The sequence below is a fragment of the Coturnix japonica genome, chromosome 4 (assembly GCF_054131305.1).
Source record: "Coturnix japonica strain WE chromosome 4, WE-NBRP24, whole genome shotgun sequence".
NCBI lineage: Eukaryota > Metazoa > Chordata > Aves > Galliformes > Phasianidae > Coturnix > Coturnix japonica.
Window position 1 is genome coordinate 51,722,751 of NC_140666.1, and position 1,002,668 is coordinate 52,725,418.

General features: G+C 41.1%; 14 protein-coding genes and 1 long non-coding RNA gene across 30 annotated transcripts; 8 read left to right on the forward strand and 7 right to left on the reverse strand.

Annotated features, from left to right (window-relative positions):
• The first annotated feature begins 91,433 nt into the window (after positions 1 to 91,433).
• On the forward strand, positions 91,434 to 610,690 carry LOC107313379 (uncharacterized). Of its 3 annotated transcripts, XR_004307159.2 has the most exons (17): positions 91,434 to 91,549; positions 253,204 to 253,277; positions 318,345 to 318,465; positions 389,092 to 389,205; positions 395,352 to 395,412; positions 395,854 to 395,970; positions 397,204 to 397,273; positions 418,323 to 418,505; positions 421,348 to 421,466; positions 421,762 to 421,935; positions 423,205 to 423,282; positions 424,516 to 424,659; positions 426,866 to 427,030; positions 450,443 to 450,540; positions 452,488 to 452,549; positions 456,291 to 456,394; positions 610,583 to 610,690. It is a non-coding gene; the product is annotated as an uncharacterized LOC107313379 (long non-coding RNA). The 3 variants fall into 3 exon arrangements; XR_004307160.2 differs by lacking the exon at positions 395,352 to 395,412; XR_004307161.2 differs by lacking the exons at positions 91,434 to 91,549; positions 253,204 to 253,277; positions 318,345 to 318,465 and adding an exon at positions 369,163 to 369,323.
• Positions 610,691 to 641,374: 30,684 nt separating this feature from the next.
• On the reverse strand, positions 641,375 to 691,804 carry TECRL (trans-2,3-enoyl-CoA reductase like). 2 transcript variants are annotated; one of them, XM_015861575.3, is made up of 12 exons: positions 691,522 to 691,804; positions 678,400 to 678,451; positions 663,814 to 663,858; positions 663,173 to 663,261; positions 654,095 to 654,210; positions 651,468 to 651,573; positions 649,690 to 649,762; positions 648,335 to 648,378; positions 646,004 to 646,061; positions 644,715 to 644,800; positions 644,250 to 644,295; positions 641,375 to 643,341 (listed from the first exon to the last, which is right to left on the reverse strand). In XM_015861575.3, the coding sequence occupies exons 1-12, from the start codon at positions 691,750 to 691,752 to the stop codon at positions 643,214 to 643,216; spliced, it is 1,074 nt and encodes a 357-aa protein (XP_015717061.1). In that variant the 5' UTR covers positions 691,753 to 691,804; the 3' UTR covers positions 641,375 to 643,213. The 2 variants fall into 2 exon arrangements, with proteins under 2 accessions (XP_015717061.1, XP_015717059.1); XM_015861573.3 differs by having other exon boundaries at positions 663,158 to 663,261.
• On the forward strand, positions 651,491 to 731,489 carry IGFBP7 (insulin like growth factor binding protein 7). Of its 4 annotated transcripts, XM_085546801.1 has the most exons (10): positions 651,491 to 651,618; positions 683,201 to 683,333; positions 688,177 to 688,322; positions 700,290 to 700,480; positions 704,297 to 704,363; positions 705,010 to 705,114; positions 724,904 to 725,013; positions 725,730 to 725,846; positions 726,733 to 726,859; positions 727,969 to 728,208. In XM_085546801.1, the coding sequence occupies exons 6-10, from the start codon at positions 705,012 to 705,014 to the stop codon at positions 727,986 to 727,988; spliced, it is 477 nt and encodes a 158-aa protein (XP_085402927.1). In that variant the 5' UTR covers positions 651,491 to 651,618; positions 683,201 to 683,333; positions 688,177 to 688,322; positions 700,290 to 700,480; positions 704,297 to 704,363; positions 705,010 to 705,011; the 3' UTR covers positions 727,989 to 728,208. The 4 variants fall into 4 exon arrangements, with proteins under 4 accessions (XP_085402927.1, XP_085402928.1, XP_015717063.2 ...); XM_085546802.1 differs by lacking the exons at positions 651,491 to 651,618; positions 683,201 to 683,333; positions 688,177 to 688,322; positions 700,290 to 700,480; positions 704,297 to 704,363 and adding an exon at positions 704,851 to 704,908; XM_015861577.3 differs by lacking the exons at positions 651,491 to 651,618; positions 683,201 to 683,333; positions 688,177 to 688,322; ... (1 more) ...; positions 704,297 to 704,363; positions 705,010 to 705,114 and adding exons at positions 715,500 to 715,974; positions 731,262 to 731,489 and having other exon boundaries at positions 727,969 to 728,019.
• Positions 713,391 to 714,430, forward strand: LOC107313407 (uncharacterized). Its single transcript, XM_015861578.3, has 2 exons — positions 713,391 to 713,989; positions 714,136 to 714,430. The coding sequence occupies exons 1-2, from the start codon at positions 713,507 to 713,509 to the stop codon at positions 714,352 to 714,354; spliced, it is 702 nt and encodes a 233-aa protein (XP_015717064.2). The 5' UTR covers positions 713,391 to 713,506; the 3' UTR covers positions 714,355 to 714,430.
• Positions 728,154 to 745,251, reverse strand: POLR2B (RNA polymerase II subunit B). The gene is made up of 25 exons (XM_015861567.3): positions 745,122 to 745,251; positions 744,944 to 745,016; positions 743,644 to 743,794; positions 740,924 to 741,036; positions 740,516 to 740,735; positions 739,212 to 739,370; positions 738,715 to 738,879; positions 738,001 to 738,197; positions 737,414 to 737,533; positions 736,898 to 737,084; positions 736,624 to 736,767; positions 736,168 to 736,307; positions 735,961 to 736,072; positions 735,647 to 735,801; positions 735,205 to 735,403; positions 734,915 to 735,083; positions 734,362 to 734,458; positions 733,002 to 733,096; positions 732,654 to 732,904; positions 732,478 to 732,567; positions 731,516 to 731,623; positions 730,949 to 731,062; positions 730,700 to 730,860; positions 729,577 to 729,772; positions 728,154 to 728,398 (listed from the first exon to the last, which is right to left on the reverse strand). Exons 1-25 carry the CDS (start codon positions 745,138 to 745,140, stop codon positions 728,309 to 728,311), a joined length of 3,525 nt encoding a protein of 1,174 aa, XP_015717053.1. The 5' UTR covers positions 745,141 to 745,251; the 3' UTR covers positions 728,154 to 728,308.
• A 38-nt stretch (positions 745,252 to 745,289) lies between these two features.
• NOA1 (nitric oxide associated 1) lies at positions 745,290 to 750,180 on the forward strand. Its single transcript, XM_015861572.3, has 7 exons — positions 745,290 to 746,268; positions 746,662 to 746,826; positions 747,201 to 747,394; positions 748,098 to 748,229; positions 748,610 to 748,726; positions 749,092 to 749,209; positions 749,290 to 750,180. Exons 1-7 carry the CDS (start codon positions 745,323 to 745,325, stop codon positions 749,493 to 749,495), a joined length of 1,878 nt encoding a protein of 625 aa, XP_015717058.2. The 5' UTR covers positions 745,290 to 745,322; the 3' UTR covers positions 749,496 to 750,180.
• Positions 750,181 to 751,993: 1,813 nt separating this feature from the next.
• On the reverse strand, positions 751,994 to 767,287 carry REST (RE1 silencing transcription factor). Of its 2 annotated transcripts, XM_015861570.3 has the most exons (4): positions 767,146 to 767,287; positions 765,498 to 766,408; positions 761,954 to 762,037; positions 751,994 to 757,469 (listed from the first exon to the last, which is right to left on the reverse strand). In XM_015861570.3, exons 2-4 carry the CDS (start codon positions 766,396 to 766,398, stop codon positions 755,773 to 755,775), a joined length of 2,682 nt encoding a protein of 893 aa, XP_015717056.2. In that variant the 5' UTR covers positions 766,399 to 766,408; positions 767,146 to 767,287; the 3' UTR covers positions 751,994 to 755,772. The 2 variants fall into 2 exon arrangements, with proteins under 2 accessions (XP_015717056.2, XP_085402925.1); XM_085546799.1 differs by lacking the exons at positions 761,954 to 762,037; positions 765,498 to 766,408; positions 767,146 to 767,287 and adding an exon at positions 757,794 to 757,842.
• A 6,357-nt stretch (positions 767,288 to 773,644) lies between these two features.
• Positions 773,645 to 779,595, reverse strand: SARAF (store-operated calcium entry associated regulatory factor). 2 transcript variants are annotated; one of them, XM_015861698.3, is made up of 6 exons: positions 779,490 to 779,595; positions 779,150 to 779,322; positions 777,364 to 777,754; positions 776,340 to 776,445; positions 775,587 to 775,699; positions 773,645 to 775,076 (listed from the first exon to the last, which is right to left on the reverse strand). In XM_015861698.3, the coding sequence occupies exons 1-6, from the start codon at positions 779,569 to 779,571 to the stop codon at positions 775,051 to 775,053; spliced, it is 891 nt and encodes a 296-aa protein (XP_015717184.2). In that variant the 5' UTR covers positions 779,572 to 779,595; the 3' UTR covers positions 773,645 to 775,050. The 2 variants fall into 2 exon arrangements, with proteins under 2 accessions (XP_015717184.2, XP_015717183.2); XM_015861697.3 differs by having other exon boundaries at positions 776,340 to 776,448.
• A 146-nt stretch (positions 779,596 to 779,741) lies between these two features.
• Positions 779,742 to 782,162, forward strand: LEPROTL1 (leptin receptor overlapping transcript like 1). Its single transcript, XM_015861700.3, has 4 exons — positions 779,742 to 779,778; positions 779,916 to 779,991; positions 780,590 to 780,776; positions 781,070 to 782,162. Exons 1-4 carry the CDS (start codon positions 779,763 to 779,765, stop codon positions 781,184 to 781,186), a joined length of 396 nt encoding a protein of 131 aa, XP_015717186.3. The 5' UTR covers positions 779,742 to 779,762; the 3' UTR covers positions 781,187 to 782,162.
• Positions 782,163 to 783,725: 1,563 nt separating this feature from the next.
• SRP72 (signal recognition particle 72) lies at positions 783,726 to 795,250 on the forward strand. The gene is made up of 19 exons (XM_085546800.1): positions 783,726 to 783,860; positions 784,357 to 784,477; positions 786,032 to 786,155; positions 786,557 to 786,700; positions 786,938 to 787,049; positions 787,433 to 787,464; positions 788,081 to 788,205; positions 788,298 to 788,355; positions 788,541 to 788,672; positions 789,088 to 789,216; positions 789,724 to 789,796; positions 791,027 to 791,091; positions 791,532 to 791,631; positions 791,959 to 792,058; positions 792,632 to 792,709; positions 793,366 to 793,503; positions 793,739 to 793,776; positions 794,065 to 794,224; positions 795,009 to 795,250. Exons 1-19 carry the CDS (start codon positions 783,746 to 783,748, stop codon positions 795,181 to 795,183), a joined length of 2,019 nt encoding a protein of 672 aa, XP_085402926.1. The 5' UTR covers positions 783,726 to 783,745; the 3' UTR covers positions 795,184 to 795,250.
• Positions 795,251 to 796,368: 1,118 nt separating this feature from the next.
• Positions 796,369 to 800,517, forward strand: ARL9 (ARF like GTPase 9). Of its 2 annotated transcripts, XR_014945859.1 has the most exons (5): positions 796,369 to 796,541; positions 796,626 to 796,794; positions 797,687 to 797,761; positions 798,846 to 799,021; positions 799,395 to 800,517. XR_014945859.1 is itself a non-coding variant. In XM_015861699.3 (4 exons), exons 1-4 carry the CDS (start codon positions 796,389 to 796,391, stop codon positions 799,572 to 799,574), a joined length of 678 nt encoding a protein of 225 aa, XP_015717185.3. In that variant the 5' UTR covers positions 796,369 to 796,388; the 3' UTR covers positions 799,575 to 800,517. The 2 variants fall into 2 exon arrangements, 1 of the variants encoding a protein (XP_015717185.3); XM_015861699.3 differs by lacking the exon at positions 797,687 to 797,761.
• A 4,231-nt stretch (positions 800,518 to 804,748) lies between these two features.
• Positions 804,749 to 811,382, reverse strand: HOPX (HOP homeobox). Of its 3 annotated transcripts, none has more exons than XM_015861831.3 (3): positions 811,246 to 811,382; positions 807,562 to 807,730; positions 804,749 to 805,428 (listed from the first exon to the last, which is right to left on the reverse strand). In XM_015861831.3, exons 2-3 carry the CDS (start codon positions 807,703 to 807,705, stop codon positions 805,351 to 805,353), a joined length of 222 nt encoding a protein of 73 aa, XP_015717317.1. In that variant the 5' UTR covers positions 807,706 to 807,730; positions 811,246 to 811,382; the 3' UTR covers positions 804,749 to 805,350. The 3 variants fall into 3 exon arrangements, with proteins under 3 accessions (XP_015717317.1, XP_015717316.1, XP_085402929.1); XM_015861830.2 differs by lacking the exon at positions 811,246 to 811,382 and adding an exon at positions 807,957 to 807,992; XM_085546803.1 differs by lacking the exon at positions 811,246 to 811,382 and adding an exon at positions 807,899 to 807,992.
• An 11,752-nt stretch (positions 811,383 to 823,134) lies between these two features.
• Positions 823,135 to 825,266, reverse strand: SPINK2 (serine peptidase inhibitor Kazal type 2). Its single transcript, XM_015861514.3, has 4 exons — positions 825,193 to 825,266; positions 824,977 to 825,014; positions 824,681 to 824,793; positions 823,135 to 823,299 (listed from the first exon to the last, which is right to left on the reverse strand). The coding sequence occupies exons 1-4, from the start codon at positions 825,239 to 825,241 to the stop codon at positions 823,254 to 823,256; spliced, it is 246 nt and encodes an 81-aa protein (XP_015717000.1). The 5' UTR covers positions 825,242 to 825,266; the 3' UTR covers positions 823,135 to 823,253.
• A 70,131-nt stretch (positions 825,267 to 895,397) lies between these two features.
• On the forward strand, positions 895,398 to 900,722 carry DUSP4 (dual specificity phosphatase 4). Its single transcript, XM_015861651.3, has 4 exons — positions 895,398 to 895,824; positions 898,345 to 898,481; positions 898,591 to 898,810; positions 899,123 to 900,722. The coding sequence occupies exons 1-4, from the start codon at positions 895,440 to 895,442 to the stop codon at positions 899,506 to 899,508; spliced, it is 1,128 nt and encodes a 375-aa protein (XP_015717137.2). The 5' UTR covers positions 895,398 to 895,439; the 3' UTR covers positions 899,509 to 900,722.
• Positions 900,723 to 900,949: 227 nt separating this feature from the next.
• Positions 900,950 to 1,002,273, reverse strand: TNKS (tankyrase). Of its 5 annotated transcripts, XM_085546804.1 has the most exons (28): positions 1,001,708 to 1,002,266; positions 995,302 to 995,526; positions 983,166 to 983,261; positions 955,950 to 955,986; positions 955,006 to 955,081; positions 938,144 to 938,238; positions 935,873 to 935,939; positions 935,279 to 935,465; positions 933,196 to 933,317; positions 932,616 to 932,707; positions 932,460 to 932,538; positions 929,545 to 929,716; positions 927,693 to 927,772; positions 927,241 to 927,386; positions 926,802 to 926,873; positions 925,994 to 926,159; positions 923,170 to 923,389; positions 922,814 to 922,923; positions 920,360 to 920,548; positions 919,017 to 919,254; positions 918,265 to 918,347; positions 910,675 to 910,795; positions 909,971 to 910,068; positions 908,548 to 908,622; positions 907,756 to 907,861; positions 906,720 to 906,906; positions 905,856 to 906,012; positions 900,950 to 905,043 (listed from the first exon to the last, which is right to left on the reverse strand). In XM_085546804.1, the coding sequence occupies exons 1-28, from the start codon at positions 1,002,198 to 1,002,200 to the stop codon at positions 904,957 to 904,959; spliced, it is 3,876 nt and encodes a 1,291-aa protein (XP_085402930.1). In that variant the 5' UTR covers positions 1,002,201 to 1,002,266; the 3' UTR covers positions 900,950 to 904,956. The 5 variants fall into 5 exon arrangements, with proteins under 5 accessions (XP_085402930.1, XP_015717138.2, XP_085402934.1 ...); XM_015861652.3 differs by lacking the exon at positions 926,802 to 926,873 and having other exon boundaries at positions 1,001,708 to 1,002,265; XM_085546808.1 differs by lacking the exons at positions 955,006 to 955,081; positions 955,950 to 955,986 and having other exon boundaries at positions 1,001,708 to 1,002,214.
• Positions 1,002,274 to 1,002,668: the final 395 nt, after the last annotated feature.

Below are 1,002,668 nucleotides of genomic sequence, written 5' to 3' on the forward strand. Positions count from 1 at the left end.
CAAGGACTAGTGGACAACTTTTGGGATCATAAAACTAAGTTTTTAATTGCTATTCTTGGACAACCTGTAAGTGTGAGTGATGCAAAACTCATCAAAATCCATCAGTCCAAACTGATGCTACTTCATGAGTTGTTTGTATGGAAGGCACCTGTTGGCCTTTTAGCATTAGGACTGGGAAATTAACTGATTTTGTCACTTTTATGCTTTAGAATGGATATGAAACCCCACTGGTATCTTCACTTGCACTGAGGGGCTGATTTGTCCCTTGGGCTGTGGTATGTACCAATAGCACTGCAGCTGTGAGAGGTTTTGCAGCTGGTATGTCAGTTATCAATTGAAGGCAATTAGGAGATGCACCTGGCAGTGGCTCTAGAAAAAAATAAAGTAAAAAATCCCAGCATACCCTGGGATTCTTCTATATAAAGACGGCTTTTGCCACCTGGTAGAAGTGTTTGCTTAAAGCTGCTTCACCAGCTCTGAGTCTGTTTTGTTGGTAGCTCTGCCCTTATCCTGTAGCAGCAGCATGGTGGGAACAAGCCCAGGGTGTGTTGATGCTCTGTGCAGACCCAAGGAATTGAGGCTGATGGTGCTGGCACCAGATGTGCCATTACTGACTGAGCCACGGACTATCTTGTAGGATGGTGCTTCAGATGACTGCAGATTTTAGGGGAAGAGGAGCCTGCTGAACCCTCTGGTAAGTTACCCCTCTGCCAATGTGCTAGTTCTGCAGTTTGCCTCGTGTCTGAGCAAGTCAGTTTTACTTCTTGCCTTATGCTCTGATTATCTATGCTTATATATCCTGGTTCTCTCTGGATAGTGCCTGCTGTGCAGAGAGATATATAATTGTAGGAAAGGCTGCAAATTTGCAAGTTAATGCCACTGAAGTGGCCTTATCTAAAAGGTGGTGCTGCAGGAACCTGTATTTTTTGCAAGTTTCTCTCCATGCATCTGAGCTTTTAGTCATGTCTCAAAATCAAAAGGAGTCACATGTCCTTCTTTAGCTGCAAAGCCAAAAATGAAGCTGTGGTGTGCACCCTTCCGATTGGGTGCACTTGCTGATGTCTGCTGTTGTGGAGTGCTGAAGTCACCTGTGATGAGGTTCAATGCAACACTATTAGCATGTGAGGGGCAAAATCCTTGCCTGCATGGTGAGGTGTGGGGTAAGGGTAGGTGAACTAACTGCTGATGTGCTCTGGTAAGAGCTTTGTGTCCAGGGGCTGCAGCAGCTGTGTCAAATGGCCCTAGAAAAACTCATTTTCCTTCTGAACTCCTTTATCCTCCAGTGCGTGTCACTGTGGATGCACAGGGTTAAGTGCTGTGCTGTGCTCCTGTTGGTTCAGGAGTGCTGCCCATGGCTCTGCCTGTGCTGAACACCAAGCAGCTCTCTCCACGAGGTGAGGCCAAGCCACTGCCCCACGTGCTTGATGCATGCAGGAATCAAAAGCGTGATGTCACCAGTATGTCTCATCTAAAATTAAATACTTGTCAAGGGTCCCCAGACACATGGAAGCTTTGTGTTAGGAACGTGAAGCGGGAGTTTAAACTCTGAGTCATCTCATATATATTTCACCAAAGCCAAGGGAATAACAAAAAGAGCAGACCTGTGAAAGTGAAATTCTCCGGCCTAGGAAGATTGAGGGGCAGGGAGGGGGGAGAGCTGCTGCTCAGGGAAAATACTAATGGGTTCACAAGCAAAAATCTTGCTGATGAAATTGGGGCTCTCATACTCTGTACTTCTGCAGTAAAGCTGTGATTTGGTGTGGAAAGTTTAGCAGCAAATAAATGAGCCAGCTTGTGTTCATTAGCAGTGGTGCCTGAGAGGGTGGGCTTTGAAAGGAGCCCTGTTGGAGGGGCACTGAAATGATTTATCCTGGCATTGTGATATGTTTGTAGTCAATATTAGCTCTCTGTTGGTGCTGTGACCAGCATCTCTTGGGGTCTGGTGAGTGCTGTGGCAGAGCTGTGGGGAGGGAAGCAGTCAGGCACTGCTGGAGCTGTAGAGGGTGAAATCCCTCCTCCAGGCTGTCTTCATCACAGCCTGGGCCTGCAGCTGACAGATGGGCTGATACAACACACCTGATAGCACAAGGTTTGTTCTGGCTCCATAATGGGAACCAATTCCCTTCCCTAATGTGCAGTTGTTGTGTTGCGTGAAAGTCATTATTACACATTGTGAAATCTAATTACATTATTACATACTGTGCACACACCCTAATAAAGGCAGTGGATGCAATAACACTGCTGATAATACACCATTCCACTAAAATTACTATTGCTGTCAATTTTGCTGTGAGTTTTCTTGCTTTACCCTGAAGAGTGTAGCTTTCAGCTTGCCTGCTTCTGCAGGTGAATGAGGTGTAAGACCTTAAAGCACGCTACAGCCCCATCACAGCTGTGAGCTACATGCCCCTGACTTCTCAAGTGCCCTTCGAAAGTGCCACTGACAGAAGCACTGACTGCCCATCCCTGTCTTCTTAAGTAGCTCAACTCCATCAGCCCATGTGCCACCTCAGGGGCTGTAGTGTGAGGGGAATGGATCGTTCTTAGGCTTTTTATGCGCTTCAAAAATACATCTGACAGTGAGTGGGATTGCAGCATGGTGGCCCTCATCAGTGCTGGAATCCATGCAATGGGATCTGAGCTCAGCTGAGGACATGAGATGACCTCCCAGTGGAATTTAGCTCTCAGTTTTCAGATCTTTCCTTTCCCTCCATTAACATCTCATAGTGAGGCTCAGCTGATAAGCAGTAGCTACTGGAGCTGACCTGCTGAACCCCTGCCCACTGCTCTCCTGTCCCACAAGTTGGATTCTCTCTATTTTGCAGTAACAGAAGATGTGTATGAGGTCTCCTTAAATACTCCTGTGTCTCCACAGGAGCAGGTGTGCATTTATCAGCAACTGAAATTCTGCTCATCAGCTTAAGAGATTGTGTTGGGAGCTGAAGAGTGATGGTTGTAAGAACTGTGATGTTCCAACAGTCTTTCAAGCTGTAGTAAATGAGACCAGGGCTAGATTACTATGGGGAAAAAGAAATGAGAAGGAAATGTATAGAGCCAGGAACCAAGAAAGGAAGCGTTGCTTTGTGTTTTCTTTGCTAGGCAATTTGGATGCTGGAAGATGCTCTCCTGCTGTCCCCCTCTTCAGAAGGAAAGGAGGTGAGCCTGCAGCATTTCAAAATCTTCAAAGTGAAATGAAGTGCTGAAAGCCAGACCCCAAACCACACCTAAGCTTTTCCAGGAGATGACTTGGGTACTGCCTGAGTCTGCCACAGTGCCCGTTTGTTGAGGCTGAAGCTGCCTTTGATGCTGATTGTTCTCCATGCCTGGTGTGGCCCTGGCAAGGGTGGGCACAGCCCTGGCTTTTTCACAGTGTAGATCCCAATCTACATGGGTAGTACAGCGCCTTCCAGGAACCTACCTCCATAAGATCTTTTTTTTTTTTTGAAATAGAACCCAGCATAAAAAGCATGTACCATGCCAAACCCCAGCAGCTATGTTGTCTCTCCTTTAATAGCAAAGACTGTGTCTATAGGAGTGTTGAAAAAATATTTGTGGTCACCTGTGGCCTGTGATATACTGGAAACTGCATAGGTAAGATCCAAGAGAAACTGGGGCATGTAGGTGCAATTCATAGAAATGCAGTGCTTTACTAGTCCTAAAATTTGTCGGTGTCTTTGCTTATGTGCTGGTGCCAAGGACTGGAGGCACAACACCACTTATCATATTGTCCTGTTTGCCTGGAAATGATGCTATGTGGCACAGGCAGTGATTCTGCTCCATGGAGATCTGATGCACAGTTTGAGGGGGAAAAATGAGAAAAATCCAGGCATCAGTAGAAATGTAGGATTATTGAGGAGTTAATGAAATCTCTCAGTTTTGAGACTCACAGATGCTCTTCTGTTGGGATTGTGCCGAAGCTGCCATAAAATTCCTTTGGATAAGATGCAGTCAACATCTGGTACCTCTTTTGTTTTAAAACTATAATTGTTTTCAGCCTGTACGTGCTGGTAATGTGCCTGCAAGGTCTAATTAGTTGACAAGTGACAAAAGAAGCTGCTGTAGTGAAGGGGAGGCTGGTGCCAGGATCATGAGGTGGGCTGGGCAGGAGCTGTGAGAGCTGGCAGGTGACGGATGCGGGGAGGTGCATTGTCCCCTTATGGGTTATGGATACAGGGATTGGAGGAAACAAGGCAGGCTGATAAGCCAAGGGCTCAGAGTTTTCTTATTCATCTTCTGCCAAACTGAATCTTAAGTCTATGACTATGGTGGTGAGGCTCTTGATTTGCTTTTATGTGCAAAAAAAAAAAAAAAGTGCTCAAATGAGCACTTCTCAGTGCTTGGGCAAATAAGACAGAAAGGGTTTGTGCCCAAGATTGGTGTGAGATTTGCATCTTTGAGTGTGTCTCAGAACTTGATTTTCCAGTAGCAGGTCTGTGGCCTGGCTGCTCTCTGCTGGTCCTTAACCTTACCTCCCTCCACTGTTGTAACTGTTCAAGTAGGGACCTAAAAGAGTCTCTCTAAGAAGAGGTACTTAGCACTGCTAGAAGATGTTTGTGCATCTATTTCGAGGAGTTATATCCTGTTCATGCATCTTTGTTCCTTTTGAATAGTTAACATTGGGAGAGTGGAGTGGGATAAAAGATGAGCCTTAAGGACCAAACAATGTTGAATAATGTCTCTTTTGGTCTGAGTTTTATAGCGCTCATGCCAAGAGTGCAATATGTAAGCTTTCCTGTTGTTCCTCTGCAATGAGACAGGTAGACAGAGATTTCACAGCCATTATTCTCATACTTACAGAAACATCTGGTTCCTCATTGCTGGGCTCCCCAGCCATGCTGCAGGTGTGTTGAAGTCACTGAGTCACAATGACCAGTGAGAAGGGGAGGGAGTGCCTGAAGGGATCATCAAAAGTAGACATGAGATCCAATGTGATGGCACATATTCTGAAGTCCATAGCGTTTGTTTCAAATGTTCAGTAGTTCACTCCCTTCTTCCCATTGTTCTGCAAGATCATGCTAGGGACAGTAAGGAAAATACCAGCCTTGGTGACAAATCAGCATTTTGCTTCCCTCCCATGAACTGGAAGTTGCCCTGCCATAACTAAGGGAGTCACAATAGAGTAAACCTGCGAGTGAAAAGCATCCAAGTCTCATTGTTTTCTTGTGTCCAAAGCACCATGAAATGGACTTCTTGAATTTAAAATGCTGCTAACCTTAAAGCTATGATTACTGTTTAGTGCATGTTTACATAGAGATATACATACACACGTAGACTCCCAAATTCATGCCTTAGAAGCCAATTCTATGTCATGACTTACAAACGACTGAGCCAGCTGGGGTCTCCAGAGGCCTCTATCAAGTTGCAGTAGGAGCTGCCCAGTTCTTAAAATTTTGTTTAAAAAATTCAACTTTCCTCAGACTGCTAATCCAAACCCCGCTGAAATTGTTGGAAGGGGTCCCTTTTGTGCCTGGGGGTCCTGGACCCAGGCATTAGGGCAGGGTTATGTTTCTGAATGGCCTTCTGAAGCACGGAGAGTGGCATGGAGTCATTTGTCAAGAGAACCTCAGCTTGAACCAAACTGGTCTTGAAATTGGTTTTAGTCTGATAAGTGGCTACAGAAGATGTGGTTCAGTTTCCACACGTAACAACCCCAAATGTTGATCCGGTAGTAGTTTTAGTTTATCCACTCTGAGCTAAATAAGCACCATTTAGTCAAACTTTCTGCCTAAAATACCACTGAAATGATGGGACTGCCAGAGAAGTAGGGTAGTGAAAGGCTGAATGAAATGATTAGTCTACATTAAAGTCTTTTATAGGCTTTGTTATTTACAAACAGCAACAGCTGCCCTGTCTGTGATACTCAGCCCTTTAATGTTTTGGTTTCCTTATTGCTTCAGGAGGGAGGATTTCAGAACCCAAAGAATGCAATTTGAGGGCAGAGCGCTTACATCTTTGTTTTTAAGATGACAGGAAGTGAGGTGCTGTCAGAGCACAAACTGATTCTCAAATGAAACTCTGAGACCATTTTTATTACTTAAAAACAACATTGACAACAAAGGTGAATTATTCTGGCAGTGTCTGCGCATTCATTTATATATTTTTTTAATGGGTTATTGAGTAGAAACGAGTGGCAAGAAGTGTTTTTCTCTGAGCTGCTGCATATTCTGCAGTCTTGTCACAAAAATGTCTTTCCTCCCACCTCTGGCTTCCTACTGTTGCTTTTCAACCAAAACAAAGTGAAAAGAGATGGAGGGGGGAAAAAAGGGAGGGGGGAAATGGTAAGTTACTTTCAAAAGTAATTTCTGTAGGTATTTTTAATAATGCACTGGCATGGCAACAGAAGCCAGAAACAGGTACTCAGAATGATACCTGCAGAATTATTATTCTGAGCAGGTCTGGAAACAAACAAACAAAAAGCCTATTTTCCAATTCCAGAAGGTCACAGACTAGAAAAACAAAGTCTGTTCTGGATGCCCAGCTTCCTTGAGCTACAGAAGTGGTGTCACAGTAATGGTGTGAGACCTTCAGCCTTGAAACTGAGAGCTGTACTTGCAGTGAGGATGTATGGGATACCCATCTAAAACCTTGATCCACGCAGGGTGAATCCCTGTCACATCACTTCTCAGTTTCTTGTCCAATGATTTCTGCAAGTAGCAACTGAAGATCTGCTGGAATGTGCTTCTTCTGTGAGCGTACTGCTGTTAATTCCTTTTGTTCCAGTGCAAAATTCATAAGACTTATAAGAGCATATCTTATTTTGGAAATCTTGCCCTAAATGGTACTTCTTGCTTTCACATGTCAGTTGTAGCCTTGAATGCAGGCAGAGCTGTGCTGTGGAAGAGATGTTTCTGCACATTTTTTTTTTTTTCATACAAGGAAATATTCTCCCAGCTTTTTCAATTTGATTTTTATTTCAGTCATCCTTCTAAGCAAATGCCTGTTCACCAAGAACTTGCACAACCTGGTATTCATATAGAAAATTGTGCAACAGGAAAAGCCAGTTGTGCTTTCTCCTGCTTTGACGCAGGTTTTGTCAGAGCAGATGCATGTTCCTCTGTGGGCTTGAGGTTTTTGTGTGCAAACAGAGGTTTTGGTTGACTGCCCTGCAGCCCCAAATCCCACAGAAATCAAAAGAATGGAAGAGCATCCTCAAAGTGAGACATGCCAGAGTGGTTTCCTTAACAACAGCTGTGGTTTCCAAACTTCCTCAGCCATATGAGTGTAGAAATTCACCCTTGGGATCCTCGGGTCTGGGCGTTTGTGGTGTGAAATCTCTGAATCCATCTCTTTGCCCTCTGCTTCAGGCTATGCTGAGGCAGGACATGTTCCTGCGGGATGCAGAGCCTAACAGCAAGGACAGAAATGGATGGGGTTGCTCCAGATTTGCCTTTACTGATGAAAATGCCTCCCTGTAGGCTTAGAGCTGAGCCACTAACAAGAGGTAACAGCCTTAAGCTGTACCAGGGGAGGGTCAGTTTAGGTATCAGGAAGAACTTCTTGAGAGAGAGTGATGATTCATTGGCAGGGAGGTTGAGCAGTCACCGTCCCTGGAGGTGCTCAGGAAACATGGAGATGTGGCACTAAGGGACGTGGTTGGTGGGGTTGGGCTGGTGGTTGGACTTGGTGATCTTTTCCAGCCTTAATGATTCAATGATTCTAGATCTAAGGCATGAGGGATGATGAGTCACCTGAATGAAAGATAAAGTTGGGAAGGAGTCCAGTTGGTCGTTTCATTTTCTGCTGGCAGTGATCACGAGACTTGTACATTCCCACAGATTTTCTCCAAGAAATGAAGTACATTCACTTAACAACTTCAGTCCATCTGAGTATTACACATGTTCATGACTTAAATGATGTGTGACCACATTTTATAACAATATCTAATAGACATTAGACCAAGAAAAGAACTCTGCATAATCCCGTTAAATAACAGGAAGGATATTTTTCAGGCTATATATCAAATGCTTCCCACAATAGGAAACTTCTTCATTACCCTGTAAGCCAGATAAACAATCAGCCACACTCTAAAAAAGCTTAACTATAAGGTGTATGTTGTGATACACAAATCAAAATGTAATTGCTACCAGCCTGCTTGTTTGCTTGCGGCCACTCAACATCCCTTTTAGAAGCTCCATGCATTAAAAATGCAATTATGGAAACAATTTATAATCAATACGTGGTTATTAGGGCAACCTGCACGTATGGGATATTTTACAGCAATTATAATCCCAACAGTCCTTTCAGAGAATGAAATTTGCATCCAGCTTCTCCCTTTCAGGTTTCAGTCCTAGCACTGCCACCTACTGCTCAGATAACTTTGAAAACTGAATTTATTATTTCTTAGTGGGAGCCAGTGAGTTTTTAGAACCCATCATCTTCAGACGGGCTTGAACTTGGGCTTATATAGGGTGAGTGCTGGGGTGGGGGGGTGGGGGAACTGTTGCATCTAATAGCTGGTGGGGGGGTGTCCCAGCTACAGTGAATACTGAAAAGTTATACTGGCTATTGTGAGCTGAACTTCTGGCCCAGAATTGTCCAGACAAAAAGTGTGCAAAAAGTCTTTTGCCAACCACGCCCATAATCTTGCTTATTTCTTTGTGATGGGGAGGTTACTCCCGTCTTCCAAGAATGAGTAATTTTGTTAATGTTAAGGGCAACTGAAGCTGGTTCTTAGCATCTCTGGTGCAAAGGCTGATTGGATTCTGGCTTTGCCAGGCTGCTGCTGTCAAGGCAAGGTACCAGAGATAGGCTTTAAGAGCCTCAAATCAAGGAAAAAGGTATAAAATCATGGCTGTTAGAACTGATCTGCAGTTTTGGGGAGGATTAAAATGCATCTTCTGGTGGTGGTACCACCAGAAGGATTTTGTGCCTTGTTCTTCCCCAGTACCACATCTCTTTCCCATTAAAGTAGCCTGTGGGGAATGTGGGCAGCCTCTGCGGGGTACCTTTTTCTTAGCCAAAAGGAAAGTTCAGTCTGGCCAACAAACTTCAGCTGCAGGGAAGAAGGGTATGAAGTGCTGTACTGGACTGGCTGAGGTTTGGGGTTGCTTCCAGCTGGGGATTTATTACACCATAAGGGGTGGAAGGAAGCAAACATTTTTTTGGCTGAAAATGACAATTTTGCTAACTGTTTTGTTATTAAAATAAACTCAGAAACAGAAGCTCACTGGAATACGTATTCATGTATTCATTTAAGTAAAAAGAGATGTTTCACCACTGTTACCTTCACAGCATACTACCAGTGATGTCCTACCAAACTTGGCAGGTTCTTGCTGGAAGGTGACTGTAGGTGACTGAATCAGGGTTGCTGGAAAAGCTGGAGAGATGGAAAATGATTTGAGTGAGGAGGGCTAGCTGGGAGGGGATGGCGAATGCTGAGAGTGATTAGTATTTTCAGGAGCTGTGTTATTTACCAACAGGCACAGGCTCAGAAGTAGTGAGAAGGGCACAGATAGCCTCATCATGAGATGAAGTCTGAAGGGGGGTGTTCTGGGTGTGGGGTGTGATGAAGAGAATCTTGATCAAGCATTCAGCAATTGTGACTTTCTTTCCTTTAAATACTCAGTATTCCTCTACAGCCTGCCCCCTCCAATTGGACATTTGGAACTTTTTTTTTTAAACCTTGTTTCTATGCAGGCTTTACGATCTTTAACTCGATCTTTCCTCTAGAGTTACAGGGCAAAATAATAAAATAGGAACAGGGAGAATATATGTTTCACAGGATGAACATCTGGTCTTACTAAGATTGGGCTTTATGCAAATCTCTACAAATGCTTCATTCACTGTGACCACTTGCTTCTGCACACCTTGCCAAGCACCCTTCACCACTAGCCAAAAAACACTAGCCAAAAAACACTTTAGGAAGAATAGAGTCAAAATTGCTATCTTGGTATAAAGGTGACCTTTTCATAAATGAACAGATAAGGGTGAGGTGGAAGAGCAGAGAAATGGAGGGTTATCACCATCTAAATGCCAGCCACTGGGAGCACCTAACTTAAGAGTATGGGACAACACGAGGTGCACTGACCTTCAGAGGGTCTTTGCCTCTGTGTAAGGACCACAAAGCCTGGAGTGGTGAAGCTGCTCTCTTACTTCCCAGTAGACAAACTCTGGGCTGTGTTCATTAACACTCCAGACCCATGTTCCCCTGCCCAGTGTTATAGGAGCTGATAGTGTGTACCACAAAGATGCTTTTGCTAACTTCCTGGGTATCAGTTATGCTGCTTGTCATTCCAGCCAAATTAATCCTTTTCATTGCATTTCTCAAAATGCAATTTTTCCACATTTAAAAAAAAAAATAAATAAGGGAAGAGAATGAATGGGTGGGTAGAGAACTCTTCACCAGATTCTTTTGGAGAGTAATTCCAACACGAAATGAAGTATAAACTCTGAAGTACAGTTTGCCAGAGCCCTGTCCAGTCTGCTCATTTGGCCTTTCTAAATGCATCAAGGCAGAATACCTCCAGCTGCTCCCTTGCCATTGAAAAAAAAACAAACTTGAATTTCAAATCCAGCCTCTGTACACCCTGTCTCTGCTGGGAGCCCAGCTCTGTTCTGCTGGATTAAATCTAGACGTTATTAAATTCTTCTGATCAGTGACAGAAGTGCCTTCAGAAAGAGTGCTGAGCAGCTGCTTAATATTGTTTTTGTGGTGAGAGGGAGGCAAATGCCTTTTGCATTGGCTGGGAAAAACAGTTTGTGTCATTCCTAGAGGCACTTCATTGTGGAAACACAGCTCAGAGTCATTCTTTACGGGCCAGTTGCCAAAGCGTAAGCAGAAGCAGAGAAGCTTGCAAATAATTAGCTGGACTGTCTCTAGCAGGTGTCACTTTGGAATTCATAGTTGGTGATAATCCTCGAAGATTGCAGAGAGGGGATCTGACTGGACAAAGCAAGTCCAATATTCACATTTTTTGGGGGGAAGCAACAATTCTCCTTGCTAATGCACTGGCTCTGATAGGAAGCAGCTTGACCAAAAATCTGTGATTTGAACTACTGGATAAAGAATGAATAAACTGCTCTTTTTAGGTGCGGGGTGGAGTGGAAGGGGGAGAATTCCACCCTATCCCCCCTAAGAAATTAATATGATGCCTTGAGTTGGGAAGGGATGCTGTTTAATTGGAATACAAATCCTGCTCGAAAACCCTGATTCTAGCATGAGGTATTTAATATTTTCCAGCACAATAAAAGAAGAGAATTAATGGACTCAGGGGGAAATCTAGATGGCATTTAGCTCTGAATCAGAGTATTATTTTACACTTGGCATTGATAGAAGTCAAAATGAGGCCACAAGCCCAAGACTTTCTCATCTCCTTGCAAGTGCCAATTCCCTTTGTATTCCCATGATCCCTGCTTGGAGGCTTCCCATTCTCCAGCACTCAGTCACAGCAGTAACAAACTGAGGTCATAAATTATGAAGCCTCTTCAGGCTAAACGTGGGTAAAAAATGAATGCATTTTCTCTCTTTTTAAATATGTGGCTATTGCACATGCATGTAAGATGTAGATGACAGTTTTTATAATATATGGTCAAAAAGGCAGACACTTATTACAGAAATTTTATTCAATGAATGCATGCTTAATCAAAATATGCTGCTTGACCTATAAAAGAGGGAAATCTTTTGTCACCACTCTGATTGTTAAGACAAGTGTGGGTGTTCAGGGTGAATGAAACTGGGACGAGATCTAAATGTATTTTTGCACTTTCTGGGGATTAATAAGTTATAAGTATTTGCAACCTTTTTCTTCTTCCTTTCCCTAGTGTTTGAAGGGGAAACCAGCCTGTAAGAAATGGGGAATATGAAGGAAGTTTATGGGTAAAGCAATGTGGGGAACTCTCCAAATCCATCCTTGGAGTTTATTTCTATGTGGAAGATTAATTTGGAAGGTATGGTTGTTGTCAGTCCTCTCAGAAGCCCTTGCTGTAACAGTCCTCAGGACACCTGTTTTGCCTTTGCTCTCCAGGCCCAGCATTATGCTGACTGTAAGCCTCATAATGCTGCATGCAGAAGCCATTATTTATAAATCTGGGCCTGATTAGTCCTCATGATACCTTCCAAAGTGGATGTGTAAGGTTATGAATATCTTGCTCCGAGCCAAATGGCAAGCAAGGAACAGAAATGAGGCTGGGATTCCAGAGCTCTCAGTTCCCATGCCTTTCACACAAAGTCCTGTCATACAAAGATGAGGTGTGAAAGCAGCAGCACAACACAAAAAAAAAACCAAACTTGATGATGATCACCAGGTGCTGTTTGCTCATTCTGGTGTTATTCCGGATGCTTCTTTCTCAGCAATCTGGTTTCCCGTTATCTGAAATGCCTAAGGGCTGACCCCACACAAACTCCACTGCCATTAGGGGAGCTGTGAAATGCCCTTACCATTTCCCAGCTGAGTTGCAGGCAAAAATTAAGCTTGAGAAAGATGTCAAAGAGCTTCTCTCTCCTTTTCTGTAGCGAATGCTTGTAACAGGGGGTTGCTTTGTGCTATTCCTGGAGATATTTCCAGGCTGAGGAAACCCCATCTGAGCACCAACAGGAATGGCTCAGCTGCAGGGCTCTGTGACTTGGGGCAGGCTGGCTCCTTTCAGATCAGTAGTGCTCTATTTCAGAAGTCAATCGTGCTTTGCTAAGGCTTCAGAAGAAGAGTACTTTTGTCCTCCCCATCTTCTCCCAAGGATGACCTTTGACTTCACAGTCATCACAGTCAGATCGCCCCGAGCATTTCATAAACTCAGACTTGTCAGCAACGGATATCAGGTGCTGGCAACCCACAAATTGTGCAGCCCTGCTTTAAAAATAATTGTGCTGAAGAAAAGATAAGCTATTGTTTCCAGCTATAGGGTTTTAATAAAGCTGGTGTATGAGAGGGCAGTGATCCAAGTCAATTATAACCTAATTGACCCTCGTAAGCATTCCTACTTATCTGAAAGCTCATTCTTTGCCAGTAGGGCCGATGATATCTGTGGTATGGAAAGTGTAGTTTTCAATAACCCGTTATCTACAGTATTCCTGATCCAGACAAATAAATGCAGGCAACCACCTCTAGAAGGATGGTTGATTTAGTTACAGTGGTCATAATTGGTCAATTAGGGAGACTCGAGCTGCTAAAGCCAGCAAAGTGAGCAAGAGACAGAGGGAGGTCGAGCACAGGATTTACCTTGACGAAGGAAGCTACATAAATGAAGGGAATCCAGCATTGCCTATTTAATACTCCATGGAGTATGAAACGGCTTTCTAGAAATAATTACTCTCCATCTACACCGTTGTAACAAGGAAAAATGAAGTTATTGGCAAACTGAAATAGTAATTTTCCCATAAACTCCCGTGGCTCATCTGGCATTACTGGCTGGAGGCTCGAGGCCAGAGGAGCAATGAGCAGGTTGATGGTCATCCTAGGGGAGGCAGGAGCACACATGGCTGGCAAAAAAAGGGGAGAGCAGCCATACAGACCCTTGCACTTGTGTCTTGTGTCCGGCAGCGCTAGGTAAGAGTTTGGACAAGAGCTCCTGTGGCATTATGACAAATACTGTGTAGCAGCTGAGGCAGAGGGAATTGGAGAGTGAAGCTGCAAGCAGGTAGATTAATCCGTCCAAAGGGCATGCGGCGGCTTGGCTGGAGACATGATGTGAATGCAGAAGAACAGATTTGCTTCTTGCCTCTGAGTAGGAATACAAATGAGGAAATCAAATCCTACTGCTTCTCCCTCTCTGGGCCTGCTACAGGATCCAGCACACTGCACCCCAGCTGTGGGGCAGGCCCTGCAGCATCTAGGACTGCTGTGCAGAGGTCAGTTCTGTCCCTACACCCTCTGAAGCAGCGAGGTAAGTACAGCAATTACTTACAGACCCCTGCACATACCCAGCACAGGCTATTCCCTCAGAGCTGACCCTGTCCTCTGTGGCATGCATCTATGCAGCGTAGCACCCAGCAAGTCCTCGGGTGAAGCACTGCTGGGCAGCACCGCTCTGATTGCGTGAGGTTAAAAGTGTGTGTGGAGCAAAGGTGTGTCATGAATTCCTCCACGTGGGATTAATAGCACCCATTGACATTTGTTGAACACGATGAGTGCTGATGGAGACCAAACAGTGGACGTAAGCACAGCAAGGCTCTGGGTGGTGCATTTCAGCAGAGGTGACGTTGATGGTGAGTCATCTTCTCTGGTACAGTTTTTTATGAGCACTGCATGCAGGCTTTTGTTCATCACTGGCAAAAATGCATAGATAATAGTGGTAGCTATGTTGAAAAAAGAGTATTATTTTGTATCTGAATATTTTGCTCTGTTGATTAGTGTTATTGTGCGCTTTGTATCTGCTGTAGTTTCCATGGGGGAAAAAAAAAAATAATATATATATATATATATATATAGGAGGTATTACTTTTGGATTTATCTGTGTGTACACCTACAGAAGACTTGCAGGCTTTCTTCTGCTAGTGCCAAGTGTCTGGTCGCAGTTCATTAGCAGTTCCCAGTGCCTTTTTGCTCATCAGTAAGAAATTTCATGTGGGCCATTGCCAGAGGAGGGAGGGAGAGAAAGGTGTGCATTCACCATGTAATGGGGTGTGCAGGTGTAGCATCCTGAGGGGCTGTGTCAGGGGTACTTTCTCTTTTCTTTATTGGCTTGGGTACCACTGCCTTTTGCATTCCTGCCTGATTTCAACACCTGCGTTTCCAAATGAGACCCATGCTGCTTCATGCTCAGTATAACATGGACCGGAAGAGCTACTGCACTGGGGTCACAGGCAGAGGAATGATTTGGTGCTGTTGTTTGCATTATTTAACTGAACCCAGCTGCAGCTTACAATAAAGCCATCCCATCTTTCTCCCAGTCCTTGCCATCAACATTTCTGCAAAGTGCAGAGCTCCCCCTAATTGCCTATACTGGCCCCACATGGGCCTCTGCCCACAGCAGCCATTCAGCCCCAGCCCTAAGTAAGGTTTTCTTCTTCTTTGGTGAGTGCTGGGAAGCAGCTTACACTGTTAAGAGCACTAATATCAGAGAGAACTATGGGATAGTTCTTGTTTCCCCTGAATATTAAACAGGTAAGCGAGCCTAATTGTTGCTAAATAGGCTTAAAAAGCTGCAGTATTTGCTCCTGCTTGTGATGAAGCTGGAGCATGTACATTAGTGCTAGCAGACTGGTGCCTGAGCTCTCTGACTGCAAAATGTGCAGAGATTTAAGATGCTTCTTCATCCTGTGTTTGTGGTGAGCAGTTCTTTTGTTTATGAACGCACTGTGACATATCATGGTGTTTATGTGACCCATGAATTGTTTGCAGGTGTTTGTCCAATGCTTGGGTGTGCTTGTCAGAGGAAACTTGAGCCCCCCAGAGCTCAGGCTTTCTCTCCCACACAAAAGTGCACTTCTGTTTCAAAAGCCCCACGGAGAGAAGCATCTCCAGTGGTTCCCACAGTAATGGAGTGGAGGGGCTCATGATTTGCTCATGCCTAAGGGTGAGGGCTGACATGACTACTGCAAAGAGAACTTATAGCCTCTGGTAGTGATGCTTGGTTATGTAAGCCCCCTTGTAAATCCTAATGTTGCTCTTTCAGGACTGGATCAGATCCTCACCTCTCCCACTGCAGCCAGCCTTAGGTGCTGCAGAGGAGTACATAGTCAGCAGTTAGCCAAGAGTAATCCTGCCCTAAGGGAAAGGGTGGAAATACACTTATGTGGATGTCAGGAGGGGCTTGGTATTTTGAAAATGAGCAGCTAACTAATGCAGATTTTTTCCATAAATGTGTGTATTTATTTAGCTAATAAGCTAGAAGAGGTGACATTTTCCTTTTCTGTTGTGTGGGCCACCTATATATTCAATAACGTAATAATAGTGAAAAGCCTTTAGTATGGTCCTTAATAAAATACCCTGACCTGACAGGTAAGTTATTGACTATTATAAAGCTGTTAGATTTAATATGGATCTCCTGGGCAATCCCTGGTATTCATCACATTTTCATGTGTAGAGAGTGGTTGTAGATATTGCCAGATGTGGTCTCAGAGTGGAGAGCAACTGAGATAAAAATTGCAAAAGCAGCTAAATGATGCATGGGCTGAAATCCCATTTCCAATCAGACCCAGAGTGTGCTGGGGAAAGATTTAGTGGGTTTCCTCCCAGCAATTTGAAGTCTCCTGAACAGTTTACCCAGCTGCCTTGGGAGAAGGAAGAGTGGGCAGAAAGTGAATAATCTGATCTTCATATTAATTTTATTTCATAGTTAGAGATTATTTTAAATCCTGTAGCAAGGGATTATATAACCCTGCAATATTTATTGTTGCGTCTCTGGAGGGCTGCGTAAGTGTCTGATCCTGGGATTCACGGATTTTGATTTGACTTTGTTAACATCTTACCATCACCAGTCTCCTAACATTTTGCATTGTATAACGTGGTGTTTTCTTGCGCTGCTTTTAATTGTAGCATTTTTTTAAATCTAATTTAAATCTAAATAAATCTAATCTAAATAGAAAAATTCTTGCTCCATACTTCCCTGGTGCAAAGTTTGGTTAGTCTTAACTGTTTGCCAATGGATGAAAGGGATGGGCTGTTGTGAACATCCATTTGTTGTTTTATTTTTTTCTGTAATTCCAGAACTTTCAGCTTTAGTGCTTATGTTCATTTTGCAGTTGTACTCAGAGACATCCCCTATCAAAGATCAGACTTGTGCCATTGAGTTTTGCCTTTTATACTTTACTCTTTTGCAAGCTCTGAAGAACATGACTGCCTCTTTCTGGGCTTATGAGTCAAACAAGTGTTGTTTGAGCATTTGCAGAGCCACTACTGGAGGCAATATCCACATTAAGATTGAGGAATGATAAATAGGTGTTGACTAAAACAGATTAATTCTTTTTATTTTTTTTTTTTTGGCAAATCAGTAGCATTGCTCCAACAACTTGGATAATCACAGTAAGCTGTTCTCTGCCAAATAATGCTGTCCTGAAGCATGTGCCTGAGGATGCCCTATGGACAATGTTAGGTCAATGAGCCCCTTGAAAGAGTTAACATCTAATCACAGATTTGGTTTCCTTGATTGACAGGCAATTTTCAAAAAGAGTGTGGTTTGTCAAGAAGTCGTTCCCTTCTTCTTCCAGAAATCTCTTTGAAACCAGTGCAGGCAATTTCCTGCCTCTGATGGCATTCAAGACATGAGATACCCTTGTCTTTGACAGCAAAGGACGTTGGTTTCATTTGAGCTTTTTCGCTTATCACTGACAACAATAAAATTGTCAAGTGTGTGATTTGAAACATCAAATTCAGCATGAACTTCTTGTGTAAGCAAGGGACATTGGACATAATAACTTTTTTTTTTTTTTTTCCCATCTATACTGATATATGGAACGTACCAATTGACAAATGGTAACAATTGGCTGATGTGTGTGTACGGTAACTTTAATATAAACTACCAGCAGCCCAACAAGGTTATAATGAAGTCATCTTGAATTAAATAAAAAATTTCTCTTTGTCAGCAGTGGCCCAAGATAATGCTGTGAAGCATCTTAATGGTGAAGGCAGAGGAAGACTTCACAGCTAAAGAAAGGCCTATTTTAATTGCAGGCTTGAACTACTGTCTGTCAAATATCAGTAGCAATATTGTATTAAGAAATTGAATGCATTTGAACCTGTCCTCCCCAAATCAAAGCCAACTCTCTTCATTCATAACATATCAATCACAGTGAATAACAGATGATTTCTGAGAATTTTGGTTTGGGTGCACAGTGAGACCTGAAAATGGCCAATTTCAGTTTGCGTTTGTGGGAGTGTAAATATTGTGAGGTGTAAATGAGCTGATTTGCCAAGAGAAGAGTGGAGTTGCCATGCAAACCAGGACTTCAGTGCATCTTGTGTCTGATTGCCAGCCTTTGTGTAATGCATTTTGCTATCCTACACCATGACTATGCTGGATGAGGGCTCCTGTTGGTGACACTAACTGCAGCCATGAGTGTGCCTTTCATCTTGCATTAAGTCTTTCCTGTGGTCTTTAAAAATAGCTGTGATTGATTACGTAGAGGATGCTTTTTCCCTTGGGAAAGCTGCCATCCTGTGGTGTTATCGCAGGAGGTGAGTCAGCTGCTGTGGCACCAGGCACTGGGGACAAGGTTACTCCCTGCCTGCAAGAAGCAGCACAGCCAGGGCATTTCCTGCCCAAACTTCTCATGCACAAGAGTACTGTTGAGCTCCTGAATGTACAGATCTGCTGCATGTCTCGATCCTTATCAGAAGGAGAATTTATTCAAATTAACACAAATCCGGATCTTTCCAATTGCTCTTGGTTCTGAATAAGCTCAGACTTTCAAATTCTAGCAAGAAAGTTGTGATGTTTTTAGTTTGTTTTTTCTTTTGAAAGTAAGTAGGTGTTGTCATAGAATCATATCTCAATACCACTTAAGGCAAGTTTTTATCAGGGGGATTATCTCAAACTCCAAGTATTAGTCTGTCTTCTAAAGGAGCATCAAAATCCTTAAACCGAACTTTCTTGTCAGAAACAGGGACGTGGAGGAAAACAAAGCAAGCAGCATTTATTTCAGTTGGGTGAGATCCAGAGGTGCTTAGAGGAAAACAAAAGGGAGCGGACAAATGTTGAACACAGTAAATGAATAGCACTGCATGATGTGCTACGGCCATCACCCTGGGCTTGTGCTTTTATAGCTCATGTGCAACATGATGCATTTTGCCTGTACCCCATGGTAGGAGCCATGGGTGCTGAGCGGCAGTGTCCTCAGGCTAAAGCCTGACCCTCAGAGGATGCTTATTTTACTTAGTGATAATTATTCAACGGTAAAAGTCTAGTTGCTGCTGTTGGAAATACGACTTAGAATAAAACTTAAGGCAACAGTAAGATTCAGCTATGGTATGTTAATTTGAATCCACGGTAAATCTGTCAGGATCTCGAGTCGGTTTAAGAGCTAAAATATAATTGTTGTAAAACACTGAACTGCAATTTATACGTATTTTTCCCAACCACTTGTAGGCTATCAATATTTCAGTTCTATAATCACAGTTTGAACATTTCAGGAGATATTTTTTTTTAATACGTGTCAGCAAAAGTAGCATTTTACTTCTCTTTTGTGTGGGCCTCTTTGAATGCAATGCACTTTTTGGGAGGAAAATAGCTTGGGGAGAAAAATCAGCGGAGATCTCTTTGCGCTCACTTCTCTTTTCTGAAAGGCGCATCCAAGTGTGCAACGAACAGTGTGTCTGCCAGCTTGCAGCCCAATGAGAAGGGCTGCCAAGGTGCGAGTTTGTTAGTCAGATTTCAAATGCCCTTTGACCTTAAGACTTGTAATGGTATTTTGTGATAATGGGTACATTGGGGTGCTCGGTGTGCTCTGCAGTCGCACTTTGGGCGCTGTCAGGAGCTGCCCTGGGAGACTCTGGAGGGAAACGCAAAGGCAGCTTGTTCATTTGTCCTTATTTGGAATTATTTTTGAAAGCTTGTAAAGCTTTGCTGCTCCAGAGGAAAGTTACATCTGCTGATTGAGGGGAGGAGGGGAAGTGATAATAAAAGTTACTCAGTTGAGGCTAATGTAGCCTTTAGAATTTTGCAGTCAGATGAGTTTGAGAGATTATAAGGGGAGAGAAAAAGATGGTTCACGTGCTTAAAAAAGATAAATAACCCTTTGCACTCATTATTTTGGTATGTGTTTGCATTTTGCTTTTCTCTCTCTTTTTTTTATGCATTAAAGAAAAGAGGACATGACAGTTCTTTGGCAAGCATTAGATAAGGCTGAATTAGTGTGGGGAGACCGCTGGCCATCTGCGTAGTTTGGGCTGCTGTGACTTCTGAAGCTAATGCGCTTTACATTAATAGGTTTTGATGGCCAGAGCCTGCATGAAAAATAATGAGAGCCAGGGAGATTGTTTTATTTTATTGCTCCTCTCACTGAGACATGGCCTCTCTTGTTCCCAGGGTCTGGTGGACTGGGTACTGCTTGCCCCAGTGTGACAGTTCTCTGTTAGTATCCTTGAGCAAGGAGAGGGTACAGAAGCTATTAGCTTGTACCATAGCTGCTACAGACCAAGCAGATAGAGGAAAACCACAACAGGAAGAAAACAGGGAGACAGAGGCATAGTGTGGGGAACAGTTGATGCTAATTCCACGTCCAAATGAGGGAACTGAATTGCAGGCGGTGCTGCTCCCTGTCTCACCTTTAATACTGTAGAATCATAGAGTCACAGAACAGCTTAGGTTGGAAAGGACCTTAAAGCCAACATAGGTCCACCCCTCTGCTGTGAGCTGGTCACCATCCACCAGACTAGGCTGCCCAGGGCACCATCCAACCTGACCAATACCTCCAGGGATGGGGTATCCACATTTCTCCTGTTTCAGCTCTAACATCTGCAAACCTAACAATTTAATCTGTGAAGGTACAAGTAATATCTTGGCTCTGGGTCAAGTGAGAATGAGCCATGGTCATGTCCCCTGTGTTTCCTTCACTTGTGGACACAGCAGGTACTGGGCCACTGACCCTAATTGAGCAGCTGAACTGGTGCCTGCTGACAACTCCTTTCTGATTGCATTTCTATTTATTTATTTATTTATTTATTTATTTTGAAAGAAATTGCTGTATACAGGGGGGAGAAAAAGACTTTCAGATCCATTTTTGATGCGGGCTTCAGGTTTCAAAATCAACATATCATTTAGCTGTCAGGGAAGACAGCGCAAAACTTGCAGGAGAATCCTCTCCAGTTGCTATTTCCCTGTAACAAGAAGACAACAAGGAAGAAGAAAAGGCATTTCACTGTCAAGTCTCTCAGGCTTGCAGATGCACTCTGCCACATACATGCCTCCTTTTGTTCGCATCGTGTTTGGCTTGGCAGGAGCCTGCTTCATTATCCTTCTCCAGACCCACTCCTGAAGTAATTCTGCAACTCCATTAGTGAGCAGAAGATGCAGGAGCACAGAGCATACAACAGCAGATGCCCTATCTTGCTTTTTTTCCTCTTTTTCCCCCCCTGTGCTTTGCAGTGTGGTTTGCTTTTATATCAGGTGGCACATTGCTTTCCCTTCCGCACTGGCATGACCACAGGTTACAGATGCAGGGTATCTGGTCTGCTTTTCCTCCTCCACCCCCTGGTGTGGCAGGGATGCCTCCAGAAGCCCTTCCACCACCTGTTTGGCTGGACAGGGCTGAAGTTCCTACCCTCTAAATATAGCTTTCCTGGCACTATAAAGCATGAGCAAAGGGAAAGCCAGATGGCTGCTTCCTGCTATAAAGCAGCATGAAGGGGGTACAGAAGACAGGCAAATCAGTTGGCACAACAACCAGTTCCTTGAATACCTCAGAGAGGGCACTTTACCATTCTGTTCCACCTGCTCCGCCTACCCATATATTTTTTCAGACAGTGAGATCTACTTGTTAGGACCAGCATTTCCCAAAAGGGGACAAATCGCAGCACACAAACTTTTGATACGTAGTATTTGGTATGACGTTGCCTCCAAGGAAAGACGTGAGTTTGTCCTCCTGGAGATCCACGACTTTTTGACTGCCATGAGTATTCAGAGATAAGTGCAGTGGTGATTCCATTTGTTCCTACTAACTAAATTCTGTGTACTCCTTGCCATACATAGGGTTACATTTCCTTTAAATCAGCTGGGGAACATGATGTCATGTTCATGCTGTTTTTATGAGGACAGCTGATGACACAGGCTGCCCAAGGAGGTGGTGCAGTCACTGTCCCTGGAGGTGTTCAAGAAATGGGGAGATGTGTTGCTGAAGGACATGGTTAGTGGGGATGGGATGATAATTACACTTGATGATCTTAGAGCTTTCTTCCAACCTTAATAATTCTATGATTTTCATGCAGAAAATAGTTGCTTAGGTCAGATCTGACCATGTATGAGTTTGTGGGTTGGTTGTCTTTCTGCTTTTTCTGGGGGAGAAAATTAGGTTTCTGTATAAGACACAAAAATTGTGTTTTATACTTAAGCTTTCCTCTGACCTAAGTAAGATTGGGGCAGAGTGTTGTGCTGCTTAGGCAGTCTTCTTGTTTGCCTTTGGTGCGTCTTATGTTGGAAGGTGCAGCAAGAATTAAGACTGAGCAAAGCGCTAAGATACCTTTTTCTGCTAAAACACATAAATATTCCTTCCAATGAAAGTGTTGCTCAGATTTGCCAAGAGCGAGCTGTTAGGGAAGGTGTGTGTGTAACAAAGGAGCCTTTGTAAACTGTAGGGGAAGAAACTGGAACCACACTGACACAGGCTCCCTGTGACATAAACACTGCTACAGGTGCTGAATTAGGTGCAAACATCTCAAATTATCACCTTCTTTGTTTGCTGTCAAAAAGACGCAAGTCAGTTGGCAGAAGAAGTAAGTGGCATTGTGGTGCTAAGCACTCTAAACCAGGGTAATACAAGAGCTATGTCTAAGGCCTCTGCTAATAATACATAGGGAGCTGGAGAGGAGAGCTAGCCCAGTCTGGGTAGAAGGGAGATAGCTTCTTGTTGAATCATCATAGGTGGGACATCAACGAAATTCAAGCATCAGGGCTCCAAACTTTGCTGCCAACTTGCTCTTAAACTGCAGCAAGCGAGATGAACCGTGGATAAAAGGGTGGCCATCTAAATAGAAGCTGCCACCACGACCTGGAAACTTTGAGGAAACCTGATTTAGTAACAGGAGGAGACATATAGCTCAAGTGACACAAAGCCATCCTCAAACTTATTTGTATAGCTACAAGACGATTGTGTCAGTGTGCTCAGATCACATGTGCACTAGATCATTGTGGTCCTTCAGTTACATCCTCATGATATGAGTAGCAGCCATCTGGTATTTGTTTTGCCAGCTTGCGACAGTCTGAATCTGGCTCATGAAAGCACTGTGTGGTGGAAGACAGCTCTCATGGCATCTGCTTTTGCTCATCTGTGTTAAGGAGGACATGGGGGCTGAAACAGGGCGATCCTGCCATGAAGACTCAAAAATAAACCCAAACTCAGTCTGGGAGAGGGCTGGTGTGGAGGTGGCTGTGTGGATTTGGTGCGTGCTGTGGGTACAAACAAACATTTCCTTCAAGTACCGTGGAGCATGGGATCAGTGCTGACGGCTTGCTAGCTGATTAAATGAATCATTGCCTTTCTGCAGGAAAATGAGCCTTTGAGAGGTTCCTGCACTGGCTGCTGTAGCTTGTTGGACTATGTTTAAGTAGAATCCAGAAGGGCTGCTTGCTGACTTCTCTAACTGGTGAAGCTTGTCCTTCTGGTGACTTCTAGGTGTTGTAAACCAGCATGTCCTGCTCATAGCAGCAGGGAGCTGGTCACACTCCAGGGATTCTCTGCATTCCTCCTGTGACTCCAAGGGACATGTAAAGGTTATCCCTGTGGATACATGCGTAGTAGTGTGATTTTGGCCTCCTAGGTCCCAGGGAGTTTGGTGAAACCTTGCTTTCCTATGCAAAATATTGACTGCGTTATTTGAACAGAGCTGAACTGCCTCCTGCAATCCCGGCTGAAGGGAGCAGTTTAAGTATCGCTTTCTTAATCTGCTGCACTGTGTTGGGAAGGGCTTGGCACAGGGTTTGCAGGCTGTGCTTGTGCATCTTGCTCCAGCTGCAGCTTCATGGAGGAAGCCCTTCTCCCCATGCCTCTGTCTACCTCTTGCTGCTGGCCATCATCATTTTCATACAGCCAACATAACTGCAATGTAGTTGTACCCAATCCAATTTAGCAAAACAAAAACAGATGAATTGGGATCAGAGGGAAAACACATGAGGGACATAAACCGTGAGATTACCTGTGCATGCTGGGGGTTGAGGTGCCATCATCTCTCTGAGCAGAGCATGTGCATTATGCACATCTGGAACTCAGGGGAGCAGCTTGGGCTGTAATTACAGGAATGGGGCACACTGGGTTACTGCTGAGCAGCCCCAGCTGTTTGAGCCTGAACTACCTTTGGTGTGATTCATGATGTTAATGATGCACTTTTGCAGCAGAAAAGTAAGAATCCTATTGTCTTTTTTTTTTCTTTTTTTCTTTTTTTCTTTTTTTCTTTTTCTTTTTGTTTCAGTATGGTTTTGCTTTACATCTGCTGAATATATTGTCTCCAGTTTGTATTAATTTTTGCAAATTGGTCCCTGTGGTAAGAGCATGTATAAAGATATTATGCCGCCTCTTCTAAGCCCACCTTAATGTCTTTGTATATATCTTTTGAAGCTAATAATTAAAAGGAGAAAAATGCTGTCTGTAGACTTCTATTGTGACGCCAGTTTAGCCCATTTTCTCTCTCATTGGTAGCTATCCAATCTCATTGGTAGCTATCTGACTCGCACCCTCAACAGACTGTGTTGGGGGGAAAAAATAGTCACTGCTTTTATTTCATGTCTGGCCTGATGAGAATAGTAATGAGAACAGCAAAGAGTTGTGTCCCCAGCTAGTTGGCTACAAAGCAGACAGGCTGAGTCCTCGATGTACTGTTATTTCCATGCATTGTGTAGGCAATTAACATTGATGCTGAAATAATTAATGATGAGAAAATGTCAAAAGGCTTGGGTGCTTCGGTTCAAATGAGCAGCAGAAGCTCAGTCTGTTCCCCAGGCTTGTCTAGCTGTCTGGATGTACGATACAGCCTTTGGGTGCTGCAAATCATCAGAAAGCTTCCACTCTGAGTTAGATGTGTTCAGTCCCCTAGGAAGCACTGGGAGAGGCTTTCACAGAAAAAAAATGAGCATTTGTCTTCAGCCTAATATGAGCTGCTCTGTAAATATTTGATGAAAAGATTTAGAATTGTTCAAGTTTGGAAATGTACTGCACAAGTTTATTTACAATTGGTTATCAACGTTGCAAGCTTGCTCTGAATTTTCTAGGTAGTGACTGATTTTTTTTTTTTTCAAAGTGCTCTCTGGGGCACGCAAAAGGAAAGGGACGGAGGTTGGCAGTAATGTAAAGGCAGGGTTGAGTTGAACTTACCATCTAAGCCAGTGCTTCAATTCCTCTGTTTCATACTCTGAGGACAGAATTAGCTAATATATTACTTGTAGCTGTTGTTCGGTATATAATTTCATTTCTTTTGGTGGTTCAGATAAACTAAACATAACTAAAACGTCCAGGAAAAACAAGCACACATCACTTATTTCTGTGTTTTTTCTTGTCTATTTAAAAATGAAATAATTAAAATGACGCTTTGGTTGCAAGTCTGGCCTGGCTTCACCCCATCTTCTGTTAAGAAGTAGCAGAGTAAAATGTTCTCAGAATAAAACGTTGGAGACACTGTGAGTCCTGGGATGAGATGCACTGATTGCCAGTTTGCTATCTCCAGCTGCAGGGCTTACAGAACTGCTGGCACCTGTAATATGTGATCTGCCACAGGCTAACATCATATTTCTAAAACTTGAGGATTAAATTGTGCATATCTGCCTTTATTGAGCCTGACAGGTGTGTTTGGTTTTTCCAAGCATCTCCAAATTGAAGCAGCTATAGTGGGATGTCTAATATACTTCTGCACTGCTCCTTTACATCTCATTCACTGGACTAGATCTGATGATATGTGCAGCAGAGAGTCAGATTCTGTCCTACCATCATAAACATCCTGTTTTTCCCATAGAAGAATGCAAGCAACTGTACTACTGATTGAGTAGTTTGTCAAGTGTAAAAAACAGCAAAAGAGAACTGAGCAGTGCAAGAGTAATTTAAAAGAGAGTACATCACACTGCATGGAGTGCAGCACAGAGATGCTGCTGATGGGCCAGAATGCAGATTTTCTTTCTGGAAGTCTGTCCTCAGAGTGTAGGCATGTGCTGCCACAACTATACTTAGAAATTCTTATTGCCAATGGCATTATAGCATTTAAGTTTTAAAATAAGAATCAAAGAGAATGAAACTGGCCAATGTTTTATTATCTAAAGAACTTTGATGTAAGAAAGTCACGTTCAACCCAAATCATCTATTAAACGGGCCTTGTCTGTGGCCAACCTGCCTGGATTCAAAGGCCTTTGAGTAGACATCTACAAAGGAAGTTTTAGAAGTTCATGTATATAAGTAGAGTTTTAAAAAATAGTGCCTTGTTTATTTTTTGATGAACATGTACACCCTTTGACTCTACAAGATAGCAAACCAAATGTCTGGCTTTTAAGCTTAGAGATACTTGGACCATGATCAAAGGGAAAGGTTGCCAATTAACCCCCCATGGTCTCCCCCAACTTGTCTGTTTGATGCCATCTTTTTTCAATTTCATTTATTCCATCTGAGTTTGATATTAAATCCCTTACCAAATTCAGATTATCCATGGTTTTCCCATTGCTCTGACGGCACATCAAAGCTCCAGAAGGCCCAAAAGGCTGAATTAGCCACTGTCTGAGTCCTCACCAAGCTGCTCTGCAAGAGATGTATTTGTGTAAGGAATAAAGGGAATAGATGATATCTCTGCTCTGAAACTTTCAGAAAAGTTAAATGGAAAGACTGAGCTAAGTTTGAACAAGAAATACTGTACAGAGAGTGAGTTAGATGTAATAGTAAGAAGTTCTATACTTTATAGAAAAAAAATTGCTGGAAAATAAGTAGTAGTAAAGATCTAAAATAACTTGAAATATGTTTATTATTTAACTTGAAATAATTGTTATTCTAACAAATAGAAATATGTTACTAATGCAATATGCTTTCTAATTGTAATAAAATAACAGTGCTCAAGTAGGGACCACAAGGTGAAGACTAAGCTCTACTGTCATTGCTATTAAGGTCTTTTGTTACCTTTAAAGCAAAGGGGCAAACATTTTCTTGTCTGTCTTGGGGGGGCATGCAGCAGTGTGGAAACAATGCAGCCATAATTTTTGAGGGAAAAGGGAATGCAGAAATGGGGGGGGTGGGGGGTGGAGGGAAGGTTTGAATTTAACTGCTGGTACTGCAGATTCCTGGCACAACTGTCTACATGGCATCTTCAAAGATACAGGTGGCATCAGATCCTCTGAAGCCTGTATAAAGTCATCTAGTCTATTTTATGTGGTAGGTAGTCAGCTGGTACAAAAACTTTGGTCTAGTAGTTGAAATAATCCCCAGTGTTTATCAGAAGTCAAGGAAGAATGGTATAAAATGCTGAACCTGTGTCACACATGTACTGGATGTTTTTTTGGCATTTTCTCCTGCAAATGTGATGCCACTTCCTGATGAGCTGTTTCGCTCATGAGATCTCAGGAAGTCTTTCCAGAGAAGGGATACAGTGTCAAAATAAGAACAGAGAGAATGGTGGTGTGCTGAAAGGATAAGCTGAATTGTAGGAGCAAGCACCTCCTCTGGGGCTTGGTGGAAGATCTATTGATTGAGGGAAGAATTACCTGTGAGCAGGGTGTTGATTTATTGACAGTTCCTTAAGAAGGCAATTGTACAAAAGAGTAAAGCATGATAGACTGGCATTGGAAAGACACTCTTAAAATCTTTTTTTTAAAGAAAAAAGTATAAAAATATACAGAATAAAACAGTATAAAAAAATACAGAACCAAAGGTGGTCCCTCAGAACAGCGTGTTGGTGGGAAAAGGCTCTCAGCTATAGGGAGCACCCTACATGTGAATTCAGAGCACAAACCAGCTGTTACTACTCGCAATTAATCTGGAGTAATTCTTTGAAGGTATGAGCTGCCTTGCTTAAGGAACTGAGGGAGGTTAGAGCCTGGAGATCAGCTGTATGGTGAACACATAATGATGATTTTATACTGCCACGAGCATAATTCAGGTTAGTCACAAAGAGAGTGTTTCTAACTGCTGGCCAGAAGTGCATGGACTGAGCTGCCTGTGGAGGTAACAAATCTACAACCTTTGAAGTCTGTTCATTTACTTCAAAACTGTGCTTATGTGCATGGAAGGAAAGGCAAATGATTAGATAGAGTAGTACTGTTTTTCAGCAGTTGATGCTGGTATTATGGGACAGTGATAGTCAATATTAGTACTTAGAATGCAAAACACAACAAAAACTTGAACCCTGAGGATACTGATCGAATTCTAAAAATCCCAAAGCACAAAACTGGTACAGGAGTGTGCAGAGAAGATGCTCAGGGATTTCTGAACTCTTATGCCTGGCACTCAGTCTTTTAGTTTTCCCCTAGAATGTGATTATTCAATGCCAGCAGAGCTGTTCTGGTTCATTTTACAGGAAATATAAGAATATATATTTATAAAAATCGATCTGTTGCCTGGGATAATGTTCAGCTAGCTGTACAGTTTATGTAGCATCCTAACTCACACTTCCATCACCATCTTCCTCTCTATAACTTCTTCGCCTTCTCCTGCTTCATATATGTTGGATTTGGGGTTACCTGGATTGAATGAATGTGTCTCTCAAAGCTTCCTATTAACAGTATTTCTCCAGTTTATTTCTGGACAAACCTGTATCCATAGATGTGTCATCAAATTTTGTTCCAGAGCATTGTCAGAAGTTTTGTGCTATTTGCTAGTGAAATGGGCTTTGCTCCTTGTTAACTGTGTCTGGGCTATTCTCCTTTGCCCTTCATAAAGGACTGCTGAATCTGAAAGCCAGAATGAAGTTAGAATTCTCCACTGTCTCTCTTTCAAAACAGGAAGAGAAGCAGAATATTTCATCCAGCTGCTCTTACAGGGAACCTGACAACCTTCTTTACCTGTAACTTGATCTTCATGAAAAGTTGGAGACTTGATTATAAGAATTTGAAAGGAGGGAATTCACAGTAATTTCTGGAATGTTGGATCTTACTGCTTCTTGCTGTTAGTGATCTCGCACCTTATTTCTCTTCTAGCTTTTACTTCAACCGTGAGCATTTCTAATACCTTGTCTTTGAATTATTGAGAAAATTAAATAAAATTGTTCAGTATCTCAACAAAAATAAGCTGCTCAGAACCACGTTGAAATAGTAGGCCTCAATAAGGCTTCTCATATCTCCCCCAAATTTCATGGAGTTTGGGAAGCCCAGGAACATGTTGGGAGATACTCAGGAACAGAAGCTACGAGAGGTTTAATTTGCTCTTTGCTGTGTTCGTTGCCTGGGGACTATAGGGTGGGAAGCTGATGGTAGGCAAGGGAGTTGGTGTGTAAAAGAAGTGCGGGAGCTGTCCTAAGCAGATGCACTTTTTTCCCCCCCTAGAATAACTGCAAAGGTGGTGTTAAAACTGGTACAAAAATGCAGACACTTAGAGTTCAGTTTTCAAAATCAAGTTCTTAATTCAGCAATTAAACACCTGCACATTGATTAGCGATTCAGAAAGCCTGTTGGTGCTCTACCTCTATCAGTGGGTGTCAAGTGCCAATTTTAGGTCTAAGTGCAGCTGTGGGTGCTCGCACAGAGTTTTGAGATTGGAAACCAGGCTCTTAGCAACAACAGGTTCATCTGCCTGTGGCTTCTCTGCACTGCACAGTGAAGTCAGCTGAGCACAAATGGGGAGCACACACCAGCTAATCGCTGCTACATAAGTCTGTCAGATGATGATTTGCTGCCTGGCAAGGAAAATGCTGTTCTACTGAACCGGGCATCAGGCTCCTCAACACTCAGTTTATGGCATTGCTCTACTTTGGCTCCTTTTGATTTCTGAGCTATTTTCCAGCACCTTCACCTGCAGAGCAAGCATGTCACTTAGTGGCATGGCACCTTTTGAACCTAAAGAGGCTGCTACTGCCTGACACCCTCTTATTCTGTGGGATGTGTGTGGAGACCCGAATAGTCTCTACCTACAGAAAAACAAAGGCCTAATGCCATAGCCTGAATGATGATAGGAGAAAGACTGAGGCACTGAAGGGAGGAAGGCAAACTCAGCTCTTGTTATCAACTTTTTCCCTTTTTTGGGGACAGGTGGCCTATGATTTCTGGCTTGTGCTTCCAGGTCCTCTCAGAGGCGTGATCATGTGTTTTCTTTAAATCCAGGCTGATAGTGTGAGCCATGTGTATCAGAGATCTGAGGAATGGGTTCCTGTCTTACTCAGCACAACCCCAAAAGAAAGGCATCCTAGTCAGCCTCACATGGATATCTTCTGGAGCATTCCTCAGGTGGAGGAAAGAAATCAGTCTGAGTTTATGAAAGGAGCCTTTATTTCTGCATGCGCTTAGCCAGATGATGACATAAAAAGAAGCAATGCCTGTTTTCTAGGTCTGTATTTAAAGGACAAAGAAACATCTAGTGCATCAGACCTTCAGTTTTGTTTAACAATTGTTTTTTCATACACTTCTTCTCTGCTCTCTTGTCTGTTTCTGACTTGTGCTTCCAATCTGGATCTGAGCTGCTTGGAAGAAAAACAGTCTGACATAAACAGTAGGCACCTAAAACTGATGGGGGCCAACATTAAAAAAAAAGATTTAAAGTTGATGAGTGGAGTTTTTTTTATTATTATCAGTTTCTTAGCAATGTCGAAAGATGCCATTGCCAACAAGAGAGCTCCATTATTCTCTGTATTGTTAGTTATGTGTTGTGGGAACTCTCCCTCTATTCAGTTTGTGCTCAAAGAAGGGAAGAGACTGATGTACAAAGAGTTGCTGCAGTGCTGGAGTATTTCTATTTGAACTCAGGTCTCTCTTCCAAATCACGTAACTTTTCCTAGAAAAAAAATATCATACCCTTGCCCTGTGTTGTGCTGGTTCTGCTAAGCCTTGAGTAGGTGCCCTTTTATTAGGAGCTGTTGGTGCAACAAAACTTTAATGGTTCAGTTGCTGAGAATTAAAAATAAAACATTAAAAAAAAAAAAAAAGACCAAAAAAAGAGAAGAAAAAAGGGGAAAAAAGTCCTCAGTTCTTAGGCTGCTTGTTAAATCCCACTATAGCTAAATAACATCTGGCCTTCTATAAATACAGCAAACCAGTCATTAACAGTGGGACTATTCACTGTTTACAGAGCTCCATTTGAAAAGAACTGAAATGCAAAGTATTTGTTGAAGTCTGCTGAGCATCTGCCCATGATAGGCTTCTGATAAACCCAGCCTTGCTCTCCCGTCATTGTCATGTCCCAGTGTTTGGATATTCTGTGTATGATGAGCTGTCTAATCTTCTGGAGTCACAGGCATGGTACCAATGAAGGCAGCATGGGGGTTTCAGTGTGCTCAGACATTTACTGTGTACAGAGCAACCACTATGGATTCATGTTTGTATTTAGATAGACTACACAGATGGTCTATCTGTCCCAATCAGCCTTTTTATCCAGGTAAAGCCCTTTGCTGGCTCAGGACAAACAAACACAAGTTGTGTTGCATTACGGATTTCTTCATTGTCATTAGACTCTAAATCCCAGACACTTGGTTTTGAATGAAGAAAATGAAGGCATCCAAAAATCAGGGATCTCTAATGCATCAGGGGAGAGCATCCTCATAATCCCTCATGGGCCCCTTTGGGTACTTGTAATACTCAGCTGATGCTGGCCCAGCTAGACATTACAGTGTTTTAAACTAGGCTTCTTTGAGACAGTGAAGGGGTGATGCCTGGTTTCCACTGCCTCTCTCTTTTGCAGGTATGTTAATGCTTAATAAACCTAATTAGATATTTCCCTAGAGGCTAAGGAGAGAGAGGAATTTTTCCCAGCATACATCCCAACTTCATCAGACATGCATGGGGTCTAAATGCCTGCAAGAGATCTGTCTGTTGTCTTTAGGTAAAGATGTTTGGGTGGGAAAACCAGGCTGGGTGGGAGTGCTAGCAGGCAGTGACAGAAGTGTCTGGCCCTGAGGTTCCAGGGAGGCAAACAGGGGCTGGCTTCCGTCTCAGCAGAGCTGCTCCATTAATGATATTTCCCAGCAGGATGCTCTGCAGGAGGTCACAAAACAGGGATAGAGCAATTGCTTTCTGCTGTGAGAAATGCTGGAGAGATGGTGTGCTCCTAGCTGCTATTGCAGTTACCATCTCTCATAGCAAGGTGGGCAGCCTCTGGCAAGTGTTGCAATTACACTGAGAAAAAATGGCATTTAAGGCACTTTAGAAGCTGATTCTAGCTACCCCCTCTTCACTATAAATAGAGGCACCTATTTCCACCACTTTGTGTCACTCCCACTAACCTGACAGCCTGTGTTGTAGCATTAGTGCATGGCTTCAGAGAAGTGATGTACGTGAGCTCTGCTCCACCAAACTACTGAAGCACAGGGGGAATACAAAGCTCCTTCTTGTTTAAAGAAACAAAAATCACAACAAGAAAAAACACCCACATCACTGGTTATTCCTATCCACAGAATCCACGTGGCAGACCTCCTTGGTCTAGGATATAGAAGCTGTAGTGATTATGTTGCTTGAATTGCTCTTTTTGTTTTTGTTTTACTTAGTAAGTTTCTCTCTTGTATTGTAACTTGTTGGAGCTGTTGCTGAAGATGCCATGAAAATTCCCAGTGTTTTTCAGATCAACAGCCAACAGGATGGACATCCCAGTCCCACTTTAGGCAAACCTTGGGAGTTTTAGAGTCTCTATGGATGGGTAGCAAAAAGATGATCCCATACAATGCTTTGAAATACAGCTCAGTAGCATCACATACTATGAAATGCAGACTTCTTAAATACTGTCAGTAAATCAAGGAAAGCTGTCAGAAATTGGTGTAACTTTTTGATGTTTAAAACTGTAAGTTTTAACAGTAAGTTTTGGTGAAAGTTATTGCATTTGAAAGGATGTTTTTCCTTTATTCTACTTATTGATTTAATTCACTGTCAGCACATGCTATAATGGGAAGACTGTCATCTTCAAAGTTAAACATGGTAAGGAAGATACATTTTATATTAAACGGAAAATTGGCATGTAGTGATAAAAAGCAGTAACAGCAGGTGTTTGAGATGAGTTGCCTTCAGCCCATGGCTTTATATATGTACAGCACACAAGCAAAACATCTTGTGGAAACCTTCCTGCAGTACATCTGGCCTAGAGGGCAAGAGATAAGAAGCCTCCAGACGAGGAGAGTGGAGGCTTGCTTCCTCAAATTAAGAGTGTGTAGAACAGTGGGGCACTCCCAGCCATGGTTGGTAGAAATCTTTGGCTGAGGCATTAGAACATAGTGAAAAAGCAAGCACAGCCACTTCATTGACACGTGCTTCTGCAAACAACTTAGCATCATTAGCTGTGTATAACTGCCCTAGCAAAAAAAAAAGCTGACTTGGTGCTGGACATCTTCCTGAACTTAATAAATTCCTTTAAAATGAGGAAGCCTGAAAATATATGCAGAGTAGTAAAATATAGAGCAGAAAATGCTCTTCAGTCTGAATTTAAAATACGGCCTGGAAGAAAGGTATTTATTTTATTGCTGATATAAGCTCTGGAATAGCTTTAAAGTGCTTTTTATCTGGTCTTTCTGTAATATAAATTTTTAATTAGCCATAATCCACTTAAATGGGGAGAAGTGTGTCAGAGTATCAGTATGTAAAGTGAGAGTCACATCCGTGGCCTGTGCCAGCCTTTGGGAGGAGCTGACAAAAGCTGGTGAGTACAGGTCTTGTACTGTGAAATAGCAAATTAGGTGATCAGTAATTACTGTCACTAGTAAAATATACTCTGCAATTGTGCTCTATTGTGTTATAAATTTGCAACTAGCTTTTCTACATAGGTATTATAGCCTTACCATGCTCAGAGGCTTTTCCAGACATAAAAAAACCACATTGAGTAAGACATTTGGTCCCATCATACAAGGAGGAGAGCATTTTTGCCCAGGCTGTCGAGTTCCCCTGTTAAAGCCTGATTTCTTGCTTCATTCCTCCCATAAACACTTGCTACAATGCAAAATGGGTGCTGAACTAACACGATCGCAGTCATGTGTGAGCCCAAACTGCCAGCAGAATGACTGCATTTGGCTTCAGGAGCACTTGGACCTGGCCAAAACAGCTGGAACCATCTCTTTTAATGTGACTGGCCAACTCAGGTCACTAACTCATGTTGCCCTTGCAGCAGGAATTGCAGATTATCTGTCCATAGCAGTTACCGTTGCAATGGACACACTTCCTCTAGGCCAAGTACTGAGAGAAAATGTTTGAAGCAGCATGAGAACATGTTTCTGTTTTATTTCTACAGAATTGTGGCTCATCAAAACCTCCTCCAGAAGACCAGGATCTTGGTGTGATATACATTAGTGTAGAGCCACATGCCTCAATACACGTGTGAGATTGTAGTTAAAACCAGTTATGAAAATGAGTAGTAATTTCATTTGCAGTTCTTGTTGACTTTGCAAAGAGAAAACGTAGGGCCTGCACAATGCATTGAACAAACAGAGCCACAGGGAAAATTCAGCACTGTTAAAGTTGGGGAAAAAGCAACTTGAAAAAAACTCAGAAAATCTGCACTACTTCCACCCTTTTTATTCTTCTGTATTTATTTTACTGTTTTCAAACCTATAGCAACTTAGAATAGTATTAGGAGCTTTTTCCAAATTAATGTTGTTCTAAAAGGTGCTCTGCTTTGCAGCTTTTACGTATGACTGACTGTGTATGTCAGCAGACAGTGAAGTGTGTCTCTATTTTATCATCTCCCTCACTTAACTTGGCTCATCTCCTTAATTTGCTACTGCTGTCCAAGAGCTGACAGCTTCCAATTACAGTCACATTTGCAATGCCAACAGAAAACATCAGGGCCCAATTTTCAAAGGTTTGGTCTGATCTTTCCTGAGGAAGCGTTCTCCTGCAATCCACTCAACAGCTTCTGTTTGAGATTTTGATCTTTTACACAGATGTGGTTTGAACTATTTCGTACTATGGCGTAATGTAACCTGTGTGGAACCAATGCAAATCCTACTGGAGGGGCTGCATACAGTTACTGGAGATCTCAAGTGCCACTTGGAATATTCTCTGCATTTATACAAACTAAACAAAATTTTGGAACCTGAGTTTTTCCATGCCAGAAAAGGGCATCAGCAAATGGGGATGAATGGTAGTCATTGAGTAAATGAGTAAATTAAATTATGGGAAAATATTTCCAGCAGAGATCTCACCTCTTGCACCTGCTTTTCCCTATTAGCAGGTTTAAGGGACCCTAGTTTACATCTTTGAGTCAGAGGTCATGAACCTTGACTTAGTATTACTTCATTAGATTAAATGGAATTTCTTTGGGGATTTAAAAAACACCAAGTCAGGGGAAACTGTGTGACTTTCCACTCTGTTGGGATTAGAACACAAATAGATTCTACTTTTTAATCTCAGGATCACCTTTAAAATGCAGTATAAAGGGCAATTCTGTCCCTGTTTTCAAGGGAAGCCCTGTTCTCTGTAGCACAAGAGGCTGAGAAGAAGCAGAAAGAACTGGTGGGGCCAAGTGGCCTGGGATGCAACCTTCTGGAAGTGGTGGGAAGGCACAGCAGTGCCATTTCTGCAACCTCATGAGCACAAGTGCAGCCAATTATTCCCAAATGAGGTAGACTGGCTGGTAATCACAGCAATGAATGGATTGACTCCCCTGAAGATTTACAGGGAAAGGACCCAAAAAACCCAAATGTATAACGTACAAAAAAAAATAGTTGCATCTGGTTTTGTCCACGGTGGCTAAGTACTGAGAGAGGTGAAAGTGTCTTCCTTGAGGCATTGAGTCCCTATGGCAGCAGTGGATGCTGCAGTGGGTGGCACAGTTTCTGTATATTGTTTTTGAGATGAACATTTTCCTCCAAGGTGAGGCTGGGTCTTTTGCAAGCTGCACTGCACAGTATTTGCTGTTTCTGATCTAAATGTCATGCAGCACAGATAAATAACAAGCAGAAACACCTGTGCCTGCACTTCAGTTGATCGACTCTCCTAATTATGTGACATATTTAGGTGGGCTAAAACATACTAAAACAACCACTTAAAGGGAAACTGGTTAGACTCATGTGACTGACTTGCTAATAAAATTGCTTTGCATTTAGTATGTTCTGGAAGAGAGAGTGTGGCACCTTTTGGATTTTGAGTCTGATTCTCTTTACACTTGCAGTGATGTAAATTGGGAATGACCCCTTCAGACAGTGCCCATGTATAGCCACACCTATGGAGGCTGGAAGGAGGTAAATCAATAAAGATGGGAATGGAGCCAAATTGTGGGTGACTTAACATAGCTAAGTTGGGTCTGTTCATCACCTTTCCACAGCATCAGAGGCTGCAGAGAGCTTGGAATGAGAATTGTAAATCTTGGGCACTGCTGCCCCATCCTTGTGTCTGATTACCTATACAATACTGTTGGGCTGTGGGATGAAGGGCAAGGAAAGAACAAAGCATATTTTTAAAGCAAAATGCATTAAAAATTGTTTCTGTGTTACCTGGGAGGATGAGATACTGTGCCTTTCTTTATGAGCCATGGAAACAAGATAAAAATAAACTATGAATGCAGCCCTCTGAAATTGTTGAAAGCTGCAAAATGCAAACAAACATGCAGAACTGGGAGAAATAAAATATCACAAGTATGTGTGAAAGAACAGATTTCTAAGGCATCTTTGTTCTTGCCCGCATGGGATGAACTGCTATCCTTTCCAAGAGAAGCAACAAGGAATTGGGAGCAAAGGAGAGACCGTTACAGACACTGCAGGTGGGGAGGGAGGAACGCAGATTTCACAGAAGGGATATATCATACTTCTCAGCAGTTTTCGGGGGAAGTAACAGATAACTCGGCAAGGGTTTCAGTATTTGCTTTTATCATAATTTCTGCATGTGCTTCTACGCATATTACAAAGCATCCTGTTGCACTAAAACATTTGGTGCTACCTTGCAGTCCTCTATGAGTCATGTCCACCCTTCTCAGGGATTGTTTTGAGGAGCTGTGCTATCTAATGAGAATTTTACCAGCCTCCAGCACAGTGTGATTGCCTATTGGAAAAGAAATAGTTAGATATGAAATGAATGAATGACATAAGCAACTTCTTTTTAACATGCTTTTTTAGCTCTTCTTCCCTTGATACTTCCCGCTGTTGTGTGCTTGCTTTCCCCACTTGATCCATCGTAAAAGGGTTGATCTCAAAAGAGCAAATACTACTTTGAAAGTGTTGGGTTTTGTTTTGTGTTTTTTTTTTTGGTGTTGTTTTTTTTTTTTTTTTTTGGTGTTTTTTTGGTTTTTTTTTTAATCACTAATGACTGACAGGGAAACAACTTAATAGTGGGAGATGAAACTGGGACGCTAGAGATAAGAAATTAATAGGGGAGTTAGTCACATACCCAAAACAGCACTGAGAGTTGTAAAGCAGCTCTTTGATTCCCCAGATGGCTCACTGAAATGCCTGTAAGGAACAAAACGTTTTCTGAACGTCGGCAAGAATAACTCCATAACCAAAGCTCACCAATGGCTGTCACAAATGTAGGTTGCCATTGGCTTTCAGGCTGTATGATCAAGCTGGCTGGAGCTGGATAGAAATGATGCTTAGCCATTCATGTCATCAAATTGCAGAGAACTTCAATATATTGAAACTACAAGATCAGTGCCAGAGTAAGATAAAGGTTTAAAAGGTACAATTATTTCACAGCAGAATTCAAGTATTATACCCCAGTGTCTTTTGAAAATTCTGCTAGAAAGGAAATTTTAGATGTGATTTTTGAGGTCAGTAGCATCACTGATTTTATTAAGAAGGGGTTCAAGTACAACATGGGCACGTGTGTTTTAAGTGTAGAACTGCATGCTTTAATCAAGAGCTTAAAGAAGGCGAAATATCTGCTGAATAAAAAGGAAACAGAGGAAAAGCTTAGTGTGTCTCTGATCTGACAGGGATTTATTATCTTCCTCTTTCCTGTCTACTTGGAGATGGTACAAACTATTCCAGGACCCAGACCTCCAGCGGTCTCAGACCATTGCTTCAGGAGCTCAAAATCATTGGTCAGAACATAGCAGCATGCTCTTTGTAGGCTCGCTGCTGCAAGTAGCAGATGGAAGTAGTCAGGTGTTGATTCTTAGGACACAAGGTGCAAACCAACTCCAAGCTCACAAGTTGCTAAGATGAAAAGGTTAAGGAGAGAGGCAGGCTTTTGGATATCTAAAAGTGAAACGCAGTGGAAGGAATTGCTGCCTGACAGAAGACAACTATTTCATGCCCATCTGTGCAAAGAGGGAATGATAGATCTCCTTTGCTTCACAAGGGTGATGCTCAGGGAGGGTGCTGAGGAAAGGACAAAGGAAAATCGTGGCATGTCTGCAAGTTGTCAAGCTGATTTTGGGGCAGAAGTTTAGGAATTCTGTCTGCAAACAAGATGAAAAAGTAATTTTGTTTGAGGCTGAAAACAAAATTTAAGGTGTATGCTCAAATATGAGGTATCTGCTGTTCTATATATATTTTTTTCTTTTAATTTAGAGGTTAGCATTTTTCACATGGTTTACCGTCATACAGCTGAGATTATTAATTTTGCATCATAATACATCACCGTTTGTAGGTATCCACAAAATATGAAATTAATTGGAACACACATTGCCAGTTTTCATCTATTTCTGATAGACAAGCCAAGCACAAAATCAATCCAGACTCACCCCAGGTGTGTCACATAAGTTCTTCTCCAGGTGTCACCACTAAGCTAACTATAAAATCCACTTGCTTTTCCTTCACCTCCTTCATAGCTATAAAGACAAAAGCACTGGGAGAGAACTTCAACCATTTACGAGCTCTGCTGTAGTAGCTTCAGTTGCTCTCAGTAACTATTGATCAGAGTTTCCCTTCTGCTGAGGTGAGTATTGCACATTTGTTTGCACTGCAAATAGCCCTAGGCTCTGCAGTACTCCCCAGAGAGCACAGGCAAGTTGGTGTTTAGCACTGTAAACCCAGGAACTAGTAGGATGATGTATCAGCATCTTCTTGCATTGCAGTATACTTTAGAAGATTTTGCTTTCCTTTTTATACAGGAAATTACAGCTGTTTATTCATGCTTTCATAGATTCTGGGTGTTTCTGCCTTTTTTCAAAGCCTTTGTTGCTGGTTTTTGTTAAGACTGCCTACTGGCATTGCTGGATCTTTGAACCAGGCGTGACAAATTCTGCACGTTGTAAAAAATCATTGTACTGAGGTAGGGGCAAAGATTATATCTGCTATTCTAGACTTCATATCTCACCCATCTTCTCAGTTCCATTTCATTGTCTCCTGTGCAGCTGCTCTTGGTGCCTGCCTCTGTAGGAGGAGAATTATTCTGAGTTTTGTCTGAGTGTTGCAATGCTAAGGAATGATTCAGAGGCTAACTTGGAAATTCACAATATCAGTTAATCGTTTACTTCTGAAATGCAGCTGCCTGTGAATGGTCATGGATGTTTTTTACTGCTAATAGGAAAAGACTCTCTTGTGGTTGTTAATTAACACTGCTCCGGATTTATCATGACTCCATCAGGATAGCCTCGGGATGGCTTTAACCCCTTGCTCTTCTGGAAGCAGTTTAAATTGCTTTGCACTGTTCAAGCGTGTAGGATCAGTTGCTGGCTGAGCTTTTCAAAGCATGGGCCTGTTGGTGGAGGCTGCTGCCCCAGTGCCACTGAAATCCAATAGGATTTTGGTACCACTCATCCCTGGGGTCAGTCTGATTATTGCAGTAATGGGTAGCAATTAGCAGTTGCAGAGGTCTATGATTTGAGAGTCTTGATTGCCCAGAGCAAGAATGAATTGCATTTTTTGACCCATTAGTGATCTCCAATTTTATGCAAAGTATTGCTGCTTAATTCACTTATTGAGGTTAATGTTGAAAAACTTTTCTTACTCCGAATACTTTTCCTTGTGACATTTGCAATTAACAACAGTGTGGTAGTAAGAAATGAAAGATCAATAAAGCCTCTCTTATCTTTTAATATCCACCTTGTCAGGTGAATTTCTGCTCCTTGAAAGGGCTGCAGTATTGGGTTCATTCCGCTGATGGATTTTTGAGGCTGCTTGGCAACTTTCCATCCATATGTCTGATCCCATCACTAATTTCTACCTAAGTCAAAGGTTAATGGAGGACTATTTTGCGTGTAATCATGCTTCAATGAGAAAAGGGGTCATACAGGTTTATGGGGATGAATTTCTATTGATTGCTGGGAGTATCTAAAATAATTGGACTCTAGCAATCAGATTATGCAGTTATGACTATGCGATAGGGCAATGTGGGGTAATTTACATGCTCATCACATGGGTTGTGACTGATCCAGGTCTCTCTATCTTTAGTATGCTGAATTTTTACTCATTTGCTTATTAAAGATGAGACTAATTAGAACAAGGTTTTGGTTTTTTTGCTGGTACATAAAATCATCTACAAATTCATACAGTAGTATGCCATTCCCAGAGAATGCATAGAGAAATGTGATCTCATGAGATGTGAATAAACTGAGTGTTATGTTCCAAACATTGATGAGGTCAGACTTTGTCACTACAAGAAAGAAGAGGTTCCTCCTCCCTGAGATACCTGAAAAACAAGTAATTCTCCTGGCCTTGACACTGCTTGCTACGGGGGGGGGGGGGGGAATGGGGGAAAAAAAGTTATGATCCTCCCAAGTCAGAGGAACCAAATGCAGAAAAAGCATACCACTTTGAAAGCAGAGATCAGAGTTAACCTCTGGAAACCTGCATTCCCTATAGGAATTCCTCTCCTTGTTTCCACATTCAACTAAGTATGCAGGATTTGAGGTACTCCCAGCCAGGAATTTGCTTTTAGAGAGCAGAAAGGGAAGTAAAATTTATCTCTCCAGACTGTTGATGTCAAAGATGCAGAGAGCCCAAAAAGCATAATTTTTTTTTAAAAAAATTGTGTTCTTCTTGTCCTGTTCTCTCAATTCCCTGAGGACCAGCTCACCATTTCAAACACAGGCAGTTTAAAGCATCAAATCCAAGTTCTAAATGTGCTGTGCGGCAGTGACATATTCAGAGCTACTGTTATGGGGAAACAAACAAAACCTTCTTGCTCTGCCTTAACAAACAACCCAGAATTTCATCTTGCTAAGACTTTCAAGCAAGCAGCCAAATTGTTTATTAACAAATATGTTTCTGTTTAAATTGTTCTTCAGACTTCTGAGTTCCTTCTGCTTTGGAGGTTATACTATGAAAAACATTTACATTTGTACATTTCTGCTAAGCTGCAGGCATTACCAGTTATTACAAAGTGAATGCACGTGCTGTGACCCAAGACATCATGAATTGGAAAATCTGTTCTGTTCATTAAAGCAAGTGGGAAGGGGGGAAACAAAAACAGAAACAAAACTTCTTTGAAGCATTTTTGGCAAAATACTTCAAGTTACATCAGCAGCCTACTGATTTTTGTCATGCATATCTGGAATAGTGTAAGAATAGCCTTACTGGGACAGACCGCAGGTCCATCTGGCTAATAACCCATTTTCAAAGGAGATAAGCAAGGAAGATGAATTCTTGCACACAACAGTGTCTTCCAGCAAGTACACTCACAATTGAGACCAAAAGCTAGAAGTTTTGTCGAGATCTCATGGTTTAATAGCCATAATTTGATGGTAGTCAACACCACATAACAAAATCTGGATTGTCCTACATGTGTATTTCATCAAGCTTCCATTACTGCTTTGTTTTGTTTTAATGTAGAGGGAATCTCAAATTTTGCTGAGTGCCAGGTTCTAAGTTAAGAGCTATCAAGAGAAAGACAGCGTGAAGCAGTGTGGGCTTTGGGGTCAGGGAAAGCTTTCAGTGTTGCTTGTTTTTAATTGGTGTTACCATCAACAGCCCTGCTGGTCTAATTTGGAGAATTAGCTCACTTAGCTGTGTCATCTAAGCGCTTTTTTTGTGGTTTGGAATTGCAAACTTAATTGTAACATGTCATCCTTTCAAATGCATGGTGCATCAAGGGATACTGGGGCAACCACAGATTGTGGGCATGGGAATTGGATGTTTTGCTTCAGCAAATGGCAGTGAAAAAGTTAAGTTTGTGACTTTTCAAAGTTATTAATTATATTTTAAAAACTTGTCATTATGTTGGAGGGAGATAGAATTTTCCTGTATCTCTTAGCACGGTTATTTCATTCCCCTGTGGACTCTGGGTCAGAGGTTTACATTATTTGAGTGATCTTTGTAGGTAGAAAGGCTTTCCTTAAGTGAAAACTGGGATGCTGTACCAACCAGGGTATCCGTGGGGAGACGTCAGCAATGCTCAGGCTTCCCCCATGCACCAAATACCACTGGCCCTGGGCGTGCCCTTTAGAACAACTGTAAAAGCTACGGCAGGAGAAGGAAAATCACACTTTTCAAAATTTCCTTCCTTCTCTCTCCTGTGACTTGCAAAACATTTTACCAACATTTGCAAATTACTTTGGTGCTGGATTTACAGATGAGTAAATAAAGGCAAGAGATGGACCTTTTCAGCCCCACTGACCAGGTGCTATTGGAAAGGGCTGAAGTTCCTCACTGGTGGTTTCTCAGAGAAGGCAGTTTTTCTTGTACAACATATCAAGTTTTTAGTCAGAGTAGCAACTGAGGCCACACCTATACTGGCAATTAGAAATTGATCTTCAAATCATCTGTGAGTGGGAGGGTTTGGGCTTGCTTGTGTGGGTGCTACAGCTGAAGAAGAGCTCAGTATTGAGACATAAGGGGAAAGAAAGTTTTCCTGTGGTGTTAAGGCTTGCCCTGTGCTGGCAAAGGTGATTTTAGCTAGCACCAGTGAAGTGGGTTTGTGAGCCACTGAATATTTAATACTCAGAATCACAGAATTGTAGGGATTCGTAAGAGAGCTCCTTTGCTCCTTTCAGAGAATGGTGATATTGCAAGGTAGCACCCCTGTCTGCTAAGTGCCATTCAAAGACAAAATAAAAGGATAGTCTTTGTCACAGAGAGTTTAAATCCCCCGTTTTTAATCTTAATTGTGTTTGGTATTTTGGGTCCTGAGGCAGGTTTCATGACAAGGGTACTGCTGAGTTGCTGCCATTGAGAGATTTCTACAGTGAGCAGGCTTTCATTCACTATGTTGTATTAATTGCTAATATGTTTTGCTTTCTGGTTACAGCATGTCAGTAATCTGCTGCTTACAAATACCAACTCCCTGGGGAAAAAATAAATTGTATGTATTTTTTGGAACCAGTGCTGATTCAATACTTAGGAAATGCATTTGGTAATAATATTGGCTGTAATCCTCCTGAGAGAAATTAATTATAAACATGTAGCAAGGTAATCAGGAAGCTGTTCTTGCTGTGACATTGAGCAAAGAATACCAAAGTGAATGGAAGAATGGATTGTACTTGAAACACAAGTGAGCCTTGTTCCCAGAGGTCAGATGGTATACAGCACCGCACTCAGGGTCCTTGGTACCTGAGGGCAGGACAAAATAAGGCACTATAGAAAGATGCTCCCTCCAGAATTGCAGATATCCTGGCCCAAAGGGAAAGACCACTACTGATGTGGATGCTGCTTGCCAACTAAGATGTGTGGGATGGATGCATACTTGCAGGGCTCAGTGCAAGTGCTTGCTTGTGAGAAGGAAAACCTCGCCTGAATAATGAGAGAACATTAAAATAGCTTAATGGTTAACAATAACGTATTATCACACTGCCTTTTTGTGCAGTTATTTGCTTGCTCTTGTCTTTCTGTTCATCCCTGGTACATCACACATCCCAGTCCATTTCTATCATCTTCTCGACCTCTTTTCTCTCTGACCTCAAGCCTTCCTTCCCTGGTAGTTGCAGGGCAGAATTTTGCTTTGAATTCTCTTTGGCCTTCTTCACTGTTTCCCTACACTTTAATGCCAGTTTCTCCATACATAAATCACTCACAAATACAATTTTGTTGGATCAACTTTGCAGGAGAGTAATGAAAATATTTTTTCTGCTTTTCTCTCTTTCCCTATTGCTTTTGCTTTCTGTGTGCATGGGTGGTGGGGGTTTTTTGTTCTTTATTTTGTTTATTTTTTAGCAGCTGGACTTTGTTCAAAGGTTTGGGATATTAGGAGTAGGTCCATGTGTGCTGAATGAATGGGTTAAGCATAAGGCAGGTGGTTAAAATTATAGCTCTACTAAGTAAAGGTAAATAAAGGTCTTTATTCAAATAGCTTTAGTGTTCATCTTCAGATAGTTACTGCAAATGATTTAAGCTGCTTTCTGTAACATTTAAGTTTTTTTTTTATATATATTTTCTGGTTTTGTTTGTTTATTTTTTTTAGAGCTTCCAAATCTGTTTTTATTGAGGACCAGATGGTTTTTATATATGTTGTCCGGTTATTTTTGCCCTCTGTCTTTATATACGTCTTTTGCTTCTGTTTTCCATCTCACCTCCAGGCAGTAACATCTACTTTAAAACACCTGTTAAATTTGAAGTGTGTAGGAGAAAGGAAAACAGTTCAAAGAAAAACAGAGAATACTGAAATCAAGATATTGCTGCTGTCTTTCAAGCAATGACAACGTTGTCATTTTTGCCTTTCTTCTTAAGAGATTAAAGCTGAAGGCACTGATGCTAAAACTTACGCGTGTTTAACTTTCGTAAGTATTCACGTCAATCTAATTCGATTCATTTCTATTCAGTGTACCCTTGTTGCTTTTAAATAGATGATTGTCCTTTGGTAGAATCATCTCGTCTTCTGTAGTATAGTCTTCCAGCTATGTGTTTTGGAGAACCTATTTTTCCTTTGAAATGTATTGTAGAGTGAAAACTCAAGGCTGTCATCCTTCAAGAAGTGTAACTTGCTACGGCTGAGTGGCTGGCTTCTAATAAGATGACTTCTTTCATGTTCAAGGTCAGTAATTTGGTAACACATGCTTTCCCTGATCCCCAGAAAGTACCCATTGAACATGCTTCACACGCTTAAAAAGAAAAAAACCAAACAAAGTCTTTTATTTTTTTCAAGGTACAGTATAGAAGATTTTACACTGTTGTTGCAGGACACTCACTTCAATCTTGTAGATTAATGTAGTCCACTGGTTGCCAGATGTCCCTAATGGTCTCTGGTCTCTTTCTCCACGTTTGGCATCATTCTCGAAGCCAACACTTTCTTCTATATAAAAGTCCTAGGGGTAAAGAAATCTCCTACAACATTGTCCCCTCTCTCTTTGCCTCTAGTCCCAAGCATTAACAAGGGGCTGCAGCCCACCAGGCAGCTAAGTTTAGGTCTGGCCCAAGCTGGTGAGCTGGCAGTCATCTGGTGCGTGAGAGGCAGGCAGCACGGGAGTTTGCCAAGATGATAGTGGGTTCATTATTATTAGTGTTGTATTCCCATGAGCTTTCTTCCCATGAATATTTGATAGAGCCAGAGAAGGTCACTACAGCTTGTTTACTCTCCATATGGCATTTTGGCATGTCCCTTCTCTTTCCACATGTAACTTCTATCCTTTAGCCATGGCGCTCAGCCAGATTCCCCTTTTTTCCCCTGCCTGGTTAATTCACGAAAAAAACCAGAGAACACTGCGGGTGGGGGGGCAATGGGGAGGGGGAAGGAGGAGAAGGGTAAGTGGTTTTTTTTTTGTTATTCATTACAGGTGAAAAACTGTATGTACTCAGAGCAAATCCAACCGGGAAACTTTCCCATATTTGGTGATTGTGTGTGTGAGTCATTATGGAAACCAATTACACAGGAATGGGTTTCTGAAAACCCTAGATGGCCTATTTACGCTTCATTGGGTTGCCAGTGTAGGCATGAGTCAAGTTAGGCTGGCATCCATCTCAAGAAGTAAGCTAATTCACTGAGGAGTCATTGGTCAGTACAGATTAATGCAGTTGCCTGGATGGAGTGAGTTAAGCTTGCAAAAAGTAGTTTTTCAGTGGTAATTGTCTGTTTTGGTCTTGGATAGAAAATTCAGTTGTGCTTAATTTTCATATGGCTCTGTCCCCTATAAACCAGGCCTGGCGTAGCTCTGATAAGGCATGTGTGAGTTGAAACAGTTCTTCTTGTCCTTTGTTTGGACAAAACCTGGGGGCTCTGGGAGGCAGCAGCCCCCAGAAGTTACCACCCTTGGAGCAACGTGGGTACGGTGGACAACGTGCCTGCACTGTCCTTGCTCCAGCCTAGGGTCTGATGCAGTAGCCAACATCCCAGTAGGGTACATTTGTGTTAATGAAGTGGTTAATGGGCTAGTACAGCTGCTCTTCTGACAACTTGTGCAGATTAGATAGGCTTTGGCAGGGGTTTGCAAACATCTCTTCTCGGGGGATGTCAGCTCTGGACCAACAACAGGCATGCTTCTCTAGGCTGACTGGCAGATCTTTCTTAGTGTATGGGCTCGTACATGTTATGATGGGAGAGCAGCTGGGCACTTTCATGGACATCCTTATTCTCCTTAGACTGATTGAAACTATGTCTGCTGTTTTCCTTAATCTTCTGACATAAGGTCTCTGGAGAGATGTGACAAGTTTGATACATTGCAGCAGAGGTGCTGTGATGTTACGGCAAATGCAGTGCCCATGTCTGCTGCAAATAATGGTGGGGTTTATAGAGATGGGAGGAAACTGTTCTTCAACTTAGAACCATTTTTTATGTCTGCACTATCAGGTGTGTAAGGCAAAAGATACTGGGTATGGATTCTTAATAAACTGTAAGAGCTCTAATAAATTTAAACATTCTCTGTAGGTTTTTCCTAAGGGAATTACTCACAAGGAGTAAAGATGATTAATATGAGAATTTAGCTGGACAAAACAGATGGTGCAGCAAAAGGCTCTGCAAGGGTTTCATGTGTTTGAAACTGCTCTTATTGAGCGCTAATAAAAGGAATGCGGTCTCCTTGTGTGTTGTCTCCACTGATTACATAGTTTCCTTCTGAGCCCCATTCTCCTCTTTCCTTTCCTTATCCTTCTTCCTGTATTGCACAATTTCCTGATGTACCAGGAATGTATTAAGCCCTGCTGTAGCTCCCACTGTTGATGCAAATCCAGTTATAGTTTTTCAGCAAATTTGGCTCGTGATGTTGAAGAAAGTGCAGGAGTTGCCCCATGGGTTGCCAGGCCCCCAGTGTAAGAAGCTGGCAGTATCCTATGCAGCTCAAAGCAGTCCCATTGCTCTTTTCTCCTGCTGCTGGTGGCCCTAGCTGCTTTTTCCATAGCCCGCTACATTGAGACAAATCCAAAAGGAGAGAAAGGCAGCAAACCGCACCACAAGAAAAGGTTCGCTGTGGGCTAAAGAGACAACTTGAAGGGAGGAGTAAGCCCAGTGAATTGGGTTGGTCCAAATGACCTTTAGGTCTCCAGACCATGAGCCTAACACAATCAGGATGATATGAACAAGTATTTATTGATTTTCATGTATGTGGATGTGTTTGGCTTGCCCTGGACTCTGGGAAAGGAGTGAAGACTTTAGCAGTGGTTTGAATGGGAATCAAGAAAGAGAACAGCAGGAAACAAGTGCCTTTGAAAATCCTACATTCAGTTTGCCTTATAATGCTATCATAGGAAAGATGTACATCCTGTGTTAGCTGGAGTTTTGTAAAGGATGATAGATGATGCTGAGATCAGATGCTGGGCTGTATAAAGACTTTAAGTTGTTTTCTTTCTTTCTGCACAATTACTCATTGTGAGCTGTTCACACTGGAGACCAATGAATTAATTTTTTTCCTCAAAGTTCATGCTTTAATATAGAGCTAAATAAAAAACCAATTAAGTACCAGATGACTATGACAAGGCTAGATTTTTTTTTTTCTATGACCAATATTTGAAAACTAGGAAGAATTGCTAGAGAAAATAATTATTCAATTCCAAAGTGTCCTCATTTCTAGTATTTAATTAAGTGCTGTTTTAAATGATAGCATATCTTTACAGTGGAGTAAGGCAGAAAAAAAAAGCTTTCCTCTACTCACTCCCTTGAATATCTCTGCTAATTAGAGGAACAGTATTTTATGTAGTAGGTACTATCTTGTATTGTAGAAACTTTTTCCCTGTCTTGTGTCTGGCGATAGAAGAATAAGTGTCTGAGTAAACATCCAAGAATGAGTAGAAAAGATCTGCTGCAGTTTCTCTCTCTTCCCAGGGAGTAGGTCTATCCTTTCTCTCTATCTGGACAGTTAATTTCTGAATATCTGTAGGTAGTGGGGATTCCCAATGACGCAGTGTCTAAGCACTGTTGGGCTGGATGCCAGAACTGAAGGAGTTTTGCTTTCTCTGGCCCCTTTGGTAAAAGAAAACACAACAAAACACACAGACGCAGAAGTGAGGGCTAAGACCAGTGTTGCCTGCTGATACCTTGCACTGATGTTATAGTGTGTCAAGGCCTTGCTGAGGCCCACATGAGTATGTTGCAACTCTCAGAAGCTGCCAGGCCCAGAGATGTGCTTGTGGTGACCTAAAGGGCTGGGAGGCCGTAGCAGTACATTTGTATGCCCTGCTGAGGCCTTGCTGTTGTAAACCTGATGGGCATATCATAGGGCAGACATTTTTGGAGAGGCAATCATGAATTCAGAGTAAATTCTTCTAAGCCTCCTTACAGCCTTCTGTGAATCACTATTGGAGATGTGACCTGGTGATGCATCTCCACATTGGCAGTGTAAGGATTCATACCCATGTCCGTGACAAACTTTTCCCTTTGTGGCAGAGGGGGTACCAACATGTGGCTGAACCCAGCCCTAAAGTTCTTTGTTGTTTGACCTTGTTTGGCTTGTGTTGGAGGAAAACAGTCCTGCTGTAGATGCCTGCCCTACTCAGAGCCATCCAAGGGCACTAAAATACAAAAAATGTGGATGGTTGGTGAAGATGACTTGTCCGTGCTGTTTGGAAATCAGGTCTTAGTACAGTCTGTAACTGTATCTTAGGGAGAAAATATAGCATTATGTTTTTATTACTTTAGAATAACAATAACTAACCTGCCTGGGGAAATATCTAATGAGTCACTGCTCAAAACTCCTTGAAAGAAGTGTCTGTAGAATAAAATGAATAAGCTGGAGGGCAGAGCTGAGCCATGGATGGGTTGAGTTACTGTGACTGAGTACTGGCAATGGGATCAGCTCCCAGATGTAAGCTGGACATGGAGGCAGGCTGGGCTCTTAGTAGAAAAGCACAAGCCCTTATTAACAGAGGTTCATCTACCTGTCACTCACTAATTCCAAACTCCCCAATATTCACATGAACTTTCATGTGACCTGATTACATTAATAAATCACTCTCACCTGCTGTCAGCAAAAGGACACTTGGCCTGAAGTTACGTTATGTTCTCCTAACGTCTTTTCCTTGGATCCTACGTGTTTCTTTTAGTCAACAGAACAATTTCCTCTAAATGTCACCTGGTCAGGTGAGGTTCTATAGTCATGTCACAGCCAGTCTCATCCTTACTTAGAATTTCCAGCCAGTGGGAAAGAACCTAGACATTTGTTAACTATCCCACTCTTAAGCTGAATGTTGAAATGACTTATGGGAGGAATGAAAAGGTAATAGTTTTGTTTCTTTAATGTTCTTTGTTGATATTCTTTTAGACCGTCCTCTCCCCGTGCTTTTGTTTTCCCCTCACAAAATGTTTGTCAAAGTTATCTAGAGTTGTTGTCAAGCTGGATTCTAAACAAATAGTAATAATCAAAGGGATTATGCAGACAATAATCATTCTTCAATTGTACTTTGTGAAAACTTTCTGCTCCACGGTATGAGATTATTTTTGATTGATTTTCTTAAGTGGTAAGCAGATGCTCCACTGTAATGAGAGGAAGCAGAAGTGGAAAATGAGGAGACTTGTACTTAAACAAACGAACAGATGCAGGGAGTGGAAAAACAACAAGGTAAACAAATGAATACTTTGAGTAAACAAACTAAAACAAATACTTAAACAAAAACAAAAAAAACCCAACAAACACTCAGCCTGCACTAATCTGGAGATGAGATTAATCCCCTCCTCAAACTTTTCTTTTTCTTTTTTTTTTTTTATTTGTATTTTTAAAATGGAAGTTCACATGCATTGTTCTGGCAATTTTGCAGTATACCTGTATGGGAAACCCCTACCACTTTCTCAGCACTGGGGCTGTCTACCAGCTCCAGGCAGGGTCACAGCAGTGTTCACCCTTGCTTTTCTTTCTCGTACTGTGGGAAATGGAAACCTGGTGAAAGCGGGTGGCTTGCTGGTGGTCATTCAGGCTGCTGAAAAGAGCCAGAATGCAGGTTTGGAATCTTCTGGGTGCATTTCTTGTTCATCCAAAAATGCACCTTCACTGCTGTGTGCCTGGATGTGGAGATGGCCTGTAAACTACCTTACTCTTTATCCTCAGAGGCATGAGCTGTTTGTATGTTATGAATTGTGGTCAATAGATCCTGCACAAATGTAGCCTTTCTAGTCCGTTCTAGATTCAAGAGCTTGTAGTGCTGTACCAGTGCAGAGAGAGGAATAGATATCAGTGGTTTTCCAGATGCACGTGAGGAGCAGAATGGCTTAGGGAACACCCTGGGCCGAGCCTGGCCCTGTGAGGGAATGCAGGAGAGGCATGAGTGCCATTTTTAACTGTGTGGGAAAGAGTAGGTGAAACTAGAGAGGAAGGACAGTCTGACTCCTGATGGGTGCTAAGGCAGTGTTTGTTTTTTTACGGGGAGTTTGGATGTGACAGTCTTTCTTCCCATGGTAGCGGGTGCAAATTGTCTTTCTCTTCTCTCCAGCCTCTGCCTGGCCTTTCCTTCCATATCTTGTGAGTTTGCACAGACCTGGGGCATTTCTGGCCATTTCTCTGCAGAGCTGCCATCCTAGCTAACAGAAACTGCTCTGTTTGTCACTATTAGGGGGCCCCCAAACACAGCTGCTGGTCTGTCTGAAAAAGGATCAGTGGTCAGAATTGTGCTACTGACTTCACTTCCCTCCTCCTTCTTGTGCAGCCTGAGTGTAGTGGCCAGTTCCTGTGTATGGTAGCCACTGCAGTAATTGCCAGGAGAGAGAAAGACAAGAGCAAGCAGTAAACCACAGCAAGGCAGGAGAGATCCACTAAGGGCTGTGTGCCTTCTCTAATAGCAAATCTTGAGCAAAGAGCATGCGTTACAAGTGGCTGATGAATCTGTCTCCCTGACATTTCTGCGATAAGGAAAAGACAAGACAGGCAGTGCTGGATTTCTGAAAAACATTTAGACAGTTTTGCAAGCTCTTACATATTTTTAACTTGGTACCTCATTACCTGCTTTTGAATGAGGTTATTACTCATTCTTTATAAGATCTCCTCCCTTCTCCCTGTCATCATTTATCCTTCTTAATTAACAAATGGCATCAATTAAAATGTCAAATGTACTCTGCACGGAACACGCCAAAGCCAAGCTCAGTCATATGTTGAAATGAGAACATCCCTGTGTGGCTCTGCGGGGATGAGGATAGAAAATCTCTGAAATGCAGTCATGTGCCAGCTCTGTCTTTAAGTGAGAATGATATTTTTCTTGCACAGAGGAGCAGGCTTGACAGCCACAGAGCTTTCTGCTGAGGATCTGCCCATTTTAGGCAGCTGGCTGCTTGGTGCCAGAAGAGGCTTTCTGTGAGAGTTTTAATCTTAAATTGTTTTAGCCACCTGGCCCTGGGCTTGGTCCTGGGTATCTGGGCACCCTTGAGAGTCATCAAGGGCTGAGAGAAGCATGAGTAAAAGGTGATGCAAGTCCCTGGCTTGTGTGCCTGCTTTAGTGCAGAATGAATCACTTTCTCCCACAAAGCGGCAGGTGTCTCTGTGGACAACGGGGCCTGCTGGAACCAGGAACCTCCCCCAAATGTGACTTGTACAGGTAATTGCTGTGATCAAGCTGTTAAACTGTGGACAGCTGAAACTAGCTAGGTTGTTCTTCTTGTGCTTTGTGTGCTTGAGGGCACATTGACTGACTCTTCACTGGGGCTCGCTGGAATGCTTAATCAGAATATGTAGGTTGCTCTGAAAGTAATGCCTCCTGTTTATTTCCGTGGAAAGAACAAAGTGCACAGTAACACTGATAGAGCAAATTCTCTGCTGCAAAACATTGCTTTTCAACTGTCATCACCATTAGCTATGCATTTTCACCAGTGCTAAACAAGAGCCTGTATGCTGTGCTTGTAAATACCTGCATGACCACCTGAAATGTGGCTTGTGTTTCATGTCACTGTCACTGCTGCTGAAATTGCACCATCCTCCACCTCACTGTGCTCACATCCACTGTCTGGTCTCCATCAGCATCCAGCAAACATCGATGAATATCAGTGGGTGCTGTTTTTTCCACATGGAGGAATTCAGTGACACATCATTGCTTTGTATTGTGCTTCCACATCAGGTGCCATTCTGTCAAACTGTTGCTCTTCTGCTGTCTGTCACATGGCAACACCGTATAATGGAATACTGGGGGGAAAGTTCAATCTCTACTGCCTTACCACCATCTGCATCTGATGTTATAGGCCCATATCATAAAATAGGAGGTATTACTTTCAGAGCAGTTGTGTTAGTCTGTAGAAACATGCAGTAAAATGGTAGAGGCTGTTCTAAAAAGCTGGAGAAGGCTTTTGAAGCCCTGGAAATGAAGGCATTTTGCAAAATTTGTAATGTAGGTCTACATACAGTCCTGTAACTCCATGTGGGCTGGCAGTTGCAGCAAGATCTTTCACCTTCATGAGGTTTTTATTCTCTCTATGCCCACTGCCTTCTCCCAGCTCTGCACCCGAGTCTAGTATGGCTTTGTAAGTCCTAGGCAGTGGAAGAGAACTGGAAAGAAATATTTCCCCAGTGAGCACAAAAAGTCAAATTGAATGTCTTTTGCTTCTCTGAACAAAAGGCAGGTAGAACAGCAGGGCAGTGTCATGGCTTTAATACAATCAGATGTGAATGTTCATCAGGGGGCTTCTGTGGCATTACAGCAAAGTCAGAGGAGTTTTTCAAGAGGGAGGATGATGGTTTATTTTGACTCAAATATGGCAATGGCAGTGTGTATGTCCAGTGGTCAGCCTCTGTTGCCTTTATCTTCAAAAGTTCTTCCTTTTGTTTCACAAAATCTGGCTTGCACATGGCTCTCATTTCTTAAGACAGTGTAGGACAAATTTACACCTGCTAGTCTGAAATAATTCTGATGGGTGACGTTAGCAATGAAATGATTTCTTAAGCTATGCACACTCAATGTATTTCCAGTGAGTTAAAGCCTAGGATTTAGAAAACATGGATTTGTTTAGTGAATTTGTTGAAAAAGATTGTTGTTCAAGAAAGCATCTCAGTTCAGAAAGTATATAAGTGTATACTTAAATTCAAACAAATACTGACATGCTCTTGAAGATGAAAGGATTTGCCAGGTGTATAATGGTAACTTTGTGCTTAAACAGCAGTAGTATTAAGCAGATGTTTAAGTGAGTTTCTTAAAGGAGACCTGAGAGGGTATTGCATGAGAGAAACATCCAGAATTCAGGTTTGCATAATGTCTGGAGCACTGAATGGATGTAGCTGTTTATTTGTGAATGGCTTCTGGTACATATCAGTTCAGGAATTACGTGCTGGAGGTGACAGTTTGCCAAATGGAGCGACTCAAAGCCTTTTTTTCCTGCAAAATGTGAAAAATACATTAGAAACAACAGCCCTGCATGGGGTAAAAAGCTTTCAAATCTTTCCTCATGTAGTTATGGGCTCTGAAGTGAGTGCTGCCAGTAAGGAAAGAGGTCTTGGAGCTCCAACATCTGCTCAGTCCTTGTTAGTAGTTATGCTAAAAATTATTAGGGAAAGAGAACAGAAAATACCCTCAGGCCACTGTTTAAATGCATGATGTTTTTACATCTTGAACACTCTGTGCAATTCCAGTTTGTCTAGCTCAAAAATAATCTAGTAGAGCTGGGCAAAGTCCAAAGCAAGGCAATGAGGATTATCAGATGTATGGAATGGCTTTATATAAAGGGCGACTAAGTGGCCTAAGGCTCTTTGGTTTAAAAAAAAAGGTGCCTGGGGTATGTATACGGGAAACTTAAAGAAATGTGAGTGTGAAGAGGGGGAGGCTGATCGTGTTTATAGTTTGGGAGCTAGGAACATAAGCTTAAATTATGAAGCAAAAGATTGGGTACAAACAAAGGCAGCCTTTTTTTTCCCCTCACAGTTGAGAATTATGCTGCCAAAGCTGTGGGCTCACGTAGAACATACCTGGCTTCAAAAAGAGATTAGACAAATTCTTGGGAGCAAAACCCCATCAAGGATGGCTTCATGTGATTGTGCCTCTTCTGGCTCAAGCAATCCCTTGTACCAGGGAAGTAGATCTATGTACATCCTATGTTCTTGTTTACTTGAATTCATGCAGTTTTGGATTTAACAGACCACCTCTGGAAGTATAGCCATCTGACGCTGCATTGCCAAAATGCAGGTAGGCTTCCTAACTGGGTTGTGAAACATTGCCACTGAAGGACTCATGTATTCTCCTATTTAAAACATGTAATGGGAAATAGGTTAAGCAAGTGCTAGATGATGGAACATTAGCTCCTTGCTGGGTAATCTTAGGGAGAATAGCGTATTGAATCAGTTTTCAAGGTGGGGAGCAAGTACAGAAGGTTTTTATCCCCCCCATAGGGGGGATTCTCTAATCCAACAGAAAAGAGCACAGAAACGTCCTGAAGGACCTGGGAAAGATCTACTCAGTCAGCACATTGAGACTTGCCATGACTGAAATCAAGTGTTGTAATCCTTCCTGTAGGTGCAAGAAGCCTCATATTGAAAACGGTTAATGTTTTCCTAACCTAGTACTGTGGCTGGAAATCTGTTGTTGATAGCTGTGAACCATTTTCTAAATGGCAGCCTTATTTTATTTGCAAATTATTTAAATACGTTTGTCTTCTTATAGTTTTATTCCTCAGCTTAAAAGATTACTTCTGTTTCTCACTGTAACGCTCTTATGTTCTATAAAATTGCAGTGAAAAAGCATTGCAGGGAGCCGTTTACAGTTATCTACTCCCTGTCCTTGCCTCAAAGCCAACCTAGAAATTCCCATAAAGCTCCTGATTAGTGTTTGTATAATCCATTCATGAAGGCACTGAAAACCCCACACCACACATGGGGGATGCATGCTGGTGTTTTGCTTCTCCACTTCCACATCCAGGAACAGAAAATGCATTTCCTGTTTTTTAACTTCCAAAGGAAAAATACAAATCAAGACTGAATGAGAAAGCTTACTTTCCAGCCATCTAGCTAAACCAAAGAGGAATAAATATATAACAGGAGCAGCTGAAAGGGTGAAATTCTTGGATTACAACATAAATATGAATGGCACAGTAGAAATTCAGAGTAAATGTGTTATCCATCAGGAAGAAATAAATTAAAGGGATTCTTGTTGAGCAGAGTACTTAAAGAAACAAAAAAATTCTTTTTCAACACCAAAAAAAACCCCATAAAAATCCACCCAAATTCTGGAGAGTTAAATACTAAACTCTAAGAAAAGCCCCAAAAGATGCTTTTTGCTAAATGCAAGATAATATTTTTCACTTCACAAACATATCAGAGGTAGGGATGTTGCCATCTAGTTTGTGGGGATAATGAATGATGGAGACACAATTGGGGACACTAGGAAAGATCAGACTATGTAATAAAAAGTCATAGGAAATTAATTCTGATGGAACCAAGGGAGTTTTCCCACATTACAACATCTCTTTCTGGGGTGCTTTTGTGATGAACTCTCTGAAATTAAATTACTGATAGAAAAGGTTTCCAAGTAAATTAAAAAGATGAGCACTAACCAATTGTGAAGGCTAACTAATTCTCACAAGAGGTATAAAGGAATTAGAGTATGAAAGTGCTGACCTACCAGCTGTGTCTTTCATGTGCTCTTTAAATAGCCTGTGCTATCAGGAGAATGGGAGATGGGATATATAACATATGTTTTTGAAGTGAAGTCTGAGAGCATCTGGTATAAACTGTAATTAAGAATGGAATGACTAGACATTTGGATAAATATGATACAGTGGGAAAAAAAATAAGTCTATGTAGATTATAAGAAGGGAAGCTATTACCATACAAATTATTAAAGCTCTCTGTAGCATCAAATATATTAATAAAGAGAATCCTGTCAATACCAAACACTGGATATTGAAAGTTGTTTGACAAAGAATATTTCACCACAGTCTCCTAAAGCCATCAGAAATAAGGGAAAAGGTTCATTAATTTATGTGTAGCATTTCTATATATTAATTATTTGTAATGGATTTATTTCTATACAGAGTTTTTTCCTCTAATAAAGGGTAAGCAGCGAAAGGAAGAATAAATCCTTTAGTGATTGGTATTAGGATCTGGTTTGTTTTGCAGCCATAGGTGATTGGAAAATAGAGTAATTGTGAAGCAAGGAATTTTCCCAACAGTAATATACTGTCTCAGAAACAGAAATTTAAAACTGCCAGCAAAGTGCTGAAGCCAGTAAGTGACCGGTTGGTAAAAACAGCGGGCAAAAGTCAGTGTCACTAATGCAAAGTAATGCAATAAAGAACAGTGTTAAATATGCATGCCTAGGAAGGGTTTAAATGAACTGTTTTCCAGAACAAAGATGCTGCAACTACTGTGGTTAGTCTATGAAAAAGAAACAGACAATGCCTTTCTTTTTCCCCTCTCCCCTCTCATATTGCAAAAAAACAAAAACAAAGAAAAAAGAGTTTGAAAAATCTTTCTTGAGAAGAATGTTGATCTAGCTTCAAACTCTTTTCTTCCCTTCCTAAGAGAGCAAACCTGTCTTAGTTACAGTCTGTCTGGTGTAAAACTGTCCTAAACACTTCCTAATTCAAAACCCCGAGCTCTCCAGTGCAGCTGACTTCCACAATTATTTTTCCCTAGTTCATCGAAATTTGCCCTGCCAATTCATATCTGGAAACAGAAAACTGTAGAAGCCAAAGGGAGACACCAATCAAGATGCTGAGAATGTTAAACCGTGGGAGCGTACCAGCCAAAGGTGATGGCGAATTCTCCTCCACATCAAGTTTTGTGGATAAAACCCCTCCTGCAAGGTCAGTGCTGGTTAAGAAAGTGGGCATTAAGCTTGTGTTTGGCTGCACTCCTCTGCTCTGCACTGCTTGCCTCAACTGTCCCTGTATGTTTTTCCCCTGCCATCATCTCTACCGTATGTGCACTTCTCCCTGACAAAACCCTGCAAGAAACGTATTGCATTTACTAATTAGAATAACAGTTACTAATTGAGTTTAAATTCCAGTGTACCAATCAAATTTAATTTCCTAATTGTGCAACATTATCACTAATTAGAATAGCAGTTTTTACTTAATGGATTATATTTAAATTAAGATGTCTCTATCCAATGTTTTTTTGTACTTACATTTTAACTAATTGGTACAGCAATTATTAAGTTACGTTTAAATTGAAATATATCAGGCTGGTAGGGAATCATATGATAGCTTGCTTACAGTCTATATGATACTAGTAGGAATGATTAAGATACGGTCCAGTTAATTAGTTCTGGAATCAAAATAATTTCATAAGTGTTTGAATAAGGATTGAGTGTACACTACTCCCTTGCCACACTATGGTCCCAGTGGAAATTTAGCATAGCTAACAGTACTAGTCGGCTTGGATTCAATCTGCAAAAACTTAGGCCCAAATTCAGGAGGATATTTAAACATGTATGAATCGATGCAGATTAGGGACTGACCTACTGGGAAGCAGACCTACGGAGAAGGACGTGGGGGTACTAGTGAACAACAGATTGGTTGTGAGCCAGCAGTGTACCCTTGTGGTCAAGAATGCTGATGGTGTCCTGGGGTGCATTAAAAAGAGCATGGCCAACAGGTCGAGTGAGGTGATCCTCACCCTCTACTCTGCCCTGGTTGCTGAGGCTGCATCTGGAGCACTGAATCCAGCTCTCTGCTCCCAAGTTCAAGAAAGATTGGGAACTGCTGGAGAGAGTCCAGGAGAGGGCAGCAAAGGTGATGAGGGCCTGGAGCATTTCCCGTATGAAGTAAGTCTGAGAGAGCTGGGGCTGTTCATCCTGGGGTAAAGACTGAGAGGGGATCTGATCAATGCTTACCAGTATCTAATGGGTGAGAGACAAGCGAATGAGGCTAGGCTCTTTTTGGTGGTGTGCAGCGACAGGATGAATGGCAATGGGCACAAAATAGAGTATATAAAGTTCAGTAAGAACATGAGGATAAACTTCTTTACTGAGAGTGACTGAGCATGAGCACAGGCTGCTTGAAGGCTCTGGAGTTGCCTTCTATGGAGATATGCAGGACCTGCCTGCACACTTTCCTGTGTGACTTGCTGTAGGGAGCTGCTTTACTAGGAGGTTGGGCTGGGAGATTTCCAGAGATCCTTCCAATCTCTATGATTCTGTTTGATTATATTTCCATTTAAGCATGTTTTTAATGGTTGCCTCACATCTCTGAATCAAAGCCTTTTGATTTCTCCTTGTCAACATTTTAAATATTTTAGTGATGGCAAATACAAAAATGCGTAAGATTTATTCACTGTGCTTTGTGCCATTGTATTTCCTTGCTCTGCAGCACCATCCAAACTTATCCTGGTGATACTGCACAAAATTTAAGACTTCTGTCAAATGCTGATGATCAGCAAAGAAGCAGGCGGCGGCCTTAAATCACAGTTATGCATCAAGATTGTGTATGGGAAGGGAATAATTCCTGGGGCTAAAGGAGCTGTGATTCCTGCTGTCTGCTGACAGTGACCTTAAAGCAGTGTGGGGAAGAGCATCTCACAAGGCAGCAAATGCCATGACCTGGGGGATTTAATGGTATTGCCCTTCAGAGCAGCAAGTATGTAAGCTCTGATCTGTGCTTGCCCTCTCTGGGCACCAGCTAGCCCTCACTGATAGTGTCACCTCTATACAAGCTTCTGCACTCATAAGCTACTGCCTTGCAGAATGCTTTAGTACTTATTTATTTATTTATTGATGCTATCGTGAACCTAAAGAGAAGGAGTGGAGTAGCTCTTGATAGATGTATACATATGTCTATACATACATACATATGCATGTTCATGGATTAGCCAGTCTTTTCTCTGTGACTAAATCAGCTTTGCACAAATGCTAGAGAGATTATTTTCTGCACCACTCAGTCTAGGCTTGGTCACATTTAGGAGCTACAGGATATTCCTATGGAAACTGTCTTTTGTTTTTGTGGCTCAACACATCTGTATAAACCAGGACTGCTTGAAAGCTTCAAAGCATCTTTGTAACAGCAGCATGAAAGAAGCAAGTATCTGGGAAGGGAAGTCTATAATGACTTGCTACCAATTCCAGAGTTGCAGTATTACCAAGAGCAGATGGGGGGATGTAACGATCCAACTGAGATCTGTAACAGGTTAACAACCTTCCTCCTAACAGGTGACGTTTAAAAGAAACCAGCTACCAGCTAAATGTAAAGGGGGTAAAAAAAAAGAAAGAAAGAAGAAAAGGATAAATAAATGAGGTAAAATGAAGGTTAAATTAGGAGGAAAGGTTACTGTTTCTTCACAGGCAGAGGGTCCATTAAAGTGAGATTAAAGTGTAAACTTTTCAATCAGTGAGATTTTAAAAAGATTTTAGCATTATTGCCTCATCTCTGTGTAAGTAAATGCGAAGATGAATTTCAGAAGCAGTGCGTATTCAGGAATGCATTCCTCTTCCCCCCTGCCCATGCTTTTGAGTTCTACAGGAGAAGAGAGCTCTAGAGAAATCCTTCTCCATTTTAGGGGTCTGAGTCCCTTATCACAGGCTGCACAATTTCAGGGTAAGTGCAAAAGGAAAGATAGAAAAAAAAAATAAAAATCAGATTGTCCTTATATTAAAGAAAATCTGAGTTTTAGAAGTCTCATAACAGCCAATGTCATCAAAAGCTCATACAGCATTGAAGATGATCAGAAAAAGTCAATGGAAAACTGCTTAACTGAGGCAGAAGGATCAGGGTGAAAGGCAAGAGATGATAAGCCATACCAGCAATATGTTTGAGAGACTGTGTCCATCATTGTAATGCAGCTACAGACACGAACGCAGATAGAATGCTGTATGGTTCTTCTTTAACAGTGAACTATGAGAGGATTTGATCTATTTTCTTTATAATTTACTCTGACTTTGTAAAGCCATGTCCCTCCAAGCTCTTTTCCTTGTTCCAGCATGCTAAGGACTCTGATCCATAGAAGGTGAACAAATTCTGAAAACCTCAAGCTGTGTTTTTCCTTCTGTAGTAAGCAGAATCTCTTCCTTCAACAAGTTTCAGCAGCTTTTGGTGTGCAGTTGCTTTTGACTGAAATGCTGAACCAAAGAGTCCAGGCACATTTAGGTCTGGTCCCATATATACACCGCAGATCTACCACCAGATGAAAACATAAGGGACACAAGCAATATGTAGAGTGCTGACATTTGGTATAGGGTGTATACCCTTATCTTCAAAACGCCTTTCCTCTTCTGGCTTAATAAACTGGGAAAACAGGTGGACAACATGCATAGGACACTCAACTGGTCTAAATGCATGGAGTTATGTTGAGTTACAGCAGCAGAAAACCTGGCACCTGCACTCTGTCCTAGAAATTATTTCATTTCACTGGTAGATCCCTATGCAAAATATGGTCTGCAATTCAGTAACCATTTTTGATGCTTACAGGAGGTGCCTTTGGCTAAACCATACAGAGACCACTTTTCATAAAGCCAGTCTCAATCAGTGTGTGATGTCATGTCACACCATAGCACTTTTGAGCTGTGCGTTGCTTTCAGTGATATTATCCCACATCTTTCTGTTTTCATAAACTTCTGGATTTTAGCACGCTAGCATCAAGTTTTTCTTTTTAAAATCTATTTTCTATTTTTTATTTTTATTTTTCAAAATGTAAGTTCAGACCATTGCACTCTATGAGCTACAGTAATACAGGGTGAAAAATCATGCCTTCATTTAAACTGAGGAATAGAAAGAGCACTTTGTGCAGCTTAGATGAATGCTGTAGCCTATAAGGTTATGGATAGGAAAAGTTTAACTTCTGATCCATGGGCAGCAGAATGGGGCTGGTGGGGGATACCATCAGATTCAGTTTTTGCAAAAAGCATCTAAGTAGGGTTTGGTTTGTCTCCACGCTGTGGTTCAGAACTTTCAGAGCTACTACGAAACAGAAATGGGTTTGCTGTCTGATCAGCTCCATATTCATTGTGTTATCTAAATGTAGTGTACAATCATGCATGTACGTTTTTTCATAAGCTGATGGAAGACACCACCGAGTGCTAACAGTATGAAATCAGTATGGGTAATCAAGGAAGAAAACATTACTGGAAAGGGTACTGATTGCACAATCTGGACTTCAGTGTACTATTTCTGCTCTCAGTAGTTTTAAATGTTAAAAAAAAAAAAATACTACAAGGCACCATGTGCATATATAGAGGTGTGTGTGTAACTATGACAAACTAGTTAACAAATCTAAGGAGCTGGTATTTGTTAGGTTAGACTAGACTGAGCTTATGCCAAATTGTATTTAATTCTGGTGGAGAAATGTCTTATTATCCCTCACCGAAATTTCTGCAGTGCAGCCTCCGCCCCCCACAGATGGGAATTCATTTGCTAAAAGGAGAGTTGGCAGCAAAGACGATCCTGAGCTCTGTGGGCTGTGCCTCTTCAGGAGACAGGATTATTGCAAACACTCCCTTCGCACTGAGATATTTAAATAGTCTTCCCGGCAATGTTAAAGATGTAAGGTGTGCATGATTATGAAATATAACTATACAATGACTTTTACATTTAGAAAGCAGCGTGATGCTTTCCAGCTGCAGCCACCATAATGTCAGAGTATGACATCACTGTGAGCATTTATTTCTGGGGTTAAAATATTGCTGTACCTCCAAAGCTTTTCCCTCCACACCAAATGGGCTTTGCTCCTCCAACCTGCTGAAAAATCCAGACCCAGAAGGCAGGCTGGTACTTCTTGCATTCATGAGGATGAGACACGTCCACAGGTATCCCACACTGTTTTGACTGTACTGCTGCATTGTGTGAGCTACATGCTAATAATCTGGTTTTCTTGGCTAGGCCCAGATGACATCTAAAAAACATACAAAATATGTGACCTAGACTAAAATCTCCAAGATGATTTTGCTGAAGATAAGAGAAATATTTCCGATGTGAATGCCCCAAACACCTGCCAGCTTTCTGGCTGAGCAGCAGGTTATAAAGCAAGTACGACCCAGAAAAGTGGAGGCGTGTATGACATCTGAATGGGAGGTGAGAGATTAAAATAGCTTTTATACATGTGTGGCTGGGAAACAGCTGAATAAAACAATCTCAACCTGAATGCCAGCATGGTTTGCTGCCCAGCAAAATGCAAGATTGTATGTGTGGAGTGAAGCAAGTGACCTAGCTGGTTTCCAGAGTTGGAAGAAAAAAGCCAACAGGAGAAAAGAAGGAAGGTGAGCTGGGAGCAACAGCTGCTGTCTGCTGTCAAGCTCTTCCAGATGGGAGAGACTGTGAGAAGATGTGAGACCAGAATAAGAGTATGTTGTGGCATGTTTGCCTTTAGTTATAACTGTGAGGAACAGCAACATAATACTGCGGGTCAAAATTCAACCAGAGCAGCACAGTCTGGCCCTGCTGGCTCGATTCTTTTGCTGTTAAAAATAATGGCCAGAAGCCATCCGCTCGCATTCTGATCTACATGTTCTCCATGATTTCTTTTTATCTAGACTTGTCTTTGAGTATCTGCTAGCCTTGTCCTTCCTCTAGTGGGAGTTGGGTGTGGCTGACCATTGGACTATTTTTGGGCTATCCTTGTTCAGACTCCTGGCCTCGGATGCACCTTGGTGAAGGTACTGGGTTCCCCCTTGGGCTAGGAAGTCCTCACTTAGCTGCAGTCAGTGGCCTTTTTTCAATGATCCTTACTGCAAAACTCCAGAAGTTGTGTCAACTGAAATGGGTCAAAACAAGAGAAGAGAATCACGAGAGGCACCTACAGTAATTAGGAGTTAGATGAAAGGCTCATATGATCCAAGGGTATTCATCCCCATCTCCCTTCTAGCTGTCAGTTCTGCCAAATGGTTTGTGCAAGTGAGTTCCACCAGCCAAAAACCTGAGCATTTCTTCGTGTCATCTTGTGCTTGTTAATGCTGTATGTGTGCTTTGAATGTTATGATTATTTATTATTAAACGAAGAAAAACATCGCACGAGTCTGTCAGCCTTTCAAAAATAGCTTGCACTCTTCCACACGCCTTTCCCTTATGTACAGTTTGGCATCTTCTAATGCATTGTTTCTGTCTGTGTTTATTTTAAAATGTGAAGCTTAAAGAAATGCAAAAAACAGTCACTGGGAAAGAAGAAAAGCAATTATTTATAGTATGAAGCAGTTAAGCTTTCAGGATGATTATGTTTTGAGTTGAGTAGGGCTCTAATTCTGCAAGCACATAAGTGTGCCCTGCACTTGACACATTAGGTAAGGGGTGCATGGCATCAAGGTCACCTTTGAAAGCATGCTTGTACTCAGAAAAGACACGTGAACTGTAAGTATGGGCTTGTGCACTGCTGAATGTATGGCCAGACATATGGGTGCACTAGCACAAATCACATTGCCAGGCTAGAGAGCCCATAAGGAGAGGAGAGCACGACCTACATCGTCTGGGAAGAGAAGGCTGCCTGTGGACTGAAGGACTGTCTGTGTTGCCAGAATGTCTCCATGCAGGGACACTGACAGAAATGAAGCTTTGCTGTGGATATGCTGTATTGTGAAAAAGCAAAATGTTACAGGTAACTTCTGATTTTTTAAAAGAGGATATTTGTCACAAGAAAGATATGAGGACTTTGTAGCAAGTGCTCATTTTTGTTAGGTTATAACCACCAGAATGGATTTTTTTTTCTTTCTTATTTTCTTCCTTTGTTATTGTTCCCTTTACATAATTTTGTCTTTTTTTCTTTTTTTTTTTTCTTGGCTAGGATGATTTCCAGCAGCTCTATATATTCGTGCTCAAGGGGAGATACTGTTGAACTGATCCTGTTAGTGCCACGAAGGAGTACTGGTGCTGATGGACTCTTTGATATACTAAGATGAGTCCCAGGGGACACAGGTACCAAGAGCAGTCATGCAAGAACATGGGAGGCAGATAATCATAAGTGGTCAGAGTTTTTGTTGTAATAAATCAACATCATTAGATCAGCAACACATTATTTCCTCTGATCTTTCTTTTGCTTCATAAGACAGAAAATAAAGGTAGGTTGGGATTTTTCAAAGCATGCCATAGTAGTTTCATTAATCTCTTTTTGAACTTGGTGTAAAGTGCCATTTAACACCAGCGAGAAATAAGTTATGTCAACAGTAAGAACATTTCAAACTTCCACTGGTTAGTGGTAGTAGGGCGTTGTAGGACATGGAACTCAGATGCTAAATTTGCTGCAAGTTTTCAGTTGTTGCTTTATTTCACAATTCCAAGAAAGATGGGCTGATAAAATCTTTGTGAGAAGTGCCAAACCAGCATTATAAAGAACTTTTAATGGTTTTGTAGAGTTTAAGTTGTTTTCCGCTTTTTGTAATGTTTCATTGTGCATTTGTGGTGCATTTTCTTCCACGATAAGACCTAGAGATTACGGGACGGTTGGGGTTGGAAGGGATCATTTGGGATCATCTTGTCCAACTCACCTGCTCCTAGTAGGGTGACCTAGAGCACATCCAAGCAGGTTTTGAATATCTTCAGGGAAGGATTCTCAACAACTCCCTTCACTCTGGGCAACCTGTTCCAGTGCTCAGTCATCTTCACGATGGAGTTTGTTCTTATGGTGGATAGAATTCCCTGTCTTTCTGTTTGTACCTGTTGCTCCTTGTCCTGTTGTGAGGCACCACAGAAAAGAGCCTGGGCCTCTTCTGTTGCTACTCTCCCTTAAGATACATTGGTAAGAATTCCTCTTAGCCTTCTCTTCTGCGTTCTGAACAGACCCAGGTCACTCAGCTTTTCCTCATACAGGAGATGCTCCAGGCATATAATCTTTGTGGCCCTTTGCTGGACTCTTTCCAACAGATCCCCATCTTTCTTGAACTGGGGAGCTCAGAAATGGATATCGTACTGCAGATGTGGCCTCATCAGGGCAGAGTAAAGGGGGAAGATAACTTCCTTCGACTTCAACTTGCTACCACACTCTTTTTATTTAATGCACCCTAGGATCCCACTGGCCTTCTTGGCCATAAAGGCATACTGCTGGCTCATGACCAATCAGTTGTCCACTGGGACACCCAGGTCCTTCTCTGCAGAGCTGCTTCCCAGTAGGTCAGCCCCTAACCTGTACTGGTGCTTAGGGATATTCCTTCCCAGATGCTCATCTCTACATAAACTCATTATACACAAGGTTTCATATTTGCTAATAGCCTTGTCATGAAGTTGTGGTCGATTTCATTGTGACCATATTTCTAACTTTTTTTTTTTTTTTTTTTTTTCCCTGTACTGTGGTTAAGGTATTTCTGTCTAATTTCTGTCTTCTGCCTGAAGTTTCAGATATCTAATACACAGCTAGTTGTTTTGTGATTTGCAGTAGGTTGCACGGTGATACTTTTCTTCCCTCCCCATACTGATGCAATTTTTTGAGTTAAGAAAAGGATTTAAATAAATCCCACATAATCACACAATGCTTCTGCCACAAATACTCATGTTTGCAAAAATGCTTACAGCATTTTTATTTTTTCTTTTGTGCTGCTAAACAGTTTAACTCTTGCATTAATAAACTGTGAGCACACATGTTTTTGAAGTAGATTCAGAGATTTAGTCCAGCAAATATTAGTTCATTCTCTTTTTCTTTTTTCTTTTCCTTCTCTCTTTTTCAAGTCTTAAGCACAGTTCCCCAAGATAAAGCAGGCTATTTTAAAATAATTTAAAGTTTCTGCTTTTGCATGACTTCTATTGACACCGTGTCTGCTTGAGCATTGTAGGAAACAGCTCCAAGCCAATTAAAAGGAGATGGGTGCATCACACAGCTCCCTTCTCTCTTAGTGAACTTTTGACCAAGAGGGCACTGTATTGATGAATTTCATTTCTTCATAATCTGCTTGTACTCTGCTTGATAGCTTGGAGCTTTGCTCTCTTCTGTTTCAGTACAGTGACCCTGCTCTTGAGAAAGCTGTGAGTTTGAAGCAAAGCAAAGATTTCAAGTTATTACAAGAAGCAGAACTCACGGATCTCTTGGCTGTCTGCAAGATGTTGCCTGAAAGTTGAGAAGGGCTCTCACCCTCTGGAAGAAGAAATGGTAAGGCATTATTACAGAGCTTTTAAGGCAGTAACAAAGAAACAGAGTTCCGTTCAGCCCTACCTAGCTAAATAGAGTCTGTGCTTCGGGGTGAATATGAGCAAACTAGCTACACCCAGGGGTTGTGTTAGTGCAAAACATGTGTGCTATAAGTCTTTTAAGATTTGGCTTTTGGGCAGGTGCTTATGCGCAGGTCAGAAAGTCAGAGATCCCTTATGAGAAACTATGCATATGAAGGCTAAATGTAATTTTCTGTAGAACTGCTCTTTCTCCTGTTTCTGGGATGGTGCCTTAGGTATTTTTGCAGAGGTCTTGAGCAGCCAATTTACTGGTTTTTGTGCCTGTTCTGTAATTGCCTGTCTTGAGCAAAGTTGAGTGAATGGGGCCAAGGAGGCTGAGTGTCAGCCTGACAAAATTAATTTGCCATTTGGTCTTGTTGTCAGATTATGAGTTTTGGTCAACAGTGCTGGTCTCAAATAGATATTCCCTTGGGCAACAGAAAGATGTTTCTTGTTTCTTCCTGTTTAGCACTGTGTGGGTCTTGGTGTTAATTAAGATATACATCAACAGAACTGGACCCCAAATCTCTGCTAGTGAACTGAAGGTAATACTGTGACAAAAGTAGTTTACATAATTTTCAGGGAAAAACAAACAAACAAACAAAACACAGAGCAACAAAAATTGAGCTTTTCATACAAGTCTAAAAAATATCTACAAGAAAAATCTTGACACTTACATCTTCATATTGGAAAAGTCCTTTCCTGTACACAGACTACACATTCAGGATCTAAGTGACAGGTGGAAGTAACGTTCTGAAACTAGTACACTGTGAATTTCCATTTTCTGAGGAATTTAACATTTATAAAGTGGCTTAGCTTTGAATTGCTATGACACTATCACATCATTAAAGACTCGGCTGTCCTAATAAGATAAACGTCACTGCTTTCCCCAAGAGCATCTTTGAATAGTACCTGTTCTTGCCTATTTTAGTTTTTGTTTAATCATGACACTGTGCACAATCAGAATGAGTCTGTGGCATGGAAGGGAAGTACATATGACCTTTATCAAATAAAAAACGTGCATTGCTACTGTAACAGTGACTAAATGTAGATGAAATGCAGATAGTTTTATTTACATGTCTGGAAGACAAATACTGACCAGATCTTTTTTATCACTACTGCACCAGTCTAAGCTAATTGGAAAGACAGAAGGACATCACAGAATCTCATCAAAAGGATTTAAAGATGTCATTCTGAGTTTCTAAACTTCCAGTGAATTTGGCACCTAATTTTTTTACCTAGTCTTTTGGAGTTTCAAGATAATAGAAAAGAAATAATGGAATGGATAGGATAATTTAGGAAGAAATTGTGTTTGAAACCATATTATCAAATAAATCGCCCTCTGTGGGAGAAAACAATAGAGTGGGACCTTGACTTTACCGGTTGGATAAAGATAAGTATTCAGACTGGAACAACTAAAGCTTAGGAAGATAATAGCTTGTCCATCAGGGGCAATGTTGCCTATTAATGTTAATAGCAGCATATAGATCTCTTCAGCATTGCCATTGGGCTTGCTGGGAATATTCTTAACACCACTGCACCCATCTGTTATTAAGGAACTGAAAGGGCAAAAGTAAATGGGAAAGAGTAAAACTGAATGAGGATCAACTTGTCAGTGAAGATAAAATTGTGTCATGTTATTTAATTAAATAACGTTTTTCAGGTTTGAAACAAAACATGTATCTGCATCCAGGACTAGAAGAGATACCATTTATACTCTTTGCTAAAGATTGCTGTAACAGTTTGTTAATGTTACTTCCTCCTTGTACCTCCATTATTTTTTCAGATAAAGACAACCACATGACATAAAAGCTGTGATCTGAGGAAAGTTTGCCTTTATCTTATCTTACCTATTTAAAACTAAATGAATATGAACACTGGTACTGTCTTTATTTCAAGGTATTTAAAACTAAATCAATATGAACATTGGTAATGTCTTTATTTCAAGGTAAAGCATAGTTGTGCCCAGAACTAGTTACCAGGACTGATTGAAAAAGTATATTTTGTTTTCACAGCCAAGAATATTTTCTCCCCTATGGAAATTTAAGTATCAGAATATTCTACTGGAAAACAGGTGGTTTTATTTGGCCTATATTCAGAAAGACTTTAGTTTAAAAATGCTTCTGTTTTGCTTAATGGATGTTGTAATTGTGTCTTCAGTAGAAAACTCAGGTACCCAAGTAACCTGGCTTGATCCTTATAGACTGTCCTTAATGAATCCTGGAAGGACAGACATACCATGTGAGTCCTGACCTTGGTATTTCATGAAACCTGGACTAGATCCTTTTCTGGAGAAGAGAATAATACCCTGTAGTTTCTGAGCCCCAGAGTGCCAAAGAGCATACCAAAATCAATGTCAAATATGGATATTTTATGCTTTCATAATAAATAAATAGTTTTCACTGCTTGGCATCCCTTATAAAGAAAAATCCAGGCAGAACTAGCTAATATTTGTGAATGATAATATTTGAGTTCTTCAAGTGATACATATGGGTGCTTTTACATCTCATATTATCCAATCAAGATGGAGATACCAAGGCAGGGAAACAGAACGTACCTTGTATCAGTGCTGTAGCAGCTACAGCAGTATTGCCAAAGCAGGGGAGAGTTTTAGTGCTTTAATTATAGTCTTTTCATCTCAAGCCTGTGCTGACAGAGACCTTCTGAATTGTATGACCATTTTCTCAAAATAAGACTGAAGATTCATGTTTTCTTGAATAATTTCAATGAGTTCTGGTTTCAATCCCCTTCAGAATCAAAGTTAACCGAAAAGAATTCCATCTTAGAAATCATTAGTGTTCTCAACTGTCTGGTGAAAATAAGCAAGCATAGAAATAACAGCAGGCATTCCAGTTAAGCAAAACTAAATGCATTGGCCTGACATATAAATGGTGACATACGCTTTCACTTCTACCCTGTGTTTCTGCATATGTTCCTGGACTTCAGCATCCAAAAGTAAATCAAGACTGTTGAGGGTGCAGCTGGGATGTTCTTTCTCTCTACAAGCCTTGTCTGATCTTTCTTTCTGCTGTGCTTGCATCTGTGTGCAGATGGAGAGTCCGTGGCTAAGCATGTGCCTGCAGAGCTCCATGGCCTCACCCTTCATGTAGTAGAGCCAGTGACGGGCAACCATCAGCTAAAATGCAAGTTCTACCATATTACTCAGGTACTTCATGAGGTATGTCCTTTTTAACAAGTCTTAGGATGAAATTTTTTTGCAGGATTCTGACCACAAGCGTGGGAAAACTGGATGTGTCCACATGCACCACTAATGAGAACAGCATCAATCAACACCATGGCTGACTGGATTCCCAGCCCATTGCAAGGCCTTCTTGGTAGGTAGGGCTCTCCTCCAACCTCCTGCTATTACTCTGCTCTGAATTTCGTTTCTGAGCTCTGGTTTGTGAACAAAGATTGCATCATTCCATCATAACAACAGTTAATTAGGAATGAAAAGCCACCCAAATCAATTACAACAAAGCAAATGACTCTAAGGACAAAAATGCAGCAGTGAACATTGTGATAAAATATATGAGAAACACCTCGTACCAGTTCAGTATTTATAGTGGCCAGCAGCCACTATAAATTCTCCAGTATAACAGGAAATAAACAGCATGTGTGAAATGATCTCATCTCTTTAGGGTGCTGATTTTATGAGCAGTTCTGTTTGTGCCTATCTTCAGACATGTAGATAGATCCACTGAAGACAATTTGCTTCAGTTCCTGAAACAGCAGGAGTAAAACAGCTCTGGATAGAGGCAAACAGATTAAAAATGGAGAAGGAAGCAGGAAAATGACAGTTTGAAAAGACAAACAAAGAAACAATCAAAAAAACCCAACACAACAAAACCCCAAACAATTAAGAGTGAAAATATCCTAGTATTTTTTTTCCCACTGAATTAAAGGTATTGGCCTCTACTGTCACTGTCACTAAAAAACTGCAAACAATATATGTCCTCTGTGTTCTCTCACTTGCTTGGGACTTGTCCAGAAGTTATAAGCAGCCCATCTGCACGGAGCTATGCGGGTATGTCCCTATATGCTGTCATCTGACTAAATATGTGATCAAGGGAGGTCCTAACCACTCTTTCACAATGAGGGGGAGGAGCAAGTTGAGCTCTGCCTTGAGCAAGGAATTAATGGTTTAGAGAACCGTGGTCTATAATGGAAAAGGGGGAGCAGTGAAGAGGTAATAGAGAAGATGAGAATGCACCAAGACTTTGAACCAAAGGGACTTATAGGTATCTAGCTTAAGGCCTTACTATCAGGGCTGTGCTCAAAGTGATGCTTGGTGTGAGGCATGGATGAAAGAGATGCCCATTCTTGAAGTCCCCTGTAGGTTTTGAAGCGCCTGCAAGGTCAATTAGGGCAAAAGTTGTGAGGTTGCAAGGGAGCAGGAACCAGTAGGAGGTGAGCAGCCTTCCTCTACCTTCTGGAATGGGACCAAAGTTCTGGGATGGCCATGGTGTGCTCATACATGCTGGTGCAGAAACACTGGAGTTTATATTTGCAGATATGCTAGCCAAACAAAGGAGGAGATGTCCAAAGTTTTTGCTTGTTTGTTTGTTTACTAGTGGTATGTTCTCAGCAGCACTGCAAATACTGCCTGAATGGGGCAGATGACAGCAAGTATAAATCAACGGAGAGCAACTAACTAACACCAGTGAAGGACTTAGTTCAGTATTTCAGCTGTTCTAAGGTGCTGTGGTTGTTCTAGTCAGGCAGGTTGAAACTTGGTGATGAATTGACACTATTTTATGTTTCTTTGCTTTTCATACAACATATGTTGAGATGGACTTGTCTGACTCATCTAGCAGGCTTTCTGAAGAGTAAATGGCTGTGTATCAAGGGGCTATGCCTATGTGGGGGGAGGAAATAATCTTTCCCTAAAGAGAAGCAATCTGAAAAGAAACTTTTTAATTTATTATTATTATTATTATTTATTTAAGCCTATTCATTAAAGATATGAGGCTGCTATGAAATTATTGACTCCTTCAAGAATATCTCATTAAATAAGCCAATTTCAGATGCAAGTGAATGAGGTGCCAGATGCCTTATGATCTTAGTTCCATGAGACTTGTGGCCCAGGCAGAGCTTTCTTTGCAGCACATGCCCTGTCAAATACTAAAGAATCAAGTTGTAAAGTAAATTCCTCCTGTTTCTCCTCCCAGGACACAAGTGGAAGAAAGTCATGATACAAATTAGAATGCTGGAAAAGTGGTGAGTCATCTTTCCCAGAATTTCTCTTCATGGCTGAGGGAGGGTGGGAAAGGATTCATGGCTTTCCTTAAACATTAATACCTGGGAGCCTCTAAGAAAGTTTTCATTTATTGTTAATTTTAATTACTATTTAAAATTTGGATGGCTTCATATTTTGGAAGATGTAAGCACCCTCTTAGGAGATGTGTTTATGTAGGGCCAGGCTGTTTTATATTTTATTGTAGTGAGATATGAAGGAACAACATACAAAGAGTAAAACATACTGGGGATTTCAAAACACGTTTAGACTAAACGCAAGCAGTACTCATAAGTACAGTCCTGAAATGTACATAAATGATTGTGGAAGAGCTTCAGACTAATGAACACAAAGTGCTTGTTTATTTCTTTTCTAAAAACAAAGAACACTGAGGAAAATTAATGTAATTGGGGAAAACAGGGAGATGAACACCTTTCCTGTAGTAAATTGATTTTGTCAGCATTAATGTATGTGCTGGTGACACTTCAGGTATCAGTGAGGAACTTGAGAAGCTCTTAAATCTGAATATCGAAGATGAAGAAATGTGATATTCTTCCATTATTTAAATTAGGCTTAGCAGCTACTAGTTGATTGTTCAAGCCCTTTGATCTATCATTTCTTCAGTTTATTAGTCCTTAATTTCTCCACATTTTCTGAAGGAAATGATTGTTATTGTTCTGTTAATCAGCTTCATTGAATTATTTTTGGGTCACCATCACTAGCTTTGGATACAAGCACAAACCCAGTTCTCTGTGTGAAAAGATGACTATATTTTGTAGCCAACAAACAGAGAAAATTTGATCTTCAGCGTAAACATTTTAAAGTAGTTTGATAACAACTTGCTTTGCTGAAGCAAACAAACAAGCCAACTCAACATTTTGTATTACATGCACATTGCCTCCACATGATACATTTACGAAGAACTTGTTACTGAAGATTTTCCAGGCCTGCTCTATTAAACTCAGTTTGGGTTTCGCTGATTGTGAGACTCTTTATTTTTCACACGTACTTTCTTTGCATTCATAACGGTATTCATGTCTGTGAGGGGAGACAGGGAGGGGGTAAATATCTGGTACAACTAAATGACTGCACTGTTTGCTGGTACAGAATGAAAGCCTGAAGGTTTTCAGCAGGCAGTGAATAGATCAATGTGTATTACGAGCAGAAAGAGCCTCTCTGCTTATCCAGCCTCTTTCCTGCAGGCTAAGTTGTGAGTGATTCAGCTACCAGTCCTGGTGGTTCAACTTATTTTTCTCTTCTTGCAATTAAGTCAGGGTAAAGAACTGCTTGGAAGCACAGTTATTTTTCACTGCTTTGTGGAGACAGATACATGTAAGTTAAATGAGGGCATGTTTAGATAGCATCCTTAGGCTGCAAACGCTGCAGAGAACACTGTCCACTCTCTTCACTTCTTTCTCCCATCTGAATGTCCCTGTTTCTTCAGACCTGCTTCAGCCAAGAGGTTAATGGTTAAAAAAGAGCAGTTATTCAAACTGGGCTTAACTACACTTGACTCTGACTGAGAAATGTCATGGAGTACTTACATGAGTGGGAAGGTCTGGAGGTGGGTAATCCACAGCAGGGAGCAGAAGTGGCCACTGATGGAGAGCCAGAGGGTACATGAGGGTTTGAAGCTCTTCAGATAGAAGAGCTGCTGCTGGGAAGAGACGTGCAATCAGACTCTGCTGCTGTGGGTCACGTTTACCTATCCATTGAGGTAAAAAAAATCAGTGCAAGGCAGAACCGGTTGAAAGGTGAAGTTAATTAAAACGAGGGAGGGCTAGCTCTGCTGCTTGGCACAGGCTATAGCTTTCTAGCCATGCTTCATGCTTCATGCTTCATGCACAGAAAGCTACTGCAGTATCCCTTGCCTTTTGTGATGGACAGTAAATTTGGGTGAGCTAAGGTGCTCTTGGAAACACATGCACTCAGCTGAAGTGCCAAAGTTAACAGTGGATTTTCACCTTGTGTTCTCTGTATGTGCCTCTTCCAGTGCTTCAGATAGAAGTTAAAACTAGGTTAGATGAACTGGGCTTTTGCAGAGCCAAGATTTCAAGCTGAGTCCAGTATAGGATGCTTGAGCACCTCGCTCTTTGCTCTGTTGCTAGTAGTCTGTTGCTAGTAGTCTGTTGCTAATGACTAGAGCCATTCACTTTTATGTGAAGAAATTAAGTTTTGCTCTGTAAGTTGGAAGAAGTAACAGAGAAACTGGCTTGTAAACAATGAACAATTATGCTGGGAATTTTTGTCCAAAAAGAGGATAGATTCTATCAGAATATAACCAGATGGAAATTAATGCTAGGCAAATGTATCAGGTTTCTGACAACTACATCCAAGTCAACCAGAATGCGTGGTTTCCCTTGTCTGCCTTGTAATTGAGCTAGAAGTTTCTAAGTTTCTACTTCTCTTCCAGCAAGATTTTAATTTGTCAGGTCCCTGCTCAGTAAAAGCAGATGGCTTTTATGGCCTCCACAGTATTGCAATTGCTATTTTTTTATTTTTTGAGTGGAGGAAAAGGGAAAGCTGTGAAAAAGGAGCCTAATTAGAGAAAATGGGCTTAATTTGGAAGCCACAGGTCCCACTTTTATAAGCTTTTGTTGAGCTTTTGCCCGCAGTAAATTTATACAAGCTTTGGATAGATGGTAAATCTCTGTTTGCTATGGCCTGCTTTAAATGAGGAGCTTTCAGCACTGTTTTGCTGAGAGCTAAGGGCACAGATGAGGTCATAAAATCAACAAGTCCTGGGAAATGCCCATTCAGCTGGGAGGAACATTTCGTTGGATCGCCTGCTTTTTTGGATCTGTGTAAAGTAGTATTTATTGTTTCATTCAGATGCTTGGTAGCTAGACCACTTTGGGTGCGAGGGGAGCTCTTATGCAGGCAGCTCTCTGCTGCCTTCTGTCTTGCCATTCAGGCATTTCAGAACTCTTTCAAAAAGTCTGGCATTTATTATCACAATTTCATCCTGGGCAGCCCACTTCTGGAAGGTTTCATTGAAAAGAATGGAATGCTGATTGAACGGAAGTGCCTCAGTTAAATGAAGTGAGACCTGCATATGCCTGTCAATTGGATGGGAGTCACTTAGGTGAATTACTATTAAAAAAGATTAAAAATCAAAGCAATACAACCACATTTACAAATTGGGTTGTACTGGATGGAGGTATCTAATGAGATGACCAGAGTGCAGTATTGTGGCTTACACAATGCTGTGACTGACCCTGAGCAAACCCCTGACAGCCTCATTTTTCAACAGAGTCAATTCACATTGAATGTGTTGAGTCTGTAGGTCCAGCTCTAGCATGGACTCACTAAAAAGGGCTAGTGGGACAACTTGTAATGTCCCGCTACAACTTGCTAGCAGTAGCGTGCATAATCTTACCCTGTTAGCAACAGGAATTGCTTGCATAGTCTCCAGGCTCCATATCTTCACTTACACAGACCAGACTGCATAACTGTCACTTGATATTCAGAGATGAGTTCAGAGAGAGGCAACCTGTTCCAGTGTGTCACAACCCTCTGTGTGAAAAACTTCCTCCTAACATCTAACCTAAACCTCCCCTGTCTTAGTTTAAAACCATTCCCCCTTGTCCTATCACTATCGAACCTTGCAAACAGCTGTTCCCACTTGGCTTGGTTTAAAATGGTATGAAATCTCTGTGTAAAGGTTTGTGTTAAATTTGTTGTACCTCTTAGCAATTGTTCTGGAGTTGCAAGAAGCAGCCTTGGCATAGAATGGGAATGGACTTCCCTCATCTTGTGCCATGAAGAACTAAAACTTTTCTAATATTTGGGGGAAAAAAAACAACAAAAACCATATCCCTGCTGAACACTGAAGTCCATATTAATTCCTAGGATGGCTTTAATACCATCTCTAGATAACTGATAATGCTGAAGAAAATCACAGCTACTAAACTTCAGCCCTCCAGTGATATAAAGGAGAGAATTTAATTCACAAGCAACTAGAATGGCTGTACTTCTTCGAGACAATGCAAGTGGTGAAGTCTTCCCTATGAAGAAAGAGTTTTTAGTGTGGCACTGATTTTATTGAAATACAGCGCTCTTTCCAAAGAAGTCCACAGGTCAGGATTGAACCTGAAAAACAGCTGTTGGAGACAGATAAATGAAACAGTAAAGAGCTCAACAGTACCAGATGGGCTGAGCCCAGGCTCTGGAGACAATTCAACAGAAATATTCAAGTAGAAAAGTTGAACTAATGAAGACTTGTCAGAGATGCAGACAGAACAAAAGTCAATCAATATTTTTCTTTCATTTTTAAAATGAAAAATTCAATTAAGATACAACTTTAAAAAAAAAAAAAAAAAAAGCATCAGCAGCTGTTCTGGTGTTTTGTTGTTGTTGTTTTAAAGACAAAAGTTCTTCTGAGCAAACCTTCCTAACTACTGTAATTCTGAAAAGCATTTGTGGAGATGTTTGTGAAGTCTCAACAGACTGGAGGCAAAATTGATTTGGGGAAATGACAAATGGCCATTAATCCAGGAAACTCTCTGGTCTTTTAATGAAATGACTTATAAGGGCAGCACAGGAAAAATGATCAAAGGCAGATCCTTTCTTGGTAACTACAAATGTGCAGAAAAGATAAGAGTGAAAAAGCGTCAGATTGCCTCTTACAATGAGATTGTTATTCTCTGCGATCATTAGGTATGAATTAGATCCTTAAATAACTAGCTAGGTCTGGTCATTGCCCACTGAGTAAACCTTAATAGGAGTTAGTCTAACTTCTTTAATATTATTAGAGATATTTACTCCCTCACTAAATAACTTAGGATCTGTTTTGACTCATGGAGCAATGAGATGTTGTTTGAGCTTTTCGCCATCTCCTGTGGTTAGTGAGTAAATACTGACACTGTTGCTGCTTTGAAATTTCTGGCAAAACAGCAGATTTCACCATCCTCACTGAGCAGACTTATGTGCAAAGTTCATGCTTTATCCTCTGCTTTCTTTAATTGTGACAATAATTGCTGTAAAATAATATGTGAAAAATTGAATCCTTAGACATGCTTACGTCCTAGCGGTCAGGCTCAAGTTTGGTTCCAGCTTCTGCAGTTATGGGATTATAGTGCTGTTTCTGTACCACCTTGATGAGGTACAAGTTCCCAGCTCCCAAGTCTGTGCTGGAAGCCTGAAAATAACAACAACAACAATCAATATGAGCTAAGTCTAAGATTTCTTCCCAAATTTGCAGACAGCCTGAAACCATAACTCTGAAAATGAAAAGCTCCCTCTGTGTTTTTAATACCATCTCAAAAAGATAATGGTGGTATATTGGAATGGGACAAAGAGAGAACCTGGCAGTTTTCTTATCTCCTCTGATGATAATACTTATCTAGGCAAATCAGAGGTTCTACTCAAGCCAAAGGAAGCAAAGCTGGACACCAGGCAGACTGATGCCAAAGTGGCAGCTGGCTTTCCAAGCCATGGGCAGCATGGTCCAAAGTGAAAGAGATATAAGGACTTATCTGTTTTCAGCTTTCCACTCTGCAGCTGCTCATCTACTCCCTTTAACTGGTTGTTCCGACATCTGTTTGTACCATCTTATCTCAGTGTATATTTCTATATCTAGACTTTTCTGATGCATACAACAAGAGAAGTGTCTTGTACAGCCTTCTTTTGGGCCTCTGATAGATGGCAGACACGTTGATTAATAATCTTTTATCCAGCTGCTATTAGTTTCATTCTCAAATGCCTCATTACATCATTTGCACAGCCATACTAATTAGATGTAATACTTGTCAGTGTTTCTGAGCATCAATTCAGCCTGCTCCGCTTCACTGAAAAACTTCCCTCTCATTGTGGCAGTCTCACTACTGCTTATCCTGTAATGAATGTCAGAATGTCCCAGTACTGACTGGGCACCAAATTTGTTGTATCTACCTCTGCCCTGCAGAGGATGTGTCTGAAAAATCGGTCTCTGCATTATTGACATTTGACATCTTGTGATAATAGCTCCCCCTACCAGCTTCCAGAGGGCACTGAACAATAATACTGGCGAAAGAGCAATCCTCCTTGAAAACCTGCAAAATGATCCTAATAAAATCAGGAGTCTCATATAATAATAAAATAAATAGCATACATCCATCTCCCACATACAGATAAAACGCATACCTCATTTGACAGAGCTGATGTCAAATTAATTCTACTCTCTGGCTTAGAGGACCAACCTTAAAGCATCATGTCTTTTCTTATGGTGCTGCTCCGCACATTTTAGTTCTTCTGAAGCACCAGCCCATACAGTGAAAAGATGAAATAAACAAAATACATAAGTGCACAGCTGGTTTAATGTGCAGAACACAGAAACTATGGAACTCTTGATATTGCTTAATTAAAAGAGTACTGGCAGCAATGGTTTCCAATGAAGAATTTCAAATCTTAATTGAAAAATCAAATGTACTGGTGGAGAGAAGTGTTTTTCTATCATAAAAACTAATAGCATCTCCCATGCTTTACCTGGTAGGTAATGGCGCTGTTTTTTCATGGATGAGCAAAGAGAGTTTTACCTATGAATAAAAAGTTGCCATAAAGGTTTGCTAAGTATTTGTAATATTAAGTAGCATGTATGGTAGAATCCTCTTAATCAAGCACCATGAATCAATTATTATTCCCTCAGATGAAAATGGGAAGTAATTACTCTGGGAAAGGACATTGTGCTCTCTGAGATTGTTGTTACATCACAGCATTTGTAACCAGGTTTTCTCTTACGGTCATATTTTTCTCCCTGAAGTCAAAATCATTCATTGCTAATTTGTAAGGAATAATTATTTCCCTACTTATTACACATCATCTCTGAATTAAGTATGCTAAAGTGTACCTTGCAAATGCAGACAAGCATGGCATCTCTAGAGTGTTCAAAGCTACAATCAACCAAACAAAGAAAGTTGTTTTCACTGTCTTCAGGTAACACTGACTTACATTGGAATTGAATTTCTGTATGTTTGGATGGCTACAACTGGAGCTGAGGGAAAGTGAGAGACTTATCAGGTAGTTCTGGACTCCCAAAGGAATTTCAAGACTATGAGGCTAAGTTCAGATCCAGTCCCATATTTTATGCTGTTCATCCACTAGTGGAGCAACCCACCACTAGATGTGATGAGATGCTGCATTATGTATCAGAATCAGAAACTGGATCAGGGAAAGCTTAGTCTGGCAGGTCTTGCAGACTAACCTACAGGGTGCGGTGCTGAAATTTAGTTTTATCTCAGGTATTGAGAATAACTTATATTTTACTTCTTATTCAGAATTTTAGCCGTGTCTAGCTCTCACCAACCAGTATTTTTTCTCCCTGTGTTTATTGTTACAACTAGATTTATTCACCTTTTCTAATAAACTGGAAAGAAAGGTTTCTTGTATCTCATGGTGAAACCCCTAAGAGGTGCAGCTTGAGTCTCTATAAAATACATAAAATGAGAAAATAGTTAATCTCTGGATGCAGCGGCCAACCTAGTGTGAAATCTGACTCTGCAATGGCAACAATGTAATTCCATAACATTCCCACTCTTTATATAGATAAGCTTTTTAGCCACAGTTCTGTTCTAATGCTGCCAAACCAGTGGTGCTTTTATTTCTATTAATGAAACAGCTAACTTTCCAACCGAGTTTTGTTTTTCTTAATAAAAACACTGCTGCTAGGTTTTGAGCAGTAAGGTCTGGGAACCTATGCAAGAGCAGATGAAATTTCCCATTCCTGAGGAAACTCGAATAATGCTGAACTTTTGGAAGAAACTCACCCGACAAGTAGAGGCAGGAGCGAAATGAAGAAACCATATGAAGCAAAATAAGACAAATTAATGAATTAAGAGTGTAAAGTGGAAGAAAAACATTTATTTTATGTGGTTGTGAGGATGTAGGAAGCTTCTCAATGAAGCTGTGAGCAAAGTGTGGGTGGGTGGGGGGAATGCTGTGAATGCTACTTTTGCAGGTGTGCTCTGTTCCCAAAGGATACAGCTCATCTTTCTGTTATGCCTGCAAGATGCAGAATCTCATCCCCATATCAGCAGTTACTTCCTCTTGAAATACAGAATGAAATTTTTCAATAATGTAAAAAGGAAATTAATTTTGGGTCATTTCAACTCACAACCAAACAAATTGAGCCTGTAAGGAATTGGGTACCTCTAGCAGTGCACTATTTGCCTAGAATTATCCAAATAAAACAGCTCATCAAACCTTTCACTGAAATCTTATTTGTGGATGTGCAACTTGGAATAAACAGTTTTGTAAGTAGCAGAAATGATGAAACTATGTTTTTGGGGCTTTTTTTTTTAACCTCTTCTCAGGTTGTTCTACAGTATAAACAACTTAAACTTCCTTCCAGACTTTTTACGGCAGAGGCTATGAAGTAGTTAGGGCAATGCCCATACTAATTACTTCACCTCATCTTGCTGGTGGTCAGCTGATGTCAAGCATGATACAGAACAGCTGAATATTCCTCTCCAGAGAGAGCACCATGCAGCTGCTATTTCTAGTGAAATCTAGGAGCTCCTATTGTCCCTCCCTTCATCCTGTTAGAAATTCAGCAATAGTACTGGGTGATTTCAGAAGCAGTGCTTGTTTGAAAGCACACAAACAAGGTGTTTGTAGTTGTCCCAGCAGCAGGAGAAAATACTGAATGCCCACCACCTCATGCTATGTACAAAACATAGGATGTGTTCTAATGCTGAGGCTGAAGTTTTCAAAAGGAAAAAGCTCTTCAGTCTCTAAAATATAAGATTCAGCTTCCTAAGTATCTCTGTACCTCCTATGTAGTTTCAGTTGATCGGAATGAACAAAGCTTTCTTCTTCTCGACGTATGCCACTAGGTAACTGAAATACACACATAGGTTTGTTGATACAAATGAAGGTGTGTTTGAACAATACATACACTGGATAATAGTGTCATTTCTGCATCCTGCAGTGTCTGGGCATTTTCTTCTTCTTTTTTTCTTTTCTCTCAAGCTTCTTCTATAGCTTCTTGGTGTTTTGCCTTTCCTAAGTTCATCTCTGTAGCCTACAGACATTACTTAAAGACCCTTGATTTCTTTGCCATATGTGGGTACCTGTTCTATTGCGTTTTCATGCTCTTGCAAAGAACTCCTGGAAGTTTGGCTTAACGTGTGGTGCTTTAATATTAGTCTCTCTGCAGCTTGCTGTTGAAGTGACTGTTACTGCCTCCAAAGTTGAAGCAGCTTCTCACTGGAGCCGAAACTTTCTAAGGGTATAGGACAGCTTTTCTCTTTATTTTGATTTGTTCCAAGATCATCACACCCCCACAAAAAAAGAATTGTTCTTCATGTCTTTGCTCAAGCTTCATTGTATTTTAAACGTCCTGTTGTTTTGCTAGAAAACTGCAGGTGCTCTGTATCCCTGTTCCCAGAATTGCAGCTTTCTTCATCCAGCTACTAGAAACTTAACAGAAGTTGGCCTTGACAGTTGAAACTACTTTTGTTTCTTGGTGCTGGCTGTGCCTGTGATTTGTTGATTCATTCCTCTTCACAAGCATTGTATGATCTAGTGATTAAGTGAAGGTAATGACCATAGGCTTTAGCTCTGTATGTTTTACAGAGCAAGAGTTAAAAGCCTTTGAGCTTAGAAGGAGATAAACACATGTATGGGAAATTAGTAATCACAGCCTGAACCTCTGATTAATCAGCTGAGGCAAGTGTAGGGTCAGCTGTGGGAGCACAGGTGAGAGTAATTTAGCTGTGCTCCCGGAAGGGGTGGAGCTTGACCCCACCTCCTTCTAGACCTTATTTAAGGGCTGACCACCACTAAGGCAGCATCTCTTTGAGATTGCTCCCTGGTGGTGATTGCCTCAGTGTTTCCCAGTGGACTGAAGGCATTCATGTTGGTGAGTTTTTCCCTATGATTGATCTTTTGAATATCAGTTACTACCTTTGTATTATTTCATCTTACAATATCTATTACCATTTTTGTATTATTCCACATTACAAAGATGTCTGCTGCCTGAGATCAACTTCTTTCAGAGCATGTTTTTTTCTGATCTGTTATTGTGACAGTTCTTGGTTGAGGAGTGTGTTCAGGCAGCAATAAACAAGTGTGTCCTTGCTTGATCCCTTTGGGCCTGAAGGTCAAAGCCCTTCTTCAGCTCCCCTTCTCTAGAGTAGATGGATTTTCAGCTTGCTATTTGAGTTAATGTGCAAAGTGAATGTAGTATTGTCAGACAGACCTGGAGCTGAGGACCAACAAAGCAAGGTCTGTTCTGTTGACTGTGGATTTTTTGCCTGTATGCCCTGAAAGGTAAGACGAGGATTTAGCCTGAGCAGTAAATTGACAAGGACTGCTGTCAGGAGTGGCTCTTGATTTTGTACAGGAAATTATCGAAGCCAAATTTGTCCTCTGAGTTTGTGCAGTGTGAGGTAAACTTCTTTTTTCCCACTGGAGTCAAACTAAAAGGATCTCATATCGCATGTAGATGAGGTCTAATTAATTTAATTGGAAAAGCTAAGCAAGGCTGTGGTTAGGGTGAGAACAAGAGACCTGCATGGATGAGTCTGGAAACATGCACACTTCATGGTTAAAGATGATGCATTCCTTTAGGGAAGGCATCCAATGCTAATTTATTGTATGAGTGGCAGAGCAAGAGGGCACCAAGTTCTCTTACTTTGACTTTGGATGGTACAATATAGTAGCTGGATACATCCTAGAAACTTATAATTAAAGGTCTCTGCAGAATATATGAAGGTTCTGCTTGAGCTTCCTGCATAATTCTCAGTGAAAGAAGAGAAAAATTCCTTTGAAAGTACAAGAAGTGATGAATCTATCCTCTCTGTGTGTTAGAGCTCCAGCAGAGCTGCCGAGACCTGACATCACTGAAGGGATGTAATACTTGAAGTACAGCATGATCAAATAAAATATGCAGAAACCAAGCACAGCCTTAGGCTCATTTCATTTTAAACAAACAAATAAAAAACTTTAAGGGCTGATTGGGAAGCTGGAAATGGCATAAGGAAAACTGCAGAGAGGAACGAAAGGAGGCCTTTGCTAAAGGATTCCTTGCTGTTCAGAAGTAACCTCTTAGGCAACAACAGGTCACAGGTATTGCTTGACCCAAGCTTATGGATCATCCTCAGTAGTGGACTCTGTTTTTGAGGCTGCAGAGCATCAGAGCCATCTGCTTAAGCCATGCTTTTTGAAATCTACCTGTATGTGTGAACCTGGGTGCAAGTGAAGAAGCTTTGCTGCAGTTGTTAGAGCTGCTCGAGCACAGAGTTGTTTGCAGCTGGCAGAACTGTCTTAGTATTCCAGGAGCAGAAACTTCCCAATTATGTTATTTTTTTGTGTGCTGGTTGAGGTTTCCCATCTTGGTGTAGTAGGATGTACAGCTGGGAGCAGCAGAGCTTTGTTCCAATCAATTTCTACTTGGTCTTCTTTCTACCACATTGCCATTAAAAGACTTTCATCAACCCTTCAGTAGGCTACTTAGTGCTGTCAGTGTGCTTCTGTTTTTTTCCCAGTTGTGTGGGTATTTTTGGTTGGGTTGGTTGGTTTAATGTTTTTTGGTGGTATTTTTTGCATCTTGGAGATGTGTATATATATATATATATATTTTTTTTTTTCCCAAAGAATCAGCACTGGGTACAGTTTGTTCAGCCCTGGAGTTGGAAAGCAAGTGAAAACACTTCACAGGGATACAGAGGATAAAGAAATTTGTTTCCAAGTTGTTCACTTAACCTGCTTCTGTTTTGTCCTTTGCCATCTACCTGGGTAGCATCGCATTCTGTTCCCATTCAGAGATTTCTTCTGAAGTGCGGAAACAGGCATCAGCCTTGTGAAGCTGAGGGGAAAAAACAGAAGAGGATAAGCTGCAGAGAATTGCTACAGTCCCCACTGAAGGTCACTGGCTTTCAGGATTTTATGAGTTATCAGTTGAAGACTGACTTAGCAGTCAGTGTCCTGTCTTAAGGCAGGTGACTGTTAGACTCCAAACTTTTGTGATTAAAACATGTAAGAAATTCTAAAACATGGGGGTTTTTTTTGTTGTTTTTTTTTTTTTGGTACCAAACAACTTCAAAACTGCTTGGCATTTTAAAAATCCAGTGCTGCTAATTCTCTTTCACCAAGGAAAACAGCAGCATTTCATACTTTGTAGACAATGGGAGTTTTATCACTGATGTGTTAAAAGTGTAGTTATGACAAAGCTAAGCTGTTTTGAAAATCCCTCCTTGAGCTCCTGAACTTTAATCTCCTGGTCTTGCAAGTAATGCCTTGTATATCCCTCCAGCCATTCTCTTTCTTTAAAAGATGTGATCCTTTTGAGTAAGCTTGTGCCTCAAATGTGAAGTGGGGAGGAACAGATTGAGAAGTCACCCTTTCATTTTTTCACTGTATTGTCATAGTAACAACAATCTGCCCTTTGTGTAGTCAGTAATGATCGCCATGTGCTTAGCTTTACTTTACAGAGAAGGATGTCACTTTTCTTTTTTTAATCTGGAAGGATTACAAGGCATGAGAATGAATCATGGTGACTTGAAAAACTATAAGTGCAGTTTTGTGCATGGTACCTTTTCTGGTTTGTATATTGTACCAATGGTAGGGAAAAAAAAGTGTAATTACTGCCATAAAGCATGAACTTCCAATCCCTTGAGAAACACAGAAACTGATGGTAGATTTTTAGTGGATGCTGTGATTTTTAAGAGTAGTAACACAGAAGACTTGAAGCCATGGTAACCCTCACTCTTCAGAGATGCTGTAAAGTAAAGCATCTTGTGGTGGATTGGTGACAACAGGGCTTGTTCTGTAAAAGTTACAGCTTCAGCTGAAATAATCATTCTGTTGCACAAGCCAATGCATCAGCCTTTATGTGTGGCCCAGTAAAGGCAAACCCCACTTTGAACAGGAGTATACGGTTACACCTCTGAAGTGGTCACAGATTACAGCTCTCTGATACTGAGAGATACATCTCTCGCAGCTGATCCACAGCTGATGACCTGCAGGTTGTTTCTTTTCTTTACCAGGCCATAAGAGTCCTCATGCAGAGCTCTGAAGGTTAGTGCCATCAGCTTTCAGACAAACCAAGAGAATGGAGGATATGTGCAGTGACACTGGAGCTTCCCTGCTGAGAAGCTCTTGTGGTGTGAAAGGCTGTATGGTTATCTGGCGTTAGCTACCTGTCTGCATGTGCCCAGGAGAATCACCTGTACTGCCACAGTGCTGCCCTTCTGTAAAGCTGCCGTCACAGAGATCAGCCTACTGACATACTAACTATGTCTTGCAGAGGAAGGTGCTCTTCCAGGAGATGTATCAGTGCAAATCTGAAGTCCAGCAGTGAGTTCCCCTGTAGACTTAGTGTATTGTGTGGCTTTTTGCCGCTTGCTTTGCTCAGGATTGTATCCTGGCTCTGCTGAAACAGGTCAGGCTTTCAACTAGGGAGGTTGGTAGGAGAGATTCTGTCTCAGTGTGATAAAAATTTACTGTGGTCCTGATTTTGCCTGGAGCTTCTAGGTGCTAACACAATAGTAATATCTGTAATAATTAGTCATTACAGACAGAACAGCAAAGTTGTTCCAACAGGACTCTACACGAAATTCTTTCTGACATCTATTTGACCAGGTTTATAGACCTCTCCCTAATGCCAAGCTTTTTTTTACAGCCTGATGCACTGGGTTCTGCTGGATTTGAGCAGACATTAGTAGTGGGACTATGAGTCTATGCTGAGGTTTCACAGATGCTCTTTAGTAGCCTGAGGGGATGCAGTCGATGTGGTGTCACTACCTTGGGAAAGGTGGCTCTTAGTTTTCCAACAGCATTCAAATGAATCTGAGTGATATTAGTGTTTTTTTTGACACTTTTTTTTTCCTGGCAGCAGATGGTGGTGAATGGAAAAAATGCAGTTATTTCAGATGTGAAGGCTTACGTCAGTCTGAAGCTACAATGCTAGTACAGAAAAACATCAGTAGTTTTAAAACTCAGAAATTACTGCTTAGTCTTACTGTGTTGTTTTCTTTTTTTGTAGATATACCGAAATTGCTAGAAATGTGAACTAACCTCTGAGGCTTTTCCAAACCGATAGTGGTGGTCAGCTTCTGACTGGTGATCCAGTGACTGAAGAGTTTCAAGCTTTAAACTTACAGGATTATTTTATCTTTTATTTTTTTGGCCTTTTGTTGCTTATTAAGGTGCATATTTTACTGTGCAGACAATCTGTATTTGTGTGCTGTTGTCATGGTTGCATAGGTATGGACTTTCCCACTCTCCAAGACTGAGAAGAAAGCTAACAGCACTTTACTGAGCACGTATAGTCACAAAGGAACACGACTGCTAACACGGTGGGATCCTATTCTTCCTTTTTTGTTCTCATCCTGAGCCCCTTTTCCTCAGTTTCTGCATGCGTCTGTGTTGCACACTCCCTGTGGGGAGTTCCTAATCTATTTAGTGCTGACCTAAGTGTTGATACCAGTTAGAGTGTTATCACTTAGATAAACAGCAGAGGCAGATCATTACAGAGCTGTTGGCAATCCACCTTTCATCTCCTTCTTCCATTTCATTATAAAACCATATGTGACCTTCCCAGCTTTGTTTTCCCTTCACCATTTCTCACCAATCTTTTTTTTCTTCTTTATGTCCTTGAATCTCTAGTTCTTTATATCTTCCTCTGCTGCTTCCTAAGCTCTTCTAGTGAATCTTCTTTCATTACATTCATGTGTGCTTTTATGGGTAAGACTGGGTCAGGAAGCACAGGCTAGGTCAGTGTAAGAGAGGTTTAGAGGATGATTGAGGTGCTGTGAAAGACCTAGGATGACCCTCTAGAGCTGCAGATGCCTCTTCTGTACCTGTGATTTCAGATCTCAAGGCAATCTGAGTCAGTGAACCTGCTCCATTACCATCAGTGGTGACAGCGGTTGAAACTGTGTGGTGAGTCACTTCATGTGGACTGTTTTGGCATTTTGTTTTGGTGCTTGGTAGTAAAATAAGCATGTGCTTAGCAGGACCCAGCGAATTTGTAATGTTCTGTTACCCACGTTGTCATGGATAAGGAAGGCAGTAGAGGTGGACCAACAAGGATGTAATATATAGTAAGGGCACTGATGCTTCCAGTGAGCTGTTGCTGTGGAAATGCTGAGTCGTGGTTTGAAGCAGTGATTGGCCAGCTGGTGGGAAGGCAGGGGCAACCCAGGGGAGCTCAGGAGCATGCAGTGCAACTGAGTGACCAAGTGGGATGGAGCCAGGATCCACCCCTTCCAAGACCTCATTTAAAGGCTGGCAGTGGAAGCAAGGATATCTCTGTACCTGAGTCTTTCTGAAGGTAGGCAAGTTCTTTCCTTTGTTTCTGTGCCTTGCTTGCTGCAGCCTAGGACCTTGCTACTCTGGTAATGGTGCACCTCCATTGTGTTACAGCTGTGTATGACTTTTGGAGGCTAAGGCAGCTGCCCTGGCGTCACTAGCCAGAAAGGCATTAAATGGCATCTGAAACAATGATAGGAAACAGCCAGACTTGTGGTCGAGTGGATGGGAAGAGCAAAGAACTCCGCCCTTTAGTTTTTGCATCCGAATGGCTCGTGCCGTCATTCGCATAGGGGGAGACGCAACTGGTTTCTAGAAGTTTCCCGGCCCCTCCCAGCCCGCGGCAGGTGCCGGCCCTTTGTGATGCATCAAAGGGGAGGTCGGTGGCTCTCGTGCCCCAGACGGTCGTTTCTTGTGCTCCCAGAAGCTGGAGGGTACGAGTCTGCCTTTTCTAATGCAAACGGCATCTTTTACGGTATTCTCACCTTTGCTATGTTAGCTGTGCTCTGCTTTCTTTGGACTGGCAAAACTATGGAAGAAGTGAAATAGTATTTTTTTTTACTCTTTGTTTAATCTTAGGCAGGTTAGAGTGACTGTAGTGAATGTGTAGGTATGTTTGTATCTGTAGTCTCAGTGCTGTGTTCGGCTGGCTCTGTTAAGCCATAGAAAATCCTCATAGGCTTCAGACCTTGAAGGTCTAAAACCTCCATTTTTACCAAGCATTCAAGCCTGATCTGCAGTTTAACTATGCAAAGCTGTGAAGAGCCATAGAAAAGAAACTCCGGGTGTTTCAGATTTCTTTTCTCCAGAAACTTACCCCTTTTCCTATTGATCTGAAAGGGAGAACTTTTCTTGTGTTGCGTGAGTGCATTTGTTTTTGTGAAGCTGAAAGCTGAGCTACTCTGCCTATGGAAACCTGTAGAATAGGTGAAAAAATGTTTGTTAGTGAAAGGTGAAAGAAAATAACGATGTTTACCAAGTGTAGATGCTCGGGAGGAGAGAGAAGTACTTCGAAATGAAGGGTCAAAATAGTACATTTTAAGCTTCTTTGACTATTTTCATTTCTTCTGGCTTTTAACCCCTAGCTGTGCTTATCAGCTAAATTTAATTTGAGCTTGCAAGCACAGACAAACGCTATATTTTAAACCTGTATTACTTGGTAGCTGATTTTATAGTCACATGGAGAGTGTTGTCTGGCAGTTAGCAGCATAACGGAGCTCACAGCACCTTCAGAAATATGTTTTGAAACTGAAACTTGTTCTGCATTTGAGCCACCTGCACTGCTTCAAAGAGACCCTCATTGTGGCTTATACCCCACCGTATTTACTGTGACTGTTTCAGTCACAATGGGCCTGTTCTCGCCCCATTGTTTCCACATGCTCCAGGAACGAGAGGGAGTTGCTGGGAAAGGAGAGCAATTCAGGGTTCTTTGCTTTAGTGTCATTGCTTTGTTACACGTTCTGATGTTTGTTACGTGAGGTGGAAGGAGCCTGACTTGATTTCAGTGTCCTTCTGTGATGCTGCCTGTTTTGGGCACGCTGCTTTTGGCTTCTTGCTGTTGCTTCCCACACCCTCATAACACTGTGTGAAGTGCTTTGCCAGACAGGCAAGTTTGTGTTTTGTTTCATGGAACTTGAATGAAGCTGAAGGAAGACTATAAAAAAGAAGGCATAGCTTAGAAGGAGGCAGAGATGCACACTTGTTTCTTGTGGGTTTGTTTCTTGAGAGACACCTGTGTGGGTTCTCTGATGCCTATTCGGGGAGCACTAATGGTACAGTCTTTCCTTAGCCAGTGTCCTAAACTCTCTTTGCCACCAATTCCTGCAAAAAGCATAGACTTTTTGAGGACTTCTGTTTCTGGCCAAATGCAGTCAAGATTGTCTAATGAGCCTGTAATTAGCAAAAGAAGACAGAAAAGTACACTCACAACATATAACTGGGATATCAAGCTACAAGGCAAACCTCTAGTAAACATGATCATATGAGGTAAGGAGGTAGATTGCCAGAGGGTGTGGGAGGAGAGGGGGTGAGATGGTTATTATCCAAGCAGTGTGTGTGGATGCCTCATTAGTGTGTGGGAAACTCTTAAAATTCAGCTTTTATCAGGGAATGAAATTGGTTATTAGAAGAAGACTGTGATTCTGAAACTGCTTTGCTCCCTCTTGTGTCCCGTGGTATGACTAAGGGGCCTTGCCAATAGAGAGAAAAATTGAGAGCTGGACTCTCAGTTATTAAAAGCTCCCTGTGGCTGTCAGCACTTCAGGGTTCTGATGCCAGCGAGGCTTCCAAATTGATTTAGAATCAAATGAAATAGTGGGGAGGGAGAGGAGGAGGCATAAATATTTTTCCCTTGCTAATTTATTTCCCCTTTTCAAGCATGAGCTAATGCAGTGGAGAGCAATGCAGCTAAAGTGAGTGCATTCACGGGGAGCTTCGTGCTGTGTTGCTCAGAGTTTGGGTGGAAATTGCTCATTGGACTGTTAGGTCAGCCTGTTCTTTCCTCCTCCTGAAGGCTCTGGAAACTCACAAAGTGGAGTAATGAATACAATTTCAGTCAGCTGTGCATGTAGTAAAGGCTGCATTCACTATTGTGACTGTGAGTTAGGGCCTACAGTTGGAAAAGCAAAGGCTGTATGGGGGGGGGGGGGAGGGACTAAGTAAAATGATGGATATCTATCTATACTGGTGAGGCTTTCAGCATTACTGATAGCCCTCTCTACCAGTTGCTTCTTTAAGAAGTGAGAAGGCTCTTCATAGTTAGGTGCACCACTGGGTAAGGCCTCACTCTATACTCTTTTTACTTCAGAGACCCTTTCTGTGCTGCATCTTCTTTCTTTTAGATGTAGTAATGCAGTTATAGTTGTGAAGTTCCTCGTATTTTCCTGTGATGCTCTACTCCTGCAGAGACTTCTTCATGGCCTGCATGTTCTAAATGAAACTCATTTTGATGCATCTTCCATCTGCTTAAGTGTTGCCCATAAATAACAACATATTACAAAATTGCCTTCTTGTCAACACGCAGATTGTTTATGTGTCATTTCCTCTATCCTTTGTGTTGCTGTAACTTCAGAAGGAAGGAGGATTTATTGGTATAGCAACATTTGGGAATGAAACCAAATCCTACGGGGGTATGAAATAAATATAGTCACTTTTCGGTACTACATTTTTATTTACTTTTTACAAAATATCTTCTTTCTTTGACGGCTTTGTATGTCGCCATGTGGCATCCACTCATTTTGCAGTATCATCTGTTATTTAGGATCTTGCATTTCCAGAGTATGTTTGCAAGCTGTGTGTAGAACTGTGAACCACTATTTTTGACTGAGAGCTAATCTTTAATTTCCACTTACTATAAACTAATCTTGAATGCCGTTGAGTGTCATAGAGAAGGAAGGGCTTTATCACTTTAAAGTGCAGGTGAGAGATTGGTCAAAAGCTGTGTTAGAAGACTGAGGGGCTGAATTGCTCTAGTGATTAAGTGCTTTTGTTCACAAAGAGGTTTCAAGTAGATGTGATGCGCAGCATAGGGACACGCCATTGGGTGTAGTAAAGTTGAAGACCTGAGTTTGTGAGACTTGCCCCTTAGGCATGCAGTAGCAGGGCTGCCCTTGATGCAGGATGATCTTTCTCTACATGTTTATTTCATAACATACCTTTTTTGTTTCTTAATGAGGGTAAGGATGTATGTGCTAGAGCTCATTCCACACCTCCAAATGCTCTTCCAAGACCATTTAATTAGGAAGTGAAATACTTACCTTTTGCCATCCTTATGTACAAGGGCATCATCTTCCCATTCTACAGAATGTGATTATGGTAAACAGGCCAGGCATCTACTTTTTGGAGGAAGGACCTCATCTGAATGATGAATGCTTCTGTGCTCAGACTTCTCACTTGAAACTGGAGAGATTTAATGATGATGCAAGGGCAAAAGCTGCTGTGTGAGATATGCTGCTGTTTCCATGTAGTCGTGAGTCATCTTTGAGATGTACTGCTAGCAGTTTGATCATACATATGAGAAATTCCCAGATTCTGCTGCTGTAACTTTTTCTGAGGAGGCTTTAGAATGCATGTTTGCCTTCAGGTCTAGTTGACTTTTCTTTGAAGAACTGACAGCACAAACGGTTGAGGTGTTTGTTTTTTATTTTGAAATTATTTTCCTGATGTTTATTGAGCTGTTTTGGCTTTAGTACTGCTACACTTTGCAGTTACTTCTGAGAATGTGTCCGATACTGGCTTAACTCTTTTTTTCCTGTTCAGATCTGTGGTAGACCTCCCAGAAAATCCCACTCTTTATTTCCTTTCCCTTGAGTCAGAGCTCACTTATACAAACATATACATAGATTTTTCTTGCATGCATGACTTAGTTTCTTCAAGGAGAGTTGATATTTGAGAGAAGGATAGAAAGATTTGGGTTGTTAAAAAGATCGGGCTCTGCAGAGCACAGGGACTGAAGGTGCAATTTGGCTTCTGCTGTGTAGGATGGGCATGTGTCCTGTGTAGGAACCACAGGTCTCATGCAGAGTTTGCAGTGACCCAGAGAGCATAGGAGGTCTAGCCGAAGACATGTGAAGGAAGAGCAAGCAGAATTACTTTGGGGAGTTTTGACTAGCTGTATTTATTTCTAATGAAGTGTTGATTGGTCTTTTGATTTGTTTGCACTTCAAAGATCACTTTCTGGAGTGTTTGTTGTTAAAAGCATAACATAAACATTCATTTGTGGGACACTTAAGATGTCTCCGTTTTTGTACCTGTCCAAATGTGTTCAATGAAATTAGGTTTTTTAACTGAACTTATGCTGGCCAGAAAGTAAGGAGGTATTGTAATTGTAAGAGGTAAAACCTTGATGTACAAATGTTTATTAACATTACAGAAAATACTGTGCTTGTAGGAAGAGTTGATTCCCTCCCAAAACTCGATCTCTAGAGGTCCCTTCCAACCCCTACAATTCTGTGATTCTATATGTGGTTTTCTTCCTGCATGCAAAGAATAAGGTATGTGTTATGTAATCTGAACAACCATGAGAAAAAGGAACATGGATATGCTTTCCTAATCAAATGATGAATAATTATAAAGCTTTCTGACTATGGATGAATTTGCCTTGATTACTTCTTGCTTTCTACGTGTTCTCATTGGGTATGATTTCATGATAATGTTTTGTTTGTTTGTCTTTATAGAGAATCCCTGTCTCAGCCTGAGCTCAGAGAGCACTTGCAGAACTGTTTCCTGTTGATTGTGCTTTTTGGAATCCGTTTTTATACATCTTCAACTGTGCACTGTCTTTATCTTGCTCTGAAGGTAAGATGGTAATTTTCCAGTCATTGCATTCGTTGTTTCTTAGAGGAATGCTGAACTCTAATTGAATTAGTTTAATTCTGTAGCTGAGATCCAGTCATAGATGGGATCAGGCTGGAATTGGTAAGAATGCTTGTCCTGAATATTTGGCTGTGTAAATTTGTTTTCTTTTCTGGTGTGAAACTGCAGTCTCTGGGCAGCAGCAGCAGTTGTACATGATCTTCCATGACTGGGTATTCCAACCTGCGTTTTCAGAAAGTGAGAGGTGTATTGTTAAAGATCCAGCAGAACTTGCTGGTTGCTAAATGTGATAAAGATGTAAATGTAATGTCTGGAGCTACTGACTTGCTGCTAGCCTTTTCATGCCACAAAGTGGTAATGGTACTAAGGCTGAAAATTGTAAGATCTGTAATTCTGTTGTATTTCTGAAATACAGCTTGGTTATTGAGTGTGAAAGGGTGGTATAGTTATGTGCTACTTGGATATTTGTAATTCATGTGTCAGTACAGCAATGTTGCCAGCTCTGAACCTTTAGTAATTTTTGGTACTGGTAATAGTATATTTGCTAACAAGTCTCTGCCAATGGTTTGTTTAATTTTCTGCAGTTCTTTATGCTCTGTCAGGTGTTTGACTATACAGGAAGTAGTGGTATTAGTTCAGAGCCCTATCTTGTGCTACTCCTGAAGCAGCACCCTTTCTGATGCAAGACAATAGCCACATAGATTAATGTGGTTGTTCTCAGCTATTTCCTTAAGCAGAGGTATTTTCCACAAGCCATTGGTCTGTGCTTCACTTCTTGTGTTATGTCTGTTGATGGATGGTCAGGACTTGGTGCTTTGGTTCTTTCATGATAACGAAGAACAACAAAATTGCACTCTTCCAGTGTTGGGATGGAGGCAGAGACAGCATTCTCTGAGGTCCTATTCAAGTATGTTTTACTTTCAACTATGAAACCTATGCTGCCTGGAAAAGCGGAGGCATCCCTAGTGCAGCAACCAACAACTTTGAGTATGCAATTTTGTTAAACTGCTGTTGTTCAAACTTTGACCTTTCTGGTTCTTTAAACTGTGTCTATTTTGGAGAAGGTTAGATAAATGAGAGGTCTCCTAATATATGCTTAGACACAGATCTCAGTGGGATGCGGCTCTCACTGTTTCATAGTGTGAAATGTGTAACATAGGTAGACTGGTGCATTCAGTAAAGCCACTGCTTTATTGATCTTTGTAGTCCAGGACTTCTATGCTATATGTTACAGGCTGAACCTGGTGCTTGGTAGCAGATTCTCTCCTATCTCTGTAAGCCCTGTTGTTTTCCTGCTAAGTGGAGTTATAGTTTGATATGATACAGTGACTTAATGTGTAGCATTTTCTTATCGGTGTTCTAGACTGTTTTACGAGAGAAGTCTGCGTCATTTTGGTTCTATATACGTACTTACATGTACTATTACTAATATCCCTTTATTTACTGTTTTATATTTTTCATTTTCTGTCCCCCATCCCAATGAGGGGGAGTGAGCAAGTGGTGTGCTTGACTGTCTGTTGGATTAAGTCATGAGTTATTGTGCAAAAAAACTAAGATCTAACAAACAGGCTGGTAGACAGAGTCGTCATGATGTGTGTTGTTGCTGCCCTTTTTGAAGTCTTAGTAATGTGAAGTACAAGGAATTTCTCTGCTCCTACTTCCTGGCAGCTAAGGAGATATGTCTGCTTTCTCTTACTGTTCTCTATCAGTGCAGAAGTTAAATCTTGTAGAAATACTTTGATAAAATGCAGTGCAGAGGATCAGGAGCCAAGACTGGATGTATTTAGTACAAAGTGAATGTGAGTGAAACTAGTTTCCTTTGTTGCATCAACTTTAGAGAACTGAACAATTGACTTCAGAAAGCCATTGCTGTTGTCTTTTGACTCTTTAGAAATGGCTTCGGGAGACATTATCATTCAAGCATTTGATAGAGGTCTGATCTCTGCTTATGGACTACTGATGCATAACACAACTGATATGTATTAAAACACGAGATGAATTTTCTGCTCAGCCACTCTCCAGTTTATTGTAGTAGAAAACTGTACTTGGTGTTACATTGTTTCTTTTGTTGCACGTTGTTACATTTCCAGTGTTTGAATTAAGGTTACAAATTTCTAGGGTTTAGGTATGACAGCACAACCTTGGAATTATTTTAAGATAGTATGGCAAGTAATAGAGGTCCCATATTTATATTGGGTAATAAAAAAAAGCCTATAACATTTAATATGGACACAGAAATATTATTATGACTTTGCAAATCCTTGCAGGGTAAGAATTTCCTTGCAAGGCTTTCTGTCCAAAAGCAACATTTAGCAGTAGTGATGTCCTCTCTGAGGTTCAATATGCCACTGCAGTTTTGTCTTAAGTGATGGTAATGGATGGAAATTATTTAAAACAAAAAATTATTGTTGGCTTACTTTCAATAATGTAGGAAGCTGTTAATAACTGTGACTGCTTGAATAATTTATAAGATGCATTTCAGTGTTTTTTTTTCACACTAGTTATTTGATCATTTCCCTTGATTATTGTTGTTTATAATTACAGTGGTGCCAAGAGGATCAAATTAAGATGAGGGTCTCTTACTCTTTATGCCAAGTAAATAGATGTTTTTCATTGCTGGGCAAGCTTCGATCTGAGCTGCTATGATAGGGGAAAGACGATAAGCAGTTGGATCAGGGACACTGCAAAGTCTCTGACAGAGATAACTCTCATCTTTTAGAGTCTTTCTTTAGCCCATTGTCTGTTGGGCCACATTTATCTAACTACTTCTGTTCTTTTCACATGTGATGTGACATATCTGCTTCTGCTTCATTCACACCTGCTGCTCAGCAAGGAAGGGGAGCTCAGATGTGTCTCAGTCCTTAGTACTGGAATGATGGATTAGAGATTTGTCTTTAATACCAAGAATGATAGTATTTAATGATACTGGTAGGTCTAAAAAGAGAACGTTTCTTGCAAATAAGAGTGAGCATGAATCTGTGAAGGCTAGGATGTGAGGATATTTTAACACCTTTTCCTGAAGCACTTAGCCTTTGGCAGGACTTCACCTTGAATCTGGGATTGAAGAGCTTTGGTATGGGAAGTGGTTCTTAGGCTGAATGTGGCACAACTGAGTGAGGTTTCAGATTCATGTAGGGACTTTCTACAGCCCTGACAAGAGCAACTGTTGAAACTGTATAATTACACTTCTGTGCTTTTATTTTACTCACTGTAGTTTGTTATCTTGATGAAATTTATGTACGATGTTTGCGATTGGAGTTTGTGAATTAGATAAATTATGCAATTGCTAGTGTTGTTTGATAGGGCATCTTCTCAGTTACAAGTGACTATTTTTTTTCCTATGTAGTCACCACCATTAGCTATGCATTTTCACCAGCAGTTATCAAGAACTTGGGGCTGTGCTTGTAAAAATAAAAGAAATCTGCATGTTGGAGGTGACCTGCTGTTGCTGAAGCACACCATCTAAAATGTAACTATGAGACACTTCACTTAATACTTGGAAAATTAACCTTTAAACTTTTTTCATCTAAGATCGTTCAGCAAAGAAAGAAAGGTACTCTAAGATTCACTTGACCTCCTAGTTGTTTTCAAAGTTTCTTCTGAAATTAAATCACACCAAAAAAGCTTCTTAAGGATGAATTTTGAAGGCCAAGCACTCAATTTCCATGACCTGAGAAAGATGCACTTTTTTTGTGCATGTTTCATTGGATATGCCAAGTTGCAAGGGGCCTACAAAGATTGAATCCAACTCCTGACTCTTTGCAGGTCTACCTAAGAATTAAACTTGCAGGTTTGGTGTCATGACCTCTGCCCAGGAGAGTCTGTTTCAGTGCCCAATTAACCTTTGCTGAGTAATCTTCCTCTCATCCATCTGACCCAGGTTTGCGCTCTTCCCTTCCCTCCCCCTTATGAGAGAGCTGTAGGCTGTGGTGAGGTCTCTTCTTAGTCTCCTCTGGGTCAAACAAACCAATGAACTTCATATGACTTGTCCTCTAGGTCTTTGCAAGAATCTGAGTCACAGAGAATTGTAGGGGTTGGAAATGTTTTCAGGAGATCATTCAGTCCAACCCTGCTGCTTAAACAGGTTCCCTACAATAGGATGCGTAGGTGGGTGTCCAGATGTGTCTTGAGTATCTCCATAGAACAAGACTCCACAACCTCTCTGGACAACCTGTCCCTGTGCTCTGTCCCTCTTATGGTAAAGTTCTTCCATGTGTTTATATGGAACTTCCTATGTTCAGGTTTTTAGCCATTGCTCCTTGTCCTGTTACGATGCACCACTGAGAAGAGCCTGGCCTCATCCATTTGCCTCCCATTCCTTTTAGATAAATCTTAAACATTAATTGGTTGCCCTCTCAGTTGTTTTTTCCTCAGGCTGAACAGACCCGGGTTACTCAGCCTTTCCCTGTATGGGAGATGTTCCAGGCCCTTTAGTCCTGTGTGTTCCTCTGCTGGACTCCTTCTAGAAGATCTGTGGGTTTTTTGGTTTTTTGTTGTTGTTGGTTTTTTTGGTTTTTTTTTTTTTCCTTTCAAACTGGGGAGTCCAGAACTGGACATAATATTCTAAATGTGGCCTCATGAGGGCAGAGTAGAGAGGGAGAGTCACCTCCCTTGACCTGCTGGCAGTGTTTCTTTTTTTTTCTCTTAAATGCACCCCAAGATACCAGTGGCCTTCTTGGCCACAAGGGCACACTGACTCATGGCCCACCAGTTGTCCTCCTGGATCATCCTTTTTACCCTTTTTGAAGAATAAAGTGACACTGTATTCTCCAGTCTCCAGGTACTTTTCTTGTTTGTCAAGGCCTTTCAAAGATGATAGCAGTTCAATAATCACCTCTACCAGCTCTCTTAGCACACACGGGCGCTTCTTGTTGGGGTTCATGGATCTATATCCATTTATTTTATTTTATTTTTTTTTGGCTAGATGTTCTCTGACTAAATTCTCCTTGACCAACAGGAAGTCTTCCTTTCCCAAGGCTGTCTCTCTTACCTCCAGGATCTGGGATTCTTATGCTTGGGATTCTTGAGGGCTTGTTACATTAATGACCAAAGCAGAGAAGGCATTCAGTGAGCTTAGAGGAAGTAGAGTTTAAGTGTCAAGCTTTCATGGTCCCCCTTGCTTTATGTTCTAGACCATGAGATAACTCCAAATAAGTCTTTAAAGAGGTCAAAGTTAGCTCTCCTGAAGTCTGGGGTAGCAATCCTACTTGTTGCTTTGCTTCTTCTGTATGAGGTCTTGAACTCAGCCATCTCACAATTGCTACATCCTGAGCTCCTCCCAACCTTTGCATCCCCAACCAGCCCTTCCTTGTTAGTAAGAACAAGGTCAAGAACTTTTCACCATCTTCAAAACCCTTCTTTGGATGCTCTCTAATAGTCCTATGATGTTCTCCTTATATTGTGGTGCTCCAAACTGTGCACAATACTCAAGATGAGGTTCCAAAAACTCAGTAATAGCGGAGATTCCATGTTTCCCTGTGAAATCTCTTTCACTCCTTCAGTGATTTGAAGCCCTCTGGTTCCTGTTGCAATAAAGAATATAACTAGGAATGCAAGGTTCTCTTGGGGCTAAAAGCTGGTTTCCCCTCCCCCCCCAAGTGCGGATGTGTCTATAATGTGTTTATAATTTGGAGAAGGACTACCAGGTGTTTATGCTGTAAGGGACTGCAGGAATGTTTTGCTGATGGAGAGATTAGTGTATGTAATGCAGATGGAAATTGTCTTTTTCTTCTAAATATATCTTGATGTTTGAAGGATTAAACTCTGATTTTTATTTTAATTAATTTTAATATATCCCTCTTCTGGCATTTGCCCATTTATTAGCATATGACAAAGGTTCCCATTTTGCCTGTTGAGAAGGAGGGCTATGGATATGGAAATGTCAGAGCTTTGAAAGCGTGTAGTTATTTTGGATAGTAGTTCTGTCTAGAATGATGTGGCAGAGGTTGGCCTGTAGCAGTGAAAACATAAGAGGTGGTATGAATTCTTTAAAAAGTATAAATGAGAACTGTGCCAGAATAAATAACACTTTCCTGCTGTAGTCCTGGAATTTGATCGTCAACCCTTACATGAAAACAATCCAATGAGTCTAAGCCTTTATGGCATCTGGGTTCTGTCTCATTAGGTTTCATTGCTTTTGTCGGTCACACCTTTTCAGTCTGCTTAGCTAGACAGGTATGCTTTCCATCATGAAGAAGGAAATTGGGCTGGATGGGGATATGTAAATGAATGACGTAATTACAGAGGTCACTAGGCAGTTTGGCTGAACATCAGGACATGTGCAATTTCTTGATTATTCCCAAGTTAGCCATGTTTTATGTCTGTTTATTTTCAGTAAAACATTATTGATGCATGAAATTACTGCTAGGATCTCAAGAGGTTCCAGAGGAGAATGTTAATATTGTTAGGATCTAGCACTTCATAAACGAAGCTGGGGAAAGGCATGTGATGGCAGGGAGGTAGGAGCTAATTATAGTCCCAATTAAAATTTCTGAAGAAATACAAAGAGTACCGTAAGAGGTAATGGGGACAAAACAGAAAGTAAATCCTTCTCTGGACTGTGGCTTCTGTGAGAGAAACTGGATTCTCTTCTGGTATTATAAGGGGATTGTGATTGCTCTATGAGAATACTTAAGGAAAGAGAAGGTTATAAAGTAAACCCATTATAGATTGCATAAAACTTTTGTGTAATAAACAGCTGGGTGGTGGCTGTATTGTGTATATGTAACAACATCTGTGCTATTTCTTTCTAATGCCCCACATCTTCCCTTTGTTCTGCTGTCTTGTTCACTAGGTCTTCCCCAACATAGTCTTTCTTTCCAGAGACAGCTGTGTATGTGGCGTCTGGAGCTCAGTCACGTGAACTAAGTGATGTAACTTACATGAGGGGTTACGGTGATAAAGTTGTGAAACATGTTTGAAATGGCTTAAACTCTCTGTTTATAGATTTCAGACAGTCAGGCTGAAGTTTAACAAAATATTTAATAATATGCTTAAATCCATTCCTTTTCTATGGGGCAGTGATCCTTCATCAGTGCATTGGGACTTCACCATTGGTGCTGTGTGGTTTGCTGATTTGCAGGCCTTAGGAGATAGTTTTCCTTTCTTTCTGCCTAACAGCTAGCTCCTTATTGTACTGGTTTGGCTTAACTGATGGAAGAAACAAAAATATCAGGATGATTGATAGCTATTTTGTGGATACAAATAGGTGCTTTGCCGCTGAATCTGAGTTTACCCAAGTCCCTTTCTGCCTGAGAAGGATGTTGAGCTAAGATTTGTCTCAGTTACATCTGCTGATTTGTTCTCTTTTTTCCTTGGATGGAGGATCATTTATTTGTGGGGAGATCCTTGTTTTTTCTTTTCAAGATGATTGATTTATAACTGTATTGATAGAAGTATTAGTGTTAAATCCATCTAGTACCTGATCTGGTGGTTGGCAACTCTGCCTGTAGAAGGGGGGCTGGAACTTGATGATCTTTGAGACCCTTACAACCTAAACCATTCTGTGATTCTATGTAATCCCTCATAAAACTCATGGCATTAGTTTAGAAGTCGGGATGCTTTTTTTCTGAAACAATTCACTAGTAAATAATATAAAGCATATTCCATTTGCATTTCAAATATAAATGGTATAAGTTGTACATCTTAAAGAGAAAATAAATTGCTGTTTTGGAAATGAGTGTTCAGACAAGACGCATATAGACAATTTATCATTCCAGCCCAGGTAATTTGACTTGTATTTCTGTATCTAGTGCTATGTTTTGTCCAACTCTATAGCTATGTGAAGCTCTGCTCAGAAACTATTTTGAACAACCAATGAACAAGTGATAAAGAACGGGTGAGGATTATTATGTTGAGTGGAAAGGCCAGGGAGCTTTCTTGTCATCTTAGTTTGTTAATGCTAGCTAGTCTTGGATAGTGACTGATATTCTTCAAGTTAAAAAGAAATCCAGCTTCCTAAATATTTGGCAGAACATGTAGATTCTTAAAGAGAATCCCTTTATTCTGAGATACAGAATGGCTAATTACCGATGTCGTTTTAACTCTGAGCTACCGTTTTTAATAGGAATGACAAGAAGAATTGTGCCCAGCGGTGTACAATTATGGTCTTGACTGATGCAGGGGGTTCCTAAAGGGTAGATTTAAAGATATCTGTATTGAAATTATATTGGAGAATGACTTTATTTTGAGCATTTGAGCAGTGAGCCTGGGAAGGAGATAGCTAAAGACTTTCTCACACAGGCTATTACAAAAACAGTAGTTTAAAATCTCCTTAGATTCACAGAGAAAAGGTTAAGAGCTATGTATCAACTCTGTCAACTCTACTGGTCACATCTGGAGGCTGAAAGTAACCCCAGCAGTTATATCTACTTGCCAACCAAGAAACAAAGAGATCAAGGGATTTATTTTATGAGAGAAGACAAGCAACTATTTAAGAGGAAAAGACTTGGGGATATGCCAAATTCAGACTAAAATACATAGCTTGGATAATCAGAAATAATTGCGGTTGTTTGGCATTTGTTTGTTATAAGAGATTCAGGTCTGTCAGAGGAGTGGTAAGCTTGGACATGATATTAAGGCATTCTTGGGTATGTTGGTAATTGTTTTACATTTGTAATTATCAAGTCACACACAGGAGGACCAAAGCAACTGTCGCCTTGCCCCTTAGAGTCCTTCCTATGCTGAGTTCTTCCAGCAGTTGCTGCTGGCAGGGTCCCCACAGCGTAGCTTTTTATTGTCTTCTGTGAGAAATATGCATCCTTCAAATTTCTCTGAAAATGGGGATGAGAGTGCAGTGCTCCAGGCAGGAGCCAAAAAATAGCATCTTTAGCTCCTGTTGAAAGAGAGCACTGTGTAATGCTTAGTAGCACTTGTAAATGGCTTTTTGGAGATTTAATATCTGCTACTGGAGAGTCCTTTAAATGGGGCAGACATATGATGATCCAGACATACTGTGCTTTCTGGCTTCTAAACATTTAACCTTGTTTCAGCTGTGAGGGTTCAGCCTGCAGTGTCAACCATAACTCGAATGGAGCAACTGGGAAATTGGTATCTAAACTACAGGACAGGAAGCTGAATCACCTCCACTACAGATTCTCTGGTTGGAAACTGAACTGGAGCATTCTAGTGTGCTTTTATGGAGCTTCTGAATATGGCATTAGGTGATTAGTTAATAATGAATTTTCCACTTTGCTCTTTGCCAGCCTTTTAGTTACATTCATTTTCTTTTTTTTTTTTTTTTTTCAATGTGAATGCAACTTGTGGAAGTTTGGTGGCCCTGCCAGGCAGGGTAGTTGGAACTTCATGATCCTTGAGGTCCCTTCCAACCCAGGTCATTTTGTGCTTCTGTGACTTTCCCTCTATGCAATGTCACTTAGCTGTATTTTTGGCAGCTTGTTTTTGAGCAAGGAGGTTGTTCAAAGTGCATGTAGTAGTAGGAGTTCCATGAAGTTTTATTCTGTAGAATACTGAACCCTAATTTCTCCTTGATTTTAAGTAAAAATAACTTATCTTTGTAAATTGCATTGGCAATGGCACTGTTTATTCTAGAGTTTCTAAGAGTATGCAGGAACTCTTGAATTGAGAGGAGGACCAAGGGGCTGATTGAAGGATTGGAGAGCACCTCTTTTATGAAGAAAGGTTGAAGGAGCTGGACTTGCTCAGCTTGGAGAAGACTCTTCCCAGACCTTATTGCAGCCATCCAGTATGTGAGCGGAGCTTTTGAGCAGGAGGGTAACAGATGCAAGATGATACTGAGCAAGATGGAGCAGATAGTGGCAGGACAAGGATGAATGGCTCCAATCTAAAAGAGGGGAGGTCTAGGTTACAGGATAAGTAGAAATTCTTTACTTGGACAGTGGTAAGGTACCAGAATAGGTTGTTTGATGTAGTTGTGAATGCTCAGTTCCTGGAGGCATTCAGTGCTGGATGGGGCCCTGGGCAGTCTGGTCTAGTGTTTGGCAGCTCTGCCATCAGCAGAGGGGTTGCATTCCTTCCAACCCAAGCCATTTTATGATTCTCTAGTGAAACTGCTGATGTTAAGTCATCTTGCTCAAGTGTGTGCTCAGAGGGTTAAAAGGAGTTAGGCAACAGTACAGAGTCTCTAGTACTGACTCTGATTTGAGGCATAATGAAGAAATTCCTAGTTCCTTTCTGAGTCTACTGGGTGTTGGCTCTGTTCTCAGACTGATGAGAACTCTGGGAAATGTTTGGTATATAACAGTGATGGGAAGGAACACTTATTTCCATAGAAATTGGTTTCTCCTATTTTCTGATTCCTTTTATTAAAAAGGAGAGGAATCCAGTTCATGGTAAAAGAGCTGAATTTTGTTTTCCTCATGACTGCCTTTGCAGGTTGGAAATCAGCTATTTTCTTCGGAGTTGTCAAAGAATACAGATGTGGTGGGTGCTGTAGCGTGTGCATGTGGCTGGTTTTGGTGTTTTGTTGTTGATGTTTTTGTTTTTTCTCAAGAGGATTTGAGTGCTGTCTTCCATTTCTTGGGTAAGTTGAGTGTCTGTAATATAACTGCAGAAATAATATGTTCAGATCTCCTTTGATAATGGCTTTTTAATGACAAAAGCAGAAGGAATTCTGAAGGACATTTGTCTGTGCTGGTCATCTTTTTTTAGAGGGAGAAAAAAGAAGTTCAAAAGGCAGTCAGGTGGCTTTTAATAATGTGAATAGGTTCAGAGTAACTTTTTCTTATGGTATTCAATTGCTTTTGTGCATTGCAGAGATGGGCACTGAGGCACATTTAATTGAACCCCTGTCAAGGCTAAGAAGTGGAAACTGTGAGCGTGCATGGCAGAGGAAGATGGACAGGAAAAATGAAATGCCTCATGTATGAGCTGAAAGAAAACTGGGAACACTATGTAGAAGTTGTAGACTTTAGTGTCAGAAACAAGGAATTTGCACTGTGAAGAGTTGTAGTATGTTGGCTTCTACCTAGTTGTACAGCCATCCACAGCTCCAAGAAATGCATTTCCAGGTCATAGATGCAGATACATGTTTCTACTTCAGCTTTGGTTCATACATTCCAGTTTCTGATCATTTTAAGCCTGAAAAGTTTTTGGTTAAGCTCTTTAGAAAAATCAGTCTTGTCCCACCCCATAGTTTTGTGTGAGATCAAGCTGCTCATGTGTGCAAATGTCTGTGTCAACCATAAGGTGGTCTTGGTTCTCAGGAAGCAAACTCAGGATTTTTGAGGGTATGGGGCTGGAAGGAAAGGCACTTTCTTTGGCTGTAGCTCAGCTCTAGAGATGAGTGCTGGAGTCTCTGCTACCAAGTATGAGCATGACAGTCTTGTTTTGGTTCTTTATTCTCATTCCTTTCCTCTGTTCTTTTAAGTGCTATATGCTTACCCTTTGGAAATGCATGCTGCTACGGTTATGCATTGGTCACTGAATTATTCAAATCTGATTTGTATTTCCCATATCCATTTAAGGTTTTCAGTGCTTAACTTTAGTGGCCTGTTTCTGATGTGTGTGCACGTTTTTATTATTATTTTTTAATCAAACTAAGGGATTGGCAGAATTGCTTCAGAGGTTATAAAAATTTAAGCAAGAAGGCTTCAATTTTAAGGATATACATGTGTTTTCTAGACTGACTTAGTGAGATCCCTCTTTTCCTGTCAAGGTGAGATGAAGGGAGATAATTTGTTATCAATTGCACTGTATGCCATGTCATTTAGGAGCAATCAATGATCAGGAATGGTTGGAATTATAAATGACTGGGCTGAAGGACTTGTTGATACTTAAAATTGCATTCACACAGGTAGGTTGGTATTTTGGTGGGTTGTTTTGTTTCCCCCCCCCCCCCCCCCCCCCTGCTTTTCCTCCACCTCCATCGCTGGAAAATACTGTTCTTTGTTGTTTGTGTGTGAGTTATCAGACTTCTGGAAGCTTAGAGCTTGAAGAAAACTTGCTAGTCAGGACTGACATGGGTCAGATACTGATGATGTGTGCTGCACTTACCTGGGAGTTAGCTATGTGTATTAATTAAAGCTCCTCTGATAAAAGAATTATGGACAAAATGATGATTGATATCCTGCATCTCCTGTGGACTGAAGAATTCATGCACCATATGATGAAGAACAGTGGAAACGTCTTCATTTTTCTCTGTGGTTGTGTCCTGTTAATAGCAATGATCTGATGGTGCTGGTTAGTCCAAGGAGTGCTTCTATTTTCTCCATTAGTTGTAATTATCACTGCTGAAGTTTATAACTTTTCTATCCTGTTATGCCTCTGGAAATTTTGGACAGGATTTTTCATGATAGTAATTATGCTTCCCTCAATTAAGTTTCTCTTCTGCATGACAGTGGTACAGGGAAGTGTGTTTCTGAATAGAAAATACTTTTCATTCAATCTTAATTTAGCTAAGACCAGTCCAGGGATTAAGTGACCTAAAAATCATTATCAGTTAGGTGTTAAATGGATAAAAGATTGTAAAAATAAACTGAACTTGTATTCTGTTGCCTACTGACCTTAGCAAGTGTTGAAAATAGTAACTTGCCTCCTATTAGATATCACTGTAGAAATAAGGTCTGTTTCATGTGTATATAAATCTGATTGTCTTCCATCTATTACTATCCAGGAGCTCCTGCAGCAGTCTGCCTCTTATATTTAGCTGCACCCTGACAGAACACGTGAGCACAGAAAAGAGCTAGACATGTGAAGGCTTAAGAATCTTGTCTAGTCCTTCAGTTCCAGTTCTCTTAGTCTTGCTACCAGTAGCAGTCATAGCAAGTCATACACTATGGTACTTAAAGCTCATATTTTGTATTCATAGAATCACCAAAGTTGGAAAAGACCTAAAAGATCACCCAGTCCAACCATTCACCTATTACCAATAGCTCCCACTAAACCATGTCCCTCAACACAACTTCCAGTTGTTCCTTGAAACACCCCCAGGATCGGTGACTTCACCACCTCCCTGGGTAGTCCATTCCAGTGCCTGAACACCCTTTCTGAGAAGTAATATTTCCTAATGTCAAGCCTGAATCTCCCCTGCTGGTCTGAACCTAAGAGCTTTCTGTTATTTGGTTTCGGTTCAGACACAAGCAATCCCTTGGAATCTCAGGCAGCTGTAGGGGAGCAATCTTTCTGGTGTATTGGAGTATGTAGTAGAGTCAACAAGGCAATACTGTTGCAGAAAAGATGGTTGTTAGTATTTTGGGATACATTAATAGTCAAGTGAGGTACTTATTCTTTTATTTGACAGGAGTAGGAACCCAGTTAGACTACTGATTTAGGTAGCCTTAGTATTCCAAGAAAGTGTAGGTTGATCTCAGAGTCCCACAGTGACTGCTTACCATTTTTAACAAGAATGATAAGCTGTAAATGTTACTGAGTTTTACCTTTAAGAAAAAGAAACTGATTGCTTAGTCTAAAAATTAGATCTCTTCCAATGTACAAAGTGCTTTCAAGTGAAGGGCAATTAAATTTTTTTCTCCTTTTGAGGCTAAGCCAAGAAGTAGTATTTAACCTAATTGGAAGCAATAAAGATCTATGCTTGATACTAGGAGAAGCTTCCTTACTGTAAACACTCAAAGTACATTGTACAGTTACACAATTATACAGTTGATAGGTAAACAAAGGTTAAGCAGATGTTTCTTCTGAAAGATTATTGCGATAGAAAGATAATCTCTGATAAATGGAAAATGCTCACCAATGATGGAGGTTTGCAGTAAACTCCACACAGGAGTGATCTTGAGAGAAAGAGACCCTGCCTTAGTGGTAGTCAGCCCTTAAAGGAGATCTGGGAGCTCCACCCTTTCTGACAGCACAGCTGAATTACCTTCCGCTGTGTTCCTGTAGCTGACTCATTGCTTGCCTCAGGTGGTTAATCAGATGGTCAGGCTGTGATCAACAGTTTTGCATACATGTGTGGTCTATGTATTGGCAGAACTCAAATTTCATATCAATTTATTTGTTTTTAGTTCAATTTATTTATAGCTGAGCATAATGCCATACAGTTTAAGTCAGTTTCCTGACTGTATCCTTCCCTGCTTCTTGCCAACCCCTAGCCCGCTGGTTTTTGGAGGGGGTAGGGTGGGGGAGTTAGAGAGAAAGCTGTGATGTGCCAACAATAGCATCAGTGTCACTGCAGTATCAATGCTGCTCTAGCTACAGGTGCAATGCACAGCACTACATGTGCTCCTGTGGGGAAAATGAGCTTCATCCCATCCAGACTAAGTACAGTCTCTTATAAAATCAAATTTCTTTTCATCGTTTCCATGATTTAAGTGAAATTGTACTGTGCACCACAGTCAGGCTCTAGGCTTGATCTTCTGGTCTTTCATCAGCCTCGCTCTACAGAGCACTCCTAAGGTACCCTTAGGGAAGGAACAGTCCCTCCTTTTCTAAAAAGTAACATGAGATGCAGGGGCCAACTCTGGAACAAGGCAGAAAGGTACCCTCTTCAATATTCAGCTAATGTAATCTTTCAAAAAACTGCTTTTTTTTTGTTTGTTTTCAACGGTACAGTAAACTGTGTGCAAGTAAACTAAATGCTTCTACTACTATTTGCTGTTTATGAGGCAGGTACAGTGTCTTGGTGAGTACCCTTCCAGTTCTATGATTCCCACTACAGATGATATATGATTTAGTGTTGTGCATCCTGTTTGAGTTCATAGGCGATTCTGCTAGCCACTAGTACCGTGTTCATAAAAATAATCTTAGTTCAGAAAACACTGCAGTACGCTGCAATGTGTAGCTTTTAGGTTGGCTCACAGATGTCTGGATGTGTGAAGTTGTACACTCCATAGTTCTGGATAAATTGAGTGCTTACTTTGAAGTTGATACCTTTTAGGTTTTATGGAGTAGACTGGATTACAGCTTCTAGTCTTTGTGGCATCAGCTCAAAATTTTGCTGTGCTGTTAGTGGATGAATGAAGAGTAACTTGTGGGTGCCTGCATTCTAGTGTTCAAGCTGTAAAGGAGAAAAAAAACAGCATTTCACAATTCCTATTGAATTTTGAGAGATTAAAAAAAACCCAGACATTACTATGTGGCATTCTCAGGTAAGGTTGAATGAGCATAGCTAGCCTTTATATCCTATGATGGGAGCCTAGCTTCCTGAGGAATAAATCAAGAGTAACAATGGTTTTGCAATGGAGACTACAAACTACTACTGTGAGAACCTAACTTTCTACTACCCATGTTCTGATACAGAATGAGTTAGTACCAGAAATATATACTTGTGTATCCATTGCTAGACATTAATTCTGATGTGCAAAGAAAGGCACGATGGCTTTCCCCTTGAGTGGGTCTGAGTCCCTTTGAATATTCTTTGTTCAGAGATCCAGCTGTGGGGCAAGTTTAACACAAGACTTCTCAAAATGCACATCTCTTCTGTATGAACAGTCCAACATCTCTACCTCACAGGTCCCACCTGTCCTTTCTGACTATCCAGTAGCCCTCCATCCCAGCACTCCAGCTGTGGGACTTCTCCCACCAGATCTCACTAACACTGATAGTATCATAGTTCTGGAACAGGACCAGAGTTCATCCTGTTAGTTCTTCGTACTCTGTGTGACGGTATACAAGCATTTCAGATGTGCTCCTGAATCTGCCACCTCTGCCCACTGGAGCAACATAGATGCACCTTGTTAGCCTTGCTATACTCAGATGATGCTGTGTACCACCTGTTGTCTTAACATCATGAAATGTTCCCTCATTGATCCTGGTTTAAAACCCTCTCAATCTATTTTGACTGGGTCTGGACCAAGAAACATTTCCCTCATTGAGACAAATAGGTCCTTTTAGACCCCAGCATATATCTCATCTTGAAGACTTTTCTGTGATGATAAAACCCAAAATTCTTGTGGAGGCATCAGTGTTGGAGCCAGCAGTGATGGCCTGGACTCAACTGTTTCTTTCCCTTTCTCTCTGTTACAGAAGGGATTGAAGAAAACACTGATTATGCTCTTGATTCCTTTAATAATCTTCCCAGGGCCCTGAAATCTGTTTGGTAGACCTTGGGCATCTCAAGGCTATCATAACTCTGAACTAGTCCATCATAGAGATTTGTGAAACTAAAATGAGACATTCTGTTTTGCACATTATTTTTTCCTTGGAAATGAGTGTTTGTCTCTGTGCATAAAATAATGAATCTTTCTCACCACTGTTAAAAATCAAGTCAGGCTTTGTCAAGATGACTTTGAGGTGGGTTGTGTGCAGTTGTCTTCTTGAAAGACATGTTACGTGCTCTGAAACTAGTTGGACTTGTCAGAAGAGGAACATATGGAATGTTAGGCCTGTTGTGAATTGGAAGGAAGAATCTAGGTATAAGGACGTTTATGTTGTTAGTAACTATTCCAGTGTACATATATGATGACCTTTACTGTGCCACCAGATTCTGTGAACTATCTTATGAAGTTCAACTGTGATCTTTACTTTCTATAGCTGATGCTGTAACTGGATGGTTGTGTACAATTGCCAGCAAAGTGGAATGAGATGAAGGCATTGCATTTTTTTTATTTTTTAATGGCCATATGTTATTACAAGTGGTTATTACAAGTGGTTTGAATGCTGGCCGTTTTCAGACAGCAGGCAGTTTAGTGCCCCGTGTCTCATTTGATGATAGTCTGTAAGGTAGGTCTATTTAAAACCCTGTGGCAACAGCATGGAGAAGAACTTATTAAATCACTAGTGTCAAAGGCTCGGAGATGGTGTTTTGTGGCAATGAACACTGTAGTGTTTCCATTTAACACAACTTGCTGCTGCACGATTTATAAACCTGACTGGTGAACTGGGAATTGGGATGGCTTCTTGGGCAGATGAACATCCCAAAGACTGAACAGCAGCTACCAACATTATCTGTCACTTCTTATGAGCACAAAATCCATCACCAAAAGAGCAAGCAATTTCTGATGCTTTTTTAATGAACTGTCTCCCAGAGAGGGACTGACAGGAAAAAAATGTTTGTTCCTGAGTTACATAGTAAAAAGATGGGTATGGAAAGCTCTGGATGTCTTTGATACTAGCTTCCTAATATGGTATATCACCAGAACTGCACTCTGAGCTTACTTAGCTGATACCGCAGCCTCATAAACACAAACACTGAATTTGAGGGCAGTTTTCGTTGCAAGTGCTCAGAGAGCAAAGATGAACACAAGGGAATCATTGCAGTATTCTGACCACCAAATCTGAGAGCTGTTATGCATTGACCCTTAATAATTCAGAATGTTAAAACAATGGAAGAAATAGCTAGTGACAGGAAGAGGTAAACCAAATATGAACCTGATTCCACAGCAAAATAATAATTGAAAGTAACAGCATATTACATATATTTTCAGGGTGGTGAAACAAGATTATGGGATTTTATTTCACATGGTCAGGGTGCACATGGAGCTTCATTAAGGCTTTTATAACTGCTGCTATTAACAAACCAATGATGTGTCCACTAAAACTCAACATTCACTATTGAATATCAACATGGGAGCTATAAAAGCATAATACTGGTTTCTCTACATCTGTCTTTTCTTCTTTGCATTTAATTGCTAACTGCAATATCTGTTTTTGGGCAGGGATTTGTGTGTGTGTAGCAACCTTCAGTTACATTAAGGTTAATGTTCCAACACTGTTGGTAAAGTGCTTTAAAAGTTGACAAGTGGCAGTTCCTAAGAATTTGAACAGTAACATCACCAAATGAAATATTGGAACAAAAACAATTCTCAGTTTACTGAAAGTGTTTTCTCCTTTGATGCCAGTTTGCTTTTCTTCTCCCAGTGGACAGATCTGCTTCTTTTCCACGCCCTGCTCTAATTATATTTTCTTATTGCACAGTGTTCTGGTTATATTCTGCATACCAATGTGTGTTGCCAACTTATTCTTGTGGTAGAATTGAGAGGTTTTTTTGGGGGGAAGACAGGACTACCTTCAAAATGGTTTAAATGGAGGTAAAATTCTTCCAAGAGCTTGTGGAGCTGAGTAAGCATCTTTTCACAAGTTGACCCAGGCAACAAAGTGGCAGTGATGTGTTAGTGTGGACTCTGTGGTGATCTCTTCAATGATGCCTACATGATCATCACTGCTCTGTGCCTACCTGTTGTTTCTTTCCTTCTCTGAGAGAAGACAACTGGGATTTTCTGTGTCCACTTAACTGCTTAACACATAACGTGAACCTACGACCTTATAGATATGTTTCTTACCTTGTTATTTGTGAACTTGGTCATGGAGGAGAACTGTTGACAAATATTGAGCAACCAAATCTTGGCTTCCAGGAGATACCGGCTGTGTCCGCTGTAGATACTTTGTCCTGACAGCAATGACTGACTTCCCACTGCAGGGGAGTGGTACTTTTATCTGTTGTACTGAGGTGCTTAATGTTACGATTCTGTCCTCATGGATGCAGAATCTCATTCAGAATCTCATTCAGGGTGTTATATTTTACTTGCTCTCTTCTGAAAATACATTCTTGATATATCAATAGAAACAACTACTTTTAAATATATTGAAATTGGAGAAGGTCAAGGATATGTTTCTGAGCTTTGTAATTGATCCCCACATGCATGATTATGTCCATTTTGACAGTAATAATGTACATCATGGGGGCGAGTCTTTATTTCTCACCTGCAGTTCTCACACATAGCCACCCACCTTCTTGTTTGTCCGTCTCTTTGGTATTAAGGCTTAGCATAACAGAGGTTCACGCTTGAACTAGCAGGCTTTAGGTTTGGACCTGACAGCAGACAGGGGTGTTTGCTCAGAGCTTTTGCCTGCAATATACCAAATTGTGAGTCAGTTGAGAAATCCTGCTGAAGCTCAGACTGCATCAAATATTTCAGTATTGGTGCTACCCACCTCAGTGACTTTACTTTTTTGAATAGTCAGGTGTTCCCACTTTCAAGGTAAAAAGGGAATGCTGTATCTGTCAGAAAGTATCATGTCCTAGACCTTAAACTGGGTCACATGGGTAAAAGAGAATTGTAATTGTATGGTTTGCCCAATGCCAAACTGAGATCACCTTAAAGCAATTGACTTTTTGGCACTTGCTATTTAGAAGAAAGTTAGAAATCGATTTGTTGGTTTTTTTTTTTCCTGTTAACTTCCATAGAATGAATATGGGTGTGCTATTAACTTTTAATAAGTAACTATTTCTCTTGGTTCCATAGTACTGCCTTTTAACATGAGCATGTGCCTTTACAAGAACTCAGATGATGCTATGATGATCGTCTTTGTAACATGACTTTCCATTTCTCTGTGTGGGATGAAGGGTGTGCATACAGTACTTATCCTAAGATGAAGGTTGCAAACACACCCCTGAGAGTGCTGCTGCTGTTGTAAGTAGTGAGAAAAACAGTCATTGAGGTACTTTAGTGTGATATCAATAGTCTAAAATGTGTTATGCTGGCAAGTTTATTAGCTAGAAAACGCTACTCGGTGACTTTCATAAAAGTGGGTGGTCTCAGACTATTTACTTGTAGGTGGGTGAGTCATGCTCAATATGAAGTGTTGTTGTAAATTGGGCTTGTATTTCATGGCTTGAAAACTGAGATAAACTAAGTTTATGTGTTTAGTGTGCCTGCCTTTGTTCATGTGAGGCCTTCAGCCCACAGATCAGAAACTATAGTGCCTTGGGCTTACTGGTTAGTAGGGAGCTTGTGCTCTCTACTAACAGGAGGAGTTGTGTGCTTTTTTTTCTTCAGCAAAAACTCACCAGATTTGTTATTTTGAAATATATTTGGAAGGTACCACATTAAAAAAGTGTCTTCAGAATTAGATTGTGTGATGTTTCAAATAATAATCAATTAGCAAGGTAGCACGTTTCCTGCATGGTAACTGACTGGAAGGCAACAAAATTACTTAGTTCTAAGTTTCAAATAATAGTTTTCTCTTCCTTAAATTACGTTAGTTGTATCTAATTATAGGAACAGTTTGTGGTAATCAATTTGAGCAGTAATGATGTGAGTTAGCCTTCTCTATAAAGAATATATTTTGACTTGGAACATTAGAGGTATTTTGAATGCTGGATGATTTTCATTTATGATTTGATTACATAAGTAATTGAAATGTGTCAGATTCAGATAACATTTTGTTGGAACAAATTGGTGAGTTGAACTTGTTTCTCAGATGTTGTTTTTATTGTTGTTGTTTTCCTGCAGGGGAAAGAAATGAGTTTCCATCTGCTTGCCATACAAATACTTAGGAAGCATTTTATTTTAGTTTTTTGTACTGGATCTTAATTATTTTTTTTTGTCTTTCCATGGGGATGTCCATTGGATGCAAAATAAAACCAAGCAAAACCCAACCAACCAAATTAACCCAGCATCAAATCTGTTCCTATCTAATTGAAACAGTTTTAAGCATGGTTTGGCACACATGGAGGTATAATTTAGGTGTAGATTATGAAGAATTCACATCAAGTCCAAAGTCTGCCATTGCAGTTTTCATGTGCTAGTATTAAAATTACTCTATCTAGTAATTGAATTATTTCTTATGATGAACTGCAAAACTCTGCAGTCACTTAATACTTTTCTCAGTATTTAATAATCAATTGTAAAGACATTTGCATTTTTTTTTCTCGTGACCAGCCTTACATTAGATGTCAGCTGCAATGAAATGCATATTTTTATTTCCATTTTGTAATATGGGAAAAAGTCCAGCTGCGCCACTGCACACGAGTCAGCACACATAACCTTAATATAGAAATAAACTGCTTAAAATGAGCTATTCAAATTGCACCAGATACTGTGGATGTGGACCTGATATTATATGTGATTAGACTGTACATGGCCAATTTTTTTCCTGAGTAACTTGATTTTAGACTCCAGTCATGCAAATGTACACACTTAGCTTTACTTATGAGTAGATTCATTAACTGCAGCAGCTTGTTTACAAAGAACTAAAAATTGTGTATAAATTCTCTCAGGAATGGGACATAAATATGTTGTGGTAAATTGTTTTGTTGGAATGATTATAAACAAGCCAAAAAAAAAAAATTAAAAAAAAAAATAATCTGAGCATGAAATGCTGCTTTCCTTTGGTGGAAAATGAGGGTAAGATGAGAATTGTTCTTTACCAGCCGGAAAGAAAAAGTTGGCTCTGATGCTTCCCATAGAATACAAATTTCTAGTAAGTTGATTCAGAATTGTTGATACATTTTTCTTTAGAGATTATTGAAATGCTTTTTAAACAAAGTGTCTAAAATTTAATTTAGATGCTGTGTTGATAATTTGTGCATGCTACGAGTATGAATGCCCTGCTATATGCTGTATTACAGGTACTCTCCCAAAACCATGATTTGCAATCCTTATATAGATATGTATATATTATATTTATATACGTATATTTTTTTTCCTGTGGGAGATGTGCATCTCTGTGTAGGAGATTTAAATTCATTAAAAGCAAACTGGTGACCTTAGAAATTGATTTGTAAAGAGTTCCAAGGTCAAAACAGCTTCAAAATAAACAAGTTTGTATATTTTGTTGGCCCTTTTAAATCTATTATCAGCAGCGTTTTAAATACCAGAACAGTCTTATGGTACATATATAGATTTGAGTGAAACAAATGTGATTGAAGCTAGACTTTCTTAGTGTTTGTGTTTAAAGAGAAATAACAGTGAAAGAGTGCTTAATTCCTTGGTTTATGTGCTTGTTGCTTTCTTGTGTAACTAATTTTGGTGTGATGTTCTTGCAGAATGACATGGAAGTGCTGCCTTCAGTTTCATGATGAAACAGATGAATCATGGGCTTTTTTTTTTTCCTATGTGCAAGGTGATTCTTATCACCTTTGTCTGGGGCAGAAGTTTGCTTGGCTTCTTCTAAAAGGTGTCCTTCCAGTGCCACCTCTTGGTAGGTTCACACACTGACATAGCTGCAGAGCTAATTTTCATGAGTGTGAAGGTATGCAAAGGTAACCAAGTGTTTCTGGATGATCTGGCTCTGACCCCTGAAGAGCGAAACAGCCTTCATATCCGTTAGCTGCCTACTGAGCAAGTGTTAACCTTATCTAGTGTCATTAAGTACTGGGAAAAATAACTCCCAGTTATTTGCTGATAAGACATTAAGTAGTCCTTACTCAAAGCAGAGCTCGGCTGGTGCACTAGTTCTGGTTTTTGGGATGTTGTGACAAAAGTTTTCACGCATTCAGATTCCACCCAGTAGGTAAAAAGCTGCAGTGTAGTATTATTCATTAGATTTTAATTAATTCAGAGTGCATAGTAGCTGGATTATTGAGTTTAGTGGTCAGTAGTTTTTACAGTTGGTGTGAAAATAGCTGTGTTATGGGTATACAAAGAGTTGCAAGGTCTTGATTGCTCTGAAGACTAAAATAAAAAATCTTTAGTGTTTGAATGTTGGTGGCAGTAATTACGATGTGCTTCCCACCTTAGTTTAGCTACCACAGCTCTTCATCTGTGTAATGGTGATAATACCAATTTAATGTGTATTAGTGAGATGCCACAATCCCTTGCAGTGGTGACAGGCCCCTCAGGAAAGAAGCACTTCCTTGAATGAGTTAAAAAAATGTGTTCTGTGGAAAAAAGTCTAAGAAAACATGTGGAATAGTAGCTTACTTAACAGTAACTTACTGGTGTTTACCTAAAATATTGAATGAAGTCAGCAGGTTAAGGAGCCAGTTGTTTCCAGACTTCCTTCTTAACCCAAGATACCCATGTTTCTTCAGATTTTAGGGTCATTTTCAGGTGACTAATGACAGTGTGTGCTCTGCTTCATGCAAAAGGATCTTGGAACAAAAGGCCAAAGTGAGACAGGTGTGTAGAACACCTTGAGACAGGTATATAACACCTTTTCTTTGGGTGCCTCAGTTTCTCCATTGTCTTGATCTAATTAATTTATACTCCTTCAGACTTTTGCCTAGTGTTCATTAGTTTCCAGCACAGCTGGTAGTTCTGCAGATAAATGCTGCTTGCTCAACAGTCCTTCTATGCACATGCATGTTTAAGCATATTAGAAGCAATCCTGTCTACTTTGTTCTGTGACCAGCTAACATCTCACACTTCTGAAGGTGATATTGGTGGTGATAGTGCTATAATCAATAGCTCCCTTAGCCTTTACCTTGTAACAGAATTTGCCTGTAAGCACTAAGGATAGCCGGGGATGAAAAGGTGGCTTTAGAGAATTCTCCATAAAGATACTCACCTAATCTAATTATACAGACTGAGCATGTGAAAAGGAACTGAAATAGTGCTATTCAAATGCCAGCCAATACCAAGGAAATCATCCTGCAAGTGTTTTGCAAGGATGATTAGGAAGGAAAACCACTTGCAGCTGCGTACCTATGTGGATGGAAACAGGAAGGTCAAAAGCTATCATCGTGTCAGTGAGGAAAAAAAGTGGTTTAATTTTAATTTCAACTTTACTCCTAATGAAATTGTGGCTTCCTGACACTGACAGTTGAGCCCAGAAGTCCTACTGCCGATTTCAGTAAGGGTATTTTTCTTGTTTCAACACCAGATACTAAATGTTTAATTGCTTCATCATTTCTGGTGGTTCTCCCTGCTGTGTTTTAAAAGCCTCTCATAAGGCTTTGTGAAGGGCATACATAAGCATCATAGTTTTTTTGTAGGCTCTTGGACAGCTTTGCTGACAAGATACAGATGCATAGAAAATGATGAGTTTTCTCTCTCTACAGTTTATCTTAAAGACTTAAAAATATGGAGGGTGCCTGAATTCCTCTTATATATGTATGTGTTCTGCATTTTCTGACTTGTTTAGTGGTTTACTTAACAAGAAAGAAGACACAGCATCTTGCCCCTTGCCACCGAGTTGACCCTATTAGAGTAAGTGTAATTGCTCAGAAGAGATTGGACTTGATGCAGAACTGCAAGCTGCTATTAATGATTTTTCATCTTACTTCTGTGGTTGCTGCAAATACTGTTGATATTTTTCAGAATGGTGAAATTCACTCTGGGGATTTGGCAATGTGCCCCAGATTGTGATGGAAATTTTTTGATACCTTCACATCAAACAGCTCATAAGTTAGGATGTTTCTCTGCCCTGTTGGAGTTAGGTCTTAGAGTTCTGGTTTATGTGGCTCAGAGCAAAGGCTAGAGTTTTTTCTTCTTTGTCCTTCCTCTTGCAAATCTGCTTACAAGAGTAAGCAATGCGAGTTTCCTATCTTTGTCTAATGTAAAAAACAAAGCTACTATGTTACTGGCCCAGAGAGAAGTTAAAATAGTCTATGAACTAGGCTTGTCTGTTAGGACATGAACCTAGAACACAAGAAACCAGCCTAGTCTGAATGCTGTATTTTAATAGAATCATTTTTTTTCTCCCTTCTGGGTCAAAATGGAATCACTTTCATTGTCTTTGTGACCAAGTGAGATTCTTGTAGCTCTCCTCATGATGATTGTGTTAAAATACTACAAAATTTGGAGATCTTTTGGCTCATGTTGTTGAAGCATGTTTTTTAACTCTGAATCAGTGATACTACTTATATAGTATCTGAATTAAACTAAGTAATTGGTATTGAGCAATTTATCCCTAAAATTTGGCACCAAGTATAAGTAGTCAGTGTAGCTCTGGTCATGTGCTTTCTAGATAATTTAAGGAAGTATGTCCACTGCAGAGAGTAAGGAGGTGATGCTTTGTTGTGCCTTGGTTCTTTTGCTTGCCCTCTGACAAGATATGATTTTTGAAAGCTATAAGTGATGGATAGGTTATTACTTGGGTTTTTACTTGAGTTCTCTGGTGAGTATCCAACCTAGGAAGAACAATAAGAATATTATTGGAAAAATACTCTGCTTGGTCTTTTGTTCAGAGCATGGACCTAGTTTTCAAGTGTCATTTGAAGATAAATGCTTAATCCTATTTTGAAAGGTTTTTACACATGTTTAAAATGAAATTATTCTGAACATATAAGCAGATAAACCTAACCACCCAAATCTTTCAAGGTGTTTGGGTCCCTGACTCCTGGCAACTTCTATCTGGTATCTTGGATTCTTTAGCAGTTCATGAGCTTCTGAAATGTTGCTGGGGAGAGGCAGGGAATGGCAGCAGATAAATTAAATAACAGGTAACTGAATAATGCATTTGCTCAGTTTCATGAGAACTTGTTCTCTCTATCCTTTTGCTCTTTTATGTCTCCATGAGAATCTAGCACTATTTACAGTTTATTCCATACTGAATTACTTCATCTGCTCATTATTCCAAATAAGAACTTTCTGTAAGCGTGCATCACAGGTGATGAGATTTAAATAAATCAAGCTAACATCTGCAAACAGAGTTGCTGCTGTGTTTCTCAGGAACAAATAGTCAAATGGCAAGAAAATATCCTCTGCTCACTGCTGTGTCAATGTGTCATTCTCACCAGGATTAACATAAATTCCTAGGTATCTGTTTATCTTCCTTCCCAAAAATTTATGATTACTTGGCATTACTTTGTTCATATCAACAGAGGCTTCTATGCTGAGAATAGTTACATAAATTGAATAGAAACATTAGCACAGTGATTTGAAATGATTGATGTGCAGTGCCATTTCCACAGTGCCAGTTAGTGGCCTACTTTTGATGAGGCAATTTAACCACAGAAAATTGTTCATAGTGATCAAAACAGATGGTGGGATTTTCAGAAGAATCTAGGCTTTTTTAAAGCCTCCTAGCTCTTATCAAAGTCTGTGTACTATAAGTTGTCCGGTTTTTAAACTATTTAGATGTTTCGGAAATGCTGCCTCTAAAGGGGGTCTTGAGAGAGGAGTCATAAGCCCTTAACTTTTTTTTTTTTAGTATAGGTAATCATTAATGTAGAATGGCTTGAGTAGGAAGAGACGTTAAAGATTCCAACCCCCTTCTGCTGTGGGCAGGGTTGCTATTAGATCAGGCTGCCTGGTACCCCATCCAGCCTGGCCTTGAACACCTCCAGGAATGAGGCATATGTTTCAGGGCAGCCTGTACCAATGCCTCACTATCTTCTGAATAGAGAATTTCCTACTAACACCTAGCCTAAATCTCCCTATTTTTCTATTATTTTTCTTTATTTTTTAAAGTAGTTTCCCCTTATCCTCTTACTACCAGTCCATGCAAAAAGTCTGTTATCTCTTGTTTATAAGGTCCCTTTAAATATTGGAAGGCTGGAGTCTTCTTTTCACCAGGTTGCACAAAGCCCAGTTCTCAGCCTGTCTTCATAGAAAAGATACTCCATCCTTCTCATCATCTTTGCAGCCATCCTCTGGACTTGCTCCATCAGCTCCATGTTCTTGTGTTGGGGTTCCCAGACCTGGGTGCAGTACTCCAGGTAGCATCTCATGAGGGTGCAACAGATGGGAACAACACCTCCCTCTCTCTGCTGGTCAGCCCTCTTTTGATGCAGTGCAGGACACAGATGGCATTTTGGGTTGTAAGAACATGTTGTTGGCTAGCATCAAGCCTTTCATTCACCAGAATCCCCAAGTCCTTCTCCACAGGGCTTATCTCTGTGAATTCTTCTCCTGGTCTTCTCAAGCTTGTCCATGTCCCTCTGTATGGCATCCGTTCCTCTATTTTATCAACTGTATCAGTCAGCTTAGTGTCACTGGGAAGATTGCTGACAGTGCTCTTAATCCCATTGTTTATGTTACTGGTAAAGATATTGATGAGTGCTGGTCCCAGATTGGGAGACGCCACTTGTGACTGGCCTCCACCTAGACACCTTGCCATAAACGCCCTTTGGCAGTGATCACCCAAGTAATTATTTATCCACTGTTAATCTCAGACCTTAAATCCATAGCTATCCAATTTAGAGATAAGGATGTGGTGCAGAACTGTGTCAGAGGCCTTGCACAAGTCCAGGTATATGACAACAGTTGCCCTTTTGTTGTCCACCACGCTGTTGCTCCATTATAAAAGGCCACCATATTTGTCAGATACCATCTGTCCTTGCTGAAGCTTTGCTGGCCGACCTTGGGATGTGTTGTCCAGCTCCATAGACTTTTACACATGCAGTCTCAAACTTCCTCTGTTCTTAAAATGGGAGAGATTTTGCTTCATTTCTCCCTGTCTAGAATTTCAGCAATGTGAGAAGTGTAGGAAGCTTGACTTCTGGTGAAGACCAAGGCAAGGAACTTGAGCAGCAGGTTCTTGTTCAGTCATGCTAGTTTCCCTACACATTTGCATGATTTATTTATTATGCTGGGGGGGGGGAGGGGGGAAGCTTTTGTATTCTCAGAGAGGTGGACTTAAAAAGCTCTGTTCCATTCCTGTGTCCCTGAGGTCAGTTTCCCAGGAGTTCTCATCCAGTTATTCCTTAGTTTGGGAAAGTGGGTTTTGAATGCTAAGGTAATGTCTCTGTATTTTATCTCAAGATTTATGTTTTTAAAAATGATTTGAAAATATATTGTTGTGTGCTAGGTCAAAAAGACTCTAAGGATCGCTGGTATTCCAGATGTTTGTCATGAGCTGTATGATCTGGTTGAATAGCGCTGCTCTGCAGTGGCTGTAAACCCAGAGCAGTTCTTAACATGATGCACTATTTCTTCTGACATGCTTTGCTTGCTCCTTGCAGCTTTCTGTATTTGTTATCTTATTGCAGTGTATTGGTACTTGCTTGCCTCATCCATACTTAGATCTTTGAGCTTGCTGCCACACAAATGCTGTAAAACGGATTAAAGGTGGATGGAGTGGCAAGAGGATTTGGAAGCACCTGCACTGAAGTACAGTCACACTATATTTAATCTTTCTTGGTTTTAGCCTAAGTGAGAGCAGTAAGATCGTGCCTTCGTTAGTCAGGATGGTTTCTTCGTAGTGTAAGGTTCAGCTTTGTTCATCTGCTGTGGGAAATGTGTAAAGATGCAATAAGAGTATGAGAGGGGGATGACGGCCTTATCAACTCTTCTGCATTTTTCTGAGTTTCTTTGGTCTTCTGTTGACAAATGACTACTAATTTTTGTTTGTTTGCTTTATTGTTGATCAGTTCCAGGTCACTCTCATGATGTCCTGTTGTGTGAGAGAGAAAATCAATTTAAAAAAAGTCCTGGAGAATCTCAGTTTATGACAGAAGTCTGGCTTCCTTAAAGCAACAGCTGTTTTATCAGAGTGACAGCCTCAGGGAGTTCTACAGTCCCCTTTGTGTTTATGGTAATCAGATTCTTTTGTTCCAGAATACATGTTGGAACATATTGAACATTTTGGCCCTTCTACTTTTCAAATAAGTGAAAATATGGACTTATAATTACATTGGGAAACAGGACTACAGGAGTTGTCTTGTTTCTGAGTGGATGTCTGTCTTCACCCATCTTGGTGAAGGGTGTTTCAAATACCATGTGGAGACATCAAGTTAAGTCTCATCACTCACAGCGAAATAAAGCTTAGTTAAAGATGGCAGAGGCGCTGTAGAACAATGAAGGAGAAAAGTAGATCCTCAACACTGCTTCATGATTAATGAAAACATGGGCCCTGCTAGTGGAATTTTCCCAAGCTTCTAGGATTGACTGTGACCCTCTCGCTGCAAATTATGCTGGGAGACAGTTTGCCAAGTAATTTTAAAGTGATATAGGAGAGGAGCGGAGAATGTCACACATTGATTTCTTGCCCAAAGAAAGATTGTCTTATGCAACGTGGCAAAAATCTATGTACCCATCTTTTACAGAGCTAATTGTGAAGGTAATGATTTTAATTTTTTTGGAAGCCCGTCTGAAAGTCTAAAATCATAGCTCTCCTTATTCACATCACAAGAGATAGTGTGCAGACAGTGTGCCATGGATTATTTTGCTAGTTGATAACAAAAGGCAAGATGTTCAGAAGACATATTACTTAATTTTAAAAAAGGTAACTACATGTCTAAATCTTTCCTCATAATTCTTCCTGAATGGTAATAGCTGAGAATTCATCACATAGAAGTATTTTAGTTTCACAATTCATTTTTTCCCTGCTTTACATCTTTAAGTTGGAGATTGATACGTGATTAAAACATCTCTCTCACACCAGAGAAGTTTTCAATTTAAAAATAAAAAAATCCTTAGCAAACAGGAATATGTCAAGTTAGAAAAATCACAGCTACTTGCTCTGTGGATTTTTCCACCAGATACTGATGTCTGAGGTCATTGTAGGTTACAAGAGTAATTACAGTCCATTTGCATAGGCTGGTGCCGAGTCCTTTTACAATAAGAGCAGGAAAGGATTATTATGCTTATTCATGGCGCCAGCATATTGTGCACTAGAATGCTGAAATAACAGTGTTGTCTCCCCTCATTGCTGCCCCTTCATCGTATATTTTCTGGCTTGAAAAAATTAAATATAAACTTGCTTTTGAAGTAGCTATATTGGAATTTGTAGAAGGAAATGAGTAGAAACAAAGACAGTTTATTGAGTAAATATTGGCTTAGGATTTTCTGAAGTGCTCTGTAAATGTAAGACGTGTGGATCATAACAGAGATGATATTTCTACTTGTTTGAGGATAATCAGGATGCTCCAAAGATAAGCAGTTGACACTAACTGGGATCAAATATCAGTTTACAATTTGCATGCTTACTGAAATGACAATTTGATGTCTAATCTGTGATAAGGTTCCTGAGTACACAGATAAAGTATATTCAGCAAAAGACTTATGTGGCTAAGACCCTTAGAAAGGGAAAGTGAAAACAATATTCTGAGAATTAACTTGCTTGGTTGAGCCCCTCCTTATATATTGTCTATAGGAACTGTAACGCTTCTGATGGGTTACTCAGCTTGAATGTCTTCCTTCAAATGCCAAGTTCTTTCCCTTACAGCCTATTTTTATGTAGTCAGTTTGCTTTAGAACGTATTAGCTAGTGGAGCTTTTGGTGTTTAGTTTGTCTTACTGTAAAGAAGTAACGTTCTGCTGTTGGTAAATGGAAGGATCTTTCCTGCAGAGGGAAAATTGAAGGAGACCCCTGACTCTTTGTAGGTATGGAAAAGGCTGCTTTGCTGATAGGTGATATGCCTAAACTTCAAAAAAGACTATTTAGATAATCATAGAATCATAGTATGGCTTGGGCTGGAAGAAACCCCAAGGATCATCAAGTAACGGGTTTGTTATGTGACACTTCTTAATAGTAAGAGTAGTTAAAAGCCCTGGAATGCCTGGATATGAGGCAGTGCTGCAGGTAGCGGAGGCTTTGTAGGAAAAGCCTGGGCACATTTCTGCAGAGGATAGGAATGGCTTAGGCAGTCTTTCAAGGTGCTTTTCAATGCTGCAACTCTGTGAGGCTGTGCATAGTTCTACAAGACAATCCTCTATTAATCAAGGCTAGTTAGATGGAAATTGCTGTGAGGAAGGGAGAAATCAGCTGTATCCCCAGGAAGGAAAAATAGTTGAGTCTTTACTGTTACTAGTGTAGTCTTCTACCTTTGTATCTTCTGGTGTACATTAACATCTCCTTAATCAAATTATTTGTTATTGTGACCACCAACTGTGAAGGCTTTCGCTCACATGCTAACTTGGACTTCCTGCTTGTACTTGACTCGTGTCAGGGGGCTATTCATGCTTTCTTTTTCAGTTTGAGATCATAGAGTCCGTTGCCTGCCAGCAAATCAAGCAGGTAATGTAACTAACATAATGCTCATTCTAGAGAGCTTTGTTACAGCATTTTGAACTTTTGCTCTGGAAATACTGCTGCTCTGAGAGGATGAATCTGCCTGTCTCATGGAGGGTACACATATTAATTACCTCACATGGTTGTGCATAGTTTTTAATCATGCTCTTTTGGTAAACAATTGGTGTACAGTTCTGCAGGAAAAAAACATTGTCTTTTTTTTATTAGCATGTGTACTGTTTTATCTCTGGTTACTAAAACGATTCATCAGCATTTATAGAGAGATCCTTATTGCTTTGCTTGTTAGAAGCATTAAGGCTTAAAATAAATGCACGAGTAAATAATTTATCCAGCACTGGTGTAAATTACATTCCTCTTGACTGCAAAGCTATTCATTGTGAAAGTTATTTTTGATCCTGCAAATTGAAGGGGTTTTGAGATGATGGGCTGTAGTTTTGAAAGTGCTTATAGGTGCTTCTGCTGAGAACAGTGAAGAAGAGCTTCCTCTTGGAGGACAAAGGGAGCTGTGAGGTAGTGAGCGTGTTTGGAACTTCATCTTAACAGCAATAAACAGGGCATCTTGGTAAGGATTCTCTCTGAAAGTTCCAGTTGAAAGATGTGGCTTCATCAGGTAATAGCACCAAGTGGTTTGGGCAGGCTATGGCTTACTGGAAAGTAGATGATTCCAAGATTCCAGGCTTGGAATTTATTTTTTTTTCAACCAGAAAATTTTCCACTGGCTCATTGCTGCTTAGTATGGATCTACCACAACCCACTACCTATTTATTTTTTCTACCTTGGTTTTGACATTCACTTCCCTCTGACAAGACCAGGTCTTTGCCTACTTCTTTTTGACTATGAACTGTTGTATCCTTAGTACTCCTTGAGCTCTCTCCAGAACTGTTCACAGAATCTGACTTTTCAGAAATACAGATCTCTTCACTCTGAAGTCTTGTGCTAAAGCAGTAGCTGCTTCTCAGCTTTCTGTTTTTTTGGGGGTAAGAAAGTTGAATGGTCTTAGTTTAAATACAGATATCTATGCTTGTTAATGTCACAGTATGACACTGCTTCTATACAGACACTCATATCTCTGTGAAGCAGAAAAATACTTCTATTACCTGTTTTGCAGAAGAGATGTATTACAGAGATGCTGTTGCATGACATTTTACTTGAACAGAAAAAAATGCAAAATTGCTATGGTCCACGTGAAACCACAGTAGAATCATAGAAATCATTTTGATTGGAAAAGACTCACAGAATCCAACTATGTGTCCTATGGAGTTCCATTGCTAAACCATGTCCCATAATTTTCCAGTCACTCTTCTGTGAGCCTGTACTGTTATATGGGGTTGTTGTGACTGCAGTGCAGCAATTGGTGTGGAGCCTTTTTTGAATACCATGTGACTGGGTCGAATCCATTGATCTGGCCTATCCAACTCTGTTTGCAGAGCCTTCCTGCCCTCAAGCAGTTCAACAGTCCTACTCAACTTGCTGTGATCCCTGGAATCACTGAGGGTGTATGTGATTCCCTTATACAGATCACTGATAAAAATATTTGTCAGATCTCTCTCTAATACCTGACAACTGCATTTAACTCTGTTCAGAATGATTCTTTGACCCCAGCCATCCAGTTGTTCTCTGAGAAAACTGTAGAAAACTGTACCTGACTAAGCCATGAACAGCTATTTCACCAAAATACTGTGGGGGAATGGGGTCAAATGCCTTGTTAATGTAAAAGGTCCATAGCCCTTCCCTCACCTACTAAGTGGGTCATCTTGTCATAGAAGGAGATCAGATTGATCGGGTGAGGACCTGCTTTCATAAACCCATGCTGGCTGTATCTGATCTCTTTCATCTTGAAACAGTGAATCAAGGATCATGGCAGAAGTACCAGTGTGTATAGCAGGGACCTGGATGGTTATCTCTGACTTAGCTTTCACTGTGGTGCTTTCAACAAATCAACCTAAAACACCACTACTGATGATCTTTATAGATGGTGTTAAGATGAGTAGTGAATAAATTTTTAAGAAGGACAAAGTCAGCATAGCCTGCATGCTGTTTACTAAAACACATGGGTACTATGTGCTCTGAAATGATCAGTGAGAAGGCAAACAGTGCTCCGCATCCGTGTGGTTGGTGACCAGGTGACCACAGTCCTAGGGTACTATCTTCCTAGGATGGAGCTAAGCACTGTAATGGGTTATAGATATGATGCTGAATGATGGATCCTCTACTGTGATTATGAATGGAGAGATGTATGTGAATTCTGAATGCATAAAGACCAATTCACAATAGTAGTACAGTATTTAGATAATTTGTGCTTTAGTGCTGACATGACTGCTAATGGAATGTCTCTCTAATTTTCATGTCCGTAGTTTAAGTAGGAGTGAGAAAATTGAGGAGAACTGCAAGGAGGCTAATTGAGATTCTGAAAATTGAGCTATTTCTTATAAGCACCCTTTATGATGTATTCTATTTTTTCAAAGAAAAGTAGATCAATTTGTTCATGGTCTGGCAATACCAATTTAGAATTTTGAAGGATGTGATCACAGATATCTGGCTATTAAATGAATGCACAGCAATATACAGTGACTACAAGTTGAAAGCGTAGCTTCCTTTTGAAAGATCAGGTAGTTAATAACTGAAACAAATTTTCAAGGGTTTTTTTGGACCCACTGTACGTAAGATTATATGAGAAATCAGTCCTAGTGTGTTTCATACTGGAGCTGTGGCTACAAGCTCCAAGTGCTTCTTGGATGGCTGTGTCATCCATATAGATTTAACCTTTATTTTGTGATTATTATTATTCTTTGAAGCCTCTTAAGGTTTAGGTGCAACATGTTATTTCCAGTTCTACAAAACTGCATGTGTCCTGTATCTTGTCCTCAAGATAAGAAGCTGCAGTGGTCTGTACCACTGAGAACAGGATGAAAAGTGGGAAATTGGTACCCCATTTCAGCAGTGTTATTAAGGTTACTTGTCTATTAGATTGAAGTCATAGCTTCCTACTGGAGTAGCTCAGTACCGTCATTTCTTCTATTCACTCATGCTTGCTCTTCTATGAAATCCATTCAATTAATACTTTATGTCATTAAATCTACCCATTTCAAAAAAAAAAAACAACAAAAAACTATTCAGAAAGAAGGGCATTATGTCATTTTTCTGAACACTGCAGCAGACATTGAAGTATATATGGTAATTGTGTGTAGGAAAGTGGGATTTGAATTTTGAACTCTTTCCTAGCTATTTTCTATTTACCCTTATTTTCCTGTCAGTTCTCTGCCAACCTTTTTTCTGTATAAAGTAATCATATTCAAGACTAAATTGTGGGATAGCAATAACAGTATTATTATTTTAAGCAGTGCCTATGCTCAAAAAGTTCTTTGAATATGGCCATGATCTCATGGCCTTCCTGATCTTTCATGGTCACTCATGTTGACGGGAGGGAGGTCAGTTGTTGTCAAGTACTGAATCATATAAGATTTAAGGGATATTTTCACTTCTGTCATCAGTTGGGCTGAACTGCTTATTGCAACTGCATTATGTTCCAATAATGTGTATACTGAAAAATAAAAAAGCAGAGCAAACGGAAGTGAGGCAGCCTTTTATGTTTGAGATTCAGCCGACACACAAATCTGAAAGCACCTCTTCTGCTTTGACATTATCTACAGGTTCAATCTACAATATGCTGATTCTATCATAGTGCGGAAAATTGGTTAATTCCCTCTGGAAATTTACAGTAAGAATAGTTCTCCCTGTGAAGTGCATTCACTTCTTCTGTTGATTGGGTGATTCTATCACCTTTATACTTATGCCAGGGACAGAGAGAACATTTTTTATAGCAAAGTATGTGCATTTGCCTACAGTCTAGATGCTCTGTGCATGTACTTCACACTTTCTAAGTGTGGTCAGGTGAAGGTAATTAGGCATATTTCCATGTGCAAGTTGCCAGGATGTGGGAATACTTGTCCATTTGGAAGTGGCTATCCAAAGGCTTGACATTTCATTTTCTGTTTGGAAAGCGTTTTGCTTCCCCACCTCTTGGCTTTTCATCTTTTTTGGTGTATGTAAGCAGATGGAGTGTCCTGCTCTGTGCTGGAACTGCGATTTTGATGATTCTGCTGTCCCTTTACAAGTTGTTTTGATAGTTAAATTGATCCATTTTGTTCATTCATTGGCAGAAAGAAAGCAAGCTTAGCAATAATGGTAAACTTAATTCAAAATATATGGTTGCTTCTGCTAAGTAAAACCTGACAAGAAGCTAAGAGTAAAGCACATTCTTTTGGCTGGGCGGGTAATTAAGCAATACTACAACTTCATTATCACGTGAACTAGCTCTCTGAACTCTGACAAATAGCTGCTAAGGATCTGACAGATCTGGTAATTAAGAGCTTGGGCCATGCATGGTGACTTGAAAAAAGATCACATGAAGGAGATGGTAATCATTCCTCCTGGCTTCCTCATCTTGGGTGCACTGTGTTTTGTGACTCTGGATAATGTACGTTTGAAGGTCACAGATCTACTGTTAGTGATTCAACAAACCATATTTTATAGTGGGTTGCAACTTCATTCTTCAACGTAACCCTGGTAACGTGGGGTCTACAGAGTGTCATTAGGAAGCTTCAAAACTTCCCAGCGTTTTCCTTTTAAATGTGTAACAAGTAATATTCAGGTCTAGTGAAAGAGTTCTTAAAACTGTGTTACCAGGTGCTTGCCATGTTAAACAAGTTTGCATGTACTGCAGTCTTTACTGTCGGTGATGAGCTAGAAGACAAAGGCATTCTGGAAAGAGATCGAATAGAGCTGTCCTGCTGTGTTGTGTGTGCTCTTGCCCTCCCCAAAAAATCATTCTTAAAACTTGTAGACCAGCTGTGTAGTCCACAAAAGGAAATACCCTGATCAAAACCAAGTACTTTAGATTACTTGGCCTTCCTTGAATCACAGACTAGTAATAGACTGGTGTTATTCTTCTCACAGATGGTTGTTATCTATTAGTTCTTTTATTAATACCATCTGTGGTAGAAAACACAGATGTACAGTTCCATGGTTTGTAATGTACTTCTACAGTCTTTGAGGCATGCCAGCCTGTATTGGGACACCACAAGTTCTCCCTTGTAGGCATACTGATTCCAAAGCTTGGATAGGTTTGTGAGAAACTGCAGTGAGAATTCCTTGCTGAATTTGCAAGACGTATGATTCCTTCTTCCTTTTGAGCTTTACTGACTTGCTTAGTTTCCCATAAAGTACAGAAGGGATCTGCTCTCCAAAATCCTGTTTCTTTTTTTCTTGCAAGAAGCCTTTTTCCAGTTAGTTTTCTTTGCCCCTGAGTAATGCTGTTGTTGCTGATCTGGCATATTTTTTTGATCAGGCTGAATTGAAAAGAAAGAGGAAATTGAAAAGAAAGAGGAAAAAAAAACGCAACTGCTGACTATAACTGATGTCCAGTAGCTGTTCTGAGTTTCTATTTCAGCTTTCTGTGGCAAGAATAGGCCTGTGGATGGCAGAGACATCGTTCAGGTTGTTTCACAGGCTCCCAAGAAGTTTAAACTACAGTGAAAAACAGTTCAATGGACTTGTGCTCAGCATCAGGGAATGGGAAATGGACCAAGTATTTAGGACTTTTCTCTTTTATCATCTGCTTCTGAATGCAGTGATCTGTAGTGTTTCTTCTCCCGTAACAGGAGAGGTGTAGTTTTGAGGTAGCTGATAGCAGTAAGTGGGGGGAAAGTGTTTAGAAATAAAATACCTCAGATGCTTGCATTAAACAGGATTTTTTGTTGTTGCTATTTAACAAATGGTGTAGCTAGAGTGGAACTTCCAGAAGCAGTTAAAGAATCTTAAAGAAAATGAGATTTTGTTTAGCATTAAACTCATTTGGAAGACCCAAATGAAAACTAATCTTTTAATGTTTCATAAATATTAAAACTATTTGATTGCAGGTTCTTTTCCTTCTCCATATTTGGAAATCTTTATTAGGCAATCTCTTCGTTATTCATGGAGAAAAATATCTGTAAGAGCTATATAATGCTTGTGCCATCAAGTAGCTTACCATCATTTGTTGTTATGCATTCCAGACAAATATTTTTTACAGACAAATGAGTTTATGATGAACAGTTGAGCTGAAGTATCATTCCTGTTTTTGAACTATTCCCGCAGTATATTACAGAGCAGTGAGCTGCAGCATTACCTGCTGTGAGAGCACACAAAGCAAATAACCTCATGCTTAATTCTGCGTTTGTTTTCCCATGTGAGTATATAATAATGATGCACTTTTGGTTTTGTATTGGAATATTAACATATATAATTTCTGTCAGGATTCATAGGGATTTCTTTTTACAGAGGGAGTTATAAAATGACCCTATTTACGTGAATATGATAGGTACATGTAGCTAGTATGGATAAGGAGAGGAGAAGTCCAGCAACTTTGCTTAAAATCAGTTAAGGGCATGTCAGCATTGTGCCGACACATAGTTGATCTAAAGGAAGTGTGGGTAATAATATAATGGATTTATTGAAATTGCAAACATTCTAGTAGCTCATCAGGATGGAAAGTCTGATTTTTGGATTGCTACTTCTTGTTGTAATGGGGATAAGGAAAGATTTTTCGAATGGAAGAGAACTTCAGATTGCTGAGGTGATACCCTCTGCAAAACACTGGCATCATAGTACCTTCTTGTTTGTCCAGCTCTCCAACTTTTTTGTCTTGCTGACACATTCCAGATGTTGCTTCTTGCATCTGTACTAAATTTCAGTTGTCCATGTCTCTTTATCCTTCAATTAAACTAGGCACTTCCAGACAGCAATAGATCACAGCTCTTAGTGGTCAGCCCAAAAGACAGGGCTTGTATAGAGACTATTTGGTTTGCCTATCTAATATCTTGGTTTTCTGACAGAAAGGAAGTGGAGAAAGACCAAATAAGTATAGCAAAGAACTGTATTAATGATAGGTATTAAACTGGAAAAAGAGCTTAGCTGCTAATTGAAGAGTTAAGACAAAGGAGGAAGGGATGTGTTTTTGTGTTTTGTGTCATTTCACCAGCAAGGGATCAGAAATACAGTTGCTTCAGTGTCATGTGGCCTATTTTTGAGGGTGAGAAGAGACCACTGATACAATAATGTGATTACCTAGTTTAGTCTGGAGACTCCTCTGATGTGATTTTCTACACCAAACCGATCATCTGTAATAGAACTAGACAGAAGCATCCGGAATTGATGCAAAGACAAAAATGCAGCCTGATCATTGGATGAGCAACTGTAATTCACAATGTGAGAATGAATTCGCCTAGAGAAGGTTTTATTTCATGCTGCAAACTGCAAACTCTGCACTGCTTTGTCAAGGAAAAATTGAGAAACTTGAAACCGTCTTGACTAAAATTCTGAGCATCTCTGGGAGTTCACTGTTTTAACTGTTGGAGCGTTAAGTCCTGGGACGAAACCTTCTCTGTTCTGAAGGTTTGTTTGAGTCTTACTGGTTACTCATATTCCCCAATGAAGTGAGATAAATAAGACTCTTCCCTTCTTTCTTGTATTGGTCCACAAAACAAAGAAAAACCAGAAGCATAGAAAAAACAAACTTTAAAAAAGTATTCTGTATGTTTGTGGTGCCACTGAACCCTGAAGACACAATTTTGATTATCTGTTGCCGGTGCTGCCAGCAGCAATGCAATAGGAGCTTTTTTTGCAATCATATATCCTTCTTAACATCAATAATAATTACTTTGTATACTTAGCAATAAACTAATCCCTGACTTTAATTCCTTATAATTAAGCTTAGCAATTTGAATTGTCTTTACCATCAGAGAGATTCAAATGTTATTTAAAACGGTAAGGGGAAGAGATGCAATAAAAACCTTTTTGCAGGTATGTTTACAAAGGTAATGCAAGGATATTGCAATATTTTGCCTCTTTAATATAGAAATATCAGCAATTGACCAAAGCACGTTTATTGGAAAAATATGTAAATTAAATGCTGTAGTTCCATGCTAGAACCTTGTTTTCTTCTGCTGCCTGCTTGTAGAGTCTGGCTATAAGTTTTTAGAATTCTAGCAAATAATTTGCTGCTGTGTTCCTAGTGTCTTTTTTAGCTTACTTTCTTGTATTATTTCTGAAACTTTTAATGAGAAAGAAGCTGGGTGATCCAAGTAGTCATTAGTGAGCTGGATTTTCAAAGTTTTTAGTAATGGCCTAATTCTGTTCATTGTTTGACATGAAAAGAAGCAGTACTAGCACCAATAGAAAACTCCTAAGTAATATTGCAGTTTTAGCTAGTTTGAAGACAAGTTTCTTATTCAGTTCTGCAGAACTGTAAAATAGAACAACAACAAAATCTAGACAGTATCTCATGGCAAAAAAAAAAAACAACAAACAACAACAAAGAAACAAACCAATAAGCACAAGTTATGGCTTCTAATTGGTTGATCATCATCATTTGAGACAACCAGTGATATAAGGAAACACTTCATTGATTCAAGTCAGGCTCCTCTGTGTGTGTAGTATAAGCAGTTGTTAAAAGTGGTGCAGTGTTGGGGAAGTTAGTTGGACTGTGTAGTTTCTTCAGTTATTACATCCTTTAGGGAGAAACAAATTCAAAGAAACTTGCAATTATGGCGGTTCTGCCTCCATATCTTGGGAAGGTTATCTTGTTGCAGACTGAATGGGAATTGCATCTTTGTGTGGCTTACACATTCTTCAGCTCTGTTGCTCAGTGCAAATGTGTGAAAATCTACAGCTGAGGTTTTGACACAGCCCTCTGTATAAAATTGATGTCGCTGGTCTTTGGTGCAGGCTGATAAGTAGACACATAGAACCACCAAATCTGAAAATGCTTGAATCTTCTGTAGGCTTCAGTTGCCTAGATGTACACTTCAGGGCTGCTATCTGATTCCCTGAAAATTCTGTTGGATGGTATTTGGCCCGCCTTAAAAACAAATAATTTCTAATCCCCAAACCTTACACAGTCGTTATTAAATGAAAATGTTTGGTCCTTTTGATCTCAATGGGAAATTTTTTGAACCAGGCAGAACTTAATGTGGTACTCGTTTGCATCTGTAGGAGTATATTAAAAAATCAGCCTGACCCAGTGTATGAAAGTGAAGCCCATAAATCATATTATATGTCATTAATCAGATTGCCATGTGTAGTTGCCAGTCTCTGCTTAATTCATCTGAGATGTATCAAAATACAATGCATCAAGTAGAAAGTATTTTTAAAAAGAGATGAAAATGGCATTTACTCCAGTACTACTTCTGGTTTTATTAATGATCAAATGGAAAAAGCTTATTGGCAGTGGTGGCTATTTGAAAACTTGGCACTAGTGTTTTTATATTTTATGTGTAATAAAGAATGTAAAAGGGAGCATATGCCTCAGTAGCAGCAGAGGCTTGTGTCCATGCATGTGTGTGTCCCTGTTTATGTAATCTTGTTATGTAGTCCTTTTAAAGATGTGGCAGTGGAAAAATGTCATGAATGACACTTCTGGATATCCTCTGCGCTTTCAGTGCTGTGCATTATGTAAGGGTCCAATGGATCAGATTCTCTGTAGGGAAAAATTGCCTCTGATTTTCCATCCTTTTATGCATGTGGGATTGCACGTGTGATTTTCCTGACTCAGACAGGGAGAAGTCATCACATAAGAAATTCACCAGTCACAGTGTAGTTTGGAACTATGTGATTTTAAAAGCCTTTTTTATATAGCTTTCCTTTCACTATTCTGCATAATAATACTTAGTCTTATAACGATTTGGCTGCTTTATCACCATTTTCATCAGTAGTTCTGCCTTTTATTTTTTGAACAATGTTTTCAAAAGGAAACATCTCATTGTGGCTTTTACTTCTTTCTGAGCTTGACATTCAGTATCATGAAAATCTAAAAATGTCAGTACTGCGACTGTGTTAGAAATGGATGTAATGTATACTAATGAAGATTTTGAAGTAGAAACTGCTTTTATTATTTTAGTTTAAAAGTGACTGATGTGTTTTCCTGAGTTAACCTGAAATGCAAAGTTAAGCAGGGGATCTGCTCAGGGAAGGAGATGTTATTTCATAAGGCTGCTTGTTATTGTGGTTTGTTATTTGTTTGGAATCATTATTATTTTGAGCAATTGAACTAATTGAACTCTGGTAATTTCAGTAGCCCTTTCACTTATGTTGCTTATGTGGGCTGCTTGAAAATTTCTGTAGTTAATTGTACGCTGTCTCTTTCTGTCTTCATATTTTGTGGAACTTGAATTGAAAATGTCAGCTTCGTAAACAGATCACAAGTGCTGTGTAAAATATAAATATGAACTTCAAAGCTGAGGTCGCAATTGTAATAAGAGCTTCAATTGAGTATAAAGATACAGCTGGTTATAGATACTCTTTAGCTTCTTCTTCAGAATTACTGATGTGATGTGAGGAGCTGAAATAAAGCTGAGGTGCTTTTCCTTTTACTGAAATGCTTCTCACCATTGTGCTTATTTAAGATAACATTTCCTTTCACTACACTTCATTGCTGCCAATGCTTTTGATACTTCTACTTCAGAAGACTGTTTTCCTCGTACTTCCAGATTACCTGCTTCAGAACTTTTGTGTGATGTGAAAGGGTTGCTTAGTGGCATGATTGGGTTAGTGCGAATGTGGTAAGGGAAAGAAGGGGGGCTGCACTGCAACTTCTCAATTCATCTAAAAACTTTGACGATGACTATAAAGAGTCTGCTCCTGCACTGAGTTGGGTGACTATGTATTCAATTCAGTAAATGGATTTCCTTGTTCATGGGGGAGTCACCTCTCTAGAGCACGTTAAGCTGTACATCCTGATTGGTATGTATATGTTCTGACCATGCTGAACATGGTCCATCTGATCTCTGAAAAAAACAAAGCCTGCTGCCTTCTTCCTGTGCTGCTCCTTCAGCTAAGGAAGACCTTGTTCTCTGTTAGGTGACTTACTTCTCTACGAGAGGGCTCATTGTTAACATCTAAGTTTCTATTAACCTTGAATTATAAGCCGTGCATTATAGAATTAATTGCTGTATGCATTTATGTGACAAATGGGTAGGAATTCACTTTCTCTATATTGTTTTTTCTCTGTATTGTTTTTTCTCTTACTTTCTGTAAGTTACTTGGTCCACATTACCTGTCCATTGCTTTTACGCTAATTGCGCTGTTATGCTCTATTTTTCTATTCTGGTGCTCCTTAAAGATGAGTTGTATTTTCAGTATCATTGCATGCCCTTTGCTGTGCAAAGGTGATATACTGCAGTTTAAGGTGTAGCATATATAGCTTCATCTTGAAATTGAGAAATGGAAATGTGCCTTGCCTTGCTGCTAGCTTTACAGTTGTTTTTTCAGGAGTTGCAACTAACATGAGTGCTTGTTTGGGGTTTTATGTGACATGTATTGAAAGAACCCTGTCTTAGAGCCACAAGAGACTAGCAGAAAGAATGGAGGAAACAGAAGTATAAGCCTTTGTGGGTGGCAGTTTGGGCTTGGAAATTACAATTTTTTTTCAACAGAATTGTGTGCAGAGTGGACTACATCATAGTGTTGTGCTGTTGAATGTTCTCTACTTGATGGTGATACAGGTAGTTTCCAGCATGTCATTTTCTTGTTGTTACTGGTTCTACAATAAGCTTTTTTCTTCTCGCGCAGTCTTGCCAAGAATATGTTCTTTGTCTGGCTGAACCTTCCTCAGTTCCTTCTAGTTTTTAAGTGTATGTGTCACATTAAAACCAACAGTGGAATTTTCTGCTGGGAAATGACACTCTGAGCTGAGAAAGGGAATGATAAATAATGAGGAAAGTGGGAAATAATGCAGGAGTTTTATCTTTTCAAGATGACTGTGACATCCAAGTCCTCGCAGGAGTAAAAACACAATTCGTGAACATTTCATTGCAGACTCATCAAAACTTCAAATAGAATTTCTATATCCATACACTATCATGAAGTATTTATAATTATTATGCCAGAAAACTTATGCGATGATTCTGAGAAATCAAAGCATTAAAAATAAGAAATGAAAATGAATAAATAATTATAGATTCTCTCAGTGCATTCTGTACATTTAGAATGTCTAAGTTTTTTATTTTTGTTGTTCTTTGTTTTTGTAGCAGGAGATCACTGACATTTTCTGTTGAACTTCCTAGGAGGAAAATACAAAGTATGTTGTTCAGGAGGGGAAAGCTTGATTTTTCAGAGCTCCAGGTGAAATCTGTAGCCCCTCTAGTTAACTACTGCGAGTATTTTTTAATAATGTATTCAGACACCTGATAAATAAGCAACTGCTTGGCACCTAAACATCTCTGTGTTTGGCCCTTGCTCAAGTGGATGGGTTATATTTGGCTGCATTAAACATTGTGGTATTTAATGCATACGGTCATGCAGTGTAAGGAAATTCATAGTTTTGAGGAGGGCTTAGCATTTCTTTACAGGACCTCAACAAGCTTGAAATGTGGGTTCATGTGAACCTGATGATGTTAAACATAGCAAACTGCAGAGTTTTACACTTGGGTCATACGCATATACAGGCTGGGAGAAGAACTCTTTAAGAGAAGCCTTGCAGAGAAGGATTTGTGGGCCCTATAGAATGTAAGCTGGCAGTGTGCTCTTGCTGGGAAAGCAAATGGTATCCTGGACACCATCAGAAGAGGGGTGGCCAACAGGGACAGGGAAGTGATTGTCCCTCTGTAATCTGCCCTTGTGAGGCCCTATCAGGAGTACTACATCCAGGTCTGGGGCCCCCTGTACAGGGAAGATATGGAGCTGTTGGAGAAGGTCCAGATAAGGGTTATGAAAATGATCAGAGGGTTGGAGCACCTCCCTAAGAAGACAGGCTGAGTGAGCTGGGCTTGTTCAGCCTGAAGAGAAGACAAGGCTGTGAGGAGACCTCATTGCAGCCTTGCAGTGTTTAAAAAAAAATAAAATTAAAAAAAATATAAAAAGGAGGGGAATCAACTTCTTATTCAGGTAGTGATATGAGTAGGGAAAACAGTTTTAAGCTCAGAGCTTAATTTTTAAGTTTAGATTGGATGTCTGGGGGAAGTTCTTCACAGAAGGACTGGTGAGGTTCTGGATGCTCTGTCCCTGGAGGTGTTCTATACCAGGTTGGATGGGGTGCTGAGCAAAATGATCCAGTACCAGATCTTGAGGTTGTTGGCCCTGCCTGTGAACGTGGTGATCCTTGGAGTCCCTTCCAACCTAAGCCATTCTATGATTCTGTGATTGTATGGTGCAGCTCAGGCCAGCAGTGGCTCCCTTTAGAAGCCATCTGGATCTGACTCTTATCTAAAATGGGGCAACTTCTGGAGCTGATCAGAAATAATGTGATCTCTGGGTGTGCTGAGCTGAAGTTTGTGCTGAAACACTTGATGTTCCTACTTTGACACTAACCAAGTTAGGTAGCGTGAAGGGTGAGATTATACAAATATTGCTGTTTCTGTACAGCGTGTGCTTCTTTTTTGTAAGTGCCAGGTACTCATGCCAGTGGCTGAGAATACACTTGATGCCTGATCTTTGCTTCCTCTGACTACTGGAATGATATACTCAAATGATACAGGAAGCCAAAGGCGTTGGTATGACTTGTAGCAGGTGCCAAATAACACAGAGCTTAATATGTTATGTTGTTACATTTGTCTTACCTAGGCTGTGGTGAAAAGAAACTCAATTTGTAGAAAATGGAAGATATTTGAAGATGTACAGACAGGAGAAGAATAGAAAAAAGGAACACTCCATAACTCTTGGTGTTATCCAGTATCTTGATCTGGGATTCTTATTCTACTAGAGCTCAGTTTTATAGGAAGAAAATAACTTTAAAACTTGGTCCTATAGCATTATTTTTTAACATATGCATGTTTCAGCTTTTGGTGACACTCCTGTCTGCATTCCATTGTGAAGCTGAGTCTATCATAGTGCCAGAGTTAAATACTGGATGATTTAATGCACCATTAAAAACTGCATAAATTGTATTAAAATTTCAGCAGGAAACGTGCTGTTCACTTAACTTCTTTTATTAAAGATACCTTAATAATATAGCAGTCATTACCCAAATTATCTAAACTTAGTTAATTGTACGGCAATGCAGTAATGATTTTGTGACTGATAATTTTGATTCATAGAGTGCAAGAATAAAGTATGACAGAGGCATTTGAAAATATGGAGCTGAGCTGCCCTGTGCAAATGGCAAGGAAACGTTTATGAAACGTTTATAATTGCATTCCCTAATCCTTGGTAGGGCCTAGATTCTCAGAGAAGCCTCTCTTTCTACAGAACTTATGTCTCAGTTCCAGTATTCACAGTTTGTCTTCACTAAGATTCTGTGTGCATTACTTTAACAGTGCTAATTTACTTTGTCAGATATGTGCCAATGTGAGAATCAGTTTTTCAGACATGACAAACTTAAGTTTCAAACTCACAGAGGACAGATTCAGACTTTAAGAGGGTAGATTTAGGTTGGATATAAGGAAAAAGACTTCAACAGTGAGGTTGGTGAAGCACTGAAACAGGTTGCCCAGAGATGTGGTGTGTGCCCTGTCCCTGGAGACACTCAAGATCAGGCTGGAGGGGCTCTGAGCAACCTTATTTGCTATGAATGTCTCTGTTCATTGCAGGGGAGTTTGACTAAGATTACCTTCAAAGTTACCTTCTAGCTCTAAGGATTCTTTGACACTATGATTGTTTTGAACAGGGGTATGAATGATTCTTTGAGTCCCTGTATGGCAATATGTCTGCTGACAGCGAAAGTGCTGTAGTTTCTTTTATTGATGAAATAGCTTTATTGGTTGATTATTACTCAGAATAATAACGGAAAATATAATTAATCAGTGTGTTACTCTCATTACAATGGAAGACTTGATGGGAAGCCAATTTTAATAGTTTAAGATGTGATATTTTTACCAGATTGCTTTAATAGTTTAAGATGTGATACTTTTTACCAGATTGCTTTAAAATGTTGTTCTGAAGTAGACGCTGTCTTTCATATAGCTGAAATTGTGAATGAATATGCACTTTTTCTCTGGAACAAGGGAATCAGTTTTGGGAATGTGATGAGGTCCTGATGTACTGGAAGCTAGCCAGTGTTATACCAGTTTACAAGAAGAATATGAGAGAAGAAAGATGAGGAAGCTACAGCTGTATTAGTCCAAACCTCAGTGACTGGAAAAAATATGAAGAAGGTTATTCTGAGTGATACTGATGGGCATTTAATGAGCAAAACAGTTACCAGGCATAATAAACATGTATTCATCCAAGGGAAAATCCATCCTTAGTATAGTGATCTCCTTAACAATGAGATTGTGTGTTTAGTGGGTGAAGGAAAGATGGTAGATGTGATCTTTTTTGGATTTTAGTAAGGCTTTTAACACAGTCCCACACATCCTCCTTCTGGATGAATTGTCCAACTATGAGAAAATGGTGTTCATGTTATACTGGGTGACAAACTGACTCAGCAGTAGTAGTTGTAGGGAATGGGACTTGGTTTATCTAGTCCAGTGAAAAAAGGAGGCAAAGTGGTATCATTGTTCCCTACAACTTTTTGAGGAGGGGAATTAGAGAGGAAGATGCCATTTTCCTTTGTCTGGAAACTGATGAATAAATGCTAAAGAGCATAAAGCTGCAACAGGGGAGGTTCAGAATTAGGTGCTAAGAAGAATTTTGTTACTGTGAGGATGGTCTAACACTGGTATAAGCTTCCTAGCGAGGAAGTTGATGCCCTGTGCCTGTCAGATGTTCAGGAGACATTTAGATAACACTGTCAGCACTGTGCTTTAATTTTTCATTATCTGTGAAGTTTTCAGGCAGCTGGACTCAATGATCTTTCTGTGTTCCTTCCCACTGAACCTATAGTATTCTGTTCTGAGAAAAAACCAAATACATTTGTTGAAAAATACCTTGACCAGAGTACTCTTCACTGTCATTCATACATTAGTTGAGGCCACAGATACTAAATCCATAATTAACTGTTCTCATCTGTATGGTGTTTGTAGGAAGTGGTGTGGAGCTTCCATTTGAGCTTAATTATCCCTTTAGAAGTCTGTGCATTTTCAGAGTAAGTCTTTGCTTTGATTTTGAAAATACATAACAGTGGGAGAAGAGCAGGAATCACTTGTGAACCGGAAGTATGCCTTGAGCTACAGAAATATGAAGATATTCAGAGGAGCATGCAGCATCGTATGTAAATTAAATATTTACTCTGTTTTGACACTGTGACTATAGAGAAATAACATCTCTTAAAGGAACCACAGTTCTCTTGTGTTCACACATATTTACTTATAACTTCACAATTTCTAAGCAGGGAATTAGCTGAATTATCACTCAAGTAAATTTTCTTGACTCCTATTTCCAGGGAGCAGTGAATATTAAAATTAAGTCTTATCCTTCTAACTATTCTGACTTTATGCTTAAAGTGAGAGAGTAAGCTTTTCTCACTTGAAAACAGCAGATTTGTAAGGAAATCAATTTTATCCATCATTCTGCCCAAGTCCCAGAAGATATCAGAGCTAGATATGGGTTCTCAGTCTCATTCAGACTCCATAAAATTGTTTCAATTTGACTACACTCAGATCGCATTCTGAAAATGACAGGGAAAGCAATACACAAAGAAATGCTTTGGAAACAGCTGCGAGTCAAATCGTCTGCTGATGTTGGGTATCTTGTGAGAATGTAAGGCTGTTTTTCAAAAAAATCTCTTCCATAGTCCTACATTGTAGAAAAAGAAGGAGATGCGTGAAGCCTTTTGCCTGTCTTGGTACTACATCAGAGGAAAAAAAAGTGTTTAACTTTTAAACTTGTTGAAATATTAAACAAAGCTTTTCTTGCTGACTGTTAATGTTGTATCAAAGTGGTTTTGAAAATGCTTCATAATCCCTTATATAATGCTGTCATACTGTTCATGTCACTGATGCTATTTCATCCTGATCACTGCCACCATAGGAGGCCCAGGAACGTGGTTGTAACCATTCTCAAGTACATTTTAAAAAAATGTCAGTGTTTATGCTTGGGGAGATGCATGTTCTTACCTTAGAGTTTTTTCAGATGGAAACCAAATGGAATGCTCTGTTGAGTGTATCTTTGTGCACTGTAACATGCATAGCCCTCTTCTTTCCTCCAGGAAGCTGGTGATCCTTGAAGTAGTGGCCTTTTGCTGGAGTAAGGTGAAGGAAGATTCTACTCCAGCAAATATGTGCTCTTCCTGCGTATTCACTTCCTGCATATAAAATTAGTTCAAAGGTTCAGTCTTACGTGGAGTCTTCCACCACAGTTAATTCTTGTGCAAAAGAATCCCCTCATGCCCTGAAAGCAATCAGTGATTGAAATCAAGTTGGGGATGTCCGCTTCTCAGTTTCTGGCAGCTGATGATGCAGTTCATGTTGGATTAGGAGATCCTGCTTCACCTGAGTTAAATCAATAACTTGAGCAACATCTTTCCACTTGAATAATGATATCAATGCGTGTGTGTGCCTGGATGCAGGAAGGCTGCATTTCTTTGGAGGAAAAAGAAATTAAAAAACAATCTTCAGAAAGATCACATTTAACTTACTATGAACTGAAATGCGTACCGAAATAGAAAGTATCTTTGGCAAATTAGGACATATGCTTGCAGTTGGACTTGATCTTCAAGGCCTTTTCCAACCTGGGTAATTCTATGATTCTATGAATATGGGCAAGAAAATTGTTCCCAATTATATCCTTAAAACCCTGGTGTTGGAAAGCTGCTGAAGCATATACTGATCTTTTCTGGGATAGTCACATGCTTCCCTGTAGCAGAATGATGCCTCAAATTGGTCTTGAGTTAAGTATATTTGGCATATTCATTTTGCCTGGGACCATGATAAACAAACCTATGTTCAGTGTCCTCACCTGGGAAAATAGTATGTAGTACTCTTTTCTTTTGCTAGAAGGTGATCAAACAAGGAAGGGGAAGGAGGAGGAAGAAACAACAGAATAGGGACTACCCCATCCTCAGCGCACCCCATGACCAATTTGAGATGTATTTAAAATCCAATTTGCCAGCATACTTAGCAATAAAATACTATAAACCCTGAGATACTTGTGCTGCTACATAATCAAGCATTTTCAATTGCTGTACCTCAAGGCACAGACATTTTGAGAGAACACTGTTGTGTTTCTTTTTTCCTTAATCAAAATCTCTACAGGTTGTTTTAGAGTAGTAGTTGGCACCTGGAAAAAGAAATGTCCTGGTTCAGGATGTCATGAGGAAATCTTAATACAAGAAATATGTATGAATCCTGTGGTCTAAAAGAACTGCCAGAAGGGAATATCAAAGGAAGTCCGTATAGGCAGCAACAGACAATGAGTAGAGTGACTGATATTGAGAACCTGTGTGGTTAGTTGGACTAAGTTGAATTGTCCTACTAGTGTCAAGATATGAGACATTTCTATCAGAACCGTAATTGGAACACTTCAGAATTTGGTCTACTTACATCCTGTGTCAACTCTTATAGTTGTTGGGTTTTTTTTGTTTGTTTGTTTTTTAATCCAGTAACTCGGATTCAGTTGGTATCGCTCTGATTATGGAATAATTAGCCAATGAAATCAGTAGAAATACTTTTGTTTGAATTTGGGAGATTCTGGAACTAGTTCTAATCAGTCTAGGCTGTTTGAAGACTGTAGGTCTCTATGCAGCTTGCTAAACTAACATACAGGACTGAGTCATCTTGTTGCTTGTGCATTTATCTTTCATAGGAAGCATTATTTCTCTGTTCCTCATTGATGTTTTCCTGCTCTTTTCTTACAGCACTCATTAAAGTGCACTTGGCTTTTTTTGCCAATGCCTACTGGATTTCCAGTCACTGGAGGAAGGGGGTGTATTTTCCATGTAGGAATGTGATGGGAATTGCATCATTAGTGTTCCTGCAGTGTGCAGCATTGCTGTTTGTAAGCTTACTATTTCACATATGAATACAGCTTTATGGGAGGAGGACTTAAAACTCAAAAGTACTCTGGAAGATTTTGGAAGGTACTTCTCAAACTAATTGTTATTGATTTAAAAAATAAAAAAATAGATCTCATCTGCATTAATGGTAGGAAGTTGATCTGCATATTTCTTTTCATGTTGCTTAAGGATGACAAAAATCAGGATCTCCAAAAATAGCAGTGAATTTTAAAATATTTTAAATACTGAACAGATTATTCCAGCTGTCACTATAGCTCAGAGCCTGATATTTGCTATGATTTTTCAGCTTTGATCTCTGCTTCTGCAGGAGAAACTCATAGAAGGGCTTTATCTATTTAAGGCTAGGGTAGGCTTTCAAACTTTGGCAGAGCAGCGTTACACTGTTAGTCCAGTTGCTGATCAGTAATGCAAGTGACAGCCTCACAATTGACTTTTTTTGCACACACAGAAGGAAAGCACAATTTCCCATGCATATTCCTGCTACGCCTGTAAATGTGCCTGAAAAGGATTTTTCCCCTTTAGCTATCCCAGTTATTAATTAGTATGAATCTCTGCAATAGCTCAATCACATTGAACAAGTGGTGTCGCATTCCCTTCATAAATGTGATTTTTGCAAATGTCCCTGACATTGCATTAGGATCCTTCTGCGAGATCTTTCTCTGCTGTTTTCATTTGCTACCAGGCACCAGAACGTCTCCAGCAATTTCAACTGAAAGCAAGGGAATGCATTATGTAGGCTTAGGATGTATTGGGAAACTTTATCAGCTCTGTTAAGGATCACAAAATCAAACGTATGCAGGACCAACCTGCACTTAGAAGATGGATATTTAGAGAATATGTAATATGACTGTTAATTTGAACCTGAAAATGTGATACTACTGCTTTACTCTTGGCTACTACTGCTTGCTGCAAGCACAAACCTCTTTTCATGCAGCCATATTGTTCAGCTTCAATTTTACAGGGCAGATATTTCTATAAGATAGTGCATTTAATATGTAGTTTTTGTAATTCTTGGCACAGCCAACCCTGGCATTGTATCTAATTCTTCAAATGCTCACATTCTTTCCAAGAATATGTGATCTCAGAAAGCTGGAGTTAAGTATTAAACAAAGCAATTAAGTTATTAGTTTATAATAATGTCACTTTTTTGAGGGTGAGTTTTGAACTGGCATGTTTTCCATGTGTTTTAATTTCAGCAAGCACAGAATCTTAGGGAGGTTATACTAACATAAACATTTACAAAGTAGCCTAGAAAACTTCAGTTGTGGTACTGATAATTTAAAAGTGGCATTATGTGCAGACCTTTGCTGGTTTCTCTGCCACTGTGATCTTGCTTGTCTTAACTGGTCAAGCACAGGAACAAGCCCTAGGGAAGCCAAGTGCTTTCTTTGAGGATGCTGCTATGAGCGACTCTTCCTACTTTTCTGGTGTTGTGTTTCTGTGAAACCTAGAAATAGTTTTCTGTGGTATCCTGATGCTGTATTTGAGCATAGTTCTGTCTTGGGTAGTAGAGAGGGCCATAATAGAGAAACAGAAGACAAAGGAAAAAGGTAGCCCCAAGACAAACGTAATGCTGGGAAGAATGACAAGGTCCTGTACATCATAGTACAATAGTCCCCTGAGTTAAAGGATGCAGCAGTTTATCAGCTAGAAAAAAAATTTTATTTCCTCTGCTATGGTAAAAAAATCTTCACAGATGTCACTTTTGTGGGTTATGTTTTGTTCGCTAATATGTTTCTTTGTGGAAAATGGTGTGTAATTTTTTCCCTTAGGATGTGTAGTAGAAGTGCTCAGTTCTACAATCTTCTCAGCCCTTTGTGTCCTTTATTGTTCTTGGTGGCTTTGAAAAAGCCTAATATTTCAGTAATGGTGTTTCTATCCTGGAATAGTTGTTTGGATTTCCTTGCTCCATTGTCATTATCATTAAATCTGCTCACATTCTGATCCAAAAAATGTCACACACTGATAGTTATTAAAACTGGAGATTGGGCCTGAATTGCCTAGCAAGAAACCAATAGATTAGCCTCTGTGAGTAAAGTTCCAGACTTGAATGCATAATTTATGTGGAGATGCGACAAAAAAAAAAAAAAAAAAAAGATTCAACACTTCAGTTTACAATCAGCATTTCTACTTCATGTGACTGTAGGGGACGGAATTGGTTTGTTAATCAGTTGAGGTGCATAGCAGGTCCCTTCTACAAGGGACTACTGTGAAATTAGGAATGTGACACCATAACTAGAATCATAGGTATCTCAGATGGAAGGGACCATTAAAGGTCATCTAGTCCAATTCCCCTGCCTCTGTACTTGGCATTTGTGAGGCCTCACCTCAAGTACTGTATTCAGTTTTGGTCACCTCAGTACAGAAGGGACATGGAGGTTCTGGAGAATGGCTTGGCAGCTACATTAGCCAGTTCACTTGGGACTTTGGGATGCATCTCATTGGGACCCATAGACTTGTGAATATTCAGATTCCTTAGGTATGTGGTCATGATCCCTGATTTTTGCTCATAGTGAGAGGAACATTGTTTCCTCAGTCCCCTCCTTCCAAACCAATTCAAGGACTGTGTAATGAGCAGTTATCAGAAAAAACTGACGTGAAAAAGTTGTACCTCAGCCTTCACCTTGTCTGTTGTTAGCAGATTGCTTATGTCACTTGTTAAGGAGGACACACCCTTCTGGACTTTACTTTTCTGATTTTGGTACCTGTAGAAGTTTTTCTTGTTCTTCTTGGCACCCTTTTCCAAGTTTAGTTGAAGTTGAGGCTTGGCTTTCCTGACCTCACACCTACACAGCCTAGAAGATTCCTTATACTCTTTCCATGTTACCTGTCCCTGTTTCCTCTGCCTGTGCGTTTTCTTCTTGCTCTTCAGTTTGACCAGCAGGCCAACCATGCCAGTCTCTTGCCTTTATTTCCCGACTTCCTTCACTTGAATGGAGAACTCTTGCACCCTGAGGAAAGGCGCAGAGATCTGCCAGCTCTGCCTATTAGGATAGTTTCCCAGGATTAGCTGGAAATAAGCTTTCCTAAAACTTTTTTTCCCTAATTTTACAGTCTCTCACATCCCTCGGGAGGATGAACTCACCATAGAATGACCAGTACAGCGAGGCAGCATTCAATTCTGATGTCACAAAGAAGTTCATTTGCATTGGTGAGCAACAGGTCCAGTATTGCTTTCTCCCTGGTAGAACCATGTATTACATGACTTGAGAAGTTATTCTTAATTCATTCCAGGAGCCTCCTGGATTGCCTGCAGCTCACTGCACTACTTTTCTAGCAAATGTGTGGAATTCCCAGCAGGATGAGCACTTGTGATTCCAGTGCCTCATGTAGCTGGAGTTAGAAGACTTCATTGACAAGCTTGGCTTGATCAGGTAGCCTATAGTAGATAGCAGTCACAAGGTTCCCTTTTTTGCCTTGGTCTCTCTTACCTGTAGGCTTTTAACTTACTCATGACTATTCTTTAAGGACAGCTCTTCACATTTTACTTCTTTTGTTATGTAGATAACAACGCAGCCTTCCCTCCTTCCTTGCCTGTCCCTTCTGAACAGCTAGTAACCATCAGTAGCCATATTCCAGTCAAGAAAATCATCCCACCAGGTTTCAACGATGGCAACTATGTCATGATTTTCTAGTAGCATGGTGGCTTCCAGCTCCTCCTCTTTGTTTCCAAAGCTGTGTGCGTTGGTACAGAGGCACTCCAGCTTGGCAGCTGATCTTGTCCCTTTCTTAGAGGATGACTCCTTAATTCCTTTTTAGGTATTTCTCTTCAGTTTTGTCATTGATTTCTCCTGTTGTCGCAGCAGCCACTGCCTCACTGTTGTAGGATGTTGTATATGCATCAATATTGCCAGCACCTCCCATGGCATCAGGTCGAGGGCCTCTGCTAGCACCATGTCCCTCTAGTCTGGCTATGCCATCCTACACATTATCGTGGGAAGGCTCACCATCCCCCTTCAGACCCTAGTTAAAAGTCCTCCAAATAAGTCTGCTAGCTGTTCTCTAGGGACCCCATCTGGTGCCCAAAAACCTGGTGCTGTGTAGGCTATTTGATTGTCAGAAAGGGCGAAGTTCTAATGGTGGCACCAGCCACAAAGCCACGTATTTAAAGATAAGATCTTTTGGTTTGTTTCCATATCCTTAGCCAATATAGGAGGCAGAGAAGAAAAGATTATCTGTGTATTCAATTCTTTCTGCTGTCATCCCAGGGCCCTGAAGCCCCTTTTGATGGTCCTTGACACACATGTAGCTATTTCATCACTCCCCAACACCCAGACATGTTCCTTTTGATTGCCCTGAGGAGGCTCAGTCTGTAAAGAGTGACATCTGCAATATGTTCTCATTTAATACCCACAGACCTCCAGGATTTGGTTGCTCTTCACTCAAGGTGTGTTTCCCTTTATGAAATATTTAAGAGACATGAAGTGCTTACATGCTATATAGACATTACCATTAGGATGTCAAAAAGGGCTAATGCCTGACTACTAAGCCAACATGGCTGGGCTCAGCATAGTGTGGGGATCAGGCCATGTTACTGCAGTGCCAGTGAGGCAGAAGTAGTGTTGTCAGGAGCTTGTGTGAACTCAGAAGTTAGATAAGCTTCTAAAATTACTCATAGGAAAGCAATTCTGGTAGCACTGTGGCTAAGGAAACTGTTACTTACCTTCTGCATTGCTACGTGAATCATAAAATTTCATGTTGGGCCATTAAATGAATACAAATACAATGTATATATAAATACGTAGTGTATACAAATATATAGGCATTTCAGAAGTGAACTAGGCATTTAGGTTTGTAAGTATGGACTGAAAGCCAGTGGGATCATGGGATTTAGGTGCCTCCTCCTTTTGTAAACACTGCCAATAAACCTTTGACTTCATATTCCACAGCTGAAAAAAGACTTTGGTATACTGATGTTGACCTTCTTCCTGAGGGGACTTGCCTTTTCCATAGTTAATTCATTTCTATGTTCAAAGCACAGTGGGTTGCAAAATTATGATTGTTAAAGCCAGCTATTAGAGACTGTTGTCTCCTTTGAGAATATTGATTTAACCACATGTCTCCATGTATTTAATGTTGAAGTGCTAAGATGTGCAAAGATCAATTTATTTTATGTTTGAATCTAATGAATAATTATGAAGTCTTGTCTCATCCCTCTGTAATGAGAAAAAATAGATATTTTTAGTCAGGCAGGACAGGAAAACATGGCTGACAAAGGAAGCCTAACAGAGTGTGCCGAGTCAGTATCTTTCTCTTCTTTTTTTCTGGATGTACTTTTTCCTTTTCTTTTTTTTTTTTTTTTTCAATGAGTGTTCTACTCACTACAGCAATTTATTCCCATCCACCAGTTTTGTGAACAATGTGATTTGTATTATCATGAGGATTATTGCAATTCTTATTGCAGTTTGAGGGATGATAACTCTGAAGTTAGAGTTTGTTCCCTAATGAGGCAAGTGGTCAGAAGTTAGGTCATGAAGTTAATTTGGAGGAACCTAATTTAGTATTGGTACTGTTTTGGCATGATACAAGAGCAGAACCGTACTCTTGAGGTTTTTCCTTGTGTTATCTGACTCATCACCAAGACTTTTTGTTATGTATTGTAAGGCTCCTTGTTGTGGTGCTTGGATGAAGCTTTCTGTTTCTAGCCTTCATTCCAGCAAGGAGAGTAGGTACATTTTTCTCTACTGAGTTCTCCCTGTGTTGGCTCTCTGGAGCATGGCAGCTGTGGGTACTGTACTTTGTCTTCTCTCCAAATGTAGTTTTTCTTATGATCAAGTTATTGTGCTTTTCTCTGAACTTATTCTGTCTTCTGTTACAGAGCCTACTGATGAATGGTGTGTTTCCATAGTTACATATTTTTTCATGTCACTGGTTTTGTTACCATGTTCCCTCCTAGAAGGAAAGAAATTTATAAAGGAAGGCATCTGTCTGGTTGAGTACTCCTAGAGACTATAAAGCTCCAGCTGCAGTGGAAACTAGTCTCTGTGGACTGCCATCTTTCTAGGACAGAACATTACCAAATGTCTATGTATGGCCTCATTAGTGTGAATGTAAAACCAGTCAGAAGGGGCTGACCGCTTTCTACACAGCCACTTCAAAACTGTCTGATATTGCCAACAAATGTCCTTGTTTGTCATTGCTGTCCATGCTGCCTTCTCTAAGTTTTATGGCTTCTGCTGAAAGTAAATTTGTAAGACAAAGAGACCTTGCTTCATTTGAACTGTTTAATTCTGCATCCAGGCCTTCAGGCTTCCCTCCTGAAGGGCAGGAAGCTCTAAGAGTTGGTATCAGACCTCAGTGAGGTTGATACAGCTGGGACAGAGCCTCTAGACTCACCATGTGTGCTCACATGGAACTGAAATTGGTGTGGACATCTTGCTTTTTCTGAGAGGAATGAAGAAGTTGGTGTTTGATTCAAGCTGAAACAAATGCAAAAAAGCAAATGAAAGCTCTCTAAACTTCCCCCAGCTCCAGTCCTCTAACATTTCCTAGGCTATCAGTGCTGTTTTGACCAGCTTTCCCCGTACCAATTTTGTTTTTCCCTTAAAGAGATCTGAAGGATTGAGGCAGTGCTTTGGGAAATGAAAAATACTTTCAAGTCCAGTGAGAGATGATTTGCTTATATTAGACTACTCCTCTGTTGAAATAAACTAGGGCATGATTTATATCTTACAATATTATCACCAATAATGTCAGCACTCTTAATATAATCTCTGTAATTAACTGCATCATGCCTCTTTGTTTTATCTCTATAGATTCCTGTTGTTTTACGTATAATCATTTTTATATTGTGTTAAATTAAGAGGTCCAGCACTCTGCTACATTCCTCCTTCCACACCCACTGAAAAATATTAAGGTATTCACTGCCTTGAAGTTGTAACATTTTTATTGCAAAATGTTAGATTATAAACTGGAATGCTTCCTGTTAAGTCAGTGGAAGGATGTGATAAGAATCACCCCTTTAAAGTTTTTCCATGGTATCATAATGGCTCTAAGATCTCCTGCTTTGTTCTGATCCTTTCAGATAGGAAATTCTAATTAAGTTTTTGTCAAAGTAGAAGTTTCTTTGTATCTTACCAATTATCTGGTGTCGTTTTTACTTTTGCATCCTGCTGTGTTTGGGTTAGCAAACTTGAATGCTTTTTGTGAAGACAGATGTGACTTAAAAGATAGTTTTAGCTCCCCTTTTAGACACCAGTATGGCAATCTTGTACCCATTATATATGTATGAATTAATGTAACCTTTATTTAATACTCATTTCTTACACTAGGCAGCTGAGGTGAGTACAGTGGGTGTGTGTTAAAGCTGCCACCGAGACATTTGTTCCTTAGCTGAATGCATTGCATTGTATTCTGCAGTGAACATATCTGGCAGGTACTTGTCAATCTGTGGAACCAGGTGACCTGGATGTGATTAATGCTGATTGCAGGAGCTTTTTTGAAAATACAGTAGTAGTCAGTGAGTCAAGTTTTTTTGGTCTGTAGATCCGTTGAACTTGTAGTTGGAGGAAAGGCCAAAGTTCAGAGCAAATTGTGGGTTTTTTTAAAGTATTTAATTTGAAATGTTTGTGTATGTGGTGTATGTTCTGGTCACTGTACTCACCTGACACAACTAGTGAAAGATTTTGGTTTTAATGTACATAGGATTAATGATTTTGAAGTCCCCCTGAAGTGTAGTTGAAGTTCTTCTATGGGACATGTATCTTTAGTCTTTGCCCCAGATTCATTAGGCATCTTCTTGACATTTTCCTAGGCAGATGATTTTCACATAGCAAATTTCACACCTACAGAATCACATTGTTTCTGGGAATCTGTACTGGAAATCTGTACTGGAAGGTCTCATTTGCTTCCTTCTCCTGGAAGAAGGCTGCATAACAGGTGGCACCTGCTTACCTGAGCAACTGGAGGAAGAACAGAAGCAGCCAGTTTCTGTCAGTAATACAGTGTAAGGCAGCTGGCTTGTAAACCAGACCCAACAAATTGCCATATTTTTCTGATGGGACTCTGGGGAATCCTTGTCTCATGGGAAATAGGCATTTGTGTATTTTTGTTTGTTTGTTTTCTGTTAAAGAATTTAAACATTGCTATTACCTTTGGAGAAGGCTTCTATTCTTTAATCAGGTTGGCTGTAATAATGGTGTAGCTTTATTGGCAGTAAGATTTTTTTCCTTTTTTACTTTACCAACACTTTGTGTGTGCCCTTTCCTATGTCACAGTGACTTTTCTAGCGGGTAGTTTGATCTTTCTTCATTCTCGCATTAAATTGTTTGTGCTGCTCATAAGCATTTGGCATTGCATTTTTAATTTAAAAGTAGGTTATTTTCTATTTTGATTTTACTGCATCTTTTCCAAAGTGGGAAGAACTCCCGTTAACTTCCATGGATCAGACCCATCTAATGCATAGTTACTAATATTTTCTGAGATTATATATATGGTAGGTAGTGGAGAATAATTGTTACTATGATAATAGAAGTGTAATATATGATGAGTGGGGAAAAAAATAATGCCTTGTAGCTTTGCGTTCTAAAATGAACACAGAGTTTTAACAGGACTGCTGGGAGCCAGAGACTCAAATTTGGTCTCAGCTTGGTTCTGAGTTTGAGATGTGTTTTGTGTGCATGAGTACAAAATCTTTCAGTATGTAAGAAATATAGCCCCTACTTGAGAGAAATGGAAAGTGCACAACCTCTTTAAGTACACAGAAAATTACCCCCAAAACCTATATCAAATACTAAGTTTCTGTACATTATATGTACTCCTTTTCAAGTATCAGATTCCTTGTAAACATAAGTTTCTGTGGAAACTGGCTACTTCAGTTTGTAAAGCAAGGGTTAGTGACAAATCAGGTGAACTTATTTGAGTCTTCTGAGAAAGATAGCTGTGGCTGGAAACCTGCCTGATGAAACCTTGGTGTACTGATGGACAGTTGGCTGAGTATGGGCTGAGTACAGCCAATGGCATCCTAGCTTGCATCAGGAATGATATGGTGAGCAGGACTAGGGAAGTCATCCTGCCCCTGTACTTGGCATTGGTGAGGCCTCACCTTGAGTACTGTATTCAGTTTTGGGCATCTCGGTACAGAAAGGTCATGGAGGTACTGGAGCAGGTGCAAAGAAGGGCAACGAGGCTTGTGAAGGGCTTGGAAAATATGCCCTATGAGGAGAGGCTGAGGGAGCTGGGGCTGTTTAGTCTGGGGAAAACGAGGCTGAGAGGAGACCTTATTACTCTCTTCCAATATCTGAAAGGTGCTTACAATGAGAGTGGGGTTGTTCTCACTGGTGACAGGATGAGGGGAAATGGCCTTGATTTGCATTACTTTAGGTTGGATATCAGGCTAGGTTTATTTACCAAAAGGGTTGTTAAGCACTGGAATAGGCTCCCCAGGAAGGTGGTTGAGTCACCACCCCTAGATGCGTTTAAAAACTGTTTAAAAACTCAGGAACATGATTTAGCAGAGGGCTGTTAGAGTTAGGGTAGTATGGTTTGGTTGTGGTTGGTTCTAGGAGTGGTTCTATGATTCTGTGATTTCTATGATTAGATCTGGAAGGCAGGAGAGAATGTTCTGCCATTAGCGTCTGTTGTAACAGCTTTTAGGTGTGAAGAGATCAGTGGGACCACACCTCTTCTAGCAAAGCTTATAGCTTGGACTTGAATTTACCAGCTCCATTTTATAATGAAATATCTTGCTGTGTTTTTCTTTAACAGGCACAATATTTCTAAAGTAGAGGAGAGGGATCCAGCATTCAGCTACCTGAGGTTACTTTTTCTGTGAATGTAAGGGTGGGATTAGGAATAAATTTTTATTTACTGCTTAGTCTTGTTTATACATATTGCATTTTTACTTGTAAGACAAGCAGTTGGTGTCTTTAAATAGTCCTTTTCGTCTCTGTGTGCTTGTTTGAGAAATATTTAACTTAGTTAACTTGAACAAGTACAGTAACAGTGGGATCCACTACAAATATCTGAAATTGCTGTTTATTTTTAATGGCAATAGCAGGACTGGTCTTAAACACAAGTAGCTTGGTAAGTGGTGAAGGGTTTTATTTTAGTTTTATCTCTTAAAATACATTTCCAAAGCTCTGAGAAGGAACTGAAAGTAAAAGCAGAAATGCTAATGAGTTGATGTGCAGTGGGAATCATAGAATCATAGAATTACCCAGGTTGGAGAAGACGTCAAAGATCACCAAGTCCAACCACAGCCTAACTATAGTACCCTAACTCTAACAACCTTCTGCTAAATCATATCCCATTTGCAGGCAGTGGTGCAGGCAAAAGTGACTCAAAGGAAATGCCATAATTCAGAGGATTTTTTTTTTCATTAATTTTTGGGTTGATTTCTGTCATCATTAGCTGATAGTAATAGATGTAACCCGATGCCATTCAGGTTTTAAAAACAAGAAGCCAACTTGAAGTTTCCCATCCTGGGAAATTTCAAAACTGAGTCCACACCAGGTTTACTTTTCCTTTAAATGTGAATGGAGAATAGTTTCCCTCACAGGAAAAGATAAATGTTTTGAGACTTCCTTTCAGTATACACCAGGTTGAAAATGAATCCTTTGACTCTGCTTGTTCCATGTCCTCACTAGCTGTGCTCTTTTCTTCATTTTTTCACTGCTGCACTCTACCAGTCACTGTCTTCTTCCTTTGCTTTCAAACATACTAATCTCTCTTTGATGTTACCTTTATGAAACGTCCCCTATAGGCTGTCCTATTCCATCACTGTCATTTCTTCTCTTGTTCCTTACTCCCTCTGAGCAAATTGTCACATTTTCTTGGCTGCTCCTTTCCGTGAGTACATTTGCACGTGTCTTCTACTTGCTGTATGGGCTTCCTGCTCAACACTGAACAAGTCTATTCCAGCTGAAATTTGAGTCATAAGCCTAGATTGCCAGAAGCTCTAGAATGAAGACTTTGTTTCACAGCTTGGATGCATAGGAGCTTCTTACTGAAGGTCCTAAACACATGCAGTAAGGCTTTTTTAGACTAATTTTTCAGGTGAAAAGGAAAACTGACTCTAGACATTGGTGCCACTCTGAACATTTCTTGCTCTGTTCTTTAGGTTTGTAGATGGTTTATTTCTTTGCCATTGATGTTTTGTTTTGAAGGTCTGTTTCAAGATTTTTTTGGGATGTTTTTTGTATTAGAATCATAGAATCATCAAGGTTGGGAAAGATCACCAAGACCAAGCATCAACCCATCACTATCTTGCCCACTAAACATGTCACTCAATGCCATGAACCTTTGTAGCTCAGAATTTCTTCTTAGTATTAGCACTATCTTCCATTTTTCTGTTTGGGAAAGAAGGAGCTCCGTAGGTGAAATCAGGTTTCTGCCTGCAATTGCAACTCTACTCTGCTTATGTGTGTACGGAAGAAGAGAGAGGAGAGAAAATGTTATGGGAGAAGGAAAAAGAAAAAAGTGTTCGTGGAGACAAAAACAAATCTGTGCAGGTTTGCTATAAATTAAAGTAAAACATTTCCTAGGTACATGAATCTTATTATCTAGATGAAGAGTATTCTATGGAAATAACATTTCAGTCATCAGTCTCAGTTTAACTTCCACTAAGTCAATAGAAAATTGTACAATATCTTCAATTGAAGTGAGATGCAACCCTGCAAATGATGCTTTCTTTTCACAGGGGATGTTGCTTTGTTATTTGTACTCTTTGTTTCTTAGGAATGTCTCTCAGAGGTGCTCTTTCTTTCATTTCTCTTGTCAGACACATGTGATTAATGATCTCTTGGTGCTAGTTAAGTGTCTGTCACATTAAACGTGTATGGTTTTCAGGCACTTTGTGGATACGTGCGTGCCAAGTTGGACAGTGTTTACAATAGAAAGCTGTGGATGAGACAAGCAACTTGTTTGGTAATTAATTTCACAGGTAGTTTTGCTATTTGGACACAGTTTCAATATTTTGTGGTAAAGGATGCCACTAACAGTAAAGCATGACCAATAGATGAGTAGTGTGAGATCTTTCCTCCAGTTTCCTGATGGCTCCCTTTCAACATTTTGCTTCTCTCACATTCAGAAACTGAGCTGAAAAGGTTTGACATCTACTGGTGTGTTTCTGATATTCTCCTCTGTGCCTTTCTTGCCTTCAGCAGGAAGGACTTCAGATTTCTTGTAGAGATAGTTGTCCATGAAGGCTATGCCATCTTGTGGTTGTCTTACCTGTGGATTGTTCTTTCACTGAGAGCTACCCCACCATCACCCCCCAGCAGTTTAATCCCAAATTTTGTTGTATGTGAGTATGTCATGAGGAAGATCTAAAAGGCTAGAAATTGGTGAAAGTTTGTACTCCACATTGCAGCTGAGAAACTGAACTGTGAGAATGATGAAATAACTTGTCTCTTTCTGCAGAGAGTGCACTGAGAAGGAATGTTAACACATCTACCTCCTTTCAGCTCTAAGCTACATCATTTCTACATCATTCTCTGTCCTTCTCCCTTCTTCTGACTGCTTTTCTTTTCTTTTTCATAAAAAAAAAAAAAAAGAATTTAATGCGGTGTTGAAACAATGCCTGTTTGAAGAAAGCCTATACCCAGTTTTTCTTGCCCAATATTCTTGTCACGATGACATCATAACCCCTGCATATCCTGTCACTAAAACAAATGTATGAAACAGTTCCACTTCTCCTCTTTAATTGGAACTAGCTTGTTTCAAGAAGCTGAAGAGGCAGGCTGCTCACAAAGGTTATTGGAGAGAAATATATCATTGTCTTGCAGAATGTTCTAAGTGGGTCTCTTGAGTATCAAGGTCAGAGTTTATTTAGCAGCAAGTTCTACTGGTATGAATCATCAATAGCGTTCCTTACACAATTTATCAATGCTTGGCAATTATACTTTCTTCTCTAAAGAAAAAAAAATTATACTTTTTCCTCAATAAATGGTGCGTATGTTTAACTCTTGCTTGTCCTTTCCAAATATAGTTCTGAGTTTCTTTGATGCAAAATTATAGTTACATGGTAGTGCTGAGTGCTAGTGAGCAGGTTTTTAGGTTAAAATATAAATGTTCTACAGCAAAACCAGAACCTTTTCAAAAGCAAAGTTGATCAGGACAGAAGTAGTTTTCAGTAGTATCCTAATTTTCTGAATTTTATGTGATTTAGAAAACATAATCTTGGGGCAATAGATCGTATAATAGCTTATTAATGTTTTAGTAAAAAAACAACAACAAGCAACAACAAAAAACCAACAGTTTTTTATACTGGGAAAAGCAGATTTTGTGTTTTTTTAAATAGCTTAATCTGTGTGATTTTGTTACTTCAGTGGAACTGATAAACAAAGTATTTCTGAATAATCAGTTTGTTTTGGTGAATGAGCTCAGAGAGAGGGAATTTCTCTTAACTACTAGACCAAATGCAGTTGGGTTGTCCTGGCTGAGATGGCTTTTGAAATTTCAGCTGCTGACATCTACTGTCTTGAGAAACGAGCTCTTGAAATGAGAGGATGGATCCGTAAAGTACCAAACATGATTGGACAGTAAATAATGAGCTCCATTGAATAGCTTAAAGATTTTTCAGAGTTAAAGTACTGAAAAAGCAAATGGTAGTAAGGGTACTGGCAGTATCTCGCACAATCCAAATTGTTTCTTGGACTGTAATTCACCATTTATCTTAAAGCACACACACACACACACACAAAACAACCCCAAGCCCTCAAACCCAGTCACCAAAATAAACAACAACAACAAAAATCCCACCCCATACATTGGTTAATAAGTAGAGATGAGGTGTTTTGCTTTTTTTTTTTTAAACAGTATGTTGTACCTTTATAGAAATCGTAGCTAGTCTCACCATCTTCACCTTTTGCTGGCCACATAGTACTTGGCTGTTATATGCTATTCCTTCAGGACAGTGCTCCCAGATGAACTCCAGGGCTTTGATAGAGAGTTCTGACCAGTATGGGTCAGGATGGGGATGCACCTGGCTTTTTGTTATGTTACTGGAGACATATGTTTGGGTATTACTGTCTAGTCAGGGCTTTCAGGTGTTTTCATCAAGCCTTTTATTTCTTCCCTCTCTGTTCTTCATCATCAGAAGAACATGATTCACATAGAATAGTAACCAACAGTAAGGTCTTTCCCCACTGAACCATTTTGGTATTTATTTTTCATCTGACTTTTCAGTCTTCAGAATTGTGTCTTCAGGCTTTTCCCTGCAAATTAGGCAGATTGTCCTACAAACCTTGAAAGTGCAAAGAACAGAGACACGTTTACTAGAACAAAAACATTCTTGGACTAGTATTTGTGAAGTAAGGTAGAGAGAGGACTCAGTACTCTCAAGCTTACTGCTCCTTTTCAGGAAAATATTGTTATATGAGGGAATACTGCATACTCAACTACATCTTTTGCTTACAATTTAACATCTTTAAGGTATTCTGTGGACAAGTAATTTCCCCTACTGATTTTCATGGTGATGACAATATCCAGTGATGGATCTGGTACATACTGATATATGATCTCTATGTCTCTACTTGGAAACAAAGGCATTGAGTCTGGGTATATCCCCACAGCTTCCTGTTGGGAAACATTGAACTCCTGCTTTCTTCTACAGCTAAATTTCTGGTCTTGCTCACCTTGTTATTTTCTCCTTTGATTTGCCTCTTTAACAGGGATTGTTACTGGGCAGTGATTCTACCTTCAATATTGGTTTGTGAAATGCTGATAACACAAAATCTTAAACCTGTATGAGGACATAATGGGCCAAATTTTTGTATTTGTGTTTCCTCTGGTGTCATGGGAAGTTCAGCTTCAAGGAATTTTGTCTGTTTTCTAGGTATCTAAGTGGAAGCTGCTTATTCAAATGCTGCATCCACATATATTAACTAGTTCAAAACACAAACCCAAACAAACTCCCAAAGAAACAATCATAAAGATGTTTTGAAGGCAGTGCTTTTTTTCTGGGCACAGAAAACTTCACCTCAATAAGTTCACCTCAGCTACAGCAGGACAGGCCAGTTGGTGTAAGTAGCAGAATAAATTGTACTTACTTTCTTACTGATCTCATTTTTGTGGATTCCCTGTCATGAATAGCTGCCTTTTCTCTTCATGTAACCACTGGTCCTGTTTTTCTCTTCTCTAGATGTGCCACTTTCTTCACAGACAATGGAAATCCATCTCCAAAACCTTTCTCAGATCTTGCTTAAGTTGCCTTGTGGGTTGGGATGTTATTTGGGACAACAGGTGCAGATACTGTGAATTTATACTTTACTGCTACCTTGGGATATAGAGCATGAAAGTAGCGCACTATAACAAAATCAGTCAACTTCTTTGACTTAGTGCATGTAAATCGTAACTTTACAAAACAGTTTTGAAGCTGTAGTGTTATAAAACTAGAAGAACAAAAGGCCTTATTCTGTTCTTTGCATGCTTCATTCATGGTATGTCAATTTTAGTGAATTTAATTCCCAAAGGGGACACATTTTTATGATATATGCATTTTCTTTAATTCTACAAAGCCCAGGGTATGCGTGAGGCTGTGACCAACATTACTTTGAAAAAAAGTAGACTGAATGGAAGGTATGAGGAGTCTCCTTTCAGTTAAAGTAAGCTACAGCAGTGACATGCGCCTCTTATCTGAGTATATGCGCACTGGAGGGTAGCCAAAGGGTATGAAAGTCTTGTGGTGGATTTTTCCCTAGAGAAACGCGTTGTGTGGATCAGTGGTGACTGCTTAGTGGGCAATGCACAGGTTTTTTTCGAAAGCTTTAACTGGTGTTGATGGTGCAACTAAACAGCATGAAATCTTTATAGAAAGAGAAATGGGTTAGCCTGTCAGAAAGAAACTTGCAAAAAAACCCAAAACCAAACAACAAAACAGTTTTACGCATAGACTTCCATCTGTTCTAAGACTTGCTATCTCCTAGAAACTTGTGAAAATACTAGTGTTGTCTGAGGCTTGAGCAGGGGTTTGCTGGCCTGTAGCATTCTCCCTGTTTATGCAGTTTGGATCTCCATACCAGTTAGTCAGGTCTATTTGACTGAATGCAGGCTCTGTTTACTTGCCTCCTGCCCTGCTTGTTGGGAAGTACTTTATCTGTAAGCATTAATTCCATTATCTTCTTGACTGTTTCCTTGTAAGCCTACAATGAACCTGTTAATACAGAGAATTAACCCTACATCATTATGTTACAAATATTTAACTGAATCACATATAATACATGGACTTGGCCCCACATCTTTGGTGCTCTGTACTGTTCTAGCATAGCAGCTCCACACAGGATTTAAATAGCCTAGCTTGTGTTGAGAAGATGCCTTGTCTTAGCAGCAAGTGCAGTTCAAATCAGTGTCTTTTCGGTGAGATACCAGAGAAATCCAAGCTTCCAATGGAAACCATTGTAGCCTTTTTTAGACAGTCAGTGAAGAGTTCAAGGCCAAGTTGAATGGAACCCTGGGTAGCCTGATCTCCTGGGTGCCAACCCTGGCTGTGGCAGAGGGGTTAGTACTAGATCATCTTTGAAGTCCTTTCCGACTGGAGCCATTTCACAATTCTTCTTGAGGCAGTCAAGCATGCCTGAAGTGAAAAGTCTTCTGGAAGATCATCTCTTCCTCTTGACTTGCAGGATCTTGAAGCCTTGCATTTTTGTATTGGTGCTTGAGAGAGGCATTCTTCTGTGCAAGCTCTCCTTTGCATCTGTGAGCTGCAACAATGCCAAACACTACTTCCCACGGAACCATGTTATGAATAGCTACTATATCCAGGACGTTTTTGATGTGAATTTCAGACAATTGGCAAGCCTGAGGCATTAAGCATCATAACCTAAGATACAGTTTAAGTAGTTATACAGTGCAAATAAATTACTCAGAAGATAGTGAAAATAAATGACAAGACTGAAGTTGCCTTTGTTGCCTGGTAAGCTATTGATATTTTGCAGTAGTCTGTGTTGACTCCATCAAGATTCTGCAGTGATCTTTGCTCATTTATATTAATGGCTGGTATCAGACATTTTTGTTATGCAATATAAATCAGTAATCTTTTTCCCTTCCAAGGAAAATGTGCAACAGTTTATTGCTGTGTAGAAAGGAAAATAAGTTAACGGTACTGACTGTAGCTACAGTGAAACACGAGGGAAATCAGTTTGCTATGAAAACATCTGTAAAAGAATTGTCTTGCTGAGAATCAGGTATAAGAATTGCCACTTTAGTACATGATTAGCTTAGATGAAAAGCTGAATTGCTGAGCAGCATTTCTCATACTGTGAAGTAATATAACAATTATAATGCAGACATATTAGCTGAGGGCCAACTTTATGATGCCTGGAGTCCATATTCTTGGATGCCTGCCTAAGCAGAGCAGAGTTTACCACAGAGAGAAGAATTCCAAGCCTTAGGGTTAGTAAGAAGGTGACTTAGAGCCTTTGTAATATCAGAAGAGTCAGGAGGAAGACTGAGAGCCTTGAGATTTGAATACTGGTAGGACTGTCTGATTTCTAGAGGGAGCACAAAAGGGAATATATTGCATTGCAAGAAAATTGCAAGAGTTGGGCCTGATTAGCAAGTTGTCCTTCTTTTGGGCTGAGAGATATATGGGACTTGCAGTTTCATGGAGCAAGTCTCCATGATGATCTCAAGCGACTTTGACCTTTGCTCCTGCTGGAAACTACCTGGAGTTGACATAGTTGTAAATGAAGTAGCTGAAAATTTTAGGTAGGGGTTTCAGAATGAACTGTAATGCTGGACAGATTTTTCCACTTTTTGCCATTACTACAGAAACAGAGAACCTGGTGGACTATGTAAGTGTGGGTAGACTTTCGACCTAGGAGAGTTCTACCTTTTTAAGCTACTGGAGAAATAAGGGGGGAATAGACACATATAGGAGGAGGTAATAGATAAGATATTGCTATCTAGTGCTCAGGCCAGAATGAAAGGGTATGAGTTTATTTGAGCAAATGGATTGATTATTTCAAGGATACTGTAGACTTCTATATGAAGGTATCATATCACCCTTTAATTTTATTGATTTTTTTGGTTTGTTTTTTGCCTTCTCTACTTTTCTGATAAGAATTGCATAATCATATGAGATGGAAAAGGTGAAAGGAGAAAATACGAACACAGCATAGCATTTATGAATGCTCAGAATATCCCCAGGGTTCTACAAGCTCAGTTTTAAATCAATTGACAGATTTCTCTGTAGCATGGAACCTGGTTGATTTCTGGAATTAGTTTAGTATTTCTATCTGATTATTTTTTCACTTAACTGATGAGTCCAGAGGGGGGTGAGCCCTGAGGGGCTCTCGGTGGTTGGAGACCTTGCAAATTACGGGAGGGGGGGGGGGAGGTGAAACTAGGTGACCGTTGTGGTCCTTTTCAACCCAGGCTGCTCTATGATTCTGTGATCTGACAAAGTCCATGGTATTTCAAGGATTTTAGGGATTCATGATTCTTTTTATATCCCATTCTGATTTTTTTTTTATTTTTATTTTATTTTATTTTATTTTTTTTAAGTCTTGGAGTACTTCCTTCTGAAGGACTTCATTTTTTTATATGTCATGTTGAAAGAAATCTCCTAGCTTGTGTTTTGGACAGAAACAAGGGAGAGTCTAGATCTGGACTTGATGTCTAAAGTCTAATGACCTTATATTCCAGTGAAATTCTGTTTATTATGTGAGCATAAGAAAATACGGTGTGAAACATCACCATCTCTGCTTAGAAAGCAAGTACGTACTTCTTCTGTGAAGCGGTCATGTAGAGTTACTCAGCCCGTACTCTTAGACTTAATGGGTATGTGGTATGACTTTGTATTAAGCTTTTTTGATGGGAAATTATCTTTTAAACTCTTTGAAGTCATCAGTTGTTAAAATAATTTCAAGTAGTCATTAAGTGCTTCATTAGAGTGTTTTCATCTTAATATGCTTTGGTTCGATTAAAACTGTATTGTGCCTATTTCTTGTTATGCATTTTAGCTTCTTTCTTTCCTAAATGGACTTTGGCTCATGTATTCTGAGGTTTTATATCAGTTAAGCTGAATGCTCTTGAGTTACTGAATTAATTCAATAATTTTCTCTTAATGATCATGAAGAGTTTTGTTAAGCTAGAGTGCCATTAAACTGAAGCACTGTAGCCCAGTAATCACTGGGGGAAAGCCTACAGGTAGAAAATAGGATTGGAAATTGAACAAAGTCATGAGGGGTTCATTTGCTGCAAATTCAGTGATAATCACCTGGAGGCTCCAAGGCCAAAACTGTGCTAAAATCAGTAGGTTTTTAAAATTTTTCCCCTTGAAATCTGATTATAATTCTTAGTGTTTTGCAACTAAAAAACTTGTGTGTAGTGAATGTGTTCTGTATAGCTGCTGTTTAAATAAAGGAAGCTCAGATGGCCTTGGTATGATTCACCACTAATATTACTGCTGATGCTGGGGGAAACAAAACATAAGATGTTTGAAATGAAAGGCCTCTTCTTAAGAATTGAGGGCAATGCGAAAGGTGCCAGTTTACCTTAATTCTAATGAACAGTTATGTTCATACTTGTACCAGGCAGCATTTTCAGAAGCATTTGGCCTTGGGCTTTCTGTCCTTGGGATTAGCAATCCTGGCATGTTGCTGATGAGCAATTTGAGAAGCCAATTTACACATGCTCTCAAAGTAGGATGGCATCTTTCCATTGCTACCACCGAGAGGGGTGATAGGTGCAGTAGAGAAGAAAGGATGTACTTAATTCAAGCTAATGAACTTCAATTAAAATCTTAGTCATGGCAGAGCAGTTTTTAATCTCCTCGAGTATTAGCAGGGTGAGTTAAAAATGAGCAATTTACCTTCACAGCTAACAATTGTGAAAACTGTAGATTGCTTTGCCAGCCTTTTAAAGCTCAGGTATCTGTCCAGGATTGGGAGAATTCATTTTTGTAGTGAAAGTATTGCTTTCACCCTTTAGACTGAAAACAAATTCATGATTTTAGGGTGTTACGTGCCCCCATGGGACTTTTCAGTTTATCAGCCTGCTGCCCCACTCTGCCAGAGCTTTCATGCTGTATAGCTTTCATTGGTATTTGCTTTGATTTGAAGATCTGTCAGCACAGAATTACCTGGGGTCAAGTTAAAGATACTAATTAAATGCTAAGTAGATAGAGTAAGTGATGTTAATAATGACTAAGTTGGGGGGGGGGGGGAGGGGGGAAGGAAAAGAAATAATGTACTTACTTATTGCAGGATCATCTTTGAAAGACATTTGTGTTAAATCTCAGTATCTCTTGCTTGCTGAACTGGGGCTAATGCTACGAGAAAACTTGCTCCTACTCAATGCTCTGTCTTCTCTCTTTAATAAAGACTCTGCTAGAGCAAGAGAACATGCTTGAGGAGCTTTTCATCATCTTTTCCAGGTTATTGATCATTTCTCAGCCCATACTTTTCATACCTCCCTCTCTTCCCTGTTACATCTTTGGAAGGGTGACCTACTGCTGGCTGCCGTAGCATACATGTATCCTGTATGTGATTGAACTTTTCCACTTTTAAAGCATTGTTGAGGCTTTCAGTATGAAGTCTTTCCCTACCCTGAGATATTTGATTTTCATAAAAATAAATAGCCTAATTTTATCTATATTTCTGGCAAGTAATCATGTGAGGTTCATAAATGGCTTCTGAATATGATCAAGCCTTCTGATAGCTCAGGAGGCTGGGATGGGAAGAAGTTTAGGGGAGAGAACTAACTCAAAATTTGTGAGTGGAGTACATTGATCAATTCATGTGAAGGGCCTGCTAACATAGTGTAAAACCTGTTGGCAAATGCATCAGTCAAGCTGATGGTTAGTTGAGATATGAACCTTTCTGAGTTCTGTTGTTTGGCTTTTTCTCCTTACAAGTTTTTGGAAAGGTGTAGTCTTCTCCCTTTTCTTGTCTGACAAATATGTCTTAGTCAAATGCAACAAAAAATCCTCACCGAATATCACCCATACAAAACAAGCTACTGTGCACTTAACAGATATGCTTCAGCTTCCTTGTAGAGCTTTGAAGTAGAAGAGTTGCTGTCAAGCTGGACAGTTCTGTGTCACTGTGAAAGTAAAGCTAGGTCTCCAGAAAATACTTTGCTACCTGCAATAGATCCCAAGCCCTATCTTCTTAATGAAGAAGCAATGCTATTCCATGGATAGCATTGTATGGGAACGACTTGCCCTTGCTGTTAAGGTCCCAGGATCAGTGTAGCTCCTACTCAGTCTCAGTGTGAATGGGGGAAAATCTAGAAGGTTGAGTGTCTTGCATTATCAGGAGTGTTTTGCCATTCCAGTATATTCGATGACCTAGCTCACTGTAGCTAATGATGGAAAGCAGGTAGGAGTAGGGCTCAGTTGGGCAGACTATCCTATTTTTTTTTCCTAGGCTGTACAGTTGTCTGACTGACTCTTCAGCAGGGTCAACATATTGTGACAAGTCTTTTCTTTACAGTCTGTGCAGCCCTCCTCTTCCCTTAGTCTCCAGCAATATCCACGGCACAGCAATGCCAGGTTGTAGTTTGCCATTGGCCTCAGACAAGTTCATGGCGTTAATAGTGATCTTTCCCTTTTCTGACACTCTTACATGTTTTAAATTGGTCTGAAGTTGTGAGTGTTCTCTTCAACCACACACCACAGGCCAAGCAGGATTAGTTGCCCCACATCATGCTAGCAAATGTGCCTAGTCAAAGACTGAATCTATGAGATGTAGGTGAGACAATTTCGTGGGGAGTCTGGGGGGAAAGGTTCATTTTCTCCATAAACCTTGTCTATTTGTCTCTAGCTTGTGTAAGGTGTTCATGATAGAGGCTGTCTGTTGCTGTGTGGACACAGCACTGATGGATTAATTGGAGTCAGGAAGACATAGAGGAACCTTGTATGTATTTGAACTTTTAGTGTATAGGCAGTAATACCACGTTTCACTTCTAAATGTAATATGAAAAGCTAAAAAATGACTGTAGCAGTTGAAATATAAAGGGATAAAGGGGAAGATGTATTCAGCCACTATTGTTTATTTTTTTTGTCCTTAGAAGTGATTGAGAAGAATGCTTTTGAGGGCTTTAGTATTAAAGATTGAAATAGAGTGTGAAATCAACAAGATGGGTTAAAACTGCTGGAGTTCTTGTTCTTGAAATGTGATAAGGTTTCCCTGAAAGGAGCTGAAAACAAATTCTTCTCAGAGAGTTGACAAAACAACATCAAAATAAATGGACTGTTGGCTGTTTGCCTTAGCTGAGGTACTATGGAAATGGACACAGTTCGTTGTCCATTATGGCTAGCTTGTTCTGGACTGGCTTGTTTTGGAATGCTAAGGGCTTTGATCTCCACTGTGCTTTTTCCTGTTGATTTATACAAGTAGTGCAGAAAGTTCTTTCTTGTTTACACAGGCCACAGACTTAATGCGTGGAGGAAAGAAAAAAGTGATAAGAAAACAAAGAAATGAGGATTGGAGGGGAAGGAAAGGACTTCAAGAAGTCTTTTTCTCTAACTTGTTAACGAATCAGAACTTTACTCAAGCACTGGAAACAGCAGGAATGGAAAAACATCATGAAGTCAAAGAAAATGGTAGAAACTGTGCTTCCCACTCCTAGTTTTTCTCTTGGTATCATGCTTGAATTACGCTTTTTGACCTATTCTGCAGGAAGGGTGCTGGAAGGAGGTGATGATAAACAGAACGTGTTTCATGTTCATAGTTTCATCAGTCATGTGTAATCCTAGAATATGCTTCTAGATTTCTTGACTTGAAAGTCCATGTTGTTGTATTTCAGTAGTTACGTTGTAACACCATCTGAAGGCAGGTGAACAGTTTTTTGTTTCAGCTAATTGAATATTTTAAAATTTAAGTATGATTTTATGTCATTATTTGGGTTTGAGCCTTGTACCTTTGACAGAGTACGTGCATTTACCCAGTGGTGTATACACCCAGTGGTGTAATACACATCTGTGTATTTCCTTTACACGCTGTTCTTATGCAAATAGCAAATGCTGTTACTTAATAATAATAACTTAATAATTCTGCAGCCATTGTGGCTGCATTTTTGCATGATTTTTTTTGCCATTGGGAAAGCTAGTGAGAGGCAAAATTCCTCAGGATGTTGTAGCAGCTGGCAAGGTCTCCATGGTTACATTGGCAAGAAATGTGGGAAAGTACCAAAAGTAGTTTATTGTTCAACAGTATAATATCTTTGGGGAATACTCCTTCAGTCATCTGAGGAAATGTCTTAAAGAAAAGCTTTAATTAAAATAAGAGAGAGAAGGTCTGCTTATAGGAAAATGCTTAAAACTGAATACAAGTAATGATAAGGATGTGTCTTGGACATCTTTAATCACAGGTTTGCAACTGAGCAGTGATCTGACTGCAGTTTTTAGACAAAGTGTTGCCTCTGCTTATTTCATGGATTTGTGTGGCCTGACATGATCAGGGAAATAATCTTGTCTGAACCTGAGCAAGTAGTCACTGAGATGCTAATTATCCAGATAAGATTGTTTGTTTATGTATTGTGGGGTATTAAATGCTCCTTGCTTCATGCAAATTGATGACAAGGTTCTGTGAGGTTTCAGGACTGCACTTCTTCAGAAATTATAGTCATTTAAGTATGCCAGCTGTAAGAACTGTATTTTCTTAGTGAAAAAGAATAGCAAACTACAGCTTGTTTTAGGTAAGATTTTAGTTGAGAATACAATGTGTATATCACTATGAGTTGTGAGGGATCATCAAGCCCAACTCCTGGCTCCACAAAAGGCAACCCAAAAAATGAACCATATATCTGTAATTAAAGTGACCTAAAATCTGAGTTAGGCTTAGCAGGGAACTGAGGCTGGGCCATGCTCATCCTTCATAAGTTATAGAATCATGGAATCGCTTAGGTTTGAAAAGAATTTCAAGATCACTAAGTCCAACCATGAAGCTGACCTACTGAGTACCATTACTAAACCATGTCCCATAGTACCACATCCACAGGTCTCTTAACTGGATCCAGGGGCTGGGATTCTACCACTGCCCTGGACAGCACATTCCAATTCTTGATCACCCCCTCCATGAAGGAAATCTTAATATCCAATCTTAACCTCCCCTGGCACAGTTTCTGTCTGTTTCCTATCCTTCAGACCTTTGGCAAGGCGATGATGGGCTCCTTCATCAGTGGGTCTGCAGAGCTGCTTAGCCTGGTTACTGGCCAAACAGTTTCCAGACCACTAGATTTCTCTCCAAACACAGTGATACCTTTTTTTCTTTTACTAGAGCTAAGCAGGTACAGAGAGAATGCTGAGCTTGTAGGAGAATTAAACACAATTCTGGAAGCTAATTAAAATTAAATGATGTTTTGCTTTAGGCAGTGTTTCACCTTTAGAAGACGCTTAGCCGTTAACCAAGCCACTTAACCAGGTCACTTTCCAACCTTTGTAATAAATGGAGCAATCTTATTCTGTCAGAGAGATGAAATACATGACCTGTTTGTTGGTTTCTGTCAACTCAGTTGAAGGAGTAAGCTCTTCATAGATCTACTGAATCTTCAAATCGACTCCCATGTTCCTAACTTCTGAAAATGGCGACCATTAGCACTGTTACCCTTCCTTGAATGTTATGTTTTTCACACTCAATTTTTGTCTCATCAGCGGGAACAGCAGGTGCGGAACAGTTAAAATAGGAAGTGGGGGATGTTCTCAATTTCACTTACTTCCTATTCTCCACTGTCTGTGGTCTGTAAGGAGATCACGGAGAAGACAGGGGTTTTACTCACCTGATTGAATGCCATCTGGGGGTGCATGTAACAAATGTTCATCCATCATTAAGACATTTAGAATTTTTTTAAGCTTAGACCTCATAAATAGCTATGATAAATATATTTTAAACCAGGAAGTTACAATTTCTGTTAGAATCTGGCCATGTGCTCATTTTAGTAGTCTTGCAGTGCTTGGGCAGTGGAAGGAAAATTCTCCACATCAGTTCATTTCATGTCTAGTTATATCCTAATTTTATTGCTCTAAAGCACTTAAATACCATTACCTTTCCCACTGTACTTATCTAAAGCTCTTAACTAAGCACTTTAAAATTAAGTAGTCAAATTATTCCCTTTGGTATGCTCAGTCCACCAAATGCTGCTGACAATTTTGTTTCCTTCTATTTTGTTTCCTGTCTGTTTTTTATCTAACAGATTACATGCAAGGCAGACCCTTTCTTTCTCCAAATGAAGAGCTCCTCATCCAGAACTGGGGATTAGAGGCAGTTTGATAGTACAAACTGAAATATCTAACCTTTTTTTTTGTGTGTTGTGATTTTTTTTTTTTCTTCCTCGTTGTGAAAATCACTGAAATGAAATGAAACCTCATATTTATTCTTTGAATACTCAAAGGGAATAATAAAAATTCATACAGAAAGCTGTTACACCCTTTCAATATTCTAAGCATCTTTACTGAATGATGGTCCAAACTTTTTCTTTTGTCTGTCTAGTGGTATTTGAGACGGATTGTTGTGATTGTTCAGGCACTTTCGTTTAACTGCTCCTCTGTGTTTTAACCTCTTTTACTCTTTGAGCTGGGAGATATGTGGAAAGATTTCAGCCATTGCCTAGGTGAGTACAATGTCACCTGTCTGTTTTGTGACTAGCACAGAGGCTATAAGCATTTTTGGCATAGACTGTGAGGAGAGGGTACTTCAGGGACCGAAAAGGGTACTGGTAGGTTTTTGGTATTGGTGCCTTGGAGTCTGAGGACATTAAACAGCTGTATGACTTGACTGATCTCTGCTAGGACCCTTCTGTTTTGGGGCTGCTGAGGTTTTTTTACAGCAGGTGCCATTTGCTGCCATGACATTGCACCAATAACATTAACACAATAATATACCAACCAAGACTCCCTGATTATAGAGGAGATATGTTTTGATTTGTCCTGCTGTCTCTAGTAGGTATGCATGTGTGGGGACAAGGAAATAGTAGGTTGTATAGATGCTACTCATGCCTACTGTACCTAAGAAGGGTTTACAGAGAGGGGAAGGTGGACTTGTCTGTGTAGAAGCTGAGAAACACAACAGACTATATTACAGACAAATTTCCTTGTTCTAAAAATTCAGGTTTGCTTGTGTTTTGAAAATCAGTAGATTCTTGCAGTTGTTTTTAAAGAATATCTGAAGTTATCTATCAACAACTTGTGTGCTTTTTTTGATGTACGGAAACTCAACAGAGTGGTAATATTAGCTAAATCAGGACAAGCTAACTGTGAATTGGAAAGGCTTGATTTTTTTTTTAACTCCCTAGTTCCAAACTAGCAGCAGGGACTTATGGAGTATTGGCTCATTGAATGACATTTTGCAAGTGTTTGTTTTGATATTTCTAATTAAAATTAGCATATTATTGGCAAGCAACCCTGTGTCACATTTGGAGCGTGATCACGTAACTTCCCTCTGGTATTTTGTTGTGTATCATCTACGGGAGTTGTGCCAGGGAAAGAAGCAGTATGAACTGTGATCCTGTGTCTAATGTCTTCCTTTCTTTAGCTCAGCCTGATAGTTTATCTGGGTGTTATTTCCTTTTCTGATGTTGTGTAGCTGAGCTCATCCATTAGAATATAAAGCCAAATTGTAATACTGCCAGTAGTAGCATTGGGTTACTGGACTGATGGGCAGGACTTTTGTATGAGCAAGTAATACAGACAACATTCAGGGCTGTTTTATCAGTTCTCATGGGCTTCATTACAAAATGTCACTGTACTTTATTCAAGAATTCTATCCCAGCTCTGAGAAGAGGCAAGACCTCATGGGATTAATATAAAGTAATTGGGTAGTCACCATTTGAGTGTAGCGCTATAGTGTCTAGTTTCCTGCAAACCTCTTGTGTGTCTCCCCAAGAAATTTTGTGTTGGTGAGGATGAGAGAGCTTCAGATTATTTGCCAAGCACTCATGGATGCTGTGCAGTTTGGGGTGGTTTAAATGGATTCCTCCCTGATAGAATTAGAACAAGTGTGTTCTCTGCACCTGTGCAGATCAGCTTTACAGGACACATGTACCAAATGTGAACCTCTCATGATTTTCCAGACCAACTTGAGACATGAATATGAACATTTGTATGAAGAATGGTTACAATACATTTTGGATAGTCTTGATCTACTGTAGTGCACATGCCAGTATTTCTTAGAATAGTTAGGAAGTTGATCTTGGAACCCAAACAGCTTAAGATCACTCTGAAAAGCACACAGAGACTTAATTAAGAAGTTTCATTACTACTGGTGAAACCATTCCTTGAGTAGTGATCTTGCATACAAGCTACAAACATTATAAGCCATGGTAATTAAAACTGTTGCCTTATTCAGGATGTTTGTGCTAGGGCTCTAAGTTGCATAAACCAACTGCATCCCTGTCATTTGAGGTTAATCCTTGGAATGCACTCTGTGCATGTGTGTGTGTTGGCAAGGTAAAGAGTCTGTAAATTCATGGTTCTTTTGATGAAAGTTTAGCAATCACTGGATTCTGTGCAAAGTCTATGGTGCTCGTTACGCTCATAAACAATTCTGAAAAGGGTATAAGCATTCAAGTGATAAATGTGGCTTCTGATGTGAAGTTACTTGTGTTTGCAGAGGCATAGGCTTCGTAAAGATCTACAGAATGATTTTACAAAACGGAGTGAATGGGTATTAGAATGGCAGATGAAATTCAGCGTGGACAAATGTAAAGGGATTCACTGGAGGACAACAATGCCTTATATACAATAGTGGTCTCTGAGAGAATCATTACTGACAAGCATCAGTCTTGCAGCTCTGAAAACTATTTGATGAAAACATCCAACTCAGAGCTGTGAAGTGAGGAGGGCAAAAATAGTTGAGTGCTATGCAAAAAGAAGTAACAACATCATACCTTGAGAAATATTTGCAGTTTTTGTCATCCTTTCTCAGAAGCAATTGTGTAGAGCTAGAAAAGTTTCAGAGAAAGACAGCAAAGATCAGAGGTATGGATAAGATTCTGAATAAGGAGTAGTTTGCTAAGCTGGTTTTGTTTCTGCAAAACGTATTTTTGCAAAATAGGAGCTATGATAAGTAGCTTAAGGGTGGATATAGATGCTTTTATTTTGTTTCTTCTATTGTAAGAATCTAACCAAATGAAGCTTACAGTTGTTGGATTCAGGTACATCTAATGAGAGGAGGTTTTTTGTGCAGCATGCACAGCTTTTGAATTGCTTGCCAAAGGGTGTTGTGGATGCAAGATGTTCACAAGGTTTTGAGGAGACTAGGTGAGCATTTGTAAAAGGGAACCTTTGGTTATTACAAAGCTGGCAGCGTGACTCAAAGTCAGGAAGTACAATGAACCAAAACCAGCTGGCAGCTGAGGAAGTATTTGGAGGAAATACTACCATTTGATTGCCCCGTTCTTTCTCCACTGTAGACAAATCCCCCTCCCCCAGTGCTGCAGAATATGTACTGTTTTATGTGTACTCTGGACATTCTTGTAGTTCTGGTATTCCAAGTTCATTATGTTTAAAGTCTTTACACTCATAGTTTGGGGTTTTCACAGAAGAGTATGACAAAACAACAGCAAACAAAGCTAAGCACAGAACATCCATATGTGTTTAAACAACTATTTATAGTACCTGAATTCTTTTTTTCATATTAAAGTCTTCGACTGACCATGCACCCATAAGCAGTACAACTGAATCGCCTTTCCACTCCAAGTTATTCAGATCTTCTACTTACTTCAAAGTCTCACTAATTTATTTGAATTTTGAATTACTTGATCAGAAATTTCTAAGTATTGCTAGTCTACTTGATGTTCTTTCCCCCCCACCCCTCCCCGAAATAAATTTCATAATCTCACATATAAGAAATGTGGCTTTTGGAAAAGATTTACATCCAGGCTTTGGATGTGAACGATTAGACAGAATTTGAGACAGTATGGTTGTTAAAGGAAACACAGTGGCAATGACAGAATCTGTACATATGCAAATGGATGTCATGTAGAATTTCTCCAAGCAGACTTCTCCACAGCCAGTCCTACACTGCAGAATAGGAGCACTGAGAAAAGGGAGAGTAGATTAAATCCTGAGATTCCAGTTTCAGACCTTCTTCTTCAAATCTTCTCTTGATCTACTGTGCTAGCACTGGATTTTCTAGTCTTTTTGTGTAACCTGTGAAAAGAGGTATGTCATGTATGTCACAGTTTTAAGGACCTAATTCCTCGTAAGTGATAAGGTGTGCATGAAGTTAGCTGTGAAGGTAGCACTATGAACCTCATCGCAGATTCCCAAGCATTTCAGAATGACATAGAAGAGCATCTGTTAGCCTTTGCTGCTGATTTAGTATCTTTCACTGAAACTGGTGTTAAAACTTATAAATGTAGAACAAGAAAATTTTGCAGTGTACTGTTTAGAATAGTTTCTGTTGTCTTGCCTGGTTGTTGCAAGTGTTTTTGGGGTGTCAGTTGTTCTAAGCTCCAAGCCATGGAGGAAACAGAGCAAAGAGTGCAAAAAGAATTAAGACATGCAATGCTTTACATTGCTAGCCTAAGCAAACCTCTCCAATTATATCTCAGTAATGAATTTATTTAAAAAGATGGATGAGAGCAGTAAGTGTTGAGATGGCAATTGTTTTTCATAACTAACCTTGGCTAAATGTAATTGAAATAGACATACATATTGTTAACTCGGGATTTAATTTTGGTTGGGATAATCATGATTCAACCATTCCGAGCACTAATATATCCCATATTCTCTTAAGGCCCTTGGACACAAAGTTTTGCTAACAGATGTGCAACAGATTGAATTGAGAACAATCAAAGAGCAGTCAAAAGAACTGTTTTGATAGTAATTTGTAAGAGGCAGATAGTCTGAAATTTAGAAATGTATGACTCTGATTTCTAATGCTTCTGGCTCACAAGAAGTTACCGCCAGATTCCATTCGTGGAAAACTATGATGATGATTTACATGTTGCTAATATCTATTCATTATTTAAATCCTTAATTATGTGTGCAGCTATGTGATAATAAGTGCAGAAAATAATGGTTCTTTCAATCAAGTTGGAAGTCAGGTGGCCATTACACTCAGAAAAAGAAAATAAAACTCAGAGTTGCATCACCTTTAGTGATCTTCTGATGGTTATTGGAAAGGAGTGCACTCTAACTCTTAAGTATGTAGGCGACATTCCTAAAAATAATGTGTTTGTATGTGTACATATATGTATATATCTGTAGTATAAATACTATACTATTAGGACTAGAGGGAACGATTTCAAGCTGCAGCAGGGGAGATTCAAGCTGGACATTAGGAAACATTACTTCTCAGAAAGGGTGGTGAGGCACTGGAATGGGCTGCTTGGGGAGGTCGTGGAGTCACCGAACCTAGGGGTGTTCAAGGAGCAATTGGATATTGTGTTGAGGGACATGGTTTAATGGGAGCTGTCGGTAATAGGTGAATGGTTGGACTGGATGATCTTTTAGCTCTTTTCCAAACTTGGTGATTCTATGATTCTATATACTATATAATATATTGTAGAACGTAGCCCTTACATTTGCATTCTGGTCCTGCTGCTGACTTCTGCAGCTTGGCTTCAGACCTCCATTTTATTTCATAGAGTCACAGAATTGTAGTGTTTGGAAGGGACCTCTGGTGATCATCAAATCCAAATCCTCTGCTACAGCAAGTTCCCTACAGTAGGCTGCATATTTACAGTAGATTCTCATATTTCCTATGAAAACTTCCTATGTGAAATCTAGCTGTTCATCAGAATATCAAATTTTAACTTGTTCTTCCCCTGTTAGAACTACAGTCTTGGGGAGTTCAAAAGTACATTTGTATGTTATTCTGATCTATGATTATTTTTTTGCTCCTTCGTATCTCTAGATGAATCTCACAGGCTACTCTGTGATCACTGTTGGTCTGCTGTGACTTCTTCCCTTATGTTCATGTAAGGCTGATTGATTCTATTAGCACCTGCTCACAATTTATCACTTCACTATTCTCCTGTTAACTGATTCGTTGTTAATTCAGATTTACATTGTACTTCAATTTTAATCTCACTTCATATCTATGCTGAAATTTCATACCATCTGGAGTTTGAAACATTGAATTTTATTTATCCTAGGTATATTTTGTGATACTGGGGTTTAACGTTTTTATTAGTATTTTTGCAGTTGAAAAGCAAGAATATTTCTGAGAGTGATTACTGGAATATTGATCTCATGCTAGATTAGTGCCGGGGTGCTGTTCTGGGATAAGAAACAGGAGCAGGTGTATTGAGTGGAAGGTGGAAAGAGCTTAGGCTGTGATGGAAATAGCTCCAAGGTTTCCTGTCAATTTTCAGCACTTACATTTAACCCCAAAACATAGTAATTTGAAAACTGTGACTGTCAGATACTAAAAGATGAAGTCCCATCCTCAGACACAGAGCTACTGTTGCAATTATGTAGATGAATAGCTTCCAGGTTGTTAATGATACACAAAAGAGTTGTGTAAGTGGTACTGCCTTTAAAATTCAAGAGTCTGATTTGTCACTGATGTCAAGTGGGTTACTGTTGTTGGCACTCCTGAAAATGGGACTATTACTTTCTCATCTTCCTGTGTGATTGGTAAAGATGCATGTGTGCCATTTGGTGTGTTGGTCAGTCAGTTACCTCTACTGACTGTATCCAGGCTGGTAGCCGCTGCCAATTTTTGCTTATCCAAGTCTGCTGTCCTGGAATAATACATGTTGTACCATCAGTAGGTCTGTGGCATCCTTCTTGTACCAAAGTGTGGTGTCTCACACAGGTGTTGCTCTTTTTGGGATTCCTGAGTGCTGAGTCTGGGAAGGTCCATGTCTCAGAGTCCTTTTACAACCCTTCAATGTGCCTGCAATATCACAACTAAATCTCTCTCTCTCTCTCCAATCTTTTTAGCAGAGAATTCACTGCTTTGCTCTAGGTGATGGTGTCTGCCCCAAGCAGTAGAGGGACAGAGGCTGTGTTTTGGCCTATGAAACTATCAAGGTTAGCAGAATAACATATTGCTTGTCCAGGACTCAGCCTCTGGGTGCTGTTGTCCTGTTAGCACCACCTATGGTGCTGTATGGGAGTTTGGCCAACAGTTCTAAGCACCACTGGCAGGTTTGGAGGGTGTGATAGGTAAACTGGAACAGAAAGGAATGTAAAATTAACTTGTTATGTTTATTATGGGATTCACTATATGATCTGTAGGAATCTCTCCCGGTCTTCCAGCTTTATGGGTCTGTGATTCTGGTGGCACTGTGTGAATAACATGTGAATTTGACCCTAAAGCTGTTTGGCAAGAACAGTATAAAGGACATATGAAGGATATATGATGCCGCTGTACAATAAATAGTATAGATGTGCTGTAGTTGAGAAGCTGTTGAATGCTGCAACAGGACCTCCTAAATTCCTGTAATTTGTTCTCCTTTTGTGCTATAGCTGTTGTGTAATTGCTGTTTAGGATTTGTTGCTTAGGGTTGTTTTTTTGGTTGGTTTTTTTGGGTTTTTTGTTTGTTTTTTTTTGTTTTTTGCTGCTGCTTTTTTTTCTGTTTGTTCATTTCTTTTGTTGGGCACTCAGAGTTGGTTGAAAAACAACTTCTATTGTTTTCAGGGAACTGAAGGCACTGGACAATTCTCACTGAAAAAATGCCGTGGTAGCCCCTAAGCTTGCCTCGTATGAATTGGGTTTTACAGAAAGGAAGGGAACGAAGGCTACTTTTTTGCAGCAATACTCAGAAACCATCCACATTAGGCTGAAAAAACCTGCACATTTATTCCTGCTGAGGTCTCTTTAGTGAAATCTGCTTACAACTGGCATGGCTGCAGCAAATTTCCTTAGGTGTTCCAGTGTAATTTCATGTAACCCTCTGCTTTATTCTGGTTGCACCGACTGCCAGAAAGCTTGAAAGCAGATTTTGACTGATTTTTCTGCTTTATTCAAACATTTCATTTCAAGCTTGTTCCAATCAGCTGCTGAACAATGGATTAAGATTCAAGCATCACAGGATTCGTTGGATAGAAATAGGCGTTCACTAGATGCCATCTTTCATAGCACTAAATTGACTATTTAAAGGACTAGACATTTGGCTCAGCCATTCATTGAACTTTGGTTTCTGCTGACTTTTACCTTTGCTGAGGTCTTGGTACAGAAGAGATCTGCGATGGCTAAAACTTTCTGATTGCCCAGAGCTTTGTAGAAGCCTGTGCCCTATTTTGAAAAGAGATTTTTGCACCAAGCAATCTGAAGTCCTGATGTCCTTCATGGAGCCTTGAGCTTCCTTGTGTCTCTGAAATAGCCTCCTAATATCTTTAGGTGCTGAAAGCAAAACTTCACAGCAATTCAGGGATCAGAGCCCAAAAATATCATTAGAAAAAGCTGCAAGCTGAATGCAAGCAACCAAAGGTGCTGCTTCTGTAAGTATTGGCTTTCTTTTTCCCTAGGGCCTTAAGAGAAGTAAAACTGGGACTTGTCTCGTGTCCAAGACTGACCCAGTTCAAGTAATTGCTTTTGCTTCACACATAGCTCTATTAGATTCTTTCCAACTTTCCCCGAGGGTTTCATGTGCAGAACACTTGCTAGGTGGCTGGGAGACATCCAGTCAATTCTTCCTCAGCTTAAGGGAGATTTTAATCCCTGATTTTGCCACTCTGGATATTGTGTTAATGCACTAAATAAGAAGACTAAAATATTGTCTGAAGTTTCTTCACCTTCCGTCATGCAGAAAGAAAACAAGAGTGGCTGACAATCAGTAAGAGTAAAGGGGAGGATGAGTCTGTAAGAGACTCAAAGTGATGTGGATCAGAGTTGTTTTGGTTACTGTGCTTTGAAACTATAGCCTTACTCACTGCTTGGAAGAAAAGATACATAGGTTCTCCTTTACAGTAGTAGTCTGTGAGGGAATGGAAGGCCCTTCACATCTGAGAAGGGTACAAGTTCAGGCAGACATAGAATAGAAGCACTGGAGAGGGCATGGACCTTAGATCCTTGTGAGGATATTATACAGCTCTCTTCTTCAACCTTCTATAGGACAGCAAGAGTTGCTTAACTGTCCAAACACAGAGCTGCTTCCCTCTGTTGTTTTACTGATCTTTGCTAGATCACATTTCCTGGCATTCCTGCCATCTTCCCCTCCACGTACTCCTTTACTATACCTGCCTGCAGCCAGGTTCTGATGCTCCATTATTCCTCCTCTGTAAAAGCCAGATGGAATTCTTCAGTGGATTTCGCCCATACTTGCAATTTTATACCAACAAAATACTTGATGAAAAACTTCTGGGGTATTCAAGTTACTGTAGTTGTATAAAAATGTTCCTAACATTTTTTTCCTCATCTTTTCAGACACATTTTTCTTATAATTTAAAACAGTGTTGTAGCAGAAATGCTAAATAATGGCTTGAAAGAGTGGTTGAGCACCTGGTGGGAAGGCAGTACCAACCCAGGAAACCTCAGGTGCATGTAGTGAACCTGAATGACTGGAAGGGAGTGGAGCCAGGATTCCCTCCTTCCCAGATCTCATTTAAGGGTTGGTAGTGGAGGTAGGGGTATCTTGCTGGAGATCCCTGCGTACCTGAGGTGTTATGAAGGTAAACAACATATTTCCTTTATTTCTATGCCTACAGCTGTTACATTTGAGCAATTCCACACTTGCTGAAGGCTAGGACCTTGCTGCTCTGCTGTCATTGCTGTGCTTTCCATCGCATTACAAGTGTTTTGTTGAAACAAACATTAACTTTAATTAAATAATCTTTTATATAAAAAGTCTTGTGAGCCAAGAACATAATACAGATACGTTTTCCAATTTGCAGGGAAGTAATTGCATTGGGGAAATCCACTTATAACTCATCCATCAGGAGGCTTTTTATCCTTACATTCCTCTTCTTCCCCTATTGCTTTTGCCACAGTTAACTTTTAAATGCTGAGGATTCTTAGCTCTGCCTTGGGACATTGTGCCCATATCCACTGCAGCATAAGATGATTTTTAAAGGTCATTTCACCGTGGTGCTGTGGCCTGCATTTTCCTCCATGCTTAAAGACAGGATGTTAATAGTGATGTTCATTTTCAGCTTATTTAAATATTACAGGGTACTTCATCTTGTGAATGACAGAAAAAGATGCAAATGCTTCTGACTGCAGTTGCCTGAAAGAAACTCTCTTCGTAAAGAGAGATGGCCTTCAGTTAATTAAGTCCAGAAGAGGAACTTGCCATTTGTGCTTAATTTTTCACAGCTTCTTTGACCCCCTATCATATTGTGAGGCTACTCTGAGAATGTACATCTTCCCATGAGAATCTTGGGTTTCTTTGTGTGTCGTGGCCCTCCCTTCCCCCCCCCCCCCCCCCCCCCCCCAAGTTCTAAGGCTGATACTTTTGAACCTTATAGACCCTGTTGCTCAAGTCCTCCATGCTTCAGAAGTAATTTATGATATGTGTATCCAGACTGCTGTAGCGGTGTATTACCTCATACTGGGGTGCCTGTGGAGTACGGGGCAGCATGCTGAGGCTTATTCCATCCCTTGCTTTATGCTTAACTGGAAGTGGTTTAGCTAGAACATGAGAGTGCTTGAACAAATCTTACCTTAGATTTCTGTTGATGTAATAAGACTTGCTTAGAAGGTATGTTTTATGTTCTTATTTAGATACCTAAATATATATATAATATTTGTAGTACATATTTTATATATACTATATATATATTATTTGTATATTAAATATATAATAGGAAAATTGGTGCAGATATTGGAAACAACCATAAAAATAGATTAAGGGCTAGAGGAAATGCCTGGTAGGTCAGAGATTTCATAGCTCTCCAGCTGTTTATCTTATCAAAAAGAAGACTGGGAGGTGACCTAATTGCAGTTGAAGGACCTTTACAGTAGAAGGAAGCTGGGGAGTAAAAGGACTCTGTAATCTCACTGAACTGATATGAGTAATATCTATATTATGTGTCTTCTCAGGTGGTAGAATTGCAACTGAGTAGGAATTTTCCAATGAGATAGTTTTGAATTGAAACCAGAAGGTACCCTTTTGGGGAATAGTTTTTATGAGGAAGGTTTCTCAAGCTCTGGATATAGTTTTGAGCCAAAAGTCTTCAGGAAGGCCAACAGAAGAAGAATAATTGTGTGGGGTGTGGGAAGCAAAGTTATATGCTGTCATGGAGGAATGTAATTCACAGGAGTTATCTTGAGACATGATGAAAGTGAGTTCTTCATCAGCTGAGATACCTACTGATCTGGGGAGCAGATTTCCCCATTAATAACATCTTGTAAAAGCACCTGTTCAAAAAATACCCTCTCTGTCCAGATACAGGACCGAAGATCTGTGAACATAAGAGTCTGAAGATGGGGAAACTGTTCCCTTCACAGCTAGCGAAAATGCCAGGGTAGCTCTGCATGCTTATTCTTGAGCAGTAATTAGAGTAGAAAGCTTACAGTATTTCTAATGCATGCTGCTGTCTGTGAGGCCCCTAAAGCAGATGTTACAATGTGAAGTAATGCTAGCGCTGTGATTTTGTTTACTCAAGGTACCAGTTGCACTCTATGTGGGACAGACAGTGTTTTAGTTAAAATTTCCTATTCAGGCTTCTTCTTCAACATATTATTTATGCACCAGTGTATCAGCAAACATCTTACTTCTGCCACAATGTAAATAAGGTAGTTAACTTGTAAATAAAATATTGATCGACCTAGCAGGAAAGATTCGAGTGTATATCACATAATCGGTTTGAGCCAAGAATAGAGTGTGTGTGAGAACAGAAGTAAATAAAAATTACATGGTGTTTATATAAAACAGGTGCAACATTCTGTGAAGTGCAAAGACCGATTCTTGTGAGAATACTGTCAGCAAATGTAGTTATTTAATGTATAAAACAATGCATGCAAAACAGAACAGATCTTGATCTAACTATCAACTTATTCCTCATTTCAGGAGAGTTTTGAGCAATAAGACTTGTCATCTGTAAGCTAACAACTATTAGGGGATGATGATTTTTTGTGAGAATTTATGAATTATAAATCTTCTCTTTTGACACAGATTAATCCTGTTCTTATTACAGTAAGCAAAGAACGTTTCTTGGTTTTGTGGATTCTGCTGATGTATTGCAATTTTCTCCTTCCTTTGGAAAGATATGACAAAAAGAAATGGTTTGTTAGGGTAGTAAAGGAACTCTGCTGTGCTCACACCTATGTTTTGCTTGAAAGACATCTCGTGCAGAACAATGACTAGAGTTATTTACGGCTCATTTCTTTCTGAAATATGCAGGGAAAAAGAACTGCCCCAGTTACAGTCAACTGGATCAGCAGTTATATTCTGATATCCTCATCAGACTGTGGCGCTTCAACCAGCTTATGGGAACTGCATATGTATGCTTAGATGACAGTAAATGGCAGCCAAGTGTCTTGTATTCACCTTCAGGAGTTTGAAGCTGCCTTGTACAACCTTGTACTTGTTACAGCCTACTGTCTGGGTACTGTTTCCCCAGTTTTCTCTTATACGTGCTAGTTTGGCAGATCTGTTTGCTCAGCTTCCTGTGTCTTCCCCAAAACAATTTCTTTGTTGCAAACATTTCTGTTTGGTAGTGTTTGCAACCCTTGGTGCTTAAAAATCAATAAGCTCAATCTCCTAGTGTTCCAAGTTCACTGGCTCTCTGCCATGTTTATGATTCAGGAAAATGGTTGGCATTATAGATGTCAGTTTGAATAGGTGACGTTGTCTGGGAGTCCTCAGCATGTCTCTCAAAGGTTTATTAGTAAGGAGTACTACTGCTGTGGCAAATCAGGCTTTAACACAGCATCGTGTTTCCTCCCAAGTACTGCTTGAAAGCATGCATTTTAAATTGTGGATGGTTAAGGTCCATACAAGGAGCTGAGTATCATGCAGTGTAAGTGGGTTCAGCTTCACTGCCTTGGTAAATTTGAGTCTGTTTATCTTCAAGGAGAATCTAGCTCATGAGTAGTAGCAAAATGATGCGATACTTCCTTCATGTTTATATATTATTTGTTTACAATTTGAAACAGTACTGGATGCTATTCAGAAATTAATGCCCTTTCCATCATCACAAGTGCTTTATTTTGAATTAAAACAAACTGTGCTGTGAGATCACAGGATAGTTTAAAGAGAGCCTTGTGAGTGAAACAATATCTCTAGAGATATGGGTGTTTTTTATTTGCTTTTAATTTAAATTCAATTTTTTTTAAAGGATAAAAGCAAGAAAGGTCTATCTTGTCCAATTGGGTGAGTACCAGGAGTCCAGTCCTACTGGAATCACTCTTGGCTTTTTTCTTTCCTTTCCTTTTTTTTTTTTTCTTTTTTGGCATTCTCAATCAGAGAGTACACATGGCAGGTTCTCTTGAGATTGTTGAGAGTTTTTACTTGTCAGTGACAGGATGTTGCAGGAAATTTTCTTTATGCCCACACCCTTTCTTTTATTCTTGTCTTGCTCCTAAGTTATTTTTCAGGTTACTCTTCAGTTATCTCCTTTCTTCTGAATGCCAGCATTTATCTTCTACTGAAGTCTGTCAAGTTATCTTTGAAGCAGTAGTCTCTGGAATTGCCATATTACATGAGTTTAGAAAACATTAAATCCTCAAGTTTAGTTCAGTAGATTTTGCCCCGACCCCCTGCAGATTCTTAAAAGACTGTCACAGCATAGGGAAGATCTTTATCCTTTTTTTTTAGCAGCGTTGTTTCATATCCTGTGTCAACTTCATTTCCATAGCAGATGATAATTGATTGGTCTACTATTCAGTTACTTGAGGAAAAAGGTGTTTACCCATTTATAGTGGCGCACTGTTGCTGTCTTACAGGATTCACAGCAAGAGCCTTAGTGATCCTGTTAGCTTTGTCCTTGTTTTAGAGATAGTCTAAACTGCCTGAAAGACCAGACCTGAAGGGTAATTTCTAGGAGTGCTTCCATCTCATGTTTTCACATCTCCTGACAGGAACAGCGACCCGGATGACCTGGAGCTGTGTTTATCGTCATTGCAACTGCCTGTGATTTGGGGCAAGTGGCTTAGGAGAGTGCGCATTACCATGCACCTTGGTGTAGCTACAATAACTGTGTGACTTTGTTTCATTCTAAAGAAATTGAAGGTGTCTCTTAGATCTGTATTCCTCCATTATTTGACCACTCCATAAATCAGGGAAAATCATATTACTTCATCAGTTTTTTTACATTAAATTGAAAAGAGATTCCAGAGTACTGCAGTGATGCTCAGCATATAAGAGAGAGGACTGGATTTCATTTTTTTTCATACCCTTCTCTGAAAGGAAGGTAGAAGGAACCAGTACAAAACAGGGGCTGTTACATTTCTGTTATTTGAGACAGGATCTGCATCTCTGGAAAGTAGATCTAAAGATCTATGTGAGCTCAGATATAATGAAGTAGTTACATACGACTTCTGTATTTTGTTATTTGTATGGTTAATAAGGCAGTGTTTGTCTGGGGGTGATCTTGAGTGAGAAGTGGGGTTCTCTGTCAAAGTGAAAAATGCGAAGTGGCAATTACTGAAACAGTGATAATGCTGGTGCCGCAGCATGCAATTAATGCAATACTGGAAATAGTCTACATGACTTTTATGGAAGATAATTTTTCTCTTAAATGTCATCTTTTCCATGAAGACTTTCTAGAAGACTTCCATGGAGCTCATCTCTTATAACCTCTAGTAGCATCCCAGCCTCTAATTGCGCAGCTGTCTCTGTCCCAGTTGTCCCAAGGTGACCTTTGCATGTCCAGGACTGTGAGCCTGTATGTTTGCAAGTGACATGTGCATTAGCCTGGGGCAGATTATGGCTTAACAGGTGAGTGAGGAGAATCAAGCTGTATATTTAGTTGAGTGAGAAAATAGCTCTGAAATTACCACACTGTAAGTGTAACTCGGCTTGATCTGGCTCTGCTCTGTTTCTAATAACTTGTGTTCAGAGCTCTGGGCTTTTTAGAAACAAAAGCAGCTTGAATTTTCGAAGGTTAATACATTAACATGTCCAAGGCTTTCTATGAAGTCTTGCTTTCCTCTCCTTTCCTGTCACCTTCTTTAAACTCAGTTTTGGCAAATTCATTGTATTTCCATCATGAGAAGGGAAAATCAGTGGTTATTTGTTTAAGGCTAGTGGAGGCTGCCTACATATGTCTTACTTCTTTGCTGGTGGGCAATTATCTTTATAGCACAAGACTTCACTCCAGCTGTGAGACACAATCCAAGCAGGAAAAGTAGGGTATGATTCCTCACGATATGTCAGCTGTTTGCTTCCTTTCCAGTAACATGCTGTTTTCTCTGAAGAATTCTGTATGTATTTGCGCAGACTTGTTCTTAACACTAAACGAAAGCTACATTTTCTCAAAGCTCCTTTCCTCATAAGCCAACTTGTTAACTATTTTGATTACTGAGAATTATACATTTGTATATTGGTACTTGTTTAATCCATTAGAGTGGCAGCATTGTTGAGGAGTGTCTTGAGAAATTCAGAACACTTTTCTTGTATTCTGAAGCTTTTGGAATGTACTGGGAAGATTAATGAATAAAGTATTTGGATATACTAAGACATAAGGGACTGTACACTCTGATTTCCAAATGCTGGTGGCAGTTCAGTACATAAAGTCACATTTATAAAATAGCTTACAAAATCTGCAGGTATTTTCTATTGGGCAGGAGCATTACTTTTGAGCAGAAATGCAGGTCTGAGTGTGGCAAAAGAAGTGAGAGGAGTTACCAGCCCAAATCAGCAAGGAGGTCTTTGGCAGTAGATAAAAAACAGAAAATGCGCAACAATTTTGCTAGCTCAGACTTATGAACTAGCTGTTTGCAGTTGTTTTTGAGTGCTGAATGTTGGAACATACAATCTATCCTGTAAAACTACTATTTGTGGCTGAACATCAGTCACAAATTTTTGGGGTTATTTTAATACTAAGTTTGACTCGTGTTTTGTTTTTTTCCCCTATACTTTGATTTAGTACACAGGGACCTTTTCCCAAGTCATTTATTGTCCTATGAGGTAGAAACTGTTCTGCGATGTAAAGGGTGTGCAATCTTTGCTGAGTAGAGTAACTATCATAGAGTTAGGTAAACCCCAGATAATTACAGGGTCTACTTAAGACTTGCATTTTAAGTGTCACTGTAATAACAAGGGAAGACCAGAGCAGCCTGAGTTAGCATAACTTTGTGGCAGGGGTGCTCTGCCACTGCAGAAATATTAAATGAAGTAATCTCACTTGTGTATTGCTGCTAAATGGAGAACATCATTAGGTACTGTCATTCATTCAGATGTGTTTCTATAATGAGTTCTTTAACAAAGGCTGCAGAAATGGATAAAGGAAAACTGAATATCCCTTTGTTCTGCTTAGGAAATTGAAGACAGTTACTTCTGTGATTCTAGCAAAACAATAATACTCTATTAGAAAAAAAACCAAACAAACAGGATCTCAGACTAGAAATAAATAGTAATAAAAGAATGAATTGTAAGACTAGTTATTTTCCCGCTCCTTGGCTTCTAAAGGGAATTTCCTGGTTGCAAGATGAATGGCTGCTGATGTTTTAGCTGTAGACAGTATATTCCCTGCCCATCGTTCCTGTCCATTCCCCGCAACAAGCATGAAGATGGTGAAGCATTGAGTTAGCTGTCAAAAAATCTCTGGGGTGAATCAGGCTTTTACTGGGGCTTATGATCAGGATGTCCTTGACTCTGCCCAACTGTTTTTTCCCCAGACAATTATCTTGTGTTGCTAAGGAAAATCATGACAAAGTAACTGAAAAAGAAGTCTGTCAGACATCCTTCTTAGTGCTTTTCACATGCATACTGACACTGACATTTCAGTGTCTTCTGTGTGTTTATTGCAACCAACCAGGTACTGAACATGGGCAAACTGGACTTCTCTTAGAACTGCTCAGCTGTAAGGTTGCTTGTATGAAAGTTGTTCAGTGTGGCACAGCACATCTGGGCTTGCAACACATTTGTATTATGTGTGTCTGGCTGTCCCCAGCTATTATGTCTCTCACCTTGAGGATGCTGTGCAACTGCAGAGAAGCTACAGCTCTTGGGAAGCTGCCTGAAAAGTTTGGGTTTTCACTGTTTGCTGCATTAAAGCAATCAGTACAGCTTTTGGTTTACACTAATACCATGGGCTGTAAATCATTGTGGAGCTTCTCTGAAGAAGTAATCTGTGGGAGTGGCCGCAGGACTGCAACTGTTACAGATACCAGCAGCATCTAACTCACTCCATCACCCCTGCTGAATTTGCTGTGGTTGTGTATTTGATATACGGCAAAGGAAAGCTAAGAAACTTGAAATGCTTTTCATGGTTAACTAGAAAGTCATGTGCAGTAAAGCAGTCAGCTCAGTGTTGAGGAGAGTATAATTTATGTGTAGCACGGGAGCAAGAGGAGCATGGCTGTGTAGTCTTCTAGGATCAGGATTAATTTCACAGGGAAGCAAAGTTGATTCTTTACTGCAGGTTTTCAAAGTGCTGTTCACATTTCATAAGAGTTCAGGGGCTGGATGTCAAAGCTAAGTATAGTTAATTACATTTGCATGTAAATTCTTGTTGAGCAACTTATCTAGGAACAGTTAGTTCTCTTTATCACCTCCATCTTTTCATCAGTGTTACAAAAAAAAAGCAAAACAAAAAACAAACAAACAAAAAACAAAACCATAACTAAACATTGTTGCCTGGCATAAGAAAAAGGAATGGTGAGTTAGTACAAGAGAACCAGATGAGGTGGCTATAAATGTTATCTATTCTTTCCTTGCCTACCTCCTTTGGAAATGACTGGAGGCTGACATGAAAAAGAATAGGAGAAGCTTCCCCAGAGGGCAAAATACAAGGAGATTTGATCTGCTCAGCAAATTTTGTTACTGCCCAGTGTAAGACATACCTGGTTGATTGGACACGCTTCCAGAAGCTGGCAGGCAAAACAGACTAGTGGATTTTGCCAGGACTACACAGTTTGAGCTGGGCTTCATTTAAGCAGTCATCATCTGCAGGCTTTGTGACACACTGCTGCTGTCCCTGAAGGAAACACAGTGACAGTGTTGTCAGCATGATCTTGTCTCCTTTTCTCCAAGTTCAGTTTGATCACAGCAAGATGAACCAAGGAAGGCCTTCAGAATAGGAATGGTTGATAACCTGAGAGACAGACTCTCAGTTGTGCTGAATGGGCTGCTGTGGCTGTGTGAGGAGCACAGGTCTGTAACGTCTCGTGTCAGCTGGTTTGGAGGCTGCCAACAGCCTCCTGTTCTCTTTCAGAAACAGTTTTCCTTCAGGCTGCAGGGTCTCTTTTTGTGTGCCTTCCTCAGCTAAGGCTTCATTGTCAGGCCCTGAGATGTGGCTGCTGATACAGTGAATTCTAAGAACCTGCTGTGAGTGTCTCAAAAACTACATTTCTCCATAGGGATCTAGATTGAGATCAACATTATATATATCCCCTTTTATCCGCTGTGGTTTTGGAAGGTTTTCTTCTCTGAAGAAATCACTAAAAATTCCTAATTCCAGCAAGTACTAATGGTTTTGTTGACTCAGATGCACATAAATTAGCAACAGAGCATATCCAATCTTGCTGAGAGTTTCCTGAGCCTGCATGGTGAGATGAGATTGTTTTTCACCTGACATTTAGGAGAGCAGTACTAGTTTAATACAGACTTCTCCAGCATAGTAGTTTCACCCCATCAAGTATACCGATATTTAGCAATTTGTTTTATAAAGTAAAATGATGCTCTCTGCAACACTTTAAGGTTTTTAGATGATGTTTGGACTCTGCAATCAAGTTGTGATTAGATGGTTTACTGCACAGAATCACTCTGAGAGCTGCAGTTTTGTGGCTATAGTGGCAGGAACAAAGACAGTTCTCGGCAACTCATTTTCTGACTGTGATTTTGCTATGAGTGTCTGATCTAGAAGGCTTGATAGAAGTATTTGTGCAGTGGGCTGAATGCTTTGTCTTGTGCAATCTTTCTGTGACTGTGGGAGTTGGTCAGTTTTGCATCTGCATAAAGTCCATCGTAAATAGCAGTTAAGTCCTCTTTTCTTTTGTACCCTTTATGAACCCTGGATAGATTTCTGGGCTGAGGGCAGGACAAGAAAAACCCTGTCATGTCTCCTGTTGTTTACACCTAAGCAGGTTTCTACAGGAGAATGCAGTTAGTCATAGCTTAATGTGGAAGTTCTCACTCTAATTTAATTCATCTTTGTACTGTTGTGCACCTCCAACAGGACATTTAATAGTAGTCTGGTTGCTTTGTTCTTGTTTGATATTGAATGATATCCTGGAAATTTTAACCTTGTAAAATTATAAAGCAATTATATGATTTTCATTCAGAGATGCGGGGGAGGCCTTATTAGATGCTGCTATTATAATTGTCTCTTAACTTCCTCTTTTCTTTGAGTGTATCAGGGCAATGACTCCTGAGGTTTCAATAGAGATGTCCCTTTTCATGGGAAATCGTACAGAACCTTTGAAAAGACATTTTGGGTGATGGATTTTTGGCCACATCACCTCTTTAGAGTGATTGTTCAGATTTTACACTGATTATTTTTTGTTCTTGCATACTTGTTCTTCTTTCAGAAAGTGGGTGGGAGAAAGCAGAGAGAGCCAAAACAGTATTTCTGCACATACACATTTCATCAAAAATATTTGTGTGGTTCCCCCAAAATGCATTGGTTTCAGACTGGTTCTTATTGTGAGGAGCAAGTAGAAAGAGCAGTCATACAAGATCTTAGAGTTTTACCCTCTTAAAACAGGTATTCTGTTTACCTAGAGGTGGCTCTAATTCATGGTAATATTAAAGTACTTTTATAAATGGGCTGCTTTGTTGCATACTCAATAGCAAAATGCAGTGACTGTTCACTAACATTTCATTAAAAGTCAGAACTACTGAAAATGGAAGCATGCAGAACATGAACTAAAACAAAGCCATTTATTAACACTCCACAAGTTTTTGTTAATGAAAAGATAAGCACATTCCCATGCATTTGCCACAGTTTAAAATTAGCACAGTTGCATTTGATATTAAGAACCCATTTATGAATATTTTATTACAGTTCAATGATTGATAAAAAGTGATTTACAGCTGCCCTGATAATACATTAATGCATGTGGATAACATTATGCTAACCATATTATGCTGAAAATACATTTTTGTAATTGTAGTGGTTTGTCAGTGCGTCATCTGCTAAGCGTTTATTGCCAAAGCCTTTTAATTGTTTCTTTGTTTTTTAATTTTAAATGACTATTTATCTGAAGAATGACTGGACTTTGGCTTCTCTTTTTGATTAGCACCTGCGTGATACATGTTCAGTGCACTCCTAATGAATGTGAAGTAGCAAGCTGTTGAAACCATCTCATGGTTCAGCATCATGAGGTTTGGTTATAAATGAAAGCACCTTGCTTCCCCATCTGTGCAGAGACCTCCCCTCTAAATAAGCCTGGTGACTTCAGGAACTGCTCAGTTTCAGCTTTCTCTAAGGCCAGCAGACACCCAGAAGGAATCCTGCATCCCAGTTTCTTCTTCTCAGAGACTTGTTAGGGCCCTAGGATGGCAATACATGGTAGTTGACAGCTCACTGCTGAAACACTCATGATTTCCTCTGAAAGGTTCTGTCTACCTCTGGAAATATATATTTTTTCCCCCTATATCATAAGTTTGTGGGTAGGCCAAAAGAATTCTTGATGAAGGGACCACAGTAACATAGTGAAAACCTGCATAAAGGCATCATTTTTTCTTCTGCATTCACCTGTGCAGCACATTTCTGGTGAAAAATGTAAATAGAATTAAAAATAAACTTGGATATTGCAGGGGTAACTAGATTACATACTGGCAAGAGAAAATACTAAACAAAACAGACTTTTGGAAGAGATAAAAAAAAAGATCTTATCAGGAATCACCATCTGTCCATTGCAAGCTGGGAGGATGCCATTTTGTATCTTGGTCCAGCAGTCTTCTGTGCATCTTCTTTTGAGGTACCTGGCATTAATTGCTGTTAGAGGTTGGATGTGAGACTTGGTGCTCATGGTTTCAACCCTTTACAGTGGTTGATAATTTTACAGAAGCCTTTGGGATGTGTTGGTTACAGTAAAAATCTTTTCTATGATTCTTTGCCTTTGTATATGTAGCCAAAAGGACAATGTCTTACACATCTAAACATCTAAACAGCTCTCTAGGAAGTCATATATTAGATATCCACATTAGTTTAAACCATGGAAGTACAGGAAGTACATGGAATACATATTTGGGGATTGCTGTAATTGAAAAAATATTTGCAATTATAACTTCAGTGCAGTTTAATTGTCTATTGTAATGGTGTTCTGACTAAACATAGAATCATAGAATTACCCAGGTTGGAAAAGACCTCAAAGATCATCAAGTCCAACTGCAGCCTAACCATAGTGCCCTAACTACCCTGAGCACCACATCCAAACGGCTCTTAAACACATCCAGGGATGGTGATTCAACCACCCTCCTGGGGAGCCTATTCCAGTATCTACCCTTTCTGTAAAGAAGTGTTTCCTAACACCCAACCTAAACTTACCCTGGCACAATTTGAGGCCATTTCCCATCGTCCTGTCACTTGTTACCAGTGAGAAGAGACCTGCCCCGCTCTCATTGTAAGCACCTTTCAGATACTGGAAGAGGGCGATAAGGTCTCCCCTCAGCCTCGTTTTCCCTAGACTAAACAGCCCCAGCTCCCTCAGACTCTCCTCATAGCGCTGATTTTTCAAGTCCTTAAGGAGCCTTGTTTCCCTTCTCTGGACCTGCTCCAGTACCTCCATGTCTTTTCTGTACTGAGGTGCCCAAAACTGAGCATAGTACTCGAGGTGAGGCCTCACCAATGATGAGTACAGGGGCAAAAACCATGTTTTTGTAAAGCTAATCTAAATCAGCAGCAGCTGTTTTTGTCCATCACACTCCTTTTGATTACTTTTACCAACCTTCATTGACATCTTTACAGGAAGAAAAAAATAGATGCTGCGATTCACTGAGTGTTTCATTTTTATTTTTAATCGCGCTTGAGGTAAAACACTGGGTGGAATAGGGAATCTTATCTGGGTAGGGTAATGTAAGTTTTGGGGCCAGGTCTCTCTACTGTAGTTCCTGCTGAGGCACTGAGTAAATAAAGTGATAGATTTTTCAGAATTGGCTTCTCTGGCTTTCAGGAGATGAGCTGGGAGCTGCTGGGTGCTGAGCTTGTTAGAAGAGTTATCCTTTGTAAAGTTTGATCCGATCTAATAATAGGTGTGCCAGTTGAGAAACTTCTGTTTCCTTTGTGTGATTGTTACATAGCATTAGTTTTCAACTGTGATGTTCAGCTTATATTTTCTATACTTTAATATCCCTCATTATTTGTAGTGAAATTCTTCACATTACATTAAACTATTTCTTTAGTTATCAAGCACTTGTACCTTTCAGACGGTGCTGTTGATCATCATCCCTCTCCTCCTTTTGCGTTTTTGTCTCTCCTTTTTTCTTTTCTTTTTTAAGTTGGAAATACTCCATTCTAAAGTTTCTTATTTGGTCTCTATCCTTAAAGATTGGTAACATAGAATCACAGAATATCAGGGATTGGAAGGGACCGTGAAAGGTCATCTAGTTCAAAATCCCTGCTGAAGCAGGAGCATTTAGATAGGTAACACAGGAATGTGTCCAGGAAGGTTTTGAATGTCTCCAGAGAAAGAGACCTCCCCAGACTTCTATAAGTGAAGGGGGGAAAACATTATTTATTTATTTTAAAGTGTTGAAGTGGTACACTGGATTTTGTAAGAAGATTTTGTTGAGAGCTCTGAAGGTAGTGTCCTTCATTTCCAGTAGAGCTTAATCTGAAGTGCTCATTCTGTAAACTTGCTGATGGAGAAACTCTAGAACAGTCATCACTGGAATGGGGTGGCCATCAGGGCATACTGCAGCCTCAGTACCTGTCCAGGAATTAATTAATTAAAGATGACATAGGTCTTAGTTTTGAATGGATTTAGGATCAGATGGATTTTGGAATGTATGGATATCAGTCAAGATTACAGTTCCTGAATAGAGTAGGACTTATACATACAGAAAGGAGGTTAACATGAAATGTTCAGAAGTGCTGCAGCACACAAAGACTGTGGGAAACCTGGAAATCTGAATTCTTAAGTGCTCTGCAGAACGTACTTCTGTCTTTGAGCTAAGGTTTAAGCTTCCTAGCTGTTACTTGAAAAATTAATGCCATTATGCCTTATGGTTATCAAAGATTTTGGATAAGCATTTGAGGTATGTAATAGATAAATTTTGTGTTATTTTAGTACCCTTTGTAATCCAGAAAGTTGCAAGTTTTACATAGTGTTATATTTGTCAGCTGTGTATAGGTGTCCTTGATGCATTAGTATATAGCCCCCTGGGGGACTTGACTCACCCAAGCAAATGACACCAAGATTGAAATTTATTCTAGATCTTTTGGTGTGATATTCCTAGATTAAAATTATCGTTAGGTTTCAAGATAGGGAAGATAAAGAAATAAGAATCCTGTTGAGGGTGTTAAAATCAGATTAGCATAACACAGAAGTGTTCAGTTTACAAATCTCTGTCTCTGAAGGTGTAAATGAACATCTGGTACCAGTGATAATTGCAATGATCTAAAGTAGGTGACTGTTATTTTGTCTGGAAGAAATTATCAAGGCTCTGCAGTAGTGCTATTAATGTCTAAAAGGGGTAAATTAAGAAGTGTTCCTCATCACATCAAAAGTTTTTTGTTTGTCTATTAACTTCTGAATCAGCCATCTTACACTCATAATTTCTTCCCTGTTACTGTTGACATACATTTAGTATTTTAAATCTGCATCGGTAGAGGGACTATTGATTTTGCGTCCCTTTATTGTTTGATTAACTGACATGAGAAACCTTAAATATAATAATCCCACATTTCTGAGAACTAAATACTCCATTCAAGAAAATTGATTCATTTCCATCTCCCCATGTGAATGCTATTCAAATAGTTCATCTTTTTACACTGCTTTGATTCTATCCACCACTGTAACCAATATCTCATGATTTATGATTGTGTGCTTTTTTTGTTGTTGTTGTTTGCTTTGTTTTGTTATGTTCCTACTGCAAAGTATTTAATTCTACTGGTTCGGCAGATAAGGAAGATTAAGCAAGAATCTCATCAAACTTCTCTCTGGTGAATTAAATGTTGGTCTGTCGTAAGAACCCAGTGCCATATCAGCCTCAGAAGTTCATATTTTCTTTATATTACCTGATCTATGACATACTTTCTAATTTAATTGCTAATGTTACTGTATGTATATGTTTGAAAACATTAGGGGATATGAGCTGGACTTCAAAAGCTCTTTCTTCTTTGGAAAGCCCTGACAGAGTTGAGAGGCTTGTGTTCCTTCTGCATGTTACGCTTCACATAAGAATCATATTCATACCTCAGAGAGGGTCTGAATAGAGCAGCTGTTAAACGAAAGGAAAAGCAAAGCTGGAGGACGTCTAGTTTTAGGTATCACCACTAGAAAGACTAATTATTTTGAAGAAAGAAGATAAAGGGACTGTTGATTTCAAACTAAAAGAGTATGTGGTTGTTGCTTCCACAGCCCTGTATTATTTAAGCAGTATTTATGTCCTGCTTTTGAAATACAGCAGGGGGGCATGGATTTGATTACTCTGTTGCTTGGAGACTAGAAATATGTGTGGCTCAGAGATATTCACTTCATGTCAGTTCTGGTTTCAAGGCCATGTGGCATTCCTTAATAGCAGTGGTTGTAAGAAAAGCAGCACCAACGTGGAAACCAAATTCTTTGAGCAGGGAGCAGAGCCAATAGCATGTGGGAAGTTAACAGGTTGTGTGTTTGATTCATGCAGAGCATTGTGTGACTGCTACAATCCTGAGTGCTAGTGCTCTCTGCCTTCTGAGTAGATGATATTTACATTAAGTGTTCAGTAGCTCATGGCCCACAAAGTAATACAGTGTCTCAACTACCGGAGTGTGCATTCTCCTCTGCTTAGGAAGAAGAGAATGCACTGTGTGTATATGCCCAGGAACATGTATCTCAGCTGTTACGAGGGAGGTTATTGAACTGGGAATTTAACTATAATATGTGTAGATAATCATGCCTCTGTGAGGACTAGCTGAATGTGTGAATTGTATGGCAGGTACAGCTGTTATGTTGTAATGCAGCTGCTGCTTGTGCTCTCAGCATGCACGTACTCATCATGTGCAAAAGAAAAAGGCAAGTTACTGAATGCAGTAGTAAGGCCTCAGGTACTCTGGTAGTAGATTTGAGGTGAAAGTGTGTGGTAGCATTCTCTGAAATGCTGCCAGTGCCACATGCAGGGACAGATGGAACTGGGGAGTCTCAGGTCATGGTGTAAAAGCAAATAACATAGGAGAAGGACATCATATCTGTTAGGAAAAAAAGGAGGAAACTGGAGTAGATGGAGATTGTATGAGGAGAGAGAACTGACGTGGAACTGATGTTGCAGGTGACGTTTGGAACTGAAAAGAAGGCCCAAATGAGTTTTAAACAGGCGGGTAGATAAAAGCTAAGAAATACAGACACACTGAGAGGAGATACTGATGGGAGAAGTGTTATTTTAGGGAGAAGTTAAGAAAGTATTTTAAAAGAAAATAAGTGGGACAAGAGTTGGTAAGACTAAGATAGGAAATAGCAACAAGAGCAAGTTGGAAAATATGAAGTCTAAATTTGTCAGGGCATGGAGACATCTAGACTGATCCAAAATGTGCGAAGCCCTTCTGAGAACACTTGAACTAGTCAGGACAAATAGGAATGTCTGTCATAATTGGAGATGATGGTAGAACATCTATTCTGAAAATGGAACACTGCTGTTTTGGAGTACAACATCTATAGAAATTATAAAGTCGGTAGCTCCTTGAAAATGGAGTTACACTCTTAAGGAAAGTATACGGTGCAGGAAGTGAAGTATAATTGCAGATCTTTATTGATTAAAATTTGCTTTGGAAGTGGAGAGGAAACCTTGTTAAAGCCATTGTATCAACCAATCAATATGGCTAGCTGCAGTAGTTGTGAGATACATAGATCAGAGCCCATGAGGATGAACTACAACAGTAAGAGGAACTTTTATGGGGTATATGGAGAGTGATAGCAAGAAAGCATTTTGAGCTCAGTTACTTATTCTCTGAATTAACTACTCATCTGGACACGTCAGGAGGAAAGTCTTGATGCCATCCCCAAGCAGTACTGCTCATAATATATGCCCGTACTACTTGGAAGTAGCATCCCACAGTGACCATTTTTCCACAGGGATTAAATCCACACATTAACCTTCACCAATCTAGTAATTTAACTTTTAAACAGAAATATGAAAGCTCATTAAAAAGAGATTTTCAGAATCTGTCTCAAAGCAGTTGCTATGCCTACATAAGGGACTGGAATTTTATGAAGTTTTTCACTGCTTCTATTACCATAGTGTTTAGGAAACCTGACTGGTGAGAGGGATGCCTTTTAGCAGGTACTGTGTGTGAACACATGACAAAAGGGGCAGACTTCATCCTAAAGCACTGATGATTCAAAACAAGAGTCCTAGGAAATGCATGATGTTTTAAGGTACTTTTTTTTCTTCTCTCTTTAAATATCTGTAAGTGTAGACTCCTTGGTAAATCTGGAGCTGGTCCAGATTCAGTCAGGCTGGAATGTATTTGTTGTAGGAAGTATATCCATAAAGAACATCCAAATTGCTAGTCATGGTAATGCTTTTTACTTTTGCTTTTTGAAGCAGGAGTTCCACAAGGATTTTAAAATTGCATATGGATGGTAAATTGTATCAGTATACGAAAGGTCACATTTGGAAGTAGTTGAGCTGCATTTGCTACCTTGTGGTACAGCTCATTTGGTAAATGTGATAAATTGTCTCTCACAAAGAAAGGAAAAAAGACTTGACAAAAAAGAACCCTAAAAGAGACCAGCTCATTTTGGAGATGTAGATAAGCTTGAGAAGTGGTCTCATGAGAACATAATGAGGTTCAACAAGGCCACGTGCAAGGAGTTGCACTTGAGTTGGAACAGTCTCATATATGTATAGGATTGGGTGATGGAAACATTGTGAGCAGCCTTTGGGGGTTCCAGTGAGTGAAAACCTGAATGGACAAGAGCTACCCCCCAGTGTGCTGCCAGGACTTCACATAGGGAAAGACTGAGGTGTCTCAAGGAACCCGGACTGTTGGTGAGAATAGAGGTTTGGCAATCTGAAGCCACAGTCAGCTCCATACCATATTTTCACATCAAATGATTTGTATTTGAATTTAAGATTTTTGCCTGCATCTTTGACATATCAAATTTCATCTGAAAATGTGTTTCTAAGACAGAATTCAAGAGTTTCAAGTGGAGGAAGGGTCAAAAATTGTTTTCCTTGGCTGTGCTGCAGCAGAGTAACTTAAAAGAAAGCTGCTATCAAATCTTTTAGAGCCACCTCTTCTCCTGGCTGAACAGTCCCAACTCTCTCAACCTGTCGTTGTGGGGGAAGTGTCCCTGCTTCAACTGCCTGTATATATATGTATATTTTTTTCCTCTAGCTCTTCATTTTGACCTGCAGATTCTGGTTCAGCCATGCCTACCTCTTGCCTTCCTTTCCTAGTAGTGAGGTTCATTAGTCTTCCAAGTGAGTGATAAGGAACCATGTATTAAATCATTTAGACTAGAATGCGGAGAGCATTCAGGCTAGTGCTGCTTTCTCTTCTTTCAATGTCTTTTGCCCCATTTACTAGAGTTAAGTTGTGATGGGAAGGGAAATTCTTCTCCCTTCTCTTCATACTAAAGACTCATTTAGAGTATGAACTTGTGATGTGGCAGCTGACAATCGCAGGAAATAATGCTGCCTCTTTTGTGTGGACTGGTATCTGTATTCAGTTCTCTGCTCATCCTTTTCAAGTATAGCATAGCTTTCCCGTATGGAGAATGCTGTGGAGGAGCAGAAGCCCTTAGGCTGTGAAATAGGAAATTAAAATAAAATTAAACATAGGAAATTTAGCACTGAAGATGAGGAGAAACTGCTACTGATTCTGAAAAGACCATTAGCAAGTTTATCTGACAAAAATAAGTATATCTGGCATTGTTAAGCTCTGTGGATTGTAACACAGCTGTGTTCTTAGATGCACGTGACCCAGGATTCCATAGCAGCAGCATTAGCCATGATATTGATCTTGTGGCTGGGCAGTGAAACAACTTGAGGATCTTGAGGTTGCACAGGAAAAGATGGGAACAAAAATATTTACAAGTAGTTTTGCCAGTAACTGGTTTTTTTTGTTGTTTGTTTGTTTGTTTTGTTTGTTTTTAATCTTGAGATGCATGCCTTACGTGGAAATTTTTCACTTGGAAGCTGAAGAGCAACTTTACCTTCTGTGCTTTTTTTTCCTTATAGCTCTAATCTCCTTATGTTTGAAAATGAGCTTATACTCAACATGTGAAGACAACAAAATGAATCATAGAATCACCAAGGATGGGAAAGACCAAGATTATCCAGTCCAACCAACCAGCTACCACCAATATTTCCCTGCTAAACCATGTCCCTTAGTAAAACATCTAAACATTTCTTGCACTTCCAGGGACAGAGACTCAACCACCCCCTCAGGCAGCCCATTGCAGTGCCTGATGGCTCTGTCTGAGAATACGTTTTTCCTAATATACAACCTGAACTTCTTCTGGTGAAACTGAAGGCCATTCCCCCCAGTTGTAGAACCACAGAATTGCCACAGTTGGAAAATGGGGATGGTGTCTCTACCATTTTACCATGAAGCCCATTCAAGTTCCTGGCTACTTTCTTAGAGAATTATTTCCTAACATCCTAAACCTCTGTGGGTGCTACTTGAAGCCATTCCCTCTAATCCTATTGCTGGTTTCATGGGAGAAGAGGCTGACTCCCACCTCACCACAACCTCATATCAGGTAATTGTAGAGACTGATAAGGTCTCCCTGAATGTTTTCTTCTCCAGACTAAACAATCCCATTTCTCTCAGCCACTCATTGTAAGGTTGTGCTCCAGACCCCTCACCATCTTCTTGTCCTTCTCTGAACATGCGCCAGGGCCTCAACATCTCTCTCTCAACATCTACCTCAAATCTATAATATTCCTTGGGGTTGTTGTGGCCAAAGTGCAGGACCTGGCACTTGGTCGAGATTAACTTCATCCCACTGGCTTCAGCCCAGCTATCCAACCTGTCTGGATCACTCTGTAGGGCCTTCCTATCCCCAGACAGATTGACAACACTCCTCCCAACTTGGTGTCATCTACAAACTTACTGAGTGTGCACTTAGTGTCCTCATCCAAGACATTAATGACTATACTGAAGAGGACAGGCAGATAAGTCCAGAAGGAATTAGGTTTTTGGAATAAGGTAGTTTCCTTCTGTGTTCTTCTAGAGGATGTTTAGATAGATGACGAGAGAATGTTTTATAAGCTAAAGTGCAGGTGGCTTTTCATACGTTTGGATCAGAGCTGAGGAGGGCATAAACTGGCGTAATTCTGTATCACACTTGTGTGTGATACAGACTGGCTCCTTGGTGAGTGAAAGAAATGCTATAAATTCTGTTCCAAAGTGCCAAACACGGGGGGTTACAAATCCATAATAATTAAGCTCTCACCCCTCAACAAAATGAAGTATTTAACATCTTGTTATATATAAGAGCTTTAGCAGCTCAGCGTTTACCTAGCTGTGTTGTTTTTTTTCCTGAACACAATGAAGCTGGTGATTAATACTTGTTGTATGTAAAGAAATGACCCTTACAACATAAGTGCTACTAGATTTCTGAGTAATCTTTTCATAACATGATGCAGTGATTTGGACTGTTTGTCTGGGCATGCCTTGGTGGAAGGAAAAAAACAGCGGTAAGTAAAAAGCAGTATGTTTTATTATGGGTAAAAATCAGATGCTACTGAAGAGAACATACCTGAGTTACAAATAGCTCTTTGTTCACCGAATGAGATGTTTTTCATTGTTTTGGTTGTTCTTTAGGCACGCCACTGTATGTTACAGGAAACTTGGTTTTGGTATGTTCCTTTTTCCCATCACCAAATAAGAAAGGAGGCCAAGGCTTGAAAGCTAGGGACTGTATTTAGGTAGGCTGATTACCTTTAGCATGGTCAGTAAAGGAAACTTGATGCCTCTGTAGGCTTTGGTGGAACGAGTCTGAGGATTTAAGCAAGCTACTGAACAGAAAGCGACCTGGAGTCAGTCTTAGAGATATATTTCCAGAAACATAAGTAGGACGTGAAAAACATCTTTCAAGGCCCCAGTTTGGATCTTCATGTCTAATACACACTTGTAAATAAACCTGTTTTTAGAGATGTTTTGAGCTCTTAAAAATAATGTTTCTGAGAGAAATATGTAGTTGGCTGACAAATCTGAATCATCCTAACTGGTTCTTTGCCAAATCCTCCCATTGTGTAAAGAGTTTGAAAAAAGAGAAGTGTTTGTTTGTTCACAGTAGAGATGGAGGAAGCTATGTGTATTGCCAAGCTTGTGGACCTATGCCTCGATCCTTCTCACACCCCACCACTGCCATTTACATTGCTCCAGCAAGAGAAGCTATGTGTTACCTGAATTCCCTGATATGTTCTTTTTCCCCTATCTGGCAAATACCATTATGGTGACATCTGTCTGGGAGCACTTCTGTGTCGCTCTGATCAGTCTAAGTTTGAAACCATGTAATTAGGTAGGGGTTCCTTCATCATGAAAGACTCATCCTCATATTTGTATCCCGTCAAGTGATTCAGAACACTGTTTGAATTACTCCTTAATCTTCTGGATTTCTCAGTATCTGGGAACATTATATCAATATTTTGTGTATTCTACTAGGTGCTACCATTACTGAAAACTAGAGTCTGAAATGTCCATGTCGTTAAGCTAAAATGACATACTCTAACTTGCCAGAATTTATGCCCCGTGTTCTGCAAAATGTTTTGTGTATGCTAATACTATTCATTTGAGTAATAGTATTTTAAGATACTGCACACCTTGGAAAGGTTTGGGTGTCCATTAGCATAATGAAATGTAAAGTAGATGAGGTGAACTAAGCAGGTGCTGGCTGAACTGACAGAATTGTGGTGTTTTCAGATGTAGACATTTGATCCTTGGCTCGTAAGCTGATGGAAAAAGAAGGTGTAATCTTGGTGTAAGACACGTATTTATTCCTGTGATGCGAAGGAGCAAGGAAGTATAGCATTGTATGTACAGGCATTACGTAAGTCTCTGTGAGGAATTCTTTGTAGGTAAAGGAATGAGGAGTGTGCTGTATTTCAGAGAAAGCTACAGATAGAGGATTTTGATATTTACCAGGTTTATGTCAGCTTTTCACAGACATTCATTAGGACTCCTCTTAGACAACCTGGCCTTGTCTTTGTTACCAATGTGGGGAATGTTGTCCTGGTGGGAATGCAGTGGTGGAAAGGGAAATGGAACATGTTGCTGAGCATGAGCCATTAAACACTCTCAGGTTTTATATTTGCTTTATAATGTGGCTTGCCCAGCTGACAGAACAGGAAACTGATGTTTAAGTGATATTATCCAAAATAAAAGCTGTTTTCTCTTAGGGTGTATTTCAAAAGATGCTGTACTCCTGTTCAAAGCTGAATCTGGATTACTTCAGCACAGTCTGATTACCCACTTAGCTTAAGAGATACGATATTTTTCTCATGAAAAGCTCAAATTTATTTCTATAGCCATGTTCTGTTGTCTGCATTGGACTCGCTCCTTATATGTTTGACAGTTGAAAGCTTTCATCATCTTACTGAGGTAGGTCCTTCGGCTTGGATTTACCAAGTTGTATCTAAGAGCTCACTGTCATGAATCAAGGTTCCTTAGCTGAGCTCAACTGACACCTTCATTTCCTAACACTAGGCAGACCACTAGCAAAAAATTGAATATCTCACATTGTTATCCTTCATCTTTTTTTTTTAACAAGAATCTAGCTAGGAAAACCTTAACAGAAAAGAAAAATAAATATATAAAGTAAAATTTGAGCAGTACTGTGGAATGGTGGAACTAAAAGCATGCTAGATGAAAAGTCATGGGGCTTTGCATAATAATCGAGTGGCTAGTACTGAAATGTTGCATATGACAGAAAATGGTGCTTATAGATTGGAAATGCCATGTACAATCATGTTCTAATTAAAAAGCCTTTCAAATAAGGCACAGCAAACAGTACCATGCATTGTCTGAGATAGCTTATTTCCAGCTGAGTATTTGTGTTTCCTCAGGCATCCCAGAATAATTCACTTTCATGCTGAACTTGAGAAATTTTGAAGGATCCAGCAGTTCAATCCTATCAAAGATCAAATATTTAACAGAATAAACTAAGGCTGTGGTCTCAACTAGGCAAGCGTTTGACTGTATAATAAGGGATGTTCAGTAGGACTACTTATCTCAGTTGTATTAGTTTAAAGATCGTAGCAAGCAACAGAAGATAATTTCACACGTTTTATGGTGTGGTCATTTTGAGTGCATTCACCTCCACTTTCTTGCTGAAGCTCTGCTCCTATTTGCCCATAGTTAAAATGCTACGGAACTAAAGTATGGGCCCAAGTTACCTGCTTCTTCTGTACAGCTGTCTCAACAGGACTGTGCATCTCTCCTGGTTGTTATATGCCTAAGTCACCCTTCCAAACTGCAGGAATTGAAACTCTGGCATCCTTATTAAGCAATTCTAACTCACCTACAGATGGAAATTTTCCCATGAAGTGTGATGCATCTACACAGTGTAAGACCATGACTCCCCAGTCTTTTTCTCATGGTGGTGGTAAACAGGCAATTCCCTTTGCAGTAACCTTTCATATTTTCAACACCCTTTCTCTCTAGCTGTGGCCTTATGCTTCATATAGAGCCTGCTAAGCCTTCCTCACATCTTTCATAGTTATTTTTGTTGTCTTCCTTTGGCATTCTCCTGCCTTGCCCATATCCTGTCTGAATAGGCAAACACTGCTGAGCTATTCTTCTGTATGCTTCTTGTTGAGACTAGGAGCACTCTGTTATTACTTAGGTTACTACCTCCTCACATCTCTCTGCAGTGATTGTCTTATTTGTGGCAGCTTGTTCTGACTTGCTTAGAGATAATTCACAGTCACAGATTCTACCTGATAGCCCCCTGGTGTTGTGCACAGAAGCCTTCCCATGCAAACTGAATGTTATACATTGAAGGTCCCTTTTTTATTTGTTTAGGTTGTTTTGATCTATATTTTGTCATTCTGGGTGCTTGTGCCCTACCTGCATGGAGATCATCTATGAATTTCAGAAGAGTGCTTTGTTTCCTTCTGTTCATGCTGTCAGTAATTATGCTGAATAATGCTGGAGCAGGTAACACCTTTCTGGGACTCTTCTTGATATTCTGTCAGTTTGGGTGAAAAATGACAATGAAGGACACTAAGCAGTTTTCTGTAGGGAAATGTGGAAGCTGAAGAACAGGTTTTGAATAGCCTGATCTAGTGAGTGGCAACCCTGCCTACAGCAGGGGTTTGGAACTGGATGATCTATATGTTCCCTTTCAACCCAAGCCATTCTGTCTTTCTGTGATTTCAGAGATGTCTAAACATTGGTCATAGGCACACAATTTTTCTGTTGTTGCATTTTGACTTTTTGCAACTTAGAAAATTTACCTTGAAAGCATATCTGAAGTCATGGAAGTGTAACTGACATTCCCAAATGTGTGTCCTGTCAAGTTTTATGGCTATATAATTTATGCCATGGCTGATCCAATGTGCAATCTTTCAAAACATCAAACGATGTGCAAAATTATTTATTGTATTTTGTTGAACTTCCTGTAATATACTTAACTGCAATTAAAATACTCAACCATTGAAACTTCAGTGAACAACACACTTGGAAATAATCAGTTGTATTAATTGATCATTTTGTGCTAGACGACACTCATTCCTGTGCCTGGTCTTGCTGGTTTGTAAAGGCTGTTTACAAAAGCTTAGTTACTTGCAGCCATATGAAATGCCAAAGAGTTGAAGAATTAAAAGTATCTTCAGGGGCAGCGGGACTTGGGACAAGCAGAGTTCAGAATACAGTCAGATTTGAAATTACCTTTGCTCGTATATGATCTGAAAATTATTGGGCACTTCAAAGACATCTCAAGTTGTGTGAGAAAAATGAATAGCTGAAAGCCAGATGTATTACTTTATAAGTACAGGATGTTTTTTCAGGTATGCTAACACACTATTCATGATCTTGTATATAGACCAGAAAATCGGAAATTGTTATGCAATGATATGTACCAGCTGGGAAGAAACAGAAATTTAAAATCCCATTCATTTCTACATGGCATGATTTAGCAGAGAGTTGCTAGAGTTGGGGTAGTATGGATAGGTTGTGATTGGACTCGATAATCTTTAAGGTCTTTTCCAACTGGACTAATTATATGATTCTATGATAGTGCATTATCTCAGAAGTTCTGTGTGTAGGCCTGGTTATTTAAATGCATGGACCTCTAACAGCAAGTTGCACAATGTTGGCTGAGGTGGGACTACTACTTGTTTCTTTGGAGCTTTGGGGTTTTTTGTGGTCACTGAAATACTCCTCAGTTATGAGAACTGCAAGAAACAAAAGGCATATTGTATGAAAAATATCTTCTTTTAAATTATTTTTTTTTTTACTGAACTGGAAAAACACTGGAATTTGTATTTGTCTGTTTGTAGAGTTTTCTTTTTGTCTTGTAAAGCTGAATGGGTTACCTAGTTTGATAAATTAGCTTTTATATTAAGAACTGTCTGAAAATGAAGCAATGTTAGTTACATGGCTAAAAACCATAGATATTTCCAATGTCAGATAGTTATTATGGATGCCAAGTCTTGCTCTGTCTCTTCTGAGAAACCCTAAAAATGTTGAACATTATTTCTTAAAAAAAAACAAAAAAACAGGATACAGCTAAGTCTCAAAAATCAGAGAGAGAAGTAACCTTTCACAAAGGAAATAATGATGTTCCTAGGATATAGTCCAAATTAGGAGAGTTTCGCTTGTTTATGCTGTTTCACTGTTTATGCATGTGTACCAGTGTTAAGGAGAAAAGCCATAACACTCTTTTCATGCTGCGGCAGGATTAGACTTCCACCTCTCTCCACTTAGTGTCAAATTTTCTTGAAATAATAAAAAAAATTTGTAAGTTTTACAATGGTACAATTTTAAGAATGCCTGCATTTCAGTGATTGTAAGAAAATGCAGTTATCCAAGATTTTATCATAAAAAAATGAGCATCTGCTGAAAAAACCTTCACAAGGTTTTGAAACATTGAACCTAGAAGGGAATTTTAGACTACTGTCACCATCAGAGATGAGAGAGAAGGAAATCTCATCTATTTAAATTAGTTTCTGTAGGAGGACAAGAGGCTGAATTCACTTGGTTTCTCTGTAATCTCTTCAAAGGACTTAATCTAAGAGACTGGCACATATAAGACAAGATCATTTTTTAGGGTTGGAACAGGAAAAATACAGGTAAACCCAACAAAAATCTCAGTGGAAAGACTGTTCTGTTCATCTGTGTAAATCAAGACTTGTCCAGCTAACAGTTCATTTGGCATCATCAAACAATGTCTAAATAAATGGTGCCTGAAGTACACTCACAGAAAGCACCACTTTGGAGGGGGCCTCAGAAGCACCAGACATGTCTACTTAGAGACCCCAGTCCTTCCAGAACACTCAAAAGGGTATGCAGTTTTTCCCTCTTTCCCAACAAAGCTACTGAGATTGACAACAGTGTCTCTCACCTACTACAATATCTAAGGTCTTATTTTCCCCATGTAGTAATGTTGCATTTGTTTTTGAGTATCAGTGGTGCAGATTTTACCATTTCAGTCAAATATGTATATTTCTTTTTACCTGGAATGGTATTATTTAGCTCTCAAGATAAAAATCCATGTTACTTAATTGCGGCTCTTGTATGGATTTGCCAGTATGGTAACAAGATCGGGGTTTTAAAGGATCATGGAAAACATGATCCTATGTTCCTATTCATTACTAAATCTGGGCTCAACCTGTGCAGTAACTTTCAGAGACTTAAGAATTCGTCGCGCTTCTTTTGATGCAGCCCAGGATGAAGTTGGTTTTCTGGGTTATGAAGGCACATTGCTAGTTCCTCACAGAATCACAGAATTGTAGGGGTTGGATGGGACCTCTAGAGATCATTGAGTCCAACCCCCCTGCCAAAGCAGGTTCCCTATACCAGGTTGCACGGGTAGGTGTCCAGACAGGTCTTGAATATCTCCAGAGAAGAAGGCTCCACAACTCCTCTGGGCAGCTTGTTCCAGTGCTCCGTCACCCTCTCCGTAAAGAAGTTCTTGCACATGTTTGTGTGGTACTTTCGATGCTCCAGTTTCTGACCATTTCCCCTTGTCCTGTCTCCACACACTGCTGAAAAGAGTTTGGCCTCACCACTTTGTCCCCCACACCTGAATCAGGTCTATAAATCAGGTTTTTGTCTTCCTCATCTTCTTTTCTTCATTTGGGACCAAGTGTTCTTTCTGAAAATGAGGCTAGTAATTGCTTAGTTTTGGGAGCAATGTTTATTCTTGACTCAGCCTTCTCAGGATAAAAGCCTTCTTCCTCCTTTCTCATGCTTTCTGCAACCTAATGTATTCTTACTGTTTTTCTTCAGTATTTGTTCAAGATCTAGCTTGACTTGAGCATTGGTAATATTCATATAAGCCCTACACTTTGCTTATCAGTCAGTTTTTTTTCTTTCTCTAGGTATACTACTTTCTTTTTTAATACATTCAAATCTGCTCAAGGCTGCACCTACTCCTGCGTATTTTCTGCCTTGCCTGAGAGGCATCTTAATAGAAATAAATTCTTTCACATCTCAATCCCTGTGATCATCACTCCTGTTGACTTTAGCAGTCTGTTTTGCTAGTTTCTTTAAATCTTAAAGAATTGAAAGCCATTTGGCTCTTTTGCTTATTTTCTTTGAAATCTAGCAAAATTAGCTAGGTACTAAACTGTATGTCTTTATAAAATGCTACATTTTCCTGTATGAATTAAAGCTATTTAGAGCTTTAAATATGAAAAGGGGGGCTGGTGGAGCCCACAGAGGCTATTTTAGTTATACTTAACCTCAAAATGATGCTACTTTCAGCTTCAGTAAGAGAAACTGATCTTTCTAAACTATGCCCAAATTACAGGGAGCACTGCAAAGCACCTTGTGTATTTATACTCCAGACCTCCTTCAGGAGAAGCTTACATTCATGATCTCTACGTGGGACACTAAGAAGACTAGCTGGTTATGAAAGCAACAGAATATCTAACGCTGAACAGGGAGTGTTAGCTTCAACCATGGTCATCCAAGCAGTGTAAAGTGTAATTCTGAGGGCAGTGGGATCAGGAGGAGGGATTGTGGGCTTGGGTCACAATGTATGTCTAGCAGAGCTAGACCTCCTCTCTAGCTGGCAACGGAGTTTCTTTGTGTACTTCCCAGTGAAGTTTGGCTAGGAAAGAAAGTTCTTGGTGAGAAGCAAGTTGAACCTCACTATTTCTTGCCTCTTCTCACCCTGCATCAGGTTTCTTCTGAAATGAAATTTCTTAAGAACTAACTTCGTAGCATCATCTGTGTTTGCTTCTCTAGGAGTTTGTGGTCAAACAGAATGTAGCTGTCACTGAGGTTTGTGCTGACAAAGTTGAGCTGTTTTGGTTTTTAGGATCATGGACATGCTATGTTTAAATGATCGTTTCCAGTCTTTGACTGTTTTTCTCTTGTTTGATTTCTTCTGTTATTCTTTTGCTATTAGGATATGTAAGAATCGTTCCTCTTTTAATAAGAATTAAATAGCCTAAAATCTGGATGTTAAAAAAAAAAAAATCACAAAAAAAATCTCAAAATTCAAAGAACATGTTTTAGTTGAGGTTCAGTTCAGCTGATCCCCTTGGGCTTGCCTCTTGGCTGGTCAGAGTTTGACACAAGCCATACAGTAAGTAAACCTTTCATCAGCAGGAAGGATGTGGCAACTATGTCCCTTGTTTATTTTCTTCGCTTCTGAAATGAAAAGTCCTGTATTGAGTGTGTCAGCTGTCAGTATGAGATTTGTATTTCATTTTGTACTTCAGTGCGTGTTCTTGTTTCTTTGGTAGAGCTTAACAGTACTTTATGTGTTGGTGAGTGGAACTACTGGATAAATTCTCTTTTGTGTAAAATAAAAGTGAAAGTGAGTATTCCAGTGGGAATGGGAATCAACAGGAATCTGAACAATGTAGTGCTTGATTTTATTGTCCTAGAAGGTGTAATATATTCCACTTAAAATTTATTGCATGTTTTCTCATTGGAACACGATTTCTAAAAGAAAATGAGTAAATGAATGAAATGTTAGTTATTTACCCTTAGTTTTCTGGATGCTGCTCTTACTAAATAGGATGTTGAATATTACTATTTCTGCATACCGCAAGAGTTCTGTGGGAGGTGCAGACAATGTTTCCTCTAAAAATTGCTGAAGGTTCATGTTCTATTCATTGTTTGACCATACGTTGAAAAGTTTTTAAAAAACAAACAAACTATAAATACTGAGCAGGATTTCTGGGTTTGACCAGATGATCACAGAGAGATAGAACCATTTATATTGATAAAGACCTTCAAGATCACGAAGTCCAAAAATCAACCAGATCAAGAAGTTCTACATCTGTTGTATCTTTTCTAATAAGAGAAAGCTGTATTTATGTTTTCATCTAGATTTCTCTCTTTTATGCAACATCATTATTAAAACATGAGCAAATTAGGTCCCTTTCCTCTTCACAGTCATCCAGCCACTCAACCCCAAGCCTATAGCGCTGCATGGGGTTAATTGTGACCAAAGTGCAGGATCTGGAACTTGGCCTCATTGAACCTCATCCTATTCAACTCATCCCAGAGATCCAGCCTATCCAGATCCCTCTGAAGGGCTTCCCTACCCTTAGGCAGATCCACACTACCTCCCAACTTGGTGTCATCTACAAACTTAATGAGGGTACGCTCAATCTCCTCATGTAGGTCATCAATGAAGATAATAAACAGGATGATCTCCTAGAAGGAGTCTAGCAGAGGGCCACAGAGATGATAAAGAGGGCAAGAAGCATCTCCTGCGTGAGGGAAGGCTGAGTAAACCTGGATCTGTTCAACCTGGGGAAAAGAAGAGTGAGGGGGGATCTGATTAATGTTTATATGTATTTAAGGTGACATGAGAGGCAAATGGATGTGGCCAGGCTCTTCTCAGTGGTGTGTGGTGATAGAACAAGAAGCAGTGGCCTAAAACTTGAACATAGGAACCTCCATGTGGAAGAACTTCTTTACTGTTGAGGTTATGGAGCCCTGGAATAGAGTAAGGGTAACAGCACTGGTTGCCCAGAGAAGTTGTAGAATTTCCTTCTATGGAGATACTCAAGACCCATCTGGATGCCTACCTCTATGACCTATTGTGGGGAACCTGCTTTACCGGGGGGCTGGACTCAATGATCATAGAATCATAAGGTTTGAAAGGACCTACGAGATCATCTAGTTCAACTGTCCTCCCGTTACCGTAGCTACAGCAAACCACTAAACCATATCTCTTGAGGTCTGCTACTGGCCAGTGCTCCTCTCTTCTTACGCTTCTGCCCTCTGTCACCTAGACTTTTTTTGCTGCTCTCTGATTATTTACTATAGCTTTTAGAAAGATTGTTCTTTTTTTCTATGCCGGTGTTTTTTCTAGACCATTGAGTTTCAGCCTTCACAATTCACAGATCTCTGGAATTTTTTCCAGTGCAGGTGTGCACTCCAGTTAAGTAAATGTCAGCTGTCTGATAATAGGCTTTATTTTATTCTTTACTTCCGCTGCAATAATTAAGCATTTTTGCTTGAGAGAAAAGAAGCCTAAATGTTTGCATAGTTCCCAACAACAGCAGTGCTGGAATCAACCTGCTTCTTCATGTGCAGTGGGTGAGAGCTGCCTCAGGAGTGTGGGCAGCCCTTTATAAGAGAAAATGTGTATTGTGTTTCCAGTGACATGATATTCCCCTTTCAAACTGGGGCTTTCACAGAGAAACTGTGGCAAGTGATGAACGGTATTTCGGATATATGCTTATTTCTTCTTGTAGCTCAGGGGCTGCTGCAAAAACGCCGTGCCAATATGTGTAAAACATTTTGCATAATCTTTTCCAGAAATTCTTGCTGGTGATGCCAAGAGAACAGAGCATAGGTAGGGAGTTTATTTGCAGCTGTGTCTGATTGCTGGTATTGACCTCCAGTTCTGCCACATCTAGTTGTGCTGAGCCAGCAGCAAATATGATGTGCTGCTATGGCCATTCCAGCTGGATAAGAGCTGGAGAAAACATGACAATGCTTAGAATCTCTCCAAACATTATGCCAGATTTACTTAAGTGCCAAAATCACTCTTAAGTGCTCTTTGTTATAAACTATGTTAGCTTGAAATGATTAGAGGATAAAGTGTAAGAAGTCTACTGCTGTTGCCCAGCCCTAGGAATCTGGTGATATATTTAGTCTTACCTTCCTGCAAAAAGCATGTTATGGTTTCTGTGGATGCTGATCTGTTTTGTTAGAGGTCTCAAGTTTATTATAGGGGGTGGGAGGTGAGGATATGTTCTTTAGTCAGGGTCACATGGATTTATGTAAGGAATATATCTAGTGGACTCTCCAAGGTGCAATGGCCATGCCAGCATTGTCTGCAGTAACTTCAATACCACAGTTGTTTGTGATAACTAATACTTCTTGTCCTGTACCTGTTTCTTTTTTGTTGTTGTTGTTTTTCTCTGTTTGATAGTAATTGTGGCTTTGAGACAGATATGCTTCCTTAGCATATCCCGTGTTGTCACCTGCCAAACCTAAACACTTATCTGCTCCTGGTTCTGCTTTTACTTTTAGATTTGGTTCTTCAAGGTCTTGGGCAATCATAATTACATTCTTGTTAGTGCCAAGAATCAGACTTTTGCTGAGCAGCATGACTTTGCAAGTATATTCAATGAGGAAAACATCCTTTTAGATTATATTTTTGTTAGTGAAAAATCAAAAGAAAAGACTTTATTTTGGGTTAGTTTGAAATGAGTCTTTCTGGAACTGAGGTATTGTGGTTGTCATCAAGCTGTAGTTGTTAGTGTTCCTGTTTCTTCTTAAAGCTTGTCACCTGGATTCACTGAAGTCCCCAGTGTTTGCCATAGCAGTGACGAATGTCCCTAGTGGTGATTCATGAAGACCTGCAGAACATAAACTGGCTAATACTACCTTACTCAGCAAAGGTAGAGTCACAAAAGGGAAATATCAAGACTGTATGGATGACTTTAAGGGTGCATTGCCTAGATTTTGAGTGCTTGACTTTAACAGAAGTATTTGTCATTTCTACAGCTTTGATTACTTGTAGCACTGTAAAATAGCTGAAGTTCTGTGACTCAGTGCTATACAGACATTTCTGAATGAACAGCAGAGACCATTTGGCTGTCATAGCTGATAAATTCAGACTCCGAAATGCAGACCCAATTCCTGGTTCAGACCTATTGGGATCCTCAGAGTTAGTTTACTCCCAGTTATTTTTTGAAGTGATGCAATGTTTGTAGCAGTTTTCTCTCCCAGCCCCTTGGTTTCTTCTCTCCATCCTAAGCTGGTTTTTCGGTTCACCTGTTTTTCTGCTCTTTTGAGTTTTTCATTTACGGCTGTTTGCACCAGTTTTCTGAAAGCTTCTCATCTACCTTCAGCTTTTGCAACCATCACTTCCTCTTTTCAGATGCTCAGTCCTAGTCCCTTGCTGCTAATCAGGGTTTCAGCTTTCATTTTTACAGCCTCCTTAACCTATCAGGAATGAATCTCACTGTTGATTCCACACTTTCAGAAGATACTGCCATACAGTTGCTAATTTCTCTATATGATTTAACCAAGTGTGTTGCATTGAGGAGTTTGTTTGCTTGTTTTTTCCTGTAAAGACAATGGAAACATTTTATCTTCTGAGCCATCAATGTGAAATTGAGCTTCATTCCAGAATATTACTGTCACTCATTGAAAAAGTTGTTCAAATCTGTCTCTTTACTTACTTTTAAAAGGGGGAAACAGACATGGCTTTCGTAATAAAATCTGTTTCCAATTTTCAGAAACAATGGCATATTATTTTTGAAGCCCCACCTGAAGAAAAACAACAAAAACAAACAGCCTGAGTTAGACACCCAGCAAAGGAATTTCTGGCAAACCAGCTAATGTGGCAAAGCTTTGAGTAATTGAAAGCAAGATCTTATAACAAGACGTGTCAGACTACTTTAAGCATTGGAGTTACTGCCAGTTCCATTTACATTATTGAGCATTCTTTTCATGCTGTTCTGACCTTACTTTATTTTTTAAAAGGAATCTAGATTTTTCCCTTCCCTACTGGCAGGGCCTTTGTTTTCAGTGTCAGAATGAAAGGTATTTTGAAAAGCATTAGTTTGCCTCTGGCAAGCGTCCTTTCCAAAAAACAAATGTAGTGGCTAAATTATATTGTAAACAGAACCACTTGGTACCATACCAACTCGTTCTTGTTTAGATGTGATAAACATATGGAAATCATTGTACAATCAAACACCCAGTTCCACGAACAGAACAAATACTTCCCCACGTCTTCACAGGTGGGGACTTAAAGCAAGATGTGGAGCATTTGTTTCCAAAACCAGTTACTCAGCTGTTCTTCAAGTTCCCTTTGTGATGCAATTACTAGCAGAAACCTTCATTTCTTTTTCATGAGACCTTTCTCCTACCTTGTAAAAATGATTGCCAGAATGGTGCCCTGTTAATATTTTTAATAACCTTTTATCATTTCATGTTCATTCAAAAGCGATTTCATTTGTTTGGATAACAAAAATATTTTGAATAATGCTATGAAGATATTTTTGATATTCTTACAGAGAGCTTGGGAATGTTTCTTCTTTATTTCTGTGTCAGAAGACAACATCACATGTAGAGGTGTGCTTTCCCTAGGAAGAGGAGCATCCTAGTGGAAAAAGCAGCTGACCGTGGGTGACTTAGATCCAATTTCTTTTCCTGCTTACGAACAATTTTCTCTTCCTTATATTTGTATTTCCTTCATTGGTAGCAGAGATTGGGATGTATTTTGTTAACTACTTTAATTACTGCAGTAAAGAAAGAGTCACTTTGCTTCATATTCCTCTGAAGTGTTTTTCCCTATCATTTATCAGATGTAAGTAGACATAATTTAGCGAAGGGATCTGTCAATGCTTTAATAGGTTTGTACTGGGCACGTGCCCTTCATTGTTTGAATTCATATGCAGAGATTACTTTAATGCTTCCAGATTAAGAAAGAGTTCTCCTGAGCCTATGTAGTCAGCTTGGGCTATTTAACAGTCACTTAATCAGACACTGTAAATATAAGACCAGAGACTAAGATCAGGACGATGAGCAGTGAATGCAGTCTTTGAACTTATCTGACTTCATGTACAAATTACCAGTGTTGTTGATGTGAGAGTGAGTACATTTGGCACACTTCCTGCTGAGTCTCTGTTGCTTGATGTATATTTGCTGGCGCAGTAAGCTAACACCCTTCTCCATAACAGTGCACAGGCACTGTCTCCAAGATCTTTTGGTTCACTTTTGCATCCTACCTTTTTTTGACCCTTCATGTGGAAAACTGCTATGACAGGGACCTGGTTTGATGAGGTTTTCAGTATCAGGAGCCCAAGCTGAGCAGATATATTTCATGTCAGAGCAGAAGGGTAGGTGGCACTGAGATACTGACATAAACAATCTGAATTGGTGTGTTTGGGAGTTTGGGGTATAGCCCTGATAAGGGTCTATGTGGGATAGAGTAGGAAGGGCTGAGAGCATTGGTCTGGTTGATGGTGTGTAGCAGAGAGGAGCTTGCATACAGACATGGAAAGAAATGTACTTGCTGGCTGTTTAGGACAGGGTTTAAGGGCTTTTTGGTTTTCCAGTGTTGGTTGTCACTCCGTTGCTATTGGTGGTTCAGTCTTGGAGTCCTGTGCACTACTGCATTAGTTGCCACTGTGAGTGGTGGTAAGTTTATGTACAGGAGTCTCCCTGCACTGTTTCTTTGGGTGAAAAGCCCTGTTTTTTTTAAAGTTGACTATTTCTGCTGATGCTTTATTCGCACTGTGAACAAAGAGCCTGTAATGAGTGCTCAAATCTATTACGCATCAATTTGACTCTGTAGGACAGAATAAATTATCTGAAAATTGTCAAAAATAGGATAGATAGAAATTACATAATTCAAGTCTTTATGTTTTTCCATTTTGCCTGAAAATTATCACTAATATACTTCGTCTTTCGGATAGATGAGCTTCTGACCAATGAATTCATGCCAGTAAAAATCCTACAGTAACCTTTCGATCTCAGTGGAATGTCTTGCAGAGTAGAAATTCAATCACAGACTTAGTTTAGCTGGATTGGTGTTTCTGTGCTGTGCTTGACACCCATGCCAGGATTCTCTCACAAGTTTTTCTTTGTCTCACCATGCTTCCTTCACCACCATCATGTCATCTGAAATCTATATCAACAGGTATAGATTTTTAACATTGGAACATGTTATAAGGAAATATAGTGGTAACTAAGAACAGTGTTACACCACAGTGTATTAGCCTGCGTGGATTTGAGAAATGAATTCAACCCCATTCAACACAGACCAGCTACTACCAAGTTTTATCACCTTGTTTTCAATTCCAGTAGCTAGACAACTTCTATTAAAGTGCATTCAGAGTTTTGTTCGGTTTGGGTTCTGTTGGCTGTAGATTCTGCTGCTCATGAAATCTAAGTATAAATTATGTGAAAGAGATGGATTTAGGGAAGTATTTATTGTCTTTATCAAACTTACAAGCTCCTCCAAGCAATCCCATGACAAGTTGTGGCAGCTAGAAATCCCCAGCCACATATTATTTGATTGTACTGCAGGCAGCATCTGCTACAAGGTTTCTGAAATTTGGGCTTATAGGAGGGTGGAATACCTCGCAGAAAGGTGTTGCAGGGGATTCATCAGCAGTCGTCTTAATTTTTCTTTGCATGTCACGTTGTGGGATATGCTTGTCTTTGGTAGTAGCCAGATTAGCGAAGTTGTGTTGAGGCCTTGAGCTGATCCTGCTGAAGAGAGAATTAGTCTTTTTGAGAAAGGAAAGAGGAAAGTGAGTGTGTAGTTTGCTCTTTGTCACAAGATTTTGTTGTTGCTTGTGTGCGCTGTGACTTTCTAGTTTTGTTTTCTATAGAAGAAACATTTCAAATGTTCTGCCTGAAAAATTCAAGCCAGTTTTGCAGCTTGCAGTAACTTCTTCAGAGGCTCTTGCTTAGCATACGCTGGATTGAGCTTTTAATTTACTAGACATCTCTAATAGTGTTTTAGTCTCCAGTGGCTTTTTTTTTTTTTTTTTTTTTTGGCAATTCCTTCTTTGAATGATAAAGCAAAGCAAAATTGTCATTGTTGCCTTCACACTGTGTAGAGCAGTGTCTTGATTTCTGGCTTTTGAAGTCACCTTCAAAAGGGGGTTGTTAAGAAAAAAACACATTTCTGAGTGATACATAGTATATACACAACTATTTGAAGATACAAATGACCTCCACTTAATTAGCTGGCTGTAGATAATGAGTGCTAGCTATATCATACCAGTACATTTTATTTCCATCTGAATACTTATAATAAGACATAAAAAGTCACTCAATTCTGTAAAATCAGCTCATTTTTCTCTGCTTGTAAAGCCATACCAGAAACATCCATTCATATATTTTCAGTTAAGAACCATGTGAAGGTCCATACGTGCAGCATCATGCAGTGCTTTCAGTTTAATTAAAGTGTTCTCACAAAAGGTTGAGTTAGTGACCTGAGTAGAAAGTATCAGTAGTAGAAGTAGAAATGAATGCTAAAATAAGTTCGAAAGTTGAAAGCCATCTCATATGCCTCATATTGAACATCGCACGTTGACCTTCCAGGAGTATCGTGTATTCCTGCTGTGAGGAGGAAGACAAAGGAATTATACATTGTTTCTGTCTGAACAGCACGGTAGGAGTGTGAACTGTTTTTCAATAAGCTGCTTCTGGTAATAGTGCTCCGCAATAAGACTGACAGCTAATCAGTGTCCAGCTATCCTACATACTGGGTAGGGTTCCCTTGCAAGTCCTTGCTGGGTGCTGGTGAATAGTAGTAGCAGTAGGTTTGCTGCATTTTTTTCTCATGCATAACTGAATGTGCAAGGCAAAAACAATGCCTCCCAAGTGTTCTGGCCTCTCTGTGTGTGTATCTATCAATTTTTCATTGACTGTCAGACCAGTGTGCTTTCTTGTAGCAGATGCACACACGTGCATCATCTGTACATAGACACATTGAACAGTATGGCTGCATTTCTGTAAAAAGAGATAGTGAACACACCCGTATTATGTGGGTACTGAGTCATGTTGAAAAGAGCACATGGAAATAGCTAGGTAGTTTCATGACGTGGTATTTTTCTTATGCTGATGTCCTGAAAGATTCCTACTCATTTTGGAGCATGGAGATGATGTATCAAAGCCCAGGTGAGACAAGTCAAAACACAAGAAGGGTATGCTTTTCAGAAACGTTTGTGTCTGTGTGTGTGTGAGAGAGAAAAAGAAACAGTGGATTAGGCTTCAGAAGCCCTGGAGTAAGGGACTCTACTGCAAAGAAGAAATGTAGAGCACCAGAATTCTGAATCTCTTACAATGGATAAGCTTGCCACTAAAACCAGTGGAAATGTGGCTGTTCTCTCTGGAAATCAGACTGCATATAATCAGTCATTTGCATATAGAATTGGACCATTAAGTCCACTCACTCCAATTTTAAGTACTTTATAGCATTGGTCAAACATATGACAGTAACTCTTAAGATCTTAGTCTTTATGTTTTAGGAATATTGTAGCACCAGTAGGAGAGAACTAGGCCCAAGAGAGTTAATTGATGAAATGCTTTGTTTTTTGGTGAAAATCAATGACTTACAGCTGTATAAAGGCAGGTGTAGCACTTTGCTATTTGACCCAGAAATGTAGCCCTCTGTTAACTTGGAGGTACAAGGGTGTAAAGACTTCATAGCATGAAATACATGTAGACGAAGTTTTAAGACTAATGCAATGCTAGATTTTTGGCAAGCTGGATTATTAGTGTCACTATGTGCCATTACAGTACTGACAAAGAAGTAATGCATGTGGTGAATGGTAAGTTAACAGAAGGTGACAAAAACATGGTTGCAAGGTATGTTTACTTTGTGAGCTATGAAAGTGGCAAGATGAAAAGTAAATATGCTGTCATGCTTCTAAGTACAGGCTTTCACTTGTGGTACAGGACAGCAACTGCAGCCTACAGTTGTGCTGGCAAGGATATCAAGATAGGTGAACATAGAGCAGAACCCCTCAATCTCAATGCCATTTCTGTAGAGGCTCTCAACACTTCAGAATTCCTCTGGTGTGGTCTCCTATGTGCATGTGTTAGGCTTGAATTTACTTTTGCATTTTGTTTTTCCATATTCAGATTACTTCTCTTTCAATCCTTCTTAGTCTATTCTAAGTGTTCTTAGCTAAGATGGTGTATTTTTACTACACTACTATCACTACAGGTAGTGATCTTTCACATCTTGACTTCAGTCTTGGGGGTCAAGAGGTGGTTTGTGTTGTTTCTACCAGTGCTATTTTGTTATCCTTTGTTTTCTTGAGTCTCTTTTACAGCCAACCAAATTTACTGCCTCCTCCTTGTTGCTATTTTCTTCTTTATTGGTTTCCCTTCCCCCGAGCCCTTCCCCCATGGCTCTCCATTTTCCATTGTCTTTTTTCTTTATTTCTCCCCTAAGATCCTGAAACGGCTCTGGGAAGATGAAGCATTCAATCTTATTTTCCATCTCCAGCTAGCGCTTTATTAATAACCCATATTTATTTAGCATCTTGAGCCTGCCAAACATACACATTCATACATACAAAGCCAGTCACCAGTGTTTGCTGTCAGGATAATGTCTTCCCAGAGGCTTACCTCCTTCTGCCAAGCCTAGCTAAATGCCTCTTTGTGGAAAGGGAAGAAAAGGCTACCCTTGTTGAATGATGTTTATGCTCCAGCATCTCCCTGAAGACAAATGAACATGGGTCAGAAATGATCCTAGACTCCGCTATTCCTGAGGCACTAGTAAGAGTATTGTATTTGCAAGGTGAAGACATGAGTTAGAGCTGGAAGCATAGCCAAGATTATAGGGTCCAGGAACATGGACTTGCACAGGGAGATATTGTGGAATGATGCATGGGCCTCCCAGTTGCCCAAGAAAGTGCCCAGGACCTGCCTCTCCCAGGGCAGGGAGGCTTCTGGGTTGCACCTGGCTACTCCCCATCATACCACAATGTGGGTAGGGTACAGACTCCCTCATTCTGTGGTCCAAATGTGTGCTGAGATCCAGCACACAAGGAAGCTGGCTGTGCTAGGGAAATGCAGCAGTATGTGACAAGCCACGAGGAAATGCTATCAGCTTCATTTATATGGCAATGTTTTGCTTGGGAATTTGTGGTTGACTGGGTCCAGCCTGTCACCAGCAAACAAGGGCTTCTCAGTGAAGAAGCGTTAGTAGTAGCAGCAGCAGGGCTGATTTCAGGTATATCACATGGGCTCTTGCTCAGGCCCAGAGCCTGAGGGCTTGCCACAACTGTTTATACTAATTCACTTTTCCTGCTAATTAAATAAACCAAAGCTCCTGGTCTCTGAAAGCTGGACTAGCAGAGTTCCTGCAGGAGGTGGCCTGAGCCATGAAGGAGCTGACACAAATAAGCAGGAAGGCGTTTCCAGGAGTTGGGCAATTGACCCATGCTTTATCACTCCTTTAGTGGCTGTACCTGCTATATGGAGCAGAGAAAGTTTCTTCCTTTATTTATGGAACTGTAAAATAAGAATCCCTAATCTCGTGTGAGGCCAGAACATCTTCCAATAATCCATCTAGATTCCACAGGTTTCAACAGGCTTTAAATGGTTGGTTTCAAAGCTGCTTGGTTTGTGAAGTTGAATTCTGTTGTTTTCCAAATGTCACATAATACATATCTTTACTGTGAGATACTGTTGAGGAAGTGGAGTTAGAGAAACGTGCTCTCTCTAGACCAAGAGCTGGGCTTTCCATTCCATTCTTCCTTCCCATTTTTTGTTTTCTGTTTTGATTGTAAGTAGCCTATAGAGAAACCAAAAGAGAAAGGGAGATAGGGAGGTGATGTAGTGAAAGGGAATCAAACCTTAACTTTCAGTGAAAAGTACATGGGAGATTTCAGTCAAACTACGCTGATGACCCAAGGATCACAATAGTCTCATTCTTATGTGAAACCCATATTTTGATTAGACTGATCATGGACTGATTTACTCAATTCATTCCAAAAGTCACTTGACATCTGATGTGGGTAGGCTTAAATTCTTAGAGAAACTTTTTTTTCCTCTCTCTTGGACATAGATTGGGTGTCAATAGAAAGTAAATCAGGGTTGAAACAATGCAGAACAAAATGAACAAATAAGGTAAATAAATTGAATATATGTGTTGTGAACAAGGCATGCTTGTGCAAGAACAGTAGGACTTCCCCAGTTTGATGTAGGTCTGTCTGTAGTGAACGTCAGTGAGAAGCAGTTAGATACAGCTGAGCCCATCTCTTTTCTAAAACATGGCTGTCAGCAAAGGGTTCTCCACAGCAGCCATATATGTGTTTTGTGCATATTCCTGCCTGAGATGCAGTTTACAAGTTCCAAGAAATGATTCATCCATTCCCTGATTCTCCCATCAGTGGAAGATTTATTGTAACAGTGACTTGGAAACCATTCCATCTCAGTGATGGGTCTTTATTTTCCTCATAGTCATCATGTGATAATCCTACTGGAAAACAAGAGAGTGTTAAACAGTGAGGTAGTGTTGGCACTGTAAAATGGTTTCAGTATTTTTATCCATAAAAAAGGAGTTTCAACATCTATTATTACTACCAGAGTTCTGTTACACTTTATAAATTGTATATCTTGCAGCATTATATGTTGTCCCTCTGAGTTAAAAAGCAAAGATTTACACTGACTTCAGGGATGCTTACAGGGAAAACCATGTGAATCTTGAGCATGTAAAACAATCCTACTGAGATACAGTGCTGTCCAGCGCCTAAACTGACGGTTTGTTCTTTGAAACACAAATGCTGAATTCTTGTGTGCATATTACACGTTTTCAGCTATGCCCCTGAACTGCTGTGCAAAGATGTGCTGTTTTGGCTCTCGGTGACCTTCAACTGTTGAGGAATTGTTTTTTAACTACACTGCTGTTTTGTATATGATTCAAAATATAAGGAAAAATGTGTGATTTTGACTCTGTATGTTATTCTCTTGCAGAAGGGAATCATTAGAAAGGTATCTGAAATTCTGTGGAACTGTAAAACAAATCAAGCTGCAAGCATTAGGGCAGCTTACAAGATTGTACACAAATCCTTAACTGAGTTGGACATTTTGGAGGACGGTTTCATTAGTATAATGCTCATTGACAGTGCTGGATCCAAATTAATAGCTCCTATAATAAAGTTGGTGTCACATGCCAGTTTCTATTGTGTTGAGTGTATTCAGACCGTATTGTTTCTCTGTCATCTGGGATCCTGAAGCCCTTGTCTATGTTAAGTTTCTTAATTTTTGAGTTATTGTGGTTTGCTATTTATGTTTTTCTTGTCAGTCATGTATAATTTAACCAATGTGACCTTGATAAGATTTCTAAATGTGGAACTACAGATTAAAAAAAAAAAAGGACTTCTTAAATTTACAGTGTTGCTATTTGTCTTGCAGCGAACCACCATAAAGTGGGCTCTGGAAATGTAAAATCTTTCATGAAACAAACAAAACCTTGTTCTTAGCTAGGAGACATTTCTGGTTTTCTGTGAATGAGTCTAGAAATACTCATCAGAGCTCCATAGATGTGTTTCAGTTGTTGGCAGATCCTAACAAATTCAGAATTCAGGCGCAGGGAACACATGTACAAAATAAGCTCATGACATCAGCCTTTTAGCACATAAGCAGAATGATGGCATTATCATAATTTTCCTACAGGGAAGGATTATTTTTTTTTATATTTCTTCAATCCTTAAAACCTCTGAACCAGGAAACAAGTACTTGTAGATTTCATTGCAAGCCATTAAAGTACTGGAGCTCAGCAAGCAAGACATCTAGAGATCCCACAATTCCTTCCAGTTATCTGTAAGGGGGGTAACTATATTAATAGCTATATTAATAAACTTCATACATTCTATCATGCATTATGTTCTGACTGGAGCTAGATCCCTGAACGTGTAATGTGCCTTATGAGTCTTAACCTGCGGGTCCTGTTGTAGGATTCATGCAGTTGAGATTTTTCAGGCTGTTTTAAAGTCATAACAATCTGAGTGGTTAGGGTGGGAGTTTTTTTTGTGTGCGTGTGTGTTTTTAAAAAATAAACAGTTATTTTATTAGAGGTGTTTATTTTGAAGACAAGGCAAACAAAATGCAATGGACAGTAATGAGAGGAAATAGCAGATAATCATAATTGGCCACACAAGGTTCACTGAACATTCAGTGATTGAATTTTCTCTCAACAAATTGCCTGTAATAAATAATAAACAAATTTACAGTCTTGTAAAAGGAATATTTAAGCTATTGTGATCTAATTAATGTTTGCTATTTCCACATGGCAGAATCCTGTGTGATTTGCGTCAGCCCAGTTTCTGGTTCATTACCAGCTTTTCTAGGCAGCAGAAGAGAATAATATTGTGTTCAGCTTGTGGAGCTGGGATCATGGCTAAGTGGTACCCACAAAAGCATTCCTGAGTGGAATTGCACTGTGGAGATAACATAAGACACTGCTGTCTAGACGTAGGTCTGTCAGTATCTGGCAGTCAGCTAGGAAGTTGTTAAAGAAAGTGACCTTAGGTAAAGGGAGCGAGTTGAAAATGGTGAAGGCACTTTGACAGTGGAAGAACTTCCAGAAGGGTGATTAAAATATTCTCCACTGGAGAAAAAACAACAGAAGACACAGCATCTCAAATAAAGATCAGATGTTTGGCAGGAGCGTATTTCTTGAATTGCTGATGGGTTATGTTTTTGAGTGAAATCACATGGTGTTGCAGTAGATCTCATGAGTCACCATCTCTACAGCCTTGGAATCTAACAATGAGTTGGAGTCTTCCAGCTTTCTAAGCATACTGCTGCTCCTTTCGTTTATGCATGGGAGGTGTTACTATATCCTAACCTGCTTGGGGTTAGGCAGACCTAATCGCTCTTAAAAAGAGGTGCTCCCTTACTAGTAAGGAGGCTGTAATTCTAGTGCTTTTCCATTCTCTCTGGGAATTAGTAATAGATAGTGTTCAGTGCTTTTAAATTGTTCTAAAAAGAATCAAGAAGTACTGGAACAGCCTTATTCCTTATGTCTGCATTTAATACCTCTTAGAGGGAGTCTTGGAGCATTAGTTCACTGCTCCTAAGAGCTTTTTTTAAACTCTAATTTAGAGGGGAAGTCAGCATGGCTTGGTAGAGATTGTTTGTTCAGAGAATGAGTGCAGCAGAGATAAGGAACACTTGTGTATTATGAAATCAGTAAGAACAGCATTTTGCCCTTTTACGGTATCTTTGCTGCTTTGGTTTGTCATGACTGGCTAGAACTCAAAACAGAAAAAGGACTGTGAGAATTAACAATACTGGTGAAACCAATTTGCTGTAGTTTTGTTAAACTTGCAGTAAACTCAGGTGGTATTTAATTAACATTTTGGACAAAGTTTCTTTAGGAACCTATTCAGCCCTTCCTAATTAGTGTGTAATCTTTATGTGAGTAGATGATCATTTGAGAACAGCTGTACCTGCTGATTTCTGTTCTGAGACAATGCGATACTTGAAGCGAAGCTGTGTCACTTTACCAAATAGCTTTCTGGGAGGAATAGTATGATTGTTGTCTTAAAGTAAATACATAATGTAGTCTTTAAGTGCGTATATACATGAAAGGGGAAACATTGGTGGTGCAAGCAAAGGATTTTCTCTTCTTTTGTGAGTTCATTTAGGGAACAAGGGTAAAATTAAGTACCTTTTCAGACATCTTGTGATGAATGCCATTGGATGGATTGGCAGTGGTCTAGGACTGTCCACATTTGGGGCTCTAGAAGATGTGGCTATGGCCTCACACTGCATCTGGGTTTCTGAACAGGTAAGCAGTTTTGAGATATTCTACAGATATGAAGAAACAGATTAGTTAATGCTAGCAAGTTTTCAGGGCAGGCTTACCGTGAGACAGGTAGAAAAGTAAGACCTTGTTCTAGGGGGCAGCTGGAGATGGTCCTTAAGCCTATTTCTTTGGTCTCCAATTGTATTTATTTCTGCTTGCTTGACCGGAGCTGAAACTGTAGCATTGGTGCTTTCCACTACCTCCTTATCCTTTCATGTACTGTTAGCATCCTCACACCATTCCAGACTGCACAGGAGGATGCAAGTTTTGTGCCTTACACTTGCTGGATGATGAGAGCCCAGGTTGCCAAATGATCCAGTAGAATGACTCACCATCTCAGTTAGAGAGGGAGCACCATATGCACAGTAGATTCTCACTCAAATTTTTGTCTTTCAGTGCCCTAGATGAACATACAGAGGTACAATATTTGTGCTGTTTGTGAGCAGAGCTGGCAAAATTTGTTTATGAAGCTACAGTAAAAAAAATGCCTGGTATTTGGCTGAGTTGTAGATTTACAGATTTGATCACTCTGAGTATTCCCTGTGATTGCAGTTCCAGCCACACGGAAACTGCTTTGTACCATGCTTGTTGAGTAGGATCACTAGGCTAACTTAATGGATAGGCACAACTTGTCCTCATTTTGTCTTGTCAGTGAAACAAGAAGTGCTCTTCCAATTTATGTACACCCTTCAGTTTGTTGCACTGTCCTGGGGCTCTGTATACCCTTCCCTGTCTGCTTGCACCTGATGGGGAACCCTGGATGAATGGGTAAAAAAGTTCCATGATGCACCCAGTCTGCCACTTTCAAAATGTATTTTTAGTCACTGATGGTTACAGATGTGCTTCAGTTATCCTGTAAGAATGATTGCGTAGTTTGAGGATGACAAGTAGGAGTGGATTTTGAAGTAGGACTATAAGGAATTTTCACCGAAGGGTTTGTTAATTAATAAGAAATTACTGAGTGAGGTTTTTGTGTACAAAAACTACCAGTAGTGCTTCCAGAGTCCTGAGTCCTTTGATTGTACATAGCTGGGCATGGTTCTTCTAAAATCTTTTTAGCAGCATGTTTGTTTCTCCTCCAAAATCTTAGTATACAAATTGCTGAAACTGGTTTTATTCTGGGATGATTAGTGAAATATGGTATCTGCTAAGAATAGGAAATCATTGACAGTTTTAATTCCAAGTCAAAGATCTTTTCTGTCTTGGAGATTTTTGGTAGTATATTTTTCCTCTTATTAGTAATTTCTGCTACTTTCTACCAGCCTGTGGCTGGTTGACAGAAAGCTTTCCTAAGCAGCTTTGGGATTGGCTTTTGGTACTCTTAATATCTGCTGACAGGAAACTCAAAAATGTTTTATAATACCTTTATGTGACTACCTCGCTGTATAGTGAGAAATTACTTCATAGTCTAGGATGGCTAATACATGGGAAAGTAAATGGTAGAAGGGCTACTATATGCATATGCTCTTGCTAATACTGTTCTCTCATGTATCAACTGCTAGACATAGAAAACTGAGCTAGTAGAGTCTGATGTGTTGCTGAAAGTGTTGTGTCTGCTTGCAACAACAGCTTTTGAGAGCAGAAGTTGTTGGTCATTATCATCAACGTCTTTTATTTCAGTGTTCTATTCATCCTTTGTTGTTACTGTTTACAATGTACTGAGATGGGAAAGCCCACTGCATGAAAGATCAGCTAGTTTGCTTTCAAGGACTGAATTTCTTATCCTTTTAGAGCAGGAACTCTGAAGTGGTGCCTAGAGTTAAAAATCTGTTTGTTTGTTATTTTTCCCCTCAGGGGAGACCTTATTGTTCTCTATAACTGCCTGAATGGAGGCTGTAGTGAGCTGGGGGTTGGCCTCTTCTCTCATGTAGCTGGTGATGGGACTAGAGGGAATGGCTGCACCAAGGAAGGTTCAGGCTGGACATCAGGAAACGCTACTTCTCTGAAAGAGTAATCAGGCAGTGGAATGGGCTGCCCAGGGAGGTGGTGGAGTCACCAACCCTGGAGGTGTTCAAGGAATGTTTGGACGTTGTGTTGAGGGACATGGTTTAGTGGGAGCTATTGGTGTTGGGTGAATGGTTGGACTGGGTGATCCTGTGGGTCTTTTCCAACCTTGGTGACTCTGTGATTCTTGTTTTTTTTCTTGCTGTTTGTTTTATGTTTCCCCCAAGGATCTGCAGAGCTGCTCAGAGCAGGTTCCAGGGTGCAGAATAGCACTGAGTGCCCAGTCCTTGCAGATTCTTAAAAAGAATTGCACTGAGCAATCATCCTTCTACTCAGAAATATGGAAAACGAAAGGTTATTTGCTAATCACAGAGAGTAACTTTTCCTTCTACTTTTTAGTCATCAGGCCCTTGCAGTTTCTGGTGTCATGTATAAGGGTATTTAATGTACTGGGGGATTTCAGAGGCTAGCTGGCAGGAGTCTTACGCTAACTTTGTCAAAACAAAAATTGCAATTATACTCCAAGAGTATGAAGGCTGTCATTAGCTCATCAAGTAAACAGTTTGCAGCATCTCAAGTCAAAGCCCAAGTCACTGAGGATGGGGTCTTACTACGTGTTTTTCTTTCTTTCCATTTTTCTGATGATCTTTAAGGTCTTTTTGAACATGAGTGACTCTATGATTCTCAGTGGGTTGGACCTCTGGCGAAATATATTTGATTCCTTCAGCAGAGGGAAAGATTGCAGACATGAAAAGACACAACTGAAATGGATAGTATGTGACAGTTTAATCCTTCTGGCCTATTGTTTTATGATGTGACTATCTTTAATAACAGTTCTTCAGAGACTCATAACCCTTTATGTGATTTACTGTGGGTATCCTGTATGCCACCTGTGCATAGTATTAATTAAGACCTGGGGAGACAGTGCTATAAAGCTGAAAAATTCCCTTTGCCAAAAGGTAGCAGTATCAAAACCAGCAAAACCTCCACATGAAGCAGCATGATAATTCTTCCAAAATCAGTTTATTACTCTTTTCTCAAGAGCTTGAGGTAATACGACACCTTAAAGATAAACTTAGACTTTCGGTTGCCTTCACAGATGTATAATCATGGACTTTGTTCGATTAAATTAAATGTGCCTAAGCAAGTAAGTTTATTTTCTGCATCCATTCAGGCACGTGACTGAAATAAACAGCATGATTCTAGCAACATAGCATGCCAGCGATTAATCCACTAAGTACCCTATTAGTACCTGTCACTTTGGATTAGCAGTGAGTTTTTTATGTTCATCATGTATTTAAGTGTACTGACTGTTGGATGGATTAAATCTCTCTTATTCAACTAATTCCCAAAAAGCATCCATCTGGAGAACCTTATGCCTTAGAAGTCTATTTCTCAGTAATAAGTCCAAATAAGATGGGTTTTATCATCCCAGAGAGTCACTCAGGATGAGGTAATGGAAATAATAATTGGTTTATAGATGTTAAGTTTTTGCTGCTAGAAACCTGTTCATACATAAATAAAATGGAGATATTTTGTTTCTGTCAAGCATTTAAATTGTACAGTGATTGATTAAATACCAGGCAACCTAATTATTAGTGTACCTGAGTATCATTTAAAATGTAAACTCCCTGGGTGGGGATTTTTCTTTTTCTTCTCTCTGTATAATCACCACCTCAAGTCTCACAGTGCATGATTTGTGCTCTTTAACTGCTGTCATAAAAGAAATAATAATGTCTGCAAAACTCCCAAACTAATACAATTTTCTCTAGTGATAATCTAATCACTTCATCTCTCAAGCATGTCACTGAGCTATGCTGGAATACTGCTTAAAAAAGACTATTTGGACTTTTATGTCATTAATTTTTCTACTCCTTTAGTCCAAACATACAGAGTACATCTCAGGCTTTCTAGATTGCTGTGTGAGCCCTGTTTCTATTGTCAAGATCAGTCATATTTGGAATTGAGAGTAGAATGCAAACAACAGACATTAGATTAATACATGGTGTGCGACTGACAACATCCAGCAGGACCCTCAAAAAAGCAAGAATGCATGAAACTCTTCCCAGAGGAAACTGTGTAGGACAGTCCTGCAGATTCAAGCCCTGCTTTTGTCCAAGTAGCAAAGACAGTGTGGATGTACAAGTGAGGAAAATATAGCTGCTGTATTTGTGCAGCCATATGTAAAAGCTTGTTGGCCGTTTATTAAGCACTTCATTTCTTTGCTGAGGCTTTAGCTGTTGGAAGTAGTTTTGACAGCATTCCCTTTGGTGGTCTCAGTAAGAGATATCCACCAGTTGATTTCCTTTGATCAACATCATAGAGCCATTTCATGCAACTTTCTCATGGTAATTTTACAACCAGAATCTGTCCAGCAAAATGATGTTTTGTCATGAAGAGCTCATTCCTTAAGACTGAGGTATCTGGGAGTCACTGCTATTTAACTCGAATTGAAAACATTCAGAACCTTGTACTTCTGGCAAAGAATCCTTGTGTGGATGACAACCAAGGGCACAGAGATAATACCAGGAAGAATTTTTGGTCACTGTCCTCCCTGTCTTACTTCCTAGGATCCTAGGGTTTGTTTTGTGATTGGAATTAGGGGGGACAAGAAAATCCATTTTGCTGATCAATTGCAAGATTGTAGGGATTTCCTGCTCTCAGCAATTTTTGTATTTTGGGATTTTAGTTAATGAAACTGAAAAAGTTTTTTTGAGAGGGGGGAGGAAATAAAATTTCAGGGAATCAGCAGCAATGTTTTTTGTTTTTAAAGCTTGTTAGTACGTAACCTGTAGGCTTAAAGAAACTGAGGAGAGGAGGTATTTCTAGATTTTCTTCACAAGATATTTGCAGATTGTTTGCTGCTACGTGACTGGTGTATCAAGGATATGCTTTGGGTTCCACATTTGAAGATGCTCAGGACTTCTATATGTTGAAATAAAGTTTTCCTCCTCTAGTTCTTGTTTGTAATTTCCTATCACTTGCTCATTCCTCTCAAGCTACTGTATAAGCTTGAAAATACTGCATTTTGTGAGATAACTTGCTACATGTGCTTTCTCAGCCTCAAGCAGAATTAGCTTTCGATAGATATGAAAAGTATTTGTTCTTTCTAAAGCATCATAAGAAGTACAATATGTTTCTTTCTAGGCACCCCAAATTTCTGCCATATAGTGGTTTTTTTTTTTGTTTTGTTTTTTTGTTGTTTTTTTGTTAGGATAGTAACAATTTCATGACATTGTTCAGGCTATGCAGTGCTTTTAGAATTTACAGTCTGATTTGTGGATTTCTGGTCACCCTCCTTTAAACTGACTTCTGGACCAAGTTTTCTCTTGCATTTCAAAATCAATCCAGAACATTCATGAGAAAATATGACCAACAAGTTATTTAAAAAATTGCCTGGTGTTTGGAACAGACTTCAGAAACATTATCTAGGTGCTTTTTGTCTCCTAAGAGTGCTCAAAGAGACTTAACTTGGTGATGCTCTTGCTTATAACTTGCATAACCTCCTGGTGTATGAGGGATGATAAGGCTAATCAGTACATCCTTGTGCTGAATAGGACTATGCTGGGAGTGTGTAACAGGCCAGCTTCCAGTTGCAAGGTATGTGACAGCTGAACTGATAAATCTCCTGGACTAGGTGCCAGTTGAGCAGTTCATTTATATGTATATATGTGTATGTATATGTGTAGTTCCTGGTGAGATTCCACATATGCTACTACCTGTGTATTGCCATCAGCTCTGTTGTCTCAGGGACCTTGATCTTGGAATGGTTTGCTCCAGAACAGATTTTTGTGAAGTTAGATCTTTAAACTTTGTCTGTCTCCAATGGCTGTTTTCTGGGAGTCATCTTGTACTCAGATCTGTAGATTCAGTCCTGTAGAAATCTGCAGAAAAGTTTTTAAGCGCTGCCTGCATGAGGTTCCAGAAGCCAGAACAGGATGAATGTTCTAGCACAAAATAGTTTTGCCCCCCAGGCAATCAGCTGCATAATACGGATATAACCCAATTAATCTTCCCTGATGGTGTACTTCCTATTTTGTTTTTTTTTTCTGTTAGCTTTCTAAAAGGTCATTAATCTATCTGATCCTTTGTTTAGTCCCAAACAGCTTGAAAAAGAGCTATCTTATTCATTTGTGTTGTCTGCATCTCTATGGCTGCTGGTTGTTTCCAAGCTTAGGAAGAGTTCCACAGAGGAACAGTGCTTAACTGAGCTATTGGCGTCAGTGAGGTATTTGTATGTTTGAAGGATTCATTTGCAGATGCAAGGGGGACTACCCTGAAAACTATTTTAATCAAAACAGGATTGAGTGATGTGAGAAGCTTGTGGTAAATATGAATGGGAGAACATGAGAAGCACCCCTTGCCCCCTTTACGCATAAGTTGTGGGTATGTGGTTGTGATGTTTTCTGTCACACAGCTTGAGTTATTCCTTCCCTTACTTCTGCCAGCATTATATGTTTTAATTCCAGCATCGCAAGAGGATTGCAATATGTGCGAGTATGGAAAGGAGTATTTGGACTGAGAGTAAAGGGATTCTTTAATCAGAGGAGAAAGAAAGCTGGGAATGGTGTGCATCCCATTGAATTCAATCAGTTTTCTGTCATCAGCAGACAAAGGCAGAGCTTGTGGCAAGGTTCAACACAACTCATCTAGGTGTCTTAACTTTTGTTTCATGGATATCTTAGATATTTGGGTTTTTCTGTTATCTAAGTTGAAAAGGGATTCTTTCTGGCCCATCACTCTGTGGTACCAGTGTATGCATCTTCATGCCTCTTTCTTCCACTTTTACACATCCTCCATTTGCTTTTTAGGTTCTCTTTCACTCTGTTATCATACCTCTGGCAGAATGACATGCTCATTCATTCTGGAGTTTATAAACACCGTGGCATTGAAACTATATCTGCATGTGCATTCTTCAGTCAATCCTTTGGAAAGCTCTGAGCCCATTTTTACCTCTCCTTAATAAAAATCAGCAGTTACGCTACATCAACCTGTATCATCAGCAACAACCACCTCACTCCAATAATGCTGTTTTTTCCCTTTCAGCAAAAGCAATCAATTTGTTATCAGAATTGCAAATATTAGATAGCTGTAATAGCTGCACTGAAGGAATTGACTACGCTAATAATGTTTTAATTTTTATGTTCAATTTTTCTGTAGCAAAAGAAAATGAGAATACTAGTTATTCCTCCCTTCCCCCCCCCCCCCTTCCCTCTTCCCCACTTTCCCATTCTCTCAAAAAAAGTAATTTAATAACATGTATGGCAAATACTGGGGGAGAATGGTGAAAGACAATCAAAAGTTGCCCTGTATTGAATAATACACAATATAGCATAGAGCAACAGCCTTTCTGTCCTGGGACTGCTTTCCTAAGTTAGCCAGAGAGGGAGGGACTACGCTGGACTATCGTACTGTATGAGCTACTGAGCTCCTTATCATACCACAAACCTGTCCTGTCAGTCACATGCTCTCACTGGACAGCTTTAGACAAAAGAAAGACACAGTGGAGACATTAGTTTTCTACAAGTTCTTCCTTTCACTCTTGGCTCTCTGGCTCTCGAGTCAGACCATGCAGGGGAGACTGAAGTGTTAGCTGTTTTCACTAATGCCCAACATCCCCAAATAAAATATTAATAAATGGGCATATCCTTCAGTTGTGAGATTTCCTGGTATTTTGAAGACTGTGCTGTTTCATCTATCAAAGGGAGCGCACTCCTGCTTAATGTTGTTTTAGGAAGAAATTGCAATGCAAAATAGTAGCCCAGATACATAAGAAACAACCTGTGCAAAGCAAACCCAAAGCCACAAACGTTTAACGTAAAGGAGCACATTAAAAATAAGTCTTTCCGTTTAGACTTGTCAACTCCATACTGTTTGTGAGCCATAGAGATGCTTATATCCAATCTGCCAAGGTTTGTATGTGTCACATGCTTCCTGATGACAATATTTTCATAATGAAATTTGTGCTGTGTAGACGTCCAAATGTTTTTGGTCTTTGTAGTGCTCACATGTTTCTCATTTCAATAGAGATTTATGGGAATCTGAACCTTGATTTATGTACCAAGACTGAATATTTCTGCTAGCCTCAAGATGGCAGAAATACAGATTGCACAGAATTTGTTAAATGTTTATGTGTCTGAAAGAACGTGTACCAAGCATGTTTTAAAGAGTGAATTGGTTGTGGCTTTTGTTTTTGGTTTTTTCCCTTAAATCTTTTAGAAACTTTCCATTTTCTTTCCAAGAATGCTCCCCAACCAGAGCAGGGAAAAAGGTAGCTCACAAGCCTACTTGTAGCGTAATGTAACTCTGCCTCCTTGCAGTCTGATGGGTCTGTGTTACAGGTTTCCTCTTAGAGTTCCATTTTCCCATTTTACTTTGTTGTCTCAGTGGAAAGTTGATTCTGAAATTCAAACCATCTCCAAAAATACTCAGTGCACAAATGCTTACCATTTTCAAAGTTTCCCACTGACACCGCTTGGTGTTTTCCAACTGTCTCAGTGAGCCTCTCACTGCTGTAAAGCAGGAAGGTGCATTTAGCAATTGACCTGGCTCATGAAGGGCCGTGCAAAAGTCTAACAGCATCTCTGGCAGTAAAAAATCACTGCGGAGCTCCAGTGATTTCCAAAACAAAGGGCTCCAATGCTATTTTCTGCAGCCAGGTTGGAATTTAGGGCTTGACTGAACATAGTCCTTGTGGCATACTCCTTTCATGCTCTGGTGTGGGCATTGAGGGAGTTCTCTTCTGCCTCACCGCCCACAAACTCTTGCATCTGTGTTTGTCTCTTTTACTTTTCTCCTCTGGGCCAAAGAGGAGATAGCAAGGAGCTAAAAATGTTTTAATCTCCTGCTAATCTTAGGCGTATGGATCTCTAACACAATAAACTTAGTTTTCTGTGTTGAAATCCCTATCCATTCTCTTCTGTCATGTTGTTCTCAAAGGCTTGTAGTGACATTTGGACTTCAACTCTGCTTGAAACCCAGTGGGAGCTTACTTGTTAGCAATAATTGTTTAATTTCTGCAGCTTTTTAAGAAGGGCCTAGGTTTAGCCTGGATGTCCCTCAGATCTTCCGTTGGTGCTGTGCAGTAGCAGCAGTTTGTTCAGTACAGTGGAAGTGGCTCTGGAGCAGTGGAGACACCTCCTGTCTCCTGGAGCCAAGCACGATGAACACACAGACTACCTGTCTGTGGTGCCTGCAAGCCTTGGGACAAGCTGGTCAATGTATGCTGTGCATTTTTGCTGAAAGCAATGTTGAGAAGTTGTATTGGATGTCCTGGCGTGCAAATGAATGAGGTTTTGGATTCTGATCTGCATGAGTCAAGGCAAAATTTTTCATCTGGTGCATGCCAGTGGTTTGAATGCAGCCATTTGGCATCCAAGACCAGTACCCTTTACCTCCTCAGGCTGTATAGGGTGCAAGGAGGTTGCTTCTCATACATGCAAAATTATGCAGTGTATGCAAGCTGCAAAGGTGCCTGCCCTCTTTGATACCAAAGAGGCTCAGTACTCAGAGCTGTTGGCCTTCTCTAACTCTTGTTCATGCTTCTTTGTCTTGGGACTTCTTTAAAACACCAGTGTCACTGACATGACAAGAATTAGCTGCAGGGGAAGAAAAACCCTAACAACTTGTATTTAATAAATTACAGTTTTCCTATGACATGGAGTATCTTACACTGCCATGAAATATCTCCTTTATTGGTCTGCTAGTCATTAAATAATTTCTCCAACCCAGTTTATGTCTTCCTGTTGCCAACTTGGAGACTTAAATTGCTTTCTCGGTTAAATCATCAGCTCCTAATGATCCAGCTGAATTTTTATGCCCAGCCTATCCCCAGGAGAATTTTATATACATTGTAATGATATTGTTTGCTTGGGCGCTAGCAGTTAAGTGTTCCAGCACCTCATTTTACAGTCTTTGATACATTTCTGAGAGAGAAAGTGCTTAGGCTATTTATGAGAGATCCAGATGCAGTTCCATTTAGGCTGTAGCGCAAAGCACATGCTCAGCTTTATTTAGATGCTGAAAACTTTACCAGTAATTAATATCCCTCCCTACACTGGGCAGGTCACATCTCCTTTCCCAATGTGACTGCATTAGTGGTGTCATAATTACAAGCAGCAGAAGTGAAGGGACTATGTGCATGGCACTGCCAGGTGTGTGGCATGAGGTGTCTTGTTTTGACAAAGCCCAGACAGCCTCTCACTGTGTCTGCTCAGCTTGCAGGCTCTGAGATGTCTCCTACAGCTTCCTTGTTGCATTTGATGCTGCATTAGTTGTGAAGCTGAACTGAAACATCCAGAAGAGCTGGCTTAGGTATTTCTGCATTTCTGGACTATCAGAAATAGAAACATGAGAATACTTTTATTAAAACAAAACAAACAAGCAAGAAAACCATAGTATAGGCAGTTTGGATACTTTCAAAACCAGGGGTTTTGAAATTTTGCAGCCTGAAGTTTCCTTCTGTTCTTGCTTGGATTCCCGCTTGCACCCAGGGCCAGGTGCCTGCTGCAGGAGAACTGAGGCACTGCTGGTTCCATTCTTCCCCTTCCTGGCAGGAAGTGCATCTGTTAAATTGCTTATCAGATTTTCCTCTTAGCATTGTTCCTTCTGACATATACTACTGCACAGGGGGTGTGCTTTCATCATTCCTGCCATTAAACATGAAAAGATAAAACAGCTATGCTACCTAATCACTAGCTGTCATGGCAGCTGGCTTGGGGTAAGTGGCCCGATGATGGTTGCTGTCCTTGCTGCCTGCAGAGATCTGGCTTGAGGTAAACATAGTATGATGAGTTGAATGTCCCATGCTGTATATAGTGGAGTTGGGGTAATTTTTCCATGCTGTGACAGCTCCCTGCCAGCCTAGCCCACACACTGACTTCCTCTTTGTGTTCTCCACCAAAACTCAGCAACTCTTGCAGACAGTTGGAAGCAGTTTTCTTACAATCTAGTGCTATAAACTTTCAGACTTTAGTCCAGAATGGATAAATAATGTTTTTCTTCTGATTTCATAAGTTTCTATTTCATTTTTTGGGGATGTATTATGCAAAAAGGAGTTTTAAGAGACTGCTGGACATGTCTTGGGTTGGGTTGTTTTGTTGTTGTTTTGTGGGGTTTTTTTTGTGAGCACTGAGATCATCACACAGTCTCTTTTGAAATCTGACTTCCTGCAGGGTTGTGCAATTCAGTGTACAGGTGTAAAGATGTTCTGAGGTGTTACAAAGTAAAGTATTAGAAAAGGAAGACAGCAGAGTTTTAGGGAGTCATGTTTTAGTTCAGGAGTGCATGCTGCAAGCATGTAAAACAGTAGTCATTGGTGCTCTCTGCAGGCAGCAGGATTAAGTTTTCTGCAAACAATACAGATTTCTTCCTAAAACTCATTATTTCCCCTTTTCTTGTGTTGTAGCCAATGTTCTTCATGTACTTGATAGAGTTCTGTGGTGCTTTGAGAAAGACTGTAAATAATAAGCTAACAATTCCTATTCAGCTAGTGTTGTTCATGCTGTTTGAGATCATTAAGCAGACTGTGTGCCCCCTCCTACCCATGTCAAATTGCTGTGTGATTTCTAAATAATGATTTTGTGTCATAACGCTTCAAGAGGTTAACAGAAACTCCTGGACTGTAAATATAATTCTGGTACTTTGTGTTTCATATTGTAAACACATGTCATGAAAGTCTGCATTACGTAGAGCAGTCTTGGTATTGAATTTGCAAATCACAGATGATTTGCAATCACCCTATTAAAACTTCTAGGACAAGGTTTGCACAGCATCAGTGCCGTGCTAGTTCCCATTAAGATCAAAGGGAATTTTTCCACTGGCTGCAATTAAAGAAGCTGGGCAACACTGAGCCCTGGGGTTAAAGGCACATCTTTCCAATCACAGGTAATTCAATCAAACCAGTTCCTACTCTTGTTTGTTTACGTTTTGAATGGATACCACTTGCAGCTGCAGGGGAAAAGAGCAAAGCAAGTCAATTTGATCATCTCCTGTTTATTTCCTGGCACTGTTCACAATGACATAGCAGTTTATATTTATTGACAGGAGAGGAATATGTCAGGATATGAAGTTATTACCGTCACAAAATGATGCCCTTTTAACTACACCACAGCAATTCATTAAGTTGAGACCCTAAGTTATTAATTTATAACTCTAACCCAGGAACAGCCAGAGGAGCCTACTCTCAGGCTTGCAGTGGTATTTCTTTACCTGCACTGAAGTAAGCTTCCAAGCTGAGTACATGCAGTAGGCTTCACTCCTCTGATTATTCAGATAGTTGGAGATAAATGTTTTAGACTAGGAGCAGAGGGGCACGTTTAACAGATATGGAAGAACTTGAGAAGTCACCTTGAAGTTTTTTGGAGCTTCTCTTCTTTGAGAATTGCAGACCTCTCAGAAACAGCATTTACGGGAAAAGCGGATTGTTACAACTGTCATACTCTTTGAAAATGCCTCCACCTGACATCTGTTACAGTTTCATGCATGAAACTGCAGGTGACAAACAATATGCAAGCCTGTACCCTTTTGTAAAGAATGAGACACATTTCTCCCAAACCACTGGTAACATTTCCTTGTTGCTATCAAGCTCCAGCCTTTAGTTAACTAAGGGCTTTGCAGTTTCCAGGGAGGGGAAAGGAAGGGGCTCATTTGGCTAGGAAGACCACTTGCCACTCTGCTCCCTCAGCAGCATTTGAATTTACTTGCTGCTTAGAACAAAAGTTGGCTGAAGGGCAGAGATTGTAAAATAAAACGTTCCTAAACCATACCTGAAAACTCATGATGGCGTAGAGGAGAATGACATCGAAATTGATGCCTCCACGGTGGAAAAGAGGACAGCCTGAGCACAGCTACTTTAATAAGGCACTAGAGACTCTGTATGGGAGCACGCTGTAGGAAATCAGGCTGCGTAGTTCACAGACCAGTTGTTATTAACAGGGTAGCCTGCAGGGTCCCTGGGCTTGCAGTAGGAGTTTGTTTATAATGCAAGACATTCTCCCACTCTGCGGTAAAGGAGGTGTGGATGGGGTTTAGAAATCAGATTTAACTCATTGCTGGGACTAGTCTGAGCTTAAAACAGAAACCTAGTCTCTGTTCTTCTCCTAGCCATGGCTTCTCTCTCTAAGAGCTTTTACTTGTTTCTGACCTGAAACTCATTTTCTATGAATTGTGAGAGTCAAACACACTCCTGTGAGTGAAACAGAAAACAGCTCGTTTTGCTTGAGAACCTCAGAATCCTCAGTGTAATGGGAAGGGATTCCTTTTGGATGAATCAAAGTAGATTTTATTCTCTGTGTTTGTATGAGAGAGAGCAGTGGTATTTATTTGGCAGGTGTGTGGGCATGCTCTCTCTGAAGTACACAGTAAAACAAAGCATAACAAATCTGTATTTACAAAGCTGAGGTAGTCTGTGCTGTAGTCAATATATTGGAGTTTGCAGTCACTTGTATTAGAGGAAACATGATTTGGGTGCTCGCTCTACGTTGTCATACTCTTCTGTCCTCCATTCGTAAGACTGCTGTATTACACAACAGAGTTAAATAGCTCTTAAATCATCTTCGTGTGGAGCACAATAGGATTGCTTTGATGTTGAGGTTTCCCATATCTAATTACATATTTACTTTGAAAGGAAGTAAAGATGCCTAATTTAGTCAAGTAGGGAGCTCCTCCATGCAGTCTTTTGTACCAGTCCTGGAGTAGAGTTTTTGTATGTGTATGAATTTGGATGGTATATCTTTCTCTTTAAATCCTTTAAAGAACCTACATTGGAAACAATCTAAAGGCTATTAGATACCATTGCGTGTCACTTAATTTTATTTTTGTGTAAGTTTAGATGTACATGGATGCTTTAGTCATTTCAGCTCTTCTCCCATCTATTGTTGTAATTGCCATGCACTTGTTTCACTGGTTTTTGTTAAATTGTTTTGGCTACTCAGCTGACAGAAGAGTCCCTGAGATGTGACCCTGTCCACCAGTCCAGCCCCAGATCTCTTGGTCTTGCTTAACATGGTTGCCAGTGCTGTGTGAGTTGAAAATCTGTAGAAGAGTGTTTCCTTTTTCTTTCTTTTCTTATTTTTCTTCTCTCAGATTCTCCTTCTCCTGGTGAGAATTCACAGCTTTTGTGGTGCTTTCTGAGCACTTTGTATTTATTGAGGTCCCTTTTATTTCCTTTTACTTTACACTGAGTACCACAGCGTTAAATTGCACTATCACAGGTGGCAGCTGGGCCTGTTTCAATTCTAGGTGAATGTAAATAAAGTTCCATATTTCAGTAGGGTAAGAACTGTATTACTGTTTACACTCTGGACTGTATTACTGTTACAGTCCAGAAAAAGAGACATATAATCCAGAACAAGCTGTTAAAAGAATGGTCATTGTTATTCCTGAATCCAGTTGCAGTTAATCTGCAGTGAGCAGTAGAAATCCAGTGTTTCTGTTTGCAAAGGATCCACTAGAGTGGAAATAGTGATTATGTAACAGAGCCAGGAGCAGAAAACTGCAGGACATGAAACCTTAATCAGCCCAAAGGCGTTCTGCAGAGTTGTCTGCTTCTTGTGGAACTTGGTGGCAGCTACTTGCCAGCCTAGTTATCAACTAAAGAAGTATCCAACAAATCCAAGTGGCAGAAACTGCCTACTTCATCTATCACTTGTACTGTTTCCTTGAGGTGATGCTTGCTAGTCAATTCTTTGCACTGAATTTTAGGCTTATGTTGTTTGCTGTTTAGCTAGGTACATCTCTTGTGTTTGCAGGCCTGATGGCTTAAGAAAGTTTTGTAACTGCAACTTAGCACTGAGTGCCTTTCCCTGGTGTGGGACCTGTAAGAAGGTACCAGCTTTTGGAAGAGCAGATAGTAAGATGGTAAATTCAGTCATAACAAAATTGTAGAACGTAAAACTTAGTAGAGTATATAACATGATTATATTAGTGGGTAAAATGTTCATCTGTCACTTAAATTGATTTTTTTTTTTTATCTTTCTCTTTGAGAATAACCTTTTATCATCAGTAGAAATGTATCTAGTATTTAAATGGAATCTGCATGTTTTCCCTTTCTAAAGAAAAATAAAAATCAGACAAAAGACCCTTATCCTTTGATAATGGTTCTGTTTCAGTGATGTCTTTTAATTGTGCTAGCTGGCTGTAAACTTAATGTCATTAGAGGCTGCTAATTATCTGATTAGGAAATGCTTGGCTGTAATGGCTTATTTTAATGAATTGGCTATGTATGCATGTGATTTTTAGTTGTTTAGCTATTACCTCAAATTGTTAAATTCTTTCAGATGCTTTCTGATGGTTTGTTTTTGTTTGTAATCTAACACACAAACGTTAACATTTGTCTAGTCCTGAGTGGCTGCAGGTATTATTTGGTTTTTGTCTACCTGTATGCAACCTCATCTCTACTGTCACTTGTGTTTGTTGTATTTGCCTTCCTCCTGTCTCCAGCATCTCTGCTGCTACAGAGTCATCCATTAGGTCTTGTTAATTCATAGTTAGGAGCTGAAATCTGCATATGTAGTCCAAGGACAGAGGCAGTGGGATATTCTGCTTCTCTTGAGCTACCAGAGGTAGAATAAGGTTTGCCAGAAACTTCATGAGAAGAGAAAGTGTCACAGAGCCAGTATCTTCTGGCTCATGAGTTCCAGAGAATTTGGTCCTGCAGATCATCTCGCATGTCTGGACTGTTTGGCTGAAGGATGACAGTTACCCCAGGCTAAGGTTCATGGCCAAGTGATAGCATGAGAAGGAGACTTGGGAATATGTGAGCCCGATCAATCTCATTTCACCAGCTGCTTATGCTAGTTCTTGGGAATTCACTGAATTACAACTTTGTAAGTAGAGCCTGGACAAGAACATTCCTGAACAGCTCTCCAAGCTGAAGCAAGACATTTGTTCTTTGTTTTCAGTTATTTTCAGGGATTAATGTCTTAAAACACTTCTTGCCCTTTTGAGCACTATCTGAATACCAGGGGGGTTTTGGAGTCATTGCAGAAATGGTGATAGAGGAGATGAGATTAAATGAAATACATTTAAGATGTTTCAAACTCCTCTATTCATTTAACCTTTCCAGAGTAGCATATGAGACACCCATATGTTTTTATGTTATGGAGAACATAAAAAATACGTCGGCATAGACTGAGAAATTTTCTGCATATTTAGTTAAGATAACTTTCTTGATTTTTTCAGTGCTGGTAATGCTGAAGTAAATGTGTGCTCAGAAAGTGAAATGTAATTGCCTCATGTGGCTGATTTTTTTCTCTGATTAGGAGCCAGAGTTACTTTATAGCTTGAGTGTGCTGCTCAGAAAAGGAAAGGAAAAAAAAAAGGCAAAGTAATAATAATAACTGGAAGTTTATCCTGATGCTGAGAAAATGTCTCCGGAGAGATTATGCTAGATAAGACAAATGCCATTGAATGAGACTTATGCCATCCTTCCACCCTCCTTTAAAATCTCCCTTCTTAACAGCAGTATCCAGCACCAATAGTCTCATTTGATCATTTGGGACCTGTTTAATTCAAACAAAATAATTCCATTTACTTGTTCCTTGAAGCAAACTCTCAAGAGTTTGCTGATGTCAGAATGAAACCCCAGACCCTTTTGTCTGATTCAAGAATGAAGTGGAAAGCACACAACCTGAATCTCAGCTTCTCTCACCTGTCCAGCCCAGAACAGCAAAACTAAACCTACAGAGAGACCCTAATGGCAAAGGATTGGGGCAGCTATGAGAAGTTAGGCTAACATTATGTGTTAGATGCAGCAGCTTTGATTTGCTCCTTGCAGCAGAGATCAGGGTCGTTTCACCTGCAGCAGGGGCATCTCCAGGTTCCTGCTGAGCTTACATGGTCACAGGTCTGGAGAAAGCCTGTGGGATGATGCTAAAGGGGTGAGCTGCACAGAGTGGGAAAGCTGGGAGAAGGCAGTGAAGGAGAGGAAAGCCAAGAGAGCAGGTAAGTACATCAATAAAGGAATCATAGACTAGTCATTGCTTAGTCTTTTGTCACTCTCTGGAGGACTTGTGGAGAGCAATTAGGAACTGGAAAGCAAGCCATTGTCCCGCTGTAGTCTTTGCTTTGCTGCTGGGTGTTGCAAGTGAAGGCAGGCACTGCCACTTAGCATTTAATTATTGTTGTTTGATGAATAAAGCTTTAGGGTTGTTTTGCTTATTTTTTTTCTTTCTTGTTGCCACCTCCAGCATCTGCTGGTGAAAGAGCCAGAAGAGATATATTCAGAAGCCCCCATACGTGACAGCCATCAGGGCTGGTGATAAGAACTAATCTCAGGCACTTTGCTGCTGTTGCTGGTGGTTGGGGATATGAGTGGTAAGGTGTGTGGAAATGCTTTGAGAATGACTTTTCTGGTTGTTTTTTTTTTTTGTCTCCCCCCCCCCCCCAAAACACTAACGTAGATATTAGCTCTGTAATGGAAGAAAATAAATAAATAAATAAAAAGAATATAAATAGAGTAGGAAGGAATTACAATGAAATAATTTCTTTTAAAGGAAAAAGAAGAAATATTCTGATGGTTCTTTCTGGTTTGCTCATGAATGTTTTTCAAGGGAACGCTACAATCTATAGTGCTGGATAATTCACTCTTTAAAGAGTGTTTTTTACTAATCAAAATAAAGCTTTCTTGAGTGCTTTACCAAGATTGCAAGTTGTGCAATATAAGCACGTAACAGTAACTAAGTGTAGACCCTTGCTGTGCCGAAGGTCGTCAGCAGACTTTAATTTGCTCTGTGTATTTGCATGGCTATGTTGAATATTATTTCCGTTTTCAGAGGTGCAGTTATTATGACTGTTCCCTTCCCCAGTATCTGATAACATTAATGCTGGGATTAACTTTCTCTTTTCCTTCCCAGCAAAAAGGAGATTTGTGTCATAAAAAGCAAATTAATACTGCCGGCTAAATGGGAATAGCCAGCTATAAATATCCAAAGCATTTCCTGTTAATTAGAGTTTTGAGGCTTGACTTGCAGTTTTCTGATTTTCCTTTTAAAATATTAAAAAACTGACAGTGATGAGTTGGAGACGAACCTTAAGTGACTGCTGTTTTCCATGAACTTGAAGCACATTTTCTTCAATAAAAGGTTGTAAGAGTTATAAGATTCAGGAGCTTAGGCTCCCCAGGAGCCTGTGATATCTGGCCTCCCACAATGATGAGGTGGAGGTGGCTGAAATGTGTTTATAAGAGTGAAGTAATAGCCACTGCAAAGTTAGTAGTTTGGGGTTAAATAAAGCATCTGCAGATGTCAAAAATACAATTAATTGTGTTGAAATAGATTGGAAATTTGCACGGTGTGAAAATTGCAGATCTAATTTGCTCCCAGAGGATATATTTAAGTATAGCTTCATTGGCTTTAATAGAGTTGCTCAACACTTCAGAGTAGTGTCAGTGAGAGGACAACTGAACCCAATTTCCATAGAGTAAGCAAGTGCAGGAGAGTTTATGATTCTTCAGATTTCAGTTATGGAATTGCAGTTTAACATTCCCATCTAAAACATAACTTCTACATCAGTCGTCATGATTCTTAACTTCTAAATTGTGAGAAAAGTCTCCATACTCTGGGATGTATATACAAGTATAGCTTCGTATTGCTGGGGCATCTAATGTTGGAAATAGGATACTCAGATTGCTTATTGATACATTGTGTCTTGATCAATGTCTGTTTCTGCTTTACTGGAACATGATAATAAATGAAAAACAATATTTTAATGCCATTAAAATAAATGTTTATATTTAACCCATATTTTAATTTTTTAATGCAACATTTAATGAAACAGTATTTTAAAATATCTTGAAGTACAGTGCAGTAAGCAAGGGATGGTTTTGTGCACAGGGGACAAAAGGCTGGTCCTTGCAGGATCTGCAGATGGTCTTGGCCTGCTTTGGTTTCTCTTGGGCGCGCACTGTGATGTCAATGTGCAACTCTGGATTTTTTTTGAAACCCTTTAAGCAAGAGCTAAGTAAGGCTTCTACTGATGAGTTACAACTTTATATTATTATTATTATTATTATTATTATTATTATTATTATTATTATTATTATTATTATTATTATTATTTAGGGAGAAATAAGAATTATTTCTTTAGAAAAATTACCCCAAAACAACTCAGACTGCACAAGGTAAAATGCTTAGTTACTTGTGCATATAGCACTTAGAAATTATTCTGTCTCTTGCTAAAGGAAGCTTCTTAAAAGATGTGAGGGCACGAGAAATGATGTTTTTGTAGGCCTTTCAATAAGATTTCAAGCCTGAAACCTTTTAAGAAAACAGGGCACTTACTGTGTATGAACTTGCATATAAAACTATTCAGTTAGCACTGCAAAGAGCACTCCTAAAAGGTAGGAAAGAGACATTAGGACTCTGTAATGTGTTTTCACAGTAGTAAAAAAAAAATCTACAGTGGACTTCCAAAGGGTTTTGCTGGGATCAGTGCTGATATTCATTCATATTCATCTATTCACTTTCAATATATTCATAAATGAGCTGGAAAAGGCGCAAATTGCTATTAGGGATGTGCATTAGTACTATCAGCAAACATTTCTCATAACAGTAAAGATGAAGGCTGACTGAAAAATTATGGACAGACCTTATGGGACTCAGTAGCTTGGCAAGAGATGAGCATATCAAATTAAGTATAGATAAATGTTAAGTGATGCATGGAGAAGGATAAACAATCCCACATTTGTATATTATACAATGGATTCTGGACCGGCCATTATGCCCTGGGTATATTGGGAATATTAAAATTGAAATAGAAGAGCATATAAAATACATCATCACAGTCCTGTACAAGGCTGTGAACTGCTTACATCTTGAAAACTTTGTGCAGTTCTGGTCCCTTCAAAGATTTCATGGAGCCTGGAAAAGATTCAGAGATCAGTAGCAACTCAAGAGATGTGTGGAGTGGCTTCCATGCCTCTTCTTTGGGAAGAAGACAGCCTTGGAGGGGTATAATAGAGGTGAACAGCACTGGGTGGTACAGCAGGGATCATAATTTCTTCCAAACCAGATCTGTGGGTCAGGTTCCAGAGAATCAAAAGCGGTCATCATGTGAGGTTTCAGTACACAGTGGAAATCTTTGTAACAAGCTGTTGTGTGAGCTGAAAATGTCATGGTTTCTGTGAAGCAGTGGGTAATGTTCATGGAGAGGGTAAACGATTCTCCGGTGTCTCTAGGAGGTTCCTTGGGGTGAAAGTACCAAATATGATGAATCAGTTCTTAGCCCTTTCCCTAGGCTTCTGCTTTTGGTAACTGTCAGTGAGAGGATACTGGCTCAGATGGTACCTTTGACCTGGCCCAATGTTTTACTCTTATGTTCTGAACAGATGGACATTGTACTTTCTCTGATATTTATAAGTTTTTACTGCCTTAGAAATTGAAGGCAAGAAATATAGCTTGAGTTGTCTTCTTCCGTTGTCAGTCTTCCTAAAGGAAAATAGAATTATTTAAAGGCTTGTAGAGAAGTTCAAACTCTGCTATGCTGAAATAACATTTAGATAAACTGGCCGAGTTTCCATTTCCAACAGTAGGTTAGATTGGGGCTTGAGACCATGGCAGTTTAGAGAGGCTGTTCTCACTAAATTGGATAGCTCGGGTGTTTGTCACATTGGAAAGCTGAAATCAACTCATAGTGTGGGTAAAAATCCCATGGGTGAAGATTCGTGATATTTTTCTATTGGTGTGCAACTCTTAGATATCTCACCATGCCAGTCAGTGTTTTATCCATGGGTCCTCAGTCCCAGGCGTTGTTCGTGTGGTGAAGCATTGTTATCAGAGGATCCAACATTGCTTGCAACTGACATCATTTAAAATCCTTCATCTGTGTTTTGTCCTTGTGTTTTTGGGGAGAATAACACAAATTCTGACTTCCTGCTTTTAGAAATAATCCAGAAATTACCGTGGCATTGTAGTCTTCAGTGTTTAATGGCGCGTATCATTTGTATATGGCTGTGATATTGCTATCCTTGGATTAACAGAGGTCCCTGGAAAGATCAGAATAGATTCTTCACTCCTCAACTTCACCTCTGGCAGTGACATTGAAGGAAATCAGGTGGTAATGGTGACAAGGGGCAACCTGAGATTTTTAATGAGATTTAACCAAAGAGGCAATGAAGTCTTAAGTTCTAATTTGTATTTCTTTACTTAAAATCCTTAAACTCCACATGTTGATGTTCATTTAGAGAACCTCATAGGGTAAAAATAAAGTGAAACTCTTTCTCATTTTGAGAAAGCACCCCAAACTGAGGTCTGGATAGAAATTGTTCCTCCTACTAAGGTGGCTTTTTTTATCTGATTAAGAGGTCAAAGCAGAGGCCTTCAAGGATAACCTGAAATGTGTTTTGGACATGAAATGCACAGCAGAAATTCTCTTTTAGCTATTCTGTCTGTGATTGTTTTGATACCATTATGACAACTTTCCTATCTGATTTTGTTTATGATTACATCAAAATTGCCCTTCTGGTAAAGTGCACTATAAACTTTAATTGAATTCTGCTAAGCTTACCACACTGTCAAAGGCAGGAGGAGACTGTAATGTCTTTTTATGTGCAATAGAATTATTCACTTCTATTTTCTGAACACATTAAAAAAGTTTGCAAATGTTAAGAGAAGGCAGACGGCAACAGAACCTGCCCACGTTGTGGACGTTTTTTAGGCCTTTTGCATATAAATTTCTCCCTTAAGCATGGTGCCTTTACATGTTTGATTTAAAAGAGTCCATATGTCTTCTTGCCTCGCCAACAGCAATGTGCTCCTGCAAGAGAATAAGAAAATGTATGAAAACTACCAAAACCTGGGATCCCTGTGGATCTTATCTGATTCAAAAATACCTACATGCTCTCGGCAATAGAAAATGCCACAAGCTGCAGAAGAAGATAAGCCGCCTAGTAATCTTTGCTGTTCTGGGCAACGTGAAACACCAAACTTTGCAAGCTGTTTGACACTAAGTGTGCAAGCAAGAGTGCAATGAAAGAAAAGGGAAAAGTAACAGGCTTCTGTCAAACCAAGAGGGAATGTTGTTGTCTAGCAGCATAACCAGCTCTTGGGACTTGAAATTTAGGTAACTCAGACCTCTGTTGGAAATTGCAATGGTTTTAGTGGCTTTCTGGCACAGTAGGCCTTGTAAGCTATCATGAATGAAGGAATAGACCAAAATGGTGGTACATGATCCACAGATCTCAGGTCACCTCATAAGAACATCCAGTAGGTTCCTTCCTGTGAATTTCTGTAAATTGAACACTCTGGTTTTGGACAAATATGTTTGAGGAGTAACAAATCTCAGAAGACTTTTGGAAGAAACATCCTATGGATACCAAAAAAGCTGTAAAGAGAGATCCCACTCATGAGTAAACACAGCACTTAGTTATAGGCTGCTAGAGGAGGGCTGCTGAACCACCTCTGGCTCACTTAGAAGTTGCGGTCCCATTCAGCTGGCATGATCACCTCTTTTGGAGAAATGCATTGTTTAATGTAATGTTATACACAAAAGTAAGGTAAATGTTGGTTTCTTTTTTAATCTGGCAATCTGCAGTGTGTACCTTGCTACCGCAGATGAAGTTTTGACTCTTGAGAAAAGACAAGGTTTTATTTCAGATGAAGCCACATTCCTTTGTGGTAAATTTCTTCAAAGGAAATAATCTCATTTGTGTTTATGATGTAGAATCATAATAAGATTTTTTAGGTAGTTCTAATCATAGACAATCCTATGTTCTGGTCAGTGATCTTAGCTGCTGAAATGCCCCTAGCTGACTTGTCAGCAACGCGCAGGCAGCTCAGAGTGATCTACACTGTATTTCTCAATCTATTGTTTCAGCTTTCATCTCTTTGTACTGCTGTTCTTTCAAGTGAAAAAAATCAAGGTAAGCCAACAACAGGAGTGTTTTCCTTCACTGTTGATTCCAACATTTTTTCACAGTTTTAAAATCATTCACTGTCTGCTGGAACTTTGCTCTTCTTGTATTCAGCTGAGTAAATGTCCCCCTGATTCTAGAAATCTCTGTGATCTGCAGTGTCTCTTTTAATAATGCAACATAAATAATTAGTATTTTACTCTGCATAATTGATGCTTTCCTTGTTTCCATTGCAGCTTCCTAGTTCTCATCTAATTCATTGTAGGTGATGGCAGATATGGGCCGTGGCCCCAGTACACTGGTTACAGTGAGTTAAAACAGTTTCTCATTAATATGAATATAATGAGCTTATTTTTATAGCTTCTGAAGTCTGCAAGGAAATAGGGCTTCCTGGTGCCAATTTCTGTCTTAAGGAAAACAACAAGGACAAAAAAACCATCATGGAATTGGATGGGGAGAGAGGTCACACACCTGTGATGATCACTGAGGTCTCCTTGGTGTAATGTTGTTATTCCAGGCTAATCTAATAAACGATTTTTTTTTTTTTTTTTTTTGTTTATTAAGCTAAAGATCTACTAACATTTCTTTGTATTCTCCATTCCCATATTGTTAAACTAGCTTTAAATTAGAACTGCATTAAGACTTAAGTTGGCATTTTGATTATTTTGCCTCCTGAATTTTAATTTTCCCTCACTCACTTTGCTTATATACGTGATTTTGTTTTGTGCTCTGTTCAGATCCTGCAGCACACTTGACTGATGTGATTAGGAGCTTGATCTTCTGCTCTGCCCTGCATTTCTCATAGTACTCTGCAGAGTGACCGCACTCTGATGGGGCATGATTGAGCCCCTCATAAAGAGACAAGAGTGTTTCAAGAGTCTGTTCAATTTTAATGTATTTCCTTTAAAATCTACTTGTTTTTAATTTACTTATAGGCCTGTGGGAGGATTGTTCCGACAAATTATGGGCTGCCTTTATTCTGGGGACCATTTCTGTTCTCAGTTGGACTGTTAATCCCTTTTGAATTGAGGAGCTGATTTTCCCATTTGGGTGCCTCTGCATCCATATTCTGGAGCAAAAGTGTGAGCTGATGAGATGTAATTGATACATCCATGTGTAGTGACCAGATATGTGCTGTAGATGATTAACTCTTAATTCTGACAAGATGTAAATGTAAAAAGCTGATCGCAGTTGTAACATGACTTGCATGAGCCTTTTCACATTTTCAGTAGTAAGGAGGGCTAAATATGCTGTCTTACAGGTTGTTTTATGAAAGTTGGGCTCAACTATCCATGTCCAAATGATTCTGCAAACAAAATGAGGAGCAACCTTGCAAGAGAAAAGTTTTCTCTGCAGTCAGCTTTACCTTTAGTGTGCTAAAAGTAATCCTCATAAATCTTAAAAGGTGTGTAGTTAATTGCATCTTATCTAAGTTTCTCAGAGGTGTTATTGGCTTGGTCTTCAAAGTAATCCCTGGATAAGATTTAGCAGAACTCTTAGGCATGTATGGTCCTGGCACTCCTCATAGAGGTGGCTGCTTATTTTGAGTTACTTGCATGAATTTATTCCGTAGGACTCAGTTTGTTTTGTAAATTTACAAACTGTACTGTTGCTGACTGTGCTTTTATTGTGCATCTTCTCAGACATGCTTGGATTTGATCTTAAAGACATTTTTGAGTGTAGAGGAGTACAGCTGCAAAAAATAGCTTGTATTCTTTGCTGTGTTCCCACTCAAGGAAGGAAGTCTGGCACAAGAAGGTTTACAAAGCTTTGCGTAAGGCAGAGAGATCTGGTCGCTGTCTGCAGACAGAGTAAATGATGAAACTCAGATAAAGAGGGGACAGAAAATAAGAGGTAATAAACAATGCATGTTTGGGGAGTGCAGTCACTTCCCTGACAATTTTATACCAGCCCCTGAGCACGGATAATGTCTCTCTTCCTGAATGGTTCCTATGAATGAGAAGTGGCAATTACTTATTATACACCAGCTGTCAGATCTGGATGCTGATGTGGAGAACAGAATTATGTGCTTCAGCTAGAGACCATGAAAACTGTACCCATCTGCCTTCTCTATGCTGTCTGAAGAGGTGTAGAGGGGAGCATTGCCCTGTGGAAAAAAAAAGGCAGACAAATAAATGAAATGTTAGAAATCACAGCTTCTCTTTATTTTGATACCTCTTGCCTGAACCATCTTCCATCCTACTTTTTGAAAACTGTTGAGCAAGTTTGTTGTCTTCCTGGATGTGTGTGAAACACCTACCGTGCTGTGCCACAGGAGGTTCATACCACCCAATCTAGTGCATGTAGCTTTGTTTTTTGTGCATAGATTAGGCTAATCTTTCTCCATTGACTGTAAAGGAAGCCTTGGAAACATGCTCTGTATTACTTTCTGCAGAAACCCATCTTTAATGATTTGTAGAAGGCTCAGGGAGTCTCACTTCCTAATTTTCATGTTTCAGTTGTTGAATGAATGCTTGGCTTTATTGTCTACACTGTTTCCCTTCTTGTGCTATCATAGAATAATCTGTTATTTGTGGGTTCCAGGTGAACCCACAGCAGTCTGTGTGATGCTGATATCCCCTTTATTCTATGTTGAGGTGCCATCCTGAAAAGTTGTGTGCACTTCCTCATGTTCAGTACTTGTTCTCTCTTCCTTCCAAAGTCTAGTACTTCAGAGTATTAATACTGCAGTAAGTAATGTATTTAATAGCTCTTATTTATGGTTCATCCTGTCCTCCGGCAGAATTTCATGTACAGGGGCTTTATTTGGGATATTTTAGTGTTTGGTTGTTTTGTTTCGTTTTGTGTTGTTTTGTTTTTCATTACGTTCAAGTATATGCTCTTTGTGTTAGAAGGGGAGCCAAGGGGATTGTGCTTTATATTTGAATGGCAGGGAGGTGTGATACCCTTGCATTCCCAGGTTAGGAGCTCAGAAAAGAGGTGATTTACTTCCCAGAGATGTTTTACATCTTGTTGCAGGAGATTCTGTTAGTTGAGAGAATAAATATGAACCTTTATTTCCATGGAGGTATGTTTGACCTCGCTGATTGCACTCAAACTGAAAGCAAAAACTCTGTTTAAATGTTTGTGATGGGGCAGAGATGGAGAAAGAGGTTGATCTCCCTGATAGGTTGAGTTTGCTTTTCTCACTTCCAGGCTTCACTGTGAAGTTGCCACAGGGCTAATTTTCAACAGCTTTTACACAGGGCTCGTTGTCCAAAAAACTTGCCAGACAAACCTCAATGTGCCCCACACTTCGCGTGGGCAGCTGCTGTGACAATGCCCTGAGACAAAAATTGTCCTAAAATTCTTCTTTTTACTATGTTTAAAGCAAACTCTAAACCCAAACAACAACCAGACATCTGTCTCAGCTGCTTACCTGCGCTTCACACTTTGCTGGATACATGCATACTGTCAGCTCGTGTTATAGCAGAATATTACAGCCTGTCTTTTCTGATACCAGATCATTCACTCATGACTTTTCTTCAGTAGGAGAACAGAAAGATATCTGAGTATGAAGTATGAGTTCAAGATGTCTCTTGTTATAACACTGATTTGTTTGGGTGCTAGATTTCCTAGCCTTTAGAAGAAATTCCATTGTGAAAATGATATAAAGAAAGCATAAAAATGCATGTGTATTTCCTTTAGTTCTCTATTTGCTTGCATTCAATATGTGAGAAGTAATGCCAAATTCTTGAAGAGAAAGTGCCTGAATTTGTGACATTTGAGCAGTTTTTTTTTTTTTCACTTATGATGTCAGCTTTCAAGGGACATATTAAAAAGAAATACAGAAAGAAGTATGTGGATTACAAAGTACCTGTTGATCAATAAGAAAAAAATGTTATACTGAAACATAGATGGGAACCTTTCTCTTAATATCTTATAGAATGCAGATCTTGCAGACTGTACTTTATGTTTAGGTCATGGTGTGAGATATCCAGAATACTCTAATAAAACTCTAGTGAGAGAGATGGTTTATTGATCTCTTGATTTCTTACTGTCCTGTGGCTGCATAAGGCATCTGAAGTATTTCAGCCTTGAATTGGTTTGTCTGCTCTTCCTACAGTATACCATAGGTTATGAGGAACTGGAATGAGAAGCATTATCAGGAGTGAAACCTGTATGATTTTGCCAAGATGTGCATTTTGGATTGTGCTAGAAGTGCAGGAATAATAATAATTAAAATAAATCAGCAAACAGAAAACCAAACCTGGAGTGATTCAAATCTAAAAACAGAAACAAAGTAAAACAAACAAACAAACAAAAAACAGAAAAACAGAAAATCAGCAAAGGGTAATATTTTACTACAGAGTGTATGTGAGTTCTTCTGAAGTTACTGAAGCGGCCTCTGTGGTGACATCTGTAAGGCTTTGTTTGCAACTGGGCAGCTCTAAATGCAGTTTAATAAATATAATGTTCCCTCTTCCTGCCATGGTTCTCATGAATCATATGGAATATCTTACCTAGGTTCCCATGGAACTCCTGCATCATCATAAATGCTGAAGGTTTACATTATTAAAATCAAACAAATAGACAAAAAGCAGCTGAAAAAATGTACGGGGCTAATATACAGACCTGTGGCTAAGGAAGTGTGAGTCACAGATGCCACGAGACTGAGAATGTTTTCTGGGGGAACATGGCTAGGAAGAGTGCAAGCCATGTCTAAATTAGCCTTGAAGGAAAGATATGCATGCAGAATTGACTGTAGGGACCCAGAATTATTGCAAGGCTCCTTTTGAAGCACCAGCTGACCTCTGATGTGTCATGCTGTCTGGGAAACTTGTTCCATCTTTCTCTTAGCTCATAATGCTAGACAATTAGAAATAGTCATGTGTTTTCTTTCTAATGCTTATTCTTTGGATGCTGTGTTCTAGAAAAAAAAAATATTTTCTACTTTTCTAGTTAACTCTATGTAGCTGTTGTTGGCGTCCAAGCATCTACGTTCTGCTTACTTGTGAGCCTTTCTCTGCCACAGAACAGTTGCTAAACCATTTCTTATCCTGGAGAGTGGATTAGACAGCCAGATGGGGGAAACTGTGATGGCCCAAGGTTAATGTAAACACTATAGGAATTTCCATCACCACCCCAGCACAGTCAGAAGGTTTTACATGAGCACTACTGTTTCTGGGAAAGGATGCTGGCTAATGCCAGATGCAGGTTTAACTTCACATGTTGTCAGTGTTCTCATATGAGCATAAGCAGGCCAGCTTGTTTGTGCTGTCATTCTTCTAGTGGGAGAGCATGGGGATATAAGTATCAGGAATCATGCAAGAAACAAGCTAAAGACTACAGGATGCCCTAATACTATGCTAATGGATGTACCACTGTGCTTTGAAAGTACCACAGGTGGTAATAGGTAACAATACAAGGCTCTTATGTCCCTGCTATGCAGAATATGCTAAGAAATGTGTGTTTAGTACCTGCAGGGTTAGTATTCTTCGCTGAACTCACAGTTATTTCTTCTCTGTGCTTGTTATTTCACTCAGTATGTTTGGGGCAAAGGGTACCAGTTGAGTTAAATTGTGATAAATGAGGATTGTTTTAGTGACATGGGATAATACAGTAGTTAGAATGCTTTACTGACAAGCCAAAGAGGAATGTTTTTAAGGCAGCTTGTAGCAATCAAAAGGAGGATTTTTTCAGGGTCTTGGCCAAGTTCAGACAATAATTTCAAAAGATGCCAGTTGTGTGTGACTTGACTGCCCACTTTCTTCATTCCTTTTTGTTTTGGGGACTTTTTCCTCAAAGATAGCTTTATATTTGGCAGTACTGTGCTTCCACAATATGAATGTGTCCACATGCTCTATTTTTAAATAGGGCTTTAAACACAGCTGCTGTTGTCACTGATACTTGCAGTCAGACATAGATGCCCAAGACCTGCTGTGGTCCACGTTACACAGGCACAGCAAGGATATCTGCCCTGTCTTTCAGTTGCAGTAACTTTCCTATGTACCTTAGTGCACAGGGACTTTTGTGTATGGTAGGAGGGTGTAATTCTTTGATCTGTGTTCCTTTTCCTTCAGAACCTCTTAATCATACTCTTTATTAGTCTCATCTTGAATGGTAAGTGTGTATCCTGTGTTGTGATCTCCAAGTCAAAGGTTCACAGAAATCAGAATTAAAAGGAATTGCAAGAGGTCCATCCTCTAGTCTTTTGCACTGATGCAATGTAAGGCCAGCTAAATCTATTACCCTTTCTAGCTAAAAAGAGCAGGGAAGCTTTTTTTGTAAAGGATAGACATAGATCTTCAGACCTGTAATTGCAAACTTTATCAGGTTCTTGTGTTCTTAGATCACCGTAGTGACAGCAGTCTTACTGTGATAGTATTTATGGCAGATAATCTTGAAGATCCCTTAGGTCTGAAGATCTATTCCATTGCTTATCCAGACTACTCAGTGGAAGTTCGCTCTTTTAGATACTGCAGTGGCTGCTACAACTTTGTCCTTTGCCAGTGGACACAAACGGCTTATTTTATGCAGATTTCTTATGAATTATAATACTTTTTGGGTACTGCTCATGTTTACAGAATCTGATTAATAATTCCAGAAGTAGTTGTAGAAGGATGTTCAATGGAACAGGAGAAAACTTCAGTATAAATCATTTTATCTTGAGTTGATCGTGTTGTTTTAGATGGGCTGGGAATTTGAGCTTGTGTGTGTAACTTTATATTTTTGAAGAAGTTTTCAGTATGAAGGTATCTTTACCCAATTGAGAATGCGGGGATTTAATTCTCCTAGGGTATTTTTTCCTACTTCTGAAACTCACGTTTCCAGAAGGCTGAGTTCAGAAGTTAGGGCTTGAGTATGAAGTTTTGTCAATGTCATGCTTGTACTGTTGGCTTTGACATAGATCATACTCTACCCCTCTGTTTTGCCATTATACAGATTAATACAGCGTGCTCTGCACAGGATACATAGGGGCTGTGTATATCATGCTAATAGACAGTGTTTGCGAAAGTTGTAATTCACATAGACAGAGTCCCAGCAGTGAATTAGTGCTTTTGGCATTTGGGAAAGAAAGCTCATTTGAAATCCAGCTGCTTGCCAGCTGTGGCTGTTCATAGTGAATATTACACCGATTCCTTTTTTCACTTCAACTTTTCATTTAAAAAGTCTAGTGCATGATTTTATTGCTGTCTTAAAAGTCTATTTATAATCCATTCATTACAAGATGAGTGTGTACATCTAATTCTCAACCTGTCTTTTATACTGTACTAAGCAGCATTACTTAATTTAAAGTTTTCTTGGAACAAATTTGAGACAATCATATTTCTTAACAGCTGGAGTGACCTTAACTGTTCACTCCTGTACCTCTGAAATTAAGTTATAATGAGTGTTTAATACATATCTACTTTTCATCTTGTTCTGGGGATTGACTGGGAGTTTTTCAGTTGGGCAGAACCCTTTTAATTCATTTTTCAAAACATCTGCTGTGTTTTGTTTTGTGTTTTGCTTTTTCTGTGTCTGTGTTGCTTTTTTGTTTGTTCTGGTAAGTTGGGGCATAAAATAGTCCACCTGATGGTCATACCTGTTGTTTTCAACCTTTTGCACCTTATTTCAGTTTGTACCCTGATAAGTACTACTGTAGATCCGTGGCTAACAGGACCTGAATGAGACCAGATCTGGCTGTGGAAACAGTTGTAGTCATTGCTATGGAACTGGCGAGACTGTGGCCTAAAAGAGGGGACAACAGAGACCTGAATATCCAAGATTGACAAAGAGGAGGATTTACATCCTTGAAATACGTTTGTGGAACTGGGCATCACGCTCTCAATTGCTTCCCCCAAGTAAAGTCCATTTTCAGCTTAGTGTTTATATATTGGCTGTGATTACCCTCCTTGGCTGCCCCTCCCAGCCATTACCTTCAGAAACAGAGATTTGGATACATGACCATCTTCTAAGACAATCACATTGTTTTACATGCTGTGCCTGTATTTGTCATCCTGTATTCTTCCATGCTAGCTCTGTTGTTGTCTGATTATCAGAAAAATTATTATTTTATCTCCAACCATGGAGAAAACAAAAAACAAAACCAAACACTGAAGCAGTGTGAGCCAAAGAGGTCTTACTTCTAAGGCCTGGCAGACTTGGTATGAAGCCCATGGCCTACTACTTATCTAGTTATAGATGGAGGTTACTTCTTTTTGATAGTAAGATGTGAAAAACAAGTGGTATCTTCTGAGGCATCAAAATTCAGACAAAATCAAAATCAAAATTGTTCATCCTTTCTCCTTTTTTTTTCATTCATAATCAAATGTATTTATATGCCTGGAAATGTTTCTCTTGACTGTCTACTGGAAGTACAAATTCAGGAACATCAGAGTTGGGAGTTAAGCAGTGAGGAGCCTTTATACCTCCTCTGAGTCATTGCCTTCATTTCCCTAGGGAACATAAGAACAAGCAATGGGTCAGTACTGGGCATCAGATCATTCACATCCCCGTGGAGCTTCTGGCAAGTCCTGAACTGTACAAGGAGATTCAGATGAGATGTTTATGTTACACGAGAAATGTCGGTGTTGGGAATTCAAACTATTTGTATTAATTAACTCCCGCTGCATCAATCTTATCTTCATCTCCTTTCTTTACTTGCTTGCTAGATTTCACATCCTAATTTCAAAGGTTTAAGCTTTCCAAAATGTTACCATAACTGTACTCAGTAGTGTTTTTTTTTTTTATCTTTTGCTAGCTAAGAAGTAGAAATAGTTTGCAAGAGATAGCTTTAGGGTTAAGAAACTGAGAAAGCAAGAGGAAATGACTTGCATATGACTTACCAGGAAACTAATGGATTGGGGGGGGGGAGGGGGGGGGAGTGCAAATTGTGTGTGTGAGTTCTACTAGTGGTACAGACAGTGTCTACTTTAGTGCCTTCTTGAGTGGCACATGATGTACAGCAGTTGAGCATTAGCTGCAAGGAGAGTTATTTTGCAGACTTACCGCTCATTCTGCAGATCTTTAAGATCTTCTTTGTTCTTGCTGAAATTGGACTCCACCCTGCACATGCTTATGCATGTGCCCAGTAGTGTGCATGTTACTTGGTTAAGGCTGAGCATGCATACCAGCCTGTGGGACACAGGACCATTATAGAGTAATGTGATATGCATTCTGGGACTGGTTAAAAACCAGAAATATGTATTTTTTATATCATTTAGTGAATTCCATTCTTTTTATACTGCTTCAGAAATGTAGGTTATCCCTTGTCTGAAGTTAGTTGCCAATGTCAATGAAATTTCTTCACTTTATCTGAGATATGTTTAAGCTCATTAACAGTCTTTTAGAAAAACAGAACTCTGTGTAAAACTGAAAGCAAGCTTTTGTTTATTTACTATTCTATATTTCACTTTATAAAGGGTTTCTAGTACCCAAGTCTTTCAAATCTATTACCTGATTTTATGGATTTCCAATTTAGATGCACTTATAGGGTTTGGTTTTGCAAGATAATCCTAGGTCTTTGGGGATTATTTAAAGTGAGTAAAACTTATATTTTCTTACAAATTCAGGTATCTAAGTACCTTCATGCAGAATTAATCTCTGTGATATTTTTGTCGTTGTGCTCTCTAGTACTTACAAATCTAGTCATAGGATCTAGGAATAATATTGTTTGGAAAGGCATTTGAACCTTGGAAAGTTTTGCTAGTAATAGTTGTAAAATGACTAAACAGGTTAGGAATAAGTTTTTACTTTCTAACATGTTAAAAAGACCATGAAATTAATATTCGGAAACAGTAGTTTTTTTCATTACTTAAATGGGCTTAATTGGAGTTACAGCAATTTTAGATGGCACACTGGCACCACTATATAAATTAGGTATGCTTTTCTATGAATAGTACTGCCATTATCCAATTCTCCTTCTTCTTCCTAATTTCATTCTTTTTTAAATGAAGTTAAAGCTTTTGTCACCTGCTTAATACAAATAATATTTTCCTTTTAGGAAGGTAATAATAGAGGGATAAATTGTGCCAAATTTTAAGAGAACGGTGAGAAAGTCTGTGGGAGCAGCAGTACAAGTCTTTCTCTCTTTTGCAGTAAAATGTGCCTTGAACTTTACCATGATTTCAGCATAATGATAGAATGTAATGTGCCACGACCTGCTACATTTAGGAGACAATGGCAAGATTTGGAGTCAACAGTGGAAACTCAACTCTTCATTGTTTTTTTTTTTATTCATGATCACATCGATACTTGTGCTTGTATTGCTTTGGGACTCAGCAGGAGATATCTGAACATATCCCCATCGTATGCCTCCACTGAGAAATAACTTTCTGAAACAGCAAAACAGCCCTCTCATAATCCTGCATTTACTAATATGTTCCTCTCTGCCTGTAGAAAGTGTGCTAAGTGGTGGATCCGAGTCTTCATGAATGCAAAAGAAAGGGGATCTATCCTTGAGGTTGGATTATTGCAGCTGAATGTTAGTGATTTTTATGATTGTTGCTTAACCATTAGATTAGATTGTCCAGAAGAAAAAACAACCTGAACAGAAATAATCCAGCTGATTGTGTAGTTCAGATTGAGATACCACTGAATTAAACTTACATGTCATAGCTGTTCACTTAAGGTTTTTAATACATGATCCAGTATCCTTGCCCAGAACAGTACATATGTTCTATGAAAAAGTATCTTATTTTTCAGGCTTTAGAAGTACCAAAATGTTTCATTTCTTCAAATATTTTTCCATGTTATTATCCTTCAGCAAAATTTTGAAGCCTTAATTTTGAAACACATTTCCTAAAAAGAGCCACCTGAAAAAAACAATGTAATTTTTGATTTGTACTTGTTACTGTATCCAGCTTCTCAAGAAGCAGGGGGTGATTTTAGTACTCAAATGAGAACTAGGTTTTCAAAGCTTGTCAGCTTTCTCTGGAACTCAAATGCTTCCGTCTTTGAACCTTTCAAACGTTCTCTCATTACTAAGATGCTGAATAAGCATATACTTTCAGTTCAATTCAGGGCTATATTTTAGGGTCAGAGTTATTTTTTAATAGCCATTTTAGCCATTCTGGTACTTTCTACTTTCATAGTTATTTAGAAATGTGCATGAAATAGAAATAGATTTGAATATTCATCTTGCTTCCCTTTCTGATTACTTGCAATGATTTTTATAGGCTTAATTTTTCCTTCAGTATTTATGACATATTCTTGTCTAACTTCAATTCTGAGTAGTTGCTGCAACTGAAACTTAATGGAGGTTTCTCATGGTGAATATAGATGCATTCAAATAAAGCATTTTATTGTAGCATATTCCAAAGCTAACCATTGGTATTAATTGCACTGTTAGTGATTCAAACAGAAAACTGCCTTATATTAGCAGCTAAGAAAATCATAGATCTAAAAGAATGTATTTAGTTCTTGAAGTTTTACCTCGTAGCTCAGGACATGACATTCTTGTTTTCTTCCCAACGTTCAGTTGAACTTGTTAACAGATATTCTTTTCCATATGCACTTGAAGTTGTTTGTAATTTTTAATGAATATTTTTAGAAATATTTTCTTGATCAGCGAGTTTTTGTGAGCACTTGATTGCAAGTAATTGGCAATCAAAATGCAAACTCTGCTGATTCATTTTTGTTGGACATATCACTTATAACAAGGTATTTTTTCTCTCCCCAGATGGAGATTCCAGTTTAGCGAAATATTAAAACAGATTTTGAAGAGATTTTGAAACTGCTTAAAAACGCTTAAAGGTAAGTGTGTTCCTGACCACTTCAATGAATTCAGACATTAATGAGAGTAATTCTTAAAACAAGCTTCTGTTATGAATAGTTGCATTTATGAGTTGTAAAATCCACTTTCTGTCTGTCTTCTCCAGTGTTAAATTAAAACTTGCTGCCTCCATTAATGTGCCTGCCAGGAAATTCATTTGCCAGAAATACTCTGTAGAGAGGGAGCAGAACAAAAATGTGAATGCAGCCACAGCAAATGCTGGTTTTGAGTGAATAGTCACGGGAGGAATAGAAGTACAATTCCAGTCTAATTACACTCTAAATAACGTACATCATCTATTGAACTAAAAGATTTAGAATAAAGGCTTTTATAATGTACAATATCTAGACACCCAAACATGGGATGAATTTGATCACTCTCTGATGGTAGTTTTTTTTTCCCCTGTACAATTAGTCAAACAAGATAAACAGATGTCTACTGTTCTCTGGTTTTTCTTTGCCTTCAGAACAACAGGTTTTCAAAAGATGTGGGACCAAATCAAACGTATACATCCGTATTGACAAATATGACCATCTCTCACTCTCTGGTATGTCATGTGTTATGCATTCCAGAATGCTGAAAAGTGTATTTGTGATGTAACCATCAGCATGTCATAAAGAGGGCTCGTGCCTCATTAGAATCTCATTCCCAGCCAGGATCTGAAGGTGTGGGGCTTGGTACAGGTAAGGAAAGTTCACTGTGAGAACAGAGCCTGAGGATGGGGATCCAATTCCTATTGCCACCTGTCAGAGGATAGATCTGATGTGCAGGGTATTTATGAAAAGACAAAAACAAGTGGTGGACCATTTTTGCTTGGCAGCATTGGTTCCCAAGCATGTGTTTAGGTTTCTAACCCCAAGACTGACCTTTTAGGCAATCTCCAAGTTGTCTTAACAGTATCTTAACTCATGTGCACACACACACAAAATACTTCATTTAGAGTATTTTTAAAAGCTTCTAATTTCAACAGTAACAAACACGTGATTTCAGCGAGCTTTAACATAACCGATATCATGTGTGTAACCATATCTAGTTTATTTTTTGAATGATTTCCTGAGCAAGTGCTGAATATTGTATTTTTTATTACCGAATGTCTGGTTATTATGTGAATAGTGTATGAATGATGTAATTTTGTAATAGCTGAAAAACTATTTACAGTAGTGGGGGGTTTCACTCACAGTTTGAAACTGTAATATACGAGCATTTCCTTAGTTTTGAAAAAGCGACCGTATCAAGTATAAGTATTAACTATTGTAACTTCTAGTGATACTTTAAGGTAATAACAGAGGATTTGGAATTAAGTCGCTAGAACCATGAAGCTAATACGTGCATGTCCCGTTCTGATTGTAACACAGCATGTGTGTAATAAGCAAAAGGGAAATTTTGCTTACCTGGCAAAAAGCAAGGAATGGATGGTTTCTCCTTGTCACATACAACAGGTATTTCTATGCAGGGCTTATAAACACAAACATCAAATATATGAAAATCCTGATTTTTGCTTTCTAATCAGTGTTACCTGGTTGGAGTATGAGGGTTGATTCTGATTCAGTGAATAAAAACTTTGGAGGTATTTTTGCAGTTCAAAGCCTTGCGGGAATTTACACAAATGGGTGTGACTTGCACATAACTAAATAGAGATGGATGTAAAGCAGTGTAAGTACTTTACAGCTTCTTCTCTGCCATAACACAGAGAAGGAAGGGAAAGAAAGGGAAAGGGAATGCCAGTGGTCTGTTGCAAGGAGAGGATAGGGACACAGTGGTCTGGGCTCTCGGCTCTGCTAATGATCTACTCCATACAGCCATATAATTTTCTCTCTCTTTCACTTTGTTAAGTCAGTCACAGCATCTTCATAGTCACAGAGAGGTGGTAAGATCAGTTGGTCCCTATCAGTGCCTTCTTAAATTTAAACCTAAATCCAGGCAAGCATTCTTTTGCTGAAGCAGGAGGTAGGTGAGAATTAAGCTTAAGTTGACAGTCACGTGAGACTTCATGTGTACTGGGACAGTATTTTGCCTCTAAACAACAGAAGTTTAAGGACCATGGTGTCTCCTATAAGTCCACCCCTATACGCATGGTTGCCAAGCTTATTGTACATAAGCCAAATGGCCACAGTTCTTTGTTAACAGTTGCTGTTTCAGCAGTTTTAAATCTTTTCTGTGCTTTTCACAAACAGCAGCTTGTGTCAGGGCACAGATCCCCCCCAGATGGTGATTTTTCAGGCCTGGATAGCTGTCATTGTTGTAGCAACTCAGAGCTTGCTGTGGGCCAGTTTCATCCAGGACCATTACAGAATTTGTGAGCTAAGAGGCTGCAGTCCTGCCTCTCTTGTTGTTTCTGTGTTGTTCCCTTTTGTGCTGTAGCACCATGTTGACCCAGGGAGTTCATGGCATGCTGACATGTACTAGACCTTTGAACAGCATACTGCTCTCAGCAGCTTTAGAAGGCAGTTGTTCAGCAGTAAATGAAGTTGGTCAGCCAGTGACTCACAACACACAAATTGCCATCACTTTAATCACCATTATCTATTGGAATCTATCAACTTGCCTAGCAAAAGGCCTTTGCAGAGGACCTTGTAGAGTCATACAATTCAGCCTGTTTTAAACAGCTTTTGCAATGGAACTAGTTCAGGTCAACAACTGGATTTGAACTGAAGAATTTCAGAGCATTAGTGTGCCATGAAAGGTCAAGGGCTGTCATCCTGAAGCAGTAGCAGAGCCATAAGTGACTGAGGTCAGGCAGCCAGTAGAAGAGGAGAGAGACCATGCCAGAACATACAGAAGCTGTAAAACAGCAGGAGATTCATGAGAGACATTTTCACCCTTCATCCTATGCCCCGCTGTCACACACTCCTCCTTCATTCGCAAGGAAGACATCCCAGAGCTGAGGTGGGCAGAGGTCTCCTCCATACCAATCAGCCCTTTTGTTCTTCCCTCTTTCAGCAACTGGTCCTGTATTTTGGTGAGGTGCACTTAAGCCCATGAAACAAGGGTAAGCAGCATCTATTAGTATATTAACCAGGCTGACCGGATGTCAAAAGGCTCCATGCTGCTCTGAACTCTCTGGGAAGAGACTAACTTGACTAGTATTCCCTAGCTGGGGAAAAATATGACAGGGGAAGTACAGGAGACATTTATGAAATTATGAGAAGTGTGAAGAGGATGAATGGGAATTTAATTTGTGGCTTCTTACTAAGTAAACAGGCATGAAATTAAAGTAATAAAAGGAGAGCTTTCTTTTTAACAGGTAGAATTAAATTGTGCACATAACTTGTTGCTTCAGGATGCTGTAGTGGTCAAGAGATGGCATTAAATAAGTTGTAGATGGTGTGTCAGTCCATGACTAGTAAACACTGCAGTCCATATGTAACCTTCTGAGAAGTCTTTCAGGGTTTGCATGGCCAATATTAGGGCACTTACCACTCTTAAGCACAGCTAATGCTTTTCTCTGTGTTTCTGAGCATGAGTACTGGCTGTTGCCAGAGATATTATCCTGGACAGAATACTTGATCCGAATCTTTATGATCACTTCCATGCTTTTAAGTAGTCTCTGATTCATGCATGAATTAAGATATGAGGTCTGCAGCTTGATGCTCTGTATTTTTAGCCTGCCAGTACTGAACCTTCTAAGATGGTTAACTCACTTTCCAACAAGTGGACTGGTTGTAAGTTTATTGGTGAGATGTGGGACAAGTGATATAAAGTAAAATGTCCTAGAGCTGTCTTCTCTGATCTGCAATGTTTACTTGTTGCTATTGATGCAGGATCTTCATGTGAAAATAAAAACACAATTTCATCTCAAGTGTTCAGTCTCCCAGAGCATTTTAAAGCAGACACGATTTTATATTCACAATACAAAAACCTGTTCCATTCAGTATCTCACTAGAGCATGTCATTTATTTTCAATCTCCCTCTGAGTAAAGAAAGGTACTACAATAATAAATGAAAACATAAATTTCCTTGAATTGCTCTTCTTCTCTTGCTTTTTATATTGCTGCTGAGATTTTTGCTAGCACTGGTTCCTCTTTCCAAACACCTTTGGGTCTACTCAGTGAAATTTCTTAGTGATGGCATTGAGAAGAAGAGAAAAAATCTGTCTAATGTGCAAGTGGGATTAATGAGGCTCTGTATCAGAATGCTTTTCGAAAACAGGTTTACTTCAGACTCAGAATGGTGTTTCTGGCTAGAGATGTTAAGAGAAAACAGTAATCTCTGCACTGCTAATTAATAATTCTTGTTCAGAATTCCCAGATGTAAAGATCTGCTGAATGTAAGTGGGAGCAAGAACTTGAATGAAGCTTTATTGCAGTTTCAGTGGCTGGGTTTCTTCTTGGGGACACCAAATATTTCAATATGGGGTATGGAGAAGGTGCCTAATTCAGTAGCTTGTTGGTGTTCTGTAGGACTGCATTCAGCTGCATTTGTTATCCTGAGCATTTTCCTTCTCTGAATCCCATAGTAGTTGCTTTGTCTGTCTAGAAGAGTGTGTTCAACTTGCATGTTGTGTCATGATTTTTCAGTGAAAGTTCTTGACACCCTCCTGTTTTATGGAACAGAACCAAATGCCAGAGCCTCAGCAGTTGTGATTAAATACACTTCTTGTTTTCCACACGAGCCTGCCAGTGACATGGAAATGCTGGCAACACAAAGCAATTGTTGTGACACAGCTTGTCAGGAAAAGAGTTCCAGAACTTGAGCTTTAACTACTCTGGGCTTCTGCTGACAGGTGCCCAAGTAGCTGCTGCCTGACTGTTATGCTCACTTCCACACATAAGACATCACTGATTCACAGAAAGAGGCTAAATATCCAGTGAGTACGAATAATGAGATTACCACCAAACAAAGGACTTCCAGGTATGATCAGGTGCCATTTTATCTCTTGTGGTTTTACTACTGCAGTTTCAGTGAATGATTCTTTATTCTAGATAATGCAGATTATATTATGACTGCTAATGCTACTTTGAGAAGGAAGAGCCAGCCTTAAATATTCTGTGCCTATGTCTCTCAGTGGGTAGTGCACAGTATTACAAAGAAGAGCCTTTGGTTGCCAACAACTTTACATTGCCATAATACACAGTACAGGAAGCAAGTGAGACAAAAGATGCACTGTCCATGAGGCAGGATGGAAATGCTGCATTTACCGACTGTTTTTCTTTTCTGGTACCTACGTTAAAAGCCATCAAATAATTCTTTAGAGAAATAACTGTCTTCTTGCCATTTGAACTGTGTAATGGATTGAATGGCCATGGATTGTCCTCATCTGTAAAACTCAGTCAGTGGAAGAAGTGTGAGTCTTTGCAAGTCTTAGGACATGCATTAGGAGTCTTTAAACTACAAGGTCATATTCTGAACTACAAGATGAAACTGCATGTTCTTTATTTCTTTGCTGAAATTTCTGAAGTATTTTTCCCAGTGAACGACAATTTTCATATAATTGAGGAGTCCCTTGAGGGAGAGCTCAAAGTTCTAAATCATTTATAAATTTTAATTCAATAGGTGCTGATATCTGGTAGGTTAACAGATAACTTGGGGAACAGCGGGAGGTCTCTATACCATATGCTATCTTGTGCAGTACTTTTTGTTAAGCGCTTAATTTCAGTTACCATTGATGCGTCTTAATCAAAAAGCTCCTCTAAGTGTTTATCTTTTTTTCTTTTTAAACTGACAGATGCCAGCAAGGTAGCTTTAGAATTTTTCATACCATACAATACTAGTTGAAGAAAAGCACTACCATAAAAAAGGAGAGAGAGAGAGAGCAATTATACACCAAAGACCAGATTTAAGAGAGGAAGGTATCTATATGTCTTGTAGGCACATAAATTCTTCTCAAGGTCTGAGCCAAAAATCCCTAAGTCTCCCTCTCTCTGTAAAAGGCATTGACTCCTTTAGGCCAGATTTTTAGCAGTATTTATAAGAGACTGTTGGGGGACTGTGAACTTAAGTGAATTCTGCATTAAGCGCTTCAAGATACAGATATCTACCTAGTCAGATTTTCAGAGGATTTTCATAATATTAGATACTTAGGCATTTTTCATAATTATGCTACTGCCTGTATCTGCATCTTTAAGCCCTTTAATACTTCTGTAAGTCCAGACCTAACATCCTGAGGCTGCTTCTGAATGTTAAACTTTAGCATTAAAATTTTCTTGGTGAAGCCAAATAAACATGGTACTTTCTGGAAATCAGCAGAAGATAGTCAGAACTTCTGAAGGTCAGGCTTTCATTAGTAATGTGCTTAGCTCTCAGAAGCATGCTGCTTCTAGGTTTTGTAACTAAGTTTATCTTGAATAAGACTTGCCTGCTTTGACATGAAGAAATGGTAAGGTAGTTAATCCAACAGTTCTGATTTCTCCTTCTGAGAGGGCACTGCATGATGTTGTTCAGAGGGTGTACATTCATGGCTATTTACTCAGCACTGAGCAGGAATGGTGAATCTAGGTGCCTACACTAAGAAAGGGGTTTCAGCAAGCTTGCTGAGGGTGCACTTGATCCCATTGTCCATGTCACCTACAAAGATGTTAACGCTGGTCCCAGCACTGATCCCTGAGGAACACTGCTCAGTACCTGTCTCCACTTGGACACTGAGTCATTGACTGCAACTCTCTGAGTGTGACCATCCAGCCGGTCCCTTATCCAGCATGTGGTCCATCCATCAAATCAATTTTTCTCCAGTTTGGCGACCAATATGACATGCAGAACAGTGTCAAATGCTTTGTCCAAGTCCAGGTAAATGACGTTAGTTGCTCTTCCTTTATCAACTGACGCTGTGACTCCATCATAAAAGGTCACCATGTTTGTCAGACATGAGTTGCCCTTGGTGAAGCCATGTTGATTACTACCAGTCACCTCATCTTTATTTTCCACGTGCTGTAGTAGGGCCTTCAGGAGAATCTGCTTATCTGCTTTTTTTTTTTTTTTTTTTTTTTAAATAATAATATATATACTTTTATTTTCTCCTAATTTGCTCTTCTGATCCAACTGAAAGGGTACAAGGTCGCACTGCTATGGAGGGAAAAGACAAAGATTAGAATGGGTCCCTGGTTCTTAATAAGGAGGTCAGCTTATAGTGCTAGGCTTCACAGGTGGCTTCAGTGTGCAGAGTTACTGAATGGTGCTTGGGATATTGTGCTGCATTGACTCCTCAGGTTGCTGTTGGCAAGGAAGTGCAGCAGTCTTAAATCCCACACTGGGGATTTTGAGGGGAAGAAGACAATGGGGCAATCTGTTTGAGAAGTCTTTAGTCCCTGCTGAGGTGTCAGCTGAGGATGAGCACAAAAGCAAGAGGCATTTAAGTATTAGACTGGTAAGGGGCTGTAAGACTTAAGTGTACGTTAAACTTTTTGAGAAAAATTGTGACTTTTTTTCTTCCAGATAGTGTGAGTGTGGTGATAAGCCCCATGGGGTCATAGCATTCTCTGATAGCTGCATCCAAATTCCTCCTTCTGCTCTGGGGGCATTTCATTTCAGAGAAATATAAGTCCAGTAATAAAAGCTTCCTTCCCACCCTCCTCCCGCAGCAATTCCTCAGCGCATAGCTGCCTATCCAAAGCTACGTCAGTAATGCTCCAGTATTCAGCCCAATAAAAATTTTGTCAAGGAAACATAAAGTTCCTGTCAGATCTTTTCCATTAAAAATCATTTTTATTGCAGTGAGCTGTAACAAGCACACAGCTATGGATTGAAAGTGTGAAATGATGAGAAATTTGGACACTGTTATCATCCAATGGGGACTCAGTGGCAGACCACTTAGAATGCCTCCAGAGTATGGAGCGTGACAACTGAAATATTTTTCACAACAGACTGTAATGTAAGAAATTTATTACAGATCTCAAAGGGGAATAGCCCACACCACTGATTCTAGTCCTGCCTCCCAGATATACTACCCAGATAATATAGAGTCATAACTCTCTGTGAATTATTTATGAGCCTGTCCTACCTTAGATTAAAAAATATTTCTACTAGAGACTTTGGGGGTTAATATCTGTAGCTTTGTGTTTGATTTGCTGAAATGCACAGTTGTTTCTGTAGCCAGCAGGAGGTATGAAGCATTATCTTTGCGTGATACTAAACAGCTGTAGCAGGCTGTGAACTGATCAGAAGCGGGACATGAAACCACAAGTAGAGCATGTAGATCTAATTGTACTAAGCTACTACATACAGCTCAAGTGGAATACATTCTTTCAGTGAAGGAATGTGTGCCATGGTCGCTGACTAAAATAAATCTGATTTCATAGGCTGTTTAGTTCTTTGAGAATCAGTCAATGTAACATGAACTGAAATTGACATTCACCAGATTAATTTTTCATTTTCTATCAAAAAGTAACGAATATTGGTAATATGCAGCATATTTTTGTAGTAGATGGTAATGTTTGTGTAATAGACAAAGTACCTTAACTAACAGTTCTGATGATGAAAGTAAAGCTATTCAGCAAGTTAAGAATAATGGAATCCTAGAATCCTATCTAATCTGATCTATTGTTTCCTCTGTAAGCTACTTAAAAACAGCAGTGTATTTCATTTATTAATCATGTGTTATACTGATTATGAGTTGTTCCAAGCTTGAGCTGTTCCTAGGTAGACTTGTTCCAAGAAGCACTGCTTTATATTGCATACCCTCACGTGCAGAAGCAGTGTGACAGTACCAGTGTTGGTAAAGCTGAGCAATGGTTACATAACTTCTTACCATTTCTCCTGTGAAATAATGTAACTGCTGTGAAAGAGAAAAATGAATATATTGGGGCCTTCATCTGTAATTTGTAATATCATCAGTATGAAAAGCTGATAGAAAATGATAAATCAAAGACCCATCCCAGAGTGAAAGTGCACAGTGAGGATCACTACAGTCCTGAATCACTGAATGTGCTTTCCAGGTGATTCAGTAGCTGGTGGGTGGCTTGACTCTTTTCACATCCAGTGGATTTATTTCCCCATGTCATCTCTGAGCCTATCCCTTTTTACGCTCTATCAGCCTATTGTTTGCTGTCGTGTTTTGAGTTACAGGGCCTCAGGAGTCCCACTGTTATTGTGATTCTGAGAGGCCCTCAAACAATACCTGAGCAAGGTGTGTGTGTCTGAGACAGGCACCTGGTGTTGGCTCACAGGAGGGAACAGTGTTCTGTGACCTCATTAGTGATAGATTTTTCCTGGGTTAAAAAGCAAAGCTGCCCAAAATTCCTCCTGTATATGACTTAAGATTGTTTGTTGTTAGGTTGCAATAACAGTGAAATTAAAAGGAAAAGCAACAAAGCAATATAAAGCAGATGACTGCACAGCATCTTAAGCTGAATAGTTGCAGTTTATTGTCTGGTTGGAGGACTTTAGCTTGCATTGCAGAATGCTTAGGAGGAAGTGATTTAGGTTGTTCCCTTTGAGGACAATAGGGACTGTGTCTTACTAAAATCTGGTGCGACTGTATTGTCAATACTACATTGTGTCAATCAGTCTACATCAATAAACATAAAAGATGCGAAATATAGGCTATATCTGTAATATCCAGGGTAGGAGATATATAACAGTAAAATAAGTTGTGTAAGTAGAAGAAGTTGTATTTTTATTATTATTATTATTATTTCTGATAGTCAAATCATTACTGTTTTTCTAGCAAACTGGAATACAGTGACAAGGTTAATTAAAAGGTACTTCTTTACCTGAGGAAAGGAAACCTTGCTCATTTTAAATAGAAAGAACGGACAGAGTATCCCATGATAAGAAAGGGATAAAATAAATGTAGACTGTATCCCTAAAGCTGTCTTCATCTCTTAAGAGGAAAGATCAAGTAGGAAGGCTACAGTGCTCCTAGAAAGAGGGGGGAATTAGAGAAAGCTTTTGCTGGTTATTACCCACCCTAAAATGTAGACATGCGAGGACAAATATTTGCTAGGCCAGCTGGCTGGGCAGGACATTTGGCTGTTTAAGGAGAAAGAACTGTTGATCTAATCCTGCAGTAAGGAGGTGGAGCGTGGTCATCACTGATTGAGTTTAGTGCAAATAAATGGAGACGTGGTTATCTGTTTGCAAGCACATAGCTCTACAGTACTTTCCCTTTTCACCTACAAAGGCCAGGTGGAATCAGGTCAGGGATTGAGAGGAAGCAAGAATGTCTCCCTAACATATTCTTAAATGTAGTGCAGTGCTTGCTTAAGTATGCATGGCAAGGACATCAGATCATTCTGAACATTCAAGTCATGCTGTAGGACATAAGCATTCATCTGTGCTTTTCCTTAACTGTGTCAGTGCACTTATTGCCAGAAGTTGGGCAGAGGGCTCAAATAGGAATAAATTGCTTTTCTGACCCTCTTCCAAAATAAAGTTTGAACAAAAGATCTTATTTTTACCTGAAGTATTGCTGTTTGTTTTTCATTCTGACATACTGTCAATTTCATCACATGAACATGTTGATTTATTGATTTGATCTTAACCGTGACCTTAATTTGATCATCACATCTTTAATTAGCTTAGTAAAATTGTAGTGTATTAGCTTAGTGATGTGCTAATTTAAGTGCCTCTTTGCTTGCTCATCCTCTTCAAGAAAATTCATTTTTCATCTATCAAATTTTGCAGCATGGACATTATATTCAGTGGGTGCAAATAACCTTTAGTAAAGTAGATTGCAAGTCAGTAGCTTTTGAGATCAGCTTAATACCCAGATCGCTTGGCCTGACCTTCTAAGAGAAGAAACATCTCTGTACCAGAAACTGTATAGGAAGACGTGGAAAATAAGCCATTCCTGAAAACAGTTTCACGAACTGAGCACCTTCAGAAGTGCTCCCATTGGATGCCTTGTACGTGTGCAGGGCCTTTTCTAGAGCCAAGGAAAACAAGGAACAGGACCATTTCAGTGAATAATTTACAAGAGTTCAGAAATCAAGACCTAGTTCATTGTGCTCTTCCAGGCAATTTACAAATAGGATCTGACGAGTCTCAGAGGAGAACTTGTGGAGAACATTGCGTGGACCTTCCAATTCCTTCTGTCTGAAACTGCTTGACTAAGCTGAGATGTTGCTACCACATCATGGCAGATGGGTCAGCTGTGGGTGGTGGGACATCTCCTCTCATCTTGGTGGTACTTGGGGAGACAGGAGGAAGGAAGGGAAAGAGAATGCTACTTGGCAGTTGGAGACAGAAGATGATGCTATTGAGAGGACAAAAGGTACATTAGGCTAAAGTTATCCCCCAAACTGAATGCTTTCAGCTTGGCTGACAAGGTGCCTTTTGTCAGTAGACAACTGTACTTTGCATATATATGCAATTAATTACTCAGATGCTGCCCAGAGATCACTCTTGTTTTCTGGTACCTAAGATAATTCAGTTGTATCTAGCATAGAGATACAGCCCAGATAATTTTGGGGAGGACCCTTATGAAGCCATAAAATAATCATGTGATTGAATACACAGACTCACAAATACATAAGCAGAGCCATGCAGCTGCTTCACAATTATACATATATAAACAACTTCAAAAATATGAGAGATGTTGTTCTTACAAGTATACTCTCAAAGTTCAGTTAGCAAGTAAGACGTGAAAAACAGATCTTAGAGGAAATGCAGTTGAATTTGCTTCAAAACTTGAGGTTCAACCAACAGCTTCTGCCTTGTGATTATGTGTACAGCATTTCATCTTTCAGCGCTGCAAAAGCAGTTGTGAAAAACACCTGGATTTTTTGCTCCCTTGTTGAGTTTGCAGACTCCCTTCCCTAATATATACTTCAAAAATGGGTAAATGCAGATACAGAGGTGAAAATAGTAACTTAGATAGAAATGGGTACTGAAGTGCAAAACCCTATTTTGAACACTTAGAAGCAGTTTCCTTTGTATTTGCTAGCTCTCAGTATTGGTAGTACGGTCCACTGCAGGGATTTGTAGTTGTGTTCCACTCATCTTTTCCTGTAAGCTGGACTGAAACATTTGTATTCTTATTTCAAACCTCTTGAGCTGCCTATGGTTTTTGTTTGTTTGTTTCAGTTAGCTCATATATTGATATGTAAAAACATCTACATTTTTGGATAACCACTTCAAATGCTCATACTCTAGGAAATGAATATCTTTCAGGCTTTTGTACAAATATACAAGGTGAAAAGGTGTTCTCAGAGTGCCTTGCTCCTATTTTCCATGTGAGTTTTCAACACTTGTTTTCTTCATGCCTTCTGGATAATTTATATTGATTATTACTTTCTTGAAGTATGTCACCTAACAGAATATACAGGGCTAAGATTGGTGTGGAGCAGGGCAGAAGGATCAGGGGTTTGGGTCTTCTTTTTCTGAGTCTTAGGCATTTATGTTTGTGTGTTATCAATAGCATTTTGCTGTTGACACATGATCAATGTCTGGTCTAATCTGTGCTTTACCAGAAGATATTTGAAACATACATACGAAGCAGACAGAAGGTGGGAGAGCCTTTTGCAGTACTTAATATTTGAAGTTATTTATCCAAAGCAGAGTTTGAATACAGCAGCCACACTCCAGTCCAGACTTTCAATCCATCACTCCAAACATAAATCGTGTATTCACAGGAGTGGAAAACTCAAATTGGTGCCTGCTGTCTAATGGAAAAAGTTTTTCATTCTTGCTCTAAACAGCATTGTTTGTAGCCTTTCACTGATTGGAGTGAAAAACCTCAAGTTCTATTAAAGCTTTAGTAGAATTTGAGTAACTCCAAGTGGGCTAGTTTTTTTTTTGTTAAATGTCATTTGAATACTTATACATTTTTCCCCTGCTATATTAAATAGACCATTTAGCTGCTTTTGATTGGTAATAAAATCTGAAACCTCCTTACTTGAAAGCTCTACCGCAACCAGAAGTGTGTGTTTTCAAACAGTGATGAAGAAAAGAACGTTCTGGCTGGAGGCTGGTCTTCCCAAACTGAAAGATCAATAAATAGTTTATTTTTCTTAAGACAAACCAGGAACATCCACTCTGTGTGCCCCAAGCTGTTTGTGGATAGTTCTCCTTTAAAGGGAAAATCAACTGTTGTAGTGGATGAGATGCCAGCTTTCAATCTGCTATTGAAAACCTCATTTTGGGCAGGACAGGAAAATGAAGTTGGTTAATGGGATAAACAAAAGCCACTCGCATGTGGGAATTGTTACCTCTCTGGCTCCTGCGCGACTAGTTTATACTAATGTTGCTAGAGGCACTTGTTCTGTCCCATCTTCCAAGAACCTTCTTCTATTTTTTATTTATTTTTCTTTTTCTTTTGCCCTACATACTTAATATGAAAGTCAGTTAAAGCATAGTAGTTTAGCGAAGTGGGATCAAAGTGAGGGAGGATCATTTTCTTCTTCATAACCAAATGGAGAACTGTGTTACAAGGAAACAAGTGAGCTGTCTGCTATTCAAAGCTGCAGGTGTGCTGCTTTCAGAGATCTTCTTTCTGTTTGAAGGCATCCAGTGGTGCCCATACTCAAGGCAGCCTCTTAGGAGGAAATAGTGTTAATTAGGATGATGCCAGCAAGTAGATAATAATGGTGCAAATCTAGAGTCTCAGTGACTTAAAACTGCTATGAAGTTGCCCTTCAACAGTGTGCAGATATCTGAGAAATGTCTTTGTAGAACTGATGGTGTTGAAAAGGATGAGTGCTGCAAAGCTGTTCTTTTACTGAAAAACTTGAGCTTTGTGTCCTGTTTTCAAAAGAATCAGTTACCTGTGTCTCCCTGAGTCTGCGTGACAGGACTGGAAGCTTCATGTAATTTGTGCTAGTGCATTGTTATGGTGAGAAGAAGCCTTGCCAAGGTGCTCCACCTCTGGTGTGTAGAGCATTGGTTTCTACCAAGGAGAGCTAGGGATCTTCATGCTGCACTGAATTTAGCTGACCACCATTTGAAATTAAAAACTTGTGGCACTCTGTTTTGTTTAGTTACAAGTTTCTTCTGAGCTTTCTCATGTTTAGGATAGGATCATAATGAAAGTTGCAACCTTCTGCCTTGAAAAGTAACTGTACAGCTTATGCTTCAGGCCCAACCTTCTGTGTCCTCAGTGCAGAATGGTTCTGCATCATTGTTGTGCTGCAGATGAAGATGTGAGGGAGTGGTTGGCTGGTAGAGAGGGATCTGAGCCTCCCTCTTGTGCCTCTGACTGGGTTGCAAGCAGGCAGAGTATGCAGCCCTGTTGTACATCAACCTGTACAGCCTAAGGCAGTACAGAGAGGAACTGAGCTGTACAGAGTCTAGGAACAGAGCTGGGCGTCTTCCGCTGACAGAATTCTGCCTCCTCCACAGAGCAGACTGAGCAGTAGGCTTTTATATTTACTGCAGAAGTGTGGCTCTAACTTTGTGTAGGTCATTAACAGAGTGCCATCTACTGGCACGCGGTGCCTTTGTTGTCTACATCCGTAGGACACAGTGCTGTAGCTTACGTGAAATGTCTTCTAGGTGAGCCTTGAGTGAAAGGTGCCAGTCTAACTGTAACTTCAGCAGGTCGGTGCTTCTTTTCCACGACAGCCCTGGCATTCTTTCCATGGCAGAGCTCATGGGCTGCAGCTCTCTTCTGCTACTTAAATGGAGGTTCAGGGCTGCCTGGAGAAACTAATGTGATGTATGACATTGTAGCAACCTGCTTAAGTGATGTGGTATCTTGCAGAAGGGTGTATATACCTGGCTTCTGCCAAAAGTATGCTGTTACTCTTTTGCATGTCCTCAGGAAAGCTCTCTTGGGTCTTTAAATACCTGAGTGGAGAAGATGGGAAATTCAATTGCAGATCCAAAGAAATGCAAATCAGGAGAGTTGAGGCTTTTTTGTTGTTTGTTTGTTTAATTAATTTTATAAACATATTTGATTAAACCAGAGCCATATCAATGTAATCAGCACCAGGAAGTTCTTCTTTTTTATTATTGTTGTTATTATTATTATTAAATTCAGCTTACTTCCTGCTGCTCAGCTTTGCTTTTCATGCAGAGCAGATTTCTATGCAGTTTGGTAGGATGGGAAGGGTTGTCCTGCTTGTATAAAAGACAGGCACTAGCAGTTCTAGCACTTGGAAAAGGCAAGGTAAGATTTCAGGGATTTGTCACCCAGAACTGCAGTATAAGGAGGCTGCACTTCTTTTTATTCAGAAGGCAAGAGGAGGTAACTTGCATTTATTGTTGTCAAAGTCCTCTGACAGAACCCTGTAAGGAAAATTTCTCCCGCTGGTTTCCTTGATTAGGAGAAAGTAGATTTTCTGCCTTGCAAAAATGTTTGACATTTAAAAGCATGTATGAAAAAGTCCATTGTGCAGTAAGATAAAAACTAGAGCTTGAGCATGTTCTTCACCAAGAATAACAAGCACTGGAATAGATGGGGGGACTTGCCTAGCTGATAAAAACCCTGGGTTCAAGCTATAATTAGAAGGAGCTTGAACTCAAGCCTGGGCAGATGCTCAAACCACGTGTTGTTCCTAAGGTAGGTTGCCATCCCTTCTGTCAATCCATGCTTGAATACCATTTTGACAGCAGCTCTCCACACAGAAGAATTTTACATTTAGCTGCTAGGGAGATGTATTTCCTAAAAGACTCACATATGTCTTGAACACACACTTTATTTAAACATACAAAATATTGAAATAAGAAGCTGCTCACAGAACAATTGCATTATCATAAAACACACCCTGCTAAGAACATGATTTCTGTTTCCATTTTATGTGAGGCAGTGCTCCTCATTATTCTCTCTGCACACCGAGCTTCATCTAAATCAAATTGAACTGAAAAGGACAATAGTGCCATTGATTTCTAGTACTAAAAATAATGCATAATAACCTCACTGTACTGTCAAATCTGTTCAGTGAATGAAATTGCTATCACAGAAGATGTATCATTATTCATCAACTTTAATATCCTTACCAAGCAGGCTGGTATCTTCATCTAGGTCATTTCTATGGAATTTGTCTTGATCAAGAAATGGCAACAGGATCTGTATTTCCCAGTTGTCTGTGCGTATCCAAGAGGTGTCCCAACATCTTCATTCACTTGATGAGAGCATGGACATGCCTCCTGCTGAATGTGTAACTGGCTTATAGGAATGGAAATTTGTAGTTTAGTTGAGAGTAGCACTAGGTGAGGGCATGCACTCGTTTCTTTGAATGTTTTAAATCTATAGGCAAAAGTGCCAGGAGCAAAGTTTCCTGATTTAAAAATACACAAGAAGATGATCTAAACCGCAACGATTTGCTATACTCTACCAACTAAGTTATGAGCTTTTTTTCTTCTTTCTCTTGTGGTTTTTTTTTTTGTTTGTTTGTTTTTTGGGTTTTTTTGTTTGTTTTTTGTTTTTTGTTTTTTGTTTTTTTTTTTTTTTTTAATGAATGCTGCAGAAGAAGTCCTATGGTACAGGGTACCAAGAGATTTATGTCTGGGGATAGGGGAGTTACAGTTGTACTTCAGGTTCAGCTGCCATCATCTGTCATGGGTTCGCAGGTGGCATCCTTCTTGGAAACGTGCTATGACGTTGATCTGATGTATGTTGCTAGTGATGATTATTTTTGTATTATAACTAGCTAGTTCTGAAGGGGCTTTAAGGCAGTTTTGGTTGGAGCCCATAAGACTTAAGCAGTTCACAGCATCAGTAACATAAAAATTGTGACAGTGGTACAGAAGGGAAGTGCTAGCAGGCTCAGGCTAGGTTCTGGTCAAAGAGAACCAAGTACTAACACCAACAGCAGATTTTATTTGATTTCATTTTTACTTCTTGCATGTCTCCTCCTCCCACATACATTCTTGGCTTTTTTTTTTTTTTTTTTTTCTTTTTTTTTTCCCCGCTCTCTTTTTCTGAACAACTGAGCTGTTAGGATTTGGAGACATTTTCTCTCTGTGCATTTGTAAAGTGTCAAGCATTCACTATGAAGAGTACCATATCGTAAGTGCCACTACAAGCAGTGCTGCCACTTCCAGCTGAGATCCAATAGCGCTGTCCTCCTGCTGTATTTGATTTGTTGATGTCTGCATATGCAATTCCAGAGACTGGTAGGTACCTACTGCAGAAGGACAGAGGTGGCACGACTGGGATGCATTTACCCGTTTTCCACATATGACTGTTAATAGGAAATACTGGCACTCATTTATTCACATGGTCATCTCAAACTACCTTGTAAATTCATGCTGCAAGATTGAAGGGGAGCATTTAAACAGGAGGGGGAGGGACTTTTAACGTGAGTTGATAGTGATAGAAGGAGGAATGGATGGGAGATTTAGGTTAGATATTTCGAGGGAGCTTTTCACACAGAGGGTGGTGACACACTGAAGCAGGTTGCCCGGAGCGGCTGTCTATGCCCCATCTCTGGCAGCATTCAAGGCCAGGCTGGATGTGGTTCTGGGCAGCCTGGTCTTGTGTTTGGCAACCCTGCACATAGGAGGGGGGTTTAAACTAGATGATCTTTGGGGTCCTTTTCAACCAAAGCCATTCTGTAATTCAATGTGAGGGTGTTCGCTGCATCCAGCCTGCAAACTTTAAGCACACTGGAGAAGTTTACACCAGATTGAAGCTCTGTTTCTGTGTGTAAGCATCTGAAGATGCAGAATAACACTATTCCTTTTGTGTGAGTGATGCCCTACGGCTTTCCTGCTATACCTCATATTTCTGCTCTCTAAGTATCTGCATGGTCCTGCTGAAATGGGGATTTTCTTATAACATCACCCATTTCATTTACGCTCTTCTTGTCAGGCCCTCTTTTTCTCCATCCCCCTTGCACTTCATTGGGGAGGAAGAGCTTATTAGTGGGAGGAACTAGAATAACCCACAGTGTGTGTGGTAAAGCCTAGCTGGTGACAGTGATGGGACTGGGGACCAGGGACCAAAAGGTTTGCCAGTAGAGACAGTGAAAAATCCACCAGCTTAGCAAGGCCTTTTGAAGCAGTGAAACTTTCTTGAATAGCACTGCAAAAAGGATAGGAGCTCTTGGAAAGACAGCAGATCTTTAGCTAAATTAAAGGTCTGCTTGGCACACAGCCCATTTAGAGCAATGCTCTCTAGCAAAAAAATATTTCTTTAGCTCTTGTGGCATGGACTAATTCAGCACTGAGCTGGCAGTTTGCTTTGCAGGACCTATGTGACACCTGCTGTGGAAACGTGCTTCACACAGCAAGGCTATTAATAACCCAGCTCTTGTGAGCTCTTGGCCACAGTCTGAGGCCATATTTTTCTAATAACCCTAAAACATGTTTTGTTTTAATGTGATTGTGGATATTAGGTTGAACCTTTCCCACTGTCAGGGATTTCTGAAGCCTTAATTGCTTTTCCAGCTTAATTGCCCCTGGAATGAGCTTGGGAATTAGCCTTTTGCTAATGGGGAAATATTTGAGAGCTGTTATGGCTCTGAAAGTATTATTTTTAGACCTAAATTAAGGTGGAGAAATGAGATGCAGATAGCAATCAAGGTTTCACTGTATATACTCTAGAATACCCTAGGAATTACAGGATTAAATGGAGCCTAGAGTGAGTCCAAGAAACTGTTCAAAATAGGTATTCTTGAGGTGAAACGTCCAGCACATTCTACTATATGCAGTCTTAATGTCGTTGATGCTCATTTGAATGTAAAGGACTTACTGATAGGTGTCATTCCACTAATAAATTAATGGGATTTATAAGGTAAAAGAACTGGCTTTATTGGAATCATATGGGAAGATTTTAAGATTTGCATTTTTCTCCCATCTTAAACAAAAATTAAGAAATTGAATAATGACCTAATTGGTTTTAGCAGCTGCTCTGCCAGCATGTGGAAAATTCATGCAGTATGCCTTGTCACCAGGAGACCTTAACCATTTTTGAGCCCTTTCAAGCTCTAGGAAGCAATATAGTAATATCTTGCAGTACTTCTGAGGCATATGCAAAATACAGGTTTCAGCAGACACAGCTTAAAGCACAGCAGTTGTGAGAGTGAAAACTTGCGCGTAGCAAATTAGCAGTTTTATTTTATACCCAAGTCATTACTCAAAGATGGAAAACGATGCTAGAAAAACACAGCATGTGATAAAAATGAATGCTATTTTTATTCCTAGGAAGAAACTTTTGTAGAATGGTTATTAGTGTTGCAATTCTTATCACCTACTGGTTTGTTTAAAGGATGCTTCTCATTTCTGCTGGTCTCTTTGACAAGACAAACATTAAAACCACCCAAACAGATCCATCACTCAAAAAGGCTGAGGTTCATTCTAATCATTCTGCTTGCTTAGGTCCCTTGATCATCTTTCTACCAAGACTTTTCAATTTGTGGGGCCTGTAAAAGCTAATATTTTAAGAACCTGTAGAAATGTAACATATGGTTCTTTAATTAAAGGCTGTCAAGATGCATATGTGCAATGTGACCTAACTAAGATTGCACTGGAGGAAAAAGACATTTTTAAAATGTGAATGTAAACAATTGTTTGCTTTGCTTTGGTGAAACAAATGGAAAAATTCCCACAAATCAGTCTCTATTTCTTACCTTGCTTGTCCCTCCACTGAATCCTTTTTTACCCATGAATGGGGCTTTTCCTTCTGGGGAACCCAGAAATCCTCCAAACGGTCTGGAGAAAATATGAAAATATTCAGTTTAGAAATAGAGATGGGAGTGTTAACTGGACAATTCTGGGCAAAATGGGTAAGCTTGGTGTCCTTCTCTCTGGGGAGAAAATGGGGAAAGATATGAAGGGACCCCCTGTCTTAAGGGAGGAGATGCACTCTGAAGATGGTATACAAGCTCGAAAACACCTTGACTTTACCTGGAAATATAAATATTCTGTCAAACTGCTTTTGCTTGTGAGAAAATCTGAGGGATTAGCCGACAAATGGAGTTGTTCATGCCTGACTGTGGGAAAGGCCATGGTTTGCATCACAATGGCTGTGCAAATGCATATTGGTCCAACTGATCCTTTTTCAGACATTTTCTCCATTTAAGTAGGTAGTTTTGTGACAGTGGCAGCCATTTGGCTAAGTTGGAACTTGCTGCAGTTTCTCAGCCCTGCTTTACATGGGACTGGGCAGAGCAGTCATGGGTCTGCTTTTCCTGTTCGCTGGGGTCAGCTATTACTGCTCCTTCTGCACAGCCAGTATTAACTGCTTCAGGCTTCATAATGAAATGCTGGTTGTACTGGCAGAGCTCAGCTTCGTTCTCTAAAGGATAAGTAACAACATTCCTGGGAATACTGAGAGCTAAAGCATATCGAACTCTGACAGGGACAATCAGATTTGTATAATTTTCTGACAGACAGTTAAGCTTAAAGCTGTACAAACTGAAAATACGCTGTCAAATAAAGTTAATATTTTGGAATCTAAAGGTTTTAACAGGCAAGATGCTCAGACCTCTTCTCACAAAGATGCCTCTTTTTCTTCCATGTTTTCAGAAGTCTTTGGAAGTTGTGCTGCCATCAGTCAAGACACACATATGTAAATCTGATCCTTACTAAGAGTAATAAAAAGAGCATTTTAATGAGGGACATGTTTGGACTATACCATGATATTCAGGTTTCAGAATGTGTGACAGAAGCAGTGATAGTTCTCCTTTATTTGTAGTAGGAACAATAAATATTCTGCTTTATGCAGAAAAGATGGTACAAAGCACGTTAATGCAGGAGAGATGATACAAAATGGCTTAATAGCTGAAGTTGGGTCATGATTTTCCAGACAGTGCATTGCTGTGAAGGTGTCCAGAACCATTATGGCAGTTTCTTATTACAGTCTTTTTCTGTTCCCCCTCAAATAATTTAGTAGTTCCTCAGGTGTTGGTGTAATGTCTTAATCCTAAGGTTTAACTAGTGCATGTCACAAGACCAGGAGGGACATGAAAGCCTGACCTCAGCCTGTTTTGAATAATTCTCACCTCCCTGTCTGTTTGCATCTTGTCAGGAGGGTGCATTACTTTTACTCTTGTTGGCTGTGTGTTGTTGTAGTGGTGAAGTACATTTTTCAAAGACAAGACTGCTGAAAGTGAGATGAGGTTTGTGCTTGGGAACCCCTTTCAGTATGTGGGTGCTGCTCTGTGTGCCATGATGCCATTCACTGGGTGATCTGACTGTGCCGTAGAAATGACTGTGGACTGAAGCTCTAATATATGGCAGCAGCTACAGAACTATGGAACCCAAGCTGAAATGTTTTAAAGGAGTCTGGCTTTAAAATGTCATTATTTGACAAAAACAGCTTGTGAGATGAATTTTGTTGACATCTCACAAAAGCAAAAGGATCTTCAGGTGCAGTCTTAAGACTGCTGCTGACTGCTTCATTATCTAGATGGCTGAGTTTGTCACACAAGTATTTGTATGGGAAACTTGATCACAGCCTGAACCTTTAATTAACCATCTGAGGCAAGCAGTGAGTCAGCTGTGGGAGCACAGGTGAAGGTAATTTAGCTGTGCTACCAGAAGGGGTGGAGCTTGGCTCCGCCTCTCCCAGATCTCATTTAAGGGCTGACTACCACAAAGGTAGGGTTTCTTCTCTGGAGATCACTTCTATGTGGAGTTTACTGCAATCCTTCAACACTGGTGAGTGCTTTCCATTTGTTGTAGCTTGTCTTTCTATCATGATGATCTTTCATATGTAACATCTGTTTTACCTCTGTTTTACTGATTGACTGTATAACTGTATGATTGTATAATTGTGCAGGATTAGAGTAGGTTCACAATCAGCAGGCTTTTGGTACTCTGTTGTCTCAAGTTCAAGGGACATTCTTAGTTACCATTGGGTTTGTGTGTGGAATAGGATGAGAGCAAAAGCTCTAATAGGATGAAGAAACAATTATTATGTTATTTAAAAACTAAAAAAAACCAACAATCCAGAACTGTTGTGAGTAGCACAGCTTGTGCTCCAACTATAATTCTGCAGAAAATTATGCTATTTTAGGATTTTCTTGCTGGAGGTAGGGCTTATATCTCATTTTCACTCTTATTGTTGTTACAAAATAATTGTACCTGCTTTTCCTGTGTTCTCATCAATCTCCAGTGTAAGAATTTAACCTGGTATGATCCTTCAAACTTGTTTAGAGATGACAGATGCTTTACCCTCTACAAATGCAATCTACTGTTTTTCATAATTAAGTATTTCTGATACCTGAAAGCCTCCTTAATTCTTTAATATCCTTCATTTACGTACTGAACTTCAGAAAAGAAATAAGCAGAAAATAAATAAAGGAGGTGGTACAAGGAGTACAGGAACAATAGAAAGCACTAGGTTGTTAGAAATGCTTTGTTAAAAAACATTTTGTCTTCTGCAGAGGGTATTCCACATGAATAGTGCTGATTTCTCCTTCCACCAGGAACTCATCTTTAAGGTTTTTTAGGTGCCTTCATGTAAGCTGTTGTATGCTGAGGAAGGGGGATAAGTATGTTATTCTAGTATTCCAGTATTTTAATGTTCTCCTAACTGTCTTTGTAGGAGAAATAGTGAAAGGAAAAAAAACAACATGAAAACCAACCCATCACCACCACCACAAAAGGCCCCAAACAAATTATGGGGGCAAGATGACTAAATAAATAAATAAAACTTTAAAAGTCAAAAGGAGTCCTTCAGGAATTGTATTGTACAGCATAATTGAGGGTCTTGTTAAAATCCTCTTCCCTTTATTATCCTTGCTGTTAGTACAGCAGAGGCTTTGTTTGATGTTGAGATGATTTATGAGTGCTTCTGAAATGACAGAGAAAGCAGAATTTTGGTGAAAGGAGAGATGAATGATTGCCTTTATAAGACCATGGGTTTCATAACTGTGGCTTTGCTTGGCTATAATTTTCTAGGTTGTAGAAAACTAGTTTCTGTAGTCTTCCAGTATGATACAAATCTCTGGTCATTAGTGCTGAATATACTTATCTGGATACGTTTTGCTTGGATTTGAGGTGTGTTTCTAGTTTGTAGAGGTGCAGGCGTTGACTTGGTGCTGGCACAGAAGTACATTTGAAAGATGCTTAGGAGCATTTAAAATGCTAGTGAACCTTGAGATATTTATCAAAATTGATGGGAATTTATGAAATACTCCAGTGTAATTAAAGAAGCATTTCTCTCCTCTTCTCCTTGTCCTTCTACCCAGATGTTATCTGAAACTTCAGCAACTTCTTGAAAATCTGAGAGCAGGCCATCAGCTGCCATGATTGACTCTATCTCAGTAAAATGAGTAGCTCAGCTTTCTGTATTTGTGGAGTAAATCCAATAATTGGTGGCATGCTGGTGATGTGAACATGTTATGTGGTGAAGATGAAGTTAGGTAACATTAGTGAGAAATGTATCTTTTGGTTCTTTACAAATAATTCATAAAACCTTCCCCTTAGGTTACTGGGCATTTTTACCTCTAATGTACAAACAGTCCACGTGGATTTCACCAGAAATTGCAGGTAATTGCAATGCTTAAATATAACCCCCTTGTTAGCAAGGGATGGACATCTGTGTTTAGAAACAATCAGAGTTTCCACTTGGATCTGTTTTGTTGCTATTAATTGCAAGCCTGGTTTAGGCTCCCCAGATCTAAATCCAGATGTTAATGAAGTAGTTTGGTCTATTCCTAAAACTGTGAGTGTTGCACCACAGTAACAGAAGCCCTTTAATTATCACTTGATGTGATTCCCCCTGTGAACCTGGCATCAGTGTATTTAACACTTCCAATTTCTAATTACCAATTCTGTAACATTTCAAAAATAGACCAGAAACTTTGGCCCTGTGTGTCCTATAGCGTGTTAAGCCTTGTTTAGTCTTACTACAATGCTGTAATCAGAGTTCTTTTAGCCTTGAGGGAATTTTCTTCCATTTCTTAATTTAATTAAACATTTCCCATTAAGTATAATTGTACGTTAAGACAGAGAATTCCTCCTGACCCTACAACAAGAAGGGTTTACAAACCAAAGTACTGTTCTCACAGAATTTCTTCAGGGACATCATCTTGTTTGATAGAGCGAATAATTGAACAGATTTTAATATTCTGACTTCTTGTGAAGCCTGTTTCTGTTTATCTCCACTTAGTTCACTGGAAGCAAGATTGTGAGGTGCGTCATCATGATGGGCTCCATTATTATTGTTACTATTAGGAAGTGAGGTTCACATCTAAGCTATCTGCCTTAATTTGGTGGCTGTAAGTTTGGCTGTAAGTTGTTTTTTGTTTTTTTTTGGTTCAGAGCTCACCTAAAAGCTTGATGCTTCATGGATCTTATCTTTTTGTTTTGTTTTGAGGCCCCAGCAATCAGACTGTAGTATGTTCCTGCCCTGTATTTGTGTAGTGTCAGCACTGGACACTGTCTGACTGCTAAGAATTTTATGTACTATATAATGTAAATAAGTGTGCAAGTAGCTGTGCTTATCTTAATTAAAATGCTGCAGCATTATGTGAAGGCTCCTTTGGTGTCTTGAGAGAGTATCGTTGCAGTTATGCCTCCAATAACTGAGGTACTTCTACTCAGTGGGAGAGTGGCTGATATTCCTGATTACTCATTGATCCATTGAGCAGAGGCTATCACATTCTCATCTTCAAAGTTTTGCATCCCTTGTGCTTTTATGTGTGTTACGGTTTGCTATTTAAAGAAAGGAAAAGGAATGTGACACAAGAACTGTGCGTCCCATGTGCTAAACACAAGTCCACCAAAGGAATCTCTTGAAAGCTATTTCTGTAGTCTCCCAGCTGCCTCACAATAGTATAAGATAAAGATATAGGAAGAGCAGAGTTACATCAATATCACATATTTCTAAATCACTTTCTTTTTAGCTTCCGTGCTGAAGTTCACAAACATGAAAGAAGGGAAGGCTCACACTTCTGTCTAATATGCAGCACATTGTATGGTGTAAAAAATTTTCTATTTTACTGAAATACATTATTCTGGCACGATAAGGACGTAAACACTGTAATTTTAGCATTTATACAAACAGTTTTTCACACTAAGAAGTGTTTGGTTTTTGGTATTCACATGCACAGAAACACCTGCTTTGAAAGAAAAGCTCCTGGCAGTGTTAATTTCAGTGGGTTTCAGCATAAATTGTCTTTATAAAGCAAAGAGGCTTGGAGCCATCTCACTTTCCTTTCTCTCCGTGGACAAGCTGCTCACAACAGGAAGAAGTTATTCAAGGTTCTTTGGCAATTTGCAGGGAGATGTTGTTTTTTCTTTAGCAACATGGTTTTAGTGGGTATGGTGGTTGGACTGGATTATCTTTGTGTTCTTATCCAACCTTGAAGATTCTATGATTCTGTTATTCTCTGTGGTCTGCAGGGCATATTGCCTAGATTGCTGTTGTAGGTGTTGCATTATAGTGAAGGGCTGAGCTTAGACCCAATTGCCTCTGCAGTGTCAACAAAGGAAACTGTTGCATGTGAGAAATACTAGATGTCTTTTACATAGAAAGTTCTTGTAGTTCATAAATTGATTTTTCATAGTCTATGACCACAGGAGCAGGCTTGTTTACAAAGCTTTGAGAGGAGATTGTACTTTGAATGGTGACTTGCTTATAGTTTTCAGAGTGAGCAGATTAGAGCCTCATTGAGTCTATGCTACCCTGAGCACCTATCTCTTGCAAATTTATATATACATATGTATGTGTGTGTGTGTGTTTGTTTTTTTTTTTAAAGTAGTTTTCCCTTGATTGTGTTTCTCTTAATTCAGTTGACTATGTCAGTAGCACCAAAAGAGGTACCTGGAAGTCACTTCATGTTGAGCATAGGTTTTTAAACAAGCAAAACAAAAAAACCAACAAAAACCCACAAAGAGTCAGACAAAGGACTTTCCTTTCTTTTCCCATCTTCATTAAAATCTCTTGGTTTTGAAGCCAGTCTGCTAGTTTTACAGTCTAACTTGCAATTTTGGAATTGTTAGAGCTGGCAGCATAGGAGTTGATAGAAAATTCAAAGGATTCATGTCATTCTAAGAGAGAATAGACTCAAGTTCAGTCCTGGGGATCTGTGCCAATAGTTGTCAGAGGGTGCTTGTGAAAAGCCCATTTTTCATAAGAAAATGAGCAGATGTGTGTGAATAAACACGGCAAGCAAGTCTGCTGAATGAGAAGGTGCTGATTTTCTGCAATTATTTTTCAAGACAAATCTTCCTTTAAGATGCTTGTGTAGGTCATTTCTGTCTTTAGCTCCTGTGCTGGTAAGGATAAGCATTGATCCACATCTGTTGGTGTTTGGATTTGTAGTTGGAGAAGGTTTATAAATACCTGAGGTGTGGGGGCCATAGTGGTGAGGCTGGTCTCTTTTCAGTAGTGTGTGAGGACAGGACTAGGAGTAATGGGCTGAAACTTCAGCATAGGAAGTTCCACATGAATGTGTGCAAGAACTTCTTTACAGTGAGGGTGACGGAGCACTGGAACAGGCTGCCCGGGGGGGTTGTGGAGTATCCTCTGGAGATATTCAAGACCCGCCTGGGCACCTACCTGTGTGACGTGGTGTAGGGAGCCTGCTTTGGCAAGGGGGTTGGACTCAATGATCTCTAGAGGTCCCTTCCAACCCCTACAATTCTGCGATTCTGTCTGATAATGAGACCCTTCCTCTCGTTAGTACAAGAGTAAATGGTCTGTTAATTTACAAGCTGTATGTCTTACAAAAATAATGAAGACAATTTTTTTCCTTTAAGTTAGTTTCATGCTTCTAGTAACTATTGCTAGTTTTTCAAAAGTCAAATCGTGTTGGTTTTACATTTTGCTTGAAAAAAAGAGAAAATTTCATCTGAAAAATAATGCAAATGAAATATTGCTGGAGTGGCAGCATTTTCTTGATGTTAAAAAAAGAAAGGAAAAAGAACAACAATGATGACAATGGACATACAAGTTCTTGTTTTAATGTAGCTTGCTCGGTAGTGTTTGTTACCACTTTTTCACTTGAAATACATGTGGCATTGGTGATCCACTTGCAATTTTAATTATGCTTTTGTGTTGGTACTTAAAGGTTTTAACATTCCGGGTCTTTCCAAATGTGCTATGAATGCAGGTGTACTTTGTTGTGGAACTAGGAATATTTACTTGCCACTGTGATTGCACCATATAAGCCCGACAGCAGGGCATATTGTGGAGGAAGAGGAGGGATAGCTAAGGGCAGGCTGAGCATGTCTGAGAGCAAGTTTCTGGGAGAACATAGGCAGAGTCAGTGGATGGGCAGGATGAACTTTGTGGGGACAGTGTGCAGCTGGAAGAGCCCACTGTTTTTCCTCCTATCCATGTTCTTCCAAACAGCTACAGACTTGAAGTTCAGCCAATGAGGGTTGAGATCCAGCACGGATGCACAGCATTAATTAGAGCAGAACCATCCCTTCAGTGTTCTGAGTTCAGTAGCAAAGACTGAGAACATGGAAAAGATGAATGGGAATGAAGTCTTCAACCAGTTGCATTCCCTGAGTGCCTTCTCCCAATATCACAAGCTGTTTTCTTATTGCTGACTCTATGAAGGGTGCTCGTGACCGCTCTGCCCTATCCTTATGTGAGCAGAAAGATGGGAAGATTCAGGGCTATGTCTGAAAGAGCAAGCAGACAGTACACTACCCTGAAAAAGATTGTTGGCTCCCTTGTTTTAAAAACTAAGGAGGTGCTTTGCTAATTGTTTGAGACAGAGGAGCTGAATATTAGTCTGCTGATTCCTTGCTTTTTCTCTTTCCACATGCGGTGTCCTTTCTCTCTGCTGTTTGTTAAATTATTTTGAGCTGTTAGTTGTAATCTTAAACTCATGATGCAACTTGTCTGAGAAGAGAGTATTGGAAGTCATTTGAAAATTGTTATTGCAAAACTATTTGACCAGTAATTGGAGGGATTTCATGAAAGTGGTAAAATCAAATTAACAACTCCATTTGCCTAGAATTTTTGAGTGGAGAAAAAAATGACTCTCCCTTTTTTTGTCTGTGATCACTGCCTCGAAGATAAATAACTTTGCTCCTTGCTGCAGCCTCGTATATGTAGCCTTAGACACTACACAACAGGTTTTTTTTGTTTTGTAATTGATTTTTTAATCAGAAATTTTCAGAACAATTTCAAACCCAACTATTTTCCCTCTGCCCTTTTATTTTTTACTTGCTCTCTGGCTGATTCATCTGTCAGTATAGTGCGCTGACAAATAAATCATAGTCAATGCTCAGTTCCCCAGTGCACAAGTCATGAGCCCCAAACTAACCCTGCAGTGATGCTAAGATCCTTGCTTCCCAGAATTATTGAAGCTTGCTGACTTTGCAGCATCCTATCGTGAAATACCATGAAAGGTGGTGTCTTGTGTACCCAAGACAAGACTAGCTGTTGCTACAAGGTGTTGTACAAGCATAACGTAAATACACTTAACACAGGCAGTGTGGCTGTTTTTGCCAGGCTCATGGCCCAGCTCATTCAGCACTGTGATATGAGTCACACAGCAATAATGTAGAACAGAATATTGGTAGGAAGGTTCAACCTTTACTGCTGTGCTAACATCTGCCTCTGAAACTGTGGGCCAGTATAATAAAGTAGCAGGCATTACTTTTGGAGCAGCCTTCATAAAATATAGTTTGTGTATATAAGTAACAAAACTTACTTGAATCTTCCATATTTTTTTCTTTTTAAAAAGAACAAGAGTACAACAAAAACACAGAACTATTGGGAAGTTTGACCCTGTACTTGTGAAACTAATGAATCAGTCTGGTTGGATGGCAGTGGCTGCAATTCTTAGGGGGAGATTTTGATGACATTTTCCTCCTGTGGTACTTCATCCTTAAGAGTAATTGTTCATGAATGTATGTAATGCCAAAAAGTGATGACATAAATAATATGTGACTGTGAAGTGAGTGATGTTTTTCTCTGGTAAGTGAGGACTTAGTAAAGAGACATGGTCACGTTTTTGAGTTGTATGTCTGATTGCAACTCAATACGCTCCATTTGAAAGTTCCCAGGTAATGTATAATAAAAAACAATAAGTAATTTTCGGGGTCTATTTGCAACTCCAGTAATAGCAACATAAATACATTACATCTAGCAGGTTGCTAGAAGGGCTGTGGGAAGAATTGGGGTTGTAGGATGGCAGCATTCCTGTCAAACTTGATGAAAGAAAAGTGCCACAAATGTGAAACAGAATGTGGCTGGGGAACACAAATCCCACATTGCTGGTGGCACTGCTTTTGTTCTGCATCTTGGAAGTTTTGCCTAGAGCTACATAATTAGATACTTCAGAAGAGATTTTAGTAGTCTGACCCTAGGTCCTGTAATGGATGTTTTTTTGCTTATGGGCACTTAAGAAAAGTATGTCTTGGGATGCATTTCCTTTTAGTATGGCTGCTTGTTTGTGACCTTACTTATGGTTCTCATCCTCTCCAATATTGTGCTTGTATCCTTTGCTTCTCTTTTGAGAGAGGGAGATGTGCAGACATGTAAATGATCCTTCTGTAAGTCTTGCACGGGATTTCATAGTCTGTCACAGAGGAGCAATCGTCTATCACGTTAATATGGCTCTTATTACAGTATTTATGTCAAAACCCCTGTCTTTCATCATTTTCATTAGCATGAAAAGTAAGGTTTTAACAACTATGGTAATAGGTAATAATGTAGCATTAGAACATAAATCTAGTGACAATACTGATACCTATGCAGTGACAGGGAGATGTTAAAATTTGCTTCCAGCACTTATTTTGGGGACAGATTTGTGTAGGTGGCTTAATTTTTAGCAAGTATTCACTATAATTATCAGAGCTAACAGGAACCCTTGGCAAAGAGGTAAAAGAAATCCTTGCATTGTAATTAAAGATGAGAGCTAGCAGTTACAGTTACAAATGACCTGCTTTCGGATGGTGTTCAATGTATGTTCCTTTCCCAATCTTGACCAATGTGTCTCTTAATATTTTAATAACATGAGGATTTACTGCTGGAATCTGTGACTTAGGTAAAGGAAGAATGTTTTAGAAGGAGAATGTTCACAAGTATGCATAGGCAAAATTGGAACTGTAGTAAACAGATGTTTGATTAAATTATTTCAGATGTTAGAATATGCCTTATTACTGTCAGAATTGTGAAGTAGTTTGTAAAGTTGGGGAAGCTGCTTTTAAACAACTATAGGATGATTGGTCAGCCCTGCAAATATATGTTAATAGCTAATAATGATGAGGAAGATCATTGTCAACATATAACTGTTCAGTGGAACTCTGTAAGGTAGGAAAAAATAAAGGAGAATTTTCCTATATAGAAGGAAAGCAAGAGGAATTTAGTTATACAAAGCAGTACTTGGAAACAACTTTACAGTTAATTTGCAATGTAATGGAGTGTTTCATGGCTTTCCTTGGTCAGGAAGTTGGTTTTAGAGAGAGTGTGGGTAACAGTTTTAAAGGCATTTGAGTGATTTATAGCATTTGTGCACTGCAGACTGATGTAGTGCAGAGAGCCTCAAGCAAGCATTGTCTGCTGTTGTGCCAGAGCTGAATGCAAAGCTGGGGTGTGTTGGCAGTACTGCTGCAGATCTAGAAAGACCTGAGCCCCTCTATTTTGTGCATGCAGACAGGCTCAGAGCTGTCTCAAAGGCTGTACATGGCCCTGCATTGCTCTCACAAGAACAGCCCTTTTGCATTGAGGACTAGGATTACTTTTACCCTGTAGCACTGTCATCTCTGGCTGAGCTCTAGGATCAGACGCTTGTAGCTGTACATCCTTGTAGCTGGTGATGTACATCCAATCTGGCTGTATGCCAATGCTCACTTGTGCATGAACGAATGTGGTCAGGCAGTGCTTCTTTTTGAGGCTTGAGCTCTAGTTATGGCATCCATCCAGTATGGGTGATGACGGCATTTTGCTTTTGCTGCTGACCTAATGCTTCCAGAAGACCATTCAGCCTTCCCACATGGCTGCAGAAAGTCTGATGGGATTTTGTTTTCCAAAGTGTGGGAGCAGGCAGTTTTGTACATCCATTCATCACTGTTTTCTGCATCACAGATTTTCTTGGCTTTGGCCTCTCACAGTAAGATGCACCTCCTTGTTTAAAAAAAGCCGGGGGAGGGGAAGGCAAGGACACAGTACAAGGCTTGTCTTCATGAGGATCACAGATTCACAAAACATCCTGAGTTGGAAGGGACCCTGACGCCAAGGGCGTCTGTCCACTAGATTCAGCAGCTGCCCTGTGAGTTTAGGCTCTGACTCTGTGGACTGAACTATTCAATCAGGTTTGTTGTTAGTGACAAAGTGCACTTGTCAACTACAGCCCTTCTTTTCCTGCTTTTGAGTTAATTAGTCATCGTCACCCATGTAAGTAAGCAGATTGTTACCAGTGTTGATTTATGATAGGAACTTTTTGTCTGTAAACGTCAGAGTGTTCTGCAAATGAAGGTGAATGCTCTCACCCCATTTAATTGGTGGGAAAACAGCGATGAAAAGCAAGTTCTGAAAAGTAGCAGAGCCAGTAGCTGGCCATTGGGGGGAAAAAATCCTGTCTCTTTCTATTCCTGCAAAGGCTTCATAAATTTCAAGTGTGCATAATGTGCGGTATGAGACGTGTTTTGATATATATCTTTTTGATAGACAAATCATAGCCTATCTTTGTGTTTCCAGATAGGATGAGCCTGGTTCTTAAAATGAGATTTCCTGTGTGAATATTCATGTTCACAGAACTGAATTTGATTCAAGTATTCTGCAGTATTAATAGATTTAAGCACATATTCTTGCCTGGTAGCTCGCTCACTAGTGCACTCACAAAAAGAATCTGCAAACTGGAATTGGATACAGTCGAAGTAAATTTATTTGAATTATACAAATAATTGTCTTTGCAGCGGTTAGTGTCACTTTATCTTCAAAATGGGAATTCACTTCTGCATGAATAATGATCCATCTTTTGTTATTCGTAGCATTTTTATCTCAGTACAGTTGATAACTCATGAGCACGGGTAGCACTCAGAGTCGGGGCTGTTGGCAGGTGCCGGTTGTTTGTGTCCTGGGAGAAATCTGGCTTTGAGCCTGTGAGTCTCCTTCAGGAGCCTCTGCTCTTTGAAGCACCCTTACAACAAAAGGGATGGCAGTGTGGTGTGGGATGAGGAAGACAGCTGGTCAGCTATCAAGCTGAATATTGTGTACAGGCAATAACTTCTCCAAAGTCCATTTTGAAACGAACTGGCAGTTTTGAATCAGTGTAATGGATTTAGGCTATATGTCTTTGGATGTTAAAGCTGCCACGCTCTAATTATGCTAGACCTTCCATCAACTGACTCTTTTCATGAGTTAGAAAACTCCTGCTTGCATACATTAACTTACGCTTATTTCAGCACTCAGTCACTCTTGCCACTCTAACAATACCCTTTGGATGGTGCAAGCTTGCATGCACAGGTGTGCAGACATGCCAACATTTATCCTTCATTGCCAGATGTATCTGCAGAGTGACATCTATCTGCCAACGGTGAGCAACAAGCAGGAATAAATGCTGCAGGCTTTCTTAGGAAGGAAGCTGGTGCCTTTATATTTACATAGCATTGCTGTCTGATTATTCAGAAGCTCTGAGGCTTATCCCAAGATGATGATTTTTACATCAAAAGTAGATTAATGGAAGTCGACAGCCTCGTGTCCATCCAAACACAGTGTGAAGTGATAATAAGTATAGAATTGCTAGTCAGTAGGGTCCCATGTCACATACTCAGACTAGATAAATGATGAATATGTAATGAAATTACATAGAATTGAGACAGATGGCTCCAGCTTTTGATAAATGCATATATCTTCACAATCAGATAATAATGCCAATGCGTGGAAGATCAATTGGGATATAACAACTTTGAAAACGAAAATCATTTTTCTGCTTTCACTTTAAGATGTGCATTTAAATCAGAATCAATCTTAATTTAATTATAATTTTTTTCATCATGAAATTAAACAAAGAAGGAGAAGAAGAGAAACCCTGGAAAAAAAATTCAGGAACATTTTCATCTTACTTTGCTTTGAACTCTAGTTATTTATCCTACTGCATATAATGAAATGCCATCACCAAAAAGAAAAGACAATTATTTTCTGTCCTATAGACGTTAAGATAGATTGATGGTCCCACTATAAAAAAGGCTAAATGAAATTCTTGACACCTTTTTAGGAAGATGTCATTGGTTCCTAAAAACTCCAGTTATGAGGAAGCTTATAATGCGGTCTACCTGTTACTGATAGGGATGTTTAATATTTTACTGACTATTTAAGGTGCAAAAGCCCTTGAGATAAATCAACCTCTCCTTCTCTCTCTTGACTTTAGCATTTTACTTTAGGTACATCTTTCAGAGAATTGACATGATCGACTAGCGGTATGGTATAGAAATTACCATTTGAGATAATGTCATTACCGAAAAGTAAGGACTTTTGAGAACAAAATAATTATGAAGCTCATTAAATTTACAGTTTCTGGATATTGCAGATTAGTAAAAGAGTAATGGCAGCAACTCAGCACATAATTTTTTGTACAGTGATTGTGTATTATCTGAATCACTGTCGCTTCCTTTGAATTTAAAGTCCTTGCTTGTGCAGATAAACAAATGTATCTGTCCCTGATTTGCATGGGATTTAGGATCTCCTCAGGTGATGCAGAAATAGCTTGTGGTTTTCTACAGTCAATCAGCCAAACTCTGAGTGCTGCATAACAGAAGGAGAGAAAGGTAGCCAGCTGAGATCTGACATGTTACATGCTGGATTAAAAAATGTGAGTGTGAAGAGTTTAGTCTCTTTGTCTATAAATGGTAGCAAGGTGAGAGGAGGAAATGGGGTACTGAAGGAAAAAACTTTTCTAAATTGGATAAGGAAGTGGTGCTAAGTGGGAACCCAACAGTAATCTGCACTTCATACCTTTCTGTGATGCTCCCATAGGAAAACTTTTAGGTGAAGTGGTACCTTGTGCGGCTGCAGGGACCCTGAATCAGAAACTGGTGCAAGAGAATGTAAATCTAGTCTGCAGTAGTTGGAGGCTCAGCACATAAATTGCCTTAATGTCTTCAGGAGAGTGAGAGAGGAGGGATTACACATGAGTTAATGCGCTGGCCTTGCATGAGGACCATGCAACTTATATAGCACTGAGGATCATTCAAATTAGGTTCTTAAATTTTTAGTCCTCAGTCATCTTATAGCTGAAGTATCTTTTTGCCTATGAATTGGAAGAAATGCATAGGATCTCCTTAGCATTTACTCCTGGCTGTTTGTACTCAGCAGTGGTGATGTCCCACTTCAAGTACTGTGTTCCGTTTTGGGCCCCTCACTATAAGATAGATACTGAGACCCTGGAGTGTGTCCAGAGAAGGACAGCAGAGCTGTGAGGGCTACAGAGGTAAGTCTTATGGGGAGTGCTGAGGGAACACGGATTTTTCAGTCTGGAGAAGAAGAGACTCAGGGGAGAACTTACAGCTCTTTATGACTGCCTTGAGAGGAGGTTGTGGCATGGTGGGTGTCAGCATCTTTCCAGGTTAAGGTAATAGGATGAGAGGAAATGGCCCCAAGTTGTGGCAAGAGGGCTTCATGTTGGATATAAGGAAAAAATTCTTCTGAGAAAGAGTGGTGATGGGCTGGCACACACTGATCCAGGAAGGTGATGCAGTCGTTGTCCCTGAAGGTGTTCAAGAAATGTGGAGGTACTGAGGGATGTGATGTAATTAGTGAGCACTGTGGCAATGGGTTGGTGGTTGGACATGACAGTCTTTGAGGTCTTTTCCAGCCTTAATGAGTCTATGATAAAAGAAGAGAAACCATCCTTTAATTTTCAGCAGTCTTTGCAGGCAGTGTGAGTACTGCTGTGTGTTGGCTTGCAGTGGAATTTGAGAAAAAAGCCTTGCCTACTGTAAAGCACTTGGGCAGTGACTTTCTAAGAGAAACTCCCAGCTGGTGTAGGACAAATTTCTGCCTCAGTCTGCTGATCTCAGAGCCAGCACCATGGAAGTACATCATACCATAGGTTTGCCTCCTCCTTGCTGTTTCCTATAACATTCTTAAGCTGAGTATCTAAAGCTGAAGGCTCTGTACTAAGTGTAAGCACTGATCTGGAATTCTTTGAATTTATCTTTCGGGTAGAAGAATCACTAAGTGTCTAAGGCATTTCTAGTAATCTCAATACTTTTTGCCTTCAGTCTGCATTCATATGGACTCATGGGCAATCTAGGATAAGATCTTAAAAGAGCCTATCACTTTGTGATATGGCCTTAGGAGAAAAATTTTCTGTGCATCTGTGATAGTTTATTGATCAGAACAACCCGACTCTCAAAGGAGAAGATAAGGCCATACATTTCACTTAGGGTATTTGTGCAGCTGCTGAACAACTGCACCACACTGAGCAGTTCCTTGGCAGTGGCCAGTGGGGAGTGTTCTGTTCTCATAGATGTCAGATCTTTCACTTTTTATTGATACATTTTAGAAACAAAACTTCATTTTCCCTCTATCTTATAAGCCAACAAGGATGAGAAATTTGTGGTGCCTGCAATTGAGTTTCATGAGGCCTGCAACCCTATATTTTTTCACACTGCGACCAGCTAACACTGCTGGGATCATTAAAATTGGCCAGAGGTGTTAAAAAGAATCCTTGGCTACTATTTAGGAAAAAAAAGCTTTCTTTGTGGTGTAGATAGAAGTGAAAATTTTAAGTCCCTATTTTGATGCTTCTACTAGACTATAGAAAAGCATAAAGAGAAGAGGGGATTGTGAGCAGCGGTTACTGATGCTGTTGAAGGTAAATTATCCTATGGGTGGAATTCGCAGTAAAAAGTGCATGCATGTTTTCTGTGACTGTTTTATCACCTGTACAATGGGTATATGTAGTGAGGTAGGTGGCTTGCAGAAATTATGACATGTCTCAAAGCAAATGAGTGGTTAGTAACTGCCTTTCAGTGACACGTGTGTTTCTGGTGTTTCTTGTGCACAACTAAGATAGAACCTCTATCACACTCTTCAACCAGTCACTCACAGTCACTGATAATAGTTGGAAGTCAATGGTGATCATTGAAAACCTTTAGAGGAGGCAGCAGGTTTTGGAGCAGAGCAGACTTCTGTGGGAAGCGCTGCTTTGGGAATCCCATAACTATGGGTTTTATGGAACCAGGCAAAATGCCTCAAACCATCAAACTTCCACAGTGAAAGCTGGGAAGAGTAGGGAAAGGACAGAACTCGTCTGGAAAAACTGAATAAAGTGAGTTTAGAAGAACCAGTAATGTGATGGTACGTTCCTGTACAGGGCTCAACTTTCCTTTGTTAATGTATCTGCCAACAAATGCTAGTAACTGTTTGTTACCAGAAGGCAGGCTGTTGCTGTTCTCTTTCATGCATCTACTTGAGAATAAACTTGCAGCGTCTTATAGGTATGTATTGGAGTTCATGAATCTTCATTGTATCATACAAGTTTCTGCATCTCTTTGCAATAGGAAATGAATGCTTTTTCTTCCTCCTCCACACCCCTCCTGGCCCAGCTTTAAAGCTGTTTAAATAAAATTCAAATAAAGGAATATGCTAGAATTGGAAAGATAATTATAAGGCCCAAATCCCTCACACACCACTGGATTCTTTCCCTCCTGATGCGGCCTCTGGATTTGCTTGTGAAAGCAAAGAGAAGCTTTCTTTGGTGCATTGTCATTAAAACAGTTAGAGTCTACAAATCCTGCACAGCCAAGACAACAGCAGGATTATGTTTGAATCGTAAGAATGAGCAATGTGTTCTGCTTAATTACTGAAGTTGCAGACAGGAAGGATTTACAGACCACCTTGTCCATCTCCCCTCTGGTGCAGGATTGTTCACTCCAGAGTGCTACTTAAAGTCTTTTTCCGTAGTGCTGCATGTGCCACATGACGGAGCATCCACTGTTTTACTGGGGTACTTGCTGCAGTTCTTAATGGTTTCAAAGGTGTAGCCCACTAGTTTTATTATAATATTAGTTGCAGTGTGGGCAAAATTACTTACCTTAGCATGTGCTTGTTTGGGACAAAGATAGATAAAAAAGATGGGTAGGCATGTTCAGAGGAGGGCTACGAAGCTGGTGAGGGGTCTGGAGCACAGGCCTTACGAGGAGCGGCTGAGGGAGCTGGGATTGTTCAGCCTGGAGAAGAGGAGGCTCAGGGGAGACCTTATTGCTCTCTATAACTTTCTGAACGGAGGTTGTAGTGAGCTGGGGGTTGGCCTCTTCTCTTGTGTAATCAGTGATAGAACTAAAGGGAATGGTTTTAAGCTGCGCCAGGGGAGATTCAGGCTGGACATTAGGAAATATTACTTCTCTGAAGGGGTAGTCAGGCATTGGAATGCACTGCCCAGAGAGGTGGTGAAGTACCGACCATGGGAGTGTTTAAGAAATGTTTGGATGTGGTGTTGAGGAATATGATTTAGCCAGGAAGTATTGGTAATGGTTGGACTAGATGATCTTCTAGGTCTTTTCCAACCTTGATAATTCTGTGATTCTTATGTTGCTATCAAGATGTATTGCCTGGAATTTGACTTTAGGGTCAGTTTTCACAACTTCACTGATGATTTCTTCCTCATTACTTGCTTCTGAGAATTAAAATTAGTTCCTCCCCATTACTTGTGATCATATGATCATACCCTTTGATTTTTCACTCTTTCCTTATTGTTTTGGTAATGTGGACTTTACCTGTAAAACAGTGCTTCTCTTTGATCACTCCAACTTGAAGGAAATTTCCTGTTGAAATATTGTTTTTAGAAAAGTGAAGCGATGGAAGCTTTGGAAGTCTTTTAAAAAACAGCCCTCCCCAAAAAGATATATTTTTCAGAAAGCCGTAAGCTCTTTTTCTCTCATTTGGAGCTTTGGGCTTTATGCACAGATGTTGGTGACTTTTTAAATCCAAACTTTTTTTTCTTAAGATACAAAAGGCTTTTCACTCTTTCTATAACTAATAGCCTGCACAGATTTCTGAGCAGTTGAATGCTTTATCTCAGATGTCAGCAAGTTAGATATAAACCCTTATTAAGGTAACCTAACTCTTAACTCCTCTTTGTTACTTCACTGAGAACCACATAAGAAATCTGGCCAGTACTTTATCCCTCAGAAACAATTTTGTATAAATCTAGACTCTTGCCATCCAAGACCTGATTCAATATTGTTCCTTTTAAGATTCTAATCTCTACAGAGGATGCAAACATTTGATGATTGTTCCCCAGTCACCTTCATGAATTTGGTCAGCAGTTTTCTAACAGTGGTGTTTTACTGCTTTTTTTTTTTCCCCCTTCAAACACAAATTTTAATGAAAATGAATTAAGCTGTGAAATGGTTCTTCCTTGCAAGTATTTCCTGTTCCCAGTTTTTCAAAAGCTTTGAAGTGTTTCAGGTTCTGCATAAACCAGAAGGAAGAAAACTCCCAATTTAATATAACCAGAATTAATCTTCCTCCCTGAAAACCCTGACCCTGCCATGGGTGGAAAATGTCCCGGTGTTTAATATATCCCGGGAATGATATTTGGCATTTTCTGAACAATCCCTGCTTTGCTCCAAGAGGCTCAGAGTTGGATCTCGTATCTTTATACTCCCTTCTCTCCCTGTAAAGATGAGTCAATTGTATTTTTGCTCCCTGACATTCAGTGCCCCTGACATTCACATTGAATACTATCTGTAAGATGTTATTAGCAGGATACTTATTCTATTTGAAGTTCTTCCTGTCACCCAAAACCTGCCTATATCACTCCAAATGTATGAATAAGAACATTTGCAATTTTACTCCTTGAAAGCAAGCTTCTTAAAACTGAAGAGTAAAACAGCAGAAGCTAAAAACTGTTATCCCTATAGAACAGATGAAACAAAGTGATTGAAGAGCAATTATAGCTAACATACAGCTGATGTGTACCTCTAGAAATGATATACTTTTTTAAAAAAAAAAAAAGAGCTTTTTTGAAAATCCATTGCTATGAAAGCACACCAGCAACATTGCTAGCAACTCTCAGTGCTTCAGAGAGATCCTTAGAGTGCTCAGGATTTGGCAATGAAGTAGATGCTATGTTAGCATGTAGCTTGTCAGAAAAGTGCATTTGCCAACATCTAAGCTGCTGAGCAGATCTACAAAGGTATTTAGTGTTTCGAAAGCAGATAAGTTTTATCAAGGATTAAGCAATTTATCTCCTGCAACTTGGGTGTTTTAATTATCTTGCTTTTAATTGGCTTTATGTGCCTGTGGAGTGTGTTTCTGGAAATACTCAGGGCTTCGTTATGCACATAAAGAACCACTGCAGCTCTGGTTCACAGCTCTCACCTTTGCCTTCTTCTTCTAAGGAATGCCATGGCTTGGCCAAGCTGAGTGTTGGCTTCAAAAGCCATCTGAATTGAAAGGTCAAGATCCATGTAATATAAGATTAAATGTCTGTGTTATATATTTTGTCTAATTCTTTCCTCTCAAGGAGAGAGGGGGGAAAAATAAGTAAAAATAACTCTTCTAGAAGGCTGTTCATCACAGCCTAGGACTGGATGAAATGCTTGTGTCTCTGCTCTCCATTGCATTGTATAAGTAGTTTATATAGGAACTAAAATAATCGTGGTCATTATGTCCCTACATTGCAGCTTCTGCACTGACTTCCAGGAGTTCCCTGTGCTCAGACTGGTGCTTGTGGCATCTGGAATTATTTGAGCTAGCAATATGATGAAAATAAGAAAAGCCACAGACATCCTATAAGAAATGTTTTTGTTTTTTCCCTGGATCCTTAACGTAAAACAGTGCTGCTCTGGTTCCTCTTGGAAGGCTGAATAGATAGCAAGCTTAAGGATATCTTTTTATACAGTTGTTCTTTAGACTGACTAGGAAGGTAGAAGATTCAAGTAACATTGAGGTACAACTGCAGTCATGTTAGAAAATGGTCATTGTTGGCAAACAGCAGCAGTAGTTCCTGGGCCAAGTTTCCTTGGCTTCTTAAGAGGGCCAATGCACCCTTAGAGAAACAGCATATTGGGGATGAGCTATAAGCAGCATCAGTCCTGTAAAGAGCAAAGTGGTAAATTGCTTCTATGGTCTTTTTTTACAACATGTTTTTTTTGCTAGTGAAAACTTTACTGTGTTTCTCCGTTCTAAGGGAGGAGTTATTCCTCCAGCTGTGGTGAGGCAGAGTATCTGAGACCTTGCTCAACTTTTCTTTTACTAGTTTTCTCCAGAGCTGTTATTGCCTATGAAAGTATGTCGTCAAACAAGAAGCTGGAGAACTTGTTGCATTGTGACACCACCCCAATCTAAGGCAAAATTTGGTGCTAGTAGCTGAGTATTGCTTTGTTATTAAATCTGTACCTCAGCAAACCATAGGATCTGCTTTCACTTCACAGGACTGGGAATCTTCAAGCTTTTCAAGCTTTAAATGTTATTGTCTCCCCATAAGCTCCCCTTGACACTTGGGAGGCAGGCACGCTAACTTTTTTGGTGATTTGTCACACATTTTGATGGTTTCTGTCACCTGTTTGCAAATCCAAAGATTGAAAAGTAGGGCAGCAGATATATCATATGGACTATGTTTCTTGAGAGCACCCATTGCCTTCCATCTCATTTAAAATGTGGGCACTTTGACTGTTTTATGAATGGCTGCTCATTATATACAGTGAATAGTGAGCACCTCCAGTGATGTGAGTTGATCCAGTACCACTGAATAGCTTTAGTCCTATTGCAAACAGCTTAAGGGCAGAATGGTCATTTTGAGTAGGAGACATTCATCTAAATCAGTGACAACACACAGCTTAAATTTTCTTATAATCCCTGCATGATCCAAGGAGCTTCTGCCGGTGTTTTAAAAGTCATTCTTACATTTCACATTTTGGGGTAATTAAGATCAGCTTGTTTTGTTTTAGTGGATTTTTTTTTCTTCTAAGTTAAAACCATAGAAAACACTGCAGATAGTGCAAACAGCCCAGCAGAAAAGCGTCTTCTCAATTCATCAAAATTCTCAACAATCAGAGCCCCAGGTCTTCAGCAGAGAATATAATTTATCAATCATAGGTTGGATTAAGTAGGACACATACAGCAGCTGTGCTCCTTAAAACCAAAGTGAACTAAAAAAAAGATATAAATACAACAACAAAAAAGAAAGCTGCCATGATGCTTCAAATCTGTTATATGACAGGTCTGTGGTTACAGAAATGAGAGTTCTGCACTTCTGGGAAGCCATGTTCCTCCAGTGGCAGCCATCCCAGCATGAGGTGCTCTTATCTTGTAAAAGAAGCTTTGAAAGGAACAGATGCTATTTTATCACCATCCTGAAAAACTCTTGTGAGTGGCATTTTGTATACTCTTTAAATAACAAAGAGAAATTATGTTTTATGATGGCCTTGTGATCAAAGGGCACAGTCAACTGTCATCTTTGTAGCATCGCATTGGCAGTGTCTGTCTAGTTGCCAGAATTTTTATATGATGCTGTGGCACAGAATTTCCCCACAGGCGAAATGCTGTCCATCTCTTATTCCACACCATAGACAGGACAAAGAGAATTTGTTCCAAGTTGTGCTGTCCCTTTCTTTAGGCGTCTTTCAAAAATTAGGCCAGAAGAGATGAGCCTCCTGCAGATGGTGCATGTGTTTATTCTGAAGGGCTGACGGCCAGTTTGCTGCCATTCAGTGATAACATTCATGTGGTAACATAGTTTTATTGTTTCACTATGTTTTGAAAGAAAATGGTTTAAGAAAAATAAAGCAAAAACAACACTGTTGCTATTATAAGTTCTAATGTCTACTCAGTACTTTTAAAACCTTTGTCTCTGCAACATGATTGTGTTTTGCCTTTATGGCTAGTCAAGGGGCTGTGTCCCAGCTAACTGTTAGCTGGTGTCTTATAATGTACTGGCAGATTGCTTCTGCAGAGGGCAATTTCCATTCCACATGTTGCCTCCTTCTCATCTAGATTCAAAAATGAGATGGAAATTGCAGTCTTATTTATTTCCTGAAAGGAAAGTTCTCTGCTATTGGAGTAAGTGGCGTTTTGAGGTCCTCTTCATTATCTGATGCATCTGTGTGCAGGTACTGTATGCTGCTTTTTCTCTGTTTACTAATAGCTTCTGATTTTTGTTATCTTTTGAATGTAAAGGATTACCAGAGCAGGCCTACCTTGGAAAAATTACAACAGAATTTCAGTGACTGTTGTTAAACGGTCTCTTTTGCACTCCCCTGTATTAATATTTAACCCTTTTCAGGTAGTGGTATACTCTCTATAGAGCTCCAAACCATTGTACATAAGAAGTAACAATAAAAAATAATATTGAGATGGTTGGGTCCTTCATCATCAGAGAATGATGAAGGGACTTAGGGATGCAAGTCAGTAGAATTTTAGAACGCCTTCTTGTTTAGAAGCTGAGTTTTAATCCTTTCTGAGGCCACACAAAGGCTGTGGGGCTCCAACAGAAGGGAATGTGCTACTGAGAGGAAACTTTGTAGGGTCTACATGAACATCTCTGCAAGTGTACAACACCAGTATCATTGGGGACCAGGAGTTTAAGCAAATGTCAGAAGGTGACTCAAATACTCCAGCAATATCATGTTCCCAAGTAGGTGCACCTATAGACCTGACGGGAGAAATAATTGTTGCTTTTTGTTGTTCTTCTTGTTGTTTTTTTAACTAAAGACAAAGTATATGACTTAATGTTAGTATGAGGACACTCATCTATCACTTGCCTAGAAAAGTTTCTGAGCTCCATTGATGGTTACACTGCAGCTTGGTGACCTGGAGAGGTGTGGATGGCGCTTGAGGGCTGCTTGAGCTTCTTACTGCCATAGCAGGGTTTTACCTCAAGCGTCAAATGATTTTCCATTCCTCATGCTAGACCATTTCGAACTGTTGTGTCCTTCAGACTTCTCTGCACCTCCCATTGTTGATCTTCAGGCATTAAGGAGCTTGTACCTTTATGTAGGTGATTCATTCTTTCCCTATCATTTCTCTCCTGACATTTGAAATTGGATTTTGCAGAGGTTACCATTTTCGTCTAACTGATAAGAAAGGTTTGTTTCTGGCAAGATGGATTTTCTGTCTCGCTTTTCTCCTTTCTTTCTTTATCCGCCCACTTTTGCATTGTTCTTTCTGTTCTTTGTATTCATTTTTGTCTTCTTTCTTTCTTCAAGACCTACCTCCTCATATTCTTGTCTCCATTTTTTCTTTCTTCTCCATTCTTCACATATCCCTTATACAGACATTTCAGCTCTAGTCTTTGTGTGTCGCTTTTAGCTACAAGTCTCTATTCCAGAAACATTGGTTTCATTGGCCTGTTCATTTTGGTTTGCTCATATCTTTTCAATTAAAATAAAAAATAAAAAATGGTGTGACTGGTTGGAAGCAGTACACACAGTTTAAGAGATCTTAGTTGAAGCTGTTGCCTTCCCAGTTTCCAGAGGGAAATTAGACCATACTCATTATTTCTTGTTGGAATTTCATGTTCTATAAACAATTAAATATTAGTTGAGGCCAAACCAACTCTTGGCTAGACCAATTGCAGATTCACCTGGAAAAGGGAAACCACCAAGGCATTAGTGAATTAGCCACTGGGCTAGCTGCCTCTCTATAGTTCTTTCATTTGGAATATAGAGTAGTAAATCTCTTTGCTGTTTTGCCCTTTCTTCACAGGGATGATAAGGTTATGGTTCCAGCGCAGATCATGAGATAGGGTAGGACAGTGTGAAATAAAGCAAATGAAACAAATGAAGAGAAATGGAGCAGAGCTGAAAGATGGGCAAGAGGGAAGGCATGGGGGGATGGATTTGCTTAGGTGACTCAGGTGGACAGCTGAGGAGATCCAGCAGGGCTCTGAGAGTCTGGAGGCTGGATCAGAGGACTGGAGGTGGAGGTACATTGTCGTGGCCCATCAGGTAGCAAAGATGGAGTTCCACTGTGGCAAAGATAGCTGAGGAATGCTGAAGCCTGAAGCTGCACCTGGTAACTCTTGGCATCGCTTCAGGCACTGCCTCTGTGTGACTTGGAGTGATTTTTCTATCCAGTGCATTTCAGGGCTTACAGGATGCGCTGAGGGAGGGGGAGTGGGGAACCCACTGAGATCCCTGCAGTCTCTTCTGCAGCAAACTGGTTGCTGCCCAGCATTTGCAGCATCCTGCCTGCCTTTGCTGGATGAGCTTTTTGAGCCAATGCCAGCACTTTCCAGAGCTGAACGAGATCTGAACTGCGTGGCTCCTTTGTTTAATAGGAATCATTGAGACAAAACCAAGAGCAACAATACTGAAAAGCAATCTCCCACCACCTTCTACTTTAATATCATCTTTTGTGTGTGTGTGTGTTTGTGTGTGCGCTTGACTGTGTCAAAGGATAATTCATTTAAAAACTTTCTTAGAAAATGCAGCAACATGAAGTGACTTGCAGTCTCGCTACTTTTCCTGTTCTCTTCATCCAGGATGAGACTTTTTTCATCTTTAATTTATCTCAAAGCTTTATTCCATCATTGCTCTATTTCCAATTCCATTTTTATAATAACAAGGCTTTCTTTTGTTTACATTGGTGAAGACTTGAATTCATAAAGTGTTGGAGTGATTTTAATGTAAAATGTTTTACCACTACATATAAATATATTTAGCCTGAGATTCATTCTGAGTAACCTTTTGTGGGCTTAGAATAAATGTAGCATTTTTATGTGTACATAACATTAGATTTAAAACTAGATATATGACAGTGATTACCATTTTTGCAAGGGGGTGAGGGGGAGAGGATATGGGGAATAGTTGCCAGTGTCGAAGGCTGCATTGCTTTGAAATAATAAACCCTTATTTCTGTCTTCAAAGTAATTCTATAGATAGACTCAGAGAACACTGAGAGTTTGTCTGCAGCTTCTGTAAGTTTTATAGAAGCCAGAGAAAAAGACACTGTTGAGAACAGCTTTTATTCATTATTATTTGTATTAAAATTGTAACCTGTGGACCGTGACCAGCATCACAGTCTCACTGCATGCTCTGTGTTGAGCATTGTTAGGAAGGGCACAGTTGTGACAGAGAAGGTACAGTTACATATTCCAGGTAGAAGACATTTTCTCATTCTCCCTTCCTGTTTTGGAAGTTTGCAGATACACAATCTCCAAGTTCTGTGTCTCACTACCAATGGAGAAGACAGGTTTCTGAGAGAGCTTGGCAACAGTTTCCTTGAGTATCTTGCCTGCTGCTGGATTTTTCCTTCAGCTTGTTTGATTTTATTGGCAAACTTATTTGATCCCCTCCTCAAGCAGATATTGCTGATACAACCCTTTCTCTTGGAAAAGTTTGGAGAAGTTGTGTCTGGGGCTCTTCACTCTGCAGGAAGCATTCCAATCAATTCATCAATTGTGCTGTAAAATGAACTGTGCAACGGCTGTATTTTTATTAGAGAAGTGACACAGACAAATTTTGTCACAAGATTTGCTCAATAGCTGTTTTGCCAGGGACTAGGAGTGCCTTTCAAGAGGGAGCACCTCTCAGTTATGGATATCCTTGTCTCCTTTTTAGTTTTCTTGTCACAGAAAATATATTGTAACTACCATCTTATGAAATTGGTAGTGGCTTCTGACCTGAATGGGAGATGTGCAGAAAGAGCTGAGGATGGTTTAGTGAGCCTATGCCCCTAAGTTTTGTTGAAGGGAAAGGTGGAAATTAGCACTGTTGATCTGACTGTGTGAGTACAGGAGTGATTGCACTCACTGTCTGCATCTTAAATACTGTTAAATATTCTCAGGGTTCAGTCTGAGGTCTCCATCTCCTCTGTGATCTGTGCCTGAGTTATAAAGGTCTGAAAACAAGCAAACAAACATGCTAGAAAGAAGAGAGCTTTATATTGATAGATTAAAGTGACAGGGACTCGCTGCTTCTCTGGAAAATGTCTTGTGATGTATAGATTGGAGAATATTGGACAACTCTGCACATGTACACAAGTATAATTTTTGCAGGTAGAATATAAAGGTGTGAGTTGTATTTCCTATGTGTGCTACATGTGCATGAGTGATGCTTCAATTTAATACATCTTCATGTCTCTGTGTTTTTTGTGTACAGTGTGTGTAGCTGACAGGGCAGGTGGTTTACGTACATGCCATGTATACTGGAACATGTGTGTTCTATAGATAATATTAGAAATATTGAATCTAAAAAGAATTGAATACATCTTCATCCCTAGAGTCAGAATTCCTGGGGAGTCTATTAGTGATCTCTCAGAGCGAGACTCTGTCAGGATAGATATCGCTGGTGTTCCTCCAAAGTCAATGTACTGACACTGATTTGAGGTGTGACCTCTTCTTGCCTATATTCTTTTGTGGAAGTGTTTCTGTCACTGAAGTACTGCAGTAGCTGCCTGCCAGACATATTGGAATAGGTTATCAGCAAGCTTATTTCATGGCTACTTTTAGAAAATGCATTCCTCAGACTATTTTTGATTACCTTTGTTCTCTGATTTCTGACAGATTGTGCTTTTGATGTGTTTGTAATCATGTATAATTCCTTAAAGGAAGCGTTTGGAGTCTCCTTTTCTTTTAAGGCAAGCTGTCAGCTCTAGGGCTGTTACCAGCTTGGCACTCTTGCTTTGCATAACTTTAATTTAAAGGGCAATTGCTTTTATCCTTCCTAGTGTTTTTGTTGTTCTTGTTGCTGTTTTTCTTTTTGGTTGTCCTTCCTTCCTGTTACCAGGAGCTTTGTTCTCTGATTAGTGTACTGATTGGCAGATAATGGAATTGAACCACAGTCCCTTAAGTGCAAGAGCTTGCTCATTACCCGTTGCATCTGGCTGTATTTCATAGTATTATAAAGAGATTTTATTTTGCCTGGGTTAAAAAAAAAAATAAATCAAGTAATTGAATTCATGCTAAAATATTTATTTTCCTATCCATCCTATCCAACACCAGCAGATGGCTGATGGGCGCGTGGTGCTTAAAACTTTGAATGAGATTTGTAATGTTATTAAAAAATCTGGATGGCTTTTGATTCAGCCTTGAAACAAAGTGGAAGATTTCTGAGTATTATCTAGTTTGGATTCAGAATTAAATGGAGCAAGTTCCAATGAGAACAAAGAACTGGAAGGGTTTGTTTCTTTTTCATTTTCTTTTTTTTTTTTTTCTGGGTACTAGAAAGAGTTGGGAGTGTTTTGGTTATCTTGACAAGTCACCTAACATCACAGTTTCATTCAGAGATTCTTCTGTCAAAGCATCTTTGGCATTTGATTTGGCATGACTATGAGTTTTGCTTCAGGCCACCTGGACAGTGTTGACACTTGGGCACAAGCAGTGGATTTCAGTGGATTCATGATATCAATAACTAAAACCACCAGCATAAAAATGGTTTGCAGAGAAGTGCTAGCCATGTCCTTAATGCTGAACTAGGAAGAAATGAAACAATGAAAAGCACTGATGTTGCATGTAAGGAGCTGAGATGCCTACCTGGCATTTAGGTGCCCCAGCATTGGCAGACTGTTGATGATGCTGGGAACCAGATGCAGAACGAAGCTTTTTCAGTCATCCGAGGATGTAACATAAGAATACTGAAGAGCTGGTTCAGATCCCTCCAAAAGCCTTATTCATCCATTAGGGCCCAGAGTTAAACAAACATACCATATTTCAAATGACCTGTGTTTTGGACAGTTTTCTTGCTTCTGGATCACATATTGCAAATGGGCTTCTATACATAGTACCGGAGAGAGCTAAGCTCCTGGAATCTGGTGAATCCAGTTTAACTTGTTTATTTTTCAGCTTCTGTAACATCTCACTGAATTGCACATGCCAATTATGCACTATGTTGAAGAATCTCTCTTGTTTCTTTTAAGCATGCTGCACCACCATTTCCCTGGTTACTTCAATCTCACTGATATGAAAAGCAGCAAACAATAGTTTCATATTCATCTTCTCCACTCACAACCCTACAGATCTCTGTCAAAATAATCTCTCTACCGCTTCCCTTCCAAGTCCATCTGTCTGTTTCCATAAAGTCTCCTCTTAAAACAACGCCTTGATGTTTTTGATACCCCTCTTTTGTATTCTATATCCTGATTGAGATGGGATGGTGAGCACTGTGCTTGAAGCCCTGATGCCAGCACGCTATAAGCACAGATGGAGATCCAGTAAGGGCACTACATGTGTGGGCACCCTTAATAATTTTACAAAGAATGAACATATACGTTAGCTACAGTAATCCCTGTTTTAAAAACAAGTCCTCCCCATGGCTACTTACAGAGTTGAAAATACATCTTGAGAGACTTAAAATGGTATAATGTTCTTACTTTGTAGGTAAAGAAATATTAGTTGTAGAAAATGAAGGATGTTCTGAACTGCCTTTGCATTACCCCTACTCGGAATAGGAAGACTAAGAACTATTAAATACTTGAGTCACTTATTAGGGACAGCATCTTTCTCTGCCACATCTTGATTTAAACTGAATACATCATATGATATTAAGTGAAATGTGAGTTGTCTTGAAAGACAGCATAACTCATAGCGTAGCTGTAATCCAGTTGATGGCTTACTTATAACCAGGCAAATCTAATATCCTGCTTAGCTGTAGGGTATGTGATTTTTGTATATACTCAACACTCCCGTAATTGTTTGTTTTAGAGGATGGTGGATTTGCCAGTTGCTGTGAGCTCATTTCTTGCCTTAATGCCTTAATATAGATGAATATATTTTTAAGGATTCTTTGAAATGTCTCTCATATTTTAGCGGTTTCTGAATATGATTTTCTCATGGCAGAGAGAATCCATAGAGAAAATTACTACAGGCCAGAATTTTTATTGAGCGTCGGACTATTTATCACTGAGTTTATTTAATAAGATCCATATGAGACTTCACTTATTTTGGTTGGTTTCAAAGATATATAACTAATATGAAATTTCTTGTAAAGTAAACTGTATCATAACAAATGGCTTTATTGAAATCTATCCAGTTGGATGTAAAGCAATAAAGCCAGGAAAAATTATATTCAAACCCTGCTCAGGCTTCTCAGCACAAAGAGGAGAAGAAAAGCACATTTCAGTAGTGAAAAGGATTAATATGAAAAATAGCATGATATCTATGTGTGCATATATATATATATATATATATAATCTGAAATGCCTGTTCATTCAAGAAATCAAAGAATACCTGCAATTTCTAGTTATTTGACGTGCATCTAAACAAAGCACTGGACGTTACAGAAATAATTTCATGAAATAAAAATAATAGTAATGTTGTAGGTTTTGATACATCAGCGTAAGAAAACTGACAATATTCTGATCAGTTCATCCGCCTTTCATACGGAATAGCACTATCTGTCATTAGAAACTGTTTTGTGGTTTATTACCAGGGCAGGTTTTATAAATGCCATTAGGAATAAATCACTAAAACCATTTACTTGTCCTGAAAGCAGCAGAAAGGAATAATTGACAATAAAATAGGAAGGTGTACTTTAGACAGCTTAATGATGTTGCAAGGCATGCCTTTACCGTTAAAAAGCCATAGGAATTTCAAAGTTCTGATACAAACTATCAGTGTTTTTTGTTTGGTTGTTTTTTTCTTATTTTTAAAAGGAACATATTTGCAGTTGAACGTAGTGCACAAGCAGACATAAATAGGAAGCATTTAAAATATGGGAGAGGATTCTGTCTTCCAGAGATTGCTTAGCTTTCAGCTTCGCTTCTGGGTACACCATGCTTCAGTATGTTAATGAGACCATGTATAAGCACCTTCCAGGTAATTGTAAATTACTGGCTTCCTACACTGTTCCTATCCAGATGTAACTCCTACAAGTCAATTACACGTATCAGTGGTGTAAAAATCCATACTGTATAGTTCACTTTGGTGCTAGAGAAAGAAAATCTGGCAAGCCTAGGGCTCAGAATTAGAAGAGGAACACACAGTAGGTATCTCCTTTCTCTTGCCCTTCTTACAACAGAGCAGCTCCAAATAAAACAGGAGGCTGCCCTGTCTGAGAATGGCCATTCCTCATGTAGAACAACCTTGCTCCTTGATTAATGGTACATTTCCCTTTGATTTATAACCCTGCCTGGATTCAGGTGGCATCAGAATAGTAAGGAAAAAATTGAGTTTGCAGTTTATTAATAGGGAAATTTTATTTGCACTGCTCTGCTTTGTCTCTGTGGTTTGCTCAGGTCTGAGCCCTGTCCTTCTGGTTATTTCTTAGTCTTGTGTCTCCCCTGGTGGGGAAAGAAGGACTGATGACTGCATGGAGTGCAAATCCCTTCCCTCTGTTCTCACAGGTTTAGCTGCAGCCTTAGGCTGTGTATACAGTCCTGCAGGCAGCTTAGAGATTAAAACTCTTGGTGCAGGACTCTTTTTTTTCTTTTTTTTTTAGTAGAAACTAAATAAAGCCTATCAAAAGAAGAAAAAACAACAGTGGCATAGTGGTAAGTTTTGCCTCAGAAAGAAGAAACTGCTTCAAACAATGTTCTGTTGAAATTTTTTGTCTGGGCTTGTCTGATCCCTCTCAGACTGATGGCTTCTTTATTGAGGTGGCCTGTGCTTTATAAAAAGTCTGTTAAGTTTTTCATGTATCTATTTAACCTGTTGGTGTAATTAGTTAACTAGAACACATTTTAAATCTGTTATGATGACATGAGCAGCTGGCTTTGTGCAGTTGAACTGTCTGCCTTCCTAAAGTTATTGCAGCAAGCATGGCAGAGGACACATGAAGCAGACAAAGCTGACAGTGATGGCTGCAGCTGAAAACGTTGCCTGTGCTGCTCTACAGCTGATTTCCAGCCGAGACCAGTATCAGCAATTGCATATGGGCACAAGTGTCATTTGTAGTGACAGCTCTGGCATTTTGCTTTGCGTGCAGTTAGCTGTGTCCCCCACAGTTCTTGGTCACTAAATACACATGTACAGGTATTTCAGAGGCTTTTCAGACATGGCTTTAACAAGACATCAACACTCTTCTACTGGCGGTTCAAACTGACACTTAGACACAAATGCAATTTTCCTCAGGGTTTGGGTGGCAGCCACCTTTGATGCAGAATGCCTGGGTGACCTGCTTGCCTGGTCAGCCTGCTCTGCAGAGCTTTGTCTTGTGGAAAAAGAAAAACCAGCATCCACCTTGAAATGGAAGCTGGGGACTGAACTTGTTTTAAAATCCAGCAAGGTATCTGGTGGCATCTCTAAGTGAGAGGAAGTTTGGAAATGTGGTCCATTATACCTGTTCTGACACATCTAGCTTTCTTTCCTTAGAAGATACTTCTGTCCTTAATTTCATTCACCCAGTGTGAGGATGTGGGACTGTCTTCCATGAGGCATCTCCTGTTGTGTGTCCAAGCTTATACAGACCAAGGTATAAGGTAGTCTTCAGGACACCATTCAAGAGAGTATATTTGTCATTTCCCTTCTATGGGAAACATGTTCTATGCTTGTCACTGCTGTCCTCCTTAGCAGAACAAAAAAAAAAAAGCCTGGAAGCAGGTCTTGGGTTGCCTTGGGGAGTGCTTGTACTTAGCTATCTGTAAGCAGGCCTGATACCATAGAACAATTTTAAAGTGGTTTCAGGAGATTTAGTATTTCACCTAGAAAGGCCATTTGCAAGGTGCTAATGGAATGGCTATTTTTCCCCGGCACTGGGGTCCTAGCTTTGCAGAGACTTTACAGGTATAGTATTAAGTGGAGTGTAGTATATAGTATTAGGTTGGAATTACAGACTTGGAAAATTTAGAACTAATCTTTTGGGATCAGATCTGGATTGGTATATTTTAGCTGAAAGGAATTTAACTGCCTATAATTTTCTTGGCTTGTGAAGGTGTGCTTCCCTTCACACTCCAAGCTTCCTCCTTCAGCCTTGTTGGTGTGCCCAAGGTCTTGCTCATACAGTAAGGTGCAAAAGACCTTGGCCTTGGCTTGGGAATGGCAACAAACAGGATGTCACCTGAGACAGATAATGACCAGAATGCATCTTAGACTGGATGTTCAAAGAACTGACATAATAAGCACAGAATAAGTAGAACAGGGTTTGGTTTTTTGCTGTCACTAGTGTTATTTTTCATGGCCTCAATTATGGTAGGGTAGTGTTTTGATGCTCTAGAGGTAAACGCAGTACAGTAACCACTCTGATCTGTGTTTCTTTTTGTATGGACTCTACCCAGACCCTCAGAGTAATTTTAACATCTCTTCTATTGCCTGTGAATTAATTGTATGAAGAGTATTTAGATACAACTGTGTGCCTTCTTTATGATCTTAACATTTCGTTCCAGTGCATTTACTGTTGATATTTTTCTTTGCAAAGGAACAAAGTAAGACACATGCCAGAAATTTGCCTTCAACGCCTCTTTAGTTGGTGTCAGTATTTCAGCCTTATTCAAGTAGCTGGCCTGGTTATCAGTGTTCAAGCATGCTTCTTTTGAGCTGCTTGCACTGAGTCTGGCATGAAGGAAGATTAGTCTACAAATTATTAAGCACTTGGCAGTCCCTTCCAGTTGTGTTTGGTTGTAACTGCCTCAGTTGCACAGTTAAGAGGAAGTGGCAGGTAAACAAAATAAGAACACTAGACTCATGCTGTTAGAAGCAAATGTCACTGTGTCATACATACTATATGTGTGTATCAATATTTCCTTTAAACGCGTTCACCAGAAAAAGAGGAAATGGGGAGGGGGGATATCTGTTTGTGTGTCAGTATGTGTCTCTGTATCTATGTGCTAGTTAAGACCTCAAGCCTACAGCTCTCAAAAAATACTCCCTTGGCTGAAAGCTAAAAGACATACTATATTTAGAGTTGTAGAAGACAGAAGGTTTCTTGGAGACCCCATCATTACCTTGCTTGGTGAGGTGTGAGCGGGATGTACAGCCAGACAAACTAGTGCTATTTATTTCATGCTTGTGTCTTTCCTCCTGGATCCTGTGTTTTTAATTAACCAGGAGAACTGTAATAAAGCCCGGGTTCAAGCCCTTGAGTTACCTGTATATCCATGTCAGTTTAGTTTGAAGCAACATCATTTGGGAAATGGAGGAATAGTTCAATTGGTATTTTAAAAGTATCTGCACATATGTATTTGCAGACATATACATACCATATATGAATGAAAGTGAAAATGTGAAGAAATAGAGATTGCAAATTGATCATTTAAAGTGAGTGTCCAAAAGATACAATGACCTAAGCAACATTAATTCCCCTATCCATTTTTAACCAGTGTTGTCACGCACTGTTAATGGTCATATTCACTGAAGGAGTGGGATTTAATACTCAGGATTCATGAGACACTCATAAATCCTAGAGAGGAGTGCGATTTTGCATCCTTGAGATGCCCAAGTTAAGTAAATTCAGAAAATATATTGACTATTTGGAGCCTGTCTCATCCTATTTCCACAGGCATGGAAATGAAAATGCCATTCAGCTTTCCTGCTACTATATATAAAAGCTAAATCTATATATATTGTTCACTCATAGGCCCTCTGGAGGGAGGTTTTCTGAGTTGGTAACAGCAGTCAAAAGCTTTATGCTACTGCTAGATAGGGAATTTTTATTTCTATATGTTTCTAGTAAGAAACCCACAAAAAGACACAGCTAACACCTCTCATTTTGCAAATACTTAATGTGTGCAACCACTGGTGAGACAGGGCTGTTGGTTTAATTTTACTTAAAAATAAATAAAAATTCACAAAAAAACCCTTCTTACAAGTTTTCTTTTTGAAATTTCCAATTATGTGACCAAAATGTCAAGACTGATGAAAATTCAAGTGGACAAGGAGAAAAGTCTTCACTAATTTCACTAAGAAAGAGATGATAAATATTTGTGTAAGCACGTCTGTTTAAGGATTGGATGACTGTGACTTGACTACCTGACACTGAGGTACCTGAACTGATCAGCTGAACTGTTGGGAATACATTTCTGACTGCAGCTGGAATTGGTGTCTGAGCTAGTATTCCACTCAGGTGTCTCACTCTGATATTCCATATCTTGGGATGCTTTATTAATGAATATTGTACAAGCTATGTGTATATTTTCTTCTACAAAGCATACCTGTAAAAGTCAAATATTAATGCCTGGGGTATTGTGTAAATAGCATTGATAATCCTGCTCTGAAACAACTTTCTGTGAAGCCGTTTTCTGCTCTGTTTCTTGGAGAAAAACAAATATATAACGGAACTCTGAAACTCCTCTCCAATATTTCATTTGCTGGCTTTCAAGCATCATCCTGGGAGCAATGAGACAAGAAAAGAGTCTTTTCTTCCTTCAAGGTCTGCAGTGAACAGTGTAAAACTACACACAATAGATTTGGAAGAAGTTTTATATATTATGACAAGTGAGTGTATCTCCAGGGTGCTCTGCTGTTGTAGAATGTAGTTATAAGCCAAATCATCCATTAAGTTACTGAATGTGGTAAAATTTCTCAGGTTCCCAGGAATGGAAAGCACATTAAAAGACACCTATGATTCAGTTTTTATGAATGCAGTGAAGTAAGGTTATCAGCCTAAGTTGTCACTATTAATCAACAGTGTAACCCTGCAAGGATAGCCCCTGTGAATCTGTAGGCATTTTGGATTGTGTTGGTTGGAAGACACCTGACAATGGTAGGATCATGTATTCAATCTGAGTCTCAAACTGCTCCAACTGAAAAGAGGAGAAAAAAGCATATGCACTCTTTGCTCTTGGGGAAGGTGTTCAGTTGGGTAGGAAGTGCATGATTGTTTTTGTATGGATAGAGAACTGTTTTAGTCTTACTTAATTTTTCTCCCAGTTTTCATCCTCTGTTGTCTTAGAATTTCTCTGCTCTGAGTCCCAACATTCAGCCTTTCTGAAATTGCCTTGCCAACTAAGGGAGTATTGGTATTATTTGTATCGTGGCAAAAATGATTTAGCTTTGGTATACCTGCAGTGATATACACCCACATGTTCAGACATCTATGCTTTCACCTTAACTTCCAATAGACTGATAAAAGATACATAAAAAGAGAAGTAGCTGCCTTCTTACTGAAAGTCAGGGACCACTACTGCTATTGGTATTTTATTTACAATGCTTGCCATCCAAGGGATAGTAAATATTTTATTTAATCTTTCTTCTTAATTAGCTCTCCATGTTTGTGTACTTATCTGGATACTTGTCATACCTGCGATCTACTGCTTAGATTGTCTTTGACTTCAGAAGTTGTATTTTGCTAATTAACTTTCATAGGGAAGGGAGAAATTTCATAAAAAAAAATAAGATTGCAAAGTTAATTAAGGATGAGAAACAAAATAAAAAGCAAGTACAACAACCTGCCTAAGAAGACAGTAATAACATGCAGTACGAAAACAGTATCGAATGATTTAAATGTCTCATCATTAAATCATGTCTGTGAATAATTTTTAAGTAGCCAGAACGCTTAAAAAAGGTGGAAAAAAATTGTTTACCAGAGAAATCTCAATTCAAGATAAGAAATATTTTCCATGTGCGTTTACATACAGCGTCTTTTAAGAAGGATTCATGAATTCCTGTCCTGGCAAAACTTGCTGTCTGATTTTGGATATCTTAGAGGGTGAAAGAGTTAACAAAACAATTAAGCATTTGGAAATATTAACACCAGAAAATGAGTGGCTGCTAAGCTCTATGCCAAAACTTTCAGCTTGGTGAAAGGTGATACTCAGAGAATAGAGCCTGCAAAACCAGAAAGCTCTCTTATGCTTACTTCTAGTTTATATACTAAATAGTCAGCACTGGGAACTGGGATAGCAGAAAAGCATGCAAGGAGCGGGTTGTAAGTAAATCCCACTGTGTCTCTTCTGACATTGCTGCAAGACATGATCTTTAGTAGTAAAATGGCCTGCAGATGCCATAACTTGCTTCTACACATGACATCCAATTTTGCAAGGTCTAATGACAGGCGTGGAATTAACTTGGCCTGCTGCTGCAGGCATGCCTTGCAGCTGCTTACGAGTTCTAGCAGCATGTCAAGATGTTTGCTCCATCTTTTTAAAAAAGGAAATAGCCATCAGCATTGGAATTTGAAAGAGCATCAATATATTCAGGTAGAAACTGAACAGCTATTTCAGTTATTTCTCTTATGTCTAAAGTTTGGGGTTATTTAATTGCTAGGGTGTTTTTTTTGTTATTGGATTTGAGTGTTAAGGTCCTGAAGGGAGGACATACATAAGGTGTTTGCAGGCATTCATTAAGGTTCTCTTTAAACAAATAATAAAGTAATGCCATTAATTATGGTAAACAAAAATGTATTTCTGTGGTGGGACATTTCTCTCATCTTTAAAATGCTGCGAGTGGGTTTTAGTTCCCTTAAACTCCATGGTGTGACTTACGTTGCTGTTATCACTGCTGAAGCACATAACCTACTGCCTCGCTGTGTTCACACCCACAGATTGGTTTCCATCAGTGTCCAGCAAACACAGTGGGTACAATTTTTTCTGCGTGGAGGAATTCAGTGCCACCTCTTTGCTTCAGACACGCTTCCATGTCAGATGCCATTCTGTCAGACTGCCCCTCTGCTGCTGTCACAACAATGCTGTGTAGTGGAATGTTGGTGGGAAGGTTCAACCTTTACTTCTGTACCACCAACATAATAAAATAGGAGGCATTAATTTCAGAGCAACCCTCATGTAATTTTCTCATGTGATTTGATTTTTTATTTTTATTTTTTAAATAGTCAAGACTCTTATCCTAAAGAATAGTGCCAAGTAATCCAAAAGAAGATCTCAAAATACTTTTTGCATTTACTGTAATGAATCCTGATTAGGAACCTGTGCAATGATGTTATCCTGATTGGAGGGAAATTGGTGAAGGAAATTACCAATTTTCAATCAACATAATTGTTTGCTCAGGAGGCTTGAAATCTAGAGAAATGACTTTGCATCTTCTGCAGAAACGTTAAAAGATTCACCTGGATTAGCAGAAGAAATCTAGCATAAAAAATGCACAAAGGCAACTGTTGTCATCTACCCGGTCTTGTGTAGAGCCTTTGACGTGGTCATATTCTTAACTCTAAACTGGGAACAAATGGACTATTTGGTGGATAAGGAATTGGTTGGATGGTTGTAGTTAGATGGCTCTGGTCAACTGCTCTGTGTCCAGGTGGAGGTCAGTCATGAACGGTATCCCCCAATGGTCCTTTTTAAACTAAGAGGGGGAGATTGAGGTTAAATATTAGGAGGAAAACTTTTATTCAGTGTGATGAGGCCCTGCATAGGCTGCCCATAGAAGTTGTGTGTGCCCCATCATTAGAGATGTTCAAGGCCAGGCTGAATGGTGCTCTGGGCAGCCTGATGTGGTGGGGGCAGTGCTTTCTATGGCAGGGGGTTGGAACTGGATGATCTTTAATGTCTTTTCTAACCCAAGCCATTCTGATACTAAGTACATCAGTCTGAACCAGTTCTGCTGAAGCTTCTGCTGTTCTGCTTTTCCTCTTCTACGACTTGAAGGGATACTAAAGCTACCTCCATGAATAAGCTAGCAACTTTACAGCAATAAAGTTGAGCAGCGAAACTATTTATCCTAGCCATATAAGAATGGGGCAAATTTCCTGGAGAGGAACACCTCTCCAGGTAAAAGCAAACTGTGGCCTACGTTCTGCAGCCAATGAGATGGAAAATAAGGCATTAGCAATGTCAATGGTGGCAAACCACTTGGCTTCTTTTGACTCCAGTTCATACTGGAGTTCTAGCATGTCTGGTACAGCAGCACTCAATGGGGGTGTGACTTCATTCAGGCCACGGTAATCCACCATCAGCCTCCATTCTCCACTGGCTTTACAACACTTCCCTACCTCTGAATTGTGAAATTGCAATTGTATATGCATGTCCCAGAGGAAAATCTTGCTGGATAAACATGGCTGTATGCACGTATCCTTGCACATTCTTGCACTTTAGATTTGCCTCCCTTAAATCAGCCAAGACACGAAATGGCCAAGCTGTACCTGGGCATAAAACATTTTTGCTTTGCTGTGTATTCCTTATCACCTTGAGCTGTCCATTCAAATGTAAGGAGAAGTTTCATTGTCCACCTTGTAAAATTATAGTTCCCATCTACTAAGAAATAGGGGCTTAGAATCGGGTAAATAGCACAGAATGCTTTGATTCATATCTGTGTGCTGGAAGTTTAATACATCAAGTAAAATACCGCGAATACATCATTATTTTGACAGCTCTGAGGAAAAGAAGGCAAGAGAATCACATTGCGTGAGTTTAATTTCTGCAGTTTTACAGCTTTGTGATTTGCAAAAGAATCAGATTCTGCCATTAGTGAGTGTGGAGCAGGCGGTAAACAGAAGGGCAAAGTGGAAACACTATGTAAATGTCTGTCAAATCTTGTCCTTGGAGTGCAAGCCCACACAAAGGGTTCCCTACCCAGAGCCTTGTGTGTCTCACACCTTCTCAGAACTTGCCTTTCTTTATGCTCAGCACTTCCCCAGCTGCAACAGGAGGTCACAGAACAGGAGAGACTAGATAGTCTTGGTGGGAAACGTTCTTCTGCCTATTACAGGCAAAAGCAAACAGCCACTCTTCACCCATCTGACAACAGTGGGATTTCAACCATCATTATGCCACCTAACGTGGATATTTACTTGGCCAGCATATAGATAAAATGAAAATCTGTCTGTAGGTGCCGGAATCATATAGAGCAGAAATCAAGTCCTTGTGATAAGCAGCAAGAGTTTGATGGGATTTTGAGAAGGAGAAAGCAGTGATAAAAAGCTGAAGTCCTGAAGACACACAGGCAAGCTCAGTTTTCCACATTGATGGCATCACTGTAGGAAATGTTATCTTTCATAAAGTGAAATTTAACTCTATAATGCAGTAGGGTCAGGATCCTGTGGACAAGAAGCAGCATCCCACATACATTGAAGTAGTTTGTGTTGATGGAGGGGTGGGGTAGTGTGTGCAGGTAAAATAGTCCCTTTCTTCCCTGAGCAATACTACTTTCCATTGTTTTTGAGTCCCTGTGATTGGTAAGCCTTCTCACCCAAACACAGTTGTACAAACTGCTTTTAGGAAATCTTAATATTAAGCGTTCTTTAAAAGTTCTTTTTATTTCCATTTGAGTCATTGGTTTTCTCTTTATGATTACAGAATGAAAAATACACTTTTCTAGGGCCATATTATAAAGTTAATAAGTATGTGAAAGTGGTTTGTTAGGGTTGTTAACGTAACCTTCACCTTTTTCTATGATAGCCTGACCTTTACTTCAAAGTATTTCTGTATTCACAAGTAGTTATACTTAAGGTATTTACCTGTGTTTCTCTGGTGGTATTTTATTATTTTTACTCCTATTCCAGCAGAACTCAAAAAAATTGTATTGACAATATAAAATCCATGCAATTAGTTTTTAGCAAAAACTAAAACTGAACTGAAATTTAGTCAAAGCTCAGAACTGCATTATAAAGTTCCCATTTTATGAGCTTGTTATTTCTTTGCAGATCCCATACAAATTTCTTCTTTCCTGTCACATCTCAAGACCTTCCGTGAGGAATCACAGTCCCTTTTCTCCCTAATTTAAATTCTGCTCTGTCTCTTTGGAATATTAGGTATGGCTTAGCAGTGAAATTATTTTAATGATGTGGCTGAGTGCTCGTATATATTCAGGCAAGCAAACATAAAATGGTCGTTCTTTATATTAAGAATCCATCTATAGTTTAGAAAAGGTAATAAATGATAGATGAAGGCTTCAGTAGCGGCTGGTGTGTATTACAGAGGTTATTTGCTCATCAGTTGAAGGTATTGTAGATGGCTGCAAGCCAAGCGTACACACAACCTCTGCAATGAGTGGACTCCATAATAATTGATTAACTGTGTATTAACACACAAATTAACTCTTCATTAGCTCTTCGTGAAATATATATGAATGGCAACCAAATAGCAAGCATGACCTTAAAAAAAGATGCTAAATTGACTTAAGAAAAGTAGTTTATATGTTCTTATTTTTGTTTAAACATGGAATGTTATTTGCAGGGGTGCCTATGACACCAGAAACCAGAATCTATTTTAGAAGTGACATCTTGCAGTGTTTGCCTCAATTCCCATCAAGACTAGGCCTCTAAATCACTTGCACGGTCCTGAATATGTTGTTGCACTACTTGTTTTTAATTATTTTTAGGCAGTTTTAATCTTAAGCCCACACCTTTTCAAAAGCTATGTGGAAACGGAAGGGAAGCTCCGCTGCTGGCATGGAGCTTTCTGTTCAATGTATGGAGCTCTCACTGAAAGGAGGATTGCAGCTTATGTAGGTCTGTGTAATCAATTCTGTTTATGTTCTGTGTGGACCTGTATGTGCCTCAGTTGCTCCTAGGAAAGAGCCTAATAGCTGTTCTGAATGTGAGACTACAGCTTCCTCTTGTAGTGTAGTCCAATGCTTTATTGCTAACAAGGTATTCTTGCGTTTGAAATGTGAGCATTTCTTGTTGTAACTTAAGCTTTCTTTTTTCCTATGCACCCTGAAATTGGTGAACAGATTGTTCTGCAGCTCTTTGTGTTTGATTACTGTCATTACACAGCCCTTTAGTCTTCTGTCTACTTTAGTAGTTGTCCTTGTTTCATGACTTCATCTTTTCCAACAGGTAAATTCTATTACATAAACCAACTTTGGATCAGGCTCTTTTAGAGCAGCAGCTAGTTGCTAAATAAAGCTCCATATTGAAACCATCATTTTGCTTAAATATTCAGATGTTGTATATTGAGATGGCAAATGTGTTTTACTTAAAATCATTCTTAATGTGCAGAATTGTCACTTGCAATAAAGGAATTTATACCCAGGCTGCTTACAAGCATGATTTCTCTTTAGCTGCTCAGCCCTGCTTTCTCTATCAGTGTACCACTATTTGTGGCTCTTTAGCAACCGAGTCTGTAACCTTTTCTTATATCTTTCTACTGACTGAGGACAACAGATTCAGAAAGCTACAGTGTTAAATCTTTTTTGGTTTATTTTCTTTGGTTGATTGTTTTTCTGTTGTTTTTGTTTGTTTTGCTAATTCTCAGTTGTTTATCATCAGAGATTTCCAATAATTGCTCTAGAAAGTATTTATTATTTTTCTGCCTTCACATGAATATGTAAATTTAGTTTTCCAGAGAATGACAGTAAAGCCAAGGTGTGAAGTGGTCACTTAGACCCTGGGTTATTTTACTGATTTCTTTTGCCTTGTGTTTTCTCTCGCAACTTAGCTAAACCTAGATTTAGAAGAAGAAAAAAAACAAAAACACCTGAATAAATAGAAAACAATCTGATTTATTCCTTTCTTTTGCTAATTTCTTTATGGAAAAGAGGAATGGGAATAAAATCATGGTTGTGTAAATCTTGACCAAGGAGAGGACTGGACTTGATTTTATCTAGTAGAAAATACGTGAAGTATCCCTGTGGCTCTTGAACATCCATCTTTTCTCATGATTGTGTGAAAAAGGATACAGTGAGCTGTGTTATCCACAGTTATGCATCTGAGAAGGACTTACCTATCTGCCCTGTCCTGCCTGCTCTCTGGCAGAGATGAGCCGCCAGGACAGAGGGGAGAGAACTCTAGCTGGTGAGTGTGGTCTACTGGGAGAGGCTGCCAGCAAGCAGAAAGAGCATAGGGCAGCAGAGACAGGAAGGTCCAAGGAAAGCAAAAGTGCTTGTATTTTTCTGTGGCAAGAAATGTTTTAAAGTTGTTGATCTGTAATGATGTAGACTAAAATTCATGAATCCTGTGGCCAGTTTCCACATTGATACATTCAGTTTTTCTTTTATTACAAATGCACTGCATTTTTGTAGGGGACATCAATAACCTATATATTATTTTGAGTGAACACGTGTAGGTATTTTCTGAACAAAACTGCTGCTTTTATTCACGAAGGATGGCAAGCATACTCTTAGTAGGCAGTTTTCAGGCCTGGAGAGTTCAGGAGAAGGTGAGGCTGAATAAGTTTATCAGACCAAGCTGGGCATAGTTGGATGTTGCAGAGGCAGCAGGGAAAGAGGATTCTGTAAACTGAAGTCAAAGTCAAGTCATTAATAGCTATAGATAGATAGATATGTATATCTATAGATATATATTAATAGCTAATAGCTAGATATATATGTGCTTATTTAGTTTGAATCTGTGGTTGTACTGTGAGAAGAACTCAGCAATTCTCATTCCCGTCATCTTATGTGCTGAAAGGAAATTACGTCTCCAGAACAAGGCTAAAGTTGCCTTGGATGAACACTTAAAAGAGAGTTTGTTAATCCCCTTCTGTTGGAGTTAGTGTTTTTGCTTGTGTTTGTGTTTTGTTGTCTGTTTTTGTGGATGTTGTTTTTTAGAAATTCTTATGAGCATTCATCTCTGAAAAGGTTTTACAAGAAATGGGTTGTTAACCTCTGGCTATGGAGTAGGTCATCTTCAAAGTACCTTATGAGCAGAGGGTACGATAGATACATTAGTGATACCTCTGATCTACTTGCGGAGTGATTCAGAAGATGGAGACATGTTTGGCTTTTTCCAGTAGTAATGGTGGGTTGCATGAAATCAGTGATGCACAGGTGAAAGCAAGGCAGGTCTCAGGTATGAACTGAGCAATCTGTAAATGCAGATAACGTGTAGAGGACAGGGCAGAGGCACAGTGTAGCTTCTCGTGCTGTGCTGAGGGAAGACAGGCCTGAATAGGTTTGCTGTGGTTTTCAAACCACTATAACAAGATGCTGCAGATTAAGGACTATTGAATATGCAACAGTGCTCAATCACCCTCATAATGAAGAATTTTTTCTTGTGTGCAGATGGAAATTCCTGTGTTTGAGCCCTAGGCTTATAAAGAAGAGCAGAGCCTCCTCCCTCAGTGCACCAGGCCCACTTCCTACCAGGGCTGGAGTCACAGCGCAACCCCCTTTGGGGGCTGGCTGAGGGCAGCTGGGGAGAGCAATATTGTCCTTTCTTAGACACAGAAGCTGTAGTTGAGACTGTCAGGAAACAGGTCTCCTGGATGCAGACCTAAGTACTGGGCAGGATCTGTCCCTAAACAAACCAATCTTTACCTGGCTGTTTACAGCTCTCCTGGTTTATTTAATGAAACTTCCTAGTAAAATAGAGCAGCTATTCATACGCCCCTGACAACAGTCACGAAAATTGCCTTTGAATATCTCTAATTTGTCTGTAAGAGTCAGAACAATGGCAGAGAATAATGACAGAAATTGCTGCAGACAAAATATAACCCATTTGAAAACTAATATCCAGCCTCTATCACCAGGAAAAAAACAGTACTGGGGGCTGGGGGGGCAAAAAGCAGAGCCCTCTGGTTAAGACAACTTGCGCTCCCAAATTCCTTCTGTCGGTGTAATGAGGGACTTCACCTTGCTCTTTTCTTAAGCACTGTTATTTACACAGAAAATCAAAGCATTTAGTATCAGCGTAGACAAGCTGTCTGCAGCAGTACCTCACCTGGAGAAACCACAGGAAAGCTGTTTTCTTCCCATCTGCTTCATGCCAATGCAAAACTATCCTTTTCTGGAAGCTAAGCGTATTGGAAATAAGTACGAAGAAAAATCTACTTGTGCCTCTACTTGGCTCTTGTGAGGCCCCATCTAGAGTACTGCATCCAGGCCTGGGACCCCCCAGCACGAGCTAAAGACACGGAGCTCTTGGAATGGATGATCAGAGGGCTGGTACAGCACTACTATGAAGAAAGGTTGAGGGAATTGGGCTTATTTAGCTTAGAGTAGAGAAGGCTCCTGGAAGATCTCATTGTGGCCTTCCAGTACTTGAAGGCAATGTATAAATGGGAGGCGGAAATGACTGTTTACATGGATTGATAGTAACAGGACATGGGGGAATGGTTTTACACTAAGACAGGGGAGATTTAGGTTAGATATTAGGAAAAAGTTTTTCACACAGAAGGTGGTGACGCACTGGAACAGGCTGCCCCAAGAGGCTGTGGATGCCCCATCCCTGGAGGCCTGGGCAACCTGGTCGGGTGGCTGGTAACCCTGCTAGTGTCAGGGAGTTGAAAACTAGATGATCTTTGGGGTCCTTTTCTACTCAGGCCATTCTGTGGTCCTATGATGCTTGAGCCAGGTTTCTGCTAAGACTAGGTGGCCCATAGGATTTACAGAAGAGTACAACTGGCTAATAGTGTCACATAACCTTTAATGAGTTTTGTATTCCTTAGTCTAAAATCTAGAGCCAGGTCTTAAAGAATTTGGGTGTCTAGAGGAGTGTCTATAGAGTCCTGGGGTTTCTTGATGGCTGATTTTACAGGTGGGAAAAAGTGAGGAGCTGTTGTTAACCCTTGGCTGTATAGAAAGCCACAAAGCAATGCCAGAAGCAGACAGACTTGTGTGTGCCTAACTTCCTTGTAAAAGTAAAAATTGAGTTCCTGAATCAGTTAAACACTGCAGCACTAGGCAAAGTGATGCTTAAGTACTTGTAAAACTTGTGCCTTGGAAACTAGATGGCATTGTGAGAGCCCATGCTTAACACAAACTGCATGCTTTTGTCCAAACCAATTCAATAGGGCTTTGTCCGATATTACTGAACGTGGGGGTAACTGTCCTCTCAGTACAAATGAAATGTATTTGGCTCTCCCTCCATTTTATAAGGAGATAACGGAACAAAGGATTGCTGCAATTTGAGGGCATGAACCCTCATTTTCTCTCCAGTCCACCTAAATAGGAAAGAATTTCTTGTTGGCCTATGATCTTCCCTTCTGCAAGTCAAAGCCTTTTGAGTTCCTGCTGCAAGTAATGACAGTTTACTCACAATTTTTCAGCTGCATATGATACCCAAAATTGGCCCTCCTGTTGTAATGAAAAGCAGCCTGCCAATTCAGAGGTCCTGTAAAAAAAAAAAAAAGCCAGGCTTTTGTAAGAGAAGAGAGTGTGCCTGTGGTAATGCTCCTGCATTGCTGTTTCTCTTCATGCCTCACCACAGGAGCAAACCAAGGCACTGTAGACTACTGTAAAGTGTTTACCGAGTGTTGCTTTTTCACAAAAAATGATTGTCAGGCAGTGACTGTATCAGTTTGTTTTAGGTGGAAATAGTGGTGTAGAAGGATTTTTTTTGTTAGTTTTTTTTTTTTTAATAGACAGCTGTCGGTCTTAATTGCTCTGAAGCAAAAAGATAACAAGAAAACCTGCCACCAGAAAAAATAAAAGCCTGAATTTTCTGATATTTGGGACTGTAAATCATGGTGTTGTAATTCTGTGCCTCTCTGCTTTATTTTTCCTTATCAAAATAAGTGTGTCTGAAACAACTTCTTAGTTGTGTTGCTGTAGATAACAAGAATATCCAGTAAATATCTCTGTTAGGCATTGATTTAATGTGAATAGAATTTAACCTACATTCAGTATCCAGTATTGAAAAGTTCTTTTCCTAGGTAAGCCCGGAATAGTGAAAAGTCAGTTTGATCAATGTTATTCAAAGGAAGCTGAGAATCCATATTCATAGGAATTTTTCCCCGCTGTTTACCTTTATACTCTGTTTTGTTGTATTTTTTTCTTCAGGCTGTAGACCAAATGCTGTTTTGCTGTCTGAAGAGATCGCAGCAAAGGGACAGTATTGTTAAAGAGGAGCGATTACATGGTAAAAAGTCATAAAACCTTCCAGGATTCAGATTCTCAGGGGGTAAGTTTATCAATTTAATTGAATTAAAATATTCCAAGCTGTTTCTTCCTCTGCCACAGTGCTGCAATTCCCTGTGCAGGAGTGTCATGCATTGGTGATGTTGCAAATATGCATGCATTTATAATGTCATCACTGAATAAGGAATGCTTATCCTAAACACAGACCGTAGAAGGAAAAGCTTTCTAATTGGATTTTTCATTTTTATAGTCTCAGTTCTCTTTTATGTGTTGAATTTAAGCCAGACTGTTGGAGGAAGCAAGAATCAATAGTCCTAACCAGGAGCAGCCCTGGGCACAGCCTGTGATGAGTCTGATTTTTTTGTTACATTTCATACAGCTGTACTGCTTTCTCCTCTTGGGACTAATCCGGTCTTGTTCAGCATCTTCATCAACAACCTTGATGAGGGGATAGTGACCACCCTCAGTAAGTTTGCTGATGACACAAAGTTGGGAGGATTGGCTGACACTCCTGAAGGCTGTGCTGCCATTCAGCGAGACCTGGACAGGCTGGAGAGCTGGGCAGTAAGAAACCGGATGAGGTTTAACAAAAGCAAGTGTAGAGTCTTGAACCTGAGTAGAAATAATTGCATGCACTAGTACAGGTTGGGGGAAGAGCTGCTGGAGAGGATCTCTGCTGAGAGGGACCTGGGCATCCTGGTGGATGACAGATTGACCATGAGCCAGCAGTGTGCCCTTGTAGCCAAAAAGGCCAGTGGCATACTGGGGTGTATTAAAAAGAGCGTGTCCAGCAGGTCGAAGGAGGTGATCCTCCCCCTCTACTCTGCCCTGGTGAGGTCTCATCTGGAATATTGTGTCCAGTTCTGGGCTCCCCAGTACAAAAAAGACAGGGATCCCTTGGAAAGCGGAGGGCCACTAAGATGGTGAAGGGCCTGGAGCTTCTCCCCTATGAGGAGAGACTAAATGAACTGGGTCTGTTTAGCCTTGAAAAAAGAAGGCTGAGAGGGGACTTGATCCAGGTTTATAAATACCTGAGGTGTGGGAGCCATAGTGGTGAGTCTGGTCTCTTTTCAGTAAGGCGTAAGGCGTGGGGACAGGACTAGGGGTAATGGGACGAAAGTACAGCATAGGAAGTTCCGCACAAATGTGTGGAAGAACTTCTTTACAGTGAGGGTGACGGAGCACTGGAACCGGCTGCCCAGGGAGGTGGTGGAGTCTCCTTCTCTGTAGATATTCAAGACCCGCCTGGGACGCCTACCTGTGTGACGTGGTGTAGGGAGCCTGCTTTGGCAGGGGGGTTGGACTCAATAATCTCTAGAGGTCCCTTCCAACCCCTATAATTCTGTGATTCTGTGAATCCTCACCTCAGACATTGTCATTTGGTCTCCTAAGATGCAATTTACCAGTATCAACCAATTAACATAGAGACATTCTTCTTCTCATTCTGCTTGAAGACCTGAAATCATTCTCTGCTATACTTTCAGAGCAGCCCTTGTACTTGCCACAATATCCAGAATGATGGTAAAGACTCCTAGAGAAATATGCTTAATGATTTTAAGCATTTTTTGTAGATCCAAATAAGTACCTTTATAAACACTTCACAGCAGTTTAAGGCTGTTGTGGGAATATTGCTGTTTTCCCCATGTTTATTTCAGCTTGCTCAAGTCATTATTTTGGATCTTTTCACTGTTTTTGTTTCATGGGTGATTTTTACGATGGTTAATAATTTCCTTAAGTATGTTGACACAGGTGATATGGTAAAACAAGTGGGCTCATCAGGTCACCGACAAAACAGGCTTGTTTTCTGTGTAATTCCTTTAGATATGTGGAAAAACAGGAGAGATGAAGGTGTATTACTCCAAGCAAATGTTTTTTGGTCATTATCTTCTACTGCCTCCTCTATACTCTGGAGCATATTTCTAGAGTCGTTGGAGCAAAATGTGTTGAAATTAAGTAGAATTGTTTAGTGGAGGAAAATCTCAAAGATTGCTTTATTTTATTTATCTATTTATTTTACCTTTGCTAATTTTCTTGCAAATTTAAGACCATACATGATTGTATCAACCAGGAGCCAAGGTACTTGACAAAACCATTACAATTGTATGATTGTACCTGATTGTAATGGTTTTGTCAAGTATCTTGTCTCCTGGTTGATCCAGGGGTTTTAAAACAGACTTCTAAGCCAATGGTATATTTCTTATGAAGCTGTTCAGTGAAAGTCTTTCCACAAAGTGTGAATGCATAGATAAAGCAATAAGTGCTAAGGGGTTCTGGCTGCTATAATATGCTTTTTGTTTTACATGGGTAGAAGGCAAAGCAATGGCAGCTTAGACACAAGAGTAGGATATTTTTAGTTGCGGGAGGAGCAGTGTGGAGTGTAACTGCTGATGAAACAAAGGATGACAGTTTGAAATATTTAAGTGGATGTAATGTATGAACCTTTAGAAGGAACAGGATAAGAATCAGTTATAATATTCCTGGTAACAATGCTGAATTTAGAGACTGCCTTTGACACAAGAATAAGCTGATGTGGACACCTTGCAAATTCCTATCATATTCATATGAAAATTCCTATAAAAGAAAGTAACAAGCATTTTACAGTGAATAAAAGCAGTAGTGATGCAAATGTCCTTTCATATTTCCCTATACTAATGGATTCAACAGGCTCTACAGAACTGCAGCACAACGTGGGGTTACTATTTCCTCTTCACCTCAACCGCTAGAAGTTACAGCTCCTGACCTTTAAAGATTAGGAACAGTAAAATGCATTATTAACAAGTAGTAAATTAACAAATAAATGCCCCCCTGATAAATACAAAAAATAATGTTTTGAAATACTGCCACCTTCTGATAAGTTTGGGACAGTTAACTGAGTTGTAAGTAATTTGTCTTTTTTTTTTTTTTACTCAACAGTAATTACTTATTTCCTGATTTAATAATGTTAGAACAATGTTGCACCATCTGTTGCAGTGCCAACTTTCACTATATGTGAGACTACGTGTATAGCAGTATAAAGCAATGAAGGAAACGTACGATTTCTTACACTTGGTGGGAGAGACAGCCAGAAACCTGTATGAAGTCAGGAAAAGCATTTCACTGCTTCATGTGTGAGTTTCAGAATTTAAAACCACAATGCCTATGTTTTAAGTTAAACATACATTAAATCCATTGCGGAATTCTGGCTAAAATATTGGGATGACCTGCAGGATAAGCTTGGCCATCCTGTGTGCGGTGTGTGTATGGTGTGTCTTAGCAAATCGGATTTCTACTTTTTAGCCTTCAGATATTTGTCCCCATAGCACCTTTGTGTATATTTCAGTTGTCCAGATGGTGTTTTATGTGTCCAGCCTCATACCATTACTATATTACTTAAACTTGGCAGTGATGCTTGGAAATAGCTTTCCCCAAGCTGTCTTTTCTTTGCGGAGTTCATCCAATTTCAACTCTTTGAATGTCCTTTGTGCTGTGACAATACCTGCTTTGTACCTAAACGGCTACTACATCATTTAAATTCTCTTGATAGGAAAGTCTGCTTGGCAAAGACAGTAAGCCTTTAAAAGTATCAGAAATTAATACAAAATTTAAGCTAATGTGGCCTTAAAGTGTCTTAGAACGTGGACAGTCCAAAAACTGCATTTCTTTTGATTCACTTCAATTTCCTTAGAGTCTGTTAGGCTCCATATCATAACTGATCCTACTCAGAGCCTCAGTGACTGGGTACCATGTATAGCAACTGTGGGACACGTAGTAGGAGTAGGCAGACATGAACATGTGCATTGCTAACTCAGAGAGGGCAGTGCTTGGGCAGGGAAAGCACATCAGCTGTCAGTGAGGATTTAGACCCTTCTTGCAGTCATTGTATGTGTGTATACATTTTATTTACTTTCTCTTATTAATGTGCTTCTCACACTATGCATGGCCTTGTTTCTGGCTTAATTTTATTTTTATTATTAGTGTTTGCTTTCAGTTTTCCACCTTGGTAATATTTGAACTGGTTACCTGTTCTCAGCCTAATTTTGGGGGTGAGAAATCAGGATTGTGCTGCATTTCCACAATTTTTTTCAAAACCACATAACCAACCAAAGGGTTCAAACCCAGATCAGCAGGCTCTCTTTCACTAAATGCAATGGCTGAAAATTGAACTCAATTATTTAATTGTACATCAGGGAACCCATTTGCACATACTAAAGGAAAGTATTCTGAAACCATGCTTCAAAATCTCTTCTTCTTGTGGAATGACTTGTGCTTTGGCTTTGAAGACTCCCAAGTAGGTAAAATATCTTGTGTTCAGACGAAGGAACCAAGTCCTGCAGCAGAACTTGTGCTGCAGTCCTGCTGGTGTTTGACAGGTGGATGAAGTGCACTGCAAGGTACAGGGGAAGTGCCTTGAGTCCTGTTATCACCAGAAATGTTCCACTGGGAGAGGTGGGGGGGGAAGGAGTTGTTTGTGCCTGATTCACAGCTAGTTGTATTTTGCGAACTCCTGTTCTGCTTAAACCTTGATTTATTTTTTTTTCCCCTGTGAAAATGATAAATTGAGGATAACCAAGTATATACCCTTTGGGAGTTTGTTGCCAGGTCCTAGAGATCTATTGCAAAGCTTTAGATCAACTGGAGTGTCATTACAAGCTGAAAATAAGAACTCTTTTCTCATAAGAGTGAGGAGTATGCTTGACTCCTAAACATCTGCTTAATGCAGAACATGGAGCTGTGCTGCCTTCTGTCATTCCGAAGAGTGTATCTTCCTGACTTGTGTCTGAACGTAGGCTGCTTCTTTCCAATTTAATACAGAAAAATCTTTTCTGTTGAACAGTAAAATTTCATCCCTTGTGTTTCTAATATAGGACTATCCCAAAGCTGACTCTCAGGGCTTCACAGACTCAGATGTGACACAAGCTGTGCAGCCAGATTTGATAGCAAGCTCCAAGTGTCTTTAAAACAGATCTCAACCATATGCATGACGTGCCACTTCTGCTGTAGTAGTATATTGAGCTCAGGAGAAGGTGAGTAACATGATTGCCTTCAGCAAAATTGTCAAACAAGAAAATCTTTTAAAACTACATAGAAGGAGGAATGTAATAAGAGCCCTGGAAGGCAGAGGCTAAGAGAAGAAAAATTGGCAGGGAACATTAACATATACTTTTAACAAGCTTTTTCACAGAAAGAAGAATGACCCAGAGATTTGACTGTTGCAGTTCGTATTTCAGTGAATGGATTCTGTATGTGCTGCAGTGTAGGAAAGAAATGCCTATTCTATGTTATTTTATGTTTCAGCTTGGAACAGCAAGACGAAGCTTTATTTAGACTATTGAGTCCAACCTCAGAATAATACAGTGTGTTGAGCTTCCAGGAAGTGAAAAGCATGCAAAGCTCACATTTCAGATAGTTTTAAGGATAACTCCTTGCCTGTTATTACTGTATGTCATACTAGACATTAGTTATTAGAAATGATTTGCTACAGTCTGCATTCATATTACCTCCCAGGGACCTTTCAGACTGGATTTATGGAGAGAGATGCTTCCTTAACCTTTTTTTTTTTCCCAAAGAATATTACAGACTGTGGGACAAATCAAGGTTTGATACAATAAGGACTCCAAATTTGAAGTGCTAGCTGATAGAATAGTAAAAGAGTGTACCCTCCAGGGACAATTAGGCATAGCAATCCGCAGGGATTGTTGTGTCTTGCAGCAATTCTTGCTGGTAGTGGAGGGATTATAATTTGCTTTATGATAGAGGCTCTTGCTAGTGAGTAGCAGTCACTTAGCTGATTCCTTGCTGCTACGAGTTTTGTGGAGACATGGCACAGGTATGTGTAAAGAGTCCTGGGTGAGCTGCAAGCTGTGGATCAAAATCATAGAATTGCTCAGGTAGGAAAAGACCTTAAAGATCATCAAGTCCAACTGCAGCCTAATGATACCACCCTAACTCAACCTCTGCTAAATCATGTCCCTGAGCACCACATCCAGACAGTTTTCAAACACGTTCTCAGGGATAATGACTCAACCACTTCCATGGGGAGCATATTCCAGTCCATCGTTTCTAGCTAAGAGTGAGCAGTGGTTTCCTGGGCTGAAACGGTTTAATATAAACTTGTAAATGTAAGCCTTCAGGTTTTTTATAAACCTGTGAAATAAACGCAAGTTGTATGTTATTTGTGATGATTTTAGTTGTATGCATGGAGGCTGCGTGCTACACCATAGCTGTTTCTGGCTGTCATGTACAGTTCTGGAAAGTGTTCTTTGTCTTTCATCTTTCACTGCAGCCTTTGTCTGCCTGCACATCAAGTATCTCTCAGATCATATATAATAGCAAACCTTTGCCCCAGAGATCTCCTCTGGGTGGCTTGCTCTGAACACTAGTTTTTAGCATCGCCTTTTCTTTCTTTTCAGGGTTTTCCTTGCCCTTTGAGAAACATCTTGCCTGATTCAGGTTAAGTCACCCACCCTATGTCTTCTTGCCCAGATCTTACCTATCCCAGATGAGCACTGGTCAACAGCCTGGATCCCATGTATCTCAAGATCATGGGAGGTTGTATGACAGGTAACCCTCCTCATGCAGGGAGGGCAAGAAAGTGGTGAGCAAGGCTTTAGCCTTGGATAACCTGGATAAGTTTTAGCTGCCCGGCTTATTGTAAAAGCCTATTGCACTCTTGTTTGTGCTTCTTCATGTATTACAATAACACAGACCTGTGTGGATGGATGAGAAAGGCTTTTCTTATGGAGATATGTGAATAGACAAGTGCCCTAATTAACAGCAATGACCATCAGCAGTGACCTTCCTTTGTGAAAAGCCCTGGGGTAGCCTGAGGCCATTAAGATAGCAAGTGAATTGCTAGGCTGTTTGACCTACAGTTCATTCCTAACATGAACAGTGAGAATGTGAAAGACCCGTGCAAAATGTTCATAAGGGCAGTAGGGTTTGCAGCGACTGTTTAAGCAGGTGTAGAAGTGCAAGCATCACTTGTCCCTTCCAGAGAGAAAGTAACAGAAGTATTTTGTACCTCTGAAGATATAAGCAATTGTAGGGGTGTTTTAGTAGCCCCTAAATATTCCGGCGTGCAAAAGCCAATGCTTTGTTTTCAAAGCACTGACTAAAACACTCTGTTGTGCTGAACTTTGAGTGGAGGTTGCTCTTAAAGCTCATTTTTGATTACCAGCTCACAACAGAATCCATTATTGCCCACTTTTAATGCCAACTATCAAAACCATTTGTTTCCACACATTGCCAAGTGAATAGCTACAGATGTTTATTGTGCTGAACACAGCGAGACACTAACAAATCTGCTGTAACAAGAAGCAACCCATTGCAGTAGGAGAAGACTCTGAAACAAATATCTTTAGACATCAGTCTGAAATACAGCCTTCTGTCATGTTTTCTGCACAGCTGGCAATTTTACTGTATGACGCAACAAATCTCTGTGTGAAATAGTTTTTTTAATTCTCTACAGGAAAAAAAAAAAAAAAAAAAGGCATGCTGCATTAGAGTGTATCGGAATTAGAGCACAGGAGTGAATGTTTACCTGCAGACCAAGCTTTTGATACTGTTTTATTCTTCAAGTTTATAAAGCAAAGCCACACCTTTAATACCATATGTATGCTGCTCTGAAACGTAAGTTCTCAAGGAACGACTGGATGTTGTGTTGAGGGACATGGTTTAGTAGGAGCTATTGGTAGTAGGTGAATGGTTGGACTGGATGATCTTTTAGGTCTTTTCCAACCATAGTGATTCTGTGATTCTCACCTGGTATGATTAAGTGCAGTGCCAGGCATGACATTTTAAGTAGCCCTTTGCTGACAGAAGGATGCTTGGAATTCATACTAGATCCTTTCTAGGTGCTGGGGCCCCTTCCAGCTAGCCCTGTCTAGCTGTGTTCTTCCAACTCACCACAGCATCTTACTGAGTTCCTGCTTAGTTTTCTTTGTAGATTCTCCTATCCCATTTCTACTGTTGATATGGCACCAATGCCATTTCAGTACAAAGAACACAAAATTCTGGCTTCCACCATAAGCATAGCTGCAACTGATTGAAAGAAAGCAGAGAATGGCTAAGTCATTGTTTTTGTTTGTTCAAAAAATGTAAAGCTAATGAAATCTCTGTCTGTCCCTTCGATACCCCCTCACCCTCCTCTCTGATAATTTTTGGGCCTATTGGCTAATCTAACCAAGAATAGACATATAGACAGAGATCTTGTGGATACTGCAAAAATCGTAGCAATACCTTTGCTTACTTGGTTATCTATTAGAAACAAAGGTTACTCTGTAAACCTGCCAGTTACCACACATTAGAGAACTCTCAGGAAGGGGATGTAGTCCCTATTGCAGAGAAAACTTTTCATATTAGAGAGCAGAGATTCAAAAAAAAAAAAAAAATTAAGAAAAAAACATGGCAAGGGCGGAGTAGGTGACCTTCTGACTGTTAGTTGTTCCTGTGTGGGCCAAATAACATCCTTTTTTCTCTTCCTACAGGCTTTTTTTTAATAATAATTGTTTTGAGGCGAATATCTGATGTACCATAATACAGGTCGCAACACTGTCAATGTTTTTTTAACTACTGAAAGCAAAGTCTCATTGAAGTCTGCTAGGAAACTTTATTTGATGGTATCCTTGGGGTTGGCTAATCTTTGGATTGATAGATGTCGGTCTCCATAACTGCACGGACTCTGCAGCAGTGTGGCTGGAGTCTCTGCAGCTTCTGAGTTAGTCTGCTAGAGGAGCAATGGGAACCACCACTCTGATAAGAAGGAGGTGCTGAAAAGAGCTCATGTTTTTTTATAGGTTTTTCACATTCTGCTGTTAAAAAAGTGCGGTTTCTTTTTTACAGTGATTGCAAGTGCGCTTTTTAGTGCTTGGCCTCATCTCAAAGGCATGGTGCCATCCTCTTTTCAATTCTGTCTCTTCTTTTACCTGTGTGGCTTTCACTGTGCCTCTATTTGTGATCCTGTCTTAGCTCTGAACCTCTCCAGGGAAACCCTGCATAGTGAGCAGTTACATTGGTTTGTTTCTGTAAAGTGAGTATAAAAATTAATGCAAAAGAGTAAACCCTAAAGATTAAATTAAAATAACGAAAGAGATATTACTCTCTAAAAGGAAATGAATTGACGACATTAAACCAGAGACCATGAATTATATTTTCCATGGAGCTAAGCTCCTGTTAGGCAGCTGTTTAAACAGAACAGAGGCACTGAAGGGCTCAGCCTCACTCTGTTCCTATGCTTCTCTGTGTGAACGACTGGAAGTTGCCAGTTTCTAGATTTGGCCCTTCTGCACCTTTTTATTTACACTTGAAATCCTCATCCTAGTTCATCACTAATTGAGAAGATAAAGCCAGAGAGGACCTAGTACAGGTATTGCTATGTGTGAGCAGACTAGTGATGGGGTGGGGGATGGGGAGAGTAGGCCCTATCCTGAAACAAGCACTGATGGGGAGTTTTCTCCATCAATGTTGGAATGCAGTCTTAATCCTGAAGAAGTCTGTTGCTGGGCCTGACTTCAAAGTTTTTTGTTAAGTGACTGTAGTCTTCTCATGAGATGCATATTTGATCATTTTTCTGAATGTGAGTGGATTTATAGTTCCTCTTTAGGCATTTCTTCCAGCTGAGACCTTGATAGTTCCCAGTATTAGATTAATGCTGAGCAGATGCAGTTCGTGTCCATGCTGCATGAGAAAACAATGTCCTAATAATATTGGGGGATGTGAATTAATTACCAGTTATGACAACTTTGTTCCTTCTTACTCTGGAGGATGAAACAAGGATAGGCTTCTGTTCTTTGCATAGAAGCATTCACAGGGTATGGGACTGCCTGCATATAATGTGGGGGGGTGCAGCTGGGCAAATTCTTTAGGAGTTGTAGGTCAGTGTTTGAATATCCAGGTGAAGTAAAGTGACCCCAAGATGAGAGGGTATGTGAGGGACATTTATACCTCATAGGGTCGAGTTGCTGTTAAGTCTGTAAAGGACTGAAAGTATTTTAATATGACAATCTCATGCATCTGGAGAGAAGGGCTATCTGAAGGTACAGATGCACTCACATTCAGCTTTCGACACTTCTGTTTTACAGTACTTGGCAGGTCCTTTCTGTGTTGTAGCCATATTTGTAAAAATGAAGACTTGGAAAAGATAACTAATATCTGTATGCAGCCCTGTGGTTACCCCCATCCCTCGTCTGCTCTTGCCCTGTCCCCTTTCACACAGGTCAGTGATGTAACCCAGTGTTCTTCCCTTTGCTGGAGGCTTAGCTCCTGATGCCACATGATACTGAGCATGCCATGGAGTTGACATGGACCAAGTGGGCATTAGTGAGCTGTTTATGTGTATGTGTAAAAGAGCTCATGCTTTTAGGTGGCTGGAACTGAATGGGCCCAATATGTAAGGCAATGCAAGGTTCTTGGTTCTCGTTTTCATGGCAGAAGGAGTTGTTAATTTGAACTAGTTGCTTGGGAGTTTAAGAAAACATGCTTTATTATCTAATCTATAATAGGCAGGCACGGAAAAGAGATTAATTTTTGTTATTGTGCGGGACTGAATAATATAAGTACTGAGGCAGTTCAGTCTTTCTGTTATGCCCTAAATAGGTGCATCCTTCCCGGAGTGTTTGCATAGGCACCGTGGGAAATTGGTGTAACAAAATGGAGACTAACTGTCCTATGACTGCCCTTATCTCATTCACTGTATTCTGTTAGGGATAAGTTAATCTACAGTCATCCCATGCGGTGGGTCTGTATTCCTTGGAGACATAAAGTGCCATCTGAAGTCTGACGCTGAGCTCTGAGAAAGTGATGTGTTCAAACACATGGATAATCGACCACTTCATGCTGTAGTGTAGACATCAGCATTGGCCTGGTATCTGAGCACTGCTTAACTGGGGAAGAGTTTTTGTTTTCTTGCTAAATTTTCCATAAATGTCATAGAAAGCTGATAGAAAAGACTGATGGCAAGTCTCCAATGCTAGAGAGAGCACTTCTGTTCTGCTGGTGCTCAATCCCTTTTTCCAGTTACTTGAATGACTTGGTTGGTGTTTCCTGTGTTTGGAAAGTAATAATCAGCTTTTAACAACAACAACAACAAAACTCCTGTCCCTGGGCAGCTGCAGGAGATTGTATAATTTTCTGACAGTGACTTCACCTAGTCATGTTTACTGAATACCTAGAAATCTGTTTTTTTCAAGTGTGATATGTCCTCCATTAATGGCAGTTGCTCAGCAATAGTTTGATTCCAGGTAGGCACATTGTATCAAGCTTACCTTATTATGAATTGTCATGGGAAAAACAGTGTGCAGATGTGGTTTACTACATGATCTATGTGAATCAGTGAGTGATTAACTCTGAGCGTACTGCATATCTGATCCAGTTATGAATACAGCCAGTTGTTGGGCTGATAGCTAATCTGATTTAGCAGACAATGTTTCTGAGCTTGTAGGTAATATATCTGGAATGGTGAATGACAGGTCTGACTCAGCAGTTGACTAACATTCATTCTGGAGTATATCTCCTTCAGTGGAGACTGTATATATGAACATACACGCACATGCATTTATATTTTTGTTATCAGATAAGATTAAGCACTTAACAGAATTAATCAGTCCTACTTAGTATGTAAGAGGTCTTTTTCCTGTATATCCTGCCTTGCATCTGGCCATGATTTTATAAATCAGCTGCTGGGATGCATTCAAAGCATAATGGAAACCACTGACTTCAGGCCCTGTAAACCAGCCCAGACATTGCCACTCAGCAGACAAGGCTAAATGCAGTCAAATCTTTTGTATGCGTGTCTGCACTGTGGTCCCTGGAGGTGTCCCAAAGCAGTATTTCTCTCCTTTCTTTGCAAGAAAGCTGTGCTCTGTTTTTAAAAGGGCAAAGTATGTAGCAAAGTTTGTAATACAGAGTGACAGTGCAACTCTGCAGGCCAGTTGGTACTCAACACTGTTGGAGTGTTCAGCATCTCCGGGACTGTGCTTGGGGCTAAGGAATAGTAAGAATACTGAAATGTGGCTCAGAAAGGAAGCAGAGCTGCTTCAGAGTTGAGCTGACATTCCTAGAGGAGCGGTAGGAGAGGGAATGCTCATCTGTTGAGTTAGCAGAATGCCTAATGGGAAAGGAATCCGATCATCTGATTAACATTGGCATAGTATCCTTCAGCAGCAGGTTGCCTCAGGCAGTGGGAGCAGAGCTGTTCATCCTGCACAGGTTTCATGTTGTTCTGCTCCGTTTAGTTTCTGTTTTGTTTTGCTTCACTTATTTCACATTTGGAGGAAGATATAATCAATAAATCTTGAGTACTAGTTGCTCAGCAGAGGGCTGCGCTCCTGCAAAGTGCTATTTTTATTCTTTGCGGGAATGCTTAGCTGCACACCTGTCTGCTTTTGCTGTTAGCATGTTTGCTCTTAATGTTGCACTGCTTTTGATATCAATGGGAATGCTCTTGCTGCTGGTGGACATTTTTTGTTTTTTTAAAGCTGAGTCTTACCTGTGCAAATCTCCAAATGTGAATGTTGCTGCTGAAGCTGCATGAGGAGCACCATCAACCCCGGGCAGACCTTTTTGCAGGTCAAAATGCTGAGTGACAAATGCTTTAGTACAGCTTGGAGAATCCTAAGCGTAGGTTTGTGTTACTCATCCACTGTGTTCCAAGTTTCCTATCCTCGTGTGCTAAATCCAGTAGACTTTTTCCTGATAACCACAAAAAAGGAAATCTCTTGAAAGATTAAATGAAATATTGCTTGAAACAGTGCTTTGCTGCTTATATTTGTGCATAGAAACCTTTACTGAAGCTCCTTAGAAATGCTTCAGTTCTCCTAAGCATGCAGCCACTCCCAAATTAAATATGCCCATGCTTTCTCTGTTATGAATGAAACTAGGAATGGGAAACTTGCTCCCCCTTCCATGAGTTTTCTGTTGTGGAATTCATTGTGTGGTGAGCAAATAGCACATCAGTGTGATAATGCTGGTTGTGAGCCTTTTCTCTGAGACTACTTGCTTAGCGTTTGATGTAAATCAGGACACTTCTTCATTTGCCAAGGGAAAGCATATGCCAGATAGAGTTAAAGCACAGGCTGTTTACTTACCTGTCTTGGACTGTTCACCGTGAAGTGGGGGTACTTCACAATGAAGCATCTGTGATGTCATCGTTTCTTAAGCATTCATAGGAGCGGCAATGGAGAGAGCCCTCCAAGTTTAAAGCCTTCCAAGATTTTGAGCACAGTATAGACTGGAAGAGATACTGGAAGGTCTCTTGTCCAATCTTTTACTCAGGGTGGGTCCTATAAAAACAGATTGCTTAGGTCTTGTGGGTTTTGAGTGTTTCTAAGAATTAAGATTCTGCAATCCTTCTGGACCTTTGGGCCAATGTTTGATCACCACTGAGAATATCCCCACATTCTTATGGGATTAGTAGCAGAGGAAGCAAAAGTATTTAGCAGATACTGGTACTTCTATAGCACTTCTGTCTTAGTACTGGGGTGGTCCAAACTTCCTCAGGAGTAAAAGTAAGCAAATACATATCCTCGTGTCTTCACTTAGATCAGAGGTGCCAGCTTCTGCTACACAACATCCAATATAACTTGGTGGGTATATAACTGTCAGTTTTTGAAATGATTGCAGAAGAATTTAGTGATGACTGTGCACACAAGGAAATCGCACCTTGCCTTTAACTTACTCAACAACAGCAGCTTGGGGGAGAGCTTTGAATTTGTATGTTTATTCCGAGTTTTATAGAAACTGTGGATAAAAATTAAAATAGTTGTCAGGTATCTTTGATAGCTCAGTCAAGTAGACACTTCCTTGCATATATATTGTGCTAAAGCAGGTTATTTATGGTGCAGTACCTGCAGACAGACTGTAGATTGCTTCATCTCAAGGTAGAATTCAAAGAAACTGATTCTGTTCTCAAAGGTTTCGTTATTCAAGGTGAAGTCTAATGAATTCTAATGTTTCTGTGTTGCCTTTTCATTTAAATAATATAAGTAAAATTAATTAAAGTACTTTACTTTATAAGCAATTAAATAATATAAGTAAAACATACAACTTCAGATCTTCCCTCCACCAATAAGTGAGTTAAGTCAAAATTTTTAAGAGATTATTGAAGTTGCCTGGCGTGAGATACTGTAAATGAGACTGATTTCCAGAGAAAACTTGTTCATACACCTTCTGTAAACTGTGTTCTCTTAAACTGAAATACTGACTTCTATAGCTTTTATTTCCTCTACACTGGCAAGTCTTTTAAATTGGAAATGAATGATTTCTTTTAATCTGGCCAGATAATGCAGTTCATTTACAGCTGTTGTCTGCAGAGGTAAGCTCTATTACTATAGACATTTTCATGTGCTGAAAATGTTGATAGCCACCCTCTCTTTCAGTATTGATGGGAATCGAGCTTACTATAATTTGCATGTGGAAAACTGCCTCTCTGTTGAGTGATTAGCACAATTTTGTCATAAATTGTATTTATACAGAAGCCTGACTCTTCCAAAGTAGATTTCTTCATAGTGCATACTGCATGCTGTGTCCCTTTTGAGGTTTGCATGATGTAGCTGCAATAACTGACAGCTGAAAACATCACTGAGAGACTGTCAGAAGTGCTGTCTGTGTAATGGGTGATAATCTAACTGTTCTTCGGTTTCACGTATCGAGCCACTGGGATAACGCTTGTTATTGGCAGCATCAGGTGGAATTGAGTAATGTGGTTTGAGTGTCAAAGGCCTGTGGTGCTGACTGGAATATTAACCATAAATCAAACACAGCACGATGGTGGCACCAGGCTGGAACGTAAGGCAGGAGCTTGCAAACCATACAGTGCCTGCCTGGACCTTATTCTCAGAACTATTCCCATCAGCTTGCTGGATTGAGGACTGGGAAGCTAGGGCTCCAGGAGTGATGGAGCTCTGCTGAGCATGTTCTCAGTTGTCTTGCAGCCTTGCCATGCGGCAGAGGCTGGTGAAGAGCAGGGAGTATCTCATCCCCCATTAGGCATTATCACTGCTGCGCCCATCTGGCTGCTGTTGTAAAATCTTTCTGCAGTGACTGGGCTTGCACTTGCTGTATTTTGTGGCATTTGCAGGGCTGGTGTTTAAAATACCCTTGATTTACAGAGTGCTTGTGATATTGTTTCCTGCAGCAAATAGTTCCTAATTGGAGAAGATAGACCATTGCCTCTGTTCTGGCTGCTCCTAGCACCCTGCTGGGGGAAGGTGTCTGACTCTGGACTCTATGTTACTAAATGAACCACAACACTGGGAGCTGTTGGCCGGAGAATCGCGAGGGCATGTCCGAATGCCTTGTGCAGTCAACTTGCTGATTGTTAACTTTAATGTTTTTTGGTCCTTCTGGATGCCACTGTCATGTATCCCATTGCCTTTGTTGACTGTCTTCCAACAGTTACTCTGGTGACAGGCTTGGCAAACTCTGTTTTCATAATTAGAACCTACATTATTTTAAGTTTTACGTGCCCTTGAAGATCCGTGAGTTTGGTTTCTTCACTGTGCTATACTGTGATGATGCAGAAGAAGCAAATGTTGCTGAACTGTGGGTTAGAAATCAAACTCTAGCTACCTCAATATGAACAACCTTTAGGGAAGGGCATTGCATTTTTATTTTTTTTTTTTTTTTCTTCTTTTTTGCAATTATGTCAAGTTTCTCAGCAGGGAGTCAGCTAACAATATCCAGAGCAGCATAGCAAGCAAGAAGCATAAAGACAGGAACTAAGCAAAATACAGAGATTTCATTGTAAATTAGTGTTGGAAATTAGAGCCAGGCTGTGAAAGAACCACAATTAAAATTCAGAGAGCAAAGAAGAGAAAGCTAACCTAGTGTCCCCTGCTTGGTGTGCAGGGTTGGAAAAAAGGCTTTGCTGCTTTAGTATTCTAGCATAAATTGTGCATTACTGAGATTGTCAGGAATTTAATGAAAAACCAGGGGACTGATCCTTAACAGATGAAAATCAGTGTAACCAAGCTGATACCAAGGCAACTAAACTGATCCACGGGTGCTAAACGTGTGCTACTAAACTAGCAGCTCCACACTCACTATGCTAATGTAGATAGAGAAAATGAAGTGCCTTTTAGTTTCTGACAAGCCTATGTGTTGATTCTAAATTAAATGTGTCTGTTCAATGTGTACGAGCTATCTAAGAATAGAGACAATGCACTTGAAATTAACTCATGGATGAAAGAAATAGAAATAGTTGCACAATAAATCACATCAGTACAAGTTGCTTTTTCTTTTTTTGGGGGGATTGTTTTTTGAGTTGTCTTCAATCAATTTGTTTTACCAGTATAAAACTAAATTGTTCCCAGGTTCCTTATGAACAAGAAAAAGCCAGAATACTAAGCAAACAAAAAATTAATGCTGGTATTCTAACACAAGAGCTCCCTAGAAACAAATTCAAAGGCAGAAAAACAAGAGATTAAAATATACAAAATACTGCAATTTAAGAGAAAATCACTGAATTATTGAAACTCCATAGAAAAGATGTCACAGCAGTGTTTCTAATCAGCCTGATTAAAAAAACACAGGATCTTTTTCTTCCCTTCCTTTGATGTCAAGAAGTGTATTGTAAGCTTAAAAAGATGTATGTAGTTCAATCAGATTGATCTGCAAAGTTCAAAGATACTGTAATTTTCTGAGTATGTGCGCTTTATCCCATGTGGTAGAAAGTATAGTGCAACTATACACCGTGTAATCCTTTTAATACTGCTGTAGGACTGCAAACCAAACACTTTTGCAGAGTGGAAAAGTTAGCATCCTCTGTAGAATAGCTCTGTGCTGACCTTTGTTGTGCTGTGTCCATGCCCAATGCAGTCTATGCATTAAATGTCTCACTCACAGGAGTGCTTTGCTCTCCCCAGATGATTACTTTTGTCATAAATTTACATGCAGACTTTGTGAGCTGTCTGATAACTGCAACATCAGCTGGTAAATACGGGCTCGAGGGCAGCCTCTGGATGCCTGCTCTCCATGCAAGGATGATATCCTTGCAGCAAAAGAGGTACACAGGGCTTGTGAGGGCAATTTTGGTGAACGCCATCCAGTTGCCCTCCCTGTGTGAATGTGTTTGGGCAGAGCTGCCTCTGCAGGATGCTGATATCTCTGTGCTACTCAATATGTAGGGGCCAGAACAAGTGTGAGGGGCAGGGGTTTGTGTACTGCCAGAGAGGCTCTGCCAGTGTCAAATTTTGCAGAAAGAAACTCAAGTTGCAGCAAGCGAAAGTTATTCCCTTAATGGGATGATCCCAAGTTTTCCATGTATTAAGTGTTATATAACACAGAAAGAGATACTTCTTGCCCTAGTATGGAATTCTTACCTATGCTTTTGGCCGGCTGACCAGTTTTAATCATTTTTGCCACTGGTAGCGTACAGTGGATGCTTTGCTGGGACAAATACTTCTTGAACGAGCTTGCCTGCTGATGAGAGCATTGGATGTGACAAAGCTTCGAACCTCTGCCCCAGAATTTCATTTGTAAACGAAATGGAGAAAAGTCCAGAATTGTACAGAAGAAGAATTCACTTGCAGACCAAAGGTGGTAAGGCCTGGTAAAGTAGACAGAAAGGCAGCATTAAGTTGTGGCAGGTTTTGACAAGTTGCTTAGGGATTTTATGGCTTTGCAAAGGGCTGATTTTAATACCGCCAAGAAGAGATTCAGAGCTCTGCCTCCCCTGAAGACAAAACTGAATTTAAGAGCTATTTTTAAGGATTTAAATATTACAGGCTTTTCACTATTAGCAGTTTTTAGGTAGAAGTTACTTAAATATCTTTTTCCCCTAAAAAAGGTGTAATGGGCAAAATAAGGCACTTGGGTTCTGCATCTTTTTGTGAAATCTCTCCACATATTTTGGCATTTCTGTAGGCCAGTGGCTTGTCAACGAATCTGTAGAATGGACCTTGCTTGCTCAAGGTTCATAGCAAGGAATAAACTCAACAGACATAATTGGAGCTACATCTATTTACACCAGCTGAAAGATGTGACCCCTGATCTTCGATTACTCTGGCAGAGAGAATGCTATAAGCCAGGGATTTTTTCAGTGGTTCTTTATCTGTTTGAATTGCCTGGCCAGCTTCAAGATACAGAGGCTGTAAACAAAGGGAAATTGGGGCGGCAAACCGATCAATTACAGAATATTGAAAAGATCAAGCAAGTGGCAGCAGTGCTGCTAAAGCCAATATGGAAAAGCCTTTCTCATCCAATAACCTCATTCTTGTGACAAAGGTTATAACAAGATGGAAAATGGCACAACATGAATGCATTCTGGTGGCAATGATTGCTGTGTGAATTGGGACTGGTTCATACTTCACCCAGTCTATCTTCCCTAGATGCTGTATCCCAGGCAACCCAGGCAGAAGGTGTTATATTTATTGTGTCCCCATTGCTTTTTATCTCTTACAGTGAAACCTGACATTAAATTCTTTCTCTGGCCTCCATTAGTTTGAATAAGCTAGGGCACGTGACAGCATTACTTTTATTTCCTAATTAGACCATCAGAATCTATTTCTTATTTTTCTGAGAAGGTCAGTGCCATTGGTCTCTGTTACCCTGCCCCAACTGCCAGAAGTGGTAGCATGTTTTCTGCCTCATTGTGAACAGGGAATTACCTTGTGCTTTTGGAGATGACCTTGGTTTCATTTTCACTATGCCAGAATCTGAAGACCTTAAAATAGACGGATACGGAGACTATCCATAAAACTTGGAAGATGTACCAGTCTGTACTGGATCTGTTAGGTAGCTAAAGGTCCTGTATGTAGTTAAAAGTACATACAAATACAAGAGATTTTAGTACATTTCAAGGTTACTAGGTTCAAATCATGTTATCCTTTCACTTTTTTCTGCCTCAAAAAGGTTTCTTTGAGCTATTGAAAATGCTCATTACATCCTAGAGGTTGTTACCAAAAGGAGGTGTGGAGGGAGAATCCAGCTTTGGCAGTAATGAGATCAAACTTGCCAGGTCAAGTCTGCGTTATATATTAGTGAATGTTGAGGTCATATGGATAAGATCAGAGTCAGTGAGGAGCCGACTGCTTCTTACACCTGACCTTGAATGGAGCTTGTGGTGCAGCTGTTCTCTTTCCATGAAAAGTTTAATATGTCAGCAGAAGCTGCTGTCTGTGGGCTGTTGTAGCAGTTTCACCTCAAAGGTGGTTTTAGGATTTGCCTACATGCAACTTGACACTGCCACCTTCCAGATGAGATTATGCTCACTGACTTCTTGAGAACTTGGCCATGAAGACTCAAAAGATACTCAGGCAAGTACTGCTGCTTATCTGGGGGCATCAGAGGAAAACTGAATGCTTGCTTGTACAACCACCGCGAAGCATACAGTCAGTTATGGGATGACAGAGGTTATGTTGTCCACTGGGTCACTTTTCTTGTGCCCACTGCAGACGTGAGTAATGCACCCCAGTGGGATTGGCCGAAGGATGCAAGTTCAGGTATGATCACAGTGAAGGCTTCTGCCTCTTCCAAGCTGTTTCTTGCTCCAGTATATGTTATACCTAGAGAAAACAAGGCTGGTTTGTTTCAGCAGTCACCTCCAGCTACCTAATGCCATTGTCTGTAACTCGGAATAGAAAAAAACTAAGTTTTGTCCAGAGTCAGAAACTGCTGTTTCCTTTGTGAAGTGATTCTAGTATTCTGGGCAGGACTGGGGGGGTCCCAGTTCAAGTCCCAGCCTATACTAAGTTCTTACAGTAGCTTGAGAGCTGCTTGTTGTCTCTGGTCACTGCTCATGGCCAGAGAGCTGGGATTGAGGAAAAAATGCTTGCAGCTTGTAGTCTTTGCCTGAAGGAGCTTAGCTGCTCATGCTGCTCGAGGATCACGTGCAAGCAGGTAAGCCAGATGAGAATCACACATTCACAAAGCCTGCAAAATCCTCTACTAATCCTCTGGGTTTACAAAATGTGAAGTACAAGTGCGAAATGCGCAAAATTTCAACACAGAATTTGAATTTCCTTTTGTTTTGCTTGCTGTTCTCCTCAGTGGATTTCCTCCATACACCTTGGCACACCAAAGGTCAGGACTTCTGTGCTACTTGGTACTTGTCTTAGCCTAGAGTAGTACAGAGGACTGGAGGAGTCCTTGTAAGGCACCTGAGGAAGAAAGAAATTCCCTGTTCTGGTGATAAGAAATGCTTCCTTCTGTGTGAAATTCTGTTTTCCTTCATTCATACCAGCATCAGTTTAGTTCTTTCCCCTCACTGCAGGTGATCTGTTTGTAGCTTAGAAGTCACGGCTGCTGTTTCAGAGCCCTTTGAAAATTCATCCTTTCCTTTTCAGTCATTGTGCAGCTAGGCCAAGGCAACAGCTTGTTAGTGTTTAAATGAGCCTATCAGTATTTTTGCATGAAATTCTGTCAGTTAAGCCTGATATCTGCTCAGTGTAATGGTATGATCTACTCTCTGTTTCAAGGCTTTGCTTTTAAGCCTAACTAGAGTGTAACACTATTACACAGTCGTAGGCTCTCAATGGAGGTACAGTTCAGAGCCTAATCTGCTGTTTCTGGGTAGAGGGTTTTTTGTATGTGGTGGTTTTTGTTATTTTTCAGTGTTACTGCTAGAGAGCAAGGTCCAGGAGGAGGATTCTACACTATTTTAGTGCAAATTGGAGATATCAGAAGAAAATTAGGAGTGGGGGATGCATCTAGTGCCATATTTCTGATGCCTCTTGCATTTCTGAAGCTGCCAAACAGTTAGTTCTGTCTAAGTGGAAATGCATACCACCCTAACCAGTGCAAGAAATGCACTAGCCAAATTTTCTCATGGGGGAAAGCTTAAAGTTTACTACTGATTTGGACTTGGTTTGCATTGCTGTTGGCACCTGCTGACCCGGTACAACCTGCTGCAATCTCACTCACTGCCTGCCAACTAAAACGTAGAACTCACAGTCTTCTTAGTTCTAATCATTCTTCTCCTGTATTCAGATTATACTGGGCTTTTACATCTCTCTCTGGGGCTCCAGGCAGGTTGCCTAAGCATCTGGGAGCTATACTCACAGGAAAGAGGGACTCCATGTCCAGAGTCCACTGCAGTTCTGGGAAGCCAAAACAGGACCACATTGTAGCTCTGGGATTTTGCCTTTCCCCCTTTTGTGTTTTTGTGGCAGTAGGGTTTGTTTGCCAGTCTTGTTTGTTTTAGAGCTTATGGACGCTATATGCCAGCTAACAATGTGCATGTCATGAAGTTGCCAGCTGATACTCAAGCCAAATTGCTGTAGTGATTGTTGGATTGTGTTTTTGTAACTGACATGGATCCAAGGCATGCAGGTTTTAAGTAAACCTACATTGATGGGAGTCCACACACAGATAAGTTCTTGCCACCATTCTGCAAAGTGACTGGCTCTTTCCCTAACAGCTCATTTCATGTCCTCTGAGGCTAACTTATATATGACTTCAGGGCAGAAAATGCCAGTCCAAAATGAGCTGAAGAAAACACTCCTGAATATCTCCCCTCCTCTCTATTACCTTAAAAAATTAAACTTCTGTTTATTCTGAAGGGCTTCTGTTGCTCTCAAGCTGTATCTCCTAATGGGTTTCTTAGAGAAGCATTTTTCTCTATGCAAGTAATTTAAGCCTTACATGCCCTCGAGCCATTTTTTAATTAAAAGAAAAATAGGAAATTCTTGTCCAAGTAGGGGGCTTATGGTGCTGATTGACTGCAGTGAAGAATTCCATAGGAGTGTTGAATTTTGCACTGTCAGATATGAAATCAGCCCTATAAGTATAACCCTGACCTGAGGCTGGGATTTTTAAAATGAGTTTCCTAATAAGAAAGGGAAGAAATAAATTTGACTTTGAATAAGCATAATGCAATTTCCCTTCACACAAATTACTCCTTTATTATAGCACAGATATTCACATTTATCAGACTAAATGCTTAAGTCATATGGAGCTTCATTTTGCTGGACTCAGCTCGGACCTGCCTAAGAGGAAACGTGTTTCTAGAGCTGCTTAATTTATGCAGGCTCACCTCATTCACCCTGTTGTAACTCACCCCAAGTGTGTGTGGGACATTAACTCTTCTCCTTTTATTTGGAGCAGAGATGGAAAAATCTAATAGTAAGCATCTGGAGCCTTGATGGTGCCATTCAGGTGGATTTTTCAAGCATTTGGAGTAGATATCCTTTGGTTTCTCTACACATGAGGTATTCCCATACATCAGGGAAACTAAGAATATATGTGACAGCCTAATTTATGCAGCTAAGAGCAAATACATCCACTTGTTGGACAAATGCGGGGGATTTGGTATGGGCAATGCTATACACCCCACCATTTTTTGCTCTTGCAGTTTCTTCACCACCCTGATGCCTATCAGGACACAAAGGTAGGGACTGTGTGGTCAGAGCAGCTTGTACATACAGCTTGTTGGTGGCTCCTGTAGGGTGTGAATCATCCTCCATTGCGGTTCTTGGCCTCTTCATTTCAGTGAGAGACAGTCTGGCTTCTTCCCTTTCTCCTGACTAGATTCCTTTGATTTACTAGGCAAATTTAAAGGGCTGCCATCATGCAGAATGTTATATTCTGGTTGTATGCCTTTACTTCTCTGCCCTTACTGTCAGTGCTTAGGTGCCAATCCACTAGAATTGGACTGGCTGCTGTGGGTGAGAGGGAGACAGCAGTACAGGAATTTTGTTAATATCATAAGGGATGTCCGGAGGAAATGACAACACTGGGTAAATAAACCAGACACGGAGCAGTTAATGGTAGAGCTGCCACCCCTCTCTGGTTACCTACCTTATATTTGGGATGTGTTTTCTCCCAGTGGACATGCAAGAAAAAGGTTTGAGCTCATCACTGTTTCCCATATCTTCTTCTTTTTCTTTTTTTTCCTTGTTAAATCTGACTTTCTTAGCTGAGAACAGGCTAAGTATGTCCAAAGCAACTCAGCAACCAGTGAAGATAAAGCCAGGGCTGTCAGAAATTGCCAAGCAGAGGCATTTTTTGTAGTCTGAAATGAAGGATGGAAGAGCCCATTTGGATAAAAAAAGAATTAACCTTGAACCTCTCCCTGAAGTCTGATTCAAACATGAATCTCATTTGTATTAAAAAGGAAAAGGGGAGAAAATATAATTTGCTTAGTGCTTTTATGCAGTGTCTGCAGTTCCTGGTTTAGAGAAGCGATGAACTAAAGAAAAACCAGAGCATAAGAGCGGGGTGCTGACTGCAGACATCACCGAAGTGGGGGCAGAAGTAGAGAGTCTCCCCAGAAGAGTGCTATGTGCCTCGTCTCCTGTGTTGTATGACAACACTGATCACTAGCTAGAGTATAGCCCTACTGAGAGTCTTGATGCAGCTTATTTTTTGCAGTTGACAGAGATGCCTGTGATGGCACCAGAGATGGGCTCCATACATGCAGAACTCCATTAATCCAAGTCTGCACTTAAAACTTTGCGAAATCCTATATTCCCTGTAAATCCCTGGTTTAGCTAGAGCCTCTCAGCATGAAGCTCCTCTGTATGGGGAAGTGTTTCCTGCTGGATACTCTGCCTCATTCAAGAAATAGATAATGAAGGAATGGAGGAGGGTGGAGGAGAAACGGTGAAAGGTTCAGCACATAACCAAGCAAAGCAAAGTACAGCAGACAAATTGCAAGTCAGACAGAAGCAGATCAATGAACCTGATTTCTTCTTGGCTGAGGTGACTGCGATGCTCCCTCCTTTACTCCTAAGCCAGCCCATTCCTCCAGGTTGAAAACGATGATTCAGCTCAGCCTTTCAAAGAAACAGTGATCCTGGGAGTAATTTTTTATGGCTGACAGCCCCTCCATGTACAAGCCAGTTCATTTGGAAGTGGAAGTATTAACTAGGTATTGACAGCACTGTGGCAACAGGCTGTTCTCTGGCCCCTGTGGAGCAGACAGAATGAGGAACTGCTATAGTCATTGGCTGTTCGGCTGTTTTGTGGATGAATTTGTTGCCAGTTTTGTCAAATCAAATGTTTGATGGGTACCAGCCTTACACTCAGTGTCTAGAAGGGCATGGAAATATATGTCGATATTGGGATTGGAATGCGCATGTGGCAGATGCATCAACAAATTGCAAGGAGCCTGTGGGCTTCTTCTGTGTATGATTACTTATGGTGAGTCTTGCTTGCAAGGTCTGGGCCACCGATATGAGAAGCCCTGCCAATTTTGAGTGTTCTGTAGAAAATCTAATGCAATAAGATCATGAAAAAAAAAAAAAGTGCGGGTGGTGGATGATCCATCCTACTTACTCCGTGTTTAGAAAAAGTGTCAGTCAATGATGAATTTAGTGAAGGGAACTGATCTTTCTTAGCCATGCCAAGAGTGAATGACAGTATGTGAGTGACATAAGCAGCATGTATTGTGTTTGACCCAATGACTCTTGAATATACTGGGCAGTTTGAGAACAAGATTGTTGTTTGGTTTTTTTGTATGATTTGGACCTTGAGAGTGGCACATTATGCAAACTAACAAGATTGACTGCTGGGGGCTTAATAGGCCTTTCTGGGAATACTGATAATACCCTAGACTTCTACCTCCCCAGTTAACTCTATATCAAGGATCTCAACCCCAGAGCAGTGTGGCTTGAAAAAAGCCATTCAACAAAGTAATCTGTGTTCAATTACTATAGCTGCATGTGCTTTGATTTACAAAAGTGCTGGTGCATGCACTCAAAATGTATTGCATATGCCAAAAACCTCCAATAAACTCCCACCCTCCACCTCCAGATATCTAAGGAACAAGAAGAAGAGAGAAATAAGTGTTGCACTGAGCTCTGAACAAGTCTACAGTGATGTTAGTATGAATGAGGTGGTGAAACCTTTTTCTGTGCGTCTTTGATCTGAATTGGAAATGTTTTTGATGGATGTTGCTGGGGCTGCTGGCTGGCTGTCCAAGAGGGAAGGGAAACATGAGGAGAATTGTCACAGAACTGAAGTAAAAGGCATGTGACGCATTTAACCAAATATGTTCTGAGTACTGAGCTTTTCTACGTAGGTAATAACAACTAGACATTACATTAAACCTTTTTAGACGTGGGTAATGTTGGTTGGGTTTCATGACCCTGCTGATGAACATGCAATGAGTTATGTAGAGCCAGCATCTGTGATGACCAGTGCAATTGTTTTCTGCACATCAGATTACAAGGTGATAGCATAAGTTGTTTTCAAAATAATCATGAATCAACAGCTTCCGTTTAGTAAACCATAGAACAAACTATGCTCAACTCTTTCCCTATATATTTATAGCCTATAAAATCAGCTTTATTTCTCTGTATTTAAGTAGGTGAGCTCTCAACTGCTCTTTTGCTTTGGGGATTGGCAGGAGATCACTGAAATCACGAGGTCATACAATGAGAAAATCTAATGGAAAATTCTCCCAGTCTTAGCTGGGTAGAATATGGATTGAAATCTATCCCATCAATTAAAGCTTTGATTTCATCCCCTTGAAATATGTCAGCTGGTATTTTTCAGAGATTTGCAAAAGTCTTACAGCATAACAAAGACGGTTTGGATAACAATGGAAGAAAAGTTGCCGGCCTTTTTTCCCCGTAGTGAAAGAAGTTCTGTGGTACATCTGAGGATTTACTCTCCACAGTCTTTGAAAAATGGTGAGATATAAGCCCTATTTATTCACTCCACCAGCTATAGGCATCTTACCTGGCCATTTTGTACTTTTGAACCCCTTGACTAGAAGTGCCATGTTATGACCAGGGGACTGTGTTTACAGCGTGAAAATACAATAGCTTTTGGTTCCACAGGAGAAGAAGATTATGGTGGTGATGAATCCAGCAAAAAAAAACCCACAACTCTTGTTATCTTTCTTTTTCCTAAAGATAAAAGACGTTTGTTCTGAATCGTAAGACTTGAGCATTTAGTCGGGTTGTAAGAGAAATTGTAAGACCAGACACTACTTATCTTTCATCATTGTTTAAAGACAGGTTTTTGCAAATTGCTGGTCCACTCCCCCATGATAGGTAGATAGATAGATAGAAAGAAAATCATTGTGGAGAATATGTTCTGCCACAGTAGCATATAATTATGTGGCAAAAAATATATCAGACTGTGCTGCAGGCAAGACATTGTGTCTCATTAGTGTTTGGTGGACCTGATCACAAATAACATGTTTCAAAACTGACAGCTCCCTCAGATTCTTCTTTTGTGCTTATATGCACACACAATCATGCTCAAAATTAGCCTGTTCCTGGAAAGAGACTTTGTATGGCCAGCCCTGTGTCTAATAATTTGTTTGTGGAATTAAAGGGGCATGTCTTTCAGCAGCTGCACCCAGAGGGACTAAAAGCAGGAAAGCTGTTCTCAATAAGTGAGCAGTCATTTTTAATCAGGTTAATGATACTAAATTGCCTCAAGCAGCTTGTTACGCTAACTGGCTTAACACAGTACTGGCCGTAGTAGGTGCTGCTGAAGTGCACAGGCCAGAGAGTAGTGGTGATCCAAGAGATCCCATATGAGAATATATATCCTTTGCCCTCAGAATATTTTCCTCCACTGAGTGGAGCAATGCAGCAAAAGCATTAACAATGGCAGATTGACAAAGGGCTGGTAATGTATGTTTTGGTGCTGTTATGCTGCAGGTTGTCTGTGAAAGCAGAAGGGAGTCTGCAGCTGAGCATACAGTCTCATTTTTTTCTTTTATCATTATCTGTATTTGCAGCAGATAATTGAGGTAAAATTGCCTGTGCCAATGAATTTATTGCTTTTTTTTTTTTTTTTTTTTTTTTCCTTACTAGAATTTGAGCCTGGAGACAAAGAAACTGGGGGAATCCTTGCTGTTTCAGTTCCCCTCGTTAGCAGTGTATTGCATTATTATTGAAATACATGCAAGCATCTGGAATTTAGCCCGTCTCAGTTACCATCTGTTCAGGCGGTAGAGAGATGATAGAGGTTTGTTTCTTGATGTCCACAGACTATTCTAGATACAACCAGACTAACCATTTTTAGTAGAGTCAATTCCTGCTGATTGATTTCTCATATACTTTACAGATTGTTTCTATTTTCCTGAAACACCACTATATGGATTTGAACATGCCAGAAAGTCAGTGATGGACAATGCCACTTTGACATCTTCCGTTGTCTGAGCTTTAATTTACTCTTATTTCTCTTTGTTTATGGCTCCTCAGTTTAACTGGCAAGGCAAAAGTAGGTGGGGTAACTAGTTAAGATGCAGATTATTCAGAAGGATAAAGCCTGGCTTTATCGCTGTTACAAGTTTATGATCTTCTATAGTTGATATTGAGCATGAGAGTTGTGGTAACTTAATCTTACTTACAGAAAAGTCTGTAGCTGGAACACAAAGTGGCAAAAGTTAATTTCATTTTTAGCAATGGTAGTATAGATCTGGATGAAAACTTGTAGGATGTAATGTATTTTCCCCAAGTTTTGTTAATGAGCCTGTACGGATTGTTTTGAAGTGGTTTTGTGGATGCTTGCTTGTCCACTGTTCCAACTCCAAACTGCTGGCTAATAAGAAAACAGGGGAAGAAGGACCCCATCACTGCTTTTTCCTCTACCAACTTAGTTTGCAATTGCTAACCTTGCTGCAGGTCTTGGAAGGTTGTCTGTACCACGCAGTCATGAATGCATTGACTTTTCTGACTGATGCCAGGAGCTGAGAAGTGGTAATGGCTGCTTGTTATCTTCCTCTGTGTATTTGGGAAATACAAACTTAAGTCCAAACTACAGCTCAAGAGGCTCACAAACTTCTGATTACACTTCACCATGGTGAAAGCCTAGGGGATATTTCCATGATAAGAATAGTAAAAAGAGGACAAAATGCTCTGTTAGAAGACTTGTTTCATGCAGAGATGTCTGAGTTTCGTGATTCTACAAGTGGGAAATAGGAGTGACAGCAGAGTCAAGATTTCTGCTGCAGAGCCTTGGGTATAATGGATTATTTCGGTGTTCTGGTAGTTCTGGAAATCTGCTAGAAAAAGAAAAGATATGATGAAAAAAGACAATATTTAATTAATTTAATATTTATTTTAATTTAATATTTAATTAATTTAAGCCATTTTTGTTCATTTTGTTTGTTTCATTTACCCTCCATCAAGTTGTTTTAATTTCAGACTTGCTGATACACTTTGAATTCTTTTTTTGTATTTGTAAGTACCATTAAGAACCTGAAGGAGATGATGCTGGGTAATTCTTATGTCAGAGCTGTTGTTACTAACCCCACAGTTGAGCTGTACCATGTTTGAAAAGCTCACATCTCACTTTCCATCGAATTTGTAACATTAACTTATTCATATAATTTTCTTCCATGATGGAAGATGTTTAGTAGCCCTTTCCTTCCAGTTCCAGGCTAATGTTCTAGCTTTATGGTCTGTACTTACAGGCACTCATTTTAGGTATTTACCTTTTGCATATTGTCTTGAATAAGCAATGCAAGGAAATAAAGCAATATGTGAGAATCTCCTGTCAGAAGAAGAGTCCTGTGTTTTGAGTTGTAGGGCTCAGAGGATGCAAGCTTTCTGATAGTAGTCTGTAAGATGATTGTCTGTTGATGCTTTCCCTTCATGAAATTCAGCCCATGCTTGTTAATGAAAAAAAAATATATAATGCAAGTAAGGCAAATGCAAGGTGGTAAAGAATGCAAAAGTGGAACTCTTTGGACTGCCATGTAATTGCTTATGTTTGTACCGTATCCCTTACATTTCCTGCAGTATCTTTCAAATCACTCCTATAAAATATCCTTGTGAAACACAAGTATTAAAAAAAAAAACAAACAAAAAACAAAAAAAAACGCCCTCCCAATTAAGTCATCTATTCTTCTAAAGTTATTCCTGCTTTCCTGAGCTCTCCTTGAGTAATTGAGATTCTAGAAGTATGTTTGTAGGAAGATTTGGGCTTTCTCCTGCTTGCAGAATCGTATTATTTCCTATCTCTCTATATAACGGCTCTCAAACTGAGCTGTGCATTTTCTGTGATGGCACCTTTGTTATCCTCTGAATTCCTAGGAGAATTTCTCTGAAGGCTGTTACTTGCTAAGATAACACCAGTGCTGATGGTTTTGGATTTGGTGCATTTTCCTGCTGCACCAGATCACTTTGAATTGAGAATACAAACACATATGCAATTAATGGCATAGTTTTTAATGGGGGACAAAATTAATGATATACTTAACAAAGAATCTGCAGCTTCTACCTCGTCCAGTGCTGTTAAGCTGAAGTCTCTGTTTATTAATACTAGGTGTAGAATTTTTACCCAAAATGACTGCTCCTACAATGTGATCATGTTGCTACTATTGCACTATTATTGCCTTTCTCATTGGCCCATGTGACTGTGAGGAAAATATTTTAGTACTTTTAATGAAGACTTGACTGAGGAGTCTTTTTATACCCCATTTTCAAATAACAAGAGTTTGGCATATAAATACAAAATGTCTTACATTTTTGAAAGAATCTTGATTCTGAGCTCAGAGTTCACTACAAGGTATTTTAAAGCTCTTCAGAAAAAGAATGGCGAGAGTATTTTTAATGAAGATTTTTAGTGTGGCTTCAGAAGCTGGGGTTGTAAGAGAGAACACCAATATTTAATAAAATTAGAACTGTTAGTCAAGCTGCTCAATCCCCGTTGCTTTTCAACAACCTCCTGCCATAATGTCACCAATGCAGTTTAGCAGGGTGATAAGATAAAGTATGTGTTCGGCTGTGTTAAAATACCTTGAGATTCATCTTCCCAATTCACGAGGAATTTTTAGTGTAAATTTAAAAGAGAATTATTTTACCTATGAAGTTAAAAGAAATAAAAATGAATTCCTACTCAGCTCACATTAGTAGAAGCATTTGCCTCACCTAGGATGCTATACGATATTCCAGATTTATTGTGACTGTAAACAACAACTCTGCTTGCTTTATAGCTTTTCTGGGCTCTAACAGTAAAACATAGTATCTCTATCTGGTTGGAATTATGTGTTATAACAGTTTTATTGTGGGGGGGTAAAGCTCTGATAAAGATAAAATAGAGTTTTGCTTTTTTGTGTGACCTTGTCATTTGAAAAAGCATTGCACTCTAACGAGATATAATTTAAAAGACCTCTGGGAGCAAATTGAGTTTACTGAGATATTTCTAAGAGTAATTACTTACTGTGAGTTGTCAGTATGCTCTGTTACAGTTCCTTTCCTAGCAAATGTAGATATCTTGGACTGTGTAGAATGGATTAGAGCTCCTACCATTAATGTTTGATGGGAGGCAGTAGTGAAAAAGATGGATGCTTATATAACTGACATTTCCAGCATTTATGGCCATAGACTAAAATGCCAGGCGCATAATTTCAAGTAAAATGGCAGGCCCAACTCAATAATATTTAATGATGTAGTAGACCTTGGCTGGGAGAATAGCTAACGGAAGTCATTGCACTGCATTTATTGAATTGTTAAAATGTGTTGAATAATAATTGTGTTTTGCAGGGGTTTTGTTTTAGTAATATATTTCTGAGATCTGATATTCTGGAAGTAAATTATTTATCATTCCAGTCAACACAAAGTACAGGAAAGACTTCGAACTCCTTAACTGATGGCAAGATTTTTAGATCGACTTAGTTCTAGTGCTTACAGCACAGAAATATATTCAGTAGTTTGGACACAGCTTGGAAGATTATGTGAAATTGATTTCAAAAGGTAATGAAAGCTAAAATTACCTCCTCAAAAAAACCTGTTTTAGTGTTTTGACTCTTTGCAAAGTTGATCCTTTTTGTCTATCATTGTACTTCCAATAAGGGCAAGATTTAGGTCCTTGGGAGCTTGTTATATCAAGGAATTTGTGTATGTCCAAACTGAGATGGCACAGATAATGTCAATAAACAGAATATTGACTTCTCCAGTACCATTCTGTTAATATTTTAGAAAGCCTTAAATAAGCTATGGGGACTTGAACTGATGGAGAAGGTGAAATTAAAAGAGGTCTATAGTTGTATTGATTTCAGGTCTTTGGGTGAAGACTCCAGGGTTTATCCATGTGGAAGGCACAGAACAAAGGTGGGCTGGAAGAAGAGGTGTGCACAGCTATCCCTGTAGATCTCTAGGACCCCTGTCTAGAAGTAAATGCATCCAACTGGCTAGGTGATAGTGCAGGCTTTTTGATAGCTAAAAAAGAAATTCTGCATATTAGCTTTACAAGCAACAACAAAAAAAGCAAACCACATTCTTGCTATTTTGGGGAGACTTTTGAAAGCATTCCATTTCTAACAAAATCTAAACATTTTGTTTAGAATATTCTGCCTATTAGAAAAATAAAAGGGGGGGGCGGGGGGGGAGGTAGGCAGAGGGGAATTAGGCGGGTAAGAAACAAGGAAACTTGAAGAACCATTTTATCTCTGTTCCACCATTGCCTGGATTATTTTCTCCTTCTATTATTTTCTTTTTACTAGAGGTATTGCCTGAGGTAACTAGGACCTCTTTACCAGACATCTGAAAAGATGAGTCCTGAATATCCAAGCCTATTTATTTCAGTGAAAGTAACAGTTTTTTTTCTTTCAAGAAGTCACCAAAGCTGCCTGTCATGGCCTTTCATATAAATTCATTGAAGCTGCGTTGTTGTCAGTGGGCCTATGTCATAGCCCTTAACAGTACTTAGTATGTCATTCTGTTCTGTACAGAAGTAAAATTGAAATGACGGATAACTTTACTTCACATCTGAGAAGTGGACCAGGTTAATGCAAAACTAATGGAGACTTCTGCTTTACTGCAGAATGTTTTGTAACAATTCAAGTGTGGGAGGAACTGGAAAGCTGATGTTAATGGACGTCATGGTGTAGGGCTGCAATAAGCTCCTGAGAAACTGAGAGGTGGAAAGCTTCCAGGTGCAAGATAGTGGTAGTGGGCATCTCAAGAGCAGTAATATAGGTGCTTAATTTTGACCTTGCTTGTTTGGTACTGCAAGAACCAGTTTACCTATCTAAGCAGCTCTATGAGATGATTGGCCTAATGGGAGAGGGCAAATGGTAGTCATCAGTGTAAATTACTGTAAATGGCAGAACTCCCTCTGACTTCATCAGGGCCAGGATTTTCCTGTTGTGCTAAACTAAGGAGTTCTGCAAATCAAAATAAAATCCTTCTGCTCCAGAATTGCCCTTAAAACAAAATAAACTAATGAAAGAAAAACAAAAAAAAAAATGGTAGAGGTGGAAATCACCCCCTGGGAGAGTCTCAGCAGGCACCCAGGAGAAATCTCCAGGTCACTTAATTCTCTGGATCCTACCCAGATTCTATTGAAGTTAATTGAAAAAACTCCAGTTAACTTGAAAAGGGTTTGGATCTGGCTCAAACAGCTCTTAGTGGCAGCAGATTGCAAGAAGGAACCCCACTGTGCAATTTCAGCCATCTGCCTATGGATAAGCATTTGATGATACAAATATATTTGCTTGCAACACATAGTGAGGCACTTTGCTTCCAATTAGGCAGTATTTCAAACTGAAGGAGATTTCTCTCACTCACCTGCAGCTTTTCTTATCGGAGATCTCTTCTGAGCAGGGGTCTGTAAAGTAGCAACAAACTGGTTCACAGCAATGACATAAGTTTCTTATCTCTGTTCTCCATATGTAGATAACCTAGTGCTAAGTTAAGCTAGTGTTCAGATTCCTGTGTCTCTGCTGGTTAGATGCAGAGCTGTTTTCATGAGACAAGACAAAATGTCATTGCTTCCATCCAAACCCAAACTCAATGATACCGCTGTCATTATCAATCTTTTACTGTATCAACTGTGGCATTAGATAACTGTTTCAGAAAACAAGCAGAGGGGTTTGCTGAGTGCAATGTATACAGGACTCTTAATTAGCACACACAGCTGTGTGTTGCCCTTTTCATCTAAAAATGGTAGAGGAGGGGAACGATGTATGCAGACAGCATATTTGAAGGATGATTGTCTTTAGTAGTAATGCAGCATACCAGAGAATCAAATGAGGTTTGATGTAAAACACAGCCAGAGACTATGTAAATTGCCCCAGCTGATTAGGAAACAGCAAAGCTGTTAGCATTCTGGAACATGATGTGTGTAACAAAATTGCTCAATGGTGTGAATTTAGAGGAAAGCAACTGAGCAGTCTTATTGTGTGCCAGGCCTCAGTGGTGTCCTGTGCCTTCTTTAATCATCGCTTACTATAATGCTGGGGCAACCCACCAACAACTTAATTATTGACTGGAGCTGCAGGCCATAGATGACTCCTCTAGGCTATGTTCCATAGGAAAGCAATCCAGTCAGTGTGTGGGATTATATGAACAATGCTGTAGCTTCTGTACCAGGGGTGCAGGCAGTCCTTGGGCTTGTGCTGGAAAACATCTCTAGGTTCTGTTCTGTCAGACTCCATCATGAGGAAGTGACATTCTCTAGTCAGGGAACCTACAGCACAAGGATAAAAATATGTGATATGTTTTATAGGCTAGGGGCAGCTGTGTACTACCAGTGCCGACAATTGTAATACAAGGCACTTCTGGTTATAGTTGGCATATATTGCCCCAGAATGTTGAGTCTGAGAGTAGCCTAGATTTTTTACAGTGTTGAAAACCAGAAGAGAAAGCTCACGATGATGTCTTGCCAAGTTCACGGAGGCTGCTGAGACTCTTCAGATGTCTTTCAGTCAGCTTTGGCAAGTCACTGGGCTCTTTTCCAGCCAAGTGTTTGTATGCATCCAGACATGAGAGTGTGTTGATAATCTCCTTTCCATGCTGGGCTAGATTGTGTCCTTGACAAAAATTTTTAATTTGGCCTTTTATTATTATTATTTTATTATTATTTAATAGGCCTTTTATTGCTGGGTGATGTATATTTACAGTACAGTGATGTGGAGTGAAATGTGAGATTTCACACTGTTGCAGGCTGGTCTTCTGCACATGGAGAGTATGCTGCCACTGAGCTCTTTGCCCACTCATGCCAGGAGTTCATTGCTTTGCAAAGTACTGCCTACTTCTTACTAAAGTATTTTTTATAAATACTCGTGCCAAGACAGAGGACAGAATTGTGTTGTTACTGCACCATGAGAATGCAGCAGAGCCAAGGGTAGTTTGGTCAGTGTCTGCAAAATCTTGAGTCTGTGACATGAAAGCAGTGTTTTTTATCAGGCCTTCAAATGCAGCCGGGTGGGACTAACTGGCAAGGTTGAACCTGATTTGCGGAAAGTGAGACTGTGCCGCTTCTTGACATGGGTATGGCACAGGGACGTGCGTGCTCTGAAATCTCATAGTAGTCTCCTGTGTGTGCCACATAGTAGGTTCTCATGTAGAGACCTGTATTAAGTCACAGGAAACTAGGAGTTAATATTCAAGCCAGCAAGTCTAAGTTATTCAAATTTCCTTAAAGGTAATAGGCTGGAGTTGCTTGCCCATTGTGCTAAAATGCCCAGTTAATCTGAGAGCTAAACAGATGGAAGGTTTTGAGAAGGTAGGAGAGAAAAGGAAATAACAAGCTGCAGTTACATACACCCTGAAACAGCAGCTATATATGTAAATTATTTGCAAGGTATTGCCCATATGCTTCTTGGATCTGAGTGCTGGCTGTTGTGCTGTTGATTACAACTCCAAACTTTGTAACATCTTCCATAGCATTGTAGCTAAGGGGGATTTTGAATGTGAAATTAGAAGTTAGCATCCTTTTGTAAAGGTGTGCATCAGGCCATCACAGTTGCAGATCTCAACTTGCAGGAACTGGATGTCTGTCTATTTGTACCTGGGTAATGCATACGGCCCATGGCAACCTTGCCAGCATAGGAGCTGGCTGTTAGCCTTGCCAGTGTGCACATATTCTCACAGTAGCAGAAGAAACATCAAGCCCTAATCCTCAGGGGATCTGCGTTGGTGTCCCCATCCCAATTACATCTTCTTGTGGCTTGCGTGGGCTTTGCACATCAGCTTGTTACCAGATGTCAAGGTCAAGATTTTGAGTGGGGGTTTAGATTTAGCTTGACTAAATTTAGCTTTGATAGATGCTTTTAAACATCTTGGCATAAAGTGTATAACCTGCCTCCTTGCAGCCAGTTTGTAGCACACTAAAGACCTGTTTGCTTGTTCTTTCATTCCTAAAACTTCTCAGGGATAGTATATTCTGTCCTTCTGTTATGTCCTTTATGATCAGGGCGTGCGTTTGTTTGATTTTTCTCCTCCTTGTATATGTGAATCTACTTCTGAAGGCAAAGGGAAGATGATGCTTTTGTGTGGACTCTCTCACAGACTTCAGGTATATAAAACATTGGAAGGAACACACATTTTCACATGGAGGGAAATGTGAGGATGCAACAGACCTGTCTCCACTTTGTTAAAAGCCCTGGACAAGTCACCTTTCTCCTGTTTTTTGTCCGTGAACAGGGAGCCAATGCCATTAAGTTCAGTATTCTGGGTGATTGGATGATAAAACATCAAATGAAATTCAGTGTAGAAAAAATACATTGGTGAAAAGTCAGTGTTAACTGCACAGTCAGCAATGGGTCGCCAGCTACCTGTTAGCCTTTCAAGAGGAAGATGTTGGGGTTAAAAGAGATAATTCTACCACAACATTATCTTAATGATCAGTAGCAGATGTGATGTTAGGAATTACTACGAAAGAACAGACAACAGGTTAGAAGTCATTATTATAGCACTGTATAAATTCATGACTCCCACATCTTGAGTGCTGCATATTTCTGGCAGCCTTGCATTTTTAAAATGGTGCTGTAAAACTAGAGAAGATCCAAAGGACATATCAAAGGCAATCAAAACATGAAACATCTTCGGCACAGGGAGTGACCAAGCAGCTTAAGACTTTTCAAGTTGGAAAAGCAGCTGGAGGACTGTGAAATGAGGTTATGTTAGAGAAATGATAGTTCAGTGCTTTTTTGGGGGACATCAAGTACTAGAGCTCACTGAAAAATGCTATTGCACAGGGGCTTAAAACAATTCAAAAGAAGGGTTTCTTTATCTTCCATAGAATTCAGCAATGGAAACTCTTGAAGCAGAAGGTTGTAGCAACTGGAAAATCTACGTAAAAGCAACGAGCGAACTATTGAAACAGTGATGACGTTTAAGGCTTGCTGAGCTCCAAGTGCTTTTGAAGGGATGGAGTGTTATTAGAATCTTTCAGTTTCATTTCATTTGAACCCTTTATTTTATCCTTTCTAAGTTCTGTAGGACAGCTTCCTCTGTTTCCTGTCAGCATTATGGAGAAATGGTGAACCTGGATTCTTGCCTTTGGGCCGGTCTACAGGCGGACTACCTCACAGAGAATGCCTCTGACCTTATGATTGCGGGGTAGGTAATGCTATCTCCTTGAAAGACTTTCTCTCTTGAAACATTGTACATAATGTACAATTGTTCCTAGCATGTGAAATTGGTCTTTTTGGAAGAAGAAATTTTTTCCCGTGGTTCTTGGGTTTTTGAAGAGAAACTCACAAAGAAAAGTACAGTGTATCACAAAACACTTGTTACAGCAGGAAACAGAAGGGCAGGAAGGAAAATAGAGATGACTCAGAAGGGGGATGAGGAAAGGAAGCAGGAAAAAAGCCTTGTGTCTAAAAGGGAGGCTGGAATTGCTTGCATGTTTTTTGATCTTATTAAAACCTGAATAAGTGTGAAGATGGAAGCAACAAATCTCCAAAGACTCTTGGCAAATTCCATCACCTCCTACAGTATGGCACCGATTGGAGGCTCTTTCAGATAACAGAGTTGCAGTTTATTCACAGGCAATAGTGGCCAGTAGAGACTTCATTCTCTCTTCCTAATTTAATATGATTATGGCTTCTTCTAAGGCTGGTTTAGTTAGTAAAATCATGGACCAGGACTTGAGACCTGATTTATATGCTGGGTTCAGCTGCTGAGAGCTTGGACTTTAGTCGGTTTCTCTTGGCTGTGTCTCGGTTTTGCCGGTGCTTGAACAGAAAAGAAAGCACGTTTTGTTAGGTGTGCTGTGAGATAAGTAAGAGTGAAGATAATATCTGGATAATATCTGTGCAGGTCCCTTGCAGAGCTGTGTGCCCCCCTTGATATAGGGTCCATCCAAGGTGTTTCTGTGGGTCTGCAAGGAGCTGCTGGAGATGTACCACTGTCTGCTCCTTGTTTTTCCATTCCTGCCAGTTGTGAAGGGTTGCCTGTCCCTCCCAAACCTGTGAAAGATCTCTAATCTGTTTTAGGGCTGTGAATAGTTTTAAGTGAATCTGTGTTACTTTGCCCAGTGATGGCTTGCACGAGCCATCCAGATACATTAGCTGTAGTACATTACAGGCAGTCAGGGCAGTGATATTTTAAACTGTTATAGTGAGGTCTGCCAGGTAGCATTTGTCTCAGCATTTTTTCCATATACGCATGGCCTTAGCTATATGACATACCTCCCAGCCAAAAACAAAATGGACTTTGGCCCTTGCGGTTTTAACCCTTTGCACTAAGCAATATATTTCTAATGATGCCTCTGACAGCCTTTTTTAGGTGTTTCTTGCTCTTTTTAAACTTGCATGTGCTCTATGTATAGCAAAGCTCATTGCTGCCCTACTATAAAAGCAAGCTCTGAGGAAAAACATAAAGAACTGCTTAGCAATACAGGAAGCTTTAAGAAAAGCCATCATCTGAAGTAGACCTGAGAAGGAGAGCTGACAGAACAGAGAGTTCAAATTCTCTGATGCCTTCAGATCTGGAAGCATCCAAGAGGCTTCAGAAGCTTTGTGCTTTTATCTCAAATAAAGTGAAGGTGCTGGGGCTGTCAACCAACCATGCATTAGCAAAGCTAACTTGCAACGTTTTCTTGGAGAATGAGCAGTGAAGCAGCATAGACCTGGGTCCAGGCTATTGAATCAGCCTGGAAACACAGACCCCTCCAAATCAAGGAAGGCTGATCTTCTTGGGTCTGTTCCTCTCTCATCCAAAAATGTAAACATCTGGGCACAGTGATGGGTGACAAGCATGTCATTTATAAAGATGTTGAAGAGCACTGGTCCTGTGATGAACTCCTGAGGCTCCTGATCAGCTGCCACCTGGACATAGAGTCATTGACAACAAAACTACAACCATCCAACCAGTTCCTTATGCACCTAGTTTAGTCTTCAAGTCCATATATCTCCAGTTTAGAGATAATGATGCATCAAAGGCCTTGTGCAAGTCCAGATAGATGACATCAGTTGGCCTTTCTTTGTCCACTGATGAGGTAACTATCATAGAAAGCTACTAGATCAATCAGGCACAATCTGCCCTTGGAGAAACCATGCTGACTGTCTTGGATCACCTCCACATCTTGCATGAAAGAAAGATCTACCCCATGATCTTCCCAGGCACAGAGGTGAGGTTTGCCAACATTTAGTTCCCCGTGTCTTCCATTCTCCCTTTATTGAATATGGGAGTGATGTTTCTCTTTTTCCAGTCACTGGGGATTTCATCTGACAGCCACAGTTTTTCATAGTGATGGAGAGTGGCTTGGCAACTGTATCAGCCAGTTTTTTCAGAACCCTGGGTTAGGTGTCATTTGGCCCTGTAGACTTGTATGGATTCATCTTTGTGTTCATTCTGGCTTGTTCTGCTCTTACATTGGGAGAGATTTTGTTTCCCTGATTCCTGCTTAGAATTTTGGGGATACAAGAGGCATAAGAAGTCTGACTGGTTGTAAAGACCAAGGCAAAGAACTCACTGAGTACCTCAGCCTTCTCCATGTCAGAGGTGGCCAACTTTCCCTTTTTGTTTATCAGATTAGATTCGCTCTCCTTTGCCTGTCTATTCTGCCCAGTGTATCTAAGGAAACCCTTCTTGTTGTTTTTCACATCCCTCACTAACTTCAATTCCATCTGCGCCTTGGCTTTCCTGATCTCATCCCTGCACATCCAGACAACCCTATATTCTCAGTTCACTATCTGTGCTTCCATTACTTACACTTTTCCTTACTTTCCCTCAGCATGACCAGCAGGGCCTTCTGAACCAGAAATTTGTCATCAATGGACTCCAGGAGTCTCCTGGACTGCTTGCAGGTCACCATGTTGTTTTCCCAACAGATATCTGGGTGTTTGAAATCCCCCATCAGGATGAGAGCCTGCAAGTACGACTCCTCTTGTAGCTGAAGCAAGAAGGCCTCAACAGCAGGCTTAACAAGGTAGATGCCTGTGAGGGGATGCCTTCTGTAACTCCTCTGGATACTTTCTCCTTTTAAAATGAAACAAAAATGAGTATTGTCTTACTTGCGGTCATATACTAAAATCAGATATTAAAGAAAAATAGAAATTAAGTTATGGTCAATCTTTTTAGGTTCCAAGGCTTTTCCTGAATTGTACCTGCAGTACTTCAATAACTTATTTTCACAGGCTGCGGGCAGTAAAGCATGCTTAATTGTTTTTCTACACAGTAATCTATGTACCTCCCTATGTAATAGCTTGAATATTTAGAGGGTAACTGTGACAGAAAGGATAAGCATATTAGCTTTATTCTGTATGATATACAGCTTTCAGATATATTCTTCTGAAGCCATGTACAGACAAACACGCTCACCAAGCTGCCTCCATCCTCCTCTGCAAGAGAAAGAATTTCCTGCTGAGAAGTGATGAGAAGAGATCCTTGCAAAGAGACAGGCTGGGTAAAATGCAGCGGGACACAGGAGTGTGCTCATTGCTCCTCATTAGTGGAGGAATCTGTACAGCACATCACTGCAGACAGAGGCTCATGTGACAGCTAATGTACCTCCACACTGTAATACAGTCAAGCTGGGAAGACACAGAAGCAAGAAATTTGCCTTTATTCTCCTCATATTGTTTTCAGCAGGTTTTAACTTAAGCAGTCCCTCAGAACGTACTGACAACTGTTTTCAAAGATGAAATTCTAAGTGAGACCAAATTGCTTTGTGCAGGAAGAGTTTGTGGCTACATTTTCAAGTCAGAATTTCAAAGATCCAAAGCCAAATAACATTTATTCCCAAACTATCTATTTTAACGTAAAAGACAAATACAAAACCAAAAACCAGCCCTTGTCTCTCTTTTCTAGCAAAATAAATACTCAATTTGAACTAGGGTTTTGTTGTTGTTTTGCTTTGACTATGGTTCAGTAACTATTTATTTGGTTGCAGGAAAGTATAAAGCTGCTGTCATTTACAGCAAATGTTTGTGGGTGAAATCACAGATTTATTTATTTATTTTTTGCTCTGAAATGTGTCCATTAAACATTGCAAAGCACCGACTTACCAAAGCAAGGAAAGAATAGAAGCTTACACTCTACAAAATAGTTGCTAAAAATTTCTAAAGGGTTTAATGTAGAATACATTTGACCTTAGTGGATGCATTTAAAAATGCAATATGAAAATCCCAGAAGAATTAAACATCTAGATCTTGTCTGCTCTGTTACTGTGCTCCTTTATCAGGAAAGCATCAGACAGTGTTCGCAGATTCCCACTCATAATGACTTCTTTGGCACGAAGGACCAGAAGTACCAGTCTTTAAAATAGCTGTCATTTTTCCAGTGAAATCCACAGAGACATTGCCTTTGTAAGATAGATAAGCCAATAATTTGTTTTACTTAAGTCTGTGCAAGCTTCTGTATTGCGAACCAGTGAAATGAGAAAAATATAGGCTGGAGTGAACTATACTGTAGTTCTTAAAATCACTAATATTGAACCCAAACCAATAGGTTTATCCTTGTGAAAAAAAAAAAAAAAAAGAAAAAAAAAGATAATGATTTTTCTATTTCTAAACTTACAGTTTTGTTCAGTGGGAGAAACACAGGTTTCCAGTATTTGTATTTGTAGATTAACACCTACAAATATGTTCCCTACTGCTTTTTCTTGTTCAAAATACAGATATGGCAGGATGTATGGCTGCAAAAATCTTGGGCTAATCAGAAATCTTGATAAAATTAAGGTCTTGGTTGTTTTGGTTTTGTTTTACTTCTAAATACGTCATGGTTGGTATCTTCTTTGTGTAACAGAGTTTTGAAAGGTCTTAGACAGCTGAAGTCAAGGAATTAGTTGCTGCTGAGTTCACTCTGATGGGTGAGGGATGCTCCCATGGCCCAGAGGGCTGCAGCCTGGAAATTGCAGCTCAGTTAGACCCTTGTCTGGAGAGATGTGCTAATCAAAAAATACCTGGAGCTCTGTCTCACTAATCCATCTGAGTGAGTACCAAATCAGAAGGCACTGCTGATTGTCATCATTAAAACCTGCCTCAGATCAGGAGGTGACAGCTCTGCTGTCAGAAAGCCTAGAAGCACTGATGCCATACATATTTATCTTCCTACAAATGGAAGAAACTACAGCTGAATCATGTTTTCATGTTTATAAGTGGGCAGCAAGGTGTCTGAAATACAGTGGAGCATAAATGTGATGCATTTAAGTTATGAAGTTGAAAATTGGTCAAGGCTAGTGAGAGATGGCTCAGGCAGGAACACTGGGTAAGTATCTGAGTAGAAAAGAGAACCTCAGACTGTGCCCTGTACACAGGTTGTCTTTGGCTTATGTGTATGCAAATCTCAGGGACTATTAAGTGGGAAACAAAACTCATGGAATTAAAGAAAATTGGAGGGTGACCTGTCAGTTCCAGAACACGAGACAAATATTCAGATGTTTTCTGTCTCATTGAAATACAGGTTTTGCCAAAGCCCGTATTGAACCACTGTGTTTTAAATAAGATTTCTGAAATATTTAAGAAGAAGAAAAATTCAACGGTACTTCCAAAGAAGTAACTGTTACAAAAAGAAGAACTGAAATGTTTTATCACAGATTCTTAGACAGATTCAGAGCAGCGAGTCTGGTTCAGGGAGAGGATGTGTTAACATGCTTGCTGATACTGCAAAATCTGTAGTCATGTGGTTGAAAAGAACCTTTGCTGGGCCTGACTGAGAAGGGAAGCACCCTGATTCCTTGTCACTAATAAGAAGGTATTTTATCTTGTTCACAGTGTCATGTCTGTTAATGATATACAGAGCTCTCAGCAGGCGTATTTTTTTGTAGAGTATTGCTTCTACATAACATTAGATTTAGACTTGAGCTTTCCAATATTTCACCAAACTCATAGGTCAATGCTCAATTAATTTATTAATATTTAATAATTAGCCTTGGGTAATTTTCCACCAGAAGGATTTAGAATTGTAATGCTACTTCTTCTGCAGTCATGTTGCATCTCAGGCTGGAAGACTGGAACTAATAGGAGTCTCTTTACCATGCAATATATATATCAATAAAGCTCATGTTAGTAGTACGTGTGTTCCCCTTAGGTATGAAATACATTGAGATTTGAGGAACTGGTAAGTGGGAAGGTATCTTCTGTAAACAAGTCATTTTGCTTAATTGTGTTAAATTTGTGTGTCTTCATCTCTGGTTTTGAAAATCAGCACTGGCAGATGTAGCAGTGGGTGTGAATAGTATTTACACTGAGGTCTCTTACCACTGCTCAGGTTTCAATTTCGTTAGGCATATTGGCAGGGACAGACCAATAGTAAGGTATTCGGTATTTCCACTGCTTTGTTAATGTTGAACATACCGTAAGAAAACAGGGATTACAAATAAGATTGTAATGATAGGATAGGTGCACAAAATTGAGAAATTAGTTTTTGTTGGATCTAACTGATAGAGGATATTCCCTGAAGATGACATTTATTTTTGCCTGAGGAGTTTGGGCTGAAATGTTTTAATTACAGTGTTTTCTGCTGAGCATACTTCATGAACTCAGGTTTTACATCTAACTTAAGCTTTGGCACTTCAGTAGATTCCATTGAGTGCTGACATCTGGGGAGAAAACCCTTGGTTGTAGAGGTGCAGAGGAATGGCATTGCTGGTATTAGTTTCAATTTGTTCTTTCTGTGCTGGTACTAAACTATCCCCCATTAAACTGATTAAGCTTTTAACAAATTAGGCAGTGTGCTGAAAGGTTATCCATTGTAGCTACTTATTAGTCACTTTTCAAAACATTAACAAGCTATTTGTGACACCCTCCTGTGCAGGTACAAAGCCTTCTCCGGGATTCCTCCGATGTTATTTTTCCAGCTTAAAGGGGAGTAGAGAGAACAAAGGCAGAGCATGCAGTCACTAATTAAGAGGATGAAGAAAGGTAGAGGGATGCTGACAGAAGGTGACAGGATCACTGAAAAGAAATAGCTACTTCCTGAGAATTAGGAGATATTATAGAAGATTCTTTTAGGTTTGCTAAAGTGAAAAACTAATCTGTATCTTTCTACCTATTTATATATATGTATATATTAATTAAAAACAGCTTTATCCTTAACTATTTACTTAATGCTACACAACAGAAGCTTAAAATTTCACTTCCAAAATAATACCATACACAAATTCTGTCTTCCTTTGCCAAAGGACTTGGGTAGGACATGTAGTCTCTTCATTACCAAATGCTTCTCAGTAACCTTTCGGGGGAGCCAAGCATGGAAAGAGGATTTCTTTGGTCCCATGAGCATGCTGTATGAGATTAATATATCATGCATGCTAAAGTCTTAGGGAACCTGGCTGTCCAGGTGGTCAGAGTTCTGGCTAAGTCCTCGAGTAGAAAGATTTTGTTGGAGCAGAACAGGGAATGAGTTCTTTGCTTTGTGGGTCAAAGCTGGGCATTTTTCTTAGTGTCCTCTGGCATCTAAGGCAGGAAGATGAAACGTTGTGGTGTTCATTTTTTTGCTTTGGTTTGTTTTTTTCACAAAACTTTTGCCAGTACAGTGAGACCTTCTCAACTAAAATAAAAAACAAAAATTATCTCCCCTCACCCTCCACCCCCCAAAAAACAACTAAAGGAAGAATACCGTAAGAGAATAGAGCATCATTAATTGTTCACTTTGGTGTAAACTCATTTCTAGTCTTCCTACTGTATACTTACGCGTTGTTTATTTTCTCTGTGGTTACTTGGCTTCTTCATTCACTATTTTTCTTCCCCTTTTTATATTTCTCCCTTAATCTTCTTGCCTTTAAAAAAAATAAGTTGTTGGGGCATGTGCAGCTGTGATACTGAACTAAAATTCTTTTTTCAGCTCTAGTCAAAGGAATTATTTCCTTTCTTTGGAGCCATGTTTCTCTGGGTAGTCACCAGAGACTTTGCTGCCACGATGCAAATGTGTGTTCTTTGATTTCGTTTTCCCTTTGTTGTCTTTCCTCAGAACTGTAGCTGTGATGACTTTTCTGTCAGCACCTACACAATTTGCCTGAAGCATCCACTTTCTGCTTGAGAGACTGAAGTGACCAGTGCTGCGTGTGCTATTTGGGTGTCAATTATTACCTTCTCAAAAGAGGTGGCAGAACAGGATTGTGCCTTGATTGCTTTGAAGTTCTTCTTTCTCAGCCTGACTTGTTAATAGTGAGTAAAAAAGATAATTTGTCAAGCTATAAATAAGTGCCTATAAGGCAGCTGAGAAATGGGTAACCCTACATCTCCAGAGCCAGGTTGGGTGGGCCCTGGGAGCCCCTGTCCCAGAATGGGCGGTTCTGTTCCCATGGTTGCCTTGCACAGTTGATCTCACAAAGCACGGACTGTGTCTGTATAAATGAACACTCTAGGTCTGTCCATGAGATGGTGAGCTGAGCTCTCAAGTGGGGCTTTTCATGTATGACTTTATCCAGGTAGTAGCATGCAACTGACATAGTTGTTCTTGGTTAATTCCTAGAGCACTTCTGATTGGTCTGTGGTCTCAAGAAGAACAAAATCAACAGTCAAAATCCTAAACCCTAAGCACTGCTGAAGTGCTGTTTTGTGGCACTCAAATTCGGTGGGAGCCCTAGCTGGAGAGGCTGCAAAGATGACTGTTTCTCTTTCACAGCTTCTAAATTTATTAGCAGAATAACTGCTTCCTTAGCACACTGATTAGCTGCCGAATTTCTCTGCTATGGAAGATGTGTGAAGGACAAGCTCTTAACACAAAAGGAGCAATCAAGGGGAAGGCTGCTTGCAGTGTGCATAACTGATTACTGACTGTTCTTACTCTGTCCTATTATACTTACTCAGGTACACAGATCCTGGTCCTTGACATACAAAGGACAGGATGCAGGACAAATTGTGCAGGTGGGTGAGCAGAAAAGTAGAGTTTTCTCTTAAGCACACCTGCTTTTAACTAATGACCAGGTGAATACATAAATGCAATGGGGAGAACAGAGCATAACACTGGAAAATCCTCATTGTAAGAGCAAGAGAGGCACAAGGAAAATGAGCTGGAAAGGGATACAAAGGTTGGTTGTTCCTGACCTTGCTAAGGAGGCAGACTCCAATAGAAGTTTTGTTTTGCTTCTCTGCAAAAATCAGTCAGAATCCAGTTCTAGAAGCCTCAAGTCCTTCTCACCAGGGCAATACTGATTCAGGCACCATTAACTCAGACTATCCCACTGGAACTATATAATGCAATAAGGCACACCTAAGTCAATTTTTGTCTTGCATATTGAAGTGATTAGCATTGAGCATCAACCTGGTGAGCTGCAGAACAAACTGTGTATGTCTACTAGGAACAAGCCATGATGCAGCATAAGTATATTTCCTTATACATAGAATGTACACAGAAGGAATGCTTTGAAAGATATGATTTAGTACTCATTGAATTCAGTGCGGGGTTTTTTTTTGGTTTTTTTTTTTTTTTTTGGTTGTTGTTTGAGGAACTTTTTTCTGTTTTCTGAGTAATCAAAACAGAAAGTTTCAATTTATTTTCTTTACAGCAATACCTGATGCCTTATTTCCATGCTATGATGGCACTTTTGAAAGTCCCTTGAATTTTTCTTGGTAAAATCAACTTCAGAAAGTTGTTCATTTCTAATTAGTTTAATCTTTATTTTCCAGAACTAGAATTAGATAAAATTTCTGCCCCTGGGCTATATTATACTCATTTCAATTTTTCGTAGTAATATAATGATCTGTAAAATGATACTGCTTTTCTTTCTGATATGGAATGGAAGTCAGATTCTGCATCCACCACATGTGAGTTTTCTTTGTGTCAGAGTTAAGTTTCCTCCTGTACCTCTTACTTTCATTATCTATCCAGTCTTTTTTTAAAGACAATAACTGATTTTTCTAGCATGTGATTAATATCCTTAAACAGATACAGCTATCAACCAGCATATATGGGCTTGAGGTATTAAGTGAATTACGCAGACTCTTAGATGAAGTTGGCATTTGAATATGATTTCCTTTATAAAAATAGATATCTCATTTTCTCCCCTAAACAGTCATTTGTTCTCCACTTACTCTTTTACTATGGTCCTTCTTTTCTAATTAATTCCTTCATACTCCTCTGAGAGCTTTTGTAGCTTGACTAGAAGCAGCTCAGAAATCCTGTCCCCTTCTGTCATTGAAAACAACTCCTAAACAGAACTCTTTATTAAGAGCATGAGAAATGTGACTGTTTGCTTCAAACTCACAAGAAGTGCTACATTTGGTAAGCTGCAATATATATATATTTTTTTTTCTCTAAAAATAAATCCTAATTACAGAAAAGTACTGTAACAGGAAATTACCAGTGCTTATGCAGCCCATAGATTCTGAGCTATGCAAAGTTGTATAAGCATATACTAAAGACAGGCTGTCCCAAAAAGCCTGTAGTCTTTCAAAAGAGAGGCAGATGCTGTGATTGTTCCTCGTAGTTGAACTATCTTTTTGTTTTCATTGTCAACTAATAGCAGACTTTGTAGATGAGAGTCCCCAAGCCCCACATTTAAACTTACAGTGCATTTTGGCTAGAAGTACTGGAATCCCTGCCCATTTTGCATGGATGTAAGTGGACCCCAAGGTGGTGATTAAGGCACTCAAAAGACAAATGGAAATTGTGTTGATTTTGTAAAATGATGAAAAAGACAGCAAAGGTATAATTTAATGAAACACAGTTTTAGTGAAAAACCTTGTTCTTTCTGCAACTACCATGTTCTCCATGCCCAGGAAATGCCAGAATGTTGTTTTCTGTCATTAATACACGTGCTATGTATCGTTTTGTTGAAAGCTATCCAAACCAAAGTGAATATCTGCATCTCATGTGCACTTACATCTAAAACTAATATGAGTACTGCACTTGCTATGTAATTATTTTTAGTTACAAAATAATCACTTCTTTTTCATATTTATAGTTTACTGTTAATATTATAATCAAACATTTCTCTGCATGACTTAAAACTATTATAGAGTAAATATACTTGGCTATTAGTGATATATCTACTCATTTGTCAGTAGCGTATATATAATATTGTCATTACCTTCAACTTATTTTTGATCACCCTTAATTACATCATGAAAAGAAAAACTTTACAATGGACATCAGTCTGTAGTTACGTTATTCTTTCTGAAAAGAATGATCATGTATCTATTAATATCTATAGCTTATCTTTGCTTTTGGCTGATTGAAACTGGCATACCTGTAGTGACTGCTCTAGGTTGTGGGTGTAAGGTAATAAACTCTTCTGCCCTAAGTGATAATCACTATAAGGTCCTGACCCAAATTGCCTCTCAGCATCAGCAGATTATGAAGCATTAAATAAATGCATATAATGGGAGGAGAACTACACCCTGGGGTTTAAAAGAGACATTGCATATAGTAGGTGAATAGTTTTGCTGTGTTTTAAGCAGATTAAAATATACCTTAATGGATTTCAATCTTCCTAACGCTTTTTCTGCGTAAAGTTTAATTTACTGTAAACAAGGCCTGTGCTTGGCATATAGAAATAACCCTGTGCTCTTACTTCTGTGACTTCTTTACTAGTGACAAACGTTTTTTATTTATATTTGGAGTCTGTTCTTTCACCTGATCCGTTTTTGCAGGCAGAGAAAGAGGTATCTGCTCCAGCATTTTATCTCTCTGTGCTTTAGTTCCCTGTATCTAAAGAGGGAATACTGACATGAAGCCAACTTATATTTTTTTTGTGAAGATAAAATTGGGACTGTTTTTGAGGCTCTTATATATTGTGGTAATAGAGGATGTTGTACTTGAGTAAGTGGCAGATGAGGGGATGCTTATGTAGGAAAGTGTCTCAAATCATAGGGGAGCTCTGATTAGTAGTTTTAGATGAAGGAATGCATTTCACTGTAATAGTATTCTGACCCTGCTAATATTACTGATGTATGTTATTTAATATCCCTACACAAGATAATTGGATGTAATTAAAGTAGGCAGACTTCTCAAGTCAGGATCCTCTTCTCAAAAGCAGAATATAGCTGAGTAATCATTACTGTTCAGTGCTTTTATAAATGAAATAGAAATGCAGCACTATAAAGTTTATACTCAATGATTTTTGCACTGATCTCAGCAGAAGAGAACTCCAGGCAGAACTAAATTGGTTGATCAGATTAGGGGGACGTCATGCTTAGACGAATTATAAAACCTATAACCTTTGTGTAGACCTCCTCTTAGTGCTGCCTTAGCTGATCCCAGTTCTGAGCATGTCAGTCCTGTGTGCATAATCGTTGGTGACATGTTGCTAAAAAGAACCATCCATGCCTAAGACAGTTTATTCTGGTTTTGTTTGAAAATGGCTGATTGAGATTTTCTTTCTTTCTCTGACATTGTCTCAGAGAATGATGTGGGTTTTTTTCACGCTACTGTCAAGAAGTCGGTGTGTGTGCAGTGAGAATGATCTGTTGGTGCTTTTATTCATGGTTGAAAAACCGTGGTGCTTACTCCTGTTTGTCATTTTGGAAAACATTGATCTGCCCAGCACCTGAAGGACGCTCACCAATGGTACTCTGCATGGTTTTTCCCCAGCCTCCTGTTTCCCTGTCTCTGCAGACCCACTATGTCTTCCTGGCCCAGCTTTACCATATCCATTCATACCATAGCAACACATTTATTTCCTATTCTCTTAACATGTATATATCACACAAAAATCATGACTCTTCAGCACGTCCTTACTTCTTGTTGAATATTTTAAGCTTATGGGGTTGGGTAAATGTATTTTATGTATATATTTCAGATGGAAAAAAAACCAACCAAACAAACAAAAAACAACCCACCAAACAAACAGCAGCTCATTAATGAAATAGTTCTTCAAGTTCATTGTGACCTTCTAAGCCAAGATTTTCAAAAGTATTTGAGACTTTAGGTGGTGGAATTTTAACAGTCTGATTTAAAGAGGCTGTGTATTTACTCTGTACTTTGATAGCAAGCTCCTTTCTGATAGCTCTGTTTGGGGACAAAAAGTGGAAAGAGCTGAAAAGTAGCAAATCAAGGCTGAACTAGGAGTCCATTTATTGTGGTTAATTTTCAACAATGCCGCATATTACGCCATTTGGAGAGGTAGGATACTCTTGGATTTTATGAAATACCAGTGCTTAATTTTAGTTTGCTTGGGAAAAAACTTACGCCAGCTTTGTATGTTTTCAGTCCTCCCTTCACAGTGCTTGATGATAGAGTCTGTCTGTAAGTCACTTTCTGTTTGAAAACCACACAGAAAATTTCCAAAGGGTTCTTTCATTGACACGGCATAAATGTGATTAAATATGCTGTAGTTAAGTTACAGAATCCCTCAGCTTTTCATCTCAGTAAACTTGAAAAGTTAAACACCTCATCTTGCTTTCAGCACTTTATTCCATCCAGAAGAAACCATCTGCTTTCCACCAAAAATCACTGTTTCCTTGATCTTTTCAAATTAATCCTACTGTGATTAACTTCAATCCAATTAAAAAGAACATGTCAGCAGCTGCACAGGTCTGATTACATGTGGACAGGATAGTAGGGATCCTCATAGGGGAACCAGATTAGGCGCCAACATGTTAGGCTGGAGGAGGCAGGTAGTAATACTTTGAACTCTGCTATCCTGGTACAACATGTAGTATGTAATAGTACTGTATTTGCTATCTATAAAAACTCATTGCAGTCAAGGAACTCAGTATTTTTCATGTCTTTCTGTATCATTATAGCATCTTTAAATGGATACTTGTGCTGAAGATTGAGCACTTACGTCTCTAACAAGCATTGTGGCATTATTTGGCACGGAATCCTCTGGGCTGGTGTTTCTACTGAGCTACCTCTGGACTTTCCCATTTTCCTCACTGCAGGAAATGCTAAGGTGGAGTTTACCGTGGGAGTTTGACTGTGTCTATGTGTTCGTCTGTTTGCACAGCTCTTAGCATGCAGGCTCCCAGCATTGTTAAAGCTTGTATGGCTTCACAGAGGTATTACCATCAGTTTGCACCGATAATTTAATGAGATGCGCTTCAGAAACATTTATTGTTCTGCATCATGTTGCCATGAATAGCCCTGCCGTTGGTGTTAGGCCAGACATGGAAATGGCTTGGTGCCCAGTGCATCTGCTTTCAGATACCTATGCACAGAGGTTGCTGGTTGGGATTTGATTGTTCTCAGATGGAGTTGTTGGAAGGTGAGTCTTTATGGAAATTCAGCCTTGGAAAAGAAGCAAGAGTTCACAATTTGAGAAGTGTTTTAGCATATATAAAGAAAGGAGAAATGCCACTTTCAGTTTGGTCTTCAAGACATCTTTGGAGGACTTGGCCATAGAATGACCAAAGCTGAAAGCTACCCAAACAACATCATTGTGGGACAATAGGAAAGGAAGATCACTTTTGAGTAATGAGGGCAACATTATAAATAAAGGCTGAAATCTTTTGTGATTGAATGCTGCCATCACAATCTCAGCACTGGCTTCTTTTCTGGGATTGGCTTTTTTAATTATGTCTGTTGATATATACCCATAGCTTATCATGAGTGGCTATGCGCTAGTTTGCAGGAGCACAGAATTATTCTGCTGAGTGTCACATCTAGTCCCACTGTTTTTCAACTTCTCCCTCTCCTCCTTTCCTCCCTCCCTCTCTCCTCTTTTTTTTTAACTGAAAAAGGTGGAGAAGACTATTAACATTCCAGCTTATGTAAATGAAGCTTTAATTCAGACTAGTATTCTAGCAGTCACATAAAAATGATTTAATGTCAAGCTTGTTTATATGTTTAATAGCCTCTGTGACGTCAAGAATCCTTTTCCCAAAGAGGCCACTTCAAAAGGACTGGAAATGCTGCAGATTTTTTCAGTAGGACTGTACTGAATACATGAATCAGTGACTGCAGGAACGTCTAATTAAATGCTCTGAGTCAAAGAAATATGACTGTCAACATTAGCAACCAGGTAAGGATCCTGTTGACTGAATATTTAAGAAGTTCTTCAGAGATTTTGAGAACAGGTGGCTGATATTCATCTACTGTTGTGGCAACATTATGCCAGGTAGAAAATGTGGAACTAATTGTTATCTGATTAAATCTGCTGCTAGTAAGAAACCCAGAATATCCTATTTATTAGTTTAGCATATTTTTGTCTCTTTCCCACTATTTTCTTTGTTTTTCTTTTTCCGTAACCTTCCATGCCAATATTTTTTCATGTTCTGACCAGGCTGCTTATGGTCCCAGCTTCAAAAGATAGGCACTGTTTTCACTTTCTTGATTTTATATGCCTTCAGCTCACAGCTTTTCTCTTACCATAGCAACTTTCCCTGTAAAACTTGGTCAACCAAGTGCATGTGCTGTAAAAAAAAGCCTTACTATTAATATTTCCTCCACCTTATCCATCTTCCCTCAAGCAATGATTGCTCATTGAATCAAATGGTTTCTGGGTGTTCCTAGGAGAAACACATGAGCAGTGACCTCTGAGTTCCCTCTACTTCAGAGTCTGCAAATTGTCTGCCTGGGTACTGGGCTGCCAAAGCAAAGGGAGATCTGCTTTGCTTGGTTTGTAGTGTAATTGTGCTGCATTGTATGTGTGGTTAGCCTAGAGACATCTCTGTTATCTCAGAATAAGGGATAATAATGTTTCTCTGTGAAAATCAGCCCTTCCCTCCACTGCTGGTGTCTTCATAGGAATATATTTCAGAGGGGGGAGGTTGGAATACAGAGACTTAAATAGCCAAATTTCATAAAGCACTGTGCAATAATCTGAGATCCCTAAGTATCAGTAATAAAGAGATGGACAGAGTGCAGTATTTCTATTTTGTATTTTGGGTTGTTTTTTTAATCTGTTTTTGTTTGCTGTCCATTGTTACCTTTGGTGATTTGATTTGGATTTAGAAGCTGGCTAATAGTTGTAGTAGAAACTTATCTCACTTAGGAAACAATTTCTTAGGCTATTTGAAGTAGTCCTATTAAAGACCCCAACTTCTGCAATATCTGTCTTCTTAAGTCTTTAGATGGGCTTCTGTGAAGGTGAACACTATTCATACAATGTGTGGATATCATTTAGCTGTGACTTTGTAATGTACATTAGGAAAAGGCCAAGAAGGGAATATAGTAAGTAAGTAGCATAATATGTCTCAGTTCTGTTCCAAGGTCATGGGAGTTAGCTCACGGGACTACCTGAGAACTGGGGTTGCAGGCCTTAAACACTACCTGTTAGGAGCTCTTTTTAAGAACAACCTGGATATGTATATCTCCTGCATGACTGGAGTTTTCTCAGTGCTGCTTGTGAGCAGGTTCATGGAACAGATGTTCTCTAGAGAGGTTCCTTCCAAACCAAAGATCCTAGGATTTTCTAAAGGCAGCAAAATAATAGAAAATCAAACAGATCTAGTGGTCAGTTGTTTCTATGAGAAATTAACAAAATGTGCTGTTAGGTAGCAGGACTTACCATGTCAAAATGCACATTGATATCAGACTGCTGTTCCACATATGGGAATAAAGTGGTGCTAACATAGAGGTCAATAGAGTTACAAGGAAGTAAGCCTGGCCTTGAAAATAATGCCTGTGTGAATCAGTGTTTTCCCCTGCACAGACAATAGAATGAATGAGGGTGTTTAACCTAGCCCGTGATCTTTGCTGTCTGGGCTCAAAAGGTGCTTTGCTGTTTTTGAGAAAGATGGAAGGGCATTTTCTAGTATCAACTTATGCAGCTCCTCCAGCACCTGTCTGGGAATATTGGCTTTAATATCTATGTTATTCAGAGATTATCAACATAAGATCATTCCCAGTGGTATCCTTTCTATGAGCCGAGTGATCCTAAGCAAGGGCAGATAAAATGAAGTGAAAATGAACATTTGTTAGCTAAGGAAAACATTCTTTTCTGGTGCACTCAATCACATGCACAGACTGAAAGAAAGAGAGATTCAATCATGGTGAAGGTATTGGTCATTCAGCTCAGCTTGATTTTCCAATTTTGTAAACAGTGGGAGGCTCAGGAAGAAACAATGAGGAAAAACAGGGCTATAGAATCAACAAATAGAATCTACTTTTGATTCCTATGCCATTTAAATCCAAATTATAGTCATTTACTCCGTCTAAAGGGCCTGAATTTTCTCTGTTCTCTAATTTTAAGCGGTTGTGATAGCAGATTCCAAGCAAAAGTCCTGCTTCAAATTTAATTGATAAATTCACACCTCCTTTTTTTCTTCTTTCTTTCTTTTTGTTTTAATTTTTTTCCCACTGTGGCAAATGTAATTTCATGAAGTTATTTGTGTGAGAAAGAATACAGACTATGTAATAGGCTTGCCAGTTAGCAGGATAAAGTATGGGTTGTTAGTAAACTCATAGCCCCAGATTCTCATCCTGCTGTATCTCACATACCAACATTACAGGAACATAGCCTTTCAATGGAGTCCTGGTTTCAGCTCTACTCTCTTGCAAGTGCTGTGTGTGCAATAGGTCCTGTCTTCATTGCAGAATAATAATTTTAAATACAATGACTGTCATTCTATATACTATCATACCCTATTTCTCTACTTGAAAAATCCTTTAAAAATGATACCACTTTATTTGTCAAATTTCAGTACGTTTGGGTGTTAGGGTGTGATATTTTGACTGAACAACTTAAGCACAAATCCAGCTAACTCACATTCTTCAAGATTCCCAATCTTAGTGTTTTCTGTGGACTGACTGGAGACCTTCACACTCTTTGCTGATAGGACATAAGGGCATAGGAGTTTGAGTGGAATTTTAGCTGCTTACATCTGAAGTCTGAGAGTCAGACTCATGCTTTATTAAAAGAAAATCTTATCACATGGACTTAATTCTCTCTACTGAAAAACATTTTGAGCTAGATTAAAATCTTCGTGTAAACAGAAATTAAGAAGTCCCCTATTCTCCACATTGGTTTTGATGATCCCATGTATGTGACTATGTGTAAGCATCCCTGTTGCCATGGCATAGTCATTGTATTTGAAGGTTCAGTAAACACAGGGCCTCTTCTAGTTATTGTTGAGCACCCTCTCCTGGCTCTCTGCTATTTGCAGATAAGGCATCATATAAATTATGAGTACTCTGGGTTGAACTGCAGTGCCCACTGGAGTTCAGAAGGATGCATTTTAAGGTGGTGTGAGATGTTGCTCTCCTTTAAGCTACCCCAATTTTATAACAACCTATCTGGTTTGCTACTGAAAAATCATTTATCTAGTGGTAAAATTCCTCAGTAAGGATTTTTTTTCCCCTTTTCTCTAATGCTGCTCCTTAATTGCTCTAAGAAAAACACCTCCAGACCTGAGAATACAATGTGCCAGGCATAATCTGATAAAGAGATTATACCTGGTTGGTAAAAGGTTGCTTATTGGGTGATTGAGCCTGCATTCACATCTATCAATGGATCTTATCTTTCTGTTAATGCCTGAAGAATCCTGAGGCTGTCTAAGGATGAATCAGTGTGTCATAAAGGAAGTTTATTTGCAGGGATTATGGCAACAAGCAGCAACTACAATGGAAATAGGAGGTGAAGTTGGGGGATTACCACTCAGTTAAGAGATGGAATGTGAGGACTAGTCTCTTTTTAGATCTCATAATAAATAGAGTTGGGGCACATTGAAGTTTTCTTGCACTTATGTGACTGCTTGCTGTGACTAATGCAGTCTAAAGTTGTTTCCACAAGTCTTAGTAGAAAGGGCAAAAATCCCTCGCTCTTTACTGCTTGCCTTGTAATCCACAACTCTGCAGTTGGGCAACGTTATTGCTAAATCTAACTGTCCACAGGTACCTAGACTGGATCCACCCTAAATCTTTAGGATCTAAGAAAGACACCTACATTAGGTCTTGACCCATTATCATCTTTGTAGTTCATGGACGGAGATGCACATCCCTAGAGAGACATTCAGATGCTACGTGGATGCATTTGTGCTGAGACCATCTCTCTCCACTGAGTACAGCAGCAGCCCTGGGAAATCATGCTCCTAACTTCAGTCCTTGGTGGGTACATGTGGGTTGTGCTGTCTTTACCAGCCTGTGGCAGTGTTATCTTCAGAGATTGATTTGCCCTCTATAGGTACTGTACCTTGAAGCACTCAGCACTACATGTCCTACAGAGACCAAGAACTAGGCTTCTCCTGAAGGTGCTAACAGAAGCTTCAGTACAGCATTATAGCCAGTCCCCTGAAGAGCTTTAAGATTTCAGATTTAGCAAGGAGTTACCAACATATCCATCTCATGTTACTCTTAGGCACTGTTCTTGCTCAACAAATGGTACTGTCAGAGGAAAAGGACATTTCTGAGCACTAGGAACAGCATCATAGAGCATGCTCTGAACAGTAGGATGATAATTTGTAGTAGCCAAGGATTATGCTAAATCACCTTTTTATTGCGCTCTGCCCAGTGCTTTATATTCCTGCACTGTCTGTCCATCCCTGACTTTTATGGAGGAAAGCATCATCCCCTGCTAGATGTAATCATGGGACTGTTTGGCTTAGCTAAAGCCAAACAGCTCTCTGATTATGTTCAGCTCTCTGATTACAGACTTCTAACCAGCTTTAATTTCAGATTACCTTTAATTAGAGGATACTTTGATTTTTTTCTGCAGTTTAATGAGAGAACGGGAATAAAGGGACAGGTAAAAACAAAGAGAATATGGAAATATTTCCAGGTCATTGCTAAATCAGAACAGCAGCGCTACTGAATTTGAGTGGATGTGTGCAGGGGCTATTTTAATTTCTGCACAACTTTGATACAAGCAATGAGACCAAAGTCTTACACATCAAGTCAAGAGCCTCAAAGAATAAATTGACTGCTACTGTGATCTGAAGCAAAATACGTTATTTCCTTTCTTTGTGTGAGAGCGCACCTTTAATCTGCTAAAGAAACTCTCTAATTTGCAATAATGAGATTAACTGAAAGAGAAAGAACAGTGCTAGAAGATACATCATATCATGAAGTGTTTGTATTTATCCCATTCTGAAGAGAATGATCCTGGCTTTTCCTTGTCAGATTCCTAAATCAGTGGGCCATGTTTCATCAGCAGTATCTGCAAGGAAGTCCTGATGATTGCAAAGGGTCACTGTCACTGAATTACCTGTTGCTTGCTGGTAGAAATAATTAAATAATATAATCAGGTCTCACTGTATATGTGGCTTTGCTAGACTACACCTGCTGATGATCATCATCATTTTTGGCAGGTAATAGAAGCAAGAAGTAGCAGGCACGGGGTAAAAATGGGATGCCCGTGAGGTTGAATGTGAGGGAGGAGCAGTTTTCTCACCTGGCCACAGGGTCAGCATTAACAACTCTGCTATTTGTTTTCTGAGCTGCAGCGTTCCTTGTAAGGGCTCTGTGTACACACTTGGGATCTGGCACAGGCCTGTCCAGTACACACTGCTGTCAGATTTGGCAGGTCTATTTCACAGTACATCTTTAGAATTTTTGTAGCACAAGCCTGAGTCAGTGTTGATGCAGTTATTTTTTTCTGAACTACACTTCTAAGACACCACAGAAGCTTTGTGACTTGCACTAGTCTAGTCTTCTGTGTCTTTCCCATCCCTATTATCTGGGCTGGCTAGATTTAATACTATGAAATAAGCCCATGTGTGATGAAGTCTAATTCTCCCATTTTTCTGTAAACATAGTGACATGTGTTAGTACTCTCTATAGAGTAGCTGCCAAGCAGGAAGACCACGTTACACTTCCAGTCACCTAAAAGCTTGCACTTTGAAGCCTTTCCCAGCTTTCTTAACATCCACCAACCATATCCTCATCTGGAACTCCCGAGAATCAACAATGCACAGCCAAACCACAGCATGGAGAGCTGGGCCCTACATCTTAATGTGAGTGGATTTGCTTGGCTAATTATATGCAAGAGCTCCCTCCAAGCACCTGTAAATTGTTGACTTTAATAGGGTGGCAGCTGTTACCAGCTGCTTGGGTTCCTGCTGCCTTGGAAGCAGTCAGGAGGTGAGAGCAGCAACTTGCAGTATGATTATCTTTTTCTCCATTTCCTCTCAATTTCATTGTCATCTTTTTTCTCTCTTAAGAGTGCTTAAAAGCTTTTGTTGCTTCTTATAACACCCACAGGAGCAGTTGCAAAGTGCACTTTTTGAGCGTAAGGTTTTAAAGCCTAAAATCTCTGACCTGAAGAGGTTTGGAGAGAGGCTTAGTTTGTAGCCTGCTGCCATGCAGACACCTGCAAAACATTGAACTTAACACTGGCACAGCTGGAGGGAGGGATGGCGTGTAGTGATTGCTGTATTGCTTCATGGCTGCATTTCGGTGTTCTGGCTTTCCTCTAGGAATTAGAATTAGTTCCTGACTGACTCTGAAATAACTACCCAAATACTTGGTTATTTCTGGTTGTTGATCTTCAGAGCTTGATGCCTATGGGTGGGGGGCAATAACTTTTGTAGACTGTGGCAGAAGGGACATAGAATCACTAGCAATGAATGAAAGATATTTTTTTGATACAGGTGATGACAAAACTGCGCAAAATCAGTTTTCTTAGTTCATGCCTCATCCTGCTTGACTTCAGTGCTCAACTGAGTTTTGAACTGCCCTGAATAACCCTCCTCTGCAGTGGGAGGGATTTGGCATCTGGAATTTGACCAGTAACCCTCCATCTGCAGGTGACAGAATGAGCTGAATCATTTAATGTAGATACCTCCATCAGTTTCTGAAATATGCTGGTGGGAAATCTTTCATGTAGAGAATGATGGATGACCATGAAGGGCGCTGGCAGATGTTTTGCTGTCAAGCCTGGCTGGACTTGCACAACCCCTTCCACAGCTCCCAAAGTATTGTTGGTTCTGCAGTTAGAAGTGTTGAGAACGGGTAAGAGTTAATTCAGACACTTCATTGAAGAGGGAGGTTGCTGTGGGCTTTCTGGTCTTTCTGTTCTTGCAGGACAGATACCTATGTGTGTTCCTGGAATCCTCCAGAAACCATGAGTGAACACTGTCTCTGTGTATAACTTCGTGCTATCTCTTTTGTTCTAGGCAGTAAGGTACATGTTGGCCCAGATACATTTCTTTTTGTTGTAACAGTATTTGGGAATGCTGACTTATAGACAAAAGCAAGCCCCGAGGTGTGTGAGGAGATTCCCTGGTTTAGGAGTATTGCCTATGGTCTTTAGAAAAATAGGCTTTTTTGTTTGTGCACTGGTAATAACAGAGGGACTCCTTAGCCCAGGCTGTCCTCAGTCAGGGAATATTTATTCTTCTCAGGAATAACTCTGGGGAGGAGGAACACAATCTGTCAAAGCAATATTGTGGCATAGCAGAAGTCTTCAGGAGTCATTGGGAAGGGAGCAGGGGGTGAGCAGAGAGGCCACGTGCACATACATGACTTTTAGTAGGTAAGATGATCCTCTGAAATGCTGTCAAGACTTTTAATTCAACAGATGAGGAGAACATAGTACAGTAGGTCTCATTCCCCTGACTGATGCCCAAATAAGCGGACAACCAAAGGATATTACCAGGGTAGTTTTTGAAAACCTGACTTTTGGTTTTGGAATTGGATATTTTGTTTACCCTTATTTTATTCTTCTATTTATCGAGTGGTTGGGGATTCTCTATTCCTGACCCTTCTGCCTTTTTTGGCTTCAAAGAGGGACTAAATTTAACGAGTATGTTAATGAAAGGACAAGGACTGTCATTATTAATAATGACATGAAATCATGTGTGAAGAACGTTCAGTTACAGCCATCCTCAGGAGGGAAGAGTTTCCCAAATATCTTCACAGAGAGAAGGAAAACTGACAATTAGTCTTTCTGCCCAGCTCCTACTTAGATCAGCTAAGCATTTTTACTTACAGAAATCTGGGCAGCCCAGAGTAGGGCATGTCAGATACAAGCTTTTGGCTTGGCAGTTAAAAACCACCACCAGGCCAAGCTCTCAGTTGGTGCGACCCCATCTCTGTGCTTTGACTTTTGATTTCGTTTCTGGACTTGGCTTTGGCATCTATTAGCCAGGACAGGAGGTACCATTTAAAGCAGATAAGAGCTGTTTTGCACACAGGCAGATAGGAGTTGTTGAGGAATATTGGTGCTCTAAGGTAAGTTTGGGAGGAATTGGCAATGAAAGGGTAAGGAAAAGAGAGTAGTGAAGCCCTTCAGATATTGGCTTTTGCTAAAACTTGGATTGGCACTCCACTGGGAGCTCTTCTAGCCCAGGGGCCATTTTCTGTTTGAGATCTTTAATAGCCAGCTCTATTTCCTCCATCATGATTGGTTGGTGCAATACATTCCTATTAATTTGACTGAGCTCAAAGACAGAGAGGAAATATAAAAATGTCTTTGAGTTGCTGGTACCTTCTGGGACCTCTGGCATATAGAGGTCTTGAGAAATCTTGACAAATTCAGACTTAGGGGTACGTTTTCAAAGTGATTCACAGGGCTTTTGCTGCATGTTAATGAACAGGGTTCAGGCAAAATGTTGTGGAATAGTTTCAAAATAAACCCTGCAGTATCTCATCCTTTTTAAATTAAAATCCCTCCTTTAAATTTGGTTTTGCATTGAGAGAATACCTAGAAATAATCTGGTCTTTTATTTGGGCTTCCAAAAAGTTTGCTGATACTCAGCCCAATTTGTACGTTGTGAATAAAATGGATTTGGATGTTTATAACCCTGATCAACAGCTACAGTAAGTTATAGAGCCAAATAGTTGCAGTGACATCTCCTGAAGTGCTGCTGGGTTATAACCTATGAAGTAGCTGCCCCAGCTATTTGGAATTTGGAGCACTTGCCTGAGAGAATTTAAACCCACTCTAAAATAATCACGTGAATTAACAGAAGAGGCAGGTGAAAAATAACCCTTCTGTTTTCCAAATCATTGTGAGCTTTGGCATCTGGGTCTTACTGCTCCCTGGAGCAAAGTGAGACACTTGAACTGCTAAATGAAAGAAGAAGAAAAAAAACCCAAACCTTTCCCATCTTTGTCCATCTGTGGGTTTAGCCTGTAGGACTAGCTCAATTTCCACAAAGCCTTCAAGCACACTAGCTCAATAGTCATTTATATCTATTCATCCAGGTGCCCTCACGCTTGGCTGTGAAAGCATGAAACCTCCCCAAAAGACAATTCCTGCCCACAGAGCTGCTGTCCTTTCCTAAGATGTCAAGCAAGGGGTGGATTTCATTGCAGACGTGTAAACAGCTTAAAGAGAGGTAATGCTGAGAGCTGTGTGGCATAGCAGTCTCAACACAGGAACTACTTCACTGTTGCCAAGTGTGTCCTAATACTGCAATATGCATATGGATGATACAGCACTTAGACAATAAGTGCAAGAGATGGTGTGTGTACAGGTTTTAGCTGTCTGCCATGAGGATCTAGCTTCAGAGAGTACAATGCCTTCTTGATAAAAGAGGCTGGCATAATAAGTGTGTATGTGTGCATGTGTGTATGTGTGGTTCAGTTAATCAGTAACCATCTGCTTTAATGTGAACGGTGTACCGTGATCTGCTAGCACGTTAAATTATGTACTATGATCTCTGAAGTGTATTAAATATTGAAATCAACATTTTTGTTGTTAATGGGAACCTAATGAGCAACGACATCATGCGCCTCAGTTGGCTTTTGTCAGAAGCAACCCATTGTACTTGGAAGGTGACTTTTGTGGGTCTCTGGTGGTGATGTGCCAATTATTTCACTTATCAGTTTCCCTGAAGGAGGCTCCAAATGCCTACCATGGATGTTTTATTTCAGACTGTGTATGAAGTTTCTCAGTATGTAGATAAAAGTATTTTTGAAAAGACCGAAGGAGAGACCAGTTTCTACCATGCAGATTTATAGCTGAAGGCATATTCTACCATTTCAGCTTCTTTCATCCTATGAGGTGCTTTTTAGGATGTGCAGGTCTTTTGGACTTGAGGGTAAGAAAAGCACAACAAGGTGATACCTTCACCTACAGTTAATATGTAGGTGCCTAGATTATAATATATACATATGCAATGCAAGAAGTGCCTGAGGATAACCCTAGGTCTCTGAAATGCTTACTATTGGGATTACTGAGGCATCAAAAATTCCAGTCAAATTAAGGTTTTGTTGTAGCAGAGGGCCTCTTCTGTCCTTGCTGTACAGTTAGAACAGAGGAGTAGGAAGATGCTATAACTTTTTCACGGTGACTCAACTTGACAGTGGCAGACTAGCAGCTAAATGTGAGCTTTCTGTTCTTATATTTACAGTGCAGTAAAAATGTTGAATTGCAGCTCATGCATGCTTATGTCTAAGCTATCTTTAGCTGTATGGGCTTCATCTGTTGTACAGGGTGTCTGGTTGGGCTTGTTAAAGCCCATGTTGCTGCTGTCCCTGCCTGTACTTGTCCTTTCAGAGCGATTCAGTGTATCTGCATCATCCTCGTTTTTACTATGAAGCCCATTTGCTGCCATAGCCATTTGCATCCCAAGTGCAATTCAGTTAGGAATGGATGGAGCTATGGCTCTTCTCACTCTTTGTTCCCTCCTGTGTAGTACAAGTGGGCCGCAAAATGTGGGCACAGTTTGGCACCTTGTAATGAACGGCATCAGCTGCCTGCCTAGTTGATGTCACCTGTAAGGTGAAGCTGGGTATCAGCTTCCCTGAGAGGCTGTACACATGCATTCGTGCAGCCTCTGCATACAAACTCCAGCCCACTACTGGGTTAGACTGTTTGTAGGGCTGAGAGATGTCTTGCTTTTACACTCTTCCCCCTCACTGCACACTATTAGACTCCCTTGCCTCTTCTGAGGGTCCTAAATTGCTACAGAAAGTGGTATTGTTTTCTGCTGGCTTAACTGTTGCTTTCCTTAAGGCTTGTTTTTCACTGCTCCACTTTACTGCCTGTTAAGTTAACTGGATTTTTATCTGCTCTGCCTTTGACTGTCTTCTGTAAAAGCCCATAGTAAGCCACAGCTTGCCCAGAGGAATATTTCAAGAGAGGAAAGGAAGAATGTGGGAACAATAATAATGCAGCACTGGCAATACTATTATAAAATAATACTACAAAAACATTTAGGTAGGAAAATGTGGTTCCTCCCCACCACTGATATCTACTTCCAGTACAAAATAAATTGCTCTTCAGGGACTCTGTACTGCTTGGAAGATATTACGGATCTATTCTGTCTTCTCTAGACACACATGAAACTTACAGGTATCTTTGAGGTAAACATTAATAAGGATGATATTTACTTTTCTGTATGGTCCCTGCCTGCTTTGTCCCCAAGCATTAGAGGAAAAATGGGTGATTTTTTATTGTATTTCCATGGGTATGATAATTGCCCTAGCTTGTGCTGAGGTAGTAGTCTACCCTCTTCCTACATTAACCACAACAACAGTGGTTAATGTAGGAATAAAGGAGAGATGCATGAAAGTAATGCCAGCCCTGCAGCTGCAAGCAGGATGGATGGGAGGTAGCAAATGTCATTCCCTACACCCTATCTCGTAAAACACGGAGCTGAAATACAAAATGTGCCTTTAGTGCCCTAGCCTAGTGCCTGCCTTTTCCCCTCAATTCAAAGTTTCTGGGCAGGGTTGCTCTTTTATTGGATACAGTATACCTAAAGACTTAGATAACTTTGTCCTGAAATATGTTCCTACAGACTGTTTATGCTATTCTGAGCCAATTAAATAGAGATGCTATTAAACAGTTAGCATTTCTTTGTCTAACAGCCACTGGGCTCTTTGTCCTACAGTGCTAGCAGGGGCTGCTCTAGGATAGATCTTCCATGTAATGTGGGCCAAGGGCACTTACTGTGCCTGTGTGGAACTGATTTCACCACAGAGCTCACTCCAAATCACAAGACAGATGCAAAGACAGACTACTTTTCATGGGGCTTGTTGAACCAGAAGCAGGGATTTGGGGAAGAGAGATCCATATAGATTGTCAAGGTCTTTTAGTAGCCTGAAGAGTTGGTAGTAGTGAGTATTGAACAAAGGTATCCTGGAATTGTTTAGATAGCTGAAGTTTGCTGCAATGAAGCTAAAGACGCTGAAGCACAGTTTGCTTCACTTCTATGACTGAACCTGTCATAGATTTTAATTTTCTTATATCAGAAGTGACTAGGGAGCTAACACTGGGGGTTGATCCAAGCAGCAGGCATCTTGCAGAGACATGATGGTGACACATGGCTGTTGGTAGCTCTACAGTATATGGTAGTCATCGGCTGGGAAATTAATGTGAAGAGGAATGAAAAATGGATTCTGATACTGTGAAATTTAGGAGTAGTCAGATGTGGGGCTGAAGATACTGTTACAGTAGTGAGAGTGGATTCATTACTTTGTAGAGCAAGTAATGCATTATTTCACAGAACAAATAATAAATGATGGAGAAAGAGAGAAAGGTCTTTAAATATCAATGTGCTGTGTTCATGGTCAAGTAGCATCAAAGGAAGACAAGACAGAAATCAGGGGAGGAGTTTCAGGAACATTCAAGTAAACAAAAGCTCAGTGAAGGGATATTACCAAGGGTAGTCCTAAACCAAGCCCAGCTCTTAAATTTATGGCCCTGGCAATGTAGAGGGACTGCCATGGTGTTCTATTTTATTCTGCTTCTGATAGAAGAGACAAGAAATACTGCAGGGAGGAAAAAGCAATTCATATTGGGACAAACCCAATCTCCAAAGCAGTAGGAGTGAGACCTAAATCCTAAGATTTCTTCTTTTTTCGTTGTTGTTGGTGGTGGGGTTTTTTTGTCTGTTTGATAGTTTCTCATCCTTTAGTAGCAGCTTGATTTGTGCTTCAGTTTTAATTGCAGCTCTCTGTGTTGGACAGTTACAGAACAGATTAAAAAAGGAAACATTATCATGAGAGTTAAAGGTTTACAGATTAAATATTATGGGTCTTGCAATGAAATGACCGTGCTTATTCACACAGAAGGTACTGCTTTAGTTTAGAGGAATAGTGAGAAGATGCAGTGACTGAATATGCAGTTGAGATCTTGTGCATAGAAAACTCATGGGCTTGGCCTACATGGACAGAGAGTGCCCTTCCACCAAGATCAGTGGTTGCATTCATACAAGTTAGAATATTTATTCAGATATTCATGTGTGTCTTCTGATACATTACTGCTTTCTGGAAAGTAGCAATTGGTGACTGCTGATATTCCAAATGGTTATTTTCCCTGAACTGACAGAGTTGTTATTTGATATTATACCTTCCTCTGACACTGAAACTTCTAAGTCAACGTGATGCCTTGCAAATAGTGTTGATCCATAGGTAACACAAATGTAGCAACAGTCTGAGGATGTGGGATGTTCCTGTCTCTCTGTGAAAAATAGATGGAGCCTAGACAGATGTTGAAGGCTCAGCATTCAATGCTTCATCTGCTGCAAACTGTGAAGTCATGACCTCTGTTTGGTAGTCAGAGTTCAAAAATGAGCTAATGGGATAAGCAAGTATGGAGCATTGTGCAAAGGGAAGATCATTGCGGATGGGACAAGGTAAAGACAGGGGAACATAGGAAACTATTTCAAATAAGGATGTCAAGGAAGAGGACAACTTTTTCTGTAGAAATCACTTTATTTAAATGCCTGAGCAGACTCAGCAACTTTTGAAACTGGAATTGGTGACTCAGGTTTGTGAAAAGGAGATTGTTACACTTTCTGTAATTTTGGGGATTATAACTTGAGACAGGCCACATCTGCATTTTCAAAGGATGAGGTGTTATGTTCCTTCATAGACTGAATTCAGCCTAAGGCAACACAGACCTGTATTTGACCAATGATCCAGAAAATAATGGATTACATCCAGTCGCTTTTTTACTTCCAATCGCTCCAATCAGACATGTGGTCAGAGTACTGCTTTTTGCTTCAAGCTCATACTATTCCTTCCCTTAGGCTGAATTTTGTACTTTGTGGTTATCTCTACTACAGAGGTCAAGGTATGGAGGCAGTGAGTTTGTACTCCTCCTTTTCTTGAATTAGCTGCCCTCTGTCTTTGGTCTGCTTCCTCATTTGAGGTTTCCTCCATACTGATGCAGTTAGAATGCTTATGCTTTAGAAGCAGGTTAAGCACTTTAAAGTGCTCTCATTTTGCCTATTTTTTTTCTCCTCTGGTTTCATAAGCTGTTTCCTAAGTCACATATTGATATTACTGCAAAGGCAGTCTTACTGAGAAAGCAAATTAAGTTCAGTGGCAGTAGAGGAATTTTACCCAAAGAGGGAAACAGTATATTCTGAATATGCTGTAGGTTTCAAGGCTTCTAGGTGGTTGTTTTTGTTTTTTTTTTTTATGTTGGGGAAGACTTTAGAATAGTAGTTATAACATACAATTAGTGCAAAGATTGTCTTTCAGAGAACAGGGTCTCAGCAGGAAAAGATACTGGTTTGGGAAGGGGTTTTGTTGATTTTTAGAGGGGGTGGGTGGGGTTTGGAGTAGTTCTTATGAGGAAGGATATTTGGTGGGACACGATAAATGGAAAATTACAGTTTTAGCCAATGTGGGAAATGATGCTGTCTCAGGATGTTGGGACCAGCAGTAATTTTGTCACCAACCAGTATGGCCACAGCATAGTAAGGAACTGTTTGCCAGGCTATGATCAGTAACAATGTGTGGCAAACAAATCTCGTGATTCGCCATTGCAAGATTGCATGTATCTCCATTACATTTTCGAAGGTTCATAGTTTTAAGACTGAGTACTTGAATTTCTTCTGCCTTGAGTCCTGGCTCTTCCAAGAGTTCCACTCAGAGAGGGATTTTGAGTATGTCAGGCATTTAGTTTGCTTTTCTGGTTTTTTTTTAGTATTAGGATTGTTGTGAATCTAAGGCTTTTGTTCAACTTCAGCCATGCTTCAGGGCCTGTTGTTCACCTGGAAGCTGCCATGGATGTACTTGGCTGTGTATAGCAACACTGGACAGTGTTTTCTTTCCCTGAAGATGGAGATTGGATCACCATTTTAGCCAGGAGATGTGGTATCCTTGCAGACTGTCTACATTATTTAGGATTGAAGTGTGCTGCTCTCCCTAACTATGCTGTTTATTGACAGTACTGCTAATGCAGCTGTCTCAAGCTCACTGGTGAATGAATTAGAGGAGCTTGGAAATGTTTTATGCCTCGACAGCAATGCTGAGAGGAGAAAGGAAAAAAAAGAGAAAAATGCAGTTGCAGAGCAGTTTCTTTGCAAAGAGATGAAAAACCTGATGCAGATTCTACTCAGGATGGGATGTTGCAGACTGAAAAGTAGAAATAAACGTAGTTCTATTTTGGCTAGTGCTGTAGTCAGTATTTCTGCCTGTGAATGAGGAGTAACAGATCTAACATTCCTACAGAGGACTTTAGGCTGAGAGATACTGAAATGTATGATTCTTTTCCTCTGCTGGATAAGAAGAGCCAGGCCACAGCATCTTTTAACACCTCAGTTTTGTACAATAAAATGGAAGACAATAATATAATGTACTATTTGGGATTGGACTTATCCCATGTAACTCAGAATATGATAACATAAACTCCAGAGAGGAAATGAGCCCATCTGAGATCTGAAATTATCTCTGGAGTTTCATTGCTGTCCAGTGTTTGGAACAGCACGTCCTTTTTTTGGCATCTTGATTAAATGCATAAAGGAAAGCGATATGAATCAAGATCATTAGAGCTACAGATGTTACCAAATTTACACCGCTTGAAATATTTTTACTGACTATAAAGGAATTCTCCAAGTATAATATCCCTTCTCTTGGAGGTCCCTGGAGCTCAGGCCTGCTTAATCCCTTCTAGTATCATGTCACTTCTGGAGACTTACACTAAAATTTTAATGAAGAAGGTATTTTTTTTTCTACTGACGTGCAACTAGCATTGCATTTCCAAATGCTAGGTATTCACAGTATCACAGTCTCGTGCGGGTTGGAAGGGACCTTAGAGATCATCGAGTCCAACCCCCGGGATTCGAGCCTCCTGTGTAGCAGAGCGGCACTTCGACCACTGGTATTGTTTGGGATCATTAGACAACTCTTCTGTAAATCGGAGAAAACTGTTGACTGACCTCATGCAAAACTAGGGCTGCAATATTAGAAATCGTATTTCATAATTAAAAAATGCTCTGAGCACTGCAGTTAATTAAAAGATGTTTTTACTGGAGGGGTTTTTGTTGTTGTTTAAGCTTTTTCTTTAAAGAGTTTAAAGTCTATTTCTTTTTTGGAGGGCTTGCCTAAGCACTTTCTAACCATTATAATGTCATTATATATGGGATTCATTACATTAGAGACATTAGAGAAGATTAAAAAGGATCTATTGGAGGCATTGGCTGAAAAAAAGGATAAAGACTAGTTTCAGTTTGAGCTTTTATTATGTGGCTTGAAACAAATGCTGAAATATTGTATTTAAGCTAAGTGTGTTTGGAGGGAGCATTAGGGAAGAAAGCAAGGCAGCAAATACCACCCTCACCATTAAAGAAAGAAATCACAGTGGTTGGGAACAGTGTGTTAATTAGCAAACTAATTTCCTTGTACTTTAAGTGCATAACAAGTTTTAAATGCCTTCTGAATGGCTTGATATCAATTACATTTTGTTCTTTGAATTGTAATTGTTTCCATGGCAATGCTGAGTTCTGCTGTACGTGGATTATGTCTGTAAAGCCTTCGAGTCGTTTATGGGAAGTCTGTATTAGCTCAGTAGCTGACCAGTATTCAGGTTATATTTTACTACTTCTGTTGCAGTTGTTTTTACAAGCAAATTAACAAGTCAGAAAAAATAAGTCACTGGAAAAGCGCTTGTTTCTCAGACAGTCCCATTTGGCTTTATTTTACCAATTTTACTAAAGCTGTACTGTGTTACATCATCTCTTGTTCTTTTTGAGTATTTTCTTTATGCATTTCCTAACAGGAAAACGGGCCACAAATGTCTAGTGTCCCTGCTATTATAGGCCATCCTTCAGGTCACTTTAAATTGTTGCATGGTGAGATACTTCCAAGTATGTTGTTGTTCCTCAGGGAGAGCAAATAACACTAGGGGCAATTGCAACAGGGCTACTGTCCACTGCTGGACAGCTGTGGAACAGGGACAAGAGAGGACTATTGCATTCAGGGGGTAATAGTTATTGATTGCAGGGTGACCTTGGTGTTCCCGCTAGAGGGTGGGAGAAGTTAAGGAAAAGGGCTACACCAGAAACTTGTTTGATCTGTTTGAGCAAAGAAGAAACAAACTCCTTTTCTCTGACAGCTGTACCTTTTCTCCTTGACTTCTACATGAGATACTGCAATTATGCCTTGCTCAGAATTCATTCACCTTTTCCCATACTCTTTTTTTTTTTTAAATTCAGATCTCAGAAAGAATAGCCAATGTTCAAGAGTTCACTGGAAGCAAATGCTTTTCATACTGGCATGTTTAGTTTGTATTTCCTGCATCCCCTCCAGTTTTATAATGGTTGTGACATCAAGCATTACAAAATATACCATCTACTGAAAGAAGAAGAGCCAAATATCTACATGATGATCTTGAAAGGCAGAGTTCAAGCCCTGTGCTATTTCTCTAGCCTTCGATATGTAGTTTCGTAGCCCTGGCCCCTACTGCGTAAACCAGTAATAACTGTTCATTTCCATCATCATTTCTAATTCGTCTCTAGTCCAACTGGATCATTTGTTTTCTATTGATGCAGCAAAAAGGAGCAGATAATCTTAAAACTATATCTCTTGCTAGGAAGAAGAAAATAATCTGTATTGGCATTTCATTTACTTGTTTCATAATTTGCAGGCCTCGTGTAAGATTCAATCTCTTGAAACTAACGTTGGACTCAGTTGACTGGACTCAGTGATTTCTACTGCTTTTTGACTTTTTCATTTAGAAATGTTGAGGCAGTTGGATTCATCTTTTTTGTTTAGATAGTTGTAAAAGATTAAATAAAGGAAATCCATAGCAAACTCAGGGAGTAAATGGAAACATTTGTACAGAAGTCTCAGCAGTTTCTTTTTCTGGGGCATGTTTTCTTTCTCCTATTTACCTTTGTTTACTCAGGACAGACATCAAACTAAATCTTGACCTTGAAGGAAGTCTGATGTATATGACAAAACACTCAAGAGAAATGTACCCTCTGAAAAAAAAGTTGGGTTTCATTTATGTTGTTTTTATGATTTAGGTCTACGTAAGGTGAGGCATAAATATCTAAAGGACAGTTTTTGCTCTCAAACATCTGCTAGTGGTGAAGCAAAATAAGGAGAGATTGGACTAAATTTTTATTTTTTTTTTTGCTTCATGTGTAGGAAAATAAATTATGCAGAAATTGATTGGTTTACTGAAGGTCACATAGGAATACTTGGTCCAAAGCTGGGAAGGCAGAATTAATGTACTGGGTAGACTGCACTATCACAGTTTGTAGCTAAATATTCAATATTCTGGAGATTAAAGGTAGTTGGACCATGGTGTTCAGGAACTAAGCTGCTATAAATGTATTTCTATGTCAGTGGCACCCTCATGAGATAAAGCCATAGGAACTTCACCACATCATGGTAAGAATTGCTCAGAAATTGAGACCAATTGGAAGAGTTCTTCCAATGCCTGAACAAACTGTGCTTGATAACAGAGTAGATGGGTGGTTTGCAACTAGCGGTATGTCTGGAAAACAGCTGATACTTTCATGCCTGGGAGAAATAGTGATTGTTTCTAAAATACAAACAGGTATAACAGGTATCCAGAATGACTTTCTCAGGGGTTATTTTGGGACATTTCTCCTATCTCTGGAGTTTTCCCTCAGATTGCTTGACCTGAAACCATCCAAGGTTCTCCCCTGGGAAGAGAGAGACTTGACTTTCACCATTTATGCTACCTGGCAGTGTAATGAAGTAATTTAAGTAGAGAAATTGAATAAATGCCTTTATTTGTAGGGGTGGAATCCAGTTAACTACTCTCACTGTAATGATGAATAAGATCTGGCCTTGTCTAAGATCATCACTCTGGTGCCTCTAATTCAAAACTTGTCAGGTTATCTCAGCTCCTAAAGTACCTGGCCTTGAGAGGTGTTAATGGACTGGCAGAGCCAGTGGAGAGCTGCTGGGGAAAATGGAATCTTTGTTCAACTGTCAAAATGGTTGTCCTAGGAAACTTGGATTTCTTTTCTTTTACCAAAATGGAGAGGGGGAAAATAACAAACTCACACCTTTTTATAGTGATTTCACTTCGTCAGTTCTGTGTCTGATGCTTTTATTTTTATTTCAATTTTAAAAAGAAATTTTGATCCAATATATGAAGTTGAACATTTTATATAAAAGACAGCAAAAGAAGATATTTCACATGTAGAATTCATAGGTTGTTCTTTTTCTTTCCCCTCCACATCCTGTTTTTGGCTATAGGTACCTGCTGTTTCTCACCCAAACAGTTTCAGATGTGTAAAACTAATTTTATTTTTTTTCACATTGTGCTTTTTGGAGAAATATTTGCAATGTCATTCCTGGCTGTGCTTGGAGAAAATTCAAGCACTTTGTTTCTACCAGACTCTTCTCTCCTTGCAAACTGCCCAGTCCCTTCTCTTCTGGAGCTGCCTCATACTTTCATCAGTACAGTTTTGAGTTTGGGCTTCTTCACCGGTTACTGTGACTCAGAGCCAAGATCCAACAGAGTAAAGCTTGATTATAAAAAACTTCAAGCACTGCATTCTCCTCAACAGCTTATCTCACTGAGTTTATGCCCAGTGCCAGCTTCAGTTAAGAGGCATTGCTTCTTGCTGTTACATACTCCAAATGCATCCCTACTGCAGAGGCAGCTGATCTGCACAGCATCTAATGTCAATCACTAACCTGTGCAGTTTGACTCACCATGATCTTTTTTCTCATCTTTCCTGCAGGTCCCAGCAAGAAGTCGCACTGTATTTTTCCCCGTTGCTCCCTGCAGAGTTCATGTGTTCGGCCTTCTTTCTAATGATGGCAATAAGCAGCTGTTGGCTATTATCTGATGATGTGTAAGTCATTACAACATCTGCACCTCACCCTTCAGTAGATTTAAAAAGTCTTAAACTTTCAAACATCTTCCTCTTGAGTTAGTACATTAACCCTTTTTCCAGCTTGTGTCAAAGCCCTCTGGCTCTCCAGTACCCAACAGAATAAGCACATTAGCAAAAGGAAATGCTGGCACCATGTTGCTTGAGTTCTCAGACATACGAAAGCTACTGACAAAACAGTCCCTATGTCTGTCTGCTCACGGCAAAGATGTTTTGTCCTATTTCTCCACACCTTCGATGCATCTTGCTTGGCCAGAACAACAGACATGATTTCTCACTGGTCTGCACTATAATTCCTGTGCATCCTCCTGTGCTGTCACGTGCACTCAATCAGGTCACACACCCATTCTCACTTGTGTGTGCATAGTCCTGCATGCTCATACTGTCCATTGCACACTTGGTGTAATTTTCTTATTGGAGATCCTTTTCTGGGCTTTGGCATTCTTGAGAGGTTTGATTGTGGGTATGACTCAGAGCCTGCCAAGGTGCTGAAAGAGTAATGCATTTTCTTCACTAAAATAGATGCTAACCATATAATCTAGACTTTTGTTTGACCAATGCTCTCAAAAATTTAGGGTAACTTAACAACCTACACACTCCTTTCCTAATGATCTGTGTGATGAATTCCACTCTCAAAGCACCTGTTTTCTTACAGGAGATGGCATAGTTTGAGAGCTCTGCTCCCATCAGAGTGTTTCAGGCTCTGCAACTGCAACATTTTAGATCAACACATTAAAACCATTAATATTTTTTTCAAATTCAGGAGAAGAAAATTGAAGTTGAACTTGCAGCACACAATATGGAACATTTCAAGCTTCTGACACTGGTGACCTTAGATATTAATATATGAGAAACTGTGATGAGTTGGGAGCATCTATTCTAAATCCTTTTGAGTTATAATCTGGGACAGAAAAAAAAAAAAAGCCAACCAGGATTTAAAAATAGCTGTGTGCCTTCTGCAGTCAATTCACTCTGCAGGAAATCTGAACAATATTTGGGAAATACTATAACTCTCAGAAAGCCCTGTTGTTTCTAAGCAGAGACAGTCTGGTCTTATCCACGTTGAGGAGCAAATGGGATTGACAAGCATGTAACAGAATTGAGACAGAAAGTGTGAAACTGTGTTTGAAAGCAGAGAGAAGCTTAGAGACAACCTCAGCTTTATCGTGATTGACAAAGAGAGAGGAAAAGAAAAGGAAAAGAAAAAAAAAAAAAAAAGGAGTTCTGTAAAGGAATTCTTTATGATATCATATGCATTTAGAAAAGGCAGAAGGCGCCTGAGGGGGCCAAAGGAAGCCTAACTAAAAACCACACTGAAAGCTAGAGTTTTCTGCCTAATACCCCAAACTTAGCACAGATCGTTAAGGAGAAGATGCCTGACTGGGTGGTACTAAGCAAAAGCCATTGGCATGGTGGCAAGTGATATCCACTTCACATCCCTCATCCAAATGTGTAAATGAGAACTAGAAGTCAGGACAGAGTCACAAGAGCAGTGGGAGGAAAGTCCAGCCAGATGAATGCAACCTTCCTGAAAGAAGTGGCTGAACAGGAAGGCCAGCACTGACTGCAGGCAGGATGTTGCACAGCTGAAAATAGAAGGTTAAGTTTCCAAAATGTTGTGCGTTGGCAGTGGGATGCTATCCGTGCATTTCGCTGCGATAGTGGAATTTATGTTTCTAGTTTTGCCTACTGGACTTCAAGGGATTTTGTGGTATTTCTGGTTTTGTTGTTGTTATAAGCCTGAGCAAAATTTGCAAGCTGATTTACATTGCATGCTTACTGTCGTGGATGGGGAGATTTCTGTCGGTCTGAGGTGAAGCTGTGGTTACTTATCTGGAGGTATTGTGATTTATAGCAAAGGAAAATATGCCTTTGCTACAAAGTTCTCCCCTCTTCTTTCAGGAAAAAAAAGAAAGGATGGGGTTTTGCTTTTAGGTAACTTTCAGACACTTCAATACTATCCAAGCAAATTTGTTTAGGAAGACATAGAGAAATTGGATACTTTTTGTCAGAAATAAGTAATACGGTGTCTTTCAAATAGCTCTGAGGCTCTGTAGAGTGTGTGGTAACACAAGGCTGTGATTACAGAGGTGGTTATGCCTGAGCTATGACTGGAGCTGCAGCATCTGTTGAGGGCTGAGTAACACCTGCAAGGGTTTTTTTTAGAGGTGAAAGATGATTCTTTGGTGCTGCAACCTGCTCCTTCACTTGCTTCTATCATCTGAAGGTTAAAAATACCACCTGTATCTTTATATGCTTCCCCAGTCCTCTCTGAGACGTGACACCCATTGTCAAGGACCCCAAAACTCTGTATTCTTCATGTCAGCTCTTTTTGCTCAGAATTTAATGGAAATAAACCTAACTAAACAGAAAGGATCAGTGTGTGCAGCAGCTGCTGCACACAAGTGAGATGAACACATGCAAAACTCTGCAGTGTAAGCATGGAACCTACTCACTGCTCACAAATATTTAAAAAGCGGTGATTTGTAAAAATCCAGCAAAGTGCGCTATCAGTCTTTCTTCAGCTAAAAAATGTTCATTATTTTTCAGCTCAGTTATTCTCTTGATTTTAAGTGTGTTCGACCATCTGTTGAGGGCACAAGAAGACAGAAGCAAGTAATTAAGCAGACCAATTGCACCACACAACAAATAATGGAGATGAAGTGTTTAGATACATTTCATGGGCTAAAAGTCATTTTTCATGATGAGGGCTTATGAAGAATATATGCAGTTGTGAGAAATAGGAGTGGTGAATAATATGAAAAGCAGAATCATTTGAAAGATCTTTTTCGGGACCTATCTCACCTTGCTGTATTAGTCTAAAAGTGCGACTAGACCTATAGGCAATCTGAAGTAGGCAGCAGGAAGGTCTAGACACTCATTAAGTTAGAAGACTCCACTTTTGGAGATGTCATCCTTTCTCATTGCTCCTGGAAGGAACCCACATCCCAGCATTATTCAAGACATTGCTTTAAACCAGGTGAAGTCAGAGGAAGTGCACTGCTTACAGAGTGAATTCCCAGCATTATCCTCGTTTCAGCTGTGATGGAGTTGATTTTTCCTTTGTAATGTCTGATGCTGTGTTTTGACTTTAGGAGAGCACACCTGTTGTTTTTAGTTGTTGCTGAACAGTGCTTCACAGAACTGAAGGTATTTCAGTTTCTCACCTTCTCAACATGTCCTGGGCATAAGGTGGTGGGTGCTGAGCAACTGTTTATGCATCACTTGGTTTTTTTTGGGGTGATTTTTGTTGTTGTTGTTTGCTTCTGTTGTTGTTGTTGTGTATATATATATATATATACATATATTACTATCACAACTACTGTCCTTTTGTCCTTTTCATTTTTTCCATCTTAGTAAATAGCTTTTATCTCAATCCACAAGTTCTACTTTGTTCTTTTCTGATTCTGTCCCTCATTGCAATGTGAGGGAAAGGAGTGAGCAAAAAACTTTGTGGTGCTGTGCCACCTGTTGGGTTTAGCTGCAACAGCCTTTAAAATCAAAGCCAATTTTCTCATTGCCCAGTATTTTCTATACAAAGGCCTTTATGTTTAACTTTTGAGGAGAGGTTGCTTCTTGGAGTGAAGGTACAAAACGATGAGGGCAGGCTGAGTGACAGACCATACATTTAGAAATAAACAAAAAGGACAGCAGATAACCAACGTTTCTGTGCCCTTCTGAAGCTTACCATTTTTTTTTTCTCAGCACACTGGGCAATGTCACTGTCATATAGGCATTGTCCACAACCTGGAATAGACTTTTTAAGTAAACATACAGGCAAACCATTTGATATAAAGTCTAAGAATTGAATTGCAGTTATTTCTGCTATTTTCTTTAACATCTCCATTAAAAAGCCTTGTGTCTGCACTGCATTGAGCATAGCAAAATGGATGTGAGATCTTTTTCTTAACCAAATGAAAACCCACTGTCCACTTTCTCTACCAAATGGCAAAGGTGGCAGACTTCCTAACACAGTGAAGTTCAAGAATTCTCTTAAAGAGTAAATGCTGCCTAATCCACTGGATTATCACTTAGCAAGTAAATTTGAATAACATCAGTCTGATTTTTCGCCAAGCTGTAAATTTTCTTTGGCTGCCTCTTTAGATCATTTAGAGCATTGTGAAGTTTTACCTTGTTATATTCTCTCTAAATATTTTCATGCGCCTTGTACAAACAAGGAAAAGTTAGCATAGCTTTCCAGCACTCCTTTTTGCTATTAAAAATGTAGAGCTATTTACCTTTAATTGCTGTTGGGAACAAGACCTCAATATCCACATTCAGGTTTCTCTGAAACTTCTTTCATTTCCACCAGAAAGTTGGCTGCTGGCTTTTGCATGTATTCTACTCTTTGGGATTTGTGAAGGAAGGGGAGCCTCCAGGAACCCAAGGATGGATTCCACTCCTAGCTGAGGCTGAGCTGCTTACTGAAAGTAAATCTTTTAGGTCCTTCCGCACCAGTTACAAGATTTACAAGCACCTGGCTATATTCAATCAAGTTGCTTGTATATGGGAATCAAGTTGGCAGTAACTCTGGAGTTAAAATTTAAATTAGTTTTTCTGTGAGAACCTGCCCATGTGTGACTTACTGATCACCTTCAGGGTACTGTGCAGGAAATGAAGATTTATTACACTGCTGTCACTTGACCCGTGGCTTCTACCTTTCAAGGATGAGCATTTCTCTTAGCCAAAAGGAAGCAATTCGTTGCTGAGACTGGAGGATTTCTGGAGGAAACAGCACTTTCTCCAAAACAATTAAGAGGGATTGAAAGGTAGCTTAGCTGGAGGACACTGAGTTAATCCACTGGTATCAGGCAGAAATTAAACGTGAGACTTGCACAACATATGAAGTAGTGTCCGTACTAGGAAGGAAGTGGCATGAAAGCCAGGGACAGTTTGGAGGTAGTAGGCTAGTTTGGCACTTAGAGAACTTTGTGAGCAAAGCTTGCAGTCCTTAATTCCTGTTGAGGTATATTAAACTTCAGAGACACTGGCTGAACTAGAAAACAGTATCATGATTTAACAATGAAATAGTAATAAATAATCAAGTAAGCACATTAAAAAGAAAAAGATAAATCTTTCAGGTTTTTGTGATTCTTAAAGGTGTATGCACTGATTTGGTTAGACTTCATGTAGCCATATACCTCTGCAATACAGAGAGATGCTTATTGTTTCTGTTCTTATTTTCAACTGCAAGCAATCTTTGATTTCAGAGGGAGATGGAAGCATTCAGAAGGAAGCCTTATCAGATGACATAGTAGCAAATGTACTATGAATTGCAGTGTGGGCTGTGTAGGTGTGCACATGTCAAATAAAGGCAATCGCCTTATTCTTGAAAAGAATATATATATATATATATATATATATATATATCCTGTCTGTTTCAACATAATTCCTTTAGTTGCCTTTATTTGCAACACGCTCTTGTTCCACTTCGGAGGGTGCTGGTGGGAGAAATAAACTCATCACTCTTACTGGTGCCAAATTTTCTAAAGCAGAACATCCTCCACTCTAGTTTGAGTGCAGTCTTGTGCAACGGTTCTTCTGGAGCTACCTGTTAGATTGCAGTGTATCAGAAGTTATCAACTGATGAGCATCATGACTTATCAGCACTATAGTGGTTGTGCTTTGACAGGTATTCAAACTGAAAGATCAATTTACATTTTCTGAAAGGAAAGTATATGCAGTAGATTAGTTTTCAAATGGTTTTTAGTACAAAGAATGAAACTACTTACATCGGTGATTTTCTAAGGATACATTTGTTTTTGCTGTGTTGTTTTTTTCCTCCTCTTCCAGATGCAATTCCTATTTGCTAAAGATTCAGAGCATTACATTAGAATATGGAAGACTTGGAGGGCAATTTTAGAAAAATAGATATCTAAATCACTAACATAATCCTTCTGGCTCTTTGAAAATGAAAAATAGAGTGTTTCAGAGAGCTATTTATTGGAAAGATTAGTTTTATCATGAAATTATTACTTGAACACATGGCTCGAGATTGGCCATTACCTTAGAAAATTCACAGATGAAAACACACAGAGAGTTCGCAATGAAAAAGACCTAATGACTGAAAGAGTCTTTTCCTTCTATACTGCATTTTCCCCCTACAGTTATATTTTGGCTTCACCTGGGAGAAGTAAACAATCTGTTAAGAAAGCAAAGGATGGAACAGTAAGTTAAAACTGTATTATAAATTTTGTAAATGGTCTGGTTTTGCAGTGGAAAGCCATTTTGTTTATTTATTGATAGATAAACATTGAAAAATAAAAAAATATTTATGTGCAGCATTTCTTTACAGTAACCTTTGTTGTTCCTTTTTACAGGAACAGTTGAACTGCAGATATTACATGGTAGACTGAATAAACCTCTTAGTCTTTATCAATGTGTGCGTGCATGTATGAACAGCATGGGATGACATAAACAGCTTATTTTATGTTTATGTTTTAGAGACAGTTACATGTTATATGCAAGGATGATTCCTTTAAAGTCTGGTAATGTGTTGGCAGTCTTAATCTAGCTACTTTGTTGTAGTAAATAATTCTTCTTGGAGAAGACCTCATCAGTATCACCTAAAACCTCTAGTTGCCAACAGAATTTTTTGTTTTCTTGCAGCGCTGCCTCACGGATCTGCCTGTTTGAGTTATAGAAGGATAACAGGACCAAGCTGTCCTTCATTACGTGATGGAGACTCAGTTACTCTTAAAGGAACTCTGAATCCTGCTGCCTGATGTAAGGAAATGAGAAGATTTATTTACCCTATTCTGTATTTTATGGTCATTACATGTATGAAAAATTCTGATGTCATATTGATGGTCCTTGAATAAGCATCTGCACTGACACACTCTCATGGCCACTGCTGCTATGGGCACACTTATTTTGGAAGAATGCTTCTACTGTTGTAGTTTTTTCTCGCTCACTTTTGGCATGTTTAATTCTGGCTAGCGTAAGAATTTGCTCATGTGAGACCAAATGCCTCCATGCAGAATCAGTCCCCTCCTGTTTAAAACTGGAAACTAAATGAATTCATGTTTTGAAGTTTGTAGCAAATTTTCATGTCAGTATTCCATTTTCGAGATAGGAGGAAGGCGTTTTTATTGAAACTTCAAAAGAGAGAATAGAGGGAAGAGGGAATAGTCAAGTCAGCATCCTTTCAAATGTCTTACACTACATGGCAGCAGGGATTACATTGGTCTTGGGAGGCCAACGTTGTATTTATAAAAATAAGTTCATCATCCCAAACTCAGGTCATGTTTTTGAGTACTGATGTCTACACAAGCAGTTATCTGCAGCTATACATCCGTCTGTTGGCCTTATGACTTGGCATCTGGGGAAAGTGCTGTGTGTTAGTTACTCTACTTAAAAGTCTGCTTTTAATGTTTATAAATAAATATATTGCAAATGTTGATACACTAGGCTAAAAACATGAATTCTTAGCCAGATGAAGCCCCTCACTGCAGGCATGCTTGTCCCTGGGTAAAAACGACTGAGCCATGAAATGTATTTGATAGAATTAGTAATATCTTTTTCAGACTTTTCTCAGCTGGTCTTAAAATGTTCGTTTATATCTAGGACACTTTCTAAATCATCAGAAAAGCTTTATTTCTTAGAGCAGATCTGTCTGTTGTCTTGCATGTGGCCCTGAAGTGTTACTGCTGGAGGAGGAGTCAAATGTTGCAAAACGTAATTTGCATATAAGCATTGCACATCAGTTGCAGTTTATTTTGCCTACCTCTGGGTCTGCTTTTTAATTGCCACGAGTAAAATTTCCCTTTTGGCAGTGAGCCAGTGCAAGGTAATGCAGATTCAGATCTGCATAGGCAACTTTGTGTTGAGTCTTTTCACAAGGCTAAAATTATTATTATATGGACCGTACTACGATAATGAGAAAAATATAAGCACCTCACCTGATAACATGTCATGGGAATATGTTGTTTATTCATGTCTTACTATTTTTCTGTTTAGGAAGTTCCAATCTTCTAGTTGGAAAGGAGTAACACAGATGTTTAAGACACATGCAGCTTAGATGTAACTTGTGAGTACAATTGATTGCTTTGAATATATCTAAAACTCTTCATTGTGTGAAAAATTGTAGCCAGCCAACAAGCATGCATGGAATTGGGCTTGCACATGTGTTCTGATTTCCTGTGGTCAATGAGAGAAAGGAGGAAAAATTATGGTGAATGTTATTTGCCTTGAAGTATTCAAAATGAGCTTCTATGTATCAACTAATGTTTGTTCCAGCAGCCCCTGATCTGCAGAAATACAGATCACTAACCTGTCTTCATGGTAACCTCATGAAAATCCTGCCTTTCTAATGAAGGGAAGGATTTAGGAAGGTATTTACTTTTAGTCATCTTCGCTGTGGTTTGGTTTTTTTTTGCAAAAAATGGAAACATAATAATCTGCTTCTATCCCTCTTATTTAATTCATCCTCCCAATCTCTTGTATTTCTCTTGTAAAAAAGAAGAAGAAAATTAAATGTGATGGAATGGCATTCACTACATTTAGTATATTTAGTACAGTTACTAAATATAGTGGTGCTTTCCATTGAAAGCGTTTTGATGGGAGCAGACATTTCCTGACTTGGGCCATAGTAAAGCATCTGATACGTGCAGCACTGCGGTCCTTCACTCCCTCAGATCAATTCAAAATAGATTATGCAAATCTAAGGGAAATCTGATGTAATAGGCAAGCTGCAGATAAATGTTAAATCAGCATGCAAGATTGCCAACTGTGGCACTTAAATCTACCACAATTAAATCTATCTCTCTACCTACCCATCACCAAAAGGAAATGGCTGGAATGCTTATGATAAATAATCACATCTACAGTCCAAAATATTTTGTTTTGTTTTTTCTTTTCATTGACCTACAGTTTGAAACAAGCTAAAACTGTTCTAATTCCTGCTGTGATCAGGAATTAGAACTGTCATCAGTTTCTATATGGAGAGTTCCTTGATTGGTCTGTGCTTCTTGTGATTAAAGGCAGCGTTCCCTGGTAGCAAAGGAAAGTTCCAGTGGAAAGCAGAGGGAGCCAAGCTGGGGTGACAGCCTCGTTAACTGGGTAATGGCAAAGCAGATGTGATGGGCAAATATAAAGCAGACGTGGTACAGAGGACTGAAACAATGAAGTTTATGCAGACTGGTTTTACATTTGTTTCAGAAAATCTGAATCAAGTTGGAGCATGTATGTTTTCAGTAGTTGATTCTTATGTGAAAAGTAGCATGTGTCATAGAGCTTGGGGACATGACAGTCTGTTCTACCTGGGAGTCTGAAAGTGTGTCTCCAGGAGAGCACATGCATCCCTTGTTTGTACCCCGTGCAGTAGTGTTGTTTCAGTGAAGCGTGAAACAAGGACTAGATGTGGACTTCCCTTTCCAAGAAGGAATTCCTGAGCTGGTGGCTATTTCTGCAGTGGAATGCTACTCTTCCTATTCATTTTCCAAGCAACAGCTTTGAAAGATGTTTCTTTCCTTTTTAGAGGACTTCTGTAAGAAATACTGTTCTTCACATGATATAGATCAAGAAGGAAAAACCACTAAAACCTCAAAAAATCCCACAAACTGGAACAATTGTTTCTTTCTCAGAACTAATTAGGCTAAAGGACTGTAGTAATAGTGGTCATTTCAGATTAGTTCTTGTGTGTACTCATGCATGTAAGTTTAAATTTCTTTCCTGCCAACACTTACGGAATTTACATCTTTAGAGAGAGAAAAAGTATGTCCAAAGTGAATTGATTTAATCTTTCAGTCATACAATTGTAACAATCTCTCTGCATTATTTGTCAGTAATGAAAACAAACTGTCATAGGTACTGTTTCCAGGGGACTACCAAGAAATGCTTAATCTTATTTGAGGGTCTCGCAAGCCACATGTTACAGCAGGTAATAGATGTCTTTAGAGTGAAGCCAGCTTGAGAGGGAAAGTAGAAGTGTTTATTTAATCTTAATTTGCATTTTTCCTGTTTTTCTGGATAATTATTTTTCTGTCAAAGACTTGCTTTGTTTGACTAGGGGAATCAAGTTAAAAAAAATAAGTATTACATGTTGGTTATAATATTTAATCAGCCAAGATGTACTGTGGTCTACAGTAGTTGCTGTGGGGTCATTTGGAAGGATTTTGACAATTTGAAAAAGTTCCCTCATAATGAAAATGAGGACAGTCAGTAACAAAGTATTATGGACAGTGTGAGAGGCTCCCATAGAGAGTGGAGCCTCATGTGTCATGCGTATCACACACACCCATCTGTCTTAACATCTACAACCTGAATCAATAAGAGGTTGGCAGAGCAATGACAGTACAGTAATGAGTGACACAACTTGCAGCAGACTACCATCCTCTCTAGTCCCAAGCAGCATCTTATGAACTGAGTCTTGCTTCAAAAATTAACCCAGGCTGGCAGTGACTGAAATTACTTTTGCAGATTTTATGAAATAACATATATGTGGAAGTGAATGTTACTGTGCTCTGAATTTGGCAGCATCTTAAATCAGTTTTTGTGCTTATATTAGGATTTGATCATCAACATGTTTTCCATCCATGCTTCTAAATGGTGCTTGATGATTAAACTGGCAAATAACTAGAATATTTCTTTGTCAATTTGCTGAAGTTTACATTTTCTTATCACAACACTGTTCACTGTGGTGTAAAGAACTGATAAAGCAATAAAATAGCTTGCAATGAACAAACTCCACCTACAAAGAATATTTCTGCTTCTGTAATAGTCAGTGTGAAAATTTTCCAGGCTCATCTAACGTTAAGTAAAGCCATTAGGTAGGTGGCAAGATGACAGTTTGTGACCCTGCTGAATCTGTGGGGCTTTCTCAGTGTATGTTAGCTGTGCATTGAGTGTCCAAAGGCAATAGATGAGCCAATGGAAGGTCTTTCTGCTAACAAGGAAAGCTTGAGGTCTCGGTGTATATCTAATCTGTCTGTTGGTTGTCAAAGCACCTTGCACTTCCTGATCAGCTGCAGCAGATGCTGCTTTTTACACCCACTGCCTCAGGCTGCCTCCCCTAACTCTGCCTAGGGCACTTTGAGCCTTAGTAGAACCTAATTAAGAGTTGGAGAACACTGTATTCTGGCTTTTGCCAATAGCAGATGGCACTTGAATGGCCCCTCGTCTGCCCATTGCTCATAGTAGTTAGTAGGATTGTGAGCAGGGCACACAGGAATAGGATAGCGTGGCCGCAGGATCCAGTCTTATGCCAGTGGATGTCAAAGTCAAAAATTCAATGAAATACCTTCCAGGTGAACCTGAGTGTGTTCCTGAATTTTGGTGCTGGTTGTAAGAATGTGGACAGCCTTCTAATGCAAGATGCAGTCTCATTTTTTGGTTATCAATAAGCAGGTTAGTACTCTTTACACCTGCTGAGGCTCCTTTGGCCCCAGAAAGTCTGGCTAAGGTCTGCCATCAAGCCTTGGTAGCCTGGACTAGCACCATTTACATGAGCTTACTGATGGTCTCTTCCTCACTTTCCCTGTCACAAGAGCTTGCTGCTACTCTAGGAAGGCAAACAGGGCAACTAATAGAATATTTATCAATCTGAAGTGGAAATGACAACTGCAGCAGTAGCATCTCCAGTATGTTTGCTTGCCCAGTTCCCTCAGCCTCCAGGACCAGCAGAGGGAAGGTGGAGAAAGGTTCAAGATGAGATATTCTTATCAACAGCCATGTTTAAGTTACACTAATTGACATGCTCTTCTAGCAAGGGAAGATTTTCCAATGGCAACAAGTCCTTCAAAATCTAAAGCTAAAGCAGCCCTTCTCTCTTGATCTCTGCTGAAATGAGCTTTGCCGCCTTACTTACGCCAATGCACAAACATGACATCTTTTTTTTTTTCTTTTAGCAAAAGAAATTCATGTAAAGCTTTCAAGTGTAGCCTTAAGTGAGAGATTTGTCATTTTTTGACAATAATTCACATAGACTCCAAAGCAAATGTACTTCTGAACAGTGACTCTGTGAACAATAAAACAAACACTCTCAACTACCTACCAGCTCATCCATCTTTTTAAATCATGTCAACAGATTTCAACTTGCTCACCAGGTTTTATTGTTTCATGGAGAAAGAAATAATTTGTGGTGGAAAACCCTGAGCCATTGACCTTTGCAGTTATTTATTACTTGGTCTTACTTTCTTTCATGTGTCTTCATCATTTTCCTGTCAATTGTTTTAATTGATGTGGTTTATTCTGTCTTCTTAGCCATCTGGATTGCATAGGTAGATTTGTAAGTTGAACCATGCAGCCCTCCTGCTTAAATTGGCATCCACACCCTGTTTATAAAATTTGGGATAGTGCTGTGTGTGTGATTTCTGTTGTAGGCTAGATGTGAATTCTTCCTTCTATCAAGAAAAACACATTTATGCAACCTGGCGTGTAAGGCTTGCTGGCAAGGAGACGAGTCAGGCTTTCATTTGAACTGGATGGTGGATGAGCAGGCTTTTTAGAAAGGGAGATGGGCAAAGTAGCAGATGGATATAAAACACTTGGCATTGCAGGTAAGTTAGGCTTTATGCCATAAGGAACTTCTTAGGGCGTAAGAACAACTATGATCCAGGTCATTTCTGCAACACAAGGGAGAGAGAGGTGACTGTGGCTGAGCTAAGTCTGCAGTTACATTTCCCACATTGTCATCACTGTTATAAATGAGTGCCCTAATTAGAACCGAGGGAATTTATGGGCAGATATGAAAATGTGGTTACTATAGTTACCAGGTGTTCCAGCTCAGTCGGGAAATGTTGCTAATATAATGATAGCCCAAGGGTAAACACATGAGATAAATGATGAACAAGCCCCTCTGCTCCTGGAGATATATTTTTTTTTAATTTTTATTTGCACATAGTTTGCTGACTTGTTCCGTAAAACCAGCATCCACCACAACAGTTCCTTTCCTGTCCTTCCCTTTCTTTCCACAGACTGGTACCGGATAGACTATAAGGATCTCTAGGGAAAAGAAAGTGCAAAAATGAAATAGCATTTAGAGCAAGGTTAATTATCTATTTGCATATGGTTTAAAGCTCTCTGCTAAAATCCTTCCCCTCTCTTCTGTATGCTGTCTAGACAGCAAGGCAGACTATGTGCATTTTCACAAGTTCAGATGTAAAACTTATGTTGTGTCTGTGTGTTTTCTCTGCTGACCCGAATTCCAGCAATGACCCTTGATGCCTGTCTCTATGTATGGACGGTGAAAGAGGAGAATGAATGAACAGTGATATTATCAGCTCTCCCCTTGCATTCATTGTCTGAGATGAGGGACAGCTCAGTGTCCTGCTGCTTCAGTTCGACTGCTGGCATTAGCCAGCAGGTTTGGGAGGATCTGAGGGAAGAAGTGGCACTTCAGGGTGGCAAAGCCCCCACACATTTGGCTGGAGTGGTGTTTTACTTGGTGCTGCCTACAGGCAGGTTTACATAGGTTGTTACCATTTGCTACAGTGAAAGGAAGAATTGTAGAGTCAGGTTAATTTCTGTTGCAATTTCTCTGGAGACAATGAGGTGACACTACTGATTGCTTTGACATAGATATTTCAGTCTTGAGTAATTACCTGGCTTCTCTAGGAACAGTGTAGGAGTAGACAGAAAATCAGAACAGCTGCCGCTGAGGCTGTTCATCCCCGCCACCCAAAGCAGTACTGAGAAGGAGTTGCTCCCAGGTTTTGGAGAAAGCATGCAAGAGGAGAAAGAAGTCTAAAGCATTAGTAGCTCTGTATAGCAGTATACAGAAGCCTCCTGCGAAATATTTGCTCTGTGAGATGTTATGAGTCCTTGCATGAGCAAAAGGACTGACTCTGTTGTTACACAGAAAAGTAAACCACAGCAGCAGCAATGGGCAGATCAGTGTTAGCACCATCATGGACCAGGCAAGCGCTCACTCCTCTCTAGAGCTCACTTCAGGCTGACACAAAGATCCTTAAGCTTTCTGAAGCCAGAATTCATTGCTTATCTCATTTAATCTTAAATACCTAGTTAAGGATCTTTAATCTGATACTATAACCTTGCCAAGAGATGGGAGCTCCAGAGAGCAATCTTTTTTTCCTCTGAGTTCTGAACTTCAGCTTGGGAACCTTGTGTCCCCATTAGCAAAAGATGCAAAAAGGCTTTGAACACGATTACATCAGCTAGGATCTTAATCACAGTCATGACTGTGTTGATGAACTTGGCCATCCTGAATGGCTTAAATTACTTTGGATGATGGCTTTGCTTCATTAGCAGGAGGGTGACACACTGGCGCTGTTACAAGCCTTCCTGCAGGAGGATGTATTTGCAGAGGTGCGATGAGGGAGCTTCAGCATTAGTTTTGGTTTAAAATGAAGCGAAGAGCACATGAAAAGGCATCTGAGTTGGCAGTGCCTCCTTTCTGTAAACTTTTTCCTTTCTACCCAGAGCTTTTTGGAGCACTGTGCCAGCACCAGATGTAGTTGAATCAGGTTCTGAGTGGAAGTAGCCAGGCAGAGATTGTGTGAGTATCTATGTTTGCACGTGATGTGCTGCTTTTCTACAAGCTGCAAGCATCACTGACCACAGAAGGCTCATCTGTTGTAGCGTACACCTCTGTACAGAGGAGATAACCCAGCTTTTCTTTTCTGAAGATAGTCCTTTACTGGATCACCTCCATTGTGGGTGGCAACTTTGTTGTTACATGCCACATGCTATTTGCAGTGAGATATGTGTTGGCCCTTGCAGCTCATCTGTCCTCTAGTGGGCTCAACACAGCTTGCCCAAATAGGAGAAATAGAATATGTTTTGAAAGAAGAAGGGAAGTGATTAATGCTCAAGGAGACAGCAGACAGGTGAGATACGAACTAATGATGAGGATGAGATTTCCTTTCTCATGATACAAGAGATAACAATCAAATTTAGAAGTGCCAAAGATGCCAGCTGTCCTAAGTCTGCCTAGATGGACCACTGGTCTGAGTCTAGTAATAGCATATCTTACTCTTTTGCTGACGTCAATTCCATCAGTGTTGTGGTTATTGGGGTTTGTCTCTGTGGAGTTGCTGGGCTGGGCAGACATTGCTCGTATGAAACAAAGAGTGATAGGAGCCATTTGACCAGATGTTTCTGTAATCAGTGAAAGGATTTCAGGAATTGTCTTCCCTAGACCTGTTTTGTTTTGTTTTTTATCTCTCCATAAGCTTAAGAAACAGTTACAGGAATCTCTTAGTACCCAGTTATCAGCTTTTGCTCTGTAACCCCTGCCATATCACCGTAGTAGCCCAAGTGGTTCACAGCTTGCACACATGTTTGAGTTTTTGGTCAGGTTCAAAAGTGTTTTGACCCTAACTCAAACTCGGGATAAAGGAAATGAGCCTAGTTTTTTATATGGACACTGGATTTAGAATTTGAATGAATTCAGCAGCACAGACACACATATTTTGGGGAAGAGTTAATAAGGGGAGAATTTATTTTTTTTTTTTCATTTTCAAATAGAGAAATTTTGCATGGCTGCAAGAATATTCAGCAATCCCTACTGTCATGTCTGCATTGTAGGAATCCTATCTTCCTCACCTCATTAAGACCAACAACTGTGTGCTCAGTCTCTGAAAAAAATCTGATACACAGAACTCCCTGTCTTTGCTAAGATGATTATAGAGATTTCCCCTCACAAATTAATATTATGTTATAGATACTCTAATCACAATGCTCATTTTCTTTTTGTGATGTGAATAGAGTGCACAGGCTTTGACTCTCTGTTTAGTATGTGTGTATCCCTAATTGTGTGGGATGGTTCTGCTGTTTAAATATTGGATTGGGCAGGTGGCATGAGCCAATTTCTTGTTCTTTGGGGTTTAGTGAGACCCAGCTGCCAGACTGTGGGTGAGCTGTGAAAAATGCTCTTCTGTAGATCTTGGCTATGTATTTTGGCCACATTTTCAAGGCCAAAACTGTTCAGGAACATCTAGCCCCTCATGTGGTCTGTCAGCCTTGACAGAGTGCTGTAGCTCAGATCACAGACCCAACAAATGTAATTTTCTCTTTACAATTTCTACTGATTTTGATCTTGTTGAGTTTTCTAAAGTGCAGTATCCATGAAAAGCAGATCATCTTTCTGTTTTTCTTCTTTGAAGGCAAAATCCAAGAACCCTTCTGTTTCTAAGGACACAAAAAATGGCTTTTTGCTCTAATCACTGAACTGGTATTATAATCCCGTGGACAAGAGTATTAGATGTCAAGAAAGCAGATTTTCAGGCTGCCAAGTATTCTGGGTTAGCATGGAGTACAGGCTGACAAGCTGGCTCACTATGATTAGATATGTATGTACCTCATTGTCACAACTCAGCACCAGAATAAACAAGTCTGGTATTGAAAAAACAATAAAGCTAGATGCAAAATGATCTCCCATCTCTCAAAATGTCCAGAATGCTAATATTTTATCACTCTGATGTCAGAAGGAGCTAATGCCTTCTATCACCTCACATCTGCTGTTTCTCTTGTGGTTGGGATTGTTCTGCTAAAAGATTGCTATAGGTGATGTTTTCAAATTTGAGCTAGTTCATGCTACAGATGTTGTTAAGACGGGTGATGTAGAAGGCATTTGCAAGTCAGGGATCTAGTAGCTTGGACATGTAGAATGGCCTGGACAATGCTAGGAGTTGTATAGAGCTTCTGCAGTTTTTGTTAAGACCTTGTGTACCAAATTATCAGCTGCTGTGAGATTCAGGACTTTTTTGTCTGGAAGTTCACCTGGAGATCAAGGATTCTTCCTTAAGTAGTTCTGCCAAAATTGGAGAGTCAGGCAAAAAGTCGTTCCCAATCTGACAGTTCATTTAAGACTTAAGAGAGGGCTAAGTACACTGTGGCTTCTGGTATCAATGTTTTTGTTGATTTCTTATGGAAGTGAGCTCAAGCACACAGTACTGTTTTTTTCTTCATGTTCCTCTTCCTCTTTTGGTTCTACATTTCATGTATAATTTCTGAATTCTTCTTCCACTCCAATAAATACAAAGGCATAAAGTACAGAGGTAATTTAAGCTCTGGTGAGAAAACTGATCAAACATAAGAGTAAGGTACCATATCGCTCTCACCAAAGGGGCACACACGATCACTGGTTGTAGTGAAAAGACATTGTGGAAGGCTGTTCTGTGACAGTAAGAAAACCTACAACATTTTAGACATCAACAAAGTCAGCAAAAGTGGTAGAATTATTCCGGAATGCATATTTTCAGTACTGCTATTCCTACATGAAAGATTTGCTTTTGAAAGAGATCATTAAAGGAAAAACACCTTAAATAAAATAATAGTATATGTCATCTGTGACGGTACAATAACTATAAAGTAATATACTCTGAAAGCATTTACCAAGTGAACTATGAAGCCTGGCATTCACTGAGGAAAGTAAGATGGAATTTTTTTGAAAGAGCTCGAGAGGTTTCTGAGAACATCCTCAGTGTGTGTATTACTCTGCTTCATTCCTGATCCTAGCTATAAAAATGTGCTGTTTGCTACTGGATGAAACTGGTGCCATTTAATGTGTATAGTGTATATAGCTTGTGGAAAGGTATTAAATGAGCTTATTCCTCATTTTCTTGGTTTTTCTATTCGTTGAACGTTTGTTATTTTTTTCTGATAGTGATCCTATATATGCCATATGCAGTGTTTCAGACTTGGAGTATAATTAATGATTGCTCATGCATGCCTTGGGAGTGCAGTGTGTAGCGTGAATTCTGTGGAGTCATGTCTATAGTTCAGCTCACTTTTCTACCATGTGGGCAAATCACATTAAAATGTAGAAATATAGAATCATAGAAATCATAGAATCCTTAGAGTTGGAAGGGAGCGTTAAAGGTCATCTAGTCCAACTCCCCTGCAGTAAACAGGGACATGCACAGCTAAATCAGGTTTCACAGGGCTTGATCCAGCCTTGCCTTGAAAGTCTCAGGGGACAAAGCATTGACCACATCTATAGGCATCCTGTTCCAGTGCCTCAACACCCTCACTGTGTACGGAAGCATCAAGATGAGCATGATAAGATACCAAATAGCTTCATCTCTGTAAAATGTTTCCTACCTTGTTTGGAAAGGAAGGATGTGGGAAAGGATTGATAACTGCCATCTAGAGGTGAATCTTTCATTCTGAGTACTATTTTGGGGTAGTTTTATCTGTCTTTTGGAGAGGTAGGATATTAAATGATCCTTAAAGAACTGGAAAGAACTCAAGTTTGAGAAAGTAAAAGGTGGATGGTATCAGAGGGACCAAGTTCTGTTAGAGCTCCTGTCAGCTGTGGAGTGCATCTGTGTGAGTAAACAGCAGAGAGTGAATTCTGGCTCTAAAGCCAGCTGGCAAGACTTGACCTTGTCCATAATGTTAAACTTCTTTGGCCTCCAAGCTGTATGCGTGCATGCATGGAAATTGCCTGCTGGATGTAGTTCTTGGGCTGTGATAATGGCAGGATTTGGAAAATGCCATGTTCTGCAAACTTAGTGGAGCTGATGGTTGGGCTCCAGTGCCCAGAAGTGATTTCTGGCACTGTATTTCTGACTGGTACAGTTTCAGCCTGCCAGTCTGGCTCTGAACACTTGAGCTTATTCAGACAGTCTGTTATTTCGAAGTTCATACAATAGATGCAGAAATTTTGTGTATTGTGAGAAGCACTTATCATTTGAAAATACCTTAAAATTCTTCCCCGACTGAACCTGACTTAGGCAGATCTTCATTAGCTTTACTAATGACGTGAGATGCCTACTGAGCTGGGAGTGAGGAAGTTGCGTTTCAATAGTGACAGCTGCTCTTCTGAGGGTCAGACGTGTCAGTGAGCTGTGACCCTTTTGGAGCTTGCAGCTCTCATGCCATAGAAAAAGGGAAAGCTCACAGGTAGTGTGGGAAGAGCATCATCAAGCAGCCAGATTCTGGTTACCCAAGTCACACAGTTGCCTTTCAATATGTGTCCTAGATTTTAACCTATTGAACCAAGAATGTAACAAATCAATGGAAAACACATGGTTCACTGCTCAGTTTTGATAGTATCAGAAAGGGGAATCAAAGATTAATGGTTGTAACTATTTTCTAAACCTTTCTATAATGCTTTTAGCTTGGTTTCCAGAGGAAGTGGTGTGTATGTAGTAGTTCTTTCTTCCATTTTTTTTTTCCTCCCCAGTAACTCTTTCCCTGACCAGATTCCAGCAAATCTGACAAGTATGTCAATCCATATGAGTTTTGTCTGGCCAAGTGTAGGAGAGAGACTTGTCAGTGTCTCCAGCAAGGGAGAATGGTGTTTAAGCTCTGCAAAAGAGATTATACAAGGATGAGCAGTCCTGTAAAGTCCACAAGTGCAGGAAGTGCTTCATGCTGGATTTTCTCTTTTATGAGCTGAGTTCTATAGGAAAGTAGGGACCCAAACCCTCTTTTCAGGTACTTACTATCATACCTCCATCTTTTTCCAGAGGAAATATTTTGCAAATGGGATGAAGTTAATAAACAAAAGCTGCTTGGGAAATCTAGGTGTCTACAGGTCTGCCTCAGTGGATAAGATCAGTAATTGCTTAATAAAGAGGACAGCATCAGGTTTTCTCTGGAACTTGCTCTGCTCAATGCAGAAGGATCCATCTTGCATGGTCTTGAAAAATGCTGTGTGCTCTGAAACCTGCATGTGCAATGACTTGCTAATGATGTTAATAGACATGGGCCTATAGATTGGTTGTGCCCTGAAATGGAGATTTTAAGAGACCATGTTTGGGAGTGCCCAGATTCCTGTAGGACAGATACCGACCCTCATTATCTAGCTTCTTAAACCCTGTGCTTCCTTTCCATGTTATGGATCCAGCAATCAGAAATGTCACTTCAGAGATGGAGCTAGTATTGGTGAAGCACAAATCCAGTCTCTGTGAAGCAGTGACTTTTCCCAGTACGACAGAGATCACAGGACATGCCACTAAGGCCAACCAAGACAACATCAGATTCATCCTGAATAATTCAAGCCTGCCTTAGCTTGTGTCTTTTCAGAAAGTCTTTATAGAACAAAAGGCCAAGTACATGTCAGAGTAGTTTGACACAAAATAAAGAGTTGTGCATTATTATAAGCCATGCTTAATTTTTATTCTTTTTTATCTTGCTTCTTAGGATGCTGTAGACACTGTTGAAATATAGAGATTATGTTTCCAGAGTCAACTCGGTTGTATCCTAGAGAACTTGATGCTTAGCTCTGGGGAGAAGTAGCACTCAGTGTGTGTGCAGCTGTGGGATCACACTTCTAAGGAAGTGTTTGTGGGTGTTACTCTAGCAGCTGTGTCTGAGATAAAGCCCAGCAACATTCTGAAAGCAGCCAGTTCCTGACCATGTGCCAGTGTTAGATATTTTAGGAAGGTTCCTAAAAAGTGAGATGATGATACCTGCCAAAACAGAATAAACTCAGGTAAATACTTACATCAGTCAGTATATGTAAGGGTGTGACTAAGGGCACAAATCTTTACAAGTGCTGCAAATCCACAAAACAATCTCTGTGATGCATAGCAGCAAGTCTGTCCTGTAAAGACTTCATTTAAAGTTGCATAGTGCTTGGTCATACTGTTGGTAATTATTCCAAGTTCATGTTTTACATTTAGCTGCAGGAAAGCAGTTGAGATGTCTTTTCGTAGCTTTCCTAAAGACTGATGCTTTCAGATCTGAGAGTTATCTTCCAGATCACCACCTTTGGAAATGCCTGTTCCCTGTTGTCTTTGAGGAGAACTTGGAGGAGAAGATACTTCCCATTTAGGTGATGTGAATCCAACCCCAGTTGTGGTGCCCTTACCTTGTTGCAACTGGCTCCCTTCTGTGCCTTTTCATGCCTTATTTAGAGTACCAGGCCAAGTGAAAGGCCAGGTTAACAGCAGAGCTGCATGCAAAACCTCTGGTTTCTGGAGGGAAGGGGCTTAAAGGAAGACATTGCTTTTTTTTTTTTTTTTTAAATTTTTATTTATTTATTTTACTTTTTCTCTAGATTTTCTGTTCCATTTCCTGTGTGTCTCCACTTCCTCAGTGTCTCACAACAAACCTTGGTTTCTCTCTTTTTTCTTTTTTTTTCTTTTTTTCTTCTTTTTTTTTTTTTTCCCCTGCAAAATCCACAGCTACTCGCTTCGTATTTTTATTCCCTTCTGGTTTTATTCTGGGTACTGAAGAGATACTTCATTTGAAAATAGAAAATTATTGGGGTTGGAAGGGACCTCTGGAGATCATCTAGTCCAAGCCCTCTTCTAAAGCAGGTTGGATAGAGCGGGCTGCCAGAACAAGCCCAAGCATCTTTATTCTCATTAGGACAGTGCTGTGTCTTTTCCTGATCATAGTCGGACTTTTCTTCAGGCTTTAGTAACATGGAGAGCTGGGTGCTGTTAAGAGCACTTGTCTCTGACTGCCAATAAGGGGGGAGAACACTCCCCTCTGGTAGCTGAAGCTACCCAGTGCCATTTGATACACACATATTGGATTTTCAGTACAGTGAACCTGGGCATGTTAATGGTGCTCACATCCAAGAGAGTCAATGAAAATGAGTGCTTGCTCTCAGCTATTTCAGTTTGCTATTATTTTGGACCATTGGCTATGAATCAAATTCAAGCCGGATTGCACACAAATCACCTAGAACTGTATATAAAAGGTCTCTGATAAAATTAGCAGAGGAGCCGCTAGCCTCGTACAGCTAAAGTGAGCCATCATTGCATATCTGCCCCTAAATGTCAGTGCTGCTCTTTCCAGCCTCTGTGCTGCTTTACATTTGAGAGCACAGCCTTGGCGATGCTTGATTGCTGCTGTACACTCAAACATTGCTTATATGGATTACCTTCCTGTATGGCATTTTGTGAGTATGCTGAGTGACCGCTGAAGGTTAATAGGACTCGTGACAGTGGGAACTGATGTTTGTTATGGCTCTGATGGCAGGCAGGTAGCGATGGGGCGGCTTTTCTGCATTGTCCTTCGTATGACCTTTCCTGTTGCTGGAGGAGAGAGGCTTGTTTCTCTGGCTTATTTGCAGAAGTGCAGGAGGGCTCTGAAATCATCGGTATCTGCCTCAGGGACTTCTCTTTTATCTATTTCTGGGTGTAGCAGGGGGGAGAACAGCAAAAAGAAATGCAAGAGTTTGTACAGGAAATGTTAGAGGACTAGACAACTTCTATTCCAGACCCTATAGCTGTGAGGCTTTGTATATTTGTCAATAATCTGGAGACAGGATGTTTCACATCTCTCTAATTGTCTCTCTGATTTTGTTTCATTGAGGAAATGGCACCTTTTTTTGTGAAAGTTTCTCTTCATTGAGATGATGAACGCTACAAAAGCTGCTTTGGACATCTTGCGCAGTAAAGAATTGAATGGGAGCAAAAGTGCCCCTGGCTGTGCTGCATTTATTTATTGCTTCCTCCTCAAGAGGGAGGTTAACGTATTACAACAAGACTAGGGGCAAGTGAATCTTGCCCTGAATCAAAGACAGCTTAGAAAGAAATTAAAATTGACTTCCTCAGGCCACATATATTTGTTTTCTTTCTGCGGTCTTTCCCTCATCACTGTTGGTTTGTACAATCTAATGGGTACTACGAGGCCAGCAGTGTGATGGATTTTGATGTCACAGAGAAAGTACTGAGTGTAGCACATAGCGGGGAAAAAAAAAACAAAAAGGAAAAAAGATCCTTGGATTTCATTGCACAAATAAATGTCAGAATGAAACAGATGTGGCACTGCTTCAGCTTCCTGCTATGCAAAGTCAATCACACAGAAGCATTCGTGTGACCAAGAAGTCCTGTGTTGCTCTGGTGCAAGTGAGATACAAGGTCTAGAACAAACCTTTTTGACTTACATGCCACTTAAAACTCAGAACAGGTTTAGTAGCACTTCCACCCAGCATTTTAGCACAGATAGCCATTCCCACAGGTTATCACAAATGAGTTGGAACAGTGTGTCTAATGCTGTGATGTGGGACCTCGGTTCAAGCTTATTTTACCCCTTTTAAGGCATTTAAGGTGCGCTGAATGTAAGAGAATCAAGACTTACACTCTGCACTGTCAGCAGGTTATGAGTCAGTGATGAGACACTGGTCCCTTTTTCCTCACGCTGAGCCTGGGCATCCCCAGTTCTCGGCACCTGCAAGAACTGGGGCTGGGAGCCCATCTCTCAAGGGCTGTGACATGGGCTAATATAGAGGTATGGATATGATCATAGGATAACTTAGCACCATGTAGCAAGTGGTCAGGAGTGCTTCTGTTACTTCTTGGTGGCATTCACTAGAAATCCTATTAGGATGAAAAGGCTGAGTTTGCTTTCCTTTCTCTCTTTTCACTGCTGCTTTCCACAGGAAGGCTGTTTTCTCAGTTGGAGCAAAATGCCGTATCTTTAAGTTCAAAGCATAAGATTTAGAAGGAGATAAAATGTTTCTTTGCACAACAGGTTGTTCATAAAACCTGCCAAAAATATTTTTGGTATTTTAGTTAAAATGTTGCTTGTTACGGCACGGTCTCTTGTGATTGCTATCTCTTTCTAGAGGCTGAATCACAAAGCAGCAAACTATCATAAAAGTCCGTGGCAAGAGCACACTTGTGACCAGGCCTAGATCTCAGAATTTCTTTTCCTTCATTTCACACAGTCTCTGCAGCATAACGAGAGGCTTAGCACATCCACCTTGGTCTGGAAACAGGCTAATCTTTATTTGCCGCAACGATAGTTTAGAAGTAGAAACTAACCTACGAGTCGTCATATGTGAATTGAGCAAATAATTGTAACATCTTCTGCGTCTCCCGCAGGGTTATTCTTATTTAAAAAAAAAAAAAAAAAAAAAAAAAAAAAAGCCAAAAGCGAGCACTGAATCTTTCTGTAACCCGTTGGGTGTGCAGACAATAAAATTGCTTTATATGTGTCCCTCTCTTACCCTTATCTTTCTTCAAAGTAACAAAAGAAGAAGGCAATAAAAACAAATACTTTATAGCATGGTAACCTCTGAACTGCACTGCTTTAAAGGAGTAGACATATAATGTAACACAGTATGATGGTGCTGTTTCCCTTTTTGAAGCCCTGCTGAAATGTAAGGTGGGGGCTGCATCCCGTGTGCAGCTTTTGAGCTGCTTCTTCAAAATTCGGTTTAGTTAGTGTGGTACAGATGTCTAGAGCTACTGATACAGCAATCCCCTTAGGGGCTGTTTCGATTAAAATACTACAGTGTAAAATCATTAATTGTTTGGGATGGAAATCCCAGCTCCTAAATAGTTTATTAGTAGAAAACCTTAATGTGGAAGAGAACGGCACGAATACCACCCATTTCCCCCTTTTTAATGATCCTCTATGTAGGAAAAAAGGCTGTTGATGGTACAGCTAAGGAGAAATGTGGGTTTCTCAGTACTGCAGCTTTTCAACATCAGGCAAGAGTAGAATTGAGGCTATTTTTGTAGTTTCACTGGTGACGTTACCTTCAGAGAAGAGAGTCGCATTGTGCCTCCCCTTCCACTCCTGATCAGTGCAGAAGCTTTCAGGTGTGACTCTGGAATAGGCATCAACCTGGAATGGTTTTAGGAGGGAAGTGTTTCTTATTTTTCTTGCAAATCGTTTAGCAGAAACATCAGCTGCTTCTGCAGCAAAAAGCAGAAAGTTAGGATGTGGCAATGCTTGATTTGCATCTGATCTTTGGTGTATCTTTTCTGATAATGAAATTCAGTGAGTTTCCACATGTCTTTTATGTCTCCATGTGATTCTTAGTGCTCTGGGATGCAGGCTTCAAATCAGTAGCTGTCTAGCAGCAGGAGGGTTCTACTCATCCCCTAGATGCAGCCTTGGCAATGCCTTGTTGCATTTGCTTTTGTGACAGGATGGCATCTTTGTGAAAGTCATTCTGCAAACTTTTCAGCACAGTAATATAGAAAGGAGTCACATTTGTGGTCGTTAGTTCTAGACAAGAAGCAGTACAACAAACTGTATCCCTCTGACAGTCAATAAAAGGTAGATATTGCAGATACACATAGGATCTAATCTCAGATGGAAGAAGCAATGTTCTAGGATCCTGCTAGCTATGTATGGGTAAGAACTGCTCCAGAGGGAAGTTCAGAGGGCAGAAATGAAGCTTTGCTGTGATGTTCCACCATGTCTTAATTTCCAGGCAGAGGAAGACCTTGACCTCCTTGATATGTGCACCAGCAGCAGCCTGGGAGACTGGAAGGAAAGTCAACCTCAAACATGGTGGTTTTGTCACTCATACATTCCTAAAGAGGTGTAGCAATAAGAAGGTTCTGTGGGTGTTGGGTAGGATAGCTTGGCTGTGAGCGCTTTTCTATGTGATGTTTCCCGATCCAGTGCCAACCTGAAAAGTTGTTCCATACCTGCAAAGATTTTCCAGCAGCAGTTAGAGCAGTCCAGGTGTTTTTTATAGGCAATGTGATAGAGAAATGGCATCTTTGTTTGGCACGTGTCTGTGGAACAGATTGCTTCTGCAATCAGATTATTTACTCACTTTCAGTCCATGTTCTCATCTCTTTAGAATGGGCACTATAACTCTGTCTCATTATGCACAGGCTTTATGGGAGAGGTTCAGTAATCATTATGAAAAGGTCAGATGCTTCTGTGAAGGGCACCTATAAATGAGTCTATAAATAAATAGCCTGAAAGCCTTTAGGAGAGGCTAACAACTTATTTATTTTTTATCCTGCTGGTTGAAGGGAATGTATAAAAGCACCGGAATATTGTTAATTAGTTGAGTGCCTTAGTTTTGGTTTGGGGGCACTGAAATACCACTGGGTGTAGCAGTTGGTTTTGTATGAGACCTGACCAGAGCTGATCTCATACCAATGTACAGTGTGGATCTGTGAGATCTCTGCTAAGCCTCGTTGGAGGCAACATTTCATAACTGAGAAACATGTATTTTATTGAGATGATGCTGGGCTGCAAAATACATCCTCAGCAGCAATGTGGCACTGGTCCTTTTCCACTTGGCTTGAAGTGGAAGAGAACCGTTAGCTTTTCATTGACTAGTCTGAGCGCTGCTGCTTCTTTGGATGGTGTTCAATAGTGTCAGGTTTGTACTTGAAGTGCTCAGTTCTAGCAAGGAACTGGTTTAATTCCACATTCTGGCAGTGTCTATAGAAAATAGTAAGAAGTGCTTAATGTACTTTGAGTTCATTCTGCTTTTCAGGTAAGAAATCACTCTTGAGCTTCTTCTATGCCAATAGGCCAGTCAGTTATATTTGTGTGTTATCTGCCCATGTGGTGTTTTGGCTGTAATGGGAAGGGCTGTGGTGGAACAAAAGAACAGCCACAGTTCTGGTGGATAGCAAGAAATGGGGAAAATCTTGGGCCATCTGGAAGGACAAGAAATACTGACCCTACTCCCTTGCCCCGAAGGATAAACCACTAACAATTTTCTCATGCACACTTCTCTATAAAATGCTAGGAAATTTCTGAGGCTGTCCACTTCACAGCAAGATGCAACACCAAGAAGAGAAAGGAAACCCTTACCTAAAGGTGCTCCAGAGTCTGATAGAAGCAATTTCAGAGTGAAGAACCTTTTGTCTGGTGATGCCATTTGGTGCCTCTTGGGAAGTTTCTCTCTAGGGAAACTCATTTAATTGCTTTAGCTTTTTTTCTTACCTTTTTGTCACAATTGTTTTGGTATTTCCAACTACTAGAGAGGTGCAGGTAAGGTCAGTGTGGAGATGTTCAGATACACCGGCGCCTGATCCCTATTGCACGGCTCTTGAGGAGGTCCTGCCCAGCTTCTTAATCCCTGGCTGCAGACTGAAGCACAGAAAAGCCATTTAACTTTAATTGCAGGGCACAGTATGCCCCCTTTTTTTTTTTTTTTTTTTTCCTTCAACCAAGGAGAACCAAGGAGACTGGAGTGGCAAAGGGCATTTAGTCCCCAAACATCCCAGTACATCTTAATCCATCCTACCCCTGGTTGCAAATCTACTTAGGCCTCTGATTCTTCCTTGTGTCACATAGTTTAATGATAGATAAATAGAGAACATGGTCATTACACATCTTACAGCCTCAAAGGCATTTAACTAGGCTGGATGTTTATTTTTGATCTGATTAAAATAGCTGGGTTGAAAGAGTGGCCTTTTCCTTTGACAGCCTGATCCCACCTGGGTTTGCTTTTATCAGCAGTGAAGAGAATAGGGCTCAAGCCTTCAGTTGCTGCATGACAGACAGGCTCATTCCTACCTGCTAGGCTTGCGTAGGATTGTCCTGGGCTTTTGGCTCTTTGTGGGTGGGATTTTAATGACTGCAAACTTTCTACCGTTACTGGAGAAAAATCCTGAAAGCCCTCACTACAGAGGAATGGAAAGCATCTAAGTACATGAAAAGAAAAAGCAGGGGCTGCTTTAAAAGGGAAATGCACTGATGCATTAGGAAGGAACAAAAAAAAAAAAAACAAAAACAAAACAAAAACCTGCAGGCTTTGTTCCTGACTGCATTTTAAGAAGGAAGATTTTGTGTCTCATTTTGTCTTCTGTCCACTGCCTGTTGCTTTTATCTCAGAATAAGAAATGTTCTCCCACTTTGGCATTTGCTCTGCTTTGATCCTGCTTGCACAGAACCATGGGGCAGCCCCTGTCTCTGGTGGGACACTGGAACATTCTGCACAAGAATGGAGAGAAGGCACTATCCAAAAACATGTAGGCAACAGAAGATACAGCAAAAGCTACATCTGAAGAGCGCACGTGTTTAGGAAGGTGTAGAAGAAAAGAATTACACTGTATTATCACACTGCCAGCTATTCCGGTGTCTGGCCACCCTTCCTGAGCACCCAGAACAAGAGGCTGTGGTCAGGGCTTGGTTTCTACAGAGCGGCAGTGCCTGGATATTGTAAACTTCTGCAGAATCAGTTCTGAGTGGAGGCAGTATCTCTGGAGCCCGTGTGATCACACCTGGCAGATGTTCTGTCTCCTGAGATCTTTGCTGCTGGCTTGGATGCAGATTTGAGCTCTCCAGCAGTGTGTAGCACATCTGTTGGTTCTGAAATGCATGCTACAGAAAGATGAATAAGCTTGAAGAAGTAATTCAGAAAACATAGGATGTTGTGTTTTTATTGTTTTCTTTTTTGAACTGATCTTTAGCACACACCTGGAATCACCTAATACATCTGTGCACTGCATGATATATTGTGTAGTGAGTGTATCTGGTTGATGCTTAGTGGTCTGGGGAGCATGCTTAAAATGTGGAGCTCTCTAGCAGCAAAGTTATTCAATTTCTCCCTCTGACCGTGAGCACATCAGTCAGCCTTGTAGCTCATCTGGTTGGCCACTTAATCCTCTTATGTAAGAAAGGAGTTTTGTTGGTCCGTGGTACTCCTATCATTCCATGTGTGGAAACATTGCTGGCACCGATCTGTTCTGCAATTTATACTGTCTTTTGCTCAATTTCACTTTACGGTAGCCATAAGAGAGGAGTTAGATGTGTGAAGAGGTTGGAGAAGGCAGATTTTCTGAATCAATATATCACCATGTTCTTCAAAAGCTCGTGGAAAATTTCACTTTTCTTTCTCACCTGGGTGTAACCTGTTGCTAACTGGGCTTAGTCTTACTCCAGAATAAGGGGGTAACTCCTCTTTAGAAGAGCAGTTAATCAACACTGAGCAGTTTTAGATCATTCCTGAAAGGAGGCAAATATATTTTTGCAAGCAAAGAAGTGTAGCATCCTGATAGGGAATAGACTCTTTCCTTTAAAGCACAAAGGGAGATTTTACCCACCTGCTGTCATTTGCTTTGGGAATCTTTGCTGAGTTTTATTGCCATTCTGGACTGCCTGTCCCGTAGGGTTCACTTGCAGGAGTTGGTCTGGAAAACTCCCATTTACACACATACTAAGCTTCTCACCATATACAGGTATGTGAAACCAGGACCAGGCAGGATGTAGGGTTAACTGGACAGTTTAGTGTTGTAGAGTTGCTACTACAGCAGTTTTAGAGTCATTGATTCAGGCCTCAACTTTTAATACTTTTAATTACTGTCCAGATGCTCTTCAAGAAAGTTTTCACTTATAAGTTTCAGTTAGAGAACTGGTGAGTTTGTTCCTTTCTTTTTTTCTACAGCGAGCTAGTGAAATGAGAGTAATTTCCTCAATATTTCTCTGGTGTGACTCTTTTCTCCTGCAATAGCAGCAAGGCGCTTAATCATTATTTATGTTTCCTTCTTTTGAAACAGGTAATAAAGTGTTGCCTTGCTAGGCAAACGTATGAGAATGATGAATTCAGTAGTACACGGGAAGAGGTCAGATGCTGCATTGGTATCTTCCATGAGCAAGGAAATGCTGAACTTCAGCTCAGTATATCACTACTGAAGCTGTGCCCGGCCATGAGAGATGACAAGCAGTTGCTACCAGCCAAGGTATTCCTGCAAAAGCAAAAGTACATTTTGTGCAGGGTTAGAAGATGATGGGCTTGATTATGCTTATGCCCTTTCCATTTTTTAAGAAAGAGATTTGTTACGTTTGCTAAAGGAGGATGAATGAGGATATTTGTTCTACAAGTGCTGCTCCTGACAAAATATTTCATCTCTATTTTTATTTCTTCTTTCTACAATGGCTGCTGTTATTTCTGTCTCATTATTCATAGACCTTTTGAGGATTAATTAAGCAATAATTGTGAACGGGCCAGATTTCTTATTTAAAGGCTCCAGATCAGCAAGGCAATGAATAAATAAGACAAACAGATTTTGCTGGAGCTTAGAGTGTATTAACTTCATCTCATTTTTCATTAGTTTGGTATCGAGCTTTTCTTTCAGTCTGCTGCAATTGCGCTGTATATAAAAAGATCTGCTCTCAAATGCAAGTTGGTAGTTTCAGGGATTTGTAAATATTGATGGCTGAATGTGGCTCCTGCTTGCATCATGACATTTCATACTGGAATGGAAGAAAATTCAGCATCTGGACAGTGCCTCAAGATCCCTTGTCACCAGCCTTTTTTCCTCCATTCTCCAGCCTTTCTTTTATGCCCTCCTAAGGGCAGTGACTTTTTTTTTTTTTTCCTAGAGCTGAATCAATTTGAGAAATAATCACTTTGCATGTATGAAAGCTAATAGCTAACTGATAATTTTATGTTACTCTTGTTAAAAAGCCTACCTTGTACACGTTACCCTTATGCTGTGCTCTCAGATGTGTTTAGAGTTTGTGCTGTTCCATGGTCTTGGCCTGAGCTCCCATAGCTGTAATGGCTCAATTCTGTGAAGTAGCTGCTTGAATTCTTTGCCAAGTCTGGAAATAAGGAATAAATTGTGTGTATGTCCCTAGGAAAAGAAGCATGTTCATCACAGAATGGAAGATACTTCTGTGTACTTGTGCCTTGCTGAGCTAGAGGTATTCTTCAAAACAGAGATGCACAGAGCATCAATTCATTTTTAACCCAAGTTCTTTTATTCCAAGGAAGAAAATTTATCCTTACATTAAGCTGTGGTTAGATTAGGCACTTGAAGTTTGAGTAGTAGAGAGAAAAGGAGTTGCTGCCATAAAAAATCAGAGTCTGCATTCTCACTGGAAAAATTCCTATTGTAGTTACACAACTGGTGACATCTCAACATCTTAGAGCAGTTGTTGTCCCAGAAAGGGACTTTTGTGTGTTTTCTGGTTTGTTTCTGTCCTGCAAGTTTGCATCTTGGAGGAGAGTGTCTGAACACCAGTGTGTATCCAGTAACTGCCTGTGTAATGGCTTTTTCCTGTAATGAGCAAGCACAGACATTTTATATTTTTCTGTCTGTATACCTCGCTCTGTCTAAACATCTCTTATAATATCATCTCACCCTGAAATCTTGCTATTATGACAAATGCTGTAATAACTGGAGAGATCAGCTAACCCTCTCATTTATTCCTTCCAGGAGAAAGCAATTCTGTTTAGAATATACGGAGGGAATGCAACAGTACAGAGTCAAGATAGTTCTTTTCTCAGGGTAGTTTAACCTATGCTGCAAGAGATGTATGGGTGGATGGAAAAGAGCTCTGTTGCCCAAACGTTGCTCAGCTGTATGGAGCCATGTAGGCTTAGACGTATGGTAGCTCAGTGATTTGGTTTTGCCTCCTGAGAACTATGTATAAGTACAGTCTGTGCCCAGAGATGAACTGGCTCTTGCTGTGCCCCATCTTGTCCCACATGTATGTCCATGAGTATGTCTGCATCTGTCTTTCCTCCTTTAATTATACCCTTCATTACTCACTGTCTAAGTGCAGCCTAAAAGTCGTACAGGTAATTGTGTGAATTTTGTGGAAATGAGTGTCCAGATGGAAAAGAAATACCCTACTGAGGAATAGATTCCTAGGTTCATACCCTATTAGACCTTGGGGAAGCCACACTGTGGAACTTGTAGGATAGCAGGGTACATTAACAGCATTGAACTGAAAAAACAATCTATTGGGTGTTTGATTTTCAGACTGCCAACAAACCCCCCAAATCAATTAGTCACACAGCTGTAACTTCAGTGCATGTTTTCCTGCTGTTCACAGGGAGAAGCCATTTTATTTACCTCTAATTATTTTTGCATTCAGCCTTTCTTGCTAGCTAAGGCAGGCACTACTCTGTGAGGGGATTAGTTCCCAGGTAGCTCCTGAACTTTCAGATCTGTTGTATTCCACACTGGATACGTGCACTGGTGTCAACCTCTAGCCGCTGTTTGTATTGCTATCTAGTACACTTGTTGAAGAGGGAGGAAGGTGACCATATAGACTCCCCCTAAAACCTTTAATACTACTGTGTAGGGTAAGTAGAAGTCCACTTCTTCTTCCTATGGCCTGATCTCCACGTGTCTTATCTAGATTCAGATGGAACTTCAGAATTCAGCTTGATTGTTGTGATACATTGATTTAAGTAAATTGTTTACGTACATGCTGAGATATGTGTGTGTACATATTGCAGTCCGCTGTGTACGTGAGCCCAGCTTGACTGGGCAAAGAGCTTAGCACTTGGAGGTGGTTTTCTTTTTTGGGAATGCTTTGAAGTTTTACAGCATGGATTCTGTCCTCCCTTTAAAGAAGTTTTCACTTGTCAAATACGCTGGCTTGTCAAGTGCCAGCAGGAAGAGGTAACCCACTGTGATTTGTATTGGGAAATACCTGTATTATCCTGGGGAAAAAAAAATGTGTCCAGGTTTTCTTGTTACTGGAAGCGCCACTGCAGAAATTCATCTGAGATCCAGGTGTCAACAAATATTTTCTGTTCACTAATGGCTCATTTTTTACTCTCAGCTTTAAATCGGGAGAGAAGAACCTTTTCCATTACATTCCAAAGAGTTTTGGAAGATGTGGAGATCACCACTTGGAAAGCTGTACTTAGTCCAAAGAAATTCTAGGCCTTCTTCACGAAGGTGAGAAGTACTACTACAGGGGCATCACATGAGTGGTGAAGTTCAGGCGCCAGAACTGCCACGTAGTGAATGACCACCAGCTGCTGACTATGTGCACAGTCAGGAGCCAGCAGGAATTAACCACACATTTAGTTTTCAGTCCTAGCTATAAAGTGAAGATTTTGGTCATTGATTTCACTGAACTAAAGCTAGTTCTAGCCATCAATCAAGTAGGAAATCAAAACGACTTATACAGAATGTTCAGCTGAATGTTCTACTGTTCTCCCACCTTTTGATGGAATTCTTTTGTGTTTAGGTGTGTTCCCCCCTTGGCAGCTTCAACTACACAGCACAGGTGAAGGGGAAGTATAGAAAAGGACTTGTTGAGCATGATAGAAAAACCTCAGGATGTGTGTTTTCATAATGACATTGCTACAAAATATGGATTCCTATGGAAACAGGCTTTGCTGGATTTGTATAAGAAGCAAAAGTAAGTGTAGCAGTTAATGAGGAAAAAGTTTGCTTGCAAAACAAACTGGAAATTGATGGTTGCTTTAAATCTGCGTGAAACCCTCCTTTAAAAAGCTGCATCAAACTTCCACATCCCAGGGCACAATACTGTAGCCCATGATCCTCTGCAGTAGTGCTTGATGCAGAAGAGTGTATGTGTATATTTTAACCATTTAGTCAAGTAAAACATAACAATCCTTTTAGTGAGATGAATTGTTTCAGCACCTCTGTATTTGACACTGAGATAAAACCATTTACAATTGGTTTATACCACCTTGATTGGTAAGACTCTTCTGGAATACAGTTTACATTTCCTCACATTAAGCTTCTTTCTTTACTGTAGTTGTCTCTTGGCGTGGGGTGCACGCTTTGCATCTGTGGCTGCTTTGCCGTCTGCTAATGGTTGCCCAGGCAGGAGGCGGCCTTAATTCAAGGCTCTATCTGAGCCGCCCCACAACTTCTCCACCACTTAGCAGGATGTTTGTCATGGGGAACTGCAGAAACCTTTCACTTAGCCCCAGGTTTTGCAGCTTGGTGTGACTTACCCTAGAGGTTTCTGCCCTCCCTTTCAACTCAGCAGAGTTTGGGCAAGCAGCTCAAATACTATTAGGAGTGCCTTTTAGGCAGTCACAGTGCAACCGTGCAAACTCATACCCTTAGAAAACCACATTTGGAAGCTACCCATTTCAGTAAGAACATAACAGGATCTTCTCACCACAGCCAAAGGTGGCAGGGCATTCTGTGGAAGCAAAATTGGAAACACTGCCTCTATCTCTGTCCTCCACTAGCTGTCCTAAGAGCAGCCTGAAACCTGACATAATTTGGTAGTTTCACTCTTACAACTTCAGCTACCCTTAATGACCTTTAAAATTGATTTGCTTCATTTGCTTTGGTTTTAAGAGATTACACTTAAGTAATGCTCTGCTGCATTTAATGTTTTGTTGTATTCTAATTTACTGTGTAATGACTCTCTATATTAAATAATAGTAACAACTTCTGAATTTATTAATCAACAAGAGATGACGGAGAATTCACATTAAGCTCTCTATATATTTTGAATCGTTTATCTCCCAGGTAACATAAAAAAAACTGTTAAATCATACTGAACCACATTCCTCAGCTGATGTAAATCAGCTAATATACAGCAGCTGAATTTCTGGCCTATTATGTTTTCCATAAAAGATGTTTTTGGCTTCAGAGCATCAATTATCCATGATTCTTTTACTTTTCTTGTTTTCTGCCTTTGCAGGTGCTGCTAATTCCCCTATTTTCTTCCAGAAATGGGAAAAAATGATCTATATTGGGAAATGTGTTCTTCCTTTCTTCAGTAAGCTGCATTTTCATTTTTGGCATCCATATTTAAATCCTGATGTACATGCACATGTGAATGATGTGAGTTTTACTGCTGACGGTTTTAAATCCTACCATGTATCAGCTGCATAGACAGTTTAACCCGTGCTGGGTTTCATCAGAAGAAAATGCATTTTTTGCAGAAGACAAAGGGATGCAGCTTGTCACAGTGGTCTTCATCAGCAGATAATTCCTATCTTCAAGTCCTACCGTTCAAAATCAGTTAATGCTGATAGCGAATGATGTGCTTAGCCTGGATACTAGAGGGGAGTGAAAGAAAACCTCATTAGTTACTCATCCCACAGTCTCCTGGCACTGGCAGATGCACCAAAAGCTCCCACCTAAAGGGACATGGTTTCAGAGGCTCCTTTCCCCACTTCCTGATGTCCGCTGTGGAATGTAGCCCATGATATCTGGGTATATCTTTTCCATGCCTCCCTGTTGAAGTGTGGCATGGGCATTTGAGGCAGAAGCAGGGTGAAACTTATCCTGTGCCCTTCTGGAATTCACCACTGGTGACCTGCATGTAGCAGGCATGTTCTGTGCAGTTACCCTTTCCTTGTAAGCCTGTGGGTGCCACTCATCACCGCACATGTGTTGCTTATGGGAACCACAGGGCACACAGCCTGGACAGAACAGGGCAGAAGATTAATACTCCTGTCGCTGCTAGATTTTAATTGGAAGGGAATCTGTCTTTGACTTAATTTCCTCTCTTGTCTCAGCCAAAGTCTAGTGGATCAAAAGAGATGCAAATTGAAAGAGAATATTTTGGATGTGCCTGATTTTAAAGTTGAACATGATTAATCTTTCGTGCCTCTGACTTAATGTCAGTACCATTTTTTCTCACAAAAGCATTGGAACAACTTAAATTGCCTTGAGTGACAAAAAGAATTTTTTCCAAGAGAGGAAATCTGAATGATGTCATTGTAGTATTAAAATGTAGCTACTCACTGCATCATGTTATCGAACCCGAGATTGTCCTTTATATCAAAATGCTGTATGTTTTATTTTGTAATGAGAGGGCAAAGATCCAGTTGCTACACAATGTCAAGGTAGTGTATATGGGCTGCCATAATATAACAGGATGCTATTTGAAAAGAACTTCAGTGGGCTGATTATCAGATTATTGGCCAATGCAATTCTGTAATACATCTTTGTGTTCTTTTTCCATTTTCTTTTCCTTTTATTTTTCTTTTATTTTGAAATACAGCACTAGGAAAATATTTCCCAAGTGGTTAACTTGAGTTTGACTTCCAACATGTCTTCATTTGGGAAGAAGTGAATTCAACGGTTCTTTTTAGCACTTGTGAAAATGAAGGGTAGTTGTGCCTGCACTACAAGGAAGGTGATTTAGGTAAGTGTCTCTGGGGCAGCTCAAGTCAGTTTACCTCACACTTGCCATGAAATTCTGTATGGCTTTGCTTGAAACTCCTCCCAAGAGAAAAGATTTTCTCTTGCAGAGCTGTATCCAAGTAGATGGCCTGAGAGTGATGGATGTCTGTGAGGATTCTCTGTATCAGATCTTCTTATTGTTGGCTTTCCAAGAATTCCTGATTTTCAAAGCAAACAAGATTTCTGCACAGTCACTTGCTTTCTGGTAGTAGAGCCTTACTTATTGACTGACATGTTGATGGGATAAATGTTCAGCCCTCTGCTCAAGCCTTGCTTGCAGCAGCCCATGAGTACAGGTGGGGAAAACAAACAAAAACCTTCTCTGCCATTGGAACCATACAGGCCTGATCACCCCATGTGTGCCCTGTGGAGTGTATCAATGGCAAAGCTGACATGAGGGAAAATGTGTGAGGGCAAATGCTGCATTTCCATTCCTGTGGCACTTATTTATACCTTGGGAGGAATAACTTGTGCCTGATCTGTGAACAGAGCCATTCCTTTGCTTGTGCAGCGACATCTCACAGACCAGCTGTGCTGTCTCTGAGATTCTTGTTATCAGCTCTTACAAGTGTGGAAGAAAGCAACAAAATCAGGACAATGATAAATACTGCTTCTTTACACGCTTGTTTGATAAATACTACATCTTTACATGATGCCAGCCCAGTTTGTGATCCAAAAACACTACTGTGGTCTGGCTGCAAGTAAACAGAGCTATTAGCAATCAAGGGAGGCAATCAGGTTGCAGGTTAGAGCTGACCAGTTGTTATAGAAGAACATTCCTGCTTTTTTTTATTATTATTATTATTTTTATTTTTTTTTTCCTGGACTTCCATTATTGCTGAATCTTTTGCACTCTGGAGAACCATGTTGCTGTTGTTTCAAGGCTAAAAACAAAAGCACACAAAGGAAGAAAGGATCATAAAACAGAATGTCTCTCATTCCCAGCTCACTAACGAATGTAGCAAGTGATCCCTTAGGCACCAGGTAGTGCCCTAGTAGGCTGGCACAGCGCCTGCGCATGCCATCTGCTGAGTTTCAAGCCTTCTTCTACTCCCCCATTCTGCAGTATCTCCTGCAGCTTATGGCTGTCTTTCTCCTGAAAGTACTGCAGCAAGATGCCAACAGAGGTTATCAATTTGCTAGCATTTACTACCAAAAAACAAAAGGAGGATTGGAGTGCGTTACACAGAGGGAAGCAAATGTGCTTTGCATTTGTATGGTTGTAATCTCTGTGTTGGTATTGTGAGTGTAATAAGACATTTCTTTTTCCAACTGGCCAGGACAAGAGCCCTACTTTTTGTGTGCCATTTCACTAAAGAAGTGGATGTTTTTTATTTCCAAAATGCAGTTTTTAGGTGGAGGCAAGCAAAACTGCTGCATTGGAATCACTGATGTGGTTAGTGCATTGAAGGCAAACAATAAATAAAGATACGTTGTATGTATTATGAGATGCAGGTCTCAAAATGATGGACTGCCATACAAAAGTAGGAGTGAAATAGGAAATTCGGACCAAAGAAGAACATTAATAAAACACTCAGTATTTTATTCTGTGTCAGACAGTTTCTATTCCATCTAAACTGGCATATTTCCTAAAACAATATTGTTTACGGGGACAGCTAGTCCATCAGAACATCTTCCCACTGCTGACTATCATCAGCCCAGCACTTTGTTCTGATCAAATTGGTAAAAAACATGAGCACAGAGCAAAGACTGAAGGAAAAAGAAAATAAGTGAATCCCATGCCCTCAAACAACAATACAAGTCAAAGTGAAATCGTAGCAGCATAAGAGAAATTCACAGATAAATGAAGCATTTGGAGTCTTGGAGACATACTAAAACTAAGAGGAAGGTGAGTGAAAGAGGTGTTCTACCAGGATGGTGTAGGTTTTAAATGGTGGTGCTCTTAAACTGCTTTTGTTTTGATCTGTATTTGTAGTTGAAAACAGATGCATTTGCAAGAATTGTGTATATGATAATAGCCGATGCTGAGTTTTGCTGTGTTAGAAGGACACTGTCATAATCACATGTCATAATTATATCCAGCAAAGATAAGTACCACGAGGAACCTACTGAGTCACTATGATTGTTTTATGACCTTTTTATCACTAAATATCTCATGATCTCAAATAAAATTCCGCTAGTTTAGATGATTTTGTTTTATTTTGCAGTTGCTCTGCTTGATCAGTATTTTTTTGAGGGAGACCTGCCAAATTCATCAGTGCTGATCTGGATGCCAAAGTAGATATCCATGTGTTTTGAAGAGCAGAAATACTGGAATGCAGCTGGAAAGCAGCTCAGGGCTCCTGCCAGTCATACTGGCTCACCACTAAGAGGTGAGTGGTGCTACAGCAAGTGTGCAGCCCAGCAAGGTTTTTGTGGTGGGGGCATTTGGGCTGATGTGATCTGTTGGAGTTGAATTTTAGCCTCAGAACTGTATACAGAAAAAATATATGCAATTTAGAGGGCAGCAGGGCTGCTTTTCCTGAACGTTCAAATCCCTCCTGACAGCTACGGGAAGCTAGAATTGCTGCACAGCCCCCTCTACTAATACAATTGCATTTTCAACGTTTAAATAACAGTTTATTTTATTTTTTTTATGAGAAGAAAATTTCTCAAAGATTTCTGGGGGAAAGCAAAGCAAGCCTTCAGAAAAATACAGATGGAAAGCTTTCAGTTATGCAAAATGAAAGCATGCTGCGAGTCATTGGAGAAAACCTATATTTTCTTGACAATTATAACAATATTAGGTAGCAGCGAAGGTTTCCAAGGCAACCTGGCCACGGGTGCATTCATGTGGAGTGTGTGTGACTACCTGCTTTGTCAAGCCAATGGATGGATGGCAGGAGGTGTGTGTGTGGCAGGGGGGTGTGTGTATCATTTCATCAGTCTGAACTTGGAACACTCTTTAAAAGCAGAGGTGTTTTTTTTCCCTCTAGAGTATGTCTGATTGTACCAACTGTCTTTTTGCTTTTGTTTTCAGAGTAGGCAAGACAAAAGCATGGGAGCCAGGGTGAAGGCAGCTGGCCAGTGAGAGGAGCCTGGGTTAGGAGGTACCTTCTGGGCTAGTTAGCATGGGGTCTGCTTTTAGGACCTCTGCTGGCATAAATTAATAAATAACACTTGCCCAAAATAAGCTTTCTCCTTTCTTTAGTGCCAAAACTAACATCAGCGTGTATTTCCTAACATGCTAAACTACAGAGTTCCTCCCAACACCTCGGGTTTCTTCCTGTCTGCTGCAGCACTTGGTACCTTCTTGTCTTTGCTGTCCCTGCTCTCTGCCACCTCTCTGTTTTGCAGATGGGAGCTTTCCTGGTGTCTCTGACCTTCCTGCAAAGTGCAGAAAGGGAAAAAGGAAACCACACAGCATCATTCTCAATGTGTTGCTCTTTAGGCTCTCTCTCATGTTTCCTCTGATCTGTCATTGCATGTAAATATTGTTAAAGGACTAAGGTTGTTTGTGATGAGCTGAGGGTCAGCCTCTTCTCTCATGTAAGAGGGCTGGAGGGAATGGCCTCTAGTTGTGCCAGGGGAGATATGGGTTGGATGGCAGGAAATAATAATTGTTCTCCAAGAGAGTGTTCAGACGCTAAAATGTGCTGGAGTCACCATCCCTGGGGGTGTTCAAAAAGCATTTAAGTGTTGTACGGAGGGAAATGATTTAGTGGGAAATATTGGTGATAGGTGGGCAGTTGGACTGGATGATCTTAGAGGTCTTTTCTAACCTTGGTGATTCTATGATTCATTGACTTCAACTATTGTTCTCCAAGAGATAAAGATGCAATTAGCTCAGGAAAGACTGGTAGGGCTGCTGATACAGTTGTCAGGAAAAGAAAAAGCATTCCTTACACCCTCTAGGGAACTTAATGGGGACTCCTGCATGTTCTGGGGTGGTGCTCATCAATCCTGAGTGCTTTCCAGATCACAGGGCAGGTGTGGCAGAACTGTGATGGAGAGCAGCTGGTCCTTCATTTGAGCTGAGCTTGCAGGTTTGTGCTGACACAAGAGCAGTGTGGGTCACTGGGAGATACTGTCACAGGCTGTGCTTTAACTGAGCATTTCCACCAGTCTTGAACAATAGTCCCCTTTACAAATGAGTTTCACTTGCGGGGAAAAGCAAGGAGGATTCTGAATTATCTTTCTCTAAACCAAAGGTATTATTTAGCTGAAACATGCAGCCTCCCCTGAGAATTAACCAGTCACAAGAGGCATTCAGAGGAGCAGTTATTCAGGGATTGAAAGCTGCCTGCATGATCCCTCTTTCGGCTCTGGCATGTGGGCTCTTGAACACATTGAAACTCTGGCAACGTGCGTGGCTGCATTCCCAGCCCCACGCTGCTTTTGGAGTAGCCGTGGCTGCTGCTGTGCATGATGAATGTCAATCAGACAATGAGTACTCAGAAGAAAGCTTGAGTGAGAAATTAAGTTTCTGGGACTTTGTGTTTAGATTATTTTTCCTAACTGTTTCTTTTTACCGTGGATTGCAAAACGTCCTCTGTGCATACAGATGTGCTCACAGCCAGCCTGCTCTCCAGAGCTTGCGCTTTTGTGCTTACAGCTGTGGTTCAGATGTGCACAGTGCCTGCGCCAATGCATACACTGCCATCCAGAGGTGTGATGGCAGCACGTGCAGGTACCAAGTGAGCTGGCAGCATGGGTCTCCCAGCACGGACGTAATACCCATTGCCACTGATCTATGGCTGTGTGCTGCACCCAACTGCAGTGCGGACGCCGGGGATTCTGCCAGCAGGATCCTTTTCTGAATGTGGTTGTTCAGGCAAATGCCAAACCTATACAATAGGGAAATAGAGACCAGAGGCTGCAGGTCAGGAACTTGTACCACTTGCTAAGCCGGGAAAATGTGCTCATTTGCTTTTGCTGGGATATTCCCTTGCATTGGCTATCCTGGAATTCCTGACATAAGCCAGTTTTTCTGCTTGTGGGCAAGGTAGGAGGCACGGAAACAGCCAGCCCAGACTTCAGAGCCCATTTCCACGGACAGGGGTAATCTTGAATGGTTCATTCTCAAATTAGCATAATCCCCAGAGCGAAGTGCCCAGTTCTGCCACAGTGCTGCAGGTATCCGGAGTGCCAGAATTTGTGCCGTGTCCACCAGCTGTTTGCTGCAAGGCACTGCTGTTGTTAGAGATGAAGTTATCTGCTGGATTAGAGCCTGGGTGAGCCATTCAGTTTGGTTAGGGCTTCTGATGTGGTTTTGAGTGTTAGAATTCGAGCATGGATATAACTGAGACATTGGTGGCAGATAATTAAATTCGACAGAGGCTCTTAAGCATTGAATATGTTACTGAATATTTGGGCACAAATGATTGAGGCACTCTTGGCACATAAGTCTCATATTGAACACTCTCAACCACCTTAAGGCTGTGCAGTATTTGGCACTTTGGCTCCCAGAAAAAGGTGTATCAAGCTTTAGTCTTCAGAGGCACAATCAAGCGCTGGATTGAATTGCCTTTCCTTTGTACAATATGGGGCACTTGACAGTGCTATAGAAATCCCATTTGAAAAATGATAGCTGTTGATTTTCTGCTTGCTGAGAATTATTAGTATTTTTCTATCCTGAAAAACCAGCCATTAAATCAGCAAAATGGTTTGGCATTAGCGCCATTTGGAATGTGAAAAATACTGCTTCTTGTTGTTGAGCTGCAAATGTTCGGTTGCAAAGTTAAGGGAAAATCTAGGACAAATAAAGATCTTAATTTGAAAGGCATTTTACAAGTAAACATGCAGCGGTTGTAGCTACAAATCAGATAATTGCTGAACATTTTAAAACCCAGGAGTATAAAATTAAAAACAAGAAAATCAAATTTAAGTGCAAACAAATAGCGGGGGAATTCCAAGTAGAAGGTTTAAATTCTTTCTTTATTTTATGGACCGTTTCTTTTTTCTTGGCATCTTCAAATATTGCACAGTGGTCTTTATTTAATCATCCAGGTTATGATATTTAAATGAGCAGATACTTTAATGTAAAATGGTTTACAGTCAGTTTTTCTATTGCTGTATAAGAAAAGTACCCATGAAATGTAAAAAGGTCAATCACTTCAATGAAATAACTTTTAAAAATAATACAGCTTTACAGCCGTACATAAATATATGCATTCTATTATGTCAAAGAATATGAAATTATATGGCTCAGCGTTAAACTGCAGATTTTGCAAGGAGGATGCATTAGCTTTAAACTGGGATATATGGTCACCAAAGTGCATTATTTCTGCTCTGGGCTCCGTATTTCCAAGTGGAAGGTTTTTATACTTCCTGCTGCCCACCTTTGGTGATTCTTTTCCCCACTTTGTAACAACATATTGTCAAAGTACTAATGTGTCTTATCACCGTGTGTATTGGTAATGTACAATTACATAGTCTGCTCCGAAAGTAATGCCTCCTAATTATTTCCATGGAAACTACTAAAGATAAGACAAGCATAATAACATGTTTGGAAATTCACAGCTACAAAACTCTTTTTTTAACACAGTCACCACTGTTACCTGTCTATCTTAGTCTGTGATGAACAAGAGCCTGTATGCCATGTCCATTAAAATCAAAACAAGCAGAGGTGACCCACTGTAACCACTGCTGAGACACACCATACACCACTTCACTGTGCTCACACACAGTTTGGTCTATACCTGGATACCTGTTGGAGAAGACCACATGATTGGAAATCTTCACCAAGAGATCTCAAGACTGCTCTTGAGGATAGGCACTGGCCAGGATAATGGGAAGTTCTCATCCTGGCTGAGTGCTGGATATTTTCTGGAATCGTTGCAATCCTTGGGAGCCTCTGATGTTGTGAGAGCTGTTTTCTTGAAGATAAAACACTGCTTGTTTGGAAAAGAGTTTCACGCGGCTTAGTATTTAGCAGGCTGGTTGTGACCATCCGCAGCTTTTTCCCATGCCTTGTCCATATGTGGCCTGCATGTCCACGGGCACAGATGGGTCTGGCAGAGGCAAAACATTTCTTTTTAATCTTTCTAAGAAATTACAAATTAAGATGTGATTATAGAACTGTTAAAAAGGAATTACAACAGAGGAATTTCCAGATGGTCATGCAGAATAACTAGTGAAGAGTGAACAGCAAAGTTAAGTCGCTTATCCAAATACATTTCTCTTTTCTCTTTGTTTCTGGTTGATGAGTCCTTTTCCTTGTTCTGTCTTCCAACCCAGGTGATAATTTGTTTCTCAGTCCAGTTACAACTACCTTTCTGCCTGATAGCTGATTTCCTTGTTTATTGCAGGCAGCATTCTTCTAAACTGTGATCTTCAGGAACATAAAATATGTAGGATTGGTTTGGAGGTCTGTTCTGATGTGCTGATTTTCTGGTTGACATTGAGCTATTTGATAGTGAATAATGGACATTTCTATATTGTTCTGTGGAGCATCCTCAAAGGCAGGTTGAAAGCTATGTTAGACCTCTGTCCACATTGCTCTTCAGTAGTTCTGAAAATCTGGCTCTGGCATGACTCCATAGATCATCTTGTCATAAGCAGAAGGCTTGTGATGTACCCAAAACCAATTACCTGTATTGTGAACCCCAGCAGCAGGGCTATGTGGCACTGATACAGACCAAGGCCTGATGTTCCTGTGGAAGTGCATAGTGAGCATAGGGCCCTGCTTAAGGGACAAAATCTAGGCAGAAGTATGTATTTGTTGATGGAAATGGTTTCTTTGTACCGTTTCCAGCACTTGGAAAGACTTGTTATGTTTTTGTGGGTTTTTTTACCTCACCACGAGGACTTGAACAAGATCTTTCAACTTGTGGTGGAACTGCATTTGTAGAGAAAATGGGCCACAGAAATATACTTTTAACAAAGAAAGCAGCCTTTTTCTGGATGTGCTAGCTTGTTACATATCCATTCACCTACAACTGTATTCTAACATGACATAAGTCTCCAAATGAATGAAATAAAGGAAGGAAACAACCTTTTCAGTAAAGCAGAAGGATCTCCTGTAGTCAGAGCAGTATATAATTAACTTCTTTGTTAAAGGAGTATAGTTTTAAAAGAAAGAAAAAGGAAGACTTAAAAGAAATTTGTGTATTTCTGCATGGTAGGGTATCACATCACTGCTGATAATCTCCTAGGCTAATTGCTGTGCAGTGAGTGACCCCCTGCTTTGAATCAATAGTGAGGGTGATGAGGCACTGAAGCAGGTTGCCTAGAGATGTGGTGGATACTCCGTTCCTGGAGACTTTCAAGGCAAGCCTGGATAAAGGCCCTGGGCAACCTGATGTAGCTGTGAATATCCCTGTTCCTTGCAAGGGAGTCGAACCAATTGACCATTAAAGGTCCCTTTCAAGTCTAAGGATTCTATGATTCTATATTATGTTTAATCTGAGAACGTGCTATGGCTGCTTCTTTGTGCTGACTCAGTGGGGTTTCAAACTGTTATTTATGGCAGATTGGGTAATACTTGCTTCCGAGCCATCTAAGTGATTTAGATACAACAGTTTTACCATTTTGCTGGATCTAATCCCTGTAGATGGTTCTGGCATAACGTTCATTACAAATGTTTCTACACGTTCCAGCTAATGTGTAGATAATTCCTTATTCCCTTTCCCCATCAAAGCTTGTAAATCTTTATTTGTTCTCAGTACAGCAGAGGGATATTTTTTTCTAAGTGATAAACATAAGTTGTAGAGGTCACCATGGGATCCAGATGAAATTTGTAATCTCTAACTGGAGGTTTCAGTATTTCAGAATAGGAGCCAAATTCTCTGTTTGTTCTTGACGATCCTTTGGGACATGATCCCAGGGTTGGAGGGAGAAGTCAGTCAAATCAATGGAAAGATTTTGGCTGCCATGGTTCCTTCAGCTCATGCCATTAGGAACTGTTCAGAAATCAAAAACCTCACAGAGCTTGGGATTTGCTGTCACTGATGAGGATGGGAACGGAATGCAGTTTTACTAAGGGAATTTTCCCAAGGCAATTTGTGCTAGATCCACATTCCTTTTTTTTCCAAAATTAGATTTTGCTACCTCTGGAAAAAACTTGCCTTTATTATCTAACTGGAGCAAGGCTGTCGTAGTCCTAAAAGGCATTCTGCTAAAACAGCATCAGGTTTCCCTGGGTTAAAATAAAACCAAATAATAAAAGAATAGGTTGCAGCAGGGCAATGCAGATTTTTGTTCCCAACTTCATTGACCAGTTGCAACACAAAGGGGGCTGTAACTTGCTCAGTGGCTCTTCGCTATCCACACTGCTTGTTTTTAACCTCCTTTTCCATCAGGTTTTGTGCTTTTAAATCACAGCATTGCTCACAACAATTTATTTAAGTATTCTTGTGGTAGAAGTCTGCAATGGAAGTGGGTTTCTCTTCCTTTCCCGAGGAAGTCTGTCTCTGCAATGTCCTGTATTTAATTTATTGCTACATTGCTCATGGCTTTATTTTTCATTGTCTCACACTTCTGTTTACTGTATGCCATCCACAGTAATCAAGGGTGTGATTGAATTCACATCACCTTGTAATGACAGGAGTTGGGTAAGAAAGGGAGATGATGCTGTAGGCACCCTGTTCATTTAGGCAAAATGAAGTCTGTGTACACAAAATGCTGTTACCTCGGCCACAGCAAAGCCTGAAGAAAATGTTGTTTTCTTACTTTGCAGTCAGCAAGGAACTATTACAAGAACTTCTACTGCAGGGGTCAAAATAAATCTGTGTTTCCAGATGGAGCAGTGTAAGTTTTATTTGCAAATTCATAGGGTAGCTCTCTGTCTGCATCTTAGATATGAAATCTGTTCAAGGAATGTGTATTAACTGTTCCATCAAAATGCAGATCTCTGCCTTGGAGTCTGTAAGTCTTTCCACTGCTTCCTCTTCACTTCTAAGGCTGGCAACATGCTGCTGGTTAGTACTGGTAAAAGCGATTTCTCTTCCGTCCTTCTCCATCACTGCTTGGGCACACAGTGTAAGACTAACTAATAGGCTCTAAAATTAAACTTAAGCATCCATGAAAGAAACTTAATATGGTGCAAGTATAATACAACTCATCTAGCTTTAGTTTGAGGAAATTATTTCATTATGTAAATTTAAAACTATTTCTTAAATGAGATTTTAAAATATAATAACATTTGAACTCATAAAATCTACGTTTGTAAAAGTTGGCGTGTGGATCAAAAAATATGGGGGCACAGAAGCAGTTGTCCCTGGCAATGACAGCCTGCCCCCATGAAGAATGACTAACCTGCTAAAATCATTCTTATCAACTCATACAAATGAGCAGATAGAACTCAGCAAAACACAGGGTTTTTCTGATCAATTGCCAGCATTTCCATGGAAATGGCAAGGATTTTGCAGCTCAAGCTATTTGATCATAGAATCATATAGAATGCCTTGGGCTGGAGGGGACCTTAAAGCCCACACAGTCTCAACCCCACTGCCATGGGCTGGTTTCTTCCCACCAGATCAGGCTGCCCAGGGTCCCATCCAACCTGACCTTGAGTGCCTCCATGGATGAGGCATCCACAGCCTCTTTGGGTATTCTGTCCCAGCGCATTACCACCCTTTGAGTAAAGAATTTCTCCCTAACGTTTAGCCTAAACCTTCCCTCCTTTTGTTTAAAGCCTGTCCCTCTTGTCCTGTCACTATCAGACTGTGTAAAATGTCAGTCTCCCTCCTGCTTGTAAGCTCCCCTCAAGAACTGAAAGGCTCCAATGAGTCTCCCTGGAGCCTTCTTTTCTCCAATCTAAACAAGCTTAATTTCTTTGTATCATTTGTGTCACAGCTATATACTCTTCTTTTCATCTGTACTTGTTTGAAAGATTTTACAGGCAAGAAATCATAATCTTGTGTTTAAGGAGTATTTTAGACTATGTGCTGCTCATGATTACACCTTGAAATAGTACAGCTCTGTTATTAAATCTAGATCCTAGCTTTGTCTACACACTAGGCAAGGTTACAGGATACTTATTCATAATGTATGACTTTGCATTACAGTCTGATGGGGTAAAGGAAAAGATGGGATTCACTAGTGAAGCAGGAATATCCTTCATTTGCAATGAAAGCTGCCTTTTCATGTAGAAGTATATTATGGTACTACCAGTATTTTTTTTCTTGGGACCTGAACATTTATCCATACTTTTTTCCTCTCAAAAAAGAAAGCCTCTGTTTTGGCTTCAAATTCAATGCAGCTAGGTGGGATCACTGTAAAATACATTGAAGTAGCATTCAACAAAATATACTGGTAATGATGGGCCAATGAAATGCCCTCCATGAGGATCAATCAGCCATCTCAGTAACATCCTCTGTGTCTTGCTTTCCTTACTGCATGAGTGCAGACACCATCCATGAAACCTGCTCCCACACTATGATAGCGGACTGTTTGTTGGGGTGTGTGTATAGCAAGAGATTCACTTCTGACTATGTAAGAGTCACCCTTGCTTTTACTTGTAAGCTTACTTTAAGCTTTTTTTGAGTCAAGTATGGTTGGTAAGGGCCCAAAGATTTTGCACAGGTGACACTGTGCAGGTGACAGTGCTCTGCAGTTAGTTGGAGTGATGAATATGCCTTGCCTACCTCAGAGTCAAGTATTTATTTCTTAAGTTTAGGGACACAGCTAACTAAAAGGAAGGACAACCAGTCCTTGGGGCCCATGCAGCTCACATCTGCTGTAACACAATTTAGACTGTCGTGGCTAAAGCCTGAGGCTGCTGATCTGACCCAGGGCTGATGCACAACCCTGTGTACACATAGCTAGATTCAGCTACCTAAGGGTCTCTGTGGCATTGCCGTTTGCCTGTCGTCTTTGTCCAGTTGTTTTGGCTACTGACATGATGCAGTTCATTGGCATCCTCATTCTGTATTAAAGCTGTTTTGTACTCAGACTCCCAGGGATCCTGGGACTGAACCTACAAACATATAACCTTCTTGGAAAGGAACAGATCCAGTTTACTCTTGGATATCCAAGTTCCTTGTCACGTGATGTTTCTAAATTCAACTTTACGGGGGCAAGAATTACTTGGAAATTTATAGTAAAGAAATGAGGAAGAGAGAAAAGACAACAGACTTATTCCATGCACAGATGTCTCTGTAGAGGAATGACCTATAGAGAAGCTATGGAGAGTATTTGGTAATAGCTAGAATTCACTGAGCAGTCTAATCCAATAAAGACGTGTTAGTAATCAGCTATGCTACATGAGAGAGGTACAGAAAATTAATGATGCATTCCTGACTACAATAAATATTTCTTAACAGAATAGGCAGAAGATGATGGTGCACAAGGACCAATATTTCATCGCTTTTGTCTTTTAATGAGCGCATAGCAGCTACCTTTTGTTGTGAGTAAAAAGTGCTTTCTTTGAACATAAGTGCTGGTGGTTGCATAATATGAAGCTCACTGATGCATATAATGTTAGCAAAGGGCCGTCTGAGCAGAATGAACACTTTAAAATTAATCTCTGCATAGATCAGCAAGCACGCACACACTCTCCCTTGTTGACAAGAGCAGCAGACTTCTTTAGGAGCAGCCAAACTTTCAGAGCCTGGCAGCTGGAGTTTGCAACTTTGTCATTCCGTTATTAGCTCTGTAGGCCTTAGGGAAGGGGTAATGGATGAGGTGATCCCTTGGGGTCCCTTCCAGACCTACTTTGTTTGGTTTCATGATTCCTAACCAAGCAAGCAATAAGCAAAAGTGTTTTCTGAAATAAGCTGAAGGAAGGGGATGTGTATTAATTATGCAAGATGCTTGATCTGGTTCAAAATGATGTAGCTGGCACCAAGGGGAGTTCATCAAAGGGCAGGTGAAAGGAGCCATTATGGTATTTGCTGGGATTCCTGTGACTCCCACTGTTGCTTAGGTTTACCTTGAGGATGCATGTGTACAACCATAAGAGCAAGTTTTGAGAGGAATAATTCCAAAGTAGAAATTGAATGGAAATTGAATCACAATGGCAGAATCTTAGTGGATTTGTGTGCTGCTGACTTGTGTCTCACAGTCCTTTAGAAAACACAAAGTTGGAGGGTAAAGGTGAGCCCCTACTCACAGCAACCCAGTGCTGTATTCATCCGGGTTTGCTCAGACTTTTGTCCAGTTAGGTCACAAAAACTGCTGAGGCCTGAGGTCCTCTCTGGACTTCTCTACCTTTACTTGACTGCCATTGCAGAGAGCACAGTTCAGCCATGCAAGAAGGGAAGTCCAAAAGTGCCAGCCTTGATGCAGGCAGATCTTCCTGAGAGATGCACCCTCTCAAGACTGGGGTTGCCTGAGTGAGGGGTGCCTGTTTATGGAGGTCTGCAGGTGAGGCAGCGGCTGTAGCTCAGCTCTTCTCAGGTCTTCTGGTGCTCCAGTGGTCATCTTAACTTGCCCCTTCCCAAGAGATGATTTCTTGCCCCTTCAGTGGATTCAAATAAGTTCTCCACCTCATTTGTGGGAAGATCTGAACAAAAACAGTTTTATTCTGTCCATGTGCAAAGCTTTGACTAGAGGGAAGCTACAACAAACCATTTGTTTTCCTCCCTTTTGCATTCTTCCAACAAAGCAAGTAAGCCCTCAGTTCACATTTTGAATGAAACCTAAACAATCTTTAAGCATTTTTGCTATACAATATCTTTATTTGCACAATATCTGTAGATGTGAGCACAGTTTGAAGTTTTCTTTCTGTCTATAAGGATTTTATATCTTCCTCCCACTAGCTTTCTGGTGTATTTCAGGCACTCATGCGAAGATCCTGAGTCATTTTGGTGCCCACTTTCCAATGTAAGTAGGTGGGGCACAAGGTCTTTACTGTGCTTTCAAAAATACACCTTTCTTCAATGTGTTAAATCCCAACTGGGGTAGCTGTAGTAATAAGAAATTAAGTTGCATCATGCCTTTTTTAAGATAGGATAGTTTTTCTGTGTTCTGGCAGGTTTACTGTCCAGAAAAACAAATCATTATAAGACACACTTATAATAATAAACAGAGTTGACAAATAAAGCTGACTTTTGAAACTAGGCTGAAAGAATTATTTTTGTAAGGAGGTGATGATAGGTTTCAAAGATGAATCCACACTATCTAATGTCTACACCATAATTCCTCCCCCAATTAGCTGGTTATAAGGCAATGCCATCTCTCGCCTGTCACATTATAGGTTTTATTCAAATGAGATGCAAAGGGAAGAACGAGCTGATACTGCTGTCATTACCTGAAACAAAAAAGCCCAGCCTGTCCAACACAACCAAGCAGAATTCTATTATGTAAATCTACTTCCATATTTTGGGAACAAATGATAGGCAAAACATAAAATGGAAAAATAAATTATACTCACACAAGTAAAAGATCAGTCAGGCAACTTTCTGAGATATCATTAGGGCTGACAAATCACTATTATCATTACAAAAATAACACATAATGCTTCAAATCCAGCATCGTGGTTGACTTCTTTGCTGATGAATATTTATGTGGTTTCTTTTGTTTCTTTGTGTGTCTAACAGATGCCAAGCTAAGTTCAATAGACAAATTGCATCTCTGTGAACTGTCACAGTCTTGTCCTTATTTTTTCTACCAAGCTGAAGCTAAATAGCAAAATGGAATAAATAAGCAGAGGTCAAAACCTCCATCTCACTACAAGATTCAATCAACTGATAAATAATCTTTGGGAGTATTCTGTTCAGTTCAAAGGAGGAATGAAAGTTAAATCCCCATTACTTGAAATGAACAGTTTGCTTATCTGTACTCTGAGGTTCATTAATTATTTAACCACTGTGTGTGTCATAATCAAATTAGTCACTTACCTCTACTAAATTTTCAGTATTCCTTGTGCCTGTGCTCCTTATCTGCAGTGCAGGATGGGAGAATGATTATAGATGCCTGTGTTTCATTAGCAAATAAAGCTTTTATCAAAATAAAAGATTAAAAGAAGGAAAATAAAGATGGTTAGAGAATATTTTTTTTGTGAGGGGCAGAAGCTGAAGTTATTTACTGCCTTTATCAAGTGATAATAGATCAGTTCAGTCAATTCAGTGTCATAGCAAAATCTTGTTCAAAAGCAAACTTCTGTCTTGACATGATGGTATTTGTGGCAGGTGATTAAATCTTTTTTTGGAAGGGGGGGAAGAGGGGGTTGCAGGGGGAACTGTGGAGAGCACCTCAAAATGTACATACTTATTGATCTGCTTTGCAAGCTTTCTGTGGAAGAGAGGGAAGAGAGAATCAATGGTGCCTGGCACCCAAACAACTCTGATGTAGAATTTATAGATTCAGAGAAATAGCTTAATTGCTAGAATGATGCTTGCAGCTAAGCCCAGTCTCTTGCATAACTACAGTATGTTACTCGAGTATCAGGCATGAAGTGTATAGCAATATATGAGAATAATATGATTATTTCTGAAATGTCATCACTTGTGAGGTTTTATGCTGCATTTAACTGATACTCAAACAGGAATTCATTCTCTGAAGTATCTGAAGTGTCTTCCTCATTCTGCTTTCAACAACCTGGAGTCTCTTGACACCTTTTGAGATAGGCAGGGCTTCTCACAACTAACTACTGCTTTATGTAAGAAGGCAGTTTTCCATGTACAAAGTAGGCTGAGCTAGGCTAAGGACTTTCTCCCTGTCTCTCTACTATTTCTTTATTCCATTCTTCATGTGAAAGGCCTCCCTTCGCACATGGAGAACATGGGATTTGGTAGTGGCATGGATTCCTAGATTGGAATGGCTAAATGGTTACATACTTTTTGGGAGGTGAGGTATTTAGTGTGTTGTCACTTGGCTAAGTAACATACTTGTGAAGATCAGTTGCATACTTTAGTTTGCAGAAATCTGTACAAAAACTGACTCTCTCTTGCTACATAGGCTGTCCTGCTGACTGGTCTTTGAGTGTAGATGGTGTCCATCAATACACTTCCCACTAGTTGGAGTTTGCTGTGGTTCACTCTCTTCGTGGAGGTCTTGTTCTGTTGCAACTTCTTCAGAAAGTGAAATTTGCTGATATTCAATAATGTCAAGACTGCAACCAAGAAATGACCTTTTTTTTCTCCCCCCTCTCCCCCCCCTCGGCTGGTGCCAATACGAAGTCATTTGAATCCCTTGCTTGGAGAGCAGTCTCTAACGAGATACAGCAAATCAGTGTGAAATAGCTGTATGTACTCTCTTTTTTATTGCAAAATAAATACATGATCTGTTGGTATGTATTGCACATACCTATCGCATACCTTTTACTGAAAATTTTACTAAAAATCAGCTGTGCATTAACTGGATGGCATTTCTATTTAAAACAGCAATCATGGCCTAAATTGAGACACACTGTGACCAGGTTGCCTTAGCAACAAAATTCCTCAGATTGAAGGGGTATGTAGCAGAACATGTTTAGATAGCTTTAATTTTGGGGTATGGTTTTTAAAAATCATAATTGATTCGTTCCAAACATATTCTATCAAGTGATAATACTGTGTTTCAAGTATCAGCTAATATGGCTTCATGTACTATATCTCTGTTACAAATTATAGCTATAAAGCATATAGAACAGAAGTCTAAGGTTAAAGAGCAACTTATTTCAGAGTTTAGCATGTGTTTGTTTGAACCTTGCTTGCTAGCTATTTTAATTACTAAATTCTTGTTTGTGTATTTTTTTTTCATATAAATCTTTTTAAGAGCATCAACAAATGCCTTTTTCAACTTCTATTAGGATAACAGAAAACAAAATTCTTGACCTCATTTTATTAGGTTCTGTATTTTCTGTAATTGTTGCTACAGGGCTCTCTGCAGCACGCTCACTACCTCCACATAATCTAGCACCCTGCAAAATGTCTCTCCTGTCTAGGAAATAGTGTTGAACCCATCACTAAGGTATTTAAGGCAGGTGTTGCCTAGGAATTTTCTTCTTGGTGTGATTGCAGCCTTTTTTAATAATACCTGGCTCTCAGGTGGGTATAGGCACACGGGTTAACATGGATCTTTCAGCAAGGCACTGGGGCTTAGTGTGGGGCAGACTGCTGCACCAGGAGCTGTTGTTGTTTATGCAGCTGCCAACTCTGGAGTCAGATTTTACAGGGCTACCTCAGCTTTTGCTATGACAGTTGATGTTGCAGGGTGTAGCTGTTGTGTCAGAAGGAAGGTGAAGTTGCCTGTCCATCTACCCAAATGGATGCTGCAGCACCATCTTTGGGATGGCTGTTTCTGAGGCATTCATTTCCCTAGAGATCAGGGCCCAAAGCTGGAGGAAAAACATCAAAAAGCTTCTCTGTCATTAGTTGCTTCCAAAAGTTAATTTATCAGATCACCAGAAATACTTGACATCATCTTTCTTCTGTTGTTTCTGTGGTTATGAGGGCCTCTCTAAAACCAAGTTGGTCATGGCAACATGGGCATGTCTTACAGACTTTTGTGGCAGCTGACAAGTAGCTTTCACAGGTGACAGTTTGTATTAAGTTGTTCCTGCTCAGGAAATCCTTTGGGAAACTAAGTTACAGGCTTTCCGGAGACTTTGAAATGAATAAAAGTTAATACAAAAGGAGCATTCAGATCTCCTAGGAAGCAGTTTCAAAAGCCCAGGCTTAATGTTTCTGTAGGCGATTTTTCTGAAGTGCTTTGGAGATGTGAGAGCACAAGGCGTCCTGCAAGGCAGCAGGGCTGTGTTGCTCAGTCCTGTGAGGGTGACTGTGGGCTGCCTACCCTAAGCCAGGTAGGAAATGACTCTCAGTGAGCAAGAACATGAGAGGTTTTCCCCTTGTGTTTCCTCTCTGCCCGCCTAGATTAACTGATCTGCAGTTAAAGCAGATGTGGGACTGGGAATCAATAGCATATAAGAAAGCGCTGCTGTCTGGATTTAGTTATTTCTTGGTCTCTGTCTGGAGCTGAGGTTAAAGGGAAGAATGTACGTTTTTGTGAATTGTTAGACCTTTGAGGAGTAAAGAATTTGCTCTGCAGTCTGCTCTGAACAGCAGAAAACTTGTGCAGATGATAATATTCATCTTATTTTTTTGCCTTTCCCTCCAAAACTGAATCTATTACCTTTCCTGAACTAATATGTAGTGGCTCCAGTGTCGATTGAAATGTCTCAGTGCCTTGTTTCCTGAGAAGATATTCTTGCTTTCCAGCACTCTGTTTTCTTTGGACATGTGCTTCAGTAGAACAAGTAGCGGAAGCCATATCCGAGAGTAATAATAATTACCTGAGCACAAGTCACGCCGTCTTGATTTGTGTATATTGCAGACACTGAGGGTATTTCTGATTTGATCTTTGGTACAAAGTTCCCTTGCCCTCTCACATGTTACGTCTCTGGGAAGAGTGGTAGTAAAAAAAAGAAATCACTGAAGCCTGCGAATTTTTACTTTCCACTTCTGATAACACGAGGGGTTGTGACCAAAATGGAAAAGCAAATTACAAAAACGCTACACTACTCGACTTTGTTCCTTTGGGAAAAGTGTTTTGAATACAACACATGGAAATATTTGTGTGTACTTGTGTCTTCCCTAATGGAAATGAACTAGTTTGACAGTGATTTGAGGAAATCTGGTGAAAATGACCTATCAAATGTCAGCAAAGTCCCAGTGCCAAATGTAGGCAACAAAATGTTTTTGAGGCTTGCTCGTTCTCTTCTTGCTGAACACCCATTTGCTCTCCTGAGAGCAAGACTTTCTCTCTCACTCTCACTGGCTTTCCCAGAAAATTCATACAGTGGTATTTGTTATTCTCTGCTGATGGATTTTGACCAAATAAGGGTCAGTCTTGCTATATGATTAAGAAGGAATGCCTAGATCTTATGGCTCTGTATTTTTGTTTTTGACTGCCTATCAGCTTTTTGGATCTGAAAATCTGTCATTTAGGTGAGAATAAAACCAAGATTCAGCTTCGAGGAAATGGCACAGTAGGATTGTGTTGTAGGATTTCTGTGTCACTTGATACACAATCTTTTGTTCCTAATCTTTCCTTTCCATGCAGCCTTGACCATTTGCCACCAAAAAAATGGGGGTTCAGCTTAGATGGGTGTGTATATTAGGTTCTATCTTGTTAAAACAGTAAACAGGAATGGTGAAAAATGTATGACTGTTTGCCAGTGGAGTGATAAATATCCTAATCATTTGACAGAACCTCTTAATGCAGTTGGGATCTTGTGGTTTAACCAATTCTGCCTGGGAAAGGGTGGAGACACAGAAGCTGGTTCCAACACCAGAGAGCATTCCTAAAGTATAATAACTAGAAGGTCCTGTCCTGCACTAGGTATTTTAATATAAAACGAGCTACCTGTGTAGCTTGCTGGGGGCACCAGGTGAAATGAGAGGTTCATTTAATGAAACTGGGTACGCAAAGAAAGTCAGTGGACTTCCTACTATGAATATATATGATAGCATAAAAAGTACGCAGAACAAAATGGCTATACAGGGATGTGTGAATAATTCTTTTGGGTTATTTGCTTCACCCAGTGTCCCCCTTTTTTCAGCAGTCAAAAGTGAATGTGTTGGGAAGATTATAGCATACATAGTTTCTCCAAATACTTTGTACCTTGTGAGGCTGGAGGCTTCTAGAACCAAAATATTTCTGTCAGTTAGTTCTATTAACCTACTGTCTCAGCTTTATCTGGTGCTCTGGACTTGAAGAAAAAAAAATAGTGGAGGTAAACTAAGAGGTTCTTCTTCTCAAATACTGTAGTATTAGTGATCACCACTTTTTCCCCTGAAAGCACTGTTTGCTACAAAGAAAAGGACTTTCCTAAGTACAGTCCCTTAAGAGAAGAGCAAGCAAATTGAAACCGATCTGCAGAGCTTTTGTTAAATCACATAGGCAGAATTCATGCATTCAGAACTTAGTAAAATCTGCTTGCGGAAAGTGTATTTGGGAGCAAAAGTACTTACAGTTTCTTGCATTATTTTAATTATTTTTCAAGTTATATTTGGAATAGGTGAATACTTTTCCTGAAATGTGGTAGTGCACAGGATCTAAAAACTGGAGAATGGCAAGAAACCTAGAAATACTGGTATGAAGCATATTCAAGTGGCGGCTGAACTTTTACTTCCTGTGCATGGCTTACTTGAAAGCCAGGCAGCTGATGTTTCTGTGGTACATGCTCATTTGCTCTTAGTGGTAGCAACAGTGGAAAGTGCTAGGGGTGCTCCTTTATTTTATTTTAATTTTTTTTTATCCTGGGCAAGGGGAGCTTTATTTCAGTCCATCATTTGACAGTATTGGATGTTTTATGGTGAGATCTGAGCTGGTCAGCCTGTCTGATCGGACTCAGGCTGACTTGTCTGACTGATAACGTAACTGTTTCATGTTCTCCACTGCTGTTCCCCTTCCTCTCAGGACCCACAGTGTCCACTTGTGGTTCAGCAGATTGGTTGTCTTCTGCTACATAACCATGCTGACTTATGTGTAGACCCAGACATCTCTGCTCACTGAAGGCCCAAATCCACTTCATTTCTAGTGTCTGTTGATATTTTTTTAACAGAGTGCTTCTGTTTTACAACCTTTTATAGCCTTTATGGTCAACGACTGATCAGGCTTGGTTGACTAGCGATATGTTTCATCAGCTTCCATGAGTTGACACCTCACCCAGGTTTGGTCTGCTCATCTGAACAGGAAGAATTGTTTAGAAGCACATTTAAGTCATGTGGCTATAGTTCAGTAAATTAGGGCTAATTCTCCTAGAGGGAATCCTTTTCTGGACAGGGAAGCCTAACTTCAGGCAGGTAGATCTGGGAGTATATGTTGTGTTCACCTGTTTGATTAATGGGCAGTTGTTTCCTGAGTTTTGGGGATTTTCAGACATCTGCTCTGCATTTCTCTAAGCTTTCTGAATCTTCTGAGGGTTAAGGTCACTTCATCCTGCTCTGCAGGACAGGGGACAGCTCTACAACCTCCCACATTCCTGGTGTTTTCTGTCCTCTTTCTTTGCATCATTTTTGCTTTTCTTCCTGATTTCTTTGTCAGTTTTTGACAGTGTCCCCCCTATTATGCAGTTCAGCATAACCTGAAAAAAAAAAAAGTTAAATTTTCACTGGGGTCAGATGTCAAGCTTTTTAGAATGAAAATGAAGATAAGGCTTGCAAGCTCATTTTGGCAAAAGGGGGAAATTCCTTTGTGAAGAATCTTGTTCAAAGAGTACGCAATGTGGTCTGTGATTGCAGGTGATATGTCTTTGCCTCTTGTCATTTACCCCAGCATGCAGTAAGGGCAAGGTGACAGCAGCAGAAAGGGAATCTGTCACCTTCCTGGAGTACCTGCAACCTTTTAGGCAATTACACGTGCTTCAGTCATTTGCGCTGCTTCATGGGTTTCTCTGCAAAAACACAGCAGTCGACCTTCATGTTATCATGTCAGTGTCACAAACAGGCAGGTTATAACAAGGCTTTTGCTTTTCATCTATCTTTAATGAGAAGAATCCAGCTCTGCCCAACTGTTCTCTTTCCATGCTTTATAACAGTACACAATCCTGCACAGAAAGATGCAATAAGAAAACTCCACGTTGTGCTCATCAGCTCGGCACTCCTCTGGCAGTCTCTGTACTGGTATGAATGACAGTGTTTTAGCTAAGATCTCGTAGAAGTGGTAGGCATAGTAATTCGTCCTGCACAAGAAAGTTCTCTGAATACATGCCAAAAATGACAGTGGCAGAATCTTCTTCACTGACTTCAAAGAAGCCACAGGTGTCAAACACTCTTTATGATTCAGACTTTTCAGTATAGGACTAAAATTGTAATGGGTGCTTAAGTGGCTTATAATTCTAGAAGAATGGAATACCTTAGGTTAGAAGGGACATTAAAAAAGTTCTAGTATTGACTTCCCAGGCTATGAGCAGAGTTGCCATCCACTAAATCAGGTTGCCCAGGGCCCCTTCCAACCTGGCCTTTAGTTGCCTCCAGGGATGGGGCATCCACAACTTCTCTGAGCAGCCTGTGCAAGGGCCTGCAAGCGCAACTTCTCTTGCAGCTGAAGGAAGAAGGCCTCATCAGCAGGCTCCCCTTGATCTGGCAGTATAGGCGGCTAGTAGACCCCAACTACCAGATGCCCTTTATTAGTCTGGTCCCTAATCTTAACCCACAAGCACTCAACCTATTCATAGCTGTTTCTCAGGGGCACCTTTTGCAGTCTATCCCCTTCTTAACATAGAGGGCAACTGTCCCATTCTTCCTACTCCGCCTGTCCCTTCTAAAAAGGTTATAGCCCTCAGTCATAGTATTCCGATTGTGTGGAATTCATTTCTATTTTGCATGAATGTTTACATGTTTTTGTTAAACAAGAAAATAAAACCTCAAAATCTCCTTTCCCCTCGCATTTTGAAATCATAAGCATATCTCACTGTTGGAAGGCTGTATTTTTAAATAACAGTGCTTTGAAATTAAGTTCGTATTTGAATGCCAATATTCAAACACCATCCCTTCCTCACACAGGAACTGCTGTATTTTTGAAAACAGAGATCTCAAGGCTGTTGGTGCATGAGTTTCCCCTGAATGGTCCCACAGTGCAGATTCTGTTGGATTTATGAGCTGTTTTGATAGTCCCTCTGCTCAGGCTACTTTTAAGTCTGGATTCCAAAATTCTTCCCAGAATCTGGTCCACTTTGCTTCAGAAATGGAATTTAGACACTTAAATCATCAGGAGACAGAGTACTGGTAATACAAGCCCTTTCAAGAACATAATTCCACGTTGTTGGCAGGAAGTCCATAGACTCTGTACATCAGACAAGAAAGCAGGTTTTGCTAATAGGGAAATCCCTTTGACTTTGGCAATTATGCTGCAGTGACACCCTGCAGGTCATATATATTTTCCAGAAATATGTCATCAAACCTCAGCATCTTGTTCAGGTATTGCAAGCCAGGAAACAGTTGCCTATGTAAGTCAGAAGCCACACAAGCATCCCTCTATAAAGGAAGAAGTGTGATACATTTCTTCTATGTCATGTTTCATGCAAAATCATTGAAAAATTTTCAAGTGCCACACAAAAAGAGAAAAATAAATAAATTGGTAGCTTAGATCACCTACCTAATTATGCAGTAGTCAGGTGGTCCCTTTGTTAAGTAAACATAGTAGAAGATCCTGACTTGAGTTCCTCAAAGTGTGTTTGTAAGAGAAGGGTCAACCAGAAGGTGGACATCTACACATGTGGTGCTTTGCAATTCTCTCACTCTATGCATAGAAATAGTTCCTCATAGAAATTGTTTTGAATTTCATTATGCCTCCTGTCACAGGGCAGATAGGAAATATGACCTGCGGGAGAAAAATGTTCTTTATGGAGATACAGCCTGCTGCTTGGTCAGATACGGAACACAGGCACTGCTTTAATCCTCTGTCTGCAGTATGCCTCGAGCATTAGTTGGGACATCTCACCAAATCACAGAGTACAAAGGGAACATTTACATTAAGCATTATGATAACGTCCTTTACCTGTGCTTCCCAGTCTTTTTTTCTCCTCGTATGGCACATGTTGTATGCATCCTGTGGGATTCCTTTTCCAGTAGCTTGGGATCTTCTGTAACTTTCCTATTTTTATTTGGAACAGGAAGAAAGTACAAGTCAGTAATTTAGTATTTCTCCTGTGTTTGTATGCACCTGGCTTTGTATGCACTGTCTTTTCTCACTTAGTGGTGATGGATGACATACATACATATGATATATAGCGTACAGTTACGGATGAAGATATTACTTGATTATTCAACATCAGTATTTACAGTTAGACGCTTTCCTCTGAGTTACAGTCAAACTTGCTCCTATTATTGCATCTCTGAGACTGTCAGCTCCATGGAGCCAGCATGGAATAGCCTAATTTTGAGTCATTAATGTAAGGAGTTAGTCAGTATACACAAGTGCTAAACTGGATTTGCGCAGATTTTTATGAAACACAGCAAACCAAATAGACCCTATTCCAAAAACTTTCTTCTATCCTGAGATCCCTGAAATGCAGTGCCCACAAAATAAGTGCAGGAACTGTTCATTTCATCCTGATTATAATGATCTCAACTGCTACTTGCCTCTGGAAAACCAAAACCCCTGCAGAACTTGGTGTGCTTTTTATCCTTCTGCACTCATATTGTTACATCTGACACACATTTAAACTGAGTGTTTCAAAGTCTCATCTGCTCCTCAGTCATCTTATCAACTCAATTCATTCTGATGTTACAGATTTTGCTGAGCAAAAATACTGGTTCAGGCAGGTACATAGTATTTCACATCAATTAATTTCCTATAATTTCCGTGTTCATTATACGCAAATCAGTTTGTTAATAATGTTAAATGTAATACAAGTGAAAGCTTAGAAGTTCATTTTCTGTTGTACAAAATGATGTTTCATCAATAATTATAAAAAAGGACAGGACTACAGATCTCTGCACTTGTACGGTTTCTTTAACAGAACAACACTGGGAAGTGACATTTCCATAGCGTTGACACAGGATGATATATGGCTGCATTAATCTAATTTATTGTGCCTACATGTTTTGATCAGTTTTGTTTAATTTACTTTGATGAAATCAGAGAACCATCATAGTGAGGCCAATAGAGTGAGCCCCTCCTGGTTTTATACTGAAATCTTATTAAATAATGCAAGTATTACTTTCTGCTATAAGCAGTACTACTTTCAGCAAACCTCTTGAGAGAAAGACACTGGTACTGTTTATCCAGGATAGCTCTTGAAGCTCCAGTCAGCTAAGACTTGCTGTAGGTGTGTGGCACCTACGCTTTCTCACCATCCATCTTGGCTGCTAAAATCCTCATTATGGGGTTTTTGCAGTCCAATTGGAGAGAAATCAGTGAATCTAAAACTGCAGCTTGCTGCTTGAATCACAGTTGGCCACACTTTAACCATTATCTTGTCTCATTGCTACTTCTTATTACATTTTGGTGGGGCACAGATTTGCAGAGGTCTTGGTGAAAAAAGGAATTAATCACATACCAGCTGACAACAGAAGCTATCTGCAGCTTTTGCACACAGACTGCATGCAGTAGATTGACAACTCTGTGAAATACAAAGCAGGCAGGAAAAGATGTTCAGGTTTTCTATGTTTTGAAGAATAACATCAGTAACTTTATCTTATTACAGCGGGATAGTTATGGATATCACCAGGAGGATTACCTAAGCCTCATAGAATCATAGAATTAAGTTGGAAGATGCCCTTAAAGCTAGTCCAGCTCCCATGCAATGAACAGGGACACATAACAATTTGCATGTTTTGTATAAATGTACAAAATTAGGCTCTGAGTGACTCCTTGAGTTTTGAGGAAGGGAACATCAGATTGACCATAACCCAAGTGAGAGGAGGACTGAGAAGTCCAGTTGGAGCATTTTTTCTGGGGCTCTCAACCTAAAAATGTTGTTTGCTCTCTCTCATAAACTTCTCTTTGAACACACCTTTTAGTTTTCTCATGCCACTAAAGCAGAGTACTTGAGAAGCAAGTTTGTGCCTATGTCCAATGCTCCACATGCTTAGCTTTCCTGGGAAGCTGATACTCACCTTTGAGCTCCTGTGAATGTTTTTTTCTCCAAGATAAAATCGTGGCACTCAATGGGCTGCCATAAAAATGGAATTCAATTGCTCTAATAACAGACTGTTTTGAAATACTCTTTATGCTTCATTCTTTCAAATGAACTTGAGAAACATTTCTGTTTGGAAAAGCTTTAGGAGGTTTGCCTGTCCCTGATAATTTGAAGGTTGTAATCTGTACGTACATCCTGATCCCTGCTGTGCAAAAAGCTGGAGGAAGCCCTTGAGCAAGCTGTCAATAGAAGTTTTCATTCTTGGTGCCTTTACTATAATCAAAACACATATTATGCAAATAAAGACTTCTTGTTTTCTTTCTTATTGTTTGTTTCCACTTTCTTCTAGTTTATCTACACTCCACAAGAGAGCTTCTTCAGACCCAGACAGCTTCTGCTTCATTTCATCATCAAGCACTACCTGCTAACTCTGGAAGTGAAGTCATGGTATGTGGAAGCTTGGTATGATTTACGTGGGATTTTTGATCAGGTTCACCATTTCTCCACATCTGAATTCTAGACCTACCTGGGACTCAGTACCTCAAATGCAGAAAACTCATGCTGTAGGAGATCAGTTTTGGTTTAAGAGGATTTTTTGACTGTGATCGGATTCATCCAACTATAGCATTCTGATTTCAGATTTCCTATAAATCAGGGAACATATACATAAACCAGAACTGAACACGTGCTGTTAAAATTCTTTGTAAACTGAAAACCAAGTCCTGAGATGTCTGAAAAGCCCCTTGGTTTCATCAGGATCTACTCAAACTCCCTCTCAGTCTCCCACCTGCAGTGCTAGTAGTGCTGATTGGAGAGAGCATGTTTATCAGCTCAGAATTTGCAGTACTAATTGTTAAGCTTTCTGCAGGTGCGTTACTGAGAAGCACTTACTGGCTACCTAAATAAATGACTGTTAACTACTCATGTATTTTTTTAAACTCTGTTTGCTCCGAAGTATAAAGAGCTAAACTCGGTATCAGCCAAGAATTGGAAGAAGATAATGAGAAGAGCTAATAAGCAGGAGAGAGGATGACTTTTTACACAGGTATATGGCAGATAGCAATAGGATAAGGGGGAATGGATTTAAACTAAAAGAGGGTAGGTTTGGATTAGATATAAGGAAACAATTGTTTAGTTAGAGGGTGATGATGTACTGGTACAGGCTGCCCAGGGAAGGTGTGGGTGCCCCATGCCTAGCAGTGCTCAAGACCAAGTTGGATGGGGCACTGGGCAGCCTGACTTGGTGGGTGGCAGTCAGCCTATGGCAGTGGGTTTGGGACTGGGTAATCTTTCCAACCCAAACCATTCTGTGGTTCTATGACTCTACTGAGTTTTGTTGTACTGCAGGTACAACGTGAGTGACAATTTCAAAGTGTGGACTTAATGCTAAGGTAACACACTGTATGTTTTACAGATTTAGTTCAAAGGATTTCAGTAGGAAAATAACTAACCTGTAATACTGTAAATGCCTATTTTTACAATTACTTGGTTAGTCATTTAATAACAAACCTTTCCGTGGCTTTCCAAGTTGGCATGAATCTACATACCACAGATTCAGTATTTTGACATCTTTAATGAAGGAAACACTGGTATCTACCAAGTGCTGTGTTTTGTTGCTGTTGTTTTCTAACCTACTTTTTACCTCTTCAAGGACCATTAATTTCTGTAATGGTTTTCTGAAAGACATGAAAGTATAGTTCTCACTTCTGAAGTTGTAGAGATAGCTTAATGATAACAAATTATACTCCACCAGATTGCATGTGGGAAACATTTGGACTTAATTGAATCACTTGTTTCTTCCAACTGCAGTATCATTTGCAAATACGTGTAATTATATCTATACATACTTATATATACACTTTGTACATAAATATATTCATAATCAGATCATTCTGATCACATTTAGCAATAGGAGAAACAGGATTTCTCTTGCTTGGGCTGAACAGGCACTTTGAATTTGTGCCACTTGGGTTCTTAATTTTCTTGTGGTCATTACCAGTGTTATAGGAAATGAGTTAAGTATTGCATCTTTTTCTTCTCATAAGCATTTGTAGTAGAAAACAATTAAGGCAAAGTTAGGCAGCAAGTAGCTATCTCTATCTGTGGGGTATAATGAATTTCTTGCTGTTCTGTGATATTTATGAAAGATTTAAAAATTAACATAAAACTGCTGTTAGTGATTATCTTGACAAGAACTTCCTGCTAACAGCCTAGTCTGATTCTTTTCTTTTTATCCGATTTATTGCCTACTCTTCTCAAAGAGCTGTTCACTGGATTGTTGGTATGTTCTTTCTTGGTTCCATCTCTCGCCTACATGTAAGAAGTAAAGTTTATAGCTTAAAGTTGTAGCTGTTACTTTTATTAATAGATTTTACTATACTTCTGTCTTTACAGGGAAGCCTTCAACATATGTTTACAGTAATGCACCATGATGTCAACTTCAGGAAACGTGGAATGTAAGTTAAGCCTCAGTTACTATGATTATCCTCTACTAATCTATGGCGTCTTTCCTCAGTATTCCTTTCTCTCTGGAAGAATTAACATTTTACTATTCACTCCTTGCTTGAAAGAACATGACAGAAATGAGCGGACACCATCACTAGCTTCAGCTGTATTTTTAAGCTTTTCTCATTTAGAAACATTGCCCTGTACAACAAACCAGGGAGCCCTACCACTGAGGTACTAGTTTCTGTAGCATTTTCCTGGCAATTGCTAGAGACAGAATCACTTCTTAAGACTGTCTATTTCTTAAGTATGAACCTTTTTTTGTTATCATCAATTATTTCATAATTGGGACAGTCCTCTTATTTTGCTTTCTAGTAGGTTTCTTCCATGGAAGATACTATTTGTTTTTTTGAACTTGCAAGCTTTTCCTGCTTTTTAGCAGTGCTTTCTGGGCTGTTATCTGGTCCTCATGTTTGTGATTAGCCTCTGCAGCAGGCTGGCATTATTAATCTCTGTTTTTACAGTGGCTTTGATGTATTCTACTCATATTCAGCTTCCCCATCTCTCAGTTATTCCTGTAAAATAAATTTTAAGTGCTGTCACACTTCTTCCTGTCTTTAACAGTAGCAATTTGGGTAGCATTCGTTACAGCCTACACCTCTGTAAAGTTTCTACATTATGTTGATAGGTGCCCAGATATCGTACAGCACCTTAGTCTTAGTTTAAATAAACAGTTTTGTTTGTTAAGCTTGAAAGTGCAAGTTACTGTTACTGAGGAGTAACAGAAAACCTTCAGTTCACAAGGTTGCTGCTTCTCTATCCTGCTTTATTAATTCAACATCTTACTATTTTCAAGGATACAAGGAAGTCACACTGAGAAGTGTATACATACAAAAAGAAAAAATACATATAAAAATCAAACACACCACTCATTCCTGCAGATTTGCCTAAAGAAGCTGTGGGTGCCCCATCCCTGGAGATGCTAAAGACCAGGTTGGATGGGGCCCTGGGCTGCCCATACCAGGCAGTGGAACGGGATGGACTTTAAGGTTCCTTCCAACCTAAGACACTTTGTGATTCTGTTTAGGTGTTCTTTTGTGTGTGAGTTACATGTTTTTTTTTGTGGGTTTTTTTTTTTTTGAGGGTTTTTTTTTGTTTGTTTGTTTGCTTTTGTTGTTTGTTCTTTTTTTGCAATAACTCTGGATTGAGCCACTAGTTATGGGGCAGAATCAGGCTGTGGCATCACCATTGGCAGGAGCAAAATCCTCAGAGACCCATAGCCAGGCCTGAGCAGCACCTAGGTACAAAGCTCCTTGGCTCCCTTACGCAAGGCCACTTTCTGCTCAGTGTTGAGGATAAGGGCTGCAGAGCTACACTGCCAGCTCCTGCCACCTGCATGGGGCTGGGAGTGCAGCTCCAGCTCACTTCAGCACCAGGGGGCTCTTAACACAGTTGTATATCAGTCCCTGTCATCACTTGAATGTAAGTATCATAGTTTAAAATTGAGTGCATGTCAAGTAATCAAATATTTAGTAATGAATTGTTAGTTTCCAAGTATTGACTGATTAAGAAGCAATTAGTAATTAGTTAAAAAATACAGCAAGTGTTATATAAATGCATCTCCATGTTGAAAAGTGTCTTTCTTTCCAGGGATGAAAGAACCATTTTGGTCCTAGGTTCAGGATTTATCAAGCAGTGAGGGCACTGGGGCTGGTTGCATGCTCCCTGTGGGCTTCCATGGGGATCTGAGCAGGATTCATGTGTGCAAGTGGTAGGTTGCATAATTTCTGGTTCTCTTCAAGGAAAGGAGGAGAAAGATTCCTGTGCCTGAGAGAGCCATGGAGAGTTTGGTTAATCCCTGAGGATAAAGCCAGGCTGCCTTGTGCAGAGTATGCTGGCAGCTGCTGCGCTGCTTGTGGCTAGGGAGCCCCACACCCACCTTGGATGCTGCAGGGAGCTTGCAGCTCCAGCAAAAATTAATTGAAGCTTCTACTCATTACATCAGTCAGGGCTTTAAAAGGTTGTAAATCAATCACTGTCACAACTTGAGTATTAATATATTTTATACAGTATAAATAGTGAATAATTAGTTTATTAATTAAATAAAATTATAAATTAAACTAATTAGTTCATAAATATTGTAAAAACACCACTTGGCTCAGATGTTAAGAGCAGGAATTACCATGCTGTGAGCAAGTCCCTGGCTGTGGTTGCCTGGAAGCATCCATCTGCATCCACACCCATTTCCACATGGGCCTCTCTCAGAATGGCAACCATTGTGATGCAGTGACCTACTTCTCGTAGGGGACCACTCAGAAAGGCTGAGTGCAGATGACACAGACAGTGGTAGCCTTCCTGCTCTCTGGAAGTCACTGCCTTCCAGAAAAATGAGGAGTCAAAACTAGCATCCAAGAAGTGCTAATAGAGCAGAAGAAACCAGAGCAAACGGAAGCTACGGGTAAAACCAAATCTCTTGGTCAGACACAGCTGAACAAACATGAGTTTGGCACTACTGAAACAACCAGCTCTCAGGGTGCTGCTCAGGCACTCGCCTCCCCAGTTGCTGAAGGCCACTAAAGCCTCACAGGTATGCTTGAGATGGCATGAGGTTAGCCAGTGGCAATGGCAACATAATGCCTTCTTATCTAGGAATAGATTTTTTTTTCTGAGGGAGAAAACAACAGAACAAAAGCAACTGTAATGAAGTATTTGCACATCCATACACCCTGGGCTGGAGCGTCCCTTCCTTCCCTGGGAGCTGTACTGGGAACTGTGGGGTGTCCGCAGCTGCAGGCCTGTGCTCCCCGCTGTTCACAGATCCCATACCAAGCGCTTGCTCACTACCAAGACCTACATTTACACTCTGTCTGAGAGACATTTGTTTCTTCTCCTACACTCAAGGTTGACCATTGTGACCTTGGTCTATTTTCCTGGTTATTTCAATTTCATCAATTTCTACTTGCTTTTTGTGCTCAGGGCCTTTGGCTGAGCCTTTTGTTTTCAGTTCAGTAGTGCTTCCCCTGCTTGTCTGTGAGTTTGATATTTGTGGGGCATTTGTTCTTGAGTTTGTTTTGTTTTGATTGTTTTAATTTAATTGCAGCTGGAGTTTTATGTCAAAACAGCAGGAGGCCACTATCTGGTTGCAGATGTGCAGTGCTCTTGGAGCTTCCAGCACCCCAAAACTTCTGTGGGACTAAGGCCTGGGGGAAGTGGAGGTTACGGTTAAATGCAGTTCATCTCTCTGCCTCCATAACAACTGTTAAATGAAGATAGCTCAGTGTATTACCTGTGTATGGAGCCATGGTATTTCAGCTGTGACCTCAATACCTTACTGTTTGCTTTGAGTTGTCTTTTGGGGATCACACTGAGGAAAGTGTTGTTGCAGGCAGCAGGCATCCCTGCACAGCAAGTTGCTACCATCCCTCACATAAATTAACACAGCTCAGAGGTTGGGCACCCTTAGCACGTAGGGAGAGAAACTGACAAGAACACAAAACACAAATCCACTATGCTCTTTGTGATGTAACTACTTAACCAACAGTGCCTTTGTTTCTGAGAAGACCCACCTGGATGCCTACCTGTGCGACGTGGTGTAGGGAACCTGCTTTGGCAGGGAGGTTGGATTCAATGATCTCTGGAGGTGTCTTCCAACCCCTACAATTCTGTGATTTTGTGAAGATGGAATAGAACTTACATTGTCTATCCTGCTTCTGATTTCTCTTTATTGTTTTAATAAGGACTTCTTTCCACAGGGCACAGATCTCATGACTGCTATGGCATGTGTGCCAGACCTGCAGGTGTGTGAGGCTGGATGGTCATCCTTCTGGTGGAATGCAACAGTGAAGTACTCCAAGAGGTAGGTTTCTTATTATTTTCCTTTGATGCTTCATTTGCTTTGGTTTGGTGTTTTTTGGTGGTTGTTGTTGGGTTGTTTTTTTGTGTGTGTGTGGTTTTTTTTTTTTTTCTGACCAAAATCTAATACTGATGTGGAGCAGCTGGTGTGTTCTCATTGTGGTGGCAAGATGCTCTGGAGGGAGATGTGTGCAGCTCTCTTTCTCTGAACCTGATAAAGTAAGACAGGCTGACAAGTTGATGGAGATTAGTTCTAAGTTGCTCTTTTTAATGTTTTAGGAGACTTGTGATTTGGGAACTATTTCTACAATTCCTAATGTGGGAAATGTCATGAGAGCAGGGGGAACTTGTAGTGGCCTTGGTCAAGCTTGTAAAAGTTTGCATGTCATAACCAGTCACCAAGGTGACCATTATTGTGTGAGACTTCAATTTTTCAGCTGGAGAAAGAGTTCTATGAACATGCACTGATCATTTTTAGTAGCATTTTGCTGGCACTGCTTTTCCAACTGTCCAAGAACCTTGTCTGGGAGGAAGGTACAAGTATCCTTCTTGGAAAAAGCCCTCTTCATTGAGGCTGTGATAGAGCAGTTACGGAAACTTCAGAGAGGTAAAACTTTAAATACATAACCTGTCTGCAGACCAGGGGCAGTATCAGCTATTTCACAATTAAGATAGGATGTGTTTCAGATGACATGAACACAGAGCTTTTGACAGCAGCAAAGCTTACATTTGATTCTTAAGATAAAATCACTTCAAATTCCAAATGACTGTTGTACCTTTCACCAGGGGATTTAATATCTAGCAAAGGCTTTTGCAGAACCTTTAAGGTGACCTGTAATGAAAGACAAAATTGCAGTTCTATTGTTGAAAATAACTCTATCTGTTAGGAGTTCTATTTCTTGTTTAGTTTTACCCCCCTGCCCCTTTGTCCGTAAAGAAAACCTGAATGACAGTCCTCCTTCCAAGATGAGATCTTTCCCCCTTGAAGACTTAAAGTTGTGCAAGTATCAGTATGTACTTTGGAGGCAGTGCTTAACGTGAGTTGTGTTTTCAGATTGTTGAAATGGGTTGGGAAATATTGTTTTCTGGAAGTGATTTTCACACACTGCAAAGTCACGTGGGGATTTCTCTTGGTTGCTTGTGTTGACAGCCAGACTTGAAGCCACAACATGTAGTTGCTGAAGTCCCTAGAATCATAGGCTGTAGTGCTGTCCCTTGTGAAAAATGGTGCCAGGCTCAAGAGCTAATAATCTAAATGGACACGACCAGTGCAGTGATAAGGAAACAGATACTAAGGAACGAAATGTTATAATTGGCACTTTTTCTGCATCACCAATAATGTCCTCGTCCACTGTTCCCTCGTATACCTGGAATTAAGATGCCAGATGCCCAGTGTGTCAAAGTGAGGATCACAGGATGCAGTTGTTGAAGTGGTGAAGTGGGCAGTTGCTTAGTGGGACCCAGCTGTGTGGTCTCCTGAAAGGATACTTCATGTCTGCAAAAGTATAGCATAATAGTTGGACAACTGATAATTTGGAGTATAATTCATAGTGGTTTCACTTGCCTTTAGTTTTTGGCTCATATAAAATGTCGTGTTTATTTTCTTGAATATTCATTTCAACTGTACATACGATTAAAAATAATGAATGGTTATTAATTTTTATCATTAGTGCTATCATTACACCTACTCATCCTTTGATATTATTGCTAAAATTATCTTTAATAGTTTTAATAGGAGCTATTCTCCCATGCTAATGAGGATATAAATCAAAGTATTAAACAAGATAGAAAGTACAATTTTGGACTACAGTCTGAAATCATATTCCCCCTGTGGTGTGGATACCTTCAGGCTTTGCTCAGAAGAATAATGATGCATGTTTCTCTCTGATACTTATATGAGATGGGATTTAACAATATTACTGGCATTGATGAAACTGTGGCACTAGAGAAGGGGGAAAAAAAAGGCAAAGGTGGGAGATAGCAGTTAGTATGTTGCATTTCTGAACTCTTTTAGGCAGGAGGCTTTAAGTCACTGTAGGCTGCAAGGTGGGGCTTAATCTATACTGAGTACTCAGGGAAATCCCACCTGCAGGACTTCAGCATGAAGTACCCTGCAGAAGCTTGTGCTCTGATACCGAGTAAATATCAGTCATTAAATCCCACAGGAGCATTCACTAATGGTCCCTGTTTAATAACAAGGTTATGTCTCTTTTAAAGCTGAGACATGGCAAAAAGGAATAAACAGTATCTCTAGTAATTGTTCAAAGGGTGTCTGAGAGATCCGATGGACAAGTTCTGCCCTCTTATTGTACTGTTACAAGCAGCAAAGCCAAGTACAGCCTAGCAAGGGCATGGTGCTGGCAGTGGATCAGAAAATCAAGATTGCTCACTGTGCTTTGTCGTTTTATTGGTTATTTCATTCAGTTCTAGTTAAAATGCCATTAATTGGTGGGGTTTTTTGGTGTTGCTTTTATTGGTTTGTTTTTTTATTTTTTTCCCAGTGAAAATTGAACTTTATACAACACAGTGCTCATGACAATAAAAGTAGTATGGCAGGCTAATATTTCAGTGTGCTTTCTACATTGCTAAAATTTCCTGTTCATAGTTCACATCCCTGCTTTAAGATGATTGCAGGCTATTGCTATAGACTCTGCTAATGAAAGGTTTTCTCACATCCATTTTAAGTTAGCTGTTGCTAGTTCCATCAGTTTCAGGGGCCAAGGGCAGTGCTGCACTGCATAGAGGACTCTGTTAATGAATTATGGGGAGCTCATAGAAAGAAAAGCAAAAAAATACAACAAAAACTATCTGCCAATTATATGCCTAGCCTAGTCAGGGCTAAGCACTTTGAGCAGTTGTGGGGTTTAGAAACTTTAATTGGGATCTGCTGGCTGTGTCTCTGAGGGTTTGGCGCTCACCTTGGATCTCTGGTGGACCCTTGTCCTGGGAGGACAGTGGTGGTGCTAGTGGTCAGTGCCATGGCTTTTAGCTGTACTGTGGCTTTGCTCACATACTTCAGTTTCACCTTTCTCGTGAATGATGAGGAGAGTAAGCTTCCCACAAGAAGAAAGCAAGGCAGCAAGGGAAGTTATTGGGTGGAGTGTTTTAAACTTTTTCCTTTGTTATTCTTAATTAGCCCGTGGACCTCACTGTCACAGGGTGCTGCAAAGAGTGTCAGAATAACCTCAGATGATTTAGCCAAGATAATGAACACATTAAATATTAATTAATAGTTAATGTTCTAGATAAAAATCTCTTGCTTGGGAACACTAATCTCTTATCTACCCCACTGGAAGGGGTGTAATGGGCTCATGATCTGCATTGACTTGATCTAAGTAATTGCTACATATAAGATATCAGCTATCCGGCCTTCAGATAGACATGACTTGGCCAAGGGCATGTGGCCAGCCTGAAGCAGCCAAGCTGGAGCCAGGTCTGTGGTGCTTCGAGCCAGGGCTGGAGCTGCCCCCTTTCAGTGGGCAGCCAGCTCTATCAGTACTTGCTGAGTGCACCCTTTATGCTGGTGTAAGGCACATCTGGGGATAAACACTTTTAAATCTGCTTGGCTTTGATAACGGGGATGTAATTGATGTGGCCTTGAAAAACTATCTTGTTATGTTATGTAACACTTTTGCATTACTGTTGGTGCTTTTTTTACAAGAGATAATGAAAACTGTACAAGCAAATGGGGGGGGAATTACAGATGCATTTTCTCTTTGACCTTAGTAAATGAGGTTTCCAGTGCCAGTCATCTTTCAAACTACTTTGATTATATATCATCATGTGTCTGTCTGAGGCCATCATCTCTCGTTTGAATAGCAACAGCTCCCTCTGTCTGCCTTGAGTAAACAGTGGGCTGTTAAACATTGATGGACGATATTTTCATCTCTCTTACCCAGTGAAATATATGTTCTCTGGATGCACGTGCAGGTTAAATGGAATAACTTTGAGACTGTTTCAGATTTTTTTCATGTATTTTTAGGAGTAGTTATGAAATTCTTCCTTTTACTTCAACTCTCATATGGAGAAACTATTTTTAAAGGGTAGGTGAGGAGGGGAGAAGGTCTTCCTTACTGGGAGAGTCTGTATTCTCTTGAAAGTGAGTTTTGAAAACCCTAAGAGTTACTGATATGTTGCATGTGTCTCAGGAGATTTGAACATTTTTTATGGTATTCCAATGTACTGCAGTTTTCTGTTTAATAAATGTGAACTGAAGCATTCTGTTAAAAGCAAGCCATGTATGCTTAAGAATGTAACAGTAGCTCAGCGTTAGCAATGCTGCTGCATTCATTTTTGCAAACCATTGTTGTAGTGCAACTGAATCTGTAGCTGGACATTCGCCTTGTGATGAAGAGCCCGCATGCTATTAAAAGCAAACTATTAACTTTTCTTAGCTCTTTGCTTGCTTTGACATCTGTCTAATGTAGAAGCTTTTTGACCTTAGTAGACTCCACTGCTGGGGCTATGTAGAACACTTAAAGATTATGATACTCCTCCTTTAAAGGTTGTATCATATCTCATCTGATATCACAACATGTAAAGGAAAATCAGTGGCATGGCTGGAGTTTGTTTTGTTTTGGCCCAAAATATTTTGCTCAGAATTTTTCCTGTTGATTCTTTAGCATATGAAAATAGTTAAGCTCCAGCTCTAAAGTACAGCAAAGATGAGTGCATCAAGCCATCATCTACTACTGTGTTTGTAGTGCATTAGGCTGCAGGATGCATGGCAAGCTAGGTACTGTTATTCATCTCCACCCCAGGTAGAATTCAGGCTTGTGAAGGTTTCTGGGATATGTAGTGCAGCAAGGGCAGACTGGATACAAGTGTCATATGCAAACTTAAAGATGGCTGTAGCTCCTGTGAGGTTTTGCTGCGTTTTTCCTGAATGAAAGTCTTTCAGCTCTAGCGTTTTAGCCTTTTACAGGTTTTCTAATCTGCCTAGGGGAAAAATATTTTTTCTATTAGGTTACTGCTGCCTTCTTACTGGATCAGACAAGATGAATTAATGTTGGGATGCTTTGGTTTTTGTTTTTGCTTTTTCTTTTTTCTCAGACTATAAATAAGTAATTAAAAAAATCTCCCACAACAGCATCAGCTCTCTGGTGTTTTGGTTTTGGAATGAAGAAACAAAGGCATGTTTACGTCAGTGTGTATAGTCAGAGCTGTACGAAGTCACAGTAAATGTGGAGTTTTGCTTCATGGTATGTCTCAAACAAGCTGTGGAAAGACATTTCTTTTCAAAAACTTGTGTCAGAGAAGCATTTTATGAAGTCCTCTGGTCTTTCTTGCAATGTAACCAGATCCTGAGGGATTATGTTAAGAGATATGTGACTTGTGGAAGTTGGAGCTTTGTCAGAACAAGAATGTGGTCACAAATCTTGAGAGCTTATACCATTAGCTACCAACAATCTGGTTTAGCACCCAAATCTCACCTTGGAAGTGGCAGTCCTGTGGTGGAGCATGGTGAGATAACAGTGTCTTTTCAGGGATTCTACTTTATCCTTGGAATAAGGTAGTTAGTTTTACATTAAATGGAATTCCAAAATTAAACTTGTTTTAAGCTTCTCAGATGTGTATACTCTCTGAATTAAAATGTATTCATATATATTTATACAATGCATGAAATTAAAACATTTTACAGTTAAAATGTCACTTGAAATTCACTATGCATTTTCTTATGTTAATCATTCTTTTATGGGATATTTTGGGTTTGTTTTTTTTTTCCTTTTTACTTTCAGTAAATGCTAACTCCAATTCCAAGATGCACTTGCAGCATACATCTTGCCGACAGTCCACTTAGCCCCAGGGTGCTTGACTAAGTTATTGATTCAGTCACTGCTGACTGTTCATTCAATGGCAAATGCCTGGCCCCTTCAAATTCCTCGACTATGTTGAGCTTGGTGACCTCTTCTTTGGCTAGTTGAGTGTTTTTAAGAAAAATTCAAGCTCTATATGTTGTTTTGCAGGTAAAATAAGCCTATAGGTATTTCTGTTCTTTTGTTGAAGTATAACTGTGTGTTAGACACAGCATTGGTTCTGTGGTGCTTGGTGTACTTTTAAGAGACAACAGCATATGCCATAGGGAGGTAAGTGAATCTAACTAGGTAGACTGGATAGATGAAGTGAGGGTACAGTTACATTTTTCTATGCTGCATTGCTAAGCCAGATGTTTCCCAGCTGGTATGGTGCTCAGAGTTTTAAGTCCTTGGGCTTACACTGTAGAACATAAATTCTCCATGCATGTGGACAAACCAGGAACAGAGGTAACAGAGGAACCGTGCATCTTACTTCTACCTTTTAGAAAATGATGTGTCACTCATGCTCATTTGGTGATGAACATGGGGGAGCCAGGATGTACCCTCCTGTCCCTTCTGGAAGACTTTTGCAGTGAATAAGGATGAGAAGTACTAAAAGGAAAAGGGCAAAGGAGGTACCATGAGAGGTGCTGGGCAGTCTGTCTTCCTCTGTCTTCCACTTTTGGGAGGCTCCATCTTCTGACTTCAGCTCCATATGATGGGATTCCCATACACAGTGTAAGCACAAAACTCATGCTTACTTAACAACCGGAGGCTGAACCAGTCTCTGGTTACTCTACAAGCGCTGTCCTTGTCCCTTGCCTTCTGTTGACTCATTTGCACCTGCACTGTTGAAATCTGTAAAGAAATCCTTTTCAGACTGAACCAAAAAGTACAGCTGGGCTTTGCATGCACAGAGGACTTTACAAAGGTCATTAATTGAGCTCTTGTGCCAACCTTTTTGTGGTTTGCTTCTCATCGTTTCTATGGGAATTGCTCCTCTGAATTGGCGTCTGGTGACTTTGTTTTGTTTGTTGTTTTGAAGATGATGTTTTGTGTTGCAGATTTTCTATTAGTGCATGTCTTAGTGTCTGTGTTGGAAAGTTGGGCTGCCATGAAGATCTCTCACTGTCTCCATGAGTCGGAGAGTCATGCTGGAGGGTTATCACTTATTGTTTTTTGGAGGAGATAGAACCAGTTCCAAACACTGTGCAGCACTGAATGTGAACTGATATCTGGGACAGTAAGGAAATTTAATGTGTGTCTGAATTGAGATTCTTTCATAGGCCTTCTGAAAGCAATTCTGAGCATGTTTTGAGCTGCTTTCTCTCTGATTCTGTGGGGGGGAAAAAAAGTGTAGGCACAAAAGACCAGCTGCAAAGATGCTTTTTCTGGTCACTTGTTATAACTCTGATTTACTACTGCATTCAGTCTCACAGATTGTTGGTACAATAGGCCAATATGGTTCCATCTCTCCCATCAGTAGCAAATGCTGTACAATGCCTCAACCTTTTGATGAGTAGTGATAAAGTTATTGCACACATGCAGCCTTCATGTGAATTTCTTTCAAACTACTCAGAAGGGATTAGGTCATTCCACAGGCATAAAAATATATATATATATATCTTCATAATTCTTCTGAAAGAAAGGAATCAGCAGCTTCGCCAATTGGGAGGGGGAACTTCTATCGAAACAGTTGGGATACCGTTACAGTTCAGTATCTGAAAGGTATTGATTGTAAATAAATTAAAAAGGTTACTACTGATCTGTGATTTCAGCTGTGGCAGAGAAACAAAGAGAAGACTGTGCAAAGGGGGGGACTCCTGAGGAAGGAGTAATTTGCCCATCTACAAGGCAACACCTAGGCGATGATCTAAGCTCCTTATGGTATTATGGAAAAGTGAGTTGTCTGCAAATGGTGTGTGGTTTCAAGATTACTAGTTTAGGCTATATTCCTGGCTTCTAGCCACATGGTCTAGGGTAAAATTCTCTCCTGCATAAGAAACAAGCTGCTGCTTTTTTCAATTTTCTAGTCTGAAGTAATGATAAGATTGCAAAGCATGTTCTATCAGTAAATTGAAATCAGGCTGGGATTTACCTGTCCCTAATGCCAAAGCCTACTTTGCAGATGGAAGATAAGGAAGGCTGGTGAGTACTGGGTTGTGATGTACTCCATGAAGGCATTTAGCGAAAAACATTGAAATCAAGGCAAATGTTGTTTATTAATGCCAAACTTCATCACAAGGTGACTGTTAACCCTCAGGGAAAGTGCAGTACATCTCCTTAATGTCAGTAAACTGCACTCTATCTATTGGATTTGAGGTACTGATAAAATCCAGTATATCATTTGCTCTTGTTCTTAGAGGTTTTGTCTTATCTAGCACTTCCTCTGAAAGGCTCAGACCCCTACATCTTTAGCTTCTCGTGGGGTCTCTGAACTCAAGTTATCCCTAGTTTCTTTTCACAGACCTGTTTTTAGACAAGAGTTAAAATGATGCTGCTTGATCCCACTCATATCTAAATCTGAGTCTCCCAGTTTCATTTCCCAGTAAGCCAGCTGTTTCTCAGGAAGCTGTGCTCACCTAGGGGAACAACCCTAATTTGGCATTTAGAGTTTTGGACCCTAGTGTTAGGGAAGACTCAAAGTCCAATTATAATCAATTAGCTGGCATCTGTCTGAAAATCCCATTATTAGATAAAATAAAGGCTTCTTAAAAATCTTTTTGATAAGTGAGAAGAGAAAGGTGATGGGAAAATTTCAAGCTGCCTTTCTGTTGCAGAGCTTTACTTACCCAAAGCTTCACCCAAAAGTTCAATGTAATGAAATGACTAAATAGCAGGGAACCTTATGAAGGCTTCTGCTGACAGTGCTAAGCTTGAGGGTGTGTATTAAAGTAAGCAAATTGTTTTCACATCATAAGGAGTCAGCCACAACCTTGAGACCTTCTCTCTCAAAATGTGTTACAATGAAGCGCAATAAATAGAGATTGGAATGTGATGACCCTATAAATATTGAAAGTTTAAGGTGTGATGGTTGAAACAGATTAAACGAGGTTTTGTAGACAAGTGCAACAAAATGTGGTTTAGTTATTGGATTTGGATGATCTTTTTGGTTGGCTTTTGTTCTTTCTTGTTTAATGCTGCTCCGTTCCTCTGGATTCACAAAAACAGCAGCTATGTCTTGACTTTGGCTAAATCCCTGAGGTCAACCTGGAACAATATGGCTGGCTATGCAGGTTTTCCATATCAATTTTCACATTATTTCCCCCTTTACCATCATAGTTTAAACTTTCTTCTCTTTGAGGCAGAGAAGAGTTTGTGAACACGGGTTTTGATGTATAACTTGACCTTGAAAGTCCAAAAGGAGCATGTAGAAATCAAAGACTTGACATGAAATAATTGAATTTATTCTGCAAATGGCAATGCACTTGGTTCTTCCCTTGAAGAAGCTGTATTGCCTTTAGGTTTTACTGTAATCAAGACAGCTGCTTGCTGGATATTGATAATTTAGCTGCTGCCACTCTGTAGAAGGTAAATCACTAACCACTGCATAACAATTTTCTCAGGAGTTGTTCCCCAGCTGGTTATGAGCACTTCTCAAAGGGATTTTTTATTCAGTTTTACTTATGCAAAAAGAGAAATATATGTGAATATAAGATTCCAGTGAGCAAGTGGAGCTCTCATGCTGAAAAGTAGTATTTAATTCTGTGATTCTGTGAAATCCCTTTTTCTGAGGAGGTGAAGGAAGGAGCATGGCACTAGTCACATAGTCATACCACTGGGCATGCAACTCTGTGCTTGCTGAGCAAGACTGGCTGAGAGCAGAGTGATGATGTGAGGCTGACACTAGGCAGACCTGCCAGCTTCAGAAAAAGGAAAATAAAGAAATCCCAGGGTTAACAATTACAATATAGCCTACCTAATCCCAAAACTAAGGATTGTATTTTCTATATTAAAGTCTGAGAACTCCAGCATCAGCTGAAATAAATAGTCATTTCTGTGCCAGGTCTATTGCTGTATGCATTGTACTGTCTCTTTGATTCCGGTTAGTTCAGCTATAATCTTGTTTTACAGGTTCAGGGGTGGTGTCATACCTGGAGCAGTTGAGGTTACAACTTAGACAACAGGAAATGATTGCTTTAGCTTGGCTACCTAGTATGGCTACTCCTGATCCTGATTAAGAGGCCAGTTTGTCACATTTCTTGATCCTATTCTCCATGATTTTCATATCTCCAATGGTAAATCTTCTGGGGACTCAGTGTGGCATAAGGGAAGCTGTGGCACACTCCTTTATTGGTGTGCCTCTCCTATTGCCAGTAGGTGAAAGGGACCTCTTGGGGAAAGATCTCCCTATCCTGCAAATACTTCTTGGTGTGGGGAAAGTGCATTTTGTCTGTAAGCATCTCTCACCCAGTGTGATGAATGTGCTGCTTGTCAGGAGTGGGACTTGCTAGACTGGACTGCAGCAAGAGGTTTTCTTTTTTGCTTTCATTGCTTTTACAAATGCAGGGCCCTGTTGAAAAGCAGAGGGTCCCAGCTGCTAGGCAGCATCTTTTTGTATGCTGTTCTGCCTTTGATGCCTGGTCTCTGATGGGAAGTGGTAGTAAATGGACAAGATCCACCAGTCTTGCAAAGGACTGGCAAGTCTTTGCAGGCCTGACATATGCCTGGCGAAACAGGAAATATTTCTATAAAAGCTGAGTAGACTAGCTATGGTACCCATGTGCCTGGGCATCCTGCTTGGTCTGGGGAGAGAGATGTTCCTAGTGATGGTCAAGCTCTCCTCTCCTGTTTGAGTTGGATAAACGATAGCTCTGAGGCACATGTGGAGGTAGAGTCTTCAATCTGTTTGAAATCATTTACGCTTTTTTGGTCCTGTGCTTCCTAGACCTTGATAATTTCATTATTTCAGCTGAACAGGAGATTTACCTCGTTAAATTCAGGGAGTGCCACTCTGATGGCAGAAGTCTTTTTATCCTGTCCTTGTTTTCTGCCAGACCTGAAAAGCATGATTAATCTCAGTGTGTTGCAAAGGGTGTGACTACCTGTTTCTTTTGCCTACAATAAAATACAAAGCATTTGATCTAATTCTACGGCATCTGTATTTGGATTCATTTATTTATTTATTTTACATCTTTTATATTGTGAATCCACTGAAAGAGCTGCTCTGTAGCTCTGCAAAATGTAATTTTTTCCCCCTTGTCCCTCTACTTTTAATGATCTGATTTCAGTATTTCTAATGCATATCAGCTTGTGTGCCTTTACCACTCAACCATGCTAAAATCTGGGCTTATTGATTCTAAATACACAGTCCATTATTCTTCACGCTTGTCAAAAATCAAAGCAGCCAGAAGCATCTCTGGTCTACAAGCCCAGCTTTCAATGAAAGTATCACTCTAAAAATTACATCTCTCTTCTCTATTTGTAACCTAAATCATATCTTGCATGGTGTAGATCGCTACAGCCCCAGGGGGCTATTCACATGGACTCAGAGAGAGGCTGTGATCTTGCCGAGCAGTAATGCAACTAAAAAAATATTTAAATTCAAGAGTGGGGAAACACGGAGCCCATCAGTTTGTCTTGTTCTTTGAAGTCCCTTCTGCTTATTTTTTCTTTCAATATTTTGAGAGGTGAAAGGCTAAAAGCAAGGTAAAATGGAAAGACAGTTGTACTGAAGCATCTTTATAGATGGCCTAATTGTTGTTTTGTCATGAGAAAATGTATTATCTTCTTAATGTGTTGTTCACTTTAGAACCCCCTTTGTTTTGAAATTTTTACCAGTGCTTGATATTTTTAATATTGTGTAGAATATTTTGGTGTTTCTCCAGGTTAGGCTTACCATAATAACTGAATCAAAGATATACTCATGTGGATAGCTTGACAGTCTGGAGGATTCCTTCTCAGTAATGGTAGTGTGAACTTTAGCGTATAGGAAGTCACGTACTGCCTGTCTAACCATTCTTGATATTTCTGGTGTTTTTAGAAATGTGGTGAAATACTGGGCTGATTAAGAGTCTTCCATCACTTACATTCAAGTGGTATGGATGACTTGTGAAGTGTCTACTCATTTTATGGGCATCCTACCTGAGAAGTCAATAGTGCTTAATTTTTACTGCAGATGCACTCCAAAGGCAGCGTTGGTAGTAGCTTGTCATGAATTACTGATGTGGTGCTCAGAGGTAAAAAGACCCCATCAAATTCTGGATATTTGTGCATACAATATAGGTAATGAAGTATCTGAGGCAAGTTTTTTCTTTCTCAGCTTTGCTGTTAGGGTATTCAATAGAAAGTTGATCTAGTATTTTTTGCTGCTGAGGATTAACCTTTAATGATACACATCCTCTAATGATACATCACATGCTGCATTAATCCTAATCTGCCAAGCAGCTGCTTGTGTTCTGTTGTGTTTACACCGACAACCTCCAAGAGGTAATTACAGAGCTTCTTTGTTAGAAATCAAGTGCTGCAGATGGACTCTTTTCCAGTAAATCAGAAATCATAAATAGATTTGGGTTTAACAACTCTGGGGGACTTTCTTTTCCCTCTGAAATTCTTCTCTATGGAATCAAAAGCAGTTCTTCAAAGTACTGTAGTATATGCTTATGTACTCTCTATTCTTTTACTAAACAGGCATGACTTTAAACAAAGCTCTTAAATACGTGCCTAATTAGATACTGACATGAAGTATGGAATATATATATATATATTTTTTTTCACTTAAAAAATAGAGTGGGGATAAGGGGGAGTCTTTTTCCTATGTATGACCTCTAATGCAGAAAACATGCTTCTTGCTTGAGTTATGTTTTCTTCCTTTTCAATTACACTTCAGCATAGGTAAAAATGATCTTGTGAGTCAAAGGTCTTAATGTGTGTTTAGCCTAATGTCTCTTAGCCTTTGAAATGCAGGTCAGACATGCAGCTCTGAAATAACTGTGTAAGAAGCTGTGTTCATTGAAAAACTGGTTTAAGTATCACTTGCATAAACCAAATCACAGATGCTTCGATCAAGGATGATTTCTATAAAGAAAGGCTTTAAACTGCTTTCTCTGTGATATCACATTCTTACCTGTAATTTAGTGCCTTATCCAATGGACAGTCACAGGGTTTATCTTCTTCTGGAATGTGGAAATGATTAGAAGATTGAAAATCCATGTACAATATCCAGATTTTTTTTATTTTTATTTATATTTTTTTTACAGAATACTAAAAACATCTGATAAATGTTTAAATTCATTATGCTCCTTCATATAACATCGGAGGCTTTCTGTCCACCTTCTATTGTACAGTATATTATTTTGGTTAAGTGATTTTTTTTTTACCAGAACAATGAGTTGAACTTTAGGGTTCTTTTGAAGTTGCTCTTTGTTTATTGAAGGGGAGACAGGTTAAACAGGCATTGCGAGCAGAGGTGTACTGCACTCCGCAGTGCAATATTTGGGAAAAGCAACTGCAAGAGATTTAACTCCTGCACGTCTGAACCCTTTGCTTTAGGAGTGGGAGAACTGTGATGCTTTCTGTCTTTCCAATGATAGATAATGTAACACACATCCTGTGACCTTCAGAAGGGATCCTTCTTTTACAGCTGTAATGATGGGAACTGGCCATCAGCTGAGAGGATTAGAGCAGTACCAGGGGTCCGCCTAAGTCCCTGCTTGGTTGAAGCTGGCTTTTCACTGTTTTGAGACCCTTGGTGTTCAGCTCTCTACAGCTTTTCCTGTTGATGTTTGGTTTGTTATAGACCAATTAGAGCTAAGGAGCTCCAGAAGACCTCTGCTACTTCTGATACTAGTGGACAGTCAAACAACAGACTGGCAAATATTTTCTAGTCACTTCAGATCTGTTTTGAAGATGAAGAGGACTGTGTGGACTTTGTGGACCGCTTACAAGTTCTGATGCCATTGTGAAAATCACTGTTAGTAATGACAGCATTACATCCTGAGTAAAACTAGATGTTCAAAGCTCCACTGGAAACTCATCCTGACCTCTGTGAATTTGTAACAGATGGTAAAATTTCTCATATGCAGGTATTTGCTCACCCAGATGTGGTTGTTCATATTGACTAAGTCTTGTGCTTGTAGGATGCACAAAAGTGTAGTCCAGATTGATTACCAAGGAAATTTAAGGGTGTTGATTACCAGCATTGAATGCACATCATGGGTGGTTTGGAAGTGTTTCAGCCACTAATTCATCTAGCTGCAGCTAAACTGTGAGTAAGAGCCACAGGGGGTTTGAATGTCCTTTTGTCTGGTTAGAAAAGCAGATTTTCAGCAGGCTTTACTGTCAGGCTGGAACATCTGCTTGTGGAGGAATACATGGAGTGATACTAAGGGTGTAAGTTCTATAAAACTCAGAGGTATTTATGTTTTTGTGCAGTTATACCTAATGACTAAGAGGCCGAAAGATTTGTTGCTCTTCCAAAGATACATGTTTTCATAGTTTCTGTTGCAAAGCTCATAAGTATCAGTATGTGTTGCATACTGGAAGAGATGATCGGATGGAAATACTTCATACTTGGCTAGAAGTTGTCATTTTCCCATTTACTTAGCTAATACAATGCTTATCAATTTTTTTCTCCTTACAATCTACCTAGAATTTGCTAAGCTACCTTCTGATTTGAAGAGGAATGAATAATGTTTGCTCTTTAATGTGAAATCATCTCCTATTGACATGGAGTTATATCTGTGTTTGGTAAGGCTTTCTTTTGTGATGTGTGAAAATATCAAGGTGATTCAATCCTATGGAAAGATAGTTGAGTATGCTTTGCTTTCATGCTCTTTTTCCCCAAAATAGCTCTTAATTTCAAATGCAGAGATGACCCATCACCTCTTTGTGGGTGGTAGCAAGGTTTTCAATCACCATTGTATCTGTGCCTCTTGCAGCATCTCTGAGAAGCCAAGGAGTGCCATTATCCTAAATCATTTGTCTGAGATCAGAGGAGGTGAGTGGCAGACCAGGGCTTGAAGCTGTGCCAGCACTCTAATCTCTGCCATGTCTCTGCCTTCTGTTTAATGTCTTTGTGGGTCGATAGAAAAGCCTTCAGAGCAGTGCCTTGCTGGAGAGGATCTTTTTGTTGTCTAGTGTGCAAATATTCAGCACCAAGACACCTGCATCTGCTCAGTACCACAAAGCCTTAAGTGTTTGTGCTTGTAAATGCGTGGAGATAGAATGCAGTGAAGTCAACTGACTGTAAACACCTGTTCAATGTTAAGTGCATGCTGAAATGTGGCCTTGCATATGAATGAACTGTGGTAGAAGCTGACAGGTTCTGGTGCTGTATTTTGCAGCAAGAAGATTAAATGGCAGAACTTTTCTTGCTTGCAGATGTAGTTGTGTTTGTTCTAGTGTCCTGGAAAGTATTGTAAAGTTACCTTCAACAAGTTGTCCAGCTACTACCTGTCCTGTTTATGCTGGTGGTGAATTTACTATTTCAGTCTCTAAAGATTTAGGTTTGCACTTTTCCTTAACACTAAATTCATATGAGCTGTTGTGAAGAGATTGGAGGTGTGGGGATAGAAAGGAGGAAGAAAAGGGAACACTTCAGCTGCAGTCTTATTCTTAGAAGGGACTTAACAGCTGCTAGCAAATTTTCCCATGATTTTCAAGTAGATGATTACTATCTGCCTTGCAGTAAACATCTGACTTTATCTAGGCAATTGTGAAATAACTTGACCAGCGTGATGTACAGGCAGCTAGAGGCTTGACCTTTACAAATGCGATCTTTAAAGTTAAATGTCATCCTTTCCCTCAGCTTCTATTCCAGCACTGCCAGCCTACCCTCCGCTTGGTCATTTCCCTGCCTAATCTTCATTGAAATGGTTCTCCAGCAATGAGAGCTGCTTTGCTGATTTATGCTAAATGAAGCTCTTGCTTTTAAGCTCTGAAGTTTGTAACAGAAATCTTGTGAGCTTACTTTCTATACATCAGGGATGATGCTGTTCACCAGGTGGCTCCAATTGTGACAGTGAATACGCAGGGGCTCAGGTGGTGCTGGGAGGCAGAAGCCCTCTTGCTCTCAGGCTTTTGTGAGTAACTGTCTCATCATCAGGGAAGGATAGTGTGGCTATCCCATCAAACATCTTACCCATTTTTCCAGTCTTATCTAAGCAGACTTAGGCTACTCAAAATTTTATAACTTTTCAAAATCTTCTCCGTTGACTTATCCTTATAAGTCAGCCATAAAGCAGGACCTTCTCTTATTTAACAGCCAGCAAACCAAGGTGTGAGAATAAGGACGTAGAGTAGCAAGAGAGATAAGATGTGCGCCTCTTCTGCTGCATTTATCTTTAATAAGAGGATGCTGAAAAGCTTCAGCTTTATCTTTTGCTAAGGTTTACCAGAAGAAAATGGTACTAAGCCTTTAACACTGTAGCTTTATGTTTTTAAAACAGCTAATTTTTGTGTCCATATTCACTTAGTCTGATTTGAGAAACAAGTTAAATAGCATTCTCTCATTTTGGAAGTTATTTTTTCAGATGCCAAGCAGTACTGATTATACCAATAGAGTACCACTGATTATTTGTTTTTCTTATTTACTCTGTATCCTAGTAGGCACGATATTTGACATGATTTATTTTGTTTCTCTTTCATCTCCAAATTTCCTTGGCAATAATCAGAATTACATTGAAACCAGCATCAGAACTTCATTGTGACAGGTCTCATGTGATTGCTCAGTCTAATGCAGAATGTGTGATTTGCAGCTTAAAATCTTGGTCTGACTTCAGGGTCTGTTTATGCCAGTGTTAACTTGATGCCTTTTCCTCTGGCCTGTTGTTGTATGCCAGACAGTGTTCTGGTTTCTGATTTTGGGAGATGAGGTGCAGACCTGATAAGCAGCTTGTCTAACCCTTCAGTGCCAGTACCAGAGGTCAGTGTTAGGGCAAGGGCAGTTGACTAGACAGTGAGATTGGACCACTCTGTGCTCTGCTGTTTAATACATGCTGGGAACAATCACTGTAGATAGGAAGCAAATAATTGTGCATATCACCACCCATTTATATTTCAGCACTTAAAACTGTGTGCTATGGCCTTAGTTGATATATATGACTGTGGATTTGTTGGTTTTAATTGAGTGTTTGAAACTTGTCTTACTCAGATAGCAACATGATGAAACTTGAATCTAAAAGCCAGTCCTGTATACATCTTTACTGTGCTTATGAGATCTGCTAAAGCCCAGCAGTTTCCCTTCTTGACCAGAGCTGCAATTTCTAGGTGCAAAGATTAGCAAAGCAGTAGTATTTGTGTAAAGTTTTGTCTTCTACACAGCAGCCATAGCAGTACTTCCTACTGCATGTGAGATATCCAAGAAAAGATTCAAATTTTAATTTGAATTTGCCTTTCTTTATTGAGAGAAGGAGAAAAACAAAACAAACAAAAAAACCCTACCACAACATGAATTAATTGGTCCTGCTTTGCACAGAAGATATGATTAATCTCCTGCATACAGCAGCATCTGTCTACAACTCCTGCCTGAATTCCACAAAAGGCTAAGAGTGTTTCTAATGGTCATTTAAATAATAAATGCCACTGCACTCATTAGGAGTGTATCAGTCGTTCGTTTTCTGCTCTGATGCTTGTTGTATTCTATTAATATTTATTAAATTCAAGGAAATTCATTTTGAGCTAGTAGCCCACATTTCTTTTCAAGGTCACCAAATATAAATATTTTATTTATCTAATTTAGGAAAACGACATTAGATGTTATACAGCAAACATGACAAGAGTGTGAATTAGTGAAATGCTTCCCTCAGGAAACATATCCGTACAGGTACCAGTAATGGATACTAAGTCCAATGGCTTATCTCTTACCAGGTAATAAAGTTACATAATAGCAATACAAGACCTCACCTTAAGGCAAGTAGCAATGAGTAGCAAAGTATGAGGGCAGTGAAAATATCCAAATCTTTCTGGTATCTGGGCTTTAAGTAGACTTACTAAATCTTTGGGATAAAAAAAGTGCATGGATAAGAACATGTGGCAGATTACTTGGTATCAAATATGCCTAAATTCATGAGATACTTGATGACATCTCTCATGCTGGCTCAAAGATGCTGTCAAACATGTTGCTGTAGCAACACGTGAGTGACCAGGCTATCTTGGCTTAAGTATTTCACAATATTTTCTCACCACTAGCAGTCCACTGTTCCTTCTTCAAACAGGGTCATGTTACCTTCTTGCTAGGCGTGTGTTGCCCAAGAAGGTTCTGTTTCTTCCCCTCCAATAATGAGACAGAGAAGATCCTGCTAAAATGCTGTGTTCTGAAAACTCAGATTGAACCTTCTGTTCCCTTGTCTGCTGTGTGTACAGCTTCTGTGTATTTGGACCCTATCTTCCTTGTGTACCATGGGAATGTAGAAATTCTGCGATTTGAAACCATTTCATTTCGCACAAGCATCATCTTTCATTTACATTATCCCACCATCCCACCATGGTAGAAAAGGGGATAATGGGGGCTGCCTTTTAGAAGTTAATAATCCCACTCAAGCAAATGCTGGCTGTGAGGAAAGCCTGCTTCAAAAGAAAAGAGCAGGCAGTTTGGGTTTACCTCAGTGTTCACCCAGGAACAATTTCCTCCTGTCATCGACTTTCAAGCTGTCAAGAATAAAAAAGAAAAGGCAACAAACCAAATGGTACTTAATTTAATTGAAAATTGTGCTTGTGGGTTTTTGTGTCTGTATTCAGTTTTTAGGACTATTGTTGTCTTTTTGTTATTGCTAAGGTTAAAATTAAAGTGTTTATTGCTTTTGTCTAGAAATACTGCAGACAAAGCACAGGTAGAAGAAGCGGGTGTTGAATAACTTCTCTTTGTGGCAGTTCTGTATTTTAACAATACACACATGCTAATATTAGAGAATTTACTATACAAAGGAAATGCAGTAACTCTGCAGCTTTAATTTAAAGGGTTTGTGACCTATTCTGCTTCTGTCTTTCAATATAAGCAGATTTGCAGCCTATTCTGACCTATAAACTAACAGATTCTATGGCCCTGTCTTGCTATTGATGTTACATTACAGGTATCAAGCTCTAATAATATACCACTAATTGGCAGTTCATTTATATTCTCAGCAGCAAAGCCTTGTAGAGAACAACTGGGGGAATAAATTACTCAGTCTCCCTTCCTGGAAGGTTTGGCGAGGAGCCGGTCTGATGAGCTGAATCCTGGTAGAAACCATATGAGATGGGGTCTTTGGAGAGAAAGAGGAGGAATTAGAGGCTTGCATGGTTACGGGAAGAGGCAGAGCTCTTGAGTTGAGCTGCTAAAGGAAATATTGTAAAAAAGGAGTCTCTAATGAGTAATGGGGTTGGATGGATGGGTTGGCAATAGGAGAATAAGATGCCTGGAGAAGGAAAGACAAAAAATAAAGGTAGCGGGGAAAATAGTACTAAATGTGAGAAAGCAGGCATCTCCCTGCTCGAGTGGTCACAACATCAGATCAGTGACTGGTAAGCCTTTGTCATTAATAAAATATATCCTTGGATACATAAAGGGACATAAGGTACAAAGCAAAGATATGCTTAAAGAAATGGCAGGCAGATGACCAAAGTGCTTGGTAAGTTGTTACGTTGGGTGGAGTGCGTGTGATATATGTGATAATCTCAATGAGCTCTGTGGCAGAGCAGGACTGCTGTCCATGTGGCAGAGACACAGAGAGGGAGGGTGTTTTGGGGACTGCCAGTGCAGCCAGCCAGAAGGGCAGAGCAGAGGTAGCAGTTGGAGTGGGTCTGGGCTCTGGAGAAGGTCCCGTTACTGCAGCAACTTGAGAGCATTAGGCTGGAGAGGGAGGAGAGGTGTAATGTGTTTGGCAACCATTCTCAGTAAGGCTTGGAGTCTATCGTCTGTTTAAGCTGAGCAAAAATAATCATGGCACCACCATTGTTGTTCTTCTCTAGAATTGCATCAAAAGTTATGCCTACTGCGTTAACATATCTAACCTCATGCAGTAGACCACATCCTCCCCTCATTTCAAACCAACGTGGAAAACATGCGTGGCAAAATATCCTTGGCAGCATGACAAGCTCCAAAGTAAATTCTGAACAGTTGCTAATTAAAGTTAAGTGCATAGTCCTTGTTGGTTTTTTTTTTCAATTAACACACTCAACATATAGCTATGCCTTAATTATCTTTGTGTCTAAATATACTTAAAAGAAATCTCTAAGTCTGGAGGTGAACTTTACAAGGCAGATGGTTCTCTCTGTTTTTGATGGTAGACTGGAGGTAAATTGAGCTGAAGCTGAACAAAGCCCTCTTTGAAATGTAGCACTGGCTGAAAAGCTTTGGCCTTAGATAACCTAGGCAGCTTGAATGCTGAAGTTACTAGCAACTTTGATGCGGAGTGTTCCTCAAGCAACTACATACCCCCATCTAGCCATGGGGCTGGCTTGTCTACAAGAAAGCATGCCAACCATCACTCAATAGCTTTGCTAATTACCACAATCCATATCATTTGCTGTGAGCTGTGGAGATGCTACAGCCTTTTGGTCAACCAGCAGCTGCCCTCCCCTAGCTGATGGGGAGGAGCCTAAAGCACCCCACTGGGAGATCAACTCTCTATAGGCTCCTTCTCTCAGTGGGCACCAAGGAGGCAACTGCCTTAAACAGCTCACCTAACAACATGTATGTAACGCTGTGTGACAGCAGGGAGGTGCCTGTGGCTGAGCTGCTGTCTGGGCTCTCAAGTACCTAATGATAGCCTGCTGCTAGCCTGTTCCCATGGCAGCAGCCGTAATGGCCATCTATGTAAAAACTGACATTTCTAAAAATACACACCTATACAACTCAAAGATAATGGTTTAAATCACTCGGCACTGGAATTTTTCAGAAGTGCTTAGCATTAAAGCTTGTCAGAATTTTCCCAAGGAGATGTTTTTAATCAGAAAATGCCAGCTTATTGAAATAGGAGTTTGGGGGACAAAGGTCTGCTTTCAAGAAGTCAACTACAAAACTGAAAAAGTCTGGTTTTAAGGTGTTATTGTGGCAATGGGAATTAAAAGTTCCTGTCATCTGGCATGAAAAGTTTATTTCAAAAGCATGTGTTGCTTTGGTGATTTCTGTTTTGTTTATCGATTAAATTTAGAACAGAACCCTGTGAAGCACGTGAAGTACTAAACTGAATTGAGCTGATACTGTGTAGAGTTCAAGGTGTGTTTTTGTGTTCTCGGTATTCATATCAATGCAGGGAGTGTTTTCATATCTTGTATAATCTGCTAGGAACAAAAAATAATGTGTTATCTTTGAATGCCGATTTTAAACTTGTCCCCTTTTGGTACAATCATTTTCTAAGGCTCAGTTGGACAAAATGTTAGGAAAATTCAGAATGCATTTGAAAACGTTATTTTTATGTCTTTCAGTAGCACAGTACTATGCTCAGAGTTTTAATGCCAGGAAGCGTATTTTCCTTTCAAAGAAAGACTATGAAGTTTTCTTCACTTTAGAGGGCTTGGGGAAATGGGGATATATGTCCCATAGGATTGTCTCACTCAGCTTATCAGAGCAAAAAAGGAGATTGAGACACAAGAGAGGTCAAATGTTGTTAGATCAGTTTATTATCAATTAAAGTGATGGGGAAGGGAAAGAACTGGTATTATGAATTAGGGCAATAGGGAAGGAAGGGCAGGCGATAGAAAAAGAGCAATGCTTGTGTAAGGCAGGGAGAGTCACCGCCAAGGATATATCAGGGTCCCATTGTGCCACTCCGATGGTCCAAGGCTGATGCAGGGGTAAGGCTGAAGGGGGAGGCAGAATGGCTGGCAGTAGGCAGCAAGCAGGTAAACAGTAGGCAACCAACAGCAGGTCTGAGAGAAGCAGGCAGGTCTCAGGTGGTAAGCCCAGGAGAATCAGAATCAGGCAGCAGGTAAGTATTATACCATGAGGTGTTCAATATTGGGAACATTCCTCCTTGGTTATAGGTGCTTTTTTTTATCCTCTTCTGCTGGCGTGGCATTTCTGGGCACTTAGGCTAGAGTCACATGAGGGCATAGAGTCACTTGTGGGCATGCAGGTTGTCTGGATGGTTATCTCCCTTGAGATTTGCCCCTGGCCTGCAAGTTTTCAGACAAAAGATGTCTTGGACTTGTCCATCTGTTGAAGTTGTCCATCAGCAAGCTTTGAGACAAAGGCACAGAAACAGTCTCTTACTAGGATTGACTTTGGTTTCTAATGTTAATAAATGTTGACTGGCATTAAGCTATGAAATTTAAACTTCAAACCAAAGTAATTGGGCTGAGAATTTCTCTAGCAGTTGGCTGCTAATTCTGAAAAATAATCTACCACCTGTTGTTTAGTACATAGGATTAAAGAAGGTTTAATGTTTGAGGCAAGAGAAATTTATTGCTCCAGATGGAGCACCATTTTACAAAAAAAAAAAACAACAAAAGTCTGTGGGCACTAGAAGTATTGTGTAGGATAGCCCAGTACTCCTAAAAAGACAGCTTGTTACAGGCTGCAGCCCTCTGAATAGCAGCCTATGGACATACCTGTGTTCTGCTGTCAGGAATTAAGTCCTATTTGGAAGTTGCTACAGATGAGTTTACCATGGTTCTTAAATAGATATGCAGTGTGATTATAATATTTTTTTTTCCACTGTGCACATCATCAGATTTTAATAAGAGGCAATAATTTTATTGCCCTACTGAGAATGTAATCAAAGACGTGTTTGATACACAGGATAAATAGTTTCTAGAGATGATAATGTGAAAATTCAAGGGTTATTTTGTTTGTGTGCAATTTACTGACCATCTGGAAGCAGCAGATACTGGCAGTGAGACTTTCAGAAACCAGCAGTGTGAAATAGATGACAGGATAAGGTAAATCTCTCAGTTGGACAGATTGGATCCTATTGCTGGGAATCTTTCCGCTCAGGAACACGCAAACAGTACTTTCTTGATAGATGCATATTTTGAGGGACAAAACTGTTTTGAGGAAGTACTTCCTAGCATAGGGTGGAAGTGAGGATGATGCTTTCTGATGGGACCGGAAAGGGGGGATCTATTCTGCAATAGGTGTATCTGTAGGGTTTGGGAAACCTGCAGGGATAGAGATGTGTTTAATTCCCATTCTGGCTCTGGAATATAAATTTGATCTGATTGCATCCCACATCAGTGCCCTAACCATATGTTTGCCTGCTTCACTTCAAATTGTCATTAGGCAAATTGTGCAAATCGGAAGTCGAGGACTTGTTATTAGGGTATTTGGGAACTGGAGAAAGTTAGCTAACAACTTGCAGGGGTGGCTGTTGTCGTGACTTGTGTGTTGGTGTACAGCAGATCCTCTAGAGATAACAGCCAGACGGCATCAGGAGCCCCTTGTCCTACCATAAATATTGGTTGCAGTTTTCTAATGCTTTAAGGAGTGTTGATGTTTTGAAATGAGCTGTGTCACACAACAGCTTATAAACAGAATGTTTAACAGATCAATGATACTTGAGAAATTTTCAGGGAAAGGAGACATCTTTTAAGCCATCTTTCTGCCTGAAGCACATTCTGATGTTAATGTCTGCAGTGATTTTTTGCAGTCCTGAAAACTCACTGTGATTTTAATGGATGATGAATATAATTATTCGATGATAAATGGGCTCCTTCTGCCAGGTGATTCTTTGGAAGTGGCTGCACAGTCTCCATTGTCAGGGCTGGTGGTCCCTTGTGTGTAGTAGAATGTAACACTGGCAAGTTTGCTCTATGCTGTGAGTTGTCTTACACTGCAAGTGATGCCCAGGCCGCCTTTGGGGAACTTCTGCCTTTGAGAACACATTTGAAGAAATTCAGTGCTTTGAGAAACAGATCCTAGGCAATGACTGGAGAAATCGTGATAATAGCAGACATATTATACCAAATATTTGCAAATATTTCTTTATAGTCGTACTGATCCCACTGTAAGAAAAACTCTGGGAATTAAAGATGCAGTCCAGAAGTAGAACTTTATTTCCACCTCAAAGTGAGAGAAATCTTATTTAGAAGCATTTGGTAGACTTCTCATCAATACGTTTGCAACAAAGAAAAGCCCTTAGTGTTTGAGGGCCCTTGACCTAAAGTCTTGGAACTACTGTAACACTTCTAACAGCAATATTTTATCAGTTGCTAGTGTTTTACTATGAGCACTAGACCCTGTCCAGCTCTTGCAAAAGATGATTGAGAATCAGATAATCATAGTACAATAATCTGCTGAGTAAAGAGACCTATAGCTAAAGTGCTGCACATGGAAAATCATGCACTTACATCATATCTGATTTGATCTCTGAAATGGCAAATAAAAATATCCCCAAATTATCCAGAATCTTCTCCCTACCTGCAATCTTTTCTTAATTCATTTGTTGTAATGACAATGTAATTCTTCGGTGTGGAGATGAATGTTATTTTTCTTAATGGCTGAACTGACAAATGTGTGGCAGACAGTATTTCAGATAAATTGAAGGAAAAAAAATCCATTAACTTTGCTGTAGAAAATCAGTAAATGCTGACCTATGCGAAGTGCCAAATGTTAAGAATTTTCTGCCTGACAGAGCTGGATGAAAGATAGAAAACCTGAAAAAGTGAGCTACTAGTACATATAAGTGCTGTGTTGCTGTACTTTATCCCTCAAAGACAATTCTATTACATACGGCGCAATATTAGCACACTCCATGTTTTCATCTTTGTATTCACAGCTACTTTTGCTCTAGAGACCAGAAACCCTCGTAAACTCTCCAGATGAGCAGCATGCGATGTGGATAGTAATAGCGCTTGGGGAAAATGCTTCCATCTTATGAAGGTGTGCTTTGGTTTTGTCTGGAGGATATGTGGTACAGGTTGTATGTTGGCATGATACAAGCTCCCAAGACATGTTCAGAAGCTGTGAGGAAATACTGGTTTGGGCTTGAGAAGATGTGGTACCTGGTGCCGAAGTATATAATACCTTTGGGAACTTGGAAAATTCTTTCATTCAAAAGCATAGGCAGTTCAGCACCCAAATACCCTAAACTGGCCCCAGAAATATTTGTGTGGATTTCTAGCACAGCATTGATACAACTCACCAAGCTTTTTGTGCAGTATCGTAATGAGACAGAGGTGTTCTGGGATGGGATCTTCTTGGTCTCAGTATGTTCAGATCAGTGTGAGCTGGGCTTACCAGTGCCTTTGAAGTTCCTATTTGGCATGCTCTCCACATCTGTGGGTTCCTAGGTATGTTTAAAGTCCAGCCCCTTGACCATAGATAGCATCACCGTAATAGGTTCAAACTCTTAAGAATATTTTCTCTGTTTTGTTCTCCTCACTCTACCTCAAAGTGTTAAATTTCCACCACTTCCCTGGATTGTTTAGCATGATTTCACAAGCTGATTAAGTCAGAGAGGACTGATACCAGTTTGGCAACTTGTCTTGATGTGTGTGAGGACCCTGCAAACTGTTGAGTAGGTCTGTTGCTGGATGCACCTGGATGCACCGGATGCTAAATAGAGCTCTGAAAAAGCAGGTCCAAGGTTTTTGTTCCTCTCAGTGAAAATGAACAGATACTTGCTTTATCTCTCTGCTCTTTGTTGAACTGGATGTATCTAGGTTGGCTGTGCTTCAGCTTCCACAGTAACAGATTTTTTTTTTTTTTCTGGCAGTAGAAAAAAGATGCAAATTATTTTAGTGTGGCAGGTGTTTCAACCAAATATCCTGGGATCAAACTAACATTTATCAAGAACCTTGAATCACAGCTTTCTGTACTCGGTGGGCATTGCCCATGGGGAGGCAATGCATCAGCAAGCAGTCAGAAGCTTAGGACACAAAGAAAGAGAATAACAAATCACAAATCAACAAGCTCAATTGTATTAAATGTGCTGCCCAGGGATGCTTTCCTCTGGCAAGAAAACATTCAGATGCAAACTTACTATTATGAGTTTAAAAAATGAACCAGGTAGATTATACTTGTTTGGTAACAAATGCAAGAAGGTAAGATGCTGAGTTCCACTTCAGATACCTTCCTGTTGTATCCCAGGTCCCGGAAGCAATTGTTACTATTGTTCAATTAAAGAGAATTGGGTATGACAGAATCTTACCAAATGCCGGCCTCTCAGGAGTTGTTCTTGCTAAGATTTGAATAACATGCTGCTATGAATGACGGTGTTTTAAATTAGTGAGGATACTAAAAGAAGTAAAAAATAGACAAGCCATTCTGAGATTTCCCAGCAGCTGATGTGTTTGGGCTATTATTATGTAGCTGAGTTCATTTGAAAAGACACATGAGTTTGAAGCTATCTTAAATGAAGTGACACATAAATTAGGTGGGAAAGAGCTTTTTTGTTTAGTCAGAATTGGAAAACTCTAAGATGTTCTTTTCATAACTTCTTAGTTTCTTGAAAGGATGCTGAAATTTAGGTTTCCCATAACTGCATCCTTGAATGTGTCTTTCTGATTCCTTATTCTTCTTTCTGATTCCTGATTCTGATTTTGTGCTGGGATCAAGCTCAACACAGCCAGTTAAAGTGATAAAAGGTGATAAAAGGGGCTTTATGTTATTTTTGCCTCTCAGATTGTTTAGCTAACCTGCTCATGAGGACTACTGCCTTAGTTATTTTAATAGCTAGAGGCTGTACAGATCCATGTGATTTCAGCCGTTTCCAGTTCCGGGCCCTAAACACATGTATCTTAGCAGCACAACCCAGCAGCTCCAAATTTCTGGTATAGGAAACAATGAACAAATGTGTCTCCTCTGGCAGTCACATAATGTAACATCGAGAGTTGGTAAAAGGCATGGAGACTGAGCAGAAAATAATCTGGTATTTCTCTTGTGACAATTTTGCTTATCTTTCGTGTTTCCTCTTTCTGGAGAAAAATGAGTTGATTGGGGTCTCTTTGTGACACCACTCAGATGGGATAGATGAAAGATGAAGCAGATTTCAGACACAAATATCCTTTTTTTTCCTCCTTTTTTTTTTCTTTTTTTTTTTTTCTTCACCATTGTATTTCTTAGATTTCTGTTTTTAGGCTTCATTAGACTACTCGTTTCTGAGGTTGGAGGGCTGGGGTGTTTCTCGTTCCAGGAGGTTAGGAGGCAATGTTGCTTTTAGTTAACTTTGCACTTCAATTAAAACTCTGCTCAATCAATTAACATTATTAGTATAAGAATTTGCCTCTGTTATCAGGCTCTACTATTTTTTTCTTTAGAAAGCCTTCCTTAACAATTTGGTCCCACTGTTTCCATCTGTGGCACCTCGTAGCAAAGCCTGTATTCAGATTGCCTTGTTTCTTTAATTGAGAATCCTTCAACTCCTTGTTTTATTTCTTCTCAGCTCCCTTAATGCTGTCTTAATGCTAGGCTTCTTTTCAGGACTTTTCAAATAAATTAGTGTTGAAATGGTCAGAGCCTGACTTATCTATTTTTTTTAGAGCACAAAATTATCTCAATTGATATTAAGTTCAGGGAGTCGTGAGGCCAAATGTGCTTTCATAAATCTGAGGTGGCTTCACTGAGTTCTTTGAATTTACAGTCTCTTAAGAAAGAGCACAAGTTGACCTCAGAGCCCACAATATTAGCTCTAATGGGAAATTTAGAATTTTCTGGTGCACTGAATTCAGTGACACGTTGCTAGGATTATTTGAAGATGGAAAACAACTGTTTGCTGTACCATAACATGCCCTTCCCCTTTCTGCACATGCCTGCTCTGTTTGAATGGTGAATCACAGTGCTGGAGTTTCGGGGTGATCCTGTCAATAATCAGGGTTAACTTCAAAAGAGTTCTTCTGCTGAGCTGAATTTTCTTTTTTCTTTCAAGTGGAACTGTGAGCCAGAGTTTGGGTTTGTGTTCTTCATTCTTCCCATACTAATCTTCCTGAAGGTTTGTCTGTGGCTGCCTCACTGTCCAGTTTCTTGTCACCATCGGAGCCACTTTCCTGAACCTCACCCCAGCAGTTGCTTATGCAGGAGCAGTAAACAATAGCAAACACAGGCCACTTCATCCAGAATGCACAAGGAGTGCATTTCTTTAACTTTTGTGACTAAGCTGGATGCCAGCACTCATCTTGTGTTCAGTTTTTCCTTTCTGTAGATTTCCTGCTTTCAGGTTGCTATATTATTAACAATGTGAGCAGCTGTTCTTTACGTGCATTGGTCGTGACGGATTCCAGACAGTAGTGATTTCTTTTTGCTCATTAACTTCTCAAATAGAATTCCCTGCCTGTTATTTCTTTACAGTATCAATCACATTCTTGTTTTTACCTTGTTTCCGAGTGGTGTTCGTCTAGAGTTTTCTGTCAATGGCAGTCAAGGATTTGGTTAAATCTACATCTCTTTGTCTTAACACTGTGGATGTTGCTGATTAATGTGAGAAGATTAACACAGGGAATGCAGTAGAAGGGCTGCTCAGTTTGTGAGATCTGTATACACAACGTGCTATCAGCTCCACCTAAATGTATTTTCCTTTTGTCTTGATATCCCATTTATGTGTTCTCCTCCTTTCAGGCTGTCAGATCCCCTCTCAGATAAATGCTGTCTCTTTGGACAGGCCTGAGGAAGTCAAGACTGCATTCCTGGCAATTCCAGAGCCCAAGTGAATCCCTTCTTACTGCAGCTAACACAGTGGTGCTGCAGTATTAGTCCTTCCCTATGCTTTTATATCATACTGTATGTGATGAGAAGACCAGATACCATGGGGCAGTGCTACTGACCCAGGTGTCAGCAAACTGCACCCCATTTGCCTAGGCTGTGTTTCTGTATGCAGCTAATTTGTGAATGCAACACTGCTTGTCAGAGGTTCTGGGTAAACCAGAAATATCATGAGCACACCAGACAAAGATGAGCAGAGGGTAGAACTTGTTACCACCTGCAGATATTGGAGAAGTATCTGAACATCAATGAACCATTTCAGAACCTGTTTGGAAAGCAAAGGCAGGCTAAGAGCAGGCCTTTTCTTTTCCTCCATGTCCTGGATAGAATTTGACTGCAGCCAAATGAAATACAGCTGACTAATACACTGCAATCTCTTACATACTTTAACCTGTGTAATAGGGCAAATGCATCCTGCATTATGTAAACATCACTCAAGCTCCCATAGCAACAGAATCCATGTTACCAGTTCTGCCAGCTACAACCATGTTGTAGTAGTCTGCAAATATTTAAATTATGCGCAATTGGCTTGTCAGTTTCGTCACATGTGTTTATATGCAAACAGATCTTATGACTAGCACTTCCAGATGTCACTAGAAATGTGTAAGCACTGAACACTTAGCAGGTTCTGTTGGTTGGGTCTGACCTGAATGTTAATCACATTTTTCCTAAGATGAGCATTAAATCTCTTATGCTTCTGGAGACCAGCATCAAAATTCAAATATTTAATTTGCTTGTTGACATTTATTAAAATAGCTTCATGCTTGAATATCAAGTTAAGGCAATGGCAGCTAATTTTGTTAGTCTAGGTGATGCTGGAAGTAAATTTAAATCTGATTGAAAACCATTTAATACTGAGAAAAGAAGGGAGTGAAAGGTCAATGGTATAAAACGTTGATATCTTCAAACGCAGCACAGTTTAAGGGTTGGCTTTTGAAGTAACTGAATGAAGCCTCAAAACCAGGTGAAACAGGGACATTTCCAAAGATTAGTAGAAGCTACTTCTAATGTTTCCCAAAGTAGGTCTTAGTGTAACAACAAGACAGAGATCTCCTCCTGTCTACAGATGAAGTCGGGGAACTTTAAAGCCTCTCAAGACTTACACTTAAGTTGTACTCTCCAACCTGACAGTCTTCAGGCTGGGAGTGTGAATTTGGACTCAGTAGAGATTAATACATCCTGTGAGCCTTGCATTTTACCAGAGGAGAAAGTTTCCAGCCCAAAGGCTGCCATTCTGTGTATGCACATTTACATTTATTGAAGAAAGACCTTGTTTTGAATGATATGAAGAACGTGAGTTCCTTTAACTTCCAGATACTGGGAAGGCATTTACAGGTATAGATGTGAAAGAAAGGCTGTATTTTTCAAATTGATTTTGAAAATACAAGAAGGATGGACAAGAATATTTGTCAAAATTAGTCACTTGCTCAAGTAACTGGCCTGTCTACTATCAATAACTGGCTTCTTTGGTATGCTTTCAGTTTTATAATGCCTACTTACACAATTGCTTCTACCATTGGCCTGGAACACTGTGAACTGTGAATTGATTGCTAAATTCCTTTCTATTGTGAGACCATAAGGCTGTAGCTGAAAGAGAAATGTGTTAATCTCCTAGGTGTAGGGATCAGCTAGAGGCTTGTAAGTACAGAGGATTATTTTTTCTTTTTAAGAAAAGCTTTTGTATATTTACAGATCAGTAGATTGGTATGTATTTATTCAACATCTCATGGATGGCTAGTCCCTTTTGCAAACACTGCAATATTTGATTTGAGGGATTTTTTGTTTGTTTGTTTTTTGTTTGGTTGGTTTGGTTCCATGTCATTGCTTTACTGTGGAAATGGAGGAAGGAGTGTTGCCATAATTCTTTGATCTTGACTGTCATGCTGAACTAGCAGTGACCTGCTGAAGAAGTTGTTAATGCCAGGTGAAACCTCCCTATGTTAAAATACAGCTGTCTACCACAGGTACCCAAGAGTAGGGTGTCAGAGAAGCTGGTCATATACCTGGGTTTTACTGATTTGAATTCTCAGTGGTGCGTCTTACAGAAAGAGAATGAAAATTTGTAACACTTCTCAAACTGGAAATTGGTTTGAGTTAACCTCAACTGGAAAGACTGCATGAGAGGTGGCATCTGGTCATTCTGAAGAATGCAGAGGAGGACATCTTCAGTGACAAATGGTTTGTCAGGCGTCTACCCTAGAAAACAGAATAAAGTATGTATCCAGACTATTTTGCAAGGCAGACAACAGATCAAGGGGGTTATGCAAAAGAGATATGCTGCTTTCTTTTTGGCAGACACTTTTCTCTGAAGACTTAGAATTCTGTGTATAAAGTTTGGGATGTTGATTACATTGTTTTGATAAGGATGCTTTGAAGCTATTTGAGATACTTCATAGATCAGTGCAACTTTCCTGAGTCATTTTGTTCATTTAAATGTTTACAATTGCATGGCAAAGTACAGTGCTTTACTGTTAGTCACTTGGTCTTAGATTAGTTGAAGGAATACAGAACTTAAGGGATCTATGTGTTCAATTTTTAAAAATAATATTGAGAGGAAATGACAGATAATTGATGGTCTCAGTCATTCCAGAAGAGCATCTGATCCAACAGTTTCCTCCAAGCAGTTTCCTCACTGCTTAGTACTCGGCTTCTCTGAGAAGTAACACTCACTACTAATTTACAGAATACCTTTGGCAGCAGATGAGCAACTTCCCATACGCTATTTGATGAACATGCTTTTCTGCAATATGGAAAGACCATATGTAGGAGAATGCTGAGCTTCTGTATTCTTCAAGTCTTTGAAATGAATCCAAGCAGTGCCAGTCTTCCTCAGACTTTTGTGCTAGGATTGCTCTTAACAGCCATCAGAAGACAACTGAAAGTAAACTGCTTGGTTGCAGCAACACACACTCTGACACAAGCTCTGGAACTGTTTAGGGGAATCTCTTGTCAATGAGTCACAACTTCCTTTTTTCTTTTTAAACCAAATCTTCCAATAATTTCACTTTCAATTCCAAACCCATTTCCCGACCAACTGGCTACATCTTCCAGGCTCAGGAACTCTGTGGAAGCCAGTCACAGGAGCTTCCCAAAGCACTGGCTGCCAAGGCTAGGCAGAACCTGGAGGGCAGTTCTGGAGTTTGTTAGGGCTCTCATAAGCCTGTTGAGTCATCAAATTTCTTGGATCTTGTATGGGAAATTGGTAATCACAGCCTGAACCTCTCATTAATCAGCTGAGGCAAGTGTCAGGTCAGCTATGGGAGCACAGGTGAGAGTAATTGAGCTGTGCTCCCGGAAGGGGTGGAGCCTGACTCCACTCCCTTTAGACATTATTTAAGGGCTGACCACGACTGAAGCATCTTTTTGAGATTGCTCCTCGATGGAGATTGCTTCAGCATTTTCCAGCAGGCTGAAGGCCTCTACTGGGTGAGTCTTTCCTTTAAATAACCTTTTGGATACTTATCGCTGCCTCTATGTTTACATTTTTGTCACTGTACATCATTGTACAGATCTATAGCTGTGAAAGTGTGGAGTTCTGAGGTCAGTTGGCTCATTCTGAAGCAGGCAAAATCGCCCCTGAAATCAGGATTCCATGTTCTGTGCTGGGTGGTAAAGTGTGTATGCAAACATGTAAGTGCAAATGTGTGGACAGTGGCTGATGGAGACATCAAAGTATGGAGCTGGAAGAAACTATGAATTGGAAAAAAAGTTACTTAGAAAATCATGTTTATAGTTCATTCATAGCTCTAGTCAGGGTATCAGAAAACAAAACCTTTCTAGTTGCAGTCTGGATGGAAAATAGACACTTATCAATCTTATCTGTTTGCTTCTAACAGCATCAGTATACTCTGGCCATTCATACAGAAGCTTTGCGTGAGTGCTCTTCACTATTTTGCTCACCATCTTAGTTCATCTTTAGGGGTTCAGATTTGGGGATTGTTTTATTTTTTTAGGTCTTAATTCAAAATTTGAAAGAGCTCTGGAAGGAATTGTTTTTCTTGAGCGTGCTGAAGTGCTGAAGATTGTGGTCTTTCTAGCTAACTTGAGCAGGGACTTTCATAGGTATTAGCCCACTGCTGAGGAAACTGGTATTTACAGCTAGTCTCTTCTAACAACAGCTAATGAATGAAGAGTCATTACTAGTTTCTTTAGGTCATCCCCTTGATCTGGTCATAGAGGGCAGCATGATCTCTCCAAGGGAACAGAGTCTCTGAAAGATGTGTCCTAACCTAATCTCATATATGACAAAACAAACACACACACAAAAAAAGCACTCTGTTCTTCCCAAGTTGTTCACCTTGATTTGTGTCTGTGGACATGCGCTGTAGGAAGGTGTTGGTTCCAGCAGCTGTGAAGAAAATACTGTTGGACAAGTCATTGTTTTTAAGTTAGTCTCAGATGGGGAGTAGGCAGCTATTCTTGCCTACTCTCTGTCTTGGTCCTCTGTATATGGGAGAAAGATCCATTAATAAAGGGACCATAAAGCAGCTTACAGTGATTTCAAGATCAGACATGTGTAAAAGGAGAGATAAATGTGAGAGCTTGTGATACACAGTGAAAGCAAGCCTGTTAAAGTTATTTCTGGCTCCTTTCACTCTGCTTCCTTGTAATTTCTCTAGCCATGTCTGGGCTTAGATTTATCCAATCTCTCTTCTACATCCAAATACTTGCATTTCCCAAGAACTGGCACAGCTAGAAGCTGATGCTGTGTGCATTTGATATAATAGAGATATAGAGCTGAAAGACCTGCCAGCTAGGTCTAAGCCTTCTCACTATCTATCTTTGCAGCTGCATGTAGATGTCAAGCTGGATAGGGAAGGAGATTTGCTCATTTTTATGGTGCATTGTTATGTGTTTATTGGCTTCAGCAAGAAAGAAGGAAAATTCACTAGAACTGGGCACTTGGCAAATATCTTGGCATCATGTTGTTGTTTTTTTTGTTCACTTCACCCTACTCTTAACAAAATTCTCATGACTGTGTCCAGTCCCTTCGCCCTTGGGACATTTTGAAGATCTAGACCTTAAATGTATGAGCTAAATCCTTCTTAAAAGCTACTTGAGAATCATAAGGCTGTGGATGGAGCGTTATGTATATTGAAAAAGAATTTTAGCCGGTTCTGCTTCCACATGTCTGTGTTGCCAAGCAGAGGGAAGCCCTCAGTAGTTTCTATCTTGTTGTCATGCCATTAATTGTAATATGTGTATTTTGCCATTTTGCTCAGATTCTGAGATAAACTCATTTTAAACTAAAGCAGGTATTAATAGAGTTGAAACTACTACTTTTTTTTTTTTTTTTTTTTTTTTTTTTTTAGCTTGTTAGATCAAGTATAAGTGTGTAAATAGATAAAGCAACCATTTCTTAGATCTTGGGTGGGCAGAGTAGGCAACAGATACTTTGGTATTCTTTGTTCTTAGGTAATCCTGTATGGGCTCAGCTTGGCCAATATTTCATGTCGCTGAATCAAACCTGTGACTTGCTAACCTGAGTAGATTGTTCCAGCTGGCCTAATATATTGCATTGCAAATAATTTTGTGGTTGGCAAGAAGTCTTTTCATGGATTAACTGATTTCTGTAGTCTTCATTTCCATTCTTGCAATAGCTGCGCTCTGTCAATTATGCTATAAATAAAGAGGTGTGTAGGAAGGTATGTTCCCGACTGTCTTCTGTGTAGCAGGAGCTATGTAGGTACTCTGTCAGAGCGTTTCAGGGATTAAGGTTTGTTTCGCAAGCTGGTCAAGGAAAATAATTGACATATCTGCATGCCTGCAGCTGTCTCAGTATACAGCTTTAAAGCCTCATGCTGCGCTTTGGAAACTCATCACTGTCTCTTCAATCCCTGTAAATGAGCACAAGCAAGGACCTGATGGATTGTTTCACCTGACATGCCAGAATAGACCCTACTCAGCTTCCTTTAACACTTTTTTTCATCCAAAAAGAGTCAAATCAAACCTAAGTTTGTAGTACAGATGATTGGTACTGGACTCTATGAACAAGGTGATACAGTTTATAGATGTGCCTTTGCCAATAAGTAGTCAGGTGAAAGAGGTTTTTAAATAAAGGATGCATGTGGCTGAAGCACAGAAGCAATTTAGGTATTTTGGAAAATCCTATTATATTCTTAGTTATGTTTCCAGGCTAGTTCAAAGCACGTTTCAAAAGCTGCCTGAAATTATAAAGCAGAGTTTGAAGACCTTCTTAAGTCAAATATGAATCTCTAGTAGATCTTTAACACCTAAGTGACTTCTGGAAGTGACTTCTGGAAATGGATCTTGAGTAGCAAAGGTTGATAAGTGCTTTGGAAAATTTTAACCTGCCTTATTACTGACAGTTATTATGAGTTGCCAGGCAACAAAGCACTGGTTCCTTCTTTGTGGCTTGGACCTATGCACTGTTAGGAACTTGAACAAAGCAGCTCACTTTCCTGAGGAGGTGACAATGCTTGAAGGCTCATTTCTTAAAGTGAAGGGACGAAAGATGACCAAACAAGTAATTGGACTTTGTTTCTAAATGTACTTGAGGAACTTGCTTGGGTAGTGAGGATAACCTCCTTTACAGAACTTGTTCCCTCATACCATCTTGAGATCCCTCTGGAGGCTCATCTTGTGTCCTTTAGCTGTTTCTTAACTGTTCAGAGTGGTTGACTGAATTCAGGTTCCGTTTCACTTCTTCTGCATCCATAACTGAGGCTTTCCTTTTTCACCTTTTCATATTTAATTGTTTCCTATCTTACCTCCTTTTCATTTACCATGAAAAGGCATGATTTATCTATAAAAATTCCAGAAGAAGTGGATGTCCGTATGTTTGTTAGTAGGTGATGAAGAGACGATAGGTTGGTTTGATAGGAGGAGGAAATGGTTGTCAGTGGTTTCTCGGGTAATTGATTTATTTTTCTGCTTATGAATTTTTTGTGGCCTTGTCTTCCAGAAGGACTGACTGAGGCAATTACATTATTAGGCAATTCCTTCAATACTTTTAGAAATCTCTTATTCAAATTGGAAAGAGGACTATTTAATGTACTTGTGTTCTGGTGGCTGGAAGAAGTCAGCAATGCAGATTAGTACCCTTGCTGAGAGCAAGACATAAAACTTGGCTCCTAGAAATCATTAGACAGCAGATAGATTGATTGCTGACTTGCCTACAGTGGCCAGTGTAACCTGTGTCATATTTGCTGTAGATTAGCCCCAGCATACAGTAGCATCTTCCACACAGAGCAGTCCAAGAAAAAATAGGAAAGCTCGTGAGTTCCTGTCATTGGATACCCAGCCTGTGGGTACAGGATACCCACCTCCAGTGAGCTGTAAAAATAATGATCAACTTAAATTTGTCTTGTTTTCCATGCAACTTCAAGAAACATCAGACTATTCCCATAGCAAACAATGCTGCTGAAAGGTAATCATGAGATTCATTCATGGGAGCGCTGTAGCTGTGTGGTTTTAAACTTTCTTACCCATTAAAAATGCGAATTGTAATACAGTATGTACTGTGCACTCAGAGTACTAAAGCCAACTATGGAATATGTTTAATTCTCAAAAGAACTCGCCAATCTCAGAATAAAATTGGAAGTGTTTAACACAGAGGAAAAACAAGGTGGCAGCTTATATGGGGGAGAGTCTTACGCAGTTTGTTGAATGGAAAAGTAAAGCAACATTTGGTGGCACTGGTATGTGAGGTTGTAATAGAAGATGATTGGGTTGCTTATTGTTAGAAAAGCTATCATGCAGGAGGTGTACTTGCCTTCAACTCTGGAGTTCATCGCTTCAGTTTTCTTTAAGCATTTAATAACGTGCTATAAGGAGGTATCAGCTTCTTTCCTTTGGAATAAGGAGGAAGCCTGACCTCCAGTTCTGAGAAATTTACCCTTGCACTTGAGAGAACTTCCAATTTGCAAAAGTTCAGTTTTGCAAGTATTGGATTTAGCCAATGTAACTGACCTGGAAGCCCACTGAGGGAGGTAGGATGTGTCTTATTGAGGATGCTTCTGTCATGCTTATAGGTACCGTACATTTTGTTTAGCTGTAACTACAGAGCTTTTCTTTCTTCAAAATGTTTGGTTTGGGATATTGTCAAATTATGTACAGCTTAGCTTGATATTTCTTTCTATTCAGTAATGCATTAAGCTGTTTTAGATCCCCAGGTAAGGGTTGTTTTTTTTTTTACTGTTAAAAGCAACTTGTGCCACTACCTTGAAATTTTACTCCTTATATTTTATGAAGTGCTATGTCTATTCCTAGAAGCATCAATAATGTATGTACTCTGCTCTGTGCTCAAATAGTGAAGATACCTAGTGTGTGCGAACGTATTTAAGTTGATAAGGCAAAGCTAGATGAATAGGATTACCTGTTTCCTAAGCATACTGAACACAATGGCTTGTAAATCTTACACCTGCAATGTTCTTTATGGAAATTTCTGAGAATACATTGTAGTCATTGCTTGGAAATATTAGAACTGGCATTAAAAAGCACAGAACTATTGAATTGAAGAGGATATTAAAGGTAAAGTAAATGTCCTGTTGGATATATACGTTGCCAATATCTTTTTGGCAGGGCTGAATGCAGGTCATGGAAAATGTCAGAGAAAGAATGCAAAACTTAATAAGGACTTTCCAAATGTTTTGGGGTTTTTTGTTGTTTTTTTTTTTTTTTTTTTGTTGGTGGTGGTCGTGTTGTTGTTGTTGGTTGGTTTTTTTTGAAAGCAATAATCCAATTCCTTCCTTCAGACCATACTGACCAGTAGGGCTGCAAAGAACCTCAGCCTGAAGTATGGCACTTCTCGTATACCTTTCTTGACTTAGGGCAGTGTGACAGAAAAGCTTCCTTCAGTCTCAGGACATTCGTCAGAGTCATCACAGCTTCATGCCCATCTGCTTTTGCTGATGCACAGCAGGAGGGTGCTGGCAGGATCAGAGCTTGGGGAGCAGCGCTGCAGGGCCTGAGCTTATCGCTCACGTTGCTCTGGACCTCCTTTTAGTTAAGTGCAGCAGCTCATTCTGAGTTCTCTGGTATGAGGTGAGCATTCTACAGCTCTGAAATTTGATTTGTTCTGAAGAGTTTCCGTGTAATGTTTTCAGTCTGTCTGGAGAGGTTAGAAGGAAATGTACAGGGAACTGAGTGGGAGCTGTAGCAGCTGATGTTTAAGAACATTCCCAAGCTCTTCACATTGCATGGCCAGGGAGGATCACCCCAGCTAGCTTTTTTTCTGGAAAGCACCTTATATGGTTCAACAAACAGACATTCTCTATCAGAGAGTGTGGTCTTTCTAGCATGACTTCCTATGTGAGGACACACCTCCCTCATGCAGTCCTAAAGTACAAGCAGGATTCTTTGTTGAAGTCTGGTTTCACTTTCAAAGCCACTGGATCAAACTGGGCTTTCTCTGGAGAATTTTCAGGCACTTCATTTCCTGCTTAAGGTTCAGCAAGATACATGAGTATGTGCCTTACAAGCTTGGAATAATTGTGTTAGCATCAGCAGGTTTGCTCTTGCACTCCAAGCTGGATGGTACTTTACTGAATGAAGACCCTTGTAATGAATGTGGCATGAGGAAAATACAGCTTTTGTGTTTCCTTTGAATCTTTAGAATCTCATTGACCCCGAAATAAAGTTTATTCAGGCAACGTTTCCAGGAACATTAACAGGGCCATCACATGGGGCCATTGCTTATGAAGAGTGAGTGTCATTGGAGCTCCTTGAAAAGACAATTTAGAGTAATTCAATCCAGATTAAAACACTGTCAGTGCTTGCAGTTGCTACATAAGAAAGAATAGTGAAGCAATAATTTGCTTGAAGTATGGATTCTTACTGATGTCAGTAGTAAACTTTTGCAGATGTCTGGTCTTGCCCTCTTTTCTATACCAGCAAAGGATGTATGTGATGCCCTGAATGCTGCAATGGAAGTGCAGTATATACTGGCTTTTAAAATTGATACCTGTATTTTCTGTCAAAGCAGAGCAGATGCTTTTTGCCTTGTACAGAACAAAGGTTTGATTCCTTAAGCTCTTACCTTTCTCAGACTTGTATGTTCTATTCTGGCCAATGTCATCAAACTGGAGTCACAGGAATATAATCCTTTTCAGGTCTTTTGGGGTTTAGCTGTGATTGTTACAACTAGGTTGTTAGGGAAGGGGAAGATGACAAGGGATAAAGGAGATGCACTCACTGTTTGAGAGGCGCTGTGGGGGGAAGGTGGAGGAATGAAGTAACAAACACATTCTGTACCTTCTCTATATTCCTCATTATAAAAAGTAACATCAGCTCCTGCAGTCAGAAAACAAGTGAACTGCCTGCTTTGCTCAGGGCAGCTGGTGCCTTCAGGAACTGAAATAAGCTGGGGCTTTAGTTCTGTAAGTAATAAGAGAAAATTTCCCTTCTGATGAAAAGAGAAATGGGAGTAATTTTAAATAAAAATAATTATAATAATTTAAAAAATGGTATCAAAACCAAAATGCAGTGCAAGCCTCTACCACTGCTCCATTGCCTCCTTGGGCTGCCTCACATTTCTGGCTATGTTTGAGACCTCTTTGTGGAGCTTTCTGGTGGACAGGGCTCAAAGGGTACTGCATGTCTCAACCTATCTCAAGCAGATCCACATGAATTTTCACAATGGCTCTGAAAAAGGGAAGGTTGGCATTGCCCCTACAGCTGGCTGGCTGCTTGCTTCTCCAACAAGCTAGAGATTCCTGCTTTGGTGGTAAATAGCTCTGATAGTGGTTTGGGTATTTATTTATTTATTTATTTATTTTCATAGGAAACTGACAGAGGCAACTGGCTTCTGCCAAGTGCTTTGGAACTTGTCCACAGGTACCTAACTGGAATTGGAGCTCCCTAAAAGCCCCAGCCTGCTTGTGGTTAATGTGTGATATCTAACCCTCAGCTACATGGTATCATGATCCAAGACAGGTATTTGATAATGTTGCCTGTATTCTTGTTTTACTAAAATACATCTTTGAATACTTTATTTATTCATTCCTCTGGTACATCAGATTGAAAAGGCATTGATTTTGTGTATTCCAAAGTAACTGTTAGTCGTCATTGCTTTAAAATCTTGGATCTGATTTAACAGACTTTTTTTTTTTTAATCTTGAAGTAAAACTTTCGGCATTAATTAGAATATTAATTTAGTAAATACAGGTCAAAACTTTCTTATGCTTTACATAAGGAATGAGAAAACTTAATCTCAGGGTTATAAACAAAGTTGCTGTTTCACAGACAGGAAACACTTCCAGCTGGAGTCTCTGAAATGTAAATTAGACCATTTTATCCCTTGATCTTCACAAACCTCTCACCACGTTGCCACTACAGAAGAGGAGAAAAATAATTCTATTATCGCTTCCAAAGAGACCCATGTGTTTATTGAAACTAGCCTAGAGCTAGGTACGAGCACACTGTTTTGTGCAGTTTGTAGCATTATTTTTAATATAGATTCACCACAAATAGTAGCTTGCAGCAGAATCTGTTTTTGTACTGACTTGAGTAGAATCATAATGGGTCTGAGCTGCTACTTGTGTATGAATTCTATGATTCTATGCATGCATCACAGTGGCATTGACATGACTGATACATTTGCATCTCCCAAAGGGTCTGGTGTCATTAACATATATGTAGGTATCGAATAAGAAGAACACGTTATTAGTATATATGTAGATGCTGAGTAAACAGAACGTAGCTTTGAGCTGACATTCTAGTGAGTGCAGAGAACAAACCAAGGAAATGATTGAGTGGCCTGGGCCAATGTCATGAATTTTTGCAGATCCCTAGTAAGAGTATACTGTTGGATCTTGCAATATCCTTTGATTTACTGCCTACTCATTTGCAGGTTGCTTAGTTGTCAAGTTGCAAGGTTGAAGAGCTAGGCTGAAGATGGGTCTTTGTGGGTATATTAGTTTATGTGAGTATATCAGTGTAAAGGAACAATCTACAAGTTGGCCTGTGCTATAAAGTGCAATGAAGAGCACTACTAAAAGGACTGCACGATCCTGCTGCTGTTAGAAATCTAGTAAACAGGCTAACTTTGATCTGGAATAACCTAAAACTCCAGGGGCTATGCAGTGGGAGGATCCAATGAGGGGACTGGAGAAAGTGTTATCTTCAGGACTGGTGAAAGGCTAGGGATTTTTAGAAGGAAGCACAGTTCTTTTGCCTATTTCCACTAGAGGGTTGAATCTCCTGTGGTTGGCAGCAGTTATGGGACTGCTGTCTCTCACAACCCTTCTGTCTTGGTGTCTCTGCATTTGGAACATAAATAATTCTCCACCAATTTAACCTAATGGATTTGAGACTGGGAATTTGGCAACCGAGTTGTGACTTCACCAAGGGGAACTGTAGCTGCTCTGTGATAATCAAATTTAGTTTGCTTGACACATAATAGGATTATTGATTAGACACCCGCAGCTTGCCATTTCAAATCACATCTCCTCTTCATTTCCAAGGGATGATTGACATAGCCTAGCATGCTCAGCATCATTAAATGGAAACAGTTATTTACGGTGCTGCATCAGAATTTATCACTAACTCCCAGATCTGACAGAAAAGAATCACTCTGTGTGCAAGGCATTTTTATCTTGCCATTAAAAACGTGTATCAAAAACTTTAGATAAGAAGTGAAGCTGAAATTCCTTCCCAGACTATGTTGAGGTAATCTCCTCTCTAAAACTGAAGCAGGACATACAAAGGTGTGATTTAAATGCAAGTCCTGATGATTCCTTGCTACTTTCTGACTTGTAATAGTGGCTACTGCAGGTGAGGATCTGAGCACGCTTACTCTGAGCATCACTTCTATGAAGCTGTCTTAGCCCTTACTCTCCCAGTATTCCATTACAACTTCATATCAGGGGCACCAGCAGTGGGACAACTATAGACCCGCCTGGACACTTACCTGTGCGATGTGGTGTAGGGAGCCTGCTTTGGCAGGGTAGTTGGACTCAGTGATCTCTGGAGGTCCCTTCCAAACCCTACAATTCTGTGATGACACTGAAATTAGCAAAGGAGGTGGAGTGAAGGAGTACTGTATTGCTACTGACTTGAAGCTGTTGGATTTTTCTTTAATTTTTATGTTGTTGGTGGTTTTTTCATTTTTGGTTTTTTTTTTGTTTGTTTGTTTGTTTTTAATAAATCTCAAGCATTTCTTCTTCAGATCTCCCTCTGATGATTTGAAAGAGCTGAACTGGAATCTTGCCAGTCAGAATAACTTTACTTTAAAGTAGCTGTGCATAAAATTGTACTGTTAACCCAGCTGTCTTGCACATGCTTATGCCATCTTCTGACAATGGAGCTAAACAGCACTACTGGTCAAAAGGTATCTTCAACCTTTTTTGTTAACAGCCTCTGTGGTTTCTGAGAATATAACTGTAGGTGTGAGATGTCACTAATCTCACAGCTGCACTCATGTGGAACCAGTCTAGTTCTAAACTTTATTTCAAGAAGTTTAGCGAGGCTGGTCAATGTTTAAAGAAAACACACAGTTAAACAGGCTGGAAAAAAAATACATTATCCAGAGAGACTCCAGGAGCTTTCAGTATTTGTCTCATCAAAGCAAAGATAAATGAGCAACTTCCTCGTAGGCTATAATTACCTCTAAGGGGAACAAAAACATTGATAATTGACAGCTTCAAGCTTGACCCCAGGAAATAAAAAAATCCACGAGCTGGAAATTGAAATTTGGAGTAGAGATCAGATAAAAGACTTAACCCTGTGGCTGACGAGCTATTGGAGCAAAGAGGTTGTGGTAAGTGTTCTCTCCAGTGATTTTAAACCTGGTTTGTGTACTTTTTTTTTTCCTTAAGATGCTTTGGGCGTCCATTTTCTTAAAGAATTGAGTTGAAGAGGTTTTAAGAACTTGTTCTTGTTTTGGCAGTGAGATGTATGCATGTGTAATCCTTTTGGAAGTCATCCTCCATCCTTAAGCTGCTGGAAGGGATAGGACTGTGTGATTGAAAATGATAGAATCACAGAACAGCTTGGGTTGGAAGGAATCTTAAAGCCCATTCAGTTCCATCCCCCTGCTGTGGGCTGGTTGCCACCCACTGGATCAGGCTGCCCAAGGCCCCATCCAACCTGATCCTGGGCACCTCCAGGGGTGGGGCATCCACAGCCTCTCTGGGTACTCTGTGCCAGTGTCTCATCACCCTCTGCGTAAAGAAATTCCTTCTGACATCTAACTTACTCTCCACACTTAAATCATTTAAACACATTCCTTTTACCAACTGCATGATTTGTGACAATAGGGCTGAAGCCATGAAGTTGAGCAGTGTATTCATTTCTAACCACGGGTGTGGAGCAAACTTGCTTCTGAGTCATTCTCTGTTTAAATTCACCTGCGATTTCCTGGCTTGTATTGTGTCATGCCTGTAATTTCCACAGCCATATTTATATTATATGAGGGCTGCTCTGAGAGTAGTGCCTCCTATTTTATAATGTTGGCCCACAGCATCAGAGGCAGATGTTGATGGTATGGCAGTGGAGGCTGAATGCTCCCACTGTTGTTCCCTTACTCCCTTACGTGTTGTTGCCATGTGACAGATTGTAGCAGAGAGGCAGTCTGACGGAATGACATCTGATGTGGAAGGGCAAATGAAGCTAAGGGGTGTCAATGAATTCCTCCTTTAAAAAATAAAAATAAAAAAGAGGCACCCATTAACATTCGTTGATGCTTGCTGAATGTTTCTGGAGATCAAACAGTAGAAGTCAGCACAGTGAGGCAGTGGGTTGTGCATTTCAGCAGCAGTAGGGACAACATGAAAGATAAGCTGCATTCTGGATGGCCACACATTTTTTAGGAGCGTGGCATGTAGGCTTTTGTTTATTGCTGGTGAAAATGTACAGCTGATGGTGATGAAAGATATGTTGGAAAGCAGTGTTTTGTACCTGAGAATTTTCTCTGTCAAGTAGAGTTTCTGTGCTTTTCCTATCAGTTGTTCTTTCCATGGGAATAAATAGGAGGCATTACTCTTGGCGCAACCTACATATGTAAGGGTTGGGGTCCCAGCAAATCCCATTTGCCCAAGGAGAATGCAATATGAAGCCCAAACTTAGTCACGCAGCACATCTGCAGACTCACTAAGAAATGGATCTGGTTCTTTCTGTACTCTCAGCTCTGTTGTAACTGTTTCCTTCAGGGTGATGTACTTCTGCATCACATCTGACATACAGATGCTGAGAGATGGGCAAACAGGCATTCTCCTCCTTTATTCAGTTTCCTCTGCTCTTTCCCTGCCCGTTTGCTTTTCACATATATCTATAATTGGGCAAAAATGGGTCCTTTCAGCCTCTGATCTGGGTTTTTGTCAATAACTACGTGCCTATGCCAAGCTCAGCAGAGTTATGTTTTGTATTTGTTCCATTTAACAAAACAGAGCTTTTCTTTGACAGGCTTCCTACTTCCTCTGTACCATAAACCCAAAGTGGGACCATGAGTTTGCAGTTGAATAAAGGCTCTATCTCAGCTAAACAATGTAAATGATTTCTTTAGGTTGTCCTGTGCTTCAGATGCTGCCTGAGAATGTGAGTCAAATGAGAATCAGCATTGATGTAGTTGGGCTTTCACTCATTTGTTAGTCTTTTCCTCTTTATAAATCTAAAACCTCCATGTGATAATATCCTACCAATATTTGATAACTGTCAAATTTTAATCCCTTTGCAACCCTTTTCAGCTAATACGGAGCATGGGGAATCTCCTGTACAGACTTTAAGCTCAGTTCTAACCCTCTTGTAATATGAAACATCTGCATAATTTGTGACAAAGTTTAAACATCTTATGACAAAATCAAAATAATGGTTTTTTATTGAATCATAAAAGCGCAGCTTACCTGAAATGTGATGTGATCTTGTCTTGAAGCTCTGAATTCCAAGAGCAAATGAAATGTTATTGACATCAACCTTTAGGTTTAATTGTAGGACAACAAGTAAGATTTCTATCCCTAAGCAATGCATTCTGGCCGTAAGTAGCTGGAAACAAATTTTGTGTTGTCACCTAATCAAAATTCTTCTGTCATTAAAACTGATTTGAAATGGCAATCTGATTCCTTCGAGTAAATATAATATATAAAATCTTTGCTTGCATTTTAAGAGCAAGAAGAGTATCTTGAAAACAGTTTTTGACAATCAAAATCACTGATTTTTACTGACAATTAGCTGCTGCAAAATGTGAGAAATGTCCAGTGGGGTGATAAGGGTGGTGGGGAATCAAGTGAGTGATCTCTCCACTTCCATTTTAATGTTAATTCAGGTATCAAATGGCACTATGTGTATTTTTGGTAAAACAAAGGTCTTAAATCTGTACTCTGCTATAAAATAGTCATGTTTTATAGAAGGTAGATCTTTTTGCTAGGGAGTATATTAGTACAATGAGATCTTTGCTGTTACAGGAACACGCTTCTGTACAGTTGACTACAAGACCAGACCATCATCCTAGTATTTTATGGCTCCCCCAAACCAGTCAATTATTGCAGCTCTGCTAAATTTCTAGGTAAAAAAAATGACATGACTGTGTGCTGTCCTGCTGTTAGAGCTCTTCCATACGCTGCAAAACTTGAGTGTAAAGTGGAGTCTGCTGGAGAATCATTGTTTGTATGTTCTGTTAATATTGTTGTCTTTCTCAGCGCACATTACTTTGCAGTCTAGGTGGATTTTGTCTGCTGTTGTATTGGCCAAGTTACCATGTCTCAGATGTTCTTCTTTCACAGTTCCTTGAGCAGTTCTTGCTCTCTTACACTGCCCTGAATAGCTTGGTGTTACCAATGGAGATGAGAGAATTTGACACAGCAGTGTTGTGAGGAGAACAACGTAATAGTACAGAATCCATCAAAGGTAAACTGGACGTGAGGGCCCAGTTTAGGATCAGTGAATGCAGTACCAAATCTGTCTCTGAAAATGATGGGTCTCAAGCTGGACCTTACATGATTTTTAGTCAGATAAGGGATTTCTTCTCTCCAGTGAATCCACAGGAGGTATTCAGAATGTGTGTTTTTGATGCATTGCCATCACTTGGCTTCCTGCATAAGTCTCAGCTCATCTGTTGCTGCTTATCCTCTGAAACAAGGTCACTGCATGTTGTACAAAGTGAAAGAAGCCCTTTTGAATGACTTATGAATGATTTAGGTCAAATGCCATTCCAGACAGCCTGCTCTTGTAGTAGAGCTTTTTCAATTGCTCCCAGCAGGATATCACAAGATACAAGGACAAGGTTTGCCTATCAATTCTTGCACCTCTACTAAGAGCATTCCCTTCCAGCTTTTTTCCCAAAGTTTTTAGTTACTGTAGATAACATGCAAGCCAAGGGGCAATATTATTTTAGTGGGGTTTTTTGTTGTCTTTTTTGTTTTCTAAACTTTGAAGTTCATTTGATGAAGATGTTAATAGGTTCTTTATGCTGCATGTCAGAAGTAAAGGTTTCTTCTGTGTAGAGATAATTTTTTCCTTTCATTTACCTTTCTTAAGAAGCCATGTGAAGCTTTCTGACCTTGATATTGTTGGCTTCCTTTCTTTCCAAAGGGGTACAAAACAGCAGTGACATGCCAAAAAATAAAAAGTCTGCAAGAAACCTACCTTCCCAGCCAACCTTGGCAATGAGAGTAGAAAAGTGTGACTAATTTTACCTTCATTGGAAAGAGCTTTGTCCAGTAGCTCTTCCGTGCAGCTTGTGGGGTTACAGAGACCTGGTCATTTGGCTCCACCTTCTGGGATAAGACAGAAGTAGCAGAAGTCACTTGAGCTGACATTTTGTGAGTCCTGTCACACATCACTCGTTGGTCTTTTATTACTCTTCATTAATGCTTCCATGCAAACTCTCACCAGGTTCAAACTCCGTGGGAAACCTTTTGCTTTTCTGGTGGCTTTTTTAATGGGAGCAAGAAGTCAGCACAAAAGAAAAAGTGCAGAAAATCAATAGCTTTTTTGTTTTCCAAGGCTAAGAAAGACAGTTATTGAATGTTTGACTTGCAATTTAAGTGATAGAAAAAAGCAGAGCTCAGGTAAATGGCTTTTTGATTCCTGTACAGTTTTGCAGCTTTAGCTCTGATTCTGGTTCAGGCAGTGTGTTGTTTGTTCTCTGTTGCTGGAACTTTGAGTGAGAAAAGGTGATATGGCATTATTGCCATGGCAACTATCGAGTGAGTGCATTGGATGTTCAGAACACATTTGGTTGGGAGAAAGGTTTTTGACCATCACTGTCCTTCCATGCATTGCTCCTAAACTATGAAGCAGCTAGCCAACCTATAGTCACATTCACTTATCTAGGACTTATTTCCAATTTTCTGTTGACTCTTTCAGCGTACCCCTTCTTCCACAGTTGTCAAAGCCTAAAAATTTCTCCAACCACATCTTGTAAGAATGTTATCTCTGAAAACTGTCCACTTAATGCATTAGTCCCTTCCTGGGGCATCAGTGGTGTCCAGTACAGCTTCCCAGCACTTGGTTCTGGCTTTGGTTAAAGTAGCAGCTGGCCCATAGCCACGAACATCAGCCATGTGCTGCATTCCTTAGTCTGCTGCTTGAGTTGGTGCTCAGGGCTTGCTGAAGGGTACATGTGGTATCTGTTGGGGTGTAGCTGGTAGGCTGTGGTTTTCCAAGTGGAATTGTGAACTGTGTGCAACAACTGTTGAGTGCGCACTGTGTGCAAGCCAGGACATTGTGTCCTGACAAGGAAGCAAAGACTAAGTATATGGTAACTGTTGAGTCATGGCCTGAACCACTGATTGAGCACCTGGGGGAAGAACCTGGTCAGCCCTGGGAGCACAGGTGAAGGCAATTACAGCTGTGTGACCAGAAGGGTGGAGCCTGGCTGCACCTCTCTTAGACCTCATTTGAGGGCTGACTGCCACTGAAGAAGGAGCTCTGGTTGGAGATTCCTCCCTTGTGGAGTCTTTCTTGTAAGCCTGGATCTTCAGAAACAGGTGAGTACATTTCGTTTGTAACACTGTTCCATTTGTGCTGGTCCCTTTGCTGCTATACTCCTGTATTGCCTTTTCGTCGCATTAATCTTTCTGATTTTAATACCAAGGTGCTGAGAGGGAAAAATGGATTTTCGATGTGTTGGGAAGCATGCAGTTTTTGTGGAATTAAATAGGAGGCATTAATTTTGGAGTAATATATGTAGTTGTCATGCACACACTTGACATGAAATGGGAGTACTTGAGTAAGGAAAAAGTTTAATTGTAAAAGCCACCCAGCTGGGTGTGCAGTGGAGCAGGGTAGCAGGGTGGGTATGCTACAGGTGTCCTCAATTAGTGAGAACAGGTGGGGCCCCCAGGTGCTATTGTTCCAGGACCTAACACCAAGGGACGTATTTGCTTCTCTTTTTGGTAGGGAGTGTGTGGAGTGGTGTGTGGGGAATGTGGGTATAGCATCGAGGTAAGGGAGATGTGGCTTGGAGCTGGTTTTTGTTACTCCTTTTTCAGTTATGTTTTAATTCCTTTGTGAATCTTTAATCAAGAGTGTGTAGATGGTGACTTGCTGTTGGCTGGAAGTTCCTAGAGTGGTCTGCTGGTGTCTGGCTGGCCCAGCCCATAGGTGGGCCTGGGTATTCCCAACTCTGGGTACAGTTGATGGCTGTTCTTTCCTTACAGTAGGAAAGACTTGGGATACAGTAGTGCTTTGCATCACCAGGTATTTATCAGAGCTAAACTGTTTGGGTTGTTGGTCTGTCCAGAAGACTTAGCTCTAAAGCAAACACACAGGGAATTTTGAAGTATTAAACCAGAACTCCTTTCTGATAAAAAAATCCCATGATGCTTTATATTTGTCTTCCTATGAGTTAAGAGATGGGCCTAAATGGTTAGTGCACTTTTAAATAACCTGGTTAGGTTGCCTTAGCATCATAGTTTCTTTTCTTGCATGCAATATATACTTCTCAGGTTACACATTTACAACATGTTTGTAATGTTTACTGTGTGTTTATAGCATCTTTTTTAACATACGTTAGTTAACATCCTGTAATAGATGGGAAGGAAACCTCTTCTTATATATCCATTTTATGAAAAGTGAGTTTCTCTGAAAGCTTTTGTTGTTGACATGATCATGTCATACACTCTGAGATGAAGGCAATTAAGCAAATAGAATGTACGTAATCATAAAAATCTTACTTTAACTGAAGGATGTGCTGCCTGAGAAACCTTTAATTTAGAGTAACTGAATTGCTATTTAGTAGAAAAGTAGCTGCCCACACAGCCTCCTCAAGCAATGCTGGCATGCAGATGGCTGCTCCTTAGTTCAGTCCTGTAATTAGCACTTCTAGACATGGTCCTACCTGTTTGAATCCTACCACTGATTTGAAGGAAGACTGCTTTTTCCACAAACTCTGGGAAAGTAACAATCTGCAGTGGTCTGAAAGAGGGAGCTGACCACTTCTGCTTGTGGTGAGGTCAGCCCTCTCAAGAAGTAGAGGTGGAGGACAGCTTGCTTAGAGCTAAAGAGACATCAAACTGTCAGGAATGCCTGGACTTGTCTGCAGTTATAACTGTAAATGCAAGTGAAATTTTAGAGGTAAAATAATGTACTTGCAGACTATGTGCTCCATCTTCATTAGGCTGCAATTAATGAAGCAGTATGTGTTTTGCAATTTGAGTCTTTCAGAAGTGGCATTCCAAGTTCTTTACTTACTGGGGCTTGCCTTCTCTTACCCTGTTCTCTGATAGATGGCTTAATACTTGTGTACTATAAACTTTACTCATCTCTTCATCCATCCAACTCTTCTTTCTTCTTTCTCTTTGTATACTACTTTTGTGTTTTTGTTTTTTCTTTATTGGTTAGTTTTTCAAATAAGCCTAGAATTTCATCCTAGAACGTACAAACATATTCTTAAAAATTGCAGTGTTTGCCGCAAAGACGTAGGCAGTTGGAAATACAACCATTGTGTTCTTATCTGAGATGCTCCAATCTTCTTAAAATTAACCTTGTTCAGTCAGAACTTTGAAGTTGCCTACTTACGCTTTGTCCCATTCTTCTGATCTCACAACGCGGCTCCCTTTTACCTGTCCCTTTCCAAGGCACAAATATTGCTGTGTGCAGGGCTATTGCTGTGTGGGTAGCCACAGTTTCAGGGAGAAGGCTCACTAAGGGCAAGAAGGTTGCTCATGAGCAGCAGGTGTTAGCAGTGAGCTCCCAGAGATGGATCTGGTAGTGCCCAGCTGGCTACAAGCTGTGGGTGAGACTGCTGTGTCCACGGGGCCCTAGCTACATTCACAGTGTATCTTTTGTTTAAGCTTAATCAAATACCAGGTGCTACTCTGACAAGAATGAAGAGCTCCCTTATAAAGGCCCCCTGGAGAACAATGCCCTCCACACATCTGCATTATAGCTATTTTAAAGGAAAGCCAGTGAGTTTTGTTCTTGTAAATAGCAGTTTAAAGCAGAAAAGTGTAGGCAGACTTAGAAGTAGCTCTTAACTGCCTGCAATAGTTATTTTATATGCAGAGACATAAACGTGTAAGTGCTGAAAGGAAAACGAATGGTGCTGCTATAGAAACACAGCAGTTGACAGAGCTTGTTTCGTTCATGGGACACGCTTACCCTACAGCCCCATTCTGGAAAGTGGAAGGATATGCACTGCATCTTCTACAGTCTTATTCACCTCTGGCCCATCTAGAGTGTTCCCAGCTGTACCCATGCTTCAGGGCAGCTGTTATCTGTCTCATAGTGCTTCACCAGCTTGCTATGTTGGGGACTCACTAAAGCTGTTTTCTATTCCCTCATCACAATGCATGCATAAGGATTTTCCTTCCAAGTGAAGCTAAGGCATGTGGGGGTATGGGACACTTGAACTAAAAGTATGTCCTGGAAGAAGGTGTCCCTTGGGCCATACGCTCTGCTTGCTGGCACAGTCTGCTCGCGTATGGCATCTAGTTCCCTTTTATTTGCTGTTGTGTTTTCTGTTACTATAGAAAGACGGGTCAGATGGCACTGGAATAGATGGGCCTTGCATTTTACTCTCATGTACTCCAGACCTCTTGACAATGGAGGGGGAAAAAAAAAGACAAGACAAATTGGCAATGGCAGTCAAATACCTAGCCCAGGCATGAGCCAAAGTGGATGAGACAGTAGCTGAGCTCTCTGCAATTGTTCCTGCTGCACTGTGTTGGACACATCAAATCAGACATAGCTCACCAGCAGTGAGTACTTGACTTACTTGGTTTGCTTCAAGTGACCTTACAGTAATAACTGTTATGTGAAAACACGCGTGCAGCATTTCTCGTTCCCAATTCAAACCCTTTATCCATGTGAGGTAGTAAAATATTTTGGTTTGCTGCAGATGATTAATGATAAGAGTAAGGGATTTTTAAAATGGATGAAGTACAGGCCTCTCCCACCGCTTAGCACAGTGATGCTACCAAGAAATTGCTTGTGTCCTGAGTGCATCGTTTTGGGGTGATTAGTTGTTATGGTCAGTGTAGTGTGTAAGTGCAGTGTGGATTGTGCAGGTGTGGGAAAGTACAAAGGCTTATGGAATAGGTACCAGGATAGGGATCTCTCTGGGGATAATCAGGGATGCAGCATTTCATATGATCTGAGAGTAGATGATCGCTTCTGCTTTGCTCTGCTCCACTAAAAGAATCAGGATTTCTTTCTGGACTAGATGCTTCCATTAGCTAGACTTCCATGTTTTTGTTCAACTATTCTGTTTAAAAATGTTAGAAGCAAAAAAGCTAGTGGATGTATAAGATTTTTTTTTTCCTATAGAAAAGCTGCATATTATACTTAACCATGTGTCTATCATGTCCTCAGTTAGGCTTAACTCACTTAATTGAACTGATGCCATCTGGATAGCAGATGTGCTGGCTTTTATTTCTCTGAATTTTTCGGGGGGGGTGGGGGGGGAGACACGGATGGATATTAGGATTGCTTATTTTCAAGAGTGTGCAGTGAAAAACGCAATCTTATAGTTATCCTTTTACTGCAGATTTTATCTTACAGATGAGATGGCAAAAAGCCTTAGGAGAACATTTCTGATAGGAATATGCTTCCCTATTCCCAAAAGGTTCTGGGAGTTTCAAGCTTTGTTTTTCTCTTCAAGCTTTGTTGTTTGTTTGTTTGTTTGTTTGTTTTTTCTGTTAAACCTACTGCAACACTATTAGAATATCTAAATTCATTGGGCTTAGGCTGATATCTGTGTTTTATAAATTGTTATATGATGTTACTAGCTCAAGATGAATAGATAAGTACTTGGTGTTGGAAGAGGTGGCAACTCAAACTTGTACATACAGTGATGAATTCTGGACTGGTTGTTGCTACTCAGGAGGCACTTCTAAAGGACTACTTGGAAAGAATTGGTAGGGGAAGCACTATTGTTGAACTGAGTATCTGAACACCAGCTTGTTGAATGCCTGCGAAAACTCTTCTAATATAGAGTATGCCCCTAGATAGATAGATATAATTTCTGAAATGCTTGGCTGTGGCCTGTTTTGGAGATAGGAGGGATCTTTTGCTTGACACCAGAAGAGATGGGAAGGCTCCCAGTATGGTCAAATCTATGCCTACCTGAGCATCATGACTTATGTGTGTGCTCCAGCAGCCTTCCTATTCTGTCCGTTGATGTGTGGAGATTGAGCACAAATGGGTTTGAAAATGAGTCTAGGCTGGCTCTTCTCACTTGTACTCTTACTGTTTGCTTGTTTGTTGGAAAGTAGGAGGGATTTGAGCTCTGAGCAGGAAGCTTATCCCACTGTGGTATCATTCTGCTTTTTGAGGATTCTAAGTGCTTGCCAATAGCATTCCCCATCTGTAAATTTGGGGAAAGCAAATGTGTTTTAAAAAATTACAGCACAGTTTTACATGATAACAAGTGATCTACTGCAACGGTGCCCTAGCCATCCTTTTTAGGTCAGCCTTTTTTTTTGGCCTTGCTGTTGCAGGTCACTTTGTATTACCATGAGGCTTCAGTGTATCTCTCTCTAGTTTTGGATTACTCGCTTCCAAGCTGTTTTTATGCTCTGGTGGAATGAAGATTGTCTGTTAGTTTTTAAAATTAATTTAAAAGTTTGAGAAGGAAAACCAGTAAATGAAGGAAGGAAATAGAATGGTGACATTTTGGACTGATGATTAGCTCTGCAGAAATACAGTGGACCGACTGACATTTTGTAACAGAGCTATCTGGGAGACCTGCCAGTGTGGAATTACAATAGTCAATCTGGAACTGACAAGATACATGGTCTGGTGTTTGCAAGAGAGAACAAGATTTAGATTGTGGATAGAAGCCTTTATCACCGAATTCCGATGTGAATCAAAAGATGAATGGAAGTCCTTTCATAAGGACCAACTAGTTTTCTGCCAGCTAGAGCAGGAATTTACATAAGCTTCACAGAAGACGTGATGCCATTGCAAGTATTTGTGTTTTTTTAGGAACCAAGCAATTATCAGCAGCTGGTTTTAAGAATCTGATCCTAAAAGCCTCACAAATGCCAAAGCAACAGAGTATTAGATGTACACAGAGAGCAAAGAATCTAATCCTCATCTAGCTAGAAATGAATGTTTCTGTGACAACACCATCTAAGAACATAAAAATCCTGGATGCATAAAGTGAAAACAATGAGATCTGAAAATAATGGAACCTGAAAGGGCATCAGAGTTTACAGCAGTTTTGCATTACACACAGTAAAAGCAGAGTGGTCCAAATGCTGAGCTGGTATAGGTGTTAAATAAGAGGAGTTGCTAAAGAAAAATTGGTTTGGGGTGAGATTATATGTTTCAGATTTTAAAATAAATAAATAAAATCACACTGATGCTTGCGAACATGAATTGTGTGCTGTGGAGGAATTGCAGTGGGAGTTAAATGAGATGCAGGTTAGCACAGAGTGACTGAGAAGTCTGGATTCTCTGTATTTTCAGCAGTTACTATTCCAAAACTTGGAACAAGAAGTGTGCTATTTTGAGTAATTTTTAATTTGCATCACAGAATAGTCTCATCTTTTCTTCTCCAACCGCGAGCATATTGCTTTTTCAAATATATATTCCAAATCTCTCACAGCTGGATAGGCAGAAATGGGATAAATTGTCATCATTGAGTCTTGTACTGCCTTAGCTACCCCTGCAAAGCAAATTGGTCTGAAGGTGCTGTGGAGGAAGAAGGTTGTGTGTAAGGTCTGACAGCCTCCAGCATGCAATGCTATGTAGGCAGCAGGGCTCTTTGCTGTGGGTCGAGTGTCTGTAAAAGAGTTTTCTGAAGGGGTTCTCTCACTTGTATCTGGAAGGAAAATTATGAAGTGAAAGGTTAAAATGAGTTGAATGGCAAATAGCTGTGGATGCACAGATATGCAAATAGGCTGGGAAATGGGTTTTGTTACTAGGAATACTATCAGCTTCTCCATTGTTTGTGGGGTTTTTTTCCTTTTTGTTTTGCTGTCTTACTTTTCACTTTGTATTCCGAGAATAGAAATGTTTCAGGTTTTGGATTCAAGAAAATTAGTTTTTGATACTTTTCTGAAGATAATTTATTTCATTGTGTGAAAGTTGTCTTTCATCAAAAACACCGTTTTATGTGTCCTGGTTTGTTTTGTTTTCCTGTGTGGGTGGGGTTGGGGTGTGGCACAAGGTGATGTTGAAGTAAATAGTTCAGGATAACCAATGAGCCACAACTGGTGAACAGCTGAGGCTGGAAGGGTCATCTGAGGATTGCTCAGCTGGATGTCAAATATTTCCCAAGAACAGAGAATCCACAACCTCTCTAGGCAGCCCATTCCAGTTTTCAGTCACCCTGACTATCAAGTTTGTTCCTGTGTTTGAATAGAGGTTTTTTTATACTTTGTCCATTGCAACTTGTTTTGTTGTTTTTTTTAATTATTGGTTAACACTGTGTGTCCAGCAGTGCTTTTTATCAGCGTACCCACTACCCTTGCTCACATACTTATAGGAAGTAGTGTTCATGATTGTAAACCTTCTCCAGATTAAACCAATCCAGTTGTCTCAAACTCTCCTGTTATTTCAGGGGTTTCAATTCCCTGACCACCTGTGTGGTCCTTTGCTGGATGTGCTCAAATATGCCTGTATCTGTCTTGAAAGGAAGCTAAGAGTAAGTTTTCATTCTGCTGGAAGAATGGCAAAAAGCTGCAGGTACTAAAATGGATTGTTAAATCTTGGATGTCAAAACCGGAGTTTGAGGAAACTAAATCAGTAAATAACTGCCATATCGAAATCCCAGTGCACTTGTAGAACTTTTATGCCTTTCATTAATATTCCTAAATGATACCTGACAAATTTCCCAGGAGAAGAGATGGGAAAAGACTGAGGAGGGGTGGGGGAGAAACAAAGCCCAACCTATTCTTATGAGTTTGGTACTTGTTGTTATTGCAGTGCTAAAGGAAAGATACAGAATGCTTACCTTGTTTTTTTCAGAGTGTTAAAAGTTAGGCTGCTAGGTAATATTACTACTAGAGTTAAATAGCTGATCATATGTTCACTTGAGGAAACCGATATTACTCCCTGGGCACGTGAGCTGTAGAAATATTGAAGCAGTGAAACTGAAGATTGGATTCTGAAAAGTGTGCAGCTTCTAACGATTGCCATAAACAATGCAATTGGAGGGGGAAGAAAAGGCAGCTTTTTGAAGGCATAAAAATGAAAGCTAAGCTTTATTGAAAATCTATTCTGAATGACTTCATTATTTGAAAAGAAAAAAGCCAATAGTGATTTCACATTAACTAAACAATGTAAGCAAAATATAAATATTTGGATACCATTTGAACACAAAAGTCTCTTGAACAGAAGTCAGAAAGTGCTGTCAGAACAAGAAAGTTCTGCCTTCTGAACAGTATGTTATAGTTTGATTGGGTTTTTTTGTTTGTTGTGCCTTTGGAGTACTCCAATATTCATGAGCACTGCCTTGAAAATATCTTTGGAAAATAGGAATATTTTCCTGATTTGATGGCTTCCAGTTTCAGAGGTGGATAATGACTTGAGGAGCAGCAAGCAGGTGGGGCAAGTATAACTTGTGTTGAGCTAATTAGTGGAGGGGGGGTGCCCAGAGAAGTCTAGAAGCAGCTTTGGTGTTAGGAGACAGCTACAGGGTAGCATGTTATGTGGTTTCCAGTTCTTAGGAAAAGTACGTGTATTTTGAGGAAGAGTGTGGAATAAATGGACTATTACAATGCTGACATCTTCAGCAGAACCGATTGCCTTTACTCCTTCAAAAATAAATAAATAAAGCAAAAAAAAAAAAACAAACCTAACACACACACCCAAGATACAGCTCTCGATTTTTATGGTAAATTCTCCATTTTAGAGCAGTTATAGGTGCCAGTGTTTTTTGAGTACTTGGCTTGCAAGCTGTTGCAGGGAGGAGAATGAATGGATGGTTGAAACAGTTGTGTGATTCAGCCTTGTTTCTTTCCATTTCTCTGGGAAGAACAGTGCTTGAATAGAGGAAGAATCAAACAGCAGGAGAAATAATTAAATGGTGCAGATGTCAGAACTCTCCCCAGCACTCAATCTGAGAGTTTCATTCTAAGATTTCCTCAAGGCTTTTTTCTGTTTGTTTTCATTTGGAGTATTTCTGTGCTACTCTGGATTTTTTTTTCTCCTATTTGTTCCCTCTACTACACAGTCATATACACATAAATTGACCTGTTTCTGGATTACTTCAGTTGTTTTTGTTAGTATTTTTTCTATTATGGCTTTGAACTTTCTGTAACAGATGCTTACTGTAGTAACATTAGACTCAAGAAAGTCCTATCACCCTTCATTCATTGGCATAAGAAATGATACTTTCATGATCAGCCGATGGAGGAAATTAAACAGTGTGAGAGATACTCTTGCTGTTCTCAGTGGACTCTCCTTCTAGCCTTCGTTACTGGTACATGCAGATGGTTTTAATGAGTGAGAGGATGTGAAACTGAGACATGTTATTTCTTCCCTTTGAACTGTTTACATTGGAGATGGGACCTCAAGGATGCTTCTCTGACATTCCAAACATAAAGGAATCTCTGCCTTGTGAAAACATGTAATGTGTTCCAAACAATTTATTTCCTGGAAACCTGGTTTGTTATTTGTGCATGCACCTAGGCATTACTTGTTCCAGGTATGTGAAAACTAATTCAAGGTCACCATGAGCACTTTGCAGAGGGATGATCTCCTTTCTCTGTAGATAGAGATGATTGCTGATCGAATGACTGCTCTTCATTCTTATCCTTCAGGAAGCTGTCATTCAGATCCAAATTAAGGCTGCTGCTTACCATTATAGTTGCTCTGCTTGTTCCTTACTGTGATATTGTTCATACCAGCCAGTTGTGCTGGTGTGCTAGACAGCAAGTAGTGCTTCTTTCAAAGGGGGCAGCTCTTTCTGGTTTTGCACCACTGCCCAGCAAGCTTTGCTATGAGAGGAAGGGAAGCAGCTGCTAGAGCAGTGCTGCTGACACCTGGGCATTCTGTTGCATAGCAGAAAGGGTGTCCAAAGCTTGCTTGTTCAGAAGTAAATGGAAGTCAGTGGAATGATTCAGTACGAATGAAATAAGAATGGACTTCCTAATTTATCTTTCCCAAACAGAAAGTCTCCAGCTCCCACGAGTAATGCCTCTTCCTGACACTGTAGTGGCAAATGGTGAAGGCAAAACCCACTTCTTTGTTTTTGTTAGTAGTGCTGTTCTGCTGTATTAAACACTCCTTTTTCTTAGCACCAGGAAAGCCTTTTGCTCTCAATGAGCATGTTAAGTAATAGTTTGTTGTTCAGAGAAGGGACTCCTCTAGGTGGAAATAAAATAATCCAGCTTTCATCTGGGACATGGTGGAGCAGTCTAAATGCTGGACTTAAATACATATAAGCCATTCAATATTTTAGAGGTTTTTTTTGTTACCTCAGACAGGCAGACCATTAACAAAGTGTTGCCACAGCAACAGGAGTCCAGTGCTTTTTTTGGGATTCAGCTGACAGTATTTTGAATGCTATTTTCTGCTAAGTGCATGTAAAATAACAGCAATTCGTAAAAGCTGTAATAGCTACTTCAAATGCATTTATGCCTGAAGAGATTTTATATATATATATATATATATATATATATATATATATATATATATATATATATATATATATATAAAATATATATATATGTGTGTGTGTGTGTGTGTGTTCCTTTAAACTGATTCAAAGAGTTAGGGAAATTGTTTTAAAACACTCATTACTGACATATCTAAACTATTTCAATGCTTAAAATGTATGAAAATAATCTTCTAGCAGTCTTTTAGTTTTATTTATTATTTGCTTAGTATCATGTACTTAAAATCTTTTTTTAACTACTGATTAAATGTAGAAAACTGAGATCTGTTAAACCTTTTCTATGAGAAGAACATTCTAAACTTTGTTTCGGTCCCATAAGAATGATCAGTGTGCTACTTGCACAGTGCAGTTTGGCACCCACCTTCATGACAGCAGCAGAAATGGGTCAGAAATTCAACACCCTTATTGCTAATTGAACTATTCAAACATTAGTTAACTGCAGAGCTGATGATCTCCCTCGTGGTTTTCACACCTACAGCCTGTTAAAAATGCTGTGAATGCCTTTTAAGCTGCAATAAATCTTTCTCTTTCTTGGGATGCTTAAAAAAAAAAATAAATGAAGTTATATTTTAGCATTCTAATACTAGATTAATCTAGGTTTCTTCAGTGTACTCAAACATTTGCTTTATTTTATATTTCCATTTGACTGAGCAAGGGCCAAGTTCAACAAAATATACAGTGTTGGTGTAAGGACTGGGAATCTCTGAGTCCCTGAATGTGAAGATAATGGCATTTCTAAGGTTGGAAATGACCTTTGAGATCATCTAGTCCAACCATCACCACCAGTGCCCACTAACTGCATTGCTAAGATGCAAGTGCAGTTGACCAAAGGGGAGGGTGTGAGAATAGATATCAACTTATTGGATCTGAAGAGTATTGTTGGGGTTGTATTCTCTGCTGTTTTAGCCAGGTTCAGTGTTGTCAGAGAAATCTGGAGACTGAGAGGCTGACCTTCTGTGGGATGCTGCATTGCTCTTTGGTTGCATGCATGTGCTGTTAGGAGACTCCTAGCATAGGAGACTTCACAACAGTTTTGGCAAACCCATCTTTATCGAGCCAATTAGGAATAGGTGTGCCAAGTTACAACTGCACTGTGGATGTATGAAAGCTAAACTACACCTTCGGAGTCATGATGTGTTTGGCAGTTCTCACTTGTAAAGCCTTGGCATTCTATAAATAGTAGGTGCTCAGGTTTTATTTATTGGCTTTTTTTTTCTTTATTTTTTTCCCCTCCTCTTGCAGCTTCCATGAATCATAACCCAATGGGATGTTACTCCAAAATTTGGTAGCACAAAGCTACCTCATTTGGTTGCAGTGAAAGCCATTCTGAAAACTCAGGGTCTAGAAGAAGTTGAAACCGTGGAATATACTGGTTATTTGATTTTTTTTTGGCTTTGTTGACTTGATAGTAATGCAGTTTACTATGAGCTATTTTAGTGCTAGGTTGGACTCGCTTAGAATGTGCTGGGGTCACATTGTTGCAGAAGACCACAACAGAAACTGCACAAGTTAATTGAATTAAGCAACTAGCAGAAACAGTAAGGTTTCTGTGCAAGCAAACTGCGTGGAACAGAAGTATTCTTCAGGAAAACCTGACAGACAAGGATGTCTGCAGAAAGGGAATTAAGGCAAATTGATTTTATTATTGTTCTTAAGATGGCTGCATAGGATCCCTTTGGGTAAAAAATTCTCTGAGCTCTGCAGTACCTTTTGATGCATGTCACTGCAAAGCACTAACATATTTTCAAGGAAGATGGTGTTTAAGCTGAGGGAGCAGCTCGGGCTCTGAACAGCCACATCTCATTCCTGAAATCTGAGAAAACTAAACAGCATAACACATTATGAGCACAAGAGAGTATGAAAAGCAATACTTCTGTTCAAGTAGGGACAGGACTTCACGTTGTTTTTTTTTTTTTCCTGTGTCTTTCTGCTCCTCCTTCAATTAAATTTTCCATAAGCTCAGAGGTAGAGCCCTTTGTTGGAATGATGATTGCCATGCACTGCATGAGACTTGTCCTTGCTCATCTTGTGTTGTTCCAGGTTGGTGTTGAAATCATTGCATTGCTTTCATTACCTGTGGAATGACATATACCGGAAGGTCATTGTAGGTTTGTAAATTAATGTTTATCCCAAAATTAGCTCTACTCAATAGACACACTTTCAAATAATTATCAAGAATAAAGCTAAAATAAATACTAAATCTTTAAGGAAGTCATCCTTTTAAAGGATAGGTGCTTTTCTTTTTGAGGAAGAAAATGCTCAGTTGAAACATCAAACAGAGAATTCAGCAGGACTGATTGAGTTCCTAACACTTGAAAATACATCAAAGACTCATGAACTTATTATCTTTATATTTTATTCATGAACTTTCTTAGAAGGAAGTGTGTCAGTATCTGTGAATCTACAAGCAAGGCACAAAGGATGCTCCGAAAATAATGCTTCCTATTAATTTCCATGGAGACTACGACCAATACAAAGAGCACAAGAACACTGGTCGGGAGAGTAAATTCTCCAAGTACTGTTTTTCAACACAGTCACTATTAGCTATGCATTTTTGCCAGCAATGAAGATGAGCCTTCATGCTGTGCTAATAAAAATCTATGCCAGCGTAGGTGATATGCTGTCAATGTAGTTGTTGCTGAAAGGCACCACCCACTGCTACACTGTGTTCACATCTGCTGTTTGCTCTCCAGAAACATTCAGTGTGTGTGATGAATGTCAGTGGGTGCCATTTTTTTTCTGGATGGAGGAATTAGAGGCCACCCCTTTGCTCCTTACAAGCTTCCATGTCAGATGCCATCTGTCACACAGCAATGACATGTAAACAAATATTGGTGGGAAGGTTCAACCTCTGCTGTCGTACCACTACCATCCTCTGGCAGGCCAGCAGAATAGAATAGAAGGCATTGCTTTCAGAGAAGCTTTTGAATATGAAAAGCTATATTTTTAATGAGTGGTAGGGAAACCCACTGTAAGAATCTGTCATAATACTGATGCAGGGAGAAAAGAGAGATTCTATGACTGGATTGGGAATGTTGTGAAACCTCTAATCAATTGGATGGCTTGCAGCCCAGACCCAATAAACAGCAAGCTGTCTTTTTGAGGGGGAGTCAACAGGCAAGGCTTCAGTACCTTAAAAATAATGAGAAGCACAGCAACCATCAAGATACTACTGCAAGGATATCCTCATCATAAAATATCAGCTTTTGATGAATCTTAGTGCCAGTTCTGATAGAGCTTGGAAGCTGAATTTTACATTTTTATTTATTTTTTTTTTTTTCAGCCCAAGGAGGTGTGTGTACTTGGTCCAGCATGGTACAATTTCTGAACTGCATTTTTGGGGGAATTCTCTTGATCTGGCAGATAGCGAGTGGCCTGGTTCTTGAAGCTCTTCTCCCTCCTAGGTTGTTTTAGATACTCAGAGAGACCCCAGTCTTCCCAGTGTTTCTTAGTCCTGCTACTAGCTATGAGGAAAAAGCTTTCAAACTTGAAATAGAATGGAACTGCCAGAAGGAAACTCTTCTTGCTCTTTCTTCTGCTGATTTGGGTTATGCTCAGCCTGTCCAAATCTGTTAGTAGAGTTAACTGGAATATGAGGGAATCATTTTACTGGAAGATCTGTCTCAATCTCTTGTTTTATTCATAATTTTATCTAGTGTGGGTAGTTACCATGCCGCCTTTCTGTGGCTAATGGAGGGTATATGTCCTCTATGGTGTTCCGAAACGTGCCTGGTTGCTTCTCTGAAGTGAGCTCTAAAAGAAACATGCTATCCCTCCCTCGATCCACTAAGCTTTAAGAAAAAGTTTAGGGACTAAAAACAAGAGTTGCTGGCTGAGATGGTCAGCCAAGTTTGTCTGATATTAATGTTTCTCTGGAAGAAGCTGTCAAGAGCCTGCTGCCTCTTGCCTCTGCAGCTTTTATCAGGAACTCAAAAATGCTGTTCTTCTTTTTCCACTCGAACATGTCCCTTTGGCAGAAAACCTTCAAATTCTTTTTCCTATTTGATGGGCTGATTTCTTTGTTTACCTTAAATGTTTTATTTTACTTTTTTTCTACCATTTCAAAGTCTTTTCTCCTATAACGATGTTCTAAAAAATTCAGAACCAAGTAATTAATTTCTTCTTACCTTTATGTCCCCAGGGAATAACAAATCTTAAGATGTGAAAGTCTTTATGCTGCTTTACCATTTGTTCTGCTGCACTGAGAGAAATTGAGACGTTAATGGACAGTACAGATGCAAACGTAGTGCAGATGGTGTGTGCTGGAAATGTGTATGGTTTTATGCCTGTTTTTATTATATATCAAGGAAGGACGCTATATCTTTTCTGTTGTGAGTTCACCTGATTGATTGAAAGAGTTTTAAGTAAAGGGCATACTTTTCCAAAGATCCAAACTCTGTTTTTTGCTCCTCTTCATTCTGCAAGCTTAGCCTAGGTCTCCACTTTCTGCATTTAACACTTAAAGAATGCAGACCTTGTGAAACCTCCCAGATGATTAGAATTTTTGAAGCTATCTATTGTAATGGCCTACGAACTCTAATCTTTAATTTTTCATTTGTTTGATGGAAGATAGCTTTCATGGACCTTAAGGAGGGGAATAAGTGGTTAAATTTGGAGCAGCTGATAATTGCTGAGACAGGCAACATCGTCATTCTCTGCAAACAGCTCTGGGTAGGAAAATGCTCGTTGAAAGTGGTGACTTATTTAGGTTGAGCTGTTACTTTTAATGAGGATCACCAACTAGAATATTTGCTTATTTTTTTTTTTCATTAAAGCAAATGTGGTTGTTCTATATCCGTTTAATGCTTTGAGGTAGGTAAATATTTTGTTTGTAAATCAGTTTTCATTGCCAGGGAATGGTTTTTGTTTTACCCCAAGGTTTTTTAACAAGACTGTCACTGGAGGTTTTTTTGCATCTTTTTGATTTGTGACAGTTCATAGTTGACTGAATTTGCATATACTTTTTTTTTTTCCTCATTCCAGAGGTCTTAACACGTGAAAGATGAATAAGATCCCCTAGATCTTTCTGTAATGCTGTGCAGCGTTCTTTGGTAGTTTGCTTGATATTGTCGAATAAACCTGTACCTGTAGCTTTTTGCCCCTTTTGTAGTGCTTCCATCTAGTTCCACTGAGGATAATTTAGTTTTCTTGGAAAATAAGCCAACGTTGCTTTAGCCATTTGTGTTTTGCTGAGTGTGTAGCCATTTTGACCTGATAGCAACCTTTCAATATCTATAGGGGAGTTACAGGGAGGAAGAGGAAAGACTCTTTAGCAGGGTCTACAGTCATAGAACAAGGGGAAATGCCTTTAAGCTTAAAGAGGGTAGATTTAGGTTGGACTTATGGAAAAAAACTTTTACAGTGAGGCAGTGGAGCTGATTGCTTAGAGATGTGGTTGATGCCTTGTCCCTGGAGGCTTTAAAAGCAAGGCTGGATTAAGCCCTTGGCAGCCTGATGTAGCTGTGCACATCCCTGTTCATTGCAGGGGCTTGGGACTAGAAAACATTAAAGGTCCCTTCCTACTCTAAGGATTCTATAATTCTTCTACTTTGTCTTTTTTTTGCATCTTTCAGCTGAGTTTAGTAATGCAACAGATGGGATAAAAGCAATGGTAGATTGTCCTATCTTTCCCTGTTTTGTTTACTCCTATTTACCTGTATTTTCATCTCCATTTGAAAGAAGCCATGTGGCTGACGTTGGTATAAGTACCAAACAGTGCAAAATAGTAACTTTATTAAATATAGATATATGTAGTGACTTTATTCAGGAAGAGATGTGCCAGTTTGATTGTTCAAAGCTTTTTATGACTTGTTCTGGGATAGTCACAAATGGGTAAGTTGTCATTATCATCTTCTTTGCAAGGAAAGTGCATCCTCACAAAAGGAACTGCCTTCTTTCCCTAAGACTGCTTCTCCTACCCACTGTGGTATTTGTTCCTTCATGACAGTGTACGCTTATTGTGGCTGTCTGGAGACAATTCGCTCTTTAATGTGTGGCGTTTGTATGGACGTGGACCAACAATGCAAAACCAGGAAGTTTGTTAGGTTTCGGAATATTGCTGGGCTCTCTGAAAGCAGTGACTTGTTTGGAAGATAGGTTCATCTGCAGTACTCAGAATCACCAAATCACCAAGTGATTGGAAGAGACCTCTAAGGTCATCCACCCAGTTCAACTATCCACCTATCACCAATAGTTCCCACTAAACCATGTCCCTCAGCACATCTAGAAGTTTCTTGAGCACCTCCAGGGATGTAGATTCAACCACCTCCCTGGGCAATGGGCAGCTCATTCCAGCACCTGACCACTCTTTTGGAGAAGTATTTCCTAATATCTAACCTGTATCTCCCCTGGTGTAACTGGAAGTCATTCCCTTTAGCCTTATTGCTAATTATATGGAAGAAGAGGCTGACCCCCACCTCACCACAACTAATCTTCAGGTAATTGGGCACTCATGAGCCTCTTCTTCTCCAGACTAAACAATCCTTCAGCTGCTCCTCATATAAGGCTTGTGCTCCAGACACCTCACCAGCTTTGTTGTCCTTCCCTGGACATGCTGCAGGGCCTTGATGTCCTTTTTTTTTTTTGTAGTGAGTGACCCATTACTGAACACAGTTCTTGAGGTGCAGCTTCACCAGGGCTGAGTATGGAGGGATGATTGCTTCCCTGCTCCTGCTGGCAACAGGCATTCTTGGCCAGCTGGGCGCACCGCTGGCTCACATTCAGCTGAGCATTGACCAATACTCCCAGATTTGCTCCTTCTACACAGTCTTCCAGCCACTCTGCCCCAGGCCTGTAGTGTTGCCTGGGGTTGCTGCGGCCAAAATACAGAACCTGGGACTTGGTGTTGTTAAACTTGATTCCATTGGCCTCAGCCCGCCTGTCCAGATCCCCCTGTAGGGCCTTATCCCCAGGCAGACTGACATTTCCTGCCAATTTGGTGTCATCTGAGAACTTACCAAAGGTGCACTCAATACCCTTATCCAGGTCATCAGTAAAGATATTGAACAGTACAGGCCCCAACACTGACCCCTGGGGAACACCACTCATGCCCAGCTGGATTTAGCTCCGTTCACCAAGTTACTGCACTTCACAGCTACTCGTGTGTCTTCTTTTCTGTTCCTTTGAAATGCCCCTAGTTTTGTTTACAATTTCTACTTCAATTCATCCATATGAGAAATCTCTATTGCCTAGCCTTGTGATTTTAATGATTGCTTGTCTGGATGAATAGTGAAACACGCCAAAATAAGACTCCTAAATTTGTGCTTTGCCTTAGGAGCTGCTTCTGTCTGTTTTGGCAGTTTGTAGGGGTTGATGAATGGTTTCAGTGATAGCTGTAGAGAACTTCTCTTCCATAGTACAGAGTATTTCATGAAGATATCTGATCTTCCTGAGAGAACACAAAAGGTTTTAGACTGCAAATAATTCAGGATATGACCAGTATTACTTCCTGTAGATGTACTGTTGAGTTCTGTTTGCAGAACAGAGTTGGCACTTGTACACGGGCAGTTACCTAGAATCAGAAAATCCACCACAATTCAATTCCTTTTGATACTTAATTTTCAAAAACAGTAGTTACTATTTCACAAGTGACTTAGATAGCCATAATATATCTGTTTGTAACCATTCCCTTTACTCCATACTAGTTGCTTGCTTCCAGGACGAATACACACTCTTGAACACGTTTAGGAAGGAAGAGAAATAGTAGGAATTAAGCCATTTGATAATATAGGTGACAGGAAGAAAAATGAAGGTTTCAGTACTGCGTTATTTGCAGTCGTTCTGGAGGTTATCTCCTCTAGGCTTATTTTGTTTTGAATCTGACCTTCCTATTTGCTGTAGGAGGTATAGCTATCTTAACATATTGATGTAGCATACATAGGAATTAACAAGGTGTCTTAACAATAGGAATTACAATAGTATATTTTTAATTACTTTGCACAAAGATTTAAACTGTTGGAACAAGCCACGCTTTAACAGCTCTCACATTTCTATGGGATTAGGTGTTAGTCTTGTCTAAAGTAATTCTGCAGTCAAATGTTGCAGGTGTTAATTACTGGGGGAATGACCAAGCTTTGCTTGTGTACTCAGCAGAGACCTGAACAGAAACAGAGCTAAACAGGAGAAAGCTGGATCAAAGCTAGTATATTCAAGTTCACAGCTGACTGCCCATCTGCAGCTCAGGCTTGAGGCATTTGAACTGTATAAACCATTAGAAAGAATCAGTAAAAGGTGGCTGACAACATAAACATTGGATTTTGGTGCAGCTGTTGTTGTTTTGTTTGTTTGTTTTTTGTCAGGCATGCTTATGCTGTAATGTATGTGACTTCTGTCATTATTTGATTGATTTCTCACAGTGAGGGGACAAAGGGAGGAGGATATTTCCTTTTTCCCAGGTGGTCCCAGGCCACTAACTTGGGTTACTGTTTTTAGGCTCACATTTCTCTGGTTAAGCTCCTATTTAGAAATGCTCCTCTTTACTTCCTAAGCTGTCAGCCCCTTGATACAGCCTCTCCAAAGGAAAGTCTTGGGTAGGAAGCCTACTGAGAGCTAACAAAAATCTTATTTAAGTAGCATCTGAGCTCTGCCCAAGGGTAGAGTTGCTGTTGCTTTGGCATGCCAATCCCTCCTCTTTCAAACAAGAATTGGCAAGAAGATGAGTGATAGCTTTATAAGTTGTTCTGCTATTGTGGAGGAAATGCTTGTATGGAGGAGAGAAAGGAAAATGAGATCCATGTGTGGAGGGTGAGAGAAATATCCTTCAGAAAAGATGGTGGTGGAATGGGAAGCTGCGTTCTTCTGACCTGTGTATTTTAAAGGAACCTAAGTATGAAACGATCTCCTGAATGGGGAGGTTGTTTGCCCTGAGCAGTGTGGAGAAGACATGGGTGCTCTGAGGCTGGTGGCCTGTAATGGGATAACCTGGGCTAGCATACCTGGTTTGCAGAGTTGCTGCTAGAAGGGCTTCAAAAGACACAAACACTGTAGTTTATCCTGCAGCCCAACCATGGTCGTTTAATAACAGTGTTAACTAGAGATCCAAATGGACTCATATAAGCCTCTTATTCTGAGGAGACAACACAATTTTGTTCACTTATTTAAGAATGATTGTAGCAGAGGTAGCCTGGGAAGCTGTTCACAGGTTCTGAGGAATGGCTATGGGGCTATTAGAAGTCCCTGGGACATGCTGTTGAGGTGCCCATCTCTGCTTGTTCTACACCTTCTCTGACAAATATTAGTAATCTAAATCCCTGTTCTTTGTTGGCTTTATGTGAACAAGAATCAGATCTATGGCTGCTTATAGCTCCAGGCAATTTAGATAGTAGTCCAAAGGGAATGTGGAAGAAATAAATCATGGGTGGTGGAGAAAAAATAGTTGCATGGCTGCATTTCAGAGGTAACTGGAGTTGCCATTGGAGCAATTTTTTTCACTGCCAGTAGTTTGTTTCCTCATGGTTTCGCATTACGGTCGGGAAAGCCACTTTAGCAGTCCATCTTTACTATATCACGGCTACCCCATGCCTAATTAACATAGGATGCAAGTTAGGTATATATTTGTGGATGTTGATGTTGCAGGCTCTTGCAACTTGTACTTCTGCCTCTGAATATGCATGTATGGCCTTAATCAACTTTCAGTATATTTTCCTGTTACCACTTCTAAATTTTGTTCATTTATGGCCCCGTGTCTTGTGAAAAGGTGCTTGACCAAAAGGTCAATTACTTTGGGTGTAGAAGAGTGTTTAGAACAATCTGTGAAGTGATCATGAACTGAATACATAACATACTCCTCGTGTTTGCAGGAATGGAGCTGTGCTGGTAGTGCTATGAGAATTGTTTACATAAGATCAGCTGGTCTGGCTGGGTGCTGATAGGGAGGCCTTTCTTTCTGTGAATTCATATCACATCAGAGGGAGTTCATTCCTTCTTTGTACTGTAAAGGACAAGCTGATGAGACAATAAATGACCCAAACCACCCATATCCCTTAGCAATGGATTAGGATTCCTGTGTGCCAAATTGGGACTGTAAGTCTCACAGATATTTGAATAATGAGTCAGATATGGGAGACAGTGAGGCTTTGGAGCTCCCTTTGGATGAAAGTGGAATTTGTAAAGGATGCTCCTTCCCACTTACCCATTGTGCTTGTGCAAGTATCACAGGATAGTAGGTAGCCTAGTTACTTGTGCTCATCCCTCATGGTAATGCAGAAAAATGTACAAATCCATGAGCATCTCCAAAAGGGTGGAGGTTCTTCTAATCTGTTTTAGTTTTGCAGCATTTTGCTATGAACACATGACTGGTTTTTGTTTTGTTTTTTTTAACTTCCATGTTACATATGTGAGAAATGCACAAATTTCACATATGCCCAATTACCTACTGAGAAATTCATGTTATTCTCATGTGAACTTCATAGTGGTATTCTGATTCTGGGTCTTTCAGCTTCGCTGAAGAGATTTATATAGGAAACCAACTCTACCTTTTTTTTTCCCCTGCACTGTAATCGTAGTTGAAGTGTTAAGTCTAATTTTTGTACCAGTTAAGTAATAATGGCAAAAATGTTTTCATTAAACCAGTGTCTCAGGTTAGTAAACATCATTTATTCCCTCAAAAGAGATGTAATGGCTTAGTGGAGCAACATCTATTTTTTCAGAATTAAATGAGATCTCTGAACAATAATTAATAAAAATATTGCCACTAAACACCGCTGACATACTGTGCGTAATGTATAAAAGCATACAATTGATGGAAAAAGAACAACACAGTTAAGTACTTGTCAGCTCCATCCTTCCAAAACCCATGTGAGTCATGAAGCAGAGAACTAGATCACTGAGTTGTTGGGCTAAATGCACAAACACGGATAGTTCATTTTGCTTTAACTAAAGATCTCAACCTGGGATTTCTGCAGTAACCATAGAAAGTTTTCTAATGGTAGCAGTTGTGTGATGGTGTGGAGTTAATCATCTGAAAGCATCATAAAATGCTTCAGAGTCTGAGTATGCAAGAAAGTCATAGTGAATGATTTTGTATTATTTCTGCACACCAAAGTTCACACAGCCAACACGCTGTTGGCTTTTCATGCATTAACAGACAGCATCTCCTCATTCTTATCCAACAGAGCGGATTTTGAGTGTTTGAGGAATTTGATTTCTCAAAAGTACAACAGAAACAGAATGGATGAGTGTGCAATTTTTTTTGTTCTAAAAATGTTAAGCTGCACTGAGATCATATTGGATATCAAATGGTGAGGGGTGCTCTTAAGTTTGATAACAGTACTTACTCTGACTTTGCTCCTGTTCATTCACTGTGAAGAGATTTACCATCTCACATGGCAGCTAAGCACGAGTTAATGGGCTGTAGTAGAATTAAGTGTTGTAGAAAGGTTATGTTTTCAGTAAATAATTGAGTAAGACATCTGTATTATATTATAATGTTGGAATATCTTTTCCTCTAACCAAGAAGAAGTGAAGATTGATCATACTTTTTCTGATTTTCCTCTGTGAGTTTATGCTGGGAAAGAAAAATGGAAGGCTGTGTAGTTAATGTTAAATGTTCTTTGTGTTTGAATTTGTGTTTCTAATTATTACTTCAATAACACCTTTACTCATGGCATTAAAATGTCAATTGATCTAAAACTGGTGGTGCGTGTATATAGGCCAGCTTTGGGGAAAGTGTGATGGCTTATGCTGGGTCTTGAGAATTTAGCTTTCCTAGAAACAAGCATTTTAATGGAAAAAAAAGATATTTGGAAAGGGGAAACAACTGGTTAAATTTGGTAGCAGTGGTGGGAAGATTTCGTGTTCTGTTACAAAAGAAAGTACTTTCAAGCGGCTCAAGCTCAACAATTAACTATGCATGTTACTGAAGGGGTAGGAATCGGCTTGCACACCAGACATGCACACTGAATTATCATGGCTTGTTTTGTAAGCAGAGATAAAAGTATTTGCTGGTGACTGATAAAGTAAATGCTGTCATAATGATTCTGAGCAAGCCATACCCAGACGTGATGATGCAGACTTCCTGCTGTGGTATTTATTCCTAAGTCTTATTAAAATATGATCAGAGAAAATGTCACTCAGTTATAACCATCAAACATCTGACAACATTCATGGAAATACAATAACACTAAGGTATTGACACATGTGTCCAATAGTTGCTGGTATTTCTGAACCTAATGATTAGAACTTACCCATTAATATAAAAATAACTTTTCCAAGTGAAATGGGAAATGTAAGCTCCCCTGTGTATGAAGGATTGGATAATGCCCTTTTTGTGTGTATGCATATGACTTCTGGTACTTGTATAATACTTAAAATTCATGAGGATTTTCATACGTATTAGCTTCTATGTGCTTGCATAACTTACCTCCCTTATTCATTTTATACAGTTGTTACTTGATTCTGATGCGTAATTTCATTTCATTCAAGGGCCTGCTTGTGCAAAGTAGAGAACAATGTGAGATAGAATGTAGTATGTGTGCTATAGGACAAAACAATTTACAGACTTCGTTACCACTCTTTCAAGCTCTTGGCCGTACAGCTGCAAGTAGTCTGCTTTTAGTTTTCCACTGGCATGCCACACTCAAAGAAGCAAAAAGTATTTTCACGATGCTTTTCCCTCTAAAATATCTGCTGCCCCTGCTGTGGGAATATGACTCAGTTGCCACTGGGAGAGGATGGTTCTGAGCTGATGATTCTGTTGGGACGTAGTCATTCTGTGACAGATAACTCAAGTTTCAAGATTATGAATAACAAAAATAAACAGCTTAACTTAGAAATTGGTACTGTGACATTGTGCGCCAGGTATAGCTTGCAAGCTGGTAGATAGTTCTTGAAGTTCAGGCTCATCGTTGTAGCTGGATGATCTTTTTGGAACTGAGATGCTGTAACTATGTGTTAAGGATATCAGCAAGTTAGGGCACTACCTGCCAAATCTGCCTTAATGAATTCAGGAATGTCACAATTTAAACAAAAATCCACCTGTGTCCGTGACAGGGGGGTCCATGGGCCCCGCAGGGGCCCTAGGCCGAAAGGAAAAGTTAATTAGGAAAAGAAAGCAGCGGCAACGATCTAAGGAGGCACACTTATTTACTAAATACTATATCGAAATACAGGATAACACAATATAATACAATTGAAATTAAGCTAACGAATCAAGCAAAATAGGAGAGAGAATGAGTCCCGAAACTGAGAGGTCTACTGTTAACTCTAGGCAACACGGTGAAGGCTCCCACACACTCCCATGAACGCCCGAACTAGAAAGACATCAGTCTATCCTGTGAGAGAGATAATATAGTGTCCAGGTCCCGTGACCCATCTCTGACCGTGTTGTTCTCCGGGAGATGTAGTCTTCTTCTGTAAGTTGCAGATTCAGTAAAATTATTCATGCTTTATATGATGTTATGATGTGGAATACTGATAGCAAAATTACAAAATTATTAAACCATGACAAGGAAGAGCTGAAGTAGCTGGATGGAAGGAAGCTAAATATACTTGGTTACTTGAAATGCAGTAGCTTGTTGTTTCCTAATAATTTGGTTGTGACAGTGAACCTGCAGTGAGAGAAGTTGCCTGCTGAAGACGTGTAGCAAACTGGAAACAGATTCTCGTACTATCAGACAGAAAACAGAACTGAGGCTTGTAATGTGTGAACTGATTCTTCAAACCGCAACTGTGCAAGGCCAATGGCTTTATTTTTTTGTAACATTCTGTATACTTGGAAATAGTTCCCTGTGGTTCAAATGTGCTCTGATAGCTTTACCCCCACACCAAAAGGCTTTCCTGGCTCTCTCTAACCACCAGCAGGTGTTCCCTCTGCTATCAGTACCAAATTGGCCTACATCACTTCTGGGTTGGTCTGTTACAGTTTTCATACTTCACTGTAATGTGCAGAGATGATGTGCAATTATTTCACTATGTTTTAGGGGTTTTTAGATCCTTCTTGATGCCTTCGAGGTATGAGAAAAAAGTTTCTGGGTGAAGGTAAAACTGGAAATAACATAAAACATCCCAAATGAAACCCAACTCGCAAAGTAAATCCACATTGTAAATCCTTAAAGAAATTGTAGGCGAAAGAATGAAAGAAAAACACAATTGATATAAATACACTTACCTACAAAGTCTCTTTCTTTGTACTTGGTAGAGTTCCTGTAGATTCTTTCCTTAGAAAGGGCTGTCCTCCTGCATGCCCTACATCTGAGATGCGCTTTACCCTGGAAGCTCTTGGAAGAGGATCCTAGCTCTTACTCGTTGAGTTGTAGTTCTCTAGGGATTCCTTACAGTTATCCCATTTTCCCTTTCATAATGCGTTTGCCTTTTGAGTTATTCAGAGAATGTGCTTTTAGCTTCTGGTCAAAGGACTTTTTTTCTTTTACTTTTTTGAAGATGCAACTGCTACTTTTGCAGACAGAATGACATTTCCTGTCCTGGACTGGCTCTGGGGTCATTCCTTGACTCAGAGTTATTTTCATCTGCTTCAATCCCATGGTGACCAAATTTCTATACTGCAGTGTAAAATCTCTACATCCACAAAGCCTGTCTTTGTTCATGTATAAGCTGATGTAAAATGTATGTAACTTTTTTTTTCGTGGGGGAGGGGATGCTGTAGGTGATTGACTTTGGTACTGTAACGTAAAATATAGCTGCATAGCTTTATCCTTGTAAGCTGCACTGTGAGGTGGGAAGTGCTGTTCTCCATATTGTGCCAGGCAAACTGGATCACAAAGAGATTTCAGATGAGGTTCCTACAAGTATTTCAGTAAGACAGTAGGATTTAAGTGCTCTTCTGTGATTAAGGTGTTCCGCACACCGCAAACTTTTTACCAAATGCTGTAAATGCTCCTTGCATCCTGAATCCTTTGTGTTCCCAGGACTGTCCTCATCCCACCTAGGCACAGGAAACGAGCAGCCATCTTCAGTTGAGTCTGTAAATTCATCTAGTTGCATTCTGAAGGTCTGGAACAATGTAAGGAATAGGCTATTCCAATAGTAGTACAAGAGCTACTGGATAGGCAAAGTTTCTGGGATGTGGGAGTCAAAGAGACAGTTGGTTGATCCCCAGTTTTGTTTAAAGGATCTAAAACATGTCTCAGATTTCCCAGCAGAATATGCTATAGCCTGGCAATTAGAATGCCTATGGTAGGAATAATGTTTCTTCCTTTACAAGTCCAAGCAAACAATAATGCCGTGCTTGCTGGGTGGGCCAGGGTGGAGTGGACTGCTGATGCATGGAAGCAGCCTGGCAGAGCAGCATTAAATCCCTGCTCAGCAGGCTTCGTACTTCCTGTGAAACAATCACTGTGTCAAGAACAAAATAAGTCCTTTCGTGGTTCTGTGTCTCGGTTTGTGTCACTATGTTGATCATAGCAATGCCCAGAGCTCCTGAATAAATTGCCTCCTACCCCTACAAACAAAAGTCATGGCTGAGTATGGAGTTGAACTAGCTATCAAACCAGTGCTTTGCAGGTTTAAATGAGTATATACTTCCAACAGCTAACTTGGTATTTGTAACTTCTTATTTCTTTGGGCTTATGACTATGAGGCAAGATTTATGTTAGTAAATGATGAAATAACAAGTTGTCAAGAATGGGGAGATGGAGGTTTATGGCGAAGATGAAAGCTCAGGCACTTCTACTGGAGTTTACCTGTTCAGTATGCACTGCTTGACTTTGCATGGTTGTGGGCTGCTTGCTAGTTTGGATGCTTATTTTCTTTGTGTAATATTAAGCATGCTGTGTGCATCTGGAGTGGTTTCAGCCAGAAGAAATCTGCTTCACAATCACCAAAAGCACTCTGGGTTCCAAACTAAAAAGTGGGGAGTGACCTCAGAAAGCAGCGTAGCACTTTAAACTGAAGTCTCATGTTCTTTAGCTTCTCTTGCTGTTGCAAAATGGTGGTGGTATTGGACCATGGTTGGGGGCTTTAGGAAGGAAATGTAGCAGTTTACATGGGTTATCTTCCATCTGCCACCTTACGTTCCTAAGCTGTTGCTGATCTTGCTTCTTAAAAAACTCCGAGTACGGTATTTGCTAACACCTTAAAGTTACCCAATCCATTTGGTTGATTTATACGTCCTTTGTGCTCTTAAAATTTTGGGGTGTGGGTATGGCTTCTTATTTCTGTGCTTAAAAAAAAACAAACTTACTTCCAAGGGTATGAAGTATTTGCTGCTTAAAAGCTGTAAACTGTATTCCTTTAAACTGTATTGTCTTCAAGTGTGTATCTAAGGAAATAGCAAAGAGTCATAGTATTGACTCACTGTCTAATGTATCTACAATAAACTCTGCTCTAAGGAGAGCAGTCTAGTTGCTGTGGCCCAAAACCAGCAAGTAAGAGCGGAAATTTAATCATTACAGGCAAGAGAATGAGTCTGTGCTGAGAGTTACTGCGGGGAGCGGAAGATGCTTTGTGCAGAACAAATACTTCCATTCCTGAAGAATGGCTGCATGGCTTTCTGCTTATGACTGGGAAAGTTCAGGTTAAGTTTGCTGAGGAGGACATTTTAGCAAAACCTCTTGATGAAAGTCAGGTCCTTAATTTAAAGAGGCTGTCATACTGTCTACGATCTATTTATCAAAGTAGGATGGAAGACACTTCTCTTCAAATTTATAGCCTCGTCAGCTTGTAAATGTAGAAATAAACTGAAGTAGAAAGAGTGTTGTGTTATTTTAAAAGCTGATTACTTTCTGGAAAAGACCTCTGTCTCTGTTCACTTGTCTCATTATTGTGACAGCCGTTCTCCGATAGCAGTGTGCTGCCACTCCTCGTTAAATGGGTAGACAAATGGGTATTTTTGTGGCAGCTGCCGTTTTGTGCTCTGGATGGACTTTGTCCTCAGTCTTCCCAAATTGTCCTCTGCCACAACCAAGCCCCAGGAAAGCCTCGTGAGTTTGAAGGTGAGCATCTTCTACTTATGGCTTCAGTTTTCAGCTGTCAGAGGAGCATCATAATCTTCATATACCTCAAAATTGTGAGACAGGGCTGCTGGGGCACTTCTAAATGTTTAAGTAATCTGAACAACTCAGTACCACATTTGGAGACTGATCTGTCTGGTTCTTTTACAGTGTTGTAAAATAACTGGTTCTGATGTTTAAACTTCAGTGAAAGGAATGTCACTTGTTGGGTTTTTTTAGCCATAACTCTTTGTAGGATGGCCTGGCATTGAGGGACCAGGTGTTCAGAGAAGCTCAGCTCTTAGATTAGGCATCCAAATGAGGTCAGCTTTTCACCTTTGGCTCTCTCAGCAGAAACTAGAAACTGAGAAATGTGTTTTTGAAATATCAATGTCTAAAATAGAGCAATGACAAAAGGAGCAGGATCTGATGTCTAAGAAAATTGCAGCATTTCAGCACTACTGATGTCAAGTTGGGAAAAGATTTGAAACAGTGTGCAGAGGTCTTTTACTTCATTATTTTGTAGTGAGAATGGAGCATTTATAAATTGTGCTGTTGGTTTTGTTAATCTGTTTTTACTGTATAGCCCATATGGGACCATACTTCTGTAATATTTCGTGCATCTTTCCCTGTCCTCCATTTTTCAACTCACCTGCTCATGTTGGCTGTCATGTGCAGTACACTTGTTTCTGACTGCATCTCATCTGTCCCAAAGCTAGCACAGAATGGCCCTTTAGAGTGTGAGAACAGCCACCATAGCAGAGAGATGACAGGAAGAGCAAGTGCTTGAGTTAATGTGTGTACTAGACCAACAGATGAACAACTTGCTGGAAAGCAACCAAAGTGGAATGAACTACAGTGATAAATAAAGCATTGCTAGTGCATGTATGGCAAGTCTGGAAGCTTGTCATAGCTCCTGCTTTTCATTATGCTATTCTTTGTCAGTGTTTGACACGTGCCCTGGCTTGTAGGAAAGCAACATTTGTGCGCTCTTGTTTTCCTGAAAAAACAAGTGAGCCTGCTTTGTTCCATTCAGGAAACAAAATCTGCAACCATGCATTAAAAAACCAGGGAACACATTGTACAGCCAGCATTTACCCTTTGACAGCCACGTTCCAAGAGGGAATGGATTTTTAAACACAGTTGTTTGGAGGAAGTTTTAACTTGGCTTAAAAGACTTTTTCGGGGCTGTGAACCCCACCAAATCCCACTAGAGATGGTCCACAGTTAGTTTGTGGCAGAGGCAGGCATCCTGGCCTGATGCTGGAGTGCTGTGCTTCCTGAGAAAGGGTTGGCCTTATAAGCTGGAACAGTGTGGGAAGGGTGGGCAAGATCTGCCAACTTGAACCAGAACTTTTTCCACCATGTTGAGGAGGAGATGGAGCACAAAAAATGCTTTGGCCAGAGGAAAGAGCTATTATTGCTTTTTGTTTTGCTTCTTGATCAGCAGTCAGATGACACTAAATTTGCAGTGCATAAGGCTACAGCAGCAACAGCCTTCCTCTCAATAAAAAGCTAGTTGCTGTCTGTAGTGTGTGGTCTTAGTTCTTCTAATAGAAAGTAAGCATTTGTCTCCATAAGCAGAAATATCTTACGTTAATTTAAATTTCTGTATACTAAGCAAATAACTACTTGTGTAAATTGATAGCTAAACTGTATCAGCTGTATGTAAATCCAATTTTTTTTTGTTCATGAAGCTGATTTAGCTAATAATTTTTAATGATTTTTCACTTTAGTAGTTAGCTGTTCTTTCACAAGCTATTTTTGTTTGATTTTGTGTTCTTTCCTTCAGCACTAATGAAAGTTATTTAGGCATTAAAGTTGGTAAGGACAATCCAATAAAGGAAACCTAGAAAAGCTGTATCAAAATAGGAGACTTGCTGTGATTTGTTTGAGCGAGAGCCCTCCATTCAGCTGCTGAGCTGCTGATACTGGCAAGTAACACTAATTTTGGTGAATAGCTGTGCTACCATGAAGTAAGGACAGGCTGGATCTCTCTCACTACAAATCCAGTGAGATCTTGTTCCTTCTAAGACATGATTATTGTAGGGTTGTGTTAAGGCAAATGTGACATGATAGCAAGATCCGTTTGTGGGTGTCACAACTACGTTGCAAATACAGTACAAACTGCTTCAGCACTAATCTGGCATTCAGACTGCTTGTCAACTGTTCTGAAGACTATGTGATGCAAGGAATATGTTAGAGAAGTGAGCTTTGTGGAACCAAGGTACCGCACTCCACCCTCTTCCCAGCCTTTTAAGAGAAAAGGTGATAATACAAGTGTAGGGAATTGTCTCTTTTGTACTGACAGCCCCTCCTGGCAAAAAGTGTGTGTGTGTATGTATATATATATTTATGTTGAAGTAATGAGTGATCCGCTTCCTTGAATCCTCTAGGTCTACTTGGATTTCTCAAAATCAAGCCTGAAAAGAAGAAATAAAATACAAGCAAGCATAGGACAGTAGTATTTCAACCTGAAAAGCTGAGTCTTATCATGAAGGCTATTTCATGCAAACAGTACCCCAAGGAGTGGGCTTAGTCCATGACTCGTGCCAGGTGCTTCGAACGTCAAGGCAAAAGGACTATATACAAACAGGGTTGTAGAAAGACAGATAGGCCCAAGTGGTGGGGAGAGTGAGAGATTTGGTCAGCACAGTAGTAATGGCCCAGCCTTACCAATCTGCCTGCTCCTTAGATGTGGTGTGTCTCTAGGAAAAAAAGACAAAAGAATTCTGAGGGATTTCCAAGGGGGGTTACCATTTAGAATCTGCAAACCTTTACAGCTGCTTTTGAAAAGGAAGAAATCACAGAGGCTATTTTTTTCAGAAAGAGATGGAAGGAAGCCACTGTTTTTGCTCCAAATCGCAAATCTTGCCATGTTGTTTGCACCAAGTAGGTTGTATATCCCTTTCTTCTGTGTTTCTTATTACTTTTTTTTCTCCAATGGAAAAACATTTATTTGGATGAGTAAATGCTGTGTGCCTAGTCCTGTTTAGGATGATTTATAAGGCTTTAGGTCCCACCAACCCCAGTGTTCAAGTTCTGAATGTGGGAGAATGTGTCTAGGGAGTGAGCAATATCATAGCTGAAAGTCAGGTTGAGGGTGATGTCGTTTCATACAGAGTAAGTTCTAGAAGAGAAAAGGAAATGGGTTTGTTTTTGTGAAATTCAGAGCTTACCTTCTGTCTGTTATGGGTTCCCTCTGCTCCTCATTTTTTTTTCACTCATTACAGAGTATTTTTGCATCTACTCTCAGACTTTCAAATGGAAATCACACACTGCTTTGTCAAAACCAAAATGCATGGTCACCATAATATTTCCTAGATCTCTGTTTGGATAATGTTTTGGAAATAGTTTTTGCTTTGGTTTTTTGTTTGTTTGTTTTTTTCTCCAGTGTTTTATGCAATAAGAGTAAATTGTGAGCATTCCAGATTGAAATGAAACTGATCTTATAACAAGTCTTCTATGAGGGGGCTCTGTCTTGCTATGCATAAACTTTCATCAAGGCCAAATGCTTCTTATACAGGAAAAAAAAGATTAAAAATCCTGTACTCCATGAACACAGTGCTGTTTCCAAAATGCCAGCTGTTTCCTTTCTTCAAAGCAAATACAATTTACTAAGTGGCTTTTTGGACAAATATTGACTTCAATAAGTTCCATGCAGTTTTCATACAATAGCGTGTGTATCTAATGTTATACTACAAGATAATGACTACTTTCCTAAAATATAAGGTAAATATTGTGATTCTTATTTTCATCTGTGTTTACCTTTGACAACCCAGCCATAAATGTCAATTTAAGAAGTAACTGAAAGAGCACTGTTTGGTGTTTGGCTTTGCTTTATGTTTTTTATTTGCTTGTTGAAATAGCCTGCCTTTCTTATATGTGTACCTCTTGATAATTTCTGGCAATTTCAGTTTCTTTGACAGTTCCTCTTCATAATTTCAGGGCAAAGTAAATGCTTACTCTTAAATAATCGAGTATGTTTTGCCTTCTGTTTCTTGGGTGGTTTGGTTTTGGGGTTTTCTTTGTTTTTTTGTTGTCTGTTTGCAAGTTTCATCTTGAATAGGTAGACAGCACTGAAATTTAGAGACTTCTTTCTGGTAGGTCTTCCTCCCTTACATATGTTTCTTTTCACATATGCTTTCACAGTTCTGCAACTTTTCAGTAGTGTATTACTTCATATAAATACGATTATTTGCTAGTTATCTGACTGCAGAGATTCTCAGCATTGAGTCATTAAGGTTGGAAAGACCTCTCGGATCATTCAGTCCAACCCTCAACCCATCCCCACTATGCCCACTGATCATGTTCCTCAGTGACACATCTCTATGGTTCTTGAATTCCTCCAGGGACAGGGACACTGCCACCTCCCTTGGCAGCCAGTTAAATGCTGCACTGAGGAAAGCAGTGTACAGCATGCCATAGTATAGCTGCCCCAAGTCTTCCAGTTCTGGGAGGTGATCTGTATGACACAACAGATACCTTTGCATGGTACGATTATCTGTCTAGTAATGTACAGACAAATCATTGGGCTGCTTAATGGAAAGGTACCTTTCCTTTGGAGCTGAGTGGTTTAGGAGACTTGAAGGCTATATATAGGTAGATAAATGGAAGCTTAGCTGCTTCTCCCCTTCCACTGCCTGACAGTGTCTGACCCCACTTATGAACTGAATCTGACTGCGTGATTTCTTCAGAGTGCATGGAAGCATGTCCACAGGGATCAAAACTATGTAGGAAAATCGGGCAGAATAACAAATGTGTGAGATTATCCCTAAGCTGAAGTGTTTGTGTGATTAGGGCTTCTATCACATCACACACACAGTATATACTGGAAGCAGGGGAGGAAATAAAACAACTTCACAAACAAAATAAAAAATGTTTTTGTTTGAAAGACACAAAGCTTGACTCCCAAAGAAGTTAGTTTGTCTGCCTTCAAGCAAGTGAAACAGACAAAGATATTGTGAAATAGTATTGAAATATTTTCTGCCATTTAACTGATTCCTGAGTTAGGATGCACTGGCTGTATATCTAAAATTGATGAGGATGGCCTTTTACTTTTTGTGCTCCTCTTTCACAAAAAGGATGCTTAAATGAAAAGTTGGTCCTAGAAAAACATTTGCTGCTGGGAAACAAATGCCAGCCATTTTAGGTAGGTATGGTCCCTTGTCACCTTGATTTTGATTTGACAGGGTTATGTTCTTGGGTCATTTCTACGAATGGAACCTATGTTCTTGGCTCTTGTTAGTTAGATTGCAAAAGCTGTCTAGAAGGTTTTGCAGTTGATGACTTAATTCTTGTCTGGAAATTAGAGGTTGAAAGCTTTCCTCCTGATTTTGCTACTCATTGACTTTTATGGCTGAGAGATATCTACTCTTTTCCTGTCTCTGTTCCTTTCCCAGGATTTAGCCAAATGCTTTACAGGGACTTTCAAATTCTTTTTGCGTGCGTAGAGTGCTTGGCACTTAACGCAGTGTGGTCTATTTAGGCGTGTCTAGATTATGCAGTTATATAATGGTCCTGATGAAAGCAATGAGGTGGAATTATGCTGGCTTATTAGAGCCTGTGGACATGCTTTCTTTTGGCAGGATGACTCCTCTAACATGTAATACATTGAGCTTTCTTTCAAGCATCTCTTTCAATACAATTTCAGAAATGGATGCATGCCCAGGAGTCTTTTTCCTCTCATTGAAGACACTGATGTAAGATGATATTTATTTTTAGGATATTAATATCGGTGTTCATTGATACGCCATCTTACAGCTTTGGAATAAATCTGTATACTCATACTGATAGTTTTGTCCAAGCATGTATTTTGGGTGAATAGTCTCTTCGTCCAAGATGCATTTTGGGATGGACTTCCACTTGAAGCCAGTTCTTTTTTTGTTGTTTTTTTTTTTTTGTTTCTGTCTTTAAAAAAAAAAAAAAACATTTTTTTTTCAATGATGACTGAAGTATTTCAGTTTTAATGCTGTGATATCTTTGTGCTTTCATTGCACTTAAGTAAAAAAAGGGCTAGAATGCAACATGAAATAAGAACCACATTTATTGATTTAAAATTTTACTTGTCTATAGGAACAAAAAATGACTCAAGGCTTACTGAAGGAGCTATGGTGTTTCTTTAGCTTTTCTTCTTCTTTTCCAGGCAAAAAGTAATAAAGAGTTCACTCATCTTTTAATCAGCTCTTATAGGATGACCTTGGTCTGAGTTTCCATTGAAAATAGAATTAAAAATGAAAAACAAAATATGGAAGAAAGCAAAGCGTATGCTTGCACTTCTATGTTTGTGTGTATAAAGGGATTTTTAACGTTGTTATCTAGTGGTCAAAATCTGCAAGGCAATGGAATTTCCATCTTTCTGTATTAGGAAACCATTCTGGAAAACATGCTGAGCAAGCTCATCGCTCAGCTGACCAGTCAAATTATGGCAAACATTTGAGCTTGTTCTGGTACATGTAGATTATTACATAGAACTTCAGACTTGGTACATTGTTTTGTTTGAGGAAGTGGCCATAATATTCATTCACTAATTTGATCAGATTCTGTTCTTCCAAAAATGTAGAGTGGGCAAGGGAAGGCCTGGATCCTGTTTTGTTTCTCTTGGTTGTTTTTTAGCTTCTGGCTCCCTCCTGCCTACTCTAAAGTTTAAGTGTGGTCTTTGAAGCCCAAATACTTTGTATGAGCCTTGCTTTACCCGTAACCCAAACTTTAAGCTTGGAAATGTGATGGATGGCTTCTGAAAACAGAATCTTTATTTGCTTTTTTTTTTTTTTTCCTCAAGTAATTTCTTCATTTCTCTCATTGTGAGTTAGACTTTGTGGGTTTTGAGCTGGTAGAATGCAATGAAGTTACTAAAAGCACTCACAACACTTGGGCAAGGTAACTGGGCAAATCCATAGAGTGTTGAGATGTTCTGAGGTGGTGATGGAGTATAAATGTGAGGACAAATTTGGCAGTGGAGGAGTTCACACAACTTCTAAACCAGAAGCTCAGAGCTCTATTTCTGTTTTTTGTCTGGTGAAGCAGACATCACATTATAAATGCTTAATGAGGAGGGAACAGGGCCTGTTCTCACAAATGTCAGTAGAGTAGGCCCAAGAGAGTCCTCAGAGCATCTCTTCTGTCCTTTCCTACAGTAAACAGCATGCTTTTCAGTGCTGTCTGAGGTGCAGGGGCATGAGACACTGCCAGTGAACTGTAGATAATGCAGGAACCTGCACCCCATGAGTTAACATGCATGATGGGAAGGCAGCAGTATGAATGGAGTTGGATTTGGTTCTGTTTCACAGAATCACAGAATTACCCGGGTTGGAAGGGACCTCAAGGATCATGTAGCTCCAACCCCCCTGCCCAGCAGGGCCACCAAACATACACCTTTACTAGATCAGGTTGCCCAGGGCCCCGTCCAACCTGGCCTTGAACACCTCCAAGGACGGGGCATCCACAACCTCACTGGGCAGCCTGTTCCAGGACCTAACCACTCTTCTAGTAAAGAACTTTCCCCTAACATCCAACCTAAATCTTCCCTCCTTCAACTTAAAACCATTTCCCCTAGTCCTGCTATTATCAGCCCTTTCGAAGAGTTTACTCCCTTCCTGGGAGTAAGTTCCCTTCAGGTACTGAAAGGCTGCAATGAGGTCACCCCGCAACCTTCTCTTCTCCAAGCTGAACAAACCGAACTCCCTCAGCCTGTCCTCATAGGGGAGGTGCTCCAGCCCCCTGATCATCTTTGTGGCCCTCCTCTGGACCCTTTCCAAAATCTCTATATCTTTTTTGTACTGAGGGCTCCACACCTGGACACAGTACTCCAGATGGGGCCTCACAAGAGCAGAGTAGAGAGGGACGATCACCTCCCTATCCCTGCTCACCACCCCTCTCCTGATGGAGCCCAGGATCCCATTTGCTTTTCGGGCTGCCAGAGCGCACTGCTGGCTCATGTTAAGTTTCTCATCTATCAGGACCCCTAGGTCTTTTTCTGCCAAGCTGCTCTCAAGGACAACTCCTCCCAGGCTGTACAGGTGCCTGGGGTTCTTCCGGCCCAAGTGCAAAACCTTGCACTTTGCCATGTTGAACCTCATTAGGTTCACCCGAGCCCAGCTTTCCAGCCTGTCAAGGTCCCTCTGAATGGCATCCGTTCCCTCCACCGTATCGACTGCACCACTCAGCTTGGTGTCATCAGCAAACTTGCTGAGGGTGCACTCCATTCCCTCATCGATGTCATTAATAAAGATGTTAAAGAGCACCGGTCCCAAGACAGACCCTTGAGGGACACCGCTCGTTACCGGCCTCCACCTGGACATAGAGCCATTGACCACCACCCTCTGTCTGCGGCCTTTCAACCAATTGCTTATCCATCTAGTTGGATAACTGTTTCCCGACCAAACAACACAAGTTGTGATATGTAGGCCCTCAGGAAGGTGTAATTCCCTTGAGTTAAGCTCTGGTGCAGGATAGAAAGTTATTCTGCTGTCTATCAGACTGAATTTTCTGCATTTATCAACTTTCCAACCAAGCTATGGACATGCCAGGTACCTGACTTTGCTCTGGATGGAGAGGTGAGAGAATGAAGTTACGTTGCTCTGCTCCGTGTAAGAGCTCCAAAACCTGGTTTCACCAATCCCCTTTTTGTTTACTCCTGTTATTGAAGGTAAGCTTCTGTATTTCTCAAAGCAGTCATTTGAGGACCCTAGATAGGAGTGTAAGGCAAAATAAGAACAGAGATAGGAGAAGGCTGTAAGTAGGAAGCAGATATAATGGGTTGTATCTAGTAGATTGCCCCAGCCTCTGTTCTCTTCCCTCTCTGTATTCTCAGTGGCATAAGGAGCTTCTTACTGCCAAAAAGAACCATAAACCCAAATTAACTTTATGAATCTGGTCCCCTTGACATTCATAACTAGAACCCAAGCAAGCCTTTGTAAAGAATATTTTCCATCACTTTTTAATAAAATCTGAGACCGTAAATGTACAACCCATAACAAATTTTTATGCCAACTATCAGTGCTCTGGCTGACTCAAGGCAGAAATGTACCTCAACGATTCCATCCCTGATCCTCTTTCTAGCTGGAAGAGTCTTGCTCGTTTATGAAGGCTGGACAGATTCCAATTTCACTAAACACAAATGAAATCTAACAGCAAGAAAGCTTTCTGACAGCCTAAGGCATATCAGTGAGTGGCTTTCCATACGTACTACTTGGACAGCGCTGTCTGAATGTCTTTCCCTTTTACCTGTGCTCTTGTAGCGTCTAGCTTAGCCCTCTATACCCCTCTTTGAAATTTCTCATTTAATTTGCTTGTATCTTTGATGTCCTCCTTTTTGGTTGATCCTTAGCTGAGCTGTGGCTGTTACCTTTGCCAACTGCAGCAAGGCTTACTGGAAGCTGAGCAATATTTGCACAGTTTCTACTTAACTGTGTACTTTTTGGATACGCTCAACTGAATTAGAAGCCAATTATATTAAAAAATACAAGTCATTTATGAAGCTGGGAATTAGAGTCTTTTAAAGTGTTAAACTAAGCCCCTTTTCAGAAAGGACCAGGATAAATATAACTTTATAACCAAATCCCAAGGGTCAGATTTTTTTTCCACTTTTTTTTAGGTTTTTCTCATGCTTCCTCACAACAGAGATGATATGGGTTTTTCTCCACAAGAGAGAGTGTCTGTGTACTGCATCATTCAAGGACTTTAATGCTCTTAATATTGGACAACATGGTGTGTGAAAGGCCCTGTGATTTCTTGCAAAGCTTAGAGTATTTCTGCCTCAGTCTTTGCACATTCAATTTCCTGCTCGTTTTGACTGAGAATCCTTCTTGCAGCCATGTTTAAGTTAACTTTCAAATCCTCTCCAGAGAGTACAGGAAAACGCTAGATTTAACTTTATGAACTTGAGCTGCTATCCCCCATTGCTGGGGGATATTTTTGGTGGCTCTTTGGCCTTTGTTAAGGATGAATTGTGAAGATACAAGTTACTGCTTGTTTTAGAAGTGTCAGTGCTGCATTTCAAGGAAAACAGAGTGGAAAGGCATCTGAAGGGTCCTCATAAAGGCTCCATCTCTCAGAGGGAACCAAAGGTTTGCCTAATTTCTGTCACTTTGTCTGGAAATATTTCAGACAAGTACTTTTCAGACAACTCCTTCCATATATCAGTTCATACCCTATACAGGAATTCAGAATTGACAATAAGGGCCTGGAGTTTCCACAGAAAAGAGGAAAAAGGGGGGAAAGAGCCCTTAAGAAGGTGGCAAGGTAGGTCTGATGCACTTGGGTGCAGTGGATACCTCTCTATTCATTGCGGGTATTAAAAAAGAAAAGAAAAGAAAAAAAAAAAAAAAGAAAAAAAAAAGAATGAAACTCACCCAAAAAAGGAGGCAGCTGAAATGAACAAGCTTCTGATCACTTACATTTAAAATTTTCTTTTTCAGCCTGCCTTGCATAGGCAGACCCAAGTTTCTGAGCTGGGTGTTGGCAGTACTTCAGCTGACATCAGACTCTGTGCAGCTTTGCACATTATCTCAGTTTTCTCATCTCAGATGGATTTTAAGGCCAAAGGGACCGTTATCATCATCTGTAGGGCTCAAATGAAAGAACCTCTCTCAGTAATTCCTGCAATTTGTATTTACTATGTGATGGAAGGCCACTTAAAATACAGGTGAAATATATGACTGTTTGGGATTAGAGTAAGAAAAGAGAACAAATCCTCTGGGTAGACCTGGAACTGTCTCCTGTACGTATTTGTGCAAGTCCAATATATGTACTAGAATGTGTTTTGACTGGAAAGTGTTTTTCCAAGAGCTGTAAAATACCATATAAAATAGGATCGTATTGCATCAGTGAAAACATTAGGAGGCTTAAAAAGCCATTTGGCAAGCAGATGTGTGGTTTTCTATTTTACAGATCTCTCCAATGTTATTAGGAAGCTGACATCTAGTAAAACTTAATTCCCTGACATTAAAATACTCTTATTTGCCATGGCAAAAGCTTCTCTTGTGGGAAAGAAGGGATTGTTGCTTTTGGTCACTAGGCAACACTTTTCTACACTTCTACAGGACAGCAAAAGAGACGTTACAGGGTGAATGCAGTATATTGTAATTAGAGAAGTACCTTTCAGCATGGGCTGATCATGTGCAGATAGATTAAAAAGCAGGGGGAAAAAATAGCAGAGCACATTATTAATGGGATGGAGGAAAGGAAAGTTGTTGTACTCACAACTCTACAGAGCTGAAAAGCTCTGTAACGGTAACTCATGGACATCTGTTCCAGCCTGTGTTGCAGAGAGCTCTAGTAGTATTGGTCTTGTGGGAGGGCAGTCTGCATAGCCAAAATTGGCTGCTCAAGGTCAGAGGTGTTTGGTATGTATTTTCCAGTACAATTTTATTCCTTAAGCCACGTTTAAATTTATTAGATGGAAATATTTTTCTGTTCTTTTCCTCTTACAAACACTGCTTTTATGTAACTGATGCTTCCACATCCTTCTGAGAGCTGCTAAGAAAGTACATTGCCTTGCACATGGAAATGTCCAAGCCTTAATCTGATTAAAACTTCCACAGCTATGACATATGGTCTACTGGGAACAAGTAACTTTGTAATGTAGTGGGGGGGAAAAAAGTACTACAGTCCTGCAGATAATTTCCATAGCTTTTGGCTTTTGCGGCTCAGTCTCAATGTGTACTGCTCAAGATAACGCTTCAACTATCATACGCTCAATATGTGTTATGTTGTGTATTATTTTGACATGTGCATGAGGATGACAGGGTCACTAATGTCAATAATTTGTTTTGTGTTTATGCTTACAGACATATCACGGCCCATGAAGAATGCCAATGAATAACATTATTTGGCTGGTTGAAAATGCTACTGTAGTTTGTAATGTAAAACAGTATCCTCTAAATTAAATTCCTGTTGAGTGAAAACATGATTCACTGGCATTTGAATTGCATCATGCTGTTTTCATATAGTTTTTACTCAGTTTACATTTATTTGTATTGGAGCCAAAACCACAACTTTGGAGATCTATAGTGTTAAACAGCTTTGGATGGTTGGCATCATTTTAGCTTACAAAATTTTTACTTGTCTTTTCTCCTCCTACTCCAAGCTCTATTTCAACTTCTGTGCTGTGGATTTGGTGATAACCAAACAACACACAAGTTCAGCAATGCATTTGTTTAGTCATGCATAAAAAATACAGAACTCAGTGCCACAGCTATAAAGGCTCAAAACATTCCTACCAGAAGTTGTTACCACCTCTTCAGAAGCATCTCCCACAACTTTTTCTTAAGGGATCTGAAATTATTTCTTTTATTCCTGGGGAAAACCTATACAGGTAGAGGAGAGATACAGTGAGAATGCGAGCTGTTTGGCCACAAGTCAAAAAGCCTTTGACGCTGTCCCCCACAACATCCTCATGGACAAGCTGGCTGCCCATGATTTGGATGGGTATATGCTCTGCTGAGTGAAACACTGGCTGGATGGCTGAGCCCGAAGAGCTGTGGTCAGTGGAGCCAACAGTTGGCAGCTGGTCGTGAGTGGTGTCCCGCAGTACTGGGACCACTCCTGTTCAGCATCTTTATCAATCATCTTGATGAGGGGATTGAGTATACCCACAGTAAGTTTACAAATGGTGCCAAGTTGGTAGGAAGTGTTGATCTGCCAGGGTAGAGAAGTGCTACAGAGGGATCTGGATAGACTGGATCAATGGGCCAAGGTAAACTGCACAAGTTTCAATAGGGCCAAGTGTCGGGTCATGCATTTTGGTCACAGTAACCCCAGGCAACCCTACAGGCTTGGGAAGGAGTGGCTAGAAAAGCTGCCTGACAGAAAGAGACCTTGATGTACTGATGGACAGTTGACTGAATATTATGAGCCAGCAGTGTGCCCAGGTGGCCAAGAAGGCCAGTGGCATCCTGGCTTGTGTCAGGAATGGTGTGGTGAGAAGGACTAGGGAAGTCATCCTGTCCCTGTACTTGGCATTGGTGAGGTCTCACCTCAAGTACTGTGTTCAGTTTTGGGCACCTCAGTACAAAAAGTACATGGAGGTGCTGGAGCAGGTCCAAAGAAGGGCACCAATGCTTGTGAAGGGGTTGGAGAATATGCCCTATGAGGAGAGACAGAAGGTACTGGGGCTGTTTATTCTGAGGAAGAGGAAGCTGAGGGGAGATGGTATTGCTTTCTTATCTCACCCTGAAAGGTGATTGCAGAGAGAGCAAAGTTTGTCCATTCTCACTGATGACAGGATGAGGGGAAATAACCTTAAGTTGTGCCAGAGCAGGTTTAGATTGGATATCAGGAAAAACTTTAATTCTGATAATTCTAATTTAAGCAGTAGTTAGCTTTCTCTTTTTTTATTCTTGGAGATGTGCTTCTCGGACCCATTGCTATGGGGCTGTGCCTGCGCTGACCTCCTTTATCTCAGCTGCTTTTCCTGCTTGCTGTCATTCACTCCACGTGGCAAGGAGAACACCTGCACTGAGGCAGACTTGCTGTTTCCTGGTATCCATCTGTCCTTACCTCCAGGAGAAACATCTCTCTGAAGGAAGTTTGGTGAACTTTTCTGGAGAAGAGCTAAGTAGCAGTGACAGGAACAAGAGCTGGTATAAAGTAATAAGCATTAAGGTAATCTGAGAGCTCAGGTAAAAACTTTCTATCTTAATTTAGTATGAGAAAAGTACGTTTATAAGGATACCAGGTAGTGTCAAGCTCTTAAGATGGTGTGAAGAGCTGACAGAGCTTTAATAAGAGGGAAAGCTCTATAGTTAGTGTGCTCACCTGAAGAGCCGGCAGTTGGTAGGTTTGAGCTGCTGCTGCACAGTTAGCTTTACAGTGAATGTGGAAAATAAAACTTCTGTTAGGCAAAAAGCACAGGTCTATGGAAAAACTGAGATAAGAGATGGATATCTCTGAAGCTGGGCTAGTAGAGTGGAAAGTAGGGGAGTTTGCATTTGTGGGGGCACTGCTAATGAGCTAGACAGCGTGGGCAGTAAAGCCAGGGTAGCTTTGTGTCTAATGAGGAAAAGGCTTGTCTGTATGACTGTTCATAACAGTAGAGGGGAAAAGCTTTTGGAGGTATGCAGGCTGGTAGCTGAAAACACTGCAGATGCACTCCCCGCACATGCATTTTGTGCTGTCAATCGTGTTGTTTTTGTGCTTTACTCGTGAAGCAGCCTGCACTGCTACGGCCAGGTTCAGGACCTGTGATGAGCTGTAGAACATGCTTAATATATTCTGGCAGTACCTATGTTGAAAACCACGTGAGCTGTATCATAAGGTAAGTAATTATGAGCAGCATCATTATGGTTTTAATAAAACAGAGGTGATACACTCCAGATGCATTTCAAACTCAGGATAAATCTTTCAAAACTGGAGTTTAAATACTTGATAATCCAGTATCTAATCCGGTCACTCATTAATTTAAGACTATTTTCAAGCCTGAGCATTCAGGAAACTTATTAATGTAGTACTTAGTGGCAGAGATTTCTGATGAGAATCTGACACTCCTATAGCTCAGCTCTAGGACCTGCCAGATAAAAATAAAACTTCCTCAAAACTCCCTGGGCCTCAGGCTTCCACCATGAAGCCCTGGCCCCTTCATGACCCATACCATACGTAGGTGAAGAAATCTGTTCCCCTGTCGGGTTTTTTGTTTTGTTTTGTTTTTGTTGTTGTTTTTATTTTTTTGGAGGATCAAGTTTTAATTTCAGGAAATGTGTGTTTTCACTGATGATATGAAAAGGTGCCTTTGAAAATCCTATTCAAATGATCTCCTGCCTGGACATCCCTGTAATCTGAGCATGTACAAACATTTTTGCAGGTTGAAAGCTGCTGCCCTGCTCTGCTGATACTTTAATAGCTGAGCAGCAGACATCTGAGCGCTGGTTCCGATCCATTGATTAGAACTACAAAGCAAAACTCTTGGATCCTCTGAGACAGATCCAAGGATGTGAAACTGTTTCTAACCCAAGGCAGATATATTCTGAATTGCTATATTCCTTTCTCCTCTTATGTGACCTGAGAAGTGATATAGTTCACTATTTTCACTTAAAAATTTTCAAGATCTTCCCAATTACTCGGCAGCAAGGTTGCTAATATTAATCAATCCCACTTAGCGGCTTTTCCGTTTTCTGTCCTGCTACAGCTGTTATTCGTCTCCTGGTTTTATGGTGTTGAATTTTTTTTCCAGTGGCAGAAGCCACTGTATATTTGCTGTACTGCATCATGCTGGGTAACGTTGTTAACAAGTACTTTGATGTTTGCATCAAATTCGTTGGGTGAAAAAAATAATCCAGAGACTTTTTTTGGTCTGTTCTATTTGATAAAATGACTTTATATACTGGTAGCAAGAATTATCCATCCAAAGACTATGTGGCTGTGGTCAGGGAAAAACATTCCATTTCCAGCTGCAACTGAATTTTACTAGTAGTATATACCTCCTTATATCCCTGCAGGAGATTTGCTTCCTGCATTTGCAAATGGGCTGTAGATCCGGAAACTAGGTCCTAGGTTGCTGCTATCTTTCACCTGGATGTCACTGTCTTTGTTTTGTTACATTAAAAGAAAGCAATCAGAAGAATCATTTGCTTTTCTTCAAGCAGGATTTTATTTTTTCAGTGGGGTGGTGGAAGCAGGAGGAGTGGCTTCATAGTTCAAAAGTGTTTGTGCTAGAAAAAAACCATTCCTCATTCCAGTCCATGATGAACGTAGGAAGTCTCCATTTCCCCTTACAATTCTTGAAGCCGTATGCTCACTCATATGCTTCAAATTCACAGTCATTTCCACTTACCTCTGCCTGTCTGGTTGATCCATTAAAGGGGTACAACAGCTTTCTACAAGAACTTAACAGGAGGAGTTTCCTTTAGTCCATCTGTGGGCCTCTGCGCTTTCCCACTCAAAATTATTTCTCCAGGGATGTAATGGGGGATGTGCATGGAGTTAACAAAAAAGTGTTAAGGCAAGTCGTCTATCTATCCTGAAGCTGCATCTTGTCTGTATGCGTGTGCCCTTTGTTCAGAGATGATGCATATTGGTGCATGTCACTTGGAACTATGCTACGGGTGCTCAATACTTGAAATGGTTCAATGATTCTTGTATAACAGTGTGAGCTTTACAACAGGAAAAGTTAAAATTGTGTTCCTCTGCATCAGTACATCCCTGAAACAAGGAGATTAAATATTTATCCTTCTGTTTGAGCTATTTTGGAAGGGTATTTTGAGGGGCTCTGCGTGTACCCAAGAAATTCAGGTATATCACTATTCCAAAGAGTTCCTGGTTGGGTGACTGGCAATGCTATGCTCCTATGGGTACCAGATTTTTTTCCATCTTGCAGCACATCAATAGAAGCAGCACTTCTCGTTGTGCTCTGTTGTTGCCATGTGTCCATCAAGCTTTTTCTCAGCTTGGCAGACAATAAGCATCCTGTCAAGTTTGGGCATTGATTGAAGTTATTCACCTCTGCAAATGTAGCTGAATGCATCACCTTTCAGGATAGTTGGCCTGCGCTTCTCTGTGTGCAGCATGGGGGAAAGGACTGCCATTTAGTTAGTCAAATAATGTTTGTTATTCCCTGTGAGACCACATGAAGGTCTTTTTCCAGGTAACAGCAATAGAATGAGAGGGAATAACCTTAAGTTGTGACAGGGAGGTTCAGGTTGGATCTTAGGAAGCATTTCTTCTGAGAAGTGGTGCTGCAGTGGCACAGGCTGCCCAGGGAGGTGGAGGAGTCACCAGGTGTTCAAGAACCATGTGGGTGTGGTAAGTGGGCACCGTGAGGATGGGCGGGGAGTTGGACTGCATAATCTTAGAATTCTTTTCCAACCTTTTTGAATCTATGAATATAATGTAGAGGTAGATTTGAAACTTCTGTTAAGAGGAATTACTGGTGTGTAATGTCCAGTTTCTCTGTGGTGAGCTTCGTAGGTTGTAGTAAGAATCTTCATGGAGTGGCTACAGGCTGAAGATGAAGTGGCCCTTAAAGTTCCAGCAGCAGTACACACAGATTAATGCTTTGAAGGCAAAGTTAGCACAGAGACTTTAGTAGCTGTTGATGGTTTTATTCAGCATTGTCATTGCTGCACTGACTCTCTTTTTGAGAGATTTTTTTATTTAATTTCCTATAAATAACATCAAATGAGATGAAATGGTCGGCTCTCATTTTCCAGGTGGTATGTGTAGTCAGAGCTCTATTAATATCATCATGAGATACCATCTCTCTCCTGAACAGCAGTCAGAAGGAACAGCTGCGCGTTATTTCTGCCTTGGTTTGGAGCTTGTTTCAATAAGCTGAGATTGGCTGCATTTTCCAAGACTGTGTTAGATAGCTCATTTGTAACAGCCATTCTTTGGAGCTCTCGCATCTGTCAAACCTCATACAAATCCTCCCCTAGAGGAAGCAGATGTTAGAAAGTTATAATTTAGATGTTTGTTTTGCCTCTTAGAAGAGATCTGGACAGCAATCTCTGTGGTCTGCTAAACATCATTAGCAAATGCAAATTGTTGATGAATCTGGATTAGTTTATAAGTGATTTTTGTAACAACTCTTCACCTCAAGAATTAGAGGTAGGGGAATAAAAAGGGGTAATCTATTCACATACATCTTGAATTGTATAATCAATAGATTCATGCACAGAATCTAAGGAAACTAGCTGAGTTGTGATGCTGTAAATGTATTGCTGGAGTCATTAGTAGCTAAGAGTAAATGGAGATATCCAGACAATCCTGTCAGCAGTGTTAGAGATGTGAGCGCTTTACAGAAAATACGTTTTCTTTCCCTCTTTGCTACCTGGAAGTCAGCACTGTTAAGCAGGATGGTTCTCTGCTGAGGTGTTTTTAGAGAGCTGTAGTATCATGGAATCATGATACATGTGATACTGTGAGTTGGAAGGAACCCACAAAGGTTACTGAGTCCAAATTCTGGCTCCACATGGGACCACCCTAAACTGAATCATATGTTAGAGAGCCGTGTCCAGATGCTTCTTGAAATCACCAGGGTTGGTGCTGACTGCTGCCCTGGGGAGTCTGTTTCATGACCACATTTTGGTAGAGAACCTTTTCCTGGTGTCCAGCCTAAGGGGTAGAGGAGTGGGGAGTGAGGCCATATCTACTCAGCTGTCAGACTTTTGAGTGTGCTAAATCTTTAACAGAAATATGAAATGCAAGAGAGGTTGCTCCTCTTTTTGTCCTATGGAAAACGTGACACCGTGTTAAATGTTTTTGTAAATATGTGGATGGTCTATCCTTTTTTTTTTTTTTAAGAGCAAAATGTGCTGCATTGAAACAGCACCTTCTTACTGTGACTGCAGTGAAACATGTTCATTGGATTCATTAAAAATCACACTTCCCACACAACCCAATTATTAAGCTATCCCTGCACTTTGGGCCTCAGTGTACTGTGATAAGGTCACAGGGCAGATTTTAATGAATTAACAACAAAAAATCCCTTTAGAAATTTCCCTGAAAACACCATACAGTTGTTGAATCTGATAATCTCTTTCTTTGCCTTTAAAATATTAGAAATTAAAGAGAGATTTCCTTGAGGAACACTAGCTACATTCTTTTCTGAAAAGGATGATAAAATTTGTTTGTTCGTGTGCTGAATTATCGTAGATGTTTTTCCAAAATAATTGTGATCTGTGGAACATTTCATTCCTAATTAACAGAAAAGCAAGAGTTGCTGCTGCTAACTGCCAACACATTTCAATGTGAGAAAAACTGATTATCCATGCTGCAGGAGATGAGCGGGTCAGACTGTAGGATGAGATAAGGTGTCATAATTCCAGCTGTTTTTCTTGTCTCTAGTTAACTCTTTATACCAAAACACCTACAACACTAATTCTTAAAAAACCTTTTAGCAACAAATGCTTCTCAGTGGTCCCCATGGGTGAGAAGTGAAGCTAAAAGGGGACTGTGTGGAATGGACCCTGTTGTCTGTTGCCCAAACCCAAGAAATTTGTCTGTAGTTGAGACCAGTTATTATACAGCAACTGAAATAATTTTGCAGAGGCTTTTCTGGTTCATCACATACTTGGTCTCCCACATAGGCAGTTGGCTAGGAGCAGCTATCCTTGTCCTGCTGTGACTGCGTGAAGCTTTTCCAGTACCTGCCAATCTTGAATAGCATGATGTTTAGGACCATGCAAATCATATCCCATCCCAAACTGTTCCTCTGTTCTCATTCTGAAGATTAATTATCCAGTCTGCTAAATATATTCACTTAAAATTGCATCTGTTTAAATATATGCACCTAAAATTCACTTTATTTACTTTCTGCCCATCTCACATCAGTTCCAGTTATTAAATGTTGTTATGACTTTCCTGGGGGATTTACAAACTCTTCTACTTCAAGTTATTTGCTTCCTATATTGGCACTCAGATATCACAATCAATTCACTTTACATACTATCTGGTATTTTAACTGTTTATTATTCCTGTAATGTGCTCGATGAAGAGAACTGCCAATATAGGGTGTCTATTTGCAGAATAGATTGACAGACCTTTTAATGCTTCTTAGAGTCAGCTTCTGCTGCCTGATGGCAGAATTTATTTCCTTATTTTCCAAATATCCCTTGCAAGTGCAGATTGCAGTCTGCAGCATCTCAGAGCTTGGGGTTCACAAGGGGGTGAATTTTTGTAGATCGTCTCTTTTTTAGGTTTTTTCCTTTAAATGGAGCAAGAGTGCTCAGTTTTTAACTGTACATCTCAGTGTGTTTAACACCAGGCAGGTAGCATTTTTGTACAGTACTAAAGAGACGGGGCCCAATGGCAAGCTGTAGATTCTGCTTGGTTGGGCATAGTTTTCTACAGAGACTCCTCAGTGAGTGAAAAATCGTGAGGTGTTTGCCCAGGCAGAAAATATTTATCCATGGGAAATAAGCTTCTGAGAGATTCAGAAATTGGCTTGCTTTCAGGTAGGGGGCAAAAACTAACCCAAATTGCTGGGCAGTAACCAGTCAAACTTCTCTTGTGCCAGCAGGTAGGCTGAAGTGAATTAACAATATGGCGGGGAGATTTGTACCTATTCTACATCAGCACAACAGCTTCTTTGACTTCATAGGTTCCCCTACTACTCTTTATGTAAAACTGGATTTAGTCTGCCCTGGAAAACTGATCTGTGGTGTTGGGTGACTAACCAGTACTGAGCTCTATAGTGTGCTTATAGTGTTCTATAAGCTCATATTCACTATTTAAGAGCCAGAATACGCAGTGAAAGGTTTGCATCATGAATCTGTATCTTTGGAGCACCACATCATGGCTAAAGATGTCATAGTAAGGCCTTAGTGCAAGTTTGGCTGGGGGTTAATAGTCTTGCTAGGTTTCGCTTCCATATGCAGTGACCAAAAGATTGATCACAAGCCTGGACAAAATTTCACTGTGCAAAGTGAGAACTGTTTAACAAGAACCAGAAGGAAATATCCCATCCTTAACAATAGGGTTGTCTTGATTATATAAGCATGTTGGGTTTACAAAGCAGTTCTCAACTTGACTTAATTTCTTTTGAGCAGCATGCTGTGGGTGATAAGTGCTGATACTGCTAAGCGAAGTGAATAACAAAATTAAGATTCAGGTCTGTGTTTCATTACTTAACTCTCAGCTGAGTGAGCATTAGTCCAAGTTTGTTGTTGGGTTTTCATTTACATTTGCTGAAGCAAGAGGCACCACAGCTCTCCCTCCCTGAGAGGATGCAGGGAATATGCGTGATTTTGTCATATGCATTCTTTTTTTTTTTTTTTTTTTTTTTTTGGCAAAGCCTGGCTAGGAAGTATAATAATGTATTGTCTAAACAACTTGGTTTAACCAAGTTCAAAAGTGTTAGCAAACAGTGAAGAATTTCCCTATGTGGTCTGCAGCTCACTGCACTTGCGGGAAACCCGCAGAGTAAGGTAAGTGAGGTTCAGCAGGATACAGAACAGCTCCTGCCCAGGGGAGGAGTGCCCTGTGGGAGCTGTGCAGCAGGAGTGTACAATTGAGCTGACCGCGTTATTAACGTTTGCAATTCCATTGTGAAATAGCAGCGATTTTCCCCTGAGAGTTAGAACTGCCACATTATTTGTTGTTTGTTTCTTCCCAGTAACATGCTCTAAAAGCCTCAATATCATTAAATTGTGATTACAGTAAAGAGAGCAAATGCATCAAGTGGGATCTGCTTAATGAATGCTTTCCTTCTGTGCTTCCAAAAACTGCTGGTTGCTTCACTGAAGCATTGCACAGTACAGAGAATGCCTTCTCTCCGTCAGAAATCTTTTGTAGCATTACTTATTCTCATTATTGTTGTTAAGATGTACTTAGGTGTAGCAGATGACAGCTCTGTATCAAGGCGCCATTATGCAATTGATGGGGTAAGCACATTGTGAGAGATGGGTCCTCAGCCAAAATGCTTCCAGAAGAGATGGAGCAGTGATTTGACCCACATGATGCAACAGGCTAGGTCAGTGTTAGTGTACAGGTGTTCTGGAAAGCAAGTATCACAGTCTTGTGCAGGTTGGAAGGGACCTTAGAGATCATTGAGTCCAACCCCTGGGATTTGAGCCTCCTGTGTAGCAGAGCGGCACTTCTACCACTTGCGCCATGGGGGATTCGAACCCAGGGCCTCTGGTGTTGCAACGCGGCATTCCTACCACTGCGCCAACGGGGCACACCATCCATGAAGTTGAGTTGTTGTTTTTTATAATGGCTTGATTTTGAATTCCTCAGTCTTGTAATTTACTCAGGTACTTTTAATCATATTACTTTGATCTCTTGGGTTGTTCAACAAGTTAGTTCAGTGGAATACAAAATGCACCATTACCTTTGTGGAAAGGTACAGTGGACACCTCTGATCCTACCTAGGGGAGTTCCTCATAGTGAGTTAGAGTTTTCTGACAAGGTTCCCAATAAGCGTCATTAATTCTGGTCTCCCCTAAGTGGAAAGCTCTCATCTTTCTGACAATAGAGGTAGAGGGACTGTCTGTGAAGATGGATAGTAAATTATTAACTACTATTAATTGCATTATTATTACAAGCATACCCGGGGCCATTCCCCATTAGCTCATGCTGATGTCAGCAGGATTTGTAAACTTAGGTCCCTGTGACTTTACCTGACAGTAAGACTTGCTAGATCTGATGCCAGCATTTTAATAAACTAAGTCCCCCAAGCAAAAATATTCTTTATGCTTGCAGGTAGTGAACCTGTGTACCAGGTCTATGTCAGCGGGGAGACGTACCTGTTGTTGAGCAAATGTTCTAGTCAGCAAAGCATGAGGATTAATGATGGAAAATACTAGATGAATGAGTATTATAAAAGCTGCCAAAGCTCTGAATCCCATATCGGTTACATTTTACCTTACACATCTCCTTGGTGTAGTAGTAAATTATTTATGCTGAAAACTGTTTTTTTATTCATGAATAATTTAATATGGCATTGGATGGGTGATGGGGAGATGGTACGCAGTGCAGGAACAAAAGCAGCAGTTCTTACTGATCCAAGATTCTATGTGCGCTAAGTAAGATAAGATCATGAGTTGCTCTCCTAGTAGATAAGTAAGACTGAGAGAAGGGAGGGATCTTGGAGCCTTACAAAGTGGGGTCTATTCGGTGCTGCTGAGTGATACCAGGAGCAAAATCTGCAGAGAAGTTTTCAAGGAGTGATAAATAAAGGAGAAACTCTACAGGAAGCGTGATAGTTCCTTTTTGCAGAGGATGAAAAAGTGTGAGTGCACTGTCTAATTAGGGAACTTTAGGAAGAGCTGTCTGAGTGCTGAACCAGTGCTGGCTTTTTGTAGACCATGGAGTTAGGGGATCAAATTCAGAGCACTGTAATGCTTTGCTTGGGAACGTGAATGGCTTGCTGTGGAGAGCTCTAGCTGCCTGAGGAGCTGAATTGTGTAGCACATACAGCTGAGGAACCACTTTCAGCTCTCCATTGCAGGGTTTGTATAACTGCACAAACTGATGTGGTTCCTCAGTGGATTATTTTAGTCTGGGCAGGATCTAGCAGCGAACATACCGGTGGAGGTTAGTTCATCAGTGAAAATTCTTCCCATTTGGAAGTCCATCTTGTTTTTTCACATGGGCTACAGCTGTTTGAGAAATGTTTATATGCTATGCTAAGGGATGTGGTTTTGTAGGGAAATACTGGGAGTAGGTGGGCAACTGGATTAGATTCTTTTGGGGATCTTTTCTGACCTTAGTGATTCTGTTGATTCTAAGTTGTCCCAAGCTGTTGTTAGGTTTCTAACCCTAGATGCACTGATGATGAAGTAGGACCATTTTAAGAGCTGTAGACAGAAAAAGCCATCAGCAATGGCAAAATGTTAAGTAAACACTACCATCCACTTCTGATTGATATGTTTTAAATTGCTTCAAACATACTTAATGGGAACCCATGCTCACATATTAGCATAGACACATGAGCAGTATTTGTGCTCCGCAGGGTTATCACTGAGTGCTGCTTCTCATCCTGTTTGCTACGATGTTGGTGAGGTTTTCATACTTTACTTGTCTTCTCAGATGCGTCTTGGAACCGTAGGGTGAATTACCAAGTTGAAGGCTTGAAGTCTTTGTACAAATTTAATCACTCAGTTATTCCCAGCTAGCAGGGACAGAAATATCAAAATGTTAGGGATGAGGGAATGTTCTTTGCTGTGGTGCTACAATTAGTTGGTTCGTGGCTGAGCTGGGACTGCATGAGTAAGAAGAAAATGAGGAGGAAGACTGGATTCACCATTGTTGTTCTTGCTTGTGGAGTTACTGACAACTGGGAAGAAATAACATTTGAAGAGCTAGGTGCCTGACCTGTGTGCATTAATGCTGTGTAAGTGTTTTAGGTCATGTCTGATTCAGTTTTTTATTGACTTTCAGCACAAAAGGGACTTCATCCCTTTTTTTTTTCTATCAAGGCAGCAATCCTGTGATTCTAGTACTGGGGAATATTATTTTAGTACTTATGATTTTTGTTTGGCAGCATTTATAACTGGCCCTAGCTAAACTATTCTGTGAGTTAATTCCTGTTTGGGGGAATATTTCTTGTATACAATAATAGAGGTGATGCATTCATTTAACTGGTATAGTGTATTAGTGTACCATTTACTCAGTGTGAATCTAACCCACAGATACAGGCTCATAAGCAAAATATGGATGAAAAGAGAGTCTGAGGTGTTTTTATGATTTGCTGAGATATGGTGAAGCTAAGTAAATCAAATGATTCATTTATGCTACTTTCTTAGGCACGCTAAATAAATAAATAAAAAGCATGCTGCTTTTGTATTTGATTGTAATAGTGCTAATTTATGGAAATGATAATGTAGAACCAGCCATGCTGCGACTCCCATCATTGGTGAAAATTATGGCTTTTCACAGGGAAGGAGCTTACTGTTATTGAAGGACCATCTTTAGAGATCAGAAAGTAATTAAAAGTTGGGGAGTGGGTTATAGGCAGTGCTGATGGCAGGTACATCCACAGTATGTTTAAAGGCCTGTTTGAGTCAACTAGGCAAACAGTCCATTACCGGTTCACTTGAAAGAGATCAGGATAATCTATCTGAAATTTTTGGGGGAAGTAGTCTGAAAAGTTTATGATGCAGCCCGGCCTATGTTATGCCACAGAAAGATCTGTTCTGCTGCATCAATAATAAAGAAACATCTAGATTTTTTTTGTCTTATATCAGTATCCTAGAGTTTGAAAGCTAAGTCTGCTCTTGCTTGATACCAATCTATTCATTTCAATACATTTACTCAAAAATTATAGAAATATATCCAATCCAAATAGACTCCTTACCTGAATCTAGAATCTCATACTCTCCATCTTCACAATAATTAAAAGTCTTGAGCAAACCAAAGAGCTGAGACTGAAAGAGACTGTATGGCAGGAACAAAGAATGATTCCTTGCAAGCATGGTTTGTGCACAACATAAATATCCCGTCTTTATCTTTGGAATTACTTATCACGTTGGTAAGGGTTAGTTAAGTTCACTATCATCAATTTTATGAAATGTTTGATTGGAATAGTAATTAGTGCTTGTTAATTAGAAATCACATTGCAGCATTTTGTGACCTAGATACCAAGGTAATTTGCATGCAGAAGCCTCTATGCAGTAGTGCCATGAATGTAATGATTTTAGATGCAGGAATAATAAAATTATAGTCGTTTCTGTGCGATTTTTCCCTCTTCTTGTGTTTTGTTTTTTTTTTCCCCTTTTCAGAAATATAATCACTATTATTACCGATGCAGAACAAATCTGAAAATTACCTGCACAACTCTGACAATTATATTGCTAGACTGTTGCCAGCTTAGTCCACACGTGAAAACTGTAGGTTTCTTTTTGTTAATAAAAATAATCTCATGTTTTGAGGGAAAGAATCTTCCATTTGCAACTCTTCCCTTCTTTTGCCATTAAGACGGTGTTATGGCAATCACTGATGTTCTCTTGAAACCTAAAGGGAGTGAGATCAGTTCTGACACAACTTAATTTACATTTCTACTGGCACTGCCCTGAGGGGCCTTGCTCTCTGACTGCACAAAACTCCAACTTTCTTTGTCCTTTTATTGAGATCTAAGCAAAGCCGAGTGGAACTGCTGATTCATGAAAGGAACAGTTGGTTTTGGAATATGTTAATATTGTGTGATAAAGCAGCCATTGCCGTTTTATGATACCTGACAGAGATTACCCAGTTTCTTTGATTGCATGCAATTAAATGGCATTATCAGCCCATTAGGTTAGATGCATCTCACAGTAGGAAAATAAAAACCTAATGTTTACTTATCGATGTTTAAATAAATTGTAATTATCATTCCATGACAGTCTTGTACTACTGTAATTAAGCTTTAAAATAAAGGGTAATTGGAATTAAGAGAGCTTATCTACATTTCATTTAGAAGTTATTGTTGAAGTCAACTATGGTAATGTGCAATATCTTTCAGAAAACAGCACTCACCTGCTTCTGCTATAGGCTGAGTGCAAGGATGCTGGCAGTCACAGGCTGAAATCTGTGTGCACCACATTCAGAGTTGGGAAACAAAGCCACGTAAACACGCTCAGGAGAGCTTCCTCACATTGAACCTTGACTTTTTCTTTCTTTGGGATTGAGTACTTTTTAAGATGGAACTATGTTTCATTGCTTCTCTCCACACTTTGATTTTGGTTTCTTGCAAGAATAGGTATTTGTGTTTTAATTTTTTCTGTCCAGCATAGCAAATTGAGTGATATGGATTGCTGGCTGTTTGATTCAGCAGGTTTTGCACGCAAACCTTTGATTTCTAGGGAGACTTGGGGTGATGGGGGGGTTGGTATTAGATGATCTTTAAGTTCCCTTCCAATTCAAACCATACTATGATTTCCCCATCCACCTTCCCCCTGCCCCCCCACCCCCCCACCCCCCTTCAGCAAAAAAATGTTAGGAGGGGCCTTAAGCTATTCCAAATCAGGTGCCCCAGGATGTACTCAGAGCACACTTCTGTCTGCCACAGGTACCAATAAGTGATGCATTTATGTTCCCACCAGCAAAGCGATGCTCAATTATTAGAAAAGTTTGGATCTCTATTTAGGTGACAATGACTGCCTGGTGCTGGGGCAGAACAGTGATGAAATCTACTGTATGACTGCACATGAGTTTTTACTTTATTGTATTTCATTTTAAGAGTCGGAGAGGTGTACTGTTTAGTTGTCTTACATAAGTTTCACTTGAACAACAGGAAAATTTTGCATAACCAAGAGAAGACAACATTAATGTGTATCCCATTCATTTCTTTAAAGCTGTTTGTTTTGGTTGATTTGAGACTGGTTTTTTTTTCTTTCATTAAATTACTCCAGATCAAGCATCTCAATTGCCTAATTAAAGCAAATAATTGCTTCCCCCACACTCTTCAGTGTACAAAAGAGCAGGTAAATCCATAGCCTGGCACACAAAATACACTTCTCATCTGGTAAACTCCTTTGATTTAGTTTCCTACTACATACTTGTGGTGATGTTTTTTTACCTTTCTTGTTCTCTTCCAATTGTAAGTAGGATGAGTTCTCCCTTTCTCATGCCTGCCTGGTCCTCCCTGAGCCTGTGGGATTCCTACTTTACTACAGTATCAAGGTTTAATTGTGCGCCTTTGAGTACGACTAGATACGTCTCAATTATCACACAGATTCTGTTGTTAGTGTCTCAGAAGTCTTGAGGAGGCCACATTGTCTCCCACATTGAGCATCTCATGATCTTGTCCTGTCTCATGAGAACAGGAGACTTATTGGTCTTTACCTGCAGGAAGATCTTAGTTTGAGTGATAACATACTCAGAAATTAGAAGAGGACTTAACAAAGCAATGCACTACAGGCTGATAAGTCATTGGTTTTGTTTGCCTAGACTGGTGTTGCATTTTAATTGGTTTCTCGTTGCTTGGTACTAGTATTCCTCACTCCCCAATATAATTTTTAAGGAAATACTTCAAACTACAGCTTCTGAGATCCGCTTTAGTTTGGTAGATACTGGTGGGATGCTTTTAGGAAGCCCAGTCTATGCTCATCTGAAACTTGAAAAGGAACTTTGTTTGTTGGTGGGCTTTTTAAGTGCTTAGAGGATTGTCGGTTTATTAAAGTTGAGGGAAAGCTTTTTGAACAAGTTTAGACTGAATCCAATATTTTTTTTTTTTCCTCTTGGGATGTTCATCTTGAAGCATTTGAATTCAAGTCCATCTTCAGCTTAAATGTAATTTAAGAATTCAGAGTGAAAACACAAGAAGACATTCAGGGCTAGCAACTGTGTAGGTTTAATAACTAATCAGGAGAAATCAAGCTAGAAAATCCTATTAGTTATGCAGTACAGATAAGTAATAATATTTTCACAAGGAAAATAAACACATGAAACTATCAGCTACTGTAAATCGGGTTTGATCTTTCTGGTATGTGGATTTATACTAGCAGTGGATTTAGCTCTTCCTATTTTTGGGTGATGTAACTCAGAATCATTCCTTTCTGATTCCCTTGAGATTTTTCCAAGTTTGTTACAACATTTTAGAGGATTCTGTCATGTATAGATAGCATCAAGTCAAGCTTCCAAACTTGTCTTTGGAGTGATGCCTCGTGAGAGGGATTTTGAGTGGTTTGTTGCTTTTTTTTCAGGCTGCAATGGTAGGTAGTAACCACCTTTAACTTAGTACTGAATTTCAAGTTATGTATTTTTAGGATTAGTTCTTGTTGTTTAAAATATTCAGCTATTGTTAGTAGCATGGAGTGAACTGACCGTTTATCTGGCGTCGGTCTTTTAGGTGATGTGACTTTTATACCAGGTAGAAATTGGCCTATGAAGTGGTGACTAAAGTTTGAAATATTTGGAGGTGCTTTTTAATTGATTTTTCCTTTACTTTTTTTTTTTTTAATCACATTCTTCATCTTTCTCTAAAAGGTGAGAAGTATTCTCTAGGTGAACCAAACAAGAGGAGAAAGTAGCATCTTCCAACAAACTTGCATTAAATTTTAATGTTTAGAATACTGCTGGATGTGTAATGTTGCTACAGACAGCTAGAAAGTTTTGGTCTGAAACTGAAAAAAATATTCTTCCTGGAGTTGACTAATTAGAATGGCAGCTGACGGATGGCAGGTTTATGTAGTTTCCAAGAGCTTGGTGTGGAAATGCTCGAGTTGTGGAGCTGTTCCTCTGCATTTCTTGGGGCCAGGCAGTGATGCTGTCTTCTTTTACTACGTGTGTTTGAGCAACTTGTAAAGTTGTTCTTGCATGAGTGGGGACATGACTACTCTTACATATGAACCTTTGTGATTTGCTTTGATTTCCTGAAAGACAATAAATGTGCAGTCTAGTAGGCAACTGCAGTCTTAAGTTCACAGAGTTGTTTTTTGTGTTATTTTTTTTTGTTGTTTTGTTTTGTTTTGTTTTTTTGTTTTTGTTTTTTAAAGCCTGTAAGATATATGTTAATCAAAACCAATTGAACAGTAAAAGTAGCTTTCAAGCCCCAGTGTTTGTTAACTGTGTAATCTTTTACCTTGGAGAACAGGTGACATGACTCTTCTGTTTTAGCCTGAAGCAGCAGAGTGTAATCATGCTTTCTTATTCCACTATAAAATTTTTACATTTGATCCAGCTGGCATTTTGATGCAACGGACCATAAATTAATGGACGTGTTTGCTGTAAAAGGAAAGACCTTAGGATAATCAAGTAGTTACAGAAGTAGTGTGTGTATGTATATCTATAGGGCACAATTTTTTTATTAGCTCAGTTTTATGAGTCTTGTCTGTTCTTTGTCTATATCCAACATGTCTTAATTTCATTTTCTTGTTGAAGTAACTCAGGGGATTGCTGAACTTCCTGAGTTATGAGATTTTTGTGTCAACAGAAACTTAATTAGTTTGGAGAATTGAATCACTAGCTCATCTATAATAAATCTCCAAAATACAATATTCTAGAGAATATATTTACTTTTAAACCATAAAGTGTGATCTTCATCAGCGTTTGCTTTTCCATTAGCATTATCATGTTAGAGACTTATTTGTTCTTTTTTTTTTTTTCTTATTCTTTGTGCGCTTTCACTTCTACTAGGGTAAATCTCTGTACCGAAGGGAACAACCTGTATATGGCATACCTTCCGCATTGATGTTTTCTGTTCATCTCAGTGATGCTGTTTGAGCTACTGTAGCTGCTGATCCATGTTGCATTTCCCATTATGAAACAACTGCTTTACACCAGAGCTACCGGTTTTGTAACCTGACGCCTATTTCATTGATGATAAATGGCACAGTTGAGTACTTTATATTGCTGCTGCTTCTTTTCAAGAGTAGGGTCCTGTCTTACCTTGAGTGGTCTGTTTCCATGGTGGTAGCATTAGAGATAGTGATGGGGTAAGGGAGGAAAATGAGAGACAGATGACCTTGCTCTATGCTGCAGCTGGGAGAGAACTGTGTACTGTAGGTCACTAAGGCTGTTGTGGAATTGCTCACTGGGGTATCTAATTAGGAGAGTGACCTGTGTGCACTTGAAACTGACGATTAGAAGTAAGCAAACTATATAATACCAAGATAAGATTGCTTTTTGTCTACAATGTGAAATCATTTCTTTATCAAGTGTTAAAACATAACTCACACTGAATACTCAAGCTAGAGTGGTGGTGTGTTGTTTTTTTTTTTCTTATAGTCAAACTTGCAAATAGTTAACTAAGAACCTAATGTTGGGAGCTGGAGGTTATTCCTCATAACACAGTATTATACGTAATACGTAACACAGTATTGACTGAGCAGATTTTCTTCCATGCTCAAAAAAAGGTGGAAAATGATTTCTGGGTAGACAGATGTGAGCACTTCCATGCTTGCTTCTAAAGAAGGTTGTAGCTGAAAGAAAGGTATTTTGCTTTTATCCCCATAGGAAAAATGAAGCTTGGTTTTTCCTTACATGCAGTCTTAATGAACTCTGGGGAGCTTCAAGTCAAAGGAGCTGAACTGGTACTCCTGTGGGTATTTTGCTCAAATATCTGCACTGGGAATACAACATAACCTATATCAAAGATATTTTATGTCTTTGGAATATCCTGTAATCTGCTCTGAATCAGATTTGTTATTTTTATTATTTTAATGGCAGTGTAAGCTTTCAGTTTGCTACGATCTGTACAAGATACTGTTCTGTCTGGTATGACCCAACTAAATCATCTTAAGTTTTTTGGTCCTTTGAGAAGTTATGGTTCTTTCCAAGCAAAAGTAGGGTGTCACTTGGAGTAAAGATGATAAAATTGGTCCTATGTGATTTACCTTCATGCAGTTCCCTCTCCTTTTATTTGTTTGCCATCTGTGAGTGTTACTGGAACCGCTATTGTATCTTTCCACGTTGTCATAGAGCTTTTCAAGGTTTGGTAGCCTGCTTGCAGTGAAGTTTAGTGGGGCTGCATACTGTTCCAGAGAGCTGCAAAGTTTGGGTCTGAGGAATAACTTAGCCTTGGACAGATCAACGATCTGCTCTATCTGTTCCCTGACAGAGGGCATTTATCTAAGCTATTGTTCAGAGCTTCCAATGGTGAGGATTACTCATTTTTTCCCAGCCAGCCTTCTGGAGAACACGTGGAAATTCTTTGCTATATCTAATCTGAGACCATGTTGCTAGAGATTGTTCCCATATTTTTTCCTCTGCATTTTTAAAACCATGGGGGCCAGTGGTATTTTACATTTAATAGTTATATTTTCCTCCAAGCCTTTCCTTCTTGTCAAATGCTAAACTCATTCCATCTTGTTGGACCGGGATATGTTTTGTAGAATTCAATTATTTATATTCTTCTCTTCTAACTCTCCTCCAATTCCTCTTTTTTTCTTTTTTTTTCCCCCAGCTAACATGCCCAATTTGTTAGGCTCATTTTGCACTTGCATAATGCACAGTAGAAAATAGAATTTCTCTCCTAGCTCAGTTCAGTACTTAGCTATATTGGTTTTTCTCAGTGTTAATAGAACCATAGAACGGTTTGGGTTAGAGAGGACCTTAAAGTTCATTTAATTCCAACCAATCTGCCATGCATCATTCAAGTTGTACAATGAAACTACAGTCCTAGACCAAGCCTTGCTTGAGAATAAGCATTAAAAAAACTGACTTTCAGAATGAGGTCACCTGAACTGCTATCTCTAGATCCATGGTATCCCTGTTTTCTAACTAGTGCAGTTCCAGTGGCATGGGGTTTTGTTTCGTTGTTTTTTAAGAAAAATTTTGTAGTTCCCCTTTTTTTTTTTCCTCTGTTTCAGTGCTCAGGCCTCAATAGAACTGTTTCCTAATTACCGCCAAGCTATTTGTTTTCCTTACATTACAACCAAAATGCTACTGAAGAAGACAGAATTTGTTCTCAAGTAAGACTAAATCATAGAACATCTTGAGTTGATCCTTGTGGGTCATCCAACAAGTCCAACTCCTGGCTCCACCCAACACCACCTGAAATCCAAACCCTATGTCTGAGAAGAGCATTGACCAATTGCTTCTTGAAGTCCAGCAGCTGATTTGTAAGAGTCACTGTCATTGCTCGGTTATGGAAATACAGCTTAGGTAGCTCTTGTTTGTTTTGTTGCTACCCTACTTACTGCTTATGGACAGCTTGATAGGGTATATTGAAGACTGTTTTGTAAAGCAAATAGCTTGGTAGCTTATTGTGGGCTTACAGTGGAGTGATTCTTTGCTAAGACTCATCTGCTGTGCTTGCCAAGACTGACACTGAAACAAAGCTTATTAATATGAAGTAATTTACTGTGCATTGCTGGTTGTTCCAAAATGTGCAATACCTTTTCTCTTTAAACAAGTCCACAAGACACTACAGAGATTGCTGCTGTTACAAACCAGGTCCTCACTTGCTGTAAATCACTGAAGTTAATAGAGCAGTACCAATTTCTTCAAGCTGCACAGAAACGATGAAAATACAATTTTCCAACAGAAACTGCTTATTCAACAAGATCAAAACATTTTGTGAAACATTCAGACTTCAATCAAACTCCATTTATAAAAGAAATCAAAATGAAGTAGCTTTACCTAATTAAAATATAGCTTTTGGATTTTTTTTCTTTGAAATTTAAATGAGGGATTACAATATAATATTTTAAAAGATGTTCTGTTTTAATTGATGAAATAAAATATTTGCACAATAACATATTACAAAGGATATTTCAAATGTTGGCAGCTCATTCTAATGCAGAATTAGATGCAGGAGTGGCTGAGGACTTTCGTTAGACATTTGGGTATCCAGAGCACAAAGCCCTTATGACCGATGGTTACTTCGTATTCTCAAACATAGGCAAGGAATGATTAAGAGTAGAGCAGCAATTTATCCTTAAGGTAAGAATGGTCCCTGTGGGTCTTATCATTAGGTAAGTGTAGGGATTTTGCATTTCATCTGATGCATTGCATACTTACATAGCCGTCTGGAAGTGGCTATGTGTTTATGGATGAAAATGACTAGAGATTTTTTTCTAGGTTTATTTTTATAAAACATAAACATGCAACTTGATAATCACGCCTTTAAGTGTAGCTAATGAAACTTTACTAGCCTGTGATAGTTATGTCAATAAAAATGCGAAGGATGCGCAGATGTTCCATAATAACTATTGAGCTGTGTGTGGCAGTGGAGTTACTGGTATCTTTGCTGTATGACAGCATCCTGTATAATCAGCATAGCTTTGAGGAAATGAAGTAGAAGTAGAAACTTTGGCTCAAGACTTGCTGCTTTGTCATAATAGTGTGTTCTCTTCTGGAAGAGAAGCAAAAGTGCCGGCCATGAAAATGTCTTTTAGCAAAGTGAGCAGTGAGGAAGGTGGGTAAGTAGCAAATCTCTTATGAGGGATTTTTCTAGGGACTGCTCATATTGATGCAGTCCAGGTGGTTGGCTGCAGTGCTTTCCTGGGGCTGAAGCTCTGATGTTGAGACAAGCGGATGTGTTGGCACCATGTATATATTCCTTGGTGGAACTGCCTGCTGCTGCAGTCATCTGGCTGTGCTGGGACTTGCTGGTATGGGTAGCCCATACACATTTGAACTGTAGCCAGAAATAACCAGGCCAGATAAAGACTTGAAGATGCTAATAAGGTATATGGTAGCTGTTCTTGCAATTCTGGGAGAAGCAGATTATTTGATTAGCTAAGAAAAACACTACTGACTTCTCAGATCTAGCTGATGCATGATTTTAGTCCATTGCGCATCACATAAATCTAACAGCCAAACAGTAAACAAATTTGGTCTATAAAATCAGAGGGCAAATGCTCTAATGCTTAGTGGTGCTTAGATTCAGCATGCAGTGAATGATTTTTGGTGTTATAAGCAACTAATAGTCATACATACAGCTATTTGAAATTACCTAATGGCATATACATGTAACAGTTTAGTAACATTTATAGCTTTGGGCAGTGCCTGGGATTCAGGTTCATTTCAGTGAGAAGAGATACGACTGCACAAGCTTCCAGATTCTAGTTTCTCTCAATGCGTACTAGGTTTGTATTTAGTAATTACAGAGAGTATTATAGGCTCTTCAGAGTGTCCCAGTGTTGTTTCTGCTCCATTAACTACTGTTTACCTGCTTCTGTGCTCCCGGTTGTAGCACACATTTTTCTTTCGCTTTTGTAAAGTTAGTCCTGTTGACAGCAGGTAAGAATCCAACCCAAAATGTAAGCAATGCCAAGAGGCATATCAAGCTTTCTCAGAGCTACCTTGGATGGATTTCAAATTACCTAATGCTGAATCATACCCATGCATAAGCCTGATTGAAAGCAGGTACTCTAAGAACTGAGAGGTGCAAGACAAGTTGATGCTGCTCATTTCAGTGCTGAGTTTCCATTATGTCTACGTTTTCTCTTCTGTTACAGGAAGGAACTAAAATAGTGTCAGAGTATATCTGCATAAATGTTTGTAGCTGCATTCTTCTACTTTTGTAGTCACCGTGGAATTCAAGGTTCGCAACACCAGCCTGTGCTGCAAAAAATAAAAGTATTGGTAACAAAACAGATTACTCAAAGGGCCTATTCTCTGTAGGGCTATTTTTTTCTCCTGAGAACAAATCTACTTGCTTTGCAGGTACAAACTAAAGAACAGGGACTGTGTTGCTGTTAGCAGACTAAATGGTGGCTTTCTCTTTTCTGTGCGGTGATTAAGGTTTAGATCATGAAACTGAAGTTATACTGAATACTTTGACACAATTTCTAGGCAGGGCAGATTTTTCCACTGTGTTACAGCTTTTCTGTGACAGTAGTATCTGCTTCACAGTTCATCTTTCCTTGTTGTTTAGACACTAGAATATAAGTGTCTTATATTATCTTTGCTGGATTTGATAAACAGCATATGCAAAAAACAGTTTTTCATCCTTTGTTTATAGCCAGGTACAACCTCTGGATATTGTCCACAGTTGTTTAGTAATTCAGAATATTTTAGCATGTCTTTGCATTTTTGCTCTCCCTTCAGGTATTCATTAAAAAACAGTTCATTAACTTACTACTGTCCGTGCATTCTTTTGAAGCAGCAGAATTAATATTAAAAGTTATCAGTTATTGTTTTCTTGTAAAGTATTTTGTTGTCTCAGCTTTGTACAAGCCAAGCACTTTAATTGCAGTTCTTAATCTTTCAAAGTGCTTTGCAAAGATGAATTAATTAATCCTCATAACACCCTTGTTGAGGAGATCCAATTGTATTGGGCATAAATTACAGGACTTGCTGCATTTGCACCTAGGTGCCCAGTTAGCTCCCACACGAGCGCTGTATTGGGAATATGTCACAGGATTTCATGAGCAGTGGTTCCCTGTGAGAGAGGAGGCCAGATAATGCCCCATGTCTGCCCAGACAAGCTCTAAAACCAGCCTGAATGCTGCCCCAGCATAGGTCAAAACATGAGTTTGTTGGAAAAGTCCTGTGCAGACAGGAGCTCTAAGGGGAGAAGAAATGTTAGGGGTTGCTGGGAGATGTGAAGACTTACCCTTGAAGGTGAGACTGCAGGCACACAAGTAGTGGGTGTGTGACAGCCCTCCATGCTGCAAGGCCTTATCAGTGCAGCTCCTGGGCAACTCGTGCCAGGCGTGGGATGACACTCTATGGAGCAGATAAAAGCCAGGCAAATGGAAAGAACTATTTGTGCAGTTTCCAGTAAATGACTTGTGGGGAATATGCAGGTTCTCTGCAGAGTGGAACGAGGCTTGAGGATGTGTGCCCTAGAAGAACAGGGTCACTGTGGACAGAGGATGAAGCCACAGATCTTGATCTTAAAGCCCTAAAGGTTTAAGTAATGTAGAGCTATCCTTTTCTGTGACATCAAATACTCTTAATTTAGTGGTAATCATGCCCCTGCCAGTTTTATTTGCTCATAGAGAGAACATGTTGAGTCTCCTTGGCCATAATTTGGCTAGACACCCTGCTTCTATGCAGGATGACAGCCTTGGGGATTAAGAGGTTTGCATAGGTATAAAAATCAATCTGTCAGTAAAAGCCATTTCCTTTCCCTCTCCACAGTTACACTTGTATGCAGAGTCTTCTGTTGGACTGTTCAACATGAAATGCTTGTTCTGTTTGAAATGGTGTATCTGCAAATTGGAAGCAGTCATGAGTCCTATAAATCCTTGACTAAAAAGATAGGTTGTCAGTTTTATCAGAGTCACAGTACAGAATAGCCCTAAGCAGCAGTCTCTAAAACCTTACTTCACATTCTAGAGATGAGGATAAATTATAAGACTCCTTTCTATATATTTCTGAAATATAATGTAACGAAGTCTGTAACATAGGCTATAAAATGGAAATGAGATAGCCAGCACTCCAGTGTTTTTCTGATGTGCAGAGGTTATCCTGGTAATATATCTCAAAACCCCCCAGCAATATTTTACAAGATCAGCATTGTCAATTTGCATAATTTGGGATATAATTTTTTCTTTTTTTCCTAATGGCTGAGAACTGTTGAATAAATTTTAGTACAGCTCTCTGTAAGAACAGGTAGTTTAATATGTGGAAATGCAACTTAACAGTTAAACAAAAATGAATGCAAATACATGTGACATTCATAAACATGTCAAAATTACTTTGGATTTATTCATTGTGTACCTATGGCTGAATTAGAACCAAAAATGATTAAACAATCTTTTCTGTCGGTTTCAGTGATGTGGCAATTTTACATGGTGCTAGACTGTAATCAGTAGAAATGGGCATTTAATGGTGCGCTTAGATTGGATTACTACTGTAATGAATATATGCAACTTCTTTGTAGTGAGTCTGGGTCTCCTGGTGTTGCGGTGCAGAACTGGGGTGTTGGTGGGACTAACTGCTGGGAGATACTTTTGAGCTAGGTCTTCGCATATGATAATAGCTGCTCAGCTTTGCTGTTCAGAAAGACTTTTGTTTCTCATTTTCCCAGCATTAAAAATAAAGAGGTACAATTCTTATTCTTTGAAGAATGTAGGAAATTCTAATCAGTCTCATAACCAGGTAAAACTTTTCTGTTGAGTATAGCTGCATTTGACCTATTGATATGATGGGCTGTCTAATCCAGATACTTATTCAAAATTTGTCTCTAAGGATACATTTGTTCAGTGAGTAAAACTTATTAATTGATTTTCTTCAGCTTTGGAAAGTTGATCAATTCCTTGTACTCACAGTATATAAATTCTTTCTCATACATCATCTTCTCATCTCACTGAACCCAATGTTAACTTCCTTCAATTGGTATTTCATTTGGGTACATATAGAAATAGGATAGGCTTGTTTAATCTGTAGGTTTGTACTTAGAGTTTTTATTTAGGTGTGTTTTGTGAGACTCTTCATAGGTGCCATTGCCTACAAGCTCTTGCTACACTATGGGCAGATATGCGTCAGCAGGTGTCCTCTGCTTCCATCCAAATGGGGCTCTTAACAACTGACTGTGAAAATGTATTTTCTATATAACACTAATCACTGTTGCATACAGTCAGAGGTTTGGAAAAAAGTGCCAGTCCCCTTTTTGTAGAAAGTGCTATAATTCTTGTATATAAGGATGTTGCGAGTTTATTCTTTTCCCAAAAGGTCATTTTCCCAAATTACATCATGCTCAGGAAGACATATCTTGGATATCTTCAGGGCAAACTAATGCAGGGTATAAATTATTTCCCCAGCTGACTACTTTGATAAAATCATATCTGCTCTGTAATGAAAAGTTTTGAGTCTGTTTCTTCCTTTAAAACAAAATCTATAAATGCCTAATGGTTTTAATATGGTTTTTATTTTGATTAGCCCAGAGTTGATGTGATTTTTAAAATGCAAAGGATATGCTCAAGTGAAAAGTAGACCAGAATAGAGTTCACACAGTTAAAACATACTTTCTGTCTACTTCATATTAAAACCAGAGATTTGGCAAAGCTGTGCTGTAAGACTGAAGGGTCTTAGCACATCAGCAAAATATCACATGCATATTTAGTATTCCTTGAGCTTAGCTTTACTGCCATTTCAAACTGCTGTTTCAAGTAGCTTCTCCCGAAGGCTCAAGAGCAAGCACTGATCATAATGAGAGAGGGGCTGCACTGACTTTACCTCTTCATCCCTGACTGAAAGGGTCAGCAGCTAAAACCCATTAGCAGTTTCTCAGAAGACTGGCCATTAGGTTTTCACATACCTGAGATTTCCTGCTTGGTCCTAAGACGGTCCTTTCAAGCATAAAGCAGAGTGTACCCTTGTGTCACATATAGTATGAATAGTAGGTGTAATCTGCAGGTGACCTGTGGCCAGGGTCCCCAGGTTAGAATCATAGAATAGCTTGGGCTGGAAAGGACCCTAAAGATCAAGATCCAACCCTCCTGCCACAGGGAGGTCACCAACCTCCAGATCTCGTTACTAGATCAGGCTGCCCAGAGCTCCATCTAACCTGATCTTGAACACCACCAGGGATGGGGCATCCACAGCTTCTCTGGGCAGCCTCTTCCAGCACCTCACAACTCTCTCAGTAAAGAACTTCACCCTCACATCCAATCTAAACCTTCCCTCCTTGACCTTAAAACCATTCCCCTGTGTCCTATCACTGTCTACCTTTGTTAAAAGTTGATTCCTCTCCTGTTCATAATCTGCTTTTAAATACTGTGGAAATCTCTTGTACAGGCTGAACAAGCCCATACCTCTCAGCCTGTCTTTGTAGGAGAGGTGCTCCAGCTCTCTTCTGTTCATCTTTGTAGCCCTTCTCTGTACACTCTCAATCAGCTCCACATCTTAGGCTGGCCTGTACTGCAATTTTACTTTGCAGTGTCCCCAGCTTACATTGTTTGCACCCAGCCAATACCTTCTGCATCCACTGTCTTCTTGCATCTATTCAAACCACACTGTCACTGGTTATTTCACCACCATATGTAGCTGTCTCTGCAGCCAACAGTTCTCCAGGTGAAGGATGTAACAAACAGTTCTCCATTCAAGAATTCTTGCTACAAACTTGGCTGTGACTTTCTGGCAGTGTAGCCACCAATTAAGATGTAATCCAAGAGTAAGTCCTAATGCTGTTACAGTATGATTCGTGAATCTCTTAGTCTTGTGAAGATATTTTTCTTGACACTGTCCATTTATGGGGAAGAATTACTCTTATGGGTGAAACACCTGCAGCATGTTGGTTTTTTTTTTAATAGACAGTGTTGTTTCACTCTTTATTCATGCTTTGTTCACTTCATCAGGCAGAGAAAATGAGCATGTGCAGGGAAATCAATGGGCTGTGAATAAGCAGTTCCTTGGGTGTTTCCTTTTGTGAGTATTTTCTTTTTGGAGAGGCACACTTGCTGTGTAGGAGATGAGCAAACAAGTATGTTGTTTACAGATACATAAGATGGAGAGAGGCAAAGTGGGAAATTGGGTGATATCTGTACTTGTTCATTTTCAGACCTGGTTCCTTGAAATTCATCAAAACTGGAGTTCTTTATTCTTGTAATCTTTGTAGTCAACTGTAACCAAGGCTTTTATTTCACCATTAATATTCATATAGTATCTTCAGTGTTGAGGAGATGATACATTATTGCATCTTTAAGTCTTAAGGAGATGAATCATTATTGCATTACATTAGTGCACCGTACTTAGAAATAGTAATGAAGTTTAGTGTAAAAGTGTCTTCTATAAAGTATATTCCAATTGAATGTTGTTTCCATTAGCATCAAACATCCCCATTTGTCTGACTCAGAGATGAGTTACCTGGGGGGAAGTTGTCAGCTTTCTGTAATGTCTAAGCCACCTATCAAAATTCTCCTATGCCTACAGTCTAGCCAGTTTATGTTTGATATGTACTGGGAAAGGGAGCCATACATGTTTGTAGGTGAAATATCCTATCTTACAAGAGGTCTTGCCATATTTGAGGTGAGGCCGCACCTCAAGTACTGTGTTCAGTTTTGGGCCCCTCACTGCAAGAAAGACATTGAGGCCCTGGATCTCATTCAGAGGAGGGCTACAAAGCTGGTGAGGGGTCTGGAGCACAGGCCTTATGAGGAGCGGCTGAGGGAGCTAGGATTGTTCAGCCTGGAGAAGAGGAAGATCAGGGGAGACCTTATTTGTGTTGGATATTAGGAAAAAAATTGTCTCTGTGTGAGTGGTGATGCATTGGAACAAACTGCCTGAGAACGTGGTGGAGTCACTGTCCCTGAAGTGCATAAAAAATAGAAGTAAAAAACATGTGAAGATGTGGAACTCAGGGATGTGTTTTAATGAACATGTTGAGGATGGGTTAACAGCTGACTTGATGATCTTAAAAGTCTTTTTCAACCTTAGTGGCGCTATAATTCTATGAAGTACCATGTGCTCAGAAAACCTGAGCAGAACTGCAATTCTCTGAAAATCCATAGGGTAATAGAACTGCAGACAGTAAATGCAAACGAAGAGAATTAGGTCTTGCTGAGTTGAGAAATAGCTTTATTTCAGACACTGGGAGCCTCTGGAGCATTTGAAGGTTTGAAAAGGTCTCTGTTACTTTGGTCAGAGAGGTTGGCTGTGCAGGTGCAGCACAGATCTGAGCAATTATGACCTGTTTATGTTTCAGAAGAGAAATGCAGTGAGTGGCAAGTTAACACTAGCAAAATTATAGTGAAACCTAGCATTGGAGAGGTTTGAGAAGGCTCAAGCTCTGCACAGATGGCCTTGCTCTGTGTGATTTTGCAAGCATCAGTGTGATGTGTGGATCCTGGGAGAAGAAAGCTCTGCGTTTTTGAGGGGTTATTCAGAGAACAAGATGGTGTTCTAGGACAAGACAAATGGATTGTAACCATTAAAGTGAAGGGACGCTGATTAGTTTTAAGTTGGACACAGGTTCAGAAGCCGTCATGGTGCCAGAAACAGTAGTTGTTAATGCTGCTGAAGAAACCACAGATGGTAGAGAAAAATGGTTAAAACTTCAAGCTGACAGCTGGGACCTTGCCCTTGCTTAGGAAATGCATGAACTAAATGTATAACTAGCAAGGTGAAATAGTTTGTAATTAAATCTGGGAATAAATCATCCTTGGGTTAGAAACATATCAAGTCATCTGTGAAAAATGCTGCTTTGGGCAGAGTGGAGGTGAGGCATAACTATGTACCCCCTTGAAGATGTGCTTAGTCTATTTTTGCCCAGCTGTTCTACAGAGAGTTTGAACATACCTGCCTGGGGTTTTAGGTGCTCTTGAATTGTTGGTCTTCGGCTCAGAGTGGGTTCTAAGTCTGCTCTGCCACAAGGAGCAGGAGGCATCAGATTTCTTCTCATCAGCCAGTGCCTTCCTCCATATCACTACCATGTGTTTTTTTTCAGACTAGGAGATATTTTCAGAGGCAACCAGTTGCTTGGTAGTTTGTAACTGAGTATTTACACCATGCCTCCTTATCCATAGGGTCAAATGCTGTGCAGTAGTCACTAAATGAAGTCCAGTCTGTTCACTTGGAGCTTATATGATCATCAGAAAGTGTGTAACTCAAAATTGCCTTTTACTAACATGCTTCTTGTGTGTTTAATTGCCCCAAGTAAATGATAAGGGTGACTCAGTTGCCATTGAGAAGGGAGCTGTATATAGTCTGATATAAAAATAGGGGTGTTTTTTTTCAGTTCATCAAGCTTCATTTGGCTGCACACATGCTCTTGCAAAATCAACAGGATTCAGACTGTTTCTTGACATTTGGTGAAAACAGCATTTAATTGAAGACCCAACCAGTAGTTACAGCTGAATACTATTCCTCATTTTGCTTCTGGACACTTTAATCAACCTGCCTGCATGTTGGGATCAATCAGTTTCAGCAGTTTTGTTCATTCATCTTCATCCTGCCATTCATCTCATGGCAGTAAGGAGAACACTGTGTAATTGAATTTAGTTGAAATCTAATACAAGGACAAACCGTGACAAGCCAGCTATAATCAGGTTGATTCTGAATTTTCAGAACAAGTATTAGCTTTGTAATTCTAGAGAGAGAATATCCAGGGTCCTACAGAGCTTCAATGAAAAAGCTGGCAATGAAGGTAGAAAACTGGGGACACAGAGGCTGTTTTGTTTTTCTTTGTTGTTTGTTTTTACGATTGGTTTTGGTGTTTACCACTTAGCTGATAAAGAAATGATATGCTCTTTGCTTTTGCTCAGCTTCTGTGGCATCTGCTTAGTTTAAGAGGAAAATCCACAGTTTGGTATCCTATGTAAAATGTATGAAGAACAACTTGAATACATTCTGCCATTCTGGATAGATTTTGTTGTTACTGGGGGGTGGGGAGGATTGTGGGGTTTTGTTTGTGGGTTGTTTTTTTCTCATTTGTTTTTGAGATAGGATCTCAGTGTTTTCACTGAAGTGGATGTAGACAGAACTAGATGTTCAGTTTCTCTAAGGTGCTGAGCATTTGGTCCCTATTTCCACGTGGTCTTCCTCAGAAACAACTGCAGTACTGTACTCTTCATGGAGCTGTAGCTTTTTAAAAAGCAGGATATTAGCCATTCATGAGTTCAACACGCTGTAAGTTAGGTAGATTGTCTTCAAAGTTTCATCTGATCTGATTTTACTGAGTATTCCATGGAGATATGGCTTTTGCAAGTCTTATAACATTGCTCATCTTTCTGGCAGAACTGAAGGACATCACTACAAATCAAAACCAGCTTAAGAACACTTATAAGATGTTCTTCTTTCTGCAAATTGCTTACCTTCAGTAGCATTTTCAGTTACAAGTAATACAATGTGTTTATAGTCAGAAATAAAGGAGGTGGAATCTGGGAGTTGGGATGTATTGAGCCCTCAGTCCTCGGACACCTTTTAAGGTGCTCAGTCATGCTAGGTAACAACAAAAAAAGCAGGGTGTGGTAGGCAACTCAATGTATCCAGAAACTAGATTCTAAGGTTTTATGAATCATGTGTATGCAAAACCAAAAACTTTAAATGGCAGTACAGGCACATAGTAGTTAATTTTTTCTGATTTCAGCTGAAACTAGAATGAATCCTAACTGATCAGTAGTATCCTTGTTATATTTCTTTGCATGGGATCCAACCAGCCCTGGCAGAAAAGGATCCTTGACCCAAACCCTGTAACTTTAGTGTCAAATAACCAGGAGGGAGATAGCATTGCAGAGTGGGCAGTGAGCAGGGCACAAGGTGCTTGTGAGGTCAGTGAGATAACAGCACTAAACCCTGACCAAATCACAACAGTTGTTTCTTCAGTGCCATGAAATCCAACATGTCTTTTCTATCATGTGAAAAGCAGTGGCAAGTGCCTAACCAGAAATGCAGTTTTCTTCTGATATTTATCCGAAATTTTCTAATTCTCTCTAGATAAATAATCTTTAATTATGGTGTAATTGTGTGTATTATCCTTGCTGCTTTCTATTAGTGTGCTTTTAAAATCGGTGGGATACTAGAAAATAAATTGAAGATACAAGGTGTTCTCATAGACGTAACTATTATGAGGGAATGAGACTGCTAAATCTTCTTTACCACAAAAATGTAAATGTAGATAGATTATTTTCTGAGAGGAACATAATTTAGGGGAGATGTAATGCTTCTCATTACATTCCAATTAGCCAATATATAAACCACTTTTTGCCTGTGGAAGATTTTACAAGAACAGGCTCTGGTGTTGTATACATGAGATTCTATTCATGGTAGTGATTAATTCCCATAGTTTCTGAGGTATTCTGAATACATACCTGACCTGTGCTGTCTCCAGCATCACAACTACTTGCTTTTCCTTTCAGATAACTCATTATGACAAAGCCAAAATTTCAGTCTCTATTTGGGGACGGTGTTGCATTCTGACAGCTGCAGGTATAACTGTCAGCTGGTGGCAGTGGGACAATCCAAAACAAAGCATACTAATTGAGACATAAAGGTTTTTCTTATGTTGAGGCTTAGCATGCTGGGAGATGGAAGGGAAGAAGGGGAAGGAAGAAACTTGGAGCACTTTTCCAAGAAATGGTTTAAGTTAACGGGTCAAAAAGCACTATTTGAACTTCTCTGCCTGAAGAGGAGATTTCAAACATTGCTTGTGGGGAAGCAGCCTTATCCCAGACCATGTGTGGAATGCACAGGAAGGAATGGGAATAGGGACCTCAATTTGCTGATGAATGTGCAGTGCTGTGTACCCTGTAAACTAGTAAGGACATCTCATCTATAATGCAATCCAGCAGCCGAGCATGGGGAGAAGTTAGAAGAGTGGAGGCTTTCATCCTACTTCTCTTCTTCACTGTTTAAACATTTTTCTCTAAGTGATTGGTTATTTTCATATATCCATGCAGTGGTAGAGAATAGGGGTGGGTACAGGGGATTTCTCCCGTTCTCGGAGAATGCATTTGATATCAGCAACCTGTTGTCATTCTCTGCATGGAAAAGAATTTCAGATGCAGAAAGTTGGTGGAAGTTTTGCTACTTGCTGTAAAAAAGCCAAGATTTTGTACTCTTATGGCTTAATTTACTGTAAACAGCAAATGCATTCCTTGCTTGCTTTGCGTGGGAAGGTCTATATCATTGTAAGTCAATGCAAACAGAGGAAATCTTTATATGCAGCCTGTCGGCAGCAAATGTCAATGGAAGAGCATTAGTAATAAATGTCACGGTGTGCTCTAATTACCTCCTGCAGCTCTGCTCCTTCAGGGTAGATGTTCTATCCATTGGGTTCATGCTGTGGTACATATTAATTAAATCTCTTCAATGTTATCTGCTGCTTCTGAAAGGCAGCAAACATAACGTGCAAAATAGTGGTTTATCTGAGAAGAAAAGAATACATGCCACAGCAAGGAAATATCTGTCTTTTGAAACAGATATAATCTAGTACTGTTGAGAGGAGGGGGGGAAGTGCCTGCTGAATTTTCTGCTCTTGTTAATAGCATGATTTAGAATGAATAATGACTAGAAAGAGGGAAGGAAAGTAAGAAGGCATGAAAATGTGAGTGTTTTTGTTTTTGTTTTTTTTATTTTTAGTAAATATATATTTCTATTAAAATTATGACCCCATGGAATCAGTGGCTAGTAGGAAGAGGCTTCAACAAGCACTGAAAGGAAAAGCCGCTACAAGCAATTATTTGCCTTTTGCATGAAGAAATGCTGTCATGTGTGACAGAGAAACAAGTTGTTCCAATTTAAGGCCCATTAAAGTCAGTGGAAAACTGAGGATTTCCCTAGATGTGTGTGTGTGTGTTTGGCTCAGGTTTCTGATGACTGCTCTCATGTATATTAATGCTTACATAGTCATTTTTGACAGAGACATCTTTAATAACTACTTCTGCATCTTCATTTCAGCCACAAAATATATACCTGTGCAGGCAAAACCACCTATTTGTCAGTCAGTGAAATAAGATCACTACTTGATGATACAGAGACTTTTACAAAGTGCTTGAGAAAAGTGAGGATATATTTTGTGTATGAGGTCAGTGTGTCTTGGATTCTTTTGCCTCTTAAAACCTACCAAAAATGTTTCTTAAATTCTTGCATTCCTTCTGAATCACTAAAGAGCAGCTTAATCTAAATGGGGAAGTGAAGAATCACATTTTGCTTTGTTTTGTGTAATTCAAGAAAGATTAGTCTGAAGTATGGCAGTCTAGTTTGTAAGCTATGGTGTTGTGTTGAACTGGGGTGAGTACCTAAAGCAGGAAAAACTGTGCATTTTTGTTGCACTCAGTAATAATTCTCGTAAGTCATTAAAAAGGCATCATCTACTAAAGTATTTTTATTTGGTTTTGTGGGATTGTGTTCGTAGAGCAAACACCAGAGGACAAATATTTGGAAGAGCTTAGAATCTGTTTAGAAATGTGATTCTCAGGAAAGCTCAGCAGCAAGTAATAGATGTGCACAGTTGTTTTGAAACCTGGCTGTAAGTTTTTAGAGGGATTAGTTATTTGGTGTTCTAATTATCTGATCCAGAACTTCTTGGATGCAGCATCTGATGAGATACACAAGTCCAGCTCTGTTGGTAGCATTAACATAACTCCCATGTTTTATGAACAGCCTGTGTTGATCCCTGGGCTCTGTTAAGCCTAAGTAACTTTGGCTGAATTATGGGTGGAGCCCTCCACTCTGTGATGCTGTGATGTGTGAAAGGGCTGCCCTGCTAATCATCTTGTTAAATGCTTGGTGGACATAGATCTTCACCTATATGTACATGCTGACTGAACATAGTGTGTGCACATGTATATACCACAGAATCCTGAAAAGCCTGGGATTTGCTTACACTTGAAGAGCAGCACTGGCAACCCTAGATTCTGGCAGCTGGTGACTAAGCAAGGCTTGAGAGAGCCACAGGGCAGTTCCTGAAAGAGTAGTAAGCCCCTTGAACCATCTCACATTGCTGAAGACTGGGTTTGTGTACTGAATGGCAACAGCTAATATAATACTTTCAGCATAAAGTAAGACTTAAAGAAAGAGATGCCTTGGTCTTCTGCCAAGCAATTGTAGTATGTAGTGTTTGACTAGCCATTAACATGAAGGAGACTTTCTCCTTCTCTTGTATAATTTAAGAGTTACCAGCTAAAGTTCAAAAGATGAAATGGAGAAAGAGTGCAGTGGAAGAAGATCCCTTTGCTCTTCTTGTTGCTCAGCGCAGATATTTGCTTCAATCTTCAGAACCATGAAGGACCAACCCTCTGGTTCCTTGTGTTTAGCTTGTGCAATTTTTCTCTGCCTTGGTCGAATCCATAGTTTGGAATTTTGGGTGAATTTTAACTCAGATGCACAGATTAGTTCATAGCTGCTACTGAGCCGATATGTTAAGCATGGTATTATGATTCCAAATTCTATTCCAGACTTGTTTCTGGATTTAAATTATCTCAAATTTGGCTGTTTTCTTAGGCAGGAAGCAGAGCATCCCTAGAGATGGAGGGTGTTGCCTTTCATTGTGTTTCATTTCTCTTACATTTCCTATGCTCTTAATGTAGATCTTTAACTATGTATATGCTTGGTTTCTTGTTTTCATCCTCTGCCTAGTCAGAAAGCTCCTGCAGATAAACACAGCAATTTTTGTGCATTAGTCTACCTGTCCTAGGTGTCTTTTAGTGCAGAGATGTGCTCCAAAGAGTCTGGGAAAAGCTTAGGACTGCACCCATATTGTGGGCTTTCAAGCTGTGGGTCACTGACAGGTAGTCAGAAGCCACAGGCAGGTTAGCATCTCATTACAGGCTGCATTTCTTCAACAGGCAGTATGGAATTGTGTTGTTTCCAGTATGGAAGTAGAAATCTTGTTAAGGGGAGAGCAGAAAACCTTGAATATTTCTCCTAGCTCTCAGCTGTAGTTAAGCAATTATCTATTTTTGACGGAAGCTGGGTATGGCATTGGTATTGTGTAGCAAGCATGAGGTGAATAAGTCACATCAGAAGATTAAAAATAAATAAATCAGTATTTTCAATAAGCATATACATTTTCTCTCCATAATACCTGGTCATAGGTATGTTAAAAGCAGTTGGAGCTTTGCATCTGTTGCTTGATATGTAAACTCCACAATTAGTGTTTTTCTACTGATTTTTAATTACCTAAAATAAAGATATATTCTTCTATATCAGCACTCAAATACAGCTGTATCAGTATTAGATTCCTTGCTGTTTTCCTGAGGTAGCAGCAATATTGCAGGGAATATTGCAGTAAAGAAATTTATGCTGCTAATGATGTTGCAGCTGTCCAAAGACAGCTGCTGTTTTTACTACTGTACATCTTTAAGCAATGTGACAAATGATATATTGGAGATAATAGCACAGAAAGATAACCTGGATTTAAGCTTGTGCAAAAACAAAAACTACTTTGTGCCAGCAATTTGTTGGAAAGTCAGTGAGTATTTGCAATTGCACGTGTTTTTAACTGTTGCTCCTTATTAGGTCAAGTTGTGCCCTTGACGTTGCTCAAGCTACTCCAACTGATTGTCTGTACTGAGGCAGGAGACCATTTTGAGTGAGCAGCATTGATCACTGCAGGAGCTCCATGGTCAAACTTCTGGGTTGCTTCTTTTGCTTTTTTCCCACTTTTTCTTCCTACACCATGACCATCCATGTAACAGGAGATCTTGCAACCTTGTTCACATGATGCAATATTTCTTCAGTGATGGTCCATGTAATGTTGAAAGAATAGAATGCGATGACTTGTTTCTTGATCTGTGGCTGGACCTGCATCACAGCTACCTGCGCAATATCAGCCTGCAAACATACATGTTGTTAGACACATCACACTTACACAACCTGATAACGTGTGGCTGATGTGAAGATGAGTGTGGTGGCAACTTCCAGCTATGACACTGCAGAGGATCTTAAGGATGTTGTTTTGCCTCTGCCATACTTGATTCTGGAGCCCTGCTTTTCTCATCAATCTTCAAGTTGGTTTTACTTTAGCTTGGCAAGTTCTTTTCAGTCACACAAGCAGATAAGTGTTAAAGTGACTTTGAAAACCAAAGTGCAATATTTATGTGAAATAAAACTGTATCAATGCATAATGAATGCTTGAGAGATAGTTTAAGTGACTAGCTTGGGGCTCCAGTTGCTTGTTTGTCTCTTAGGTCTCTCATTGCTGTTGTGTGTCCTGGGCACTCATCTGTCAAGTAACCGGAATGCCTGCATGCCATGAGACAGGTTGTGTTCAGCATCATGGCTGCAGAAGCCTGGTGTAGCTTTACTAGGACCAGTAGAGTTCTCTGCACAATCCCTGTTGTCTAGCTTTATACTACTTTTACTGACAGTGCTTTGGCTTGGTTTCTCTTCTCACACATTCGCTTTTCCTCTCAACAGAAGGTATCTCTTTCTCAAGGTTTGCATCTAAAAGCAGTAGAAGACTCTGTGCTTGATGCTGGAGTATTATGCATCATTTTATAGACAAAGATCAAACATCTTTGTGCTTGCAGTGTATAACCTGGGATTTTTTCATGTATGTAACAGTTTAAAATGCTTCTTACAAAGGTTACCTTCTAAAGGACAATGTTTATAAGCACTTCATTATACGAGTTGAGCTAACACAACAGTTTTACAGTGATACATCCTGCTTTGGTGCGCTGAGGTAATGGTGCTTTTTATAAGGGAGTGCTATGTAAGGTGATGCTTCAACTATTCGTGCTTGAAGCATTGAATCAGTCTTGCAGGATGAACATCCACACTGAAATTACTGAGTCTTTAGGCAGCTGATTGGCCTGAATTTTCAAAAATTCTGAGTTCATGAAAGTTCTTGTACATTTAAAAGACTGTACATCTCCAGGGATGTGCTGAATATTTGAATGCCTTTTTGAACCCTTTTTGAAACTCAGACTGACTTTTGGTGTTGTAAATAAATGTTTCAGCTTTCCTCTACCCAAGCATTCTGTGAATGTTTTGGTTATATTACACTCATTGCGTTCATGCCATTAAGTCTTTGACAGTCTTCCTACTTTTCTTTTTGGCTAAGCATTGTTTATTCTTTTGTCCATGTGGGGGAGTTGAGGGAGGAAGAAGGACACCATTGAAAAAAAAAAAAATGAAAAAAAAAAAGGACACATTTGTCATTACTTAGAAAAGAAACCATCACTTGCAAAAAACTCCTAATAGTTTTGTTATTTCTTATGATATAATAGAATACTAACTGTAGCAGAGGAGAAACAATACATTGATAAAAAGATAGTTTTTTCCTTCCTTGACAGAGAACAGACTGTAGCTCTTATAAAAAAGGACAATAGTTTGTATTAAGCAATGTTTGTTCTGACAGATTAGTAGTAAAGCTGTGGAACTTTTGCTCTAAAATCTGTGGTTCCAGAAGATACATGGTTGGATAAAAGAGGTCTATTTAGTTCTATTGAAAATTTTGGGAAGGAAAAGTTGAAGATATATATATATATATATGTATACTATAAAATAACTATTTTGAAGTGAGAGTTCAAAGTAAGCAAAAAGATAACTTGGAAGGGGCAATGGCTTAAAAAGAAGATTATTTGTTTTGAGAGTAGGAGTTCTGCACTGAATGTTGTACTTTTTACTAGGGCTGTAATGTAGTTCTCCTGGAGTGGCTGAAGGCCAAATACGAGCCACTGCTTTCAGTTAAGTTGTTTACAACATGGTTGCACCTCTAAATAAGACTGCTTGATTTTTTTCTGGGTTCTTTTCCATCAAAACTAGTCATTGCCAGTCTTGAAACGATGCACAATATATTTCTTTAAATGGGTACCTTCTGGATTAGATTTTACAGCAACTGTTTTTGTTATCTCTGACAACTTTCATTGTATAGTAGTGTTAAAAAAATAGCAAACATTGAGAGAAGCTTTTAAATATAGCTGGTTGGTTGTTATACATCTTCGTACTTGTTCTATGACAGCTGAGGAACAGTGATGTAGATGAAAATATATTCCAGCCATTCTTTAAGAATAGTATGCCTTACCCTAGGTCATTTTATTATGTACAATTTATTGAAAACGACTGAATGTACCATCTCTGTAAGCATGTTTGGAAACACTGCGGGTACATTCAGAAGATGAAAAATTTTAGTTCTCCTCCATGGGACAAGAATTGTAGCACTTATGGTTGAACAGGAGTTGTCGTATTGCTCTGGAGCAGTGGGAGGGGGAACTCAAAGGTCAGGATTTTGAAATAAAAGAACGACATTCCTATGAAAGCTCAGGCACACAGGTGGCACTGTCACAACACTTGATGAAAGTGGTAAGATTTCAATAATATTTCTATTTCTCTGATGAGGAGTGTTATTTACATCAGGATTTTCTGCAGATATTCTTTCAGAGGGGGCAATGTGGTGTGATAGTTGATTTTTCTGTAAATTAAATTTCCAAAATGCGCTTCAGTGCTGTGCTGAAAGTCTGCTCTACAAGTGCTTAGAAAAGCAACTTGGTGTCAACAGTGTAGCAAAGTAATGCCCACATTTACTCTTTAACTCCTGCCTTGAAACTGTGGTATGGCTTTGTTTTGGCTTTCTTCCTCATTACACTTCTTTCCAAATTTGCTCCATCTGCCTTCTTTGCATCTTTTTCTACAGTGACTAATTTGTATCTCCTCCAGGGCCTCATTCTCAGATCCAGTTTTATTTTACTTCTCTCTCTCTCTCTCTCTCTTTACATTTACTGCTGTAACGTGGTGTAGTGGAGTAGATTTCCAATTGTGTTCTGATTTTATGCAGATCTATTTTCATGTGCATGACAGAAAGCTAGACAGTTAGATATTGATTGTTACAATTATGTTGGACATCAGCATTTGGGTATCATGGAGTTGGTTATCTCATCCTTGTCAGGATGACTAAACTACTTTTGTAAAGCAGCTGCCATGACTTTTTCCATTCTTTTTTCCAGGCATGATTTTTCTTTTCGACCCTCAGGCTGTATTATTAGGCACTCTTCTGTGCTAAGTCGCTTGCTGCTGGTAGTCATGCAGTGCTGTTTGAGTGGCTTATTATCATCTCAGTGCTGAGCATCAAAATGAGTAGGGAAAGGAGTTTATTTTTAGAAAGTAAGATCTAAATACACTTTTAGTCTCTCCCAATTCCTCTTGACTTCTAGAGAGTCGCTACTTGAAACAGATGTAGAAGTTGAGAACTAAATATTTCTGGTTTGAGGCAAGTGCATCTCTGTAGAGCCAAGCTGTCTATGGATGCTTATGTGCTGCTCCCACTGGAGGCCAGAGTCCTCCTGCCTGCAAATGCAAAGCAGATTTTGGTGCAATGTAGTGGCTTGAGAATGAGCACTTTGAGTTGGCGCTTCAGTTCTTACTGCTTTTAAGACATAGATGGGAGAAAATTAGATAAGTGCTGTGAGGCTTAGCATTCACTTGGCTTTTCATGGAGCAGAGTGTGTGTGTTTACATTATGAAATAAGTGACCTGAGCTATATATCCATGACAGTCCATATTGCTTTATAAGAGTCTTGCCCATCTCCTTTGTATTGCAAGCCTTCTGTAACTTGTGAGTGGTGTTGGTTTGGGCAGTATTTCTCCCAGGCGAGAGTGCTGCTGGCTGAGTGCAAGAACTAGCTGAACAGCATGTTCCTATAATAGTAGGCTTTTAAAATATTTTATAGGGTGTTTGTATGGGATGGCATAAGAATTGAATTGCGCATTTTCCACAAAATTTGCTATAAACCCCTAACAGAGTAAAGCCTGTAGAAGCCTAGTTAAAAAAAGGAATCCTGCTGAAGTGAAATTTGTCTTTGTTGTCACTTGAATAGGTTGCAATAGCATAAGCAGACCATAAGATTTCTTTAATCTTAAAATATGGTAGAAGCACTTTGTAATATTATGAACTGCTTAACTGAAAACTGATAACATACAAGCTTAAATTATCAAAGGTCATCCTTTCAAGCTGATCCACAGTTGAGAAGCAAACTTTCTAGGGAGCTCCCCATGCTTTCCATCCTCTCTGTAGGAGGAGCAATTCTGTAGAAGTCAGCGGGCTTTAGTTGTGCTGAGTGCCCAGAGCTTGCTTTCTTAGTCAGTCTAGTGGTTGCTCTCCATGTGATCAGGTTCAAGCATCCTCTATGGGAAGTCTGAATTCATAGCAATATTCTTGCACTGAAAGGTAAGTAAAGGATGATACTTATCCAGGTGCTCATGCTCTGTTGGGGGAGAAGTTGATGGTCTTCAGTGTAACCTTGACGTGTAGATCAGAGAAAAAAAATCTGTGTGTGTTTTTTATTTTTCCATCTTGTCTCCTGAAATTTGGAAGACCTAAAAGTCTGTATTAGAAGAGGGTTGTTTGGGTTCAGGGTTTTTTTGTTTTTTGTTTAGTGTAAGCAGCAATTACAGTATGTGCCTTGGCATGCGTATGACATTAGATGTTAAATGTTTAGCAGGTTCGTGATGGACACAGGTATCTTGATGCTTCTGGTTAAAGAAACTGTAAAGTTTGAGAACTGCTTTACGCTGAATCTAGGTGTAAAAATTACAGATGATTCCTTCTGCTGATGAACAATGCTGATTTTCCCATTGAAATATTGTACCTGTGAAATTTTACCTGAAAGTACATTTTTAATAGCTGATTCTTAACCTTTCCAAATAGAAGTGTGTAAAGGAAGTAATTATAGGATTATATTCCACCCTTAATTTGAGCTGTGTTAGCCCGGATATAATATTATGCTACTACCTTTTCCTTCTCCAAAAATGTGTATGTACTTATGTCACATTTGTGCTGGGTCCTTATGGTGCAACACCTATTGATGCCTACCATGGTTAATCCCTCATACTCATGCTTTCTGCAGAGCTCTTGTTAATGATATATTCATGCAAGGTCAGTGGTAAAGTCCTGCATGTCGCAAGTTGCTATTGGTTCAGCTGAGCACCCACATATGCTTTGTAATGAGAATGATGAAGTCATGTCTGTAGATCAGGTGTTAAATGGGGAATCAACAAGGCCCTGTATGCCTTTCTTCAAGTGCGTAGACTGTGGACTTGTTTTACTCAGCAATCATATATGGATGTAAGAATGAAAGAGTTTGATTTGAGCCTCTTTGGGTTTCTTTGTTGGTTTATTGCATCAACTGAAAGACAACTTACGCACGTTTTTGCCCTGCAGAAAACGGTAATGGAAGATGGAAAGCAGATTTCAGATCTTCCTCATCATTCAAGCTGTGAGATTGCAAATTCCCACTTTTGTTTTCTTTTTTTGTAATGACTTCCCAGTTTTAGACAAACAGAGCTCTGCTCTTAAAGACTGCAGAGGAGTGTTGTTACTTGTTAGCCTCAACCTGATCAGTGCATTACGCCCCATAGCTTTAGGAACACCTGATTTAGATAGTATATACACTGTTACCCCTAAGAGAAAGAGGATGTTAGAAACAATCTGTATGTCAGCACAGGAAAATGTATTTTTGATGCAAATGTCTCATCAGCACAGGTCTGTCAACATATATATTTTGGGGAAAGAAAAGAAAATAGATACTTTCCTCTTCCACCTCTCTAAGCAATGGCGAATCATTAGAAGTTTTGTTTGTTTACAGGGTGGCTGACCCCATGAGATCAGAAATGTCATGTGTGATAGATTCAGAGACAGATGATCCTTTGTTTGGAGCTCTACCTGAAAAATGGTTTCGTTTCAGAAGTAACACCTTCAGAAATTATTTAGTGCCTTTTCTCTTTAAATTATGAATCTGTTGCAGCTGGGAGAATGCTCAGCAGAATTTGTCTGTAGGAACAGGAAACTTTCTCATATATCAGTAGCATTAATGCAGCAAGCAACCTCCCAGAGGGTACATCTGCATGGCCCAGCGCTGTTCTGCGGAGAGATAACCATGCCGGCCCAGAACAAACTGCAGCAATGCAAAATCATGAGCCAATTTATCTTCCCTTTAACATATGTGTATACCTTATGTAGCTCAGTGTAGAATTGATTGCAGATCAGATGATACTTCCAGAACCTGGGCTGCTGGGGTCAGATATGGCTTGTGTGTCACTGTTTAGTTGAGTCTGGTAGAAAAAAGATGGCATTAAATGTGTGTTTTAATGTTCTCCTACAAGGGCTTGTGCTCAAGGATCTTGCAGTGGGCAGCAGCATGTGGAAACCTGCAGAATGACACATAACATAGCATAGATGGCTACAAACATAAAGTAGCTGTAAAATCCATGCTGAAACATCAATTACCACCATAACTGGTGCCTGATAGCAGTGCTTTGTAGGCACTGATGCAGTGGATGTAGGTTATATGATGAGATAAGGGAGTTGGAATTTCCAAAATGTGGTTTCCATTGGAAGACGTTTTATGTCCTGCAACGTGCTTCTGATTCATTATGAACAGTTCAAAGAAGTTCAACATGCACCATTCAGTAACTGCAGTGCTTAGGACCACTGTGTGGTTATTGGAAATATGCTAATGATAATAGTGGAAAATATAGGTAGCCCTTGAGTACCTGCCACTAGATGTATTAAAGTATTTTTATTACACTGTGTTATCTCAGTATGTGCATTAGAAAGTGTTTTGTTTATCCATCAAGCTTGAATTGTCTTTACAAAAGAGAGGCAAGCTAATGTGCTGGCATTATCTAGAAATTAGGTAATATTAATTATCATGAAAATTGATCTTTAACTTCTCCCTTTTTTGTTTTTTTACAGCACAGGGTGATCTTGTGTCCAAATGACTCTAGATTAATTCAGTTGTGCATGAGTAGTGCTGTGCTGTTAAAACAACAGTGTTTGGAATTTACACTCCATTGTGCATATTGAAAGCATTTAAAAATATAGACGTCTAGATTGCAATCTGCTCTAGCTAATATCAGCCCCACATCGGTCACGAGTCACTGGGCAGCAAGGAAGGCAGTGCAGAGCAAACGTTTCCCTTCCTGTGTTAAAATTCTTGTTTGCCACGTAAGTGGGAAAAATATCATCAAATGATGTTTATAGGTCTCTAGAGATGTATGTTCTTGGAATAGGTCAGAGCTGACTCTTCTAACAAGACTTAAGCCTGTTCACACAAAATGTAAAGTGTAGTTCTTATTTTAAAAAAGTTTAATATAAAATTGAAGCAGAAATTGATCGCATTCTTCCAAATGAAAGTTGATTGGAAATATGTGCTGAATGTCTTTTGCCTTCTGACAATCTAACCTAGACAATAATTTCAATAATTACAGTCAATTCAGCCTGTGGGCTGGGGGGATGTGCCATTTTCTGTAGGACTATTGCATAAGCTACTGTATTCCTATTCAGTTCTGTAATGTCCTGACTTTAAACAAGTAAACTACTTACCTCAAGTGCACTGTGAGTTAGAATCTTTGAGGTTGAAAAGACCACTAAGATGATCAAGTCCAACCATCAGCCCATCCCTCCATGTGTTTGAGGCACTGGCTAGTTTCACATCTGCTGACATTGGGTGGTTTCACAGAATCACAGAATGGTATGGGTTGGAGAGGACATTAAAGCTCACTCAGTTCTTCTGTGGGCAGAGCTGCCACTCACTTGATCAGGCTGCTCAGGGCCCGATCCCTTCACAACCGTACTCTTGTCCCACGCAGCTGCTTCAGACTTGCCTTTGTACTGGCATACTTAAGGCAGCACTGTTTTTCAGTGTGTGTACAAGCACACACTAGCAGAATATATGCAAAGAAAATGGTGAAGATTAACGATGCCAAACTCATGAATTGTATCATCAGTGCCCTATGTATGGAAAGAACTATGAATTGCATTACAAGATTAAGAATGATTATTATTTTTCCCCTCTGGTGCTGAATGAAAAAGCAATATATGATCTGAAGTCTAGCTTTGATATTTCTCTCTATTGTTCTCTTTTTCAAAGCCTTCTTATAACCAATAAAATTCATGGATTTGCTGCATCTTATTCAGCGAGGAGTCAACTTAAATACTAATATGCTGCGTTGGCACCAAGTGAAAGAAATTGATTTAGAAGATGACAGTGAAGGGGCCATGCTGAAATGTGTATAGCCAGGTAGTGTCATACTTCCTTGGAAGGCATTCAAATTGATTTCTCATGGAAAAATGTTCCTGTGGAGCTGCATCAGTCTAAAAAAAGCTTCCTTCCAGAATTGCTGATCTGTCCTAACAGGCTTCCACAAGCGCACTGCAATAGTGCCATCCTTTGCTAGGGTCAGTATGCTTTGACACCACACAGCCATGTCAGTGCAGCCTGCTTGAGGTGGCCCATAAGGACACCCAGTGCTGCTCTTAGCTTAACTTGTTGTTTGTCCCTTTTCCCTGTGCATGCACACAGAGACATGGGATGGCTGAATCCCTGTCCTCGGGGCTTTGAAAAAGTGCCCAGAGAAGAAAGATTAAAACAACTTGCTGCTGCTGCACATACATTTTAGTTCAAAACATATCTGATTTAGATAACAGCGTTTAAGATGCAAGTAAACTAGATATGCATCACTGCTCCTAAACTGATTCATGGCCATCCTGAGCTTCTGGCTTATAAAGGGAAGGTCAAATTTCTGAAGGACTATAGAGGATTTTGTGAGAAGTTCATTACTTTCCAGTGTCACCTTCAGTGCGAAGTTGCTCTTTTAAGAGGAAGCGCTGGGGCTGTACTGCAAGGGTTTGTGGGAATGGTTTAAGATGTTTTTGCAGGAATTTCAGTCTCAACATTCATGTTAAATAGAAGTTATAAAGGGTTTCTGACTCATACAATGGCCAGTTGTCCAGAGAGCCAGGGGATTCCCCTCTGTAAGCAGGATGTTTTGGTTGCTCCCTTTTTGCTGCAAAGCCTGCTGGTTTGAAGTTGAGGTTTCATGCACATAGATCCTCTAGGTGGTACCTAGAGAAAAAGGTGATTATATCCATAAAGTGGAGCAGTGAGATTAGACTCTCTTTAGAAACATACCTGTTAAGTTATATTGGCTGCAGGTTTCGTGTTCCCAGGCAACAAGATTGCATGCATTCTTTAATACAAAGAAGGAATAATAACACAGAATGGAAATAGGGCAGGTTAGCACGAAGGTTTCCTGGTAGCTTCTCTTCCCTTCTTCCCTTGTCTGTGGAAGAAAATGTCAGAAGTGGTTGCTCTATTTTCCCCAGCAGCCAGAGATTAGTAAGCTGCTAACTTACAGGTTTCAAGTCTTCTGCAGTTGAGAGATCAGTTTCCTCAAGTGGAGGAAATTCTGCATATCGGTTCCATGCTGCTGAACTCACTGTTGCTTCAGAGTTCATTATTTGGGGGGGATTCATTATCCCTTTAGTGTAATGCTTTTGCTGTGTGTGTTTATCTGCAGCAAAATACACTTGAAAGCACTCCTGCATTTTCAATTAAACTGCTCAGCTCAGGCGCCTGTATCCATTTGGATACATAGTTCCCATTTTCCTTCCCCCTTCTTAGGGATGCTTTTTGCTGTTCAGCTTATCAAATGATAACCCTTCCTCCTCCCCCTGAAAGCTTCCTGTTTTTATTGTATAAGCTCTGAGAACTGTGCATCTGAAGGCTGGTTGATATCCAAACACGCAGAGTCCCTCTGGTACCAGCATGAAGTATTTCTTTCTTAATAAATGTTGCCGTGTCCTCAGACTTCAAAGCACGTTTTGTAGGTGGCTGATGTGAGAGCACATTTGGAGCAGCTGCATTTGTTTGGTTACGAAAAGAGAAATTAAGCTCTTAATATGGTCTGCTGGAAAAAGTGAGCTGAGCTGTTGCACGAAGAATATGAGCACTACAACAAAAGGTTTTGGATTTTCTGTCATGCTTTTTCCTCATTTGTTTGAGGGAATTAAGTGAAAAATGTTGTTTTAGAATGAAACAGAAGTGCAACATATTCATTTAGATGGGGACTTTTTCTTCTCTGTTTCCTTTGTGTTTCCCTAAGCTTGTTGCTCCTTATCTCATAGTTTATCTCTTATCTTGATCCATGTTGATAATGATAAAAACTGAGAGCAAAGGTAACGAAAATGTAAAAAGCAAACCCTGAAAACCTTAGCTATCCTATCTGATGTATGCTAGCATAGAATTTCTTCTAGTTAGAAATAGATTGCCAGAATAACACATTTTTAAGCTCTAAGAAAGCATTTTTAATGAAACATTATCACTGCAAAACTTAGGTGGGTTCCCAGAAGACTTACCTACACATCACTGCTGCCAACCCTACCTATAGGAAAAGCGAATGAGGCAGAAGTGTACCTGGTTACATTTGTGAAAAGATAACGTTGCTTACACTATATTTTATAACTCTGATCACAGAATCACACAGAATCACAGAATCACAGAATTACCCGGGTTGGAAGGGACCTCAAGGATCATGTAGTTCCAACCCCCCTGCCTAGCAGGGCCACCAAACATACACCTTTACTAGATCAGGTTGCCCAGGGCCCCGTCCAACCTGGTCTTGAACACCTCCAAGGACGGGGCATCCACAACCTCACTGGGCAGCCTGTTCCAGGACCTAACCACTCTTCTAGTAAAGAACTTTCCCCTAACATCCAACCTAAATCTTCCCTCCTTCAACTTAAAACCATTTCCCCTAGTCCTGCTATTGTCAGCCCTTTCAAAGAGTTTACTCCCCTCCTGGGAGTAAGTTCCCTTCAGGTACTGAAAGGCTGCAATGAGGTCACCCCGCAACCTTCTCTTCTCCAGGCTGAACAACCCAACTCCCTCAGCCTGTCCTCATAGGGGAGGTGCTCCAGCCCCCTGATCATCTTTGTGGCCCTCCTCTGGACCCTTTCCAAAATCTCCATATCTTTTTTGTACTGAGGGCTCCACACCTGGACACAGTACTCCAGATGGGGCCTCACAAGAGCAGAGTAGAGAGGGACGATCACCTCCCTATCCCTGCTGACCACCCCTCTCCTGATGGAGCCCAGGATCCCATTTGCTTTCCGGGCTGCCAGAGCGCACTGCTGGCTCATGTTAAGTTTCTCATCTATCAAGACCCCTAGGTCTTTTTCTGCCGAGCTGCTCTCAAGGACAACTCCTCCCAGCCTGTACAGGTGCCTGGCCATTTGTAAACAAATAGCTGAGATAACTTTGAAGATAAATGTTAAGTTTTCAGTTGGGCAGTTATTTGGGTGTAACACCAAAGAGTGCTTTTCCCTTAGCAGTAAGTAGCATTTATTGATTTTAGTAACCTTTTGTTTCTGAAGTTTTATGAGGAGGAAAATTTGCGTATCTTCAAATTTTCTGGCAGTCCTCATGGGTGATTTAATGTCTCTGTAGGTGTGATATCAGCAGGTTGGGACTAAATGCCTGGAGAAGGATTGTAGTCTGTATCTGTGCAGCATCTATGCCATTGGGTTTTAGGCTTACCATGTAGCACATAGTCATTACTTCAGAGGCTGACAGGCAGCAGTGGCTCCAAGTGCTGCTGCAGACAATCCACTATCAGAATGTGGATATTAATTAATTTTTATGAATCTTGGAACATGCAGCATACATGGAAGTGCTGCTTTTGATAAGGGCATGTTGCAAAGTAAACGGTAGAAAGAGTTACTTCAGGAAGTGACCTCTATTTGGTAAAATACATTTTTCTGACTTCATATTTGAAAAAGAATACCCACCAAAACACACTTTTTTCTTTTTAAGTGACTTGTACTCAGCAGATTTGCTTGCACCTTGCTCTGGCCTCACTACAGAAACATTTCATCATTTGCAGCTCTGACTTGACACGTTTGCTGGGCAACAGGCTGTCCCTCAGTTTAGGAGAGGCTCATGGCTTAAGTACCACAGCAAAAAAAAATAAAGACTGAACCAAAAGATACCAACATAAGAGGTAACTGCACTGCACGTGAAACTCAGACTTTGTGAGTATCTGCCTGAAAACTAAGCAGTGACTCGCGTCTTTCATTCAGAACACCATTGTCCCCTCAGAACACCACTGTCCCCTCAGCATCCTCTTGTAGTTGTAAGGCAGTAGAGCTGAGCTCTGGGCTGTCGGTGCCACTCAGGGTGCTCAGATCACTTTCTCATTTTGCTCTGGTGCTGTGTGACATATGATACTAGAGATGAATGAATTGTATATTTTATTTAACAAAGACTAAAATGAATTAGTTAGCAAGGTACTGCCTGGCCTGAACACCCTGGAAGTACTAGTAGTTTTCATTATCCCTCAAGAAATCACTGACTATTTTATGTGGTGCAGTAATGTATTATTCATAGACAATTTCATTGGTAACGTTATTGCAGATTCTCAATGCAACAAGAATGTACATAAAGTCATGAAATCCTTAGGAGGGGAAAGATGGGTGATCTCCCATAAAAATAAGAAACGTGCATATGCATACACACAGAGGACTAAGAGTCTTTATGGAATCAGGCAAATGCCTTTTAATCATGGCACTGAGTCTTTTTCTTAAAGCACGCCTGCAACTGTTCTTTATAATCCACTCGTCCCTCTCAGTTTAATAGTGATGAAATGTAGAGCTGAAATGTTGTTCTCTGCCTGAAGCCAAATCTTTTCAGTCTCATCATTAGCATGTTGCCTATATTTATTACATGGGGTGATGTCTGCAGTTCCAAGCAGAACTTGGGATATAGGAATATACCTCAATCAGAACCACCTTGTGAATTGGGACCCTGTGATGGTTGAGGCTTTGTACTAAAGCAGCTATGAAGCTGGGGAAATTACCTGTTTTGTACGATGTTGAAATCTCATATGATGAATTCAAAGATGGGTTTACAGCTCTGTAGTTCAGTCATAGAATCATTCAAGTTGGAAGTTCATCTAGTTCAACTCCCTGCAATGAACGGGGATTCCCACAGCTAGGTCAGCTTGTTCAGTGCCCTGTCCAGCCTGACCTTAAATGGCTCCAGGGACAGGGTGTCAACCACCTCTCTGGGCAATTCGTGGTCAAGGTGATGCAAAAATAATGACACAGTATCTTTGAAAACTATGTTAAGACTAGGGTGTCTGTTAACTCTCCTTTCAGACAGCTGTGGTGTTCCCAAAGACCTGTGGCATTAGTGTGTAGTGACTTCAATTTAGAGCTGAGCTAAGTGAGAGCAGATTATGGATTTGCTAAGATCTTTAAGAATAACCCGATTCTTGTCTTTTACAAGAGTTAACAGCAGGACAGAATACAGCCTTCACCTTGGCTGCTAATTTCATGGGTCCTGAAGCTGGGAGCCACCTACCTTAGACTGAACTTCACTGGCAGCAGGACATCTCCTCTCAGAAGCTTTCAAATCCATAGAGGAGGTAGCTATTTCAACAAGTATAACCTCTGGGGCAGGTGAAGGGTTAAACCCAAGACTGTGATGGGGTAAACTCCATATTAACTATCAGAAAGTTGTGCAGTAGGCATTTTTTGCCCCTGTATTCTGATAATTGATGGACTATGTGGGATATTGTGGGAAGGTACTTCATATTCTGTGGTAATTGAGGCACTGGGCTGGGGAGAGGTGGGGGTGAAGGTTTCTATCCCAACAGCGCAGACACCTGACAGTCAGAACAAGCTTCAGATGATGTAAGTTGCAGAAATACTCTTCACCAGCAGTTTTCTCCCTAAAGTCTGGAAAAAAAACCCCAAAACTTACCAGTGGTGATAATGGGGGAAAATAGCTAGCGTATATATGTGTATAAAAGGTATTTTCTGTAGTTTTCTAGAAGCACCTCCTTATATTCTTTTTATGTGGAGCACGAGTACATTAGTATTGAGGAATAACTGGCTTCAGTAGCAGGTTCTGCTGCACAGCAAAAGGCTGTGGCTGCACAGTGGTGAGCCTTTAGCCCAAAAGGAGAATTGCACATCTACTCTGGATGCTAATAAGGGCACGACCTTCTTACCTAAGGAGAGAAAGATTGCCCAGGGGATGCTGTTCCCTGCTGGATACTTTACATCTTGCCAGTCACCATGTGTGGTTTTGTCCCTCCTTTGCAATCAGCAGCGCTTCTGTTGTTTCTCCAGCACCAGCTCCAGGAGCAGCAGGTCTGGCTGGATGTGAAGTTCTGGGTGAATGATAGGGAAAGGTTTTGCAGGCAAAGCAGTCAAGCAAAATAGCAGCTACTCCAGAGAAAGCTTGGGATATGAGTGAGATTATCAAAGTGAACCTTCAGGTGTCTGAGAGAAGGGTGGTGAACCCTGTGTGCTTGAATGGTGAATGCTGGCATTCACAGCAACTGGAGCAATGCAAGTATGCCTGGGCAGGTTTTTTCAGTCCTGGTGAGCTGTAATTATCCCTGCATTAAATGAGTTTTGAAAGCTCAGAAGGCTGAAATTGGACCATAGGATGAACTGATCTGGACAAATACTGGTGGAATCGATGCATTTATTTTGGTGTTATTGGGGTCCAAATGCTTCCTGAAAGCAAACTGATTTATGTTGTAGTATTTTGGAAGGAGGAGATGAAGAACAGCTTAAACAATATCAATCTCATTTTCATTCTAGAAAATCTCCTCTTATTTAATGGCATCATCTTAAAATCATAATGCAATATATAAATGCAGTCTAAATGATTTCCTAGCTTTCATAGTTTAGATCAGTTCAAATCAATTCTATGGCAATGTCATGTTTAGTTCTGCTTCTTAATGGATTCAAACCTTGAGAATTCAAAGCTTTTTACTTCATTTTACTGACAGTTCTCATCGAGTGCTCTGTATCTGGCGGAGGCAAAGTTGTTCCATCACACAGACTGCAGAGTTATGCACCTACCCCAAATCTTTCTTGATTGGGGTAAAAATCCATTCAGAAAAGAACTGTTTTTTCCATTGTAAACTGTGAAGTGGAAAGGAGCAGTAATTGCCATCAAGTTTTCCCATGTCTACTGTAGTACTAATTCAGGCCATATATCTTGTAGTAGGTGCTAACAACAAGCATATATATAATAAGTCTGACATACTTGTGTTCTAACAACCTTAAACTCCAGGGATTCAAGCCAACTTCATTAAAACAGCGGGAGAAAATGTTAACAAGTCATTTTAAATTGAGTTGACATATATATGCCTTTTGACTGAATCACTTACTGTTGTCCTGGTACTTTAGTTTGGGTCTTCTGGTACATGGCATGAATGTGCGGAGGAATCAGTGCAGCATTCTTAGAAGCTGGGTTTTTTTGTAGTAGAATTTTACTTGTTCTCTATGTATGTATGTGTATGTATACACATAGGGAAAAGTGTATACTTTCAAATATGCAAAGTACTGCGAAGCAAAGGTTCAGGTTTTGGTGCTTAAGTTACTTAGATATTTTAAATTCTGATCTCTAGGGCTGCTGATAGGCTTTAGATAATTCTTCTGTCTACCTGAATATCAGTCTGTGTAGTCTAACAGCTTTTTACTGGCTAATTTCTATGATATTTGTAAGAAGTGTAAAGGCATCAAAGGGACTGTGCTCCCAACAGTTTGGGTATTAGTGGCTCGTATTGAAGTCACAGTTAAGAAAATCTGATTGATTATACACAGAAGAGGAACTGATCAACTTATTTTACTGCTTCCTAAATATCTTCTCGTTTTCAATACACTCAATTTATACAGTGCAGTGTGTGTCTGTGTATTATACACACTCATATTGTTCACTGAAATCCTTTCAGAAATCAACTGCTCTCCACCTTGTGTAAAGCAGAACCTCAGCTCCATCTGCTGGCTATGTGGATTAATAAGATAAAGATGCTGAAATATGTCTGTGATTTGGTGTTTCATTAAGTGCAAAAAATAGGTGTGTCATACAGATGTCACCTCCCCAAAAATTGTTATGACGTACATAAAAGAAGCTTCTAATCTTTTGATTACTGATTTTTATGGTGGGATTTTGTTTTGTTTTTGGAGGAGAGTGAGGAGGGGAAGTATTTTCTGCACATCGTGCCATTGAAGATCATGAGTTTTAATAGTGTTTTGTTTTGCGTGGTGTTATGTTTTTGTGTTTTGTTGTTCTTTTTTATAAGCATCCAACTTATACTATATATGAAACTTCCCTCCATCCCACTCTATTATCTCAAAAGCAATAGGTAGAGCTTTACAAGAAATGCCAGATACTGTCTGAATTTCACTGCTTTCCTAATTTATAACTCTCTGTCATCCCCAGAATAAAGCTTGAAGCTCATTCTAAGAACAGAAATGCTCATTAACTGTCAAATGCAAGTATTCCTTCCCTATTTTACCTAAAAGTCAAATATTAAGTGTGGATATATTTGCTTTACTGCTATTGCTCTGCTTGTGTTAGGCAGACTTTGAGTGTAGGTTTTGCTATGCTCTGTAGTTTGAAATTATTCCAAATGGAATAATGAAAAGAATTCTGAAATGAATTTTTGATTAAGAATTAATGTTGGAACTGTCAGAGTTGCTTTGGTTTGTGTGGTGCTGTGTTTTTTTTTTTACCACATTTTTAAAATTGAGGTTAATATGCTTAATAAAGGGAACTCTTCTGTTCAGTGAATGCAAGCCTGGCTTCATGATTTTAGCAAAATGAGTGATGCAAATGGGTAGAACAGCCATTTGGTGAAACTTGAATTTGTTTGGATCAGGGAGCTGTGGCTGTGAGCTGTGCTGTCCGCATTGCATGAGCATGCAGGACTGGAACCAAGACAGTGAGAGTCAGCATGGTCATGTATAAGGTGACCATAGATTCTCTGCTGTTCCCCACAGTGAAATGATACTACAGCACTACTAAAACTTTGGGCTGATTCATATCAATTAAATGTGTTATATGCTGAAATGGGTTTTGTTCCAAAAAGGCTAAAATGAAGCAATTAGATTACTGCACATGGCACTTGAAATTGTGTTTTTGAACTTTGAATAGCAACAAAATCATGTTTTTGATGATTTTTCATCGTACGACTGACAAATATCTGTATAATTTTTTCACCCCTATTTATCAATAATCAGAATGTGTTGGCTTTCTTAGACTTGCTAATCTTGTCTTGCGTGTAGCCATGAACTTGGTAAAGCTTTACAGATGAGATGCTGATTGGAATAGGAAATTGTGAGGTAGCCTGATGAGCGGAAAATCAAGTCCAATTTCTTCAGCAGGTACCTGCTGAGAGAAGAAGCAAAGCCCAAGGTTGCAGTATGGAAGTGATAATCTGAGACTGGAATTCACGTATTCCTTGCACCTGCTGTAGTCCTTCGCAGCTCGCTGCGTCTGCTGTGCTGTAACATTCGCAGTGCTGCTTGTGTTACAACCAGTGAGCGAACCTGAGCCTACACTGGCAAGAAATGGGGAAGTCTAAGTCAAGGCAATGCAAAGTACAACAAACTTGGCAAAGTAAGGAGTCTCCCTGCAAAACAATGAAATCTTGCAGGAAGTTTTAGTTGTTCTTAATACATTCAAACTGGCTGTAGAAAGCCAGCCCTTCACTGAAGGGCTTCATGTGTGCCTCGTGTCACACTTGCCCATTGTGAGACATCTGGGAATGGAACAGTTGCATATTCACTCCTTATTATACTTTACACGTTCCTATTTCTAGTACGATGAAGCATTTTATATAGCCACGCAGAGTTTTATATGTCTTAGTGACATTTAGCCTACATATCCTCCTCTACTCAATTTCCCAGTGAACAAGCTGTAAGCTGTATATTTGCATACATTAATGCTTTGTCACCTCTAACTTCAGGCAGAAGACAATTTCAGGCAGAAATACCATCTTGTTTCTGTCAAAAGACCTGATACAGGAGAAGAGTTGAAGGGAAAAAAAAGCACATAACATTTGGAAACTTTTAACCAATTCTTTTCACTGAATGTTTTCCTTCCTCAGATTTTTATAATAATGCTTTAAGATCTCAATTGAAAACAGTTTTTTGGCATGTGAGGGACTGAGTGTGTTAATGATTAAAGACAGCCTTTCTCTTTAAGCTGCATACATTTATGGTAGGCAGATGTCAAGAAATGCCCAGCCTTCCTTAGGAGCTGATGCAAAAGTCACAAGGAGTGCCCAAGGTACATCAGTGCTCTTTTGTCAGAGAGAAGATTTTAATCTTTTTTGCCATAATCAAGACAGTTCATTCTTTGCACCAATGTAATCACACAATCAGAATGATTGGGGTTGGAAGGGATCTTAAAGCCCACCCAATCCCAACTCCATGCTGTGAGCTGATTGCCACATACCTGACCAGGCTTCCTAGGGCTCTATCCAAACTGGCCTTCAACACCTCCAGGAATGGGGCATCCACAGCCTCTCTGGGCAGCCTGTGCTGTGCCTTAGTGCCCCCACACTGAAGATTTTTTTCCTTATATCAAATTTAAACCTACCCTCTTTTAGTTTTAAAGCTATTCATCCTTACCCTTTCACTACTTTCCCCAATATAGTCCATCCCCAGATTTTCTGTAGGCTCCTTTTAAGAACTGGAAGGCCACTGTGAGGTCTCCTTGGAGCTTCCTCTTCTCTAAACCAAACAACCCCAATATTAAGTTACTTAAGGCTGAGGCTAACTAAAATGTTTAGTCTACTGTTATGCAATTAACTTCCAAAAAATTCACAAGGCCTTTCTTTTTGCTGGCAGTTGTAAGTAACGTGCTCCAGAAAACGTGCAAAAGATAGAAGCAAAGCCCATGCAACATAATTGTTCCCCCTTTATGCTGCTTATGTCATTACTCTGGATTCTGAAGGCATGCTGATATCTGCAAGGCAGTATTTTCCTAACAAACCAATAAGTATATATTAGAGTGCAGCACAATTCTTCAGTGCTTGGTTGATTTTTTGTTTGTTTATTCTACCTCATGAAATTTGTGTGAACTTTCCATGGCATTTATAAAACAAAACCCAAATCAACAAGAGAGCAATCATGTTTGTATGCCTCTGTATGCATGCTAAAGCAGGAGGGGAAGTACTGTCTAACAAAGCTGGATACTGATCTGAGGAGCAGACACTATGACTGGAAGAATTAAATCATAGTCATAGAATGGCCTGTGTAGCAAAGGACCACAATGATCATCTTACTGGCCCTCCTTTGGACCCACTCTAAGAGCTCTATGTCTTTCCTCTACTGGGGACCGCAGGCCTGGATACAGTTCTCCAGATAGGGCCTCACAAGAGCTGAGTAGAGGGGGACAATCACCTCCCACTCCCTGCTGGCCACCCCTTTTTTAATGCAGCCCAGAACACAGTTGGCTTTCTAGGCTGCAGGCACACACTGCTGGGTCACATCCAGCTTCTCATCTACCAAGACTCCCAAGTCCTTCTCCACAGATCTAACCCCAGTTTGTATAAATACCTGGGACTGTCCCAACCCAAGTGCAGCACCCTACACTTGGCCTTATTGAACCTCATTAGGGCCCACTTCTCCAGCCTGTTCAGGTCCCTCTGGATGGCTTCCCTTCCTTCCAATGTGTTGACAGCACCACTCAGCTTGGTCATCTGGTCTGACTCTGCTGCAATGAACAGGGGTACCTACAGCTAAATTAGGTTGCTTGGAGCCCTGTCCAGCCTGACCTTGAGCATCTCCAGGGATGAGGCATCCCCACCACCTTTCTGGGCAACCCATGCCAGTGCCTCATGACTCTTACAGTGAAGAACTTCTTATATCCACCCTAAATCTCTCCTCTTTTAGCTTGAAACCATCTCTCCTCCTATCTCCTTTGGTGTTGACTCCAGGAGCCAGGCTGCTGGCTTAAGCATCTAATGTAGGCAGAAGGAGCATCCCTTTGCTGCTCTTGGTGGTCATTTCTTGTGAGGTTTACTCAAAGCACTTACGTTGGCTTAATTATTGCATCTGTAGAGGAATCCTTCATGTGGGCTCAGTGGATTTCAGATATGGAGCACCCCTGAATATTTTAAAGGAAGTTATAGAATCATAGAATAGAATATATAGAAATATATTGATTTACGTGCTTGTAGATGTAAAGGGCGAAGAGAACAGTTAGTGTGGTAGTTTGGATATGTCTCTCTCACTGATTGTCTGCAGAGCTCTCGCTAGGGCTGGGCAACCTTTCCATCCAAATTGTGCACCTTTAGCAGAACTCATTAGACAGAGATACCCAAGGACCTAATTAAAATAAGCATCACATCACAGCAATAGTATCTCTGATGTATAAAGAGACATACAGACACTTCATGGTCCATAGAAAAGTAATTTTTAAGAAATACTAATTTGGCAACTAGCATAATTTTTCATACTAGTGTGTGTACATATTCATAGTCTTTTGCCTAGCATTTATTTAATTGAAACTTAACACAATTTATTATTAGATCTTTGCTTCTGAAAATTTTAGGCGTGTCTCTAAAGAAAGTTTTGCCTGGGAAAATAGATCAGACAGTCAAATTCAACTAAGGTGAGCTTTTGAATGCTGTGTATTTGTACTATACTGGTCAAAAAGCTTAGTTTTTATCATCCTTCTCAGGAGCAGGTTGTTATTCTGAGCAGTAGTAGTTGCGCTATTGTCAGGGATTGTATTTGAGCTTTGCCTGTGTGTGGTGGCCCCACTTTTCCTCTCTGCCATGCGCTATTCAGAGGTGCTTGTGAACCGTCTTGGTGCCCATTTACAGTGCCAGAGACACCCCTCAGGGAGCTCTTGTTGAAGACCAGAAGGCAAAGTGCTGCTGAGTTCAAGGAAAGGTATCCTGCTCAGAGCTAATGAATTTGGTCATGGCTTAATTGCAATCAAATAGCATGAAAAAAATGCAAGAGGCAGCAGAAAAAATATCTAAAGCAGATCACCTTGTATCAAATACTCAGCTGAGAATTAACTATTGATTGTGGAGCACATGTCAAAAACCAAATTTTATTGTGTGCCCTACAGTGATTTCTGTGTTCAAAATGAAATCTGAGAAGTAGGCACTTGTTTACCTCTGTATGTTACTGCTGCAAGTGTGACAAGAAAATAAAACAGTCATGAAATATCATTAGTGTTTTCCTTTTGTTGATTACTGAGTTTCTTTAGCTGCAGGAAATACTGGGGAGAATTTATGGCTTCAACCTTTTGTTTAAAATTAATGTAATTGTTGAGCTTTGGGATTACAAACAGCTGTCTGCATGTCAAACAGTACCAAGCCAAAAAACTTTATACAGAAAAACAAACCAAACAAAACACTTAGTAAGTCTGCCCGCATCAGCAAACTTTTGCACGAAAAGAGGGAAAATCTGCTCTGAAAGGGAGATGTATGTGATAGTAAATTTGAACAACTGTTGAAATTGCCAGGACAAGACTTCTATTGTAATGAAGTTATTGCTGGGGATTCACAGTGAACACAGCATTCATTTTATTTAACATACAGAATTATAGGATGTGTTTGCAAGCTGTTCCTCTCAGTTTTGGGGACATTTTTACTCTTGACTCCAACACAGTAATTCTGCTAGCTTTGGTGGTAGAACAATCTACCTTGCTCTATGTAGACATTAGTTCAGTAATACTGACAAGCCTGAGGAGAGCTAAGTTTCCTTTCTGCAATTAAATCATAGCACCTTTATCATTTTAATCCTCTTTTGCTTGAAAATGTCTTCCTGAGTTCTGCTATCATCTTTCAGAATAGTGAAACAAGGGGACTTGGCTTTATGTTTGCTTTTGAGGTTGCTGCCCCTGCTATACATAATTTTTCAAGCATTGATTACAGTGCCATTGTCTTTGCCTCGCCTGCCCCCAACTACAGTGTCCTGCCCTTGCATGAATTCTATCTGTAGAGACTTGGGAGAAATTATGTCACTCAAAACTGTGAAATCCTGCTCTTTATTTTCTTTTGAAGGTTGTTTCTGATTTATTATATGGCATTTCTATCTCATCTGATGATTAGCATCAAAGCATTCTGTAAGTCATGTCTATTTAGCCTTCTCAGTAGTCTCAGGGTATTTTTGAGGGAAAAAATATATATATTTTTTGCTTAGCTTGTGTTTGAAATCTGCTTTTGAGATGATGTACAGAAGGTACTTAACAACACAGCGAGGTGGTGTAGCAGCTTTGGGCAGGACTTTTTTTAGTAACTGTTGGTGATTGGATAAAGCTGTGGCAGAAAGCTGATGTATAGGCAGTGGAGAGCTTTCCCTCTTCTTTCCCCTCTTTTATCTGTAATACTCCAAACAAAATACAGGAATGGGCACTGGACAGAAATTGCAGGCAACTGCTGAACTATAAAAAGTTGAAGTGGTTGGAGATACCAGTGTTAAGCCTGGGGCCGTGACTAGCTTTTAAGAAGGCAAAGGGGTGATGGGACAGTGGCTTCCTCACTGACAGCAGATGAACAGGGTGAGCAGAACCACAGCCAGAATCTGTGGTTCTTGAAAATTTTCTGTGTGTTTGTACTGAGAAATGAGGAGTCTGATGGCTTGTAGGAGGGCTGCTGAGGACCTGGTAAACTAAGCCAGCCGTGCAGGGAGAAAGGCAAGTGATCATTCTTCATCAGCAGTGATATGTTCCCATGAAGCCTTTCAATTCCAGCCATTAGCTGTTTCTAATGGAAAGAGTTTGCTGGAAAAGAGCTACTCAATTTTAGCTACAGGCCTTTACAGATATTTGCATGTGCTTTCTGTTTCACACGAAGGAACTGTTGAAAGAATATCATTGAACCCATTAGTGGCAGGAAAAGTGAACGTGCACCTAGTCTTTATAGGCTCGGAGAAGCACGTGTCCATGGGATTATCAAATACCTATCTGGTTAATCATCTTGTAGGGTTGGCTTTCAGACACCTTCAACACCCATAACAGGAATGACTGTTTAAAGAGTTTTGTACTCAAAATAAAGTGACCAGATTTCTGAATGATTCAGCGCACTTTGGGAGCTATCTATTGCCCCAGCATCATGAAGATATGTACAGGGTCATGTGGAAGAGTATATTATGGTGCAGTATAACGTGCATCTCATTCAGCCTTCAATAACTACATCCTACAAGATGGTGTCAAAATCGAAAGTGATATGCAGCATGGATGAATAATGATCGTATTTGTTTAACATCCTTTACAACAATAGTTATGTTATATAATTTTAAGTGAATCTTGTTTGTTAGAGACTGAGCCTCTGCATTCGATACTGAAGGAATCACAAAGAATTTGTGTAATTGGCATCATGCATGAAGGTTGCTGAAGCACTGGGAAAGGTTAGATCTTCTGCACCAGCAACCATCTTATTGCCATAGTTACAGCTGTGATTCTCCTCCTCCCTGCAAGTCAGTAAATCATATTAAGAGTGTTTTCAAAAATGTAGAAGCCTCACATTTATTCCAAATAGCTGAAGAACTGCATTAAAAGCCAACTCTGCCTGTAGTCATGCCTAATCTTGTTTCATTTTGGGTTGAAGCCTTCACTGTGGGTAAAACCAAAATATCTTCGTGCTCCTTAATGCTTGGTGCCATCATCTAAGGATTCCTTGAGCAATTACTGTATGGAGACGAGGGACATGCTGAGCCCTTCAGAGATCTCTGGAATGAAGCAACTGTTTTGTAAGTGCTTTGCTTACTAGGGAAAGGTGCAGGTATGGTACTTGGGCACCTCTGTGGATCAGAAGCTGAAACTGAATGATTATAAATGAATGAACAGATATGTTACATCTGTATCATATTTGAGTAAAGTGACTATTTTCCCCTTAGACTTGAACTTTTTTGCTTGTTGATCAAGTTAGTTAAGGTTGCATTGCGCATGACTTAAGAGGTATAAGACCAATGGACTACATATTTATATGGTTTTATGCCTTTCACAAGTTGTTTGAGAATGGGGTCAATAGTTTTTGATAGTTTGCAGTAAGAGAACAAGCTATGGTCTTCACTGTGGCTCTTAAGGTGAAAGGTACTGTTTTAACTGTGAACAGAGAGCATATATCAGCAATCAAATCAAATTTTAAGCTATAACCAAGCTGTAGGGAGCAGAAACTCCATACTGAGTAAATTATAAATAGTTTATTATCTTGTCTAGCAAGCTAAAATAAACATGCATCCTTAGATGTATCAGAAATTCATGTAACATGTTAATTACTCAGTGTGCTGTCATTAGATTTCTAGTAGCACTCATTACTCTGGCAGCTCTCAAGGGTTTCTGCAGCAGCACTTGGCTTGTAACAATAATAATACCATTTTGCAAGCTTCTGAAGGCATCTTTTTTTTTTTCTTGCTCTGACTTGCATTGATTGTTTCGTTTACATTTTTGCTATTGCCATTGTTTATTACCAAGAGCTTATCAATTAGCTCAGTCAAGATCCCAACAAATACTACTGTTTCACTCACTAAAAATCAATAAGGAAACTCAATAACTCCTTCCAAAACCCAATAAAGAAGCAGCAAATTAAAGTCTTCACAGCAGATATGTGCACAGTGCTTCAGCTGAACAGTTTATCTCATGAAAAAATGTTGTTTTTTGTTAACTGTAACTACCAACTGAACTCAGCCTGAATCTGCAGATAATTTATTCTTATCTTGCCCTTTTGTTTTTGCTTAAAATTGCTGAAATAGAGGTGGCATTTTCAGAGAAGAAATATTTTGATTGTTTAGAAACCATGTCTTGAGATTAAGTTTAGGAAATGGGAATGGTTTCCATTATTGAAGGTTAAAACTATGCTAAAATCAAACTGAAATGCTGAATGGAGAGTTGGGAAGGGTGAATTTAAATGCACAAAGGCAATGCGCAGTTTTTCATCTCAGACCAAAGCAACCATCATTCACTCTCCCCTTCTCAGATGATTTTGTAGTCATCATTTTGACATCTTGGTACATGTGCTGTGAGTTTTTAAAACTGAAAGCCCAACTGGAACATGTTTTGGGGGTCATGGTCTGAAGTCCATTAGTTCTGTTTATGTTGAAGCTAATGTAGCAGCCTTCATAGTACAAAGAAAAAAGAAATGACTGTGTAATTTGTTCTGAAATTTTTAGGAAGAGGATATTGGATGATGGGATCCTAAAGTGTAGCAAAGCAGAATTGGTAGCGTGCTGGAGGTCAGCATGCCTGAAGATGTGCTGCCTTCCCTTTGGTGTGCTCTTGAGAAGCCTCTTTATTCCCTACTGACTTTTGTTATGGTACCTCTGCATATTGATTCACTGCATTTCAAAGAAAAATGTGCTAATGTAAAATACATTAGCACCTGGTGTTAATACTATAATTGCATATTCATATATAACTTCAGAACTATGTGCTACTTGCTAAAGTAGTGAAATTCTATGCAAAGATCCTTTAAGTCATGAGGTTGGCTTAAAATCTTGATACTCCACTGCGTGTATGTGTCCGTCCTCAGGGTTTCCATTTTCCAGCTTTCTTTTGCCAGCTGAAGTGTGTCACTGATGCATAAAAGCTGGGAAATTCCTGCATGTAACAGAGGGCTCCAGAAGCCAACACTTGAGCATGAAGTTCTTCTGAATTTGTAGTGAAATCAGAGGATTTGGCAACACTAGGTTGGCAAGGAGTTGGTCAACTATTGTCCCAAACACCAGACCCTTGAAAATGAGACTACTGTTCCTGGAAAATTAAGTGACACTATCCCTTAATACAGGGATTTCATAGAAATATTAAGGTTGGAAAAGACATCCAAGGTCATCTATCCCAACTGTTGAACTTTTTTTGGGGGGTCCAATTTCAAAGTTTTGCAGTTTAAAACCAAGCATATTCATTGTCCATACATTTCAGAAGACAGCTGGATTAAAAGCCTTTTGGATGAAGTTTTAATGATTGTTTTTTTCTCATTTAATCAGTTCAGGGACTAAATTTTTAATCACTCATTAACAAAGTTAATAGTTTTGGAAATCATTACAGTGTGTTTCCATTATTTTGTTTCTTTTTGCAGTGCAATTAATGCTCCATTCATTATCCGTAATGTTTTTCTTTTGGCACTTCTAGCAGAAGTTGTTTTGACTCAGAGCTCCCTCTAGGAAATCTGTTATGAGGATGACAATTTGGAAATACTCTGCAATTTTCAGGGGTCTTTAATGGATTTAGGAACACTATATACCTTCTGAGGTGTACAGGTCCCCAGAGAAGCAAATAAATACCTAGTAAGATTTTCAAAAAACTAGCATTATGATTTCAGTAGGCATTAAGGGATCAAATTTGTGTAGGCACTATATGTTACCCTATAAGCTGCCTGGTTTAGTTTTCCTTCCTTTTTTCACTATTGAAGATGTTTCAGATGGTGCTGGGGCCTCACGTATAGTGAATCTGACCAGCAGCAATTTGCCTGGCATGACAAGAAGAGCTTTATTGTTCCACCTAGCATTTATACAGTAATATGTATTCCCTTCCCTCAACAAGCAGCATTTTCTATTAACTAATTTTTTATATACAGACATATCTTTTATAGGGGCCTTTTTTGCTACAGCTGTCGCCATGAAAATCATTCTGTTGCATTCAATTCAGATTGACTACTTCAAGTGGATAAAAAATACCTAAAATTATTTGCTTCAATTTATCTCTCAGTGAAATGTCTGTATAGTCCATTGCCTGCTGAGTGAAGAGTATTCATAATAAATGTTAGATAACAAGCTTCTTCCTTGCTAACTAGAGCATTACATTCACAGCCAAATGTTGTCATGAGTTGGTTTGTAAGGAAAGAAATAAGTTGAGAGATAAGGAGAAGAAATATGAGGTCTCAGAAAGGGGCACGGAGAAATTTGAACGCTTAGGGCTTGTAAACCTTAGGGGAAGACTTGTATGCCAACTGAAAGCATACCAAATAAAGTTTTTTAAGGCCATTAATAGTAGAAGAGGCAGATAATTTTCCCTACTCACAATTCCTACTGTTCTTTATCAGTGTTTTTTCCTTGACCTGCATCAGCTTTTTCATATGCATCTGTGTCATGTTGAGAACTGTCATCCAGAAGATCTTTATGGATGAGATTTCTTTTGTCTGAAGGAGAAAGACCTTGCAGTATTTGCAGTTGTGTTGTTTTTCAAAGACTAGAGCCTGTTGTCAGTAACAGCGGATGGGGTTACTAACAGAAATTAATTTGGAGTGCTTTTCTGGACAGGTCTAAAGGGAATCAGGGTTTTATGAAATGTGTAAATATGAATTTGTAATAAACCATATTTGCTTGCTTTTACCTACAGATAATAAAAATGTGTTTCTTTGGCTGCAGGCATATTATGTTGCTTGCCAATTATACACATACTCCGTTGTATTTAGGGTTGCCATTCATTCATTTCTTTTGTTCTCCTTTCAATATATGTTATGAGGATAGAGTCTCTTCTTGGCATATATGTGTCTGAAACTGTTTTTTGCTAATGGAAGGTACACGTGACTGTATTTGTGTAAAAAGAAGTCATCACCTGATACTCCTTTATCTGTGCTCTCTCCGCAAGAACAAGAGACCCTATTTATTTGAAAAACACTTATTTATACATTGTCAGTGTCCCCTGGTGTTAGGGAGTACATGGAGAGAGCCATGGAAAAGAGAGATAGATCTTACTGGAGAAACTGGGTGAAGAAGAAAAGGAACTCTCTTTTTTCAGAACCAGCCCACAAACATTAGTCCTGTCTGCTTCTGTGAATGTGCTGTAGTTGCTTAATGGGTTCTTGTTATATTAATGTAGTTTCTGACAGAGGTTATGCTCAACCTGTGCATACATTCATAAAATTTCCTGGACACGTGCACATATGTGTTGAGGTCGGTGCAGAGTGAGAGGAAGCAGCGCTGCTTAGCATTGTGCTGCCTCTTACCAGATATTTAATGCAAGGGGAAATTCAGCCTGCTTTGCCATAAGAAATCAGTGAACTATGCTGTACGCTATGAATTCTGTGTGAAGCTCTTAGAAATGCTTGGAAAATAAAAATGGTCTGTTAGTATTGGCATATACTCAGCATTGCAGTGTTTTGTAGAAGTACTTACTGCTAATATATAGATTCTAATTGGTAATTCCCACTTTTAATTATCTTACATTTAGTTACAGCAAATGGCCCCCTTGTTCTTTAAATGTAAATAAATTAGCATGAACATGTGTTTAATGGCCTCTTTCATATTTTCCTTTTCACCAGTGTTAGAGTTTATTCTGCTTGAGCTAAGCACCTCCATATTTTGTGGCTGTTTACTTATCTATCCTCCTTCGAAAAGTAACTCAGTCGAGATTAATGGATTGGCACCATTTTCTTACTTGGGTGATTAATGTGAAAGCTCTTTCTAAACCATTAGTTCGTTGTATGTTGCATTTTATCTTAGTTGGGAAAAAAATGCATGATGTGTAGATGCTAACTGTAGATTAAGCAAGCTTGATTTATTTTGAAATGTAAATGTAGTAAGACTGGGCTGCCTGCAAAGGTAATGTCCTCTCTCATAAGTGCTCAGTGAATCAAATGTCTTTATTTTAAACCGTCTTATGCTTAGTAGTTTGTGAGGTATCTCTGCCCAAATAGCAGAGCATTCCATTAACATTTCAGTTTTCCTAGCTGTGGTCTCCTCTGAAAATAGCAACATTCTCAGCTAGTTAGCGAGAAAGAAATCTTGATCCTATGTGTAACAGTCCAGCAGATGCCATGATAAGTAGCTATGCACATCATGCAACTGGGAAAATCTGGAGGAGGAAACGATTCTGCGTGGTACAAACCATAATATAGATGCACAGTCTTTGCCATATACCTTCTGAACGTGCAGAGGAATGAAACTGGATGCTGTGAAATAGCATGAACAGGGAAAGATGGCTAGCAGTGTGATATTAATGAGATTCATGGTATAGATTTCATTTTGCGGCTACAGTGCTGCTGATAGATAAGTACCAACGGTGATGTCTTTAATGAAAGGTTAAATCTTTTAAACCTTGTTTTTGTACTCCAAATCTGGGCTTGAAAGCTACAGAGTCTGCCAACAACTCAAAGAGATGGAGATAACTCCAGTACTTGATTAGACAGGAAATTGAACATGCAAAGTTAGTTGCTATGAGTGATGTTGATAGCAAACCAATGCTGTGATTTGGAATAGCACAACATGTTCTGGCTTCTACTCTCAAATATTACTTTTTCCTTTCCATTCTGTGCCTAGAAAGTATTTCAAGGCTTCACTCTTTGGGGTTTGAAAAAGTAGTGTGATTTTTCAGAAGTGTTTACCTGCTGGCAGCACCCAGGGAGATGGGTGAAGCGTGCCACGTAAGTAAATACAGATCACAGGCAATGCCAATCACAGTTCCCTAGGGACAAGCCTCCTTTAAAAGCCTGGCTTTCCAGGAAACCTGATGGAGGTCAACCTGTGTGTCCCGTTATCTCTGCAAATGGGGCTTTGTGTTGTCAGTGAGATTTCCCAATGCAAATCTGAAATGCTCACAGTCCTATATATTAAGTATCTGCTGTTTACACTTACCAGTCTCCTGTGGGTTTTGACCATTCAAAAAATATGTTGACCTCAGAAATATTTTACTGTGTTTGTCATGTGGCATCTCAAGTCTTAGTTAACCAGAAAGGTAACTCTTCAACTGAGTAGAAAGTAATTTTGCAAAATGAGAGCTAGTGAGAAAGAAGAGAGCTTAATAGCAGAAGAAGACAGAAAACTCCATGATTGAATTAATGGATTCATCTATTCATCAATTACTCTTCAAAGTGTACGTCAAGTTTTTCTTTTTTGATTTGTACCCGGTAGATCAGAATTACTCACAGAAATGAAGTCATTGTCTTTTCGTTCTTTTTCTTGCCTTCCTTTCCTGCCCAGGACACAGAATCAATATCAATAAATTTCTTAGTTTTTATTGTTCCAGTGTAAAATCTATTTTGAAACTACAGTTAGTTAAGACTTAAAAACTTCTTCCCTGTACCCACAAATGACTATCAAAGGCACATTGCTTATCGTTCTTGCTCTGCACTTACAGTTGAAACTTGATCTGATAAGAAAGGGAGTCAATGAGTATGGAATACCTTCCTCTTAGACCTTTGTCCAGGGGGCTCTGGATTAGTGAGTAGGAATCGTTGCAGGTATGTTAGCCATGCACATTTGGTGTTTTGAAAATGTCACGGTAGTTCAGATTTTGACAGACTCAGGTGCAAGTACAGGGGAGCCTTCACTTTTCCTTGTACTTTAGTTCTCAGGCTGGGTAGGAATGCCCTCTATTCTTCCAGACTTCAGCTTTGTTTTCATGTCCTTAGCCAGTACTTGGAGATTTGCAAATGATTTCCAGTGAGTGGAGAAACTGATGATGGATTTGACTGTACTGCATTAACTGAAAGTCTGACTCTCATTTAGCTTCTGATCCTTCAAGTGTGCCAGTGAAGGAGTCACAGGGCTAAAGTGTATGAAAGAAATAATGAAGGTTAACAGTGAATGTGGATGATGTGAGCCTTTTATTTATTCTTGTATTAAAGATTTCAAAGCTATACAAGACCATTGTAGTCTGACCCATCGGCGTTACTAATAGATCAGTCTTAGTAAATCCTTCTCTGAGCTTGTAGTTTGCAAAGAGATTCTGTCTTTTAGAATGAGACATAGGATCCTTCCTTAAATGCTTCAAAGAGCAAAAAAAACATCTTATCCCTTAATTAGGATGTGACTGTTAATTTTATTCCCTACTAGATAACAGCACACAGCACTCTCCAATGTGCATTCAGCTCACCTTTCTGCCAAGTAATCCCACTGTGCTGCTATAGACTACATGAAGAAAACCCCAGCAAGCAGCTGTTTCCTCCATGGGCACATAATTAGGGACTGCAGGGTAATTCATTCCAAGGAACATAAATATTTTGTTTTCACTGCCTCATGGTGGTTGCTGTCTATCTCAGCATATCAGTATGCAAGCAGAGGTAAAATGTGCTGTGTAGGTAGACTCCTTAATTTACATCACCTCAAGGCGGGAGTTTAAGTAGCTGTTGGAAGAGGCGAGATTTCTTAGTGCTGTGAAGTGTTGGAGATCATTTGTGGTGTGCAGAAGGAGAAGCACTGAAGTAGTTAGGACCAGTGAGCTGGAGGCTGTTCTTTGGCATCAAACCCTGTAATAAAATAGATTGTAATACTAGAGCAGATTGTATGTCCTAGGAGAACATTTCAAAGAATGGTCATTTAAATAAAAATCTTTCCAATTTGACTTTACTAGAGAAATTTCATATGGATGGGAAGATTTGGAAAGTTGGGTGGTCCAAAAGATTGCTTTTTTCCAGGCATAGAGTGTCATGAATGTTACTGGATTTTACAGGTTCTAGATTAGCCATTCACGTGGAGAATTGTTCTGTGGAAAACTCCAGAAACAAAGGGAGAGGGGGTGGGGGGGCTGGTGGAAAAAGAAGAGTAGGAGGGGCTGCAACAAGGATTGGTGTTTAAGAGGAGTCTTGTCTGAAGGCAGATCTGTGGGTCTGGCTGTCTTTGTTATTGTGAGGTATGTTGTGTGTAAACGGCACAAAGGTTGTTGTATGAAGTTTAGTCAATAACAAAACTGTTTGCATTTGGACTGTTCTTCCTCTGTGTTAAGTAGAAATTGCAGGGGTAATACGCCCAAGCACAGGCTCATGGTCATATTCTAGTACATACTGGTAAGAAAGTAAAGATAGCATCATTTGTTCCGTGCAGTACCATTGTTATTAACAGACCATAGAATCATAGAGTCATTTAAGTTGAAAGGGACCCTTCAAGGTCATCTGGACCAATTCTTCTGCAAGAAAAAGAAACCTACAGCTACTTCAAGTTGCTCAGAGCCCCATCCAGCCTGACCTCAAATGCTTCCAGGGACAGGGCATCCACCACCTCTCTGGGTAACCTGTGCCACTGCCTCACCACCCTGACTGCAAAAAACTTCTTCCTTATATCCATTCTAAATCTCCTTTATTTTAGTTCAAAACCATTTCCCTTTGTCCCATCAAAACAACCCTGCTAAAGAGTCTATCCCCTTCTTTCTTATAGTTCCACTTTAGATACTGAAAGGCCGCTCTCAGATCTCCCTGAAGCCTTCTCTTCTCCATGCTGAACAATCCCAGCTATCTCAGGCTGTCCTTGTAGGGGAGGTATTTCATCCATGACATCATTTCTGTGGCCCTGTTTTGGGCATGCTCCATGTCACTGAATGGACCAGTGTTATTGATCAGAAAAAGGTTTCCTTACTTATTAAGTACTTTCTTTGTTCAACAGATTGGTTAGCGAGGTTCTGTGCAGAAAAAGGGAAACACTGACCGAAGAAGTTGTCTTGTGATGAAATAGCACGATTCAGTGACTGATGATGGCACGGAGAACTAAAATGTAAGTCCATGACTCTATAACTGCAGGTCATCCGCAGTATTTATGGTGTGTCCCATTTAAGCCATACTTGTGCGTAGTCAGATGCCTTCTTACACTTTAACTAGATATGGAAATATTTTTTTGTCACTTATCCTTACAGTGGTTGAGCAGGACAAGAATCATAGTGTCAGGCATGTAGAAGAATGGCTCCAATAACAAAGCCATGTGGGGATGCATGGCAGGAAAAAGCTTGCTGGCTACAAATTTCTGTGTTTTGTGTACAGTGACCCTGAACAGTGTTTCATGTGTTCATTCTACTAACATATTCTTGCAACAGCCCATGATGGCTGAAGCAGGCAGAAATAAGTCTGGTTGCTTTCTCAGTATGCAATTTCAGTGCCTTCAACTGAGTCATATTCTCCATAGTAGCAGAAATTTTACTGTTTTACAGCATAGTTACCCAAATTGCAGATCACGCATCTACTGCAGATCTCTTTTTATGTTGTCTTAAAAAGAAGGTGATTTTTTTTCAACTTGAGAGGATGGCATACTCATTATAGACAAAAGAATATTACAGTAGATCAATTACTCACACAAGCAAATCCATTGACTTCAAGGCTTGAATTCTTCCCACTAGTGATGCTCATTACCTTTTGAATCAGTATAGTTTTAGCATATTTTAAAGGTGTTTAAGAAATTATTTAACTCTGAAAAATCACTTGTGTTTTCACGGATCTGTTTTTCTGTTAAATGTTAGTGTTTTCACTGACAATCAAAATGTAGTTGTCTCCCTGCAGGAAGTCCAGAAAGTCTTAAATCTTCAGTTTTGCATTGCAAACGGAACACATTTAATGATAATCACAACAAAACTGTATTGGTGTTTCTAGTTAAATATCATTTCTCTCAAACCGTTGCTGATGCATTTTAAGCAGCTGCCATTTCCATGAGATGCTGTTGTAAATTTGTTGTCTGGAGCACAGTACCTGAGTAAGTCGCTACTGCGGGAATGTGGTAGGTGAGAGCTGTAGCACAGATGATAGTTTGGTCCAGTGAACAAAACCCGAGTCCTGTACGCTTGCTTTCATTTGTTTGACCAGTTCATTCTCTCCTGATTTTCCTCTGATTATGACAGCACAAGGGAAGATGCTTGCTCAGTTTTCTCTCCTATTCAATGTTTATCTTTGTCTCAAGAACACAAAATAACCTTACTGCAAACATTTACATGATTAAAGTAGTAAGAAGTAGCAGTATGCTGTGTCCCCTGCAGGTGAACAGTTGGCTAGCAACCCAGCACTTCATAAATGTCCAGTCCAGGGAGAAATATTTAAGGCTTACTACTGAAGAAGATGCTGGTAAAAACAGTACCTGAACCACAGCAAGGCAGTGGGTTTACATACATACTAGAACGTTTTCTCAAATATTGATGTTGTTAAAGCCTTAATGTGTAGACCTGTTCGCCAGCTGAGAGGAGATGTGTGGGTAGTTACTTGCAACAAAACAGAGGGGATGTGCAGCCTATATGTTCATAGAGTATTCTCTTGGGGAAGAAGAAATCAAGTTGAAGAGTGTGCATTTACTGCATAGTGTCTGCATGATTCTAGAGCTACTGTACTGTGTAGTCAGGATATGGGTATACAGAGGGTCTAGGAAATGTCATCCATGTCCCAGCTGTGAGTTGGGCTGTTGTCATTGCATACTTGTCAAACACTTGATTTACCAACTTCTAGATTGAGTTCCTTTTTCTTTACCAATCCAATTACAGCTGTTCCACTTTGAATGGTCTGGCACATTATGTCATTCCCAACTCATGCCATTAAGAGCAGCTTGGGAGTTTGCCTGAGTAGGGGCTGCAGCCATATATGGATTCTCTTTACTATCACAGGCTTTACTATGTGACTGTTTTGTTTACTGTCTTGTGTTCCATCAGTATTTAAAGTTTTTATTGGTCTTTTTTTCTGCTCAGGATTTTCCTCAGTGTAAAGGAAGCAGGAGTTATTGCAAAGTTGTATTATTTCTGGTTGAGATCCGCTTCTTGCAGGGGCAACTGCTTAAATGTGAATTACCTGGAAAAACCAAGATTGTGACAGTACGCTCAAGGGCTTAAGACTGGAGTGTATGAGTGAGTGCATATTTGCATTTGGGATGTGAAATATAAAAGGCTTTCAGTATGCACTTGGACATTTATAGAAGACCCACAGCAGGCTTGCTTGGATAAAGAAAGGTCTGATTTCTGTATGCACTGACAGTTGACTCTCGAGGCATGCCATGGTTTCCTGGTTTTCTCTGCAGGAAATTCCATGTACTGCTTCAATGTGTACCTGAGCTGTGATCCCGCTGGGGCAATAAATGCAAACAGAAATGAAAAGAGGAGGTGGAACAGCTCTATACCATCACTCCATCACTTGCTGGTCTGTTTGCTGCCGTGGCTGGTGTCAAGACAGAATGAGGGTGATCCTTTCTCCACTATGCCTGTCCAAACGAGGTCCTTGCTAGTAGCTGCCTGGTAGCCCTTCTTTAGTGGAAGGTCAGTTCATCACTGCCAATCCCACTACATGAACTCTGAAGGTGATATTTCCTGGCAGTATCTTCTAGGATCTGTGGAGATGTCAGATGCCTTAGGAATGTTTAAGCAGGAAAAGAAACAAAATGAAAGAGATTATCACAGGCAGCAAATAATCATTTTCTTTTTTTCTTGCCTGCAAGTACAGTGCAGACTATGATGGCTGTGTTTGGGTCTGGAGAATGGACTCATTTGTATGTTTGTGTGTATCACAGGTAGACTTGGTTTGGTCCTAGCTGGTGTTCCAGTAAGCCTTGGAACAGATTTGTATAAGGTACCAGGCTGAGAAAACTGGGGCAGTTGAAGCAGTGTTCATTTTGAATTTGATCTCCCCTTTTTTGATGTTTATGGTAATATGACATAATGAACATTATTTTGTGTGTGCGCTGGTCACAGCAGTGATACATCCCTAACTGCCCTTCATGGTGCACTGAGTGTGCTACCCAAGATGTGACAGCTGGCTGCTGGAAGGGAAGGTGTTGGATGGGAATCAAACTGTCGTTCTGATTTCTCCATTCTTAGACATCAGTCCAAAGAGAAAGGAGCTGCTACAGTGAGAGGTTGTACAACCTTAGGGTTGCTGAACTGAGAAGTCTGGAGACTAGGAATCTCTTCTTGGAATCATGCTGTTTACCACGTCATTTGCAAAGGGTGTGTGCACAAACAGGTCACCATGTAGGTAGCAAATATCTTTACTCTGTTGCTTAGCTATGAATATTTATGGGCCAGAATATTTCATCTAATAAGGACAATAACTCAACAGACTTATGTGCACTCCCTTAAAAGACTGACCTTTAACCTGCTATATGTATGTGATTTAATGATAACCTTCTGATAGCTAGAAGAGCCTTGGAGTGGTCTAGATATTAAAATTCCAAGTGGTGTCTTCAGCAGCAACTTTGATTTTCATTCAGCTTAGCAGACACTCACCTGCCCCAGCTGATAAATAAAACCTTTTCCCCATTAAGTGGACACCTGAGGTGTTTGAGTGTCTGGAAGCTCTACAGGAAGAAAAGAGTTTAAGAACATGGGTAAGCTGCTTGGATTTATTGGTGAAGGGTCACTGGATAACTGTAAAAATCCTCATCTGAAATGACAGGTCAGAAAAAGAGGTTGTAAACAAAGCATTACAGTAGGCTATGTTGTGGTTAATTATGTTATTTTTTGTTCTGGGGAAGAACACAATCCAGTGTGGTTGTTTAGTGGTGTGTACTGGCATCTGGTCCCATCAAATGGGATTTTTCAGGATGTTACACACCAAGCTAAAAGGGGAATCATTTCCAAAAGTTTGCATATCCATGAACAGAGAATTTTTTCTGCAGCTGGCTCCCACATAATATCTGTAAAAACAAACAAAAATGTTGCACAACAGTGTTTTCAACTGGAACAATTCAGTTTCAACAGAATAAATTTCCTAGGCACATTCTGATACTGTTTCCAGTAGAAAGTTGTAGAAGCAAATAGCTTACTTGTGTCATCTGTATAATGCTGATTTGCGTCTCAACTAGTTAAAACATTTAATTTTCATGCTATTTCATTTAATTCCATTGAGATTTCTCTACTCTGACATCCATTTTATGCTAAAATGCTTTATATCTCTTGTATTACTTCAGTGTTGGTTTAAGACATTCTCTTCTCTCTTTAAGCAAAACAGTTCATCAGTATCAAAACACAGCCCTGCAATATTTTGAGAGGAATCTCAATTCTTACACTATTTTACAGTACACCTTCATTTCAAAATATCAGAAGATCCCACTGAACAATAGTATTTTCAGCCCAGTTCTAGAGGAGAAATTGTTTTTGAACTGTCACCAGCACTGACAGGTTGCATAATTATTTTTGCTGCCTGGCATTTCTTCATTATGTCCTCAGTCTGAGCTCTGTGTAGAACATATTTAAGGAGTCTCTGTATTGGTTTTGCATCACAGGTTTTTTCTATAAATGGAGAGAAGAGAGGTATCTGTTACTCAGTGCTTCAGTGTAGTGACATTGCACCGTATATAGAGGAGTCAGTCTGTGACCTTCAAAAAAGGAATTTTATGCAATTCCCATTCGGATTTTCCTACCGTAGCACTTGTTTTTTATGGATTGCTAGCTGTTCTTTCTAATCCCAAATGGCACTGCTATTCCCATTAATTAGCCAGCTGGCTTTCTGTTCATTCCTTGTTGCTGAGTATAATCCCTTTCCTTGGAAAAGGGGGCTATGTGCATTAGCAGTTTCAGAACAGCTTGGTGTCTTAGAATATTGATTTGGAGTTGATTCTTTATGTAGTATTTCTTAGTGATCATTGCTGTAGTGATTTGGATTTAAGAGATACAAGAATATAACCTTTTTTCCCCAGTGGTTGATGAGAAGCATGACATGAAGTATCCTCCGAGTGTGCTTTCTCCTCTTCATTCTCCAATCTTTGCAATCCATGAACACTTCTCAATTTTGAATGAGATCTGATTATCAAGAAAGGGTTTGCCTCCCCATATTGTTCCTAGGGTAAAGAAAAAAACGTCTCAGAAATGTTGCAACTTTGTTTTTACTAAGCTTACTTAGATCAGCACAACCGTGCTTCTAGTGAGGTCCTAGCTAAATGTCCAAGTTTCATCAGATAGCATTTTCCCTGTTGTGAACTCATCCCTAAGCTTGCATTGTTGAATGACTGGACATACTAGAAGGAAGAAGGGTGGTATGGGAATGCAACTGTGTTGTCCCTGCAAAACACAGCATTAACAACCTCTCCCTTTTGTCCAAGGCCAAGTACCAGGAGTACAGGGCTCTGATGTAGGGAAATTACTCCGTTTACTTAGTGACTTAAGAGCTCTTAGGACTCCTATCAACCCCCCTGTGTGAAGAAAGGAGGAGTAAAGATGGCAGGTGATTATGGGGGCAGCCAGGGCAACAAAAAGATTTTGCTGTCCCCCAAGTTACAATTTCCAGGGCTACCAAACTGTAAAGTACAGTCAATGGCATGACTGTCATTTGGTGACAATGACAATGTTTTGCTAAGTATTCCAGTAAAGATGATACAGTAGTGGTGTCACATTGTGCATTTATATGTCACAATGCTTTTTACAGTAGCTATAGACTTGCAGATGCACTCCCTGATAATCCTGCAATTTTATCATCAGGGAGTGATAAGCTCTCAGATATGAAAGCTGATGTCAGCGTCTTCTGCCACTTTGATCTGCGTGAGCTGATGCCTTGAAAATTAATGAGAATACTACATGTGAAATCAAAATCAATCCGCTGTGGGTTTTATCCCCTCTCTGCCTTTCCCAAAGCGGTGGCAGGGGGGAGGAGGTGGGTGGGGGATATGCGTTATCAAATTTGAAGCGTGGCAGAGTATAAAGGCTGTAATCTCATCTCAGAATTCTTATGGCTTTAATAAACTCTTCATGCTTCATTCTTGCAGTTTACTGCATCAGAGGGACCCTTTTGCAAAATTGCAGCCATAAATTTTCCCTTTTGCTGGACAGATTTTACTCCCTTGCTTTGGTATATATGTCATCCTGCTTTCAAAAGAGTCAGGACATGACAAAACTGATTAAACATTTGTATTACCTCTTCAAAATGTATAGAGAACTGCAATTTCTTGGGTGGAGGGAAAGAAGGTTAAATCTCCGTTGAGCTTATGGGTGTTTCTTGGTGCTTACAAGCACACAAAGAAAAGTGAAACTCAACTCCTGCCAATGTTGGAATGAAAATTCTTTGTCGCTTATTCTAAGATGGGCAAAATATCTTTATTACCACTGGCGTTTGGCAAAAGGTATTAGTCAATCATCCAAAAAAGCATTATTGTCTTGCCATCTGCTCCCACATCTGCTTAAGTCTTGATGGCCCCTAAGAAACTGTCTGCCATTAGCAGTGATCCCTAAAAAATAAAGACCCTTTTACTATTGTAAGTGAGCTAAGTAGACCATGCTCTCCCTTAAGATAGCCTTCTGGCTTAGGTTGCACATTAATTATGTTTTGGGATGGCAGCTGTAAATTGCAGTAACTGTTAGCCAGCTCCTCCTGGGGGAATGTGCGAGGTGGAGCCTGTTGCAGTCCCATCATATTTCCATCTCCATTCTTTGCTTGCAGGACCCAGGCACAGTTTCAGCTCACCCTGTTGCTAGCAAAGCTTTTCCTGTACAGTCCATACTGCTTGCTGAAGCCAGTGTATGTGGCACAAAGTGGCATGGGGCTGGCAGTGGCAATGAACAGTGATAGAGCCATCTGCCAGGCATGCCACTTCTGTGTCACTGCTCCTGTCACCCAGGCTGAGCAAGCCATCCCAGTGCAGCTTACAGAACCCTTTCCCCTGAGGGAGGTAAGCACCCATGTTACACTTCCCTGGTCCAGAGCAGTTTCTGTGCTCTGCATGGGTACATCTTGGAGGCCAAAAATAGAGGAGTCAGCTGCAGAAAAGGTAGGATACATTTCCATTACAAAAAAATATCCTGCTTAGTGCTAATGCTTCAGAGTAGGATCGTTCTTTTTTTTCCTTCTGTTCCAGGGAGTTGTGTTCAAATTAATCATGACATAATATATTGAAGACTTTTTTTTACTGATAATGAAAGAATAAGTTCAAATAACCCTGGTGCCTTGATATAAATGTCACAAAGTTTGAAAATGCAAGTGTGTAGTCTCAAAACTCAAAGGTCTTCAGATTAAGAACCAATTTTAAATGTGTAGCTATCATGCTGATTTCAGCAGGGAGCACATCTGATGGGATGCAGTACACGAATTGAAAAAGCAGTTAAGATTTATGCGTCTGCATTATCATTGTCAAAGGAATCTTACATGGTTTCTTTTATTTTTTTGTCTTATATGGTTCATATTAAGTCATTAGATTCCTAAGGAAGGGAAGTAGAGATGCTGAGCCTTAAGTATGAAGACAAGGATGAAATGCAGGCGTTTCATAGTGGAGGGACATTGTCAGATGAATGGGAGAGAATCGGGATAAACAATTTCTTGGATTTTCTTGCAGCTTTATTTCCTGCAGTCCTATAAATCTAAAGCTCATCATGATCATTCACACTCGAAGTGGAAACAATGGGAGTACTCCTCTAAATTACTAAGTTCCTGACCAGGTCCAGTCATACATGTGCATGCACATGATTTGAAGGTTGCTGTCTTCTCTGCTGTAGATGAAGACCAGTAATTAAACCCTTTTGTTTCAGCTAGGTTTAACCCACTGTGGAATAGGCAGCTCCACACTTCTCTGGGCTGCATCAAAAGAAACATGACCCTCAGGTTTGGTTCTCCCCCTCTACTCCACTATTTTGAGACCCCCAGTGTAGAATATGGACCTATTGGAGTGGATCCAGACAAGAGGCAGAGGGCTAGAAAACCATTCCTGTGAAGACAAGCTGAAAAAGTTGGGGTTGTTTAGTCTATGAAGAGAAGGTTCTTTGGAGACCTTATAGCAGCCAAGTAGTACCTAAGGGAGGCCTACAAGAAGGCTGGAGGGGAACACTTTATAAAAGAATATAGCTACAGGGCAGGAGGTAACAGCTTTAAACTGAAAAAGAGTAGTTTGGCATTAGATATAATTATGAAATTATTCTCTATTAGCCTGGTGAGACTCTGGAACAGATTGCTCAGAGAAGTTGTTGATGCCCATCCCTGGAACTGTTCAAGGTCAGATTGAATGGAACCTTAAGCAACCTGATTTAGTGGGATCTTTTCCTGCCCATGGAAGTGTGTTGGAACAAGATCATCTTTAAGATCCCTTCCAACGATAACCATACTTTGTTTATATGATATATTTATACGTATTAACAGTATTCCTAGAACCTTTGTCCTTCTACAGAGAATATTGAATTACTTCAACTAAGATAATGCAAAAAATATTTCCCAGTTTTTGTTTTCATGCCATAAGATTATGGGAAGGTTTGCAGCATACCATTTTCTACAGTTTCTTCACTGAAAAGCCTTTGAGGATCTTTATCACATCTAACTGATGTTGTGCCTAACAGGTCAGAGTGAAAAAAATGATTAAAGTATGGAGCTCCAGATTTCATTAAAAAATGAAATGAAGCTTTCCAAGATGGTTATAAGACTTAGGAAAAGTGGCTTCTCAGGCATCCATTAAGAATTCTAAGAGCTGATCAGAAATTTCAGCAAAAAATATAATTCCTGTTAATAAAGGCATTCATTTAAACAAGAGATACTGGAAAGTCCATTTAAGGTCATCTTCAATATTTGAAGTTTCAGGAAGCTATAGAGTTTCATTGCAAGCTAACTCAGTAAGAGGTTAGAATGTGCGTTCTTCTTGCAACTTGTATTTCCAGTCCTTTCCATCTTCTCTAGACAGGGCTCTCTGTGGAACTGGTGTAAGGAGACACTGTGCTAAAAGACTGTATAGCCCAGCCTGCCACAAATATAGCCCTTAAGGGAAGATGTGGATCCCTTGGAGCCTGGGACACAAGCTACTTCCACAAACTTCTTTAGGAACCTCCAAGGAGGAAGCAGCCCCTGTAGCTTTCTTTCTGTCAGTTTCAACCAGACAAGGAGACTGTGCTCATTAACCTCCACATCACATTGCAAACTCTATTTGCTCAAGACTTTGCTTCAAGTAGAGAGGTTATAAGCTGAGCTGATTTGAAAAGGAAAGCATCAGTATCAGTTCTGCATTCCTTTTGAACTCATAATGTTTTAAATTGAAATACATTTGTTCAGAGACTGCCATGGGTGCACATCCATCAGAAAGGAAAAATAAAGTATCACACTATTTCTGATTCACCAGCACTCGTACCGGCAGAGGCTACTGATCTATGTCAAATGTGCTACTTAATCAGGAGGAACAGGGGGAGCAAAAGCTTTCACATCCACATCCTCCTTCCACTGTCCTGCTGTGGTGTTTTAAGCATTTCTCGGGCATCGGATTCCTAGCTGAAACTAGTCTGATTACTGGAAGTCTTCAAAGACATCATGGACAGCTTGTTGCTCAGCTTCCACTCCAGATTTGCCTGTGCTCCTGAACTATGTATTTCAAGAGCCAAAGGCAGAGTGCAGATTTGGTGGTGGCTTGGACTACCTTCTTTCGTTGTCCCACGTTATTGCTGTCGTTTGGCAGTTGCTGGGTATTTTTGCTTATTATGCCTGTTCAACTGCTTAATCTGTTCTGGTAGCAATGCTACAAGGAACAGGTTAACCTAGATACTAATGTTTCAGTGCAACACTGCAATTTTATAACAATAAACAGAAGCTTTTATGAGGCTGTAAATGTCTCTTCCATTTATAAATATTGTACTATAACTGCAGGCTCTGGGGTTATCACACAGTCAAACCCTTTATCAAAGCCAAATAGTTCCTAAAGTACCACTCTTAAAAATCTTTTTCAGGCATTAATGTTTCATTAGTTCTCTCAAACAAGTCTCCGTGGGAATCTGTATAGCAAGTTAAAATCTAGCTCTAAAACATGGGAAAAATTAACTGCATTTTTAATTCATTTCTTCAGGATTTACACATGGCATTGAGTGATACATACTTGGTATTCGAAGTGTACTGTGCAACTCTTCCATTTTCAGAGTGACAGTGAAACAGGTAGCATTAAACGTATACTCATACACTGTACAAATGCTACTCTCCCTCCAGCCAAGTTTCTCATCTGTGTGCCCATCCAGCTCTCCACCTATTCCATGCTTTTCCATGGAGAGTATTTGTGCCTTCCTCTAATTCCAGAACAAATTCCCTATTTTCAGGTCAGCCAGCACTGTGACTGCCGTAAAAACATCCCTTACCTGTCTAAGTCACCACTCAAAGCAAATTGTGCCAGCAATACGTGCAGTCTGTGCATTCAACATTCTGCTTTTTTTTTACCTCTAGGCTTGTAAAAGATGTATCCTGCTCAGTGCTTGAATGTAAGTAATTGGCAATCTGTTTTTACTGCACAGTGGTGAGGGGCATTATAATTCAAGTGAAAGAAACTGATCTTGGGGTCCATAGTGATTTTGTTTATTCTGGTTCTGATGTTGTCTTTCAAGAAATGCTTAGTTTTGTTTGTGTGGCTTATTCTGCAAACATTTTATATAAAGTTTAGCAAAAGTGCAGGTGGATGAACTGAGAATGCATTTTGCACTTCGAATGCAACTGACCGTACATCCTCTCTCTGCATAGGCATTTTGGGATAATCAAGGCCTGAGCTTATCCATAGACGTGCGATGTGAGCATTTGTGGTCTTTACTTCTCCTTCTAAGAGGCCTTCAAGGCAAATGCCTACTTTAGAGAGTTTTGGGCTGAAATGAGCTCTTAGTATTGGGAAGAAAAGTAAGTCTGTCATTGATGGCAAGCTTGAACATTGGTATACCTAATGTTAGCATGAATGTCTATTTCTACCACATGCTGACATCCATCTAATTTCTCTCTCATCTCTGTTATTGAACCAATTGCAAATGTGTTTATTGATAGCTACCCAAAAGCATTAGTAAGCAGGGAGTCAGCAACAAAATGGTTGCATACCAATTAGTCTACACTGTCACTTCCTGTGGTCTGGTGGAAACTGTCCCGCCTTTGCTGAAGGAGAAAAAAGTAATAGAATTGCTGGCGTGGAAACTGGAGAAAGGAACAATGAAGGTATATGGAGAAAATGAAACTGTGTGGTGCCATTGCTTCATTTGAACTACATGCAATCTTTAGCACATAGGCAACACAAGATTGTGTTTCTGGGAACGCATGACATGGTTGGTGCTCATTCGATGGTGCTGAGCAGAAGAGTTCAGCACCCCTAGAAGTTGTCAGTGGAGCGTAAGTTCCTGGGACGCTGCTGAAATCAAATGCAAGGACTTGTCTTCTGAAAGTTTAGGACATAATCAGCATGTAAGGAACCTTGTGTTGTTTCCACATACAGAGTTAGTGGGGTGTGTCCAAGACATTGGGCAGCTACAAAGGGTACCAAGGAGAGGGTCAATAATGATGCATTGTCTAGAGACGTACTTTTAAGATACATCCATGCTTGCTGTAAGCTACCCTAACTGTGTAGTGTGAGTATCCACCCTGGAAAACCTTACCTACCTAATCATTAGAATTAGCCTGCAGGGGTGCTTTACTAATCCATGTACTGGAAGCGCTTCTCCTGAGTTATCACATAGTCATTTGCAGAGAGCACAGAGGCCCAGTTTGTGAAATCACTCCCAAGTTTTCCCTCTTTCTCTCTGTCACAATTTATAAAATTGCTGTCTGTGGTGGTGACGAGACAGCATGTAAATACCTTGCAGTAGAGTTGCTCATCATTAACGCTGACAGTCTGAAGACATAAGAAAATAGCAGTTGGCAGGAAAAACTTTTTAATGAGAATGGCATTAAGAAATGTGAAAGCCATGAAGAGATTATCTACACATGCCTCCAGCTTCTTTGTCTTCCTGTTGTTTTCCTGTACATTAAAGATTTAAAAATAATAGTAATGGTGGTAGGGAGGGTTCGTTTTCACAAGTTCTGGGCTTCACTTATTTCACGTGAGGGTTTTGCCACTCAGCCTCTCACCAACAGGAACTACAAAAAAGACTTCAGTGTTAGAGAAACTACAATTAGGACATTTAATACTAGGAATCTCAACAAAAAAGGCATCATGAAAATAATTGGCTGGAAAATGAAGTTGGCCAGAGCGAGTCTATCAATAATGGGGGAAGTGTTAAACAGGGAAGGAACAACTAACCTCTAGCTGGGATGAATGATCCATCTCTTCCTGTGACATCTCTCTAAAGCAACTGCCCGTGTTCCTTCAGGAATTGCAGGGTCGATGCAGAGATTATTTGATATTGATCTTGGGCCTGGCTTTATGCAGATCATAAGTCTGTAAAATTAGAGTGGGCCTCACAAAATTTATTAAAATGGCTTAGAGAACCTATTAATCACTTTGGAAATGCAGGTCAGGGACTCTGAACTAGAGTAATAAAGCTCTAAGCCGCTACCAATTAATGGAGGAGTTTGCACAGCAGGGTGGTTTGGTTCCCTGGTGTGCCAAGTGGCAGCGAGGCCGTGCTTGCTGTCAGTCCTTTCTTAACTAAACAGGGCTTCCAATGCTCCCAGATTATCACCATGCTCCACCATCAACAATTAATTCTCATTAAGTAGGAACTTGATTTCAAGTGATCATGAGGATATTTCTATGAATTCTTAATATTGGCACTATAATATACCAGATGAGTGAAGTCAGAAGTACAGGAAAAAGCTACAGGCATGTATCACTGTTAAGGGGAGTGAGGAGGAGAAATGTTCTGATCTATGTGGAAACAATGGCTGTACTGTCGTATTCCATTGTTCCTGATCAAGGAGGAGGTCACCACTGTGCATATTTCCTGACAGAATGAGGTCATCACTGTTATCCCTGATTAACTGAATAGTGGTTGTGACTGCTTCTTCATTTCCTCACCTTAGAAATGACAGCTTAGTTTCTATCCTAGGTGGCCTTTTCTCCTTAAAGGGAACAACACCTGCAGGTGCAGGCAGGGGCTGAGTATGCTTGTCCCATCAGATCTGCCAACAGCAGTGGTGGATCTGTGTCCCATACCCTGTGGGATCTTGTAGGTGTGCAGTGGCTGCGGATGCTGCTCCTCCCATCTCTGCCAGGGTTATGTTCTCATAGCAATTACCACCTTACACTTGTCCTCATCCTGTTGGAAGTGAGATAGCCACATTGCATCCCTGAGTGGACAGAAGGCTGTGATATCTTGCAGGGCTGTAGTGAGTGGTACCCCAGCACATCTGCTGGAAAATTTAACTGGGTAAACTGGGCAGCATACAGCCTGGTAGCTCTCTGCTGCAGAGACCCTAAGCTACAGAAAGCTACCATTTAAAGAAAAAATTAACTGGTTTGATTACATGAGAAGTTTCTTGCATTTGTCATATTAAGGCATGTTTAAATCACTGTACTAGGGCTTCTTTTTTATGGGTTTAGTACTGCTTCCACACAACTTGATTCAAACTGAAGAATGCACTTTTATACCAAAATGGGAGTTGAAGTTCAGTCTTTATTCATTTTCATAAATTTTAAGGCCAGGGGGATGCATTAGATCATTCGCTTTGTCCTCTGTAGCATCTCACCCCTGTGCCCCAGCACTGAGCACAATAACGTGACTACAGCTCCTCTTAACATTTAACAGCCCCATTAATTTTCAATTGATGCACCACTCAGACTAAGGGATTTGCTCCCTTGACCTTGGGCATCTAACACATAAACTATCGGATTATGTTTTTGCAACTCTTGTACGCGTTCAGTCTTTCAGTACTGGGAGCGCAGACAGCTATAACCAGCTCAGTCAGCCAACATAAAAACCACTTAAACTTTTCTGGCACAGACAAGGCTAGAGACACAGGAGAAATTAAAATGTCCTTGTCTTGTTTAATAAGTCTGCAAGTTTGAAAGTGTTATTAAACATTCAGAAAATTGAATATAGCACACCTAGAAGAGGTTTGTAGGGAGTAACTTTGTTTTTCTTTTTCAGTTTCTATTTGTCTCCTTGAAAAATGAGAACTAGGAAAAGATATCTCATTTTGGTGCCTTATAGTGGTTTGGATTGAATGTGAACTGTTGTTTTGTTTGTTTGTTTCCTTGTTTGCTTGTTTTCCAGTCTTTTAGCCAGCAAAGGGAAAATAGTTTGCTCCAAAACCTGTAGAGAGTACATGGTGAGTGATTCTAACCAATAACTGCATTGGAGAAGTGATGCAGCATCATAGACTCAGTTTTCCTGTGAAACTTCTCATGAATTTGAACTGAAATTCAGTGGACTAACTAGATCACGCAGGCACATGCTGAGGAGAAGTTAGGTTATAGGGAACAAAAAGGAATCATGATATAATGGATCCTCAGGTTGGAGGGGGGCTCATAAGGATCAAATAATCAAATCCAACTCCTAAAATTGGTGAATTGCTTAGCATTATTTTTTGTGGAGGGACTCAGGCAATAGTCTTTGTCTGCTTTTTGCCCATCTCTCATACACACAGATTATAAAGTTACCATACAGTATGATGGCTGTAGGCTAGAATTCCTCAAAGCTTGTAGAAACCTGCTAATCTGAAAGAGGGCCGAGGATCCTGAAATGCCACAGTTTCAGGAGCAGGTTTAAAACTTGCCTTTGAGGCAGAGTCAGAATTGCCTACAATGTGAGATGCTTGCGGAGTGCCAAGATTATGGCACTTGGGTGCAGGCATGTGAGATGGAGATGGTATTAACATGAGAGATGGGGCCCTAGAGACAAAGAGGTGCAGGGCATATTGTCAGCAGCAACGTCTCTGTTTCTTTGGATCAACTTCTCATTATGAGACCTGCTAGAGTCTAACTCAAAGAGCTGTGGTGTTTGGGTTGTGATCTGGCGTCATCCGTGACTCATTTTGAGGATAATGACCAAGCTCCCTATATAGGGACAGTCTGGCTTGGAGAGTCACAGTCTACAGTAATAATTGCATGAAGAAAGACAAAATAATGTTTTCTAAGGTTGTTATCAACAAAAGTTAATAGTAGAGTTCTAATGAATATTAATTTCTATCTAGATAGATTACTAAATTCAGTACTTTTGCTGATGTGGAGAGCAATCAGTATTTAAATGTCTAGTATTTCCTTTGATTTGCCACAATTAATGTTCCATGGCATGTATGTAAGTTTATGGATTAAAAAAAAAAATTAATTAAAAGTTGTTGCTTTCAGTTTTTTGTTTGACTGAATGGCAAACGGAGCCATTAAGCCATGTCATGCTCAGAATCGTGATGCTGATGTAAATACGGGTAGATGATGCTAAAGACTCTGAGTTATTTCTTTTTAATCTTCTCATGTTTTGAATGGAAACATGGCTTTAAATGAAAATGCTCATTATACAAATTAGATGGATGTTATTACTAAGCACATTAATCATTTTTTCTCCAAATGTTCACTTTGCAAATGTAATTATTTTTAATCATACTGGTTCCACTAAATTAGAGATTTGGTTTCCTTTTTATACTCAAATTCGAGGCCTTTTTATTTAAAAGCACATTATTTTTAGATTATTTCCTGCCATTTTACTTCAAAAGCACCTAATAAAATTTCAGTAAATGTGATTAAATAGCACAGAAAAGTTGCCATGGTATTTTTCTTCCTTTTAGCATAAAAAAAAAAAAAAAAAAAAGAAAAAGTTGGTTTTTATGTTACTGGCTTGCAGTTTCGCAAAGGTGTGGGTGGATAATTAATCTGGTTCCTTAATGTGTGTATCAAAAACATACACATTTTGTCTTTCAGTTCAGTGATTGATTCTAAACTACTGAGTGCTTAACCCTGGCAGAAGAGCAGGACAAGTCCCATGTGACATTCAGATAACATCCGCAGCTTATCTGGAAGTCTCACGAGGTACTTATTAGACTACGCTGTCACCTCAAAAGCAGATATGAATTGTGTCCCATGCTTAAAAAAAATAAATATTCCAAATCCTCACTCCCGTGAGAGACTTTTCCTGCTGTAAACTGCCAGGGGAAAAGCAGCACAACATGTTGTGTTACCATCTGGCAAAATTTCTTTGTCTTAGCTTTTCACCTGCTTTATGAGGAACAACTATTAAACTCCACGCTGAGGACGGTTCAGCCTCTCTACTAGAGCCGGTTGTTTTCAGTACTGCCCCTCTGCTAGTGCATATAATCAATATGGACTTTGAGACGTTAAGCAACAAATTCTGTAATTGAAAGATATGTCATGTGCAGATTAGGAAGCAGCCATCTGTCACATTCTTTGTGCACTACTGTGTTTTGTTTTAGAAAGAGAAGAAAAAACCCTAGCACGTTTGCTGTTCTGCAAAGACCAAATGTACTCCCAAGAGAACCCAGCTTTGCTGGAAAGGTACTGCAATTACAAGTGTCAATTCACATTCTCAGTGCACGTTTTCTTAAGCAATTTTGCAAACGTGTTAAGGAATATGTCATCTGTGAGATTCTACTTAACCAAAAGTTTAGGAGAAGGAAAAAAAAATACATCTGTGTATTGAAGGAAATACATGGATGAGATTTTAGAATCATAGAATCACAGAGGTTGGAAGGACCACTAAGATCATCCAGTCCAACCACCAACCCATCCCCACCATGACCACGTCCCTCAGTGCCACATCTTTACAGTTCTTGAACATCTCCAGAGACAGTGACTCCACCACCTCCTTGGGCAGCCTGTGCCAATTTTATAACACTGAATGAATCAGATGTGCTGTGAATACTTGTGATAGTTAAAGAGACTACAGTGTAAAAGAAAACATCCACTCAAAACTATTCATTGAGAAAACATTGCTCATTTTATTGCATTAGCAATTTAATGCACCTTGAAAATAGTATGGAAGATTGTTCTCTTTTTATTTGCTGTACAGAAGGCTGCTGTTTTACAGGGCATGGTATTACAGCATTAGTGATTAGAAGACAGGAGGGTGCTCTGATTGCATCCTCTGCCTTGTTATTCTCCAGGGTCCAGTACCATGGACAAGACAGTAATTATTTTACTAGTGTTACTGCACCTCACCAGCACATTAAAGGGCTCCATGGGCATTGGGATAAATTTAACTTGGCTTCCTATGATTTCTTATGTCAGTGCTGGCTTCTTGGAGGCTGATGTAGGAGACTTACCCCTACCTGCTCCTTCAGTGGGGGACTGCTAGCATGCATATCTCTCAAATTTCTCAGTGTTGTGAAAGTTTTTAGAAATCTGCTGGCTTGTAGATGTCTGCCTTTTTGTCATATTTAATAGAAATTTGCAAGTCTTTGAATTTACTGGGGAGGATGAAGGCATAGATGTACTCATATGTACAGCACAACTGGTTAGGCTTGGTTTCCTTAGGGAAGCTAGGTAAAAATGTCCATGGTATCCTCAGTCCCCATCGATGTGTACAATGGTGAAGTTCTGTGTCTTAAAAGGCATTTAATCATGACACAATTTCAAAAGCAAATGAGTAGTGAATGAGTTCTACTTAGCTAGTGGTGAATTGGCTGGGATTTTTTTCACCCCTCAGAATCCTTGGCATATAACCTTTTGCGTATATAAAACACTTCATCTGTTCATTCGTAGGTTTAACTATGCTGAAGACCATCCAGTGGAAAGAAATCTTATTATCTTCAGCTTAATGTTTCATTATCTGGCACAATACAAGGATATTAGACTTTGATTGCTGGTTCTCTTTTGAGATTGCTTCATTTAAGTACTTATTTCTACCTTCATTTTAAATTTTATCCTTTTTTAATCTTTTTTTTTTAACTGGTTGCACTTACATTATGTATAACTCTTGTCTCTCAAGGTTTTGGGGTAAAAAGTTTAGGCAAGAAATGAAATATTCTACTTAAGTTTGCCTTAAATATCCCAGATGATTCTGATGTTCATCAGCCCATTTTATATCCTAACAATATGTACACAAAGCAGTGGGCATTGAGCAATTGCAGTAGCCATTCACTACTTAACAACATCACACATCTGACAGAAAAAATCCCTTCAAGAACAGTGCGGTGACCTGGTGCACCTATGGATTTTATGAAACCATCAATCTTTGACAATGTCACCCAAAGTTACAGTAAATAAGTTATCAAAGTAGTTTTATGGGTGACAGTAACATATTTGTTTGGAATCTGCTGTGCTCCAAAAGGCGTGTACATTTGCTATAAATGGATCTTTAATCTCTCTGAATCATTTCATTCTCTTTTTTACACACTATAAAATTGCCATTTTTATGGCCATGCTTGATGTACGATATGGCTGACAAAATGTATGAGTTAATTAAAGAATAAAGGGCTGTCCCTCCTGCTGTATATTTTTGTTTGTGACATTAGCATCCTACAACCACTGCTTTGTACTCTGCAGAGATGTGGCTGTGAGTGAATCACGTGGGCCGCAGGAGCTTACCACCATAGCAATAGGCATACTCACACTGTGCGCGAGCGTGTGATCTGATCCTTAATCCAGGGGCTCTCTATCTTCTAGGCAAGCATCTGCACTCCCAGGACACGTTTACATTTCTCTGAAATTGTCAGCAAGATCCCAGACCACAAAACAGAGTTGTTTCCGTTAAAAGTAATCCCACTGAGAAAACTAACACGGAAAAATAGGGCAGGAAAGGATCACTTAAATTCTGTCTGCTGCTATCACAGATGGCCATGCAGTCTCATCCCAGCCAGGCATGTATCAGCCTGCATCTTAAATCTCCTTGATATTCGCTTCTTGTTGCTTGTTTTTGTTTTTGTTTTTATACTCCTGATTAGAAAGCCATTCCAGGAATTCATTCTCAAATAGCTAGAAATCACCCTCAGCCTTCCAGCCCTAATTTATTCATGCCAATTAATGCTCATTTGTTCTTGCGCCAACATTGTTCTTTAGCTTAAACTGCTCTTCTGGCTCCCTGATGCTTACACTGCTGTACTTATAGAGCCCCATCAAATCTCTCTTGGCCTCTGCTGAGCTGAATAAAACAAACACCCACCCTTAGTTTGCAAACTCCACATTCCTTTGATCATCCTGCACCTATGCCCCGCTGGATTTATATTTTTGCAAAGAGCTGGCAAGAAGTATCTCCTGAACTGCAATTGAGGGTCCCCTCATATTGTCCTGCATTGGAATTAATGCTCTCCTCTTACCAAAGCAACGTTTTTGGGGTTGTTTTTTTTTGTTTGTTTGGTTGGTTTTGTTTTGTTTTTTGTTTTGTTTTGTTTTGTTTTGTTTTGTTGCATAAACCTTCAGAATCAAATGTGCATAAACAAAACACCTGCCTCCAGGCTTGATACAAGCCATGTATTTTCAAGCCAGCATCTCTTGTTTCATATGAAAGATTAGCAAAAATGATGTAATCAGAGAGCACCTTCAAATTTTATATTTTCCCTTTGAATCCTTGCATGTTGTGCATTCAATAATATAGTATATTCCTCTGTCTCGTAGGCACTTTTCATCAGGAGAATATTATTTAAGCAAAACAAAGGCAATTATAGCATAGGATGATCTGTGGAAAGGAAAGAAACGGCTTTGAATTTTATGAAAATCTGAAATTCTGTTTAGCTTGTTTACTATTATTCGGTATGATAAGATACAGAATAGCAGGAAAATGTCAGTAACTGTGATGATTTGCTTTCCCATATTACTTAGTCATGAGCAGTAATTTCCAATCCTACATCCAATATTGTGAGCTCCCTTTAAACAGTATAGTTAGTGAATCATCCTCCCTCTACGCAGCTTTTATTATCACTGAATCCTTTCTGTCTTTATTCTTCAAGTAAATGCTATTATAGACATGCATTTTTTAATATCCTATGGGTATTTATTTTCTTATTGAGAGTATTTTGTTCTGAGGAAAGATATGTGCAGACTTTAGTTTGTTACAGATGCAATAAAGTCTCATTCTTGTTGGGCAAAAGTAGATCCTTACGCAGGTCACTTCCTGATCTTACTCTTTTGTCACACACAGGCTAGAAAAACTAGAAGTGCAGTTACAGAAATGAACAGTTCAGATAGAAAAACAACATAAGAAGGATTTCTAAAGCCATGAAGGTTACAAGTTTAAAAACTATATGGCTCTGTCTTACTCCTTCCTTGAACCCAGCTTTGTCTTCACAAACATGTCATCATTTTTCTAACATAATAAGCTCATCTTCTCCCTGCCCTTTACAGCCTTCCTCGTTTCTTCTGTCTTAGCTCTAATAACTGTTAATCCATAAGTAAAGACTCAAATGGACAGTGACTGTCCATCCTCACTGATGGACAGCTGGCTAAATATGAGCCAGCAGTGTGTCCAGGTGGCCAAGAAGGCCAATGGCATCCTGGCTTGTATCAGGAATGGTGTGGTGAGCAGCCCCTGTACTCGGCATTGGTGAGGCCTCACCTTAAGTACTGTGTTCAGTTTGGGGCACCTCAGTACAGACAGGACATTGAGGTGCTGGAGAAGGTCCAAAAAAGGGCAACAAGGCTTGTGAAGGAGAATATGCCCTACGAGGAAAGACTGAAGGAACTGGGGCTCTTTCATCTGGGGAGAAGGAGGCTGAGGGGAGACCTTATTGTTCTCTTCCAATATCTGAAAGGTACTTACAGTGAGAGTGGGATTGGTCTCTCCTCATCAGTGACAGGACTAGAGGAAATGGCCTGAGGTTGTGCCAGGGAAAGTTTAGGTTGGATATCAGGAAAAACTTATTTACAGAAAGGGTTGTTAAGCACTGGAATAGGCTCCCCAGGGAAGGTGGTTGACTCACCATTCCTGGATGTGTTTAAATACTGTTTGGATGTGGTGCTCTGGGGCATGATTTAGCAGAGGGTTGTTAAGAGTTAGGTTACTCTAATTCTAACTCTAATAGAGTTAGGTTGTGGTTGAACTCGATGATGTTTAAAGTCTTTTCCAACCTGAGTGATTCTATGATTCTGTGATTCTAAATGGCCAAAAGCTAGCCAAGCTCAATTAGCTCTTCGATTTCCATCAACAAAACTAGACCTTCAGCTGGAAGGAGTGTCACTTGAAGTGGGAGCGTAGAGCCCACTCAACATGTATTTCAGCACAACTTATATTGGAGTCTTTCATAACTTAAAACGTTTGTCCTTGTTACCATAATGCCTTTTATTACTTCACCCTGCATGCAAGCCAGCTGGCAGGATGCTCTGTGTATCTCATCATGCACAGACTTCAGTAAATGAGGATGCCAGTCTTGTCTTTTTGGCATGAGCTGCTTAGGACCCATAAATATTACTTGACCTGAGTGCTAAGCATTTGGGAAGGAAGACTGTAGTTCCTAGTCATTTATTTCAGCTTTGTCATTGTGTTCCTCTACTGTCATCCTTTTTGATGCTTTTGAAGATGAGATGCTGGAGGACATGGGCCTTTGCTATACTGCAGTCTGGTCATGTGCATAGCTCCACACCAACTAGCCTACAGCCATGCTCATTAGCCTTTCCCTAACATTAGCATCTTTCCATTTGAAAAGCTTTTAAGTCAAGATTTAAATTAGGCTATTTGTACATGTGGCATAGTGTGCAATTAATGAGGTTTCCCATACCTGTTTCCATGCTGAGACACCTGTATGTTCAAGACACTGTAGAGATATTTGGAAGTCAATAGGCAGAGGAACAATTTTTTTTAGTGGTTCTGCAAACAACTCAGATCAGTTCTCAGAAGTTTCATTCTGCAACCAGATGCCTGTCTGTGATGCTCAACAGTGTGATGCGGGAGACTGTCCTGTAATTTCAGCATGTATGTTCTCAATGAAGAAATAGCTCCATAAGAGGTAATCAGTAATCAATATCATCACAAATTTTTCAGTGGCAGAATTCAGCTCATATTTCTTTTTGGGATCACAGAAGTTTTATATTCCCTGGTAAAAAGACTGATCTTTCTTTTCCAAGTATTTTCATTTCAAAGCCTGCATGCAAAAGCTAATGCATATACTTCTACAGTTCTCTCTTTTCTGAATTTCATTTCTCCCTTTACTACAAGCAAAGGAACATCTGAAACATCCTCAAAGTTTAACAAGTGCTAAAGTGTTGGAAAGAGCCTTTGAATGAGTGTTTTAGTCAATATATTGAAAGTCTGTTAATTCTGATACTTTCAATGACACTAAACATTTTTATTGAAAAAATGCCTAATTTTTTCTTAATAACACTTGTTTTGATGTTGCAGTAAATGGCATCAACTTTGCTTTAATGATACAGCATTAGCAGATAAAATAAACCTTACATGGTTACTGGTATTTTAAACTCAGCATTTTCATTTCTTCCTTTATGCTTTTGATAACCCGGGACTGAATTAAAGCAGGATTTCAGGTACATTACAGAGGTGAGAGCAGCTAGATTGTAGGCAACACCTGAGTTTCTTTTCCAACTGAGTGATGGTCGGGCAGTTTGCAGTGCCAGCAACTATGGTTAAATCAAATTGACTTTTAGTGTTGGGCCTATAGTGCTAATAGGCTGGGCTGACTGTTTATGAATGGATATGGAAAGACAAATACATTAAAAGCAGAGGTCATTCTTATCTTTTGCTTTCGGCAGCACACACTTAACTGTGTGAAGTTCGTTTCCTCTCCAGGAAATTATCATTCCTCCAGTTTATCTCAAATGAGTTTGGTAATGAAAATCTAGAAGGACTTTTTTTCACATCATCCTCCATAACTCAAGACTTATCACCCTCATACCTCTCAGTATTTGCTGCATCCCCTCATGCCCAGATGGGAGTAGGGATTGTTTTTGGTTTTTTGCATGCAGCACCTAATACAATGATGTCTTGCCCTTTGCATTTGGTGCTAGAGCAACAACTAATAAGGAGCAAGGGATCCCAGCATGGGAAATGTGGGGAGGCCATGAACTGTCTGGGGAAAATATCTGGTTGGAAATGTGGATCATTGCTTCCTTCAGCAGCTGATAGGAAGAGTGATAGGCACCCCAGTGAACCTTCAACGATATTGCCCTGCTGAGTTCATGAACTTTTTGCTAGCACTGACCTTTTTGCACAGCTGAGTACAGTGGTGGTGGAACAGTTTTAATAGTGCTTTCAGTGTTGGATGTCAGGTGCTGAGGGCTGCAGAAGTCTCAGTCCATTGATTTGTACAGGGCTTGGTAAGTGTGCCTCTGTCTTGGCTCAGGTTAGTGACCAGAGATCTCTGAGGTCTTGTGTTAGGTGGATTAACAGCAGTTCTGATGGTAGGTTGCCTGGGTACAGGGTGACTAGTATCAGCATACTGCTAGCAATAACAGTACAGTGAAAAAGCCAGCGTGCCAACAGCTGGAGGCTGGTATTATAGGATAAGACAGGATGAACCAAACTGCATTTCAGGAAGGACTTCAGCAAAAGGTTGCAACTCCTTCTTATGCCAAGAAATATGAAAACTATTTTGTCAGTAAATAGCAAGGTCCACTGCCTGTTCGTCATAGAATCATAGAACAGAATCACAGAATCACTGAGGTTAGAGAAGATCTCTAAGATTGTCACATCCGACTGCTAATTCATCCCCACCATGCCCACTGACCACTTCCCTCAATGCCGCATCTCTGGCTCTTGAACACTTCCAGGGACAGTGACTGCACCACCACACTAGGTAGTCAGTTCCAGCTGAGAAGCAGAACTGCAGTGTGCCCTCTTTGCTGCTATGGCCATGTCCAGGTGACTGCACATCAACCGTGTCGTACTGCCCATGGCCATGTCTTTGGAAAGCACAGAAAGAAGAGGACTGAGAAGAAAAAATGTAAGGGGTCCAATGTTTGAGAGCAGGCAGGGCCAGAGCTTTGTGCACTTTCAGTTATTTAGCGTGTACTTTGGAGCTGGCCAAAAGCTTTTTCTGGAATTATTTTTCTTGGAAGTGGTTTTTTGACATCTGAAAGTTCTGTAGGATGATAGCCAAAAGCTAAACCCAGACAGAGCTCTTTGTTTTGAAGAGTTTCATTTCACCCATCAGTAGCACTGACTATTTGTGTTGGTTCAGATGATAACAGACATTTTTAAATGCAACTGCTATATGCTGTGCTGTGAATGGGGAATGAGGATGATTTCTGCCATGTTGCAAGGAAACATTATAACACTGTGAAAATCAAACATTTTGATATCCAGAATTAAAAATGTTGGTATGGTAGTTTCATGGTTTTAGTATAGACCAGACTTGGAGAACTTTCTGAATGTGAAGTATTTATGTATTTATTTATTTTCAATCTGATTTATGGAAGAATAATAAGCAAACTTTATATTTGAAATCTGGAGCTTCTTGTGAGTTGAAAATTCAATGTTGTGTCTCCCTCTACTACCAAGAGAGAAAAGGTTAATCTGAAAGTGCACTGAAATTCACATTTACCAAATCCAGTCTTCACAAGGCCATTAAATCCTTAATTTGTTTATTTGTCCCAAAAGAATATCAGTCGTTGTTGCATCCCCCAAATGTTTGTGAGTTTATCAAAAGGAGCATTTATTCAGCATTCATTCCACTCTGTCATTAAATCCTCTGGATTATATGGCTGTTGCTGTCTTTTAAATTCCTAGTAAATATGTTGCTGACAACCAGCTGTTCCTTTCAGTGCATCATAACCAAGCGTCCTAGAGCACATCATTAGTCTGCTTGGATCCATCTATTTTATTTATGTCAGGGAGGTTACCATGGCCATCTGTGACTGCGGGCAGCTTTTGTTTTGGAGGAATGCACAGCAGCACCATCAAGGATGGGGGATGTGAGGGACAGGGAGGAGTATCAAGTATAGCACAAGGTTGTAGTGAAGTGGGGGTCAGCCTCTTCTCCTAGGTAGCAGTGACAGGTTAAGAGGTGATCACTTTAAGTTGTGCCAGGGGAGGTTCAGGTTGGATATTAGGAAGAATTTCTTCTCCAAAACAGTGGTGCTGCAGTGGCACAGGTTGCCCAGGGAGGTGGTGCAGTCACTGTCCCTGGGGGTGTTCAGGAAACACAGAGATGTGGCATTGAGGAAAGTGGCTAGTGGGCATGGTGGGGATGGCCTGGGGGTTGGGCATAATGTTCTCAGATGTCTTTTCCAACCTCAATGATTCTATAATATTGGCTCACCAAGGCTTGCAGGGAGCCTGGGGAAGGGACTCCTTCGTCACCAGTGACTTTGTCTGCTCTTGCAGACAATACTTGCTCTGTGCCAGACAGGCTGGTAATGCTGTGGGGAAGCGTTTTGGGGCACACAACCCTTCGCACTGTGGTCAGAGGATTTTTCTGCTGAGGAAACCAAACGCTACACTTTCTAGCTTACAAGATTCATCCCAGTTGATTTCCTCTCTGTCCCTCACGTTTGTAATTTGCAGTAATTTGCGATGAAGTGATGCTTGTTTTGAGGGAAAGAAACACTGTGAGCAACTAGTTCTTAAAAGCGAGATTTGGAAGGGGAGGTCCCTGGTGGGAAGCATTAAGTTTTGATTCCTGGTGAACACATAAATATTCAACACTTAGTGTATATTTTAAAAAAAAAAAAAAAAAAAAAAAAAAAAAAGCAGTCATTTTGGATTGATTGAACTATTTATCTTTCAGCTTATGTATGAAATGCAAGGCAGCTGATATATTGGTTATATTAATTAGAAAAAATACTAAACAAACAAAAAAACCTAGCTGAAACACTTTGTTGTCAAAGAACAGATGGCCTTCACTTCTTGTGGCTGTAGAATGTTTTGCTGCAACATAAAGGAATACAACATCTCCTGTGGGGATGAAGGAAATTGGAATCATAGAATCATGGAGAACAAATATTGCAGGGAAATTCATTAGCAGTTCTGGGTAAGCAACAGAAATAGCAGGCAAGATCTTTGGTACTATAGACCTTGGTTGGCCTTGTTGCCTGTAGTAGGCTCACAGAGCCTGCAGCACTCTGCTTTGAAGCTGAATGAGGATTTGAACCCAGGGCTGCAACAGATTACTGGTGACTGCTTCTTCAGATTGGAGGTAAACTTGCCTTTCCCAGGGTAACTAGCATTTTGCCCAGCAAGAATGACAGTGGACACAGCCTCCTCCATAGTGCCAGAAGAACAGCCCAAACATGTATACAGCCTGTAAGTAGGACACTGCAAATCACAACCTGAGATCAAGACACTAGGACACACTACTTGCCCCCAGTTCCCTGTTTTTCTCCCCTGGAGGACATCAGCAGCAGAAGCTCCATTTGCAGAAATTTATTGTGGCAGATGATGCTTTTGTCTGTTCTCTCCACCAGCTTGCTTGGATTAACCTTTTGACCATCCTTCAGCCTGTCTCTTAATGTCACCATTTTATCAACAATTGCATTTGAAATTGAAGTCAGTTTAGTTGGTCCTGGTTGCTGCTTAAATTTTTTGAGTCATGACCTTGTTTATGTCCTTAATTCCTGCTGGAGATGCTAATCTCCTTGCACTATAACCAATGAATCAATTTTATTTTCTCTGCTTAAAGGGGAGGTGGGAGTTTATCCTTCCGCCCTTATCTCCAATAAGAAAACTGCAGTTTTTCTCTCTTTGTAACTGCCTATTGATTGTGTATGTCAACTGTACATTTGTGAGTGCTGAAGGATTTAATTTTATTTCTATGTGCTCAATGATATCCAAAAAATGACTGCTCAAAGGGCTGCTGAGAAGTTGGGGTCTTGACAACATATTTTATAATGTGTCATTCATAATTATAACTCAACACTGTGTTTCCTTTTGCTTGTTTGGATATGACCTTTGGATATGTGCATCTGCAGTCCCGAGGCTACAGAGCAGCTCTGAGGAGGAGCAGCCATGGCTGAGGTGGGCTTTGCTCCATCATTAGCTCAGGGCCAGCAGCACAGAAGCAGAGCAGTTATGGAGAACAGTTTTCTCCTACCTATGAATGAATCCTGAGTGGGATTTGGGATATGGGAATGTGAAGTGGGCAAGGAAGGGTGTTTTGCTTGCAGTCCCAAGTGTGGACTTGCCTCCATCCATTCCTCTCCTTTGTGTTCTTGCCTTCACCCTGACAGTGAGAGATACAGGCTGCCTTGGATCTTCTGCTTTCTTTTGCAGTAGAACCCATTTCTGCAAGGGCAGAATATGTTTCCTTCGCTCCTTCCTTTTGGCCCTTGTGACACTTTTTAACCTGTGTATCTCATCTTGTAGCTATGCCACGAGACTGAGCAGATTAGGATAAGCAACTGCACGTAATAATACAGCATACTTTTGTTTAGTCACCATCACCCTGTGTAACTGGTGGAACTTGGTGTGCTCAGTGTGTGAGAATGATTGGGAAAAAGTGGTATGTGCAAGAATGTTTGAGATACAGTTTCCAGCCAATATTTGCATGTGATCAGAATAGATTATCTGTTTGTTTAAGTGTTCTCAAGGTACTTAACTTCTTCTAAAGTTAATTTCAGATGTATAAGCAGGATCAGCATTGTCTTTATTAGACTGCAGTAAATCTTTATTTTACCTGCAGTACCATCTCTTGGGACAGATGTCCAAGGCACTGAGCCCCTGGTGATGCTGCAGCTCACAGGTTACTACAGCCCCATTTGCTTTGTCCTTGTATCCATATTATTGCAGTATCATTTCCTCCTGCTGTCTGGAGCTATCTACATAAGAGAACATGTATGTGAGAGTGTATTGTAGCTTCTATGGGTAAAGATTTATGGTTTAATAGTAAGACACTGTTGAAAACCTGCTTAGTTAAACCTGGAAGAATTGCTCCTTTGTTTTGCAGACAGAAATTCCTCAGTAGCTGCAAATGAGCTGTTAGGAGTTTGGAAGTCAGGGCTCAGGTAGCCCCAAGGACTGGAAACCACTCTGTCATGATCTGTGCTGTGCAACTGAAATAAGATTTGACAAGCCTATAAATACAGCATGATGCTTCACCTGGCTACTTGGAGGGTATCTAAAATGGCAGCGATATAATCACATACGTGTGGGACTGAAATAGATAAGAAATTTTTTGTCTTCAATGTTTTGAAGTCAACAGTTGGTTTTCCTGTGACACTACTACATATCTAAAGCTGTATTAGGTAAACAGCAAGAATGAGAACAAAAGCTGTACGAGTCCAAATGCAGAGCACATTCTGCAGAGAGAGATGATGTAAGACAGACAGCGGAATAATATGGTGTTCATATGTCACAAATATCCTCTGTTCGTTTAAGAATAGGTACTTTGTTTTCCATTAGATGTAATATTGGAGATGTGTCATCTTTAATCCATTTATGTCAAGCTCTGTTGTCAGAAAGAGTGAAATTTCTTTCCAAAAAGACATATCCGCTAATCCGTAAAAGCACACTGCAGCCACATTCTGGTTCTTCCAGCTCTCTAATCAATGGTTCTCTCTGCAAGGATGCCCTTGAACCTAAGAAATGGCTTCACATTACGTCTTGTGCCAAAAAAAGTAAAGTATTTGTGTTGTGATTCAGTTTCCGGGTGTTTCACCAGTCAACTAAAAACTCATCAACTTTTCAGTATAAGTAAGAGCAAAACTTGACGTGGTCAGTTTTCTTTGGATCGCTGGTAGAGTTGCATTACTTTTTCACAGTTAGGAGGAAGCTGGCTAACAATCAGAATTCTTTGACAAGAGATGTGAAATTTACTTTTTTAAATGAGGAGTTCATTATTAATACTGAATACTTTTATCACATTTCTTTTAACTACAAATGATTTCCTGTTACTTGGTACCTCGGTCTTCAAAGGCTTTAGAAGTTAGATAAAAGCAGATACATGTTAGAAGCCAGGGTATTGTGGAGATGTTAATATGTGGTAGATTTTTAAAACTCAAATGCACATTCTTCAGAACCCATTAACTTGTCTTTTCAATTGACAAAAGACTTTTTGGTTTTACCTTTAAATTGCGAGGTGATTCAGTGCAGATTATTTCACTCCCATGGTGACTGATGCTCTTCACTTGGGCAACTTCTTGTCCAGATGGGCAAGGAAATATTTCCTCAGTAACATCCTTACGCAGCACAGCCAGGGTGAGAGCCATTCTCTGCTTAGCTTGGCAAACATATAACCAACCCCCATCGCCTTTATCAAGGCCGAGGACAATTTTGCTCTTGGATCCAATACCAGCTGAAAAACTTGCGTGTTTGAGACCCATATGGCTGAACATCTCGTGTGCAGAGACCATTACAATAAATCTTCCACGATGCTCAGCCTGTGTGATGTGAGAATTGCTTTTAATTGTACTACACAGCAGCCTTTACACACTCACCCATGATAAACCAGGCTTTTCATAGTAAAATATTATTCATGTTGACATTCATCTCTGTGCGATGACAACACACCATTTCATTTACATTTATCTGTGGAATGCTGAAAGTAGCATACAGTACATTTCTCTAAAAGCTTTCATGAATGTTAATGGTGGGGAATATAGCTTGGAGACAGATCTCATGCCTGGGAAAATGCAGAAAAGGGAAGCCAATAAAGCATCATGTGAAAAATATTAGCTTGCTGAAAAACACTTTATGGTTTGAGTTAATTTTTAGTTCAGCAGCACTTGTTAAAACTATAAATAGATAAATAGTCTCTTGCTTGTCTGTAGCATTCTCCCTCTTATAGTGTGCTTTAGAAGTCTTCACGTTTGGTGATTTTTATTTTATTATACTTAGCTATCACTGCAGGCTCTCTTTCAGAGAACTACTTTGCTATCAGACTGCTTTATCTCAGTTCCTAGTGTGATAAAAGCCAATTTTAAGTCACTTTATATGAAACAATGGAAAGCACAAGATATTTTAATGATAATAGCATCTTTATAAAAGGATGACCATCTGCCTATTCATTTCTGCTTTCAGTGTCCTGTGGAATGATGAAATCACTGAGATAATTTTCAGTCCCGTCAACTGAGAAGATGTGGTAGCTGCCTTATAAGACGAGCATATGGCTGGGTCTTAAGGGTTTTTTTCAAACAGGGCATCCACATGCACGCTGCCAGGCTGTGTACAGGAGCATCTGCCTCATCACTTCCCCATCACAGGGTTTCCCTGCACCACCACAGAGCCTGAGCTGGTGCCTGGTCTCTTCCACATTGGCTTTTCATACCAAGAGCAGGTCACAAAAGCATGAAAGAAAGCCTGTGAAACTGAAGGACCAAATTTAGGCTACCTCATTTGAAAGTCTTGGAATTAGACTTGGGGAATGATGAGGTTCACTGCCACACAGTCCAACAACTTTCCAGGTGCAAAAACTGAGGATAATGGAACCAGGCAGCTACCTCAAGAGGAAAAGATTAGATTTTTGTTGCAACTAGTAAATTTCAGGTCCCCACAGAGAAGCAAGACTGCAAAATGATGATTTTCTGATTTATACCAGTGCATGCAGTATGCTGTGATGGTGACATCCTAAGTAATGCCTGTAAAGTTACTTCAGAGTTAGTGGCTAAAGTGAGGGGTAACTGGGTTACGTGTGATGGGTCATGTTCAATGTTGGCTCTTTCCCTTTGACCTTGAAACACAATGGTGTTCTGATAGTCCTGTGGCCTTGCCCATGCTTACCTCTTGCTGATGTAGGAGGAAATCTAACTGAGAAAGTTCGGTCTGTACTGAATAAAAATTACTGCCAGAAGTATTTGCAGTTAACCATTTATTTCCTTCCATAGTACAAGTAATATCAGCATATTTAGAGCTCAAGGAGGAATTTTTCCCAGGTAGGTAGCAGTCTAGACAGAAGTAATCAGCAGTGTGAGGACAGTGGTTTTGGTTCAGAAGGTGAACGATGCTTGTGGCTGAGATTACTGCTAAATGTAGAAAGATAAGTTACCTGTGATCAGAACTTTCCATGTAAATCCCAGAAGGCAGAGTAACACAGAAAGATCCACAAATGTGCAAATAGTTGGATTTATTACTATTCATGAAGCAGCTTAATACAATTCAGAGCATTTTTAGCAAGTCAAGACCACATCCCTAAATATCAGCCACACTTATTTTTTTCAGTCTGCTATATAGTGAGTGTATCATCATTTGTTCATACCTAGTCTTTACTCTTAACCTGATTTTAAAACTTCAGTCGTTTGCTACAGGAGCTGACACCCTTCTTCCCATCCTCACATACTGAATGACCAACAAGTAATGTAGGGAGGTAAACGGTTCCTGCAGGTACTTATTTGGCCTAAGCTAATTGTGCTTCTCATACTTTGAGTCACTCTGGTAGCATGCCTGGGATAGGCTTAAAGCTGCAGCAGTTTCAATCAGGAACCTTTTAGGTAAGTAGGCATTTTGTCAACTTAGCCTTCCTCATCAACTATTTAAACTTTAAAGTTGCTAAACGGAGGCATTTAATTAAACCCGAAATTAAAGCAATCCCAGTAACTAGAGTATAAAATAGACATACTTATGACTCGTTTATCTACCACTGGCTGTAAAAAAGAGGTTCAAAGTATTGCTGTTTGGTATAAGAAACTGAAGAGTACAGAAAGTACTTTTTCTGAAAGTGGTCTTTATTAGCACTCTGGGCGAACTGAGTATTCACTGTAACTCAGATTTTCCATTGAGAGAAAGAAAATAATTAGATGTTAACAGGTTAAATTTAAAATAAAAGATCTGGAAAGTGATTTATTTAGGAGACCATTAGCAAGTTGAAACTGAGTTGCAGTGGACAATAAATAGGTAAGTTGCGAGACTTTAGACACTAGAAGAGGACTGTGAGCACTGTTCATGGCATAAGCCATTCAGAAGTCACCATCTGAGGCAAGCCAGACAGGGACTGACAGGCGTTGTGTCTGAATTCCTTTCCTTTCCAATAACAAGCAGTACTCTGGCTCACCTCATGCCCAGGAATTTCACAGTGCTTGACACAAGTGCCAGATGTTGTCCTGCACTGAACAAGAGGATCTTAACATGCTTGTTAGTCCAGAAAGTCTACTGCTGTTTCCAGAACTGTTTAACATGAGAAACAAGGATTGACTTAAGTGATGCACCCAAGGTCGAGCAACAAGTTAGTAGCAGGTTGGGATGCACCTCACAAACAGTCCCCCCCTGGACTGTGGGGCTGATCTGCTTGCCTGAAAATGAAAGAGAACCAGACTTCCTCTGCAGTGACCATATGAAGCCTATTTGCACTGAACAATTTGCTGTCGGATTCAATTAAAAAAAAAAAAAAAAAAAAAAAAAAGAAGGAAAAGCTTTGTAAAACTAAACTATTTTAGCAGCATAGCAGCATAGCAGTCATTCTTTGTTGTGATGCGTTAGAGGAGTTAAGGCAGAACAAGGCTGTTTCTGTGCAGTTTCATAGAAATGAGGCAGGGAAACAACTTCTGATGCAAAAATCTGAGAATCTGGTCAACATCTAACACCAAACCTTAAAATCACCAGACCTGAACACACACAGATTAGGTGTATGGATTTCATTAATTTTAACAGCATCCATGCCCATTTAAACCAGCTAAGCACTAGCCTAGAATCAAATATAAAAAAAATTCTCATCCTTTCCCAATTAGCTCCATTGCAGAAAATCTAATTAAATACCTTTTAGCAAGAATCAAGAATTGAAGAGCTGTTTTTTGTTTTTCCACTTACTTGAAAGCTTTTTGATCTGTTAATTTTCTGAAAAAAATATCCAGTAGTGCCTCCTCAGACCCACTTTGGTTGTGGAATTAAATGGCCCATTTACTCTGAGCTAGCTATTGAACTGTATGCACTTAGCTTCAGCTTTCACCAGGAGCTCAGAAGACAATAGGAATCATTGCTGCTTTTCTTCGCACCTCTGGATAAAATTTCTTCAGGTACAGCTTGTGTTTCTTTTGGGCCCAGAGAGACATCTGGATGACCATCAGGAAAGCAAAAATGCCAACTAACAAGGAAAAAAAGAAAGAAAAAGAAAGGATCATGTGTTTTCTTTTAGTGTTTGGGAGTATATGAGGGCTTACAAAACAGTCTGCAGTTTCTTTCTGCACCTTGGTATGCAGCCTTGCAGCATCCCCACATTTTCAGGTCATTTCCACGCCTGGACGTACAGCACAAATGGTTTTATCTTTTCAAACAAATCTTTATTATGTCAGAAAAAAAATTTAGACTGCTTCTGAAAGTCTCTTTTTTTCTCACTTGTAAGAAAAGCAGGGCAACTTCTGTGAATAACGTTTATTGGTGTCTATTTTGAAATGGAGAGAGAATTAAAAAGTGAATGTTCTGGAAAGCTCAGTCCCAGGGACCCTATTTGTATAGGTCTCTAAGGATGGAGGAAAATACTGAGCAAGATTTGCAGACGCTGCTAATCAGGTTGCTGTTATGAGCTGGTTGTTTGATATAAGCAAATGGGGAAATGCTATTAGCAACTTCTGTGCATCTTTACTCATTGGAACTACTAAGTATGTCTGTTTTCCTGTCCCTATTAGAAGTATCATTTCAGTTTTACAGTGAAAAGAATGTTCCCTATATTAAAAACGTTTGTCTGTAAATGAAAATTCAATTCTTTTTTTTTTATTAAATTTCAAGGTTTTTCACTGTGAAAGCTGAAGAAATAACAGTACTTCATAAAAAGCAGAGAGCAGGTTTTGATCAAGGGAGTGCTGATGATCAGTTGTGCTCATGCTCCCCATAGCTTTCCAAAGGAAGCACTTTGAAGGTCCGTGCAGTCATGTCACAAGGGAGATTTGATGGCAACATTTCACATGATGTAAGTTTGGGGCATATTTTAGATATACAGAAATCATCTCAGCAAATAATAATTTTGAAGCTGTTTTTGTTCTATTTCATACCTACCTGGAAGGGTTTGTGTCATTACTGTGAAACTAATCCAAGACCCAACCTGTTGAAGAGGAAAAGGCATTGTTAATTGTATATTTAAATAAAGCAAAAGGGAAAGCTTTTGGAAGTGACCGCTTCCCTAAGGGCTTCCCCTAGAAGAAGAACCTGATACTTGCACTGGACAGGAGAGAGTAAAAATGGCTGGAAAGGGATAGCCCAGTATGCTGGATGAGGGTGAAGGGGTGGGTGGTTAACTGTTTGATCTGTGGGGAGTCTGGAGTGGAATTGAATATATACGGAAGTCGTGATAGTGGCATGAGGAAAGGGATCTGGTGAAGAAGCACTTGTGGGAACTAGGAGACTCTGAAACAGAGATAATGGTTGGTGTGCAGGGAAATGGATGGAAAACAGCAGATGTGCTGAAACATGGTGTTATTCAATATAGTAGCCTACTCTTTGCAAATAAGCAAAATCATGTACCTCATAAGTATAGTTGGGACAGGATACCAGCAAGAAGAGCCACGTGAAGGGGTTGTAGGTTGGACTTGGAAAACAGGCCTTGTTTCCTTTACAAAAGAGGGGGGGAAAAAAACCAAAAAGCATGGTTTTAGTCCAGGTGGGAGAACATGACTTTCTAATAATTTGCCTGTGTAACAGGCATCACTTTGGTCAGCATTTCTAGAGTACAACTATAGTCAGAAAATGGTGTGAAATATTTGAGACAGTAAAAGATGCGTTTATCCCAGTGAGAGCACTGCTTAGCAGGCCATGTGTTGGTTTTTACTTTGGCATGTCCAAAGGGTAAGACCTTTGTTCAGAGAAAGAGAGAAACAAGTAGTTTAACATAGAGTAGTCAGAAGGAGAGAGCTAAAGGCACTCTTCTGGGATATAAAGGACACGGCTGTGTCTTATTCAGCCTGTCTCAGGAACATGAACCTGTCCCCTTTTGCATGCTCATCCTTCGTCCTTGAGTAGAATGGGAAAACAACTCCAGAGCTAAGAGCATGGCTCTCTACAGCCAACAATAATGCTCATACATATTGCATTTCACTTTTGAGTTCTGGCAAAAGTGCTATTTTTAATGCCTTTCGACACTGGGAATGCTAAAATCAAATAAAAATACTTTGCTTTTGCTTCTTTTAAACTGCTTTAGACTTCAGTGCATGAATTTGATCCACACCATGATGAGGTATTTTCTTGAAAAGAATGCTGTTGTGAGTAATTGCACTGTTATTATCTGAAAACATATTTTGCTTTCTACTATATGCAGAATATATATCTGGTATTTATGGCTTTTATTCTCCAGGTACAAAAGATCGTGAAAAACCCATGCTGGTAGCAGCATTTAAGAGCCTGCACATGCACACTTAGATGCCCATATGTGGGTTTCTCTTTGTGTGTTTGTATGTGTATCTGTGCACGTGTCTATAGAAACTTGGCAATATAGTTTTTAAACTTTTGAAACTGATTTCAAGTCGAATTCTCTGTTGCCAGTTAACAGGATGCATTTGAGAAGTTCTGTGTTTAAATCCATATTTAAATTGTAGTTTTTTTTAATCAAGATAAATTAGCTACAAGTTTTGGAACAACAACAGCGTTGCTAATGTTTCCTTGTCACCACATTTATTTTGAACACATTGCACTGATGGCAAGGCACCTACTTAATCTTTCTTTATTTTGCTCTTGTAGATACATAAATTACTGTATACCAGTAGAAGATGGATAGGTTAAGCACACCTCAGTCTTTAATAGACAAATATGAAACAGACCTGAATGATTTTGGTGAGCTAATGCCACGTTGATAAAGTGATTTCCAGCTTCACACATCTGCAAGACATTAAAAACATATTTTCAGTTCAGCCAAAAATGGCGGCTGTGTTACAGAACATAACCAGAATCTCCACTCCGCAGCTTAGCCATTGCCTCCATAATTATGTCCTGCCCCTGGCTCTATGCAGTACTCAAAATCAGACTGTCTGTCTGAGAACATTGTCCAAATGCTTCTTGAACTCTGGCAGCTCAGTGCTGTGCCCACTGCTCTGGGCAGCCTGTATCATGCCCACTGCCCTCTGGTGAAGAATCTTTTCCTTACACCCAACCTGATCCTTCCCCAACGCATCTCCATGCCATTCCCTTGGGTTCTATCACTGGTTATTGTAGAGCAAAACAGATTCATGCTCTACAGATAACACCTACTAATTCCATAATCAATTAAGAGTTTAGAAAGTAACGGGTGTTTCTGTAGGGATTCCTACTGTCTTACCTGTGACTCTGCAGCTGGATTCTGTTCATAAGTAGCTCTTATGTCCTTGTTTAGAAATACAGCTGATAATGCTCTATATCAAGAAGAACTGCTAAACGTCAGCTAGTCCTTAGCATCTCAGAAATGTTTAATGTGGGGCAGTGGAGAACTGCTGAAAGAAGCCTTGCCATCTTTATGATGCTGAACTGTTAACGTCTACATACCGCTTCCCATCTTTATAACCCTGTGAGATAACCATCCCTGCTTTGAGTAATTTCTCTAAACAGGAGAATCTTTCAGAAGGGCCTGCTGACAATCTTCCAATTACTCTGTACTGTTGTTTACAGAAGCTGCAGATGTATGCACTTAAATCAGGATATGTACTAAGGATGTGTATTAAAGGCTTTAAAAAAGGAAAAATAAATCTTTCAAACATTTTATTCACAGGTTTCAGAATCCTGTGAAAACAGCTTCAAATCGTTTCCTATTGTATGTTGCTGTTTTAAACTGTTGGGGAATCTGCCAGCACGAGGTCTGAAAGGGAAAGTTTGTGTTTCCATGGCTATGAATTTCTCAAAAGAGCTGTAAGAATTCAGACAACAGACGGTGGCTGGTGCAGATCTGAAGGGGACTGGACCTATTTTATAGCAAACACCCTCAACCAGCCTCTTCTCTGGGCTTGACCACACACTTTTCTATAGAAGTTTCAGTAGAAAAGGACAGCTTTTCATGGGCAGAGGTTTTGTTACGAGCTAGTTGTACTGGTAGCGATGAATATTCAGTTTGCTTGGCTTCAATTAATCCCGCAACTCAAGAAGGGTGTGGGCTTCAGGACTTTGGGTACATCACTGTCTACCACAGTTGCCTGTCCCCGTGGTCTAAGATTATTGCAGCAGCTACACAGCACCACTGGGTGTGCACACTCTTTCCTCAGAGCATATTGTACACCTTATTTGGGCAGGAAAAACTGAGGGCTGCATGGCCAAACCCCACAGACAAGTACTGCCAGAACTCTGATCTTTAAGGGTTCTGATTTAGGAAAGTGTTCAAATTTCAATAGGGAGTTATTTGAATGCATTTCTGAATGCTGTTTGCCTGAAGGACAAAAATGCATAACTGTGTCCTCTTGCTGTTTTTTTTTCTCTCTGCCCATGACATCACCCTGTTTTCATGAGACCAAAATGCTCACAACCAGCATTTCTGCCCAAAATGTAGAGCTGTCCAAATGCCAGCAAGTATCTTTATCTGAAGGACATGGTTAGTGGGCATGGTGGTGGGCTGACAGTTGGACTAGATGATCTTAATGGTCTTATCCAACCTTAATGGTTCTATGATCTCTTTCTGATCTGCTGAAAAATATAAACTCAACACCTGAAAAGGGGTTTTTACCTAATTATAGCTATTTATACACAAAGGCAGGCTTAAAACTGCTGAAAAACAAATGCTGCCTTTCGTCTGCACTCTCCTTGGTTTCAGCCATTCTGGGAGGGACGAGTAAATTTTTCAGGGTATGCATTACTACTTCTAAATCTGCTTAGGACAGCTTCCTCTGTTTTAGAGCTTTCAAATTCCAGTCTGTCTAAATATTAGTGTTTTGCATGATTATGAGTAGTTATAACACTGACATAGTTCTCATCACTCTCACATACAGTTCATTATATTAAGGCAAATAATACTAGAAGACTTGCTGGCCCAGAAACCTTAATATTCTTAATATCACTAAATCCAGTCAAATGACTCAGGACTACAGGAGTGGACCTGTATACATACACATGCATAGCAGCATTACTGCATTTTGGCTAAATCACAAGTTGTTTCTACTGCAGAATAATTCATAAAAGTTTTACTTCGTACTTACCAGAAAAGCAAGGGCAGCAAGGGAAACTTGTCTGTGGCCAAATGCTAGAAAATAGAATGAAATTATAAATTGAATTTTACAGTATGCACATGGTTTGCTATGGGTGAAATTAATCTAGTGCTGAGGAGCAGAAATACTTCTTTCCTGACAGACTCTGCATAAAGAGTGGATATTATCGCACAATATGAAGACAATGCAAATAGTAAAGTCACTCCAGAAATGCCAATCTCTTCACCACTGATCTCAAGGTAATTTTCACCTAACTTTTTCTAATATTTGCCAGCTTCCTACATTCAGTTGCTTTCTCAAAGCAGTTGGTGGTGTTGTATTCCTTGGAAAGGTATGGGAAGGAAAAAAGCAAACATCAGTGGAAAAACAAGGCTGGGAATCACAGTCCTGTCCATATGACTTCCCATGCCCAGCCTTCTATCTCCATTAGCAATACAGCTCAGTAATAAGTAAGTAGTAGTACGGCTTTACTGTGAATCTGCTATCTGCATCACAGTCTCTACATACATGCTTAGTCTTTGCAGTTTTTACTTGCCCTTCACTTGCCATCTCCTTTTTTTCTGTTGTCCCCAGACCACTGTAATACTGTAGGGTATTCATCTCCAAAGATTACAGTTTTCCCACAAACCTTGGTCATGGCTGAGGGCCACAAAACATTTGCACGTCCCTCGCTCCACTGAACAAGCTTCCTCATGACTTTACTTTTGAGAACCTTTATTCTCTGGCTGGTACTCAACTCTTCCATGTTGTTAAGGGCATATGATAAAAATCCTCCCCAGAAAGGCAGCACATAGCAGCAGCTGAGCATGTGGCTGCTAAAGAGATGTTCTTCACAGGCCCTTTGTCAGCCTGGTTTAGTGTACAGCTCCTCATTGCCTTTACTTAGCTGTTCCCAATATGACCGTCTGTGGACATGGCTGTAGAGGTCACCATCTCCTGCACCCAGAATAATTCCTGTCTTTTATTTTTAACTAATACATGCCAGAGAGGTGGTGATCCAATATTGACCATATTTACCTACAAGTGTCATTTTAAAGAAGTGTCAAGCAATTAGATGTTGTTAAAGGTATAAACCTGGTGTCTGGCTTCAAGCTGCACCTAATGAACTGACAGTCCAGACAGGTAAAAACAAGTCTTGGAAAGTTCCAACCTTGTTTGCAGCATTACTGTTAAAGCCACACCAAATACAAATATCTTCTAATGAATCACAGCTAATTTTAATAGAATTTATGTTCTATTTTGAAAGGATCTGAGGGTCAGAACATCTACTGATTTTGTAGGATTTGAGGTTGACCACCAATAACTATTTAAAACCAAGGTCAGTTTTGTTCTGTGCTTATACATACACGGTGGCGTATATCGGGGATGGTTGATGTAGTATGCAATCCAAGAAGTGAATCCCCAGTAAAAGGCACAGCCCTGGAATGGACAAAAAATATATATTTTTTAATGCTAGAAAGGGTGATAAGCAAGTTTGAACTGCAGCTATAAATTCTACTAAGTGCAAAGCCCAGATGACTACTGAAAGGCTTTGCAGCTGCTTCTTGAGAATACACAGAATATAGATCTTCTAAGATGTTATGAAGCCACTAAAATATATTAAAAAAATTTTAAAAAAAGGATGCACTGTGCAGATTTTTCAGTGCCTGTTGAATGTTTTTCATCCCTGTTGTAGGAACTGACATTTGTTTTCTTCTCCTTATTTGATTCTTGCGCTGAAGGGCATATTTCTCTGAGTAGAACTATTAAAAGCCTAGGGCTGGTTAAAAGAGTTGAGCTGTGACAATACCATAAACTCAGCGTTTCCAGGCAAGATAGATCTAGCCAAACAGAACACTAAACCAGCTGAGATAATAAAGAGCAAAATCGAATAAGGCAAATCTAACCCTGCTGAAAAAAGGCATGCAGTGCTTTTGAGCTACGTCATCTACCAGTGTGGATTCAACTCTGCTACATCTGCTTGTGAGAAAGCAGCATCCCAGGTTTGCCTGGTGACCAGCAGCTTGGGAAGGCCCAAGCAGGGATAACCTGATTGTGTTCTTGTCCTTTTTAAGGGTCACTGCTCCCATCCTTTGTACAAGAGAGGACTCCAAAATCACCAGCTAACCAACTGAGACAACTATTGAGACTGGATAAAGCCTTTCTATGTGTCCATACTCTGTACCATCTCAGGGAGAGCAGTGTGCTGGGACAGGATACAGTTCCAACCCAAAGTATGGGAGCAGGACAGGCTTTCTCTTTTTAATTTTTCTATGCAGTACATAGAAAGCACATGAATCACAGACACATGGGAACAAGTTACTGTGGGTCTTTAACTCCCACATGCATGAATCACTTTAGAAGCAGCACTGGCTCGAAAGCCATGCAGGTGCCATAGCTTATATTCCTCTTTATTGTTTTTTGTACTGCACCACAGCACCCCTCACTGGGAATCTCATTAGCACCTTTCTGAGTCTGAAATGGAGATGTGTCACCTATCCTGGCCGTATGTTTATCCCCATCACTGAAATGCTGTATGTATTGCAGAACTTTTCAAGGAAGGCTCTTTCAGCATCGGGAGGTGGGGTGATGCAAAATGAGTTTTGAATACGTGAAATTAAAGGAAGGAGAGAACCTATGAGATAATGACACATGGCTGCAGCTCAGGAGACAGTAGACTTTAGGCAGCTTGATATCTTCTTTCCTGGGGCTTCCATCTATAGAATAAGGGATATATTTATAATTTATTTGTAACTTGATTTTAAATTCCTAATGCAAAGGCTGTCTCTAACTCTGTATTTATATTGCACCAAGAAAGTGGAGTGTGATTCTGTCAGCATTGCTTATTGTTGCAGCACTGTATCTCATAAAATATAGCGTTCAATCTGAAAAATATCCTGATGTGACAACCAGCCCCTTGGGTGGATGGGTCAAAGTGGACACTGACAGGCAGTAGCTAAAATGGACTTTCATTTCAGTTCATGTTCCTGCAGACATGGCCGTGAGATTTTTTCTATATTTATATTTTGACTAATCCTAATTTATTGAGCTAGGAAATAAATTATTTTTTATTTTCCTATCTTCTTCCAAGGTCTGCCTCAGTGTGGGGGTATTCTGTCTTACGCAAAATGATATACACAGTCACCTTTATCATATTTTTCAGGGGAGTGTGCCCTCCAGAAAACTTGTGAACAAATAACGTCTCCAGAAGATGTCTGATGTAGTGCAAGCAATGGCAGAAGCAGGCCAAGCTGGAAGAAGAAAAAAAAAAAGAAGAAGAAATAAAGGAAATGAAGGTAAGTGAAAGATTGATTTTTATTATTTCACGGTTTAATGACACAAAAAGAGTGAAGGACTAATATTCTTAAACAGTGAAACTGTGAGATTTAAGATTTTGTCTTAATTGAAGCATCTGGAATCAGAGATTAATGGAATAATTTTTCAGTGCTATACGAAGTTGCCTTTATTTTGCAGGAGAACAGCTTCTTTTTACTAGCCTTGAATTAAAAAGAGCTCCTCGAGCTCTCAATGTGATGCATCGCCTTGACAGGACATTAAAGCAGGACAGCTGTGTATACAGGCAGACATCTGCCGTGCTTTTCCAAAAGAAGTCTCCCATGTTTTAAGGCTACCTTAATGTTCCTGCAGGATGTGTCTGACATTTAAAAACATTCTGAATAGCTTCTGAATGGTTTCCTTGTCCTTTGCCAACTCGAGTAGCTTCATGGTGGTAGTTTGTATTTCATTTCCTTACGGACACAAAATGAGATTTTGTTGCAAAGTTAATCCATTCTGATGACTTTTTTGTTCCCCGTTACAAAGAACTGAGGTAATTGTTGTAGAAATTATTATACTGATTCTCTTTTGAGGAAGATTATGAAGCAGTATCAGGTGCTGCTGATTTGCTTCAGAGAATGAGTTGAAGCTCTTAGAGATTGAGTTTCAAAAACAAATGTCAAGAGTGATTTCTCGTGGCATTTTATCTTGGTTACATTTACCATACTACCAGAGTCTGTCTCAGTGCAAACCAATTATAAAACATAAATGAAAAGTGGTTTTCTGCATGCGAAATCCCAAATACTTTTATTATGCGTCTTGTATGGTATCCAAAGTCAAAGATTAAACAATTTCAAAGTAATTAAACCAGAGAGATTTGAGCTAAGAAAATTTCAAACGATTAACGACTTAACCAAAGGCCAGAGCAAACTTCCAGCTTTGTTGGGAATTTTAAAATTAATTTGGCTTAAGATGTGGACCTCAAATGTGCACCCATTAAGGAACAGTCACTTTAAGGATTCTGAACACCTCCTGCACACTTAAAAGAAGGTTAAATTATCTGTTCTGAGCTACTGAAAACTCTCTCTTCTAAGTAAATGAGCAAAAGAAGGAAGGGTTTGGCTTGGAATTCAGCTATTCTGTGTTCTCATTCCCAGCTCTACTAAGTTCCTTAACTTCTCTCCAAGCCTGTTTCTCCATCTGTGAATGGTGGCAACACTTACTGTGTTTCTATACTCCCTCGATCCTGCAATTACAGTATGCAAAGAATGTTAGAGGAAAGCTGTTTCTTCAGGCTCCCTGTGTACCCTTCCACTTCCAGTGCTCCTGGTTTTCCTTGACCACCTACCACCTTCCCTTCCACCAGTGCCCCCAAAATGAGGAGAATCAAACTCAGCTGTGTTCCTTAGTGTGAGAATTCCCAGTGTGGTGCAGAGCCTGGAGCCTTCCTGGCAGTTACCATGCTTTACTGCTTGCCACTTCCTTATCTGTAGCAGTTCTTGATCTCCCTCATCAAGCAGATCCCTTCAAGAGTCCTACAAAATGCTTGGAACTGTCTGAGATCCTCAAAGGTTGTATTGGTTGACTGTCATCTCTACATTTCTCTTCGATTCTATCAGACTAACCAGGTCGCATTTGGTAGAATAGAATCATAGAATCATTAAGATTAGAAAGACCACTGGATGATCTAGTCCAGCCATCAACCCATTTCCTTGCGGTCAGCTTTTGTGTTTTCTTTTTCATTAGCATTACAGTGATGGAGAGAAGCAAAGGTGCCAGGTTTCTGCTTCTGTATTTATGCTCTTTTTTTTTTCTCTCTCTACAGCCAGATACGGTACGTGCTTTTCACTCCTCTGTAATACTGGCTGAGCTCTTACTTGTGTTTCTCACTTGAATGTTTTATTTCTTAAAACTCTCAGAACTCATAGATGTATCATGTGACCCTGAAGAACAGCTACATTTTGAAGAGCTTAGTTCCAAAAAACAAATCATTGGTTTCCTGTGGTGCTTCTCTTGATCTTCTCAGTTTTTTATAACCTGGCTATTGGTATGCAGACCTCTCCAAACTCCTCACTATTACCAAAGTGAGAGCTATGCTGTACACTAGCACTACACAGAGTGGAGTGGGACAGCACTGGGAAATGACTGAGAGCGAAACACCTGAAGTCATGTCTTCCCCTCTCTGTTGAGTGAGACTTTGGGTCTGCTACCCTGTGATTATTGTTTAAACTCCTGTTGAGGCTGTGTGTCTAGAGTGTGAATAATTAGGGGCATATACTACGTCTCCCATTGCAAGCAAAGTATTGCAGATACTTTTGCAAATGTAGTCCTGTTTCTAGTCAGGCTTGATGAGAACAATCTGCAAATCTGAATACTACTCTGGAACCAGTTTAGCTGAGAAGGAGTGCTGCCTCCAACCCTGTCCTGGACACACTGCCACCATCCATCCCTCCAGCTCCTTGTCCCCAGGACATGATTCACATGAGTGTCACTTACTGAACCACTGGGTGGCGGAAGTTCTTCGTGCTTTCCACTTGATCATAAATAGTTGAGAGACGAATGTAAAAGAGCAGGTATATTAGTAGAGGCCCCGTGTATTCTGTTAGAAAAAACTAGAAATGAAAAATAAAATATCTGGATCAGAGTGGGAAATTGCACCAATAAAGGCATGAGAAAAAGAAAGACCCTATCCACAGCACCCATTCATCCTTCAAACGTTATTTCAGCTTCATTTTGAGGACATAAACAACACCTAGGTGTTTTTTTTCTGTCTCTTTAGCAAAGGAGTAAAATCCATCTAGAAAATGAGTGAGGTTTCTGTGCAGAATGTTGACCCAGTCACAAAAGTTTTGTGGAAGATGGTCAACAACTCAGTATTTGGTGGTAGCTGGAAGAGTGGGGCCAATCTGCCTGATGTATGGTGCTTGGAGCCAGTGATGGAGAGGAGCTCCCCTGTGCAGGCATCCACAAAATCAACCTGCATGGATTACAAAACCCTACATGTTTACATGAGAGCCAGTAAGTGACAAATCGTAACTCAAGTGCATAGTATCGCTTAAGGGGTAAAGATGCTTAACTAACAGGCTAGGGGAGCCACTTGTGCTGCTGTAGAACTGTGACAGGTAAATACCCATGGCTTAAGGGAGCAACCCTGAATTTAGACTAACCTTCTCAAAAATAGAATTTGGCAGGCACTCTGACCTTCAGTGCACAGTTTCTCTTCTCTCTATTCTTAAGAGCTTTGACAGAAAATGTTCTCATCTGAAATATTCTGCAAGTAGATTTTGTTGCTTTGACATCCTCAGCATTGTTTTATTTTCCCCTACCACAGGGGGAAGCTTTGGAAATGTTGGCCTTTAATAGCTGGACTGTCTCCAGAAGTAAAGAGATTTGAGCATTCTCTAGAGGAGAAATGTCAAATTCTTTTTTCCACAGGATACCGTGACTTCTGTGCTACATTTAGACTTCATAGTCCCAAGAGCAGTAATGCACGTGTGCCTCTGTGCATGGAAACATTTCATCAAGGCTAGTCTGGGAGCCCACATCATTGTGGAACACACCACAGCCACAGGATTATTGGATTTTTGTCTTATTCTCAGTTGCACTGGTCTGTTCCCAACAATTTGGGGACTCACTGCACTAGGCATTCTATAAATACTGTAGGAATCTGCCTCTGCTGTTAAAACCTAATGCACAAAATACAAGCATTGATGGATCCAATGCATTAATCGCCCAGGTGGAGACGTGGTCTAGGATCAGCTGTGAGATTTACAATCAAAGTAGGTACTGTCTGGCCAGCAGGGCCTTATTTGCTTATGTCATGACTACATCATATTGCTGGAACATAGTTGAGATTAGTAGCATTCATTTTTTAGAATATGAGATTCCTTTTCTTTATGACACGTTGGATGAGTTCCACTCTATTTCCCTCTGTTCCATGTCCTGTACTGCAACTTCTGCCCTCCTTCTCTGTCCCATTGATTTTAAATTCACCAGAAGTGAAAAGTGAGTTCCAGAGAAACTCTGCTACCAATACCACAAGTTCAAGTAAGTGGAAGGGAAAGTAGTCTTAAATTAACATCAAAATGCGATCAGTTCTAACCACCGACAATCAAAACAAGCACCATCCTTTTACTATTGATTTTCAGTTAATATTTATCTTCTGCAGAAATGCTGAAACAGCCAATATTCAGAAGAAAATTACTTTTTCTTTGCCATCCTGTGGGCCTGCCTAGATTATTTCAGGTGCAGCCAGATGTGGTGGTCCATAATAAACACAAAGGTCTTTTTCTGAAGAAGTGCTACATCTCTATTACAATGTCCACAGCTCAAAAGAATTAAATTCATCATTAACTCCCTGATGAAACTGTCCCGTTTTTTCCCCACATCTGCACACTCTATGTTTCTTATATCATGCATATTGTTCATTTATCTTCCTCCTATATTTTCAAATGTCTGGCATTATGTCCTGTAGTTACATCTCACAGGTAGGCTAATAGAGAAGTCTCCAACCCGCTCATCTCCTTTTCCGTCGTTCAAGAGATGATGGGAGAACTGGGAAAATAATTGCCAAACAGTGATGTATATCATTCTGCCTGAGCAGAACAGTACCTCCTTCCCTAGAGTTTCCAAAAACCCATCTCTTTTTTAATCCTTTGTTCAGGTTGTCATGCCTGTAACACCTTGCTAAACTAAGTAACGACCAGGTCGGGAGTTATAATCTCACACTTCATGAGGCAGAGGGTATATAGAGGGAGAGATAAGACAGTAGAGGCAAAAGGAGGTTTTTAAAGGGTTTTGCTCTCTGTAGTGCAGAGGGAATGTGAGGTGAATTTCCTGGCTGGTGGGCACAGCTGGCGTAATGCCTGACACTGTCCCAACAGGATGACAGCAGGGGGTGGAAGGATTTCTGATGTGAGTTAATAGCATATTGTGTATGGTTTGGGAAAAGGCAGGAAAGGACAAAAGAAAGCTATAAATAGAGGGGATGGAGTGGAAAAAGCCTGAAAAATGTCCAAGAGAACCTTTACAAACAAACAGTCCATGGATTAGCAATCTTCAGATGAAGGCATCAGCTAATTCCTTTCTGTAATGTTTACGACTTGCCCTTTCTGTAATCCTACACAATGCACCCAAGCTTGTATCATGTTGCCTTTTGGCACAGTCTTACATTATCACATGTATGACAAGCTGCAGAGTGGAGCTGAGGAAAGGCCATACAACCTTTGCCATGCTGTTCCATTCCCATAGCTTTTTCCATATCATGTAGGGGCAGTTTCCCAGTTTACTGGCACTTGTGGTGATAGTTTCTTGTCCGCTGCCAACATGGCAGCTTGTTTCAAGCAGGGGAGGTGGTGTCTGTGGTGTGAGGGCAATACCTGGAGCAGGACAAGGACTTGGGGCCACTGCCTGAAGATCTCAGCACAGCAAGAGATGCAAAGAAAAAATAAAAAAGCTTAAACATAAGCATGTCCTGGGTAACTTGGATGGAAAAACAGCTGCAGGACATAAATTATCAAACAGATGGAGCTTAGTTTCTCGATAAATGTGAGACAAAGGCATTGGTCACAGGTCTGAGCCTGGGTCATACTGAGACAGTATGTGTGCATAAGGAGGAGGATCTGCTGGTACTAGACAGACTTCTGCTACTTGCAAGTGTACAGAAAGCAGCTGGGATTTCTGTGAAACCAGAAACAGGCGGTTGAAAATCCCCAAGTTCCCAAATCACATTAAACTTAGCATCTAACTCCCTTCAACTCGTCGTACAATTTCAGCCTTATGTATTCTTGAGCTAATAATCATTAAGAAACTTCATTATTTCTACTTTGTATGCTGTGGTATCTCATTAAAGGTCATATAGTTACCTGGGGATAATAATGGCATCGTTTTAACTTCATCTTTAAATCTTTGCCTTTTTAAATTTGTTGTATTTTCACATCTGCAAAAAATCCTCAGCAGCAGTAAAATCAGGTAGTAAAATCCTTAAGGGCTTCTTCAATATTCACTGATTTTTGATCCAGTTTTCATGGAACTGAATGATACATTCTACAAAAGTTGAACAGTGCGCACAGAGACACCTAAAGCTTCCCTCATCTGGGCAGATTTTGCAGTGACTCAGTATTTACAAGCATTTAAGGTTGCATTGCAGTATTTATTGCAAATACCAGAGAATAGGAATGGATTTGCTGTAGGGTTTTATAGGCAAATTGCAGCTGACTCGGGAGCTGGAGAGTAAACAGTGATAGATGGTGCTGCTACCTGAGCCTGTGCTTCCTCCAAGGGAAAAGACTGAGGAAATCACTGCTTCCTCCCATCTTTTCTCCCAAGTCTGAGCTGTCTGCACTAAAATCTGCCCTAAAATGTGTATTCATCATCTGCTATGTAGAAATCTGAATGAAATGGTGCTTTTAAACACCTGGCTGTTACTAATGACCTCAACTAGCTCTTCCACGGTTCTTTTCATTTAGAAGACTCAAAGCACTTTGTAAAAGAGGAAAATACTGTTGTTTTTTTGGCACCAAGATGGAATGTGAGATACGGAGAAATTCAGTCAAGGTCATCACACAAGGTGGGCAAAGAATCTCACTCCTCTTTGTGCTCTCCCCACCCACAGTGCAGGGCTGGACAAAACTTCTCTGTACAAACCAATTTTGATATACTTAGCATTTATTAGAGGGACTAAAGCTTCTCACAGTTTTGTGTATAGACTGATAAGTTGTAGATGTCCCTTGTTTCTCTGATTACACACAGGAGAGGGGCTACACTTATCAGCACCGTACATGAAGTCGCCCTTGGCTCAGTTAGCAGCAGAATTGGTGTAAGCATCAAGCTGTGTATAACTGAAAAAACAAAACAAAACCAAAAGAAAACCCAGCTTGCTCTTTTTTATGTTTAACAAATTCCCTCTACCTCCTCTTTGCACTTTAAGCAGTAAAAACTCAAGGGTATTAGACACCTAACCATGGGTTATGCATCCTGTGCTCTGCTCAACTAAAGCATTCGCCTCTCTTACAATTAGTTTTCTTAGTAGCTCTCCAGCTCCCTTTGGTGGCTGAAGAACGGATGTCCTGGCATGGTTCATCACAAGCTGGTGGCATTCGTTGCCGAGACCAGGAGATAGAATCACAGTACTGTTTGCCTTATTAGAAACAGCATCTGAGCAATCCCAATCAACCAGTTGCACCACATCAGCAAACAAAAGGTCTCCTTTTCCTTTATCAGTTCATTTCGTGCTGCCACTGGGCAGTAGCATAAAGCCACAAATATATATGGCCCAAGGAAAAGCACAAAAAAAAAATACATAATAAAAGGCAAGAAATGCAAATGCAAGCTGTTCTCTTTCGATAACCCCAGAGGTTGGAAGCTATTAGACTTAATTAAATGAAAAATAAAAACAATCTTGTGTGGGTAGTTTGCCTTTGTGAAAAGTTACAGTGCTGTGCAAGTTCCCAGAACTTGATTCCAAACAGCTCAAGACTGACAGCTGTACCAAGGTAAAGCAACGCTCACTGTGCACAGTGTCTTGTGTTCAAGCAGAAACTTCTGCCAGACACAGACTGCTAGCTGTACTGTATTGTATTACAAATAATTATGGCTGGAAATGTAGAGGAAAATTGGCTTTCTTTCTTTTTTTTTTTTTCTGGAGGTTTTCTGTGATTAACTTCTCTATTGATCCAAGGGGTTAAGCAACCAGAAAAGGTTTGGGAAGTTCTTTCACTTTGGCAGTCTGCATCATAGCCGTTCTTAAGCTGCTAACAGATTTGCATGGACCCACCTGTTCTGTTTCCTTGGCACTCACAGTTCTGTGGAAGGCTTACTCAGATGGGAGGATCCTGTCCCACAGCTGCATTTGAATTGGCCACAAAATATGCAAGGTCTATTAAGTGCCCGGTGAGAAATACATTCTCCACCTATATATCCTATATACCCTCATCTCTCTCTCCTAACTTGAGCTCACATTCTTTCCTAAGCAATGATCCAGTGATCTTTCAAGTTTTCTTTCATTTATTTTCTTCCCACTGAGTCCCAGACCTCCCACTCCTCTAAGTTCCCCAGACCTCTCAGGCTTAGGTATTAGTTTCTACATCTCCAAGTTGAGCAGATTCTTTTTGTATTTCAAAAAAAAAAAAAAAAGATTGAAATTACTTCAGAAAAACAAAACAATTTATATAATATATACAAGGGGAAATGGCCTCAAGTTGCGCCAGGGCAAGTTTAGGTTGGATATTAGGAAGAACTTCTTTACAGAAAGAGTAGTTAGGTATTGGAATAGGCTCCCCAGGGAGGTGGTTGAATCGCCATCCCTGGTTGTGTTTAAGAGCCGTTTGGATGTGGTACTCAGGGATATGATTTAGTGTAGAGTTTTTAGAGTTAGGGTACTGGTTAGGCTGCGGTTGGACTTGATGATCTTCAAGGTCTTTTCCAACCTGGGTAGTTCTATGATTCTATGATTCTATAATCCTAAACCTCCTAAATATGGTTCCTTTTTTCCTTTTTTTTCAGCCAGTTTTATCATAGAATCATTATGGTTGGAAAAGACCACTGAAGTCATTGAGTCCAACCATCATAGCATCATTATGGTTTACACAAACAGAAATTTATTGAAGTGGTAACTCAGAATAAAAATTTTTCTCTTGATGATTTGTGTGTAGCACAGAGCTGTGTGGAATCAATCATATAACCAGGGTTGATAGTGTGTATACGAGGGGTGCTGTGCAAACATCGAGGAAAAATATGTACAAACTGAGCTGCAGTCTAAGCAAATGGAGCAGTTCTGCTGCCAGCGTCAGTATTTTAAGGCTCCCAGGAGTCAAAGTATTTAAGCAATCCCTAATTTTAACTCAGTTACAAAAAAATATTTACTGAAGTAGTGTGTTTCAGGGTTAATCTTTCTTACAAAATTCACAGACATGGAGGTAAAATATATTTTTCACAGTTCTGTGCTGTTTTCTCAGCTCTATTTCAATCCTTCTGGTAGCCTGCCCAGGCAGCAACTGAAAAACAGAAGCTGATAAATCACAAACTGCAATTGCTGCTCAAATGAGGAAAGCTTTAGCACGAGCCTGAGTTTCAGGAGGAAGAATGGCTTTCTTTTTTCCTTTTGACTAGAGCAGTAGTATGCATTTCTAGCAGTAAAATGTCAGTAATGTTTTCAGAAGTCACCTGCTGCATTGCAATATATGAAAAGAGGTCTCTGCCAAACATGCTTAGGCCCCGAATTGGACAGAGATTAAAAACTAAAGCCCATCACTCCAGTGGTGGGAATTTCCAGCACCTGTGGGAGTACAGTCTCTGCAGGAGACATACAGAAGAGCTCTGTAAACTCAGCTCTCAGTCATGTCTCTGCAGCATCAGATAGCACACCTCAGGTATGCCCCCCAGGTGGAGTCATGGAATTGATAACACTTGCACGGAAGAGAATTGTGTGTTTCAGCTAATACTTGTTTTACAAAAAAGAAAGCATGTCAGGGGGAAGTTTTTTTCTGAGAAAGCGGTGAGGCTCTGGCACAGGCAGCCCAGAGAGGTTGTGGATGCTCCCTCCCTGTAGATGTTCAAGGCCGCGGTGGATGGGGCCATGGGCAGCCTGACCTGGTTGGAGGCAGCCCTGTCAATAGCAGGGGGGTTGAAACCAGCTGATCTTTGAGGTCCCTTCCAACCCAAACCATTCTATGATTATATGAATTGGGAACTTGGTGTTCTTGTTTCTCAAGTAACCACCCCATGTATGATCCCCAGTGAGATGAGAAGCCCCAGAAGTTCCATCACTGTGCTGTTTTCCCCCAGCCAGATCCACGTCCAGTGCATCATCCCTTGGAGCAGAAGCACATCTCCATATGCTTCTGTGTCTATATTTAAACTGCAGACCCGAACGTGGCCCTTTGTACTTCAGCTATCATTTTGCTGATGAGGAAGAAGTATTTTTATTCTATGCCTTGTTTATTTAAATGTCAGCCTTTTAAATCAAACCTGTCCCTGTGTGCATAAATCTGATGGAACAGCAAGGGGGTTTGAATGGGAGCTCTAAGCACTGTAATAATAGCAGTAAAACTATACATCCTGTGTACAAATACATTCTTAATTGCAACTGTAAAAATACAGTCTTTTATGAACTCTTTCTCTATTGCTGTAAACTAGCTATAATATAAAATCTCTCTTCTATTTAAGCTAAATGACGTGGCTAGGAAGAAGATTTCTCCTGATGAATGAAGACAATTTAGAATGTGGAACAGAATGGGGTAGGATGAGCATTCAGAAAAGCACAGTCAACTTTTTGCACACACAGATCGGATCATTAAAAAAATGCCACTGCCTGCAGTATCGGTGTGTAGACATAACTGCTCTATTTATAATGCAATATTAAGCTGTAGTTATGTTACTGTCTACTGCTACATAAACCATCAGGAAAGGAGAGAATAAATAAGGTTTGTGCAGATTCCTTAGTCTCAGCAATCAGGAGATCACACTATTCCCACTCCTTGCTCTGCAAGGAAACTGCTTAGTTGTTTTTCCGTAAGGGATATTTCAAAAGGCTATAGCAGAGGTGGGATGGTTATAAGGGCATGAGGGATCTCAACTATCATTAATCAGTATGCCCCCATGAAATCAGTGGGAGAAAGCCTCAGCCTTGGTAAATGCATATCTCTCTACTGAAACAGGTAGATGTCTCAGAGTATAATCTACTCCGGTTCTGCTTTATAAACTGATTGTCACCACTTGTGGATTTCAGTCCTGTCTTCAAACTAGGAAAGATAAATATGGGTCATGTTCTTATTCTTGAGAGTGAAAACTGAGAGACTGCGGCGCTGGGAGCTATGTGCTAACCTGGCGAGTGAAAAACATATGTGACCTTCAGCAGGGCAGATGGATATGTGATATCCTAGCGCTGATCCAGAAGCTCTTTCTCCTCTAAGTCAGGAGCTATTCCAGCAGTGACATCCACCTTGGATGTCCTGGTTAATTGATAAGGAGCATGTCCATTTATCCGAGTGACCTGTAGTAATACTTGTTAAACCATAGTGAGAGGAAAAAGGTGCTATCATCTGCAGACCGCTTAAAGTCGTAACACTCCTGAGCATATTCTGCCTGAGATCCTTGGCCTTGCTACTCTCTCGTAACCATTCTTGGGGTAAGCAAAGAATAAGATGGTCGCATGCAATAATTTTCCTACCTTAGTAAGAGGATTACCAGAAATCCGTATTTTATTTGTTTTTTAATAACCTCCACAGGAGCCTTGAAGCAAATGAATGTATTTGGCAACAGGTCCTACACAGGCGTATAAACCCTAGATAAGCTAAAAATGTGTTGTTTTTTTTTTAAATTGATTCTTTTTGTTTCCCTTGGGCAATATTGGTACGGCCATTTTCTAATCTTTAATTGAATGTTAGAGTTAGCATGTTGATAACTTGGTTTAATATCAATTTAATTCTATTCAGACTGTGGAAAAAGTAATTACGCTATTTGACGTAGGGAAGGACAGGCTGAGGAAGCTGGAGCAATTTGATGTTACAAGACATTGTACACTAAGACGTGTCATGCTGATTTTTACAAGGACATACTTACTGTGGTCCAACCGACCTGCTGACCCAGGTCTGTAAAATACAGTGTAATGATGGAGGACGCTGCAAGGCTTTGAATGTTAACAGAATCCTTCAAATAGGGCCCATCTGGAATGACAAAAAGGGAAGAGAAAATGGCACAAACAGCACACATCTGTTCAGTGGTTTATTATAATGCATGAGCTGCCCTGCTAATGGTCAAATAGCTGAACCCTTTTCTTCGTGCTGAACTATACCGACTGTGCCTCAAATGTAAAAGGCACAGCTTGTTTTCTGATGTATTTAGGTGACGTGGTGCTTATTTTCCTAGTTAGTAGCTTATAGTATTTCTATGACAGCTTTTCTTCCCTCTTTTTAACAAAAGAATGAGGCTGACATGACACTGGATGGCAACACACAGGAATTGTTTTGATGCTATCTAGACCATCAGAGACACACAGAGATTACTTTTAATTCTGTCTTGCAAGACTAATGGGAAAGTCAGTGTTACACAACCTCTTGGTCACTGATGACTTTTGATAGTTTTTGTCTGAGTATTTGCATTTTTAGGGTATTTTACAATTGGTGACAATACCATTGTGATGAATGCAAGTTCTTGGGCAAACTTGCCAAGGGCTTAATAGTATGTTGGACATTTTTAACATCTGAATGAATACTTACTGCGTTCCAGTTGCAGGCCAACACGGGAAGGGTACCACTGGGGACCTGTTCAAATCACAAAGCATGGCTGTTAATTTCATGGCGTGTGGTCTAAATTTCTCTCCTTGCTAGTATACCTTATAGCGGATGGCTGCAAAAATGAGGTTTAAAAAATCATCTCTTTGGTTGTTAACTATACAAGGAGAGCAAAAGAGAGCTAGGAGAAATGCAGAGTACATACATACAGTTTGAGCAGAAATCTGTTTTCCCCAGCCAAGTGCTGGATGGGCCATTCTCTTTGTTAGCACATGAAAAACGCAGTGTGCATGCACCACTGTGAAGAATAAAGACTATATTGCTTACAATATTGGCCAGAAATCCATTTCAAATGGAGTCGGTCTAGCTTCTACTCCTAACATGATGCTTTTTGTACCAGCCAGTCCATAGGGGTGGTTTAAGAATATAAGATCTGACTAGGAATACACAAATAGTGCTATTTCTTAGTCACAGATTCTCTAGTCAGTAATCCCATTAGGCAGGTAGTGGCACAGAAAGCAGAGGCATCTGGGTATGTCATGCTGACACACACATGATTTCCATGATACACATGGCTTAAAAACGTTCTCTAGAAGCAGCTTTTTGAGTGGTCTAGTTTCAAGGCTGCTCTTAGATGCACAATAACAGTTGGAGGTTGCTATAAGATGCCATTTGATTTTGGATGGAAACCGGTCAGTTTGTTCAAAGAGGTAGCAATCTGTAGCTTCATTTGTGTTTCTCAGTGCCAGAGCAAGTAAGTACCAAAGAAAGATTGCAGAAAAGATGGTGGCAATGCAAACTATTAACTTTTCCCATTCTGTGTGGTACCTATGTTTAAGAGGCTGTGCAGACTGGAGGGGAGCAGCCTGGGGCAGGTGAGGACCAGCTAATCCAGCACACTCTCATTTCAAAAGCACTTGGGCTAAGTGTGAGTTTCGTAGGGAAGAGTGGGTATTAGATGAACCTGTGAACCAGTACTAATAGCAGGAGGTGAGACACAGCCATCAAGTAAGGCACAAACTTTCTTTTTTCCAAAGTTCCAAAGCAATCCATGGCTATTAAAGATAACAGAAGGAAGACAGAGAAAGAGCAGCTGTCTAACTTGTCAAGGAAGATATTGTTTGCTCCAGGATAGCAGATATCAGTAGTTATGTGGGATCCTGAAATGCAGTGCACCTTTGCTAAACTGGAATCTTCCCGTCAACACCCCTAACTCATACTACAGTATGTTTCAATAAAAGACAATTTACCTAGTCCTGGGGGAACATGCTTTTAGGTATGAACCGTAATCTGCGCAGTGGCAAATAAAGGTTGTGTTTAAGCATGTCATCCCACATTCCCAGTGTTTTAGCCTGAGTGCACCATTATTTTCGAACATACTCAAAGATTCAGTCAGATGGGAGAATGCCTTTGCTGCTGCTTGTCTGCAGTGCCACTGTTATCACAATGCTCTGTCTCAGATTTAAAGGCCATGCATAGGATGCTGTGTGTATTTTGCTGGAAGGACCTGGAATTGACTGTTGTGATTAAGCTAAATTCAGTGTCAGAAGCAGCTAAATTAGGTGTCTAATCAGCACACCAATTAATTCTTGCTAATGCCTGTCAGAACAGGGGCTTGATGGCTCTCTCCAATACCTGGACCCAGTAGGAGCTGGCGGATTAGCCTCACCTACCATCAGCAGAAGTTCACAAGTGCCTGTACTCCAGATAGAGTAACCAAGCACTCATTAAAGACAAAGAAATAGTTGCAGCTGTGTGCAATGCTTGACAGCCAGTCTGCATTCCCACATCTGGCAAAACTCCTCTTGCTTCCAGCTGAAGCTGGGAGGTTTCTTTTTTCCAGGGAATTTACTTTTAGTAGTGTTTACTTCCCAGTTTATTCTTATTAAAATTTTCATAGAATCACAGAATGGCTTGGTTTGGAAGGGACCTTAAAGTCCACCCAGTTCCAACCCTCTGCCATGGGCTGGTTGCTGCCCACCAGATCAGGATGCCCAGGGCCCCATCCAACCTGGCCTGGAGCACTGAACACTTTCCCTTGATGCCAAGGATGCATAGTCGTGAATTATTATCTACTCTCTACTACAGTGAGAGTACATGAGAGTTCGGCATCCTCAAGAGGTCACGTTCCCTGTGTGTTCCTTGGGACCAGCATTGCTACTCTGTTCCTGTCTGTGGAGTTCATGATTTTGGCTCAGCATTTCACGCTTGGATGAAAGCTGTAAAACCAATTTAGGATGTTTTAGTCCTAAACAGAAAAAGCCAAATATTTGTTCTGAAAAAGTAAAAAACTTTTGGTGCTGTTACCTTAAAACATTTTGATTTTTCCAACACAAGAGCAGATGATGATATTTTCTTGGAAAGTGATGGTGAGGTAAAGAAAGTCAGCACTGAGTTGGTTCTTTGTGTTCTGTTTTTAAAAAGGAATGTGAAGAAAACTGTTTGATTTGAGACAAGTTCTTTGTTGTACCTGCCAGTATTTAAATCCGAAACTTAAACCTAAGCCAGCTGAAGGAAGGATATGTAAAAGCAAACGGCCACCGTTAGTTTGAGCGAATCCAATGAATGTAACCACCTACTAATAATGGAGATAAAAAGGAGATGTGCTATAGAACAACCATCTGAACACTTACTAAAATGACAGCTTTCATCTCGCACCCAGTTGCCAGTGCCTCAGTTCAGTACCTGTTCTGTAGTTAATTACATGATCAAATGCCTATTTATCACAGAGTATTTACGAAGTTGTGTGGACCTGTGTAACAGCAAAGGCTGACAGAAATACAGGAGGATCTCTCCTGCTGGGAAATTAAGTGCGTTCTTTTGGACTCAGCCCTGCAAAAGCTGTTCCTCTGGGGAATGAGGAGCCTAAGAAATGCTAATAGGAGCTGATGGACATAGTTTAGAGATAATTAGCAAAGTGACTTTCCGTGAACAGCTAATTTTATTATCTGTTAAATTGTTTGCTTCTTCATTGTTTTTTGCTACCCATGCATCTCTTATAACAAATAGGGTTAATAATTACAAGCAATACCTGCTGTGATATGAATAGGATGATGTGAACAACAAAATTACTGTAATCAATCAGCAGCAGCGTGTTGCTTAAATTTGCAGAAGTACAGGAAATTCTGGGGAACACTGCAGCACCAATAGCCCTACATGGTCACCAAAGGCCAGGCATTAGCTGGGGAATGTAACCTTGCCTGTATGAACTGAGCATGCCTGAAATGTGCTCATCACCTTATCCATGTCATTTTGATACGTCTTGCAGGAATAAGAGGTTACTAAGAAATACATACTGCTGTGGAGGAGAAAGTGTTTTTGTATGTAGTATATGAAGGCAGATATAGTGACACACAGTTTATCTGAAAACTAACTTCCTGAGGTCTTTCTTTGAAAAGTAAATGCTGAACAAATATAGTCATTCTGTGTCTGTGACCTTAAGCAGCACAAATGTTCTTTGTCTGGGCTGGAGCAGCTGTGTTTGAGCACTCTCAGGAACAGAAAGCTATCAACATGCTGACAGTCACAGCCTTGCTGCACTGAGGTTTGCCTGCCCTTGCTTCGCAGAGCTGACAGCAGGATGCTGGATGCTGAAATGACTTGAAGCTGTTGTATTCTGCTTTGGTTTGGAAGAAAAGGCTGTGGGATTTGTTGTGCGAGCATTGCATGTGAGTGATTCTTGAGCTTGAAGGCAGTAAGCAAGGCACATGAACTGGGCCACAAGACCCAGAAAGAAAGTATCTGAAGGTATTACTGTGCTTACTTTCACTGTAATGAATGACAACTGCTGAGTACTGTACTGGTGCAAAACTGAGCTAGTGGGGCCAGGTGAAAAACCAGATGCTGCTTCCACCCCTTGCTAGGTCTTGACAGCATGGGGCTGGCCCTCCAAAGGTGCCTACTGGATCCAGGGTCTTTGACAAGGCTTTGTTTTTCATTGTAGCTGCACCTTTGATGTGCTGCATCAGAATGTTCTGAGAGGGAGCGAGATCTTGAGCAAGATCTGTGTTTCTATGGGAAGTCTGCAGAAAGAGCAGGCCCAGCACGTCCAATTCAGTTAAATCTCAGCAGGGGAATGAAATGGGTGTTGGTTTTAATGGCTCTGAGCCCAGGGATAAATCCCTTTTTCAGCTTCCATTTCTTCTGTGGTGCTTAGGGACATGATTTAGCAGAGGGTTGTTAGGGTTAGGGTAGTATGGTTAGGTTGCGGTTGGACTTGATGATCTTTAAGGTCTTTTCCAACCTGAGCAATTCTATGATTCTATGATCTGTTTCATTTGCAAGCTTTCCAGTTAAGATTTTTGGCCAGGTGTTTTCCAAAGGCACCTTGACTGCTAGCTGCTATGGCAACACAAATAACCACTTTCTTAAGAACGTGACATTTGGAAAAGGTGTGGTTTGATCATTTATTTCTTCTATTTTTTATGACACATCAGTGCCCCTAGCTGTGAACACACTGCTTGCACTGGGAGAGCAAGCCATGGGCAGGCCAAACTAATGCCAGCAGATCTTGGCTCTACCAACAGTAAGCCACTCCTGTGCATTTCTTTTTCCTAAAAAAGGTCCTCAGACTTTAGCTATATTCCGATTGGGTAATAACAGACAAATTTCTTAAGAGTCAGCATAGTTTGTAGTAATGAAGATCAATTGCTGTTAGTAGCATACAGAATATTATTTGTCATTTAGAGGTCGATTTCTGTCACTAGCGGATTAAGCTTTCAATTTTCCATCTCAAACAGCTTGACACTGAAACTAACTGAAAATTTAGACAAGGAAAAAGCATCAGAAACTAAAAGCAAGCAAGAATACAGACAATATTTATATGCATATTCGAATAATTAAGAAAAAAAGAAAAGAAAAACTTGCCTTGTGCATTTCAATTTTCCCTGTAGCCTTCTACAGATGTTATAATTAATTTTGATCTTTGTGTGTGGGATTGCATTTAAATTAATGTGCATGGGCAAGGAAAGGGAGTGAGGCTCGTCTTTTGTTTCATTAGTAACAACCACACAACCACAGAGCAGAATACAGAGAAACAAGAAAACAGATAAGGGAATACCCCTAATTCCTGCAAGGAAGTGAGGAGATGCCAGAAGCATGGTGCTCCAGCAGCGCATCCTAAGTAAAGTCTTATATCTTCCTAAAGACTTCTTAAATCTTCTTATAATAAGTCTTATGAAAGGCAGCTGAGGTTGTTCAGTCTGAAGAAGAAAAGGCTGAGGGGAGACCTTTCGGATCACTACAACTGCCTGAAAGGAGGTTGTGGCAAGGTGGGGTCAGCCTCTGTCCTGTAGACAGTGATAGGATGAGAGGGAATGGCCTTAAGCTGTGCCAGGGGAGGCTCATGAAGGGTATTAAGAAAAATTTCCTCTCAGTAAAAGTGGTGATGCACTGGTAGAGGCTGCCCATGGAGGTATTGGTATCACCATCCCTGGAGGTGTTCAAGAACAATGGAGACGTTTCATAGAGGCATGTGGTTAGTGGGCATGGTGGGAATGGGATGGGGTTGAACTGGATAATCTTAGCGGTCTTTGCCAGCCTTAATGATTCTGTGATTTTATAAAAAACACAGTTTTGTCAGATTAACTGTTGTGCAACAAATGACCCAAACATGAGAACTTGCACATTAAGGGACATGCAATTGACAAATTATATGTTTCAGGGACTAGAAGGTAATGGTCTTTCTTTGTCTTGCCTGCTTGTATAACAAGGTATGATTTCCAAAAACACAGCTTGATATTTGGTGGTTTAGGCCTAAATCACCTCAATCTGCTCACTTTAGGAAGTACCTGGGGGTCCAACAAGCTCATCTTGTGCAGCAAAGATAGCTCAAAAACTAATCTGTGCCTCTACCTCAGATGTAATGGGTAGAGGAGAGTCCTACCCCAAGCCCTAGCTGTGCTTCTTTAAGAGCAGTTCTTAGCCAATTAACTAATAAAATATGCTAATGAATTATCATTTTCTTTCAGTATGTGACTGTACAGCTCTCTCCCCAGCCTCTAATCTAATTAGCATGCATTCCCTCACTAACCTTAATAGCCGCATTTTATTTTTCATCTAATGGCTGCACCAATGCCATCAACAATCAAGTGAACACATTTGAGCTGCCATGATTTCTTCCTCAGCGCAAATTAAATTCTTGTAAATTCATTCCCAGATTCACCATGCTGAAAATGAATCCCCACTAATAAGAGGACTAAGTTGTAGCTTCTCCACAAGCCACGAGGAAGAAGCAGCACAGAGCTGCCCTGCTTCAGCAATGGATCAGAAAGATGAGTCAGCAGCTCTGTGATGCCCCCCATGCACTCCCTAGGAGAAGTTTATTTCAGCTGGTTTAATTCTCCCATCCCACCACTTAAATTAGGTTAAGTGGAGGCTTCTGTGCCTCAGAAGCACAGTTAACGAGGCTTGGAAAACTGCTCTTCCCCCCTCTGCATACTGGAGATAACTAAATGCAAGAGCAGGAAATGGGTAGGTGTACAAAGAGCAGTTAGAAGCAGGCACCTAACTAACACTGTAACCGTGGGAGTCACGCAGAGAGAGGCCAGTCTGCATTTTACATGAGCACAGTGAGTAAATGAGCTGCAAACCCAGAATAACTTGCACATTGATTATTTCAATGGTGAATTATTTCCAGCAGCAAATGTATTCAGGATCATTGCGGTTTGGGGACAATTTAGAAAGAGGCAGAACTCCCCACTACAATATTACTTTCGTTGTAAATCATTTGTTCAGCTTCTTGTCTTTGATGAATTGCATTCATTAACTTGAAATAATGGTAAATATCAAGTTTTATTTGAAAGATTTCTTATTTTGATTGTCCTTAGACATTCTCCTTATGCTCAAATAGGAAAATAAATAAGCAGGGTATGAACATAAGAGAGCAAACCAAATGCTAACACATCACTGTTACAGGGTGACATGTGCCACGTCTGAGGTGCAGACAGGGTCCTGAACTCTTGTCCTGCTCATGCGAGGTTCCTCTCATTCTAGTATGAGACATTTCCTTCCTCTTCTGTTATCTCAGCATGTTTGCTCACTTCTGTAAGAAGTCTCGGCACAAACAAACCAACAAAAAAACACCACTTGATGTAGACACAGAGCACATTTAAAGCCCTGAAGTGATCTAGACCCTGCCATCAGCAGCAGGCATCTCATTAATGGCCATGAGATTCTTTTCACAGTCATAAAGAACCACTGGGGGTGAGCTCATCTTGAGTTCCTTCAATGAATGTTTAACCCACATGAATGTGGCGGTGAGCAGCAGGTTGAATTTGGAAGCCTGTTGCTCAGATAAAATCATAATACCAGAATTTGAATCAAGGTACGAGCTCTTCAAAAACAACAACAACTTTGGCATCTTCAATTTACAGTTCAGTAGGCTATAGTCCTTCATTTTAGCTGCACATTGCACATTCTCTAGGGCCTGGATTGCTTCTCTTTAGGGCCTTGTACTGTCTTTTTCTCAGTTGAGCCATAGGCACTGTAGTAAGACACGTTGTAAGTAATAGCAGGCAATTCTGATAAACAATTTTAGTTGTTTCTCATCTAGATCTGTCAATTGCATCTCCTGCAAAGAAAAGGAAAGCGAAGAATCTAGCTATGAAATTTCCTTTTCTTAATGAGGCATTTAAATAGCATCTCACATTTGTTCTCCAGTTGTTTACATAGGATGTCATTTGTGATGCATTGTTAGAGCCCTGTAAATCTCAGCTGGAAACAATATCCCAGAGAGCAGAGAGGACCAGTTCTGCTTCAAGCTACATCTCTATAGATTCATTGCCTTTTCTTTTGTTGTGTTATTCATCTGAAATGATATCTGTAATCCCACTAATGAAATGCAGTAGCATAGCTTCAGATGAAGCATCTGCCAAAAAGAGGAAAAAAAAATCTGAGTTTCTATTAAAGGTTTTGAGATGATCTTTGCACTTTTTTATTATTGGTTTGAAATACCACTCCTCCTCCCCCCCTCCCCCCCCAAAGGATCAGCTTATTTCACAAGCAATTAATGAATAGCCCAGCTTTTGTGTTATAGACACCTTGCTGCTTCCAGTTCAATAGGTCATTAGGCATATATTTAAATCATTAATTGTCCCAAACAGTTCTTAGGGATCACAGCCAAAACAGACAAAAGAGTGCAAGGTAGATGAAAGGCAGGTTAATTGTTCTTATTTTATAGATGAGAAAATGAAGCTTGAAAGGAAGAAAGTGTCTAGCACAAAATTCACCCAGGTCAATAACATGACTCGCATTGGTTTCAAACTAAGCATCGATGATCTGTGTCCCAAATAATAAATTCATTTCAGAGCAAATTAGGAAACTTTGAACACCCCAGTCATCCCTCTGACATTTATTGTTATCTTTAAAGACCAAAATGCTTGAAATATCTGACCCTAGAAGTGCTGCTTGAGGTCGTCCTGTGTGGTTAAGTGCATTGCTATGGCATCAACTGCATAAGCTAAATCTCAACCGTAGTATTAGTAACTGTACTGGTTTCCTAATACAAAACAAAGTGAAATTATTCTTTATAAGCACAGTTATATTTCAGAAAACAAAATTCAGGGGATGTCTGATCACTTACTTCTCAGACTGATTTAATATCTCCTCCTATGTAAGTAATAAGGTTCAAGCACTGCGGCTGCATGGTCTGGTTTTCAGTCTCTTCTGGAAGGCTACCAGGTAACTACAGCATTATGACTGCAGCTGAATTATTCTCTGTCTTTCCCTTTGGAAAACAGGACAAAATTGTTGTGTGGGTTTTTGTTGTTGTTTTGTAATTGCATTTGATTGAAAGGAAGAAAGCATCTAGCACAAAATTCATCCAAGTCAATAGTGTGACTCCCATGCTATTGCGTGGGGAGATTGCAATTTGAGGTGTAAGTAGAAGCTCTAAATTTTTTGTCGCTTTGAAGATGAAAATCACTAAGTTAACTTAGTTTGGCGTCTGCTTTCTTTTAACTATGTTATGTCAGTGATGCCACGCTCATTTCCTGGCTAGCTATAAGAAAAGAAGTGAAAATATTCCCAGCTCTTACAGATGCAATTGCCTTGACAGATAAACCATAAATTAAAGCCACACAAGTCTATGCCAACAGATGGACTGTTGCATTTTATATGGAGAAATCTGCACAGATGATGTGCCACGAATAAGCTGATTCAGAGGTCATCCTCCCAAAACTTCTTGCTGGGGAGATAAGAACTGAAGCTGACTGGTCAGGCTGTTCTCCTGGCTACATCAGCATGCCAAGGCAAGAATTCAGGCTTCTGTTCTCTACAGAGACAGGATGCAATTTACTCATGGATCAGATTGGACTGGGAGCTGGGGAGGAAGATGGCAGGGATTGCTTGATTTTCCATGGAAAGATCTGTTGCTCACTTTGTGCTTAGCTTTGCAAAAGAAGAAGTAAAGGGTTTAAATATGTATGGAGCTCACCGTACCAGTAGCAATAAATTCAAGGAGTTTCTAGTCAAGTGAGTGGTGTCAACAGGCACAGAGAAGTAAAAAGATCTTAGAATTATGTCATTTGAGGGATACTTAAATTCAGTGTAATCTAGTCTCCCATTAGTATCTGCTGTGTGGCTAAGACAAGAGACAAATCAATTATAAAATGAAATAAATCTCATCGTGTTTCCTCCTCCTAATCTAGTCATTTTCATTTTGGAGTTCAATGCAGATGAATGAGTAATTTACCCAGATGAAATCACTGTACTTCATGCTGCCCATTTGCAATAACTTCCCATCCCTAGCATTTCACCTTCAGTGTTAATTTCTAGTTGAGCTATGAATGCAGAGAGAAGAAAAGATATTGAAAACAATCAGTGGATGTGACTGCCAGCCCTGTGTGTCCTGTGAATCTGCGCTGGGGATGCAATGCTGGGCCCATGAGCTCTGCTGTAAAACAGCCTGCACAGAAGGATATTGAAAATTCATTTATCTATGGATTCGAACTGCGTCTCTGAGGTAGTATGAACTGTGTAGGATAAAAACAGGGAGGAAGGACTTTGAGATTTGTTTGAAACTCTATTTTGCAGCTGCCTTCCTGCAAAGAGAGTGCTGCTGGCTCAAGGCAGCTCAGGACAGTACAAGATCATTGCTCTGTTTCCAGAACACTGTCTTTTTCAAAGCCTGATGTTCTAGTATAGATCAGGAGAAGGATCCCTCTGGAGGGTGCTGTGTCCTAGATATAATTTATTTGGGTCTCTTCAGTTGGTGAGACACATGAAGGGTGCAGGGTTGACTGACAGGCCAGGACTAGGAAGTCAGATTGGGAGAGCCATAAATAGCATAATTCAGCTTCTCCAAGTCCCCAGCAGGTGTATTCATATGGCACATGAGTCTCTCCAGGCATTAAAATTGACAGATTTCATTACTTGCTTCAACCTGAGAATCCAGCTGTAACAGTGTGGAGAAATCAGAGGAACTGCAGGTTCTCAGCAAGACTGTTATCAGGCAGTCCTGATTGTACAGAGCCTGTAGGCAATGCAGTGGCTTAGCAGTTACCGTTCTTACTGATACCGCTCTTAATGACTAATCCCCACAGCATCCTTCCCAACCTCTTTGAGCCTTGCAGTTTAACACTGCGGACATTCTCTAGAAGGAAATTACATGATACAGAAAGAACAGCCATCCTTTACAACAGCAGTACTGCATCCAGCTCTTGCATTTTAGCATAGGGCTTGCAAACCGGAGAATTTTTCCTTACACCCTTTCACTTAGAATCATGCTACCAGTTCTCAGATACCATTAAAAATACAGAAAATATAAAGTACATAGTTCAAGAAACATCTGGACAATGTTCATAGTTAAACAGTCTGATTTTGGGGTGGTCCTGTGAGAAGACAAATGTTGGGCTTAGTGATCCTTACAGGTACTTTCCAACTCATTATATGAGTCTGTGATTCTATGGAATATGCAGGATGAGAACAGCAGCTGAAATCTGTCAGATGAATGCATCTTAACATATTGCCAAGCAGCTCGCATGGAGGATACTGAAGGAGAGGTAGGCTCCCAGCATGAAGCAGGAATTGCATTGCTTCTCTCCTTGTCCCCTCTCCAGAGGAAAGCAACAAAAGATATCTCAGTGGTTTTCCAGGGGGTATAGCTTTCAGGATCTTAAGAAGCAGTCACAGGACTGTACAGCAGACCACTAAAGTTTCATAACGTCCAGAAATTATGCTGTTTATTCTTGAGTGCCACCTACTGACAGTTTCTTCCATAATGATTTACTTTCACCAACGCTGCTTATTTAACATGCTTTATGTAACATTTGCTAGCTTAGAAAGGGATACCTGCAGATTCGGATCTCAGTGATTAGAAGTTAGCATCTTATTGAGACAGCTCGCAGTTTACAGTGTTCCTTATTTCTTGAGTACTTCCAATCCCTCTGCAGGATGGGATATTCTGCACGTGTTGTTTTCAGTTCTTGCTTCTGCTTTGCTTTTTCCTTCTGTGCATCGCCAGGTTTCCTCCCATCTGCCCTTCCTTATTTGCCTGCTGCTTCTGCCTGGAGGGCAGTTTCTGATCTCCCTAAGCTTGCTCTTCTGACTTCAAAGAGTAGTTACAGTTGTGCTACCTCCCTGTGCGTCCAAGATTTTGTGATGGTGTTGCAAAGATCTTATTTCCCCCCTCCTTTCTGCTCTTCCTCCACTTTCAAGAACTTTTCCAGGAACTCCTGTGCAGTAACCTTGAAAATACTGAACTCCTTGAAATCACAGCCTTGTGATTATACTTATACTAATAGTTCTAGATGTATTTTATTTTAGTTATGTGATACTTGGATTAGTGTTATTATTTCTACAGTTCTTCATTTTCTATCTGTAAGATAACCTCTTCTGCTGGTCCAATACGTTTTGAAAAGACAAGAATAAATTAAAGATGAAGATTTATTGCTAAGGACAAAAGCTTGCAAAGTTTAGTCTACAAGCAAGGCAGCCTGGATCTACCACCTGCTACAGAAGGCAATGGCCAGAAAGGAACTGCAGTTCAGTGCTGACCATGGTGCTGTGCATCTCTGCCACGGTGGCTACGATGCCCAGGGGCTGATCCAAAATCCAAACCTGTGCTCTTCAGTCTGGAGAAAGCCTTTGAATTCCCACAGAAAAGGCCATTTGTCTTAGATAGTTACCTCCACTAAATGCTTATAGATCCCTGAATCTCCAGAGATACGACTGGGATTGCCCTGTTGAACTCAGCGCCACAGAAAATAGTGTTAACTTTGGCTGAGGTTGTTCCTGTAGAGAGAGTTTTGCTAACATGAGACCTGAGGAATAATTCCGTATTAGTTCCTGGATTTCTGAGTCTGTATTTTTTCATATAAATACAGATCCAAAGTAATGTTTGACTGACTTAGAAACTACTGAGCAGTAACATGTTATGTGTCACTTGCATTCCGTTTCTTTTATTTAATGATTAACAGTCCCCTGCTGCAATTCGTAATTCAGTCTTTTTCCTCTGTACTTCAATCAGGCAGCAAAACCTGATCTGTGACAGAGATGGTGCTTGTGAAATCGCTGCACAGGGGTTCCTCTCACTCACTGAAAGGCTGACAAGACACCAGCTGAGGAGAAAGCTTAATTGCATGGGTGATCAAAGGATAATATACAAGGACAGGGAGACTGTAAGGGTGTCCGCATAGGAGTGTTTTAGCAAAGATTATAGGGAAGATGTGAGTCGGGCACACATGAAATGACAGAAATGAATGCATGAGCTAGTACAAATAGACACTAACCAAAGGCATCCGCAGATCAGCTGCAGCCGCTTCGTGGCTTTTGCCTAAAAGAACTGTATTCTGAAAGCTGTCATCCCCCAAACTACACAAAGAGAAAAAAGGAAAGGTTTGTTCTTTGCCAGTGGAAAAGGAGAAGGGGGTAACCTCATGAAACAATAATACCCAGGCTGAGCTGGGAAAGAGAGATCAAAGCAATGAGCTGGAATGGGAAGAAATGACACAGGACACTGTGACACAGTGTACTCACTAGAACAGTGGGAATTGAACTAAGAAACTGAGGACTGAAAAAGCCAGCCCTTCTATGTGCTGTAAAGGGCCATGCTGTCAGAGATTCAGTTCATGGTTTGTATTATGCTTTGTTGCACTGTTTCTTGTCTTCCTTATACACAGCTCCACTTACATCACTGGAAGCATTTGAGAAGTAAGGTACCTCTATATATGAAAACAGGTGCCATTAAGATGGCTTATATGCAAACTTGTGCCGTTTTACCCCAAATCCATTAAAAACTTCATTATAGTTAAATTGGGATAAGTCTCTGTGCCAGTGATCAACTGATTTAAGCTGAATCAATATAAACCCAGTTTCAATTGATTTAAAAGAGTATAAGCAGAAAAGCACACCATTTCACAAAGCGATGGGAGGACATATTTTTATTGAAACATTAAATCTTATGCACTCCTTTGGTGCTCCATTTCTAGCCTATGTTTGTTTGGCCTTTATTTGCTACCCTCAATTCTTTTGCATCTTTTTCTAATCAACTTAATAGTCCAGTTCAAGTTAACAGCCCTATACAGACCTGTTTATCCCACATGAGTGGCATTCTAGGCTATGAGTCCTCATCACAAGGAGCACTCTGCTTTCCACAGACAGAGAAGGAGAAATGTGCTCCCATTCTAGAAGCAAGGCATCAAAATTGAGCTCTCTACAAACACACACACAGTATCCAGAATTCAAGGCCCACCATACATATGTTTACATCTAGTAGCTTTCAGGTATATTTAGCCTCTCTCACTAAACTACTAACCCAGCAATTCATAAAGGATAAAGGGAAATGCCATCAAACTTTGGCACCCAGCTGCTCGCTTTGCTGTTCCTCTCACTTTTCCTCCTGCTGCCTCTAGTGAGAGCTGGATGTGTATGACTAGGAGGTGGCAGAAAGAAAGGATCCAGAAAAACTGTTCTGTTCCCCAGCAGCAAGACAAGGGGGATCTTCCAATGTGATTGCTCATTTCATCTTATGAGCAAGGTCCATATCTGCAGTCTGTATGTGCCAAAAATTATGCATTCCTGAGCTGTTTTCTTCCTTACCCATGGACACAAAAAGTGAAAAAGTGAGGCTAGAAAAACGTGAGTTTGCTCAGACCATTAAGGAACTGGACTGCATTGAGTTAATTCAGAACTTTGCCACCTTGCCTCCATGATCCCAGAAAAGTCATTCAGTCACTCTGTGTTTGAGTTCCCTGCTACAGTAGCTGTTTGGTCCACATGGTCTATTTACAACCAGCTTGAAGCAGTCTAATGTTATCGAAGCTTATCTAATATAACCCTGGGAGAGCAAATGCAGCTGAGATCTTGAATTGGCACTGTAATGTTAGAAATGGGATAGAAAAATATTGCCCCTCTTGAGCCAGCGGTGTTAAATAATGCAGTCCTCTCCTTCCAGCCTCTCATGTCTGTGGTAGTTACAGTAGAACCTTTCTCCAAATGCTGCTCTAATTTAGCACTGGAGCTGTCAAGCCAGCCTCAGCTTTTGTGTGAGAGTTCATGAAAAATAAATCTGACTGCTTCTGCAAGCTGAAAGGCCTCTAACCATGCCTCCAGCCTGCTAGCCACAGTACTTACAGGCTTTGTGAAATTTGTGTTTCACATCTAGGAGGGTAGATGATGGAGGTATCTAAAAAAAGAAAACAGAATGCAAGCAGGTTAATTTTTCCACCTTTTTCAATCTAAGATGCCTTCCCCCCATAAATGTAGAGAGAATTCAATTTGTCTGTAAGTTCTTTAGGCAATAATAAAGCAAATCATTAAATTCCCATCTCACATTTCATTTACATCTTACCCAAGCCACTTATGCATGGACAGCTGAAAGGTAAAATCCCAAGGGCAAGAGGGAAAGCTGCTGGCCCTGCTGAGGCAGCAACTGCCCCTCAGATCAAACCAAGGGGGCATCTTCAAGGGTTAGCTTTAAGTTTAAGTGTGTTAGGACCTGGCTCTTAGAGACAGGAAGAGGTTTTTTTTCTGGAGCCAGTAGTAAAGCTGGGAATCTTTGTCCTTTCTGCTTGAAATCAGTTTCTTTCTGCAAGCTGTCTTTTGTGTGCAGTGAAGCAATTCAGGTGTCACAGTGTTAGGTGGCAGACTGGAGGCCATTTAGGCTCTATTTTATTATGTTTATTGATTTCTTAACACACTTTTTGTACAAAGTGTCTGAGAAACACACTAAGAATTTACTAGACTGAAAGTCTTAGAAGTAAGTAGCCTGAATTTACAAGCAAAAGGAATGGAACACTTCAGAAAGAAATACACTAAGCTTGAGATTGAGGTGGCAGTGGCAAGGGCCTGTTCTTAACAAGACCATCCCTTTCCAGTTGACACTGATTTATTATTCTGTGTTGAAGAATTAAGCTCAGAGACTAAGTAAATGAGAGTGTATCTTAACTGTGGGGACCCACTTTGTCTATAGTAACCTCATGGTTACAGCTCATGGTTACACTCATAGCATAGAGCAGACCAAGAGCCTCTTAATCTCCCTTTGCGCAGGGATGCCCCTCATGGTTACACCTGCACAGAGATCCTTTACACCTTGATAACAAGATACCTTGCTGATAGAGATCCTTGCTAAGTGATGAACAGTTTTAAGCTTTACTAAAATTATATCTTAGATTGATTGTGCATATATAAACTCTCAGACATAAACCATTGACACATAAACCATTGACCAACTCTAGGAGTGGATCCAGCCGCACCTGGATTCGATGCTTCTGTGGTACAAGGAGTTTAGAAAGCAACAGGGTCCGCTCTGAACCCTGAACTGAAGTGAGAGAGTCTCCTTGATGAGTGTGTTTAACACTATCCTCTATGCAGTAAATAATCAAGTGTACCCCACAACCTCAAACTTTGCTAAGCCTCCATCTTCTTTAAGATTAAGCTTTGCTAAATCACTATATGCTACCAATATATTCCTGCTTCCTTCTTATGAGTGAGGTGTTTGAGTTTCCAGCCGTGACACGCTCGCAACCAGGTTTGGTGTTTGAACCGCATAGCTGGACTGTGCTCCCTTGCAACATTTATGAGTGATGTAGAGCTCATTAGCAAGGGCACTGCTGGGCGTGAGTATGTCCAAGCTGCTTGAGGCTAGAGCTGCTTTTAATCATGCCAGCTCAGGCTGGGTAGTTGATTGGTTAGCTACTCGTGGTCTGGCAGCTCTGTGTGGCACCATGCTGTGTGGTCTGCATGTGCCCAGGGAAGGCCTGGAGCACGTGTTCTCAGCCAAGAGGGCAGGAAGACATTTGTTTTGTGGACCAGCTGGCTTGGAGATGGGCCATTCTCTTCTCTTGAGGCAAACTGCATAGACAACAAGTTGAAAAATAACACAAATGCCTCCTATTGAGAATGAGCTGCGACACTGAGGAATCACAGTGTCCTTTCCCAGGCAGAATAATGAGGCTATAGCCACAAAAGGATGAAATACATTTTTTTATGGTCTGGATAATTCTGTGTCCTTTTTCTTAAAGGCGTCATAAAACAACCAGTGAGGCTATAGATTCTGATATTGATCGGTGTGAAGATGGATACTGAGACATCAGCTTACTACTAAGAGTGCTCTCTTTATAAACCATTAATTATCTTTTGTTCTTTTCATCCTACATCAATACAAGCTAAAGGATTGTAAGGACTGGAACATCATCTCCTCTTATTACCCATTGTGCTAGATGAGTAAAAACCCTGAAACATTTCACTGTAATTATTAGTCCTATTCTTCTTTTATTCTTGTAAATAATTTATGAAGGGACTATAACCTTTCTTTTCCTCTAATTCAGCACTTTTCAGATATGCAAAGGGAAAACAGAAAGACCACCCTTGGTTTATTTAAAAGATCAGTTTCATTTGAAAGATGAATTTCATTGTCAAAGCACCTTGGTTGGCACATTTATCTTCTGCATCTCATGGTCAAGCAGTTTTCTCCAACTTCCCAACTTGTATATTCTAGGTTTCAAATATAGGTGACTTTCTAACAAGTTGTCATTGTAATTAAGGCTCAAAACTACTTTTTCTTCACAAAAAATAAATACATATATATAAAAATTGCAGATTTGACAGGTATGGATGGCGTTCATTACATTTTTCAGAAAATTATGATTTAAAAAGCTCAGATCCTGTTTTTCTTCATAGCAAAAATATTCCAGTACAGCTGTTCAAAGCAACTTTTAACTTTTCGGGAATTAAAGAATGAAAGGATCTTCTGGATCATCCATTCCACTTCTGTCCTTCATTTATGCAGCAGCGCACAAAGCATTACATTTCTTTTAAGATTTAAAATACAGCGTTAGTAACTTGGGCTATGATTCAAGGAAAAGCCGTAATTGGAAGATATTATGAGAATCTGAAACTACCTTTTGTAAGTGCGGGCTAATCTGATAGTTTTCCATTTCATACCTCTTTTGCATTTGTAAGTAAAAATATATATATAAGTAATATGGTTATCTGTATGTAATTACATCACACAGTCCTTATACTGAGGAATTAATTCAGTGGTTACAGGTTAGAAGGATATCAATAGGAATTTGAATAAAATAAGCATGAAAGTGGTCATTTGTTCAGCACTGACTGCTTTTTCCCTCTCTGGCATGCCAGCACTGCTGAGTCACCTCCTTTACAGCAGGCCATCATGTTCCAGGATTGCAGAAATTCAGGTATTCTGCCATTGCAGCTGTTTTTTAACTGCAGACAGCCTCATTCTTTAGCCAGGTACATTTGTTCAAAAGGGTGACCATCAGCTTATCGGAGCTGAAGCACTGATCCCTAAACAGAAATGAGGCTAGTGGAAGAGATGGGTAATTTCCAAATTCAGCTCACAACAAATACCTCATAATTACTGCTTTGACACCACGTCTTTGCTTGGGGAACATGCTGTATTGTTATAAATCAGCAGCAATCCACAGCAAGTGAATCAGGGAAACACCCATTCTAATTGATGTTTGCATTTTGAGAATTTGCCATCCACATCCAATTCCTTTTTCTTATTGTTAATCTTCAAGAATGGGTGTTAAGAATGGGTGCTGTGAAAACCTCCCTCAGCATGTCCCACAATGGTTTCTTTGTTAGCCCGTTGTGCCGGTCATGCCCAAAGAGATATAAATATCTTCCACATTTAGGCAAGTAACTCCTTTTAGACAAGCGTTGTCAGCAACTACACAAAGGGTTTGCATGAAATGCAGCATTTTATTCAATAGATCACAGCACAAACTCTATACTGGAAGAAAAATAAGGTCTGGTCTTATGCCAATCCTTCCAAAAACCAGAGAGATTCAGCACTGTGGTTTTGGCTCTATTACAGCCGCATTGCTTAGTCTCCTAGAGATTATTTATGTGGTCACCTGAACTGTGGCATATGAGATAATCCAACTGACTAACATTCCCAGTAACAGTAGATCAATATATATATGAATGCACAAAACTGCGCACTTACTGGGTGTGGGCATGTCAATTCAAACTAGGCAAGCTTGTCTCTGAAGATGTTATGTTGTTTTTGTACTACAAGCTGGGTGCATATAATAAATACTCTCCCTTAACAGAAAAACAGGGAAAAAAACAAACAACCTGAAAAAGAAGCGTCAGACAGTGGGAAGAGCTTTGTCTCCCCCTGCTAAAAATGATTGCGGAAGTAAAGAGAAAGTGATCTATTAGCCGATAGAAGGCTTGCAGGCCATCCCTCGATTTACAGAGCTCACCGTGTCATCAGCACAGGCATCTCTCTGTGCCTTCTAACCTTTAGCTGAAGAGAAATGAGTAAGGTTTCTGTGCTCACCTTGAGAGCAGGGAAAGTTCTGTCACATCACTTTTCTAATAGGAAAACGGAGTGGTTCTGGAAAACCACTGTGGATGTGTAAATTCATGTTGACTTTGAGTTTTAAAACTGAAATAGAAAATGTTTGTGGTGGTTGTGTTTGTTGGGCAGTTGTTTGGTTTTTTTTTAAGACTTGAGTTTCATGAAATGCTGAAAATTCATTTTGCTGTGTTGTTTTCATTTCCTTCATTTCTCATCCTTACAGAACTTTCATTACTTTCGCATTATTTTCTGACACATCACTCGTGATAGTGTAAAATAACATAACACCCTCTCCAGCGAAGAAAAGTCACCTGATAGGAAATAGGATTCAAATATATGAATGCACTATTACATTGTAAAACAAATTGCACCTGAAATATTTATTGTGTCATGAGATCGAAATGTTCCAAAATTAATTTGTAATATTGTCTTCCTCTCCCAGATCTCCATGTCATTGAAAGGCCAAGATTCATTTGATTTCACCGTAATATGAAAACAACGTTTAGGGTGTGGGGGGATGGAAACAAATTTTGCCCAGTTAGTTCATTAGACAAGCAGAAGCTAAGTGACCTTTTCAACTCTTTTCTTCTCTTACAGGTGTATTTATGTTTGGCCAATAGGTCCAAAATTATGTTGGTGAGATCAGACAGAAAGATGGAGAGGCAGCCAGCCTCCCGTGGCCCATGAGGTTAAGGATGGAGCTGGAAACAGAAAGGAACGGGAAATGGAGGTGATGTATGAGGACAATTAGATATCATCTGGGCAATCAGAAATCTAAATGCTTTTCACAGTGCCAAGTGCTATGAGGAGATATTTGCTCTACCTCTGGTACAGATTTTCTGCCACAGTTTATTCTCCTGTTTCAAAGGAGAGCTTGCATTTTAAGAACTTCTAAAAATCCAGAATTGTTTAAACATAGACAGGTATATTATAATTAAAGCAGTAATATACACTGTTAGGTATTTATAGCTCTGTTGCAGCTTAACCTGGCAGGCAGCTACTACCACACAGCTCACTCCTCCTGCTCCAAGTGTGATCAGGAAAAAAAAAATAAAGCTTGTAGGATGAGGTGAGAATGATTTACTAAGACAGAAAAGATAATTAATAGTAATGATAATATTATACAGATATATACGTATATAGAAAACAAGTGATGCACAATACAGTTGCTCACCACCCAACAAGTAGCACGCAGGCAGTCCCCTCCAGCCAATTCCAGTCAGTTTTACAGTGATGTCATACAGAATGTCTCTATGACCAGCTTACATCAGCTCTCCTGGTTCTGTCCCCTCCCAGCTCCTAGTGCCCCCCAAGTCCTCTCGCTGTCAGGGCAGTATGAAAAGCTTAGGAAGTGAAATGTCCTTGTCTCTGCACAGCACTGCTCAACAACAACTGGAAACATCAGCGTGTTATCAACATTGTTGTTACTCCTAAAGCCAAAATTTAGCATCGGAACACACACTGTGGAGAAACCAGGACAAAGATCCACTACTACATGGCTCAGGTATTTTGTGAAGAATCACAGGACTAAGATTTCAGAAAGATCCTGGAGCATACTCTAATGGACCAATAAATCCTGGGCAGGAGTATTTTAATGCTACAATAATGCCTATATGAAATGCCGTTATAGCCTAAATTTCCATCATGGGTTGTGCTGATTAACTGTTAGACTAATAAAACACCTACAGCTCCCTACGGTCTTGTATTGCTCCACTACATTCGTAATTTGCAATTATCTGTGAATTACCTTTCATGCAATACAGCAAATGTGCAGCTGGGGTAAAATGTCATCGCTTTTTAGGGAATTAGAACATTTTCACAGCGGTTGAGGATCTGTCTCTACAGATATACTTTCGGCCCTCTTCACTGCTCTTGTAGCATAGCTGGCCTTTGCAGCTGGCCGGGATCATGGAATCATAGTATGGGTTGGGTTGGAAGGGACCTTAAAGATCATTGAGCTCCATCCCCCTGCTGTGGGCAGGTAAATGAAGACCTGGAGCACCACTGGTGCCTCATGAATTACATCTCTTGTTTTCATCAAGCTTTGAATTAAGCTTTGTTGGGCTTTTTTCTCTTTTGTATTTCACTCTATCTTCCCCCCTGCTGAAGCTTAGACCTTTATAGCTAAGATAAGAGCTGCATAAAAACAGCCATTTAAAGGCATTTCTAAGCTTTGAAAATTAGTATCAGCTGAAGCATCAGTCTTTGGTAGTGGCTTTCCTCCTTCTTTGAACTACTCTTTTACAAATGTTAAATGCCCTTAAGTTACTAGCTTCTCCTTTCCTCGGTCTCTCTCTTCTAGATAAACCCAAAACCATTTATCCAGGTTTTTCATCTAAAAAGTTGTACTGAAATAAGAACGGTAACTGCAAAGAGCAGAGATTAATGTCCAGTTGCTTGCTAGCTGTAGCTATACTGACATTAAAATAATGTGAATTTCTAGTACAGCAGGAAGAATTCAATTGAAGTGGATTGCTTCAATAGAATCTGAATATGTTTACCTACTTTGAGAAGTGTAACTAATAACTGAGGAGGAAAATACTTCTGATATCACCTCCAGCACTAGGAGTAGGCATAAGATTCACTTCTTATGGGCAAGAAAATGCACAGACATTATAACAGTTGTAAATGTAATGTATTTTCTTGCAGTGTCTCCCAGCAGGGACCAGCTCCCTGTTGAGCTACATGTGGGGAAAACATGCAGTAAAAGACAATGGCACTGCAAAATCCTCCTTTCAAAAGGAAGTAGAACAGGATTTGCACAGCAGTGAGTTCAGCTATTTCTTTCTGTGTTCCTTCAACTGTATTGCTGTGGGACTCACTATCAAAAAGTGCCCTGCTCAAGGAAACCACCTCCTTTGACTAGCCGGTTATTGAATTCCTTTGGGTACCCTTGGCACCAAACAGCAACAAATATCCTTAAAGAGAGACTGCTTGAATGAGGGAGATGATGATCCCAAAAAATCCTGTACATAAAACAAAGCAGCTGTGGAAATGCACAGGTTCTGCTCCTTCCCCACAAGAAAGAACAGAGTTCCGTGAAGTTAAATAATAAAACTGCAAGATTAAAAAATAATAATAATAATAAAGCTATACAAGGCAATTCAATATCTCTTTTCAGGAAAATGACTTCAATATTATACTGACTTGACTTCCTTACTAAAGAAGCAAACAGGGAAGGTCTGATGTAAAAGGCACTGCACGGGTTCTTTGCTGAGTTCATTGCCTACTTCAGTAATTGCATTTGCTCACCTAGAATGAATGTGGTATTTACAGAATAGCCTCCACATTGTGATGGTTGTGATGTGAGAAGTTATTTTTATTTGCTAGATAAAACCACGGAAAAGAGAGCTGGTGGTGGCTGTTCTTTTTGGCTGCCCACTCTCTGTGACAGAGCCACAACCCACAGGCAAGAAAAAGATTTATGATAGTGCACCTGAATGCATCTGCTTTTGTTGTCCTGCCAGTATAAATCAGAAGTAACTCTGTTTATTGTTAAACCACAGTGTGCAGATACTAGGGCACTACTCTTTTAGGTGCTTTAGAAAGAAAAATGATTGCAAACTCCTTCAGACACAAACAAGGCTACCCTTTCAAATAAATCAAAAGCAGTCCTATTTTATCTTTGCGGCCAAAGGTGTAGTAATACATACTGAGCGTACCCTCAGCAAGTTTGCAGATGACCCCAAGCTGAGTGGTGCAGGTGTTAGAACAGAAGGAAAGGATGCCATGTCCTAAAGGACCTCAGCAGTCTTGAGAAGTGGGCCACTGTGAACCTAATCAGGTTCAATAGGGGCAAGTGCAAAGTACTGATTCTGTGATTCTACTGCATTTGGGCTGGGGCAGTCTCAAGCATCCAGTATAGAGTGGGATATGAATGGATGAAGAGCAGCCATGAGGAGAAATATTTGAGAGCACTCATAAATGACAAATTGTATACCAGCCAACTGTATCCTGGGCTGCATCAGTAGAAGCATGTCCGGTAAGTCAAGGATGGTGATTGTCCCCCTCTATGCCATCCTTGTGAGACACCATCTGGATTGCAGCATCTAGATCTGAGGGCTCCCAGCATAAGAAAGATGCGGACCTGTTAGAGAAAGTCTAGAGGAGGGCTGTAAAGATTATCAGAAGACGGGAGCATTGCTATAAAAATAGGGTGAGGGAGCTGGACATGTTCAGGCTGGAGGAAAGAAGACTGTGAGGAGATGTTATAGCAGCCTTTCAGGACTAGAAGGGGGATTATAAAAAAGATGGAGACAGTTTTTACTAGTGAAGGTAGAGAAAGGACAAGGAGCAATGGTTTTAAACTGAAAGATGGTAGATTTAGATTGCACATGAGTAAGAAATTCTTCACTGTGAGAGTGGTGAGGCCCTGGCACGGGCTGCCCAGAGAATCTGTGGATGCTCCATCCCTGAAATTCTACAAGGCCAGGTTGCATGGGGCCCTGGGCAACCTGAACTAGCTGAAGGAGTCCCTGTCCACAGTGGGGTGGTTGGAACAGTCTTCAAGGCTCCCTTCCTACCCAAACCATTCTGTGATTCTATATGTTGTGTTATATTTAACTGCAAGAAGAGTCATGTATGTAATTGCCTGGAATGATGCACAGGCTTGTGTTAGGCTGGATGTGACAAGAATGTGTAATGAGAAGACAGCCCTACACAGTGATCCTTCAGTTTAAGAAAAATAATGATGTTCACATCACTTTCACTGTTTGCATTGCATGGCATGTCTACACTCATAAACACAGTTAAGTGTTCCTTTAGTTTAAGAAAAATAATGATGTTCACATCACTTTCACTGTTTGCATTGCATGGCATGTCTACACTCATAAACACAGTTAAGTGTTCCTACAGTACATACTGTTAACACAAGTATTTAATTACTAGTGACTTAGCTTTCTAAGTCCTCTTCTGTAGGCATTAGGTTGCCATTGTGCAGCAGACATAACCTGAGTTTGCACCTCTGCTTAAAGCTTAGGTAGCAAAACCACAAAGCACAAAACTACTGAGATCCAAGACTTCTGATGGGGAAAAAAAGCTTTCTCTGTTGGTTTCCCTAGAGGTGATTTATTCTGTAAAACAGTGTTGTGCAACACTTTATGCCTTCAAAGCAACTCGTGCAAAATTAATTACATTGCGCCACATTTGTAGGAAAATACATTTTACTACAAGTTAATATGAAGAATAAGATAATATACAATGAATGCTGTAACAGAAACAATTACGAGTTGCCTTAACGGAGTTTATAAATCAAATCACTGCACATTGATAACCTTAAAACCAACCTACTCCAGGCTTTTGCGATAATGTAGAAACAAAGCAGTTTTTGAACAGCTGTTTCTCTTCCATAAGTTGTGGCTGGAGATGGAAATCGTAGATTATTTGTTTAAAAATACAAAACCTATTTTCTTTCATCCTTAGGACTCCATGAATTTTGAACCTCCTGTTGTTTGTTTGTTTGGAAGTAAACAGACAAGCCAAAATCCTTACACATTTTGAGTCTGCTTTTCAATGAAAATATTTAACACAAAAGTATTAATCAGTGTTTATTGCCTGCCCTCTGTTCTTTACAGGCAGTTGGGAGTTCCACCAATAGAAAGCCTCCAACCGAGCAGCAGGGAGGGAAGGAAGAGCTGGAGCTCAGTCACTCAAACAGACTCATGTGCCCAGATTGTTGCCCTCAAAACCTCACTGCCTGCTATGCCACTGCTGAGATCATGTAAGTCCACGTACCTTTGCTCACCTCAAAGTTCATTTTTGTACCAAGAGCAAACCTGGAGAAAAATGCCTTGCACTGTTTTTGTTTCTCTTTTAAATCAATCAGTTGCCAGAAAAGCTCTTCTGCACCAAACTAATTGCATAATGTCATATCCATAGCAGAGGAAGTCCCCACAGCAGGTTGACGCTATTAAAGTAATGATACTTTCATAACAAGTAGACATGTGCAGAAAGAACTGCCAGTGCTGCTGACTGGGGAATTTACTTCAAGTTTTTCAGGGTGATGTCTTTTTCTTTAAGCCCCAACTCCTGGATGGGATCACAGTGATCCAATATCTGAGGTTTTCATCGTTTTCTGCATTCTTTCAGTATTGTTTCTGGCTATCCTGACTCTGGAAATTCTGCAGTAAGAAGTGAACGTATCTTACAGACTTAAAACACCAGGCAAATATGTATTCATTCTGTAGGCCTTTAAGCCTGTCTTACAGACGATCAGAACCTTAGACTAACCACTCAGCTCACTGATATTAAGTGACTTATCCCTCCCCAACGTGTAAGATGGGTAAGGAAGCCAAGAGATAGTGTTATTTTTCATTTTACGACTGGGGAATTAATTCACAGTTACTTATGCCAGATCCAAAGCCTACCAATATCAGCTGACTGCTTGAGGTCACAGAGCTAAGCGCACCTTTTCTAAATCCCTGACACTGCATTGAGCACAAGACACTTTTTCTTAGTAAATACCAAAACAAGGTAGATGTATCATCACCTTGCAGAATTTATAGAATTTCTACCAATCTGAACAGGATTCATATGCATATGCAAGCATGTCATAGAAGCAAACTCTGTATCAGCATTGCATGGTATTTAACCTGTTCTTTAATCATCAAATCTATTTGTATGAGTTTCTATTAGGTGGAGAAAGAAAGGGGTTTTCTCTCTGCCATTATAAGTGGTTCCTTTCAGATTTATCGAATCAATAAGGTTGGGAAAGACCTCTAAGATCATTCAGTCCAATTCAGTCCAGCTCATCCCCACCATGCCCACTAACCATATCCCTCAGTGCCACATCTCCACAGTTCCCTCCAGGGACAGTGCACCACCAGCTCCCTCAGCAGGCTGTGCCAAAGCACTACTACTCTTTCTGAGAGCAAATGTTTCCTAATACCCAACCTGAATCTCCCCTGGTGCAACTGAAAGCCTTTAAGCCACAGAAGCATTATGAATCCGAGAATACTACAAATACACTTGGTAAGTCATAATACGTGAAACTACTAAAAAAATGCTGTAAGAATGTAAATACATACATTTCTAAATATAAGGTTCCTGTTCTTTCGTATTGTAAATCCTGAGAAGAATTAATTACATGCAACCTCAAGACATGAAGCTATTCATAATTATCTTAGAAACAGAACCTAGGTGTTAGAAGCATCATGTTAAGTCTGTATCAATGTTATATTTAATTAAGCAGAAGATTATGCATTATCCAGTAAAATGGTCTCTTGATTGCTCTGATAACCAGCTGAAATGAGATTCACCAGTACTAACAAGTGTTCACTGAAGTAAGGAACTCAACTTCCGTGCTTTCGAGGTTGCCTTAGAAAGGATTTATTACAGCAAATTAATGGTCTTAGACACACAGGTGAATCAGTGTTTGAAATGCAAATGCTATAGACAGTCTTGGAAATCTCTGCCTTGCAGCGTATTTGTACCAACCTCCTGGTGCTGCACCTAAGTAAATAAATAAGGTCCATGCCTAGAAGGATGGCCACAGCCATTTAAATTGAACATAACTTCCTGAGTGCATGCTTTCAGGTAATAGTTGCTGTTGCTCCTCAGCAAGCATTTTACCTCTACATTGAGATCAATTCACAGTCACCACTCGTAACTCTTTTGCCACTTCTATAGAAACAGAGTCTGTGATCTGAAGAAATTCCAGTATAAAAATTTAAACACAAGTCCATGCATTGTCCCATAAGACTGCAGTTCTTCTACGCATCATGGAATGGATTCCAGAAACGTCACTCTTTTTTTTCTGTTAATATATTTCTTTTAATAAGCCTGTAGGAAAGCTTAAGATAAGACATATGCTCAGTCTTTTGTTGGATTGAAGCATTATTCAGTACAGTGTGCAGATAGGTCTTTTTAATAACTGCATGAAATTACTCAGTAAATTAAATAATGCAAACCTACCATTAGAAATTCTGTCAATAGTCATCACATCTGTTTGATCACTGTGTACACGTTTCCCCTTTGGCGAGATGCAGAAAGTCTCAAAAAACATTTGGCCTTTTAAGAATGTGCATAGAAGAGATTTAAGTAGGCACACATTGCAAAAACACCCCTTAAATGATCAGGAACACTAGAAATGTGGTAGCATTCCACCCTGCGTGCTTCAAAGCCCGTCAATTAAACATTAGAAGCAAACTTATCCACCAGTTCCAGCTGTTGCCTGTGAGGATAAGGGATTTATTTTTTTCTTTTAGCAGAACAGTAAATCTCAAAACTCTACTGTGTTACTGAAGATTCCTACAATCTGAGTAGCTTAGAATTCCCCATTTCACAGCACACAAGAGGCCAGCTCATATGCTGAGGCACAATGAATCATGAAAACTGTGGTGTAAATATGAGATGTCCTCAGTCGCTGCTTGCTGCATTGTAAAGTTCCCTGCCACCCAGCTATCTCGTTCTACTTACACAATGTGACTGTTGTTTATATCTTTTGATCCACATCATTAATAAAACACATCTCTACCTCTCTTAGATAAGTCCTTCTGTTTGCAAACAAAATGTTTAAAAATGCCAGGCTCCTGTCCAGTTCACTATGTAGTGCACAGCTGAGTATGTTTAGATACCAACGAGAACTCAGGGCATTGCAGAGATGCTTAGCTTTGAAAATGCATTAAAACTGAATGTCTATTCTGAAGTAGAGGCATCATGCTCTGAAATCATCACTGTGACCTAAGCATCAAAAGACAACCAAAGGACCTATTTTGAGTCCAAATGCAGTCACAAAGTCTGAAAGAAATCTGCGTTGGTTCATTTGTAAAGATCTTGGAAGAAAGCAGATGAGGACTGTGAATGAGCAAGAGACAAAAGTTATTGTATTACAGAAGATCACAGCGGAGTCTAAACAGAAACCTGGAAGTGGCACCGTGTGTATTACGCAGATCCCCAACATACTGGAATAATACACTCACCTTGTCTACAATGCAGATCTGCTTCTTGCTGTGCACATCAAGGATCTCCACTTCAAAGTAAGTGATTTTTGAATGTTTGAGCGCTGGTGGTGGTTTGAGATGGCCAGCAGAAAGCACCAGCTGAGAGAAGTTGAAAAAAGAGCGCGTGTTTTGTGACATGGACAGAGCTCCTCCATGAGCTGAAAGATCCCTCTTGAGTTCTGAGGCGCTGGTCTTCCTCCTCCTGAGCATTGTATGACCCAGCAACAGCTACCGTCATGTCAATAGAGGACAGTTCCAGGGGGAAACCTTCCTTCCCCGCATCAGTTAAATACAATCACGGACTGATGAGACATGAAAGGTCAAGTGGTGTTCCATTTTAAGAGTGCTGTCTTATTTAGCAGGAGTGAAAACAATGGCTCTGTAATCCAAGTCTATATTTAACCAGCTATTGTGATGTGCCGTACGGCTGGCTTTTTTGCTCCCTTTTAATTTAAACCAGCATTTGAAACAACACATTGTACTTTTTCCCTAACACATTGTCAGATCCCAAAATTCCAGAGCCTCGGAGAAATCAGAAATGAATGCACTGAATTCCATTGTTATCTACTGAGACACATGTTTAAAAGTGCCTACAGATGTGCATATGTATAGGGGTGCATGTGTGTGTGTATATATAGCATTTGCGTGTATATATAGCGTCTGCGTGTGTGTGCCCTTCATACACAGCTGTAAAATGATATCAGTGGTCATTTATTCTAAAAACACTGACTGTTGCTCTTGGAGGCCTGAAGCACTTGAAATAACAAAACACTGGGACTTAATCAGCAAAACATAGGGGTTGTCTGCAAATGCTAAGGATTACAGTGTTAGAAGGGCACTACAGATTTCTGCAGGCAGATGTAGAGTGAGTTCTGAGTGTATTTCTACATGGCAAAACTTCAGGGAAATGACCATCGATGTTACAAAAATCATGACATTAAGGAATTTTAATTAAGTGGGGAAAAAAACCTTCAATAAGATAAAAGGGACAGCACATCTATACCCACCCCCTCCCACCTACCCATCCCAGGAGGTGACAGCGGAGACAGAACAGGTCTCTTATCTTTGATTCTGCTGTTGCAGAAAACGTAGTGCTTGCCACATCTAGGTCCTCATGACAAGAAGCTCTGTGAAATAGCTGAAAAGCTAATCAGTAAGTTCTTGCAGTAATTAAAAATGAGAGTGAGGGGATCCTCCCCAGGAAAGGCCATCTTCAAACTGAATCTCCTCTCCTGACAGTACTGTCACATATGCTGATTTTCACACATATGAGTGTAGGTGGTACTGGTGCAATAATCAAATTGTAAGTGTGCTTCAGTTCTGGAGGATCAAGACCGTGTACATGAAATCTCTGTGCTTCTTATAGACGTACAGAAAGGACATATGAGGAAGAAACAGCGAATTAGTGAGGACTGAACTCTTGAGAAGGTTTGAGTGCAGTGATAACAAGACTGGGCATTTGCAATGACAAAATACTTGTAACAGGAAGAAGCAGTCTAATTTATTTCATAAACCATGGAATGGCTAGGTTGGAAAGGACCTTTAAAGCCCACCCATCCCCAGCTCAGGCTGCCCAGGGCACCATCCAGCCTGGTCTTGGACACCTCCAGGGATGGGGCATTCACAGCCTCTCTGGGATGCTGAAAGAAAAGAGTCATTAGACTCGAACAAGATTATGCTGTGATCAAAGAAGTACACTTGTAGCTGAGTCTAAACAAAAAGTTTGAGTGGTGACAATATAGAAAGCAGAGCAAATTTGAAGAAACTGTGATCAGAATGGGGAGAGTGACAAATTACAGAGTGACTGCAAGCGCCGTAATAAAAACCAACAGGTAAAAGCCATGCAACACACAGGTCCTAAATACCAAGTGTAAGATACACTTATTTGGACAAATTACTATAAGGAAACTGTATAAATTGCTGAATGAGTGATTAGACAAACTGATATAATACCCCCTCTTAGCCTTAAAATCTATGGATCAGCAGTAAGAGTACACATTAGTATATTTCTTAATTTATTTCCATTCAAAAGCAATAGAAGGATTCAAGGCCACCCTTTTGCTCCACACACACTTCTGTGTCAGATGCCGTTCTGTCAGACTGCCCCTCTGCTGCCATCTGTCACACAGCAACAACATCTAATGGTATGTTGGTGGGAAGGTTTAACCTGTAGTAGGGTTTCCCTGAAGATAATGGTCTCCTTCCTCCCAGTTCTAAATGATGGGTCTAAGATTAGACTGTAGCACCATTTCGCTAATACTGTGAGTGGGGATAGAATGAAGATAAATGTCACACTTGCATATAAAGAGGGTGAAAGCTACTTTACCAAAAATAAGCAGGGATGGAGTTATCACTGATAACTTAAGCTTTAAAAGAGGTGCATAAAAGCAGTGAAGATTTTGCCATTAACATGCCAAGCGCTGCAGCTCTTTGAAATGTTATTAATGGGTTTGGTTCTCCTGGATCACTATAAGGTAATTCAGTCTCTTCTATGTAAAACTGCACACGCACAAAAAAGATGAAACACTGACTACTGGACAAAAGGCATAGAAAATACTTTCAGTGTAGTATGTGTACCTTGTTTCAGTCCCCAGTGTGGGAGATGGGGAATCCTGGTGCACAGGTGCCAGTGATCAGCCCTATGGTGAGATTTATGGACCTGCTTTACAGAGGTATGAACTGTTGGCACAGCAGCCTCTGAGAGCTGTGGCAAGGCAAGTAGCCAACAGTCCCTGGCCTCAGCTTCACTCTGGGACTCTGAGAGGAATCAAAGAGCACTCAGCAAGAATTAAATCATCTCTGACAGCTTCAACTTGCACAGAATTTCCTGCCATATAAGGGGCCAATATTTTTGAGCAGCCATTGTAGATGGGCATAACTCTTAAACCATGGCTCTACCTTCTCTCCTCACTTGGCACTTGCCTGACGTGAGCTGCTTTGCAGATAGGCAGGCACTTTGTTAAGCCATCCTTCTGAAAGGCTTTTTTTTTTCTTTTCCAGATGCCACACAGCCATCATTTCAGGTTTACTGAACTGCTGGTATTTTCACAACAAAAGCAGCAGCTGTTGTTGACCTTTGTGCAGTACTTTGAATACAATGCTTTAAAGCATCAAAGACGAAATAGATGACAAAGTATTGGAGAGGGACAAGGACTTGGTATTAAGTTTATGGTTAAGACATTAATTTCCTGAGTGGTGTTAGGAAATTGCTGTTTATCCCGCTTTTCCCTTCCCATTCCACATTCCTTCTCTGTGTGAATGCAGACCTCCGAGCACAGAGATTTTATGAGATCACAACTGGATCCCAAAGGAGCTTCTGAAATACCTTTTCACCTTTGGATGTTTTGCACTCCTCCGTTCCCAGAGAACTGGTCACCTCCTTCCAGTCTGCAGAATGTCACCCGTTAAGTCAGCAGCTCCAGATAATCTCTGTCACCCCAGATACTTGTCAGCAGCCCCTCGCATAATGCTTTTTTTATCACATGTACACTAGATGCTCGGTGGAAGCAGGGTATCCCTTCCCACTGACTTCATGTTGCCAAAGAACTGAGCAATGCTCCCAAGACAGAGCCCCAAGTATTTGATACAATAGAAGGAAGAGATGCTATCCAGAGGGACGGGCTTGAAAAGTGGGCTCATGAGAACCCCAGTGAGGTTCCACAAAGGCAAGTGAGACATGTTGCATTTGGGCCAGGGTAATCCCAGATATCATTTGATATCTGTGCGGCCCATATGCCTGGTACCGTGCTTGATACCATTAGCGCTTCTCCACATCTCCCCATTTCCGTCTTGAATTTCATGTTTTCAGAGCCAGGTATGAGTGAAGCTGTGTGTTCAGTCTGTCTTTACTGAGATGTCCAGTGAGAGATTTAAGAACCTGATGTAGTGCACTCACTCACAAAAATAGTAACAATAATCTGTTTGGCAGGTTCCTGGCTTCATCTGGATGAGAGTTTAGGAATAGGTTTACTGCATTGTTTGGGAGGCTATTGCTTTTAAACATTGTTTTAATTCTGCTATCCATGTTGTATTAATAACAACTAGAATGCACTTTTGAAACGCATTGGGAATTTACGCATTGAAGCCTGGCTGTCAGGAACAAAGAATGCACCCACATCCCTCCCCTTATACTGGCAGGGAAGCAGCGGGTGCCAGTCTTTTTGGCCCTGTGACATACACAACACAGACATCACCCAACCAAAAGCCACACAGCTCACAGCATGTTCAGTGGCTGTGAGAGTGGAGAGCCCAAGAACCATCCTGCCAGCAGGGCTGGGGATCTTCGGTGCTGCCCACCTTATCCCTGCGGCAGAAGGTTTCACCACTGACTGTGGAGCTTTGCCAGCTGTTTAACATCTCACTGTAGGGGTTTGGCTTTACTTTTCTTGCTTTGCAAACTAACTTTAACCTTTACCATGGGTAGTGTCAACGGCAAGTAAATCCACAGTACAAATCAAATCCAAACCCAGCCCTCTTTCCATCCCCCACAGGCATCCACGAGAGAAACAAGCAAAGCCAGCAGACAGGTACAGCAATTCTATCTACAGCAAGATGGAAGGATATCTGCATTTAGATATCTGGAAGGATATCTAAATTCTATCTGCAAGATGTAGGAGGTGGAACCTTCACCCCCCTGCTCACCTCACACAAACACACACCTACATCCCCACCAAAATACCTAAGTATGATACAGAGGTCACAACTGATGACAGGCAGGATGTAGAGCGAAAGGCAGCTGCTGGGCTGAAGCAATGAAGAAGCCTGAGGAGGTGCTCCTGGTGATGAAGTGCCCCAAAGGAACCCTTGCAGGCTAAATGCTGGATCAATCTCAGTCTTACTGACAACGAATAATGCATCTACAGCTGTGCAGTTGGAAACCGTCAGTTCTTATGTATCGGTGCAAACTGTGCTATTCCTGAAGTTACAAACTCATCATTTGGAATGCCGTAGGATTTTCTTTTTGTTCAGTGTTTGGAAGTATGGGACTATGTGAAATACTCCAGTTGTCTTTCTTTTTTTTTATTTTTAGCTGGAACATTTTGTTATTCTTTCAGGTCAGCATGTATCCTTAGAAACAAAGAAGAATGTTTTGAAAACTTGACCTCTAATGTTCTAGAAACAAAGATGGTTTTTAAAACAAGGTATGATTTTTAAGCTGGTCTTGGCATTTAGCAGACAGAAATGGAGAACCGCACTGTTCCCTACAGCATTACTCTGTAGCCTTTAGCATCTCCTTTTTGGTGACAAGAAGTGCATCTTTCTATACACTGGCCTTAATACTGGTGTGATGTCCCCTTCCTGCATTGCCAATGTGTATAATAACATGGTGTATCAGTTAGCAGAGGTTAGAAACTTGCTTCCAGCTTGGTTTCATTGCAGTGTCTTAGAACAGTTATTATGCACTGCAATTAGCAGTAGCTCACTGAAGGAAAGCCACTGACTTCTGTAACACAATGGCTTGATTTGCTCCCTGCCAGTCTCAGCACACATATTCATGCCCAGGCAGCAAAGCAAGCAACATAGATCATTCATGTTGACAAGAGTCCTCAGAGCATGGACAGACAGCAAGTTTCTGTGCATTTTGCTGTGGCTTTAAGCTATCATGCCACTTCATGGACGAAATAGAGAACAGGGAGTGGATGAAGGAAGAACAGGTGTTGATACCCTGTACTTTGCAGCAGTGTAAGCTTACTCCATGTCCTCACTGAATTTCAACCGAGTACATTACTGACAGTATTTTTTAATCCCCCTCTGAGAACACATCCCGACTAGATAATGGGTTGTAATTTCACAGAGTAAGATCAAGTAACCGCATTATCAGAAACTGATCAGCCAGTAAATAGCGATGAAAAGGAATACAATAAAGCACAGCCATTTTCCACAAATGGCAGCAGTATAAGCTGGCAAATTCACGCTCTTACAGCTGAGATGGAATAAGTCTTTTTTTGGTGGAAAACTGGTATGTGCGATATGAAGTCATTTGGAACAGTTTCAAGAAAACAGTGCGTCGTTCAAATATGCAGTTTGCATTGATGCTGAAGCGCTCAGAAAGGCTCATTTGTTTGGATGGAAAGGTTCTGAGGTTCTGAACCTGCTTTGTAATCCTACTTCTTGTCTGAAGATCTTGGGATGGTTGGTCTTTTATTACCTTTGAAATGTTACGTCTTATTTCTTCTGATACAAGAAGCCAAACCTTTCTTAGCATTTTTCATTTCAGGGCTTCCTGAATTAGGTTTCAGATATGCCTGTCAGCATAGCCTTCTTCTTTTGCAAACTTCCAAGCTTTCAGAAGAGTTGCAATTTAGTATGACGTTTTTAATATTCAGTCTCAACCTGAAGATGAATCTTGGGCTAAAAGAAAAATGATCGGCCCTTTACTTTCACGTTCATTGTTTTTTCTGACTGAAAAAAAAAATGTTTCTGTGACATTTTTCTATCAGATGATTTTGAGAAACAGAAATCCTGAAAACTTGGTGTCAGGCAAGTGAACAGAAGATTTTATTTCTTTCATTCAAACCACTGTTCCCTGCCAGGTTTTTTTCACAGGCTTCAAGTACTTGGAAAAATGTTTCCATGCAGAAACATTAAAAAGTGAGGGAAAGCACGCTCATCAAATTGAAATACTGCTTTTTGTTTGTTTGTTTCTCCATTTCTTTCCTCTGTTTAGCTTCTTCTGTCTGCACAGCTAGCAGACCTGCCCCAAGGCTGGTACCATTCTCAACAGGACCCTGATGAAGGGTTGGATATTAGGAAACATTTCTCCTCAGTGAGAGTGGAGATGCAGTGGCACAGGCTGCCTAAGGAGGTGGTGCAGTCACCGTCCCTGGAGGTGTTCAAGAAATGAGGAGATGTGGCACTGAGGGACGTGGTCAGTGGGCATGGTGGGGATGGGTTGGGGGTTGGGTTGGATGGTCTTAGAGGTCTTTTCCAACCTTAATGATTCTGTGATTCCAAGGAGTGTCCCTGCCCAAACTTTGATAATGCTAATGTCTGCTGTTTCATGGTTTTGATATCATTTCTGCCAAAGCTGTACCAGAGACCAAGATCTCCCTTCATTCATCTTGTTTAAAACAATACAGGAAATCTATCATATTTAAGGCACTATGAGAAACCTGCTCACCTGCAGAAAGATGTTTCACCTGGGATCAGATCATTTTTCAGCTAGGACTAGTTCTGTTCTGCTGGCAGCAGAAAATGTCATTGACATTACCCACAATTTGGCAGCATCTCCCACTCAAGATTACCACCTCATCAGACCTCTTGGCACACACGAGAGGATGGAGCATGTGCGAGCTCCAGACATCCTCTCACTGCCATTGTTAATGACAAACAGACACAAACAAGTGTGCATTATGATCTTACACCACACAGCAACCTGGAACAAGCTGAGGAGAACAGGGTTTTAGGAATCACAGAACCATAAAATGGCTTAGGTTGGAGGGGATCTTAAAGCCCATCCAGTGCCCAACCCCCTGCCTTTGGCAGGGTTGCCTGCTGCTATATCAGGCTGCCCAGGGCCCCATCCAACTTGGCTTGGCACACCTCCAGGGATGGGGCATGCACAAGTTTTGAACAGGTTGCCCAGAGAACCTGTTTTAATCTTGAACTCCATGAAAAAGAAGTTGCTATGAGCTCCCAAAATGTTTTTATGGCTTCTTGCAGAACACCTGTATTCCTCGTGAGGAAACAACTATTGCTGAGACATCCCTGATTATCCATGTCTTGCTTTATTGCAACCAGCATTTACACAGAAGGATAAAAAATTACAGAAAAGTTGGCAGGGAGAAGTGCACTAATTTGTGAGAAGCTAACAATGCACAGACTTTCCTTATCCTGTAGCAAGCAAATCTGGAAGGAGAGAGGTTTGCTGTTTGCATTAGTTAGCATGTGACTACTCAGTGGTGAGCATTTTGGCTCTGAGGATGAGCATACAGTTGCCACGGTGGGCTTCCAAACCATTGACAGGAGCCAATATGTAAGCTAAGGCTGCCAAAAGCCAGCGCTTGTCGTTTGACACATTAGGACAACAGCATGTCACTCAACACCTCTGGAGTTGGAGTTTCAGTTTAACAGCTCCTGGTCAGGAATGACTGCAACCAGCTTGCAAACGATCTCTGGACAACTACCGTGAGGTTACACTGAGCTGTCAGAATTATCTTTGCTTTCACAACAAATAATTTGCCACTGCTGCTGTTAGGCTAACTGCTGTCTCTGCAAAGCATTCTTCTGATTTCCATAGCCATTCTGGGGACAGGGTCACATAGACAGAGGTGACAAGGACAGCTGTGGCATCTAACAGCCTAGGAAATGGCATGGATAGATTACAGGTAAGTTATCAGCACACTTTGACAGGACAGAAAAGCAGCTGAGGTCCACAGACACCTTTGAAAATGATATAAAACACAGCCCCTGGGTAGAAACAAAGTCCTTCCTCCACATATGAAGTACTCTAAACGTCTGAAGGTGCTGGCTATAGGTAAGGGTGAAATAAAGGAAGATTGAGGAGCAGTGAGATACAGCTTTGTTTTTTCCATCCAGACCATCAGCTCTTTTTCCATATGCCCAGCACCTCAAGCTGTCAGATATCTGGCAAACAATGCACTGCTGCAGATGTATGAGACACAGTCCTTGTGTGAGGCTCCATCGTGCTGACCTGCAGGGATAAGTTAACAAGGGTCACGCATTGTGCGTGCAACGCAAAACCACGCTGCACCTTCATATACTGTCTCTCTTTTTTCTCTCCCCAGAGCTGCAGAAATCCATGGGCATCGCTGCTATGCAAAACACCCTGCTCCAATTTGCTTTCTGCTGTGACTTTCCACTGAGAGCAAACCACGTACGAGCACTGCAGATGCTGTACAAGAGCCCATCCGGCTCAGAAGTCTTTGTGCCAGAGCCCTTGGCATGATGTCAGGTCCAAGAGGAACTGGCTGTGCCTGTAAGTCTCTTTACAGATAAAGAACCCACTTTGCTATTGCTGCTGTCAATACAAAGGATTCGGGAGTTTCATTCTGTTCTCAAAAAGCTGATTTTTCATGCAAAAGTACAACAGCTAAGAACAGACAGAAAATAACTACTAAAGACACACGATCACTGTCTGCTGTAGTTTTTCTTTGCTAGTACTGAGCTCCCAGCAGCAGTGTGAGCTCTTGGTGTATACTGTTCAGCAATTAAAGGATGGACATATCGCAAAGCACAGGTAGCCTGAGGTGGGGGTTGGAGAAGACCTCTGAGCACCATCAAGCCCAATCCCCATTAATGCAGGTTCCCTGCAGTAGGTTTCTTAAGAGCATTTGAATTCACAGCATTTACAACAAAGCAGACTTGAGCGCTGGTGTATGAATTTGTCGCAGGCTAAGCACGGGGCTGCCTCAATAGGAAGAACCACAAGCTCAACCTTAGAATATTTCATTCAGAGCTCTTTCTTAGCAGACTAACACCCACTTAAAATTAAATTACCAAGAATCCTACAGACAAGCCTGGCATGTCCCCTGTGGCATGAATCCATGCCAGGCAGGATACAAAGTGCTGCTGCACAGACCTGTGAACCGCTTGAATCAGGAGACAAGCTGGACTCCCATGCCTTAAGTTAGTACTGCTGAGATGCTGATTAAGGAGCCAGGTGTTTGTTTTAGATAAATGCTTAATGAGTGTTTCACTGTTTAGCGCCAAAGGGCAAGTTCTGAGCCAAAAGTTAATTGTTTCCTACTTGGTGCTCTTTAGACTTTGTGAGACGAGATTTTCAACATTGACAGATTCTCACCTGGAAACGCTAGGAGTTAACAAAATACGGCTCTTTACACCATCTAGCCCAGGAAGCTGCATTTTGTACCCTTCCTACATAGATGGTGGATCGAAGGCAAATCAAAGCATCTAAATAAGTCATCTTCTTTGAATTAACAAGGAAAAGAAACGTTCTTTAATGGAGAAGCATGAAGGCTGTAAAAGATGTCTAAGACCATCCAATCCAACCACCAACCCAACACCGCCATGCCCACTGATCATGTCCCTCAGTGCCACATCTCCCCTTTAACATAGAATTGCATACTTAGGGTTGGGTTTTGTGAATATCCCTCTAAATGTCTGACATCAGAAATCTACAAGGAATAAAAGTCCTGCTTCGGGCAGTGCATGGCATAAGTTAGGGGATTAGAAGACTTCTCAGAAAACGTATGCAGGATCCCAAGCTGGAGGTAAACAGAAACTGCACCTGAGGGTTCAGCTCCTAAAAAACCCTTCCAGTGGCAAAGAATTCCCACGAGACTTAAGGCAAGTTACTGCCCCATTCTCAGAGCAATTGGAATATATATGCCTGCCGCAGAGCAAAGGATAAGGCTGCCCTTCTGTAGTTAGGAGTCATGCAAGGTTGTTGTTGTTTTATCATGAAAACACATGCATACATCTCTGTTGCCCCTAGCATGTTTATTGCCTCTCCTTATTGGGCAGCCAGGATCAAAATCTGGTCTATCATTTTCAGCACACAGTCCAATTAACCATAAATAAATATATGAAATAAAAGCCTATTTTGAGAGCTCATTTTTAAAGATGAATACTTACAGGTTTTTTTTCAGAAGTAAATGATTGGATTAGGTTTAATTCATCTACATCAAAGTCCATGATAGTTGCTATATGAGACAAACACAGTTATCTTTACAAGGAGAATAAATGTATAATGAAATCCTAGCTTTCCCTCTTTAAAGTAACACACTTTACGATAAGCACAGATTTTGGCAAAGCAACGTTCCCCCGCCACACAGCACATGTTTAATGAAGTTACTCCTCAGCTGTTTGTTGCTTAACAGAGCCAGAATGAGACGAGCTAACGGAATCGCTAAGCACTCCTCGTCCATTAAAGTGGAAGCCTCTTCTGAAAGAAAACACTTTATAGCTCCAATCCAAAAAGTTTATCAGCTTACGGAAAGGATGACCGTTTTCACAAAGCAATGAGAGCAGGAAGCGATAGCTGTAAGGAATCAAGCGATCCACTGGGATCGCTCAGACCAGACAGATCTGCATGACCTCAGCATCTCTCCCTTTTGCTTTGCTGCATCCCAGCCATCACCAGCTTTGGCACGGGTGCCCTGAAAGAAAGCCAATGGCACTTGTGTATCCTGCAATTAATAAGCAAGGTTTTAATTTACCTATTAAAAAATTACAATCTAGAAAGCAGATAAAAAGCCATTTTATTAACTAAATGGAGTATTTACTCAGGGTTGAATAAATGACCCCCAAATTACACAGTCCATCTGAACTCAGAAGGGAAGCCTTTTAGTTTCAGGGAAAAAAAAAAGAATCGAGACCTTTTTGCATGGAAAATCACGTCATTGGAACAGCACGCACTGCAAAATGGAGCTTTAATAGTCAATAAAGCCAGAAAAAGGCAGCGCTTGCTACCTCATAGCTAGCAGGTTTTCAAATTATGGAATTCATCTGTCACACTCCACTTAGCATATCTGTATCACTTCACCAAGTAATGCCACCATCAGATAGTTATTTTAATAGTAAAAGAGTAAATGAATAGTGTAAAGGGTAATAGAATGGGGGGGAAAAAAGAGACAAGAATTAAATCAAGATTTTATCTCCTTTTTTTTTTTGCTCTGACACTGAAGGCTGAAGATTCCTCTTTAACTTGTCTTTATATGGGGAGGACTATAAAAAAGGAGAGATGTATTTAACAAGGCGATTTACTCTGTACAAGAGAAATCCTCAAGGTTATTTTGGTGGCAGGTGTCCAGAGGTGCTTGCACTGCAAAAGAGTAGGTGAGCATGGAAGAGTTTACTGCACGAGTACATCATTTGTAGAAGACAAACCGACCATGGTCTGATCTTCAGAACAACCTGGGACATGTCCCTAAAAGTCAGACCGCATTTTTACAGCCCTGACTCCCTCTGATATATGCAGTCTACGCATAAAATCTACCCCCTTATACACTGCTGCTGTGTACACAGTGCCATGTTTACTAACCCCAGCCTACAGGAAAAGACTCCTATGTGTTCTTCACATCTTTCCATGCCTTTTCATAAAGGGTACCTATTGCATGAGAGATTATCTGAATTTTTCACATCTTCTGTTCATTATTTAACAGAACAAGAGAGTGTACATTCAGGGAATATTAAAATGTTTTATTCACTATCTTCAGCTGACTCTTATTTTTCCTCTATCCTAGTAATGGAGTTAATACATTTGTACATTTATACTCAATATAGTATTCCACGCTCCACCTGCAGATGTATCTTCTTGTCTTTGAACTATCTATGAAATGCATTAAATAATCACCATAAGCCATCTTTTGTTGATAACTTTTTCATTTTACTGCCCTGAATTATTCACATAAATCCAACACCATATCACTGTATTATTACAGGAAAGCAATTAAGGTGGACTGTGTGATTTGGAGAAAATGGAATTTCTTCTATTGTGTATTGCAGGTGGTTTCCATTCCCTATTTAGGTTGCAGTCAGAAAATATTGATCAGAAGTTTGCAGGTCTAGTTTGAAGATGGGGTAAAGGGGTTGATATTTTAGTAGGGAAGGACAAACAGTGACATAGAGACATAGTCTTGCCTTCAGCTTTAGAATAGTTATACTTCAAGACCTTATCTAATTGGGATGCAGCCACTTCAAAATGGAGAGATTAACAAAGGTATCATCAACAGCCTCCCACAACACCTGGTTTAATTAAGCTGTGTTACACCAACTTCACCTTGAGCTTCTTAGAACTTTGCTCATCATTTGTGATTTCATTCTTTCACAGATGGAAAAGAAAGCATGCAAGGGATTCTACAGCATTGGTTAACAAAGTTCTCACCTTACTGCCTTTGGTAAGTTTAAAGAGAATGCCAACTTCAACACTGAGCATTGCACAGCCATGTGTACTTCCATCCTTCACTTTATCACATCACAACTACGCACTTAAAGGAGCATTGCAGGGCAAACTGGAAAAGAGACCACTCAGATGTCTCAGATGAAGCCCTTGGACTTAAGCACAGCCGAGAGTACAATAATTAGCGTATATCACCTATGACGCATCTAAAGATGAGCATGATTAAAACACTGAGAATAAGTGAAACTCCTTTAATGGAGGAAATACAGACTGAATTTCAGGAACCAAAGCATTCACTGTCTCTCATGACACCTGGAGAGCCAGTGGTAATGTAATATACTTGACTCATCGGCCTGAGAAAGAGAGCCAGCTGGCAGGCATGAGGGCACTAGTAGACTCTGATTGCCCTAATCAGCCCCTCCTGAGGCAGCCTCCTCCCATGGTCCACAGCTCTATAGAAGCCCAAGTCTGAATATTCCTCTTCTTTTTGTGAGCTGTGTTGTAGAGGGAATGAGGTTAATCCTGTTCTCTGTTGTACCTGAGGTACTTGTCTTAGGTGTTGCTTCTTTCTTACATGTTTGCTTGAAGGCCTCTGAGTTGTTGTTGGGACTGATTGCTGTTACTTGCTCTCTTGTGCTGCTTAGTAATGCAATTACTCTGGAGAAGCTACTGTGGCCTGTTTCCCTCCTTGTCCAGATTAGAGCAGCTCTGTTCTTACTGCACCCTGCCGCTGGACTCCTGTCTCCAAAGTAAGTACCCTGTACTAAGATTTATTTTTTCCAGTGGGTGTGACTTAATGCTTCTTACAGGATATATATGTGTGTGCGTAAGGGCACTATCTGTGGTCTCTGCATTGTTTGATGGAGTGTCTTGGGTTGCTTTGTGTTCCTAGAACTGGGGTGTCCCTGGAATGCAAAATGGCAGAGCAGGGGATTTAAGAGAAACCACCAATGTTGAACAAGTCTTGAGTAAATGCATTACCTTCAGAGAAGAGGAGGATGTTTAAATGAAGGTCTTGTTCTGTTTGTGTGCTGTTATTTCTCTCTAGGGAGAACTAGCAATGGGAAAAGATTTGGAAGCTGTTAAGAGCTCTGGTCTTGTGTTCTTCCTTGTGTTTGCTCTGCTTTAGGATTATGAGGCAGTTTGGCAGGTCTGATGGAGCACTGATTCCATCTCCTGGTCTCAAAAAGGAAAGTCAGAATTGAAGATCTTATTGCCACAATGAAGCTCACTAGGTCTCTTTCTCCTTCTAAGCATCAGAGTAGAGCCAAAAGGAATTACAAAGAACAAATACATGAACTGCGTTTTTCCCCAGAGTTTAAATGTAAAATTGTACAAAGATCAGAAATGAATCAAACTGATTGTATGAATTTAGTTTAGGACCCAGGGTCCTAGGATGAATTTTGACTTCAGTTTCATTGAATTCGGTTACATTTCCACACTGATAGCAGAAGAACTATTTTAACATTAGATAAATACACTGTGGGAGGTGTCCAGCTGATGGTCAGTCTTTGTTGCTGAGCCACAGTCAAGATGTGCTGTCCTGCTTTGCAGAAAGATCACGTGCAGAGTTCTTTTCTCTTTCTCACTCAGCTTAAAAATTCCAGGTGCTGTTAAAGAATAGGATTTCTTGCTGTAAGTGTTGCTGGGATTTTCATCCAGCTTTGAAAAGCTACCTCCCACCAACACGAGGAGATGCTTATATATGTAGATGAAGTTGTTAGCGTCAGGGCAAGGAGAAGATGGAGTGCACTGTTTTTAAGTGAGCCGAGAAGATGGTTGTAACTAACTGAAAAAGCACTAGAATATTAAGACTGCTTTAGTACTGTGAGAGGAGATGGTTTATTGAGGCTTTTTACTTGAGGGGGGTGAAATATGGGAAAGGTGATCTGAAAATGTTATCTTGATATCTTGTGTTTTGTAACTGATGATTTTGTCTTGGTATTGTAAGATGACTTCAAGAATACCCTTCGCTGCTATGGAATGCAAGTATAGCTGGAAGAGCACTTGAAATTATCCGCAGTTTCTGATAGGAGATAACTTTCTGCATGTCTGACTCTTTCCTCTCCTGCATATTTCTTATGGATTCCCAGTGACTTCTGTAATGGAAATTGCATGTGGCATGTCTTTCACACTCATAGATTTATCAAGGTCAAGCTGACAAGTTTTCTTTTCCCAGCCTTTGACTTTATGTGACAACCTATAGGAAGTCTTAGCCACATCAGGCAGATGACTAGACACATCCCACAAGACCAGGGATGCTTTGTTACAGTGATAAAGTGGCTGTCAGACTGCTGGTGTTAAGTGCTGCTCAAAATATACAAAAAATAATGGGGAACTGACACAAGAATTGTAATGAAAGGGGGAGATTTCAGACTGGATCCAAGCGCTGCTAGGAGCCTGGTTACCATATAGGGAGAACAAATTCATTTCATTCTACTTAACGTCCAAATGGAGATCAGTGGTGTCCTTCAGGGATCAGTGCTGGGACCAATCATAGAATTGCTCAGGTTGGAAAAGACCTTAAAGATCATCAAGTTAAATGGTAACCTAACCACACTACCTTAGACTGACCCTTTTCAATTGATAGTGGGGTTTATCCTGAATGTTTATTTCCCTTTCCTTTCTGGAAGTAAATGCTCTCAAATACATTTTAAGAAAAACTCCTGTTTTGACTATTATGACAAAGATTTTACAATTTCTTGTTGGAGTCATTCTTTCCTCTTTGGGTAGTTTAGATCAAATCAGCGTAAAGACATTTCCTTTCTTACTGGAAATTGTTCCAGTTTGCCTTCACACTGAAATGTACAGCAACAAAAAACATCCTCTACTTTGAAAAGCTAAAGCTTGTAAGACCCATTTGTAAATGTCAGATATGTGCAGATGATGCTGATGAACACAAGTACACAAGAATAAGCAGAAAGGGCAGGAAAAAAAGGAGGCAGGGAGGACAGACTAACCATACCAAAATAGCCTTCAAAGATCAAGAGGTTGAAGCTGAGACAGATGAACAACAGTGGAAGTATAAGCTGCTAGTGCAAAACCAGAAGAGAAATGATGGCTACAAAAATGAGTTCCCTAGCTTACATAACCTCTCAGAGTAGATTCTATTTGCAGTGCGTTGCTTTTATTCTCATGCCTGTGTTAGATATGGAAGAGAGGTGGCTACTGAGTTTTCAGATTGAGTATAGGGAGGATGGTCACAGAGCAAAGCAACCTGTTTCTCCTGTTCTAAACTATCCTCCCATCCACCTCAGAACTTGCTCTTACTCATCCAGTTTCAGTAGTAGTACTCAAGGACTAAACTCTCACTTAATTGAGTAAGGCTGTAGGGCTTTACTGCTGCAATTGTTTAGCAGTTATTTTTCCTGAAGCTGCAATTATCACTGTCTGTGCAATCCACTGGGTAATGGAGGAAGTCAGAAAAGTATATGCTTCAAAAATCTCTCAGGTACTACCTATTAATGGTGCTTATTTATCGTGTTCCACTCTGCTCCTCCATTGTTGTAGGCAGAATTCAGAGTTCACCTTGGTATAGACCGCTAGCCTGTCCTTTCGCCTGTGTATTTGAAGGAGTGAGTATTGGTGGATGAGGGAACAAATAAGGCCAAGGCAAATTTATTATCAAATTTGCTGAAGGAAAGAAAAAGCAGTGAATTATCCAAGTAATTTCTAGGATTAAATTTGTAAAATAGAGCTTTCCCGGTATAATTATTTCATATGCCCTCCGAACGCCCACTCAATAATGCAGTGTTAGGTTCGTGTAATAAGCGGGTATGTTCATGATGTAAAACAACTCTGGACATAACATGCTTGATGATTTCTGTTGACTTGAAGTTACTTCACGCTTATGCAAGGGTGCCATCAAGTGGTGCAGGAGGAGAACTTCAGGTAAAGAACTGATCCTCTAGTTTAGATCTATTAAATACAAGAGACAGTGTCTCATTAACTGTAAATTACAAGGGACAAATATCGATATGCACTAACGTGGAGTGAGATCCTCCATACTTCTTCCATTGCTTCTTGCCACACTGGAGCTAATAAGCTTAGAAGTGTTTAATTGGGGATTAAGTTGGGGGATTTAACAAAGAACGCAGCTTCCATCAACAAGCTATCTCAGCATCTCAAACTTTAGTACCTTAATCCATGTGTTACTATGAGGAAACATTTCACTGTTGTTCAGGGTTTTATTGGGGTTTTAGGCTTTTTTTAATACCAAGGTAACCTGAGCACACCCAAAACAAAGAGCTCTTAAGGCTCTTTAATGCACAGTAAAATGACTAGAAGCTGCCTGCTCCTATGTACTGTTACAAATACAATCGTAAGTGGCCGAAGCATATGGGAAGTCTGCATCAGTGATCACAAAATCACAGCTTCTCCTTCTCAAGATGAGTGGGTAGAAAAACCAGGAGTGGCATAAAGCAGATATGCTGGTTCTCAGGGTAGTCTGGCTTATTAAAGCTTTTAGCTTTAAGATACACCTACATAAATATGCATACACACATATAAACACAGTGTTATGAATGACCGCTGTATTTTCAGCTTTGGTAGAGCTGAGTAGCAGATGTTACCCTATGCAGAGCTTACTGCTGGTAACTGCACTTGCTCCAGATTTTTAGAGCATTTGTGCGATGAATCTGAGATGAACACAGCACAAGTATGATTGATTTCCCCATCTTAACTGAAACTTTCTAGTATTTGCTGAATGAAACATTAAAACTCCTGAGAGCAAGCACTCAGCATTTTAATACAGCCCTGCTCCATGACATTCAGCAGCCCTTAAAAGGGTTGAGCCAAAGATAACTTCCAGACACAAGGTATGCTTCTACCTGGTAACCTCAAAATCTACTCTCAAGTTTCCCCTGCTTTAAACCTGTTGCAAAACAAATGTCAACACTGCCAGCTACCTTGGATGACAAAAAGTAATGTAACATTAATACGGTGAGACGACTGCTGTGGTTATTGGCTAATCCCAGCCATATTTGTACATATGTTTGAAGTAACAGAATAGGAAAATGCCAAGGAAAGAGAACATTAAAAGCAATAACTGACGGACTCTATTATTTTTAAGTAATAGACACATTATAAAGGGCACATGGTATCTCTTCTGCTTTCCACATATCACTTAACAAACTCACCATCAGGAAATGGCTTTGAAATTTTTGCCATCAGCATAATTAGATTTTATAGTAGGGTCTATGTCACTTTTAGCATTAATAAAAAGTTTTTGTTGGGATAACAGGCTTTTCACAGTTCTGCTGTAAAGTCTTCACATGGCGTTCCTTGATATTCATCATATTTGGCAGCATGTTTCTGTATATAATGCCATTTCAAACTGTAATCTTTGAAAACAGATGCTACTTCCTCACAAATTCAGCATAGTGCCTTATTATTTGTCTTAACAGAAAAACACTCATGCATCCATTTTTTGTTAACACCCCTCCTTCATCCAAGATTTTTCCTTTTTTGGGTTCCATTTGCTTTTGGGACAGTGTTAGGCAGGCTCAAGTATTACTGTTGGCAACCACTGTATTTTGCTCAACGAGAAGCACATGCCATGTGTAATATGTGTGGGCTCCAGTGCAAATGAGTGTGTGCTGAGAGCACAAGGGGAAGAGTCAGCAATGCAGTCAGCTGACAACTAACATCCACAGATCCTGGAGATCCACCTGCAGGACCAGTGGGTACACAGAAATATGCTGTGAAGCCCCTGGGTTGAACAGAAAGGGCTGTGGAGGCCTCTGGGGCACCAAAATGAACTGGGAAGCCCTGAACTGAGCAGACAAGACTTTGGAAGTTCTTGGGATGCACTGAATGGCATGTGCAAGGTACTGGACAGAACAAAACAAGAAAGGACAAGTCATTGGTGAGCACAGGAAAACACTCAGAGAATCCTGAGGCCAAAGAGAAGGTGCTTGGAGGTCTGAGTGCAAAATGAAAGCATTCAGAGGTGTGTTGGGCAAGCAAAGTGAATTTGGAGGAGCTTGTGCTGAACTGTAAGGCATGTGAGAGACAACTGGTGAGCAAGAAAGGCAACTGGAGGCCCCTTTGGGACATCAAACTGCATGATGAAGACTTGAGACTCTGGAATTGTAAAATAAAGCTCCTAATTTAAAGATATGTGTTGGTGTTGGATGGAAATACTGGCCTTATAGTTAAGGCTTGACTTCCTATTGTCTTCAGAGGTATTTATAATGAATACAATATCACTAAAGAAATGGCTTCTTAGATGCCATTGAAAGATAGCAAAATCTCCGATTTGTATGAAGAAAATACATTGAAGGGATTTTCTTTAGCCTTTGTCAGCGTATTTGCTATAGCTACTGATGGGGCCCCCAGTGATGGCTGGTGAAAAATAAGGACTTTAATAGATGATGATCTATCCCTGCTAACTCACATTTGATGAGGTATCATTGCATATCAAAGCATTGATGTGCAAAAGCTTTAAAGGTGGATGGTGTCACACAAATCGTCATCCAAGCTGTGAATTTCATGAAGTCCAAGGGACTGAATCACCACCAATTCTGGGAGCTCCTTTAAAAATATGGATGCTGATCATGGGCTCATCATTTACTTTTTGGAAGGAAGGTGGACAAGTTGGGGACAGTAAGTCCTGTGAGTGGCCGTGTATCTTGCGCAGTTCAGTGCGGACTCAGTGCTGCGTTACCTCCATATGTGACCTCACAGCACAGACTGCCATAGGAAACACGGCTGACATAACTCCCAGTGGGCACGTCGGGGCCGGCGCGATGGGCGGTGCGGTGGCATGGCCGCCTCCTGGGGCGGGGTATTCCGCTCCATATCTTAAGTCGGCGGGGAAAGCTGCTGCTATGGGGCTGGATGCGGTGCCGGGTGCGGGTTGTATGCGGGTGTTTGCTGCCGCAAGGCGAAAGACGGGCCGGGTTCCGCCCCGCTCGGTGTGTGCGTGTGCAAACGCCGTCAGTCCACGCAGTCGGGAGAGTGAACTACACATGAACAGTGAAGCTACTTAGCGCACTGGGGCTAATGGGCTAGAAATCTGAATGGCAGCGAAGTGAATCTCATAACAGTAGTGTGGAAATCACCCGCTTCTGTCTTATAAAGGATGGAGATTAACTCAATTAAAATGTGATTTCATTTACCTTCTTTTCCTTTGATCTGCTCTTCAGTCAGCTTATTACAGCTTATGAGGCTTCTTCAATTTCCAGTTGATTTTGTAACAATTAATTGAACAATTAACTGCATGTTAACTTAGTGATTATCAAGTGTGTTAATTTTGCAAATATCTACAGATCTAAGATGTTATATCCACATCCTCAATTTAATAAGACATTGTTTGGATATTACAGAATTGCTCTGCACTTGAACTAAATATTTGATAGGCAAATGGTAGAATTAGGTTTACTCTGACTGAACTCGGGCTTGTTTTGTCTGAATTGCATTGTAGAATAGACTGGACAGGCTGAAGAGTTGGTCAGAGAGGAACCTCATGAGGCTCAGCAAGGGCAGTTCAGAGTCCTGAACCTACGGAATAACTGCAAGCACCCATACAATCTAGGGACTGACCTAATGGAGAGGAGACATGCAGAGAAAGGAGATGGTGTCATGGCGGACAGCAGGTCGGTCATGAGCCAGCTATGGCATTCCTGTGGCCAAGACCAATGGGATCCTGGGCTACATTAGACAGACAGTTGGCAGAAGGTCAAAGGAGGTGATCTTCCCCCTCTACTCTGCCTTGTTGAGGCCACATCTGGAGTACTATGTCCAGTTCTGGGCTCCTCAGTTCAAGAAAAACCAGGATCTCCTTGAGGGAGAGTCCAGCAGAGGGCCACAATGATCAAGGCCTTGAGCATCACCTGTATGAGAAAAGGCTGAGAGACCTGGGACTGTTCAGCCTGCAGAACAGAAGGCTGAGAGATGATATTGTTAATGCTTATAAATAACTAATTGGCTGGGAGTCAAATGAATGGGGCCTCTTCTTGGTAGTGCCCAGTAACAATACAATGGACACTGGGCACAAACCTGAATACAGGACATTTCATATGAACATTAGGGGAAAACTTTACTTTGAGGCTGACAGACCATTCAACCAAGCTGCCCAGAGAGGCTGTGAAGTCTCCTCTGAAGGTATTCAAAACCAACTGGATGCTTTTCTGTGGAGCCAAGTTCAGCATGGGAGTTGTAAATCACCAAGGAAGAGACCCCAGAGGAATTTCTGCCAGAGGATGTGGATGAGATTGACCATGCCAAGATGCATTTGTAGTGTGGTTTGTGGGTCTCAAGAGAATATAGATGCTCTGAGACCCCACATACAATGCAGAGGGGGGCCCCCTGCAACTACATCCTTGGAACAAAAGCAGTCCCTTAAGTGAATTTGCCTTCTCCTGATGGACATGCAACTCATATGCGTCCTTCTTAGCCAGCTGCCTACATGAGCTACAAAGACCTTATCTTGTGTCCCACATGGAGGTCTTTTGAGCAAGAAATACAAAGCTATGGCTGTAAGGCCAAAATATGAGTCACAGAGAGACACTAGAGGCCCCGCTCCACCAAAGTATGAGCTAATGAATCCTTCCAAAGGAAGAGAGGTTCTTCAAGCCCCAGAGCAAGGTAAAGAGACTCTGGGGGAATGAAGGAAAGGGACTGAAGTGTTCTTCCTCTCCTTTCCTCATTTCAGGAGCACAGAGATGGGGACTGCAAGTTAGAAAGCCCCTGCACAACAAGCAAGACTGTATGCTGACCATGAACGTCACCACAAGTTTTTAGTGGCACCTCTAGTTTGAGGGGAACAGACTGGCTAAGAAATATCTCCTGTGATTTTATGCACAAGCTCCCAACTTCTGCCATCTGAACAACGTTCCTGAGGTGACAACCTCATACTTCCAGCAGCCGGGTGATAAAGCTGTCTGCATTCAGCTTCTCGTATGCCGTTTTGTGGCCACACTCTCAGTCCCGACTGGGAAAAGGGCAGAAAATGCATAGGATCCCAGCTGGGTGTGGAAACCTGCTCTTACCTGTATCAGCAGAGACTCTGAGTATGCCAGTACACTGATGCAATAGCATTTTGCTCCTCTGAGCGTGGGCACAGCACTGAAGATGAGCATTGGTCAGGGAGTGCCAGCACTGACTCTGTGCTAGCACAGCTTCTCCTACTGAGCATTTATGGGGGCAGCCCTACAGCGAAGGGATGGCCATGGCAGCAGCAGGCTGAGCAATCTCTCCCCCCAGGCTGTGCCTCCTCCAGGACCTTCCCCAGTTGCTGGGTGCCCACAGAGTCGTTGTGACATCATGGAGCTCTCAGTGACTGCACTGTGGGGCACCTGGTGCGTTACCAGATGTTCACAGCAGGGAAGGAGCAGCACAGTGCTCAACATGGGGATCTCCTTCATGTTTAAACGCTGTGTGGCTTTTCTGTTCCCTGGCAGCCTTGGCCATTCCAGCCCCCCCTCTTGGGCCACCCTTATGTGGGACACTGTCCAAACCTCCAACCTGTCCTCCCCAGAGCACCACCTTTTGCCCTCCTGTGCCCAGCTGGATGCAATCATGGAGGTGATCAGCAGGAACAGCCCAGCCCTGTGCCTGCTCAGCGGGATGTTGTTTGTGGCCATTTTTATATGTAGCAAAGCCTGGAGGAGATGGAAGGAGGTGAGTGATACAGGTCAGGCTGGCAAAACGGTGCAAGACTGCTGCAACCAGAGGCCTGGACTCATGTCAGTAATGCGTAGGACAAGGAACAACAGCCCTTTTGGCTCCTGTCCCTTTCATGGTGCCCACTGTCCTGTTGTTTTCAGAACATGAGCCATCCACATCCAGCTTTCACGGGGACTCACAGCTACAGCATGAACTCCAGCATTGTCCTTGAGGAGCTCTGCCGGTTGGAAGCAAACGTCACCGTGATGCAGAAGATCATGAGGAGGCTGCTCCTGAGACTCCCAGAAGCTGGCAGGACCAAAGCAAAGAAGAGAAAGAGGAGAGACGTGGAAGAGGAGGAGCGTCTTATCTCTACCTGAGTGCCCAACCAGAGCTCCTGAGTGGTTCTGGGAGGGAATTGGGATCGTTCCCTATGAATAAAGGGTAGGAACTTGAGCAATAGAGATTACTGCCTTGTCTTTATCCAGACCTGGTGCACGTGGCACGTGGGAAAGGCAGAGAGAAGGAAAAAGAACAGGAGATGGAATCAGAAGAGGTGAGCCCTCACTCACCACCTCCCAGAGGCTCTCTCTGAGCAATAGCTCCGTTGGCAGGCAAAGCCCACAGGTTTTTCTCCACACAGGGAACTCACAGTGGGTGTTTGATGTGACATGCTGAATGTCCTTTTTAGGGCCCAGGCTCAAGTCTTTATTATGAAGTCTGATGCCTCAAAGGGGCCTCCAGTTGCCTTAATGTGCTCAGCAGTTGTCTCTCACATGCCTTGCAGTTCAGCGCAAGCTCCTCCAAATTCATTTTGCTTGCCCAACACACCTCTGAATGCTTTCATTTTGCACTCAGACCTCCAAGCACCTTCTCTTTGGCCTCAGGATTCTCAGAGTGCTCGCCAGTGACTTGTCCTTTCGTGTTTTGTTCTGTCCAGTACCTTGCACATGCCATTCTGTGCATCCCAAGCACTTCCAAAGTCTTGTCTGCTCAGTTCAGGGCTTCCCAGTTCATATTGGTGCCCCAGAGGCCTCCACAGCCCTTTCTGTTCAACCCAGGGGCTTCACAGCATATTTCTGCGTACCCACTGGTTGTGCAGTTGGGTCTCCAGGATCTGTGGATGTTAGTTGTCAGCTGACTGCATTGCTGACTCTTCCCCTTGTGCTCTCAGCACACACTCATTTGCACTGAAGCCTACACGTATTACACATGGCATGTGCTTGTGCTGCTTGAGCAAAATGCAGTGATTGCCGACACTAATACTTGAGCCTGTCTAACGCTGTCTCAAAAGCAAATGGAACCCAAAAAAAGGACAAGCCTTGGATGAAGGATGAGTGTTAACTTTTTCCCCCTCAAGCCTTCCACAGGTGTTCTGGCAGAGCAGCCACTGGAGATGGGGCCAACATGGCGCCCGTGGGTCAGGGCGGGTCCGGCGCTCCGGCGGGCGATGCGGGGGAGCGGCCGCCTCCCGGGGCGGAGTTTTCCGCTCCATGGCTTAAGTGTGCGCGGGGCGGCGGGTCGCGGTGCTAACATGCCGTCCCCGGTGCTGTGGGCGCTGGTGCTGCTGACGCCCGCCGCGGTGGCGGTGTCGGAGCTGGGCGGCTGCGGGCCGTGCGATGCGGCGCGGTGCCCGGCGCTGCCGCAGCGGGGCTGCCCGCTGGGCCGGGTGCGGGACGCCTGCGGGTGCTGCTGGCAGTGCGGGCGCGGCGAGGGCGAGGCGTGCGGCGGAGCCGGCGTCGGCGGCGGGCGCTGCGCCGCCGGGCTGGAGTGCGTGAAGAGCCGCAAGCGCCGCAAGGCGAAGGGCGCCCCGGGCCCCGCGGCCGCCTCCGGTCCCGCCGCCCCGGTCGGCGTGTGCGTGTGCAAGAGCCGCTACCCGGTGTGCGGCAGCGACGGGCTCACCTACGGCAGCGGCTGCCAGCTCCGCGCCGCCAGCCTGCGGGCACAGAGCCGCGGAGAGCCCGCCATCAGCCAGCGCAGCAAGGGAGCCTGCGAGCAAGGTGCGGGGAACGGGGGGGCGGCGGCACGGAGCGGGCGGGGCGGGGAGCTGCTCCTATGGTGCTCCGCGGGACCCGCTGTGCCCTGCTCGGAGCCAGCAGCCTTGGTTTAAGGCTTGGGTCTCGCTCCAGAAGTAGAAAGCAGCACGGCTGTTGGTTCGTGTTTTCAGCAGCGGTGTAACCGGCACAGCCCCGCTGTTAGTGCTTGTCGGGGCTTTGCCCCGCTGCTCGTGGTGTGGGATGCTGTTACACGGAACAGAGCGGTCGGTGCTCGCAGCACTTCTGAACAGCTCAGTTCTTCTGCTTAAAAGCAGCGCTGTAGAAACAAGTGGTTCTGCAGAGCTTCCGCTAGGCATTCTGTTAGCATGAGAGAGCATCATGTGGTTGAATCCACTGCTCTGGATGTCTGTGTTAACGGGTATCTAATGTCCCCCCCAGTCACTGCAAGCGTGAGCTATTAGGCAGGAGGCTTCTGACCTGTCTGCCTTCAGCAGCACCCACAAGCCTTCATCATCTGTGCATGATAGTGACAGCTTCTCTGAAGAGAGCCTTAGTTGGACACAGCTACCCCATGCACAAGCTGTGTCCCTGCCTTGGAGGTGACCCACCTGGGTGTGCAGATGTGCAGCAGGTCATATATAGGGGTTAATGAACCCTGCTAGAACTTACTCCAGCAGTGACATGCAGTGCCATCACTAAAATGTCTAGGCAGTCACTCTCCTGTTGAATCCTACTATTGGGAGAGCTCTCACCCAGCATCTCAGAGGAGGGAGTGGGGCAGGAAAAGCGTGGGCTGCTTAGCAGTGTTCCAGCAGAGCCTCTTCAGCCTTCTTTTGGCTGCACAACCTTTCCTCGCTCTGCTGTCCTTCTTCTGGTAATGTGTGTTGTTCTGTGGCTTGCAGCTTAGGCCAGGACTCAGCCCACTCACCTGATGTCTGAACATCTGGAAGTATTTTGATAGGCCACAGGGACTCGCAGCTATTAAAACTGAGAAGGGGAGGTGTAATCTACACAGTGATTTCTGAAACTGTGGCAGGAGATGACATCCATCCCATCAGGCCCTGATGGTTCAGTCCTCCAGATAGAAGGTAGCACTTGAATGAATTGCTGGAAAACTAAATGGTGTGGCAGCTGGAGCTGTAGCATGCAGTCCATAGGATATCAGGTTTGTGTCATTTGGGGACAACAGGGAAGAGGGAGCAGCCTTTCAAGTCTGAGTAGAGATCCAGAACAAACATATTTGCAGCAGATTGTTATTTCTAGGGGTTATTTTTACTTCATTTGTCTGGTGCTTTTGGGGGGGCTGGGGGGGGGGTATGGTGTGGGTTTGGTTCTTTTTATTTCTGGGGGGTTATATCAAAACAGGGAGGACTTGCTTTTGTTTAGCTTTGCTTGTTTGTTCATCCTATTTGAAAGCTTGTTCTGGGGAGGAGGAAATGTAGAGCTCTGACTGCTCTTGGCCTTCATTGTTGTCAGCAGGAAGGGAGGCAGCTGGCGATGAGGCATCCAGAGGAAGAGAGAAATGCATCTAGGGATGGTGTGTTGTTAGGTGATCCCCTTCACCCACCCTTGCACCCCATGCTCAGGGTGGGGTAGAAGGTCAGAAGACAGGACACAAAGGTGCAGGTGGGGGAAAATGCTGCTGTTTGGTCCTTTTCTCTATTCCTGCAACTGTTTGCCCAGACCTCACCTTGCAAGGAAGGTGAGAGTGACTCATAACAAGCCTCTTCTGCCTTGAAACGCATCCTTTGTGATGATCACAGGGATCAGCTGCAGGCATGTAGAAGACTCGGGATCCTACTTCTGGTTTAACTGGGATAGCATCTCATTCTCTTGCCTTGTCTCCCTCTCTGTCCCACGTGTACCAGCTATTCAGAGGGTCTGAAAGGAAGTACACCTCCTGGGAGGGTCAGTCCTGTTGATTTACTATAGGCAACACAGTGTGGACATAGTAAGCCCATTTATTTAACTTTTCTTAAATGCTGGTTGACTCTCTTGAACAGTCTCATTTTAAGGACACATTAGTACCTTCCTATCAGAGGGAAGTATTGCAGAGCAAGCTTTAATCCTTGCTGTATGGCCACTTCTTTGTGTGCTAAAGTTCAGTCTGAATAGTTGTGTCCGACAAAATTTCTCAGGCACTAAAATGCACAGGAAGTACCACTTGAATACATACATTGGATTTCACAGGGATTATTTGCAGAGTAAAGCAGTATAAGCAAAGAACTCAGGGGGAATTATGTAAGGCTTAACATGCAAAACTCTACTTAAGATGCACAGATTTCTCAACAACAGATTTATTTCCAAGGAGCTAGAAGTTCATTAAAGTGCTATTTGACAAAGCTGACAAAATACAACTCCAGTTTGCCTGCCACAGGGTTTTCTGTGCAACGCTCTGCAGTTTTTGCTTGCTATCCAACAGCTGGGAACAACTTGGGGAATGAGCCATTTCTTGGCTCTACGCAGTGTGCCTTGACCTTGTCCTCGTGATTCTTTTTTCTGCTGCTTGTTTTCCAGACATCCCTAATCTGACGCCTGTGTCCTTTGTACAAAAATAGTGAACCCATGCAGAAAAAAGGATTTCCGTAGCAGCCAGAAGTTCCAGCTGGTGGGCAAAGGAAGTCAGCTGAGTAAAGTTTCAGAGGATGGGGGCAACCCCTTTATGCTTGTACTTGGCAGGTGTGGGGATCCAGCCAGGCCTCTCTGGAGTGGGTTGTACAGGGGCAGGACCATTGAAAAGGGCTGAAGAAATGGATGTGTGGGGGCCTGCAGAGCTGCTCTGGGTGAGCAGCCAGTGATGCTGTGGTGCTCCTTGTAGCTGGGCTCATGCTTTGCCCATGTAAATGCTCTGAGTTGGCTCAGAGGCAAACTGACATCACACAGGTGTGTAAGGATGCTCAGGGCAGACTCACGACTTCTTTAAGTTTTGGCTGCAATTGATTATGCAGTACATTTGCAAAAGCAATTTACAGGTTGCTAGGACTCAGGTCAGGACAGCTGTGGTACCTACTGCTATGCAAAACCACTTGCCACAAAGAATTAGGATTGCATGGCTCATCTGAAGCCAGGCAGAACAAAGCACAAAGCGCCATCAAAATGTGAGAAGACTTTTTGGCATGGTGATCTGTCTGAGCTGAAAAATACCAGGCATGCACTTGTTGACCAAACAGTGCAAGAAAGAATAAATCTCTCTGAGTCATTCTTATCGTTAGCTACCAGCAGATGTCTGCTTGAAGGGGCATGTTGTGACTGCTGGAAGTACTGCTGGAGTTGCTTCATTTCAGCTCAAGAATGAAGTCCCTGATAGTGTTGGGATCTCTGGGTCATTTCATTGTGACTGTGACAGCTTTCTCCTTCCCTAGTGGTGGCCTTGCACACAAACAACACAAAGCTGGGCTTCAGAGAATAGAGTTTGTCAGGGAATTGGTGCTGGTTTGGACCTGGCTGCAAATGCTTCATGGAGGTCGAAATGCAGGAGCAGATTTCACCTTCTCCTCCCCCACATTGACGCCACTTGACCTCATCAGTGGTTTTGCCTTGCGTTGGTGTCCCATGAAGCTGTGTCTGCTTTGCAAGTGGATTGTAGCTGAGTTCCTCGCTTTTAAATTGAGAAGTGTAAATCTCTTCTGCTGGCTTCTTCCATCCGAATTCAGCTATTGGTCTATAATCAGTAATTTTATTTTGGCCAGTAATCGGTATTTTGACTCCGAGGGGTTTTGTTTGTTGTTTAAAGCTTTTTTTTATCCACTGTCAGAATAGAGCAGAAACGGATGTGTTTGGGAAAGGGTGCTGGGAGGTGACATGCTTTTGTCACTGACATTGCCTCGTGTTCTTTTGATTCAGCTGCATTAAGTTCACAAAGCTTCCAAGGCTCTTAGATAGCAGAGATCATAGTTCACATTAGATCACATTCTGTAAGAAGCTCCTCTGGGTTTGTGCTTTTTAATTAACAAGTGGCTTAGATTTAGCCCTTTCCTCCCGTTCTTTCTTCCCTGGGATATAAAGGACTTAAAGTAATAGCTGCATTTTGTGAGTTCTTTCTTCTTGCTGGTGAAAGAGGATTAGGTGAGGTTTTGCTAAGAGGTTGGAAAGTGAACTAAATCCCCTCATTCTCATGTGAAGCCGGTTTGGGTTTCTTAGGTGGGGGCCTTGTGGCAGTGGCCTGCTGCCCACTTTCTGCCACAGCAAAGAAGAGCTTTACATTTGTGGGTGAATCTTGCAAAGCATCGTCATGCTGCATCCACAGACTGTGTGGCACAGCAGGTACATAGTGTGTTTGCACAGCGGTTTTTAGTGTGCTTTAGGGCACAGAGTGAGGATGTGATGTGGGTTTGGTGTGGTGCTTGCTTTTCCAGCACTCTGTGCATTGGGATTTTGAGACAGTTAACCAGAGCTGAAATGCTCTGCCTGTATTTTGCAAAATAACCAGCAGCTTTGTGGGTTTCTTTCCCACAGTTGTAGATCAGTGCCCTTAAATCCTCCTTAAAAGGCGTTTAGTTGTTTGAAAAGTTTTGGGTTCACTGGAGTTTGATGCACATTAAGTTTTTATGGCTATGGTGCTAAATTTTACGAGGGAGTCTGTTTAATGTATTACTCAGCAGCTCAGCATATAAACTGGTACACTTCTAGGAGAGCACCGGTATGGCTGGGACTGTGCAATGCTTCTGCTGTCCAGGAGGATCCCATGTTTTACCTGCGTCTTCATTGCCAGTCATCACAAAAAAGACTAAAAATCACCAGGAAGGAATGGTTTCAGATCAGCAAATTCCTTCCCATGTTTGTTTTTGTGCTGCTGGAAAGGCATGCTGTGTTTAAAAAATGCGTTTAATCCGTTGTTGGACTGAAGTTCTTTGAGGTTCATACTAAATAGGAGATTATCAAGTAACGAGTCTAATCAGGTTGGACTGTTGAAAGCCCTGAGTGCTTTACCATGAATAAATGCTGCCATGCCTAGTTTCCATGTCTGCCAGCCCTCACGGCTCACGGTGCCTAACAAAAAGGCTTTTGGCAGGACGAGAACGTGATTTCCTTTTCTTATGCTAAAGTGGGCATCTCCTATGGGCTGGTTATTCTGTCCTCAGAGCTCTTCCTGTAATTCCTTGGGCTCTTGAAGGCCTGGTATGAGGAGAGGGAGAAGTACTATCTGGAGGAGGTAAAGAGGGATGCTTGTAGTCACGCAGGCACTCGGGGAATGAGGAAGGATAGGAAATGCTTATACTTCCCATCTGCTATTGCCTCTCAGTTGCTTTGCCCTGGGAAGGAGCAGCTAAGGGCATGTGAGCTAGAATTAGCAGATGCTGCTTACAGAAGGTTTCCCCTTCTCCATATAAAGGAATTTTGAAGGGAAAATACTTTCCCAGCGGCTTAAGAGGTTGTAGCCAGCCTGTTTTCAGGCTTGCAAGAGGTTGCGAGCTGTCTAGCTTTTGCTTTGATTACTTGTCTCAAAATGTTCCCAGTCTGTATCTTATCCAGGGCTCCAGCGAAGCAGTGCAGCACTCAGGAGGGCTGGCTGGGAACCAGGCTGACGCCCACGCTTCAGTGTGTGGTACACTGCTTCATTTTATGGTGTTCAGGCCTTCCCACATACATCCAAATGCTGGGGCCCTCAGTGCTTAGCCCCGGGCCCATTTTTATCTTCAGTGCCATACCTGCAGCCCCTTTGATTTTAGCGATAGAGTTGTTGCGTTGGTTGTTGGTTTATGGTTTGTGCTTTAGCAAAGTCTGGGTCCTTTTATCTTAAAGAATTTGAATGTTTTGCTCAGAGAGGCAAAAGCATGCAGGAAGAGGGAGTGTCTAGTTGGATTCCCAGCTGAGGCTTGGGAAGAACAGCCAAGCCCACCAGCATGCCTGATCTTTGCTCTTTGATAATTCAGTGCGAGCTTTTGGTGCTGACAGTGGAAGACCAAGAATTTAAAAGGCTGAATTGCTTCTGGTCATTATGGAGAGAAGTAACTTTGAGACTTCTCTGAAGGCCTGAGAGCCTCATAGATAGTTTCTTGTGAGTGGAGCGGCCTTATAGGCTGTAGGCTATAGCTATAGGCCTTATGTTTTGCGAGGGGATGTTCAGGTTGAGTATTAGGAAACATCTCTGAAAGAGTGGCCATGCAGTGGCACAGGCTGCCCAGAGAGTTGGTACAGTCACCGTCCATTATGTTTAAGAACCATGGGCATGTGGCTCTGAGGGAAGTGGTTAGTAGGCATGGTGGGGATGGTCTAGGGCTTGGACTGGATGGTCTTAGAGGTCTTTTTCAACCTTAATGATTCTATGACTCTAGAAGTGGTGGAACTGAACTCCACAGAGTTGGAGCTTCACTGACCCTGAGTAGGAATGCACCATCCTTGTGGTGTGAGCAAGGGATGGGTGGGCAGGCTTGGGTGGGAGCTTCATCTAGGGAGTCGCAGGCTCTGCCGTATGCTGCTTTAGAAGAAAGGCAACTAAATAATAACCATGGGGACTCCTCTGACTGCTGACATAATGCAGATCGTCAGCTCCCTGTGACTGGCGGCACAAACAAGCCCTGTATGCACAGGCTCTTCGCCCAGAGTGAATGAGCACAGTGCACTGGCTCTGCATATAAGCCCCTTCCCTGGCCAGAGAGAGCTATTTATCTTACAAACAATGATGAGAGCCACAGGGAAATGCCTAGAGTGCCTGTGGAGAGCAGCTGATGTCTATCAGCAGTCTGTGGTATCCTGTCAGCTGAAGGAGTGTCTGTGCATTCAGGGCAAGTTGCAGCAGGCTGCATTGCATGCAGCATAGAGCCCCAGAGCCAGCCTCTAGTGGAAAGCAGAGACCACTCAGCCAGGCTGATGTCTCCATCATCTGGGCCTGGGTTCTGCTCTTGGTGACTGTTTTCATCAGCAGGTGCAGCCTGCAAGTTCCTAACCCAAGGGTAGCAGACAGAGAAAGGCTCCTCTATGGGCAATCTTGCAATTAGAACATCAGGAACTCAGGGAGGCAGGATGTAAGGTGCCATGGATCAGCTCTTGCTCTGTACAAGGTGGGATTGTTTCTGATTCTTCTGAACAAATGGTGGCCCTGCTCCCTACATGAGGTCCTCTAAGCGAGGGGGGGTCACTTGCAAGAGGGAGTGTGTTCACGTTGTCTGGACACCATGGAAGGCTCAGGCACTCCCTGCCTGTTGTCTTGTTGCAGAGGCCCACTTCTACCTATAGGGAAGGGGCTACTTAGAGGGGCTGTGGGAGAGAATGTAATGCCATGTCAGCACACTGTGGGTTATAGATACTGCTGTGTTACTGTGTCCTACTTTAAATCTGTTGACTTCTTGGCCTTTCTCGTTTATTTTTAGTGGAGGATGAAGCCCAACTCTGGAGCTTTGGAAATGTGGATTAAAGTAAGATATCCCAGGAGACCAAACTGACTCTTCCCACGACACTGTTGCATCTTTTTAGGAGTTTTATTCCGTCTTGGTCTCAGGGCTGCCTCAGATGGAGGCAGAGCCCTGTGAATGCTTCCTGTTCATTCTGCAGCCAAAGGCAGTGTCTCGTGTTCCTCACCATTAGAGCAAGATACGTACACTAAGAGACTAAGGGTCTCTTCATTTCTGCAGTGGCAGATTGTGGCAGTTTCATAGCAGCTGTGTTTGTTTTTCTGTCTGATGGAGAACTCCAGCATCTGGTGATGAAGAGGAAGGTGTTATACCCGGGTGAATGTAGCCCTGCCTGCTGGGCAGCCTTGAAATCTTCCCTGGGAAAGGTGCCTTGCAGCCAGGGGACTTTGCGTGGTTGGAGCATCATGTGTATTTCGGGATGTCCTTACAGGGTGTGGGGTGAGCTAAACAGCCTGGAAACTTGCTGTGCACCTCATTGTTTAAGGGACACCAGAAAAACAATAGCTGATGTCCTGGGGAAGTGGCTGCCCTGAGGAAGGGGAGCAGAGTGTGTGACCTGTGGTGGCCCCGCTGTGGGGACAGCTGTGACTTTGAAACTCTCTCCTGGCCCATGCCCAATCTCTGCAGCAGCACAGCCAGCAATAGGTTAAGCTACATAATGAAGCACTGCATAAATGATTATCTCAGCTCATGGAATCTGTTCTGTACGAGTGGATTGTAATATCTGTGAGGAAACCTGGTACCTGGCTCTTATTGATCACAAGATGTGGTGGTTTTAACGCTCTTCTAGGAGCACACAGATAGCTTCTGTGCAACTACTGCTTGTTAAATGCAGGACTGGGATAGCTCTGTGAGGGTGAATGTGGGCTGCAGTGAGATAGACCTGAGTGCTGCTCTGGGGGGTACGGTGCATGTATAGGCTGGGGGCAGGGCCCTTGTTTCCACAGGAAATGCCTTCTGGTGAAGTCTACCTCTTCAGTGCAGAAGGGGAAAATCAGCTGTGTTCTTCAAGCTGTCAATAAGTGGAAATAAACACTATGGGCTCCATTGGTCCGCACTTCCTCTTGTGGGACATTAATAGGCGCGTTTTGCAAAGCAGCAGTGGTTCTCCTATTAAAGAGGGATAGAACAGTAACACAATTCTTCCCTTTGTGGGATATGGGTTACGTCTCGGGTGTTTTCCAGCCTGAGGGGTAAACATCTCTTAGGCAGAGCTGTAAAACAGCTTTAGCTCACGTCAGGCTTTGAAAATAACTTCTTATTTAATTTTAACCAGAGATTGGCTCTGCCACCCTCCTCAGCCAGCCCCCTTTGACTGAATGTTGCACACAGGTAGCCTTGGATTCTGCTGGCCAATTGCCACAGGCTGTGTTGCACATTAAAATCATGCTGGAGAAGATTGCAGCAAAGCAGTCTCTGGCATGGGAGAATAACTGGGACCCCTCTGTCTTCCAAGGAGTTTGGGATGGAGGTCCTCGTCTCTGTTCCACCTGGTCCTCAAAACACATCAGAAGCAACAGGCCCCACAGAAAAGGCCTTGCAGTCCCACAGTGCTTAGAATTGTTTCTTCCTCTTCGCAGGACCCTCCATCGTGACCCCTCCTAAGGACATCTGGAATGTGACAGGAGCACAGATCTACCTGAGCTGTGAAGTCATTGGCATCCCAACCCCTGTCCTCACCTGGAACAAGGTAAGGGCCTTGCTAGGACTTCCTAATGTCTAGCAAAGCTAAGGTAGCAGATACTGCTTAGTAAGCAACAGGGCATAAAGTCATAGGAAATTGCTCATAGAAATTCATGTCTTTGATGAGGTCTCCCATCTGTGCAGTTCTTTCCCACCCCTAAACATCTGGCTTTGCTTAATCTATCTTTAATCATCGCTTTCTCTAAACTTGTGTTGGTTTCAGTGCGGATCACGACTTGTGTTTTTCCTGGTATTCAGAGCATGTAGGCAGTGTCCCTTGACCTGCTGTCACCCTGCTGACGGCAGTGACTGAGGCAGCTGGACACAGCTGACCCAGCATGAGGCACTGGAGCATGGGATAGTTAGCTCTGATATAGCAGGCAACGTGCTGATTGAGGCAGGGTGCTGGTAACACCTGGCTCAGGGCAGGGGCTGGTCTTGAGCAGAGAAGATCCTAACCACAGGACTCAAGAAACTGTGTGACCCTGGGTTGAGATAGCTAACAAGCAGCAGAGAATAACTCACTCTGAACACACTGCTGCTCTTCCACTGATGCTGTGTCCACCTGGAGGAATGCTAGGCTTGCTGCAGCAGAAATACGTGGGTGCTGTCCCTGATCTGCTTCTAGGATTAACAAAACTAACGTTGATCTTGCTATAAGTAAGCTCTAGCATAAATGAGACCCTAAACCCTTACACCGTTCTGACCTTCTCTTCTGTTTAGATCATTCAAGGACAGTATGGTATCCAGAGAATGGAGCTTCTGCCTGGTGACAGAGAAAATCTGGCTATTCAGACCCGAGGAGGCCCTGAGAAACATGAAGTGACCGGCTGGGTACTGGTAAGTACTGCATGCAAACTGTTGGCAAACAGTGCAGTTTGCAGACAGACCCTCTACAGAAGATGTATGGCAATGGATAGAAGATGTATGGCAATGGATAGGACACTCAGAGGAAAAGGATCTCTGTGTTTAGAAAGTATTCAGTACAGAGACCCTCATCTGAGACCTAGAATTAGCAGCTGTCTTTGCTCCAGCGACACACACCACCTGCTGCACAATAGCACAGTGCAGAAGCCATTGGCTGTCCTGCAGCAGGCAGTACCTGCAGGCTAATGGCACTTTTGGAGGAAAGCAGTAGGGAGGGAGCTGCTTTGTATCCCAGTAAGGGAATTGCATCAGTCTGTAAGTACGATGGCTCCCAGCTGCAGAGAATCTGGCACAGGTCAGGCAAAGTGGTTCCTGCAGCACATGCCAGAGCAGAGGTGGAAATGGAGAAGGAAGATACTGAGCCAGTCATTTTGCAGAACTGCCTGGATGCACAATGTTCCTGGAAGCATTTTCTTTTTTATTCCTGCCCCCGGCCCCTTGCCAAGTGTGCCGGGCTCCAAAATAGCTCCAAACTAAGTCAATGCTAAAAGAAGGGAGTATTACAGCAAGCTCGGTCTGGCCTAGCAAAGTGCAGCAATGCTCAGCTGAAGCCCAGGAGCAGCCTGTCCCAAACCAGCCTGAAGAATACCATCACAATATGAACCAAACAGCTGTTTAGAGAAGGCAGAAGCAGTCGTGCAGTCAGTGCAGTCTCTAGAGGTTAACAGATACTTTATCTTTTCTCCTAATCCTATTATTTAAATAGGAAATTAACAACTTCTGTCTTAAGGCTTTTTTTTATAAGTATCTCTGCTTCTTCACAGGATACTTACTGGGGAGGGGGTGTTTCTTTCCCTAGATATCTCCTCTGAGCAAAGAAGATGCTGGAGAATATGAGTGTCACGCATCGAATGCCAAAGGAGAGGCAACAGCTTCTGCAAAAATTCATGTAGTGGAAACTCTGCATGAAATAGCCTTGACAAAGGGTAAGTAGAGTGGCTGAACATTCAGTAGCTCTCTCCCCTATCAGTTTACTTAATTACTTGATCTGGAAGGACTGTTCCTATTTAATACTGTCAGAGTGAGATGCAGCTTCCAGTAAGTTTGGGAGGACATTGCCAGCCCATCTCAGCTGCTAGAATTCTCAGAGGGTTGTCAAGTAACCCAAAATGCTGTAATGTTCTGCAGATTAAGATGCCAAATGAAAAAACAGCTCTGGGGGGGGTAGATGTTTTTCTTCTCTTTTCTTTTTTAAATGAAGCAACTTTCATTGTTTTTGTGGCCCTTAATTAGTACCCTAATTCCAGTGTTCTCAGAACACTTCCAAGCCTGCTCATTTCTCCCTGGAGCAGGACTGACATAACCAGCCCAAGAAATAGCAGGGAGTTCAAGCACTCCAAGTTCTTTAATCTTTCTTTAGTTTAAACAGAGTGGCTTTATCAGAAGGATAAAGCTGGATCCTTGTATCCCTGAATAGCTGAAAGGCTTTAGGACAATATCAACAGTGTAAAACGAATCCCAGCTTCACTTTAAGCACAGCAGCCTTTACCATAGCTCTTTAGCTAGTCTCTTTTCAGACATCATTCTTACGGTTATTACTGAGCTGTGCCACAAGCAGCAGAACCTGTGAGCTAAGATAGAGTTACTGTGAGGGGAAGAGCAAGGGTGGAGCAGCTATGTGTGTTGCTTTGTCGTTTATGTCTTCTGCGCACACAGCTACCGCTGTTTCTTGTCAGCTATAGGAAAGCTCCCAAGTAAGCAGCCTGTAGCTAAGCAATAAGCTGGCAGGCCCCATTTTTTAAGAAGGAGCTGATTGATATTATTAATGGAATATTGTCAGATGGAACAGGCTGCTCCACAGCTATAAGCTACGCCCTTAGGGAGTTGGTGCCTGATTTCTCAGTGATCTCAGCCCAGAAAAATGCCACCTACCATCCTCCCCCTGCAGCCCGAGTCCTCCCTGAGGGAAGAGAAAGAAAGCACCCTCAGATCAGACATCAGGAAACTCACTTCCTGGGCTGCTATCCAAGCTCTGACATTACTACCCCTTAAAACAGCGTGCAGCATAGCATAACATGTTTCTGTTTCTCCGCAGATGATGGTGCAGAGCTGTGATGTGAGGACTTTCACTTATGTACCGTTTTAAGTTAGTATTTTGGAAAGCCACAGCCTCGGGCTTTTTCTAGCTCACTAATCATTCTCTTACCTCCTTTATTCTTTGATTACCCATTTGCTTGCACACTTCTTTTGCAGATATACAAATAAAAAGAGATTCACGAGTTTGATTACAAATTTGCATTCTATTTACAGGAAATAAACATACTTTTAAAAAGCACACAGCTGATGAGTAAGACTATTTTAAACACAGCCTACGCAAAAGGAAACAAAACCTAAATACTTCAAGTCTCACATTGTTCAAAAACCTCTTTGGGAAGCTAAACACTCATCATCCGAGGTGCAATGCTCATAGACATCAGTTCTTGGAAGAGGAGTTTGCAGGCGTAGGGCATTCGAACCAAAGATATCTGGGAAGAGATTGCAAAAGAGTTGTGATTGATTGATTGATTGATAAGCACTCCTAAAGCAACAAATAATTACACAGCTAACTTGTCAAGTTTTGGGGCTCAAAACTGGATCTGAATGATTCTATCAAACTCAAAGAGGGTACATTTAGGTTGGATATAAGGAAAAAGTCTTTTACACTGAGGGTAGTGAGGTGAGGCACTGGCACAGGTTGCTCAGAGAGGTGGTAGATGCCCCATCCCTGGAGACATTAAAAGCCAGGCTGGATGGGGCTCTGAGCAACCTGATGTAGCTATCCCTGTTGCAGGGGAGCTGAACCAGATGGCCTTTACAGCTCCCTTCCAACTCTACGGACTCCACGATTCTGAATCATGCATGAAAGCATTTAAGGAGGACTGCTTAAAGACAACAATAAAGCAAGAGGGAAGCAGAGACAGTCTGTAGAGCCTACAAAACAGCTGTCCAGAATTAACTTTTTCAACAGGAAAATAAAAATAGCAGCCAGGGGATCTGATCTTCAATAAAGGTAATTTAAACAGGGGTACATTTGCACAGCAAAGCATGTAATTCCTATGCAGTAACTGCAGGTAAGATTTCCAGCACACATCCCTACAAGCAGCCCCAACATGAGCTGCAGCAGTCAGTTCCCAGCACACCAAACCTATTTAAAGCGATTCTTTTTATCTCTGCTGCCAATCTGCCTTGACGCAGCTCTGTAGCTACGCACACACTATAGAACAAACAGTATAAATAATAATTACTGTACAAAAAAAAAGCACATGCTATAAATAGTCAGGACCAAAAAGTGCTACACAAAAGACCTCCCCAGGGAGGCGTAAAGTATCCTTGTGGGGACAACCTCAGTTCTAAATTCCTCCAATCCAGAGCTTAACTCTTTAATATTCTAAAAATAAGCTCTCCAACTGTTCACTTTTCAAACCTTTCCACTGTGAAACAGTTGAGCAGCATTTCCTTCCAAGTGATGGGCCAGCACTCTAACAGGAAACATCCAAACCGACTAGGACACTATAAACACTTCAGTAAGTAGTTACGAAGCTTCTAAGCAATTGTTCTCATGTTTCTCTAAACATTTTCATTTCAATGTAACTTCTCCCTCCTCCTGTTCACCGGAGTCGTGTTTCCTCTGAGTCACCGGGTGGTGAATCCCACACTTACGTACCTGTGTTTTATTTCGGCATCCCCGGCATTCGTATGTGTGAGTCCTCGTGTTTGCAATGGCCATGATTCCGCAGAGGTTACATACGTGGACTTGGTACGGGTCTGATGCCTCAAACAGCCTCTCTCTCAAGAACTGGGCCGCTCCGTGGGCAATCTGACAGTCTCGTTCCATTTCTCCAAAGCGAAGGCCACCATCGCTAGGGACAAAAAACAAAAAAGCCTCTTTGAGTTCTCTGGCACGAATCATCAGTGCTTGTTGCTACAACAAGTAACCTGACAGAGACAGAACAGCAGTATTCCAAGGCAGGAGTAAATCTGAGCATTCATTTTCCTCTGCTGCTGCAGGCACATGGCTCAATATCTGTAAAGCAGCTATCAGACACCAGACAGGTACAGCACAACTGTATAGCAGAGTGGTGCCAACATTAAATCATAGAATCATAGAATTACCCAGGTTGGAAAAGACCTTGAAGTTCATCAAGTCCAACCGCAGCCTAACCATAGTACCCTAACTAACAACCCTCTGCTAAATCATATCCCTGAGCACCACATCCAAATGGCTCTAAAACACATCCAGGGATGGCAATTCAACCACCTCCCCGGGGGCCCTATTCCAGTACTTAACTACCCTTTCATCCTCTGCTCCTCCTTGCTGGGTGGACACAAGGACAATCACTTACGCAGTACTATGATGGGTAAAACAGACCCAACTTGGCAAAAATTTATTTTTAAAACCAGAGAAAGATAACAAGAAACTACAATAAAAATGAAAACAGTTTCTTCCCTCCTATCCCTTCTTCTCTGGCACAACATCACTCTGTTGCTTCTGGACTATTCTTTATACCTCCTCCTCCTCTACAAGTAAAACACTTGGTTTCTGCTGCTCCTTCCCCCTCACACAGTTCCAACATGCACCTTCCCAACAGACCTCTGTTCTCCACTGGCTGCTGTAGCATACGTGCTTTCCATGGGGCACAGTCCTTCTGGAACAGACTGCTCCAGCAGCCACAGTTCCTGACAGACTACACACTCCAGTGTGGGCTTCACTCCATAGAAAAAGCGGCTAACTTGGCAGCTAAAGACTCCAAAGGGAAGGCTGCATAGAAAATAATAAACATCCTTACCGAGATCTACCTTCCATGGGTTGTCTGTTAAGTATCTGGATGGGCCCTCTTGCACGAGAATGGATTTTGTCATCTACCATGTGCTTCAGCCTCTGATAATATGTAGGACCAATGAAGATCTGTGATGTGATTTTTCGCCCAGTGAAGCCATTGTACAGGACCTAAAGCAGTCAATGCAATCACTGAACCATAAGCCTTACTGTCTGCCAAACATATTAAATATACAACGAATTTATATTTTGGTTGTACCTCATTTCCTCTTAAATGATAGCCGTAATCTGATAGAAGATTGGAAATCTTCTGCACGTTGACAGCATCATTAAATGGTGTAGCATCACCAATTTCTCCCTTGTTTGCCGACACCTACAGAGATAAGACTTGCAAAAGCTTGTCGGATTTCTCAGCATCAAGCAATACATTTCAAATAATATTAGCTTTTAATGTCAGAACTTGAGATTCCCCTCCCACGACAGGGCTGTATCTTCATTCGTTACCAGTTACAGAATCTAGCTGAGGTTTTCAAAACTGGACAGCATCAATGATTTTCTACTCCTTTTTCTAGGTGACAGGACGCATTTGGAATAAAAGCAACAGATGATTTGCTGGACAGAATTTACAAGACTGTAGGTCCTCCAAGAATCTTTTCTATTTGCCATTAAGTAAATGGAGGACAATCTTCTTTTTCCTTTATAAACTGCATTAGCACTTAGCACTTATGTATATGTAATGCTTGCTTGTGTATATTTACTAAAAAAATAAAAAACATATATATTAACTCATATCCCTTAAACATGCAGCATAAAACATTCTTCTTACCTTCCCCTGAAGACATTCAATCAAGTGACCAATGGTCATACGGGAAGGGATGGCGTGGGGGTTGATGATGATATCTGGTGTGATGCCTTCACAGGTGAAGGGCATATCCTAGAGCACCAAAACAAGCAGTCAGTACTTCCCAGCACACCAGCTTTAAGAAAAGCAGTCCATCGATTCTAACTGTATCTTTAAAGTATTTCAAGGGCCCTGAGATCATAGAATCTCAGGGTTGGAAAGGACCCCACAAGATCAAGTCTAACCATCCTCCCATTACCATTGCTACCACAAGCCACTAAACCATACCTTATAGCTCCTCATCCAGTCTCCTTTTGAACACTGCCAGGGACAGCAATTCCACCACCTCCCTGGGCAGCCATTCCAGAGCCTGACCACTCTCTGAGAGAAAAACTTTTTCCTTATATCTAGTCTAAACCGCTGGTAGAACTTGCAGTCATTTCCTCAGGTCCTTTTTGTTGCCCGGGAGAAGAGGCCAAGTCCCTCCTCATCACAGCCTCCCTTCAGGAAGTTGTAGAGTGCAATGAGGTCTCCCCTGAGCCTCCACTTCTCCAGGCTAAACAATCCCAGCTCCCTCAGCCACCCCTCATAAGACTTGTGCTCCAGACCCTTCACCAATTTCACTGCCCTCCTCTGGGCACGTTCCAGGGCCTCAATGCCTTTCTCGTAGTGAGGGGCCCAAAACTAAACACAACACTCAAGATGTGGCCTCACCAGTGCTGAGTACAGGGGGATAATTACCCCTCTGTTCTTACTGGTCACATAATTTCTGATACAGGCCAGGATGGCATGGGCCCTCTTGGCCACCTGGGCACACTGTCAGCTCACGTGCAGCTGAGCATCAACCAACATACATCACTGTAAGGAACAGTAGCATCCCTTTCTGAACTCATTTTGGTTTCAATGCTAAAAACACAGAGAAGATGAAATGATAAAGAAATCACTACCTCTTGCCTGTACTGGATACCACAGGTTCCTTTCTGACCATGCCTGCTGGCAAATTTATCTCCTATTTGAGGGATTCTTACAGACCGTACCTGTGAACCATAGGAAAACATTACATGGGTAAACTACATACAGAAAAAAGTGGTTAAGAAGAAAACACATACGAGTTGGTGCTCACCCTGATCTTGCAGAACTTGTATCCTTCCTGGTTAAGGGTTACCATGACCTGATCTACAATACCAGTCTCACTAGTACGCAGAAAAGTGCTACAGTCTCTCTTTGTGAAGCGCCTGTTGGTGCTTTCCAGTTCATCTTCATTTTCTGGCAGAGTTACTGTTTTGCCAATGATGACATCGTCCCCAGACACACGTACCCCAGGTGCAATCAAACCATCATCATCAAGTTTGTCATAGATGGCATGTCTCATACCTTGGGGGAGAGAAAAAGTTAAAAATAGATCCCCAGGCTTTTCAGCATAAAGACTTGTAACCAACAGACTCAGTCTCCATACCCTGCTTTATCTTACCTTGGCAAGTCTCACGGGTAGGCTTCTCAAAAACTTCCTCTTGGTCATATCCTTTTTTGGACTCTTGCTCTTTGTAGGAGCGATAGAACACGGATCTGAAACAAAGATAGATATATTTGTTGTGACACCAGCATCATCTTCCTTCATCCGTACATGCCAATTTCATTTAAAGCACCATTTTGCCAAGTATTAAAGCCACTATCACCGATGAAAAGCAAAACAGTTCGCATACCACACAACTTTTCCTTTAAAATCCACAAACGAACACTATAGTTTCAGATGGCACTGATGGTCACTGTTTAGACAATGCCAAAATACCTATAAGTAGCACCCTTTATTCTGAACTGGGGAGATGTTCCCATCTACAAAGCAGTTATTACTCCGAAGGCTGACTCCTATCTTAGAATCAGAATCACCTGAGTTGGAAAGGACCTTTAAAGGTCATCTGGTCCGACTCCCCTACAATGAACAGGAACACCTACAGCTACCATCAGGGTGCTCAGAGCCCTTGATCTTCATCAAATCAATATCCTATTACTTTTCTACTTAACTCCGCCATTTTGCAAGCACTTCTGCCATCTCGCAATGCTGAGTTTCAGTGGAAATCTTTCCATTTATATAGACTTCTCTCTGGGCCTTTGGATATTTTTGCTGTGCTGCTAACACAGCAAAGCCACAACATTTAAAAACAGTATCATCCACATATAATTGCTCCCATGAATGCAGGAGATTCCATACAAGTTTCACATGAACCACAGAAATCTAAGAGTCTCGTATTCACTCTACATTAGCAGGTAGCAGGTGCAAGACACTTAGCATACGCTTTTTAGGTTCAGAAGATGAATAAAAGCAGAGATCTGTTGACCAATTAAGGTTATACAGCTAAGCAGTCATCTAAAATCAGTTACATCAGCCATCAGTTGTCTCAACAGCAGTTCCTAATAAGGAAAGGCACATGCCAATCCTCACTGGTAGCAATTGCCGTGCTACTGAATACACCATTTTCTTACAAAGCTACAATATTGTCATTAAGGAATTAGTGTAACTGGCAACTCACATGACAAAAATACTCAGAACATGTTTTCATTTAACCAGCATAAACAGAACAGATAACACAGAAAACAAGACCAAAAGGGAAGAGCCAGGAATGCAGTGTGGGAAGTCAAGCAACACTAAAGATGAACCATTACTGGCTGAGTTTTGTTAAGACACACATTGACCATTCTCGTTGTGAAGCTCCCTCCACTCCCATTTTTAAGGATACCTTCCAGTGTAAGACAAACTTTCCTTCAGCCTCTGGACAACTCACTACAGCACTTATTTCAATTCTCAAACAGTTCAAAAATGTGAGAAATCTCACCTGAAAAAGCCTCTGTCGACAGCAGAACGGTTCATGATGACAGAATCTTCCTGGTTATAGCCTGTATATGACGCAATGGCTACGATTGAATTGATACCTGTAATACATTGAATGAATACTTTGAAAACATGGGTACATATCAAACAAGCATTACTTACAACTAAAATAAGCCTGCCTCTTCACAGTGAAGCTGTTCAACCCTTTTCTAAGATATAACCTCCACAGCTCATGTGGAAAGGCCATGCTGTATCAGTAAATGCAACTCTGGGTACAAAGAGAGATTAAGTTTATCAACTCAGGAGTGACCTCATGTGGAGAACTTACACAGGAAACACATCCTTTCCAGTGTCCATTTTAGCCAACTATGTGGAAAAGGAGTTCTAGCTGCAACACTAGGAACACTGTAGACTAAGCATCAAGCTGTAAGTTAACATTTAACCAGTAGTTCCTTTTAAAATTACATAAATTTGCTAAGTATTTAGGTATTATGCACAGATTTATAACAGTTTAAACAGTATTCTTTTTGTTTAATAAACATGAACTGACAATGTACCTGCTGGTAACTCTCTAAATCGCAAGTACTCCATGGAGCGCGTTGTTACAAGGGGCTTCTGAGGATAATACAGAACATGGGCCAGCGTGTCCATACGAACATGGAAGTTTGTAATGTAGACTCCCATTGCCTGTTTACCCATAGCAGACTGGTATGTGTTCCTAGGAGACTAGAGAGAGAAGGGAAGACAGCAATACATATTTATAAATGCACATATGGGTCTTATAACACATACACCTGTGGGTTTCCTACCAACCTTATAAGCAGGGTGGTAGAAGCGATGCACTGACCTGGTTGTGATCGGGGAAAGGAATAATAGATGCACACACTCCCAGGATCATGGATGGGTGAATCTCACAGTGGGTATATGTTGAACAATACGCAACACCCTTCTCCTGCAAGTCATCTGGAGTCATGGCCAGCATCACAGTCTCTTCTTCCAGTGTATCGATGTACTCCACTACACCACTGGCCACAAGGTCCTGCCAACTAACAATCAATATTTGAAGTACTCAGCACACACATAAAATGGATCACTTCAAGACCCAAGAACAAGGATTTCTCTGCCTTATTAATACTACAGCTGCATTAGTTGTATCAAAAGTTGCCACACAGCAAAAGCATCTTTGCGCTGCTCAAAGCTTTGAACATTTTCTCCTTCAATTTAAGGGAACTTATAGCTTCCCAGCTGGAAAATTAGATCCTCAGTTACATCTCAGAAACGCCTCTCACCTGTAGTTGTTATACTCTCGTTCCTTCAGTTGGTCAATATGCCTTTTCTTCAACAACAACTTCTGCTTTTCCACAATTAGAAGAGGTCGGCAAATTCTGCCTGCATCAGTATAGATGCGGATTTCTCGCTCACGAATATCCCTAATCATCGAGACCTGCAAAAGAAAGCAAAGTCTCAGCCTGGAATCAGAACCACAGAAAACAAAATAGGATAACAAAATTTCCAAAAGCAAAGGATATTTAGAGTCTTCAAAGCATTCCCAATACGCTGCCTTCCCTCATCTCCAAAGATCCCCAAAGTCTTGAAGTTGTACCTCTGACACAATGATATCCATCTGACGACGGAGCTTCCTTAGGGTATTCATAAGCTGCTCTGGGTCTTTGTGTATTCCTACCCAGCAGCCGTTGACAAAAATCTTGGTAGCACTAGGAAGAGGGGAAAAAATAAAACATAAAACCCTGAAGTGCTGCACAGGTAATAAAAGCCTTATATCTGTTTAAGTTATTTTGTTTGTACATACTCTGCGATTGCTGCTGGAGATATTTCTTCCAGGTTTTCCATACTCCACTCTTCCAAGAATTCCAAGATCGGGGATGGCTGAGACCCCACAGAAATGTAGGCCATCAGGGCTAAGTTCTTCACAAGTCCTACTGCATGGCCCTAGGAGAAACATAAGATTATTCTGCATTTTCAAACCAAAAGATCCCCTGATCTTCCAAACCAAGACCAGAGAGCTTTGTTTCAAGCCCTCAAGGAACTGTACACAAAATATACTATTTCATGTATCTTAGTTCTACCACTCAAAGTTAGGTATAAAGCTAAGTGTTCATGCCAGTACTTTAAGTGCCATGACCATCACCACATAACCACTAAGGTTGGAATGGCGACTAAAATCATCTAGTCCAGCCACAAAATGACCACCAGTTAAAAGCAGTTTGGCAAATATAAGTAGTGATGAAAATAGTACGTTCATTACCTCTGGAGTCTCAGCTGGGCAAACCATTCCCCACAGTGTATTGTGCAGCTGCCTGGGCTTTGCTAGCTTTCCATCTCTACCAATTGGAGAATTCAGGCGTCTCAGATGGGAAAGTGTTGATGCAAAAGTCAGGCGGTTTAACACCTGAATGTAACAAGAAACTCAGTTAGGCAAAGCTTCCTATCTGTGGCATTCTTACAGGTATCACGATACATTAGAACAAAGCACCAGCAGCCTCCAGAAATGATGTATTTGAGAAGAACTAAAATTGTACCTGAGATACACCTGCTCTGGCCTGATGAGCTTTCTTCTGATCACCCCAGTTTCCAGTGGCCAATGAATATTTCAAACCATCAGAAATAATTCTCGTTTTAATTGCCAGCTCCAAGTTGAAATCCTTCCCTCTGTCAATAAACTTTTGTGCGTATATTCTCACTTCCTTCAGCAAATTCTTAAACATTCTGGAGAAGATGTCAAGAAATAAGATTAAACAGTACTGTTAACTCAACATTGGATGGGGAAAAAAATAGTCACCAGTCTTCTTAGCAGAACAAAGTGATTTGTAATGAAGGGAAAAGGAGAAAAACAAAAAAGCAAGCACCAAACTAATCTGCTCGTGAACACGCAGAATACATGCTTCAAAACAAGCTGAAACAAAGCCATGACCAGATATAAGCTGAGGTACCCAAGTCTGCCTATCAGCCTCAATATAATTCAGGTTTATTTAGAAGCCCAGAACTGGCAATGACTCTTCCATTAATTATCTCTAAAGAATATATTATATATTTACCCTCTGAAGAGAAAAGCCAGCAGTGGCCCAGCAAGATCCAGCCTTTTGTTGCCATAATGATCTCTGTCATCAAGCTCCCTTCGGCCCAGTGCAGCCAACAACAATCTATGAACCATATACCTAAGGAAATAAATTCATATTTTAAACCATCAGCATTCACAGTAAAGAACACATACCTTCATTACATACATTAGTGAACTGTTTCCTAAAGGTCGCCCATTTTAGATTAAATTAAAACTTCAGTACTTATGTCCTTAGAGCTGATAACACACTAAAATTCAAGATAACTGAAACAAAGTTAGTATTTACATCATGATGGCAATGCATCTCCTGCTACATGTCTGCCCTGGGCAGTAGTACAGTCTTTTTAAGCTTGAGAGACTGTGAGGGATTAAACTGGTTGTTTAATCATCATTTGCATTTTCTCAGCTAGGAAAACAGACAAACACCCTAATATTTATCACCGAGTATCCAGAAGACTGAGGTTAAAAACAAGCTCCTATTCGCTTTTCCAAACACACGCATTGAATCTGCATTCAGTGACCAACTGCAGATGGGACAGCAAACTTGAGAATATACCAACCTACCCTAGGAAATAGGCCTTCTTGGTTTCACAGAAGTCACTGACACCAACGTGTGGAAGCATTTCTTTCTGCAGGACTTCTTTAGCATACTTGATTCTCTTTTCCTTGGTGACACCTGGCTTTGCACCTCTTGACCCAATGAAGTTCAGAGCAACATTTTGCTCCTGAATGACAAAGGCTTCATCCAGAGAAGGCTTAACCTATTGAACAAATTACAGCAAAAGCTTATGGTGCCCACTGAAGTAGAAAATATGCAGTAGCTTGCTAACAATTCTTTTCAGGAACTACGAATTACTGCTTTCTGGCTTTACTATAGCAGCTCTTTCAAAACACAACAGAGCATGTGGGAAGCACACAAAAATTAGTTCAGGCTTCACACAATAGTTCTCATTCAAATATTTACTAGGACTATTGCTGATTCAGACATAAACAGAGACTTGGCTTAGTTAAAGTCAAGGGCAGCAGCAGAAGAACCTACCCCTCCAAGCATTCACTAGCTCTTTACAATTTCCATTGTGATTTGTTCACTTAAAACACTCACTGGAATAGGTGAAGCAAGAAGTTTTTCAGGCTTCTAATAGAAAACAAATTAAACTGAAGAATCAATGAACACTGACATACAATATTATACAAAAATACTGACTAATACAAGAGTAGCCACACCTGGACATTAATCACATAATGTTCAGTTAATAAACAAGTTATTTAACATATTACCATTTCCATCATTTCTGGATCTTCAAAATCATAAATGATGTGCTCTAAAATGTCCCTGTCAGACACAAACCCTAGTGCACGGAAGACGATTATGATTGGCACTTCTTGTTTGATATATGGCAACGTTGCTACAATGCGCTGACCAATAGCACTCTTCTTCGCACCCTAAAAAGACAGGGGATAATATACATTAGTCTAAAATGATTTTGCCTTTAAATAAAACTCTCTCTGAACTTGGATGATGCGCTACAAATGCATTTTTCAAGCACTACAGGAAAACAGGACTTCTCAGTAGATTATGAAGCTATTCTGATACTTTATGCAAGTGATTATTTCTTTAAAACTATTTCCAACCTCTTGCATGTTCTTCCTTATACAGTAAAGTATAAACAACATGAATAAAGTAAACAACATGAAGACACAAGACAGGATCAAAATCTCTAAAAACAACCTTCAATACAAGTCCCAGCAAGGGGATTATTATTGCTTAGACATACCTGCCCACCTCTGGCCAGCATGCTAACCCATATAGTACTTGTTGGTCGAGAGGAATTTTCCAGACAAGATCTACATTCTCCCGTGTAGGCATATTTGGAATCTTTCTTTGCAAACACATATACTGTGTTTGTGGCCATTTTTTCTTGAGCGATCAGAACCTGTGTAAAGTCAAGAACATAAAAGGACAACTGATAGTAACAAGCACAGGGTTTCTTTATAGAATCATAGCATCATGTAATAGCTTGGGTTGGAAAGGGCCTTAAAGATTTCTAGTTCTACGTGCAGGGTTGCCACTCACCGACTAAGTCAGGCACCAGCTCAGGTTGCCCATGGCCTCATTCAGCCTGATCTTGAGTGCCTCCAGGGATGGGGCACCCACAGCCTCTCTGGACAGCTGTGTCAGCGTCTCACTGCCCTCTCAGTAAAGAATTTCTCCTAACATCTAACCTAAATCTCCTCTCTTAGTTTAAAGCCATTCCCCCTTGCCCTATTCCTAGGAGACCAAGTAAAAAGCCTGTCTCTCTCCTGATTATAAGCTGTTCACAGCATGAAGTCAATTTGCCAAGCTCAGTTGGACTAGACTCTGCGTTTTCAAAGCACGGCATTAAGCAAAACTTAATGGCTTGTTAATACAAAACAACCGAAATAAAAAGACTCAGAGAACATTTCTCTGAGAAGCACTCACCACATCTGCCAGGCATGCTGAGAAACCTCTGTTAGTTTTAGCCACAATACTGATAAAGGAAGCATGTCATTATCTGTTTCCAAGGTCAATGAACTAACCATGCAAATGAATTCCACTGCCAGCTCTGATAGTAAAAGCTACATTTTTGTTTCTCCTCCAAGGACAAACACTAGTTTTCCTTCTGCTGTATTTTTCCAGGTGTCAAGCAACAAAAAGCTGTCAGTTTCATCACTGAGGCACAAGCATGTGGAGAGGATATGCCCTGCTAAAGCTGAATAAGGAGCAACAGAGGAAAGAAAGGAACAGGATAAGCCTATCCTTGTTATAAAACATCTATACAGCTGTGAACAGCCCAGAGACTGCAAGGGAAGAAATACTTTCCTCCGACACATGATCATGTTTTTGAGTGCGTGATGCTCTGCCATATAGGAACAAAATTACATCTAGGAGAAGAAAAGGTGGTTCACAAAGTTCTAGCAAAGGACTAAGTTAATCTTTCTCCAAGATTAGGACTGCCTGCAGAAATTAAAATGTTTGTCTTCCTGGCAAAAGAATTGGAAATTAGTAACAGGATTTCCAGTGCCTGTAAAGACAACTATGTGAAATACCATCCCTTACCTTTTCTGATCCATTAATGATAAAATAGCCACCCGGATCCAGAGGGCATTCATTCAGTTCACAAAGATCACGGTCAGTTAAGCCATTTAACAAACAGTACGTTGATCGTAACATTATAGGAATTTTTCCTATAAAAGTTTTCTGATGTTGTGTCTGTAGCTGATCTTCCCCTTCTTTAATAACTGTTTTAGTTATATCCACGTACAAGGGGGCTGAATACCTACAGAAGAAACAAAAAAGACAAATATTGATCATTATTATCAAATCATTGGGATTTAACAATTAGAAATTGTAATAAGAGCAGTAATGATTACATTGTCAAAATGACTAAATAACAAAAAGACTAGCAGTTAATAGCATAGAGACAGTCCTTCCTTGTGTTTTAACCATCACAAAGATGTTTCTTACGTCAGATTTCTCAGCCTGGCCTCATTGGGCATCATAGGTGACGGTGCTCCATCTCTTTCCCAATGCGTAGGTTTGGAGAGATAGATTTGTTCAAACTTCAGGAGATACCTGGGCTGGAAAACAAGCAGACATTTATCTGCAATGGCCAAACCATTCTTCTTCAAGAGCAGCCCTTGAGCTTAATACCCAACGCTGCTGCATGTCCTCACACTCAGGGTGTAGAAACAATCCCTATTCTGTTGGCTAGCTGAGCAAATCATAGAATCAATCCTCAGAGTTGGAAAGGACATTTAAAGGCCATCTAGTCCAACTCTCCTGCAATGGGCAGGGACAGCACAGCTATATCAAGCTGCCCAGGGCCTGATACAATCTTGCCTTGAAAATCTCGGCCACATCTCTGGGCAACCTGTTCCAGTGCCAAACATTCAAGAACCTTCAATAACTTCTAGACACCTCATTAAAGGAAAAAGAAACACACAGAGGTAACTGAAAAGTCAAAACCATTGGTAAGAGTTAAGGTACCCATAATAGGGTATAAGGTACCCAAATAACGTTGTCTTCCTGTAAAACAGCTAATTAACTCACAGAATCACAGAATGACCCGGGTTGGAAGGGACCTCAAGGATCATGTAGTTCCAACCCCCCTGCCTGGCAGGGCCACCAAACATACACCTTTACTAGATCAGGTTGCCCAGGGCCCCGTCCAACCTGGTCTTGAACACCTCCAAGGACGGGGCATCCACAACCTCCCTGGGCAGCCTGTTCCAGGGCCTAACCACTCTCCTAGTGAAGAACTTCCCCCTAACATCCAACCTAAATCTTCCCTCTTTTAACTTAAAACCATTTCCCCACGTCCTGCTATTGTCAGCCCTTTCAAAGAGTTTACTCCCCTCCTGGGAGTAAGTTCCCTTCAGGTATTGAAAGGCTGCAATGAGGTCAAAATCTATGAAGTCAGTCAACTCAGAATCTACTAAGTCAGAGTGAGTACATTAATAAACAGCATTTGCCCAGTATATATATATTTATTGCTGACATAGCTTTAGATAAAACTGATTAAGCATAAGATAAAGAGGCAAATTTACTCCAACACAAACAATGAGACAACTGACACCTTAAAAAGGTGCGAGTCCGTATTCCCACTGCAATGAGAGTTTAGAGCTGCTGTCCCCAAAGCATTCCTTCACCAACTAAAATCCAAGGGTATAGAAACATAAGCCAGTCACTCGACCGGCACATGAACAAGTTGAAAGACCCACTGCCTTGAAAGCCTTTCTTTTGAGTTCCTGTTTCACACTGTGACTGCTTGCAGAACAGAAACTAACCCAAACAAAGAACAGTAGTGCTGCCACCCCACCATCTAGAAGCCAGCTGTGAATATCTATAACTAAAGCAAAACTTGAGCTCCATGCAGTTATCTAACTGTATCCGAGCCATTAGGACTACTGTAGTACAACACCAAAGCTCTAGCACAGCTAGCTCTCAATTCTCACCCAAAAAAACACCTTTCTCCTTGATTTGCAGCAGTAGCTGTGTGAAATAACTTTCACAGGTTCTCATGTAAGCACGTAGAACACACATTTACTGTGATTCCCATCTCTCAGCACGGCTGTAAAAACACTTTAGTGTGCTATAAAACATACTGCCCTAGCTGCCCTCAAAATGCAAAGCTGAACATGGAAGGAGGGAGAAACAAGTCACCTTGGATTAGTCCAATCATACTCAGTCTCCTTAATTAAATCCTGCATTCTCCCATTAGACAAGAGATTGCCAACAAGTAAAACTGAAGGAAAAACCAAGTTTTCTTTTTCTCATATCTAGGCCATACTCTTAAAACTTTAATTGGATAAATAAGAGCAAGAAACCTATCCTCAAGTCAAATACTATGTCTTGGGCAAAGTTAAACACATAATATGCTGGAGATCCACACTTAACTGCATACAGCTCATACAGCATCTGCAGAACTGCACAGCTAGGGAATATAGATATAATATACACAGAGCAACAGAGGAAATATTAAGAGGAATTACAAACATTTATGAGTGTTCATCTACCCAAGAATGAGCCCTATGACAAACTCAGGAACTAAAAGAAATCTGTTACTCTCTCTAAACAATGCATGCACGCACAAAAAATGGAAAGGAACAGTCAAAACATAACAGATTTGACTCTCAGAACTCCTTTAAAGCTCAAAAGGGAAGCAGAAACCTTGAGTAACTGGATCATCACTATTGACATACACAGAACCGCACCATATGGGAGACACCACAGTGAACAGCAGAAGCACCACAACCAATGCAGAACATGTACTGTACCCTCACACACTTCGTAAGCCCTCACAAAGACCTTAGATAATGTGGAACATGGTACCAATGGAAGATGATAAGTAAGGGCACTATTAGAAAACCCAGACCTAACAAAAGCCTTTTTAGTCTTAAGCTTTTTCTGCCATAATAAAGCTACCAAGAACCAAAAATCCCAGCAAAGCACGGCTTTATTATGGCTAGCTTGCTTGCTCCACTAAATCCCTGTCGATGAGGCCTGCTCCCATCCTCAGCAGTTGCACAGTTGCCTTATAGAATCCAAGCAGTTTACACTTCCATCCTTAGCTGTGTCCTAACTCAGATGTACTTCAGTCTCTCCAGACACAGACCGAATGAAACCCACCTACTCAAGGTACCTCCTGCTTATTTTGCTTATGAAACCCCTTTGCCTCCACTTACCGGTTCTTCCACTTCTCCTGTGGCATGCTGGGCTTCTGCCTGTAAATCAATCGGTGGAGCATCTTCAACAATTCTCTGCACAGACATCTGAATAAACTCATCAAAAGAATCCAGCTGTTGCCTGACTAAACCTTTTTCATCAAAATAGGAGCTAAAGAAAGAAAAAAACAAAACACATTAACAAGATATCTTAATTTAAGTGATGTATTTTGTCAGCAAGCTTAAGGTAAATTCATTACAAAATCTTGAAAAGCTCTGAAATACAGTAGAAAATACTTTTTGCCCGAGGCACGGGTTGTGTACACAGATGCTCAGAAATGTTAAACTCAACTCTCATTGGTGTTTGAAGGCAGACTGCAAAGTGACAGACCTGCTGCCACCTCCTGGCTGAGCCGTGTATACACTCTATCTTAAATTCCTCTAGCTTTTGTGTGGCCCAGACACAACCCAACACCACAACCCAGTCATGAAACCAAAGCCAACATTCCAAGCCCTGCACTCTCATTGTTAACAGGATAACCTGAAGACATGGGCTGTGTGCCACACACAGCCCTGAAGGCACCTGGAGATCTCACGCTACCTTGGCTTTGCTGTTCTCTATCCCCACTGCACATAGAAAAAGGCTCCTGTTCAAAAGAAAAACACTTTTTGCTTACAATGTGCACTTCTTAACAGCATGAGGAGCCACAGGGCCTGGCTGTTGGTGTTATGCTGGGAAAACTAGTCCAGCCTCCTACCCATCCCCACCAATCATGTCCCTCAGCACCACATCTCCAGTGAGTGACTACACCACCTCCCTGAGCAGCTTGTGCCAGTGCATCAGAATCATATAAACGTTTGAGTTGGAAGGGACCCTTAAAGGTCAGACAGTCCAACTCTCCTAAAAGAAACAAGGACACCTATGGTGCTCAGAGCCCCCTGAATGACTTCAGGGACAGGACTTCCACCACTTCCCTAGGCAACTTGTTTTGGTGCCTCATCGCTCTTACTGTAATAGTACATACAGCTGGCTTTCTCGGCTGCCAAGGCACACTGCTGCCTCAAGTCCATCTTGCCATCCACCTGCTCCCAGCTGGTACTGGTAGCGGATGTTGCCACAACCCAGGTGCAAGACCTTGTACCTTGTTTTTGTTGGACCTCACGAGGTTCATCAACCAGCTGCCCTATGTCTGTAAGCCCTGATAACCCAAACAAGGGCACCTCCGCTCCCTAAAAGCCGAACCACGCGGCCCGGCCTAGTCGCAAAGCCCGAGGCCTCCGTGCACCCGTCCCACCAGCAGCAGCACAACGAGAGCATCACCTGATGACGATCCAGCACGCCTCCTGCCACAGGTCGGGGGTGATCTCGTCGTCGTCCTCATCATATTGCATATCTACGGGGGAAGAGGGAGCGGATCAGGCCAAGGCCGCCACTACGGGGCCGCCCATAGAAGCGGGGGAGCGGCCCGGCGGGAGGCGGCCGGCGCGGCCTCACTCACCTTCGTCCGCGTCGTACATGGCGGCAGCGAGGAGGGAGCCGCGACCGGCCGGGACGGGAGAGAAAGAAGCCGAGAATCCGGCACCGAGCGCCCGCCGAGCGGCTGCCACAGGAAGGAGGGCGGCGGGAACGGGGAGCAGCGCACATGCGCGGGGCTAGGCCTCGCCCTGCCCCTTCCTGCGGGCTGCTCACGCTGCCCGTCATGCTGCAGCTGGGCCGGGCGCTGCTGGGCCGGCTGCGGCCAGCACGGCCATGGGCGGCGAGGCGATGGAAGGCGTTGGGCGGCGAGGAGGAGCGCTTCGTATTCCTCGAGTATGAGCCGGAGCCAGAGCCACCATCACCACCAACACCACTGCCACCACCACCGGCACCACCCGCCGCTTCGCCGACGGGCAGAGCTGCCGCACGGAGGCGGGCGGGCAGGGAGCGGCTGCTGGGGGAGGCCGACCCGTCCGTGCCGCCGAGCGGAGTGAGCTGCTCGGGCTGCGGGGCCGAGCTGCAGTGCCGCGATACCACGGCGCCGGGCTTCGTGCCGGCAGACAAGTACCGCAGCCTGTGCTCGGGGCCGGGCGGAGCGGCCGGGCTGCGCGATGCCGTGTGCCAGCGGTGCTGGGTGATGGCGCACGGCGGCCGCTTAGTGCGGCTGGAGCTGCCGGCCGAGCAGCACCGCGCCGTGCTGAGCGACGCGCTCCGCAGCCCGCCGCGGCACGGCAGGGGCCCGCTGCTGCTCTACACGCTGGATGTGTTGGAGCTGCCCGACCCCGTGTTACCGCAGCTGCCCGCGCTGCTCAGCCCCGACGTGCCCGCAGCGGGGCTGCTGGTGGTGGGCAACAAGGTGGATCTGCTGCCGGCCGACTCCCCCGGGCACCTGGGGCGGCTGCGGCAGAGAGTGACGGCCGCCTGTCTGCAGGCCGGCATCGCCCGGGAGCAATTAGTGGATGTCCGGCTGGTGAGTGCCAAGACGGGCTTCGGGATGGAGGGGCTGGTCAGCCGGCTGCAGCGCTCCTGGAAGTGCGCCGGAGATGTCTACCTGCTGGGGGCCACCAACTCGGGCAAGTCGACGCTCTTCAATGCCCTGCTGCAATCCGACTACTGCAAGTCACGAGCTCCCGACGTGGTTAGTAGGGCCACCGTCTCATCCTGGCCAGGTGAGGGGCACTACCAGCATCCCCATATCGCACTCGGGCGCTAAGGTCACAAGGCTTTGCTGCTAAAGTGTCTGATCGACCTCCCTAAAATCAGCTCAGATGACCCACGACTGTACCAGCATCAGCATGATTTTAATTAGTGAGAGTGTCTGAGAAGCCTTTCAACAAGAGAGCAGGTACCAAGTGGATGGTAACACACTCCAGCCACTCTGCCTAGGAGGGAGACTTAAGCAGAGCAGGTGTTGATGCTTAGTTCCACCTCCAGCTTTGTTAGATGGCTCCAAGTACTTTTTTATTCATGTACCTCAGAGCTTAAATATGAGTCTGGATATCCAGGTATCCCAGAGGTCTGGATGTGTCACCCTTTTTGCTTTCTCCTTCTTCTTCTTCCAGGAACAACACTGAACTTGTTGAAATTTCCAATTATCAATCCTACGTGCGACAGGATATTCAGGAGGCAGGAGAGGCTGAAAGAAGAGGCACAAAAAACAGAAGATCAGCTAAGCGATGAGGAAAAAAAGCACCTGAATCGCCTTAAAAAGCAAGGTTACTTAGTGGGTGAGTATTGTCTGTGTAAAACGTGATGGAACGTCCCAATGGAAATGCTGCATTACACAAAGGATTGTTAACCTCTTAATTTTCTGATGAATACATCTGGTTTTGGCAAGCAATTTCTACCCACTGTAAGAACTCAGTGAGAAATATGCTGTCTGTATATGGTCCTTGCTGAGGTTTTGGGGCTTAAGGAGTGCTAAGCAGGAATTATAGAAGGGATCTGTTGGCATCTTGGCTTTTAAACATGCACGTGACATTTTTATCACATTTCTATCATAGTTGTGCATCCCTATTAATCAAGGGAAGGGAGAGGTGTCCAACTGGAGGAAATGCAGGTTAATAAATGAATGAACAGGAAACCTTTCATTTCAATCCAGGAAGAGTTGGAAGAACATTTAAACGTCGGGAGAGCTCTGTGATTGATTTTGACCCTGACATGCTGTCGTACAGCATAGATGAAGATCCATGCCATATCCCTAAGAAGAATGAGGAAAGACAAGAGTTCACATACAATGAAGTGAAGGATGCTCGCTGGTGTTTTGATACTCCAGGGATTGTAAAGGAAAACTGTGTAGGTACTCTGTGGCATTGTGCTTCAGGAGGTCAAAGTCCATCGTGTTTCTGCTGTTGTGTTTCTGAATGGTGCATGCTGTGATCTTTGTGAAGGAACTGTGTGTCAACCCACTTTCTAATGAAGTACAATACTGTTAAAACAAGTTCATATCAGTATCACCCAGAGAAATCTGTGCTTCTTTAGCTCTGCCACCCTACTGAAAAAGGTGGAGCTTAGGAGGATAAACTAGTATTGTGTGACCAAACCAAAGCTTTGGGAAAGACCTGAAGCATTCTCATGAAGCCAGAAGGATCTGCAGTGTTAATAGCTAATAACAGTTAACAGCCTACTTCAGTGTTTCAGTAGAGCAGTGATGCTGAAGCCGGTGCTTATATAGTGCATATGTCCTAAAATGTCATATTGTGGGTTTTTTTCCATCACACTGATATCTTTGTGGAGCCACAGGTCATCTTTTGGGAGAAATTAAAAGATACTAGGAGATAGAAAACCAGCAGTGGTGTCAGAACTTTCCTAGTAGATGCCTGCCAGATCATCTCCAACCCACTTTGTGTCAGTTTGCCCTCTAATAACTACTTAGTGTCTGATGTGAAGGTAGCCAGGGGCTTAGAGCTCTTACTGGAGACAGAGCGTGATCTTCCTTCTTCTGAAGTTGAATAATCACAGAAAACAGTGTGTCCTGACTGCACAATTTATGTTTCAGGTTTTGAATCTCCTGACAGAGAAAGAAGTAAAGCAGGTTTTGCCAACACAAGCCATCATTCCACGGACCTTCATTCTCAAGCCAGGAATGGTCTTGTTTTTAGCAGCTTTAGGACGCGTAGACTACTTACAGGTAGGAAAAAACAGGATTGCAGCAGCTTCATCTTCTGGTATAGGACCAAACAATAAAAGATAGTCCAGGTAGCTTCTCCACCTCCCTTCGCTGCAGCTTTCAAGATAAGTTTGTTAATAAAGCACCACATAAAGTAAAAATGCCTTGGGATGGAGAGTGGTGATACTTGTTACCAGTGTGCAGCATTTATAATATAAAACCATCAGTGCTTTTAAATGCCAATAAACGTTTTCGCCTTGAAGGGCTTCCCATGACATGCAGAGGCAAGGACGCCAGTAAAAGACAAAATTTCAACATACAGCAAGGAAATGGAGCAAGAGAGAGCAGTTAGAGGTTACTTTTCTGTTAGCATGAACAACACGTGCTTTGTTTTGTTTCAGGGAGAAAAACCTGCCTGGTTTTCTGTTGTGGCTTCTAGGATGTTGCCAGTCCACGTCGCTACCTTGAGCAGTGCAGATGCCATGTATGAGAAGCATGCTGGGCAAGAGTTCTTTAAGGTAAGAGAAGTATGTGCAAGCTGTCCTTGTCTTGGCTGCAACCTTGCACACATTGAGCATACATACAAGTGCTGTAACCCACAGTAAGGAGGCTGGCTTGGGCCAACAGCTGGCCTATGTAGCAGATGCTCCATCTTTGCTCACTCCTGAGCTGTGGGCTTCATTGGGCTGGGTTGTTCTGGATGTGATCCCAGTTCTGCTCTTTGCAAGTCTGAAGTAGCTTCTGTAAGGAAATTCAAACCAGCTCTTACTTAGATAATAAAAGTTTAATTTCTCTGTTCCTGCTTGTGCATTGCTCTTCAGTTTAACATAAAGAGTACTGAAGCATCTCTTAGCTGTTAAATCTTTTATTGTTTTGACATTAGGTTCCAATGGGTGGGAAAGAGCGAATGAAAGAGTTCCCCCCACTTGTCCCTCAGGACATTACACTGAAAGGAACTGGTACTGCTGAGGCAGTCGCAGATATCAAACTTTCCTCTGCAGGTAATTTAATGTTTCTTTGTGTGAGAACCCTTGTTTTCATATGAGCAACTCTTCCTACTGACTGTTTCTTTGCTCTGCAGGCTGGGTGGCGGTGACAGCTCATGCAGAAGAGGAACTGTTGCTCCGAGCCTATACACCCAGAGGCACCACAGTGGTGGTACGGGAGCCTCCCCTTTTACCATATATCAGTAGCATCAGAGGGGCCCGGATCCCAGGTACTGCTGCCTACAGAACCAAAAAGCCTCCTTCCCTCGTAGAAAACCTGAAAGCTGTGCGGAACAGATAGCACTCACCATCGTCTGAGCGAGATAGGATTCAGAACCTTGATGCTTGCTGACATTCAGGAGATCTTAGACTCATCTAAAAGGCAGACAGGCACAGTTTCAAGGGAGGTCCATGTGAGGTAAATCTGATGTAGGGCACCACAAGTCTGATACAACTACTGAGCTGCAGCTAGTTCAGGTGAGCTGGATGGCTTGTACCTTGTTCTGGGAGGTGAAGTGGTTTTTTTTCCCTGGGATCAGGCAGTGTCAGGGAGCAACCCTCATTATCATTTTCCTCTTGAAATGCAGCATGGAAGCTCAGCTGCCTGCCCTTGGCTGACTTTGCTGCTCAGAGAGTAGGTATTTTCTAGCAGACGTGCTCTCACAGGTCAGAAACCATCACCTGGTTCTTGGAGCCTTTATGTTGTTTCTAAAGCAGAAGGAGGTGGAGGGTGGGGAAGAGGAGCAGGGAATTCTCTGGTGTGGGCATGACACTCCCAGGAGCTTGTGGTAATTAAACGTTATTGACCAAAAATCAGGTCCCCTCAGTATCTGGGGCATTGCCCTACTTCTGCACACAGGAAAAAAGAATTAAAGAAAAGCAGATTTGCTCAGATGCCTGATAACTCTCTGCTTTGATTTGGTTCCTTTGGCTTGTGTAAAAGTTTCTAAAACTGAGGATGTACAATTAAACAAAGCTTTTCAAGACTCCTTTGTCTTCTTTAGAAATCACCAGCAAAGCTGGCCACAGTGTTTCCATTAAGCGTTATGGGAGAAGACAGTAGAAGCCTGCTTCTACCAGCATCTTGTCTTTAGTGAGGGTTATACTCACCAGACCTGGAGAAGAGGACATAGAAATGGTCACAACTGTACCAGCAAAACTGGGCATCAAGAAGAGGGTCTAGACATGGCCTGTACAAACAAGCTTGACAAGTAAAAACAGGCATCTCCTACAGCATTCCTCTAATGCTGTAAGTCTGGAAAAGACATAGTATAAAAGACAAACAATACCAAATGCAGAAAGAGTAACTGGAAGGCCTTGCTCTGTGACAGCACTGGGCCCCAGCCCAGGCGTTGGCCATGAAAAACTGCAGGTGAGCTTTGTTCTGTGTAGCAGGTCCCCTGATTTATGGAAACAGCCTTTTTCACAAAGACCAGTAGCCAGTGCTGGAATTGTATCCAGGAGAAAAGGCCTTCTGCCTGAAATGGGATGGGAAGGACATGCGTGCCCTCCCATGATGTGTCCTTTAGTGTTCTCCAAGATGTGCAAGTGGGGCAGCTGGGCCAGCACAAGGGCTGGAGTTGCATGGGTGTTTTAAGTGCTTTTGGAAAGCTTATTGTGTATCTACTGACTCCACTCCTCAGGCCATAAGAGCAGGCAGCTAGCAACAGCCACAGCTAGGAACAAAAATATGTGCTCCGGACAGATGTCAAACCTCAGCAACCTTAATGTGGAAGCAATTAGTGCCTTGATGAAAACACAGAAATACCTTTTATGAGTTCTGAGGGCTGAATTATAACAGGAGCTGAGGACCTGCTCTGAAGTGCTTCTCAAAGTTGGTGTCTATTTGATACTTCTGCCGGACAGCCTGAAAGGCAAGACATTTTTTAACATCTGTAGAGAAGAGCTCATTTAATCTCAAACCACGTTTGCTTTTGGCTCCTCTATTGAGGTGGAAAGACAGGACTGGGAAGGTTGAGTCTCCTGGGAAGGTCTGACCTTCATGGCTCAGTGTGCACAGGCTGGGTGCAATTATGTAGAGCACTGCACTGAGCTGTGAGCCTAAATGGACCACGAGTTTCAAATACCTGTTTCCTATACACCCAAGCAGATGGTACACTGAAAGCATGTGCTCCTCACATCTCCACTTCAAAGTGGCTCTCTGCAGTTTCACTCTCTGATTTCCTGTTTAAGGCTGCAGGTATCTGTGCCTGCACTCACGGTGCACACACCTCTGGAGGTGGTCCCAGCTGCCTGGTAACCCATCCAGAGCATTGCTCTTGTCCTTGCAAGTCAACAAATACCCCACAAACAATACAAAAGCAACTAGGCACAAAGCAGAACTCAGCATGAAGTAGCACATTTGCAACCTGGTAGGTTTTACCCCATCTTCTGCCACATTAAGAAGCTATTTGAAGATGAAGATGCAGGTTTAATGGAAAATAGTTTCTCCCACTGGCAATCCATTTCTATTACAATCATTTCTATTATATTTCACCTAGTTTTGTCCCTTTCTGGAGAGTGAAAATACAAGCTGATGGTTCAAAGGGCAGGGCCTCCTCTGTTGAACCAGTCTGAAATAATTAACTCACACAGCAAAGCAGAGAAGCACTCAGACCTACCACCTCTATGCCACGCTCTCAGGGCATCTCATGTTAGCCCACAGTTAGGACTGGGTACAAATCCTGCTCTACCATCAACTTCATACATGCTTATCTATAAGACTTGAAGCCAGAACATGCCCCTTTCATTAAAGGCATTTTTTGTAGCTATTAATAAGTGGCAGATAGAAGCAACGAGTTCCATAATAAAGTTTATTTAATCAGAACTATGCTTAGGAAAATACACTTGAAAGGGTTAATATAACGCAATTTAGTTTAACTTTACACTACGTTTTGGAACAAAAAGACTTAAAAACATACTTTTAAGTGAAAACAGGATGTATGATCTGGCTTGTTTTACATTTATTAAAAAAACGTAGAAAAGGCCATCATGCACTACAGTAGAGAACATGAAAAAAAAAAAAACAACACAAAATTACCTTTGGTTTTATTCAGAATACAAGTATTGCACTGTAAAAGCATCAAAACATGGTGCAACCCAATGTCACAAACACAACTCCATGCCAGCTTACAAGAGTTAACTAGGATAGTTTTTAGAGGGACGAAACGTATGTACACATGAAACAATTCCATTAGCTATCTGGATTCTGTTAATATACATGCCACGTATCTACGCAACGGCCAGTCAAGAAACCTCTTGAATTGGGTTAATACTTTTCAGCTATATTAAATCTGTTGAAATCAATGACGCTACCATCTCTTAACTGTCCTGGCAGATGTCAAACGTTCTTCTTTTGTCAATGAATGAAGGTCCAGCCTAGATCACCAGAACCCAGAAATAGCAACTACAGAATCATTAATGACTGGAAAAGACAACTAAAACCCTCTCATCCAGCCGTGATTACAATACCATGGATTACGACTGCCCAGCTACCCACTTCCTGGATCATTTCTCAAGGCAGTTACTTTGCGTGGATAGATCCATAGAGATGAGAACCCTAAATGCCACGTTGCTCAACCAAGGTCTGGCAGTGTAGAGCTGTTGTCCCGCTAAACTCTTCAACCCACGGATCTGAGGTTGAACACTCCTACAGTTTTTAGGCTACTATTGGCAAAACCAACACTAAATAATTTAAGAATATGGAGAAGGACAAGTCAATGTTTAGGGGGAGATGCACCGTAGTAAAACCATCAGTTCTGATGGCTCACCTGATCGGCATTCTCCAATACAAATATTCAGTATTAGCAATTTCTAACCTTTTAGGTACACACGATGCACTACATCTTTACTGCTTTAACATAACATACTCCCAAATCTTGGACATAAGCCAGCAGAGAATTCCAACGCTGTAATGCACCAACAGTATTTCGGGACATTGCTGCTGAGGGTCTCAAAGAGACCCGTCTTAATATTTCTATGGTCTATTTTCAACTCTTAATCTTGTGACAGGAAAACACTGCTGTCTTCACAGAGTTCTTGTTAGATCAAGCAGTAAAACCTTGACCACTTCCCAGAAATCTGCAGCGCAGTACCTCAGAAAACCACACCCTTGTTTTTATCTCATCAAGAGACATTTTAAGTCAGTGTACACCACATTTTCCATTTAAAAATACATAATAATTATCAGGCCAGTCCACAAGTTTGTCTGAACATAGCTGAAGTCCTTGAAGTCTCTCACAAGATAGCAAAGGCTCTTTGCAAGGATATAAGGGGAGCTACAATATCTCTGCACGGTACTGGAATTTCCAGCATCTGCTCATGTTACTCACAAACGTTGGCAACATTTACATATAAGAGAAAAAAAGAAATACATCTAAGACTATTACAACCAGTTGTTTAGGAAAACAACTAAGTTTCTTAACATTTAGCATAAATATACTTGCAACTTGATCTTCAGTTGCCAATGATTGTCACAGCCAAGGTAAGGATTGAATGCTATCTAAGCAAACAAAAACTCACTATACAATTTATTTCTGCCACGAGGGATGCCCTCCCTCTCAAATCTTTGGCCTCCTATTACCAATCTCTCCCAAAAGGAGAAGCAACGTAGTTTTGTTGTTCTCTATTCATTCAAGGTTGGGGGCAGAGGGAAGATGACATGCAGACAGGGAGAAAAAAAATGAGCTTTGTTGCAGAAACCTACGTTCACAGAACCAATTCAAAGAACACACATCGTGAGTGCCTAAAACACACTGACAGACACTGAACCAGCTCCTCAGCTCCACTCTGCAAACAACACTCACCTCCAAAGTTGCTTCTGGAGAGTTGATGAGAAGCCACCACCAGTTGCTGCACCTGACAAGGGATCTAAAGATGGTCTTCTGCAACGCAGATGGGACTGGAGGCTTTTGCTTCTTCCCTGTACGTATGGATTGCGTTCACGTTTTGCCACTGGCAGGCACGCAATCTCTCTCATATTTGTGTGCGTCAAAAGAAAATCTGCTTAGAATGAAAAACTCCCAGTATGGTATTTCTTGCATATAGACCTGAGGTCGCAACCTGATCACTTACGCGACCAATTACCTCTCTGTGTGGAAACAGGATGATTCTATTAAATGAAACTCGAATGAATAAGGAACAGGGATTCCTACAGCCTTTACTGCCAGGTTTGCTAGTACCAGTTGCTTTGTCTTTGTTCTTCAGCATGAGATGTAATTACAGTTCATCAAAATCTGACATCTATGGTAATTATTTACTTTTCTTAAGCTCACAAAGCTTGACTGCTGTCCATCATAGAAATTAAAAGAGACAAAGAATTAAGCAACACCTGGACTTGTAGAATTTTCATGCCATTTTCACTGACAGTGATTACTTTCCTGTCTGGTGATCCCAAACTATAAATTACAATTTATTACTCTGTATGTGTATTAAAAATATCAGAAGTGGCATTTCTATGGAAAAAAACAAAAAAAAACAAAAAAAAAACCCTATAAAGATAGTGTTTTGAAACTGCGTTGATATCCTTTTGCTCAAGAACTATATAAAATTTTAAAGCTACTCAAAAATAACACAGCCAAACAGCTCATAGTTCTACGCACAACTAGCAATACCCCATGAGAAGAAGAAAAATCTGCAGTAAAGAACATCACAGAAAACTGGCCCATGGTAAGCAACGAATCTGAACGGTTCAAAGTAAGGAAAGCTTACACAAACTGAACCCAACATGCATATATAAAGTGTACGTGTACTGCACAAGCGCTATTCCTAAAGGATTCATCTGCATAGGTATAAACAAAAACAATGTGCAACATTTGAAGCCTTTAAAGCAACAACAAAAAAAAAAAAGCAAATACTTAAAAATAACAATCTTGCTCCCCCCTACAACAGAGTCAATGACGCATAACAGTTAATAAGATATTAATCAAGATAGAGGTTCTCCAAACAAAAGTTGGAAGGACTAACCCCAAATTTTGGCTCACTTTTCATACTAAGGGGATCTGAAATGTATGTTCACGATTATAATTATCTTCAACAGTTACGTCCATCGCCAGCCAACTTCGATTTGTCTTACAAAGTGCTCATTTATGTAATAGAAGCTATCTCTCTGGTAGAACAAGCATTGAGTAGTTTTTTACCACTTTGAACACCAAGATGCATTAAGAACTAAAACAAAAGCAGAGGAGAGGGGAAAGAGGAGTTGGCTGCTAAAAGAAAAAGCAACTGCCAGTGGCTCTATACATCCAACTTGTGTATGGGTAGCTACAGCCTTGTTCCTAAAGCTCAACTTATAAAACAAATGCATCGGCTAACAAACTATAAGCAGACAGATCATACAGGACACAGCCTCATACACCCTACCTACTTCTTTAATGAAGAGATCCAATATTTAAAGAGGTCATTACACAAAAATTTGTCCAAAATATTTTCAGCTTAAAAAAAAAAAAAAAAAAAAAAAGAAATCCCAATGCAGACACTAAAGAAAACCATGCTTTAAAAAAAACCAATCTACAATATCTGTACATAAGCTGTATAAGATCTTACAAAAGATACACATGCCCCCAACACCACAGCTATTTCTACTCCTGCCCTTTTGTTGCCTTCTCAAGATAATACACATTGACCAAGTGGCGATTGAGGTGCTTGCTGTATTCACCTTCCTTCTTAAATGAGCGGTCACAAAAAATGCACACATAGTTCTCCCTGACTGCTGTGCTATTGGCAGCTCCTTGTGATGTCTTCGGACTGGTTTCTTCTTGTACAGAACGAGCACCGTTCAACCCAGAATCATCGCTGCCTTCTGATATGTTGTCACTTATGTCGCTGCCCTCGTGGCTGTGGATGCCCTCATCCTCATCCATTTCCTGACATTCATTCACTGCTGCGTTATCCAGAGGTGATAAGGCCAGAGCTACTCCAGGGCTCTGCATACACCCTTCTGGGGGCACAGGCGCTCCCACAGCATCTGCTGGTGGCTCTGTCTCTAGGATGCGTGTCTTAGTCAGGTCTACCGGGCCTGGGCTACTCACAGTTTCTGCCAAGCAGGTTTCCTCTGGCTCCTTACTGGGCTCCAGATCCGGTAGTACATCCACGGGTCCATCCAGACTTTGTTCAGTAGGCACTGCATGAGAAGATTCGTCCGTGTCTTCCGCCATATCCACCTTTCTCTTCTCTTTTTCACAGACAGTGTCCTTGCTCTCCACTGCTGCAGCAGGTATTTCTTGATCCTTCACCTCAGCCTCTGTGTCCGCAACCCGAGCTGACAGACAAAGCTGTCGTGGCTCTTGTACACAACTTCCTTTGGCGCAGATGCTCTCTGCCTTGCAAGTATGACCAACGTTACTATCTAATGGTGCTGGGCCAGCAGGATCTTCCTCCTTCTCCTGGTTGCTGCTCGGACTGTCGAGTTTAACATATCCATCTTCTTCCATAAGATGAGACTCGTCTGCCAGCTCCTCTTCTTCCATCTTCTCCTCATCAAGTCTATTGCTTTTCTTACTGTGCTTACTTTTCAGAGCTTTCTTTTTTCTGCTTTTCTTAAGGCAGGAATTTTGCTTTTTAGGTTCCGCCTCTGGTACATCATCACTTTTCTGAGCTTCCTGGCAGTCTCTGGGTTTAGTTTCTACTTTCTTTTTCTTTTTTGTCATTACGATGGCTTCATTCGCAGGCTCTTGCTTTGAGAAAGTTATTTCTGCCTCGGCCTTTCTTTTGACCTTCTTTGTTTTACACGGTTTCTCACTATTTTTCTCAGTTTTAATATCTACCTCCTTGTTTTCTGAAGTCGATTTCCGACTTCTCGTCGTCACTTGGCGTGCAGGAACGTTGCTCGTCGGCTTCTTTTCCTTCACTAAGTTCTCTTTTTTTTCCACTTTCACAGTTTTCTCAGTTTTCTTTGTGGGCGAATCCCCTTTTGTTTGCTCCTTCTCCACTTTGTCACCGATGCTCTCGGCAAAGTCAGCTTCGCTCTTTTTAGTCCGTAGCTTCACCTTTGAAACATCCATGGTGATGTCTGAACAATCGGGATGCCTGGACTTGATGTGATACTGCAGGTTACACTTCTTAGATGCCGCATAGTCACAAACAGGACAAAGGAACTGGCGCGGATTGACGTGCAGCTCAACGTGCTTTTTGAAATTGCTGCGATCCGCTGTTTTGTAGTCACAGTGCGGGCAAGTCAGAGGCTTCGGCCCATTGTGAACCTGCCTTGCATGACGAGTTACTTCATGCTGGTTTGAGGCCACGTAACTGCACTGATCACATTTGAATGGCTTCTCACCTAAAGAAGGAAGGGTGGAAGGGAATTATGGTGATTATTAAGCAGAGGGCTGGGAAGGAAATCACTTTGCACTAAGACAAGCACAGAAATATGAAACTCAAAAAGAAAAAATATATATACACATCCATGCGCCTTTAAAATTAAATACAATCAACATAAGAAATCCACAAATCCACAAACACATTCACGAGACACCAAAAACAATATACAAAAAAAAAAAAAAAAAAAAAAAAAAAGAGAGAGAAGGGGCGAGGATTGGGAGGAAGGGGATCCACAACCAAACAAGCAGTAACAAAGTCACAAGTTCTGGCTATGCATACATACCGGCAGAGATCTCTCTACAGTACTATTAGCAAATGGAATCCATACCCAACTGGTCCATTGAATGCATTGTAGAAAAACGGAAATGTAACATTTGATGAATAGAAGTTTCATACAAACGTTTCAAATTAAGTCCAACTTTACATAAATTTATCATACTTCATGTTTGCATTGGAAAGGAAGTAAGGGAAAATGAGCTAGCAAAAGACAAAGCATGAGAAAGACATGCCACCTTAGTGATTTTTGCCTCTATTGAAATCAGTTCAGTGGAGTTCATCAGTGTCTCCTTTATGCCACATTTATAATTGGGTTGGCTGCAGGCTACTGTTGGCAAGAAATACATAGGCAGTCTAAAGCCATCACGTTACTGCTACTGAAAGCTGCGTTAAATGACTCCTGTATGCACAAGTGTTTTTGAAATGCAAGGTTTAATGCACACTGGTGCAGCAGAATCAGCTTCCCATTTAGACTCCAAAGCAAAGAGGAAAAACATTTTCAGCGCAATAACCCAAGTCCAAAAATATTTTGAGAACTTTTTTGCCTATACAAATTAAACTGAGTGGTGCCACTGAGATCTAAACAGGCATATAAAAATTGGCCTCCCAAACTAATGCATGCCACTTCCTAGGTATACTGAAAAGTCATTCCAGATCCTTATGGTTGTGCTGCCTCTGTGGCAAGAGGGCGGGTGGTGCTTGCTCAGGAGTTTAGAAGATTTAATTTCTGCCTGCAGCATCTCTTTATTATTTAATGAAGGATTAATTTAACTTCAGCTGTTAATAGAACACCAGTGCACAGCAGATCATTAAAGAGGTTAAGTCATCAGATGCATCCTGAGCTGTAGCAACCGTGCTCTCGGCAAGTTCCCTCTCTTGAGGAACACAGGCTTGGCAAAGAGAAGAGCCAGGACCCTGGACTTCAGGGCCCTGAACTGAGAGAAAACTTCAGGCTGTTTAAGGAATTGCTGGATAAGAACCCTTGATCTACTAGGAAACTGTCCTTAGGGACGAAGAAATTGAACAGAGCTGGCAGCACTTTAAGAACATCCTTCTGAGAGGATAAGAGCTCTTCATCTACCAGCATAAAGAGATCAAGAAGAGGAGGCAGGAAAATAGCATGGCTGAGCAAGGACCTGAGGAATGAGAAGGAAAAGTACACGCAGTAGAAGCAGGGATGGCTGCATTACGAAGAATACAGGAATGCCATTTAGGCATATAGAAATGGGATCACAAAAGCAGGAAAGCCAAGGCACAGATGGAACAGAACTTGTCAAAGGATGTGAATAACAAGAATGGTTTCTTTAGATGGGCTGGACAGAAGAGACAGGCAAAGGAGAGCATATTCCCTCTGATAAATGAGAAGGGAGATCTGGCTTCAACAGACATGGAGAAGACTGAGGTACTCCATGAGTTCTTTGCCTCAGTCTTCATTGGCACTCAGGCTTCCTGCACCTCTCATGTCCCTGAACCTCAGGACAGAAGTAAGAGGAAGCAAAATCTCTCCCACTGTAAAAGCAGACCAAGTCTGAGACCATCTCATGAGTCCAAATCCATACAAGTCTCGAGGCCAGACAACATACATCCCAGGGTTCCCAAGGAAGAGCTGCCAATCCATTCTCTATCATTATATATAAAGTCATTGCTGTCAGGCAAAGTCCTCAGCAATTGGAAAAAATGAAAACAACACTCCCATTTTTAAGAAAGGGAGAAAGAAAGACCATAGTAACTACAAGCTGGTAAGCCCCACCTTAGGGCCCAGGAAGATCATGGAGTAGATGCCCCTGAAAGAGATGTTAAGGCACATGAGATATGAGCAGGTGATCCAAGACAGCCAGCACAGCTTCACCAGGGGCAGATTGTGCCTGACCAATCTAGCAACCATCTGTGATGGACCGGCAGCGTCCATGGACAAAGGAAGGCCAACTGATATGGCCTACCTGGACTTGTGCAAGTCCTTTGACACTGTCCTGCCACCACATCACAATCTCTAAATTTGAGAGCTATGGATTTAAAGACTGGACTATTAGGTGGATAATAATTGCTTGTATGGTCACAGTCAGAGGGTTGCGGTAAATGGCTCTATGTCCAGGTAGAGGCTGGACATGAGTAGTGTCCCCTGAGGAGAGGTCCATCCAGAGAGACTGGTTCAGACTTGAAAAGTGCAACCACAAGAACCTAATGAGGTTCAACAACGCCAAGCGGTTGGGTCAGGGAAATCCCACATATGTGTACAGACTGGAAAAATTCATTTGAGAGCAGTCCTGCCCAGAAACATTTGGGGATACTGGTGAATGAACATGAGATAGCAGTGTGTGTTTGCAGCCCTAAAGACCAACTGTATCCTGAGCTGCATCAAGAGGGGTGAGCAGCAGGATGAGGGAGGGGGTTGCCCTCCTCTGTTCTCATGAGACCTCACCTGCAATCCTGCATCCAGACCTGGTACCCCCAGCACAAGAAATCTGTGGAGCTGTTGGAGCAGGTTCAGAGCAAGGCCACAAAGAAGCTCAGAAGTCCTCACCTCTCCTAAGAAAAGCTGAGGGAGCTGAGCTTGTTCAGTCTGGAGAAAAAAAAGGCTGCAGGGACACCTCATTGAGGCCTCCAGTACTCAAAGGGAGCTTATAAGCAAGAGGAGAACTGACTTGTTACACAGTCCAATAGTGACATGACAAGGTGTGTGTCGGGGAGGGGGGAAGGGCTGGTTTTCAACCAAAAGAGGGGAAACTTAGGTTTAATGTTAGGAGAAAATTCTTTACTCGGGGAGCAGCAAGGCCCTGGCACAGACTGCCCAGAGAAGCTGTGGACATCGCATTCCTGAAGGCATTCAAGGCCATGTTGCTTGGGGCCCTGGGCGGCCTAATCTGGTGGAAGGCAACCCTGCACATGGCAGGGGGTTGGAACTACATGATCCTTAATGTCTCTTCCAACCTAAGCCATTCTATGATTTTATGACAGCAAGAATCCCATGTGCAATCCCATTTCCATTGGCACAGTTCATGCTCTCCTTCCCAGACCTTGAATTCAATGACCAAGAGCAAATCCCACTTTTCACCTCCTTCCAGTTTGCACAGATTTGCTCTTTGCACAGACAAGAGAAGAAAAAGATGATGAAAAAATAGTTGCAAAGGTACAGTGTTGACCAAACCATTTACAAATTCATACTTAGCAAAGATGTGCAGTCAAAAATGCTTTTTGTTTCTGAAAGCAGAATGCTTCAATTGAAAAAGTCTCAAACTAAAATACTGGCAGGTCATTTTAAAGCTGCCTATTTTAAATGGGTCCAAGCCCTCACCACAAAACAATTAAAAGTCCCTTCTTGTCTCAACTATTGCAATTGAAATGACTGTTCAGGACGTTTTCATTACTGTTTTGTAGGATTAGAACTTCACCTAGGTCTGATTAATTCATATATTAGCAAACCAAGAGCATGAGCTGAGATCCATCTGAGCTCCTCTAAGAGGGTCACAAAGCACAGGTGTGCTTGTGTCTAGCATGATTATGGGAGTAAAAGCTCATACAAATGACATTATTTCATTTAAACATAAGACTAACAGGAGAAACAGAGCAAAGGAGAAAAGGGAGTTCTTAATATCACAGCTTTATGACCAATTATGGGGTATAAAGACTACTGAAAACTGCTGATTTGGCTTTTAGTACCACAAGATCAAATCACTCTTCTAAGTTTGCTTTTTCCTCCTTCGTGTCTCCTTGCCAGAATCAGGCACTGACTTGTATCTTTCTGTAACTCTAAGCAAAATTATAAGGATTTCCTCAGATGGTCATTAATCATCCTGCTGGATGAAATTAAATCACAGATTTCATAGGGGAGGCTCTCAGAGGTCCGTACCCTTTTCAGCTAACTTGATTTGAATTGATCTATGACAGCAGGCAGAAAACAAGAGCCTGATCATATTATCACAATATTGGATTTACTACAAAACTACTACAGCGGTCCTCTGAATCTCAGAATACATCCTGGATAGTGAAAGAAAAGACATCATCCCCCATCACCAGTTTTTAATAATGACATATTTCTTTAGCAGGTAGAAACAACCTCAGCTGTTAAAAAAAGAGAAAGGTAGCTAAAGCTCAGGACACGCTGGATGAGATGACAACTTCGTGTCATACAAAACCACCCCTTTTTCATGCTGCTGCTGCTTTACCAACCTGAGTGGGTGCGCATGTGCCTGGTTAAATGGGTCTTCTGAGAGCTGGAATAGGGGCACATAGCACATTGATAGGGTCGCTCTCCTGCAAAAACAAAATAAAACATTAAATTAATCAGTGAAAGACACATGACTCCTATCTTTGGTTCCTGAGCCATACCCACCAGGCTGTCACAGAACCCCAAGTTGTATGTGAAAACACATTCTCTCTCAGAACAGAGCCATGATGAGAAGCATACTCCTCAGGTGGATCGGTATGTTTCACATGAGGGTAGCAAAGGGACAGAATATGAAAGGCACATCCCCACATCCATCGGGGGTCAGATGGCTCGCAGGCAAAAAGTGACTGGAACAGCTACCCCTACAGAAATCCAGTTTGTGTAAGTATCATTAATTCCTCTTCAAGCAAAGGCATGCCCAAAGTATAGGCGGTCAGTTCTAGAACCTGGTAGGAAGGTGTGGATCATAGCACCAGGTTTTGGTTTGGTTAGTTGGTCTTTGTCTCCAACTTCTAGTGCATCTGAGAGATGGAGATTGCCTCGTCCCCCACTGCAAGCTGGAACAACACGTCTTAGTTTGGAGCAGGGACGGGAGTGATGTTTGGAAGGGAAAAGCACATCCTCACTCGATTCCAGACAACATCAGAACTATATCACCGTGTTTTCCTACACCAGCCAAAGCAAACAACCAACTGCGCTCTCCAAAACGTTAGCAAACATCCCGTATACAGCCTGTGGACAGCTCTATCTGCAGGCACAGAACTCCAGCTGCCTGGAGGAGACACCTTTGTAATGCAGGCAAAACGCCCATTTCTTCCAGCCATCACATCGTTCAGATTAGCACTCTTGATTAGATCAGCGTTTAAATGTAAAATCACCCTACCAAGCAGATCCTGCCCCCTCCTTTCCAGTTCGGATTAGGTCATGTCCCAGGGAGGGGTAGGGCTTTGTCATAAAGGAATGGCTGTGTTTTTCAGTGACTAAAATACATGGCCAAAGGTCCTGGAATACACACACAGTCATGTGCTATTTCCAGCACCTCACATTTCACATCTTTCAACTTATCTGTAACTTCAACGACGTGGCAAAGACGTTATATTTTCTATAGAGCACATGAGCAAAATATACTAGATGAATGAGATGAATGCAACTTATGTATGCTGTTGCCACTTAAAAATTAAACACGTGGCTACTTTAGAATGCCATTTGCATGGACTTAATGGCATCTTGCAAGCTCATTACATGCAAACAAGCCACCAAAAAAGCCTCTCCAGAAGACACTCAAGAGAAAAAGCTCCGCTGTTTATGGGAGTCCTGGAGTCCTCACTAAGTCAATTCGGTTCACCGACCACCAGGAAACAAACTTGGGAGTTAGATTCCATTTAGGTTGGATGTTAGGGGGAAGTTCTTCACTAGGAGAGTGGTTAGGCCCTGGAATAGGCTGCCCAGGGAGGTTGTGGATGCCCCGTCCTTGGAGGTGTTCAAGACCAGGTTGGACGGGGCCCTGGGCAACCTGATCTAGTAAAGGTGTATGTTTGGTGGCCCTGCCAGGCAGGGGGTTGGAACTACGTGATCCTTGAGGTCCCTTCCAACCCGGGTCATTCTGTGATTCTGTTAGACAAGAAAGGAGTATTTTAGTGCCATTTTAGTTGAGCAGCGTCAACAAATCCAGGATGGGGGGGGGGGGGGGGGGGGGAAACACTTTCCTGCAACAGCAGAGCAGAGTCGGTGTTTCAGACAACCGACTCAAATGCAGAAGAAGACACTTATCTGCAAAGAGGCCTCTTCCCACACAGTGTAAGTCAGGTGCAACAATTGGGAACGTCAAGTTATAAACAACTGCAGTTTCCTTATCAGCAACCTGAGTTCATCGCCTGGCTCCTTTACAAGGGATATCTTTATTATGCTTTCTCCTTTAAAACTATAAGCCAAAGACACTCGTATTGTTCAGACAGTTTTCATTAGTCAGTGCTGTTATGTTAACAGTCTGCAAGGCAATCAATTACACAGTAGTGCCGGCAGAAGCGCTGAGCCTGGTGAATCAGCACACTTACCAGTAGCTCATTCTTTCTTCTAACACTCTGGGACAAAACCCACGTTATTGGAAACAAGGCACGTTCCCAAATGAATCCACAGAGTTGAGAGCTTTTTAAATCAAGCAGGAATTGGCTGGAAGATCCCTATCTACCAGCTGCTAAGACGACCCAGCAAGAAAGCAAGCAGCAGAGCAACCCAAAAAGTGCTGAAATCATCATTCATCTTCAGCTGAGTTGAAACAATGAGATGGGACAAACCAAAGAACCCAAAATCTGATTTTTAAAGGAGAAAAAAGGAGCTGGATAGAATTCTATAAAGTTTAACTTGCTTTTTCTACTGTAGTTCTCGTTTTTAAATACCATTAAGTAATACACAAGTCCTGAGCGTACTCAACAGCTCAGAGCTTACCTCTGCCAGGGCTGCGACCCGCTGTGAAGTGAATCCTGCAGTGAATGTAGTTTCTCTCTCTGATGTTCTCAGGTTGCCACTCTCAGAGCTGCTGGACAGTTTGAATGGCGTTTCCTCAAACCTGCTCAGGGTCAGCTCCATAGCTGGACACAGAGCTATGTGTCCATATGCCAAGGCACATAGCATGGACTCATGCTTGGCCATGTATTCCTGGCAGGGTGTTTTTCAGCTTTCTCCTGCTCTTTGGTCATTTCTGCCTGCTTTCCTTCTCACTACCTCCCTCAATATATTCAATGCAAACCGGAGAACAACCATTTGCCCAGCATCTCTTACAAGCACCTACATACAGGCTGAGGAAATAGCAATAACAACGTTATCCTCTAACCAACACCACATGGCTATTGTTGAAGAGTATGAACACACTGAAAACCACAGCACACCCTCCAGATCCCATCACAGCAGAACATGGTGCTTCCAACTTGTGTCAGCAGAATGGATGTCAGCAGTGGGAAGCAACCTCCAAGGAGAACCCATTCCTTCCAAGGAGGCACCTCAGCATGGTGTTTCCCAACTAGCTGCAGCTCACAGAGACGCCATGCAACCCAAGGCCCTGTTGGCACATGGGCCCATCTGGTATAAATCAGAGCAGAAAGGAGCTCCACACTTCTCTTCAGCATTGCAAACTGATGGATGGGAGAAGAGGGCAGGAAATCGAGACCAAATCTCTCCCAGGGGCCAACGAATGCAGTATGGGCTCCTGCTGTGATGCAGCTACAGCAGGATTCCACATTGCATACCCTGACAACCATCACATACACACTTTTGTCATGCTCTCTTGGAAAAAAAGAAGTCTCAAATCCCTAACCAAGATGTTTTTCATCTCCTCTCAGGCCCCTGAGATGAGAGATTTTCCCAGTCCTCTAGAGCTTGCAGACTGGAGCTCAAAGCAAACTCAAGATACAACCTGACAGCACCACATACAACATCAATGGGCCTCATCAAGGGGGAACCAACTGCAAACATAAGAACCACGTTTTGCTCCATTCATTCCGTTTCCCTCTACCGTTCCCATACTTAAATCAACAGAAACTGAAGACTTACCCGTGTGAGTTCTAATATGCTGAATATAGTTGTTTTTCCTGTCTGAAAAATAGGAGCACTGCGAGCAGGTGTACACTTTCCTGGGAAAATGGTTTCTCAGGTGTTTCTTCCAGTGATACTCACTGACGGTGGTGTATGTGCATATGGTACACTTGTACACCCTCTCGTTTTCTCCCGCTTTATTGTGGTGCTTCAGGTGAGCCAGGTAGTGATCGTATCTGTTAGTGTTATAGCCGCAGCGATCGCAGCGGATCGGGCCCTTGGAGAAGTCCACCTCTTCCGTGCTGTAGGAATCTGACTCCTTCACCTGCACTTGTTTCTCCGCGTTTTCTTCCACGAAGAACTTCTTAGCGCTGTGAACCCTGATGTGATGCACAAATTCCTCTTCGGATTCGGCCTCGTAATGGCAGGGCTTGCAGCGGAACGGTTTGTTCTTCAGGCTCTTACACTTGTCCTCGGAGCTTTCCGGAGTGCCCGGAGCTTCCAACGGGACATCTTTGTCCGTGCTGGGAGTCCCAGGTGGGGGACAAGCGTCCGTGCCTTGGGTTTCCACACCGGGTGCTTCCATAGAGCTCAATTCCACGTTGTCCAAGGCGTCACGGTCGCTCTCGGCAGCATGGCTATCCTCCATGCCCTCGGCATCGCTGTCCGAGAAGTTGCTGTCGCCCACCGTGGTCAGCTCGGCCATCTGCCTCTCCTCTCCCACCAGGTAATCGCAGCAGTTGCCGTTCACCTCGCCCGTCAGGGCCACGTTGGCCAACATGATCAGCTGCGGGGCGGCCAGCTCGGCTTTGGAAAGGTCGTGCAAGTCGTACATGTCGTTGGACAACGCCATGCCGATGTTAGCGCCGCCGGGAAAGAGGCCGTTCCCACCGGACTGTCCCAGCACTTGAGTCGCCATAGCAGCGATTCTGTCGAGAGGGCGAAATAAAGCGCACCTGTGAGCGGCCGTGCAGCGGGGAGGCCTCCTCTCGGCAAAGCCGCCCGCGGAGGAAGAGCGGCCCGAGCGCGGCTCCGGCCCGAGCCCCGCCATGGCGGACGGGGGGGGGCCGAGGCCTCCGCCGAAACGCCGCCGGCCCCGCGTGGCCCGGCCCGGCCCGCATCCGGCCCGGGAGGCGGCCGGGGGAGCCGGGCCGTGCCCCCGCAGCCCTCCCTCCTTCCCTCCCTCCCTCGCAGCCAGGCATGCGGCCATTTTCTGCCTGCTCACACAAAGCGGCCCTCCTCCCCGCCGCCGCCGCGGGGCCCGTCCGGGCACGGCCGCCCCGAGGGGGGAGGCCCGGGACGGAGCTGAGGGCCCCGCTTCCCGCTCCCCGGAGCGGGGTGCAGCTCCGCGTCTCCGGCAAGGTCACAGCGGCCGCTCCCGCCCCGTCTCCCGGCGGACAGAGGGCGAGCGCCGCCCGGGGCCCTGGCTCCGTTCGGGCCCGGCCGAGGCGCCTTCCGGCGGCGGAGCGCGAGCAACGGCCCCGCGGCAGGCGCGGCGCGGGCGGCCCCTTAGCCGTGGTGCTGATCCCCCCCGCGGCCCGGCCGGGCCCGGCCCCCCCCCGCCGCGCGGCCGCCGATCAGCCCTGGACAGCGCCTCTCGCCCAGCCCGGCTCCCTCCCGCCTCCCTCCGCCTCCTTCCCCCGGGCCCCGGTCCCGCCGCACTCACCGGCGGCTCGAGGCCGGCCGGCCGCGGGACTGCTGCGGGACGCGGAGCGGGGAGGCGGCGCTGCGGGCGGGAGGCGCCGCGCATTCCAGCACACAGCGCGCAGCGGCGGCACCGCCCCGCCCCGACAGCCCCCACCGGAGCCGCCGGCACCGCCCCGACACCGGCACCGCCCCGACACCGGCACCGCGCCCGGCCGCGGGGGGGCGCGGGGGCGGGGGAGGGCGGAAGCGCGGCGGGGCCGCCCCTGCGCCTGGTCGAGCCGGGTCTCCGTGCGGATGCGTGCCGGGAGTCACGGTCCGAGCTCTTCTCATGGACACGCAGCATCATTAAGGCTGGGAAACACCGCTGAGATCATCCAGCCCGATTCCCAGCCCGTCCCCGCCGTGCCCACTGATTGTGTCCCTCAAAGCCACGTCTCTACAGTTCTTGACCTTATGGCTCTCTACAACTGCCCGAAAAGAGGTTGTGGTGTGGTAAAGGCCGGCCTCTTCTCCCGGGTAGCAGCAGTAGGACGAGAGGGGATGACCTCAAATTGCACCAGGAGGAGGTTCAGGTTGGACATTTCTCCTGCTTCCTGGTTCTCAAACTCATTCTCTTGCTTTCATTTGGGATGTCTGGATGAAAGCTGCGCTGCTGTTAATACAGACTGTGCCTGTCATCTCCTCTTCAGGCAGAGATGTAGTCCCGCTTTCTAGTGCATTACCACTATCTACCCCTCCTCCTAGTTGCCTTATTCTCCCATAGTTCTTTGGTCAGTGCTCTCCTTATCAGCACAAAAGATGTGTTCCCCGATGAAAAGCTCCTTTGAGCTCTGAGTATCACCCCTAAGTCAAGCCTGAGCCATTCACAAACCCCCTTAACTCCACTGGCTGCTCCATCAGATTTAGAGGCTAAAAGTGAAGTGACACAACCCGCTTAGCGGCTCCAGCAGCCAAATGCTGTCAGTTCTTACCAGCAATTCCCCAAAATCCCACATGTGCACCCAAGAAATCCATAGCAGCTCACAGAAGTGGCCGCAGCAAACATCTTGTGGTTGGAATGCTTTGCAGGCAGCACGAATGTAGATAATCCTGCAGTGGGTAATGTACTCTGAAAGAAATGAGCCACATCAAAGCTTGTAATGTCTGCAGGGAGAAAAAAAACAACAAAGAAAATGCAATAGTAAATAAAAACTTCTGCCAAAACAAGAAACGTTTAACTATAGGATGGATTGTTTCCATTGTGGATGAGCTGGGGGAGCAGGGAGTTGGAAGTGGGTTTGTAATATAAAACATACTTCAATATTTGCATCCATCCATTACGAAAATAAGGGCATCATGTTTGTAACAGTTAAAGGATCTTACATTACTCGACATTCCCAACAGGTTTTGACATAGGTGCCCTTTAAGTTCACTCAACAGAAGGGCTCTTTTTTGTACAGTCTGGTTTGCCTCTGTTTTGTTCTTAATGACCAGATCCCTTATGCTTCTCTGGAAGCATGGCCATTAATGTTATCTTAACAGCACCTTGATGTTCTCTCACACAGAGATCTCCTAATCTATTAGGAAACCTGTCTGACCAGATTTCTCAACTTTGGTACTCTGCAAGTGCACCAATTTGCAGTGTCTCTTTGTGCTAATGTTCTAAACAACAGTTATGTTTGCTATGTTCTAAAACAACCTAAATGTTAATTGCTTTGCCACAGCTCATCCATACTCTACAGTACCTTTGATGGGACCATTTCATTTCTGTTTTGACTCTTTGTGGCTGCTCATAACACACCTTGTGTGTGAAGGTCACTGTGGGCCCAGTTTCCAGCCATTTCCAGAGGTTGGTGGGCACAGCACCAAGTGCTGGAGTTCAGGAAGCATTTGGACAGCAGACACAGGGTCTGATTTTTGGGTGGTCCTATTGGACCAAGAGTTGGACTCGATGACGCCTGTAGGCTCCTTCCAACTCCGGATGGATATACTGTGATTCCATGATTCTAAGCAGCATGCTCCATGTTTGGGTGCTTCTGTCAGGCCTAAAACACCACAGCCACTTGACTCAAAGCACAAACGCCTTCTGACAAGACCCATCTGTTGTGAGGTGTTACAAATGGTTAATTTTGTGCCTTCAGGCCTCACATTAGAGGTGGCATCTCCATTCCACATCTCATTGCTCCTTTGCACTACTAGATCAGGCCTTTGCCCTTCTGTAGGCTGCACCGGGCCACATCAAACCAGTACAAACCCTGGCTGATGTGGTAGAAATGTGATCATGCAGCAGGCACATATGATCCAGATAAATATATATATTGCCTGTGGTACACAGCCAAGTGTGAGCAATTGCAGGTCACAGCCTGGACACGGAGCAGACCCTTCCTGCCTCCTAATGCGGAGAAATAAACTTGCCAGGCACTATGTTAAAGGGAGGTTAATTTCGTACTTGAAGTAAGTGCCACAACCTGAGCAGAGGAGCAGCTGCCACGCGTAAACCCAGTTTTAATCGCCTTTCTGCTATGGAAGAAGAAGTTGCTCTGGTGTAACTGGAGCCTCTCCACAGCAGCTGTATTTGAAGCAGGGCATCCTTTGTCTCGGGGGATCGCAGAGTAAAGAACAGTGCTTCTGGTATTTGACAACAGTTCCCTGGATGAGCAGTTGCTTCTTAAGCAATAGCCCTCTTTGTTGTTTGCTCTGCCACTGGCTAATTGACAGCGACAGGGATTATGTGGGGAGGAGAGAGCATGTAATGGGGACATCAAAGCCAATTATTGGGTAAGAGAAACAATAGCGGAGGAAGGCTCTATTCAGAAAGAATACGTGTTTATGTAGCGAGGCTTAGCCATTCTCACCGCGATCCCGTACCGTGTTTTTTTTTCCCCTTCATTCCCAGCTCATGCTGCATGTCTGTTCTCAATAACTCCTGCTGAGAAGAGTCTGGCTTATGCACGTCAGGTTCAGCAGTTCCACCTCTTTTTCCAAACCACATCTGTTTTTAACCCACCATCCGCTTCTCACAGGGCTTCCTACGCCTGCTGGCTTGGAACATACACATTCGGCACGTTCAGCCCATCGTTCCGTGCTCCCTTCCTCCATCTCCTTCCATAAGTCATTCCTTCCCCTCCACCTGCTGCAGGGCAAGTGCAATAAAGTATTGAACCCTGCTATCGATTCCTATCTGATACCAGGGACAGGAGTCAGAGGGTGGACAGAAGGGAAGGGGAGGGTTCCCTGAATCATGCCGCAGAAGTGGAAAGAAACTCAACAGTATTTCGATAAGAAAGCAGTATTACTTAATCAGTTCAGGTAATTGTTTACTCCGGCCCAGCTTCCCACCCTTTGCTGTTTGCACTGGTGTGACTATACCGCTGGAAAGGAAAATGCAGTCTAGGTAAACATAAAAACTGTGCGGCCTTTCCACTTCACCTCCAGCAAATTGTGAGCGGGGGGGCTGCAGCACAGTTTCAAGACAGTCGCAGTCAGGTAAGTACAATATCAGCTAAACGTGCCCATTGACCTAGATGGGCAGTTAAGCTTCAAAACCCGGTTATGAATGCGTTCTTTTTCATTCTTTACTCTCGAATGCCTATTCAGCTGATGTCAGCCTAACAAAACTCTGCTCACAAGGTAAGAAAAGGAACAGGAAAAACCACATCACATCCCTGCCCCCACGGTTTTGTCCCAGTGCCCATCGGGCGGCAGCCATTTGGTCCCAGTGGACTCCAGCAGCAAAGCAGGTTGTTATGGAAAGTAAGCTTGTGTAAGTAAGCAGGGAGAAAAGCCTTTTAGTGGGAAGTGAGGCCAATTAACGAGATGAAGTTATTCGGGGATTTCTGAGCCAGTCACAGAATGCCTCCCTCCCTGATGCACTTACCTTCATTCTCATCTTCGCTTGTGACCTTTACAGGGTGCTATCATAAGCGGTTTCATAAACCAAACGGGACCTGGATTCTGAGGTGTACCCATCACTGAAAATACATGATTGGGCCTACAGCCATGTTTCATAGCAAGGACGGAAAGAAAGTATCAGTGACCAGCGCATCCAACATCATTTCCTAAAGATCTCTGGCTGTTCTCCAAAGAATGCTGTCTGTTCCTTGCAATATAAGAGTCAGCATCTGTCCAAATCCTAATTTCTCTTTAGCAGCTGCAACAGCTTAACTAAAGGGCATGTGTTACTATCTTGGGCATAATGGCTTTCAAGATTCAAACACAGTCTTCCTCTCCCAGTTTCTCTGCACCGTTCCAGCTCTGTTCACTCAGTTACAGTCTAATCCACAGCTCCTTGTTAAAAAAAGAAACACTCCACCTATTAAGGAGGACAGCATGTAGACTTAACCAAACAAGTGATCCTAGAGAATATCAAACTCTGTAACATTTGAGTTCTCATAACATCATTATGAGAACATGGAATTTGTCTCCATAAGGAAAGTAACATTTCAGGGCTGACAGTAGGTGTCAGCAGCAGGTGCCTTTCCACTCGTGTTGATCAGGATGTCTTGGCCTTGAAAGCAAAGGCACAAACAACTTTCTGAGCTGCTTCAGTTGTCTTTGGGCAGATTCTGACCTGTTTCCAAAAGAGATCAGCTTGTCAGTCTATGTTTCCAACCACATGAATTTCTCTACTGATCTAACTTCACCTGTTACTGATATAAGTTATTTATATTTTTATATATATACTCTAAGCAGATCCAACCTTACCAAACAGAAAACCTTTTGCAGTTCTAAGTATCTTGTAGCTGTCAATAAGGTATCCTCGACAAAAAGCACTCATCTGCCTGAAGACTGAAACAAGTTCTTTTCACAGCTATAATCCCCACAAAGATCAATTCACAGCCTGTAAGTTTGTTTGCTCTACTGATTTTTCTCTCAACCTTCTGCAGCCATTCTCATCTCAATGTACTTTTTGCAAGTACTTGTCACTTAATTACTGAAGAAACGCTGACACTCAGCAGGAAAAAAGGAAACTATTCAGACAGAAGACAGTGGGAGACAAGAAATACGGACTGTTGATCGCTAGCATTGCCAGAACACAGCAGCAATAGAAAAGTTAAATCCTAATAGAACAGTTAAAACGACTGTAGCCAGAAATAATATTGGAAAACTAAAAGAATCAGCTGCAGAGAAAGGTTTCAGATAGATATGCCAAGATACTTAGCTTCTCCCAAGCAGCACTTTACCCCAAACTGCCCTCGTATGTAAGGAAGAACAAATGCCTGAATGTTTAATCACATGTAACATGAAACAATATTATCTGTTGGTACAGACTTCATCTCTGCTAGGGGCGTGTGTGTGGGCAGCTAGACTATTTCTGTGCCAGAATCACTGGTTGATAAATACTCTAAAAACACTGACAACTGTGGTTAATTTGCCTTAATACGGTGGGACTTACAATTGGTCCTAAGTGCAGGATGCAAAAAGGTTGCATTGGCAGTTTTTATACGCCTGTGCAGGCAGGCATTGCTTGTTACTTTATTCCAGCTGTCCATCAGTGAAATAGCGCCTACTGCTGGAAATTCTGCAACATGGCTTTACTTCTCTTCTGAAACACTGATACGAAGTTGGGAGCACAGAGCATTAAAAAGAAGCGCACAGAATATACCATCTCGCTCTGTTGAGAAGTCTAAAACATACCTTGCACCCAAAGGAAAGAGCAAGCTGTATAGCAAGAGTCTGATGAACTAGTCAGATGTGACCTGGGAGCTGAGTCACAAGACAGTGATAGAGAATACTTATCAGTGTGTGCCTATTTTCTTTCATCACATGCTTTAGAGGAAGTCAGCTGTAAAACCAGAAGCTTCATTCCTGTAATAAGCTTTGGCTTTGTGTGAGGGCACAAGAGTATTAGAGAACTATTTCCAAGAGCAAAGTAGAATTGCAATTATTATTCAAAATGGTTTAACATTTTAAACACACATGCCTTCCAAAACTCTGTCCAGGAGCAGAAGGCAGACGGTCAGGAAGAGAGACCAAGTTCTCATGTGAATATGTTCTCGTAGCTGTATTCCATCAGTCCTTCTTATTCAGGAAACTCACCAGCGTCCTGGATGTTTGGATCACAGAAGCTTTGAAATTGGAATTCATGGCCTGAGTTTAACCTTATGTTGCTAACACAGCCCAGATCAGCCACGACACTAGTAAGAGTTGACATATTTGCAATATAAGAAATATACCTGTGAGCTCTTGTCCCAGCCTAATTTCTTGCTATACCTACAACCAAGAGCAGAAACAGTGATCATAACTTCAACTAATCACCTTATAAAACTAGGAACTTATTAACATGGCAGAGCTCTTCTACAGACTTGGAAGTGAAATTGTGATTTACAAGAACTCCTTTACACAGTTGAATATTTTGTTATTGAAAACTCAACCAATAGAATAACTACTTGCAGTATTGCTTTGTTGAGATGAAATACACAGCTTAGCAGCTCTGCAGCGGAGGGTAAAGGATGATATTACACCAATCAAGAAGTTGTTGAGACATGATCAACTCTGAAAAAAAGCCAGTGCCATTCCTGCAGGCCTCAAGCTTCCACTTTAAATACAAAAATCGCTCTTTATTTGCTTACTTCTATTACTTTATCAAGCAGAAGTGAATAAATGCCATAAAACAAGTTCAGCAGACTAGCACAAGTCATCAGGTTTATGCATTAAAACAGACAGCATACAGGATATAAATACACATGAAAAATCATCCAAAAGATTTTATAACATACAATTATTGAGATCACTTCAAACTAACCAATTAGAAAAAAAATCCAGTTTCATTGATAAGTAATTAGTTGGAGTAGAGTATTAACTATAGTCTCAAATTACAAATAAGCAAGAACTCCACAATCTAAATACATCGTTATATTTGGCTACAGTGATTTATCACCTGCTCCTTCCCACAAGGCAAAACCTTCCAATATGCCCTCTTTGCATTTGCAATGAGCACCTTCAGCTTATCATGCATTGGATAGGCCATATAGCAGGAAAGGCAGTAGCTGAGATATAAACCAGTTCACATTAGACATTTTCACAGTGCTACTAACACCCACAGTAAAAAGAAAACGGCAATGGGAGCAAAGCATCTGCAGTCACCTTCATCTGAATTGCCTCAGTCTTCCAGAAGAAAAATCCAAGTTAAACAAAGACTCATAGAATCGGTTGAGTTGAAATGCACCCTTAATGGTCATCTGGTCCAACGCCTGTGCAATGAACAGGGACACCTACAGCTACATCAGGTTGCTCAGAGCACCACCCAGCCTGGCCTTTAATGTCTTTAAGGACAGAGCATCCAGCAAACCTCTGGGTTGTGAGCCATATTGTTCCACTTTAGGCTATATTCAGGCTAGAAGCACCCCAGATCCACATGGTTGCTCAGATAAACATGGTGTAGTTCAAGTCTGCATGTCTTGGCTCCAAGACACAGCACAGAGAAACATTAACACTGTTCTTCCTAGAAACATAATTTTACTCTTTTCCACTAAGCAAAACCCTCATCCAACTACCTGATTGCACTTAGAATAACATCACATGAAATTTAAAAGATACACAGAAGTAGATTCAAAGATCAGCAACCTGTAGGTGTTAGCATGATTAGACATCATGCCTTTCAGACTCTGGATTACAGAAAACAAACCCAAACTAAACAGCAAACCCTTTAAATGAAATCAAGCTCGGAACAATAAATTGTTTACCATAATCCCTCGTGTATAAGCAACCGTACTGTCATCAGTCTTAATGAGGACAAGCTTATTTTGTATTTTTCAAGAAGAAGCTGTTGTGGTGAAATAGCAGATGCTCCAGTATGAGTAAGCATTAGTAAAGGTTCACATTTCCACATGGGTAAGAGAGCGGTTATTTGCCTAGTCCTCCACATGTCTTCTAACAGCTGCTACTGCTAATGAAAAAGGGGTTAGTACTGTCCAACCATTCAGATGTAGTAACATCAAGGACTTCATCTCCGCTTTGTGCCACCAAATCCTGCAAAGGACAAGAAAAAAAGTCTCAGCTCCATCACAGCCATTCCAATTAGTTCTCTGCAATTCTCTAAAGGCTAAAGCTCCTAAATAAGACAAGTCAAACTTTTGCATTAATTATAAAAGGAAGCATTAGTTGAAGACTGACAGGCCAGAAAAATTATTCTTTGCAGACAATCTTCTTTTTGCTCTTTTTGTTTCGTGTTTGTATCTTTGCTAGAGAAGGGCATGCTACTAATACATATCCCAAAGGAGAAAGTCTTAAATTAACCTTACAGATAAAGACTACCCTAATACAGGTGATGCAATGCTCAGTGTAGGTTTCCACACAATGCTGTTCTGTTTCTGTAAGAAAAAGATGTAGGAAATAGTTACATGCCCATCTGTGCTTTGTTCATCTGTGCAAACTTGATCAGAATATAACTAGGAATGCTTGCTGAACCTCAATATCTGTGCATTTTAGACAGATCCAAGTTTCTCAAGCTTCAGGAGATTAAAAGTTCTTGCGCCTTACCAGATGCAGTTCTTGTACTGCTGCCTTGTGTGGAATTGCTGCATTGTCTGTGCATTGGAGGTACAGCTGTGGGATCTCCCCATGTACTGAAATATGAGGAGCGTGGCTGTGCTCTGATGAAACAGAGTGGGAAGAATTCATTACTAACATTACAGATAATTAAGGTATAACCACACCAAACAAAAAGAGAAAATAATCTGTAAGCAGGCATTGAAATGGCTTTTGAAAGTCGCCTAAAAATGCAACTTACATGGAAAAATGCAACTTACAGGGAAAACCATGATTTGGATTTCTATACACGGTCCATTAGGAGGCTGGAGAGAAAAGGCTGTTCAGTTTAACAGCACCAAGTATCACAGAAGAGCAAGTGTCACCCATACTAACTACAGGAGAGATGACTTTGACACAAGAGAACTACCTACAAGTGGCTTCATGCTTCATATTTTTATCTGTATTTGAAATTGGTCTGGATACAGATTGTTCAAATGTTCATTTCAAATTTGCAAGCAGCCAAGTCAGGTCAGAGAACGCACTTAAAGCAGAATGAAGAACCTCAAGAACTTCGAATTTTTCTCCTCAAGAATGGTGTTCAAGATGTCTTTGCTGCTAGAGCTACAGATTGTACCTGAAAGCTGCTCTAGAGGTAGGATTAGAGTCTGAATGACAGATCTGAAAACTTACAAACAATATAAATGTATGCAATAAGCCAGAGGAAATCTTGTATATTTAAAATTTGACAGCATTCTATTTTACCTCTGACTGCCAGCCAAGTAGCCCAGCAAGCCTCCTGCTCCTAATCCAGTCCAAAATCCTGGTCCTGAGTTGGTTTCATGACTGGAACGAGTCCCAAAGCCGTTGTCTTCTTAAAGCAAATAGGAAAAAGAAAAATATATCAGTTAATAGCACCTACTCGTCAGGCTGACTTGCAGTAACACCCTCAATTCTTAAACGTAATAGCAAATTAAACACTCAACTCTTCTTGATTTCAATTTATTCTTGATTGAGCTTGTCTTGAAAGCTGACCTCAAAGTTTGGAAAGCAGGGGAAAAAACCAACAAGCAGATGCAAACTAACAAAGGTAAAGAATCTTATATCAGTAATTAGCTTTCACTATTTCACAGTCTCCATGTCTGCAAAACACAGTAAAGTCGGAGCCTGCAGGTTTTATAAACAGTGGCAGGAGCTAACCTGCACAAAAGCATTAACATTTGTTTGCCAACACTACTCAAACATAAGCTTTTGACTAAGTAAATTTAATTCTTGCTATCAACTGCTTGGTAGTACCCCTTCTCTAGTTCACAATAAAAAGCAAAAAACAAAACAGGAAAAAAATTGAGATCATGCATCTTGTTACAAGGTAATTTGAGTTCCAGTGTAATGAACATTACACATTAGCAAGGTTAAATGGTCAGGCACCAGATGACTAAGTTTTACTTGCCTTTGGCACTATGACTATCTGATCACAGTCACCAGTCTTCTGGGACAAGAAAAAGTGTGTATGTTTTCCTAGCAGTCTTGTCACTACTACAATTTCCAATTCCAGGTGAAAGACACCACACAAGATGCAGGTCCTGCATAGACTGTTCTCTGACCTGGGAATTAAGTCTTTTGACCACTGGGACTATAGCAAACCACCTGTTAAACTGAGGATTAGTACATGATATTCATAGGTATGAAGAAGCAAATGGTCAGGTGAGATAACACAGCAGCTGAAAGAACATCCTGAAAATAAGATAGCGTTTGTTTTGGAGCACTAAATAATGGCTTATAGTCTTACCTGTGAAGCTGGACTTAAAACCAGGAGGAGGAGGCGCCTGGTGACTCTGCCAGGAAGGAGGAGTGAATCCATCACTATCACCAAAACCCTGCTGGGGCTGTTGGTTACTGAGGAAGAACTTGTATACGCCAAAGGCAAGAATCAGTAGAACAATGACAAATATTGCTCCAGCACCAGAATCAGAAGAATCCTTTGTTGATGTATAATAGCCAGAACCAAAGCCTCCAAAGTTCTTTGCTTTCCGTTCACCTTCCTTCGTCAGCTCTAACCTGAACAGCAAACTGCAGGACCCTTTTAAGATGTAAGGATCATCTGGATAATTATAGCCTTCACAGCTCACTTCAATTTGTCCAAAACGAAGAGTGCTGTCCAAGTCTGCTTTGCACTGCCACTAAAAAATAAACACAAAACCAAGTAGCAGCTACTTCTCCAAGGATGAAAATTCATCTGCCTGCATTCCCAAATGTATGCAGACAAAGCTGTAAGCTATGAGAAATCACATAAAAAGCAATAGAAGAAGGGACTTCTCAGCTCTCCTATTCTTGATCAGGGCTTGGAATCTGAGAATAGCTAGGGATGTTTTTTAAAATTCCTATTAGTTAAAATGATCTTTAGAACATAGGAGTTACAAGTCAATTTCTTCACTGGACAAGTTTTTCAAGTATCCCTTCCTCAGGTACAGCAGCACTTCTAAAAATAATCCATCCAATCTACAACAGTTACTTAAGAAATGTCTCCCCCATGTAGACTTGATGACATCTATATAAATAGATCTTGGCAGCCTGAAAACCAGCGCATGTGATTATATTTATGTTCAGACCAATATAAAATCACCTTAGACATACATAACCAGGGATTCAAAGGTGACAGTTAACAATAGATTGTGATTCTGCAGGTGAACATATGCGGATTTCCCAGTTTCACATTTCCTTGAGCCATCTGAACTTTGCTATCAGCTCTACCTGTAACTAATATACACGTTGAAAAATGCAGCTTCCAAATTAATAATTCAATATAGCAGTGCCCACTGCAAATTCCAATGGGGATGTACTTTTACAATACTATATTAATTACAATACTCAACTTCAGTTTTGATTCCTGGTCGTTCTAATAGCAGAGGGTAAGTAGCATCGAATAAAACAGCTCTTCATTGAAAGACCAGAGCAAACTATTAATACACAAAAACAAGTCATAGAATCACTTGAGTTGGAAGGGACTCTTGAAGGTCACCTGGTTCAACTCTCCTGCAAGAAACAGGAACAACTATAAGGGGTTGCTTAGAGCCTCATCCTGGCTGAGCTTGAATGTCTCCAGGGATGAAGAGATATTACCACATATCTCCAAGCAAATCATTGCAGTGCCTCACCATCCTGAAATCTAGTTAACTTGCAAATCATAAAAGCTTTGACTTTAAGGGCAGAAGTGATGTAATTAAATATTTGTAATCCTTTATATTCTAGGAATTGTGAATACATTAGGCAACACCAAAGCAAGGGTAATCTCAAGTATTTGCTTCGATTGGGTTGAATAAATTCAAGCAACACGTCAACTAACACCAACGAAGGTTTGACTGATAGTGTTTTTACCTTAAAGCCTTCATGGATAATCCATTAAAATCTATATATACACACAAATAACGCTTTCAGTTTCTAGGGTGTTTTTAGCTGTTCTCTAGTAGAAACGAAAGTGATACTGCAGCTGGCTGCTTCCTCTTTCTCTCCCATAAGCCACCAGTTCTGTATGAGGAGTGTTCCATATCAGTTTAACTGCCTTTAACCGCCGTTACCTGCACATCGTGGCCATCCCAGCCTCTGTTGTAGCACTGAACGACCTCAGGGATATCAGAGCACCCAGCACTGCCTCCGGTGCATTGAAGCTGAGGGACCGCAGCCGTTCTCCGGGCCGTGGTGTAGCGGCCCCGGTACAGAGTGAGCACCTGCACGTCCCGCAGCAGGACCCCTGTAATGAGCAGCAGCGAGATCAGTACGGCTATATCCCACTATATCAGTACGGTTATATCCCACCACCCTAATCTTTGGAGGCACAGGGGAATCGCACGGAGCTCTCAACGCGTTCTGTGCCACCCGATGTGACTGAAGAGTCACCCCGGGTCCCGCAGCTCTCACCTTGTTGGTCCCAGCCCCATGTGGCGCTGGCAGCAGCGCAGAGGAGCAGGAACAACACAACAACCTCCCTCTCCATCGCCATGACGGCTCTAAGGCACGGCGCTGTGACTCAAGGCTCTTCCTGCCGCAGCACGCTGTTCATTGGCCGGCCAAGCCACAAGGGGTGGGAGCATGGCGGCTCACACAGCGCATGGGACTCGTGTACTACCCTCCTCTTCCGGGGGTGAGGCTGGTGACGAAGTTCCGTTTCCCGGCAGCGGGACGCGCAGCGCCATGGCCGGCATCAAAGGTGCGTGTGGTGGGAGCCGCAGCCTGCGGGCGGGTGGGGGAGGCGGATGAGACACAGCCCGAGCGCGGTGCTGGCTCCTGTCCGGCTGTTGGTGGCTGCTGGCAGCGCTCACCTGCTGTGTGTTTGTGTTTCCGCAGCTCTGATCAGCCTGTCCTTCGGCGGAGCGGTGGGTCTGATGTTCCTGATGCTGGGCTGCGCTCTTCCTCAGTACAAGTAACGTGTCTGCTTTGTGTAGCCTCGTGTTCCTCGGCACGGCTGGTTTGCAGGGTGGTTTGGCTCGTAATTAACGAGTGATTCATCTTGTGCGTGAGAGAGGCTTGTTTCTGTGCTGGGTAAAGCAGCATCTCACACAACTTCAGCTGACGTCTGTCATGTCTATAAAAATACGTATCAAATGGTTTGGAGCTTTATGGCTTCTGAGTATTGGCAGAGAACAGTGCTCTGCTCCCATGTATGTACTCAAAGTCTACATGCAAAAATAAGCTGAAAACTCTGCAAAGGTCTCTGTGCAGTTCAGAAGTAAAGCTGGCAGGTTAAACTTGGCTCTTAAGCTCATTGTGTGAGATAGCATTAGATTTAAGCTTGCTTGGTGAACATCTTCTGAACGAGGTCTCTGTTGTTGCAGTTGAGGTCAGCTGAAGCAGTTCACAAGTTGGATTAATGTAATTTTATTCCGAAGTGAAGCAATTGCTTTGCCTAGGTTTATGCCCATACATGTGGGAACTAGATGGGGAAAATACCTCACATTGATTTGGGAAGAGCAGGAAGTAAGTGAAGTTAACATTAACTTTCCTTCTTCTTTCTTTTTCAGCCAATACTGGCCGCTGTTTGTTCTGTTTTTTTACATCCTTTCCCCTATCCCATACTGCATAGCAAGAAGATTAGTAGATGACACAGACGCTACGAGTAACGCCTGCAAGGAGCTGGCTGTATTCCTCACAACAGGCATCGTTGTCTCGGCATTTGGACTGCCTATAGTGTTTGCCAGAGCAGAACTGGTGAGTAGTTTCAATCTCTGAAAGTATTCTTTGCTAAAAACCATTCTTTTTAAATATTAACTGGAGGTTAATGCTAAATGAAAAACTATGGAATATACCTCTCAGTCAAGAACAGCCCAGTCAGTTTGAATGCCTTACACCTTTTGATTGCTCTCCTTGGAAAACATTCACCTCTGTTCTTTGTCTTGTACCACCTGCTGATATTTTGTCTATAATGCAACATAAAGATGCTATACTTTGTCTTGTCAGTGTTTGGCTCAGGGTGTATCTAACTAAATTCCACTTGTTCACAGATTTACTGGGGCGCGTGTGCACTTGTTCTTACGGGGAACACAGTCATCTTCGCTACGATCCTAGGATTTTTCTTGGTCTTTGGCAGCAATGACGACTTCAGCTGGCAGCAGTGGTGAAAGGAAGAGAGAGAACTATCATAGACATCTTGTCATTCAGTGGCCATCCATACAAATGAGAGAATGGGCAATAAAGAGAAGTAGTGTAGCAAGCCTCTCCAGTATTCTAGACACTCCTTTTTCACCTTATTTGTTCTGTGTACTACTGTTTTGCTGATGGGTTTTTAGGTTTTTATCAAGTAAAGAGATAGCTGATTTCATTTTTACCTTTGGTATGTTTTAGGTGCTTTCTTAGTTTGTCATTCTTGTTCCGTTCAGTGTTTATGTGAAGCTTTAAAGCTGAAACAAGAATGTTAAACTTGCTTTGAAACCATGTTTTAAAGTTGGGGTTTTTTTTAGCATTAATACAGTGCTTTATTATTTTTTTTAATGTGGTGATTAAATTATACATAAACTGAACTGAGGTAAGCAATTGTACACCACCATTGTCACTTGCAGATACACAGCTTGTTATAACTTTAGAAGAGGCAAGGGTGGGTAATGAACCAGTTACAAACTCTTTCTTCTGCCCGTACCTCAAACTGGGTGATGAATGTTGATAGCCTTCATTTAAGGAAGAGGCTGAGAAGCAGGTGGAGTTATTTGGGAAAAGCCCTAAATTTAAGCACCGCTGGCACTTTACCTGCTTCATTATCGGTTTTTGTGTGGATGTGACATTCAAATACTCTAAATGTGGTAATATTATGACATGCAAAACCAAATTGCGTTGTAGGGGGAGGGGAAAACTGATATATAAATTCCATTTTTTTAAAAGCAAATATCTTCTGAATTCTATTTATAACTGTTGTATTGTTTTGAGCATTTATGTCAACTCTTTACCATGAAGACGGTAAAATGTTCATTTATGGAACTACTGGTATGTGTTAATTTGAAGCGTATACAAAACTTTTCTCCTTTTTAATTTATTTTATACATACCATGAATGGAATAAAAACTTTTCAAATGTAAATTAAAACTTTATGTTAAAGTTGTTAAAGAATGATTTTCTTTTTTCTTCCCCCCCCCTCCACACACTTTCTTTTCCTTCACACAATGCAGTGCATGCATTACTTTTGGAAGTCACTGGCTGAGCTGCCTTTACTGTCTGTTCATAAGTTCTAATGCGCTTTGAGTTAAAGATTTAATGTTATGTCTGTAATTGTAGACTTGTGTTCTGTACGATTACACGTGTGTCATCAAGTATTTAAGACATTTTTAGCATACCTCTCAACTGTCTGGATTTCTTTCATTAAGGAAGTTTGCCATTAGACATTCCATCTTGAGGTAGTGAATGAGTGCTCGTTAGCCAATTTTGGCTTGATAAATTTGACCAAACCTACTGCTAAATTATATCTGGAAGTTCTTAGAAATCTACAGTGCACAAAAGCTGCTGATTGCTTTGGTGATACATAGCAGTGGAGTAGAACAAAAAGGCACAGGATAGCAAGCTTTGCTGTAATGTTTGTGCGCAGATGTAAATAAAATACAAAGCTTTAATATCTGAATACAAACGGTAATCATGGCAACTTATTTGACAGGATTGTGAAACTCTTACCAGTATGTAAAGGCGGCACTGCTACTTTGTTAATATCATCCTCTGTATAAAATCAGAGCTTGACTTTATCTGTACCAGTGGAGGAATAAATAGGTGTCAAGTGCAGAAGCCGGTCAGCATTAGGAAGTATTTAAGCCATAAGCAAGTGCTTCACCAAACTGGATATGATTGTGGCATTCAAAGATGACAAAATGCTGTGAAACCATTCATTTCCTGACTTTTTTTGATGATGCTTCTGCATCTCTGATCCCCAAGCAATAGATTCTTCAAAGGGATGTTCTAAACTAGTAGCTAAGTTGGCAGCCTGCCCTTCCAAAGAAAGGCTTCAGATTGGTACAACTCTTGAGTTTACCATCTCCTGGTTTTTGGGTAGGAACTGTGTGATTGATCCCTGCTTCTCAAATGCAATGCAACTCTGCATTTCCAGGCTGTAGAACCATCTGCGTCTTTGTTGGCTGTGCATTTTTCTTTCTCCTTTTTCTTTGCACATCGCAGCATGACCTTCTTTCACTTGCACACTGACTTCACACACAGCCCAGCTCTGTTTTATGAGCCAGCAGTTGAGAGGTGTGATCTTCCATTATAGTAGGCACTGAGACAGCATTGCCATCCTATACAGCTTTGAACATCAACAATTTTAAATAGCAGCCTGAATTCTATACATTTAATCCCCAAAAAAAACCCTCTCACAATAAAGAGTGTTTTGTTTCAAGTACTAACGGTGTACTTTCTTTCTTTAACATGGTAGTCCCTCCTGCTGAAGGAACAGCAGCAGGTAACTCGGTCCTCAAGTGATTTTTGTTCCATTTCCCTTCAGCTAATGGTGCTGCCTTTCCTTGAAGGCTGGAATGTTGTCTTCTCGAGCCCCATTGCTACCCGCTGACAGCTGCCACTAGGGGAAAACGAACGCTGTGAGAGGCGGAGGGAGGGAGGAGCGCGGGCAGCCCTTGCCTACGAACCGGGACGTGGCGGTGCGGCCTTTCCGCTTCCGGGGCTGCTCCCACCGCTCTCCTCCCGGCTCTGAGATGGCGGCGGCGGCGGCTGCGGGCGGCCCCGGGGCGGCAGCGGCTCTATGGAGCGAGGTGAACCGCTGCGGACAGAACGGGGACTTCGCCCGAGCGCTCAAGTCCGTCAATAAGAGTGAGTGAGGCCGGCCCGCGTCGTGTGCTCGTTGGGGCGGGGGGCTCGGGGAGCGGAGGCCGGCCCACCTCAGCACAGCCTCCTGTCAGGCAGTTAGTTGTATAGAGCATAAGGTGTCCCCTGAGCCTCCTCCATGCTGAAGAACCCCAGCTCCCTCAGCTTCTGCCCATAAGGCTTCCAGACCCTTTCTTCCTGACTGTGCCTTATGTGGCACTGAGATTTTGGCACCGTTCTCTGTCTGGAAGTGAAATACCAATGAAAGGTTTGTTCAGGTGCAGCTCTGTTCCAGGCAGGTTAACATAGCAGTCAGTTAAGTTCACTGCTCTTATTGAGTTCACACTGGCAGGGTTTTTCCATAGGCAAGCCATTCCAGAACCCTCTTCAGCTGATACAACCATTAGATGTTTCTCTCCAGCTTAACAGTGCATGGCATTTTAAAGACTTTAGTGTGCCTGCTAGAGTTAAATCCTTCTGTTAAAACTGTTTTCCTCTCCAGTTCTGCAGATCAACAAAGACGATGTGACTGCACTTCAGTGTAAAGTGGTATGTCTCATCCAGAATGGGAGCTTCAAGGAAGCCCTTAGTGTAATTAACACCCACACTAAAGTGTTGTCCAGGTGAGTTGTGTCTTAATGCAGTATCTATAAAACATTAAATAGCGAGTCCCTGATAAGTCCTACAGCTTCAGATGGAGGGAACAAATCAGTAACAAATCAAGTGCAGGAGATGCTCAGAGCCATTCAGAGCCATTGCAATTGGGGGGTGTTATTAAGATGCTGATTTACTCTGAGTGTGAGCAATGGTCTGCATCAACCTGTAATGCAATAACAGATGGAAAATACCATAGTAATCAGGATGGCAAAGCCTTTGGCTACAGCAGATGAGAACAAGCCCAAACACAGCAACTGCAGACATAGAAATGAAAAAAAAAAAAAAAAGAGCCACTTACCTCTGGAAGGCCTCAGTTAGGTAGGGAACCCCAGCAACAGACACCCTTACCTCCACTGCCAACCCTTAAATGAGGTCTGGGAAGGGGTGGATCCTGGCTCTACCTCTTCCAGTCACTCAGGTTCATTGCATGCACCTGAGCTCCCCCGGGTTGGTCCTGTCTTCTCACTGGGTGCTTAATCACTGGTTCAGGCCATGATTCAGCATTTCTGCTACTCCAATCCCCCTGCCACATGGAGGGTCACTAACCTCCATAATTAATACTAGATCATGATGCCCAGGGCCCCATCCAACCTGGCCTTGAACACCTCCAGACACAGGGCATCCACAGTCTCTCTGGGCAGCCTGTTCCAGCACCTCACCATTCTCTTAGTAAAGAACTTTGCCCTAATATCCTACCTGAATCTTCCCTCCTTCAACTTAAAACCATCTTCCCTTGTTCTACCATTATCTGCCCTTTCAAAGAGTTGACTCCCCTCGTGTTTATAGGTTCCCTTTAGGTACTGGAAGGCTGAACCGAGGTCACCCTACAGCCTTTTTTTCTCCAGGCTGAACAAACCCAGCTCCCTCGGCCTGTCCTCATAGGGGACGTGCTGTAGCCCTCTGATCATCTTTGAGGCCCTCCTCTGGCCCCTTTCTTTCTTGTATTGGGGGTCCCAGACTTGGATGCAGTACACATGCTCATTCCTCATATGATCTAGCATGTCATCCAGGACAATCTGTTCCACGATCTTCCCAGACACAGAGGTGACACTCACTGCCTGTAGTTCCCCGCCTGGGTCGTCCTTGCTCCCTTCCTTATAAATGGGAGTGATGTGACCCTTTTTCCAGTCACTGGGGACCTCATCTGACAGCCATGACTTCTCAAATATGATGGAGAGTGGCTTGGCAGCCACCTCAACCAGCTCATTCAGAACCCTGAGATGCTTGTCATCTGGCCCCGTAGACTTGTACACAAATTTATGGCAGTACCGCCTGTTTCTGTGTCCTACAGGGAAGGTGATGGTTCTTTTGCTATTTTGAGGTTGTTTAAGATTTTTACAGTACTCAACAGATACATAATTCAGTAACCTGTGATCATGTGCTCACCTCTGGAGCTTTGGCTCTTTGGGAATCTAGTAGTCTGTGACTGATAACGGCTGCTTAAATAAGTATGTTCAGGTGGGCAAAAGGTGTTGCATGAATACTCCAGCCTGCTATTAACCTTTGTCTTATCCTTGCAGCGATGTTATTGCCTTTGAGAAGGCCTACTGTGAATACAGGCTGAATCGCATTGAAAATGCTCTCAAGACCATTCAGAGTGCCAGTCAGCAGACAGACAAACTGAAGGAGCTTTATGGACAAGTGGTAATAACAAACTTTACTTCCTGGTGGCAGTTTTGTATGCTGGATGCCTTGTCCCCCTGCGCTGATTTGTGACAAGTCTTCTCTTGGTTGCCTGAGACACTATTAATTTAACTTTTCTCATTAATCTAATGAGAACAGAAAGCTAAGAACAAAACAATTTAAATTGCTGCTTTTAAAGAAACTATTTTAGGAATAAGAACTGTGAAGTCTCTATGGAGGTATCTGCTCTCATTGCTTGAGTCCTAGCAAATCTCATCTATACAGTTTGCGTTTAGAGGTAAATGCAAACATTAGTAATGTTCAGTCTGAAACATATGACGCTCTGCTGCTTCCAGTCTGTGAGGAGGGAGAAAGGAGGCAGGGAAATGCTGTTCTGATGGCTAATCCCTTTCTGTTCTCAGTTGTACAGGTTGGAGCGTTACGATGATTGTCTGGCTGCATATCGGGATCTCATCCGCAACTCCCAGGATGAGTACGAGGAAGAACGAAAAACCAACCTCTCTGCTGTTGTGGCAGCACAAAGCACATGGGAGGGAGTAACGCCAGTAAGTGAGTTGCTCACTTGTTGATTGCCTTATACTTTGTTGTGCAGCGCAAAAGAAAATCCTTTGCACTGTGACTTAAAATTTGCCAGTTGCATGACATTGTAAAATTGCCTCTAAAATATAGTTTTCTGTAGCAAATTTATTTTGCAGGGAATAGTCTGAATGCATCTGAAAGCTGTAGCTTGTGTCTGTAGCCAGTATAGATCAGTTGGTGTTTATGTTTGCTTTTCATGCTAGGAAAACTTGGGCCTTCGAGAAGCTACCTACGAGCTGTGTTACAACAATGCGTGTGCATTGATTGGACAAGGAAAGCTGAATGAAGCAATGAAGAAACTACAGAAAGCAGAAGGTAAAATCATGGTGAGGTGAGAAAAGCTTTGTGTGATAGAAGCAGTTACGTGCTCTTCCTAGGCATACTTAAAAACAGAGAGAAGGAAGTTTTAACTCTTGATTAACGTCAGACTTTTTTATAGGTGTCCAGATGGTTCTTGACAGAACTGGTGTTTATGTAGAAGCATTCTTGTGCTGCTCTTTCCCATAGCCACGCTGCATGTAGCATCTCCTGGCTCTTTTCAGCCCTCTGATAGAGGTTGAATTCTTTTAAGCAGTTTTTTTTTTTAAGTAGACTTAAGTGTCATCTCATAGAACAGATGAAACACCTAGTTTATGCTTCTAGGCTTTTTTTTCCCTTAAGCCTTTTTAATTTCACTCTTCCCTTTGTTTTTCTTCTAGAGCTGTGTCGCCAGTCGCTCTCAGAAGACTCTGTAAGTCGTTGATATTGTTATAGAAAGTTTGCTGTGCACCAACACGAATGAGGTTGAGGTCATGTTGTAAACAGCCAGATGACAGCCAAAGCCAATGTATAGTGTTACTCAGCAAGACTTGCCACTGCTGCTGGTACCAACTTGTGAGGCTGGGGCAGCAATTGTGGCTGTTGCAGAAGTGCAAGCCAGCAAGCTGTTCGCTGCTGTGCTCCCTGTGTTGTTGCCTGTACTGATACAGGCAGGATGGGTACAGTTTGAGATCTCCGTGTGTCCCATTTATGCTGTGTATGAACATGCTGAGTGGGTGATGGGAAACTTAGGTGACTTTTTGTCACTGTTACTGGTTCAAGCAGAGGGGCAGGTTCAGTGAACAAACTAAAAGTTCCTTCAAACTCTTATAGTAGCAAATGAAGCTTTCTTTATTTCCAGTTTAACCCAGATACAATTGTATTTGTACTGCGGCTTTACATATAGTGGCTGGTTTTCTTTGCCGCTAATGTGGCTCAAGAGAGCTCATAAACATTTGCCAGCAGAATTCTGAAGCCATGGGAGAAGTGTTGAGATTGCAGGTTGTTGTGTTTTTAAACAGATTATTTTTGCTTTGATTTTCTTTCAGGATGTGACTGAAGAAGACATTGAGGCTGAGCTGGCCATTATTCATGGTCAGATGGCATACATCATGCAACTGCAGGGTCGTACAGAGGATGCTCTACAACTCTACAATCAAATAATCAAGTTGAAGTAGGTGCTTTTCTAAAATAAGCACTTGCTCTTCCACCTGCAGAGAGAGCACTGTTCAATAATAGTGCGCTTTCTCCTTTCTTTATTTGCAGGCCAACAGATGTAGGACTGCTTGCCGTCATCGCAAATAATATAATCACAATTAACAAGGTATAGAATTACCTTGCTACTTTCAGTGTGCTTCTTTTTTGTGGCTGCTCAGCCTGCTTGTCTGCTTTTATGGAGAAAGGGGATAATCACTTTTTCCTAAACAGTAGTTAAATCACAGATTCAAAGCCATTTTCTTGCTCAAGGAATTTAGTGAAATCATCTAATCATGTGTGATTTTTCCTCAGGACCAAAATGTTTTTGACTCAAAGAAAAAGGTGAAGCTGACCAATGCAGAAGGTGTTGAGCATAAACTCTCCAAGAAACAGCTTCAGGCAATTGAATTCAACAAAGCTTTGCTGGCAATGTACACTAACCAGGTAGGAGAAATTGATCTGCAGTGGTTGGCTACAGACTTAGCACCATCCATGGTAATTTGACTAGGCAAAAATGGATATGCAGCCTATCTGGCAGAAGGTATAACTACTTGGCATAGGCACGTAAGTGGGGGAAAAAATATCCCTTAATAAATAGAGCAGCTTGTTGTGTAGTGTCTTGAGTATTGCTGCAGTAAAGGCAATGCAGAGATGAGTAGGAGGAGAGAGGCTGAATGTGTGGGGTTCTTAGATCCATCTGAACTGCTACTAAGAAGTTTTGTTTATGGTTCTTTGTATCCATTTTGGGGTATTCATTTCTAGCATTTCATCTTATTGGGAGGTTAATAACTGGAGGTTAGGCTAGTAATAGGTGCTTGCAGAGATTGAACAAAATGTATTTTGTACTCCCACCCCTCAGGCGGAGCAATGCCGCAAACTGTCAGCAAGCCTGCAGTCACAGAGCCCTGAGCATCTGCTTCCTGTGCTAATCCAGGCAGCCCAGCTGTGTCGTGAAAAGCAGCATACAAAGGCCATAGGGCTTCTGCAGGTAGGTTAAGACAAAGTGTTCCTTTTGTCTTGCTTCCTTTCAAGCTCAGCTCTGTGTGTTTTCTTCTGTGCTGTTTCCCTTTGTTTTGTCTTGTTTGAATTTCCAGGGATATCTGACTGTGCTTATAATAGTTTAGTTTAATGCTGGTGGAAAGCATTTGCACCTAAATAAAACATGCTTCTTTAAAAGGGAAAATATTCCCTTGCACCTCTGATATATGTAGAAGATTTCTTCTAGGGTAAGCAGTAGGTTCTGTTGCTCTGCTTGCAGACAGTTTACAGTAGCCCTCTTGGGGAAGTAATGGGTGGTCTGGGATTGTAATCCGGGAGGACAGTGAACACTGGCACAGTTTGAGGCTCTCTTCTGCTGCATGCTGATGTCTGTCTACACTGGAAAGATTTCCTTGGCTCTTGCCAGCTTTCTGTGACTGAGCATAAGATCTGGTTCACCAGAACAGCATCTTAATGCCCTTGCACATGTTGAGTTATTCTATCCTTTGATTCTCAGGACTTTGCAGAGCAGCACCCTGCCAATGCAGCTGAGATCAAGCTGACGATGGCCCAGCTAAAAATTGCTCAAGGTATTCAGTCTTCTCCTTTGGGAAAGTGTCAGCACATTATAATGGCATGAGTGTTGGAGGAAAACAGTCTTTAGGGGAATCTCTGCTGCAGTCAGTGTTGTGATAGAGTGCAGAACAGAGATGCTTTCAATTGGGTATTCTAAATACCAGGCTATGGGAGGATAGAGCTTTTAGCTTAGTGCCTGAATGTTGAAGCTTCACAGATCCCTGGCAGAGTTGTCCACAATTTTTGTCAATTGTAGAATGGCTTAGGTAGGAAGGGACCTTTAAGATCATTTACTTCCAAGCTACTGCCTTGTGTAGGGTTGCCATCCACTAATCAGGCTGTCCAGCACCCCATTCCAACCTGACCTTGAACAACTCCAGGGATGGAGCATTTATAACTTCTCTAGACAACCTGTTAAAGCCCCTCACCACTCTCTGAGTGAGACTTCTAATCTAGATCTACCCTCTTTTTAATTTTAAAGCCTTTAGTCTTTGTCCTATCACTATCAGACCTTGTAACAAGTTGGTCTCTTTCCTGTTTAGAAGTTCCCTTTAAGTACTGGAAAGCTGCAGTGGGGTGTCTCCTGAGCTTTCTCCAGGCTGAACAAGACCAACTTCCTCAGCTTTTCTTATGAGAAATGCTTCAGCCTTCTGATCATCTTTGTGGTCCTCCTCTGAATCCATTCCAACAGCTCCATGTCCTTGTACTGGGGGCCCCAGGCCTGAATGCAGCACTGCGAGTGGGGCTGCATGAGGGCAGAATGGAGGGGCATAATCACCTCCTTCGCTCTGCTGGGAACTCCTCTTTTGATGCAGGCCAGGATACTGTTGGCCTTATAGGCTGCAAGCACACACTGCTGGCTCATATCAAGCCAGGACTGACAGTATTTAACGTGTTTTGGGTCAGGAGGCATCTTGCAAGCAGTGTGGGGCTTCCTGATTTTACCATTCTTGTACACGACTAGACAGCACAGAGTTGCTTCTGGATGAAAAGAAGCTGCTTGCAAGAAGCTGCTTCTGAACCCTTTCAGATTCTGGCAAGAGCAAGAATGGAATCCCTTATGTGGAGGATTTTGTCCTTCATTCCTGGAAATGAGGAAAATGTTTTTGAGAAGGGGATTGTTATGTCCCTGTTGTTTATCTTTGGAAGTAGTGGAAGCTCATAGACTTGTCCCTTGCACTGTCCAGCAGGCAGGGTGAACTGTGACCATGGCACTAAAAGCACGTTCTTCTCTTTCTAAAAAGGCAGTGTAACCAAGGCCTGTATGATTCTGAGGAGCATAGAAGAACTGCAGCACAAGCCTGGTATGGTAAGCAAAACTCCTTGCCCTGAGTCAACTCTGGTTGTGTTTAGGGCATGGAAAAATGGGTGGTTTCTGTACCTCATCACCTTGGTGCTCATGTTTTATTTACATGGCTCTTTGGGTAGAGATGAGGAGGAGAAAAAGGGTTTCTAGTGAAACCGTGTCTGATGGCAAGCAAATTAGGTGCTGAGACAAGGAGGTTCTCTCTGTGAATGCAGTCCTAAGCTCGTACTGCAGGAGAAGGATTGGTGGGGATGTTTCTTTGGAAGAAACCAGGCAGGAAAGTCATGCCTGGGTATCCTGCCTATGACAATAACTCCTTTCTGGGAATAGAGCAGAAAGCTCACATTGACCATTTTAGGAAATTCATTAAGTTAACTGCAGGCTCTCTGGTTATAGGCCACGTATGTGAGGATCTGCTTTAAGCTGCTCTTGAACATTTGCAGGTGTCTGCATTGGTGACGATGTACAGTCATGAGGAAGATATTGACAGTGCAATTGAGGTCTTCACACAGGCTATCCAGTGGTATCAGCAATTCCAGGCAAGTCAATACAGAGGAGGTAACGCAGTCATTTCTAGCTAGCATTGTGTCTGGCTCTCACCAGTTTTATGGTTCCACACACCACCATATGGTATGGAATGTCCCCAGCAGTTGGGCTTTCTCCCTTATTAGAAAGCACTGTGGAGTGAGCATTAAGCTGCTTTGTCCCATGCAGTCCTGCCTCACCAGTGCAAAGCTGGTCTGTTGCTGTATGACAGGGTGCTAACTCTGTCCTCTTTAGCCAGGTGTCTGCAGTATTAAAGCCAATTAGAGCTGGGCTGTATGCTGTGAAAGCAAAGAACTAATTACAGCTACTCTACCTTTCAGCCAGAGTCTCCTGTCCATTTGTCACTGATAAGGGAAGCTGCCAACTTCAAATTAAAGCATGGCAGGAAGAAGGAAGCAATCAGCGACTTGGAAGAGCTCTGGAAGTGAGTTGGGTAGTTGCTGAAAAGGGATTCTCTGCTCGCAGACCTCTGCAAGCCTTCTGGTACCAGGTGGTGTCTGACAATGTTGGTTTGCAGTCAGCCCTCCTTTAGAGTTCTCTTCTGCAGGTTTTGCCATACAAAGCCATATTTCTGAAGGGGATAAGTCATTTGATCTGTAGGCGACATTCACTTGAAAACCTAATTGACTTACCCTGCAGGCCTCTTGTGTGCAGTGAAGGTTACTTTAATGACTGTAATACACTGTTTTCTAGTCTGCACAAGCGATGGACATTTATTTGGTAGGATTTGAGGAGAGTGAACTGTCAGTTAAACAGCCTTTGCATCTGTAACTTGTGAGAATTTTGTTCTTCATTGCTTACTTAATGATACTGTGATGACATCTGCACCTCTCCCTGTCTGCATCAGTGATGTTTGGAGATGTGCTCTGGCAGAGAGTGCAGACTGACATGCCTGTCCCTACAGACAGCAGATGTGGTGCAGTAGCATGCAGTGTATGGTTTGCCAAGCTCTGGAATGAGTGTGTGACTTGGTTCTTCTGCTTTTTGTTCTCCAAAGGCAAAACCCAAAGGATGTGCACACTTTGGCACAACTCATCTCTGCCTACTCCCTTGTGGACCCTGAAAAAGCGAAAGTGTATCCTTTTGACACTGGTATCTTGGGCACTGTTTCCTTGGATTTTACTTTTATGGGAAATTCAGACCCGTTGTTGTATGAAGAAGGACAAAGAACATTTCCAGTTGCATATCCAGGTCAAGTTTTTTGGAGCTTCTTTATTTCCTAGCAGGTTTGATTAATATGAGCTTCCAGGACCCTTTTATCTTTGACCTCTTCCTCTCTGAGATTTGGTAACTTAAGACTAAAGGAAACCAGGAAAAGGAGTTTCTCCATCTTATCTGTTGCAGTTTAGACGTGTGGTAGTAATGCAGGGCTGTGTCCAACAAAATATGGCTAAATTCTCACTGATTCAAAGTCTCAGGCTTTCTGTACAGCTTTAGTCACCTGGAACAGCTTTCAAAGTAAGTCGTTAGTTTTGTCCACCATCTCAAAAAATAGAAAGAAAAAAAAGAGCCAGAGGGCAGTGAGTCAGCAGCTTATCCCAACTAGTGCAGGAAACTGTTGAGGGAGCTGGGACTAGCTCCGTAGGTCTGTCTGGTATCTGTATTGCCATCATTCAAGCTGAAGTTGCCCATTGGTACCTGAACAAAGTTGGGTGTTTGTCTTACTTGGTTGCCCCTTGCCAGTTGCATGTTAGTCTTCCTGGTTTGCATTCCTGAGCTCTTCCTTTGCAGTCTTAGCAAACATTTGCCTTCCTCGGACACCATGTCGCTGAAAGTAGATGTTGATGCGCTAGAGAACTCCCATGGAGCAACCTATGTTCGGAAGAAAGCTGGGAAACTCACTGGAGACAACCAACAGAAAGAGCAAGGGTACAGTCTGCTGCTTTGGCTCTGGCATAGTCATTTTGTGGGAAGGCAGAAGAACCACACCTGTTGTGATGAGAGTATTACTATAGCAGTCAGGCTGGTGTGTAACTGCAAGGAGCTTCAGGTAGCAGCAGACTAAGCTTTAAGACAGATGGGAATGGTTTGGCTTTTTCTAGAGATAGAATTTGTTTGACTTGTCTGCTGTGTCACAGTGACTGTTTCCTGCCTTGCTTTTCAGACAAGGGGAAGTGAAGAAGAAGAAGAAAAAGAAGAAAGGTAAGTTGTGTTTCCCAGCTTTTGACAGATCCAGAGAGCTGGCCAGATTGTTTCTTCTGATAGCCAGTATTGAGCTCCCTGACAGCTGAGTCTGGATCTCACTTAACTCAGGTCTTCATGACTGCACCTTTAGTAGGGGGCATTTCTCCACAGAAGTGAGAAGAGCACCTTGCTAGGTGACCCACAATGAAATGTGTTATGTGTTGCTGGGCTCTGTGTGTACTTTCTCTTGATGCTCCTCTAATGTGTTGACTCAGATTTCATTGCCTGGCACTAACTGTTCTGTAGGAAAACTGCCCAAGAACTATGATCCCAAGGTAACTCCTGATCCTGAGCGGTGGCTTCCAATGCGAGAACGTTCGTACTATCGTGGACGGAAGAAGGGCAAGAAGAAGGACCAGGTTGGCAAGGGAACTCAGGGTTCAACCACAGCTGGTTCCTCTGAACTGTAAGTACCCATTGCTGGACTTGGCTTGGGAAATGATTCCTGGGTAGCAAGGAGGGTTGTGCTTTCTGATATCTGTCACCTCGCCAGCTCTGGGCAGCACAGTGGAAACTGTATGTTGTTACTCAAACCTTCTACCAGCTGCTCTTCTAGAAGATCTCTGTAGTTAACTGAAAACAAAACTGATTTAATAGGCATGCTTGAAGGTACTAAGGTGCAAATAAAACAGAGAAGAAAGTACTTTTATAATAGCAACACAGGGAACTGCAAGTTCTGTATGATGGTTTCTCGTTTATGCAGCTGTCTCTCAAAACTAAGGCATTAAAAGCCTTTTGTGGTACTGTTGGTTTGAGTAGTGTTTGCCAGGAGAGCTAGCACAGAGATGCCTATATGCTTAATAGGGGAAGGAGGATGTTGGCCTTAAACCCCCAATAACTGAGGGGACTGAAAGGGTTCTCTTGCATTGCTTCAGCTGTTACCTGACTATTCAAAAGCTGAAAGCCTTGCTTTCATTGTTAGGGACTTCTGTTGAATGAGTATCTGTTAGAAGGTGGTTGCTTGCCCTTTGAGACAAGTTTCCCATCATAGATTGGCCCTCCTATCTACATGGAACTTCATCTGAGATAGCAATGTCTCCTTGCGTAATTGCTCTTACATCCATAGGGCTTTCTATTGTTATTTTATAGGGCAACTACTGTTTTTTGCTGTTTAACTTCTAAGCTGCTGCTTATGGTACCACAACTTGCAGATGGCTGTGAACTCATGTGGTTTCTTGTCTTGTCTGTAGGGATGCCAGTAGGACGGCCAGCAGCCCACCTACCTCCCCTCGGCCCGGCAGTGCTGCAGCTGTATCGGCTGCAAGTAATGTCATCCCTCCCAGGCACCAAAAACCTGCTGGTGCCCCAGCCACCAAGAAGAAACAGCAACAGAAGAAGAAGAAAGGGGGGAAAGGAGGGTGGTAAAAAGCAGAATGTATAATTTGCACGCATCAGTAGGTGATGTCGGCTGCATAATAAAGGTCAAAAGCAAGTGGTGGTGAAAGACTCTTCACATCCAAATCTTTGTTGGTGCTTTGGGGGGAAGAGGGATGGTATAGGTACCACATTACTCATCGTGTTGTCTTCTTCACGCTGGTACCTACTGTGGCTTGTCTTCCTCCAAAAGAGTGTTAGCATGTAGTATAAAACAGACTAAGGAGCCTACTGAGTGTGTTTGGGGAGCTTCTGCATCTCCTGCTCTCCAGCAGGATGTTATGCAGGGGCAGCTGAGGTGCTGTCACGAGGGAGCCAGGCTGGGTAAAAGGGACAACTGCGCTACTTGATTATCCCTTGTACCTCCATGGAACTGCATTCTTAACTGTAAATAAACACAAGAGCTTGTAGTGTGTTTCTGAAATGAGATCCGTGCCATATGTGCAGTGCCAGGAGCTGCCTGCTTCCCAGCTTCTGATCCAAATGCTGCTTTATCTGTAGAAATGACTTGCTGGGCCAGCATACTGGATTTGTGATGAAGATGGCTGGTTGGGTTTAATGTGTAGCCAGATTCCCCCATGAGGGACTGTGACAGCGTTCTCTGTGGGCTGATTTTCATGTTTCTTTTAGGACTGCAACCTCGATTCCTCTGCTGAGTCACACCTCTCCCCAGCAGCCCTGCTGAATAGTGTCTGCAGCTTGGATAAGGTGTTGCTCATGGCAGGGGACAGGGCTTTGGGCTGTAGCAGAGTTTCATAGAGCTTTTAGGTAAAGGAGCTATAGGCAGGGACACCTCCCTGTACACCAGGTTGCTCACAGCCCCATCCAGCCTGGCCTTCCAGGGAGGGGGGCATCCACAGTCTCACTTGGCAACTTAAAATCAGCTGCGGTGTTTTTCATAGCTGTCTTTTTAAACTTATCAGTGGGATTAAGAAAACGAGAACACTGTAGAAACCGAGAAGAGGAAAGGAAGGAATAATAAGCGTACAGCCTGCAGCTGGATGAGGCCAGACTCACCGTTGTGTACCTCCATGTCCACAGCACTGCTAATTGAGGACGGGACTCTGCCGAGGCCTCGTCGCTGCAGGCACGTCCGTGTGCCTGTCTGTAGGGGGAGCCGCTCGGCCGGCTGCGGGACGCCGCCTCTCCCCGGGCAGGGCAGGGCAGGGCAGGGCCGGGCTGGGCGCGGGGCGGCCATGGGCAGCCGGCTGCGGCCCGCGGTGCTGTGCGGAGCCGTGCTGGCCGCGGCGGGCGGAGCCGCTGTGGCGGCCTGGGCATGGGCCTACGTGCGGGGCCGGGGCCGCCGCCCTCCTCCCATCGCCGCCGCCGCCGCCGCCGCCGCCGAGCAGGTACGGGGCGGGCGGGCGCGGTGAGCTGCGGGGGGCGGGTAGGCCGTGTCCGGCTGACCGGGTGTGCTTCCATCCCTTTGGCAGGTGAAGGGAACCAGCAGGCAGATCCTGGTGCTGGGCCTGGACGGGGCGGGGAAGAGCAGCGTGCTCCACTCGCTGGCCACCAACCAGGTGAAGCGCAGCGTGGCTCCCACCGAGGGCTTCAACGCCGTCTGCATCAACAGCGGGGAGAGCCAGATGGAGTTCCTGGAGAGTGAGTGAGCTGCGTCCCAGGGATCAGCCCCCTGTTGTAAAACCTTTGTGTCTCCTGCTCTGATAACACGGAGCTGGGGTTGTTTTCTTCTTGGAGATTCTGATGCCCTGCCCTGGTGATATAAGAAGATTATTGCCTGGAGCTATGGGAGGTCTGTGCTGTCTGAGCCTGCCCTGATAGAGCTCTGCTCTCAGACAGTGCTGCCAAATGCAATGGCAGCGAACCCTGTCCAAAGCAGAGGTGTCCCTGTGCAGCTACTGTTTCTTGTACAGCTTCTCATTGATGCTCAATCCTGATGTGAGCAAGCACAGAAAAGAAATAGTGAGGGGAAAGAAGGCAGGAAGGCTTTGCATGCCTTTTGTTCCAGAGCTTCAGTAGGTGGTGGTAGGGGAAAATTGGGGCTCTGGAGTCCATCAGCCCCTGGTACCGAAGGCTGGCATCCTTGCTAGATTGCTGTGGAGGCCACGTGCTTCCCTTCCTGATGCTTTTCATACCAGCACTTGGCTGGCTCACTTGGCTCCTAGCCCAGGTACACCTCGGTACTGACGTCAGCAGGAGTTCTGCTGTACCCAGGCACATGGATAAGTATTTAGGAGGGGAAGATGAAGCCTCTAAGGAAGAGTGTAATCCCCAGTCCTACTACTGTAGGAGTCTGCAAAGCATTTTAGGGAAACAATCTCTTCAGATACGCTTCTGTTCTGTGCCCCTCGTACATATCAGACAGACACCAGTATTTCCCAGTATCATTGCTGGGAATGAGGCGCTCTGTAGTAGCTAAGCCTGAAAAACCCCACAGTATTTCTGCATCTGCTTAGGAATTGCTCGGGCCAAGTACAACACACACCTCAGCAGAACGTGTTGTTTCTGAGTCATCCTTCCCTCTCTGGTCCAGGTTGGTAGTGACTGAGATGTGATGGCTACAATCTGACCCATGGGAGTTGAAATGTCTCAGGCCAGTTTCAGCCAGGTAAATCTGCATGGTGCTCTTATCTGGTTACTTAGTCTGTACCATTGCCTGTAGCTGGGGTTAGCAGCCTACGCTGTGATTATGTGGCATGCTATGATCAGCAGACAGCTGGCCTGGATAGGCAGAATATTGTTCCTTTTCTTTGTACTATTATATAGATATGTGGGTTGAATCTTGCCTCTGCAAGGGGTAGGAGTGCCTGGCTTTTTCTGTATTGCTACTGGTTTAGGAAAGAGAAATGTTAACTGTAAGTTGCTGACCCCTGGTTTATGCTATGCATGAATACGCTGAGCAAAAGAAATACTGGGGAGCCTATAGAATATCACAGTACTATACAGTACAGAGGCATCAGCCCCAAGAATAATATGTCAGCCATGGCCCTTTGTATAATACTTCAGTAGTCTGTTACGTTTGGAGACAAGTCATCCATGACCCTTGAGCATGTTGTCCTGCAGAGGACCTCTCTTTTTCCCCCTAACCTTTTCCTGGAAGGAATAGAACAGATCTAGAGTGCTGAAAATATGCCTGAAGTGCTTAATAATACTGTACGCTATTCTTGCCTCAGTTAAAACTCAACAAGCCACCAGACTGTCCTCAGATGGTAACAGCAGTCTTAGACATGTGGCTTCATATGGTTATAAGCCCTTGTTTTGAATGTGAAGGGCTTAGCCAGCAGAGTAGAAGAGAGCCCTTTCCACTCTAGGATTAAATTTCTCTCCTGGAAATTGTAGGCCTCCTTTATTTTGTGATCAGCATGTGGAGACAGATTACATGGGGACATTCTCACGTGGTCCTTATGGACAGTGTTCTTGTTTCTTCTCTCCCTTCTAGCTTGAAAGCAAGAACCTACAAGGCAGAAAGCAACCATAAAAACAAAACTCCAAAACTTACAATGAAAAGATTTTTTCATAGCATACTCATAAGCCCGTATGGGACTTGGATGGAGAGAATAAAGCTATTTCCAGTCTTACATACAGTAGGCCCGGTATCTTGGGTTTTCACCCCCAGGCTTACTGCCTCCACTTAGGGCTGTGGTGCTGTTTGGGTTACTCGGTGAATCTTGTGCTGCTGTTTACTCTTCCAGTTGGGGGCAGTGAATCTCTGCGTACGTACTGGAAGATGTACCTGCCAAAAGTGCTGTTGCTCATCTATGTTGTGGATTCAGCTGATCATGCCCGACTGCCTGTGGCAAAAGAACTACTTCATCAACTGATCCAGAACAACTCCACCCTGCCAGTGGTGGTTCTGGCCAACAAACAGGTAGGGGTTCCCTGTGCCTAGATGAACTTAGGCTGGCTGCAGCTCTGAAAACAGTAACAAAGCTCTTCAAAGAAGGCCACATGGATGGGGCATAGGGCTTCTGAGGGCACCTGTTGACCACAAAGTGAAGTAATTAGAGGTTGAGCTTTAGATCTGCAAGATGCAGGTCTTACTGAAATAAGGAGTTAGCTTTGCTTCCTTTTATTTCTTTGGGAAAAAGTTAAGGATAAGACTTTTGCTTCCAAAGCATTTTAGGGCATGGGAACTTGACCTCATAAAGGTACATAAGAATGATGCCCCCAGAGATGTTGAGACGCTTTCCCTCCCTGTTACAACTAACAGGCATGTTTTGATTGACTTGTTTTGGTATTAGGACCTCGAAGGTGCATTCTGCATCACAGATATCTATGATGCTCTGGCACTGTCTGATACTGGGGACAAGAGGAAGATGTTCTTGCTTGGTACCCACGTGGCAGAGGATGGCTCAGAGATCTCCTCCAGCATGAAGGATGCCAAGGAGCTGATTGCACAGCTGGTTTTGGAAATGCAGTGAAAGCTGTTTTCCTACAACACAGTATCTGCAGCTGTGGAAGACAGGATGCTCATCTGTTGCACATTGCTACAGCTTGATGCAGTTTTCTACATGGTAACAGAAGCATAAAGATATATTTCCCTTTTGTTTGTGTAGTTCCTCTGCAAGTCATGTCTAGGTGGTAGGAAAATCTGTTTTTATAGCATTTTGAAAATACCTCTGGAAAATAATATATTTGTAGCATATTTATAGGGGAGAACAAAACACTCAGGCAACAGAGTTAAGGGTATTTATAGCTTAGGCTAAGATGGCGTCTTGCTAGGTTGGAGTCAACTATTGATTTTAATGAAACAAATTTGTATTCAGTGAGTAAACTATCCTGATGTCTCAGGTTTAAACGCTTATAGGTAACAGGTTTTACAGAACCCTGTTGGCAGTATTGTTCTGTTAGAAATGAGACCCTACTTCTGAAGAGCGTCAGGTGTTAAAGTTTTAGGTGAGAGGTAACTTGGTAATTCCTGGAAATAGGGCAGGTTGCAACTTCTTTAACAGATAAGAACAAGAAAACAAAGGCAGCGAGACATTAAATATTTCTTTGCTTTCAGGGGAAAACTAGAACAGTATGATTTAAAGTAGTGACTAAAAGCCGTTAAGGTGGCACCAGTGTGTGGGGCTCATCAGTCTAAAGTGTCTTATTTTGGTTTAGTCCAGATCGCGCTACAGCAAGAAGTCTTAGGGGTGAAACATTTTTATTTTTAAGTTATTTCTGTCAGCATAGCAGATGAGGAAGATGAGCTGCAGAGGTGCATTACTTTCCTAGTATTGTCCCTGTAACTATGTGCTGGTCATGTGATTGAGTTCAAAGAGTGCTGCAAAAAACTTTTTGTAATTAAATTTATTATACAAGGGTTTTGTAGTTTTTGTCTTTTGAAACTGATGCATAAAGCAGAACATTTTACTCCAACCACTCACTGGTCTCAATTTCATTTATCCCAACAAGGAATGACACAGCTGGCCCTTCTGGGTCAGTGAAACAGCATTTAAAGGGAACGGGTACTTGGATTGGGCCACTGGGAGCTGTGGGTTGGTAGTGGTGTTGATCATCCAGAACAGTGCCTGTGCTCCATCCAGCAGCCTGAGAGCTGCTGGCACCCTGCAGTCAGGAGCAGTTGCCACAGCGTGTGCAAGTGCATTGCTATGCAGCTGCTCTGGGAAGGGACCAAGGATACCAACCCAAGGAAAACAACACAAAGAGCTGTCAAGAGATTGTATCTTAAGGAGATATACAAACTTCACAGCCTTGTTATTTCACACCGAAGGGCAGGCAGCCCAGGTTGCAGATGTTACCAAGTATTTTAATTCACTTTGTCTGGTCTTTGCTGTTTCTTGCCACTTGTCTACACATTCGTGTGTCAGGAAAGAAACCCAGCTCCCACTTTGTGGCTGGGTGTCCAGCCTGTGTCCTAGGCCTCTCGGGTATTGCTTACTTGGGATTTACACTGGATCAGCAAAACACACAGTGGAAACAATGCCTGATTTTGCCTTTCCCCCCACTCCTCATTACAAACAATACCTGCCTTTCCTTTCAAGAGGGAAGTTGTGTACTGAAACTGTAAGAGACAAGTTGTGTCAGCTGAATGTTCAGAAGTACAGAGATTAGGAGAAGGAGATTACACATAAGGAAAAACTTTATCTCAGAGAGCAGTCAGGTGCTGGAACGGCCTGCCCAGGGAGGTAGTGGAGTCACCATCCCTGGCAGTGTTCAAGAGGCATCTGGACAAGGAGCTACGAGATATGGGTTAGTGGCTTGTGTTAGAAATGGTTAAGGTTGGACTAGATGATCTTGTTGGTCCTTTCCAACCTTGTGATTCTATGATTCCACGTGGGACCTAACAGAGTACACCCTTAAGTGCTGAAGGAGTTAGATGGATCTCTTAAAGCAGTTTACCAAGCTGCATTATACTGACCCACAAGAAGGGCACAAAAGAAGACCCAGGGAACTACAGACCTGTTGGTCTAAACTAAGTACCTGGAAAAGTTATGGAGAGGGTTGTCCTCAGTGCTATTAAGAGGCAATTAAAAAACAAAGGCATTATCTGCCATAGTCAACACAGGTTCATCAAAGCAAAGTCCTGCCTCAGCAATCTGATCTATCATATGGTCACCCAATTGGTGGGTGAAAGAAAGGCGTTGCACATAATCTTTCCGGATTTCTGATAAGACCTATAATACTGTCACTCACAACATCCTCCTGAACAAATTATTCACCTATCAGATAAGACCACAATAATCCAGGTGATAAGCTGGATGAATAGCAGAGCTCGAAGGGCTGTAGTGGATGGGTCTACAACAGGTTGTGAGCTGATTGCTAGCAGTATTCCCCCAAGGCTCCATTCTAGAGCCACTTGTGTTCTCCACAAATTCAATAAAGGAAAATATTGAGCATGTTGCACCTGGGCCAGAACAATACCAGACACAAGTACAAATCAGAAATTAGTGGCTAGATAGTAGCTTAGCCAGAAGGTACCTGGGGGTGCTGTTGACTGTGAGCCAGTAACATCTCCTGATAGCCAAGAGGGCAATCTATATTGTAGGGTGCTGTAAAGCAATGAAAAGCACAGCAATAACAGTAGAATAGCAAAAAGTCCTAGACTACAGCAATTGAAGATTTCCTCAAAAGCAACAGGTGTAGAAACAAAGTAAAGGATCTGCTTACCTTCAGAAGGACTCAGGTAGGGATCTCCAGCAAGAAACCCTTGCCTGGGCTGCATACCCTTAAATGAGGTCTGGGAAGGGGTGGATCCTGGCTCCTCCTCTTCCAGTCACTCAGGTGCATTGCATTGCCACATTACCACTGGGTTGGCCCTGCCAGCTTTACTGCTCTTCACAGCTTTACAAGAGATTGAACTCAAAAGAGGCAGCAGAAGGGGGGTATTTCTGTGTCTGCCTGCAGCAAGGCCTCCTTTTCCCTCCTGGAAAGCGTAAGCAGGATCAAATGGCAAAGGTTTTCCTGGGGTTCTCTTCTTGTCTATGGTATTGCTTAACTCCTTCAGGTTGTAGAACTGTTGAAGGTATATTGTGTATGGGGATGTTTGCCTGTTCATAGCTCTTGCCATCATTAAAAACAAAACAAAAAAGACACCAACAAAAAAAAAAACTCATCTTCCTAGAACTGTAGAAAGCTTTATGATCATTACATGAGTTGAGGGACCTGACTGATATATGTGTAACTCCTCCCTTAGATGGATCTTAAGGCAGCCTTTGGAAAGCTGTGTCCAAGCAGAGCTGAGGGGTGGCACTTGATGTTAGGTTTGGATGTGGCTGTGCTCACTGTGAGTGCAAGCTGGTGAGCCTGCTGCAAGGAGAATGCTAGCTCTGTAATGCAGCAAGTCTGGAGGTGGACTTTGTACAGTTATCCTTTACCCCCTTGCACCTTTGCAAGGAAAAGCTGTTGGAAAGCCAATTGGCAGAAACTGCTGAAACTGTTGTTTGGCTCCTGAGAAAAGTACTACTTCCCTGAGCATGTCTTGTCTTGACGTGGAGGCAGGGGGCCAGCATCCTGCAAGCAGTTCCCATCAAGGTGACAGGCAGCTGTGCTTGCAGCGTTGCCAGCAGCAGGTAGGTGTGACAGGGAGATAAGTCAGCAGGCATCTCTCAGGGGGTCTGCAGTGAGATGCCATAGCAGCAGCTTGCCGACACACAGGTCTCTGTGGTGCTGAGCTGTCATCTAACAAGCATTTGCTGGGGCTGTGTGCCCTGAGAGTTTGCAGCCAGGTGATATTAAGCAGTGAAGCAGTGCCCCGTCTGCTGTGTTTTTTGCATGGTGGGGACTGCCACAGCTGCCCACATCATATGATTGTTCCAGGCCTGCAACACTTATCATCAGGAACAAATAGTGATAAGTGTGTTAGTTGAATTGTTTTGTTCTGGTGAATATTCAGTATAAACATTTTCAACGTGCATAATACGTGGTCCTGGGGTACAAACTGTGTATATTCTTGTGTTTCTATAGAATCTAAGACACCTGTGCTCAATGGGCTGAAATAAAATTGCAGTTTGTAAGCCCTTTAAGGAATATGTCTTCACCTGTGCTCCTAAAGCCCTGTGGGAACAGTTGTGTCCCCATGGTACCTTTCAGTAAACTATGAAAGTGTTGATAACAGGTGTTTCTGTTTGTCTGGGCAGCCTAGGCTGGCTAATCATCCATCTCCTACCTGTTAAGGTTGCCTAGCAAGTTATGAAACAGAAACATGCTTTCCCCCTCTCCCTGTCCTGTCCCGAAAGAACCATGCAGTGAGAGCAGGTTTGCAAATTCACGTATCTGTGATCAGAGAGAGCACAGAGATCTGTGGGCTGTTGAGTTCACTGGATTAAACTGGTGAAAAGATACTTGGAAAGAAAGAGAACCCTTAAACGTACCAGAGTGAATGGATGTCACCGTGCTCCAAAAAGTCTCCACAGACCCACCATCCTGCTGTGCTGTTGGAACTGCCCTGGTACCCTCTCCCACCAAGGAAGAGTTCACACCATCGCTCTTTCTTCATACGGGATGAGCAACTCCAAATTTGCCCTGGGCACGTGAGAGTTACCACTAACATGCTGTAAAACCTCACCCACTTTCCATGGCACACCCTGACCATAACGTTGTTATTATTTCTACCGTCATACCTGTGGTATAGTTAGGTGGTAATGGTGTAGCAAGAAAAATGCAATCACAAAACCCCTGCAGGGGTTTCGGAGGTGTAATGAAATGACCCTTTCTGCACATCCCTTGGGAACTGTAAAAGCAGACTCATTGCTTGAAGGTCCTTTTCAAGTTGACAGCAACCACCTGCACAGCATTAGGAAATTCAGTGCCTAATAAGGTGGGTGCTCAGCATAAAGCCAGCAGCCCTTTACAGCTGAGGGGAGATATGGGCTGACTGTGTTCCTTTCTAGACAGGGAAGAATGGTCCCAGCTGAGACATAATACAGGGAACCCCCCAACCAGCGTCTTGCCAGCCCACGCCTGGGGTGTGCGCAAGGCTGTGTGGGCTGCTGTGGATGGATGGAGGGTGCCCTTGAACCAGAGGCTGCCCAACTGTAGCAAGAAAGACACAGAGCCTGTTGACTGTCTTGGAGAAGCGTTGTCCATCCAGAGGAGTGGCCTTCTGTTCCTGGGGCAGGGGTAAAGGGCAGGGACACAACACAGCTTCTCTCACCAAAAATCTTTGTTTTTTATTCACGCTTTGGACAAAGAAAAGACTGGTTTCTCTCCCTTCAATGACCTTTAACAGAAATGTGAGACATATATTCAAGGGATCTTGGCTCAGTCTGTTAATGATGCTTAGCTTGTCAATATCCAGAGCTGGCTTGGGCATCTTAAACTAACCAAGACATCACAAGAACAAGACATCGAGTTTTCCAATTGCCTCTCTGGATTCTCTATATACTAAACCCTCTCTGGATTCTCTATATACTAAAGCTATCTAAAGAAATCTCTGTTCCTCCATCCTGCGCTTGAACCTTTCATGGCAGCTTCTCCATGAGCCCAGAACAAGGGCATGAGGTTTCCTGGCCTGTGCAGCTGCTATTAATGATAATTGCTAAACAAGTTATGCAGCCATCAGAAGCAGTATACACATATACATACATTTTATATATATATATAATCTTCTATAAATAAAAATATGTTAAATATCAGGGTATTACTTTGTATCTTAGAACCCTTTGTGACAGGAGAACCCCAAGTAAACCCACTTTGAAGATCTTCACCACCATTTACAGCATAGATGGATGGGGCCAGGAGCAGCATCCTCTAGTCCCTGACAGACCCACATTCTGAGGGCAGCCCTTCAGACTTCCTCCACTCTGACAAGCGCTGCTTGAACCATTTCTGGAAGGAAAAAGAAAACAACAGAGACTGAGTGCAGTGGGCTGAGCTTCCGAAAGCCTTGCGAAAGATGCGGATGGGGCCAGCATGTGGAACGAGGTGAAGGAAACTCAGGATGCTGCTTTTAGCAAGGTGTTCATAACCAAAAGGTTTTGTCACCTGTGAGTGCACCTCTTTCAAGCCTTTCCAGACCTTGACAGCTTGGATGAGTCCTCATTTTATTGCTGTGAGTCCAGATTTGTCTTACAAACAGAGTAAGTAGGCTAAGCCTCCTGGATAGAGTCTGTGTAAATGGCTGTAGCAGTGAAACAGTCATCACAGGTCCCAAAATAACAGGAACCAAAAGTTAACTTGCTTCAGAAGGGCTGAGAGGGAAAATACAGTGTCACTATCTATGCAGATTTAAGGACAAACAGATTTTTAAGGTGGTTTAAAATGTATCTTAATCTTCAAGTCATATTAACGGCTACATTATTCTTTACGACTTGGCAACTCTAACACAGCTCCCAGACCTGCTGGTGCCACTTCAACTCAGCTGCAATTTGAAATGCTGGACAAAAGCAGTTGGGTAAAGCCACACCACCTCAGTAAGAAGTAAAACTCGTGTTGGAAGCATAGCTCAGGCTTGTCTTTAGGCATGTGCCTGTGACATGCTTTGTTGCTGCTCATTCTGTTGCTATATTTGTTCACAGCTATTTTTGAAGCCATTCCAGTCACTAATGATACAACCATGGTGTTCAGTGCAAGTGGCTCTCGCACTGGCTCTGCCTTAGACCGCATCCAGCCAGCAGATTGCCTGCCTGCCTCCTAAAAACTTTCACTTCCTGTCCCTAACCATCACGTCCTGTTGACTCAGTACATCTGCATCTTGATTTTACTGGCATTAAAATGCTCGCTATATCTGGCCAATAAAGCACTCCGAGTGTCAGGAGTGGTGAGTCTGTGTCATACGTAATGCAGGCACATCACAGCTCATTCTTGATCCTACTCATAACGTGACCTTCATCTTCAGATCTCTGGGAGCGCCCTGGATGTTACACCCAGCATACTTCCCTGAGACTAAGGCTAAATACTGGCATTGTTTGCTTGCCTCTCCTATCCCTTGGGTTTTCCAGAACCAGGCGTGGCAACTCTGCAAAATGCTGCTAACCCATTTCTGTGTGTATGTTTGATTTCTATACCCAGGAAACCTGCTATGGATTTAGGAGTTTATAACTCCTCTGTGTCAAAATGAGAGGTGCTCTGTAGCCTGGTGTTGGGAAGGAGCTGTTTGCCTTTGAGACCCAGCAGGCAGCCAGATGGAGCACAAGGCTCTCACCAAGTCCCAAGCAGAGGCAGACTCTCCCTGGAGGCACAGTTAGAAGCTTCCATGTCTCTCAGAGAGGCTGACAGATTTTCCTAACATACAGGTCCAGGGATGCTGGACTATCTAACTGTAGTGATGGAGAACTGGCACAGCTTAGGTATGTCCCACAGCATATCCTGTTTTAAAATGACCACCATTTATTCTTAATACGAAACCAATGGTCATTTGGGTACCTGGGACTGTCAGAAGGAACTATCAGGACTGTTAGGTTGAAAGGAATGGACAGCATGCTTGGCCCTGCTGCCAGCTACTGACACATAGCAGGTGCTGAAAGTGCTAGCCCCCCAGTCCAGCCTGGGGTTGGGCATTGGAGCCACAAGGAAACCAACAGGGCATCCAGCTGCGATTTCGGAAGCTCAGGTGGCTGCAGTTACAGGGGAAGGGGCTTTGGGAATGCAGGGGCAGGAACTGGTTGGGTTCAGCGAGGAGGTGGGATTCAGCAGGGCCCCATGGGTGCAGCGTGGTGCTGGTAATGCAAAAAAAGGCTGGTTAGTGCAGTACACAGGGTGCAATCGTGTGCAGTATAAGAGTGTAAGGAGGGAGTATATGGGTCACAAAGGGGTGCAAGTGGTAATGGGGTAGCATGAGAGGTACAGCAGGTGGTAATGGGGTAGCATGAGAGGTACAGCAGGGAGCTTGCGGGGGCAGAAGATCACAGGGTGTATGATGAAGAACAGAGGACAGGGTAAGCAGGAGGTGCGTAGGGTGCAGAGGCATGTGTGGGGAGAGCAGGGCCAGTGCCAAGGGGAGGCTGAGGCATGCACACTCACCAGGGTCTGCTCTTCAGAAAGTCCGGTCTCAGCTGCAATGAGGCACAGTGTGGTGGGATCAGGATGCTTGTTCACCTTGCAAAAATTATACTCCAGGATCTCCAGCTGCTCCTCAGTAGGAGTCACTGATTTCTCTGTGGCCATTTCTCCTGGACGGTGGGGTCAGGCACTACAGAAAGGGGCTAGGGTTATTGCCAAGGCTGAGACTGGAAGGACTATGCTTGCTGAGCCCCAGCTTAGGCATCCCTGTCACCAGCAGCTCCCTCTTCCCAAGCAGCCTCTGGCCAAGGCAGGACACAGCTCGTTTCCCAGCCCTGCCCCTCCCAGCAGTGCCTGCCTCAGTTTCCCAGTCGCAGTAGCTGCATGCCCAGCAGCACCCAGCAGTGCTTCCTCACCATCCCCAGCCGGCAGGAAGCTGTAGCCTCTCTTCTGCTCAGCAAGCCTCTCTGCTGCTGGATTTATAGCCAGCGTGACTCCCGTGGGGACGATTCCTGTTTACAGCCGTATTTAGGCTTGGGCGTCACTTGAGAGTGATGTCACAGCAACGAGTGCAGTGGGGGAGGGTTCGTTTAAAGTCATTAATTTAAAAAAACATACATGTATCGTATGGGACAGGGGACAACGTCTGGCATCCAGCCACGTGTTTTCACTTTTTTCTCCCCTGCCACCGTCCAAGTTTATGTAGGGGAATCACAAGACAAAAGATGAAGGAGCTGCTGGAAGCAAAACGCTTTAGTTAAGCCCCACATCTCTCTTCTGCAGGGCTCCACGTGTGCTCCCGCTTGGCACAAAGGCAAGCCAAGTGAAACTTGAGGACACACAAGTCTTTTGACAGTGAATTGCCTCTGTGTTTCTGAAACTGAGCTGTGGGGCGGTGGCAGGGGAGGAGCTGGGTTCAGAAATGTGGCCTTTCTCGCTCTGCTCTCCCACTTCCCCTTGCCCAGCCCATATCTCTGCTGGGCCACCCACTGCCCACCTTCCCTGTTTCCACAGCTTCTCCTTCTCTCTGGCTCTAGAGATGTAACCTCAATGCCTATGCCTCCAATTGCGTAGCTTTAAAGCCAACTGTTTTCCCAGTTGAAGGATAACCATAACCCACACTGTACCCTGGGGTGTATCGGGTGCCTGAGAGCTCTCACCTGAATGGCAACACTGCTGGGATAAGGGCTTAGCTCCAAAATCACTTTGCAGGCTGCAGGGAGCACGCTGTCCTGTTTGCCTAAGAAGCTGGGGCAATCCTTGTCCTCGAGCTTTATCCCAAAATGCAAATGCTCCATTGAGCCTCCTTCGCTGAAGATTGCTTTGACAAATACTAAGATTCTTTGGCATTTGCATAGGGTCTTATAAATAGAGCTGGTGGTGAGAAAGCCTGCTCTACTTTAGTCACTTAGAAAATACTGATTGTGACACAGTGGTTGCTTAAGGCTCGAGCAACTTTTGTAGGGTCATAGAAGGTCCCAAGTTGGATGACACACAGGCATCATCGAGTCCAGCTCCCGGCTCCACACAGAACCACCCAAAATCCAAACCTATGTTTGAGAGTGTTATTTAGATGTTTTTAGGACTCCAGCAGCTCAGCGCTATGACCACTACCCTGGGGAGTCTGCTCCTTACCTAAACAGACCTTCCCTGGATGCAGCTCCATGCTGTTCCTGTGAGGATCTGTAGCTGCTCTGGGCTGAACAAACCCAGGGACCTCAGCCTCTCCTCACACATCTTCCCTGTCTACACTGTTTTTGTAGCCCTAAGCATGATGGAGCGTGCTGGGGGATGGCCTCATCCACTGTCATGGATGTCACCTCTGGATCATGTGTCTAGCCTAAGCCACCAGCAGCAAGAGGTCCTAGCAGTTTATAAAGCTGTGTTTGCAGCCTGCTGCACTAATGAGCATTAATGTGTATGCACTGCTTTGCATAAGAAACGCGTGCCTCTTCACTTTCCTGTTTCATCTTTATAGTTGTGATAATCCTCACGTTACTGAGGTGTATTCCCATTGGGCACAATGTCTTCTACCTGCTGGCAGCTCACATTTGGAGTCTGGCTTTCAGGCTGCACAGGACCACCCTCTTGTCTCGGAAGGATGGTTTTCATACTTATATTCCTTTAAACCTGGCAGAAAGGTGGAGAATCACAACTGTTCTGCTCAACTGCTGAAAGACACCACTGCTAGCTTTTTTTTCTGCATTGGAAAATGTATATTTTCTACTGCAAGAAAGGATTCAAGCGACCTCTGCATCTTTCAGAAACACTGTAGGACCATGGCACTTGTTCAGCTCTGTGACAGAGGATAGCATACCCCAACAGAAATGGCATGCCGGTTGTCAAAGTGAAACCACAGCACCAAAAACACTTGGTCTGCTACATATGCCTGTAGCTGAGGAGAGGAAGTCACATTTTTTGTCTTGGTTTTAGGTGGAGCAATGTGAGAGTAGCTACCAGCTGCAGCTTGCGGGAGGTCTGTGGGCTGCAGATGCTCCAACCAGCATTGCTGTGCACATAGAGGCTATGCAGGCAGCAGCTGCTGCTCTTGGCATGGCTGACAGAGCATTTAACTGTACCTCTGGGCCTACCTTGGAGTGAGCAGCCAACAAATAATGGCCAGTGGACACAGGTTGCAGCAGAAGAGAAGCTTATTAGATAGTGAGAACAAAATCTTCAGAGTGATGGGGTAATCATAAATGGGACAAAGACAGAGAGGTGAGGGCACCTCCATCCTTGGGGATGTCTGAGATTCAGCCTCTTCAGACCCTGTGTGAATTTGGATCAGGTGGATGGATGTAGACCTTCCCTCCCAAGAGACACTTGGGGCTGGGCTCCCAGCTCCAGCCCAAGCAGGAAGGGGCATCCTCTCAACCTCCAGGATGCCAGCCAGTCTCTGCTCATTCTGTCAGTATCTACTGCCCTGGCAAAATAAAAGCAGTCTCTTTTCTAGAAAAGAGATTATCTCTATTTGCTCAGCTTTGCTTTTTTGAAAGACAGACACAATAGCTGGCTGGATGTGCAGCTTTCTGACTGTTTACTGCACCCGAAGCCCCTAGAAAACTTTCAGAGCAATAATCCCTGCCAAACTGGTGGGATCTCATGGCAGCTGCTGGGCTTATCAGGCCCCTTCCCCGGTGTTCTCCCCATCTTCAGGCCTGAAATAGGAATGCAGACACCTGTTTTTGGCTTGCAGCTATTTACTAACACTGTAGGGATCAAAACAGTGAGCTGTTCTCCTTGCAAACAGGACCTCCCTCTCTGCTGCTCAGCTGCAGAGCTGTGTTCCATCCTGAGCTTTGCTCTGTCCCCTGCTGAGCTGAGGCATGGCTGTGGATAACATCAGCCAGCACAGTGCACAGGATGAGGTGGGGCTGAGGCTTTAAAAATAAACCAGACCCCACCATAAATAAGGAAAAGCCACCTGTCATGCATCCTGTAAACTGTCCATTTAGCCTTTCAGAAGATAACATCGGATGGGAACAGCACAAACAGTGCAGCAGCTGCTGTGGCCGAGACAAGTCCCCATGGTGCTCCCTGCCTGGGGTCTCTGCCTGCCCCTGTCCCAACACAGAGCTCTCCCATCACAGCCCTGTGGTGCTGCTCCAGCCCCTCCATTGCCAGTGATCAGCCCCTGTATTGTCCCCCAGCCCATCCCCAGCTGCAGATCTGCCCCAGCATCCCCAGCCCAAAGCTTGCACTTACCTGGGGCTGGTAGGGACCAAAAGCGTGTAAAAGAAACACCCCACAGGTCCTCAGGTGACGGCTTAAGTACTTGCGTGTGTGTGACAGGCGGGGGCCTGAAAAACCTGCCGCAAATCGCAGGAGCTTCTGAGATCCACAGCTCCTCTTGGGGCTGGTAATTCAGGTTTGGCACCGATCTCCTTGGCAGAGCTCAACGCATGGTTAGATGTGTGCCGGGGCCCTTGGGAGGGGTGGCATGGGGAGCTGCTTGGGCTAGTCACTGCAGGGCTAGGGGACAGCTTCCTGATGGGGCATCATGCCGAGTGTTTAGGGGAATCATAGAATCACAGAATATCCCGAGCTGGAAGGAACCCATAAGGCTCATCAAGACCAAATCCTGGACGAGCTTCTTTCTCATTTTACTTTAATTCCCTGTAAATGGTTTGTCCAGGCTTAAGGCTCTTGGCTTCAGTCAGCTCTGCAATGCTGGCAGGCTGAGAGAGGACAGGATCAGATCCTGAATCTGTGCTGCTGCTGCAGGAAGGGTACGGGGAGTGGGACAGGACACCTCCATTGCTATAGACCTGTCTTGTCACAGCTGGCAGTGCCTGGAAGCCTGCAACCCCCACTGGGGAGGACGAGGAGCATCTGGCAGCAGCTTTCAAAGAGACATCCTAGGGAGTGAAAAGAGGGGGAGACAATTTACTCTCAGCTTCCAGACAGCTGGAAGGGGATGCTGGAAAATCAGAGGCAATGGAGAAAGGACTGACAATTGCAATGGCTATGCTGATCTGCCAGAACAAAGGAAAACTGGCAGTGGATGCAAAATAATGCTGTGAAGTTGGCTGGAGCCTTGCCCCTGGGTAGAAGCAGCTGGACAAACACAAGCACAAAGCCTACCCGGTGTTCAGCAATTAGACAAAACCCTCCTGAACTTTGAGTGGTTTTGTAGTGTGAGGGGAGACATGGGCTGAGGCATGGGTATTGCAAAAGTGTGGGTATTGCAAAGAAATATGTGCCAAAGTGTGGAAAAACCAGTGCCAATATTCCTAGCAGGATAGCAGTTATCAAGCAGAAGTGCTGTTACTACAGTGATACTGCACGACAAACTAAGTTATGCTGGGAGAGGAACTTCCTGGGAGAAGACCCGATCCTGTGTGTCTTGGGCCAGCACCCAGCCAACAGGATACATCATGTTTGTAGATGGTGCTGAGCAACAGGAGCAGGGGTTGCCATGGGTGGAGGTGAGCAGGTCAAGGAGATGTGGCTGGAGGGACGGGGGTGCAGGCCCAGCTGCTCTGCTTGCATTTGTGAGCTGTAATCTACTTTCATGCAAGTGCCCCAAACACTGAAAAATGTGAATAATAGGAAGGATTCTCTCTTCCGTAGTTTATTGCTATCAACAGAGAGAATGTTTTTAATGTGGAAAAAAAGAACTATTTTCCTTACCTCTGAATCCAGCCCAGACTTGCACAGGGAACGCTGGCAGTGACATATTTCAGGCTGAGACGTGCCACTGAAATGGTATGAGGGCTGCTGGGAGTCCTGCAACAACAGCGCTAAAGTCAGGTCGTGAAACTGCCTGTATCTGCATGGCAAAAACTAACGCTTTTCTGATCCTGAAGTCCTTTCGAATTTCTCTTCCTGGGAGAAAGTCAGAGTACTGCTGGAGTTTGTGCCTCACCTGGAAAATATCCTGGCCCCAGATGCAGTCCCTTTGACAGGAGAGTCAGATTAAAGGAGCAGCATGCAGACTGCCTCTGGGCCCATCAAGAAGTCTTCCTTCCTTCAGGGGAAAAAGTGCAGCTGGCATGATGTGCACTCAACAATTTTGCATGATGCCGTGGCATTGCAGTGAGCAGCCGGCAGTTGCAGCATATGTTTGGCATCCCACATGTCGAGACTCATCTCGCAGAGGCTTGGGTATCATCCAAGTACTTGCGCTACGGCAGCGTGTTGGCTGGAGACGCTTTGTTTGGAGAAATGAACGCATAGCTCAAGGCCATCCTGGCTTGAATATCCCCTTACAGAAGAGTGGAGACAGGATGGAAAAAGGTTGGAGAGGAAAGCAGAGATTTGACCTGTGCACTTTCCCGAAACTTCTTCCACCCCCTGAAAACCAACATCAGAAGGAGAACAAAATCTTCCCTTCTCCCCATCACACACAAATACAAGAGGGGACTGCAAAAGCCATCTTCTGCTTTGCTTTCCTGTTTTTCTTTTTTATAATGGGTTTTAGGCAGGATAGAGGCTGTCTCTCCTCAGCATCAGAGCTGATTCAGGCCAAACAGAAACAAATCAGGTGTGACTTCCAATAAGATCCCTGCCATTCTTTTGTCCATTGGATACCGCCACGCTGATGGAAACTGCGGTGCTTTATTGCTTCTCCAGTTGTGCCAATACTTCTGAGGGAACAGAACAGTGTAATCTCTTTGGTATTTCCATGTGCAATCTCTGCCTCGGGTACAATCTTTCTCCATCCTTTTCTCCCTCTTACTTACCAGATTGTTTTGAAGTTACTAAAATGGGCTCTGATGCTCGCAGTTTCTTGCCAGGAGGCTTTTCAACAGTACTGCCATGGCTTGCAGGCAGAGCAGGTCCTAGCATGCAGAGAGCCAGCTGGGTATCACACATGCGAGCTGCCTGGTGTGCCCAGCCCAGGAATATGTTGGATCCAGCACCCGGGATCATGAAAGTGGGGAAGAGGCAGGAGGAGATGAGCAGATTTTCTCTGTGCTCCTCCTGGTGAGAGAGGAATGTGAAGAGGAGCAAGTGCCCTCCCAGCACGTCAAAGGGCTGTTCATTTTTCAGGGTGAAAGTAGGGGAGCTGGGAGGCTAGGAGTGCTATGTGACTTTTTGTGCTGTCCTCCCATCTGCTTGCTGTGAGGGGCTTCGTGGGTGACCCTGCCTGTGGGTGTTGGCTGCCAGGCCTTGGTGGGACCTGGCCCTTGCAATGGTGGTGACACACAGCCAGCAGTGGCTTGGTTTCTGTCAGACCAGTCTGGGCACCTGCAGAGAGGTGACCATCAGCTGAGCTGTCACCATAAGCCTGAAGACTGTATCTGGGGGTATTTCCATGCAACACACCCATAGTTGCTGGGGCACCCTTGGGGCGCCTGAAAATGACCCTTTGCAGCTGGGAGGGTCCCTGCCACTGCCCCCAGCCAGCCATACCCTGCAGCTCTTGCTGCTGGTTTCAGCTGGGACGCTACATTTGCCAGTGTAAGAGGGTGAGCACAAAAGGTGGGTGCCTGTTGACATGGGGAAGCACCCAACAAACCTTGCTTACAGGTCTGTGAGCAAAACTGCAGAGAAACATTTGTGTGAATGCTATTCATCCATCTATGCCTCCAAAGCCGGTTAGACCCAGAAAAAGCATTTCCATACCTCAGTTTCAAAACCAGTGTCCATTAATGTCTATTAAACATTGTGGGGAGCTGCCATGATACTTAGCTACTCTGTAGGGGAGGTGGCTGGGGTTACTGCAGTGTTTATTTTAGGTTTGAATATCTATGTGCTAGGAGCCTGAGCAGGAAAGTTTTGCTGGAGAGCAGTGATCTTCCTACTGGATTTCTGTGACCACTTTCTCTTGAATGTCATCTGCCAGAGCAGATGGTTCTGCATACTGCATACCCTGCATTAGCACTGCAGAGTAAGGAGCACTCAGCCTCAGAAGGGAGCTCAGCCCTTCCAGTACAGAGAGCACCAGCAGTGCACTCACACTGGAGAACGTGTCTGGAAAGAGTTGAGTGGGAACATGCCCATTGGTGTGGGGCAGTGAAAAATCTGGTTCATTTTACCCGTTATGAAGCAGTCCTGTTTGTAGAAGGACAACTAATATCCCTAGTCTCCTGCTTATGGCCAAATTTCTCCTCCAGAAGAGCTCTTGGCTTTGTCAGCGTAGCTGGCAGAAGTACACAATTGTGCAGGAGCACACTTGAGTTTCTTCTCTCTCTTCCTTTACATGTGCTGCCTCACCTTACCCTTTTCTTCCTTTTAGAAAATGCTAAAAGCTCATCTTCAGTCCGTTACACCAAAATGTTCCATTTACAAGGCCACAAAGGCTATAAATATAATAATATAAATATCATTGTTTAAATATTAATAAATGTTAAAGAAATATTGGAAATCGAAGACATTGTCTGCTCATTTTTCCATGCTGAAAAGCACCTTTTGCGCCAGAGACTGTCAGAGCTGCAAGAATCAGACTGGTGTGCACCCAGCTTTCCAGCACGTGGGGAGCCAAAGGACAGATAAGCCCAATAACTGGGACTGTTTTGACCTTCTCCAAGTGAAAGACCACTAGGAGAAAAGCTGAAGGTGATTGTCACCGCAAAGGGAGCTGCATGCTCCCAGCTGCAGAGAAACTGGGAGAGGGAGCAGCACCACAGCAGTCTGCCAAGGGCCAGCTGCTCTTATAATATATAAATAGAAAATATTAGATAATAAAAATTAAAAACTAATAAAAAATTAGATAATTAAAAAAAAAAAAAAGAAGAAAAAGAAAGAAAGAAAAAAAAAAAGAAAGAAAAAAAAAAAAGGGAGCTAAGTTTTACCAACTGTTCTTTCTCTTTCCTTACAAATTGTGACCTGGCCTTCTCTGCAGGATCTGCAGTAAGATCAGGGTCTGGCCAGCCAGCTGCTCCTGACATTGCTGAGCATCCTCTGGTGAGAGTGCTAGAACAGGATTCACAATACTGCTCACTTACAGCATCAAGAAGACATGTTGGTGAACTTGACAGTATCTATGAAGGTGGATCCCACCTCCTGAACCCTCTTCACCTGGTGCTAACATGCTCTCACTGGTAATCTCTGAAGAAACATCATCCTTCATGTCCTGTGTCAGAAGCAGCTTCCTTGTGCTTCCTCAGTGATGAAGTGCAGGTCACTCAAGAGCTTCTCACTGTTCATGCCTCTCCCTTCCTTTTTTATTTTTTACCATTGCTTCCAAGGGTTAATGGTTTTCAGAAACAATTCCAAGGCAGATATTGAGCCAAGAATCCATTTCTTTGTGTGTACATTTTTCCTCTGTATCTGCACTGATTTCAGCGACTGGAATGTGATCTTAGCAAAAAACAGCATTTATTTTTCTGAATCTGTTCAGTCTCCTTTCAGTCATGCATCGCCTTCTGCTTGCATCTTTTCACCTGGGGGCAGCAGAGGAAAATCTGTTTCACCTTCTCAGGTGTTCCACTGATGACACTACCCACGCCTCTCACTGCCATCTGCTGTACAGCACTGTTGGTGTCCCACAGTTTCTTCGTCAAGGCATCAAGGACAGCTTAAGGGTAACAATATCATCTCACCTTGCCACTGAGGTCTCCAAACATGGATCACAGGATGATTACAAGTGTCTCGTTTGTCTACCCATTACCAACTTAACATCATCCCTGTGCTGCTGTGATGTGTACTGCTGAGTTAGATCACCATCTCTGCAGTGGGATATCAGTTTGTAGGGGCTACCCATGCTTTGCAGCTTGTTTTGATTGTACACGTGACAGTTTGAACTAGCTCCTGTTTTCAGCCTGTGTTACTGGCTGTCAGCCTGGATTAGAGGTCTGAGTGCACTGAGAACTGTCATGGGACAGCGACATTCCCATAGCCCATTTGAGTGCACAAGAATGCCATTGTGTCATCATGGTAAATACAATCTGTAGGCAATACAAAAAAACATATATTTTGTTAGCAGTCAGCAAGGTCAGCTGCTGGGAGACTCCTTTCCTTATGCTGCAGTGGGATATAGTTCTACCTTACATTTTCTGCTGTGTTCCTTGCTCTCGTTGTAGCAAGACCAAAAAGTCATTTTAGAGAGCTGCATCAGAATTGAGAGGAACAGAAAACATTAGATTCATAGAACTGTACAATTATTAAGGCTGGAAAAAAACCCAAAACCTCTAAGAAAAGACATCTAAGGTCCCCAAGTCCAATCCCCAACCCATCCTCAGCATGCCCACTAACCATATCCCTCAGTGCCACATCTCCTCTATGTTTCCTGAACACCTCCAGGAATGGTGACCCCACCACCTCCCTGGACAGCCTATTCTAGTGCATCACCACTCTTTCAGTGAAGAAATGTTTCCTAATACCCAATCTGAACCTATCCTGGTGCAACTTAAAGTCATTCCTTCTTGAGCTATTGCTACTGCTTTGTCAATTATCAGTGCACTAGGCTTAAAAGTGCCAAGCAAATCAGCCCAGGCAGATGTTACACTTCCTGGACAGAAATGTACTGTCCTCAAAAGACATTTCTCTTCCTGAGCACAGCTTAAGCTATGAATTGCCCGGACTTCACTGACTCCTCAGGGGCATACCTGAACTTCTGCATGCCAAAGTCAGAGGAGATGAGCTCTTTGTGGGATTTAGCCTCCTGTCCTGCAAACTCTTAAAGAGATATTCAGTATCCTCAGCATCTCTAATAGCCTCTACAGACAATTTGACTGCAAATTTATACTTCACTAACAAGATCATTGATGACTTTTAGAATGTAGTGATGTGAAATAGTAGAACAAGACCTTGTGTGAAATGTGCAAGGAGCTCACCAAGGTCCAGGAGCCTGTGGCTATTCTTCAAACTAGCAAGCAGTTAAAGTGGAGGATCCAGTATTGCAGCCTACAATACCCTTCCCCTATTGCCTTTTCCTCACAGCAGCACAGCATTTCATTGCCCTCACCAAGGAGCAGTTAATACGCCAGTGACAGCATATAAATAACACAACCTTTGACTGCTGTGCAGAGCATGTGCTAAACCAGCGTTCCTCAAGAAAGCAACGCCTCCTCCCTGCCTCTTGTCTTGTTCCTCACCCTAGTTGGCCAACAAAAGGTCTTGCGCAACCCAGCAGACAACTGAATCAGTGAACTGATTACTCTTACAAAAGACCCAGATGCATTCACCCACTTGGGTCACCAGACAGCTGACAAACGTTGACACAGGGAGGAGGCACTGCAAGGTGGGGAGCATATGGCTGGGGAAGGTCTGTGGAGAAGTCTTTGGGCTGGATCAGGGCCTGGGCCTTGCTATAGGGTTAGTTCTAAGACACATTCCTTTCAAATACAATTAAACCTTTCAGTTGGACTGGATGCTTTAGGAGGACTAAACGTGATCTCATCACTGTGCAACATCTGACTTCCAGCTGAGTATTTTTAAACCTCCTGTCACAACAACCTAGCTGTCTTTCAGTAGCATTAGGAGCTGAAGCATGAACGATCCTATGTACTGCATAAAGTATTTAACCACAGTTAACCACTTCGTTGCTGAGCAAAGAGGACAACAAAATGAAACAATGCTGAACTCTATTTGGCACGGAGAAACAGAGGAGCTCCTGCCTGCAGAGCAAGCACAAGTTCCTACTGTTTGATTACTGTCTTTGATTTGGCATCTACCTGCCTCCACTGTTACTTCCTCAGGACACACAATCAATCATTCAAAGTATCTATATGGCAAAATAAGCAGGTTTTCTGCAGTATCGCTGCCTGTATATATCTGCACAGCTGCACAGTGCATCAGCAGAGCAGTGGCAATGAGAAAAATCTCAGGAATGTGCTTAAGACTATTTTTCAGTGTTTTTTTCCATGTCAAGAGCCCAAACACATTCAGAAGAGTAGAATGGAAAGGAGCTCAGAGATAGGAGAATGTGTATTTTCTGGGCTGTTAAATAGACAAAAATAAAAAAATAAAAAAAAAAATCCAGCATTTCTGAGAGTCTGAGATCATAGAATCATAGAATCTATTGTTGGAAGAAATCTCTAAAGGCCATCTAGCCCAACTGCCCTGCACTGAGCAGGGGCACCAGCAGCTACACCAGGTAGCTGCATCCAGCCTGACCTTGAGAGTCTCCAGGACTTCCACCACCTCTATGGGCAACCTGTGCCAGTGCCTCATACTTCTCCGGGTTTTTCTTCTGTATCATTTAGCATCAATTCGGTTTTCTGCTTGGATCTTTTGAACACTTAACAGGACAAGAAAATACATTATGATGATATTTATGGATTTCCCACACTTTTTTTCTTTAAACTACTTTTTCAGTTATCAGCCAGTTTTCTCCTGACTGTTCATTTACACCACTTGATGTCAGCACGACGTCTTTAGTCCCCTGATCAGAGTCTGATTAAGGAACTAGCAGAAGGTGAAAAGGAGAAGAGAGATCTCTATTTTCTCACGGCCCAAAGACTGACAGGAAACAAAAACCTGCTCTGGTAACATTCCCTTGATTTGGTTCAGGTTCAGCCCAGCTGGTGGTGAGGCAAAAAGCAGGTATTGTCATGGTGTCTGAAGTTGTGTACAAGATTCCTGCTCTAGCACATTATTCCATATATGCCTTCTGGCTTGTGCACTGCAGAGTCTAAAAGTAGTGTTCATCAGGAGATTATACAGCACAATTAATATAATCAACTAAGAGGAGTAGGCAAATGTTTCTTTCCCTCTTCATGAGCCCATTGTTTTTTTCTAAGGGCATCCTTCTTCCTCTGCATAGAACTGGAAGAATTCCCTCAAATATGCATATTTTTTCCTTTCCTGGGTGCTTAACTAGGTAATAAAATTACTAAGAGTTTGCAGACCCCCATAGCCAGAACTTAAGAAATCTTTACCTTGGCTGATCCAGACAGATAACTTGTTTGCTGTCTTGTCCTATTGACTCTGACATGAGAATTAACTAGCTCTCAGCTGATAACAATACATGTGGTTTTAAATTTTCACTACAGTCACAAACCTACACAACTTCCAAACACAGAAATGGCAGCAAAGGATTTTTCAGCACCTTTGCCTCTTCTACTGGTAATGCAGGAATAGGATAATGTAAGTCTGAAGCTTTAAGTCAACCCTAAATGCTTTTGCTTATGAAGTCCAGAGAAAAGATATCACATCTCCTTGAAAGGCAGAAGTGTTTCAGAATCTTATAAAACTTCTCACTGGTAGATAATAAGTGTAATCCTAAGCATGGCAGTGAACACCATAGGTTTATTTCCAAAGTATCTGTCTACAGAATAAAATTACTGCAAAATATTTATTATCCTGTGGAGTTTTCTGCAGCGAACACACTTGGATTCAGTGATGAGAAAAAACATAAGTTCACTCTGCCAAGTTTAATGGGTTTGACTGTGTATCAGGGCTGTAATGACACTAATAACATGCATGAAAAGAAACAACTCCTACAGAATGTTTATGTATACAAACAATAATCATTCATAGATCCCTACCGGACTTCACTGAGAACATAAAACAAAATGAGGTGCAGAAAAGAATAAATGCTGCCACCTAGTGAGCAATATGAAAACTCCATAAATTCATGCTTGCCTCTCTCATACTGTGGGATTTAGACCACGGTTCTCAAAGTTAGATCTCTCCTTTCTGCTCTTGTTCATGGTCCACTGCAACCCAGGACAAACACAGTGACTATTTAACAGAAGAGGCTAACAACACACTGGCAACAAAGGGGGAAGTATTCACCTGTTGTCCTGACATTGTTACCTGGAATTTGATATACTTTTATCATACCCAAAAGAACATCAAGAACCTCAGCCCTGAAAGAACCTGCCAGAAATTCAAGGAGAGATACTTCCAACCTTGCCCAGACCAAGGCATGGTAATGCCTCTGGTTCACAAAATCTACCAACTGCCAAAATAGTGCCTGAAGAGAAGGGTCTGAGCATTGCCAAACAACCAAGCAGGGAGCAGGAGTCTGGCAGTCCCTGAGCACACCTACAGTGTGTGCTGGGCAACAGTGTGTGAAACCTATGGAACATTTTGTTTATGCATGTATCCTTTTTGATGTTTCTGTGGGAGGGAGAGTCAGGAATTTAATCACTAAAAAGCCCTTGTTTTAGAGCAATGAGGAATAAAATAATTCATACTGATCTGATGTTTCTCTGGAACCGGAGGCATTTTTTCATGGCCTACTTATGTCAGGCCTTGAATCAAATCTCTGATCTAAGGATGGTGCGTACCTCTTGCTTGGCAGGAAAACGCAAGTGCTGATTTGTAGAGATCAATATTGATTCACATAGGAAAGCGTTGCAAATAAATTCACTCAGATCCTCAGAGGCAGCAAGCAGCTCTACTTTGCATCTCTCAGGATGTTCACTGACCAAGAATGGTGGCCATTCCTTCTTCTTCTTCTTGTTTCTATTATTTTGGCCTGAGCAAACTGTAAAAATTACATAGGTGTTGTACTTAAAAGAACGTGACCCAGGTTTGCAGAATTAAAGGCAACAATGAGGTATATTTTTGCAACAGTTTCTTAATATTAATTAGAGAGAAGCATATATCCACTGAACTTCAATAAGGGAAAAATATATGTTGTGTGTTTTGCCCTTCCTTCCTCATCATCAGCAAGAGCTAATGTGACAGCTTTTGACTTGACTGAGACAGATGGCTGCATGTTCTCCTCCCAGTCACTTCAAGTCTGTGCTGAGCCTGGGAAGTTAGAAAACAGCATAAACAGACAAGCAAAAATTGTAATAATTAAGTAAAATATTATCCAGCCAACTGAGATCAGACAGAAAAGAGATCCTTTCATGTCTTTTTTTTTTTTTTTTTTTTTTTTTTTTGCACAAACATGCTATTCAACTAATATAATCCCTTCTTACTCTCAGGCAAATGTGATAAGCTAGCACTTGGCACATGGCCCGCTGATGTCTAAAGGTGATGATAACATCCTTTTTTGTTATTGATTTCATCTGGTTCATAAATAAATACCATTAGTAGATGAGGTCAAGTCAACACATCAAGCAATCAAAGGGATATATGGATTTTTATGCATCTGACAGATCAAATAGAGCGGTCACAGAACACTGGTAAGAAATCCAGTCTTAATTTTTAATTTGAAGGAGGAGGCTGGGAATTTATTAATTCCTGGCACAGTCAAGCGTAGCATGATTTAATGCTAAACATCAGCTCCTCTCTTCTTAGGAGAAATATTCTTTGCTTCAGAGGGAAATGTACGTTTAAACTGTCTGAAGAACAGCAGGAATTACAAAGCACAACTTAAAATCCTACATCAAAGAACAAAAGGGAAGTTAGGCAATACAGCCACAGCAGTTACAACAAACCTGACAAACAGTTTGCCTAACTGAAGGATTGTCTGGCTGACAGGAAGGTGAATAACAGCACAATACATAAAAGCTAAAGTCTAATCCAAAGAGATTTACAAAAATAAGATTTTGGGCAGCTCTTATTCTGTTTAATTATTACAGTAAGATGGGCAATGTATAAAGCTTATGAGTTTCTATTCCATCAAAAGGAAATACTTCTGGTTTGATTCAGTGGAAAAGTTTATGCTGCCTGATCCAAGCATTTCTGGGTATCAAAAATAAGAGGGTTGCAAGACCCAGAGCAAAGAGCCTTGTGGCCTCAGTTCCTGGGTACTTCAGCATGCTCCAAGCCAACTCTTTCCCCTCCAAGTAACTCTTTCCAGAAGCCAATGACCCCAGAAATAGGAACGTCACATTCTACACATTACCGAACACAGAAACCCTTGCACCCACCTTCTCTGTAGATCTCTGCTGAATGAGAGGTGTCTTTTCTTGGGGAAGACTAGAAAGCAGTAGGACTTGTGGCATGCATCTGTACTCTCATTCTACCACTATTCTAAGTTTCCTGCCCTCCAGTGAAGCCAAGCAAGATCACTTTGCGAACAGTTATTCTTTACACTGAGTGCAGGCAGGCATGGGCTATGGGTTCAGATCCTTCCAGAAAGGAGTGGTAGCTTGTGATGCCCAAGGTGGAGGTGCTGAAACCTGCCTGCTGCCAGGTAGTGCTGTGGGAAATGGCTCTTAGTGCCTCACAAAGAACTGACTGTTCCTGGTAAGCTGCCAGGGTATCTCTTCCTTGCCCTGTGATCAGTCTTACATGAAACAATCAATTGAAATTCAGGTTCTAAGTTATGGCTATGTGATTTAAACACACTCACAGGACTTTGTTTAAAAATGCAAGTTTATTTATTAGGGCAGACTACAGAGAAACTACTTTTAATGAAGTGTTTTTATTTGGACTGACTTTGTCCTCATTTGCTTGAAGAGTTGCCATCTGCCATATCAGCACATTCCAGTCTTGTAAATCTGGACATGCTTATGTTCTTCACTGCAAGAAGAACAGAAACATTTTAGAGGAGAAGCACCACACTTTCATTTCACAGAGACATTTTATGAAGAAAACTCTTCCATGCTAACATTCAGTTAAAAGGGACAATATATTTATATGTTCAGTTAAAAGTATCAATACATTTATTTGCATTACTTGCAGCAAGCCTTATTGCAAAGAAACTGATGAAAAGATGCATGAATTACGCACACAGAGCTAATAACTTAGTGCCTCTTTGCTGCCCTTTTTCACTAGCGGCACTATAATGCACCCCCTTGATCTGCTGGGGTTTCTAAATGTTACTCAGACTGCAGGTTTGCCAATTGCTTTGCCAATTTTTGTTCCAATTTTGTTATTTTCTTAGATAGTTTGTGATGTACGCCAGTGAGAACGTTACCAAACTCTGCAGTTTTGCACACTTGTAAACAGACTTTGATGTGGAAAAGTATGTTACAATATATTTCTACGGCGTTCATTGTTTTAAATATTAGTTCCTTAAATTGTCCCCTGACACCTTTGATATTTCCCCTATTCTGACCCACGCTCTGCACTGCAAAGCTTTCTAGCTAGTCACAGTGGACGTACCAGTGTTTATTAGGGAATGATTTTCTGTGTTTTCAAGTTGTTTTAAAAACTATGAAATTATTAAAGGATAAAATAACACCTTTCAAGGAGGGTGAGAGATCTTATTCTTGACTGTTAGACAACCTGAATGGCAAAACAGAATTTTCTCCTAACATTTGGCATTCTTACTTTTCTCTGTGAAAGGGAGCACAAGAGATTGGATCTTGACAGTAAAATCTTTTCACTAACAGCTTCATTTCAGCTGGATCTTTCATGTTTACTGTAAGTTTCTGATGGGAGGTGTCCAAGAGTCCAGTATTACATACTGTACAATAACACTTGCTATTAAATCTTAAATGTGGCAGGTAGAAATTTTACTTGATGGCACAGGCTGCCCAGAGAAGCTGTGGATGCCCCATCCCTGGAGGCTCTAAAGGACACATTGGTTGGAGCCCTGGGAAGCCTGAGCTGGTGATGGGGCAGCCAGCCCAGGGCAGGGGGTTGGGACTGGATGATCACTGGGGTCCCTTCCAACCCAAATCTTTCTGCGATTCTATGTTTGTATTTAATGGCAGTGCGTGAACTGTGTGAACACTACAAGCAAAGCCCGTGCTGTGACACACTCCTTAATACTACCAGCTAATCCAAGCTGAGCTATTTACAGGTATCACAATAAAAACCAATGCAAGGAACTTTGAGAAAATGCTAGAAGTGCAGTTAACAGACAGTGAGCAAGCGATAACTCTTCACTTATTGGGAAGTGAGGGCAAACGTTTCTGCAGAGAAAGGAAGGTGAGGACGTGCAGTAAGTGCCTACCTGTTGGAAAGGCAGAGCACACACTCATTGGCGTAGGTCTTTCCATCGCTCCCACAGACAGGGTTGTAGTCCCTCGGACATCCAGGCAGACGGCTGTACTTCTCGCATGCCGGCTGGGGAAGACAGACACAAAGGATATCAGGCACAGCTCCACATAGGAAGGACACTCACCGAGCCGGCAGGTGACAGATGGGAACGCAGAGCCCAGCTCCCCGGACAGCAGTGCTGCAGCCCCATTCAGGCGTACTGCCGGCACAGGCAGCTGCGGGTCTCAGCAGCGGACAAGCATCACTCACCGGGGTGCTGGCAGCAGCTCCGGGGCACAGGAGCAGCCCTGCAGGGAGAGAGGCGGCGTTACCGGCCAGGTCCAGCCTGAGTTCGCCCCATCCCGGATCTTCGTCCCTCTCCCCGCTCCCTCTCCCGACCCTTTTCCCTCCCCCTGCCCACAGCCCTCGATGCGGGACTGGGACCGTCCCCGCTGCCACCCTCCCAGCTCGGCCACCGCCCGCTACCGGTGAGGACAACGAGCAGCAGAACGCGCATCATCAGCTTCGCCGCCATCGCCGTGAGCCAACGGTCGGAGTGCGGCGGGGCAAGGCGGGGAGCGAGGCACAACGGGCGAGGGGATGGCGAGAGGCCGGGCACGGAGCGGAGGGGCGGGGAGAGCCTGGGCTGAGCCCTCGGCTGGGGTACATGTAGGACAGGGGGAGGGTGGAGGGCTCCTAGTCGGGTGCTGGGGCGTCCGTGGTGCTTGAAGCACCTGTAGAGTGAGGAAGTGTGCAGGCACCTCCAGGAGTGGAGGAGGGATAGAGACCTTCCCTCAATATGTGTGATTTGGGGGAGGTTCAGGTACCTGAGTCTCTTTAGAATCACAGCATCATGAGGGTTGGTAGAGACCACTAGGATCATCACATCCAGCCCCCAGACCATCCACTGACCACATCCCCCAGTGCCACATCCACCCTTTTCTCCAACACCTCCAGGATAATGTCTGCACCACCTCCCTGGGCAGCCTGTGCCACTGCACCACCACTGTCAGGGAATCAGCATTTCCCAATATCCAACCTGAATCTTCTCTGGTACAACTTGAGGCCATTCTCTCTCATCCTATTGCTGTTACCTGGGGGCAGAGGTTGACCCCCACCTTGCCACAATCTCCTCACAAGCTGCAGAAAGTCATAAGGTCTCCCCTGAGCCTCCTCTTCTCCAGACTGAACAACCCCAGCTCCCTCAGCTTCTCCTCATAAGACTTGTGCAATAGATTCCTCACAGCTTCATTGCCGTTCTCTGCACACTCTCCAGGGCCTCGATGGCTTTCTTGCAAGCAAGATGTAGGACAATAGGTGGACTGAAAGTCCAATAAGCCAATAATTTGCCCAAGAGGCAGAGAGAACGAAGGAGATGACTCACATTTTCTGCAGTTGTTGTGAGCTAATTAAGGAATAGAAGTAATGCTGCAAATCTGTAAATGGAAAAAACAGATAATTAATAAACATCACAATTAAGGAATTAATCTTTCATGAACTTAATTACAAATGGTGAGCAAATAGGTACATGGGAGGACGACTTTTGGAATATGAATTATGGTTGTTTCTTTGCAAATCATTAATGAAGAAAAAGAGCAATATTAGTTAGCCAATACTGCATAATGGAACACCGTCATGTAATGATCACAGCTATCAAAACATGACTTAAAGCTGTATGGTTAGATGCCCATTGCTAAGAGAACACAGCTTCTTTGGGAGCAGCTGATAGATTCCTATTTCTTTAAAGAAATCTTGTAACAACCTCATTCTCCTGCATTCTGTGTGTTGTTTTTGTTTTATGCACTCATTTTAACTGATTTATGGTTTTGTTTTTTTTTCTTCCTAGACATAGAAAAACAGCCCTCGTTAGAGGTTAACACAGTCTAAGAATAAAGGATGCCGACAAACACCACTCTTGGCTGAAGACATTTCCTTCTGACACAGTGCACCTGAAGTTAGGTGGTATGTCTGCACACACAGCTCTCTGCATTCCAGTAGAGTAGGAAGCGTGTCTTTCAGGTGAGAGTGGTGGGAGGTAGAGAACGTTTTCAGGGCTTTGCTGTTCTAAACTCTCCTTGATGTTCCCAGTCACAGAATTACAGAATGACCCGGGTTGGAAGGGACCTCAAAGATCATGTAGTTCCAACCCCCCTGCCTGGCAGGGCCACCAAACATACACATTTACTAGATCAGGTTGCCCAGGGCCCCATCCAACCTGGCCTTGAACACCTCCAAGGACGGGGCATCCACAACCTCCCTGGGTAGTCCCTCCTGTGGCCTTAGCCAAACCTCTGTCTTTGAGCTGCAGGCACATGGTACTTGTGCAATGCATTAAGGTGGTGGAAACAACCTTTTGAGTGATAAGCAGTGAAGCAGAAAGAAGACAAAGTAGTCTTGGATGTTACTTACCAGAAGTCATTTTGATTCAGTGCAGAAAGTCCGGCATAGACCAAGGGATGGAATCTTAGGAACTGGGATGGAATGGAGTAGACCAAATCCATGTCCTCTTCACAGATTTTACCAAAAAGAAAAAAAGTGGATGAGTATGTGCTTATCAAGAAGGTTACTGGGCATATTTGTTACCGTTTCATTAAAATGATTAATGAGGAACAAGACAAAGATAAAAAATGAGGTCACAAGACTGGACCGAGAAATCACCGCATTCAGCAGTGTAATAGGGGAAAAAAAAGAACTGAATTGTGAGTTCAAGACCTGTTTTAACTAGAAATTACTGCTTATTTCCTAATGGATTAGTGTATTAGGTTTTCTGGGGGGAACCTGACTGATATAGGCAGAAGTCCCTGGAGGATCCAGGCACCAGCTCTGTTCCTAGCCTGACACTAGATGGTGCTGCTTAGTTTAGCTCCTCTCTGCCCAATAAGTTTCTCGTAAGGAGGCAGCATGTTCAGAGCTGATCCCTTTTAGCATGCTCTCCTTTTCCATTTCTGTGCTTATATGTTACTATCCTTATTTCCCTCCTTCGGATCTGTACAGATAGAAAAAAGCTTTTTCCACACTCTTCAAACAAAGGCAATGGTCAAATCAAGCTGAATAGAAGTTTTGACTAATAGCTTTTGTAGTAGCCCCTATATACTGACAAACTGGGAGCTGCACATACTTAAGAACAAGGCCTTTCATCAAAGCAAAGCTGAAGATGGACATACTTTGTCTCCGTGTTCCTTCTCTTGTGCTGTGATCAGATGGAGAAGTGCTCTCCTGTTGAGGACGGCTTCCTAAAACGTCATGATTATTTCTCTGGGTAGTTTGCCTGGAGAAGGAAAAAAGGCAGATTCAGATGTAGCCCATGCTTTGCTTTCACACTGTATCCCATCTGCCCAGCAACAACCCAGATTTAGCCATAAAGGAACAGGTAATGAAATTGCAATGTTTTCATCCCACCTTTTCTCAAGCACATGTGGAAGTCACCTTTACTATGAATTCCTTCCACATTTTAAATTGGCATTGTGAAGGTGGACAAAGGAGCAGAGGAAAGAGATCACCAAAACCAGAAGAAATGAAAGCAAAAAAGGAGCAAAAAAGCAGAAGTAGCAATTATTACTTCACGTGCTACCTGCTGGATAATAACTTGTGAGATCTCTCTTCTTGTGAAACAAACTGGGCTTCATGTAGAACCACTTATAGAGAGATGACTTGTGTTGCAGACAAAGGCAAGATTCAGAAAGCTTTCTCCAGCCTCCCCTCACCAAGGCCTGCTCCTCTCTTATGAAAAATTTACTGTGCTACTCAGAAAAATCACTTCTATATTGTAGAAATAAAGATGCTTTGTGTTTCCTGAATTCAGCTGATTGTACTCTACAATAGGCAAGGCAGAGACATTACCTACTGCATTGCACTCCACACTGATAGGGTAGAGTTTGTACTGAATTCTGCTATTTTCTCTTCTTTATGGGCTCTTTAGAGAGTCCTACAGCTCCTAAGGACATGACTCTACGAGACATGCATGAATCTGGCAGAGATGGTTTGAATTCTTCTACTGAAATCCTTTTCCCAGGCTTGGAGAATGCTTACTTGGATGGCTCCAGCTCCATTTGGAGCATAGAAGTTTCTCATACACACCTGCTCCTGGTGTCGAAAATCATCAAGTCCAACCACAGCCTAGTCATAGTACCCTAACTCTAACAACCCTCTGCTAAATCATATCCCTGAGCACCACATCCAAACGGCTCTTAAACACATCCAGGGATGGCAACTCAACCACCTCCCTGGGGAGCCTGTTCCAGTACTTAACCACCCTTTCTGTAAAGAAGTGTTTCCTAACATCCAACCTAAACTTACCTTGGTGCAACTTGAGGCCATTTCCCCTCATCCTGTCACTTGTCACCAGTGAGAAGAGACTTGCCCCTCTCTCACTGTAAGCACATTTCAGATGCTGGAAGAGAGCAATAAGACCTCATTAAGACCCAGACTAAACAGCCCCACCTTCCTCAGCCTCCTCTCATAGGGTTGATTTTCCAAGCCCTTCATGCTTCATGCTTTTGTTTCTCTCTATATTTTTTAATGTTTTAATAAAAGATTTCTTTTTATATAAGTTTTGTTGTTAATTATATACATTAACTGTTTTATATATTTTACATGCAGCCCAAGACAACTCCTCTTCACTCACAGTAGCTTAAGCAAGACAAAAGGTTGGCAACATTGCTCTACTGCCATACCACCAACACCTGACATCATGGGCCAACATAATAAAGCAGGGGCACTGTTTTTGGAGCAGCCCTCATATAGAATTCCTATAAGAAACAGGCAGCAGCATGTCATTCAGGGCAGTTCTTACCAGTACGAAAGAGATGAGAGAATGCAAAGCTGCTTCCCTCCTGGTCTTCAGAGCATTTTCCCAGACACGCAGCAGGTGCAGATGGACAGCAGGACCCCAGCAGAGTGTGGGTTCAGCAGTGCCTTTTCAAGGTTATAGTGCTACAGCAGAAAAGACAGTCATCTGAGAGAAACAAGGCACAAGAAATTAATGCGCTTTCACCCCACGTGTCCCATTATCCACATAGAAAGGTTATCAAAAATAATGCTTCACATCTGTGCTAGTGCGTGGCTTTTAATGGAGCCCTAGTCTCTCACAGATAAGGGGAATTTAGAATAACATATTTACAAGGCAAGATCTGGGGAGAAACAGAGCGGCCTCAGCATTTTTTTTGGACTTACTGTGTTGGAAAAGAAGCTTGCAGCACAAATGTCAGCCCTGTTAAATTACTGAGCTGCCCAGTGTTGATGCCACTGCTTCTAAAACCACTGCTCTGAAGTGGTCAGTGGTGACTATACCAGCTTGCACAGAGAATTACTCTGATACTGCTAAATTCCACACCTAAACACACCTCCAGAGACATGTACTCACCAGGGAAAAAGCAAAGCTCTCTAAAACATTTGCAGGTAATTGTGTCTTACCCTTGGCAGATCTTAGACCTCTAACTCTGAGAGACTGAAATGAACCACAACAAAAGAAGGCTACAAGATCTGGTGCTTTAAGGAAAAAAAAGGCACTCGGGTGAAATTGCAAGTGTCAGCAAAACTGTCAAGGAGTAGTGGAATCTGTAACGGGTATTGTATTAAGTGGATGCTGATATCAGCTCCAGCCCATAAATTGAAAGTAAATCCTTTGATTTCACAGAGTTACAGAAGACTGCTCTAATTGCAGATGAGATCATACACACGGAGAAGTAACAATATTTGTCATTTAGATGAGCTATTAGAAAGAGGGAGATTTCTGAAATAACAACGCCGAAAAGAAGAATACAAGTGACATGGTTTAGTAATTATGGGTTGACTGCTGGACTAGATGATCTTAGTGGTCTTTTCAAACCTTAATGAGTCTGTGATACTAAAAAATAACCAGACAATTATCTGTTCCTGATTATACTTCCTCTGCAGGCAAGTGCACTAAGAAAGACAGAAATAAAAGACAGGGAACGAGCTACAGGAAAGTACCACATTAAAGCATCAAATCTACTCTTATGTCTTGGTTTTCACTAATCCACAAGTCAAGCTCTCTTTATTTAGTCCTACACGCAGGCTGAGAATCTTTTCTTCTAAAGAAAAGGCTGCCAATCTCTCACCCAAACAAAACATGCTTCTCTTGAAGAACTGGACTGTGGTATCTCTCTTACCTATGGGATTACGAGGATAGCAGGAGAAGTAAGGTGATGCAGCCAAAGGCATGGGTACAACTACAACACTATAAAATGATTGAAAGCACTGCAATAATATCAGGGTAGCAAAGACTTTAGCTACAGCAAAAGAGGACAATCCCAAACGCAACAGCCATAGGCATAAAAACAAAAGAAAAAAAGCTGCTTATCTTCGGAAGGCTTCAAGTAGGCAGGGATCTCCAGCAAAATACCCTCACCTCCGCTGCCAACCCTTAAATAAGGTCTGGGAAGGGGTGTATCCCGGCCGCACCCCTTGTGGTCACTCAGGTTCATTGCATGCACCTGAGCTGCCTTGGGTTGGCTCTCCCTTCTCACCAGGTGCTCGATCACGGTTTCAGGCTGTGACTCAGTATTTCCACTACAGTGCAGTATAAGGGGGCTGGTGACTTTATTCCAGTGGTCTCCTCAATCAATAGGCTGCAAAAAATGCCTGCTTGCTTTTTTTTATTTTTGTCTGGTTGTCAAAATAGACTTCCTGTTAAGGGATCCTGGGCACTACTTTGGGTATAAAATGAGACCAAGCCACTGCATTTAAGAGAAACATGGGAAAAATTTTTCAGCAGGCTCCACAATTTACAGCTGGTCTTAAAACCTCAGTTCCAGTAGTCGCATGATTATGCCCGGCTCTCTGCTCGTAATGAAAGGAAAAAGTGCACATTTGGGTTTTGAATAGTCAGAGGAAACACTATACACAGAAAAAATGAAAGAAAACTTCTTTCAAGATATTAAAAAAAACAGTTTGTCTGTTGCTTGATCTTAGTAAAATTAAGACGTAAGCAATGAAGAGCATAATCTCAGCAAGATTACCAAAGAGTTCCCAAATACGTGTTACTTTACACAGCTCTATCTGTACTACTGCATACAGCTGTAATATTTCCTGGACATGAGTGGAGATGGAAATGTATGGAAGCTGATGTACCAGAGGTTCTGGCTGAGTTCTGGGAGCAATGAGACCCCTAAAACTGTGCACTGACTGGGGAAATCAGAAAGTGCACACAATGCAAAGTCAGTTGGTGTGCAGAGTGCACTTAAGACTCAGCCATGGAGGACATTTGGGCACCTTTGATTTCTTCTTGACGACTAAATGTGATTATTCTGCCTGCTCATCACAGATAGTTAACCTTTCTGTGACTCAGGAATGAATGGTCGTTTCACTGTCTACCATCCCATTTCAATTTTGACCTCAATTCAGTCAGCTCAGAAGGATGAGGCAGGAATATACAATTGATAGACCAGGCATTTGACTGATGGTGACCCATTTTAGTGCAGTACAGTGTTGTGTACTTTGCTTTATAGAGAAAGAAAATAAAGGGTTAAATTGTGAGAGAGCATGTTGCCTAACACCGTGAAAATGAGCACAGGAATGTGGATAAGAGTGATGTTCTTGAGAAAGTAATAGCTCAAGAGAAAAATATTGATGTGAAAAAGCAAGAAGAGAAGCAGGGAGTTGAAAGATGACAACACAGCCAGATGAATGCCTGGCCTAGGAGCAGGAGAGTCCGTTGTTTGGGTAGCCAGCTCTGGGCTGGGGAGCATGTTAGCATCGCCATTTTGTGCGACAGTCTCAGCCATCTTGTGTGAGCGTATCAGCCAATGGGTAATGGCTGTGTACTCACAAAGTGGATAAAGATTGTCTTCAAGCTTCTGCTCATTTTTAAGAATACCCATCTAAAACAGACACTAAGAGCTGAGGGTTGCAGAAAAAGTGGTGGTTTTGTTGGGACATGTAGCACTACTGCTAAATCTGTCCCCAGTTGGCTTGACCAAGGAAATTAAGAGCACTTACTCAGCAAAGAACTGCTATTTTCTTCTTATCAGATTTCACAGCTGCCTTGATGAGGTTAGCTCTTCTCACTGCTTCATTTGCAGCCCAAAACAGCAGGACACCACATCTCAGTAGCCAGTGGAGGAAGGCAGTACTTTGCTGCTAAGATTAGCAGTGTCGCATATTCTATTGTCCTATCAACACCATTTTACCCAAAATACAGTGTCTGATCCTGTTTATGACCCTGCTGAAAAGTGTGGCCTTAAAAACCAATTCTTTGGAAAGTGTTTGACAGCATGAGAATGTAGAACTGGTGCCCCTCAGCAGCTGGTGCAAGACATAGTCAGGTTTATGCAGTGACATGGATCTGAATAAACTGTGGTGACCTGAATGGGAGCTGCTTGTAGTGTGAAAAATGTATCTGCCTTGTTCTGTTCAGCTGGTTTAGTGCTCACCTGGGCAAAGGAGCATGTTGCACCAGAATGAGTCCCTACAGGCGCTGAGGTCCTCATGTTTCCATCCAGTCTCATTGATTTGGTACATGCTTTGTCTTTAGCAAGAAGTCCTGGGTGCTTCTAGACCTTGGATAGATTTCTGAAGCCATTAACAAGGCGTGCTTATTTCTGCCTGCACTTGAGGGTGCTCTCAGATGTGGGCTGAGATTTAGGTGAGTGGAATGCCTATCCTTCTGATTTCTCTCAGTTGCCGTGAAAACATTTGGCAGTCTATTTGCGTTCTCTTTCTCGTGGGAGAAGTGGGCTTGCAGACAAGTAGTGCTAAAAATGAATACATCCTGCAACAAATGGGTCAATGCATTTCCACATTTTTGCTTATCTAGTATGACTGTAAGGCATCCTAGTGATGAGCGTGCATCGTATCTGCCTCCCTTCAGGGGTTAAGAGCAGGTAAGAGTGCAGACTAGTGGTGTGATGTGTTTTCAGCAGTATCATGGGGCATCTTCTTGCCTTACCAGAACAGGTAAATCAAGTGCCCTGATGCTCACCTCTAGAAGCATTTTTACTTTATTTGTCTCATCTAGGGTATCTTTTATTTATCTTCTCTCTTTATGGAACAGCCTGCATCTCCTCGGGGTGCCTTGTGCATACCTACCTCTGAGAACACACTGTGCTTATCAGAATCTCTCTTTCACCTTGCAATGCCCGTGCAGCTGCTATGCTGCTGACTGCTAGTGTGAAATGAGAAATCCTCCAGCATACCCCCTGCTCAGATGCTTATTTTCCGTATCAGCTTCTGGAGGCTGAGGACACAGCAGGGAGGAAGACAACCAGCTCCACCGCCTGCTTGTGCATGCAACCTGTGTTGGTGGCATGGGGCCAGCTGGGTTGCCCTTTGGCAGTGTGGGACTGTAGGATGGATGGGATGGTATGCGGTCGCCACGCTCGAGTGCCCAGGGAGCTGGCTCAGAGGCAGTGGAGCACGCTCCAAGGCACGCGCCCTCCTCCCATTGATTCAGCAAGCTGTTCTCTCCCGTCTGCTGTCAGAGCTCGCAGGCTTCTTGAGGCAGCCCCTGCCAAAGCAGGATGAATGAAACTCTGGTAATTACTACAACATGAATTCACTAGGACTCTGTTGGTAGGGTTCATAAGCAGCTCATTAATTAAATAGTTGCCATGGAGATGGTTGCCCTGGTAGCATGAAATCCTTTCTCCTCCCCTTCCCCATCCTCCTCACCACTTTACAAGGTTTCTCATTCATAATCTTGTGCTTTACATGAGTGAAGCCAGAGAGCTAGCAGAAGAGGTACCTGAGAAAATATCATGCCCTTTCTCTCCACTGTGACTATCCCATTGTGGGCCTGAATAATCACCCAGCTCTCTTCTCGTGTTTTGCTATCTAAATTAGAGAAAAATGGATACTCGTTGGATAAGGAATTGACTGGAAGGCTGCACTCAGAGAGTTGTGGTCAGTGGCTATATGTGCAAATAGAGACTTGTGATAAGTGGTGTTCCTCAGGGATCAGCACTCTTTGTAGGTGACATGGACAGTAAGATCAAGTGCACCCTCAGCAAGTCTGCAGATGACACCAGGATGAGTCGTACAGTTGACATGCTAGAATAAAGAGATGTGATCCAGAGGGACCTGGACAGGCTTGAGAAGGCTTGGGCCCATGCCATCCTCATGAACTTCAACAATGCCAAGTGCAAAGTCTTGCATCTGGGTGGGGCAATCCCAAACACAGATACAGGCTGGACGGAGAATGGCTTGAGAGCATCCCTGAAGAGAAGGACTTGGGTGTCAGGTGATGAAAGATCAACATGAGCCAGCAATGTGATCTTACAGCTCAGAAGGTCAACTGTATCTTGGGTTGCATCAAGAGAAGCATTGACCTGATAGTGGCCTTTCAATATCTAAAGGGGAGCTACAGGAGACTCTTCAGCAGATTGGTGGTGACAGAACAAGGGAAATGGCTCAAAGAGAGTGGATTTAGGTTAGATATAAGGAAAAAAATCTTTTACAGTGAGAGTGATGAGGCACTGGAACAGTGTCCCTGTTCATTGCCGGGGGGACTGGACTAGTTGGCCTTCAGAGGTCCCTTCCATCTCTAAGGGTTCTATGATTCTATAAGTGTAATAAGCAGGTTGAGAGAGGTGATTCTGTCCCTCTACTCTCATGAGACCCCACCTGAAGTACTGTGTTCAGATCTGGGCCCTTCAGCAGAAGGACATGGAACTGTTGGAGTGGGTCCAGAGGAGGGACATGAAGATTATCAGAGGGTTGGAGGACCTTCCCTACAAGGACAGGCTGAAAGAGCTGGAGCTGTTCAGCCTAGAGAAGAAAGGGCTCTGGGGGGCCTTAAAGTGGCCTTCCGGTTCCTGAAGGGGGTCTACAGGAAAGCTGGGAAGGGACTTTTTTATAAAGGCAGGTAGTGATAGGACAAGGGAAAATGATTTTAAACTGGAAAAAGGTAGATTTAAACTACATACTAAGAACAGGACACTGGAACAGTTCCAGTAATGGAAGGTCTGTGTTCCAGCATCCAAAATCAATGTTTTCATAGCACAAAATTGAGTGTGTGTGGCCTGTATGTGTGTGAGGAAGTACAAGACAGTGTCATAGAATCATAGAATTGCTTGGTCAGAAAAGACCTTAAAGATCATTAAGTCCAACCACAACATAACCATACTACCCTAACAACCCTCTGTTAAATCATGTCCCTGAGCACCACATCCAAATGGTTTCTAAATGCATCCAGGGTATAGTGACTCAACCACCTCCCTGGGGAGCCTATTCCAGTGCTTAACAACCCTTTCTGTAAATAAGTCTTTCCTGATATCCAACCTAAACTTATCCTGGCACAACTTGAGGCCATTTCCCCTAGTCTTGTCACCTGTCGCCAGTGAGAAGAGGTCAACCCTGCTCTCATTGTAAGCATCTTTCAGATACTGAAGGAGAGCAATAAGATCTCCCCTCGGCCTCCTTTTCCCCAGACTAAACAGCCCCATTTCCTTCAGTCGGTACTTGGAGGGCATATTCACCTTCACAAGCTTTGTTGCCCTTCTCCAGCACCTCAATGTCCTTTCTGTATTGAGGTGCTCGAAACTGAACACAGTGCTTGAGGTGAGGCCTCACCAATGCTGAGTACAGGGGGAGGTTTACTTCTCTAGTCCTGCTCACCACACCATTCCTGATACAAGCTAGGATGCCATTAGCCCTCTTGGCCACCTGCGCACACTGCAGGCATAAGGATGTGGTCCATGAGTCACATGTAGTCAATGAGTCAAACATGACCTTGCATCAAAACAGGGGATTAAATTTATCCCATGGGATGGATTATCCCTTGTCAGTCTGCTAGCAGATTTCATTCAACTTTGTCCAAAGTGTCTGGCAGTGGCATGCATGGGAGCACTGGTGTTGCTGTAAAGTATAATGAATGCAAGGACAAGCAGAGAGAGACCAACTGCCCTTTACATTCTGTTGCCAAAATAATTTCAGCCCATCCAAGGACAAAGGAAGAAGTGTGCCAGTTGCCTCATTGCCTCTGAATTACTACATCAGTGACCAAGAAGTGCTTGGCTTTGTGTGGAAAAGCAGCCTGCACTAGAAGTGGGAAACCTGGTATGGTTTTGGCATGCTTCTTTGTGGGCTTCTCCTTGGCTTCTCACTGTGGTTTTCTTTCCCCATGAGTTTTCTGCTCTAATTTTGTAATAATAGTTAGTATTAGGTTTCATAACAGAGGCATACAACGTGCAATTAGAAATTGCTTTGTGTGAAATAAAGTAGCTGTGAGTCACATCCAGACAAGTGAATTATCTGTGATTATTCAACCAAGAAGGGAGACAGTGGTGAGTAGAGGAATGTACACACCAAAGGCTATGTATCATTATTAGCACTTTGTTGCTGTTTGGTAGCATAAGGAAGAAAGCAAAGCTCTTACCATAGAGATGATGGGTTTGTTGGGATGTCTGTGTATAAACATCAATATGATGGAGGGATGGGTATCAAGTGGATCAGGGCAGTAACGTTGCTGGGTGTTTCTGTTCCTATAAAGAAAAAAGGGGAGATACTTGGATACTTGGCAAATACAAATATATTTAGGAAACTGAAGTTTTATTCCTTGTCTCTGGGTCTCTGGGAATGAAGAGACATTCTAGAAAGGGATCTTGGGGTGCAGATGCAGCTGGGAAGGCCATGGAAGTGAGAAGCTGCCAGCTCAGTGAAACAAGGTGGATTCTAACACAGCCTCGTGGTACATTTGTTATTTATTGCTCAATAGGCAACGTAGAGGCTGCAGTTCTGCAGTCAGGGAGACACGCGAGCAATGTCCTGAGTGACTGCTAATCAGTCAGGGAGAAACGGTGACAGGGCAGGGATAATGTGCAGGGTGTGTGAAGAGCATCTTCACTGTCACCACTGTGCAGCTTCAACTGTCCAGACAAGTTTGTTTTCCATCCAGTGCAGGGAATCTGTTGACCCTTCCTTAGCCAGTCACAAACGCCTTCATCTGTAAAATGACGGTGAGAAATGCTTAATCTTCCAAGATGAATCTAACAGATGCTTCTCCCAGGAAATGAATGAAAGGTTGCAGCTTTGCTTGAGCGATTGTGAGTCAGGTATGAGTCATTTCTTCCCTTGAAGGGCATATGGATGTGCTTTGCTGATAAACACACAGAGAGCACAAAGTCTGGGGTTAAAGGTTATCACAGGAAGGAGAAACTTAACAACAACAACAAAAAAGCAACACAGAAAACAATACAAAAATCCTCTGGGATTTATCAGTGGACCCTGAACCATCTTCTGCTGCCAGCACAATGTATTAGCTGGAGGTTTTAAAGACACCGTCTCTTTCACTGTAACTTAGTGGGCAGGAGTTTTCTGTTTGAATGGTATTTGGATATATTTCTACCGTACAGCTAGCTTCTGTTGCACCTAATCACTGCAATCTGTCATGAGGCCAGGAAATTGGTAGTGGTGGACAAAAGACAATGGCAACTGTACAGACTTATAAGCCGCTGAGTGTGGCAGCACAGAGTATCTGAAACCAGAGTAATTGTTCTGTGTAAAGAAACAGCCATTTGCAGGGGTTAACTTTGTGCTAATGGTTTTCCAAATAGCAGTGACTGTAAATGAATGCAGTACAGAAGTTGCAGGCCAAAATTACCTAGTTTTGTGCTATACCAATGAGAATAAGGGATTGCAGTGAGTGTACTGGGTGTAGAACTTGTTCCTGGAGCAGACCACAACTGTTTTTGGATGATCCTGTTAGTTCAATATTAATCCCTGCTCCCATAGGATGTCAGAAGAGGGAAAGCTGGCTGTAGCAGTAACAAGTTAGAATCATATAATAGAATAGCTTGAATTGGAAGGGACCTTAAAGTCCAGCCAATTTCAGCCCCCTGCTGTGGGCTGTTCTCCCCCTCCCCTCAACCAGCTCAGGCTTCCCAGGGCTCCATCCAGTTTGGCCTTGAGTACATCCCAGGGATGGGACATCCACTGCTTCTCTGGGCAGCCTATCCCAGGGTCTCACTACCCTCCAAGTAAAAAATTTTTTTCCTAATGTCTAATCTAAATCCCAGCTCCTTTAGTTTAAAATCATTCCTCCTTGTCCTGTCTATCAGATAGTGTAAGAAGTCTGTCTCCCTCCTGTCTAAAAGCTCCTTTGAAGTACCTGAAGGACACAATGAAGTTACCCACAACCTTCTCTTCTCCAAGCTAAACTAGCCCAGCTCCATCAAACCTTTCTTCACAGGGTTGGTGCTCCCTGTCCTATAGGCTCACTGTCCTATAGTTCCCCAGATCTTCTTTTTCTTGCTTTCTTAAAAATGGGAATGTTGTTAGCCTTTTTCCAGTCACCTGGCAGCCACAACTTCAAATATGATGATGAGTGGCTCGGCAACCACATCATCTAATTCCTTCAGAACCCTGGGATGTGTGCCATCCAGCCCCATAGATTTGTACACATTTAGCCTTATGAGGTAGACTCAGACTTGCCCTGCTGTCAGAGGCCAAATTAGTATTCACTGTGTCTCATCTGATGGAGCTAATCCTATCCAAGTGTGGCCAGCCACCAGTTTTCACATACTGCCATTCTGACTGTTTTACTGTCAAGCTGTTTCTTAGTGACGTACATTCATTCATGGCAAAGGGCTTACAAAATGCAACACAGCATTCTGCCTTAAGAGGCATTGCAATGAAGCCTGTAAAGAGTTCAAGTATTTCACTAGGCTGACTGAAAAGATGGCACAGATTTGCTTGTTAGCACAGAAGTCCATCCCCAGGTCAGGAACAATTACTCTGGGTTCAACTTAATTATGCTAATCAAGGAAGCAATTAGAAGGATAACGGTGAATGACTTGCAGAGATGAAGAAATAGCTAGCCTTTTTGGTAAGAAGGATGACTTGTAATTAGTGAGAATGGAAAACTGAGAGCTTAGTTTGGGCTGAGAGAGGAAGAAGTGGAGGCAAAGATTAAAATAAAAATCTCTAATTGAGTCTATGGCTTTAGATATCTGAGGGGAGGTATGATTTTTAGATTTGGGGCTCATAAAGAGCTTACACTTTGCCATGCGTAAGAGCCTGTTCTGGCTCAAACATCTCTTCCAGAAATGGTGATTGTATTGAATGAGTCTTAACCTGAAGAGCTGAGGCATTTACTGTGTCTCTTGAAAGGCATTTTAATACGTCAGTGACCCTGAGTGGAAAAACTGAAGGCAAAAGAGAGCACATCTCTCTTAGAGAATGGCTGTTTCTGGATAAAGGACATGTTTTTGGCCCTTCCTTTCTTTTCAGGACTGAAATAGAAGCAGCAGACTTTGAAGTAAGTCCTTTAAAGCAAAGTAAAAGCTAAGCTGAGAATGACTTCTCACTATTTAATTACAGGAATATCAGTGAGGTTGTCTTAGAAAGAAAAGGATCTGATACCTGTGAAACAGAGGATGGAAGAAAGAGTGGAAGATGTTTCCAATGGGAGCAAGATTTCAACATGTCCTTCTGATGAAGACTATTTCAGTGGCTGCAGCTTTCCCTGTCTCGAATGAAAAAGCATCAGTAGGCCAGGCCTGAAGGCATCATCTGTTGTCCTGCTTGTTTTTCCCTCCAAACTTTACTGTCACAGAATGACTTTGACAAAGCAGCAGCAAGTCAGGCTGGAAAACTTCCTCAGAAATAGAAAAGTCAAGTAGTATTCAAGTCAAAAAACAGCTTCCCAAGGCTCGTGACGTACTTCAAGATGGTGAATAATCGATCTCAGCAGCAGAAGGGGAAAAGAAATAACAAAACTATCTGCTCTTCCCTCTGGCAGGCTTCAGTGCCTTGGGAGATAGCTCCACTGACTCATTCAGAGAGCAGTTTTCAAAACACGACTCCTTCACTTGGATCCAGACAGCTCCTTTCCCAGGGAATTTCAGCCCACCTCCCCTGCTCAGCAAAGGTAGGGCAGTAAACCTGCCCTCTCCTCGGCAGCCAGCTCAGATCTCTTGGAAAAAGCACCACCAGCTCCTTTGTCTCCAATTAAACCTGAGAATCTCAGCTCCTAAAAAAGCTGGGATCTGATGTTTGGAAGACATTACAATGGGATCTTCACCTACAGTGGTGAGCTGTGTAAAATAGTAAACAGACAGATAACAAAATATCAGAAACATGAAACAGAAGAGCTTTCTCGTTCTGTTTTTTCTTGCCATGAAACATTTGGTTTCTCCCTTTGCATGCATCTTCTGCAGACAAACAAGGAGCTGGGGCCTGTGCATCTGTTTGACAGGAGATTGGGTCAGATCTGCAGGGCTGGCACTAGCTCATCTGTGCTTCTGGCTGATGACAGCTGACAGCTGTAGAAGGCAGAGTGGGAGAGGGAGAGACAGGCTTACTGTGGGAAGAAAGGGAGCTGGGACTGCAAAACACGCTGATGATGGTTTTGCTAGTAGAATTCCAATTCCAAATATGCATGTGATGAATTAAAATCCGAAATGGTGTTTAGCAAACCCCACTTGCCAGGCCAAATTAGCAGCTTTGCTTGTTGCTGGTGGCAGCTCTTTAAAATGCTTAAAGAGGAGCTCCTTTTAAAAATGTGGCATCAATAGGATGTTTTCTCAACAGTAGCATTTTCTTGCTGGAGCACTGCAATAATTTTTGTACCCTTTGGTCTCCCACAGCTGGTATACCAGCAGAAAATGACAGCACAAAACGCAGCCAAGCTCCTTGGAAATGTAAATAGACCGGAACCACTGGTGTCCTCTTAACACAGCATCAATCACTGCTGGGTGCTGGAAGTGGCAGCATGCTCATTATGGTCCATGCAACCAGCACAGGCAGCAGATGGAGCAGGTTTAAGGTGGAGTTCTGGCAGTATGCGTGATTTTCTGTAGAAAATAGGGCACAGATGGGGTCTGCCTTGACCTCCTCACTCAGTAACTGCAAAATCCTTGTGTTTTCAGACCAGCTCTGTATTTACAATCAGTCTTTGTTACACACTTTGGAGACCATGCTAATATTTAGGTTGGTCTCTTTTAGCTGTGAAGTAGTAGACAGGAAACCACCTCAACTACTGGTGGGCTCTTCTCAAGTAAAATTAACCCATTTACCTTTTTCAAGCAGACTCTTTCCAAAAACAACTGTATGTGGAGACTCTTCTGCAGGTGAGCTGTTGCTTTTGGTGCTCAGGATATCTTTCAGCCACAAGAAAAAATCAGATCAGTCCATACTGGAATATCCCTATGTGCTACGGAGCCTTTTCCCAGAATAGAGGGAAACATCAGGAAATATTCTGGACTCTTTTGTTTGAATGGGAGTGTTGTGAGACACTGACCTGGTGATGAAGTGGCTTTTAGCCTGGTGGACTTTGTGTGTCTTCAGCTATGACTGTATTAGAGTATTTCTCCTTGTACACCCAAGGGCTTCACTGAAGTTTCTGGTGGATGTGTAGCTGGAAAAATTGTTCAGTGGAAGTCATAAACCCAATAAATGCAGTAATTCATACATCAGCAAATTTCAGTGTTGTTTTTTTTTTTCTTCTCTTTTTCAGTAGAACATTACCAGCCTACATAGACACTGGACAGAACATCTTTCTTCAGTGTTCTTGTCCTGTGAGTTCTAATTGTGATGCCCACGTGGACAAGTGTGGTAAGTACTTCTCAGGAGACTGAGGTCTGAAATGTTTGATTTCTCTTGGCCAGGTCTATGTGGCGCATGGGTGACTGCATTCCTGTGTTGATCAGTTTGTAATATGTGATCCTAATGGATGCAGGAGGCCAGAAGTCCGTGTTGAAGGTTATACTGTGGCTGTAGTTATATTAGCAACACTGCTTTAGGGCTTGTTTTGCTGAATAACTTGAGGGACAGGGTCTGAGCTGTGCTCAGAGGCATAACACATTGCTATATTATTCTGATTGCTTGAAGTAAGAGCATGCCAATTCTTTGATGTGGGATGTTTGTTTCTCAGCCAATTTCTACTGCAAAGCTTGCTTTTTCCAAGTATGCCAGGTGGTTATGACAGTCACTGCTTTTCAGGTTACTGCCTCTTTCATGCCAAGAAACAGCGACAGTTATGTGATATGGCTGCCCAGAGGAACTGCTGAGGAGTTTATGTCACTGAGGGCTCAAACATGCTGGAATTAATAGCTGTACTGATGGTAATACAACAAGATTTCTTGCCAGTGTAGGAGGATATTAATGACACCTTTGTCTTTTGAAATGCATGTCACATGCTGCCACCAGGAAGAGTGGTTGGAGCTGAAACCCAACCTGGGAGCAATTACATGGCCTTTTCTTCTCCATTAACTGCAGGTGGAGCTGAGGGGCCACAAACTCAGGGAACAACATGACAGATATCTCCACCAGAAGTGTTACAGACTTCCTTCTCCCCTGAGAATGTCCTTCTACTGCTCTTCATCTTCCCTCCATCATTGTAGTCTGGAAAAATTATTCCACTTGAAATAAAGTTGTTTGTTGTTTTTTTTACCCCCACACTTTTTTCTTTCCCTGTCACTTCACTGATCCTGCTTATTGCATGATTTCACGTGATTTTAAATAATCAGAGAAGAAGCAATGAAAGTGGTGGTCAGAATTAGGTCTCATGGCAGTGGCCACAATTGCTAAGAAAGCCATGAGCTGAACCAGGCCATAAATCCCTGAATGTTAGATGAGACAGGTTAAAGTGTATGGAGGTTTACCCTTGCCCCAGAAATTAAGGATAACAGTGAAAAAGAGGAGTATGATTGCAGTATTTAGTGACTAGTGGAAACTCTAAAGGATTGTAACATGGTGCTTAGCCAAGGATAGCAGTTGCTCTACATCAGTATGTGGTGCCACATAATGAGATGGCTGTAGAGAGCCCTGTGAAGTCCTGGCATGTCTTCTGCAGATTCACAGCTAACCTGCCGTCAACAGCATGAGCACAGTGGGTGAATGCTGCTTGTGCAAGAATAAAGAATAAATAAGCTACACCTTAAGTAAGAAACGATCTCACTTGCAATTCAGAGGAGGCTGAGGGCATTCCTCATTTTGTGTTCTGCAGGATGGCCCCCACAGAGACATGCCATCCATCATATGGCTCCTGTGTGTGGGAATCCACCCCACTGGCAGGCATACAGCAGTGCTGGGGAGGCTGTGCACTTCCATCTGGCCTAGTTTCTGTGTAAAATCCAGAGATAATTTAGAAAAATAAGGCATATACTTTATGATAGATAATTCAATTCCATGATCACAGTGAAGAAAGCAGGTTGCAGCTGTGTTCAGGCCTCTGCCCCTGCAATTCAATTAGCACAAAGGGTGACACCACCACCACTACCAAGGGACACAAATGTGCATTTCATAATCCTAACACTCAAGAGGTTGAATGTTCACCGTGCTCACTGACCATGTCTCTCAGAGCCACATCTCCATGATTCTTGAACACCTCCATGGACAGTGATTCCAACCCCCATGCTGGGCAGCCTGTGCCACTGTGCAACCACTCCTTCTGAGAAGTTTTTCCTAATATCCAGCTTGAAAAGTCAGCAGAGGTGGACTGATATAAATGAAAAGCACAATGACACCTGGGAGAGCATGGCTGAGTTCCAAGGAGCTGTAAGGTGGTGGTTGTGCCCTCAAGCCCCCGATGGGGCACCTAAAGTCATTTCAGATTTCCCTGTGTCAGGGACTAATCCATTCTTCTGCATGAAGTGCAGAAAGTAGGAAAGCTGGGTAAGGTTACCCAATATTCTTCAGGGATTAACAACCTGTGGGAGACACTGAGTTCGATCTGAATCAGATGCACCCTCTACTGCAGTTTTCCTCAATATTTGTGTGTCAAGCTGTTTGTCTGTATGGCAGATGTCCTCCCAGAGCTCCTCTATCATTGGGCAGAACAGCTCTCCCAGGTTCAGGGTAGGAATAGGGCAGAAAAGAGAACTTGTATGTCAATAGAATTGGCTGTAAATGATGTAGAACCAGCAGCACTATGTACTTACTACCCAGAGTAGAAAATACACCCTCTAACCTTCACCTTCCTATGTACTGCTGCAGTGAAGGCTGTTCTATTTGTTATTATTATTTTCCTCCTGGTTGCTATAAGACAAAATTTTGTTGCTGTTATTTTTAATCTGCTAATTTTGGAGCTTTTGGATGCTCCCTATTTACTCTCTGTTTCAATTCAAATCATACTTTTTCCTGGTATCATTCATATCACAGCAACAAGACTTCTCTTGAAAACAACAGCAGTGAATTATGCATACTTTGACTTCTCAGTTGATGTGAGATAAAATTATAAAGAGGGGAAGGTGAATCATCTGCACTGAAGCACTGAGGAATACACGAGTCTTTCAAATCACAGCTCTGTGTAGTATGATGAGCGAGTGGAGAAACTGGAACAATAAGAGATTCAGATAAATGCAGGGAAGCACAACGACCTTATGTGCTGGTAGAAGAGTGTCCTTTTCCATCCTTACGCTGGACTTTCCTTGTAATATCAGAGTGTTATCACAGCGATTTCTCCCTTTCTTTTTTGTCCTGTCTCATGGTAGATTTAGTAAGGAAAGGGATTTGGTGTGAAGACAGAGGTCCTTGTGCAGCCAAGTGTTTCCTTAGCCAGGCTGTGCTCCCAATGTGGGAGGAGTTCCAGAGTACATCAAGGCATATATAGATTGGGGAACAGCTCAAGATATCTGAATGTTTGTTTTTGTTTCTCTTACTGTCCTTCAAAATACCTCCTTCAAGCTTGTGAACAAGCATTTTGAAGTTTTATGGAGGAAACAGAGCATTTAGAAAACATATCTATGCTTTCTGTGTGCCAGATCTTATCTCTGAAGTGAGAATTCTGGATGACAGGAGAAACTTCTTTAGCAATAAATCAGTGCCAAATCAGCCCAGTTGAGTGAGATGTCCAGAAACTGACCTAAACATGGTTGTCTCCATGTGTTGTCTGGGATAAAGCGCTGCATGCCAGAAGCTTCCTTCAGCTGATGGAGACATTCTCAATTAAATAAATAAATTAATTAAAAAGCTGAAAAAGAGTGGTGGGAAATTAAGTTTGAATGTCAATGGACATTATGCGACATCAGATTTCACTGAACGGTGATGAAGCACTTGCTGTGGAAGAAGTGTAACAGGTCTGCAGCCAATGTGGAGACTTAATTGTTTATATGTACATAAAGGAAGAGTTGTGAAGGAACTGGATGCATCAGAGTAAGTTCTTCTGTCATTTGCAAAGACAATGGACACGGATGACCTTCCTCCAGACGTAAAAGGTACAGACAAAGGTGTGAAACTCTTCCTCTTTTCATCGGAATGAGTCCCAGAACAACTGATGCCATTTCCTTTGGAGCGGCTGTGATCTGCACATGTTGCACGTAGAGCCGTATTTCTGCTGAGTCACAGAGGCACACCGCACCCTGACTCTCCATAGTAATTTAATAACTCACATTTACTGCAGAACTGTTATTCATATCTCATTAGATTTTGTGGGCACTTCAACAGTAAGCAATGTACATTGTCATGGTTCACAAAGCTGTTGTGACACTTGCCAACCAAGAGGAAATTGCATTTTCCCCTGCTGTAAAACAGCTACAGGGATGGAAGTTATGAAATTAGTCAGCCTTAACATGCATTAATCAAGGAAGGAAACTTGAAAATGCCCTTGTAGAAAGACAGGCTTCCAGGCTGTGCCCAGAGGCTGTGCCTGCATTTTGCTGCTAGTACATGGTAGAGATGGCCTTGCCACGTGGCAGCAGGAGAGTTTGGGGTGGGTTATGTGGCTGCTCTGGAGAGACAATGCTGTCATGAAAGTAAATGAGACCAGGAGGCTGATGTGTATACCAGCACTGGGAGCAGGAGGAGGGGGAAATAGGGAAACAGCAGATATAACAGAAGCTCTCCTGAGCTATGTGGGATTTCAGAGTATTTGGATTGTGCTTTGTGGAAGAAGCAGAATATAGAACCATAGAATCATTAAGGTTGGAAAAGATCTCTCAGATTATCTAGTCCAATCATCAGCCCACCCCCGCCATGCCCACTGACCACATTCCTCAGTGCCACATCTCTGTGTTTCCTGAACACCGCCAGGGATGGTGATTACACCACCTTCGTGGGCAGCCTGTGCCGCTGCATCACCACCCCTTCTGAGAAGAGATTCTTCCTAATACCATCCCAAATCTCCCCTGGATCGCAGTTTTGCTTCCTTTTCTCCTGTGTTTTAAGACTGGTTGAGTAAGACTCCCAGGTGGAGGATGCTTGTTTTTGGTGCTGAATACAGCCTTTTGGGCTTGATGCAAGACTGATTCTGTTTGTGAAACTTGAGGTGACTTCTTTGTTCTAGCAATATGAGATGGGAGTACAGCTCACCTTGCAGATGGTTGCCTAAAATATTAAACAGTGATTCACCATTACTCACTGTCTCATCAGCTCATAAATTTAAAATAACTCCCTTTCCCATCTTTTTACTTAAGGAAAAATAAAAGAAGTGAAGTTGTATTATGCATAACTGCAAAACTGATCCTACAGAGAAGTCTGCTTAATAAACTCTTTACTGACTTCTGCCTCTTGACATTAGATGAGAAGTTTAGCAGTGAGAAGGGAGAGAAGTCCAACATTCATGTGTTTGTAGGGGAAACAGGAATAGTGACATGTCTGGTGAAATAGGGGAATGGAAATCTGAATGGAATTGTTCATCATGCTTCTTTGGAGGATGTAAATAACAGCTGGACCCTGTGATCATAGGCAACAGAAAATGAGAAGGTGGTGTTGTGTTGTTTCTAAGGTCTCTATCAGCTACCATTAGCCATTGCTCAGGTAATAAATTGTAACCACTAAAATCCTCTTTAAAAAAAAATCCATTGATCAGTTCTGTTTGCAAATCCCTGTTTCTGCAGTGAGGGAATATGAGCCCTAAAAGGGAAAGCAGAGGTGACCCAAGATGCAGTCTTGGACCAAGGGAATAGCGATGGGATGGTTCCTTCTTTCTTCTTTTACTGATGTGACTAACTCTGAAGTCTTGTCATCCTTAGGGAAATGGTAAATTTGATCCAAAAGCTCTGGAGAGACAAAGCCAAAAAGATTGCTCTGGGAGGCAGGATTTGACACACATACTGCAAAGTCTTATTTGTGTAGCCTGGGCCTTCCACATAAATGTGTAGGCATTGGAGAGGGAGAAAAACAGCACAGGGCTGAAGCTCAGGCTCTCTCGATGGTGTCTCTCAATGGCTGAGGTGCTGGTCACATCACATGCAAGGTGTCCAGGAGTGTCACAACCATGCATCCAGGGAGTTCAGGCATCTAACAGCAGCAGAAGAGGGCAGGTTCCTTGCTATTGCAAAGTTCCTTGCTTTTGACTTTCAAAAGAGTTCTTTCTACTGGTAAGATACCACAGGTACAAATTTGAGGATGATTATAGACATTGCTTGAAGGAAAACTTCATGGAGAACAGTGTATTTGTCACATGAATGCTGAATATGACAGGAAGGGGGCTCTCACTTCTCCTTGCTCTCTCCTCTATCCTTAGACATTGTGGCAACTCAGAAACAGTCTGGTTCTATTTTGGTGTCTCAGCCTCTGTTGTCCTGATGAAGATTGAGTGCTGTTAGACCTTGCTGTCCCTTCAGGGTTCCTGTGAAGATTTCCTGCTTATTCCTGTTAAGGGGGCCAAAAATGCTTAAGGAAATGGCTGTTTCCCAGGCAACTACACTCAACAATTTCATCAATTAGTCAGGAAGAAATGAAGGAAGAGAATGGGAAGCAGATGCTCGTTTCAGGATAGGACTATGAATGATTGATACCATCTAAGAGACAGGGAGAATTTATGCCAGGGAGGGGTCTCTGCCTCAGGCTGAAATGATTTCCTATGTGAGTGCTGGTTCCTGCAGAATGATGGCAGGGAGCCAGGAACGGCTTCCTAGGTGAGTGGCTGGTCCAGCATTTGGGAAACCACAAGGCATGCTGCAAAAGTAAAACCACTTTGACTCATGAGGTCACTTAAAGACTCAAGAGAGGTGGAACAGGAGTTACATGCTGGTTTTCCCTACCGCATGTGACAGTTCTCCTATGGAACCCAATGAAAATAGATTTCTGATGCTATTCTGCTGAAATTAGGTGTAGATGTGGTTTCTTCTGGACATCCATTGTGAAATAAAAGTCTATATGGAACCTAATGGGATTTATTAGTGCTCCAATTCAAGCCTTGCTGAGAATAATAGAATAATTTAAATTGGAAAAGACAATCGAGATCACCAAGTCCAATTATTAACCTGACCTTCTGAGCCCCACTACTAAACCACGTCCCTTACTGCCATGTCCACATGTCTCTTAAATATCCTCGTGAATTCCACCACTTCCCTGGGCAGCCTGTTCCAATGCTTCTCCCTGTGAAGAAATTCTTCCTGATGTTCAATTTAGATCTCCCCATGTGAAACAGCAAGAGGAGGAAATCAGGCAGAGATTCTCCAGGTACTGATGTTCTCTTGCAGTTCAGTCAGAATGAAAATGAAAGAGTCTTGAAAAATCTTGTGAGAAAATGAAGTGAAAATTCTCTTGCTTTGATAAAAGTTTCTTTCAGTAACTCTTAATCCATTCATTTTTCTTTTAATTTTAAAACTTTTTATTTTATGTACTTTGGATTTCTTCTTCATGGGATTTTTCTTCATAAATTGCTATTCCTTCCACCCCCCTTCACATTTAGTAATCCATCTTTTATCTCTGGTGGGAGCAACTAACTGGACCTAGTAATGAAGACTGTATTGTGAGAATTCCTTTTTCGATCAGCTTTTCTCTGTATGCACACATATGACAGTGTATTTTTCCCTTGACACTTCTATTTAAGTCAGTGCTTGCAATGGTGCTTTTGTATAAATCAGCAAGGAAAAAAAAACAAACCATTTCTTGCTGTAACAATTTGTTCCTTCTACCTTGATAATAAATCCTTCCTGGGAACGACTGGCTGATGTAATTTATCAGTTGCTCTTTGTAATGCACATTGTGGTAATGTATTTCACATGCCTGGAGAGCATCTTTTGATTAGAGCAGACCTCAGGCTTCTGTTTGCAAAAGTAAATGAAAAGATGCTCTCAATGGCAATGTTGAGATGAGTGTTAATTGCATAAGGAATCTGTAAGTAAAAGAGGAAGGTTCAAACAGTCAAAGTGTTCATAAGGAGAAAAGCTAATCAGAAATGTCAGGTCCAGATTACATCTGTTGTCTTTACTAGGATGGATTTGCTGGCTTCTCCTTTCCTGATACATTCAATACCCATTGGGTACACCTTCCAGCTTGCATTACGAGTACCTGAATTATATTTCAGCCTCAGATTTCTATCACATAAGGCACCTCCTTTGGGAAAAAGGGGGAAATGTTATTTTTCACCAAACAAACTGGATTCAACAGCCTTTCCAAAGCAAGCAAGATACTTTGATCCTGCCAGATGCATTTTTTAACTTGAGTTTGCTCAGTAGATTTAATGTTTTTTTCAGGTTTCAAGGATAACTAAGGATGTGCATCTTCCTCCATCTATTAGATCAGAATGGTTGTCCACAACAGCTGAACTATGCAGGTGTATCGGGTCCATGACAGAAAGAGAGAAAGCCATCAGGGCTGCCAGTGAGCTGCAGCTCCCAGCAATAATATCCTGGGGGTAGTCTACCAGAACATGATGTGAGTTTACACAAAACATGTTCACTCCTGCCTGTAAATAGCTTCCGGAATGGTGACTGAAACAGGCTGGGCAGTGCTAATTATAAACTACCTCAGAGGAAGGAGGAGGAGATGTGCTCTCTCTGGGACTGAAAGCCTCCTGGTTAGCTTAGTTTGCACTTAGCAACAAAAATTTGAGACATCATTTCAAACTGCAGAAGCTGAAGTTCCATTGTGCAGGGGGAAAAGCACTAAGGGTCAGCTGGGATTAGCTCACAGATGGCAATAACAAAGGAAATGATGCACTCATCTCAGTGAACTGCAGAGTCAGTTACACGTTCCTGGTGATGGTTCTGCTGTCTCATGTTGGAAACTGGAGTGTCATGAGAAGGGGTGATGGGAAGGATGTTGCAGAAAATTAGTGTGCTCTCTGCTGCTTACACGATGATTAGATTCTCAGAAGAAATGCCAGCCATCGCAGCATAAGTTTGGAGCAATGGACTTGCTTGGATTAACCCTATATTAATTAAGGTCAGAAGAAGATCAGGGGATCCGTGTACACACACAACTTCTACTTGTATGACCAGGAATACTGCCAGGAGGCTCTCAAACTGCTGAACTAAATAAGCCTCAAGAATCGCTCTGATCTCCCAAGAAAAGTGATGTGTCCCTATTTTGATTTTTAACCCCTCTCACTGTTACTCTATGGACCTTAAAAATACGCCTTCATTTGCCATAATCAGACATGAAATGGCTTTTTAAAGTAAAGATCAGTGGTATTGTCTTATTATTATTATTATTATTATTATTATTATTATTATTATTATTATTATTATTATTATTATTATTAAAATCATAGGTTCCTTGTCCCTGAGCATGCTAGATGGTACTTCCTTCTGAACAGTCAGGAAGAGAAATTGCCTGAGAGAGCAATTACAGGGGCTGTGCTTTGAGCACATAGAGGTGGACTGCCATCTGGGAAAGACTTTTGCTGTAGTTTTGCACAGTGCTAATGAGCTGGGTAGAATTTTGGCTTCCTCATTCCTATTTCATCCAGTAATTTAATGTATACTTCTAGATTCAGAGATTCTGTATGATCCTAGTATCCAAACTGTATTGTCTAACAAAGAGGAAAAAATATACAACATGAGAAAAATAGAAAGTGATTATTCTCAGAGGACAGAAAAGGGACGTCCCTGTGATCTGGCACTTAGGTTTTGCTAATTAAGATCTGCTATCTTCCTGCCCAGTGGGCGACAAAGAGAGTCTTTGCCCACATTATTCAGCTACTGGGACTACTACATTAAATGCCTTTGAATCACACTGCAGAGTCAGCATAGCGTCACCTTCTCTATCAAGAGAGCAGAAGCAACATTTGAGTACACTGCAGGTTTTTGTGAGGGATCTCTGGCAGCTGAGACATGAAGAGTTGTGAGAGCTTGTGAGAAGAGTCCCATGTGCTATCCTCTAGAGGTTCACTTTGGTGTTTGAGTCAGAATGACTCTTCTCTCCCTTTCTGAGTCACTGCCACAGTCTATTTCTGGTCTGTGCTTAGGAAGAGTGAGTTGATGGGCATGTCTTAAAGAGGTCATAGCTAGCACTGAGGGGTACATACCAGAATGCTTCCTGTGAAGAGATTAGTCCCACTGACCTGTACACGATGACACTTTTGTATACATTGCTGGCAGATGGGCTGAAGCACAAGTACTCTTGGGTTCACTGTGCCCATAGGGTTGGGTTGCAGTTGAGAATGCCACCACCGGTGCTGTGTCAGTGGAGACAAGGTGCCTGAGATAGTACCAGATCCTAGCTATATCCTGGAGAAAGCCTGGGTGAACCCAATAACATTTTGTCCATTACTCTCTTTCCAGAAAATGACTGTGGAATGAGGTGACTGACCAATGTTAGGTCACTTCCAGAAGGGATGGAGTCTGCACACTAGGGCAGGAATATGGGGACACTTATTTCATCCAAATACATAATCTCCTGGATGGGTTCAGTTCTTCCCTTCTAGATACCTGGTAGAGGGAGAGATTCCCTACCTGGACCCGTTCAGAAACTTCACAGAGTTGAGCTTAAAGGAGATGACTGAAATTGCTTACAGCCCAGAAGGCCAATGACATCCTGACCTGCACCAATAGAGGGGTGGCAGCAGGGCAAGGGAGGCAATTGTTCCCTTTTGCCCTTGTGAGTCTCCATCTGGAGTACTGTGTTCAAGCCTGGGGCCGCAGTACAAGAAGCATGTGGGGCTGTTGGAATGCATCCAAAGAAGTCCCATGAGGATGATCAGAGGGCTGGAGCACCTACCCTACAAAAACAGGCTGAGACAGCTGGGCTTGTTCAGTCTGCAGAAGAGAAGGCTGTGAAGAAACCTCATTGCAGCCTACTAGTACTTAACGGGAACTGATAAGAAGGAGGAAGAGCGACCTTTTACATGGACAAACAGTGATAGGATGATTAAACAGAAAGAGGGGAGATTTAGATCAGATATTATGGGGACGTTTTTTACTCAGTGGGTGGTGAAGCACGGGCACAGGCTGCCCAGAGAGACTGAGGATGCCCCATCCCTGGAGGATGTCAGAGGTCTCAGGACCCGTCTCAGGTTTTTGTCTTGGGCTCTACTGGATGCAGATGCTGTAGGTACTCTCCAGGTACCTGTTTCATGAAAAAAAGAAGATACAGCAAATCAGGAAGCCACTGGCTGCAAGAAGCATGATGAGACCAAGGGTTCTGAGACCTCTCTAAGTGTGGTAGAGACCAGCTGCAGTCAAGAACTGAAAGATCTTCGCCCAGCTGGGGAATGAAAGATTTCTCCTGAAACAGATGTACCTTAATGCTGTGACTAATGTAGCCTTCAGTGTAGCAGTCATTGACTCTTCCACTCTGCTCCTCTGGGAGTTCAAAAGTGTGAGCCACTGAAGTGATCCGTCATTTAAAAATGAAGCGATCTGTCTTCAGTTCAAGTAATATGTCATCAATAAAAAGAAGAAAAGAGCCAGTCTTCTGAGAGGCAAACCTCTGACTGAGATCTGCTAACATTCCCCAGTACTCTGCTTGGTATCAGTTCTATGATTCTATATATGTGTCCAGCTGTAGGCTGGACATTCTATCCAGAGAAGTACTATGAGAAGCAGTATCAAAAGATTTGCTAAAACCAAAAATTGGCCCTTTGGAGGGAGGAAAAAAAACCCAGTTATGTTTATTGTCAAAGACATGCAATAGAAATGCAACGTTTCAAAGTCAAATCCCTGTCCCCAGAGCAAAATACTTCTCTTTCTGATTAAATCTCCTGCAGCCTGTGAGCTCCATGCAGTACAAACAGTTTGCTGCAGATGATGCACGAGATGAGCCACCACCAAACCACCCACTCTACGCTCTGCTTGCTCAGTGCTGGTGGGCTGCTCAAAATAATAGCAAAGCCAGATGTAGTGAGGAAAAAAAAAACACCAAACAGAAGGAATTTGTTCCTCCTCTGTTAAATTACTCACAAGATTATCTTTTGAGATCCACTCCCTCTCCTTTGCTTGGTGTTTCATGAATACGGGAAGGATTTCTCATTCTACCCAGGTCCTTCCATGTTGGAAGGTGGAGCCTCAGGGAAGACATTGTTTCACAACTGATTTAAAGGGGGAAAAAAAAAGGCTAGCTCATATGCTGAGGGTCAGGATAAAGAGTCTGAGCCATCCATCTTCTTTATCAGAATTTCTCAGTCTGAGAGACCAAGGCCTTCACCTGCCAGTTACCTTGCATTGTGGAGCACCTGGTGCATGCAAAGCCAGATTTAGGAAGCGACATCACATTTTGCAAATCAACCCTTTCATTTTAATGAGGAGCAATATTTTGTTTAGTTTATATTTCTTTCTGAGGAAGACATAGCATCTTGCATCCTGGAAAAGCCTGGTAGCGGCTGAAGCTGCTTTTATCAATACACAACCAAATAAATTTCAATTTATTTTTTTTCCACAGTGCTTGCTACAATTCATCCATGGTTTTGGTTCTGTTTCCTCATTGTCTTTTGTAGTTGTTTTTTCATTTTCTTCTACTTCCTTCAGATGCTTGGAGCCTGTGCAATAATCCCTGCAAAGCCCACTGTGCCATGCTTATAATGTTTCTGAATGAGCTGACATGGCTATGGATTTTGAATGAAAGCTCCAGCCTACAGTTCATTTTGCAACACGTCTGTCTCTGATCCTTGTGTTCTTACTGGCACACAACTGACTCAAGTCCAGGAACATCTTCTAGTGTCAGACAATTTCATTCCATCCACAATAACGATAATTAGATTCTTTTTATCATGCCCATTTGCTGTCATTTTAGGATCAAAGCTCCTGTCAACACCTGAAAGCTTTGTTACTCTGAAATTCTGACTGTGTGTGGAGATGTGTTTTGGGGGTGTTTTCTCAAGGCTAGGCTAAAGAGCTCACACTTGCAGAAGTTTGTTGATAAGTCCGTGCAGATTTAGTCATCTTCTCTGCTCAGTTCCTAATGGAAGTTTGCTTCTTCAGGATGTAAACTGCATACCAGGTGTTCCTGCAAATTTAAGGTGATTAGTTGAGCCAATCACTCTGACTGCCCAAGCAATTTAAGGTAGTTCTTTGCTTTTGAAGTTGCCTGCTATTTCCTTGGACAAGCATTCTCTGGGAATGAAGAACAAGAGACTGCCACTCAGGGAAGGTTCTGGGGAAAGAAGATGAAAGAGATAAGCCTTAGAAAGCTGCCCTAGTCTTCCTTTTTGAGTTACTCCACTGCAACTTAACCCTATCCATCTATAGACATTTGTTCCCCATTTAAACTAGATTAAACTTCCATTTATTCATCTGCTTTTCTAGTGGCAGAAGCAATGTGGTGTAACATACCTGTATCTCTCTGTTTCTAGATGCTCGGTTCCAAATTTTATGAGATTTGTTGCAATAAGACATTACTGTTTTCATAGTTGCTTATATTTGTTTAACAACAAAGCACCATTTGTGAAAGTTAAGGCACAGCTGTGAAGGTCGTAAAGACTGATACCTTACAGAGAATGAATCATCTCCCCAGCTTATACTTTCATCCTGAAATAAGATTAATCCCATCTGCAGAGAGCCACACCAACTCATTGAGTTTGGATGCATATATGTCAGATGATCCATCAGACATGAGCTCTTAGCCCAGGCAGAAGTCAGCTTTCACTGGGAGAATTCTCAAAACACAAAGGGCAGAGCAACATCACCTTTTCATGGGAGAAGGGGATTCTCTGGAGAGCTGAGAGCTGAAACAGTATTAGAAGCAAGGTCCAATCTAGTTGGTGGAAACTCTGCCCACAGTAGGGGATTGGAACTAGAAAATCTTTAAGGTGGCTTCCAGCCTAAGCCATTCTATGATTCTATCTTGAATATTTTTTAAAGCAGATCTTTATTTTTTATGAGAAAGCCATGCATTTAGTATGCACTTGCATAATGAAAATAATTCCCTGTACATCTTCAAGCAACCAATACAGGCAGACAGTGACATCGAAGTCCTGCTTTGGCCTGTGCCCACCTTGTGCATTTCCAATGAAAGACCTCCCAACTCCTAACAGGCTGCAGGTATTAAGTGTGCATCTTGCAGAACCCAGCACAACTCTGACGGTGCTGACTTTTGCCCTCTGCTGAGGAGGCAAGATTTGATGAATCAATTTCCTGCTCTATGTGAACAACATGTATGAATTCTAAGACAAATCCTGAACAAGAACCCAACATAATACTAAACTGAGGACAGCCATGAGAGGGAAGACAACCACACACCTGCTTGATTTTTCTGTTGATTCTGGCTTGTCTTGTACTGCAGTACTGGTCCTGGGCACCTGGACTGTATTGTTGAGTTAATAAACCAGTCAACTTGAAAATTGGTTGTGCTGAATTCTCACACTTATTGGAATGCAGTATCCAATTAGATCTCATTTATGTGTGCTTGCACGAGTCTGGAGAGTGCACTACTTGAGAGGCATATGCTGGCTGTCAGAGGCTACAAAGACTTGTGCCAAAAGAAGAGACTTGCAAAAGGACTGATGTATTTAGCTTTTCCCTTCATATGATTTTCAGCAGAAATGATCATAGTATCATACAGAGATTCAGGTGAGGAAAACCCTCTGGAGATCTCTCCAGAACCAATGCCAAGCAGAGCTACCATGACAGGTTGCTCTCGGGCAACTTGAGGTTAAGAACCTCTTCCCTTCCATCCTCTGAAGACTTGTTCCCATTCTGGCTTTCGAGATGGCTGTTCCAGTCAGCTGAAAAAGGAACTGAGTCCAGCCACACACCTGTTATCAGCATACTTTGGGGTTATTTACTCCTCTGAAGAGCCAATTCTGTTGCCAGGCCTTGTGTATTAAACTGCATTGTGAACAAGTCTAGTTCAATCTCATTTGTGAGGGATGCTCTCAAAAAAGCCTCTTTCCTCCTTTGTTGTTGTTGTTGATTGGCATCAATTGAAATGAGGGATGCAGCCTCTTCTTGTATGCCTGCCATATAGCCCAGGAGGGCTTTGTAACCTGCCCCGGACTCCAGAACATGCAATGTCTTTGGACTATACCTGTCTTGTTGCACCCACTCGAGATATGAGCTTATGTCTGTTTATGCTGTGGTCTGTGCATTCTGTAACAAGCCTTCTGAGTCATAGTGCCCCCTCATAGGTATAGAGTAATAGCAAAACCAGTGGTGAATAATTCAAGTTAATAATAATACTTGCCTAAGGTACTCGATGCACTTTGCTACTGAATAACTGTTGAAGGAAAACACCCTATCTGCCAGGGACATACAACAGCTCCGTAGCATTGTGAGACTTAATCGCATCTGACAACAGCCAGACCCCCTGGCAAGCTCTGGGTTTCACCCAGCCATTGCTTAGCCCCCTTTTTCTGTGAAAGTGCTGGAAGTCAGCTGAGTAATACCCTTGCAGCAAATGAATTCTCCCAGTGGCACGCAGACCAGAGTAGACTCATTCCCTGGGTACTCACCCAGGAATTCATTAGCAGCTTGTAGGCAGAGGTCAAGCCCATTACCAGGATTTTGTAATGCTTTGTTAGAAAAAAAATTAACTGATGTCATAGGGCTGGAGCTGACCTTGAATGGACAAGAAGGTAAAGGCATTATGTCTGAAGCCTCTCCATGGACTGAAATGTGCATCTGTTTAGATGAAAATTAGGAGGACCATGATTTAGGGGAAAAAAGTAACGTAGAAGCAGTGTTTTAGAGTTGGGATAATTGTTTCATCCCTCTATTAACTGCCCCTAAGGAAGATCATTTCTGTGAATTCTCACATACTCTGAAGTATGACTTAAAGATATTTGGAAAGGATCCAGCTAAGGATCCAGCTCACTGATACAGATGTTCTGCCTCTGAACATCAAATAGTCTCAACTGGCCAGCCTCCATTTCACTGCTAGTAGATAGAGCTCATTTTGGTGCCCTTCCATGAATTGAAAGGATCAGATTCTATCTACCAGTAGATGCTATTTAAGTAGATTACAAAGTATGAAGACAAAACCAATGGATCCTGACGTCAGACTGTCCAGTTTCACTAGTTGCATGTGAATCCATGGTCCCTCTCAGCTGCATACTTCTGCTCTCCACTGTTTCATATTTCAGAGTATAAATGCTGAGCAAGCTGGGGGCTGGAGGTTATTGTAGTAAAGGAGAAAGCTAGGACAGCCCATATATCCTTTTCTGTTGCTTGGGTGAATCAGATGGTACTTCAGCCCATATAGCTATATGATGTGCAGAGGGATTTGAAGGAAGACAATTGCTGTGGTTGATACTCACACAGCTTTTGAGATGGCTTCTAATGTCACTAGATGTTTTCTTATCCAGACATGAACTTCGTCTATTCTGGCCAACAGGCTAGACTCTATGATGGCCTCTATTAGATGAGTCAAAGCATACCGTTCACTTTGATGCAATAGAACAAGTATAATCCACTTCCTGCTTAATGTGGGGTCTGTTTGCTCTAATTTATTAGGAACTGATATGATCTTCTGTGCTGTGCTTGGTATCACTAAGCATACAGCAGGTAGCTGCTAATTTTGTGAGCAAAATTGGTTAGGGAGAGAGATAAGAGTGAAAACAATGAATCACTGAAGGGAATAACCAGCTCAGGCACTGCAGTGTTGTTGTCACGACTGCAGCGTTGTCCACACCCACTCATCCACCTGGCAAAAGGCCCATTTGGACCTGCAGAGAGACACTGTGGCATGAAACTGACTTTCCTTTAAGCTTCCCAGCAGGCTCAGTGCTCAAATGTTCTGGCAGAGAGGTAGCTCAGTCATGATCTCCAAGCACTGGGAACCCACTTATCTTTCCTGACCCTGTTTGATCCAGGAGTTGGAAGCAAATACAATGGCTGGAACTGGATGCAAGACAAGTTAAGAAAAGATAGGAGATATCTTGCTTTATTACCTGGGAAGGAAGTTAAATTCTGGAACAGATTGTTCATTAGATTCTCCAAAGTCCATGAATCAAGAGCAGGTATCACTTTTGACATGATCCCATCAGATGAAATTTGTCTGAAGGAACACTTTGTTATGGAAGAGGGGACAAAAGGATTTAAGTGATAAAACAAAAAAGGAAACAAAGCAGAATACTGTTACTGCATAGGTCTGCCTGATCAAGGGCCTCTGTAACATGAAGGTAAATATGTTGCTATGGTTTGACCTTAACATTTCTCTATACAGCTACTGGTGAATATAAAGGACCCAACAAACTGCTATACAAGGCATTCCAAGTTTCATAGTGATGACATCACATTGCTGTGGCCTTTATTGTGTAAAAGTTTCCTAGAAAGAGAGAAAAATGCATTGTTCCAGGACAAAACCTCCAGTTCAAATGTGACCACTTAAAGGTAACCATACAACTTTACTCTTTTATATGAGAGCTGATAATGCACCAGATCAAGCACAATAACTCCAGGTTCTTCCTCTGCAAGATATTTTGGATTGCTACAGAAGGGCAAAGTGATGGGATTCATTTTAGTTAACAAAGAAAGCCTCCCTTCTTCAGTTTTCTTCCCCCTCCTCACCCACAAGGGGAAAGTTCCAGGAGAATAAGAACATCTTAAGGGGGAAAAGTTACAACAAACTGCTTGCAGTGTTAGGAAAACAGTATTGACTCACACAAATAATTTTAGATGGTTCTAAACACACTGCTCTCAGCAGGCAGCCTTTCCAGGTATGATTTTCCTGCTGCCCCCATTCTGAGCACACAGTACACGTTGTTTCTTTCCTTCATCCAAAGGAATCACAATTACCTGTCATTCACGTGAGACAAAAGGAGGTCACCAGCTCAGCATCTGACCGCAAAAACACAATTAGAGAATGCATTCTCTGGAAAAAGAAAATAAAAAATGCAATACCAAACAACAAGAAAAATGTAAAGTATACTTGTGTAAGGTAGGAAATAATATAAGAATGGTGGTAATAGATAGCCAAAGGTTACCTATAGGAAAAACTCACCAATGCTGATGCCTTCAGTCTATCTGGAAAATGCTGACGCTGGTCACCCAATCTCCACAAAGGAGCGATATCCAACAGAGATACTGCTGTCATGGTGGCCAGCCCTTAAATGAAGTCTAGGAGAGGTGGAGCATGGCTCCACCTCTTCTGGTAGCACAGCTGAATTACCTTCATCCGTGCTCCCATAGCTGACCCGACCCTTGACTGGGTCAAGGCTGGTTAATCAGAGGTTCAGGCTGTGATTACCAGTTTCCCATACAACTTGTGATTCCCTATTGAAGGGCAACAGCTGAGGGAGTCACTTTGGGTTTGCTGGTGGGAGAGCTACAACGTAAAGAGCAGATCTCCAAATAAATAAGTATAAATATACAGAAGAAAAAGATTTTTTTCAGGAGGCCAGGGTGAATCTGGGAAACTCAGAAGAGGTTTGAGAATTTCAAGAAAATCTATCATTCCCAACAGGGAAAAGACAGGAGACAAAATTATGCTATAGATCAAGTGATACATTTTCCCAAATCCCTGTTTTTATCAGATTAGAAGAACTTAATTTTGCTTTTTTATGTCTGTAGAAATTGGATAAGTGAAAACACTTCCAGATTTGTTTTCATTTGTTATTCTTCTCTCCTTCTCAATGCATCATCTTAAATATAGGCTTGTCCTTTTTTTTTATTTTTTATTTTTTATTTTTTTAAAAATCTAGATGGAATTATAGACTTATAGCCAGAGTTGGAAGTGACCCACAAAGATCATCAAGTCCAAACCCTGCCTCCACATGGGACTTGTAATGCAACAGAAAGCACAACAACAGTAGTGGGGTGATACAATACTAGGCTGCAGCAAACAAGAACAAGCCCAAACACACCAGTTGTGGACACAGAAACAAAGGAAGAAAAACTGCTTACCTTGGGAAGGCCTCAGATAAACAGGGATCTCCAGAGAAAGACCACTGCCTCCACTGCCAACCCTTAAATGAGGTCTGGGAAGGGACTGATCCTGGCTCCACCCTTTCTGGTCAATCAGGTTCATTACATGCACCTGAGCTCCATTGGGTTGGCCCCGCCTTCCCACCAAGTGCTCGATCACTAGTTCAGGCTGTGACTAAGCATTTCTACTGCACAACTACACAAAATCCAAACCCTATGTCTGAGAGCATTGTCTAACTGCTCCTTGAACTCCAGCAGCTCAGAGCCGTGACCACTGCTGTGGGGAGCCTGTTCCAGTGCCAATTAATAGTAAGCACTCTTCAGGAAAGTAATATAACTGTGACTCTGGGGTTGCTCTATCATCAGGTGTGGACTGATGAAATGTAAAGGAGACAGGTGAATACCACACACAGAAAGATTAAGAGATCTCTGAAAGAGACCAAAACGTCTCTAAGATATCAAGAGCAATTTACTATTGAAAGACGTTGAACTTACTCAAGAAATCCCCATTGTGTTTAATATATGAAACAATGTCCAAGTGTCCTCAGGGGAAGGACAGATGGTGAACAGACCCAGTAGCTCCTGCAGGCGGGCCACACATTGCTGATGTCAAAGGCAATGATGAAAGAGCAGGTGATGAAGAAAGCAGTGCATCTGAAGTCAGAATGAGCTCCATGAGCAGATGGGACACTGGGCAGTGCATGCTACCTGCTGACAGAGATGTAAGATACACTTCCAGCAACTGTGTCCCAGGTAAAGTGGATCAGAACATGTCCAGAGTTTATACAAAGTAAACAGGGAAAGTCCTCCTTGTGCCTGTACAAAGGGGAGTGTTCAGTGACAAACACCATTTGTCTGTCACTGCACCCTGACACCAGCATAGTGGGCTTTTAGGGAGCAGCATCAGTGTCCCATTGAGTCACGGGGCTCATTCTAAATTCAGAAACTCCGTGGACTCAGACCTCCTTCCAGCTCTGCAGCCCTCTGTAGCCAAGGTCTAATTGTTCACTGTCTTTGTGGCAAGATCTCTGTGTAAAACTTGCTTGGGAACATCTTTGGGCAGCACAAGCACAAGCCTATGCTTGAGATCTTTTTATCCTTCCCATCTTGCCCATGGAGGCAGAGATGTAGAGCTGTCACTTCAAGAAAAAGGGCATAGATAAATGGTGGTTTGGAGGTGATCCCAGCTTGGCAGTGAGGATGCAGTCCCAACTGTTGCAGAAAATTCCTGCCCCTCTCCCTGTTTTTTCCTCATGAGAGCTGTGGCAGCATGTAGAGGAAGGAAAATATTAGTGATGGATCAAAGTGTAACCTCATGGGCTAGAATGTTGGCCAGTGGCTTGATCAGTCCTTGGCTTTGTTCTTGCAAACAGTTGGACATTTTTCATGAAAATTTCCCAACATTTCTCCCACATAGGTACCCAGCAAACAAAATGGCTATCCGAAGACTAGCAAATCTCTAAGCAACAGAACAGGAGGGCATTACAGCTTCTTTGTTCTTTCTGAGATTTGGGTGTCACATCCAATCAAGTTGAAATTACTTTTATTTTAATTATCAGCATACAACAGCTTTGCACAGGTCCCTTAATTTAGCAGAAAAAGGAGAAGACTAGTTCACAGAACAGAACTAGAAAGCAGTTCCCTCATTCTTTAGTTAATATCATGACAATGGAAAGAACTTTTTAATCTCTATTTTCTGAAAAGTGCTTTTTGGTGCAGTGGGTCCATCTGTCTTGGTATGGTTTTGTGCTTTATTAGGGCACTATCACTCACTAACAGATGGAAAGATGGGAATTATTTCCCTTTATCATGAGAAAAAATAATAAAAATCTTGCCTTTGAAGGTTGCAGCAGGATGAAATATCCAAGTTTGCTTTATTTCAGGTGTATTTTTTGTTGTGGATTCTGATGTGAAAAGTACAATTTTCTGTAGGGATATTCTAATTGTTGGCCTCTGAGATGGGGAGCAAGAAATGGATATCATATGGGTGACCAATAGATCAGTTGTTCTCTCCTTTTGGCCTACTGTATAATTCATGTATAAACTGGATGTGGTCAAAAATGAAAGTTGTACTTCCACCAAAATAGTTTCTGAAAAAACAGTCTGATGAATAAGAGCCATCAACAGTAGATGCTGAATGAAGCCAGCACTGACTGGAACATTTCAGTGCTGCAATTATTCAGTTTATTTAAGGCTGGTGTGGGTTTATCAAAAGGATGTTATCTCAAGTCAATTCAACATTCTGCTGTGGCATGGCAGCTGGCATTGGGATCAGGTCAGAGTCATAATTGTGATACACCTTGGCAAAGGCAGAAGATGTTTCAAGGTTGTACCAGGTGATAGTCTCAAAATCACAGTCAGGAATCATAGCACAGGCTAGGATCTTCTTAAAATGTCCTTTAAAAAGGAAAAAAAAGAAAATAGTTATCAGTAGTTTGCTGTCAGACTATCTAAATGTAAGGGCTATACAGATGCATCTCTAAGGTGTTCATCCCAATTTGAAATTTCTAGTAATTATTTGGACAAAGGACACAAGGAGCTTGCTGTTTAGGACACTAATATCTCATGTTTATTTCCCTGGAAGCCCCAACAGCTACAAAGGGCACAATAACACTATTTGATAGAGCAAATTCTTTGCTACAAAACACTATTTTCCAACACAGTTACTACCATAGCCGTGCACTTTCACTAGCAGTGAACAAGAAACTGCATGCCTCCCACATAGGCATTACTTTAGAAGCAGCCCTCATAATCTGCAGAGGCAGATCACAAGTGCTTTGACAGGAAGGATTAGAAGTTCAGCGTGATCTGTCAATCTGGAGAGAAGGTGGAAATGAACAAGGATAAAATATGATAAAAGACTGGTGTAGCACTTTTCATTAGAGAAGTCAAATTCCCCTTGCCAAGCTGGATGGATGGAATTAAAGATCTTGTGAGAATGAAGTCTATGATTTTTTTATGAATGGAAAATAATTGTCTGAGCAGTACAGCAGAAAAGTACTGTGGGAGTTGCGAAGGAACTCAGACCAAATGTGAGCTGTCAGTGTGATGTTATAAAAATCATGGCAGGGCTTTGAAATGCACTGACAGTGTTGTTGTCTATCTTATACCCAGCATTCCTGGAGAAATGTGAGAGAAAAAGAAACTGCGATTCAAGAGGAAGAGTATGCTATGTGCAGAATCTACCCTCTTGTCTCCATTAAATATTAAATTTCTCCCCTCCCAAGATGAGATGCTGGCAGAATTTCTTTGGCTAACAGAGGTTGGACAAGGTAATGAAAGGACTCAATAATGTAAGGATGTCGTCAGATACCTCTATTCGTGTGAAATAAAATCATAAAATTCTATGAATTAAATCTACATTTTTATTAGTTAAATAAACACAACTAATGTATATTATATGTTGTGATATATGAAATGATTAATGTAAAGTAACATAATATAGTATAATGTATATAATAAAAAAGAAATGGAAACCTGAAACTTTAATGGAAGAACCTGCTGTGCTGAGAGTTTCAGTGTTCTGGCCAGATAGAATGCAAGGGAGCCAAACACAACAGATCAATTTGCAGGCACTCCTTCCTTTGGATACAAGCACTATCTGGGAATCTCTGCAGTAATTTGAAATGACATTAGAAAAAGCTCTACCACTTGTCTGCTGTGAGCAATACAAAACAGACCAAAGCAAGAAATCCTTCAAGTGGACAAGACAGTGTTCAGGCTTGTATTGAGCAACTCCAAACAGGTAACGGGTTGCCTAGATCTAATGGTTGGGATGAAAAGGATGGTTGTGTATCTTGTGAACTGGCCACAGCTAAGGCCAGTTTGCATCTGTTCTGTCTCAGTCCTTCAACATGGGCCCAAGGGAATGGTATGAAGCTGTTTCAGGGGAGGGTCAGGTAGGATATCAGGAAAAGGTTTTTCACCAGTGGGTGGTAGGTATGGAACAGGCTCTCCAGGGTCATGGTCCCAAGCTGCTGCAGTTGAAGAAGCATCTGGACAACGCTCTCAGACAAAGGGTCTGATTTTTGGGTGATCCTATGTGGAACCAAAAGTTGGACTCCATGGCCCTTATTGGTCTCTTCCAACTTGGGACGTTCTATGATCCTACAAACAGTAAACTGTTTTTGAGTCTTGCATCAGGCAATCTGTGGCATAAACACTTATACTCTGGCCAAACAGAGATACATCTGCTGAGGTCAGCTCTGAGTTCAGACCTTGGTGTGCAATTGTAGTGTGGCAAGTTCCATCTAGGGCACCTCTCGGCATTCCCTTCCCTTCCCTTTCAGGAAGACAAGAGCCTTCACATGGCTCTCCCTCATTGCCACCAGAGGGCTCTGGGAGAGCAGTCCAACAGCCCTCAACAAGCAGAGAACCCTCATATTTGGACCTTCAAGATAGAGCTTTGAGTTGTACCAAGCCCTGCAGAATGGCAGCTGAGGCTAGGTGAGCCCAGAAAATACATTATGAAGGGTATGGAATAGTCCACTATTTTTAAACGTGCTATGTATCTACACTCATGCTAGCTTTCAAGACTGTAGAATTGGAGTGGTTTGTGTGAGATACGGAGGTCAAAAGCGATGTTAGTGCCTGCAAGCAAAATCTTTGCACAGAAAACCTAGCAGAGACAATCCAGAGTGAAGACACAGATGGCTACAAATGCAAGCCTAGAGTAGTTCCTACAGACTCAAATTATTCTCAAAATTATTTACAGATGGTTTTGGGGGAAAAATCAGTCGAACAGGGTGATGTGACCAAAGATGCAGAGCTGCATAAGAAAAGCTTTCTTGTTATAGAACCATGGAGATGTGGTTCTTTGGGACATGATTTGGTGGGCAATATTGGTGGTAGGTGGGTGGTCAGATAAGATAATCTTAGAGGTCTTTTCCAACATCAATGATTCTATGATTCTATGTTATATCTTTAGTAAAGCCATGGGAAGGTGGCAAGATAAAGGAAGGAACATGCATTTGGAGAAATGGAGGGACAGACTGCGTCTCAGCAGGGAGTGACATCTTAGGAAGATGAACAACAGAATGAGGTCTGTTTTAGTTGCCACGGAAGTTGATGGGAAACTTTCCATTGGGTAACCCTGCTTGTTTTTGTTGCCTATTGATTAAAACCTGCAAGGTGGAAGAGAACCAGACTCATGACTCAGAAAGCTAACCCCAAAATCACCATCTGTCCTGCTGCTGGGACCTTCCTCTTCAGAGAGGTGGCCTCCAGAATGCCTCGTTAAGGGGCAGGTTGGTGAAGGTTTAACTCTTCAACATTTTGGCATCCTGTGCCATTCTGAGAGCTGTGTTAAATTACTCCCTTTTCACTCCTCAGAGGTTTTCCTGTGGGCAATTAATTACAGAGAGCATTCAAAAGTCTGTGGGTAGTTTGTCAACGTTGTTCTATGAGTCAAGAAGAGTGTACCTTAGCAAGGCCTGGTATTTGGGCTGGGCTCCATGAGGCATTCCCAAATTCAGCAGTTGAGTAGGGTTTGTCTGGGACATTTTGCATGCTCTCTGTATGTCCAGTCCATCTTGCTTTCAAGGCAGTGCATGGCATGGGGTGCACAGCAAGAGATGATAGTGAAGACAGTCAAAATGGAGCCCCAGGGACACTGAGTTGTTTCCATATTCACCAAATAGATGCAAGATTGCCAAGTCTTTCCTTTGGGCAGGGTGGGGTTGGCAGGATGTTAGGAAAAGGTTCTTCACCAGAGGGCAGTGAGCATGGAACAGGTTGTGGAGGGCAGTGGTCTCAAGCTGCCAGAATTCAAGGAGCATTTGGACAGCACTTTCAGACATAGGGTCTGATTTTTGGGTGGACCTGTGTGCAGCCAAGAGTTAGACTGGATGGTCCCTGTGGCTCCCTTCCAACTCAGAATATTCTATGATTCTACTTTAACCTCAGAAAAGGCTATGTATTTCCAAATGAACTGAGCATTCTGGAGTTCATCATTATATCATCTGGTCAGCATCCACTTCTCCAGGAAGGATTTCTTCCTGCTTCTATTTATGATTCCAGTTCCGGTTCATTGCTTTACTGTTGTGGAAACTCAAAACAGTCATTGTTTGGCTTGCAAAGGTTTGTTCATAACTCATCAAATATCCACTGGGTACAGGTTGTCTTGTTTGGAGAGCCTCGGGTCTGTGGGCAAGCACAGGTAATTTCAACAGGAACTCCTCTTATTTGTGGTTTGTTATTATGCAGTGAGCTGGAAGAAATGATAGGTGACTTCAGTGGCCAGTCATACAGCCTAAATAACAAATCCACTGACACTCAGATCAAGTTGGACATCCAGAGAAGCCAGACAAAAAAGTTTGTCAGTGATTTGAAGACAGTAAATTGGTGAAATTATGCCAGAAATAATTCAGCAAATCCCATTCCTTGTCTCCCTGAATACTTAAATGCTACAATTTGTTTCCCGAGATTCCCTTCTTTTGTGCTTTTACCACTGAATAAATAAAGCTATGTTAAAAAGTGTTATAAAAGAAAGGGAAAAGGTTCATAAGAAATCCAAATGAAACAGTCCACCTATGAATGAATGAAGCATGATTAAGGATCAGAGTTAAGGTTTCTTGTGCAGTTGTAATTTGGAGGCTTCTATTTTTTAAGTGTTCTGTGCTACAATTTTTATCGTTTATAATCCATGAGCCTTTTGGATATGTTCTTATATTACAGTTGTGAATCTTGGTTTTCAAAATCACAGACAAGGAAGAGAGCTGAAAAGAGCTGATAATGGGAAGACCTTAATAATCGCAGGCTTAAAACAAGAAAGAAATTGAGCTTATTTACATTATCTGTCAGTTTCCAGGCTATGAGAGTCACATAGATGCAGCTAAAGCATGATTAGCTATTTTGAGTAGACTTCAGTTCACTCTCACACCTGATTTTAGCCAATTGCAGCTGTTCTGCTTGTACAACTGCTAGTACACAGCAAGGGCTCCAGTATAAACCCAGGTCTCTTTGCCCTTTCTCTATGCCTGATCTTTCTCATGGGAAGATAAAACCTCTCTGTCTTTCCCAGACTTGACTCATGGTGTGATTCTGGAACCTGTAAGAAGGATTCTGGGGACTTTTAGGTGGAGAATGCAACCTGACAGTCAGTGAGGGAACATGAGCGCAACACTTGGACTGGAACAGCAAGGGCTGCTGACACTGGTGCACATGGGGTGGTGGCTGTTATTTGACTGTACAACTAGAGAAGCTTATATCTGAACCTTGAACTTGCCACCAAATTTCCTTTCAAGGATTTTCAAAAGCCTTTGAATTAAATGGCATAGTCCCAGGGACATTTCAGCAATGAGGCCCTGTATTTTAGATGCTTTTCCTAAGCTGCCAAGAATAATGAATTGGAACTTGAACCTGTAAACAACCCAGGTTGTGAACATGTGTTGTGCTTACTTTTCCTGGGGCATAATTATTACAGATACTTAAGTAGAAGAATGGTTGCACAATACCTTAATTACTATATTTAGATGAAGCCTGTTCATTGTAAGAGTCATATTCCGTGGCTCTACTTTCTCTTCAAGGTGTAATTTGAACAGTCATTGCTGAGATGCATGGGTGGTCAGCTTGCATTCATGTTTCCTACACGATCCTCTTCGTTTACTGAAACTCTTCATCCTCTCATTCAAGGAGCAGTCCTTTGTGAGCTCCTGGACTGTGGAAACGGCTGTTGTATAAAAAATGCCAATTCTTTGATGTAGAAAAAAGTCAGACTAAGGTACATGTGCAATGGAGAGACGCTGATTCCTCTCACAGACATCTCTTGGTTGTTTCCTTTTAGGATCTGAACCATATGTGCATCTGCACACATTTGTACTGCTAAAGCTGATTGATAACCAAATTGCTAAGAGAGCAGAAGGAAATTTTCAGATTAATTCAAGCAAGATTTTGGGATAGCATACTACAATACATCTGACAGCTGATGGTATACCTGAATCCATAGTTCATTCTTTCATTGTTTGGGTTTTTTGTTGTTGTTGTGCTTTGAAAGCCTGAATAAACCCAATGATTCAGATCTGGGAGGGGGTTCATTCTATCTGGCTTCAGGAGGTCTGCGATATAAGGTTATATTTTGATGCCAACATAACTAATGGTAAGAAGGGAGCATTATAGGAAGTGGTGTCTTCCCTCTCTTTGGAGGCATGCCTCACCCCAACAGCAAACCTACTGTAAAGCAGAGGATCTCTATAGATCTTGTTCTTTCTCATCACAGTCTTTGGTAAAATTAAAGGTATAAACCAAGGAACCCCACCCCTTTTTTCATTCCCCTAACTCAGAACTAAATGTGAAGCCATTTCTGAGGATTCTGGAAGAAGAGATCTAAAAAAGGGAGACTGTCAGGTGATTTCCCATTCAGCACTGTTGAAGAGAAACTGGACAGAAGTAAGAAGAGATAAAGGAGATAAGGAGATAAGAAATTTGGACAGGGACACCAGCAGACAAAAGATAATGCAAATGGGTTGTGGCCAACACTTCCTGATATAAGTACCTATGGCTGAGATGTTTGTATTGTATATCAAGGACTTATTCCTGCTTCCCTCAGTCATGTCAGTGCTGTCAGCCACAAACAGACACCCTTAGCCATCTCCGAGGTTCATGCAAAGTAGCTGAACATCTACAGAATTTGTTGCTGTCTCTGAGGCCTGCTTAGAGATCCCAAATGGGACATTAGACCAGAGACGAGAATGCATCCTTTTTTTCCACCCTCACTGGGAACATGTCTTCTGGATTCCACTGCATGGCATAGGCCTGAACCAAATGTTACTGTCTCACCTCCTCCTCTCATTCTATAAGCTTAGCTGGCTCTTCTCCAGATATTTTTTTCTGTCTGAATGAATAAACAAAGCCACCCAGTTTAAATGCCTGTGCTACAATTTTTATCTGAGCAAGAGAACGTTTCCCAGCAGATATAGCCACGTGCATGAGGGTAGGACCTGTGGCAATTAGCAAATGTAGGGAGAGAATATTGGGTCATGTTGAGGCAGGTTTTTCAGTAATTGTACAGGGGTAACAATTAGAAGAGGCAGGAGACTCATTAGATACGCTAATCCCCCAGAGTAGGCAGTGGATTGCAGAACAACCATCTAGTCCAAATGATTGCTCATAGCTCACAGTGTACCCAAAGTATAGGTAAAAACACCTCACCCTCTTTCTGAGTGATAGTTCTTATGGATGCACGTCAGTGGTGGGGTGGGGGGTGACTGTGGATTCTCTGCCTCATGCAGTCATAACCCTCAACTTCTGCAAAGCAAAGAGATACCGATGCAAAGACTGTTGTCAGTGTTCTACTGATGGTTTAATTTGTTCCCCTTTCCTCTTTCCCCAGGTCCCTGCTCTTTGCTTTGTGGAGACATACACAACAGCAGGGCTGGCAAATCTCACAAGAATGACACACATAGTCAGCTGAGATGTGAGGAGAAGCACTTGATGTACCAGGAGATTCTGTGGGAGCTGGGTATGCCCAGCCTCGTGAAGAGAAAGTTGTGTATATACGGAGGGAATCTAGCCACTGTCTGCCTCTACCAAATGGAATATTACAAGGAAGATAGAATCTGACTCTTCTCCACAATGAACAAGCCTAGATCCTTCAGCATACCTCCTCATACTCTATGTGCTCCAGCCCTGATATTCTCTGGTGGACTTGTTCCAGCTTACTGATAATTCTTTTCACCAGAGGACCTCAGAACTCAACACAGCCCTCCAAATGCAGCCGCCATCCTCATGAAAAAGAGATGAGCTATCTCTTTTTCTCATTCTGCTGGCTGTGCTTGTCTTAATCCAGTCTAGGATATGGTTGGGATTTATTGTCTTGAAGGCACACTGCTGAGAACCATTTAACATTTTGTTTACCAGGCCCCTCAGGATCTTTTCCTAGTCAGCCAGCCTCCAGTCTGCCCCAATGTATGGGACTGTTTCATCCCAGATACAAGGAGTCTGCACTTCACTTGGTTAAACTTCTTAAGAGTCCTGCTGGCACAGTAATCCAGCCCACTGCAGTCCCTCCAAGGGACAACCCTACCCACCACTGTATCAGCTGCTTCCTCCAGTCTAGTGCAATCCATTACACTGGCAAGGATGTGCTCTGTGTTATTGTCCAGCTGATGAAAAACCTGTCTTACATACTGCTAGCCCTCACAAAACCCAGAAGAGGCAATAAATGTCTTCAGAACAAAGCCAGCTTTGTCCACAAAGCTGAGGAGAAAACTCCATCTTCTGGATACATTTTAAATAAAATGCCATGATCTTCTCGGAACAGCAGGATTCTGGGACCTCAGTGTTTCAGAGGTTACAGCAAATACCATAGATTTCACTGCATGTTAACACTTAGGCTTATGATTTAACTACATACACTCTGGCGCTTGCTATCTTTGAAGTCACCTGTTCTTCGTGGATTCTCTGTAGATCTGTAATATATTGCACATGAGCTACAGTGATGTACAGTAGGGTCATGGGAAAGTTGTTTCCTGTGACGCTGCCCTGCCCAAAACTGGTTCCTGTGATTTCACAGGACAATTTGTAACAGAGGACAGAAGAGCTCCCTGGGAAGAGTCAGTGCTGCTGTTTTGAAGCCTTTGTTTTCTGGGATCTTTGGTTTCTTTTTGTCCTGAAAGGAGGCTGATACTCCAAACTGACTTGATTGTATCTCTCTGCAAGAGCAAGAGGTTGGTTCATCATGAAGCCAGTGAGGGATATGTTGCAAAGGACAATCCCAAAGGAACCATTTTTGCATGTCTTTATCAGTCTCTGGGGCAGTGGCCATGATTAAGATTTCCATATGAAACAGGTAAGCAGCACTACTAGTTGAAAGAAACATGTGAAGAACCTTGCTTGACACTCAGACTGACCACTACTAAGTATTGAGGATCACAGAATCACAGAATGACCCAGGTTGGAAGGGATATCAAGGATCATGAAGCTCCAACCCCCCTGCCTGGCAGGGCCACCAAACTTCCACATTTACTATATCAGGTGTAGGATGATGCTGCATCTATCGGTACTTGAAAGCTTTCTGAGTGCCTAACTGTTGTGTCCTGCCCAGAAGTATATCATCACATCTGGAGACAGGAAGAAATTTCAGGTTAAATTAGCTAGCAAAAGCAGGGTTGGGATAATTGCTGATTTACTTTCCATAGTACAAGTGTGATCTATTTCCTAGGCACATATGGGAATTTCACTTACCAGAAGCAGGTATTCCACCAAGCTCCCTAACCAACTTTTCCCAGGTTCTCTACAAGTCCTTGTTGCCGCAGAATAAGTGCAGACACCTCTTTGAAAGGCAAGCAAGTGTATGGCAGACTTCATTTTGTGTAATACCTAATAGAAAGTCCGAGCCACCTCCCAAAAGATGAGTGCCATGTCTCCCCACCTTTGATAAAACATTGTTGACAAATAGCAGGTTTGCCATAATTAGAAACTTAATAACTAGGAAGTGCAGCTCGGAACCAATTCAAGCATCTAACTCTCTCCAGCTGCTATTAGAGCTGATGTCTAAGCCAATCAGCTGCAAATGGGTATTATTTTCTAATTGAATCCATAGCTCCCTACATGTGAGATGTGAATGAATGAGGTAAACACACGTGCAGGCAGCAGAACTCACAGCTGGCTGTCATCCCTTCATTGCCTCTACTAATACGGCTTTCATTCATTCTGGAAGCTGTAAGGACCTTGATACAATTTTCCAGAGGCCTCAGGGTCCAACGCAGTTAGCTAGAGAAATTGCATCTGCTTTGCTTCTGACATTTTGATTAAGGGTCTACTTAATGCTGCTCAGATATTCTGCAGGCACAGGGGACTTTCAAATATGCACTCAGAGAGATTTACTGGGGGAATATCTGCAAGCTATGCGAAAGAGCTGAGCTAGAAAACATGAAATAGCTATTCCAGCAAAATAAATCACTCCATATGCTTCATCTGGTCTTGTCCACAGCTGTGATTCTGATGGAGCCTGTCCAGTCTTGGCAAAACCCAGGACAGCATGTGAGTCCCAGTCCAACTACACTGGGGAAAGCAGAACTGGACCGACCATTGATGGTTTAGGTACCCTGAACATATCCCATGGAAAGTCTGGCAGTGTGTTCTGTACATATGAATGGATGAAAGTGTTTTTCTTAGCTCCTGCTAGATTTGTGATGCTTTTACTGAGGTGGGACCGAAGCCCACAGGTGCTTTACCTTTCTGTTAGCGGCTCAGAACAAAGGCACCATCTCTCTGGTACTCATCAGCATAATACAGGGATGTTTCACCTGAACATAAGAAAAAATGGAGGTTGCATTGGAAGCACATGGCAGGGGTGCTTCTAAGAAGATTTCGTATATTACTTGTCTTTCTTTTGACAATTGCTTGTTTGAGATGTTAAGTGATGAAGGGCTCCCCATACTCCCTAGATACTTCACTACCTTCTTTAGAAAAAGCGTCTGTGGCCAACCTCTAGATCCTTTTTTGTGTTTGCCTATAGATTAGAAAACTACTGCCAGAAACCTTGCCTCCATATGGATGCTTGTAGAGGAACGAGGTCTCTTTCTAAGTTAATCAGATGAGCCTCCTCCACCTCCCATTGGGAGACAGGCTATCCAGAGTGTGTCTTACTGTTCTTCCCACTTTTCACCAGAATGCTTTCTGTGAGTCAGCAAGCAGTATGACTCAATGTAAGTACACATAGGGCAAAACAGCCATGAACTAAAATCGGCTCTCGCTGAAGAATGTGCAGGTGTTATTCTGGAAATCAACAAACCTTCTAATGATCATCCTGGTCAGAAAGGTGTACTGTGCAGAAGAGATGTGGGAGGAGGGCCTGGAAGCAGGCAGGATTTGGAAAGATGAGGTGACTCCACGGAGGGACAGCTTCGCAAGATTGAGAGCAAAGGAACAAAAAGAGCTACTAGAGGAGAACGGGAGGCTGTGGGTAACCCTAACTGGAGTGGCTGCATGCTGTGCAGGCTCCAAACAGTACAGTAACTTAACCCTCTGTGTTGCTCACTCCAGTTCAGATGTGAGGTGCTACCAACCCTCTGAAGCAGCCAGAGGCACCTAGAGGCAGGCCAGATCCCATGGTAGGACAGTGCCTGAAAGGTTATGTGAAGTCAGGGCACAAGGCACTCCACAACTAGAAGAAGGGTTAGAGAACTGCAAAGGGAAACCTTCCTGATTTTAAGAGGAGCAAGTCAGAGTAGAGAACTATATACTGAAATGTCTGGGATGGCGAGATACTGATGCAAAGGACCTGATGCAATCAACTTGGCATAGTTCCTGTTCCTTCTGGCTTGTGCGAGTGTTTCCTCAATGTATGAGACATCCACTCAGAGGGCGACACCACTCCTTTCTCTACCCTTCCCATGCCCAGGAGCACTTCTGACCGTGAGAAAGTTCTGACATGCAAAGAAGACTCCTGTAGCAACGCCTTGCTTGCTGTCAGTTGAAAGCAGGTGACACCCTTGCTAATGATAAGTTTCAGAAAGAAAGAAAGCAAATACACATGGATGTATTCACTTATCCCAGGTGATTGCTGTTGTCTCCCACAGGTGGTATTTGTGGGGTTATTCAGCACATTCATTGGTAGCTCTATCACCAGGGTGATGATATCTCCCATCTTAGGGGGCTTAGGATCGTTTATCCTGGCAGATGCTGTCCTGAACATTGTACCTGTGAGTACTGCTCATGCGGCTAGGAGCACAGGAGTACTTTGCAGAAACTTTCCAGTTTGCTGGTACTTCTCACATGCCTCTGGGTGCAAAGTCCTTCTGCAATCCAGTGAGCCAAAAAAGTAGCTCTAAACATTCCTTTCTCCATAGCTCTGTGAGTTAAACTAGAATCAGTGCTCTTATTGAAGGCACTATTGACACCTCTTCTTCCTGTCTCCCCCTGTATCTGGCAAATCAGATGATGTCTTTAGTTGGAAGGGGCCCACAAGCATCACGGCGTCCAACTCCTGGCTCCACACAGCACCATCTAAAATTCAAACCCTATATCTCAGAGCAAACCAAGGGACCTCAGCTGCACCTTCTACATTTTGCCTTCTGGACCCTTCACCACCTTCATAACCCTAGGGCTATGAATCCCCTACATGGGAGCCTCTGGTTTGCAGAAGGTAACAGGGAGCTGCGTTGATTATGTGAGGGTGGCTGCAGCACTCAGAGGGAGTGTCTGCCACCACTGACAGTGTTTCCAAAGAAGGGAGCCAAAAGCCACCCACATGGGTCACGGAGACTATGTCTTTCTGCCACATGTCCTCCCTTTTGCCCAGCCCCATCGGAGCCCTGTGGTTCCTCACGTGTTGTTCTGTGTGCTGAGAAGGCTGCCAAGGCATACCAGGCTCTGTGGCCCAAAGTAGCACCAGCCAATTCTCCTAGAGGGAAAAGATAGGGACTTGGGCTTTCATACGGCTTGACAAGGAGTTAAAATTGTATGGTCAATTGGAACTCCACAAATCCCCATAATGCAATCAAGAGGCTATTTAAAATAAAATAAAATACCAACAGCTTTGTAATTGATGGAGAGTGCAAAATAGAAGGGGGACTTTGGGCTCAATTCTTTGAAGTTTTTTCCTACCTCCACCTGCCCCTGTTTGTTTACCCGTGCCCAGAGCTTTGTGATTATGCACAGAGCTAATGGCACTGTTATTACAGCATCCCCCCAAGATGTGTCAGCCTTTGCTCTAGCCTCAGGGACAAGTCAGCTCCATAAGACATATAGAAAACCCAGAGTGAATCCCAGGCAGATGGCTTCTGTTGTTTAATTCTCTTTTTAAAACCTGGGGCTTTTAAAGAGATGTCCCTACAACATCACTCAAGGCCAGTTGTTCTTCTGGAGGCCCCTCTGAAGCTTCCTCTTATTTTGGGTGTGAACCCCAAAGTCTTCTTTTAGGCAGGATGTAAGTGGTTTTGAAGCTAATCTAATAATTACCTTAAATGTTTAAAGTGCTGGTCTGCTCTCTGCAGAGGGGGTCACGTGCATACAGAGGATGCCAGGAGTACTGATAGAAACACAGCCCATAGAACAGGCCAGGAAAAGCTACAGGGGTCCACAAAGCAGATCTCTCCCTCAGAAATTTAGACGCCAATCCAGCTTTGTGCTGAAATGTGAGCTTAAGCGTAAGCATCTGGATCAAGACAAGCCAGTGCCGTAATGGGCTGTGAGATATGGCTCTTGGACTGGCATTTCATACTGTCCAGAGACAGAGGCATAGAACTTGAGAAAACCTTCATTATCAGTGAAGAGCTGAGGAGTGCTCAAAGGTTCAGAGCCTTTGCCTACTCAGTGCTTTCTGATTCTTTGGAATTTTGTTGCTTTCCCCATCTTCTGCTATCATGGCAACACGGAATAGTTCCTGAAGGCTGGAAGACAACAAGTGCCACTTCTGTCTTTGGGAATGAAAAAGGAAGATATGAAGAATGACAGGGTGGTGGGCAGCCTCACCTCAACTAGGAAGTCATTTCCAGAAACATGAAGGACAGGAGGATGATCATAAGTAGTCACCATGGACTTGTGAAAGGGAAACCATGCCTAACTGACTCAGTAGGCTTCTCACAAAGTGCAGCATAGCAAGGTGTCATACCAGCCATGCTGTGCTGCTTGTTGGTGTGACTCGTTCATCCTTGTTCACTTCTGTGAACTAAAAATATTTCAGATTTCTCAGTGAATAGACGTTTTTCAAAGAAACCGAGCAGTCCTCTATGTATACTTGAAGTGTCATCAGCACATAGAAACACACCCATGCACACAGATTACGCGTTGGTATTCAGAAAGTATTCATTAGACAGAGATGATTTCAGATTCACAGAGGCTTATTTAAACCCTGTAAAATAAAATAAACAACTATTAAGAGCAACTTCATATAGCTCTATTAACTCCGCAGGAAAGATTTGTCCTTTCTGACAAAAATTACACTTTTATTTTAGTGCTTAAACCAGTCTATTAACGCAATCATTTTGTTCCCACTGCTCATTTCCTTGATAATATTGGGGACTGAGATTTACTGCTTAGATTTCATTTTCGGGCCCACTCAAGTGGAAGCTTCTCCATCCTTCGGGGAAGATGTGGGCTGCTCACAGGTTTGCAAAATTATAGAAGGGTTCAGGTGGGAGGGGAGGTCTCAGCATCTCTGTTCTTCCAACACTGCCCCACTCTTTATGGGGCCATCCTCCCAGCCAGGTCAGTTTCACATCCAGCTGAAGGCTGGCATTCTCCAAGGACAGATATGCCTCCAATGGGTTCTGACCCAGGGCTGCTCAACCCTCCTGAGGCAGCTTTGTTTCCCCTATGCTGTCTGTCTGTACCTACCTTCCCATTTCTGCCTAGTTCTCAATAGGCATCTCAAAAGGCTGTTCCATCCTTGTCTAGATGGAACAGCTCTGGCTGGGCTTTCTCCTGCCATTGGGGAGATGAGCTGTAGGATTATCCTAGCACAAAGTCAACTGCACTCAGCTTTTGTCAGATAAAGGAGAAGTAAGCAACAGCAAAGAGACCACCACTGAAATCTGGTCGCTGGTGGGAAGAGCTGAACCCCAGATGCACTAAATCTTCTACTCGTATCCAGGCATGCTGCGTTTCCCATTTGGACAGTCCTGTATGTAGCCTGGTTTTTGTAATACGTGAATCATCTAGGTATGCTTGTTAAAAATGAGGTCATTTAATTGAAATGCTAAATACAGCCTCGGATTCCATTTCTATTTTTACCACAAATCACATTTCTCCCTCTTTTGCTGGTGAGCAGAAGCCTGCTCAGGGTAGGTACTGTGTGGGATTGTTTCTATCACTTAACAGAACAAATGTTGATAGAAAATTCATCACTCCCCATTTTTGCTAGCTCTCCACTACCACCACAGCTTTTTGTTCTTTCCTTATCCCCCCCCTCCCCAGACCAGATTTCACTTTCAGCTATAAAAGAGACCAAATGGTATTAAAACAAGCAAACAAACAAACAATGAGCAAGCCACCTACAGTTTTGTACGTTCAAGTCTATCTGCTCCACTGACCACAACATATCTGGCAGTTGCTCTAGAGGAAATGATGACTGAGGAGACCGCAAAAACCGTGTCAGGAAAGGAAGCTGAGTGAATGCTACCACTATTTTAATATGACTACTTTCTTACTCACCCACTGAAAACACCATGTCCTCTTTATGCAGAAAAGCTGTTTTGCCATCGGAAATGGACATGCGCTGCTCACGTTGCACTTGGGGCATGTCTGAATGTGTCATGGACCCCAGCACTGATGCTCAGCCAAGCACAGAGCAGTGGTCAGATGGGCTTAGCTCTCAGGGAGATTCTCTGGAGGGGTGGACAATAGCCCCACCAATGTCAGACACACTTGTAGGCTGTGTGGAACAGGTGTCTGGAAAAAGAACAAACAGACCAGATAACAACAGTGGACAACTAACCTGAGCATGAGACAAATGGGGAAAGAAATTTCCTTATGGATTGAATGTTCCCAGCCCGGATCCTCAGCACTTCACTGAGACCTTAAGGCTCCTTGAGCAGGTAGAAAGACTAAAGCATTGAGATGTCTTCCCAGGACATAAAAGCAATGCATGGACCCAAAATTCTGTTACGCCATACCTGAGGTCTTGTGCAAAGCCATAGTAAGCTGCCTTTTTTGAAAAGAAGAGACACTAAAGCTTTGGATCCTGATGCATTATTTTCTTTATCTCCTGCTCTATGTATATTAGCCTCGTATTTATATACCCTATATATAAATCCTGCTGCTGTGATCACAAGTGTCTGCCAACGTGCAGCTGCAAAGGAGCAGCAAACCCAGCCCTGCTGCAGGTAACAGGAATTTCCACCCCAGCAACAGCAGCTTGATTAATTCCCCCAAATCACACTGGCTCAGGATTAATTACACCACCATGATAACACGTATGGCTCTATGAGATTGTTAGTGATTCATTTGCATTTTAGCCTCTGGGGAGAGAAATATATATATATATCAACAGGAGGGAGGGATGATGCCTTCAAATCAAAGGGACAGTTCTAGTAAGATGGCATAGAGCTCTTCTTTACCTCCTTACATTAGCAATTAATCTTGCTGCTGAAGACTTTTCCACAGGGATCACAGATATACACTAAGATAAAAATAAAGGGTTCTTTTTGGAGGACGTATGGTGCTTGGGGGAGGGGGGCAGTTTTGTTTGCAGTCTGACAACACTGCTACTTGGAGAACTTTCTTTATAGCTAGAACATGTGGTTCTGCATGTCCATGCTTTTTCTATGAACTGTGCAAAGATGCCCCTTTCTGAAAGTTGTTACCTTACTTCATCTGCTCTTCTGAGTCCCTATAGTATCCTGGCACACCAACACAAGGCAAGGAGCCAGGTATGCTCATCTCTGTGATTCTCCTTCTACCTACTCTCTTTAAGAAACTAGCCATAGGCACACACTTTGAGTCTCTTTGGGATCCAGTCTTAACTCTACATGGCAAGGAAGACCAACATTTGTTAAGACAATTGATTAGTTTTGCCAGTTTGGAGCATTACTGTGGGTTTTATTCATCCAAATACTACAAACGTGCATTGCTCTAATTCTGAAATGTTTCCTTTTGTGATCCTACTGTCTAAGGCAGCTTCAGGAGCAGCAATCAGCTTGTAGAATGACTGTATCTAGGACCAGATCACCAGAATACTTACAGATAGAAGACAAGACAGCCTTTGAGCCCTGAAGGCAATCAAATTGCAATGAAACATTTTATCAAGAGCTATGCCTTCAAAAGGAAGCCTGAGGGCTGGACCCATACACAGGGTCTTCTTAGGTCACTACATTTGCAACCTCTCTCTCTATAACCATAACATCAGTCAGAGTCCTTATGTACAATATTTTTGTGACAGTAGATTGAAAAGATGAATGGTAGGTGCACTGAAATCAGTGGCAACGACGGCGGCTTAATCCTCAAGAGAGGATTAAGGCTAAATCTCACTCCTTATCAGTGCCATCAGCTACAAACCATCCCTGGACATTAACCACAATGCATTGTGTGGTAGCAATATGCTAAGCGTAAGGCTGAGCTGCTGCAATACTCAGTCCTACCCAGGTTAAGAGTAGTATCAAGCAAAAGACAAGACATGCATTATAAGGTTTGTTAATAAGACTGTATTTCTGTACAGATTGGAAAGGTGGCTTTTCTGACATAATTAAAATAATCAACCTGGCAGATCTTTCATTTGGCTTAGGTTCTGTTTGCTTTTCTGGTTATGATCACAGGTAGACTTCATTAAGTATACTGATGCCTTCCATGTCCCTGGCTGCCTCACCAGCTGGCTTTCCCATCCTTTCAGTACCTCCTAAGCTGTTGCATGGCTTTGCAGAAATCAGCCTCTAATCCCTTTACACAATTCAGGAGAACTTGATCACCAGAGTGAGAAGTGCTCTCACTCAGCACAGAGTGAATGATAATCCTCACAAGAGCAACTCTTAGCCTCTGTGCTGCCTGAAGTTAGAACCCTTGTTGAAAAGATGCAGTCAGACTTACCTGAAATCACCCAACAGCTGTCCTCAGTCATACCACAACTTCTCATTTTTGCCAGCTGTGGTCATTTAAATTGGTGACTGAGCCAAAACAACACAGGTGGTAGAGATAACCCAGCTACAGCCAGTGAAGCCAGTTTAATTGCATTATTAAAGACACTTCAATGAAAACTGGAGTGGAAAGTAAAGTATAGGTTAAGTGGGTGTTTTCTTTTTGCCCAAAGAATGATAAATCAGCCATTTCTTCTTGGCCTATCTTCACTGGTAGGTCAACGTAGTTTGTCACTTGAGTAACATTTCCAGCCTGGGTCTCGCTCTTGTGCTTCTGACTGTATTGTGGTGATGCTTAACTGTGAGACGCTAAAGGTCATTCTCCAGCAAAGCTGCTTTGCTCCCAGAAATCATTTTTCCAGCTTAAGCCCTCTTTGGAATATCAAGTTCCTGTAACTCCATGGATGATTAGAAAATCTAGACCTGCTCTTGCTAAAGGTCTCACATCAGATGAGTAATACCAAAAATTCAGTGTCTCAAAGAAGGACAACTGAGCTCCTGCTGTGTCTGACGCAGAGGAGCAGATATCTTCATCAGATGGGATGATGATGATTCATCTGAACTGTCTTAGAAAGGAGGAATTGCTGTCTGGCAGTGATGACTTATTTCTGGGTACTGCCTTGAAGAGATCTCTGCCAGTGCTGAGTTTTCCACCTTAGGATACAGGATAGCATGTGCCCACATTTGGAGTGGAAGCAGGAAAAAATGAGAGATGAACGTGTGGTCCCCACACTTCATGATTTGGAGTGGGCTCTCTACCTTGTAGAAATGGCAAGAGCCTCAGCATCTCTAGACAGAGCTGGTTGACTCTCCCTCACATGCCAGTGACTTTTCAGCCCCTGTTGAGAAAAGAAGAGGTCCCAAGAGGGTGTGGAACTCTACTCTTGCCCTTGCTGAAACTCATCAGGTTCCTCTCCACCCAACTCTCAGCCTGCCCAGGTCTTGCTGAATGGTATCATGGCCTTCTAGCATGTCAGCCACTCCTTCCAGCTTTGTATCATCGGCAAACTTGCTGAGGGTGCACTCTATCCATTCATTCAGGCCACCCATGAAGATCAACAAGACTGGACTCATTACTAGTCCTGCAGAACACCACTAGCTACGGGTCTCCAACTAGATTCTGCACCACTAATCACACCCCTCTGACTGCCACTCAGCTCTTCACCCTGTTCCTTCACTCTTCCAGCTTTGAGTCAACACCATGCCAGGCTGTGAGTGGCTGTAATCTGAATCAGCTCATTTTGTTTTTCTCCATCACTCCTTTCTTTCCTCCTCTTCCATCTTCCTAGCTTCACAGCTCCTCTGTGAAGGGCCATTCATCATTGTGTGGCTCTGTGCTACGTAAGGAGCTGGCAGATGCAATCCTGTTTAACTTGCCCTGTTATTTTATCTTGGGGTTCTTTTATGGTTTTTTATCAGCTCTCTTACAGAGAAGCAGCCCCATCATCTTGATGAAACAGAATTCCAACAAGTGGCATATCAAATATATCTGTCATTACCCTTCAATTATTTCCCATTGAGCAGGAAGAGATCTGGCAGCAAAGATCTCTGAAAGCTTTGTTTCCTCTCTGCACACACATTTCTGTGCTTACAGGCACACCAGAGCCTAGTTTTCTGCATGTAGGTCTGGTGCTGGCAAATTGAAGAGAGCTGTGAATACATACCAGCAGGCATGTGTGCTGCAGTATCTCAGGATGGCTGAAGTGTTTGGTGCTTGTTGAAAGCCATAAGGACTCAAAGCCAAAGGATTATTAAGCTTTGATATCATATAGAGGATCAGCAGTATAAGGAGAAGGATCACGTGGAAAAAGCGAGTCTATCATTGCACTTAGGACTGCCGTCCAGACTGCTACTAGAAGAGAAAACAAGCCAAATACTAAGGCACTCAGAAAGGAGTACCTATTTCACATCTTAAGTGATTTTTTAATAACATTACCAGTAAATCAGCACAAAGAAAACTAAAAGCCACATCCAAGGGCTGGCAATGTGTCTGTATAATCTCTTGACAGTAGTGTGGAGTAGAGAGCTGCAACATTCTGCAAACCCAGGTTCCCTCCAACTGAATTCATTTTTGACTTGAGGTGGATCCTTTGGAAGAATAATCTAATTTGCATTGCTTTTCTGCATGCAAAAGATGTATCTATCTCCTTGGGTCAGAATGGATCCTTGCATATTGAGGGGTCAAGATTACAGAGACACCTTGTACATCAAGATTTGAAAAGAGCAGGATAGCGCTGCCTGACATAGAAGTGGGGTTTACTTTTAAAGGTGTTATATGGTGCACTTCCTTGGAAGAGTGCAGTGCACAAGGACACAGCAACATGCAGGAATATGAGAGTCATTTAGGTCTTCTCTATTCTTCCCTCTTCCCTGAACATATAAGTTGTTTGCATATATCAATTAAGTGCACCTCACACACCCTATGAGACAACTGAGTGCTATTTTACTTATTTTATTATGGATGGGGAAACAAACGTGTAGAAAGACCTAATGACACGTGGCTTCAAAGCCTCTTACAGAACACAGGGTTTGTCTGTCCTTTCTATGTTCCCTGGATCACATTCTGTCTCCATGTCAGATAGGCTCCCTTCAGGACCTTCCTGCTGCAGAACTGTCGATCTCTGGAGAATGCTCCAGGTTTTTCTTACATGGCTTTGACTGCGCTGAGAACAAGCCCTGCAGGGCCTCAGTCACCTCAATCACACAGCCTGCTTTTCTCTCTCAAACTGCATGCCCTGGTTAAGCTGTCTGTTTGGAGGGCTGTGCCTGACCACAGAGGGCTGGATGAACACCAGTGTTATAAGTAAGGGCAGAAACATCAGTTACACTGATTAATTTTGGGTCTAGTGGGGGTTACATATTAGCAATAAACTGAAAATGCCAATTAGGCTGTGTTCTAGCTTGGTTGATGTGGCATGATTTAATTAACCCGGGCTTACATTTCTGCATTGCCCATTAACATCTAGTATTAAAAACTCTCTGAACTATATGAGCCCTAGCAGCCACCTTAAGGAAGTCATTCAGTGTCTATTCAGGAGATTTAATTGTGCCATTATGTGCCTGTGTATGGCACTGAGCGCCATTTAACCACTGGCCTTACTAACTGATTAATTGCGAGGCCCAAGCGAATAAATCTTGGAGCTCACCGCCCTGCTCTCTGTGGCTGAAGCAGAGCCAATCCCACATCCAACACGAATGCAAACCTCGTTATGGCATGCAACGGATAAGTTGGGATTTGCAGGCAAAACCTGTTTGTTTTACTGGAGAGGCAGAAAGCATTAGGAATTGGCATAAGCCAGACAGGAGCGGCACATGAGGTAACCCAAGAAGCTTTCCAGCCTAAGGGCTTTTTGGAGAAAGAAGCTGGCACTTAAAATAGCTAACAGAAATTAATTTCAACACCAACAGGTTATCCGCAAAGAGGGGGAACATTTCATTTCAAGCAATGTGTTTTAGACATCCACGAATCTAGACTGTCAGGACTTTCTTCTCCCTTTGCTCTCTGATCCTGGGCTCCTGGCCCCCAAAAGTTAGGTTTGTTCAGAGGGCACTGTTCAGGCTGAAGATTCTCTCTGCAGGGGAACTGATGGACATCCGTTTGGGAAGTCAGGAGACTCAGCGTGCACAAGCTTGGCAGAGGGGCCATCTGGCCTTCCAGCTGAAGCTGCTATCCCTGCAGGCAGCCCTGCTCACTGTATTTCACCATAAGGGCATGCATCTGTAGGAGTCTTTCGAGGCGGTGGCCTCGGCAGTCTTCCAGCACTGCCAACTCACACCCAGGCTACAGCTGAGCAGGAGCAGGTCCAGGCTCTGGCCAAGGCACTCAGAGCAGCCGAGGCAGTGGGTGATGGACCAGGCCATGGGAGACCATAGAATCACTAAGGTTGGAAAAGTCCTCCAAGATCATCCAGTCTAACCATCCACCTACCACCAACACTTCCTCACTAAACCGTATCCCTTAGCACAACATCTCAATGTTTCTGGAGCACCTCCAAGACAGTGGCTGCCCCGGCCGTGGGTGATGGATGGCAGCAGGCTGCGGTGCCTGGGGCTGCTGGAGAAGCTGTTGTGGTGACCAACAATCTCTCTGGAAGCTTCAACCCAAGTTTTGTTCTGTCACTCTTCAGTCTCCTTTTGGCTTGTCACCCCACTCCTACTGCCGTCGAGGACAGGCTGGGTTTCAGCATGTTCAGAGCTTTCAGCCTGAGCTACTGATGTACAAAACCAGATGCAGAGAAGCAGAGAAATGGGAGAAGAGAAGAAATATGATCATATTTTCAGATGAACCCTATTCTCTCCTGGCAGGTCCATATATCACTGAATATCACCAATTTCCTCTCATTGCAGTTCCAGAAGTGATATTTAACAGTGAAGCTAAAAGTCGTCTGCAAAGGGAGATTTAAGGGCTTGATGGGCTTCCTTAATTGAATACCAGGGAAAAGCATACTCCTTGCTCACTTAATTGACTGTCAGGAGAAATTTTTGTTCCTTATCACTGAAAACAACCACCTTTGTTTGACACCCATTACATCTATGTAGGATTTCCTTGACTTCATTCTTCTTCAGGCCAGCTCTATTACTGCTCCCAGACCTGGCTGAACAGAGCATCTTGTATGTCAGTGACTCTGGATGTGCCTACACCCTCCTGCAAATACTTAGCTATGTATTTCAGGATCTGAAATGAGGAATGGGTTTTCTCTTTGCAGGTTGCTCAAGGAGCACTTGTTTTCCAGGTGTAAATATCAGCAACAGGCCACAGTGTTGACCTGAAGCTGGCAGAGAGACCAATAGGATGAATGTGGCCAGAGTGCCACAGATTGATCCCAGGTCAGAGAAAAGACTAGGCTACGAACAGCTGCAGTTTGTTAGAAGTATTATGGTTACAGACTCATATGAGCAAATTATGGTATATGTGAGAAAGATCAAGTTAGAAGCTGTAGTTCCTATTAAAATGAAAAACAGAAAGTGGGGAAAAAAATAAGAGCTTTGCTAATTTGTCAGAGAATATCATGGGAAGAGTTGAATAAACAACCCCTCAATTTCTGAATGACTGTAGTCTCTCACTGTGGTGGAAATAATGGCTTTCATACTCAAAATCTTGATGTGGAGCAGGAGGGACCTAGAGAATGCTAAATATCGTAAGCATTTGTGGAGGAGTGCACCTTGGCCAGGGGATCCACCTCATTGAATGGGAGCCAGGGTGCGGCTGATTCTGGCACAGTGGCAGCTGGGAGGGTTGATCCACAGCATGTGTCCATCCCAAAGCCCCCGCACTCTAAACACATCCCATATCCAGGAGATGGGGGTGGGCACGATCCTTGTGAAGGTTCCTGCTTCTTGTAGGGTAGGACTGCTCCAGTGACTATCACACATGGGATATGGGCACCTTGACATCCAGCCAGACCCTGCCATTACTGGGCTGAGCAGCTGCACCCAGCCTCACCCCCTGTCTTGCCCGCAGAGCATGGATTAGTGCTCAGGCGCCGGTAATTAGGGCCATGTGCATTGAGTACATAAACAAGCCATTTCATCAGCACCCAGCCCGAGCCCTGCCATGATCAAATGCCCTGGAAGACGTTTGCTAAGACATGTGCCCTCCTTCTGCCATGTTTTGCAGATCACGGGCAGGAACCGTATCGCTCGTCTGAGGGTGTAAGATTGCTCCCAGTGTTTGTTAGGAACTATAGAAAGCTGAAGGACAGTGGGGCTTTAAGGCTGCCCTGCTGCGGGGGGCTGGGAGCACATCTGGGGCACACAGCAAGTTGTGTACATGGAGTTCTGCAGCCACCAGCACACAGACAGGGGAGGTTTTTAAGATTAACACCAAGTTGTTTCCATTCAGCACAAGTGAAGCTGGAAGTTGGGCTTGGGGTGAGCAGAACATTGCCTAGTGTGGGACGGGTTCTGAGCCATATTTAGGGCTTGCACCTTTAGCAGCCAAATAAGCTGGGCTTACTGTTCCCAGAGAAAGATGTGCTAGGAGAGGGCTTCAGAGCAAAGCTGGGGGCTGCCATAGTTGAGCCCAGCTCGGATAGCAGCAGGTCCCTGGGCTTACTTTGTAGCAGGGACAGCCTGGGAAGGAGCTGCAGAGCAGATAACAAGTCCCATGGGGTCTGATGATAGCTGGAGACATAGGAACAGTCCCTATCTTACTGGCTAGCAAAGAGAGGTGATGGAAAGGTGAGATCTGGCAGCAAGACAAGTCCCTCGTGACATCTTCTGAGATGCAGTGGCTGGGAAAATAGGAAGTGCAATGCCTTGAACATGGAAAATAGAATTTGGATGGGCAGTTAACTGCTGGGAATTTTCCTTAGGCGATGGAAAAAAACTCATGCCACCACCACGCAAAAGCAGAGCAAGCATGAGTCTATTTATACTGCTGCCCAGGGCTGTTCCTGTGCCTAGGATGCCATTTATTCTTTCTGCCACTAATCTGTGCTCCCATTTTAACGATAGTTCAAAGCAGTGCTGCTCCTGGGTTTGAAAAATGAGAGGCTCACACCGGACATGGCAAAGAGGAGGTGAACAGCCAGCTGGTGGGCACAGCCTTCTGAACATCTCTGAGAGACGTTTCTCCTTTGGGCTGCACAAACACCCTGACTCGTGACAGTACCTCTCCAAAGGCAGAAGCAGCACAAATTAGGAGCAGCCTGCTGAAACCCATTAGCAGGAGCGCAGAACAAGCGGTCCCATCTGCTGTTTATTCCTTTTGACTTCCCCAGGGGGACACCTAACTGTGGGGTAACAGCTTTATAGCCCTGGACCCAGGGCTCATCTCGGGGCTGCCGATTGCAAACCTCCTCATCTGCACAGCTGCACAGAGCTCAGGCAGCCCCTGGGAACTTCCCAATGTGGCCTGGAGATGGATGGTGTGGATGTGGCCTGGAGATGGTCATTACTTTCTGCCTTCAAGGGAAGCCCAGGGCTGAAAAGCTGCTCCTCTCTTTCTGGCTTATTTCACACAGAAGAAGCCCAAAGCATTGCAGCTCCATGGCTGTGCGCTTGTGCATCCTAGAAACAAAAGCTCTGCAGTCAGCCCCGATGAGCCAAAAGTGGGTCAGGTGGAAATGCAGGAGACCAGTGACTCATCGTTTGGTTGACTGGGCAATGTTGGGGGGAAAAACATTTTTCTGCCTGTAGGAAATGTGTCCGCCTCTAGGAAACAGAGAACATTTCCAGCCCTTTCTTTCCTCTGACCCTTGTCCTAACATCTCATCCACCAATTAAATTATAAATCCAGAGACTCATCTTTAATGCTAAATAGCTGCAGCAACCAGATAGAGCACTGAATGGCCCAAATGTGCCGGCAAAGCTCGATATCTATTGGAGCTGGAGGGTGGGTGTGTGGCTGGGCTTCAGCACATACACTTTTACATCATCACTGTGCTGGAGAGACAACAGTGGTTTGGCCTGGAGGCTGTGGGGCTGAGGAGAGGGCACTCCATCTGCCTCTGTGAATGGAAAGGGGGAGGGCGCAGAGCCAGGAGATCACAGCAGCTCATTAATGATATTTGCTCATTGCACAGAGCAAGCAGCAGCATTCATGAACTTGGCCAGCCTTCCCTGCTGGGGCTTTGTTTCTTCCAGCCACAGCAACTGCCTCCCCTCTGGCACCTGAGAACATGGCAGAAAGCTCCTGCTGAGCAATGGGTGATGCAATCAGAAAAGGGACAAGGAGAGGTTTGCCTCCCAGAGGGAGGTTTGCTTCCCAGAGGGAAGCAGCACTGCTGGGCAGTGAGGAAGCAGGAGGATGGATGCCATCTGACTGTGGTTGTGAGATGAGACTGAGCTGCAGGCAAGCGCTGACCCTGGGCGTTGGGATGACAGGTTAAGGGCCGAGCCTGACATGCTTCGAACGGATGCTGTGGTGAAGTGGCCTCCTCCTCTTCCCCCGCGTTGGCCCTAGGGCCCCTTTACTTAGGGGGCAGCTTTCAGAGAAGGGGATGTGGCCACCACCCACTTCTTCCTTTCCAAGCGGGTAGGAAACTGCACGAATGCAAGACAAATATCTCTTAAGTCTGAGAAGAGGAAATGGGCTAATACAAAGGCAAGTCGTGACGGCTAAGTGCGCCTTTGCTCACCATGCAACAGCCACCAGCAGCACTGAGACGTGTGTGCACCCAAAAATACTCTGAGCATGAATCAGCAGGACTGTCACAAAAAATGATGTGTACCACAAGTTCGTGTGTATAACCAACTATCAGCCCCAGTCCCTAATCCCATGAGCCCCAGCCATGGGCACATACACATCAGGGTTTGCTGTGCATCCTGGTTGCATTTCCCTGGACAGGAAAGATGCTTGGCCTGACTCTTTCAGTGTTTCCAAGCTCCTCACTATCCTTCATGATTTGTTTTGTTCCAACAGGCTCACTCTTCTAGGAAGTTCAGAAAAAAAGAGCATGGTGCAAGTGGACTCTTCCCTTACTTTATGTATATGATGGACAGGACAGGATAGGATGAGATAGGATATTTCTGTGGTGCAGAGTGGGGTTCCCTCAGCCAACCACCAGCAAAGCCTGTAGGGGAGCACGTATGACACAGGGAGGGAAAGGTGAGCAATGATCACAGCAGGTTTGACATGAATTGGAAAGCTCTGCTTCTTGCTGAGACCTCCGTGGATTTTCACAAATGCATCGAGGCAGGGAAGCCTGCAGCCATGTAAGGAAGCAAAAGCCCATCCTTGTCAACTATTTGCTCTTCAAATATAGGCAGGGAAAGGCAGGCACGTCTTCCCTCAGCCCAGCAGGTCTGCAGGAGCTAACAGTATGGCCCTCCAATTTTGCAAGTCCAAATGAACACGACAAACATTGTGTTTGAAATTTCCCTTCCCTCTTCAGTCTTTAATCCCAGGAGGAGTTTTGAGTGGAATTGAAACTAGTGTACCATGCAGGGACTGCTGTGGATTGGAGTTCTCTCTCTGGCTTTGATGTTTGTGGGGATCCCAGGCACTCATCCCAATTAACGAGGCTCCCTTAGTGTGCTGGTGACTTAGCTGGGGCCCTCGCTGCTGGGTAAATCATCTCCAGATTTCTATTCTCCAAATAAAATCCCCTGGGATCACCATGATGCTGGGAGATGGGTCCCTGTGAGCCCTTATTTCTGCTGGGATAGTCTCAAAGTCACCTCTAAGAAAGTGTCGGGCCATGGTTTTCAGACACCACTCCAAAGTATCACACTTGGGGGATGTGCTCTTGCACACCTTGCCCAGAGGACCCTCAGTGAATGGCTGGTTGTTCCCCATTTTGTTTTACTTCCCTTTCCCTGCACTTTGTCACCATTGCCCTGCCCTTTGGGGCCTCGCTGTCTGCATCCTTCCTCCTCCATGTTGCATTTTCCGATGTCACGGTGTTTCCTTGTGCTCAGCATCACTGCTCACCGCACCCTCCTTCAGACACTGAGTAATAGTCACACCAAAGATGCTGAAAGAGGTAGAAGAAATCCTTTTTTCCAAGTAAGATGAGAACAAAATTCAACCTGGGGAGGACAGCTCTACAGTAGATCCTCCCTCCTAAGAAATAGGGGTGGGAGGGGATGTGTGGGGGTTTTTCCTGCCCTACACCATGTTGCTTTGCATGGAGAGGTTTGGTACGAGGCTGGGGGAGCCTGGTGCCATGGAGCATCTAACCAAGACTGCAGGTGACTTTCATCTAATATGGCTTGAATCACCATTCTGAGCGAGTCTGGCAGTACATTGGGTCCAAAGCAGGCAGAGTATTTGTGGTGGCCTCTATCTGCCAGCTGTCATGGCAAAACAGATGGCTGGGGCTGTGTCACTGGAGCTGTGCATTGGGGACATATGGTAGTGATGCTGAAAATAGGTGAGAACCCCCTCCTGGACTGGTATTTGCAGCATGTACGTGTCTGTGTGTGTACTTAACTTATCCCACACATATATGTTGCCTTATATAGCTAGAAAGCTTGAAATTAGATGGAAATGTTGCTAGAGTCTGTCTGTTCCTTCCTCTCTCCATCTGGAGGTGATCATTTTCCCTCTTCTCTCTTTACTATCAGCTACTGGTGGGCAAACAGAAGCCTATGAATGCTGAATACAAACCTATCCATGCATCCTTTGTGGGATAAAACCAATAGGCTTCAAGAAAACACAGTACTTCCCTAGATCAGTTGGGCAGCATTAAACTTTGCTCTTATCACTTAGTCTAGATCAGTATTGTCAGTGTCCCAAGTAGAGCAGCGAGGTTTCATTTTTTTCCTTCTTTTTCTGTGTTTCTCTTTTCCTTTCATTTCCTTTAGTTTCTTTTCCTTTCTTTTTTTCCCCCTCTCCTCTCCTCTCCTCTCCTCTCCTCTCCTCTCCTCTCCTCTCCTCTCCTCTCCTCTCCTCTCCTCTCCTCTCCTCTCCTCTCCTCTCCTCTCCTCTCCTCTCCTCTCCTCTCCAATAGCTGGAGGGACAGGAGTTTGAAGTGATTTGTCACTTCCAGGACAGAAACAAGGAGGAGCAGCAAAGCAAGGAAGTGGCAAGTTCAAAGCGAACCCAAGGAAGTGGCTCTTGCCCAACGAAGCATTGGAACTCCTTGCTGTAGGATGCTGGGGAAGCTGAACATTTGCATGAGTTCAAAAAGCAGCCAAGCCTATTCATGGAGGAAAAATCTCTTACAGGCTATTAGAGACTAAGATCCCAAAGCTGGCTCAGGAAGCCCTCAGGCACAAATGGCACAAGGCCGGAAGATTCACCCATGGTGCCTACTGCTGGTTGCACTCACAGGCAGGTCATCAGTTAGGGTGGGCTTTTGGCAGCCCTGTAACTTGACTGGATTTCAAGTGCCCCTTTAGGGTTCCCAGCGCTAGGCTGGGATACCTACTAAAGGCATCATTTAGCAGACCATCTTGCTGGGACAGTGAGGTGTGACAGACCAGGGCTGTGAATCTCCCATGGATTTGTAGGAGCTGAGAGCACTTGTGATGTGGGATAGGAGTGAGGCACAGAGGACCACCAGTATCCCAGGGCCTCTCCTCTTGCCTCTTGCTTCATAATTCTGTTAGCCTTTTGCCTGCCATCTGGGCCCCAGAACAAGGGGTGGGTGCACCCCATGTATCTGTGTGACACTGCCAGACACCAAACCCGCTGCCCCTCAGGACAGCACAGGGGGCAGTACCAGTTCTCAATGGCACAGAATGACATGCATGGTCACTGCTGTTCCACAGCTCAGCCACAGACTGCTGTTATATTCATAGAAATTAGGGGAGGATTTGTCATTCATAGTCTGCCTGTGCGCCTGACACGATGTATAAATAGGTTATAGTCACACTTATATAACACTGTCTTATTCATGATCTTAAGCCCACGGGAAAAATGTCTCTTCCCTACTGCTTTCTTCTCAGCAAAAAGCATCATTCAAAGCCCAGCTTCAATCCCATCACAGAGGCAGGATGCTTAATGAAACACCGAGAGGCTCCAGCCAGGCGTTTCTTTCTCAGTTTGCAAACAGCACTGTCCCCAATGGAGGCATCGCCTGCAATGAAACCCTGCACCGGGGCCAGGGAGCTTTGCAGCAGCCCCTGGCTTCCTCACCACGTGGGATGCAGTGTTTGCTAAAGGCAAAATACCACAGGTTGGGTTAAAACACCACGTGCCTTCCTGACTTCCACCTGAATAACTCCCAATGCTGATCCCTTGCGCTGAGGAGGAGGGCATCAACCTGCTTCCAGGCATTCGCTCCCCTAGCTCTGCTGCGCTGCTGAATTCAGCAGCCAAAAATATGAGTTTAATCCCCACAGCAAGCACTTGGAATTTTGGGATTAAGATCCCTTGTGCTTGTTCGCTCCACCTCATTCATACATCTGCTTTATAACCCATGGTAACCACTCAGCGCTGCAGTCGGATCCCCCAGCAACTCTCCACCGAAGAAATAGATCAGGGGCTTGGGGAGGCAGACCCTCTCCCACACAGCCCTAATTAACAAGCCGAGCTAATCACCCAGAAGAAGCCATATCCTCTTCACACCCTGCTCCCCTTCACAGACCCTCCCGGCTTTCAGCTTGCATTTTCTCATAGCTTTGAGCCGTGTGGACTTTGGCAGGAAGGGATGAGGCAGCAACAAAAGGCAGCAGGGAGAGAGGAAACCAAACCTGAAGCAGAAAATGGCCCGGGCCACTTTGCATCCAGCTCATTTGAGTGTGTCCTGCCCTGATCAGATTTGCATGGGCACAAACCAGCTGCAAACCCCACTGCTGTAAGAAGGGTTCCTTTGTTGTCAGCCATAACTGCTGCGAAAAAGATCTCCTCATCTATAGCAGCTGAGGAGCGCAGTAATTCATCTCTTCCCTGCTTGATTTACAGCTGATTTCTCTGTGAATGTAAACCCTCCATCAGGTATTGCAGGGCAAATGTGAGGGTGCTTGTCCTTTCTGAGGTAGTGTTTGTAGGGTAGTTTGCTGGAGTGGGGATTAAAAACATCAGTATTGACAGAGAGCAGAGAAAGCAGACCTGGTGTTCTCCATGTGCTGTCAGGGGTTTAGGGCTGTTGTTTGGGGGATGAAGCAACAAAGGTCATAGTACTTCAAGCAGCTCTTTGCAGCCCGGTGTGGAGGAGAAGGCATAAGAGGAGGGGGGTGATTTGTGACGTGCTTGCTGACATCTGCAGACCTGAGTTTCAATAAAAGCAGAGCCATGCAGCAGGCATGACCTGGGCTGGGCAGGCCCACGTGGAGCCAGCACAGAGGGGTGCAGATGGGGCCAAATGGTGACCTGTGCTCAGGTGTTCCCTCAGCCCCAGGTTATCCCACAGGCAGCAAAGCTCAGGCAGCTTGGTGCTATGGCAGCCAAGAGAGAGGAAAGCACTGGAAATGAGAATGATCCCCTCCTCCACCTCCTCGTCCAACCTTGCATCATTTTCCCTTTAGCCTCCCTAGACGGGTTCATTACAATTCCCCTCCATTAATATGCAAATATGCCCTAAAGAAAAAGAGTGTGTGGATTTATGAACATGACTCCATTAACCCTTCCGCTGCTGCACTGCCCTTTGCTGATAGGAGGAACATTTCCCACCTGGAAAAGCTGCAGGAAAGAGAAATGCCCTGGAAAGAGACGAGCACTGTGGTGTACGAGGACCAGAGGGAGCTGAGACACTGCATGAAGCAGCAGCCCAGGACCCCATATGTCACCAGGGCCAGGAGCCTGGGGAGAGCCGTGGAGCCTGGGGCCACCTGGGGAATCACAACTCTGCATCTCTCTGAGCAGGAAAAGCACTGAGAAAGCCAAACAAATCAGTATCAATTGGCTGGCAAATTTACAGCCTGCCTCTAATTTGTTTTTTTGCCAGCATGGTGAGGCAAGGTGTAAATTCTTCTTCCTTAATTCGAGGTACATATTGACATTTAATCATCCAAATATATGCCTCTTTGACAATTCATTTCCCTCCAGCCTCCTTCCACAATCGCTTCTTCTGGCTGGGGCACTGCAAAAGGTGATTCTTTGAATCTGCTGGGAAGGAAATGAAGGAATCCGTCCCCCTTTCCCTCTCCCTTCTCTTTTCTCCCTCCTCCCTCTCCCTTTTCTCTCTCCTCTCTTCCCCCCTCCCTCACTGTTTGTTTTCCAGCAGGATATGTTTCACTTTGCACCATATGGATGTCCTTTGCTAGGAATACGAGCTTTCACACTCCGCCAAGGTTGCAAAGTCAGGAAATAAAGCTGTGCAGACTGTTCTCCCCCCTCCCTCCCCCTTTCCCCAAGCCCTCCCTTCCCCTTTCCTCAGGTAATTGCATTCCTTCTCTTTCACTGTGATTTCTGCCTCGCAAGCTTTTCTGATGGTTCTTGCTTGTCCCACTGCGGTGCCTCCACAGACAAAGTTAATTAACTAGATTTCCTCTCAAGCTAATTGCGGCAAGGGAGATTCCTGCGATGGCGGATCTCCATCAGACACCCATGCACGTGCACATATATCATTGCTCCGTCCTGAAATAGTATCTTCCATCGATGCTTGTGTGAACATTCAGATATAGGCAGCCCCAATTCCCCCCTCCTGTGCCAACGCTCCCTTTCTCTCCCATCTCGGTGTTGGGTTCAGCCGCATGGGAAAAACCAGGAATGGGTTCTGGCTCCAAGGACGTCTGCACCATGCCCTTGGTTAGGCAATGTCAGTACAAGGAAGAATGCCTGCTGAGGGTCTGCCTCTGCTCAGTAGGAAGAGATTTCTTCTTTCCATGTTTCTAATGCAGGTTGGGACCGGAGCAAACTGAGCTCCCATCCCTGCTCTATCAGTTAGCAGGCTCCACTATGTTTGTGCCATGGGGCAGCTATGGCTGCCCGCAGCTGGGTTGGGGTGGCTTGCTGGAGAAGGGCTGGCACAGCACATGAGAGCCATGGGCGGGCACACACAGAGCGGTAAACCTGGCAGAGAACACACTGTAAGTAAGAGGCAGCACTGGGCCATGGGGTTGGTATCAGTTTGAGGCTTCCAACACATGCAGTAGGCCGGGTTCATCCCAGGCAGGGATGCACTGCACCGTGTCATCTGCCCTGCCCGAACAAACAGCCACTGGCATGCAGGGGAGGGGCTGTCTGTCTGTCTGTCTGTCTGGGTGCTGCCCTCTATGGACTGGGCAGATGGGCTTGGAGAAACTGCGGGCCCTTCATTTGGTTCACTCCATTTCTAAGGCTGTAGATCAGCACACGGGCATCTTCAGATGCCCCCTGGAGCAGACAGCCGTGGCCTGGTAGTCTCCTTTCAGGAAGTGCCCCAGCCATGGCTTGAAATTGGGTTTTGCAGCATCGCTCTGGGGGGCGAGCAGCCTCAGATGGGGATTGTGAGCAAAATGGCTGCGTGGTGCCTGGGAGGTCCCCGCAGGGTCCTGGCCGTGCTTCCTGGACGGGCTGCCGCTTCACCGGCCGTTCCTGACGGGGAGGGGGGTGGTGGGTTGAAGTGCGGCAGCGGCAGAGCAGCGCTCAGGGGGAGCCTGGAGAGGGGAACGTGCCCGAGAGCAACACGCGCTAAAGGACAAAGGGAGAAGGAGCACGAGCATAAGCGCGCGTCCTGAGGTCGCTTGTACGTGTACGTGTGTATGTGTGTGTGGGTGACCCACCGAGGGGGGGGGACGAGGAGGGGGGCAGGAGGTGGGGGGGCAGGGGGGGGGGCCTCCCCCCGCTGTGAGCGCGGCTCCCCGCAGCGCCCGCCCTCCCGCCGCCTGTCCCCATTCACAAAAACGCGGCGAAGATGGCGGGCGGGCGGCGAGCCCTTTTTTGTGAATGGAGGCGGTGACGTCGGCCGCGCCCTTGCGCCGCCTTCCCTCCATTCATTCCCTCGGCTGGATGCAGAGGGGCGGGGCGGCGCGGCGGGTAGTAAAGGTTGGGGCGGCCCGGGGCGGAGAGCGGCCGGAGCAGGGAGCGGGGAAACGCGGCCCCGACATGGTGGCCCCCGAGGGGCTGCGGGAGATGGAGGGCAGCGCCCTGCGGCGCCTGGTGGGACGCGAGGAGGCGAGCGGCGGGCGCTGCCTGCTGCTGGACTGCCGGCCCTTCCTGGCGCACAGCGCCGGCCACATCCGCGGGGCGCTCAACGTGCGCTGCAACACCATCGTGAGGCGGAGGGCCAAGGGAGCCGTGAGCCTGGAGCAGATCCTGCCGGCCGAGGGCGAGGTGCGGGCGCGGCTGCGCGCCGGGCTGTACACCGCCGTGGTGCTGTACGACGAGCGCAGCCCCCGCGCCGAGGCCCTGCGGGACGACAGCACCGTGACCCTCGTGCTGCGCGCACTGCGCCGCGACATGGCGAGGGCCGACATCCGGCTGCTGGCAGGTAAACGGGGCAGGAACGACGGGGTGGGCGCCGGGATCCACGGGGAAGGAGGGAGGGACGAGCTCCGAGTGCGGCTCCGTCCCCGGGGCCGGTCGGGCCCTTCGCCGTGGGGAGCGCCCCGGGAGGACACTGCGATTGTGCCGCGGGAGCCGGTGCTGAGGGTCGGGGTGGGGGGTGTCAGGAGAAATTCCTTCTCCCGAAGAGCGGTGACGCATCGGCACGGGCTGCACGGGGAGGCGGTGCGGTCACCGGCCTCGGAGGGGTGCAAGAAACGTGGAGATGTGGCACTGAGCAACGCGGTCAGTGAGCACGGCGGGGATGGGCTGCGGGTTGGACTGGACGGTCTTAGGGATCTTTCTAACCTTAACGAGTCTGTTGTTTCGTGCTCTTTGCGTGGGAGGCTGTGAGCAAGCAGGGCTGCTGGGCTGGAGGGGCCCTGCGAGGTTCTGTAGAAGAAAAGGGTTCTCGCTGGGTTGGTTCTGACCCCCTGAGAGTGAATCTGTTCCATGAACACCAGCAGTGGTGAGAACGCGTGTGCGCAGAGCAGCAGACCATTAGGAGGCTCTCACGGATGGAGCAGGAGCGCAGCTGAGGGCTCATTGGGAACCTGCTTCGGGTGCTCAGCCATGAGCTGTCACTTTGTTGGGAGCTGAGTGCTTGGGAGGGACCTGGGCAGTCTGACTGTGAATGGCAGCCAGCCCATGGCAGGGCATTAGAACTGGATGGGTTCTGAGGTCCATTGCAACCTAAGCCATTCTGTGGTTCTGTGATGCCCATGTGGTTCTCAAGCAGGATTGTCTGGGGTTAGCAATCCCTTATTTCTGAGAGTGAAATCTCAGTTATTTTGAGGTATGGGCTCTTCGAGTCTCAGCCCTTACACCAGAAGCCTCCTGCTTGCTTACCTTAGAAATGTAGAAGTTCCTTCTCACTCCAGTTTGCAGGAGTCACACAAACCTGGCACTGTGTGTGTCCAAAGGCATATTTACTGGGTAGCACTTTGCTAAACTGCCCTTCAATTTGATGAGGAACATTGAAATCTTCCCTGTTGGAAGGGTCACTTTGCCTTTCCCAGGAGGAAGTTCATATTTCTACATGACCCTGGGCAGCTTTCCCATCTTATAGAATCACAGAACGGCTTAGATTGAAGGGAACCTTAAGGCTTCCAACTCACTGCTGTAGGCTGGTTGCCCCCCATCAGCGTAGGCTGTCCAGGACCCCATCCAGCCTGGCCCTAAGCACCTCTAGGGATGAGGCATCCACAGTTTGTGGTGGTGTGATGACCATGAAAGCGGGATCAGGGTGATGGGAATGTCTACCCAGCACATCTGTGTTCTGGGTGTTCCTCCACATTCAGCCAGCGAGACTGAAAAGGGCTTTCAGGTTCTGGAAATGCAGCCTCTGCAAACCGATCTTCTCGTGTGATGCACATTTACTGGTGTGTACATTTCCCTGCTGTAAGGGGCTGGAATTCTTCCTTGCGGAAGGGAAGAAAACCATAAAGGACGTTGAGATGCTGGATCGGTCTCCAGCTGCCAAGGGGCTCCTGGGGTGCCTTGTCAGATAAGCTTGCATCCACCTGAGAGCCAGAGTTCGCATTTCCATTGCTCTTGAGAACACCCAACCTTGTTTAGTGTCTACTTAGAGCTTAAGCTGGTGTAAGGAATGTGTCCTGCTGCATGTGCTCTGCCAGGCCCGGACGATGAGCACCAGTCCTGCACTTGGAATGAATCTTCAGCAGCTCTCCTGGGAGACAGGGCTCCATCTGGCTGGATTCATGGCAATAATGAAATCCCTGACTTGTGTTGGCTTTAAGGCTCTACATCAGCTGACAAGGATGTCAACCATGCTGATTTGATTTGAGTGAGGACAGGAAATTTGCCCAGAGGTGCTTATCTGCTGCCCTGGGAAGCAAACAGGTGGCAGCTCTGTTGGATCTTCCTCATGGGGAGGCACAAGGTCACACCTCTGACATCTCCTTGGCAGCTGCTCTTGGCAGCTGCAGTGAGCAACTCTTCTATAGGCACCCACCTCTGTCCAGCCCACCCTGTGTCCTTAGGAGGCAGGGACAGCTCTCTGCAGAGTGGCTTTGCTGTGGGTTAACATCCAGGGCCTCCTGTCTGTTGGTCTGCGGGCATTGGGACTGAGGGAACCTCTCTGCATTTTGTGTCTGAGAAAGTAGAGAATTGAACAGTCTGTAGTGCAGGAAGGCACTGGAGTTTCAGGTCACTGGTAACAAACCCTCTCTCCATTGCCTTAGACTACAATCTCAGCCTCAGCCTTAGTTTTTGACTGGCTATGTCCTGGAGCAGAGGATTTGGGTAGCTAGAAGCATTGGAGAGCTGTGGCCGATTCCCAGGGGCTCCCCACTTGCTGCCAGGAGCCTGGTTGCTCACCCCAGGGCAGCAGGCTGCTCTCCATCCCTGTAGCATCATCTAGTGGCCAAGGGCATGTCAGAATACCTTGGCTGCAGCTGTCCCGCAGCACTGTGAGCATGGCTGTAATGCTCCTCTCTTCTTACAGGAGGTTACGAGCGTTTTGCCTCAGAGTATCCTGAATTCTGTGCTAAAACCAAGACCCTGAGCAGCGTTTCGCCCCCCAGCAGCGCTGAGTCCCTGGATTTGGGCTTCAGTTCATGTGGGACCCCCCTTCATGACCAGGTAGGTCTACCTTATAACATGGCCTTCCTGCTGCCCCCTCCCTGAGGCTCACTCGGGCCTGTGAAGTCATCCAGTCCTGTGCTCATAACTGCCTTATTCTCCATCTTAGGGTGGCCCTGTGGAAATCCTTCCGTTCCTCTACCTTGGCAGCGCCTACCACGCAGCCCGGCGGGACATGCTGGATGCACTGGGCATCACAGCCCTGCTGAACGTCTCATCTGACTGCCCCAACCACTTCGAGGGGCACTACCAGTACAAGTGCATCCCTGTGGAAGACAACCACAAAGCCGACATAAGCTCCTGGTTCATGGAGGCAATTGAGTACATCGGTGAGTGCCCATTTGGAGAAGCTAGGCTGTAGCTTGCACCCAGCTGGAGGAGGCCGTGAGGTAGGCTCCAAGGCTTGGAGCTTTAAGCTCCATCTGTGGAGGTGCTCAAGGCCACGGTGAATAAGCTTTGGGCTGCCTGATGTGGGTGGCATCTATCCCGTGGCAGGGGGTTGGGCACAGGTGGACTCTAAGGTCCCCTCCAACCCAGATCATGCATGGGTGTGATGTCAGCTATCATCTGGCGAGTCAGCCAGGGGCTGGGCCGTGTTGGAAGGGTGCAGGTCTCACGTGTTGCTCTCTGTTGCCCTCTAGACTCGGTGAAAGAGTGCTGCGGCAGAGTCCTTGTCCACTGCCAGGCCGGTATCTCCCGCTCGGCCACCATCTGCCTGGCCTACCTGATGATGAAGAAGCGCGTCAAGCTGGAAGAGGCCTTCGAGTTTGTCAAGCAGTGCCGGAGCATCATCTCTCCTAACTTCAGCTTCATGGGGCAGCTGCTGCAGTTTGAATCGCAGGTCTTGGCCACCTCGTGTGCAGTGGAAGCTGCCAGCCCCTCAGGGACACTGCGGGAGCGGGGCAAGGCCACCTCTACCCCTACCTCCCAGTTTGTCTTCAGCTTCCCTGTCTCCGTTGGTGTCCATGCCACCCCCAGCAGCCTCCCATACCTGCACAGCCCCATCACCACGTCACCCAGCTGTTAGCTTGGGGCTAAGGCCAACCAGGCAGGTAGCACAGAGGGGCGCAGAGCCCCGGGATGTTAAGCAATAGTGCCGGACACTGCCATTGACCCTGGACTCGATGTCTTTTTCGTAGAGCAATTTCTTACCTCATCTCGTACTTCTTTTTTTTTTTTTTTTCCACGATTTATGTTGTGAAAGCCACAAACCCTGATGTTGTCCAGGCTCTGTTTTGGGGGAGGAAAAAATAGTGTACTGGGTTTCCTGAAGTGCCTGGTCCGCATCTCTTCCCACCTCTACTTTATCATCTTGTTTTTTAGGAGAAAAAAAAAACACCAAACAACCCAACATCTCCCCTTCCATCCTGTTTCTGTCCCCAGTTCTTTTGGGTGTTGACTTGGGTTGAAAAGGGAGCATAAGCTTATTTCTGTTGCACAGCACTTTCCCCCTTCGCACAGAGGGACACTGGTGTGTGCGGTAGGTGCTGCGTACCTGAGCCAGTTGCAGTGACCAGCAATGCTGCAGCAGGGCTTTGAGGTGATGGCAGGGAGCTCCAGGTCACCTGCTGTGCTGGCTCCTGGGGGGACAGCAGCCTCTGGCTGGGAAGCAGCATGGGTGGAGAGATGCAATCCTAAGTGATGCTTGTGTGTGTGCGTGTGTGTATGTCACTGTGTCTCTAAGTCTCCTCAGTTCCCATAAAACTTGTGCCAAACCTCCCGTAGTTTAAAGAAGAGAAATGAGGGGTAAGGGCAGCGATACAGGCTGCTGATTACTCTTGACCTGTTCCCTCCCTACCATCCTATAGCTGCTCTTCCCAAAGAAGCAGGGTAGGACAGGGCTGGACTGTGATGCGGAGGGGAGCAGCGGGGGAAGAAGAGGTGCAGAGGTGTTCTCCATCTCACTTTCTGCCCTCCAGGACCAGTGCCTGCCCTGCCCCTACCTGGGCTCTGCAGAGCATTCACCCACCAGCGCTGGGCTGCGAGGTCCCACACACCCAGGTACCTGCACTGCAGCCTTAGGCTGAAGCCCAGAAAATGCCTCATCTCCAATCCCCGTGTAGCTTTAACCTCTCTCCATCTTCCCAGCCCGCACCAATACAAAATGCCTGTGTGGCTGATGTACATATGTATGGTTTTTTGTTCCTTTTATTTTTATTTTTTAGAAATCAACTTTTTATTTATTGCCCGAGGGAGAAAAAAAATTGTTTGGAGAAAATAATAATAAAACACTTTTCAACAGTTGTGGCTGAGATCGGGTTTGTCTCAGGGCCCAGAGAATCACAGAAAGGCAGATTGGGTTGGAAGGAACCTCAAAGCCCTCCCCAGTTCTGCCGTAGGCTGGTTGTCCCCCCTATGACATCAGGCTGCCCAGGGCCTTGAGCACCTCCATGGATGGGGGCCATCCCCAGAGCTTCCCCCCCAACAACGGGTATTGAGGTGCTGCAAACACTCAGCTTTTACAGAGCAACTGTTAAAAATGTTTTTATTGAATTTTAAACTATTACAAGTATTGCAGATCAGACATTTAGCCAAGCACATTTATAGATCAAACTTGGTTGTTACAACAACGTTACCTTAAAGTCCACCATGTAGATAGGCTGAGAACCTGCCCATCGTCTTCGTTTAGAGAGAGGGTAAAGGAGGAAATAAATAAATGCTATCCCAGCTCCAGGTGGTCAGCCACCAAGAGAGGAACAAAGGACTAGCTGTGAAGACAGGTTATATAAAAGTCTAAAAACTCAACCCCAAGTACATCGCCATGTGGGGTGGCAGAGCAAGCAATCAGAAACGGGGGTGCACAAGCTCACAGGACTGTGGCACAGAGAGATCCCCACTTCAATTTCCAAAGCTGAAGCAAGTTCCGCAGATGTTAAGAAGAAACAGTGCCAGAATTACCTTTGTAATACAGTTACTTTAATCAAACTACATTAGTCATCAGCACGACGGAACCGACGCTAAAAATCGCCACCAATAGGCTCAGGATGACAGAACTAGATAGAACAAAACCAGCCTAATACAGCCTGATGGGCGCGTGTGTTCATTTCACCACCACACATGGGCTCCTCTTGCTTCCTGCTGACTCACTCCCCTTCTTTCAGCAGCGCTCACAAGCACTGTCCTGACCCCCTACAGACTGCAGGCAATGAGCTCTCACCTGTACCCAAGGCACCTCTGACCATCGGCAGGTTTCCAGCCTGCAGGTTCCCACATCAGTTGGTACCTAGGGCTAAACTGAATCTGTACTTCCACCCTGTCCTACCCAGGAGGGCGGCAGCTTAGCTTGAAATGACTGAAACACACACCAGGCACATATTCTTTTTGCTATCAGTTACATTTTCTAGGGTCAGGAAGCATGGGAACGGTGAAATTCCATGAAGAACAAATTCACATACTTCCTGATTTCTGGACAGCCAGAACCTCCCGCGGGGTTCAGACCTGGTGAAGCGCTGCTCTGTCTGCCCACTGAGGCCCCATCACAGCTGTTATAAAGCTCTAAGGGTAAAAGGCACCAGGGTCAGGACCACCTGCCACCCCCACCCCTGCAGGCACCGCATTAATCCCACAGGGAATGGCTCTGCCTGGAGCCACTGGGAGGTGCCAGGCTTCTTCCAAACCTGGCTTAGCCCGGCAGCTTCCCGCATCCTCACTTTTATCATACCTCTGTTGGTGACGCAGTACTGCAGACAAATGTCCCATCACCAGGGGACAGCCCTGCTCAGGATGAGGCACCCTGCCACATCTATTCCCTGGAACTAGGAGCTCTTACATCAACTCCCTCAGCTAAAGCAGAAGCAACCCTGCCGCAAACAAAACAGTGCCGGTAGCAGCTCAACCACCATCAGCTCTTCCATAGGTTATAGACACTGATGGGCAGATCCTCACCTTGTTTTCAGCCACAGGAGGAGCCACACACACAAACGACATCAGCCAGCAGAGGCACACGCTGGTCTGCACAGCCCACCAGGCCACGGTGTCCCTCTGTGCTGGCCACAAATGGGCATGGGACCGTTACAAGACAAAAGCCACTGGAAAATGATTTCTTCACACAGCACCTTTACTCTGCACAGAACATCAGATATGTAACATGGGCAGTTCCAAGATACCAAACAGTGTTTTTTGTACTCCAGAACTTCACAGCTCCAGATTTTGTTCCATTAGCACACAGAAAACAACAAGCGAGAACAAAATCTGGTGCAGGCCCTGGTGGGGTTTTGTTTTTAGGTTTGTTCTTGTTTTTCAAAGATGTAAAGCTTTCAACTTCCACACCCACATTAACCATTTTGCTCATCTACGCAGCACAATTCATTTCTTTTAATCACTGAAATCTATGTCTAATGGGGATGGTGAGCCACACTCATTCTCATCGCTATCTGAAACCCTAGTGTAGATAGGCACATCCCCCACTCCATTCTTAACTAAATTAAAACCAAACCTCAAACTTAAATGATGAATACAAAACTTCAAAGCCTAGTGGTGATCTCTGCAATCCTAACACTACTAAACAAGTAGCCAAAATACAAGCATCCGACTGTGTCAATGACGTCTGATTAAAAGGACAACTAGGCCAGAGCCTGGCTTGGACTGCGAAGCTGATTATTACATCAGGTCACAAAATGAAGTGAAAACCATAGATCCAGTGCCAGCTCGAGAGAAATAAAACCCAAAGCTCAAGATCTGCTGCAGTATTGCTATTCCTAAGGTTTTCTTTATAGATATTACAAAGAGTGGATGTGCAGGCAGCCAGACCGCATCAGATGACTGATTTTACAGTGGGTGCAGTTCCTCCAGGAGGATGACCTGCTTCAACACTAAAGCCTTAATGCTAAAAATGAGATTTCTGTGTCTTAAAGCTGAAAGTGAAGACTCCGTTTAGTCCAAACACCCCGAGCAAACCCCATTGGCAGGGAGCACGTTTTAATAAACTAAAAGCATGCTATTCTGCCGTTCCCTCGCTTAAAGGGTGTTAAAGCTGGAATGCATGAACTGGATCATCAGTTATTCAGAAGCGCTGGTCGATAGGGGAATGGACAGCCTGTTCAAAGGAACGTTTTACCTCCAGCCATTATATGCTCGGTGCTGGAAAACATCTCACAGTGATGGTTTAAAAACGAAACCAGAACAACTAATAAGGGCTTGATTTTCAGCCTCCTCTGAAGTTGTAAAAACAACCCCCTCCCTCCAAAAAAAGAAATTAATTCCTACTCTTGTTAAATCTCTACTGTTCATGAGGGAGACTTCAGAATTAGTCTGATGCTGTGCTATGCAATGCTGAAATATAACTTCCTCCTACCCAGCAAAATAGATCCGGGAACTTGCATGGAAGGGGGTTGGGGTGGGTACATCCCAGCTCTGTTCTCTGGTAAACCTGCCAGCAAATCCACTTCCCAACTGATCTTATTAAAGTTTTCCTCATAAAGATGTAAAACCCATATTTTAAAAAATTACTTTTGTAAACCACTTAAAGCTGTTGGACAACCATGATGTCAAACAGATGTGACACCAAACTGCTGTAACACATTCTCCCTTACCAGTTTGAAAACCACCTTCTGTGTCTCATAATACAGAGGGATGCGACCCAGATACATCCTTGCATGTGTGGTCTTCTGACTTGTCAGCTGTCTCCCAGCAAAACCGTATGCCACTGTAAGGGGAGAACGTTTCACAAGCTGCATGCGCTTGATAGCAGCCTTGTAAAATGTTCTTTTAGAGATATCAGTAGAGGGCACTGACCTGCTGTATTCAGCACAAGAGTCGGTTTGACACTTCTGCTGGGTTTCCCCAGAAAACTCACACAGACAACGCAGCAAACCGAAACGGGATTTGTTTCCACTCTAAAGTAACACTCACAGATTAGTATCGTTTGCTCAGAGGTGTGCGAAGAAACCCCCTATCTTGAAGAACTGGACGTAGCCCCTTCTCAGATGAATCTCATATTGCATTGTTAATGGTTTTAGTCAACTTGACTTTGTGCAAAATACCTTTAAGTAGGTTCTGGCTAAACTCCAGAATACAAAAGGAAAATAAATAATTGTCTGAGACTTTCTGAAAAGATAAATTGAATGCTGCATGCTGGAAGGAAAATTATGGACTTAATGCAGTTTATCTGCAAATAAAGTAAGCAGAACAGTAGTGTCTGAAATTTTAACAAGTGAGATGGCCTTGATAAAGATTTGTTTGCACAATGTTCCCAAAGTCTAGATCAAAACAACATTATTTTGCACATGGTAATGGTAGAGACTAGGAGCCTGAGATGCATTATTAAAAGGCAGTCTCTTGTAAACCTTCCTCAAAAGGAACGATAGCAGTTGAGTATGCAAGAGTTACTCATATCGTATTCATCAAGACAGCAATGCTCTATAAAAGACATACAGCGTATTTCCAGATTAAGAATTTTATATGATACTGATATCCTGAACACATTTCCACCCAGTCCAAGATTGAAGTCACATCCTTCTTCGCTGCTCTGTAGCTACTAGGTCTTTTGCTCTGCTGCTGTTCCTGTCTGCGAGGGAGCTTCTGGTTTCACAATCTGGTACGTAATAAGATATTCTGGATATGCCTAAAAGTCAAGAAAAAGAAACCATTTAACAGGAGGGGTACACTCAATAACTTCACATTTTGGATTTCAAACAACGACCAGGAAGGACAGAGCAAGAATCAGCTCTGTGTTCAAAGAGTGCAAGTGTTAGGATACAAAGCACATATTTTCTGCTCTGAGGATAATTAAGCAGAAGAACAAGCTACCGAGAGAGATTCTGAAACATCAATCTCTTTCAAGTCCTACCTGGTCAGAGCCCTCAGCAATCTGGTGTGCAAGCAAGGCTGAACGAGGGGTTGTTTTAGATGACTGCCCAAGATTCTTTCCAACTTGAATTTATTTTGTAATCTCTGAATCATCCAGGGCAGTGAGCAAACCAGTCTTCTAGGCTAAGAACCTCCACTGAGTTACTCAGAATAAAAATCATCTCTTGAAGACTGCTGTGCTACTTCTGCTGCCATACGGGGAGACAGGGACATTGCCACAGCTGGGAATCCACAGGTAAAAAGCTGAGAATACTCACAATCTATAAAGCCCCAGAAACGTATGCGTTCTTGTTACTGCAGTAATGTCAGTTAAACGCAGTGGGAGAAACAGCACATACTCAAACTACATCTCTTAAAAGGCTCTTCTCAGTGCTGCAGAAGAAGAATGAGGCCATTTTCCACATCGTAGATCAGAGAAACTCAGTGGAAAGGAGTAGCAATTCCTGCCTCAATACAGTTTACAGCTTACATTTAAGTGAAAAAAAGCTAAGACAGCACACCTGGAGTGGAAATAATTTATAGCCCTTCTGAAACTCCAAGCTCTGCTGGTCATCACTAGCCACCTACCTGTTCTCCTCTATAGATAACATATTCAGCATATGCAAGTCCATTCACACTTGGCCTGCCAATAACTGAATGGTGTCCTGGAGGGGCATGCGCCATCTTCATGGTACTAAACTGAAGAAAGGATTTTCCAAGGGTCACTCTACAGAAAAGCATTTGTCTGAAAAGAGAAACACCGTGTTAACATATCTGAGAGACATAAGCTTCCGGGATGATTTCAGACTTCTGTTTCTTACAATTAATTTCTCATAGGTTTTTGGAGAAACAGTTATAGAAACCAAGTCTAAGGCTGTGTCTAAAAATTCTTGCTTGACATTCAGAAAGGAAAACACATGCTTTGTTTAGCTGTTGCATGGAGGCTGGCTCTTGTTCATTTCCTATAAAGCTGATGTATGAAGCCGTATGAACACTCTGTGTGTTCCAACCAGCAGAGTGAGTGTCAAAGCATGAAAAGCACACCGATCTACTTCAGTACAAAACAAAGCTGTGATTAAGTCTTGCTCACTACCTCCAAAATTATGTGGTCTGTAGAATCAAACTGTATTGCTGATCACCACTTTGCAGTGCAGTTTCATTCTAAGATTACCTGGAGTTTAATTGCTTTTCTGCCTGACTCTCCATTTTCAAACTTGCCATTTTAAGTCTCTTTCCTGAGTCACCACTCACTTTGATTTATACTCACTTTGACCTTTCTGTGGGACTCACATTTATGTCCGTTTCTGTTCAGCCCCGACAAATGGAAAAGTGCATTTTCCCCACCGTGACCAAACTTAAGTGGCTATTCTTTCCCCACAATTCATCCTGTGCCAAGGTCATAAAAACCAGGACAGCTGGAGTTACCTACAGGGATCTCTGGTGGAGACATACCTGTGGCAAATGTAACAGGACCTGTCTTTGTGTGTGGGACAGCCTGTTCCTCCTCCTATCCCATACACATATTGGTTGCTCTTCGAAGAGTTCTCTGCAAAGTAAATTCCAGCTCCAAACATTCCTCCAATGTATGCATGTCTTTCATCAAATCCTTTGTGAATGATAGCATTAATAAAAGGAGACCCTAGAAAAGACAAAAGGTTGTGTTATCATGCAGTTGTTAAGACCTGTATTAATTCTGGGCTTTATGTCAAGAGGAGGTTTTTCTGCCTCAGATAGATCATTGAATACCACAGAGTGTGCTCAGTCAGCTGGAAGGGGGCGATACCCAGCAGGATGCAGTGATGTGTGGGATTTATCATTCTATACCAAGATCCCACGTGTGACTCAGATCTTACTCAGTTACAGATCTCAATAAGTGGCCTTCCCACCCCCTCCTCACATTTCAGCACAATTTATTTTGTCAGTGCACACTTTCTTCAGTAGTTGGTACTCTCCAACAAAGGGCAAATTTATCAGGGCAATCAAACCCTAAAACCATTTCCTTCACAGGATTAGAGAAGGTGCTAGGGAAGGATTAATTTGCATTAGATAGTTGTCCTTTGCAGGCACTTCTGGATGCTTCTGGAGAACATCTTGCTTAAACTCATGGTGAGTTTTGATTCCTTTCCCTCATGATTGCATGAAGTGCCATGGAAAAATGCTTTTTACTATGTGCTGCTCCCATCTTTCAGAGGATAACTTGTATTTCTCACAGCAGTGTATAGCTCTCCCAAAAGTTAGCATCAGTTTTAATGGCAATGACTGAGATACAGCATTTTGTAAACATATTTTGTATCTAGTGGAGCTTTACAGATTGCATAGAATACCTTCACCACCCCCACACCCATGCATTTTTAGCACAGAAAAAAAATTACTGTACAGGATGGTGAAAACAACCTCACTAACACTGCCTGTGGGTTCCTATTTGCTTCTGGTTTCCTTATTTATTTTTTTTAATACCAGTACATACAAATAGTTATCACTTTGTTACCATGAAATAACATGCGCTCATTGTGATGGTTATGATTCTCTTCCGAGACCTCCTTCTGCCTGTGACAGAATCTCTCCCGCAACTTCTTATTCACAACCTTCTGAATCTGCAATGGAACAACAAGCATTAAGTATGCAACTCAAAATAAGTGAAATATGGTTTCAAAAAGGTTTGTAGAAATTCTACAGAGAAGCACAGCAAGACAAACAAATGGTAAAAAAAAAAAACAACCTCAAACCAAATAACATGCCCCTTCTGAATATATCGTTGCACCAAGTCTACAGCATATGCTTCAAGATGTTCACATATATTGTGAATTATAGCTTAAGTTCTCAGGTTTAAGGCAGTCTTTCAGGCTTCAGCCCTCAGAGTAGATAATACCATCAAGAACCATCAAGACTGTCTGAAACTCCTTCCCTCCCCTGCTTTGGCTGCTCTTGAACAGGCCTAGCTTTCTAAAGGTTTAGGTTTAATGTTCACTATGTGGTTGGTGGCAACTCTGCCCATGGCAAGGAGTTGGAACTGGATGGGTTTTAAAGACCTTCCCAACCCAAACCACTCCATGTCTTCTTTAGACTCCTTTAACAGCACAAGTGGACACTTCTTCCTCACTCCATATGCCAAGCACACAGTTTAATTTTAGTACTCTGTGCTTGCTGTAACTCTGTAATTGATTATCATACCAACAAAGAACTCTAAGTTTAAAAGGTTGATCTATTAAAATCAATTTTGTGTGCTTGCATAAGTACCAACTTATTTTACTACAAAGAACTACAAGGCTTTGAAACTTACCCTGATGACATTGTACCTGTTGAAGATCCCACCAGCATTTCCACCATCTCTATGCTCCCGGATTGTACTTTGCATCTACACATAAATGAACACAACTGAATGCTCAGCACATAAAACTTGTTAGCAAGGAAAAGTAATCATGCAGTATCTGTCTTAATACATCACAGACAGCAGTAGAATCTGGGATGAAAATTAACTAAAAGGTGCCAAAAAACCCTCAATTTTAAATGGAGATACATACTTTTATTCTGGCACCCAACACGCTATTGAGCTCTACAATGCTGTCTGAGAAACTGAATGTTGCAGTTCCTCAATCTTATAATAAAAACCTACAAAGGGAAGAGAATTGGCACCCGCTATCAAAATTAGACTATTGGAAGACCCGCTTTAGATTAGAAAAAAATTAAAAAGTAACTCAAAGAAAAAGATCATTTTGAAGTAATAACAAATGCATTTATAATGACTACAGCCTGTATTTCTTAGTGACATGAAAATGCTTACACTAAGTTTTCTTATGGCATTAAAAGCTTCTAAGAATTTCAACAAATTAACCCATTTTCCTTATAACCACAGCACCAATATTTAGTAACAACTCAGATAAGCATCCCAATTTAGTAAACAAGTGACTCTTTCTTTCAGACATGGCTGCACAAAAAATCTGCACAAACTCCAGTTTGTAGAGTTACTAATAAAAAATATTCCAGGATACTGGCAGCAATCCTGAGTACCAGGACTCTCTGTGCTACAAAGTAACATCCCTACACAAGCAACTGAATGAACAATGAAGTCTTCATTTAAACTGTAACTCTTCAGAAAGTCTCTTTCTTCTTAAGCTTTTCCTTTCAAAATGGTAACTGCTTGTAGTTGACTCAAATAAAAGAGCATGTGTGTGTGGGAGGTAAAATTACAGTCATCTCTGCTTATCCAAGAGTTGCTTTATCTAGGTTACAGATTAACTAAGCCACTGAGACAAGAGAAAACAAGCTGGTTCACATGCAGAAACAGCCTGAGCAAAGAGAATGCCTACAGACTTGTAAAGCCTTGATCTCCCAGTCTCCACACACAGCTTTTGCCTTTCTCAGGTGTGCCTTTCTCTGATAAGCTCTGTAAGCCCTAGCTATGAGATGACCTCCAGAACACAATGCCAGCAAGACAAAATTAGGTCAGCAGGGAGTGAGAAACAAAATCATGTGTTTAAAGAAAAAAAACTGGCAGGAAACAGCAAATAAAATAAAATATAATATATATTATATATATATCATCTTCAGTATAAACTGAAACTAATTAATGCCCTAAACTCCACATCAGATCTTTCCAATTCACCAATGCATGTTTTATCACTTTAGCATGTGTTGCAAGATTTAGCTCTAAGGATTAGGTGATGAGGGAAATGCACCACCACCAAACAAGCTAATTGCAATACCTCTTCTTCAACGGACTGATACTCCTTATCGTCAGGTGCAAGGTCAAGCAGAATAGTCCCCTGACTCACGCAGTGGAAAGTTAAATAAGGATTGGTACCTACAAAGGGAAGGGAATAAAGAAGTTTAAAAAAAAAAAAAAAAATCAACTGGAGAAAATAAAGCCAGCCTTGTTTTTATTAAACACTGCAATTTTTCTGCTTATATAACACCAGCAGGAAACACAACATAAACACAAGGTATAAAAATAACCTTAAAAAGATGAAGTACTTTCTTTGGCAGCAGGGTCTTCAGAGAGAGGAGAAAAACACAGGTATGACAACTATTTTTTATGGTTTGTCCTTTAAGAGAAGGACCCAAGTGGCATGGGACAGCAAAGAGCTCCATCAGGCCTTCACGCTTCAGGATACAGCTAGCCTCTATGTAGGGCAAATCAACCCAAGAGCTCCCCTCTCCCTGGTCAAACAGAACCCCTGTAAATGGGCAACAGCTTCCACAGGTTCCTGGGGTTATCCGTTCTCTGGAAAGATGAGCAGTCACTCAGTCCTGTATCAACACAATATATTCCTTACCTGTCACAAGCCACCAAACCATCAGCGAGCATGTTTTCCAAACAATCACACTCTTTCAATTGCTGGTATCAATGCCTACGTTTACATCGTGTTCTGTGTTACTCAAGACTAACAAGTAAAAACATCATATTTACCTTGCTGGCCTCCTAGAAGTCTCTCCACACCTTTTATCAATTTGTGCCGGTGGCCATAGGCATTAATCCCTATTTCTTTAAGCTCCTCATGTCCCATGTCTGCCAACACATCTAGGGTTATCTGGAAAGGTGAAAAACCACAACAATCACCAAACAAATATGGCCTGAGATACATCAGTTCAGAAAATGGATTGTATTCATGCTACAACCAAGTGAACACATATTTTGTTTTACCATATTCTTAACTGCTGCCACCTGCTGGCACGTCCCTCCCTCACACAGGACCATGCCCAGCTGCTACAGCTGGGGCTGCTTAGAACTTCTTTCACAGCAATTAACAAGAGCTCATTCTTGTTACAATCATATTTATTTCTGTAGAAGGAGGATGCACGGAAAAGCTGGGACAAGTCAAAGCATGGGTGTGGAGAGTGTTTATGCAGAATGGCTTCATGAGAAAGGACATGAAGAGATTCCACTAGTTAAATTGTAAAAGAATGAATGTGATTAAAGACAAAGACGGTTTATCCTAGGGACGGTCACGGGCTAAGCAGCTGTGGAGAAATCAGTATGTGAAAAGACAGGGTATGTAGCTAAAGATGAAATATGTATCTAGGAGCAAGGACGGCCTGAGGGAAAAGCAAGTTGTGTAGCAAGGTGTAGACAAAGCTGCAAAGAAAAAGTATCTATAAGACTAACCACAAAGGTCAGATGAAGTAATGTCTAATTCACCAATCCTGAGCTTTACTTTTGCAATATGCATGAACTTATTACTGATTGTATAAATGAGATGCTGTAACACCTAATAAACGAGGCTTGTTGACCATGATAGCATGAGACTTGTCTCCCGCGGTTACTTCCAACAAATGGTGACCCCGACGTGATAAGGAAAAAAGGGCGCCACGGGTGAAGAACTGCGTTGGGTTCGGGTCCGGATTTCACAGCCCGACGGACGACGAAAAGAGCTAAAATTGGAGCTCCGCGTCTCGAGCGACCACGACAGGTGGGCTCGACCGACACGTGCTGCCGAAGCCTGGAGGGCTGCAACGGTACCGACGTGAGTAAAAATGGACAGGCAAGCAGCATATGATTTATTTTCCGCTTTTCTTAAGCGGAGACAGTTTAAGGGGATAGACTTGGCAAAGGAACTCCCTAAGTTATTAGTGTATGGGTATGCTAAAGGGTTATTTCAGAATCCGCATTTAGTGCATGATCTTGCTGAGTGGCGTAAATTTGGAGATGCAATTTTTCAGGGAATGATAGATGGGGAGAAAATGGCTAAAAAATGCGGGAAGTGGTGGCGTGTTGTTTATAATGATTTGTTGCAATATCAGGCAGAAAAGGAAGCGGTAGAGCAAGCTAGTGCTGTGCAGGGGAGGAATAAGAATTATAATGAATGGTCAGATTGCCCGGGGCCCCCTGCTGCGTCCACCGTAAAGTTGCCGCCGGCCGCCGAGCCTGCGTTGTCAGTGGTTGTGGAGCCGAGTGCCCCGTCTCCGTCTCCCTGCACGTCTGTATCAGACGAGCCGCCTGAATCGACCATGGCGCTACAGCCGGCCCCCTCGACCCCCCTTTGCAATGAGCCGCTCCCTGGGGCACAGAGTGACCTGGCGGAGGCCATCGCGCGGGAGCGGGGGGGGGCTTGGGCTGCGCTGGCGCGGGCTTGTTTAGAGGCAGGAGACGGTGAGGCGTTGGAAGCGGTGCGACAGATGGTGCTGCCGGTGGGGTATTCGCCCGATCCTGCAGGTGGGACACAGGCTGCTATCAGTGCTTTAGATTGGAAGTTGTTGTCACAATTGCGGTCTATGGTCAGTCAGTTTGGAGTAAAAAGTGAGCCAGTGAGACAGATACTGGATTATATCTGGAGTACTCAGGTTTTGTTGCCATCTGATTGTCGGGCTATAGCTAGGTTGATTTTTTCGCAGCACCAACAACTGCTATTTAATGCTTATTGGGAAGAGATGTGCCAACAGAGAGTTGCGATAGTTAGGCAGCCTGGAGATCCCTTGTATAATGTCACCGTTGAAGAACCTTTAGGGGTGGGTCCTTTCATCCGGACGGAGGCCCAGGCTTTATTAGGACCAGTTAAATGTAGAGAGTCAATGTATCTGGCCAGGCAGGCTGTGGATAAGATCAAGGCACCAGGTGGGTTGTCGTCTTATATGGGAATCCGGCAGGGAAGAAATGAGGATTTTGGAGCGTTTCTAGATAAGGTAGCTGGAGCCATAGAGAAGGCTGGAGTACCAGAGTACATGAGGGAAATAATGCTAAAACATTGTGCACTTCAGAATGCTACAGCTCGTGGCATTCTAAGTACTTTGAGGAGTAACTGGACAATAGAGGAGGCGTTAGACAGACTATCGAGCGTGCCCACGGGGGCTCAGGCTTTCATAGTTGAGGCTATTAAAGAGCTAGGGGCAGGATTAAAGGCACAGGCTGAGGCTTCTCAGAATCAAGTGTTAGCAGCCCTTGCACCCCTCCAAGCTGCAGTCGCTACAAGCCCACGCTCGCAGAACAGCTCCCTCATGAAATGTTTCCGTTGTGAAAAAACTGGCCACATCCGTCACGAGTGCCAAGCCACTGGGATTTGGCGCAGCAAGTGTCAATCCAACACCCACAACGCTGCTGTATGCTATAGGAAGTCGGGAAACGTGAGAAGCAGCGCACGAAAGAACAGCGGCCGCGCTCCGATACAAGCTGCCGTTCCCAGCCAGCGGCCGCCTGCCCCCCCGCACACGTCGCTCGTCGCGTTGTCGGTCTCTACAGCACCCCCGCCCTCTGCTTCGCCCACGTCGTTCTCTGCACCTCTCCATGCCGCCCCTCCCTCGTCCTGCGCGGCTGTGTCTCTGCAGCCCGTGTGTAACGTGGTTAAAGACACGGATGGACTGAAACCAGGGGATCGTTATGACCCAGGTCCAGTAGATCCAGAAAGAGAATCGGACGCATTTCCTCCTGATGATACTTTGAAGGAAGCAGGAATGACAAATTTCCCTACAGCGTACTGTGATGTCTTAGAGCAATGCAGAGAAGAAACAATATTAAGGGGTGATGCTGACACGATGCAGACCTTTCCTAATCAGGTCCCCTGTTGGGAATCCCTGCCTTATGAGGTAGTGAAGGAGCTAAGGGAGTCAGTAAGAACATACAGAGTTCGGTCAGCCTTTACATACAATTTTTTGGTTACAAACAGTGACACTTACGCTATGACCCCTCACGATTGGAAAACTGTGTTAAGAATGATCCTCTCTCCTATGCAATACACCGTGTTTGTGACTGAATATCAGCTACATAATTTGACTGATACCTCTTTGCCTCAGACTCGGACAAATCCATGTGGCACAGCGCCTCTTCAACTGTGTCAGACAGATGTCACTCACATTCCTGAATTTGGCCGTCTAAAATATGCACATGTAACAATAGATATTCATTCTTCTTACATATTTGCCACAGCACATACAGGTGAACACAGTCATGACACCCGTAAACACTGGTTATCTGCTTATGCCGCTATGGGAATCCCACATACTACAAAAACAGATAATGGGCCTGCGTATAACTCTAAGGCCACTCAAACTTTCCTCCAAGAAGGATGTGTTAAACATACTACAGCCATTGCTCATTCTCCCACTGGACAAGCTATCACTGATCACATTTATCAAACATTGAAATCCATTCTTATTAATAAACAAAAAAGGGGGAATATGGGAGGCACACTACAAGAAATATTATGTAAGGTTTTGCTTGTTTTGTTTGTGCTGAATTTTTTGAATCATGTTCATAGAGATACAGCTTATGTGGATCGTCATTTTGAGGCTTCCCCGGTGCTAAAGGAACAGCCTATGGTTAATGTTTGGAATATGGCCACAGGACTTTGGGACTGTCCTCTACCACTGACAACTTGGGGTCGTGAATATGCTCATATTTCCACAGGGACTGGCCCTATGTGGGTTCCAGCATGATATCTTCGGTCTCATCTGAAGGCAGAAAATAGCATCCAGCCTTTATAGTAATTGTAATTGTGTGTTTCTTACTTAGTGGTATTGCTTTGTAACTTGCTGTGTTATAGATAATATTAGTAATAGTTTGACGTAGTGTGTGATTTTCTGTTTTACCAATGCAGTCTCAAGATTTGGAGTTTAAAGCATTAGCTAGGATGTTGTGTGCTTCTTCTATTTTAGTAATAGATCAGATGTGTATTAAACAGGATTTGATGTAATCAATGCTAGAATCTACAGGAATAGATCTTTTAATGTTTTAGTACTGTTTGGTTATGATATTATTAGCCTATTAATTAGCTTTTCTTAATTTGCAAAGACAAAACCTGGAAAGGAAACCCAGACAAAGAGATGACCCTGTATCATATAACGGATACCTATTTTACATCCAATTAATTGGGATCTGAAAATATAACCATGCATCATTTTAGACAAAAGTGCACGCTAATAGAACTAAATTTGATAGTTTATTTTGTTTTTTAAGCAGGTGTTCCACTTGGGCTCTGTATCACGCACTGGCCATGCGGATATGGTGTACAACTGGAAGAAATCCTTCAGACTCTGAATGCAGGAGAGAATCTGTGATGGGTGAGAGAGGAAACGTGCACCTTGAAGCAGGGGACGCCCTGCTGGCACTACCTGTCGCATCCACCACCAACATGGCTTGCTGTTTCTCAAGGATCAATAAGTATTAATGCCCCTAGTGATACTCTAGTACATTTGTCCTCTAAAATTGGTTCTATTTGACATGCTACTTCATAAAATTGCACAATCATTAATCAATTATTAGCCCGGATAACTCAGTTGGTAGAGCATGGTTATGAGCATCCTAAAAGCATTTATTGCACAAATTTTAGTGGTCATTAAAATCAATATATCAGAGTATATGAAAATTGAAGACTTTTCCTGATCAGTTACAGATTAACACAATGGGACCCTCACGGATTTATTTTTAGGTTGAAGAAACTTAGGTTGCAGTACAAACATGTTTGTTCTTTTTAGTAGGTTTAACAGTAATGTTGTTGTGTTGTATTTGACTTGTCTCTTTTTTCACTTTTAGAGTATTGTCAATCGAGGTCTTGATTGAGTTATAATAGTTACGTTATTAATATAAGTAGTGTTGTTATTCTATAGGCAGTATCTTGGAATTGTTGTAATACAAGAAGAATTCTACGGAGCAGCAGCCATGGATCGAGATGAGAAGTTCACAGAGCAGCAGCTATGGAGCAGGATAAAACTACTTGAGAACTGATTGAACAAACGAACTGAACTGCTTGTTAAATATGATTAATCGGTCGTTGAACTGAGCCTTTTCATTTTAAAAGAAAACGGGGGAAATGTGGAGAGTGTTTATGCAGAATGGCTTCATGAGAAAGGACATGAAGAGATTCCACTAGTTAAATTGTAAAAGAATGAATGTGATTAAAGACAAAGACGGTTTATCCTAGGGACGGTCACGGGCTAAGCAGCTGTGGAGAAATCAGTATGTGAAAAGACAGGGTATGTAGCTAAAGATGAAATATGTATCTAGGAGCAAGGACGGCCTGAGGGAAAAGCAAGTTGTGTAGCAAGGTGTAGACAAAGCTGCAAAGAAAAAGTATCTATAAGACTAACCACAAAGGTCAGATGAAGTAATGTCTAATTCACCAATCCTGAGCTTTACTTTTGCAATATGCATGAACTTATTACTGATTGTATAAATGAGATGCTGTAACACCTAATAAACGAGGCTTGTTGACCATGATAGCATGAGACTTGTCTCCCGCGGTTACTTCCAACACATGGGGAATATTTTTGAAGCATTCAGGGTCTCACCTTCTAGTGTTATTCAGAATTTTCATTGTGCAACCAAAAAGGTGTTTCACACTGGTATATAATGGTGTGTGCATATCCACATGTGTGCTTGCACAGAGACGAAGCCAATGGGATGGCCAGGTTAAGTCAAGCTCAACTATCCCAACTATTTCCCACGCTCAAACTTTGGGAAATAATTAGCATTGTAAGGACAGGCATAACTAGTTATGTTATTGTAATATACAAATACATCCACCATCACCTGACATGATTTTAGACATCAAGGTCACACAGATTATTGGTAGAAATAGAAAGATAATAAACGGACAAACTATTTTCAAAGTCAAAGCAAGAGGAAAATATAGGTGCTAAATGAAATACGTATTTTTCATTGCTGTGAAGCAATTCTGTGCTGAGGTGTTTATGTGAAGTACAAAGATTTAATGTGATGGAAGTAACTGCATAAAGCCTACTTCCAATTTTACATTAAATTGGAACTGGAAGCTCAGCAAATAATAGGAACCCACACAACTTGCTTAAAAGCCAGGTAGACTGTTAGCACAACTGGACTTGCAGATATCAACACTGTCAACTACAAATTGAGTACCACAAATCCAAAGGAAAGCAATTCAAGCAAGGAATTACAGATACCCTGAACAATTGTGCAATTGAGCAGAAACAGCCCTAATGAGATTGCTGTGGAAAAGCCACTGAAGGGATTCACAGGATAACAGGAAACACAGATAAAAGACAGCACCAGCACAGACCCAATATCAATATGAGATTAGAGCCAAGTAGAAAAAAAAGAACATGAAAGCAGTGGGATGATGAACTTATTTTTACTATAAAGACAAACCTACAAGAGCAGTTTAGCAGTTTTGGAAATGATAAATCTGATTTAAATTGTTTAATCTTAGTAGCAGGGAAAGATCTTAAATACAGGTTAGAAGTTGAGGAAGTAAAAACTGGACAAAAGCAGCGCAGCAAGAGGAAGGTGAGGAAAAATAATAAGAACAAAAACTGAGTAGAATACAAATTCATTTGGGGTTGGTTTGCTTCTTACTAGAAGCAGTTCCAAGTTAAAGCAATGAGCCTATGCTTATGTGTAAGAAGGGAAAAAATATTATATAGCATGGTAACTTTGGGGAGGAAGATACCTCTGTAACGTTTCGTGGAAGAATTTGGAGGCTTTTCTGTAAGTAACAAATTACATTTAAAATATTTACTTCCTGATCCATCACAAAAGACTAGCAGCAAAAGTATGAGAAAAAAACTATCATCAAATCCACCCTCCCTGTACTTTTTACATCCACCAGTGTCCATCTTATTCACACAATCTTTTTAACTACTCAACTACATTTCTAGTTCAGCTTAGTGGTCAAACTGTAGGAATTCCTACGTCTAACTTAAGTGTTACACATAGCAGCACAGATGGTGAAAAGTTTATTCAAACATCAAGACTGCTACAGGAGAAGTGCAGGTGATGTTCCTGCATTTCCTAAATTTTACAATAGTCACTTATGTTCAAAAGTTAATTCAAAGTTCACGTGCAGTTCTCAGAATACAAGCCAAATTAGCAAGCACTGTTTCTTAAGAAAGTGAAAACCACCAATATCTAACTCAAACAGGCAGATATTTTTGTTTCTACTTCACTGAACAGCATTTGCCAAATCATTCATAACTGCACTTTTCTTGGATATGTTTAATTTTTTTTCTGTAGATGTGAAATCATCTTTTTGCTCTCTTTTAAAATCCGGGAATTGAAGTCTACCTTCAAAGTACACAGAAAACACTTGACACTTACCTGTTCTGTCTCAAAGATGTCCCGAAGGTGTTCAAGACCAAGGCTTTTCAGGAACTGGGTAATGTTCATGTCAAGACCAGAAACTGTAATAAGAGAAAAAAAAATAATTTAATCATAGGCACTCAATTCAAATAAGTAAATACACCAACAAATACCACTTCTCTTAAGATCCCAGTCACTCTTCTTTGTACCACTAATCTGCCTTATAAAAAACAATCCACTTCCATTGCATGAAACCTCAGTGTGAATATCATCACTGTTCCCCTCCCCAGTATCAAATAATGAAAAGCACAATCAGCCTGTGGCAGAGGCTAATATTGCAAGGAGAAGGAAATGAAGGCTGGGTGTATTTTTGGTAGGTAATCGTCCAGATGCTGATACACAGCACATACTCTAGATATGAATCGAAAGATCCAAAGTCTTATTGAAATCCTCCAGCCGTTGCAATCATAACTCTATCAAATTAATTCTCATTGGATCTTCTGGATAAAATCAACAAACATCTGGACATCTAATCAGATATGCTTTTGTAATCAGAACTAGCTGAAAAGCAAACAAATGAACAGGCAACAACATTCCTGCAGAGCACACGAGAACAGAGCAAACATCAGACACTTCACAATGTGGACAACAGTTCAGACTGTGCAGTAATTTCTGCCTGGTCAGAAATGCTTTTCAGATAAAGTAAGAGCTGCTGTGAATCTAAACTACTGTGCTTCTGGCAATGCAAACTTCTCCATCAGTAAATGCACCTTCTCCCTCCTTCCTTTCAGTTCCCGCTGCTCCATCACCAGTATTTGATGCCCCTCCAACCGCTAGCTCTGCCAGTGGCCCGGTGAGGTTATCTATACTGCTGGCAGCAGAAAGGCAGGATGGCGTAGATGCTGGCGAGATCAGGGAGGCACTAACAACAGTTGCTTGAGGCTTAAAGCACGTAGGTAAAGCTTCTGGAGGCATCGCATCTATCAGCAAAGCTCTGATATCGTCAGCCTGAAAAACACAAAAACATTCATCTTGATACTCAGTTATATCACAAGTCACTGATCTCTGTGAAGAGTTTTTTCTTAGAATCCTTTTTTTAATTAACCACCCCGTTCTCCCAGTTAAAAGGAAAATCACCCGTTTCTGTAGCATTGGAATTTATGGTTGCAAGAACATTCCAACGTATTGCACAAAGACTTCATGGGTGTTTAAGGCAAGAATATCAATACAAAAACATTATCCTTGGCAACTTAGGCACAACACCATCTCAATTTGTGTCAGTCAACTTCTGGTCAAGCATTTTGCACTGGATTGAAGTATCACCCTTCCCTTTTTCACAATAATCTCTTAGTGTTTAAAGCAAAAAACCAACAGGAACCTCAGGAGGACTATGAACTTAGCTAACAAGTGGACTGCAAAATGCCTTTATAGACTAAACTGAAAAGAACCCTTGTCTTCAAGAATTTCCTCTTGGCATGTCCTTTTGTGATTTTCGCACCAGAAATGGATATGACATCCAATCTGGTTGCAGTTATCGGTTCTAGTAAGAATGGTTAAGCTGAGACATGCATGTTCACACAACCTTCTTAGGTTCTTTAACCAGCTGCTACCATCACCACTAACACAAAAGTGTACAGTGCCATTTTTAAAAGAAATTTGACAGCAACTCACAAATCTTCGGATGTTGTTTTGGAGCTGGTCTAAAAAGAACTGAGGTAATACACAGGCACCAACCATAATCACCTACTAAGTGATTCCATTCCAATAAAGCCTCATCTCACTTTCTTTCCAGGTTCAATGAAATCATTACTGACAGTACACACAGACTTGACTACATTTTCAGATAGATTAGCTTCTGGCAATGAGAAGATTGAATCCAGGAGCGAATCCCTTAGCAGAGGAGATCCTTATATCATAAACCATGTTAAAATCTCAGCCAGAGGATATCCATGGGTAAAAGAAATTGCAAATGCACCCTGGAGACATTCATTTCCCTCTACTCTGACACAGAGAAAGCTGAAGCCTGCTGAGGCTGTGAAAGCACAGAAAGTCATTTACATGCAGAGCAAACCTTCCAGAGCACTCTGTGGCTGGCAATCCAGCAAGAACTTACTGTTGCCAGGTCTAGTGGTGTCTGACCCTCTTGATTCTTCATGGTTGGATCTGCTCCATGAGCTAACAGCAGAGCACAGAGCTGCGTCCTTCCTTTTTGTGCTGCTTCATGCAATGGTGTGAATGCCCACTTATCTGTTGCATTTACACACGTATTGTATTTGATCAGCAACGCTGCAATATCCACGTGCTAGAAAACAAAAACATTTTAATCAACAAGAACTGATAATAAAACATACTTCCTATTTTGTGGTGAGGATTATGGTGCATAGAGAACTTCATCATTTCTCTTTTCTTTTTTTCACCCACTTACCTGCCCTGTTAGGCAGCAGTGCACTCATCAGCTGTGGCTCCATCCTACAGTTCCACAGTCACTAAACCTGATCAGCCCTACCAGTCTATGTATGATCAAGCACAGAATTACATTTCTGTCAGATCACCTGAAGTACATGATAAGTAGTCTGTGCTAGCTATAGGATAAGGACTGATATATCCTCCAGCATAAAACAAATAGGCTTAGCTGTGAAAACATTTGTAGATATTTGAACTGGAAACACAAATTTATGGTGCTGACATTTGTGATACACCACTAGAAGATTTAAACTCCAATATCACACTACTTAGACACCACTTAGACATCTGCCTACAGAGCTCTGTCACAGAGTCCACCCAAGACAAATTTATTCTCATCCCAGTCATATTTTGAGATACATAATTGATAAAACTTATTTAGAGTCTCATAAAGAACAGCTGTTTTACAATGGCTATAAAAGTACTTATACCTCCATGCTTCCATCAACATTCTATCTTGGAAGTCTCCCAAATTAAAATAAGAAAACAGGAAATCAGTGAATAAAAACTCTCCCTCTTCGATCAGTAAAATTACTTGAGGAATACAGCTTAGAGATAAAAAAAAAAAAAGTAGGCAAGAGAATGAGACACAGAAATAGTAAGCAGAAGAACAAAGACTTTTGCTAATGGATTTCACTTTTTCTTTCAACAGCAATTAAGTGACTCTTAACAGCTCCAGAAAAAGCTTGCTCTGAATGATTTGAAATTACTGCTGACCTTATTTTTCCTCTCTTCCAAACTTTTAAAGCAATTGCATTTCCTGCAGCTCCTCTGCCACAACATAAAACCCTACTGAGAGGCACACATAATGAAGCGTTGGCTGGGAGAACTGAAGATACTTCATGAGGAAAAGGTTATGTCTGTGAAACCTGCCAGCCACCAACATCTGAAAGCAGTACTCATCTGTCTGGCACCCATTAGGAAGATCTGAATGGGCTGATGACAGCTCAGAAGTATGGGGAACTAAAGGAAAAGCACTGAAACACAGCCTCATTAACTTTTCCTAGAGAGAGCAAGATAACCAAATTAGATTGGCATTATGAGTTTTGAAGTGATTATCACCTTGAACCAACCTCTTATGTTGCCATGTGACAATAAAGGATGTTTTATTGTCATACAAAATGCATGCTTTGGTTTGCTGTGCTTTGAAAGAGCGAGCACAATCTTTGCATCAGAATATATCTCTAGCAATGTACTGGGCACTTAGTATTTATGATTAAGGCTGATGAATGATATTGCTTGGTATTAGGACCAGCAGTGAAAAATCATGGTGCTGCACTTCTAAACCTTGAGCAGTATTCAGAGCTTTTTAGGACACCGAAAGCCCAGACTGACAGAGAACCAATGCAAATGATGCAGGCTGTATTTCAGTGATACACTCAGTAGAAAGAAGGTGAATACTTTTCCCCCACCTTCTTCATTCAGATCTCAAAAGAAAGCAAACCATGTGGATCTATTAATAATGCCTCTCCTAGATTTTGCTCTTCTTGTGCTAAGGCCCTGCAGTAACAAGGCATATCATTAGATCGTCAAATCCACCAGTTTTTGAGCTTATGTCCTCTGCCTAACCTTAAGCATGCTGCTAGGATCTTCTCAAGCACCATCTCTGTACAATTGCTTGCAAAAACTTCACCTCATCTGCAATTAGCAGCTGCTTTTGAGGCATCTGTGCAAGTGGTACACAGACAGATGGAGGAAAGAGGACCTGCCTCATCCGAAATAGTTTCAATCAACTATTGCAGCCCCACTGCAACAGACATGATCCCTTCCTACTTCCACACAAGTCTTTCAGTACCAACTTGTGTTCTCTCCTATTTCAGCAGCCACCCACAATTTAAAACCATTCAAAGCTTTGCATCTGCTTGCTTGCACAAAGGCTGCCTTCAAGTGATATTTCCAAACTGCTACACCCAAATATGCCTCACTAAGCTACATTAATGAGACTAAAACCAGGATGTACATCAGCAACTTAGTTCAACAAATATTTCGTGCTATCAGAGACTAAGATTGTTCACTGCAAGACAACTGCAAAATAACCAGCTTTGGATATGACTTTTAGGAGCTCCCTGTAGGTGTGTCCACAAGCAAAAGTGCCTGTACCTACCCCATAGGATGCTGCATTATGTAGAGGTATTAATCCACCTTTGTCCTGGGCATTAACATCAGCACCATGCTCAAGAAGGTATTCAGCTACTTCCAAATTGTTGTAACCAGCTATAGAAATGAAACAGGAAAAAGAAACTGAGTATTAGGAGAGGTTCAGCGAATAAACAATTGTCAGACAGTGAAGGTAAAGCATTTTTTCAACTGCAAAACCTCTTTTCTCCTAGTAATCATGTTAACTCCTGAAATACAGGTGCCAGTTAACAACACAGTATGGTAAAGGCATCCTTGAACTTGATCATTTCCAAAGGTCCCTTTCAACCTCAATCGTCCTGTGAAACATGGTAAGTCACTCACCTGCAAGATGTAGTGGTGTTGAATTTCTTCCCTGGGTGTCTCTGCAATTGATATTTTCTTGAGTACACAGCTTCTGCACTCGAGCCAGGCACCCTTTCTTGGCAGCATCTAGCAAAGCAGCATCTCCTCGCAGTAAGTCCTGGATATCTGTGTCTCCTTCTTTCACCAAATCCAGAGGAGTGTTCCCATCTCGATTCTTCTTTGTTGGATCAGCTCCATGCTGCAAAGAGCAAAGTGCAATGCTGCTGTCACAACCATGAAGGGTGCACACAAATATGTTTTGAAGCACAGGTGAGGCAAGGGATTTTACCAATGCAGTTGCATACAATAAATAAATCCAGATGGACAGTATGCCAATCTTGGCTAATGAAGCCAGGATCTCAAGTTCACTGAATATCACCCTGCTGTTGAATGACATTTCTTGGAGATATGATCTATTAAAATATTCATTTCTACACTTTCTATTATATAACAGCACAGTCTTAAATTGTTTACAGGTCCTGCCAAGCAATAAAGAAAACATGTGGTGGGGCAGTAGAAAAGCAGATATAAAAGACTGCTGGAATATACTCGTGCTCATAAAACATACAAATCAATCATAGAAAAGAACAAACTACTGGAGCATGAGATAAAGACGGGAACAAACATCTACATCATGAATTGTGTCCATGAACAACATTGTGGGAGGACAGCTCTTTCTCTTTTTACTGCTAACAGTCATGGAAAGATCAAACACACATAAGTAAACAGGCAGCTGTAGGCGTTTTAGTTCTTTGGTTGGCTCCTTCAGAACGATCAGTGATCTAACCCCTGCCAGCAAGTCTACCTTGGCATTTCTCACCAGTGATGCTGGCTACATGCTGTGCTACTGTGAGCCACAGAGAATGAGACAGGGATGGGAAGAGGAGAGTGAATGAACCGTCTCATACTCAGAAGCATTACAGAAATGTTCAAGGTGAAAACGGTAAGCAGAAAGGGACAGAAGGAGACAGAGCACTGATTACACAGAACCAGATCAGCATCTGTAGCACTCTTGAGAAAAGAGGGGTTTTTTGTTGTTTGTTTGTTTGGCAAAAAGCTGTTCAAAACCAAGAATGACTTTCCCAGATACAATCTTAGATCCCTTAATTTTAAACTCAAAGTTTATTCAAACATTGTCACAAAGAAATATCTAAGTGAAGAGGTAGCAACTTCTCAGACTCCTTCAAAATCCCAGAAGCAAACAAGGAGCCATTTTAAATAAAGGCTTTGAAAGTCTCTCCAAAAGGTCTGTGTGTTTTTGTTTTATTCTTTACCCAGAACAGGGTAAAAAAAGAGCACAAGTCAGGAGAAATGAAACTCAACATTCACAGCTCAGCAGAACTGACAGCACTGCCATTTGGCATGAGGCACGTAGCAGGAGAAGCCCTGAGTAAACTGCAGCATGAGCATGTATCCATGGACACCCAAAAATCTTTACAAAACCATGCAATTTTAAGGGCACATTTAGCTCTTGTGCAAGAGAGTTATAGAAAAAAGATTTCAGCATTTCTGTATTTCCTGTGGTACATTCATTCACGACCCTTTGAAGCTGAACACGAAAGATGGCTATACTCCCACTTAAATGATCAGAAAATTCCAGAGATCTCCAATGCCAGTGAAGTAATGCTGTGCTTGAGCAATTATGAGTGCTCCTAAAGCTTGAAATAACTCCTGTATTCAGGTGGTACTAACATGGCCATCATTGTGTCTATTCCACACAGGCCATGTCTGCACGCCTTCTGGTTTTGCTGCTGATGAGTTTTTAAAAGATGTGCTCTCTCTATGGATCTGAATATTTATTTGGTAATCAAATGAAATAATTCATGAGATAGGTGAGAAATATCACAGAATCAAAGAATTGCAGGGGTTGGAAGGAACTTCAAGAGATCATCAAGACCAACCCTCTGCTTAAGCAGGTTCCCTACAATGGGTTGCACACACAGGCATCCAGGTGGGACCTGTAGTATCTTCATAGGAGGAGTCTTCAAAACCTTTCTGGGCAACGTGTTCCTGTGCTCCGTCACCCTTATTGTAAAGAAGTTCTTCCACATGCTTGTATGGATCTTCCTATGTGCAAGTTTTAGGCCACTGCCTCTTGTCCTATCACTATGTACCACTGAGAAGAGCCTGGCCCCATCCATCAGCCTTCCACCTCCCTTTAGATATCTATAAACATTAATCAGCTCTCTCCTCGGTCTTCTTCTCCCCAAGCTGCACAGATACAAGTTACTCAGCCTTTCCTCATACAGGAGATGCTCCAGACCCTTTATCATGTTTGCAGCCCTCTGCTGGACTCTTTCTAGGCTATTAATACACATTTCCTCCACGATGTTAATAGATTATACACTGACTTAACAGTTTTAATTTTTTTACGTGTCAGACACCAAGTCAGTCCCCACCTGAGATCATTGCTCTGTAACACACTCTTGCATGTTTTTACAAAGATTTACTTCATAAACTGTTCCAGAAGGGGATGAATAGGTAAGGATTACAGGTGTTTTTTGTTTATTTGGTTGCTGTGGTGTTTGTTTTTTTCTTCCTCAATATTGAGAGTCCTGTCCCTACTTGGTTAATATCATCAACTGCCCGTGTTGGACCAATCTAATAAACCTACTGGATAAAGCAACTGTTCTGATGATTCTCTGTAAGTGAGCAGACACTACACAATAAATTGACAACCGTAAGATGAAAACAGATTGAAAGACACCATTAAAAATTCACAATGCAAATAAGTTTGAATGTGATCTTCAACAAAAACAAAACACAAATTCAAAAACACATTTAAAAATTCCAGATCACGTACTTTTAATAGCAGTTTGCAGATTTCATATTTTCCTTTTGCTGCTGCTTCGTGAAGAGGAGTGAATTTCCACAGGTCTGCTACATTGACAGAAGCGCCATGCCTCACTAAGAGTTCAGCTACTTCATAGTGTCCGTAAGAACAGGCGTTGTGCAAGGGAACTAGGCCGCTAATCAAAGATAAAGTTTTAATAGCTAGAGAAAATACAATCCAATATGCAAACACACAAAATTCCAACAGATAAAACATTCACTGGACAGTAGTCCACGTTTTTCAGACTTCTATGGCTTTATTTCCTTGCTATTATTAAATGAAACAAACATCATCCTTGTCCTTCAGACCCCATATGCAAAGCTTCTAAATGCTTAACAAACATCAGTGTTGCTTTTGCTAGATGCAAGTGGCTTTGATGCTGTTAGCAGCAGCAAAAAACACAGCTACAAGAATCACTACAATCTGACATACATACAATCTATGTATAGTTGAATGAAAATTTCAGAAAAGGTAAGAAACCAAGCAATGGGTTTGAAGTACAGTTATTAACGATTACACACCCATAGAAAGATGTCCAAACATTTCTTTCAACCGAGAAATTGATAATTCAGTGCTGGAAATGAATTACCCCTCACCCTGAAGTCCAATATGTTAGAGTGAAAGATCAAACAATCATACTATTCCACTCAGTCATTTTGCAAGAAATCAAATGATAAAAAGACTTGTAAAGGATTTATCTTATCTAATTGAATAAATAAGTTAATAATAAAATCTAACTGAATCAGAGAAATGGACAGAGACACCCCTGGTATTTTACCTCATGTAATTCCAAACTAATTTTAGATCACCTGAAATAACTGAGAGGCTGCTTTTAAATGCTGCAAAATCTCTGAAACAGACAAAAGGGGGAAGAGAAGCATCATGGATTACATTGCCAGATGTGTGACGGACTGTGGCTTTACCAGAATTTAACTTAATAGCTCACTGTCTCCACACAATTAATGTCGGAAACAACGCAGAAGAACCACAGGATCATTTAAGACTGGAAAATACCTCTAAAGACCTCCAGTCCAGCCATTCACCACTACTGCCCACTGAACCATGTCCCTAAACACTACCTTTAACTTCTTTCCAAGAAGAAAGAGAGAAAATCAGTAAAAAATGACAGTTGCTGAAATTCAAACCAAAATGGAGAGAAGGCTGAAATCTCTCACTAACAGAAAACAGTAAGAGCATATCACAGGATGAAAACATACCCTTTATCTTTGGCATGCACGTCTGCCCCATGGTGCAACAGATACTCCACCACTGATACGCGGTTATATCCTGCAGCAAAGTGCAGTGGTGTTGAATGACGGCCTTCCAAATCTCTACAGTTCACATTCTGAGGGCTGCAAAGTTGCTGTGAAAGGAAATCAACACCAATTAAAAGACTGGGAAAAAAAAACAAAAAAACCCACCCACATCTGATTCCAACAAAGACATGGCTGTGTGAAGGACTCAGAGAATGAACAACCACAAATGCAGAGAAACACCACAGCACATCCTAATGTCCAGCTTTCTAGAAAAAATATTAAGAAATTCTCTTTCATGTTTTTTATGACTTACGATCCACTGGGCACTACTTCCACAAACCTTATGTGTAATGACTTCCATGAGGATTGCACAGCAATAAAGTGAAAAATTAACACAATATGCTCAAATTTACCTTCACAGTTTCCAAGTCTCCAGCTTTGGATGCTTCTAATAACCGGTAATCCACATCAGATGTACGCACAGGTGTACTTTCTACATGCAGAAAAATATGTTTTAGGATTATTAAATATATTATCTAGTGCTCAATATTTTTCAAACTAGGAAAACACGTCTTCTAATGCTTGTAAAAATGCCACTGGAGTTGTGATGTTCAAATACAAAGAGCCCTAATGGCTGAGTAAGGAAGCTTAGTTTCAGAGTGAATCAATCAAATTTGGTCTCTAGAGCCAACATCACTCTTCTATTTCTGACATTTCAAGGCTTTGCTAATTCTGCATAAGGTAGGAATGACATTTCTATATTCAAGAGATCTGTGTGTTCACTGAGCTGGATTCTAACTTGTGCTGAAGTTCAAAAGCAAACTCAATGAGGCCCAAGTGCACAATTAAGGAGTTAAACGTGCTCATTTTGGTATGAGTTACAACCTAAGGCTGTGTGAGGTTTCAGTTCTCACCTTAAAGTTATTTATTTTAACCTACTTCCCCCAAAAGCACTGCCACCTCAGCATCCAGAAGCTGAGTTGAGATAAATGAAACTAATTACTACACTGGATCCAAAGCTTCACTCCTTAGCAACACTTTAATCTTCCTTCTGAACTCCTATCATTGTCTTCACAAGACAGTCAAGATCAGAAACAATCTAATTACTGGAGGAAAGAGAAATTTGAATTCCATCAGTGTACCAAAGGACTGCATGGAGCAAAGAAACAAATCCCACTCATTACAAGAAGCAAAACAAGTAGAATTTTCTAATAATCACTTGGAAAAAGAAAAAGGTCACTCAATGAGCTTTCTTACAGCTCTAACTCAATTTTACAAGAATGAATACACTGTAATATTTTATAAATAATTTAAGCATTTGCTTGCTAGCTTTGAATAACATAGAAAATGTCAACAACACTACATTACTGGTGCCAAAAACTTTTAATATGCTTCTTTAAGCTTTTGAATATTTTAGTAATGAGCGGCTTTATGTTTATAAGAGAAAGGCTGCAATCCTTCCAATGAAAAGATGTACAATATAAAATCTGAAATGAGGTTTCATAGAGTAGATATTGTGAAAATGAGTTTGTAATCAAAACTGAAGTGATGATTTCCCAAATACCTCCAAGTTTACAACTAAAAAATCATCACAGGATGTGTTTACTTTTTTTTAAATCTCTATCATTCTTCTTTTTCTGTACACACACACACTCATGCACATTTTAAACAGGTAACACTATCCAAATAAACTACATCTCAGTAGTAGATGGGTACACTTTAAAGTGATGAAGGAATTGAAGCTCCTAGGTACAGCAGATTTTCTCATCAACCTGCCTTCCTTAGGCTGAACGCATATCCCACTGAAAGGTAATTGCTCTTTAGTAGCTACTGATACAATTATTCTTCCTACTCTAAAACATCAAAAAAACGAAATGGTAAAACAATGCATATGCTCAAAACACATTGTTATTTAAGCAGTATCCAAAGCACTTTTACAATAAAATCCTTCCCTGTTGGACAAGCAATAGATTGAAATGGTTTATTAACTATCAATATTTTTCCATTTGTGCACTCAATCTCAGATGAGTTACAGCAGTGCTTTTTTCAATTCTTGTTTTGCATGGACTGTCTGTATTGAGCAGATACAGGTTTTCATTTCCTAAAGAAATGTCATGCAGAACATACTGCAGATGTGTGTGCAGATGGCAGAAGGGAGGAATGAGCAAACTCCAGTCTCTTGCACTGGAAAAGAAATAAGATTCACAGCTATAGAAGAAAGGGAGAAGCCAAAGTTCAAATACACAAGTTTTTATTTTTACCTACCACTCAGAATCTGTTGCACTGCTTCATTTCCTATCTGTGCTGCTGTGAATCCTTGTAAAGAGATGATGGAGGGATCAGAGCCATAATTCAGCAGCAGTCGGCAGGTTTGCAAGTGACCTGCTAAAGCAGCCCTGTGCAATGCTGTCTGACCAAGTGTGTCCAGTGCGTTCATCTGAAAAATCAGCAGCAATGTAATACATAACATTCTTAGAATTAAAAGCCTGCACCTGTCCCTGCCCTTAATAGGAAGAGCAATATAAAGACTCTCCTGGCATACAAGTTTATCTATCAGTCCCTGTATGTGGCAACTAAACAAAACCAAATGATAAAATACGTAAACATTCCAGTGTAAAGATCATTTACTGCAAATGCTTTCTTGTCTTTTAAAAAAGATAGGTTATTTGTATGCATGGTTATCATAAAACAGATCCCCAAAACCATACTTGAAATAATGATAAAGTTTAAAAAAGCCAAACACTCATACAGGAAAAGAAAGAAGTAAATAATTAAACGTTTCAAATAAATTACCATATGTCATCTTCTGAAGAGGAATTAACATGACTCACAATCAAGAATTAAAGCAAAGATGTCACATTAAGAACTCTATGGGAGGAGATGGAAGGGAAGAAGCCGGATACAAAGTCCTCATTTCAGGTAATTTTACAGAAATATGAACTTAAAGTGGATATAAATCTATTCAACACAAGACTGCATAAGTACGCAAAAATCAAGCAAAATGATAAAAAGGTATTGCTTTCAAAGAGTGTGATATAATGGAAACCTATCTGTCTGCAAAGATCTAACAGAGAATCTGAATCACTGAAGTATCGCCATGGGCTCACTATCAGAGAAAGGAAGACAATAATAAAGAGCTCTAAAAAGAGGGAAAAAAACTACAGAAAATAAGCTTTCAAGGAGATACTTTGTACCTAGCAACCATTCATGACAAACTTGAATGCAGATGTCCAACAGGTTTTGGTTTTTTTTTAATCACTATGAAATACATAACTATTCTGTACTCTCTACAACTAATTCAGAACCTGTTATTTATTTCAAAGCCTACGGATCGTAGGCTGTGAACTGCATGGATAATCTCTGTTACTGTAAAAACCAGCCTTTTTACTTTACTAAAATCTCTGTGGTGGCAGCAAAGGTTTTGCTAGGTTGTCCCACCAAAAACACATCCTTCAAATCCTACCACATTTCTTACCATGAAAACCAGTGAAAAAATACTTCGTTTAAGACTAAAATTTGATTTGGAGTAAAGTAACAACACAGCAAATATCCATTAATTGTGAGGGTTAAAAAATATACAAGTATCTGCAATACATCAACATCAACACAACAGAAAGAACAACATAAGACAGACGGTTTTGACATTGTTTGAAAGCCTTTTACATCTCCTAACAATTCTACAGGCTGGTAAAAGCAGGAATTTCTCAGATCACAAACCTCTCTCACAGAAAGACGTACAGGAGAACAGTTCTGCTTTCTTCTAACCATGCTCAGCTGATGACTCTCTCATGGGATTATCCTAAAAGTTTTGTTTCAAATAAAATTTTACTGCCTTCATAAATATTAACTAGATGCTGAATGTCCCAAATCCATAATATTGTTCAGGTGATGACCCTCATCTGTTTCACGACATCAGATACGTTTCACTACAGATAAGACCACAGACAGGAGCACAAGCGTCAAGCTATGTACAGTTAGTAGCAAAGACAGAATTAAGTGAGGCTTGTGGATTCTAGAAGTAGATGGTAGCACTGTGCTATCCAGGAAAGACAACCATAGTTAACATTTTCTGTAACACTGGATTCTTGTATTTAATATTCCTGTACAGAACAAATTGTGGAAGAACAGCAGCAAGGCATCCACAGCGCACAAACTGATAGCAACCGTGACCTGGAAAAAATGCTAATATTCACTTGAAAGGAACACTGGCAAAGTCATCAGATCCACCATATCACATGTCGCATACAGGTCTCCTTTCACCTTCAAATAACTATCTTTGTCAGCAATCAACTCTTGTGGCAGAAGAACTGCAGCCATCTGAAGACACGCATGCTCACTTCTGGGGCAGGAATGGCTGCAGCTGACCAACAGGAATGAATATACCAAATGAAACTATTATTTCAGGAAAAGAGAATTAGACTTAGCAGGGCAATTTCATGGGGATTATGTTCACTGTGAAACAGGGCTGCTCTCACCAACCATCCAGCATCCAATATAAGTGATTTGCTGATCACAAATTTACTGAGATTTACTGAGAATAACATAGGAAGCATATAACACAATAGCAGCAAAGAATTAGTTTCAAGGGTAATAACTACACTTCATCAAGATCACTCAGTCTCTAGTGAATCAACTGAAACTCAAAGAAAGATTAATTCTGAAAAACTTCTGAAAGATGCTAGAAAACAAACTAAATAAAGTCAATACTTTATCTAATAACTTACTTCAACACAGGCTCACAAATTACATTGTTAAGCATCACTCAAGAGCTAAATGGGATGCCACAACAATCAAGAAAGGCAGAAGGAAGCAAGTGCTTAACTATGACTAGCATTAGTCTACCACATTCAGCATTAGCAAATTCCTGCATTTGACATTTTCAAGTTGCCAAGAGAAGGCAACAAAAGTCAATCATATGAGCACATTTATTACAACTGAATAACGAGATTCATTAAAGATGAGTTAGACAAACTCCTAAATCCTGTATTAGGTTATTTGGAGAAAAGACTTAGTTTTCATATGGGATTCTTGAACACGCTGTACTGATTTAAGATAAACATAGTTCAAGACTGATATGAGAAGCACAAGACTTTCAGAATAAAAGGCAACCTAACATTGAATTTAACAGATATAATCCTCCCTCTTGCCTTCTCCCATAATAAATATTTGGACACATTTACCTTTGCTCCATGCTTATGCAGAACTTCCATGACATCATTATGAGCTTTCTCAGCCGCAACATGCAAAGGTGTCATGAAACTAGATGAAGAAAGAGGTATTATTTTTACATTCCTATGACAGAGTCTTTTGAAAAAGTAAAAATTGCAGAAACATACTCTTTGTTTTTCTCATTAACGTTGGCTCCTTTCCTGAGCAATAGTTCTGTAACTTGCTTCCGCTTGGGATGCACAGCGGCCACAGCACAGTGCTACAAAGAAGTAAATAGAAAGCACCATTTCAGCAACACAGATGGCAGAAAGATTTGAGATCCTTGATTTCATGTCTTAATTATTCTGCTAAACATCTGACTACACAGTTCACTAACAAAATTTGTGATATCTCTGAGCACATAACATTTTCTTCTGCTATGAGAAAGCTACATGTTTCCTGTGGTACTTTTCAAGTCTAGCAAAACACAACTGATCAACAACAGAACAGTCTAATGGGAAAAAAGGCAGAAGAAAGTGAAAACAGGTAAGCATTGGTCAGAAGGTTTCTATGATCAAACAGGAAAAAAGAAAAATGTCATAACAATCATATAGGATTATTTCTATAAGTGCAATTTATTTTTAATATTTTGATGACAAATCCCCAATCTCAGATGATGAATAAATGTTCATAATGTAGAAATAATATCTCAACTAGTACCACCACCACATTTATCACAAAATAAATGGATCGTCCCTGTAATCTTACCAGAGCAGTCTCATGTGACTGTGGCTGCTTAAAATTGATGATCTCCAAAGCAAGTGTTTTTTTCACTTTGGCTAAATCTGCCTCTCTGGCTGCTTGCAGTAATGAATGTCCTTTGAATTCATCTGTTGGAGAAAGCAACACATTTAATATTCAGCACATCATCTTTATAGGCATTACTTGAAAAAGGCAGCTAGAACATATTAGGAGGCAGCAAGAGTAGTTCTGTATGTCTTTGTATGGTGGCTGTCCTGGAATACGGAACATGAAACAGAATGTGGTTTACCAAAATCAAACTGATGTTCTAAAGAAGAGCAGAGATTCCCTGAGTAACATGCTTATCATTTTTCTCCCTCTTTTTCTTCAACTATTAGATATTAAAGGCATACATAGATAATTCAGTGGTCATGTGTTCAAGTGAGCATACAGCTCCCACATGCTCTGCAGAAAGAAAGCCTTGTAGCTGCTTTTTCAAAACTTCATTGTATTTATAGCTAGAAATATTCAAGGTAAAGCCTTAAAGTATCACTTAAATATTACCCTTCAACTACTTGTCTTAAAGAAAGCTACACTAGCCAAGCATTTGCCAAAGATTTTGAGCATAGTTATATCTTTTTAAGTGCACAAAGGTAGTTTTATTTTTTAGGTCACAACCTTTTCAGCTCACCAACAAGGCTTGTTTAAGATGAAAATTATTTTGAGAAGGACGAAAAGCATTTCTCTTAATATATACAAATAGGAGGCAGGCTAACAACAAGGTCTGAACCTGAGAACAAGAAACAAAAAGCTTAGTCATCTCAGTATAAATATCAGTTTTGCTTATTTGTTTCTTTTCATAAGCAGGCTTGAAACACCAAACTTGCTAAGCAGGGCTTTTTTACCCCAGTCCTCTTGACATCCAGTGCATTTGTGGTTAAAAAAGTTTTCATTTCAAATAGAACTCAAATTTATTTTTAAAGACAGTATTACACAAAGCACAACTAAAAAGTAATCCTGAAATAATGAATATATTATTCATGAAATATGAAGCCAAAGAATTCAAGAATATACTAAACATGCTATTTTGGGTATGCAAAGATAGCATATTCCATCAGAAAGATGCCAAATTTGCCATAAAGTTCAGATTTTTGTACACATTTCAGTGGTTACTGATGGATACAAAATCTTTCCCCAGCCCCCTCTACTATCTATAAGCACAAAAATAGAACAGAGTTTAAGCAGATTTACATTTTTGCTTGTTATTTTAAACAACTGGTAAATCAACCTGCTTCAAAGTCAGAAGTATCACCTCCCAAGCCAGCCCAGAACAGAGAGGTCAGAAGTAGCTGAAATATATTAACCTCTTTTCTCCTATAAGAAAGCACATGATCTCATTTCTGCATTACCACCTTCACAGGCAAAGAACAGTGACAGACAGCAACCTGACTAGCTGTGACTTTGAGTTGTGCAGAATCACACTCTTAGCATATCAGGGGGCTTCTGCTATTTTCAAAAGGTGCCAGAAAATCAAAAGCTTACAAGTGAAGCAGCACATAACTGAGTTCAGAATGTACTTCTCAAGAAGGTCTTTGCTGTAATTTCATCATGTCTTGTTTCCATACTTGTCTCAGTCTCACAGTTTATAATGACGAGAAGACAAATCGCCAAAAGAGGGCAAATGAAAGCAGACAAATTCAAATTAAAACTGAAGCATATTATGCAAACAGCACAAGGATTGCAAAGGCTACAGAAGAAGGTGCTGGAATTTCTCCCTCATCAAGCCTGCGCTGCAAAGCTATAAAGTAAGTTACTTTAAGTGTTCATAGATCCAATATAGATGTCCCTATGTGGCTTGATGAGACTCTAAGCATAAAAATCACCAATGGGCACTGATCCGGCAGTATCTTCTTAGACATTAAAAATGTGGAAAAAAACCCCACCAGACATTAAAAAAACATGGCATATCAGAGGTATCTACTTCAAAGCAATAAGCACATCTACCATATATTTGCTACTTTGCATCTCAGTGATTTATGAGGCAGTTGCTTTGAAAGGAAAGCACCCCTTCATACCCACCAATAACTGTTTCAAATCTGAACATACTTACAGGTCAGCCTCTCCCTCAGCTCAGGTGTTGGAGCCATATCAACTGCGCTCTTTCCATGGCAGTTGACTAATGTGGGATCTGCACCGTGACTCAGCAAGAGGGAACAGACTTCTACACGGTTCTTGGAAGCTGCCTCGTGCAAGGGAGTAAACTGCCAGAGGTCCATTGCATTAACACATGCACCATGCTAGCACAGGAAAGAAAGCCTTTTGTTAGTAGCAAGTAATTTCCAACTATTAAAAGTGCACATATTTTCATTATAAAAACTAGTTCCATTCTTTCACAAGTGAACACACACAAAAATGAATTATAGAAATTGATGCATATAAAAGCATGATGAATCCTCAAAAAAAAAAGGCATTTTTGTATTACTTTTGGTTTTTTAAAGAACTGCAGATTCTTTAAAAATAAAACATATTACTTAAACTAAGTAAATACATCAGGTAGGGGAAAACCACAGATGTGAATTTGTATAGTTTCAGAACTATGGGATGCCTGAAACCCAATAAAGACAAGATCTTCCTTTTCAACTATGGTGTGAACAGTTCAAACACGACTAAATTCACAATAATCACTTTCTGTCCTCCTGCTTACCTTAAGTAATAGCTCCGTCACTTCATAGTGTCCATATGAACATGCGTTATGAAGAGGCACAAGACCACTGCATGAAAGAAGGCAAATGACAAATTGATTCAAGTGGCATTCGTGAAGAAAGTACCATTTCATTCTTAGTGAGAGATGAACTGAATTAAATTAAACCTAAACATTAAGATATTTAAAAATTAAGGTTGACAAACCACCAGAAATATCTAAAGTTCCCAAACAACACATTATTTAAGAGTGGCATTAAAGCTATTTTTCTTTTTACTTGCTGGCCACAGATGATAATCTACCAATAAGATTAGTATTAATTACCTTCACAATTATCTTTTATGAAGCCAATAAGGGGAGGGGGGAAACGTCCCATTCCACATTAAATTTGCTTAGGAGAAGTCAATGTTCTGTTCTTGCCTAAACATGCATTCCTGTTTATATAAAATGCTGTTTGAAAGGCAGAACTCATCAGATAATGCTAATGTAACTCCTGGGAATATTATGACAATGTACAGATATCCACACGAAGCAGATTGAAATCACTGCTCCAGACTGTGGAATTATTTCATTTTACTGCATTTTTCACAGTTTTATCTATTTTAACTTTGCAAGAGACTTATAAGAGGGTCCACGTGTTTTCTGTACAGCTATACTATTGGAAGCCATACTTAAAAATAACAGTAGTGAAATAAATGAAAGGGATCTAGTTACAAGCACAAGATAGGTAATAAAAAAAGTAATGCACTGAAAGGAAGATGCAAAGAGGACAGTTACTACAGAGAATCAAAAGAGTTTAATTCAAGCCAAGCAAGCTAAGCTAGTTATGGCTCAACAAATCAGAATGCATAATACACTGAAAACAGCAATTAAGCCTTCACCATATATGAAAAACAGTGGGTGCTTTCCAGAATTGCAAAGTTAGCAAAAAGAGTATTGGGAAAGCAAGGACCAGACTAGCTTGCTAATAACATACAAACTATGTGTATTAATATGAAACAACCAAACAACAACAAACAAACAAAACAACAACCCCTCCCCAAACATTGTAATTGTGTGGTGCCACTAAACAGCTCACTGGGCTGTTAATCATATCTTAGTATATTTAACTTGTTTAAAGGTACGTGCAACTGTTCTTTCCCTTTCTTATCCTCTGCTCAAGCTCAATTTAATTACTTTTCACATGATAATTTCCAAGTAGATCATTCCAGCCTCATTAAAACATCTATGTGGGAATGTTCTACACAGCTGCAATTAAATTTCTGAAAGTTAGGAAATACCCAAACTTGCTTAAAAATTTCTGGATCTACCAATGGGTTTTACATGCATCTTTATTGTGTTTTTGTGGCATACATAATGTGTCCTGATGCATTTCAAGATAACTTTAATCAAAGCCACTAAGGCTAAATGCACAGATAAAGTGCGAAAATAATTAACCTTCAAGAGCTTAAACATACTTAAGACTACTTTGGGGAGTTAATTTAAAATCTTCTTTAACATTAGGCTGGCTCAAGCCTGCTGTTAGCTAAAGAGTAGACCCATTAACACACCACTATTAACCTCAAATATGAAACATATGTCTTTAACCTGAAGCCTGATTTCTGCTGTTAGGACTAAACTTTCTCAGTCCTATCTGACCACTGTGAGAATTCACCTCATATTTCAGAATCACACAGCTAACAATGAACAATATGTAGCTCCAGATTTCTGACTGCTGCATATTTTTTCTTGCAATTTACTTCATTAGAATCCTTGCTGCAAAGAGGGAAGCTTAGCCTCTAGTACATCTAGCTTTTTGCTTGCAGTGTTAATCAAGGTAGATCTCTAAGGACCTGTAGTTCTGAGCCTATGAGTATCACTGGTGTTATTTGGAATTACATCTGCATATAAATGCAATAAAATAACTAGATTATAGAGGAAATTTTCAATGCTTCCCCTCACCCTCACCCCCACCCCCTCCACTGAGCTCATGCATCCCCTCCTTACTACCTTTGCCAAAATTATGGTGTCAGTTCATGCTACCAAAGCAAAGTCTTTGCACAGATGCAAGGAAAACTGACTGGAAAATATTAAAGGTGTGATAGGAAACTTAAAACAAGGGCAGACAAAGTTATTCTGTTATTGGGGCATAAAAAAAGATTATTTATCATGAAACACATACTTTTAAGGCAACTATTTGAGATTACGTTGCAACATTAAGCAGAGAAATAACTTATCTTGGTTAAAAGCAAACCATTGCTGCAAATGGATTATAAATCAAGTCACTTTACATACCCTTTGTCCTTTGCATGAACATCTGCACCATGCTGAAGCAGAAGTTGGACTATTCGTACTCTGTTATAGCCTGCTGCTAGGTGCAAAGGAGTGGACTGTAAAATAAGACAAAACAAGATGAAGAATGGGAGCCGCAGATTTCTGTGCTTTAATTCCTAATATTTAAGCATTCTATTTCCCTTACACATTGGATCAGGCTGAGTTACACTTTCCTTCTGTCATTGTCCAAGTCAACAAATACATAACACATGCATGCCCTGCCTGTTGCCAAAGCAAATTCATGTTCCTGGATGTGGGGAAGAATCTATAGCTCTCTTATCTTAAATAATGGTCCAATGTCTTCACTGTCATTCATTCATAAATGCCATAATTAAGTTGGCGTTTTTTAAAGCTTCATGAGCAAATCTATGAAGTTTAAACTACATATTCACAGATTCCAAAACTGCTTGTACATAGTCTTCCTGCAGTAAGCACACACATAAGAATCAGACTGCAGAACAAAATTATCCCATTGTAGGACTGTTTATATTCAGCTCTGCACCAAACAAGTTGCAGCACCTTTTCTGCAGAATACATATATATTCAGTATTAATGCATCTTAGAGCATAATAACAGAATAATAGAATAATAGTAAGATCCTTCACTGTAGCTAATTACTAATAATTGAAAATGAAAGCTTTTTAATAATAATAATTAGTGTTCTATTATTTTAAGTTTTCATTGTGAAACAACTTTTGTGTGCAGACTCACTCTTAGGGAACTAATTACTTGCATGACTGGGTGACGCTGTTGCTGTTTACTCCTTCCCAAGGCTGAGGAGCAGACTAGTTTAAAGGGATTTTTCTTACTATTTATTTTGCAGTACACAATAAAACAATGTATTCCTATTCGATTAAAACCCTGTGCTTAAATCAGCCTGAACACACAAAGATATATCTCACATTATTAAGCCATGTATAGATTTACTGTAGGTACTAAAACATCATTATATAGTATTACAGGTGAGATATCACATTCTCACTGTTACAGAGATTAAAACAAATCCAGACAAATGGTCTCATCTGTGGGAAGCAGCAGCAAGCACTATATATTCATAAATGAAAGAGATTTCCAGGAATTAACATGTATTTTGCACGACCATACTTCGGAGTAGTCTGAATGTTTTACCTTGCTAGTTTGCTCCAGAAAGAGCATTTAGTTGGACACGTACCAAATGTCCTGTATGCCAGAGTGATGACACAGCTTGTACTGTCAGCAATGACATCACAAGGTGTCTCTAAGAAACACTTTGAGATAACTCAATCTGAGAAAGCAGCTATGCAAACTTCTATAATACCTTCAGAATTATTTGTGCTATCTGCTACACACGCTCAAAATAAGCATCTCTAACACTCCTGACCTGGAGATCCTTAAAGTGTCTCCACAGTACCAAAAGCCACCACCAAAACCATCAAGTCTGTAACTGTTTGGCTTTCCAAGTCATTAGGATCTGTTACTCTGTTCCAGAAAGGTTCTACTACTGAATTAACAGTATAGAAGGTTTTAAATTCTTTCACAGTGCTAAAAATCTGCATGCTAATAACAGGAATGAAGTACCTAAAACAATGTCATGCTACATAAACTAGCCAACATTCTGGGCTCACTAGTCTTCCCTACCTCCCATCCCAAAGGTAAGTTATGTTAATAAAGATAGTGCTGTTCAAAATCAAGGCACTGTTTCTATAGTGCTAGAAATGCAGAATCACAGAATCGTTTGGGTTAGAAGGGACCTTTAAATGTCATCTGGTTCAACTCCACTGCAGTGAGCAGGGACACCTACAGCTACATCAGGGTGCTCGGAGCTCCATCCAGCCTGATCTTGAGTTTGTGCATCCACCACCACAACCTGTGCCACAGCTTCACCACTCTTCTGCAGAAAAACTTCTTCCTTAGATCTTAATCTCTTCTCTTGTAGTTTGAAACCACTTCCCCTTGTCCTACCAGAACAGGTCCGGCTAGAGTCTGACCCCTTCTTTCTCATAGCCCCTCTTAGGTCTTTTTTCATGACTTTTCTTCATGCTGAACAGCTCCAGCTCTCTCTACCTGTCCTCATAGAGCAAGTGTTCTATCCCTGAGATCGTTTTTGTGGCCCTCCTCTGGACGTGCTCCATCAGGTCTATGTCTCTTTTGTATTGAAGCTGCAGTACTTCAGGTGAGGTCTCACCAGCACAGAGCAGAAGGGCAGGATCACCTCCCTTGCCTGTCGGCCAGTCTTCTTTTGAAGTGGCCCAGGATAGAGTTGCTTTTCTGTGTTGCAAGGGCACATTGCTGGCTAGTAGAAACTAATAATCACAAACAACAGTGCTATATACTTACTGCACCTGCCTGCTATATCAACACAATCATTTAATACTAAAAGGTGTCAATTAACCCTTCCTCTCACATCTTGCAATACGCAGCAAGAGACTTAATAATAAGAATCCCCAGAGGGCATTTACCTTTTAAGAATCACATTCACAATTACCAAGCCAGTCACATTCTCATACATTCTAGCATAATTAAAAAGAGTACAACTCCACTTTTATTAAGCAAAGTAGAGTCTCATGTAATAAGCTCACATTATTTTAAAGTTTTATGGCATCTGTAATTGAGTCAAAGCAGGTACTGTGCATTTCAAGTAAGATCCCTGTACACAAGATAGCAATCACTGTCAGCTTGCATTCATGCAATTTACACTCAAGCAATTTTCTGCCTGCGGTCTTTTTGAAAATGTATTGCCTGGGAATATGAGAAAAGCAATTTTAGATTTAAACAATGTATGTACAACAGCCTGATATTATTCCCATTGAGCCTTAAATGCTTTTCACACTGCTTTCTTACCAACAGCTGGTTTGATGGGCTGCTCAAAGTCAGCAGCCTTTTGTCTTGCTGTCCCCTGCCCACCTGTATCAAATCAAAGGAGGCACCAAGGAATTGCCACATCAGCAGGTTGCTGAGCTGCTACCTTCACTAAAATCAGAAAATCAGTTTCAACAAACAGTCCGCACACAATGCGGTAATGCTGGCTTCAAGCGCCACCAGCTTTCCTGCCGATCTTGCTCAAGAATTTTCAGTAGCTTTCAGATGGTAACATGCCCCCCAGCCTCAGAACAAAGCTGCATTTTCAGGTTCAGAGTGATTTTGGATATCCCACTTTAAACTGAAGGACCTTATGAAATGATGTTACATCACACATGATCAATAACAGCTACAGAGCTGTTTTAAGAACTAGTCATGCTTGTTCTTGCCTGCTCTTGCTCTCTGCCAGCAGAATCTCTATATTACACTATCCAATAATAATCTTAACGAGTATGATTCCCTCATTCACAAGCTGTCAACCCAAACACTACAAAAATCAACAAGAATCTTCTTATCACACACATCTTGCCCTACATCTAATTTACAACTTCAAGACTCAGTGATTTAAAATTATCATCACTTAAATTTCATCTACGAGAAAGGTTTTTTCCGCAAGGTAGAGGCAGCACAGTGCATCAGAAGTCCCCATTGCCAACTCTGGCACTGACATATTAGGGCTACACTCATGTTCCAAAGGTCCCCAAATGCACGTGCGCCAGTAAGGTTTGTTCTTAAACAGACAAGTAAGTATGACTTTACACAAGATACCTAAGAACACTTGTTTATTTTGAACTCTTCTGTAATACCCTACTAACAAAAGATGTAAAAAATAAAATAATTAAAGGAAGGGGAAGAGAGATTAAAATAATATTTAACACACACTTTATATCACTCACTATTATCTATCATAATGTTTGCTAAGTTAGAAAACAGGAACGCAGCAAATTCCCATCTAACTTCTGTCAAACAAGACCTTTATTCAAGTCAAACCTCAAGGCCTGTAGAAAGCAGTAGCAATAACATTTTAAGCTTTTTCTAGTTTGTCTTAGAAGCTCCCTCAAAGCAGTGCTTGACCTGCCCTGAATTGAAAGAGCAGCAGAACAGTTTCTAATCACACAAGGTATCTGTTTTGCAGTTTGCATGAAAGATGCCCCAACTCCTGGCAAAATTACTATCTGACTCAGGTAAGCCAAGGAAAAACCTCTGAGGCAAGCAAACAACTCTGCACCGTATTAGAATTTATGAAACATTCTTTCCAGTCAAACAGTGTGCATCTCCTTGATCCTGCTGTCTTATAGACTTCTCAGAAATGAACTGCATCAGTCACAAGTGTGCGTCAGGAACACAGTCCAGATATATAGCCCCAGTTGGTACTTTATCATTCTGATTAATGGGATGAGAAAACAAGCTCCAGCAACAGTGCAATCTAGAAGAGACGTCCCTGAACTTTTCTATGATACAAGTGATCAATTTTCCTTTGCTGCTTAGATATCCCCTTGCACAGCACGTCTTCCATTTTAAATTTATCAGTGTGCCCACTTCACACCTTCATTTTTAGGCTTATAAAACTTCCTTGGAAAAAGAGCTCATCTCAGTTTGTATGCATGGCACTAAGACTGTACTTACCTCATACAAGAGAAAGCTCTTTTGGAAACATACATTTCAAATAACCCAAAATAATTATTTCATATTCATGCTATAATGCTCTTGCACAAGAGATACTGCAGGAAAAGAGTTCTTAACCCCAGCTAGAGACCGATGCTCTTGATGAGCAGAGAAGGAGATGTTCTCCAGTTCAACAGTCACATGGCTTTTAAATTTCAGCCACCCAAACTGTGCAGCTTCCCTTGTCATGTTCTTTAATTTCACATCTTCAAGGACAAACATGTAGACCTTGTTTCCAGGGAGGGCTGTATGTCAGACTGCTGATGAACTAGCTACAGGAATTTCAAATTCCAGACATAAACAAGCACAAAGATGAAGAGTTTAAACCATTTTTCTTACATTAACAGTAACAAATAGAGGAATGCATAAGGAAGTCATTTCTCACTCTGCCGTGTTTCCAGTAGTAATTTTAACTGCTTCACCTTCAGAACACAAATAACAGTACGTTGTTGAACAGAAGAGATTTAGCATAGCAGAATTCAGACACCATGTCAAAGAGTTCACAAGGTGCTTTACAGCAGCTGGCACCAAGAAAATGAACTGAGTGGTTGCCAGTTCAGAATCTGGACATCCCAGAGTATCTTAATTTAGAATTCACTCTTTCTGACTTTACAGGAAATGATCTCTGAAAAAAAGTGATCCACTGTTTTGAGCTGACAAACAACAACAACAACAGATATCTCCAATGTAAAGAAAACCTTCAGAAAAGTATTCAGGTGTTGTACCATCTGGGTAGTGGCACAAAGCATGTATCATGAGTGGCATATTTTCCTGATGTATTCTGAAGTATTAAAATGTGTATGAGATGAGAATTGATAAGAGGCAGAAGATTTATGAGCAGAGCTTTTTCAATTACATAGATTCTGGGGATAGCAGAAAGGAGAAAAGATGACAAGCATTGCCTTGCACAAGGGAAAACACATGGAAGAATAACCATTCCTCTTCCACATAGAGGTTAACAGAAGAAAGAATGAGAAATGGCTGCTTTCACTTCTCTGCTCAAAAACTACCTGCTAGCACAGAAACAGCACCAGCACAGAGGAAGCAAGTAAGTGGAGGCAAGCAAGATATGCCCAGAACCACAAGAGGGTAAAGGGCAAGGGCATCTTTCCTAAGAGGAGAGAAACCACATCAGCATTGCAGCACTACACAGCAGAAGAAAGTTTCATCTGCAGAGAGCCTTACTAAATGTCACAAGCGAAGCACAGTCTACCCTGCCCAGCAAGTTTCTCCGCTGCCACTTAACTTTCAAAATTATGGAGATTATCCTTGAGAGCAGGATGACAAATCCTTACTCCAAGTAGATAGCTTTGGAAGTGACTCTCTTAACAGTAGCTATACAAAAAAGAAAACTCTAGTTTTTGATTACTTCAGAGAAAAGGAAAAAGTCAAACCTCAAAGATCATCACTGCCTACAAGAAAGGTATTAGGACTAAATGAGAGGCCAGGAGAAAATGAGCCAATGTGAGGAAGAAGGCAGCAATCATGTTCTGAATGAACTTTAAAAGCTAAACTCAATCTGACCCATGAGAAAAAGCAGATAAGGCAAAGAGATAAAAGACATCTCAGCTTTCTGAAGGTTAATGAGGAACCTCAGTTCCCTAACACTTCTATACTAAGTTGCTGCCATTACTTTCAGAGAGAATATTCAAAGGCCTGACTTGGAAGCAGAGACAAAAAGGTACTGCTAAATGTCTGGGAGATACACTGGAATCTTTGAATGGGTACCACCACTCTGACTTCTGATCCCACTGCCACAAGTGGTGTGCTAGTGACCCTTGATGCTATCATAAATTAGGAACTAAAAAGCAAAAGCCCTTAATTCTTGAAAGTGCCTCATACTGCACATACGTGAATCCAATGAACATTTGCTGGACCAGTTCAATAGATGCATCAGAAAAGCTAAACAACATTGTTCAGAAACCATCAGTATTCTCAGAAAACTGTGTGGGGTTGTGTTTTTTTTTAGGAGAATCTGTCCCATTTTCATGTTCAAATGTTGTTTAAATTGGGAACAAAAATGTACTACAAAAAAAGAAATCCGGGAGCTTCCACAGTGAATCAGCATTTGCAGTTTTTCCCAGATTCAGAAGCTCAGAATATATCTCTGGCAGCAGCCTGTGACAAACACACAGCAAAACATGGAGACAGGACTTTGAAATGGATTAGCAGAGAAACGTACACTTCTGCAGCAGATGCTGGCAGCTGAGGAAGCAGCAGCTTGCCGAGCTATAGAAGGATGAAACAACCACTCTCTTACTTCCTTCTGAAGGAAATGATCATGTTATTATCACTGATAACACCGAAAAGAATGTTATTTAACACTGAAAGGAAACATACTCTGAGAGATAAGGTAGAATTCTCTATGTGGGAATTACTTGCAGTATCACTACATCCAGGAGGGCCATCTTTGTTCCTTTATTATTTGGTATCTGTTGAAAATGGTAAGTGAAAAGTGGGTAAGTCTGAGATAACACACTGACTCTTGTTGTTGCCTTGACAGGACATGCTGCTAACAGGGCATTCAAGCCAGCACTTTTTGTTCATTTTATTGAATGTGGGGTGAGAATGAACTCTTAAGAACAGTATTTGCAAATTAACTGCATTCCAGCTCCACTTCTGAGAGTGAAAAAAATTATAATTCATAATTTGGAATGAAATTAAAACAAGAAGTCTAAAATAATTCACAAAATTAGATACAAAAAGAAGTTATTTTCTCATTACTGTGATAATTAACAAGTTTTAGAGTTTAATGCATTTATAATATAGTCAAGTAGACTTCACAGTTCCCTTTCAGAACTAATACAGCCTTGCAAAATAGAGAATGTCTTGTACTTCATTTTAATATGCTTTGAAATTATAAAGTTATGGTTATTAGAAAAAGAATATTCTAAAGAATTCCATCTGTAAGAACTGAGTATCTTTTATAAGCAGAAGTGTATTGCATTACTTAGAAAAGACTAATCAGATAACCTCAATTTTCTTGTCCATCAATGACATTTATCATGAAGTACAATGCCATATTTTGGCACTTTCCTCACCTTTTACTTCTCATCTCCTCCCTGTTCCATCAACCTATTCCACAGTTTTTAAAATGGTTATGTAAATACAATTCTCCTTGCACATAAATATTTGCAGTTCTTTTCACTTAGCATTACACTAATCACTAAATTCTCCACCTAAACTATGAAGTCAATGATGGGGTTATGTTAGCAACTGATAACTGATGTGCTGGGAGAAAACAGAGAGGCAGGGAAAGCAAAAAGCACAAGGGTTTTGGGAAAGATTGATAAAATAATTAAGCACAGCCACACAAATCTTCTATGAACAGTTAGGATGTATGGAAAAAATAGCTAAAAGAGGTAGCTAAGAATTTCTTATTTTAATTTTTTAACAGGCAGCATGAAGACTAACGGAGACCATGACATAAACACAGTGCTAATGAACCTTCTGCTAGGAAATGCTTCATAAAGAACTTAGTGTGTGATTAAACAGCAAACCAATAGAGATTACTACACTTAAGAAGCAATTATTCAAATAGCTGATTTTACAAGCTAAAGGAAAATCACAAGGATCACAAAATCTTGCAGACTAAAATACAATTAGGCAGGCAAAAATAGTTTGTGTACTGAGTAGCTGAAGGAATTTAAACCAGCAGCAAACCCTTCTTCAGATCTACCAGAATCACAAAATCCGACAACCTGGTGGGAGACAAGGTGATGCTAGGCTGAAAATTTGAACAGCAGAGAGGTCACAATGAATTCTAATATCACATTCAAAAGAGAAAAAACAGCAAGAAAATGCAAAGATTGGTTTCTCAGTAACTTGCACATGCAAGAATTCTGAGAGAGAAGCGACAAAGAGGATAGAAATGACATCTACAGCACTCCTTGGAGGCAACCATATGCAGAAATGAAATGTGTAGTCCACAGACTGAGCCTCTACACTCAGCTCAAACATAACCTCAGCAAACTCTTTGAAGGGAAGGACTCAGCTCAAAATTGTAATAGAAATAACATCACTACTCAAATCTCTGGATGCTCTGTGAACAGACAGCCAAATGCAGACCGCAGCATTTAGTTAATGTGCATAAAATATTAAATGGCTCCACTCAAATCTGACTTGTTTTCTCAACAGAAGATGAATAGCATAAAGCAAGAAGCTGTCCCCCGTGGGAATCCAGTCATCAAGGGAAAACAGATCAGGTATGGAAAGAAAAAAGTACTTCCAATAAACTTGGAGTGTTGGTATTCTGAAAAGCACACTAAGACCTAACAAATGAGACTTCCTGACTTTTAGAAATCAATACAGAGAGAATGACTATAGAGTAAATCTCCTCCAGTCTTCAAAGGCACGGGTTCTGTTCCTAGACATAATGGACTACACTTTGAATACTACCTGAAAACAATAGGTGAAGAGATACTTATTGAAATACATGAAATATCTGAGAACAAAATTTAAGAGCTTGTAACAGAATCTGAGCAGGCAGAACAGTTTTACATCTTATGCAGAATATATCACCTTGGGCTATGCAGGCTATTAGGTAACACCAGAGACAGAAATGAAGCCAAGTCATTTACACATTTACAAATTCAGGGGACAGGCAATCATGCTGTTCACTTTGCCATGTCTGAGTGATGAAATAAGATGGGATCACACGGTATAAGAAAGTACAACAGCACCTCTCTGTTTCTGACACAGAATCATTAAGGTTGGAAAAGACCACTAAGAGCATTAAGCCCAATTGTCAGCCCATCCCCACTGTGCCACTAACCACCATCCCTCAAGTGCCGCAGCTCCACAGTTCTTGATCACCTCCAGAGATGTTGACACCACCACTTCCCCAGGAACTACAGAAACAAAATAGTCTTTTAAAAGCAAAGCACAGCTGGGAGCATTTTAAAATGCTCTTCTCCTCTTAATGTATGCATTTGCCTTGGCGCTTCCACTCCAAGCATGTAACATAAATAACTGTATTTGCTTTTTCACTTTCTCTTACATTGGAAATTGCTTCTTTTTCATAGAACCATATTGCCCAAACCCAGCAGTAGCCATTATTTTTGAGGAAAGGCTTTGATTTCAAGTGTTTTCCAAAAATACGCAGAAACTGAAGAGTACAAAATTGTTTGCATCTGACATGTGATGCTTATTTTTACCACCGAGGCATGTATTCAAGTAAGAGAGCAGGAGCTGCTTAGAAGGACTTCAGTTCATCTTCTTTCCTCCACCAGTCCACTTAATTATAACGAATTCATGGCCTAGACTCCAACATTGTGAAGCCCTTCATCCACATACAGGCTGGAAGTGCAGACCCTAACAAATCTATTACTACAGAGTACATAAGGATCACAGATTAACCTAAGGCTGGAACAGATTTTGGAGAACGATTGTAGCCCAGCCCCAAGCTGCTCCCTTTTTTTGACTTGCTTTACCTATGTAATGTGAAAGACTTTTTATCTGAGATGGAAGAAAAGCATATACAGTTGATTGGCATGGAGCCCTCTCTGAGTACAGCAATACAATTTAAGACAATCTATACCTCTTAGATCTTGAAAGTAAGAAAAAAAAAATGCCATAAGCAATTTTGACAATGACACATTTTTAAAACAATTAGCTTTCAGATTAGTATTTTTGTTTTCAACAGAAACAGATGTTCATTCTTCCCTCCCTCATTGCCCAGAAAATTAGCTTGGAAAAACAGATGTGTTCTGGCTTGTATTTATCCCTAGGCAACCACACACTACCTAGGCGTACCTCTGAGATGCACACACATCCGTATTTAAATGCACACACACACACGTACACACAGCTAGGTATATAAAAAGGTCTATAAAGATATATACCTATCTAATTTTAAAATACATATGAAGATAAATGCGTGTGTATTTATATATATTATACAGCCCCCCCTACACACACACCTTTCGCATCCACAAACATGTTTTGTAGTACTTCATCAAAATCAGACTGAAGTTTAACGTAGCAAATAAGCAGAGGCAGCAAAGGCTTGTCTGCAGTAATTCTGGAATACCTGCTTTGGATGCACTGTGTGGAGCTGCCTTTTTCAAGCAATATTTTCTAGTCAAATTATTTTTTTTTAAAGCTATTATTATTAAACTAAGAAAGCATCTGTTCTGAATCACGCAAATACATACACTGTCAGGATGTCTGCTTTCAACAAAAAATCTATTATTTTTGCTCTCTGATTTCTACTTATGATTCCTTTGCTCCCATCTTCCACGCAAGTTTTTGGTGCAGCAGATGAGCCCTGGGTCTGGCAACTTCTGATATATCTACAAACACGACATACAATCCATATCAGCAGAAAAAAAACTCATAAAAGCTTGGGGAATAATATGCATAAATTGTGATTCCAAATATTTTATTATACGTGACACACATAAATATATATGTACATGTAGAGTTCACATATATTCATAGTTACTGTTGGTTATGACAGAATTACCTTGTGTCAGGTATCTGCTCCTGACTCTTTTGCTCACATATGCATCCTTTCTCTTTATAAAAGTGTCATTTTCACAATACTTAAACAATACTCTTGGTATCGTATGTGAAATTTCAATACATTATTCCAGAAGATATTCAACATTCATCTGAATAAAACCCATACATTGTATCTATAGTACAAACAGACCTATGCATTTATGTGGTATTCATTTTCATTTTTGCTGCTGCAGCATAAGAAAAACATACTCAATTGGAGAGGTCTATAGTGTCACCAACACAGTTTGACCACAAATCTTGCAATACATGGATTTTAATTAATCTCCCCAGTTCCTAGAGACAAGTTATTTCCAGAGAATCTCAACCACTGTCAAAGTTTCTAGGCTTAACAACTGCAAAGAAAACACTTGTGAAAACATGGATTGATTGCTCCATACAGATTCAGAAACTAGAAAGGAAGCCAATTTTCTTTTGAACTGCACAATTTTTCATAAAAATAGTTGAAAACAGTCAGAATATAAATCAGGGCTTGGCAAATCCATTTATCAGCAGGAGACCGGAAGACTCCTTGGTAAGGGGAAAGGTAAATTGCCTGGTTCTGGTAGAATTAATTTTCTGTTTCTCAGCTCCTGTTTCACAGGCTGATCAAGCTGGCTACGAATACAGAGGAAGAAGTAGGAGAGAGGCAGGAGAAGGAATACAGTGCAACACCCAATAGAATGGCAGCCTGTATAAGTGATATCCCACTGCAGGACTGGGGGACATTGTGCCACTCCGCTCAATTCTCTCCATTAAATGCAACCACACAAGATCTTGTGAGGTCCTGATATCCAGGCACTGCATTGCAGATCTTCTCGGAGATGGATTTCTTATATCTGCTACCCTGCATCCATGAACTTGAATGGTGCACTGTGCACAACAGCTGAGTTACTGTATGGTAGGAAGGAAAGAGCTAAAGACATGTTCTCTTATATAATATATGCAAAAGTCAAGTTTTTGATTTATCAAAAGGGTTCATGCAAAGGTCTGCTACTGGCATTCCGGAGCCAGGGCTGTCTAAAGACATAGCAAAAAAACATTGGATAGGCACCACAATAAGTCATGAGAGACTGATGCTGGGAGCCAGAAAACTACAATGAAATAAAATGAAGTAGGGCCACATACCCTCTCTAGCAATGACCTTTTATTACATAAATGCAGATTTTTATTTTATTTATTTATTTTCGTGGGATCTTTGCCACGTATACAGGATAGATATTCACTGGCTAAGGATGGCAGTGTGCTGTTCATGAGCTCTTTACCACTCACTGCAGAAATTCTTAAGTTTCTGGTTTCGAAGAGATGGGGTAGGAAGGCAAATTATGCAACTGTGGAGGGATGACTTCCTGTACCAGTTATTGGTAATAATACCTGCCTTGTGCCAGATAATTTTATGTGAAACAAACTGTTGTTCACAGGTGAGGTTGTCTTTTTCTGTTTTTCCCCATGTGGATCACACAAAATATGAACACAAAGAGTAGGAAAAGCACACCACCAAATTGCAGACACACTTGTAAAACAACCAAGACTTAGTGACGGACATCAGAATACTTCAGAGCCAGCATGACTTCAGCATGTGGAATGGAGAATAGGGGCTGGATATCATATCCAGTAAAAATCCAACTGAAAAAAAAGATCCTTCCACTACTAATAGCTACCATGTCAGCTGGATGTAGCTCACTTTAGAAAGCTGTCAAGAAACGATGTGAATAAGAAGTCTACCTTGTAGATAACATTTTTAATCTGAATTACTAAAACCAGAGTGTCTTTACTAGTTCAGGCAGTTCTGTACTTAAAAAAATAATAATAACAACAGATGCAACATCAATTTCTTCCTGAGACACCTTTCAAGCTTCCATAACTGCTTCCCAAAGGAAATAAGCAGGCTAAGAGAGAGCTGTAACTCAACCTGCAATCCCGATAGATTTCATTTTAAGCCTCTCTTTTGACACTAACTACCTGCTTAGGTAAGCTGTGACTGTTGTAACATCAGAAATACAGCTCTCAATACAAAAAAATACAGTCTTAGCTTCCAGTAGAACACAGGATCCTGTTGTTTCAGAATATTAGATAGTCAACATTCTTAGCTGGGTCTTGAAAAAACACTTCTGAACAAAAGAATATTTGAGTTGCAGTAACAAAGACTTGAAAGCAAATCTCCAAAGCCTATGTACCTTATGTACTAGATGCTTAAATATGTGGCTTGACTTTCTAAACAGTGTGAAAGTTCAGTACTGTCCATTAAATTCAATTGCAGCCGTTATACCTATGCATTATTTGGCAGAGCTCAGAAACTAGAGATAGTGAAATTTCAGACCCACCAGGAGTATGTATGTACCCAGAAGAATCCTGTCTAAATAAGTTCCATTTTGATTCACCAAATAATTTGCAAAGCACACTAAGTAGATGTTAAGACACCAGTTATATGTTAAACATTAACGCCACATCATAGAATCACTCAGGTTGGAAAAGACCTTAAAGATTAAGTCCAACCCCAACCTAACCACACTACCTTAACTCTAACAACCCTCATCTAAATCATGTCCCTGAGCACCACATCCAAACAGTTTTAAAACACGTTCAAGGGTGGTGACTCAACCACCTTCCTGGAGGGTCCATTCCAGTAACATTCCTAACACTTGTTATTTTTCAAGTGTTCTCTTGAAAAAAGAAAATCAAACCAAAACTAAATGGCATTGAAACGACTATTTTAACTCAAGCCTAGTTTTCAGAAAACAAATTAAGATTGTTTGGAAAACAAACACCAACAACAAAACAGCAGTTCTTTTGAAACCCTACCTTTGCATAATGCTTCAATTTACATATGCTTTACTGTATAGCTCAATACTTGTGAAGTATTGTTTGTACCCTTGTTCAACAGACACACAGGCCAATATTTAATCAAGCTAGGCAATGGGCGATTTTGACTAAGTGGTTGTTTCTCTGGGATATTACCATTGAATTTTCTTGGTCATCAAAACAAAACTCTGTAAATTACACTGGATGCAGTAACACTTTAGCTAGTGTATGAGAACTGCTCCCTTTTTTTCCTTTTTCCATCTAGAAAAAAATGGTAAGACTAGCAACAGAGAGTGAATCTTCTCTTCAGACAACAGTTCAAGAGCATCAGTAATGTGAACATCTCCACTGTGTCAAAGTAATCTCACCTTACTCTTGACAGAGAAGAAATGCTGGTTTCCACTCCACTTCCAATCTCAGTGTCTATGCTAAGCAAACAGATGGAGCAATGGTTACCAACACCATCTGTACCTGTTCTAGCAGCACGTCCACTAGCAATCAGACTCTACCCATCAATATATTTCCAAAAGGTTGCAACAAGCACATAGCATGCAGGAAGTCTTTGTTACTTCCAACCCAAGCTGGTTTCAGACCAAGAAGCTACTTGTCCTGATGTTCTAATCCCTTTTATCTGGTTGTGATGTAAACATTCCCAGCAGGTCGGTGTGTAGGAAAATCAGGAACTCCAGCTCTCAGCATACATGGGTAATTTAAAGATTACACAGAAGAGATCTCCAGAAAAGAAAAACAAACTTCACAGATCAGTAAACAAAGCAGCACTGTGAGCAACCAAACAGTGACTGTTCTGCTATTCTGTCAGCAGTTCCAGTGCAACGGCTGTTAGATGACACCTTCTAGAAATTCATAGCCTTGAGTATTAAAAAAATAAATAAATTTAAAAAAAAAAAATATCAATACTGTGACTCACCTTATTTACCTCATCCATAAAACCAAATTGTTCCCTATGCAAAATACTGCTGGATGTTTCCAAAGTGCGCAAGGCAGATTAACACACAAAGCAAAGAAATGTACAGGAGTTTCTATAGATGTCTATGTTGCATAGTTGGCCCTCACACTCTACTGAGTCTGTTGCCTTACACTATGCCAAGTCTGAGGCTTGAAAATCTTCAAGGTTTGAAATCCACCAAGGAATGAAAAACATATTTTCCAAAATGGAGAGATTTGCAGGTAAGGGAAATCACCATAGGTCAACTGGAGGCACCATGACAGACCTGAATTTGCACAAAAGCTATGCTGTAGACTGAGAAGCTCCCTTCAATTGCAGTAGAACTTTGGGAGATGAAATGCCCAGGACATGAAGGTCATGTCTTAAAACATTTAACAGTTAAATAGCACACCTGCTGTGGAGAATTACTTCACCTTAAACAGTCTGCACATATACAATGAAAAGAACATCTGGTAGACATCACTTTAAAAGCTAATTAATATGGATGGTAAGCCATCTTAATTCTCAAGGAGTATTAATAACCAATACATTTGCTAACAACCAAACACACAAATTACTGAAGTGTCCAGATTGAATAATCTTTATTGCAAATAGGAGTGCTGAGTTTTGAGCATAAATTTCCAAACTATTTCAAAGGATGCAATAATACATGAAATTCTACTAAATTAATAAGAACTTTTTTTCCTTCATTTTAGAGTGAATTCTTGCAGAAGACATATCTACAGGGCCTGATACCTCTCCTTATCGAGAGAAATCACAACTCTGCCTTTGGCCTTAAATCAATAATTATGGTAACTCAGTTAGTAATGCATTGCTGCACATCACTGCACTTAATTATTATAGTGCAGCTCACTATTCATATCCAAATGCAGTCTCATTTGAACAGATAAGTCTTTAAAGAAATGAAAAAGAGAAGCCAAGAACTACGGGCAATATGTTTAATCTTAAAATATGTGGAGTACTCCATACATTCCAACACAGATAAACTAAATAAAGCCTCTCTTCAACTGTTCCTAGATCATAAAGTTAACTGATTTAAAACCTAAAAGATTTGAAACTTTGATCAGTCATAAATGTAAACAATCTGAAAACTGACTGAGTTTTCTTACACATACTGGGCATTATAGGTATCGCAACTGAGAAAACAGCTTAAAATTTATACTAAAAATTGGAGTTGCTTTAACAGCCATTTACATGCCACAATGTCTTTTAATGAAAAGGCAATGTAAACTGGTGCATCTCCACTGATTTCAGTGGGACCACGTAGTTTCATAAACGCTCTAAAATGGGCAGAGGTCTACACTTTGCACCAACACATCATACAGGAAAGAACACTCTCATGCTTTCCTCTCCAGGGGTGAGATGCATTGTTGCATGAGAGATGTGATTAATAGATGCAGATTAGGAATGTTCTGGTACACTTAAAAATAAATAAATAAAAACCTCAATGTCTGAAAATTCAACAGTCTAGACAGACCAGCATCTCGATGTCTCAAACATCATAAATGGTACTATCTACTTCTCACTCTGCGTGTTCTTCCCTCCTCCAGTTTCAGTCTAATCCTTAATTTAACTCGTTCAAACATCTCTGACAGAAAAAGTCAAAACAATAAGGCAAATTTTAAGAAAATGCAGAAGGTGTTAATCACATCGATACACTGCCAGTCTATGTGGCAGCACATTAGGGGCTAAGCTGAATACAAATCGCCTCACTCAGACAATGTTCACACGCAATAACAGCTTCCCTCCCCCAGTTATCCATGTGCAACAGTGAATTTTGGTTTTGCTACCATAGGTCCTAGGGTCTCACACATACGTATGCCAGGGTCTGACATTTAAAAGAAAAAAGACAACCAAAATCCACATCTACTGACTGCTGCTCTGTCACAACTGCCAGTGTCAGGTGCGACAGCATTTAATTTGATGGTAAAAAATGCATCATTTAGGTTTCACCCACATACATGGTCTGGATTTATATATCTAAGCTTCTCACTGTGGTTAAATTGGGCTTTCTTGGAAAATGGAAGTATAAAACAGGTATTTAACTTACCTTGCGCCCATCGCTTGCATGGCAGTTCACATTTAAAGGAGTCAATAAAGCCATCAGTTTTTCTTCATTACCACTCCTGTAAACCAAGAGGAGGGAATTAGGAAAAGGGGGAAAAAAAACACAGCTCTCTGCAAAAGATTTGCTAAGGAGCTGGATGTTGAAGTATCATATATTGAAATCTGTACTGTGCCAGGGAGAATGTCGGATGGCCAAAGGATTTTTTAAACATTTCAAAATCAAGTGAAATTACAGGAAATAACATTATAATAAATGATGCAAAAGCACACTTTGTTTCTTTCCCTAACCTCATCCTGTATTTTCTTTTATCTAATTTTACAGATCCTCTGAAAGCCATTTACTGAACTGCTTGTTCTGAATTAAATACCTTTACCTCGCATATGGCCCACAGTGTTTGGAATAACTACGTACCAACATACTGAAATTTTACATAAGAATAAACAGCCTATAAATACGGTCTTGTGCCACAAAAAGGAAGGATGTAAGCAAGCATCTCTGGAATATAAGACTGAACTTTACACCTTTTCTATAGGCTTCCATATGTTCTGTCTGCTAAAGCCTATTTTCAAAATAAATCCTAAGGTAGTAGTAAAAAACAAACAAAAAAAAAACCCCACAAAGGATTATTTCTAATATTTAATTTGTCCCCGAAAAGAACAGTCACAAAATGATAAAGAGGATTTAAACAGCTTAAAGCAAAAACCTCAATATTAACCTTATAACCACCACGATGGGGGATTTCAATTACATAAACAGGCTTTTCCATTTGTACCAGACTGGAAAGTCCAAAGAGATTTATGCTAATTAAGCGGTTTGTTTGCATCATTTCATGCAAAAGCAATGATAAAACATCACTGTTCTGAAAATCTCTTTTCCTCTCCTCCTTCCACCCCCAAAATATGCTTTATATTCTAAGCAGCACTCACCTAGCAGCTTCCAGGAGTTCGTCCTTCTTGTATTCACCTAAATGATTGCAAAATATCATGCTGTTAGCATTTGGCAGAAGACAGATTAAGAAATGCAGGAGGAAGCAAATACAGAATTAAAACAGAGGAGAGGAGAAAAAAGCCCACACCCCGCTGGGTGATGGAGCTGTGACGTTAGCCAGCTTGTGGAGGCAGCATCAGCAGTACCTTGGAGACGGGCAGCAAACTGACGCATCGTCTTGTCCAATCCTCAGATGGAAAGGCTTTCTTCGGACGACCAATGACTGTGAAATCTTACGGCCAGAAACACGGTCCCGCTGATAGCGGTGTGTCAGCTGAAGACGATGTCCCCACCCCCTGCCCTATTCAGTGTGTCACATTATACTTGGGAAGCATAATAAATTCGGAGACAAAAGCAAGGCAGTGTGGCTTCCTAAAAGGTACAAATTGCTGAGTTCTGAAGCCCTCGCCAGTCTATTTCAATGGGAATATTCAACTTCACCTAGCTCCTCAGAAGAGCAACAATTATTAATTATCCTGAACATCCTATCATCTGCTAATTTCCAAGAAAATATGCATTTAAAATAGAAGGCACAGATGAAACTCCATAGGAGATTCTGTTACATGACTATGAGATATTGATATTAGAGGCGACCATTAGTAACGTTAAAGCAGCATTTACATCTGAAATTCTGAATTAAAACAGACAGTCGGGAATGTTGTTGCAACACACAGTAAAAATTATACAAGCACTTTAAAGAGAGCATAACACCTGTGGAAGTGAGAGGGTATTCTACCGAAACATGATGTGTAATACAAGTTCAAAAGAACTGAAGTTCAGAATTCAGAAAAAAATAAACAGCTTCATAAAGTCACAGAGCAGAGGGTATCCTTAGAGCCAAGAGACAGAGGGCTCAAAAAATATACCATATAACACCTGCCAGAGAATCAAAGCCTCAGATCACAATGCTGTAAGGAAAGCAGGAAGATGAGGCCATCCTGCAAAAAGACAGAAAACCTTTGTGCTGTCTGATATGTGTATTTGTAACGTGATTCTGGTGAAACAAACAGGGAAGGGAGGCAGCCAGGCCGCAGGAAACCCCACACCAGAGTCCAGCTATACTGCAAAATATCCCAGGAGCAGGACTCCTCAGCAAAAGCCCTGTCACAGCTTTGTTTGTCAGCACACCATGAAGGCAATGTTAGCTTTTGGAAGGATTTTTATACATTTCGTATTGAAAACTGGCTCACAAAAGGTGAAACGCCACCAAAATACATGCGGCCTTTGTCACTGCCACTCCCCAGCACCCTCCTGGGATCCTGCACACCACAGCCGAACCCAGCCATTATCTTTATTTTTCCTCTTTATTTTTATGAAGGTGCAATACTGGGCACAGTAGCGTTTCATAACAGTGGTGAATGAAAAGCTCTGGGCAGCATGCGAGTAGGAAAAAAGACACTATTACTTGTGCAACAATCTGAAGCAGCTGGATTTCCTGCAGGAGTTATTGGTCCGTATTGTATCAACACTTCAGAGACCTAATCGGATTAAAAGACCTGTTTACAGTGGTTTTGGCAGCGCATTTAGCAGCCCTAACCAGCTTGTGGAATACTACTACATTAGACATGTGTAATACCATTCTTCCTTCCTGCTCAGTAAGTCGTTGCACAAAAGCCTGTTCTGCAAACACCATGATTATCAAAACCATTACTGACCAAAAGAAATCGTAGAATAGCCTGGACTGAAAAGGACCCTGAAGATCACCTCATCCAGTTTCTGCCCCTCTGCCATGTGCAGGGTCGCCAACCACCAGACCAGGTTGCCCAGAGCCACATCCAGCCTGGCCTTGAATGCCTGCAGGGATGGGGCATCCACAACCTCTCTGGGCAGCCTGTTCCAGTGTGTCACCACCCTCTGAGTGAAAAATTTCCTCCTAATATCTAACCTAAATCTCCCCTTCTTAGTTTAAAACCATTCCCCCACATCCTTTCAGTATCAATTCATGTAAGCAGTCGTTTCCCTCCCGGCAGTAGTTCTGGATTTCAAAATGTCCCACTGTACACCCAAGTAAATTAGTCACTTTTACTAAGAAGCACTTCAAAAATAAAATATCACAGATAATGCTGAAGTTCATGCAAGCTATTGTTGAAATTTGTTACAGCTCTCCTACACTGTGATATGCATTAAGAAAAGAGTATATTTTAATTGGCTGTTACTCTCCAAGAGCTATTCCATTCTGCAAAGCAATATGTAACACTGCATATGTACCACACTGGCTGATTTAATTGAAAAAAAAAAAAAATCCAAATGTATCACACAGGGTTCTCTGCTCTTCTGGAGCTCCTGGCATCTAACTGGATGTAGGAGCCCCTAGGCCACTTTCACAGACAACAAGTGCAGAGGAAGATGCTGGTGGCATCTGGGAGAAGCTAGCAGATGAAATATTACTTCGCAAAGCATTTAGAAACAAACCATGTATGCTCGTGGCAAAGACAAATTTCAAAGTCTGAGATGAAGTACAAGAATAGCACCTACCAACCTCAAGAAATGCTTCTGTTCAAAGAATGTCAAACCGCTTGACTTAAACCAAACTAATAACATCTGTTAAAGAGCTCCGCTGGGCAGGTTAGGATTTATAGATTTGCAAAAGGGCATCTTCAGAACAAAGTGCAGGTAGCAGCCTGAGCTACTTTTTCGAATCTCTTAGTAATTGCTAGCTTTGAGAAAAAAAACATCCTTGCAATCACAATATCGATACAGAGGATTTTTAACAACGATATTTTGGATGGCACAAAGCCTCTCTGCCAAAGATGTGAAAGCTAACATTGGTTTGCCCTTGCCACTAAAAAGATGACCAAAACCACAGTCCAAAAAATACAAAAGGGCAAGCAATTTTCAGCTGCTTGCCCTATGGCAATCCTGGGCTGCGGATGTATACGCAAAAGAGCACTGCATATGGGAGAATGGAAGACAAGCATGCACCAACAAAAAGCTTTATGGGCTCCCAAGGTATTCCTTTTGTTTGTGCTTTCTGGCTTCAAGACAGCAGCTGCAAGTAAAGGAGCACCTCCAGCCTTCTGCAGCAAGACTGCAAGAGCTTTCCTCTGCCATCAGGCTGCTCTTCTTACTTCTCATCTTAAAGATGCCATTATTCTATTTTTATGCCAATTGGAGCTACATAATCAGATAGTATTCCTACAGCTGGGTCCCACTGAACATTTCAGTGCAGCAGAAACCAACTCCACTGTTACACAGTTGCAAGGAATAATTCTATTTCCAGCTTTAATTCACTAGAACCCTTTAAATTTACCCTTTGAGTCTGAAATACCAGTCATATATGCATGTCTTGGAGATAGAAATTTTCTAGTTTCAGGGAAAACAGAATGATTCAGTCCCGTAGCATAGCATACTTCTGAGACAAGTAATCCTATTTCACTCTCTCCAAAGTGCTGAAATTTCATCTGACTACTGCAAGCTGAAAAAGCTGTCTGAATGGCACAGACAGTGCTTTTTACAAGGCAATTATACTAAGAAATAATTTCTCCCTCTCCCACAACATTTCAGCTAACACAGAAACCAACTGCATCTGAAACAACCTAAACAAAGCAGTGTTTTCTCTATCATACACTACTGTGTGTTTTCCAAAGTGAAGACAAGTCCCTAAAAATTGATGTCACACATTACTTCACCATTGCTGTTTGGTTTCTTCAATGTGACTTTTCTAGGAAATTACAATATTATTTTCAATGTCACTGCTTTTGGAAGAATCCAACCACTCCATTAAAATACTCATCAATACTGCCCTCTACAGTTAACTTTTCTTATATGCACAGTAACAGTTGAGACTAAAATGTGAAGTTAAATCATAGCAAGGTACTTTTGCCATCAAGCAAGGGGGTTGAAAAAAGGGCTATGTTGAAATATAAACCCTTGGGAAAAGGTACTTATAATTAAGAAGTACAAGAAACACATAAGAAACATGAATGAAATAATTCTGGATTTTCATATTATACTCCGTTACATTTCACTTGTCAAGGGTTAGCATCTTTATGTCTCTTACATATCTGAACTCAGCTACTTCTCAGAGGCAAATAGTTTGATTTCATAAGCTAATAACGCTAACAAACAGAACAGTAATAATTTTACCTTAAGCTTGTCAGATATGAAACACACTGAAGACACAAGGAGGGTTGTTTCCAAGGAGGAAAGATGGTAACTTAACTTTGCCTGTTGCTGGAGACCAGCAAGGAATGATGGACATGGTTACAGAATAGCACTTTGTAATAAAAAAAACTTAGCCTTGTAGAAACACAATGCCTTCTAAGGTCTGGCTGGAAGCAGGTTGTCAGGAATTCTGCAGCTCTGTACATCGCAGGTTAGTAAAATCTTTACTGCTGTTTTAAGCAATAGAAAAGGTAATGGCAATTAAGCCATTAATTCAAAGCATGGATATCACCTATACATACAATAGGTACTGCAGTTGTTAGATGCAGTCTTATCTAAGAATAAACTGCATGAACACTGTGGGGTTTGGTCTCCAAGAAGAATTAGGTCGTATATCAAAAAGGGTCTTAGGTACATCTAAAGTCACAGCAATACCAAGTTTAGGTCTAACACATAACGGCCTTTTGTTTCCCACAGGAACTCCTTTCAGAAGTGCTGTCCTATTTGTTAAAAATGCTATCAGATTCTCCACACCACAGCAGCAGGAAGATGAAAAACTCCCTTTGTCAAAGAGGTTCAAATTTCCTTGCTCTTAAATCATAGAATACAAAGATGAAGCTAAGGAAATACAAGGAACTAAACAGAAGAATATTCCTGAATGCTGCAGAGAAAGGACACAGCACATCACACTGCAAGATCATAACCCACCTCCAGTCTCAAAAAAACACACATGCAAAAACTCAACACCCAGCTGCCATGTACTGAGTCACATAAATATCTTCCTAGTAGCTGATAGGTTAATAAAATTAACTATGTGCCACCCAAAACTAGGACAGATTTTAAAAACCTCTTAGTCCTCACTAAAAAAAAAAAAACAAAAAACATCTATTCAAATACCAACTGGGAAAAATATATTTGTTATTTATAGCCAGATGCTGCTCATTTTGGAATAATATATCACAAGGTGGAAATATTACAGTAATAATTAGTAAACAAATATGCCAGAGATCTAGTCTGGAGGACTACACTTGTTTTGTGGGTTTGGCTTCTTTTTAAACCAGCTGTGAAAGAATGAAATAGGACATACAGATCAAATTTTGTTACATTTTCAGGATTTTGTATCAATCTCATTGTTTTAAATACCTTGTAGGTAATACGACTACATATATATTTCTTTTAAAAAAGCAAACAATTCATTCCCATAAGTGGCAATATAGCTCACTACAAAGCACAGAAACAATAGCTTCACGGGAAAAGAAGGCTGGTAGGGGGAAGGAGATACTAACTCATTAATTAAAGACAAGAGCTTTAGTTCACCAGACTGCCGTCATTATGTTTCAATTCCAGAGGAGAGCATTTGTTCTTCAGTTGTTCATTTATGCATGAAAAGTTTCATCTGATGCAATCAATACAAGGCTGCCTGCTCCACAGACACCTTAAGAAGATGAGCCAGCCACTGGTTATGTCCAGCTTGACGCTGCTGATAAACTTTGCATGCTGTACTTATACTGAAGTAGAAAAACTAGGACTTCGTAGCCACAAGGAGACTCAGGCATCAAGCACCATTCAAGGCAGATGTCTTCTCTTCACTGCAGGCTGGAAAGGAGATACGATGGCTTGTACCTTCTGCATAATACCTCTGCAGGCTTCTGAGCAAACCTGCAGTGCAAGTTACTTTAATTATGTTTTGCAAGAAGGAGGAATAAATGCTGCTTTCCACTCTCAGTTATTTCCAGTAACTCTCAAAAGATTTAAAGACTCTACTTACCTCAAAAAACTGAAAATCTAATTGGCAAAAGAAGTACTGCTATATTCCTCATCCACTGGAACCATTAATGATATTAAATACTCCCATGAAAATCCATTTAGACCGTCCTCATTACATAACAGAATACTGGTAGCTCCTAATGCAGCCTATTTCACCAATGGCTTTATTTTAAAGTCATTCTGAGGTACATTTCACTCAACTTCCAAAAAAGTGATATTTTAAACCTCCTTCTGACCTAAATTGAAAGAGAACCATGCAAGAGTTAATATAGGCTGTCTCTCCCATGCCCCAGGTGTGTATTTTTTCAGCATGAGCTAACTCAGCATCACTATTCCTTCTGCAGAGCATATGCCATCAGGAAACAGTAATATCGTACCTCCCCCACCATGATCTTAGGACTCCTGTTATCTCCCTGTTAATTTCTAGTTACCATCATACCCTTGATCTGCTCCTGACCACATTGTGTAACAGAGCAAATCAAAGTACTACAGAGTTTAAAATCAGCAAAAGGAGTTCTGAAAGGAGCAGAACACATGGCAATCTGCATACAACTCTGTCTATGGCATTAACTGCAGAATAAAGTAACATTTAACTACAGCAGTGATGACCCTTAATCCTTCAGGCAGAGTCTATTAGAGTAGTAATTGTTATTACTATAATAAAGCAGCAAGAAGAATATGACCATCAAAATATGGCTTTTATAAAAATGTGAGCCTAGGCTTGAATTTATTACAAAGTAATAGATTCAGATAGAATCAGCCATTCAGTGGGGTAGTCATAAGGATTATCCACTTCTGGCCTGAACAGAGCTCCTACAGCAAAGTGCACATTTGACCAAGTTCAGCTCTCTGCATAAAAAAAAAGACAGACAGACAGACAGAAGAAAAAAGAAAAAAAAAAAATCAGCAGCAAGTAGCCCTATTTCCCTGGATTTGATATCACTCCATCTTTGGTTTTTATTATTTCCTCCACATTACTGTAACATATGCAAAAGCAGACTTTACATGGAAATAGCAGAGAATTGGTCATTTGTCACGGGAAGCAGTTGTTTTACAGCTGACAGTGGCAGATATGAGGATTCAAGAGGTATTCAGAAGTACTAATATGATTCACAGTGTTTTTCTTCTCTCTTTACAACAGCCATATTGACCAGCTCCTGTACCGGCCATCATACTACACTTACTCCCAGAACAGCAGGCAGCCTCATCAGCCACTGATATCATCTGACTTGGCATACATAAAACACAGCCACAGAAAGAGGTGACTATTTTGGTGAATACTGCAATCAGGCAACAGTTACTGCTAATGCCATCACACCAAATCTGCTGCTTGTGTAAGGGTAGAGCTGCTTCCCTGCCCAAATTGAAAGAATTAAGTGAATTCTAAAACCCTGCCAAAATATTCAAGTACGAACATCATTCTTAAAAGGAAAGCAAAAAAGAATTGCAGAAACAAATTTGCAAAGCACGGGAGGAGGTGGGCAATTATGCTCTATGGCTAATAAATAAATGAGTTTATGTGCTGTAAATGGCACTGAAACAGCAGAAAATACAAGAGGTTTAATTTCAAAACAGAAAGGAATGCCTTGAAAAGAGTAAATGCCCACTTAACCAAAGAAATGAAAATATAGAACTACAGAAAGCAATTGTGTCACTAAAAAACCTACATCCTAAAGAACAGGTGACTTTTTCATAATATGTTGGAATGACATTTCAAAATGTACGCTTGAAAATGCTGTAGCTTTAGTCTTCTTATCTCATTGCAGTGCAGTACTGAGTTTATGTAACTTCTATTCAAAGAACAGATATCTGGCAAAAAGGAACAGTATCTACAAATAACAGTCTCCTGTAGATCCCTTTGAGTATTCTTTATTTGTAAATATTTTCAGACAGTCCTTACACATGCCATTAGGAGTCCCTCTCATCATCCAAAAAGCCTCAAATCATTGTTTTTACTCCTATAAAGAGCAAAATTCCACGCTTGTCTTTCCAGGACACCAGCAGACAACACTGTCCTCCCTGGAGGATGTTTCCTCCTTTTCCAGCTTCCCTTGGCTCACTCATCCAAGACTGAAACCTCACAGTCTTAACTCTGCTTTTGAAAGATGCTTCATCTGTGAAGTCCAACAGACGTTTCATTGATAGAGACTACTAGTTGCAATTTATGATACTCTATCCATGTGGACACCTGGGGAAATATTAGTTCAGCTGGCAATTACTACAGGTTAGGAACATTAAAGAGCCTGAAGGGAAGATAAAACAAGTTCTCCCCCAAAAAAAAGGTAAACCACGAGGCTCAAAGGAGGCAGGCAACTCTCCCTGTGGCTTGAATGATTTATTCCTAATACCTTCAATTCCTTCAGGGATCTGTTACTACATTAGCCATAGCAATGCCATTAGCCTGAGTTACAAATTCATTATAAACCCAAATCTCAGAACTGTGATATGATGTAGAAGAGACAAGAAATCCAGAATGACCAACATTCGTGTTGTCTGTCCTGTGGGAGGGACAGCACCAGGACAGGGGATTCTACTGTAGAGGTCTCTACTCCATTATTCATTTTAATTCCGTTTCCTTATTAGTCTTTGAATACTTTGCATACTTATATCGAAGAACCACCTTCTTCTTCCTTACTGGACTTTCATCATCAGCTGCTCAGCTCACTGATAAAGCCCTATGCAGTCAACCCTGTGAGTTAATAGAGAAGTGCAATATTCATAATATGCTGTAATGTTTTCTGATGAATATTCAAGTTTAGATGACAAAGCAAAGTGTTCTGTATGTCGTGCCACTCTGATGCCAGACTTTTTGTCTTTCCTTCACAGTCACAGTTCTGCCTCCTTGTAAATCAGGGTAGAGTGACAGAGGACAGTCTGTAAGCCAAATATCACCGCTGGCACTGGGACTAATAGCCATAAAATGGCTATGATTCCCTTTGGGTTAGAAATTATTAGGCTCATAGCCATCACAGCACTGATTTCTGAGCAGAGTTCTCAGCAGACATTTTGTCCTCAGTACCTGTGTGATACTGCACAGTTAATTTATTAAATGGATTGTATGTTGCAAACCAGTAACTATACAGGTCTCATACTTAATGATAAAACAGATTCCACCAGGGTTCAGCTTCCTCTACTTCAATTTAAAGAATCATCCTCTGTTTCCTTGGTTTTCATATATCTAATCTTCAAACATACAAGGAATAGTTTACCCTGTTCTGGCAGCGCAAAATGGATCCTGAACATCAGATGTGATGATCATTTATGCTAATGAAGTGGTAACAAAACTTTAAATGAGTGAATGAAAAGCTACTCACTATATTTTTACTTACACAAACCTCTTATCTTCAGTCCTTCAAGCTTAACTCAGCTCTTTTCCTTTCAATCTGTACCTTTTCCACTTTCTTTCTATCTGTCTATTACTCAGAATCTGATTAGATTATAAAATACCTATTCTGAGTCCCAGAAACAGTATGGCTAGAATACTGAAGTACACTTAAGCTTAGGCATGTATGCGAGCATCTCAACTGACCTTCATTTCTTACGTGTAATGGGTTTGGTTGAACTGGAGCTACGAAGAAGGATGATCACATTACTTTGCTGCAAAACAACATCCCTGTCTCTTTGGCTCAAGATTGCACTAGAATGAATTCTGGCCTGCTGCCACGCTCCACTGCAGATATATACTTATTGAAATAAATATCAGATGATCATTGCTTTCAAGGAAGAAGCTACCATCTGCCTATAATATCTCTAGACCTCTCTTTGCATTACTATGTCACTTCTTCCTGAACGCAGAAATCAACACCACACACTGCTCTGTGAATCTACTCATGCTATTCTAGCTCAGCTCGTGCCCATTTTGCCTCTTCAGCAAGCACAAAGCAGCATGAAGCCCAAGCATAACACACCTCTGCAGCAAAAAAACCCTGCTCTACCTCCTGCCATTATCACATCCAATCTTCCTTCACAACATACTTTACACGTGTCTTGAATAATGCTGAGGTAGAACAATAATGAAGTTATCAGCCTATCTAATGCACTTAACCCTCTGTAGGAACAATAAGCAACAATGAGTACAAGGGAAGACACAGCCTGAGATTGTCAGTTATGTAAAAACATAGCTGATGCTGACTGCTCTGCCTCTTATTCCTGCTGTACCTCACATCAAAGTGCAAGTTTCTTGCTCCCTACTCCCTTAAGTGATCCTCTAAGACACTGACTTTGGTTTAACTAAACCAAAGCTACAGGCAAATTCTGAATGGTGTCCTTTCCCAGCAGCAGTATGTGTTTGCCAGAGTTGAAGGAACAAGTAGTTCTGGAATTCTAAAGGGAGATAAAGCTAAAGCCATTAAAAGTTGTAGCAATCAGAAGTTTAGTTTTAGCTTCTTCAAAAAACATTAGTGAACCTCAACAATAAGTCCAGTTATCAGTATCATCAAATCATGAAAATCCCAGCTCCCTCGCTGTGAACAACCAGCTAAGTTCTCCAGGTTGTATAAGTATGTTCAAGTGAGAAACACGGAAGGAAATGAGTTTCTTCCCTTTGCAAGGTTAATGTTTAATGCAACTGCAATCACTTTATAGAAAGGCCTCACATCTTCAAGAATGTAAAATACATGTCCTGTGTTAAGCCTTTTCATGTTTTTCAGGGTTCCTTACTTTGCAATTAGCAGAAGGAAATTGTATTGTACAAGCTTTCCAAGCTCTATTCCAAGTGCTGATTTCTTTTCACTGCTCCATTTAGGAATAACATTAACCCGTGTAACTAGACAGACATTAAGATGGGACTATCCCAGCAAGAGACAAGAGGTACAATTATAGTGCCCATAGACACTGGGCAACACTTTGGAAGGCCACAAAGAGCACATAGCACTCCACTGAATGCAAACTCTGCAGTGGTGCTTGAACTCTCAGCAGGGCAAACCCTGCAGGTGAAGACACTGCACTGTGGCCCAGCAGAACACAACTCCAGATAAACAATTAGATTTCAAGGGTCAGGGCAATCTGGAGAAGATCATGAGAATCAGATAAAACAATCAACTCCCTCCTCAAAAAGAGAAGATTCAATGAACTATCAATCAGTGAGCCTCACTTGCATCGTGTTGAAAGGTACAGAACAATAACTCTGGAAGCCATTTCTAGACATGTGAAGGACAAGAAAGTGACTGGGAGTTGTCAGCATGGAATTATGAGCAATAAGTCATGCCTGACACAAGTGATAAGCTCTTACAATAAAATGATTGGCTTCTGGGCTGACAGGGAAGTACTGCGTATTGTGAATTCTGACTTCAGTAAGTCTTCTCACACCTTCTCCAAGAACATCCTCACAAACTGATTAAGCACAGGCTAGATAAGGAGATAGTGTGTTGGGCTGAAAATTGGATGAACTGCTCAGCTCAAAGAGCCGTGATCAGCAGCATGAAGTCCAAGTGCATGCCAGTCATTATGGGATTACACCAGGAGTCAATATTACAATCAATACAATTTAGTATCTTCATTTATGACCTAAGAAATGTGACAGAGGGCAAATTAATAGATGACAAAAGACTGGGAGGAGTCGTTGATACCACATGGATCGGATCCTGGGTCCAAAAAAATAATGATCTTCAAACAGTCAGTAATCTTGACAGTACCTGAACTTCAAAGGAAAACTTGCTTCTCAGGTCAGGACAGTTTTTGGTCCACTGCAAATATCACTGTTTCCAGCAATGTGGTTCTCTTAATGTACCAGAAAAAGCCACAGGCCATTCTCTGCGTGCCTTCTGCATCATAGCGTATACACATTATGAACTGCCTTATTACAAAGACATTTCAAGATCCCCTACTAACCTTAAAGACCAAGCCAGCCATGGAAAAGTCAAAATAAAAGATGGGAAGCTATGCACTTCCTGGTGATCTCCCATGGAGAATGAGGGGGTAGAGAAACATTTTAAAAACATATCAATGAGCGTTTAAAAGATTATACTGGCTGTGATGCAAGGACCCAGAAATTATTAGCTAAATCACCAACTCTGCTCTGAAGTCTCTGAAAAACATTAAAGATATTTATTGGGGTTAGAAGGGTGGCAGGAAATAAAATCTCCAGTAAGTAGTTTGACAGCGTAACATTTTCCTTATCCATTATACGTGATGCTTAATGTCCTCAGTTTTATTTATACTCGTTCTATAAGAAAGAGTAGATGCTTTCCTTAAGGTAGAAAGCATTACATTAGAAGTATTTGTTTTGACAAATATTAGCTGCCACTATTGTTGCTGTGTCAAGGGAAATTGAAGTACATTTTAAAAACACTCACCTGACTCTAGTTGGCATCGTATAGAAAAATGCAATAAACTAAAAATCATGCCAGTCAACTTATTGAAAATGGTAGCTTTTCTTAGTGCACAATAACAAATTTCTATTATGTTTTGAATTTGTATCATCTTCAAGGAGATGAAATAACACACTACTTATAATAGTGTTGACGTTGTCCTTAATTACACGTAAAGCTCTCAGGAAAACATTATCAGTTACTCCAGCAGTGGAAATATGAAACTTTCTAGATACATTCCTTTAGAGGATGGGTACAATTTGAAAAACACTACCATTCTTCATATTCAGCAGCAGATCTTTACAGAGATCAAATAAATTATTTAGGTAATCTTTCATGCCAAATTTCTGCACGGACAGAATATTTTCCATGGCAAGTTACAATGTGAAATAGAAATTCCAATATCTTTATTTTAAAAATGCTTCCAAAAAAACATATGTGAGCAAAAAGTGTGAAACAACTGTGTGGACGCTAAGGTCAGGAAAGAAGAGGCAGGTATAGGAGTTTTGGATACAGGAAATTCCTCAAAGCCTGTGGAAAGGCCCACAGTGGCTGTCTGCCATCTGGAAGGAGATGGTCTGGCAGGAATTGCAGGCCAGGGGAATAGCACACAATAGACTGGATTAACCTTCCCAAACTAAGTCTGTTAAGTCTTTCAAACACCAAGCATTTTCATGTTCTCCTGTCCTATTGAGGACAGGCACCAAGTGTGGTTGCTGAGAGCCTGGGAGGCAACCCCACTACATAGCCAGTCTTGAAAGAAGCAACTGAGACTTGCAAGTCCCACAAACCTTGGTCAATCTTTCAGGTGTCCAAGAAACCTTAAACAAACATTATCACACCATGGCTTACATGTAAAGAAAGCTGAGCACACTGGAACTAAGTATTCCACCTAAAAAGGAGCACATCCAATTCTTCAGTATTAGTAAGTATCCCAAGAGTTAGTTATCTATTCAAACTCAATCATTAAACAAAGGCAAAATGAATGCTTGCAACAGCTGGCCATATAAAAATAAATGCACACATCCACAGCTCTACAAAAAGGCTCAACTATGGGGTCTCTAAATTACCATCAAAGGCTATTGTTCTACTTGGAACAAAAACTTAACTGCCTTTGTGGGCCAGGAATAGAAATAGCATCATAGAAAATTGTTCTGATACCTGTTAAGTAGGTATGAAAGATAACAGCATAATATGCATGCACTCATTCTTTATGGTTTGTTGTTATTTTTAATTCTGGTTCTCTCAAGAATTGCAACATAATTGACTATGATTTACCAATGCATTTCCAAAGCACCAAGTGTTTTGCTTAGTTTATGTTACAGCTTGCCAGATACAAGTAAATTTTCCATTAATAATATGGTAACAATTCAAAATCTATTCCTTTGTGTAAGGCTGACAACAGATTAACTATTATGCTGAAATTAGAAACTGCTCTACACCACCAATGAAGTACAACATTTAATCATATAGTTCTTTTAAGCCTAAGAACAGTCCCATTGCACTACAGGGAGGAACTACAAAAGGTGATTAAATCCTACAAGATTAGGTACAAATCACAAAGCAAACCTTAATTTCAAAAAAAACCTGAAGCACATTAGAAACAAACAGGTCTGTGAAACATGCAAGGATGGATGAATCTTTTTTGGCAGAGCTTCTCTTTCATACATTAAAACAGTAACAACAGAAGAAAAACCACAGCTGACACATTTTCAATATAATCATACCTTTTAAAATCGTCAGTAAAACAACTATGAGATTTAAGTGCTAAAAAAAAATATTAATTTTGACTGTATGATAGATTAAGCTTCCTTATCAGTTTGGCATTGGATGAACAGTATGAGGGGAATAAAGGAAAGAGTCCACTACCTAGAAGAACAAACTACAGCCATAAAATCAGAACTGTCAAACTAAGTAAAGAAGGTAACATTCATTTCTACAAAAGGCAAACAGAGATTGCTATGGATAGAAAAGGATATTGATCTGCATCTCCCTTGAGCTGTGCACAGTTAAAAAATCACTATAGGATGAATTCTAAGGCTGGTTTTCATGTCCTTGAAATATCAGAGGTCGCTGTCAATGCCACGATGGAGAATGATACGTCCAAAAGGACAGACTGCACATCAGTGACTGCAGGAGGCCACAGCAGAAGGTCTGTGAAGAAAGACCTGCAGCTTTTAGTGCAGACACTAGCACCAGAACTGCAAGGCACCATTTCTGCACAGAGAATCAATGCTGACATTTTGGAACAAGGAAGCAAGTTGGACAGACAAACCAAGAAGAGCTGACTTAGAGATTCAGGAGTAACTGAAGGGTAACTTCAACATTTACATATCTGAGCCCAACAGTTCCATAAATACCCATCAGGGATACAGTTCTCATAGTTAGGAAAACTCAGTGATCTGGGGGACAAAGTGGTGAGGCCAGGCTCTTTTCAGCAGTGTGTGGAGACAGGACAAGGGGAAACAGCCAGAAACTGGAGCATAGGAAGTTCTGCATGAATGTGTGCAAGAACTTCTTTACAGTGAGGGTGATGGAACACTGGAACAGGCTGCCCAGGGAGGTGGTGGAGTCTCCTTCTCTGGAGATATTCAAGACGCGACTGGATGCCTACCTGTGCGACCTGGTGTAGGGAACCTGCTTTGGCAGGGGGGTTGGACTCGATGATCTCTAGAGGTCCCTTCCAACCCCTACGATTCTGTGATCTCATTTAAGACATAATTTCTTTTTTCTCACCCAAGGACACTGAACAGTATCAAAACACCAAGATTTCTGTACTCAAAGAAAATGTCAAATCTACAGACTAATAATATACCATACCAATCACAGAGCTTTTTATTATTTTTAATTATGTTTGGAAAACATGTTCTTAAAAAAAATTCAAGTTAAGTGTTGTCCAATTATCGTATCTCAATAAATTGTACGTATTTACTAGACAAACTCCTGCTGGACATTTTCACAAGAGTTGCTGACCACATTAATTCAGACGTTAGCTAAATTTAGGTGACAAGATGGAAAAAAAAAAATCAAAGCTATAATGAAAAGGCAATAATAAGGAGGCAACTTCACAGCAGAAGTTATCTAAGTAATGAAAAGCCTAATTCAGGGCTCCAATAAAAGCTATAATCACTGCACAAAAAAGATAGCAAGTTGGCTAAGTAAGTACTGGTGAACGGACACCTATTTCAAAAGAAAAAAAATCCTCTATTTTCATGAAAGCACCCAGAAACCCAATGCAAACATAAAGCAAGTCATCTGCAGTCCTTACCACCATGAAAAAGTACCTGTGCAATGACAGTTACATTTACTGCATGGCTTACTATTTGCAACTCTGCTACTCAACAGTACTGAATTATAGCCTTAATAAATAGAAGAGCTATAAACATTGGTTTACTAATCCAAACAAGATTACCACTGAAAACAGTAGCAATTTCATTTCATTTCTATGCTAGACTTATGAATCACTATATAAAAACCTTCAAATAGTTGACCATCAAAAGGAAAAAATAAATAAATCAAGGAGAATCATCAGGTTAAGTTTAAAGTCATTAAACTAATGACTATCAAATCTGCTCTGGAATTTTTCAGATCAGTAAATGAATTTCAGCCATACAAAAGTATGTTATCACTATGCTCTTAGAAACTTTAGCGCAAAGTCTTGATGCTCTCACTTTGTTTAGTCTTGAGTTCCTTAGTCTCTTAAACCAGAGACGATTATCCAGCTTGGGACTTTGTAATCAGAGGTCACAGAGTACTGATATATGATTAAAACTGCATTAAGCTAACAAAGCTTAACAGTAAATGAGGAAAAACATTTTCTGTTGGTGAAGAGAAACAGCCTACCTTCAGAACCTTTCTGAAAAGAATCACAGTGCAACAGTAGCTTCCTTGCAATTTCAGCTACATGCCTCTAGTTGGTTGCCAGATGGTACACAGCAAGGTCTTGCCCACACAAACCTGTTTTCAAACATTAATGTCCACATATAGAAGGCAAGAAAAAGTATTATAATCCCGTCTTTTTGTTTTTGTTGCAGACCTGCACCTCTACTCAACAAATTGCTGGAAACTAAGACCTTAACTGTTCATGAATGGCACAGAATGTGAACAGAGAAAACCAGTGATTTGGAAGACCAGCTAGATCAAATGCAAGAAAGGCTTCTCGCAATTGTTAACTAATGGTGTACCAGAATCTCAGAAAGAAATTTGTCCCCCCAGCATACAAAGAGCTAACCAGGCCTGTAAACTTGTGCTGCAAAACCAACTTAGAATATTTGCAAAAATTCTGTTAGTTCTTTTGTGTTTACCGTCCACCCATGGTAGCAAGAAGAAAGATATTTAGAATGGAGACACCCGCTTTCATTGCCACATCCCTCTTGTGATGCACACACTTCAAATGAGATATTGCTGGGGCATCCAAGAGTGCATCAACATTAAATAAAGCTTCACAGAGGTATGAAAGGAGCTTGAGAGGACAGAAAATGATTTTTAGCAATTGTTCCTCTACCACCAGAGCAATCCAGTGATTAAATGGAATCGGTGTCTGATGAAAAACTGGATGCTGTCAGACCAAGGTGAGAAAGATCTTTCCCCCAAAAACAACTTCCAAGCACAAAACCTAATCTAGACTGGAAGCACAAGCAGGTCTGCAGTCTCCACAGGCTAGTAAAAATCATGAGATGGAAATCAAAATTCAGACAGTTTTTTTCCATCTTAAACTCAGTTTCCCATATTCTTCAGCCACAAATCAAATCACTGTAACCACAGAACAAATTAAACCAAAATGCCCAGCACTATTCTAGTTCTACCCATTTATCATATTCTATGAAATTCAAGTTCACGCATCAAATATTCAGAGGATCTGCTGCTTTCCAGCAATAAATTCTGAACTGAGACAAACACTGGATGGGTGGTTTTTCCTCCTTCCTTACTTCAGCCTCCTGGGAGAATATGCAATTTGGTTTGTTTGTGTTTTAGCACATCTAAGCTATATCATGCTTTAAATGGTTTTATTTTTCCCCTGGAAAAGATGAAGAAAAAAAAAAAAAAAGCATAAGCTCATGAGACCAAAACCTGGAAGTTCTGAATCTCAGTAGTCATTAGTTACAGTACTTGCGATAACTTAAGAGAATTTCCCTTACTGAATCTTTTTTAAGAAAATCTTTTGTTTCATGACATAGCATTCAACAAATACACACTACTTCCAACTGAGTGTCATGACAGGAGGCTACCCAATCACCCCCCTTCTCCATCTTTTTTTTTAGATAGCTTTGTGCAACATATTGCAGAGTAATATAGTTATATTAGTCACCACTAAAATGGCTACTTGATTAGTTCAGGTCAGTTGCTTCAGGTTGCCTTCCCTCAATCATTCTACCTCAACAAATGGGTTGGAGTCATGGTGTGGAAGACGTGCTCCTGTCAGTGATATTAGCTGGACCCACTCAAACCTATTGCCTCTGATCTGGCAGCCCAAGCCACTCAAAGTGTTGCTGTAGGTTACATGATGTTAAACGTAAGTTTCTTATATCTCCTCAGTCATCTCTGGAACATTCTGTAGGGCACAAAGAACACACCCGTGGCCACATGAAATGTAAACCACAACTGTACCTGCTCATTCCCACATCACCTCATCAAATAAATCCTATTAACTCAATTTCCATGACACATTTTGTGATTTATAAAAATCCCCTACACCCTGAAATTCATTTCAAAAAGACCTATCAAGGTAGGTGGTCTAAAAGCTGGGAAGAACACGAAAACATAACAAGCTGCATCCAAGATATATAACTCCACAAAATCCTAGTTGTACATTGAGCTGGTAGTAATTCCGGTAGGTGCTAGGAAGCTCTGGCTTATTTAACACTGGCAATTCAAAACCTAACTTCCATTGTAATTCTGCCAAGTTTGATTCCTTTAGGCTGAAATTCTAATTGCATACCTCAATCTAAGTTTTAATATTATGCAAGAAGAATAGCACCTTTGTCTTGTAGACAAAGAATGTCTGTGCTATCCACAAAACTCACACATCGTGCTCTATGCTTTAAGAAGATGCAAAACCTCTTTGAGCTTCTCTGGGAAGAAACTAACACCTAGATATTTCTGATACTCAAAGCATGACAGAATACCTGAGTCATGCAAAGTTAGAAGAAATGCACAGCATGGTCAACTTGAAAAATCCAGCCTCACCTGTTTAAGATAGATGCTTGAATTAGACTGGAACTGGGGGGGGGGAAGAAAAAGGATAAAAGAGCCACTCAAATTATACCCAGGAATAAAGAAGAGGAATGTTGAAGGAAGTCTGAAGAGAATGATTGTATTGGTTGGGGTATATCTACATTAAAACCCATTACCCTCTATTCCCATACTCATTCTGTTTGCACGTACATGCATTCTGCTGTGATCATACCAGTTTCCTTCCCTTGGGATGCCTGACTTGCTCTCTGCAAAGGCTAGTCAGTGTTCAGCATATCAATGAGGACTGCACAACAAACTAAATCTTCCTGCTGGACACCTGCTTTATTTACTGCATAAATATAAAGGCATCTAAGAACTGTTAGAAGCAGCAAATGCCACAGCAGAGTCCAGCACACATCCCATTCCATTTACGACCCAGCATCCTAGAGTGAAATAGGGTATCAGAGGTGGATGTGTATGCTGTATTTCAATCCCTGCAAGGAGAACGACAGCATCAGCAAAAGGGCAGAATAAAACCTGGAGCACTGAGAGTTTGAAGGTTCAAAGAGCTGCAGATAAACCCAATGGAGACTGTCAAAGATTTAAGTATAAACTGTCTGATATGAGTCAGTTAAATTAATTTGAGAGTTTCTGTAACAGTTTTCAAAGAAAAAAAAGTCACAATCAGTAGAGGAAAACATTTTAAAATAAGTTTGAAAAGAAATTCTTGTAGACATTTTAATGCCTCATAAGAAAACAAAGGAAGTTAAAATTGTCTAATTTTATTTCTCCTTTTAATACTTCACCCTAAAAACACTTGATCTTTTGAATTAAAAAAAAAATATTACTCAGGAGCCCAAATCCCTTTAAATTTAAGAGTATTATCAACTACTTCTTAAACTCTTGTCCTTGAATTTGTTTCTACCACATGCAGTAAAATGAAAAGCAAAATGATTCTGACCAAGCTTGGTCCAAACATACCTCTAAGCAGAGCCCAATGCCTGGCCAACGATGCAGAGCAGAAGCACCTTGTCAACTGACATTTTTGAGCTTAACAAAGCCTCTTATTAGCGGACTGCCACTGACTATAGCATTGCAAGCAGTATACGAGCACTCTGCTTCTTACTCAGATTATTCCAGTAGGACCTTTCAAGCCACATCCACTCGCTAAGTAAGATGTCTTAAAGGAAACAAATCCATTAAAACGATTCCTAAATCTGCACTCTTTTCCAAATTCAAACAGCTCTTGGGAAAGCTAAAGAAGCTTATGGCATACAAGAGGGAGGTTGCTTAGTTGTGGTTCTCCAGCCTCAGTTGTAGCTCTGCAGTCTCTGTGAAGCATTATTTTAGTATGTGCACATTTATTAAGCACTCTTAAAGGTGTTATTTTGCCAATTCAAGATCAGAAGAATGGAAATCACACTGAGAACTGGGAATATGTAGGTGAGGGGAGAGAATAGGAAGGGATAAAAGCTGGACAGAAAAGCTGAGGAGATCACATATTTTGGATAAGGATTTTATATGACAACCAGGACTAGAAGTCAGGAGGAAGAAACAAGAACCACTTAGACCAGTCACCAATGCCAAATCAACATATGTAGGACCTTCCAAAGTAAATATTTAGCTGTTTTAACCATGCACAACCCTTTTCTTCCCATCTTACACCAATCCCTGTTGCTTTCTACTTCTGCAGCAAATGAAGCAGGAGCCAGACAACATTCTGCTTTACTCTGCAAGTTTGATTCCTCCACAGAGCAAAGCCATCCTTATCATTTCTGTTGAATGAGGCAGTGGGGAACAGTCAGTAGTCCTATAAGCAAAGTCTGTACCCTAATAAATACATAAAAAGGTAAAATCAGATGTCTCTCACTTCCTAGTCAGAATATTTTACTTTCACAACATAGATATTCTTTCAGATTCATCCATATTGCTTGGAACAAACGTCTTAAATATTTTACACACACAGACTCCCAAGGTTTTGGTTATGAGCGTTCAGTACTTTCAAAATGTTAACGTGGCTTCACTTCAGAAGGAAACAGCACAAACACCATATACTGCTGCTGAGGTTACAGCACAAAAACTGAAAGCAACAGCAGCTTTTGTTTGTAGGAATAATCCAGCTAGCTAAAGAAAAATCAGGAAAGTTTCATGCTTGCTTAAAGTAATCAAAGACAGCACAAAAAGAGAATCCATCAAAATAGTTACAATTGCAGTATAGCGATCCTACTTATGAACAGAACTGAACAAATTAAAAGTTCTATCATGCCACCACCTTCACCTGCTCAACCAGTAGCACTCCATCTTGATGTACTGTCCCATGAAGAATAGTATGCAGTGTGAAAAGGCCACCCGTGGATAGTGGGATAAATGTAGTTCAGACCAAAACTACACGTAGCTTTAGGATTGCCAGAAGTTGCTACTAATAAGTAGAGATTCACAGCATTGACTACAGTAAAAAAAAAACCGGACTCAAAATGAACAAGAAATAACTTAAACTGAACAAATAAAATTATACAATCAAAATTTACTCTTTTTTCTTCTTTAAAGGATAAGATTGGTCATTGCTCAAGGCAAAGAAACAAACAAGACAAGTGCTCTGATGCACTACAGAAATAGAAATGCTTCTTACACATTTCTGCAATCATCTTCCCCAGGGCAAGGAAAATACATTTGAAGCTCTTATTTACAAGTCAGAGAATCTTATTTGTTATTCTGCCCATTTGATACAGATTTTAGGAAGAAAAGTTTATTTTGATATCAAGTTTTACTGGGTATTACGGATTACGTAAATTAGTGTACATTAGATTTCTGAAAGCTTTCAGACCTTCCAAAACCCTACGCAAAGAGCAGAGTTGAGAACCAGAGCACTAAAAGACTGTACTGAGGTGCTCTGTGAATGCTTTAAAATAATTAATTTTCCAAAGGAACAAATTAAGAGTTTTAGCTCCACTTATTAAAATGGTGCTACATGAACAACATGGTTAAAAAGCAAGCTGAAAGACTGCAAAAAACATCTAGAAAAGAGGATGGTGCAAATCAAAGCTATGCTCTGCATCAAAGCATCAATCCTGAATCACACAATGCTTCAGATCTGACCACCTACAGGCTCCACAGACTTTCAACTTCTTGCCTAAATGAAGAACAGAAAAAGAACAAGTTGCCCGATCCAAGCAGATAGCCACATTCCAAAGAATTCATTTCCAGACACAGAACTGAACTGAAACACAAAATGAGGATGATAGTGCTCACCTCTAAAATGGCGAACAAAGAGGGGAAAAAAGGAGAGGCTGTCATCATTCTAAAACTAAACTCTACAAAAATATCATCCAGAGATACAGTTACACTAGAAAGAAATCCAATCTTATTAAGGTGTGGAAACAGAAAATCCAGGCATCAGAAGATACAATGGCTCACATAAATCCTTGAACAAAGTCCTTCAGGACAAAATTAGAGAAATTACAAAGTCATGGAATGGGAAGAGAAGTACTTCCAAGGTCTAGATACTTCAAATCATGATTAAAAGCTGGAGTTAATTGTACTATGACCAAAAGAAAACATTAGAACTGGTGTTAAATCTACAACATGGAAGGAAACATTTAAATGACTGAATTACCAGATAAAAATAAAGAAACTAGAATGACTTAAAATGAATTCAAGGAATGAGCAATAGTACAGAACAAATGAGTATCAGGAAATAAAGACAATAAACACTATGTGCATCATATATTCAGGAGTTATACTCATGGGGAATCTAACCCATAAACTTCCAAGAAATTAAGAATTCCAGAGGTTTCATGAAATCCTTCATTTTTTATTACCTCTGATTCCATAACTAACTACTACTGAAAGTCTGTAACAAAAAATGCCACCAAAGCTACTGAATTATCGCTACAGAATTCAACTGGATGTCATACCAGAACATAATGATCAAATCTAGATACATCATCCTGAAAGATAAACTTAGTGCTGGAAAGTGGAGAAAGAATCACTGATAGGAGATACTAACACATGTTAAACTTCATTTTTGCTAAAGTAAAACTTAACGTGTAGGCAGTACAAAATAAGGACTGCTCTTCATAGAATCATAGAATCACAGGGCTGGAAAGGACCTAACAAGACCATCTAGTCCAATCACCCTCCCATTACTGTAGCTACAGCAAACCACTAAACTATATCTCACAGGCATCATATCATACCCATAGCAGTGAATTTATGCAAATAGACTCTTTCTTTCCTAGTGAAAACAAAGACAGCAAACCTACCTGAATGCCAAACAAATAATTACAGATTTATTCAAGTGCAAAGGCCTTTTCCAGTACTTGTTTAACACTGCTTGCTTCGAGATGTAAGCCAACAGCTCATCAGAAGGCAAGGATATTCCTCACCTGCTGGATTTCTCACACTTGTCTTTAAGGCTGCAGACCCTGGTCACTTGTCAGAAGATACGTGAATTTTAGAAAACTGGAAAGCTCAAACCATTCAAGCAATATTTTTCCTCCTTCCCTTTACAAATGTTCCTCTTTTTCTAAGTGCTGTTTATGATGCCGATTTCTTAAAGGCAGAAGCTGCCTGTTGTCCAAATGATTTGAATCTCGAAGATGCAACATGTGAGAATTAGATCAGTAAAAGGAAAGGGGGATGAAGTTTGCAGGTGTAAAGATTATTCTAACAAAATCAAAAGGAAATGCTAGTATCCATCTAGTACAGAATACCTTCTAGATCATTAAATGCACCTGAAAAGAAATATTATCAAATCAGAAGGAAAGATTAGGGGATTTAAGACTGTCAAATAACAAAAGCCACTCACACAAAAACTATAATCCTCTTCCCATCCCAGTAATTCTAGAATTAATGAGTTGTGCCTAACATCCATTTTCTGTTCTGTAATGTTCCATAAACTTTTTGCAGTGAAACATCAGATTTTCCATTTCCTGGCAGGCAGCTCACTTAAAAAAAAAAATCTGCAAATATATTTCAATAAATGGACTATGCTCCCCACTTCAATTAAAAAGCTGACACGACAAAGAGATGGAAATACGAATTCTCATTAACACTTCTGATAACCTTAACTCGACTGTGCTTTCACTCAAGCAGTCCTTCACATCCAAAAAACCCGAGTGAGAAAAGCTTAATAGCACCTAATTACTTTGTTTATAAAAGACTTTTCCACAGCAAGTAGGAAGATCACAGTCTTGTTCGACTTCAAAAATTGATTCTATTAACAAACAAGACATTATTTCCTCCCCCCAAAAAATCTTTCTTCGGGATGGAAAGGCAGCACTTTAGTTTTCTTCATTTGGACCTTTTTCAAGAACATAATGCTTTAAGCCAATCAAAGCCAACCTTGCAAAACAGTGATGTGGAACAGACAAGAACATATTATCCAGCCTAAGCTAACAGCTCAAGTACAGAAACAACCGATCATACACAAAAGGCAGTTCTAGACAGCAGACAATATGGGGAGGTGGCAAAAAAAAGCATCAATATAGGAACATTCAAAATAAATCATTCTCATTAACAATATTGCTGGCTCTTGATATACTGCACTGGAATGATATAAAAGGATATCAATGTTTAAAGAGGCAATAAGCAGCTGAAGAGAATAATGAAGACTAATAGGACTTGAACTGCAATAGCTCCCAAAGGCCCTCTTCTGGATGGGAGTCCCACAGTGCCAAGCACAGCCACAAAGCTGAGTCCCCTGCTCAGAAACCACACATTCCAAATGAACAAAAATTAACTAGGATATTAATCTGAAGCAATGGCTGTTTATCAGATGAGATATTTTTAGAACCTATAATAGCATTCTAGCCTAAGAGAAAAAGATGCTTACAATCTCTTTCTGATAACCCAATTCAGGAACAGTAAGGGAAGCTAGAGAAGAAAAATGTTTGCCCTCTAAATCACGAAGTGCTTGGCTCACACAAATGGTGCTTATTCTGCAGCAGGGGAAAAAAGACTGTTTTCCTGCTTAAGTACTAAAATGCAGGTTCACCATCTCTATATATATATTTTTAAGAAGCTGGAACTAGTTGGTTATTGTAAACGACAATGAATTTGATGGAAAATAAATTTAAGTCAATTTCCATCTAAATATTAAGCCTACCCTTTGCGTTGCATAACCTTTTCAATACATTTTAAGAGAAAAGTCCAAGAAAATGGCTGGAAGTCATCCCAGAAACCAGTGCATTCTATATCTTTTCTGTAAAACTAGAGAAAAAGATACTGTACGTTCTTCTAGACCGAGAAACAAAAAAAGACTGCACCACTGTGGATTCAGCACCTGGTGTCAGAACACCTAGAAATGTTCTTTGTGCACAGGGAGCATCCCCTTTAAAGCACATGCAGAACTCTGTCAAACTGGAGGGAAAAAAAGATTTTATCGAGTTACCTACAAATTTTTACTTTATTTCTAAAGCGCAAGTCAAACACAGACCATTAGCATACTTCATTCACAAAGTGATTAACATCAATGCACAAATTTGATCCAAAAAGTGATGAAAGGAACCCTGCTACCCCACAATCAATAGAGCAGCAGTGTGGAAAAGTCTATTAAGGTCAGACACTTGACAGAAAAGGCACTAAAAATAACATCTTAAGAACAGCCCTGACACACATACTGTTTAAAGACACACAGTAACAACTACAGATCACGCTTTCAGAAGCACTCCACTTTAAAAGCTCTAAAAATCCCACCATTCAACACTAAATACTGGAAATTAAGTTAACATCCTCCTGGTTCTTAATCCAGTAATACCTTTAAAGTCTTGATGCACCTAATTACAAAGCATCACTATAGCTAAAGATTAATCCAAGCCAGATACAGCCTAAGAAATCCCTTAAGCCTCCTTCTTCCAGAGAGATGAAGGCAGACATAAAGATGATAACATATGGAAAATGAATGAGGAAGTAGCAGCCTAACAGGGATACTAGGAAGCAGGGCAGTATCCAGAATAACTAAGGTTTTAATAGAAAGTTTCCATTTAAATGGCATCCAAAAATCAGTTACTTCAGTGTACTGGAAATATACAGCAGCTAAAGCAGGAATCAAACTGTTTATATACTAGAGCTAAGGTGCACAACACAGAGGGCCCAGCATAGTCAAGAGCCACCTTGAGGACAAAGCCGATAAAACCAAAAACTGATTTTCTTACCTGGAAAAATAAAAACAGTTAAATTTACCTCACCTTATTAACATTAGATGTCTAAAGAGCAGCAGAATTGGATTTATGTGCAAGTGTTGATACGTACAACCCAGCTGCAACCATTCATTTCAGAAGCTTGATTAGTGGGTGCCGATACACAAGTGTTAGGGGTACGGATGCTGCATTCATGTAGAGGGCTGCTTCTAACCCAGCTCAATGGGCTGCAATGACACCTTGCCCTCTACTACACCTAAAGCACAAGGTGTTGATCCAATGCCTAGAGAAGTCAAAGGAGAAGCCATGAAGTCATCATCATGGACCTTACATCTCTTGCTATGCCCTCAAGATCTCTCTGAGCAGTCTGAGGATAGATAAAAGGCAAGACACCCCAAACTGTGCACACACCAGGCTCTCAAAACCAGGTGTTAAAAAGCCATTAACACCTTTTAGTTACTTTGACTCCCTGATGCCCTTTCCATCTTCAACATCTGTAAAACTGCACTATTAACAGCAAAAAAATCACATTAACCTGCTTAATACAGCTAACGTAGGAATTAACACTGTAGGAATGTGTTTAAATTTGACACGGAGTAATTAAACTAAACCATATGTATTTAAAGTGCATTGTTCCAAAAGCACTCTCAAATCACTGCAGAGCTTTAGATAATTATGTATAGCAGTCAGTGTGTGCTGGAAAGAGAAGATGAAGAAATGTTCCTGACAAAGTGAAAGGAACATCATCTGAAGAAAGAATTTGGGTGTTGGATAGCACGTAACCTATAAATTACGCTGTCAAAAAGAAAAAAAAAGACAAAGAGATAGGGGAAATAAAGGTAGGAAAACAGCTATTTCTTTAAGTGGAGCTTAGCTGCCAAATCTTTTCCTATAAATCTAATTGTACACATTTTTAAATCGAGGATTACTTTGTTTTAAACATTATTCCCCACATGTCAAAATCTGCACAGAGGAGCATGGATTGCTCGGTATTTATTTGACAGGCTACTGAATTAAAACTGCAATGCTTACTAGTATGCCACAACAGTACATTTATTAAAAAAAGCTGCATACAAAGTTGTACTTATTTAATATTTTCATAAAAAACACTATTTGACAGCTGGCAGTCCCCAAAAAGAGAAGAAATAGATGGGTAACAGAATTCTAGCAAAAAAGACTAATGGAGAGGAAGAAAAATTAGGTAGCATGTGAATCTGCAGCAAAATACAAGGTAACTGGTAGTCTCTGCAGTCGGTAGCAGGTTGTCTTTCAGATCACAGGTACTTTTATAGTTATACAATTGTCCTTGCTTGCTCAACACTGAAGGTCTTTAAAACAACTGACCTGATTATTATTATTTTTTATAGGCTGGGGGCTTCTATTCAAGTCTGACATTGGGTAGCATTGCAAAAAGTAACACAGAAACGCAGTGAATAACCAACAATGTTACGACAGGCTATTACAGTTCTAGCGCAAGTAGAAGAAGCAAACCTTTAGCAGCACAGCACATTAAGGACAGTTACAACAACATGAAATCTGGTAAAAGGCACAGTTTCAAAATTATCTAACACAACAGATCGTCCAAAAAGGCAGAAGGCTTTTAAGATGCTGAACTTGCACACGCAAAAGGGAACAGCGCTGAGGATGGATGTAAGCATCTTACCCGTGAGCACGGCTTTTGCTGAGGGGTCTGCCAGATCCAGCGCCGATTTCCCATCGGTGTTCCGAATGTTTGGATCAGCTCCGTGCTGCAGCAGCACTGTGCAGGGAAAGCAGAAACAGTATCTTACCTCAGGGATACACAGATTATTTACAGTTAAGTGTCTCCTCGGCATGATGTAGGCATAAACACACATTGCACAATTTTATTTCCCCTTTTTTTTTTTTTCTTTCCTCTTTCTCCCTTCCCCCCCACCCCCCCAAGCACTGCAGCAAAGAATCTCCTCCAGAGTAAGGCTAAGTTGGCAAGTTAAGATGTAGTAAGATCACGTGACTCTTCCTGATAAACATGAACCCTGAATCTCTCGCAGTGCTCAGGTCTGGGTCCCTCCTGTCAGCTGGGAAGCTGCGCGTTCCCTGACTCACACTGGTAGATCTGCTAGCTGTGAAACAGCTCCTGCCTTCAGCACCGCTGCTGCTGCTCGTTACTGCTCCTGATTCTTTTTCTGCTCAGTATCCAAAGGCAATATCTGTGCCTCTGTACAGCAGCAAAGCTCCAGCCTTTTAGGGGCTCACCGATATCTTAACCACACCACTTAGGTGCAATATCTTAACCACAGCATAGCAGCTTGCCCTCAAGAAGCATAGTAAATAAGGTAGATGAGTCTTGGTACCTGAAGCCTATATGTTTAGCAGCTATTATTGTTTTCCCTGCGCACACACTAAACCTACAACACACAAAAACCCAGTTACATTAAAAAACTCAGAGCTCAATATGCAACTGTGTCTAGAAAGGTATTAACGGAGTGAATAACCACATACAACAGCTCATCTAAAAAATGACAGTGACAAAGAAACCTGGAACAAAAGCTACAGAACTATATTGCATGCACAATTTTAACCAGAAATAGTCTTATTTTCAAATTAAAATCTAAACTGGCAATATTGTCTTTATTCAAACCCCTCTTCTTACACAATTCCAGTTTTAAATGCTTATAGCACTGCCAAATGCCAGATATTTCAGTTTAATGGGTCCTATGCTAAATACTTTGCCTTAGGCTGAATTTCTGCAAAACTTGTGGTTCTTTAATGAAGTTAACTGACTTGTTTTATGCTTTGCCAAGAAACTGTGATTCCTCCATGGCTGTGAAAGAAGATTAAAATAGGCAGATTGGGCTCTTACTAGGAGGGTTGTGTTGTGTATGTTCTTTGTTGTCCTTTTTTTGGTTCAGATTTGCCACATCGAGAGGAGGACACACAAATGAAAATGTCCAGCATGCATGTGCTGAATGAACCTTGTTAACATCTGGCACTCATGTTCTCTGAAAATGCCATCTGTGCCACATGTTGCTTCACCTTTCAAAATCCTACAGGCAGAAATGACTCCCTGCCAGTGTCACAAGTCAGTCAAGCACTCCAGTAAGAGGTGGTAAACAGGACCTTTTCCAGGCTTTCTTAAATACAAACAGAGAAGGTAAGTAAGGTAAGCAGAGGTAAGTATCTGTGTCTATTCCCTTGGATCCTGAGGTGAAGAAAGATATCTGAAGAAAGAAAACCCAGACAACTACAAACCGATCTTATTTCTGTGACCAGCAAGGTCACGGAGCAGATCCTCCTGGAAATCATGCACATGGAAAGCTGAGAGGTGACTGGTGACAGCCAACATGGCTTTACTAAGGCTAAATAGAGCCTGACAGATCTGCTGCTCTTCCATGACAGGGTTACAGCATTGGAGGATAAAGGAAAAGTAATCGATGTCATCTACCTGGACTTGTGCAAAGCATATGTGACACTGTCCTAAATAATGTCACTGTCTCTAAAATGGAAAGACAAGGATGCGACAGAAGATTCACTCTGTGGATAAGGAATTGGCTGGATGGTTGCATTTAAAAGTTGTGATAAATGGCTTAACACCCAGGTAGAGACTAGTGGTGTTCCTCAGGGGTCTGGATTGGGACCAGGTTTATTTAACATCTCCGTCAGTGACCGGGACAGTGCATCCTCAGCAAGTTTGTGAATGACACCAGCCAACACACTGGAGGGAAAGGGATGGCATCCAGAAGGACCCTGGACAGGCTCAAGAGATGCACCTATGAGAACCTCAAAGTTCACCGCGGTCAAGGGCAAGGCCCTGCACCTGTGTCATGGCAATCCCAGATACAAATACAGGCTGGGTAATGAGAAAATTAAGAGCAGCTGTAGGAAGAAATACTTTGAGACACTGGTGAACAAAAAGCTGGCCAGTTATGTGTGCTTGCAGCCCAGAAGGCCAACAGTAACCAAATCTGTGCCCAGATTTGTGACACCCAGTACGACAGAGATGTGGAGTTGTTGGAGTGGGTCCAGAGGATGGCCACAGACATTATCAGAGGGCTGGAGTATCTTCCCCACAAAGCTGGGCTGAGGGAGCTGGACTTGTTTAACCCAAGCAACCCTGCCCACTGCAGCAAGGTTGGAACATCAGGCACAACAACATGGTATCTTGCTGCTCCTTTCAGCTACTCTCTTGGCCCAAATGGCCAAGAATTATGTAGAATACTTAAAGAGTCTGGTCATACTAATGAACTCCAGAGAATTTGGTATGGCTTAACAACATATAATTTTTATGTCAGGTTTTTAATGTTTAAAAAAAATAAATCTAAACACATACATTAAAAATTGACTAGAGGTGCTTAAGCTAGATGCCTACAAAACCCCTGACTATCCACATACATTAAGAATTGACTAAAAGTGCTTAAGCTGAATGCCTACAAAACCCCTATCTGCGGAACAAGCACTTGAAAGGGCCAAGCTGAGTTCAGGAAAAGAACTTGTCACAACTCCTTTGCAGTAACCACGAGATTCATCCTTCTGTTCCTGCAACCAGTTCTCCTGTTAGTCATAACCCTTCTAACCTCCCTATCAGCCAAGAGTGTGGCCCTAGTAACATCTTCCTTATTCAGTCCTACAGACAGACCTACATAATGAATGAAACAGCATCACAAAATAATCAATTACATAAATAAGGACCGAATTGAAATAGAGATGAATACAAAAAGCAAATGTGGATCAAAAGTAGCATTATTCCTACACTGACTATTTGATTTTATCCTTTCCACACTTCCTCAGTACATAATCTCACAAGAAGGTACCCAAGTGAGCAATATTGTCATCAACATGAATTAACAAAAGAAATGCAGCGTTTGATGTTTAGCCTATTGGCGTAACAGATGTACTTGTACACTTGGCAAACCACAGGTGGCTTTTAATTGAATGTTCTCCTGCTCGCAGAAAACCTTTAGTACTTTAGCCCAATGAAGTCCTTTCTAACCACAGAATATTTGAGATCTAGACACAGTGTGTTTCTAAATCTCCTTTTCAATGCACCGGCACTGTATAGAAAAATGTCAAGATAGATCTCCTGTTTGAGAAAAAATATTCCCTTTATAATGAAACACAACAGAACAAGCCATTCTCGCTAACTGTTGCTATTTTGGACTTCAAATACTGCACACTGCCTTCAGAGGATGTTTTCTGAGTAGCGTTAAAAGGAAAAGTGGAAATAGTTTGAATCAAGAGCTTGCTGTTAACAGGTGAGCATTTGGATTGCATGTACACAAATTCACGCCTGGAACTTTGTTAATGAGCAGATTTTGATATGCTGCTTTATTTCCCTTGGACAGAGGAGACACTGGGGTTTGTTGTTTTTCTGCACTGCATGCAGAGCCGTTAGTAATAGTACCTGGCTATCATTGCCTTTTCTATAAACCATATAATACAGTATAAAGAAGCTGCTCAATTCATTGAATCTTCATGTCATACGTTGATATCAAAGCTCTGTAAGCCAAACTGTAGGACATAATTCTGCGTATAGGTGTCGTACAATCTATTTTTATCCTCATTATAACTGCTACAATACTTTTCCTGATTTCCAGTACCACCTGAGATGTTTTAATTACACTATTATTCCCAATCAGTACTACAGACAACAGACAGAACCTTCCCATCTAAAGAAGAAGATACTTTCAGTATTGCACAGATCATGAACTACAACCATAAATTATTTCAGATACTGCCAACTTGCTACAGCAGGATGAATCCTAAAATTACACGCTTGGCCCCCAGCCTCCTGGCACAGCTATTTTGAACCGTGAAGCTAACTGACATTACCTCAGTTGGGTCTCAAATGATAAGTCCACCAAGAACAAACATTGCCATTTCAACCTTCACATTTTCAGTAGGAAAGTACAGCAAAAGCTTCTGTTGTTAGCTATACAGCAACAAGGGAGAAGTAAGCCTCACAAGAGGAAGGAAAAACAAAAAGGAGTTTGTCTAAACACAAGACATTACTCAATCAGATAGCCCTTCCTCCTTCATACTGCCTTAGCTAAAGGTGCACCAAAGGAGAACATTTCTTATTGAACGCAAGGACACGAATAGAACAGGAACAGAATAGGAGTAAAGAAATCCAATGGCAGGCATGATCAAAGATGAGAATATTTCTGTTACAGTTGTCTAGGGCCAGCATCCACAAAATTCCTTGAGTATGCCCACTGGAACACTCATCTCAAAATTCACTTTTTGTTTCCAATCAGATGCATCTAGGCACAAAAAAGGGCACATCCAAACTGTCTGACTGCTGGGAATGAAGAAGAAAAGAATAGGCAGACGTTCCAAGAAGCATCTGCACTTAAAACTGCTTAGTGTTTTTAACTGCATTGCCACTGTCTTCAGCTCCTCACACTTCTGCCAAACAAAACCTTAGTCCTGCCTCATACTGTCTCTTCCCTCCCACTGTACCACTCCATCCCACAGTGCTGTTCTCACAGTCTCTTCCAGCTACCCGAGCTCTAACATTTATCTTCTTCCTTTTCAACTTCACTTTCTGAAAAAGACCTTTAAAGATCCTTTCTAAACTAAATTACAGTAGCTTTATCTACTTACTCCCAAAGTATCTTGGTACAGAGAAAATAAATGACTTAAGAAAAGTCATTTAGTCTCACAATATATGCACAATTGTTTACCTCCCTAAAAATAAGGATACCTCCAAGTTGCTCAGCTGTTTATTCATCTTAGGTCCCAGGAACAAGATGTCAGCACTAGTCCCATACAGGTCACACTTCCAAATTATACACAACAAGAAATGTAATGTCCCCATATATAACCAAGTTATAAAAATATCTAGACAACAACACTGGAATCCTATTTATTAATTTCTTACAACCAAGGCTAAATGCCTCATCTCCCCCAGCTATTTCTATACATAAATCAAAACTTCACATTACAAGAACATTAATTTCTTAACTAGAAATTACATTTCTGTGATTCAGACCTAATAATCCTGTTTAGCTAAGTTAGTAGATATGAGTGTTTTTGCAAAATGACTTAATACAAAACTAAAGCCATAACACCCCATCCTTAGCTTCATAAAGTTGGATATAAAAGATAATCCTACTACAATAACCACCCTCACAGCAGCACCACCACTCAACTTCTACTTCTGTGAGCAATCCCAGCCTCATCTTCATGATAAAAATGCAACTATTCACTAGTCATCAGAACTACAAGGTGAAAACATGACAGGCAATGTCACCACAGAGGCTATATGCAGCTCCAAAGGTAAGTGCTGCAAGTGTCCACTTGATCTATCTATTCCCACAAGTCTGGAACACCACTGCCAGCTTATCTAAGAGGAACAGGGAAAAGTAAAACAGTCCTATGCTCCTGAACATCCCTCTGACATCCCTCTGTACTAAAAGCCATCAAGGTTGAATCAAGAGAGGATTATGGAGCAGAAAGCACTAAGAGTGCTGAAGGATTTACTCAGGTGTCAGGGTACGGCAAAGGGCATACCTGGGAGTAACGCTAGTGGTTTATTGCTAAGAGAAGATGCAAAGCAGGTATCAGTTCAGGGACAGAATAGGAATGCATTTAGTAAGGAAGAAAAGGGCAAACAAAAAAAGGACTCAGAATAAACAAAAAGGAAGAATTAAGGTATGGTGAACAATTAAACCTCTAATGGATTTGACAGAGAAATACAATAAAAGTAATCATGGGTGCAGGTAAGACAGTAAGAAAAAGCTGCATAAGACTGGATCTCCAGCAACAAAGGAGTTTGTAAACAGTTAACTGCTGAAGACTTCAAAGATCTGCATTAGCACAGCTGCTTTGCAGGGTTTCTCTGCTCAGACAGCAAACTGGAATGGACTTCTCCAGGCTGAGAGCTGCTCTGAGACAGACTTGCTAAACTGAGAAATTCCATCTCAGCACCCTGGGACTAATGCGCTGTGCAGAGGAGTGCTTAATTTGAGAGGGGAAAAGGTAGGGTGCTCATGCCAAGCTGCAGGGGTATAAAGGTATATCTCTAGCAGGATAAGAACTAACAACATGCCAAGATGGGGGGGGGGGGGGGGGGAGCAGTAAAGCCTTCACCATCTCCCGTCCCACCTCTCTACAATGTAAAATTGTAAAGTAGTCTCCTGCAAAACAGTACTATCACGGGTCACAGTTTCATGCAGTCTATGTTGGCAGCCCTGTGCTGCCCACGCTCCCTTCGGCGGCTGCTAATGTTTGGCCTAGCAAAGAGAAATATTAGGATCAACTGATCTCTTGCCCAGTCCAGTTCATTTTGCAATTACATGATATACTTTTGTTGGCAAAAGAAAGGACAGTAGAACATTAGCCAGTGACAGGAGTTGAAAAGAATCATTTCGTTGTTAGCAACAACTCCCAGAGTGTATAACCAACGTTACCAGAGAAGGACATGGTGGGTCAATGCAGGCTCCAAGCACTTTCAGCCGTTCACTTTCCTTACTGCCCTTGCTCAGGGCATCCCACTTTCCCAGTACCCCAGACAGTGGTTTTACAGCCAATGAAGCACCTCATTGGCTTTGTTCTTTGTTGGGGTCAGAGAGAGCAAGATACAAATACAGGCTGTGGTAGTACAAAGAAGATGAGCAGAATCTTACAAAAGCAACATCCAGCACTGCAACACCAAAACAAAAAGCTGAGAGCAGAAACAGGAAAGTACTTTCCAATCGCACGTATACTGTATGTATACCATAAACTTCACCAACCTCACCTCCCAAGGCATCAGAAAATACTCCAGTGTGTTCTACAATTCCTTGCCCTAGAGACAAGATGTTTTGTTGCTTTTTTGTTGCTTTTTTTTTTTTTATATAGAATACACTGATTGATCTGATTTAGCACTTCAAAGTAAGGTGGGAGAAAAGGGATGTAAATCAGAACAAAAACATTTTCTACAAGTCATAATTGCAAGTTAGAGCTCCCCCAGCAGGAAAAGAAGATGCCTTTATAAGGTTCCCTCTGCAAATACTCACAACAGCCTCCCAGTAAGTAAGCATGTATTAACACAGATTAGTTTTCTGTACGTAGGAAGCACTATAAAATTGCTCATTGGAATGCGAGTTTTACCTACAAGTCATTAAATATGCATAGAGAGAGCGAACAAGCAGAAAGTTCTAAGGGCTGTAGGCAGCACAGCAGGCTGATAATATCCTTCTGCCCTCAGAGAATGAGCCAGAGCTGGTAGATTGCTCAGCCCACGTGAACAGCAATTCAAAGCCTTGATCCTGCTAACCAAATTAAGCAGAATGCAGCCTTCTAAACAGTGACACCAATCTTAGCTTCACTGTTGTTCTAGTTTCTGATTTTTTAATTCATTTGAATAACAAAAGTTTATCACAGTTTCTCACATCACTTCTATACCTTCACAAGTTCTCTTTTCCTAGCTTTCCCATTCGCCCCTACACATCAACAGAACATTCCACAAACACTCTTCAACCATTCTTGTGGGTGCTTATCCAATCAGAGCCACGAGCTGTTCTTTCTTCTTCTAGAGGTGTCCTTGGTTCTCATGCTGTTTTATCTTGCTCCACAGCTGCTGCCCTGTACAGTCCTTCTCGTATTCCCACAAATACCCCAAGCTGAAAGCCACTTTAAGGACAAGCATTCACTGGTCGGTCCCAATTTCACTTCTCTGAAGAAATTCACCTTCCTGCTTCAATTTTGAGTCAAATAAATGTCAGCTGTAATCCCAATATCCTACTTGACAGATTGGGAACCCTGCTTTCAGTGTCCTTGAAAAGCAAGAGCACCAAGGCAAATCAGGCCAACAAGTAGCATCGCAAGAGGAAAAAGCATAGAGGAGAGTTAAGAGATCCTCCTGTAGGACTACTGTCATGTGAAACAAAAAGGGTACGTGCACAAATAAAATCAAGTTCTTTTTAACATTTAAGAGATACATACAAATCCTAGCAGTAGCTCAAAACCCACCTTTCATTGAGGTGAAGTCCATGAGGAAAAAAAAATAAGCTACCTTACTTCAAGAGTATTTCCTTTTCCACAGTCCCCAGCCAAGGGTGATGCCAATAGGACCTGACACTCAGAGTCTACCAAGCACTGAACTGGAAGATAAGCATAATGTAAGAAACCTTCCAGAACAGCTTCATGAATAACCACAACCCTCTATCTCAACCTTCTTCAAAAGAATTAGTTTTGTGCTGGAAGTATCTTGAGCTTACAACTTGTACCAAGCACACTGAACAACAAAGAACTTCATGTGAATTAACTGAATAGACTGCGCTGTGTGAACCAAAAGGTCAATTTTAAAGCAGGAGTACCATCTCTAGCAACAGCTAGAACAGGATACCTAGTAAAAAGTATGTTAAGAACAGGGCAAGAATATGCAATGTCTTTACAGATATCACCCAAGTTTTCAACAGTATTTCACTTGGGGATGATACTTAGACACCAAAATATTCTATACTGTCAAAATCCCTCAGCCTATCACCTAAACATCACAGCCACTGTAGATATCACAGCAAGGAATCATCCATTTAGGTCAGTCTGAGTGAATTCCTCTTTTAGGCTGCACCATCCTTACACCACTCCAACCAAGAAAATACATTTTTGCAGCCACTTCCTCTTGGCTTCCTCTCTCATCGTTTGAAATTCTAGCTTTTAAGCTTTGCTATTTGCAGCAGCAAAAGCAATACAGTAATTACTGTAGGGTCAGTGAGTGATCACTTTAAGGACATCAGTAATACAACTGACTTGCCTCATCTTAAATAATGAGGATGGAAGTTCAGTACTCAGTGATCACAGTGAAGACAAGGGCATGCTGCCTAACCAAGGAATTGCTCTGCCTGCTTAGACACTGTATCATACCAAACCGTAAAGGATACACAGAAGCACAAACAGCAGGATTCACATCAGACACCTCAGTCTTTCCCGGAAAGGAACAGCATTATGTAAGAAACACGGTATGTTTGTTTAAGTGTGGAAAAATAAGGACTTACTGCAGCACAGGAATCTACAGTCAGCATGAGTATTAACTGCATGAAAGACTAAAGCAAAGAACAGAACATGAGGCAATCACTCAGTATTTTCAGTAGGTTTCAATCACACAAAATGCATTTTCTGAACTTGCTTTAAAGATTTGCTTTTTCCCCAGCATAAAGCAAGGCAGCTGCCATTGTTTATTACATGACAAGTATTTAACTACCCACACATTTTACAAGCAAAACCCTTTATATTCTATAGCCATACTTTAATCCATGCTTTCCATTAGATTTGGAAGAGATCCAGGAGCTCTGCTGGACCAGGCCACTTCTACAGCTTAACAGCTACACATTTACCTAGAGACTGTTTTCAAACCACATACGAACTGCATTAAGACTGCATGGCTCCTCTGAGAAATTAAAAGCAGAGAGTGCTACAGTAATCTGAAGTATAATCCCATAAAACTAAGTATTTCTGCACAGTATTTAGAAAGCTGGTAGCAGACACCTGAAATCAAGCAGTTAGTGCCTGCAAGAGCAGCATCAGCTCCATTAAACAATCCCTGTAATATGAAGCTGCTTCTTTCTTCCACCTTCCTTCCATCTGTTTGCTAAAAGTTAACATTAGAAGACCTTACTTCATACAGATACAAAATAAGTTTTGGACATTACTGTACTGTACTCTTCGATGCAAGTAACCAGACTTCGATTATTTGTAAACATTATTTGTAAAGAAGTATCACAAAATAAGTAAAATGGTTTATTGTCCTCCATAGATTATCTTGTACCCAGCAGAAAAATGAGGAAGAGACTCCTTTACTTGATGCCTGAATTTTAGGAAAATGGAGAAAACCAACTGGGGAAGTCTAAAACCCACAGATAAGTTAAGAGTTAGGAAACACTTCTTTACAGAAAGGATAGTCAAGTACTGGAATAGGCTCCCCAGGGAGGTGCTTGAGTCACCGACCCTGGATGTGTCGTTTGGATGCCGTTTGGCTGTGACCTGGAAAGAGCCGTTTGGATGTGGTGCTCAGGGATATGATTTACCAGAGGGTTGTTAGAGTTAGGGTACTATGGTTAGACTTCATGATCTTAAGAGTCTTTTCCAACCTCAATGATTCTATGAGTCTAATATTAAATCAACACCAGAAGCACAAGAAACCACATATCACTGTCATTTGCTCTCTTCCAGTTTAGATTCCAGAGAAGCTTGTACATACTTCAAGTTTTAACCAGTTTAATGACATTTCCCGTTACTACACAAGCTTCCAAGTGGCAGAGCTCCCAGGCAACAGTTTAACTTCAGCTTGTAAAGCTGAGTGTAATAGTACTTTCAGTGCAAACACATACATACTCTTGCAAGGCTAGTGCTAGTCAAAAGCAAATTCTACAATCCTACTGCAATCATCATCTAGCCTCTGTTGGTCTTCCAACCACTTCAGAACCTTGAGTTTTCCCTATTGCTATTCGTGAATGTGCCACAGCTCTGCACTCTGTTCAGTTATCACTTTATCCCTTTTTAACCTGTAAAAGTGGCCAAGAGAACAGAATTCTATGCTAGGGAATGATAAAGAACAGATGCAGACTAAGGTGGCACAGAAAGAGTAAAGGTGAGAAAATAAATTGCACAAATTATCCCACTGCATCACTTGGAAGGTGCCTAGAGATAGACAAAGATATGGTTAGATAATTAATTCCTATGGAGTCTACTGCTTTTCAGGCAGATACTTAAGTTCAGCAATAAATCCCACATTACACTGGGATTTCCAGAGAATATTCTTCAATTAAAGGCTTTTTAAAAAGCAGACCTCACTTGTTTTAAAAAGAAACATTAAGAATGTGATTTCAGCAGGCCAATTTCCTCCTTTATATCAATTCTAACAGTCTACATTTCAGGTGTAAATAGTATTACTGTACAACATATTCCACGAAGCTATTCAAGTATTCAGTCCTAGTATTCATGCCCTAAGCAATCATTGTTCATTATCTTTGTACATACTCTGTTTCTTCACAGGGTCTTTTGAGATAAAGGCTGAAGACCTTAATATAAAATATATATATAAAGCCATTAAGGAGAAACAGGATCATGCCAACTAGTTGACCCACTAAGTATAAAATGTAAACAAACTCAATGCTAAAAAGAAACAGATTCTGAGGATGGTCAGACACTAGCTGTCCAAGAGACACTGTGATACCCCTTCCTTGGTGGCATTCAAGGCCAGGATGAACGGGGCCCTGGGAAGCCTAATCCAAAGCAGGGGGTCAGAACTGTATGGGTCTTAAGCTCCTTTCCAACTTAAGCCATTTTATGAAAAAAGGAAGTAACACTAAATACTTCGAGGGGAAAAAACACCATAAAAGTTAACGACATCTTGCTGAAAAGCCCCTTATACGGTCTAGGTACATTTAAAATGATTGAAGTGTTCAATTTTATTTGAAATTGCTTTTGCTCCAGGCTACAGCACACACTGAAGATATATAACCACTGTAAGCGGCGGTGTCCTGCAACTTGTATTCGAAAGCTGCAAAGGACAAACATTACTCCATATTGTACAGAATAAAAGGTTAACCATCTTTCTAAGCACTAAGACAACATACTGAGCAGCCCTAAAAGCAAAGACATTTACCAGAGTGCAGGGAGACTTCCACATTCAGGTTTTGAAGGCCCTAATTTAGCAGGAGACTTGACGAACCTCCTCTATATTCATTTTCCAGATGCAAGTTCAGCAAAGGTTGAACTGCACAACATGAAAAAGTTAGTCCTGAATGACTGTCACTATACCTACACAATGGTTTAAATTGTAAGCGCACAAAATACACATCTGGTGAAATTACAATAAGTGACAATAAGAGACTTACCAATACACACATCTATCTTCCCCTTGATAGCAGCCTCGTGCAAAGGAGTGTAGTTCCAATTGTCTCTAGCATTAGGGTCCGCACCTTGGCACAGTAACAGGCTAACCACTTCAGCATGACCAAAGGAGCAGGCGTTGTGAAGGGGTATCAGCCCTCCGTCATCACGAGCATGAACGTTGGCTCCTGTCTGTAGCAAGTGCTCTACAACATCTTTCCTTCCAAACCCTGTAAGAGAACACACTGCTGTTAAAATGCTTTGCAAAAAGAAAAATGACAATATTTAAAACAAGCTGTTCACTCTTACTCCAGGGCACAAATACCAATTACATTATTAACTCCATGCACAGGCCAGAGACTAAATACAGAAGACATTATTATTTTTCCAGAAGAGAAATTAATACATAACACTTAAAGGATGCAAGGAAGAAGCTGTCAGCTCTCCGAGACGAACATACAACTCAGCTGCAGTGTCATGCTGCTAAAGTGGTGACAAATGATTTCCAGCAGCCAGCACCCTCTGTGACAGGCAGTACTTCACGTATGAGGACTTCTCAGATGTTTTCCTTACCTCAGAGAAGTAACCCCTGGCCAGGAGCTCCATTTCAATGTGTTCAGCCCCTTTTTAGCCACAGCACGACACCAGATACAACTGTGCAGACTTCCAACGCAGAATTAACATGCTTTACCCCTGCCACAGTCCATATGGCAAGATGTCTGGACCAGACACAGCTGCTTGCATCCTCACTGGCTTAATCACTAATGGTTAATGCTATGACATGACACTGGGCCTTCAGCCAAGCTGCAGACTGGCTACTCTGCAGGGATTTGTACTGTCTCCACACTGCAGCCCTTCAATACACTTTCTTGGAGAAGTTTTCTAGTAGTTAACCAGGACTACGGTTAAGACAAAAGGCCAAATCTAAAAGACAATTAAGAAACATCAAATGCAAGTTTTCACTGCAGCTTAAATAGGTAAAGTGGCGAATAAAGGGTGTCTGATCCCACAGCAAAACTAGCAGACAAGCTTTAAAAGTGATTACAAAACAAATCTGACACAGAAGTTACAATTAAGACAACAAAAAAAGACAGATACTTATATCGTTTTTTGACAGATGATAACATCTTTGACACAACTCAGTTTAAACTGAAGAAACCAATGTGATTTCACTGAAGATAACTTTAAAAATCTTCTGTGTGTCACCAGTGAAAGTTCCAGGTACAAAGCAAAAGAGCTCACAAAGAAGTGCCTTAAATTAGAAACCGTCAAAGAAATCCAACAAGTGTTTGTGCAGAAAACATTCAATAATAAAGGCTGTCTGTAGAGGAGAATCTCTTCCGGTGGCCCATGCGTACAAGCCTGCCTTGATGAAATTCACCTACCAGCTTCTAAAGTACTAAGGACCCATCTCCTGTCCATCATCAGAACTCATTTTCAAAATGCTTGGTAAGAAAGAAATAACTAAATACATGTATTTCCCGCTAGAAGTAGAACAGTGCCTTTCCTGGTGAGCACAACACATCAAATAGGCAGCCTGAACTGCTAAGTGCAAGTGTAATGTTTCACCTGCTGCCCAATTAATGTCGCTCGATCACAGCACAGCATCAACTCCTCCAAATGCTAGTTCTGTCCTTTGCAAAGCTGCTGTTATGTACACAGTTTAATTCAACACAAGGAAAATTTCCACTTTCACCTGGCATTTTCCTCCTCCTTTCACCTGCTTGCTCTTAAGAACACAGATTCCAAAAGGATTTCAAGTGTAAGAAAGCATGACAACAGGTTATGCATACCTGCAGGTCTCACTGTGACATTAAGCAAAGCAGGAAAGCAGCTCTCATTAAACAATTCCACTTTTTAGAGAACTAAACATAGCTCATATTAGAACACAAGCCCTTGAAGTAGAAAAGCACACATCTTAGAGACACGCTGCCTTTTGAGAATTATTTTAAACTATAATCAAAGGGTGGAGAAAGAAGTTCCAGCTATGGCATTACAACTTTGCTTCAGTACTGCACATCCTGGGGCCAGATTTTTCTCCAAGGTACAGCTCTTCTGGAACCCAGCAGCACTTCTACCAGTTCACTGTGGAGAACAGATTTAAACAGATTTAACTAAGCAAGTTGAAGTGCCTTTGAGCTGTGGAAGTGCCTTCGAGCTGTGGAAAAGGGTACCTGGTTCAGTACTGCTGGACATGTGAGGCTTTGTATTTGTATTCTCTTGTAAATCCCTTCAATGAATTTCCACTAGTGATCTTTAGAATGGCCTCACAACAAGTTACAAGTCAAAGAGAAACTTCCTAGAAATCAATAAGCAAACATTTCACATAATACAAATACAACAAAAGCATAAAGGAAAGTTCCAATCACCTAATGATTGATGAACACTTCCTTTTACAAGCAAGAGTCCTGGTTCCACAGGCCCTGAGCCTTTAAGGCTGCCAGGAGATTTCTTAATCAACAACACAATCTTTAGTGATCAGCACCACCTGCATGAACCCAGCTGCTAATCGTCATTAGCCCCACTTTAAATTGCACAAGACAGAATTAATCAGTGACTCAGCTTTACAAACACCTGTCTGAGTAAGGGCAGAGACATCTCTTCTGTGGCACAGATATCCCCAACAACTGCAACAAAATCCATAAGAGCAGTTTATGAATATGCAAGTTTATTGCAGGGGAGTTGGACTAGATAACCTTTAAGGGTCCCTTCCAACCCTAAGGATTCTAGGAAGACATCCAAAAGCAAGGCTTTCCAGAGGAAATTAAGGTTGCCTCTTTTACCTTGTCCCACAGGTGGAGTGATCAGTCCAGGTATCTCTGCATAGAGTGGAAGTGTATAACAGATCACTGACTGCTTCTTGCCATTTTCTGTCTCTCTCTTGCAAGCAACACCCAGCAGTTAATTGTATTACATCTGCCTTCTCCATTCCTTAGCTGACTTCCACAAGTCAAAGCAGATTGTGCTCTTACAATTAACAGCTTGCTAGCTGACAAAAAAAAAATCCTTCAGCACTAATTGTTCACTCCAGAAATCTTCCAAAGAACAGTGACATCTGTTAGACTTCACAAAAAGACTGGACTTCCATCACTTATTACTAGCAGTCAGCATGCTTATTGAAAACTTCTTTCCTCACACAAGCTATTCCTACCATTACTACAGACCAAAACTGAAAGAAAACAAGGAATATCACTGATGTCATTCCTTATCAAGTGATCAAGGAATAATCTGGACAAGCTTATGACTGGCTGTATGTGGAAGCTAGCAAGGAATCAGCTTCTTTCCATCAGGTTCATCCACCCAGTCACTGTTGAGAGCACTGCAATTCCTGATGACAAACCAAGAACAAGACCTAAACAAATGCATGCATTTCCTTTTGTAAGGCTAATACTTTTTCCATGTGGGAAGAAGAAAGTCCAATACCAAGAAGGCTCATGACTATTCTTGCCAACCCTGGGATTTGCCTTGAATTCTGCTATCTCAAAACCACTCCTAAAGCTGGCTGAATCCGCTGTTTTACTGCTTCACAAGATAAGGCCTTTGTCAAACTGAGAAACAGACCACTGATGGAGAAAAAGATGGTAATGGCTGAGTTTTACCTAAGAAGCCACTAGATACTGAGAAAGGAAGTCCCAAACAGCCAGATGATGGTTTATGGGAATCCTTGCCTTCTGCTTCTGCAACTACATAACTGTAATGTCAGCTCCCACACAAGTGAAACTCATTTTTCTGGATGAGCGTCAGTACGTACAATATACTTCAGTTCTAAAGATGGCACATATCATCATAAAGACAATCAGAAACACAGCACAAAGTTTCCTAACTTGCAAATTGAACATGCTGCTCTCATCATCTCTCTTTCCCTTTCTCCACCCTTATCCACTCTCTCCTCCCTCCCCTGATGCACCGAACAAAGACAGTCTTAAACTCTGCAACTTTGCAGCTGAGTGTAAATACACACCCAATTTAGACAATAACAGGTATTAACAGGGCAAGCATGTAACTCTTCCCTTGACATCTGCTTTTAGCCAACAGTACAGATAGAGCCTTAAGCCAAACAAACCTTTGTTATGGCTTAGTACAGTTGCTTCTTTTAAGTTGTTTTTGGTTTTGTTTTTTTTTTTGGTAGTTTGCATTGGAAAGTAAATGAATAAAAGAAACATACAAATACATTTACACTTCCACTTCACCTCTTTTTTCTATTTTTAAGTCAATTATTTGCAAGTCTTTAGTATTTGTTTTTCATTCATCTCTAAGCTCACCTCTTGAAAGAGGCTCACAATTTCAAGACAGTACGTCTTTTAAAGTAAGTGGCTACAGAAACTGAAGTTCTCACTTTTTCCTAAGTCTATGCATGTGCTAAGAACCCTAAATGTTCTCAAAGCCACCCCTTTTACCTTCCTCATGCCATGAGAAAGATGATAGGAGTGATTCAGAAAAAAGAACCCTCTGAAAGTTTAAGGAAACCTTGAGAAACAGTATTAAACTAGAACTGAAGCAGCCCTGTCCTCTAACAGTAAAAACAACTCAGCTGCCTCAAATTGTTGCCAAAAAGGGAGTCTGAGAAAACAAGACTTCCCCTTAGCTAAGTTCCCAGGAAAAGATAATAAACAACAACAAAGAAGAATCCAGCTGCTCTAAAAAGACACAAACAACAACAGCAACAAACAGGAAAAATGAAGATTTACCAGCTACTAAATTCTTCTGCCACAGCCCACAGAAAGAGAAGTGAAACTCTGTTTTTGCCTTAAGAGTTTAGCTTCAAGAGCTTTGGCAGAAGGATACAGCACAGTTTAACTCCTATTCCCTTATAAATGCCATGTAATTTCTATTTAGATATGTCTCCTAAAACAAGAGCTATTATTCACATCGTAGCTTAATATACACAGCAGACTCCTGTGCTTATAAGGCCATGGGAAATCCAATCAACGCTGCATCATGAGCAAATATGCACTGCCCGAGACACTCTGCATTTAACAACATCCATGCAGACTTTTCCAAAACAAAAGACTTCAAGATATCAATACTAAGAAGCCTCCCTAACGCTTTCTACATGCCAAATCCTTTTGAATCAGATATACTCATTTATTTTGATGGGAAACACGTATCACAGCTAACTACAGTCTCCAAATCCGGAGACAGAGACAACAGATGTCCACCAGATATAAGAACCTGACTCAGTGTTTTCCTCATGTTGTAAGGAAGTATCTTTCATTACTGTTACAGTAACACCCCATGGATACCATCACCTTTCAAAGCCTTATCTAAAGTTGTGTCTGCTTTCTTTCTACTCAAAGTAGAAACTACCACTGCAACTTTAGCACCACACTCTACACTAGCCCTGAAGTTACAACCTGAGACCCTGGAGTTTAAGGGGACATACCAAGGTGTTATTATAATCCTGAATCCAAAATAAGCAGTGCAGACTCAAGATTCGTCTTGAAAACATCAAGCACTTCACATGCACAAGTGCACCACATAAATACTGACCGCTCATCAGTCCTGTTAATTACTTTATTTGTGCATAATAGAGCACCACTTAAAGATATCAGACAAGATATCAACACTATGGCACATATCAGAAAGCTCCGTCCAACCACAGACCTAGTATCTCCCATTTTATTTCTATCATAGAATTAATTCACCCTGCGCCCCCCTCCCATGAAGGCTAGTCCCTGTAACATTTGTTCTCATTATAAACTACACTCACTTATGACAGTTGTGCTTGCTAAGAGGCAATCATAGAATCATTACAGAACAGCTTGGGTTGGAAGGGATCTTAAAGCCCACCCAGTCCCAACCCCTGTTGTAGGCTGGTTCTACCCCACCAGATGGAGGCTGCTTCATGCAGCCTGGCCTTCAGCAGCCCCAGGGACAGAGCACTGGCTACTTCTTAAGGTCACCTGTTGAATCTCACTGTCAGCTTGTTTCACAATATAATTTTTCATGTGCAATCTCTTCCCTGCATTGATGCACAGCATCTCCTTAGCACGTGTGTGACTTTCTAACTAAGTTCAATTGTTCCACTTCATCATTGGGCACTAGGTCTGGTCTGAGTGAAGAGTGGAAAGACCAACTAGAAAAAAAGTTACAAGTTGCAAGACACTGGCCTTGATTCTTGGTGTTACTGGTGTCTTTAGCTTTCAAGAGCTATCAGAAAAGAAATGAAATCCCTCGCTCCCTGAAAACTCCGTTCTAAATTTCCTTCTCACTTCCAAACCAAAGTAAAGTTTGAAGGCCACGTGAGGAACACAGAGAAGCCTGTCAGTGCCTTTTTGTCACATACAGAAGCTACGCGCTGCCTTGGCATGAGAAATACGGAGCTCGGATAGCTCACATCCCCCCGCACCTTCCGAACCCCGGCCCTCGAGCTCCATATGGAGCTGCCCCCGCCCCTCTCCCCGCACTCACCGGCGGCGAAGTGGAGCGGCGTGGACTTGCGGCCAGCCATATCCTTGGCGTTGACGTTGCCAGCGTCCACCAGTCGCTTGACGCGCGTCACGTCTCCATTACGACAAGCCTCCAGCAGCTCGCGGAAGGCCCCGCTCGGGCCCGCCGCCTCGGGGCTCTCCGCTGCCGGGCTCGACGCTACCGACGATGACGTGGACGAGGAGGAGGAGGAGGAGGAAGAGGCAGAGCTGCCGGAGCTGCTGCCCGAGCCCTGCGGCGGGCCCGACGCGGCGCCCTCCGAGCACTCCGGGGCCGGAGGCCGCTCGGCGTCGGGGGGAGCCTCGCCCTCGGGCCCGGCCAGGCTGTGGCGCTGCGCGGCCGGGCCGAGCTCGGCCGGCGTGAGGCTGGGGCTGCGCGGCGGAGAGGCGGCGGCGGGCGGCGAGGCCGGCCCGGGGGGCGGCGGGAGCCCGTGATGATGGTGGTGGTGCTGGGAGCGGCGCAGAGGCGCCGCCATCTTCACCCTCCTCCCTCCCCCGCCTCCCTCTCCGCTCCCGTCACTGCGGCAACGGCGGCACCTTCCGCCCGTCTGCGGCCAATGGCGGGGCGCGGCGGCCGGACGTCCCGCGGCGGGGCGGGGAAGGAGGACGGGGAGTGTCCTTATCGCGCCCCGCCCTACGCCGGGCAGCGGCTCCGTGCTGCCCCCTGCCGGGATCCTCTGCCGGCCCAACCCCTATGGGAGGCCCCGCCCCGTTGGAAGGAGGAGCATCTACTTCCACAGCGAGAGGATGCAGCCCGGCATCCTTCTGGGTGACGCCTGCTGCAGGTCACAGGAGCCTGATCTGGGTTCGGAGCAGATCTGTAGTGCCCGTGTGGGTGGCTGCCCCCAGTAATGATGCTGCTTCCTCTGTCCTCAGGTGCCTAATGATGCAAATTTGATGCCAGCAATGATTTTCCATGCAGAGATCTCACTTCCTAGAAGCAT

Bases quoted from the DNA above. Each gene is read 5' to 3' on its own strand.
- SPINK2 (XM_015861514.3), bottom strand. From the start codon at position 825,241: ATGGCGGCGAAGCTGATGATGCGCGTTCTGCTGCTCGTTGTCCTCACC. The intron at 825,015-825,192 runs GTAGCGGGCGGT...CTCTCCCTGCAG, and splicing joins GCTGCTCGTTGTCCTCACCG to GGCTGCTCCTGTGCCCCGGA. The intron at 824,794-824,976 runs GTGAGTGATGCT...TGTCTTCCCCAG, and splicing joins GAGCTGCTGCCAGCACCCCG to CCGGCATGCGAGAAGTACAG.
- NOA1 (XM_015861572.3), top strand. From the start codon at position 745,323: ATGCTGCAGCTGGGCCGGGCGCTGCTGGGCCGGCTGCGGCCAGCACGG. The intron at 746,269-746,661 runs GTGAGGGGCACT...TTCTTCTTCCAG, and splicing joins CACCGTCTCATCCTGGCCAG to GAACAACACTGAACTTGTTG. The intron at 746,827-747,200 runs GTGAGTATTGTC...ATTTCAATCCAG, and splicing joins AAAGCAAGGTTACTTAGTGG to GAAGAGTTGGAAGAACATTT.
- DUSP4 (XM_015861651.3), top strand. From the start codon at position 895,440: ATGGTGGCCCCCGAGGGGCTGCGGGAGATGGAGGGCAGCGCCCTGCGG. The intron at 895,825-898,344 runs GTAAACGGGGCA...CTCTTCTTACAG, and splicing joins CGACATCCGGCTGCTGGCAG to GAGGTTACGAGCGTTTTGCC. The intron at 898,811-899,122 runs GTGAGTGCCCAT...GTTGCCCTCTAG, and splicing joins GGAGGCAATTGAGTACATCG to ACTCGGTGAAAGAGTGCTGC.
- SRP72 (XM_085546800.1), top strand. From the start codon at position 783,746: ATGGCGGCGGCGGCGGCTGCGGGCGGCCCCGGGGCGGCAGCGGCTCTA. The intron at 789,797-791,026 runs GTATTCAGTCTT...CTTTCTAAAAAG, and splicing joins CCAGCTAAAAATTGCTCAAG to GCAGTGTAACCAAGGCCTGT. The intron at 793,777-794,064 runs GTAAGTTGTGTT...ACTGTTCTGTAG, and splicing joins GAAGAAGAAAAAGAAGAAAG to GAAAACTGCCCAAGAACTAT.
- POLR2B (XM_015861567.3), bottom strand. The intron at 743,795-744,943 runs GTGATGCTCTCG...TTCTTTCTTTAG, and splicing joins GCGTGCTGGATCGTCATCAG to CTCCTATTTTGATGAAAAAG. The intron at 731,624-732,477 runs GTAGTGATTTCT...TTGGTGCTCTAG, and splicing joins GTATCCAGTACAGGCAAGAG to GATATGCCCTTCACCTGTGA.
- LOC107313407 (XM_015861578.3), top strand. From the start codon at position 713,507: ATGGGGGCAGCCCTACAGCGAAGGGATGGCCATGGCAGCAGCAGGCTG. The intron at 713,990-714,135 runs GTGAGTGATACA...TGTTGTTTTCAG, and splicing joins CCTGGAGGAGATGGAAGGAG to AACATGAGCCATCCACATCC.
- IGFBP7 (XM_015861577.3), top strand. From the start codon at position 715,509: ATGCCGTCCCCGGTGCTGTGGGCGCTGGTGCTGCTGACGCCCGCCGCG. The intron at 725,014-725,729 runs GTAAGGGCCTTG...TCTTCTGTTTAG, and splicing joins CTGTCCTCACCTGGAACAAG to ATCATTCAAGGACAGTATGG. The intron at 725,847-726,732 runs GTAAGTACTGCA...TTCTTTCCCTAG, and splicing joins AAGTGACCGGCTGGGTACTG to ATATCTCCTCTGAGCAAAGA.
- LEPROTL1 (XM_015861700.3), top strand. The intron at 779,992-780,589 runs GTAACGTGTCTG...TTTCTTTTTCAG, and splicing joins TGCGCTCTTCCTCAGTACAA to CCAATACTGGCCGCTGTTTG. The intron at 780,777-781,069 runs GTGAGTAGTTTC...ACTTGTTCACAG, and splicing joins TGTTTGCCAGAGCAGAACTG to ATTTACTGGGGCGCGTGTGC.
- ARL9 (XM_015861699.3), top strand. From the start codon at position 796,389: ATGGGCAGCCGGCTGCGGCCCGCGGTGCTGTGCGGAGCCGTGCTGGCC. The intron at 796,542-796,625 runs GTACGGGGCGGG...TCCCTTTGGCAG, and splicing joins CCGCCGCCGCCGCCGAGCAG to GTGAAGGGAACCAGCAGGCA. The intron at 796,795-798,845 runs GTGAGTGAGCTG...TTACTCTTCCAG, and splicing joins CCAGATGGAGTTCCTGGAGA to TTGGGGGCAGTGAATCTCTG.
- SARAF (XM_015861697.3), bottom strand. From the start codon at position 779,571: ATGGCGATGGAGAGGGAGGTTGTTGTGTTGTTCCTGCTCCTCTGCGCT. The intron at 777,755-779,149 runs GTAACGGCGGTT...TTTATTTTTTAG, and splicing joins GGGATGGCCACGATGTGCAG to TGGCAGTGCAAAGCAGACTT. The intron at 776,449-777,363 runs GTAAGACTATAA...ATTTGCTTTAAG, and splicing joins TTTTAAGTCCAGCTTCACAG to AAGACAACGGCTTTGGGACT.
- REST (XM_015861570.3), bottom strand. From the start codon at position 766,398: ATGGCGACTCAAGTGCTGGGACAGTCCGGTGGGAACGGCCTCTTTCCC. The intron at 762,038-765,497 runs GTAAGTCTTCAG...TTGTTTTTGCAG, and splicing joins GCATATTAGAACTCACACGG to GAGAGCGACCCTATCAATGT. The intron at 757,470-761,953 runs GTTGGTAAAGCA...TTCCTTCTTTAG, and splicing joins GCACATGCGCACCCACTCAG to GTGAGAAGCCATTCAAATGT.
- HOPX (XM_015861831.3), bottom strand. From the start codon at position 807,705: ATGGCCACAGAGAAATCAGTGACTCCTACTGAGGAGCAGCTGGAGATC. The intron at 805,429-807,561 runs GTGAGTGTGCAT...TTTTCCTTCCAG, and splicing joins TTTCTGAAGAGCAGACCCTG to AAATGGTTCAAGCAGCGCTT.
- TECRL (XM_015861573.3), bottom strand. From the start codon at position 691,752: ATGCTCAGGAGGAGGAAGACCAGCGCCTCAGAACTCAAGAGGGATCTT. The intron at 663,859-678,399 runs GTAAGTACTGTG...TGATTTGAACAG, and splicing joins ACACAAATTTCACAAAGCCT to GTCCCCAGTGGTACCCTTCC. The intron at 643,342-644,249 runs GTAGGTATGAAA...TTTCCTTGTTAG, and splicing joins AATGACACAAACCCTTCCAG to TTGGCATTTTTGCTTTCCTG.
- TNKS (XM_085546804.1), bottom strand. From the start codon at position 1,002,200: ATGGCGGCGCCTCTGCGCCGCTCCCAGCACCACCACCATCATCACGGG. The intron at 933,318-935,278 runs GTAAGTATGTTC...TTTCTCCAACAG, and splicing joins GCTGAGGGAGAGGCTGACCT to ATGAATTCAAAGGACATTCA. The intron at 918,348-919,016 runs GTGCATTTACTG...CTCTTATTACAG, and splicing joins TGAAAGGAAGGAGGGAGAAG to TTTCTGGTCTTGACATGAAC.